The sequence below is a fragment of the Agelaius tricolor genome, unplaced genomic scaffold (assembly GCF_023055355.1).
Source record: "Agelaius tricolor isolate 1412-34295 unplaced genomic scaffold, bAgeTri1.0.p SCAF_8, whole genome shotgun sequence".
NCBI classification, from domain to species: Eukaryota; Metazoa; Chordata; class Aves; order Passeriformes; family Icteridae; genus Agelaius; species Agelaius tricolor.
The window spans coordinates 10674701-11639790 of record NW_027269268.1 but is presented as its reverse complement, the minus strand read 5'-3'; the positions used below and the strand labels follow the sequence as shown (position 1 = coordinate 11639790).

At 39.4% G+C, this 965090-nt stretch overlaps 7 protein-coding genes and 2 long non-coding RNA genes across 16 annotated transcripts; 3 read left to right on the top strand and 6 right to left on the bottom strand.

Annotated features, from left to right (window-relative positions):
- Positions 1–671: 671 nt before the first annotated feature.
- CCSER1 (coiled-coil serine rich protein 1) lies at positions 672–616427 on the bottom strand. 4 transcript variants are annotated; one of them, XM_071431638.1, is made up of 11 exons: positions 616037–616427; positions 545960–547318; positions 542910–543097; positions 500003–500096; positions 459697–459817; positions 371628–371838; positions 319960–320037; positions 277885–277968; positions 235415–235492; positions 8998–9487; positions 672–2605 (listed from the first exon to the last, which is right to left on the bottom strand). In XM_071431638.1, exons 2-10 carry the CDS (start codon positions 547272–547274, stop codon positions 9002–9004), a joined length of 2655 nt encoding a protein of 884 aa, XP_071287739.1. In that variant the 5' UTR covers positions 547275–547318; positions 616037–616427; the 3' UTR covers positions 672–2605; positions 8998–9001. The 4 variants fall into 4 exon arrangements, with proteins under 4 accessions (XP_071287739.1, XP_071287738.1, XP_071287740.1 ...); XM_071431639.1 differs by lacking the exon at positions 672–2605 and adding an exon at positions 126435–126480 and having other exon boundaries at positions 9265–9487; positions 616037–616426; XM_071431637.1 differs by having other exon boundaries at positions 672–9487.
- Positions 616428–676654: 60227 nt separating this feature from the next.
- Positions 676655–682896, bottom strand: LOC139592569 (multimerin-1-like). The gene is made up of 3 exons (XM_071432669.1): positions 682743–682896; positions 678205–678351; positions 676655–677079 (listed from the first exon to the last, which is right to left on the bottom strand). Exons 1-3 carry the CDS (start codon positions 682894–682896, stop codon positions 676655–676657), a joined length of 726 nt encoding a protein of 241 aa, XP_071288770.1.
- A 1173-nt stretch (positions 682897–684069) lies between these two features.
- LOC139592143 (E3 ubiquitin-protein ligase RNF213-like) lies at positions 684070–688851 on the bottom strand. Its single transcript, XM_071431641.1, has 10 exons — positions 688672–688851; positions 688350–688501; positions 687709–687792; positions 687221–687401; positions 686905–687106; positions 686744–686821; positions 686256–686453; positions 685910–685999; positions 685619–685797; positions 684070–685034 (listed from the first exon to the last, which is right to left on the bottom strand). Exons 1-10 carry the CDS (start codon positions 688713–688715, stop codon positions 684881–684883), a joined length of 1362 nt encoding a protein of 453 aa, XP_071287742.1. The 5' UTR covers positions 688716–688851; the 3' UTR covers positions 684070–684880.
- On the bottom strand, positions 688786–726730 carry LOC139592141 (E3 ubiquitin-protein ligase RNF213-like). Of its 4 annotated transcripts, none has more exons than XM_071431636.1 (54): positions 726306–726730; positions 725251–725434; positions 724466–724624; positions 724046–724239; positions 723576–723856; positions 722728–722975; positions 721921–722109; positions 721257–721458; positions 720552–720613; positions 720155–720308; positions 719526–719678; positions 718825–718923; positions 717408–717530; positions 716852–717032; positions 716140–716313; positions 715718–715876; positions 714819–715420; positions 714387–714552; positions 713617–713834; positions 712936–713076; positions 712664–712825; positions 711124–712264; positions 710478–710671; positions 709965–710117; positions 705710–709309; positions 704682–704818; positions 704301–704396; positions 703760–703878; positions 703100–703222; positions 702452–702528; positions 701549–701696; positions 701109–701244; positions 700500–700676; positions 700069–700208; positions 699498–699652; positions 698979–699191; positions 698432–698613; positions 697605–697725; positions 697399–697499; positions 696976–697155; positions 696476–696642; positions 696278–696380; positions 695498–695612; positions 694879–695089; positions 694054–694244; positions 693632–693760; positions 693277–693381; positions 692789–693031; positions 692080–692161; positions 691482–691516; positions 691070–691164; positions 690546–690705; positions 689212–689306; positions 688786–688923 (listed from the first exon to the last, which is right to left on the bottom strand). In XM_071431636.1, the coding sequence occupies exons 2-53, from the start codon at positions 725388–725390 to the stop codon at positions 689214–689216; spliced, it is 12729 nt and encodes a 4242-aa protein (XP_071287737.1). In that variant the 5' UTR covers positions 725391–725434; positions 726306–726730; the 3' UTR covers positions 688786–688923; positions 689212–689213. The 4 variants fall into 4 exon arrangements, with proteins under 4 accessions (XP_071287737.1, XP_071287734.1, XP_071287735.1 ...); XM_071431633.1 differs by having other exon boundaries at positions 688876–688923; positions 689212–690226; XM_071431634.1 differs by lacking the exon at positions 726306–726730 and adding an exon at positions 725704–725823 and having other exon boundaries at positions 688876–688923; positions 689212–690226.
- Positions 726731–729948: 3218 nt separating this feature from the next.
- On the bottom strand, positions 729949–737327 carry LOC139592568 (uncharacterized). The gene is made up of 6 exons (XM_071432668.1): positions 737238–737327; positions 735945–736152; positions 734509–734559; positions 733570–733674; positions 732290–732381; positions 729949–731830 (listed from the first exon to the last, which is right to left on the bottom strand). The coding sequence occupies exons 1-6, from the start codon at positions 737325–737327 to the stop codon at positions 731600–731602; spliced, it is 777 nt and encodes a 258-aa protein (XP_071288769.1). The 3' UTR covers positions 729949–731599.
- Positions 737328–743870: 6543 nt separating this feature from the next.
- MMRN1 (multimerin 1) lies at positions 743871–777366 on the bottom strand. Its single transcript, XM_071432666.1, has 9 exons — positions 777338–777366; positions 775567–775641; positions 767956–768075; positions 765740–765846; positions 760371–760460; positions 756615–756788; positions 750168–752147; positions 745797–745943; positions 743871–744671 (listed from the first exon to the last, which is right to left on the bottom strand). The coding sequence occupies exons 1-9, from the start codon at positions 777364–777366 to the stop codon at positions 744247–744249; spliced, it is 3147 nt and encodes a 1048-aa protein (XP_071288767.1). The 3' UTR covers positions 743871–744246.
- Positions 760516–761089, top strand: LOC139592144 (uncharacterized). The gene is made up of 2 exons (XR_011679912.1): positions 760516–760629; positions 760918–761089. It is a non-coding gene; the product is annotated as an uncharacterized lncRNA (long non-coding RNA).
- A 27029-nt stretch (positions 777367–804395) lies between the features above and the next one.
- SNCA (synuclein alpha) lies at positions 804396–867431 on the top strand. 2 transcript variants are annotated; one of them, XM_071431630.1, is made up of 6 exons: positions 804396–804596; positions 806064–806209; positions 811617–811658; positions 819038–819183; positions 865706–865795; positions 866798–867431. In XM_071431630.1, the coding sequence occupies exons 2-6, from the start codon at positions 806089–806091 to the stop codon at positions 866828–866830; spliced, it is 432 nt and encodes a 143-aa protein (XP_071287731.1). In that variant the 5' UTR covers positions 804396–804596; positions 806064–806088; the 3' UTR covers positions 866831–867431. The 2 variants fall into 2 exon arrangements, with proteins under 2 accessions (XP_071287731.1, XP_071287732.1); XM_071431631.1 differs by lacking the exon at positions 804396–804596 and adding an exon at positions 804697–804834.
- A 6111-nt stretch (positions 867432–873542) lies between these two features.
- LOC139592139 (uncharacterized) lies at positions 873543–914716 on the top strand. The gene is made up of 11 exons (XR_011679910.1): positions 873543–873913; positions 874368–874545; positions 875031–875100; positions 881051–881157; positions 886095–886138; positions 887573–887642; positions 891326–891411; positions 899574–899657; positions 901309–901355; positions 904729–904810; positions 906098–914716. It is a non-coding gene; the product is annotated as an uncharacterized lncRNA (long non-coding RNA).
- Positions 914717–965090: the final 50374 nt, after the last annotated feature.

Genomic DNA, 965090 nt, shown 5'->3' with positions numbered 1-965090 from the left:
CTTCTATATTTGACTTAAAGTAATATGAATGATTTTGGCCCTTGAAGGTGAAGACACACAATTTAGATATGCTATGGGGAAAATGAAGCAAATTGGAGGAGTGCTTTATAACATCCTTAGTTGAAACATGAGATGGACAACACAAAAATACACACATACTGTAAAAGCAAAAGATGTAGTGGGACAAGGCACTGAAGAGAAGAAAAACAAAAGTAAAGCCTAATTTTATTAATGGAAATTACTATATTCACACTAAGGACAAATGAAAAGTGGAGTAGGAATTGAGGAATATTGTGTAAGCGAAATTATTTGGACACTCAGAAAATAGTGTAATAAGGAATTTGCAAAATATCAAGGCACAATGGGTTTTTTTTTCCTGCAAGACAGTAGAATTTTTGTATATAATCTTTAGATTTTATAAAATGTTCTGCACAGGTGTTTGTACTTTATTATTAGCACAGTATCAAATATCTTCAACCTAGAGTTCTCGTTAAGCAATTAAAGAACCTCAAGGAAAAATGATACATCTCTTGACTGTGACAGATTGCTAATAGCATTAAGCTGCCATAAAATAATTAGTGTTTATTACAGTGCAATATGTATTTCCCAGCAAAAGTATAAAGAAATGTCAAAGAAATATGAACTATTTCAATGAAAAAACCAACACAGGCTTATCTTAGAACACAGGATTTTTATTAACAAATAAAATTTCAGCAGCATGAAAAGAAAAAAACCTGTAAGAGCCCTTTATGTTCATTTCAAATATGGAAATATATGAACGTGAACCTCTGCAATAACATTTAAAGTTAAAAGTCTGTAGAAATATTAAAAAATAATTTCTTTCCATAAAACATAGAAGGAAAAATAATGTCAACTAAAACCAAGAACAAATGACCATCAAATAACATCAATAGAATTCCACAGAACTGTTTTACAAACTGCCATAACTCTTCAGAGTAATCCGCAAAAATTATTTACCCAATGATATGATTTAAAAAAACCAACAGAATGCTGCTTTGTATTCTTCAGACACAACAGTGCTCTCACCTAAAGGCTACATATCTGTTTTCAGTCAGTGCAAAATGACTGAATTTGAAACACTCCGATTCTTATTGCACAGGAATTACAAAACCTCAAAACAATTTTAAAAAAAGCAGAAAATAAAAAAAAAATTAAAAAATCAAAGAATGTGTGGTACTAAAGTCAAAGGTTAGGGTTATGCCTTGGCAATTCTTAAATATTACAAAGTATTTGCCTGTTAAATAAGAATGAGTTTAACCAATCTATGGCTTTATAGAGTAAAACCATTAAATTCACTAATGAACTTGTTTAATTAGAATTTAGATACATTTTACGGCTTTCTTTTCAAACCATACCTTGAGGCAAATACCTTCACTATTGCAAATTCTGCTCCAAGTTGATTTTTAAGTGTGTTATCTCTTAGCAAAAATATTCTCATTTATTTCCTGTTAAATCTATGTTACCATCTAAATCAGCAAAGTGATCCTGGAGTGACTGGAGTGTGTTCAGTGAAAAAGTTTTACCTTATCTCCCACACAACTTTAATGTTCAACACTCTTCAACAGTGCATTACATATACCTTACATTCAAGTTAATACTTTTCCCCTTTTCTCATCTGTGTTATTCTTTTTAAGTCTCTAATGCAAGTAATTTCTATAGTATTGCCAATTATATTTTAAAAATTAATTTCAATAGTATATAGCAAATAGCCTTGCTATGTACTGTTATTAAAATTAAATGGGTGTTCAGCAGCACAGAATAGAAAATTCAATGTCTTATTAGTTATTAAATTTTTATAGTGGTCAGTCGTTTTAAAATATATCATCCTGGACAGCAGGATACTCACAGACAAGTTCACAATGAGGAAATGATTAGATAAAATTTCCAATTTTGATACATGTATCAGAACAGTCTTGTTTATAGAAAAATGCCAAAAGCCTTTTAATTGCCCCCAGCAGTACTAAAGAACATATTTGCAAAAATAGTCAGAGTTATAATCATTTTTTTAAATTGAAATTTTCATTTTTGCCTAACCAGTTTAAAATTCACATAGGCCAAGCTGTTTGTGGGGATGCTTGAATAAAGGTTTTCTTACAAGATCCCTGTTTCTTTATTGGAAAGGAAAACCAAAACTGTGACCCTGTTAACCAAGTGCAGCTCTTGATGTAGGGTCGGGGTCAAGACTCTCTTCAATGTTTTCTCCTGGCTGCCCAGCATAAGGGCATTACCACAGCTGCATGAAATAAAATTACCTAAAACTGCTTCAGGTAGTTGGACTGTACAAAGTGCAAGACTTTAGACATAGAATATTTTCATGTATTCCTTTTGTCTGAATTGTCTCTATGTTACAATGCAAATTGCACTGTTCCACTTACACTTATCCTTCAGATAAAGATAATACCCTGGTAATAAAAGGATGTAAATTCACTCAGATGCTGTTTGATCAAATTATGGAAGTACCCTTAACCATACTTTGGAATGTTACGCAACCATTTTATCTCATTTCTTGTTATTCCAATAGATTTACTTCATAAATATATTGCGTCAGTGTTATTTCACAGCAAATGGCTCTGCACCACCAGCCCTGGAACAGAAAAAGAGCTATTAATCTGTCAGCCTTCACCCTTCCATTAGACTTTTCTGAGCAACAAAACATCTGTTCTCCTCCTACACAGATTTTTTATATCCTGTTGATCCTCTTGCTTAAAACACATCAGATGAATCACTGATTAAGGACTTTGATTGCTTATATTCTCCTTGCGATGTTGATCATCTCTCCACACATTCTGTAGAGCACGTACTAAAACATTTTATTTTTTTCACACTCTTAACCATGGAAAACAAATAGATTTTCTTTAAAAAGAAATCAATGATTTGGCAAACAAAGCCTAATGGTATAGCTGGACAAGCATCTTTAGTACGAAGGCTGTTTCTTGTCTTTTCTACTTATGTGGAGTGTTTGAAAAGCAGTTATAATTAGATATAAGTAAAAATACTTTTTATACATCATACCTTTCAAACAATAAACATGAATAACATTGTTTATGTCAGAAAAAAATATTTGTGTGTTAGTTTTTAAAAGAAGAGGGATTTGACTGCTTTATGGGACTGCTTACATGCTTAAATTTAAGTAGAGTATTATGAACCCTGTTGAAATCAAGTTTAGGTTAGAAAAAAAATAAATAAAAGTCCCTGTGTAATGAATATGAAACCATTCTATAAAGTGCATTGACATAAAATTGAAAACTCAAAATAAATTAAAATTCTACTACTACTGTTGATACCCATATGCATTTTAAAATGACACTATTAGGGCCTTTTCAATGTGACAAAAAGCAGGATCAAACCTGGCAATGTATTTTTCTATGTAGGTGCATAAGTAAGTCTGACAGTTTTTGGGTAGATGTAAATCAGCTGTGACCTCAACTCACCTAACACAGCCTACCCAGATGGGAAAGGGACATTTTCTGTGAATGCACTGCTTTCTAATACCCCAGCAGCACAGCAGTTCTAGGGGAAAATGTTAAAATATTTTAATGATGAGATATTTTAAATTCTAAAAAAAAAAATCCAGTGGAGCCTTCTCATAGCAGGAAAAACACTGTGGTGCATCCTGTCCTACAGAGTCATCACAACTCCATACCTAAGGGAAATGTTCCTGAAATCCAGAGAGACAGAAAGGGTCAGGATACAGAATATAAGGAGACACTATCTGCCCACTAGAAAAATCTTCTCAGTGGAGTATTTTCTGTTCTACAACCTCTACATTGATGTAGAAACAGATCTGATATTTGCCACCTCCATGAGATTCTCACAAATCCTTCATAGTTAAGATCACTCAGAATACGTTTTCCATCCCCAGGAAACACACAGAGACCTCCAGGTATTTTCTTGTTGCGCTGCTTTCAGAGTAGCAGGATTACTTCTGCAGAAATCCTAAACAGCCCTCCCTGTTGCTTCAAGTACTGGATTGATGGCAAAAAAACCCCAGAACCAGAGATAATGATTTACAGGTAATGAAGGCAACAAAACCAACAAATCCAAAAATATTTCACAGCTGTACAGAATGCAAGTGACAACTGTGGCTAGTGAGAATCACAGATTTATGGGAAACATATGCTGATAAATTTTTTTTCTTTTCCTTTTTTATTTTCTTGTCTTTAGATACAGGGAGATAAAATTTAAGTGTATTTTAAAATAAAAATTAACCACAAAATCTTTCCAAAATACCTAAATAACTAAGTTTCTTTTCTACTGATTTTGCAACAAGTGAAGATCCTTGAAGAAGATAATTAAATCCAGATAGTTCTCCTAGACTGAAAATACATTGCAAATCTCAAGCTCCTCAGGGAGGATATCCAATGCCTTTTATACTGTGAGGAGTTAGGATCATATCTGTTACAGTGGATAAACTCTCACATCCTAGGTAGATCACCAGTGAGCAAGCAAGTCCCAAACAGAGTTTACAAGGTTAAAACCAGCATATGGCATTTTTACCTCAAAAAAAAAAAAACCAACAAAACAACCCCAACAACCCAGCAAGGTGTGTTCTGCAGCTGCTGAAATTTCCACATTATTTTAGCAGTGCCTTATATGGGATATTTTAAAGTAAAGTCCACTTAAAGACAGTCATGGTCTGCATGTTTGAGGCTGTTCTCCTGAGGAATCTCTGTCAACTTCTTGCTGGCTGAAGAGCACTAAGATACATCCTGGAAAGGATGCTGTATGTTACTCCCAGCTGGGAGAAGACCTCCATGGATACTTTCAATGTACTTTCTCACACTGGAGTGCCTGCTTTCTCTAGAGCAAGTTTCAAACAGCAAATTCTCCCTCCAAAAAAATTCATTGGAGTGAGAGTGGTAGAGGCCATGGAACATATTTCATTACTGCACCCAGATACAGAAGTTCCGAATATCTTGGCAAACTTATCAACTTTACAAACATCTGTGAGAAGACTCCCCTGTATTTTTTTTCTCCAGGTATTTTTTTCAAGATTTTGCATTTTGTTAGATGTTACTCTAGCTCATTTGTGAACTGTGTACAAAGGGGTTTGCAGGGTTTTTTTTGCTGTTGGATGTGAAGGGGAAAAGGAAGTGCATTCACCATAGATCGCGATCTGATATTTTTGTTAGATTGTTTTCTTGTCTTTTTTTGACGCAGGAAAGATTTCCAGATTTAGAGAACTCCTGTGCATAAACTGAGACTAGCTGGATTGAAGGCCACAATCCCAATCATCAGGTGACTTAACTCAGTATAACCTAATTGAAGTCAGTGTCATACCAATCAAACCAGTGGAGAAATGGCACAACTCTTAGGGCATGTAAAGTACACTAGCGATTTGTAATCATCTTATTTTTATTAGTCTGAAAAGTGTACTGTGTATTTAACAGCATAAAGTGAATCAGCACAGACAGAAATCATCACTTCCAAACTGGCTTTTTGGAAAGGGAAAACCACCAATTTTTATTGGTAATGAACCTGTAATGACTAGAATGAACCTGTAGGACAAATATGAACATTTTGGTAAGCTTTCAAATGCTTATCTAAACATCATTTGAGCATCTTAGTCTGGACAAACACCCTTTCACAATTTCCAGGAAAAAAGCCACATAAGGAAAGCCCTTCTAACATTTATATGGAGGTGTGTGGAATAAAAACCAGTAAGAGTCTGGATTGAAGTAAAGGCATCTATTCTGGCTGTTTCATTTTCATAGAGAGGGCTGGCATGCCTGGAAAGGTGGCAGAAATTTCTGTTGCTGGATCCTTTCATATGCTACTAAAGAGCCTAAATAGAGGAGAGCTTTGTTTTTCCAGCATGCACAAGCACAAAGCTTGAGCTTCATCTACATGTACAGGTTATGAAAAAAACTCTTTCTACTGCTCTGAAGGCCAAACATAAAAAACAGTATTGGAGAAATCAAGAATTTATCACCAGGGCTGCCCCTAGAATGTTATTGTGTCTTACGAACATGTCCTAGTCAGGGTAAGGCTAGAGAGGATGATAAGCACATTTCAGGTGTGCCTCTTGTAATAATTTACCAATTCAGGTAAATTATTAAAAAAATATTTAGGGCACAGATCTAAGGTTTCTTTTGCCAAGTGACTGCTCTAAAAAAGTGGGACGGACACTGCTTCAAGTGGAAAGAGTTTTTCTTTGGGGATTTCCTCCTCCTTAAAATGCCCTCTATCACACTGAAAGACATGGAACTAACAAGTCATTTTAAGCAGAAACTTTGCAGTTATGCTTTGTTGTACAGAATGAGAAAAAAAAAGAAGGGAAGAAAGGTACATCCATGGAAAAAAATAATAAATGCCTTTTCCCCCGGTGTCATGTCTTTGGATATGTACAGCCTTGGAGAAATGTATAAATAATTTTGTACATGGAACTCTTAAAAAACTAGAGATTTTTAGTACAAAGGAATCAATTCACTGCAAGAATGTCCACATGCTGTTGCTTTATGATTTCCTATATACAGGAGAGGACCAAAGAAAGGACCTCTTTTACAGTAACTGCTGTACTGTACATTAACATGTGGCTAATACCCTTCTCTGGGTGAGATTTACACTCAGTATTACAAATAACATAACATTGCTGAAAATACTGATACAAAACAGCTTCAAGATGACGTTTTAAAAATATCCCTCATATTTATTGAACTGTTTTTTTCCAGTTTTTTAAAGTTTCAGCTCTATAAAAGATTCTCCAAGAAAATAGTAGCATTTGAAATGCTATTTTTGAAGTTTATAGATGGATTTTTTTTTTAATAAAGTGTAATCCAAAAGTCCATTTTCCCAGGAAAAAAACAACTATAGATACAGTACATAACCTAAAACTGAAGAGGGTATTGGTTTGTTTTGTTTTGCCTTTTTTAACGTAGTACAGTACATTTGTATCCTGGAAAAAAATTCCTTGATTACAGTGTCTGTTTAATTTATTTACAGATCTGAAATTTAATTGCATACATGAGCTCTTGAGATGAGCAATACTGAAATGAATTGATAGCAAGAATTAATTGTCCTTTCAATCTACCATGACTTTAAGATATTGCTAAGAAGAAGAAGTGATTCTGAGTAGTGAAATTATCTTATTACTATTTTAAACTTGTTTGGTAGACTTTAAATTATGAGTTTCAATGCAGGACAGGGAGTCTTGAATACCCACAGTTAATTCGGTAAAGCTGTGTTTGCAATTTTTGCACATTCTGTTTTGGCAGTAGCAATGCACACATGAACATGAAGAATTTTGGCAAATGTTTGTCTTGGTTCTTATGTATCCCTCTCTGGATACCCAAAATTATCACTACAGAATATTTAGACAAAACCTGCTCTCTTCAATATCAGATAATGTAATAAATTCTGCTCTAATAAAAATAAAATCCTCAATAAACAGAAGCCTGAAATTTCAGGCTGCTGAAGTTACTTTACACAATATCTGCCAAGATAATGGTCTATTTTTTTTTCTTAGTTAAAGCAAGACTTGTTAATAAAATTTCCTTGTAATGATCCAAATATTAAGTAGTGAAGCAGATATATTTAACACCAGGTAAAATTTTGTCTTTATTTCATACACTCTATGTGACAACTTTTAAAAGTTGCAGATGCTATCTGTTAAGTCACAATGGCTTGTTTCTGTGTGTGAGAATGTGCTGCAACCTTGTCTTTCCTTATTAATCACTGGTTAAAGAGAGAAGTGACCTGTCTCAGATCTGCCTCAATCGTACTTAAATGTGCCAAATTATTTTTTAACTACTCCCTGCACGTGCCATTGTAACTCACACAGATTACCCTGCGCCACAGATGTTGTAAACCAAGTGGCATGTTTCACATATTCGACATGTTTGGAGTAACTGACTGAGAGGTTCCCAAGCCTCTGAGAGGGGAAAAGCAGATCTTTTGCAACCAATAGGTCTCCAGGCTCTGTGGCGTGGTCAGATGATTTCATACTCCCAGAGACCAGGCAATAAATTAATCTCACTTGTCTGTAACACGTCAAGACTAACAAACCCAGCGAGCTGGTGTAAACCAACAGGTCCTGAAGTGCAGATGATACAGCCCACAGAAATTATGACTGATGCAGGTTGTTCAGCCTGGGTAATAAGATGATTTCTCTTACTTTAGGCTTTCACACATTTTTGGTTTGGGAAGTGGAATGAAATTACAGGATGAATTACACAGCAGAATGTCACATCGCATCATGAGTGCTACAGTGCCTGTAAAGCACAAAGATCACCACAACTTGACATGCCCTCATAGAACAGAGACACTGAGAGAAATGTAGTTAAATAGAAGTGTGAAGAGGGAAGGGAAGATTGAGGAAACAAGCTGACATCCTCAGTCTGGGACCCAATTTACTGACTCAAATACCTGGCAACTCTCTATGAACCTGTTAGAGGAAAATCAATTACTTCCTCCACTTGTAGCATGAGGCACTCATGAAACACATACAGCAGGAAGTGGTAACACTCTGTAAGTTATCAAATTTCACTGTATTAAAAAAAATGTGTAAAAAGAAGGTCCTTCAAGATTTCTGACTCCTTATTTCCTTAATCTCTATGGAATTCAAGAGGGTTTACTAATTACTTATCTATTTATTCCTCACATCTACTTTAACAGTAATATTATTAAACATACAGGTTTTATTTAAGATCATCTTCTAGAACTTCAGGGAATCATAGTGACTTATAGAGGGGTAAAATATATTTAGCCAATATTGGACTAGCAGTGCAGCCAGATGGTCCCATTTATTAACTCATGGTGACTTCTACACGACAAATCAGCCCAGTTATTTAGCAATCTCGTTCATCCTTTTGCCTCAGTCCAAGGTGGGAAAATATGGAACCTACGGACAAATTTAAATTTTTATTGTTTTTTTTTTTTCCCATGAAAGTAGCAGCAGATGAGAACTGAAGACAGAGCTCTAGGTGAGCTTACATCCATCTTTAATCAACTCTCCTTCCATAGCAAGAAAATAAGCACCTTGTTAGCCATCTTGTTGACCTAAAGTCTGTAGCTCTGCCGTGTGTAGGTTGTGGTGGAGGAAAACATTCTTCCTGCTGTACATGTGTAAGGAGATGGGTCCCCTGGGGGGCTGTCCCAGTCTCCCTGTGAAGGTGCTGTGCTGCCGAGGCACAGCGCTTTGGTCCTTGGGAGCTCCTGGGAACACGGGGCAGCCGTCGGCCTTGGATGCCGCCTGGGCGGGGCTGGCGGCCGCGACAGCCAAACCGTTCTGGGTGGCCTCTGGGGCCAGGCTCTCGTACGTGCCTCGGGTGTGCTTGATGGCTTCCACGATCTCCTTGTCCTTCAAGAGGCTGCTCAGACACAGATTGGACAGCTGGCAGCTCTTGCTCTCATATGCTGCTGCTGGGCTGCCCGGTGGGTGTCTAAAAGGGTCCTCGGTGGGAGTAAGCGCTGACTTTCTGTCCCTTGTGCTGAGGTTTTGGCTCACCATTCTGATTGGATATGTAGTCTGGGGAAACAAAAGAAGACCAAACAAAAAGTATTAGCAGTGGAACACAGTAGAGAAATGGTGTGGAGTACATAAACCACTCCTCACTACACATGAACAGCACATGGGTCTGGCAGATTAAAATAAAAGATGACTCCAGGTGATGGTAAAACTTCCAAAACTTCATTCACATTTAATAGCACTAGGATTGAAAAGTGTTTGCTACAGGAAATGCTTTGGCCATTTTCCTTAAAAAATTGTTAAAATCAAAGGAGGATTTCTTTTTCAGAATATAATAAATGGTAAGAAGTTTTCATGAATTGTAAGCAGATTTTCAAAAGCATTTCACATAATGAAACAAAGAGAATTTTGATCACATAGAGTTCAACACTTAATACTCTCAAATCCTTACAAAATATAAAGAACATATTTTGTAAATATCTTTGTGCCTCAGTTAAGCTCAGAACATGTTCAATTTTCACCGTCCCTTGAATCCAGGTGTTTTGTTGTGTATTTACAAGTCAAATGCATGCTACAGGAGAGCACAAATTTTATTTCAGTTGCCTGGAAAAAAATACAATGTAAGAAAGATTCCAGCATGTTACCACCAACTTCTGATGTTGTGCAAGCATGCCTGCATGTGATTTTGTTGGAATTATGGTAATTTATCTGTGCATGGCAAATCAGATCACTGCAGACTTTCAGTGTGTACCTGGTGTGATGCTTCGTAGTGTCCCTACCACACCTGACTGGGGAGGAGATGATGGTACCCTTTCCCAGGGAATGGTTAAAGCAACTGCTTAATTTGAAACACATGTCCAATTTGACTCCTTACAGGTTTTCTGCAACAGAACTCTGCAAGGACACAGGAACAGCTTCTTGACATTTACATTGACATATGGGTTCTGATGTTGCAGAACAAAGCTGAGAGAATAAAAAATACTACCAAGCCTTCCAACAATATTTGGCTAAAAATCTTTCATGGTGTTTCCAGGATTCCATAGGAAACTCAGATCTATTGTATCAGAATTAATTGTATCACTTCACATGCATTTCTATTTTAAGCAGCACAGAAGAATGATACTGTCAGTATTCATAGCTTATACCCTTTTTTTACTGCAGGCTAATAGTAATGATTCCATGCAGACCCATATGCAGGTTTGGGTGTAAGGACTGCAGTGCATTTTAGGCATCAGAGATGATATTTAAAAAAAAATTATTAGGACTGGAACAAAGTTTTTTCTACTTTATTCAGTGCTGATTGCACACAGATTTATAAATGGGAGTAGAACACTTCTGGAAAACATTACTTCAGTTTTTATATCTGCAGCACATAGGTGTTGAAATGAAATTCCATTTAATTCCTAGGGTATCATTTTTGGGAGCGCCTGTCTGCAAATTCAAACACTTTTCATGTATGTATGTATGTATGTATGTATCTATCTATCTATCTATCTATCTATCTATAAATTATTTATTTTCATGCCAGTAAATATAATCTTCCTACTGGGATGAGAGTAAAATTTAATGCCCTGTCAAATATCCAAGTATTTATTGTGAGGGAATGATTCAGGAGTTACAATGTGTCACCTAGTATCTTTGAAAACCTAAAGATTGATATAGAACTTAAGAGGAACTTCATGGTGGGACCTCCAGTCTATCCTGAACTTCTGGTTAACCCCAGTTCATCCCTCTGGACATTTATGGTCCCTAATCATCTGTTTAAGGACTTTCATCAATGTAAACTGTATAGCCTTCTCCTCTAAGATTTTCTCACTATATTACATTTTCTTTTAGACAAGGTCTTCATAATGTCTAAACTGTATCTTTCTGGCTTCAAGACCACTCCTCTCTCTCTCATAAAAATGAAGAAAGAATTTCTGTTTGATCTTGAATATCTGTTTATGGTTTCAAAGAATGCTGTCAAGCAACCCTTTAATCCTCTCTGCTCTGGAATAAAAAAATACCACATTGACTTTTTCTCATAGGACTCATCTGCTAGACTCTGAGTCATTCACACTTCTCTTCCCTACAGATCCCCTTCAGTAATTCCACTATTTTTTTCTTGAAGTAGAAGGCTCAGGAGTACAGCACTCAAGGTAACCCCCCACCACTATGAAGCAGAACAAACACTATTAGTGTCCTACAAGGGACTTCTTCATCTGCTTCTTATTAATTACTCCAATAGGAGGCTAGTGATTTCATTTGGCAACAGCATGAAATTGTTCATTCATCTTCATCTACTTGTCCATGATATTTTCATTATTTTTTTAATGCAAAATTATATCTAAATTCAGTTGATTATTGTCACCTATTGCTTTTTAACTTGATGAAAAGCTGTTATGACTATCTAGCACTGTGGTGTTTCTTTCCTCTTCCTTATCAAGGTTATATTTCACTTGAAATATTTTCAATTTAGAAAATAAATGCTTGGTTTGTAGGTCTACATAATATTTGCTTCTGGTTGCTGGCCGATGGGGGAGACAACGTGTGTGTATGTATGAATAAATGTTTAATAATATACATGTGGCTAGGGAAGGTCTTAGCTCTGTGAAACTCTAACTTGCTGAAATTCCCTTCCTATTGAATAATTAAACAAATACCATGTGGTGACAAATTAGGAGCTGATCTACCTACATTAAAGCACCAACAGAAATTCAGAATATGCCATCATAATTTTAAGAAATTGGTTTGATCTTGTCCCCGGCAATAAGATAATAAGATGGTTAACAAGGAAAGACAGACTCATTCTATCAGATGCATAGTTACACATCACATGAGCAGAGACTTTAATGAAACACTGCCAAAACCAAATACTATTGCTGTTATCTATGACAAGTTACTGAAGAACAGCTTCCAATCAGGAAAAGAGAGAACAGTTGACAGACAGGAATCAAAATCAATAAGAAATACTCATCCCAATAACATTATTCTTCCTCCAAAATATTGTCAATAAAAATTCCAGGGCTGATTTGATTTTCATGCAAGTTATTTTTTGGTGCAATTATAAAATTTTTATTAAAAATGCAAACTACAGTATTGAAATTAATAAAGTTTTCTTTTGATGAATTCAGGTAATTTACTTTGAAAGAATGCAGTGCAACCAAATTTTCTTGCTGGTCCATTTTACAGTTATTTAGGATACTCATGAACTGGGCAAAATACGAAAAGTGTCCCAAAATGAGACGCACAAAAGTAAAAGCCATATGAAAAAACTCCCAAACCAGACAAACTTTGGGCCATATTAAACATTTATTTTTAACCTATTTCTCCTTATCTTCCTGTACATGATTAAGGCAAATTTCCCAGCACTGAACTTTCAGGTACCAACTGCGTTCCCTGAGCATCAGACGTGAGCGAGCAAAGCCACAATCCCAGCACATCTGTTGGCCAATTCCAAGGCTGAGTCCTTGTCCAAAGCTGAGGGTGGCTTGGTGCCAGTCGTGCTCCAGCCCAGCCTAGAGCAGCTGCAGGGCTGCTGTAAACTGCTGCTTGGCAGAGCTCCAAGGAGCCAATCTGCCAGCTGGTGGCTGCTGAAGCAAAAAATCCATTCATCTTTTTCCCTTTTATTTTTCGGTAGCTCAGCTAGAACCAACAATTTCTCTGCCCCAGAAATGCCCAATGCCACTCTATAGTCTGCCTAACTGTGGACTCAGGAAATGGGCTGCAATTAGGATGCAAATGGGGTTCTGAAATTTCTTTGAAAAGTAGCCCGTTTTAAATATATGCAGCAGAAAGAAAAGGCCTCCTTTGTTGTTTCAAATATGTCTTAACCTTTAAGCAAACATCTGGATTTGAATTTCCTGATGATATTAAACACACTCACAGGAAGTGCATTCCTTCATTCTTGAGGATGAAGGAATTCTACTTCCCAAAATGGAAAAAAATTATTTTAATAAAATCTGATTGGCTGTACAATTTTAGTCAGTTTATATCATGATCACTCCTGTTTTAAGGTACATAAGTGTAAGAAAGTTCAAAATAATTTAGCTTTGATTATTCCAAACTAGTGCTAAATAAATTAGGATTGAACCGAAATGGGAACTCAATATTCTTAAAATATTCTTGCAATAATTTTTTGAGGACTCATTTTTGTGATTGTAAGTGTAATAACTTCTTCTTATATTAAGAAAAAAACCCAAGCCCCTTCAACAACTCAGTGGTAAGTAATGAAAATGTACTACTTTTATAGAAAACTCCAGAATGAGATGTTATAAACAAAACACTGCAGCCATTCATCATTTTCCATTTTCAAAGCCAATGAGTGAAATATGACAAGAGTTAACAACAAGACAACACTGCTGCAGGACATTTCTGACTGTCTGGTGATAAAATACTAATAAAAAATGATGGGAAAAGACATGAATTACAAAAACACCCCAAAAAGGGTGCAGATTTTTAAGATGTTTGTGCCCAGAGGCATTTGGGAGTCTTAGATGCCTATAATGTAATTCTTCCAAGTACAGCAACTTTCTTAAATACATCATTGTGACAACAGACACAGAGAATAAAACCAAACAAAACATGCTCTCATCGGTGTGCCTGCTGCACCCCGACAACCAAACAATGCTGTAGCTCAAGAACACGGTTTTACCACCCCAAAGGATTTTACACTTTCAGAGGTGTTAATGGAAGCACGCTGTAGAGAGCAATTATTCTGACAGGAACCTGCAGACTTTCTGGATTCCCTCATGTCTTCTACTGCTTAATTATTTTGTGTTTGCTGATACACAAGGAAGGTAAAATGTGTTCCCAATGCAATGTTTACTGCCTGGCCCAGCATGGCTCCCTTGGTCCTTGTCAGGTCTCAGCTGGATTGCAGCACCTGCCATAGAACTGTCCCAATTTGCAGCCTAGCCCAGACTCTTACAATATAAAGCAACATAAAGGAGTACAGACACAAAACAAGGTGGTATAGCTCTATATTTCTTTTAAGGATGGAAAGGATTAAGCCCTTCATGATGCTTTTGAATTTATACACCTTCAGATGCCTTTTGCAGTTCTGACAGTTTATAAAAGTGCAGATCTAATTTACCAAAACACAGGTTAACTCAGTGCTTTGATATGCCACATCTGTCACTATGTCAGCTTCTTAATTTCTACACCTCCTCACTTTTGTGCTTACCAGCAACCAGCCTAGAGATGATTCAACACAAAATGTAATTTAGCTGCAGCAGGTAATTGTTCTTCATTCAAGTCTCTTAAAAATCACTCACTCCTATTGATTTCAGTAGCGCCTGGACTAAGAGTGTAGCTTTTACAATCCAGACCCGCATCCACTGTACATCTCATGCTGCCTTCTGGCAACACAGGACAAATGAAAGAAATAAAGTCCAGCGTGGCAAAATAAGGCATGGACTTTATCAACAAGTTATGGGTAAGAACCAGCTGCTGATCAATTTTTCATCTCTACTGTTGTCCTTTATAAAATGAATGCAGTCAACATAAATCACAAACATTTTTCTTTCTGCCTTTCAAACACTTCCATTTCCTTACTGAAAGCAAAAATTATGAGATACTAAAATGCTGCCTCTTTGCCATAAGGCCATTTAAACAAACAGGCAAATGGAATAAAAGTTAATTACAGTGGTGAGTTAATGTCCTAAAAGAATTTTATAGTAGTGAGGATACAATGTGAGAAGTAACAGACTGAGTGCTTAAAAAGATCTTCATCTTCTCACAACATGGAATTATCTTTGACAAATTTTATTTATCTAAGCAATAATGCACAGTTAAGATAACAAGGTGTAAAAGATGTAGTGCTGTTTTATAAAGCAGGAAGAAAACAAAAAAGGATTTCCCATTAATTTCTAGTAACAGGAAATCACTGCTCTGCACTCTTAATACTGCATTGCAAGGGTTAAGTGGAAGATTTTTCTCATCAGTAAGGCTAAGGAGAAGATGCAGCACTTTACAGCTGTTTACTACACCTTCCAAATAAAACAATTAGAACTTTGGAGCTGTTAATCACATTCTTCAAAAATGCTACAAAATTCATTTAGAAGATACTAAGAATACCTTTTTATACACTATGGCTTAAAGTTTAAAAAAAAATCCTGCAAATACTTATGAAAATGAAAGCTACTAAATAGTGTGGATCTTTCAATGACAGAACTACCAAACAGCAGGACATTCTATGTGAAATAACAAATCTTATGTTTCTCAGTCTGCATCTAAGATCTTCCCCAAGATCACAAAGTCAAGACGGGAAAAGATAATGAACTTTTCTTTTGTTGTAGATGCAATGGACTTTTAAACACCTTTTAAAAATCTGTTAAATCCCTTATCTCGGAAACATCCTATCTTCAGCAAATACTAGCTCCCTTATCTCCAGCAATTCGCATCACACTTCTGCTCCTACAGAAGCCTTAAGCATCTTTTTTACTGATCTTGTATCCCCTCAGGTTCTTTGGGCAGACACAGCTATTGCAGCCAACAAGAGGTGAGAATCTCTTCATGAAGCTCTTTTCATGCACAGGCTCCACCTTTGGTTACAGGCAGCAGAGTCTAGAATAGGATGCCCAAGTCAAACTTGTCCCTGGACCTCCCAGGCTGCATTCCAGGGGACTGGACAGGCCCCATGGTCACCCAGCACATCAGGTCTCACTGACTCCGTGCAACCCAAGAGAAATCAGGGCCACTCATGCCATGCTTTTAGCTACAGTCATATAAAAAGCCACAGGTGTGTACAGTCAAGGTCCTCTGTGGCATAACTGATGCAAAATGAACTGATGGGAAAGGAGAAGTGGGTCCATGGGAACGCAAGGGTCACTTCAAAAGACCACAGTTTGTGCAGTGTAGGCAGTGAAGTAAGACAACAAAGATCTTGAGGAAACACCGAGGGAGTTTGCTCAGAAATTACAATCAGGAAAATTGCACAAGTGCTAATTATCCCTTCTGAAAGTGTGTGCTACTCAGCTGACATTTATTGCTATGCAAGCCAAGCCAGTATTCCTGTACAGCATTTGATGGGCCATGTAGATATAATCAGTTGTTTGAGGATCTCTGCCTTGTGCCTTACCTATTTTACTGATAACCAGCTGTCTGAAAGATGTGAAGTCCATTTCTAGCCTCAGGCCTGACATGTGATCACCAAAACCTGATTACTGTACCTGATCAACTGAGTTACAGCTGACTTGTAGGTGGCAAGTACCTTTTACAACTACTAATACATACATGCTTAGTCTTTACTAAGTTTCCAACTATACACTTATGTTTTCTTAATCTAATATCACCTAGCACGATTTCCCAAAGTATTAGCAATTTCATATATAAAATGAAATTCATATGAGGATGTATTCCCTTAGATAATATACCAGGAGACAGAAGCCTTAGAAGTGGTAGTCTCAAGAAGATTTTAATATGCATTGTACAGGGGCTTATTTCCTGTATTTCTCTATATCTGAAAAATACTTCTAGGAAAAGAAAGTAAAACTATAGATACTTTGCTTACAGTTGTTATGTTTAGGATAAGAATCCTAATACTTTGGCATGTGAGGCTTTTGCTTTAATAGCTTGGGTATATTATAGGGTCTCAAATTGTGTTTCTGTATATTTTTTATATTGTACCTTCTGTGAAGAAAATAATAAAATATATTTATCTTTGAGTTCAGGACTTTCTTGTCTAGCTTTCAATTAGTGAATGCCACAAATCAGATTTCTAATGAATGTCTGCCTTCTGAAATAAGCACTGCTTGTTTTCTCATAAAAGAACACACAAACCCCAGATGGATTGTACTTAGCCAACACTCATCTTTTTTCATTACATTATTTAACAACAATAAAAATTCTTTATATTAAATTTTCATAAATGAGTTCCATAAATTAGCATCCTTACTGTTGAAAGCCATAAGGGCTGAACTTATAACTAGAGCAGGGGAAATTGCATACAGTGGCAAATGATGATCAGCTGCTGTTGTATTAATCAGTGACACTGCCCCTCAGGTCAATAAACAGTCTGCAAAGGAGAAATCAGCAGACTAATACAAAGGGCAAATTTTATCCTGATGACAAGGGAAGAAATCCTAATTACGCTTAAATTGCCTTGACTTTTTAGTTTTATGATGAGATTACTGAGACCATGATAATCTTGAAGGGAAAGGGAAAGTACTCTTTTCACTTTAATATCTATATATGAGGGCACCTGTTTTAGGAATGAAATATCACAAAGTAGTCAGATTTTTCTTTTTTATCCCAAGAGTAATTTTCGGTAATTAAGCCTTTCCTTGTGGCTGGACCAAAAAATTATAACATAACTATACATATTGATAACATAACTATAACATTTATTATAGATATAACATAACTATATTTTATTGATCATTACTATAATCAATCCCTAGCCTTTACTTGTTTGGTTTAATGTGTTGAATATAATAAAGAAATGGACTCCTGTAACAGGACGAAGCATTACTATTCCAGAAAGATACTGACTCCCTGCTGTAGGATCCAGTCAGGAAAAAACCTGTATGGACTTTGCACCATAGGACAATACTCAGTGAGTCAGACTTCATTAATAACAGAGAAATTTACCTTAAAATATTTTCTTCAAAGATCTTACTAACTATGATAATTATAAATTACTAATTATGATATTATAAATACTCAGAGTGAATCACTCCATGCCTAGTTGTTTTTTTTTAAGGCATTGGCAATCTTAGAAACAGCAAAAGAATAAATAGGATTCTCTTGGAATAGGGAATATCTCTACCTTTTTTTTCTTTTTTCTGTTAAACCAATGACCCAAGAATCTTTTGGCCTTGTTGGTACAGGATTGGTACATATAAATTCTGTTCTCTAATCTCCATCTGTCAGCATCAAATATATTTACAGCAAGAAAATCTTGTCAGGAGAGGAAAGGGACTCCCAGACAAGAGGTATAAGTAGTTGTAAAGGAAATGTGACCTCCATAAGGATTCCTCTCAACTGATTTACATGAAAGAGAAGCTGCTTTAACAAAACAGTGTTTGCAGTTGAATGATGTAATCACAGAACCACAGGATGATTTGGGTTGGAAGGAACCTTAAACATCACCTTGTTCCAACACCCCTGCCATGGCCACAGACATCTTTCAGTAGACCACGTTGCTCAAACCCCTTTCTAACCTGGCCCTCAACATTTCCAGGGATAGGACATCCACAGCTACTCAGGGCCATCTGTTCCAGTGCCTCACTAACCTCTGAAAGAATTTCTTCCCATTATCTAGTCTAAATCTCTTCTCTTTTAGTTTAAAACCATTCTCCCTTGCCCTGTCACTATCTGTCTGTGTAAAAAGTCACTCTTCCTCTTTTTTCTAAGCTCCCTTTAAGTACTGGAATGAGCTGTAAGGTGTCCCAAGAGTGCTCCCTTCTCCAGGCTGAACAGTCCCAACTTTCCCAACCTCTCTTCATGGCAGAGGTGCTCAAGCCCTCTGATCATCTTTGTGGCCCTCCCCTGGACATGTTCCATGAGGTCCATGTCCTTCCTCTGTTGGGGACCCCAGAGCTGATGGAGCCCTGCAGGTGGGGTCTCACCAGAGCAGAGCAGAGGGGCAGAATCCCCTCCCTCCCCTGCTGCCCATGCTGCTCTGGGTGAGGACATGATCCAGGACACGTTTGGCTTTCTGGGCTGGGAGTGCCCATGGCTGGGTCATGTCCAGCCTCTCACCCACCAGCACCCCCAAGTCCTTCTGGGCAGGGCTGCTCCCAGTCCATGCTCTGCCCAGCCTGTGTTTGTCCTTGGGACTGCCCTGACCCACACCCAGCACCTCGCACTCGGCCTTGTTGAACTTCCTGAGGTTCCTGTGGGCTCCCCTCTCCAGCCTGTCCAGGTCCCTCTGGATGCCATCGTTCCCCTCCAGGGTGGCAGTCACAGCACACAGCTGGTGTCATCACCAAACCTGCTGAGGGTGCTCCCAATCCCACTGTCCCTGTCCCTGACAGCGATGTTAAACAGGGCTGGTCCCAACACCCACCCCTGAGGTCACTGAGCTCCACCTGGACACTGAGCCACTGAGCACAACTCTTTGAGTGGGACCACCCAGACAGCTCCTTTTCCACCGTGGGGTCCATCCATCACATCCATGTGTCTCCAGTTCAGAGACAAGGATGTCATGTGGGACAGTGTGAGATGCTTTGCACAAGCCCAGGTACATTTTGTCACTTGCTCTTCCCTAAACCAACTGCAATGCTGTCATAGAAGGCTGCCAGATTTGTCAGGCACAATTTGCCCTTAGCGAATCCATGCCGGTTGTCACCAATCCATTATGTTGTAAAAATATCCAAAACCTTATCTTCTTAACATTTCTAAATTGTCAATAGTTGGCGGTGATAGAAAATTTCCCTTACTGTGTAATTTCAGACAAACCCAGTTTCACGTAGGTAAAATAACCCATCAGATAAGTACATGAAATAACCTCTTTCTGCCTACACTAGTGGCTTACACAAAAGAAGAAAAATATTTCATAGCATTTTTACTATACCTCTCTAATGATCCATTCAGTTCAGCTCTCTTTAACCCAGCTAGTGCAGGACAGCATTCATTATGTGACACACTACTCAGTGTCCAGGAAAATGAACTCTAACAAGGTAAAACAATTTCATGTATTTCATGTATTTTAAGGCCAGAAAATGCCATTATAATCATCTTGTTTGCCCTTCTCTGTAGAGGGAGCCATAGCTTTCTCTTGGCAAAATCAGGTACTCCAGAAGAGGAGGTGGAATTACAGCATAATTTAGAAGACTAGAAGTTATGGAGAATGTATTTTATTTCTTCTTAATTCACTAAACTATTTTTAGAACAATGCTATCCAGGTCCTTACTGGAAATGTTGCTATATTTTGGTGACAAATCCTACATTAGCATTGAACAAGAAAAAGTAGGCATTTTGCTGCTGACAAAACTGCTGCTAGGAGATAGTGTCCCTACAGAGCAGAGGGGACTAGCGTCCGAGACATTTGGGAATATGCAATTCTTGGAGAAAGTGCTGGTTGGATTTGGAGCTAATCCAGTCTGGAGAAAGTTTTGGTCATTTAAGCAGTCAGATGTATGATTTGAAGGCCCTATTCTCTTACATAAATGATTATACAGGATGCATGACCATGAGGAACCCAATACAGCCTTCAAATGAGAAAGAACCCAAAACTTAAAAAAAACCCCCAAACCTACAGTACCAAGATCATGTTACTTAAAAAGTAACTTTCTATCTTACTTTCCTGGAAATAGGAGGGAAATAAAAAAAAAATGGCAGTTATTTCAAAATATTCAGCATAAAAGCTCCTTATTTCCTTCAGCAAAACTCTATTACACAAACTCAGCAAGGGAAAATGAACAAAAGAAGACAAAACCAAACAAAAACATCCACTGAAATTTTATTTTTTACCTTTTCTTCTAGGAGAACCGACATTAAAAATTTGGCTAAAATACTGGAATACTTCTGTTGGTTTCTGCTTCTCTATTCCAATGCCTAGCCTAGGGAAAAAGTTTACAATTTTTTTTTTTCTTTATAGCCCATTATGTTAGTTTTTCACTTGGAAAAAAAAAAATCACAGACTATTTGCTCACCACTGTCACCAGGGCTGAACCTCAGAATAGTGCTTTGTCCTAAATAAGACCAGAAGACTTTACAGCTAAATCTAGGAAGGAATACAAACCTTTCCAAGGGGCGAGAGCTTTCAGCAGCTTAAGTGGCACGACCTGCATGGTTTGCAGTCAAACCATTCAAGCAACAAATAGCTCTCAAAGCACTCTCTAGAGGACAGATGTCTGACCTGACTATCAGATTTTCTGCTGCAAACTGAAATCCCTTTGAAGACGAATTCCTCAATTTCGCGGTGTTATTGCTGTTGCAGATATTCTCCGTGTTTTCCCTCACCAGCCAAAACAGCATATTTTTAAATGGCTGCTTACCTATAAAGGATGAGTTCAATGTAATCCATAGTCAATGAATCTGCTTTCTGGTTGAGAGGCACCAACAACATAAACTGGCTGAAAATTTAGCCAATACAGCTAAAGATTGAGTCAATATAGCCAAAACTGTGCTTCAACTCAGGAAAGCTACAAGGTGGATAAGAAAACTGTAGACAGACAGCAAAGCTGTCTAAGGGAAAATCCCAGACACTCCAATTAACTATACAAAGAGAGATAAAAGATGAGAAATGTTTAAAAGTCATGGAAGAGGACAATGTGAGTGCACACACTCAACACACACCTTGAGGACTGATAAAAGATAGTCTCACATTTGACTGACATCCACCAACTCCTAAAAACCTATAAAGCACACACAAACAACTCCCAGAATATTCCAACCCGAAGCAGGCTCTGTAGGCTAAGATTACCACACGCAGGTGATGATTATTTGGGAGGGGATATCTTACAAGCTGCTATCTCACCTCTGGATTTCTGCCTCTCAGCCACTGGCAAATTTCTCCCCTCACTTAGGAAACAGGGAATATTCTCTAATTCAGGGCACACACCCACTCTGCTGCCTCCAGACATTCAGCTAGTGCATGTCACCTACATTTTGGTCTCTTCAACACAATCTCTGTTGTGATGTGGAAGATGCTTAAGCACTAGTTTGACAGTTCTTTTCTCTGGTCCCAAAGTAAAATCCTTCCTCAGCTGTGGAAAGAGAGATTGATTAAGCAGGGTGTCCTGGAGTAAAAACAAATATGCTGATGACAATACAACTAGGTGTGCTGAAAAAGCACCCTTGTCTTATTAGGAATCTCAAGGAGAAATTTTGAAAAGTGCAATTCGCAAACGTTTTCCTGTCAACTAGAATATAATGAAACAAGTTTTAGGGCACTGGAGCACATTGGAACCCAACTCAGCCTATTTGTCCTAACATGTGTCTATTTTACAGCTGCCAGGATAGTCCCAAGATTACATTTTCCTCCAACTGGCTGAGAAATTGCATGGAGAGCCACAAGTAAGCTCAGGAAGTTGGCAAGCAGTAGGACAGGCACCAACTGGTACCTGCCATGTGCAATAAGCAGCTCCCAGGCTCCCTGTCAGAGCAGGCTCAACAGCTCACCTCCCTGGGCCAAACAGGTTAACAGCTGACTCCTGGCTCTTCATGGAGAGAGGAATAATCACACACTTCTCAGCAGACAAGCTGCCCTGCTGACATCTGCCTGTATAGTGCTAGGGAAGGAAAGTAAATGTAGAAGCTCTACACCAAGTCTGATTACCCCAAACCTCCAACACAGCCCCGCAACACAGCCCAGCCACCCCCATCAGTTATCCCTTAATGCACTGAACATTGATGCTTTTTGAACACTCAGGTTCAAGAAGCATCCCTGTTTGATCTTTCTCTTCCTTGCCCTTCTCTTTTTCCATTTCCTCATTTTTCGGGAGGCACAGCTACAAGGAAGAAGAACTTACAGCTTGCAGTTGCTTCTATGCCAAACAAAAATCAATCTGTCCAACAGTCACAGTGACAATATGTCGAGTAATGACAACAGAAAATGTTGAATGTGCCTGAGTGCCAGGCTGCAGTGCAGAGAGCTGCTCCTGCCTTGAGCTCCAAAGAGTTTGAACAACCCTGCCAGAAGAGGAGCAGACTACTACTCATGCTCTTTCTGCAAGCTTGACCAGGGACATGACACTGTGATTCCCCTGCCATGAACTATCTCTCTTGAAATGTTGGGAAACGCACAGACACTTGAATCTTCCCATGAGATGAAGTGGTCTGTGGAGTAAACTGGGTTGCCAAAACACCCTCAGACTGACTCCTTTGCAAAATGGGTTTGAATTGAAATGGGGATCTTACCTTTTCAAACTGCTTCCCTTTAAATTCAAAAAAGCATATAGAGAAACAAGTCATAAGCAGCTGCTGTGGAGAAAGAAAAGCACTTTTACAGTGCTTTTAAAACACTCCTTTTAGTACCTGAAGAGCAATCCTGAAGGTGTATGTGAACACAAATCTTTAAAGGTGAAGAAAAATACGTCCCATGCCAACGCAAAAATGAAACTGGTTCTAAATAGCAGAAACATAGATTCTTCCTTTGCTTCAGAAATTATTTATTTGAAAAATAATCTGCGTTCAACAAATTTGATTTCAAGATAAGAGCACCATTGCTTTGAAATCATAATGGTGGATTTATCTAAATTTATGCTGTAAGTTCAACAACAAACCCATATGGGAATCTATAACCAAAATGACCAATTGTAAGTTTTCATTAATATTAAAACACATGCTCCTGAAAGCTCTAATAAGGACATATAATAATTTTTTTTTAACTGATAACAGTCACTAAGCTTTATTTTAATAAAATTTAAATGTCACGATATCACCTTAAAATAAGATCAAGCAGACTTGTATGTTAACATGAAGAAAAAAAAAATTATACCTACAGTTCAAACTTCCCTCTCTAGGTTTAGTAGATATTTACACAGAAAAAATACTATTGATTGTTATTTAAGATTCGTCTTAATAAAAATATTTTACTTCCTCCTTGGAGCTTTTAATCTTAGTGTTCAAACAATGTTGCCTAGAACAAACCTCATGAATGTGGAGAAGGAAAAAACTCACATAATATCAAAATGCAGAAAGGAAAAAATCCTTTACCCTAGTGAAAAAAAATGATGAATTTTTTGCCCACAAGAAGTGTAAGAACAGGTCAGGTCACATTGCACAGGTAATATTTTCTATAACGTTGCTAGAAATGCTGAAATGATGTACTGTCTGAATTTGACCAGTGTAGATGTGAAATATTATATTATATGTATATATGTATAGCCAGTGTAGATGTGAAATAAAAAGCACACTAAATCTAGCTAGTCTACAGTGCCATAAACAATACCTATTATATGTTATTTCATTCTCTTGGGAAAGAAATATATAGTAATTTGCTAAGCTATTTTCACTTTATTCTTAACATTTATGGCTATTACTGGTAGAAAGCAACAACAGCTTGACTTTTTAGCATGCAAAATGCTTGATTTGAAAAAGACACATAAAAGAAAAATATATGCAGCTTCCCATTTGTACTGTGTCAGCAAAGTCTTTAACTAGGCATTCTTAGTACAGTATGCTAATCAGAGGTGAATCCTGGTTCTTACAAATTATCAGGGGAAGACGAGGAAATGAAGTATGAGAATGAAATAATTTATAGGGGTGAGGTATTAAAAAAGGCCCTTAATGTCCCTATCTTGCCAAGCTTTGTGTCTGTATTCAGAGAGATGCAGTGCATTCCAAAGCCTGTTTCAGAAATGCCCTGTATTTAGCAGCTGTGTCTCTGTTCAGGCTGTATTTGCTGTGTTTAACTCTGGTCACTATTGCTTTGCTCTCAAACATGAGGCTGTAACAGGATATCTACCAAGCAGGGAATCACCTCAAGCAGGGTATAGCATCCACACATCATTATTTAAACTTCTACCCGGGGGACCTTGGGTTCTCCACAGGATATTTCTCTTGGGAACCACACCTTTTAAAATTGAGCAACTAAACCAGGCACTGCTATGCTAGCCAATATGGGGAAGAACCCTCTGTGCACAAAACTCACCCCGCTGTATTAAGCTTTGTACCTTTACTGTTTAACTTTCTGCAGCCATCCCTATTAATTCCCTTGTGCCAGTGTCAAGGTTTGAGTGGCTATGCAGTGAATTAAGTAAGGAAGCTGGTGTGGATGAAAACTACATCTTTCCAACCTCTCTCTATGTGGACAGTTACTTTTCAACCAAACCCATTCACTGATCAGGTGCGTTTTAGTCACACAAGAAAATCGGCCAGAACAATCAGCTGAAAGGAAAGAGGGAGACCAAGATTTTTTTTTATTATTTTTTTTTTTAAATGAGAGGGCAGTGATGTGGAAAGTGAAAGCAGGTTATGCAAGGAAGTTTGGTGGAGATCCATCTCCTCCCCTGCCTGAGCTCTGCTGCCAGATGCAGAGCACTTGTGCTTCTCTTGTGCAGTGATGCACCAACAGCATTTGCTCCTGAAGGGAATCAAGACTCCTGTGGACACAGGGCATTACAAAGGATCCCAGCCATCTGCAGTTTTCCCTGCTCACAACTACAACCTTCCTGCTCCTAGTCCTATGTCCCTGCCACCTCCATCCAGCCTCCACGGCTATTGGATCTGCCACATTCTTCTCCGAGACTTTTTCCTAGTTCTGGTTTATCCTGGCATGGAAGCAGCTGCAAATACTGGCTGAACTTTCTCTAAATTATTTCATTCTCATACCTCATTTCCTTGTCTTCCCCTGATACTTTGTAAGAATCAGAATTCACCCATTATTAGCATACTCTATTAAGAATGCCTGAACTTTTCTCTGTGTGACATCAGTGGGAGTCACCAACTCTGGAATTTCCCAAGGGTACCATCTAACATGATTTTGCTGTTAAGGAACTTCATATTCCCTGCTTCAGTAGGAAAAAGCCATAAACATCCAACTATCTTTGTTTCTATTAGGCTGTTAAATTAAAGCCATCATCATGGTAAATGTCATGTCTTCAAGTAAATGATCACAAAACCCAAATGAAAACCTGAAATATATACAGAGTCCTTCATAATTCTTTCTAGGATGCAAATTATTAATAAAAATTGTATTGGAATAAACACATTTACATGGGATTTCCATGGGCTCTGCATCATCCTAAAGCACTGGCTGTCAATTGACTTCCACTGAGATGAGATTTGTTTAAAACCAGACATAATATATTGTTTTGTAGGATGACATTTTAAAAAATCTATCTGCAAAAGTGTAATGTATGTATATTTTCCAGGTTTAAAAAGAAGTTGTAAAGACAAATTTTATTACTAAATTTGGGAGATAACATGATTCAGTAAATGCTGCTGTGAAAGCTACTGGTGACAGGAGGATGTAAAACATTGCTGTCCATATTATGGAAGTACCAGTTGAAGGATGATGCCAGGTATAAAGTACTTGAGTGTTTCATCTTTCAGAAGTTCAGCTTAAATAATTCCTTTTCATTTAGACTTCCCTCATTTTAATGTGTCCACTCATACAAATACTGTCCTCCACTATACGATCCCTTCACAAGTATTAATACAGTCATTCTGATTACAATCAAGGGAGAAAAGGATGAAATATCAGCTAATAGGCACATGACAAAGAGGATGATTTTCTCATTTTACACAACAATCTTTCAACCCCAGGAGTGACTCAGGCATTCTGGATTCCAGTCCAGAAGAACATGGTTCTTACACCTTCACTGCTTGTAAAAGGTACCTGCTTTTACACAGAGCAAACAAAAGGTTCATAGTTTGTTCTTACAGAAGAGATAATGAAATTCTCAATGCACTCTTATCCTGCAACACCCAAAGTCCATCTGTTCTGGTCTGGCAGGCATTTGCTTACTTTAAAATGTGACAGACTCTTTATCAGATTATTATTTATCACCATTACTGCTATTCTCAAACACACTATTCAATATAGGAGAAATAAATCAGAATCACTTCTATGCCCTGTTACATATATTGAAAAAGGTATTTCCAAAATTTTTCCAGCTTTGAATTACTGTGATGTTTCTATATTGAGAGTGAGGGTAATAGGGTTTTTGCTTATCCACACTGCTCATAACCAAGTGATGTAATGACCCAGACAAAGCCTTTTTCATAATTAAACCTTTCTTTTCCTTACAGGTTTCTGGGAGGGGATCCTGAATTTAGACAAATGACTGCAGATGGTGATATAAAGCTGTACACAAGACAAATGGTAGCTGTGGCTTTCAGGTGAAACTCTGTTTTGTACAGAGCCCTTGTAAGGTCCCCAGAACATTTTGTTGCTGAAAACAGAACTTTGCTATGATTTAAGTCCTTTGCGTGCAGTTGTGGCCAGCTGCTTCCAGAGAGCATTGCCCAGTGGACCTGAGCATACACCAACATGACTCTTACTGAAGGTTTGGGGCTTTAAGAAACACACCTAAAAGGCTCTTTTGTTTGGTTGGTTTTTTTCCCCCCCTTCTGATATCTTAGTAACTGCAAATATGAGAGATACTAACTCCCAGAAGTATCAGGTGAGAACTTATTGTCCGTGGCTTTACAGATAACTGAGAAGGAAGATATTGCTTTTCTCCTTTGTTATGTATACAGTGAAATGTGCATGATGAGATTTTAGAGGCAGATATTGCTATCAGAATATGTTTTAAGGATGTATTTTAAGTATATTTTAAAGACCATTAAGGACACAAGTTTTTGAGCTTTTAGAGCGAGGATGCAAAGGGGGAAATCCATCTTTACCTCCCACTTCCTCCATTATAATGGAAGCTCAGACACTGCAATAGAGAATTTGCTGCAATACAAGAATCCTTTCCTCTTCATTTTTACATCAAGTCTCTGAACTCTGCACAAAAGGTAGTGGAAAGGTTTCCTGAGGCCAAGAACAATTGTATAAGGTGCATGTATTCCATGCATATATCCTTCCATCCATTGCACATAGTGTTTTCAAAACAATCCAACAGATTTATTTTAATGCCACAAGTTTAGGCTATGAGTTTTCTAAAAATCTTGCTTGAGGTTCAAATTAAAGCTCTCTGAAGCCAATGTATACAGCCCTCAGTGATATGAACATATTTGTTGAAAACATCTTTAATCCTACCTCAAACTTCTGGTCTTCTTTATACTCATCTCATTTTTTTAAATTTTTTTGCGGTATTTTTTTATTTCCTCCCCCTGTTTTGTTTTTTTTTTTTTTTTTAATGATTCATATAAATTTACTGCTACTTTTACTGTCACCTCACTCATTCAGGATTGCTTTCCTGTCTGAAAAGGGTAATTTCTGACCTACGTCCCCAGGATTGCTAACTATATCATATATATTAACTTTAAAAATTATGTAGAAAGAATCTAATTTGTATTCCCAGGTGCACTTTTATGAAATTCTTAAGGGCTTCAGTTCAGCCCTTAAATTATATAACTCAGTTTCTTACCAAGGAATGTAAAAATTAACCCCCTAACTTTAGTGAGCTCCAAATTAGGCCCTTAATAATGGGAATTTACTTCTGAATGTTTTAATGTGCAGGCATAGCACATTAGGACCCTGCTGGAAAGAAAGCTCCCTAATATTATATTAATATATTAGACATTTTAAAAGAAGAGCTCATAATGCTACTCTGATCATGAGTAATATATCTCAAGTAAGACTGAGTGCTTAAATGGAAATAACCAAAACATCATTCCTCCTCTCAAATTACTCCAGTAGTCTGGCCAAAATGTACCATTATCATGCAGCAGAACAGCAAGCTGAATTTCAAAAAAATCTCCACTAAAACTTATTACAGAAAATGAGAAAAACCTCCGAAGATTTGCCCAATAATTGAGGTTTGAGCTTTGTTAAAATTTTGTACTAATCCTTAAAAATGTATGGAGGAAATATATAGGAAATTTTGCAATTTCAGCTAAGTCTGACCTTGTTTGAATAATAGAACATGGTGTTTAGTTTTATGAAAAGTCACAATAAAATGTAATGATGTAATATTTAAATTCAGTCTGAAGACTAGATGCTAGTGAGTATTTCAGCAAAGAGGCTATTCTATGTTATTTTTTCCCTGTTGTTTTGATAAAGAAAAAGGAAAAGGAAGCTAATTATTTTTTAACAGAAAGCTATTTCATTTTTATTAACTTTATTTCTGAAGCTGCTTCCTCAGAATCAAGCTAATTTAGTCCTCACTGAAACAAATGGCAAAAACTTCATTTTATTTTACTGCTCTTTGGGAGAGAACATCTGTAGGTTGTTGTAATTCTGTGGTCTCTGTTTTTTCCTTCTCCTTCATCATAGGAAAATGACCATATATAACTCAGAAGAAGATCATCTATTGTACTCTCAATATAAATTTGGGATTGTCAGTTCACTGAAAATTGGCACAGTTCTCTAGTTTTACCACACACAGCAGTCAGTTCACCATGTTTTACATGGAAAAACAGTTTCATAAAGAACACATTCAATCTTTAGGATGCAATGCGGGGGAGCTGGGATATCATTATGTCTGGATATCTCAGAAGCTAAAACTCTTGTTTGTGCTCTCAAGGAAGGGACACCTACCTACCTACCTACCTCAGAGGTTCTGTTAAAGCTAAAAAGAGCTGCTTCTCCTAGGACTGCAATTATGCAATGTCTGAATAATGCCAATCTTAGCCACTGGGATTCTTTGTCACCCACGTTACCCGGGATGGGGAGTTGTTTGGATTGCTGGTTACGACCAGTTCCCTGTGTCCAAACATGCTCTCTTACAGACAAGAACCCAAATTCACCATTTTTCCTCTTGAAGAAGCAAAATTTATTAGCATTAAAAGTGTCAAATGATTTAATGTAAGAAATTTTACGCTTAAACTGCTCAGACTACAAAATGCCAGTAATAGTAACAAAAAATTGGAAAAAGGAAAAATAATAAATGTGGTAACACTCCTATAACAAAGTACAAAACCATACAACATATTTTTTCTGAAATATAATTAAAATGTCATTAAACTGCTTTATGAAATACTAATTCAGTTAGCATTATACTATACATTGAATTGCAGGTAATAGTTTAGATTTGTTTCTGAAACAACCATAGAATATTTTCAGCCCATTTCTTTCTCAGCAAGTGCAGTCTGTTGATAAGGCTATTGTAGAGTAGCACAGTCAACAGTCCTCAAAAGAAAACAACATGGATTCTAATGACAGAGTTTGCATACAATTTTACTCTACTGTTAACAGTAAAGCTGTAAACCTACCATCTTGTAGAAGCCAAAATCAGATCTGGATGCAAACTTGTTTAAAAGTCACAGCTTGGAGCTCATAGAGCTCTGTGAAAAGCAACATTGAAATTTTCACTTTAACATTGTGGTTCAAATTTGCCAGGGGAAAGATTGAAACACAACCTCTTTTCCCCTTTATTTTCAAGGGAACAACAAGACAGATTATAACCTACAGGAATTTGTTTTGCTATTTTCTTAATTTTGCACAGTCAGATAGTAATGAGAAACATTGTAATTCTTATGACTAATCAATATCCTGTAATGATCTTGTTGAGAACAATTCTCAAGAAGAAACAGTTATCTTATGCTGTGTAATAAAATGGTCACTTTACACAATACACACTATTCTCCATCTTCAGTCTTATAATAATGCATTACTAGCAAAACAATAGTAAAGATTACCCTGCATTCTGGAATTTAATTAGGGGACATTTGTCTATGACTCAGCAATCCCCAGGTTTTGTGCTTTTCACCAGGCGACAAATTTTATTCTGGCTAGGAAGGCTCCACCACTGTGAAATGCCAAGGGCTTGTTGAACCCCTGCATGCAGGGCTTGAACTGACTTCATTTTCAGATTAATAATAAAGTGAAACTTCCCTGGGGGGGGGGAAGCAAAGGAGAAGGCAGTGGAGCTCCAACCAACACACCACAGGGGACAGCTGAGCCCCTCAGCCAGAATGGCAGTGCCTGGGGCAGAGTGTGTTTGGTTGGGAAAGGGCAGAAAATCCCAAAAAAGAAAGAGGGTGAGGGGAAAAACCATAAATATGGTCTGTGATACAAACTTCAGTAACCTTGAGGGAGAGAAAGGGCAGAAGGGAAGAATGGGAAAAAGAAGAAAGGGAGGGAAGAAGGCACCTAATGTGTGCATTAGGAATTAAGATTCAACAGAACTTTTTTCCATTTCTATGTTTGTTCATGAAGCCACTGATTAATGTGCTTAGCATAGCTCTGCTGTTTACATGGGGCACAAAAATATGCTGAAAGCTGATCAGCTGGGCAGGCTGAGCACTTGGAATGAATAATGAGATGTACTTTGGTGTGTCTCTAAATTCTATTTCTTTTACTTGGACACAACAATAACATTCAAAGAAACTGGCTCATATACTCATTGAAATTAAAGAAGTTAGCAAACTATTAGCATGAAATAATTCCTTTAGAGATGTTTTCAAAGTGCATTTCACTGATGTATATTACCTTCAGGTTTATTACCTGAGCCATTCAGTACAACCTGAAGTGTCTTTTAGCACCTCAGCAAACTGATATCTTTTAGGATAGCAGCATTTCAAACCTCAAGGTTGCTTTATCAGTGTGAATAACAAAAGAACAAATAAGCTTCTCATTAGCCTTCTATTCCTGACTTGGTGAGGTTTTTCCTCATAGTTATAGAAAAAGTAAGTCTTGCAGCAATGTAAGTACTGTGCACAGGATTTTGTTTTCCAGATTTGTTGCCTTAAAAATGTATTTTTATTATTAATCTGAAAAGCAGTTTCAGTGTTCAGTGGATATGAAAATGATTCATAATGGAGAGGAAAATTCTCTTGGGCTATGAAGTGCTTCAGGGAAGAGATGCAATATACATACAAAAAGTAAATAAATTCCCTCTCACTGTCCTCTTATGTGTTTTGTTTTTTTTTTATAAATATCTACAACACATTCTGTCAATACTAATGTTCAGAACATGTTTCAAACATGTGACATGGGAAAGGGAACACAAGTAAAATTCATTAAAAACTCTCTTTGTTTTTTAGCCTAGACCAGGAAAATCAAGCAATGTCTTTCCCAGTAACAGATAAAGTAATTCTCATGTTTCTCGGCAGCTTCACATTCCAAGAGGGATTTTCTGATCCTCTACAAAAAAAAAACCAACTTGCTAAGTAGAGTCACATTACCCATTATTTTCAATTCTGTTTTGAAGACAAAGAAATTACAGGAGCAACACTGCAAATTATCATTGCAGGTTCTAATATTATCATAGTAAATCCCACCACAACATCTAATCATCTAATGCTCATGGAAAATAAAGCGAAAATTAACACAAATGTTATGAAAATAATTCACATTAGTTTGCCACATTTGTGTTTTTATATTAGTTTTTATATGATTCTATGGTGCTTCATGTTCACTTCAATAGCACATCACCAAGAAGTTTTATAAAATAATGACAGATTCTTACTAGACTAGACAGATTCTTGAGGCACTTTGGCTAACTTAATTCAGTAGAGCAGGACCATATGCAAATACAGATGATTTGTGATGTTATGAGGGTCTGATACCCTAGGCAGTGATGTGACACGACTTGACACTGAAAATTCTGTGTGTGACTCTCAGGGCTTTCTCAAAGCTTCTAACTCCATGTTTATTATTAGGAAAGCATCCCAGAATTCACTAACATTATAACTTTACATGTGTCCTACATATATGTAGATATGTACTGCACACTGAAAATCAGTACATAACTAAATTTGATGGTTTCTTTATTGCCCTCTCCAGTTCCATTTTATTTCACAGCACTCTTCATGTCTTCTAATGAAAAGCATTAAGGGATAAACAGTTGATAAGGTGATATAAAATCTCGTGTTTATTGCCTGAATGAGAGCCACAACAGAACCCATGTGCATGGATCTGCCCATGTCTATGGATCTGTCACTTTGGTGTTAAATGCACACAAATACTAAACTACTGGCTACAAAACTCCAGGAGGACAGAAGTGTAATTTAAAATTCCACCAGTACTAATCTTAGCAATTCTCACCATTTAAGAATTGAGCAGAACAAATGTTTTGCCTTATCCTTGTAATGTCATTTGCTGAAAGCAAGGGTCCTGCTTTGTCATGGTATATGCCCACTATTTTAAATGACCTAAAGTCATAGGAATGAAGTTACCCTGCCAAACTTTAATGAAGGCTATACTACAGAGCAATATTAGTCAATTATAGCTAATATTCAGGCACCTTCTGCAAGCACAAACAATTCTTGAAGTGATAAGGAGAGTTGAGTGTTTAATTTCTATAATAAATTAAACAGTTCATAAAGGTCTTGGTCATCATATTGAGAAAATCAAACTATGAAATTTTGTAGAGCTGAACAAAAGGAGACAAAAATAATATCAAAGTAATGAAACAGTAACATGCAACAGTTTCTAGAGGAAGAGTTTGTCTAGTTCCTGGCTTTTTAAAAAATACTTCTGGCTTTTTGAATATACAGCTTTGACAATAGCAATCTCCTTATAGAAGTGAGATCTGTCATTTTTGCTGAAAGACTTCTGCTTAGCAAAACTGAATTTTCACCTTCAAGGGCACTGTGAAATATTGCCATAGAGACCACCTATTTTTAGAAAGAACCATCTAATGTGCATCTAGAGCTCGGCACTTGCTTTTTCTTCATCTGCATAATGTAGAGAATACTCCTTTGGAAGTCAGAGGGGAAGTATTGTTGATATTGAACACTGAGAGAAAAAAAAAATCAAAGTGGGAAGGGAGGAGGTTATAGAAAGTAGAAAAGGGTAGAAGGGAAGAGAGACTTGAGTTTCACTGGGTTTTAATTTTAGTGGTAAACTTTTGTCTTCTCACCAGTCTGGGAAATGTGATTTTTCCTCATGTGCAGAATCCTGATTTGCATAACTGGAGTTCTCCAATTCTAACTGCATAAGGTGCAATCATTCCCTTGAAGGAGCTGAACACCAATACTAGCCCTTGTATGCTTGAATAGCACATCAGTGAAACCTCTGCCATCATTTTCTGCTTTTGTTTACTTGTTTATTTCTGGTTTAGCATGTGATTCCTTGGCTACTGACTTTTCTTGGCTTTTCTGGCACCTGTTCCACTGGAGGTTGGTGGAGGAGAGCCACAAAAGAATTAGCAAGTGTTGATAAGCAAACCTGAAGTGCTCGCAGCCCCTGCAGTACAAAACCAGCACAGCATGATTGACTGAAACAGTAGGGCAGAGCCCCTATCTGCATTGTCCTGGCTGGGTCAGCTCACTGAGAGGGGGAATTGCTGTAGCTGAAAATCTCCTCTACACTGATTTGTGCAACTACCCTAGATCTCTTTTAGAAGAAAAGTGATTTTCTACCATCTATGCCATAAAAGTTTAACTTCATACACTTCCCTTTCTCCTTTAAACCAAGAATACCAATAAGGCCAAAAATAAAAAGGGCACATGATAGAAAGGTGAGGAAAAACCTGAGAAATTTCTTTTCACATTTTGTTCACCTCACAGAACTATGACTTGTACTAGATGCCAGCTATTCCTTATGATTGGTCTGAAGACTAAAAGCTTTTTAAAGCTTCATGGAATAATGAATCAAATCCAGCTGTTCTATCATAAATGTCTATTCAAGACTAGTCAAACCTTCCCCTTTCAAATTTTAGGTTTTTATCACTTACATATGTGGCATATTAACATATATTTCTTACTGGAGATAAATACATAAAAATATAAGACAGTTTTAGTGACCCATAACAGCACAGATGTGAATTACTGCTAATGTGACTTATTATTCATGGTCCTAAATAAATTCTAAATTACTATATTCAAAGCTGTCTTCACTTATTTTGGTTTTTAACCACCATCATCTGAATGGGCTTTTATGGTTTGACATAATTCACAGATCAATAATTCTTTTATAATACCTATTCTTCCTTATGTAAGAATCCTTTTTATAGGAATTTTGAACTTCTTTCCTGTTTCAATGAGTGTTATTTAATTCAACAAGCCCACATATTCAGTAAGGTTTTATTTTCTGCAAACAGAATAGTAGGCTCCAGCTTGAGATTTTCCTCATTTCTCTCTATACTGTGTTCAACAAGATCTGATTTTTATCTGTTCTATTTTTCTTTCCTCCTTTCCTGCTCCCTGAACTCCAAGGGAAACTGTACTAAAACCAGAAAAACTATAGTGCATGTTTATAGTAGTAAGTAATCTCACTGGAACAAACAGGTTTTAAACTGGTGGGTTACGAACAGTAAGACTGATTTTATTTCAGATGACATTTCATTTGTCCCAATTAGTAAGCATTTCTGGGTTTTTCCCTTTTCTTTTCAACAGGATTTGGTTTGCTGTGCTGTGCTAGGGACCCCTGTGGAACAGGCAGTGAACTTCACACCAGGTGCTGGGTACACACAGAGGGAGCACGAGGGACTCTGCCCTGGCATGGCAAACAGCCCTGGTGGGCAAAGCTGGATGCAGCTACACCAGGAGGGAAGCCAGCTCAAAGCAAGCCTCCAACATGCACCAAAGCTCAGAGGGGACACTCAGACACACCAGGCAGAACTGTCACTGCAGGATGAAACTCTTGGGAGCAAGACCTGGGGTTACCTTAGCTTAGTGCCAGAGGTGTTACATAATCTTGCTTTAAAAACTGTTAGAATGCTGCTTTTTAAATGCCACAAAGGGAGATGGGGCACCTGGAACAGCTTTTCTGGTGTTTCTCAGAATTTTCTCTCCAAGTTTGTAATGCTGAATTGATTCATCCCATTCAATTCTCAATGTGAGTTACAGTATTTCCTTAGCAAAAATTAAACTGCACATAGACTTTTCTTCACTGTCTATTTCTAGAGAAAAAAACCCAAAGCCTAACATTCAATAATAGTCACAGGGACATTGGGAAGTTTGTTTTTTTTTTCCCTTTGTTTTTCCTTTCTTCCTTTTCCTTTTAAAAAATATAGTCATAGACTTACATAAGAAATTACCCTGGAAAAGACATAATACATCTATAGCAGTGGCAACAGCATTTATAAACCAAAACTCTAGCAGAGAAATTAGTATTGCATTACCATGCAGTACCAGCATTGATATATTAGGATACAAAAAAAGCTCATTAATAGGAAATCATGAAATATGTTATTTGGAAATACAGCTGATGACATCTGCATTGCAGAATATGCAGTACAAGAATTCATACTACCAAAAGAGAAAGCAGCAACTTAACAGGTTGACTAATTATATTTTGATCTATGGATAAATCCACTTATTGAAACTTTTGGAAGGGTGAAACAGAGGAGCATCTATCCTATATAAAATTCTTCAGCTTTTCATCTGAAACACCACATTATCCTCCCACCCCAAAAAAAGCCAAAAACCAAACCCTGAAAACCTGTATTCTGCAAAGGCTGATTGCAACAACTTGCACAAATGTCAGTGGTTTTTCTGCTCCCTGCTGCTCTGACTCTCAACCATGTGAAAAAGTTCCAATGGCAGAGAGCTGTAAAATCTCAAACACTTGTTGTGAGTGCAAAGATAAAAAACTCGCAGGGTTTTCTGAAGGGTGACAGCAAGGTACAAATTCAGAACCTGCTGAAAGAGCTGCTCAAGTGATAACACACCATAACAACACAGTAATAATGCTACAGATAAGAAAACCTGAAAGAGCTCTTTTCTATATAACACAAAGCTGCTGAGCAAGAAGCATTTTGTGCACTAAAAACAATAACCTGTAAGGTCAGTGTGGTGGAGATTCTTCACATTCAGTAGAATTAGAAATACTCAGTTCATATATTTTGTTTGTGGGTTTAACATTCTAAATTCAAACAATGTCTTGAATACAAGCACACATGTTTTTTATTGGAGAGATTATGAAAATTCTGCATTTTCTGTGGAATGTGATGTTTATTTTGGGAGATTATACCATGAGGTTATTTGGGACTAGACTGAAAAATATGGTGCTGAACTTGGTAAGATGAACACACTTTAAAATTCTAACTTTTATGGGGAAAATGAGATATACCCAGCAGACTGGGCTCTTCCTACAGCAAATAATCATTTATCATGAAGGATTTTAATGAAGAATTTGCATTAGTGCACACGGGGTACTTCACGCTTTCCAAACGCACTCTGTTTAGTGGTAAGTTTTCATCAAAATGATCACTTCTGAACTTTCAGCATAATTTCTACCTGCATTCACTGTCTTCTGACTAGATATAGGAGAAAATCCAAGGTAAATCATATACATTCCACTTCATGATGGGTAGTGTACATCAGTAATAAAATCAAAACACAGCAGAGGAAAGAGAAATGGTGAGACTTTGAGAAACCATTAGACCTATGTGCCTAGGAAGGTCCATTGCTCATTCAGTCATACTCAATACTTCTAATCTTTTTTCATGAAAGCTCTCAGTGCACCTCCACACATTGAGTGTCTCCTCCCATATCCTGGTGGAATTAACCAGTGTAGTGAACATGTATTCTTGTTGCTGGGAGTATTCAGCATTTGAACTACCATTTTTTTTAACTGAAAGCTTGTCTGGATAAAGACTTTCTCTCTTACTTCCAAGAATGCCCACAAACTTTGCACTTTAAACATTTTATCTTAAGAAGAAGAGGCTGCCACTACTGCTCTCCACCACCAACAGCTCTTTTGCCTTTGGTAACCTACAGGCAATAGTAACTAAATTTTCTTGTCTTTGGAAGTAACTGAAGAGGAAGCCACTACCCTTCTTCTGTAATCTTCTTCCCCAAAACTGTTTGCTTAGGCATATCACACAAGGACTAGCTACTTCTCTCTTTAAATACAAAACCTGAACAACTGATTTCTTTCATGACTGGGATCAATTACAAAGGCAGCAGAAAGCAAAATAGATAGCATATGCTTAGGTATCAGATATAAAACAGATCAAAGCAATTTAACCATTGCATATTTCAAAACAAAGAGCGTTCAACTGTTTGATACTGCCTCCAGGAGTAATCTCTGGACTAGAGGTACTTTCTGATGAAATCTTTCTTTTCATTTCCCAATCCTTTTAAAAGTCTCACAAGAAATAGTCTCATAAAGCCCCAGTGATTTCAGGATGCTCCACAGAAGTTGCACAGAGGAGAATCTATCTGGACCACAATTTTTTGTCAACATTGCTTACACTTTGAAGACAAAAGCATATGAAAATTTCTAATAATTCAAAAATTTTATCAGGCTCCCAAAAGCATATCAGGTTAGGACACTACCTGGCTTTTGACAATGTAGACATCATGAGGAAGAAGTTTATTCACATATCCTACCTGTTACATCTGAGGGTCTTCAATCAAGACCCTTCTTAGTAGCCAGTGATGAGCACTATGGATATAGACACATTTGTATTTTGCAGAAAAAACTATGCTCAGTCTTGTCTTACACCTGTTGACAACCATATGCTCAAATGCTAGGACTCACATCCACAGCATTTCTTTCCTTCACTTTAATGGAATAAGGAAGTAGCCTCCAAGAAGAAATAAAGACAGTGATATTCAAGGCAAATTCTGAAGACAAAGGATTCCCCATAAGCAGGTAGAATTTTGTCTCAACTTAGTAATTAATCCTGTAATGAACCCCTTGCAGCAAAGTTCTCTGCGCTAGGATTTCCTTTCAGCTACATTGGACAAATGCAGGACATGTGACCCCACAAAAATACATACTAACCAGAAGAAAGAAGTGAAAAAAAAATTAGAAAGCCACACTTGTTTGACAATTGAAACAGGACTCTCTAGCAATATTTCTTAATTTCATATCTATGGAAGACCCCTTGAACAGCTACCCCACACTTCATTCCCAGCCACCTGTACAGCTGCAATTAAATATGCTACCTTAAAAACTCAAATGAGAAATGTGATGATAGAAGCCATTAATACTCTCCACTAATACTCTCCATACAGACCACCATGCTACATATGAATTAGTTTCACTCACTGAATCTATCACTCTAAAAGTTGCTGTAGCTCTCTTGATTTGTATTAAATTGTTTTTCCTTTAATACCCTACCTAATACTATTGACAAACAAGTCAGAAACTGACATGGTGATTTGTACTGCATTATATAAATGAAGGTTTCCTCCTTATTTTTCTCTTTTCTGTTTTGGTTTTCTTCTAATGTTCTAAGATGGATGTTCACACAAAAGAATGTGTGTGCACTGCTGTAATATACAGGGAGGCAGACAACCGTGCCAGCAGCTGACAAAGACACAAAGGAGAAGATTCATAACACAAAAAGGCTCTACAGATGGGGATGTCACCTATGATCTGATACATTTCATGGGATGAACACTGACAATGGTATTGTCAAGCTGTTAAAGTTACATCATTTCTTTAAATGTTGTGAACATTTTTGTACTCCTGAGGGTAAGATCATTAACAATTCTCACATAACTCTTTTGTTCCAGTGACAGTCAGCACTTTCTCTCCCCCCAGTATTCTATGTTCAGGTGTTTACTTATTGTTATTACTCAACAAACCCCAAAAAGAGTGCCAACTGAAAAAGGAATATAATCTTAGATGTTAAATACTGCAAATAGGGAATTATCCCAGTAGGGTGGCATTGAAACAGCACATTTCAGATGCAAGCATGAGAACAAGCTGACAAACTGCAGGAGTCCTACACATGGGAACACAAATACACTCCTCAAAATGTTATTTTTTTATGGCATGCATGTGTGCATGTATATATGTATCTAGACATGAAAGAGACCTTTTGTGTATGCATTCACAGTAATTAGCTCAGATCTGGAAATAAGCATTCTGTGATGTTACAGCACTTGCTGAGCAAAGTGCTAGACTTCCTCCTGTTTATTTTGATAAAGAAAATTTTGACTTAAAAAATCCTAGAGTTCTACCAGGCAGACTGCACAAGAGACCCTCATACCTACAGGTACATCTCAGCTTCCTATGCTAGAAACCTTCGGTAAAAATCCTTTCTGTAGGCATTTCCATAAGAACACTCAGCAGCAAGAGCCTTCTGGCAACTGAGATCTGTGACCTCTGACCACCAAGCAGCTTCAGTGACACTGCCATGACCAGGGCTCTGCCCCACAGCAAGCTCCAGCAGCTACTCACAGGCAGTTTGATGCTAAAGCCGTCTGTGGGGGTTTTTTTCTCTTTCCCTTGAAACTTAGCAAGGTTTTTTTCACTTTCACCTCCTCCAAAATTGGATGATGCACATTTGGATAACCACCTTGTAAAAACTTAAAATAGTAGATTATATACATCACAAAACCCAAACTGGAGACAAGATAGTTTAATTTTGAATTCATTTTCAGAAGGGTGGCATAATGGTAAGACTCAAGTGAGGAAGTGATTTCATATATTGTGTGTGATGAGTGCAAATTAAAAGCAATGGGAACGTAATTAAGAAGATGAGATGCAGAAAGTAAGGGATTGGTCAGGAGAGTGAAAAACTTGTGGGTGTTTTAGATTGGCATTTGTATAGTGGATATATCATGTAGGAAAGTGTGTGAGTGCTGCTAAAGCAGCACTCATGGAGGGTAAGACAAGGAAAACTCACGAAGAAACACTTGGGGAGATCATAATGGACTTAAGCCAGGTGAAGGTGATCTTGTATTGCCAATCAGGAAAAAGTGCATGGATGGGAAACAGGAACAAGAGAAAGACAAGACAATCACAGCTTCAAGATACAGAGCTGAGCTTTTACAATCATAACAGTTCATTTTGGGGGAAACTTGAAAATCAGATCATTCTCCAGGTATTACCTAGCTAGAATCAAGTACTAGGAATAATGCATTGGTGCAGATAAGCTGTTCAGGGACTGGATGTGATTTTAGATTAAAATCTTTTGTACTATAAGAAAAGGATTGCATCTGCATTGTGTGCCAGAAGCTGCAACTATGCAGACAGCACAGTTCAACCCATTATCCTTCAAGCTCTTCACACATAGTCTGGAATAGAGAGCTGCTCTGGGAAAATCAGTGTGACAGCAACTTATCAGCAGATAGACTGCATGGTACAGATACTGTGTTCTTCACCCAGCAAAAGCTGCATTTTGTTCTTAACATACCCTGGCAACTGTCCACTGTTGTTGAAAAGCTCTGCTTAGAAATCCACAGATAGGTTTTTTCTTGGAATGTCCTGTAAAATGTGTAAACTTGGGGCAAACATCAACACATGCTGAGCCTCCTGTACAGATAATGCACATGACTACCAGATGTTGCTTATTTTAAAGGGACTCTGTGACTCAGAGGAGACTCCAGCAGAATGCTAGGTAAATGACTTATTAAACAGATTCTGAAATGAAGGAAATGAATGCAGGAAAAAAAACCCTCTACAAAACTTTTTGAGAGGGGTAACTTCAAATTTGCAGTGCAACTGGGATTAAAGATAAGACTGAGTTAATAAGAGGTTTTTAGTGAAAACTGCATTCTGTGTTAGAGGTTTTACATTTAAATCCTCATCCCAACTCAAAAACTGAGCTCTAAACTTCCAAGTCAAACCTAATTTTGCTCTGCAAACAGGTTGTGTTAAAAGACAGCAGCTGGATTCATGAGTTCAAAGGCAGTATTTTGTTGCAGGGGCATGACTGTTGGGAAATAGGTTTTCAGAAGAAAAGCAGTGGACTGTAACGAAGGCCTAACATGCTGCCTTGGCAGCTTGATTAGCCACGAGATCAAGAGCAATAATCAATTGCTGCCTTGCACTGGTTCCTATTAGTATCCTGTCCAGGTTCCAGCCTCACTCAAAACTAACAGCATGAAAAGTTGCCTGTTACTTTGTCTTTGTAAATATAATTGCACACAACACTGTTTTCCTTTACCTTGTTTCATTATAATAGAGGATTAAAGTTATGAGCTATTTTCAATTCCATGTAGCTTTATGTATGGGCAGAAATGTATCCATCTGGGAATTAAGCAAATGCCTGAAGAGCTGACTGAGTAATCTAGTGGAAAAAAGGGCCAAGAGAGAGAAAGAGAGGCTCTCTTGTTAGCAGTGTTCTCTGGTATCCTCCAACTGATTCTCCTAACTGGTTCTTCCATCCAGCTCAGTCTTGCGTGCAAACAACAGAGGTAAAATGACTAGAAAAACAAGACCAGGAGTACTGTAGCTTGAGATTAGCAATTGGAAGTAAATGTCTCCTGAGCTGGTGGTCAAACAAAGTGCTTCATTTTCAAATCTGATTTATTCTGAAAATTAGGAAGAAGACATCTGTGGAACACTAGAAACAGCCAAAAGTGGCTGGGGGAAAACGAAGACTGACTATTGCCTAGAAAGTTGGGAGCCTTTGGTGCAGAGGAAAAATTTCAAGTCAAACCCCTGTCTGCTTGCCGCCTTTGCTAACATACCTTTCCTGTTAGAACTTAGCAAAACTAGAGCTGACACAGAACAAGGAAAACACACATTAATGATTTCAAAACACCAGGTCACTGCAGCTTCTGAGTGTCACATAGAAAATGCTGCGCCAGGGACGCGTTGTTGGACAAAGATTACTGCAAACAGGTGAGGGAGAGAAAAAACCAGACAACTTAGCTGGACATTGTGATAGGTGAGATAGCATCTGCTAACCTCATAATGCTGGGGAATCAACAGATTACTGCTGAAGAAAAATAACATGGCATAATAAACCATCTGCTTAATGGGAAGACTAAATGGAGTCTTTCACCATTTGGAACAAAAACATTATGAGCAAGGTGAAAGAGCTGGCAAGCTCCTGGCAGCAAATCTAAACCTGCAAGGTGTGCAAATAAGCTAAATTTATAACAAGATAGAACAAAGCCAATGAATTCCACAGATTTTATGGAGATATCCATATACATAACTGTAACGTTCATATTTACAGTTATCTCAGGCATCTGCTAAATAATTATCTTCTCAAAGGTAATGAACACTGAAAACATGGAAAAGGGATCCATTTTCTTTTAAGAAATAAACAGGTCATTAAGTAACTAAATATAGACACCAGTTTGTCTGAGTGGTTTTAGAAATGATTCTATGATCATCCAATTCTGGAAATAAAAGCAGCATTTGGAAAGCAGAGGGAAAAAACACACCTGCACCCTACTTGACACAGAAGGCTACAACTCTTATAAAAAGAATCCACCTCCTTAGCTGTGGTGGTAAAAAAGGGGGAAAAAACTGAAAAAAGCCAAAACCCCCAACACTCTCCCCCCTGCCAAAAAAAGAGAAGGACAACAGCAACAACAAAAGGCCAAAATACTGAGCGTGTAGGACAATGTATGCATTATGTTGGGCATAGCAAGGCCAGGGTTTCACAGGCACACCACACACCCATGTGAAGTATGTTCAGCTCTGTGGTTCAACCTACTGTGGCATTACAGCTTTTTACAAAGAGGAGGGGGACTGGCAGAGCAGGATGGAGTTAAAAGTGCGATACAATTTTATTCCAGTTTTCAATACCTGAGATTTAACAGTAAGACAATCAGCTTCAGAGAATATTTCTGAATCTATGAGAAAAAAAGCTTTCTGGTTCCCTTTAATTTATGATTTATTACTGTTTTTTACAACACATTCATTAGATCTGTCCTAAGCCATTTATTTCTTGTGTGCAGAGGGCAGTAAAAGACAGAAAAAAATTTGCAAACTTAGGGGTTTGGGTTTTTTTTGCTGTTGTTTAAATAATAATAAAAAAACTTTCCTTCTACTGATTTTTTAAAATAAAATATCAAGTAGAATAATCTTATTTGCATGCCATGGTGGCTTTTCTCCCTGACCTTACTGTATTCATTGAATTTGATCTAACTTCATGAACTCAACATTTGCTGACCTTGTTTACTGACATTTTGTTAAGTTCTACTTCTTATAGGGTTTTTACATTAAGTTGGATAATTCGCTGAGAAAGTGGCATGCTTCTTGTAGCTTCTTTTGGTTCCATTCTTCTGAAAACACATTTGTTTAACCAGTTCCTTCCTGACACATGACAAATTATTAAAATTAAACACACATACAAATATTTGTCCACAAGTCCTTAGTACTGCAAATGAGGAACTTTTCAAGTAAAGGCAAATTAAAATGAAGGTTGAATATTGTTGCCACCCCACCTCTAGCTCCTAAAAGTATGGCAGTTATCAACTGCTTATTGCTTTTTACTGATCAACACGGGTTGTTTATTTCAGGTGTCCCATGGCATAAAAACTATGAAGATTTACTGTTTGTTTGATGGATATAATGTGATGCAATTTAGTAATGACTCGTTCTCATCTATAAAAGCACTTAAACAACAGTCTGAAATTGAAGCCTCTAGGAACTGTCATTGGCTTCAGCCAGACTTCTTATGTGCTCAGTATCACAGTGGTATAAAGAACAGATGAACTGCAAACTTTTGGAGATTTTTTCTTTGCAGAAAACACAATAAAAATGTATTTTCTTCCTAAAACTCATATCAAAATTGGAAACTCCTGTTATTGCTTCTAATTGACAGAGAAAAAAAAAGTCAGAAATGGATAGAGAAAACCTACAGCTTGTCTAGGAGTTATCCCCCTGTGCTAAACCACTGTTATTGCCCTTCAATAGAGTTCAGCTCTTCCTAAATTAAACTTCTGTCAGTGAGAGCTCATAAAGAAGGCAAAATCCTTTGATTCCTCTGTAATACAGGAAATGAAACCTGAAATATCCTGTCTTTCGTATTGCTAATTCTTTAAGTTGTTTGTATAAATTAACTGAATTCCACATCAGAAAAATCAGCTGAAAAACAGGCATGAATCCAAAAGACTAAAACTCTTTGTTAACACTTACTTGTATAATAAACCACTTACTTACCATGGCAGAACAGTGCACCTATGGCTTTTACCATTCCCTGTATATTTACTGGTCTGCATGTACCTTTCATAGGAGCACTTTCCTGTCCTATTCACCAGAGAAGAATATCCTGCAGCAATTTTGGTATCTAATGATTGCAGTAGCTGTACCATTATTATGCCCTTGGTACCACAGCCTCCCTCTGGCATTTTTAAAAGCTGCTGTTGCTAGCAAGCAAAACTCTCTAATGCATTACTGGAAAGGAGCTATGAGAAGTCAAGGTAGAGTTTTTTTAATATTGTTACAAAGTGAAAGAAATCTCAAAGGAAAACAGCAAACTATGAGAATACAAGCCCCATTAATAGCCAAATAATTTTCAGTGCAAAGAAAGTGGAAGTCTGCAAAAACAATAGGGTCTCTTGCTCAAAGAGTTATTTCTAATGGATTTTAATTAAAAACTGTCTGATGTGCTCTCCTTTGAATACAGCTGTGACTTGTTTCAGCTTCAGTGGCACAGCATCCATTTATGGCACAACATTTTAGAGCAGAATAGCTCTAAATGACATAGCAAATTCTATTATTCTAGTGCTCTTGCAGAGAGACACAGGAATTTAGGAGCAAAGCTCCTTCCCTGGTGATCCTTTTACCCTTTCAAAGTCTAGGAGCCCCAGCTCAAGCACATAGCTAAGCAACCTGTTTAAAACAGACAGGGGAACTGAAAACTTTTCTCTGCAATTGAAAACCTTATAATCACACATGAAATCTAGCCATATCATTTTGTTCAGTATCTCCACTACCACCTGGACTACAGCTCAGACATTTACATGTTACAAAGCTCTTGCCAGTCTCTCTTGTCTCCTTGCTAAAGAGAACCCTCACCACTATTTAAAGAGGAGCCACATAAATAAATAATAATGAATAAATATTAGAACAGTAGAAGAATATAAAAATTAAGTTCTCAGTGAATGATATTTGGGAAAAGACAGAATGTGTATTTGCAGTGAAATAAAATTATATAATGTATTAATTGCTATAAATATTGGAGTTGAATGGTTTCACTGATGGCAACCATTGTGGCAAATAAAACTGCTTCCAAAACAGCAAATAAAAGGCAAAGATAGTACTTGTCACTGCTCTGCTTAAGATTCACTGCAGAGTAACAGAGCACAGTACACCATCCTCCTTAGTGCCTCCTTAGTGTATTTTCCCCTTCCTCATGCATTAAAAATGGATTTGTTAGAGTTGCCCATGGCTTCAAGAAAATATAGTTTCACTTTTCCCTATCATTTTGTAACAAAGAAGCAAACAAAAAAAGGGACACATTTATTAGTTACTATGCAGAAATATTTAAACTATAAACCTGTCATGATTCAGGTATGTAAATTGACTCCTTCTAATATTCTCCCATTTCCTCCACAATCCATAGCTTTTTTGAGCCTGTCAAATCATCCTTTTGTCCTCTGAAGTACTCTGGAACAACGTCTTCTGATGACAGTGACACTTTTATGATGACAGTAGAGATGATAAACTGATTCCTATAATTTCCTATTCTCCTCCCCCATTTCTATAAAACTGGAGTATAAAAAAAATAATCCTCTACCTGCACTGCATTAAGTGGTTCTTTTAGCCTTCCCTGTGAAGCTGAGCCACCTGCAGATGGAAGAAAAATGATGCTAATGTGAACTGTTGTTTCTTGTCCTCAGAAAAGTACACTCACGTCTACATTACATCAAGGAAAACATTGTGCTGCTAATATTATATTTATGAGCAAGAGATTTGTAGCTGATTCTGCTATTTAACGTGTATATGTTGGTTATCTTGGTTGCCAAGGAAGAGATCCTCTTAATGCCGCAACTTGATTTGAATGGAACGGAACAGAGCGGAACAGGGCACTGGGGAGGAGAGCTCAGCATCTCCTCAGGAAGCTCTGGAGTGCACTGAAGTTTCCCCCAGATCCCTTCTCTTCAAACTAGACCAGAGGACCAGAGTCCTCAGCCACTGCTCTCAGGGCTCCCAGCCCTTTCATCAGCTCGCCTGCCCTCCTCTGGACACATTTAAGTGCCTTTCACACACTTTTTAAACTGTGGGGCCCAGAGCTGCACACAGTGCTTGAGGTGAGGCCACAGCAACACGGAATGCAGCAGGGTAAGATCTCCTTGTTTGACCAGCTGGTGTTTGATGCACCCCAGGATGCAGCTGAGCCATACTGACTCTGCTGTCAACCTGAACACCTCCATCCCTTTCTCCAGTCACTCCTCTCCCTCTTTATGCCAGCAGATCTTCCACTAACTAGTCTTTCCTTCAAAATCCTTCTGTGTACCTTCTGTGAAAACTGAAAGTTCTTGTATCTTTTTGCAACTGCTTATCTCTGTATCTTTGACAAATATCCTTACAACAGATCAAGAAATATGCAAGCCAACTACAACTGATTTCTGCCTCAAGACTGTTTAGCTTCATATTTGCAAATGTTCCCTTTCTTTCTATTCAGCTTAAGTTTCATGTTGTTCATAGTCAATTAGGTATAGCAGGCTGCCACCTAAGTTGTAAATTCACGTTAAAATCTGGCAGAAAGAATTAGAGAGCATATCTTACCATGCTTTAAATAATTGGGTAAACATTGTTACTCTTCATTAGGGAAACTCAGACAGAAGGAGAATCCAACCCAAGAGTAGCCTGCAAGTCTCTAGATCATCTAGAAACAGAACAAATTAATCCTAACTCCCCATTGGTTCCAGTCTACTACATAATGCACTTGCTACCTGTACTTCCAAAGCAATTGATTAGTGAGTGCATATGCAGGAGGAGACTTAATCAAATTTTCCCCTTGCTCCAATGGGGGAAGGCACCCAAGCTTTGGCTGACTGAACCTTCCTGCTGCTGGGCACTGCCCTCTGTCTCATCAGAAGACAGTGTTTAAGACAGTGTTTCTCATGAGCAGCTCTAGCAGCCTGACTCCATGGTCTTCTCAGGCAGTGTATCCCTGTGCTTGTGAATGAAAACACATCCATTTCTATCAGCTTCTCATCCAGTCCTAGAGCTTAAATAGAAGAAAAAAAATAAAAAAGTCTTCTGTGTCTGCTTATTGCAAGAATCCTAATTGGGATGAGGGAGGAGATCTCTGTTTATACAATGGGATGTCAGTTATGACTTGATGGAAGTTAAGACTCCACATCCTGCCTTCTGTGGAGGCAGAAAAAGACCTCCATTAGAAAAGAATACAGTATTTTTCTCTTTGACACCATCAACTCTTGTTTCTGCATCACTATTAACTTCAGCAGAATAAGATAAAGCTAAATATAAGTCAGGATATTAAATCTGCTTCATATTTAATACCTCTCAGAGACACTTTAGCTATCCACCTTAGCAGCTTCTCCATTTCCAAAATGCTGTAAAATTTTATAATGTAATTTTGATCAATTCTGCACTTAGGAAATGACAGCAGATGTTCTACTTCTTTCTTGGTTAGAACAAAACCAGTAAAATAACATGTGCTTCCCCTGTCAAAGGTAAACCATTAGGATGTGTCCATCTGAGTGAGCACTGAATAGTCAGAACTGCAAATAGCTTTCAACATACACTCCAGGCTTTCCAAAAAATGGAGGCAGCACTACATTCCTGTGTCCTGCCATCTCACTTCAGCCTTTTGGAAATTGTCTCACTTTAGATTTCCAACATGCAAGTTTCCTTTTTTCTAATAAAGGAATCAATGCTGATAACCTTTTCCCTAAGACTCTTTCCTCTTGAGAGATAATAGAACATATTCTGTTTATCAAAACTTCAGTAAAACCCCCACCTCCTTAAGCTCTACTCCCCTTTTTATACAAAACATGAAAAGTGATGCAAACACACAAGCATGAGTGAAACCCTAAATGACTTTTTACCTCTGCTTTTACACATCCATGAAAATGCAAAAATCTTCCCCCTATTTTTGTGTTATGCTTCACTTCTCCTAAATTCCCTTCTTACCTCCTCCTGCATCCACACAATTTTTCAGCAGTTTTTAGTATTCCACACTTCATAATCAATATACATAGAATTTTGCTTACTTAGAATTGTCCTGTTCTTTGAGTGAGTTGAACTACTATTCTAATGACTGGAAGAGCCTCCATTAATTTTTGCAAACTTGATGTTTTCCACCAACTTAACATCCTTCAACCAAGCAAAACGACTCTGAATGAGAATTGTTCTTTTTCCTTTCTTCTCTCTGTCTAATAGATTGAGACATATAAATGACAAGTGGTGTGATGCCTAAAACTGTGCAAAATAAAATTCACAGATGCACTGCCAGACATAATACTTTATAGCAAAAAACCGAAACAAAAGAAAAAAGACCAAAAAAAAGGACAAAAAAGCAACAATCTTACAATTACTTTGTGAAAAGTGACTAGAATCAAAACAGAACTGTTCTGGAAGTATTTGCAGCCTTTTAAAATTTAATTCTTTACAGCATTCATTGACAACATCAGACACTAGATTAATACCTCAAAATTTACCTCTAGACCATCCAACCCATTTGACAGCATTTCAATAAAATAAAAATAAAATCCGCCACAGCACAGAGACTAAGGAGGTATAAGAATATCTAATAACATTATTTTACCACAACCCATACCCAACTAGTCAAAAATGTTTGAAGAAGGGAAAGCATCCTGAAAAGGGTACATTTGTCATTCCTGTTTAGAGAGCAGAGAAAGAAGCTGAACATGAAAGAGAATCAGATTCCTCATCAAGCTGCTGTTTGCTGTGTGACCTTGCCCACTGAATGCTCTACCAAGTGCACAGTGACTCAACAGGCAGACTTTGTGAAGCTGAAGTACCATGAGTTGAGATGGGAACGGTTGGGGGAACAAAAGGGCATTGAATCTCCTTTTCACACAGGTGCCTTTTCACCAATGATCACAGCAAATGAGTCACTGTTCTGGTAGTCTGAGATGACTGAATTCACTGCCAAGGGAGCAAGGTGCCTTCTCCATGCCCATCTCTACTCAGCACCACTCATTCTTAAGTGCTTCTACTAACTCTTGCAGAAAAGGCTTTATATGGTAGCTCAAATGATAAATAATTATGTTTCCACAGAGAAGGTGAATGCATTAATCTAAATGAAAAAAAAAAGGCCAAGAAGAAGCAAACAAAAAAAGAAAAAGAAAGGAAAATTACGAAGTATTGGAAGTAAAAGATTAATTAGTATATTAGTACACAGCCCTCTGCATTATTATATAACAGAGGGCTGTGTACTGGGCATATTTTGTGGATATTCAATTAGCACCTTTCTAAAGCATACAAGACTAGGGAGCAGGTGCTTCAGAAGGCCTAGGATAGGTTTTCCTACTACATGAAAATTTGCAGGTCAGAAAGACCAGCAATTAACATTAAAAGTAAATATTTTAACCAAGTAAATATTTCCCTAAAAACAGCAGTTTTACTTTTGAACTGCAAATTTTACTCCTATCTCAAAGTATAATATCTTGAGCTTCCACGAAGACTGGTAAACAAACTGACAAAGGACATCTCCTTAGTGGGAGCCCTGAGACATCGCTGATAAGCTCTGCTGAAACCCTGATAGGGAGCAGTCGAAGGACAAAGAAACCTTGATAGGTGTAAGGCAGAGATCCTGATGGGTGCAGGACAAAGAAAGAAAACCTGATGGGTGTAGGACAAAAACCTTGAAGGGTCCAGGACAAAGAAACCATGATAAGGAACTGACCTTTCAGGAAAACACAAAGCAGCAACAGTAATCCTGGGAGCTGATGTCTGACAGGCAGTTACACCAAAAGTGATAAAAGTGAACTGCTAGTACCCGAAAGGAACTCCTCTGCACAAGATCTCCTGGGCAGGCTGGGACCCCTAGCTAGGGACACCTGCCTGACCCTGGGCCAGCTGTGAAGTGACATTTTTCTGGGACTGATTTGCCCCACTGCTGGGAGCGGTTTGCTGAACATCACAGTGGTAACACCTCACATGATACTTTTACAGGTGCACACAGGTAATGGTTTGTGATAATATACTCATTTCACTAGTTGGAATTCTGTAGTGAGTTTTACTACGTGTATTTGCCTCTCTAGTGGTAATTTTGTAGTGGCCTGGAGGGTGTTTGGGAATATTAGTGTGTTTATATCTTTACTAGTGGTAGTTTTGTAGTAATTTGTAATAATTACTACAGGCCTGGATCCCCATATCTTTGTGCATTGCACAATCCTGGGACCCCCACTCTCGTATTCTTTACACACCTCTGAGTTAGGTAATGCTCAAAAGCTGTGTTACTACAGACATGCAAATCTTTCATCAAAAATTTGGCATCCATTTATCTCTTCATAGGGTCAGCATTTGATGCTTATACCAACTTTTCAATGTTCTCTCCTGAACACATTGTCAGCAGATCTGCATAAGCATTAAACTTCCAAGGCACAAGGGGGATGGGGAGAGGATTTTTTGATCACTGTCAATCCTCTAGCACATATTTCACTGTATCTTTGAAAACCTGTGGCAGCATAGCCCAACAATAAGTTCAATTTAACAATTTGCCTCAAGACAGACTGTGAAAAACCCTGAGGTTAAAAATACACAAGTTGTTAAAGACAAAAGTTGTCAAAATATTATGAAAATTAGCTAAATGAATAAATACAGCTTCTAAAAAGCAGAATTCCTAAATACATATAGACTTTACTGTAAATCCTGAAGAAGTATTTGTGTGAAGATGTTAATAAAATATGCTAGTCTTTTATTACTCAGTATTAAACCATGTCACAATAATTACCATTACTGCTGACTGTTTTGAACTGCTTTTATGCTAAGCAGACTGTATTTAAAATAATCCTATCTCTAAGAATTTCCTTCCTCAGAAGTGAAAATAAATGTTGCTTCTGTTTGCATTACTTATTCTCTCAAATCTTTCCATTAGCTTATGGCCTTGTCTCCAGCAAGGAGCTGAGCAGCTTTCCAGGAGCCTCTATATTCCTTCCATCTCCAACACAATGATGGCTCCCTCCTTCAGGCCAGTTCCCTCCCTTTTAAAATACTCTTTATCCATATTACCTTTTAGGCCTGGAGTATTTTCCCACTCCCTAAATTGTCTCCTTTTTGAGGCTTCCCTCATAGTGTCTGCTTCCTAAGAGGTGGCAGCAGACCCATGGGAGCTTCCCCTTGCTGGAGCACCCCGAGCTTGAGGTTTGTGCTGCTGCTGTTTGTCTGTGTGCTGAACACACCTTTGGGAAGGCTCCTGCCACAAACACCTGCTGAGTGTTCTGGTGCTGTGTTTGACACTGCAGTGCCTCACCTGCTAAACTCAGTCTGGAATAAGGATTTGCAGGTCGCACCCCAGAGACTGAGGGTTGGATTCAAGGCAGTGACTGACAGGTGTTCCAATTCTTCTGTGTGTTTATTGTTCTGACAAGTTTGGTACAGGGCATGAATGGAAGACATTATGAAATTAGAGGTAGAGAGCATAGAAAATGTTTATTCCCTGAACCAATCTAAATGCTTCATGTCCCTTAGTAAAAAAAAATTATTTTCTAACATAGAGATGCTCTCTTAGGCTTGATGCTGCTACCTGAGCAAGGCAGGAAACTTGCCAAAAGATCTCAGAAAATATCTATCACATCAACCTGCTCCACCAAGATGCCAGCCTAGGCTTTTCTCACTGGTATCTCCACCTAATTTCAGGTGGAGATACCAACCTCCCAAAGAAAAAATAAATACTTCTGAATTATTTTATGAAGAACAGAATGTAAATTAAAAATACCCTGCTATATATCCCAGAATTTCTATTATTAAATCAAACCGCTTTAAATCTGGGAGCTCTCTTCTCCCTTGAAAATAATGTAAGTGGTATTACTTCACATTACTCACCCTGGGAAAGTGACCTCACATCCTATCATAGCACCTGCCACCCCTATGTGACATCACCACCATTTAACTCTGCCTGTTCATTTCCCCAAACATTGAGGGACAAAATTATCTACATGGCAGAGGGAAGTCAGTATATGGGTATGTTCTGGGGTGACTTTATGATGCTTGTATCCCCAGTCATCTGTTCTGTTTATGCTGGGTATTAGGTTTTGCAACTTTAGGGCTGGTTCCAAGAGTGAAGGGGGTGGCAGAAGACGCACAGGGTTTGTTTTCAGAAGCTGCACTGGCTGCCCCACATCCTGATCCTGGACTGTGCTGTCTGCAGAACGGATGGGGGACAGAGCTCTCTTTTGCTTTTTAGTTAGTTTTTAGCTAGCTGAGGCAGAGAAGTTCCCTGGACTGTGGTTTTTCTTTTTCTTGGAACTGTTTAAACCTGCTCTGGACTGAACACCCAGAAGAGCACCAGAGCTCACACCTTTGGCACACCTGGCTGGGCCTGGGCTGCGGCATTTCCAGCCCTGGAGGGACTGATGAGAGACTGAGTGAGCTGAGCTACAGCACACCAAGGGGACTTTCTGAGTTTGTCATCTCTTCAGAGCAGCAAGAGGTTTTATTGTTTAATTTTTTTTTTTTTTTTTTGTGCTGGTGAATGCTTTGCCTGTTAAATAAAGAGGTTTTTTCCACTTTTCTCCAAGGAAATCTTTTCCCGAACCAGTTGGTGAAGGGGCTGCTTGAATCTGCTTTCTAGAGGAACCTCTTCAAAGGTTTTCTCCCAAATTTGCTCTAAACCAGGGTAATTTCTTGGGGAAGTGCTTACAGGAATAATGACAATTACAGTAACTGACTAGAGATTTTTGTTCTCTGGAAAGGCAAGGGAAAATCCAGTTGGAAGAACTGCCATAATGTTATGTTTCAGGTGCATTAGGAAAGCCTTCCTGTGCATGCAAACAGTATTTCTTTTTCACAAAGATCATAAGAACACATACAGAAACACTTGCGTACCACAAAACGACCTCCAGAGTTGACAATGGTGGCTGGGAGTGTGGGGATGGGTAGAGAAGAAACAATTTATACAGTGCTGATTCAGGAAAAAAAGAATTTGCATCTTGCCTAAAGACACTCCAAGTTGAGGAAAAGACCTCAATCAACTTTTACAAATTGGCCTCTACAGTGGTGCCCAGAAAGGTGAAAAGTTGCTGCAAGATAAGCAGTGCTGCAGAGCATAGAAAGGAAAGATTTTCTACACAGGTACTTACAAGGCTGAGAAAAGCACGTTTGCACCAACACCTGTGTGAAGCCATGGTCTTTTTTTAGCTAAATACAGCTATTTCTGTAGTTGTTTCTGTATTCATGCCAGTTCTCTCAATGCTGTTAACATGCCAAAGACTTTTAAAGTTAATGAGTCTTGCTGCTAAAAAATGTAATTTCTCTAATGACTTGCAAGTATTAGTAGTAATTGCCTTTATGTTGATTTGAAGATGTATATCTGACATGGTTTCAAAGGTAAACTTGAATTAAAATTTTACAAAATTAGAGATAATATGAAAAAGAGGGTTTTTTCTCATCTAAGAGTCAGAAATATTTTATTATGTTTTCAATAAGGGTTTCAAAGGAAAAAGAATTGTCAACAAGCATTAAGTAATTTATCTAATTAGCAATCATTTCTTTCTTTATTTTGAAAATAATTGAATGCTTGGTATTTTTTGATGTGCAAAGATTGTTCCCGAACCTGGCAATCATAAATACTATTTTTGAATTATTTTTCTGCAATGTTATTGGTCACAAGTAGGCTTTGGCCAGAGATTATAGAAAAAAATTGTTTAAGTTGTACACATGAAAAAATAGCAATTTTTAAAACAATTATATATAATACCTTTTTTTAGTGTTAGGCTTGTTAAATGAGGAAAAAAATCCTATTCATTATCTCCAATCCAATATTTCCACATGGACAATTAGAAAATGAAGCTGTTGATAAAAAAGAATTGATGCTGGAATATCATAATTCTGTTTCTTATAAGAGAATTGCAAAAATAAAACAAATGCATATTAAATCCAGTTGGAATAGTAATACACTCACATGCAGAAAGCTAGTCTATTTTAATAATGCTGATGTGAAGTGTGTGTAAAATTAACTCTGAGCAGCCAGGTTTTCTTAAAAATGAGCTTTCTTGCAGGCAGCTTTCTCTAAATGAATAATCTATAAAATGTTAAGTAATTTGTAGGATAAAGCAAAACAGAAAAATAACTTCAGATGCTTTACCTGATCCTGTATGGTTTGTGGAACCAATGATACAGCGACCACCCCTAATCAGAGGCACCAGAATGTGATGCTTAACCATTTTTATTCCACACACACACACAAAACCTGTGTTTATTCCTACCAATATTGGTTGAAACATAAAAAAAAATATTCATTTCCTCAGTAAAAGCTTCCTTAAGATTTTATTTTACCAAACCAGATGTGAGACATAAACAAATGTTCAATTTTGCCTTTGAGCCGCAAGTAAATTCCCACCGAGTCAGGTTTTTTGGTTATAAAATATGAGGCAGGTAAGTGTTAAGTACAAAGAACAGCTCAGATGAACAATTTCCTTCTGTGGAACGTTAAATTAATTGCAATTCAGCAAATTTATTATACCTATAACAAAGGCAGGGCTATTTAAGCTGACTGGGAAATCTTGTATATGGAACATAATTTCCTTCCGCTATTGCTTTAAAGCTATATAAAATATACATGCCAAATTCATTTATTCTAAATGATGACTTGCTGCAACCTAACAATTCTTCTGACCTGTCATTTAGGCAGTATCCTTCTTTTCTCTCAGTAATCTCTCAAAGGCATGCTATGCAATGGCCCACATGCAATAACACTTCATCTTAAACATATATTGAATTTCAATGTGTTTTACTTCTTTGTTACAAAGAGCATTTTATTTATATATGCAGCACTACTTCCACTCTACAGAGAGAAGAAGATGACATCTACTTCTCATGCTACCACAACACAAAGCTTAGAATTACCCCTCTCTCTCCCAAAAAAGCTTTGTCTTCAACACACTGTGCTGTAGTGTGACCCACAATTTTAAAACACAACTTTTCTGGCTTTTTCTCTCTAGCCTAGTATCCTCTGGAAAAAAAGGTATGCTGAGGTTGGGCAGATTGATTCAGACTCAGATTAATCTATCCAATGGACAGATTTAATGCTGCTCATGCAAAAAGTGGTTGCGTGCGTCAGTAGTGAGTTTATTTTAGTCCATGTTCCCTGCAACAAAATGAAAAAAACCTCCTAGGAGCCTACATACCACTTCCACAGCACTTCCATGGAAGGACAGAATAGGCAAACAATTAGAGAGCTACGTTCCTGCAACTCAGAGAGTAATTGTGATACAAAAAATTAAGGATCATTACGATAAAACCATTCCCTATTCTTTTCCTATCCCCAAGACTAATGTGTCCCACCAACTGGATGGAAAGTGGACCCATTTTCAATTTTTGTTAAAAAATGAATAAAGAATATCCATGTGCTGAGCTTTATAAATCAAAACAACTATACTAAAACATTGCACTTAGCTTCCCAGAAAGGAATAGAAATTGCAACTTGAAGAGAGAGGTGAAAATAAGGAGAGAGTAGGGGTGACACTGCATTGCAGATACACCAAACTGGAAACATTATAAACCATTTCTGACTCTAGAAATACATTCAATCACTGTTTCCAAGAGTTACACTCCTTGCAGCTTTGCTGCCACCAAACTAAGGGTAGACCCTGATTAGCTCTCTGATAGTGCTGAACACACATCATCTTAAGCACTAACAGCAGGGAAATGAGCACAGGTAAATGCAACACAAGTCAAGTAGTGTGTGTGGATGCAGAGGGATAGACAGAATGAAGCAAATGTGTAAACATAATTAATAAAATAAAACATAAAATAAACCCCCAAAACATGGCATGTTTGCTTCTTTAAACCTCCCATCTGGGTTATATGAAAGAAAAGGCTATTATAAAATCACAAGGAAACCTATTTAGACAGAACTGTTCACATTCTGTTTGTACACAAGCATATCCTTGGGTCAGCATGAAACATTTATGAAATACAGCCCTACTAACAATAAGCCCATTCTGAGTCTTGTCAAGCACAAATTTTCCTCATAGGGCTTCACATTATGCCTGCTGGTGCAACCATACTTAGAAGAAGTGTTAATACGCAGTAAATATCAAGTGTCAATTCTACTTAAAATTATGCTTTATAAGTAAATCAATCAAAAGCCATTTCAAACTTGACAGTATATAATTATACTTATTTTTTAATGGAAGCATCAGATGCTACAGCTTTGCTACAGAAGATGCTTGTCTCTGAGCTCCATAAATCTATGTGCTCTATTTGTCTCTTTCATTTCCATTGTCCCTTTGGAGACTACAGCATGTAACTTGCACATAATAGTTGGGCCACAGCTCTGGAGACAGGACTTTACTAAAGCACTACAAATATTTACCCCAGTTCTACTGGTTTGGCTAGGACGGAGTTTTACTTCTTCACAGTTGCTTGTATTGAGCTGAACTTTATATTTGTGACCAAAGCAGTGCTGGCAAGACTCAGAGGGATGTTTTAACTCTTGCTGAGCAGCATCAGGGCCTTATCTGGCCTTGGAGCTGGGAGGGGACACACCTGGGACAGCTGAAGGTCCAATGAAGTCCCAACACTGAGATGCCTGGAAGGTGTCCTAAATGAGTATCTCAGATGGTAACATCTGAATGGGTAGTCACTTCACATTATGTGGGTAGTCTGCTTTCCATTATATTTTCCATATGAAAAAAGGCTGTTGGGCAATGACTTGAGGGTTACACTAGTACAGCACAGAATGCAAGATGATTTGTGTTTCCCTCATCACCATTAGGCTAGGTCTTCTGAAGAACAGCTGACACTTGAATTCCTACCCCTATTGACTTCCCAATGGAAAACACCAGAGAATTCTCTTTATCATATGATGACAAAAACTGTCTGGAAGATATTCAGTATTATATTCCAGAAAATGAGAATATGGATATATGCTACATTGCTAACAACAAAGAAAAAGAGTCTGATTAATCAAGGAGGACTTGAACTTCCTTAAGAAATGATCAAGAGAGAAATGTGGACAGAAAAGAACTAGTATTGATGGTGGCTGAAAAAGCTTCAGATGGTGAATTAGTCATAGGGGTAGATTGTTGGCCCTGCTCTCAGAAGCAAGAACAACTGGCTTACAAAATGATAAAAAGAAAAAAAAGCATTTTAAAAGGTTGAAATGATAGCAGTGTAAAATTTGAATTAACCAGAGACATAGAGACTAGACCACATCTATTTGAAGTAATAAGACCAGTGGGCAGAATAGCTGAAAGTGACTAAATTCAACATCTACAACAAATTTCAAGGGAAAAGAATGAAAATGACAGTTTTAAGGCAGAGAGGAATCTCAGCAACATCAATTTTATTAAAGTAGTAGTCAGGACAGGAAGAAGACATATACAGTCAAGGCTGGGTACAGCTAAAACCATGTGGAAGCAAACAGATTGAGGCACAAAAGTAAGAATTAGTGAAAAGAGAGGAATTGAGAAAGATTAACTGAACGTACGAGATAATATTGACACTGACTATAGGAGTTAGAAAGCAATAATACATTGCTGCAATGCCACAGCTCTGTGACATTTGCCTGGAAAGGCAGTTTGACAAAAGGACTGAGAAAACACCTTACTGGAATGTATGAATATTTGTGAAGGAGGCTGACTGAAAGACATACAAACAATAATTAAATTAGAATCTCAGCATGGATGAGCAGATATAAAAGCAGCCAGTGAAATAAAAATAGCACAGAAAATAAAGATGGATTGCAAGCAAGTCTTTAAAAATCCAGGATATGAGCAGCATGATGAAGAGACAGTAGGACCATTAAGGGACAAGAGTGACATTGTGGTGACAGATGAAATCAAATTGCAGAGAGGTTGAAGTCTCTGCCAATTTTTTAAACAGTGAAAGCTGAAGGTGATCCCCTGAGAGAGATATCTTTCTGATGGAGAAGTGCCTTACTTACTATTTTGATTACCACAAGGTAAAAGAACACTTGATAATGGGGCATGACTTTAGGCATGGACTAAATATTTAATATCCTGGAATCAATTAGAGAGTTCATTGTGCTGGTAGCCCAGATGTGAAAGCTGCACTGAAACAATTAGAAGGTCACAGGTCCAGAAATTAATGAGGAAAAGAGGTAAACCTTTGGCAAGTGGATTTGTCATACACACCATCCTGAACAAACTCCAGGAGATATCCAATATGTGCAGATATCCCCAGAGGTAAAAAAGCAACAAGATGAAGAAATGGTTTTGTCTTCAGCTGTGAGGACACATTAATAAGAGAGAAAGATTATATGCAGCGAAGGGCCAGCCAGCCTACATCCATGAAAAGAGGATTGCACCTGTCAGACATGCCTGAGATCCTCCAAGCACACGACTGAACTGGGAAGCAAAATTGTGAAGTAATGGATATGATTTGTCTGAAGTGAGAAACTGTCTCACAGTGTAAGTTTCATGCTTGCAGTGAGGTTTGATTGCTTGTGTCAGAGTGCCACAGGAGAAAAGAATTACTGAAATGAATTAAAGCCCACTTACAGACAAAAGAAAAGGTCTTAGGAAGAATTAATTATTAAAAATGGAGGAAGATAAAAGGTGAACTTACCTGTGCCACAAAGCTTAGTCTTGGGCTCAAGTTTTTATTCTTTATGTATGAGTACCCAGGGCCATGAATATTTTCCAAGTACAAGGGAACAGAGGAAATACTTTCAACATGAAGTATCTTCATCAGCAAGGCACGGTTAAGAGGTGAACTGAAAGTCTCTTCTTAACTATCCTAATATGCAGGTGATAGGTCCCACAAGGAAGTGTGCAGTAAAGTGAAAATTATTACTCTAAGAAAAGAATGTGGCCATGTATCCCCCCAGCCCGTTCTGCTTTAGCCACACAAGGCAGTCAGGATGGTCACATCTGCCTTAAGCTGAGGGCTCTAAATCTTCCTCAACAGCTAAAGTTGGTTGACCACACACCAGCCAAACTACAAATGGTATTGCAATTATAATTCAGTCATCTCACTCCATGAAGAGTGGACAGCTCAGAGGCTGCTGGACTCTCCTGCATGCCAGTGGGCAGCACATGAGGATCTTTCCTGATCTTCCCTGGAGAAGAGACACCTCTCCGGGTTGGTCTTTGAGAGGGGTGTCTGAGAGAATCCTTATTTGTGCCAGGTACTTGGTAAGTGAATTGGGAATAAATTTGCTGAGACTGAAATCTCAGCTAAGTGAGATGAAGGATTGACTGTGAACATACAATATATCCTTTAGACATAAACCACTGACCAAATGTGGACCCAGACACACCTAAAATCTCCCCAGAAAAGAAGTGAGAATTCAAGGGGCTCTTTTTGAACCCCATGACTCAACAGAAGGGTCTCCCTGGCAGTTTTGTGTGACTGTCCTCCATAAAGCTATCAAATCTTGTTAAACCACTGCCACATTTTACTATCAAACCATGTTTAATCACTGTTTTGCATCAATAAACATATTGCTACTTCTCCCTTAAGAGTGAAGTGTGTCACTGCATCCATGACAAAGTGACTTGTGGAGAAACAATGAAAGTCCTCCTCAAAAGAAAACCAAAAAGGAACCACAAACAAGATTATCTTTTTTCTGCCAATTGTTAACCAGCAAAGGACCACACCCACATACACCTCCAACTTTCACACTCTGATAATTATTCCCAACTGACTCAAGTATTACAGAGTGTGGTCTTTCCTATGGGATTCCTATGCAATGGTCAACTGAAACATTGTGCTGGGTGCAGCTTGCTTTAATATATTCAATATACCTTTAATTGAAATGAGTATCAGTGGTTGCCCAGCCTCTGCTTCTGAAGCACAATTTGATCTGCTCCCATCCCACTGATCGTACCACGGTTACCAAAACGGCAATTAAAGCTGTGTTCATATCTCACAGACATGCACAGCCAAGGGCTACTGAGACTCTCCAGTCTATTTTTTCATCTTGTCCACAAGTTTTAAATCACACTGTAATTCAACTTCATTTCAAGCACAGCAAAAATTTCAGTGTTATAGACAGGAGAAGGAAAAAACTGTATAAAGCAACAAAAGGAAAAAAGCTGCAGAAGATTCATGATTTTCACTCATCATCCTTTAATGTTCTGTGAAGAGTTTAAAGAAAGACTAACTCTTGCAACTAACACTTGCTGTAGGAAAGTAAGATCAATTTTAAGAACAGTCAAAATCCTCAGATCAAATAGTAAAATAAGTGATGGTGTCCTGACATCTGATAATTAAAATTATCATTCAGATACCTTTACAGCTATCAAAAAAGGGTATTTACTTAAAACACTATGTTGATTTTAGCAAAATATAAACGTGAAAAATAATTTTAAAATGTTTTTGTTAAAAACATAGAACCCCATAAAAGTTTAACATTTTTGCTTTATATTAAAATATGCAGAAGTTTTATTCTGCAGAAAATTTAATCTTATTCATCAAGTTTGGAATGGAAAGTAAAGTTTTCTGCATTTCATATTCCAGGCATACAGAAAGCACCACTTCTTCCTTGCAAATAATGCAAATGGTTGCATAAATGGGTGCAAAAAATGTAAAAAGTGTAGGAAAAAGGAGTGAGTGCAAATAAATAACAAAGGGTGAACTGAAGCCAGGTATCTGTGAGAAAGGAGGAAAGGGGAAAGGGAAAAATAAAGGACAGGGTAAGATCACTTATATGTGAGGTGAGAGAAAAGCAAGTTAAAAAATGGATATGCTAGTAATGGCAAAAAAAATCTTTCTATCTTCATCACTCATTAAAAATCTGAGGTCTAGTTGTTTATCAGAAACTCTGCATCTGCTTTTTGTGATAGTGAGGCAACCACTTTTGTTTCTCTTGATTTATGTTAGCCTAAGCAAGACAAGAATTTTGAATCTTTCTATCTTCATCACTCATTAAAAATCTGAGGTCTAGTTGTTTATCAGAAACTCTGCATCTGCTTTTTGTGATAGTGAGGCAACCACTTTTGTTTCTCTTGATTTATGTTAGCCTAAGCAAGACAAGAATTTTGAATGCCAGGCGATGTAATGAGATTACCTTACTGAAACCTCAGTGCAGAATTGTAAAAATATAACACTGCATTTATGAATAGAAAGTTAAACTATGTTTCTCTGGATTACTGCTCCACCTTTATTTTAAAACCTGTATGTGAAGTTTGACATATTTTTGCTCTCACAAGCCCAGTGAACACAAATGTGCTGATTTTAAATAGATAAATAGGTAGAAGTGACCTGATTTGACACATTTCTGCCTATCCCTCAAGGCAAAAGACACTGCAGAATTTAGATGCAATGCTCACAAAGTGCCTATTTTCTGAAAAAAAAAAAAAAAAAGAAATCCTAGCAGCGCTTTTACATTAAGTAGCTACTTTTGAGCAGGATTTCTGTTTGAGCTGCATTCCTTTAGAAGGTCAAAAGAAGCTGACCCTCCCTTAAATGTAGCCTACCCCTCATTTAGCAAATAATAGGCATTCTGCACCTGGACTGTTCAGCTGGGCATTCAATGCCAGGGATTTAACTTTGGCTTCTAAATCACAGTATCCAACCTATTTGAGTCACCACAGATTGTTAAGTATTGATACTGCTGCACGCTGATGCCAAAATCTTGCTTTCCAAAACCAGGTGAGACTGAAAAAGGGTATTAACTAAATTCTTGTGAATACTCCAGTGTTGGTGAGACCATTGATTTAGCAAAATCTGGTCTTACACTTGTATAAAAATGTCATTTATACCTGTGATCTTTGACTGAATACACTCAAGCTGTCTAGAGTAAAACTATAAAATCTACACCTACTATGTTCAGCAGTGAACCTTCATCACTGGCTTTTGTGAATCCATTTTAGCACTGAATCAATGGAGGTGCCTTCTCATGTCATCGTGCTGGAAAACATTTGAAGTTCAAAGCAACATGAGTGCTAAAATCCTACTGCTGAAAACATGCAGGATGACAAACAAATCAGGAACACTAGTGTCTTCTACTTCATGTGGTATACTTGCAATAATTAAATATAATAAGCCATTGTATACTATTTCCCTTTCACTTTAGACCATGTTACTTGAAGAATTCAATTTCATCAAGCATATCATCAGCTTGAGAGCAAGTAAAGCTACACTGATGGCTGACATTCCTTTTAAGAGAAAAACAGCTTGTGTCTATATTGTTCATCACTCCTTGTCGGCACAAGCCTGAAGACAAGCATCATTTTACAGATTATCACCCTGTTAGCACAAGGAAGGAGAAAAGTATAATGTAGCATAGATTATAAAATATAATTAAAGCTTGCACAGAAGAAACATCATTAAAATTATGTCAGCCTGCTATAAAAAAAAGAAAAAAAGCTGATTAATTATAATGGGGCAGAGAGATGAGAAGAAAGTGGCAAGTAACAAACTTATCTCTAGATGCTCTGATTAATTTCCCCCATAAAACTGTCAGTACACCATGGCACATATAAATTCCATAAATACAATTTGGATGACTTTGCAATGATGGTAGACATGAATAATGTGAACACTAAGTATGCGAGGACTGCATGCGAAGATTAAAGCCTAAGGTCACAAGTTATGATCGCAGAGAAAGCACTGAATATGGTATTTGCATAAATGCTAGAATCAATTTTGAGCCACTGGAGAAGAGATGGAAATGACAAAAGAACCCCTGCAATAGCTAAAAATACACTTTCTGGCATAAAAGGTGCTTATGCATATATTTTATTATATTATAGTGTGCAATATATTACATATAATCTATTCCTGTATGCAGCTTAAGGCATTTGAACTTGCAGCAGAGCACTACAAACGTACACAAGTACATTATGTACAGATGGATCAATGCACAAAGCCAAACTTCCTTTCTTCCAGGAAGTAGAAGATTCAGTATAGTGGAATAATTTGTTTTGCACAAGCTATGAAAAAATGCTGCAAAAATATCAAATAACTGTAATAGGCAAAAGAAATACTAAGGTTTCAGAAAATGCAACATTCTGTAATAACCTAAAGAACTTCTGAAAGGAAATGCTTCAAATATTTATTACCACAGAATCTGTCAAAACCTTGTCACTCACCCTTCACTTTGATTTAATTTTTTCTACCTAGTTAAACTTATGTTAGAAACTCTCAACTTCTCCCATTCTCAATTAGAATTTCAAAACACACAACAAATTTAGCCATACACTGGTGAAAAGAGACATAAACGCCACAGAAAATGCTGAACACCCTATAAAGTATGTATTTGTATGGTTGCCTTTTGTATTTGAGAAACTGCAGTCATGAGGGTCCCTGTCAGAGACAATACTCATCCTCCAACCTTTGAGAAAGGGAAAAAAGTGGTTTAAAGATAAAACCAAATAAAACAACCCTATATATCCCTTTAGGAGAAGGTAACTTTCACACACTTCCTTTTGTTCAGCACAAAGTATTTGTTCAGAGAATGGTGGAGAGTATCAAATATCTCCAGCAGAAGACAAAAAAGATTTGAATCTTTATGTTAAAAAGAATGAATGTCAAGTCCCTTATCTGAGCAAGGGTCAAAACCACAGGGCTACACAACATTCTGAGATAAGACCCAACACTTTTGTTGTTCATATTTCTTTTGAAAAGCTTGAAAATGTACTAAAATAGGGACTATAATACAGGCATTACCTTCCCAAATGTTCACAGCCACCTATATACCTTCTTTTTAATTCCTCCACTACAAAAAAGCCCATAATATGTATGAAATGCAACACAGAAAATAATCAACAGAAAAGCCTGAAAGTAAGTCACCTCTTAATATATGGTATCTTATGTCTAGGACAGGAGATGGAAATTGGGATTTCAAATTCTTCAGTCAAGACAAAAATTCAATCCAGGTTTTCTCCCAGAGGAGGAAAAAAGAGTTCACATTAGGCCACAAAGGCAACTGAGAAGGCATTGGAACAATTTCTGAAGTAACTGCAAGGACATGCTTTTACAAAATAAAAAGACAGATCCCTACAGAGACATATTGGACAAAACAACAATAACACACACAAAAATATATACAGAAATATGAGATTATAAGTAGACCTTAAGAGTAAGAAAAATGCAGCAAAGCTAAAAAATGCAATCTCTATTTTGTAAAGGAGTGAACAATTTAGTATCTACCTTTCAAGTCCTAAATCACCAATCTCTCCCATACAAACTTCAATCTCAAATTAAAATATTGTTTATCAAACTTGTTTCTACAGCTTAAATGGAACTTGAATTGTGACACACAGCGGACTCTTTGGTTCATTGTTTCTTACTCCCCAAACCTTAAAATGATCTCCTGCTACTTATTTATTTATTTAAAACAATCTGCTATTTATTTATTTTTAATGAGGTCTATGAAAGTGCTAAGGTATGCTCCTTTAAAAGATTTCAGTCACTTAGGTGCAGGGAGGGAATGAAAATTTTCTCCTCTGGGGTAATACTCAAGATAATATAATCACTGCTAACATAATAAAATGCTTTGTATAATACAATCAATAGATAATAATCACTCCTAGAACAGCCTGCCGTGTAGCTTTATGCTGCATTAACAAAAAAAAAGGAAAAAAAGAGAGAAGAAAAATCAAAAGCTGAACTCTCTCCTTTTTACCAGGTTTTAAGCAACATATTCCACCTTCCCTGCAGAAGTAGCCCTTCATTGTGTCATATGTACTTTTATAAAGCTCTCATCAAGGCAGCATCCATCCATATTTACATTCTCTTTCAGCAACACCTGCTCTTCTGGAAAAAAATAGAAGCCATCTCTCTATTCTCTCCAGTGCTTCATGAGAGTTAAGTTTCAAGTAGCTTAGTCAGGGACAGAAGAGAAGCTCTTAGTACTTGAAGACTTCTGCAAGCACAGATAAAAACTGGAAATAGCACAGAAACTGAAGTTCAGTTCCAGGGTATCAGTGCAGGGATGTAGGCATGGGAAGTTCTTTGCTTCAGCAGAAGGAAATTGCAATACTTCATTTTCTGGCAGCGCCTTTTTTTCTTAAAGCTCTTATGTGGTCTTCATGGCACTAAGATTGGAGTGGCTAACATATGCTGCACAACTGTGCCTGTCAAAGGATAAATTTTGGCTCAAGAATAATGTATTTATTCTCATATTAAAAAAAATAAATTAAAATTGTGCTATAGAAACAGCATCCTTTCATGGAGCTGTGAGCTGAGAATAAATGGCTGTCCCATTCAGTGTCTGCAGAAAGAGAGGCTTCACCAAGCAGAAAAGTGAACTTCCCCAGCTTGTACCTGGATTTCTGACATTAGATCAGGGCATGGTAGCGATGCCACACACAGATGTCCCTTCAAAGGACAATGCATCCATCAAGGACTTCTCAGTACCTGCCTGCTTGTCACTTGAGATAAGAGCTTTGGCTGCATCTCATAGACTGCAGTGATGCAGAATTTTGTGTGCACTACATGAAGACTTCTGCAAGAGCTACTTGAAAAAGTTCAAAGCAAATCAGTGATGTGTTTGTACACCCCTTTCTAATCACATCATAAAACTGAAATGTTGGAGAAGACCAATTTCATTTAGGGTTTGAGTAACAATTTTGCAGCTAGTGATCACATCTGTGACTTGAGATCATCTTATAGTCTAACATCTAATGAATCATCAACTACTGCTACTATCACCTCTAACTTCCCAAATAATTCTCAAAAATTGAAGGCATTTTCTGGCAGACTTCTGCCTAACTAAATCACTTTTCCTTAAAGCTCAAATTTCCATGGTGCATTCTGACAGGATTTACTTCCTAATAATGCTATAAACTGAACTTTCCCTTAATTGCTGTGCTTGTCCAGCTTTGTAGCTGGACTATAGTTAAAATACCTGGTTCCAATCAATTCTTGAAAAAGTTTTCTATTTTCCATTACAATCAAAGAGCATATTAAAGACATGGTTTGGCAAACTGGTGTTTTGCTTAATTTCTCTTTGTCACACAGAGAACTGCCCCATTGTCTGTCCCTGTTCCTACTCATGCTATGACCTATCATGGTCATCCTTTTCCAATACTGTGAGTCTGACTCTTCTTCACTAACACTAATTGACCTAAAAAAATAAAAAGCACTAGCTTATTGTTCCTATTATAAATCCTTGGTGAGGAGCACCATATTCTCACAACCCCCCCATATTTCCCTCTTTAAGGTCAAAAAGCACTGCTTACTTCAAATACTTGATTTATCCTTATTATGTGTTTACTACATTATTTAGTATCAAGAACAACAGGAAGCACTAAATGAAATAAAATATCTTAAAGTTGAAATGAGTTTGTCACTTTTTCTGGTGTTTTCTGGAAGACAATAAGAAGATCACCTAAGGGGCTGGTCAGGCTGGGTTTTTGCTGGCTTTCTTACCCAGCAGATGGAATGGCAAATGTGTGACATACGGAGAGAGCTATCTTACATGCCAGTTTGTTAAACAGATTGTCTTCATCATCTGACCACTGTTAGAAAGGCAATTGAAAACCACAGGCTTCTAGTTTCTCCATAATGAATGTTAAAAATGCAAATATGGAGCCATTTCTCACCCTTCAAAATGACTGTCAAAACCACACATACAGCTAAAAATTCTACGCAAGACAAGGTGAACCAGTACCAGAAACAATTCCTGAAGTCTTTCCATGTGACTCAGTGAGAATTTAAATCCTTAGAAACTGGTCCTTGGTTACCTTTTCATGGATATTAAGTGGGAAAAGATTTCAAAAGCCTGTCAGTGCAGACCCACAATAAACACCATCTCCAACTTAAAAATCGACCCCCCCCAAAAAAAAATTCTGAAAAACAAATAGAGGGAGAAAAAGTGCTCTTCATCTCTTGGTCTACACACAGCATCTTGGTGTTGGAAAATCAGGGAGATAACTTCTGTTGTATTGTATGTGCTGATAGTGCTGTGCAACTGCTGCAATTTCAAGTAGGATGTAAAGCAAGGTAAACTAGTGTAAGTTAGTGGTACCAACATTTCTGAGGTAATGGTGTCTATCAGCTCTCACACTTGAGCAAACCAATGTTTTGGGCACAGCAGGGACTCCTTTGCTCCCATCAGGTCATTAAAATCAGTGGGGTTTGATGTGTGCTGTGGGGTTATATAAGGGAGCTTTACTTAATGCTGACACCAATGTTGCAGAGACCTGGGACATCAGCAGCATTGCTGTCCTCTCACCTAGGGGCATGTTAAAGGTTCTGCCTCGAGCCTTTTCCAGCAGGTTTTGAGACTGCCAGAGACATCTGCACCTGTCCTGTGTTTGGGCTTAGGACTTTGTGGGTATCACTAGCCTTTTTCCATGGCACTGTGTTCAATAACAGATACACCAATTTTTCTGTCCTATATTCCTACATAAGGTAATTACGTGTGTGCTGCGGCTGAACGTTTATATTCTTTTTTAAAAAGGACATTTGAAATAGAAATCCTTATGCACATTAGACAACTTAATCTTTAAAGCTTTCTTTTTCCCATTAAGCCAAGCTCAGTTACAGAAGTCCTGCAAGGAGGACAAAATGCACAGGCATACTCAGAAAGGCACTTGGAAATATTATCATGTAAGACATGTAAACTTTCCTGCAAGCCTACAGCAATCTCTCTAATGCATATGTTGCTTAGCATGTGAACAGTTGTAATACATTTTAAATCAAGAGAATAACACTCTCTTTCCCTCAGGGAATCTCAAAGGTTACCATTGCCTCAAACACTTGCAAAGAAGCTACATGCAGCCCACAGCCACTCGGTTCAGTGCTGAACATAATGCTGGCTTAGGTGTCACTGAGATGCATTTTACTGAGAAATGCACCATTTCTTTCGAGCATCATTAAGCCATGAACACAAACAATTAGCAGCACTAAAACTGCTAGAATCATGCTGTCATACCATTTACATTAATCCGGCCCAATGCCATGACACAGTTTCAGGCTGTGCCACTGGAAGGCATTAATTAATTTCCCCTTCTATGCATTCACTCTGCTCATGTGCCTCATTATTTGAATTTTTTTTATTTCCATACCATTCCTACACCACTTTCTTTAGTACATGATTTACCTAAGCCTATGCCAGCAGAAAAAAAATTAAACAATTAATGTCATTTTGAAACTTGAGCTTTTCACTTCATGAAGACATTTAAGCCCAAGTTATACTATTTACTACTTTTTAAGATCCTTCCTTTCAGCTGTTTTCTGATTCTTCACAATACTTTGATGCAATTAAATCTCATTACTCTGCCTTTAAAGAAGGGGAAGAAAGACAAAATTAAGTGAGTATCTTAAGGCGCTGTCAATGGTAATGGATTAATAAAAATGAAGACAAATGAATATTTTGGGAGCTTTTTTAAAGGAAAACTTAGCCCTATCTTTTTAAAAAAGAAAAGTATTTTCTTTGAGTTTTTCTTAAAAGATTGAAATAAAGTGGTTTCTTCTGAAAACATGAGGTGACACACCATTTTTCATGACACACAATTTTCTGCTGTGTCATGAATATGGAGATGTTTTCTGCCCAGCCATGTAAATGGCTTTCCAGTAAAATGCAGAAATTCACCCAACACCCTTTCCTTTTGAATACTGACTGCTGCTGTATTTTCATCTATTTCCATGTTTCAAAACAACCCATAAGATTGAGAGCTCAGCAAATGTGGCATGTGAATGAAAAGACCCGCTCAACCCAAGACTGCCAGGCTTGATGCACACATGATGGGAATCCTTTTGGAAATCGCAATGTAGAATCATCATATATAAACTGAAATCAAAGAAAGGCAGACATCCTCCTTTTCATACAAAACAGAAAGAAAAATATTAAAGAAAAAAAACCAAAACAGCCGAATCTGTAGAACTATGGAAAACTAGGCAATCAAATGCCATTTCTTATTTTGACTCCTTGGGTGGAACAGCTTTTGAATGCTTTTACTATGTGTAAAGCTACTATGGTCCTGTATCAGACTCAAATCAGAAATTCTTAGGGGAGTTACAGCAGACTATTTCTCAGGTTGATTTCTACTGAATTTATTAGGATTATTTTCAAGAAAGATAATATGCGCCATAAATAAAGATGTAATTCAAAACATGAAACTTCATGAAGAATTACTCATTCCATTCCATCTTAACTAGTGTACATTCACAAACTACAGGGAACAGTAGAAATCCCCAGGATTTGCTTGAACAGTCCAAAGCAATTCCAAGACAGGAGAAGAAACCCAGAAGAAGAACTATCAGATAAGTCTAATCTTTGATCCTAAATATAGGGGAATTTTCAAAGTCACTCAGATGTTGAAAAGCTTATCTTTTTTCGCCCATTTTTCCCCCTTCACTTGTATTCTATTGTCCATGAATTGTAAGAGAAATACTGCTTCCAGGTCACTCAATTGCTTTTGTAAATCCTTTCCAAAGGCTAGATTTTCAAAGCAGCCTGGTGATCAACACACGCTAATCTCAATGAAATGAGCAGCAACTATACCAAACTTCCATGGCATCCTTTAAAAAGCCTGTCAGAAAACTAAAACAGTGAGTGTCAGAAGACACAAAAGATTTTTTCTAGTGCACTTCAGTGACCCATTGCAAGGAATTTCCCTCAAGAGTTGATGGCAGTGTAGATCACTATCACATGGAAAAACAAAAGTTGACTCAACAGCTATTTGCAGTTAGAGATCAGGCTAGGCATGAGGGTGGAAATAAATAAATAATTTTGTTTCTTCTAGTACACTAACTTAGTAGAGGTCCCAAGAGGGAATATTAATTATTCTGAATGCATACAATTTTTCTAGAAAGAAATTGGGTCATACTGTGTAACTCAGAGGGCAGAGAGTGAAACATGTGACTATCTCCCTCAGATAAGTGGGCTTTAATATCTCCAACACTGACTTCTACAGTATTACCTGTGTTTTTAAGTGAAATGGTTCCATCGTAAGTGATCATCTCCAACAATTAATGCAGTTGCAAACAATCAACTCTTACTGCTTTAAAGCTGTTAACATGGGAGGATTTATCCTAGGATGCTAAGAATACACACTTCTTTCTAACTGGAATTTAATTGTCTTTGGTCTCTTTGAAATTATATTCTGAATGGTATGAAATTATATTCTGAATGGAAATTATATTCTCAATGGTTTAAATTAACTTGAGGAACTAAAAAAACGAACAAAGATCACTCAGTTCATTCACTGACACACCCCCACCTCCACCCCAAACTACACATACAAGATTCAGAAGAGCCACCTTTGTCCCCAAACATGGTTAGAATTCCCAGTGATTTCAGTAGGAGCTGATTTAGGTCAATGCTGAAATTTGGAAATCTGACCTCAATTATTCATCATCAGATTCAGTACAAATTGTAACAGCCAAGAAAAAGCAAGAAAAAAATTCTCGATGACTTCTTTTTTTTTTTTTTTAAATCCCATTACAACTGCCAATGAATCTTCCTAATTAATAAACATTCATTTCTTTGAATACTGTATCTTCATCAAAGCTTTCATCAAAACAGCATGCAGAAGATGTTAACCTTTAAAATCTGCCCTTCAGTGCAGCTTAAATTACTCTGTTCATTGTTAAACCTAAGGAGCTAAATATCACAAGTGCTTTAATTACTTTAAATTAAAATTGGTATTTGTGAGAAAACAAGGAAAAAATATTTTCTGATTTTATATGCTGAGGTTCTTTTACATGTACAGTTCAACATATCATGAGAAGTTTCCTTCATTTCAACTTTCTATTGCTGCAGTAGTTGGCCACAGATTTTACCGTACTTAGTTAAGTAAAGGCATCAACTGAGCACATCACTGAAAATGCAGCAAATCTGTGAGTACAGATTTTTTTTAACTCAGGAGATTGTTGTTAGACTTGCACAATTTACACAGGAAAACAGATGCAATAAATTTTGGATTTTTTCAATGACTTATTGCAACAAGCAAGCAGCTTGTGAGTGGGATGGAGAATGTAAGTCTGATAAATTAACAAGAAATCTTTTTCTCAGAGTACAGGAGCCAAGTAGGACTCTGCCATTAGACTATTTATTTGTGCCTTGCTTTATATTAAACAAGTCCTTCTAGAAGGAAAGATACAGAAAAATCTGTGGGAGTGTGCAAATCCCAGCTTCTTACAGGCAGATGCTGTCAGGAAACTGATACACACACCAAGGATCAAATCTGTTCACCTGACTGGTGTGGAGTGAAATCCTCCACATCATGTGATGACAGGTATAAGAACCTGGTCCAGCAGGAGCAGCTATCAGATATCCTGTATCCCAGAGCAGGCAATGAGGACCAAAACTTGAACTCTTGAGTGAGTCTAAACTCAATCCTTCCAACTATCTTTGCATGGAAATTATTTGCAAAGCAGAATATCTGAATGACCACTTGGTCAGGCAAGAGACATCCCTTCCTGTAACTAAGAGAAGCAACAAATTCTGAAAAACTATGAAAAAGAAAAGTAATTGCAATACTTCTATTTCTAAGTGTTAAAAAAATAATATGTACTGCTTATAATATTGCCTTCTTCCTATAGCTGAGAAACTTTCAGATTCTTAAATTTGGAAGAAGAGAATAAAATCAAGGTTTGTTTGCATATGAAAAACAATTGAAAATACATGAAAAGTAATTCTTGCTTTCAACAGTGATCATGCCACAGGCTTCCTGGCTACAAAGCTGCATGTGATCTTGGGATGGCAGAGGATACAACAATACATTTGGAAATTTGTGAATGTGTGCTCACTGCTCCAGGGATGCCAGATCTACCCATGATACCTTGGGTTTTAGCTTTCTATTTTTTTTGGTTTTGATTTTGTGTTGTTTTTGTGTGTGGGTCTGGGTTTCACATAAGGGGATGGTAAGGTGTGGGTTTTCAAATATGGCCATAGTAAGCCCTCTTCATAGAGTAGGTAGACACAACAATTCCTTCTTTAGCCGGGGACACACGGACAGCCAATCTGGATCTCAGGCCCAAGAGTAGAAACAACATGAACTGAACAGAGAAAAAAAAAGAGGGAGAGAAAAAAGAGAGAGGGAAAAAAAAAAGAAGGATGGGACTTCATGGGCTGGGCAACTGGACAATTGGCTCCAATATGCTAATGGACCGAAACTTATAAAATGTGATATCTTGACACCAAGCCCTCTATTGCTTCCATCTTGGAGCCATTCAGGCAGAGCCAAAGCCATGGTTCTGGTACTGCCAGGGTGTGGCCTTTGAAGGCCCTCCCATAAATATCCTTTTATTCCCCTTAACTCTGTCTAGCCTCTGTTCCAGCTGTTTAAGGCAGCAGTTCTGGAACCCCAGATGGGACTGTGAGGCATCTGGAAAACCCTTGGACCTGGCATTCTGGGGGAGGCCCAGCTGAGGTCCAGAGGTATCAGAGCCAAGAACCCTTGGAGCGGAGTCGAGTTTTGCAGTCAGCAGGAGTGAAACTCTGCCAGAAGTTACACCTAAGACATGTATGCAGAGTTTTGGAGAAAAAAACCTCAGAGAAGGTTAAAGGCATGAGCACAAATGGAATTCACACACTCATTGCAGTGAATCCCTTTTGACTGTTGCCACATCCATGTGTTTGCATTTTTCATTGCAGGCACATGTTTCCTACTGACCCACATGCAGGGTGGGCACTGAGGTCAGTAACACGACACAAACTGTGAGAGGCCAGGTGATCATTGTGATAATGTCATTCTCAAAAAAGATGGTATTATTTGGAAGATCATAATTTGAAACAACCACAACAGACATTGCATTATCCTCCCACTGCTGTCATTAAACAACAAAACATCTAAAAAGATCAATCACACAAAGCCAGTAGCAAAAGCCAGTGTAAAAACCTTGCAAATGTCTTTTTATTACTCTATCAACTGACTTCCTTTTTTTTCCTCTACCTCTGGAGGAATAAAGAATGGCAGTAAATTGACTATTTATAGTTATAAAAATAGTGACTTCCATCTGCTGTAACTTGGAACTGCTGTCCCAACAACTTGCATGCTTGATGAGAATGAACAGCAGAATATAATTAGGTAATGTGAGTGATGTATGGTCATCACTCACTAAATTTTTGCTAAAATGCTCTTTGAAAAAAAGAATACTAATATGCCAACCTTACAATATGTGCTAGGTATACCCAGAAAATGAGAAGACTTTAAAATTTTTTGGAATATTATCTGGAATATTTTTCCCCTTTGGAGAACTGTTCAGGACTAATATCTCAGCATTGCCATCCACAAATGAGTACATTACTAAGACAAGCAGCAAGCAAGTTTAATAATAGATAATATTTAGACAATGATACTAAGAGTCTGGGGAAAAAGACACAAGATGAGAGTACAGCTGTTCTCATTTCTAGCCTGAAGTATCTGAGCAACAATTAAAACTTTCTAAAAGTGTTTATGTGTACCTCATAGAACCACTTATATTTTTCCTGTAATCCTGTTGGGTTTTTTTAAATCTAAATAACAATTCAATTATACATTGTAATAGGCAGTAGAGACACTGCTATCAAATGAAGATCTCACTGAAAATAACAAACCAAAGCATTCCATCATTTTCAGAAATATTAAATACACTTTACTCCCAAACGAGTAAACTTTGTGAACATCTAAACTTTGTGAAAAAAAAAAAACAAACCCAACACAAACTAAATAAATTAATTTCTCACATTATCTTACCCTGTGTGAGTCTTTCCATTTAGCAAATTCCTAAAGACTTGGCCCTTGGGGCATATTGGGAGAAGTTGCACTGTAGTGTTTGAATTATAAATGTTCTTCAGGAAAGATTTTTCCAAACAACTTTCGCCAACAATATTTCTTTTCTTGTGGAAGAGGAGAAACAAAATTATATTTAAATATGCCTTGAGGTCTAGCAAATAATAGCAGTCAAGGTCCTCTACTGCTACTCAGAAGAAACAGAACTTCTCACAAATTTGCAGACATTATGGACAGCTCATCTGCAGCCAGAGGTTTTGTTTCTTTAGGAGAATCAAATCCCTTTGCTTCATCACAGAGAAAAATATGACTTTCAATTATAATTTGAGTACTTTGTGCCATATTTTCTCTTCAATTATTGTTACAATTTATTTTTCACAGATAATCAGCCCTTTTGAAAGGGACATTCTCTTCTTCCCCTGAAAAATTCGAACTCTAAGATATTTGTCTCACGAGTTGGTGACTGAGCAAAAGCAGAAATTCTAATTTAAATGCCAACAGATTTTCATTTTCAGAAGAATCCAGATGATTACTCCACTGAACAAAATTCATAGGAAGGAAGCTCTCAAGAAATAAGTTTAAATAATCTCTTCCAGCATAGGAGTACATTTCCTTTTTTTATTTAATCATTGCAGGCATTAACTCCTAACAAACACATAATTAAGGCAAGGTTAAGTAGCATAATGATGAACAACACCGAGTTGCTGAGGACAACAAAACCCTCTACTGGGATTTGTTTCAGAGGACTGTGGTTAAGCCTATCATTCACCTTTCTAGAAAAACTAAATGTGGGGTCAAAATGGATCCCTGACTGCAAGGGAACTCAGGTTCCCAAATGTTTCTGCCATGTGAGGAGAAACCTCTGCCTTCTATTCTAAGACAGGCTCTGATTATCTCGACTACACTAAGGAATGAATCACTTTTCATGTTATGGCTATTGAAGAAGTCCTCACTTTTCCAATACAGACAATACACCTATAATGAAGGTTAAAAACCAGTTTCCCCTGCTGATCCATTAGCACATAATTAGCTTTTTTTTTGGTACATAAAGAATAAGTGAATGAACAAGTTGAAAAAACTGTTGACAAATAAAGCTGAGGTGGGGTGAGTTTGTTTGTATTTTGTCACAATGGCAAAGTTAGAAGCACATGCAGATGATCTACCTACCTGCAACCACCCTGAAGTGCACCCATGCAGACATGAAGCTTCCTAAATGCAGGATTCAGTGGTTCCATTTCCCACCACATTATATCCTTTATTTATGCACATACACGCTGACGTGCTCATGGCCTTTAAAGTCTGCACCCACGGTGCTCTACAACTCACCCTCACAGACAGAGTTGTAATACAACAGTGTTTGCCTGATCCAAGGATTGCAAACTCATTTTAACAATCCATTTCAATTCAGGAGAGATGGGCTTCTTGTATGCATATGAGATTTCATAAAATGATTTGTACAGATATTTTTTCTTTCTTTTATTTTTGATTGTATGTATCTTAGGGAATGCCAGGCATGAAATTGGAGCAGTAAAATAAGCCAGAATTTATTGATACAACTCTGCTCTGGGAGCTCAATAGGTATGCAACAAAGCAAGAAGGGTAAGGGGGCTGAAATATTCATTGAACCTTTAAGCATCAACAAATAACAGTGAAGAATGCCTGTTTTGCAACAGTAGGTGTGAAGTGTACACATAAAAGAAAATGGATGTTACAAAACCGGTCCTTTCAGAATTCAACCATTGAATCTTTTTCTTATTAGTAATTTGGAGAGGAAATAAGACTGCCAAGTTATTTATAGGAGGTACATAGCATATTTTTTTTTAAATTTTACTTAGAATAACATCTTGAATACTGTACCTACTGTATCAGCTTCAAGGGAAAAGAAAAACTGATGAAAACTGACAGAAGGAAAAGCCTTTCTTATCAAGCAATTACAGTGTTGGCATAACCCAGCTGTTATTAGCCTAAACTTAGCATAAGAAATGAAAATGTATCAACATCTAACAAACTACATATAGAACAATATATAACAGATACTATACCACAAGCAAATTATTACTTTTAGGTTCCAGCTTCCATACCTAACTCCACTTCCCCGATAACATTCTCAAACAAATCCTTTCAGTCAAAAATTATCTTTGAGCTAAATAATTGTTTTCTTATTTTTTCAGGTATTTAAAGTTTAAAAGAATATATATATTTTTTTCTCTATGCTCACATCTGAGGTAGCCAGATACATTTTATGGCGAGAGCTATTCAGTTAATTGATAAATCTGAAACACTCTGTTGATAAAGTCAGGGGGCTGCAAAACTTTGTAACAATACAAATGGAAAGCTGACATCACACAAAAAAATGCAATATTTTTCAGACTGAATTAACATTGGCCAAAGGTATTTTTGTTGCAGTTTTACCATTTGGAATTTTTGATAGATCCAGTAACATTAACATTTCTCATCCTCAACTAGCTTTTAGTGTTCATGCTTCTGATGCTTTGATTTTTTTTTTTTTTATTTATTTCATCTGCTGCAGGCCTAATTCTAACAGATCACCGGCATATTTTCTAAAGGACCACTTGTAGGGAAAAAAAGAAAATAAATTTTTAAAATCTATTGTATTATTATTTTGTACCTCAGTGAGTTAAAAATCTTATCCTTTTTCTTTTCATTTGGATTGCCATTTGCTTCATCATAAAGAGTTTCCAAGTCTCCTGCCTGCTGCTTATGAAACAGAGAACACAGAAGGAAATAGGCAAAATTGTGGCAACCCAGCATCCTACCTCTGACTGCAGCCAAGAACTGATGCCCAGGGCAGGGTTAAAGACTCTGGCCAATCAGACATTCATAGTTCCCAAATTTGCTCCACCAGCGTTCCGAAGGGAGCACACAGATTTCTACCTTGGCTTTTCTTTGTGATTCTTCAAGAACATCATATATGAATGAGTTAGGAACTGCTGCTCTTAACAAAAGCAAGACAGCAAGGCATGGGACTTTTCTTCCCTGTGGAACACATCCAGATACCACAAAGATGCTCGAGTACACTGGCCCTGCTTGCTGCTGCTGAGGAAAACCAATGCACCTGCAGCAGAAACAAAAGCGTGTCCCAGGCCCAGCGAATGCAGCTCAGTGCTGGGAGTATAGAACTGGCACAGCTGTCCAGACACACATTGCTATTCACTGCTCCTGCTGTGGCTTTACTAATCCTTCCACAGAGGGTGGGAAACACGTGTTGGTAATCTCTCATAGCTGCAGCAATCACAGCAGAAAGAATAATGGTGACATTGGACATGGCAGTAAGACTATTAAATCACTTCAAAAAATACTTTTCTAAAACCATCACCTGTATTCCAGCATGGCACAGCTTCCCTCATGTGACAAAAATAATTTCCTTAGTGAGTTATGATTTGGAAACATCCACATGTGCTTTACCTATGCCAGGCCCACATACGATCATAAAATAAAATTTAGAGTTTGAAGCTCTCAAAAAGTAAAACTAGATTGTGATGAATTCTCCTCTTATTTCCTAATAATATAACCTTTATGTAAAAGAAATTATCTCTCTTTTCTTGATGTCCGCACAAAACAGTGCTTCCAGAAAATGGAATAATTAAATTGCACTTCCACTTTTAATTATCTGCAGTAAGAGTTTATTATTTTGCTGTACTACAAGGAATGAGAGCTATGTATGAAATGAAATGACATGAAAATAAAACAAAGCTTTTCATTTAATTCAACGTTAGGCCTTTGGCACAAGTTTTGTGAACTCCTTGATACCACCCTGGAAACAAAGAGTGGAATGATTCTGTAAATGTGAGTAGTACATCGACACACAAGCAAGAGCAGGGTCCTGTTATTATAGGACTTGTGTAAGTCATGGCAAGGACCATTATTATCTGAAAAACTTCTACTTTGGTAGCCAAGATGATAAAGGGTAGAAAACTGTAAAGCAAATCAGAGCAAAACATTTACAAACAGCTGATTTACCATTGCATCCACTGGAAACGTGGATGTGCTGCCCTCCTGCTTCTATTCCTCACTAGTAAGCCCAGAGCTGCTTTGAACAGGACCAGCTCTCCCTGGACATTTGCCTGCTGCTCAAGAAGATGGTTCAGGATTGTATTGTCTTAAGAATGTTTCTTATAACAACTAAGAGAACTGGAGCAGAAGCTCCCAGGGACCAACTCTGCTTTTGCAGAAGGCTGTGAATGACCTACCAGCACAGCACACAGCTCGTGGTCACCATGTGGACCCTGCTTTGCCTCAGGAACACTTCCATAATAAACTGAGCTGCAACTAAACTGTAGGGAAAAGTCAAAAGTCAAAACCTATCAAGCACAGGTCTGCCTGCTAGGAAGAAGTGGATCCACAATCTGCATGAGATTTGTATTTATATATTTTATCTTTACATCTTTTGAGTCAGCAGTTAGACCCCACAAGGAGAATTCGGCCTCACTACTCTTTGCTCCCTATCACAGGGATTTTACAATTTCACCTAGTCCTGGCTTCAGACTGAACTCCTGTACAATATTTACTAACTTCTGGCTAGTGAGTGCATGTTCCCTTTTAGGTCCTTTGTCCTGTGTTACTGTTGTTCTATATTTCTCTACGTGTAACTGGAAATCCATCTATCCAGCTTGAAGCCAAGCTTGTCTAAATCACTCCCTACTTCATTGCTTTCTTCAGCAGTTCCAGCTCAACAGAGGATTTCATCATGTTTCAAGTTCTTTCTCTTAAATCTTTAATCACATACCAAACAAAATGCTACTTAATAGAATCCTGTCAGGAGCACAATCATTTAAAACCCCCCTGTATGAAGCTGCATCCACTCACATACTTTCTGGCTGCTACTCTCTGACATGACCCTCAGTCCTCTGCCACACTTTCTAACTATGGACTAAAGTCATATAAGGCTGAATCCCATACAATTATTCAGTTAACTTTCCCCACTGTCAACCCAGAGAGAAGAGAAATGTTTTAACATATTTCCACAAAGTTTACTGTATGAAATCCTCCAAAACTTCAGGGGGGAAAGAAAAAAAGGAAAAGAGGAAAAATTGCATGTGGCAAACCATCCGCTGCCAGAGATGTCTATCAAAGAGATCACTCTCTAGGCTCCAGATGGCAGGTCTCCTACAGGAAGCAGCTGGTCCTTTGGCAGCATGTCCTCAAAAAGTGCCAATGGCTAAGTCTGTCTGTGGTAATTCAAGGCCACCACAGGAATTTTATGCTGAAATTATTTCAGCTGTACAAGCCAAGCTTTTGCTCTTCAGCAGACTAAAGCCAGCAGCCAGACCTATTGCTCCATCACATACCCCATCCATCTCCTCTCTGTGAGGGGAGCACATGGGGCTACTGTGTGCTTGGAACCAATTTTAACATAACCACAAAAGTTGGTGAACTTGATTTATTAGTTGAGCCACTGTCTGCAACTTCTTCATGCAGTGATGTGCAACTGCATGTGTAAAACAGCCACCAAACCTATGGAAATCAGGTGTGTAAGAAAATGAACACTAGGTCATCTCTCACACACAGGCAATTTTCTTACTTGATGGTTTTATTCAGCCCTTTAGCAGAGGAATTCTTATAATTTAGGTTCAATATTAGTTTTTTTAATTACCATTTCTAAACTTAATATATTCCATAGATAAAAAACTAACCAAAGACTTTGTTTTCAAATTTCTCTTATTTCTCATCGGCATTTTTGGTGCATTATTCCCATCTTATTTCCTCCTTTCTTGCACTGTACCAGTCCTCTAGAATCTCCTTGGTACAGGAGATGGGTAGCTTGCTTTCCATCACACTTTTAAAGCCATAAAATCTGTAGCTCCTCTCTCATTGTTTTTAACAGAACTCTCCTCAGCACTTTAAAGCTGTAAGCTGACACCTAACTTCTGCAAACAGCAACCCAACCCAGTGTGGGTGCAGCAGACTTGTCCTGCCCTAGTGTGCAGTGCATTCACAATTCCCAGCAGTGCTCTTCCTAAACCAACTGCACCAGTCCACAGAGATGCAATTCCCTACAAATTAGAACACCTTCTATCTTAGCTGAGCACAGCAATAGCTTAGGAGCCAGACAATGACACGCAATGTCAAGATTTCCAGTCGGGCTGCAAAGCCCTGCTCACTCCACACATCAGTGGCACCAGCTGTAGCCCAATTAAACTCAACAGTGCACAGGTGTTCCCAGAAATGAGTAACAAAAGCAAACTCCCCTTTAGGGTTCTGAAAAAAAAAAAAAATTAGACTTCTTCAGCTTCTTTAGGTGTCCAAAAATCAAATGGATTGGAAATCAGAGAGAGAGAAAATGACATACAGAGGAATAAAAATAATATGAATTACAATTTAATGTAATTCCATATACATTTAGACTAGAAAATACATGTGTTCATATTTTACCTATACAAACCAAGACTCATTAAACATTTTAGGCTCACTTTTGTTTTAGCTCTGTGTTAAAGGAGTTAATCTTACCCGGGGAAATAGGATGTATCATCAAAGGACAAAATGCAGTATTTCTAAATAATATTCTAAAGCTTCTGTTATCAACATTCAAAAGCTACCTACAGGAAAGATATTTTGGTGTAAAGGTAATTCAACTACATGGCTAAAATTCTGGGTAATATTTCAGTGTGCCTGTGAACAGAATGGAATCAATTCACAAAAAGTAGAAAATAGAAAATGTGATCATCTCATTTTAGAAATACAAAAAAGTTTCTAAATGCAATATTCCAAAGAGCTACTTGAAAGACAAAACAAAGGAAAATTCTAGGGAAATGTATAAATGGGAAAAAAAAAGCAGCTATATTAAATTCATGTTGGAATAACCTTTTTAAGAAATACACTTCATTTTCATGGTAAGAAATTAATCAAGCTGAAGATTTGGAGAGTTCCATTCACCAGTAAAACATTATTACATTATACCAATAAACTTGCTCCAATAAAATGAGCAAATGTATGTTTATTAATTAAACTACTGGAGAGCCAAGATATTAAAGTAGAGTTGTCAGTGTATAGGATTCATAGATTCACATTCTCTTAATAAAAACAAGAGCACTTATACCAAGTAATTGATCTTATTTTCTTAATAGAAGTTATAAAAGCAGCTGTGGGGCTGTACAGAGAGCACAAACAACAAAAATTTAATAATACTATGAACAACAGCCTTTTCAATTTAAGGCAGTATTTACCTCTATTGATAGAGCCAGCCAATATCACAGAATATAACTAGCAGATGGTCAATTGTATTATAAATTTTTCTAATATACTAACTGGCAAGATAGTAGATTTTCAGTTCATAAAAAGATATTAATAACTAACACTGTTAATACTCATGAACAGATTTTTTTTTTTTTTTTGTAATTTTATAAACAATGGTTCTACAAAAGGAACAGGTCAATAAACAAGAAGTGGGTGTTCAGAAACTCAAGAGGGTTTGGTAGACCGTGAAACAACATTAACTCCTAGCACAGTCATTTCAACTGCAGCATGATAATGTGGAATATTTTTGGTCCTGCTTCGGGTAGATATAATGAAATCATTAAAAAACGACATTTTTTATAATTTTGCTTATCTGACATGCTACCAGTTAAGAAAGATGAAGGGTGCACAAACACATTGACAAACACATTGGTCTTTACTAATGAACACAGAAGTGGGAAAAGGGAGCTGGCCCAAAAAGAGATTTTGCAAGCCCTCAGAAATAGTTTGGAAAAATAGTGATTCTGGCTACTAGATCTCATGTATTCAGCCAAACTCTGTGATGTTTTGAATTGGAATTTAAAAATGAAATCAGGCAGGAGAAACAATATATTGTGAACATAAAGATGGCAAATGAATGACTGAGTCTCTGGGACCAGAAGCCAGAATTTCATACTTTTTATATCAATGTGTATGACTGTTTACTGACGCATGCTCACTGCATGAAAACAAAGCACTTCCAAAGAGACAAAAAGAGACAAAGTTCCACAGATCTCCTGACAAATCTATTCACATAAATTCTTTTTATTTACTCTGGAGGAAAATCGGCTCACAGACATGATCGGATCTTTCTTGCTGAGCTCAGATCACACCCCTCCTTTGTAAACAGCTGGTGCAAATCACAATACTTTGCAAAAAAGTTTTTCAAAGCAATAGTAATTTTTTTTTCAAACTGCATGCAAAAATAATTATGCCTCTCTCCCTCATTCTTAATAGGATTGCAGATGATGCTTGATGAAAATCACACTTGGGATTTTTTTATTCTCTTGTGGTTGCATGGAGATGGAAACCTGAGTGTGAAAATCTGCCAAGTTTGTCAGCAGGTTTCAGGAGACTTAGTCCATTGTATCACTTATACACTGTGAAGGTCAGTGAGGAAACTGGCCTTTCAAAAAGCTTTTCACACACTTGGCCCAGTTCCCTGCCAAGTGCCAAATGGGAACCTTACAAACTCTGGAAAACCAGTGCTGTAAACACCTCACAACTCCTGCCTTTTTCCAGTTTGAAAAAGAGACTTTCATTTTTTTCAGAGTAAAATTTCTGTGGGACTGGCAGAGTAAAATTTCTGCCAGGACTACTGTGCTTTGACAAATGGTCAAAGGCATTGTAACTCAGCCCTGAAGGTGAAAGCCAAAAGAAGGTGACATGATATCACAATTGTCATATGCAGTAACAGTTTCCTTGTTCATGGCTTGGAAAAAATGGTACACTGCTAATGGGACACAATGTTTTCAGAAACCACTTGGAGTTATGAGGAGTGGAACAGCTCTCTTCTAAAAACTTGCTTAATATTGGGGAATAACTGGATGAAAACAATCGAGAAAGGAATTAATTTTTTACATTTGAATTCATTACTTTTGTTCTGGGTAGCTTGTAAACCCAACTAGTGTGCTCTCGACAGTGCATGTAGCTGTCATTTTCTGAGAAGAAAATAGAGAGATTTTGTTTTCCCTCTTTGCCAGTTCATCAGATTTTGCTAAGATGGCTGCAATCAAGCCTAGACTTGATAGATACAAGATTACAAAGGCTGGGTGCAGAGGTGCTCCGGCATTTTTGTTAAGAATATTCTTCAGTAACACTAGGGAAAATATACTAGAGAGATTACATTAGGGTGAGAAAATATTTTCCAAACCAGTTCTAGGCAAATAAACATTAAAGAAAAGCTACAAGTACCCTCAAGTATGTCACACTTGTTGTCAGGTGAGTATTATACCTGCAATGCACAATTTATCTTAAAAGTAGATTATACGCGGCAGCAACTGTCACATAAACACAGATTTGTTTGTGATTGCTGGGCTGGGGTTTTTTGTCACAATCCCTGAGCTAAGGGTTGAGGGGAAATAAAAAATATGGCTCAAAACAGTTTAGCTATGACCCTCCCAGGAATGAGACTAAAGCGATTACATCACTCTTGCTAAGTTACAACAACTTATCAATAAGAAAAGAAACAGAAGCAATCCACCAATAAATGTAAATCTCAGGGAACAAGGGAGCCTTAACAGACACTCAGTTCCTTCTAGAGGAAGAATGACAATTTGGTCCTTAATTTCAGCAATAACCCACTATTTTATCCTAGTTTAATTCCACTGGTCTGGAGGGCTTTTCTATAAAGCTTGGAGATGAAACAGAAATAAAATAAAAATATAAAAATCCTTTTGACTGCAAGTACAACCAAGGGAGAACTTAATTTCAAAAAGCCTTAAAAAGGCATTAAAATGTTATCTTTTTTCCCTCCCCTCATTATACAACAGTAGATAATCCTCCGAATTACAAGTCACGTTTTACATATAGTCTTAAATTATGTTGCTAAAATATTGATACAGCCAGACCTGGTTAATTCAAGCCAGTTTTCTTCTCATTAAGATTTAACAGAGGCTGAAGCATTTATGGTATAATGTCATGCACACTTAGGGACAAAGGGAATACAGCAAGTGTGAATTAGGTGAGAATTCAACAGCAAGTGAATTACATTAGAAATAAAGAGAATATTTGATGCGGAGAAAACAACGTTCTCTTGGGCTGATGGTAAGGGGTGAGGACAAGGCCAGCCACCCTTCTCAGAGAGCTTCCATGTGAGCCCCTTCTCATCTGCCACCATCTCTGTCCAGTGGGTGCCACCCATGTGCATCAGACACCTCCCTGCATGTCACACAAGCCTTGCAACCTCTCAGGTGACCCTGTTTCAACTCCAGCCCCCCATCTCCGCTGTGTGGTGGGCCCTGGGCTGCACAAACAGATGTGGTACATCTAAATGCACTTTTAATCTATTGCGAAATAAAGGAGTAGTTCAAGCAACTGCATTAATAAACACTTTACAAAGTCATCACTTTGCAGAATGGCAGTACATGCACTGTAGCTTTAGATCAATATAAGATACAAGTACATTTAATCCAGAAGAAACACCAACATGTAGTAATTGTGACAACAGTAACAAATGTACACCAGAGAATTGTTGCCAAGATGTGACAAAGATCTTCCAGGCGAATGTAAGTTGCCTGTTCTGTCACAGACTGCAGACCAGTCAACAGCAGCAAAATATCTTTAGAGCAAGAACTTTAATGAGGCAAAAATAACCAAAAACTGTCACAAGCTCAGATCCAGTCCCAAGATACTCAGATGAAGCATGATTGCTGTTGTGGCTGTTATTTCCTATGAGAAATTGCCTAACCTGAAGACTGAGTGGCACAATACAAAGTTAGGCAAAAATACCCCAAGGTTTTATTCTTATAGAATCCAAGTACCCAGTGATGAATAAAGTTCTTAATGAGAAATTTTTTTACAAAATACAGAAACTGGAAAATCCAAATAATTGCAGATTAATAAAAGCACACTCCAACCACATTCCTACAAATTTACATCTCTCAACAACAACAACACAATCTATAAATATAAATCAAACATTTAACCCAGTAGATAAGAGAACTTGCTGGTCTACATTGTGGCCATGCACTACTCCGTCAAAGTAATTGCAAAAGCATGGGAATATCAAGAAGGGGAAAAGAAACATTCTTACTAATAAACAGTAAAATTATTCTTAAATTCCAGAAGGAAATAGAAAATACTATCCTTACCAATATGCAACTGGAATCTACAGAAATGTTGATTTGGAATTAACTTATTTAATTTATTTAGGAAAAAAATAATCAGGTAACTTTTTTTTATTATTTCTGAGTTTGAAAAAGACACCTTCTTCAGGGTTCCAGCAACAGGAATGAATGTGCAGTAAATCAACACACACATGTTTCAAAAAGAAAATCTGTAATCACACTCAAGTTTGCCTGTTATGGCTACTTACAGATGGATGGTAGAGAGCATATTTAAAATTTAGGAGTTTCAGGAGCTTGTTTAAGTGAAATGACACAGCTCCAGGAAGAGAGAGGCTTTCTTTCAGCAGAAAGGAAGTCCACTCCCTTTATGCAGTGACAAAACCAGAATTTCCCTAAATGAACAACTACAGAACATCAGACTACACCAACCATCTCACTAATAATTAAAGAACAGATAAATGATTCCTTTTTTTTACTGCACATCAGAACCAGAGTTCTTAAATTTGTAAAAATCAAAGAATATAACTAATACTGGGCATACAAATTCACACTGCACTTGAAGGCACTTCCAGGCCTTACAGCAGAACTAAAACACAGCTCTCCAAGCTGTTTCACAAAAGGAGCTTGATATCCTCTCTCCTTCATTTTTAAGTGTGACAGCTCTGCACAGCTCTCCAGAGGTTAAGCGAACTAGAGACTAAAATTCTGCAAACCCTTCTTGAGCAAAAAGCTATGCTGCAGCTACAGCTTAACTGTGATGAGGTAAGGAAAATTTCTTGGTGACACAGGACTTTTCACTTGCGCTCTTACTTCTGACAAACGCAGAGTGTATAAATAGTAAATAAATCACAGTCTCTATTATTTATCATGCAGCAACCTGGAACTTCCTTCTGACGTCTACAGAAAAGTAACTAAAATATTCACAAGTGTCCTAGTTTTCAATATTCACTACAATTGTAGTGAATAACTACAACTGCAGACAAGCTCTGCTGGCTTCACATAGAAGTTTTAGGAAGGCAGGATCAGAGCCAGAGCGCTGTTCACAAGGGCACCACTGCCCAGCTGTTTTCTAGTTCCTCTGGTTTCACCAGGTAGCATGACACTGTCATTGGGCTAGCAAAACCAGAAAGCACTATCGATTTTTTCCTACTTCTGCAGAGAGCAGAAAACCACCTAACCTTCCAACCTGCGTGTGAGAGATGGGAAAGAGAATTCTGCTAAACAGGAAAGAGACTCTAATACTGAAACATAAATAAATATAGAAGGTTGAAGACAAAGTTAAGGCTACAGATGTGCCTACCAGAACAAAGTTGAACGGTTCAGTAAATGCCTACAAGATACACTAGTGAAATTATATGAAAAAATGATGTTATCACTGTCAAAAGAGATTGCTACTTAGACACAATGAAGTGAAAAATTCAGAGAACATATTCTTCAGATTTATGGGAAAGACTCATTAAAAAGTTGTGAAAAACATGTCAAATTTAATGACAAATTACATTGAAATACCGAAAATACAACGTTTTGGGGTTTTAAGAAAAGAAACTATCACTGGGTTAATACTGAGAACTGCATGTTCCTTTTACAGCTCCTTTGAGTAGTGGCTCAGACTACTGTTTCTTAGGTGGGAGGACAAATCCTACATTCAGTTATTATTATTAGTACTATTACCACTGTTATTATTATTAAATCAAACTTTGTTTTTACAGATTATCCAATGGTAGCAGAAGAGGCAACACCTCATATATCTGAATAAAAGCAATGTCTTCATGCTGGCCTTAGGGCACTTAAAACCAGGCTATGCCTGAACCCACCTAAGTCCTTCCAGACAAAACTGACCTGTCAAGATTTTTTGAGCCAAAGAGTAAGTTTATACTGGACTGGCACTTCATTTGATATGACTGTGACATTTCTGATTTCTGTACTGAGAGGTCTACACACACTGTTAAAGCTCTTCTATAAAGAAGTCCACGGTGCGGGTTCTGCTTGGGCAGGAACATTTAGGTCCAGGCATCATTCACTTTACAAAAGGAACTTTTTCTTCACTGGTCACTGCTGCCCCCAAAACAACCAAGTTGCTAAGCTGTCTTCCCTAGACGAGCAACTGCAAATGAGGAATGATTCATCACTCAGCTCCCCCCAAAGGATTTAGTGTGATGAGACATGTAGAGGCACTAATAGACTGTGAAAGAAGTGTGGGCTGAACTAATTGAGTAGTATCGATCCACCAGTGCCAGCCAGATTATCATGAGAGCCTAAAGTCCTCACAATATGGAAGATTTGAGAACAAGGGAGTGAATTGGGAAAAAATTCATCCCTCCAACTAATTCTCAACCGTGCATTTAGCAACCCTGTTACAGTAGTACTTAATACACACACTGCATAGCCTGATTTATCTTCGGAGCTTCACAAATATTAGCTAATTAATCTCTCACCATTGTAGTTTCACTCCACAGCACATCTTAATTTTTCTTTATAATTGAAGCTAAAGATTTAAACTGGCACAGAACTGTGCACAATTTTGAAGGAAAATGCTCAATGACCTCATCCTACTTAATTTGTCACAGCTAAAAACTTTAAAAAACTGGATAGAAAAAATATGCATATTTATAGAATGAACTACAATAATTTCTCTGATTACTATTTAAAATAAAATGCATGTTGACAGTCATAGCAGTTAGTAATTCTGTTTTACTGGAAGTTTAATGAGGGATTTGTAGTTGAAGTTAGTACTTTTGCATTGCAGCCGGCAGAAGTGCCAAAATGTCAAGTAATGACTGATTACTGTTTAATTACAGACCCATAAACAACTTTTTATGTCTACAGAATTATTCCCCTAGGTCCTCATGGTGTTACCATCAAGACTAATTTTGAATAAGTGCTTAACTTGTGCACATATATTTAAAATAAAGTTTTCTTGTTGGACATCTTGGCATTAGCACTGTTTAAAATCTGGATGAGATCTTCCCAGGCATCTTTGCAACAAAAAGCTTCGTCTCTTGCTTCTGGAAATAATTTATTAATTTTTTCTTACTCCTAAACCTTACTTGCTATTGAAGCTGAAAATTACAACAAGAGATGTGGCAGTTTTGTGAAAACATAAATGTTAGCTCAAGACAAGAAAAAACCCCAATCCACTGCAACTCAGTACTGAAGGGGTAGAAAATTTAGTGTGTGTGCTCAGTGTGTCACTTCTTACTCAGAGCATTCAGAAACACATCATAATTATTATACATTTACATTATAATTATTTACAAAATTATTTATTCCTCTGAGGGTGAGAAACCCTTCTGAGCTCTTCTGCAATCATACATGACCCCCATTCCTTTTACAATACAGCAAATGGGCAGAGCGAAGTTTGAACTGTGCATAATTAAGACTCTTCCCTCCAGCTAATTTAACAGAGGAAAAAAACAAGTAGAAAGAGCCAAAAGTGAGAGCAGGGCAAGAGTAATGTATCTTTAACTAAAGATAGGGAAAAAGGTAGATGGTTGTTTTTAGTGGATTGATTTTGGAACTACATTATGAAACCTTTGCCTTCAGCTTTAGATTATCTGACTTCATGAAATATCTAAACAACAACACAGACAAGCACAGGTTCATTTGGATCAGAATTCATAGAGGATTAGTGTGCCATCAAACCCTGTGAATCCAAACTGCCCCCAAGAACACAAAAACCAGATTTTAATAATAAAATATTTTATTACTCACACATGTTTAAATAAAATTTTAAGTTAGCAATACGATTGATATGACTTCCAGTGGTATATTAGCATTTTTCTTTAACTGGATCATAAATTTAAGTATAAAATGACATGCTGCAGTGCATCAGTCATTAAGGGCACTTTCACCTGTTTTATACTATTCTGTTTATTACCACATCTGCTATTTCTTTCTTAATGTCTTATTAAACAGCCTATCTCAATAGCTAACTATATCACAGACTTTTTACATCCCCACACTGTGAGGTCAATTAAAGTTTTTGTTAAAATTACACAAGAACAGAGTATATGATTTCCTTGGTGAGTATTTTAAAAGCCAGCCTCAGGTTTGTTTGATTATTTTGTAGTTTATGCAAATAAGCCATTAAGCTCCCAAGGAAAATTTCACATTTCCCCACACATTTTCAACTCATTTCTCCAATCTGAAAGTGTAAACCTAATTTGAGAAGCATACAGCTTCAGCACCACTGCTGTGTATAATGCATTTCCTTCACAGCAAAAGCGATTCTTAACCATTTTTCTAATAAATAGCCTACTGTAGTTATTGTGTATTACACTTTTGTTTGTATCTCAGCATATTTTGCTTCACATAAAAATAATATTTTCACTGCTCTTTTAAGAGCTCAGTAGATTTTCTTAAGAACTTGGCTGACTGGACAGCCTAAAAAATGTTGACTATTTGAAACAGCTAGCCATTTCCATTGCATTCTCTACTGCTGACTGTCCTGTAAACCTACAGCTTTTACCACAAAATTGCAGTTCCATGAATTTTTATACCATTATGTTTGCCCCTCTTTTCTGCTTCTTTCCAAAAATTGCATTACAACTCTGATAAGATGAAACAAATCCACAACTGGTCTTGACTACCGAGCCCAGCAAGACAGATTTGCACGGGGTGGTAGCAGTGGCAGCTGCAGTGCTGTCATGACACACTTCCATCTTATTTAGCAAGTTTTCATCTTGGCACCTTGGCTGAACTCTCACTTAGACCTAAATCACGTACCTCCATGGTCCTTCACACAAACTTATTCTAAGTTGGTATAAACATAATAAGGGAATGATTTTTCTTCCCCTCTCAGAAGATGTAAAATCACATCGGTTTTGTGACTGACAATGGAGCTGCTTAAACGAGTTTCCCATCTGTCTGTCCCTTGACTGCTCATTCCTGTCTTTGGGAATGTCAAAAATCTCTCTTTACCTGAGCTGTGCTGCTATAATTTATGGAACAGCTGCTTAGTAAACTAAATCCCTAATTTGCTATTGATTAAAAATAAACTTGAAATTTATTTAGAAGTTAACCCACTCATTCTGTGCTGTTTTTGTGAAATGGAAAACAGATATGAAAAATGATCCAGAAAGCATTGTTTTGGCATGTTTGACAGTGTGACAGCATTTTTTTAGGATAAAAATGAATAAGCTTACGGCTGCCACTTTCCACTATGGCCAGTGATAAATGAGTGACCATATTTTCCCTTTACTTACGGCTTCTCTTGAAAGGTTTCATACAGATAATAACTCATATTTAAATTTTTTCCACATTGGTCAGAGAATGCAGAGGAGCATTACTGCCAATATCTAGATATTCAACTGCAGGCTTTTCAAAGCTAACTTTCACAGCTATTTAAATGCCATACTTCTCCTTTTCCTAGGAGTAGAAATGTGAATTTCTTGGTTTTGTTCATTTGACACTGGAAATAGATGAAAACAACTTGAAAGCATACAATTTTCATATGTGATACTATTATCACAAGTTTAGATTACATTCTGAGTTTCACTCTGGTATGTGAATGCTTTAATTTACCCTGACCACAATTTCTGTGCCTCCAACATTTGGAATAAAATATGCACTTGTGAGATTGAGTGCTTTCTTTTTCTCCTCTATTGCCTCACCTACTTCACAACTTCTGCAATTTTTCCATCCCGCTTATAGAGATTTTCCTGACAGTGGCTAATAAATCACTGTCCCTTAAACATACTATGAAGTTTCCATAAAGCTGGAGCTCCCTAAATTAGTATATAAATACTCATATTATCTTTATGCTGCTGACTCAGGACTGCAACATTTGCACCTATTAGGGCACCCCAGTGTATGGCATCCTCCCTGGCAAGGAGGCCCCATCAGATCTCAGAGAGAAAGGCAGAAGCCTCTCACTCTTGATGCAAAACAGGAGCAGAAGGGGAAGGCAGGCACTTAGGGGGTAATTTTTTAAACAATATTGTTTTCATCCCCTCCTCAGCTGCATGGTCAAAGTAATTTACCTCTAAGGTCCTTCTAAGAGGCCCCCACAGTGGCAGAGGATCACAGAGAGTAGAGTACTCAGTGCTCATCCTAAAGATGTTGTGCCACTGTAAAAGGGGAGATTTATGGGCTCAGAAAGAACACAAGTAGTATGGAGCATAATTGGGGATCTTTGAGGTGAGAGTACTCAGTAGACATTACTCCTAAACTCACATCACAAAGAACAGCAACTGACTAAAACAAGAAACCACGTTTAACAGGAGGCTGCCACCAGAGCTATATGCAAAAAAAGAGAGAACTGGAAGGGGAAAGGGAGCAAAAGTTCAATAACAGGTTGAAATCCTGATTCTACCTAAAATGATCATTAAATTACCTATAACTGATTTAATGACAACTTTCCTTTTGCTCCTTAGGCTTTCCTTGCACCCTACACAAGTCAGCTTGATTACAACAACTTCTCCATCATGGTTGCTCTCTGACTTATTCCTGAGTTAACATTTTTCCCCAGTTATGGTTGACTGCATTGTACTGTTACATCTCTCACCCCTTTCTCACCAACTTTCTATTTATTTGAAACAAGTGCTATACCTGTGAGCAGAGATATGTCTCAGATACATTATTTCTATAGGGGGTGTTTATGTCTAAGTGGTGAAAATGAGAAGGCTTGGTTAGACAAGATAGCAGAAGCACACGTTTTCCTGGGTGAAGTATCTGAAACAAAAAGAAATAAATTATGCTTAAGAAATTAAACAAAAGAAACAAAAATAAGAGTGAATTTCTATTTCGGAATGTCCTAAATATAGACAGTTTAAAAGGCTCCTCAGCACTATGAGAAAATTCTGAGTGATGAAAACGGGAGAAGGCAGTACATTTTCCTGGACTTTTATTCATATTGATCCTGCCTAAAGTCCCTCGTGCCCTTCTTCAGGTAAGGTCTGAAATTACAAGCCACAAACACCTGTGGCAATATTTTATCTTAAAATGTAAATTATTACTGCAAGTCAGAATGTCCTGCTGAGAAGCAGGAGACCTGGGGCCTTGGACACAGATATCCTTGCCCGTACTTTAGGCTTCCTGCAGTGCCATGCATGTGGATCCGTTCTCCTCCAGTGAACAAAAATCTCAGTGGCTAATTAGCAGTGTGCATAAATAACTTCTGTGGGAGAGACACATTTTGGAAGTAGTAATTGGCACGCTGTCTAGCTCTGATTTGCAGTTCTATTGCGTGACCGACATACGGCTGGAAAGAAGAAATCATTCATTGCCTCAGCCTACTGTACTATCTACTTAAGTAGCTTAGATGAGTGCAAGTGGAAATAAAGTGATTATTCCAATTATCAAAGGCTCACAGGAATACATTGAGCCATGAGAAATTTGCCCTCACTTAATAAACTGCTTAAAATTAGCAGTGAAAAACAGCAGGAGTGAAAAGCTGTGTGAAGTTCAGCTGACCTAACTGCAGAAGCACAGGACAGCAGCAGGTACCAAGCAAACTGGGACACACTCATCTTCCCAGTCTGTGCTGAAAAAAATACCAACTAACATCTCCAAAGGACTCTGGCTAGGCTTGAAAACAACAAGAATGACATTAAAATTGAGTTTGAACATCATTAATCTATTTAGATTTACTGAAACATGCTGCCCTTTGCTTTCATCCTCTGGCATTTGTCCATTACAGCTCTGTGCCAAAATTGAATTGTTTCATTAAGGTCTGAAACAAAAGGGACTGATTTTTTGAGTTACAAAAATTAGACTTTTTAAAAGATAATATTTGTTAATAGAGAATATCTGATCACCATGATTCATTGTCTGCACTTAATTCCATCAAGCATTCATATTCCCAGTGCATTTCAAATATACCCACAAGCACATTTTCAGAGAAACTGTAATAGTATTTTCTTTATAAAATGAAATTACAGATAGATTTGATTTCTTGCTTTTTCACAAAATTATAACAGTGTAGAATTTCAGCTGCCTCATGAGTGGAACTACAGAGATTTCCTTTAACTTGAGTCTTTGGGGGCTTGGAGTTTTTTCAGCTTTTAATATGTTCTACATAAAACCAAAACAGACTCAGAAGAAAATCCTCCAGCAGATTTTTAATGATCTGGGTGAAAGAATACTTTGAAATCTCTTATTTTCATCTCAGAACAGTACCTGGATATAACCTGAAATATTAATTATTCATTGTCTAATTTATAAGTACAGTAATTATTACATGAAAATTCCATATTACACTTATTATATGTCTTAGAAGCTAAATTAAAACTGATAAAATATATAAAGTATTTAAATGCCAATAGCCATAGACACACAATCTCATTGAGGTAGTTCCAAGTTGCCAAGATGTGACAAAATAAAAATAAGGCTTTACCAGTGAAAATACACAGAATAGAAAGTTCAGTAGCACAGGCCAAGAGGCCAGATACAAGTAGTACTTCTTGCTTAGCTTAATTTAGTACTGATTACATCTAAAACGTGCTAGTCCAACCCGTGCAATAATTTCAGGGATATTTGTGATTAATAATATAATACAAACATTGTCATCGCAGAAGGCTTAGATTACCAGGACTGCAATTTAAATAGCAGTAGCTAAATACATCTTTTCCTTTTTGCTCCTTACTGCAAATTCATGATCCATACACTATAATAACACTTCTGTGTGAATTGCCCTACTTTCTTACCAGCAACATACAATGCAGAAAATAGGCAGAATTATTTGGTAGATTTCACTAGCACTGTTGAGAGCAGTGCAACAAAATGAGGCTTTCCTGTTTATTCCCAGACTGTTCCAGAAGCAAAATACAGACTTTTGTATTTTATTCGGGTCCTGTTCTCCTCCCTTCTTATAAACATTCACTTTAAAAATTATTTTCAATGACTGTAGTTTGCTGAACTTTGATCATCAGACTAAGGTTATGCTAAAAAATGTAAGAAAAAAGCTGCTGGAGTTATATGGTCTTCAAATACCAAAAGAGGTGTTTGAACTTCAGGAGTGATCTTGAGATTGCAAAACATTAGTGAAAGTGGAATATTTAAATTTGCAAACAGATTTAAGTCTTATTTTAAGCATGACAGGTATACTGTGTTCTTCTTTGACCCAAAAGTACTGTTTATAATTTGGAATAGTCTCTATTAATCTGAGTCCAAAAAGGCTGCAAAATGACTGAGCCCACCAGTGGGATCAGACTCAGTTATACAACTATTCATCCATCCATTACAGGTATCTCTAATTATCTCAATGTTTCCAGCTATTCCTTCTCTAGGAAGCTCACTGTTGAAACAAATCAATTTTTAATTATTTTAAGTCAAATTTGTCCTTATGCATTTAGTGATTCTACAGCAGGTACCATAACAAAGCCATTACCTCATGCGATTACAACAACTGAACCATGACCCTTATCCCTTGGCTGAATTGTGCCAATTAATAGATAATTTTACATCCCACATATTTTGCCTTACTGATAAGTAAGGAAAATCCATTAAAGTAATGTAATTATGCAACGTTGGAAGCAAGGGAGCAAGGATAGCACATTTACATGTGACCTTGCAACAATGCACCTCGCACTTTGCATGCTACAAAGCTGCAGCTTGCAGCTGTTTAGAACTGCATCCTATTTATGCCAAAAAACATCCTGAGTACCTCATGCTCGTGAATGAGGTACTGAGATGGATCTTAGCAGCTCTAAGTGCTGCTATCACTCAGATTGTACACTGTTGTACAATAAATACAGCTATTTCAGAGTATTACTTTAGAAAGAAGTACTTGCCACTTCCCTTTTCCTAATATTATTACCATTTACCTAATTTATTACCATTTTACAGTCTGAAGTTGAAGGGACAGATGAAACAACTAGTGTCCTAGCAAAAGAGGAACTTACACATAAGTTAAATATGTTCAAATGGGGAAATGATTATGCTGTTGAAGTTGTTGCAGAGACACTGGATATCAAAGCTGAAATATAACTAAAAAGCCTAGAAATAGTCACTGTGTAATTTTCAAATTTTTTCCTCATTCCGAAAAAGTTATACCTCTTGGTACATTGCAGCTTCAAGAGCCATAATGACTAAATTGATCCAAAATAAATATTAAATTGAAAGGAATGGCATTAGAAATGGTGTATGAGATCTGTCACATCAGATGCAATTGGGTTGCAATCATTTTTACCAGCTTTGAATTTGGTAATTTGCATTTAGAAAGAACACTTGTTCCTTTTTATTTCTTGTAGGAAGAATGTTTAGAAAGACACGATTCATGTTCCACATGTCTAGGTATAATAAATGTGCATAAGCTCATGAACTCACAATAATTACATTAATTTTAATCCCTGAAAAATGGGTCATAAGACATGGTTTTCCACTATTGCTAGAAACAGTTTCTTGCAAAAGCTCTTTAGTGAAATTTTCTTCTGCCAAGTGCAAAAGTAATCAAGCTACAAGCCAGTGATGTTCAGAAACATCATTAAAAGTTATAAAAATTTGCATGTAAATGAGCACCTTTAGGATCTTACTACTTTCTCAAAAAAATCATCTAGCCATGTAGCAACCTGCAAATAACATGTCTCTAAAGGCCACATAAACACTGAAGAATGACAGTTTAGATACAAAACTAGAACAATAAGCATTAACAAAAGCACTAATTTATCCATCTGTATTTACCATGACAGAAATGAAAACTACAGCTGAGTATCAGGCTTTTAACATAAACCAATCACAATCAGATTAAAACATAACTGAACAACACAGCTCAAGAATTTTACAAAAATGGAACTTCATAGCAATTATTAATCCATTAAAAAGACTACAGGTTCCAGGCCATAACCTTTGGACAACCAAAAATCTCTACAGTACTGCTTTTTAGCCCTTAAGAAAGACAGTACATCTTTGACCCAGAAAATACAACTTTTTTTTTTTTAAAGACATTTATTTTAAAAATCACTTTCCTGCAGCAATGTTATTTCATATCAAATGGGTAAGGAAGAGAGGAAGAAAAGAGGCTAACATAGGAGAAATTTTTTTATCATAACACTGGCTAGGTTTGAGAGCACACAAAGATGTTTTTTGATGTGTGACACCATACCTGGTGATGTGGGAAATGGCCTTCACACGGTGGTAACGATTACACAGACTGTAATCAAGAATGCAATGCGTGACAATGGATGGATGGAAGGTAAAAGAAAGAAAAAAAAGAGAGAAGGAATGAGAATGCTATTCAAATACATATAACAAAAAACGAACAACTAGAAAACTTCATGGACATCCTGAAGTACCCCTTTCAACTCATTTCAGACCTCTAAATAAAACTGATCATCTTTACAGACCTCACCTTGATTTTTGCTTACTTTCTCCTTGTAGCTGCAGTAAAGAAAGACTGATCCTCTCTGAGTGTAACATTTACTTCATTATTAGAGTATTACAGACTGGAAACAAGTCCCACCACTGTCACCAGAGTGCAACTGGGTTTTTGTTGTTGAGTACCTTGACCTTATGTGTTACTTTAGGTTATGAACACATGGAGCGAGGTGTTTAATATCTTTTAAACCATAGGGGAAAAAGCTTGATTAAATTAACACATGAAGAAGCATTTAAAATTTAACTTTATATATTCCCAAAAGTGTTAGATGATTCTAAACAAGGTTATAAAACATACATATAAAAATATATAACAACCACCTCCACTAAAACTTCACCCTGTGCCTGTTTCTTCTGGTTTTTATATATCCACAAGAAGAAGCAAATGGAGGGTTAGAGAAGTACAGAGCACACCAAGCTCTGACTCTCTGGTTCAGCAGGGTACCCAAGGGGATCTAAACAATGTGCTGTGATCCACCTGCTTTCAGAAAGCCCAGTCCAGGCATTATTTGACTTCTTGCAAATTCAGTTGCCCATAATTTTTGTAGGTGCTGAAACACCACTTAGGAGGCTCCTGTTGCTTGTTCCTTCAGTGATGTGCTTAGGCTCCCCCTTCCTGAACAAGGCCATCATGGAACAGAAGGGAAGGGATGTGCTGTGCTTTGAGGGAGCATGGATGGATGGCAGCAAAGGGAGGGCACCTTTTTAACCTCTGTTGGCAACACAGCAAAGCAACATTAAGCAGCAGCAACTGCTCACAAATCCTATTTCAACCTTTCAAGTGACACATGACCAGAAAAATAAAACTACAGATAACCTTAGACTCACCTGTCATTTATAGCTAGTGTTTTAATTACCTTGTTACACTAAAATCAGAATTACAAATTTTCTCATATGTTGGTCCACTAATAGAATAGATTCTATTGTAAGATGTAATCACTGCTGAAAGCCATTTACAGAAAGAGATACAAAAGAAATTACTACAGGAAAATCTGCTGTTGTTACTTATTGTATTTTTGGGGGTTTTTCTTTCCGCAACAATCAATAGCCAGATTAGTGACTGTGGGAGAAGGAAAGAGTTGCAGATTTAACTACACTGCCCTCTTATGCATAGACAGGGCTCCATATGGAAGGAGCTGAGGGACTGCATTTCTGGATTCACCATTAGAAATAAGAAATACAGCTATAAGGACTGGACTAACATTATGTTGGTTTTTCTTTTTTTTTTTTTTTCTATTAGGATATAGGTTCACGAGAAATTAAAGATTTTAGTATTACTGGAATTGCTGAAAATTTGAATCTTTTGAATAATCTCCTATTCTGACAGTATCAATTTATTAGAGGAAAATGGTAACTATATTTAATAAGAATTTGCTCACAGTTGTACAAAAAGTGAAAGTTTATTGAATTGGCACTTCTTTTTTACCAGTATTACCTGGATGTCCTCTGCTAATATACATTATTGTAAGTGTACACTAAACACATTGTATATATTATATATTTTGTATGTACACAGATTATGTTCATTTTCTGAAAACTACCTAACCATGACAATTTGGAAATAAATGCAAAACCTAGGACATGAGTCTTCTATGATGACAAGCAAAAGAACAATTAATTAATTATAAACAAGTAAACAATTCTATTTACTAAGAACTGAGTTTGCATTCACCTTATGCATTCTTTTTTTTTTTTCTTTTCTTGAAAACTTCAAGCACTCAGGTGTTTGGTTTATATATTTGACCAGTGTAATTTGAAAAGCATGACAAATTAACAAAACTGAGAAATCAAATACAACTAAAGGAACCATATAATGATGAAAAATAGCACAATTTTTTTTCTGTCATTCACTTGATTTATGTGAGAAATCATTAATATTATACTTAAATTAATTTAAATTACCTTATAAATCAGCAATAATTAGATTATAGACTGAAATCCCACGTTTCAAAGCAAAATTGCTACATATCATGGAGCCAACTGATGGTTCAAAGTGAAATGTTGGAATCACAGCAGGCTGATTCTTTTATTCTACCATTCTCCTTAGTGCACCATCACAGCTTTCAATTACCGAGAAAATACATCTAAAAATAAACCACAGAACTAAAACGCAAAAAGTTATGTTCTAAAGTCACATATAAATCAAAGAAGTGAAAGCCATTGTAATAACACATGAAGTTCAAGGCACCAGGATGAAACAGCAGCTCAATCCACTGATGCAGGCAGCAAAGCCACTGTGTTATCCCACCTCTTCCTAATATTTTCATTAAAATTGTGAAACTTTTCAGTAGTTTCAAATAGAGACTTTGCTAAAATTTTGATGGTAGGTCAGCAAAGCCATGGTTAACTGAGAGAAGCTAAACATCTCCTACTACTGATTGGATACCACTAAGATCTGAAGGAAGACTCAAAACAAATGGTGTTTAACCAAGTTACCTGTAACTAAAACTAAAAATTATTATCAATAAATAGGCTGAGGATTGTTAACAGAGGTGATCCCACGTCATGAATAAAAATAATCCTGAATGCAAAAGACTACCAGAATCAAGGTTCAAATTCAAACTGCTGAACGCAAGTGGTCCTGCTGAAGCCACCCAAAGCTCTGCCACAGCTCACTCAAGTACCTCAGCTACTGGGCTTCATTCCTGGAATTTTACATGCAAATCCACTGTAATTTAAGTACTCATCCCAGGCTTTTGTTCCCCCCTTACATTTTAATGCAATTCAAAAAAAAGATTAGACTGGGGTATAATACAGAGAAATGCCCACTGATTCCCCTACTCCTCCATCCTTAGCATGGAGATCCAGCTCATCTTTCCACATGGATATATCAGTACTTTAGAGGGTGTGGGTTTTGTCTGCTGTTGAAATTCACTCAAAGAGATGTTGTGCTGCTTATCACTGAGGGTAGTAGTCCAGAAGAAGACCTGGAAGTCATTTTTTCCTCTTTCCCCACAGACCTATGCAGTCTCAAGACAGCAGTTCTCACTGCTGATATGGGCAGAGTTAGCAGCTCTAAGATTTAAAAGCAAACATTGACATGAAAATGTACAAAATCCTAAGGTGAAAAACCCTCTATAACTAAAATAAAAATAAATAAAATCAACCAACCAACCAAACTAAAAACAAACAAAAACCCCAATACCCAGAGGATCAGGGCAGAGCTCCCCAGCAGCAGGATCAGCTCCAGGTGTAACTGTGGGACATCTCTCCATGCAACTGGCCAACAGGAACTAAAACCAGTATGAGACTGGCTTCTCTGAGGGCTGGTTTTTAGGTATTGGCTGGTTGGTTGGTTGGTTGGGTGGTGATTCAGTGCATCAAGTAGCAATTTCTTTCATTAATTTCTTGTGGGTAAACTATTCACCCAAATGTTAGCTCCCCTTGCCTTGCATAGATTCCCATGGGTTTGCCTGTGGACTTTATTCAGAATCCTTGTTAATAATGTCTCACACTGTGAACTATTCCAGCTGAAAACATAAAATCTGGTTCCCTCAAAAGTTTTGTTGTCTATTTTAGAAAGAAAACTTGTTCTTTTCTGTATTTTTTCATGTGATCCCCTTCATGAATATCATCAGTATTACATTTCTTGATATATCTTTATTTAAAGGGTTCACAATTGTCTTATCTGTGTCTCTTTACTGGAGAAGAAAAATGTTTCTGTCTGGAACCATCCAATAACCACTTGGAAATCTTCCATAAGAATTGTTGCAAAATGAATGTTTATAAATATTTCCTTGATACAAATAGATTTCCTGACACTTTATAATGAAACACCAAGACATAGCCCTAAGTAAACAGCTAACATTTGGTAAAACATTTTATATTATCTCTCCAGTGGAGCATGCCTAATAAGTCTTTTGGCATGAAAGGGAATAGTTACAATTAATTATTCCTATGATGGTTAACCAGCATGCAAGTACTGCACATTTAATCTTTCATCAACAAATTTTATAGGGCACTGTAAGAGACACTGAGAGAGATTTATAGGAAGACTGGAAAAAAGCTCACTTTAGTAAATTTTCATGGGGATTAACTCCACATGTAGCAACTGGAAGTTAAGGAAGGAATTTGTGAGTTTGGCCTCGATGGAAGTTTTGAATGCTTGAGAGTGACAGGACACAATTTAACAGGGCCAGCTCACAAGCATTTGTATTCAACCTTGAAACTGAGAATGAGACTTTTACATTTAATTCTCAAAGCAAGGGATCAAAGAGTCCAGCACAATAACTCCTCACATAAATCATGCTCCAGTACCTCACTCCGTAAGTAGATATACTGATTTTAATTAATCAATCCATTTATTTCCAGTCATTCTACTGACTAGAAAAAAAAATCCTCCTTTCCAAACTCACTGACTTCCTACTTTAATTAGCTTTTGTTTCATAGAAGTAGGAGCACTTTGGGCCGTTGAGATTCATGATCTCCTTCAGCTATGCACTGTCTTGTCCTTGGCAAAACACAACAGCAAACCAACTCTCCTACAAAACAAGAGTTGGGTGCCAGGTATTGTCAATAAATGGCATGAGAAGAATATATATATTGTCCTCTACACACTATTTTGGCCAATGCCTAGATCTCACATCTTCTGCAAGGCCCTGTTGGAAGCCACAGAGTATTCTGACAATGATGTGCTAAAATTGTATCTGAAACTTAGTTTGCTTAACTGCTTTAATCAATGTTACTCTGGGGTTTTTCTGGGCAAAGAACAAACTTTTTTCATTTCCTCTTGAAGCATCAAGGCTGCTACCCAAATTCATTGGTACACGGCTGCAGCTATTCACAAGGATGAATTAGTTTTAAACAGACTTTTATACGGATTTCATTTCATCAGAATTGTCCCCTGCACCCACTTAGCAGGAGTAGATAGTTTTCAATTGAAATATTGTATCACTTCTCACCATATAAAACCTAAACTCGACAGCAGCATAATTGCAAAATGGTATCTAATATTTCATGTTCCACCAACCCAGAGGACAGACATGTAGAATCATAGCTATCACTGGCCAATCCCAAACTGTTACTGTTATAATTTAAAAGAAAAAGAAAAGAAGTAATACCATCAAAAGTAAGACTGACTGAAGAAAAGAGGGCCAAGAAAATTGCCATTATGATTCCATATGGAGCTCAGCATATGCCAAAACCTCTTTACATTGAAAGGGATTCAAATGCCATTTCCTGCAGAAGCTCAGAATTTTAAAGTGTGTCTAGATACTCATCAGTGTTATTTAAAGCAAAATCTTTACAATTTTCAGCAATAAAAACGTGTGGAAAATAATTAAAGATGCAGTTAGGTACCCTCAATATCCTAAGCTAGAGCAGCAGCTATAAACTTGATATACTTTGTGTCTTTTACTAAGCTGCTCAGGTGGGAAAGGGGAAGCTGGAGGACAACAGACCTCTTCCAGCTTCCACACTGCTGTGGACCTACTGCACATCTCCTTATGGGAAGCCTGAAGTTTTTCAATAGACTCCAAAACTTCATCAAAGCTTGTAGACTATCAGTTGACCATGTGTAAATATCTAAAAAGAAATCAACTCTGTGCCATAGAGAAATGGTCTCATGTAATGGAAAAACATTAAAAAAAAAAATGGTGGTGGTGAGAATGGGGAGAGCAGAAAAGATATCAAAATATCAAAAACTCCTCAATGATTACAGTGGGTACAGGATACTCAGCACATCAGCCTGAACAAAGGTGTGAACTTCTGAGAGATGACTTGAGTTCAAGCAAGGGACGTTTGCCTTCTTTGTACACTCAATGCCTTGAAGAATTGGTCGTCGAGAGATTTTTGTTTGTTTGCGCTACAGAAAAATCCTAATTGGGAGTGAATGACGAACTGGGGGCATGAGGGATCCCAATGGGTGAATTTTGTACATTTAACTTGTACAATGTGTCTAAGCATGCAGCTTGGAGCAATTATTTCATCAGCTCTAGTACAAGTTTTTTGCCTTTTTTTTTTTTTCCAGGGCTAATGAGTTGAGTGGATGTAAATAAAAAGATATTGCCTAGAAATAAAATGTGTCTCATGTTTCTCTCTGAGGGTACCAAGCAGACAAAAAAAAAAAAAAGAAAAAAACCCAATCTTGCTCAGAACATTTAGCTTAATTTATGTAATTCCTTCTGGAAAGCTTTCCTCTTCTCAGACTTATTCATCTTTGCTATAGATTAAAATCCTACTTATGATTTTTAAGTTATGAAAATTTGTCAGGATTTTCTGCTTTTGTATTGGTCATTGATCTTACATTCATCATTTAGAATAAGGATGGTTATGCATAACTTACATAGTTCTATAACTGCATATAAAAAAAAGAAAAATAATATCAGAAAGAAAAGCAAGAGCGGTTTACTGGCAAAAGTGAAAAGATTTCTTTTTGCAGATATCTTCCAGAAGATCATAAAGCAGCATAAGACTAGATACTATTATTCAACTGCAAGATGGGAGTGTCATGCACAAATATTTTAAATAATTCCATAATTGCTATGACATTTCAATTTACATGCACACAGCCCCCGTCCTCCTCTGAGGAAGTCAGAACATGACAATCTGTTAAATCTGCCAAACTGCATGGTCTTATGTACAACAGCATGCCCTGCTATTAGCTCAGATATTTCACTGACCCAGAAGTCATATTGGGCACCTTAATTTTCTTTTTTTTCACAGAGATATATGCACATACACATTCTTCGACTTTATCATGCATGTCTGAGCTTCCAAGAAGGTTATCTGGGTTTGCAAATCTTGTGAAGGCTAACTAGAATTTCACTTATTGAATAATAGGTGGCACATAATTGCAAAAATGCATGTGCAAACACTTTGAAAGATAGTCAAGTTTTTACTTCTAGTTTTTCTACTGAAAATCATCCAAGAATTATGGCAAAGTGTATACTGTGATTTGTACCATCTTGCTAATTCTTCTGTTCAGCCTCATGGCTAGGCAGAAGAGTATTCAACATGAAAGTTTCAGAAATTGGCAATGTCCAAGAGTCTGAACTAAATGCCATTTCCATACTCAATGATGCTGTCAGTTTTATGAGCTGTGGCACACACAGACTATATTGCACACTCAGAGAATGCTCAGCAGTGTTATTTCAAAACCACCACAGATGTACAGCCCCAGCAGGATCTCACATTACAGAAGCCACAGCAACCCTGCCATACAGCTGAGCCCTTTGTCCAAGCAGGCAGAGCATCACCCAGCAAAACCAACTCTCCAAATCCATAACGTTCTTCCACCTATTAAAGTTCCTGGTGTATTCCAGCTCCACGTCTACATTTCAATCTGAAACTTGTAAGATCTCACAAGACCGAGACAATTACTGGATATGCTTTTCATTTCCTGAGTGCTCATCCTTAACAAGAGACAAGCACAGAGGAAGACTGCCCCCAGCACAGAAGATGGGTCACTTCACTTGGCATAATGTGACTAATTTGCAGAACAGGTCAGGAGAGCTCTGAAGTTCACCACCTTCAGACTAATTTGCACACGAGCTTCTTTTTTCAAGTGCATCCACATAAATAAAAAAGCCAGCAAAAAAAGAAAGTGAGTGGGAATCCACTCTTTGTATTTCCAATGAGAATTTGATGTAATCGAGTGCCAAGGGTGACAAATGAATAAAAGATGAACTGCTATAATTGAGAGAACATTATGGTAGGATCTTTAGTTAGCATCTTTCACATACATTTTCTTTTTATTTTTAAACTCCTGCCATCTTTAAAACAAGTTTTTTATACATACTCAATTATACATCAAACAATAATCTTTCTATGTCCTGGTGAGAAAAATAAAATTGTGCATCTATACCAAGCAATAATCCATATGAGAAGCATTCTAACTATTTGAAATTACAATTCTGTTGTGAAAAAGTATCTATTTGATGAGAAGGAATAATTCTTTTTGAGCATTTTGCCATTTTCCAGTTTTTTTAACCCAAGCAGGCTTTGTGTTTGAACTGGCTTTTTACTTGTGGCCAAAAAATATCAACTGTCTTTGCAAGCTTATGAGGTAGTTTTTTTTTTATATTACAGTTTTTTTGGGTTGTTTTTTTTTTTTTTGCCTTCCACTGCTAGTTATATCATATAACAGATAGCCCCAGGCATGCCTGCTTACTTTTAAGAACTCATAAGAACAAGAAGTTTTGAATTTCCTATGGAAACAGCAGGACTGGATTGGTATTTTAAGTTTTTGTAGGTAGAAGGATAAAATATGCTTCTCCTCATGTCTCTCTTTCACAAGAGAGTCACAAATATCCCTTATTGCACCTGAGAGCCAGTGCAGGTATGAGCATCACTGACCTTCAAGAGGATCAATGTCTAATGAAAAAAAACCCAAAGAAATTAGCTGTAGTTGGAGCCTCTTTTCTTAGAAGTGTGTGGATTCCAGGATCAGGATATTCGGTTCTGCAGCCCACAGCCACAAATACCATTTTAACCCTGCTGCAAAGCTCTTCCTCTAAGAAGGCAGCAAATTAGGCTAAGAATAAACTTCAGTGAGAAGCTGTTTTAGAGTCATGTTAGCATGTAATACACACAAAGAAAATTTCACCAGAAGCAAAAGAAAAGTCAAGCAATTACTCTTGCAAATACAAAAAAAAAAGATGAATGTTCCACTAAATAACTGATTCATAAAGTTGTGACTAATGAATAAACATTATTTTCCAAGATAAAAGTAATGGGTAATTTTCAAACCCTCAGTGTTCTAAGCTATTAATATTTAATTGTGATTTCAGCCTGTTTTTCTTGCCTAGGATTGAAAGAGAAACATAACAGTGCAAAGCACTAAGGATGTGTGGGCACATTATTCCTAGCACAGAAAAAGTAATAAAAGAAGAAGGATCTGTGAATTGGCTCATGCATTAACCATAGAGAATGCTGGCAGTGCAAGTAAGCAATGCTCAGTACAAAAAATGGGTGAGACCACGAGTCTGACTTGAGACATCACACTACAAGGCTGTGCCACATGCTTTAATCTGTGCTTTTCTGTAGAATGCTAACTACACTGAAAGCAACCTTGGCCAACAAAATATTTCTCTTGTGGTCTTTTGAATGCTGATGATAAAAAGAGAGACTGTCTTCACTGGCCCCACATTTAAAAAGGTGGGATAAGAAGCAGCACAGAGAATTAACTGAATAGAAAGATGGACAATATATCTAAAGCATCATGAATTTCTGTGGGCTGGTTTTGAAGCTTTGTTGCTATAACACAGCCTTACATTTCAGAAGGAGGTCAAGCAGCATGGCCCAGCCCAGTGCCTCAGAGTTAACCTGGTAGTACATCCCAGTAAGCTCAGTTTTAAATATACTTGGGGTATAGTTTATTCCTCAGAAAATGAGCCCTGTCTTCCAAGTGTACAGTAAACCAAAAGCAGCAGTAGTTCATGAACCCATCCTTATAGCCTCACTTCTTGCTTTTTTTTAAATGCTATTCTGTCTAGACTCCCCCTGTTTTCATTCAGATCATTAGGAAATAAATACTCTTAGGGCCTGAGAAAATATCTGGACAGGGCCATCATGGGCCAGTCAATAGCTTGGTGGATAAGCTTTCACTCTCCTCCCCAAGACACAGAAACATAGCATATACAAAATATTTGTGAGTAAATTCATGGCTTCACTATGTCATGACCTATAGAACATCTGAAAAATTATCTCCTCTGAAGTGGTTATGCTTCATAATACTATAAAGGAGCTGGCAGGATAGAAAGAAATAATCTGGCGGATCAAAGGGACTTAAGGAGTACTTGATCACTGGTACATCACTGAAATGAAATCAGGTTTCAGCAAATCAAGCTACTCTAAATACCTGCACAGTAAGAGCAATGACTCACCAAGACAACTGGCAGGTAAACTTTGGATGTGTCTCTGCAAGCTGCCCTGAACACTCTGCACTGGTAGTTTCCATTTTAAGCAAACCATTGATCTATTTGATGACCAAACTCACTGACATATATTGCTGCTCCTCCTATTTAAAATACTGAAAAGTCAATTGTATAAACAAAATATTATTTATATATAAGGAGGTTTCCATTAAGTCTCAACTGCTTATAAAGGCCAAACTCTATTAGGAAAACAGTGAGGAAGTTCTGGAATCAAAACTAAATGCTATACATACTTGAACAATGTTTAAGTGTCTTAATATTTGAAGTCCAAACTGTAATTTTTAAAGTATCTTCCACTGCTAGTAAGGATAAGGATGGAAATGTTGAAAGCTGAAATAACTATTGGATTTTACAAGTTGTATGAGAAGAAGCCTCCCAAGAGTAAGCTTCTGGAGTTATTGTCTCTTCATTCCTCTGTATTTCACTTACATGATAGGTGCTCAGAACTGTAATTACTAATATTTTTTCTTTCCTCAGGAATATTCAAAATATCATTTTGCTCTGTGGCACCAGAGATAAGAAAAACCAAAAATGCCCACTTCTGCATCTAGAGGGAAATACACCTGTCACAGGTTAGGTTTTTTGCAGACCCATAATGAATCAGCCACACACTGATAATATATGTGGGAACAGCACGACTATGACCAGCCCCCCTTCTCTGTCCTGTGGTTACCCTAGCTGGTTCTTGAAAGTGATGGGGAAAAATTAAGAACCCTGTTGAACAGACACATACTTGGCAAACACACTCCATTGTGTGTGTGGGATAATACAGATCTGACAAACTATTCAGCAGTGGGTTCATTCAAGTTCAGTCAATGCAGCACTGAGCGTAGTAGCATCTGCTTTATGCTCTCCCACAGTGCTGCTCCAGACAGGTGTGGAATTGCAGAGTGTTGACATTAAGAGCCATCAGGGATAGGTTTGATTATCTGCAATCCACAGTGCCAGCAGTGACTGACCACGGGCAGGAACTGGCTGGGGTGATCCACCTCCGAGAGGTGCAGTGCGCTGGGAGCTGGTGTGCACGCTGGGCAAGCACAGAAACAAAATGTTCTTCACTATTTTGGGTATTGTGGGTGCAACTTAGATTGCTTCAGATGATGGCTTTTAGAGAGCTTATAATTATTCACACAAAAACGGGAACAACAACAACAACAAAAAGTGTGATGGAACTACAGGGATCCAAATAAAAAAGGCCACTCACAAAAAAAGCCTCTCCCAAAAAGTAGCCAAGACATGAAGAAATACAGAGATCTTGTGCAAAATGCTTTTGCACTCCTGACTTCTTTGCATAAGAATATATAAGCTGCTTTTAAGGTATTCAATCAAAAAGGTTATCTTTGTGGGCTTGTTTCATCCTGTATGGAAAGATTATTTATAGTTCAAGATGCAAAACTCATTACAGTAACTGTTTCTATCAGTAAGTTTGATAGTAATTTATTACAGTAATTAATTAATATTTTCAATATCTTATAAGAAATTTATTATACCCATCCTGAAAATAATGGATTTTTTAACAAATAAAAGAAATGCTGTCACTGAAAAATATTGGTTTGTAAATATAACCATTACTTTATCACATTACTTTTTGCATTTATGGTGAAGTTATTATGAGATTTTGAAATTGAATCTTTACCTAAAAAGTTCTCAACTTCCAGGCAAAAGCTAAGCTCCTAGTATTTCTTCAAGGCTTGTATATTCAGCAAAATTAAAATACATATTAGTATTTAGTTCATATTCATATTCAGAATTTGATTAGGGAGCCAGCAGTTTGTTTTTTTTATAGAAAGATACTCTCGGGTACTTCTATGCCTTTACTCTTATTTTAAAAAAATAAATTAATGGATTTATGGAAAGTTGGACCAAAAATCATGAAATTATTCATAGGGATTAATTAATTGCATCACGAATAACAGAAGGCAAAATATCCCAGCTGTGTTCTTACAAAGAACTAAACCATGACATTCAGAAGCGATGTTTATTTGAGTCTCAAACACACCAGGTGTTTCCAGACACATAGCTCCACTTGTGGAGAGAAAAAAAACTGGAAAGACTTAGTGTTTGATGACCATGAAGTAAAAGAAATGGTAGTGCTCCTAAAACTCCCAGAAGAAGAAGTGAGGGCAGCAGCATCCCCTGAAACCAGCTTGTGCCAGGAGACACAAGCACAGGCTCCATTTCCATCTCTGAGAGCACTGTGTGGGGAGCAGAACCCAGCCCATGTCCCTCTCCTGGAATCAGGCAGTCCATCAGCTCACTCCATGGCCTTTCCTCTATCTTAATTGCCTCTCAGGACTGACTTTAGCAAACATTAACTTCTGTTTCCTTGTGTTACCTCTGAGAAACCTCGTACTAACATTCTCCAATCAATGTAAAAATTTAAGAGATGTCTAATTTTTCACAAAAATATTGCAACCTATTTCTTTTGTTTGATAAGGTACTCCAGTTTAAATTAACTTTAAAAGACAGATGAGAAGTTTGTTGTTCTTTATAATGCAGTATCTCATCCCCAAATTTTGTATTTTGTTTTGCAGTCAAACATTTTTCATCTCTTAACATTACCACCACCTATAGTAAATTTGCTGGAATATAATGAAAAGCTTCTTCCAAAAGGCCACGACATTCTGAAAGTGAGAGACTAGGAAATTATCATTGCTTTATAATGGTACAGGGCTGGACTGACTCCTCTGTGAGTCAGACACAATCCTGCTCATGCACAAAGACAGAGCCTCAAAGTGAGCTCAGTGAACTGAGCTCTGGGCCCTGACTATGCCATTTGCTCCTCCTGTACTCCTCCTCCATGTTCAGGCAGTGTCTGGCACCGTGCATGTACAGGTGCCCCTTACCTTGACTTAACACTTTAATGCTCAGTGGAACAAGTTGTTGAGTGGTATTATTTCTTCACATGAACTGACTCAGCTGCTGGCTCCCTGGTACCTTATCCCTCATCCTCCTCATGTGCTTTGCTTTATTCACTAGATGTGATCAAATGATGAGGCTACAGCCTGTCTGGGAATAACTTTCTCCTCAAATTCTAGTCTCTAAGATGACAAATTTTCATAATGGGGTTAGGAAAACCACAAAACAAAGGAAACAATATTAGGGAGTCTTTAAAGACACACACAACAGTCTACATATGAAGCTGCAGAACTGCATCCTACAGCACAGCAGGAGCAGGGCACACAGCTATTCATTTGTCTCTCTCTGCTACGGATAGACTAACTGGATTAATACTGAGGGGTAAGGAATATCCTGAACTCTTAAGGCTTAACAACTCAGTAGAGATGCTTAATCCTTCACAGGAATTCCTCTCTGAAAGGAGAGAAGTACAAATCACATTACCCTGATCAGCCTAGAACAAAACATCCTTTTCCAATTAAGAGCACATGCTGCATTCACCAACTGAGCACTGATAAAAACTACCAGAAAATGGAAATTAAAATCCACATTTAACCCCGAGCTGTAAAAACTAAAATTGGGTGGTGGTGAAAAATATATGAAAATTCAGGTGCCATTTACTTTTTTGCCACTCTGCAGCTCAATCTAACACCTGCAAATTAGGTACTCTTATGCAAATAAGTACTTAATACACAGTATTAAGTACTCCTGTTCCTGGAAAAGCTACCTTCACCTATAGTGAAACAGGTCACACTTTTTAATAACTGCCTGAATAACACACAGGAATTTACTGTAATAGACTGTTGGTGACTGAACATCACGGATGCCCTTTAATGTCACTTACTATCCTATTGTGGCACCTATACCAAAAGTCACTAAACAGGTACACCTAGCACCAGAAGATGATCAGTATTCAAAGAAATCTTCCCAGAGACACATCTTCTATAATTCAAGCAGTTCATTATCCTGACTTAGCCCACCATCAAAAACAACTTATGTGAGAACCAATGCCTCAGGAATAGTTTCACAATGAAGCTGCCTGTGTGTAAGACAGTATGTGCCTAATTTGTTGACCCTTTTAATCAATTACTGGAGTAAGTTCCCAGATATTCTTATTTACTTTTCTCCTAGAAGAATCTCAATTATATATAGTAACACACATTTGTAAAGTAATTATTTGCTTCTTGTCTCCATAGTGAATGAAACGTATTATTTTCTTGTCTCTTTCCTCCTTAGACACCATTTTACTGCACCCTCTTGCTACTTCTTCTGCATCTTCTACTACATCATCTACTGCTAAGTATCAGTGTTCCACTACCATAAATACATGGATACACATCTAAAAACTCACAGCTGTTGGTTTTGATATGAAATTTGCTTTGTCTGCGGTGCCTTTCGTGGAGTTATAAAACTCTTGTTGAATATGATGCCGCCTATGACACAGTACCTTGATTCAAACAGTGAATAAATACTACTTCTCTTCTGAAGTTTCCCTTCAAGGACTAATATTAAATAAAGGTGTAATTTAATGCTCACATTGCTATTTAAAAGGGCAAGCTCCCCTGAGAGATCATCTTTCTGTTTTCCAGCATTAAAATCAATAGTGCCAGCAATCTCCACTGCTCTGCACAGATGAAGAACACAGCAGTTTATCAAGTAAGTTCACTCCAGGATCCAATGATTGGCATTGACTTTGAAGCTTTTGAGCATTTAAGCAATGTTATCTGAATATAACTTAATGACTGTATTATATCTGAACCCACAATTTTCCTGTATTAAAGTTCATATATCATGTATAATGATGTTCCACAAACACCGAGGTTTTCTAAATATAAAACAGAGCTGTTACTTAGGAGGCAGCTTTAAAAAAACAATAAAATATGCCACTTCAACATTTTTCCCTCCTTTTATACTATATTCTTCTTGTATTATAGCTCTTACAAGAAAGAATGTAAAAAATATCTTTTAACAAGAAAATTATTCCAGGATCACCTCCTGAGAGATAGAACCTCATGTGTGCTTCACTCAAAGGGAATGCTGTGAGAGATTTGGTTATTTGTTATAAATAAATGGAACTGAAACCATTATGGATTTAACACAGCAGTATAGCCTAGACATTTTACTGTTTTTCACAGAACTTGAACCTTGAGGAGTATCTGGTTTAAACTATAAACAAATAAAATGAAATTAAAAACAGCAAACCAGAGCAAATGTAAGAAAATAGATGAATGGTCCAAGTAATACTGTGTTTATGAGGTCTGTTATGTTTGAATAAATGTGCATGTAATCCCTTTCTTGGGTTTTTCATGGAGTAGGGGAAAAACAGTGCATACCTGAAATTGAGGATAAGACCTGAAAGAGGAAGATAAGTCGAAGTTGGAAGCTGACTCAGCAGACAAACTATTTCTGATTTTGCTGGATTTGCCTTATGCTCTGATATACAAAATTGACTTAACAAAGGAAGCAGTGTCTAGTAGTAGTTCTTTGTTTGGTACAAAAATATGAATACTCAGGTAATTTCCAGCCTGCAACTGTTGGAATTAACCAGGTGACTTGAAGTCAGCCAGCAAATAGTTAATGCTGGTCTCAATGAGCCAGACTACATCTGCACACAGGAATTAACACCCATCCAGACAAGTCCAAATAGAATCAGCTGAGCATAAATAATTACTTAAGGTTTTGATATTTGCCTGGTGTCTCAATCTCAGAATGCAGTCCTCCAAGCAATGCTCTGTTCTCTAATGATAATAGTGGTTACAAAGGTACTGATAGGATTAAAGAAGTTAAAATTATAGGTGAATGCATATTTAAAAAATATTTATGTAGTGCAATTTAGAGCGCAATAAAGGAATCCAATATACTTTATATGTAGTATCATTCTGCATTCTTTAATACATTGCTGTGTACAACAGAAAGCTTGTCTTGAAATAAGTCACAGCAAGAAGCAGAACTTCCATGAGGCTGTGATGTGTCTGGCTTGAAAGTTATGATGAATTACCAAGAAAACTAAAAACAGAGTCCTCAGGTCAATTATTTAAGCTTCACTGACAAACAGAAATTTTTCTTCCACCAAAGGCTTAAGTCGACTTTGCGGAATTACTTTAATTGGAACACTCAGTTTAAGATTTCATTTTATTCAATGTGACACTACAACTGCTAACACAAAAATTGTATGTGGGCTCTTATCTCAGACAGATCTGCACCAAGGGTACGAAAGATGGTCTTTCATCTTTTTTCTACCTTTTCATCCTGTTAAAAACTTACAGGTTAATGTATGCTAACTGGCATCTGATTATATAGAGTGATTTATGAGGGCATGGGAAACTACCAAGATAACTTTGATACCAACAGATTTTCCAGAAAAGTCAGAGACAGTCTCGCTTTTACGGCTGACCCAGGGCTGGGCACAACCTAGTAATGTTTATTCAAAGTGTTAAGCCTCAAATATAATTATATCTGTTACATTATTTAAAATGTGCTACTCTTCATACTTTAAAGGAATTATTTACAACCCTAATTTGTGTAGGATTTGGTGAAGCTCTTCAACTAAATCAGAAGGACAAGAAGACCTGTTTCTCTCCTTCAATTTAGCAATTCACTGATCCAGGCAGAGGACAGTCCTTCCCCTGTGCTGTAATTACATAAAATATGTATTAACAGCAATCCTATACACCAAAATTTAAGTAAAATCATAAGCTATCCCAAATAAGAAGATAACAATGTCCAATCAAACTGCCTATTATGAGCTTCTGGTCTTAAGAAGGTAGGTAACTTCAAACCTGTGAAATATATATTTATAAATGTCAAGACTTTCAAAATTACTCCCACAAATGCAAACAATCAAGGAAAAAATTTAGCTGGCTGACAAAAAGCAAAAATAAACAAACTTCCAAACCTTAAAATGCTGGTAGAACTAGAATAATGAATGTCAATGGACCAAATACTAAAATCATTGACATCAGTGGATCAGTATTCCACTGTCAAGGTAAAGCGACAAAGAACAAGCACTTAAATTTTCTCATTGAGAAATTTACAGTTTATAATTAACTTTGCAATGAACAGACAAAATTCAAAGCAACATTAAAATCTCCAAGGCTACCTGACAAAAGTAAAAAAGGAAAATTTAAGCTAAGTCTGAAGAAAGCTCTTAATGTTTGCTTGAAGCACAAATAAGCATTTAATACTTTAACGTCAGGATCTCAAGGTGAAACCAGCATGCAAAATTTCGTAATGTGAATCACCCTAAAGCCTTTGCAAAGTATGTGCTGGAAATAGGATTGTAACGACTCTGTCTGGTTTTACAGATTTGCATTCTTATCACTGATTTCAACCAGGAGTGTAAAACTACATGATGCATTTTGTGTTTTACTTGAGAGCTCTGATTGTGGAGTATTCTGTTTACCTGAGAGGACCTGCATTGTCTTCTTGGCAGTGGCTGATTCCAGGGGAGCCAAAAGGCCATTCTGTAACACAAACTTGTACTATAGCTGTACTGTCCTCAAGGAAATCATTTAAGGAATCAGCAGAGTCCCTCTGCTGCCACTGATGCTCCTCCACCAAGCATTAATAAAACAGAATAGGAAAAACACAAGGTACCTGTAGAGGGACTCCACATCAACAGTGAGAAGGATTTATGTAAATCATAGTTTACATAATACTCAATTCATATCATTTATACTAAGGAAGGACAGGACTTCACAAGTCACTGAGTCATGACTCCTTTCACGCCTTCCCAAAAGCTTGTGGATTTTTTTGCAGCAGCAGACTTGGCCACCTTAGTCTGGATGGGCTAGAAACCCCTTTGTAGATTCATTTGGCATTTCATTGCAAATCAGCACAGGAAAGTGCAACAATTTCCCTTTGAAGCTGAAACTAGCATTAGACATCATACCTGCTAGGAGTCACATTTGGATGGTGAGGGTCAGCACATGCAGCTCCCTTAGCGGGATCAGAATGTTAATTGCTACATGCTCCAATTATTTGCTTCCAGCTACTTTAAATACATCATCCATCGAAGATAAATTACACCATTTAAATTACCTTCTGCCTGTTGTTTTTCAAAGGGAAAAAAAAATTCCTAATCAGTCTTCAAACAGTTACTAAATAAGCAATATGAAGAATTACTTCATATTTGTCTTGCTTTATTTTCCACGTAATTCAGAAGCAGGGCAACTGGTTAAACAGTACACCTGAAAACTGTAACAATACAGCACCTCATCCTGTAATTATGTTTTTACGTATTTTAAGGGATTGTTTGTTCCATGTCATTATAAATCCATTAGGAAAAACCATCTTCCTGCAGTGGGTGCTTTTGTACTTAATGGCTCAGTGTAAAAGTAAATGCTGAATCTGGAGTGAGGCATCCTGCGCTTATGGCCATGAAACACACGTTTGGCACACAGAAGTACTCAGACTCAGTAATTTTCCTTCAAAATAATTTGCAGACAAATTAATACTGCAGGGTATTTTCCACATTATTGTTTTATTCTATATGACTTATTGCACAAATTGCATTTAAATTTTAGCACTGAAGTAAAAGTGAACTGTAAAATGTCCAGATGTGACTCTCGTTGTAGTCTGTGGCTTTATTTGACAGTTCATTTAAAAATATTTGAAGTATTTATAGTACTATAAACATAATATTTAATAAATAATAAAAGATATTGTCTTAGCATCCAAAGTCAGATTCTACTTCACAAAGATGAGTAAAGAAATAATTTTTCAAATCTTGAGACCCATACTAATATTTGAGCTAGACAGCTAAATGAAATTATTGCATCCTCAAAGCTTTAAGTAAAGCAACAGCTCTGTTGCTCCTAATAGAACATTTGGATTTGCAACTTGCTGGCATCTTTCGCAGCTGGATGTGATATTGTCCGAAGTTTTGTAAATATTTTATAAATTAATAAAACTTCTTCATTCCCTTACCATGAAACTCACCTAAATGCCCTGATCCTCTTGCTGTGTGGTTAGTGCTGTGGCAAAAGAACACAAATTCACAAAATGGGGTGGAAACGTCCAGCTCAGCTCCAAGAACAGAGAAACATTTATTCCTACATAGAAACCATCTCACTTTCTCCTACTGACACCCCTGAAGTCAAGCACGTACAACCACCTCTCTGGCTGAAAGAGACACTAGAGGAAAAAAAAAATACATCTTGTATGTAGAAGGTGAGAAGTGGGACACACAGCCCTCCAGGTGAGCATCCCACCTCCCATGTCTCAGTGTCCTACTCTCTTAGGATGCCTAGGGTCAAGCCAAGGGATGCCACTGGAAGAAAATAAACATTTGACTACTGTTGTCATCCAGTTATGGCACCTACATCATTAACTTCTGCCACATGAGACAAAAGAAGACAAAAGATAGAAAGGGGGGGTTTAAGCACTGTCTTTTATGCTATGCTAAAGAACAGCCATACTGCTCCCAACCTACAGTAGCAGTTGCTTTGTTTTAATTAACACAGCTTAGAGAAGTGACTCTTTGCTTGTTTCATAAGGTTGGGTAAAATTTTCAACTTACAAACAATCACTGCTGCTGAAAGACAAAACTACAGGGGTTTATAGTCTTACCATCTTTTGTATGGTCGAAATAAATGTCATTCTTTCAAATTTCCCAGCCAAGGAACATGAACAGACCAACAGAAATATTTAGCTGAGTCCAGTATATTCTCAGATGCCATTGCCCGAGAAAAGGTTCACATAGTCAATAAAGCTAAAATAATAACTGGACTGCAAGTAAAACTAAGCTACAGTCATGAACTGGAAGGCAAGATCATCATCTATGTGCAAACCACCACACATGCCATAGCTGAGGGCTACCAAACAAGGTGAGGTGACAGGAGATCTCCATGCAAACTAAAAATTAAAGGGAAAAAAAAAAAATGGCCTGTTTGGCCTCAGCCGCTGTGTTCTTCATGGGAGGACTCCTTAACCCTTTCTAATGAATATTAGAAATAGCTTTTATTACACTGATTATAATTCGTTCAGGTGAGTACGCAAAACTGACAGTATCAGATACAGTGCACATGGCCAAGAGAGCCAAAACCCAAATGAATTCAAACTTCAAAAGCTTTCTCCAAGCCCCAGTGAGAAAAATGACAACACACTCATCATCTCCATCCAAGTTTTATCTACAAAAACAGCGGCTCAGACTGGAAATTCAAACAGAAACTGTAAGCAAGTGAGGATTACAAAACAGTAGCTAGTGACAAGTACAGACCAAGCTGTATCGTCTCTTTTCTCAACCTCCACAGATTTTGATTTCTTTCTGAAAGAAACCACTATGAATAAATAGAATAATAAGGCTTTTCACATCAGGAACTATTTTTGATGTTATAGGAGATAAAATACAGTCAGCAAGAACTGGCTGTGTTGAAAGGACAGCCCAGAAGCAGGCAGAGAACGGATTGTTCTGTACATAAACCCACGACTATTGCAGCCTGATCTAGCCTCAGTCTTCCTGGTATAAATACACAAGGACATGAATTCATGCTTCTGGACTGTTTCTGTGTCTAGCTAGTGAATCACACCTTTGTACCACTGCCTGTGCTTGTCTCCCAAACACCTCTGTTTGCATGCATGATGGCATTCTGCTTGTTTGGAGTCATGCTTCTGTTCTTTTAAGTGCCTGATGCCTAAATTTCAATGTCTGAGCCTACACGTAACAACTAAATATAAGCAGCCCAGGGGTAAAGATCATAATCTGATGAGTAAAAATCTGATGAGTAAATAGTAAATGCTAGCATGAGGCCAACTTTATACATGTACTCACTATCCTAACAAAAACTGGTCTCTGTTAGCCCTGACAGTTTTTACCTGTAAAAACATGGAATATTGTGTCCTTTTGGTAAAGAGGGGAAAGAGGGAAATTTACACAATACAAGCCATGGAGCATTTCTACTTTCTGGTTTGCTAGTCCAGGTCTAGAATCACTCCCAGAGAGCTGGCAGGAGACTGTGGTAGAAATATGACAGACCCCACAGGAGAAATTGAACAATTCCTTCCACTTGGGAATTACCAATGGGTTTCTTCAGCTATACTGTTAGTACAGAGGATAAGATTTTTCACTGCCAAAACATGTAATTTTAAAATAAGTAATAAACCCCCCATATATCTTTATTATCTATGGTAGAGCTCACTTCTACTATGTTCATTTTTACATTTCTTTTCTTTGGTCTTCTAAAACCCCAAAGACCAGATACACAGGGAAATGTCAACAACATTACTTATCTTTTAAAAAAAGTTCTGAAAGAAGCAAAGTTCATATAATATACTATTTTAACAACCAAATGGAGGCAATTATTAGCATTTTAAAGATAAGGGATCTAAAAACGATTGTTACTTTACAGAAAAGCTTAACAAGGTTTTCTATACTGCTTTTATTGTATTTTCATATAACAAATGCTTGAAATAGCTTCCAGAAAACATTCAGCAGATATTTATTTCCTGACAATAGATGACTCTAACAAAGCACATAAAAGCCTCTCATTCTTTCCCTGTGTGTTTGAACTTCAGCACTATGACCAAATGACAATAATGAATTGACTTTTCTATAAAAGCAAAGCAGCAGATACTTTGCAGATGTTAGAAATGAATGGATGAAAAGGAAAAAAATCTTCTTATAAAAACAAGTGCACTAGGAATAAATGGAGGTGATATTAAAAAAGCATTACATATAATGCTGCTTAAAACTGTATGATGCCAAATATTCATTTTTAGCAATCCATACCACATTAATTGTATTTATAGTTCCTGTAGATGAACTTGATAAATCCTTGTAGATAATTCAAGCATTAGCAATGTACTAAAAACATTAAAAACAAGTAATTCTAACTAGTGGTCCATGAAGCATATAAAATCCTTGTTGTTTATGGGAAAACAACAGCGTGAATCATTTGTGTAGCTTCTCTCTAGAAAGGTACAGACTGTCTCTTGTCTGAGGGAGAGAACAGCAAAGAGGGCATTCACATACATGCTTGTACGACACAGAGAAATGGTGAATATTTTTACTCCAACATTTAACTCTTTTCAACCATCATGAAGCAGAATGTCTGTCGGTTTGCTTTTTCCACTACTGATAAAACGCAAAAGAGATTGCAATAATAATACTTGCAACATCTCAGAAGGGAGATCTGGGACAAAAAGTTATGACATGTTGATTAAAGGCAGTGGTTTTTTAAAATCGATTCAATGGATTTAAATACAATACAGAAAACTGTTAAATGGTTCAACAGCTGTATCAGAAGAATAAAAATGCCATAGTTCATTACTCAGCCTATATAAATCTTTAGCAATGCCAAAAAAAGCATGTTCTTTCTATCTCTGGTCACATATGTAACAACCAGCAGTGTGGCAGGAAGGGCAGTTCCACAGAATTTCTCCTCTGCATTCAGTGGATGCTAATGGGAATGTCTTGGAAACTTTTGAACACTGACTTGCCTATTAAGCCTTTCAGTAATTTAAAAAACAATCTTTAGCACTCCCAAATTTCATTAATCCTCTGAATACAGAACTGCTGACCAAAACAATGAATACAACAGTTTTACACTTAAGTACATGAGAGAAAAGCACTATTCATTATAATGATTAACCAAAAAGGAAATGCAGTCTCCATAATTGTAAATGCTGAATGTCACTCAAGGTAACTAAAATACAAGTGTCTAGGCTGTAAGTCATCATAAAACTATTTTGTAACTCCTCACATCTTGGAATATTTTTTTTTTCATGACTGCACATATAAATGAGAAAAACATGGGAAAGCATGTTCCTTAAATTCTGCCTGAGACTGCTTTATTCAAGCCTGCTCCAACATCAATGAGAAGACTGGTATCTGAAGCCATGAAGTCTCTGACAATCAAAGGTCCTGAGAAAGAGTCTTTCAGCCTCAGGTTTCATATTTTCTGAGCTGAAACGTTCACTCTTCTTCACTTTCATTCTATCATATCCTTTCTCTATCAGTTTCTTCCACTGGAAGCCTTATTTTGAATTTCTATGTTTCTATTTCTTCTACCCTACTGTTCTCATTAATGACATAAAGCAAGTAATTTTTCTTCATTTTCCTGATGCTTTTCTTCTATAAACATCTGGTAACTATGTGATCAACAGAATATTTATAAAAAACAAACAGCTAAGCTGGTAGTAGGACAAGTTTTTCACAGCAAAATTTATCAACAGGCAATCTGAAAGTATGTATCACTATTATTATAGCACAATAGATGGTCACTGGAGAAAGAGAAAGATGTTTTTTTGTGTGGAAAAGTCCAGGAACAGCAGTAATATTACAGTGGGCTAATGGGAAGCACTGAATGAGGGAAATTACTCCACTGACAAAGCATAAGTTAACACGGCTACACTGACAAGTCATTACAATTCAAATATAGCTCTCAAAAAAAAATCACTGTCAGATTTTAGATAACTGACTAATCAGAAATAGGATTACTTTGAGATGCAATTTATTCAGAATAAATGAAACTCTTGAGTTTACTCCTAAAGGAGATCTATCAAAGATTCAATTTCATTACTCAAAATTGAGTTAGGTGAATAAGGGACTCTTCAGTTTGATGCCTGAATTAAAGTGATCAGATCAATCAGAAATATTTTGTTAGGCCTAGAATTAAATATTAATTTAATTGAAGAATTATTTACTGCGTTAACCTTATTTTTAGAATTAAAAAAAGTATCACCACTTGGAAAAGTCAATCTCATTTGGAAAACCTGAAAGCAATCATTAGCCACTTAAAAAAATAAATTACTAGGTTTAGTAGATAAAGTTTCTTAGATTAACTGCACATGAATTGGAAAACAGAAAATAAACCTGAAAGAAAGCTGCATCTTCAGCAGCTGTGCATTTTTTCCCTTCTTTCCATCAACAGAAGTGCTTCCCAAATTACAGACTCAGAAGCCTTGGCTGGAAGGGGCTTCTAGAAGTTTTCCTTCACTGCCTTCTGTTTGTGACAGACACAAATTCCAGCATTAGAGACATGGAATTGTCAACTCTCTGTTCATGGAAAAGCTTAAGGAATTTCTGTGTAAAATATAGAGCTCTGTTTTTTTTAGGAAAGGAGTTATGAATAATTTTAATCACATAATTTTTTCTGAGATGCTAGAGGGAAAGATCCTACAGACTGTCTTCTATTTTGTATTGACCACAGACATAGTCACCACAGAAATTACTGATAAAAATTAAAAAAAATCCCAACAACTTAAGAGTGTAAACTACATCTGTTGGCAGCTGCCATTTCTGTTTATTTTCATGGGAACAAAGTTTACAGACCTCCAAAATATTAAAGGGTTTAATACGGAAATTACTTCAAAGTAAGTCTTTACTAATAAAATTTTAGTTATTTTATGGAGGTTTTCAAGAGAAAATTTTCAGAAACATTCAATTACAGGAAGTTGAGGCAGCTCAAGAAGCCCAGAAAAAGCTTTCTTTTGAAAATCTCATAGTGGTTTAAAATTTACTTAGCAGGAGCCTCCTTAATTTCAACGGATTACGTCAGTATTCATCTTTTAACTTTCAAAATAAGAGCAAAACAATGTATCTCATTTTTAAGGAGAACAAACAGGAAAAAAGCAATTGTTCAAGCTCATGGCTTCCACACTCTCTCTTGACTGAGGTGTAATCAGGTCTAAGAATTCAGAGCAGAATAGGAAGAAGTGATTATGCCTGAATTTAGTGAACTTTGCCCTGATACACTGTTTCTTCCAAAGATGAAAGATTAAGTTTTTGAAGGGCTGTTGTACTTAAACCAGACACAGAGTCTGATTTTTAATCAAATTATGGCCACAGCCATTTTTCCATGCTCACTGATAAGTCAGCCAAGATGGTCAATGCCACAGTAAGACAGCAACAACACATTTGTTTTCTTCTTCCATATTCAGATGAAGTCTGCAAATCAAACTGGCATTCAAGGCACCACTGTACACAGCAGTCCAATAAATACTACTCTCCCTCACCAAGCACAAATAAATAAATAACAAAATTATCCTTCTTTTCAATCATGGAATGAGGAAACAAAGGCAAATAAAATCCACATGTTAAGCTGTCACATAGAAACATTTATTTCTATTTTATATCTAAGTTCGATGGTTTTTATTAGTGGGTTCCATATTTGCTAAATGAAATCTCCAGTCTCCAATGTTTTAAAATAATCACTTGAAAAAAATTTTCATTGTGCTAATGTTGTTTCCATGGAAACAGGAATGAAAGCAGAAGCTGCTGTCAAAAGAATTAGAATTCTCTCCCACAAATGAAAGACTTAAAAATAATAATAATGTATTAATAAAACAATTGTCAGAATACACATTTTCTCATTTTGCAAAAGCAGAGCATGATCTGACATTCACTGGAATTAATAGGGCTATAACTTTTGATTATATTACAATAAGCCTAAATCACTAAGAACATATTACTGAGGTAAAAAACCTGATCAAAAGATCATTCAGCTAAACAGATAATTTTCAGATGAAGTTTTAAATTGAATTCAGCAGGTGACTGTCAGATGAGGCCTTTTTTGGAAATTAAGAATTATGAGCCAAAAATGTAAACCAATATATACTAAGGATTATTACTATTTACATAATTTATTTCTAATCCTGTTGTTTAATTTTCTTGACAGTGAATGAACACCTGACTGGAAGATTTTCACAATTAGTCAGATACAGTTCTATGCTCTAGCCAAACAGTAATGGAATATATATCTCAGCTTAATATTCTATAGCATTTTTTCTAGAGTCAGATGTTCAGTCTGGAAAACTCTCATCTGGCCTATGACTGGAAGGTGAGTTTTGCACCCTTCTGTGACGATAAAACTTCCTTATAAAGCTCAAAATACATTGATTTATTTTCCTAAGCTTTTATAAAGCATTGCTTTAACCAAGATAATTTTGATCACCTCTGCAAGACAATGACTGCCAGTACTTTTTCCCAAGAGACTCTGTTTTCCCTAGTATGCAGCCTATTCATCATGAATTTCATTAAAATTCTGAAATGAAACATTTCAAATCTTTTCATTCACAACTTATTCATTTATCACAACCACCTTGGATTTTTCTCTTTAACAGAAAACCACTCCATTGAAAAAGGATTCTTTCTCTGCAAAAAACCATGAATCAAAAAAGTAGTTAACTTCTCAGCATTTTCTTTTTTCCTTGTTTTCTCCTGGTAGACCAAAGAAGCTGTCTAGTGCTTTGAAAAATAACTTGACAGTGGACAAGTACAACTGTCTACATTAGGAACTTAACTCTCCTAATTTCAGTTCTACATATTTTCTGCTGTCATTAAAATCACCACAATTTAAAACTCTGATGTATTTGTATTTGTCCTAATCAATTAAACTTTGTGAGAGTGTGACATTAAAATACCATTTATAAGCCAGCCAAGAAGCCCTGAATTTTGATATCAGGTTGGTTTATTTTTAATGCTTTATTGTATGAAATTCCAAACTTAGAAGATTGGTTTAGCTGCACTCAGTTCTGGCATTTTTCTTATCATTAGATGGTATGAAATTCTTTGGCTATTATATGGCTATTGCAGGCACCTGATCCATTTTTTTTCTGTCTGTGAAGTTGATTGTCAGGTACCACATTGCTGTATTGATTTTTGATGCCGTCCTACTCTGTTTCAGGAACATTATAGCAAGGTTCTATTCTATTACAGCAAGGTTCTTTCTATGCTATTTCTTCTCATTGATTTCTTCTAAATAGTGCTGATCAAAACAGGTAAGCATTTTTCATTTCCCAAATTATATGTAAATGATAATATATATTTTTAAAAAGTACTACCACTGTCACATTCGATTAGCAGTTACTTTCAGTCTGAGGACATTTGAGGTCAAATAAAGAAAAATGTTTGGAATAAGTCTTTACAAAAAGGACCACAGATATGTTTTTATATAAACACTTGGTCATCTGGTGCAAGATTCACTGTGCTTTAACACATGATATAAACTTACAATCCTGACTCTCACATATACTTTTGCAGGACAATGGTGCAGTTTGAAGGAAATCTTGCAACAAACCAAAGTATTTTCAGAATTGTGGTGTTTACTCTACTCCCTGTATTTCAATGGTGTATTTATGCTTGCACTCCATGTGATGAACAAGCAACAGGAGAAAACATGAGAGCTTTCTGCTCCCTAAAGCAATTATACTGCAATTCTTCCAAAAAAATTCTGCAGCTACATTTTATTTAGTCATAACTGTATTTTGCAAATCTGTGTTTTGCCTTTAGGTCAGCAGCACTCCCATGACCAAAGCTCTGTCAGGCAGCTATCGTTAGACTTCTGAGGACATCTGAATTGATCCTGGACTCCCTTTTCAGTTTATCCTCACTCCTTGCATCTTATTTTGTTGCTAATTACAGATGCTCTCATATTTTTTGTTAGTTTGAATTGTACCTTCCTTTTTTCCCCACTCCTGGCTTTATTGTAAAATAGAAACTAAGTTGCAATCTATTCAAATTCACAAGACAAGTTTTTATCTTGTGGAAAGGAGACTTGACTCTCATATTGTGATTTATTTGCTAGCGTTATACTCAGTGTCTCGGAGTTTATAACCAGAGTGTTAAAATTTCCTATTAGTAGAAATTTATTTTAAAATGGCTTATAAACAGCAACTCAGTCTCAACCACTCATTGCTTTTCCACATTTCACCAGCAGCTCCTCTGGCCTCTGAGCTCCAAAAGCAAATGTCATAACACAGCACTGGCACAGAAGGCACTCAATGTCCTCAACAGCTCTGGATGCCCAGAGGTGACTTCCCAGTGCCTTCCAACACCACCACTGAGCCCCCCTGGTCTCTCTGGAGGTGAAGCAGCCACAAGTGCCCAGTAGTCTAAAACATCTTGCATGAACTGAGATCAGACTACTCTTGCCTTTTCCACTGCCGTAGAGTTACTGTGGGATCACTGGTCACAGCAGCTGGAAGGAAACATCCCTGCTACCTTTCAGTTTCAGTGTAATAGGACACAGCACTTGTTCAGTAGCACTGCTGCTCTCGATTTCCACACATCCTCATTTCCCATTTTGGCACATGAACAGTAACATCCAATGCTTTGCAAGGACCAAAAAAGTTACTCCCAATGACTGGAAGACAAGCTCAGGATGTGCAAGCTCTAATTTTAGCTTCCTGTTATAACTTTACCACAACATATTCATAGTTCCATACAATCTTTGCCTACCAGAACACATAAAAGAAGGAAACAGCTGGCTGAAATTATTCACTTAGATATTATGAGTTCCCTTATTTACAGGGTGGTTTTTGTTTCCTTTTGCTTCACAGTTAAGCCATTGACACATTCTATATATGCTGCTTTAAACTTCTCACATCTCACCATTTCAGCAATGTTTATTTTATCAAGAAAAAGTGGAAATTCTGACCACTTCTTCCAGCCTACCCATACACATAATTAACTCAACCATTATCCATTCCTCTGTGTATTTCAGAGCTCTGCATCTTCATTTTGTTACACATCTGTCTTTGCCAGATAAAACATGTTCTGTGCTTTCCACACCTTCCCTTATGTTCAAATCCCTCACACTTCATTCTGTGACACTTCATCATTCACCTCAAACAGAGGCTCCATACAAGGAAGGAAGTGGACACGCTGATTTTTTATAACTGAGCATGTTAAAGCATGTTGCTTCAATGTGTTCCCAAAGTCTCCACTGAGGTTGTCAGTCATATAAATTAGTAGCAGGACTAATTTAAATGAGAGTAAGCCAGCCAGAAATTCAAATTTCATTTTAGGAGACTGCTAAGTGACATACATATTGGATGAAAAATAACTTCAACATTGTTTTTTTCTGAAGGACACAGTGATAATATTTATTGTTTCCACCACACCTTAAATAACTGTAATAGGAGCACAATTATATTTCATGAAGAGTGCTACATCTTGGTATTTTTTCCTTCCCTTAGATATTCTCAGTTGAATAGGAACATCATAGATAATTGCACAAAAGAAAGGACAGTCATATACAGATCATATTTTTGTTACTTTTGCAAGACCCACACTCACAGACAAACGCCTTATGTTTTCCTAGGAATACACAAGAGCAGCACCAGTGAATTCACACAAGCAACATGTTTCAAGACTGCCAACAATGGAGCATCAGTCAAACTGCACTGTACTTATGAATAAGCCTGTAATGTTATACTGCAATGAGTCTGTTTCACATTCAGCGGTGTGATGCAGTGCACAGTAATTATAATAATGCAGTGCATGGCTGTAGCTCATTATATGCATGTGGAAGACACCAACGTCTTTAGGATGAAAATTAACTCAAGGTAGGAGGAGAAAGACAGAAATAAGGAATGTAAGAAAGTCCTCATCTCAAAGTCTGATGGTATTCTAAGGATCTATACATTCAATATGCATACTCACGCAAACACTGTTAATGCAGCAGAGAGATCATCTGGAATTAGAATGCAAGCCTTTCTCTTATTTTTTTTCCATTTTTAAAAATATATAGCACATTTTGTTTGTGGTTTCTTGGGGTTTTGGTGAATGACAGTGGAATTTATTTTAATTTAAAAGAAAGATAATTTATCATCAATAATTCCAATGGATTTAAAAAAAAATGAAGGAAATCCCTTTCTAAAAGTTCCCTTTTCTCCTCAACTCAGCAGATGGACTTGTTCTTCAAATTAATTAGAAGGGAAGTCCTATAAGGAATACAACTTGTCTCAGTAACATCTGCCTTATACCATATTGTTTGATTTTCCATTTCTTTGTTTTTTGAGGTCCAGATTTTTTTCATCTGTTCAACAGAGAAATTAATTTGAAGAATAGGAAAAAGAGATTCTTTAGTTTTAACAGTATTACTCATTAGAATGTTGCACACATGATCTGGTAACATTATTCCCCTCCAGACTTTGAGTCATTATGGTATTTTCTTCCCTGCTTGCAAGTCTACTGTGCACAGCGCAGCCCCATTTCATGATGTGTTGAACGAAACACAACGAAGAAATAAAGATGGGGTCAATAGAAGCTGTTAGCTACAAACACATTACAGGCAATATACAACACCAGTGGTTGAATATTGACCTCAGGGCATTAACTCTAGATCAGCATGCCATGCTACAGCACATGAACACATAGTCATCTTTACAACACAGAGCGGAATTTAAGAGACTCACATAATTGCCTGCGAGAAGGTACAGGAGCACTTCCCAATGCTGTGCCCTGTAAATAAAACACATTTTTTTTTTTTTTTTGGAGCAAAGGATGTCAGATTAACAGCAGCAGCAAATGAAAAAAATGACAGGACATGAAGAAAATGAAGGCAGTGAATAGAAATAGAGACTGTTTAGATAGAGGAGTTTATTATTATTGAAGAACTGCAGTTCCTATTTTCAGATAAACATAAATTATAGTGGAGAATGTTCTATGAGTAATCCACCCATCACTGAACACAATGAACCAAAAAGAGAGAAAAGGGAGAGAAAGAAAGAAGACAGGAAAAAAGTATCAGCATAAGACAGTCATGCTCACACTTGTCAAAAATTAAATTTGATGGAAAGGACAATGTACAGAGTATATATTAATATGAATTCCTTTACAGTAAGAGTCTGACATTGAGCCTTACAAGAAGGCTCAATGACACCAATGTCTTAGCTGATACTGTCACTGCTTGAAGGTACATTTCAAACAGGTAGGAAGGAGAGTGTGCACAGTACTGCTTGGTTCCTGACACTTCCTCCTCATCTTGTCTCTCTTTCACGTCCTCACAGTTTCATGCCAGCTGACAGGAAGCAGCTCTATTAACCTCCTGATCAATACACACAGTACGCTCTTCCAATAGATAGAGTGTTTCATCTTTTGTGCATTATGCCAGCAATTACCACACATCTCTGAAATACCAGATGTGCATGTAAACAAAACAAGAACCAAACACCAAGCAAGTCACACCCATTAAGATCTGTAGGCAAATCTCTTCCCAGTGTGATACTCTATTCCCACAATATCTCTCAGCCCACTCCCTCCCAAACCAACAAATCAATCCCAGAAAAAACAAACTAATAACAGAAAGAAAGGAGATGACTAGGTAAAGAGAAACTATCATATAGAAAATTTGAAAAGCACTGTTAAAACAATGTTGTCTCATTCTGAATCTACATCATGAATCAGAGCTTTGTTTTGAGTTGATGTCCGAGACTGCATCCTCCCTCCCAATGTAAAAGGACCTACTGATCAATTGGACTGGGTAGCCAAGGAGTACTAATGACAGTAATATTTATATTGGAAGTATTGCCTTAAAAATAACTGATCAAACACCTGAAGCTTATGAGTCTTGAGTGAATTTTGGCTTCCATTTTGACTTCCATCATCTTTTTGAAGTCAAGGCTGGGAGCTGATTTACCAGACATTCAGAGAGGAATAGGCTATCTCCAATTATCTTGGAGATAATTTTCTCTTTCAGGTCTTCTGTAAATCCATTATCCTTTGCCTAGGATGAGTGAAGCATATATATGCATATCTAGAGAGCCCTGTAGAAGAGCCACCTTTACATTACTGATTCCCATACCACATTTTAAGGAAAACCAGGATATATAGGATCATTATTCACTTGGATATCATGGCTGTGCCACTGAGACCACAGTTTGCCATGCTGTGGCCTCACACAGTGCAGGGTAGCTCAGCAGAAACCATTTGTCTCACTACACCCCAAGCTTGTCACTCCAAAACTCTCTCCTGAAACTGCAGTAAGAGGTCACAGTCACAGTAACAAGGAGCCAAGGGGGCAAGCAGGTGTTAACTTGTGCTGGGACAGCAAAAAAACCACTGGCTTCACCCCTTGTTTTCAAGGTTGCCAGGTTGCCAGGAAAAGGCAGCAAGCTGTCCTATTTGTCAGGAAAACATGGAAACAGGCTGTGTGTTCAAAGTCCTTTCCTCCAGGGCAGACAGTGCCCTACAAGTGCACTGTCCCTCAGCCCCACAGCTTTTTTATGGGATTATTTCAGGTACCCATCAAGACCTGGAAGCCTCTGAAAGTGTCAGATTGTTTTATTTATAGCACCTAGCCTATTCAGAAGGCCAATGAGGGCAGTTTCTAGGACTGCTGTGCACATGAACACAGTATGACAAGAAAATACACCTCCTTAGGTGTTGATTCCTGCCTACATCTTATAGCCTTTGTCATAAAAATATATCAAGATTTCAGTCTCAAGTGCCTGCTGGCCTGGGAGGGCCAGGGTGACTTAAGGCTTAAGTACTCTATTCAGTCAGATTAATTTATTTAATATTTACCATAGCCAGTGGAAGAAGGGCACAGACTAATTTTTCTATACATTCCTGTGCCTTGCAATTCAGTGCTACAGCCTTTGTTCCTCAAAAGGGAAAAGTAAGAGAGGCTTTTATCTTTTCCACCTTCATATAACATATCTGCAGCATCCCCTCATTGTTAATGCAGGAATGTTTGATTACCCAAGACAGCTCCAAAGTGAATGTGGATTTTATGCTCCAGACAAGCAGATCCACAGTTGTTCCGTTTACATTGCTTCAGTCAGTCATTCCTAACTTCTTTCCACTTAGCTTTCAGAAATGCAATCAGAACATTACAAAACGCAGTTCTTTTTGAAAACACTATCAATTTTTAATCTTGTCAAGGTGAGAGTATGACACAGTTTCTGTCAGAAGTCGCAGTTAAGTATTTGCTGAAAACTCCAATGAACTCTGTAAGGGAATATGGCATTTAGTTCCCACTGCTGTTTTGTTTCTCACATCCTCACGTTGAACAAAAGTTACTGTCAGCTTTTCAAAGTAATGACTGAAAACACCAACCAGTCTAAATATTTATGACTGTAGCTATTCTGGGACAACAGTAGCAAGGAAGTCCAAATGAAAAGACTCATAATTCCACCTCTTCAACAAAGGAAAACATCCAAGTATGTATTAGTTTGCTGTTCAAAGGAAGTATTATATTTTTCACTAAAAATACTTAACCAATTTTATGTTTCTTACAACTGTCTGAATTCTGAAGTTATGATTTCACCTGATATTAACTGAATATAGTGACTGAAGTCCTCTGGGTTCACCTTGAGCAACTCAAAAATCTGTGTATTGCAATGTATGAAACGATCAAATCAATACAGCTAAATACCCCCTCTACTGCATAACTACACAAATATTGCTGTTCTTTTTGTCACTTTCTATGAGGAATCTCCACAAAGATGTGTATTGACAACAGACCAATCAATGCCAGAAATAAATAGAAGAGCTTGCTACCCATCAAATGAATGTTTTTCCAACAAATGCCCTCTCTTCCCTTAGAGCACAAACCCACCTACTACATGGTTAAAAGGCAGATTAAAAAAAAACCCAAACAGATATCCCCTCCAAACAACCCAAAACCTCTAAACCATCCCACCCCCATGTTATGACTTTAAAAGAGGCTAACTCACGATATGCAACATTTTCCCTAGCACATAGTAGTTTGGCATGAACTTTGAATACGAACTTAGCCCTTTTTTCTCATCACAGAATGTTTCAGAACACTGCTATGAACTAAAATGAACAGTTTTAGAAGACAGGATATACTGAAGTCTTAGTTATTACCACATAAAAAAAAAGTCAATTGATCTCACAACTGTTAAGAAAGATAATTTCACATCAGTACATGATGGCAAAATACCACTGTAAGATTTCCTAGAGACAGAAAGACTTGCTGCATCACTCCCACATTCTGCTGTAAGAGCAGAATATGTTTCTTTCATAAAGACAGTAAGTATTAAAGTGGTAAGATGTGCTTCGGTGCGATGGCTTTCACTTGCATTACACAGCACTTCACCAGAGCATGTATCAATGAAGTGACACACAAAGTACTCTGGTGCTACTCTGAGCTCAGGACTGACAGCTCAGTAAAAGCTGCCTGAAGAAGGATCTACTACTTTTCCAATGCAGTATCTCTGAAAAGGTTTCACATATTTAAGTTAATTCAATATAATTACATGAGCGTGTCATCAGATATGGTGCCACCAGATTCTAAGAGATGCAGACTTCTATCCAACTTCAGGTTCTATCTTCAAAGTTTCAATTTTTGTGCAACAAACTTACTCATGAACACCTTCTTGATAGTTGGATTTCACTGTACACACTCAACCTGCACTCATTTCGGTTTCAAGTTTTTTATCATCTTGTTGGAAAAATCTGCTTTTTGTCACATGGCCTATTTTTTGTGTGAGCTGATTCAATAGGACTATGTCAGTTACAATAGCTTTGACCTGTTTTCTACCTGAAATTCATACACTGCCTTTTAGTCTTAACTCCATTTATAATTTAAAAAAATATCCCACTTAAAAATTTGTTTTAAAGAATTTCCATTTAAAATTTTAAGTGCTGAGACCACTTCTACTTATGTAGAAACCATCCATCCTTTAGGCTCATTTTGACAAGTTGAATACATAGAGGGGGAGAACCTGAGACTTTGGAAAATAAATTATCTGCATAAATAGAAATGAAAAATCAGAGTCAAAGCAGTAGTGTTAAAAAGGAACATCAGCATTTTAAAGCCAAGCTCAACTTTTTAGAAAGATAGGATTAGAAAATGCTAAAAAACCTCAATAAACCCCCCCCATTATTTTTCACAGAGAATTGTTTACAACTTAATCTCTTCTATAGCATTATCCAACTTTAATAATGGACAACATTCAGTCTTTACATTCTCTCTGATGAAAAACTGCTTATCATTTCTGTCTTTTTCCCTTATTAGATTTCTGATCACAATGTGCTTTACCTTTAACAAAGAAAGAAGAAAAAAATGTTTTGTTCCTGTGGTGGCATAAAATAACGTAAGGCCTTCATACAATTCCAAAATATTTAAATGTACATGCAATTGAAGATGATATAATCACATACATTCATTTTCATTTTTTTGAAAGCTATGCCAGGCACGAACAAAATTACTAAAAGAAAATATCTCCAAGAGCAAATGTGGCTCCATAGACTATAGATATAGTAATATAAATATGTTCCTCCTCAAAACATATTCCAAACTGAACTTATAGCTCACTAAGCAAGATGTATTTCCATCTTAAAGTTATCAGTAAATATTTTACTAGCAGTCTCTTGGCGCACTTTCAACTCTGAATCAACATTTACATGCACTTTTCAGCAATCTGCTTCCACATATAAGTGAAGGATCCTAAAATACACTTTCACACCAGAGTTTGGATTGCAGTCTCATAAAGGCCAAACTACAATACTACCTTAGATCTAGATACAATCAGACAAGAGAGTAACAATCTTTCTGGGTATTTACAGTCCCTTACCTGATAGTGATAGGATAGCTGTTTCAAAAGGACAATCCAAGGAATTTCTGTGTACAGACAGCTTCCTCTCCAACTTGAATGTTTCCTTGTACAACCTCCCAAGAAACAAAAACCTGCTCAAATTGCTTAGGTAGACATTTCTAATAAATTGTGGATCTCTGCATGCTCCAACATCTGCTAAAATACTGTTAATACATTTATAGAAAACTTTTTGTAAGCATAATACAAAAAGTAAATAGGAAAATATTAATTCATTTGCAGACATCTCATTCACACTACAGACCTTATGTTACATTAATTGCTCATTCAATTGATCTCCTGATTCTTTCTCCTTTTGGGAGATTTGACTTAAGGGGATTTGAATTTTGCTGTCCCAGCCTTCAGTTTTACACAAGTTGTTTTAAAGCCACCCTGCTTTGCTCATTTAAGTCTTCTGCGAACTTGATTTTTCAGGTCTCTTAGGCACTAATGCTTATGATGTCTTTCATTTAAAGCATATCCTCTGTGTACACTTCACTAAAAGTGTTCCTATTTTTGGGCTGTGCATTGGAAATTCAGACTGAATTTCCAATGGGCAGCTTCAGTACTTAGTCAACTTCCACCCCTTCTCCCAGTCTTCTAAGCCCCTTGCTCCTGCCAAAAGCCACCCTTCTGCTGACAGGCTGATCCAGGCTGATCCCATCTATTTAGGTCCTCTTAAGTGAACCAGGTTTACCACTGATTTTACCACAAGACGTTTTTGTCTTGTACCTGGTTTATAACTATGACATCCAACTCTGCAAAGTGAAGTTCAGCCATTGTTTGTCAAAACCAATAAACAACAAAGTAATTCACTGCATTATATAGCAAGTCAATTTGGTGTCTGTTTTAAGGACAATTAGAGACCTTCAATGCTATGAATTGCCACATACAACAGACAGTGTGTCACAGAAGAATAAAACTCCCCACCATTTAAATTTATTTCATTTCAGAAAAATACTTTTTGCTGATGTGTGTTTAGCACAGGGCTCTAGATGGCTTAAGGAGTCCTGGGTTACCTCAGTGCCTCTCAGTTCACATTCCCTTTCCAGGCGGAGTGGATGTCATTCCTTATGTGAACAGTCTACCTGGAAGCAACCCCTGTGGGTGGATCTGATATTCTCCAGGGGCAGACACAGTGATTCTGAGACATGGCCACACTGGGCTGGGTTGTTGTGTTTTTTTGAAGACTGCTCTTATTTAGCACTAAGTTGCTCACTGCATCAACCATGGGAAACTTTCTTCAGTAGATTCCAAGGGAGGCGAAAAGACTAATGATTCTGTTTGTGAAGTTAATTATTTTCACACCCCATTTTTAGCTATTGTTTTTGCCTACACAACTATCTTCAGAGATATACATATGCATTAGAGGTGCATACAGAACATTCAAAAACCACTTCAAAAATACATATGATATAGATGTATGCATAGCCTATTGATTTCTTGTTACACAACTCACACCATTCTTCCAGTTGAGAGAGACCCTTGCTGGTCACATAGTTCCCCCTCTTGCTCAAAGCCCCTTGTCAACAATGAATTTTGACTTAACCACCCCTAAATAAAAATTTCAACAGAGTAAGGGCAGAGAGCATTGGATGATTATATCTAGATCAGAAAATAATGCTGCAGTAAATGTTTGTACAAAGCTTAACTAAATGCCTAGGGATTCATATTCCAATTTTAATTTAATCAGAACATAATGCTGAAGCACACAGTTACAGCTACCTTTTCAGCTCAGTTCATATTTTGCCTAGAGATCATTTACTTTTTAAAAAAACCCTCTGTGGTTTCACAAAAAACAACGTTAATGCTAAAAAGAAATTTATGACAATGAACAACAGTGCTGGTTTTGGCTGGAGTAGAGTTAATTTTCTTCACAGTGGCTGGCATGGGGCTACTTTTTGGATTTGTGCAGAACACAGGTTCAATAATATAGAAATATTTGTGCTACTGCTGAGCAGTGTTAAAAAGACTCAAGGCCTTTTCTGGTTCTTGTACTCCCATGCTGGAAGGGCAATTGGAGTGCACAGGAAGCTGTAAGGAAACCCAGACAGGAAAGGTGACCCAAAGTGACCAAAGGGATATTCCATGTCCTATGAAATCATGGCCAATGTATAAAGAGGGAGGAAGCAGGAGAAAGGGGAGGACATTTGGAGGGATGGTGTTTGTCTTCACAAGCCACCATTACTCATGCTGAGGCCCTGCTCTCCTGGGGATGGCTGAACACCTGCCTGCCCATGGGAGGCACAGAATAATTCCTTGGTTTGCTTTGCTTGCATGTGTGGCTTTTGCTTTATCTGTTAAACTGATACTGTCTGTATCTCAATCCATGAGTTTTCTGTCTTTGCCCTTCTGGCTCTCTCCCTGATCCCAGTAGTGAGGAACCGGGTGAGTGGCTGTGTGGTTTGCTGGCTGGGGTTAAAAAATGATAAAAATGTTTGAACTTTGGACTTTTCTCCCTCTTGCAAGCCTCAAATCAATTCACATGCCTAGAAAGTGCAGATCTGCAATGTCTACTTTGCCACGCTACATAAATCCTTCCACATCCATAAATACTTCCACAGTACTGTACATTGTTTCCTGTAATTGTCACTGTCAGAAATATCCCAGCAAGTCAAACTCATTTTCCTATTTTTAAGGGGTGAATATGAAGCTTGTACAAATCACCATAAATGTGCTTACCAGTGCCACTTTTGATGTGATTACATTACAGGTCTGACCAAAAGTCACTGGAAGTTTTTCTCATCCTAAAGTATATTCTTCTTGTGTAAGCTCAAGCACAGTATAGAGCCTTCTCTGAATAAATCAGTTGTCCACATGAGGGCAGGTACTCACAATCCACAAAGTAGGAGAATAATTGTAAAAGTTTCCATTAAATTAAATTAATTTAAATGTTATTTGTAACAAATGATATATGTAGCTAACATCAATAACTCATTAATATAAATAACATGAGTTATTACACTAATTGAATGGCTCTATTAGGAATGTGGATTATTCTTAAAAAATAATTATCTACAAATAAAAGTAATCATATGATTATACTCAAAGAAAGATGACTGACTGGCAAGAAAGAAAATGAATGGTTAATAAAAGTTGAAATATGGCCTCCATGTCAGGGCTCCTGGACCTAACTGGTAAATGCTCACATTACAACAAAGCACTGCTGCAGGGGTGTGGGGATGAGATAGGCAAGGAGGTAGAAAACATTATCATCCTTATCCAGTAGAAAAAAATAAGGAAGATTGGATACAAGTTCTTCTCTTATGCCCAAAGCTGAAGCAAACTGTTATTTGAGAAAGATTTTGTTGCTGAGTGTATGTTAATCTGTATTACCTTCAAACACAAGGCTCCTTTTTTCAGTCTGTTGATTCAGCTTCTTTACAAAATCAAATTAAAATATAAAAAAAACACATCCTACACAAAAAGGGGACATGATTCTAGATACATTTCATTTTGATTTTTCTTTTACAGGCAGTATGACAAGCTCTCAGAATTTAATTTCCAATTGCCTGGTAGTAAACATCTTAATTTCTCAGCTCCCAAAGACAGTTATCTTTTTTGACTATTCTTTTCCCTTAAAAAGAAAATATTTCTTTTTTTTTTTTTCCAAATTGTGCAGATGGGAGTATCTTGCCAGTTAAACCTTACAAATAATAATAATTATAAAAATCCCATTAGGAAAATTAAAACCACAAAAATTTTTTATGATTCCTGTATCTAAACCACAGTCTGATTAATCTGCTCATACTTTGATCCACTTTTTCAACATCTGAACTTTTCAATTGATACAATAAAAAATGATTCTTTGTTGAACAGATGGTCAGTCACAAAAGTTTGTTTTAGATTTAGCTGTGCTAACTGTTTCTTGTCTTTGTTTTCATGTAATTGTATATATGAGTTAATTTGACCAATATTCACCTGACTAATACAGTATTTCACCTTTTCTGGCATGTCCAGATGCAGGTCAGGGATAAGTGGAACCCCTCAGGGGCCTACTGGGACCAGTACTGTTGAATATCTTCATTAAAGGTGGGGTTGAGTGCACCCTCAGCAGGTTTGCAGAGCACACCAAGCTGAGTGGGGCGTTTGACACACCTGAAGAACAGAGAGACCTGGACAAGCTTGAGAAGTGGGCCCATGTGAATCTCACTTTAACAAGACCACGTATCAGGTGCTGCACCTGGGTCAAGTCACTCCCCAGTACTATCCTGGAGGATGAACAGATCAGAGCAGCCCTGCCCAGAAGGACTTGGGGTGCTGGGGGATGAGAGACTGGGCATGACCCAGCCATGCATGCCTACAGCTCAGAAAGCCAAACGTGTCCTGGGCTGCATCCAGAGCAGTGTGGGCAGCAGGGGAGGGAGGGGATTCTGCCCCTCTGCTCTGCTCTGCTTAGAGCCCACCTGCAGGGCTGCATCAGCTCTGGGGTCCCAGCACAGGAAGGACACAGACAGGGATTGGGTCCAGAGGAGGGTCACCAAGACAATCAGAGGGATGGAGCATCTCTCCTATGAGGAAAGGCTGAGAGAGTTGGGTTACTCAGCCTGGAGAAGGGAAGGCTCCAGGGAGACCTTATAGCAACCTTCCAGTACCTAAGGAAGGCCTGCAAGAAAGATGGGGACAGATCACAGTAGGGCCTGCTGCAATAGGACAAGGGGTAATGCTTTTAAACTGAAGGAAGGTCACAATGAGGGTTAGGTTAGATACAAAGAAGAAGTTTTTTTACAAGGATGGTGGTAAAACACCGGCACAAGCTGCCCAAAGAAGTGGTGGATATCTCACATGTGGAAACAATCTTGACCAGGTTGGATGGGGCTCTGAGCAACCTGTTGAAACTTCTGATCCTGTTGAAGATGTTCCTGCTCATTGTAGGGGAATTGGACTGGATTGCCTTTAAAGGTCCCTTCCAACCCAAACAATTCTATGATTCTGTATAATATAGGGCTACCCATCAGCTTTTTACAGAGGCATTTTAGCACAGTGTTTTCAAGAACACCTTATTTGTTTATGGGATTTATTGCAAAAACCCCATAAACCCACAACACAGCTGCAGGGTTACCAACCTGTGTGGTGCTATTAATATTTTCCTGTTCCTATTTGATTTTATACTTCTTTCAGTGTGAGGGCTGGCACACCTTTCAAACACACACTCTCTATTTCATTTGAGTCTGACCCTTCCCCAGCATTTATCTAAAAATAATCAGCCGAACACTATTTTTTCCAACCTCATACAAAAGCATTTTCAAAACAAGTGAATGCCTTGTAACTACATTAAAACATTTCGAACATAACTCAATCCCCTGCCTCTGTTGCTTGTCAGATGCCCTGATATCTCATTAATGCATATTTTCCTAAGAATACCATGCTGTGTGCTTCACACAAAGCATGTGTGGTACAACAAAACATAATTTGGCACAAATAATTTCTTCCTTCCCACACTCTGCAATTGAACTAATATTTTTATGCAGTCCCAAAATGGAAAAGTCTTTTTAGCACTTAATATATTAAAATTCACTACTCTCATTAGATCTGCTGCTAGTATACATGCAATAATAAATTCCAACTTTTTACTGAATGGACAGTAGGATATGAAGAGAAAAAGTGTACCTATTTTACTAAGATTTATCAACGAAACATAAAATAAGAGAAAACTGTAGGTGTGGAAAAAAATGAAGAAACAGAAGAAATGGACAAATCTGGAGGAGGTGATGGCCAAGGAGTCTGCTTCTCTTATTAGAACCAATAACAATGCCAAGTCAAGAGCTCAGATACAGCTTATGGATGATGACGTGTGGAAATTACTTCTAATAAATGTAGGTTGAAACATGACTGAAAGTAAGACAGATGATATTTCTACTTGGAACTCCAAACTGCCGTGAACATTTTGGGTTTTGGTTTGGGGATCTTTGCAATTCTCATTTGATTAGAAGTCAGTGCAGCCAGAGACATACTCAAGCTGTGTTGAGACTTCTAACTGAAATTTCATAACTTCCCAAATCACAGGGATAACCACTACAAAACAGAGGAGATTAGATATGGAAAAAAAAGAGCAACTATTGAAAAGGAGGTTATTAAACACTGTAGAATTCAAACCTGAATTACAAGGCAAGAAGTTACAAGGTTTGTTTGTTTTTTTTTTTTTTTTTTAGCCTTGAGGCTACTGTCAGGGAAAGTTCACTAGCTATTTAGGATAGAATATCAGCTATGATGAACAAAACTGTCCTAGAGTGAATGTTATAATAACAAACATGGGTTTTCAAAATGCTTTCCCTCTCCTTTTAGAGAATGTCTACTATGATGAGAAGGAGGTATTACCAAGAACACGAAGAATAAACACAGCCACTCATCTGGGGGTTCAAAGCATATTTTTTCTGTCTCCCAAATTAAGAAACATATAAATTAATAAAAAGAAATCAAAGGAAAAAAACCCTACTCATCCTTTAACTTTCAATATGCTCTATGCCTTAGAATTCACAAGTTATTTGAGTAAAGTGTATTTGTCATCCCATCAAAGAACTTGCCCTTGAGTACTTCTTATCAATATGCATCTTATCAAAACAAGTGATTTACTATTATAAACAAAAAATTTATTATCACTACAAAAACTATTTAAAAGCTGCCAAGACATAATTAACAGTAACTAATGTTACATTTAGAAATCAAACTCTCATTTACATATTATCCAGTCCTAATGATGCACCTTCAAACAGAGAACCCTTTTGAACAGAATTGCTTATTTTGAAGTTAAAATCTCATGATTAAAATTGCTTATTTCACTGCCCATTAAAAAACATATTTGAGAATGAAAAATTATTGGGAATTTTATGGCACACAGCACTTCAATATTTTGGCAAATGACTCCATCATTAGCTTGCAGGGAAGAGAGGCGCAGCTCTAACTGTACTTTGAATAACTTTAAATATTTGTATACACACATACACAAGACTTCTCATGGCAACCCCTACCACCCAAACAGGAATCTTCTTTTTCTCCAACAGAATATATAACACCTCCTCACACCTGCTCACTACTTCCTGAGTCAGACACACAGCAGGAAAAATTTTACACTATCCTTGCCTTGACAAGCTCTTCAACTTCTTTTCACTAACTCAAAAAGACTCTGATATAGAAAAGGCAGAGAATGCATGGTGAAGAGGTAACACTTGCCAAGAAACCAGATTTATTAAGTAACCCTTCTCTGCCCTCTATATGGTACCTACAGTCACAGAAGGAAGGGTGGATGGGAAAATAATCTACAGTGTACAGACAGGGCAGGGGCAAACAAGTAGATTTGAAAGCGCTGTTGTCTTTCAAATTCTACTCACCTCCAAGACTTTAATATCTTCACAAAATCCAGGAGAGGTAGAGAAAAAATTTAAAAAAAGGAAGAAAAAAAATTTGCATAGCAAGCTGTACCTCTCAAAGTCCAAGAAGGAATTAAGGTAATTAAAGTATGAAAGTCCTCCAGTTTGCAGCATGTCAGTGGAGCTTCATCCTACTGTGAAGCACATGCAAAGAAAAACTCAAATAGAAACCAGAACTGCCCAGAAAATAAATGCTACATGGTACATGAAGGTAACTTCAGTGAAAAAAGCCCCAAAGCCCCAGTAAATATTCAATGCAGGAACCAAAGGAAAAAAGCACAAGACAGGTCAAGAAAAGATGAGTTCAAAGGTTTTTGAGATCAGCAAAGACACATATCACCCAGTCAAATATAAGCAAGAAAACCAGAGGAGAAGCAATCTAAAAAGGAGAATCACTTGAGTTTGTTGACCCTGCAGCAACTGATACAGTCAAAATAGACATGAAGAATGGGAACTGAAGAGCTGTAGCTCAGAATGTCATTAATTTCCTGTTTTCTTGTGCTTTACAAATATGGATGAGGCTGCCAAGGCCTTCCTTCTGCTCCCACAGAGAACCTGGGCTGTGCCCAGGATCAAGAGGTGGAAGGCTAATGCACTGACCTGCACCACTGGCTCACCACTTCCATACAAATCTTCACAGGTCTCATGTGAATAACTGTGTCTAGCTGAGCTAGTGCTAGTTAAAATGTGCCAAAACCAATTAGTGAATAAAGATGCTGCTATAGCAACAGCATCTAATTTTCCAATTAGTAATAATTGCTGAAACACCTGCCATAAAACATAAATACATTTGGATTGGGGGGGTCTCTGAAACAAACTTTGCTTTTAAGTTTCTTTTCTTTCTCTTTTTTTAAGTTGACCTTTATCATAATAATGAAAGAGAAGGAAGTGCTCTTTTTACTGTAACATAATACAGATAGATAAAGTATTATTTATTTTTAAGGGAGCCCCAAGAACGTGTCCTAAAGTCTTAAACTAATTATCTATGCTGTGCTTAGATATTCCCAGGCAAGAAAAAAATCCAGACGACACTCAGTTTACAAAGCAGAGCAGGGCAATGAATGCAATATTGAAATACCACCTGTAGGATGGAAATGCTCTGACTCACAGAGGTAAAGGCAAAGCAGTAGCAGCAGTGCCACAGTACATTCAGTGCTACGGTATGCAGCAGTGCTACAGTAAACAATTGTGGGATCAGGCACTGGAAATGGGACTCACATTTGCTCTGTGTTACATCTCAGAGATTTTTAGCACTCTTTTGTATCAGCCACCACCCACCCACAGACTGGACTGAAGTCAGAAATCCAATGCTGATTTCCAATCTTAGACAGCACCGCATGAGAGTGCACATGGTCTTCCTGTACTTCAATTTTCTGTAGCTCAAACATTTACCCTCGCTCTCCACCTGTGGAGACACTAAACCCCAGGGCAACTATACAATCAAGTCCTTCCAGGTTCCAGTGAGGTAGAAGAAAGTGTGCCACTTTTTCCTCTGCAGAGAAATGATTGATCATACAACAGCGCAGCAATTCAGACTGTAAAAGACCAGCCACATACTAATTCCCTGCTTGTAAGAGCCTAAAATCACCCATAAGGATTCCCACTTAAGCCTCTTCAGAGACCCTAATCAGAGTGAACATAAGCAGTTAATCAGAAAGGCAAGTTTCCCAACAAATGTAAGAAATTCCCAAATGGCCAAGCCCAGCAGCGCTTTTTGAAACAGCAGCAGCGGTAACTGCAACAAACAGATGTTGTTGTTTCACACAGATAAGTTTTAACAAACACGTAAAGACATGGCTCAAAAACATTATTTCTGTACCACAATGGAATTTTAACCTTTTTTTTTTTAATTATTACTGGAACAGGAAAGGAGAACAACAGTCATAAATGACAAATTTACACTTTAAGCAATATACACTGCTCATTGCATTTACATTTTTAAACTGGTTATGCCATCTGTTGGGACCAACAGAAACAATTTGTATTTTTTTTTCCCTGGGGGCTTTTTAGCTTATCAAAATAAGCTCGATTTTTTTGTTCAATAATATGATCTAAGTAACTTTTTACAGAAGTGCCCTCTCAGTTACATGCTACTGTATCATGCTTCAGAGTTTGAAATAATGTGTTAGCTTCAATAGTTTACATAAAATCATGCTGCTTGCCAAGTTATTATTCCTGAACTCTAAAGGGGCATCTTTGGATAGAGGGACTTATCTAAAAATGACTGTTTCATTAAGCAAGTCACTTTCACATCACCTTTGAAAGATGCTGTCACAACAATACATTTTGAGATAACAGTTTCTGATAAAGGCTCTCCCAGCATGATGAATTATGCTCACACTCTGAATGCCTAGAAATAAGATGTGCTCCTGTTAGGTGTTTAAATGATACTAAGGCCCATAAGGTGCCATGGAAACTATTGGAAATCTTACCATTGAAATGAATGCAAAATTGTGTCAAGACTGAAGAAAAGCCTTAGCTGTTCCATTAATCCCCATAAGGGGCTGTTTTTTTCCCTGATTTATTTCAGCCTCTGCAGAACTGGCTTTTCATCCTGATAGCACCTTCCAGGACTTCTATAAGCCAAAAGAACATGTAGACTAAAGAACAAACCAACCAACCCTCTGAACAGCCAACTAATCAAAACCATCCTATTTGCTATTACACAGCAACAAAATTCATTGTAATTTCAGTTTATGACCAGAATATCATAGAAGGCCTTCCTCCTGTATTTCTAAATCAGGCAGAAAATTCAGTGTGCTTGAAATGAAGGAAGAACTCCTTCAACCCAAATTTTTGGCAGTTTTTAATATCATTGTATTTATGAGACTATTTTTGGCTGTAAAAAACCAGAAATGTTTTCTGAACTTTTACACTGGTGCAGGACATAAGGCCACCTGCTTTAAGCATTGGTAATCTCATTGACACTGATAAAATTATTCATGCTTTGAAAATTAAGTGATTAAGTATGTTTTTACATTTTTTTTCCTGAATCGGACCTCTAGGTAAGAGGCTTAGCACACTGAACACGCTGTGCACAGCTTTTACATTATGGACTCAGTTCTAAAACAGCTCAAGAAGTCAAGCATACTGTTTATCTCTGGTATTTTTTTAACATGTTCTTCTTTCAGGGGGACAAGTATGAATGGTGGTCCCTGAAAATGCCCAGGCTAGCATGAGAATTGAAAATGCCCAGGCTAGCATGAGAATTTAAGGGGTGAGAAGATAGGCAATTACTTCACAAAAGGACAGATCTACAAAGAATTGACAACAGGCTACACTGCAGGGAATGAGCTGAGTTAAGGTTTGTACCGTGAATTAAGATTTAATGAGTCCCCGGGCAAGCTTTATCAAAGAAACTAAAGGGAAAAAAAAAAAGACTGCTTGATCATGGATTAGCTAAATGAAACTGCTACGTATGTTAAAAATAAAATCTATCCAAGACAAAGTGACCTTGAACATTTAGCCATAGCCCCAGCCATCAGGAGGTAAAGTACTCTCTTATTTCAATGTAATGATGAATTGGCTGGAACAAAAATAAAACTACATTGTAAGAGTATTGCCAAATCAGAGGATCATATTTGTAGTATGTGTTTTCTGATAATAAGAGATTGCAAATATGTTTTTTTTTTCTTTATGGAAAGGTTTTAAAAAAGGAACAGCTTTTTAAAACAAGTATAATAATCAATTAAATGTACAAAAGTTTTAATAGACTTCCTTTTATTTCTTTATACCCTCACAGAAACAGTAATCTTAAATCAGATGGGCACCATATTACATCCAACACACAAATACAACTACCAAAGATAATTATCTAAATGATGGTAAGAGTTCAGTGCACAAAGGGATTATTTTCCTTTAATAACTACACTGAGGACCTGGTTTTCAGGACAGAGCAAATAGAGTTTATTGACTGATGCAGATTTATCATAGCCATAAAGCAGTCATTTGAACAAAACATTTCAGTTTGTCACAGAAGTAATTCCATTTCCTATTTCCAACCAATGATAATTTTAAATGTAAGTGATGGTAAATTATTTGTGGAGCTGGGAACTAGAGGTCTCAAAATTGCAAATTTGAGAACATTTTTCAACAGTTTTTCTTCTATATTAGACAAAAATTGACACAGAAAATAGCGGGGAACATTCTGTTCCCAACAAACTGAAGTCATCCATGTAAGACATAATCACAGCCCAGATTTCAAGTGCCATAATTGCTGACTAAGAACACAGCTAGTAAGGAGAAAAAAGCATGATCCAATGTCTTCTGAAAAAGCTCATTGAATATTGCATGTTTCACAAAATAACAGCAAAAATGGCAATTTTATTCTGTTTAAGAGACGCAATGTTCTTCTCAATGTAAAAGCGTGGGACAGAAAGTTCTCTTTGGGAAGGCAAGAAATTAAAAACACCTTTGTTTTTTGTTAATAGGATCACAGTCAAAGGCAAGCCCAGAGGCATAAACCTGATGAGAAGCATTAGAGCTTTTCCCCATGACTTGATGGAGTTGTAGGAGTATCTCACCATGCTCAAGTCCAGATTAGACAGATCAGGCTCAATCCCCTTTTCTATTCCCCAGCAAGAATCATTAAGTTGCAATCATGTCCTAGCAGTGGCAAGAATTTAAGGCTGTAGAAACATTTTCAGAAGCAAAGTATTTAATCATTTTAAGGGAAGGTCCCTCACAAATTATTACGGAAAAGCGGATTTATAAAATGTACAATATAGCAACAAAGGTAAGAATCTTTACTCTTTCTACCCTCAGAGATTAGTTTTTCTATAGAAATGAGACCCTAAGAGATTAGCTTTCTTCTGCATTGAACAAATATAAAATTTTAACATTATTGAAGCTACTTGTTGTATAAACATGGTATTTAATAGGTGGTAATATAACTACTTGCCATAACTAGAGAAGAGCAATGCAGTTTAAACACCAATCTATAAACACCACAAAAAGGTAGCAGTAAAGAAAGCAGATGTCTTCATAATTTAATGTAAAACAGTATCATCAGACTACAACTCTTAAATGCTGTAAATTTTTCCCTCCTTCCCCTGCACTTACTTGAAATAGCTGAAAAAAATGCTCATTTTTATTTGCTATGAGAACCATGGTCAGTAAGTAAAGACTTTGAGATCCCCACAAGATATGGGCTACTAACAATAGTAAACAAAGAGCCCTTCCCTAAAATGACATGATCTCAAAAACAAGAACATATTTACATTTCTCTATTCAGGAGACAAATTATCAAGTGAATAATTCCCCCCCCTAATTCTACTCATTCAATGCTAGAATTTTTTTTTTAGATGCAGTCTTCAAAAATCACAAAATACTTGTACATCAAATAGAGGCAGTAAATCGTGGTCTTGATCAAAGAAATTTGGCTTTTGGCTTTCTCCTTTTCATAATGCAGCTGTAGCAGCTGCCCTTAGTTTCAACAAACTTTTGGGTGCATGGTCCCTATCAATCAACACAAAGACTCATTAAAGACAAACAAGGTGAAAGAAAATCCAACAACATGAGAAAAATTCTGATCCAATGATGCCGGCAGCAAAACTTCTATTTCTGTGTGATCAGCACCATCGTCTCCAGGCAATTCCCCAGAGAGAGGTAAAGCAGTCTAATGGTTTCAGCTCAAGTCAGGAAATGTGCACAACTGCCAGATTTCAGGTACGACCCCGAGCAAGTCACACAGCTCCTCTCAATTTTCTCATTTGTAGCACACAGATCTGGCAAAATGTACACTGCCATAAAATAGCTAAGCATGATTATTGATTTTTGCCTTATGAAAGGCAACAGTACAGAACTCAACTGAAGAATGCTGTATCCCAGAGCAAGTAAGCAGGAGAATCTGGGAAGAAGGTGATTGTCTACTTTTATAATTATTGATTTTTATAGGGTACATATCACTTTATTACCTTGACACTCTTTAAATATGGAGCTTCTTAAGGAATTAACAAACCAAATACAAGAAGAAATGGACCTTACCTAAAGGTAAGGTCACATATCTGCCAGTAGCAGACCTGCTTTAAATTACAAAAATGAAAGAAATGCTATTAAGTACACTAAATGTCAGAGACTCCTGAGTGTTTAAACTTAATTGGAGGAAGACTTTGTTTTCGTAACATTCTGAATCTAACAGAGTTCATAGTTAGTTGAATACCTACAAATAAAAATCACCACAGATTTCTAAATTCTAAAAATGCGAAAAATTCAAAGAGCCTTTTTTTTGTGTACATCCTGTTGGGGAGATCTGTGAAGTACAGCTAAGCACCCTCACATATATATATATATATATATATATATATATATATAAAACACAGAATAGAATAGTTTGGTTCTTAGCTGTTTGCCACGAGGACTTGAATCCTGCAAGCTTCAATCAGAAGGCCCAGGTGCCCTGTCCATGCAGGAGGAAAAAATGAACTGATCAAGAGATAAACTTTTTCTCCATGGAAACTAAGGTATAAATCCACACAATAGTTTCCTTTACAACAGATTTTTTTTTTTTAAAGTCTGCTGAAATGTGCTCCTAGCGCCACCCTGTTCCAGCTCCTTCCTGCTCCCTGTACTGCATCATTTAAATCACTGGCAGTAATTGCCACTACAGCTGAGCCAGAACCTGGCAAGAAGCAGAGGAAAAAGGAAGGGATCATAACCTTTTAGACCAGCTTTTCCAGAAGAGAAATCACGATGCTGCCATGTACTGGCAAATATAAAACACTTCTATTGCAAAACATCAGAAAGGTTGCTGCAACTACTTTGCTGATTGTAAAAAATATCAGCAACACTGACATGTTATATCTCTCTGTAGCAAGCCAAGGATCAACAGCGTTTGCCATCTCATGGACAAACAGTAAAATACAGACTGTGGGCATATTCATGGCTGGTAGCAACTGGAAGTGGGATTAGAGGCTTCCAGATGAAAATTTGTTCTGTTCAGATGAACAGGATTTGTAGTCTTCCACAACAGCACTGAATATTGATTACAGCTACATGTACTTGGATCTAGCGTTTTCAAATCCCTTGCAAATACAAGAAAAATTCTGTTTTCCTGAACATACTTGCTAGTTTCAAAAGAAGAGGTAAAGTTAATAAGAAATAAGAAAAAAAGAGAGGGACCATTATCTAGATTTCTAGATCAATGATGATTCTAAGCAATTAAAAGAGCACGTTCAATTTAAAGAGCATGTTCACTTGCATACAGCTTAACAGGAGTAAAAACCTATACCAATGCAAAAACTCATTTCAAATACTCAACACCCCAGCTCATCAAAACTACATTTTCAGAGAAATTAACATGCATGATTAGTGAATATCAGTATAGAGCATGTGCTGCGAGTTCCTCTCCCTCCTGGCGCACCAATGCTTAGTAGCACCTTTTCTCTTTCAGTCTGATATTATTTGTGAGGTACCAATTAACTGGCCCCAGATTCATTACCCTTGTCCTAGGAAGTTCCAGAACCTGACCTGCTCCTCATTTCAGCCAGATTTTACATAGAAAACATATGTTCAATCTCTTGCTTTTCTTTCCAGTATGTGGAAATCAATCCAGACTAGATTCTTTGAAAAAACCCTTGATACACAGGGAATCTCTGCCATTTGTCTTAGAAGGGGTATTACCATTACCTAGTTGCTAGTGCAATTAACTAGCATGCTACTTAAACTCCTAGATAAAACACAAAGGCTCAACCTGAGTTTTTAAAATGCCATTGTTCAGAAAAGGATTAATTTGGGATAATTGGAAAGGGATTAGATTAACTTCAAATCCGAGGACAGTTGTAGAATAAGAATCTACAACACATTCAACCACTTACCAATAAAGGACACATTTTCTAGGAGACAAAATAGATCCCTTCATTAGTCTCTGCATTACCTTGGCTTCTGCCCTCCAAAACTGTGCAAATGTGTAATTTGGTACAATATTTGAGTAGTATTTTGATTTGTATAAAAACTAGAGTATGAGAATTGAGAGTGAGTGAATGTAAACTGAAAACTGTACTCTACGACATAAATTAACTGGAGTTACTAATTTATTCCTGCTTCTAAAACTTCTTACTGAGTATAGTATTTTTATTTCTCATAATTCATGTTTTGGTTTGTTCACTGTTTAAAAAGTGGAGTCTGGCTGGATACTGCCCCAGGCAGAGTAATTGTACTTACCAAAGATGGAATAAAAATATCCAATTGAGAGTGCAAACTGTCTCTGTCTATAATGCGTGTTAAAAAACTTAAATGAATCTCAGATCAATAAAACTTAAACCAATTCTTAAATCAAAACTCAGCAGGTCTTTCAAACTTACATTTATATTTTGGCGGTTCACTGCACTTGGTTGCACAATTTTCTTTAGCAGGTTTCAGCATTTTGGAGATGGTTAGTGTGACAAATGTTGAGTATTCAAGAGATTGTGCTTTCAGCTCTTGCTCAGATTCAGATATGTGGAAGGCAGCACTTTTTTTTTAAAAAAAGACCCCTAGTAACTAATAAAGAAGCTCACCCCTTCCTGCTGAAATCGGTGCTCTAGAATTATATTTATACCTTTCCTGCAGTATTTTTCATAGAGAACAATGTATCATAATAACTCAGTGATCTTTCCTCCAGTTTAAAAGCAAAACAAAGACAAAATCATAGCAGGACCAGGATCTTGCATTTTAATGATAAAAAACCAAAACAAAACATTAAACAAGCCTACAAACCTAACACTCATGGGGAAACCCATCAAGAAGAAAGGCAAAATAAATCTAGAGACTTCTCGACAAATTGAATAAAACTCCTGCAAGCAAACTAATCTGCAGACTTCTTCTAAGGGAAACAGTATGTAGACAATTTCTCTTTTCCCCCTTATTTTACTCATTTAAGGTCACCTTAATGATGTGGATACATTAACTGAAATAGAAACTCAAGTTCTGAGCACAGCCAAACTATTGGTTATTAATCTTAGTTTCCTTCTCATTTTTCCACTTTCTTTACATGTCCTGAGAACCATCTCATTAAAAGACAAAATGAAGCCAGACTAGATATATGTGCATTAGTTCAGTTTCTGAGTACTTTTTCCTCTGAGAATAGAATCCAACAGGTTAGCTGGATTTTGTGTCAATTGTATTTACATTATTTACATTTTCACTATAGCTGCTGTCAATTCTACAAATCACTTACTACTCAAATACTAAAACATTTACAAGTGATGAAACACACCAATGCAATGACAATGGCCAGTGGAAATGCCTCAAATTCCATATCCATATTATAGTGGGAAAAAAAAGTCTTCTTACCTGACTCTAAGCTCTGGACACATCTCCTAAAGCTGATTCTAGACCAATATTTCTCATAAACTGCCCATCTCTCCTTCCATTCCTCCTCTCCTTCCCTGGGTTTTCTGCAACTTTCATGTCATCAGTATTAATAGTATTAAAGCTGTGTCCTCAAATCTGTATCTTAGCTCTTGGTAATGCTGAGAATTCCCCTTTTTTCAGGCTTCACATACCTTACCCAGACTTAATGTTATTCTATTCTATCAGAAGGGCTGAGATGGCAAGCCTCTCCTCACTCCCCAGGGAAAACTTTTTGAGATACTGCTCTTAGAGTCTCTCTGGTGCAAAACCTCTAACTGATCTGATTTTGATTCTAACCTCCAATTTCTTCAATTTTTTTTTTCCAACTTCCTTGCTAAACATTTTGCCTTCCCCTCAGTCTCTTCCAGCACATAGCTGCATCTTTCTGCAGCACTAATATCTGCAGGGTTTTTTGCCACTCTATTAGAACTACTGATTATACTTAACTTTCTTTTTCTTTTTCTCTCAACTGAACGTGAAGTAGGAAAAAATACCTTAATAAAAATAAGCATAATCATAACAAATTAACCTGAACAGCATTTTTTTCCAAGTGAATTGCCAGCAAAAGTGGAGAAAAGAGGATCATAGTCACAAGGCATCAGCCTGTACTGGAAGCAGAAATAACTGTCCCCCAATCCCATTTTGCAAAGAAACCCACATTAAGAGCTTTCTCAAGCACTGAAAAATATAACCCCAGGACTGGAGTACATGCTTCCTTTCTGTTTCTAAAACTCTCTGACACACTCTGCAGGTCAAAAGGCGTCATGTCATGGTGTTACAGTCTAAGTGGAACAGAGGAGAGCAGATCAGGACATAGGAAGGGAAAGCAGACTGCAAAGACTCTTTGAGTGGGGAAGAGACATTAGTAATAATTTTAAAAAGTAAAATACAGGTACAGCTGCTACAATTCAAGAGCATGTTCTTCAAAGACCAAACATCCTGCTTGCATGGAATTTACAGAGTTTTAAAAGTTTACCCAAATATGTTATTTTACTGCTAGGTTAGGACACTGACTTTCTTGTCCATGTCGTGTCCCCTTGGAGAAGCACTAGGATGGCAAGTGAGCCATAGGTCAGGCAAAAGGGATCAGTGTAGTATGGACACAGAGGCACTTGGAAGAGTACAACAATGTTTGCCAGAGGAAAGAGGAGGGGAAAGGACATTTTCCAACTGTGAAGGACAGTGACCACATTGTGGTGGCTCCTGCCAAAATGCTGACACCAGCCACTGCAACCAACGACCCTTGCAGTTTACTGGTCTGCATAAAGATCAATTTCTTTAATCTCAGCAGAGCTTCCTGGTGCTCCTCCACCCCTTTAGCTGGCTGTAGAGCATCAGAATTGAACAGAGATGCTGTAACTGAAATGAGAAAGTCTCTCATTTTGCCAAGCATGCCACTGATGTCTGTTATCCCATGATCGCACTAGGTGGAAAAGGAGGAAACCCAAAGATGTGCAGTACAATGCCACTCACATGATTTAAAGGTTTGCATAATTGCAGAGTGAGCAAAGATGGTGAATCAAACTCTAGCACAGACTGAAGCTTACACTGAACCGAAGAAAACAGTGAATTTAACTAAGTGCACAGGGGGAGGGGAAGTAAACATCACGAAGCAGCCAGAACACTCAAATTTATTTTAAACATTTCTGCGGAATAACTTCTGCATGTAATTTCCAAAGCTAGTTAGCACATTGTAGGTGCTGCTACAGTAAATATGTACTCTCACATGTAGGTGTGAATTTTATGACTAGAGGCTATACCTCTGAACCTGCCACTGCTGCTTTCTTGAGAGGAGCTTTCGACCGTGACACCTGGCTCCCTGTCTATAAATGTTCTCTTCATATAAATGATGTTCGTTCTACATCTCAACAGGAGAGGCTCCCCAGAAACAGGGAACAAAGAAGTAAAAATATTTTCAATTTCTTTAGCAGCAGAGGAAAAAAGTTTCTATTGCTTTACTTTACACTTCTAGGTTCTCCCTGAAACTACTACAAGTAGCAGAGCTGCTTAAAACATAGGAGCCTTTAAATGGGACAATCAAGCTGCACACACGTGAGTGGCACCCACGGATTCACCATTACTGATTCTAATTTCAGAAGTACAAATTTCCAAGTGATATACACAATTTATAAACATTCATTTTGGCAGCACATTTTCTAGATAGGAGAATTGCTTTTTACGTCAAAAAGATCCTGATATCTACTAAACAGTGTGATTTCAGCCAAGGCATCAGGTAAGAAAAGTGGTAAAAAAAAAAGGCAGGTACAAGGTACTCTTGTGCTTCAGGATTCCTTGTTAAAACCATTTTCCATAAATATAATTTGTCCAGAAAGGAAACTTTGGCTATGATGTATCATTTACAATTTCAGAGGTAATTTTATTGCAGGAGAATCTTGGATTAAAAAAAAAATAATAAAAAGTGATATAATGGAAAGTTTGATGCAAGTCTCAATATTGGAATAGTTACTGCTGCATTATGATCTAGAGATGGATGACTGGATTAAGAACTACAAAAATGCAAAAGGGCCTTACAGGAAGCCAGCCAAACACTGATGCAGAAATAAAAAATACCTAAATCTTGCTGAATTACTTGAAAGGACAGAAAGCTTAACATTATGGAAGCAAGATAAATCTAAATAACAAAGATATATTAAAATAATGTCAAGTTCTTTTGGTTTAATTCTTTCTCCAACACTGACAGTTTTGTGAGGTATTTATAATAAAATCCCTTTAAAAAAAAGTTATTCAATTTGAAACAACAGATCACATTTAAATCTTGTCATAATATTTATTCTTCCCTCCAAGTCCATCATGTCTATATTTTATGAATATTTACGCAACAAAAATGTCATTCTTTTCTGAAGAAGAGAAGGGAGCTTTGAGCAATTAAAGGGTATAACAACTAAAACAAATACTTCCACAGAAGCTTTTCAGGGTATCTTATTTATTATATATTATGCTGCTAGCCTAATTAGACTAATTTGTTAAGCTGACAATTATTTAAGCTGGGATGAGCTAAACAATTTGGCCATTACACTCTTTAATAAAGGCGCCTTTTTGTTCTGTTCTCTTGCCGACAAATCCGTACAAAAACAAGCAAGCAGCTGGTAGCCAAAAGCTACCTTGTGCTACACAATTGTTTACACCAAACAGCTAGGAAATATAATGCAAACAGCATTTCAAGCATTTACATTCCTACACAAGAGTTACACACAAAGCCCTGATTAATTTTTACAAGAACTATTGTTTCTAACCACAGAGTTTTTTAATCATTAACCTAGGCAGCAATAAAGTTGCCAAGGCAGTACAACCCCAATTTTGGAAGCACTTTCCCGACCTTTAGTCATGCTGTCCTATCCCAAAACTCACAGATGCTGAGGAAATTTCATGCTTACCTGACTAAGATGGGTTGACAAATACCATAGTTCCACCCTTTACTGTCCATAAAGAACTTTGCAAACACTACCGTGTCTTCAAACACACTAATCTCTAGGCATAGAAAAATCACAGCTATAATGTTGGCCACAAATTGTTACTTGTACAAAATTTTCAAATTTGGCAGGGAAAATAAGAACAAAATTAGGGAGCAATGTCTTCTTTTGATTATTTAATAGTCAAGCACGAAGGGGTGTGTAATTTAGCAGTGCCACAGTTACATAAGCATACATTTGAACACACATCCAATTCAAAACCCCCACCCTCTGGGAATCTGTGCCCTAGTTTCCTGGTAGCCTACAGCACATGCCAAATTTGAAATGGAAATATTTCCCTAATCAGCTAAATCTGGGTCAAAATGTCAACTCGGCTTAGGTCCAAGTCATTGCCACTCATGATCTCTGGAACAGCCATAATGAATATTTGTGCAGCATGAGGGACTCCAGACGCTGACCGTGGGGCACAGCCTCTTAACAACTGCCTCAAAGGGAAAAGTAGACACACACTTTGGTACACTTCCTCAGGAAACTGAGCATCAGGAAAGACACACTGCACTTGTCTCCACTTGCCCTCGTGCCCTCTGCACAATAGCTCCTGTTCTGTAAAAAGACACTTTGCAATCATGACTCCTGTTGGGATGCAGCTAATCCTCACGGAAGCACTTTTGCATTGGAACCACAGCAAAGTGAAGGCACTGATTTTTTAGCCATTCAAATAAGCTACCTTAACTAAGGTACACAATGTTTTCAAGTAAAAGACCACTTGCAAGACGAGTCAGACACACAACATTTAACAAGAATTGCTCAACCATACTGAAGAGGAGGATGGTTATGCCATCTAAACTCAGGGGTTACACAGGTGAGTCTCTCATTGGCATATCCAGAGCTCCAAACCATCCATAGTCAGTGGGTATTCGTATTTGCAGACTAAAATAGCAAAGACATTATTAGCTGTTCATGTTCCCTTACAGAGTATTATAAAATAAAAGTAAAAAAAATTACAGAAGAAACCAAGGCTTTCACTCTGCAAACTGCCAAAATAGATGGTGATTTATTAATTACTGAGAAAAACTTTGCCCATGCAACTACTGTCTTCAGCAAGTTATACCGAGCAAGAGGACAAAACTAAAGCCAACTCTTAAAGGTAGCCCACCATCTCACTTTACCAGGTTTAAGCAATCTACACCAGCAGCATGCCTAGGTCTTTGTTGTGACACTTCCCTTCCTTTACATCACTAATGCACAACCTCAACAATGCTTTTAGGTAATTTTTCTACTCTGTGAAAGAGCTACATACATTTGATCTCTGTGCATACAAGCACATCCATGTAAAGACACGTTAGAGAAACTTACTTTTTAATCTGTTCAAAATTGCCCTCCCTTAGTTGCATACAGTTCTGCTTCTGATGCAATTGGCCCATTAGCCACAAAATGCAGATCTACTATAGTAAAAGTGTATTACATGATTGTCTTGGACTGCACCATTACATAGTCTGGAAGTAAGACACTTTAACCTATAGAGAGCTATGCCCTTCACCAAAACCTGATGTTTTTGCATGTGATAGATTTTGTGGGAAGTTCTCTTTTGTGGGGGCAGTATCTTTTCTACCTGAGGCAATGCCTAACCTGATGCTGAGAGCAGCAAGCAGCTCTCCTCAGCTACAAAAAGTATTGCTTCAGGGGTTAATCACCGGGGATTGTTTGAACAGAGGGACATCTGGCACACCTCCCCATAGAGACCAAACAAATCATTTCTTATTTTCCTTTACTCTATCAGGGCCTGGGTCTCATCCAGTGCTAATTTGCAATTTTACTGTGCATTCCATCATTTTTACAATACCATGTAGTTAAAATACACAGCTTTACATTTATTCCAGCAGAGCTGTAAACTGACAAAGGAAAGTTTATTTTTCTAAAGAACACTCACCTAGTACTGTTATTGTCTTTAGGAATACATCTGTGCTATTTTTTCAGAGCTACTGAATTGTGCAAAACCAAGAGCGTGAAGAATAAACAGAGCAAAATGTGGTAACACAAAATGTATGTTATTTGAGATAATAGAAAGGGTGAAATGAAAAATGATACTCTTAGAAGTACCAGTTCTATAAAAATTTCAAACCATCAATTTTACATAGCAAAATGAACAAAGCAGCTCTACAAGCAAGGCAATTACTTCTTTCTCTTTGTACTAAATGCAGAAGAAATGGAATTAAACAGAAACATTGTTTTTTCACTGTGAACATAAAAGCTTGAAGTTTCATATATGAAAAGACTTCAAGCCTTTTTTTCCCCCTTTAATTATTTTTTTAATAATGCTACATTTGCTTTTCATCTGAATCCCACCAAAGGGCCACTGTGGAGGAGATAAACAGGTGAAGCTTTGCCTAGGATAAAATCCATTAAATTTCATTTTAAAGATGAAGAGGTAGAAAGAAAATAAAATCCTCAGAGAAGTGTATCACAAGGCATCTGTGTCAAGCAGGGTAGGAAATATGACTGTATCACCCAGCTGTGCTAAGCAGAGTACCATAAACCAATTTGAGATTCTATCTCCTGCTTTCATCTGTTAGCACATGTCCTGTTTTCAGGGAATGACCTAATACAATATAATCTAGAGGTAATAAACTGTAAAAGTCTTTGAACAGTTAACTTTGAACAGTTAACAGTCTTTGTTAACTATATTCACATATATTCAGGGCCTCTTTTATCATGGAGCAATATTGCTGCTCTACAACTGGACTTAGGAGGTGATGGAGAAGCAGGCTGAGGGCTTTTATTACAGAACTGCTAAGCTGTGGCAATGCCCTCACTCAGCAAAGCAAACTCCCCAGCCTTTCTGACATTTTTGTATTTTTAATCCCAAATCAAACAGGAATCAGCTTGGACACTTGCAACATAAAATACAGTTCACATGAAAACTCTAAACTCATTTTGTCTGCTGGCACCAGAGCCCATTTTACTAGAAGAAGTGATGATGGTGACAAATACCATGATACTGAAAGCTTTTTGTCTGGGGAAAAAAAAATTACCACAGACCACCATATTCAGTAATTCTTAATTAATTTTCAGGAGAAAGTGTAACTGGCCTTTGTAACACCACAGTAACAATATAAAAGTGAGCTGATCCATGGCTAGCCCAATGTTCACCTTAAGGGTGAACTAAACTTTACAGGGGCCCTAAACTTTAGAGTTAGTTATGGAAATGTTACTGAACACAATTCAAGCCATTATTTATTCATACTTTAAGCTGAGGAGACTGAACAGAAGCTATAATAACGTGGTACTAAGATTCCAAAGGGGAAAAGATAAATGACATTTCCGGAGCAACACCATGGCTTCTGTATATTTAATGATACACAGTACAGAATCTGCTAACATTTACCAAGAAAGTGATACATTAAGCAGAAAATTGGTCAAGTTAATAATAGTAAGAGTTTGTAATTTAACCTTTGAAACTTTTACAGAAAGGCATTTTTATACTAATAAATACACACACACATGTATAGCTGAATGGGCCCATACATAATGCTAAGCCATACTAGTACTTGTCAGGGAAGCTAAAAGACACATTATCATTTCTGTGTAATTGTCTGCAAGAAGAAACAATTTACAACAGAATATTTACATTTCTGTGGCTTTAAATATACAGCTTATTAAATAACAACATAGGGACGTATGCAGGCAATTTTTTTTGTCTAGGCAATTATTTTATATTATTTCATATTATTTCTATATGTGTACATACTATAGGACCACAAATATATACATATGTAGGACTACAAATATATACATAAATATATAAACAAAGAAAATGTGTATTTATATTTTACAGCTGTATTTAAGTGGGCTGGATCTCAGATAATGTAAACTACTTCTCACAAAAGAAATTGCATTTGCAAATTTTGGCACACTTAAACAACTGACAGTTTATCTTCACATTTTCAACTGTTATTAATATGATTTCTAAAAATGTGTAACCTAACTGAACATCATTATGACCTGGAAGCTCTTGAGCAGAATCATTTCAGTTTCTAGAACCAGTAACATCTTGGTTAATAAGCTTCAGTAATGTGGGGTCACTTAATTTTGAATTGGAGCAGGTTGTGGAAGAAAAAGTCAAGTCTGTGGCACAGAGATGTTTCATTCATCCTGCCTTACAAATGTAAAGATTCAGCCATTTCCACTACATTTCAAATTATCTTATGCATCAGATACATAAATATTTAAATACTTTACACTATTGAAAGATATAATAACATTTATATTGACTATTAAAATACAAATATAGACTTGGGAGAAATAATGTTAATTAACTGCATTTCTAAGACTGTACAACCTCATCTTGAAAAAAAAAATCCATTTCCTGGAGTTTCCTAAGCACCTTCAAAGAATATGAAATTATATGTCTGCATTCCCTCTAATACAACCAGCCTTCGAGCTAAGTCACAGCAGGCGTGACTTCGACCCATTTAACAGCTGATCTTTACAATTTCTACCAGAGATATAAAAGCCCTGGAAAAGACAGAGTTAAAAGGCTTTTCAACTACAAGCAGGATTCTGTCTTCTAAGAAGATGCAGATTTTTATTATCTGGAGAAGAGCCCTACACATAATAGACAGAAACCTTATTCTGGTCACCACGTGCTGGCCACCAAGCTTGGCATTTCATTTGCAGTAAATGTTACATAGACTGGAAAAGACCAGTTCACAACCTCTGGAAGTGGTTTGTGATGTTGCCATAGAGGTTGAGATATACGTACAACTGAACCAATTTGTTTTTTAACAGAACCCATTTATGCTTAAATAACTCAAATTGTGCTACTGGAAACACATTGTTATAGATGTCATAATCAAAGCAAACAGGCACTTACTCTGAAAGTATATAAAATAATCCCTGATCCGACCCCCTTACATCTTAACAACATCAAGCAAAAGAACTTGAAAATGTAAATATTACTTGACACTGCTTGCTAAAAAACAGAATAATGATAGCACATAAACCCAATATTAATTTACAAAGCAACACTAAGATGAACTTTATATAACCAATGGACCTTATGGTATCACACAGATCATGTAAATAGATTTACTAACAGCTGGAGAGATTATTCTTTTGAAAGAAATGATCACTCCGTGCTTTATAGTTTTGGAAGTGAAGTATTTGCTTTTTTATTTCTGAAAGACAGTGTGTTTCAAATATGCCATTTTTAACATTGAGTTTTAAAAATTTGCTAAAAGCCAAAAAACACGTCATATATAAAATAATGAACTGCTTGCAATGTCTTTTTTGAAACTTTAACTTCAGTACATGGTATAAAAATAGTTTTATATTGTGATTATTTTCAATGTTCAAATTCTTTGTGAATTTCCCATCTTTCATTAGAACCAGATGATAATGTCACCTCTGTGACCTCTGCTCCTCAGTCATCTTTTTATGCTTTATCTTTAAGCACCACTGTTAGAGTATCCCAAGTAAGACCATAATAATGATTTACAGGTTCAATAGGATTTTCTGTATTTGTCCTTCAACCTGATCTCTTCTGAAAGAGGGTGGGAGGAATTTATATATTATTCCAGATCTTCTCAGTGTCTCAATTCCAAGTCCCTGTACAGGTAGCAGGAAGACCTAAACTCCGAATTCATGTGATGGGGATAGAAGGCAAAGGGATCTCAATAATATTCAGAATTATCATAGCAAAAGCAAGCAAACAAATGTTATTTCTCCTAACACTCTGAATGACAAGTGTAAACTTAGTGGCAACACAAAATTTTAAATTTGGTAGAGAAAATGAAACAATTAGCTCATGAAATATTACTTGCTTCCTGGCCTTCAAAAATGACACTGTAAATCATCAGAGGGTATTTGCACTATAAATACACTAACCATGCCAAGCTATGACAATGGCATGAGTTGTACGCAGTAGTAGGTTGTGAGAAAAACATAAAATGCATTTATTAATAAACTATTGAAGCTCCTTCTGTGGAAGAAAGGCACTTGCCAAATCTCCTAATACTACACAGGAACAATTTTCTAATTTCTACATGCTGAAAAATGCCTTCTGAAACCACAGAGAAGGTACATCACAAAGGCAGCAGATACATCAACTACATCTGACCAATTCCAGGAGATTCCCAGTGCTGGCATGACATGCAAATAAGTAGCAAAGAATAACCACTAAAAAGCTATCAAACCAGTCTGAAAAACCCTGAAGAAGTTTAATGCTTACTCCAGGACCATACTTTGAAAGGGTAAAATTTCTGGGGAGACCAAACAGTTTCATATCACTCTTAAGAAAACACTTTAAAGCACATTTGCTAAGAGAAACTCAGCATTCTGGATTCTGAGAAAAACCATGTCACCAAAACAACAATAAACAGGCTAACAAACCAGCTGTTCTTTCCAGGAAGGTAATTCTGGCTGAAGCATATTCTGATATGAGGTGTTCTCTGATGTAAGTCTATCTGCAACCATGAATTGTACTTTTTAATATAAACTAAGAAGACTGATTATGCATTTCTTCCTTCAAGCTTGATATACCTGTAAAACTTTCACATGTCTCTCCACCCAAAACTATAGCTCTGTCTTAGGGTGAACTGCATCTATTTTAACAGAAAATGGGCCTGCCAGGCTGAGCATGTTTAAGTATGCTTGAAATGCTGGCTTTTCCTTTTATTTTCTGCAGCACATCTATGTGGACTGAAATGGGATTTAGATTGCTTAATCAATAACAGGTTATGAAGCACATCACTGGGAATGGAGTCTACTTGAAGGGAAGAGCCCCTCAAAAGCTGCATGTGCAACAGCATGATCAGCAGCTCACCCTTGTTACCCAAATAATAAATTACTTCAAGGAAGAGGGACATGAGAGCAATCACAGTACCTGGGTCTATGATCAAAATGCTGCATTACTAAATATTTACATTTCATGAATGCTGGACTTTTAAATTATTATTAGGGGGAAAAAAAAAAAACCAAACCACCCAAGAGAAGACCTGCTGAGAAAAATAAAGCTGTATTTCACAAGTTACAGAGCAAGAGACAACAGCGAAGACCTTAGTTTCCAAAACAGAACTCAAACCTTAAAAGAAGAACTATTAATGTATGCAGCCTGCACAGTTTGCCATTTATGGTACATTTTGTTTGCAGATATTATGAACAACAAGGAATGGCTACTAAAGCTAGGAAAATACCTTAATTTTTGAGTCAAAATCCTGAGAATGTAGAGCAACACCTGAGATCAGCTCCTCTGGTATAGTCTACAAAAATATTTCCACACCAGTGAATACCACATTTTATAGGACAAATCTTGAACTAGCTCTTCAGGACACTGCAGCATTAACAACAGTGTAATGGCAGCCACATAAAGTAAATCAACTCTCCTACGGCTTTCAAAAGTGAGATTTTACCACTTGTGACACCACAAGCCTTCTGAGAAGCAAAGTGTGTGTGTTTGTTTGCATGGCACTGAAAAATTTTGGGTGTCACCGTGATAATGCCAGCAGCAAAGACTTTTGGATTCAATCCAAGTGACAGGTTGACCTATCTTCTGGGAGAGTGGAAATCTAAGTTTAAAAGCTTAACATTTGCTTGGATGGTGACAACGTTAATAGGATGTGACCTTTCCTGCTGAAAGTAGTTTGCAGCTGCTTCAAAAATAAGTATCTCATCTTTGTCTCAGAATTCATCTGTCATTGCTGGATAATACTAAGGGAAACACACACTTGCATTCTATTATCTTTTAATTATATTCGAGTTTGGTTTGTTTGTTTTTTTTTTTCTCCCACTGTCAGAAGGCAACACATCCATGAGGTTTTTGGTCTGTCCTAGAGCAGGACAGTTTGGTGCATCTTTGACAGTGGTACCTCTGACAGCTGCAGTGGGATGCTACTGCTCCACATTTTCTCCCCTTCCTGTCCCTTCCATAGGTAAACAAAGAACAAGGTGGGGAAACAAACTAATTTTAGACAAAGTACATAGGCAGCTTGCAGAATACAGGACTACCAATTAAATGTGGAAGAAAGCTGGAGAATTTACATCCTGGCAGCTTTTCCATTAGTGTTACAATTTGCTTCTTCTCCTGTCCCAACCCTGTTTACACCTGGTGAATTCCCAGGTGATTCCATATTTTTAAAGCAATTTCCTGTTTTTGTTTTTTTGCAAATATCTTTCAGTGCTTTCTGTTTATGGTATCTGTCTTACTTACTTACAAAGTCTCCTATCTAACTATTTTACTAATACACAATACTGAACTGTAATGGGACTGCCTAAAGTAATTTCTTCAGGACAAATTACATTAGCACTAGACAGTTTTAAAGGTAACAGAAAATATTACAGCATGTCTTAGTGACATGTAGCACAGTGCTTTGATCTCTAAAAAGGCATTTCAGCACTGTGACTCCTATAACATAAAGCATGTTTATTGAAAGTACTACCAAAAATTGGAAAGGATCAGCTAGTAAATGAGCTTCATTGTTTAAAGTGACAGTTTCTACTCAACAACTTCTCTGAATGTGCATTTGCCTCCTTAACTAGGGCATCCAATAAAGTAATGAAAATATGTATTTTGGGACAGGGCAAACCACAAGGTTTATATATGAAACGAAGACTTAAAATTTCATATAAAAACTCCTAAAAAGAGCTGAAAAATTCCTAAATCATAATTCTACCACTGTTCCTAAATTCTAGCTCTCAGAGGCAGACACATGGATTTAAAGTTGTCTGTAATATAAACTGATAATTTAAATTACCTCAGCACTGGCTTATTCTCTTAAGTAATTACAGCAAACTGAAGTACCCTTCAGTGTTTCTCAAATAAGAAAACAGTTTGTAGACTTGGCAATTCTGTTCATCTTTATACAGAAGTAAATGAGACTAGAATTAGAAGTAATTCCTGAATTTGTGATTAATTTTATGTACATTTTACATATAAATGTCTTGTATCATTCCTCCTCAAAGAACACAGGTCTAAAATACATAAGAAAGGTATCAGGAGATAAGGTTTCTGCCTGCCAGCATTTGAAACCAACAGAAGCAAATTTATGAGCATTGCAGAATATGCAGAATACTTATTACATTTTTGGTTTACATGCACACACTTCAGGATCAATACTTTAGCCTGAAAAACAGTGAAAGATTCTACAGTCAGGACATAAAGAGTATAAAGAGGGCTTCAAAAGGTTTTTTCAGTACAGCGTTACGTATTTATTACATAGAACTCAGAAAAACATCCTTTCTTAGCAGAGCATACTGTTTAGACTGAAGTGTTTTACTTCATCTAAATAAATTATTAATATATTGCTCTTCCTTTACTTTTGCCTCATCAAATACTCAATTTTCGTTCATGAATGGCATTGGATTTTCATGTCACCTAACTTAGAATATTTCACAATGCTTTCTTTTTACAATAAGTGAGTAGAAAAGCAAGCTGACTGTCCTCAGCAGAAAGGTGGGAATAGAAAGAAAGGAAGTAACTGAGGTTACCAGCAAAGCTGGCTGCAACCCAAGAATTCTACCAGCTGAACTACTGAATTAATTGTTGGCTTGAATTCTCATTACATACTGCTTCAAAATTATACTGCCCAATTAAACTGGCAATCTAATATTCTAACTACACCTTAGATTTTCTGAATAGTACCCAGCAGTGAATTCCAAGAACTAATTAGATAGTAAATTTGAATCTTTGTTCATTGTTTTAATAACTTTTAATGCAAGACTTTGTTATTTGCTGCCGTCTTAACTCAAAATCCCTTTTAATTCCTCCCCTCCAATTTGAAGAAACATGGTGGGAGGATGTCATAAGAGTGATATAATATATCAACATATGAATGATTCACTAATTCTTGGTCAATAATTCAGAATTAGGTTTCCAACTAGTAGTTGTAAGTTTTCAGATTTACTTGGAAAGATGCTCAAATCAGAGATGTGCTCAAGAAGTGCATGCCTGCAGTTCTTAGCTGCACGACAAGCAGTCTCATACACTTCTGTGAGCCACCACTGGGGCTTTGTCAGAGTGCATTTGCTCTTTGTAGCAGCCCATCAGCACACCTTCCCAACCCCTCCCAGAGCTGCCTGTTAAGTAATGGTTTAGTTCAGCACTTGGGCACAAGTTAGACTCAACGCATTCGTCTGCCAGGGCCAACGCAGTTACAAATGTGTTTCCAAATGCTTGCTGACAACATGGCAAATGCCTCACGTCTGTTAGCCTGCTTTATCACAGAACACAGAGGTTCTCAACAGCACTGGGAATAAAAGGTAAATGAAAACTGTCAACTCAAAACAACTTTTCCTCATAGAAATTAGACTTTGTATGAACAAATGGATTGGTACTTGTTTTCTTCCACACTTGGTCAACAACTATACTTCTCAGTTCTGAGCTTGGGTGTCAAAGCTCAAAAGATTAGTAGCAGGGAAGAAAGGGAGGGTAGGAACTAAGGAAAGAATACTTGAGGTGTTTTCTCCTCTTGCCTTGCTGCAACAGACCAGTACTTCAAATACACTGCAAGCAATCCTTTGCCTGCTAAGGTACCTACTGTGCAATGCTCCTCATAAAGGATAACATGTGCCAGAATAAAACCTTAGTCCAACACAATTTAACCTAAAATCTAAAGACAATGGTGTTAGAAAATGCAGAGAATAAAGAAAAAACATGTACTGTAGATGTAAGATTACTGGCCAAGCTGAATTTTTTTTTCCCATCAATGGTTTTACACTCATTCTATGAAGACAGTAAACTTTCATAGTCCTACTAATAATTAAACACCACAGATACAGGAAATAAAGTAACATAACTTGCTCTCTGCTTTGATTAAAGTAACATGAGAATATACTCCACTCCCTAACATAAACATAGAAGCACTAGCATGTATGACACCATTAACCAAATCACTGTTCTGCTCAATCTGTACTGAGCAAACATAATGAAATCTGAAAGAATTTAAATGTGAAGAGATGCTAAACAGTACATGTAAGGGTAAAAGCTTCTGGTTTGCAGTGATTTCTGCATAGTTAAATAGATTCCACTCATGCTGTTTCCCAGGTATGAAAAGCACAGTGCCCAAGATTACACATAAAAACTACTCCTTGTTAAATAATCTCTGAGCTTTTGTACACACTGTTCTTCTATAGGTCCACATATTTCACTTATAAAGGCAGCTTTTTCTGGGAGCTTGAATCAGGAACTCTATTGTCAATTGATGGTTAGTTGTTGGGGTTTTTCTGAGGGAGGAAAGAAAGAAAGCAGTTTCATTGCCAAGCTAACAATATAAATCCCTCAGCACGCAGTGCTTTAATGAAAGCTCATTTCCACTCAAGCTAGTTTGAAATAAACAGCACAGGTACCTCAGCAGCATTTTAAGTCCCATACAGGCTACCCAAGCCCATTCAAGTGCCTGTATACTTAAACAATGCTGTCTAGACAAGCCCTAAAATGTGACATGGTACTGAAATGACCCCTTGCAGTCCCCAGGCAGTGCCTAGTAATTGACAATGCACATTTACCACAGCAGATCCTGTACACTAGCTAGGAATAAAAATCCAAAGATGCCTGGATAAGAAAAAGCAGCTCCCTGCCTCACTTTATATGCTCTGATATCACTACAGGAAGATGGTGGATATGACTTTCCCTGGAGCCACCTGCAGCTCTGTCTCCAGCCCTGCTGCTGCCAGGGAGCCACATTTTGATGACCCTGCTCACCTCTGCTTCTCTCTCTGCACTTAGGCCTCTCCCCTAGGCAGCCTGACACGGCCCCAGCCACTGAGGTCAAGGCCAAGGCCGTGTTTGGTTAAATGATGCACTCCCTGGGGCTGCCCCCCGGGGCTGCTGAGCACTCTGCACTCGGAAAATGTGGCAGGATGTGCAACTCTGTGTGTCTGGGTACTTCTGCACCAGCAATGTGCAGGAACATCTATGACAACAGCAGCTGGTCATGCACCATGAGACAGTTACACTATCACATGTGGAATCTGAGCTTTCCAAGGAATCTCTGCTATGAACTTCTTCCTGCTTTTAATCCATGGCCTAGATGAAACAAGAAACTTTTCCCAGACTACACCATCCCTCTACTCCTAGGGATGTAAGCACACATGAGGCACACGGACCTGACATCTGGGGCAAAGGATGTCTCCATCCTTAGATGAGAGACAGAATAGTGAAATGTTAATTTTTCTTTTTTTCAGTCAGGGCTTTGTTCCTTGTACAAAAATTAATCCACTCGGCCACTAAGTTCTTATTTTCACCAATACTTTGAGAATTTACTCTTTGACATCCTACTGAATTTATCTAGCACATAAATTCGGTGAATTTATTTTAAATTTACATTCCTCTACTGATAGTCTGAAAGCAGGAGATTATTATTCTATGTGTATAATGTTTATTTCCCTGAGAATATAGAAAGCAAGTATTGAAGTTTATCTGGAATAAATAAACAAGGTAAAAATATGCTTTCTCAATTTTCCTTAAAAAGAGGTATTATCTTAAATTATTCCTGATTTTTTAAGAATATAGCTGAAATCTATCTTACATAAAGATATCACTGTAAAGTTTCACTCCCCAATTAGGATTTTTCTGCAGTTTTGTTTTTGAAACTGTACCAATATATTTATGCATATAACATTTATAACAAATTGGTAATATCTATTCAAAATTAGTGCTGATTGCATCATATTATGGAAATCCCTGTTGAAAATGTAATTAATAACAGATCGGTTCTTTTTCCATACATTTATTTCATTATTTCTGAATATTTAACCATGGTGCGATTACATGTCTCACCCTTGTATCAGGCGATTTTGATTCCTCTGTGGGTTCCTAACTTACTTATTTTAAGGTATTTACTCATTTCCTTCTGAAAAAAAAAATCATTGAATGGTGACAAAAACAATTATTGGGGAAAGCATGTTTCTCCTTTACAAGAGAACTGGAATTGAAGTATATTGACTTTTTTCCAGCACCAGGACAATTTTGATGGCATGTTTCTATTGTTACACACAAACTACCTTACAAAAAAGCCAGCTATTGCCTTTTATGCTGTCCAAAAAACCCAACAACCCACAGCCAACAAAAATGTTATAACCACAGTCTTCAATTTAAATTAAGAAGTAAGAGGACCTCATGATGCAGGTATAGATACCTTGCATTCCATGGCCAAATTGCAAGCCTAGCTGCTCGGTTTGCTTTTCCTTGGAAATTGCTTCCAACAGCACCAAGGCCTGGGCCCTCCACAGGCTGAAAAGCTCCCCTCAGTCTGAACTTGCTCAGTTCTAGTGAAGGACAATGACCCCTGCAAAGCTTAGGCTTGGTGCTCAGCTCACACTATGAGACAGTGACAAACCCGCCCCTCTGCAAAACTCACACGGTCTCCCAGTGGGGTTGGACTGCCTGATGGCATGAAGTCATCTCTCTGAACTAATTAATGATGTACTTTGAAGCCAACTGGATTCTGGGGTAAGAGGAAGAAAAGGGGGCGAGGTTGTAAATTCTTACAGACCATACTGAAAATACTTGTTATTTTCCCAATTCTCTTGAGATGGTATCTCTGGTGAAGGATAACCACCAGGAGCAGCAAGGAGAGATAAGGTGTACCACAGAGAGTACCAAGAGTGCTCTAAGAAATAACAGGAAAATATCTAAGAGAAATATTTGCAAGTGTAGCTCATTCTGGCTAGTACAGTTTAGGTCTCTCCAGGAACAGAGACAGAAATTATGGCACAGATGAGGGACAAATTTAGGAGATTGGGAAGACACTGAAATGTGAAACAATCTCCAAAAAAAGAGAAAATTGTGCTGTCTTGGATGCTATCTGTTGCAAACTTGTTGATTTAGAAGCAAGGCTAATCTGGCCAAAATTAGGCTTATACTTTTTAGACTGTGCTGTTCACTGGGCTGAATGGATTGCTTTCCAGTGCATTGGAAGGAAGCAGTGACTACAACTGGGATATACTTGGAAAGCTCAAGTAAATCCCACATCAGAAATCACCTACAAAATACCTGAATAGTTGGCTTCTATCTTGAAAGAGCTGCAGAAACACAATCCTGACACAGACACTCAGGGCTCTAAAGCAAATATTCATTTCACGACTCCCAGCACATTGCACATAGAGACTGAAGAGAATTAGTTCCTTAATCCTGAATTCATATCAGTTACATCTTCAACAGCTCACAATAAAGCTTTCTTAAGCCTTCAGGCAGAATAAGAAAAGAGGAAAAGTTTCTTACCACACAGGACTGTAATAAAAAAAAACCCAACCAAAGAAAAAACCAAAGAAATCCCCACAAAATCCAAACAAACAAACAAACAAACAAAAAACCCAAACAAAAACCCCACAAACAAACAAGCCAATAACAACAAAACAGTTTCAGAATATCAACAGATATCAGCAGAATGTAGATCTAAGCCACTATTCATCATATTTGAGAAGGCATGGCAGTCTCTTTAAGTTCCCACTGACTGGAAAAGGGGAAACACCCCCATTTTCAAAAAGAAAAAAAAGCAAGACCCAGGTACCTATGGGCTGGTCAGTCTCACCTCAGTGCCCACCAAGATTAGGGAGCAGATCCTCCTAGAAACTTTGGTAAAACATGTGGGAAGTAAGGACGTGATTTTTGACAGTCACTGGGGCTTCACTACAAGAAAATCACACCTGACAAATTTCCTGGCCTTCTCCAATGGAGTTACAGTGGTGGTGGGTGAGAGAAGAGCAGCTGAAATCCTCTGCCTGGAATTGTGTCAAGTTTGGCACTGTTCCACGTGATATATTTGTCTCTAAACTGGAGAGACATGAACCTGATGCATGAACCACTTGGTGGAAAAGGAGCTGTCTGGGTGGGCCCACTCAAAGAGTTGTGCTCAGTGGCTCAGTGTCCAGGTGGAGCTCAGTGACCTCAGGGGTGACCTCAGGGGTGGGTGCTGGGACCGGCCCTGTTTAACATCACTGTCAGGGACAGGGACAGTGGGATTGGGAGCAACCTTCAGCCACTGGTCATCTCACACTGTGCAAGATGAAAAATTATATCTTTTGCAAACATTTGCCTCTAAAATGCAATGCTATGGGAGGCCTCCTCTAGAAAAAATATGCAAGAATAAACAAATTAATGAAACCAGCCCAAAGCCATGGGACCATGTCTGCAATGTGAGAAAAAGGAACAATGCAGTTACAATACTTCCTTCCTATATATCACCTCTCACCTGACATTATTTTCAACACATGCATTATTCAAGCTTCATAACACTCTCAGGCTCCAGAACATTTAAATTTGAGTTTGTTTTTACACTATAAAATGATTTGAGCATTCTACAACTAGTTTCTCAAGAGAATTTCATTACAACTTTGTTTCCAAAGTTGATTTCTTTTTTTTAATTGCTTACTATCAGTGTCATGAAGATTGCCCTCTCTTAGGTACTGGCGAGATGTGTTCATAAAATTCAGAAGGAAGCAGTTCTACATATTAGAAATAAATATATCTTCAGCTATAGACAAGTCCAAAATTTCAGCAGAAAATTGAAGAATGTGAAATCAACAAACTTATTTCATTATCCTTGTAGATGAAGACAAAGGAAAGAAACTAACTGCATATAATGCATATAAATGAGGAGAGAAATAGTATTTAATAACATAATTAAAATTATTACCCATGCCTAACATCAATGTATTAGCCTTTTTGTGGACGATAAATATAAAAATATTTTGACTTCAAATGAAGCAAAACATTTTTCTGGATTAACCTCCAAAAATGTTTTATCATCTGATGACTGAGTGGGAATAGCCACCACCTCATCTGCCTGTTTCTCTTCGATGTCAGAAAGACTATCCAAATATGAGTTAGGAATTTTCCATCATGGAAAATAATGGAATTTTTTTTATGACTCAAAACCATTGTCTTCTCTGAAGACAGTCATTGTATCAGATGATCACATTCTGTTAACTCAGCAAAAGAGAAAAATAGCTAGATTTTAAATTTCTATGCTACTTTTTAATCTCATTTTCTTAACATGAGGTATATAAATCATTCAACTGAACTTTATAATAGCCTAATTTTGAAAAAAAGAAAGTACCAAAGCCCACAATCCATAAAAATTAATTATTTTATGCAATATAGAGTGTAACAAACACTAAAAACTAACCATTTTATACAGAGCTGGAATATTCTGGATTGAGATGAGTCTGTTAGTAAACAGATAAAGTAAAAATGTACTGATGCAGACATTTAATCCTCTATATTCACCTACAGAGACTAATACATGAGGGTCAAGTCAAATATATTTATTTTACATTTAGTAATTTCAGTCTTTGCCAGTTCCTAGTCTAACTGATACACAAAATTGAGGAAGCATGTAAGTGCATTTGTTGCTATTTTTTAACATTAAATTATAGAATGTACATGAAGGATACACTACTAAAAAGATGCCAATTTGAGTGCAAGATCAGCTTCAAAAGTCCAAGTATTGACTATTTTACAAGTCTTCAAAGACATAGAAATTAATTAAATTATCTTCTGAGGCTTTCATCTGGCAGTTTCCACAGTGAGCTAGAGGAGCTCCCTACTGTGAGACAATTATTGTGTGCAGAATTAAGTTCATATCAATTGGATGGCAACGTTCTTAAAAATGACAACAGCCACAGCACAGAGAAAAGTTACCATTTTTTTGGTGAGAAATTCTACTCCTTCCAGAGAAATCATTGGTGGTTCTAACAATAAACAGGCATTTGCTTTTGACAGCATAACATAGACATGAACAAATGAGGCAAACTGCTGCTCATGTATGTCATTCCCTCATGCTTTCAAGCAGGAGTCTGAACCAGATACAGGGGTTAAGCACTCAACCTCTACCCACAAATGTGGAATATTATCTCTTATATTGGTGCTTCTGAGCAAAACCAGTGCAGCTTGGCAATGGCTATGTTGGTTTGGTTACAGAGAAAGAGAGCCAGAGTAACACCACAGGAGTTCAAGGATGATTATAACAATATCACAAGGCCATGTTAAACATAAAGACGATACTCACTTTCATCACTGCGCTACTGGAATCTGATGCTACAAAGAACAAGAGACTCCAAGAAATGTAAGATATTAGCATCATAACCCATGAGTGAACAGTTCATTACCCATGGAAAGACACAACAAAGACTTGCTAAAAAATAGTGGAAGAAGTAAATGAAAAAACATGGTAGCAAGACTTCAGAATTTGTGAAGGGGTTCTAAAGACATTTAGACCTCTTGAAGGAGAAGGGGTGGTTTACATGAAACAGGCAGAAAGCCAGTGCCAGCCTGTGGTCATCTGTGAGTCTGCAGGATCCAACAGCATAACTGTGGAAAAGCAACTCCTCTGTTAACCCCAATTTCTTGCTGGTTGGAAGAATACAATCAAAACATTCAGTATTAGGTAACAGGAGAGGAAGGAGATAAAGGGTGCTGGTTTAGAGCTTAGGTTGAAAGCCTTGACATTTCTAGGAGGCACAGTTTAGTGAATCAGCATACCCAGATGATATGAAGACTCAGAGAAACTTCTCCCTCCCAAACCACAAGTATAATTTTTAAATTAGTTTTCTTAAAAAGCTGAAGAACACATTGCTTAAGACTGCAATCCAGCACAGTTCTTAAGATGACATCTAATGCAGCTATAAGGAGACGTAGATACATGTCTATAATTTTCTAGACCAAGACAATACACTAGAATGAAAACTGAGTCAGTGAAAAGGCCAGAATTGTATGGTTCACTTTTGGTAGTCAGGTTTGCATTTTCTGTATCATAACAAATGCTAAGACAACATTATACTTGCTGAGAAACAAATCGACCAAAAAGCAACAGGCATGTAACAATACAGCCCCTAATCCATTGCAAAGGGGAAGTCTGAGCCAAGAGGGAGAAAAACTGGCTGAACAGCTCCACAAGAGACATGAGACTTTAAATCATCCATTTAAAAACAGCTCTGAGTGACACTGTTGGCTAGACTTTCCTTTTTGCCATGCAATGCCTTCTCCTATAATGTTAGTGACACAGTCATCGCTGGAAAACTGTCTGGGAAAGTCAGCTAATGACTAATTAAAGGTATTGCTTGTCAAAGATGGCATGATGACAGTCTGACCTACCTCCCCCATTTTTATACTTCCCCCAAACACATTGCTGTTTTTCTGATTTGTGTAATAACCATTATATATCATTTAAGTATAATTATATATGTGAGAGAAAGCAATCTTTCCAAAGCATGCATAAAGAAAGCATGAATATTAAAACAAAAGCAGATGATTGCAAATGACTTGAAAGAGCAAGTGATTAAGCTTAAATGCTTGTAATTTAAAAAGCATAGGCAAAGCACGTTCATCTACACACTTGCAGAGCTCTTCCAAGCAAACACAAGCTCACTAGGTATTTTTAGTGTTATTTATTCTATACAGAGCACTACAGAGGGAAAAAAAACAAAACAACAATCCAACAAAATAATCCTTGTTTTCTCCAGTGGCCAAGTTTTGATGGCGTATGTTCATGAGTTCTACATGAATACTACAAAGACCAACAAAAAACAACTTTGAACTGAGTATATGATACACATTCCTTTCAGGTTAAGCTGCTACTTGAATATATTTAAGCAGTGAATTCTGTATGCTGTTGTTATGCAGTAAAATATATTTAAAGCCACACGTACCCCTGAGAGTAAGAACAACAGCCTTCTCCTTCCTTCTAGCACAGAAAATGATTTCACACATCACTATGCATATTCAGTTTTGAATAGGGTTTTCTGACAGCATTTTTCTTTTTATTTATGTTTCTTTTTTTCTTTCTTGCAATTTCTCCAGGTGTATTACAGGAATCCAGTTTCCACACCGTACAGCAACACATCAACTGTTTGCTAACTTGCTCTGCCCTAATTACAGACTGCAGCTGGATCATACCTCTCACTTGGTCCCAGCAGAATACTGTGGCAAAAGAGCTGGAAGTCATAGTAATTAGTCACATTCCAACAAGAGCAAAAGATGCATTTGTTTGAAACCATTATTATTTTTTTTTTTTTCCTTGAGGGAATACAAATTCCCAAACACAAACTGCAACAAAATTCTCTGCATATGGGAGCTAGTTGATTATCTCTGTGGAGACACTGAATATAATATTCACAGCACACTTTTGGAAAGAAACTGAGAGTTGGTGACAAAAAAGGAACGGGAGAGTTTCAGTGGCAGACTGGGGCATGGATCTGCAGGTGACATTTGCTACTTCACCACCACAGCTTGTCAATTCTCTTTGAAAAAAGAAACGATAATTCAGACTGTACTCTGATTATGGTGAGTATTCAATATATAGAGAATTCAGCTTAAATAAATGCATATGTTTGATTGACCATTTAGGACTCTAAGAAAGCATTTTTCTCAGCTTCTTCCCACAAATAAGCTCTGTGAACTCAGACAGCCTTGTCTGTAAGTGCAAAGATTTTGAATCAAAATAAATTGCACTTTAATGATTAAACAGCAGGCTTAGACGCATGAAATTCAACAGGTTTGATTCCAAGTGCCTTCATTCAGCTTTTACATCCTCATCACTAGATTAATAATGAGCTGTTTTCTTTACTACTGCTGTAACTCTAGGTGTCTATGCAGAGGAACTGAAGCGCCCTAATTAGCAGATAAAGAAGCCAATCTACCATGACAGAAAGTATTCCTCAGAACTACAAATTATGTACACATTTGAAATTAGCTTGAACAGTTGCACATTTTTTTTCCTTTGAACACTCACTTCATGGCTGATAACTCCAAGTGAAGGTGTAATGGATCTTCTTGCCATGCATTGGCGAGGTTCTTGACCTTGCTTGGCCAAAATGATATTACTGCTCTACCAGAGAAAGATTCACTTTTTTTTTTTTTGAGGTGATGGTGTTCAAGACTCTTGTTGCATATGTGAAATAAAAAGCGGCCCCACTCAGCCTTCACTGGGTGGCTTTTACTCTCTCCTCTCTCATGCTTGATATTCCTTTACTGAATTCTTGAGAGCATTGCTGACACACAAAGGATTCAAAGTAAGTGTCAAAGAAAGTGGTTAAATTGCCAAATACATTGTCACCGATATCAACATGCCCACAGAGATTCCCAATATCATGCACCAAACTCGAACAGCCTTCAGGCTTAAAGAATTGATTTTTCTTTTATTAAATAATCCCTGCTTTTCCTAGTTACTCTTATCTTTCTTAAACATCTGTCAGACTGAGAATATCCATGCACAGTAACACCATTATGGAAGTGTAAAATATTGAAGTATTCTTCCATACAGACTGGCATCAGTTATGGTCTGATTTGGGGTCATTGTGAGCATCCTTAACTTACACTGAGTTCACTAGAGTTTTATAATGCTGACTGTGAGTCAAAACAAAGGGGTAGATTCAGATGTCAACAGGCTTCACAGGAATGCCTGTGATCTCAAGCCTTTCTCCACCTGTCCCTGAAATAAAGGAAGAATGACACCTCTGAGATCATGATGCACCTTTAGAAGAGTTTCAGAAAGAGCAGAGCCCAGCTTCAATCACAAACAAAATACCAATCAGTGAACAACACTGTTAGTCAAAACCACTTAACTTGCATAGGAATATCCTAAAGATCTCAACAATATTAAGAACAAAAAAAAGTATTTTCTAACATTTTCCTTCTGGAATTATTGCAACTATACAGTTATTTGTAGTCAATACAGGCTTTTCATTTTTATTTTCTAGTCTTTTTGGTAATGCACAGGATTATAGGCTGTGCTGATAGCTCAGTTGTATTTATTATTCTGGTTGCTGAATTTTTCCCTAGATAGAACTTTTTTTAAGTGTTTATCACTTGCTAATTTTTTAAAAGAGTCTGGCCTGGTAATTCCTATAACTCAAATGCAACTCTTTAAAAAATGGACTCGTAAAAATTTGAACTTGAAATAAGTTGGCTAAATTTGAGAATGGTGCCAAAGTAGAACACTCTAAGCTAGAGTTCCCAAACTGACACCATTCACTTCACAATTTTAATTCCTCAGAGTTATGAGGTCAGAGAATCTTGTTATCTGTTTCTTGGATACGTCCTTTGTCTCTTATGGAAAGGAATCTAAACTTGGGGAAATAACAAGCCATTGAAAAGCCTTCTTCACAGAGCTTCATGGAAGACATGTTGGCATCTCAATTTTTTTTTTCCCTGTGTACAAAAAAACCCCTACCTCCTCAAGTCCCAAATGTGCCTACAGTGCTGCAGGCAGCTGAGCAGAACTTCACTGGCACTTACTCCTCCCACCACATGTCCAGGTTTTTGTCTGCAGTTCCTAATGGGCTTTCAAACCCTTCCTTAACTCCCAATTAACCACTTACTTGGCAGATGCTCAAGCTGTGTGGAAAATGAAAAAGCAATTGTTCTAAAGACAAGAAATTGAGGGGAAAGTCAGAAGAAAGGCCACAGGACCCAGAGTGAAAGGAGGAAAAAGAGAGAGAGAAGGCAAGAAAAACAGCAGAGGAATATGCATGCTGACACAGTAAATGAGAGCATTACGAAATCAGATGCAGGCTAAAGCTGCAAAGTTTTACAGAACATGAAAAGAAAAGCCTACAACTACTAGACTGCCTGTTATGGGACAAAACCAAGTTTCCTTAGTCTCAGCAACCACCTGTGGAATTTGTTCAACACAAGCAAATCTCAATCTTGTTCCTTGGTGAAAAAAAAAGCTTCATCAGAATTCAATGAACTAACACATTCAAACATTGTGAAGAGCGATCAGAACCTGATAATCACACATTTTCCCCCAGAGTGCCTCTTTGATCCAGTGCCCAAGGTAAGTACTGCCCAGTGACTGATCCCGCTAGCTGTACGTACCCCTGATGAGTAGAAATTGGAAAATGTTAAATAACAGAGATTAATGAAGTTACTGAACAGTACCAATGAAATCAGATCCTTGCTTCGATCATTAAATTCTAAATGTAGAAAAGCCAACAACCTTCAAATTTTCACAGCTATCCACAAACCTGTTTATTCTATATTTGCAGGGTTATGTGAGGCATTTAGGCTTTGATTTGATGAACTACAGAAAGGCCAGGGTTGCAAATTAACTCATCTGTATCCATGTTCTGAAAATTACAAAAATAAAACCAAAGCTTAGTAAAAAACCAATACAGATTAAAAAAAATTCAAACAATTGTGCATTTTTGACCATTTGAAGTCTTAGCACCCCTTTGTCTCCATTTTCCACACATGAAACAAGCATACAATACTGTTGTGAAAAAGCTACTCTGTTTGGGTGCATTTATTACAGAATAGCACTAAGGGAATCAGTTGAGGTTGCAAGAATTTTCATTCCACTAGTTCTAATCAAATTTCAAGCTGTAATAATCTTTTAGTATAGCTGCTGAAATGCAGTTTCTGAACACATCAGCATATACAACACAGTAATGTGCTGTTAACCTTCCCAATCCAGGCACATTAGATATACACACATGTTTTAATAATGTCCCCTCATATGACCACCATTATATATTCCTGGAGTCTGCAGAGAAGAATTTAAGAGACTACCCAAAAACAACATGCCCCTTGCCAAGGTTTTACCACCATAAACCTAAAAATTTTCATTCCTTTTTGCAACAGGTTTCCACATGGATATGTGATATTTCTGACTACCATTTTCTAAACACTGCATGGTTGCTTCTGAGGCCTCAGAATGGAGAGAAAGTGATGGTTTATCTTTTGGCAAACTGAATTTTATACAAACCAACATGCTTTCAGGACTGCTTAGGAGCAGAAAAAGGCTGATGTAATCTGATTAGAAATTTAATGAGATTATGCATGCACAAATGCGTATGATTTCTACTTAACTCAGAAAAAAGAGAAAAATATCCATCTTGCCACTAAATCCTATAAAGGAAAAATAATAAAAATTAGTTTTTTCATGTGCTTTTCCTAAAGCTGATAAGGACTGAGATCATTTATCTAGCTGCAACTTCTGCTAAAGTACAAAATGGCAATACAATTAATACCTCCTTTAACTGTCATAAACTGCGTATACAAATTCCCTTCATAGCAGCAGCATCTAGCATTACCTGCATTCCACAAGAGCTGTGTGGAAGGACAAATAACCCAAGAGGTCCAAACTTAGCACTGGATAAATGACAAAATGTCAGAGGTTGCAAGAAAAAATTTCTTGCCCTGCCTTTACGGAGTATCAACTGTGTATGAGCAGGAAATTAATGAACTTTCTCGCTGTACTAATGAAGGGAGATGAAGGTGGAATACACCTGCCCTTTGCTAATCTCTTAGCCAGGGAGCACTGTTTCAAGTAACAGAAAAAGGACAACATGAGAAAGAGCCCCAGAAAATCACTAGTCTTTTTTAGAGTAATAATCAGTGCCAAAATATGATTAAAGAAATCCTAGGGCTGGGGGGGACAATTAGCCACATTTTTAAGTCACCTTATGGTTTTCGTTAATGATAAAATAGGAAGAAAAGAAGTTGAGCTTGATTTTCATTCAAATGCGAGACAAACAAAGGGGTATCCAAACAATCCAAATTCAAGACTTGAAATAAATACCAGAATAAAACTTGGACTTGCTCAACATCCAACTCATTCTGCATCAATGCCATGGCCAAAGCGTTTCCTTTATCAATAGTGGTCCTGAACACACATTTTGACCCTGGATTTCTTTTTCCTCAAAGTTTCATTTAGTTTGCTTTTTAGATTAAGTTTGACTTCAACCCGATACAAAAATAAGGGTTAGTCATTCATCTGAGATTGCATTAAGATTATTTATAGAGGGTGGATTGTTTGGGTGTTTTATTTAATATGCTTTTGCTCTACTAACAAATAGATAACAGCCCCTTCAGAGGATACAGTTTCAAACCGAAAAATAGAATCTTTGAAAACTAAACTCTGTTTTTATTGCAGATGGGCAAGGGAGGTAAAAAAATACAAGAAACAATAACTAATGAACCGAGAGAGAAACCAGTCAGAAAACTGCCAAGTCAGAACATTGTGATCAATCAAGATAAACTTGTGGGGTTTTTTTCTTCTTAGAGGCATATCAAACTGTAAGTTAAAATCAGAGAAATCAAATCACTTTAAAATGGACACTTTAGATACAATTTTTAAAATTAATCTGCAAATTTAGCTGGAGCATCAGGTATACCCTACCTAAGGTGGTGAGGAAGAAAACTGCAATCACACATAGAACATTAATATTCAGACCAGTATGGCGAAAAAATCATTCAACATAGCTATAAAGTTAATTATTATCCAGTTATAAAATTAATGTCACAACCTCAGGCCACTAAAAGATCAGACTGTTTTCAAGTCTGAACTGAGGCAGTAATCCCCTTCTCTGGAACCACTTGCCTTGAAGAGCAAGCAAACTTTGCATGAACAGCAGCATCTTTAAAGGCTGTGGATAGACATTTGCTTTAGCTGACCACAGCTCATCAAAGTTTGTGCTGCCTCTAAGAGAATGTATTTTATGAGTGGAAGAGACAGATGAAGTCTGAAATCTTCCTCACACAATTCCCCAAGGACTGGCAGCTAAGGAGCTTCCTCAATTATGGAAAAGCAAATTATTTCCCACACTACTGCTGCTAGACAGAGCTGTTCAGTACAGCCTAAGACCTGGAATATTCCTGCCTGATACATGAAGATAGTTTGTACTTCTGACAAGAACTCCAGGAAATATTTTCATTTACACTTTTTTAACTGAAAAAATTTCAGCATACTAATTAAGTACAAAGAGCCTTTGGGATGAGCTAATATTTGTCATTAGACTTAGAAAATTAAAAAAATTCTAAAATTTAAAAAAGCATCAAAGTGACCACTATAATCACAATCTTGGTGTTTATGGGAAGTACTATAGATCATGGAAGTCTGTGGCTTTATGAAAACTGTTTGCATAATCCCTTTCCTAAATACACAATTAACAATCCCATGCAGCTGCTACGAAAAAACTGATGACAGTTCCACTAACTATGGATATGATGTTATTACCTTTCAAAGTGTCTCTGAGATGGCAGATCACTGAGAATGTCAATACAGTATAATTAGGTATTGATATCCTAAACTGCATAATGACATGATAACTAAAGATGGGCAAAGACAGATGGCCATGAAAAGTACCAGTAGTGCCACAAAATTTTATTGCCTATTCAATATTTTAATCTCCCAGGAATCTGCCAAACTTCTGAAATCACCACAGTACTTTAAACACGGCAGGCATGACATTAGGTAAAGAAGGATACATGCAGATACCTTGCCCTTTTACTACTGCTGTCCTCTTACTTAATATAAAATATGAACATTGCACCTTTCCTTCAGTTTGAAATATTACACTGTTCAAAGCTGTTGAATTTCTATTCCCAAATGATATAATTGTGCATTTACAGTGTAGAAGGTTAGCTATTGAGAACCTGAAAGTTATTTTGCAGCAGCTTTATCTCTAAAATTGCTTTTAGTTTGAGTTGATATAGAAAAAAGTAATTATTATAGCAATGGAGAGTCCCTACCCAAAATATATCTTAAGTTTGGTTTCTCTTTGTGGAAGGGCACCAGATGTTCTGCAAATAGTCCAAGTCTTTTATATAGAGAGAGATGTCTTCAAAGCACAAGTACTTGCCAACAGTTCTGATTTTTTACTAGTGGGAAGGAATACAAAAAAAATTATTTTCCACTTCCAGGACCACACCAGGAAGCACACTGAGCACACTGATACTGTCTACTGCCTTTGCTGAATGGGGATGGCTTCCAGGGATAGCTTTGAACTCTTCATCCAAAGACTGGAGTCATTCCTCTGGCTGGGCTCATTTATCATGCAATTACACTGCAAGTTACTGGCAATATTCAAGAAGGTCATTAGGCCAGAATCTACAGGCTGCTCAGGAAACTTTCAGCTTAATCCATCTGATTGTGACAATACAATTTGAAGGGAACAAAAAAAAAAAAAAAAAAATCTACGTTCTGCTAAATCACTGCAGATCATCTGTCTGCTGCTCCTAGTAACAGTACAAGCAAACACTCTCTCTTACAGCCCAACAATTGTCAGGGCAAGGTGTGAGTTTTATGGAAAGCATGCCCACTTAAATGCCTTTTTTATTATTATAATGGGCAGGGGAATATAGAATTTGACTGCATTTATCACTGTTTCTGGGAGCCCCAGATAGCCCCAAAAGTCAACACAAGGGAGTAAAAATATAAATTTTTATATATTCAGTTTTCTGAAGACTTCTAAAAGCTCTACCAAAAACTGCCCTTTTACTTGACCACAAATCATATAATACTAATATAAAACAGTGTCCCAAAAACCTGCATTTTGGATTAAAAAACTTCCTTTATTAAAATGAATTATTTTCTGCTTTGTGTTACTTGCTGAGTTTAAAATCTAGTTAAAAGCGTAGGTAATTTTCTAACGTCCTGCTTCCCCAGCTCATTCTTCTAATACAAGGGCTAGGAAAACAATTAACTGGTTTTCCCTCTAGATTGTTTCTCTTCTCCTGATGTTCTTGCCTTCTCCTCTCCTTATGAAGTATTTGTCAAACTGTATGTGCTTTGCTAAATGACTTCAGCTCTGAATATCTTCCGAGATTTATCACAAGAGCTGATACTTGAACTTAAAACTTTAATGGCACACTTACAATCTCATAATTCGGAGATAATTTCATTGAGGGTAATTCAGTAACACTAATCAGTTCTAAAAAAAGGGTGGGAAAAGAAAAAAAAAAACACTAGCAAGTAATGTACGAATGAGACACTCTAACAGAATGCCTTTCATTAATTCAAATTTCTAATTAACTATGGAATGCTTGCAAATCACAGAGAATGAAAATCCACAAATCAGGTAAAAAGAAAAAAGCCACTGAGTTTGCCATGGAGACCACCATTAGGTTGTGTAATCTGACTTAATAAACTCTGTGTAGATGTTTCTGAGTGTGTGGGAACCCAAACTCCAAGGTCAAATACAACCAAAGCTTTGGATTCTCATTTATCATTTTTCATGTCTGCATTAATTTTCATCTCTGAATTATGCCTGTGTGTTTAGAGTAAGTTATGCAGAATGACTTCCAAGTTGAGACAAGCTCAGCAGCATCCCCGCTGGTTTTGCCAGAGGCAGGCTTTGTTCTGGCTCACCTGGCAGAGCTGTACCCATTCCTGCGCCTCAGGAAAACCGTGGCTCTCACCTCCTCTGTGGAAATAGGAATATGGAACACTGCGCAGTTTGTGAAGGATACCGTAACCCAAATTACTGAATGGTCAATCACTCCCTACTAATCATCAAAAAAGGGCTTAGAACACAATTTTCCATTATTACTTTGTTTTGTTTTGATAACTGTAGCTTAAATTTTACCCAGTGTTTTCTTCCCCTCTTGCACTGCCTAAAAGCAAAACTACTAACATGTAGTCCTGACTTATTTAAAATTCAAATACAAAAGGTAAAATACTCAGAAACACAAAGTGGCCTAAGGAGAGAATAAAACTGCATTGCCTGAGCACAGAAAACATATCCAAAGCCACAACAAAAGCAACACATCTCATTGCACACAACAAACATACAGCACAGGCTCCTCTTCCTACATCCACCTGGGAATGATAGTGGACAGTAATATTCCTGCTCAACTCTTAGAGAATCCCCTGCACTGATGCATTCTTCTTCCTTCCTTTCTGGAGGGACTTTGGCAAAAGGCACAGCAGCTGGCCTCAGGACCTAAAACTAGAAGCAGCTATGTAGTTTTACAGTACCCCTATTAATTTCTGATACCACAGGAACAGGTGGACAGTCTCACCCTGGGATGCTCCTGTTTGCATAATGCCATAGGGATAGTTGTAAATAGTGTTTTTTTTATATAATAACTAATGTTTTATTTAGAGAACTGAAATCATATACTCTTAGGAACTACAAACTCTGTATGTTAAGAAGTGAACAGCTGTATTTTCCCCAAGGGAACAGAAAGTTGATGTGTCCTATAATGAATAAAGCATCCAGCTGTTAAGACTATGGATGATTTAATCCCATCTTAGTTATTTTTTTAAACCTCAAGAGAGAATGTGTGGCAGACTGATTTGCAATGAGGTTAACTTCACAAACCTGTGTGATCCCTTCTCTCTGTAACTCTGCTGGAAGTGCCTTCTACACACACACACACCCCAGGGGCTTTGCTGCCTGTGTAACAAGGACCCTGGCGCTGATATCACCCATCTGTACTGCACTGACTCAGATGGCTAAATAAAGACCTTCAAGAATCATACAATGCCCTGGATTGGAAGGCACCTTAAAGACCATCTAGTTCCAGCCTTTCTGCCATGGGCAGGGGCACCTTCCAATAGACCAGCGTGCTCAGAGCTTCATCCAACCTGGCCTTGAACACTTTCAGGGATGGGTCATCCACTACCTCTCTGAGCAAGCTGTTCAGTGCATCACCACCCTCACAGTAAAGAATTTCTTATTAGCACCTAATTGAAACCTATTCTCTTCCAGTTTGAAAACACAGTCCCCTTTGTCCTGTCATGATACGGTCTTGCAAAATGTCCCTCTCCATCTTCCTTGCAGGCTCCCCTCTGGTACTGGAAGGCTATAATTTAGTCAAACCAAAGCCTCCTCTTTTCCAGGCTGAACAATCCCAATTCCCTCAGCTTTTCATCATAGGAAACATGCTCCATCCCTCTGATTATCTTGGTGACACCCAATCCATCAGGTCCATATCCTTCCTGTGCTGGGATCCCAGAGCTGATGCAGCCCTGTGGGTGGGGTCTCACCAGAGCAGAATCCCCTCCCTCCCCTGCTGCCCACGCTGCTTTGGATGCAGCCCAGGATACATTTGGCTTCCTGGGCTGTGAGTGCCCATTGCCAGATCACATCCAGCCTCTCATCCCCCAGCACTGAGTCATTCTCAGGACCCAAAATATTTAATCTGGAAAAGCAAGAGTGAAGGTCCACTATGTCCTTAGTAAATACAGCATAGCTCCAGATTTAGTTTTTTGACATGGACCCTGGCTTTTCTGCCACCCACATAGCACAGGAGCCCCTTGGGAGGCAGCTGCATATGTCACAAGGTGAGTACTCGTTTCTCCTGGGACCTTGTTGAATATGTAAATGAGTATTCATGAGAACAGGTAACTGAATCTTGATCTCTCACATCATGAGCAACTACTGTAAACAGCCCAAGAAAATCATGTCTCTTTCTACAGCCTTAGCTGTTCCTTTATATATAAATAGTTAGAAAGGAATTTTAAAAAGCTTTATCAGAATATTGCTATAAATTTGAAGTCAGTGCCTCTACTCTCCCCTGCAAGACCAGAGTTCATAACTAGTACTGTCTCTTGGGTTTACTCACCTGTAACAGATTCATTTAGTGTCCAGAGCCCATGGAAAGTTTTTGGGGTGAAGAAAGGAGGAAGGAAGAAGGTTGATGTAGGCAATGGTAGAAGAAAATTATCTTGCAGCTGAGACTTTAAAAGCTTTCTATGGATTTGGATGTTCAAATCACTGTTAATTCTCACAGCATCTTAAGGAAAATATTCATGCAAACCCTTTGGAAAAGCATATTCTAATCCTCTATACATGCAGTTTGCACCACTTAATGAAGCTCAGATAAGAAACAGTGCTGAGATGAGCAAGGAAATGGACTAGAAGTTACTTTCTGATTTATCCATATGTTTTCTGTGCAAGCTACTTGCATTTAAGTCTGGACATAAATTTACATTTTCCCTTTTATAGGTTGCAAATTTAAGCACAGGATATATTAAGACATTTTCTGTAGACTATATATTAGCCCTGCAAAAGGACAACATATCTCATAAAGATGAGGAAATCTACAGCATTCAGCAGTATAATATCACTCAGTTTTATGGTGATGAAAAGGTAAGTCAGATCACAACATAAATGACGGGATTTTAACAAATAACATTTGACAGTAAAATAATGGACTAACAACAGAATTCCTCTCAGATCCTTATGACATTATTGGCAATACTTAGTAAAAGGCATTGGTAATAAGTGGCTACATCTTTATACTTAGGAGCTCAATGCAAGTGACATGGAAAGCACTATTTAAGTTTACTAAGACCAATACCCTAATAAATCAATGTACTGTTATCTGCTCTTAAAGTAAATGAAATGACATTTTAATCTTTTCTTCTTCATATATGTTTCTACTCAGCATGCAGCATTTGATTTGCTGTCCAGCGATTGGCTCTGTAGGAGTATTTATTACCTGTTTAGCTGATAGTAAACTATTGCCTACTTTTATTTCCCAAGCACACTTCAGCTGTTGTCATTCCCTCCAGTAAGCAGATGGAACCTCCTCAACTGACACAGCCAGCACTCACCTCAAGACCACTTGGTAAAGGATGCTTTGGAACATACCCAGTGCTTTGGAACATACCTGTGACCGTGGTCACGAGGGTTTTCAGGATGAAGAAGAGACGAGAATGTTGACTCCATGATCAGAAGGTTTGATTTATTATTTTATGATATATGTTACATTAAGACTATACTAAAAAGAAATAGAAAGGAAAAGGTTTCTTCAGAAGCTAGCGAAGCTAAGAATAGAAAAGAATGAATAACAAAGATCTGTGTCTCAGACAGAGCAAGAGCCAGCTCTGCCATGAGTGGTCAGTAAATCCAAACATCCACAGGAGACCAATCACAGGTCTACCTGTTGCATTCCACAGCAGCAGATAACCATTGTTTACTTTTGGTTGCTGAAACTGCAGCTTCTCACAAGGAAAAATCCTAAGAAAGGATTTTTCATAAAAGATGTCTGCGACACATACCTCAGGAAACAGCTGCAGGTTAAACTGGAGTACATCAGTGACAGCAATTATTGCTGCAGAGTTCTGAGTTTGAAACACACAGTTCTACAGGGTGAGAGCCAGCCCAAGTGTCAGGGTGGAGTCATGCGCTGTTCAGCTCAGGATGCCTCCAGCAGGCTTTCTCCTGGGGCACATCCAGATGGCAAGCCATAAACCAGCCTACCCTACACAGGCCAGTCAGGATCCTCAAAGGAAATCCTCAGACACAGCTCCCTCAGAGCAGGCCATGGGCAACCAAGGCCTGTCCTGCAAAGACTTTGGCCAGTGAGTCTTTTGGGTGTCACAATGCCACTCACATTGTGAGCCACACTGTCAGCTACCACGATTACAAATCACAGCTGGTTTATAAAATCAGTAAGGTATGCCTGACTGATGGATATTCCTTGATGAGGTTCAGAATTGACAGGAATCCTCAGGATCCTACCAGCTGAGCAACAGAATAATTTGCTTTTCTGACTCCTTTCAGCAAATCTACCCAGTTACTATGCAATTTCTTCATGTTGCATATCAGAGTAATCACTGTTAATTTCCCATAATTGAGTCCTGTATCTTTTTCAGAGTTGCTGTTCCTTTAATGTCTTTTCCCAATCAAACCCAAGAATCAGTCTATGAAATAACTACCAGTCATGAGGATGTTAAGTTTCATATAAAAGGCAATTTTAGAATGGAAATACTCATTTGTGGTATCTTTTGAAACACAGTTTCATGCTGAAAAATCATATCCATACTACAATAGATTTTTATGTGCTACAAAACACCAACCAAAGGAAGCATTTCTTTTTCTTCTTACCCTTTGTCCTGACCCATTTTTGGCCTTTTTTGTCATAAAGTTGCAGTTACCTGTACAGCTACACATAATCTATTACCAAGATATGTATCACTGACATTTGTACACTTTATCAGTGGCACAAAAAGGATGCTTAGTCTAGGGAGAAGCAGCACCTGCAGGACCCTGCTGTGCCTACACAGGTTTTTAACTAACCTGACCTGAGATACTGACTGAGACACTTTGAACAAAAGTGTAACTTGTAAATATCTATCTCCTGTAAGTAAGCACCTTTCAGCAAAACAATGACAGTCCATATTTCAATCCCATTTTAGCTGTAAAAATGAATCCAGAAATGTCAAAAGCCTGAATACATTTGAATCCATCTCTTTATGACAGCATCAACATTACCACATGTAATTCTCCTATACATGGATTCCATATGTCATTTGAACCACCTTTTGTGAAAGCCACATGACAAACTAGGCCTTACCTAAATATTGAAGTTATTTCATCAAAACCACCTCATCTCACCTCAAGACATTTGGGTAAACTTACCAGAAAAAAAAATTAGACAAGAAGTAAGTGCACAGCTGAACAATAAGGAATGCTATAATGTCAGTTCCTCTGTTCTTCCTGCTCCAAATCTGTCAATCAGAGATGTCTGGTCTGTCACATAAAATGGAACAGAACTCAATTGGTCTCTGTTTACAAGACACAGACTGTGATATTATCCAGTGTCATATTTTAAACCCTATGTAGGAAAAAATATTTGAAAACCTTAGGATTTTTTTAAGGCTTTAAAGCTTTTTCTGACAACATCTAGAAATAAAAAGATAAAGGGAGCACAGGATTTTTCACAGCATATTTTAAGGTGAACAAGAACAATTTTAAACAATCTAAGCTTGGAAAGCACCAAGTTAAAAAAATTAATGATTTGTGTGGCCTTTTGGAGCAGTTAGATTCTGCTAAGGGTAACCTAAGAAAGGTTTGTGTGACACTGCATATTAAAATATGGCATCTTGATGCCACGTATGTGGTAGTGCTCACATAATTTGAAAAGAAGAGTATTTTCTTAATAAAAGAAAAAAACCTTAATGTCCAACAATTAAGTAGCTGTTTCACTGTTCCATGTAGACTGTGGTACTTCCATACAATTTCACAAACTGCATTCAGCCCACAGAAAAAAGCACATCTGAGCAAAGTAGAGAGAGTAGTGACAGCAAATGAGACTTGCAAAGAACAGAAGAAAAAAATCATTAATATTGCATTTTTATAAACATAATTATTTATTGAGGTCCCAAACCCCTTAATTACATGACAAGGCCCCATGGGAAACCTTTAGCAAACCTGAGATGTTAACACAGGCACACCAAATCCCAGTTTGGTACTCTACCATGTGTAACTTCCCTATCTCTTAGTTTATATCTGTGCAGAGCTTGGAGAAGTAGTTTAAATTAAGAAGAAATGCAAAACCATATACTAAGCTGTTCAGCCTGGAGAGAGTATTACATACAGCTTATCCTGCTTTGCTTGAATAGCCCTTTTATTTTGCTTTAAAACACCTGTTTCAAGGAAAGTTTATTTCCACTGTAACCAATAAGATCAGGAAGGGGTATTATTAAATAACTCTAAGCATGGAAAAAAAATATAAAATCATACATTGCTCAGCCTGCCTGAGCTGATACTGTTAGCTCCTTGTTTAAATAGGCAGACAGAAAGAACTTCTCATACTTGTTATTCAGTGGGAAAAAGAGAAGAATGCAAACTTGTGCCAGATCTTTTAAAACGCTATGAATTTACATCAGCTCAGAAGTACATGCTTCTGAACACTGAATTTTAAAGTGGGTTAGATTTTTCTTCTATTCCTTAAAATGCTTTTTCTTCACTATAAAAATATGTCACAGAGGAAAAATGAAAATACAACAGACTGACTTTTGTAATCCAGTATGCGTGACAGTTAAATCTTCATGATGAAAGCTGCAAACTGGTGTTTGCTTATGTTTCAATGACTTATAGGTCTTGTCTATGAACAACACCAGTTCTGATAATTCTGAGACAGAAAAGTTATCTAGATGAAATGACAGATACTGAGATATTTCTTGTCTCTTCTCCTATTTAATCTTGAAAATAAAGTACTTTTTATCTTTTTCTACTGTCACAAAAAAAAAGTTTGTCTATTATTTACTCTGCAGTTCCTTCTGTAATCAATATCAAAGATGCAGTATGTCAGTCATATGAAGAGATCCAGCCACTTTGACAATGACAGCGTTTAAAACCTATGTATGTATACAAAATAAACCTGTTTTTTAGCTGGCATATACGTTGTGAACATTTAAAAAGTAAACACTAGTGTGGATAATGGATGATCTAAAAAAAGCACATACTTTGCTCCAAAAACACCTACAGAGCCAAAAAGAAAACTGGGAACTGAAACCAATGAAAGAACTAAGAAATGCACTCAAAAATGCTAATTAAACACTGAATGCAACATGTGACAAGGTTAAAACAAGTTTTGGTTCTAGAGAAACATAATAGCACAACAGTGGATTTTGTTTGTTTGGGTTTATTTTTGACTGGTATATGAAGAATTTCTACGTGATAAAAATTATTTTCTAGGTAAGATAGAGAATACAGCTCCCAAAGAAAAGCACTGTTGTGTAGCTGAGAGTTTCTGTAGTTTTAGTATTTTAGTTTCGCCTATTACAAAAGCAATTCATAATGAGAAACAAAATGCAGGCATACGTAATAGAAACCTTGCATGTTTTTTAATGGCCTGAATAGTACCAGGCTTCAGCTCACTTTCTTGGGAAAAAGGGGATGGCAGGCAGGAATCCTTTCTGCACAGTGCTTGCATGACAGAAGATGGGAACTGCATTATGCCGGCTGTTTTGCTCGGGAATGAATCAATATTGGCACAAGGGTCAGACCAATATACTGAGCTGATATTTACTCTCCTGTCTGTCACTCTCCTCTCCCCCCTCATGCAGCCAGACCACAGCATAGCCAGTAAATCACAGTGAACATATCTGCGAGGCTGATGTCACCAGACGACAATTCAAAGCCAAAAATTCAGGTGCTAAAGTAGTGCTGCTCACCCTGGAAGGTGCCTTCAGCTGTGTCCCTCTCCCTCCCATTCCCACACCTATCCAGTCTCCATCTGTTTCATTTTCAGATGATCTAATTTCTGAGATCATAAGTTAGGGCAAATAGGCTGACAGGTGATATAAAAGCAAAGATTTTTTTTTTTTCTTAAATTGCCTTTTTGTATTACTGTGGTATGGGGGTTACACATTTTGTTGATTTGTTATGTTTCTATTTAGAATATTTTTGTGTGTTTATTTCATGGCCTGAGGCCAACAACAGATAAGACTGTAAGCAAACATAACACCCACAAACAAAAATACGCAACCTGCGTTGCAAAAGCTCAGTAACCCTTTCAGAAGCATTTTGGTGTCAGGTAATATTTTACAGCCATTTTATAAAATATGATAGCACCCTGAGGCTGCAGGGTGCCAGAGACAGCAACCCCAGATGCTTGCTTACTTGCAGTGTTGAAAGTTTGTTAAGTTGTTTTCACAGCTCCTCAGTAAACATGTTCAGCAGATAATCATCTCCCTGCAGAAGCTTGTTGCTGTAGCAACCTGTTGGAAAACCTGGAATGCTGAAGTGACCACAGGTGTCTGAGCACACAAGACACAAAGGGTCATGAATTGCTAAGGTTAGAAATGACCTCTTGGATCACTGAGTCCAACCATTCTCCACTTCCAGGAGAGCCAACGTCACACAGGGATAATTAGTGGATGTATTCATAACACGTACATTCATACAGATCAGAAACCAAATCACAGGCTACAAAGATGCCTAAAACTTAAAAAAAACCAAACCAAAACCAGAAGTGGTGTTTTAACCCAAAAAACGAGTCCCAGCTTTCTACTGCTGTTCTGTTCCTTAAGGTAGCTCCTTTCAGGCAGCAGAACAGACTTTAATCTAGAATTCAGCAGCATAGCTCCTTTCTTGCTCACATTTTTGTTCTGCATTTATTTAATCAATAAATTCATTTTACGTAACAAAACACAATCTGGATTTTTAATCAAGCTGATTTAAGTCCCCAATTTAAATTATAAGCAGATAAACCATCATAACCAGTGAAAATTAGAGGAAGCATAAAAGCTTAATCTGACTAATTTTCTTCCTAAACCAAAAATGTTATCTTTTCTATTTTATCTTGCATTGTACCAGCCTCAACATCTGTACACCAAGGAAATATTTTCACGTCAATATTTTAACAACATTAAAATCTTGCCTAATTATAGCAGCAAAGATCAGTTTTTCCCTGAATTGTATTACCAAAAATGTTTCTCAAACATCACTACCAAATGGCATGTTCAAAGCTCTACAGAAAGGGCACTGCTCATTGAGAAACAGTGTCAGATCTTTGCTGTCAGAATTATACACAGGGGACACATTCTGCCATCTCATAATGTTTCTAAACCTTTTGAATCACTTCTGTGGTCTCATAAAGATTTCCCATGATACCCTGTAAACAAAAGGTCAGATCTGCATTTACCCAGGTTCCACAGTTATGGGAGATTTATCACTGCATTATCTGAAGATATGGCATGGGCAAGCAAGCTGGAGCACTGTATTTCATCTCAAGCAGACAAGGCCTCCAGCTCTTACTTTGCCTTTTTTTGATGTTCTTTTTTCCCCTCTTAGCAGAACCAAAACCAAAGCTCAACAGAACATTTTGGCTTGTCTTTCAGGTCACCTAAACCACTCAAATAATTAAGAGATAAAATAAGCTATTCAGGTAAAAGAAGCACCAACAAGAAATTTTGATTCTTTTGCTAGGTTTGGCTGATAGGCAGTCTTGAAGTAAACAAGCTATCTGGAGATACATTTTTGGCACAGAAATTATCCTGATTATCAAGCACTGAAGGAACAGTAACAGTTTAAACAGCCTAAGTGAGCCTGGAGAAGCTTTACATAATACAATGCAGTTATTATAAATCAAATAGCAATGAAACAACATTTGCTTCCCATTTGTTTACTTCGGGCATTTGACAGAACTTTCTGTGCAGATTTTTTTTCTCTGCAGTGTCAATTCTCTCTGCTGTCTCCCTAATCAGACAGCACCAGGCACAAGCAGAGGACTGGAAGCTATTTTAAAGTTTTTGCTTCCATCCTTCTCTTTGCTTCCCTTAATTAGCTAGGTTCATGTCCACGTTTTCCCTTTAAGCTAGAAATTGCCTGAGCTCTTAGTGTGAGGTTTTAGCAACAGATGGTACACTTCCCTCTGAGTTAATTCTGAACCAGTATCTCAGGGTTGAGATTGCTAGAAGTGTTATCTTTCAGCAGAGATCCTGATTTTACAATCATTACCCATCCAAAGCCTGCTTAAAAAAAAAAAGTTGTCAAGCTCTGCTGTGGCATTATTCTGTGTCAAACAGCTGCTTCAATGCATCTAAGAGAAATATGCCACCAGAATGCTGAGTGAAATAGGGTATTAAATGCAGAGATGTTCACTATTTGCTATTGAGTCAAATACCCTCTCTCTCAAGCTCTCACACAAATGACACTCGCATTTCTGCACGTTCTTGCCAACACAACTGCTTTGCCCTACCTGGGGTGAAGGCAAAAGTAATGAAATAAAACTAGAATAAAGCTGGAGAGAAGGTTAGGACAATTTGATAAATTTAAAAGGGAAACAAGAGATAGTTCTTGGCCAATAAAGATAGGAAATGCAGCGTAAGGAATCCATGGAAGCCTGAGAAGATGAGTGAAACTATGCAAGAACAAGAGCAGCCATGGGAAGGACAGAGAAGACGAAATCATGAGTCAGGAAAATGTCACTAGACCAAACAGTCAAACTGAGATTTGAAAACAGGAAATTCAATAAACTCTAGAAGGATGTTGGGTATTGAGCAGATGGACACAACAAATATACAATTTTATTTTAACATATTTTTACAACAGCTAGAGTATTAACATCATGGGTCATGAATCTATTAAAAATATGGAAATAAAGGGAAAATGAAAGGAAATTAGTTCGGCTCTCGGTACTCTTGATTCCTTGCATGAAGAGGAAAATGAAATTGAAATATTTCCTGAGGCAGAGAAAGATTAAAAGAAAATTAATGGTACTGTATGAGCACAAATAACATTTCATAGGGTATGTCTGTGGTTATCATAGCTGAAGGCTAAATGAAATATTTAGTCTGAGTAAAAGTCTGAACATAGTATATGTAGCTGTTTTTTACTCCTTGTTGCCTAAAATTCCATTGCACCAATGATCAAAGAGCTGAAACTCTTTAGAGTCCTATTTCAGCCACTTTCCAAGACCTCTACATTTAGGTAACAAAAGGTTAGATAACATGTTTGGTTCGAGGGTTTTTTTCCCCCCAAGAGATGCTGAGGATACAGAGATCTCTGATACAGCAGCCTCTGAATTCTCCCAAAGGTAATCTCACTCACCCTTCAGCTGCTGTCTGTTGAGCACAGTGACCTTTATCCTTATTTATGCCCAATACTTTCAAACTAGCATAAAGAACTTATCTCGTAAGAGATCCTTAAATTTGTCTGCAAGTAGGATATTTGTCTATAGTAATTTAAAGACAAAATTCAACCACTAATTCCCATTAATTATATCTGCAGAACAACTGGGAGCTATTAAAATATGGCATAATGAGTAACTTCTGCGCTAAAAACAATTCTTTGGTCTGCTCTACTCCCTTCAACTCAAAATTCACCATGTCATCACTACTCACATCAGGAGGAGTTCTCTTCATCTCCCTTCCTCCCTCCCTTGTTCATAAATTCAGTAAGTCATGTCCTATATAGAATTCTGCTAATTTTCTACATGACATATAATTCGGAAGAAATTCCTCCAAAAATACACAGAAGAAAATAAATATATTGTTTTTTGTAAATATATTGTTAGCTTGCTTCTTATCCTTCAGAGCCTGACAGTTTTCTAAGAGCAACAAATCTCTGAAGTCATTGACATTTTGTGATATAAATTGTTAAAATAACTATATTGTTCTTGGCATAAAAGTGAACAATCCAACCAGTGTTAAAAATAAAGACTATAAACCAGCATTACAGCTACTGTACGAAACCAGGAGGGATTCAAACATGCTTCTTTTGCTCAGCCACATAAGCTCTTGCACTCTTTCTCTCTTGCTAATATGAAAAGCAGGGAGGGTTTTTTTTTTGCCCCTGAAGCATATATAAGCTCCTGGCCATGGAGGACAGGATTAGGAGCACACCATCTGTCTGACAGCTCATTCCCATGGGAGGCAAGCAGGGCACACAGGTTGGAAGAGAGCTACAAATCATTGTAAGAGGTTCTCCACTCAGGCAAATGGGGACAAGGGTGGCACAGCAGCAGGCATCTGTCCTGCAGGGTAGACATGGCCTCAGAGTACCAAATTATCTGCTGGTGTTCAGCAGGGATGTTCTATCACCAAGTAATTTTGTCCAGAATGAGTTCATTAGTTTTTCTCCAAAGATGTTTACAAGACGAATAGGCTAATGGCTTATTAAATCAGCACTCACAGCTTATACACTTCCTTTTAAACTCATTCTGTACTCCAGCCTGAACATTTTTCATTTAAAATGCAAACTCTTTGGAGAATAAGTAAAAAAATAATAATAAACCAACCCCCCCCCCAAAAAAAAATCAGAAAAAGTGTGACACAAAATACTTAGATGCATCTTACCCAAATCAAATTCAGCTTTGATCTCCGTGTTTATCCCTCCACTTTATTTCCTAGTTATGTACAAATTGCATGATGATATACTTCAAACACAGAATCGCATTTCTGGAGCACCAGACAACACCCCCGTCCCATTCCCCAGAAGCACTTAAGGGCCATCACAGTATGAAATCTTAAAATTAAAGTGTTTTCAATGCTTTTCTGCATATCTTATCATAGCATTGCTGAAGAAGGCTGTGATCCTCTTCAGCAGATCTCCCTAGAAAGCAGATGTGTGTTGAGGTTTTAAATTGTTACTTATTGTATCATACTAAAGATTTCATGCTGCGAGAAATGCATAATGCACTTGATGTGTGCGCTTGTCCCCTGGCATCTGCTGGCTGAACCAGGATCCCTAGGTGCCTTCTAAATAGCATTTACTTTGAAAACAGCAGCAAGAAATAAAGAAAAATATACCTCTTAACTCATCATTTGGGATTAAACAGATTAAGGAATATTTTGTTTAGCTCTGACTTCCTTTAAAGACATCTGGGTCAATTTCCGTTGCCAGTCTAGAGCTAGCAGATAATCAGGAGGATGAGAACTTTTCACTGAGCAAGATCCTAGACAGGAATTTATCATTCAAGAAACCTTTTAGCTTGAAAGATTTGGCCCCTTCTGTACTGAGGGTTTCAGTTAAGAGTTGGCAGTGTCTGGCCTGCAGTCAATACAACACAACATGCTCTACAGAAGTGAGAAGCTTTCTGGAATTTTGAGCAACTAATATTGCCCAATGAACTATGCATGATGCAGTAAAGAGTAAAATTAGGCTTCAAATCTCTTTTTTCAAAGGCAGCAAACAGGGTGTGCATCAGTAGTGGCCATCATGGATAGTAACAGCCTGTTTGAAAGTAACATTTCTCTCTTGAATTGGAGTTGCAGGAATGGAGCAATTCAGGTGCATAGACAAATATCAGCCAAGATTACTATGGTCAGGTAGAAAACATCTCTCAAAGTCAAAGTTAAAACTTCTTATTGGTGGAACTGGATAATACTTGCTCACTTTTAAATAAGGTTTACTTATTTAATAGCAGATAATCACAGTATTCTGGAAACATTAGTGTAGCCTAGCTCATATAATTTTCCCTTGCATATGGAAAACTACTTAAGAATTAGTCCAGCTCCACACCCCTCTCCACCAAAACCTTAAAAGCAGATTTCCCCACTTTGGACAATGGACTACTTAAGAGCCTGGTTTGGTCATGAAAACCTTTACAGCTTCTTATGGCAGGTCTCTCAAGGCTAGCTATCTCTACTCCCTGTATGCTGAACTTTTATGTCTAAATGCTTTAGAAAAAGTTCTGAATATTTAAACAGAGCAGAAGAAACAAGTGGATGACATGCAGTGCTTAACAACAATTTTGGTCTCAGCAGTATGTGCAACAACCTTATTCACCTTACATTTAGTGCTGCCCCAATCCTAAATGTCTCCAGTCCTGGAAAGAACACCTCAGCCAATTGGTGTTTCCAGAACACAGGAAGAAATAAGTAAGAAAATATATTAGACTATTTCTCAAACATCATGTGCTTTTAATCCAATCTGGACTTAAATTAATGATACTCACAACAGATTATTTCACCCTTCCATAGGCTGACAAAAAATGTGAGATCTGAAGTCTTAATAAGTAGATCAAAGCAAGTGTAAAGAAAAGAAGAATGTCACATCCTGTGCCAAGGAGAACATGGACAATGTCAACAGACTGTTTGTACAGACTGCACTTAAGCTGTACAGGACAGACAAACCCAGCTCTTTGAAATTAATCTCACCTTTCATGTAACAAGGCCTCACTTCTGAAAATGTTTAAGTACTTTGCTCCCAGTAAAATCAGAGATCACAGCAGTGCTCAAAAGGCCTTTGAGGATGTGTGTGGTTGCCAGCAATCTACCAGGGTAAGCCTATAGGCTTTTTGCTGAGGATGTGAAATAGGACAAATATCAGGATGGAATGCACGAAAGGCAGGGTGCTGAATAAATGGCTCTTCCAGCGGAAACTGGAAGGCATTAGCCTGAGCCATAAGAACTAATAACCAAAGCTTAAGTTGCTAGAACATGCATCCAGAATGTGAGAAAAGAGTTTGATTTCCCTATTCAGACTCAGGAGATTCGATTCTCCCAGCATGGTGCTCTAATTAGCAAGCTGTCCCCTACTGTGGAGTGGGAAGCTTTAATCCTTCCCACTGAAGCTATTTGACTTTTCAGAGAACAGGAACACCACAGCTGCACTGTGCAGAGACACAACAGTCCCTGACCCTGCCCCAATGGCTGCCCAATGCACCTGAAATGCATTAAAGCATAAACCACATCTCTCATTTCCTCTCCCAGGCATGTGCCTCAGTGGCTGTAGTGGCAGAATCACAGAATAGTCTGGGTGGAAAGGGATCTTTTACAGACATCTCCACAGCAAGCAGGAAAATCTTCAAGTAGATCAAGTTGCTCAGAGCCCCAACAAACAAAATCTTTAATGTTTGGGGATTAGGGCTTATCACCTCTCTGGGCAACCTGTTCCAGGGTTTCAAAACCTTTATTGTAAAAAAAAATATCTTCCTTATATCCAATCTGAAAATCCACAAATTCTCTACATCTACTTCAACAGAGGGCCTGGGTGGGAGCATTAGGGACACCTCATAGGCTGATGGGTGGGTCACCTTCTGGAAGGTAAAAGATGGGCAGTCTCAGCTCCTTAAGCAGAAAGGTGCACAGATAGTTGGTTTCCTGAATCTTTGATATCTTAGAATATGAATGTCTGAACTTTTCAGTTAGGGACTGCATAGCCAAGGATATAAGAATGGTTTGACATCTTTTGATTGAAAATAAAAGGAGACACTTGGGTTCATTACACTGATGCATAAATGCCAATGACCCTCTATGTTTTGTAAGGCAACCTGCATACTACATGTTTACAAAGGCAAAACCAAGGTTCTCATCTTGGACTCCTTCTGACAGGTATGGATTATGCAGACACACACATGACTTATGATCATGGCCCTAGGGGAACTATAACAAACAAGTATTAATTACTAACATCTCTTAAATAATGAGCAAACATCGTGCATATAGTGATAAAACTTTCAAACATCACCCCTAATATTTTTTGCTCTGCTTTTCCTGTTTTGTGTTATTTTCTTTTTCTATGCCAAGGAAGTGAAACTTGCTTTGTAGCTTGACATCTGAAGAGTCACTTTCAAACTTGAACTCCTTTAATTGTTATTCAACACTGTAGGAACCAACCTGGCTTGCAAAGGAGGCCAGGTGAATCCCCAAGGTTCAGTGCTCTGTTTCATTTCTATACCCGGTCACTAACTGTGAGACCATTTGGCAGCAGCAGTCTTTAAACCTTCAAATAATTAGTTCTTGCAAAGGTAGGTGGAGACTGCAGAAGGAATATGATATGCAAGACTTTAACAAAAAAGAACCAAAACAAACCCTCAAAACTCAACAACCCACACTTCTGCAATGTGCTTGACTTGGAATCACTTGAAGAAAAGTTTTTCAGCTAAGTTTTTACCTTTATATATGCTTATATTCCAATTAAAAGCACCGCAAGTGAAAGAAAAACCTTTCAGAACTTTGATTTGGGGTGAGAACAAAGGAAAAAACCAATTAATCTCAGCAATTAAAATTGGCTGTAAACAAAAAAGAATTGGGTGTGTGTGTAATTTTCTCATTAAATATTCTGTAGAGGTCCACAATAGTATTTTCAAAGATAACTTTGAAGAAATGTTAACATAAAGAGACATATTTTAAAAGCATCTTTAAAAATTTTTACTTGCCTAAAAAACAGAAGAGTGGTAAGATGTTCCCATGTTCAGATCTGCGGTGTGTTTGTTCACTTGTCTGTGGTTTTTGATCAATATTCTCAGTAGTCCTTTATAGGCAAGAAGAAACACAGCTTTTCTGAAATCATAGCTCAGCTGGGAGTGAGATCTCATCCCTGTATCTCAGACTCCAAGTTCTGAAGGAAGTGTCTTTCATGACACCAGCCCTGAATTGAGGATATTTCAATGATAAACACAAAAGTTGGAGGACTGGTGATAACAAGAAGAAACAATCCACCAGCTGATCTTTACATCTTAGAAATAACCAGTGGGACCTGGGAACGGTGGCTGGATTTTATCAGCCACTAAGGGACTGCAGATGAGAAAAAGGGTCTTTAAAAATCACACATTTGCCTACAAATGGTGCCAGAAGCTGGACAATGTTCTTTGGAACTGACTCTTTGCTTGTTTGCCTGCTAGCATTTATTTCAGATGTAAAGCTGGACCCAGCATCCTGGTGATTTGAAAAAACTCTTGCAAGATATTCTTCTCCCATACAACTGACACTCAGCATGTGAACAGGTTCCTTCCACCCTCAATGTCTCCAGTATTTTTTTTAAATATTAATTCAAAATTGCTTTCCTCTATTCTCGACTTCTACTCCTCTATTCAAATCAAGAAAGTACCATGATATCTATCAAGTTACTCAGTTCTTATTTTATTTATTTATGTGGTGTTAATATTTGTCTTTTTAAAATATTCTTAAAATATTTGCTTATGAAATACCAGAGACAGTGAAATAGAACTGTTTTGATGTATCACCAAGCTGGAAACCACTAACTGGGGATTCTCAGAGAGACCAGATGTCCTAATTTTTTTCTTTTATGTGGAAAAGAATGAAAAAGGCAAAAGGACAAATAGTCAAAAAAATTCTTTTCCTGCTATTATGATATTGATATGATTACATTACAATCTTTCTCTTATACTTAATACAACAAATTTTAGGTCTTGGAATATAAAACAATGCCCCCTCTAAAAGAAAACTCCAGCACTCCCTCCTTTCATGCGCTCCTTCTGGATCCAGAAGCTTAATGAAATTTCATAATGAGAACTTCCTTTAAATTATACATGCAATAAAAAGCAAACTGGCTCAGGGGAGGGAGGGAAAGAGCGCAACACACACAACAATAATGATGCGGCGATAGAAAAGTTTTTTACTATAAAGTGTTGACTGTTGCATTATCAACTGCGGGCATTCTACCCATGACAAACTCATCCTACTTAAGTACATTTCTTCTATGTCCTTATGCTTCCAATTATGTGTCTCTTGGAAGTGGAGAAAAGGTATTCCAGGAATCAAAAATTTGAATTTTAATTCACGTTTAGGTAAGTTTAGGAATTAAAAGTATTTCGTTCTGATGCTTGGAGCTGGGAAGTCGTGAAAGGCCTGAATCATGAAAATTATACGACTTAACCCTTCCCATATATTTCACAGCAGCTAATAGCCAACTATACAATTAAACATCCTATGGGTGAGATAATAAAAATTAATGCATGTTATTCAATTACTAACTAATTAGAAGCATTTACTGTGTTTAAGTACCACACTGTGCGATAGCAGAGCAGGGATTTCAATGAATCCACTAACATTTTATTAATCACATGGCAATTATTGTAATAAATTTAAATAAAAGTGGTATTAGGGGACCATAACTCCAATCACAATCCTTTATTAAAATCCTTGTTAAAGTCAGGCAATTATCAACAATCAAGAGGAGATACTCTGCCTATTGTTCATGGTGGAAGCATCGTACGATTCCACAAAAATCACAACACCGGGATAAGGTGGGAGCTTTGCCTGGCTCTCTTCACAAGTTTCTGAGGGGGAGACAGCTGCAGGTGGGGATAGTGCCTGTCAAGTGTCTGGCTCCTGCTCCTCAACAAGGACAGGGAGCTCATCTGAGCAGGGATGAGACTCCTAACAATTTCATGTTGCCATTGGTATCTTCCCAGAGCCACAATACTAATACCCCCCAGCAGAACTCCACAACAGATTTATTTGCTTTGTCCCCCTTTAGATCATCAATGCTAAAGGACAAAACAGGTCCTAGAAGGTCTAGATAAGTAACACTTCATGCCCATGTCAGCAAAAAACCTGCAATAACCAAAAATTAGGCCTTGAAGCAACACTTATTTTGATAGCAAGCCTTCCATATCCATGAGATTTTGCTGCTTTCGGGTGAAAGAAACAACAGATCTGGCCACTGAGCAGTGATTTGATCTTGCTTTAGAGATGGCAGAAAAACTAATGTGCCTTTAATCTTCATGAGATTGTGCCACAGCTCCACACAAAATCATATTTATGCAGCCATTCCCGTGGTCCTAAAATGAAGCTCTTTGCAAAGACCACTCTTTCTCTGCTAATGAGTCTGATGGGACAGGGTCAGATTTTGCCAGGTTGATGGCCCTTGCTTAAATGCAAATACTCAACAGAGTTTGGTTTGGGTGGATTCTGCAACACACAGGAGGGAGCTAAAAATGAAAGAGATATTCAAAGGGACAGGAGCAGAGCTCAGCAGGTGTGTGCCACGTTCTCCCAGAGATCAGTAATAAGTGAACACAGGGACAATTTGCACATGCAATTTTTATCATGCACCCTGGTCTCATAACCCAGCAATTAACTGAAATTTCCAGGATTTCTGCATCATAAACTGTTAGAATATCACACTGTGTACTGAAAAACCTCTCAGCAGTAACAGCTATGGATGGGTTCATAGGTCTTCAACAAAGCTGAAGAAATCACAGCAGTATGGGACTGGTGTAAGCTACAGCAAGTGATGCTCCCTTTTAAAATACAGTAATTCAAGAAAATCTATGAAAAATAAAATATAACTTTACTAGGAATATGCATGCATGATTGCCATTGTACTATAATGATGCATTCAATACCTGCTTATGTTTTAGTATCAATGCTGTGGTAAGCATTTGAAAAAATAAATGACATGGCCTCTCCTGTATAAAGCTTACTTAAAAGTAAGACTGTAGATTCACAGCAAAATTAGGGAACAAAAGAAATTCTCAATTACTTATTCTAAGGAACAACATTTGACTCAGAAAAAAATACACACCTTACATAGTTAAAATAATGCATTAAGTATATATTTTAAGAAGATAGAGATATTTATCTGAAGTTCATTCTAAGTTTCTTATTTTTAAATTAACTAATCCGTTCACATTTACAAACTTACATGAATTTCTCTGTTGTAAGTGAGCAGATGCAACATACTTTTAATATAAAAGAGCCAAACAATTTCAACCTGTGGTATATTTCCTCTGTAGTGAAGCAAATTACCTAACCCATAGTTACACAGCAGCTGGGATTTACTTTTCTAAACAGAAATTTTATGCTGGCACCATCAGTTCTGCTTCATTTGTGATAGACCCACAGGTTTTATTTTTCTCCTATGAAAACAATGAAAATGGAACACCTGGCAGCATGTCATTGTCAGAACAATGTATTGCAGTGCATGGCAACCTCCATACCTAGGGATTTCTTGCATAATGACATGGGAACTCTTCAGCTCTAGCCTTCTCCTCTTCCTCTAAGAGGACTGCAACAGTCTATTGCTCATAATTTTATACATGATTGCCCTACTATTAAGCCATTCTGGATTTTCATCCATTGACAAACACAAGAGAAAAACTGGTCCATTGAAACAGATGCTTGCAACTCTCAAAAAAATTTTGTCTCCTGTACCCCTCAATTTTCGTGTCTACAAAGTTCATAAAAACTGCTTAAAACACATACCTACATACAACTTTTCTTGGATCCAGAAAAACCCAACCCACCACTTGGGGGTGCAAAAAAACTCCATATAAGATATCAGGAAGCTAAATTTAGAGCAACTGTGATTCAAGCAACGTTTTCTATCAGGCCAGGCTTTGGTGACATGTTGTGTCTTACACTGTATACCAAAGCTGGTTGCTGTACCTTACACTGCCCATCAAAGCCACTCCCCTCCAGCCTCCTTGGCTCGGTCCCACATCTCCCCCACAGGTCCCAGCCCATGCCCCTGGTCCTGTACTCCTGTGCCTGGCCTTGGCACTCCTCACCTGAGAGAAACCCCCTTCAGTCCTGAGTAGCAAGTGGACAAACCCAAATTCTCCACCCTGGCTCCATAATGGCCCAGGGAGGGGTGGGGGTGTAGGAGCAATATCTCCCTGTTTGGTTTCTCTTGGAAGCCAGAAATACATAGGAGTTGCAGTTGGCCCTGTATTAGACTGCAGATTTTGAAGATAAGTTAGAGAACTACGCAGTTCCTCACTGTTCTTTCCTTGTCACATAGCCTCCTGCTGCTATTTGCCTTAACCACATTTCTCCACACTTCCCTTCAACCAATCCTTTCCCAAACCAGCACCATACTGTGCCCTCCGGGCATGGGTTCCGAGACCCTTTCTTGGTGCCTCTTACTGCCCCCTCTGGGCATCCACGTCCTCAACTACCTCTGGGAGAACGCGCAAACCATCTCAACATCCTCCCAAAGGACCCTTCAGGAACAGTCCACAGAGAAGCCACAAGAATATCAAGAGAAAATTAATAACGTGGAGCTTGACATTGAAAACTATTTAGATGATTCTAGAATACTGAAAGACAAATTCCTTCACCAGGCTTTTAGGGACAACTGCAAACACACCCAAAAGGTACCCCTCTCTGATCTTCTGAAAGACAAATGCAATTGAAAAATAACCAACTGATATTCCTTTGTTCAGTACTAGGACAATAGAGTCTGCCATTAATTTAAAGTGTGCAATGAAATCCTGAGCCACAGTAATGGATCCTTCAGCAAATTTTAATTCCTAGTTCTCATTGTTTTGTACATTCTCTCACTGATATTTCCTCCCATGTGCAAAGGGATAATATCTTAAAATGTGTTTGGACAGGGCAAAGAACAAAACACAGTACAGAAAATAAAGAATCAGACCTCAAAAATCAGAATTATCATCTAAATTCATTCTTACATTTAGAGGCATCAGCAAGTGAACAAGTCATGTTCACTTCAGCATGACACCATACTAATGTTCCCTCCAAAACTTTTCTTGCTCTGATGGCAATGCAATTAGCATCTAACACAATAAATTTTTCACCCATTTCTGGATTTCAAACTCCTCTCTCCCCTGCCTTTGGCACGTATTACCAAAATGCAATAGATAAAACAGAGGAAATACTGCTTCTAACTCACTGCTGAGTTCTTGATGAAGTACCTGGAACAGTGCTCTCTCTTGAGAACACCTCTGTCAGGCAGCATTCATTTGACTGATTCTCTGACAAAAAAATCCAGACAATTTAACCTACCTTATTATGCCATGATCTTGCCAGAACTGATTAAAAAAATCCTCAATCAATCCATAAGTGAACTACCTTGCTTTATTTTACTTTATAAACCCTTAAATGAAGTACCTTCCACTCTGGAGATTAAGCTTTCAGGAATACTTGTTTATTCCTGACTCACCATGTACATTTGTAACACACATGTGCTTTAGGCTCATGACCTTACTGGGGCAAATTTCCCACCAAAAACCCACAGTAAAATACAACACCATCATCAGCTTCATAAGAGAACACATTGCAGCTGTAAACACAAAAAGCAATTGATTGATATGAGGTCTCATGATGGCGCCTCAGCCATGAATTCCTTTGCTGATATCCACTGATTCACAAAATACCTCAAGAATTATTATGAGATCCATTCAATATAGATTTTTTTACCCAAGAACTGAAGACATGGTCAAAGGTATCAATGTAAAGCACTGTATACTCCCAACAAGTGAGTCATTTGGTTGAGAGAAAAAGGGAGATTTCTTAAAATTGACGACTGCATCAAAAAGGAAGTTTAATGAAATTCTCTCACTAACACATGTATCAGTCTTTCTTTAGCAGGTGGCTCTGACTAACTAAGTAACATTTATAAGTTTTCAAACTAACATTTAAAAGCTAAGCTAGCGTTTCTCTCATTTGCTTCACGCCGCTGTTATTTTAAAATGGCAGAATTTCTTATGGGACAGTGGTTTGAGAGATGGCATTTTCTTATGTTATAGCAGCATTTTAAATTCAAACAAAGAAGAGAGAGGATAGAAAATATATGAAGAGGGCAGAATTCTACACTAAAAATATCTGTGGTTCATGAATAGATACATGATCTGACAAGAGATTTATCTGCACTTATGAAGACTGCGTAACACTGCTGGGATTACCCTCTTCTGCACAGTTAGGGTCTGGAAAAAAGGATAATAAATCTTTTATTTTTCATTTCAAATTGTTTCTGTCTTATACCACAATCGAATATTAAGCTTGGCTTAAAATAAACTGCATTTTTAATAAGGAAAAAAAAAGTTAGAAAAGATTTAGTTATACTATATACATTCATGAAAAGGTTAAATCTATGTTATCAAAAAAAATTCAAGTAAATGTTGAAGCTACTTGAATTATAGTAACATAGCTAAATATTTCTTTTTCATGCTCTTTTTGTAGAGCTCTCAGTATGGATTTTGTTCTCAAAGTAGTAATCTGATTCAGTGCCAACCTCATTAGTAATTTATTACAGATCTACTTTTTCTAAAGAATCCTGATTTCTCGATCAGATTAAATGAAATGTTTGTAACTATGATTAAGCTTTCATTACATGCTTATGAGTGACTATTCTGATTACAAGATGAGAATTAGAGAATGTCACAAGATCCGTGGGCTAAAGATAAGAATTTATTAGAAATGAAGGGCTCTCTTCATCTGTCATTGATCTAGGATAAGTAATTTATGTTATCTCTACCACTATTTAAACATCTGTAATAATGTTTGTATGTATTCACAAATTTCCTTTCATCTAACCCTTAGTTTTGGAAATCCCTTCTATGTTTTCCTTGACATAATTTGGAGATACTTCTAACAACTGATTTCCTTCCCCAGGCCTATAAACTATAAGAACTGACAAAATATCTTTAGAATACTGGAAAAAAATAAACAACTTGTGCTTGAATGGAACATGCAAAAAATCAAATAAATGCATGAATTTTTCCATGTTAAACACTTCTTCAACCTTTCCTTGTTTAAGAATAGGACAAGGAAAGGATTCATCAAGTCACTAAAACTAATACTTCAGTGCTTTCCTAGACTGTAGAACCTGGGCTACAAGCCTTCCTTTACTTAGACGTGTCAGCAGTCAACTCAATCCAATGACAGGCCACGGAACCCATCACTTTCCGAAAGCACTATTTAATAAAAACATTAAGCTAATGGGATCACACCAATTGTGTACAGACTTTAGGCTCCAGCCCTCAGATGGGGATAAATAAGATGCAGAAGTGCAGTGTGTTCTGCAAAATGATGTTTATGCAACTGTTTATGCTGCCGTCTTCAAGCAGAACAAGGCTGACAAGCACCAGCCTGTGAAACGCTCCCTTTTAGAGACTGAGGTTTATTTTTATTTCTATGTTGTAATACATCTTGGAGAAGAAAAATAATGTTTGCTAAGCTCACGAGTATTCTGTGCCAATTTATTTGGAAACAGGTCCGAAATGAAATTACTGCCTAATTTATCTTCTAAACCATAATTTTCAGCTTCGGGGGACACAGTCCTTTACAAACACACAGAATTTGTGATACAGGGAATTTTTAGATGCACACATGTGCACATATACACCCACACACACTCTTAAAAGAAACAAGATGGCACTAGGGGACAGACAGACCAAATCTGAACAAGAATGACAGGGTAAAAAAATCTCATCTTGGAAAGTCTAACGTAATTAAAAAAAATTAGAAACCTCCTTCACACTCCTTCAAGTGAAGGACAGTTTTATGGTTCCTCATCCTCTTCTGTCCTTGTCCTTGCCCTGCAGATAGGAACAGAGGCTGTCAGAGGCTGGCACCGCATTGCTGCCTACAACAGAGTCCCACAGATTTATTTGTGACCTCCTGCTCTTCAGTTCTCCCCCTGTTCAGGGTTTTAATTACCACTCCTCTGCTCAGGATTGGAAAATTCAGTCCTTCTCCATCGTCACTGCTTGTACATTATTTCTCCATGTTTATGGCTCAAACATAAATTTTATAAACATCCTGCCACCCAACAACCACATTAAATTATAACAACACTGCAGTATGTATAGTGAGGGGAAAAAGGAGCACTAGATAGAGTGTTTATCTGATAGTATTTTCTGACCGGGGGGGAAAGAAGCTGCAGAAACCAAATAGAAAGAATAAATAACTCTGTTAATCTCACTCATCAATAAATTTCAAATTAAATTGAGTCATGCAAAAAAAATGTTTTTGTTACTGGTTTTCCTCCTGCAAAACATATTAATCATCTGATCATTCCTTTCATTCCAAGGTCTACTATTCAGGTAATTAAGTCTCCCTGCTTTTAAAAGTACTGCATTTCAATTTTTTCTGTTCCAGAGTAACTGTAAAGAAAACTTGCCCCGAGTTACCATTGCCTGCATCTTGGTCTTCCTATTGTTTAAGCTAATAATTGTTTCTAACACATTAAAATGTGTATTAAAGATGATTAAATGATTGGCAGGGCTACTTTAAATTAATTCCTCCTAGATCAAACTTTTATCTTTCCAAAGTTGATAATTTAAATATCAAATCTTCTGGGATACAATCTCCATTACATTCACCAGAACTGGCGCTTTCTGTGTCCATTTGCTATGCAAATATAAATAATCAGAGAGCTATTACATGCATGAGGAATATGAAAAAAAGAAAAAGGATTTTATACTATTGTATACCAATATGCAGTTTCTGCAGTGCAAATAATATAAATAGATAAATAAATAATATTTATAAGCCTTGCCTGTGCGTGGTACATTTTTTACAAACTATTAGTAGTTGCTAAAAATTTGTAGCTCAAATGCAAATAGAAGAATAAACACTACTTTTTTCCTCCCAACAAAACAAAAAACCTTTCTGTTCATTTCAAATCCTTCTCTTAGAGGTTAGCTTGTATTTTATTCTGCTGTTTTCTTTGAAATGTATTCGTGAAATAGGACAAAACACAATGAAATAGAGACCCCTTTCCAAAACCGTGCTGAAGGAATGTTACTTTCATCAGTTCTTATGCTTGATGCATCACTGCCAGCACATTTCACTGTAGGTTAAAAGGACACACGTGAAAATGCAATTATAGGGATTTTTATTATAAAAGAGAGCACTGTTTGGATGTACTGCACCAAAAGCCTGCAGTGCAGCCCTGCAGCACTGGATACATAGGAGTTCACAAAGGTGATGTCAAGAATTGCACTAAGTCCTACACCTATGCAGGAGGGTTTAGGATATATTGTGGTGACAAACCCACCCATGGAACAGGTGTGACAAGGAAATTGTGGGAACATCAAGAACAGAGGGAAGGGATGCTGATCTGAGGTTAGGTTCACATGAGCTGAGCTCCAGGTACAAGCCAAACACATGCTTGAACACTTCCTCCAGGAAACTAAAATAAGTATCTTTGACTTTCATCATTATTGCCCAATAAACTATTCTTTTTATTACACATACCTTCCAGCTAATGGTGTGCAAAAACATGGCTTCTCACTTCAAATAGGAGAGTTTAAATCTGTTTAATAGCCTTTAGAACTTTATGATAGGTATTAACTCAGGAAGTAGTTACGACATTTTAGATTCTTACAGAGTCGGATAGAACCGAAGCAAAATAAAAAAATTTGACCAGTCAGTGTATTTGTTGCTGGTTTTTCTTGGTCTTCTTTTTACAACTAACTTGAGGTTTTTTTAAGGCCAGCTATAGAATCTGAAGCCCTGTAATCCCAGGCTATCATGCTAGCAATGCTTTAGGGTTATGGACTGTGAGGTCAGAAGGACACAGTGGTTTTACTGTGTTTGTTTAAGCAACTACTACCATTTCAATACGTTGAGGAGAATATGTGCAGTATGAAAAGTATATATACTTCAGGAAATGTCCTCACTAGCAAATCCCAAATAATCTACTACTGGTGCAGATATATAAGTATGATATAGTCAAAGCTAGATAGTTTAAAATCAAACTATGTTTTGGGGAGAGAAGTTCACAGTATAAAAGTGGAAGATAAAAACACACAGCGACAGAAAAAAAAATTTAAGAAGTACATCTTTTCTCTTCTTTGGATAGTACATCTTGGTTAACCATAAATAAAGTAAATGGAAGGGATGATGGTTATCTCTTAAGAGCCAAGATAACATTCTAAAGTATTATGGCCCCATTTCTAGCTCTGCTATAAATTTCCATTCCTGCCTGAGGATGGCTAGTTTAGTGCTTCCATTCCAACTCAACAAAACTCCAGAGAGTGTGCACTTCTGCCTAGATTAGGTTTCTACAAAATGAAAACAGGTTATAAATATATTAAATATGTTACTGAATTACAGACTCTGTTTCTCAGAGACCTCTCCTACCTCTCTGGGCATTTTAAGGGCATTATGAGTGAGGATACATTAACCCCCTCAACCTATCTAAGAGTTCATACATACATAACTGAATAATCATTTTCTTAGAGAAAAAGCAAGCCTTTGACATATCTGCAAGACAGAGAAAAACTGCAGTTTTAAATTTAGAAAGCTGCAGCTATTAAAAAAAAGAGAAGAAAAAAATATAGACACGGGATCAACTGTCCTTATTTGTTTGAATTGGATTTCTTTTACTCATAGGAGAAAAAAAGTCCTACCAATTCTGGAAACCTGGTTAGGCTGCACCTGTGCACAATATTTATGAAAGAAAATAGGCATTTCAGTGAGATTCTCCATTTTCTTGTATTTTCTTGCGTACATACTTGGATTATCAGTATTCAGACAACAACAGCCTGGAAAATTTTGCACTTCAAATACTCCTAACGCAATGATCAGGGTCACTGGACCTTAGACTTTGTTGGAAGACTTCTGTCTACAAAACCAGATTTTTGTATTTGTTTTCTGTCCAACTTGATGTTTGCAAAATGTTTAATTTTCACAAGTCACTTAAACCAATGCAAAAATCTCTGGAACCACTCGTGTCCTTGATCTGAGACATTTTATTACATTTAATAAAGCAATGCAATGTGACTGGTAAATCATGTCTGGAAGTTTAACAACAAAATTGAACTAGCTTGGCTTTAATGTATCACTAGATGAATCACAACCAGTGCCAGCTAATAAGTAAAACTGATGGTAACAGAATTTCACCAAGTGTAGATGGAACACAGCCTACTCCCCTAGTGGCTAGGTGAGTGTTAAAGCTTCACCAGACTTCTACTAATAGTCATTAAATGAAGAAGCCCTTAATTAAACCTGCAAAGGATGCAATATGTGGGAAGATTGTTAAATGCTAGACAGATGAAAAGAGAAAGTGGGCCTATGTTAATAAGAATTACCAAATTGAGAATAAAAACATGCTACTTAGCACCTCTAAGGGAGATAATCTAAACTTAATTTATATAAAAGGCATTAGCCTTATATTTATATATAAATGCACGATAGCACTAACAATGCATTGAAAGATCTAAGATTGAAAACAGAACCAACAGCTAACCCACTCCTCTCCTAAATGTTAAAAACTGCAAAATCTGCAACAGCAATTCCAAAAACTTAAAAGTAGATTCAAACTCTCTAGCAGACTGTTTATAGCTTGGAATATGTTGACAAGCTTCCCTAGAAAATTTGGTTGTATTTTACAGGCTGCCTGAAGGACAAAAGTTTAGAAAAACATTGGCTGCCCTCCTCTAACAAATTCAGACAGAGTGACTTTTGATTATCAGTCCCTGGGGGGATGTTAAGACACATAAGATAGGATGCTACCATAGAAGTTGAGAGACTATACTAAGGTATAGTCAAACACAAACAGTGGAGAGCAATAGTTTGGCCCTCAAATTTCTGTCTTCACCAAAATCTTGTCTGTTATCAGCAGCTAATGAAGCTTTATGAAAGCCCTGCTGCTGCTCACGCTGTGCTACTGATAAAACTGCAGTGGCATTTTTTCTGAGGATAAAGTGAACCATTCTGATATATAGACAGGCTCTCTATAAATCTCCATACAATCTACAGATCTAATATAAACAACCATGAATCAAAATTTCTGTCTTTTCACATGGGAAATCAGTGAAGGGTTTGGTTTTGTCCTTTATGGAATACAAGCTACTGGATCTAAGTAACCAAATTATCATAGCACAGAAAATAATTCTAAGTTTTCTGTTTATAGTGGGGTTTTCATTGTACCTTTTTTTGTATGTGTCTTAAAGCAAAGTCAAGATTTCTTTCCTTTTATTTTATATTAATATTGCTGTCTCTTTTATGGCCTAACTCTGATTTTATAGTGTTTTTATACATAAACATTACTATGCTGTGACTCAGGAATAGCATCCAGATCTTCAGCAATCCCCCACAGTGCCTTACATAAAGTTGCATATTTTATCTAATCTTCCTTGCCATTGATGCCCACCCACATGAGACACATTACTCAGATCCAAAGATTATAGCATTGTTATGCTGATGATACCTTGATTTATTTCTCTATTAAACATTAATGATGCAGTATTCTGGCATAAATTCAGAGTGCATTTTCAGATGTACAAACTTGAAGATACCCATGAAATATATCTATTTTTCTGCAAAATAAATTTTATACTGTCATTTTACTGCTACTATTTTAGCCTGTCGCTTTCAAGTAATTAACCAAGAAACCACATTTATGTCTATATTTTCAGCCAGTCCTGGTTACACTGTAAATCAGATGAGAAAAGTAACTTTATATAAATTAATACTTCTGTAAAGATGATACAGAAATTACTTATGCACCATTTACAGCTGTACAGAAGTTCAAGCTTGTTCTCCTATTGGCATATTTTCTCATATACTTTCAAAACAGAATAAAATTTCTAAAAGACGCATACTTGCAATGCTTTTAAAAAAAAAAAACAAAACCTGTTTTTTTTCATAGGAAAACACTTTTTTTAATAATCCATTTAAAAATGAAATCTCCAACTTGATCAGGCACCCCACAGACAAACATTACTATTTCTCAATCTTCCACTACTGAGGAAAGAGACAGAGGCCACACAGAACAGCCCAAGCTGGTTTTGGATATACCCATGTCAATTTATATCATTCAGCACACACCTCCCACAATTTAAACAAATTGCTGCCCCAGCAAATGGTTTGCTTGCAGCTTGCAGGCTGGCTATCACAAAGCAGCTCATGTTCTCCACTATGGGATCTGTATCCTACTGGAAAAGCAGAGATCCTTGAAAAAGCAATAGAAAACTATAAGGATAAGTGAAGAAAGATAAATAGGAGATTGCTGCCTCCCACAGCACTTTACATTTTATTCATCCCTAACAATTCTGTTGCAGAGGTCAATTCTGGAGTCACTACTTGCTTGAATCAAACTCTTTGATGGATAGTATTTCAAGCAAACAGTACACTTCTCACTGAACTGGCTGTTACATTAAGACACATCCAACTACAAAATATCTTTTAAATACACAAGTATAAATAGCTTTCGTTGTCATAATAGAGCATATTTTCTTTGGGACGAAATCTTCTACAGTCATCTATGTAATGTCTTCCTGAAAGCATGTGGGCAGTAGGACATAAGTGCAGGCACCAGGGTTTACAATGGGTAAATGTAAATTAGGGTTTACATTTCACTGAAGTAATGGTATTCACAGAGTAGCCAAAGGTGGCACAGTCTGAGTTGGCTGTGTTTGGAGACACCAAACAATTTCTTCTAAGCTTGAAGAGGAATAAAAGCAACCCAAAACAGCACCACAGAATTGCCTGCAAAATAGAACTTGGTTAGATGTCCTTACAAAGTAACCCAGAGACATGTCTATCTGCAATCAGAAAGTATTTAATTAACATGCCAGTTTATTTTGCTGATATGTTACCAAAAGAAAATAGCACATCCTTACATCCAACCCATCAGAAGAGCAGAATATAAAATTGCAAGTCAATTGATCATCCATAACAAAGGACAGTAGGACTCACTGGCTACAAGAAAATTCTGAATTTTTGAATTGTATTTCACTTTTTCATCTGAAGTGTGATAATTTAGAAGCTCAAGCTCGCTGCAGAATAGAAGGCTATGGCAGCCCACAGGGAAAATGAGACACATCAAGAATGATGGATTTGGGAACATCACAAGGCTCGTGGGACAGGTTGCTGTCCAGCTGGCCCATATTTTGTGATTCATTAATCAAAAGAGCATTGACTACAGTAGAAATTAATCCCATCATGGCACAGTAAAGCAGAACAAGGGTCCATGTCATGCTCCCATACACCTTCAATAAAATAACACCACACACACCACTGGAGAATCCTTCATGTGTGCCTTGACTGTGATTTGTGCTAATTCAAGGGACAGGTGGCACAGATACTAAGAGAGTTTTTGGGGGAAGTGTGCAAAAGTTATTTCTGCATGTGCACTTAGAGGAGACAAATTGCAGGGATTTTTTGTTTGTTTTCTTTAGTTACCTTATTTAGTAATCAAAAGTTTCAAAGTTAGCCATCCAAACCCACACAGGCAATAATCTTCACCAGACTAAGTTCTATTTTTAGAAATCTTCTGTCATTTTTTTGGTAATAAAAGATGAATTATGTCTTAGAATCAGTATTAATCTCAGCACCAAAGAATGTATTTTCACATTAAAATCCTCCAGATTTATTAAAAGGTATTTTACCACTGAGGCAGTAAATAACAAACTAGATTGCAAAGTATCTAAATTATAGCCCTGAAAAACAAACAGATAAACAGCAGAAAAGTTACCCATCCAAATTTCTTGGGTTAAAGTATGTGAGTCTCTGGTAAGTATTCCAGTTCAAACAAAGAAAAAAATAGCATAATCTTGATCCATCCATTCCTGGATTGTTGAAAATTTATGATTCACTACAAATCTCACTGCACTACTTTTCAAGTTAGGTAAAGACAGGAAAGGGTTTTAAAATTGCCCATTTTAACTGCTAATAACAAGCTGAATAAATTTTGCATCATGAACAATCATTTTTACTTTGAAATGCTGACACAAAGCCATCATAGTTGTTACCTCTACTAAACTGGTAGGATTGCAGCGAGGCGAAGAGAAATATTTTATGCAAATAACAACCAAAAAAAGGGTACCTTTTCATAAGAAAGAGTAATTTTGAACATTCAGAGAATTCAAAGCACTTCATTAAATGGAAAATAAGGAAACCAAGGTAGAGAAAGGAAAAATTACCAAGGTGAGATCACACATGACTTCAGTGGAAGAATTAGGTCAGGAAACAGGGTTTCTAACAATTAAATTTGAGACCCTCACTGCTAAATCATGCTGTAGGAAAAAAAAAAACCCAAGAAAAAAGAAAAAGCTGCAGGTACAGAAAGGTAAAACAGAAATTCCAGAACAATCCTTAAAACACTGAGTAACATTACAGTTATATATACAATGTAAAATAGCAATGAAGATAAAGCAAAAATTACAATAATATATGATCAACTCATCACTCCTTAGACCTTTCAGAGGTCTAAAAGATATTAAGGCATTTGATCTTCAACAAATACCTGACTGCCTAAAAATACTGTAGTTTTTTCTAATGCTGTGAACTGTTTCAAGTGGTGAATGTGCATAAAGTAAAATTTTCATGTACAGCATGCTTTAGTCACAGAACCTACAACCCAGGCACGAACTACTTCTCTTTGGACAGACTAATTTACACTTGTGTATCATTTTAAGATGAAGAGATGCTCTCAACTTCTATGGTAGCATCCTAAGAATATCAGAATCCCTCATTTTGATACTTTATCTTTTTTAAATAATACTGTGTATGTTTGTTTGCATTTTTTTCTTTTCCTGGTGGTGTGTAAATGTTGAGTTTTTAAAGCACCACTTTTCAGTGCCATATATATATATATGTTTCCATTTCTCAGAAAGAATCATCATGTCACCATCCCATACCTTCAGCAGCTGCCCATACAAGATGACACCAGCAAGAAGCACCTGTGTGTGCTTCCACTGACACCCACAGCCCACAGGCAGTGGGGGAAGCCAAGTGCCAGCTTGTCTCACTCTTGCTTTTCCCTCTCACAACTACAAGGTGGTGCATTTTGCCACAACCAACCTGCTGCTGCAGGGGCAGGCTGCACTGAAAGGGAAGTCAATCACATGCCTCCACTCATTTATGCCAACTCCAAAGATCAGGATGCCCATCTTTAGAGATCCATTGCACCAGCAGGACAAGCTGATGCAGATGGAGCCCTGTGACCATGCCCCCTGACTTGCACAGTGGCTCCATGATGACCAAATCCAACACTACACAGAAAGCTGGAGCCACTCCAGTTAGCACCTTCCTGTTGGAATGCCAGAAGTAGTGCAGAACTACATTATCAGTGACTGCTTCTCTTCCTTCCTCCAGCCTAGAAGAAAAATATTCCTCTTGTCCCAGAAGATCTAGTAACAGTTGACTGAACAGCTGTCAAAAAAATAAAGAAATCAACATTTGGAGCTAATATACTATGTAAACATCTTCTCACTCCTATACTCCAGGGGTTGCAGGATGCTAGATTAAGGATAGAGCACAAAGACACTTCAGCTGGGTTTGGGGAATATATTTAAGGATGGGTGCTTCTGAAAACATTATGATAAATTTGTCTAGATGAAATATTGATGAACAGATATTTATCTCTCACCAGCCTTACATTAATAGCATTGAGTTTTCCTAGCAAACATAAAACTACATTTTTCAGGCTTTCCTTTCAATAGCTTCAGGGTTTCAGCACTATGGTGCATATGGTAACTGAACTACTTTTAATGACCCAATTGAGAACACAGTTAACAAAATTAGTATTTTCACTTCCATTTATTCAAAAAAGCAAGTCCATCAACTTACTGCATTATGTGGCAGTTTAAGATTGATTACTCAGGATTTAAAACATTTATGAAGACTGGCAAGAATCTATACCCCAGGCACAAGCCTGAGCATGCCCATACCAATGCTAGCTATTTCTACCCCATTTAAACTTTACACTGATTTACACCTATCCCTGTGAATTCTCAAGCCAGAGCCATGACTTCTCTGATCCCACATTGAAAAACCTGTCAGATCAACAGAGTATCAGGTTAACTTTTAGATCAATTCTTTACACCAGTGGGATAGCACTCTGCCAGAGCACAAGAATCCAAAGTTTGGACTCCACTTTGAGTCCAGCAGTCCAGCAGCAATTGCATCACAGGTTATTGTCATGGTGGTCCCTTTTCTCCAAGAAAAGGGACCACCCAAACACCTGAAAATCACTGTCCACTAGGAGGAGAAAGGGAAAAGCCATGCCAGGCCCTCTGCTTTCAGGGAAACCTTAAGTGCTACAGCAGCTGGCTGCAGCAATAGTATTGTTGGGTCTCCTGCTGCTGCTTTCTTAAAAGCACTGGCTGGTCTCATACCCCAGGGAGCCTGGGCAGGACCTCAGGCAGTGGCACCAAAACCAGACAGAGAAGTGAATGCCATGCTGGATTGGCTCTCCAGGTTATTTGGGGAGAGACAGTGCAAATTCAGTGGCAAACTGTCAATGACAGTTTTAGCTGGAGTGAATCACATCTTCAAGGAGGTTTTAGTCTTCCCCATAACCACCTACACTTCCCAATTTCATGATGCTGCACTTTAAACTGCCAGACCAGGCTTTAAACAGCTCTCAAACTGAGGCAGCCAGTAGAAAACTGTTCACTTTTTGAAGTGAAGATGTAAATTCATAAGATGAGTGAGCAGCTCAGCATGACTGAAAGGGGCAGCAGGAAGTCAGATGCCCACTCTGCGATGGATCTGAACCCCAGGGTGATCCTTCTCAGGTAACCTGAAATCTCTATCACTGAAGGCTGTTATTGCTAGTAAGTACTTTTTGCTTCTCAGGTTCCTATTAACAAAGAATTATCAACATTTTCCTCTTTCTCACCTAGTTTTAACTGTCCCAACTTCACTAGTGTTTATATACAACATTAAGCTGCAAAAGAACTGATACACAAACAGTTTTTGCAGAAACTCTAAGCTTAGGAGATCCATGTCAGTCTCCAGTATGGTTTTCCTTAAGCTATTCAGATTTCAGCAGATTCTCTGAACAAGAGATGGTTTCTTGACTTTTGCTTATCTCCTTCTAGTTCCTTTGGACTTTCACTAATTAGTAATTTCCAGTCTTGAAATGCAGCCCCAAAACACAGCAGCAATCTCAGGAAACTTTAGCAGCCCCCAGCTGACAAAAAGGATTATTTTGGGTGTCTTGGGGCTAAATTTCTGATGCACTTGTGTGTATATACATACATACAAAACGTAGCACTCCCTCCCTGCAGGTAACTGGTGCTGCCACTGTAATCACTCGGCTCTCTTAAGGCATTTAAAAAGATGAAATGTTTAAACGTGACATTTAAGTAATTATGACAGCATAAGTGAATACCTAAATGAGGACACATGTGGAGACTCAAATTGCCTTAGCAGTGATTACCTGCAGCTCTTGCAAGTCCCTGGCAAACATTATTACATAAATTACTGTTGGATCACAACTTGTGGACAGCTCTTGAAGTTCAATAGCGACATTATTTGAAGAACAACAACACATAAATGATGCAGTTTAAGGTTTAAAAATAATTGTGAAACAGGGACCTATTGAATAACTGTAAATTATCTAAACTGAATCCCAGTGAAGGGAAAGTTGTTCTATTTATATTACAGGGTGTTTTGATTTTGAAGACTTTTGTCCAAAAAATCTTTAAACAGACAAATGTAGACAAATTTTAGAGTAACAACTGTCAGAGCTCAAAGATCAGATCTGTACTTGTGAATAAGATCTGTCTCTTTTAAAGGTAAAACTTTGATGAAATTACACACATAAGGTGAGGTAGGCAAATGTACAGAAAACTGCTGAAAGGTCAGTGACACAGCAGTGTCACAACATGTGAATATGAATTAAACTGCTTTTTCTAGGCCTGGAGAATTAATAGAAGGTTAAGAGCAAAGAGCTTGATTTCAGAACTTAAAAGAAGGGAAGCAACAGGCTGTGGAAGGGTAAATAGATGCAACTAGCAATGAAAACTTGCATAAAGAGGATTTGGTTCAGGTTTTCTGAAGTACAGAAAATCTTTTGATTAAAACATTTGAGAGGACCTTGTCTTCCTACTTCGATCCTAATAATGCTTCATTGTTAAATACATAATCTTTGTCTTTTTCTGGCCCAAAAAAACCCCAAGTAATAAATCACAATTTAAAAAAAAATAATTTGCATTAAGAAATGTGGTTGTATCTCAGTAGTCAAAGATGGATCAAGCACTTCTAAGAAATCAGACCTTCAAACACCAGTAAGTCTCAGGTAGTAAAAGAGCTTTTGTTGTTCTCAGCTCAATTTATTTTCTGCCCTGTTTGACAAGTCATGAGTCCCCCTTGCAATGGAAGCATGTCAGAAGCTTTCCCTGGAGTCTTGTTTTGAGCAATTAATAAACAAACCAAAAGCATATGCATGTAAAGAGTTCCAACATGCATGAAAAAAACCACAGAACTGTTTCTTAAAACTGATGTCCATTTTTGACTCAGAAGAATGAGTAAGACACACTATAACCTGAAGAAAAAAAGATAATAAAGTTGTCAGTTTTTACAATATTACCAGGTGTAATTACAAACCCAAAAGGTGAAATTCATGGACTGATTGACAGACAGAAAAATGGTCCAAGGAGAAATGACACTGGATAGTCTAACTAAAGCTATCTCTTGCTTATTTGAATAACCTCTAACTTAGGCTTACTGAGTTATTTCAGGGAGTTTTTATAAATGCAATTTTTCACCAGTCTGTACTGCAGCCTTCCACATATTGAATGCAGATAATTTACCCACTACCACACCACTGAATTATGTGACCAGAGGTAAACAACAGGCTACATCTCTGACCTGCATTACATCTCACATTATGAAGCACAGTGTTAAAACTGGCAGCAATGTCAAGACCTGCCCTAGAATAATTTATTTAAATTAGAAACACACACTAGTAGTGTAGAAAATATAATAACTAAAATAATAAAATGTCTGAGATCAAATGTATTTAAAGTCTTTACCAGTAATTTCCAGTTTCTTTATTTATACTGTAGCTGGCATATCCAATAACCAAAACAACAAATATTTCACTAATCAGCATACAATCACCAATTACTGTTAATAGCTATGATTTTATAAGATGGTTGAAGTGTATTTTTACTTATTGATAGTAAATGTTTATAAACAACATTTTTTTGACTCATGGTAGGGAACCACAAAAAGTTTAAATTCTTTGAAAGCAGTGAATGGATTTAAATACAAGATAATGACTGGGTTTCAGCTATGGGTTTTACTTTAGTACTGTGTAAAGGAACCAGCTGCAAAAATAAGATCTGCTAGCATTTATTTTAGCATATCATAGTAGAAAATTAGTACTTTGCTTTAACTACCACATTTTACAAATTACCCATTTCATCACAATGTCCATATTAACTTTTTAATCTGCCTCTGGAAACAGAACCAAAAATTAAGGCCTCTGAGAAATTTTCTTTTCCTTCAGAATTTTAGACTGTCCAGATCTCAAAATCTCGTATTTAAGAATGGACAAAAAGTGTACATATAAAGAAAAATTCTAAGATATTTATTATTACTAAGAAATTTATTATCACAAGAAATTTGTTATATTGCATGCAGACCCAGGCATTTTTAGCATGCTGTGATCAAGCTTATTATTATGTAAGGGTCTACCTTTCCAAGAATAAAATTCATCAATACAGTAAAAGGATAAAAGTTCAGAATTTCCATCCTTTGTAAGAATAGGCAAATTCAACTAAATCTATAGCAGTATAGCCACTATTTTAATTCCATAAAAGATGAAGCTGAATTTAAAATCAGATGTGAAATGTTTATGTTATTTTCCCCTGTCCACAGAGCACTAAGTTGAGTAATTAGAAAAAAACTGTTTGCAAATGTAAATACAATGAAGCAGCCATTAATTAGCAGATGCAAATGTAAGTTCAGAAAATTGCTTATTATCTACAATGTTCAAAATGTTAACTTCTATTTATACAAATGTAAAGATTATATTCTGACTAATTAGGTGTAAATTTTAAGGATATGCATTAATAATAATTTGTCTTTGCAAAAAGGATTAATTAGTGTTTGCAATAAGCATATGCAAGTGAAGATTAACCATGAATCACACTTGCTCAAGTAACAGACTAAGCCAAGTCAGCACCACTTTTCTAAAAAAAAAAATAGTTTTCAACAAGGAGAACTACATACTTCAGTATCAGTTCAGAACCTTCCATAGCAAAAATACACAAAAGGCATGTGACCATGGCCCCACAAAAGGCAGTGCCATGCACGTGGCTTATGATGGACAGAATTCCCTGGCAGAGTGCCCTCATTTTGCACAGACCAGGATCCCAGGGTTCAGTGTGACAGCTGAGAAAAGGTGATAGAATATTCACTTCCCTCTGCCTCAGAAGGGACAGAGCTGAATACCCACACACTGTGTCTGTCCCTCCATGTAAGGCGTGGTTTCATCACAAAACGAGGCCTGAGCAGAACCTCCAATAAGGCACAAAACCAAACAAAGCCAGAGCAAGGCATAAATTTTAAATAATTTTTGAATTTGGAGAGCTAAACAAAGAAAGCAACAAGCAATTTCTGTCCCCCATTTCTTAAAATCTGGAAATAGCTTTTACTTCCATCCTGGCATATGCATTCACAGGAATTGCACAAAAAAAGTCACACTATACTATTTATGTTCACACAAATAAATGAACAGCATATTCAATTTTAGATCCCATTACAAGAAAAGAAACAAAAAAAGGATTATTCCCATCTCTGACCCCCTTCACAGCAGCCTTTTAAAGGCAAAGAGGCAAAGCAGATTTCTATTCTAGCAATGGTGAACCTTTTTTCAGGGAAATACAGTGAAAAGTCCCTATGTCTAGAACAGGAGAGTTACAAGTGTTCATACAAAGTGACACAACAATTAATACTCATCAGTACAAGATGAAGATTTTAGCACATTTCATCTTTAGAACCTTTACAAAAGGTTCACTCTGGAAAACCTCAATTGAGAACACAATGATGGACAAAAAGAGTTGCACTAATGAAAAAGTGCTCTATTAAGGAAAAAAAAAAAAAAGGCAACACCAAATCCCATCCTCCAGACTTACAAATAATTATTATTTCCTCTGAAAACCTACCAGCTCCTCATATTTTTATAAAAAGTTGTGCCTGGATCCCTTACATTACAAAGAGATTTAAAATTTCAACAGCTATCTTGATACAAATCCACAACCAACATTAAGACTTTTGGAGGATGCTGACTACAGTTGGTACTTAAAATAGTTTTGTACTTGGGCCAACGTGCAACAAAATGCAGTATATAAAAACATCTCCTTTTAAGTTCCAGGTAAGGATCTGTGTGGTGATCTGACCTAGTTCACTGACAAAGATACTGTTAAAGATAGATGTTTATATTTTGCTAAAAGAAGGCCCTGGATCTTAAATATAATTTAAAGCTATCTTAGAGCCCAGTGGTGTATTACACTGCTAAAACAAATTGTTCTTCTGAAACAAGAAAACTATGGGAAGATGTTGAGTTATAAAGTTAATTTGTTGCAGCAAGCAACTTTACCCATCTTAAAATAAGTTACTAGAAGAGACCCAAGAAAAAAAGCCCTTTGGATACCTTACTTTATATAGATGAAGAGATACTTTGACACTTTATGCTGTGATTTGGATTTCATTTCCATTTAGGGCTAGAGATGAAATTGTAGTCCTTGTGTAGGCAGTTATAATCATGTACAATCATAAATTGGTTTGCCAACTTTGCCTAACCTCAGGCCTCATAAATAATTTAGACAACAAAACCAGAACCGTTTTCAAGCATGGCTATTCATCAACCTGTAAAATCCAGAGTTGCTACTGGCCAATTCCTACCTTAGTAAATTGAAATTAAGAGGGTGTCAACACCAGCACACTGCTTCTTATAATCATGTATCATTTGATCAACTACTGTGGAAAGGTTGCATTGAATTCAAAGCAGTTACAATGAGGAGGCAGCTTTTGTGTATTATGTTATGTCTAGTGCCTGGGTGCCATTTTTTACATGGAAAAACAGCAATTATCTAATTGGTGATTAAACAAAGCAAGCTAGAGACACATTCTGGCACCCTTGTGGCCTTTTTCTAACCAATCCAGGCAACAGTTTGTATCTAAAGCATGAGAACCTAAACTGCCCTCTGGATTAAACACTCTCTCTCCCAAAAACTGCCTTATCCTCACAGAGCTCAGCAAAATAATTTTAAAGGAACCTTTTAAAAGAAACACTACATGTGGGTTTACTTGCTTATTTTAATTCTGACTAAAGTTAAGCAAAGTAATAGAAATTAGCAGGCAAGGAAGCAGTAAAAGCTCCTGCACTTCCAAAGGTCACTGCAATTCGATGACAGCTCAGCAGTTATCAAAACCAAGCCTAACTGGTTTCAATAAGTGCAGAGCCATCATAGAATTAGAGCTTTTTCCCTGTAGTGCAAGGACCAAAGCAATGCTGATTTAGACACAGAAACATCTGTAGTAAAGACTATGATGAAAGTGCAGAGTCCATCATGGAGGTCCTCCAGTTGTCAGCTACAGCTGAAACTTGCCCACAGATGTTGACGGTTTTCAGATAATAGCTTTTAAAGACAAAGCAGGTGAAAATGACAGCCAGCAGTAGGAGAAAGCGTCAGAATACTTAAATATCCTCATTATTATTTCAGGAGTGCCTGTGCACCAGCCAAAGTTGACTTGCCTGAGTAATAGTGATGTGCTAATTCAATATGTACTCAGGAAATCCAAACCAGATACAGTATGTCAACACTAACCAAGAGCTTAGAGAATTCCAGGGAAAAAAAAAAAAAAAAAAAAAAAAAAGGATTTTGTGGCAATCTTTGATATAACTTATTTTCTTAACCTGGGCATACAACCTATTTTGCAATAACTGCCAGACATGCTGAGTAATGCAAAAAAGTGTTAGTAAAAATTATGCAGTAACTTTTCCCAATTGGAAATTTTATTCTACAGTCAAAAATTTTCCCTCTTGGCTTCACTGGTACCTCCATATAAACTTGCATTTCAAGACTTTAAGTTATTGGTTCTGCACTATCAATATAACCCCAAAGAAAATAAAAAAGACATATTTCAAGGGAAGATGCCGAGCAAGAATGAGAACTGCAGATGGGGAAGATGACTGTTCACAAATGAGCACAGGAGTAGCATGGAAACCAAAGTGCTGACAAAGAAAAAGTCTCAAAGGAAAAAGGAAAAGGAGAAATACAGGGAGGAACAGAGACTAGGGAATTAGAGAATTGTAATGGGTCAAGGAGGCAAGCTTAAAAGACTAGGAAGTGAAAGCACTGGAAATTTCCAGATAACATTTCAGAGAAAGATGGAAAAAAAAATTAAAAATTGAACTCTCTATGGAATATACTGTAGAGTTTTCATCCCTGATTCCCTCCCCAGTGCCTCCCACACTTGCACCTCCAAAAAGAAAATAGTTTCCTGTAGGCAGCAGACCTTTTTCAGAAATAATGCATTTGTTAACCTGTGAGAACTGACCTGGACTTCAGTCTTCAGTCAGGAGAGGTGTAAGAGGGGAAAAAAATGTCATGCACTGTGGGAGGTTTCCCTGCTATTTATCTGAAATATCAACATCAGCTCTTACACACACACATACACACACACAGAGTGGAACAAATGTATGCAAATAAGGGTTAGAGAATAACATTTCACATTACTGTTGGCGTTATATTTAATGAGTTTTATCAAAAAGAAGAAAAAAAAAGCTTACTACATGCAAAAGAAACCCCGAATAACTAAGAAAATGTGCAGAAGACATTTTGAAAGACTCACCCTAAAGCCTCAGGATAGTTCAATATAATGTTCTGGCATCCCAAATTGAACAAGGAAGTTGAGTCACGCTGCTCATGTTTCTTTGTCATTCAATCCAAACAGAACTTCCTCTGGCTACAGGTATTGAGCTGTACACTAAATATTTCTGTAGTTTTCTCAGTTTGATGGCTAAGAAAGTCTGAAGCAGCAGCAGGTTTCCCCCGGGCAAGAATGACCTAGACAACAGGAACAGTTCTATAGCTTGGCCTTTAAAAGGGCTCCTATGAAAAGGAGGTGAAATTTTGCCATGCAAAATCTTGAGTGGTATGATTTGCCAGGTGGATTTAATGAGATTTTTATTTGGTCTTGCAATAATCTGCTCAAATTAATACAAGAACAAGATGAATATTTTATGAACACATGGCCCAAAGTCTTTGAGCATGTTTTTTAATGCTTATGGAGAAATACTTGTACTAATCACAGATTAATTAATGTTATCAGAAGTAAAGGAGCATACTATATTCACTATTTACAACCAAAGGGCAAGAAGAGCAACAGCTGGGACAGTGCAGGATAGAAATGAAGCAGAAATGAGAGTATTCAGAAGGAAAGCTGCCCAATGTTGTAAAGATATTAAATTTGCCTATCTTTACACTATAACATTAAGTAACTCATCCAGACTTTTAAAGAGCTTCAAGAATTGAAGCAATCTTCTGGTTGTGCAACAAGAATTGTGAAATCTTTTCTGAAGTCAAGGCCAGCAATATGGGCAGGGAATATCTCACATTATTTTCCTGTCTGTGTCCTCCAATTTGCTGTCCTAGAACCTTCCACAAACATGTGACATGACCAACATGAAGAAATCATTCTGTGTTTAGCCAGAATAGTGGCATGACCTGCTGAAAATCCAGTACATTATGGGTACTAATGTAAAATAAGCCTGTTGGGAATCTAAATTAAAGTTTTCTGTAGATCCCAAAAAGAATCTAAAAGCATTTAAATTAATTTGTACATCTGCATGGTCAGCTAAAAATGGTTGTTCTCTAGGTAATCCAAACTGGCAGCACACAGTACAACTCCCTTAATATTCCTTTCAGAGTATGTTACAAATAGTTCAAGAAAACCAAATGGCGGATAAACAAATTTTACAGGAATTTCTTTTTCGGTACAAGATAGAATAAACCAATATAATTTTCTAGCCGCTTAAAAAGATAAATAAAATTCTGTCAAGAATTGAAAATGGCATTCTTTTCTTTTCATAGATTTTGAACATAGCTACTAGCATTAAGAACTACAGAAAAGGCATCACGTCCTAGTCCCCGAGAATTATCCTGTATGGGTAATTTTGCTTTAAATGTCTTCTTCTCTTTCCTGCTGCCTAAAAATAAGAAAAAGACTGAGGCAAAACAGCATTTACAAGAAAAAGTGTGACTTTCCGGTTTTTAGTATTGTTGAAGTTTTAGAAGCATGCTTTATGGGTGATAAAAATCATGTTTTATAGAAAAGAAAGGAGAGGATGAGCCAAATGGGACTGTAATGTGGAGAGAGAATAAAAACAATACAGCAAGATAAAAGGAAATGAGCAAAGGAGCAACAGCAGGGGAAAATAATGAGCCAGAACAAAAGCCCCACCACTAACAGGGTTTGCAAATATTTCCAACAGCAAGAGAAATTTGCAGACATGGAAACAAGAGAAAGGAAAACAGGAAAACCTGGTCTTTAGGAATGGAATAAACCAACTAATTTCTTCACTTCCTCCTGAAGTGATGCAGTGCCCAGCTCCTGCAGGGAAAGAAGAGGTCCCTTGGCCTGCAGTACCAATGGAAGTCACTGGATTTATGCACAGCAGTCATCACCAACACCACCAGTCTCAGTGGGTCCAGGTATTTTGGAACACAAGTTATGCAGTTCCATTTGTTCCTGAATTTGTTATGAACCTAAACTCACACCTCTAATCAGCCACTTTATAATACTCATCTCTCATGTGAGAACATGTTACCAGATCTGTAACTCCCTGCACAAAGATGCTTCAGGCAGCTCCACAATGAACCCACACAGAGCACAGTGAGCATCACTAAAGCTGGTGTCACCTCACTGAACACATACTGAAGAGCATGAAAAAACACCAGGATTCAGAGAAGTGAAGGTAAAAAGGTGAGGGAAAAGCACTGTGAACCTCCGAATCAGTGAAGAAGGAAGAGAGAGTGTTCCAGGGACTGAAGATGTTATACACACTGTGGCCTCTGGAGAGAACTGGACTGGAGAAGATGGACATGCCCTGAAGGAACTGCAGCCCATGGAGAGCCCACACTGGAGTATCTCCTGAAGCAGAGTAAGACACTCAGTCCCAGATCCCAGTTAAAATCAGGAAAGCACAAATGACACAACCTCTTAGCCCTGCCTTGAGTTCACTGAAATGCTCTCATCATTTCCAGAGTTCTATATGTAACATTACCTATGGCTTCAGCTCATTTTATATTTAGATTTGCAATCCAGCAAGCTCCTGACACAGAAAAAAAATGGGCTCACTTCTGTCCAGGTATCAGAATGTTGAAAAATTCCTGGATTTATTTTGCTATACCTACATGTGTGTGTGTGTGTATGTACATATGTGTGGATAGATACATATGAACCAGTATCAGAGGACAGTTCCACAAGCCTTCAAAGAAACTTGTGATGGTGAGAGTATGAGCAGATGCATGAAAAAGTCTGAAAAGCTAACTGTTCATCATTAGTCTCACGATTTTTGTTCATGCTAAATTTCTGTTCAATTACTTGAGTGGTTTTTGGGCTATCTGGAAGCTGGCAAAACATACAGGATCTCAAAAGCTGAGTTCATTGAAGCATGATAGAATCACTGAACTGGCCTGTTGCAGTGTGATGCCATTCCCTGTTTCACCTATCCCAACCCCTCAGGGTGCCAACCTCTCCTTTCCCCTTTGCCCTCCTGCTGAGAGCTGTCCATCAATCTTAACATTCCAGCAAGGGCATTGTGTGGTTGGCAGGAGTTCAAAAGATGCCCCTCAGGTCCGGGCTCATTGGCCTGTCCAAGTGTCTGTATCCCTCGAGCCTTCCCCTCCTCACACCCGGTTGGTGCCTCAGCTGTCCCTTCCCCTCCCCCTGTCCCCAGGCTTAAAAGGAGACGGGACCATGCGGCCGGGAGTTCTATTGGAGCTGTTACAAGATTCAGAGGTCTGTCATCCTGGAATAAAACTCTGGATTAAAACTCTACGATAGAATGCTCTCCTTTCTCTTCACCGTTGCCTGAACCTTTTCCACCAGAGGTAAAATGAGTTCCTACTATGCCTGGATTTGTTCCGAGTGCCCAGCTGCAGCACCCAGCCAGCCAAAGGTATCTCTGGGGTGAAACACCACAGCTGCTGCCTTTGGCCCAGCAGCAAGGGGCAGACGAGGCCAGGCACGTCCCACCCGGAAATATTAGGATTAATATTCCATACTGGCCCATTTGCAAATTTTACCTCTAACCAGTGAAACTTTGCTTCTTCCATGTTGTCTTTGTTTCTGTAATATCTGAAATTTGGCAATTTCTCAGGGGTTCTCTTGGCAGAATTTATTCATAACACAACTCCTGTAGTAGATTTGACTCTGCATTAATTTTTTCTCCTGAATCATTTCACAGACTGAAAATGAAATAATAGACATACACACGTACCCAAAGTTATCTTCACAAAGTTATATGCTTTTTTAATACTTGCACATTGGGAAGCTCATGTCTTTGATCTGTGCACTTAAAACTGTTTTATGTGTTTGAGACATGAAGATCTTACTGTCTCCATCACCTGTTTCATGCAGTTGTGCTTTCCCCATTCTTTGCTTAAAATGTAATATGTCAGTGCAGGTGTTGGCACTTGCCTCCAAATACTTGATAGCATGCATGCACCATTACACATAGTATCAAATACAAAACTACCACTTAATTTCATCATTAAACTTATCATTAACAGCACCACCAAGCTTTTCCTTGGTGTCTTTAGACAAATTAAATTCTCCCTGAAAGTAATGAAGCTGGTTCTGAATATAAAGTTGTAATATGGTATCTAATTCAAGCACTTTCAACTCCAGCATGATTTAATAGGTGCACACACAAAAATATATCTTCACAAGGTTTTTTTTGTAATACATTTTCTAGCAACCAAACAGAACTTTTTTCCCTTTTATTGCTGGTATCCAGTAGATTCTAGTTTCATTTTAATGCCTTTTTGTACAATACAAAAGAAACAGTACTACTTCCCAAATCTCATTTATAATTCTTTCCCTTCATGCTCCTTCTTGCTGTTTTATCATTAATGTTAATATTCTGTTGACTCTTAAGAAGTAGAAGTTTCCATTACTAAAAATGAATAAATGAATACTAAAAGAGCACTGTTTTGAAATGGAGGCCAAGTACACGGCCTGGATACAGTTCTCACTGCACTTCTATTGAGGAAGAAATAGCAATAGGTAAACAGTAGAAATGGAACTTTCTGTTTCTTTAGTATTATATATTGGCTTTATCCCCCTAAGTTTTAACACTTACCTAAAATTCTAGAGCATACTGAGCAGTTTAAACTAGTCAAGTGACCAAATAGTATCAGTATACCTAAAACCACTGGTTGAAACTGGGTAAACTCAGTTTCAGCAGATAAGCCACTGAGTAGGTCTCCTATCTACTCAAAACCAATGAAATGTCCAGCTGTTTCACCATGCACACAGTACCTATGACCACAAAAAGTCTTAATAATCACGCTACAAATTATTTAAAATGCCTTCCATAAACATGATAAGCTACGGGAATTCTTAATTGCCCCAAATGCATGCTGAGTTACAACAGAATAATTCCTATGCCAATATTCAAAATAATCTGTTTTCAGATTGAAATAATTTCAGAAGATTAAAACAAACAAAAAAACCCCAAAACCACTACCTGATAAAAATATCTGCCTTCAATTCAAGCAGGATGTAACCTTTCTGCCTCTCTACAGTACCCCAGGTTTTCTGAGACTTGTCTGCCTTTGACTGCTCATGACTGTTAAAATCACTCTTGTTCCTTCTCAGCCTTTCAACATTTATCACAGAATATTTGCTCTAGGTGTAACATTTTTGCACCTTTTGTTACTTTTAAGTCCATTCACTCAGCTTCTACTTTTCCCCTCTCCTGTGCTGCAGAAAACAGCCTTGCACTCACACATTCAGAAGTCCCTGGAGGAAAGCACAGAAAGCAAACTCAGGTTAGCTGGTACCATTTGAAAAGCATCAAATGGAGACAAACACTGTGTGCTGGTTAAAGTAACAAACCTCTGCATCTGTTAAATGCCAATGCTCAGAATGAGGACAAAGTATTTTGTCAATAGTGTTTTAGTGCTCTGTCTCTGTTAACACCGTGTTACCATTGCTTGGAACAAGACACAGCCTTGGATCAAGCTATGACAAGAGCATAATTTGTTTTTGCCTGGCTTACTCAGATATTTACAGAATACTTTATTTTTGACTATTTACAGGATAACTTACTTAAGCTCCACAGGGCAGTTACCAAATGATCAGGTCACTATCACCCATTTTGCACCAGTTGTTCAGTTTTTGATAGCTATGTGGTGTAACACCTTTTATAGGGTTTACCTGGCGAGGTTTTGGTGGTGGGAGGAGAGCAGGGGTGGTTTTATCAGCTAGAAATTTCTATCTTAGAGATACCAGTAGCAAGCACTTACTCTGTGCATGATCTGCCAATAACAAGAAGTCCAACTAATTACAGGCATTGCATAACACCAGAGTCTCCATGGCTATGAAGTTACTCACCATTAAAGGAAAGAAATCTTTGCAGTGTGGTAAAACCATTTGTAAGGGTAACAGAGATGTCACATGCACTTGAAATCAATGGTAAGAGCAAGGTGTACAACATGGTAACAAACATATAGGACAGACCTCAACTGGATTCCAGAGTGAGGAGAAAGAAATGAACGTTACTATCAGACTCAAACAAGCAGTTGTAATAGTAGATTTACTGCAATGCTCCCACAACTGACCAGGAGCCACTGACCTTTTGTGATCTGAGATCACAAAAGGCTGTGCAAGAGTGAGCAATAAAATACATCAAAGAAAGAGATAGGTACTAGGAATATTATGTATTTTTAATTTTGGATTGTTTGAACGAGATGCGCTGTATCACTCTCTACTGCAATAATAATTAAAAAAAATCTTTCATCAGACTGTTAAGACTTTAATTAAAGTAGCATTAAGTTCTTGCCTATGCATACCAAGTATTGATTGTGTATCCTTGAAGCCTGAATAGTCAGTCATGTTTTTTTTCCAGATCATTCCAATGCTAGGTGAGCAAAATAGCAAACTGAGTAATTTTTATTGGTTCATACTACTTTGTAAAGTTATAGAAAATAAAGCAAAAAAAAAGGGATTGGAAGTTATGGATTATTTCATAGGAAAGTTAAAAACCCAACTCTTAAACGCCATCCCAAAAGCCAAAGGCCTGGGTTGAGTATTGCACTGAAATGCTGGCTGCTAGCAACATCTCTGTGATGCAACAGATAGAGAAATAAACTAGCTCTTTGAGTATTTTAAAGCATCCTTTCACAGACTTTGGAGGAACAGGCAAAAAGCTTCTTTACATAGAAAGTGAAACTTATGTCCTTCTCATTGAAATCCTGGAACCATCTTTTTAACTCCACTATTCTTTCATTAACTTAGACAATTTTTCACAACCTCTCCATTATCCATATATATATTTCTTTAAGTGAGATACAGATCTCTGTGCCAAAAAATCACAATGAAAAATGTTATCTCTATCTTCTTCCAAAGAGCAGTATCTGACAAAGACTGAAAATATTATCATAATAAAGAGTGTGATGAAAGAGAGAAGCAAGGAGTAGGCATTTCTATGCTTATCAATGGTTACAAAAAGGATTTTTGTTCAAGAAAAGAAGGAAGAATCGTAATAGGTGAAATTCAACAAGGAAGGTGAAGTTCAAAAGGATGATATGCACATGCTTGCTTCTGTTGTTTCTTTAAATTATTCATTAGCTACTTAATTGCTTTTACAAGATAATTCCAACAAATACATTATGAACTATGCAATTATACACACAAAGAAATTCCAGGCAGCCTGACCAAAAGGGCAAGAGAGGACACTTAAGGACGACAGTTAGGATCAAAAAAAAGACAATGTTAGACTGAGGAAACAGTAACATGATGTTAATTGGTACAGAATCAGCCATCATAATGCAACATCCCCTGTGAAGAAGGTTCATTCACTTTCAAGACTGCCATGAATATTTAGCTGAACACTTTTATTTTCAGTTCTGCTCCATTTAGGAATAACTGGTAAGATGTTATTTTTGAATGAACGCACTATGTCCTCTGTTTGAAATTAAAGCAACAGGTGCTAATTGTTGCTCCAGTTGAGGAACTGTTCATATTATATATGATGAAGCTTGACTGAAATGATGCAGTAAAAAGATTCAAACATTGTTTCTTATTAGTAAAAAAATATATTAGGAGAAAAGGGTAAAGAATACTGCTGGCACAACCACCTTCTTATCTTACCTGGAAAAGGTGAGTGTAGGGCACATCCTGGTGAATGAAGTCCCTCTTGGATAAGGTTACAGAAAAGCAACTGAGAGCGGCGAATTTCACTGGTTTCTTGCTTAATAAAGCCCTAAACCTGGAATTGCCCTTCCCCACCCATCCCACCCCAACCCTCAGGACAACAACCACCATCCACTCAAGCAGCACAGTCAGATCCAGCAAACACAATGCTCACTTTGCCCCCATTGATTTCTCTCTTAGCAATGTCTCCCAGAATCCACAGAAAAATTGGATAGAAAGTACAGTAAAGCTATGATTCCAATGGATTAAAAAATCAGCATATGTTTTTAGGATCAGCTCTTCTGCTTCCTGGGATAAAGCTGGGTAAATTCTGGCCTTGTAAAAGCTTACCAAATGCCCCATAGAAATGGTTCTTGAATCCCACATAAGAATTATGTACATCATTATGAACATTTATCAGATAGACCACATACTGAAAGGTCCTGACCCTGTATTCACAGTCAGTGCAATAGTGTTTTTACTGGAAAAGGAAAAAAACAGGTTTTAAAAAATAATGATTTCCTCGGGTTTCCAGATCTTGAAGACATATTTTTTCCATCTCAAGAGACGAGCATGACTGAAGGATTTTCTTACATTTTCTTACTTGCAGTGAATCACCAATGGATGAGTAAGTGCACAAAATGGTAAGAATAATTTTTATTTCAAATAATAACTTTGTCATAGCTTGCTAATAATTTATTCATAGATACACTTAATAATGAAGATACTGCCAAAAAGGGATGTTTGACCATTCATAATACAAATATTATCTTAAGTAGTAGAATTTTGCCAGCAATGTTAACTTGCAGCCCATTTCATATACAGCAGTATTTAATGATATCCGTAAGTGCAGAGTGTCCAGATGTTGCTTTTTAATTTAATAATGATGGAACCAATGAGATGCTGATAGGTTTGTAAACTAAGCCTTCAGAACATGGAGAGTTCCACAGGGCCTTTAAAAACAAACAAAACAAACAAACAAAAAAGAAAGAAAAGAAAAAAGAAATGAAATTAAATGAAATCTTAGTGATGCATGGTTTGATGGCAACACAAAATAAATGAAGAATTACTGTTTCTGCTGTATGCAGTCATGCAGGCAGCATGTAATAATAAAGCTTCTTTCACACTAATGATCAACACAACGATTTAAGTGACAATGCAGAGAAAAACAGGAATATGACTGATCAGCTTGTGCATGACACCATTCCAGTCAGAAAACCCTTATGTACAACAGATGCTGTGTTTTTATTGGAATAAGGTCACCAGACTGAACTATCCTAACAGAGGAAATCAACATGCAACATGCACACAACATTAAAACATTTCCACATTACATTAAAACTGTGTAAGTAAATCAGTCTGTAATAAAAAGCAGTCACCCTAAGTGTACTAATGTAGCAAAACCCATACACATTGCTTATAATGCAGTGGTTATCCATGCCTCATTCCTCAATTTTGTTTGTTATCTTTTCTTCAAGGTGCAATCAAATTTTTCTCCTTTTTCAGAAAATATACTCAACACCTATCGTAAAATGCTGCTATTTTTTACAATTCTTGCTTGTTACTGGGTGTATTTTACTAAATTCCCAGTTTATTCCTTTGAACAATATCCAAAAGGTTTAGTGTTGCTGTTTTCTTCCCTTACAAATAAGGCACTACTAGTATTCAACAACAGATTCAGCAAAGGATAGCCTGGTGGATAGCTTTTTTATTTCAATCAAATAAACCTATTCAAATATCCTGTTTGTCAGTGTCCAACTGCATTCTATCCTTAATGTAACAGGTCACAGTGGATGTAGTAAGGACATGCTATTAATTCTAGGGACAGCTGCTCACTTAGTTCCTACTGAGAGTAGTCATGAACTTTACAATAGAAATAATGCAACTAGAACATACTGCAAATACACTACTGCAAATAAATTTTGCTAAGTCATACTCATAAGTACAGCACAAAAATTAAAGCAATTATACAAAAAACCTAGATGGATAAATCTGAGTGAAAAAGCAAACTTGTGGAGAAGTCTAAGGAGGAGACGGTGATGAAACTAAAGCAGAAAAAGTGGGAAAACTTCTGTCTGAACTCAGCGAAACTTCGGAGATGAAAAATTAGGAATATCTAAACAGCTTCCTTTGCTTCTCCCCCTATTCCTCTCACCCACCCCAAGACATCTAAGCAAAATTAGTAAGTTCAGTCAATACTTCAAAGTACCTAGTATTTGATTGTACTTTCAAAGAAAGATAGCAGTACCATAACTGCAGACACAAAGACAGAAGGTTATGACAGAAAAATACAGAATAAATAGAAAGATTTGAAACTTAGAAGACAAGAAAAACACTACACTGTTATTGAAAATTATATTACTGGAAAACAGTGGTTTTTAAAGATCCAGAAACTACTAGTACTATATTATTTTTGGGTCTGTGAGCAAACTCAGTTATAATATCATCATCATCATATTACTACAAATATTTAAACAGCACAGAGCTTATGTGTTCAAGCATCCAGAAGCCCACCTGCATGCCACAAATCAAAACTGAAGATCATTCACATCAATTAAGCATCACTGCAGAAGGCAAATTTCATTGTTCCTTACTCCTGAAGATGGCAAAATTAAATGCAGCATACCCTGCTGATAATCAGCCACAGAATCAAAGTGTCTTTGTCATATGGCACACCTCAGTTTCTGTTCCAGAATCCATTTACTGCTGAAGTTTCTGTGAAAACCTGTTATCACTTTTCATATAGCACCACAAACACCAAACCCTCAGGACAAGCATTTATCTTCCAGTGAATTTGGCACCAGTAACTTGAACTGGCTTTCCCTGTCACGAGCAGGTGCAACAACTCATTCCTGTTCATGACTTGGTGGTTAAATGTAATTCAAACACCAAGTATGGTGAAGTAGGTTTGATGGTGAAGTAATAAAAGTGTAGAAGGCAATCATTAAAACCAAAAGAAGTATCATCCTAGCTTGACACCATCAAAGCTTGATAATTTGCACACATAACACACCCCAAAAAACATAAATTTTGAAATGATATTTTGAAGCGGTATAGAAAAAAATGGAAATTGGACATGAGAAGGAGAGAAAATGTATGCTAAAGGAAGTTGTAGGAAAGGATGTAGCATATCAAGAACAACTTGGTTATCCAGATATTAAGAGGTACACAGACATACAATCAAAGCAAATACTGAAATGGTTAATGGCTGGTTTGATTTCTAAGGACTTTTTTTAAAAAAAAAGTAATTTTGTATTAGGGAAAGGTATATTATGCACAAGTTTTTATTATTTCCCTGTATACATGAGACTACAAACTCAGAGACTAAATAAAAATATGGAGAAGAATAACTTGGGAGTAAAATACAACGGCAGATGGACGTCAGTCTCCAAGGGAAAGAGCAGAAGCAGAACTAGGATGGATTTTTCAGTTTAGGTGGCAAAACACAACTCACTTCAGGCCATAACAAATACACAAATACTTAGGGCAGGAGAATATTTGATTAGACTGGAAAGTTCACGAAGTTGAACTACTTCAGTATTCTGTTCCCTGGCTTCCTGAAGGAGAGGGGACAATGCAATGCAGTCCCTTTACAGTATCCATAACATACAGTATCCATAACCAGTGCTGGCTGGCCGGCTGCTGGGGAGGAAAAGGAGCACAGCAGGAAGGTGCAGTTAGAGCAGCCTCCTCCCTGTCTTCCACTTCTTCCCAATCAAACATAGAGGCTCTGCAGAAGGCAGTGCCCAGGTTTTGAGAGGTTAAGGGAGGCATGCTGTCCAAGGTAATGCACAGCAAGCTACAAAACAAATACCCTAAAATATGTACCAGTATGGATTTTAATATTGCATGATGGTACAGGTGGTAACAGTCAGTGCCTTCCTATCTGTCCCACAGCACTGTTGTAAACACAGTGCTGGTGATGACCAAAGAAAGTAATTTTTGTCTGTAGCTGTGCAAACCAAACTGCAGCAGATTGACAGCAGCAGTACACAAGTTTGTTGTCTGAGACATCAGAAGCATCACACAAAATGTAAGGACCACTACACTGGAAAGAATGCTGATTAAATGGGGAATGAGTTTAGGACCAGTCCAAAGCCTGTTTACATCAGCTTCAATCTCAGTATGAAAGGCAAAGAACAAAGAGAATAGCAGTTCTCAGATATGAAACCTGTTCTCAGGTTCTCAGATATGAAATCAGCAGAAGGCAAACAAAAAAGGCATTGCAGAAATCATGTCAGCTATTAGGAATTTCTACTTTGTGGAGAATAAAATTAAGTACAAACTCTTTTAACCCAAAGGCTGATAAAGATTGACAAGTGGTGCTGAGTTGTACTTCCCTTGGTGACAGAAATAAGAATTGTCCTGTAATTGTTTGATTCTGCTTAGAGAGACATTCTAATGAAAGCTAATCAGCAGTGGCTCATGCTGCAGAGTGCTTGTGTGAGGCCTGCACAATACTTTGGACTTGCTATTTTGCTGGCAGCCATTACTAGATGTGTATCCCTTAACATGAACCTGTAATCAGTCCCAGTCCTAACCGACTGCATCTATCCCTCTTCTGGTCTATTTTAGCTACCTGACCAACATGAAAGAAATTCTTCCTTGATCTCTCAATAAGAGAAAACTCTGCAAGCACAGAAAGGTGAAGGAGGTTAAACTGGCGTTGATTATTGAAGACACATTAATAATTTATTATTTAGCAGCCTCGACATCAATCTGTTGTGCACATGGCTCTCTCTGCAAAACACCCAACATGTTTTAAATGATTCTAAGCAAACATATTGGAAAACAGAATAAATTTAAGGTCTAACATAAGACGAAAATTCCTCTACACGCTGCACTAGAAAGCAACTAGCCTTTATAGAAACCCTGAGAGCCTTCCAATGTCTTCCCCGGTACACATACAATAGTCGTGTTGATATTTTACTTTCAATTTCCTCAAGTAGCAAAGTTGTCACGTTATTCACCTAAGGACAGTGTAGCATTTCTCATCATGGAAGACCCTCTTTTGTCCTTATCAGAAATTACTTTAAACCTAATGTTTTAATTCCGTAATTAAGTTTCTCATTAGACTGTTTTAATACAGAAAAGACATTAAGCAGTTTGCTTTCCAGTTCAAACCGTTCTTTATGAGAAACATTATCTTTACTGCTACCAACTTTATCTTCTACTTGCTTACTAAAACAGTACTCTAAAGCAATTTCTGCTGAAAAATCTCTGAGTGCTGTATGGGGAAAAAAAATCCGAGCTCTATCAGAAAAATTATCCAAGAATTCAAAGCTATTGCAGGACATTGCATCATCTAAACTTTAGTGATCACCTTGACAGTCAAATTCTCACTGTAATGATGTTATAGCCACTAAATAAAACATTTTAACAACTTCCATTCTGGTAACTGCTCACACACCCAAAACACTTATTCAATACTGTTTATACTTTTTCAGAGCAGTCCACAAAAACAAGAACATTTCCTCTTTGTGAAGCACTGCATTTCCTCCCTTCTTCACCCATTTCTTCCTAAATATAGACTCGCCTCCAGCTTTTTTTCATTACTGTACACCCTACGGACAAAAGGATTAATTCCTCATCTAAGTCAAAGTCAGAACTTCCATTTAATTTTAATGACACATCTAAATGAACTCTAAGGCTAAAGAACTGTCTCAACTACTGGAAGATGTCCAGAAGCAAAAAAAAACCCAACAAAAACCTAAGCAGTGCTTTATTTTGGGACTAACCCTTCTCAGTTTTTTCAACTGCAAAACAGGTAACTTAAGATTACACAGTGGAACAAAAGAATATATGAGAATATAAACCAAATCACTCATAGAAGCACTGTTTTAAGCATTTCTCATTTATTACACTGTGTAGTGTACATCAATATTTGTACTACATTCATGAAACAATGCTATGCAAATTCCTGGTAGCACTTTTTATCCAACTACTATTAGCCTTTAAATTTGAATAAAGGAAAAATAAAAATGTGAGGACGTCTCTGTTGTTGTTTGGTTTTTTAAATTAAAGCAGCAAATTTGTAGTGATGAAATGAAGTTAAATTTTCTGCTTACCTCTTAAACCAGATCTGAAGTATTCAATGTATACTATTCTCAGAATGTGTAACTAATAGGGTGAAAAATACATCTTGTATTCTCTGATCTGTTTTGTATTTTTCTATTTAATCGAATTTCATATTAGCACAATATTCTTGTAGTTGTACACACATACTGACATCTGAATTAAATGATGTACAGATACTACTTGCAACAGTTACAACTTGTTCTTTAAAATCTCATGCAAAAGCAGAGAATGTAAATGTAATTGCCACTTGGATTCAACAGAAACACAACTGAACTAATCCTTAATAGCTTTCCTTCACAGAAAAGCTGCACAATCTGATAAATAAAAGAGCAAGAAGTTTAAACAGTATTACAAAAAGTGTTAACACTATTTATTTGCACATTGCTCCTCACTGAGTCCCCCTCATTGTGATCACAGCAGGCTTATGTTATTCCTGTAAATTCATTAAAATTTCTCTGCTATCAATCCCTTGCAATGGAATTTTCACAAGAACTCTGTACCACATAAATACAAGTGAAGTGCTGTTCCATTGAAAAACATTCAACATTTCCTTTTATTCCTGCACTGCAACAGACTATGGGATAATGTATGAGATAATACATTATTGACACTGTGACAAGGTAGGAATTTTACCAGGGAAGGCTGAAAATTATGTTCCACTAATTGAAGAGAATAAAGGAAAGGATTTATTTAACCTATTGTTGTTGTTATGACATTTAACACTCAAATCTCAGCCAGAAAATTGAACTTGTTTGGGAGAGGAGGTTCTAAACTTATTTTTTACTCCCCACCAAACTCCAAGGGAACACAGACTGGAAAAAGGGAAAAAATATGTAATCTGCTAACAGCATGAATCCCTGCAGCTTGAGTACCACATAGTTGATCTGGGAGAAAACAACCAAAAGCAAAAATCACATCTGCTTAAAAAAAACACCAGGCAAACAACATAACCCAAAAATAAACAAAACAGCACCAAAAATGCCCCAAAATTTACATGTTTCCTGTTTCCATTTTCAGTGGAAGAATTTTATTTGACATCTAATGCACAAGAGAGTATCGTGAAGGATAACTGGTCACAGAAGGAGTGGATATCATATTGCAATATAGAAAAATATTTTTAAATATTTTTGCAAATTCTGGATTTTTCATCAGTAACATATACACACCTCAGAGTTTCAGTAAATTCCACCAGATGTGACTTCACAGACACAGTAGAACATAAGGCTTCATGTTTGTTAACCCACAAAAAAGAAGTTAGTGCAGATAAAACTTTTTGTATTAAAGCGTGAAATTTTGATGTTTCTATTCACAGAAGACAAATCTTTAATGCTCCACTGACACAGAACTAAAAGGAAAATTTCAAAGCCTGCTTTAATTCCAGAGGTCTATCCATAAACTTGAATCAGCATGTTGATCTATACCAACACACAACCATAGCACTACTTTGCAGAAGAGTTTCTTAAAAATTATTGTTAGACTTTGCACAAGTCCCAGAATGGAACTGTGCTAAATGTTCAACAAAGATGATTCCAGAGGCTCATGTGAGAATCTCTTACATGTATTCAGGCAACACCACACGCAGACAGAATATTTCCATTTAGAAGGACTGGGGAAATAATATTTCTACAGTTAAGGATTCTTCATTGACTGCATTCTTGCATGAGGACGCATATTATCAATACACATTCTAGGAGAAATTCTGGCAGATCCTCTTTAGGAAACAGGATTTTAACATCACTTGGCAAAACTGTACTTATTCCATTATCTTTCAATTTTCAAATCTTGTTTAGACAGCATATGACAATTCTAAACATAATAACCTCATTAACTGTCAGTAAGTGTGCAAATAAATACTGAAAAAAAATTACAAAGCACTAATACATACCATCCACATTCATTTATGCAAATTCTCAGCTCTTCATAAAGCCTAAAATTAACAGGGCATTGGTGTGCTGGCAGGCAGCTGTAATTATCTTCTCATGTTTCTGAAGGTACTTTAGAATCACCAAATCCATGCATGGACACAACAACAGCAGAGGCAAACCAGCTGACAGAAGTCTGAACACCCACAAACATGATAAAAAGTACTGTTTGATACAGCTACTTACATCATGGCCAACGAGTTCTGTCTGCGTGGATTTATCTGCTTGGGAACTGAGAGCCTTCTGAAAGCACTGAGCCTTTTCCTGTAAAACAAAATAACATTGAACAGGTGAGTCATGGTTTTCCTCACTGGGCTTTGCAGCTCCAAACATCCAGATAAATTCAAAACTCATGCATGGGCAGCTGGTAAGAAATAGATTTATTATGGTGCTATTCACACTGGGAGGTTGATTTCCTTCCTATTGTATGCTTTTATAAATTTATCTATCTATCTCTTAAACAGAGGGTGGACTCAGATAGTCCAACTGTGTGCTACGGTGGGGCCCACAAGAAGGATGGCACAGAGGCAGACAGGCACGAAGCACTGAGTAACTGCAGGGACCCCAGCAAATACCAGCACCACTCCAACAGCAAAGAAATAATTTACTTGAAAACATTAAGGAATATGCAAACTTGCAGATGACAAGCCTGAGATGACTTCTGCCTTCCCCGACAGAAACATGTTAGCAAACCCTAAGCATTACTTGGGTACTGCATTGATTTCTGCTTTTCCCATCCTTGTCCCTCTGTACCTGAATAATTTTTGGAAGTGTGGCATGGCATCTCTGAACAGGCATGAGCAAAGATATCTGGCTGCTTTGACACAAAAAAGCCCGGATTCTGATACTTCATTAGAACCTGATCACTAAGCTTGCTGACTCTGATCAAGCCCCTGAGAAGGCTATTTTAGTTTTCACGAGAAGGTACTGGATAAAACAACTCTTAAATATGTGGGGTGAGGCAGGAAAAGGCACACAGGAGGGGAAGGGGAATGCCAAGTTCTTTACTGCATTGATTTATGTTTTCCTGCTTACTGATTCAGTTAAATTTTTCAGTTGTATCTGTAAAAAATGCTTACCTTGAACTCAAATTCCTCAAGATGTACAAAATATAATTGAATGCTACTGACAGGAATGCATTGCAATAAAACAGAATTCGTTTAAATTGAATTTCAAATTAATGGACTCTCGAGTTCTCGTAATATTCGATTCAAGGTAAGGCATGCACATCACTACATTGAGTAAACAGCAGAAAGAAGTCAACCCTTCAGTGATCCTTATCTCCAGTATTTTAACCCTTTAAATAAAGGTTGGGGGAAAACAGAATTCAGACTCATCTCTTCACTTGTACGAAACATTTGAGCCCAAATTTGCTGATGTTAACAATCAAGTTAAAACTGAATTCATAGAAAAGGAAATCCTAGTTCTAACAGAAATGGTTTGTCTTCCTGAGGTTTGAATTTACTAGTCCACTACCCAGCTCACTTTTACATGTTTATAAAAACAGGCATTATGATATATCTACTATCTTATTTTACCACATTTTACTGCTCAGAAGCTCCATGAATTTACAAGTTACAAACACAGATATTGAGTGTTCAAGTAAGATAGCAATTGAAGCAATACCATCATTAAACTGGGTATCTGATCAAATGGAACATTTCTGTTCTTTCTGTATGAATTCACAAATATATATTTTGAAAAAGCAAAGAGAAAAAAAAACCCAGAATAAATCTAAATATTTATTAAGGCAACAAATTAATTTGGAAAGCTAGAAAGGTTGGAATAACAAATATTCTTTCCTTTCCCAGAGCTGCTCTTTTAACTATGTATCTGCAGTGAGATCCATTTTTAACATACCCAAGTTCTGACTCCACATTAACATGGTAATATTTTTTATTTATATTTAGTGAGCTAACTAATAAAATGGGAAAAAGTGAAAATTTCTAGAAGCCCAGGTAGTGGAAAAGAAAGTTTGAAACTAAAACTGTCTTCTTTCTTCTCAAGTATATCAAAATAGAAAATGAAAGATCTTTACAAGCCAGGTAGCACGCTTTAACATTGATTCAGAACAAAGAAGAGAGTTACCTGGACATCTATTCACTCAGCAGCCTTCTACTACCCTCACAGCATTACCCCTAAGGATGATTACTATTATCAGGTAACATTTTAAAGCAATTTTTCAAGTTTTTTCAAGCCCTGAAACTTCCTTGAGACCTTCTTGCCATTTTATAAAAGACAAAAATTTTCTTGTTTTAGAGGCTTCCTAGTGAAACTGAATAATTATTGACTTTTTCCATATGTGAACCAGTCCTGCTTTCTGCCCTTCCTCTGTGCATCTGAGAGGAGTCAACTCTCCCTTCTCTAAGATATTACACAGTAAAAAGACTGCAAATAGATCCTTTTAAGAAAAAGGGTAAGGAAAACAAAAGAAAAGGGTAAACAAAACAGGTACCTTTGCCTTTCTAAGGACTAAAAAGGGACCAAGTAATTTATTTTAAAATTATTTTTAGGATCATCCAAAGTACTTCTAGGTGACTTTTTCTAAAGTGAGAGCATTAATGAGCATCTCTTCTTACCATTCTGTGTGTTGCCATTGCTTCCTATTAAAATAAACAGCACAAAAGTACATTTGTAGGTGACACGGATAAGAGCATGAAAGACTTTTATTCCCTGGGTCCATCCTAATTAGTGAAAAGGCAGGAAGAGCTGATGGCTGTTTTAACAGCAAGATTGCCAGGAACATTCACTGCACCCCTCTCTCTGAAGTGCCTGTGTGTTTTTTGAGGGGAGTGAGAGAAAAACTACATGGAAGGACATTTTCTCAAACACTGCAGTTGCTTCAATTATTGAGATGACTGATTTTGATATTTCAACAACCACAGTGAAAAGCACTAGACCATGATCAATAAAGATCGTGTTTCTATTTCTTCACAGGGGAATAAGTTCACACACAGTTTATATCTCAAACTAGCTCTGGTACTAGAGTGTCATGGTTTGAATACTTACTATTTTATTACTATGTTTGTAACAAGTCACCAGAAGGCACTGAAATAGGAAGACAATACATATCAGCTGATAACTGATGCAAGTAAAAATCTTACAAATAAACCAGAAAAGTGAAATGTAAGATAAAAAAGTAAGAAACGTAAGACAAAGAAAACAACTTAAGTCTTCCTCACTGAAAGGCAGATAGGAAGAAAGTAGTCAGTTACTTAGATTTAGGGAGTCAGCAGGAATTGATATTGATACACCTTGAAACATGACATTGGTTTTCTAAAACATTTCTTCTCTGAACAGGAGAGTATCAAAACAATTTTCACAGTTTTACTGCAAACATGTCGAAGTTATTTTTTGTGACTGTTTTCTTATTCCATTCCCTACCAGTGACAGCATGGTGACCACTTGTGGTGCTTTGTTTAATTGCAAATTCCAAAGAGAAAATGCTTGACAATTATTTCAAATGGTCACATTAAATCAAGGAGCAAATCTTACTGGTCCAGCTATTTAAAAGGAAAACTCTACTGTCCAGTAGAGCTGTGGCTTTAATCCTCATAGATTATATTTTGTCTAGTAGATAGCATATTAAATATTTTTTTCCTAATGGCTGTTTCACCTTTATTGTTACTTAGTTTAAAACATAAAATATAATAAATTAACTCTTTACCTCTGTCTGCTATAGTCTGTACAGATTATTCTAAGACTTTATGAAAATAAAAGTGGTGTTTTAATGTTTTGTCTCAGCATACATCCAGAACAGCCTCCAACAACCACTAACACTGCAGTCAGATTTACAACTGACTTGTGATTATTTCTCTTAACTCAGGCATTAACCCCACTGAGAATAACAACTTATGTTCACCACAGAAGTGGGGAGAAAAAGCTGTTCTTCAGAAGACTTATAAAAATGCAAAGTCTTTTAATTCTGATGTGCTTTGGGATTAAACTTAATCAACAGCAGCAGTTAGGCAGAGAGCAAAGGGATAACAAGTAGAAAAAAACCTGCTTTCCACCATCTATTCTACCTAATTTACAGACTACAATGAGCTACAGAATTGACTTTATGACAGCTATTTCCATAGAAATTGAGTCCCTATTGGTTTGAGTCTCAGTTTGGGAAGAAAACATATGATATCCAGCACAGCTCCAGCGATCAGCTGCGGTACAGCTGAATCACATCACACTTGAAAACACTTTGTGAAGCCCAGCAAGAAGCCCAGCTGCCTCTTGAGCACAGCATGTGAAAACAGCTACAACTTGCTTCAGCTGTCCACACATAAATGTACTATGAACTGAGGTGCTACATTGCCACAACAAATTTAGAGGCATTACTCTGGAACTACAGTGACAAACAGGTGTGACCATCCCCACGGGGACTATCCCATTGATCAAGAGAAAAATATGAAAAAACTTGGTGGGAATGCATCCAAGTATGCAAAAATGCAGGTTCCACTGAGGGTTATAGTGCTGTCAAAACATTGTAAACAACAAACAACAAAACTACACAGAATCTCAAAGAACATTCCACTGCTTTCACACAGGAGTCTTACACAAACCAAAATCGTTTTTCAGTTTTTACATTATGAGACTTTTGTAAAACACAAGGCAAATTTCTGTGCATATGGTAAATATGCCATCTGCAATGAAAGACAGCACACCTGCTTTGATTTCCATCAGATCAGGATATCCAGATATGAATCAAGAAGGACTAAGACAAGTCTGTCTCCAAGCAGTTTGCAATACTTCAATAATTAGTTACTGCCAAGTCTGAACACATCTGATGGAAAAAAGACAGTTTCTAAAAATGCAATCACTTCATAACAGGTCTTTGAAGATCAACAATATTTATCAAGGTTTAAAATCTCTGACAGAGTTACAAGTCCTGCTGTAGACATGCCAGCTAACCTAACAGTACTGCAAAGGTTTACTAGATCCTAACCAGAGAGAATTATTACTATTTTAAGTTTTGAAAGCCTTATAATCCCAAGTATTGCCTTAAACTTTTCATCCCCAAGTTCTGCAATATAAAAATTCTTCTCTTTTGCTGAGTGCTGTATGACCTTAACAGTAAGAGATGACTCCAAACTTTGAGACCCCAGTCTATGTCTATCTACTCAGAAAGAGAAAACACACAAAAAGTGAATCTCTTAGCCCAGTGAGCTGACCAATGTCAGAGACAGGAAAACAGTCTTTAAAATGGTATGTTCTGACTCATTTATTTGACTGGAAGGTGCTGTGCTGTAAAATTTGCTACTATCACTCATGTATGTGCTGCAGAATTAAAAATAAATGTTTACAGGTCTCCAAGATCATCTCCGAATTTCAAAACAAGGATTTTCCAAATATACCTGAATTCTTAAGTTATTTTTCAATAGCATCCTGGGAAGATGCTTTAAAATACAGCATTAAACAGTGGGAGGTATCTTTATTCCATGTGAAAAAAATCCCTATTTCATTTCTTGGATCAGGAGAATTTCTTGACGATGGATGTACTTTGATTAATTACTTACTATTCTACCTGTTGCATCAATAGAATGCTAAATTATTATCAGAATTTATGATGTATATTTTAAAGCAATACCTGTATATTGCTTATTTCTATGATTCAGTCATTCAGTAAATCTGAAGAGCAAGTTGTCATTTCCTTACTGATTATGGCTCCCATGACTACTTTTAGATATACACCTATGTAAACATATACCTAAAAATAGAGGAACTCTTTTCTACTGATCACACCTCAAACAAACAAACAAAACCCCAAAGAAAAACTCAACAAAAAACAACAACAAATAAAACACACATAACATTCCCATACTCACATATGGCCCAGACATGGCCATGCATGCTTTGAATAATGCAATGCAATAAAAAATTTATATGGTCACACTCTGTGAATAATATGGGCATAACAAGTGATGCCAATCTTAACACCCCAACAACAAAAACAAAAAAAAACAAGATCTGAGAAAGTTATTGGAAGGAAAGGAAACACAACCAGCTGTGCAGTCATAACCCTTTAAAAGACTGACGTATCAAGTACAGGAGTTCATGTAGAAATTATCTCCACAAGTAGCCTTGCACCTTTAATAAGTATTGTTGTTAGTTTTAATTTCTCTTGTGGTTGCACCCAGATGTCCAAGAAGGTATTAGTAAGTCTTATAGTAGCTCATCTAATAGAGAAGAGTTCCCCTTTCACCCCATAAATCCTTGGGTTTTCACTGCCACACCAACTGCTAGGACCACCCAGACAAATAAAATCCTATCCCAAAATAGAAAACACTCAACAGACAAGATGAGGAGATAGTATTACCACAGTTTGATAACTCAGAAATGGTGGTACTGGGACACTTAACTTTACACAGCACCAAAACACAAAACAACCCCACGTAAGCACTATTGACTTAATCATCCCGTAAATAGTTGAAGAAAAATAGTAAGTGATTTATTTGCCAAGGTCATGTGAAGCACATGAAGAGTTATGGAGTGCTGCATAACTATGTAGCCCAAATCTCGTGTCCTGGAAAAGCAGACTTGCTCACACCATTAAATTCAACACACTCACTTTAGGCTAGGAATTTCTGCTACCTTCCCAGAGCCCACAGCAGAGGAGTATTCAGTACAACACTGAATTGGAAGATTACTGCAAAGGAGAGCTACACATTAGGGTTCAAAGATTCAACTTGCACGCCACTGATTCGTAGTACTTTTAGCATTTTTATCTAAATGGACATCGCAGATTGGCAGTGGAATTCTCTTCAATTCGTGCTCTCATTTACTTAACTGAACAGTATTAATTAGCCCCTCTTAAGAAATGAAACAAATTACCATTTTTTTTCACACCAGTTTTTGCCCCTTCATGTCTTAAGTATTTGATCATCAAAAATAAGCAAGTATAAATCCATTTAAGGTCTGCTTTTCCTTTATTTACTAGCTGAAAATGGAGATGAGACCAAGTCTCCAATTAAATTGCTTGCAAACTCATGTTCAGGTTTTCCAGAAATAACTGCAACTGCAATCATACTCCTTGAACAAGGAAATAAACATATTTATTTCAAGTATTTGTCTCGTGGGGGTTGCACATTACCTCTCAGTCTAGCATGAGCTAACTAAGAACCTGGATAGGAAAATATGGATTAGATAGATTATTCCTGCCCTTCTGCTTTCACTGAAATATACTGCAATGACATCACCTCTAGGTGGGACGCTCATTATTCACCTGGCAGAATTACACATACACACACAAAGGTGACTATCCCTATGTAAATGGACAAAAACCTACTATATTTGGTCAAGAAAGGAAGCACTGTTTATAACTTTGGGGTTTTTTCTTCCTTTACACCTTTTTAGAACCACATTTATCACTTTTATGGTGTACATGACTTTAAATGCTGCCAGGTTCTGCATGGGGACACAAACAGAATTTCAGTCTGTCCAAAACATCTGCTTTGAAAGAGTTGGAATTATTTTTTTGTAACTTCTTTCATGGTTTTTTTTGGTGACTATCCTTATTCATCAGAAGAAAAGCTCTCTGCTTAAAAAAATACAGTACAACATAACAGCAGTATCAAAATCCTCTAGCACTTCTAACAGATGCTTCTGCAAAACATCTAATGTAAGGTTTTACCTGGGGAAGCTGTTTCATTAACTTTTGAAATTATCCAAGGCCTTTGTTAACTTTTTGTTACGTTTTTCTTCCCTACTTACCACTGAAATGCTAACATCCTTTAGGTCTCTAAGAGGAGATATTTATGAGCATTGCCTACCCAATATTTCAAATATTTCAGTTGAGGTTTCCTTTGCCTCTGTGCACAGAGGGACATTGGTGGGATGTGATTCACATCAGTGCCAGTCACTTGGTGCAGAGATTTAACAACTGCATTAGACAGAGTGCAAAAATCATTAAATCATCACAGTCCAAATTGCAACTGTTGTTTATTGAAGGCTTCTGGCATTAATTAAACCTCACACAGCTAAGTACTGACAACAATTTTACAGATTGCTGTCCTGAGGAATGAGATTCACAATTGTGGCATTAGGAGCATACAGTACAAAGGCAATGGAAGGGTCATTTGTGAGTTCTCCCAGCAGCAACTGCATGAGGAAGGCAGATTTTGATCATCTGTTGGTCAAATGAATAGAGAAAAATAATCACATAAATCAAATAATTGCTGCCACCATGGAAATCAACAAATCCCTGGACCAATCTCTGTGCTAAATAAGGCTGCAGTTTTTTTCACTGATTTCAACAACACATAATCCCTGCATCATTGTAAATATATCCAGCAATATTGAAAACAACCCACAGCTGCCTCTCTGAGCTGTGGTCCCTATGAATTTATGTCAATTACTCAATAAATTTTGGCAGGTGTTTTGGACAGAACCATCAGTTTGGATTTAGCATGGCCAGAACAGACAATTCTTTGACTTGCTTTTGTCCTGCACTGGTGTGCAGCCCATTCAATGCACACATTTAAATGCATGTGCTGGAAGTGATCACACTGCCTGTACCTCTAATTATTTTTTTTACAGTGGTCAGCTCTAACTGGTGCAAGGAACAGAGTGAGTTTCATGAAAATCACTGTCTGGATGGATAAGGAGGGCCTCAAGCTGGCAAGGGGCTTCAGCAGGAGCTTCAACCTGAAAGTCAGCCCACAGGTCACCAGCAGAGAGCTGTGCAGCACCTTCTGCCCAGACAACACTTTGGAGCCCAGAAGGATTGGTAGGGATTATATGGGAAAATGAGGCAAGGAGAATTTTAGGGAAACAGAGAGCATCAATAAAAAAATAAGGAGACATACTCAGGATTTAGCAGTGGAGCTCAGGAAAAAGCTTCAGTCACTACACCAGACACTCACACTGCAAAGACTTTTTCTGGGCAATTAACTGCTTAAGCAAGGACCAAAAGGCACTTTTACCCTTTGTGAACCTTCTCTCAGGGGAAGTCACAGCATGGTTTTTGCAAGTAATTGACACTGGAATGTTATTAAAGTAGATAGCTTTTTACTGTGAGTTTAGGTTCATCATTCATGCCCTCCATTTTTACCCAGTCACCTCAACTGAGACACTGAAAATTAAGTTTGAAGCACATAATATTCAATTCACTAAGACAAAACCAACACACTTCAATATGCATTATCAGGTATTCCAAACAGTATTGCAAGGCCCACAAGTAATTTTCAGCAACTCTGTACTACTTTGTCTAAGCAAAATAGTTGTGACCAGACAATATTATTTTCTTTCACTTTTACAACACCAAAGCAATCCAGAAGAGAGGAGCATATCAATCTCCCCTTCTTTCAGACATGTCTTTAATTAACTCAGAAACTTCCCCAATGATGGGAGTTTGACTTTGTGAGAGCTGTGAGAATGTTACAAATTCTACAGCAAATCATTTGGATGCCAGGACTCAGTCAAGCATTTTTGCAATAACATTTTTACTTCAACTGGTGAAACTAACAAAATACATAGCAAAGTATTTTCATTATCACCTAAAAATTGGAGCTTTCCAAGCATCTGCAAATGATAATAACAAGTATAATATTGTACAAGGAAAGTAACCATTACATTCAGGTTTTTGCTATGATGGCTATGCAAAAAGGCAACTGTTGCACAAAGAATTGAAATAGGATTCATTTTACTATTTCCAGAAGAATTACAGGATCTTCAGGAAAGAGTACTGAAAAAAGATCTGGCATTTTTTCTTCCTTTTTAAACTACAATTTCTCAATTGTTTAAGGAAATGGTGACTAGACCTTTATTTCCCACTAACATATTTCATAAGCAAAACGCGTTGCTATGGTCCCCAGATTGCTGCTGCAATCAAACCAAAAAGGATGACTTATAATCATGACCATAAAGCAGCTGTCACATAAAACTGTTCAAAGAGGGGAAATCACAACTGAAACTATGATACATTAATAAAAACATGAGAATTACATTATACAAGTCTAAAGACACACCCTGATACTTCCTATAGCATTTTTCAGACAAAAGAGGAATAAATTCTCATTTTGCCTCAGAAAATAAGAAATGAAAAAGAGATAAGGTGAATCTATGGCACTTGAAAAACATTAATAGCCAGTTTATACTGTAACATAAATCCACTCCACAAATAAACCATCTTTATTGTCTCATAATCAGCCTGTTGGTACACTATTGTTGATAACAATTTTTCAGCTAAAATTTTTACAAGTGTTTTTTAATGCTGTCCCCGTGGTGTCTGAGCTCATTTTGTGTACCTATTATGAAAAAAGGATTTGTTTGCAAATGCTGCTTTTAGATTAGCCAGTGTTGCCTAGGAAGATGCCTCATTTCTCAACACATGCAGAAGAGAGATGAATCCTGTCTGTTGGCCAAAGACCAGGGACTCCCTCTGATATCCAAGTGTAAACCAAAAAAGACAGCTTTGAAACAAAAGCACTTTCAAGCTAGGCCGGTTAAAAGATGCAACGAATGGCTGCAGTAGAAGATGGAGCTATAAAACCACAAACACGGTCCAGGTTGCATTTCACCAGTGAGCAGCAGAAATCCTTTGGAGGTTAATAAATAAACAGGTAAAAAGCAGTTCAGGAGATCCCTTGAGCTGCAAACTGATGGACTGGGAGAGCACTGAAGAAAATATTGAATTTCTTCAAATGCCAGCTTTTCTGAAAGCAGCTGCTTGTGGCCACCACTGGAGACAGACAGCTGAAGGGCTGGATAAACCCTTGCACTGACCCAGTACAGATTTTCTCATTTTATATTCCAAAGACTAACACAAATCCACTCTTTTTGTAAGACTGAAATATCATACTCCCAAGAACCCAGCTCATATTGTTCCAATGGAAAGAAAATTGGTTTCCTCTGCTTTTCATCCAGTCATTCCTTGTTTCTTAGTAACTAAAAGATACTTTGGGTAGACAGAATAAAACCGACCCCTGTAATCTAAAAGAAATGCAGACAGCCTATTTTAACCCTTAACTCTTTGGGAACCATATGGCAGCTCTCTCTCAATTTTCAAAATTTCAAGCTGAATGGAAGTTATCAAACATGCTAAAGAAACAGGTGTGTTATTAACACAGAAGTGAAAAGATATTCTAAAAGACTCTCAAATGGTGCATCCAAAGGCTAGTGCCAAAACCATTTATCTGCAATTGTGTGACCTTGGCGATTGTGACCTATGCCTCTACACCATACTACTGCTATTTGGTTCAGATTTCTGTTTTCCTCAGAAACTTCCTGCACTGTCCTCTCTAAGATATCTGTGGACTTAAGAATTAAATATCACCTACAATCATTAAGTGCAAGCTGTGTAAAAAGCTAAGCCCACTTTTGTTCACTGATAATTTAACAAAGTCAAAAAAAGTTAAAAATCTTGATTTTTCTGTGTTACTTACATAGGTTTAGCAGAACCCAAATTAGACTGTGTCGTTCTGGGGTTTTGAGTTGGGTTTTTTTTAATCCAATTATTCAATCCATTTGTTTCCTGATTATCTAGTATTGAAACTCAAACTGGTTCAACAGACCAACAACTCAGAACATCACTGAACTCTCAAAGTTAGATGCATAGGAATAAACTGGTTCAGACTGCTGCCAATTTGATAACCACAGAAGGTTTGACATTTTTGTGTCTTGAGCATTTATGGCACATGATTCCATTGATGGCAACCAAGAGTCTCATTCCTCCGAATACAGCTCATTTACAGAAGGCTGTCACACATCTATTTCCAAACTGCATAAAAAATGAAATACAAAAGCAGAAAATAAAACAGAATTACTTGAGCAAACATCATTTATAAAGTACAGATATGGTAGATGTAACTTGTCTTCTGTGGAAAATTAGCTGAGTTTTTCACGAGTTCCACAGAATTTCTCAAGTAGATTGTCTTAAGCTTTCAGGTTCTCTAGCTATTTGTTTTAGAAATGCTGCAGAAAAAAATAGACTTGTTATTTACAAGCACCACTCTACATCAAGACTGGAAAGCTTGAAAAGTGATGTAGTGTTCAATATTCTTAGGAAGAGATGCTCAGTTTATTCTGTTTACACTGGCTTTTCCAGCATCCCTTACAGAGACAGTATTTGCTTTCCTGTCAGGATATGCGTACAAGCAGAAGTAAAGAAAACAATTACATTTTGAAGAGCCCAAATTGCACCCAATCTGTGAAAGATTTAATTGTTTTTGGCAGCCTAAGTCTCCAATTCTACCACAGTCATTACGGTAGACATTATAAACAGGTGAATGTGCCTTTTTTCTGTTCTTCTGAGTGCACTTCATTTCTATCCTAGCCTTAGCTTGTTTTCCTGAGGCACTCCAGAGATCTTCCTTGACAACTGATCCTATATATTTAGCTCAGCCTCATCCATATGCCAAGTTTTACCTGCTGGAATATAATGTTCCATTAGTTGTTTATTTTGTTTATTTACTAGTCCTGGTGGAGGTCACTACACAGCCTCACAACTAGAAGGAAACCACATCACACAGAGACATAGTCAAAGAACTTGCACAAAACACACACATGGAATGGGCAACACAAGTCATTTTTTTGCCAGTGGATATAGAAACACTGGGGTTATAAGAGAACTTCAGATGACCATCTTTAGTCCTACAGCTGGTCTCTCATCAGCTCAGGTGGTACTCTTCAGGTTTAGCTTCCTTAGCCTGCTGTAATTTGTGTGATCTTTACACTGTTAAAGAGACCCAAGAGACACATTTTGTTCCACTCATAAAAAACAGGGAAAATGAAAAAAAAAACAACACAGCTCACCCCCTCCCCCCAATTGCACATGCAGCTTCCTCATAATCAGTGATCAAGATAGTTAAGAACTGGACTCAAAGGCTACAAAACTAAAATTCTGACACAAAATTCTCAGTTCTATTAATCTGAGTTCAATTCCTCTTTTCATCTGCACTAGATTTGAGATGACCACCTCTTGTACTCGGCTTTCCACTCATGTTATCTCCTTGGAGACCTGCTCCTTCCTTACTTTGTAACTTTTCCTGGTCCTTTCTTTCCTTGCTACGAAATGGCTGACAACCTTTGTTCTTTTTCTGCCCCTGAAACACTTGGCTCTTCCCTTTAGACTTCAGTCTCTGATATGTACAATCCTGAAAGCCAAGGTCTCTCCCCATTGCAATAACTTCAGTTCAGGGGCAGCCACAAGAGTCGGCTTCTCAAGTGCCAGGGTTGCCATCTTTTTTTAAAAGTTCTTTCTGAAGAAGTAAAGGTGTTGCAGAGAGGACAAAAAATGGAGCTCACTTCACTGCAGAAGTTATCCCTGAACTGATACTTTCATGGCTTCAGAACATCCTGAGGCATGAAAATACAAACACAGCATCTTGGTTATTCTCCATAGCTTTTTTCTTTTTTTTTTCCCCAGCAAGGAGAGCACCTGTTTTCTCTGTCACAGGATAACTTACAAACGGAGCATATTTGTTTTATATTATGTCCTAGATGTGGATCTAGACTAAGAGCCCTTCAGAGGGCTTCTCCTTCCAACCACTGCCTCGCATGGGATCTTTTTGTTCCTCCATCTGGCTCCAGGGAAGCAACCAGAAGTGGAGCTACAGCCGAGTGTACAGCTGGAACTCCTAAATGCCACCCTGAGTTCTGGACCTCCCAGTGACACTGTGGCAGAGCAGCACAGCCTCCACCACACTGCCTATGGTGCCAGTCTTCACCCTATCTTCCTGCATCTTCCAGAACTCCTCTGCCTTCAGCAAAACAGCCTGCATAGCTCAGATTTTACAGAAAAACCTTCGCTGACTGGAACATTAAATAGGTCAATGTGGAGGGCACAGCCAACGCCACCTTGTCAATACACATTCCTGCACTACCAAGTTCTCAGAAGAGAAACGAAGACCACCCTTTTCATTAATGTGCTGTCCCCAGAGCTGGCACATGGGCCATATTGGGCATCATCAGAGACAGGTAAGAATGCTTTTAATGAAATGGAATCTTATAGATCTTGTCCTAGAAGCTAGCTGATGTCGATTCCTCAGCTTATCATGGCAGGAAAAAACAGGCCTGTGCTGTATGCTGACCTTACATGGTTCAAAGTGGAAAAAGAATACATTTTCTATAAAATTTCAGTAAATATATGTTTATGCACAGACCCCAAAGTCAGTGAAGGAAAGGAAAGGAGGTGCTCCAGACCTGGAGCAGAGATTGCCCTGCAGCCTGAGGTAAAGCCCATAGTGAAGAAGCTGCACCCCATGGAGGTTCATGGTGAAGAGAGATCCACCTGCAGCCTGAGGAAAACTCCACGATGGAGCAGGTAGATGGGCAAAGGAGTCTCTTACCCTCTCTGAAGCCTGTGCTTGGAGGAGAGACTCCCAGCAGGACCTGTGACCCCATGGGACACTGACCCTGGAACAGTCTGTTCCTGAAAGACTGGACCCTGTGCAAGGGATCCATGCTGGAACACTTGATGAAGAACAGCAGCTCGTGGGAAGGACCCATGATGAAAAAGTTGGTGAAGGACTGTCCCCTGTGGGAGGAATTGATGCTGGAGCAGGGCAAGAGTGTGAGGAAGCTTCCCCATGATGAGCAAGGAGTCAGAGAGACAGTGTCTGATGAACGGAGCACAACCCCATTCCTTGACCCCTGCAGTGCTGTCACAGGGGGCTAGAGCAAATCCAGAGCAAAGCTAAGCCTGGGAAGAAGGGAGAGGGGAGAAAAAGGTTTTTTTAAAGATTTGATTGCATTTGTCTTTATCCTGATTTGATTGGCAATAAATTAAACTGACATCCACAAGTCAAGTCTGTTTGTGTCAGTAATGGGTGTGTGACCTCTCCCTGTCTTATCTCAACCCACAGAGCCTTTAATTCCACTTTCTCTCCCCTGTCCAGCTGAGGAGGGGGAGTGATGAGCCAGCTTTGGTGGGCACCTGGTCCTCAGCCATGGTCAGCCCACCACACTTGGACCTGTAGAGAAGTGCCCCCAGACAAGTGGGATGAAATTCTGCATGTACCAGCAGCACAGAAGTGTATGGCTGCACTGGGCCTTTACTGCTGTAGGGCAAAATGACAGAAAACTTCACTACAGTGTCCAAAAGGAATGTTATAGAATATATTTATCTATCTCATAAATACGACAGCATTACAACAGTCTCAACTACTTAAGTTATACCTGGTAGAGTGTAAGTAGCTGCTTTGCACTCTAGAAAAACTCAAAGGTTTTGAATTTAATTTAACACATATTTTTAGCAATTCATTCTCAGGCAGAAAAAAAAAAAAGAAACGCTCCAAATCGCATTGTCTTTGATGCTCCCCTTCCAGGGAAATCTTTAAATTGGACACAATGAGAGATCCAAGGTCAAAAGGGAAAGGATATGTGATGTACCATGCCTCTCTCTGAGATACCCTTTCCCTCTTCTATTTTCATTCATTTTGCAGTTCAGAAAGGTAGTCACCAGAAATTCAATGTTCTATATCAATGATTCTCACCAAATTGCCTTGCAGTACAGGTCACACAGTTCATATACTCCCCCCTGTTCTGTCTGTTCATGTGTTTCAGCTGACTGCTTTAGACAGGTGGTTTCTTTATCCATCTCTGAATTTCTGTTCCCTCTAGTTACTGAGTGGTAGTCTCAGGTTGCTACTCTGAAAGAACAGTAATTCTGATTTCCCCAAGTGTACTGTGTCATTACAATCTGTCAGGTTAGCATATCCAGCTTATCACTTCATTCCCCATACAAAAAGGAAGCTCCAAAATAATGTATACCCTTTAGACTTCTTTTGCAAAAGTAAACCATGAACACATCATCATGTTTCAGTCACAAACACAATGACAGAACACTTCAGTGGAATATCAAACTAAATACCTTTGTGGAAAATCTGGAGAAAAACAGGAAGATCCTCCTGCATGCTTGAGCAAACATGATTATTTATACAATTCAGAATGTCACAAAATTAGTTGTCCAGACCCTGTAATCTACCATGAAACTATTTTCTATGTGTGAAGCAATGTGGCAGTAGAAACATATTTCTTAAAATGATTTAGGACCTGTGGGAAATCAAGTGCAATCAGACACTAGTTCAGACAAAATATTCCAGTGAATCAGGTTCCAAAGATAAAATGAAATTATAAAAAAAACCCACCCCAAAAATAAAGAGGTAAGTTAGGTTATACAGTAGGAAGTTGTAAAAAAAATTGTTTTGTATGTCACAGACATAATTTTTAGTATAATGAAGAGCACTGCTTTCTAAATCCTGGGTGTTTTGTTTTTTATTTTTTTTATTATGAGTTTTTGCTGGTCTGTTTTAATAGAACACCACCATATAAGCATACTGCCCTATTATTTGTTCCTTAATAGTAAAAAAACCTTACAAAACACTAGGTAACATTTAGTATTTCTCAAAAGGGAAAGTTTTCCCAAAACAATAGTTTCAATGAAGTTCAGCCTTCTCAGGTTTTTTTTCTTAACAATTATTTTATCTTGGGAGTTTTGCTGTTTTGTTTTGGGGTTAAGTGTTTAATTTGTTATCAAAAAATTAATCCATGTGAAATACAACTTTTTAATTGATTTCTAAGGCCTCCATCTTCCAGCAGCAATTACAGGCATGAATGGGGAAATGTCCAAAGCTTAGCTCACAAGGAATTACACTTTGTGTTTGGCAGAAAAGAAAAAAACAAAATCTGAACTATGTAGCATACAATGCTACGTATTTATTTTGTATATATATATGTATAATATTGCATTATTGTTTATTGTGTATATATATATGTCTATTTATTTTGTGTATATATATATGTATAGTATTGCATTATTAAATGCAATAAACTCTCATCAGAAGATTAATTTCTCCCTTTTTTTAGGGGCTGGGGTGAGGAGAGGGGAAGCAGGAAGGTGGCCCACGTAACTGGAAATTTTATCACTGCCAGCAGGAATATGAGCAGAAATAAAGCCAGTCTTCTGTAGTTCCCAAGGGAGTGCTTTGCAGCCTTCATTTTCCTTCAAGGTTTTGAAATTATGTTTCCATAATTTAGTCACATAAACAATATTATGACTTAGGTATTTCTTAATTTTATCTCACAAGAAGAGCAAGTTTGAATTTTCCACTTATCACTGTAATAGCCAACTTATTAAAAACATGTAGCAGAATTAAGTGATAATAGGTTATCCTTGCTTTCCAATATTTCTTTTAGAACTACCTTTTACATAATTCTGTGGAAGAGAGGTACTCGAACAATTTGGCTTTCTTCGCTGTGAAGTGATTCTATCAAAATGAAATTCATGCAGCTGGTTGATGGACTTGCTTGTGAAACAAAGTCGTAAAGTTTTGGGGTGGGTTTTTTGGGGGGTGGGAGGGGCGTGGATTACTTTTGGTTTGGGGTTTTGATTTGTTATGTTTTTTATTACAATGCGGTTTCAGATTAAGCTGTTAAATCCATAAATAACCCATTTTTCAAATGCTGAAAGCACACAATTATCTGTGTTTGCTTCCATGAGGCTCTCAAATACCAATTGTATTTGAAGACTTGCACAATTTTCAAGGAAAGGACCCAGAATTTAATGAGAATTTAAAAATACCACAAGATAAGCACTTAGTCTTCAAAACTTGTCTCTCTGATAAATTCATGCCCTTAACCCAGAAAAGCAGAGAAAAGGGAGTTAAGTATTCTCTTACTATAGCATCTGACTAAACTAATCTTTACATATTAGCAACACGTTATTTCACCAACTGAATTAAGTTTTGCAAGGCCAGTGAGCAATTGTCCCTGTCAACTTGTCAAGTAAAACTAACTTCCATGAAAACCTGAAGCATCAGCCCAGAGGTAAAGGCATTTTAAAAAAACAAACACAAGAAATTAAGTCGCAAAACATTAAGGGTATTTAAAAAAATACTATGAAAACTAGATCCTGAAGTTTGAAGAATGGGTGTTTTGAGCATGAAACTAATTCTAGAGAATGCACCAGTTTGTTTCTTTTTATTTATGGTAATATTTAGCAGATATTATTTCTTTTCTTTTGTACACTGAAATAGTCAATCAAATAGCTACTTACTCAATGTACCTTGTACTTCTTATGAATATGGTAACTTTCAATTACACTATGATTAAAATTGTTAAAAGAATCAGACTGAAAATGTTTCAGTGAAGTACTGCTTTGGTCTTCAACTTATGGTAACAAGTCTTGAATTTGCAAAGGGTGAAGCCAATGAAGATTGATATATTATAAATACTGAATGTGCATCATATTTCAGCTTCAGTATCACAGTGTGAATCCAAAAAACACCAATCAAAATTGATACATCATCATCACCATACCTTTGGGTATGAAACAGGACAAAAACCTGTATTTGATCTCACACAAGTGACAAAGTAATTTCATCACCATATTCCTAATACCATGTTATTACCATTATACTATTAATGTGGAAGGGTAAACTTGCAAGCACTTGCAGTTTAAGTAGAGGCTTTACTTTTCAGTGAAAGGGTTTTAGTTTCTCAATAATTATTTCTGCTATGCATTGTTACACCGTGATAACCATCTAATAATGATTTTAATATTTTCTTAAGTTTCACATAAAATGGCATATCTGGGGAAAAATAAAACCCATACTTACTTTTCAAAGAGCAAAGAAACAGGGATACAGAAATAAAGTATAGAAGTAGCGAACTAAAAAAGTCATTTTAATATAATGGGAAAAAACTTAAAAAAATTACTAAAATAAGTATCTGGGAGGTTAGGGAGCCACGAAATATGGTCATGAAGGAGTCACTGCTTATTAACTGCATACATAAAGGTATTCTACCAAGAACACCAGCTGGTGGCTGCACAGGCCTCACAGCAAGAGGACTGGTAGGGACCTTGCTTTGTAGCAAAGAGGAACTCTATTTCAGTGTGTCAACACAGGTACCACAGGCGCCAGACCACTGACAATTTAGACCAGAAGACCAGATGATGAGAAAGGCACAGTTAAAGTTTGTTTGATTTGGTGAAGGAAGAACATGAAATAACTAGATTTTCTAAACCTCTGAATTTATATAATCATCCAAGAATACATTTCTTACAAAAAATACCACTAGGACAAGCCTGACTCAGACAAAGCAAGGCAGTAGTTGGAAAACAATGCAGAGAAGCAAAGTGAACCAACAAATTTCTGCCAGCATTTTTTTTCAATCTAAAACCTCCATAGGGCTTGTTCCTCAAAGCACAAGTCATTATCTTTGGTATAAACCAGTTCAAACTCCAAAAGCACATACAACTTAGAATTATCCACTGCTTAGGTGAGTGAAAACTGCTGGATCATGTCTTTCAATGTTGTGCAGTTATGTACACCAAGTGCAGTTACAGATAAATTACCAGTTTTATGCATTTTTCGCGTATATTGAAAAGATTCTACAAAGAAATACAGCATTCAGTATTAAACATACTACATTTGGCAATGTGCCCAGGCAACTTGAATTTCCTTTGTGGCAGTTCAATCCAATGTTTCTATTGCACATATATGAATTCTTAACACTACACTTGCACTGAAGAGATAGGGAGCAATGGCAGCAGCTTTGCATTCAAGACCCTTTGAACATAGCACAATGCATTTTCTTGGACAACCAGAAACACAGGCACAGATCAGGTATCTCTAGATGTCTGTTGTCCAACAAAGCAATCTCCTAAATGTGAACGAGGTAGCAGCCATACTGTGTTCTCAAAAAGCAATGAAGTTTAAAGGTATACGCAGATTAGAAATCACGATTATGAAAAACGTAAGTATGTAAACATGTGCAAAAGAATCCAAGAGTTTTAACTATCCAGAAGATATTCTAGTTTTAACTGCCTTCTGAAAATCTGAAACAGTTCGACTTCCTTATTGTACTGCATTATTTTTAAGCAAAACGGATTGAACATACTTTGCTATCAGTCCTACCCTGCCAAATTCCACTCCTCTGTGCTAATTTCCACAAAATACATTTAATATATCCAAATAAAGGAATTTGCAAATCACTAAGCATCATGTGCGTTGACCTTCGCTCTTCTTTCGAATTTGCAGTATGGTTCATTTTAGTCAAGCTGTTGAAACATTTGTGCTATAATGCATCAAATTAAGGCAACCAGCTGTGATGTTTAATTTAGGCTAAAAGTTTATGATCTACAACTACACAATACCTTAGGGAATAACTTATATTTCATGTTACTAAGCTAAATGCACTTCAAAACAGTTAAAATCTTCACCACGTTTTACACAGAGCACATTGTCATTTGAGCTTTGGGTCTGTAAACAGCACAGGCATTCAGTCAAAGCTGCATATTATAGAGAATAAATGAACAAACAGTTCTAGCCTTTGCTGAAAACACAGTTTCAAAGCCTTCTGTCTAATGTGTTGTTCGATTATGGCTACATTTTATCCTTTATTATGCTTAATGGAGGTTCTCCATTTGTGAGAAAGAGAGAATTAGAAAAAAGTCATTAAATATTTTGTCATAATGCACCATTTTAAGCAGTTATTTTGCCCAAACAAATACAGTACATAGAGCTGAATAACTGTAACAAAAACAATTAAAAAAAACCCCAAAGCCAAACATCTTCTAACTATGAAGCACTCATGAGAGAAAATCCAGTCCAAGAGTGGTTGAATCATTGTATTTTTCTTGACAATGGCAATGTATAAAAGGAGAAAGGAAAAACACTTTCTGAATGATTAAAAACCAATACCTTTTGGAATGTCTTGTGAGATTAATAAAGGAGATAAAAACGATGACATGTATATTTATCACATGCAAAAAGTGTGAAAATCAATGCAATGGAAGTTGAAACTTCAGGCTAACCGTCTAGAAAGGAACTGATTCAGCAATAAAATTGATCTATGGCAAAACCATAATGCATAGTAAACAGCTCACTACTTTGTTCTATGGGTGGTTAGCTGTTCTTTAACCAAGTTTAACCTACAGATGTCGTGGCTTATAAATATAGGAAACATAACACACATGCTGCAGCTAGAAAGGTGTTACAGTCTTGGAAACTGAAAACTTTCCGACAATGTGCCTTCTAGCGTGGAAGCATTTTGTGAATTCATTCTATTTGGGTTAGTGCAGCTTCCCTTATTGGAAACTGGATAATTACTACTAGTTCAGTGAAATCTACTCAAACTCGCCTCAACTAAATACGGAAAAAAACACCTGTGATTCCTATTACTCCAAGAACAATGACAAATTCATCACCTTTAACACCAAGATATTTACAGTAATTTGAAACACATTTTAATAAAATAGATGTCCATTTTTATTTCTCTAAATGCCTTGTAATCACCACTCTGCTCCCCTGCCATATTACAATTATGCATGATTACAACGGGCAGTTTCATCAAGGGATCATGAAACTGAGAAAGGCTGCTTGAAAGCAGTTCTGTCTCGTGACAGAACTATTGCCATCTAGGGAAGGGTGGACTCTGTTACTTTCACTACCCTCTAGAATCAGAAGTCTGCTGCACTAACACTTGAAAAACTGGGGATTTATATTTGAAATATAGTATTATTTCAAAATCTTTCAGATTCAGAAAAAACCCTCCAAATGTCAAAATGAACAAAGCCAAGCTAAGCCTTAGGACGGTTTATAATGTTGTCAACAATTATTTAAAAGATGTTTTAAGTGAAAATTCCTGGCTTGATCCTTATTAACACAACGATAACACAACAACCATTAAAACACTCACATAAAATTTTAGGCAAACCCTGTGTCACCTGTACTATCTCAAACAATGCTATCATTTCCCAAAGAGAACTAAAAAACCATGAACACATGAAGTATTTTCAGAATACAAGATGCTGGAAGTCATAACTCTAATATAGGCAGCCTTTTCAAATTATTAGAGTCTGCCATTCAAACAGCATTAGCTACAACTCAGACAGGAACAAAAAAACCCCAAACTGCAAAATAAAGATGCAAAATAATTATATTTAAACGCGAAATACTTGACAGTCAATTCCTCCTTTGATTGCCTGCCAATACTGAAATCAGAATGTTACATTACTCTAGCAACTGCAAACTAGATCAAGCGTCTGTAAAAGCAGGCTTTAAATTTTGTAACAAAAACACACTAGATCAAGATCTGTGAAAAAAAACCCAAACAAAAAAGGAAACAACAACAGAACAACAGCCCACCCCAAAAAACCTCAAAAAGCCCAAAGCACAAAAAACTAATCCTTCATTTATAACTTTCAAGGTAAAAAAAACCTCCTGATTTAAAGCATTTTGTTATTATGGTTAAGAAACACCAAGAAAAATTTAATAATAAATGATTAATAGCTAACAAAGTGCATTTCAACCTCAATAGCACTTTCCTTAGCGGTCTTGTTAACCACAAAAAAAGTACTGAAAAAAAAATCAGATTTCTTTCCATAAAAATTAGCTGTGTCAGAGACTTCCTTGAGTCACTAGCATCTTTTAAAATCTTTTGGAATCCTTGCAGGGAGGGGAACCTACTGGTGCTTTGCTCAGATGTCTGCTCTTTTTTTTTTATCAATACAATTGAGTTACTACAAATATTACTACTTTATTATTCCAGACAAGAAGTTTGTGTTTTACAAGAAACATATGCCAGAATCCCACTTGATTTAATGCTGGAGTTCACTTGATCTTCTCCTAACATATGCTGATGACCAAAATTGGTGGACCTTGCAGGAATAAGCATCTAAAAATGTTAAACTATCTCACTAATGTAATCAAAACTATACATGCAGCATGTAACTTTGAAGTGTTGCTTACAAATGGTGCACTTGGTTGAATATCACCTGAATTTGCATTTTGTAACAACATTGTAGTGCACAAAATGGTATTTTCTGTCAGAAGACATGTAGACCTGCCAACATTAATAGATGCATGTGTGAAAGACTGGACAATGCAATGGAAGAGATACACCTTCAAGAATATTAACATGAAATATAGTATTATTTGCTATTTTGTCTTGTGGAACAGGAAAAAAGCAGGCAAGGAAGTTTTCCAGCAAAAGTTCCTATTCTGCAACTGTTACTGTAATATTTTGCTGAAGCATTATCTATCAAACAATAGTAATGTTCTCTATTCTATTCTGCAGCAGCTTTGCTGACTACAGGTTTCCTACACATTATTTTCTGATAGATAAAAATTTCAGAAGAAAACAATCCTTTTTGTAATTCTTAAAACTTGATGTTTATTTTCCCTAAGGATATGTGTATAACTTCCTTAGAAGTTTTCTTTTTTTGACAAATCAGTGAGAAAAATGTTCTATTTTGCAAAGACAGCTGTTAAATAACAACAGTTAAGATTTGAGCCCTTTTGGAGGTAAAAGGAGCAGGGGAAAGTGGCTAGTAATGCTTGTGTTTTTCTACTAATCATATATATATATAAAAATCTATCAGCTTTACATGAAACAAAAGGATAGTTCATGAAAATGTACGTTCTGATTATACCAAGAAATATATAGCCAAAGATTTCAGGTTAAACATGTGTGAAAAGTGTTTGATTTTCTCATCATGGACTATACTACATTCAGAACAGAAGTGACATGTCAAAACCTATGCAATCGCTTTCTAAAACACACTAGCGATGTATTCTAAGTGTTATATTTTACACACTTAAATTTTCCCCAGACAATATCAAGAAAACTAGAAATTCCTAGCAGCTCTCATCTAAAACTGGTCGACAAGCTTTTGAAAAAGACATGAACATAGATTTACAGCTTTAGAACTGTATGGCACAGAGTAAATTCCTTTGAGGCAAATTCCCTTTTGTCCTAAAGTTTCAGGACACTACCAAGAGCCAAAGGACTTAAGCAGTTTGTACATTGACTGCAAAGTCTAATGGAATGATGGAAATGCATTTTCTCCCTTCCAAAATAAAAGCTTTGCTTGTCATTAGACTTTTCCTTGCATTGGAGAGATTAATAAATTACTTTATAATTCTGAGGAAGACATACCGTAAAGCTACAGTTTTACGGGTATGGAAATGATTTTTAAAGAAAAGCATTGTCTTTCTGTTAAGTTGAATTTCCATGGCTGCACAGCCCTTCCAGACATTGATTCATTCACTTACAAGCCACTGGAGCTCAGCAAACACACAAACATGAAACAGAGAGGGCACCTGTAGTTCATGAGGACAAGGATGCGAACCTTGCCACACTTTCTCTTCCCATAGCTCAGGGAGAACAAGAAGGCTCTGGAAAGGAGCAGGAATGAGCTCCCTGCTCTGCCAGGGACTGCACAGGAGACCTCCACAAGCTTCTGGGGGGGAGAGCAACAGCAGTCCCAAATTCCTCATGAGCAGTATTGGGTTTACACACCCAACAGTGCCCTGCTAAAGGATCACAGACACTTCCAAGCCCAATTTAACTGCACTGTCTCATCAGTCTGTGAGAGCTCTATCACAGTGAACTCCTGATACTGATGCACAGATTTTATTCTCATCCACAGATCTGAAGGAAGTCTTAAAATTTAATTATTATATGAATACTTATGAGACTTATTAGTACATAATAAGTACCCATTAGCACCCATGGAGCCAGTGTTAGTTTCTTATTTCCACATTAAGGGAAGCAAGGAAATGGAAAGTGACACAAATTAGTCATGTTGAATATTGATGGATTTGGGGTAGGAATATAAAGTAGTATTCAAAAATATTTGCATATGTATGTAAATAAATAAATATTTTCATATAGTGTATTAGATAAAAGGATCCAAAATGAATTAACTAATTAAATTTTTATGCAGCTTATAAAATATTAACACCTCTGCAATATTTATGTAAATGCATTTTGTTAATATTTAATTCCATTATGCTCAAAAAATTGAAAAATTAATTAGTAAAAATCTATTTTTTTCTTCTTTTTATCTTTCACTTGGTGATATTCTGTTATTCTATGTTGCTTAATAATGCCTCTCGCAGATACAACATACTGCGGATGCAGAAAATGTAGATTGTTTTAGAAATTTATTTAGTGGAATTGGAGAAGGAAAAAAACACCATCAATGTTTATAAGACATAAAATAAAACTCAACTGAACTGCTCAAAGACAGAAAATGATTAGCAAAGCTTTATTAGCAAAACAGTAGTGTAATATCTTTCCCAAGACATCTGCTACTGACTGCTATTAGAGATGTGACTTGGTATGAGACAAATAGTTCAGCTGAACCAAGGATGATGTTTCTCATAATTTTAGAAATATATGAATGTTCTTATAGTCTTATATTTTTATGGCCTTACAGAGAAATCCACAAGCATTACAATGGAACAGGCAATACAGCTCACAATGAAATACTAGAAAAATTAAAGCCTCACTTTTTGGCCACGCAGTTAAGAACATGCCTAATTTAAACATCATGAATAATTCAAGTCACTTTAAAAAAACCCTACGTATTTAAATCACACATAATGCTCAAATGCTTTGCTGCAGCAGTAAGAAACCCGGAAGATGGTACAGAATTGCTCATACCCTGCCTAACTTTTCAGCTATAGGCTCTTCTCCAGTTTTATAATAAAGAAGAGTTTCTGCATACATTTAATTCTGTCAGTGTCTTAAGAGTTTGGATACACCTTTACATACTGACATCACCACTAATGCTTTGGAAAACTGGAGCAAATACTATCTCCAATGTTTCAATAAAGCTGGATCATTGAAGACATTAAATGAGAATATGAAAGGCATCATTTTGGTTTATACAGTTGAAATAGTAATTTTAAAGATGTCAGTGTCAGGCTGTTCATCTGGAAGATAGGACCTCATATATAGCCTAATGAAAATGAAGTTTTACTTTCAATATATAATGAACGTATGTTTGTAAGTAGGTGCTTCCACTTCAGAAGAGAAATAAACTAATGCAGCAAAATGTTCCCTTTTGTGTGTTACAAACCATGCATTTTTCTGGCTCCATGAAAATGCATCATTGAATTATAAAATTACTTCCCTTCACATTACAAAATGCAATCAGAGTTACGGAGATGTGAGAAAATTATGTACCCAGAAAATACAGTAAAATGATGTCAGTGTGTTTCTATACTAGCATCTTGGTGGCAAAATACATTTTTCTCTCATCATCTTATACACTGTCCTACTTGGCAGTAACTTGGTTATGCTCATGTTGTCCCCTTATTGCAAAGGTTCCCATACTTTCTTGGTGATTTCTCATGGGCAACTCCTTGCAGCACTGACTACTTCTACGCAGCACAGCCAACAAACTCCAGCTCTCTCCTCGCCCAGCTAACCCACTCTTTTGTAGCACTCGTCTTCTTATTGGACACAGCTGTGCCCTGTTAAGGGCAGGCCTGTTCCTAATCTTTGGTGATTGGTACAGCTGCAGCTCCTCAGGTGTGAGACTGCCTTCTGCACTATTCTCTTATTTTCTTACATTATATCCCTCCACATCCTCATAGGACAAAAAGGAGATTTTCAAATACCTCCCTAGAAAAATCAGTTTGAACCTACTAATGATAGCACTTGGTAATTTATTAAACTTCCATCACCAGGGTAAATCTTTGATACAGTAATTGAAAAATATATAGAATACCTTGATGAAGCCAACTTATTGTTCAGAACAGAGGCTGTAGATTGCTCCATCTTTCAGACCTACTCTTTAGAGACTTCTGCACGCTCACAGTGCCACAAATAAACTCTGCTAGGAACGTTGCATTGCTCACAAGCAATCTCAGCTGGCAAAAGAGCTTTTGAGCAGCGGTGAACGGATCCAAACCAGGACTTGCATGCCATAAAATTGCACTTCATGATTTTAACCAAGAAAACTGTAGGAGCACATCAAATTTTCAAAGCAACAACCACCTCTATATTGCAAAATACATCTGATTGGACTTAAATTGACTGCACCAGCTGAGTAGATGAGCACAATGCAGCAAGACTTAGATTATACTCTAATGCTCTTGCTATTCTTAACTCCATCATCATGGCCCTTCAGCTCAGGGAGTTTAACCAAAGTATAGGGACATCCTTGTAATGCTCACTCCTAATGAAATAGTCCATTTAAAGCTTTCAAAACAGCTGCTTCCCACTCAAATAAAAGAAAAAGAAACACATTTGTGACCTCAAAGCAACCATCTTATGCTTCACATATTAAACTAAACACTGAAACAGTGAGGAGAGCCAGCTCTGTTTTCTGACAGGTGGCTTAATGGAGAATCTCACTTAATGGGAAGACAATTTTCTACCCCATCAACTCATTTTTGGCAGTAATTTAGGACCCCTGAACTTATTTAATATCAATTGATATGAACAGTCTCCAATTTAATGTCAATTCAAAAATAAGACTTCCTGCTTGTGATAGTGGTTAATATCAGGTACTACATGTCACAGATACCTTTTTCAATCTTCCAGTAAAATACACAGCATCCATTTATGTTTTCATTCAAAGTTGTTTCAGTGAAGGACTATAAAATAATAGCTTCAAAAAACAGGACTGAGTAAAGCACTATGTAGTGATAATGCCTTTATAATCACCCTTATAGCCTGGGAACGAACAGACAATTACTAATCCTGCATAGCATAAAAAATAATCCTATAACATTTTGGAATTCACTTCCGATTAAGGGGGAAAAACTGCAATTTCCCTCAACTTATTATAAAAAGAAACAACTTGTAACTACACAAGTATTCTGACAAGAACAACTGCAAAACCTTGGGAGATTAAAGATCTTAGCCAACGGACATTTTTGAAGATTTTGTTGAATTTTCTAAAGGCTCCTAAGACTTCTCATAACGGCACCTCAAAAATATCAGAATTATGCCAGTATTAGTAATCCATTTGAGGAATTACTTTGTTCAGAAGCATTTCCCAAAACACAGAGTCTTCCTCTAATTATCAAAAAGGATTTAGAAGAGACACACACAGCATTAAGAACATGGTTGTCCTGTTCACTAATAACATAAAAGTGATTTCACTTTCTCCATAACTTAAGGTTTCTAATGCTTGAAAGAATGGTCAAGGACATGGCATAATCTTTCTGGGGTTTGACCTCTCCTTCCAAAGCTGTGGATAATGCACAAAGAGCCGCACTGTCAAAAAACCTCTTTAGGTGCCATGAGATGAAGTCCAAGTTATCCAAGTGGAATAAACCTATTCAAGGTTTTGGGTTTAATGTTTGGGGGATTCTCCATTATTTTTTGCTTAAAATATGGATGCAAACAGTTAAAAACTCATTCTGTAGAGCAACATACTCTACACATATTTTCAAATCAGGAAGTGAGCATTACTTCATGTAAATACGGAAATCAGATGTTGGCTTTGAAATTTTGAAGAAATAATAGGGTTACAAAGGATGTTTTAATCAATATATTTAGGGGAAACGTACAGTGAGACACAACATCCACTGAGAGAACAGAGAGGTATCCACAGGAAATTGAGTTTAATGTGAGCAAAGCTCAATAATCACCCAAAAATGTAGCACAGACCTCTTCCCCAGCAAATTTAGTTGTTTTGTAACCACAACCACATGGGAAAAATCTGATCTAATCAAGCATAACAGAAATTGACATCAACTGACATCAACTTACCTTACCAGGTATCTGCTTACCTGGAACTGTAGAACTGCAGAGGTTTTTAATATGATGAAACATTCAGAGATAATCAGAGATAATGAAATGAATTCTGTACTGCTTCATTCATAAACTGCAAAATTTTATGCTATCACCTGCATTCAAAAACTCATTCTCTCTTTAGATCTACACTGAAAACATCACATTGGCATGATTGCTACAAGAATGGGAATAGCAGGATTGTTATAAAATGTTTAGGCACTGAAAGGGAAAAATAATGATTTGTCCACTTACAATCTGTGTATCTTTAAAGGACTCAGTCACCAAAAAGCAGAAAAACATGGCATTTATGTGAATTTCAGTCACTTCCTAGAGAAAAAAGGAGACTTCAAAACACTAAGATCAGTTCATGGTGCTTTTTTCAAATACCCAATAACATCTTTAATGCTTACTGGCACACGCATGTGCATACACCCAGACATGTTACAAAACTCCATTAAAAAAGAAAACAAACAAATCAACCCAAAAAAGAAGGAAAAGAAAAAACAAGTTTGGTTCGTTATGGATGACTTTCTAAAGGAGGCCCAGAAAAGCATCAATACTGACTATCACTATTTGAAATAAAAACAAGCTCTTCCAAAATGCTAGAACTAAGAACAAAGCCAGCATTATCTTGAATAAAAATTAGGTACTACATAAAAAGTTTCAGAAAAAATTTTTCTAATTCCAGTATCCTCACAACAGGAACAAAAAAAACCTTTTCATTTTCAGAAGTAACTTGCAAAAAATTGTTAATCCCTGGTGGAAGTGCACACAGAAAGCCTTAAACTGCTGAATTTTTACTCCTGATGAAGAGAGGACGCCACAGTGGTTTAAATGGAGTTCATTGTTATTTTAAGCAGTATTTTTAAAAATGGCCTGCATGGCACTATATGTTCAGCCACACTTTAGGAACAAATAAAAAAACCTGTGTTCAATAGAGTGTAGGGGGTTCTCAGATGATCATTTGGAACCCCATCCTCTAAAGCCTACAGGGTAATGTACTGTTTTCAACTCCTGCAACACCATGTTGCTTATCTCTCCTTAAAAGCTACATTCATATCTCTCTAGGTACTTATCACACTACAATCTCTATATGTACAAAAAAATGACCTGGCTATTAAACTATAAAACTGTATATTGCTAGTAATGCTTTAATTGTCTCTGCCCGAAAAGAAAATGTTTGGTTTTGGTTTGTTTGTTTTTTTTTTTTTTTTTTTTTTGACAATGAAATTGTTTTACCAAAGCAATGAAGAGAATAATTTAGTTCTGTTAGGATAAGCTCCCTTTGCACGACCAAGAAAAGTAAGCGATACCAAAGAACACAAACATTCTTTCTTCTGTTCTTGGTCTATCTCCCTCAGGCAGGGTACACTTAAATACATATCTAACTCCACTATTTCATCACCAGGAGAGTCTGCAGCAACAGCAGTGTTTTCTTCTCACAATAACAAAATTCATATCATATGTAACCTTTTGGTAACTCCTTTGTCAAGGCTAACATAATTCTGCTTTGGTAAAATCCTTTTTTTTCCCCTCAGAACAACTGAAATACTCCTTTAAGCTGATGCTAGTGCCTAAACCCCTCTCAAAGCCATTTCCTACCTATGCTTCATTAAAGCTTAGACATATTTTAATGCATTTCTGATTCCTCTTGTGGCAAAAAAATTACAGGATTCACAGCAGCTGAAGTGAAAAGAACAGTAACAATCACCTCCAACAGCCGACCTTGTGAACAGAGATTTTCTATAGCATTCTAGTGCACAAGTTTTTCAAAACTTCCCTAACAGGGAATCATTCTGGTTGATTTTGAGATTGCACTCTTGAGGCTCTGATTGTGTCCTTCAGCTACTATAAACCAGAAAAGTCTCAGAAAACAAAAATAATTACTAAACTTTCAAAGTTATTCTCTTTTTTTCTTTGTTTTTATCACATGAAGTCTATGAAAAACTTGCCATTTTGCTTTAAAAATATTAACTTTCAATTTTCTATTGAGATAAGGCTGTGTGGGTGTGTGGGTGTGCATGTGGGATAGCATATGGTACTGTCAACTCTTTCCTTTCTCCATTTCCATCCTGATGTTAAAAATAACACCTTGTTCTTTTTGGTTATTTAATTAAGGAGGTCACACCATAAATCATGAAGGGAGGCAGTCAACTTTGCTAACACCGGCCTTCCTTGCACTTTTCTATTTCCAATGCAGTGCACAAATCATCTTTAAATCCAAAGGCACAACCTGATCTAATCAATGCCAAGGTAAGTTGCCAACAATCTTTACATGTGAGGTGCTACATTAATATAGCTGTCCACCAAAAGCATGTTAAGGAAATGAACCATTCTATCATTCTCTTACAAAATGGATATTTACAACTTTCCCCTCTAGGCTTACAATGACAGGACTTGATGTAAATCAGCACGGCCCATCAGCACATCATGTAGCTACATTTACACATGCCCACTAAAGGCCTAGCCCTTATTGACAAATAAATCACCAGGAGCAGAAATTAGAGCTTTCTTTCCTCTTATTTCACATTGAAGTCTTGCAGAAAAAAGTGTAAGTCACAAAAAACATCTTTTTTTTTTCTTTAATGGCTTAATTGTGCTTATAGTAGACAAGATCTCACTTTGAATTTGTTTTGCTTATTTGGTTTTTTTTTTTTCAGGACTTTCTGCCTCTGCTAAACAACATATGTGGGTATTAATGCAAACAAAGACAGCTGCCAGAAATGAAGCCTCCACATGAGAGCTTTCATGGCATGATTTAAGGCACTTCCCAACCCTGTGTAAGAAACAGAAAACAGCTACTCTGGGCTGGCACAAGAGAATGGGAAAAAGGCTGAATTATCACTTCAGTTATTACTCCAGTGGAATAAGAGATTACCTGGTTGTAACCCTAAGACATGAACAGGATTCCACCAACAAATTTGTGCATTTATGTTCAAGGCAGACACAACAGGGAACCAAGCCAACGTATATGTTGATGTATGGCTGACAGCTGGGATCAATAAACACGTTTTTCTGCTTTTAACAGCAAAGAACCATGCATAAGCCTGTCCATGCAAATCTCTCACAATAATTACATATGAAAAACCAAAGCAGATGTTTCACAGATCAAGGAAGGATAGCTACTTTCACTTATTTTAGCATAAAACCAGATGAGCTGTGAAAGATGTCTCCTTGTATGTGATTATTCTCAATAGCATTAATTAATCATAAGTATAAAATTCTACTCCCATGCCTTCTGAAAAATATAATACTATTTATAGTACAATTCAGGAGCTACTTCACCCAATGCCACCTGGGAGACTAGCAACATTACTGGGCTCTGGAATATTCTATATTTTATTTATTCACATCATTCCATACAGGTACAAGGAGTCCAGCACCACAAAACACAAAGAGGGATGCTAATGATTATTAGAGCTCTACTAAAAGAAAAGTGAAACCCTGATGAAATGCCAAGTAACAGGGTTTTACACTTCTCTAACATTCTTCACCAATAAACATTTCTAATTCTGCAGCCTGATGTAATTACTAAGAAAGCTGATCAAGAACCACTAAGGCATTCACAGAGCTAAACTCCTGTAGCCTGTCAATGTGAGACCACTAAGAGCCCTTTATAGATGCTGTCCCACAGGTTTGATGTATGGTACAGTACAGCTGTGAAGAGATGATCAGCAAACTAAATGAGCAAACTTCTGTCAACATTTTATGTTGACATTTTCAGTGTACACCAGTGTAAGTAGACATAAAAGCCTGAAAAGCATTCCAGAAGTCACCTCACACAAACCCCTCCTGTTGTGTAGTAGCAGCTACCTAGGGAGCAGTTCTCCATGGAGAGGTGAACAGATTCCTCACCCTTCTAAACAAACTTACTTGTCTTGATGAAGTCTGTTAGCCTGGCATGTCCTTTCTATTAATTATATTACACCAAGTCAGAAAATAATTAAACTACAAAGCATTCTGTGCAAAAGAAGGAGATAAAGAAATTAGAACAGGAGCACATAGCCATTAAAAAGATTTTTTTTGAGCAATGCTTGCATGCCTATCTATGCATACTGAATAAAATGGCAAAAATAAAAGCTATGACAACAAATTTTACAAACTATCTTGGTCAAAGCTGTGGAAAAAGAAAGTGAAAAGTCTGTTCTGAAAAGGCGTCTATATGCATTCAATACCTTATTGAGGAAGAAAGAGTAATTATGGAGTAATTGTATCCTGTTCTTACTGAGACAAAGCACAGCAACATCTAGTTGGTGCACCTGGTGCTCATCTGATACACACTTCCATGCAGTACTCAAATTCTGAGCTGTAATCACCCATATCTATTTGTATTCCATCATTTCATCTATTTTAGCTTTACACTGCCCTTGACAAGAAAAATGTTTTCCCACACACTGTTTTTTCTTTAAAGTCTAATTACTAAAAATATACCTTACTTCCCTAAAGATATATTCCATTTAGGTGTAGTTTCTCAGGCACTCCTAAGCATTCAGAGTTTAACAGAAGCAATACTGGGTTCTCAGCTCCATGGAGCACCTCCTACTGAGACACTGATGATTATCCCAAATGACAGTGGCCATGCAGAGATTTTATGTAAATATGGGATATTTCATGGCATACTTTGATTTTATGTAAATATGGGATACTTTGTGGGATACTTTGAGCCAGGATGTAGGACTAGGGCACCCTCTAAGGTCCTTCACTCCTAAATTACCCATCATCTTAAGTTACCTGCTTAGGTTCTACCAAAAAAAACCAAAAAAAACCCCAAAACCAAAAGAAAACAAAACAAAAACCTGTCTGTATCAATAACTCTCTGGCAACACGGTCACTGCTAAGCCTTGCTGTTTCTAATATTTCTCATGCCAAATTCTACATATTCCTTATCAGAACAGTCTCCCATGAAGTTAGGGCCTTCATATGTATGGAAGGTTTTAATAACTCCTGAACAATAAATTTTAAAAATTATCAAAATTATTTTTAAAAAGAAAAATAAAGCTGAAATGGAAGTAAGATAAAAATTCTACAGGCCTGTTTCATTACTGATTCTAAGAATTTTTCCAAGTCATAACCTTGTTTTTGTCACACTTTTAGGGTACCTTCTATGCTGAAAAACAGGCATGCACACAGCCTGAAGCTTCCTGATTCCCTACAGGTTCAGAACAACTGCACTTCCCACTTAATTGTCACCTTACAGTTTAAGTAGTAGTTGTCTCACCCTCTCTCTCCCCCTCAATCTGCTTACATGATTACAAAAATCTGGTTTTCTGCAGAATAAAGTATGTGAAAAAAGCTCTCTGCCTGGATACTACTTTAATTTTGCTGGCTAAGCAGAATGGTCCATTTATTTTTAAGTTCAAGTCCAGACAAACAGATACACATTCTTAACTGTGACTTGACAAATAAAGACAAAATAGTACCAGAGAAGATGTCTTAAGCTACTTGTGGTTCATCAGCTTTTTCTCTACAGCCTCATCACCCCAGTGGTTCTGAACTGGAGGGACAAAAGAAAGCAAATATCTTTGTCCCTTAAGTACTGAATTCCATTTCAATAAATCAAAGATGATGCACCAAGATGACTTCTAAAAAAATGCAGAAAATGGTTAAAGCTTTCTTCATCACAGTGGCTAAATGAAGATCCTTTGCACAGCAATTTCCACTTATTTGCACAGCAATTTTTCAATCATGCCTCCATTTGCAGTGTTCTTAGAAGGTATATAATCAGGGACAATCCAAAAATCCTGCCCTCTCTCTACCACCCTTCCACTCAGAGCCCATCACCCTGCTCTTGAAAGCAGTATGATCAACACACAGTTCAGCTAAAAAATTAGAACAAGTTGTTCAGCTAAAAAATTAGAACAAGTTGTTCAGCTGCTTTAGATCATCCTTTAATTGCACCACTTTTTATTTTTCCAGCCTATTAACCTGAGCTCCACTGCAAGCAGCCCCACCAGACAGGTGCAAGTTTACACAGTTAATCTTTATTCCTTCTCATCACCATACTACCCGAACAACAGCTCCACTTGTTTTTTCTGAAGTCATAATAATACAGCATCCTATTTCTCAACCAGCATAGCTGAGTGCAACCCTCATTTGTAAGCTGAAACACAAATATCACACTTGGAGAAAGTCTGGTTTTATTAATCCCTATGTTAATAATCGGTGAATTCTGATAAATACCAGAGCCTGCAAACTCTATTATTCTTCTGGCAAATCACAAGAGCTCCCTTTGAGAAAAACAATATCATCTGTAAGTCAAGTTGGGAAGTGTAAGATAAATGTCTTCCATTATTACCAGAAAACACTAAAATACGTTAAGTACATTTCAAATGTACTGAATTATTCATGAAGAACAGCTCTGGAAAAAAACACACCAATCAAGCCAAAAAAGATATATTTTCACTTTATATTCCGAAGTCAACAAAGAATATTAAGAAACAGTTCATTGCTTTTATTTTCCTAGCTATACAGACCAATCGAATGAAAAAATAGTCAGAATTGAGTACTGAGTACACAGACAAACCAAATAAATGTACAAGTGAGATTAGGCTGACTTACTATTAACCAGTACCTTATTTTCTCCCTGCAATTTAACTGTAATATGTGGCTAAAAGTCAGTAAGATTGGTTTTTTATTTGATTTTTGATAATGACCATAAACTAATCAAGATACAAAGGAATATAAAATGTTTTTTCATCAAACTATCAGAGGAGACAAAATAGGAAACAAGATTACTTGAGCAATAATTTTTATAAGTTTCTTGATAAACAATTGATAAAACATGCACAGGACATTAAAAGATGTGCAGACTGTGTGTGGTTTCTATAGAGAGAGGGGAACAGTATTTCAAAAGATGCAGAAAGATGCAGGAAATCAGAACAGCAGAAGAAAGAATCCAAGGGAAGCATTAAAGACCTGGATGGAATAAAGAGGCTTGACACTGTGACCAAAACCCACCTCTTCTTGTAAGATTGCTATTCTGATTTAAAAAAAGAAAAAAAAGGGGAAAAAAAAAAGGCATTTATCTAATATCTCTGAAATAAATGGCCACTTGAGCAGTTCTCCAGCCCCAGCATCAGCCCCACCCATCCTAGGCTAATTACAGAGATACGAGAGGGCATGCAGTACAATGATTATCTACTCAAATCCAGAAGATCAGTAGTACTTTATTCTATTTAATTCACTTCTCCAAACCATGGGAAACAGCTATGGCAAAGGGTATTTTTGCTCTCCAAAAACTGGAAGAGGCAACTTTCCCAATTTCAGAGCTACAACCTCATGTAGACAAACTAGGTATGAATCAGAATTTCTCCATGGAAGTTCTACTAAAACTCCATATACACACCCCAGCTCTAAACAGGACTTAAAATCACTAAAGAATATGTTTCAAAGAAGGCAGAGCATCTGAGGAACTGTTTGAGCATCCTTTGAACCATGCAATATTCATGATGCCAAAGTACAGAAGGTATCTTCAGTGAGAAAGTGCTCAGTCTTTGAAACAGAATTTGAAATGGAGTCTTTGTTGAATCTCTTAAATCTTGTGCATTTCAAATAACAAATGGAAATAGAGTAATGGAACAACAAAAATACACAAAACTTGGAGAGGATCTACAGAGTCAGTCTCTGAGAAGCAATATTACTGAGATGTAAGAAATACTTTCATGTAACTAATTTCTTGTTAGTTTACTCTTTTAGGAAAGGACTAAGGACTAACTGATACTGCAGTTCAGCTTTTTGGTGTCTTAAGAACAGTTTCTCAGGCCTGACATAAAAGTATTTGTAATTTTTTTTTCATCCTAAAAATTCTCCTGTGTGAAGAACAATGTGTTATTTACAGACAAAATTATTTATGCCTTTAAATTCTGGAATATACTAAGAGTGAATGAAAAAACATTCACTGAGGATGAACATTACATTACACCCTTCCTTAAAAAACTTCACTAGCATGCAAAAAAAAAATATACCATGGTATTAAAACCCAGATGATTCTTCATTGGTGATGGTTGCTATACCAGTGTGTATTTAAAGACTTTTCTGTGAATTATGCTCAGCTATGGCAAAGAAAACTGGACCAGGCACTAAACTAAGATTGAGGGAAGAAAAGAGAAACCAAACAAAACATTATTTTTCCAACAGATCCTTAACAAACTGCACAGACAGATATCCCCACATCGTGAAGAGCAAAAATATTTCCCCAATCAGAAAATTAATTATTGGAAGAAACAACACGAACAGTTGATTCATTACACACTGCAGTGCAGAGCTGAGGATAATGCATTTATCAATCTGAAAGTCATCCATATCAGATGATTACAATAAAAATGTGTCACACACATGCCTTCAGCAATATACTGAAAGTGTTACATCATAGAAATTAAACTGCTCATCTTCAGAAGCAAAACAAGCTTCCCAGCACACCTGTATTTGTTTTTAAGCAACATCACCTTTCTCTGTTCTCTTATAAACACACAGAGGCAATAGTATTTCATTAGATGATACTGAGAGCAGTCATTGCAACACCAGCTCAAACTTGAGTACTTCCTTGAGAATTTATCTAATACCACAAACTTACAATCAAGCAACAATGAATTTCAGTACTTTTTAGCCAACTTTCATCCTACAAAGGAAAACATCTACAAAGCCAAACTGCAACACACAGTCTTCCTTCCCTGCACATCCCCAAGATACCATTTCCATTTGTCCTAAAATTCACCTGTTGTCAGCTATCTTTAGATCTTCACTTGAGTAAAAATAAGTTTAAAAAATTAAGTTAAAAAAAGGAAAGGTGACATTGAGACATACATTTTGTCCTTCAGATAGCTCAAAAAGTACAGTTTTCCTAGATTTTGGCCTAAGGCCAGATCAGAATTGCCTGCTTATACTAGAAGGCCCATCAGTAAAACATTGCACATCTCATGAAGGCAGCTGTCTACAAGTGACACTCCTGCCAAAGATAAGCACACACAGTGCATTATTATTGAAGGAGGGCAAGCCTCACCACTGTGTCTCAAGGGAGACTTGGGACAAATTCTTTATTTCAGGTCTGTTCATTTTGCAGTGTTATTTTTATTAAATACTCCAGAGCAGAGCCTCAGTGAAACCAGTAATACACTCTGTGCTCATGACATATTTTTTTATCTATTCCAAACACCATGATATGACAATTTTTTGTAGTAGGAACTTAAACTCGTATGCAGAATCACCTCTACAAGTGCCCAGAAATATTAAAGATCCTATCTGACTGGCAGCTTTATCAAGGGACTGGTGGAGACAAGGAGTTGGAGCCTAATCCCCATTGTGGGTTATAGGATATTGCCATTTTCACACTCCATGTCTGTCTTGTGGAACTGATTCAGAGAGTAATTACTGCTCAGATAAGCCTCTTCTGGAATACGTGCAATTAATTCTCCTGCAAAAAAGGGGGAAGATGTCTGACACTTTAATAATGTTTAAGTACACCTAATCTATTTCTTTTCTACTCCTAATTTTTCCTAAATATGGTGAAGAAAGAGGATTTCAAACTACTTACAAATGCTGGTTCTTATGCAAATTATCCAAGGGTCTGTAATACCCTCTCATAAAAACAGCCAACATTAAATAATACCACAAACCAACAGAATGTAAAGCAAATGGGTAATCAGTGTAAAGAGTAATCTAGATTTCTTTTTTCAAAAAAAAAAAGGACTACTACTCTTTTCAAATGGGAACTAATTTCTTTAAAATTTCAAGAAAAACTGTTTTTAAAATGTAGACAGTAAGCTGGACTAATGAAAATGTCTCTTTTTCACAACAACTCAAAAAATTATTTTCACCATGCATTCATGACAGTTTTATCTGAAACTCATCCTTTGCCTGTCAAAACAAGTCATAATGTTAAAACTGTAAAATTCAAAGGATCTGTACTGGCATAACTACATTTTGAAGTGATTTTTACACTTAACCTAAGTGTCTTTCATAGATAGTTCATCAGCAGGATTCAAATGCATCTAAGGTTTTCTGTTACCCTTCAAAGCTGAGTAACTAGTACTCATCCTCAAAAATTGAGCAACTGGCTAATTGCCCATTATTGAAATCAAGCTACAGAGAACAGGTAAGCTTGCCATCACTCTTTCCCTCCAGGAACACACTGTATTTAGGATACACCAACTAAGCAACAACTACAAAAAAGTCGCTCCTCGCCAAAACCATCACCCACCAACCCCCTTCCCCCAAACCACAGCACAAGTCCCATGCCCTCTCACATCATTTAACCTACGTTTTGGGCAGGGAGGTAGAGCTTATTTATGATTGGAAAAGATAAGGAAAAAAGTTTAAAAAATAAAAATAGAGCAGCTTTGTTTTGTGTAGCCAACTCCAGAGTATAGCCTGAAAGCAGTAACTTGTGCAGCTTGAGGTAAAGCCCACTTAGGTAGCACAGTACCTTGCTATTCCATAAATGTAGGAAGTCTAACATTGGATAAAGAGCTACCTCCATGGCAGAAAAATATTCCCAACAGCTGGGCTATAAGGGGGATTAATTTCCTGACCTAACTTTGCCTCCAGTTCCACTCAGAATCAACTCCAACTGCCTCACTACATTTTTCATTTTGGTGGCACAACACACGACTTAAGTCACACAGGGAATCAAGGTTGAAAGGATAATGGTGTTAACTCTCATTTTTCACCATGAGTGTTGCTGTACCAATGACAGCAATAGAATAAATGTTACTGTAAACAGCAGTCAGTTATTTTTGCCAATATAGCATGAAAATATTTTCTGCTTAAAGTCACTCTAAGTGCTCACACTGCAGCAGAAAAAGATCGATTTGGGAAAATATATGAAAAGATGCAGTTGCAGGCAGACCTGGGTATGAGACAGCTGAGGTTTCAAACATCCTCATGCCCAAAGAAAACTAAGATGTTTATTTATTTTGGTTGTTTTAGGGGGAAAATAAGAAGAAAAAAGCAGAGCACATTCCCTGCAGAATGGATATGCCTAATTTGATTCCATGGATAATATTTTCACAAATGAGTACAGTTTTGAGAAAAGTGGTGATTTGAACCCAAATTTTCAATTCCTGCTGAGGTTTACCATTTCCAGGTCTTCAGAGCAGGTTTGGGTACCTGACATTTCTGAAGCAAGCCTTTTTCAAGAGATAATGGAAGCATGGAGGTACTAATTCCACTTCCCTACCTCCCTATCTTTATTTCTCTAATAATCATTAAATAAGAGAACAAACAAAAATCTGCAAGAGACTATGTTCTTCTTTGTTTATTAGGAGGTAGGTGATGGCTCCTTGTATTTTATCCTTTCTACGTGGGTACTGCAGCTGAGCATCTAAACCCCTATTTTCGTTTCTCTAGAATTTAGCCTTTTCCCCCTTAAAAAGCTATGTAACAATTGCCAGTTCTGAAGCTTCATCAGCTCACACTCCACTGACATTTTCCTCAGTTCAGCTCCTTCATAATGCACTCAAATGAGGTAGGAATGCTTTTTTAGAAGTATTTAAAATTTAAGAAAAAAAAATCAGAGGGGAAAACTACTAGAAAAGTCTAGCAAATCTAGAGGAAAGCAAGAAGCAAAAGCTCCCACACAGCCAAAATTACCTTAAGTTCACTTTGGGTTAGTTGAAGAGTTTTGCAGTAAAACCAACTAAGCAAGCGTTTTACATATACATGCAAACATTCAACTTGAATGCTGGAAGTACAGATTTTAATGTACTTCTCAAAAAGCACAAAACTGACTCCTACTCAAATAAATTTTTATGTGCTATTTCTGAATTAGCATCAGGATGCCATGCTTTCAAGACAGTCAAGTTGCATTTAAAAATTTTATCTTTCCATATTCAGAGTGACAAATGGAACATGGGCTGCCCCAAGACACAAGAACAAAAGCTTTCGTTTTCTATTAAGTGCTATGTTTGCAATAAATTGCAACTATGTGAAAATATGTGCAGTTTCATTAGCCACAAATGACTGCTCTTAAACAGTCTTGTCTAAACATTCACTTTCCAAATGTTTACAGTCTCACAAACACCTAAGTAAATGCAGCATTTGCAGAATATTAAAGCATGTTTCACATCAACTTTTGGTGAGCTTTATGCAAGCTAGGAAAACATTATCAGAATTTCCTGGCAATCATTACAGATTTAATTAATTTTTAACAGCTCTGAAAGACAGCTTACTTTCCCTCAAGACCCCACTGAAAAAAGTTCCTAAGAGCAGCTCTGATGCTGCCCTGACAATCAGGAGCCAACTTCATCAAGTGCCATGGGAAGGGACCCAGGGCACTTCCAGAAAAAGGGCACTGAATGTGCAGTATTGCAGAAGATGCAGTAGAGATTTTAAAAGTACACCTATGACTATACTTAGATAACTCAAAACGACAACAACAACACAAAAAAACCGAACCAAAAAAAAAGGCACCCAAAAAAAACCCCTACCAACAACCCACAACCACACCACAAAAACCAAATACTTCTTTTCCTATGGCGTTTCCACTTGTTTTTTTTTTTAGGTTTCATAAACTATAATAGTTTCTGTCATGTTCAACTCCCAGCCTGGCTTTAGTCAGTTCAATTAGGAGTAAATCAGATCTATGAAGTCCTTTCCAAGCTTAATTTCAAACAACTAAACATGGTCTCAAGAATCCCACCTGCACTTCTTTACAAGTCTTAAAGCATCAAAACTGAAGTCAATTAATAATGGATTAAATCCACGGTACTTTCAGTCATATAGAAATCCTTATTTCAAGGCCCTGGGAAGTTGTATTTTTTGTCTATTATGACAGTTCCCTGGGGGTCTTTTTGTCTTCAAATGATGTATACACAGATGAATTTTGACAACAGTTAACAGCAAACCAGCTACAGCTCCCTGTATCAATACCGGGTAATTTTACACTGACAGAATTGTCCACCAGTTAAATAGCATATGTTCCGAACTAGACTGATACAAAATTAATGCTCCAGGACTGTGGAGGAGTTTGATGCACCCTATGTCCCATTTTGTTATTTAATTTTACATAATAATTACACAATACATCATTTCTTAATGCAGCCAAATACAACACAAAGAATATTGATGATGTGTATTTATTTTGCAGATGTAAATATAGCAAAGAAATCTTTCACTCTTGGGCAGGATTACATTTTTCCCATGCAACTTGAAACTCAAGTTATTTGGCATAAAAGTGTACTCCTGCTTTTAGTGAGTATAAAAAAATGCAGTAATAGCTAGACCTGAATTAATTCTGTTCAAGTTCTGAGCTAGGGACGAGAGACAAAAGACAGAAAGGCACAAAAATCCCCTGAGGTAGATCAGCAAATTAAGATCTAATTAGGGAAACAATCCCTTGTCCCAAAGGGTGATGAAACAAAATCTTAGGTGCCCACACAGCTGCAGCTTTCATGGAAGGAATGTATGTGCTGAATGTCCTCCTGAAGGTGGTGCCCTACAGGATTTCTCTGCAGTGAGAGAGGAGGTGGAAACTCCCTCTAGTTTATTTGAAAATACTGAAGATATCCATGCTTTAACCACATTCCATCCAAACAGGAATCTCCAAATTCTGTTACCACACCCTTAGCAAAATAATAAAATGCATTTTCATGTGTTTAGTGTTTTCTAATCGCTGAATCATGTATTTTGCTTCAGTCACTGGAATGTCTTTTGTCAATCCTTAAAGCAGCAGTAGCCAAGCATTAGTAGCTCATCTGCTAAGTAAAGGTTCAGCAAGTGTAAGAATATTTATTACCTTATGCAAAGACATCTAATATGGAGAAAAAAAAATAACCTTATTTCCTTTTCTACTGAAGAATCTCATAGATTTGAAAAGCAGCCCATGGGAGAAATACTGACAATTTATCAGGCATGTGCATGGCCCTTCAAGATTTCTGGCACATGCATACAGTGCTGTGCTTATCTGCCTCTGATCAGACAACTGTCAACACACTGTCTTCAAAGAAACTTTTACAAGCAGTGAACCTAGACAGTAGCCACTTCAGAGGCTGACAAGTCCCTAGAAAAGTACAGTCAATGTTATCAGTGTTTATCTGAATGATTAACATAGCCTTAGGCTAGTAATTCCGTAGCAGGTGTGAAACTGTATTTCTTTATTATCTGGTCTTGGATTGACATTATCAGGGAAATGAACCCAAAAACACCCAGAAAACCCAGGACTCCCCCGCATGGCTCCTCCTGCTTACCAGCTCCTCACGAAGCCGGGCTATGAGCTCATCTCTCTCCTTCAGCTGCAGCTTCAGCACTGAGCACTCATCTTTTATTCCATCCTAGAAAAACATCAAAAGAGATGTTATAATAGGCTTAACGCTTCTACTTTGCTCATGACAAGAAAACGCTGTTCCACATAGTGTGAGATAATTACATTCAAATAATGAAACTCCATTTCTCTTTGTCATGTGTGGTATTTTCGATACCATTTCCTAAGTTGCTGCATAAAGAAATTAATGTATCCGAAAACATGGCATAGAAATTTGAATAGCTCCCTGCACAGAAGTCCATTTCATTGTTTTCTGAATCTTTCAACTCTTTTTACTGAAGATCCTATCAGGTCATTCCTTTTCATTTGAGAAACAGCTATGAAATGTTGTAATTTTAATCATACAAAACAACATTAGAGAACTATCAATTTAGAGCATTACTGAAGAGCTCTTGATCTTGGAGAGATGAAAAAAGCACAACAGACACGCACAGGAAAAGGAAAGCACACTCCCCATCCATACACCTTTTGTCCCACATCAGTTAAAACAGCTGCAGTTCTGGTATTAGCTGGGGGAGGAAAGAATTTAGTTACCACTTAGTGAAATAACTACTACAGCTGAATCTGACCTGCATGAAAGTAACCCTAATAGCTAAAACTGTACCCAAACCCATGTCCAGGAGGCAGGCTGCAAACTGTCCACAGGAAAACTTGTGAGTTCATCATATGAACATAAGTCTCAACATCATATTTGAAGAAGAAATATCAAGTTCTGTGTTGTTCTGATAAACATCTCAGAGGAGAAATTCAAATTAATAGACTGAACTGTTGAAAAGTGAAAACCTAGTAAACGAACCAGCCAACTAGCTGGTTATGCAACTGTAACAGAAGAATTCTATTTTTACATCCTTCTAGTGTGGAAACACTTAATGGAAACATGGGAAGTTTACTAATTTGGAGTACTATTATTGAAAGATAAAACCAAAAAAAACCCAAAAAAAAACCCCAGAAAACCACCAGCCATATGACAAGAAAACTTTTAGCAATCTGGTGGTATATTCACAACGCTTATTCTGAAAATAAAAAAAAATGGACCTCTAGTTATCAGCTAATAGCAGTCTAAGAGTGCAGGAATTATTTATATTGTGTTGAGTTCAGAGGTTTGAAAGGTTATAACCAGTGTGATAAACTTGCACTTTGCCATTGCTAATGTGTTTGTAAATCCAAATCAACACAGAAATACAGGACAAAAAAAGTAGTGTGATCCCATTTTCCTCACATAAAAGATAATAATTATATTATTTAAAAATAATTTTATTGCTCATCATCTGCTCTAACAGAAATGGAAGAAGAAACAAGACACATACACATCAATATTCTAAATATTTTAAATAACTGCAAGAGAAAGTGTTACACCATTTCTGGCCACTTGCACACTACTTCAGTACTAGTACAGATTTTCTGAAAGATCCAAATTTATAAAAAAGCCAGAACTCACACTATCTCCGCTAGGGAAAAACTCATGGAAGTTTTCTTTATTATATGCTATTGAAGCATTTTACTGTCTACTGGCAGATTGATGTTTAGGCACATTAGCTGAAAATAAAATTTTAGTGCATCCCAGAATGCAGCCTGCAGCACTGGATGTGCTATCGGTACACATTTAACATTACTGTTAGCAAAAATATCTGCTTATAAAAAATATGGTTTTAAGTATCAGCAACAATTATTTTATCAAAGCAAGGTCTTTATTTAACAAAATGGTTTTAAAGCAATACGGCATTCGCTATGGTACCTCAAAGTTTTGTTACATTCTTCTGAGTTCTTTTTGTCAGCGCAGTTTTACACTGTTGCTACCTTTTGAATTTCTCCTTTTTAACTTAGAATAAAATAGTACAATACACAGTGGAAAAAGAAAAACATCAACGTCCCATAGCCAAGACTATTACAAAAACATCTTCTGGAAAGCATGCAAAAACAAATACAGCAATGAGGCGTGTAACGTCGTGCCTCGACCACAGCAGGAAAGGTTTTTGCAGTGAGCTTTGGCAGTAGGTTTTGTCTAAGAGGCAAAGCAGAACTCCCTTGGACTCGTGAGAGCTTGAAGAAAGATTCTGCCTCAGAGAGCTTCCTATGACTTAAAACCCACAGTGCATCTCTCCTGGCAAAAAGCAGTCGAGCACCCAGCTGGATCTTCCTTGGCATGCAAGGAATGGACCTCTCCTGCTTGGCACAGTTCTTCAGGCACTTAACTGCCACATTCTATGCAACAAGTGTCTCATAAAATTTAGACCATAACTATCCTTAGAGCTTGGAGAAAAGCATGAAGGCTAAGGTTTTTCCCTTGCATTGCCTCATTTCAGTAAAACACAGATTAACCCTTCCAAAAGGACAAGGTGTTTGGAAATCAGCGCCTCATTATCAACTCCTGCACAGGCCACTGCAACCTTGTAAAAGAGCACCCTGCAATTTCTGGGATAGTTGAGACTCTCAGGTTTGGACTCTGCAATGATTTTGGCTGAGGTAGAGTTAACTTTCTTCACAGCAGCTCTTATGGCACTACAGGTTGGATTTGGTCTGGAAGCAGCGTTGATAATACAGATTTTATTTTGCTTTTGGCAAGCAGCACTCACACAGCATCGAGGCCTTTTCTGCTTCTTGTACTGCCACTGCAGCGAGGACAGGGGGGTGGTGGAGCGGTGTGGCCGGTGGAAACACGCCCAGGCTAGAATGACCAGCCCGCCTCCAGCCGAAGGGGCGCTTCCCCAACACGAAGCCGGGTATCGCGCCTAAGGCACTAAACTGCCTTCCGGACGGTGGCCGCTCAAACTCCGAGCTGCAGGATGAAGAGGCGTCTCTCAGTCTCTTAGTATGATTGGGTTTATTGGGTCCCGAGGGACCAAACACTCCCAATGGAACCAGGGGACGAGGGCTGGGAGCAGACACCTGAGAGCCCCAAAGTATGGAAAACCTCGGGTTTTAAAGGAGATGGGAGGGGTGAGGGGTAACAAATCAGGAGGGGGAAGGGAAGGATACATTGGGGATTGACATAAGGGTAAAACCAATCATGTACAACTAAGGGAGGGGCCCCGGCCCCTGAGCCAATCACCCGACACCCTGGCCAGAAGCTTCTGGAAAAGGAGGCAGGGGTGCCGAGTGACAGGCAGGCAACCGGGGGTGGGGAACAAAAAGATACATTTGATAACCATAGAAACTGGGGAGGGGTTTGGGGATTGACAGTTAACTGGGTTTGGGCAGGGCCTTTCAACATGAACAATGGGGGTGAACAGAACAAACGCAAAACGAACCACAACAAGGGTGGCAGTTGGGAGGGGACACAGCCAAGACAGCCAACTGATCCAGGAATATTCCATCAAATATGGCATCATGCTGGGTACACAAAGCAAGGGAAAGAAAGAGGAAGGAGTGATGGTGCTCATGTCCCCAAGTCATCGCTACACACAATAGAACCCTGCTATCTTGGTGCAGCAGAGAGCTGTTTGTGCTTGAATGCAGAGTAGAATTAGGATGTTATAATCTCATTTTGCTGCACAGTATCTGCAGAGGCATCAATCTTTCTTCAAATGCAAGAGCATGAATAAAAGAAAGAAAACACATTGAAAAGCAGTTGACTGCAAAAAAGTTTGGGCAATTTCAGTGTCCCAGACACCTGTCTGAATGTAGCACTAACAGAATAAAAAATGTTGTGGAAAAAACTGTTGCCAAAACAGTGAATATAGTCCCTCCAGAAAGTAACTACTGAAAGCTAGGCAGGAGAAGAGGCACAGAAAATCCTTTTCTCATGCAAGAACCAAACTATTTCAGTGGAGGATTGCATGAATGGTATTAAAGAAATTGCATGTTACGGAGAGGTGTGCAGGGCAGCAAAAACTGGTGGAATGCTGTGTTCTTGATTAGTCTGTGGGTAAACAGCAATGTATATCTGATGGTGTGAATTCAGGAATGGATCATCTCTACTCCTGAGGAGGTCTGAAATGCTCCATTATCTGCTGAGAAACTATAATACAGGGCAAAACTGCTGTGGAAAGACCAAACAATTTTTTGAGAAAAGCTTCTAAAAGTAAATGAGAAATAGCAGATACAGTCTGATGGGGATTTATAGTACAAAAAACAACAACAAAAAAAAACCCAACCCCAAACCTCCCAAAACCCCAATACTGCCTCCTAATGAATTGCCACAACAACAGATATTAAAGAAGAAATAAGTTGGAAAGGGTGGCCTGCTTTTTGGAGAGCATGCACTCAGTGTATTCTAAATCCATACTAAATTTTACTAACCTGGAAAAAAACCATTTCCCTCATAATGTAGGGCTTTCTAAATACACTTTGAATACTCTGGGGCTGTGAGAGTCAGCCTCTTAGCTATCTCCACATTCCAGTTGACACCTGACTCATGTATTCCTGTGTTTAGAAAATAAGCCCAATTATAGTGTGGGCATGATCACATTTGCAAAATATGTCTCCCACTTTTTTCAGCCCTTACAATATTTGTAGAGTGTAAAAGAACAGACTGTCATATAAGTAAAGTTGAGTTCAGAAGCCAATTAAAATCAATAAAATGTCCACAGATATAAAAGTCTGCTAGGTGACATTTACTTTTTCTATTTACTAAAGCAATACCCTTTGCCACTTTGATTCCTTATCTTTCTGCAAAATGAAAGATAAGATTTCTCCAAATCTTTCTGCAATATTTTATCAAGGCTACTAGTCCAGTAAGAACATGAATGCTATGAAATTATTAGTCCAAATAATTCAATCTAAGCTCTAGGCATGTTTTCATAAGATACCTGTACCACTGCAGCTTTGAGGCCATTTTGCAGAGCTTAATAAATTATATATACTACATATTACATTGTCTTTCTTATTCTCAGTGTTTTTCTGAATGCTGTTCATTATTTTACTATGAAAAACAGGATGAGAGTTCTGCTCTCAATTGTAGTAAGGATGTCCAGGACTCTAGAAATGCTTGATAAAAACTCAGTTAACAACTCATTGTTAAAGAAAAGTGTTAGACAGCATAATCCGTAAACAGTACATCTTCAAATTACTCTATTAAATAGAGATAATAAAAAAAAGTTTTTCAGACTAAATTCCAAGTGTATTTCATAAAAATGTGAAAGTAGCTGTGTGCAAAAAGGTATCCATCATTTTCTTCACTTATATCCTGTGATACTTAGAAAAAACCATGATTTAGGTGCAAGTTCATTATGGATCTCCTGTTATTACTACATACATCTATGGTTAGAATATTCTTCAAATTATCACCTTTTTACTTATTTTCAGTTGCTAGCTATGACAGCAATAGCTACGTCTCAGTGCCAGTATTTTCCTTTTTCAGTTTAATTCTGCTCATTTGGGAAAATGCTAAACATAGTAGCAAATCTGTTTCTGCTGAGATCAGGTCACAAGATGAGAAATTGTGCTGTGTGTGAAGACAGCTGCAGCAGGTTATGCCTAAGTGCCAAAAAGAATAATCATTTTAAATTTGAAAACTTACTTTATGCCTCTTCATAATTTGGAACACAGAGGCATATTGTGCTTACTGTAATCAAAGTGCTATAAACAGAACTAACCAAGTATTCTGGGAGATAAATTTACTGCTTTTCCTCTGATACTAAACAGAATATGTTTCTAAAGAAACACCATAAAATTAGAATATGATAAAACTCATTTGATAAATGTGCTGAATTTCAGATGCTAAATGGATTGTTTACCAACTTAGGGCACTGCAAAAATCAACAATTACTTAGGATATAGTGTCTTAAGAAAATAATGCTGGAACAAACAAAATTAAGAAATTTAAAACTGAGTGTCAGGTCCAGAAAGGTACACAAATGCCAAAACAGTTGAAACTTCCTCTCAGTTATGCAGCAGATCTACATAGAAAAATTCATAAATTTCTGGATAACTGTCTGGAACATTCAGAAAAAACACAAGGTTTAATATGGACATTATTAGTATTTTCCTGTGAACAGCATATAAGTCTAGATAGGGATTGTGGATAACTTCTATGGTTCACTTTATACCACCTGACATTAAAAAAGGAACAAGTAGTTTTGTGGATCTTAGATGAAATTTTCAGATGAGCGCTACTATCTTTCTCCAAACTGAGACACCACTTGTGTTAGCATGTTTTACAGAAGGAAGAGCATCTACCTATTGGAGCTTACACGAGTAGACTGCTGGACATTACAGACAGTGTTTTCAGAAATGAGTTTTCAGTCAGATCACGAGTACTTGCACTGTTTATCATTACTCTTGTTTTAATGAAAGTCTTAAAGACCCTAACATGAGCAGAGAGACCAAGTCTGCATCATTTCTTTCATGTGTCAAATCCAAGTCACTAGTCTGGTCTCTGCTGTAAGTACACCATGGCATCTCACATACTCAGTGTAACTCATCCCCTTCTGTGCCTTCTCTAGCTCTACCTACAGCATCACTTCATAGCTCTTGTATCAATCCCTTTCAATCACACCAAGAGAGAAATTATTTGGCTGGCTGCATTTCTTCACATGCGCAAGGCACATGGATTTTGTTCATGTGGCTCATCTGCTGTTTTGGTGCCTTGCCAGACCAGTCAGTCTTGGCTGGAGTCCCAACACCTCTCCCGAGGAGCATCCCTGCTGGCTGCAGGCAATGGTCACACTAAACTCGCCTGCTTCTCATGTCACACTGCCCCACCACCTGTTGCTGAAGCCCAGAACAAGGGTGAGAGCTAGTCCATGCTCCAGAAATTCCCATTAAAGCATAACACAACAGCTCAGAGCAATCTCCCATGACCATCTAGACCCAGCACATGCAGAGTCTCACTCCAAGTTATCTTTCCATTAGGAAAAACACAAATAAATAAAATCCTTAATCAGCTTTGTAAACCTTGATATATCAGAAAAAGACATCATTTTATACATCTTCTTTCCACAGAGCTCCAGTATTGAAATGACACTTCTAAAGGAAGAACTCTATTTCATTTCTTGATCAGGAAATGAAATGGAATTTGGGGAACACAGGATCTGATCTTCTTATGAGACATAATGGTGATTAATCCTAAAAAAAGACCTATGCAATACTATATTATATTCTAAGTTCAGTTACATGGAACATGTCAATAAATATTTTACTGGGTGAATTAGGGCAGTTACATCCATTTAAATACTGGAATTCAATTGATATTCAACTGTGAAGGTAACACTCAAAGAGACTATAAAGGCTATGCTACCTTGATGTCAGACATTTATGAATACAAAGCTAAATTAACAATGTTTTCTTAATAGGGAGCCAAATTCCGTTTACTCTGAAATACAGATTAAGCAATTAATTAATTTGGATTTTCTGTTTAACTCCAGTTGAAATTTTCTCTCTTTCTGAGTGATAATAAAAAGCATTAAGTTTATAAGTATGAAGCTTGACTAATAAACTGCAGAACATGAAAACTGAATGATTGTACCAGGTGAAAACCAAGATATATCTAACCTGCAGAAACCATGAATAGCAGCCAAGAGCATAACAAAAGATATGAATGCATTTTTCCCAATATAATCAATCCACCAATTCTCCCTTTATGGCCAGAATTCACATATACAGTACAGTGTCTCCTTTGGAGATATCCCTAAGTAAATTCTACATTCATGTAGAGAAAACAAGTGAAACAAAACCCCCTAACCTTGCTCTGGTTCTCAACCTCTTGTGGAACAATGCCATTGTTCCTGTTTCCTTAAGACAAGTTAACTGTATTTCCTATTTATCTCCTCCATGACTTCCATTGTTTTATAAAACCACATGCTTATTTTGTAACTACTGTCATCTCTTTTTGAAGATAGCAAATATCTTCCTCCTTACACAGCATATTCTGCATCTGTGACCAAAGCCTTCCTCCACCCTTGGACTGTGTCCTTCATTTGAACCAGGTAATCAGGATTCTACTAAGAATAAATGCTAAACTGTAAGTACCTTAAAAATATATATATATATATATTTTAGTAAGTACTGAAATAAAGGAGGTCTTTTCAAGGAACTGTGCACCATGTCTCAAAGCTCTTTCCTCATCTGGAAAACTAGGCTTGTTCTTCCCCTTCTTCTCCATTGCGTCTGCTGACATTGAATCTCAACTGTCTTTCATCTTTACATCATTTAGTATGATTAAATCTTTCTGCAACCTTTCAAACTCCATTTTAATTCTGATTGTTCTGGACCTTCTAGAAGTATAATTCTTCCTTTAATAAATGACTACTTATGTCTTTTGTACTGTACTCCTGATCTGCCATTAATCCAAGAGAAGACTCTTCTACTCATCATCGTATTTTTAAAAGCCTTTGATGAAGGGCTCTGGTGAAAGGTTTTTGGAAATTGAGTTAACTACACAAAACAGATCATCCTTATTCACAAGCATGACTCTTCTAGCAGACTTCTGAGGTCTGATTAAAATCTGAGGAAGCCTCTTCTGCTCTTCCTCCTTTATTACGTTCATTCATGCTCCAAGCAAATCTATTTTCCAGAACATTTTCTGCTAATTTAACCAGTAACAAACTCAAATTAAAAGAACTTTAAAAAAAAAACCCAACAAACAAAAAGCAGTTGTCCATTTCAATCTGACATTCAGCCACAAAGATCAAAGCAATAGATAACAGGCAAGAGTTAGCAGTTCAACCATTTCCATATCAGTCTCATACTTAGAATGAGTAGCTGCTGCAAGGGATCTCCTATTCTCTGCTGTTCCATTACTATTCTCAGATATCTTAAACTGGCATTTCAAGACTCATTCTTTGGATTAGTTCCCCCAATGTTGCAGATGTATCTACTGATGTGGAAACAAACACCAATTTTTTTTATTATACTTTTTGTTTTTCTTCAACAACCTTATTAGCCAAGAGTGCTTCCTTAACCACCCTTTTTTTCAGCATTGCAAATTCTCTACAAGACCCCACTGCACTTACTCATTTGATGAAAACCTTCTGTAGTCAGGGTGGGGTTTAGTTTGTTTGTAACCATACGTTCAGAAGTTTAATATTGTCCTATTAACTCTCATTATCATCAGGGATAAAATATTCATATCCAATTTTTTTCCCTAATGTTGAATCAGCAAAACCAAAACCTCTTCACACTTTTACAGGTAAATAACCTTATTAATCATGTTAATAAAAATAGACTGAGCCACATGAAGGAATATCCATAAAATCTATAACTTTGTGCAAATATAATTTAATTTACAACTGAAATACAGCCACTTTTTCATTTGTATGTCAGTTTCTTTCCGCCAAGCAGCATGACAAAAAACATTCACGCCAAAAAAGTAAAAATATCTGCCAATCTGCAGCATTTTTGTAGAAGTTTCATTACTGCCATACCAGTAAATGTATTTCTTCATATTCAGAAAAAAATGTCCTCAACAAAACAAACAAAACCTCATTTGTCTAAACAGAAGGAGACAAGTCCAAATTGGATCCTGGCTGCCCTGTGAGAAGATCAATAGAAAAGTTTCTTCTAGCTCCAACACAGCACAGGCCTAAAACTAAGCTCAAACCTCCCCTGAATCCATTGTAGTTTTCTACTATAAGCTTGTATATGTGACACAATATTTATTATTTTATGCTGAATGCAATGTTTCAGCTTTAAAATATTCTTTGTCCTGCCTCCTGGAACTACAAGAAAATTTCAGACAGGAGGAAAGGGGAATGTTATGAAATAGTGACCTTGCTTTCCTCCCGTTGTCAGGAAAAATGTGACAAAACAACATCTTGTGCACAAAAAGGACAAAACACATATTTTTATTTTACCATTACTGTTTTTAAAGCCAAGTCAAGTTTTTCTTTAGGATCGAAATAAAAATATATAAAAACAATTTTGGATTGATGAGGATGATTCAGGGAAGAAAGCAACGAATAAGCTTTTAGATTTTCCAAGTACATTAGAAATAACAGACATAATCTTATTAAATGCTCTCAAGAGACTAAGAAAGAGATCCAGCCAGCTCTGCTTTAAGTTATAATTATGAAAACAGTATGTCATTCCAGGAAAGTATTTAGGATCAAATATACAAATGCTTGCATGCATGGATATCATGTTCAAAGAACAAATCACTGACAATCTTTGAGTATGCCAGCCTAATTAATCTATTCCAAAAGGTTCCCTAGATCCACCATGGTGACATAGAAAAGAAAGAAACTCTCATATTTAGATAAAATGAAACCCCAGCTGTTCTACTGATTCTTTGTATTTACATCATGAATATGTATTGAAAGAACATGATCCTCCCTATAATTAAAACTTGTAATTTACTACTGCTTAAAGACTGTCACATTGACATTCTATACAATATTACTGACCCTTTAAAGAAAATATCAGTGAATAGCAAAAGGGTGCACAGCTGGTGAGCAAATCAGTAAATCATGTTGATAGTTTAGAATACCTTGCTACACTTAATGTAAAATTTACACATATAAAACGTGAAGATTGTTTCCTGCCTTTATCACACTTGCCAAGCACAGTTGGATTTGTTGCTGCACTTTAAAAAAATCTCTATCTCCTCTTTCACCTACAGCCATTTAGTACAATGAGCTCGGACACACACTCCTTCTCTAGACCCACTGGGGTTTTATCTTCTCATCAGTAGTCAAGACTAGATTCTGAATTACAGTGAATTTACTTCACTGTGGTGAAGTCAACCAGCATAACTAGACTATATATTCAGCATGACTCCCTCCTCCACTGCATATTCAATTACTCACTGACCTTAAATTGAAACACATTTTTTAGCTGAGAATAAATCTTTGTTCAACTAACGGGTCATTTTTTATGCAGATGTATCAATCTTTTAATACATTCCACTTTGCATACATGCAGAAAATCAAATTTCTGGACTGACATTATGGTCATTACAAAAGACAAGACTTGTTTATCCTTATGATTTTTTTTGAGGAAAAAAGCCAGAACCAAGGCTTTGTCAGGTAACTGAGACAAACACAGTTCAGCTATCATAAAATGATTGTCCTATGAGAGCATAACTACAAAGATACTACAAAAATTTAAGTCTCTTCAGACAAAACAATACCAACTATAAATGCCTACCTTTGTTTGGCCAGTATAGAAAACAGCACAGTCTAAATAATTAGTGCACCACTCACCAGCATAATAAACATGCTAATACAGAACTGCTCTCCCTGGTTCTGAGCTACCATGTAAAGAAATGTGTCAATGCACTAAGCCAAATCAAGCTAAAATTCTGTGTATAAAATAACATAAAAATATGCCTGTGGGATTTGACTAAAGAGCATCGGAGTGCTAGAAGATCCAGGTAACTCCATCAGTTAGCTGCAATTTGCTATTACTAGACTTTATTTGTTACAGATGGGGAAAGTTGTGGGGTTAGAACCAAAGAAAAACGGGTGTTTTTTCTAGATGTATATTTGCATGAATCATCTCTTTCCACTCATACATTTTACCACTTAATTCTCCAACATTTGTCATTATGAAATTGGATATGAAATAACCTTGCAAGCTCTTCTTTGCTCATTTTGAGAAAACAAAGTAAAATGCCAAGAAACTCAGCCAAAAATGAGCTTGATGTTATTTCCTTCAGGCAGTTTCCCCAGAGAGCCAGTTACTAAAAGATTTTTTCTAAGTCATATTTCACATGATATGTGTGTGCCACAGAAGCATTAATTATTCTATCGCTTGCAGTGCAATACTAGACCTCGTTAAGGTCTGCATGATTCTTCCTTCACCACCATTGGATGTACTTAGCTCTCTACCCTTTCCAATTCTGATTATTAGAAAACATATTCTACTTAAAGCATACCTCTGCTTTCTCCTGTTTCTATGCCAAAAATGTGAAAATAGATGTGTTTCAGTATCCATTCTTTTTCCTGGGCATGTGTTCTACCCTACACTCCCAGAGAAGCTTAGTCAATAGATGTGGTGAGCAAGACTGGATAGATTAATGAGCTCATTAAAATTCATTAAAGAGTGATGTGGGGATGACTGCCCACTTGAATTAGCTTTATTACTGTAGGAAATTGTTTCATATGCCAAGCTCATCACCAAGCATGCCTGGAAAACATTAGCGTAGTAATCAGACTTAATACGAGAACCTTTCATTACCCTGTAAGGCTAAAGGCACTTATAATGACAAGGAAAATATTATCAAGATGGACATGAGAGTGGCTAGCATAAAATAATTTATTGTGCCTAATAATTCAGTGATAAACTGCACAATGGTGATTTCAAGTTAAAAATTCGGTGGAACAGCTGTGTTTCCATGGCACACCATGTGCTCTTCCTGTAATCATGACATTAACTGACAGTAATAGATTTAGAAGGTTTAATAGGTCAGGTTTGCTCAGATAATAAATCCTAATGCAAATTAACTATGACTCAAATATTTTAATGAAAATCTTAATTGGTAACTGGATTTTCTTCAGGAGTATGTGAGCCGCTTTTCCCAGTCATGCCTCAGATTAGCAAACATATTTCCACACGTTTTCTGATAATTCTAAGTTGCAGACAAGCAACAGGTAAAAAATACTTGTACACATAGATAAAAATATGCAGATAAAATTGTAGAAGATATGGAAGCAGAGAAATAGAAAATTAGCATAAGACTTCTCTTCAGTCTGCAAAAGCCCCGCTGAAGAAAGGATTATGTTCTACGATCTTTTTCAATGTTTAAAGGCCTAGAACATATTCAGAATCAAGGTTTCTCAACATTCATCAAATGCTTTAAGGTGTAATCTCTGAAACTTCAATAATTTATTCCAATCATGACTACCTTATCATTTTAATTACACTCTCTTTCACTCTAAGCAACAATAAATGTTCCTAAGCCCTACCTTCCTGATTAGTTTTATTTTGCCTAAATTGCTTAGCATTATCAAGTTCTATATCTAATCAAGAGTTTGGCATTTGTTTTAATATGAATGTTAAGGAAATACCTGCAAGTACCCCTGTTTTATTCATGGTCAGAGCATGTAATGAGACTATATATAAATTAATAGTTCATAAGATCAGATATGATCAAATTTTTCAATAGCATATCATAATAAAGTATGGCAAATTATGGGTGAGGATATTTTTAGTGATAAGAATCGTTCCATTAAAAGATGATTTAGGGGTGGTTTTAGAGTGGCATATTGGAAGATTCCCCCCCACCCACCACTGTAAGGTAACTAAACAACGTGCAAAAAAAGTGCTTCCCAGCTCTCAAAAATACCATTACATTTTCATGCCTTGTGTTGTTGAGCCACTCCAAACACCCACTACCTCAAAGCAATTCTTTCTTTTCAAATTGTCACAAGCAAAATACCAGTTACTCATGAATTTTCTAGCGCAAAAGAGCAGGTTATCTTTCTGGCTTCACATCAGAGCAACTGCCCATTGTTATTTTGCTTCTTGTATGAAAACTGATGTCCCTAGAACCTCATTCCTTAGCAACGTTCCCTGCAGAAAGGGACTCCACCAGCTATTAGTTGAATATGACACTACTGGGACTGACAGGGCAGCAGCATCTGACTCTCAGATATTTTCAAATTCCTGTTGAAAATATGTTGCATGGAAGCAACACAAATGGAGGCTAATAAAAACAAACAAAGAAAGGCAACACACAGACTTCAGGGTTGACTTCTTTAGAGTTCTGTCCTTATCCTAAAGGCAGCTGCTGCTTCTGCACTGTAGCTCACAGAACTAAATAAATGAGCCTTAGAAAAGCCTTCTGACATAGGTCATGGTTGTCATGGTTGTGATCCTAGAGAAGAGGAAGCTGAACAAAAAGGACAATGAGAAAATCTCAGAATAAAACTGAGGTTTTTATTTTCCATTTCTTGCCACGACCATAACTGAATTATCTTTTGCTTGTCATGGCTCTCAGACCCCTTAATCCTCTTTATCCTGTATTACACCTGCATCAGGCATAATGAAGGACTTTACAGTCTTCCTAAGCCATGCTGGTTTGGAGCCCAGGACTTTACACTCCCAGAAGTTTTCCAGACACTTGAGAGTGGGTAGGGTGAACCTAAACTTGAGAGTATTCACCAAAGGACTCCTGGGTCTACTTTCAGTCATTCAAACAGATGGGGGATTTTTTAGGATCTCATTTTAGGATTGATTAATACTGATTTCCTAACCAGTTAGAAGTTCTGTACTTCTCCCTCTTGTACAGAATCTTTTTGAGGGTCAACAGTATCCCTAGCACCTATACTATGAGTATCTAGTCAACATGGGAACGGGGAAACATTCTATATTTTAATCATACAAAGTAAGGAGAAACATTTTCTGCAGTTGAAGATGCAAAATAGTGAAAACAGAAACAGAACAACCCCAGCCCACCATATAACCCCCTTTCACATCCAGGTGGGAGGAGCTGAGCTGACTTTGGCACAGTCATCTGACAATTGTACATCTTTATTTTTATAAGGCTACACAACCAAACCATTTGCACAGCTAATACATAAAATTACGACAAACCTGTTGTTTAGATGTTTTGAAAATTAATATGCTGTACACAATAAAGACATAACAGGAAAACCATCTGATTATGTGAGAAGAAAATCCTTCTTCAAAATACTACCTAACGTTTTCATCAGTATAACCTGTTCATGACAAATTACTTATCCAAATGACATCACTAATCTGTATAAATTTATACTACAACTCAGTCTTTAGGACTCTCACTTCAAAAATGTGAAAGATCTCAGTCATTGACCTTTTTTTTTTTAAGTACTTACTGTCCTATAGTTCATACTCTATGTACATTTTTTAAAAAGTTTGACCCAAGCATCAGCCCTACCTATAAAAAGAAATAATGAGGTAGAGACAAAACAAAGGGAATTAATTAAAAACTATCAGCAAAACAAGGATAGAATGTTAAAGATCACACGTTTATGTGCTTAAAAAAAATCAGCAGGTTCTGCTGATTAACCTGGACCCTGATTTTCTTAGCATATATATGTTTAATAATGGTTATCATTAAGCACACTCCTTCTCACTTAGCTAATTGTGTGTTTTCATGTTTCAAAGTTCTTAGTCTTCTTGCTCAATTCAAATTACACAGAACAATTAGCTTATGTCAGAAAGTCAGAAAGAGAAGAAAATGTTCTTTTCTCCTCAGTTACATTTCTTGATTGGAGATGAAATGAAAATCTGAATGAAAGAAGCTGATGGCCCTCACTCTAGATGGTGGACACAGAGCACTGGTAAGCTCTCGGTGAGAATCTATGTGCCTTTGTCAAAGCTTTAAACATCTGTCATTCAAAGATGCACAGTCTGACAGAAAAACAAGCAGAATTGAGAACTAACTATCAGTCCTCAGCTGCTGCTATATTTATACACCATTTGTAGTAACTTTGTCCTAGAAAAGTCAAATGCTATCCCTGGAAATATAAAATGGCTGATTTTGCAGTAAAAGAGCAGAAGTTTTTGGTAAATGTAATAGAAAAAGATCATTAAAGTGTGAAATTTGCTGTGGTAATAATATGCATGGTTTCATCTGACTGCATTCATCCCCACCCCAGAACTCAGATGTGTGAAAATCCTCTGACAAGAGTAACAGAAACGACTTAGAAAATTACTTAGGTGCTGGAGACTGTCCTTCAGCACCTTTCACATCAGCAGACGAGTACTTTAGTTAAGACTATAAACTAGAGACAGGGGTGACTTCCATATCTACTATATATGAGTAAAAATCTGTCCCAGTGAGGTGCTGATCTTTAAAGATGATACTAAGCACTCTCAATCTTATAGGTTAAATGTCCAAAGAAAATAGTAACATTTACTTTGATTGTTGATTGAATGACTCATTTTCACAGGAAGCTTGCAGCCAACTAAAAGGCATCTACAAAGAAATCTCCTTTATGCTATACTGACACAGAGCTTTGTTTCTTCTGTCTGCCATATATAAAACAGGAACTCATGCAAAAGGCTATGAAAACCTTAACACCACACCTGTGACCTAAAACAAAGAAGCCAGTGTGAGGCATGCTCACACCTTGAAGCAAACTGCAAAACATTAGAATACTTACTTCCATTTTAACAGGCTTAAGCAAAACAGAACCAAGCAAAGGTCATGAACATCGCTTGTTGTTGTTAAAAACTTGAGAATTTTTCAAGGTTAAACAAGTTTCCCTGTATATTTAACAAATACAGATGTAGTACCCAGACATAACACCACTGAAGCTGCAGCACAGCCTTTCTTCCATGTAAATAGAAGCAGATCATGCCCTGGTGAACACTGCTGCAAGCATTACCACCAACAAAACAATTACTTTTGCACAAATTTCGCCCTCTGGCTCTTCACCAAAAGTATCCTGCCACAATATTCATGTAATCAGATTTTCATCCTCTATATATCTCCACAGTTGTATGAAGACAGATGTTGATTTGCCCAACATATTTTCCCCACCTGTAAAAGCAGGCTTAACACTTAGTACTAGGCATTAGGAAAATTAATGGAGCTATGAAAATTAGAAAGCCTGTGTTATACACCTACAGGAGTGAACAGCAACTTTTTATATCCTGCAGAGAGATGAGTATAGTTTTCAGAAAAATGAAAAACCCAGACTGATTTCAAAGAAGTGTTAAACAGAATGAAAACCCCAAAGGAGAATTTTTTCTTTAAAAGGGAAGCATAGTTGTTTGTTTTTTTTTTTTTTAAATTTTTTTTTTTATTTAGTGAAAAGAAACACCTTGGTTTATGTATCATGAAGATCAATCTGGGCAACCCCCATTTTGCTGTCCACAAGACCAATGTGTGTTCTCTTAGGTATCTTACTGCCAGGCTAAATTGTAATTATTTTACTCTCATCCCTAAAATTTTTAACATTGTTGGTATGTAGTCAAGCCTGTTGACAAAACGTTGAAATTATTTCACTCTTCATGACCTATCAGATGAATTATTTACTGTTTAACCCTACTTTCAGTGTTCTACTAAGCCTCTCAACAATGAAAATCCTGTAGCACAGCTAGTAACCAGCTATTGTATAATCTTTAAGAATGTTATTAGCCTTTGTAATCCAGTCCATTAAAAGCAAAGTAGTGAAAAGCAAAGTATATGCATTAACTATGAATGACATCCAAAGGCATTAAACTAGTCACCAAATGTAAGTAAAATCCTAATCTATTAGAAAAAGAGTTATTTGCTCATCATTTGCTGCTCAGGGGGTTTGCTGACTAAATTCATTCTGGCTTTCTCAGCTAAAATTCAATACACATATATGACACAACTGAACAAGAAAATTTATATAAACAGCTGATTTTAGAGAGAGCAGCCTGTTATGCGCAACAGAAGTTCGTGGATTGGGATGCTGATGTGAGGTGTAGAAACCTGCCCAGTGACAGGTTTGTGAACTGTTGCTAAAGGCTACTTATACATAAAGCTCAATCACAGTTCAGACACAGTTTCTTATCCAGAAAACCTGTTGGCTGAAACTGGAATGGGAAAGGACTAATCTTATTTTCAAACTGATGCTTTGTCCCCTGCTTATCAGACCCAGAACACCAGAAAGCCTATTAAGTGTCCAGGCTTGTGTATGAGGTGGCAAAAACAAACCCACCAATCTGTGAGGAGAGGAGCTGTGAAAGAAGGGTAAATGAGTAGTGTAATAAAAGAATGGATTAAATAAGACACAGAGAAAAGAAGATGACATGAAAGAACAAATAAGGAAAATCATGAAAGAAAAAATAAGCTAGACTAGAGGAAGTCAGCAAAAATAATGGAAGAAAAGTTGACAGGTTTTGATAACAAAATATTATTAAAATTAAAGATAAACAGAATAAATGCCAAAGAAAACCTGATTTTTTTTCCACTCCAATTTACAGTAATCGACAACAGAACAGATTCAGCAATGTAAATAGTATCATTTTATATATAAGCAGAAACTAATTTTCTTGTACAAGAATCTAAAATGAATGTTTTATGAAATCTCTGAACTTTTGATGTTCTAAGAAAGTAATTTGCTGAAACTTGGTGCAGTATTCATCTTTCATTCTTGCTTTGAAAAGGCATGCAATACTGCAGAAATCATCCAGAAGAAATAATGGCTTAAGGAAGGAAGTCAGGGTTACATGAAAAAATGCCAACAGTTGAAAAATTCTATGTATTCAATATTTTTTAGAGGCAGACCCATTGAAAAATTGCTGTTCCAGCAGAAAAAAAGAGACTCAAATCAATGAAAAGGGAGCAAAAGATAGAGAGAAGAATTTGATGTTACAGACCATAAGAGACAACATTTTAGAGTTAGGAAAAAGCCCACAAAGATCAACTGGACCTTGAGCAGACAGTGCATCTGGACAGGAACATAAGCTAAGGACCATTTCCCATCAGGGAAGCTGAGAATTAGACAGAAAATAAAGGGCCAGAACCAATGACACACCATGAGGAGAACATGAGACCACAGCTCTGGATGCTTGGTTAGAAGTGTGGGGCTTGACAGAAGGGCAAATACACCTAATTTTCCAGTCATTTCTCTTTTTTCCTGTTCCCTGGGCAATGCTATTATAATTATACATTATTTTGGCATAATTTTCAGTCTCTAGATTCAGATAAAAGCCAGCTCACACGTGGCTGGCAGAGCACTTGATCTCTGCCTCTTCAATTCAACCTCTTTCTTAAAATAGCCACACATTGGGCTCATTCTCCTCAGACAGAAAGGATGGATCACCAGCTCATGCAGGCTTCACTAGTTAAGATTCCATAAATGTTTTATGGTTTTATATAGTACCTATTCCAGTATCAACAGAATGGCAATCATAATGAAGGTGATTTAGTGGAGGAATGTGTATATGACTGCACAGAATTGACAGAAAATCATACAAATTTACCCTAAGATTCATATAATAATCAAAATTAAATACCAGATGGTATTGTTTTTGCACTGACAGAAACATTCTCTGTGCTTTATGTCACTATGAAAATTTTTGTGATAGAAAATGAGTTAACATATTGATTACTCCCCCACTTCTCCTTTAAAGCAGGGAAAATTATTATAAAAAGGTATCTGGCTTATTTTTAAACACAGAATGACTGCAGAGCCACCTAACTAATCAGACAATAGTACTGAGATCCAGAGCTCAAGAACCAAGAAAGAAACTATACCTCATTTTATTCCATTTTTCAGTTTTCCACTGCTGAAAACCAGGATAGTCACTGTCTTACTGTCCACCGACAGTTTTGACATTTTTAAAGCATAGTACTAAAAAAAAAAAAAAAAACCCTAAAAATTTGTACATTACAGAGGTTTTCTAAATGGACCAATAAGTAACTTACACCAGTAATTTGCTGAAGGATAGATGTACAAGGACAAGAGAACTCTGTAAAACTGGTAAATTTATATACAAAGAACAAAACACTCCCACCTGCAACAAAAGGCAACACGTTCCTTGTGTGGTTTGTGGGGTTTCATCGAGGCTGCTGGGGAGGATGGTGGGACTCATCTCATAGCATTTATGGGCTAGAAGAGGTCCCACTTAGGCTGCTGAACTCAAATTGCATCTATCAGAGCTGAGAACCATGACAAGAAAGCTCAGCAAAACCTTGTTGCAGGGACAGGAGAGCCAGTAAAGAGAATGCTGCAGTCAGATGAAGTACAGCACTATTTCAAAGTGAGGAATGCTCTGGGTTACATCCTGCCACAGCCAGACATAAAATATGGCAAATAATTTCTAAAATTTACAAGTTTATGTTCAGGCATAAAACTTGGGTCTTTCATTACTTGAGCTACAACTTAAGTACACATAAAAACCACTTTCTAATTCAGCTGCTCAATAAAACATTTTAAATTAAAATTAGATTAAAATATATAATTTCAATATGCAATTACAACTTCCCAAAAGTGCTAATGCTATGCAACCTTAGCTAATAAAGCTGTAATAAACACAGGATCAAACCAGGGGGATGCCAGTGTGCTGTACGTGAACAAATACTAGGGAGTTCATCTCTGTTTGGAGAGGCTCAGTAAAAATCAGAATATATACTTAGTCAAAGTTATCAGAGTCTCATCTGGTAACTAATGAAAAGAAATTGTGCTCATTTAGACTCTTATTCCAAGCACTTTCTGAATATAATTTTTGACTTTGAAAATCTTTCAAAATTAATAATAATTTGACAACTATATCTTAAGGTGTGAACTACAATGTTATTTGATAACTGGATAACCCAGCGATCCATTAATTGTGTAACTTTTCACCAAACAAAAAAGCAACATGCATCTTTTTTGAAATATCAGGTTGCAGCTGCATCCCTATCAGAAAGGTTAAAGAGATTTATATCTCAAGTACAGATCAGATGGTCTTGAGACTCATCAAACATTCCTCGTGGGATCACAGGCCTGTGCTTTCTTTCAGCAGACATTCATTACTGAGCACTCACTTGGCAGATGCACAATATCCAAACTGCCTCGTTGCCATGTGATGGCTATTCATCCCCAACATCAAGTTTGCTGGAACCATTTCCCTATATCTCTGAGGGCATGACACCACTTCTGCTCTGGTATTTTTCAGCTGTTTGTACAATAGCACTCCCACGTAAAGACATTGGCAGTAAAGGCAGCAGATTATTACATTTCATTCTGAATTTGACATGGCCACATAATAAAGGAATGCTAGATAAATCCTCAGGGTTTTTTTAAGCAAAGAATTGCTATCACAACACCACCTGAAAACAGAACATGGTAATATTATGAATATGCAAAAGATTTTCAGTTGAATTGTTTGAGTGCTGTTGAATTCTACTTTTATGTACTGAGTCCCAACAGTTGGGACCATCGCTTAAGAAAACATTCCTGTTCAGTATGGCTGCTTCCTTTTTGAAAAGAACACTTAATGACTCTTGAATTTTATTTCTCCAGTACTGAAAATAGCAGAGATGTGCATTAATGAACCCAAGCACACATGCAAAGAAATACACATGATATTATCCCTTCTTTGAAGGAAGTTGTTGTAGGTAGTTACGATTTTCAAAACATTTATTAATTCAATGAGCGTCATACAGTCAAGTGCCTTGAAAGACCATGCAGAAATCATGTTTTAAGCAAGACATCAGAGGTATTAGAAAAAAATTTTTATGAAAACTGAAATATACTTTTGGAAAACTACTGTAAAATTCAATATATTGACAGAGGCATCAAAGTTATATGAACATGTCCTGCAGCATCTTAAAATTCAGCTGATAAATTTATTAAATAAAAAGTTGAGAGCATTTAGAGACTGTGCTTTAAACAACAGGAAAAATATGTATACTACAGTGAATATGGACTTGAAGAAGTTTTCCAAACAGAAGGGAGAGTTTTATGACCTTACTTCTTTAGAAATATATTTAAAGTAATAAAATAAGTAGGTGCCTTGTATAGCACTTTGTATGTGTGTATGGGTGCATTTTACAGTGAACAATTTGAAAATTCTATTTTTGGACAACTTTATTTCTCCACATGCTGTGTAAATGATACAGCTACTTTTTATACAAAAGACTTCACTTATATAAATACCTACCATGACCAGAGTAAGGTTTTCCCTATTTTAATCATCATCAAAGATCACTCAATGAATACTTTTAACTGATATTAGGCACTTCAGTATATTCAAATGAATCAGTAATGGATTTTGCAGTAACTACCAGCAATACTTTGGAAGCCTTTGAGAATGTGTTTCTAGACCAGCCCTCAAAGACAAAGTCATAAGCTACGTAAAATATAAACTATTATCAGTTTAACCCTAAACACCATAGATGGGTGCTCTATTTTTAATGTCCAAACATAAAACTTCTGAACTAAAGTTTTGTGGCATACCCAGCACAAACTGCTCCAAAGAGCAGTATTTCTTTTTTGTACAGATGATATTTACCAGTGGCTCCTAAGGAATCTTTAATTTTAGGTAAAAGCAACTCTGAAGAGACTTGCCTTGAATAAACTACGGGATATTTGAGCACAAAATACTATTCCTTTTCAGGTGTAATGCTACACATAAAACCTAAAGACCTCACATCACTCGTGCAAAATTCAGCTAAAACCAGACAGTTTTGAGTAACATCATAACTACATCTGAAAGGGCTACATTTAAGAAAGAATGTCTTTGTTGAAATTACACCATTTATGTTTAGGCTTTTTTGCTTTACAGACAGTTAGGGATGGATGAGGGAGGAGGAAGAACCCGAGAATGAGAAAAACAACTATTTTGCTTACTTCTGACAACCTTGAAACTTCAGCCACAGCTATACTGTCCTGATTTATTTTAGCACTGAACTGCACACTTGACTCTAAATATCCAATTAATCTCCTGTCTCTCTGCCCCTTCCTCCCCCAAAGAAACTCCAATGATGGAAAAGTACATTCTCACATTAGACAAAAAAAAAAAATTGTGATTTTCATTTGATCAGGCAGAACTGGTTTTTTCTTAGACTCTGGTGATGCATTCTTTTTTGCACAGGTGAAATTTCACAAATCAAGTACAATGCTTTCAGAAGAGCAAGAGAAAAACGTTTCTGCAGAAGCTTACTGTAAAAGCTCCTGGAAAGGGCCACTGAATTAATTAAGCTTTCTAAATACATAAGATAGTTTAAGTAAGATCTTTACCTTCTTAGTATAGAAAAAATATTCCAAGCAATTTGAGTGGAACTGGATAAAAAGCTGAGCAGAGATTATTTGGTGGGACAGTTGAAACAGCCACTATACACAGAGCATGCCCATACAATTTCAGAAGGCTTTAAGCATTCACCCATACAGAGTAACACCATACCTACCTCATCAGAAGGCTTCAGGCATCTGCCCGTACAGAGTAAGGGGACTTACTCGGTCACCATGTCACTTCAGAAGGCTGCAAGTATCTGTCCCTCTTGTCCTTCAGCCCAGCCTTTTATACCCCTCATGTCCATGCATTGCACCCGTGTGCCCTCTGCTCCCTTTGGTGATGGGTCAGTGCCCCGGGCACTCCATGGCTCATTGCTGTCAATGCTGCTCACCTGCTGCTCACAGCTGCAGCCCTGGGGATGAGGCTGGACACAGCCCCACCCCAATCACCACAAACTGTGTGTACCTACAATTTGGCATCACACCCTGTTGGAAAGATTTATAGAAGATGGCTGATGTGAATATAATGGAAAGACAGAATTCTTCTTCCCTTTCTATCACCACATAGAACAGAGAAGACAGTTTAAGCATGCAGTTGATTTATCCAGGAAAAGCTGAAACCCCCACTTCAAATGACCTTTGTCCTTTAACCTTCATTGCTGCAAACAAGGTTGGCAGCTTTTGTTCAGGCAGATTTTGGAAAACCTATCATTTCCCAAAATACCAAGTAGGTGGCATACTCCAAATAATGGAGAAAGTAGTGGCAACTGCAAGACCCACCAATGGGAGTACCTGCAGCTCAGTGACGTCACAGAAACCTTTCTCAACCCTCTGCTCATGAGTAAATTCTCATGCTAGCACAGATCCCATCTGGAATGAGCCTCTTACACAGACATGGCCTTTTCCACAGAAACGACCAGAGTACAAGTGCCTCCACCACTGTGAGGGATGCTGTCCTCCAATCCATCCAGCAGTCTCATACTTGCTCCCTTCTCCAAATCTAGTCTTTGGCAGGAGCTCTCAGCTCTGACCAGCCTCTTCCAACCCCTTTAAACAGAGTCTGGACAGATGGGAATTCAGTAGCAGAAAGCCATCAACTTTCCAGTATAACCTTTGTGTAAAAAAACTAACCTTGCTACCATCAGGGCAAGCTGGCATCATGAAACTGCTAAGCCATGCCATTTTCATACAGATTGGTCAACAAGGCAGAGGAGGCATCAAGTCCTTGACTTCTCTTGCTGAAGGCAGGGTATGGCCCATCAGCCATTTGGTGGCTATCCCCAATTTAGCTATCTTCTACTACTCTTGGCCTGTAGATTTCCTACTACTCATGTCTCTGCTGTTCTCAAAAAATGTTCATGCTTTATGAGGTGTATGATCACATGACACCTGTAATCTTTCCATTACGGTGTTTAATGTTTTCTTTTATCTCCGTTCTGTTAATTGCTTTGCTAAAATTTAACTTCAGCTAATTGAAACATTGCTATCATACTCTAATAGCTACAAAAATTTGATGGATATATTTAGGAATAAGAAATTAGTGCTGTAGCAGAATTTGAACATGAATCTGTCTTCGTAAGCAGTGTCTACTGAAATTGTATTCTTGTTTTTCATTCAGAAATTATATCTTACTTTCCCTTATGAGTGAAAAATAATTTCTGAGCTTGTTTTCTAGCAAATAGGACCAAATCTTATGGCTTTGAGTAGTTGTCTCTTTTAAATTAACTAACTGGAAAAATGCAACAGTAATGTCATAGTTATAATTACATTGCATTTTGACTCCACTACCTGCTCCTAGTCTCTAATCCATCTGTGTGGCAGGAAATGGAGGGATAAAGCCAGTTTTATTATTATTTCTTTATATTATTTCTTTAATGGAATTTTCATTATTATCTGAATTTCAATTACATTATCTGTTAAACATGAAAGAAGTGTTTGGGTCCACTTGTGATATGAGGGAAGGGGGAAAAGACTTTAAAAGAGAGAATAATCAGTAATGAAATATTGCCTAGAATTCAATGATAAAGATTCTTATCCTAAACTTTATGACACTATGAACATAATGAAATAGATGATTACTAAGAACTTAATAAACAAACTTTTAAGACCAGCAGCCACTTGCAAAATATATTCAAATCTTATGATTTTTATGACAGCTCTCTTGATCCAAACTTATTTATTGGGGACAATGTGACTTAGAGGGGAACCTGATTTTCATTGAAACTGTCAAATATGATGGTTTTTAATCTCATTGTGTGCATGAGATTGAAAAACACTAGAGCAAGGGGATTTAACATGTTTCCTGTAATGTAAGGTGTCAACCTTTCTGAAGCTCTGTTATGTTCATAATAAAAAAAAAATAATAAAGACATAGTATTAGAGATAGTTATAATAGGCAAGATATTGCCCACTCCTTTCATGGATACCAGATCTAATCCTACCAGCTCAAGGAAACATCCTCAGATGTGCCAAAAAGCAGTAATTAAATCATAGCATTCATACAAGTCAAACAGTCAGTGTGGACTCTTTAGGTGAATTAATATTCCTACTACCCATCATCTCTCCCAGGTTTTCAGAATGCACCCTCCAGGATCATGTTCACTGTTCTATTCCTACACACTTTGGCATCTACAACACTTCCAAGAACAAGTATTTTGCACATATACCATGGCTGCCTTCTGAGCACTTAAAAGGTTTAATAAAAATTAGTCTGACTATACCACTAAAAAGAATAAATGCACTCTGGCAGTTCTGCAGATAGAATTTAAATCACCTACATTATTTCCCCCAGGAAGATATGCTGTTTCTGGGCCAGAAGATCCATATCCTCTGATTTTCAATTTTGTACCTTAAACCCAAAGCCCTCTTTCTCTATAAATAAACTACTAATATAGCAGAAAGCTTGCACTAGTTGCAATTTAAACACATTTTTATAATTCACAAATGGAAATTCTCATCCCTTCAACTTCTGCCTTTTGTACACCCAGAAAGAGAAAGAAAATCCCGCATCCTTTTTGGATAATCACAGGTAGATTCAACCCTCTCTTCTCCTGGGGCTCTTGATAAAAGCCTTTGATTGGCATTTGATTTACTTTTTCCTCCCATTTTCTTTTAATGCCTTTTTTATCATGAAACAAAGGAGAAAGAGGATGAGTAGGCTGCTGTTGAGAGCTACACAGATGCAGCTCTGAACAACAGCAGCTGTAATTAAAAAAGAAAAAGCAACCTAGAAATTGACAGCATGTTTACAATAAGTATGTCTGTAAGAAATGTACACCTGTATCTGTGGGTGGGTAGGTATCAGGGTGAAATCAATTCCCCAGGGAGCCTGCTAGTAAACCTTTTATTAAATACACTTTATATGAAACTTTCTTAAAACTCCATGAAATCTAAATGGTCTTAAACTCACACAGCTCAGAAGGTCTGCTAGGATTAAAACAAAAACATATTCAAAAACATTTTCAAGAAACTTGTAGAGCAAACTTTTGAGTTTTCTAGGGATAACTGAAGAGAACTGCAGTCACTCCTCAGCTGCCCCTTTGCCATGGGAATTATCTTGTTCTGCAGGCCTGCCTTCAGCATCTCCCATAACACTCCACTACCTTCTACATTCTATTATTAAATTGAATTTTCTCTGTGACAAGAGCAACGTCTTTGTTGCTGGGTTTAACCCAGCCAGCAAACACACTCAGTCCTTCACCAGCAGGACCAAAGAGAGGATCACAAGGGTAAAAGCTATAAAACTCGTGGGTTGAAAAAACCACCAGTTTAACAAAGAAAGCACAAGCCATACACACAGGCAAAGAAAAACAAGGAATTCATTTAGTGCTTCCAATGCAGGTGTTCAGCCACCTCCAGGACAGCAGGGCCCCATCACAGGTAACACTTATTTAGGAAGACAAACAGCATCACTCCAAATTTTCTCCCTGTTCTCCTTTCCCCCCACTCTACACACTGAGCATGATGTCACACAGTCTGGAATATCCCTTCGGTCAGTTTGGGTCACCTGGCCTGGCTCTGTCTCCTCCCACCCTCCCATGCACCCCTAAATTCCCTGCCAGTACAAAAACCAGAAAAGCCTTAGCTGTGTCTAAGTCCTGCTCAGCAATAACAAAAACATACCTATGTTATCAACCCTTTGTTCTGTACAAATCCAAAATACAGCCACCGGGAAGAAAATTAACTCTATCCCAGCCAAAACCAGCACACAGTCATGAAAAATGGAATTCTCTTTCACTCCTATTGCCTGTAACATGTCTTGGCTAAGTCTTGTGGAGCTTCTCTATGTACCAAACCACCACCATCCAAGAAACTACACCTTCATTCCAGGCACCTTTGATTTTCCATAGGTTATCCTTCCAGTGGCAGCATATTCTAGTTGAAGCTGTATGCTTATATGATCTTGATCAGACCAGATCACGGTCACCCACAGGTTTACTGAAAGCTGTTCCACTCAGATAATTTTGCTCTAGCTTGTCACATAAGGAAAAAAGTTGTCATGGTTTTTGGCCTTGGCTGGTTTTTGGTTTTGTTTTTATTAAACTAATTATAGAACTTAGAGCAAGTAACTTTGATCTTATAGTGCAATTAATAATTAAGCAGAATCAGCAGGTTCTGTGCCAAGAGACCAGGTCTCACTGCCCTTTCCTCAACCTCAGCTCATTTCCCATCTGTATGCAAGCAAGCACAGTAAAACCAAAACAGAGATCTCTCATACAAATGTGATGGCTAAAGAGAAGCAAGGCTGCAACGTGTGACTGCTTCTGGAAGCCTATCACTATACGAAGTTTGAAAGGAGATTAAGCCAGAGAAGCACCAGGTAACAAAGTGGAAGATCATGAGATCTGGATTTGTCACTGCTAAGCTTTTTATTAAAGTCACAGATCCATGCTGTACTCTTCCCTGATCACTGTTTTTATTTTAAATTAGAAAAACCTCAAGATTTTTTTTTTAATTGAAAAAAAATATAAACTTGTTATAGAAGAGAACCAGGCAGGTTCACACCTTCTGGGGAGTTTATGACCTTGAGAAAGCCACCCAAAACTTCGTGTCTGCACAACAGTGTGGCAGCCTATCTGCATGGTACATACGTTGTTGCAGTGCTTTTTTGAACACCCTTAAGAATTTCACACATTTAATAAAGATTAACAAGCATACAATTCATTCTGTAGGTCATCTGCTACACAGATGTATTTTCCATCCCTTCTTTGAACAACTTTCTTTTGTTAAAACAAGGTCATTTTGGGTTATCAAATTCTATTCTGTATTACCAAATCTTCTGCGTTGAAATTATAATTGATCCATGAGCCTCTCATATTTATGTGTTCACAGCATTTTTCACTCAACTCTAAAATTAAACAGAGAAAGCAGCAATATTCCCCCTCTGTGGGAAAACTGCATGGGCCTTTTACAAAACTCTGGATCCTTGTTCAAATACCAAAAATCCAGTGTTAGTCAGACTCAGTGAGATGACACCTGTCATACAAACAACATGACCTGTACAAGTAAATCATTCTGCTAAGGCTCCAACATTGTCATACTCTTAGGTAAGGGACTAGGAGTTCAGATCTCTTAAAAACTATTTTGTAGTCATTTTACTAATTAGACTCTTACAGTGCTTTTAAATAAATTTACAGTTGAAGTTGTAGCTTAAGTTAAGTGTCACCAATTTCTGTGTTTCTTTGAATTACATTTGTTAATATCACCATGATACTTGTAAACACTAATTTTGATGCCAAATGGATTTAACATCAGAAAAGGTTATCACCTTTTGCCAAGAGCATTGAGAGAGTTCTTTTTTGATCAACAGAGTAACAAGGGGCAATCAACCTAATTCACAAGAGGCTCCTAATAACACCACTGGGGACAAAGCTGTGCTGCTGAATTTCCTAATCACAGTAGGAAATACAATCAGCTCACTGTAAAAATCCCAACAAGCCTCCAAATCCTTACTTGTAAAAATTCAATTGCCTAAAGGACTGTGAAAGAGTCAATCTACAAGAAGCTCGTTTGACACAGTAATATTTCCCACAATGCTCATCTTTTCCAAATCTTTTTGCAATGGCACAAGAAGAATCCTCTATTCATATTAGCAGGGTTTCTCATCATGTAACACAGAAGGATTTTTATTTAAAAACAGGATTAACATTAACTGTCACATCACAGACCGTATTTGAACCCTCTCTCTCAGGTAAACCATTTATAGAGGAGAGATTTTTCTGGTGTTAGCTATGTGATATTTTGTGCAGTAGCATTGTTTTGTAAGAGGTGATATCACAGAGACAAAACTGACTCAAGAAAACAAAGTTATGAACATGCTGTTATTTAAGAAAGGAAACAAACCACAACAACAACAAAAAAGAGATTATCAGGCAACCAGATGGAAAGAGCTGCTTGATAACTGTGTTGTCATTGTATTGCAAAAGTCTCATACCTTCTCAGTGATTTCTCATGGGCATCTCCTCACAGCACTGACTCCTTCTTCACAGCACAACTAACAGACTCCAACTCTCTTCAACTAGCTAACTTACTCTTTTGCAGCACTCTTCTTCTTATTGGACACAGCTGTGGCTTATTAAGGGCAGGCTTGTTCTTAATCTTTGGTGATTAGTACAGCTGCAACTCCTCAGGTGTGAGATTACTTTTTGCACTATTCTCTTACATTCTACCTTTCCACAAAGTGAACTCTTGCAGGGCAAACAAAGATGGCTTCTGTTGATTGAACTTAACAACTGGCCAGTTCTGTAAACATCTTTGTGGTAAACATTTTGGTTTTGCTGCTAAATACTCTGTTTTGCTCCACAGCATAATGTTGCATGAACCACAGGGTGACAGTCAGTGGGTTTCTTCCATCCTCTTGACAGCCACATACCAAGAAATGAAGGTGTTACTTAATTCATTCAAAGGAACAGAACTTCCTTAATCCAAGTTCCTTCAGCCATTCTTAAGCCTAATTTCATTTTATGAAAACTACATCTCAGCTGGAAAAGAAAAGCACAAAACCCCAAAACTGATAAGCCTGGTAGGGCCGAAAATTACAAAGAGTAGCACAGCACAGTTTATGTAGGGGAAATCTTTTCCAGCAGGGAAATCTGTTCAGATGAACCCTTTGATGAATTTCCCTGGCAGCACTTAGGTATTGAAATGTAGAAAAGTCAGGTTACAAGTATCTCTTCCATGTTATTCTGCCTTTAGACTAATGCAGGGACAAAGGAGAATATTAGTCACGTTGATTAGAATGCTAGTTTCAATTAATGCTTCAGTCACTGGAGTGAACTATAGGTCAGTCCTCTATGTGCACATAGGATGCTTTGGAATGAATCTGAGGAAGAGTCAATCATTCATTAACAGGGAGACAAGTAGCATGGTCCATCTGATATTATCCATCCATCTGTCCAGTCATTCACCCATTTTTAACTGGACATCTCAGAAAGCCTGGAACTGCAGGGCTCAGACTCCCTTCCATTCCTGCTGGGTGAAACAAATAAGGTCCAGACCTCTGGCACACAAGAGCCTCCAGAATCACCAGATACACAGAGCAGGTGCTTCATTTACTTCTGACCTTTTCTTTAAATCAAGTGATTGTTTCTTGACTACTTCTTTCTCTGCCATTAGGCTCACACTGCCATTAAATGCCACCTTTGCTAGCAGTCACCCTTCTTACCTTTCTCGTGACAAACCATCCACAGTCAAGAGGCACAAAGGCACCTGACAATATCATCAGCTGCACTCCAGTTCATGTCCTCACATTTATTTTTTTTCAACTGCCAATAGAGCCTGAAGGGATGAAGCTGCTGCAATTGGGCAGTCAAATGTAGATGCATCACAGAAGAACATTTGATGTCCTTTAAATCACTATCATAAGCCAATTTAAATTAAAACTCTTCCCTGGTGAGGGAAGCACTTGCTTAGATTCAGTTTTGCCTTTTTGGACCCTTCTGGGAATACTCTTTCAAAGTAACTGCATCCACAAAGCCCGCTTGCACTGTTGCTTTGAATGATTCATAAAGGTGTGCAGGACTTTCTTATGTACAAGTAATTATTATTTCCATAAGCCACAAAAGAAATGTATGAATACCTGAGAAGAGGGACTGAATAATGATGGACACTTACAACTTATCTCCTTGTGTCAGAAGAGCCACTAAATTTTCTCACTCTGCTCTTGATGTTTCCACACTTAAAGCCCTTGGCGTACAGACACCCAATGGGAAAAAAACCCATAAAACAGAAAAAAAAAAAAAAATCCATTTCCTTATGAGATGAGAAGGACTCTTGAGATAGAAAATAAAGAACTATATAAAGGAGTATTTAACAATCTACATTTCCCAACAAATAACATAGTGTGTATTTGTGTGTTTGTATATACAAACTATTTTTCATGTTATCATTCCATTCCTATAAGCAAAAAAAAGTTCATTATACAAGAGAGAACTGAAGCATCACACAATACCCATGACTTCTCTGTTTAATGCTGTAATGAAATGAAAGTTATCTTAAAACATAATAAATATTCCTCAGATGCCACTTTATTTAAAGAGAAGTTATCTTTCCCTACACCAGACTGTGAATGGGGAAATCTGTTTGCAGAGTGGGCTTCACTTCCCAGTGTGGCAGCAAACAAGTTCCAGAATTCTTCTTCTGAGTAGGAATATTAGCTCTTTGACTAAGACACTAGGAATTACTAACAACTGGAGGAATTACTAACAACTGGAAATTGAAGCCAGGAAAAGCAGGATCACTTCCCCAGCCCGAGACCAGGGCAGCAGGCAAGATCACCAATACAAAGAGCTCAAGCCTCTTTCTGTGAAAGGAAGATAACACCTCTCCACCCTATAGGAGTGTTACAGGAATTAGTGTTTGCCAAAGCCTCTGCACCTCAGAGTTAATTAATATTTATGATGATCAGTCCTACCAAATTTGCATGCTGAAGACATCTAGTTAACATGTGAGTAGCATTTATATGACTGTGGTACTGATACATAAAAAAATGACAGCTTCATAACATTTGTTAATTTTTCCCCAATTAATTTCATTTACTCTAAGGACCTCTTTCTGTCTAAGAGGTGCACAACGCTTTATAAAATAGATTAAACCCAATATAATGCTGACTTAATTTATGGATGGATATTTCTGTGGTTTTTTTCCTTGTTATGATAAGGAATTATCATTCTGCTAACAAATTTGCATTCATCCTCACACATCACTAAGGATAATTATGGAAATGAAGAGTACTGGAATCAACCATTCTGTGGTCGTGGAAGGAAAGAGGATAAAGACATTCAGAAGAGGAGACTGAAGCAAAAGGCTTAAAGAATTCATAACTTAAAAGCCCATATATATATATATATATATTATTCATTCAAAATGTTTATAAACATGGCAATAAACATGCCCAATTGAAAGGTGATCCTCAGGAATACAGCAAAGCATAAAGCAAAATAATGAGATACAAGAAGCCATAAGTACCATTCTGTCCATTTCTAATTCTGAAAAATACTATCACAGCTAAAGACTTTGCTGCTTAGAGCTGGGGTGACCAAATGACACAGATTATGATCTGCTTCTTTCATACCAGGCTCAAGAGTGTCCTGAAATATTTGGAATTTCCATGGTACAGGAAAACTGTTTCTTGTCCAAGTTTAACTTTGCATTGATATGACAACTCTCACTTAAGTGTTCAGGTTGGACAAAATCCCTCCTCCCAGTGCTGCTCAGTGATCAGAGGTCACTATGGACAAAGCAGCAAACCCAGAACTGCCTGCACAATGATGCCAGCCCCAGCCTATTAAGGTTGCAACTGCAGGAACATTTCTATCCAAAGAGACTGAAGATTTGATCAAAGAAAACTGACCTAGAGGAATCCAAACCATCCCTGAGAAATATTAGGAAGTCAACTTTATAGTCCAAGTTGCCCTCTCACAGAGAATCCCAACTTCATCCTACTTCACATCTGCAGCACCAGAATGAAAGCAATATTTAATATCTTTAAACTTTTTCTTTCATAGTAGTAAAAAACATTTAATTTGTGTTTGTGAATCTCCTACATTCTGTAGCATGGACATGCCAAACTAACTAATTTATTTTAAACTTCACTGTCACCAGTTTTCTTATTTCTCTTTTTCCTTGGTTTCCATTGCAGCTGTTTTTCTATGATACATTATTATCCCCTGCAGATTTCCAGTTAGTCTCTGTTTCCTAAGCATTTTAAATTTGATGCAGACATACTAGCCTACGAAAATGGTAAGGCTTTAAGTATTTTAATGAACAGTAAACAGAAAACTTCAGGAAACATCTTTGTTTATTGTTGTTTGTAAAAACTATTTCATCTTCATTCCGAAATTTTCCCTTGGTTCGGCTGTAGATAAACACTCTCCCCCACACATCCAAAACTTTACCTCTTTTTACCAACTTATTGAAAAAACTAGCATCTTGTTTGAAGAACCAGAAATAAATATTACCCTGTACAGTCATGGAGAGGATGATGTGCTTCTCCCTTTCACTTAAATATGAAACTGTGCAGAAAAACCCAAAATAAACAACAATCAGTCGTGTTTGTTCATTCCTTTCTTGGTTCCTGACAACATCCACAAATGTAATGATTACAACAAAAGGTAATCAGATATGGACCTAAAGAAAACTTTTTTCCACTGCACCCTCCTTAATCTTAATTTAATCTTTCAGAACTCTAATGACAGATGCTAACTCTAATGATATAATTATCACAAAGCTATCAGTGTACCACATAGCTGTACAGGTTTGAAATGCTTAGCAAATATTATCCAAATTAAAAATTTGGTATTCCTTCTCATCTATAGCATTCAGCCCTGCTTGAAAATACCAAATTAAAAAAAAAAACCTGCTGAATATTTAGTTCATTATTCACTAGGACAAAATGAAGTGATTAAGTCTGTTTTTGGGCTTTCGTCCCTCCCATTATCAACTCCTTCAACCACAAAGGTCATGCTCTTTTTCCTTTAGTCCACTTTTATTTTACCAAAAATTTTTAAGCAAATCATGTCCTCATCCATTTTTTTAAGAAATATTTTATAAATTTAAATCATCTAAAACTTTGAAGTTTTTCTTGAATTGTCAAAGTTATCTGTGAGATACTCACAGTAGGCATTTTCTTATATGTGCTCCCCATGACAACAATGCAACAAGCCCACAGCCTTAAGACTGAGTTTCCAACATTTTAAAAAGAATTACAACTGACACTTTCCATTGTCTCTATCCCCAGTGCCTTTCAGGACTCTTATTAAAATCTCTGCTAAATGAAGAACTCTGAATAATAGATTTCTTATTCTATACACATGAAGAGACATAACTTTTCTGGACTAATGTTAAGAGTCAGCTCATACAGCCACATTTGAGAAAATTTCAATCAACAAAGATATCCTTTTACCTGTCCTGTTTTTTTTTTTTTTTAACGTGTCAAAAAAGTGGAAGAAACTTCATGGTTCTTAAAAAAACAGTAAGACATTATAAAGTTACTTTAAGCACACAAATATATTTCATTACCAATAATCAAAGTATTGAACCATACCATGAGAAAGGAGAAGGGCAGAGAATGAATTGAATGCACATACTATGGCTTAAAATCAGAGTATACTAAACCTTTCAAAACCAAGAAATTTACCCTAGTACTACCATAATGATGTTATAATCTTTAAATAGAGGGGGAATTTTTTTTTTTTCCCACAAAATTAGCTTTAATGTTATACAACAACGCAGTTGGTTGGAAACAGTAACAGCACTTCAGAAAAACCCTACCTAACAATTCAAGTCACCATTGCATCAGGCCATCAAAGCCTCCCAGACAAGTCACATTCCTCAGTAAAACTAAACAGCTCATTATAAACAAGTGGCTCACAAAGGAGTTACCAATAGACAGAGCATGACCAAGTCACAATCTTAAATGGAAAACAGAGAGACAACAAAAATCAAACTACAGCACAGTAGCTTTCATCGCCTGTCAATAATTGTCTCTGCAAGGAAGCTAGCCAGAGGAAAGGCAGGATAGAGCTTTCACAAGTGGCACAAGGTGTCTATGTGTCAGCAATTAGATCTTGCCTTTAATTTCAGTTAATGGCTGTCTAAATTGCTCACAAAAATATCTGCCTCTTTAAACTCTCAGTAAACATTTTCAAAGTCAGTCAGTTATTTTTTGTGTCATACTTTTGAGACATTTAACCTCGATAAGGATTTCAAAATGCCAACCCTCAATTTCTTACTGTAATGGATTATGTTTGAAAACATGTGGCTGGGTCATTAACATTACTCAGTACTGGGAAAGTTGTTTATACATGTTCTAATAGAAGAGTCAAAGATCAGATGTTTTCCATTTAAAATCATTAATTTCACTAAGTCAAAACTTCTTGTCAAAAACACGTCAAGTTTCCACACCTATGATTTTCAGAGGCTTTCTGGATGAAAAAGCAGCAGTCCTTGGCCAGAAATGGAGAGGAACTGCTAGAGTGAGAATATACATCTGAGATGTACAAAACCCATTTTCAAGTTCCCAGTTTGTTTAATTTATCCTGGGAAGAAAACATTCATTGCTGTAACACATGCTGGAAATGAATAATTATTATTAAATAAACTCCTGCATTGCAAACAGTTCTACATTTTCACCATATTGAACATAATTGATGAAAGCACTTGAATTTTACCTTATTTCCAACAACTGCAGAAAATACTCTTGGATTGGAATGGTCAAAATAGATTCACCTTTAAAATAATTGATGGGGTTAAAACGGTCAACGCAGATGAACATTTTCACTTTTAAAGTAATTGGTGCCTCTGAAATAATCCATGCCATCCATGGCCTGATGGCACATGTCACTATAGTCAGTGGGCACCATGCCATTGACTTAGATGAAATTTTATTCCAAACTCTTTATAATGAGCCTGCTTACTAGAAAAACAACAAAAAACCAAAACAACAACAAAAAAACCCAAAACCAAACAAAAACAACAACCCACAAAAAAACCCCAACAAACAAAAAAAAAGTGTCATATTTCACAAATTCCTGATAAGGAAATTTCCCTGTCCAACCATAGAGGAGCCCCTCTGGCAGCCCCTGAGCTGGGACTTGTGACCTTTTGCAGCTACACCCTCCACACTCACACAGTCACACCAGGTTTCCCAGAGCAGTCTCAGACTTCCAATGATCCTTAATATCATTTAATCATGGTGCAGTAACGAAATAACAAATCACAGCTCAACTGGTGCCTCTGAGGAGCAGCCCCAAACAAAAAAATCCAAAAATCCTGGGCTTTTACACCCTTACAGTCTAAGTGAGTGCAGGCAAGTCTGGAATCATCAGCTCCTGAGTGTCCTGTGCCCTGGCAGGATCATGGGCACCTGGGACCTTTGTTCTGCCTCGGGCTCAGGCTCCTGTCCTGCCCCCCAGAGCTGAACCTGCAGCTCCACCCTGAGCTGCCTGCACTCAATGGACTCCTCAACACACCCCCAGATTTCCTTATGCCTATCAGTCCCAATGACAAGGGAAATTAAGAGGATTTACTGCCTGTATCAAGATGATTAGATTAGCACTTTAAGTGCTCTTCCTGGGTGTATCAGAATCCTCCCATGGAGTTTCAAGACAATCTTTTTTCATAGTCTTAGTGATAAAATCTTGTCAGCAACCTATAATGTTACAAGTTTTATGACTTTTAAATCTTGGATATAGAGTACTCAGCAGGAAAAGCTTACTTTGTAGGTATGCATCAGAATTCATTGTGTGAGCCTGTGTCTGCCTGAGGGAAGGAACCTGAATGAACCCAATATTTACCCTTGCAGTGCTGATTATATAAAATGCTAAGTTTTGCTGGAAACCCTATTAACTGAAAAAAAAAAAGTAATTATGATCCTTCTGCATGCCTTTGTTGAAGCATCATTTGTGTTTCTGGTTGCTTTTGAAGATTTTAATAAGACATACAATAATAATTTTCCTATATGTGGCTCATTGAGTAAATCACTGGATTTATAGCATTTAAAGCATCAGTTTTGCCTAAGACAGGAATTTTAATTTTGAAATTCTGAACTAGCGGTGAACCTGTCATGAAAGCTTCAATAAAATAAAGGAAAATACACTAAAAAATACATGTACATAAAATTTTGAAAGAAAGGGAACTATGATCAAGGAATAGAGGCAGAAAGAAATCAAACAATACATGTGTAGTTCCCAGTCTCATTGCTGATCCTTTTAGTCATTTGTAAATGTTAGTATTTAGTAAATATATCAGTGATACTGGGAAACTACCAATGTACCTACACTGCCCACAGTAAAAAAATGTTTATTTATTCATTAAACAGGTGATGTGGGGTTCTATTCAGACAGACTCACTGGCAGAGCTCTTTTTCTTAGGAAAAATGTGCACAGAGGTTCTGAGAAAAAGAAAAAGACAGTGAATAAATGCACAGAAGCTTCCTGTAACAGGGCCTATAATACCTACTTCACACTCCTCCCTTCAGAACAAATTCAGTGCTGTTCAAGATCTCATATCTTATGATGATAAAGACTGTGAAACAAATCAGGTGCATAAATCCTTTTGAGAAATGACAAAATGGAAGGCTTGCACCAAAGGCAGAAAGCTGGTGTGATGATGTGACTTTTAGAAGTCTGTGCTACACCAGCACAGGAGTCATAAAGAAAGCAAATACTGACATGGGAGAGAACAATTAAGAGTGGGAGGAATCGATTAAACCACTGAAGAATGGTGATAGACTGGTCTAAAACAGGACTGAAACTGAGGCAGCAGAAGAGTAAAGGTGGAGTTGTGTGAGTCATACTTCTACAACCCTACTCACTTTACTAGAAATATCAAAAACATCTCCAAAACAAACAAAAAACCAAAAGCACAGAGGCTTCAGATGCTTCTCAGCAGTAGATGAAATGCAGCTGGAGGGTGGAAAGAGGGACAAGAGCTACTGGAGATCATCACTGAACCCTAGCCTGCTCCATCTGCCATGGGGTCACAAGGTTTGTGTGATTATTTCAGAGCCCGCTTTGAACACAAAGCAACACATTAAAATCTTCATTTAAGGAAGTGTCAGCAAATACTTAAAATATTCAAAATAGTGCATTTAAGCTAGAGTGGGTAAATAAGCTGGCTGTGTCAACTGCATAGGAAGCTTTTGGAACTCCAGGCCCAGCTTGCTGTCATCACTGCTGAGTAAGTTAAGAAAGGATCTCTTTCTACACCTAGAAATACAAAGCCCCACTCTGAAAGATGAATTCCCTGGGCTAAACGGCAGTCATTACTGCACCTTTCATATTGATTATTCCAAATATCTGCAGTAAAATTAAACTGTGATTACACACCAAATGGATAATTTATCTCTTGCTAATTCTAGGCACAAATGTCAGGAGCTGCCAGAGCTCATGCCCATTCATGAACTGTGCTGATTTGCATTTCCAGAGCCTGTAAAGATGCAGGATGAATAGTAAACCTCTAAGTATAGACATAATTTAGTACAGATTACACTTTACTAGACCTACAGCAGTGGTAACGCTACTGAGGACTGTCAGCTTTTGCTACTTGACCTGGCACTTCTGTTTTCTTACTGAAGGAATTTGCATCAAGGGTATTAATTACAGAAATCAGAACACAGTAGGATAATAAATACTGAAGGAAATTCTCAGCTCCCTCAAAGGAGAAAGGAAATAATGGAGGAATTTTTTTTCTTTCATTTAATGCCAATTAGTAAAGCATGGTTGAGATTAATCAGAATTGAGACACAATTAAACATCTCTACAATAAATTACTATTATGGTTATTATTTACAACTTGGCTGTGACTAATAACCAGTGAGACTGATGCTCATTACAACAAATAATGTATAATTAGCTAATATTAGATATTTCAAGTACCAAATGGCTCCATAGATCTCTTCTTAAAAGACTGTCACTATATTTTAGAATAATTTAAAAATAATAAAATACTATTATAATAAAGCACAGGATAATGAGTAGGAGAAAAGAACAGGTTCTAAAAAATGGATGAGACATTGCTTGCTAAGTTGACCTTTTAGAAATACCCACTCCTTCACTTATCTTCTAAATGAAAGGCAGGATTATTTTTAATTCCAGCTAATGAGAGCAGATGTAAGTACTCATAATTAAAAGTCACTCACATTTGAGCCACTACAGTTTTGCTATTATAACAGAGAATAACATTTAAGGTTGCATGACAAATACTATTCTACTCCATTATATTACAAATTCTTAGTTTTGGAATATTTCAATTGTGATATAACTTTTTCCCACAAGTCAAAGACCTAATTCTTCAAGAAATATTATAAAGGGACAGAAGAAAAAACTTCTCTTCAAAAGAAGATCCTACCTACTTCAAAGTTTAAGAGCAAAACCACCAACAAAGATGATGTTCATTTCTGAGAGGAGAAATAAACTTTTTCTACAATACAGGAAAAGATCTTCCTTTTCTAAACACATGGAAAACAGCAGAGGATTGAAAGCTGAAAATAACCCTCATTAAAAAGAAATGCCTATGATGGCTTTATCAAAAATGGTTGTAGAAACATTTTATCAGAGTGTCTGCGTACAGGGCTGAACAGGATTTTTTCTAAGATTTTGAAGAGCACAGCTAAGGAAGACTGCTCTGAACATCTGTGTGTTGCTAACTCCACAGGGAGAAGGAACCCAAAGCCGCACAGAAAATTGGCTGTACTGGCTGCTGTGCAAAGTTGCCCCTTTCCTCAAGGAAAACCGAATCTACTATTGACAACACTTATGGAAGAATGGTTGCTGAATGGCATTAACTAAATGTTTATCTGCTAATTTTCTCCTGGTTGCTTTTAGGATTCAACAGTTCTGGAGTTGGCTATATTTATTTCTTACCCAACTGTTTTCTACTCCTTTTGCTGGGTATCAGTGATCACTTTTAAAGGTACTGTCTTGATGGAAGTAAAGCACAATGCCTCAGTTAAAGTAATGGTATTTGATGGACTTAGGTGGACTATTTCTTGCTGCACTGGAAAATATCTTGCTCCAAACACTCCTGAGCAGGGTCCTATATGATTTGGATCTTTCTGATACAAGTCACAGCATGTGCAACATATTGGGAGAACAATAGCTGAGATTGGTGTTAGCAGAGATGCAACCTACAAGTACTTCCAGGGAAATCGGTTTCTAACTTTCATTAGATTAAATTCAAAACCTTAAAATGGTTTTGTACTAGCTTAGGGTCTTCGTATTTTTCCAGCACATATCCTGTGGGACTAAAAATGACAGGCATCCGCTTTGGTGAAGTTGGATATATGAGAATGGTGACAGGATTTGTATTCTTTCCTTATACAGAAATGCAGAGTTTCTTTTGAAGGTAAATGGCTAAAAACCAAGGAAGGACAGTTCTCTTTCTTGGTATCAAACCAGGTATGATTGAGAACCCAGGCTTGGTTTCATTTCACAGTCTAATATAAAAGCTCATTAGCTCAGAGATCTTCAACTGTCCCAAAGATAGGCAGTTGATAGGGCCCTGCTTCCTTACACCCGTGCTTTCCGAACCACAGAATGGAATTGCCTTTTCAATCTCCTCCTCTGCAGCAAGGGTGTGGGAAAGGTTATTATCATGTTGCCAAGGGAAATGCACCATCCCATCATCAAAAGCCAATATTATTGACTGACAGTATTCAGAGAGGGTTATGGCTTGTAAAACCAGTCATTGACATTACAATTCAAACAACAGTGCTCTCTCTTGGAGTGAGCCAAGGAGAAATAACAAACTTTTACATTTTATATTATTTTTATTTCTACTAAATGCTGTGAAATTCACTTAACTTTTTCCTGGTCTGACCTCCATTCATTTTACTTGAATTGCAAAGGAAAATGTTTCCTGGTTTGAAAATTGACTGAAAATGAAAGATTAAGTAATGCTCTCTGCCCTATTTTTCAGTTTCTTTTACCATTTCTACTAGACTTTTAATATGAAAAACATCTTTATTGTTTTATTAGAGCAACTATTCCACTTCAAATAAGTAATTTACAACCCATTCTGGGGTATAGGAACACCATTTCCTTAAAAAATAAAGGCACTACAGTGTACTTGTCAGTGCCGTGATGCAAACAGAGCAATGTTTGATTACCTCAGCATGAAAATTAAGAAGTTAATTAATTAATGAAAGTTAAGAAGATTTTTCTTACCTCTTACACCTTTAGCTGAGCAGCCCATTTCTTTCTAAGTGTAATATCTTAGTAGTTTTCCAGGCATGGGGAGACTCGACTACTGAATCTGACTTAGATTGTTGAGCACACTTAAATGTGCATGCAAAGTGGTGTTCCAAAGAAATAAAGATCTGTATCCTGGTATCTGGGGAGAACATTGCTCCATTTCAGCCAAATCTGACTGAGTGATGGGGTCTTAAAAGCATAAAATCCCAAAAGAGGAATAAGAATCAGTGAATAGCTGACCACTGATACCCCATCTGTACCTCCACTGATGAAACAACTAAGCAAGCACAATACTCAACCCTTCTAATAGCAAGAATCAGCTGGCTGGTTATACAACTGTTGCACAGACACTGAAAATATGAGGGGGAAAAAAAGGAGTTTCTTTTCTGGGCTTGGCCAGGTCAGAACAACACTTCTTTTCTGTGCTGGAAGAACATGCAGGACACACGTGAACTGGACATCATCAAACTTCATTAATTCCAGTTTCTCTGCTTTTACTTAACATCATCACAAAGTGACTAAAACTCAACCCAGTCAACTGATTGCATGCACAGCAAATTTTAAAAGGGATACTCCTGTGAGTGCAACTTAGTCCATATTATGACACCCAATTGAGTGAATGGTGCTGAAAACTCAAGTTCCTCTTCCTTATATAAGGGAACAACTGGCAAGGTGACCTCTTTGCTAGATGATGCCAGCACTGCCCTGAGTACCTGGGTGGCCTCAGGAGACCTCTTCCAAGAGGATCTGCCTAAGGCTATTCTGTGTCCCAGGGATGGATATCATGGTGTCAGCTGAAAATGTGACATATGGCAACTCACTCCTCACAGGTTAAACCTCATGAAGTTGTGGACATTGTCCCAACATTTATTATTAACTAAAATGCCAGGCCTGTGGCTTACACTGGACTTAATGCCAAAACTGTTCTTTGACAGATCTTTAATGTCTCCTGTATCCTTGGAGAAACTAATCAGTGTTTTGTTCAGAGATATACTGGAAATACAAAATAAAGATAAATCTGTTGGTGACACACACTAGTTCACGAATGCACATATCCAAATGGGATGATGGATAAAAACACACTCTTACAAATAACAGTTCACAACTGTAGTCTGCTGGGAAACTATTCAAAACCAACATTGTATTCTACGTATTTCTTGAAAATTGCATGGTATATACACAGAACATCTGCTGACATCACAGTAATTTGAAGAAAAGGAAGAAGCAACAATAAGCACTTCACAATACAGCAGATAACCTGATAAGCCAAGATTAATAGACAATATTTATGATGAAATGAATTAACTGTACCTTGAAAAACAATGGCTCCTCAGGAAGGGGGCTGACAGGGAGGGAGGCTGTGCTGCCAGCTGGGCTCATATCTGTACTCTGAAAGAAAAATACACAGGAGTTTGCATTTCCAATCAACTTCTACGGACAACTTTTTTTTACATTTTGGAGGAGGGGGGATGAAAGAGCTTGAAAACAGCACTGAAAATCCAACAGAAATAGACTGACAACTGCAACCTGTACTTATTTGCTTGTAATTAGTTCAAGTATTTCACTAATGGGTAAGTACTTGCATTTTATTTTGAATTAACTCCCCATTCAAAGACTGAAACACACAAGTATACAAACATGCTGTTCATATTTGTTCATACAGAAAAACTTATTCATCTTGAAACTATGACATAAAATTTTAAATTATTTTTGGGATGGCTCAACAGTATATTTAGAAGGAAATATTAACAGGAAAGCAATATATCACAGGAAAATATTAGGTTCGATGTTTAAAAAACGATCCCATCCACATGAGTCAATATACTTTACAAACAAGCCCTAATACAAGAAAAGAAACAGTGAAGACCAAAGTTATAAATAAAAATAATTCTCTATACTTCAATGGATCTGTCAAGTCAAAATGCTTGAAAGATTGACCTAGAACCCCACCCTCTTCAAATCACATTTCAGTAACCTGTTGGTTAGCATGGTCATTATTTTTACAGATGTGACAGATATTAAAACAAGCGTGTGACTCTTAACAGTACTTAATGGTAATAATAAGAGAAGAACAAAATCTGGAATTTAAAAACATACATAAACAATATCACAATTCTTCTGGAGAAAACTAGAATAATGCTACCTCTTGGGAAAAAAGTTCCCTGAGTGCTAAAATGAAAAAAAATCCACCATGACCACTACTAAAACATAAATTAATAATATAAAAAAAAATCATCAAGTTTGCATAGCCTAGTAGTGCATTCCTTTTGACAATGTAGCATTGCAATGCAGAATGATCTCATAAATTCAACTTGTGCACTTGACTAATCTAATACCTGTTTTTGCATCACTATTAATCTACTCTAAGTCCTTTGATAAACCCAAATTCTGCAAGTGAAGCACACTGCTCCAACCAGTAATTTCTAACACTTCATTCATCAGAAGATGTTTATGGAGAGACACTGCATTTTACTCAGCCAACTGGTCAGGGATGAAAAACGACAAAATTTTGGGTACAAAATCCCTGTGTCAAATCCAAAACAGGGCAAATCCAAAACAGAGACTTCAAAGTTAACATCCACTGAGAAAATGTGATTTAAATTAGCTACCTATCAGTTACACCATAGCTGAAAGAAAAGGCAACAGTTGCTTGCTAAATAATAGGGATGCAAGTAAATGAGAAAGAAGGGGGCCATGGTAATTATATCCTAAGAAAGAGACGGGTAATTTATAACCCACAGAACACAGAGATGATGTTGAGGAATAAAGAGAGATTGCAGCATGTCAGAAAGTCAGTATCTCTGCAGGATCCATTGTATTCAGAAACACTACAAATTTTAACACAGACTCCTGCACCTGATCATCAAGAAAACTGGCCAGTAATATTTACAAAATGAAGTGAAACTTAGCTGTTCTACATTAAACACAGAGTGCAGACAAAACTGAATACTTCGGTGGGAATGTTTTGCCTCAAATGCCAGCAGCTCAGCCTAAGACAATTTGCCTTTTAATTTACATAGAATAGAAAAAAAATTTAAGGGGGGGGGGGGGGGGGGGGAAATCAAGCATCTGATTTCCAAACCAAATCAAGTGCCCCAATTTGCAGTTAGAAATATGCAGGAGGACAGGCCCATCTTTAAGCACTGAAACAGCATCCCTAGGAAAATCTGCAAAGCATGAGCTGCACATTGTTCAGGGATAGCTGGAATGCAAGGAAGGTTTAACAGCCCTGGGGATGGCATTGGTGTTGTCACAAAACACCTCAGGGCACATCCAGAGGATGGCCTCAGAAGAATATCTGCTCTTCCACGATGAGTGGACAGGAGCCAGCCCAGGTCTGCTGTCACACGGATGTGGCTCCATGGCCTGTTGGGGGTGGGGGGTGTGTCAGCAGGGGCACCACGACCCCATGGCTTCTGGACTGAAATTAATTTGAGTCTGGCCAGACAGGAGCAGGAGAGCCTAAAGCTGTCCACATATACATACTCTCAGTGGCTCCTCCAACACCTTCAGTAATTTTCCTCTCGAAGGAAAGCAGAGCGCTATCTGTGCCTGTGTAAATTAATTAAACCCAGCGGTACTAACACAGTTTATTATAGTGGAGGACTGAGTGAGCACCAAAAGGGCTGTTTCTCAAGCTATTAAAAAACCCAAACCCTTACAAACTAATCACTGCTATGAAAGATGTTGATAGCTTGCCTTCCTGAAGCAACATACTAAGAATTTCAAACAACACCCCACTCCCCACTTAAATTTGCTCTCTGTGGTGTGGTTATCATAATCACACTTGGCGGTCTAAAGCTCCCCATACATATTAAAAAAAAAAATCACTGGGAGGAATTTACTTACTGGGGACTTTTTATTTAATGTTGTCTAAACCAATTGTGTTCTCATAAAAGCAGCCACTCACTTCAAGACCAGCATAAACTTGATCGGTTTTAGTTATAAATTAACCAGAAGATGCTATACCATGAGGCTATAATTATATGTTTTAAGTCATTGCAAATGCTAAATAAACATAATTTGTATCTTAATTCAAAATATTAGGCAAAATTAGGACATCTGATTTTGAACTACTTTGCTGTGCAACTATAATTTTAATATGTGTTTTTTATGCACAAAATGCACAGCTGGGTTTTGTTGACTGAGCCTTTTCCATGTGTCACTGGAAACCTCTCAGTTTACCAGAGGGCAGAAAATTTGCACAGCTTTAATCACCTAAACTACATTTTCAAAATATGTGAATACCAAGCAATTCAAGTATTTCTCAGAACAACAGTTTAGAAAAATACCATCTTGCCTATGCCAAGAAAAAAAACCAAAACACTATGAGCATTTCTCTCAGTGCTTTTAGGCCATTTTTTTTTGTTTGGAACAGGCTGCTAATATCCAGAAAAATGATATTATTAGAATTTTGTCAATAAATTTTCCATGATTGTAAAGATCAACACTAAGTTTTATGCTAATTTCTAGAATCAGTCTAAATATACATCAATCTTATTGTGCAGTTGAAAAGGTACCTTGGAGTCACTGACAGGCCATGCTAATCATTTATCCTTGGAGAGCAATGTTAAAACTGTGATCAGGAAGTATCCTGATAATGAGTCAAAGGAAGAAAACAAGTCCAATAGAACAAGCTTTTCCCATTGCTACATCCATTTTGGAGATCCATGGTCAGGATCCTGTTTGAGGACCAATTCTCATCATTTGAGCTATATGGAAGTGAAAGCACCTGTTTCTGGAGCTGTTTTAAAGTAGTTACAGGCTTGGTTTTGTTTTATTCCACTTGTCTCTACCTTCCTCAAAGCAGAACATTCACAAACCTACATAACAACATAAACTGTCTAACAGCAGATTAGAGAATGTACTCAGTGGTTCTCCAGCAACACAAAGTGTTGTGCACAGTGTTAAAAACACACTCCTTTGAAAAGGACTCCTCCTTTTGAAGAGTCATCTTCCAGTCTTCAGCAACTCTCCTATAAATGAAAGCAGATTCACTGTATAAATTCAGATTTTTCTTGCTACAAACCCTTGCCTTTAATCTGACGTTCTTTAGGAAGTGGCCTATCTGTCAGCCTTCATTAATTGTGCCATAAAGTAAGGACCATGCACCAACAGAAGCCAATTTAATTTGCTACAACTGCTGTTCAACAGGGGTAAACACTGCAATGGTAGCTGGCAGACACTGACTCCTCAGGAGACCAGTATCACAATTTATTGATCTAAGGAGTTAATACTGACAGAGAAAACCTTCAGTGGATATTAGAGCTAGAGAGCCAATAAATCTTTATAATAACTGAAGAAAAGACAATCTGTGTACTTTATAGCTTTGTCTAAGGGGTAGTGGATGAGTGCTGAAGTGACTTTCAGAGTGATAGTTTTAGTTGTATCATAAGTTATGTCAGAAAATATCATTTTATAATCTAGAAGTTGAGTAGAACTAGGAAATTAAATAAGTGCAGTCAGCAAGCTCAGTAGTGACATTTTGATATACTGAGGGTAATCAAAGACCTGCAAATGGATTTATTAATGGGTCTGCACAGTATTTTTATGAAATATTGTACTTAAATGTCATTATCCCATTTTATCCATGGATGTGAAAAAGAAGGGAAAGTGATTTCCTCAAAGCTATGAAGGTAGGTTAAAAACAAAGAGAGAATCATGCAGTTATTCATCCAGGGTGTGCAATGCTCTCCTACACACTTTTGGAATGCTCTGGTTTCTGTAATTTCTGTATTATTTCATGTCATGAAGAGGTTTTGCTCATACATATACTTCCAGCAAATAAATTTTCTATAAACAACTGAGGCCAGAAAAATGAAAATTGGTTTAGATTAAATAAAATAGTGGACACACAATAAAAGCTTTCACCTCCCACCCCCTATCAGGTTTGAGTAACGTCCCCCAGCATCTCCCATCACTCTCACTAAGAACAGAGTGAGAGGCTCCTTAACATGTGTTTTGTACTATCTATGGATACAATTCAGGTGGTTATTTATAAATCCATGTCACATCTCCTTCCTTAGAAAATACAGCTAAATATCTTACTAATTACTAATGCATGCAATTAACAGCTGAGACATTTAAGTATTATTTTCCAGTATTTGCCTGGAGCTCGCTGCTCCCATAGCTAGGAAGGCTGTGAGGGTCTTGCATCTGACCTGAGTTATTGTAGCTCCCATTGCAGGGGTGAAGCATAAATTACAGCTGCTGCTGTGTCTTGCTACCTCTTTTTATGCTCCCTGAAGTACAGACGGCTGGGGAAGGTTTCAGTGGTCAATTACCTACTGATTCTCAATCAGCAATTAGGATACAGGCACACAGATTAGTCCTGATTCCTCTCTCAATCTAAGCAAAGCCAATCACCTGGGGAAATTCCACCTCATAAAAGATAAGATACTCATCTGCCACTTAGCAGTATTTGTTCATCCAGAACTGGATTTTTTTTTTTTTTCAGAAGAGTCTGAGTTTTCAGGAAGTCTCTTAAATCTAATACTTCACATATTTTTCTTCCACCAAAGAGGGGTTAGTATGAAGAATATTTTGTTGACTGTTATTTATTTCCACCTGGAAAAATAGCTAAAAAGAAGCTCTTTCAACCCTCTAATTAGGCCAAATCATTTCTAGAGCCCATAACCAACAAGTAACATAAAGCATACATGGTTTGTTGAAGGGCTAGTGTGTTTGAAATAGTTTAGACTCAGACTATATTTTCACACTGTTTTATATTTAATATAAACATAATTTATTCAAATATTTAAATTTACTAAGTTATCTATCTCTCTTTTCTTTACATTAATTGCAAAAGTGTAAGAACACCAAAACACAAAGCACAAATTACTATTATTATCTAGTTTTCAGTTTCTAAAACAGCAATATGAAATTCCTTATCAGAAAAATAAGTTGGTAGCTAGGACAAGGACAACACCTTGATAAAGGCTTTGAAATTTGTAAACAAAGTAGAAAGCTGAACTATTGAGAATGGGAGGTTGCTGGTTTACAATTCAGTGCATACAAAGTGGGGAAAAAATTCTGTTTTTATAAGCAGGGGAATATCACATTTCTTACAATAGACACTAACTAACTAATGCATTTCTTTAACACCAAATATATCTTCCTTTCTGCTCTTTATTTTCACCTGGATTTTATCTTGCTCATCCTCCCAGTCTGTCTTTTCTCCCTGCTTTCCTCCATAAAACTTGTAATAAACAGAGACACAAGTTTCCTTGTCAGACACCTTCCTGCTACAGAGAGGTTACATGAAGGGTCCATTAATATGTAGGAGAAAACCATTTTTACCTTCCCAACAGCAAATTCACTGCAAGTTAATCTCTAAAAATCCCCTTCACTTCTATTGCAAGCAGAATCTCATTTCAAAACTAATTTGGACAATGACTTTGGGGTTAACATCTCTTTGAGAGAAGACCCGCGGGATCATCAGTGGCTGTCACTCTCCCAGTTGGGACTGCTACCATGACACATGATATTAAATGCAACTCCAGTCATATTTTTATCCTAAGGAAAACCAGGGGGTTGCTTTCACAGATGCAAATGCTTTGTTGACAACACAGTGGAGAACCGATTTCCTTAAGCAAAACTCTACTCCTTCTTCAGTTTCTATTGTTTCTTCCATACTTCATTGACTATACTATCCAGCCTTGACATTTTGTTATTGTATATTCCTCCCTAATAATATCATATAAAATCAGCTTTTTCTGCTCTTTCAGCAGGCAATTGAGAGAACCAAGTGCTCTCCAGGGATTTTAATCTGCAGGCTGTCTATTTCAATTGCTTTTCTTTCCTTGCAGGAGATCTTTCAAATGTACACTTTTTTTTTTTTTTTCTCAAACTGCTTTCAGCTTTATAGAAAAAAAGATGGTTGTCTCTCACAGTAGGTTCACTGTGGGGCTTTTTTAACTCTAGTCACAAAGACACTTTCTTTCTCCAAAGCTTGCATCACAGCACTCACAGTAACTACCTGATACTCCACACCACAGCCATAATTTGAATGTCAAAGAAAATGTCTGGTCAGCATCCACTCAAAGAAGAGGCCATCAGCAGAGAACCTCTGGGCTCTCTCAAACTTCTACATCTTCCCTGCACAGAGATCCACTGTTTTCCTGCACTTCCAGATAAAACACTTAGAACAGAACTAATCAATTAATCAAACTGAGAAGGGTCAAATCCGAGAACACAATTGACTCCTCTCCCTCCCTTACACACACAGGCATGTTATGCATCATTACCTAATATAAAATACTGGGACCAAGATAAAAGTTGGAATTTAAAAGGACCAGATATCAATACAAACAATAAATACACCTACCATTACATTAAAGAGGATAAAAGTATAAACAGAATATGTATTTATTTGCTGCTGGATATAGGGAAGCAACTGTCTTGATGGGTTGGGAAAAAATGCTCCAAACTAGGTTGTTCTGCAAGTTCCTCTGAAGTATCCAAAGACTGCCACTGTTGAAGCTAGACATGGATTTAGGTGCCAGTTTCAGCACAACAGTTCCTGTGCTCACAATTCACTATTCTCCATGAAACTCTGAAAGATGTTTGTGATCTCCTTACAGCCAATGTAATGTCTTTTTTAAGTCTACAAAAGACATGATTCCTTCAAGACAAAAACCTACTTGTACTTGGTATTAATGAATATCTTTCTTGAAGGCACACATTTTAACATAGACCAAACTCACATCCAAAAGCTACACATGCTTTACTGCCCATAAGTACATAGGGATATATAGGTGGTATCTCCTCCAATATTTGGATCAGTTAACTGACTAGTTTCCCTGACTTACAGTGCTTGTATCTAAATGAGGGCAATGTTTCATAATATTGACACAATTTATTTTTTAAATCTGAACACAATGAAACCGTGACTTTCATTAATAATTTTCTACTAAATTGTCCAGTTTTTTCCTAAGTTTACTTTACTTTGTAAGCATCATGGAGAACTTTGCCAGAGTTTCACAACTTTGTTTTAATCTGAGGCTATGTTTTATTTTTCTGTGATTCCCAAAAAAGATTCAGATGCCTTCAATTGCTATGCATTTCATTGAGGTTTTAACAAGCTATTTTGCACTTCCTAAATGTTGTGATTGCAATTATTCTCACTTCTTCATCAGTTCTCAGAAGAGTTTTTACAATTTTAGTATGGAACCACTCCTGACAGGGTATTTTAACTTATTTAGATGCAGTAGCTTCATTCTCAAAACTATCTTGAATTACCCAATAACAGCTTAAAGGAAACATTTTAAACATCTGTATGTATCTGCTACTAAATCAAGGAAGACAGGCTGGGTGTTTTCTTCACACTACATGAAAAGAAACAAGTGACATTTTACAATTTGAAATACGTTTTTCATGGCTGCAGCACTTCTTCTGTATAATATGTTGATAGAAGTAAAAGCTAAAAAAATAGTGAGTTTTGCTATGTTATTTGCTTCACAGTGTTTTCAATAGTAATGACTTTTGAAAGTTGAATTTATGTGGCATATATATATAAGGCACTGAAATGTAGAAATTCTGATTACCACAGACAGTTTCTAGAATGCTAAGCCCACTTTTTAGCTGAACAAACAGATTCCACTGTGGAGTTGGTCAAGGCAGAACAAAAATTCCTTGATTTTGTAAAAACGTGTTATGCTGAGTTCTCACCTTCACACAGCAGCTTTCATTCTTAAGGGAAGGATTAAGGGTAAGGCACAACAGGAACTTCAACTCCCACGCTGTCAGCAGGTTCAGTAGAAACTACCCCAGCTGCAGTAAGCTCTCCCAAGTCCTTCCAGCTCCACTTGCTCACCTCTACTTTCCAGATAAACAAGATCTAAACAAGATATCCTAAGATCTAAAGATCTTCCTGTGCTGGGACCCCAAAACTGATGCAGCCCTGCCAGTGGGGTCTCACCAGAGCAGAGGGGCAGAACCCCCTCCCTCCCCTGCTGCCCACACTGTTTTGGATGCAGCCCAGGATATTTCTGGCTTTCTGGGCTGTAAGTGCCCATTTCCAGCTCATGTCCAGCCTCTCATCCCCCAGCATTCCCAAAACTGTCTTCAAGACTGTCTGCTCTGTCCTACCTCTTAGTTTACTCGCACAGGATCTCCTATTCCCACTTCTCCCACTCCTGCGCCCATCCCAACACCAATACTAGCCCTTTTGTGCCATCCCCCTGAACCTGAAAGTATTCCCATCTTCTTTACCTTTCTTCCTTCTTTGGCTAACATCCATCCCTTTCAGTCTGCATAGAGGCTAATATGTATATTAAAATACATCTAATATATCTCAAGTAAATACTGCATATATATATATATATATATTTATTCAAACTCAGATTAAAAAATACACACATAATTGACTGAAGGAATCCTTCTGCAGCTGCTGTACAATTAATTTGCTACTGAAGAGATACATACACAGCAAAGCTGGTCAAATAATGAATATGTGAAAAGGTTGTAGGGTTTTGCTACAGAGAACTTTCATTTTGAGACACTTCTCAGCCTCAAGCTCTGTCAAGTCTGGCGAGGCCAAGCTACACTGTTTAAGAAATTGATACCATTTGCAAAGAAATAGAGGAGTTAAAAACTGCTGTACTAGTACTTAGGCATTGCATTATTGTTATTTTTAGAGCCCTCAGCTGAGCTTTTTTTTATTTTTATGTTTTAAAATAGAATTATATACTAAATTTGCTGAGATATCTGAATAGCATTTTATAAAGCCATTAGCAATAAAATATTCATTTTTCATTTATATTATGTCCAGGAATACAAATGAGCGTAATTTCTTCCTACCCTTCAACATTAATAGGGAAACCAGGGTGAAAAATTGAACACACCTTTCACATGCATTTAACTACAATAAAATATAAAGAGCCTTTCAAATGAAAAACAATTTTGAAATAATAATACTGTCTGTTTTCTTTGGCGGTATTGTTTCTTTGGCGGGATCTCCACTACAGTATTAATACATTTTATTGTTTTTTTCTAGTTCTGTAATTTCACAAAGAAAGGTTAAGGTGCTGGCTCAGTCACCATGTGATAGATCAGTATTCCTTGCAACAGCTTTGGTAGAACTACAAAAATAAATCAGCAGGAGACAAAGGAAATGAGAAGAGATGTTAACAAACTCCTAGGCTCGTGCTACAGGCGAGGAGTTTATCCCTACTCCCATTATGCCATGGAGCAGTTGGCACTCTGGCTTATCTGATGGCAGCCTCTCTGCACGGCTCCAGCAAGTTTCTTTTATCGGCTCCTTTTCCCCTCGCTTCCACCACTGTGATTTTAGCTCTCAGCAGCTGCCACTGCTTACAGGAATCTCTGTAGGCTCAGTTATGGTAAAAACAGAAGCTTTCCTTGGCAGAGTTGTTGGATCTTTCCCTGCTCAGCGCCACAGAGGTGCTGGCAGGTGCTAACACCTCCTGGCTGCTGCACAGAGGCCCTGTGGTTGTCACTGCTGCCATCCCACTGATAAGCAAAAGCTGGTTCCCCATCTTCTTCCTACAACCCTCAAGAACTCCAAAAGAAACTGACATCCAAAAGCACATAAAACAATCCCCTGGGAGATCACAGGTAGCAGAAATACCCTGGTTTAAATGATGTCCACCAGCAGAGCTGGCCTGAAAAGCCCAGCTCACAATTATTCCTGTTGAACTCTAGCTCTTATCCTACTGCTGCTCTCAACACCTCAGGAGTGGGAAGTTCAACAGAAAAATTTCACCAGTCTGCTTTGTCATGCCTCTTAAAGTTGGGGCAATTTACTATGGCTGCATCAGATATTGCATACAAAGAAGAATCTTGAAAAGGAGGTTGCCCTGATAACTGAAACAAATGGTTTTTGCACTGGAATACAGGAAACGGATAAAACGTAACAAACTTTAAAGCACATACAATGGAGATGCAAAAAGATACTTGTGGAACACTTCATTTTCAACAGAGGAAATCAATATTAAGGAAATACTAAAATCAATCCCGTGCCCTTCTATTTTATTGTGACTTTCAGTTAATGGCCACGGACCTTTTTTGCCCTAAGTCCTGCATCAATCAGAGCACATGATGATGGCCTTTAAAAGCTTCTCAGTATTTTTTTTAACATACAGAACTCATATTGCAGCACTAGGATATTGCAAAGGGTCTGGAAGCTGCCCACATGTGATCAGAAAAAAAAATCTGCTGCCAGGTTTCAATCATTTCTAGTCTAATGCCTCTATTTCTTTCACTCAGTTCTGATTACTCTTCAGTAGTATATAAAGTCTAAATGGTTCCTGTATTCAAGGGCAATGGACAGCTGCCCAGAAGCAGTTTCAATCCTTCTCCTAAGCAGAGACATGGAGTTCAGTACCAGCTTTGGAAACTCTTAAATGAAACAAAATCCCATTAATACACATTTTTAAAAAGGAAGAATTTGCAACTTTTACTAATGGCTCTCAAAAAGGTATTAGCAGTAAACACAAATAACTTTTACATCGCTTTTAATTTGCTTGTTTTCTGCAAATTAGAGTGTGTCACAGCTAAAATGCAGGGGAAAAAAATAAAGCCATGTTGTAGTTTTTTGATAGATGCAAGCAAAAATCCAACAGAAAATTCTCATCATTTAAGTATGGTTTTCCTGAAGGAACGTGAAAATTCTCATAGGATTCTTGTTGAATGCTTTAGAAAGTATTTTTTCTTCAGGTATATGCCTAAAACCTATGTTCAAGGAAGCTACTTGCAGGTATGTATTCTTCAGAGGATTTCTACAAAATTGCACAAAATAGACCATATTAACACTATTAATTCCCATCTATTTACTGCAAGTTTCCTAAAACAGAAGTAGCTTGTTTTCACAGTGTTTTTTAAATGCCACTAGGATCCAAGCTGCAAGGTGTGACAGACACACTGGAAGGACAGGATGCCATCCACAGGGACCTGGACAAGCTGGAGCAGTGGGCCCATGGGACCCGATGTGGTTCAGGAAGGCCATGTGCAAGGTGCTGCATCTGGACTGGGACAACCCCAATGGCAATACAGGGAGATGAAACAATACCAAACAGAAAGGCTGAGAAAAGTGGGTTTGTTCAGCCTAGAGAAGCTCCAGGGAGACCTCACTGCAGCCTTTCAGGACTTGAAGACGGTCTGTAAGAAAAATGGGGACAGACTTAAGCAGGTGCTGTTGCAACAGGACAAGGGATAGAGGTTTTAAACTAAAAGAGAGTTGATTTGGCTTAGATATCAGGAAGAAGTTGCCTACTGTGCAGGTGGGGAACCACTGGAACAGGTTTCACTGAGAGGTGGTGCCCCATCCCTGGAAACATTCAAGTCCAGGTTGGATGGGGCTCTGAGCAACCTGATCTAGTGGAAGATGTCCCTTCAACTCATTGCAGGAGATTGGACTAGATGGCCTTTAAAATGTTTGTGGTTCTTTTGTTTCTTGAACACAGGAAGAAACAGAAGTCCAAATCTTCAAAAAGACAAGCACAGGCCTTCATCAGATTTATGCAGCAGTGACTTACGCCCAAGAGTCACAAAATTAAGTTACTGATGTTCCTGTTCTGCAAGCCCTTTCAAGCAGATGAAGGGTACTGCCTGCATGGAGTGTCATATATAAATGGGGCCTGAAATAGTGAATAATAAGGTTCAATTTATGGAATCAACAGCAGTGGAAAAATACAAGGAAAAATTATGCAGGGAAAAAATTTAAAAATGCAGAAATGCATGAACATCAAAATAGCATTGATAACTTTATTTTCTATTTTCTATTTCAAGCAGTATGATCACTTATGCAGTCTAATTTGAATTTATTTATAAATAAAGCTGATTAATGCTTTATAGTATAAATTGAATTCAAATTTCAATTCTTATGATAATTTAAATACTTTTCAAGAGAAACATGTTTTTCTTCAGCTGCTTCTCATTTAAATCTGTGCCTCAGGTGCACAAATTTAACCTTTATCTTACACCACTTGTATAAGCAAGGCTAAATTAATCTGTAAGCCAAAGCCAGCCAATTCTTCCAGGACTGAAGAATCTTCTCCCCCACAGACTGTGCAGGCAGGGAGCTACTACTGCAGTCAGTCAGGACATGAGCATACACAGAGAATGATTTGTTCTCATTTAACTTCCCACAAGAAAATTCTTCACACAATTGTTAATTTGAAATACTACCAAACTATTTCAAAACTGGAAGAAAGAAACCCACTGCTCTGTAAATGCAAATTGTAACTGTGCACTAAACACCTCCTCTGGATAAAACCCAATTTTTTCCCCCCTCATGGTTTACATTTATAAAGCAAAATAGGGAAACTGGAGATTTGAAAAGGTCAAAGCCTTTTGTACATCATCATCATGCAATTCTCCAGCTAAGGGTACAGCATTCTTAACAATTCAGCCTAAGGTTTGCTGAGTGATTATCAGAATAATTTCTAAAAATAGCATCAATTGCTAGATGCTGTGAGGAAAGAGAAAAGGGTGTGATTGCTGAAAAACAAGCCTGAAAAAAGGAATTTATGTCTTTTGTGCTTAGTTTGACACAATCTTTTCAGCATTTGACTTGCTGAATTTCAGCTGCCTACACAAAGATACACCACTCATTTGATATATTATGTTTAAAGAAAGCATTCCTTATTTTTGCATGTTTTGTGAAATATGGAGTCTCAGGTTTTTTTAATCCTAAACATACTAAAGAATAAAATTCAAAAGCATGCTGAGTGAAAAATAATAAAATACTATGTTGCCATAGAAGTATAAGAAATTGAGGACAAAAGTCACATCTCTCAGATTTCAAGAGTATATTAAATACTAGCAGTAATTTGCATATGGTACAGTTTTATTTTTCATGCATTAAAAAGTCAAAGAACAAAACAGAAAAAACACACACCTCTCCAAAAAAGACTTGCCCTACAACTCAATCAAGAGCTAAAATGTCTTGTCTATTTTGTGCTTACTCTTGATGAAGAATGGAGGAGAGCAGGCTTCTAATGCTGCATGATTGTCTTGTGAAAACAAATCACTTCTCATATGTGTTTTTGAAGGCCAGCAGACAAGAACAGAGACATTTTGTTTCTGGTTGCTAGGGGATACAGAAGACCATTTTCACACAGTGAATCATCACTGCATTTGAAAAATGGCATTAGCAGGAATTTCACCCATGTGCAGATGTCTCTTTTTCTTTCTCACCTTCTGTGATCCCGCAGTGACCTACAGTCCTGGTGTAGGATGAGGTACCTGGGGGGTTTTAATTTTCACTAATTATCTATCCCCATAGCCTTTACAAAGAATATATTGCCACTAGCACATCCAGAAATTAGAAGCATGATTACATAGGGGCTGAAACACTTCTTTGGAACAAGTTGGGTAATGCACTACCTATTCAATTCTACAATAATGTAAATGTTCAGAGTAACATTTGGATGACTAAAGTCTCATGTGACATGATTTTCAGCTAGTTAAATGACAACAGAAGACTTTACAAACAATGGGACAGCAACATCCAAGAATGTACTCTACTCCAGTAGTTTCAGTCAGCACTCTGATGTGTGGGTTTTGTGCAAATCCACTTGCACACCACATATGGGGACTTCCATAAAAAGCAACATCAGTTGCAGTTAATTTCCATTGAGCAACAGAAACTCGAAGGAGGGAAGGGAAGCCTTCAAAAGATAATTTCTCTGACATGAAAAGAACTATGTCAGACCAAAAATAGACTTTGCTGCTTACTAAAGGATTGTGTCACTAAGACAGCTCCTGAAAAAACACTTCAGTGGTATGCCATCAACAAGTTTTGTATCTCATTTTCATTACTAATTCTGTATATTTTATGTATTTTAAGAAAGATAAATAATACATTTCAGGATGCAAAAAATTAATAGAAAAGTCTTAATTCTATCTTTATCAGTTCAGCTGATATCTGGTGATGTGCTCCTGACATGAAGAATCACCCAGAAGAACTGAGAAGAGAGTATTTTATTGGCACATTTTTGTAAGAGGGTGAAAATTCAGGAAGCCAAATACAATGGCATCCTAATGGTGTAATTGATTCCAGAGCACTGCACATAATTAATTCCATAAGTACCTTGCAAGGTAAAGTTAGGATGGATTGATATCAGGGCAATAAACAACATTACATGTGGCTATACAGGGGGTTTATCTCTCAGCCCACTCAGATTTACTTTCAACAAAACAAGAACTGGCTGTAGAAGATTATGAAATCTCCAAGTTAACCTTTCATTTGACAGATTAATGTAGTCAGATGAGATAATTCAGTGAGGTGTGAATGAAGTAGAAAAGGACACTGATGTGATTGATGGCAGCTGACAATGTGCTGGTGAGAGAGCCAGGGCATTCTGTACTGCTGAAAGCACTCTAGAGTCTGAAGCAGGAGGGACAAACACTCAGTGATGCCAAAAAGGACAGGACTTGAAGAAGAACATCCTGACATATGTGATTGGGAGGTCTGAAATGGGGGGAAAGGAGCAAAGGCTTTTAGGTGAAGGAGATCAAGGACGGACTTAAGGAAAGTCTAAGTACAGGATTCTCCATAAATCTGAAAGAAGCCATAAAGTGGTCCCAGGGTTATCTGCAGTTACTACAGAAGACATTGAAACAGGATTGTGTTGTGACAGAGAAGTCATGAAGAGGCTGGGGAGAACAAGGAGGAGGAAACACTTGCAGTATGCTTTCTATAGAAAGCTAATCAAAATACAGGGTCTGACTGGGGCAAGTGGGGAGACTGGAGAATGAGAGCAAGTGAGGATCTTGATATGGCCTAAACATATAGCCTGATGGAATTTAAAAAGAAAAGGAAGTTTATAGATGAGGGAAGTAGAAGAAGGTATTGCCCAATTTCTTCTCTCTGAAGGGGGCAAAGAACACAAAAAAAGCAACACAGCACCCTCAATACTTGGTTTGTTCCAGAAATGGATTCCTTCAGTTTCACAATGTGCTACAGAAAACAAACAAACAAGAGAAACCCATACAGGGAAAAAAAATCTTGCTATTCCTATCCCAGTCACAGATGTCTTGTACAATTGCATGTGTGTGTTCCAATACAGCTTTTGCATGGAACCATAGTACTGCTAGATGTGAATATTAAAAAAAAAGTGGCAAAATAAAATGAAGATTAAGCACTCAAATCAGTCTGAGACACTAGCCAGTACAAAGGATAAAATCATTTCATGTGCTTACAAATTAATACAGAGAAAACCAAACCAAATAATATAACAACAGGCTATATTAATGCAAGCGTTCTTTACATTGATCAACAATATTTTCGACTAAGGGGAAAAAATATGGTTTGTGTCTCTATCTATCCATCCTCAATACATATACTCAAGTACTTATGCTTCACCCCCCAATGATGTTTAAACCAAGCAAAAGGAGTTTTTTTACTTTCCTGCAGAAGCACCCTATAAGACAGATGAAAATAGAGATAAGCTATGATGTCTTGTGAGATGCACTGCAGCACCCAGTGCAATATATAGCACAATACAAATGCAATTAACCAGGTAATTAGACTGATTTCTTTTCCCAGCAGAGCTCACCATTTGGTTTTTACTCTCAGAAAATGCACTGATACTATATGCAAACCATGTAGCTTGTAACACACACACACAAAAAGAAGTGAAATGTCAATTTAAGATCAAGAAGTCTATCAGAGAAGGAAATGGAAAGCAGAAACCATGATTGTTATTCATGTATTTAGGAAAATAAACCTAGTAAGAGCACAAAACAACAAAAAAAACCCAAAAAAAACCAAAAAAACAAACAAAAAAAAAACCAAAAACCAAAAACAAACAAAAACAAACAAACAAAAAAAAAAAAAACCCACCCACAAGTACCATGTAAAAGAGCTCTTCATTGTCTTGCAATATAACACTAAACATATATTAGACAAGTTCCCATGTTTCATTTACATGGTTTTATTTTAAAAGCTGATGGGGAAACATGTAAACTAAAGATCTTACAAATGCTGAAAGATTGCAGTTTGTCTTACTGATTTGGCAGGCACACAATTAAAGTTACTCACATGTCTGCACTTAATTGTTTCCAAGATTAGGCCTCCGGGTGCACACAAGACAGCTTGTAATGACACCTACAGGCAGCCTGCCAAATGTTTTTCATTTTAAAGAATTCCTCTGACCTTTTCTTCAAAGCTTTCATGCACCCCATTTTCTCTGCAGGTCTTTTATATTTAGTTCAGAAAACAGCCTTGAACTGAAGAGTGACTTTTGTTTCAAGAAATCTTGCTGAGGTATAAACCACTTAAAACTACAATTTTGCTACACTTTTTTCACCTTTCCTGGGAAAATGTTCACAGTCTACCTAAAACACTAGCCCACCAACACAAAACCCAAAAAACTTAGTTCATTGCACTACTGAAATGCTATTGTGTGCCACTGAATCCATAAGGTAATAGCTGTGAGCTGTCAGTGGAAGGAAACTGTCCATTTGCTGTACCATACAAACCAATTTCTACCAGGAAATAAAGAACTTTCCACTTGAATTGAACCATAAAGTGAAATCCATGGACATGCACAAAAAAATTCCTGAAAATGAAATTTTAAGACACCATACCTGGATTATATGGTCTGACATGTGATCTTTATCACCTAGAACTGTAGTAGCACATACCAGATGCAACACCTACTTACAAGGAAAATATTCAGGACAGTCATTCCATCAAGTTCAAGCTGTCAAACTGTCTGCAATTCAGCTGTGCTTCCCGACTGCTGATGTAGCTGACAATCACAGACGCGTGGGCAACTGCTGTGGGAGCAGGCAGGAGATGCAGGAAATTCCTGAGAATTGCACGTGACATGTACAGGACGTTGGAAGCAAAATGTGCCCACTGTATCTGCCAGCAAAGTTATCAGTTCTTATCTGGTGGGATATATATTTTCTGATGCACATCTGGGAACTTGGGAGGAAATTCTCTGAAGATGAAATGCTATTAGCAGATCCTTGTGGGTTGGCATGGCAAGACACCAAAGTTGCTTTCAGTGTGAAAGGCAGCCCAGGAAAAGGCAGCCATGCACTGAAGTTCCCCTGTGCCTTACCACTGGTGACCCTCAGATTGACAGCAGCAAACAGAGCAGGTTTGTCCTAATGCCTCTGCTCTTTTCCTACAAGGCCACCATTCCACAAATAAACAAGTGTTCGAAATTTGGACACCTTAACTGTCTGATAATGTTCTTCAGTCTCAAAAAGTGGACAAAATAAATAAAGACTCAAGAGATCTCACAAAACACAGATTAATGTGTGAAAACAAAAAACAACTATGAAGCTCTCTTATTACAGTTTAACATTACTCAGCAGTCATTAGCAGGCTTGTTTATTCAGCACCATGGATATTCTTCCCTTGCTGTTCTAATACACTAAAGAGATTAACTATGACTCCTTTTCAAGATGAAAGGTGTTGTTACCAAGCCTTGTCTGTTTATCTGAAGCCAGAGAGTGAGATTGCAGGCTCAGTACCTTGGCTGTGTGCTGGCTGGAAAGCAAGCTTCACCTGATAGAGTAATTTCTCATCCCAAGTGACCAGCTTTCTGGAAATATCACTGAGAAGAGGGCAAGATGCAGGAGCACTGAAAGGAAGCCTGCACCAGGAAAGTGATGGAGATGGATGGAGGCTGCTACAGACAGACCACACACACTGAGGTGGTTTATGGGCTTGCTTGCATGGGCAGACTTGGCAACGTGCAAGGAGGCAGTCTGTGAGCACCAGGTATGCTACAGCCATGGCTTTACTCACTGCAAAGGGACTAGAAATGGTTACTGGTACCAGCACAGTCATGGCAATGGCATTTCATCTGATTAATACTGCACATTGCCTACTCTAACCATCATCCTTGAATCTGTGAAGATTAGGCTAGAATATACACCCTTTATGCATATCTATTTTTAAGTGCAGACGTCTGTAAGCTAGTCTATATAACAGATGTGCAGAATACTAATCAACATTTTTTAAGTTGATTTTTTTTTTAAGTTTATAGTTCACTGCCTTGAAATTACAATTCCACTTAAGCAAAAAGCATTCCAGATGAACTGCCCCCCTAGTGGTAACTATAGGGAATGAAAGAAACTGTGAAAGCATTAACAACAGTCTGGAATTAAAAGTAAAGTATGTGTAATGTGTAACCTTTCCTTTATTTTTTTTTTGCATGCTTCTCAGAAGTTATGGGGATTTCTTCAGAACCAAAAGAGGTCAAGAGGAAAAACATCCAAGTTAGTACAGTAAGCCTTCAAAGCAAGCAGCCTCAAGTGAACCAACACAAATCACAGGTTTCAAAAGAGGTTTTGATGCTCTAATATTTTTGCAAATTGCAGGGAAAAATTAATTGTAAAGAGGGAAAGTTTAGAAGCAAAGAGAGCCCAAAGACCTGCAGGTGTCTCTGCTTTGACCGATTCCTCCAGGATGTCTAGCAGCCCTTCAGATTTGCTAAAATAAGATTTAGGCTCAAGTATCAATCGCGTTATTCAAGCACTTTTGGCTAGTGCCTGGGAAACAAAGAAGGTATGCCAAACTGGTTATTATCCTCATCAGCGCAGATCAACTCAAATAAACTGAGTAATTGCTGCTTCTGCTGAAACTGATTGAGCAAACTCCTTCATTCTGCTGCTTAGCTACCCAGTACTTACTGATTCATGTCTGCAAGCCTTTCAGACTCAAAACCAACACCTCTTACCCCACTTGCTCTCCTATGGATAAAGACAGTGACATAGACAGATATTTTGATATATCACAGTGATATTTAAACCCAACACCAATGAATTCATTTTGACAAAGGTCAATGATGCAAAGAGCAAAGAAATGGCCCAAAAATCAAAGGCCTCATTGCTGATGCAATACTAATCTTGTACTTGCCAGTGTCTCAAATCAGAGCTTCACCCACACAATCTTTTTTCACCCTTATTGGTTTTAATCACTTGCTCACAGACCACAAAGAAAGAGCTTACAAAGCAAAATGAGAGCAGTGCAAACACTTCATTACAATATAAACACTTGCTTTCCAAAAACAACTTATTTCACAGAGGTTACAGGCTAAATTAAGAAACAGTAAAAGAGAATTAAAGCAAACTCTATAAAGCTGGGTGGAAAAAAAGAGAAATACAGCAGCAGTACATGCTATCTAGGCACTATGATGATAATATACTTTCATATCCTACTATCTCCACATGGCATTAGAGTCTTCTGGAAGATATTGGGATGCTTTGTACTGAATTTTCAAAATTTTAAAGCAATAACTAAAATTATTGTTGGCACTGTCTGAATGGAAAACTAAATCACTGATATCTAACCCTGAATTGTCATGGAGCATAAAGAACCAAAAGGAAGGCACTATAAACCACTATAGCCCCTTCATCTCCTGCTCAACTCACAAAGCAGCTTGCTCAACAAGCAGTTAGGGAATGATATGTTGCATTTTTCTGCACCGCATATGGTGAAGAAATTTTAAAGAGTGACAAATTTTGAGCTCCCAAACTCAAAGACATAACCCTACAAGCAGTAAAGGAGGACCATGCTGATTCTCACCTCAGCAAATCCAGATACTTGTAAAGCTAACATGAAGTGTGCAGCCTTAACTGGAAAAGGGTGATTTTTTAGACTAAGCTCTTTCCAAATTAATATTGCACAATATCACAATCACACCAATTCTGTCAGGCTTTGGCATGACTCTGCATGGCTCCTCCCAGGGCTTGGCAGTCTCTTCTCCAACACCTGTTTCTTGTAAATTGTAAAACTCCTGTTCTCCTCTCTCTGAGGACAGTCAGAGCCCTGTTCCCAGCATTCTGTGTCACGGATGTAGCAGAGCCTTCTCATACTCTGTTCTTATACACAAGCAGTGCTGATTTTTAAAAAATCCCTCTTTGTTTAGACACTAACAGTACTTAACCATTAGAGCAGAACCAATCCTAAGAGCCCAAATAAAGACTTACACAAACACACTACAATATATAAAAACCATGAACTCTAGTGACTTAACACGACACAAGTGGGTCTGAAAAATGTAAGGACACAAAGAGAAAAAACTAAAAGCAAATAGCTTTCATTATGGAAAGTTCTGATGCCTTATAGGTTCTCTCTCCAGTACTTTCAATTGCTGATATTGGTCTTAAGAATTTATTAATTGTTTTAAATTTCAAGGATGGCCCAAGAAGCACATCAAGTTAGGTTTCAGGTGCCTTTGATGCAAATCAAAAGTACAAATATTTGGGACAGATGCTTTCGCTCAGAGATTTTTAACAGCTATATCTCATTTTAAAACTCCTTTCTCAGTGATGGTAAAGCCATTTATGAGCTTCTCTTGCATCAAAATCTCCCACTCCACACGTGACACTAGTTTATCAGGAATAAATGCAATACAATTCAGCATACATGCACGCACAAGGAGTGCCATATCAAATTCAATAAAACCCCACAGTTGTGAGTACTTAGTCTGATGATTTACACAAGCCATTCCATCCCTGTCTCATGTTTAGGGATAGTCATGATACAAGCTCAGAAAAAACAGTGTAAATGAAGCCCTTAAACACAAAACATTACAATAAATTCCTACTTAAAAGGAGAAAGGTCTAGAGAGAAAGGCAGAATAGAAGAAAGCAAACCAAGTCCCAGAAATTTCCTACCTTGCAGCAAAGTTCCTTATGAAAACACAGGCTTCCAGAAGGAAGCAGTGCATTGATTCTTTTAATTAAACAGCTTGCCTCCCAATTACTTGTAGCTGTTAATACTGTTATTAAGACTTTCTTTTCCTACATCATATATCCCAATTTTTACTATTTTTACTGGGATTATATGGCAAGGTTTTGGTAGAAGTGAAGGACACTTTAAGGGGGTTTTTGTGAGAAGAAGAGCCAATGCCAGCCAGCTCCCAGAAAGACCCACTGCTGCCCACAGCTGAACCCATCAGCAATGGTGGTGGCACCTCTAGGATAACAGATTTAGGAAAGGGTAAAACAGGCTGTGCAGCACCTGGAAAGAGAAGTGAGAATATCGGAGATAAACAGCTCTGCAGACACCAACATCAGTGCAGAAGGAGGGACAGGAGGTGCTCCAGGTTCAGGAGCAGAGATTGCCCTACAGCCTGTGGTGAAGCCCTTGGCAGAGCAGCTGTGCCCCAGCAGCCCATGGAGATTCACATCAGAGCAGACTTGCACCTGGACTCCACGCTGGACTATGTGGAAGTTCCCTGCAGGAAGGTGAAGCCCGTGGAGAGCCCACACTGAGCACTCCACTCTTGCAGGACTGAACCCAATGACAGAACCCACACTGGAGCAATCCTTGGAGCACTGCAGCTACCGAGAAGATCCCAGGATAGAGAATTTTGTGAAGGACTGTACCCTTGAGGAGGGACCCCATGCTGGAGAAAGGGAAGAGCATGGGGAGAAAGGAGCAGCAGAGATGAAGCATTATGAACTGATCATGACCCCTATTCCCCATTCCCTGCATCACTCAGGGCTTGTGCGTGGGGGGAAACAGGAAGAGATGAGAGGACTCTGAGCCTGTGAAGAAGGGAAGGGCAGGGGCAAGGTGTTCTTAGTTTTTCGATGATTGTCACTATTCTACTCTGTTACAATTAATTGGCAATGAAATAAAAGGAATTTAAATAATTTTCTCAAGTCAAGCCTATTTAGCCTTCTTCAGTAATTAGTAAGAAAATTGCCCTTATTTGAATCCATGAACTTTTTGAGGCATATTTCTCCCCATCATGTCCATGGAGGGGGACCAAGAGTGGCTTGGTGGACAACTGGCAGTCAGCCAAGGTTAACACAAAAGAATATTGCACCATGCCAAAAAAATCAGCCTTAAGGACCTGCAGAGCCGAAGAAATTCTGATCTTCTGTGAAAAGATTAGAAGAGGCTCTCTTTCTTTGGAAAGCTCTTTGAAAAAGCTACAAACGACAGGTGTCTGCTTTCACCATCAGCTACACAGCAGATAGCAACAAAATAATATTTGAAAGGAACTATGACCAAAGTGGATGCAATATTGAGCACCATTCCAAGGGAGAGTATCTGGACAGATGGCCAACTGTGCATGAGTGAAATGGACTGACAACTTGATGTTGTAAAGAGAAACACAAAAATAATACAGATAAAATTCCAGAGACTTGAGATACTGTTCCTCATGAAAAATGAAAATTAAAGGCACTATTTAAGAAGCATAATGTGTGAAAACTAAACATTAAAATCATGACATTTGAACCAAAATGCAAATGTGTACCTTTATAACTCATCAACTGAATGAGAACTCATTTCCACCAGCATACTTCAGTACATCAGTCTTGAAAACTACTTTTAGAACTCAGACCCTTCAAATGCACATTTACAAGACTCCTTTGCCAGAGTCACTGGAGAGGCAACAAGGACTAACTGAATCACAACATCACTGTAGGAGTTTATAATAATAGAATGAAAAGATCAGGCCCTCAAGTAGTTAACTAAAACAGTGTGCAAAATAAAAAAAGAAAGGAAGGCTTTTAAATTGTAACTTCAGAAATTCATTGTTTTAATAATGAGTAAAATAATCCTGCACTTTCCACCTCAACTTTATTAGCAACTATAGTCATCTCAATTTTAAACTAGTGCAAGCCCAGGTAAGTATTCTAAGACAACCCCATCTTACATAGGATTTATAGAATATATACAACATATACAAACATTAAAAAACACATCATCAAAATCCATGACAAAACACAGCTGCATGCCATGTAGCTTCCATAAGTGATATACCAACAAATAATGGGACCAAGCTAATATATAATGTGACAGGGCCTTGACTTTGCCTTAAAAGAAAAATGAAAATTCCACTTAAATTTTCTTTTACATAAGCACATTCACAGGACATTTAAAATCCAGCTTCTACACATAAATCTGTTATCCCCATACTTCTGCTACATATTGTACATCTTAGGGTATATAGCTTATGGTTATTATTTTTAACTGTTCTGTTCAAGTACAATACACCTGGAAGACTTCCCAGTATTTACTGGCTATGGCAATAGAGCCCAAGTCCTAGGCAGGTCAGCTTTCATTCCCTCTGACTTTTAAACTGCCAATACCAATGCCTTATGTCCTGTAAAGAAGATTGTAAAGTGAATGATGTAATTATAATTAGGCTACTTTTTTCAAGACATCTAATATGCTCTAACTGTGCAGCAGTATTAATTGTGCAAATGCCCCAAACAATCCTTAACTCAAAGAAAACACCTTACTTCTTCACCAGAAACTTACTTGGAGGAAAGATGCAATTTTCCTGCAGAACAAAGGGGAATTTTCTTTCTACAAGATAAGGGGTTTTTTTTTAAGTGGACATCTACACCCACTTAGTCATATCACTATTTGGTGAAGAAGAGTGATTTCAACAACCATGATCAATAACATAATCAAAGATTGACAGAAGAGGAGAAAACAATACATTAGAAAATAAAATGCCTCTAGGTTATGGGAACAAAAGAAGGAGGTTGTGAGGAGGGAAGGAAGGAAGAAAAGAGTCAAGCTGCTGCCAGTGGCTGTGAGGGACATAAAAAAAACATATAAGAAATTATCTTAAAACTGATCTGCTTTAGAATAGGAGGGGTAATCAACAAAATAGGAACAAATACTTCCATAAAAAGCGCTCCTAGGAATTGTGGACTATAAAGGTTCCCTTGGCAGGACACATCAGCTTAGTAAGAGGAACCGCAAGCTTCAAATCACAGGGTTTAGCACAGGAGGCAGACTACAAAGGGAGGCTTTCTACTTCTTTTCAGTTCTGCTTGATGCCAAGCACTCCTAGAAATTCCACTGGCAGTCTCTACATTTGTAATTAATGCACTGCAAGATGGTTTCCAGACAGTGTTCATACAACCTGGCCACAAAAGTAGTGTGTATTTGGGAAACAGAAATTTCTGTGGAGATTCACAGTTGATCATGGAGAAGCTTATGTGGATTGCAAAGAAGGAGGGAACTGATCCTGAAAATGCCAGGTTGTCCATAGATAAGACAGATTCTCCCTTTTCCTTGCAAGGGAAAGTGAAGAGACACTTCAATAAATTTGCATGCATACATTGCTTTATCTTCTTACTTCAAATTGGATTGAAACCTTTAGTCCTGTAGGCTGCCCATTTTCTAAAACCTATATATCACTATTACATCAAAACAAAGGCTACGACAAGGTTTCTGCTGGTTAATACAGAAACAGAACATTATGTGATATTTTTCACTTCCTTAGAAACCTGAGATTCAATTTCAGTGACCATTTTAATGCTTCAGGCCAGAAGAAAAAGCAGTAATTCTCCAAGAATTGATGAAACTGCCAAATGAATGAGCATATCAGCCAGAGGCATCTCTCCTTAGGTGGAAGTTAATGAAGCCAAGATCCTGACTTTGGTATTAGACTACGTTCATAATACATGACCTGCAGTTTGCTAAGTGCCAAGGGAAAAACCAAAAGGCAAGGCAGACCAAAATAACATTTTCTAAGATCTCAGCCTAGGAAACAGAGAACTTACAACTGCTCATCAAAGAATTTGATTTCTGTGGTATTTCTTGCCTTTTTGTTATTCAACTGACTGAAGAATGCTTGTTAACTTCCAATTCCAATATATTAATGTTTTACTTAAAGCCAGCTGTCTGCTTTCCTCATTAGACTGGCACAGTGATCCAAAATAATTTTTGCAATGCTTTAAATTACTTCAGCATTTTTTATGTAACTCTTGTTGATGTGTTAGTCGTTCCCAAGAACATAATTTTCTTTAAAAAAGCACTGCATTAAATACAGAGATAGTCCTGGGATCCAGTCAGGGAAAAAAAAAAAAAAAAGACATTTCCTTCCTAGACAAGTGCTGAACAAAGACCAAAATCACACTCACTGATACTCATATAATGCTTGTTGGTTTTTTTCTCTCTCCAAGACAATTAATCTTAAGATACATTTCTGCACAGAGGCACAGTACTGGAAGAAGAAACAGAGAAGCATTTACCTTCTGCCTTCATGAGCTGCTTGCCCAATCGCCAGAAGTGGGTCTGAATTTACTCATGTGCAAGAAGAACATAATCCCTCCCTAGCAGAATCCAACATCCCTCCCACCCTGCTGTTGAGAAAAAGGAGGTGCTGCTGCTCCCACTTCCTATGGCTGCTAGCTAAAAATCAGCGAGGCTGTTGAGGACACCTCGTTTTGTGGTTATGTTCAGCAACATAACCAGAAAAACACATACGAGAGAGACCCTTGAGTGCAGGGGGATGAAGAGACAGCTCCCAACCTTGAGCCAGACCCTGTATGAGCAAGGACAGCATCCTGGCAACCTCATAATAGACAGCATTTGCTAGACTCCAGTTTAGCACTTCAGCAACGACATTCCCAAGTCGCTCTTAAATGATCGAAGTTTCTTTGAATCGGGATCATTAAGAGATCTGCATAATCACTAAGAGTTAGCTTTATAAAAATAGAAGTGCTTACAACTATATGAACATATTTGGAAATGGTGAAATTTATATGTAAATATCTGTCAGCACCTAATCAAATAGAGATTTTTGCTTTTCCCCATGACTGGCAAACCGCACCAGCCATTTGGCAGGGCACATGCTTGATTCAAAATATGCTTACATAATCCAAACACAAGTATGCAATAAAAGTTTAGTAATACTCCCACTTGCAAAGTTACCCTCTTAACATGGATAACACACTTGGAGCCAAAATGGTATTTCCACTATACAAGCAATATCACATTGCTCTTCAACATAATTTTTAAGAAAATCAATAATTTTGCATACGCACATATGGACAATGCATGCTAATATACACATTTACACACGCTAATGCACATACATGTTTAAAATATGTTTTGAATGCTTTAACGTATATGCCATATACAAGCCATAAATAATGTTCCTTTATTTTAACACAATTCAGAAACTTGAAACACTTCTTGAAGTTAGATCTGGTAACTTTGATTGCACCTGTTTTTTCTTATTGTCAACAGTAATTATGTAATTAAAGTCTTTTGAATGTCATTGAATTCTATCTCAAGAGACAGATTTTGTGCTTTGCATTTAATTTGATGGGAAGAAGTTTAGATGAAAACAGTTTATTGGCAGGCCAGTAGATATTCTTTATATAAAGGAGACTCAGAGGTGACCTTATCACTCTCTGCAACTCCCTGAAAGTTGGGGGTTGGTCTCTTTCTCCAGGCAGCAACTGACAGAACAAGAGGACACAGTCTTAAGCTGCACCAAGGAAAATACAGGTCAGAAATTAGGAAAAAATTTTTTACAGAAAGGGTGATAAAGTACTGGAATGATCTGCCAGGGAGATGATGGAGTCACCATCCCTGGATATGTTTAAAAAAAGACCGGATGTGGCACTCAGTGCCATGGTTTAGTTGAGGTGTTAGGGCATGGGTTGGATTCAATGATCTTGAAGGTCTCTTCCAACCTAGTGATTCTGTGATAAGTAACTATCTACTTACATATCTGTATCAAGTTTCTGTGGTACTTTTTGCAGACACATTTTGATCTTACTCTTTTGTTGATCAGTGATCAATAGCCTGGTTCAGATTCAGCCTGAATCTGAACCCTATATTCTTTAAAACTAAAAAGAAAAGAAGGTAACTCTTCTTTCTAGTAAGAATAGGGAACCAAACATGATGTTCCTATCACTCATACACACCACAGCTAAAATTAACTTCATGAAAATGAAGTCTCCTGGAGGGCCATGTCAAGGTAATTTCATCTCCATGTCAACACAGGGCACCACGGTAACATGGAGACCTGGTTGTGAGCTGCTGGAAGCTCAGCCTGGCTCATTTGAAAGCCCAGGTTTACAACTGTCAATATTTTGGCAGGAAGAAGGGAGCGAGCACTCCTGGGGCACAGGGTGGTGTACAACACGCCCGAGGTGTTCTCCAGGCAGGACTAACAGAGTGATGCATCAAGCTCTGCAGAGAACAAGGCTGCAAAGATCACTTGTAGACACTTCTGGAGAAAGAGAAAGGCCTTCAAATCTGCCTCCTTTTCTGCAGGGGAGTTACTGAACAGTCATTAATCCATGATGTAAGTAATGGTTAATTGAGAAACAAAAATGAGAAGCATTTCAAGGCTAAAAAAGGGTCACTTTTAGTCTGAATGTTAGCATCATAATTAAGAATACCTTTCATTGCCCTCAAAAATCAACCTTAAGGTAGACAAGACAGGGTTTGGTTTTATTTCTTGTATATACTGCTGTAATGAGTGACCAGCTAGTACAAATTTTTCCTGCTTCTCTGGGGGATTTCACAATGTACGTGTAACTCCCTTTTATTTTCAAGCAAATCAATTTTGCATCAGGTGCTATACTTCATACATTCATATATACTCTTCATATGCTATACTTACAAACTCCTAATAGTAAAATGCAGTCACTGGTGTAACTGCAACGTCACATTTTGACATCTTCACACAGCTCTCTAAATTTTAAGAGATGGGCAGATTTGCTTGTATTAACACATTTATCTTAATTTCAAACAATGTTTTTTTCATGAAAGATGCTTCACTACTGACTTTCTGAACATCAAGGGAAAAGAAAATACCAGGCTCTAGATATATAATGAGACCAATAAGCAGTCCTTTCTCTCTTCCTTGTGTTATATTGATCCTTATAGGTTGAAACTGAAGCAAGATGCTTACAGTGTTGATGTTCACATAAAAAGGTTCTTGGTTCCTAGGCAGGTCTTTCCTGCACAAAATCAGGAGCTGAGGCCCCTGTTTCAGAATAACAGTAAAAATAATTGCTAACATTGCTCCTTCTTTACAAAATAGATTCAATCTATACAGGCATTTGCATTCCATGGACCTCCAAAATATTTTAAAATATGCTCAGATGCTTCTTTGAACAAAAGCTTTTTTTGAGAATTGCATGGAATATACATGTGGCCATATAGCCGGTAAAGGATATTTAACTGACTTTTTTAGTATTTAGATCATGCCCTATGTAACTCCATGAATTCCAGAGAAGAAATGAGAGAATAAATCAGGGTTTGAGTAGTTATTCCAAGACTAGCTCACTCTATCACTGCTGCTTTGACTTTTAATTCTCTCATCTCAAAAAGACAATGAAATAGATTGTTCTAAGTTAAATTCAGTATGACATTCAGCTCTGCCAGTAATTTAGGAAGCCAACTAAAAGGGTGTTTGAGACTTAAAACCTCCACTACATAGACTGTATTTTCAACACAAGAGCCTAAATTCACAATTCTGCACAGTATTAAAAAAGAGTAAGTAAGCATAGAGATTTAAAAGATAATGCAAGAGGAGAGGTACCCAGGAAGCTGTGAGGCAGACAGTGTGAGTTTATGGACAGATGCTGAAAATCCACATCTACATGTTCCATACAGCCAGAAAAAAGTTAGCACCTCCTCCTGGTTAGTAAATATAAACCACCACTGAACTATGTTTGCTCTTTCAGAATCCAAATTTTATGACTACTACATTGCTGGAGACTCCTAAGTTATAATTAAGGAGGCAACAGAGACTGAAATTTTCTTTAGCTTCAAAACTGTACATATTATTTCACAATTAGAAGCTTTTTTTTATTTGAGAAGCTTTGCTGACATTTTTTTATGTGCAATTTGATACCAACTGTCACTCAAAAAGTAAACCACTTTTGCTCTCTTTTAGTAAACGGAACAAGATGAAAAGTGAAGGTAGAAGGTAAGAGACAGTTTCAGGGCTTCCTGACAAGCAACACTAAAGCCATGATTTCTTAGTTGTCCCATACTGCAAATGATATAGGCAAAAAAAAAAAAGACACCCAAACCATTATTATGTCACATTGAATTATAGCAAGGGGCACTCTGGCAGGCTGAGCATAAAATGCATCCTTCATTCCAGCAAACAAACCTTATTTAGTGAAGAAAATGTGATATCCTAACGTAACACCAAAAATGAATGGAAATTATTCTGATTGTTCAGTATCAAGAATAAAAGATGCCATCACAGAAACACAGCACCTTCTAATTTACAGTAATTTCTACCCATAACATCCAGATGGAGGATGAAAAAGCTTTTCTATACACATACACAGGAAAATACTGTTGCCAAGTGCTTCCAATTTAACTTGATTTATGGGGAAACACTCTATTATCTTCCAGGATCTGCTATCCTGAAATACAAAAAAAAAAAAAAAAAAAACAAACTGTTCAGGATATCTATCTTGGCTACACGGATAGTATGAGCTGTGAGATATAAGAATGGAGAAAAAATAAAAAAAAGGCAAGGAGCAAAACCACTGTGGGGGACTGAACTGATTTAAGGGAAAACCAATCATCTGCATCACTCCAAGAAGTGTTACTCAGATTGTTAATTCTTCCCAGATGCCTATCAGGCAATGGGAAAGAGAAGGGAAAAGAGGAAATTAGAAAGGAAGATTGGTTTTGGTCTGTACTAGTTTCTTTGTTAATAAAATAGAATAAAAACCAGGAAACAAATTCCTTTACTATTTTAAACAGTATAAAAATTCCCTGCTAAAGAGCAGTTATGGTTCCCATGCTGCCTTTGGAATAGGGGTGGCAGAGCATGCTGTGTGGGCACGTGCACGGATGTACACACAGCATCCTGTGTAATCAGGGTGTGGACTCCCACTGCCTGACAGCCTGGCTGTGTGACAACCTGGCCTGCCCCTCTGGCTGGGAAGCAGAGCATTCTGGAAAAGAGAACTTTGTCAGGAAATGTCCCACTCTTCAGACTCGTGCCAGTAACACATCACACGTCCCACACCCCAGTCTGATGGTTCCTTCCGAAGCTGCAGTAGCTGGAAGAGAGAAGGTCCCCTGGAGCCCCCTGGATGTTACCAGGAGTCAGAACTCCATCCCAGCCCACAGAGAGCAGCTGACAAACCACATGCCTTTGCAGAATGCCAGCTGGTTGGTTTGAAATCACTCATTCACCTTATAAAAAAAAAAAATATTGGAAGAAAGACCTGAGCTCAGCTATGACAGGCAGAGGATGGGACAGTCCAATTTACTTCATCAATAGCTTGGATTCTGTTTCCATTTCACAGTTGTAACTTTTGGCCCGGTTTCTGGCCTTCACCCAAGCTAGAGGCACATAAGCTATTTTAGATATTAAATTACTTCACACTACAGGGCAATTAGTGAGGCCAAGAAGCCACCAGAGAGCTGCATATGATGAATGTAATTGCTTGTAGGAAATCCTTCAGGGTTTTTGACCTTGTTGCTAATTTTTTTTTTCTTCTTTGGGAATACCCTGAAAAGATCACACAGCTGGGACAACACTGTTGCCTCAGAAAGAAATGATGAGGTAATTTACTCATTAAAGAATTAATAACTTCAGAGGCTAGAGAGTTTAGGAACAAGATCATTAAACAGATCTTTGTACCACTATATAGGAAATTTTTAATAGAAGTCTGTTCAAGTTAAAACCAGACAATGTTCTTTGGATAAATAAATAAATAAATTTCTTTTTAATAAAAGAAGAAACAACAACAGTCTGCAGAAACCCAAATCAAAGGTGAGGAAGCACCTGCTGCCTTGCAAGTTACACCACTGAAGACACAACAGAACTGAAGCAACTGCAATGAATTTGTAGGACTTGCCTTCATATTTCTTTCCAAAATTTAAAAGGGAAGTTCCTTAGGCCAATACAGAATAGAAGCCATAGCAAAGGATGTACCAAAACCACTTCTGCTGAGCAGGACACCTCCACCCCCAGCATTCAACCAGCTAAACTGGGCACTGCCAGCAAGGAAGCTGAAGGAGCCTGGAGTTCACAGTAGCACTAAGGTAGCTTTAGAGCCTATTCAAAAAGACACCAGTGGCTTTCATGTTGTGCTTAATGGTGTGGCAGCCACAGCACATTACTCCAAGCCTATTCATAGAAGCTGCAGTCACTCCTGTGCAGATATTTGCTGTGCTTGCTCCTTTTCAGCTGTTGACAGTCCCTTCAGATAGGTTTGTATTTTTTGGGTGTGCAGTGAGGTGCCCTAAGAAGGTTAAGTCCCTACAGAGAGGAAGATTAACTGCCGCTCTGTAGGGAAGTAGTGCTCCTTCTCTTCAATACAGAGAAACTGATAAAAACAAGCATTAGAGAAAAAAAATAAATAAACCAACCAAAAAAAGCATCAAAGTCTAACAGGAAATGTAATAACACTCCTTGGGTAACAACAAGGAATGCTCTGAGCTTCACTGGAGTTTGTCACCACATACAGTGACAAATATGTATTCACATAAATCATTATGCCCACGCTGATGGATAATACTTTACTCCAGCTGCCTATTACACAGAAGGCATTTCAACATCCTTTTGCAGAGCCTCAATAAAAGGAGTATCAAATGGAAGGTTTAATTTTTCATCATCACAGGAAAACGCTGATTCCCGCGGGAGCGCTCTCAGCAAAGGCAGGTGGATTGTGCCATCAGAGAAACGCAGCAGACCTATGCCTTGTAATGAAATCAAACAGCTCGCTAAATCTAATACACACTCTAGCTGAAATTTGAGCTTCCAAAGCAACAGCCCATAACTTCAGAAATTAAACCTAGCAGAAAAGCACTGATGGTGTTCTTAGATGTGCTATTTTAGTGTCGTTCTTGCTTCACATGAAAAGTTTCTTCTGAAAGATAGAGCCAAGCTGTGTGGGCTTGATACTGCTATTAAGTCTTGTAACAGCATTATTTTCCTGCATGCTTAACAATGCTGAAAAATGAAGATTTAGGTTTTCTTGTCTAAAAGGCAAAGAGACTTCCACATAAACTGAATTTAATGGTTTTTGCTTGTGGATTATTTTTTGTTTTGTTTGGGGGTTTTTGTTGGCTTTTTAAATACCTGTTCACAATCTTGATCTTAAAAAGACCTATTACAAGAATGAAAGTAGCTTACCTTTTTTTTTTCTTATAGGGAAAACAGAATGCACACCCCCACATTAAGTAGCCCTAGCACAGCATATACATTCAGAACTATCATTACTCCCACTTTATATCTATTATACTCTATAGTATTACAAAAATGTAACAATAGGATGGTTTGGGCTGGAATGGACCTTGAAAGTCATTTTGTCCAATCTCCTGCAATGACCAGGGACTTCTACAACCAGATCAGGTTGCTCAGAGCTCCATCCAACCTAACCTTGAATGTTTTCTGGGATGGGGAATCCACCACTTCTCTGGGCAACCTGTTCCAATGTTTCATCACCTGCATTGCAAAAAAAGTCCTTCTGGTAGGTTGCAGTTCTTTTGAACTGTTTGGTTTCTGATTTGAGATTGTGGGAGCAGGTCGGTTGCCTAAATTCAGGTATCTCTGAGATATCCTAAGGTATTTGAGCCATACAGAGGCCAGCAGATCTGGCACAGACCATGGAGGTGGACCCTTCTAGAGCTGCAGCTAGAAGCTGGATGAGATTACCATTACCATACAGCATATTCAATGGCACTCAACATCTGCAGCAAGGGAACTGAAACGAGTCCTTTCAATATTTAAACATATTTACTTTATCCCCCTGCTAGTGTATGTAACTTTGAAAGAGTGCAGTTTATAGCAAAGTAGAAGTCTGTAAGAATGTCTGTAGGAAGACTGGATTCTTCTCTTTAAAACACCCTGAACATGAAATGAGGTACTTCAGCAAGTTTTGAAGCTCTCATCAAAACTCCTGACCATCAAAAGGAACCCTAAGAATAGTTTATCCAAAAGACTAATATTTACTGAGGTTTATATTAAATTACTTATCTATTACTTGTCTTCACCTATTCCTTTTTTACTTCTTGCTATGTATGAAATTATGAAAATACAGCATAAAAATCTCATCTGGCTCATGCAAAGCTCACATTATACTCTACAAGCCACTGAAGGCTCTCTGGATTTCTAGAAGAAATTGAAGGCAGCTGAACCACCATGGTGTTTGTTCAGTTCATATACTTTTGTTTACAGTAAACCATGATAATTCCACCCAAACCTGAGTCCCAGCACGACCACAGACTGAAAAGCAGCATTAGCACAACAAGCATATTTCTCACCAATGAATTCCAAATGCCATTTTAACCCATTCCTGTAAGATCATACTTTTTACTTACAAAAATAACATGAGAAAACTTCAAGGCACACACTACCACCCCTAACATTGTCCTCCTCAGAACTCAGTGTAGTATGTCTGAATATAAACAAACATTTCCATAGTTCCTATTACACCTTAACACTGCTTTAAAGAAATCTCTTTCCGTTCTTGTATTTCCATTTTCTTCCTGTGCACATATTAGTAAACAGCTTCAGGAAGGATGTTCCTATTCCTTATATTCTGTTACTGATGGATAGATGTAATTTTCTGTTTCCCACACCTTACCACTCCTATCCAGTGCCTGTAACACTCTCCTTCCCCTCACACACAGACACACATTTGCATTTTCCTCTCCAGTCTGGCTGATAAAGGGACACTACCATCTATTACACCCAAAACCACACCAAATGCCTTTATATCTTTGGGAGACTCTTCTCAATGAGGGAAGCAGCTGCAACAACAGCCTTTACTATTCTCAAATTTACCGTTAAAAATAGCCAATGAAGATCCAATTTCACATATTTGGGGGTTTTTAGAAAAAAGTTTGTCTCCCATCTCCTACCACAACTTTGATTTAGTATCAAAATTAAATATCCTTTCAATGATCTTTCATGTTGTCTTCCAGAGAGCAGTACACATTAGCTGCTCTCCCTCCTCACTCACTGTACTACTTTATTAATGTGAACTCAAGGTCTCCTACCCCCTTCCATAATTTCTAATTACCTACAGGAAATATGAGGAATGTCCATTTGCATAAAGATTATTTTTGGCATGATAAGACACATTTTAAGGCTATCAATCTTCTTCCAGACTGAAAATTATATATTTTTCCACCTCTGGGTTTTGCCTTAAAGCTTTTAAAAGTAGCATTCCATGCAGAGGTTAGATTCACTGCATTCTCTTTTAATTTTATTCCCAGCTATTTTTATTTCACTACATTCCAATTTTAAATTGAAGCTTGCTATCACTTATAATGACTGACAAATTTTCAAAAGGATAATTTCATCTTTTCTTACATTCAGAAACAGTGTTTAGAGTTTGGTCTGTCATTCTGTGAAACTGGTTTAGATCTGCAATCTGCAAATGTACTTCTAAATACCAAAAAACGTCTCTGAGCATCAGGCAGAAAACAAGTTCACCATTTGACAAGGCTTGTCATTTGAAAATACAAGTAGGACATATGTGGCTCATAAATGCAAGCCTTCCATGTAGGAAGAAATGTCTCGTTAGTTGTCTGCTCAAGCCCATTTATTCTTCAATATTTAAAGGCAAACCCGCATGTGACAAATACGAGAACATTCACAGAGGCACTGAAAAACACACATGCATGTTTATATTACACATTCAAAGGTAAACTGCAAAAACAACAAGTCATTTCTTGCTCTACGTGTTTGTAAAACGCCAGTAAATGTTGCTTAATTTGAAAATAAAGGCAGGTTTTTGGTACACAGAAACTGCAGAAGGAAGTCACAATTTGCCAGTGTGTTCTCAGCCTCACAGAACAATTAACTGCCTCCTCCTCCAACCTTACTTCTCCTACTCAGAATTTGCCCTGGTCTAATTGGTGACTGTCCAATGGATTCTCCCTTCCTACCACTGAGGTGTTGAAACTATCCTTCCAAAGAACACAGAGTTTTAGTTGTCCTGAGCTGCAGTTAGTGCAGCAGAGCAGGCACAAGGAAGGAAATGAGATGCCCTCTTGGAAGAACTGTACTAGTTCCCTTATCTGTCCTGATCTTGTCTGAAAGATGAGCAAGGCAGGAAATGAAACATCATTTCTCCTCTGGCTTCCTCTAAGAGCAGCAGTTAGCAGCGGCTCCTTGTGTTGAAAGACTGATGCTATCCCAATCCATGTGCTGTAGCCTTGGGAAAGAACAAAATCTATTCCATATAAGAGAATGAGAAAGCACCAGATTAAAATCTCCTGGATTTCTATCACATTTTTCAAAATGAAAAACTAAGACTACTAGAAACATTTGCTGTAAGTTTTGAAATGGAAAGATGCAGAATTGTTCTTGCCATTCCATACACTGTTTGTAAAACAACTCCTTCTGCTCCCTGAAGGCATTTAACAGTGGTCACAGCTTAACAGCTAAGCATGTAAAGCTATCTACTTGAAAATGCCTCTTGGAATTTCTACACACAATTTGTTCATCTTCCACACAAACACATTAAAAATAAATAAATAAAATCTATTCCCACCTAGAAACAGTTCCGAGGTAATCTCAGGTGTCCTGAGGAGCCTCTTCTCTGCATGCCATCAATATTAAATCCTTCTTTCCAAAGCTGTGTTTGCCCTTTCTTCCCAGGTCTATTGCTTCTGATTATCTGATTAAGCCACCTTATTTATTAAAAAAACCCAAAAAACCTACCAGCACACAAAGACAAATAGCAACTGCAGATATTTCAGGTGGTACTAAAATTATTGAAGACTGAGCCTAAGGGTATGATTACATGTGAAACTATATATTGATTCAGAAGATATTCACAGGCTTTTATCCTGCTTTTACTGGAACTTAAGATGACCTTATTTCTACTTCCAAAAGCCTGTATATATAAAAAAACATGCCAATGCATGCACTTCAAAATCACTTCAGTTACATTTCTGAGAGCCATCAACACTAAATTTGTATAACAAAAATATGTAAACATTTCAGTAACAGGGCTTGCAAAATCTAAATACCATAAATATTGCACAGGACTTGGCACTATTAGGAATACAAGGATGTATGTGCCCTAAACAGAAAACTGTATGACCTTAGTGATTTATTATTTGTCCTTTAACAAATGAAGGTGAAAACACAACAAAGCCAATGTATAGGATTCCACAGAAAATGCTAAGTTTTTAATAGGTCTTTCAGGTCCTACAAAATTCCATGGTAACTGTACAGTAATCTATTCACTTTCAGAGGATAGGTAAAAAAACCCTTAACAAACACTTATCTTTCCACACCAAACCCTGTAAAATTTATTTAAAAGGAGCTGGAAAGACTTGGATTATCTTCTCACCTGGCACCTATTGAACTGACCTTTTATATAGGTCAGATAGCCACTGAAAGATGGATATTACTAAAAGTGGTATGAATGTACAGAGCAAGAGGCCAGTGACACACAGCAGCAGAAATCTGCTATGAATTAATCAACTCCTGGATGGAGTAAGAAACTAGGAAAATACTGGTATCTTGCAACATTCACAGTACAATTAAAATGCTTAAAACACCAGTGACAAATGCAGATCAAGAACAGCATCATCCCTATTCTCCAAAAGTAGGCATGAAGAACCTTTTGTCCAACTCCTATCTGGAATTCGATGGTGCAGTGGAGGTACAAGTGAAACAATCACGAACACACCTTTTCAAACACCTAACTTCTGAAACTGATTTGGCTTTAAAAAATCTTAAGGTTACATTAAAGCATGGCAATATTTTTTCTAGTTACAGGTAAAGACTTGTTTTGTAAATGGAATTAGCCTGCACCAACCTATACTGTAACTCTCCTGTGCTGTAATCAATCAAATGACAATAACAACAACAAAGCTTTTTCATTTCCACAGCCAAGGATCTCTTCCCTGCCAAAGACAAAAGAACTGCAATAGGCAGACATTAAAAATAAAACTGATGACTGCACAATTCCCCATTAGCATGCAGAAGAACAACAGAGTTACAAACCTAGCACTGATCAGGATACACCTGTGCTGCACACAGACAAAGAAGCTTCCTGGTGCCCACAAAGGCCTTGTATGTGAAAATGCTGTCAAGCTGTTGAGATCCCTGGCTCTCAGAAATTTAAACTAGGTCTTCAGGACTTCTTTTTTTTTTTTTTTTTTTTTCCTTTTCACCCTCTAGGTGAAGAACCTTTTCCTGATGTCCAAACTGAACTACCTGTGACACCGCTTCAAGTTGTTCCCTTGGGTCTTGAGAGTGAAGAGACCCAAAACCAAACCAAAACTGTCCCTCTGCTTCCCCTCATGAGGAAGCTGTAGACCCTTATGAGATCTTCCCCCCCAGACTCATGTTCTCCAGGCTGAACAAACCAAGTGGTCTCAGCCTCTCCTCATATGGTTCCCCCTAAATGTACCTGTAAAATCATACTGTCATAATTTTCTTTATTCTACTGCAACACAAGTAACTAAGTCCACAGTAACAGTCAATGTTACTGAAATATAAGTATTTGCTTAAAAAAATTAGTTTCTACATAGACAGAGTCTGTGTAGGAAAAAGCCACTCTTTCCATAAGCTAGTTTAGCAGAAATGGAAGGTTTTGTCCCTAGAAGTGCCCAGTGTGTGCAACACCCCAATCATTTCATGTCAGCTTGGGTGGCTGATCTGGGCCTTCCTAGATGGTCAGTGCATGAGGAGTGCCTGTGTAGAGTTCTTTTCAATTCCAGCTGCCAGACTGACGTCATGCATTTTGTGAAGGGCAATTTTTTTGCATCATGATGCAACTGAGCTGCTGTGCACTGGAGTCAAGTGGAAACTGGAATTCAGGCACCCTTGGCATAAATTGTGCTAGTGATTATCTGATTACTTCTGCTGCAAGACCAAGACTTAAAGCAGGATCAGCACTTGAAACTGAAAAAATGGCAGATTTCAGATTTGTTGCTTTCAGTCAAAATTGAAATTGTTTAAATCAGTCCACATAAAAATCAGAAAAATACTCAAACTACAGTTCATGCTTGAGTTTACTCTAAAAAAAATTAGCTATTTTTAAATTAATGTTATTATTTTAATTTCAGCTGTAGTTTGCCAATCATGGTATGAAACTGAACAGTGCTTTGGTACAAGCCCCCTCTTTGCTGGTATCCAGGGTACAAAATATCTTCTCTAACTACCAGTATTACAAGCTACCACTGCTTTTTGCTGGGCAGAAACCTCTCTAAATAAAGCTTTGCCCTAAGCCCTAATGTAGGAACACAGAAGTCTCACAATCTCACTACCAGCACCCTTCTCAGTCAGAAAAAATGCTGTACATTATGCAATTATAAACACTTTTTTTTTACTCTCTCTCTCTCTCTTTTCACTTTGTCAGTTTTTTTTTTCCTTCAAAAGCAGCTGAGTGCTTCTCTTACCATAGTGGCAATGAGCAAGAAAGCCCTGAAAAACGTCATGGGCCAAAGCCACAAGGATTTCATCAGACAGTACATGAATCTTTTATGTTACTGCTCCAAAAGCCATCTGGAATAATGGCTACTCCAAACCTTAGTCCTCTTGCTTTCCCTTTTGGTTGGAGCTCATAATCTTGGAACAGCAAACTGTATTAACCCCCCAGCTCCACCAAAAAACAATGGAAAAAAAACCCAGAACAAACCAACTAAACAAAAAACAAAACAAAACCCAAAACCAAACCAAAACAAACAAAAAACCCCAAAATACACACACAAAAAAACCCAAAAACAAACAAAAAAAACCAAAACCAAACACCCACCACCTTAAGAAAGCTAAGAGCTCAGCTGCTTGATCTTGCTTCTGGAGCTGATGTACACACTTGCTGAAGTGTACACACACAAACCACAGAAGAGACAGATGACAAGAAGGTCCAGAAACAAGAAATTAAGCATATTTGCCCTTAGAAACAAGGGAGAAAGTGTTAATCTTACTGAAATAGGATTCTTGCAGTATTGGCAAAGTTACTGTCAGGATAAATTACTTGCTTCAGCAAATAGCAAATACAGAAGCAGGCCTGCCAGGGTGCCAGACTAGCTCAAACAGCCACCCCCCATCCAGCAAAGCATTTCTACATTTAGTTCCTATCTCACCACTTTTCTCCTGCTCCTATTTTTGCATCTGTGCTTTCCTCCCTCTCCCTTTTACAGCTATATTCCAGATAATGGCAGGAATTCGTAATTTAACATTAAAACCAAGATGGAATAAATGAAGGGGTTTTTTTTTGGATGCAACTTGAACAGAGAATCCTTTCTGAATGACACACAGGTATCACTGCTGGTATTGCATGTCCCCAAAAAATCTGAACGAAATAGAAGTTTAAAGGTATGTAATTTTTTATTATTCTGACACATTGAAACAGTTCCATAAGAACAAGTATTTTCAGTTCCCAGCATGTCCAAAAAGGTTAATTCCTATCTGTATTCCCTAAAAACTGGAATGAAGTTCTGCATTGCAGCCATGGCACAGACAAAACTAAATGAAATCTTAAAAACTAAAAAAAAAATCCACACAAGAATAATGTGGTCTTGAAGACTCACCATATATCTATTTATACACTAATCCTACTACATGAATAAAAGTAAGCACTGGCTTTCAAATTATCACCATACTACATCTTCTCCCAACTCTGACAGAAACATATTCTCTAAGACACTGTATCAAACTAATAAAATCTCTTTTTTTTTTTTAGTAGACTCTGAAAGACCACAGTGCATTTTATTTATCTGTCCACAGTTCTGAAAATCACTTATAAACAGTACCCATTCTCTCACTGTGGAGAACACAGCATTATGTAATGACAATATTATAGGACCAAAGTTCATACAAAACTATTTTTTTTTCTATTATTTAAATACTGTCAAGATATTTAGAAATGCTTCTCTAAGGTCCTCTGCAGCATTCAGATACAAATATATTGGGGAAGGAAACTGAATAATATCAAAATAATCAGAAGAATATTCTGTACTAATTCCAATAATAGTATTCTATTTTATACTAATTCTTACTAATCCTAGCCAATTAAGCTGCACATAATCCAAGTCCTGAAGTGACTAGAATGTGAGAAAATAATTTATCCAAGTAATACTATGTAATTATATTTTTGTAAAATCTGGGATATAAATAGTAAAAAATTGTATTTTGAGCCACTGAATCATCCTAATAAATTGCTCAAGAAGCTGGAAAAAGTTGCCATAAAAACAAGATAATCAGAAAAATGCTTAAGTTATGAAAAAAAAAAAATCAATTATATGAATAAACATACCAAGAGCCAAATATTGTATTGTATCAGCAAACTACAGCATATGTTAAAATATGGCCCACAAAATGTACTGATGAAGCTTGCATTGTCAAAACATAATGGCATCTTAATAAAGACAGACACAACTTAGAAAGAGCTTCATCACAGAAGTCAAAAGAAATACAGTAGAAATTCATATTCATTAGGAAAATCAGTTGTGAAGAAACATAGTTGTGAAAAATAGTTGTGAAGAACAATGTGATGACAGGAAGAAGTAGGTTAGGCAAGCTCAGCCTAAGAAACATATTTTAAAAATACTTTCTGGTGGAAATCATAGAACACGTTTTTGGTATGGGTTCACTTTCTAGCAGCAAATTCAATGCAACCATCAGTGTCACTAGCAAGAGACAGTGGCACATTTTAGGTATACTCATGAGAACTGTAGAGTTTTGTATGCATTTAAAAAGCACATGTATCTTCCTAAGTAATTTACTGTAAAAATGTGTAATTACTATACACCTATATACGCACATTTTACCCACAGACACACACACAACTCCAATGAAAAATGGTAGTTAGGCCCACCAGAATGTGAATTATAATGACAACCACGTGCAAACAGAACCTGTGAGTGTGAATCCATTCTGATGTCATTGTCATACTCATTCAGGGAGTCCAGAGCTCACTAACATCGAGGCAGAGCTCTCCACTGCCTCAATGAACTTTGAGAGAGAGCTTTGCTGAAATAAAAAACTAGACAGCAAAACTTATACTAGTTGACTAGTTGCAGTAAAGTCAGTATGATCCAGCAATATCTTTACCATTTTTACCATATATTTGCCACTTATCTAAAACTCTACCTTGAATGTTCAGTTTGACTACTCCAAAAATGCTAATCTCTGTTTCAATATAAAAGCAATCTACACAAAAGGAACACAAAGTTCTTCTTTCTGATGGGGCAAATCTGGAAAGATCCTGCTCACGTGGGAGATTTGCTCACTTATTAAGTGATGATTTTAGTTAAATCTTGTAGCTATATAACATTCAGACCCACTAAACTGTCTCTATGTGCACACCACCAGTCTTAATTTTGAAAGCAATTGTTGTTCCAAAGCACTGAGGGTAGGAGTACAAGTTTAAGACACCAACTGATCCAACGCGGCATCACAAAGTGTAGAGGTGGAAAACAAAAGGGGTCGGGGACTGGTGAGAAAAATGTTCATTTTCATAGAAAAGGACTGACCCAAATACTGCCTTCTTTCTCTATGCTACTACCAGAAGTTTATTAACAGCAGAGGTCCTACATAGATGAGCAAGGTTGGCATGGCTGTACGCTGGAGATTTAGGAACTTATTTCACCACTGATCTAATTTTATACCATAGTTTAAATGAAAGGTGAAGAATAATCTTTAGAAGAGATTTTTGCATGGGGTGGCAAGTAATGGAAACTGCTCCTCTATGTCCACAGTGGCAGTTTGTAGCTGTGACCAGAGATTTGTTTTCTTCTTATAATAAAGCAAAAATAAAAAGTTTAAGAACAAAACCAAACCCTCCCAAAATCCCACCATACTGATTTGCCTGGAAGGGACAGGAAAAACAGTGCCACATAAGAGAAATAAAATTCCTAGGGTACAAGTGATCCTTGGCTAGTCACTCATTCTATTTATCCTGCTTAAAAGAGATGTAAAGATACAGTTTGACAACTTTCTTGGCTGCTTTATGACATGTTGAATTTCTGCTGGGGCAACATCAGTTATCTCTGAACACATACTTGTTCCTATTCTGATTATCTTCTCAGAGATTTGACACAAGAGCTGTTGATTAAAAGAAGAATGTTCCTCTTCAGCTTGCAGATGAGGATATTGCTTTTACCTGACAACTTTCCAGTACTTTTCGTTAAATCCAGGAGAGAAAACAGAGGAGAGTTTTCACTTCAGATTTAAAAAACAATTCCTAGGCATGAGCAACTTGGCATGTTACATCCATGAGCTCTTCATCACATGGATGATTATTGTGTCTGTAAGGGGAACTCACCATGAACACAAACACATAAGGAGAAAGAAAGATGAAGAGAGCAGCATTCTGACAAGGCACAAAGTCCCAGCTGGATTGAATGCACTGTGCTATTTCCCACCCAGCTGAGGCTCTGACCAGAGGCAGAAAACTGCTGTATCTGTAATATTAAGGTACATAAGGGAGTGAAATACAGACTATTGGACATATGCAGTATTTCTTTATATACACCAAATGCTCATGAAAAGTACATGTGCCTACCAAGTGGCTCTGGACTATTACATAACCATATGTGTCCCTGATGTGCAATCACTAAATACTTTTCAAAAAAAAAAAAAAAAAAAAAATCTTTTTCTGTCCCTGGCATTCATCACGTAAGCCTTGAACCAAACCACTTAATCTTCATGAATTCAAGTGGAGCCAGACTGCACAAAATCAGCACTATTATTTTCTGTCAAAACCATAAAATCCTAACAGTCCAACTGCCCTGCAGTGAGTAGAGATGACATCTATTAGATCAGGGTGCTCAGTTGTAAGCATGCTGTATCAGCATTTCTCATATATTTCTTTCTCCCACTGGAAAAATGATCAGCACTGTTCTGATAACTCTAATAGAATGCAGGGTGCAGAAAAAACATTAAACAAATCTGCAGTACAGAGCTATACCAGGATTCAGCTATGCTACAAATTGTGAGAATTTCTCCTGTGACTCCTTTCTCCTGTTTCAGAAATTCTGGATGACCAAGGCATTAGAGACAACTTAGAGATCAAATTTAAATTCTGCATAATCATCCTTATGGTCATATATGAACACAAATACTGAAATGGGTTACTACATGGACAGCTGGCACTCCACTGCCAGAGTATTAGACCTATATTTTTATCTGTTACCTTTTACTCTTCTTGAACAGCAATTACAGCAACTGTAATTCTTCTTACAGCAAATTACAGCAACAGTTGCATATTACCAGCTTCACTGCTTTATCTAGAGAACCAGTCATTTTTCAGTGCCAGGAAGACTCTGAAACCTACCACGAGGAAGAAAAAACCTTAACACATAGGAGGAATATAATGTACAACTTCAGAAGCTGAGAGACTATTTAGATGAGGACAATTCTTCTTGGTTTTAACCTATTGGACTTGAAGGTAATGGCACCAGCCATAAAACTCGTATGAAATGCTCTTGGTAAATTCCAAAACTGTTTGATGAGTTGGTATTTTCATAACAATAATAAATTTGCAGGGAAATCAATTAAAACTAAGCTTAGATGCTGTGCACTCATCTTCATCCCTCTCCTACTTTCAATCAGTTTTTCCTCAAAAAAAAAATGGATAACTGGGTAACTTATTGGGAAATTTGTTAGACCTGGCAGCATTACGTATGTTTTTATCAGAAGTTCTTCCATCTACCTACTGTCACTTAACTCAAATTACTCATAAGCCCTAATAACTTAGTATAATCAATTCCTTCTATAGACTCTTGCAGACACTCTGGATTTCTTCCACCACTTGCTCATTATTTTGCAATGCACTTTTTGGTATTTATCCCAAAATGCAACTGGTGTGATCAGCTCCATTGGTGGGATCTACCTGACTGACCTGTAGCAACTGATCAAAACCATGGAAGTACTAAATGAGAAAATGGTTTCAGTTCTGCAACAGCTATAATTTTATGGTGTTCAGCCACAGGTTAATGACAGCCAATTGCACAGAACTGCTGATATAGCAACAATACATATTAATAGGGTTACTATTTTTAATGCCTCTTTCTGAGGCACTGCTAAGACCTGGCTTGTTGAGGTAGCTGGGGCACAATCTATGCAAATTTGTGCTGACCTGGACCACACTGCCCTACCATATGAAAATGTTTCACTCAGACAAGCACAGAAGAAACAGGAAAACTCATCACTTGCTTTCTGAATACATGGAGTAGATACTTCTATCACCATCACCTCTACATGTGGAAGAGAACTTGTTTCATGGTCAGCCTGGTTTCAGTGAGGCTGTGGCACATAGACACATGTCATCTACAAAGATTAGGCCATTAAGCCAGTGGCAGAACAAAGAGAACAGAAACAGAGAAATTTTCCATTTTCAGTATTAAAAATTAAGGGTATTCATTTCAGACTGATAATGTCAAAGTGTGGCTCAAAAAACATTCTGAATGTAGCCTTCAACATGAGCATGGGCCATGACAAACGTAAATGAGCTGAACCAATTCAGTCTTTTTACTGAGCCAGGATTAGTGTGACTCCACAGAGGCCCAGAGCTGTGCACCCATCCCAGCCTGTAAGCTCACACTCTAAAGTTCTCCAAGAGTGCCAGCAAATAAACACACTGTCCAGGAGCACCTGTTATAAAGAACAAAGATCTTTAAGAGAAAAGGAGTCCAGGAAGGCTGGACATTCTTCAGGAAATAAATTTTAATGGCACAGGAACAGCCCATCCCCATGTGCCAAAAGACAAACTGGCAGGGAAGACAACCAGCAGAGCTGAACAGCAAGCTTTGGAGCTTCAGAAAAAAAAAAAAAGAGTTTAAGATCTTTGCAAGAAGAGGCAGGAAACTCAGGATGACTACAGAGACTTCATGAGGTTACACTGTGAGAAAATTAGAAGGGACAAAACCCAACTAGAACTTAATTTGGCTACTGCCATAAAAAATAAGAAAAACAGTTTCTATAAATACATAAACAACAAAAGAAGGGTTTGGGAGACTCTCTATCCTTTACTGGATGCAGGGGGAAACAAAGTGACAAAGGATAAGGAACTTAATGCTGCTTTTGCATCCATCTTTAGTAGTAAGATCAATTGTCCTCAGAGCTGGAACACAACGGCAGGGAGCAAAATGAAACCACCATAATCCAAGGGGCAATGGCCAGCAACCTGCTGGTGATACTGGCAGCATTCTCTGTTGCTTCTAGTGAGAATAATTCTACAATGCTCAGAAAAGGTCATTCTTACCATGATGATAAGTGTAAGAATTTCAGTTTCAACTTAGAGTTCCATCAAACTTGTGTAAGAATCTAGTGTTATTTTCTGTTTGGAAATATGCTGTACCTTTCAGTACTTCATCTTTAAAAACAATCACCAGGTGATCTCCTGCTAGACATGCACACATCTATGGGGCTGTTGCCAACTTATTGCAAAAGTTCCATACCTTCTTGGTGATTTCTCATAGGCAACTGCTCCCAGCACTGACTCCTTCTTCTTCATAGCCCAGCCAACAAACTCCATCTCTCCTCACAGCACAGCCAACAAACGCCATCTCTCTCCTCACCCAGCTAACCCACTCTTTTGTAGCACTCGTCTTCTTACTGGACACAGCTGTGGCCTGTTAAGGGCAGGCCTGTTCCTAATCTTTGGTGATTGGTACAGCTGCAGCTCCTCAGGTGTGAGACTACCTTCTGCACTATCTTTATTTTCTTACATTCCAGCCCTCCACATGGGGCCAGACAGGATCCACCCAAGGGTATTAAGGGAGCTGGTGGAAGAGCTCCCTGAGCCATTTTCAATCATTTACCCCCGTCCTGGCTCGCGAGGGAGGTCCCAATTGATTGAAGGTCAGCCAATGTGATGTCCTTCTACAAAAAAGTCTGGAAGGAGGCCCCCAGAATCTACAGGCCTGTCAGCTTGGAGCCAGATCTGCTTAAGAGCCATCACATAGAACGGACATAATTGTTCCTGTACCTTGAAACTGTGTAACTAAATAACTGACATTGGGTTTGTTCATCATTATTAAATACCTTATGATGGATAATTTTGGAATAAAACATCTTCACTGCCAAAGTGAATATCTGATAATATCCACTTGTTCCAAATATTCTCTACTACTCTGAGATACACTTCTAGAAAAAAAAAAAACAACACCTGAAGTAGAAGTATGGGGTGTTCTGTGTGTCTTTGCAACCAGCTGGGCATGGGTAAGCCAATGTATATTCCCAAGTGAAAAAGCCTATTTAACATGATAAAGTTGAATTCTATTACTAAATCTAGTACACTTTCATCAGTATTTATTTAAATTTATGAGTAGATGCAGTGTCAACATACCATGAAATGAAGGAACTACCAATTTCCAGCATGAATTACTTGATAAAAGGGTCTGCATTAGATGCAGAGTTCTTGAATAAAGCAGCAATGCTACAGTGGTTAATTACAAAGTTACTTAAAGGAAGTAAATCTGCAGTATTTTATAGTGTATTCGACTTGCAATTAGTTCCTAGCATGGCTAACACAGTATTAGCAAATATAATACATTTCATAGAGGACTGAAGGAAATGCTTTAATGTCTCTAAAAAAAATAGTTTAAGGCCAATTCCATATTGACCAGCAATTAGCAAACAGCAATTAGCTTGCTCTCAGTACTTTCCATCAGTGGATTGCAAGTGCAGTATAAAAGGGGCCTCTAATTATGCTTATTTTACTGATGAGGTGAAAGACGCATGGGGAGAAGTAATGCAGTCAGTGATATCTGACAGACTAATTGCAGCCTGAGTGGTATCACTCTGCCCCACTAATCTCAGGCAACACTAATGGCCCTTTCTCAGAGCAATTTTGACATAATTTTCCACATTTCCCTTTTTTTGAGGGGTTTTTTTTCCAAGTGTAATCTAAAGACACTGTATCGGACACATTAACTTTTAATGACAGCCACAGGCAACTGCAATTTCCCTCAGTAAAATAAATGATTAATTAGTAAAACACAGTATGCAATATATGTCCAAAGTGACTTAGTCCTATTGCTAATTGTAGCAATTAGCTAAAACTCCATAGCCTGCATGGTGTTTTGCAGAGCTCCAAAGGAAAAAAAGCATGGGCTGAATAATTTATATTCCAAATTACACAAACATATAGACAAAATATCTTAGTCTTCTAGATAAGCAACCAGTAAGGTCACTTCTGACAGACCCTTAAAAATACCTAAAAGTAGAATTATGCAGCTGATAAACTACATATCTCATAAAGAATACATGGAAAATATGACCTTTCTACAAGCCTAAAGATTTTCTTTTTATTATGGCACTCAGTAAAATTAATCTACAAGCTCAACAACTAAAGTTTGAACAAAACCCCATTATCACTGACGACATGGATTCCTTTCCAATACAACTGTACTTTTCTATTCTGTTTATTTCAGGATAAAGACCTTCTATTGCTAGGCACAAAGCCAAAGCCATACCAGTTTTGCTCATATGTATCTGCCTGAAGTGTTTGACCAAAGATTTTTAAAAAGGCAAAGCCCTTAAATGTCCCCTCCATTAGCCAGACTTCAACACTGCCTAAGCCAGCTATAACTCAAGCCATAAAAAAAGTTAACAGATGGAAATAATTTCATTCTCATCTGGAAGAGTACAGGAAAGCCAACATATTGCTTGGTTAAGAGGCATTATATATTCATTATTGCTGATAGCAATGAGTGAGAAAGAAGCTGTAGTCTAGTTTTCAGAAGTCCATTGGCCAAACACAATCAATCAGTTGCCAGAAATATTTTAAAACACAGCAAGTATAGAACATCAATTGTTCTATACTTTCCCCTTAAAATGGGGGAGAAAAAAAAAGACAGAGAATAACTGAATAAACATTCAGTGAAGAGAGACCTATCTCAAGTCAGAAGGTAAAGAATCAATTTCTTAGGACTGGATAAAGCTCCCAATTTCATCCATCCAACTCCTATTTTCTTGTCTTCTCTTTCAAATGAAAGGAGTTATTACTGACAAAAAGTTCAGTACTTGAAAGACTTTGAGAAAATAAAAAAACCAAAAACCAAACAGTCAAAATAATCATATAAGATCTGGAGAGAAAAGGGAAACCACAAAATCATGGAAAGGCTGCAAAACATCTTGCACTGTTCGCTGTGCTGAAGTGGCTTTTATCCAGCTGCCCATGCTGAGTAATATGGGTAATTCTCTGGTAGTACTTTTTCATTAAATTATGCATCCCACAGGCCTTGGTTACACAATTTATCAGAGATTTGTCTGTCAGAAATGGAACATCCATGAGAAAAAGCTGCAGACAAGATTGAGAGAGATCTTACGGAGCACTTGGAAAATCACGGAGTTTCCTCACATGCCAGGGCCCCTCAGACTATCCAGCTTAGTTCAGTGAGGTTCCCAAAACCCTGGGTAACAACCTGCCTTTGAGCCCTGCATGGCCCAACCCATAAAGAATTACTAGTACACATTTTCAAGGCTTTCTCACTGAAAGTGAAATGGTAATTAATTCTCTTAATTGAATGATCATTCATTAGCCTTTTTACTAAATAACATTCTCAATCTTGAAAGTTACTGCCATGTCTTCAATTTCCCTTTTCAAGAAAAGACTAATAACAAGCCTATATGTCTGCAGCACAGTACAGCATATATTGTGTGCTGTTTTCCCATTCAGATTCTTCAATTACAAGCAACTGCAGCACAAAAGTATATTTTACTAGCCAGAATTACATTTTGGCAGATCATAATTAAATTATTCCTTAGAAGCAGCGCTCAGTGCTTAAGAAGAAGGATTACATTGAATAACAGGGCTAATATTTTAACTCTATTAGCATGTTATTTTTCAATAAAGAGGTATACACTACCGTAACTCCTTCTTCTGTGGGTAATATCAGCTATGAAACAGAAATAGTGCAACTTTTTTTTTTTGTGGTAACCCATATAATTTTCCCCATGACATTTGTACATTTTTTATATTTTTTAAGTGGATGAAAACATGTGACATATGATTATTTTTATAAATATATAATCTTATTTTACACTCTTGCAAGTATAGAATATTTCAATTCTATAAAATTGACTATGAGACTATGCTTTTCTACATCTAAAAATGCCTGAGCATTTCACAGTAAGGAAAGAATTTTTCTTTTATGTCTTTTGTTCTGTACTGTTTTGAGTTTGCTTATAATATTGGCTGGGGCAGAAGTGATTCCTGGTTGAAAAAATTACACCTAGTTGCAATGAAAGTAAAAGATCTTCTCCATGGAAACTGTCTGCTAAGTATGCTCAGATGACTTATTTATCAGATTCTTCAACACAATATTTCAATTTTATGGGATTGTATTTTCCTGTAATCTTTCACTAATAATTTAAAAGTGACGTAAACACATAAATGTCTGAATATTTGAAGATAATCAAGTTGTGTCATTTAAATATAAATTTCTAACATATTTCAGGGTGATGTCCTTGATTGTTCAAAGCAGCTACTCAGGTTCTTTCAAGGTAAACTACAGCACATATGGACATCCTAAAGTAGATTTAGGAAAAAGCCATTTTGATTTCATAGGGCAAGACAAAAAGAAAACTACAGAGACACACTGTGCTATAGCCAGTTAGAGAGATGAAAATTATATAGTACAAAGGAACAAACAAGTAAAAGACTGAATGATTAGGATGAAAAAAATAAGATCAATGAGTTACATAAGGAGGTATTAGTAAGTGGGCATGAAATTCCAGTGAGTCACGTGAAATACCTTATGTTCCTTTTGTGGACATCACCTGGTAAATGTTTTTAAAGATGAAGTACTGAAAGGTACAGCATATTTCCAAACAGAAAATAACACTAGATTAGTACACAAGTTTGATGGAACTCTTAACTTAAAACTAAAATTCTTACACTTATCATCATGGTAAGAATGACCTTTTCTGAGCATTACAGAAATATTCACACTAAAAGCAACAGAGAAGGCTGCCTATATCACCACCTGAATGTTAGAACTGCTATGTCATATAATTTCATAAGACTTATTTACTTCCAGATAAAATGAAGTTACAAATCCTTTAAATTCACTCTATATACTCACATTCTATAAAAAAAATCAACTAATGGGGAATTAATTATTTCAATTCTGGATTCAGTAACTCAGAAGGGGATTACAGATCCATACAGTACAGATCAAGCTCCTAGTGAAACTGGAAAGCCTGGGGCTTGCCAATGAGCAAAAACCATGCTGCTCAGGAGGACTAATTGCAAACTGCCATGGATAAACCTTTGACAAATCTTTTCAGATAGGACAACAGTTCAACTAGATACAGATGACCTAGAAGTAAGCAGTAAAACCCCCCAATTTATTTTCAGTCTTTTTTATATGAAGCTTCAACAGGATAAATTCTGTTTTCATCTTCAGGAAAAAAGTTAACAATGATGTAGTCACATCTTGGAATGGTTACCCAGAGATGATATGGAGACCCCATTAAGGCACAAGAAGTTTAAGTGGACAAGGATTTGAGCAACCTCTCCTGAGTTGGCCTTGCTTTGAGTAGAGAAGGTAGACCTCCAGAGAGCCCTCTGCACATAAATTATTCTGTAATTATATGAACTAGATAGATAGAAACAAACAAACAAAAAAACCACCTTCTTGGAGATCAAAACAAAATGCAAACTGCAATTCTCTAACAATGAAGATGAAAGTTCACAGCATATACCAAAGGCTCCACAGCTGGAAAGTATTAAAAAAAAAACCCAAATAATTTCATTTCTCTAAATATCTAAAGAAAAACAGAAAAGTTTCAAAGCAGTCCATAGGGAAAGCAGGAGAATATAACAGGACGAGACAAACCAGGACCCTTGAAATTGTTTGGAGTGGCCCAGGGAACGGCCTAAAAAATCTGATTTCAGCCATCATTTACAAACTCAAGCTGGCTGAGTACTAAGTCTAGTACTGGTACTTAAAAGATGTTTTTTGTTTCCTTCGCATTTCTCCTCTAAATTAATTCCATGTGACTTCATAATGGAAAACAACTGTAGCAAGAAAACTGAAAAGCTCTAAAATGCTGAAAGAAAACAATAAAATGTATTTTGACCCAAAGCAGTTGGCCTCCCCTGTCCCCTTTTTAGTAAAAACTCCAAAAAAGCTTTACATTCTGGACACCAAGACAGCTGGATCATTTAAATTCTGCTCAAGTATAAACTTTCTGACCTTCACCATGTTGAGGCATGACTATTTATACTTCAGCATCCATTCCATGTATTCAAGACATATTAAAATACATTAAGTCCATAAACTTTACTGACCCTTTTCTGCTGCTTAGTTCATTAATGCCGAAATATATTAATCTAACAAATAAGTGGGTGATTACCTCTTGAAGAACCCTCTTCATTTTCAGAAGCAGTGTCTTGACAGCTGTGCAGTCTTGGAGCATCAGTCTGAAGGGCAGAGACTCAATGCCTCCACCTTCTTCCGGCCCAGGGAAAGGCCACTCCACAGATGGGCTGCCAGCCAGCTGGCTGACACGGGGGTACCTGGCTTCTCCTTGCTCCACCTCCTTCGACAGCTTCAAGGATAGATTCCTTGTGAGAGAAAACACAAAGGTCAACACTAAAATATGAAAAAGAACTAATAATTTGGGGGTGGTACTTCCTCTGAGCTTAAAGACATACATTTGCTTTTCGAGCCCACTACTGTGAACGGCCTTTATAATATACTTGTAGCCATATGGTGCTAGCAATAAAATACACATCTATAAAAGGACCATATTCTACAGGAATTAAAACCGTGTTCTAGCTCACGCCCTAAAAAAGAAATTAATTTTCTTAAAACAAAATACCCTATAGGCAAAACTTCTACAGGTCTATTATATTTCAGTTGAGCTTTACAAAAAAATGAATCTGTTATGCACTTTCAGAAGCTAAATCAAATCACAATCTTCCATGTGCTTTACACAGAACTCAGAAAGAAAAGAAAACTGAAAAAAAAATAAAATACTCCCTTCTGGGCTGGCCCAGTGACACAAGATGAACCTGCTGTTGTATAAAATGGAATATAGAATTTAATTAATCTGCACTCACTCTTAGGTTTAGTTACAACTAAAGCTATATAAGCAGAACATGAAACAAAAGAACCAGTAAGTTTTGGGTGAGAATCCATTAAAGACACAGAAAGATTTTGATGGACTTTAAAGGTAATGAAAGACCATTATTTTCCTGCTTACACACTATCTTCCTTTAATATCAGAACAAGTAATCTAATCATTTTTCCCATGATGAAGAGAGTCATACTAAATTAACTCAGTACAAATTAAGATGCAAGCACATAAGCAGTGAAGAAAATCACAATTATTATTCATTTAAAATAGTGTTCCAGTTTTCTGTTCCATTTGAATTTTTATGCAACACAAAACTGATTCTGCCATAGTTTGGAAGGACAAAGGACATTGTCCCACATAAGATTTTCCTTAGCTTTAGTTTCATAGGATCTACAGACAAAACCAGATTCATGCAATTTCTTAAGACAACTCCCACTATCATACTAAAAAAACTGGAAATTAGGATACTATATCTTTTATGGATGGTTCATTTTTATATTTTGAAAGCTATGTAATATGCAGTAAAAAAAAATATGTTTGATCAAGCAATGTACCACAGAGATCACACACACAGACAGATCCTCATGTTGGCCAACGGAACTAAAATTTCAGGCTCTTCAAGACCCATAAAACAACAAAAATTAGTCTGTTTTAATTTGAAAATTCACTGAAACATCTTTGAGTGGAATATCTTGCATCCTTTAAAATAAAAAAATGAGGTGGATTGTAAAGTTGCTTTTGATTGAAGGATATTAAACCACTGCTGTTTTATAGCCTTTAAACCAGACCCAGGTGTAAATCACACAAATCAAAAACAACTTATGAAACTGAAGTATCATAACATAGACCACTTTTAAAGGTTTATAAAAGAAGCCTATTCAAACTATTGGAATCTACACTTGGATAAGATATATGTATCCAGAAAAGCACATTATTTAAATTAAGATGAAACAACAAGGTTCTCTTTCTTCCCCACCCAGCACCTGCAGACTAGAAGATGGATTATTCCTTATAATATTCTGTACATTCACTTCCTAAGTCCCACTGCAGTTTCCTCATATTCCACTACAGGCATTCTATGTGGGTCCCATCCTAGCCCTGAGAAAGGATCAATTTAACATGTACTGTCTCCCAGGAAGAGTCTTTTACTGCCCATCATCAGAGAGAAGACCCTGGTATCACCAGCTGTGCCCTGCTCTCCTTTTAGGAGAAAACAAATGGTAAGTGCTATTCTTGGAAAACTATCCTCCCTTCTGGAAGAGATACATTGTTTATGTATAAGCTATTAATGTACTGGAAACACAGCAATTCTGAATTTCAAACAAAGACAATATTTTCAGTTACTTCAGTGGGTTTCACATTGTTTCCACACTGCTCAACACACAAACTACCATCTTTTCAAACACAGAATCTTGCACTAAAGTATGAAGAGCACTGTAATAACATATTACCACTCACAGTCTTAATATGAAGAGCACTGTAATAACATATTACCACTCACAGTCTTAAGAGTTTAAAATCTGACTCAACTGTTTCTTGAAAATGGTGACTCAGAGTTTGATGGTACACCGAGACCATTCAGATTAAACAGTCCTTCCTGGTAGTTCAGAGGTACTTGAACTGATCTGTGACAGAAAAACTCTGCACTCTCTGATACAACTCATTCTACTTGCTGCAGAAAAAAACAAGCTCATTTAAGCTTCATTCCAGAAAAGGTATTCCATCAAGTTCACTATTAACAGCATCTAGGGGGTCTGTTACATTATTATTACAGTAAACCACTGCAGTTCATCTCAAAGCAGCAATAGACATTTAGAAAGGGAAAAAAAACCACAAAACAACCCAATTCTTCCTAAATTAGAAGTTTCACTTTATTAGTAAGGCATCTCAGCCTCTGAAGTTGGAGTAGGGCTGGTTCCTTGACTGGTAGTGCAGGAGCTCCTTACAGATGGCCAGACACCTCGACCTTCCTAGCATGCATTTATTTTCATAAAAACATTTCACTGCCAAATATTATCTATGACAAACTTGTTAAGCCCTTGGAAAAAAGCCTCAAAAGGTCTATTTTAATGACCAAAGCAATGTATGTCCTGTAAGTAACTACATTAACTACATAATAACATCAACATTGAGTATTTCAGAAAGGCAATTTGGCCACTTTTAAATACATGGCTATGGCCAGAGCTCTAAATTCACCTCCCATACGCTCAGGCTAAGTTCCTACTTGAACAAAACTACACCTGAAAATGTTCTGAGCACTGGAAGTCAGTTTCAAAACACTTCTGAAATGGCTCAAACCAACCCCGTTACCACTCTTCACACTCTTCCCAGTGATTCCCTGGCATGGTTTGGTTGCCACTACAGGTAAACTGGATGGTTCCACTCCATTCTGGAGGATGTCAGTGGTGCAGATGTGCACTGAAGTACCATCCCATAGTGAGGTCACCTCAAATCCCTGAGCACTGCAATGGAGCCGTGAAGGATAACAGAGAAAAGGACACAACTTTAGTAGAATTACTGCCACCATAAGGTCAGAAAATCCACAGAAACCATGTTACAACTCTGTAAATATTAAATACACTGAAAACTTGTGCAACTCAACAGTACTTCGTACTTTGGTCCTGCTGTTTGTTTCTTATATATCTGGACATATCCACTGAGCACCACAAATCTACTCCCTCATTTCTAATTGATACAAAGAATTAGAAGCTACAATATCCAGAGTCAGTAAAATGGTAATGCCATTAAGGCAGATTTCTATTTCAAAAGCAGTCTTTATTGAAATAGTATGCTAGCATTAAAATAATCAATCAGTGGCTTTCAGCATTTAATAGCCTCCATCAATCCAATGTAACCACATGTTAACTGAGTAAGAGACACAGTTGTGCAGATCCTTTGAAATCTCCTTTTCCCTAGGAAGTTAGAACAAAACTGATTTTCCCTTACTAAAGAATTCTTATAGTGTTTTATAAAAAAAAAAAAAGGAAAAAAGGGAAAGGAGAAGAAAAAGGAAAAGAAAAAAGAAAAGAAAAAGAAAGGGGTCCCAAAGACATGAATTTGCAGCTTGAGCTTGTTTAAGTCATTCTTCCCTTCTTACTGATCCTCAGATCAATGATTTGAAGAGCTTATGGTAATTTGAACTTCACTTACATAAAGATCCCCAGATTATGTGGACTTTAATCTTCTTAGTTTTCATCAGCAGTGCTCAAGATGTTGCTAAATCAGAATTAGCCTAAACTAATACAATTGGTTCCCCTGAGTCTGCATCTCTTGATATCAGCTTAACAGAGGAGAACCCATGTAACACTGTTGGCATCAGGAAGGCTCTGAAAGCCAAGCAAAAGACCCCAAACTCTATCAAAAGAGCTGAACACACTTTCTTTCTTCCCTCAGGGCTTATCTTCTAAAGCAGGGTCTTAGAAAAAGCCTTAAATCTCTCATTGGCAGTGTTTAAGTGTGCAGCTGTGTGTGTAAATATTCATAAATAAAGATACCATGTATATACACACACATGTATTTTTTATAGCTCTGTGTGTATATGTATATCTGTAGTTGTACAGGTCATACATATACTTTTATATAAACACATAAAAATTTGGTCTTGGTAAATTTTCCAAAAAAACAAGTAGCTCTTATTAGTCCTTAGCTTGGCCCATACTTTTACAGTAGAAGAAAGATGTTTTTAGTTTCCTACAGAGGTTATGTCCTGAAATCCTATTTCATATTAATCTAGAAAGCCTTCAATCCATATTTCTCTCATCCAGAATTTTCTTTTTCCTAACAGTAAATAGGCTTTCCTCCTTCAGAGAATTAACTACTTACTATTTTGATAAATATCCCTCAGCTGGACCATGTAAGACATGTAAGAACAATTGCTTCTGCTTTTTAGATGAAAAGTTGCCTACCTCAAATATTTCCAAAATTCAGTTTGAAGCACTCTGTGGCTTTCCTAAAATGAAGTACATTACCTGTGAAAACCTACTTTAATCCCATACTGAATCTTAATTTCTGAGTAATCTCCTACTAAAATCATCTAGTAAAGAGACATGTTCTATCCCAAACAGTTTCTACTGAAATACAGGGACATATTTTGGAAAAAAAACAAAGGCCCCTCATCACATTTAGCAGAATTAAGGCAAAGACTTTAAAAAGCATGTTCCTAAATATTACAATGAGTGTATAAAATAATGTCCTGCTTGGTGCCTGAATGTTCTCAAGATGTAGTCAGGGAGGATTAAAAAAATTGGCAAAATCCTCACTCAGTTCTGAAAACAGAGTCTTTGCAATAGTAAGATAAAAAGCTAACCAGAACTTAAACACTTGGCTAATTACCTGTATTAGCTTTCTTTGGCACCAAAATTTCTACCTCTCTGTCTCACATAATTTCTCAAAATTGCTTCTGTTCTAACAGAAACTGCTTCAGAAATTGTAGGGATAAGATCTTGGAATCTTGTACATCAATGTGTCATAAGGTACATGTTGTTTGACATTTTACAGCTTTTAGAGCTGTGGATCCTCTGTTGATGCTATGATTTTTCAAGGTCAGCCTTTCAGAGAAATAATGTCCAGTATCTGTCACTATCAAACTCTCCACCCACACACAAGTGTGCACACAAACTCTAATGGCCAGTGCTACTCTAAGTTAAGAGACTGTCAACCTTTTCCATTAAAACTACTTTTCTTTCCAAGGTTTATATCACAGTCATAAAGATATACTTTGGCTAGAACATGGTGATCAACAATACAGATCAAATTTTATTTAAAAAACATTTTAAAATTTTCTAAAAGCCCTCCATCTTCCAGCTGCTGGTAAAGTACTGCTCTTAAGGGCCTGTCAAGCATTTCTTTCCTTTCTCTAAACTCCATTGGAGTTAAGAGCTCTGTTTATACCCCCTGATACAGCACACAACACTTCAAACTTCAGCCCTTTTCTCCCTCCTGGAACCCATTAGGAAAACTTAAATGTAAAAAAATAAAATAAGATAATGTAATGAATAATCAGATACTCTTCAAAAAATAGCTATTTGGAAAAGATCAGCAGGGCTTTTTCACTTTCAAATATTAAGAGTGTAGTAGTAAGTAAAGCAACAAAGACAAACCAGCAAAAGTAAATTAGGCTGGCTTGGCACTGAGACTTTGGTAGCTTCAGTCTTTTTAAATTCCTCCCCACCTCCTGAAAAAAACAAGTCAGTAGGAGCTCATTCTTGAAACCATTTTACAACTACTAATTCACACTATGTCTCTGCTTAGGATATAAAGAAAAAATAAGTTTTGCCTATTCCTGTCCATGGCAGGGGAGTTGGAACTAGATGATCTTTAAGCTCTCTGCCAACCTGTGATTCTTTTGTTTGGACAAAGGATACATCTCCTTGCAGACATTGAAGTGTTTGTAAAGACTACACAATTCTGACTGGATGCTGCTTCAGTACAGACTAAAGCTGAACACACTTGGTGCTCTCTCCGAATCTCACTCCAAATGCACTCCACACAATGGGATCAACTCAGCTGACCTGGGACTAGAACCACAACATTTTGATCTAATCTATTAACAACAGGCGTTGAAACATATCCAGAAAACTAGATACTATTGGGAGAAATGGGAAAAAATGAGGGGCAAATCTGTTTTGTCACTGTCACCTTCTAGATCAGAACAACATTTCTCTTCACCTTTGCTCTAAACGCTCCAGTCTTTCCTTTAGAAAATGTGCAGATGCAACATAAAACTTTAAAGTTTTTACTAGGTTAAAAAAAAACCCTGTAAAATCACAATGGATACTGGATTTGATGACTGCCTTCCAAGAAGCACAAATGGTACACTCCTTTCATTCAGTTACCAAACTAGGTTTCATTACTTGAAAACAAACTGTCAAATGCTTCCTATTACAGGTAGTATTTTTTGCTATCAAAACTTTATGAAATCCTGATCAAAATTATGTGCATTTTAAATGAAAGAAGAAAAAGGCAAGCAATTTTCTGTGCTCAATAAGAAGGTACTGAACTGTTAGTATAGGCTTTAGTGGGAAGATTGGTATGCTAACAGGAAAGGTTATGTTTGCTTAGTGCTAAGTAGAATTCACAGATATGGGCAAGACAGACAAAGATGGACTTCCAGTGAGACCAGAAAATTAAGTGGAAAATTCATATACTTCATAAAGGAGACAAGCCACTCACTTCAAGACCTGTCTGAATTGGTGTTTAAGTACCTGGGAAGCACCTAATCATACTATTACTGCCTAACCCAAGATATTATCTTTTGATGAGCTATTAAGCATTAAAAACACTTCTGAGGAGGAGGCAAGCAATTCATTACAGCTTGTGTTGGGCAAGAGGTTCATCTGAGATGCATAACAGATTTAAAAAAGGTACAATTAATATTTACTAAAATACCTTCAGCATTCTGTCCTCTTTCCCTTGATCCCAAACTCTGCCTGTCTTCCCCTCATCAGGTGACTCAGGAAACTCTTCCTGGATTGGATTCACTCACAAAAATGTCTAAGTTTCTGCCAGGGCTTAAAACCAGATACAGACATCTAAAGAATCATCCTACAGCCACATACATTGCTCCATTAGCAAAAATGCCCAGGCCTACAGGATTAGATGGCAGAGACTCAGAGAAAGAATAAAATGTTGGAGGAGCTGAGCAGTTAAGGGATGCCCTGTACAACAATTAGGTATTTAAAACTGTGTGGGTGTTCAGGAAAGTCCAACTAGTAACTCTAAAATTTAGCATTAACTCTATATTTTCATATTGTGAAATATAAAAACAGTAACAGAACATTATCTCCAAAATACTCACTAACTACAAACACAGCTTTCAAGAGTGACGATACCTTTCAATACTCTTCCATGGAATCAACACAATGGGCTTCTATTTTGGTGAAGATATATGATGAAACCAATGTATCCTTTCTCCCTTCCCTCTAGCAGTTTTACAATATGGAGTAGAAAACAGTTGCATCTAAATTCTGAGGATACCATCCACCTATGGTATGTAGCAAACTTTATAAATGTGTCAGGAAGAAGCTGCAACTTTAAAACCCACCCTTTTTCACATACAACAGTGGGAACCTAATGTTAAAATTAAAAGAGCTTTTATGTTAAATTCTCTTTTCTCACCAATAACTGAAAGCATGTAATGGTTTCAGGAACATAATTTATAAAGAAATCCAGACCATGTATGTAACTGCATATTCATTCTTGAAGATATCTACCTACAAGCTGGTTTTTTCAAGGTTATATTGTGTTCTTCTTTAAAGTTTTGGAGAACATTAGGGAAGTGTGAGCCACACAAAAGTAACAAAACAACACAAGAATTCCAGCACCAGTGCTAGTTTATTGCTCCAGTGAAAACAGCTGACACTCCATCATCTTGAAATACAAGAGCCTGAGAGCTTCACAAGCACAAAGATTTCTGAGGAACCACTCACCTTCCAAAGGCTCAAAATCTCTCCTCCTCTCCGGAACACTGCACAGCTCCAGACACCAACTTACAAAAACTGCCCCCAGCACAAACAGAGACCAATAACTCAAGAAAAATGCCCAGCTACACACAGGGATAAAAGCCTACATTGTGAGATCCTTATGTTGTTTCCTTGGGAGTGTCCTCTCAAGCAACCAGAGGGCTTAAATTAACACAGAATGGTTTCACTTACAAGGCAGGTGCTTGCAATGTCTGCACTTGGAACCTCATTAGTGAAATTAAAGCCTTGCTTTAATTTAAGCACATGCTCAATTTTTTAAACAAAGGCATTAGAGACCAAACAAAAAGAAAGCAATAAACTAATTAATGTGTAAATTACCCTAATTGTTTTGTTCTCACATGACGTTATCAATCACTAAGTGCCACAGCAGAAACATGTTATTTTATCATCTGGTGAAATTAGCCTGACTACAGGAGATTTCCTTGACTTTGCCAGTATGGTCCTTCAGTGTTTTTATTTTTGATTGTAAATAACTCATTAAAAATAATCAGAACATTTAATTTCATTTGACTAGAGCACTGCAGTAGTGCTTCCATACTGCTCTTTTACAGAAGAAAACATTTCTTGTACCTTCTCTCCCCCATAATGTGGCCTGCTGTGAAAAAGAAAATCTAATGAATTGTCAAACTGAGGCCAGAGACAAATGAAAAAGACAATGGTTTTTGGTTTGGTTGACAAGCTCAAATCTCTGAATCACACTGAAAATATCTCTAAATATTTATTTGTACACCAGCACAGAGGAGGAAATAAGCATGCTAAAACTTCAATACTAGCTCAGCTCTTCATGCTTGCAGTATTTTTGTTCTGATGCAACACTGCTTGACAGATAAGTGCCTACAAACCATGTCCCATCAGAAGTCTCACTCTTTCTGCAATGCCTCCTGTCTCTCTTCACTTTGAGGGCATCAGGTCTACTGCCTTTTAACACTGAGTTTTGAGGCTGTCACATTAAAATTCAATGCTTATTTCAGCTGTTGACTCTCTGGCTGCTACATTCTCTAGTTTGGGGACTCTGAATTACCTGAATATATGGGGTTACTGCAACAGCTTCTAGTTTACAGAGCCAGTTTGCAGTTTAAGGCTGAGAATAACATGAAGAGCAATATTGTCCAAAACCAAGCAAGTTTAGAAAAGCTGCATCTCACTGAAAACATACAACCCATTATTTGAGTTGGATGTCTGAAGTCTTAATCCTTTTACACTGCACATTTTTAAATTTTTAACAGTAAATGACAGTTATATTTAGAATACAATTTCTCTTAATTTAACATTACTGCGATAACTTGTGCCATTAATTTATTAAAGCTTGCAACAAATATGATAATGAAAAAACACACTTGTAAAAGTTGCTGTAAGGAAGTTATTAAAAATTTAGTATGATTATTAATTTATAATAGAATTTGTAGCATTTCTTCTGTGAAAACCTAAATGTACATTACATAATAGCATAATTAATTTTTTTAGTTACTGATTTTGGCAGGAGAGCAGCCCTAATAATTACTGGAGTGTATGTTAAAACTTGCTGCCTGTAGTTCAACTTAGACTGAGATTAAAACTGGACCTGCCAACTCATTTATTTTCAAGGTACCTCACAGTATGACTCCAGCTTTTGGAATAAATTCCATTTTTAAAAATAAAATGCACAAAATGTCAATTTCTGGCCCACACTGTTGCCAGATACAGCATGACATTTTGATCTAAGCTCACCCTATAGATTTTGGATGCAGAAGACAAAGCATTTAAAAGCTACACCTGTGCACATAGAGACACTGTACAATCTTTGAGGTTGCATACTGCTTGACTTATGAGTCTGAACCTTTTGTGGCAAGGCCAGTCTCTGCCTGTGCTTTCAGGGACCAGAGATCCATCAGCCACTTGGATTGGCATGCATACTACTGGCCAGGCTGCTCTGCCCTCAATCTAACACAGCAAACCTGAGGAACAAGCTAGGATGTGAGAGTATTAAAAGGAAATATGTTGTGAAACTACACATTGGACACAGACAGACAAGAAAAGAAGAGCCACAACTCGTGGTCAAGTGGTAAAGGAAGGACGAACAAGATAGTTGCCAGCTACTACGTGAATATAGCTTTTGCTTTATTTATATGACTTGAGTCACTTTTTCTTTTGTTGTGGTTGAGGGGTTTTTTTGTGTGGTTTTTTTTTTTGTTTTGTTTTGTTTTTTGGGTTTTTTTTGGTTTTTTTGTGGTTTGTTTTTTTATTTTGGGGTTGTTGGTTTGGGGTTTTTTTGTTTTGTTTTTTTTTTTTAAGGAAAAAAACACATCAGCTTTGAACACACAATGAAACTTTTTGAGGAGAACTGTCAAATCATAGATAGATTTGGGCTATAAGGAATGATTAGAAGTCATCTACTCCAATCCCCTTGCAACATGCAGGAATATTTTGAACTAGATGAGGTTGCTCAGAGCCCCAGCCAGCCTGACCTTGAATGTTTCCATTCAAGAGATGGGACATCCACCACCTCTCTAGGCAGCTGTTCCAGTGCCTCACCACCCTTATTCTAAAACACTTCTATCTTACATTATACCTTGTCCTATCACAACAAAAAGTTGTGATCCTGCTAAAAAAGTCTGTCCCACCTTTATAACAGGAACTCTTGATGTTACAAAAAATAGATAAATGTTATGGTTTGATACTGGCACAATGCTAGTGCTTTTATGAGAATACTTTCTTTTTGGTTTTTGCTGTGAGATGTGACTAGGAATAAGTAAAGCAGGCTTTTACTTAGAAATAAAAAAAAAATTATTAACTAAACTACAAGGGAAAGGGGAAAAAAGAAACAAGGAAAATGAAAACTTCACAAATACATTTCTTCATCTTTCTCACTAAATTTTTAATACATCTATCTTTCAGATCACTAACTCTCAGTCTATCACTACTTTTTAGATAATCAATTCTCAGTTAATCAAGGAGTGAGGAGTCTCTCTTGTGCTATAGACTTCTCTAGGAAACACAGTTGAGACTTCTTGTGTTTCCTGTCACACGTGGCACTGCTTGGAGATCATTTGCTATCATGACATCTTCTTTCTATGCTTAATGCTCTCACTACTGCTCATGGACCAGAGCTGCTTCTAGGGTTTTCTTTTTAAGGGTGCTTTGTTTAGTTCTAAAAAATGAGCACAGTGTCTCACTTTCGGGACACTTGTCTCTTCTAAATTTCACTCTTTGGGGCTGAGGGGGTCTTAAGAACAGAGATCTTTTCTACTGAAGATCGAGGGCACTAACTACTTTCTTCACTTGTTGTCTCTGTTCACGCACTCTTTCACATAACATCACTGCACTCTCTTGGCTTTAAGCTATTGCTTCTCTTTAGATGCAGTTTCTGGGTCACAGGAAAAATGGTTCTGTCTTTGGCTATACAAGAAAAGTCCAGCTAAAGGCTACTCTATCACCTCTTCTTACTTAAGATTCTTCTCTACTTCTCTCGTGGCTCTTTTCTTCTTATCTCATCTCTATCTTTCTTTTCATTCAGCTTCAGGAGGATTAGCATTTGTAAGGTTTCTATCATCTAAGAAAAGGGTTAAAAATCTGAGGCTCTGTCTGTCTAGAACTCTCACAGCTGCTTAGCTGGGCACTTTCTCGCTGCACTTTCTTTTCTCTTTCTCAGGCGGCCACTATTAAATTTCAAGGTGGCACAAGCACAGGCACAGGCTCTCTCTCTGTCTCTCCTGGGGGTGGTGGCTGCCCGATGCCTCTCAGTGCTCCTCCTCCACCCTTCCATCCTGCAGGGGCCTTCCCCTCCCTTCTGTCCAGGGCCCGGCCTACCTCACCCGGCCGCATGGCTGCCCCTGGGCCTACCTCACCTGGCCGCATGGCTGCCCCTGGGCCTACCTCACCCGGCCCCATGGCTGCCCCTGGGCCTACCTCACCCGGCCGCACGGCTGCCCCTGGGCCTACCTCACCCGGCCCCATGGCTGCCCCTGGGCCTACCTCACCCGGCTCCATGGCTGCCCCTGGGCCTACCTCACCCGGCTCCATGGCTGCCCCTGGGCCTACCTCACCCGGCCGCACGGCTGCCCCTGGGCCTACCTCACCCGGCCCCATGGCTGCCCCTGGGCCGACCTCACCCGGCTCCATGGCTGCCCCTGGGCCTACCTCACCCGGCCCCATGGCTGCCCCTGGGCCTACCTCACCCGGCCCCATGGCTGCCCCTGGGCCTACCTCACCCGGCCCCATGGCTGCCCCTGGGCCTACCTCACCCGGCCCCATGGCTGCCCCTGGGCCTACCTCACCCGGCTCCATGGCTGCCCCTGGGCCTACCTCACCCGGCCCCATGGCTGCCCCTGGGCCTACCTCACCCGGCCCCATGGCTGCCCCTGCCCCGCCCAGCCCGCAGCCGGGCAGGGCAGCTCTGAACCTTTCCCTGACAGGAACCCAAGAGAGCCTCCCAGGGGAGAGCCCTGCTTTAACCCTGTGGGCTCAGAGGCGGATCCAATGTTCCAATGGTGCCAATATTAAAATCTGAGCATCCATTGGCCTAACCACAGCATCCCAGAAAACATATTTCCTGTCAAACCACCACATTAAACCAGTAGCATTCACTTAAAAACACAGTTCTTAGGCCCCCAAAATCCAAATGTCATGTCTTTTAGTCTGCATCAAACCAGTTATAAAGATTTTTACCACATAACCTAAAGTTCTTCTTACTGGTTCTAACAGCAAGTTGATGGAAAGTGTGATCAAATCTTCAGACAGGAAAGAGGGCACTGAAGTCCTATGGAATACAGAATGTACATTTTTAGTCGCTTCTTTGAGTGGCCGGGAATTATTCATTTTCCTCTGAGGCAATATTGAAGAGTAGGGATATCTGTCCTTGAAATCTTTTATTCCATCTCACTTGGTTGGTCTGCTACAGTACCTACATCCTGTGTACCTGCATCTCCCACACTTAACACCTGGCAGCAACCTCCCAAAACTGCAAAGGAGCTGTTCCCACAAAGCAAGGAGATTCCCTCTTTACAGACATCCCCAACAAGCCTCCAGCTTTCCCCTGAAGGGTTCCATGCAGGCAGCACAATAAACTGACATAATTAAGCACAGTCAAACTACACTGACAACAAGGAGATTGACCATCAGCAGTATGAGGGTTTCAACAGAACTCCAAGCATAATCCATAAGCTTTTCTCCATCCCAACAGGAGTACTGTCCATCTTTTGCTGAAATGCATTTTCAGCTTGGCCAGAGTCATATAGCAAAACACAAAGTTTGCTAGCAAAACCTAGCAGCAGAGAATTAATTAAATAAGCTTCCCCTTAGAGACATTTTTATTAGTTCTAGAAGCAGCATTTTGAAATTCCAGTGTCATTTTTCAGACTAAATGAACCCTGATGGGTTGAAGCCGGCATTTCTTCTACACAACATCATTTATCAAGTTTTTTTTTTTTTCATTTTCAAGAACAAGTGCAATGTTGGAAAAAGACAAAGAAACAGAAATGCCTAGATCAGAGCACAGATTAAGCAAAAATCTCTTCTAAATTACTAAATCCTGTAATATTACTAATTACTTTTAAAAAACAGAAAATGCAGTAAGAAATAATTAACCTAATGCAGATTGTTCTCTCCTGAATAAAGGCTGTCACTAGAATAACTCAGAGATGAGTGAAGCAAGTAATTTAAATGCAGGCAAAAGCCATAAGTTAGATAACTAACACTTTTATCCATGTGCCAGAAAACAGAAATAAAATCGTCCAAGCCTACTGGACCTCTGATTGGCATTTTTAAAACTCAGTGAAAAGTAGGATATCTTTATTCTTCCTCCTCAGGATAAGCTAGTGGAGTTTTTGACATGCAAAACTTGCATGGTACAAGCCATGTTCTCTTGCAATAATGAAGAGGAGAGAAAATGTGGAAACGTAAAGCTGATGCAACAGGAATATTAACTTCATATTTAAAACAAATGAAGTGAGGATAACCAAAGAAATAATTTCAATTCTCAGCCTTTAACTGAAAGAGTAGACTTTGCCTTTTCCAAACTGTGATCAGCTCACTACCAACAGGGAGGAACCCTGTGGATCCTACAAGGACAATTAACTTACACAAAAGAATAAATGATCATCCCTTCAGAACATGAGCCAGAAAATTCACTTGCATATTTACTGCAGACATTGCAGTATCAATACAACTATTGAGGCAGCCACTGAAATAAAAGTTTTAAGGAAGAAAGTTTTAGATGGTGTATTTTTATTAGCCTCTATCACTCTTTGTTTTCATCCTGCTTGGCTGACTGAGACAACCAGTAATGTTATTTGTGTAGACAACATTTTTCCCCACAGCATCATCTAAAACAACAGGCTGAGCATTCTGTTCTTAATTACTTTATTTTCAATTGTTTGTGTGCTACAAGATTTTTAGAAAAAAAAAAGAAGTCTACCATTTTAATTGGCTTTAAACTCCACTACATCAACACTCAGTGGGAAACTACAGTTGTAAATGGCAAGGAATAACAGAAGTGATAAAAGAGCAATTCCACACCTTCACTGATATGCTTACACCTGTCTCTTTGTATCTATCTTCATCAATGAAAACTGTGGAAGTTTGGAAAATACATACATTCTCTTTATTCAAAAAATTCCAGGAATTTAACCAACTAAACCAAACCACAAGTGTTTTTGTTTATAGCCCATAAGATTATCAATAGAGACAGGTGCAAAATGAGTATTAGAGATGTCTGGTAGCTGGAAGTTCTGTCATTTTCTGAGTATCTGTACATGCTCCCTCTTTTATTCTTGATATTGACAACAAAAACAATGAAAGCCCTGGATAAGTGCACTGCTTATTTCAGACACGTAAGTTAAAAGACATAAACCTATTTGCCACTGAAATACAAATTTCTCTTTCTAAACTACGAAAAATCTCTTCAAGTTTTTAAACAGCACAGTGTCCAGTTTAAAAGAAGAAATTTAGAAGCATCAATTACAAATAACACCTGGGGCTACTGCTCTTATATGAGAAATATTTGGAATCTTACTAACATAACATAGGCAAGGATTCTACTTTGTATCACTGCTTAAGTTAAGTTGGCCCATTTTATCATCACACTAAACTACTCCTTGAATATGAAAAGAAAGTACAGAGCTTCTCATTAGCCCTACTGGCTAGAGAGGCAGCAATTTTAAGGCAGTCCTACATCCAAATGCTGCTAATAACACATAAAATATTTCTTTAGAAGTTTTTAGAGAGGAAGAAAAATAATGTAGAGTGAACATATAAGGAGGTACTGTTGAAGGACATCCTCTTCCCAGCCTGGGGGACACTATTTCACCTATGTTCCTGCAGTCTATCTCTGTGCATGTTACAGCTAAGAGTGAGATCAAAAGCAATTTCATATTCTGCTGAGGCATTTCAGCACTTATCACACTATCTGTGCAACTTCTGCTGTGGTCTCTCCTGACTTTCTCCACTAAATTTCAAATTTCAACAACTAAGTGGAAAAAAAAGTCCATTTTCAGGTAACCTGCTGTCAGTACTTGAGCGACAAAGCAAAGTTTAAAAAGGGAGCTTTTCAAAAAGTCTTCTACTAAAAACCTGAAGAGTAGGGGCAGCTCTTGCACTGGGATCTGTAGGGCCCATCACTACCAGAACAGGTCAGCTTGGTCAAGTGCTGCTCAATCATTTACCCTGGTGCTAAAGGCACAAGAGATGTGGCAATGCCAAACCCAACGCTGCAGAACATCACAACCAGAAGTGTATTTTGCCTCCCTCTATTTCATGGTAGTAGAAATCAGGATGAAGTTTTAGATACATACGAGAAGGAGCTCCATGTAGCAGGATGCTGGTCTCCACCTGATGTGACAAAGGCTACTGCTGATGAAGGGGACATTTTAGATGAAAAAACAACTTTCACTTATCAAAGTGAAAGGTGTGAATGTTATCCAAAATATCTCACTGGATTTTCTTGGATTTACTGCATGAGGTAATTAATGCTGTTTCTTGACTGGTCCAAGATTCCTGGCATAGGTGCACAAACTGCACTTAGGTAGGGGAGAGTGGGAGGAAGCTCTCAGCCACAGAATCAACATATAATCAAAAATACTCCCTTCTTCAAGGACTTGTGTGTGAAAGCAGAGGGTATAAAAGAAAAATTATCACTTCATTTTGTGCTGCTAATCCCCCAAACTATCCTTCCGAACGTATTCCAGTAATGCCAGACAGATGGCAAAGAGTGATTTCAGTGGTTCCAGGTGAAGACACCTAGCTAAAAGCCTTATTATTCGTTTCCTTGATTCTACCAAAGACATTCAAGAACAGTTTTCCTTGCTACTGTTTTCTAACATTTCTTTATACTTCCCCCATTGCACATGCTTGCAAGAGATAACTCCTTGCAAATGGGCAAAGAGGTTGCTGCATTGCAACTCATTTGGGCAATACAGTAATAAGAAAATATAAATATTGTTTGAAGATCTAAATGACAATTTTCCCCTGCTCTTTAGGGAGGGCTGCTTGGAAGCAAAGAAGGCCAAAAAAGAGTATTTTTTGCTGCCTGAATGCAAAAAACCGGGAAATCCTACTTCTGTTCTGGATGTTCTTTGCAAACTTTTATTGCTTTGTTTTGAAAAATCTTACCAAGTATCTAAGCCCAAGAGCCACACCAGATTACCAATCCACTACTCATCACTGTTTCCTAGTAGCAGTAATGATTGGAAAGACAAATAAACATCAAACAGGCATTTCATAAGGAAGTGAAGCTAAAATAAAACCTTTACTGAAGCACTAGTAAATGAATAAATACAATATGAACCAGTTTTAGAAGAGAAAAATCAATAACTGAGTATGAAATTTACAGTAAGAGCAATTTGACACAGAGAATGACAGCTCTGAAGAGCAACAGAAAGAAAGTGTAAACATTGGCAGTTATCTGGAGTACCCAGTGATGAGAGGCAAGTCATATAACACTCACTTCTGTGCCTTACTTTATCACTGAGGGCAATCCAAAATCCAGAAAGAGGGAATGACAACCCAGTTTTACAAACCTACCCTAGTCCCACAGTCAAAGGGACTGTCAAAAAGTGTGATGTGACAGAACAAAGGAGACTAAATATAGGTACTTTAAGCTCCACTTCAGTCCTGCATCACCTGTGATATTATACAGCTCCAAGCAGACTGACTAAGAACTACAAGGTAAGCATACAGCTGCAGGCAAGCCCTGACTGACAGCCAAGAATCATTGTCACCCAGACACAGATGAAAATCTCAGGCATAGATTATGTTTTTCATCAAAACTGACTTAAGCAGGGCCATATTTGAACCCCAGCTGGCACCTCTCACCAGTGGGATAGGGGAGATAATCAAAGAGCCCAAGTGAAAAAAACCTTGTGGGCTGAGCTAAACACAGTTTAATGGGTAAAGCAAGAACTGTACACACAAGCAAAGCAAAACAAAGCAAGGAATTCATTCAGTGCTTCCCATGGGCAAGCAGGTGTTCAGCCATTCCCAGGAGAGCAGGGCTCCATCACATGTAATGGTGACTTGGGAAGCAAAACACCATCAGGTCAAACATCTCCACTTCCTCCTTCTTCCCCCTGGTGTATATGCTGAGCAGATGCCTCAGCATGGTCTGGGACATCCCGTTGCTCAGCTGGGGTCACCTGTCCTGGCTATGTCCCCCCTTCCAGCTCCTAGGGCACCCTCACCCCCTCTCCAGCACAAATCCAAACATAGCCCCAAAGCAGCAAGCAAGAAAAAAATAACTCTACTCCAGCCAAAACCAGCCAAGAACTTCTCTAGCAGATCTCAAAATAAAAACCAAAGCATTTCAGTGAGCAACAAGTTAATCTGTAAAAACTGTTTAACAAATACAAGGGGAGACTTTAACGGGCATTTTAATACCCTTTCATTAACAAAAAAAAAAAAAAAAAAGAAAAGAAATCCTGATGAGATCATGAAAGTCAGCACTAATTTATCCAGATTTATTACTTTTATGAAACCATCACTCTCAGATTTATCTGATTTCACTACACGTTCTAGAGAGGTTACAAAACATATTAGCTTTAGTCTAGAAAACAAAATTAAAAACAGATGTAAAATTTGGCACAACTGGTTCCTTCTCTAGTATTCCCTTGCTGTTATTTTTTCAAATTACAGCCATGACATTAATCTTCTAGGTATAGTATTTTTAGCTCATAGCTAGAAATATTTAGTCCTTTTTTAAAATTTATTTTATTTAAATACCCTCCTACACAGTAGAAATAAAATGATGGAATACATGTTACACATCATTCTTGCACATGGGGCAAAATTGGGCAGAAGTAGCTGCTCAGCTGAGGAGAATTTTTTTTATATAGAAGTAATATGGAGAAAGAAGAGAAGAAATAGATATATTAACACAAAATATGCTGAGTAGAAAGGGACTCACAAGGATCATCCAGTGCAATGCCTGGCTTTGCATAAGACCATCCCCAGTAATAATCTCAGAAATTTCAAACATTACCTAATTGCTGCTGCCATTCTAATTGGATGATCAGTAAAATATTTTAATCAGATGAAGAAGGTAAAGGAAGATTCTGTGCCATATAGTGTTCCTTGGCAGACCTGACATTTACACCTATCCATTTACATCCTTGTAGGAAAAGTGCATAAAAGCAATAGATAAATCAAGTCAATCTATACAATCTCATTCAGAATAAAATCCAACTATTTATTTCACTTAATGTGGAAATCATTTCTAACCATTAATGCTTTCATAAAGAGTTCAGTCTCCACTGTCAGAAAAATTTAAAGCCCAGAGGGAACTTGGGAAGCATAAACAGGATTAAGATTTCTTGTTGCTTTTTATATAACGCATTTCATACCCCGGGATGAAAAATCTTCGTGTATGAAAGTTCCCATAAGCCTTTTCCATGCAGACGCTTTTCTTTTATATCTCAAAGCACAAATACAGTATAAATAGCAATGACAGAGTTTCAGCCTTCATGATGTTAGCTTATAAAATAAATATTAAAGATCGCATAAAGGGACACTTCCCATTATAATAATGTACAGCAGACAGAGGGCTTTGGTTCACTCCCTATGGAAAATGTGCCAAACATGCTCTCCTGTATAAAGTACATAGCTGAAAAATTCAAATTGTGGAACCTTTGTTCTCCTGCATTTAAATTGCCTTCTTAGTATTGTGTGCCAGAAGGGCTTGTTATGCCAACAGGAATGCAGTCGAGGGAAAAGGAAACAGCAGGAAGTCAGATGTGAATTTGGTGCTACTCTAAGATGTATAGAATACATTAAAATAAAAAAATCAGTAAGACAAAGAATGAAGTAAGCTACTGCTGCAGCTACCAGATGTGGCAGGTATCTCTGAAACTGAGACAAGTCTGGCAAAGCTGCTGCAATTCTTCCAAAGTGAGGATGATGGGGCAATGGCCAGGCTGACCTGCTGGCAAAACACAAGAACTGGCTTCCTCATAGTGACCTCCTTGCCTCCCTCAGTAACACCCCATGAACAGACACCTTTATATCAACAATTTTCCACAGAACACATTCTGAGACACCTCAGTTCTCCAAAAATCTGCCATGCTGGCTGCACTTAAAACACTGACATAAATCTTTCAATGTAGTTCAGCTCTGTGTCAGTTTTATCAGTCAGGACAAATATTATCTTTGTATGTTTTCTGGATGACATGTGAACCACTTTTAAATACAGAACACCTGAAATAGAAAAATTAAACACTAGATTTTCTTTTATTGCTCAGTTGTTAACAGCAGCTGTTTAATTCTACTCGAATGAACTCATTTTTCACTGTAAAAGCAAGCATGCCAATTAGTACTGCAAACAAACAGTTGGAGCTAACTTTTTAGAGCCTATTTTTCATTGGAAATGTTAAAAACAAGTTTTCAGTACTGAATCAGAAGAAACACACATTGAAAAGTTCAAGGCAACCCATGAATGGAGTCTGCTATGTCCTGTTATCCTCATTGCTCCGGTGATATGGAAACAGCAACTTAAATGTGTGATCTGAGTTTCTGCTCTGGACTAGAGTAAAGCCATTACTGAAAAGCCAAAGTAAGGAACCCCCTTCAGAGCTTGAAATTCTTTGCATAGCTTTTTTTTCTGCCTGTTGCAGAAAGCGAGACTGTGTTTTCTTTCCTTGAAAAAACTCCTGGTATATTCTAAATGGAAAGCTCTCTCCTTGATAGTACATTTTTAGTGGTTGTTTGCACTTACAGTCTAAATGCTAGTCAGTGGCATGGGCTATACCTTTATAGCATCTAAACCCTATCAAAAACACAGACACAGATGAACAAGAAGAGTTTAGCTCTAGCAGTGTGAATTTTGCTGCTCTTGGTTTCATGACCCTCAGGAGTGTTGGAAATTAATGTATTTTACCCCCTAATCAGGGACAGGCCATTCCACGGCTCATGACTACCAAGCCTGGTTTTATCCCCTTCCCCCTTCAAATCTTGTTTCAGTCTATTTCAGTAAGCCCTGTTAACTCTTAGATGAAGATTATTTTGCCCCTTTGAGACAGGGGTACCCTGTTTCTTGCCAGCAGGCCTGGTGTCATGTAGACCAACCCACAAGTAAAGAACCCAAAGTTCTCCTGGTGACAGCAGTCACAAAGCCTGTTAATGGTCAGTGGGATCTGCCTGCTCCTTCCTACATGACTCACTGCAGCTGGTAGGACAGAGGCTTTACTGCTTGTGCTCCTTACCTCTTAACCAGTCATCCCAAAGCCCTGGTATTTCTTTTGATTGCCCTTGGACTTCTTGCTGCAATTTCATCACAATGTGTGATGCTACAAGAATAAAAGCAATAAGGATCCATTTCTATCACATATCAGGAAAGGTAATGTTCTGAGACTTGTGGAAAAATAAGAAAGTGAACATTTACTCAAACACAGACAAAATGACATAGTACAACAATAAATCCCAGAGAAAAGAGAAGTTACTTTTTATGACTGCAGGTGTTTGAACTACATTTTGCCTATACAGGAGTTTATGTAAATGGAAGAGCACAGTGCATGTAAACTCTGCAGTCCAAAACCTTTTATTAATGGGTGAGAATGTGAAAAGCTCAATTCAGTGCAGGACAAGATAATGAAAGAAAACCAAAAAGGAAGGCCTAATCTATGAAGTCCATGCCATATTTATAGCAGCTCCCTTCAGGACTATGGTACTAGTTTGTGGCAGGAAAAAAATTCTTTTTCAAAAATCATGTTTTTCTACATGGGTGAATGGGCCTGAAAACGTTCCAATGAGAAGTTTGGATTTGTGTGCTTTTAATAAACAATAACAACAGCTTCAAATTTATTACCTTTTTTTTTCCTTTGTAAAGTAAATTGTGTCTTTTTCTTCACAGGAAATATTAGACAGTGATTTGAAAGAGAGCATGGCAGAATGTAGCTGAACAATGCCCAGTGAGTGGTGGCAAATCAGTTGCATCCTATTTACCATTCTGAGCCTTCTGAAGAAGAAATTACTAAAATGAATTTGTGCCAGGGAAGCGGTCAATCCTTAGCCTTATCTTTCCAAGTTTAAAATCCATTTCTAGGCTTAGTTCCTTAGTTTTGGATTAATCACATCTGCTTTAAAGTATTTTTGTGGTTTTATTTCTTTTACCTTTGGTTCCTTCCTCTTTATCAAATCTACATTGTCTACTTTCATTAATGCTCTTTTGATTTCTTCTTTCATTTTGTTTCCTCATCTCCACCTCATAAAACATAGCATTTTCTCTTACATTGCCAAACTTTTGCCAAGAAATCATGCCATCACAGAAATTTGTTAACTTGTTCAGACGTGCTATCAGGTCTCTGAAATTTTCCTAGGCCTGACTGAATCTGTTATACTTGGTGACTTTGCAACATTTAATTTTACCTTGTACTGCTGCTCTTCTCATACCCAAAGTTTTCACCTTTAAAGTCTACAGATACCTTTCAATTCGACCTTGAACCCTCTTCTTTTATTACTGCATTCATTCTAGACTGTATCAAAACCCCTGCTCTGCATCTTTATATGCTTTGGTTGCATACATACGGTTCCTTTGGTTCCTTGCTTCAACTTCTGCACATGCTTTGCTACTCCAAAATTTACCAGAAATCTACATTATTTAAATATAACTTCATGACTTAGTATGCAATTTACTACTCTGCCTTTTCTTCCTAGCATACATGTATGAAATTATCAGTGTAGGGGGAAAGAGCCTCCCCTATGCCTGAAAAGGCCCGAAATGTGACAGTGGAATAACTGACCAACACCTTCCTCCTAATTACCTGCAGAGATAACCTGTACCTTGCCTTCTACCAAACTCTCCTTACCAAAGGCTTCTCAGAAGACCTTTGTTTTCCAAGATGACAGCCTTGCAACTCAGCACTGCAGAGCTCTACCACTCAGAAGGAAGCACCTCAAGCAATATCAGAGTACTGCATAGATCATCTGGATGCATTCTGCAAACTGGCAATAAATCAGTCCCATAAACTTCAAATTGTCTGGGGACAACAAGTACCAGCAGGATTTTGCCACAGCACCATAAGAGGCTGAGGGAATGAGGCCATATCATACAGTGTTAGGCAAAACAATTCTGCTGAAACACCTCCTGTCTCAAAATTTCTTGAACAAAGAAGGGGACAGCACAAACTGTGGCAAAGAAAACCTGCAGCTCCTTGAAGATCCCATTGCTATGCTTCTTTCTGATATGACAGCTTTCATGTTACCAGACCACTGGTCTGCAGTGCAATGAACATCTTGCTGTGCTGGGTTCCACAGTTACTCTATCAGGCTCCATAATTACTGATGTGGCATGCTGCATTATCTTAATGTTATGTTCTGTGCACTGGTTAAGAGGCACAGCTCAAAATGTGTGCCCAAGAAACTCACTCATTAGGGATTATCAACACAATCTGTTCCCTATCTGTCACCAGTCAAGAGACAGGGCTTTCAGACAGGCAGACAATTAGTTTTGTCTATGTAAAGTGGCTGATCAAAGTCTATGATGTACAAAGCCTAGGATGTAGGCCATGTATTTATTTTCTGTAAAGCATTCACCTCAGCTAAAACGGTTGTGTACCCTTGTGAAGCTGGAGAATGCTTATGAGAGCAAATTAAACATGGTATGAATTGCCATTCATTCAGCACACCTAGGTAAAGTATGAAATTTTACCAAGTTTTAGAAAAGGCTGTTTATTTATTTTAAATACCAGTGATAGCGGGGAGAAGTTGCTTTCTTTTGTTTTCTATGAACAGGAGAAAAAGTAGGTTCAAACATTGATTCTCTCCTTACCAACCTATTTATAGCAAATAGAAAAGGTTTACTAGCCACTGCCACTGAGAATAGTATTCAGCTACAGAAAATTCATTACACTACATCTCACAGGGAAAATCAATTAACCCAGGAAGGGTCTCATACTCATCAGTTTTGATGTGAAGTGCCTCACAGTGCAGCTACTGCTTTTCTCTTTTTTTGGCAGATCCCTCTGCTAGTTTCTTAAATGGACCTTTCTACAATAAAAAGAAATTAAACAACAAGAAGCATAAAGCAAGTTGTATCAGCAATTTGTGAGAAAAAAGCACTGGAACGTTACTTGAGAATCAATATTACAAAAGCAGGTTTCAGTTATTCAGCTGCTTATGAGGAAGCAAAGGAATTTGAACTGCATTGCCTGACATTTTTTTGGGCTTATGTCTGTGTCACAACTAAAACCCTCGAAAAAGCCATCTTAGTGCCCACCTAATTTAGAGTGATTTTTTTCATTGTCTTAGTCAAATAACATGAATTAAACCAAATGGCAGAAGCACAGTTCACTTTTGCTTTAAAAAAATCTTCATGCAAATGATGATATAAAGCCAAATGTTTCACAGTTAGAAATTTAGGGCCATGTATCATTTTATTGGCACAGTAAAAGGCTACAGCCATATTAACATCTCTGCGTATAAAGTGTCAATTTGCCTTTTAATGTCCATCCTCCTCTATTGAGAGCCATGAAAATCAGTTTTTTGCTGGTTTTGAACAATTGCTAACTTTCTTTGGCTCAAAAACTTTTATATACTTCCTTTCTCACCCACATCTGGGGCCAGCCATAAAACGTACAGCAGATAAAGAGTGGAGCACTTGAAGGGCTATGGAGGATATTTATTTCCCCATCTCCATGTTCACTTCTGTGCCCTCACACTTCATTTGTTTGCCATTAATAAGGCATGATGAGGGTCAAAAGATGGTTTAGTAAATCTGAACAGCATAACAACAACTGTCTCAAATGTCTGCAGCACAAAGAAGGAAGAGAAGAGCTCATATTGCTTTCAAACTCAGCTCTTGATATCCAGAGCCAATGCTCTCTTCTTTTGTTGTACGGTGAGGAAGGTGAGGACACCATCAGCTCCATGGAGTGTCCTACAGCCCCAAGGTCCACTCCTGGCAGATAAGTACTCACCAGAAGTCAATTTATACTCCTTACCCCTTCATCTGCCAAGAGAGATTTCAGTCAGACCTCTGGTAAAGCCCTTTCTGCTCCCAAGCCCAATGTTATGGATGAAAGAGGTTTCACCTGATGCGAAGGTACAGGATGTACGGCGCAGCTTTTGAACCCAGCACTTCTGGAAAGCCTCCAGAGCTACTGGGGAACATCTCAGCCCCCCAACCCCTTCCAACAATAACTGAGCCCCTTGTAGAGCTGACGAGCCACGGGGTAAATGAGACTTGGATAGCAATGATCCTAAGAGGAATGGTATTGGAAGAGACCGATACCACAGGCAGTCATGCGATAATCTACTGTGCAGAAGGCACCGTACTACAATTCCTGTGTGATCAACTAAAAAGGTCAGAAAATGTAATGCTAAAATTATACAGTGATTTTCAGTTACTATTAGTAAAATTATTGCTTTAGGAAAGTACCCATGAAACAACCGTTCAAAGAAATGATAAAAAATGATGGCTTTGCAAAGCTGGAATCACTCTGCTCCATCTGCCCTGGGGTGAATTAAAAGAGAACACATTTCACATTCCAAGTTTGAAGTATTAACAGCCTGGAAAGCACCATATGGATTTTGGCATTCCCCAGTTTAAAAAAAAAAAAAAAAAAAAAAAATCAACTATAAATCATTAGAAAGACAGACTGAGGGGTTTGTTTTTTCCTTATTGTGAAAATGTAGGTCTACATGACTGAAAATGTTTAAAAATAACAGAAGTTGTCACATGCCACAGTGACAATCTTCCAAAACCCATCAAATTTTTCTGTTGCCTTTTGTTAAATTTCTGCAAGTACTAGAGTACTTGAACAGAAAAAGGCAATTGCAAAGTAAATTCTGCTTGGTTTTGGTATTTGGTGTGTAAGTAATCTTGTCAATAAAAGACAATTAGATACGTTTGTCCTTAGAATCCACTTCAGTTGAGCTTCAAAATACGAAATGCACCAACATGATGTAGATAGAGACTGAATACTAAGAGCTGAAACCCTCAAGAACAGAATCAAAAGTTATAATTATAATTAAAGCAGTGTAATAAAAAAAGAAATGACAATTTACATTTGTGAATTAAATTCTCTTCTCTAAGTAACAAGAAAAATGTAAAACTTGTTGCAGGCAGCAATATTCAAATGGATAATTCTACTTTTTTTCTTTTTACCCCCTAAAAAAAACCCGAAAAGCCTAAAGCTAGTAGCACACACAATTTTTGTTCCTTAAAACATCTCTTAAAGCAGTGAAATACAGTAAACATGATTTGAAGCAATTCCTGAAATATATTGTTAAGGATGCTATTGTATGCTGCAATCAGAGTACAGGATAGAAAAGACACTTTGCTTCATTATCATTGTTTATTATTTATGGCAAAAGAAAATTAAATTTGGAAGAAAACCAGGATCAAGCAGGCTGAACATGGCAAATATACATAACAAAGAATGTAAATAGGAGCAAAATCTTTATTCTACAAGAAATAACAACATTCATGATGAAAATGGTAAACTCTGGTGTCTTTTACATGTTTTTGTTTTGGTGTTCTGCAGCAAATGACACTTCTTCAGACATAAACTGCCTTTTAAAAATAAAACAGAGGAGAATTTTAAATGCAAATTTTTTACATCTCAGCACAAAAACATCCTTCATTAGAGATGGTACTGGCATCAGAAATGATAATTATACCATTGCTTGTTTCTGCAGCTTAAGGAGTTCAGAATTTCTTGGAGCTGTTTAGCACTTCACAGCACTGATATCAGGCTGCCTAACTTTTCATGGAAGGAGATTAAGCACTAGGCACAGTGTCTCATTCTAAGGATTGTCACAGACTATCAGAGAATGGTTTGGGTTGGAAGGGAACCTTAAAGATCATTTAGTTCCAAACCTCAGCCATGGGCAGGGACATCTCCCACTAGACCAGGCTGCTCAGAGCCCCATCCAACCTGGCCTCGAGCACATCCAGGGATGGAACATTCACAGCTTCTCTGGGCAACCTGTGCCAGTGCCTCAGCATCCTCACAGGAAAGACTTTCTTCCTCATATCTAACCTCAACCTACCCTGTGCCAGTTAAAGGAATTCACCCTTGAACCCCTACAAACCCTTGTGAAATGCCTTTCTGACTGTCCTGTAAGCCCTGTTAGGTACTGAAAGGCTGCTCTCAGGTCTCCCTGTAGCCTTATCTTCTGCCAGCTCACTCAGCCTGTCTGCAGGGGAGGCTCTAATAGGTAATAATATGAAATAATTTACAAATATAAAATTAAAAACATAGACTGACCCATTCATTCCCGTTCACTACAGATTAAATTACTGGCATCCTGATGCCTTTCCAACAGCATGTGTTCTCTGCTGCTAGTTTTCCTTACCCTGAGACAGCACATCTGCCCAGCAAAACGAATACCACAAAAGTTGTTACTATTCATTTTGCTTCCCAACAATTCTGCTCATCCAGAAGAAGCATGACCAAATATAGTTTTGAAAATGCAATATGGTATATGCTGCCTATGATAGCTAACTAGACTGTAAAAAATGAGCTGAACGTAAGTGAGGGGGGGAAAAAAGCTAAAGTCTAGTTTTTTTCTTCTTAGAATGAAATTAAGTAACCTTTTAGAGCTAGGTATTAAAATGGCAATATAACACAAAAATATCTCATTTTGAATTCAAACTTGCAAGGCCTGTTTCTAATGTGAACCACCAGTATTACTATCTCTCAAAAAGGGTGAACTTCAAAAATGTAAGCTGATCCATTATTTTTTCATCCTGTTCTTTTTTTTCCCCAAAAGAAAGAAAAAAAGACTGGAGATAAGACAGCCACTAGGTCTTGTAAATAACCTGCTCATACTTGCCTAAATTGACTGCTTTGTTCGGAGACATATCTTTTGTTTGGAAGTGACGTAAAGAAAAATTGGATTCTTTTCCTCATAATGGCTGTGGAGTCAACCTTTATCTAGTGATATATATCAGAGAGATTAAGAAATTAAGAAAAATTCTTAAATTAATTTACAGTTTGAGGTACTATTATATGTAGCGTGCAATGTGTGGAATTTCAGATAACATTGACATAAAGGTGCAGAAGACAAAGACAGGAAATATTACTTAGTAGGAATAGTCTGACTCTCTTATTTTGTTTTCTTAACTTCTACCTGCATCACTACACCTCTTATCTGATAGTTTTATTCATTTTAGACATCTTAAAATCAAAGTATTACACACCTAAATAAAGTAAGGACAGTTCGCCAAAGAATTACAGGCAACAAGCTACTGAAATTATTACCCATCGAAGCCTTTAATCCATGGATGGTATCATCAACATATGTATTAAAATTACTTCAGGTATATTATGAAAAGTTCCTTTAAGGAGCTAAGATGACATAAAATATGAAAACTAAAGAGACAGCCAAGTTTTAAATGTGGCCACTGTCACCACAAAGACAGAACCAATTCTTTCCACCAACATACAAGTTTGATGACATGAAATCCAGGTTTCACCTACACACTACAGAAAAGAAATTGGACTTGGTCAGACACAATTTTTAAAGGATTATTCTGCTTTAATATGTATGTGACTGAATGCATCCTCAATGACAACATCTCTACCAGCCTCTGAGGTTCAACTGTCCAGGCTGTGGTAATGTTTTCAGCTTTTTTATAAATACAATCTGAAGCACTCTTCCCTTGTGACCTGCCAATTCAAATTGCAGCTCTTCAGATTCTCATTTGTACCAAAAGATTTCCCAAAGTGAATGAAATTTGATGCAAAGAGGGAAATCTTTCTTCAAATACAGATGTTCTTTATATTCTTCCTTCTCAGAAGAGCAGATGCAGAAGCAAAATAGCATAAATTATGATTGACCTCAGCAGGAATAATTTATGCTCCTCAGCCACTTTATGTGCTTGGCCAAGAGGGAGCTGTCTGACTGTATGAATTTTTACACATCTTTAGCTAATTTACAGATCTGGTGTAGAACTCAAGGACATTATAAATATTTGTGGAGATATAAATATATCTTCATCCTCTAAAGAACTTATGGTTCATAAACCAATTAATATATTACAATGATCCACAAATTATCCCCTTCAACAGAAACACTCTTCATTTTATTGAAATAAAAAATATAGGAGAGGGCAGATCAAGGAGTTTTTTCATGGTATGACATGTGCCTCTTTGCAGCAGGAGGAAAGCCACATGATGACCCTTTCTAAGGCATACCAAAGAATTTGTAACCACTACAGTCAAATACTGGAAACCAGAGTGGGAGCATGCATTACTTGTGATCCATTGCAATTATCAGAAAGTTAATATCTACTTGGAGGTCTCCATCTTTTTATAGTACTAGAGCTTACATTTTCAACTTCTTACCTTCCAGAAACTAATTTACTTTTTACAACCACTAACATGTCCTTCTTAACAATTACCATTATGTCCCTTTATAAACAATAGGGGACATCTTGAAAAACAGGGCAGACCTCACATGGCTTAATTAGCTAAACTCCATTAATTTTCATTTCAAGAGGCTGGTCTGCAGTACTAGATAATTTGGACATTAACTTCAAAACACAGCATGACGATTAACAACCATTCTTGATACAGGTATGCTGCTACAAAAAAATTTGCCCACAGATGGCAAACTGCATTTGCTGCCATCTCCTTGCAGAGAGTCCTATAATCTGCCAATTACAGGAATATTCTCGAAAGGAGCCAAACTCAGCACTAAACGGTAACAAAAAGAATTTAAATGCGCACAGTGAATATATTCCCTAGTTTTAGAGCCTCAGCCTCTCTCCCCTTTATATTTTTAAATTATTTATGCTCTATTTATTTTACTTAAGAGCTTACAAAGAAAAACTGTAATGATAAGAATACAGCAAGTAATACATAACTAAAAAGAAAATAAGCATATTTATTTTCTTTTGCAGGGTTGACAAGTATTATTTGTAATTGTTTCAGGTTAAAGAATTTCAGAAAAAAATACTTTAAGATTCCTCATTAAAAACACTGAAAAAAAATCCCAGAAACAGTTGAAATTTTGTTGAGTCTGCTGCTGGCAATGCTTGTTCAAAATGTGCAAATCAGTATTCTTTCCATCAATTTTACCACTTCAGTTTTAGCAGTTTCACAGATGTTTCCTTACTCCTTCACTGGCCGAACTGTGCAGCAGAATCCACCAGTGTTGCAGAAAAAGGAAACAGTTAATTTCAAACAGAATTTTATCAGATGAGACGAGTGGGAAAGTATCATACACACAACACCTCTATCACCATATTAGATTAGTAGGGTAATGGAATGACAGCCTACATTCACTCAGTAGTCGCAATATAATTACACAGCACACTCGCACGATCCCACAAAGGGCCACATTACTGAAGCCAAGGTTATTATAAGAAATAGCAGCATGTGGTTGTGGGAATGTAAGGTGAAACAAGTTAATAACTTCCTATTATCTACTGGTAAAGCTGCTACCTCCGTATGTTAAAACAAATGACACAAGAGAAAAGCTAAATTAAACAACCAGTAATTTATGTGAGGTAGAATTGGAGTGCAGATGGTGATCCTAAGTTGCACATATCACAGCAACAATAAAAATCACCTCCTTCTATTGGGAAAACACTCATTTCAATGGCTTTTTTAGTGATAGGCATGCTAAGGTAGAAAGCCCTTAAAAACATTAGGGAAACATTAGGGTAACCACTTTGACACATTAGCAGAAAAAGAAATCTATGAGCTGCTAAGCCTCTGTATTCCACATCTTGATAATAAGAATCTGGGAGAACATTCAGATGTCCTGGACTCAAATCCCTCATCTACCTCAGGGACTTTTGACCTGCATGTTTCTACTCCTCCTTATGATTCAATCACAAAACTACAGGGAGTTTTTCAGAAAGTGTTGAATGCTTCACTGATTTTTCTGACCAATTTAAGCAGAAGAGCTCCAGCAAAACTGATGAAAATACCCTCAGAATACTAACTTAATTCAGGAGCTCTACTCGGTTCTAGGGCTTCACGTCAAAGCCCTTCAGAAAGACTGAAATGGTGGCTTCCCAAATATATTCCAGTTTTCAAGACACTCACCTACCAAATAGATATGGATAATGGATAGATTCTGCTAATGGATAAAGCCAAAGTCTGAGATTCTGTTCCAAACTTGTTGCAAAATTTCCTGTCACACCAGTTAGGTCCTTCTTTTCCAGCAGAAAAACAGTGGAGAAATACAATGAGAATCAAATCACCGAGAAACTGGTAGAAATACTTCTGTCAAATTGGAAGAGGTTTTATGCGAGAGAGCTGATAAAACCTGAAAGTGCTCCTTCATGTGTTTTCAGTGGCTTTTTGAAAGAACACTGTTAGCATCCTTCTAACATCTGGTTCCACAGGTGAACAAGTCAGGGCAATGTCTATTCTGTGAGTCCCAAAGGAGCTGAAAAAAGGAGCCAGATGTCAAAATTAACTGACTTTGAGCATACCTAGAAGCATAAACTTGGGAACCACAAATTACATAACAATTTTTTGAATACTGGACGTGTCTGGAAGTTCTTATTTACATTTTTAAAGCTATTCAGTTACCTACATTTCCCTAGTCACTGTTTCAAGTGGATTTCTTCCTATACACTTTTTTCTGACTCTGATATTGCAAAAAACATTATTTAGTTCTATGGATGATTTTTTAATTCTGTAAAAAAGTCATAGTCCTTGTCTGAATTTTGTGGAATTACGCACCCAAATGAACAAGATGTTAAACATTCTTTAAAGCTTGAAAAATATTATCTGTAATAATTTGTTTAAAATTACAAAGTATGTTACAAATTTAAAAGATTTGTAACAGACTTTGCAATATTTTTACTTAATTATTTATCTAATATTGCACAAACACTGACAGGCTTCTCAGTTCAAAGCCTGAAAACACTGCACTGCATGCTGCCTCCATTGTCATGTAGGCCAGTTTAGGAGAGTTTCAATCCTTGGGCACTATGTTCAAAAAATCACTTGTCTTAGAAGCAGCATGGCATGAATATATCACATATACCTGTTCAACTAACATAAACCTTCCAATGGGATATTACATAAATGCATGATATGAAATAGCTGTGCAGAATCATAGAATCACAGAACATCCAGAGTTGGAAGGAACCAGAAAGGATCATTGAAATCTGAATCCTGGCTGTGCACACACATAGTCAAACCATGTGTGTTGTCCAAAACCTTCATGAACACTGGCAGGCTTGGTGTCACAACCACTTCCCTGGGGAGCCTGATCCTGTGCCCAGCCACCTTCTGGGTGAACAATCTTTTCCTGATATCCAGCCTAAACTTCATCTGACACAACTTCAGGCCTTTCCCTCAAGTCCTGTCACTGTTACCACAGAGAAGTCATCAGTGCCTACCTCTCCTCTTCCCTTCCTGAGAAAGCTGTAAGTGCAATGACATCCTTCATCAGTCTCCTCATCTCCAGGCTGAACAGACCAAGTCATCTCAGCCTCTTCTTGTAAGGCTTCCCCTTCAAGAACCTGCACCACCTTCCTATCTCTCCTTTGGATGCTCTCTAATAGCTTGCATTGTGGCACCCAAAACTGTCCCCAGCACTGGAGGTGAGGCCATCCCAGAGCAGAGCAGGACCATCCCCTCCCTTGCCCAGCTGGCCATGCTGTGCCTGATGCCCCCAGGACAGGGTTGCCCCTCCTCTTACCATAAGAATCCAGATGTGGTGGCTACACAGATAACAGCCACCAAAAAGAGCAGTCTGCAGTTATCCCAGGCACAGAACACAGTCACACACATACACCCTGCAAACTCTTTAGGTGATGTGCCCTATCTTTATCTTGTATGCTTGTGTCATGCCAGCACAGCCAGGTCCTAATCTCTGATAAGGAGTCCTCCGTGTGATCTCTTGCAGTACAAAGACAACAAAAATTGTCCTCAGACAGACCAAAAGAATTGTAAATCATGATTTAGAAGTGAGAGCAGCAGCAGATCTTGAATCTTCTTTCCAGGAGCATAGAAAGAGTCAAAAAGTCAAACTTGAAATTCAATAACTTATGTCGTATGGAAAAAATAGGGCTTCCCTTTCATAATATTATATTATATTATAGATAGCAGCACTGAGACAAATGGTCTGTCAGCATATAAAGAACACTGGAAATCAGTGGGAAAAGTCAAGAAAAACCATACACATTTCCATTTAAACAACCATCAAGTATTTTCATTCTCTGTAACATTTAAGAAGAGGATATATACAGAATAATTAACTACCTCAGAGAGATCTGGATTAAGAATAAGGCACGTAATCTTTGCCTTCTACTCCCACTAATGGGTGGAACTCCCCATGAGAATAATCAAAGAAATTGAACATTTTTATCTCTGTCTGAAAATTATCACTGATTTAATGACATACACAGAGTCGTTTCCAAAAGCTTTCACTTCACAAAAAGGAAAAAAAAGAGGTTATCTGCTAAATATCAATAGAGCTCTATATCCTTCTCAAGAAAACAGCCCAGATTGCTACTGCATGAGTGGGTTTGTGCTGTGTCTGCTCTAACTTAGCTGCTTTTGTCAAGATTTACACACCTCTTCACGTGAACTTGATGCCTCCTTTATTAACTTGCCCTAATGCCAAGTAACTATGGAACAGTGTCTACAAATTAATCTAGCACTAAGACAACTGTGTTAAAACCCCATCACCTATACTGTGGAAGTTTTCTGTGATGCTGCTGGGAGCATCTGCCAGGAAAGCTGTTTTAGATTTTCCACTCCAAGCTGAATTTTATTTGCCAAGCTTTTTGAACCTTGAAGCTGACATCTACCAAATGAGTTGTCAAGTTCCAAAAGAGATTTTCAAAGACACTCAGAAAATACTGTGCTTGTAAAAGAGTTGTTTCCAGCATTCTGCAAACCCTTAGCAACAACTAATTCATTCCATTGCAAATGTATTCCATTTCACTTTTGATTTAATTGCCAAGTACTTCTCCCTCTCATCTTATTCAGGCTTTTGGTACCTTTAGACACCAAGTTCTTTTTCTCAAAGATGAAACTGTATGTCTTCCCCAGCCACCTACTAATAACACGGGGGCGTTAAAAATACTTCTACAATATTAACAGTCATAAATAACAAGTGATATCCTGGTTTTATCTTCCACCATTGATTTCTGTGTCTGGACACATACAAACTAAGAAGTTAATATTATCTTTATTCCCTCTCCACTCTTCTGTTTCTGTGTTGTCTCCTGGAAATAGTAACAGAGAAATTAAACCTCTAGTAGCATTTCCTCTTAAACGTGCAGTACAACCCTACACACAATATTAGGACTCAAAAAGGCGGGTTCTTCTTGAATAAGTTAAATTCTAAATGGTTTTAGGGAAATCACTTACTGACCTTCTCTATACAGCAATATTCACTTAAAAATAACAATCAGCTAATTAATACTGTCTAGAGAACCACAAATTGAGCTAATTCCTTTCACAGCTCTATGCAAGGTGAGTAGTAGGATTGAGTCTGATCCACTTTTGCTACAGGGATTTTTCCACTAAAGCACTGTCTCCTTTCAGGGCTCAAACAATTAACTTTATACTGCCAATAGCAGTTACAGAGCAAAGAGGTGCTGCAGAGTGGCCTCAAATACCTAGAATTCTGCTTTATTATCACTCACTTTATGGAAATACCACATAAAAAAAGAAATAAAATGGAAAGGAAAAATACATGGCAAGAATCATAAACTCCATAACTATATTTCATTTTTTCTCCTTTAAAAGTAGCATCACACTGCTGTGATGATTATGGTTTCTTTTTTTCCTGGACTAATGATGCTTTAGTACTCTGTCCTTAAAGCCCACATTGCTGGGATGCAGACAATGGCAGTATCACCACAATTCAAATTTGCATTACACACTGAAATGTCAGCATTATCATTTTATATTCTTCCTTCACTTGCTCCCAGATTTTCAAATGGGAGCCTTTTTAAAGGCACAGTGTACAGTGCAAGTCCTTTCAAAGGAGAATCCCAACAATCCATGTGGTGGCAGGTGCAGACTTGCTGACACCGAGCACTTGGGCTACATTCAGGCCCATGTTCCATAGTCACACTTTTCAACAGCTGACAGGAGTATAGGACCACACAATAAAAATGTTTTACTGGTAAAAATGATTACTAGTTGGGAACAAAACTACTCCATAACACCTTGTGATTGGTGTCTTGACATTTCCCAAATCACTACTCTCCATAAACCCTGAATGATTCACAAAAATCAATGGCTACTGGCAGAGAAGTATTTCACAAAGGTGACAGGCAACAGGCAGTGCAAATGTTATCCTTTCTAACCTGTGTGGCAGTACAGATGACATTATTGCTGTATTTTTAGGCATACATGGCTCTTAATACATATAAATGTGGCTGGAACCAGACAAGTAAATAAAGAATAGTGGTTGAATCAATGGGATTAGGGACTCAATGCATACACCACAGAAAAATAACAAGAAGGAAAAGAAGGTTGAGGATAGAGAGAATAAAGATTAAAATATATGGACACATCACTGCTACCTTATGTAGCTTTCCACAGGAAAAATTCTCAAAAAATAGGTTTTGTATACACAGGAAATATTTGCTTACACATAAAAAAAAATTGGTTATCTACACTTGTTCAGATAATAATAGCCCAAGATGAAATATAATATCAATAATTTCTGGTACAAAAAGACTCAGCCCCTGTTCTATGAGATCAGTAAGTACACCATCTTAAACTCTATGTCCAGAGTAAAAAAAACAAATGTCTTTGTTGGAAATATAGGCCAGAAGATGTAGAATTAAATGTAGCTTTTTTTTTAAAAAAAGGAAATACGGTATATTGAAGAACAGCAGTGAGACATTAAAATAATAACTTCATAAACAATTGAAAAAATTGTAAGAGGAAGGACAGGATAAAGTTAAAAGACTTAGTGACAGGATCAACTCAAAATTGAGTAACAAAGTATAATTCATACAGGCCCTAATTTTCTAGGATTCTTCATCCAATTTGTGGTATTCTACATTGGCGTCAGATGCCTGGTCCCCTTATTGCCTCCAAAAATATGAATCACTGATCATACTGAGGGAAAAAAAATTCCAAATTTTAACGGAAGCATACCAGAACTAAGGATCTAAATAGTTCTTGCTACTTCCCTTATCTCCAGATCACCTGTGAGCACAGTAAATAAGTTCTAGCTAGTAGCAGAATTTTGAAGAATACAGTGATAAAAGACTTGTTCTTAATTAAATCATTAACATATGAGGGGCTGAATTTATGCTGTGAATTATGCCTTGGATGTATACAGAAAAGAGAGCTCCTGAGAGCAGTCAGGGATATTCTAAATAGCACCAACACATGAGAGGCAACTCAAACCAGGTCTCCTGAAGTCAGAGTAATTCAGTAATTCATGGAATTCTGGGAAGTAAATACAGAAACAGAGAAGTTGCAGAAGCACTTTTTGTATGACGGTTTCTCCATACTATCTCCTTTGTTTACTTTTTATTTTCAACAAGACTGAAGTTTTCTTCAGAGTTAATCACCTATGAAAAAGTAACCTTGTTGGCTTTTAAAATTCTTCACCTCCAGACATTCCTTCTTTTCAAAAAAGCTTGAAAATGCCACAGCTCTTTCACTGATGTTAACAGAGGATCAAGCCATCAAGCCATTTTGCCATCAGACTCCAAGAGCTGTGCTCTCCATCCTTTCTTTGGGATAGGCAGGAAACAGGATGAAGGGAGGCATGAGTGAAACGGGATGAAAATACTGCATTAGGGCACATGTGCTACACTCAGAGGGTACAAGCACGAAAATAATTAATAACTGAGGCTGAGCTATTCACAGTATCAAAAGAACACCCCTTTAGACTTTCTGTTTTCTCTTGTAGTTTATACAAATGAAGGCCAGAAGTATAGAAAAGCACTTTGCCCGTGAAATGGCGAAAAAGTGTTGGAAAAAGCTGGGAAGGGGAATCCCCCGTGTCAGAACCACTGCAACAAAACTCAATTAACACTTTTATTCTCTATCCTTTTCATTTCAATAAACAGAGGAGCTGATCACTCATGATGTTCAATATTCCCAGAGCAGAGGCTGTAAGAAACCATGGGAAAAATTTAGAAGCTATTTGGTGTAAGCAATTTTTCTATGTTCTATTAGAAATTGGATGCCTATCCTAAACTTCATTAATGACTGCTTTTAAAACATGAATCATTGCTTCTAAAATATGAAATACACCAGCTACATCTGAAATCAGGATTTTTAATTCCAAGTTTCAGAAATTATGATCCTTGATGCTGTTACTACCTATCTGTGACCTCCACCAACCCTTTCTCCCCCAGCCAGGATACTGCTAATTTTCTTGCCTTCCTCAGGTCCCCTATAGCATATATTTTACCCCACTTTTGGTACAAAGTTTTATGATTGTTGAAATAAACTCCTACCTGTCTCACATACAACTTCTTTACATAAGAAAAAGTGACTTTGATCCACTTTGTCTGGAGTAGCAAATACATTAAACTTGCTATAATATTCTTAGTAGAAGAGTACTTGAATGAAATTCTCATGTTTATTTTAAGGAAGAGGTCAGACATGAGGACCTGCTGATCCCAACTAGCTTGGAGAACCTATGAATTATTTACTATCTTTACTGTATGATCAGAATTCATATTTTTCACAAGTTCTACTCTTGGCCTTGGCTTATTTATGCCAAATACATAAGAATGAAACTCAAGGTATCAGGGATTTATACTGGCACAAGCAGTAACAGAATAAAACAAAAATCTGTACACTGGAAGACAAACAGGTCAGATGCCAAGTTTCTAAACAGGAATTAAATTCTGCTGTAATTTCAGATCATAAACCTATAACTTAAAATCTCATCAATATTCATTAATCTTGTGTATACACATGGAGGGTGTGGGGCGTATGTGAGAAATCTCCAAAGAGGCTTCATTTAGTCAAGATTTTTCTATTTGTGTTTTTCTGAAAAAGCAGAGACAGGATAGCATTAAAAAAATAGAACAGCTTCCTCTTGACCTACAAGATCTAACCAAGACTTTGACTGAAAATTATGTGATTTGACTTATTTATACAATTAAATCCCTGTTATGCTTCATAAAACTAACTTCTTAGTTCTAGAAAAGATGCAGAAATATAAACAGGAAATGTGCCCTCCTATTGATATTTAGTTAGACAAACAGTTTTATGAGAATTAAAATAGTAAGGGAAGTTCATTCTTCTCACAATTTCCTTAGCTGTAAGACATATTTATTAAGATATTTTGATTGAATCTCAGTACTTGCAGTGCTTGCAGCCGTCAGTGACATCTGCAAAAAGCTACAGATCTTTTCAACAGGAAATACTTCATTTCCAGCAGATCTTACTTGCAATTGTGGCAAATTCCCCTCAAGCCAATGACTCACATTCATATTTGGCCTCACTCCAGTGCACTGGGAATTTTACATTCTCATCTGTACTCATGGCCTGTCTTTCACTATTTAGATAAAAGAAAGCAAACTGACAGCACAACAACATAAGTATAGCTTTAATTTCTTGCAGTGCAACTAAAGCCCTGAGGGTTTAGTCCTCAGCAAAGAGAGCTGGAAGCTGCAAATTAATCTGGCTGAAAGTTCCTAATATTACAAGTAGTAGGGGATCATTAAGCTCTCAGCAGTGTAGGTTATAAACAGCCTTTTGTAAACTGTGACAACCAAATATGAACCTAGAAGATGTCATAGGGCTGCTGGAGTACAATATTGTGTGTGTGCCTGCCAGGAGTTCCCCTCACAGGCATAGGTCTCAGACACCTACAAATCCATGGCAAGAAGATACAGGTGTGCAACCCTGCAGTATGGATACACATGTGGCACAGTTCTACTCCAGCATAACCCATTAATCACCATTTTAACAGTGACCAGTAACCTGACCCCAAAAAAACAAGGTCACTATCAAATTTTTGAGAAGAGTAGTACTGTGAGTATCAATACTGGATTCCAAAATATTCAGGAAGTTCAGCATTAGAGGAGAGTAAATGTGAAGGGAAGCTGACGGGTCAGAAAGCAGAAATGAGTAACATCCATACTTCTCGTGATAGCTTTTAAGTGAAAACCAGTTTGTCAAAAGCAACTTTGATAAGGTAATCAGTCTCACTTTATTAATACACAGGAATTATTTCCTCCATCCTTGCATTTATAAAAGAGCTTGTTATATAAGGACTAAAGTACCAATGCCATTATGTACCTAGCTAAAATAGATATGGGGATATAAATTCAACAGTTTCATTGCACCTCAGTTGATATAAGAACAATCCACAGAATTATCTCACCTCAAGAGCCACCACATTTGGCAAACAAAGAAGAATTACTTTGCAAACTTGTCTTTTTGCAAAGAAAATCAATGCCATTTTAGGATTGTTAGGCTGATTTAGTCCCCCTTTATATTCAAATACTATCTATATTTCTTTATTTACATAATCCATCACAGCATTGACTTTTCCTCATTTCAAACAGCATACTGCCTATATAAATATCCTATCATTCCTGACTATTTCAAGCATGCCTACTATTATTTCATAAAGAGTGGGTGATGTATCATCTCTAGTTTAGGCAAAGCACCATGTTTAATATGGTATGTCAGAATAAGTTCTATTCTGCATGCCATTACTTTCAAATATGTTCCCCATCTCTTTTAATAGTCAGTCATAATGGGTTTTCTTGCTTGTGTCTGACTTTATTAATTTTTACTTTTTTTTTTTCTGTGTGGGTAACTTCAATATTCCAAGAGAATTATGTCCTCCCACCTTTATATTGGTACTGAAGTCATACTCTTTCTCTTGTGCTTTATCATCCAGATAACATCTTTTTGTTCAACATTAACCTGTGAACCACCATGCCCCAAAAAAGCCTCTAAGTAAAATAAAAAGTAAGGCATCATTTTACTTTATCTTGCTGTAGCCTAATGCATCTTACATCTCACAATTCTTATTTCTCTCATAGGATCTAGTTCAGATGAATGAACAGTGAAAAGACCTTGCAACTAATTTAATTGAACTTTCGCCCTTCACATTAACGTAATAAATAATTCACTTAAGAAATAAGTTAGTCTATGTCTACCAGTTGACAAAGACAAATACTGCCATTTTTAAGCAAACTGCAAAGTCTCTAAATCTAAATTTAACAATAGCTAACTGAAGACTCAGGGCAAAGGTCAGAGGGAGATACAAAATCACATTTAGCAACTAATCCTCCCCAAGAGATATTACATCTAAATTTTTAGTGAAATATTGTCTCAAGGATGTTGTTTAAATTTCTTCTAGATTTAAACTTCAGAGAACTTTAATGTGTTTCCTTTTTCCCCCCTTAAATTTACTTCTTAACAAATGTGGACAGTAAGGTGCACGTGTGTAATAACACTGAAGAGTACAAACACTGCATTGAACATATGAATAAATAATTACTTAATTAAGTAATAATTACTGCTACTGCTGGTGGTGTGTCACCTAAAAGACTGCTGTGGCTGATCTCAGCACATGAGGACAAACCCTGCTTCAAGAAATTACAAAGTCTTCTGTAATAATGAATTAACAATAATAACAATTACTGAAGCCTTAGGGAAAAAAAAAGGTTGCTAAGGTTCATTTTTTTGCTAGCTTCATCTTTTTTTTCTACCTTTGCTTTCTTTATACCTTAACAAAAGAAAAAACAGATTAGGGGTTTTCTGACAGTAGGCTGTGTCTGGTGGATTAAGCAACAGCAGCTCCTCTGTGAAAATAATTCTCCTAAGACATTTTGGCTGGCTGATTGATGGCCTAACTAGGACTTGGTTCCGGGAACAGGGAGGAAATCCAGAAAACAGATTCATAAAAAGGATAAAAATGCATTTCTGTGGTATCACTAACAGTATACCATCAAGGAAATTCATATGTACCTGGCATTTGTAATTCAGTTTTAAAATCTATTTTAAATATGTACATGAACTCAAGTATATATACAGTAAATCAATTTCTTTGAATTCAAGCGAAAAAATTAATTTAAAATTTTTTATAAAGTGTTTAGAAGTCTGTCTCTACTGAATACACTAAGATTTTGGCATTATTTCTACTGAATTAAAGATTTACTGCTTTATAAATTTCATAATGCTTCCCTCTATTTAAGACTTTAATCATAACTTTCAAGGATTTTCTTTCTCTTTACAAAGAATTCTGTACAACTTGTGCTGGCTTCTACGGGAATGAGTAATAGGAGAGTGGGAAAACCCCTCATCAAGCAGGGGTTTTGTTGTTTCCCACTTTACACATCAATCCACCTTGACCAAATGCACACAACCTATTTTCTTCCTACTGAAAACTCCATTTCTGAGTGGCAGAGGTGTTTGGGTGAAGAAAGTAGCATGGCAGGATTTCTGGACTACTGACTAAAATAAATCAGTCGATGTGGATTTCCAATACATTCAGAGCACAGAAAACCCACAGTACTTAAGCAGGACAGACAATGCCCTCCAATGCCAGTCAACAGAATTTAGGGGCAGTCAAGGTGCACTTTTGGAAAGTAAGTTTTGGCAGGTGCAGTCTTTGAGCAGAGCTGTGAAATCTTCCATTTCAAATGCAAAAGTGAAGTAAGAGCAAGTGAAGTTCTAGTATGCAAAACAATGATTCGGTACAACTAGGTTTTTAATTCTGTGAACTAATTTCAACAATTTTCTCCTTATAGCATGAAATTCTGTACGCTTATTTACACCTCTGAACTTTAAGTACTAAGTAGAAATAAAAAAAAAACCCAAAACATTCAATATTTTTCTTCTACAAAGAAAATGCAAAATTTTAAATGCAATCAACGTGTCAAACCAATATTCAGGTGAAGTCTGTTCATCAGCGGCTCCACTGCTCATAAACCCTACAAGACCTTAAAAACTGCTCTGTCTGAGAAAAATTATATTGGTAGACAAGACACAGCAGTAAAAAAGTGAGAGTGCTGAGTAGTAATGTATTTAAAATATAAAAAAAACTAAAAATCAAAAATCTTAAGAAGAAAAAATGTCTCTTGACTATAGCCGATATGTTCTCACAGAACACTGAATTCATCAAAAGAAGCCTCACACTTTCACTGCTGTAAAGAATGTTACATTCAATATTTTACTTTCTCCAGCAGTTGAAACACCACATGATGTGATTTAGAGTCAGTCACAAACTTAGTACTAACCCAAAGCCATTGATTACCAGTGGGTCTGGTCTCAGTACAGAGCTATTAATGGGCTTCAAAAATTAATCCAGTATAGATGTTTGTTTTATGTAGAGTTGTTCTCTTTATAGGATAATATAGAATTAAAATGTTAAAGCAGTGGACTTTATTGAGTCTCTAGAAAGAGGAAATGGAGGAAGCTTTTACTTTTTTGAGTCAAAGAGTTATTAACTGACATGGCAACTTCAAGAGATGACACCTGATCTCAAAAACCCAGGTAGTTGTGTCTCCAGTGAGCCATGCCAGTTCCCCCTTTAGAAACTCAAAATTATCTAGAAATACAAAGTGGGATTCATCCTAGAAGATCTGTCCCAGGTTACTGTGTAATCACTTCCCAAATTCACAAATCAAAGTCCAGTAAATGAAACATGCAAAATTAAAAACTTCCCCACTTCTCTAAGAGCTGTCCACAAGTTCCTCAAATGAAAAAAGATGCAACAAGCAGGGGATCTGCTGCAGCTCCAACAGCACCACAGGAACATGCAATGATTGCTTCCATTGCTCCTGCAGGTAGCCACAAATAACTGAGCAGGTTGATGCAAGAAGAGAAGGGGATTGCTCTGGGGCCAGGAGCTCAAGGAAAAACTCCTGCAGCCAGCACAATGCCTAGAAAGGCACAATGGAACCAAGTACAGAGACAGATAAGCCCAGACACATACACATTCCAAGGAGGAGCATGAAATCTAGGCATTCTAAACATACAGAGGAGACAAAATGTTGGCTCTTTGCTGCAGACTGTAAAGTGACTGCAAGGAAAACCTTCTTTGCCTACTCAATTTACCTCCTCAGTCTTCATTAAAAAGAAAAAATTAAAGGGCAAAGAAACTGCTCTCTCTAGTTTTACATGAATGCAGAATGGAGCCTATCAAATGGAAAAAGAATTATAGCTCCAAGCAAATTTTACTGGAAATTCTTTGAAAAAATAGATATAGCTAGTCCTTGTAATTTAAAAAAAAGATGCAATTTTCAGTTGGAAGGAAATCATGTTACTAAAATAGCATTTCGTTTTTATAAAGGACAAGAGAAACCATTAAAAGTTTGAAACAGAAGCAAAATATTTTGAGGATATCCAGCTTATACTTAGTTCAACATCTGCCAATAAAGGCTTTAATTCCAAATTGGAAGAAAATAGCTTTAAACTGCCAAGTAACCAAAGCGTAATAATGCAATTGCATTATACTCAGGCCTTCTGAAATGTTTATTCAAATGCTACAAGTTGAAGTATGAAGAACACTGAATGTTGTAGAAATCAATGAGATTTAGGTAACTTGAGTATTTAAACTGGAGCTCTTAAAGGGAAAATAAATTTGAGATTGCTGTACAAATCAGCTCATCATATGGGAGTTACAAAATTGTATTAGTTACAGGAAAACATCTCTTATGAGCTCTCAGTCTAAGTGTATGCAATGAAAGCAAATAAAGGCAAATTTAAACTCAAACTAACTTTTAATGCAGAATAGAAACAGAAAAAGAACTTGCCAGGTTACTGGTTAAAATAAACAGTGTTCACTATTAATAAAATGTTAGCCTCTTCTCATCTGTCTTCACCAGAGTGCTGTTCACACTGCTGTTCTGCTTTAAAACTGACAGGCATCAAATACCAGTGAGTGATGTCATTTTTGTCAGGAAGAATGCAAAATACTAAGATTCTGGATTGAAATAGGGACAAAGATACAAGGAAAAGGGATTTCTCCATCTTCAGAACCTAACAAAGGCTTTGAAAACAGGTCTGAGTTAGGCCAGTCAGTGCCCTTTTCAGTATCATCTTCATTGAAACTTCTCCAGAGGCCAAATCTGAACACCACTCACACAAAGAGAAACAACTTCCATGCTCAACAGGCAAATGCGTTTACTGATGTGAAGGTCCATGTTGCTGACACAGACTTTAACACTGTGTCATTTGCAATACAAAATGGCAGAGCCCATTTACTCTGATTTTCAGACTCTTTCTTCAACCTAATTAAGAAATACCACCCACTAAGAACTTGAAAAGTTGATGACACAGATAACTGGATTTTCTGTACCTTTTCTCTAAGTGAAACTTAGAATAGTAAAAAGTCAGTCATCAATTCAGCATTAAGTACTGCTGACCAGCATACCTAAGTGTAAACATTTGTATTCTTCAAAGGGGCAGAATGACATGCCTGAGTCCATTACAAGTCTCCTGGGCAGAAATGAAACATTTCACAAACAGAACTACGAACAATGAAAGCTTAGCTTTAAATGGGTGTGAAGCTGCAGAAGAAACCACTGTAAGCTCCTTGTTAGAATTGTGCCAAGCATTGGTGGTTATTTTCCAGAATATGTTGAAATTTACCATCTTTCCACATGTTGTTAAAGCCATCTTTGTCAGAAAGTGTAATACCATAGGTACATAAAAATTACTGTATATAAGTAATTAAGTCAGACTTAATTTGTAAAACACCTGATGGTGCCAGCTAGCAGGTCTTTTTCCCGCTTTCTCAGAGTCTGCCCCTGTGGCCCCACTGCTCTGTTCGCTGAAACCACAATTTGCTATCTGTTTTCTCTCTCAAGTGACAGAAGCTGTGCTGTTAAGACAAATGCTTTTAGGGAACATGCAAATCTCTCAAATAAGCAGAGAGATGCAAATGAACACACTCCCCTGCTGAACAAATGCAATGTTCCAAATTCATCAAGGGTAACCCTGGGGGCAGTGCTTGGCTTCAAAGAAAATGCACAGGAGCAGCTGTGGGGGGAGTCTGTCCAGTTGCCTGTGCTTCAGTCAAAACATGCCAGCATAGCTGGTGAGCCTAAAGCATTTCAGATTTCATCTAAACTACAGTCACAAAATTATGTTATTCTAAACTTAATCAATGCCCTTTAAATTGGAAAAAAAAGAATCCCCAAGGCCATTATTCAAGAAGGAGCTCTGGTTTTATCTTGCTTTACCCACTTGTTCTCCAGTGTTGATTTATCAGGTTTCCTACTAAAAATTCTCTCAAATGAGAAACTAAAGCAACTGAACCATATTTGCATAAAAACAACTTTACTGGGGTTCATGAAGCTTAACTTGATAGCTCTCCTATGATTGATGCAATTGTTACCAGCAATGGGGAGAGAAAAGAGGAAGAAAAATTTGTGAAAGAACATCATCTATAAACTTGACTGGCACGAATGTTCTTCTCACTTTCTTCTATGTGAAGACTTGCTTTCATCTAAACTATGGAATATTTCAGAGAACTGTATGTGATCTGACAGCTAATCTTAAATTGTGTCAGTATATAAAAAAGGGGATCAAAAAAAAGTCCACAGACACTATATTATCTGTCATACTTTGAGGAAGTTGTATAGGGCTGGAGCAACTCTCCCACAAAGACAGGCTGAGAGAGCTGGAGTTATACAGAGTGGAGAAGAGAAAGGTACAGGAAGATTTAATTGCAGCCTTCCAGTAGTTAAAGGGAGCCTAAAAGAAAGCCAGAGAGGGATTTTCTAGAAGGCCAGGTAGTGACAGGACAAGGGGCAATGGCTTCAAACTCAAAGAGTAGGTTTAGGTTAGATACTAGGAAGAAAATCATCACTGAGACTGATGAACACTGGAGCAGAAAAGCTACAGCTGTCCCACCTCTGAAGTGTTCAAGGCCAGGTTGGATGGGGCCCTGGTCTAGTGGAAAGTGTCCCTGCCCACAGCAGGAGGGTTGGAACTAGATGACCTTTTACAGAAATGTGTCCCCTGTTGACAGAGTGCAAAACTATCCTTTGTCTCCTTAAAAAGGAAAAAAGCCCAAACCTGGAGGACTTCACCTCAAACTTAAGGATAGCCAATTGGACAGAAGCCAAAAAGTCCCACCTAAGGAATTTACTAGAAAAAGAAGAGAACAAAGAAACTAATGACTTTTCTGAGGTGTTTTACCAGGAGCAAGAATCTCTAGCACCTGGCTCGATTTTTCTCTGTAAAGAGTTTTGTTATTTTGCCTTTTATTAAAACTTTTCTGTTTCCAACACTACCACAGAAGCCATCCTGCTGATTTTATGCCTTCTAAGGTAGCTGAGCTATCTCATGTGTGATATAGATGTCCAAGAGCTTATGAGACCTGGCCCGAGGAGACCATATATCAACTTTTAAGGTCCCTTCCAACCCAAACCATTGTTTTCTAACCCAATACATAATGTAAGCAGTCACTGAAAGGACTGCTTGATTTATTCCGAAGTCTTTCTTGAGATCCATCCTTCCCTATTGGATTGGTATATCTGGTGCAATGGAGAACCATCAGGCCCCTTTTTCATGCTCAGAGTACATTTACAGACAGGAGTATTGGTGCCTCAGGTTTGAGTTTTTATGTTTTCTGTACTGCTTTAGTGTGTAGTTCTGAGCTTCGTATTAGAGGATGGTAAGCTCTCTTGACAGGGTAGGTAGACAAAACAATTCCTTCTCTAGCTGGGGACCAAGGACAAATGATCCAGATTCCACACCCAAGAGCATAAACAATGGTGGACCGAAGAGAGAAAAACAAGAAGGATTTAGGACTTCATAACCTAAAGGTAAAATTGGACAATTAACTCCAATATGCAAATGGACCAGAACTTATAAAAGTGAGAGACCTCGTGACTGGTTGTCCATTTTTATGACCATTTTGGGTTCAGTTCGGGTGTAGCCCTGGCTGGGCTCTTGTACTGTCCCCAGGGTGTATCCATTGAGGCCTTTTAATAAATACCTATTATATTCTTTAGCTCTGTCTAGCCTCTGTTCTAGGTCAGCCTTCACAAGGCATCAGTTCCACTGTCACATGAAGACATCATCGAGCAGGATGCCACACAAATGCCTCTAAGCACTGTGCCCCATGTCATGCTAGAGTCGCTTCCCCCTGAACCACCTGGGGCATGAATGAACTCATAAACCAAAAATTTCTACTGAATATGTCCTGCCTTCAATTGCACAGGCTTTTGTTTTCAGAATTGAGACAAAACCCCTTCAAAGAGTGTGAAGCACAGTGTCAGACATTGCTCCATTTCAACACTGTAGATGAACAGTTCAAGAGCAAAGGTTAATTGGTTGAGACACAAAGTCTCCTCTGGCTTAGGATAACCGTATATGTATTTTGGTGCCTTTAAAAAGAGAGATCCTAGGTAAAAATCTAACAATTATTCTAACTTCTTGCCCACAATAAAAACAGCAAAAGACTGCATTTTATCAATCAAAATTCCACAAAGTTTCAATACAACTGACTGGACAAACAAACTTTAAAAACTTTGAAAATGAATCTTCTGTTTCCAAAAGTATTCAAGTTGGGTAGTAAACAGAATCTCCACACACCTAGAAGCTTGGGTTCTTTGCAACCTTCCATTCAGCCACAAAACACACTCAGCTTAGCATGCACCCTAATCATACATACTCAGAAATTTCTTACTTTAAGAATTACACTCAGCTGGCATCTAGCTGTACACTTCACTGGGTGCAGTGAAACCTAGGAGCTCAAGTATTTCAAGCAGAAACATTTGTTGTGCTTTGTACTTCCAGGAACTTTGGAAAACATTTCCTCTAGCAAATGTAATATACATTTCATCCTTTTATTTCAGCATCTGATTTTAGTAGTATTTTAGAAAGTTATAGGGATTTTTACATCAACTTTTTGGAAGAGATTATTACATCAAACCATTCTGCAATTGATTTTGCAATCACAACAACTATTTTGGAGAAAATGCTAATAATATAGAGGATGCAAAGCAGGCTGATACAAAGAACGAGGAGTTTGAACATAATACTTGCATGTAATGTTTATCCAAGGCCAGCCTATGAAGGCTAGGAAGGGAGGTACAAATTAAACACCATTTTCACTAATATCATATAACAAGTAACTTTACTACCATAATCAGTCTTTCTTACCTAGGTTACTTGGTCATCAAAATATTTTCCTGTGGTTACCAGTTTTGAACACTCCTGTTCCAGAGATGTGTTTCAATCAATTCCAGTCCTGCTAGGATCTGTCACCACAAAACATACTAACTTCATGAATTCTGTTGTTCCTAAAAAACCTGAGTGACAGCATTATGAAACAGTATTACTGTGTTTTTTTAGAAAAGCTATGGCACAAAATACAGGGTGGCTTTTGCATCAAGCAAACTCTTCTGAATGTGATTCAGTCTCCACTATAAGGTGCCTGTTTTCCCTGTTGCCAGCTTAATAGTTTGTCTGCAGTAGACCTTCAGATGTGCTACACTACCTTCTTTTAAACACTTTCTTTTCAGATTTTTCACAGTGACACATTTAATCTGCAACCAAAGATGGAAATAAATCATAAAAATAGACCAAATGCACTCTGGAGTGGAGACATGAACTATATCCTAACGGGTGACCATTCAGGTTTGCTCTGAGATGCTCAGGTTACATGTAAACAGCAGCCCAGAGGCCATTTGCAGTCAGTCCTGGACCACTCACGCTCAGGTTTGATTTCCACAAAAACCACAGCACGTTCAGGAGGACAGGGATGATGTGTGCACAGCTGCCACCTGCACAAAGAGATGGGACACAGCTGGAGAGCCGCCTTCCCAGGAAGGCACCTTCTTTTAAGCACAACCTTCTTCCCTCCACAAGCTAACCCCACCATTCACCTTTCACTCTCCCTTGGGGGTGGATTCTGACATTTTGAGAAGCCTGGGCCGTCTATTACACTCAAAAAGGTTAGATAACACCTCTCCTCTTGGCAATTGTTGCTAAAAGGCTCTTCATTCCCTCAGGGCTTTATCTGGTTTAGGCTGTCCTCTAGAGGACAAGGGAAGCAGTAACTGTTCATGTATTTTTTCATTATTTCTTCTTTAAGAAACTCAATCTTAACACTACACTCTTCTCAAGCTTCCCTTTCTCTCTATACAAAAGACTGTTTCTGCTTATCCCTCTACTCCCTACCCAAATGATTCTTGGAGATCCTCTTATACTTCAGCCCACTCTAGGATTAGAAGATGAGGGCAATTATTGGCTCCTGTTTTGCATCTATCCTTACACCTTGCTTATACTCAAAAAAAAAATGAAGAGTTCCAATAAAAAAAAAAAATCTGAAAATTAACATTTTAAAATGCAAAGCACAACATTTCAGTATGCCCAGCAACAGAAGGCTCTAACAAGGTGCCTCAAAATCTGTTTTCTATTATCACTTTATAACCTTGGTAATTGCACAGATTATGAGACTCCATAACTCTAAACAGGAAACAAACAAGCAAACAAAAAACCCAAATATACCAACAAACCTGATCTAAGGTAGTCAAAATTTATTCACATAAATAGTGATCCAATATAACCTGTCAGTATCTAAAAAGCACAATAATTCTTGTCACATCAGTTTATTAGTCTGCCAGTCAGCTTTGTCTTATTTTCCAGCAGCAATGGCAACAACTGGATTTCAAATATATTTATTTTCCTTTGATAGGTCTACATATGCATCTGCACATGGACATAATTGGAAAGAACAAAAAACATCCAATATGGGCAAACAAATAGGTGACATATTTTTGTGAGAAATAATGGGCACTAACTTGTCAGCTAGAGAGAAAGAATCATTTACTCTCATGAAGAGTCAGTCAAATCTCACAGGAAATATCTGGTGCTAGATTATGATCTTCAGCTTCCTATCATGGGGAATATTCAATGCAGGAAAAGAAACAAAAGCCATGACAAAAGGAGTAAGATCAACTCGATGATATAGCACACATTTTGAATCTGGGGTATGAACTTCATGCAATTAAGACTGTGATTTTAAAAATACTTGACAAAGCCATTCTTTAGGGCTATTCAGATAACTCATTTAACATGTACTCTCTTCACAAGCACTAAACCAGAAAAAAACAAGCCAAATATGTCAAGTAAATTATGCACAGTGATCCAGTCACTTGTGGCAAGATACAAAAGACACTTAAAGGTTGTGACACTGAACAAGGCAACAGATGCTGAGAACCCAGCTCCTTGGAGCAGAAAGCACAACCCTGACTTGGGCACCTAAAGTTACTGTAAAGTAGGTAGAGAAGTTGCCCAAAAGCAGAACAGGCTCCGAGCAGAAACACTTAAACAATCGACGAGAAATACTCACAGGAGAAGACCTTGTTAAATGTTTTCCATTTACGATGACTAAATTGGATGTCAGAGACATCCCAAACTGGAAAATTATAACCTGCCTTGTCCAACACCTGCTCTGTTACAGATTACAACTGTCAGACTGACACTTAGATTTTGTTTATTGTGTTTAGGCTTTTAAGCCATGAGAACATGCTCCAGCCTTACTTTAACAAATGAATGCAAGCTAGAGGGAGGAAGCAAGAAGGGAGCTGCTTTCCTGTCCCCAGGATAACACCAGGTACCAACACAGCGCAGGCACAGACAGGATAAAAACTGCTTCCTGATGGACAAGTGAAGAGTGGTCAGAGCATGTTTTCCTTATTTCCTTGTGCTGCTAATGATTTCTACTGTGTGAGTACATAAAAGCAGATAAAAATTAAGGGCTAACCACTCAATAGATTGTACGCTACTGAGTAGCAACTGACTTGTTAACAAGGAATATTCACTGAAGCACTTTGGCCTACTGGTTAAGAGGAACATATATACCATATGTAAACATTATAAGAATCCCAGACAACTCCTAAAACACCACACTCCAAGTTCAAATTGTCAAAAAAAAAAAAGATTAATTTACACACCACTGAAATACTGCTAAGTTGCAAAAAATATTCCTGTTTTCTCTCTTACAATAATAACAGAAATATAATATAAAGCAACATATAAAACAATATATAATATAAAGCAAACACATAAAAATCTTCCTGAATAAACCTGAATAAAACTTCCTAGCTAGTAGTTTTTAAATCCGCAATTACCTGAAACCTTTCCAAACTAAAACACTTTATAAAATATATAAGGCAATACCTAATTTGTTTTCAAGGTTTAAAATTCTAAGTGCCAATACAATTTCATTCTTAAGAAAAAACTAACTGCCAGATAAATACTGGATGTGTTTAAGAGAAATACAGTGTAGTAGTGCTATCTCCAATGTGAAAAACTGAATTATTTATCTACAATGTTGTTTGTTTCAAAACCTTGATAAAATACTAAATTTTAAAAAATTCTTAGGCTTTTGGAGAAATTAGTTTAATATATCATCCCAAAGAAGAGATAATCAAGCTACAGCATTTTGGAAAAAAACTGCAAGTGAATCTGTAGTTCTCAAAGAGTAGCAAAAAAATGAAGAGTATGAACTCAAAAATATATGCAACAAGTCTTCGACCTGAAATATTTGGATATATAAATTTTATTTTAACATGGCCAGGTTGTGTTGGCAAATTTGCAACACTTTGAGTAATGCCCCAGCTGGTATCAATGAAAGAGCTCTCATTGATTCCAAGCAACTGCTCTCATTCAGAGAAGCAAAATGCTTTCTCAGCCCAGAGGAATATCTTAAATTCTTTCACAAACATTCACAAAAATAGAAAGAAACAAACAGAAAATAAAACCATAACTCCCTTTGCTTTTCTCTGCATAGTTCATGCAGTCATTTCTCCCAAATCTCCTTCCAAGTGAGTTTAATAAGAAAACTCAGCAAAACCAGTAAATCTTTAGTGAAGTTCAAAGAAAGCAAAAATTGCACCATGTTAACACAGCCAAATACAGCAGAAGAACAACTCTGGAACACGGCATATAGAAAAAAATGAACATCCCTTGCCATTCTCCAAAAGGTACTGAAAACCCTACCTAGCTCACAAAAGCATTCAAGAGACACAAAGCTAGATTCTTCCTAGCACCTATAAATCCTGGACTTTATTAACTTAGTTCCTTCCACCATGACTTTTGATCACAGAAATGGAAACCAGAGATTGCAGCCATTAGAGTTTTGGAAAGCAATCATGCCATTATTATCATGGTAATTTATTTACGCTCATCTGAGAATGGTAAAATACTGCCAAATAAAGTAAATCATTCTATTGGGGGGGTGGGGGAGGGGAAGAGGAAGAAAAGCAAATCAACATGCCACAAAAGCCAGCTGAGTCTACAAAGTGATTTATTTCAATTTTCCTCAGCAAGGAATGTCTTCTTTTGACACCTTTATGTTTTCAAACTGATGACTCAAAGACCTTCTCCACCACTAACTGCTGTCAACTGAGACTCAATAATTTAGCGCTATTTTGTCACATGGCTCTGACAAGTAATGTTTGATCACCATCCCATCACAGGATGCCATGAGATGAGTTGAGCACACAACAATATGCTAAGAAGTTAAGAAATGACAAACACTTCCCTCTGTCTCAAGTCCAAAGGAACTCCATCATGGTCTTGCACAATGGGTAATCTATTGATATGGAAAACAGAAACACAGTTAGGGAGTCAGCTCATACTGATAGCAACAGCAGGGGCATTGCCCACAGCACAGGGCTGTGCACCACATGCAAGTACAACTCTGCACTGGGATTGAAAACAACTTATATGAAAAAGGTCTGCAGCTTTGATCCAATGGGATGAGCTTGTTCCACCAGTCCTGATAGTTCCGTTTTCTGAGCAATGGCTGCTAAAGCCAAAATGTGAGACTGAACCATTAGAGGAAAAAATACCTAGAAAAGTCCTGAAAAATTTATTCTCAGAAAAGCCATGTAACTGAGAGGCAGAAAACATATTGTGACAGATATGCAGAATAAGACGAGCTATTATTTAAAAGTAATGTATTAACATCTTCTGCACTGCCAGTGACAAAGCATTTAGAACTTTGCCACCTTATTACCTAGTTGTAGATCTCTAACTCTCCTCTTAAAACACCACACATTTCAGAAGAAATTCACCTCCATTACCGGTGGACCAAAAAGCACCAAAATTTCGGTGCTTTCTTAATATATTATTTCTGAAATCCTTATTTCCACAGCTGATAAACCCCAGGATATTAAAAAAGCACCTCTATTTCACTAAGTTAAATTTTATGCTGTTGTGGCTTTGCAAGATAACAGTCTTTTCAAGACTTACAAGAGGCAATGACCAACCTTTTCTTTAAATCGTTGTGGCAGATTAGGATTTCTGCTTGAATATTTCTGTGTCATAGTCCACATTCAGTGCCTCTATCTAATTATTCAAACAAGTGATGCAAGATGTACACCTCCACGAATCATTAGTTACATATATACACCCTAACACATAGTGAGCTCAAAATTAATTTAAAAAAAAATTGAAAAAAGATATGCCATTTTATGAGTGATGGCAGAATCACAGTAAACCACATTAAACTGGTATTGAAATGGATGAAAACAGTTCAACATGCAGAATTGCCTGATTGGATGCTTATGGTGCTTCTGTAGAGCTAATCCTGCCAAGGAAGAAAATTATTATTCATTTCATCTGAGCAGCTAAGCATAAGGTAATATAATGAGGAAGCTCAGCTAGCAGACTACTTAACTTTTCTTCCTTGAAGCACTGAAACTCCTATTAAATTTCTGTACTGAGACTTAAGGAAAAAACCTAAGCACCTTACGATTAACTGGTGCTTGCTAGGGAAAGCACTGTAAAATCATCAACTGCAACAGCACAGCAGAGGAAGGCTTTAAGAAACAGATAAAAGAAATCTGCACTGAGAGCAGCCACTTTTTTCAAAATCTGCATGCAAAGGTCAAATACAATTTTTTTCTGTAGCCTTAATGCAACAATAACAATTGGTTTTTAGGATTCTGTTGTTTTCTTGTAGGGCACAATAAGGCTGACCTAAGGCCTCAAGCAAATGCCGTCTTCTTCAATGAGCCTTTCTGGGCAGCATCAATCCAGCACTACTTCAGAAGGCACTGCTTGTGGACAAAAGCAGTTGGTGGAGGGTGCAAACTCAGGAAAAAATGGAAAACAGTTTTGTTGACAGAAAAACTAATTCCTAATGAGTCATCTTTGGCTATGATTATTGAATGATTACTTTTTGTTTTTAACTTTCATCAGTTCTTTCCTAGGGATTTAATGCTGGTCAGGACAGCTCCTCCACAAATTAGTGTGATATCATCTCTCTGACTTGTGTGTATTCACACCATCATGAGATTTGAAACTGTATTGTATCAATACTGAAATATTTCCCCCTTAAAGAATTTCCTAGGGATGTGTTTGCTGTAATCCTGGGCTAAATCTGTCCAGCTCTCCAGGATCTCAGAGATTCATCTGGTCCACCCACTTGGACTGGATACCTGCAAAATGAAGCAGTTTTGTTCAACAGCTGGAAAAGTATGGCATGAGCAAAACATTCATTTTGTACACTCACCTTCAAGCTGAGAGGAACTAAAGAGAGCTGAGGTGATCCCAAAGCATCACAGCTCCTTCAGCTGAATCTCAAAGCATGTAGCTGATTATTTCTATCCTTCCAAAACCATAGAGTTCTGTCATAAGATGAATTTCTAGTCAAGACTCACGTTGGTGTTTTCTGCCTTAGTATTTGGCAGGAACATCAACAAAAAGAAAATACAGCCTCACCACATTTTGGCTTTTGCAGTTGCCATCGTGTCCTTGAAAGCAACTTAATACAGCAGTTTTAGAGTTTTCAAATAATCAGTTTTACCAATGTTTCTCAGTAACATGACACAGAGAGGGGACTCATCCCTCCACCCCAAACACCAGCTAAGCATCTAGTGACATGACAAAGAATTTCTCCTCTGGAACAGAAGAAACACAAGAAAGATGGAAAAGAGAGTGAAGTTAGTATCCCTAGTCTGCCTCCACCAGGCAAATCCTCAATGGCTGTGCCAAGCTCCCATTTACAGCAGCAGACTAACACAGGCACAGTTTGGCCACTGTGTGCACTTCCAAAAAACAGCCAAAACATTTAAACACCAACTTGACTTGATAAAGGAATTATTATTTCCAAGCAGGACAAGAATCTGCAAATACATTATCTGCTACACAACGGCATCCAGGTTACATTTATCTTGTTCCTTCTGGAGTGAGCAGGCAGACTTCCATGCTTCAGTCTCACTAAAAGTACCTGGTGGACTGAAGAAGGTATTTCTACTGTCCTGGAAAATTGCATAAATCAAATGCTTAGTCATTGTCATTTTCCAGCTAAATGCTATTATAAATAACTGTTTATATGGACTTAACATTTTTTTCCCTACCTGTCAGCTACTGATAAAGATTCACTGCCTAAATCACAGTAATTTCTTTTTAGCTGTCAGAAAGGAGATTTAATATGGTGAAAAAGAAATACATGAAAACAAGTATGATTTACTTTTTAGAGCAGTTATATAATTTTGTGTAGCTGTTTCAAAAGCATTGTGCTCTCATTTTTTAGTTCATGTGCAAACAATGACACCAATGTATTGCAATATATGCATGATAATCTCTTTGCAAACTTTGATACAAATAACTTCATAAAGTTTCTTCTCCCCACTCATACTTAGCACAAAATATTAGTTTGGAAATAACGTCTATTATCAGGGTGTTTTAAGTGTTTTTAAAGTAGAATCACAAAACCAGTCTCTTATAATTTTATTTGAATTATCATTCAAAGCTGAATATCCTTCCTCATCATTTGCAATATCACAGAGATGAACCTAATACTTTTTACTCTGAATACATGAAAACAAAAATTCTGTCAGAGCCACAAGAACTCCTGAATTCACATCTAATATTACAACAGTATTAACTGTAAAGACTAATGTGTGAATGGCAAATTTGAGGGATAAAAATTAGACAGACTACATAAGACTTGAATGTAAGAAATCAAGTCTGTCTCATTCATCTACAGTTCCACTTCTACATTCTCCCATGACAACATGAAGGACAGCAGGAACTGGAAGTGTAGAACCTGGCATTTTTTTCATCTCCCTAAATAATACAATTTTTAAATTTAAAAATATTTTTGAAGTAAAACTCTGGAAAACTAATGATGCTATTTACTGAAAATCATAAACAGGAAGAGGAAACCCTTCAAAGTGTGGTTACTAAACACAAATATACAAAAGATATTGTGTTGACCAAGAGTTTTAAACAGAGGGAATGATATATTTCTACAGGTAAACAATACCTTTGAGCTGTGATCACCCTTGGGCAGCATTGAAATGGCATATGTAATTGCTAAAATCAACACATTTTCTTCAAGAGCTTTGCTGCTTATGTTTTCTATCCAATTTTACAGAGATTAGTTTCACAAAACCAGACTTTTTATATTGCAATATCCCCAGGGGTATGCAGTCATCAGTTTGCATAATGATATTTTAGAAGATAGAAGAATAGCTTTAAGAGTCTTACAAAGAAATAGAGCTCATCCTTTTAAAAATGCACACAAAAGAAAACAAAAAAAATTAATCCAGAATGTATTAATCTTAATTTCCTCTCTTTTCTGAGGGCTGAAAATAGAAATTTTCAACCACAAATGTTACTTTCAATTTTTCAGCAAATAAAATGGCCTGCTGTGGAGAATGAAAATATTCTTCTTTCCAAAACACAAGTTTTTGTGTCTGGCTTCACACTTAGAAATTAAAATAGTTCAATGCTACTATGGCAGACACAAACACCCTGTGCTGCTCCAGGTGGGAATTCTGGTGCGGTTAAAATGACTACTTTATATTAGCTTCTGTTCAAATATCATTTCCCAAATCCCAAACATGATATATGAAACACTGTCACCACTTGGGTTTCACACCTGCATTTGGAAATGACAGACAACTGGTTTTGGCATAACCCTTCACTGTCAGTAGCACATGGTACCTGATGCGGGTTTATAAACCAGCTTTTCTTGCAATGTTTTCCTTCACTTCAGACAAACTCTCCCTTCTCACAGCCCACAGGTGATGTATGGCAGAGGGCAGCCAGGCAGACTCTGGGTTTATGAGGACATTTTCACTACTAACTTCCCAGGTGAACCATTTCAGTCATGAAAGAAGAACATTAAATGAACTGACTGACAGATCCCAACAGGCAGAGCTAAGGGCAACATATGTCTTTGCAACCTTTACTTGCTCAGACTGCTTTTTGTCCTTCCAGCATCCCTCACCTTTACAGGCTAGAGAGTTCTTAGCAAACTCCTTCCTTTGACAAATTTTCTTCCTTCCTGAGATAGGCTCAGTGTTTCTGTTGGCCATATGATGCTGAGAAATATATATATTGACCTGACTTCTGTACAGGTTTTCATCACAAAGGAGTCACCAGTCATCACATTAACCAAGCAGATACCACTGACCATATCTGAAGAGGTAATCTTTTATTGTTGAATTTATTGGTGTTTTTTATTGATGGCACCAATATAAACTTGAGCTAGGCCATGAAAATAAAAATCAAATGTTACGACAGCTCTTCTTTTTCATTGTCCTTGTAAATCCTAGCAGATTTAGTATTTAGGCATTTGTGGTAAATGATTCCCATTGGGCTTCTCTGACTTCACAGACCTGAACAGTAAGTGAACAACAGGGTATGTGCAGATATAAGGCACATTTACCAAAAACTTTCCTGGCACTCTGAGGAACAGTGCTTTCAATTCTGTTCTAGACTCTATAAGCAAAGTCTACTATTTCTAGTTACTTCTACCTAGGAGTTACAACAAATATTTTTCTAAGCAGATTTGAATTTCCCAGGAGAAGAAAGGATGCAAGAAACAGAGTCAAATGTGCACAGATGTCAATAATACTGTTTGTTGCTTTTGTTCTTTTAGTTTTCTGGATATTTACTAGATTCCTGAAAATTACAAGAAAGAAACGTGCCCTGTTACTTTTCCATACTAAAATCAGTGAAGAGTCTCACATCAAACCAGTTGCATTTCAGAACAATACCAGTTTTTCCTCATTTTGCAGTGTTTCCTTTCCCCTACTTCCTTCCTAATGCTAGAAAATATTTTAATATTTCTAAATTTGATGCTGTAGCTATTTCCTGAATTTGATGCTGTAGCCATTTCCTGAATTTTAATATTCCAGGACATGGTCCATATAAAGAACCAGAGTCTATACAGTTTTCTATATCTTCAATTCAATGTTATTTGGGAAAAAGAACCAAAACAACATTTTCACAAAAGCATGCAGGCATCTCATGCCATTAAAGGACTACAGAAATAATAACACTAATCCTTTAAACAACTACATTGGTCAGATTTTCTTTCAGTAGTTCAAGGATAACCTGATGGTTGCAGCAATCTCTTTGAAATGGATGACACTGTTTTTGCATTTCCTGCCCTTCAAATGATCCTGTGTGTAACCATGCCATAATCTGTTGGAAAAGGTCATTTTGAGATATTCTCTTAAGGAACATGAAATTGCCACACTCTTACAGCAGTCTGTGATTGCTAGTGCTATGAGGCTTACCCCTCTCCAAGTTTAAGTACCTAAAAGTCGATTAAAATGAAATATAATCTACCATAATGCCAGATTGGTAAAAGGAAGAAAAGAAGAAAGAGAAAAACAGGTTTAAAATTCTAAACTTTAAAAAGCCAGATAGTCCCCAAGTTCACTGTATCCATCTGTCATTATTCAGGCATAGGTACAGAGGGCTAATTAAATGTTAATGAAATATAAATAATCTGCTGGTTGCAGAGCATTAGCTAAGGAGCAGTAACTGCACAACAGCTGCTGTAGCTCACTCAAAGTGCTCATGTCAGCACCTCAAACAGCATCTAAAATCTGGCTTCTAAACATCTGAATGAAATAATAATGACTTCTTCATGTAACTCATTTCAGAAGACCTGTAATTATTTTTGCTTAAGACAGAGGTGAAAGGTCCATGTGATAACAAAAAAGAGCTGAACAGCTTCACAAAGCAATACAATTAAATGGGAGATTTTTCATCTGCTGTTTTGTTAAAATCTTTTTAAGTAAAGCAGAGTGTCTTTAAAAGCAGAGCTGTATTGAGATGCTAATGAAACCAATAAAAGAAACTCATGCCAGAAATGCTGTTAGAGACACAAAGCCTTTGCTCCTCTTCTATATCATGATGGTGCCTTGGACAAAGATAAGATTTAAACTCACTCCTCATTTAAAGCCTGATTTTTTAAATGCACGAAACTCCTCCTAGCCAGAAAGATGGCCTTCATCTTATCGGGGTCCAGCTGGAGACCATAAGGAAGACAGAAAGGACTGGGCTGGCCAGTGAAATGTCACACACCTGACACGCAGGAAGCTCAGCTGAAGCCTCAGGCAGATCACAGGATATGAAGAGAACAAAGCACACTACACCTTATCCATGGCAGGCAATTTAAATGCTAACCTCAAAAACCTCATGTTTAAAGTGCATCCTTAAAATGGAACTCTCTCTCAGGGCACATTCCCTCAGCTCAGGCTGCAGCCTTACAGCCCCCTCCTGCAAGCCAGAGACTCAGGGCAGGGCAACTCATGGGTTTGGGGGATCTCATATCTCATATCGGCACAGCTCAGATGGTCCAAGACAGGTGCCCGTGCTCCCTACCTTGCCATAAACAAGGAGATGCCATTTACAAGGAGGGGATTCTGAACATCATGTTTGAAGCCTTAAGGTGTCGTAACTTAGGGACAACCCTTAAATTCTCGAAAACCACCAGTTCACAGTAAGACAAATTCTTTTCCTCCCAGTGCTGGGTCAACCATTTGACTTCATGCTAAGTAAGATGAAGGCAGTGTTCCCAAGTTAGTGAATTACTTCTCTCCATTTTTAAACCCACCTGTGCAAGAACAGAAGGGTAAAGAACATTTTGTCTTCTGAGACATGAATGACACATATTTATTAAAACCACATTTGGTGTGAGTGTTGTGTGACAGTTTATAGCTGCCCTCTCCATGTAAAGCAAAGCAATGGCTGGTACATGCTAGGACAGACTTCTGCTTTCAGCCTTCAGTCATGATGGCCAAGGCACTGTACTTAATTCCACCCCACTGCCTAGACAGACATAGGCTGTGAGATGGAGCTCAGGCTCTTTGTGCCAAGGCCAAATTGGCTCTGTCACCAAACTCCTTGAAAACAAGCAGAACCATCATTGCCTGCATGTTTACAAGGCCAGACACAAAATCACATATAAATCACTCCACAAAAACTTCAGCATGCAATATTAATGCAGGCATTCCTATGTGCACACAAACTCACATCAGGATGCGTTTACAAAAGCACACCTAATGACTAGGAAAGATTATTGACTGATGGTTTCTAAGGACCTTCCAAGCAACCTGTAAATACAACGCTGTTGAATGAAGCTCTTCATATTGATGATGTATCAAGAAAAAGGGTTTGCACTCCATACCAAAACCCATCCACCCCAAAGATAGACAATTTTACTGCAAAGATGTAATATTATCCTGTAAGAGGTACAGCAACAGCATTCTTGTAAATACAAAGCAGCCATACAGAAATTCTCACTGCTAAGGGTCATCAAAGTCCATCTGACACAAGCTGTGACTCTGAAGCTATAAGGGAAATGTTTCACTCCACTATTGAATAATCTGGCATCTCTTCACCCAGAAAGAAATTTGATGCAAACAAGTTGAGAATCGTGATAATCAGTATGCTAGTCATATTCACCACTTTCAAATAACGCACAGGAAAATTGAACAAACTACATTGTTACAAAGGGACAGTGTCAAAATCAGTGGAAAACTTTAGATTCCTTGATGTTCTAAAATCAGGGGACCTCTTATTACAATCTAAACAGAAGTAGTAATTCCATTTACTACACTCATGGCAGTCATTGGCACACCAATCCCTTTATAGTGGGTGGGCACATGCATAAACACTGGCATTTGTTACACATTTGTCACATTTGTTGCACTTCCATGTTCAGATAAGAAAACTGAACACTGGTTTTGAACCATTAGTCAGGAATTTTCTAGCAACTTGTGGCATTTGGAAAATACAATCCCTTTTCATCTCCTTGACAGAGATTATCACATACAGCACCAGATATCATCATCATATTATTGCATACATCATCAGTGTTTATTACAACAGGCCAGACATTTGTCCAGCATGTGTAAATTCACACGGCCTGGGCTGGTGTTGAAATCGTCATCTCCACCTAGCAAAAGCATCTTTTTTCCAAATGAATCCAGAAACTTCTTACCTAACTAACAGTTCTGTGCAGAACAGCACAGTCTCCTTCGGGCTGAAACCTATGGAGTAAGCAACAACAAAGCAACTCATCCCAGGGATTCTGAATGGGAAGCAAGGAATGTCACATCTAACCAAAACTGCAGGGAGAATGAAGCAATTGCCATAAAACTAACAAAAACTGAATTTGGCCAGGACATGAGGGTACCATGGGATCTTTCATGACTACAAATGGTCAGAATCATGTTTTTTATACTTCATTCAAAAACAAGACTGCATGACTTTGAGCCCTTAAGATCTCAGTTTGCAACCAAGTTGTAGAACAACACCTGATGAATCACCAGCATCAATCTCCTTTTTCTTTACGAATGCCTCACCCAAGTATGCATCCAATTAGAATTATTAAAAACCACACAGCATAATATCTTTAGTTATTGTGGCAAAAAGTAGAAGAAAATCTTGCTTATATTGTGCTTTATACTACAACTTATGTAGTCATAAAAAACATTATTAGGTGATACACTGATTCCAGATTTCAAAATACACTATTATGAAAAAGATGAAACACAATGGAAAATTACTGTCATCTTCAAAGTTTTCCTACTTAACTTGGGGAAACACAGAGATTTCAAGCTTTTCTCCTCTTTTTTTTTTTTTTCAACACTTAGATCATAACTTTCATCTTTAGAATATGTCATTATGCTCTTTTAATCTTTTATATTTTCCTTCTTTTTAAGCTCTTGTCCATATCCAGGGAGGCAATTAAGGACTGGTTTTTGTGTGCAACTGCAAATAGGTTTAATGAGCGTCTCACTTACACCACCAAGACGTATTCAAGAATGCATTAGCCTTTGCACTGAGCAATAACTAAGGACCATTAAAAAAATACCAGCACACTTATTTCTGTAGAGAAAATGCAAGAAGAGAGGTAATATCACTGCTTTATTTTCATTCTGTATGAATTCTCAGAAAACCCCAAAAGTTTTCCTAACCTCTCCTATCAAAGGATACAATAAGAAAAGTCATCACAGACATGACAGGCCTGAAGCTTCCATTATTTCCCCAAAGTATGGTGGAAATTTATGTCATTCAGGGAACTGAAAGCCAGAAAGTGACTTTTGGTTTTTTACCTCTCAACCTTCAACCCGACTACTAACTTTGACTCATCTCTATGCAACTAAGTGAATGCAGCATATTGGTCTGAAAAATTAGTCATTTGACTAAAATATAAATAATCATGAAAACAGGATCCTCTCCACTGTAATTGTGTGGGAGGTTTTTTCCTCCTCCCTCTCTGAAATATAGTAAGATTCTTTGATGGGCCATCACTGGAGAGTCAATATTGGATGAATATCCAAAATATCACGAAGCCCCAATGCCTGTTCTGAAAGGATGGTATCAGGCAATTTCCCAGAAGGTTCCTAAACCTTAATTTGCTGTCTCGTCATTAATAAAGACAAAATACTTTCTGCATGGTCACTCTATACTCCAGAAGAAGGGCTTTCAAATGCAGCACTGGAGTAGACAAGAATCTCCTTTTTGCAGAATTTCAGTATCACATTCATCCTGACAAGACAGCTGAAGGCACATTCAATGATAAACTGGCATTCCAAACTCCATCTATATTCATCACAAAACTTCTGTGCCATACTTGAGAGAGGAATCTGAATGTGAACACCAAATAGTTTAAAGCAATATATACAAATACACCTCAGAATAAATTTAAAAGTGTCAATACTTTCTATGGAACCTCAGTTGGTCTAGTCACTGCTCATTAATTTGTGCAGAAAACCATGTTAGCTTTAAACAGCTCTGTATTAACCAAAGCTTTCCCTTTCTTTGCCCATGTTCATGTTTGCTTGGTTGGGTCTTGCATTCTTCATTTGTATTTCATGAGTGCATTTTAGATGTAGGGCAAGAAAAATGTAACTATATTGCTGATATAAAGCCAGTGCCATGAATAAAATGGGGATAGGAAGTAGAATAACCACAGCCAGCAACTCGAACACAAAACTGGTGCTTCACCACACAAAGTGCTGAATAAAACACATAAAACATAGCACCATGTGAAGAGATAGGACACAGGGATTAAAAAACTACACTAAGCAGATTTCACTCCAGATTTGCCCCTCCAGTTGTTGACTGACTGCACATAATTTACAAAAGTTCAAAGTTTATCAGTTCAAGTGAATAATAATGATGAAAGCAGTGCTGAACTGTGGGCCTTCCCCAGCTTTTGAGGTAATTTTTGTTACGCCTTCCTTTTGTCAGGCTCATGTAACTGAAGAGTGTGCTTAAAAAAAGCATGACAGAGGTCTTCAATATTCTTTTCTTTTCCAGCATAAAAGACCATCGCTTTCTTCCCTACCATTAAGAACTACATGGCAACACGAAGAAGAGAACCATAAGAAAACTGTTTAAATTCCAGCCTACTATGAGATTAATAAACCATGGAGATCTGACATTACTGCAGATGCAGAGCATTAATTCCTTCAGGCAAAGCCTACAAAAACATATTCCATAAAGGTATAGACAAAATACTTCATTTTATGCAGGGTAAAGGGGTGGCATCAATGCTGGACTTCAAAAGTACCTGCTGTCTCCTGAAATGCTACCCCACCTGTACAGTGTCGGTTTTTTTATATTTTAAAATAATTATAACAGAAATGATCATTGAGAAAAACAACCCAGTATGTTCAAGTCAACAGATTTAGGATTTTCAGGGTATAGAGACCACACCCCCAGGCCTGTCTGTGTGGCTACTGTGCCACCACACCCAGCTGTGTCCCCACAGCCAGCTACTGCAACTGCTCTCATCCACTTGTCCACAGGAGCCACCCTTCAACATGTGCTATCCATTTAGCTTCCATGCACCATTCGGATGGTTGCTGCCCAGGATAATTAATTTCCTAGGCTTCTCTGGGAAACCATCCTGTCACTTGGCAAGGAATGCAGCTCTCCATCTGACTCCTAGCATGACTCAAGATTACAGTGTAGGGAATAGAGTTCATGCTTTCATACAGAATCATTTGAAATATGCAAGCCAGTATGTTGATCCTCAAGCAAAACACCATTGGTGGTGTTTTTTCAAAGTCAGATAAAAATGTATCTGTAAATAAGGATTAAATTGAATTGCCACTACAAATCATAAGTATCAGTGCTTATCAGAAAGAAATATCAACTAAATATCAATGGTAAAAATTCTACATAATTCTTTTAGAAACCAGGATCCTCAGTGCAAACATAACAACAGCTGGTGTAATTGCACTGTATCAGCCTCCTTCAGCCACTCACCAGGGCAGAAGCTCTGCTAAGGTGCTGCTGTCCCAAGGGGGATTCTACTAGAACAAAAGCACAGGTTCTGTGTGTAGGTTTCACTTCTACCCTTCACACTCTAACACACACCATAACACCTTTATGCCCGGCGAAATGAAGATGACCTGTACGAGCTGTTTTCCTCATTCCCTTCTGGGAATAAATTAATTTCTCAGAGTCTTAAATTTCAGCAATCTGACCTGGCCAGACGGGAAGGAGCGGAGAGGCAGGGCTGGGACAAGGAAGCTGGGCAAAGGCCTTACTCACTTGTGTAAATATTCAGCTGTGTAAGGTTACTTGGCACCTGAGACTGCCAGGCTTCCAAACCTGGGATTTAAATGTAGAGTTGGTGGGTGGCAGCAGTGGTTTTGGTTACTCTGAATGTGAGTAGGCAAAGGTGTGAGCAAGGAGTTCACACAAACTACACCTCTCATGGGTAATGCGACCTGGTGGCAAAACTCTGGTTTAGCACGGCCATAAGGGGAAAAACACAGCACTTGCATCTACAGCTGGCTGAATCTTCAAGAAAGAGCACTGTGGACAGGAACTGGGGCCAAAGCAGTCATGAGAAACAGGAAAAAAAACTAGTCAATGGGAAACCAAGCTGATTCCCATCTTCAGTAAGGTTTTACCATCTGGAGGTAAAGATCCAACTATGTATTTGGAATGAGAGGAAATTAGCTTGTAATTAGCCACATTACAAATGGATATCGAGGGCTCAGTGATATCTTTTATGATAAAGCCTGGGATTTTTCATTCATTTTAGCTTGACTGTAGCAAGTATATCAATTGCACATGGCAATCTGCACTATATTCCATTAAAGTAATATGAAATTGCCTGGCAATTTCTGATTTTTTTATTTACAGAACTTTGCAGTACTATTAAAATACTGAAGCAACATGAGAACACAGCGTAATATGTGATACAAATACAAATTTAAGAGCAATAAAATGTTTCAGTAACAAAATAAAACTTCTTGCCCAAGTACAGATTTGACAGAAAAACCAGTAATGGTTTATTTATCTTGTCTGATGTTAATCTCTGCTGATATTCCCTTAGGTCAAATATATCCATGCAAGCTTACATTTTTATATGAAACTATAATATTGCACAGGAGATGATCTTTTACATTATATTCATAAGGAGGAAAAAAAGAGGCCCATTTCAAACTCTCAATCACTCAAGTGAATTTCAACAGTTTATAAGGCATTGTATATATCCAAACAAAGGCAGAATTTACACTAAGGAGTGTAGGTATCTGTGCATGCCTGACAAAAGGCAGAGGCCATTCTTCACATGATATATCTTCTCATCATACACCCACCACTTCTAGATTCAAGATATACAAACTTGAAGATTTTAATCTTGCATTAGATGTTAGCTGCAACTCAGAAGATTTTCAGTTTTCCAGAGATTCCATCTGCTTACACTGTTCATTGCCACATGGGCTTTTAACATCCCAAATAAACTCTGCCCTGCTCAGAATGAAAACAAAGAATTCTTGATAACGGAAATTATTTTTCTCTGGAGCTAGTTTGGATTATACAGCTGAGCTTTTTAGATTACCAAAGCCAACATCAAATACACAGAATCTTCATGTAAGCAGATAAGCAAACTAAAGACACTGCATTGTGAGAACCAACTTCCAGTGGAGGGACATGGGGCAAAAAAGTATCTGAAAGCAGTTTTTTCCAATACATCATTTTTTAACTATCGTATACCATCTAAAAGTCTTGCCCAAAACTAATGAATTTTTTATATTTTGCTACATTTGGCAAATGACTTCTCTGCTCCTCAGATCTTACACAGTACTAACACTAAAATCTTTCAAACATTTTAACATCTTTTCTTGCATGCTGATATAATTCAAGTAAGATTCTTTTTCTGCAATATGTTTATAATAAAATGCTTGCAACAGTGAGAAAATTGAGATTTAAAGCAATATTGTTGGGCTTCAAACAGCATGAGTTTGCTGCAACAAGCAGAAAAAAATATCTTAACCTAATCACTTCGCTTCAGCAAGCACCTCATGAATTCTGGATTAAAAAACAAACACAAACAAACCTCAAACCCCACATTCATTTTTAGCTGGCAATAACAATGAGTATATATATAAAAAAAAAAAAAACCAAGCCATAGAATCAATGTTCTTGTATTTTTCTTTTTCTATAATTTTCAGAGGAAAAGATGGCAATACATTCCCTCTTTCACCCCTCAGAAAGAGTCCACGTATCATGTTTTTATAAGTGTGCTCACAACCAGTGAGTTTCCAAGAAAATCTCACAGCAAAGTCTGATAAATACTAAAAGGAAGAGATCAGGCTTTTAAAACCTTAGAATATTTGGCATAGCTTTAAATGCTTAATCTGAAAGCTGAGTCAATACAAAGGTATGCTGTCTTTGGCTGACACTTTTTGAACAGGCCTGTTCATTCCTACAATAGTGTTCTGTTAATTTTAGAAATTCATTAGTACCAGAACTACAAGTCAGCACTAATTAAAGTCTTCTATACAATCTATTTCAGGTGTAGATGAAGAGCCAGTGTTAGACCTCTAACAATGTCTCCAGCCCCTGAGATCCAACAGAGTGATGCTATTCTTTTGTTTAACTATATTTGCTCATTCTTGCATTGCAACAAACAGAGATTAGATCTGGTTTGCACTCAGACCACTACATTTAATTAAACATAAATGGTTCATACTCAGACCTCATGCACGGGTAACTCCTATTCAGCTGAGCCACTGATTTTAACTCCCATTGATAAATTTCCTTTAATTTGAAGAACAAAACAATGACCAAAGTTCAACTCCATAGGAGGCAGGGATGAAGAAATACAACATGCAGTGAACATGATCACTGTTTCAAAAAAGATTTTGATCCAGAGTGACTAAAAGATACTTTAAGATTCTGATGTAATAGAATTTTTTTTTAATGAACAATATTCTGTCATAAAAGATGTACCTCTAAATTTTCAAGCATTAGTATCTTTTTTGAATAGAAAAGACAAACATCTCCACTATAATAGCAAAATACACATGCAGCTGTTAAACTTTCCACTGCACAGTCCTGTAGCCATACACCAAGATTTTGGTATGATTTCATGCTTCTCTGTTCTCTTTCAAACAGCATCATGGAAAACCAGCTAAGGCACACTGTCATGAACAGCTGTGGTTGCCCAGCACATGTTGCAGTTGAGACAGCCACAATACACAGAGCATCCCCACACAATTTCAGAAGGCTTTAAGCATTCACCCATACAGAGTAACACCATACCTCATCAGAAGGCTTCAGGCATCTCCTCACACAGAGCAACACCATGTCACTTCAGAAAGGTGCAAGTATCTGCTCTTCTTGTCCTTCAGCCCAGCCTTTTATACCCCTCATGTCCATGCATTGCACCTGTGTGCCCTCTGCTCCCTTTGGTGATGGGTCAGTGCCCCTGGGCACTCCATGGCTCATTGCTGTCAATGCTGCTCACCTGCTGCTCACAGCTGCAGCCCACTGGGGATGAGGCTGGACACAGCCCCACCCCAATCACCACAAACTGTGTGCACCTACACTGTGGTACCAGCAGTTCCTGCAGGGCTGTCATGGTTTAACCCCAGCTGTCAAGTAAGCAGCACACAGCTGCTCACTGCCCTGCCAGCGGGACAAGTGACAGAACAGCAAGAACTACAAAACTTGTGGGTTCACATAAAGACAGGTGAATGAGTAAAGCAAAAGCTGCATATGCAAGCAAAGCAAAGCAAGGAATTCATTCACTGCTTTCTATGGGAAGGAAGGTGTTCAGCCATCCCCAGGAGAGTAGGGCTCCATCACGTGCAACAGTTGCTTGGGAAGACAAATGGCATCACAATCCAAACATCCCTCCTTGTTCCCCCACGGGGGTATCCCAGACATATGGAATCTGCACAGACTGAGGGAAGATCTGGGATACCCCCTTGCTCAGTTGGGGTCACCTGTCCTGGCTGTGTCCTCTCCCAGCTCCTCCTGCATGCCCAGTCCCCTCAGTTCTGAGGAGGAAAGAGAAACAGAAAAGGACTCGCGATGCCTGATTTTTCTTTTAAAAAATGATCTCATTTTCTGTTTTCAACCTGTATATTAAAAATCCTAATGAGCTGAGACCTATTTTAATGAGTATTGAGATTTGCTCATAGTTAAGATTTATTTTAATGGTTGTTCCTAATGAGTTGGTATTTGTTTTCATGATTGTCGTAGAAGAATTAGTTTTACATAGGAAGTATAAAGAAAATATGTGAAGAGCAGTACACTCTACTGGATATTCTATTTTGTTATTCAAGGGCACTGACTTTCACTAAAATGGGCTTTTACAGAAGTCCCACTTCTGCTAATATCTACTGTAGCATACTAAATTTTCTCCAGACATTCAGTCCTCTCCCTAAGTTGTCTGTTGAGTTTTCTGCTCCCAAGTGATGCTGAAGCAAGCAGACAGATGCTCATCCCAGCCCACCTAATTTCGAACTGGGTCTGGGATGAGGGACAATGCTGCAATGAGGCAGACATGAACCTTTCTTCTTATGATCCATAGCTGAGAATAACTATGGCCTAAGCCAGTCTGCAGGGACTCAGAATACTGCTGACAGTTTTCAATTTCCAGTTCAAGCAAGCTGTGTAGAAACCTCTCCCTAAATGCTGAGGTAAGATGCTGTAAGACTGCAGGTTAAACCTCCCTCACTGCTGGAAGGTTTCAGTGCAGTGCCAATCACCATGAACAACGTTTGGAGCCTGCAGAAGATGACACTTGCCCAGGAAATCTTCTGTGCAAGGTGTAGAGCTGCACAGAAGCTGAATCCACCTGCTTCAAGTGGACTATGAGAATAAGTTCTTTACTTTTTCAGAACATGATCTGGAATCTTAATCCATCAGATGTGTTTAAGATCTAGATTAAGCATCGCCATCTGGAAAAAGTAAGATCTTAAGTACCTAATAACTAATACTTAGTTAGAACTCCATTACCCTGAAAGATATGAGTCTTCCCTAGTGAAATCACTGTGGGTAGCAAATTGAATTTTAAGTATGATTAATGTCAAAAGTGAATTTTAAATGTACATGTAATGAAGGACAGAAAAGGTAAGATACCACCAAATTTCTTTTTAATGGTCAAAATGGTACAAGAGATTTTATCACTCTACTATGTTCACCTCAAAAGAAAGAAATAGTTTAAATTATTCAAAGCTAAAAGAGTCCACTCTTTACAAGGACACAACCTTCATCTGTTTGAATTACAGCTTTGTCCTTTGTATTTTCCCACAGCCGAAAATTTCTGACTAGTTCTGTTGGAAATAAGAATGCTTTTATCTTTAATTGCTGTGTTTCAGTACTTATTTCCTAAAGTTCTTTAAATATTGCCATGCAAATGTACTTATATTTACATTTCACAGACATATATCATCCCAGCTACTTTGCTGAATGAAAGAACACTGGATAAAACAGCACAAGCTTGCCACAAAGACTTATGCACAGGCTTAAATTTCAATGGACCAGTCATTTGCCTAAATTTGAATAACTATGCAGATCTTCATAGCACTGTAGCTGAATTTTTAACATATATTAACTTCATTATGACATTTTCAGACTTCAGATAAAAGTGCATTTATGGTAAGTTACTTGAGTTCTGCAAAACTCAATACATCAGAACCTATGACTTTCAGAAAGAAGTAATAAAAAAAGAATTTTCAAATCTTCTCCTATACTTCCCTCTTGTCAGTGGGGGGTTTGAGCATCAAATCATGCATATGAATCCAAGTGGCTCTCATGAACTTTCTTGACTTCCAAATGTTCTAATACACAGAGCCACTCTTTCAGAACCAAAAAGAAACAAAAAAAAAACCAAACCCCCCCCCAAAAAACAACAAAAAAAAAAACCCCCAAAAAAAACCAAAAAACAAAAAAAAAAAAAACCCAAAACAACCACACACAACAAAACAACCTCCACTATTTCCAGAAAGAGACTAAAAAACAATAGCTACTTGATTTGTAAAGGTATTATTCATACATGCTCAAGGCCCCCATTTAACAAGCACACATGCATGCAAGGGTAGGTTCTCTACTAGTTTTTTGCAGAGCAGCAGCACTACTCCTGGCCAGTACAAATTAGTGGGCAAAAACATCCACCATAATGCAGTATCTGGCATTTTATCATCAAATACATAAAACTTTTTATGTCAGGAAATTAAATTCTACATAGCAAATCTCAACTGTTCAACTGCTTTATCACTGTATGTGTATTAATATATCAAAAGGAAGATTGTAATTAGTCTTTTGAAGGCAGTAAAGCAGCTGCCACATTTCTATTTATCCAGCTATTTAACTCAGGGTTTAAAGTTCCTACTTTTAAATACCTTAATTCATCACTATCTAGAGTAAGTAGCAAACTCATCACAGGCATGATCTTCTTCAATCAAACTTTTCTAATAAATTTTGGCTGACCAAAGGTTTTCCTTCATTTCTCCTTTGGCACATGGATAAAGCCATTCTGAAAAAAAATTAAAAACCACAGCCTTTGACAGGATGTAATGTGCTCACATAGCCACCAATTCGCATCCAAAGGGACAGATCTTTAGAGCAGAATTAGAATTTTTAGAATTTTAGAATTTTTCATAGGTGCGCTGGAATGAACAAGTTTACCCCTGTGCCATCAATATACAATGGGATTCATAGCCTCAAGAAACCTGAGGAGTAGACAGCAAACCTGCTTCCTGCTCATCAGCATTCACGGGATACACAGGGCTGAAGTGTATGTTTTCAGCAGCAGTCTGACCACATTATACACAGCATTGTTAGAACACAATGTCCTAATGTAAGCAAGTACAGATTCAAGATTAGATGCCTCACAAAACACAACAGCTCTATCAAAATGATCAAAGGCTAATTCCTCTTGTAAAAAAGCGTGGTGATTGAACAAAGATTAACATTTGTTCCTCTGTTCACCACCACCAATGAAGAACACCTACATGATGCATCACTCAGTCTAAACAGAGAAATCATCAAGTTCTTTCCTACAGAATCTACCAAGTTACAATAAAGAAAAGAAAAAAAAAAATCTAAACCATACTTGACAAACCCAAGTATTATTGATTAACTCTATCAACCAAAAAAGAAATTGCTAAAAATAATTAATCTGTGATTATTTCCAGGTAGCTAGTTGACAGTATACCACTATTGGACATACTCCAATCACTTTAGGTAGCATTTCATTCAAGGTAAAATGCTCCATGCTTTAGTAAGGCTAACAAGTGAAGAAATTAAGTTATCTGTTGTTTCTGGAATCCAAGGAAGGTTGCTCACCTATTTTAGGTTTCTTCTCGTGGCATTGTATTGAACCACTGACACCTACAGGCATAATTGCATATATTTATTCAAGAAATATCTGTGCAGCTTCCTTGTTATGAGATGAAACACCTCTGATGATAAGCAGCAAAGGTGCCTTGGACAGCCTGATTTATTGGCAAGGTACACATGAATCCAATGCAGATGGAACAGGCGCCCCATTGAATGTGAAGTATTTCTCCCCATTCACCCCAACAAAACTGCAGCTAAGAAGTAAATAAAATTCTTTCGGCATAACCAGGGCTTCCCTAAGTCTGTATCATTATACTGGTTTTGCCCTGATATGAAGAAAAAGTAGGCAACAAAACTGACCTTGATGAATCTCATGTATGGTCAATTAAAAACCCCCACAGATGCATTGTCTTTGTATTCTTCCCTATAGATTTGAAATTCTAACTGCCTCCAAAAGCTGGTGCTCTGAGGATGATCACAGGGTAGTGTGATGTATTATTAAGTAAGCTGACTTATAATCTCTGCTCTTACATTTGACTATTTACTACTGCAATTACTTCATTGTATATAATAAGGAAGATATATTTGGAAAATATTCTAGAAAATATTCAGGGCCTAGGGAAAATTAGTTTCAAATTAAGGAACACTGCTTACTTCACCTAACTTTAGGCAAACTGCAGCATAGAAAAGTAAGCCTATCCCTCAAGAACGTGTGTGAAAATCATAAGTAACTATTTTTAAGACGAGATTTTAAAGAATTAGTTATCTGGTCCAATAAGAATGAATCTGCCAGACTTTCCACAGAATTATGCTTTCTTATAGCACTTTTTTACTCAGTGCTAGCAAAAAAAGGGTACAAAAGTAAGCTTTCTGAATGACTCATTTTGTTCTTTGCTAACTTTGCAAAGGTTATTTAAGAAAATAGGTAAATGTGGCCAATCAGCCCAATGCCACCTGTAAGATTAAGGGATGCAAGGTTGTTCTTACTTCATCAAAAAGAAACTTAACATTTTATGAAATATTGACTGCCCCAAATCCCCAGAGTACCTGTAAAACTGCTTATGAAGCCTCAGCAGTGGCGAGCCTTGAGTCAGCTTTCTCCAGCCCAGGTGAGGGAAGCAATCTATAAAAATGTACTCATTACCTCTTCTTGTCTAAAGCCAGCCTGCTTGTCTGTCTTTTATTACTTTTCCTGACATGTTCTGAGGTCATCTTTGGAGCAGCCGTCAACAAGCAAAGAGAAACAGCCCCTGCCTTGTGTCAGTGCTGCTGAAGTTATTGCCTGGCCAGAGGAGCCCATCCCTGCCTGTTCCTCCTGGCCATGGACAGGCTGTGCCTTTTCTCACTGCTCTTTTCCCTGGGTGGCAGAATGACCATCAGCCTAGACAATGGGAAACAGCTCAGACAAGGATTTCAAACAGGTAATGCTGAGCTCTAAACTCATTTCAGTCCTGGCAACAACTTGTCTGCTGACGGCACAACAGATTTGTCTCAGTCCCCATTAAAAGCAATTTCATCACCTTTTCAATATGGCTTTGAAAAGGCTCAGGATGGAATGGAACAGCACAAGGACATCGTGGCAGCTACACATTTGGAGCCTATGCCCCCTGCAGTGGTGCTCAGTGGGGATTCCACAGGGGACTGACAGAGGTCAGCACAAAACCATCTGTAACACAATTTCTTGGCCTCCTTCTTCATGGAGGCGGATGTCAAGGCCAATGAATATCAGGGAAGTTGAGAAGGCCACTGAGATACCCAGCATTCTCTCACCCTAGCAGTTCTGTATGCACTTGTTCCTGACAACAACTTGAAGTTATTAAATTATCTGAACAAATGAATCTGGGTGAAAGTGAAAATCAGTTATAAAGAAATATGTTTTCCCCAAAATGCAGAATCCAGAAAGGTTGATTTTATAAATGAAATGTGGCTGTGAGATATGAACATGTCCTTCCTTTTTATTGATGACTTTTAAGAAAACAAGGCCTGCATACACAAGCACCGTAAGGGTGCCAAACAAGCAAAAATGGGACTAAATCTAGAGACTTTCCCTATGGAGGGGCTTGACAGCTGGCCTGCAAGCAAAGCTGAGTTAATAGAAGAAATAACAATTGATGATTTTTGAGTGTATCCATAGCAAAGAAGAAGACAAGGCCATCAGCATGGAAACAGGTTAGAAAAGATAACATGAAAATTTTTTCTAAAATAGACTACGTGCATAAGTAGATGTGTGTACATGCCTTATTAAATTTCTGTAAAACTTTTGCCAATTATATTGACATTAATTGCTTTGCACCAATGAATATAATAAGTTATTGGGATGTAGTTAATGACTTAAATTCAGGCTTTGTTAAGAGTAGGTAAGCTAGAGAACAAACAGAATAAAAAACTTTTTTCTTCTTGGACCCTGATCATGTGTATCTGTCACGTCCAACCTAACAGCAACATTTCCCCTCACCTATGACTGTACACACAGTTACTCCCAGGTCTCTCAATAAGAATACAGGAGAACTTCCTGCAACAATACAGTCTTCTTTTTTTGCTGGACATCAACTTCATAATAAATATGGCATCCAAATAGAGTTGTGACTTTTAAGTATATCTCCTTAGTGCCCCTAAGCATGTTTTTCTCAAAATATATACTCTTGCTTCAGTATTAAAAATAAAAGGGCTGTATGGTACTTAGGATCACAAGGTAGGCACCCACCTCACAAGTAAGCAGCTAAAATTAGATGACAAATTTAGCATAATTTACATAACTGCTGGATTGTAGTTCAATGTCAGCACATTCCCACATCTGAAGTTTGAAAGATACACAGAAATAGCACAGTATTGTTTTAATACATATTTAAATAATAGCTGACAACACACTTCTCAGACAGTTTACTTCTTTTAAAAGGAATCAAAGAACCTTCTCCATGTTAAATTCATTGCCATATCATGAAAATAAATATGCTCATTCACTTGAGCTACTATTATTTTATTCCAAGGGACCACATTCCAGATGATCCCAAGTCTTGTAGACAGTTTCCATGCAGGACTGAGCATTCCTGATGATTCAGCCTTTAAAGTTTCCTCAATAGAGAAAGAAACCCTCATATTTAGATCAAGTATAAAAGATTTAAATTATATTATTTTTAATTATACACACACACACAAGTACTGCATATTTTAACATTTGGTCTACTGCAAAGTTGATGCTGTAATAAGTACCTGACTGATATTCTTTTATTTTTGCAAATATAAAAAATTGTTGAAACAATGAGAATTACTAAAGTAAAAAAAAAAAAAAGGGAAAAGCAAAATAAAAAAATATTAACACCTGCCTTAGCAATAATATTAACTACAGCATACATAACATGACTGTGCAATTCCACTACAAAACACTTCAGCTTTAGTGAAATACAGAGGTGATAATTTTCCCCACTTCTTCCTACTCTAACTTGTCTCTTCATTATTTCCAGGTTATGAGAATAAATAGAAAAGTATGAGAGAAAAAGTGCTAATCTACAGTACAAATGCCTTCACCTAAGCAAATTTATGGGATAGGATTAGATCTCTTATAAACAGACCCAGAAATAAAATAACTCATCCACATTGCCCTTTCTGTCACTAATCCTCTTTGCAAAGCGCTTTCTGCTACACAACTCAAAAAACCACTAACTCCAAAAATTAGTGGCAGAAAAATGGGGGGAAAGCAGGAAGAGAGAATATAAAACCACCAACAAAACAGAGATATTTTAAAGCTTTTGCTTTAAATATTTCTTATTATTTAGCCTTTTCCTTGAAAAGCTTTCATAGCTTCTTTGACTCTGGAGAACATCATTTCTCTTGTATACACACAGTAGCTTGCAATGCTGAAAAACCTTTCTTTAGCTGTTCCCATAGTAACCAAAACCATTCTTTGTATTTAATTGTTGCCTTTTCAAATATTATCTGTTTTTGTAGCTAGAATCAGTGTGTTCTTTTGCCATCTAAATTATGGATTCCCTGAAGTCTATCAAGCATTCATTATAAATTCAGGTTTGCTTTCATTAATTTGTAATTTAAGGCATTTACTACATTTAAGTACGTAATATTGCAATAATAACATAATTCAGGAAGAAGAATGTAGATGTAGCACAAAGCTAGGTGCATCAAACACTGTTTTGAACAGGTGAATTTTAGTAACTTCAAATATGAGGAAAAACAAGCCTTGCTAGAGCTCATATCAGAATTCCCTCTCTAAATTACTCCCTTTTTGAACTATGACTCAGTTTTGTGATTCATTTCTGTTACATACCTGGACTGAATTCCAAGCCCTGTGAACATATTCCTGGTTTTAGGTGACATCTTCAAAAAAAAAGAAGTAACTTCTGAGAGAATAAATCACAGAATAATGATTTGGCTGCTTAAGTTTTCTTAAATAATCTGGTTTGTATTAGCACTGTATTTATTCTCTGACTTGAATCTACAGCACAGTTAAGAGAACAGCAAGTGGAGAACTTGCAGATAGTATTTGTTATGACTATTACACACCTTACTTGCATAGTTCCATTGCAAGTCCATCTGATATCAAACACTCATTTTACTGTGTATTTATTCTGACAACACCAGCACTTAGAAAGTAATACCTACTTTAGTAAGTAATAGGTAATCTTACTTCTGAACACCTTCCAGACTGTCCTTTCTCACTGATCAATAAATGTTCTTTTTTTATCCCCTCCATAAATTATCCCAGAGTTTACCGTTCCTTGGACAACAAAATGAGGAGGTTTTTAGTTACCTATTTTAAAATGCTGAAGCGTACTTTGTCAGAATTGACAACAATTTATCAATATAGCAATGTTTATCTAGACCATATCTCTGAAAATATTTATGTAGAACATCTAAATTTTTCCAGCCAAAAGTACTAATCACTTCCATTTACACAGGTCCAGATAAAGGATACAAAAATAAGATTACAACATTAGATTAAGTTTTAAAAGGGATGACCAAGAAAGGGCCCAAAACACAGCCCTATCAATAGGGGGCTCTTGTAGGACAAAACTTGACATCACCTCACCTTTTAGTTCATCTGTTAAAAAGGAATTCTGTTTCTTCTGCTCTGCCTTTAAATTGTGTGCATGTGACCTTTTAGACTGATGCAATCAAAACATCAAGAAATGTGTTCTAAAATAAAACAATGCTTTTCATTCTTGGTTCTCATAATGTATATTCCAGCTTTCTTTGTGGCTCTGACTTGAGGTCTCTGTCCCTTTGCATCTATGGCTGCCAGGAGAGATGAGCCCTGTTAACTTTGTATGTTCTAAAGCAGCAATCTGGGCACATATTAAAATTGTACATAAATATGTCAATTTTACAAAAGGACATAATAACTGGAAGTGAGGATGGAATGCTCCTGAAAAATCAGTATTGAAAAGTCTGAATAAAGGGTTGGGGATGAAGTAGTAGATGACTACAAAAATTGGAGGAACATTACCGTATTTTTGGATGAATACTCTATAGGCTTTCTGCATAAACAAACAAACAGACAGATAGATAAAGAGTTTTATCAAGAGTACAGTTTGTAAGCATGACTAATTAAAACATGGGGAAGTTTACCTCAATGCTACCTCACTCTTCCCCCTGCCTGTGCTTCCCTTGATTTTCCCCCGTAGCTCACTCCTATCTGTCTCCCACTTGTATTGCTCATCACAGGAACTCTTGGGTTTAGAGGGATGCACTGAACAAATAAAACAGCTGATATGGGAGGAAAAAGGGGTTGGAACCTATCATGTTTTGATGTATTATCTACTTGCTTTTGAAAATGTCACCTCACACTTACGATGAAAGCATTGGCCTCTTTTTCTTTTCCCGCTTCTATTTTTTGAAGACATTTAAAAAAGCTGTGCACAAGCTGATGCTGTGGGCTGCTGTGATGAAAGCTCTAAATCTGGATTATTACTAATATTAGGTGGATATAGCTGCAATACATGCTGTTACACATTTCATCAATGTAGCAGCAGAAAATATTTTTTTCATGTGCAACAAAAGCCACACACTACTCCCTTACGTAATGATTAGGAGAGGATTAAAATACCAAAACAAAACAATTAAGGTGAAATCCTACCACATCCACAAAAAAGTAGTAAATGGACCTGGAAGCAAATTAAATACTTTGAGCTTCAGCACAGGAAAAGAAAACCAAAAAATATTCTTTCCTCACAAACATCTTTTTTAGATGGTGGCTACTGCAGCTATTGCTGATAAAAAGCAGCTGGGCCAGTTATGTCCTCAGTATAACAGAGCTTAATCCTGCTCCTGGAGCCCAGGAGGAAAAACTTACACTTGTACTCACTTTGTACAAATAGTTTTTGCAGCATTTGGCTCTTTTAAATTCACTAGTATTTGGTACAATATTTTGTCTTCGTCGCTTAACACTACTGCAATATAATTGCAAATTTATGTCTTAATCCAACTGCACCAAAGCTGCATGTGTCCTAGTGTGATGATGCACAGTCTTTTATTTCCTCTGCTTCTTACCACCCCATTTCCCATCTTGCTTTTCACTGTTTTTTTTAATGCTGTAGGTATTTTATACATCCCATATGGTGGCCAATGCAGACAGTGTATTGACTGGTAAAAAACAGGAGGGTGTAGAGGAAATAAAGAAAGAACAATAGCACCACTTGTCCTTTTTTAGCTATGGTCTTCCACCTCTGCTATCAGCAAATCCATGCAAGTAAAAATAATGTATTCAATACTCACTGCAAACATAGATTTTGATAGGTTATTAAAATTACTGCTCCCAGGGCTATTCACAGATACATTGAAAATCGTACATGGTAGAGAAAGAAGAATATTGGCTCTATTTCTTTGTTACCTCCAGGAAAAAATAAATAAGAACAAAAAAAACAGGAGCTAGAGGTGGGGATAAGGAGACTGTTCTTAAAATTATTACTGTCCTTCCCTAGTAACTCTTTTTCCCTCTGCAAAACAGCTAAAATCTTGCTCTTAAAAATACTAATGTTTAGATTATGCTCACTTCTGGAGTATCCATCTGCACTTAGTTGTGCTAAATAAAAAGCTAACTCCTCCTGATACCGTGTGAAACATAGCATGCAGGTATGGATATTTTTTCACATAATTCCTTCCCTCTAGGATGCAGGTAATCTCTCAACCTTAAGCGCCATGAAGCAGTCTATCTATTTATAAGCAGTATGCTGATTTAACTTACATTTGCTGCAGTGGTGTTCCTATTTGAGTCATGATAATATGACTCAAGAGTAGTGTATTTCCTAACAAAGCTAATCCTAATATAGCCACTGCAGAGGATGATGGGTTTTCAGGAATGTTCTGCAAAACACCTGGTTTAGAAACCCCTCAATAAGCCAGTAATAACACCACAACAATACCACTATTTTTCACCCATTAGATTCAAAAGACTACCTGATAATGCCTTCACTGGAATCCTACAATGAGCTGTGAAACAGCACAGCACAATAGTCCAACAGTTGCACCATGCAATTATAAATGCAAATCTACCTAGTTTTCTGTGACATCCCTCCTTTCCCCACCTTCCGATAACAGTCAGAAATAAGAATGCTGTTCTTTGTTATGCTTCAGAGAAATTATTAAATTACTGTGAAAGTGAAACAAATACATTTCTGCTATGCACTTGAACTGGTTTTTTCTAGTTTTAATCTACGATACATTTGTCTAACCAAATAAAGTACTTCTAGAATACTAGGATTGTAATGCAATCCTAGCATTACATGTATTTCCCTCATATTTTTCATTTTATGATGCTTTAATTGTTCACAAGTAATAACATAGTTGATTAATTTTTATATTTGATGTGGCAATTATGTTTTGAAATCTAATTTGTAAGAATTGAGGCTGTACCTTAATACAAAAACCACAGGCTTCTAAATTAAAAAACAAATGTTCTCCTGATCCTTCCTCCTCAGCACTCCACCCTCATCTCTTCAGCATTTAGATAATGCTACCCCAGACAGATGTTTCTGCTGCACAAAGGTAGAGACCCAAACCTGCCTTAATTTCCTTGCAAGAGGACAAAATACAGCCACTGGTCTCAAAGAGAACTTTGGTTAGAGTTTAGCAACAGCCTATGCTTTTACAGACTAGAAAGAATAATTCTGTTTCTGGAATGGTTCCTAAGACTGAGCACTTCCACTTAAGTTAGTGAAAGCTTGAGTTAAAGAAATTTAACAAGAATATTTTCCCCAATTTTACAGCAAAATAACTTTTGTATACTTTTGAGATTTTGGATGTACAAGAAAAAGGAATGAAATGGACACAGCTAGCACTTCTCTCACTCTCCCCATTTGAGTGAAGCGGGCTTGCTCCCAAATCTTCAGTTCTCTACCTTGAAAACATCTTCCTTCAGTAAAGCTTCCCAGCAAATTCTCTTTAGGCAACACCAGGCATCAAGGTGAACAACAGGAGCTAACACTGCCTTCCCAAGTGATGTAGGATGTTACAAGAACTGGTTATTGAAATACAAATTTAAAAACTGGTGTATGGTCTAACTTGACACTCAGACTGTCTAAAAAAATGGCTTTTTTTGAAATGAAGCATAAATCCAGTAAGGCCATTATTTTGGGGACTCTTTTGCTGCCCCAAATTCAAGCATCTTCATCCCTTTGAATAGGTACCTGGTAAATAAAGGCTGTAGGTCTCCTTTAATGCCTGAAACTGAGGACATAACAATGCTTATTCTGAGTGTCTGTGTTGGACATGAATTTAGGCTGGATGAAAATGAAGTCTATTTTTTCTTTTAAATCCAAAGTCAATGAGTGAGTCATTTTCTGCATGCCCGAGTGCAGTCCTGAGTGGCTTTGCAGTCATCCCAGCAGAGGACGGGCATGCTCTTCAGGGCTTAGGCAGCTGCCATGTAAGATAATGGAAAACTCTGGAATTTTATTAGAATAACAAACGCTGCGAGTGACTAACACTACAACTTACAACAGCAGCTCTTCAGGTGGAGGTGTCCAGAAAAAATAATTGAATTTCAATTGCCTAAGCCTGTCTCAAACATCTCTGTCTGCATTACCTATAGTAACCATCCTCTTCAAGGTTGATTGAACCAGGTAAGATTTTATTTACTTGAACTACATCTCCTTTTAGAACTGTTCCAGATATTAAAGAGTTTTGATATATATAAAAAATAATTTCTATTTCATCACACAGCAAAAATCTCAGCCCAAAATGAAAATTCAAAACTATGTCTTATCATTCATTGTTCTAATTAAAATGTTCTTGGCAAAAATATTTAGCAGTGATTACTCAAGGCCATCAGTTTAGAAGAGTTCTTGGTTGCCAAGTGTGAGACTGTCACTTTGGAATTAAGTTGGTATTTGTGGTCTGACTTGTAATTCTCAGTTATGTAAATAAAGCAGACACTTCCAGACACTACAGTACATATAGGGTAAAACTTGCACTCTGGAACCAAGCCCATCTTAAGCACCTGCCCATATATGCATGTAAGAAAGGGATATCTTTAAATAAGCTCTATAACCAAATAGTGCAAAATTATTTAACTTGATGTATTTCTTCTGAGGAAATTTGTGGACATGAAGGAAGGACAAGCAAGTAATGTAATTAAAGCTTCCTCTATTTCAGAAACACCCAGTGAAGAATGTGATGATTCAAAGAGAACAGAAAAAAGAAGGATGCAAGGGAATGCACAGATTTTCATTTGATTTACAAATTCAAAATACTTCTCAGATCTGATAAATAAATTGATCATCTTACTCCAAAGAACATTCTTTTTAGGGTGAGAGCCAATACTAGAATGACATTATGGCATCATAAAGGTGTATGATTTAATGTATCTCAATGAAACAAAGGATGTTGCTGTAGGCAAAGCCGTTTTCTAAATGTCACTGTGATTTGGTGACAATGTTTTTCTTATGATAACTTCAGATCTAGTTCAAAAGCTGTAGTTGTAGATGCAGTTATGTTGTCCAGTGCTTGCTGCTAAAGCAGGAGAAATTTGTATTCCCAATACTGTAACTGCACTGTCCTTTGTTTGTGCAGTTCAGTGTTTCAAATCAGCTTTGGCCACACTCTGTCAATGTACATTACAGTAACTCTATTTTGACTCAAAAAATTTTATCCAAATTTTCACCATCTGGTGCTCAGAAACATCACCAGCAAAGTTGTATTATCCCTACACATTTTTATTTCCTCAATTTTCTTTCATTAATGAAGACTAGCTACACAATGACACAATGCACTCATTTTACTTTGCAGTTTCAATTATCTCAACTAGAAAATGCTGTAGTTTTCTTGATCCTCCACATTTTGATTCAAAATGAGCTCCTTAAGTACCTTGCTTAACATTCCACCCCTATATCTTTTCCTCAAGTTGAGTTCAGTCACATCAGTAATACTTTAAGGGAAATAATTGAAGCATTCACAGTTGATTGTGTATTAGAAACCAAATCTCTTCCCATAGAAAAGAGGAAGCTTTCCAAACAATGACTACACTTGGAAAAGATCACTTGCAAAGTCCTTGGCAGGGATATAGATAAAATCTATGTTGCACCCTCCCTCCATAGGACAACTGCCATCATTCCTCTCCCTCCTGCATTATTCAAGGAGGAAAAGACAGGTGATGAATTACAAAATATTGAAAATACTGAGTACAGTAACTGCAATTAGCTAGTGGCTCTCAAAACCCAGCTTATTCAACATTTGCAACTCATGCTCGAATTAAGCTGTACAGAACTGCTTAATCCCTTGGCTGCAAACAATTGCCTATGATATTTAAATTATGTATGTAGATTGCTTTCCCATCAATCTCACCTATAAACTGATGGTTGCAGTTACTGAGAAGGAGCATGAGAACTGATGATACTCCTGTTCTATAACCAGATATAAGGTTTCTTCCATATTCACTTTGCAGTGCAATTATATTTCCTTTGCACAACTGTTACCTATAATTGATGTTACAAAATCATTCACATTTTTGCAGCAGCTGGACACAGGGAAAATACAGAAACAACAGAGTCTGGTTTATTGCTCTGTTTTTCCTCAAAGAAAGAAGAAATAAGTTACCAATTTGAGCAGCCAAGACAAGAGCCAATGTCAGGTAGTAGTTTCAACTAGTTAGCAGACAATAAAAAAAGCGTAAATATTGTATTTTTACTATTTTCTGAAAAGTTTCCTATATCAAAGGAGACATCAGTACAGCAGAATAATTTCTTTTCCCATTATGTGCAAAAAGCAATAGAGGATGCACAAGGACACCATGACAGACAACACAGAAAATAGAAATTTTCAGTTCCCCTTCAAGTTGCTAAATAGAGCTTAAAGACTAACTAGCAAAATAGATAAAAGAATGCAAAAGGAGACCACTGACAGCATAAACACACTGTTCATGTTTACTCAATTTCAAAGTATCTGCTTTAAAGAAATGAATATAAATGCTACCTCTGCTACCTGTTATCACTAAAATGTAGTGCTGGAGAGTATACTGCAATCCAGCTGATGTCTCAGGTTTTTCAGCTGGGCTGGAACCACAGCTTTGAAAGTATGGTCATTCCAGAGCAACACTGGGCATCCCTATTCTCTTCTGCATTCTCTCACCCCAAGAGTGACACATGCTTCCATAGCCCATTGTCCCAGTCATCCAGAAACTGAAACAGTACAACCATCTTTTATCTGCTTTTCCAAACAAGTATGAAAAGCATTCCTGTTTCACACCACTGAAAGATGCCTTTTTGAAAGGACTGCCAGAGCAGACAAGAATCGTGATGTGGACACCACTGCCTGACAGCCCAGCTGCTTTAGAGACCACACTTCACATCACCACCGAGGGGCTGTAAGGATTTAAATATTGTTTGAGACAGGTAAATGTGATTTTAAGGCCACAGAGGGACTTTGCCATGAGGTAAGCACAGGATGGAGTGGCAGGGTGGCCTGGCTCCAGGCCTGGCACATCCTAGGTAATGCATCCAGACAAGGACCCTTTGGCAAACTGTGGAGAAGCATGTACACATATTGCTGGTATCACCTCAACCCCTTGTTTACACCTTAATTCAGGCAGAGGCATCTCTCAGTAACAGGATGAAAATAGAAGCATCAAAAATTACAGAGGTAATAGAAGATCACTGCTGCTTTGAGGGGAAAGAACATCTTCCCTGGGATTTATCAAAATAAAAAAAAAAAAAAAAAAAAAAAAGAAAAGGAAATCCACAACTGATGAAGTGAAGAATAATACATAATCAGCTTGGTTTGAACTTCTTTTGAAAGGAATTAGGCAAGGCTTCAAGAGTTAAAAAAGGTTACCAGTCTTTTGATGCACCAATTATACACCTACAACTACAAACTATGAGAAAGGAAAAACCTCCTGAATTTTGGAATATGCTTACTGCAGCTAATAAATCCAGACTATACATGCATCAAAATCTTCCTAGATTCCAGTCTGTACCAGTACCAAAGTCCTGGGTTAGCATCTGCACTAAACAGTGCAGTACAAAACGGCATTAGGGCTGTAACTCTCCCCCTTAGCAGCCTGTTTCCATCAGCAAGCACCCAGGCAGTCACTGTGATTTCAAGAAGCTTTCTCCTGTATTTGATCTCACACTTAAGAACCTTGCTCAGGTAAGTACAGTTGCAAGGAACAAGTGAAACAGATTTGGCACAGACAGAATATTGAAAAGACTCACTACATAGGCTCATTCAGGCATTTACCAGAAAAAATCCAAGTTGATCTTAAGAGTCTGAAGAACTGTCAAATGATCAGTGACATTTAGAATCATAAAATAAAATCACTGACTTTGTTTGAGTTGGAAGGAACTTTTAAAGGCCACCTTACCCAACCCTTCTGCAATAAGCAGGGACACCTTCAGCTAGAACAGGTTGCTCAGAGACTCATCCAACACGCCTTGAATGTTTCCAGGGATGGGGAATCCACAACTTCGCTGGGCAACGTGCTCCAGTGTTTCACCATCCTCATTGTAAAAGCCTCCTTCCTTAGATCCAGTCTGAATTTACCTTCTTTCAGTTTAAAAACATTGAACTCCTCCTATCATTTTTGTAGGCTCTTCATCTGTAAATCTCTCCTAAAACTCAGGAAAATATTTATGGCATGAAAAAGAACTGTCAAATTACTGTGTCTGCTTCATGAAATAAAAAGATCTGTAGCTCTAAGAACACTTTAACAGCAAAGAAGATCTTTAAGTAAAAATCAAAATCAGAAATATTGACAGCAGCTGAAGTGCTAATGCAAAAACCACCTTTAAATTAGCCAGCTCAGAGGGTTCCATGTTGCCATCACTATTCTGAACTGCAGCGCAGTCATATCCAAAGAAACACATCAAATGAAGTATACAACTATAAGCTTAACTTTACATCTGATTAAAAAATGGTGTGCCTGAACTTCATACTTTTTTCATGCTCTAGTAGCATATGAATGGTTTTCCATGATTACCTATGAACATCACACAGAGGAAGAACATTGTCTGCTCCAAGCCTCGTGTGTCTGTAGACACTTCTTTTTCCACACTGCCCCTTGTAGGCTGACCTTTCAGCCCTAGAGTTTGCCCAGTGAAGCAGAAGCTAAGTTAATTCAAAGCATAACACAGCTCCCTGGGCCATGCATTCCCTCCCACGCTGCCTTGTAAAAACTTGAAATTGAAGTGAGGATTCCTCATGCCATTGCTCTGTGCCAGCAGCTCATTTATTTATATTAGAATTCAGATAGGAAGGACTAAAATTAGGACTCTGTAAGCAGAATTCACTGTTCAAAATGTTCCAATCATTTTAGCATCTGGGCACCTTTGAGAACAACTGACTGATGTATCACTATGGCAACACAAAGAGGCCTCAGTAACTTAAACTATTAAGACAGCAAGAGGTTTTTAAGGCTTGTATTTCTACAAAGCTATAGCAAAGCTAATGCAACACCCTAGACAAAGTGGAGGGCTGAGAAAACAAAATAAGGAAGAGCTCACATTTCCTGTTTGTCACCCTAACCTCACACTGACCATTGATTTTGCTGTGGAGAGGAAAGACAAAAACCACTAATGCACACTCTTCCTCTTGCCAAATCCATTCCTGGTGAATAACTGAGGTAGGAATTTTGCCCAGTGCACAAGCAACAAGTCAGCAATTACCTGGGTATCACTATGAAATTACTCCCCAATGAAATGGTTTGAGCTTCCAAGAAAAAATACAGGAGGGGGGAAAAAAATTGGTCCTTTACTCCTGCAATCCTGATAAGAACCTATCACAGACACTTAAAATCTCATTAAGATTTGCTACTACCACTTCTGGCACCATTTGCTGCTTACAAAAAAAAATACATTAGGCAAATACATTATTTAAAGCCACTAAACAGTTTCTTTCTAAAACAAAATAACATCATTAATCAAATATTATACAAGTAGCATTAAAAGCTTTTTCTTTTCTTTCCCTGCCCAGTCTTCACAGCTTCTCGTGTCCTGAATGTCTTGGACATAATTTTACCATGCCATACAAGAGAACTATTTTTAGCTATTTGTAACTGTTTAACATTTTGTTATCATTAATATGCATTTTATCTGGTTTGGATCACAGGCTTTCTTATGTAGCTTTAGAAAGCATTAGTTATTCTAAACATACTCTGTCCCTGTAGGGCCTGAAGGCAGCATCTTCTCCCTACAGGAACACGATGGCGGCTACTGCTCAGCCCTCTGCGATACACACCATTCTTGGACATGCAAGTCAAAACTATATAGGTACACAAAGATAAGTATAAAAATCAAAGCATCCAGGTTGTTTTCCACATGAATTGAGTATAATCCACACATGCAGAGCAGCTCACACGTGGAGTCTGCAATCCAGTCAATGGAATTCAACAAACGCCAAGGGCACATTCACACTGGAGACAGATGACACTTGGACACAGGAATTAGGATCTGTTTTGCTTCTATGCAAAACAGATATGAAGAAAGCTATCTGCATGTAGAAAGCACATGGTGAAATGCAACATCAGTATGCTGCTATTTCATTCATAATGCTGGGAATTTTCCTGAAGCTGCATGCTTTCACCTCCCTACAATTACTTCTACAAAATTTACCAAATTCCAGTTGCAAACTTTTTCCAGTAAGATGTTTCTGTTTCATTTCAAATATACTTGTCAGAAATGTTGGCTTAAAGACAGTTATGCACTGATACAGTTTCATACAGAAAAGTTCAAACACACTTAATCTGGTTAGGCACAAGCTTGGTCCTCATTGAAAGAATTCCAGGTCAGTTTTTTAAACATTAGTATTGGAAGAGTAGCAGAGGTTAGAGCATGTTTCTGTGGCCTATGAGTGCTTAGGAAAAGTTATGTCTGTGTTCTTAGAAGACAACACTAATCAGGTTTAAAAAAAAAAAACAAAAACCCAAACATACCAAAAAAATCTGGGAGGCAGCTTCATTCAGCACATGCTAAACAGATATCAGAGTTTCTTACTTTGAATTCATAAGAGAATCTCATCACATGAAATGAAAAAGCCAAGCAAACAAGAGTGCAGGTTTCCCTTTTAGTGGAGACAAAAAAAAAAAACTTCTATGCTGCTTTGAGGTAACCAGAAAGATTATTCTGGATTTCAGCACAGTATTTTAAAGTCCATTGCCTTTCTAATCTCTTGGTATTCAGAGAACCACACAACAGAAGCACTACAACAATTAGATGCCCACAGCATTTCAAACATAAGGCCCTTGCAGTAATACCCAGACAGTAGGTAACATACTGTGTTAAATTTTAAATACAGGTAGTCTAGATGAAACGGGTTTATCTCCACATGGATAAAGATAGCACAGCCAGGTACAGATTTAAGTCATGGATCTGTAGCAAGATCACAACCCATCTAATCTACTCTAATCCACCAGTAGTGTTTTGGATGTTTCAGGGATTTTGGGGATGTGGGGGGATGTTTTAATTTTCTTACAGTAATAGGCATGCAAGCCAGGACTCCACAGCCAATTTTAAAGATAAAATTATGCATACCAAGAGAAGCAGAAAACTAAACATAAATGAACAGGAATGATGTTATCCATTGTCATATTTTAATACCCTCCACACTTGAAAAGGCACAGACCTCAAGTTTGTGTTGTGATAAAGCCTTACAATTGTGTTTTCTTTCTTTTCATGAAAACGAAATTATTTTTATTCTCCAAGGACTCAGTCATTAAGAAATAACCATCCTGCCTGGTATTGCAAGGCAAATGTTACTGCACACTCTGATTTTCATCTAATGCAAGATACCAAAATACATTGTAATTAAGTGAACAAAATTTCCCTAGAAGAATGCACTACCACACTTTTGAAGATGCCACTTGTGCAACAGAGGTAAAATGGTCACTGGAAAATACCGAAATAATGCCAATGAGCTGAGCATATACAAATCACATTCTTTATAAAAATCAACTACTTGCAAAAATGAAAGGACTATTTAAACAAAAAGAATCACCTTATCAAACCTGTTTAGAAGTCAGTTTCTCAGCATATAAAGGCCCATTCCCTCTATATATGTCATTACCAAAAGTCTTGGGAAAAAAATGTAGGCTAATGAACAAGAGCAGCAGCTTAGCCTCAGGGCAGTTTCTACTTTTGGAAACACCTATGAAAGCCCAGATGAAAGAGAAAGGAGGGTGTATATGCATATCCATGAGAAGGAATCTGGCCTGGTGTTTAAATTGCACTTGTAAAAGATCATGTTATTTGAATAACTCACTGTTTGGACACATCAGGCATTATCATCTGTTCTTTTTTCCTTGTATCCACTGTGGTCTCTACAGGGGTGAGTACTACAGCAGCACATGACACTATTGACTGGTATGAGTCTTCTCGGCACACTGCAAAGATAAAAAGTATCAGTGTTAAACAGTAAACTCAGTTTGCACTTGAAAGGAAAAGAAAAAAGGAAAAAAAAGAAAAAAAAGAAAAAATCTATTCATACTATGATAAACACAAATGCAAAAACTTAATTGGGTTTCACTGTGATCACATGCAATAAAAATGCCATTATTTTTCATGTTTCCTAGTGTGCTTACTTTGCACATTTTTTGCCATTGACTGATCATTCACTGAGTTTTACCTAGCACAAGACCTGCTCTAGCTCATTGGTGTGTCTGAGTCCTAAAAGGACTTCTATTTCATAAATGACATCAGAGTATGATTCACTTCTTAGTTATTTTTCATCACAAACTGAAAATAAGGGTGAAAATAATGAGTGGTTTCCAGGCAAACCTCCCACCTTCAAAAATTTTAGACTGTGTAAAGAAATAGATTGAAGAAAATCTAATTAGTGATTTACTTTTCACTTTTAACTGTTGTGACTCATTTTACTCCAAAAAGGCCAAATCCAAATGGTCTAGAAGTGATGATATCTGATGTACTGACTCATGACTTCTTTTAATAAAAACTGTATCTGTATTACTGTGCTGAATGTTACAACTTAGACAGTATTTAGAGCTAGAACAATGATCACACACTTGAGCTGAGCATTTGGCTCAATTAGAACCAATAAATGAATATCCAAAAGTTTCCAACCTCTGAACAGACAATTATATCTATTACAATTCACAAATATTATTAAATTCTACATTTCAAGTGTCACTAGTAATGCAGCTTTTAGCAGTGACCACTCACTACTGATTCTGAAGCTATAAATTTCCTTTACAGCCAAGGCATGAAACAAATGAAAGCTGGAATTAAGAGTTGGTTTCATTGAACAAAGGATAACAGCTTCTTATCTTACTTTTGGTACTTTAATGCGTTATATACAAGCAAGAAGAAATGCGGGGGCCTATGTTTAAACAGAAAGACACACAGTATTTTATAACATACAGAACACTTTCCTAAAGAGTGAACACATGCCCACAGAGCCAATAATACAGCCTGTAAAACCAGAATGAGCGATTCAAAACCAGAAAGAACACATCTCACAAGTACATGGATTTATGCAAGATTGGTACAGCTGGGAACCTTGAACTGTGACATGGATTTATTATTATTCCATTCTCCACAATCATGTGCCTCCTTACTGCCCACAGACAACACACCTTTGGTATAGCCTATGCTCCCCTTACAAAAGAAGCAAAACTGGAGTAAAACTTCACCCATCTTGACCTGACTAGGTCAAGAACAGCTAACTGTGCCATTTTACCCCGAGGGCACGAATTACCTGCAGCCTGAACTCAGTACACGCCAACAGGACACACAGGTGCTCCACAAACACCCTGAGAAACACTAACAGGAACAGGTCAGGCCAGGGCTGGGTATTCCTACCAAGGTTTTTTTTTTGCTTCCTGAGCAGTTCTGAGCCATTCAGCAAGCAGCACAATTGGCTGGAGCACAGGCAGCTCTGCCAGGAAGGAAACCTCTTGGGGAGTGCTTGTAATTCCATTTAATTTATCTGATGTTGTCCAGCATTGTTTATGTTTGTGTTTTAAATGTTAATGTGCACACTGTGATAAGTGACTAAGCCACCTAAGATGCCCACTATCTTACCTTAGCTTCCTTTTTTCTTTGGAACCAGCATTACTCAATACTTTGTCACCACCATAGACACACATCTCCAAAAGACAGTCATACACAAAGAGAACTTGCTACATTGACTGCAGGCATGCAAGTAGGATTTCTGTTATAGCTTGATGCACAACAGATTAAGATTAAACTAATGCAAAATACATTGAACTAAAGAGACAGCATAAGAAAACATGGAATTTTTGGTGATTTTACATCCTACTATATTATGTATGACCAGCAGACCATCTACTAGCATGATTCTGCTTGGTAGGCACCAATTTACAAAACAGTATTTTCTCATTACAACCAGCAACTGAGTATGTGTAAAAAAGAACATGAATGTCTCTCTGTCTCTATTTACAGTCAAAGAATTGCCAAAAAATAGGCTCGTCATATTGCACCAGTGATATTCAGTACCTGAATTTTAACCAGAAATGCTGATAAAACAGAGCATAAAGGATGAAGCAAATACACATTTTTCTTCAGAAGACCTGTATTACTACTAGAGTATCAAGTTATTACTTTAGAACTCATAAAAGGTCTGGTGAAAAGCATCACAGGGGCGGGTTTGCTTAGATCAGGCACTGTCCATCAGAGCAGTTACAAAAAAAGATAAAAGAGGGAATCATGAGTAACAAAGAAGACACTGCAAGTTTCCTACTCTTCACAGAAATTTCATGAATGAATAAAACTGTGAAATTGCTTTTGTTTAATAATTAATGCTATACATGAGTTGTATAATCCCCTAATTTACAGCTGAAGACAAACCCTGTGGTCATCCAGCGATTGCAGCTCATGGAAGGTATTATCCCCCCATTCTAGACAGCAATATTCTTTGGTCTCACTTTTGAAAATCACTACAATTCCTCCTTTTTATCTCAGCTCTCTGGGCACAGTCATAACTCATTATAGGACAGTATAATTAACTAAAATGTCATGAAGTAGTGATGGCACAGCAGCAAGTAATTTTCACCTACTGGAGTGTAAGCTCTTACTATCTGTTCCTAACTTGCATTAAAATAATGAGAACATGCTTGAATGTGGACTCCCAACTTTACCACTGACAGGGATGGACACTTTTACTTAAGACTTTTTGCATTTTACATTTCAAACTCAACTCTTAAGCATAGCTTAATTTCTACAACTTCATTTTTTAATCTACAAGTGGCTTATGTTACCCCAAAAAAGACCATTCATGATGTCTACACACTCCACTCTTTATGAATTGAAATCTGTTCAATCCCCAAAATATCACAAACATCAGAAAAACAATTACTCTAAAGTATCGCTCCTTTTAATCATAAATCCTCTCACATGTCAAACTTGTTCCTTAACATCCGGCAAGAATTTAAAAATTTAGCCTTCCCACATGAAGGTGGTAAGGAAAGCAGAATTTTCACTCATCTGAGTTAGTGCTTGGCAAAGTCATCCATGTAATCAGCTGTCTCAGCCTACTATATTATTCCTGATGCAGAATGGTGTAAAAAACCGTACAAGTTATCAACAAGGGGAAAACTCAGCCATCTTTGATTACCTGTAGCAGTCTCTTCAAGAAACTAACATTTAGCATCTAAGAATGTTTTATATACTGAGTATCTTCAGGAAAAAAAAAAGCAATTTGCATGCAAGTGAGATGGTATTTTTCAGTCCTTTATTCGCAACTCAACCATTACACGAACAAGCTAATAATTGTAGTGAAACAACACAACCAGAGGAATATCTATGTGTTATCATTATAGAAACATATTTTTCTTAGTGAAACATAAGACACTACCTACAAATTACAAGTCATGCAAAGGAGTACTCGACAGAAAGGGAAAACAAACAGTCTTAACTTCACAGACTACTATTATAAAAGATCTGTACTACGTTTGAAGCTGCACGGTTTCTCCCCAGATCCTTCAGTGTAATGATGCATGCAGCTTGTTTTCTTCCATCGCCAAGTGTTTTAAAAGTACCCCATATATTTATCACTAGGAGTGCTGGCTTGGATTTACCCTAGCTGGTTTAGGCAGTCCCAGAACATCATTCACTATTAAACAGATTTTTACATCTGGAGAAGAAAAACATGAGTTTTTTTGTTTTTTTCTTTGTTGTTTCTTTCAAGAACAATGAGAATGACTAATTAAACATTTTTCTTCTAATTTGAACAAACCAGTGAAAAATTTTTAATTCCCTAAATAGTAGGACAGTAGGAAGCCTTCAACAGCTACTGAACAGAATGTGTTTCTCCAGAGAATCAAAAGATTTTTAAGCTCTAGGGATGTCATTTACATCATCTATTTCAAACACTTAATTGTACACACTTCCCCCCCACCTTTTTTTTTTTTTTTAATTGAGGAGAAAGAAAATCTGGTTATCACTGCTTGCTATCAAAAAAAGTCTCCCTTGACACAAGATGCAGGATGAAATTAGCAGCAAGTACTACCTGCTTAGAGAAAACAGAAGGGAGATGTTCATATGCAGTGTGCAGTGAAGCATAAGGGAATCATGACACAGGGACACTAAAACAGTGAAGTATTTCTGGATTTCAGAAATCTGGGGACTTATCCTGACAATCCAAAGTATTTACATTTATGCCTATGAAATTTAAAATTATCAGCTCTCATCATTCAAGAGACAGATCCAATCTGGAAACAGATGCTGTTTTACATCAAAAATCCTTCTGCTTTGGTAAAAAACTAGGCAAGCAGCCAGGAGCATGGAAAGCACTAAATGCTTTACCCTGAAAGATCAGTCAGTGGCCATTGTAGGAGATGGTGGACTAGAGCATGAGGGAGCAATATCTGGATGCCAAGTATCCAATCCCACATCCCTTTTACTAGCAAAAGCCAGACATTATGTTTTAATAACTCTGGAACACCAGCTCTCATGGCAGGCACTGAGAACGTTTGGTACATGGTTTCCTAAATACCTCTCTGCCATGAAAAGGCTCAGGAGATGAGTCACCCTCTGAGGTACTCTGAACAAAGGACAAGAGCTGCAAAATATGTAACCCCTATACAGGTTCCTCAGACAAAGGGAAATTCAGGACAAAGAACTGTTACACTTAAAGCAGAGCTTTTGCTAAAACAAACAAGCTAACTAAACCCAAACCACAAACACACCAACCAACCAAAAAGAAAGAGTGGATACACTGTAAATTTATTCAGTATATGAGAACAAGTGAAGAGCTGAGGAAAGAAAAAAAAAAACATCTACAACATGCAACAGAAGTTATTTTGCCAGGAAAGGTGCTGACATTAGAAATAGCATATAAGAGAGGATCTTTAATTCTGGTACGTCCAGGAAGAACTGTGACTAACCACCATGTTAATCCATTCCTGACTGCATAGATATGGCCTCTGATAGTCCTAGGTCACTCAGAGGGCTCAGAAAAAAACCAATATTCTGATTCGTCTCTCCATCAACCTCAAACATACCTGCATTAAACACTTCAGCAAAACCAAGTGTATGTATTCAGTTCCATACCCTCTTTCTCAGCCCCAGAAACACAATAAAGTCTTTTACTACTTTGTTATTAAACCCTAAAGCCCAAGGAGACTTTCAGTCTCTTTAAAAGAACACAAAAGGTCAAGGTACTTTATGTGAAAGCTATTTTTGCCCATCTACTTATATTAGAAAAAGCTCAATATTAAAAATAATAATAAAAAAGCTTCATTTTCCTGCTGCTTGATCCTAGATTTGATGATGGTCTTTGGAGAAAAAAAGGAAACTAAATGAATCTCTATTTTTATTAGTTCAACAGTTTTTCTAGAGCCCCTTGTTCCCTAGAAACAGCTACATTTCACAATATTGGCCAAGTGAATACTTAAGAGAATGAGTGTATATGCTCACAGTCCCCAAAGGGTTTGCTGTAATAATTTTACAATAAAACCACAGGCCTGGTTCTTAAATACAACATAGTCACAATCAGAAATTTTGTAATAGCAACAATTACAGGCCCATTATAGGCAAACGAATTACTTTCTATCAGGTTCTTATGGTTCATGGCTCTTTTACACAAAGGCTGCACACACATATCTGCTTTGTGCTACACACAAACATGAAGGGTACAAAATGCAGCATTAAGCAGGAGTCAGGGAATTCCTCTTACACACCAGCAGTTCTGCAGTGATGATCTGCACCCTTGGATTATCTCCTACCTCTGTCCTAAATTTGTTTGTTGTCACAAGCCACTGTGGTAACACAGTAAGAACCACAAGTAAAATTTGGGTCAGGCAACTTTTACCCCATGCATAAGAAATTAAACTCTAATTTTTCAATGCTCATGCATGATGGAAGGCTGAATGAAAGGGTATGCCCTCATCACCTGAGGACCAGCCCTACAGGCATGGTAAGTGATGGAAACACCAACTCCTAAAATAATCAGATAGGTAATGACAAAACTGATGACCCACATCTTGCATATTTTCTATTAACTCCACTCTATTGAGAGAGCCACTGCAGTTTGGCTTCTCCTGAGGCAGAAAGATGCCACAGGGTAGCACCTTAACTCCTGATAGTCTTCTCAAGCAGCCTCCCACAGCTTACAGTGACTGGCAGACTCTTCTACAAAGTGGTTGTGCCTGTATTTACCATTCCCTCAGGGATTTTATGGATTTGTTCAGTTACTTATGCTGTTGCATGAACTTGTAGTACCCACGATGTCCTGTAGACTTCCAAAGCTGAATATAGCTTATGTGAACAATTATTCCTATCAGTCCACTTTAAACTTGCCACCACTTGTTTCATCTGACTCCCCCAGTTTTAGCCATGGAGAAGACAATGCACAAATTCCCCCTTCACCTTCCACTCTGTCTTTTACAGACTTCTTTTGGATATTTAGACATCCATTTCTTTTACAGGCTGCATTATCTGCATATGCTCCTGTTTAAAACCTGTTCCATAGCTCTGGTCACCCTGCTGACCTCTCCACAACCAACCATTTCTTGTTGAAGTTCCTGCAATGATGGATAACTGTAGCAAGGCCAGGAGAAACTGTAACTGCATTTCCAGAAAATTAAGTGGGTTAGTTTTTCAGCTGTAACTGCTGTACACCTAAAACATTCTAAGTACATCTATTTGTGCTTGAGGCTGCTTCTGAGATACTTTCTTATTCACAGTGAACTACTTAAAGCAAATATTGTTCCAAGCAGCCTACACAGGAATTGAAAAATCAGGCTTTAAAAATAAAGGCATATTCTGTATCCAGTAGGTAGATATCACTTCTCAATATCAAAAGCATTGGTTAAGTGTTAATAATAGAACTTTTAAAATGACTACTAACTTCCATTAGCTTTTGGCAGCACTATCAGTCAGGATGATGGCACAGGCCTGTATTTTTAGCCCTCTAGTCTATGACTTGTTTTGTGACACAAGCATGAATAAGAACTGTGTGCATAAATACACAACTGTGTGAGGGAAAGGTTATAATGAAGGACTAATGATGTGAATCCCACCAATCATATCTAATTCTGCCAAATTCCAGGAAGCCTCATAATTAAAGAGTATGACTATCTATTAGAATAAAAAGTGGAGGATTAGTCATTTGATCTAGGATGTGTGGTGCTGATCATCACGTGGGCCAAACAAGTACATCTGTTAATTCCCAAAGAGTCTGTAAAGACAACTGGTTAAATTCATTAAATTAATTTACCACAGAATACAGCTGCAGGGTGGTTCATGGGGGAAACAAGGCTCACCCAGACCTCCCCTTCTGGTAGCCTCTGCCATTCTTGTCAAAGCTGCCTCACTGTGTAGTAAGAACAAAAAACACCTCAGCTCCTGGGTGATGGAAGGAAACAGAACAGCCCAAAACTCCATCTGTCCAGTAAGAATGGAAAAGGTAGTACTGAAAGTGCCAGTTTAGGTGCAAGCATAAAGCCATGTCCTGGTAATAGCCATAAGGTACCAGGAAGTGGGAAACCTTTGTCTCTCTTCCTACAGAACATGGGGGAAATCCCAACAGGGATGCCACCAGCTGCAAGAGCTGTCTGCCTCAAAATTCCCTTTTCAGCCAAGAGAAGAATAATAGTTTTAGTTCTGCTTTTGATCACATTTGGGTTTCTATTTATGTTATGTGATGCCTTCAAGAAAAGGAGAGAAAAAGGAGTGACTGTGACACTGGCATCTTAAAAGAAGGAATATAAAAAGGCCTGCAGGGCATTTCTGTAGGCATAATACAATCCCCTGAAGGAATGACTACTCTAACAACAATATCCTCAACTGTCACTCACTGCAAGTAAAACTGTCAAAACTCAATAGCAAGTGTTTTCAGGAGCACAGTCTCCTGGCTTCAACTATTATTCTTAGCCTAGCTGAAATAAAGACTGACAGGCAAGCAAGATTAATTTATTGTGTTCTGTATTGAATGGTTGTAGTCACAAGAAATTTACTTCAGCAATTAATTCACAGACAAACCACCAAAAGTACAGTTTCCCAAGAGAAATTATTAAATAAAATCATAATGTTGGGTTTCCTTGCAGATTCTAAAAGCTCACCAGGCAAATTACACAAGGTACTTTTGTTTTGCAGGAGTTTGAGGCTATTTGGCTTTCTGTTATAGCTGTGCTGGCAGTCACTAGCAGAAGCACCAGGTACAGCTGCCAGTAGAGCTGTACAACTCTGCAGAATGACAGCTTTTGTCAAGCCCAGTGACAAGCAACTCAGTGATCAGCCCCTGCTACAGCACATTGCTCATGGCCCTTCCAGACTCATTCCTGCCTTCACAGAAGTCACTCACATACTGAATTATTGGAAATTTACACCAAACGTTGAAACAAATAGAGGATCTGTAACAAAGATGTCACTCGTTTCTCAGGGAAGATATTTTCCACATTTATTATAAAATGCAAGCCATTTATTTTATACCTTTGTTCCCTTTAAGGTGATACACTCATGCAGGAAAGCAAACTCAGCCCAAGCATCTCTGCAGCCGTTTAACAATCCTGCAAACCAGCATACACAAGCTAGCAGATGGCTACTGCTCCAGCTGAATGCTCCAGTGTAACCACAAAGCAGGGGAGAAAGGAGCAAAGTGGGTAGGTAATCCCAATAATCCTACATACCTATCACCCACAGTCTTACCACTCAGTACCCCCACAGCAAAGGGACAGGCCAGCAGGAGCCCCTAGTGACAGACCTCTGAACCAAGAGGGGAAATGGAGAGGCTTTAAGGAAGAGCAGGTTAAATGATGGGATAAGACAGAATACACAACACCTTCCTCCTGTGGGCAGCTATGGCAGGCACCCACTAAACCTGGGTGTGAAAGAAAAGCACTTGGGTGTTCAAAGGGCTGCCAAGTGCAGGCTCTTCACAGGTGTGTTGTGACAGCAAGCAGAAGATGGACTCCAGAAGATAATCAGCCCAGCAATTTCCTAGGCTGTTCCCACAGCTTTTCATGCAGTACCAGGGAAATCATGTTCACAAGTTGCTATGTGACAAGAAAGGTTAGAGGCAGTTGTGAAATGATACAAAGCCTCCCATGCCACAAAGAAAACTGATAAAGAGAACACTATTTGATGGACCTGCAGTTTCAAATGTCTGCCCATTTGCACAGCTTGCAGATTTTGCTATGCTTTGTACTCACTGCATGAGATTTACTACATTTCAAGGCCAAATGAAACTACTGGGATCATCTGATCTGACATGTGGCACAAGCACATCCTGTGGTTCTTCCAAAAGTTCAATATTATAGTCCTGATGCAAAACTTTGAAGAGTTCAGGTCACTGCTATGCCAGGTTTATAAGTGATCTGAGGAATTCTTCCAATTAATGGTCAAAATAACAGCATAATTTTTCCAATTGATTTTCAGAAGTACAGACTTCTAGCCATACATCTATGCTGCAGATAAAGCATATGCCAAGTAATATATATGCATCTTTCTGAAAAGCAATAAAACAATTGATCATATGTTGATGACTGTTCACACTTTCTCTAAAAGTCTCAACGATTCTAAAAAAAAACCCCAAAATTCAATAGGGCTTGAAGTCCAACCAAGTTTTGAAAGCAGTATATTTTACCTTAAAGACAAATAAATTGAAATATGAATAGATTGTGCTGGGCAAAAATGGTCGAGATCAAAATGACAGGAATGTGAGACAAGCTCAGCCATCTTAAAGAGTCATCACACCAGATGATTAACAAACACTGTTTAAATGGAGCCCAATGCAGGATTACAGCCCCAGAAAGAAATAATGCAGGCTATCACTATGCCTCTGAAGTGCAGTTTTGGTTCACAGTAAACCATCAACTCAGTGTGCTGACACTGCAAAAATGTCCAGCACAGGCATAGGAATATATACAAACATGGAACTGGTGACTTTGAAGTCACTGAAGGCAGGCTCAACTCTGTTACCATTCCAACTTCTCAGAAAGATGACTAAAAGACACACTACACTCTATGTGATCCTCTATGGGTGAAAATTCCAGACCTCCCTAAATAAACAGAAGTCAAACTGAAGCATTAAAAGCAATTAAATTATTGGGGGAAAAAAACCCCAGACACTAAACAAAATTTGTGACTGCCTACAGACATATTTAAATTAGGATCAAAACTAAGACATGTGTTTGTCAAGTATGTATTTTAAAGTTGCATAGCACAACTTGGCAAAGCATAATCACCTTGCTCTTTGGGAGGCTGGACTTGATGAACTGAGGTCTCCATCTGTTAGTCACAAATATTGGTTGCTCCATGTCACACTTAAAGGGTGTGACACAGATGCTCCAGTTCTATCAACCCTTAAGCCAGTGTTTTTAATTATACAAGCAGTCATGGCAAGAAAAATAGCATTAGCCTATATAGAACCATTTGGAGACTGTTTTCTTTAAGAAAGTTACCTAAGCCATTTTTCCCTAGCCCTGATTTTCAAATCTGATATTGTTACTTACACTGCAGCCCCACAGAACTCAATGGAGAGAAAGAAGAACCACATAACAAAAAATGAGATATAAAACTACATGGGGTTAATTTCTTCAAAAAATATTTTCCTCTGCATAGGTAATTACATGCAGATGTCTGTTAATACTGGCACCCATATGAAAATGTCTGAAAAACTTGAGAGAGGACCACCACAGGACAACAATTCAACATTCATACAGACTGATGCTGCAAACCGAATAACCAGAACTCAGTTGTGTCCACCCAGGCCTGTATTACATTTCTTCTAACCTCATTAAACACCAAAAATTTACCAAACAAGAGTAATTCAAATTCCTAACGTGAATCAAATAAAATTTTAACTTGAAAAGAAATTAAGTTGCTTCTCTTTGTGTTATGGGTCAAGTTCTCCACAGAAGGCAGTCATACAAAACTTTGAAGCAATGCAACAGCTAAAGCCAAGCCATTACAAATTCATCAGCTTCTGTTTGGATTCAACCAGTGATACCAATGCAAAGCAAAGAATGAACAAACAAGTCAGGTTTCTCTTAGTGACAAACAACAATTTGGAGAGTAGATAATAAGAAAATAAACATTTGCATATTATCCCTCTTTGATTTAAACACCTTTCCTCTGGTTTTGGCTCTGAAAAGGAAATAGTGCCATTTAGTGGTCAGGTAGATTTGCTGCACTTTTTAAACTGAAGGCAGTAGCTCACACTGACAATATGAGCACAGGAATTGCAAATGCTGAGAGGTGACACAATCACTAATACTGTTGTTTTTACTTGAGGAAATACTGTAAATGTTTTTTTTGAGAAGTACGATGTTTTATTCTAAGCATGATTTAGAACCTGCACTAAATATTTTAGCCTTGTCTCCCTCAACAGTAAAGAGCTACATGCTGTTCCTCCTGCTCTCCACCAGGTGATAAACTAGGCTCTAAATGTTATGATTACAGAAGAGGATACTGGGAAATTCTGTAGGAGCTGGCAGGAAAGTTAACTCAAAAACCTGTTCCACAGAAAAAGTCATTATGTTCCAAACCAGCAAAAGATGTATAGAAAAGAGGAGTAAAATCTACATTACTGATTTTCAGTGAATAACACTCCAGCTGAAGATAAAAATTAAATTGCCAGAGCTTTCACCTGGAGCTTTCTCTGGATTCACCAGCCTCAGAATTTCTGAACCCAAGGTGAACTGGTTAAAAGGAAGCAAAAAGATGAAAGCTCATTTCTCAAATAGCACCATTTGTCAAAGCAGATGAAGAGTGTTCATGAATATGGAAGACTGGTTGGGCATCTGTGAATCCAGCAAAATCTGGCCTAATGACTATTTAAATAGTGACAACACATTCACAGCCCCACGTTCCGCTTTCCCTTGAGAAATCTTCCATCTTTACTTCAGATGTCATGCCAGAGGCATCCAAGGAACCAGTCAAGTACAACAGATCCTGCTGAAAGTTAGCCGAGTGCAAGTGGACCAGATTTCTGAAGGTACCTAAAATTTAAGAATTTTTTTTTCCTTTTCAAATCACTTTTTTTCCTAATCCACACTGATTCTGGAGTGATATTTTTACCTACACCTGCATATCAGAGGATGTGGCCTTTTAAAAATTCAGCTCTATCCATCAGCCTTCACCACTTGCTCTCAAGGGACAAGACTGTCCTTTACTGTATATTTATGCAGCTGGCTCCTAAAGGGTGGCAGACAGAAACAATACATGCACAAAGAAATCCAGGCTCCAGAAAAGCTGTAACCTAGATAGAGAATCACAACAAATTGGCTCCAAAGTTTCTGAAACGTAGAGCACTCAATGACACCGCTCCATTCTCAGCCAAATGTCAACAGCCAGCCCCTGCATGATGCAATTTAAAACCCTGGCACTCACTGGGAGCAGTCCCAATAACCTCAAGAACACTCCAGACACCAGGGTGCAAAGGTTACCCTTGACTCTTCAGAGAGAGGGGGACTAATGGGATCTTAAGTATGCAGAGCACTTCTTTGCATTTTGGAGCACATGGCCACCAATTCTGGAACCTCCTTCCCACCAGTTCTCTAAGCCACTGCATTTAAGAACGCAATTTACTTCACTCTCTACTGAACAATTATGCTCTTAGCTGATTAGAATTTTAAGAGCAGGCCTAAGATTAACACTTGACATTTACTAGAAGCCCTCAAATTTAAAAACGAGAATTATTTGGAAGTCACCCAATATTTTAAATATCATATGTATTAATCAAAATAAAACTTCACTTCTGATAAAATCTTAAATATAAATGTTATGCACTGCCGCTAATCTACAAAAATATTCAAAATATAAAGATCCAAAAGGTGAAGGAAATACACTTAACACATCATCTTCCTTAAAAACACCTCATATAATTGTCCTATATCATTAATCTGTATCCACTAGTGGCATTTGAACTAGCTAGATGTTTTATACACTCCACAGCATAAAAAAGCTGGGAAATCAGCTATCCAAATTATCTTTATTGCATTTGAAAGAGTAATTCCTGTACTCTGATGTGAGAAGTCATGCATAAAATGTGCTAAAGCACCAATTTAGATCTAAAAAGCGGGCAACACATTTTCTCCTCAGCAAAGATTTCTCACTGTATGCTTTCACTTTTCCTTCATATATGCACTATCTCTTTACTGGCTTTGGTGTCAGAGGTACTGCCTAGTCTAAGAACACAAAGCATAAAACACTGTTTTATGTGCTGGGATTAAACACAGGACCAAGGTTTCATTTGACTACATTTCCCTGTCAGCCTCTGAACCAATGTTTCAGCAATGTAGATGGCAGTGATTATGTACAGAACTATTACCCACAGATGAAAATGCTAAGAAAGAACGATACACTGAAATTTTACATTGATCCTACTTCTGAATTCTGAGCATCTATTTTGATTTTTACATCTGCTGATGGATTTGTTAAGGATATGTGTTTGCAATACAAAGTAATACATTAAACATTTTGCAACCTGTCAAGGCTGAGACGGCACTAAGACTGTTCAATCTAACTAGCAAATGATTCCCAGACCTGTACTGTCAGTATTAATGATGTCAGAACATAAAATATGAAAGAAAGCAAAGATTACTTTACATAGCCGTGGCTCCTTCTGGTAGAGGAGGAGGCAAAGGTTGCACAGTAAGGTATGGGTTCCCTGCAGCTTCACATAGGATATATGTAGCCCCCTCATCCCACAAGAAAGGTCAAGAATGACAGAAGGACCAGCACTCCTCCTCAATCCCTTGGAATTCAAGTAACAAGTAGCTAAAGACTGAAAACTAAGTTAGAGAGGAGTCAGGACAACAGTGGAATCAAGGCTGACCATGGAGATCTCAAAGACACACATTTACTGAGGGATACATGAAAGTTTCCTTCTTACATAACTAAGTTAAACTATAATTAAACAAAACTAGCCAACAAGTGGTGTCTTTTCAGGATGGTGGAAGTCAGGATTTCTGGCTCTATCAGCCCAAACTAACAGCCCTCAGCATGGTGTCTCAGTTAGCAGCTAAAACCAATAGGGCAGGAAGCTTCTACTCGATCTGGGGGTCACACTTATGTTACACTTTCTGTTTTTTAATTGCCATAGCTCTGAAGAACACAGAGGCAGTAGCCTGTATTCCAGTCAAGAGCAAGAGAACTGTTAGCAAACGAGAAGGAGTTAGCAAACCAGAAAGAAACTGTGAGTTGATACAATCTCCAGTCTCTTTTTTCAGCAACAGGCTTATGTTAAAATCATCCAGTTATGGCTCTGGGAAAAAAAAAAAAAAACAAAAAACAACCTGCAGTGAAAATATGTATACAGAGTGCACCAAATGTAAAACCTTCTGTAAAATCTAGGATACAGCTGATGTGCCCAGTAGCTGGTCTCAATAGGAGTTTCCCACACCTCAGTTAAAGACCAATACAAAGATGTGGAGCCTCCTGTGGCACTTCAGCATCCGTGAGGTCCTGCAGATGTCCAGAGACTGTACAGTCAATCACAACACACACATTGAGCTCTGCTATCTCTTCCTGGGTTGTGGAATATCCAACTTGCCATGAATATAAAGAAAATGAAGAAATATTTCTAAATTAATGCATCAAAATCAAATTGAAATTTAGCACAGAGAAAAGTAATTAGGCAATCTCCAGGTTCTGCCTTGATGACACACTAAAAGCCAGCGAAGTAACAGCCATTTGGGGTTTTATACTTTCTCACAGGACAATGAAACATCCCAAGTTTGTGGGCGAAGACACTACTACTACTAAAAGCAATATGGTCACAAGCATCAGGAGGGCACTCAGAGAGGGACATCACCAGTGACATGTCCTTAAAAGATGGGAAAACACTGCCATCTTGTTGGAATTTTTGGGTAACATACACTGATACTTACTAAACGTCTTCTAAACAAGTACAAATAAAACTGAAGAAATTATGAACTGATATGAAAGAGAAAGGGTTTCCTTGATAGGCTCCACAGTAAATGTTTAAACTAACCATGACTCAAGAAGCTTCTGCATTAGTACTGCCTTCCAGCCTTCAGCTTCTTGCCTTGAAATTCAACAGAACAGTTTTGATTTGCAGAAAAGGAAAGGCAGAAAAACCTATACACCCTGCCTGATTTTCTAGGCAATAAAAGGCCTGAAAAAAGAATCCTGATTTGTTACTTAAGGGCTTAATTACCAAATAAGTATCACTTTTACTCAGAAACAAAGTATTTTTTTCCTTTTTTTAAGGATAGTGTATTTATGCAGGTTCTCACACAGAGACTCAAAACCGTTAGTTTGCTCTACATTAAAAAAAAAAAATCCCAGACAAAAATCAAAAAGAAAACAGAAAACCCTCTAGTTTAGGGATTTCAACACTACCAGATACATTTCTGGTGCAGCACTGTATTGCTCCAGACTTATCCCAGCAGAAATCCCAGAAGACAAGGAGGACTGAAAGGGACCATGGGCCCTTTCACACTGCAGTGATGCTCTGGGAGGAAAGAATGTTCTAGGTGCTGGGTTAAAGCCCTGCCCTCTGACAAAGATCTTCATGCTGACCAAGTATCTGATCAGCAAAGTTACTGCTAATGTCAAAAAGCACTTTGGTTCACTAAGAGAAAAAACACAATCACACCTTAAATGTCAGCTGCTTTTCACATCTTTTCAAAGCCTAAATTTCTTATGGACTTCAGATATGGACCATTGCCTTCCTGATACAGGGAGTGCATGTACCATGAAGACCTTACACTGCAAAAATACCCCACAGAGAGGTTTTATGTAAACGAATAAGCAGGGCTGTGACCCTGATATTTAATGGGAATAATGGCAGAGGTACACTTTGTAGAAGGATTTGCTTTTTAAGAATCTCATTAACCTTCATTAATTAGGTATTGGATAGAGAGGGATTACTATTCAAATTCTCAGTACCTTGTGTTGATTTTACAGTGATACAAGTAAACCTGTAGCTGCTCTAGATGAAATATTCTTTTTGGTTTTTGTTTTCATTGGCGTGGCTTGTTAGGCAGACTGCTAAACATGTGAAAACACAGTCTCTGTAGATGTAATTACCTTCTTACCAGGTTGCTAATTACTGCTGAAATTACCAGTGTCATATAAGATTTTAAAATAATTATGTAAGATGCAGATAAGGATTAAATTTTCTGTCACATAAACAAATAAACACTATCAGAATTATTCTACCAACAAAACACTCTTTGTGTCCAAAGTCACAACTCAGGACCACAAACTGTGCCATCAACAGGTTTTGGAATTTACTGGCATCAGATATACAGGAAAAACAATATTGGTGAAAGGGCTAGACAGGATGTGGAAATGAGAATGCAGAAGGATAAAATACAATTTCTCCACATTCTGCCATGTATTAGAAAATCAAGCTGGACAAATTTTTCCTAATGCTTAAGAATACTATCAGGGTACAGAAAATTATAAAAGAGATTAATTTGGCATTTTGTGCTGTTATTTTCTTTGTGGTTTTGAGTTTTAAAAAAAGTTTTGAGCATATGCCATATTATAATAGGAATATATTTAGTTTTGCAAGATCTTTTCTACAAAAAGATGAGTTTCCCTTCTCTGTTGCTAAGGTCTCTCAGGTAAAGACAGGAGAATGAATGAGAACAGACATAGTTCTAATCCAGAACAGAAATTCCCAGGATACCATGTTATTCTGGCCCTTTTATAATAATTTCTATATATAGGAACTCCCTGTACTTACAAATCAATTTTTATGAAATGAATTATCACCTCTGTACTGAATTATTTATATCTAACCCCTTATTATCCCAAATGTAGCTAGACAGGCATAGGTAGGGTGGGAAATAAAATAATTAAATTTCTCACCCTATTTCTACCAAAGCTTGCTCCTACAGTACCTTTTCCTTGTGGCCTTAATTCTGGTATTTCAAGCGCTTTATATCCAGTGAATTGCTTCCTCCTTAATTCACATGTTCAATTTAAGCATTTTACATCCACTGAATCATAGCTTTCCTTTAGACCTTATTTTTCCAATCAATGCTCATAGTTGAAACTGTATTTGCAAGAGGATAAAAGTATATTCCTCTGCATAGTAATAAACTGTTTTGAAATACTATTTTAAGCTTAAGGATTTTTAAAAGTATTTAAGTGTACAAGGTATCACAGTCAAACTGGATATGCATTGAGTGAACCTTGAAATAATCTTCACACAAAACTGGAGTACAGATGAAGAAGCTGGACACAACAAAAAATGGCCATCATTCCTAAATCCATCACCAATACAGCAAAACCCCTGTGAGTAGATACAAGTAATGTACACACATTTCCTGAACTGCAGCCTCACATTTTGGCTATCATGTGCAAAAGTAAAGCTAAGGCACAGCTTTTTAACACAGATGTGCATGTTGCTTTGCTGAGGCTGTACAGCTTTCACTGAACCAAGCTTTAATAGATCCAAAAGTTTTAACAAAGCACAAAATACAACACCTCACTCTTTCTGGATGCTGAACTTCAGTCTGATTTCAACAGTCCATCAGTACCCATATCTGTAGTCAACAGGGTTGTCTAATCAGTCTCTGGTAGCCTGAGAACAGAAGCAGTTTAAATCATCTTCCTAGAACCAGCAAGAGCCTGCCTAGCTAGTTAGAGCAGATATGGAGAATAATGTAGTCCCTGTGCAAGACTGATGTCTCTTCACACAGACAGAAAATTGGCAGGGGGGGGTTCTGCTTCTAGTTATCCTCTTAGGCACCGAGAGTTTTTTGGAGTAAATGCTAGTTTGAATTTTAAGTAACAGCCTCTGAAGTCACGATTTATTCCGCAGCTCTGTAAAGGACAGCTAACACCTTAAAATGCTACAGCATTAATTATGTACATAAATCACTACACAAAGGACACACCGCTAATTTTCATCATTAATTGTTTGCTGTTTTCGTTACAAAGACCCAAGGCTTAATTAAGTAGCACAGGAATAGTGTTTCATGTTCTCTGACAGACACTGTCATAGATGAAAGTGTTTGGAGACTTTCTTCCTCCTCCCAATTAGACTGGCGTCCTCTGCACTCATCCTACCAATTCAAGGCACTGTAACAAAGCCTATGAAGACACCTCACAGAGACAGGCATGACAAGCAGCTACCTGCAGCTGACCACACACCCCCAGAGCTCTTCCCTCAATGCCTCTGAGGCTCTATTGAGTACTCACTCAAACAACTGAACACTGTCATAACATCATTTATGCTGCACATAGCGGAGATACATCACTCATTTTCCAGCTACTCTGAAGTTTTCAGAGACTATTAGAGAGTCTTAGATGGTTGAGGCTGCTTTTACAGTTCAAATTTACTGACTTTGGAGACCTGAACACCACAAGAATCAACCCACACTGTGCTGTTCAGGCAGTTTATTAAAAGGTGTCACAACCTATTTTTTGGAGCAAACCTCCTTTGGTAAGAAGGATAAAACTGTGCTGAGACTTATATATGAAAAAGAGGTTCAACAACAGAAGCAGTAGTTACTTTAAAATACAGAAGTGAGGTAACTGTATGTCCACAGCAGTTATGCTCCTCCAGTTTCTAAACTAATATGCTGGCTGGTACAATTTATCATACACAGCAGTATGATAGAGCCTCAAATAAAACTTGAGTATTCTGTCACAAACAACTTTGTAGAAGCAGTTAAAAGCTACAACTCTCTTGCTCTGGATAATCTGAAAGGAATCTTACTTCATTGTTTGCTAAAATTTAGCTTGTTCACACTCTAGTCATCAATGCAAATCCTTCAGCTGCATCCTAATTCTCTTTTACAACAAAGATTGGACAAAGAAACACATTAAATAGAAGGAGTTCTTTCTTATTTCAAAATATCATCATTTTATTATTTCATAACAATTGTATTCATTCAGAGCAACTGACACCTAACAGAGGATGCTGAGGTTACGGCAAGGAACCAAAAATTATTTCACTGAATATCCTGAGTTGGAAAGGACTCACAAGGATTCCCAAGTCAAACTCCCAGCCCTGCAAAGGGGAACACAAAGAATCATACCATCTGCCTGAGAGCACTGTCCAAGTGCTTAGTGCTAATGTGGGATCCTGACATCCCTACTTCTTCATCTCAAACCTGGAAGAGCTAGCTTTAATACACTATTTATACTATAATATACTCACTACCTTTAATATACTCTTCCAGGATCTCCTCAGTCATAGCATATTCAGGAGTCCAAGCTGTTCTTCAACCCTCAGATGTAGAAACTGAGACCTGATCTGAGTTCTGTTGTTATTTGTTTTCCATGTAAACATTAAACACTTTGGGAAATACACTTCATTTAATGACACCCAGGCTGAGAAGAACAAGGTACATTTTAAGAGCAACATGAGCACCAAAATCAATCTGCTGAAATTGGTACTATTCAAGCTCACATTTAGGCACCTTGTAAGCATTCATGGATGGTCAAACACAGACAAACAAAGATGAAGTGCAGATCTGAGAGTTCAAAAGCAAATTGAACTGACCAAATGAAATTATTTGCCTTCTCAGAGAGTTGCAGACACAAGAATATTTATATTATTCTGGGGGCTGATGTATGTATTCACTGAAAATATCATCCCAGCATGACTCTGTGTGGGAGAGTCTCACAATGCCCTGCATTTATTCTCAAAATGATTCCAGAGCAACTATGTTCCATTTATTGCCATAACCTTTTCTTTTCCCTTCTTTTCCCAACATCAGAATACTTAACATGGCCTCTGGGTTTCTTTTTAGGCTAATGAACCATTGCTAATATAAATCAAAAAGAACACACAGCTCTGTTGATTGAAAAACCTGTTGATTAGGACCAAGGAGAGAAAAATAGTTGACTTCTTCCTTTTTATACTCTTTCTTCCACTAATGACTTAAAAGATCAAATGCAATGAACCAACCTAGATATTCAGTTATGTCAGAAAGCCAGCAGATTAGAATGAGAATATGCAACTGAACAAGATGGTATTTACCTGGGCATTTCCCTTACCACAATGAAGAAATTATATTGTTTCACAGAAATTATGAACAAAAACAAATGTAATGTGATAATTGCCTGTATTTTTACCTCTGTGTGTTTTAAGAGACTGAACTCAATCTCCTTTACAATAAGGTTTAAGCTATCAGTTGATTAGCACATCACTTAGATCTATGAATGCTAGATAAAAATTTAAAAAATTACAAAACACAGAAAACTCTCAAGGCAACTGGCTGCAGTTTCATAACTTAAATAACAGAAAGCTGATAAGAAACACACTGCAGGAAAAATCCTGTACTGGCAGAAAAAAAAAAAAGAAAGAAGAAAAACAAACAAAAACCAACAAAAACAAAGGCGCCAGGTGAGGTAATTAGCTCTTCCCATCTGTAACTTCTGTGCTATCCAGCACTGCTAGGCCATCTGAATGCTGCTGGTGATGTGATTAGCAGTAGAAGAGGTAAAACTGGCATGTAAAATTTGAGCAGTAAAGCTTGAGGGTTGTTTGCCTACTGTTGGCAATGGACAGTTTATACTAGCTGGAGCAATAATGACAAATACTTTTTCAAATACATTGGCTTTCACTGCAGGTATTTGGAAACAACCCAGCAAAATTAAAATTGCTAGACATAGCTGGAGACAGTTTATCTCATATTTAGGAAGTCATCTCAATAGCGGCTGAAGTTAGCAACTTAATTTGCTTTGAATTTAAAAACTAAAATTAATGGCAGCAAAAGAAAACAATTTTCAGCTCAATTTCAGCATAATGAACAGGAGCTGCATACATAAACAACAAAAGTGTTCTGCATTTTAAGATTACATAGTGAACTTGATTCTCCAGCAGTTCTTCAAAAGGAATTCCCATTTCAGTCAATTATAGACTGTTTATTTCATTGCTTTTTGAACCTTCAAACATCACTGCATTTAATTAATTAAACAAACAAGCAACAGTCTGATTAATCAAGTATATAACCAAAAAGTCATTAAAAATCAAGATCAAGTAAACTTTTGCAGCAACTTCAAAACTCATTACAAGATCACATCAATAATGTTTTGTCAGGAAAATAAATAAAAGACAAATAACAGAAGTGATATTCTGTGGATACATAACTATATGTGACTGCAGCTTTACCACAGAATCTAACAGGCATTTGGTACTTCTCAAATACAATCCAGTTGTATTTGCAAGCAGAAGTAAGCAACTGAAAGAATTAAAAAATGCTCAATATAACACATGGTATAAGAGGGACATGGAAGGAAAAAAAAAAACAAGAAAAAAAACTCCCAAACCAGAAACCTCTCAGAATTCCAGTTCACATCAATGACTGACACTAATTATGACAATGACTTGAAACTCCAGTGCATGAGGAAATATTCATCCTACAAAAATGTTTCACATTAATATAATTAGGCTACATTTATGTATCAATAATTGACATCGCTTACTTCTTCCAGCTAAGTGACTTTAAATTACTTCATACAAAATACAATCAATGTAGGTTACTATGGTGATCAACATAATTCAAGAATAATTGGGTTATATTTTAAACAAACACATTTGGTTCTTCAACCTGAGGTTCAGAAAACATTCAGTTGGCACTCTGAACTTCAGCTTTCCTGACTAAAGTCCATGACACAGCGAGGAAACTAAGACCTCCTCCAAGAGAATAATGCATTAAAATTATCTGCCCATGATGCTGAATTATGTATAAATCCATACCATTCCACCAGTTATTTGTGTTGAGTAATGATATTTGAAACTTATAAAAACAATTACCAGGCAATTTGCCTGTAAATTGATATGACTGCATTTAACTGATCATTTTTCAGGCATGGTATTCCAGGCAGCAACCTCCCCACCAGAACATTCACTGCATCAGGCAGGCCTGACCAGCATTTAGATGAGGAAGCACTGGAAGAGCAGCAAACACCGGTGTCTTGGGGATGGGTTGTTGCTTCAGCAAGAGCACTAGTTCCATGTCCCAATATCAAACAAGATCATGCTGTGCCTTTTCACAGCTACAGCATAGAAAGACAGATGCTTGTTCATTAACATAAGCCAGAGTACTGGGTTTTTTTCCAGAACTGAAGTGATTCATATTGCCTCATAAAATCAGTGTTTGTTGGCTGGATAAAAGATGTCAAAATATTTTCACACAAGAATGGATGGTGAATTATGTGTTCTTTCAAAATTTCGCCATCTAATTTTGAAAGAAAGCATTTCTCCACTTCTGCAAATAAAGAGATGTTAGCAATACCATAATCAGCAAGTTTTACACTGGAGGCATCTCAAGTCTCAATACTAATGGATACCACAAAACAGTACAGAGAAGGTCTTATAACCACATTACCCAGAAAGTGACAAAACAATCCCATCTATGATTTGGTATGAAGCACACTGGTAAGAATAGATTAAAAAAGTCTCAGGTGGTTTGCAGTATTTTTGCCTTGTTGTAGCTTGTTTTCCAAACTGGGTTTTAAACCAAGAATACAATCAGTGAGATAATTCCATTAGTATTGACTGCACTGCAATTCAAAATGTTATTTTGAAATAAAACACTTTGAGATTCTTCAGGATGCAGAGCTTCAGTTAAAATATGGATGCATGTACACTTCACATATTGGCAGGATATGTATGATGAGAGCACACCTATAGACCTGCCAAAGACAGAATGACAGCACAGGGCACTGGAGCCCTTGGACCAGCCCCTTCCTTAGTACTGACTCGTTATCACAGCCTGAGGATGCAGCAGTTTATGCTCCTCATTCCTGATACTCCACATGAGAATTTCCTGCTTGTTTCTATTCACTGTCAGTCAAGACACCAAGCTCCCTGCAGAGCAGTTGGTTTCATCACTGTCAATTTGAAAGCTATTTACTTTCTCTTTTGTTAAGAGTAAACATCATTTGTAAAATTACAGAAGGCGGCGTAACAAGCAATTCCTCAAACAATCCAGTTGGTATCAGAATCTTATTTGCAAAACACTTACTGCAAGTTATTAAATTGCAGGATACATTATAGCACTTGGAATCACAGTATATAAACACCTATGAAAAAAAGAATGCATCCCAAAAAGATCCTTATGTGAGAGATAAATACGGATGAGCAGAGCATCTTGCAGAGGATTATACAAGACAACCTGTGGCACAGACAGAAGCAGATCTCAAATTTCCTGAAGTGAGACTACACACTTTCCTGTAAACTATATGATTCATTTTTGCTTGCCCACAGTACATCTATAATTCCATCAAAGCTTCTGGAAAGGCCATAAAATCCTAAAAAAAAAGCTGTTCAGGATAAAAAATACTACCAGAAGTGGGAAGTTAGCGATGGCTTAATTTAGGTTATTTATAAAGTAAAACTAGTTTTAAAATATATTCATTCTTTGTTAATTTTTACATAGCCTTTACCTGTACACAGTTTATTAAAAAAAAAAGTCAAAACTAACAAGAAGAATGTAACTCCCCACTGACTCTTTCCTTTTTCCTTCTAAAAATCCAGAAATCCAATAATGTAAACCACAACATTTTTCTGACAGCCTAATTACTGACTTCTGGACCAGAGGTGCTGCAGAGAATGCACCAATCTGCACAATACAAGTGTTAGATCCCTCTGCTAGAATTCCTCTGAATTATGTGAAAATTACACAAGATCTCACATGCATTACCAGGGAGTTCCCTACTGGGTTCAAATGAGAAGAGGATCATTGCTCAAATATCACTCCCTGCAAAGTCACCGTAGTAAATTCTTTCATCTGACTCAACAGGCACATATTTAAAATGACAGTCCTTGATTTAATTAATCCTCACAAGTAACTTTTACTTTGTTTTAGCATTTAAAACACACTACATCTCTAAGGAAGCTAACAAGTCTACACTAGAAGATACAAGTCTTTGAAACTCAGGTTATCCTTGATCCTCCCCAGTTTCATTAGAGCTGAACCAATGCTAACATGATAAAACACCAAGGAAGACAGTCTGAAAAAATAACATAATCAAGCTGATTTGAATTTTTTAACTGGAGCAAAACTACATCTTTACCAAGTCATTTGCTAGGGTTACTTTCAAAAGCAAAGTTCTGCATCAATTTGGAAACTGAACTCAGGCTCCTAACACAAATATTTCTTTGAAGTACATATGTTTATACAATTATAGGGACTACAGAAAACATTTGTTGCTGTTCTCAAAGCCAATATGCATCTAAAAGTTTATCACTATCTTAGCAATGCATTCTTTTACCAAAAATGCTGAAAAAAAAAAATCTAACCTAAATGACATATTGAATATTACATTCCCTTCCAAACTATTCCCTAAATACTGAGAAAGTGCTACAGGGTACGAAGAGGTCCCTAGATCACAACCACAAAATCTCATTTGCTACATAAACAGAAAGACCAAAATTGCTTCTTGAAGATGACTGAAATTCAGTTACACTTCTTGGACTGTCCATGAGAATTCCCTTTTTGTAACATCTGCTGTGTCACCTCCAGAATAGCTGACAGCTTCTTTCCATTGCAAGTAACAAACAGTGGAACTAATAACCAGTAATGACTCAGCAGCATTACATGGCTGCCACCTCAAGAATTAAGGAAAAAATCAAGTAGTTTTAAGAAGTAAGGAGTCCCGTTTCTCTAATATTACCTCACACAAATATGCTTTAATCTTCATCAATTTAAGTACATGGTAATTTTTCAGAATGAGCAACAGTTTAGGAAAAGAGTTTGAAAAATAATTACAGAAAATAGTCCAAAGCTGTACAACGACCACATTATAGTACTTCTTATAGAAAAGACAGTTACAACTTTTTAAGCTAATACATGAAAGCCGAGGGGTGAAAGACTGACAAAAAACCCCAAACAAACAGATAAATGTTTCTAAATCCTATCCTCTGCTCAGATGACACACTGGCCATCACTTTAAAATACTTAGGTACATTAAATGCAGGAAAAGGTTTTAGCTTATTCTTGCAATATGGGCAGCTATACTAAACAGAATAATCCACATGAATAGCAAGATAGAAGAAGGGGAAAGAAAAAAAAAAAAACAGCCCCACCAAAACTACTGAGATCATGAAATAGCAGACGGCCAAGTTCCACTGCACCAGCACATGAAAAATTACAGCTCACCACATTATTAACAACCTAAAGGACAATGCCTTCAAAGACCAACTCCTTCCTGTAAGCAATCTGCACCTAACCTCCTTTATTTACATCTGTGTATGTATGCATGCACTGTATCAGAAAAAGCAAATATGGACAGCATTATGATTTTTATCAAATCATAACACCTTATACTGCAACTGTCAGTGCTCCATAACTCCATAAGAACACTTGAATCAGTGCACACCACCTCAATAAATTGTTTGATTACTTGGTACCTGAACAGCAGGGTTAGGAGCAGAGGTTAAACCACTTAATGGCAGAGACTACATACTCAGCTAGGAGCTAAGATGCCATTAAAACACAGAAGATTTAGCCTCTGCTTGTTGAGAAAAAAGTGCTTCTTCCAAAATTGTGATTTTATCCCACAACACCCAAATGCTTACAAAGTAACCTCTGAGTCTTTCCCTGGTTTTTGACTAATTTTTTCCCAGTGGGAGTATTCAAGAGGCTAGTATTAGAGATCATGTCAAAGATGGAAAAGGTTATAAAAATACTGGGCTCAAAAAATCTTGTTTGGAAGAGAGCAATTTTAGTCACCTACTGAGACAGTCTATTGGAAAATACATGCTCAAGATACAAAAATCAGAAATAAAACTGTGAGATTATGGTCTTAGGCTAGGTAAGAAAATCAAATATCCTTATTAAGAATCCCCTATTTAGATTTTTTTAAAATTCATTTATTTTTTTAGAAATCTACTCATGTGATCAAGGCTGCCAGGAAAGACAAAGTTAGACCCAGACCATTCAACTTGTTAGGCTGACAGTGGAAATTACTTACAACAATAAGCAACACAGCCCCCCAATAATGTCTTCTGATAGATGGAAAATATCAAGGCATCATATTCATGCAAGAGAACAAAATTATTTTAAGATCAGAGATAGAAAATGACCTAATCTGCTTCCTATATCTTTCTACTTTCTATTAAAGAACCAGTCTCACATCACTTCTAAACAGAGCTGGAGTGGGTTAAAAGGCATGCTGAGATTTTAAATTAACCTCATCTAAATTAACCTTGAAGAAGTTATTTTTGCTGTAGATTTTCTTTCTCCTCCTCCTAATTGCTTCCAAGGTCTGATCAGGCTAGTGAGTGTACCAAGTCTTACAAAAAAAAAAAACTGTTTAATAAAAATTTTCTTTAGGAATAAAGCCTTCTTACTACCTATTTCTACACTGCTTGGATGATTAAGAAATAGTCAGAAATTATGTCCTCATTGTTTTGGGAAAATAGCAGAGTCTGTATGGAGTAAGACTCATTGGGAGGAGTACTTTCTGAAGGCTTTTTTTCTCAAACAGATATTAACATTTTAATTTAAGGAAGCACACCATGCTTTGATACCAATTCTCATTTTCCCTGCAATATAAATAAAAATGCTGTGCTTGCTTCAGATCTCTTTCTTTCATATCCATTCCTAGAAAATACTTGAAATTAAACAGACATGGCATCCCCAAATTTATTTACCGGAAAAATTATCATTATCCACCGTATGACCTTTTGTTCCTCTAAACTATGCTGCTGTTGCTAATAAATCAGTCCATACAACTACAAATTTCCTATGGAGTTTATTCCTTTACTCTGTGTTAGCAATACTGTACTCACATATACTTTTAGCCACAGCCACTTTTTGTCTTAATCATGTTTAAGGCAAATGACAGAAACTAAATAGCTGTAAAAAAAAAAGTCTCACAGGGGGCACTGGATGTATCAAGTCCAGGTTCCAAAGCCCGAGGTCACTTATGAATGAGCTTAAATCTCAAGTCTGTGATCCCCCTGACTTCAGTGGAGCTAGCTATGTGCCTTAGGCTAAATATACTCTTAATTTTCCACTGAGATGTTCTCACAGCAAATTCTTGAAGCACCAAAAAATTCCTGTTTCCCAAAGGAAAAACGTGGTTTTTCTAGAAATCATTGATACACCAGTAATGTTTTTCCCCCAAAACAGCGAACGTGCGTTTATACAAATGGTTGAAGACATAGAATAAATCTGAATCTATAATGAACTCTAAAAAGATACATCAAAGGGAAAAGTGGTAAATGTAAAACATGCTGAATCATCCCTCATATAGATAGGAAGTTGAATAGAACAGTAAATGTGAGGACCTAAGCCCTGATGAAATATCAGCATTTCAAATACGTTTTTGCAGCAGTAAGTAAAGGGAAAATTTATTCCCACATGTAATTAGAAAGTATTCTAATCTCCAAGGACTTCTGATGACTCTAAAATGTCTAAACTGTAATTTATAAATACAGCTAGTATTATTAAATAATCATGGTAATTCTATTCTACATCTACAGTCTACTGGGGAGACAGAATTCTTCATTATTATAGATATAAAAATCCATCAAACTTATCTCAGCTGTCTGGACTACTAAGCCTGAAAGCAAGCAAAACTCACTATGTTTTACCTAAAGTTTCAAATACTACTGTCACCTGAATAAACTTAACTGAAATCAAGCACTAATCAAAGATTGAAAATATACAAAATATAGTGGTTGTCAGCACCCCACTCCTCAATAAGAGATTCAGACAAGATTGTACAGTAGAAAAAAGCCCATCAAAATACACTTCTTTAACAGAAAGCAAACAGAATTAGGTCAAGAGAAGGACTAAACATGAAAAAGTAATGGGCTGTGGTTTTTTTTTGCATGACAACTCCAAAATGAGCTGAATTTGCAGAAGTAGTAACTAATTTTATAAAGCTGTAATTGTAACAAATCAAGTGCCATCTAAGGTAACATAGGCTCCTGCATATTTCAGGGAAGTACAAAAAGCTTGGTAGGTAAGAAAGGAAAAGATGTGTTAAATGTGACTGTGGAAGGGGAGGCAAAACAACCTCATTTCTAGTTAAGAAGAAAGTGACACAACCAGAAGTGTCTTTCTTTACCTACAGTTTGTTTGAAAATGTGGGAAATATAAATTCTCCCACTGAAACAAAGTGCAGTGTCTCCTGTCACCTCCTCCGGCCTTGCTGCGCATCCTTCGCGACCCGTCTAGCACTGAGCTGATTCAACAGCTCATTATTCCTGTGTTCCAAGGGGAAAGAGCCTCAAGAGTGTTTCCTGCAGAGGAGCTAAGAGAGCAGGCTGTGTGAAAGCAGATGTGCCAGCTAACACAGGTCTCCAGCACTCCTTCCTCTGTGTCTGCCATGGGGATGAGGGGGAGCAGCATGTGCAGGAGGAACACACGTGTTCCACTGAGCCCCTGCTCATGGCCCCTGCAGCCTAGAAAACACAAACCACCTGGGCTCCTTCCAACCTCTTGATTTGTTTTCAGAAGAGAAGGACAGAATAGTACTTCTGGGAGAGTTTGAAAAATTCTTTTAAGCTGCTTGTCATATATCATTCTGAATGAAGTTGAGAGAAACTTCATTCCAAAACATGTTCTTTTTCCCAGAAGCTAAAGGTGAGATTTTTCCATATCAGTTTCCTTCTTGCCGCTATTCATTTCTTTTTCCTTTTCTGCCTACTCCTACTCTTTACTACCTGTTTTGACTCATTTGTCAAAGGATCACAGTGTGGGTTTCCACAAAAATTCAGTACAAGGTGGTGGCTTTTGCCTGGTCTGCCTTGTCCACCCCAAACCCACCCCTTTCAGATGCTCAATGACACAGCCAACAGTTTCTTCATGGAAATCCACACAGCTCTGCACAGCCCATCTGTGAATACAAGTCTGCTGTATTTGCAATCTGAAGGGTTTGATTGAATATGCTCAGAACCAAGAGCTATTTGCATTTAATCCAGCACATGCTGACAATAAGATGGTTAAGCAATGTATTTATGTTATTCTAGCTTAAACCTCATAATTTACATCACATCAGTAATGTTATATATAAGGAGCATGAAGAGTATTTTTTCCTGAACCCCGCAATCCTGTAAAAAATCTCCAAATGAGTCAAACAAATTAAAGATTAAGTAGGGAAGAAAACAATTAAATTGAACCTTAGAAATAGAGTTATTTCATGTTTTATTAAAGTAGAAAATGTATTAGAAAGACAGAGACTTATCAAAACTATTTTCTGTGAAATTAACAGCTTGGGAAGAAGCGCAAAAATGATATTCTAACACAGCTGTGCTTTCATCTTATCTACTTCCTGCTTTTCAATCTCCAAATAAGTATATTTTTATAGTAGATAGCTATTTTTATTAAGAAAAACCTCAGAAAAAAATTGGTCAAGTCAGGAAGTTCTTCAGCAGGTTAATCATGATGCCTGGGCTTTGGAGAGTCAGCAAAATCAATTTATTATAATAAAAAAAGTTTACTACCCACATTTTTTTTCATAACAGTTTCTCAGGCCCTAGGGCCTCTCTGGTTTCCTCAGCCTTTACAAAGACATTGCTCAAGTCCTTTTTTTCCTAAAACATATGTGAACTGTGTTTGCAGGGCTGGAAACACTAAGAAAGCAAGAGAAAATGAGCACATTATCCATCCTGCAACCAAAAGGCAGTACACTTATTTACCATCAATTTTCTGTTTCATTTATCAGATTCAGCAGTTACTGCGTTACAAACAAGAATCGCTATCAAAAGCTGGGTGTAAGGAATTAAAGCATTTTAAACACTGAAACAGCTCAGAGGGATGCCTTTGGTCTGTCAGGTGTGCTTCACATTTGTTTACATGCTAGTCCTAAGGTACAGACATTTCCACAAAGGCTATTTTAAGCACATGCACACAGAGCACCGTAGGCTGAGGGAAGCTTCATGGGGCCAGTGTCTCCAGTTATCAGCTTTTCACAGCCACCTTTTAGTCTATGGTTCAGCAACTCCTCAAAGAGAAAACTCATACATGCTTAGTTCTTTGTCAAAACAAAACAAACCACCAAAAATAAACAAACAAAAAAATCATAGGAATACCCATAGATTCAGTACTGCAGTGTGCAGTAACATTTTGTGCATGATTTGCCATTTGCAGATCTGTGCAGCTACATGTTATTCATCTTGCAGCAGAACACTTGTTTGTTGTTTTTAAAAGTGCATTTGGAATACTTCCCACTGCAAACACACTTCCCTTTAAATCTTAAATGGAAGCAGATTTTATCTCCTAAAGACATCACAACATTACAAAAATAGGGGGGGGAAAGAACTCCTAAACTCTGTAACACTGATGCTACCCTCAGCAGGCACAAGGAATGCATTGTCCTTTGATGAAGCTACTGGAGCAGTGGCACACAAACCATCCTTTGACAAACTTTCATTGTCAAGCTGTTCCCTACAGGAAGGGTTGCATGGAAGAATTTTGAGAATTGGAATGTGATAAGGAGATGTTGGACATTATTCACTTTGGGTCAGATGGAATATTCCTAACATAAGCCTAATTACAGAAGGTACAACCTGAAAATTTCTTCAAGGTTACCTTTCAGAGTTTATCTCAAATTGCTCCCTTGGCAAAGAAAGGTGTACAGTGTCCTTCTTAGTGCAGAAAACCAGCTAGGCTATACAAACCAAAAGCACAGCCTTCTTCTAGGAGTCCCTGAGAGGACAAAACATTCTCATGTCTCAGGAAGACCCTGTAGCCCCAACCAACCTGCCAAGCATTTGCTACCTATTGATCCCCCCTCCTAAAGTTGAACCTAGGCTGCAATAAGTCTCAGGGTTTACTGCCTGCACAGCTTTTATTTCTGAATTCCTTCCCCCTCAAGGGAAGTTGGTTAAAACATAAATGAAATTCAACAAAATCTAAACAATATTAAGGATTTGATAGAACACTCACAGGGATGAAAGAAGGAACAACAGACTCTCTCATCACAAGACAGTCAGGTAAAGACATACAAAAATAAAGTCACGCAATATTTTCAAACACTACAGCAGATTTGACCCAATCTTTGAGTAATGAAGGATTTTGGAAAGGTTTTAAAAGCAATTTAGATTTGAGCCCAGGCTTTAGTTGATTAGTATGATAGGCTTTTGCAATATTTTTTCCTCTTGTTTAAATGAAGAAACTTGTGGTTTGCTTTGGCATTTTTTCTGCAGAAGGAAATAAAAAAAATCATAGGACCAGTAACAGTAGCAGATACACCAGCAACAGCAATGGCAGTGTCTGCTCCACTTCCTGGAATGACACACGAAGAGGCACAAACCAGAACATAATTGGCCTCTAAAGACTGAAATAACTCTACTTATTACTGCAGCTCCATCCCATGGTATCATGAGTCTCTCTCAGACTTTAATGCCAAACCCCCATGACTACTGGAGTACCACTTATACACTACAAGTAAATTAATTGACGAGCCCACGATAACGCTGGAAATCGGCATCTGAGAATCCAGCTCAACCCAAGAGACCCACACTCAAGTTTTAACTATCAGAATACTATTTCTTTCTTTACCTAAGAGTGAAGCTACAATGATCCCCAAGACAAGTATTTCCAAAGGTCAAAAGCCATCAGTAACTCACATAAAGTCTCAGTCTGACCTTGAAGTAGGATTACTGTAGAAGTTGTATGGAAGGAGCAATTGTTTTTTTATATAAAAAGACTTACAGCTATTCTGTAAAACAATTGTAAGCTCATAATTGTTTCTCTTACTCCCTAAATCTCTCACAAAAGTAAGAATACAGGCCATACTCCTCCAAAGTTTTCATCACATCTTCCTTTTAGCAAGACATCCAGTCCAGATCTTAGTAAATTTACAAAGCAGGAGAGAAAAGCAGCATTTGGCATCCTGCTTAAACTTTGCCATCTAGAAATGTAGATTTGCTTTAAATAGGACACTATGCTTTGATTTTTCGTAATGTTTATTATTGCATTTATTTTCTGCCTGCAGATATTATTAAAGATGATGTTTCATCTCAATGTATGTATAAAATCAAAGGAATGAAGAAAGGCAATCCGCCTAATTTAATTACTGTCCTGGTTCTTTCAGTAAATGATGGTTGAGCATACCAATACGAATAAGGATTTGTAACTAAATGTCACACTATAATAATGAAAGAGCAGGAAATTGAGATACAGACTCTGAATCTAATTGTTCTATGATAACCATTCAAGTGCATCTCAGTCAGAAGTATTCTCTAATGACCCTGAAGTTCACGACTGTGCTCTTTTGCACTTCTTGTCCATTAATAAAAAAAACTCTTGGTATCTAAATTATATGATGCTGTGTGATACTGCTCCACTTAAGTGAGTAGGATTTACAAATACATATTGCTAGTAAATTTGTAACAGTCAGATAGGAATCTAACATACACATTTGAATATATCAGTCCTTCACCACTCTTCACACCAAAACAAAGAGCTAAAAATACCAGTTTGCTCAGGAAACTGAGTATTTTCCTTGATCCACTGAGAACACACAGCACAGGCACATTATCTATATCCCAGACACATTTTAAACATATTCTGAGGAAAGTATAGCTAGAAGCTAGTCTTATATGTTTCCTCCTCATCTAGGTTTGGTTACAACTCAACTTTTAAAGTAAAATACACTGAAAGATTTAGGATAAAGTTAACTTGCTAGCAGTTAATTTGGTAGCAGTCCTAGGTTGCATTTTTTTTCTCAATTAAAATAGGATTGCACCACTGATTTACATAAATAAGAGAATAGAAACAGGGCTCTCAGTTCAGTATTTCTTTTTCAGAATACGGATCAGGATGCTGGAAGACTAACCTTATATTAGCCTATAATTTCTAACTAGTTCCATTCCAATTTAATACTAACTTCACTATTTCTTCCCTTACTCTCAGCCCTTTACACTTGCAGAGTCCTAAGGCAGGCGTAGCCACAAGTGTACAACAGTGACTTGTGACTAACACAAATATGCTCTTTTTATTTGATAGTGCCACACATCCTTTCACTTGCAAACCCTACAAAAATCCCTTTCCTCCATGCTCAGTGCTCTTTCAGAAGCTATACACCCTGGTTAGAAAAGTTTAGAAGATGCCAAGTTATATTTCATTCCCTGGAGACCTTAAGTTATTCCATTACTGCATTTATTAAACAATGCTTCAGGGGAAAATGTGCAGCTTAGTAGAATAGGTCATTCGGAAAATATATAAAAAGCCCTGATATAACTTTTTCTAGATATATGGAAACTAGTGGCATGTGACTTTCCACTCAATACTTCAAATCCATGCTGGAATTCAGACATATGCATGAAATCAGGCTGGTCACAGTTGTGGCTCATGAGGTGGCTCTTCACCACAAGAAGTTTGATGGAGGAATTGCAGGCATTTATTCAGCAAGAAGTTTTCTCTTGCAAAACTGAAAACTAACATGAACTTTACCTTTTGATTGGTGTTAGGACATCTGTATAGTGGTATAATTAAAGTAGTGAAGTCACACATCACTTTCTGCTTTTTTCATTATTAGCACTTCTTACTTTTTTATCACCTTATTATCCAAAATTTGTAGTGACAGGGCAAGATTCTAGTTAGCTAAATACTCTTTAAACCTGCTCTTTGGCAGAGACACAGAGTTCTCTATTACTTTACTGTCCCAGTCTTTATTGTGTTCAAAACCTTTAAGTATAAACCAAACTGCCATTACACATTCCAAACAGAAACCTAAAGAAATGCTGTTCAAGTTCAAGCCTGATCTGTAACACAGGCAACTCTAAAAGATGGCATTTGGCAATGATGGGGTTTCAGAAGTGCTCAAGGAATTGAGTGTCCAGTTCCAATTAAAAATCAAAATAGGTCATTTGTTTGTAAATGCAGAAACATAATCTGCTGCCAACAACACATTCATGAGCAAAGCAATACATTCAAATTACTGAAGTATTTCTGCTCTAGTTCTAAGCAACTTTTTGATAAAAATGCATAGTTAGGGTCTTTTTTTTCTATTATCTATTTAAAAGCAAATTAAAACCTTTGAAAAATTTGCTTTCCTTGCACTGACAAATGCCTGGTCCAAAAAAAAAAAAAATACCACCAAAAGACCAAAGGAGTTTCATCACAACTCAGCACTCCTACTGCCTACTAAAAAATTAATAAAAATAATTAATACATTGAATTAATAAGACACAGGAGGAACTCCAAACTCATCACAGAATTTTCACACAGTTTGTTCATCACATTGAAAATACTTCAGCAACTACCTAATTAATATCACTGGGTCATTACACCAACAGTTTAGTTTGGCTGGGTACTGATGGCAATTGATCTGCAGATTAGCTGGATTCCAAAGAAATAAAACACAAATTCCAGACTTTTGCTTCCTAAAAAAACAACTACACTGTGCTTTTGCTGGTGAGGCAGCTAATATCTAATGTAGGGATGTTACTACAAGACCATATTCTGATACAATGAATTATTCCAATTTGACATTTACATAACTATTTTTGTGTATCCACCTCAAAACCCTTTCTGCCTTCCCCTCAGTCTACAAAACCCATGCTGTAATCTGCCATTTCATTCATAAACCTTGAGCAAGAACCAAAGCATGTATTACCACAGAGTTAAGAATACACTTAAAATGCTTCTAAAAGACACAGTCTTAACTTAGGTTTGATCAAAATGTGCTCCATCTCTGAAACTATTTGTTTTTAAGAGCAAAATAATATTTTCATGGATTATAAAGTTTCATATTCATATAAAATTTCATATTTCCACTTTTTTTTTCCTGCAGAAAATGAGATAAATAATTTCATTTCTGAAATATGCTGGGTGAAGTAACTATGCTTCACTATACACTGGGTCACAGCTTTTCAGCTGAGGCTAGGGCATTTAATCCAAAACAGCTAAAGCACTGGCCAAAGACAAATCTCTCTTAAAAATTTTAGCAAGCTGCATTATTCAAAACTATTCAGCAAGCATTCCAGCAGCAACATGATGGATGCACAGGCCAGCATGGGTACACAGCTAATCAATATCACACCCATGAACAGTCACTGCATAGTGTGGAGCCTGATGGGCAAGAGACAGGAGCATGTCCTTAATATTCAGCACCAGGAGCAGTCCCTCAGCTTTCAGCCACACCACTCACTGCAAATTCCAGCTACACACACACATCTTCGTAGGGGGATGCAGGGTACCCTGCCACCCATGGCAAATACTTGAGGAATTGCCAAAGCCCCTGGATAGCTGTGCTGTCGTGAATTTTCAGAAAAGGCCACTGTTTACTGCAGTCCTGATTTAATGAAACACCAACCACAAAAAACCACTTAGTTTTCAATAGGCTACAGCACAACACCAGCACAGAACTCATGCACATTAACGAGCATTACTTGAATAAATTCCCCACTGCTTCTATCACGGAATACAAAGGTCTTCCTCATTCATTTGACTAATCAATACTTGGAATCAAATACATCGTGTTTCACGAGGGAAAAGGAAAATGAATGAAGTTAAATTAATGCTGTCACTTTCTATAAACCTGCAATGATTTCCCACTATAGAAACCACTGACTTCATTATTTTACAACCGGAAATCAAAGCTGCAGCATATTTTAAAAGTCTAATTTACTGGGATTAATAAAAAGACACCCTCAAGACTCATCATCTATGTCATATTATGCTTCATTTTAAGCATTCCATCTTAAGAACAGTATGCAAAACTCTAAGCAAATCACATTGATTAATATTTTGAATTTGTATGCAGTAGTTCTCTGCACTCACCAAGTACAGTATAAATATTATTTTATTAAATTTCAAAGCAATTGTGTTAGGCGGGATAATAAAATGTCTTTGTCTTACATTCTTCGTCTCAACAATACAGCCTTTAAAACAGAAGCAAAAGTAGTAAATTAAAGCAGTAAACTCACAGAAAGTCGCAAGTGAGGGAATTCCAGACTTCTAAAGCTGTGCTAAGACCAGCAAAGCACAGACATTTATGTCCAAAGTAGAAGCATCTGCCTGAGGTTTGCAGGTGTCTCCTTAGCTTCTGTTGTATGGTTAGAGAAAAAGTTAGGGATATTTTTTAATTTGCTAATTCACTAGTACTCAAAAGGATTTATAGCACCTTTTTGCAGGAACTTCATTTCATGAGGATGCTGCTGGAGGGCAACCAGCTCATTAGGGAAAAGCTGAGGGGACAGAACAAGAGCACAAGTGAAAAATGAGTTTGAGTAATAAATAAAGAAATAAAAACTACCATAAACAACAAAAGAGGTAACAGATCTTTGTCTCTTTCTCCTTTCTATTTCTATATTTTAATTAACACAGCATACCACTTTCTGGAACATCTCCTTTCCTACCAAATAGCTTGTAGCTCCTCTTGAAAGCTCCTTAATAGAGAATTCTCCCAGAAATCTTTCCAATATAATCTTATTTTCTATTCATAAATGGTCACTAAAACAATGCTAGATCAATACAATACAATTATTTTGTAAAATTAGTATTATATTGTAAGCTTCAGTACAAAGTCAGAGACATATCCTCAACCTAACAAATACTGTTCTTCGAACTAGAGCAGCTAAAAGCAGAAAGTGTTGTAAATCATGTCTTAACTAACAAATGTCTAAAAAACTGGAACTCCTAGTGGCATTTAAGAGATTTTCTCAATTTGTCATTAATCAGTTCATCAACAGTGTTTATTAACTGGGGCAGTACCCTTCAGAATTGTTATGTCTAAATTACTCAGCTTGATGTATACAGCCTCCTCACCAAGGCGTAATTTTTGATATTCAAGTTAGAAATGTGATGTTAGCCCTTGTATTCATGTAATTTGTCATTAGAAATTTTCATAGCCTTTTAAAGAATAGTTAATCCTAGTTATTCCTTAGTTATCCCTCTGTAATAAATGAAGAAAGAACTGAATAATTTTCCAATTATACCTCTTCATATTGCAATCTATTTGTTAAAATACTGAACAGAGCTTCTCTTGGAACATGTCTCCCCATAGTAATTCCCAACAGAATTGTTTACCAGAAGCCAAATGGAGCACAGGTGAATGGCAATACAGCTGATGGCTTTAACCAAATAAATGCTGCAATCAGCATCAGTTCACAGAACATGAACAGGATTTTTACTGTACTACAAACAGTCACAGTACTGCTAATACCTTTGACTTCAAGAAGAGCATAATGTTAATGTTTCCATTCAAAAAACAGCATTTTCTGCAATATTTTTATACTCATGAACACCTTTATTTTGATAACAGACTAAGAACAAATGCATTAACCCTCAGCTGACTTCAGTATGACACACGTGTGAATGTCAGGTACACAGATCCCCTGCAAGTATTATATGAGGACCTTGTTAGGAGGGCAAACGAATACTGCAATAAAATGGATTAAGTATGTAAAGCTGACAAAATATAGGGCTGAATCTTCTATAGAAGAGACAGCACACCCATCTAACCTCTAACTAAAGGAGGCTCACAAATCTGTACACCTGCACATGTCCTGACTGAATTTTACTGAAGCAAGCCATAGGTAAACTTGCAAGCTCATAGTTTTAAAGAAGCCTTCACAAAATGCTCAACAAACCTGCAACTGGCAAAAATTACAGAAAATCATCTACTTTTCAGGCCAGGAAGAATTTAACAGTCCTTTGGTTTAATTGAAATTCCATTAGAATAGTATGTTCCACAGTAACAGTACTGGCTCATCCTCCACGTGCAATCTGCAGTCTTCTTGTTTCTGAAGCAGTCAGAATTAAAAATCTTTTAAAAAACATACATTACCTCCCAATTACCTGAAAGAGCTTATATGTGCATGCCCAGAAATATGATCAATTTCAATCTGATTGATTTATGAAAGTGTAAAGCTCTGCATTAAATTAACTGTATGTCTTTAACATGATCACTTCTGAATTCTGGTGCCTGTAGAAAAAATTGCACCAAAAACATTTGATAATATTTGATAATGTAATTTAATTGAAAAAGTTTAGAAGAATTCTATTTAGGTATGAATAGAGATGCCTCTTGGAAAAAAAAAAAAAGGCAAACCCAGAAGTGTAAACAAAGAACAGATTGACTTGGAATTACTGAAAAGAATTTTTGTTGAAATTTCTTAAATCCTGGAAGTTGGCCACAACTTCACAAAGGAATCAGAAAAGGAATTTGTTAAAAGTGTTTAAATGTCATTATCTAGTTCAAGGCTTTTATGCACTTCAGTGGTATTCAAATGCTGTCACTAAAAATCAAGCATATTGCCTCAATATCTTAATACAAATTAAGGTGATGACTTGCAACCACATGAACCATTTTGGGCCAGATCCTCAAGCAAAATAAAGATATCAGCTTTTTTTGGTAGAATTTAGTCAACATACTGTGTCTCTACCCTTCCAAAGCTATCTTCCAAGTGATTGACTTTAAAAAAACAGTGACAGCTAGAGAAATCCTAAATTTTTTGCAGCTAGGTTTACCACCAAAAAAATAAAAGCAAAGAGTAAATATTACTAAAATAAACACATTTGTGTTATGTTAAATGTGCATACTGCATTGTGTGTGTCTGTTTTATTGCTCAGGATAGAAATGGTCATTCAGAAGACCATTCTTCAGATGACAATGTAGATCTCTCTTTTAAAAGCATCTCATTTGCTCTGGATAATGAGCCAAGAGCAGGAAGATTATGTGTCATATCACATCTCCATCTTAATTACTTCTCTATCAAGTATGTCGCTCAGTCATTATTATTTTAGCTGCTCCAGAAGCTGCTACAAAATCTTTGTAATCATATACTGGACATAATTTTTATTTCACTGTTAATTCACAAATGCTTTGTGAAAAAAAAGAAGGAAAACAAAGGTCAGGCCAAGTGCAACACATCAGGGAAGTTTATTTATAGAAAATTCTGCCACTTAATTCCTTTCCAACCAGTCCAGGGAATAATTAAGTCTGAACCCCATGATTTCTTACAAAATGCTCAATATTTGCTTCTGAAGCTTTTTGAAACCACATTTCTTTCCTCACCATTCAACTTTCTGTAAACAGTTAACAGCACTTTTCAGAATGGGTTAGAAATGGCCTTTTCTGTGCAGTTCATTTATTGCATCCCAGCTTCCAATAATTTAGAGAACTATGATCATGAACATATTACTGCTACAACCCTCCACACTCCCTACCAAAGCAAACAGAACAGATGTTTCATCCTATAAGCAGATAGGCAAACAGGTTTAAAAGCACAGCACAATGGTTAAACAGAATTATCATAGAGATAATTCAGATATCTTCACAGAACAATCAAACACAGAAAATATCAGGACCACAGTTCCAGCAGTTCATCTGTAACCATTGCTAAATTTGCATCTAAGAAGAAACCAGAACTGAAGATGGTCCACACCAGCCAGCACACATCTCAAAAAACCCCCTTCCACATGAGTCTGCAAGAATGTGCACTATGGGCATCTATGTGGGAGAAAGTGGGATCAGGGAACAGCAGGTAAAAGAGAAATGAGAATTCCTCGGGCTTAAATTCTTGGCACTGTCAGAACAGAGCATCACAGCAGAGTACAAACCCAGAATTCTACCTGGGATTAAGCACAAGTCCCACACAGGTTTGAAGACTCTCCACATGCTGCTGAGTTAGCAGGACTTCTATCCACAGACAAGGCCCCTGCTGTCCCACATCCCAGCAAAGGAAATTCCTCTTCACAGGTCCAACAACTTACCTTGCATAATCCTATTTATAAAATGGTAGTAAACACAGTATATAGCAATAGTCTATTGCTATTAATCAAGGCAGTGCAACAAGGCTTTAACCAAACAAGTGAGAAACCATCAAGTTACACTCATGTTTCAAGCCAAACCTTCTTTATTTGAAAAATATTATTCTGGCATACAGAAAAAGTGACCACAATTATTCCACCAATGCTCTTTTGTTAAGTGCCTGTGGTAGGCAGCAGTCATTTTAAGTATTTAGAAAAACAGATGGGTCTGCCCTTGGTACTGAAATTCTGTAGCTGTAAAAATCACTTCCATTTCATAACTGACCATATGAAGTCCAAGTCCCGTATAAACAGCATTTTTCTGATTAATTACAAACACATTTAGAAATAACTCTAAAAAATGAATACCACTCTCCTCCTTCCAAGAAAATTACTCCTTTTTATTTCCAAGTAATTGTACTGAACATATTTGCTTTTTATTCCTAGAATAACATTACCTCACTAAAGACAGACAGCATTTATCTGACTTACCAGAACGCTGGTGATGTTGCTCTTCCAGGAACTCCAAGTCAAGCATTAGGTCATCTTCATCCAACTCACAGGAACCCAAGTTATTCAAAACATCCTAGCACAGATTAAAAAAAAAAAAGAAAAAAAAGAAAAGAAGCATTAAAAACATTTAGAGAGATGTTTTAGCCAAACTGCTTTGCACAAAATGATTTCCAATCAGATCTGGAACATGTTTAAGGAGAAGATACAGACAATTTTTCTGCTAACATTAGACCAGTGAGACTTGGTATGAAACAACTGTCCAACCTGAAAAGTGTTTGTCACCATTGTCTTTTTAGAGGATCCCAAACATTTAACAGAAAACCCCAGAAGTACAAATAATATCATCTACCTGTTCAGTGATGGTTTTGTGCCTCTGCAAGTTTAATCATAACTTTTTATGAAGAATAAAAATGTTATTTTTAGCACAACATAAAAGTATCAGTGCATGTTTTTTATTAAATTTTGTAATTCTGAGCACTGCCAGCCTTTACTAATATACTTTGAAGAGAGATTTACTGTTTTATTTATCAAAAGGATAAAGAGATGCAAATGTAGCATAAACAGGAAATTCAGGCATGAATTATCAACTTGTCACTTTTTAAGTACTTATGTGGGTGGCAAAGGCTTATACAGACAGAGAAGAAACCTGACTCTTAAGTGTAGCTGCTTAGGTCCCCATTAGCATGTGTTTGCCTAGTCTTAACCACAGACAGATAAGGCAGGTTTACAAACAGGGATAATAATTCTCTGTCTTCTTCCCATGTGTATTTTATTTTATGGTCATTTCTTTTGATGTGGTAATACACTGATTTTCTCTACAGCCACCAACACCTAACCAAAGCTAATACAATGCCTTCTCCAGCTAGCATTTTGTTTGATGATCAACAAGCAATACTGCAAGGCTCAATTTTTCAGCACATCCACAGGCAAGCTAAGGCATTAGATGCTGCATGGGATGGATGCTGGCACCCTGTGCCCTGCACATGCTCCCAACATTAATGTAACATAACAAATCAGAGTGAAAGGGGCCAGGTTATTGTCCCAAAGCATTGAACTGTCTGGGAGATCTCTGCATAGCAATCTGCTGTACAGAAAGTAGAGAAATATCACAGTAGTGTACATTAAACTAGTAAAAGCCCTTCTTGACTTCAGTTCAAAGCATATTTTTTAGGTTCCTTCTAATTCTTAAAGTATTTTCCTACCACAATAGATGTCCCCATGCATTCCTACTCACCACCTTGCACCTATCTAACCCTTTGGAGAATTCATTTCTTCAAATTCTGTTTTCTACTCTTTCACAAACAACATAGATGCAACACAAAGATTTTTTGTTGCATTCTTTCCCTGACTTACCATCAGCACAAGAAACCTCTTATGAGATACAGAAGTCACTGCTAATGCTGTTACTAGACTTTTGCTCCCTTTTTAAATGTAGATGCTATTATGCACTCAAGCTTAATCAAATGTTATATTAAACTCAGCCAAAGTACAACATACTTTGTTTATATATTGTTTTTTCATGTAACAAAAAAAAAAAAAAAAAAGGTGAAAATATCCAGAAGAACAATCCCTGCAATTTTTAAGCAACAGCTAAAAGTTTTTCACGCCAGTAGAGGCAAAAGGTAAAAAGGCTGGAGTACACAGGTTTGTTCTTTACCTTAAAATTACTGTCTATACTACAGTTGATCAACTGAAGCCACATTGATATTAATGCTGAGCATCCTTTGATAAGCTACACTAGCAAGGAGCAATGAATTCATGTTAATTGAGCATCTCCTACATCTTGGGCAGTAATTTATGTGTGATGTGAAATCCTGGGAGATTGCCTGCAAAAACACAGTGACTCACAGCCTTCATCAAGAAACAAATTCCATTTGATTTGGAATTAACAAACACAAACAGAACCACTATTTTCTAATCTGAAGAGCTGAAAAACCGTGTAAGAGGGACCAAAAGAAAAAAAGTTGTATTCACCTCTCCTCCTGGTTAATACTGCTTTTCAGGAAGATCTTCACCACCTGAGTAACGCTTCGAGAGGAGATAAACAGTGCTCCATCTATCCTCTCTGTTCTGCAAGGCTGATGTACATCCTGCTCCGCACAGCAAAACCTCTTCTCGTCCACCTGAGCTGAGGGCTCCCAGCTGCCCTCCCAAAGCACCTGTGACCCCTTTGTGACCCCTTGGCCTTTCCTCTCCTACAGCCTCTTCAACTGCACCAACAACAGCAGGCAAGCTGAAGTGACAAAGCAAAGTGCCCTTGGGTTTATTCTTTCCTAAGTACCTCCTCCAGGCAAAAAGTGTCCCTCTGTTCCCAAGAGTTCACTTGCTCTTTATAAAGGGATAAATCACAGGACTGGGACCAAACAAATTAGAGCAGCTACTATCCATCATGGCAGGAACAAGGGCTTGACAGGGCTGTTCCATCTCCAAGGATGCCAATGTAAGGCAGTTCAGCTGATTCCCTGCTCTGATGGCCCACCTGTCAACAAAGTTCTTCCATGGACACAAACCAAAAATGAACTCGCAAATGCATAAAAGCCCACCCAAGCAGAGAGCATTAGTTAGATTCCCAAGGCTGCTCTAACTAAGTACTATTTTCTGAAAACACATAATTAGAAAAAAGGAGAGCCAAGCTCTCAGAATGACCTGGGTAATGTCACAGCACAGCTCAGCAATACCGCTGTGAGTGCGCACCAACGTCCTCCCACCCCTCTGCCTCCTCGCCAGGATTCATTACTCCTTTGCTGCTATGCTAATTAGCAAAAATTGTAATTTCCTTTAAAGTTTAATATCTCTTGACCCTTTGCCCATTCTTCCCCTCACCGCTGCCACAGCAGTCTTTGAGGAATAACACAATTAAATATTAAAAAAAATAAAATCAGAGAGAGATCAAGCCCTAAAGAGCATTCCAAGCGAGTCGTTTCAAAGCTTCTCTACTGCTACATAAAGAAAAAGAAATTAATTCTTCTATCAAAGTCTCAAGGAACCATTCGTGATCTATTTAGGGTGGCATACCTTTTATTTATTTTAGGAGGCAAATCATTTAGTTAAAGCACAACCTTGCAGCAAAAAGCTCCTTATTGACCCTGTAATAGCCCTTTAGAAGCCTTAAGACATATTTCCTACTTCCAGGGTATGCTTGCCTTCTACTACCATTTTGACTTTATAACGGACTCAAAATTAACACGATTATGCTTTTTTCTTCTAGTCTATCTGGAAGTTGATCATAACCTGTGAGAAGAGCACGTGAACACACTGAATCAATCATTTGCCCACACATCTCAGATTTTCTCAGTCAACACAGCCTGCAACCAGTTTAAAAACTAATAAATTCAGTTTGCCAGCCATACTTTCCACCTTTGAGTTAGTGGACTACCACGGTTATTTTAAGAAGTTGCTATTCACACAAGAATTCAGCAGTAATAATTTAAAGGTCACTAACTCAGCCTAAATGGCAGCAGTTCATACAACGGCTCAGGATGTGTTAACCAATAATGGCTGCAAGCAGAACAGGATGCCCATCTAAGGATATTTCAAGGCATCAGTAACTTCTTGTTAACATTTTCATATTGAAAATTCTTTCAGCAACCACAAGAAGTACAAACTGGTATTTTCATCCAACTGGGTATCTTACACAGGACTCACTGAATGCAACAGTGCTCAGCTTAGTCTGGACCTAGTTACAACTTAATTAACATTCTTAAGTAACATAACCTACAAACAGCTTTAGTATCAAAAGATACCCAATGGTTTGCACAGGTACAGTTCAGAAACAGCTAAAATAGTAATAGAGATGTACCAGGCACACAGTTCCCCCAGCCACTAAGTTTACTCAGGCTTGTTGAAGAAGATTTCCTCCCTACACCTTAGTACTCTCCCTATCTCCTTTCTCTCTTCCCAGTTTCCCTTCCTAAGAAGGACAAATGAAAAGAAATCTAGGGCATAATACATAAATTTTAGTCCCTTTCCAGAATAGTGAAGTATTGAGTTCTTTTTATACCTGTTCAGTTCAGAGGACAACACTAAAAATTAATCTGGAATAAATAACAGCAGCTTTAGCAGTAAATATATATAAAAAGCCTAAGGTAACACATCTCAAATCTACCACTTAGTTTTAAATAATAAAAAGCAAATAACATCTCTTATGAAGGCTTTTTTACTATGTTTTTTTCCTTGTTATTCCAAATAACTAACTTAAGCATATAAATACCTAGTCAAATTACTGCTTATGCAATTACAGTACAGTCCTCTAAAAATTGACTACTTTGCTTTTTAAAAATGGTAATAAAACACACACATGAATATGTAAATACACTAGTGTATATTATTTTGTTAAGCAACATAATTCAACTCCACATGGACCAAGCAAAACTGTATTAATTGCACAATACATATAAACCAAGCAGGCTAAATCCATGTAGACTGAATATTTACAACTCATAGATAAAACTAAGTTTAATAATCAGGTTGAGGTAACAAGTCTCCCCATTTGAACCAGCCAGTAATCAGCAGCACCAATAAAAAATTAATTTCTTCATGTTTTCGCACATCTTTACTCTACACTTCTTGCTCTTCTAAACAATTGAAATAATGACATAACAGCAAGGTCCCCAAGGCTGCAGACACAGATTCTCTGTCATTACCAGCATTTTGGAATGTTGTATCTGCTATTTTGTCACTTTATTCTAATTAACATGTACTCCCTGGTCAACATGATATACAAACAACTTCTGTATACTTCTTAATTTCTTCTGTATACTTATTCAGGCCTGATAAACCTTGTTTTGCTGAGCAAGGGGATGCAGTTCTTTTTTTCTGACCAGTGTTTTGGGTTACCACACACAGGGTGAAACTGGGGTCTTGCATTTTCCAGTTCTTCCAGGTTCTTTTACACAGATTGAGATTTCCATTTCATTGCTGAATTGTGTGACTGCAACAAAATCTTGACTATTTGCTCAGAGATTTGAGAACCTGAGATCTGGTAAGCAACTTAAGCTACAAGAGTGAAGCATTGGCATGTTTGCAATTATTCAGTTCAAAACCATTTCTCTCAAGCACATCCATGGCTGAAGAAAACATACACTGGTTAACTCTGGTTATAAATACATTGCCATAACCTCACTGTCATGAACATATTGACTACATTTCAATCTTAAATGGATCTTTTGGTCAAGCTTTGCTCTGACACTCTTTTGTCACTACACTTCCTCTAATGCTTGCCTTGCAAAATTCTCACTGCTGCTGCAATTAAATTGAGCAGCTGAGATTTGGTCATTGGCATCCCTCTTGGAAACCTGAGTCTTGTACACACACACACACAGACCTACATTTTTCCTCAACTGTCTGTAATTCTGCCCCATTGCCTCTTCAGACTGTATCAGCAAAGCCCAAAATCTCAGGGGAATAATTTTAATACTTTTTTCTCCCCCAGAAATAATAGCAAGGGTCTCATTTGCATAAGTGATAATGCAGCGATCACTGGATTTTCAAAGATTTTTTTAGAAGTACAAGAACAATATTTTAAACTCACTTTGGGTTCTCTTTTGCTTTCCTTTCCTGTCACACTGGCCTCTAGACACCTTTCTAATTGTCTTCCTTTGTATAACTGTTCTTAACTATTTTCTAAATACAGATTTTCATGTATTACTAGTAGGAGAGGGAAGGACATTTCCAAAATGTAAGGAAAGGATTTAATGCTCACGCCTCCCCATTGAAATTATGTAGTAAATGTTAATATCTAATATTACAGATTCCTTTTTTCCTTCACTGTATAAATATATGTGGGAGGCCATTTGAGATCAATGCCTTCATAAGAGTACATAGAAAACACACTCTAGGGAGAATAATTTGATTTTTTGTAAAGTCACATGTATGACAATTCACCTGTATCAACTGAGGGTCACTGAATATCTGATGCTGGAGAAGAATTAAATACTTATTTCAAGACTGAAATGATTTCTAAAGATTGCCAGAGGATAGTACTTCATCAAAATTGTATTCAACAAAGGAACGTGGCATACAATCAGCATAAGAATGAAAACTGAGACATACTCAAGGAAAAAGAAAGACCTTGAGCTATTTAAAGTAATGCTAGCTGCTAGAACTGTACCTGAATAATTCATGGACATAATGAAGTATTTCCCCTTCTGCTCTCTCCCACACACTTCAAAGGGAAAATGAAAGTATATGAAATCCAGCAAACAGAAAAACTTTTAAAAACATAGAATCTCTGCCAACAGCCTGAAAATCTTTGCATCAAGTGTAAAGCTTATGGATTACTTGCATATACCAAGAGCAGCTTAAAACAGTTCTTTTCTCCTGAACAGCACCACCCAAAAAACATATTATTCCCTACATGAATAAACTGAAGACTTTAGAAAAGAAAATATAAATGTTGCCATGTTAGCTAATATGTGAAAATCCAATTATTAAATAAAATTAATGTGCCCTTAAGAACCAAAGACAGAAAATTCGCAGTGGAGGGAACAGTCTAACTACAGAGCTCAGATCCATCATGCTATTCTTCAAAATATTTTCTGCATGCACTCTTTCAGCCGTGTAAGGGAAGAGCAGCACTTTCCACCTGATTGGTGCTTCTGCCCTTTCGATTCTCCCTGTGCATTAAATCAATGTCTGCAATGATGCTCCTCTTGCCTGAGTGATTATAACTAATGGAGTCTCCCAACAGGACTCAGGCTGGCACTCACCCACGCAGGGCTTGTTGTGCCACAGATCCGGCCAGCTCCCCGGAGCCACTCAAGGGAATGCAGCCAAGCCCAAGAGCTGCTGGTGGCAGAAACAGGACCTGCCCATGCTCCTCTTCTGCCACACTGTCAGTCAAAAATAGAGGGGCAAGAGCCAGCATTTTGGTAGCACAGGAAAGCCACCAATAGTACAACTGGTAACAAGACAAAAGTATTTTGTAATAACACTGCTAAGCACCGAAATATGAGTAACACTCAGTTCCAAAGACTCAAACAGAGAATAGTGACATATTTGCACAAGCCACGTGTAGCAAAACACACAAAAAACCTCAGAAAGATGATAACAAAGGTGATGTGACAGGCAGGAGGGGAGAGACAAGCAATGGAATCAGAACTAATTGTCACTCCAAAAATTAGATGACCTATAGGAGAGGTGGATAAAGACCCCTCCTTTTCCTTTTGGGGTGGAGGCTGACAAGGACAAGCCAAGGACGAGTGCACAAAGATAAGGAAGGATGAAGCAGCACACATTGGATCCAGTTCCCAACAGTTCAGAGAGCACAGCCTGGCCTCCACAGAGCCCGTGAGGGCGATGGCAAGGACCATCCCAGCAACACTGACCTTGTTCCTAAACAATCCCATTTTTACTGAGGGCAATGGCAAGGACCATCCCAGCAACACTGACCTTGCTCCTAAGCAATCCCATTTTTACTGAGGGCGATGGCAAGGACCATCCCAGCAACACTGACCTTGCTCCTAAACAATCCCATTTTTACTGAGGGCGATGGCAAGGACCATCCCAGCAACACTGACCTTGTTCCTAAACAATCCCATTTTTACTTCAGCAGCCATCTTTAATTCATACACATATGTGCACACACCCACCTGCAACACAGGCACAGATAAACAGCTCTGAAGAGAGCTGGGAGGCAACAGGTGGCCTCAGCACTTAAGTTGTAGTTTTATACAATTTTAAGCACCTATCATAGCATTATAAATCTAAATGTTCAAGTCAACCCTAGATAAAATCAGCTCTTGACAGACCTGATGAAAGACAGCAGTTACCTAACCCTGAATTTACTATTTTCTAAGACTTTGAAAGTAAAAGTGACACTGAAAATGTGCCAAAACTTCCACACAGCAGAAAGCCTGAGAACCATATCTGTGAAAAAAAGGAAAAAACTATCAGAGAGGTGCTTTACTTAATAGTCACCACTCTTCCAAATAATTTTAGAGTGTTGAGATTCACTTTGGTTGTAAACAGAACCAAGACAATGGGATTTTCTGTTTTTAAAAAGGTGTATGAATACATTTTACATACATCAATCTGCAATTTCATTTACAGAATCCTAGGGGGAAAAAAAAACCACTCTTAAGGAAGTATGAAAATACAGTCCAAAAAATTCAATGAAGCTTAAAGGGACCAAACAAAGCTTCCTTTAATAACTTTTTTCCCCTCCTCACTCACACACACATAGGCTTTCCTCCCAGCAGAGGGACACATCTGCAACACGTAGTCTGCATTATGGATTAGTTAATATTTTTACAGCTTTTATAATAGGCAAAGTGTTATGCAAGCATTCTAGTGGACTCATTATCAGAACACAGCTTTGTGTAATTTTTCTACACTCTTGCCAGATTCTTCTGCCAAACACAGACAAAGCTCCTCGAGTGTCTCATTCCTGCATTTATACAGGATGTAATTCAGACCCCTCTGTGAAGCTTATTTGTATATACCTTAGAGATGGGAGTACATCTTAACAGTGTCCAACAGGTTATTCAACACACAAATTGGTTATTTTTTTCCAAAACCACTCAAATTACAAACATAACTTACACCTAAACTTTCTGTCACTTGAAAATTCGTCTGTCATGAAAGGACCCAAGTCGGTGCTTTAGTCAATATTTAAAGGGTCAAAATTTGTTTAATGACACCAAGGAATCTTTAATTCTATTTTTGCCTTTTCTCAACCAGTGGGGGAAGAAAAAAAATCTTATCATAGAACTAGGGAGAACCTGAGTGCCAAAAAGAGAAATATTTAACATCAGGGGATACAATAGGAAGAACCTAAGTATTTATACTCATGACAAACCCCTACCACTCCTGTGTCCAACTCTTACCTGAAGAATATCACTGTTCTGACAAACTACATCAGAACAACCCACCCATTGCCACAATCCAGCACCAGCCACAGTCATCTGGCAGACACAGCTGAGCTCAAAACTCCTTTCCCCAAACAGGTACATATCAAGTTCAAGAACTGATTGATTTTCCTTGCAAATAAAAGAATGTTCCAGTTTTAGTTATATCAGCTATACGGCTGGAGTCAGCACTTTTGGATGTCAAGTGAGAATAATCTGTTTTATGGCTTGAGCATGATTCTATTTCTAAGAAAAGACTAAGAACTTTCTGCATATCAAAAACTCAAAACTCTTCCAGACATATGATTAAATAAATATTTTTTCCTTCACAATATTATTATAAGCCAATTAAGGCTGAACCTTCCATTTCTAATTTTGAATTCTAGCCTCTAATATTGGTGATAAATCACTGAAAAGTGAGCCTTGCAAATGAAACCACGAGTGACCCTTTGGTATAGTGTCATTAATGCAATCTATAATAGATATGCTATGGCTAATATTATTTGAATTTTTTCTGTTTCCATGGCAACTTTGGCCTACAGTTGCTCTGGTAAACAGGGGTTTATAGCATTATTTGAGAAATTCTTCTGCTCAAAGGGCATTTTTCCACTACTGAATACTTTTTTCTTTTTTTATTGGAAGAAAAACTGTAATGTCAATTATTGGTCCAGAAGAAAGATTTTTTTCTTTTATTATCACAGTTGAGTGGGCAGTGAATTGGGAACTTGAAGCAAGGCAAACCATTACAAGCTTTGACTAACAGCAGCAATACAAAATGCAACATCCCTTCTTGGAGAGGTATCGAAATCGCAGGGACAGAAACCACAGCCAGTTGCAGAAAATCCTGCAATGCAGCAATGTGACTGGCTTTTCTACTTCTCCCCTGTACCTTTAAGAAGTATTTGATGCTTAAGACACCTATCTCTTTCAGCATCTACATCTGCATCATCTTCTAGCAAATATTTGGCTATAGACCACAAAATGAAAGAACAGCCTCAATATCTATAAAACAGTGTCCAATTCTTTCCCATGATTTATGCAGGTGCTACACCTGCACAGAAAAGTTTGGCATGCCAGGATTCCCAGCTTAACAAGAGAACGCTATGCGCGTGTCAGAGTTCACCTGGCTGTTATGTCCAAGGCCAGAGATGACCAAAACTGCGCCGAAGCTGCCACTCACCTTGCCAACCACAACTAGGGACAACCAACACAATCTGGCTGTGTCACAGCATTCGCCTCCCTCCAAAAAACTATCTGTTGATGAAGTCAGTGTGCTATTAAGAGGGTGATCTCCCTGCCAGAGCAAAGCAGAAAGGCCTGAGAACACAACACTCTTGGAGAGGTATAACACACCCTGAACTAAGGCCAGGGAAGATAAACAGGCCAGCTTAAAGCTCTTGGGCACCTCTGCCTGTTCAGCCTACCCCAAAAACAGCGCTATTTCATCACTGCTTCAGAGCCTAAAGCAGAAGCTGAAGATGATTCCCTTTGTAAGGCAATGAACTCAGAGTTCATTTTAAGTACAACATAACCCTCAGCAATGTTAATTGCCTCACACGCTGTTACTTGCTTGCAGGACATCCAATCCTTCAGTAATTTGAGTCAATATAGCAGCTTAAAAAAAATCAGACTGATGTCAGACTTATCAGATTGAGAAAATGTAGTTGCTGATGCATCCCAACCAGTGAAGTTCAAATAATAATGTTACATAAAACATATGTTTTTTATATATATATATATATATATATATATATATATATATATGACATTTGGACCCCATATGCATGTAAGTATTGGAGGGATTGGATCAGTGTCTAGATCAGAACAAAATTCTAAAACATTAGGTACAGGATTTACCACAAAGCAAAGCACAAAACTTGTCTTTCACTCTGCTTATAAGTCTTTTGCCCCCAATTCTGTTTCCACTTCTTTCTGTTCACTATGTGGCTTTGTTTTTAACAGTTGCTGTGTTTCTTTGATAATTCCCATTCTTCCTGTAAATTTAACACAAATAATGGGCATATAATATAGAATAGAATAGAAATAGCACATTATTGGCTTAGAAGGACAGTAAGTGAAAAAACTCAGTCACTGAATCAGCAACTTGGCTGTTAAAGGCTCTCTGGTTTGCCATATAAATATCATATAAGAAGTTGTGGAAGTCTTCATCCTGAGGATGTGACAAGCCTTGTATTTGAACAAATGGAGACGGGTGGCTTATTACACTTAGAGTTAGACCTCAGTCTAGAAAGGCTCAGCTCTGCTAGGAAGTACTCCAAAGACCTTTTTCACTAATCAACATTTATGCATCTCTAGTCTAGAGAGCAATTTAAACTCTTTGAGGTCATGGTGACACTGTCAGAAACTTTCTCAAATCTTAACCAAAAAAGACTGTCATTATAATGATTTTCACTTGCCATTACTTCCCAGCTGCCTAATTTGCTACAGTAGAAAGCAGTCCCCCAGTACTAATTGGAATAAATTTTTAATTTAATAGTCTAATGTGCTCCAGTTTGGGACTTTTTTCCCTTTCATCGAATCAATGCTCTCATTATTTGTTAACAGCTAGGTGCTCAGGGCAAATTGTTAAGAAGCCTAAAAAAAAACCTCTCGGTCAACAGTCTAGACTTTAAAAGGATCACAGGGTAAGTTAGCATTTTATTTCAGAATTAAGTAAAACACAGTCTTCTGATTTGAATGGGATAGTGGCATTTATAGGTTCAGATAACAAAGTGTTTCTGTTTCTTTCCCACTCTAAAGCAACACCACAAAAACCCCAACTTGCTCAGCGCATCAGGTTTTTATCCCATAACATGACTGAGATGAATCCTCATGGGCTAAGCTTCAGTAGGTCCATCACAATAAACTCATTTAGAGAATACCTGCTACAAAATCTTGTTCAGCATGTAACAATTTTCAAGTTTGTACTAAAAAGAACTTCGAGATATATAGTGAGGACTTTAGGAATAAGCTGAAGTATTAAACAGCAGGTATTTGATGTCTTAAGAGTTGGCAGACTGGCATTATTTTCAAATGTTCACAAGACCGAGCAAGTACTTGTACTATATTTCTTAGTATCTTATTCTGGAGTACTTGCACTATACCTATCACTAATATTAGTGACGTTAAAACTACAAACTACTTATTCTCAACCGGGTTCTAACCTCACCTCAGTCAACAGGTTCCAATATCACTTTTTACAAGGATTAGCAGACATCTTCACATATCCAAAACAGTGACATGCTCCTTCTTGGCCAGTATCCCTATTTTTATGATGCTTTTCTGCATGTAAGCTCCTTCTCTTAGTTGCTGTTGTTTTTAGTGTAAAATGAAAGTACAGAGGTAAAGATGTTGATGAATCAGGCAGCAGAAGCTACATAAAAACCAGATACTACTGAATGTGCTGAGCAAAAAAATATGATCAAACATTAAAGCCCATCCCTTCTGCAGCCTTAATTCTATATGTATAGACTGGATCAAGAAAAAAATCAGGGATTTTTTTTTCTTTGCACTTACTGGAGTCATAAAGAAAACACAATCAATTGTGAAAAAGCCAGCACATGTAAAAATTGTTCTGGAGTTCAGCACTATGCAGTGCTATTATTCCCAGCTCTGCAGTGGAAGAGTACAAGAACTCTTACAATTAACACCTTATTAGCCTACTTTCCTCAAGAACAAGGTTGGTGTCTTCCCATTGTCTAATCACAACATTTTTTGTCCTTTCCCTGGGAAATTTTGAACCTCTTTACCAACATTCACTAAATTGGAAAGTGAGAGTCTCAAAGGCAAAATGCAGAAGCTGAGCTACAGCAGATATTTGTAAGAGTAAAATTCAAGCACTGCATCTGCTACAAGCAAAAGCTAAGTAGAAAACAGAGTTGTAACTGCCTCGACCATAATGGCTTCCTTCAGTGTCAGCATCCTTTGCCTATGCAGAATGACAAAGGTGCCTTTTAATCAGTATCTCTATGCAGTGTTTATGTACTGGGGAAAAAAAAAAAAAAAGGTTTAGGGCAATATTTAAAAAAGAAAATTCACATAGTATCTTTTTTGCCATGATGTCATAATGCATGAAATTTAGCTTTTTCGTTTGGGTACAGTGTCTATTATTAAATCATTCTTTTCTGAAATGTCTTGAGGCAATGTATAGTAAAAAGGAAACCAAGTCTAAACTGTTATGCTTCAATACAGTAGAATTTTATTTTCTCCTCTATACAGTACCTGCATTGCTACTAAGCAACAGCTCTGAACAATTAGATACTTTCACTCTGCTACTCAAAAAGCTGCAAATTTGTTTTTTCAGCCAGATGATGCTTACAGAGGCAGAGTAAAAGCATGCTGAGCTGGCCTGTCCATCACCTCACTCAAAGCATTCCTCCACATCACAAGAGAACTCCTTAGCCTGCCAGCTGCCCAATGCCTTGAGGCAGCTCTTCCCCTTAGGCAACACCACAGAACTCTCAAGTTGAAGCTTGGCACATGACCTTGCCGAGCTCCAGCATAAGGATTTCACTTGCCAAGCTATTTCACTATTTCATCTGTCAGGATTCTTTACTCCTGAGAGATCCCGTATCCTTCCCAACTCCAAGGACAAAGCACTGCCACTTTCTTAGCACTGCAGGGTTACAGCTCCCTGGCTATGACAGTGGCATCATCAGAAATACAAAGCTCAAAGAGACTTCCTTGCCACGGGCCTCACCTGCCAAGAACTCAAAAGAACCCTGCTTGCTCTCTTCCCAAAGCCTCAACACTGTTTTCTACACTGCAGAGTGGCATGCTGCTCCTAAATGCTCTCCAAATATTATCTGACTGTTATTTGTATAAAATAAGGAAAACATAAACCATGCTTTAATCAAAAGCCTTAGCTATCAAGATACACAAGAAATCGAGCAGCCTTTTAACTCGGAAGCCAGGCACATTTTACAGCAGCGTCCATCATTCTGAAGAAGCCTAGTGCCACCACATGGCTGAGTGAAAAAATTAGCTCCTGGATAAAATGCACTGATCTGCAGAAAGCAGACACTTTTCCCAAAAGAATGACTTAGAATTGCAGTTGGCAGTTTGTTTGTGTTGAGAAAATCAGGTAATCAAAAATTAATTTCTAGGCACAACAATCAACAGACAACTTCATGGATCTGTGAAAGAGACAAATGGGCTACTGGCACCACAGAGTAATTGCCTTCAGTTTTTGCATCAGAGCTCTGTACCGTAAATTTAGAGTATAATGGAAAAGTTTACACATTTAAATATTAATGCTCTCCAGAATGTAAGAAGTATAATATAGTTGTTATCAGTAGCAGACTTGATAGCTTGCTGGCATCCTGTTAAAATTAACTCTGGGTGCAGAAATTCAAAGTGCATGCCCTGTTACACTTGTATTCCAACTAAACACATACATGGCTTTCCTTTTAAACTAGGACCAGGATGATATGGTACTCACTGCCTTTTGCCCTTAATGTATATGAACTTTATATTTCAAAATTTCACTGCAAAGAAAACAAGTTTCTAAGAGGTGAATTGAAGAAAAGTTGTATTGAAAGGGGTTCTTTTTTAAATCCTCAGAAGAAAGTCCCCCTTCAAAAAAACAAAAATAAAGAACTCAACCTGTGATTGACAATCATCTCTCTCACTCCTTATTTCTTCATGGGAGTTCTTAAATTGAGCATAATCTTGTTATGGAACTCTGGCCCATTCCTGCTGATTTGAAGATAACTACAAAACACAGTGCAATTTCTTCAGTCACAACTTGTCATTTTCTCTCATTGATATAAAAAAAGCCCTAGAACAATAATCTTACCAACTTTCTGTATCCATATAAATTACATCACAGGTAATGCATTACACCACATAGATATTCCAAATTTCTCTGTTCTATTATCAATAGATATAACAGTTCAGGGTAATGAACACTGTTTTCTGTTTCATGGGATATACAGTACTAGCTGACACTTTCAACCCAAGCACAAAGCAAAGAAAAATTATGGTTTTAGGTTTATTTTTGTACATCTGAAAGTGCCTCTACTCAGGTCAGAGAAAATAACAGCCTCTGACACATGCATTCTTACTGTACTCTCAAGTCAGCAATGGGCAAAAAGAAAAGCTGCTAAAGATTGCATTTCTCTTTGAATACGGGGTGGTAGTGAAATTCCACATCAAGATAAATCTATTCATAGATTGCCTGTGCACTCAGAAAAGAGCTATTAATTTAATCTCTACAGTATAACTAATAATCTTTGCTGCTTTAGCTGATAGTACAGCCCTTAACACAATGTGATACAAATGGAACTAAAAGCAGCCCATCATTAGTGTGGAGAAGGTCAAGGAGAAGACAGATTTAGACTTTTCACAGTAGTGCATGGCCCAGAGGACAAGAGATAAGAGAGACATACATTGAAACGAGGTTCAGACCTGGCATGTGGAGAAACCCATTCCATAGGAAGACAGACAGGTACTGAAACACTTCCTTGAGGCTGTATGGTCTCCAGCCTTGGAGACTTTCAAGACCCAGCTGGATCAAGCCTGGAATAACTTGGTCTGATCTCATACCTGGCCGTGCTGTGAGCAGGAGGTCAGACTAAAGACCTCAAAAGGTCCCTTCTGACCTGAATGACAGTATTAGTATAAAAAACTTATCAGTGGCCATCACTTGATGTTTATTGTTGTTTCTGGCATTCTAGTAGTGATAACGTAATAAAATAAGAGGGTTTTTTCTCAGACAACTCTCACATTAAATACATGTAACATCAGAGGTTCCCCTTTGTAGAAACCCTGAGACTTTTCAGGAATTTAAGGCAAATTAAATGGGATTTCTTACCAAATAATGTAGTAGTACTTTCAATGATCTCCAAAAATCTGCAATCTTCTGCATTTCAAATTTCATCCTATTCTTTCACTCACCAGACTCCTTATGTTACATTTATCTTTTAATCATCAGTTACATCTTGTGTTTAGATTTAAGAGAAGTCTTTCCTTTTCTACTCACCTGTAAAGTCTGTAAAAGCTTGACTTCTAGTCAGGCAGCTGGTAAATGTTCTTGGTTCCCAGCTCATGGCTGGGGGTGAACCAACAGTAATTATAAATACAAATAACAACTATTTTCCTGAGGACATGGTACAGAAGGAGAGGTTAATTCACACAAGATTCAAATCGGCAACCAAAGCATCTTCTCCATTCTGTGGCTGTTTCATGCACTGAATATTTTTCCATGATTGTGAAAAAGGAGTCTCCTCTTCAGAGTCAGACTCCAAATTTATGAGTTATGACATTACTGTATGACACCACAATTTCTTATTTTAGTACTGCTGAAGAAAAATTTCCCAGTCATTTGCATCTGCTGATAAAATATCAGATGATTATGTTTTATGCTGACAGATAAGGCAGGCATTACTACTATTAAATTTTAAGAAAAAAAGTTAGCAAATAAAAATAGGTTTTTGCAATAAATTTTGATGCTAAATTTCAGTGTCTGAACAGTAAACTCTAATGAGCAGCAAAACTCTCTATGTGAAATCTAAGTAATGTGATGTCTGTCTACATGTACGTTCAGAGCTCACATCACAAAAAATTCACAGCATAGCAGGTGCTCTGCAAAGTTATCCAAAGCTGACAGCTCATGGAATCAGCTGGTTAATAAAGACAACAAAGCAGCCATGAGTTTACATGCAGAGTCACTCAGACTGTCCTTCCATCCCACAGACTTGCAAATTAATTAAACACTATCCCAAGAACATTTTCAACTATTCCTTATCTTATACCCCTTTAAACAGAAGTTGTTCTCAGAACAAAGGGTTACATTCTACCAGCTTAAAATGCAAAGTGAATCAAATTTCAGGAAGGGTCTTTGGACTGGAACTGCACCTTGACTAACAGGAGTCAGGAACATGACCAGAAAACAGCACTTTTGAATTTATTCACTTAAAAATCAAACAACCTCCCCAACAGTGCAATCTTCAGTGAAAAACACTTCTACCTTTAAAGGAGCAAGTGGGCAGAAATGTGTGACTAACAGCTGGGCATGAGCACGATTATTTCCACGTGCTTCTTCTGAAGCAAGTCTGTAACATCACTGCCTCTCCTAGATGTTTTACATGGGCCCTTTCCTTACTTTTTTAGGGAAGTCTGTTCCCTGGATTCACATGGGTTCACATGGAATGGGAGCGCTGTTTAGTTAGTTTTGCTTTACAAGCCAAAATGCTCTTCTCACTCTTTGGAATTAGAAAAAAAACTATAAAAGCCTTAGCAAAATGTACTTTTTTGTGAAAGAAGCACTAATGAATGCTTCTAATGAAGTCCCAGAAACTAGAAGGATGTAAATTGAGTGAAATATGAATATCTTAAAACCAACAAAATTTCTGAATCCTCCTACCTCCATTTCATTTCAGCTGGACATTCAGCCCTTCTTTCCCCAAGTTCCTGCCAGTCTGATACAATTAAAGGAGAAAACAGAAAAATACTAGGCAAATCTTGAATGAACACAAACCAATTCCATATTATTAGGAATCGAAATTTTTGCCTTTTTTAGCAGTGTCCAAGGTTGTTGTAGAGAGACATAGCTGCCTTCCAATTTCCACAACAAGAATAATTTGACTATATGGAATAATCCACAAAAGTTACAGCTTTGACTCAGCTGATTTTGTTACCATCCAATCCTAGTACCAACATCATCAACACTCCTGACCAAAGCCAAGCTTAGCAAGCATCAATATTTTGCTCATATTTCATTTTTCTTCTCAGGATCCAAGATAATTCAGGAAATGGACAACAATTAACAACTAGGCAGAAACTCTATTTCTGAAATGCCCTACTGAAATCACAGAGTGAAAAAAAAAAAATACAGTCTCCATGCCTGTGCTACAGCCAACTCTCCACATGAGTACAGTTCTAGCAAAATGGGCCTACCAGGAATTTTTTACTTGAATAAACTAAAACTTCCAAATACTGTATTACAACTAATTCTGTAGTGTTAGGCTTCAGACCAAGATAAATCCTCCAGTGAAGACACAGAACAAGTATAAAAAGCTATTCTTTCATCAGTGGTCGTCACAGATATAAAAGTAAGACAAGGACTACCTCAGTGCCCAGCAGATTTTTAGGGGCTGGAAGAACAAATGACCTACATACAGTATTACATCAGCACATCATTAAAGTGAAGTTCTGATCTGAAATTAATCACATTCTTATAAGGTGGCACATTGACTAATAAGAAAAAGTACTTGCTGGAGGCTGCAATTTTTCCTGTTAGAAATGCTTCTGCTCATCCCAATTATTCTCATGAGCACCATAGCACAGTATTTAATCAAGGGTAGATAGAGAAAGGGAATAGAAAATGAAGTGGTAAATGGGCAAAATGACAGCACATCCTTAGCAGAGCTATCTTCCATCTTAAAATACTGAATATTTTTCTTCTAAACTACAGTTAATACATTCAGTGAATACTAAGGCATTCTTTTAACTACGTAAAATATAAGTTACATGGTAAATTAATTGCTGCAGGAATTTTGGACAATTCTGTAACAAAGAAAACGGCTTTACACAGCGACTTTTTGTATAGGGACAGGTGGGGGCGTTTAAAACAATACTCTGTTCCCTGAAAGATTTGCTCAATGTTTTTGGGGAAGAGAAATAATGTCTTTTATTTCTGAACACAGGAAATGTTATCTTTTCCCCTCATTAATAAAACTATATAAGACTATTTTCATATACAGTCTCAGTGCCAGATTGCTTCAATTTCATCAAAGTCACTCCACCAATTGTTTGCTACTGCTGCTTGTCTCAAGGGTCCACAGTAGCCAACAGGAAGCACTAAAGGCAGAAAAAAATAGTGCAATTTAAGAGGAGTGATCCTTGAAATACTTCAAACATCTGAAGACTCAGAACAGAAAACTTAGCCCCTGGAAAAGAGAGTGGAATGTCCACCATCAGTCTGGTGGACAAAACCAGCAGATACCTTTCCAGCAGCTTGCTGATGCGCTAGCATACCTTGGAAGGTGCAACTGAGGGAATTTCACAAAATGTCACTGTGGGAATGTTCATAGAAATACACTGGTTGCCAAAGTAAAAAAAAAAAAAAAACCCACTCAGACATTTGTGATGTAGTTTTTCTGAGCAACTATGATGCAAAGAAACACATTCTATGAGTTTCTGGACATTTGAACTCATGACAAATTCATGCAGTTATACACAAATAAATGCGCACATGAGCCAATACAGAACTATTAATGTCACACACAGAATCACACTCCAGAACCTCTCTCAGACACCACACATGTGTCTAGTAACATAATGAACCCAACAGAAAAAATACTTTCAGTTAATGGTGATCTAATAGTGCTTTCTATCCACTGCTTATCCAAAATGTTCTTAAAGAGATTGACAGTGATGTAGATTCCACAATACCCTTAGTCACACTATCTGGTTTTTACCACCCTTACCCTCAGAAACCCGTTCCTAATATACTTCTTCGTCCCTCCTTAATGCAAATGTAATTAATATCAAGAGGAACCTCACCAAGAAACAAAGGCATCTACAACCAGATGTGCTAGAGTACACTTAAGTTAAAATTGAGGTATTAAGGGGATGATAAAGATGCACAAGGAAAAAGCCATGGAAAAGTGGCCAGTTATTTGCTTTCTGCTGGGTATTTCTGGGCTGCCACCTATCAATCTATATCATGACTGTAACATGACTTCACCTCAAACTTAAGGATAGCCAACTGGACAGAAGCCAACAAGTCCCACCTAAGCAATTCACTAGAAAAAGAAGAGAACAAAGAAACTAATCACTTTTCTGAGGTGTTTTACCAGGAGCAAGAACCTCTTGCCCTGGCTCGATTTTTCTCTGTAAAGAGCTTTCTTATTTTGCCTTTTATTAAAGCTTTTCTGTTTCCAACACTGCCACAGAAGGCATCCTGCTGATTTTATGCATCTGAGGTGGCTGAGCTATCTCGGGTGTGATATAGATCTCCAAGAGCTCATAAGACCTGGCTCAAGGAGACCATATATCACTTGAGCGAGACTACAGAAAGCCAAATTTTAACTATTTCCATTTTAAACCCTTTTATCCTATCACTAGTAACTTGCCCATAGCTTTCATTGTCAGAGAGAGTTCTTCCCAAGTTGATAACACACCAATGCAGCTTATTATTAGTTCTGGAAGAATGCTGCCACTAATGAACATAAATTAATATCTAAAAATTCAGATATATTTCAATACAAAAGGAGACAGTAGTGGGTGTGGGAGGACATACCAGCAGAGGGGTTAATTTCCACTGTTCTCTTGCCCTGATGCAATAAGCACAGAGTTGGGCCTGGCTTTTCAGACTCTTCTCCTGAATATAAACTCAGGACATACAACCTCCAATGGCTCAGACTACCCACCAGCAATGTGTTTTTTTTCTGCTGGACCAAGTTTAATATAACTGAAAAATTGTGTTCCAAAAAACACTATTTCATGCTTTGAGCCTGAAGCAGCAATATTTTTGTAGCACTTTATTTACCCGCGACAGGCTATATGGAGCTCAGCACCAGTATCTCTTCATCTATAAAAGTGTGTTTTATTATGGTGCTGGTGAGTGAGAGACCAGCTACCTCCCTGTATAATGTACTCTCAGCACTGCAAATCCAAACCTGAGTTTCTCATCCCCACTTCTGCAGGCTGTGCTGATCTGTAAGATTAGAGCAGAGCCCCGCCAGGGAAGATTGCTCCCCTGGTGATGCAGAATTTTGTTAACTTGATCAAGGGTTGTATTAAAGCATTAAGTAAACCTTTAAATCACTGCCTGTTGCAGCTCTTGCATGGACACTCAGACTCCTAAAATCTATCAGTATGGGCAGCCATATTGATAAAAACAACATATGAACACACAACAGCAAGTAAAACCATATAAAAGTGCACAGCTCAGTGAATGCACAGAATTAACATCAGATTATTCCCCATTCCTCCATGGAAAACTTGAAGGTTTGTTTTTTTTTTCCCCTCTGTTTCAACATTTTATGCACTTCCCTTTTATAAATAAATACACAAAAGTCAAGAAAACCAACCCATGGCTATCTGTACAGAGCAATGAGAAACTGAAATGCTCCATTCTGCCTATCTGTCCTTATAGTAGATTTAGATGCAATTATTTCATGTTCATGGGTAAAATTACCAAAAGAAAAACAAATGAAATACAGTATTTCAAATGGAAAAAGCAAAACCCACCACCTGTACATGCCACTGAAGTACTGCTTGCAACAGGATCACTACTGATCACAATTAAAAAGGGGCAACATTTTTATCCAATAGTCTGGAGAAAACCACTCTTCCACTTGGAGCCTATAGAATCAAGTCAGCCTAAATTCAACATTTTTCACACAGGCTACTAAAAAGTTCAAAAGTGAGAGTGGGGGGACTATTTGTTTTTTACTTATATTAATAAAGCAATACAGTTTTAGTCCTCTACCAAGGATAGCTGCTTTCCTACTCCTGCTTGACATTCAGACAAAGTAGCACCCCAAGGTTTCCAGAAAAGCAAAACTTATACTTTAACCAACTGTGACTGAATATTCCCAATGACTCCATGAACATCACAGTTCCTGGTGTCCCAGAGAACTGCAGTCAAAACTTATCTTAAGTTTAAAATGCAGTAGGCTTCAGATCCATCCTCCAAATTGTTTCTCAGGAGGCAGCATTCCAGAAAGGCCCAGTTATTCTTTTCAAAACAGAATATTCATTCTTATGCTGAGGTTTCTTGCATCCAAATTGTTTTGTAGTCTAAGGTGACCACCATGTGCTTCCATATAGCACTTGCAGAATTAATGGCAAATTTTAGCATTACATTTATACAGAGAAAAAGAAATGCAAAACCTAACAGGAGGTAGTTTTAAAAACCAAAACATCCATGTCCTCACAAAGGGTACCTCTGTCACAAGTGTGAAAGCCTCTAATTGCCAAAAAAATAGATTATTAGTTCATCTTCACAATATTTTGCTGTATTTCCCTGACAGGTCTCTCTTATCAACTGTGTTCTACATACATGTAATTTTCTGCACCAGATAAACAGCTTAGGTTCATTGTAACAGCTCAGCCATGCCTGCAGGCTAAGTGGAGTCAGAGTTTTCATTTTCAACATAAGATTGGATGCGCTTGGCCAGTCAATGCAGCACAAACCTCATTTTTTCCTCTAGTAATATAAACGCAATAAAGCCAAGGAAGTTAATGGAGGTTTGCACTACAGTAACAACCAGGAGAGCAGGGTTGGCTGGGGAGACAGCTGGTTGCTTTTTAAGAGCAATAGGAAGGACACAAAGAGAGATTTCCTTAATCTGGGAAGAAAGTTAAGATTTTCCTTAAGCAAATCATCAAAGTATCTCCTTCTACCAGGAGAACAGTAATTCTCAAAATAAGTTCTCAGAATAAATTTATGTTTTGCTGACATGAAAGGGTGATTTTTGTTTACTGCTTGTAATGCTAACAGGAAAAGAAATTACTTTCCTCTTAACAAATGTCACAAGGCTGAAATGTCAATAGCCCCATAAAACAGATTGATACCTAAAAATTAGCTATGACATTTTTAATGAATGGAAAATTAATTCTGAACAAAATAATAGCAACTTGTTAGTTAAGTCAACATTTTGAAGTGTATTTCCAGCCTCAAAAGCACTAGCAGAACTATAGCAATAATCAACTGGAGAATGTAATATTAAGTAGCTACCTCAGAATTACAAGCATAAATCTTTATCTTTTCTTTGTCATGCACATATGCACAGCTGCTTCTGACACTATTTATTACAGCAAAATCCAGGGCTTATACAGGCTTTTAGTTCTGCCATACATTCACAGACACTAAACTGAAAAGCACAGATTAGGAAATAGCAAAACCCCTCAGTAAAATATCTTTTATCACTTCATGCTTCTAGGGAAGATAACCCCTCATTACATCAGCATTTTCACAGCCAGCAAGATTACTGTGGGGTTTTTTTTCCAGATGGGGAAAAAATAAGGCAGCTCAACTCAGGCTATGCAGTGAGCCTGTGAGAGAGCCTCAGAGTTACCAGCTCCTCAACTTTTTACAGCCTACAGTCCCAGGCACCACAAATCAAAGTTCTTCTCCAAGAAACAAAAACTCAAAAAAAATCTGTCCAAGTTTTACTATCCCTTTTATATCACTTCACTGTGTTAGCTCAGAAAAACAAGAGATACTCATGCTGCATTCCACCTTATCTACAGAGAGTATTACGAACAGGAAATACTCTCTCACACAGTAATCAAACCTGTATTACCCAAAGATCTAGATGAAATTATAACAAATATTTTCAAGTTTGTACAACATTTCAAGCATACCATAAGCTTTGTACAGAGATAAAGGTAATGCTGTGACTATAAAGAGTATTCAAGTTAAACAGATCAGACACATGGAGCTCTCCATCAGTCCTGGACATAAAAAAAACTAAAAAGGAAAATAAACATTGATTGATGATATCCATATCATGATGATGATGATGATGAAGGATGCATGGAGGGCTTCAAGCAAGAGGACTGTGAATAGGAAGAATTCAAGGGCACAGTGATTGCAGGATTTTCCAGAAAAAAATGGGGCAATTTAACAGCCAGGCCATAACTTTCTATCACAATGTTAAGCTTCCTATTTATAACCTATGTATTTGTTTTAAGGAGCCAAATGTCTGCATCTAACAGTGAACTGTGACTGCACAAAATGCCCTGAGTATTACTGGGGGAGCCAGCTATGCACAATAACCATCAATGTACGTTTATTTTTCACTACTTGTTGTTATAATGCACTGTTGATCCTTCTTCAACTGTTCTTACAAAGTGATTGTATTATTGCAAGGAATGACAGAAGGAAGAAGCCTCTAATTCCTAAAGGTCCTATTTATGAGTTGTCAACTTGCAAAGGCCTACAACCATTTGTCTTTCTTAGGAATGTAATGAGTGAAATGTAGTGCATCAAGCCTAAAGCAGATTTCACCCTGGAATCAGTAAGCAGGAGAACTGAAGTAGATGATAAAGTGCTATATAATATGCATGCTTTTAGAAATAAATCCCAAAGAGAGCAGCAAACCAAACTACCATAATATATCACTCAACAGAGGTAAGGAGGTAATGAAAGAGTAATATCTGCTATTGAAATCTTAACCTGTTATCTCTTTATCTGTTATTTTGATATTTGTTTCTACCTCCACCTCTATCTTCAATGTATTGGCTGAATAGAGATAAACATTTGCTTTGCCTTACTAGGATATTTTAATACCTGTTTACAACCCCAGTAATCTCTTTTCTATTCTTGTTGCATGCTTTTTCAACCCTCTGTGAGGGGCCACTGGCACAGCAAGCATTTTTCATCTCAGTTTGTTTTTTTCCCCAGCAGTAGGAGCATTTACTGCAACAAGTAGTTGTCAGTCTTCTTGCAAAAATGAGAAGAGAGAATTCTTATACTACCACAGGCGCTTTTGAGAGCAATGTTACTTTTTGGTTTTTTCTGAACATGTTTTTCTAGAGAGTGGGTTAAGAAAAAAAGGACTTGAAGTACTGTTTTGAAAGCATGTTTTTATTTTCTCAGGCAAAAAGTAGTCTACTTGCTTGGTGATTGACATTTCTATGTTGATGACATTAAAGGCTTATTTACTCACCACAAAATCTAGTGTGCTCCTTCACTAATTTCTCAGGTCTTCAATTCCAGGACCATAAAATAAGAGGCTACAGTATCACTTCAATTCATGTGAGAATTCATAAAAATAAAACCTCCTTACAAAGAAGCCTTTGACTAAATTTGTACTATTTTTCCCAGACTTTAAATGAAAATGCCATACTGACAAAGAGGATTAAATCAAGTCTAAAGTAAGCAATCTAAACTGAAGGTATTTTCAACTTTTTGACATTGCAGTTTACATTTTAATGTCATGAAGAATAATGGTATGATCTTGGTTATATCCAATCATTTACACTGTATCCTTCCTGATGAAAAATTTCAATTGATTTTTCTCAGACGTTCCCCAATATATTTCTTCTAGTCTAATAAAAAACACAAGCATAAGACAAAACATCATGTAGTCTGTATACATTAATGCTCTAAGAAATTAAAGAGGGAGGATGTGTTTTTTCCCAAGGTGGTAAGAATCTTATTTCAGATAACACCAAGAACTAAATCTCCTTGACATGCAGTTTGGAGTGTTGTTAAAAAAAAAGCTAATCAAATCTAAGAAATTCAAAGCAACAGCTATAGAAGCCAGTCTCAGTTTAATCTTGCAAGCCTGCAACAAAATATTTATCTCTGATTGAGATTGACTGACATGGGTGAGGCCAGGATGAACAGTATGTAAATGTGTAATAACCCCAGACTTTTTAGATTATAATCAAATGCATTTTCAGGTATGAATATGGTTTCCTGACTTCAAAGAACACTGGGTTATGGGAGGAAAGCTGCAGTAAAAAAACTGCTGTAGCTTAGTGATTTGTTTCATGACTTTTAGTATTTGTGCTGAAGGTTAACCCCAATCACGTTTCTACCATTTCTGTTAATGATGAGTAACACCCTACTGCTGAACACAAGAATATCTGGATGAACTCTACTCCTTGGAAAATTTGTCTTCCATCTCCTCTCCCTGAGTCAATCCCTTTACCAAAAGGCTTCCAAGGGCAGCAAATCCAAAGAAAACCTCAAATGAATTCTTTCCACTGACTCGCTGCAACTGTTTGTAATGCCCTCTGCTACCCTCGTAGCCGGGGTTTCCAGATTTGTATTTTTTTAGGGAGAACAGTGAGAAAACCTACACATGGTTTAGAAAGGAGGTTGACATTAGCCATTGTTGTGTTATCTCCTGAAGGAGTCTTTCTCCACTGACTATGAAATCCACCTGGGATAGTAATCATCCAATAAAAGTTAAGTTTTATAAATAGGTCCTACAGATAGCTGCTATACAAGATTACAGGGGAAAAATGCCCAGGGTAGGGAGATGAGATATGCAGTAGAAATAAGGCAGTAGATAAATAATTTATTTATTACACTACAGTTAATACGAAACATTCAAGAGCTAGATAGAGCTTCTCTTCCTTTAGCTCCAGGCTCAAATATTTGCTCGGTAAGAAAACAGACATGTAATCTTGAGTATATAAATGAAAAATGTTGGGTAGTTAGGCAAAATATAATCAACTTTGCTTGCTAATTGCAAGATGGCCCAGAAGGAATAAAGCTGTTCATGCCCATTCCTTGAAACACTCGCTCAAGACCAGATTCACCAAGCCTTGAGAAAACAAGTGAAAAGCAGACAGGGAAATATTGAATGTCTGAAGCCCTGCAAGAAGTTAAAAGCATGAGCAGTCCTTCAGCATGGAAAAACCAGTAGGGTTAGCGATATTACAAATCAGAAGGAAAATATGTGGGGCCAACACAGACTTGGAGAGACAACAAATAGGCTCCCCCTTAACCAGGCTGGCGCATTCACACAGGCATTTATCATCTTAAAAGGGCGGACCCCTCTGGACTCACAAAGAGAGAACTAAGGCAATTTGCCACCAGGGCAAACCAAAGTAAGCTCAGATTACTGCAGCTACCAGACAGGAATAGCTCTACTCATTCCCTTCACAAGCCTTTTCTTCTAAGGAAAGGGAAGAAATGGCAACCCAGCATAATAAGAAGCTCACTTGACAATGTCTTGGCTCTCTAAAGAGGTCATCAGAAACAGCACAAGGAAACCAAACAGCCCACAGGTTCTCAACAATATCAGGTGCAGAAAGTTTCATGTTCAGGACCTTCAGCATCAGGAGTTTATCTTGCCATCCTTTTACTTGTTGCTATCATGTAACTTTATTTCTCTGTTCTCTTTTCCTAGCATTTATTCCTGTGGATATCTAGATAACCTTTCTATTGTTGATAAATAAAATAAATGCTTTCAAAAGACAGTTCTGCAGCCATCATATCCACAACTGGGAGAGAAGGCAGAAGACTGGCTTTCAGTTATTAATCATGAGTGATGGGCCTGTGATAAGCAGAGAAACTTGCAATCAGTCTGGTTATATCGCGTACCTGTCTGTTGTTCTCTCCTGTCCGCACCTCTTAGGAGAAACAGCCCTGTCAGACAGGACCAGGGAGACAGCAGCAGTCTCTGCAGCTATCACACTAAGATACACAAAGCATCATTAATTACAATGCAATCAAAGTGCAAGTCCCTGAGCTCATCATTCCCACTACGTACAAATGAGATTTTCTGTTACCATGAACTCCTCCTATTAGCTTATGTCACCTCCTGCAGCACCTCATGTGCAGATGTGATAAGAGCACTTTACAGGTTGACAGTTTGAGTTAACAAGAGTAGAGAAAATAACATGACAAGCAGGTGGAAATGACACAAGTATCCCCCCGGTGAGCTTAGCCCCTTAATAGGTCTTGGCAGCTTTCACCTACAAATGTAAACGATGAAAGCTGCCAAATTAAGAAATGCACCATCTTTTATTTCCTTTAAATCCAGATAATAGCTACAAAGAAATAGGAGTTTGCAGTGAATGGCTGCAATGGGAGATAAGCAACAGCATTACTTTTGTAAAAAGCAGCTATATGAAAAAAGTTTATAAACTACCTATATATTTTTAATTTTTCTCATCTATTTCTACTTTTCCAGACTTTTCAATTTGTGATTGACAGATAGTTTACATTCTGTTTGTGTTGGTTGAAAGCACATAAAAGCAGGGAGATAGGCTGCTGAAAAACTACATTAGCAGAATTGTTGCAAGCATGATTGACTAAAAAACTATGAAAAACAACGTTTACTAGAAGAAACAGTATCTTTTACCAGATCAGTTTTACAGCTAAAAAAACCAGACATATTCCCTAGACACAAACACTTCTTCCAAGATAATTACTTATTACCTAAGGAACTGGCCCTGAAAAGAACTTCTGTGACAAAAGGTTGTTCAGTTTTTTTCTCTGTTTCAATTAAACTAATTAGACTAATAAATTATATTATTTGTACTCCTCACATCTTTCTGCACCATGCTATGGCACATCTTTTGACAAAAACAAATATTCCTTCACAGGATATCTGGAATTCAGTTCAAGTGGATGACAGATGAACACCCACCTAAAGGCTGACAGACAAGCAGTTATGATCAGCAGCCCTTCCATAAAATATACATGTGGCCCTCAAACAAAAAAAACATTAAGAACATCAGCAAGAAAATCCAAAGCAAATCATTTCCCATGGCACACTGGAATAACTTCCTATGTCATCCCACTGAGCTACAACAGGACTCCTGCTTCAATGAATACAACTGATAAAACAAAATGTGTGTTACTTTATTTCCTTTTTATATATATATATATATGTATTGCATATATAGTTGGATCAGCCTCACAATGGAAAATTATAAATTTTGCACTAATTTACAAAGAGCCATTCTCTTCACTGAGAAAAATGCTTTATGAGGGACTGGATAGTCATGTCATTTGCATGAGTTAACATCCAGGTGCAGTCAAATATACCTTGCAGTGAAAAAAATATCTTCCTGGGAGATGCAAAATTAAGATATTCATTGCTACTGTAGCTATCAACTAACTATACATACAGAGTGGGACAGTAATATGATGGTGATTTTTGTATTTCTGTACCAGTTATTTTCACAAATATTTCACTTGTTTTCTTGGAATTAAACAGGCTTGTTTTTTTTTTTTTTCCTTTTACTTAACCTACTCTCCCTAAAAAAAAATTCATGCAGCCAAGTAAAAATTATAAAACCAATAAAAACACTCAAAATATTTTGCAAAGTAAAATGTTCAAATAAAAAGAAGAAATACCAAGGAGACACAGTTACCATTAATTTAGGAATCAGGCCTGGGTTTTTTTCCACAGTCTGTTTTTCGTGGTTTGGTCCATTGGCTGTTGTTTGGTTTGTTTCCTGGTTGTTTGTTTTTTTTTTTTTTTGGTTTTTTTTAAATCTCACAGCTTTGGAATAACCTAGCAAGTGAAGTCACATTTATTCCATCTCTTAGTATTTTTCATATCCTTACTCCAACAGAACTCACTGTCCTTGACCCAGAGGTAACTGGTAGCTGTCACAGACATCTTTCATGAAAAATCCTTTCTTAGGATTTTTCCTTGTGAGAAGCTGCAGTTTCAGCAACCAAAAGTAAACAATGGTTATCTGCTGCTGTGGAATGCAACAGGTAGACCTGTGATTGGTCTCCTGTGGATGTTTGGATTTCTTGACCACTCATGGCAGAGCTGGCTCTTGCTCTGTCTGAGACACAGATCTTTGTTATTCATTCTTTTCTATTCTTAGCTTAGCTAGCTTCTGAAGAAACCTTTTCCTTTCTATTTCTTTTTAGTATAGTCTTAATGTAACATATATCATAAAATAATAAATCAAGCCTTCTGATCATGGAGTCAACGTTCTCGTCTCTTCTTCATCCTGAAAACCCTTGTGACCATGGTCACAGGTAGCCTTTTATGACAAGTGGCATACAAAAGGTCTACCAGAGAATCCAATGGTCCTTTCCAGTTCTAAAAAGTTCTCAAGCTTTTTTTTCCCATTGAAACCTGTGGGCAGATACAAGCCAGGCACTTGTTTGATATCCACACACACACAAGCAAATGCTCTGTTCTCCTTTGGTCTGAGATCCCAACATCTCTTTTACTTCAACACACAGTGCTTGGACACAGCACTGCCACTTTACCACCAGCACTCCACTAAAACACAAGTACAGAAGACAACAAAATAGCCTGGTTTTGGTCCAGAAATAGTGTCAGCAAAATAATTTCCAACAGTGAGTCTCAGAGGAAAAAAAAAGCTAAAATAGAAGTTTCTCAACAGGCAATATTACATAGTGTTTGAAATTTGATGTATGGCTATTCCCTATAAATACCTATGGAGCAGTAATAGGCTAATTGGCTTTTGTAACTCTACTGGGCAAACCCTGTATGTAGCAACAGAGTATAAAAATGGAACTCGGGTCTTAAATGAAACCCTAATTCATGTTAGGATCTGCTAAACCCTTAAATATGAGAAGAGCTTGCAATAAATCTACGCAAAAATGTTCTCTCTCTGCCTTTGAAATATGCACGATGAATGAAAATTGAAATTTCTTTTATTTGCCAAACAATTCTAAGCTTAAACAAAGCCCTTGACAGATTCTGCACTGTTTGGTCTATTTTTGGAAAATAGATACTGTTTGCCATCACAACACAGAGGCAGAAAAACCAATGATAAGTTTGTTCACCACCTATTAAAATATGCAACAACGATCAAAGTATCTGATCATGGAAATGTTTTTATTTACCATTAGGAATATTGGCTTTTCTTTCTTTACAACAACAACCAGGCTCACAAACAATTTAGTTTTGGCAGTTTCATGTACTAGTTCCAAAATGGAGAGCTCCATTAAACAAACTGAAATGCATATTAGAGAGACAACAAAGCATCCTAAAACCTTTTTAACAGACACCCTGCTGCATGGAATTTAAAAAAAAATAAATATTGAAAAACAAGAAATATCTTTCAACTCCTCTGGTTAATAGACCTTACAGGCCTCCTACTGAGCTGCAATAAATATGCCTCAAGAAATCAGTGTATCACTTCATACCATTTAATAATGCCACAATTGCTTTTGTTATGCAGACTGTATAGATGGGTGAATGCTACCCGAGAGCAAAACCATGCATTCACAGTGCTTTTCTTTCCTGTGTGAGTCAGCATAGCATCCCTGATTCAGACCTATTCTCTTCCACCTGTAGGTCCTTCCAGTAGACAGCTGAGTCCACTTGAAGCATCCAGATAGAATAGTTTGGCATCCACTTTCCCAAGTGAAGTTATTAAAACGAACTACTGTGATTCATGAACCATGGCTGAGTGGTTGACTATTCCTTTCACTTTAGGTTCAAGATTTTTATTCATGTATCTGTATCTCTTTGAAATAAAAACCTCACAAAGACACCAACACGCTGAGATTCAATGTCTCATCTTATCAGTGCCTAATACTGGCAATAAAAAATCTGACATTCACAAACCCCCAGTCTAAATCTGTCTGTTCTGACAGTTTCATTTGCACAAATAAGCTTTGTTGGTTACTTCTCAATGGAATATTTTATTCTTCATTTTGTGTCTGGGCACAGTAAAGGAAGAAGGACATTTTACTTTCCTATTTTTATTTGTTATTAATATTCTGTTATAAGATCTGGTCATATCACCTTACTAAACTACTGTTTTGAGGAATTCACTATACTTCTGCATCCCTTCTGTTCTCAGAACCTGGAAAGCACTATGAATAGCTTGACAGCTTGTCTATAGAGATAGTTCTCTGTCACTGATGATGATTTGGGTTTGTTTAAAAGATAAACAAATTTTCCCACTGTGATCAGATCACAGAAAATAATCCACTTTTTTTTTGTAAACTTTAGAAGTGGTTCAGTGTAAAAACACGTTTACCTATGCATAACTTGATAGACTGAGAACTAACTTACCTTAGAGTTAGGCATTTTACAACATCAAAAACACATCCTTAACATGTGCCTGGGAGCAAACAATATCTGAAGCCCCATCACGACTGTGTCTTATGTTCATTTATTAATTTTTCTTTCTGCATCATCTTCAATGATTGCACACACTTCCTCTAGACTAGGAATGGGGAATACAAAGGATATCCTGAGCTATGAGGAAGCCAAACTTTTTGCAAAAGGTACCTTCTCTCAGACACAAGGAAAAAAATTGTCCTGACTCTGTACTGTGATGATTAGTTTAACAGTGTAGGTGTTAACAAGGCACATTAATTAGGCATCTCAGAAAAACTTTGTGATTTAACTTTAACCAGAGCCAACATGAACAGAAGTTACAGGCATAGATTTTTATTCATAAAAATGCAAAAAATATTCCTTTCTCTTTTTTTTTTCTACATGATGAGAGAAGGCAAAGCATTTCAAAAGAAAAAGATACAGCTTTGATAACAAGATCAAATTGCTTTCACCATGTCACATATGTCCTTAAAGAATAAAGACAAAAATGACAACATTTTATATTCATTTGCAGGAAAAACTCTGCTGAAATGTGACTAATGAAAATACTTAAACTATTGTGCATACTGCCACACTTTCAGCAGGAAAATTGCATTACTGCCTCTCCCAGCTGAAATGCCTGACAGGTTTGTGCCAACAATGCTTACTTTACAGGCTACTGTATTTTCCTCTGAACAACGTCCCCCATAGGGAATCATCATACAAGATAAAACTAACTCCTGAACTTCAATGTTTCAGGTAACAGAAGGATTACAAATTTCTCTTGACAACCAGTTTTGTAAGCTCTTGACCTTGTTAGTTCCCAGCTTCTCCTTCAATTCCTGCCTAATTTATAAAAATATAGATAGCCTCTCCAATCTTTCCAGCTTCTTTAACTGAACTACTTGCCATCCTCTTAACTTTCAGATCTCCTAGTCAAAACTTGCTCCTGAACTTTTTTCCTTCCCAGTGTTTCATCTCTTCCTTTTCCACAGCACCTGCAGTGAACTCCATCCTATCCTAAATCACAATTTTCTTACATTTACTCTTCCTTTCTTATCAGCACCTCACAACCCCACCCATTTTCTAAAGGCAACACAGCCCAGTCTCCAGGAAGTCCTGCCCTTTATCCTCCTTGCTTCTCTCTGGATCAGGTTCTCATTTTTCCTACTGCACTTCCTCCACTCCAGTAAGGAGACAGATTTCAAAACCTAGCAAATTTAGAAAGATGAAAGTCTTCCAGGATAACTGTCTGCCAAGTCTACAGATTTATAAAGGCAACTTCATTTAGCTAAGTGTTCCCTCCCACTGTTTACTCCTGTTGCTTCACATATCACGAGTTTCACAATGCTTATTTTGGGATAGTTTCTTCAAAATATATTCCCAACACTTACAATCTAATCATTTTGGTTAGAGTGACTAAGTCAAAACTGTTGGGTTTTACTTTTATCAACTAAAAGATGCCAAAAAAAGATGACAAGAGACTTCTGATTTTTGGAGCAGTCAAAACTAACCTAATTTCCTTAGATATACTAAAAAAAAAAGTTATTCAGTGAAGAATCTTGTTGGAGTCATTTTTAGGAGACAAATTCTGCTACACTGCTGCCTGTTCCACAGCATCAGACCTAACAGGCTGCATTTGTGGGAGTAACCTAAAACACATATGAATAAAAAACAATTAAGTAAGAAAAACTGAAGCCCTTCTTCCTATCCAAGATAGTTGCCTGAGCAACAGAAACAGACCTCAGTGAACAACTTTCTATTAGCTCTCAATTGATTAAAATCCCCACCTTGTTGCAGATGTTCAAGATCCCAAAGCAGGCTGTTACTAAACATCTTAATTTCCCTCCTTGGGTATCAAACAAGGCATTTGGTGTCGTGCAACTAATTGCTCCACCTATTCCTAACAACTGCTTCTCAAGTACCAACGTTCCTCTGATTGCAAATCAGCTCCAAATCATAACAGCTATCCAGACTGTAAATGCAAATATAAACCTTACATTTATACAAGACTAGTACTCTTCAATGTCCAAAAAGCCTCTCATAGAACAAAATCATGGAGTATTTGTTACTTTATCAAGAATTCAAATACAAAACACATATTAAAAGTGTAATACTTTTGGAAAGTTTATGCTGTTTGGGGGATTGTGTGCAGTTTGTTCATGAAAACATCTACACAGCGAGTTAAAAAAATTTTACAAGATAGATACTAAGTTATTCACCAGGTCTATGTTATTTAATTTTATTTTATTAGTTTTAGTGAATGAATGCTATGAATACAGAAAATTATCTCAGCGGCAACAAAATGTGTCTTAGCATTTCATTCCTTTCCTGAATGATACACTGTTGCCTACTCCTTCATTAAATGGTGAATGAACCTAGATAAACATTCCCAAACCTGATTTCCCGGTACCAAATCACAAAGCACGATCCTGAGCCTTTCATGGCCTAGCATGCAATTGACTTTAAAACAGAAAAATCTCTTGTTCTAAATGGCAAGCTTCAGGGTCCACAGCTAGTTTTCCAGCCCCTGCCAAATCCTTAATCCAGGGTTCATCTAGTATTACCTCCAGCAACACACTGGCAAGACAAGAAGGACTGCAAATATAAATGACCTAACAAGTGACCCAACAGAATTTCCATTTCTCACCCCATTACCTTCTTTTATTAATCAAAGGGGATCAAAGGCCTGGAAGAAGCACCCTACCCTGAATTGCTGTAGCCTGGGGAAAAAAATACTGTATTTATTCTGAGTTTATTCTCACATGAGCAAAAGAATACAAACAGGCAGCTTATAGTAAGGCATTCCAGAACTCGCACTACAGAACATTTGTGGACACACTGTTTGAGGGACCCGCACAGCAGGAAATGATGTGCATAAGAAAGGACAAGGGCAAAATTAGTCACTTCAGGGCAATTTTCTGGGTTTTTTTTTCATAAAAAATTAATGAGTGCAAACCACCAATGAATCATCTGACCTACAGGATGATAAACCCAAGACACTGATTTCTACTCATTAGTCATAAATTTCAAGTTCAGTGAATTAGCTGTCCATTAACTGCCTCCCTTAGAAAAGTCCTCTAAAAATTTCGGTTTCCTTATTGTATGTATTACTTGCATACGCTAACTCAAGATGACATATACCACAGCTGCAAAAATTCTGCCTGTGCTAAGGGCATCTCCCAAGATTAGAGACATGACTGTAATCTTCTAGGGCATAGCAGACATTCAATTAAAGTAATTTACCTTCTTTTTCTGGGGAAGTACTTTCTTTTACCAATACTTGATAGAAAACTCTTTCCATTTAAGTATTACTCATTACAGGAAGGCCCCTCCTTTATTTAAAAATCAATACAATACAGACATTAGATCAGCCACACTAGCTCAGATAACCCTCTAACCTGTCTCCAGCAATGATAACTTCCATGTTCCCCTGACCTCTGTCCTTCTGCAAGGAAGCAATCCCAGTATGCAAGCAAAGTACATCAGGTGCTTCCACTTCTCCCAATTCTTTCAGAAACTCCTGTTAGAGTCCCAATGGCCTCCCCACCTTCTCACACTTCTACTTGCCACCTGCCATCACTGGATATCACAGGAACTCCCCATAAACCACCTCCCTTCTCTGGCACACCTGCTCCATGAAGTAGGATGGGGAAATATAAGAGACTGTGTGTACACACAAGGATGATCTCAGTTCCTGCGACTTTACAATTTCTGCCCAAGACAGCACATTTGCAGGCAGAATGACTAGGCAGAGCCCACAGGCACAGCAAACAATTTGGGAGCACAATGGGAGAGTCAAGGGAGCTGTGTTTAGCATTCCCTTTGGCTCCCCATCCTTCAGTACTCGACTCATCTCTTCCCAGTATCAAAGGCCTTTGAGTATCTGACACACAAGGGTGGTCATGGGTGTCATAAAGACAGAGCCAGACTCCTCCTGGTGCTGCCCAGGGAATAGAGAAGTGCAAACTGAAATACAAGAAAACCAAGAAAAGTTTTGTTCTTTTTTTAAACCATAAATCTGGATAAACACCTGGACAGGCTGCCAAGTGAGGCTCTGGAGTCCCTACCCTCAGAAACACCAAATCCAACTACACACATCCCTGGGTGTAGGGATGCCATCCCTGACGCCAATTTGAGCAGAGGTGTTGGACCAGATCATTCCCAAAGGTGCCTTCATGCATCAGCAACTGTTTCTCTCCTCATATTGATTAACATACTGTGAGAGCTGGCAGGGAGCACTCATGAGATTTTTCACAGGATTATTGCATCCTTGGTAAATCCCTGACCTCTCTCACAGGTCCACAGCATGACAGGCACTGAGCAGAAGGTAAGTATCTTCACCACGAATGAGTAACTGCTTTGGTGGTGGCACTACAGGTGGTGACAATGATTTTAGTAGCCCACATGCACAAACAGACCGAGTGGTTTTACTTCAAGAAGACTGCCTAACAACCTTGCTGCAGCACTCACCTATATTCAGAACATGGAAAATATGGTAATGAACAGTAAAGTAAAATGTAAAAGTCATCATAAAATAGAAAAATAACCAAGTTGATTTTGCTTGACAAACGTATCTATCTATTTAAACAATATTTATGACCAGGGTGTATTTTAACATATTACCAGATACTTCTGTGCAGAAGAAAATCTTTCCCTTAACGTGGAAAAAGAAATCCGTAAAGATAATATCAACTCTAAATGATGAGCAGCTTCAGAACAAGCTACCTCTTACATTAACTGGCAAAAATATTTGGGGATGTAGTAAGACTAGCAGAGAAGTGTATTTTGTTAGAAAAATCCATCAACTGTCTGTAGTTTCTATTTTGAGTCTCAATAAATAGCTATGTTTTTTCTGAAAAATATTAAAACAGAAAACTAAACACAATGCATTACAGGGGACACCTACCTATAGTTTAAGAAGTTCAGTGTCCTGTAAATTAGTTCAAACAACACTTAGAGTAAGTACTCCTACAAGTCTTCAGAAAAAATATTAGATACCCAATTTGTTCTGGGTTTGGATGGGAGAGAATTAGTTTTTCTTCATATCCACTTGCTTTTATGGTGCTGTGTTGTGGATTTGTGACCAAATTAGCGTTATCAACACAGCAAGATACGATTTAGCTATTGCTGAGCAGGGCTTGCACAGTTGTCAAGGCCTTTTCTACTCCTCACACTGCCCTGCCACTGAAGAGGCTGGGAGTGAGGTATTATTTGGAGGGGGCACAGTTGGTACAGCCGACCCCACCTGACCAAAGGGATCCAGCCATATAATTCTGGGCTCAGCAGTTCAAGCTGGGAAGGAAGAAGGAAGGGGCAATGTTTGCAGTCATGGCATTTATCCTTTGAAGTAGCCATGAGGTGCAGAGCCCTGCTTCCCAGGGATGGATGGATGGATACCTGTCCACCCCTGGGAATCACTGAATGAACTCCTTTGTGTTTGCAGCTTTTCCCTTCCCTTTTAAACTGCCCTTACCTCAGCCTGCAAGTTTTCTCACTTTTACCCTTCCACTTCTCCTCATGCTGCCAGAGTGAGTAAGCTGGTGGCTGAGAGGTGCAGTTCACCCACTGCAGTTAACCCATAAAACCACAAAAAGAACTAATTCTGTTCTATTTTTGCATCCACCCATTGCCATGATGATTCTGGGATTTAAAATTGCTAATAGCTCTACCTTCTACCTGTATAAATATAACTCAATTCAATTTAAATAATTACTCCAGTGTTAGATTAACAGTTTACCCTTTTCTGGGCTGTGATTATGCCATTAAAAAAGAGCATAGAATATCACAGCATAAGCATTAAGTCACATCTAAATTAATTTCTGTTAGGTACTTGATCTCAAGAATTAACTCAAAGTGTTGAACAACCGCAATCTGATTTTCACAAGCCCTTCATTTTTTAAGAAACACACATTACACTACAGACATTAATTTCCCATGGGGTAGTTACCCAAAAAGCTTCTAGTTGAGTTGACCTAAAAATCACAGCCAAAATACTTAAATCCCTATCTGCCATTTCCATTTTTTTTATCCTATTAGTATATGAAAGGCACTTTCTCCACGCTAAATTAGAAATATAAGGCTCAAATTACTAAGTACCTATAGTCAGCAGTTTACTTCTATCTGGATGGCACTGTTCAACCAAAGTAGCCCCTACAGCTCTTGCTTTAAGTGGCTTCCACAGTTTCTTTTCAGAAAGGAGCAAAATGCCACATTCATTGCAAAAGGGGAAATTTTGTTACTTTAGTATCAATCTAGTGATAAATTAAAGCTGTCAAGTCCACTTCTCATGAAGGGTGAACCGCCGCCTTACAGGGTTTGCTTGAACAGCTCAGTAACAATCCATGTTCCTAAATATTCTCCCTCGAGAAGCCCAGCATAGCAGAGATGAATTTGAATTAAGCAGAAATACCATAATTCAGTGACAGGAAAAGAATAGCACATCTATTTTCATTATGACAAAGCTTTTATGAACACCACAGACACCAGAGATAATAGAGCCTTATAGCAAGTTAAAAGCAGGTTGTAGCTATTCTGAGCACACATAACAGTCCTAGTTGTAAAGAAGGTTGTGCAGAAGACAATAAAGAATTGTGTGCATCTTGCTTACCTAGTTCACATTTTTGTAACAGCCTTGGCATATCTGAAAAGGCTGTTGTGTTTGAGGGTTTTTTTCAACCTCAACTGAAGCCCTGAGCATCCCAAATCCTCCCTCTAACATTTCATTCACTGCCTTTCCAGGGCAGGCTGCTAAGGCATTAATAATTAGTGCTAGTCTGTAGAAGAAGAGAAAACCCACAAGGTTTTCTCAGGTCTTTACAGGTTATATTTATGGGTGACAAAAACAGCCACATTCAACTTCACTTTCAAATCTACTCATTGGTCACCCTCTGAAACTCATTCAACTCCAGGATTTTCAATAGCAGCTTCCACCTCATGCATTAGCCACACCTTGCATAAAAATCACAGCTTCCAGAAAGTCAAGGTTAAAGTAACCTCAAGCAAATATGAAAGTTAGTTCAATTCTCTCTAGACTAGGAGCCAACCTAGTCTGATTCATACTCTCTGCTTAATCACACATCAGCAAAATATCATACAACTCAGCATAAGCAAGGGGAACATGAAAAACATCTTAGCTCTTATTCATGTACATTCACTGAAGTCCATGGGGGCACAGCATCCTGCTGTTTCTGTCATGATGTAGCAACTGGATTAAAACTGGTGCTTGGTAATAAATCAGGGTGCGTAAGGTAACATGAAAAATAAAGTTATCTGTGAGAAGCAATAAGCACACTTTGATGAGCTACAGATTTGGGTATGGCCTGATAAGGTACAATACCAAATACAGGAAGAGATCTGAATACAGTGGTTTGGATAACAGCTCCATCATTCTAAGTACCATCTCTCAAGTATGCTAGAAGCCTTACTATTAACTACTAAGCCACCCCAAATCACTTGGGTAACACAACTGAGGTGGAGTTACACACACAATATCCAGGACCATAATTTAGGCCCCAGTTGCTAATTGGATAATTACCACAGATGTTCTGGCCATAACACAGTTTCATTAGCAACCTCTGCTTTGGCCTTCTGCTCCCTCCAGACACACTAGGAGTCTCAAATATTTCCAGTTAATCTCTCTTTTGAAAGCATATTTCTGTGTCAATCACTTACTTTCATTCTATATTCCCAAAATGTCAGATGGCTCCCTCTATACTAAATTAGAAAATTATTAATTTTTTTAATTTAATGTTTAACTAGCATACTCAACTAATTCCATTATCAAATTGAATTCCTGCCCATGAAATACTGCCCTGTATTCTGACACTGGGTTTTCCATTCATTGTTCCTAATTTATGTTGTAGGTACATTTACATTACTGAGATTCTCAGTACTTGGAGCATCCCCCCACTTAACAAGCACGGGATAAGCGTGAGAAACGGGGGATTTTGGCTCAGCATCAGCAATGGAGGGATAAGCAAAAAAAAAGCTCAGTAAAAACCTTAGTTATATAGTACCAGCATGCATCTTGAAAAATTATCTTTAGGCAAGGCAAAAAATTAAACTGAAAATTTAGAAAGGAAATGAAGCAAATTTTGAGGTAACTGCAGTTACCCAAGTGCATGACAGGCAGCATGGGAGAAAACACAAATACAATTATTTAACAGCTTGGCAACAGGGCCACTGTTAAAGCTCAGAGGAAAAAGGCAGGGATGTCCTTAGGCCTCAAAGGTCCTTGGTTTTATACCTAATATATAGGAACCACAGGAAAGATGCAAAGAAAGAAATGGCACAGCCAAAGCAACAATGCAGAAAAATAAGTTGTGCTGCTCTAATTGGGCTGGCACAAGTTGGCAAGGTTGCTTTGCTCCAGGCAAAGGAAGCTGATGATGCAGCACTGAAGGCAAGCACAAAAGTTTTTACCTGCAAAGGTGAAAAGTTGAAGCTGAATTTAAGAAGCAAGAAACAGGCAACATTTAGTGAAGATTCGAGTACGAGAAACTGAAAACTGTGCTGAAGAGTGCCCAGAGAAACACAGTCCTGCAGTGTTCACCCACTGAGACAAGAAGTTGAGAAATAAGGGGTTTTTAGTTAAGTAGTACAGATGCTGATAGACAGGCATGGGAAAGGGAGCAATTGTAAAGACAAGAACTATTTTGTGTTAAGAACAGCAGAGAGGCAGAAAGACAGATCTGCAAGGGCCAAATGCAAGCAGGCAGTCTTGATCCACTGCACATATGCAGAGTGAAAACACATGTATGCATACAGCACAGTGTGGCTCATGTCTTGAAGTTGGGCAGTGTGATCTAGGTGCTCCCACCATTCTCTCAAGTTTTTCTTTGAATTTACAGTAACTGCCATTCATATCATCCCTCATGACTATCCAGTTTTAATGACTTTAATTTGCTAGCATTTAAAAAGCTCTGTACTACATTAAAAATTTAATATTTTATCTCTGTACTGATAAATGTGATATTCAAGATATCACCTTTCCATATTGGCCACCACTATGACAAGTAACAGATAGTTCTGTTGCTCACACACATCTCACTTTCTCCTAGTTCCAAGTTCTGTTACATATGAAGTTTTTGTTTTCCCTGCTGTTCTGTCTCCTAAGCCTCTTAAAGAACTTGCTTAGAGTGATTTGGTAGTGTGATCTTATTTTTTTTTTAATGTGGTATATCTAATTCTCATTGTGCCAAATATCCAGGTTGACATTCTTTCCATTGGTCTTGCAGGACTGCATTATTTCAGACCATTTAGTCTTTTGCCTGTACTAATTCACATTTTTCTTTCCTTTTGTCTCTCTTACACATTAGAAAAGAACCACCACCTAGGTAGCAACAGCAGGCAAAGTATAATTTCTACCAACCTTCTGAGGCAAAGTTAACTAGTCTGTATGTTATGTCAAATGATTTAAATTTGCTAACTCATGAGTTCATTGTTAAAACATTAGAATGACCAGCGTTTATAGAGCAGTATCCATCTCTTTAAATTGCATTACTATCAATACTTCTCATTTGGAAAGGGTCTATTATACTGCACAGACTAATAACATGAAACTGCTCAAACACCCATCCTGAATTGCAGTGATCACTGTCCAAAACCATTCGTGGTGAAACGGTGCCCTCTTGTAGCAGGAATCAGCCACTGCAGGAACAGCAGCTTTGTAAACACACAACTGGCAATCCAATCCATCTCAAGCATTTCTTTCACATCATTATTTACAATACTATGAAATAAGCACGCTTGCAGAGTTATTTTGAAAGATTTTTTTCTTCCCTAAATTTCATTTACAAACATCACTGGTCTTAGCCAGAATATAAATTACTTTCAGCACCTCACAAGTTAGTTAAGCCCACTCATAGGGGAAACAGTGGTCTTGTCCGTAGGTTTGATACATATTCCCAGTATTTAGGACATCAGTCTATCCAAGCTTTTACCCTTCATCTTCGAAACAAGAACTGACAATTATGCAAGAATACTCTGCTGACCAAGATGTTTAGGATCAAGAACAATTTCTCAGATGCTGTTTCTTTTTTACTTCCTATCTCCTATGAAAAATCTTACACACCCTTCAGCAAGACTTTCTGACTCCTCTATCCCAGTCTCTCAGCAGAAGCAGCTCACACTGCCTGCCAACAAGAAAAAGAATACAAACAGGGGCAAAGATACAGGTACACAGTTTCTTCAGCTTAACAAGACATCTGGGTGATGCCAGAAAACCGCATCCACAGGCACAGCTGCTTGCTCAGTGCCTCAGAGCAGAACTGCACAGCAATGCTGCCCTTGTCACAGGGGCCTCTGCTCTCCCCCAGGCATTTGCCATCCCTTAAATGTCTGTGGTCCATTTTTCTCCAGAACTGAACAAAATGAGTACAGGCAGCCATGTGACTCATGTTGTTCTAGCCACATAAAAAGGAGAAGGCTTTTTAGAATACTTTGTGTAGTAACACCAATTCTTTACCTAGTATTTATTCTTCATTAGCATCACTCATTGGTAGCCATCTGCTACCGTGGTGTTAAACACAAATTGATTGTGACAAGTGTTTTGAAGATGTATTTTTCCTGTTCAAATATGTATTAATATGAACATTCCATTTTTTCTTTTTTTTTTTCTTTTTTGCTTCCAGAAAATTCAGTGTTTTTCTTTTGTCTTCTTGCTTTTTGTGGAGTGGAGAGGGTGCAGAGGGTGTTTTCAGGTTTGGTTTTATTTGATTTACTTCCTAAACCTCACTTTTTACTAAAAAAGCTCTATTTTCTTAAGATAGGAAGATAATATCCATATGTATTGGGAGGAAAGCAGGAATAATTTTATCTTCCCTCATGAGCACGCTCTCTAATCTTGTTTTAGAAGTCCTTGGTCTGTGACTGTAATACCAATAAGCATAAGCAAATCAAGTCAATCTGAGGACAAACTTGCTAATAGCAGTGGGGGGAAAAAACTCATAGATTTCATAAACAAAACACAAAGAAGGGGTCCGATTACCACCTAATCCCACACTTTCCCCACTTCCTGCTGTTCCTGGATTGTCACCTTCCTACTTCCATCATTAATACTGAGCTAAACAGAAGGAAGTGCAATAGCATCAGTGTAGCCTAGTATTTCAGTAAACACACATCTGCCTAACAGCTTGGGTCTAGCAACCCAAGGTTCACAGGCATGAGCCAGGGTTACCCAGTGTTTTAGGGCATCAACTCCATCTGCGTAATGCTTTGCATGTCTACGTGAAAAATATCATCACGTTCTTTCTGGCTCTGAAAAATTATATGTTATTCACTGATATTTGCATGCAAACTTCTTGCAAAAACAGGAAGCTCCAAGCACAAGCAAATCACTAACAGATGTCAACAAGAAACTCTTCCCAGAAAGTATGCAAACCTTTTCACAGCACCACACCCTGCAAAAAAATACTTTTAATATCTGAAGCTGAGCCTAGATCACATTTTGGAAGCCTGAGACAGCTCCTGTCCTCTTTATTATTGTTAGTTGTGAAGTCACTGCTTCTCACCACAGCTACACCAACCAGAGAAAAACAAAGTTATGGATGTGGGAATAAAACTCACCATGCTGTTCATTTTAGAAGAGGACGAGCTTGCTCTCTGCTTCCTTAGGCTGTTAAGCTCTTCGGCATTTCCATCCTTTGGTTTTATGATCAGCCGGCTGCCCCCAGCGGTGCCTTCTGAAGAGGACCTCAGGCGTTTCTCAACAAATCTGCCCTCCCGGTAGGGACTGAGGCTGTTGGCAACATCAACTACAAAGACAGAAGCAAACAGCAATTGTTACAGAGAACTGCTCTCTACAAGTGTTTTCTGTGGTGGGATAGAATGTAAGAAAATAAAGGTAGTGCAGAAGGCAGTCTCACACCTGAGGAGCTGCAGCTGTACGAATTACCAAAGATTAGGCCTGCCCTTAACAGGCCACAGCTGTGTCCAGTAAGAGTGGGTTAGTTGGGTAAGGAGAGAGATGGAGTTTGTTGGTTGTGCTGTGAAGAGAGATGGAGTCAGTGCTGTGAAGAGCTGCCCATGAGAAATCACTGGGAAGGTATGAGAACTTTCGCAATAAGATGACAACAATTTTCTTAATCAGAACACCGCTTTGCTTGAAATAATTACGCTGAAATCACATGAGAAATGTTTTGTGGAAAGCAGACCGTGCTTACCTAGATCAAGGTGTCACCTGGGCCCCCAGTTCATTGCTTAGCCCCAATGACAGGCATGCTCAGCACACCACAGTCCAGTCCAGGGCACCTCATAGAGTCCAGAATGACTCTTTGCTCCATCCTTTTCTTTCTCCCTTCATTATAGGATACTTCCAAATTGCTGAAAGTAAAATCTACCAGAGAAACCATCACTTGCCCAGTGGTGCCAAAACCCAACCTGCCTAGGCCCCCAAAGTCAAGTAGGTCCAGCTCCTGAAGGGCCAGGTGACAATTTTGTTACCTCTGCGTATGACAGGGATGCACATTGGTTTCCATTTCTGTTCAGCATTCCTAGTTTAGCCTTACACCTGCACCTTCCATCAGCCTGCAGTCAGTGGGCAAAATCCCAGCCCAGTTAAAACAATAACATGTCAGAAAAAAGCAAAAAAAATATAGTTTGACATGTTAGTGCAAATTTAGAGGTGGGGACAGATAAATGAGTAGTAGCGTAATAAATGCCACACATACAGAAAATTTTACCTTCCTCTGCATTTTGCAAGAGAAGAGACATTTTCTCTAAAAGTTCTCAAAAAAATCCGTATCACATAAAAATACATAAAGGTATAATAAGAAACATATGGCACATCAAACCTGCTCATACATTAATGTCACATTCACAATGCTATCTATAATGATATCAGCTATGAGACCAGGTACAGAAGAGAAAATATCTATTACCAAAGAAAATGCACAAAGTATTTTGTATTCACATCTAGATTTAAATACTGTTTTAGAAAACCAAATGTTCAAACCAATCTGTTTGCAACAGGTATAAGTACTTATAACCATATCTTACTGATTGCCATGAAAGCTTTTCCTGGATTTGACTCATTTCATATGGCAGGATTTTGTCTTATTTTCACTGGTTCCTTTGTACACTTGGGAATTGCTAATTTGAAATACATTCTTCACAACACTAGGAAAAAAAAGGTATTTTGAACAGTACTAAAAGAACAGAACAATTAATCAACAACTTTTATGAAGTGTAGTTATTAGCTCTAGTGTTTCTGTGAACATGAATCCAATTTACAAAAACATCTATATCACAATTTCGACTCCCTTTAGCTGCTTTACTGAAATACAGACTAAATATCAAATTGTCAATGAATGAGTTTGAAATGCAGGGTGTATTTCTAAACATCCTTCCAAGCTGCTCACTTAGTGCTCTGCAGTACACTCTTGCAAGACAGATTCTGAAATAAGAGCTATTTACAGATGTGACAATGTGGCAAGGAAGACTAACTGAGTGTTCAGGACCAGTAATATAGAGAAATGAGAATATTTTTTTCCCCAAAGTGACTGAGGTTCTGAGTGAAAGAGGAGCCCTCTGGTGAAAGGTAATTCAGTGGATTAATTTGAATTTCTATTGCCATTTATGTACAAGATATCCAACTAAGCCTTGCAGTGACTAATAATTCAAAAAGCAAGATTGCTTTTGGTTGCTTATAATGCACATGCCTAGATAAACATCTAAGCAAAATGATGGGTGTGAATTTATATGAGTTTATACTTACCATCATTTATTTTCTAATTCAATCACTACAAATGCTGTCTTGTTAACTCTCAAATTTTGGCTGACCACATACAGCCTCAGGATTAAGCAAGAAAGCACCAGTCATAAGCTGGCTCGAGAGAATCAACTGTCAGAGATAAATGTCTTCTGACAGGTGTCCTTCACTCAAGGGCCTGGTGCCTTATTTATCTGTATCTCTATATTGGGATTTCTAGGCACAGACTTTCCACTTAATCTTGTTAGCATTTCTAAATTACTCTTCATAAACTAAAGACCCAATGTGAAATTTAGATGGTAATTAACTCCCTCAGTTCCATAGATGACAAAATGAGAATTTGGACACTTATTTCAGATGGAAGCAGAAACAGGATATTTCATACTTTGACAAAATATCCACTTTGAGCTACTCTATAACATCAGTTGAATAGAGAAAGCATGACTCTATCAATTTCTAAACTCAGATGAATATAAACTAAACTTTATTATTTCCCATAATCAGACAAGAACATTTGTTTCTCTGGTCATGTTTCCATCCCAAATTATGCAACCCCATGGCTCAAGTCCAAAATAGGCGTGTCTCAAGCAATCATAGCTTCAGCCTCTAACACAAGCTGGGAATCAGTACTTGCATTCTTAATTCATTTTTTTATTAAGCAAAGCAGAGACACGAACAGCACTGATGGGTGTTTGCAAACTCTAAAACACAAACTCAAAGAAATCACAGACTTTGCCTTTAATTCCTACAGTTCTGAAGGAGGACACAATTTGTACTTTCTGTACTTCATAGTTAACACTTGCAATTCTAAATAACACTCTATGACAAAACAATCATTATAGAAGAAATAAGGCTAGCCCACCCAAAAACCCACCAAACTCAAAAATGAAAAGACCATGAAACATACCTTTAGAATGGTTTGATTCATAACCCTGTTGTATTTTAAAGGACTGAGGTTCAGAACATGGAACAGTGTTAGAGTCCACTACAGGAATTGTGTTTCTCATGTGCTTGGATGGAGTGCTTTCATCTCTGCTGCCACTCAACCCCTGTGCCTTTGGAGAGAGTGTCACTGGTTCTTCACTATGCTCTAACGTCAAGGTTTCTAAATGTGCATTTTCTGAGTTAATTTTTTCTATGTACCTAGCATCATTGATATGCAGTCCATTGGCTTGCAACAGTACTTTTGTTTGATGAGCAACTGAGGTTTTGAATAAGGTACTGGACTCCATACTGCACGAGCTTGCATGACTCACAGGAGATACACCAGCAGAATGGCCAGCACTTTGCACAGTATCTCTCTCCCTCGCAGGAGCAGCAGCAGGATTAAAGAAGACCTGAGAGGTAGAGACATCGTGGCCAAAATCCTCTGTGAGCAGTGCCCCAGGCCCACTGCTGGGCAGGGCATCAGCCTCTGAAACAGAGTCCTCGGTGAGAGCGATGAAGTCCGAGGGGGTCTGGGCAGCCGTGAGGTCAGCCGAGAGCAGCGGGGACTGCAGGGAGCTGCCCATGCACTCCGTCGTCTCAGCCGAGCACGGAGGAGACGACTTGGCCATCACAGGCTCGCTCTCCACGTAGGATTTAACTTCCAGCAAGCACCTGGGCTGCTGGACAGAGGAAACCGACTGACTCTCTGGAACTGGTTTGGAAAATTTGTAGTGCGATGAAAAAGACTTAGTGAGAAGTTTTCGTGTGGACTGTTTGACAGAGTATCGGCTTCGCTCTTCTGCAAAGCCCGAATCGTCACCCTCATTCTTCCCAGAGCTTATGCAATTGATAAAGACATTCTTATTGGCTGAGGGCTCCTTTCCCTTTTCAAAATCGTCTGTCAAAGACCTTGTGATCTTCTTGCTACGTGAGCTGCCAAAGCCAACTGAATGCCTTCCTCTGCTTTTTATGTGCTCGTCTAAGCTGAGTTTGTGAAAAGTGCTAAGAGAGGACTGGGCACCATTTGAGATGTTAACATTCTGGCTCTCTGAGTCAGGCTTCTGCTCACTCCCTTTCTTGTTATGGAAGCTAATGGAAGGAGTGCGGAAAATGCTCCGGCGCTTTCCTGTGCTCCCTGAGCTGGAGTTGGTGCTGGATGGGGAGGAGGTGTGGACACCAATGGCATTGGCAGAAGAAGGCGAGGAAGGAAGGGAGTCGTGTCTCCGGCTAATGCTTCTCCTGAATATTGGCAACCGGGATACAAGAGTCGATCGTCTGGATCCCGAGTCCCCCATCAGGGCACAAAGGGTCCGTGGTTCTCCACAGCCAATAAAATAACCTGAGATGACAGAAAACAAAGGGATGGGGGAAAGAAGATAAATTATTCAGCCTCAAAGATCACTCAAACAGATTTGTCAGTCAGCCTAAATACATGAGATGTCAACATCAATTTGTTGCATGCACATTACTGAAGACTTCTAGCATTTAAAAGTGATGTTCAATATCCAGCACTGAAAACTGAACAAACATGTCACTTAAAATATTCTACTGACAAAAGATACAATTTTATACTGTACAACAGTATTTTATGTTACAATGGGTAATGGTATAAAACCTAAATGCCAAGAGATATACAAATATATTATCCAAACGTCCTTGTTTTTAAGTTCTTCTTATAAAGTGTAAACACTCTTAGAAGACAGTTGATTTTTCATGATCTGAGTAGAACAAGTAATTATTTTCTATTTCTAATTACTCCGATTTTTGCATGAAAGAAAAGGATTTCGATTTTTCAATATTCAATATTCCAGTTGGATTTAAATTAATCTTTGTGCTTCTATTAAAGGCTGTATAACTTTGCAGTACAGAAGACGATGGCATTGCTGTCCAGTCAAAATATGCAACACAAAAAATTCTTCCTAAAGAACTTTAAGTTCAAGGAATTTACTGTCAAAATATGGGATCATGTTTCTAGATTTGAACTGCCACGTTTCTTTTAAACACTTTAAACACTTCTCTGGAGTCCTCTCACAGCCTTTTTGCTTACAATTAGCTAATTTTTCATAGTTTTTGAAATGAGGGAGAAGTGCTTCCATCCACAGGTACTTGGCCTCCTTTTATAAATACTTAAGTAAAACTTATTTTGATCAGCACTGTAGATATACTAGAAGAATATTAATCTTCATGAAATATATACCAGTTCTATCTCTTTTTTGTTCTCTTTATAATAAACTACCACTGTGAAAGACAGGACCATAGAGAGACAGCAATAAAAACATGTAATATATAATCACAGAAACATGAGAGGCTGTAGGAATTATGCCCCTATGTAAATTCCTGAGCTATTAGTATAAACCCCAAGTCAGCTGTCTAGACAATGTTTGTATGCCAAGTGCAAAAACAAAGTAATTCATCTAATGAGCAATTTAATATGTGTTATGTGGCTCAGCAAGTACCTGTGAGCAATGTATATATTTAGGCAGTGTATACATACACACAAATATACATAAATGGAAACAAAATATTTAAGTATTAATAAAACTACACATATGTTATATAACTGTGAAAGAAAGGGTAACAAGTTCAAAGACTGTTTCTGACTGGAGATTGAACTGCACTTTTCTGCTGTTAACATTTTTTTTTTTAAATGCTAGTACAGTTCCACTCTGAACATGCAGTGCCAACCAGCCACACTATTCACAAGCATCAGGAATCAATAAGCAATTTTGTAGTTCAGGATGAGAAAAACAGCTTGGGAATAGTCACTAATTACAAGAAGTCACTGGTGATCTCTGATGGCAAGCTAAAGCCTGACCTAGACAACACCCAGGTTCTGTGACTGACAACCCCAACGAATTCAGAAAAAAATAGAAAAACTTTACAAGAAAAAGCTTTACATCCACCAGTGAACTGGAGCACAGCCAGCTGTTCCATTTCACTGACAGGTGTGAAAGTTGGCATTTAGCTGGTGTTATCCCAGCTTGTTCACCTGTCCACAACTCTGCCTACCAGAAATGGGCTTTTGAAAGCCACATGAAACTCCTCATCCCTCCCCTTCAACCTTCTCTGGCTTCTTTAACCACTTAAAGACCGTAACTGTGTTGGGATTTCTTTGCTATGGTGAATCTCTACCTGCAGGCTTACTGGTACATATGGATAAGCACATATACACAAGATTTTTAGAGACTGTGAGGATTCTTTCCTCTATTTTAAGGAGAGATCATAATTGCTGGGAAAAAAAAACCACTTTAGAATGCAGTTTTATAATACAGTAGATAAAAAAGTACTCTTAAAATACCTTAAACTTCTATAGGCATTTTATGGGTGTATAAAACATTTGCTGCCGCTGTTCTCTCTCCTGCCCACAGTTTAAATTGTCATTTAACTGGAGAACAAGCCATCCTAGTTTATAACTAGAAAATTTTCCAAGCTGAGAGCAGAAGGAAGCAAAAAACTGAGCAAAATGCTCAGTTTACAGTCTGTAACTTGCACTGGGAATACAAAGACTGTGTCTAAATAATAAGAGATTATTCCTAAGGACTGACCCTGAATAAGCAAAGCCTTGGCCTTCCACGTGGTCATAAATTTTAACAGAATACATTGCCTCTAACAGCAGATAACAAAACAGCATTTTTTCAGTTGATTCCTCCTTTCCTGTCTCTTGAAGGAAGAACACAAATAAACTGTCAAATAATTCCTCTGATTGTCTAAGCAGCAGAAATCCTCACCCATAAAATATGAACTAAGTACAATAGACTCTTCTTTCTAGAGAGAGAGTATTTCTTAAAACACACACCATTGGGCAACTATACCTGTATATATGCATACCCATGTGCATATACTGTTTGAATGTTGTGACTGTTCTAGTAATATTTTTAATATTAATGCTTTAATAGAATTACATATAATTTACATACACACACACTTGGCACTGTTAACCTGCCAAAGTTGAGCATTATGTTAAAATGACAACTTTTCTACTTGCAACAGAAGGAAAAATAACAAGTATTTCAAGATAGCAATAGTTTCAGATACAACTGAAGTCTGATCTTCCATTAATTTTTTTGTTTACAGCAGAGGACTTATGAACTGCCATATATATCCTGTTATGACTAACATAGGAGGTATTTCCTTTCAGTCTCCACATTTAACATGAGCCTTTTTACTTGCAACTTTACAGTAGAAACCCTTACAGAGTGCAATTCACTCCAGCTACATCTCTGCAAAACCATTAGTTTTATTTATCTAAAATCCTTGTCCCTATGGGCATCATTCTTAAAACCTTCAACAGAGGAAAAAGAAAAGAGCAGAGAAAGACACCTTTGTTTAGGCTCCTTGCTTAGGACAAAATATGCTAGCACATAATGAGAATACTCAAGAAAACAGGCGCACTATTCTGTATAGAGGTTTGAATCTTGAGCAAATACACAGCCATTACTTGGTAATACTTTCAAATTCCAAAGTTCAGTTTCTACTGAAACTGAAGTGTTTACTCAGTGCTGAACAAGACAGACAATTTTTGCTTTTTATGGAATGGATTTTTGATGCATATTCTTGCAGCTGGCAAGATTATTAAGACAGATTTTGCTATAATGACAGAAAATGACAAAGCTGCTTTGAAAACAACTGCAGGCAGAGTAATAGTGTTGCAGAGAATAATATTTCAGAATGTTCTCTTCCTCAAGAGCTAAGCTACAGCTCAGAGTTTCTGAGCTCCTGTGCTCAGATCAATGGAAATGAGAAACCAAGTGTGAGCAAAATATTTCCCCTCTTAACAGAAATTTGAAAAGTTAATCAGATGGAAATAGCTTCCTTTCATGCTGGTCTGCACCAAGACATTGGAAAATGCAAAGTAATCTCAAAAATATCTTTTTTTTAATTGCCAGACAAGACCAAGAAGTCAAGTTTTTTATCCTTTGGCCTTATTCTTTCCCCATGGGAGATCTCTGGAGGAACCATCCACCTAATCTTGTAATATCAGATCTTTATCTTGGCTACAGAAGTTGTCTGACTATAAAAAACACATAGGGTAAAAATTATACAGGCAGCTCTGTATTGTGTTTGTTACTGTATCTTGTCAAAAGAGACAAATTGCTCAACTCACAGACGGTGAATGTAACTGCAGGGAAAAAAACACAAATTTTAAGACTGGCAAAATTGTCAAATTATTACACCAATATCTCCAGAGAAATAGACTCCATCAATTCACCAGCTGAAAAATAAAATGCAGTACTTTTTATTTCAGCTTCTGCCCAGCAGCTACTCTCACAAGTGTGCCAGAACTCAGTGCTTTCAATAAACAGCAATCCCTTGTGCTTATGGTTTTGAACCCCAGCAGATGGAGCCATGGATCTACTTTCTCAATAACTGCAAATATGAAAAAGCAACAGTCTGTGCCTTTTACATTTCTTATTGCCTTTGAGGCAAAATTTAGGAATTGAAATTATTTGTGAATTTTACCATTATCATAATTACAAGTACACACCAGAAGACAATATATGTTTATTCAACACTGTAGTGTGTAGGGGAGTGCAAACATTCCCTTCATAAATAAACCAAACCTGCTACTACCTCTCAATATTTTCTACACAAAGATTTCCTAAAGAGGTTCTCCTTAAAGATGCAATTCCTAAAAATATTAAACAACATCTTCCAAACAAGAAACAAAACTGAATTAGCTATCAAAGTTTAAACTGGGAGATGACACGACACATAGTTGAAATGCCTCAAACCTTAAATCAGAGCAGAATATCAGTAAGCATCTGGAAGATTTTTAGGCTTCACTCATAGTTTAAGGATAATGATACATTTTCTTTATTTCTTAGAACTGGGAACTGTTCAATAAAGAAGAACACACAGGACTAGGATGTGCACCTTACACTGTGAAAATCCTGCCTCCGTCCCTCACACGAGCACTACCACGCAGCAGGAGGCAAGGACCACCTCACAGACAAAGTCTCTATAGACCAGCTGGCTCCAACCTCACACAGAAATTAAATTTGCCCCAGGGCACTACAAATACCCACAAAACTACATGAAAATAAATGTTTTTAATTGTCGGTGTGTCAGCAGAAGTCCTGACGCAGCTGATACACTTGTAAGGAGCAGTCCCTTAGTCCATGGGGTAACATTATAGCCTGTGGCTCCCACCCAAATTGTTAAACTCCCATCATTTGGATTCCAGCACTGTGTTGTCCTCAGCATTTAAGTATTACTGCCTTCGATAAAGTTCTAATATTATTTGTCTCTCTAGTACATTTGTGACTTGACCTGCACAGCTCCCAGAGGTCACTGTGTGTGATCAAGCCTGTCCAGTAGCACAATGTAGGAGTCTAAAAAAGCCATTAAAAATTCAGTTTACATTTAAAACAAAAGCAAACAAACACTAGATAAATACTCAGGGCTTTAGCAGTTACCAAGGACAATGTAACCGAATTAATAGGATCTTACTGAAAACACCAGCAAAGCCAAATGCCAGAACAATAGAAGGCATTAGCTAGGAAAGGGGGGGGGGGGGGGGGGGGGGGGGTTTGCAAATTCAAAGGCACTATCCAGGAAAGGGGGGGACTGTGATCCTGAAAAAATCTGGGTTTGCAAATTAAATGAGTGAAACTCCTTCTCGTACATAACAGCTCCACTTGCTTTTGTGGATAACACTCTTCTCTTTTCCTTCCTTGTGCATGTAACCCTTGCAGCATGGTACAGAGCTACGGGGTGTTTTCTGTGGAACAGCAGCCACAGTCATCATTCTCACAGTGAAATTTTGTACACTCCTACCAGGTCCACACCTGCTTGGAGGTTCATTTTTCTGAACAGTTTTTATAAACAACTGAAGAGCACCTAACACAGGGCACCAGACCTTTAAAAGTTACGTATGTCTACATATGCACACATGTACAACTCCAGTCTTATTCCCCTCTGCACTGAAAAACTAATTGGGCAAAAAAAGCTTTTATACATCTAGGAACAGCTTTTATATATCTGGAAAACAAAACAAAAACACTGAAAAAAAACCAAAACCAAGAACACAGAATCCAAACACTGAGCTACCCTAAGGCAAGATATGAGATTTCTTTCAGTTTCCTGCATTCTGCAGCTCAGGCCTACCTTTATTTTCAAATACTCCTGTGCTTTCAGGAAATGAGAGAGGAAACAAGCAGATAAATTTGCAATAAAGAAGTCTGAAGCTACACAAATACATCAAAAGCCCATCTCCCATTTTGACAAGTCTTGTACCAGTTGAAGACAGTGATTTCATATATCCATAACAGCTATTCCCAGTATCGTGATTAAGTGCAATAATCATTCAAAGACAACAACTGTAGGTAAGTTATCTATATATCCCCTTTTGACTTTAAGTTAGCCAGAAGAAAAACGTAAGACAAGTTACACACAACTCATTCTATCATTTATTATCACTGGGTATGTAAATTTATTCCACTTCTACCATGTGAACTGTGGCTGTAATAAAAGAGAACAAGGGTAACTGATCTTTAGAAACCTAGAGGCCACATTTGAGCCAACCCCCTATTTCAAACGTCTCTGTATCACAGCAAAGGTTATCTCAAAGAACTTCAGAATAATATACAAAATAACAGAAAGGAACCAATATTATTCTTAGTTTTTACACACACCCAGCAGCCAGTTGCTCTTCAGTAAGAGCTGGGATAAGCTACTAGCAAAAAACTGATTGTGTGAAGAAGATCAGCTTTCACCCATTCAACAACCAGACATAGGAAAGGTCAGAAATGGGTTAAGAACTATACCACAGTGAAGAAGCAGTCCCATTCATGTTTTGGTGTGTTCTGTTGCTTTTCCAACAGAGAAGAAACCATCCCTCTCTCACCTCTGTCATTCATCTGGATTCTGGAGAAGCGTACATTCCATTTCTCACAGCATCTGGTATTCACAATATTTAACAGTTTAATTAGAAACAGTCACAAGTATAAGTAATAACCTGGAAATGCAAGCATCAAAGAGCATGAGCTTGCTTTGTGATTCAAATGCCATGGCATCAACTTCCCCCATTATCTTCCCCAAATATGCTTGCCTACAATGAATTATTCACTTTTAACAAGTGAAGTGGACTTACACAGATCCCTGAGTACACATGGAAATTATACCACGAAGGGACAAAGAGAGATGGACTAATTTTGAGACATCTTGGGTAGACACACAGATAGCAGTCTGGGGACTAGGAAGGATTCAACAGGATGCCATCCTTCTTCCCTCATTTTTCTCTCCTCTCATACCAGTTCTTAATGCCCACAATTGCGCTTTTACAGTGCTTAGATTTAGCAGAAAAGCATGTTCAAACAGCATTTTAAGGAAAATAATTATATTTGGACTTCACACTAAATAATAGTATTTAGTCATAAACACAGGATGTGTTTATATATAGACAACAATTTGACTTTTGGCTGTGCTTTATTTTAACTAAAAGAGAAAAGCAACCTACAGACAATCAAGGGTATTTTTTTTCTTTCATGCATGAAAAATAGGTGTAAGATGCCTACTAGAGCACATTGAAAAACAGCAGATCTAGCATTTGCCTCAGCCCAGGACATAAAGAGAGGAAGAGAATTCTTGCCAGCTATTTGCTCTGGAATTTGAGTGGAACAGATCACTACTGCAGAAGACAGTTGGTATTCTCACGAGGAAAATACCCAGAATAACACAGCCCTAGCTCTGTGCTGTTCAGTGCATAAAATTGTTGGCAGAGTGAAGCAGAGCACCAATATTGGCTACTACTCCCAAAGGCATTCAAAGCAGCTCTATCAGTGCTGCCTCCCCCCATCCACCCCAAAAAACAAAAGCACAAAAACAACCACAAACCAAAAAACAAACAGCTTCCTGAAAATATTCTGCTGTCTCACAAGACAACAAGACATCATAAGGGACTCTAAAGCATAATCCATTTGATTTGCACAGTTAGTAGTCCAAGTTCAGCTTTAATGTGCTCCTTCTTAAATCTGCTTTTCTTGCTCACTTCAAGCAACCACCTCACAACTGTCTCAGCACTGTGCAGTCCCAGCAGAGCTGCAAGTCTTTGTTCAGTGCTCGCTCTCTATTCCTCTTACCTTCCCGAATCACAGCTCCAATGTCAGCAGCAATTTACTTTTTTATAATAAAAGCTTCCTGTACATTTCCCAGTCTGGCTCCTTTTCAGTCTCAAGTGCCACTGCCTCTGCTGTGTATATGGCAACCACAGTGACAACAAGGGCTGGGATCATTTATTACCTCTGTCACTGGTTCAGTGTGTGACCTTAATGTCACATTAAAAAGGACCAAATCCTCATCTGCTGTAAATTCAACAGGCTCCAGTGAAGGGGATCATGCTGATTTAAACCATTTGGCCTTTCATCCTTATAAGCCTCAATCATCCCATCTGCAATTCTTCATTAACTCTTGTGAAAGCAACACTTGGACGTGCATGATCCAATCACTCCCAGCACACAAACTCGTCATTTCAGCAGATGGAAAGAAAGGTTTTCTGTCTTTTTTTTTTTTTTATCTGCTGACCAAGGACAGAATCCCTCAACAGATTACAATGAAAATGAATAAAACCTTAGCAAATTAATCATGCACTTCTGAAGAGCCATATACCTGTGTTCCATAACAGCTTCTCCCTATGCGTCTGCTTAAAGCTATGTTAAAAACAATGAACTGAGACAGACAGATCCATGGTTTATCTCACATCCTCACAGCCAAAAAGGCAGGGTGCTAAAAACTCTTACAAGGGATCCACTGTGTTTATGTCCCATTGAAGTCAACAGGACCACTCATGTCTCGAAAGAAGTATGTGCTTTTGAGTGAAAGGATTTTAAAAATACAACGTTATCTGTGGCTATTATTATTCATTAAATAAACTGTGAAAACTTTGCCTAACACTAGGCAGTTTAATTTACAGATTGGCCTTTGATCAATACAAAGGTAATTGTAGTATATCACTGTTACAGCTGTTGACTGCATTACCACAAAATAATACAACAGCTCTTTTCCAAATTTCTCTATGTTCAACAGAAAAGAACAATTCCTAACTCATGCCTTGAAAGAAATCTGGTGATGCAAAATGAACTGATAACACTCAGACTGAGGATTCAGATTGACTGAAAACTTCCAGGCAAGCTACTCCCAGCTTACTAACTCTAATGAAAGGGAACCACATGATTCCTGTTCCCCGCAGTTTTTAGCACACATAAGATGTGTGCCTCATGGGGATGAATATTAAATACATTCATAATTACTATCCTCAATACTGTGTAATTTCATTATTTTAATTGCAAACTAACTGCTTCCCTTTCTTTATATGCTAATGTACTCCACTGGACACTACCTATAAGAAGAACACATTTTTAGGAATCAAACACACTACATTTAGAACTAAATCATGATACTTACCATGTTCTACCTAGGACTTCCATGAACCTTAGCAAAGACTCAGGCAATACCCTTTTGTTATATTGAAATTATATTATTTCTAAATTAAATTTATCACACTCATTTCCACCTGTCTTCTTGCTACTAAAAGCAATGAAAGAGAAGAACACTCCAGACAACTCAATATATTCATATACTTAAATTCTAATTGCAAGTTGTTAATCAAATATTAAAACACAGTGGCTCACATTTCCTTATCATTCAGTATAGCACACTTGAAGATAAACAAGTGCCATATTAATGCCTGGAACCATGTGTAAAAGTTTACACACACAGAGTAAAGACCTGCATTTTGTTTTGAAAACTGAAGGTTAACAAAGTCTAAGCATAAACTGAGCCCACAAAGCAAGCACAGAAAGAAATAAAAGAAACCAGCTTGAAAACTCAGAGCTGCCTAAAGAGAACAAAATCATCATGGAAGTTCCTAAGGATTCCAGAAAAAAATCAACTCCTAGTTTAATTTGTTTCTCTGGATTTAAGAACCCAATTATCTGGCACATCACAGCTTGTAGTCACAACTCAATACAAACTTCCATTAATGTTAGTATTCAACCCTAAGTTCAACACAGAAAAGTCTACAAGAAGATGGTGTATCACAGTTCCCATTTATCCCAGCTATTATATAAATATCCAAGTGTTTAAGTGGAAAAGTAACCATCTGTGAAGCCATCAGCAGTGTTTCCCCTTAGTGACCTGCTCTGTGACCAAGGGACCCATAAGAACCTATCCCTCTCATGAGAACTACGATACCAGGAATATTTTAACCTAATAAGTATTTTAACTTCACGTTTAGATTTTAGAGTCCTTAGATATAAGAATTTTTTTTACTGTATGTTTCTGGATGTCTCTGGTGTGCTTTTGTCACTGTTAACCACTGTACAGCTTCTAAAAGGCTTTAGTCAGAATCCATCATTATGTCCAAGTTGGGATCTTTTGCTCCCCTTCATCACCAAATCTAACTCCCAAAGCTAGTCTGATTTACTGAAACATCAGGGACATTAAGGGACAGCATTTATACAAGAGCGGGTGCTTTATGCCAGTCCTGGAAGTCCAATCAAATAATTAACTTCTTAGCAGGGTGCAATCCATTTGTCTTCTGCTTCCTGGCTGGGATGACAGAAAGCACAGATAACTACACCATGCCTAAAAGTTTGGTAGGAAAACAAATTGCCATTTCTTTACAACATGTTCCCTCACATGTTGTAGGGACAAGCAACACAAATCTGTAGTCAACATTTTGCCTTCAACAATGTTGGCATATACAAAGGATCAACAAATATATAGAAACAGAAATTTGGTCAGCAAGGATGCCAACAGGAATGGAGAAATGATGGCAGAAATAACCTCTAATGTCAATTCAGAGTGAGCGATTTGGAGACCTGTCTCCCAACAGGAGAGATGCCTATTGGAGATTGACAACTGCTTAGAAACTCAAGGAAGAAATTCAGCTCACCTCTCAACCCAGAGAGAAGATAAATGCCTAGAACAGAGAGTTAAAGGAAGAAAAAAGCAGAAATGTAAAATCTATTCAAAAAGTTAATAAGAGACAAAAATTGAAAAGAGAAGTTTGGTGATAAAACCACATCTGAATGAGAAGAGTCCTAAAGTCATCTCAATTTGGTTTTTAATTCCATTGAAAGATACATCACAGGATCTGACTTACTGCACAATGACATCCTCTCAGAGCCCGTCAAAATCAAGTGGAACTTAGAAAAAGCATCTTCTAAACAAGCAGGCTACAAGGTTCAGTTTTTCTTGTGCTAACTCATAGATATTAACTAATTCAGTTCTGCCAAGCACTTAAGCACATGCTTGACTTTGAGAATAATTTCACCCCTATTCAGTAAAACACTTAAAAAGCACACACTTCTTCTAAAACATAAGTGATCCCATTGACTTCAAATGGGATATAAGCACAATGCCAAGTGCTTTGCTGGATCAGTGCACAAAGACATAATTTAGCCCCCTTCACTGGATGAATTGGACATCCTGTGTCTTGCCATTTCATAACAAAAGACCAAAAAAAAGTAAAGCAAGCCTTAAAGGGTCAAATTAAGTATGTAGTAACTGTAACCCAAATTGTCCTGTTCTGAATGCTTTTTACGGTTATTGTGAAAGCTGAAATGAATTCTCAGTACACTTTATACACTAAGAACAAATGAATGTGTTATTTTCTCAAATTTATTCACAAGCCTAATTGCTATGCAGGCACAATTAAGAAGATCTAAGAAATGCAAAACCAAGATACCATATGGTTCTCAGTTCCAAAAATCAGAGACATAAGAGCAGATTTCACACACTTGTGTGTGAACACAAAACTCAGATTAAAAAACAGCTAAGTACAGCAGGTCTCCAGCTTTGAATGTATTAAAGAGGTGTCAAAAAACAACTATGGGTATTTCCCAATTACCTCAATAAGCAAACTGTTTGCACAGTAATTCCTTAAAGGCTAATAATACCAGGTTTTAAAAAATTTATTCACAGGGACATATTAGTTCATTCCTGCATGTATACTTATGAGATACCAACATTTGTATATCCCTGACCTCTGATCCGACAAAAATCTGAGATTTTGCTGATTTAGTTATGTTCTTTAGAGGTAAGCAAGATGAGCTGTTTTCACATATTTCATTTTACACAAGCACATTTTGTCTGTTTTAGTAGCACTGGGTGAGTCTGAACAAAGTTGCAGGGAAGAGATATCAGTAAACAGGAGGGAAAATTCAGGACATTAGACTGTGCCATCTCAGTTACTACATCAACACTCACAACTGTGTCATTAAAAGCTCATAGCTAAAAGTTTTGGACAGCTTTAATTTTAGCTCATGGCAGTGTCTAGTCATGACTTATTTCACCACACCTAAGCTCCTCAGTATTAAACAGCAATAGAGCTGCTACATTCCCTAAGTTGCCTACAAATATCAGAGGGAATACTGGGAATGCACCGTACACTCTCAGAGTTGTTGCAAAAGCACTAATTCCATACCCATCTTTCTCCATGGCCCTCAATGATCAGATAACACCACTCACTTCCTGGCAGTAAATAGTATCCCTATTGCAGCTGGTTTTACAAAGACTGGCCCTTCCCATTTTAAAGGCTTGCTCTGACATAGTCAATAATTTTAGCTGCTTCTGCTTAGGTGTATCTCATTCACAATGAAAAGCATCAGTCAGAAAGCTTTACTGCACCTGAAAGTGAAGCCAACAAATGATTCATTACAGTCAATAACTCAATGTCCACATGGACAACACTAACCAGTCATGTCCCTCAAGGTCTTCACTAGGACCAGTGTAACTGAGTATCTTCATCACTAAGACAGACAGTGAAAGCAAGTGCACCCTCCACACATCTGTGGATTACCAAGAACAGCTCTAAAGTGGAAGTACGTAGGTTTAGAGTGCACATAAAGAAACTTTTTTTATGATTAGAGTGGTGAGAACAAGCTGCTCAAAAAATGCTCCATCCCTGGAAGTGTTAAAGACCAAGATGGTTTGGGCTTTGAGCAACATGGTCTAGTGGAAAATATTGCTGCCCATGGCAGTGGGGTTGGAACAAGGTGAAAAGGTCTCTTCCAACCCCAACCATTCTGTGAGTCTGATCAACTGCCAGAGCTGCAATGTTGAAAGGCACCTAAAAGCTGTCAGCTGCACAAAGCCTGCTAAAGTAACTCTCCAAAGCAAGAGACCCAGCATACTAATGACAAATGTAAATTCTAGGTGAACCTCAAAGGTACCTCAGAACTTATTTTGGGATGGGTGGTGCTGGAGAAGTCCCTCAATAAGCAACATGAAAATGAGCCTGCACCATAGTTCAGATTCTGCACACCAGGAGGGAAATGCTGCTCTGTTTAGAACTGCTTAACACAGCTGCTGAACCAGGGCCTCCTACACGGCAGCACAACATGTGAATGTATTCCCAAAACACAGCCTGCTTACACCTGATTACAGAAACATCTACTGATAGCCATACATTCTAATTCTCACATCTGCCTTGGGTTTTTTGTTTGTTACATAACAAAGCTTCCAAACTGGAACCAAAAGGTAATTAAGGAACTTGTAAGCCACTGATATTACCAACTTCTGTGAATAAGAACTCTTAATACTGAACTAAATGAGCAACAGTGAATCTGCATATTTGCTCTCCTTGTATTTTCATTAATTTATTTTCCAAAAATAGTATGTGTTCCTTGATTATTCTTCCTCAAGAAAAAAAAAAGACAGAATTATCTAACCAAAACACTCTGTCACTCGTTAAACACATAAACAGGCAATGTTCTGTGAGAAGATTAACAATCTTATTTAGAAAACTTATTTAGAGCGTGTCCCGAACCCTGGTAGAGTACACCAGAAGCTTGTAATTCTTGTGAGGACATAAACAGAAGGCATAACAGATAGCCAAAATACAGATAGCATGAATGAGGAGCAAGCACACAGTGTCTAGAAGTAGCACCAGGAGAGTGAGTATATTAATAGTTAAACTAGTAGCTCTTGTTAGACATCAGGCAGTCACTTTGCACTTGTAAATGTCACATTTAAGCAAGCATCCTGCTTGCAAACTCTCTCTGCACACTGTCAAAGCACTGCTAACAAAATGACACAGAGAAATGGAGTTAAAGTCCACAGAGGGGATATAATCAGAAGTGATGTAGGAGAAGTCTATTCCTAGACAGCGAGCTGCCAGACTCAGAGCCATTAAACCAGCCTTCTGCTTTAGCAGGGCAGGATACATTTTGTATGAAAGCTCTAGAACTTTAAAAGTGTTACAAGAAATTGAACTAGTGACAGCACTGCACCATTCACCAGCTTGGATGAGATATTTAACATCATCTGATGCAAAGCAGCCTTAACTAGGCAGTTCCTGCTGAGACCCTTTGAAAAATCACAATTCTGTGCAAAGGGACAAATGGGACTTCTAAAAATCTACTATATCTGACTACAGCTTACAGAGACAATAGCAAAAAGATGCATAAGCTTCTTGAGATAATTTCCCAGAGTGTTACATCCAATATCTTGATGTTCAGTGGTGACAGATGATGACAACAGCAAATCTCCCTCATTTTCTTCTGTCAAGAACATATGTCACAAAGGCAAGTGCCACATGCAGGAGATGTCTAAGAAACAAGGCAATAATCTTCCAGCATCTGACAGCGACCAGACAGTGCAACTTAGTAGAGTAAAACACTGAATAGAAATTAAGTCCTTTCTTAAAAAGAAAATGCTGCTACAAGAAACTTCAAGATAGTTTTTCTACTTCAACTGGTGATAAAAATGTCTTGTATTTAAAAAAAAAAAGGAGCTTCTTATTTCAGAAGCCATGTATTATTTTCATTTGATCAATGCTTGTAGGTCCTAAGTCACCTTATTTATTTAATTACACCCACATTTAAGAAAATATGATCAGTACTTCAATAAGCTTCCCATTAAAATATGAAGCAAATCTGAGCAAGCAAAGGTGAAGGATGAAATTAAAAGGATAGCATAGAAACTAGGTTTTTTGTGATGGTATAAAGTTTTCTAGTAGGGTTCTAAATTAGTCTTAAAACCAGAGACTATACATTACATAGACCTCGATAAAAGTCAGTAGAAATAGGTTTTCCTTCTCCTCCGCATTGACTCTAGAGACTCTAGAGGTATTTTGCCACTTTTCTAGTTAGCCACAGCCTCTTCTTTCATGCTCACATTAAGTTTTTTACTCATCATTTATAATTCAAATGAGGATTTCTTAGGTCATCCACAAACAAGCAAAAGGTTTAACAAAATTGAGCACACTTCTTGGTCTTAATTTTCCATTACACATTCACTGAGTACCCCAAGGAAGTGGAGTATAACTATCCTCTGAGTGCTCCCCCTTTTGCCATTTCCCACCTACTCTGTAAATTACAGTCCCTGAGGAATTCCAAATTGTCCCATCCAACATACTTCTAAAAGATTTGTCTATAATGCTTATTTAATGCCCATTTATCAAACCAATTTTATAAAATTATTGTAGTTGTTTTACACATATGAAATTCTACATTTTTAATAATGTTTTCAAAAGATCATGTATCACATCTGTGACTCCCTTTCTGTCTTCAACCCAGCTGCAAAGTGGATGGAGCTCTTTAATTTCCATTCCATGTAGAAAATTACACTCCGACTGTATTACTTTTCCCTTAATGATATCAATAAAATTAACACCTCTGCTCTAGTCCTAAACTCCCATCAAGAAGGGCAGAGATTGCACTCTCTATTACCTCTTAAGATCATTACTGCTCTAATAATTATGTCAAGGGTTACAGCATTTTTTTAGTGTGGGCCAAAGGCCACTCAGTAAAATATTCCAGTGTGTTGCAGTTTTGGAGACATGCACTCGACTGAACACACTGAAGTTCATATGACAACTGCCAAAATTTATTCATGAGCACTCCCTTTTATAGGGGCTTCAAATTTCCCGTGCTTACACACCTGATTGAGGCTGGTTGAGGTGAGGTCTGTTATGGCCAATTTATCTGAGCAGCTTACAGACCAGCTGTAGCTGTCACAACAATGCATTCTCTTTCAGTCTCTTTTATAGATCCTATCACAAACAATTTCAGAAGACACAGCCAGCTGAAAAATAGGTGTAGCTTCAGTCAAGTCCAACAGCAACCTCACAAGTTACTTTCTCTTTATTATGCACATGGCATAAATATAAACACACAATTCCTCATCCTGCTGAAATAGTAAATATATATATATTCCCTCAGATTCCCATGGTCAGGCTCAATGTCTCTCTTAGATTTATCTCTGATTTAAAGCAATAGGGCAGACTTTTCTCAAATCCAGACCCCAGCTGACTACTTTTGTGCTCTATCTCACCCTCGACTCAGAACTCTCCGAGTTCTTCACAACAAAATTCAGGCCAAACAGACAGGTAGGACATGCACAAGTCAGGCAGGATGGACAGCTCTCTCCACAGCCACTCTCTCCCCCAGCAGCCTTGGCCTTTCCAGCCATCCCATCTGGGCCACGCTCACGTAGGATGTGCCTCCCCAGGACCTGGAGTGGCAATGCCTGGGGACAGGGAGCCAGTCCTCCTGTGCCCAGCTGGCTGTCACCTGGTGGTGCAGGCAGGTGGCCTGCTGGAGCAGCTCAGTGGGGTTTGGCTCATCTCTGCCTTTGCAGGAAAGCCAGGGGACACTCGAGAGTGCCGAGTGACGGGGCTCAGCCAGGTGGGACGGCGCCAGGCGGCTGCGAGCCAGGGCCCGCCACGGCCTTGGGCCAACAACACGCAGGGCAAGGGCTGAGAGCCCATGTGGAGGAACAGCTTGGGCAGGCACCACGGCTCCTCTGCCTCCTTCCCAGCCCTTTGTCCCATTCCAGGAGGCAGAGATGGGTCTCAGCTGCTGCAGAGGAAACCAGGATAGGCTGACAAACAAGGGGAACGAGACAGAGCCTGCCTAAAGTCTTTTCCACATGATCTGCTGCCTGGGTGAGCCCAGCCAGGCTTGAGTTCATCCAAGAGAGGCCAAGCCCAGATGGAGAGATCTCAGCCCCTTCAGACCATGCTGCCCCTTGGATTTTCCTCCCTCCTTGTGCCTTCCATGACATGGGTCAGACACCCTCAGCTTCTCCAGGAAGGTGCTGACAGGGTGATTGCACCTGCAAGAACTATGAGCTATCTGCTGGCTTAAGGAAAACCCTGACTTGATGAAGAGGTACCTAAGGCACCTGTGCCATTGCTACCTGCAGGGAGATATTCTCCACAGACAAAAAACATGTGGGAAGACTAGGAAGAGAAAGAGACATTTTTCTACTTGACACACATTCTCAGCTCCAGCAAGGCTTGGGGTTAGGGGCAGGACATTGCAGGCACTATAACCATGTCTTTGACCAACTTCTAGCCAAGTATTACTACAAATCAATGCAGGGATGTGGGAACCCATCACTGAGACTTTCCACTATGGATAAGGAAAACTCATCCAACTCCTGCTCAAGACAGAGGATACAGAAGTTATAACCACAGGTTCCCCTATGGTTTTACTTGTGAAACCATGGAGAAGATGTGAGCAAGTGGGATGAAAAACCTACCTCACCCCTAGAGACACAAGTACATGAATTTCAGGGGAAAACAATCAGAAACAGGAGTTCCTTCAGGAAAGCTGCTGCTGCTCCAGTCTGCAGCGGGCAATTTCCCAAGCAGAGAGGTAAAGCTGACTTTACTCCTGATCCCATGGAAAGAAATTCTAACCCATTTCTACAAGATGTAAGTGAAGGATCCTATGCTAAGTATTAGAGGGGTCTTGCCTCTAGCCAAAAGGATATGAGGGACAACTGGATTTACGGAACTGTGTGGATCCAGAGGCTTGGACCATCAGTAACAGAGGAGTACAAGGCTCTAGCAGATACCAGCACAGAGGGCCCTGATGGCATTGAACTATACAGTGGGCTTGCTGTATAGCTTTGGAGACAAAGGAAACTAAACAGCTGCCCATCTTGCCTGCTCTCTCAAGGACCCTCCTCGCACAGGTGTGGGATCTCAGCACATCGTTCCCGATGTCCAGAGATGCCAGGAGAACCCTTGGGGGTCTCGAAAATCCTGGAATGTTGCCAAGAGTGTTTGGTGGCTTGATTTTGATCCATCCACAGAAGTAACAAGAGTCTGAGGACAAGAGAATCACTTTAGAGTAAAAGGTGTAAAAGAGACACATTTAGAGGGTGAGATATAGACTTTAAGGTTTTTGGTACAGGGGGGTTATGGAGACAAGATGGAGGGATCAGGGCGTGTCTTGTCCTTCTTTCTTCTTCTTCTTGTCCTCCATCTCCTGTGATGATGTTGGCACTTAGAGATTGGTTTATGGTGAAGGTGCACTTGCTAACATGGGCGAAAAGCATTGGGAAATAAAGGTAAATATTGTATACGTAGGTTTTAGTATAAAAAGACATGACCGCCCCGTGGGTGGTCAGAGAGTGCCTGTGACTGCTTGCAGATCAGACCTCTGTTGGGCAGACAGAAAAATTTTGTAGATAAGAAATAATAAACAACCTGAAGACCGAAAAACTGAAGAATCCAGACTCGTCCTTTGCATCGCGTGCCACCAAAGAACCACTCTACCCGTGTCGGGGCAGAGACAGACAGCCGGACCCGACACACAGGATTAATGAAGGCTGAAGGACCACAGGTACTGATCTCTACCATAACAGGGCACCAGCAGCAATGTCACATTAATCAAGACTCCATGCTTCTCATCCATAAACTGAGTCACCAAGTGGATCACCCAAGAGTCATCAGTAGGAACTACTCACCCTTTAACAGCCCCGTATGACCGGTGGCAAAGTCTAATGGAGAATGGCGATTAACAGTAGATTATTGTGCCATGACTGAAATCAACCTGCTGCTATACCAGACAAACTTCAACACAGTCAAAGTGTACCAAAACTGGTAACACTAATGTGTTTTTCTCAATCCCTTTGGCAATAGAGCTTGCTTGCACTTGGAGGGGTGCCCAGTATACCCGGAATCCCCCACCCCTGGGGGAGAGACACAGCTCTACCATCTGCCATGGACCACTCCAGGCTGCACTGGAACAAGGAAAAGCTCAGGAACACCTGCAGTAAATTGATGACACCATCTTGTAGTGAAAGCAGAAGAAGCTTTTGAGGAACAGAAAAAATACCTCAAATCTTGCTGAAAGCTGCTTTTGCCATTAAACAAAGTACAGTCAAGAGAACTGCACAGGAATAAAATGGTCAGACAGTTTGTTAGATCCCAGTGAGTATGATCAACAAAATCACACCTGCATATCCACCAATTAGTAAGAAACACACACAAGCTTTCTTAGGTATTGTAGGTTTCCAAAAAATACACGTTCCAAATGGTTGTCTGATTGCCAGCTTTCTCTATCAAGTGACCCAGAAAAAGAACAATTTCATACGGGGCTGTGAGCAACAACAAGCCTTCAAACAAATCAAACAGGTGACACAGTTCATGCAGCAGCCCTTAGACCAGCCTAGACAGGACAAGATGTAAAAAACATACACAACAGTCAGGGAGAACCGACCTTCCTGGAGCCTCTGGCAGAAAGTACCAGGGGAGCCTTGAGGTCAGCAGCCAGGGATTTGGAGTCAGGAACACAGAGGATCTGAGGCCTGCCATACTCCAAATGAAGAAATACTGCCAGAAAAAAACTGATCTGAGTTTTGTTAAGTATATTGTGCTAATAAGGAAAGCAAAGTACTTAAGTATATGAAGCAGGTTACTTCAGTTGAAAAGATGGGACACCATTTCCTCAATAAATGACTTTAAAGACAAGGGGTTTCATACCTGCAAGAGAGCTGATAAGCTTCAAATTTGAAGCCAAGGAGCTTCACTTTTTCATCAAATAAAGTGACTCAGACGAAAAGACATGGAAGAAAAAGAGATGTGTTTAAGAGCCACAGCTATCTGACCATCCTGCAAAAATGTAGAGCAAGGCAGAAGTTAACAGATGCCTGTCATAAAATCACAGAATATCCTGAGTTAGAAAGAGTCCACAAGCATCATGGGTCCCACTCCTGGCCTGCACAGGACAACCCCAACAATCACACCATGTATCTTTAGCAGAGAGGAAAGTTAATGACAGAGCAACTTTCTCACCATCACAACAACAACTTCATTTTTAACAGAACACACCTTCATGAAATTGCATTCTTTTCTAGAAATGGTCAGAGCTAAAGCCCTGCAGGGATAGGATTTCATGTTTGTATCTAATAGAAAGTAAGCTTAGAGCAGCAGTACATTGTTATACATTTCTTGCATGTTTCACCCTTCGAGGGACATCAGAGAGGTTGGACAAGCGGAAAAAAATCCAACCTTTCAAGAAGTAAAAAAATTATTATTCTGTGAATGCAACTGTAGACGACTGTAGGAAAACAGAGGTAGCGAAGAACTTTAATTTTGGTCGATCTTATAACTGGACAACTCAAAAATGAGGTCAACATCCCTAGAGGCAGTTTCAGGAAGGTCCAGGGCAAAAAAAGCTAACAGCATTGCATTTCCTTTGGAAAAGGTCTGAAATGGTGTCAGGAACTACAACGAAGTGAGAGTGACTTCGAGTGGCCGCTCCTTCAGGTCAATTAGAAAAAGCCAGTCCAAGTAACGAGGTGTGCTGAATGCTAAACTTAATGATTACCTTCATAGAGAAAATCATATGCAGGCTTCACCACCAGAACTACAGTCCATATCTCAGGAAAGTACAGAATATTAATGCAGCTAACTCACTCTGTTTTGATCACTCATCCAGATCATCAAGAAATATCACTGAACAAAGGAAGGATTTTTTCTTCTATTTTACTCTCAGAAGACCCTTTGAATAATGCAGTGACCCAATAAGGCAAAATAATTCAAGAGGCAACAAATAAATCTATTACAAGTTAATCTGTGTACAAAACCTACCATTTGTCCCCATTTACTGTACTCTTTATAACTTTGTGCATAACACAGAAATGAGTCTTCAGCCTTGACTCATCCTCAATTATCTAAGAGATGGAGATCAAACATCAGCCTGCAAAATTACTACCAAGAAAAAATCTGACAATTATTGATTGTCTTAAGCAGAATTAAAGGGAAAAAAAAAACAAAAGCAGGTCATGAACTTCTAATGAACTGTAAATAAACTGTAGAACGAGACAGTTTCTTTGTAGGGAACAGATCAAGTTTCACCCTTGACAAAATTGCTAAAAGAGCTTTTACAGCCATAAAATAGTCAATAAAAACGAAGTGTTTTTCCTTCCTTACAGCTTTGCTGCTATTTTCAGGAACTCAAGAACCCAAATCCCATAAGACTACATGTCTCTCTAGCAAAGGGCAATGCAAGAAGATCATGAGTTTTCCAATGAAGGAAATATTATACACATTTCTACGTATTATACTCATATTGGATATTTTTCCATAGACCTGTAAGGCTGAATTGAAAAAAGAAAGTTAATCAATACAATTCTCAGGAGGCTATAAAGTTTAACCCACAATAAGATACCTCCTAAAGAACGTGACCAGACAAAAACAATTTTACCTGACACTTTCAAAAACATATCCTCTTATAGCCAGCCCATCCCTTTCCACTTCCCAAAGCAAAGCTGATTTTAATGAACTTTTAATTCAGATCATATTCTTCAGACTACTTTAAGCATGAGCTGATATATCAAAACTTGCAGTGGAAACTTGGCATTTTCCCCTGGCCTAATTATCTTGCACCCTAGTCTGACATAACTTTATACCTACCTTGCATGGCATTAGAAAGCAAGCTCCTTCTACCAGTAGAGAATGCTAGAATGAACATCCAGCCCCCAGAATTATCGTTATTAATGAAATAAAAAGTATTCAAAAGGCATAAAGGAAAGAGAATGAGGAGACAATGTCATTGAGCACTGCCTTCAAGGTGGCACTTTGTCATTTACCAGATGCCATGCCCCTGGCAGCTCCCCATCGACCCTGCAGCTGTGGCTGTCTCGACAGAAACATCAGTCTTCAAGACACCAGTGATGCCCCCTGCATTTCTGTGCTGCCTGCTGTGATCTTGGGGAAGCTACCTAGTCATCCAAGCATTAAAATGCATAATGCTTTCAGGGTTATTGGAGAGATATAAGGAAATGTCTGTGTAAGAGCTCTAAAATCTTTGAGTGGCAAGACTTTCTGAAACAAATAGGCACAGCAAAGTGGGGACAAACAGCAACAAAAAGAAACTGCCTTAGAAATGTCAAAGATTCATTATTCATTATTTTAGTATTATCCCAAACGTTCAAGTGGGAAAGTTCCATTGCTAAATGTTAGACTGTACATCTGCTGCTTGCAGAGAACATATGGTGCAATTGTAATGGGAACTGTGGTCTAAGGAAATACAGCACTCTATTTGAGAAGCACTTGTATTGTTTATCATCTTTCATTAACCACATACAAGCTGCTCTGCTGTTCATAAAACCACAACATGGGTTAAAGGAGACCTTAAATATGATCTAGTTCTAACACCCCACAGACCAGGACACCTTACACTGGACACCTTACTCAGAGCCCCATCCAGCCTGGCCTTGAACACCTCCAGGGATGGGGCATCCTCAGCTGCTCCAGGCCACCTGGTGCAGCATCTCACAACCTTCACATTGAGCAATTTCCTCCTAATATCTAATCTAAGTCTACTCTCTTTCAGTTTAAAGCCTTTTACCCCTTGTCCTACCCCTACATGCCCTTGTAAAAAGTCCCCCTCTGGCTTTCTTGTAGGTCCCCTGCGGGATATTGGAAGGTGCTATATCATCTCACCAGAGCCTTCTCTTTGCCAGCCTGAACAACCCCAACTCACTCAGCCAGAGTAGGAGAGGTGTTCCAGCCCTCTGATCATCTTTGTCACTCCTCTGGACACGCTGTAACAGGAGAAAGTCCTTCTTGTTTTTGAGGCCACAGAGCTGATGGAGCACCGCAGGTGGGGTCTCACTGGAGCAGAGGGGCAGAATCCTCTCCCTCACCCTGGGGGTCACGCTGTTTGTGATGCAGCCCAGGATACAACCAGACTGCAAGCACACACTGATAGGCCATGTCCAACCTCTCATGCACCAGCACCCCAAAATCTTTCTTTTCAGGGCTGCTCTCAGTCCATTCTCCACTCACTGCATATCAGGATTTGGGCACATGTTTTCATGGCCCTGTTTTGAACTGTTCTATATGATTTATCTATATTTTTTTTTTCTTTTAAAAATATGTAGCTAGGACACAAAGTCACTCAATAGATCAAATTATTCAGAAGTAAATAATATCTCTCACCTCAGGCTAAACTCCAGAGAAGGTAAGCATTTTCAGAATTATCTTTGTTTTGATAATTTTTTCTTTAAAGAGTCTCCAGGTGACAGTATCAGACTTAAAATCTGTTTTCCAAGTTTACACCAATCTCTCTAAGTAAAATAGGCCATAGGAAACCTTCAAAGTAATTTCTGTTATATTAACCAATTTGAAATGTATAGGTATGTGTCAACAATTTCACCTTTACTTGAACTTCTTATTACTCCAGTTCTGGACCACCACCCACTCTTCACCAAGCCAAACACTGTGTGTATTTGACCAGATGAATTGTCTAATTTGACACAAAAGAGAGTGGAAATATTGGACAATATGGATTAGTCCTACCGTCTTTTATCCGCCTTCAGCAGATAAAAGGAACATTCAGCATCTCACTGCTCCTTTTACTAAGACTTCTGTTTTCCTCACATTCTTACAATGAATTGCAAAATAGATGTTTTCCTCTTATTCAGCTTTGGCAAATTAGCAGTCTGAATTTGCCGAGCACAGGGATTTGGCATTCCATGCTTTATTGAATGAGGAAGTCTTTAACAGATCAAAGCTCAGATGCTGGTGTGCCTGTTTAAAGTTATTTGCATTCTTACACAAACACTTCTCAGGCACTTTCACACACTCACTCCTGGCTGATTTGGGGATACCATATACAAGGAAATATTTGCAATATTCAGGCCAATGGGTTACATTAACCATTATGGTCTTTATGAATTCTCACTGCAGCTTTAATAGTCTCCGTTTATAAGGAGGATCTGAAGAAAATTACAAACAAAATGCTGACACACCCATGAAATGGAGAAAACAGCTAATGACTCAGACATTAAACTTTGCTCAGGAAGATGGCTGTTTGAATACAAGGAACAAAATACATAGTAATTGTAAACAGTAAATACAAGGAAAGTGATGTTTAGGCACATAGTAACTAAAAATGGAGGTGGAGCCAAACTATCTAAGTACTACTTAACGTATACAGGAAATTGGTGTGGACAGACAATTCGGATTGTACTGAAAATGTAATTATAGTTATTTAATTGAAGAAAGTACTACAGATAGACCATTACAGCCCAACACAAAACTTTCAGTCCACAAAAAACCAAAGGATTCCTGGGAATATCCACACCAAAGATACTGGCAAAAAAAAACCCAGTAGCCAAACTCCAGACGTACTGCAGCTAATTTTAAGCTATTACACACATGTGTACTTGCAATACACGAATCTGTTCTTTAATCCAGACCAGTTGAAGTTACATGGAAAGAGCAAATCATCAAATACTAACCCTGCCCCTGACCATCCAGTTCATCCAATCACTAAAGCCATTGTTGAAGAATAAACTTGATTGAAAGTTGTGAATCCATGTTTTTTTTTTTTACTCTCTGTTCCCACAATTCCTGCTCTGGCCTTATTCTCTTTAGGATACTAGGTCATGCTATGTAAAGTTTCTAAGCTGGGGACATCAGCACAAGGCACACACCTGCATGGCTGGCCGTGACACCTGTCCATGGTTCCAGCACAACTCTCTCTCATCATGCCCAGGGACCTGCTCCAAAATACCCCAGCTTCAGTCTGTAACTAAAAGACCTCCAAAACCTCCCCAACTGACAACTATAATCCTCAAGCTCTGGCAAACAGAAACCACAGAACTGACCGAAGAGCACAAACGCAGGTTTCCCTATGCAGTTTCCAAAGAATACCAGGCAGCACAGTGAGCCTCTGGAAAAGCAGTAATGCAGAATACACTGTACCAAGGCAAAAGTAATGCCTGGAGACACAAATTCCAGGGCAATGTGGACTGTGCACAGATGACAGCAGTACAACATACCATTATATTGTGCTTATAACACTCCTCAGGAGCTTATGAAAACACCAAATCTCAGTGTTGTGAACAGGAGTGCTGAAATACATCAGGCAGATCAAGTGAGAGAGCTGGATTTTATAAAATGTCTTCTCTGTCTTTCTACACAACTAAGACCATTTAATAGTTTCAAAAGTTACTGTTGCCAGATATAAGTAAAAGGCAAGATTGAGTGAGAGAAGAAAAGTCTTGTAAGGTTGGCCAGGAACATTTACTTGAGTCATTGCCCCATTTAGGAATGAGTACAGGCGTACAACATCTATGAGGAAGCATTTCCAAAACAAAACTAGAAGAGTAAATGGAAACAATTTCCTGATGCTCTTTTTTGGGCTACATTAATTATTTTGTGTCTTTATTTGAGGGAGACAGAAATACTTGAGAGAAATAAAAACCCAAAGACAAGCTCCTATTCTGATAACCTCACTTTAAACTGCATGGGAAAAGCCAAATGGGAAATATTTCATTAATTTGGTCAATAAACAGTCAATTCAACTTCTGAGAATATATTTCCTCCTTCCTAGTATGAGAAAGGAGGAAACATTTATTGTCCTGACGACTGTCTGAGCATAACAGGCCAGGTGCAGTGATGGCACAAAGATGTGAAGAGCTGCAATGCTCCCAGGAGAGGATGGCCACAACTGTGTCACAAGAAGATGACACCTCAGCTGAAACAACATCAACCTGACAAGATTCAGCTTCACCTGTAAACACAGTACACAGCTCACAATCAGAACTGCCCAAGGCACAACAGGTCCCACAATAACAGACTGCACAACTCACACCAAGTTATACAAGGAAGGACAAATTATATCCAATTATATCTTGCTTGCCCATCTATCCACATCATTTAACATTAATATGGTTTTATATCACTGCCACTTCAAAATCTGGAGAAGCTCTGTTTTGTGGCCAGGCTTTACTGGACTCCATCTGAAACACAGATGTTCATTATCCATCACCCCAATGGCCTGTCTGCTGATTAGGTCACAAAAGAAGTGGGCTCCTGCAACATCTTTGTTTAATGCTGCTTTTATCAGTAAGCTGCAACTAGAATCCATCACAACCATCAATACAGGACAAACATACAAACAGTAAGAGAACTGCAAGCACTTGTCTGTTAGTGGTTGTAGGGCACAGCATGGCTTTCACTTTGATGTCTCTTTCTGAACTGTTATTTTGGTGGCATCGGCGTCAAAGCACTAGAAATGACTGACTGCTGTCAAATTGTGCAGGCACCCACAGCCCCTAGCACCTAAAAACCAATACTGTTATTTAGGTTAGCAACAAGGAACTCCTTACTGTGCCCCTGGGCCAGACTCCAGGGCAGCCACCACTCTCCCACTGGTTAATATAACAGCATAAATATGGGTGGGAGTCAAAGGCAGCTTGCAGATACTTCAGAGGGCTCCTCAAGGACTTGACCTGAAGAAGCAGCTGTCTGTGAGAATGCTCAATTCAGGCCTTGCACCTTTATTAAGAATTTTCCAGTCATTATTCCTCCCAAATGAACGTCAGCAGCAGAGGACACGTGGTAGCATCAAAACCAGAGTGGCCTTTTTGTCACTTAATAACATAAAGAAAAGGAGACTTTGCATTATGAGCCATTAGAGCCATGTTTATGAATCCACCTGCAAAAAGCAATGAGTTCCTTTCCACTCCAAGAAAGCCAAAGAAATGCTTACCCTCAAAAAGTAAACAGAATTTTGATTATTTTTTTTTACTATTTAAGGATATGTCAATTAAAATCTTCTAATTACTGTATAACAAAACTGATTTTTTAAATATTGGTCAAGACTTCTTTATTTTTCCTGACACTACAATACTTGAAAAATAAAAGTGAAGTTAATTTTATATATTTATTTACCCCAAGTGTTACTGAAGAAGAGTATATGTCTCAGTAGCCAAGTGATCAGTATGACCACCTAAAGAGGCTTCTGAAAAGCCATTTTTATTAAGAGAATTACCTCCTTGAACACACACAAACACTATCGTGACTTATCTCAAATTCCTTTAATACACAAAATTATTCTAAAAAGGTATTTTTTATACCATATTGAAAGTATGTTTTTAAAAAACCACAGACAAAAAAGAAGTTTGTCTTTAGCAGCAATCGTTTTTTATCTTTTTCCTACTCTGAAAGTCATGCTGTAGATGAGTTTGACTTGTTAAAGCCAAAAAGAGTTTGACAGTTAAAGCCCAATTAAATCAACTTTGAGATGGACAATGACAATAGAGGCTTCATCACTAGCCCAATATGAAATATTTTTAGAAACAAAGAAACAGAAGAGCTAATAATCACATAAAAAAAGTACTCATTGTTCATTAATGCATTTTTAAGTGCTAACAAACCTAAGTCAGAAAAATCCATGCTAACTATAATGTATTGTACTGGCAACATGTTCATGAGCCAGAAAAAACTCCCAATATGAGCCATTCCTGGAGACTCAAAATAACCATGGTTCACCTACCTACGGTGTAGCCTAACATTTACTTCTGGCTGGCCATTCACCTAGGAAAGGATTTCTTCCACAGATGAACTGCCAGCACTGGACATTCAATGTCAGTTTATGGCCCTTGTTCACACCAAGTTCAAATTCAGGAACTGTTTTCTGTAGTCTGAAGTAAACAAGTTAAGAAGTGTTTTTCTACTCTGGAGAGCAGAATGGAAAATGGGAGGATCTTGATAAATCGGGTCAATGGTTTATCATCTTCCACACTGTGTGGGCAAGTATTGCTAGGAAGACTTGGCCACTACGACCTATGCATAAATGAAACATCAATGCTTCAAACTAAAGTTTGCTGTTACGATATTTTCAGCAAAAAAGAATAATTATCATTCTTAACAATGCTAATACTTCCTCTATTGTCACAAACAACAGTGGCTTTTATCTAGTCTAAGAATGAAATGCTTTTTTTTCTTTTCAAGAAGCAAAAATAACTGCAAATGCATTAAAACATTCTTTCTGTGCAGCTGTAATGATAGGAAGACAGTTTCATACATTAGCTGATGTGCTCATTGAAAAGAGCAGATGCAAGTCCCCCTTGAATAACATTACACCACATTTCCACTCAGAAAGAGATTTTTGTACGCCTGGGTTCAGCAGCTGACACCACAGCTCAAAAAACTGGGTGCTGCCTTATTATTACAGGTTCTATTGTAATCACACTAATTAAAGAACTGACATCATTTTCATTATGAATTCTTACCCAGGGCAAATAATTGAGCTGTAAAATTTGCTTTGGGATGGAATTTTGCATCTATCACAGAATTGGGTTGGAAGAGACCTTCAAGATCGAGTCCAACCCAGCCCTAACACAACTAAACCATGGCACTGAATGGCACAGCCAGTCTTTTTTTAAACACATCCAGGGATGGTGACTCCACCACCTCCCTGGGCAGACCACTCCAGTACTTTATCACTCTTGCCATAAAATCTTTTTGCTACTATCCAGCCTATATTTCCTTTGGTGCAGGTTAAGACTGTGCCCTTTGGTTCTGCCAGTAGAACACCTTTCTCATTGCATGGAAAAAAAAGGGTCTGGGGTTTTTCCACTTTTCTCCAAATACAAACAATTATAATGCATAGAAACATCTAAAAGCATTCTGAAATACAATGCCTACAACAACACAGAAGCCCTTCCAGCTGACATGTCGTTTTTAACATAATATATGTGACTGCTGACCCTTGCACATCTGCAGACTTTATGTTCTTCCTTCACAGGGATCCGCACAGATCCTCTGTGTGCGACAAGTCAGGCCACCTACTGATGCCAACTTCATCAATACACTTGTCCTATATCATCAGTGAGGACTAATATCAGAGATCCTGACTACACCTGATTGTTGAAGGTTTAATTGCAGGCGTCTAGAGAGCTTAACAGACATACAATAGCCCGACTGCTTCTCACTGCCCACTTAACTCTACACAGAAATTTTTTCTAAGCTGTATAATCAGTCATGAAAAAATGTGAATGAAGCTTTAGCTTACTCCAAGATTTCAAAACTTATTACTGCTGGTACTACCTTTTGCCATCTCCCTCCATATACCTCATCAGAAATCTGTGTTATAAAAACTCATCTTTTTAAACTCCAAAGAAGCTCTCAAAAGCAGAATCTCTCATACATGTAAGGTAAATCAACAACAGAAGAGCTCTTGGAAGTAGTACCATTACAAGAACTGCCTTACTTTCAAAACTCTGAATAAATGAACTCTACTAGGCATAGATGTATCTCTTTCCTGAGGGTTTTTAAACAGAAGGATTCACATTAAAAGACCTGAAGTCTGATTCTGCAAGTCATGCCATCGATAGAATTTCAAAGCAGTTTGCAAACAGAGATATTGCAGTTATCAGTCTCTTCAACATTGTATTTTCTCTGCTGGACTTGATTCACAGTCATTGAGGATTTTGGTATCACTATCCACAGCATAACACTGACCAGAATAAAGTACTGCTATAGCTGTACAGGGAAAATGAGCTTTAGGCTTTAATCCTCTGACACTACATTCACAATCATTATTACTTCCAATGCTACTTCTCTAAGACGATAATAGTACCCTTAAAAACATCAAAAATCTGCTCCCTAAGTATTTAAAGCATGAGCTAAATTACAGCAGAAATCAGAAAAGTAAAATAGCTGAAATTAACACTTCATCGTACCAGAACCACTTATAATGTACACATGTTCTCTCTCTTTAGATATAAAAATACAGTATATGTTTTTAACGGTATTGGTTTTAACTTCATGAAACATTAAAAATTGCCATTGTACCACAACTAGAATTACATTATTCCTTCAAATAAACTCAAATAAGAAAAAAAAAAGTCCTTTTTTCCTGCAGGTATGTGGCACCCACACAATCTGAAACCACCAACATAATTTCTTGCTGACATCATTAGTGTCTCTCTCTCTACCTGCTTTAATGCTGTTAGCTTACACAGTTTACCAAACACTAGAGTTCATATTATGATCAAACAAGATGACCCAGCAATTGGCAAGCCACAAAGAGCCTCCAAGATAAACTATTACCAAGAAAACACACCTAGAAATAACTGACCTCTGCGAGGTCAGAGGAGTACATTTTATCCAAGTTTTAAAGAATGTTTCAGGAAGAGAGAAATTAAAAATGCAAAAGAAACAAACAAAACACACACCAAAAAAAAAAACCAAGGAAAAAACCCTAACAACCCACAACAAACACATTTAAAAAAAACCCCACCACAACCCTCAAAAAAGCCCCAAAACCAACAAAAACACAACACTCAAAGCGCTGCTTTTAGAACTACATTGTAAAATCCTCATCCATTTCAAGACCTCTCAGAATTTTTTCATACCAATACTGTGGTGGTTTGTTGGTGTTCTCCAAGCCACACACCTATCTTACACACAGTGATATTACCGAAGGATAAACAGAGGATAAAAGGTTTTCACTGACAGTCAAACATCAAAAGCCACAAACATGGTAATTTTTAGAATAAAATTTGCTCATTGCTGAAAGTAAGTTAAAAAGAGTATGTGTTCGTGTCTGTGTGGATCTCCAAATAAATTTACTCCTTGTACAGCAAAGTACATGAAAAACTCAATTTTTCAGTACCTTTTCTTCTAAAAACGGGTAAGACTTTGCTGAATCTTATTGAGGGAGCTCAAAGTTCAGACAGCTCATTTAGTCTGCCATAAACCTCAGTACCAAATTACAGCTGCAGTTGGAATGAAGGAATGAGTCAATATGTGCTGCTGTGCCTTTCCCATAAGCAAATAAGGTAAGAGGTTTATCTCTCCAAAATCAATATTGATAAAGAAAATCCATACCAGCAAAGAAAGTTAATACCCTGTTGATTTAACCAGGTGAAAATTTACTACATCTTCATTTCTTGCCAGAAAGAAAATAAACCAATTATTTGCAGAATGAGTTATCTTTAACTGGCATTAGTCAGCTGCTAAATTTTGTACAGTGCTTCACTCTTTCTTAGTAAATATACAGATGTGTAAACTGCACACTTCTATAAATGGTAACTACTCAACTGCCCCAAAGAAGCCAAGTTCGTACAGCAAAATCTTATTCTACCTCAAATAAGAAAAAAGAGCAAAGCCTCTCAAAGTTCTACTTCAAAAACAATGATATAATAATAGTAAAAGTGAAACAGTAATAGTAAATAGTGTCACATGATACTTAAGTTAAAAGTTCTTGTGAGACAAGGAAATAACTTTTGAACTACCTGGCCTTATCTCTTAAGCAGACTGTCTGTCATAGGATTTACTACAAAATTCAGCAGAATAGGAAAGTATATGAAAAAGTAAATTAATTGGAATCTAAACAATAGTCATGGGAAAAAGTTCCTAGAATCAGTTTTAAATTTAAATACAATTTTAAATATATAAGTAAATGAAGAAGCAAGACATGGGAAATTATGCTACTACATTTCTGGTTCACACTCTTCATTTCTTAGAGGTTTTTTACAATGACATTCCTCAAGCAAGATCCACCAGCATTGTTCTCCTTATGGCCACCCTAAGGCAAACAGGCTAAGAACTCTTCATGCAGGTTTCAGCCCCAGACATTCAAAGGTGCTTCTGGGGGGTGCCAGATAGGTCTGCAGAAATTGAAGAGTAAGCATCAGAAGCAAAGTCATCAGTCACAAGTCAGCAGGCAAAAAACCAGCAGAGTTAGCAAGAAAGGTTGTAGCTAAGAATCCTAGAAGAACCCTGAGGAAAAGAAGACGACTAGGGAAAAGATAAGGGAAAATAAGTTTTGTAGATTAAAATGAGCTTACAAAGAGGAGAATGAGGAATATCAGAAGAGATAAAGACTTTGACATTTGAGAGACAGGGAAAAAAACCCCTTACTCCTGAGAGAAGTGCAGAGGCAGAATTTTGGTTTCCTCTTTCTATTTTTGGAAGTTCAGCTATCTTCAGTCTGCCTCATTTCAGCTGTCTGTGCACAGACCCCAGGACTTACATGGAGCTTGCACTAATTTAACTGAACACTGCACTTCTACATCTGGGCAGATTAGACCAAAGAAATGAAGCCTGATTCATTTTCTAAATGGCATAGTAATTTGATCAATTTTAGGGACATGAAAGGCATTACTGAAACTGCATTAAAACATTTTTAAAACAGTGTAACCTTGCTCCATAATTCCATATCACCCACCTCCTCCTTGTTCACTTGCCACATATACCCCCATTTCTTCCCCTTCATCCCGCACCCATACCCGCACAGCCCAATCATTTTAATTAGCCATTCATTCCTATGCCCTTTAATTCCATATTCTTAGTGGTCTTCTGGGCACGATTTTTAAACCAACAATTTCACTGCTGTGGAAGTTATAATTCTTAAAAGTAAAATCAGATCAATATTCCTTTTTTAAAAACTTGTCCACTGCCTTGCAGGGAAAACAGGAAGTACTGCTCACCTCACAGATTTTCCACCTTCTTCAACACCATTAAAAATTCACGCATGGTCTGTGATGAGCTTCCCACCCCTTCCCTCTTGCTTTTCCCACAGCATCTCCCCTGGTGGGTGCACCATCCTGCAGGTGTATCTGACCAGGTCACTGAAGGAGGCAGGCTGGCAGAGAGGTGCTAGGACAGGGTGAAGGAGCAGCTGGCCCTTGGCTAGGTTACAACTGCCCTCCATGAACAAGGATGCAATCCAGCTGCCAGGGATGGAGAAGATCAAGAAAACAGCTTGCCTCTCTGCATGACTCTGGGCAGAGATGTGAAGCAAGGCCTGCTCTCCTGGCAGTGTCTCACTGACAGGGTGTCATGATCCTGGGACCCTCGGCAGCAAGCTCTTCTGTCAAACCAATTCCATTCTGTACCGAACAAACACTCAGCAGGAGAAAAGAAAGAAAGCTGTCCCACCAAAGCGAGTGATTCCAGAGTCACCCATCTCAAAGAAGTCAAATCAGGACACCTGCAGGAAAAGTATCAACAGTCCTCTTTTTTCCTGCAAACTGTGGGAACTTAAATCTTTTGTTTCTACTCAAATGTGGGCAAGAATCACAATAAAATATAAAAGTTTAAATAAATAAAATATTGATTTTTCTGTCATAATAAAACAATTTTTCCTGGTTCATTTTAGTCTGCCATATAAAAAAGCAGTAATCCTTGACTAGCTATATTTTTCATCTATTTTATAATTCAGCCTCCAAATTAAACATCAAACAGATTTCAGATCTCAGCCTTTTAGTACTCAGTACAACTTCTACAGCTTTCAAGGACGAAGACATCTAGAAATCAAAGATCAATAATCAGGTGAAAGTCCCACCTGTGTAACAGCCCATTAGACTTTTTATTTTTTACTTATGCATTTTTGAAAGAAGGGCATTCTACAATAAATGAAAAGAGAACAGGCAGACATACAAAGATGCACAAAGCCTAAAGAAGTATAAGCTACATTGCTGCACCAAATGGTAACAGAAACCAGTCCACTTCATTCTTAAAACCTACCAGTCCTCTTATCTAGTCTTTAAAATACAAAATGCTTATTTTACAATACACAAACACTGTTAACATTCACAAAACAACACTCATTACATTCTAAACATGTGTGGTAAGTGCAGTCCTATTAAACTGAAAATAGCATTGCTGTGACACAGGCTGGGATAAAGCTCCCTTTTTACTGCAAGAATGTTTTCTAAAAGGCAGCAAAAATCTGAAAATTAAGTGGAAAGGGTCGTATGATGCTTTTGTACACAATGACCCTCTTAAGTCAACAGACTCCAATATGCAGAGTGATAGGTGTTCATCTAACAGAAATGGTAATCTTAAATTTGACACATGCACCTAGATCGATACTGAGATCAGCAAAACTGTGCTTACTGTACACACATTAACAAAACAGAAAACAATCCTTACTCTTTCCACTTCTCAGTACAAAATATCACTTACTGTACATGATAGCATGAAATTGGTTCTAATGAATAATGGCATTAAAGTAAGATAAATCAACATTAGAGCCTGGCACCAGGAGAGTTTCAATAAATATATATGTACAAATGTACCTTCCGAAATAAAGGGGGTGTCGAAATACACCTTTACACTAATCCAGCAGAACTTGCACTGACAACAAATCATGAATTGGATTGACAGATCAGAACTGCTATGTAATTTTTTAAGTCTTCAAATTCATTATGTTGTAACAACTGTACTCCCACTACAAGGTTCCTAAGGCAATGATCATGTAAAGACCTGGCTGGGAGACAGGATGGACCTCACATTCATCAGCTACATCATCCTGTCAAGATGAAGTTACACATATTAGCTAACATATAGAATACAATCGGAAATCTACATCAGAAAGACCCCACTTCTGACTAAAGTGTTGTGAGTTTGAGATCTGCTCTCTAGAACCACTCCTAGATTTCTCCCAATTCAGGGATTACTGTATTTCTAAATATGTAAACTGTTTTTAACCTTAAGAGATTTTTTTTTTTGCTGAATTTACATAGCAGCTGCAGCTTTCAGTTACAATTAAACTGCATGTAGCAGGAGCATAAATCACCTCCTTCCTAGATATATTCACAAAAGCTGGAAACTAAGATTTTTTTCATACACCAATGAACAGGAAATAGATATTGTTAAGTGTATCACTTGAATCTATTAGAAAAGGAGCCCCTTTAGTGCTTGCTTTAATGATTAATGTAAGAATCATTCATGTACTGAAAAAACCATGTTAAGAGTTTTGTCTATCCATTTGTGCAATCTTTTACATGTTTTCCAAAAGCTATTTTTCCTCATTCCTTGTACCATTCATGCATTCAGTAACATGCTTTCTCAGTTTTAATTTGGAATCTCTAATAAGGTCAAAACAAGAGACTCCAACTATCATTTATCAATTAACATTAATCACAGAAAAGCATAATGCAGCTGTGTTTCAGAGAGAAAGCATTTGCATGGATGAAACAAGAGGTAGCAATTTCAATGAAAAAAAAATTCATAAGCACTACCACCAAGCTTAATGCACATTCTGAGAATTTAATCAGAGTGATCTCAACATGCAGTAAGTCTGAACTACTGAACTGTAATTAGCAAAACCCTTTTCAAATGTGTACAGACAGAAAAAGATACAGAATACATACCAGATTTAAGATGGACAGTGTAGCTGTGCTTTGCAAAGTACTACATTAAATGGAAAAAATACAAGACCTAGCTCAAGGACTTGTTCACCAAGTGTTAAATACATTTTACCAAATTTCACTGAGTTGTGGGAAGAATCCTCAAACTAAGCAATGGGAATCCTACCTGTCAGCAATGCACTGGCTACACAGAACAGTCATGCACTTGGTAATGCCCTAAAACACAAAAGCACCAGTCAGACAAGCCCTTAGCTGTTAAAAAAAGCAAATTCCCATGCAGCCTCACATTCCTCTGCTGTAATCCTTCACACAAGGCCAGCTGAGGGAGGGGGTGTAAACACCAACACTTACAAGTGCAGCCCAGTCTGAATTACAGAGGGACTCAGAACAACATCTGGGGCAGGAGGTGCAACCTGCATCCTAAGCAATTCAGCTACTTGGCTGTTGCACCAGCACATTTGGCAGCAGTTGGAAATTCCTCCTGGCTGTCACATTGCAGTCTGAACATGCTGCTTTCCATCAACACAGCTCCCCATCCTAAATGTGTGTGCCCCAGCAATATTCAGAAAGTAAAAGGACAGTAATTGCAGATCAAATCTAGCACTACACACTTCATCTTTGTTTTCAGCATTGAAAGAAATGCATTAATAATTTTTCTTTATTTTTCTCCTTTTTAGTTACTTCCTTTCTTAAAGTAAAAACAAAGAACACCATTTATTTTGCTTTTTGTTTGTTTCCAGACCTGTCAAATCACCCCACAAATAGCTGAGGAACACTTCAACCCATCCTCCCATTACAAATAAGCTCTGGCTTCCTCTCAGTCTCACTGCACCATCACCCATTCCTTCAGGGATGGGTGGAGTAAGAGCACAGAATAAACCAAATGAGAGAATTTAATCATTGAAATCTAATCAGACACAGAGTGATTTCTCCACAAGCTTAATTATGATGCTGCTATGATGATGACCAGCCACACAATGAATGCTAAGGCCTGGGACAAAAAAAATTGGCAGGAATATCCTTCTGGTGGCAGCATGGACATCTGAGGAATTTAAGTAATTCTAAACAAGGCTGCAACACATAATAATGTCCAATAGTCAAAAATGAAGTGGCAGTACACTGTCTTCTTATACTGGTGCTCAGTTGAATTTTACAACATGTCTCAAATGGTTTATTCACCCTGATCCTCTAGGGGCTGACTTAAGTAAGGCTTTGTCAAAAGCACTAACCATCAATATTCTTTGCTTCTAATTTGCTACCCTTATAGAAAGCATCCTGCTCCATCTTAACCCACTGACAAAGAAAGGTTTTGTAACAAAATAAGCCATGCTAGTGTGATAATAATAATGTTCAGCATAGTGCACACTACAGCTGAAAAGGTGATCATTACTTCTCCAACTTCAAGCTCAAGAAAAGCTCAATTTTTCTATTTGGTCCCAGAGAATGCCCAAATATATGCAAAACTATACACTAATATATGGATAGATCCCATTCTACCCAGGAAACACCTGTGTACATGTAAGGGAACTCTACCATTTCCGCAGAGTTTGAAACAAATTATTCCTTCCTTCCTTTCAGAATGAGTGGCTAAAATTTGTTCTTCTGTGAGATGAGTAAAGGATAACATTTTAACCTTTACACGTTTCCTAATTTTTGCAGGAAGCTTTCACACTGCTCTCACCATCTCCTTCCTGTAACCATGAGGCTGCACAAAGACCTTTCTTCTCCTTCACATGTGTTCTGCAGCAGAAAGACTCTTGCAAGTTATTCTGTGCTGCTTTGCAAAGAGAACTCCTTAGCACACAGGAAGGCTGCCCTGTCCCCACTAATAGTGTTCCAGGTACAGTAACTGTGCAGCCAGCACCAGCCAAACTTAGGACATGCACATCCTCCCTCTTCTCAAGCATCCTAATCTGAGCTGCTGTCAAATCTTATCCTGCATTCTCCTTGCACCCTCAAGAGCACTCTGACTAGTTCCAAGGAGGGGGAAGGGCAAGACTTCACAAATTTTCACATCATTTCCTATTTAGGCCAGTATCTGCTCATGCCATCTCAAGAGAACAGTATGGATCCCCCTAAATGCAGTGTTAAGAATAAATGTATGAGGCCTTGTGATAATTATTACACACCTTCTATCTTTTAGGGATGAACACAGGACAAATTTCCACCTTCCAAGTCTGATTTTGTGCCTCATTTCTCATGTTTCCTCTGTGGGAAGAGACTAAAGAACTGCCCAGAGCGTTTCCACTCCCAGAATTTGAATGAAAGAAATATATATTGTCTAATGCTAGATATCATTTAATAGAAAAAGTACATTTCTGGAAAGCTTTTAGGGAAATTAATTCCTCTACAGCCTCTAATTTTAAGCTGTCCACAGCATTCATTTTTGTATCTCGCAACAGTAGCTTCCACTAATCAAAACAGATAAAGAAACTGGTTTATTACACAATACCAGTTGGTTTTCCAAAACAATCACTTTTGTGCTTGAGGAAAATCAGTTCTCTAGAGAAAAAGAGGCACCACAAAGACAAGCAATATTTTCTGACATATATTCTAAAATACAACTCCCTCCTCAACCTTCCACTGCACTTTGCTAAGAGATTGTTATTTGCATTTGTTATGTGCTGGCTCTGAGTCTAAAGCATAAATAAAAAGCTATTTTTTGAAGGCCATTTGCCAGAGAAAGTAGGGGAAAAACAACCTGCTCTTGTCAGAGCTTCAGCTCCCCCTGGCCAATGCTGGGGATAGTAGGAAGATGGCACAAGAAAAGATCTGTGTCAAACAGATTCTGGAAGCTTTTATCACATTACTGTTAAAAGCAAGGCAAAAACAGGCTCCAGAATTGCAGGTAAATAGCTTGAGGATACATCTTTCTTTTCCTGTTCTATTGCTACTAATAAAAGTAATAACGAGTTTTAATAAAACTTCTCTACAGTTTTACTGAACTTCTAAGGATAATCGGTTCATTTACTGCTTATATTTACACTCACTGGTTTGGATACTTTTTTTCACACTGCTTTCAATGAATTAAAACAACAGAACCAAAACAAGGCCAATTCCAAGTCCTGTGACCATCTCTTAAATGCATTGCACTTTTTTTTGTCATGTCTTTCTCTTTTTTTTTAAACTCTAAATCTATGCAAGGTTTGCATTAAAAGGTAAGATTCTTGTAACTTTTTCTTTTGGCATGTTCAATCTTACTTACAAGTTCCTTTTTTGAGCTGTAAGAAGACAAATTTATTATACTTGAAGCTATTTCCTCTGAACAGGGAATGCAGGAGGAGACCAGTTGTCAGAAATAAAGCCCATGAATGCCTCTAAAAATATGTAGCAATTAAAATTAATGTTTTAAATAGCAAATGAACAATACCTCTGAGATTCTTCCTTTGTATAGAAAAGCTGCATCTACTGTGACAGTGCCTTTAATTTCAACATTCACCTTCTTTCTGAGGGGGGTTAATAGCCCCATGACTCAAGTGTCTGTCACAATGGCATTTTTTGTGAACCTGGAAACTGAGAGCCAGTTTAACCCAACCAAAGAATTGCAGGAATTGGAGGATCCTGCTTTCAAACAAACACCTTTCAATTATGTCAAGAAATTTCAGTGACATAAACACATTAGAGTGATGTTTGAGAAGCCTGGTGCTCCCACCAGCTGGCTATAAAATTTGTGTCATTAGCTACATACCATCAACCCCCACACCTCACTGCGCTGTACCAAACAGAACTGACATCCCTTGATGCAAATGCTTCTTGAGGGGGAAAGAATCCTGCAAAGGAAAGGGTTTGGAGTTACAGGGAATGAACAGAACATTTAACACAAGCTGGGCCCTGCAGGAGCAATGTTTTAACAGCTCCCATGCTAGCAGTGCCTCTCCTTTGAAAGGTAGGACCTGAGCTTTCTCTCCCTGCAGTGCTGAAACACAATGCAGCTAAGCAGCAAAGCCTGGAGCTGATTTTTATTGATTCTGCACCGTTTCACCATTGCATCTCTGTGTTCAGACTGCATGTTAAATACAGATTTGATAGAACATGTACATCTCTGTGATTGATTGGGAGCACCAAACTGAAATCTAGAAGGTAACAACGTGACATTCAGATTTCACTCATTTTCTTGAGAAGCTGAGAAAGAAAGCATTGAAGAAAAGGCAACTTAATTTAACAGACACAGCTTTAAACTAAATGAATATGAGAGCAAAAAACTCCAAAATAATTCCAGTAAGGGGATTTAAAATCACTTTCAATTGCATTTAAAGTCTCTCAATCTCAACAGTGGCTACATATGCTCACAGATGTGATCTGATATGCCACTTCAAGCAGGGGACAGATGCCCTCAGGGTACAAACATTCACACTGAGTATAATTCAGGCTTTATCAGAACCTAGCTATTGCTCTGGGAAGGTCTGGTCCTGCACTGCACATAGAATGTGCTTGTAGAGATTGGACTCCTCTCACTGCCTGTCTGTCTGCAGTTCAGAGAGCTTTACACAGCATATTCACACAGAGGAGAAAAGGATTAAAAAACTTCCATAAGAGAGCCAACACTTGTTCAGCAGCTTGTAAAAATGTGTTGAACTCAAGCAGCATTGGGATATGATCACCCAATTAGATGTAATTAATTCTGCTAATCATCAACTTCATAGGCAAGCAGTATCTCTACCAATGAATAGTCACAGTCAACTCAGCATTCCAAAGTCTTATTGACAGCTAATCTATAAGACAATAAAATATTACGCTTTCTTATAAATTGTGACCATCTTATTAAAAAAAATAAGGCTTACTTGAAAAGAGACACCAGCTTTTCAAAACTGTGATCTTCAAACTAAAAGCAGTAAAAAGCTTGCATCCCTCCTACTTTTTGCTTTTAGAGTTGCCAGACAGAATCAAGTGAGAAACTTGAGTGATTTTCCAATCAAAAGTCATTTCTTAAAAATATTTCTTACAGTCATTTCTTAAAAATATTTCAAAAAATTCACATATTAAATATTTCCAAGAAAAATATACCTTTATTGACTGTAATGAGATGCACTTACAACAGTTTGACGTTCACCCTTGAAAACAGAAGTGTATGTGGATGACTAAGCATGACAGATTATAATTAGCCCTGTCGTTCCCTGTTCTGTCTTCAGAGACTGGCATAAAATAGGAAGCAGTCTATATGATTGAATCTTATATGGACTGACTACATTTGCAAATAATGAACAGAAAAGAATATTCCACATGTGGGATAAAATTTTTCACTTAAACATTCTCAAAGTAATGAGTTTTGAAGTCAAAATGTAATTATTTGCAGAAAATACCTGTTCCCAAGAAAATACTAGTGTCTTAAACCTGAAGACAGAGATGGCTGCTAGTCTGCCTTCATTTCTATTACAAAAACTGTTTTTCATTTTCACCTACAGTAATTTAATTTCAAGTAACAGATGAAAATATCCATAAAACATTTTGTCAAAAAAAAAAATCCAGATTCCATCAAAACATTCTGCAAAAAGACACCACTGCAACCCAAACTTGTACCTTGTTTCATGTTTCCATGTAACAGACTGTGTTATCAAGTCATTTTATAAAACCCATGGTTTTGTGACCTTTTAAGAGCTGCTGTTATGACTGTGTGGGGAGCAATGCACAGAAGACACAGGGGCTGGAGCTGAGCCCTGAATGGAGCCAAGCAAAGGCAGCGCTGAGATCACAGGGGCATTGCTGCCTCCCTGAGCACTCGGGGCCAGGTGAGCCCCACTCCCATTGCAGGGCTCTCTCATCAGCTGTGAGCATGCTGCAAGTCACTGCCTTGTTGCACTCAGAGCTCTCAGGCCATTTTCCACTGTCATGCACCTCATTTTGTTATTTCATAGACTGGAAGGATGCAGGGAACCCTGCCAAAGCCTGCGCAGTCTGTAATTAATTCAATCTTCTAAGGCAGAAAGTAGCTTTCTTCATTTAAATTCCCTACATTTGAAGACCTGGGCTTCTGACAATGGAACAGCTTTTAAATGCAGTCATTGAGATACTGTATTTTTTATCTCCAGATATATATATATGTATTATTCTCCAAAGGGATGAAGCCTTGCAAGTCCACTGCACTCACTAGCCTAGCATCATATAAATTATTCCAAGACTGTTTTATTTATGTTTCCCTCTACTGTAAACCCAAATATTCCCAGGAAAGAGTAATAGTTCATTAAAATATTTTTCTGGTTTATGTCCTTTCTGACAAGCCAGACTTGTCAACTGAATGTAGCACTCTCAGATTTATGTGTTTGATTTTATTTTCATTATGGGATTATAAAGCAATATGCATACATATTTCAAACCAACAAGATCACTCTAAACATTTTCTCATTTAACACTGTTCTCTAATGTCAGGCAGTGTTTTTGGCCATTCTGCTGCTCACCATGGCACGTTTCTTTTGCATGAAAACACCCTGTTTAATCCAGGACACTAAGAATATACTACTGCAAGAGAAAGGAACAACAGATAGTATAAACACCATCAACCTGGGACTAATTTTTAGCATTTCTTATTTCATATGAAAATTACTGAAGCAAAAAGTTCCAATAACATATTTTTTGCATCTAAGTGTTTTTTATTTCAGCTGAGTGAAAAACTTATTTCTCACACCAAAGGAACTGAATCAAGATGCAAATATTCATAAATTGAGCAAATTTATGATCTCACTGCAGCAACCTTTGGGCTCCTTTCCCAGGCCTGGCTAACTGAACACTGCCTCCCTGGTTCCCATGGCCTCCTATCAGGCTGCAAGCCCCTAGGACTAGGAACTTGCTGCTTGTACTTTAAGGAACATAGATGTGAGAGAAATCACCTTATTGCCAGGCATCTGCTAAAAATTATTTCAGAATTTTCTTTTTGAAAACAAACAAACACCACAAATCAAAAAACCCACAAAAAAAAAAAAAAAGAAACACCAAAACAAGTCCCCCTTGAATTGAAAATTATAGCAAATCAGAAAAATAGTTTATGGTAAGTGGAGATGGGATTCCTTGAGGAAGTGAACTGCTGATCCTAATCCAACGAAGCACTTTGCCAATGATTAACTTCAAGTACACAAAGTGATCCTATGCAGCTCTCACCAAGCTACTAAAGTATCTGCCTAGCTGTCAGCCATGGAGAAAAACTGACTGCTCACAGTTATTCCTGCAATTGTGAGCCAATCCTGCAGGTCAGCAAGGAGATCCAAAAGCAGTACTGTACGCTCTAATTGTTACCATTTTCATGTATTGGCAAGACAGATAACTAGACACACAAGTTTTACTCAAAGTCAGTCAACTAATTACTTTATATAAACCTCCAAGCACATGGATAATACTTTAAAAAAGTATCTCTGACTCTAAGCCCTTCTCATTTGCAAAACATTTGCACATGCCCCAGACAGCATTAAGACTATTTTTGCAGAGATATAATCACACATTCATTACAATTGACTAAGTTCTTTTTGTCCCCTATTGTTGTAATAAATATTTCCAAGCATGTACCACAATATTTTATTATCCAATCTTGAATGAGATGTTTGAAAGCATCTGGAGTTTGTTACCTTCCAAGACAATAGATAAGACATTTTGAAAGCACCGTTTCATAGTAATTGCACTATTTGCTCATTATCACCAATCTTTTATGGAACAGTTTGTCTAAAATGTATAGGAATGATACCAAATTTCAGGTGTTTTTCCACCTTGTAATGCAAATATTAATGAAGTTGGTATGAGTTCTACCATACCTGACATGAGAGAGTATATAATAACTTTAGCTTCCCTGAGTTTCCTCTGTGAAGAACGGTGGGCTCCATAAGGGAACAAATCAAGGAAGTAAACCAATTTAGATGTTCTGAATTGCTTTACAGAGAAGTCTCTCAGTGTCCACTGACTACAGAGGAAGAAGAGACTTCTAATATAAGAATCTCAGTTATGTGGCTCAAGTTAGAAGATGTGGATGCCTCTTCCCTTCAAAAATGCACATCCTGAAAATCAAAACACATTCTGAAATACAACTACTTACTGCTTGATTCGCAAAGCTGAAGATAACATCCTGAAAACATAAACCCCTGTGTCACATCTCACTTTCCCTGAAGAAAAAACCAACTGGTGTTGCATCCCCACTGATACCAGTGCTAACAGGACCTGTGGCATTTGCAGATACACAATTCTGCTCTGTAACACTGTAATAACTCACAGGACCAGTTCGCTCACTGGCTTGTAAGCCAAGACAGCAGCTGTCACATAAAACCCTGCCTCCTTCTCCAAGCAGGTAACCCAGGGTAAGTTTATCCTATGTACTCTGATCTCTCACCTCTACCAGAAATGCCATTCTCACCTGTTCCTCACTTCACACCAACCCAAACATGCAGCAAAGGTGACAAGGAGTGCCCTCTTCTTCACAAACATTCTGTCTGAAGTCACTTGATTTTAGTTGGATAAAGCTAAAACACCAGCAGCAAGCTCACTGCCACTGCTGTCCTGGCTGTGATAACACTGTCATCAAGCACCACAGCCCCAGAGGGTGCAAGCTCAGAGCCTGTATTTACTGACAGGGGAGATGAGGAAGGGTTATGGAGAAGACATCACCTCCAGGAGATTGTTCAACTAAGGTCAAATTCTTTATTATCTACAATGCTATGCAGAGATTACCTTAAAAATCTTACAAATATGGCCCCCCATATTTTGAGGGTAGCAGAAAATACTCCAAAGTTTTCCTGATGCATATTAGAGGAATAAACCAAGAAAATTAACCTGTTTGGCCATATTAAGCTTAGTTGGCATTAAGCTAACCATCTGTTCTTAATCAACAGGAAAAATTAACACAAGTTCTAAAATGAAAACAAAAAAAAAATACAATTTGCAAAAACGTAATAAATACAGTCCACTGCATAAAAGTTTGGAATTGTTGCCCACACAAAGTATTTCCAGTAAAGTTTTTAAAATTAAACATTGCTACTGCCAAAACATTTAAATTAACAACTTTAGAAATACAAGGAAATACAATTCCTTGGTAGAAAATTGTAAGGTTTCCATTCCAGGGCTGTTTCTGTGCAAATGACACACAACGAACTTCATGACAATTTTCAAGCAACAATTTCACTTTGATTTTTTTGAGTTTATGTTAAAGAAAAACATAACAGCAGATACTTTAGGAGGAAAAGAAAAGGAAAAGAGTTGGTGTCTTATTTTTATTTCACCTGAAGCACAAGCTAACCAAAATTTTTCAAACCCATGCTCATACTGTAACTTGCATGTTGACTAGCAATTTTGCCAGCTGTACCCATTTAAAGAAGCCAGTTTGTTTCTTCACAAGTGTAATTCCTGCATGCTAAATTCACAAATCATATGAACCACTGCAAGGCAGTCAGTCTTTTCTTCTGGCAATGAACTCTAAACAGCATTACAGGTTTTACTGTTCAAACACTAGGCTGCTCCCAAGTGAGACAACCAGGCAGGCATTTTAACCTCTGGTCAGGTAAGAAGAGATGAAAATCTTCTAGCCCATGTGCCATCAATATAATTTCCAAGGGAAAATCCACATGGGAAGCTTAGTAATCATCCTCACCAAATTCTAAATAAACTGCTGATAGGCTTCTCCTGCACAAGTCTTCATCTAAGACACTGGACTTAAGTCTTTTTTATGGAAGATGATTTGGCATACACAAAGAGAATGCCATCACCTATTGCAATAATTAACAGAACTTCTACTTAGTATTTTTCCAACATAAATATCATAGCTGCAGTAGAAAAAGATGCATGCTTAGAAGTTGCACCTTCATAAATAGATAAATACATTGTCTTTTGGTCTTTCCAAAGCTACCCTATCTTTTAGGTAGAGTAACTTCACTATTCCTGGATAAGTCAGTTTCTCCCTTCCTGAGGGGGCAGAAGAAACATGAAATACTTTTCCATTTTTAAAGCAGTTTTTTAAATCATTATTTCTAACTAGTTCTCACTAATTAAAGAGAATAAACGAGCAAATATTTATAGTATCAGAGGATTGGTGTTTAGCAATGCAGTCACACTCAAAATCAAGCTTTGCTTCTATCTCCTATGCTTCTAATCTAAGCAATCAGATTTAAAAGGTCTCTGGAATTGCAAAGACTTAGGTAAAATCCTTGCTGAAATGCTGATTTCTGTGCATTGTTACTGACATTTCACATTGGCACCAGACAAACTGCATGCTCTTTGAGAGACCAATCACAGCTATGTAAGAAGTCATTTACTGTGTCCCATAACAGACCGCTAGACCAATTTCAGAACGTGAGAATTACAGTAACCACCACCAGCATGAAAAAGGAGTTAGATACTCAATTAGATGAGGGGATTGTTTTTTGCTCTGCAGCTTAAGGTTGAAAAGGGGGGAGGGAATCCCTGTCACAGGCAAGCTTAAGACATCTGCACATCCCCAGCTCTTTTTGCTGTGACTACAAGATCAAAAAAAGGTGGAAGGGGGGGAAAACCTTAAGTCCCTCTGCAATCCTCTAACCAGGCTTCTATAAAATCAAACAAGAAAAACCTATGCATTTGATTTTCACTTATCCATTAAATGTGCACAGCATTAAAGCTTATCTTATTCACACACCAAGCCTCCTTGAAGTATCTGTTGATCAGGACAGTGAGTAATGTAGGTAGGCCTGTACCCCAGTGCACCAAATGATTAAGACAGATGTGCTGCAGAGCAACAGCCCACACAGGTCAGTGTATTGTCTTCAATAAAGCATCTCAGCCTAGGCAGGTTCCAATTTTCCAGTTAAATATGCAATGAGGGATAAAGTTCAATTCTAAATGACTTGAAACAGAATATAGCTGTGTTTTTTTGATTATAGTTTTCATCTGGTTTCGTAAAAAGCCCATATTTCCATTTACTACAAGGTCAGTAGACAGTAAACAATAATTCAACACTTCCAATATTCATTCATCACCCCATTAAATACAGAAATCTGGAAGAAAAAAGGAAATATAAAGAAGGAAACAGACTTACAGCAAAATGTGAGGGGAAAATAATAGCAATGTACATAAAGAGGGGGGCAGACTATGAGAAGAAATATTTTGCACTACAAGGTAGCTATATATTAGGCCAACAGCTCCCCCCAAACCACTAAAAACCTAACTATAATGAAATCTTCTTTATGCCCAGACTGGTTATAAGATATATATAAATAAATATATAATATTTATAATAAATAAATATAAATAAATATATATATATTTCAGCACATACTCAGCTGCTGGATCAGCGTGTCTTAGCATCAATTAATCTGCAAAGAACTTGGTACCTTCTGCACAACATTCTTTAATAAAGTCCAGATCAACAGAGAACATGATTAAAAATTGCAGCCAGTTCTGAATAAGCAGATACAAAGCAGCAGAAGGGTTTTACTCCAAATCTGACTATCAACTGCAGGTACCCCGCTTCCTTCTCTCACATCACTAGTTGACTGCAAATTTTATTTTAAAAGGATGATAAATCAACAAACAAGAAACATTTTACTTTTAAGTTCAATTTTTATTCTATGTTTCCTTGTGTGTACTTTTTCAGCAGTAAGCAAAGAGATTAAAGCTGTTCAGCACTGACTAATTAATAGTCTCAGTATGGCAGTTCTGCCCATTTTTTCCCCAACAGCTTAACAGATTCCCTCTATCAAGGTATCCATTTGTACTGACACGGAGATGAAGAGTTCTTAATCCACTTGTAAATTCTCTAACTTATACAAAGCTGCTTCTATTCCTTTACCCTAAATAACATTTTGGGCACTAGGCAGGCAGAGCACTTTATCTCTCCATGGTGCTGTGCCAACCCTCCTGGTAACATCTCTGCTTTTCCAGCATCTTATTGGAATGGACAATGATGCAACACCCACTGTATAAATTGAGATCACTGAACTTTTAAGTCTACTGTTTCTCTTTTTACAAAGGTGATTTGACTCTTAAGAGAGCAGCTCTTGCACTGCCCTGAAGTGAGCAGAGAAGGGAAGAGAGCCCACAGGTCCCAATGCAATCAGCTTATAGAGCAAAGCATGATAACCTTTATCTTTGCATGCCTAACTGCTAATGCTGTTATGGGTTATTAAATTATCCAGCCCTGTTAGAATCCAACTCCAAGATTTAACTCACTGACCTCAAGAAGGCAGTGTGCAATGACATTTCCTGCTAGAAAACATCCCATGATTTAAATTGCAAAAATTGCTTGGGTATGGAGTGTTTATGCTCAATGCTTCCACAAGGAATGTCCCAATACAGATGCAAAACACTTATCTCACCATTAAGCTCTTAGTAACATCCACGTGGCTAGAACAAACAGGCTGTTCTTAGCATTCCTTTTTTTTTCCTATATTCATTTATATTTTAGTATTTAACCATGAATATCAACATCCTTCATAAAGCCAAACACCTTTCAGTTCAATGCTTTCTAGTCTTTCTTCTATTGAGCTAATTGGATAAACAATTTGGACATAAACATAAATAACCCTACTGTCCTTGGCAGAGTTACTGCAGGCTCATACCAGCCTAAATTTGAGGCAGAATTTACACATTATCAGTCCTCCCACGACCTGAGGTGTTCCAAGCAGCCCCTGGTTGACCACTGATCAAGGACATCATACCTATTTTGATACTGGAAATCATAACATGATTTGTATATCCAATAGTCCAAGCCTGTGTTTTAAGATATGTGATACTCTATCTACATCCCAGGATGTGTATCTTTAGGCTGCAGAGAAGTTTTAACTTCTGTTGAGCTTCTAGGGCTACTATCCACAACACTATTCTGACAATTTTCTAAAAAATTGTACACACAAATCATATCTGATATTCAGATAATTTAAAAGCTTAGGATTGCAAATAAGAGATTCCAGCATAAAGTTGTTTGTTTTTTTTTTAATTCCTTCTAGCTAATATGGAAATTCAACCTTCCTAATAAGCAGCAATTCAAACCTCACATTTAAAAACACTTCAGAATTCCTTCTGTAATCACAGGATTTACCATTCTTGAAAGAACCTCAGCTGCCAAAAAAATGAAAGAGAAAATCCTATGTTCCAAAGGTAAGTCTTTCAGTCTAAGTAGATAGAAAACAAAGCAGAGCTATTTCTCTGAATTAAGAGAACACTAGAAGTATACACCTATGTGCAACACTGCATTACTTATATTCATATAAGCATAAGTCATTACTAAATTAATTTAGTAATTCAAAGATCAACTTAAGAACTTCACCACTGCTCAGATCAGATATAACATTCAGATAACACATTAACCAAGTGTGACCACACACAGTGCAACAAGATACTAGGACAAGAGTAGAATACCTGCCTACTGAGGTGACAAACTGGGTGTTTAATTACACCTACTAAGATCCATCTTTTTTTTTTTTTTAATTATTAGCTGCTTCAGCTTTTTTCAAAAAAAAAAAATCCTAAATATTAGGATATACTATCACAGGAAAAGCAAAAACTGGAGAGAACTTGAAAAGAACTGCAGAGCACCATTAAGCAAAGAGGAGTACTAAAACTAAGATCCAAAAAGCAAAGTTTGCTTTTATCTACAATTCACTTGTGTATGTATATGTTAACTTTCCAGCTGGTTACAACAAGGTGCCTCTAACAAGTATTCATCCATCCTTAAGTGCCCCTTGAAGTAAAACACAAATAGACAAATGTTGAAGATAATCTGTGCTAATTATGGTGTTATTATGTATGGAGTCTAGCTGTCTTTTTCAACTGAAAAAAAATTCTCACTGTCATTTAAAGGTAATCGATTATTTTGCTGCACATAATGATCAAAATCTGTAATTCCACAGGATTTTAGCACACTTTTAGGTACTTGACAACACAATGATTTATGTCTCCAGCTCTCATTTCTTGAGGGTACAAAGAATTGCAGCTATCCAGCCCATTACCAGTTGTAAAGGCCAGAATTCGGAAAGAATCAAAAATTGTGTTCAATTCTACAAAAAAGAATATACTGATGACTGGAGTCTTTAATGCCTTTTTTTTTTTTTTTTGCATATACAATTACCTGAATCTGTAGCAGACATTTTTCTACAAAAACCTAATATCAGATTAAAAAAAAAGTCTGACTCATGTGAATATTAATCTTCTGCCCTTAAATGATCTGAATTTCCTTCTTTCTTAATACCTTCTTCCCTTTCCTACTCAATCTTTTTACTCCAAGTGGGATCACTGGAAATTACATCCTTGGACAGGATGGGGCATGATGCACAAAAAAAGGACACTCAAACCTGCAAGAAGCAGTCCAGGCAACTAACACAGAAGGATCAGCAGGAATCCAGGACACACATCATCATAACCACACCTCTCCAAACACAGGGAAGCACATAATGCCTGTAATTGGCAGCTGGAAGTGAGGAGACTGTAGTAGCAGCAGCAGTCCTGGTTTTGATGTACCAGTGAAGAAAAAGCACTGGAAAGAAGAATTTCAGTGCTTCTCAAGTGCTCAGGAAGAACACAGGTTAATGTGCTTGGTAACAAAACTGGGATTTAAACAGATTTGTGCTGCCTCCCCTGCTGCCAAAACGCAACACAAAGTCGACTGCAGCACATAGGTGTGGTCTAAGACAATAGTTTTGGCTGTTGCTACTCAGTTAACTTACTTGGCCACTCAGTTAACTTACTATTAAGCAATAGATTAATTGCTAATTAATCTATTAAGAAAACTAAATAGCAATTAATTTCTACACAAGTTCTTAAGTGTATGCATTCACCATTTTACTGTCAACCGAATTCAACATGCATGGGTATTGGCTTTTCCTGTTCTCTGACTTAAGTGTAGGATGTGAAATACATTGCATCTCCTAACTCCTGTAATCTTACTCTTTTTGCTAATTCAAAGCACTTCTGATTACCATACTAAGACAACTCTTATTCATTCACTTTAAGAGAAGCTATTTGCCAGAAGTCCAATATGCTGTTTCTAATTCCAGCTTCTCTGACCTTTAATTTTTTTATATATCGCCAAAACAGGGAAATGCCAACTTCATTAGACTCCTCGAGATCACTATTTGGAAAGCACCACACAAATGCTAATCACTGCTAGTTTGAGGCACACTATGAAAATACTGCAGTACTAATTGTTTTCCAGTGAAAATCTTAGTGTGCCTAAAATTATATATGAGGCAAGACTTGATGGTGCATTCTCAGAGGTGAGATTCATTAAGCAATATGCAGGGTGGACTCCTCCAGATAAGAGCTGTCAAGAGGGAAGGACAATGAAAGGTGGCTGGCACCTTTGACAATCATCTTTACAACTGGAAATAATGAAGCGTAGCAAGACACACTGCTCTGCTGGCCTGGCTGTCCCCAACTGCTCCTACCCACATGTCTGCACAGTGCAGCTTTGCCAACCCAGGGAAACAATGCATTAATATTTGTAAAGTGCTTCTGGAAAAGTCAAGCACTGTATAAGCACTAAAAAGTTATTGCTATGGTAAGGAGATGGGAAAGCTTGTAAGTAGCTGAAAAATATATGCACTTTGTTCAAATAAAGCATTCTTCATTCTTATAGCAGAACAGGTATTTGTTCTTAAGTCTTAAGCCACCTTTAAATAAACCACAGAGAAAAGTAAATTTTTAAAAAAACAAACCTCTTTCTAAGATCACTACTGTAGAAATCCTGACAAAACACTTATTTAAACTGAACATAAAATTTTCACCAGGCAGTAATAAATACCTTTATCATAGAAATCATGCATGCATTGCAGCTTATGTAAATATGTACATTTTGAACAGCATATATGCACAAACACAGTGTGAGTTATGTTTGTTCAGAATTTTTTCCTGATAAAAAGAGAAGGGAAGCAATGTTCACAGTCAGCTATCCAACACTGCCTTTTCTCTGAAAGCCTCTGCAGGTGTCCAGCTGAACTGGTTAATTCCAAAGAGCCACAGCTGTCCAGCTTTGATGTGGGAAAAGAAGCATCACTCAAAATCAGCAGTTCTACTGTCATCCCCTAAAGACAATATCAAGCTCCTAGCACACAACCTGTTCATGTACACCCAAAACATCTCTCCTCCCCTGAGGCCAAATTTCTCCATTTCCTCCTCACAGGCCCTTTAATGCTGTTCCTCTCTTAGCTCTATCACTCATTGTCCACACTTTTCCATAAGGGCACATTTCCATTTCTCTCACAGGCACCACCGATGTCCTGAGAATTCCTCTTTTGTTATAACCTGAGCTATGGTATTGAAGAAGATGGTCCAAACCACTCCAGGAATTTATCCTAAGCCACAGCTGACTGGCCAGAAGCAAGGACAGTCCTTGGAGTGGGGGAACCTCACCAAAATCCCTCAGTCATCAAAACAATTACAAGCAACCCCTCAAGCAGAAACCAGTGCTCCCACTATGGTCTCTTGCTATGACACAGCATAACAGCAGTTTTAGCTGATGCACAAAGGGCAGCCTTTAAACACACCCTTTACTTACAATATCCTAAATATCTCAGGCTCAGCTTCACCACAGATGCTGTGTATTTTTGTGGTTACACCTTTGTTATTTTATGAGCACAAATTAAGCATTAATAATATTTTAATAAAGAAATAAATGGATGGGGCTTTATACTCCAAGTCATTAAAATATTGAATTTCTCTCTGTGTCATTAGCTGTATATGTCTGCTGAGTCTTTAATTGTATTTTGAAGAACAAGAAATCACAGACATGGAAGCCACATGAGAGAAATGGCCTCAATCCAAAATGAAATGATGTATAATCCTAAACTACATAACTCAGTAGTAGTTTAATGATAGCTTGTCTAATTATACCTTACAACACTTACTCTGCAATATTGTAGCATAAAATCAGCTCTCATATATATATGTACACACACACACATATGCATACATATACATATTCACACACAAACATGCAATACCTTTAAAAAGAAAGCATTATGTCTTTGCTTATACACAAGAAATCACAAGTGCACAGACTGCCAAAAAACATGCCATGTGTCCTCCATACACTTCCCCCCATGAAATGTTTCCATGACAAGCTCCTGAAATATCCAGCTGCAGCAAAGTTGAGGACAATATACAGTATTCCTCAAGTACCTACATACTTTTTCAGGTTTGTGTCAATGTTCAACTCCAACTCCCAGCACAAAAATTTATTTCGAAGTATGAAGAAATAAAGAAAGAAAAAATATAATATGCTAAGTTCCTAAAAATACAGAAAATCACAGTGGAAATAAATGAGAAACCTGGTTAAATTAGGATGTGTGTATGGGACAGTTCAGATAAAAGGCTGGTAATTTTTTTACCTTTCACACACTTCCCTTTTCTGTGGGTTCCAATTTACAGGTACCATATTTAGATATCCACTAGAGTCCAAGAAAATATCAATATGGTCACATGTTCATAACAGCATCAAGATATGTACTGACTGCATCAAGTTTCTTATAAAACTCCAGGTCAGCACTGAACCTCCTACAGAAACACAGAGTTGATACACTAAGATACAGTAAAGTATAAATATTTCCCTCTTTAATCTCCAGATGATAATGGACTTTACTAAACAGATGCCACCCATCCTTCATTTCAGTTAGCTGAAAGAACCGATTAGATGCACATTTTCATAATGAAAACGTGAATTCAATGTGAAGCTTTGTCTAACAACAGGCTTGTACAGCGAAGCCTAAGCAGAGCTAAGCCATGGTCTCCAAGGGCTTCTCCCAGCACAGAATGCTAATGTGGGCTAGGGACTGACTAACTGCATGCATCCACAGATGTAAAAGGCAAAAATCCAGCAGATAACTGGGAAAGAAGTTGCAGTCATGAGTGGGAGAGAAGAAACAAGTTGCTGGCCAGAAAAAATCATAAACAGTTTCTGTGTTAGAAAGATGCCTGATCTTTTCCATCCAGCATTCTCAGTAAAGCAAGGCTTTTAAGCGTACTCACACCCAAGAGCATTGCAAGCTGTTAGAAAACCCATCATGCCAGCAGAAGAAGCCACCAGGAGCACTGGCCAGGCATGTGGACCATGCAGAGGACAGCCTGTGGGCTGCACCAGGCACAGGAGACACTTCCATCTGACCTGTCACCTGCAGGAGACGCAGAGCAGCTGCTCAGGGATCACACACACAGGGCTGAACACCTCCTCTCAAGCACAGCCCAGCACACGACGCAGGTGCCACTTTCACAGTGGCCCGGGGGATGACATTTGCTGCCAAGGATGGAGGAAAACACTTCTCAGGTCCTGGATCCCTCTTTACCCCAAAAACATGAGCCATCCTACCCCTTAGGCCACATCAAAGTAAGTTCCTCCAAACAGATTTTAAGCCAAATTTAATTCACTCTATTAGGCTTACAGAAAACAGCCTTCTATGAGAATATGAGCTGTATCCATATTTATTTTTATAAGTCCCATGGAAACCAATTAAATTAATTAACCTCTCTCCATCATCTTTTCTATTAAGTCTGTCCTCATGTGTAAGAACATGAAGATGGAAAAGGCTAGATCATTTCCCTATTCTAAGCTGTAAAAAAATAAATTAACGGAGAGGGTAATCAGCATGTACAGTGAAAACTGCTTCCATTTTTAAAATATTTCCAACAGAAAATACCTGGGCTCTCCTAAAACAATTACTTTTTTAATCCATCACAGAACCTTAAAATAAAATTTACCATGTGATTGTGTGCATCCCAGGAATAGTCCTACTATTCTCAGATTTTAGGGATGGACTAACCAAAATGAGCACTGTTTCTGACCTCCTATATAACAGCCTACACAAATTAGTTCCTTCATATTCAGATTCCAGCTTTTATAGAACCACTTTTTGTACTTCCAACTACTAAACACCATTCTTTTTCCAGAGCCTTCGTCTCACCTGCACTTGCACTTCCATATTAGTATTCATAAAGTTCCTATTTTTCCCCTGTTAAATCAATCAAGCAGACCTTTTTTAACCCCTCAGGGTAAAACATTTTCTGATTTCTGAAGAAGCCTCCCTCATTTTCTTTAAATCCTCCATGAAAGAACATCCTATTTCTCCATGTAAGACACCAAACTGACTTGATCCAGCAAGCCTCACTATCAAAATATACAGCACACAAAAAACACCTCCTTGATTTCTGCTGAGTAGTCCCCCATGCAGAGACACACTGTAACCCCATCCCCTGTATGACAAGGGGATTGGTGACCCACTACTGCACTGAGTCAGTCCATGCTATCCCCCTCCTTCTGTGGTTTCACTGTTTTTCTAATGTAGTTTAAGAGTGACCTAAATCTTCGCTTCCTATTCATTCAATGTTTCATTTAGCTTATTAAAATGAACCCCGTACAAGTGAGTTCATCTTTTTATGCAGCACAGATCACTCTGAAATTGAATTATTCTTATTATGTATACACCAACAACCTTTTTGTTCATGTGGAATCTCAAAGTTTAAGAAATAATTTTTGAAAAGTAGTGATGCTAGTCACGACCAGGGTGCTTTTCACACCTCTATCTATTAAAGGGTCAAACTGTGACACACATACTATATAAGAAAGTAGGGGAGATCAGATGTAAAAGACAAATACCTCTAGAGAGAGGATTTTTTTCTTCCTGGGAATAGAGTTGAGAGTTTAAAATACCATTAGCTATGAAAAATCTCATGTTAATCTGAAGTCATGATACAGAATCTGAAATTAATTCAGCTGCCAAGAAATTGCTGCCATCATTAGCTATGTAGAAAACAAGATCTCTCTCCCCTGTTTAGCCACGTGGGACAGTGGATTATCAAAGTTGAAAAAACAAAAAGATCAGCAGCATTCCCTGTGCTCACAGAATAAGATTGTCAGCTCATGCAGTTTGCATTACCTTGGGCACTGCAGACATAACCAGCTCTCACAGAGACTTCCAGTTCCACATTTCTACAGTTTTAAACACCTTTGAGGGTGTTCTGTGAAGGCAGAACTTGGATCTGGTGCAGCCATTCCTATGATGCAACCAGGCCACACACCCTGCAAAATCTTATCCTCAGGAACAATCTAAGATACCAATCCCCCCCAAAATATTCTTCTTCTATTTTCATGCCAGAATTTCTGCATACATGAACTCATTGAACTTCACATCAACTTGTCCTGCATTCCCTTTAGAACACACATGCTTTTAACATCTTGGCATGGAGCTTCAAGTTTACACACCCACTGCATGAAGACCATGCTTAATTTAATTTATTTTAACTGGCTACAGCTACTTTCATTTGCCACAGCCAGCGACAAGCAATAATCAAAAATAATATTTTTTGAGCATAAAAAACATACCAATACCATTTTTCACACCACATTTGATCTAGAGAATGTATACAATGTGGAGGCAAAAAACTTGAAAACTTGATCATTATTTCATCATGTTTTCTAAGAGCACTCTTTCCTCCCATCAAGTTGTGTGAATAACTCCAATTAAGCCCAGATTTTTCTATGAAAGCCACAACTTTATTACAATGGATTTCCATGATAAAATTAAAATCCTTTAGGTCTCCATGCCTAACTTTGCCCAAGCAGTGACATCAACAATTTAATATCTTGAACTAATACTTCATTTCATTATAGCCTTAGGGGTAGAAATAACAGCATACCTATCATGAACCAAAAAGATTAGAAAGAAAAATCTAAAGATGCAGGAATTGCTGAAATGGTGCTTTAAATACATTTTAAATATTTAAAATATTTTGCTAAATTATTCATTGAATGTTTAAAAATACAGGGATTAGCTCTCCAATTTGGTATCTGTATATTATTTTCTTCATCTCCATCACTTGCCTCATCTGTGCTTTCTAGGGAAGAGTCCTGAAACCCCATTAGCAGCCTGAATTACTTTTGGATTTAGGGAAAGCTTAACCTAGCTTTTCAGTATTGATAGTATTTTCTCAAAAGCCATGGTGGTTGTTGCTAGCTTTAATAACTAGCATAATGGTGTTTGTTACACTCAGGACATGAACAAAATGTGATTTAGATGAATGAAGCACTTCAGCATGAGCAACATTGCTGTAAACAGTGCATCCCCTCAGCTCTCCCAAAGACATCAGTCTGCTCCCTCCACACGGTCACAAGTAATTCTATTCCTTTCAACTACACTAACTCATGCACACCAGACAGCAGGCTAGGAGCTGCAGCAAAGATATTTTCCTGCTAGAAGTCCATGCTATCCCCCTCCTTCTGTGGTTTCAAACCTGGGCAGATCTCCCCACCAGACAGAAACAGCCAAGTGTCAGATGAGGACAAAGGTGGAGCCTGATCCAAAGGACACGCAAAGGATACAGTCATTTACACGGCAGGGATCTGGAGATGCACTCAGCTAACAAGGGGACACAGTGGGAAACCCTTCCACAAGAACTAAAATCCCAAGGATTTAAGAAGAAACCACATCATTCCTCTTGCTAGAACAATCCTACAAGATCTCTTCCTTGTGATAACTCCACTGCAAGCTGTTGTGAAGAGGTACACAATAAAAAGAAGGTCTCAAATCCAAAGCTGCTAGGTTAAACAACTGAAGCACAGAATATGAGGCAGATCTGCATTGTCCTGGGCAAACAGAAGACCCACATGCTGCTCCATTTGAACAGAGTCCAAAAGAGAGACAGAAGGTAAAGACAGCCTAAGAGGCTGCTAGCCTCACACGGGGAGGCTGTCTAGCCTCTCACAATACATCCTTACGGTGAACGGAGGGTAAGCACCAGGACAGATGGCAGAAACTTTTAAAACCTACCAGTAGCCTTTTTTCCTTTTGTAATCAGATGTAGCTGTAGAGATTAGCACAACGTAGTAAGCAGTTTGAGGATTACACTGAAATTCATCTCTGCATGTATCTACTTCTAGGCAAATAAAAAACCACAAAATATATTCTGTTTCATCTCCAACTAAGTTACAATTTCAGTTTCCATCAAACCTGACCTTTTCAGCAAATGCCACTCCGACAGCAATCCCTGAGGGCATCACAGGGACAAAGCGAAGCATGCAAACACTCTATAGCAGTGTTGAGGAATACAGCTAGTGGAGGCAGCTCGGCTTGCAAGCTGCAGGTCCAGCTCTGGGTGGAAACCCAGACAAGAGGCTGTGAACCGTCAACCCTGGGGATAACAAAGAGCTTGAGGATGGGTGACACCAGCAGCTGGATGGAGACTGAGAGGGTGGCAGGAGCTGAAGATTCAGGAAGCAAAAATACCTCCTGAAACAATCTTACCTGTACATATCCCAGTGACTAGTGTCTTTCCCTTAATACCAGGAACACATGCAGAGTATTACTTTGTTCACTTCTATAGACTTCACTAAGAGCATTCTGTGAGAGAGGATTGTAGGACAGGGAATAAAGAGAATCACATTTGGTTCATAATAGCTTCTGACTTGGGAATCCAGAAGACATCGACACAGCATATTCTGGTTAATTTACTATGATATGTGAAGATTAACTCTAGGGAAATAAAAATAATACATTCAAGGATTCTTTCTACCACCCCTGTAATTTGTTTCTATTGTCACAGCTTCATTAAATCCCTCTGGTAAACCCATAAGTATTACAAGCTGCTGTATTCAAGATAATAAAGTAGCCCATGAAATAACTTTCCTCAATAACCATCATTCATAATACATAAGTTACACAAAGTCTTTTTAACACACACATACAGTAACCAGAGCTCAACTGATGTACAAGCAGCACTGACTGAAGCACGACCAACAGGAGCAAAGGCCAAACTATCACAGTGCCAAAGGAAGAATCCCAGCTTAAAAAAGGATGGCTCACCCTTGAGTCACTTTGCTGTATCCTGCAGACCAGTTTATCTCAGCTGAAATTGTCATTCCCATAAACAGGTGCATTTTTTGCACACATGCTCAGCAAACGTTTTTTACTGGAATGCAGCAACACCTGCCTGACAGAGCAAACCAAGCTCATTTTATATCCAAACATGACTTGAATACTCACAGTACTGCCCTGCCCAAACTGTTTTCCAAAATAGACACATGAGGAGGGGTTTGATGTTGTTACTGTGCCAAACACACAATACCATTATTTTTCAGAGTCACTCTCTTCAACATTTTTTCTGTATGTTCTTCACCACAATTTGTGCTCAGGTATGGTTCAGAAAAGTAATATGCTCTCCAAATCTTAGCATAAAGACTGAAGTACTGAAACATAACATTCCATTAAGTTTCTCTTCACACAAAGACTCCCTTGCTTTATTTCTAAGCTCATTTTCTACTAGAGCAACAAACCACTCAAAACGCTTCAGTAGGAATGCACTCTATTTGAATACAAATATTTGGATTCTGCATTCACGACTAATTGCTAAGAGTTTTGCTACTGCACAGAAAAGCAGATGCCTCTGAAGTTTTCTCCTACTTCCCTATGTGTAACGAACCTTCTCAAGCCAGAGGTACAGAGAGAAGCCGAATGGCAACAGAGCATACATGAACTACTGGTTTCCCACCTTCAGCTGAGCATCTGTAACTGGGATCTATCCCCCAGTTTTTACACTATGGCCAGCCAGCCCAATACACACTTCACTAAGTAGGCACAGTTTCTGTTCTTTCAAGCACTCAGGTTAGTTCAAAGCAAAGCCAATTCAATTGTGCCTTCTTCACAGCAGGGTTTGTTTGGGCTTTCTATTCTTTTCTGACACCGCAGAACAAAAAGAAGTCTGGCCTTCTTTGCTTCCGCAATAGACGTGCTGAGTGTCAGCGTGAACAGACCAATTAAAAAATACAATACCTGATATCTTTCCAGTCAAAAGCCGAATTAAATAAAAGGGTCATGGCTGCAATATGCTTGCTTGAGGACTTCAGGTAAGAAAGTAATTAAAAAAAAAAGAAAAGTAAACCTACAGGTGTTGTAAATGGATACAACAGAAGGGCTTAAACAAATCAATTCTCATCAAGCAGGCGTCAGTCCAACATCCCGAATAAGTGCTCCACCCCACACTGTCAGAAAGGTGATATAAAATAACCCGGGGAAGGACGGAAGACCATTAAGAAAATATAAATAATAAAAAAATTAAAACCACCAAGCCCCAAACAAACAACAATTTAAGAAGGGCACTCAGGTTTTTTTTTCCCCTCATATACCATTATGAATGCCAGACCTAACAAGGCTTATTTACCTACAGATTTGCATGCTGTGGTTGGTTCATTTCAATGTCTAAGAAGCTGCAAGCAGCTGGGACACATACAAAACTCCTCTTCTACGTGGACTCTTTGATACTGATCATGAAATGCAGCCTTTCTCTCAGCCAGAGAATTTACATGAGTGTCTCTCCTCCTGTTTCTCAAAACTCAGTAAAACTTCAATTAATTTTTAAGACTTCCAATCTCTTGTCAAACATCCCTGAAAGCAACCAAGAAGTTCAAACACATCTGGTGGAGCTTGTGCAGTAGGATCCTTGGACAGTAGGATAAACAAGTATTGTTTCCATAGAAAATCAGGATAAGTTGTTTTCCCTGTAATGTGCTTTCCTTTTTTGTCCAAGCAGCATAATTTACCAAAGGTTTGCAAGCTTCATTTTTAACTACTAGGACAGAAAACCAGTTTCAAGAGGAACAGAGGAGAATGAACAGCATACCAAGGAAAGGGTGCTAGAGGCACTGTAGATCAAAAGCTATTGCATTTTCTGCCTACTCAAGCCTTCTTTCACTGCCATCAGCAGCTACTGCTCAGCCTAATAAATACCAACAGGAGCTACAAGCAATACCTGAATCGATCTCCATTGAAGGAAGCTGTAACAGTAGCTGAGGATCTAGACCCACATGTGTACATCTGACAACAGCTTTAAATTCCTTTCTTATTTATTACCAAAAAAACAACCTTCTGTAGATTGCATATAGTTACTGTTTTTATTATCTAAATTAGAAAGAAACAGTGGTTCCTAAAAAACTTACTAATAAAGAAACTAGGCAACAAAAGGAGTTGCCTTTTACTTTTTTTTTCAACTGAAGGGGGTAGGCATCTTCACTGTCCTTCCAAGCCTTCCCAAAATGCTTCACTGGAAACAGTTGTTTAATTTCTCACAGTTCCTCACCTACAGCTCTCATGCCTCTCTCAAGCTGTTCTGTGTCATGTCAAGTCTTGTTTTATTTTAACTATACAAACTCTTTATGACAAGGATTTAGTCTATATTTAGAAAATGCTGCAGAAGATATAGTGCTGTGTAAGTGGTTTTGGTTTCTCTAGTGTTCAACTTCAGCATTTTGGAAGTCACATGCATTGTCCTATACCAACTGTAAGAATCATGGCTGTGATTAGAGAATTGCTTCTTTTCTACATACATTTCCACCCCCTTAACTATTCTCAAAGCATACAGAATCATAACAAAACATTCATAATGCAAGGCATCAATAAAATTCAAATGAAAGCATGAGAATATAGACAAAAATCTAAAATTTTCACACCCTTTTCAAACGGTAACTTCTTGTTGCTCACCTTTTTCAATAGACACTATCATCCTAAGGCCCTCTCAAATCAAGGCTACAAATAATGTGTGTATTGCAATACACAGCTTTGAGAAGCATCTTGCCCATAACAAAATAAACTACTTAAAACTGGGATAAGTAGCATTTCTTTTGCTTTTGTTATTTTCTGCCTACACCTGCCCCCTACTTGCATATCTGAGAGTGGATTTCTGTTTCAATTTTACTGTTTTTTAAAGCAATAAATGAAAGAACTTGTATTTTTTCTGAACCATTCACTATTCCATATTAAAAACAGCATAGCTTTCAACTGAAACCACCACTGCTGACCTTCTTTCACTGAAAACATTTGTATTTTATATATACACACAAACACACACATGTATGCAGTATTTACCCCAGAAATAGTGCCTTGGGAATATTATGTTAATAATGACTTGAATGAATTTTTTAGCTAATCCATCCTGTGAATTGCTTACTAGGATACTGACATCCTAGTCTTCTTCAGCTGCTAACAGTCTGAAATTGAAACTATTACAGGTAAAAATGACATGTGTCTCTTGCCAAAGAAGATTCAGATGCATAAGTTATTAGGCCTTTAGCTAAGCCACGTAAGGTGGTTATTTGCATGTTCTTAGCTCATGGCAAATACTAAATGAAAAGAGCTAACTAGCAAAACAAACTATTAAAAACAGACACAAGTGCTGCAGAAGCTGCAGGCCTGACAGCATAGAACAGCCTTGTAGCTTCTGGTTCTGATTTCTGCCTGTTAAAAGTTTAATCTGTAACAAAACCTATCATTAACAGACAATGGTACACTGCTCCCTTATTAAGGGGCCAGGAGCAAGTACTAAAGACTGGTGTGAAATTTGCTGAGATGCTGCCACAGACAGACACCAAAGCCATAATTGACCAAGATCAGGATGCTGGGATGAGGATTTAAAGACAATAGAGATTACCTTGCAGCTCATGTGACTAATCCCTAAATTTCTTCTAACACCCCGTTTTGTGGTTGAGTAAAGGCAGAGAGCTGGGAGAACAGAACTGCTGATTTTCCCTTCATTCCCCACCACCTCTCCTCTGAGACTTTTTCTTCCCTATCTCAGCAAATGTCCCAGACTTTGCTAGCTATAAAATAAAGATTAGCAGGTAAAAAGAAGCCATTTGTGGTGACAGCTCTTATCACCTGACAAATTTCTTCATATTTCTATTATTTCCTCCTCATCTACTCCACATGCCTGTTTTTCACAACTCTCCAGTCAACATTATTTTGAAGCAGCTGTCTTAAATGTCATATTCTTCCTTCTATTTACACATCATTCATCTATTTCTGAAAATTTTAAATTTAGGCAATCATTTTAACTACCCTGGTCTTTTTAATCTCTGCTCCAGCTGGACTTCATAAAAACTCTAAATGCATTGTGTTGTCCCCTTGCATAATCACCATTAGTATAGAACAGGTACCTACAGGTACAAAGTTTATTTTCAGACACTGAACTTACTCACATCTATTGTATTTGCAGTCTTAAACATCCTAAAATTCCTATTCTTTTGAGCTTACTTATGGTAAAAAAAATTCTTATAATCTAATTTTTAGAAGTACTAAGAATTTAATGATGTAACAAAAACCATCAAAACAGTACAAGCTCAATAACTTGAAAATCAGTCCTTGAAAAAAATAAATGTACAAAAGCAAACAGACATGCATTAAAATATTATTTAAGGGTATAATTAAGGCCTCATTAAAAACAGTAGCAGTTTTGCCACTGGGCTATGGGGCCAACATTTCTCTCTGAGCTCACAGCCACTACATTGAAAAAACAGGTTCAAAACCATAACAAATTAGGATTCTTGAATGTCCTACTCACAGCGTAACCTCTGTAGTAACTAGCTACAAAACACTACATATTCACATAATTCAAAATTTAAATTCATGTACCACAAAACCATTTTACTTTGCTATTCACAGAGATGCAGAGCCTGCTATCAGCTTCCTTATACTACATCTACTTTTAATAGGGAAACAGCAAAACCGAAAGCGAACAGGGGATTCCTACATGGCTCTCCCAGCCCAGGATCCCTGAGAGTTCATTAACCTCTAACAGAAGAAATCAACTGGAATGCTTCCAAAGGCTGCCTCTGGAGGACATGCAGGCGTGCCTGACCTGCTGGCTGGGTTTTTTTCCAAATAGCCAAGTCGTCATGCAACAAGGAAAGGGTCTGGACCATAAACCCTATGAGGAGAGGCTGAGGGTTCTACAGGCTGGAGAAAATAAGTCTCAAGGGAAGCCTTATCACTCTCCAAAACTACCTGAAATGAGGCTTGTGGCTCAGGAACCCCAAGGCTGTGGGTCAGCCTCTTCCCCCAGGCAACTATCAGCAGGACAAAGGGAGACAGCCTGAAGTTGCACCAAGTTCAGACTGGATATTAGGAAAAACAACCTCGTTGGGAAAAACTTCTTCACTGGAAGAGCGGTAAAGCATTGGAACAGTCTACCCAGGAAAGTGGTGGAGTCCCAGTCCCTGGGGAAAATGAAACGCAGCACTTTGTGATATGGTTTATTGGGCACACTGGTATTTGATAAGAGGTTGGACTCGACCTTGGAGGTAATTTCCAACCTTAATGATCCTATGATTCTATTATACCACAATGTTTGTGCTTCTGCATGCAAATTGAACCTAATGTATGATGCATGATATCAACGTGGACGTGCCATTTCCTGCAGATGCTGGGCGGCCCAACTTAAAACATACTCAGTTTAAGGATCAAGAAATATTAAAAGCCTAACATGTCACTTCAAGCACAATTGATACCTTACACTCACAGCTGAAGGCATGATCTGCACTCAAGGTATTTGAGAGGTCTCAATGAATGTGAAAGAACATACATCATCTTGCAGCATCCCTTTAATGGAAATAAATATGGAGAAAGCCACATCATTTTCCTTATTGCCATTTTCTCCTACTTACCTGCCTTCAGCAAAATCAAGACAAAAAAAAATGCATATATTATTGCAGAAATTGCTTTCCAAGGCAGTTTATTAATGTTTCTGAACACTTCAAATAGAATTAGCTTCTTAGCATTTTCATCCCTCCAATATATACGCTGCATTCTTATTTAGAGCTTCTGTGTTAACAATGAAATAAATATTCTTGAACAGAATAAATATGTATGGTGACCACTAATAAAAAAAATGAAAGGCAATCTACTTTTGGCAGGACTGCTACTCTATTTCCATTGCCTCTGTGCCACAACATGTTGAGTTGGTCATCAAGAATCTAGCCAGCATATTTTATAGTCATGAAACCTGACAAAACAGTTACCAAGGCTTCTATTCAAATCAGCAGCAATTCTGCCACTGGCCAAAACTTCTTCAAGAATAGATGGTAAAACCTGGCTCTTGTCCTCTCTCCTCGCCAGTCATTTAGTAAAAAAAAATTAAGAAAAAACACTGTAAATTAATAAATAAATGAGGCAGTGTAGTTCTGAAAAACAGCCCCACAAATTGGCACTGCACTAAGTTAAAGCTAGAAGACACTCTAGAATTTTGAATTAGTACCTAGCCCACAGAACAAAACACAAAGCACAAACTGCTGGCGCATTTGGATATTGGCAGAGTAGGCAGAGCTTGCCACCTGAGCACAGCATACCTCTCTGACCATATTTTGGAGGTACTGGGTGACTCCATCTTTCTCTCAGTGTCAGATTTGGTTGGCATGGCACACAGTGACAGTTTAACATCATTGGCAGGTGACATCTGAACAGATGTCATTGGTTCTTAGGTAAATTACAAGGTTTGGACTATGCCACAAGCAACACACTGATGAGAAACCTGTTGAATACTTCTGTATCCCCACCCAAATTTAAATCCAACAGTACTATACAAAACCAGTACATCACTTAGAGCTGTTATTTTCTTATTAAAATGTTTAAAGAGATCACATAAACATGGCACATGAAACTAGGATCAGTAAAGGAGCTCAAAAACAAGCATGAAATAAGCAAAAAAAGTCACAGTTGGATATGCACTAGAGCCAAACAATATACTTTCAGAAGCAATGATTTGCACTACCAAAATTTATAAAGGAGTGTTTTTAAAAGCTTCCTACCAGTCTGTCACAACTGGTTCTTCACACTGGAAAACAGCTGTGATCCTCAGAAGCATTACTGACTGAGCCAGATCTCAAATTCCTGATATGCTAGAGCATTATAAAAAATTAAGTGGTATTTCCTTAAATAATGTAAAAGCATCATTACATTCTATGAGTGCAGAACTGCTTTCTCTCAAAGTTAACAACAAAAAAAAAAATCCAGGAAAAGCTCTTTTGCCTAGAATGAAAAAAAAATAAATCGCCTGATAGTAATTAGCCTTTATTGAGAAAATGCTGCATAACTTTACACACAGTCCTGTAATTGGAACTGTAACAAGTTTCCACATCTATGCCAGGTTATCAAACAAACTATATAAATACAATTAATCCATTAAGATAAGACTGTGGGACTTGGGATGCATATTCCAGTTCGACTGTCTTTATCGCAAATCAGCTGTGTGACTTCCACACATCACTGCTTCAGTGTCCCTAGTACGAGGAAAAGAACTACAAGTCCATACCTCAACACTCATGTGGGCCTTCACAGCAATAATCAGGGCAAAAACATAGCACCAAGTAGAGGCAACACACAGTGTTTGGATACAAAACCATCATCATAGGTCTGGTAATCCCTCTTAACAGTGTGGTTTTACTTTTTGTGCAGAGTTAGAAAACATAGGCAACAAGACTACAGCGCACATTTAATAAAAATCTTGCTTCTTTCACTTCCAGGACTATTTTTACTTATTGCCTGCCTGTAGCTTCCTTTCCCTTGCTATAAACCAACTATCCTCTGTCAGACAGTCACATTTCAGGTAAAGGCAGCAGACTTCATAGAAAGCATTATTACTACTACTATTATTATTACTATCATCTCACTGCCATACAACAGCCAAATGATACTACAGCCTTCAGTCATGGAGTGAGTTTGTGTTATCTAACCAACATAGCCCACTCTGCAGTGCAGTGCAAACAAGTCAAGAAGCAGCAAGTAAAAGTAACCACATATTTAACTACCAAACAGCTATAGGGGTTTAATATTGATGCCTGTAAAATATACAGCTGCATCTTCCATACAAGTTACAGGCCCTTGCTAAAGCACAGGAGTATATATGAAACCTTACCAGTACAAATGGCAATGTGCATTTTAGGTACTTTCAAGTTCTGTTATTTTACATGGCATCTCATACAGCCAGTACACTCCATAGCTAAAGTCCAATACAAAAACATATTCACTTGATCAAGGTAACCCAGTTTACTGTCACTGCAGAAAACTGCCAAATAAAGACAATATTGAGAGAAAAATCTGAAGAAACTACAGTCACTTTTCAGGAAACAAACCCAGCCCCCATTTGCCATTATTTATGTGTGTATTTCCTTCTGTTTCCCTCCTCCCACCTGATGATGAGCCCCTCCAAATGCAGCAAAACTGTCCTCAAGGGGAAGACCTGAGGCACTGAAACTTAGAACAAAGAGTAACTTCTTAGAAGAAGATAGAAGATGTAGTTCAGCTCCTCACCACAAAAAGCTGGTAGCTATTTAATTTAACTAAGTGTTCATAGGCCTTCTTTTCCATTGATATGTTTACTGACACATCAATGTTACTTCATGTCATGCTTTAGTCAATCAACCTCAGAAAAACAACAGTGCAACATTCACTACTTCCCTTGCCTCAAGGGAAGGTAAATAGGTAAAAGGAGGCCTCCTTTTATTAGGAGGCCTCCAAAATTGCAGTGTAAACAATCCAATTAAACACTATGAAAGTATCATGGTTCTAGAATTTGCAGGTAGATTTATGATTTTTAAAAACTATCATTGAGTTTAATTTAACAAAATGCTTTTCTCAATAACTTACTTGTATCTGTGTAATTCCCAACATCATAAAAAATATACAGTGGCCATTATTCTTTCTAGTACTCCAGATGGGCTAATCCAACAAAGCCATAGATGAACTTTCATGAAGAGTGGGAATTTTTCCCAATGGAGCAACTTCTCTACCTCTCTCTTTCAGTTTATAAAACACTCAAGCAAAAAAAAGCTCCAAAACACTGCCAAATATTTCTTCAATGTCAACTTCCAAGGCTCCTGTGACATTAGGTTTGAATGAAAAAGGAGAAATCCATCCACACACAGCTTATGCAGCACAAGAGATCGTGCTCTCACGATCACAACCACATGCACAGACCTGAGGATACAAGATGCTTTTTCAGCATCTTCTGTGACTAACAGACTTAAAAAACAAACATTAACTTGTGTAAGTCAGACATGGTACATGCCCTGTGTGCTGTCCCAGCTCATCCTGCTGGTCCAGCTCCCTGTATCTGGTGCCCTACTGAGGCCTGCACCAAGCTCTCCAGAAGGCAGGCCTCACTCAAGCCACCAGCTATTCCAAAATGTCCCGCCTAGGATTACAGCCAGGGTTACAAGACTTCACCCTGCAGGCTGACTTTCCCACTGAACTAAATTCCCTCATCAAACTATGGCAGAAAGCTGCTGCACTTAAGTTTCCTTCCAAGCCAAACTGGGGAAGTTAATCAAACTACAGGGACCACTGCACTCCAGACTCAAAGAGGTAAAGGAACCTCAGTTGGCAGAAAATACCCCTTGCTTCTATGTCTCACTTTCAGCAGACCCTGGACAGTTGTGTATTATTACCTTCTCCTCAGACAGTGCTGCCTGTTTTTGGGACATTGATCTCTGGGATGCAAGAGATTAATAATGTTGTCATCATGAAGTCTCTAAGAGGACTTTCCAAGACTATTTCTTTCTCTGGGTTATTCCACGGCTGAGTCAGACCTTCCCATTTACATTTCCAAGAAAACATTCTTGAAGTATTTTTTACTGCTTCTGTAATAATTCCCTTTCTTACAGCAGCCTCAAAAATCACAGCTAAAAAGGAAGCTACTCCAGAGATGATCACTAATGCCAAAAAAATCCCAAAATGTACTACTACTGCTTCCAGCTAAATAAATACAACTGTTACCATCCTTTATACCAACTGCATTTGTAGTATAGGAACACATGCAATGAAAAGTTGTAAAGAGGACAAGAACACTCCTGAATGATTAGGCACAACGTCTTTGCTATCTGAGCTTTTTCAGTTCATTAATATTTCACTTTTATATATTCCTCAGCTGCTTTTACAACATGTTCCTTTCTCTCCTTCTTAAGTATGAGCAAGGAGAATTGTTTGAAGTACCTAGCAGACCTTGCCTCACATCCCCACCTCCGTGCCCCCTGAGACTTTAACACTTCAAGTGCAATATATACTAGATAGAAAAACACATCTGGCATAGAAGAGGGATAAGAGAATACTCTCAGTCTCCTTTCTAGTTACGTTCAACTATAAAGGTGTGCAATAAGAAAATAAAGCATACTGCAGTTTGTCTATGCCAAGACACTTACTCCTGTCAATCCCAAAGGAGAAACAGAGACATAAAGCTCGGAGGGAGTGGGGGGATCCCTTCTCTGTGGAAGAGCAAAATAACCCCGTTCCTTTGCAAGGCAACTTGCAGCAACATCCCTTCCTTGCCAAAAGTCAATCTCTTTAGCTAGGAGGAGCAAAACAAAAACTGTCTAGAGGAAATAAAGGATTTCCATGAACCTCTTCCATAATAAGCACTACCATCACCATCTGCTCCACTTTTTAAGCTTGCCATGCGATTTTGGAAAGCACATGCAGCATCCTCCAGCTCCTGCCTCCAAATCCATGGCAAAGGTCACACGTGACCGCCAGTGGCCGGGCCCTACCCACTCCCACTGGTTCTGAAACCACTTCTTGGCGTTTTCTCTGGTTAATCGCAGATTGCTTAACACACACACACGGAGGGAGAGGGGGGGAACGGAAAGAAGAAACGCCAAAAAATAAACAAAAAAATGATGGGATTTCTTCCCCGTCACCTGCAGCAGCGAGGCCGGAGCGACGGCCAGCGGGGCACCGGCTGCCCGCGCCGTGCCCCCCGCAGGCCGGGACCGACGAGACCCGCGCTGCCCCCAGGCCACCCCGGCGGCACCGCCGCTGCCCCGGGCCGGGCCAGCCCCGGGGGACACCTGCGGCCGCCCCTCCACAAAGCCGCCGGTGCCGCTGTCCCCGCGCCGCCCTCGCAAATCCCCGGCGCTCCCGGAGCGCGGCTGCCGGGGATCAGCGCGGAGCTGCGGCACCGGCAGCCCCGATCCTCCGCCGCCCCCACCGCCGCAGCCGCGCCGCGGGTCGGCGCAGGGCGCCCGGCGGCCGCCGCCCCGCGGGCGGGGACGGCGAGGCCAAGGCAGGGGGCCCGCCCGCGCCCCGGGGCGACACCCGCCGGATCACCTCGGCACCTGCCGAGCGGGGCGACCCGGTCCCGCCGCCCCGGGGCACCCGCACGCCCGGGACCCGGCGGCGCCCAGCGGCCTGGCCCGGTTCTGCCCGGCGATACCGCCCTCCCGGCAGGGACGCGTTACCTGGCCGGGCTCCTCCAGCGCCCGACGCACTCGCCGTTCGCCGGCGGGGGCCGGGACCCTCCTGGCAGCGCGGCGCGGCACCGCCCCCGCCCCGCTGGGTCGCTGCTCCGCCGCGTCGCCCCGGCGCGGGGAGAATAATCCGTGCGGAGCGGCGGTGCCCCGGTCTGTCAGTCCGTCCGCCCGCCCGTCATGTTGCGGCCGGTGTGTGTGTGTGTGTGTGTGCGTGTGTGTGTGTGTGCGCGGCGGGCGGGGAGGAGGGAGGGCGGCAGGAGAGGAGGGAGGGATGCGGGGGCGGGCCGGGGCGGCGCTTCGCCCGTGTGCCGGTGCGGGGCGCGGGTTCCGCGGAGCGGGGCCTCCTCGGTCTCTGTGTGTGCGTGCAAGGGATGATAGAGAGCGTGTTCTCTGTGCGGCTGTGTGTGTGCGCTTCCCCGTGTCTGTCCGTATCCGTGTGTCCCCGGGCGGAGCAGCTCCCCCGGCCGAGAGGAGAAAGTCCGAGTTTCCCCCGGGGAGGAACTCAGCTCCCTCCGGTGTGTTTACACTCACCATCTGCTCAGGGATTTATACGTATTTTTCCCTTTCCCGAAGGACGGCGGAGCCCTCTGATTTCACTTCCTCGTCCTCTTTTCCAGAGATGTGTTTTGTCATTATTTCCCGGTTGCTCCGTGGCCAGCCCGGTGCATTGCTGGTCCTAGGGAGGGAATAAGGAAACGACGTTGAAGAAGCAGCTCCACACCAAGGACAGGTCTGGGCTGCACCGGTCTAGGAGCAGCAATGATTTCCCTGGAATATCGGGCGAGGGCAGAGGTCAAATACATGGCGTTTAATCCATTACATCTAAGTTCTTTATTCAATTCAGAGAGATAAGGTAAAGCAGAGAAATAGCCGTGGTCTCTGTGACTTATACTTAAGGAATATGACTGAGTTTTTTGCCAATTTATACAGGATCTGTCCTGTATCACCCACCAAAATGAGCTACCTTGCCTCATTAAGAACAATTCAGTAAAATGAGTGAAGACTCAAAAGTGACAGGCTGCAGATACGTGGCCTATTCTCTCATACCAAAAAATAACACACGTAAAACTCCTTGCACTGAAGAAACAGATAGACTTCAGTCTGAACAAGATTAAAGTCTGTTCATTTTGTAACATCTGTGCTTATGCTGCAACTGCAACCCAAAGAACTTTCAGCTATTAGGCTACAGAAAGATACAGATCCAGAATGAAGTCAGAGTTTTGAAGAATTTTGAGTAAAACAGATTTTGACAAAAATACAGGTACAACTTAACAGCAACAATGAGGTTCCACTGAAATTCTGAATAAGAATTCTGTCACAGTGCAGAGGTCAGTGTCATACTTGGCATGAAAGTAACAAGAAACTGAACGCTTATGTCTTTACAAAAACAAACTTTACAAAACTAAACAAGTCTTACAAAACTAAACTAGCAAGTTCACCATACCTAATTATATTTAAATATAACTGTCAATCTGTTTAACATGTTCACAGGATTGTTCAATGAAATGTGATAACCAAATCAATTTCTTTTTCTTCTTGGGCCAGACAATAAACCTAAACCAGATAAAATATTTTACAGGCATAAATAAACTTTTTACAGGCATATGCAGCGCATAGCAGCACTGCAAAAAAATGCTACATGGAGAGAAACATTTTTAGTAACCTGTCATCTGCATTTAAAAGCAAAAGATCTCATGTGACACAGCCCCAAGAGTGTTCATTATTGGAAGTACCTACCTTGACAATGTGGGAATTTCAAAGGAGAGCATGCAGTAACCAGATGACTTGACTGAGAGGTGGTTCACAGCCCACAAAGTAGTTAAGCAACTGCAAGGGCATGAGTCGTCTCAATGAAGAGGAGGGTATTTGTCACAAGTGAAATTATGGGCCTACTTAGCCACTGTGCTAAGCTGAGTCAGCCTTGACTGTAGAGGCTGAGAAACCTGTGTTTTGCTGAATCAGCCATCTCCTAAGAACCTTGCATGATTTTTGGGCTCCATCTCCCTACCTTCCTTCATCCTTGTATTCAAGCAGAAGATTCACAGAGTTTTAACCACAATGATTAACTCAAGCTCTCTAGTTTCTATCAGTTTTCTTTCCTGCCATTGCCCTGAAAGGGCAAAAAAGCCCCTGTGATTAACTAGAATTTCCAGACACACTCACAAGTGATGCTTCCAGTGAAGCTGTCAATGCTTTGATTAGTCCAGTGACACAGACAGACAAACAACAGAGACAGCAGCTAGAGGTTGTATGGAAAAATGCCACCATTTCCAAATTCTAGGGATTAGGAGGGACAAAAAAAGGCCTAAACATGGTCATAAGCTTAAGCATTGAGCAATACCTGTGCTGCAGTATGTTTGCTACCTGAGGCCTCAGCAGACTGCTATGGGAGTTACTGGAGGAGGAACACTTGTGGTCCCCACACCTCAGATCTCCCCAGGCACATGTAACCTAATTCTCTTTTTCCCTCCAGTTTCCTACTGGTGTGGCCCTGGTGACTTCAGCAGAAAGCCTCTCTTTGAGGCTATCATAGCGTGTTTCACCAAAATCTTCATTAAGGTTTTGCTTCCAGAACAAAGCCTTAAAAGGAAATTTCAGATTCAGAAGTGCACATTCACCAGGATCAAGACATTCTCATTCACTGAGATATGTCATGCAAGTCATGATATGACCTGATATGTCTGATTCCCTTGCATCAGCTGTCTGCTCTCTGTATCCTCTCTGTAGGCATTCATTCCCTGTCGCCTGACCAAGGATTTCACATTATCCTCGTGCTTGATGCTGTCTCCTTCCAAAAATCAGAGGGGTTTATGTTTTTCATGCTTTTATCCCTTTGTGGTTTGGTTTCCACCTGTATGGATCCAGCATAGGCAGGCATAGGGGAAGCTGAGACATGTGAGATCAAATTGGTTTCAAAAGCCATGTCCATCAGGGTTGAGCATGTATCCCTGTGTGACCTTCTTGAAGGTCTCAGCCCTTGACCAAACAAGCATCTCTTTATTCTCTACACAAGTCTCAGGGCACAGAGAATCACTAGTCTGTCTTATTCAATTCACCAGATATGCAGTGGTTGTCTTCCTAACTGCATGAATTTGGGGTCTGGCCAGAGCTATAAACAGCCCTTGGGGATAAAACAGCTTAATTTATGGTTTTGTAGGAGCATTTTATGACCCTGAAAGGAGCCAGTTTTGGAAGACTGGTATGCTGGAGGGGCTAAGTATGCCCAGCAGTGACTCATGACCACAGGCTGGGAGAACCTTACCATGGCACTGGGATACACTGGGACATCTTGGGACATGCAGGGGATGGACGGACTTCACTCAATGTTTTTCTCTTACAGTACTGTTTGAGCCAGGTTGGCATTGGAGTTGTTGTCATACCATAGTGAGCATGGAGCGCTCTGGCCAGGTCCTGCTTCACCTTACCATCAGAGGAGGGGACAAAGAAAGCCTCCAGTACCAAACTGCTTCCACTCTCCTTTCAGGAGACATCTGTTCAGTGAAGCATTGTCACACTGATCAATATCTATTAGTTTTGTATTGCATATGATCATATCCACTTACACCTTTGGAGCAAGGATTAATCGAGTGACCTTCCCCTTGCTGTATAGTTCCCTGTGTAATGCACTGAATAAATGCTGAAACCAGACAGTTTGTTAAAAAGCTATGAATTTTATCATGCTAACACTGAAACCTCCAAGGAGGTTGAAGTCCACTTTAGTAAATAATAAAAAAATAATCATCTGAAGCAGTTTTTGAGTTAAGGTTCATGCATTCTGTTCCCTACTTTTAAACAGGCTGTAAATTGATTTATACTCTGTCTCTTGGCTCCTTCAGCTCCAATGGCAAAAATGACACCACCTTCACTACTGAAGCCAGAAAAAAACATTACAACTAGAAATACAGAATTTCTATTCATTCAAAAAGACAAATGCTCCTTACACTTCAAAATTCAGTTTAATAAACTGAACAAAGAAATGTTATTTGACTCCCAGTGGTGAGATAACTGACATGATACTATCCTTGATGAAAAATCTCCAGTTTGGCACTAAAAAAGGATCAATCCCCATACCTGCACTTTTCTCTTTTGGTCTGTTAGAACACCTCATCTATTTTGGCTTCATCATTTCCTTTCAAACAGTTGATGGAGATATTATCATTGCTCATCGGTGGAAATCATGATGCCAATGAATGTCTAACTACCACAGAAGAGCACCAGAAAATTTCTCTCTAACAAACCAGCTTTGTGAATATATTTATCTGGTTCATCTGATTTCAAACACTGTCAATATGTGAGTTGTTTGCTTTGCTGTTATCAGTATAATCAAAAGCATAAAAATCTTGTCAGCTCTGATATTCATCTAATTTAGATTAGTGGTAAAGTTTGTTTACATGCCCATAGAGAAACATGCCATAACTAGAGAATGAAGTTTTGTTTATTTAGTTCAGTGTTTCACTGGCAAAAATGCCTTGCTAAAGAATAAAATGCTTCCAACTTGGAGGCCTATTTCCCCAGTAAAATCTGTGCACACTGGCTTAGAGTCTAATCCTGAAGTAGGCAAGCAAACTTCTGGTTCTCCATTGTAATCCCCAAAGCTCCACACGGATACATTAACCTGAAGGACTCCAAAGGACTTGAGCATTGTATTTTCACAAACAACAGCTAATAAAAGCCTCCAATGGCTGCCTTGTGTGTTTCCATGCCTTTTTATTTGAACAACGGAAGTCTCAATGAGGTTTTACCTCTCATTCTAACCTCTTCCACTTGGAGGATCCCCATGACAAAATATTTTGGTTCTGTAGGCTACCAGGGTTTATTTGTAAATTATCTGTTCATCTTTGTAATCTTACTTAACTTGTGGAAATATTCTGGTTTGTCTAGGGATTTTTTATATAGATTATTTTTTAAACATTTGCATGTTTAGCAAAATTGAAGTTGACAAGCATTCTTTCCAGCCTTGTTATTTATCCATTGTACAAAATAGGAAAAGGAAGGAAATCTGCTGAAAGGGAAAATTGTATTTCTATTTGTAATAGATTGAGTGCTAGCATTGAAAACATAGTCTGAGCATGGTATTCTGTACCAGAAAATAGAGGATTAAAAAAATAGTAAAATGTGCTGCATTTTATGGTATCTGTGACTCCAATACATCATCACAGCAGGAGCTTTCTTCAGTATCAGGGAACCTGGGAGGGCTGAGCAAATTCTGCATTTAAGTCTCATTAATTCGCCTTGCCTTGGGCCAAAATAGCACCTCAAGTTATTCAGTTTGTATGGAATTATTAAAGTTTTCCTCATGTATTAAGTGAGCAGCAACTTCTGTTTGCAGACAAAAGACCAGAGACAAGAACCAAAAAAGAGAGGTAGACATCATCTGAGATTATGCAGAAGAATGTAGACTATCCAGCTGTTAACATTAATACACCAAAACACATAAATTGTACACATATATTATGTGGAATAACACCTAAAAGATCAGTTACTGGAAAGGCTTCCAGCACAGATGGGCTTCAGGGCCCTCAGTCTATTGTTGCAGCTGTTACAGACACTCCACACCACAGGATTTTCTCAGTACCATCCACCCATGCAGAGCAAAGCCAGCTTTCCAGCACTACCTTCTGAAATTCTCCTTTTCACTTCTTTTCACGCACCTATCAACTGATGCAGACTTCACAGAAGAGAAAACATTTGTTTATCTAATCCTTCAGATAGTTAAATTAAAAAAATAAATTCTTCTCCTGGTAAGAAGGTCTACAAAGCCTTCAAATATTGGTCAAAGAGTAAGAATTAATACCAAAATCAGAAGAACACGTCATGAATTCTATTCTATTTGACTGGCTTGTATGAGCAACAACCAGCATCTTGGCAACAACCAGAAAAATGTATAAGCTCATTCAGTGACTGATGTTCTTCCACACAGCCTTTCAGCTAGGTGTTCAGGAATAGGGATCTACCTGAAAAACTGACTAGAAATAAATATGCAATAATTTCTGGGTTCTACCATGCAGTGGTCACACCGGCAAGAATTTGGAAAGCTGAACTTGGATGGTCACCATTGCTTTTTCAGGGAGGCAAAGGATTTAGTCTTTGCATAAAACACCAGCTCCATATTTCCCCAAGCACAGGAAAAAACAGAATTTTTACATCTTTAGTAGTCACACAAACCAACCTGTGGCAGACCTCAAATGGCAATACAACAGTAAAGATATGCCCAAGTTAAAATTAAAACTTTTTAGACTTAACCAAAACTTAGAATTTTTTTTATCCAGTAGGCAGATTATCTATGAACCATTGCACTATGGTGTGTCTGAATAATCAAAGTGCACATTCCTGTGCCCTGTCTGAGGCTGCAGCTAGAGAATGGACTTACAGGACTAAAAGAACTGAGAGTATTGAATTGGCAGTCCCCTCCTGAACTGGTGTTGAAGAAAAAAAGACAAACAAAAAACAAAACAAAAACAAACAAACAAAAAAAACCCAAACAAAAACACTTTCTCAGTCTGTTGTCATCGCCCTTCCCACAGCACCATCCTGACTTGGTATTTGCTGCCACTCGTGATGCAGTCTCGGGCAGGTCTATGTAAATGCGAGATTGCATTTTTACAGGGCAGCATTTGCATGGAAATATCCAACTTGGCACCAAAGTCTAGAAGAGGTTAGTGCCTTGCATTTCACTTCAGGTTTCTATTACAGCAGGGATGGGTTTGCTTCATCAGCCACTGCCCTGGCTGGTGTGATCACAAGGCTCGAGGAGAGAAGGCATCGAGCCACCAGGCCTCACAATGTGCAATCAAACTGAGACACAAAGACATGCTAAGATGCCTCCATTTCCACATTCATGTCTATTATGCCTAGATTCATACTTGGTATTTATGAAAGCAAGGACATTTTCTTTATTCAGACATCTCATTTTAAAGTCTCTTTCCAAGTCTCTATCAAAGACAAATGCATGTTGTGATTTTGATTTAAGTGCAAGGTCTGCTGCTAGAGGCTGGAAATCTAGTCTGCTTAATGAATTTATTAGGCTTTGTCTTACATCCTAAAGGATATTTATTACTCTATGGCACACTCTATTATTACACAGTATTATTTTTATGAACATCACAAGCACCCATGATGTATAGCTCCACCATAGTCAGTATGAGAAAAAAATCAGCACACTTCCCCAAATATAGAAATGCTGAGTGTTGCCTCATGCACTGAATATTTGAACAGGCTCATACTTTGGCTCAGGTCCCTAAAGCACATATCCCTTCCTAGGAAACATGCATCTGGAAAAGAGAATCTGTGTTAGCAGGACAAGTCTGGTGTTCAGCAAGAGGCAGCAGCTCCCTACTGCACTTTTCCCATGGAAGTTTCTATTCAGTTGGTGATCAGTTTAAATGACCTAAAGGACGACACCAAAAAGGTCTGTTACCATCTCCCTGGGTAATTTCTTTATTTTTGCTATTTATAGTCACATAAATGCGATAACTGCCATTAAACAGACACATTTTCAGTAGTGGGAATTTAAAAAGCTTTAGCAAATGCAGAAGCATAGAGGATGTGGGTAGAAAGGTACCAGAGATGGGTGGAGTTCAGTAGTGCCCAACCATTACCAGATACCCTTCACAAGCAAATAATTAAGAAAAATGGTTTGAAACACAAAACTTATTTCACTAATATATAGTGACAATAATTCACACATTACAACATTTTCTGACTTTCATGTCCCTATTTACTCTTCTCTGAGTACACTTTTCTATTCATCATTACAATCTTCCAACCATATACAGACAATAAACAGGATCCCTCTGAGATACATGTAGAGAATAGTTATGAAATAAACACAGATATTTCTTACTAGCTCTGTTTAGTGTTCAGATTACTTTAACACATCAATACCTAGACCATAGACATCTTAGTGCCACTGGAGCTGACATTAAATAAAAATGGAAAACGAAAACCTGAGTGCTGCAGCAAGTAAAACGTGCCAGTATATTAAATACGTGTTCATTAAGACACACACACAGAAGTGCAGTGTGTTCTTCCCTCCCAAGGGCAACAGTAAGTTATGCCTCAACAAGCAGCATAGATTTATGTCCCTAAATGCTTCTCTCTTCAATAAACATTTGTATATCTGCCATGAAACCTGAGGAATCATATGCCCTTCAGTTAATTCCAAGATACTGAATTAATCTTTGGGGAAAAAAAAAATTTGATCATTCTATTCATTAAAGGATTATTTTTTAAAAAACCACTATAGAAGGATTTTTTTTTTCTATAATGTAGGTATAGGACATTTTTACACAAAACTGTGGTTTCTGTGCTTTGACCAGATCCTGTGTTTGAAGTAATATATAGAGGATTCTCTCAGGCAGAAATTGTATACTGGGTCTGTGGTTTAGCCCAGCAGGATTCTGGTCTTCATTGCAAATCTGGGGGAATAAATAAGTCAGAGATTCTGGAGACTATATAGGAGCTAGGGACCTAAATCCTATTAAAATACCAGAAACTGGATACTAACTCCCACAGACTTCCACAAATATTCCATCTGAAATGAACATTCTTTTGAAGACTACATTTTCGAGTCCGTATTTCCTCTTGCAAAAGTTGGACCGCTCAAAATACCAAATTATGCCCACAGATTTTACTTAGAAATTATGATCATCATCTGATTATGTAAGACCACAACACCTGAACCCTTGTAGAAGATACATGGACTTGGTCAAAGAGAAATCTTGCCAGGGAAGCTGATGAGCAAATGTGCAAGTATTTTGCTAATACATACATGAAGAGCACAAACATGTATATGCTGAACTTGATGGCAAAGGTCCTAGTAATTTTAGTAGGAGCAGCACTGGACTCATTATATGCATTATCTATCACCACACTATTAAACACATTCCCTATATGTCAGGTGAGTACATTTTTAAAATCCCAAGAATTCATCCATGCCTCTTCAAAAATAAAATGGAATTTAGACCTTAGCTAATAGGATCAGAGCAGGGCTTGAAGCTGTATATTTTAAAGCATCTGTAGCATTAATAGCCAGAACATAAAATCCAGATGGGAGGATGATTACATTCTAATAGCTTTTATAAAAAGCTAATTACACATATTTGGGGCCTGATCCAAAAACTGTTAAAAATATGTCAAGGAAAAAAAAAACAGTTGTCTGCAGAAAGCACCTAGAGTTACTGAACTGCCACTCCTTAAAATCTCTCCCACAGTACTAAATGTGGCAATAAAGGTGAAGTATTAAAATTTGTTCTTCTGTAATGATGGCCTTTTAATTTTAAAAAAGGCATAAAAGCTATTAAAATGTCTTTTAGAACTCTACATATTCTAAATCCACAAACACATAGAGCCCATCTCTGTGATTAGAGGCAGAATTTTATCCTATTCCAACGTTCCACAGCAAGCTTTCCCACAAAGACACGCTTTGAGAAGCACTAAACAGAACAAATTATTTACTATTTGCAAATGGAGAGGCGCATCTTTAAAAATTACTTAAACTTGCCTTCAAAACGCGTGCAGAAATTTCTGAATTATCCCTGATAGGATAAGCTGTGTTCAAACAAAACTCACTGTTAGGCTCAACTATCAACACCACTCTGCTTCAGCTCTTAAATAGTGTGAAAAAAGAGGGTGGGAGAAGAAAGGCAGCAGAAGTGCTAATGCAATTGTTTGATGTGTGTCTGTGAGAGGCAGCGAGGAGGAGGCAGGCGTTCTGCTAGGCAGGCTGCTGCCAACGGGAATCACAGGCTTTGTACTTCTCCCTCACCTCCTTTAGTGGAAAATAATTACTGCTGCATATAAAAAAAATCACACTGTTGATTTTTATTGGTCTGATGTTGCTATTTCTTACATCTCCACAGAACTGGCCATTTTCCACTCAGTCATTTTCCTACCAATTTCTGTACGCTGCAGCCAGTGAAGAGCTGCTAGGACGTCTGCCCCTGCACCATTCCACGTGGCAACGTGCCAGGCAGAGTGACTGACTTCACTTCAAAACATTTTCTGCTTAATTAGTGTGAAAAAGCCCAGCAACCCAATTATCTAAAAGGACCTCACAGGTTCTCTTCACAGCAAGAGAAATAATGCCACTGGATGTGCTCTGGTGTGGAAATACCTAGGTTGTTTCAGCAGAAGAGTGATCAGGTATTTAACAGTGTACTCCTAGAGCAGCCAGTTTGGCTCTAGAGTGTTGAATTCCATAACTGGCCTGCTAAGAGGATGCTGACTTAGAATTTCAGCCCTTAAATCCTGGGTTCAACCATTTTCTCCCAGCCTGCTGCCTGCACCTTCCCTGTGCAGAAAATAGGTGGCAAAATCTGAAGCAGGTATATCCTCAACACAGCACATCAACAGAAACGTCAGGTTTTTCAGCCTCTTTCTTGGCTCTAACATCCTCTATCTACCAAAATCAATTGGAAAATTACCTTTGATTTCAATGTTGGGTTCACTGCAGCCTAATTTTGACTTGGACTTGATCCAGACTCACTTATTTCAGTTCCTCTCATATTAATTTAGCCAAGTATGTGAGTTGGGCTGAGGGCTGAAGCGGTTCTTGCAGCAGACTTCTTTTTATTCTAGTGAAATGCCTGAAAATACTGGTTTTACTTTTTATAGAAACCAGTCAATTGAGTTAGACTTTAAGTGCATGCTTTTTAATGCATACCGAAATATTTTACTCCTGCAAACCAGAGTGGAAAAAAATCCAAGCCAAACCTTTTCCTTTGCAGTAGAAAGTCCATTACATGAATAGAATTTTTTGTATGCACATGTGTAGAAGTTTAGAGTTTTACATAGAATTATTTGGATCAATCTTACCATATTGTGGGGATATGCTGTCACCTACTGCAGCAAACATTTGTTGAAGCTCAGATTCTACTATTTACCTAGCAGGTAAAGAAAAGATTGTGTTCAACACTGTTTGTAAAACATGTTTGTGCCCACAATTGCAGTATTTATAGAACGAAGTGTCTTCATACTGTAGAGTCAGACTTTCTTTCTTAAGGAAAAAAAAAAAACAAACAAACAAAATAAAAACAGGCAGAAAGCCTTCTGGACCTCATGGTGATCATGCCAAGGGTGAGATTTGCCAGGAAAAAGATTTGCTCCTATCTCTCAGTACTGGGCTGGCTGCTACCATGGTTTGTAAACATGGTTTTGACATTGATATGCAGTTTACAGCATATACAGGGATGTTCTCCAAAGAGCTAGAAAGCTTTTCAAGATGTAGCAAATACCAAAACATCTATTGGTGCAGTGAAGCCAGAGAAAAACATTCAGATCCCCCTCAACCCAGCTGTGTGACTCAGGTAAGCACACTAACTGGACTATTTTCTTGTCTTCCCTGTGTGCACTTCACAAATAACTCCACATTTATTGACCCAGTCTTTTGCATCTTTAGGGAATTGCACTAGCCTATGGAGCCAGCATCCAGTTGTCTCTTTCTCAAGGTAAACTCCTTAAAGACAAAGGAACCAAAGGAGACCTGAGCTCTCCAGAGTGTCTATTAACCTGTTTGTCAGGACAGCCCCTTGAGGAGTAGAACAGAGGGATTCATGTTTTTGTGAAACAGGCAGGACAGGAACATGAACTTGGGTCTCTCACATGCTGCTGCTTTAATCCCAAGCCCTGGAAACAAGGCAATGTTGTTCCATGTCCCTCCACCCAGTTCCCTCCAGGCAGGACTTATTTGGGTCAGAAGTAATCTCAGATACAGACCAGGTACAAAATCCTGCTCAAAGCAGGGCCATTCAAAGATGAATCTAACTAATGCCACATTTTGGAATAAACCCCCAAGAAAGGGTCACACTTTGGACCCCAAAGGGAGAGGAGTGTGGCACATACATAAACTCCAGTTCTTTCTAGTCACTTTCTAGCAGCATGGGTTTTCCTGGTTTGAGAAGATCCCTTTCTCTAACTTTCTTAACCTTTTTTTCAAAGGAGCCTGCTTGCCCAACTGAGGCCTGAATGCTGAATGAACACGAGTGTTCAGACACAGGTGGAACCCCTGAGATGGTGGTGCTGGGCACCCTGACTGCTCTGCAAGCCCTGCAGCACTCTGGAGCATCTGTACCACGACAGACATTTGTCTGTGGACCCTCTAAGATGTCAAATCAGCCCCTGTCAAAGGGGGATTGCCAGATAAAATCATGAGGCAGAGGAGAGAGAGCAATGGTTTTAGCATGAGAGCTCTAACATTGCTTTTACCTCTGGCAAACTACTGCAGATAGTACAGGCATCCTACTCAGTTTTTCACAAGGGATTTAGAGAAGCACACAGCTTGCTCATCACCCATGTCAGCTATTGGGGGGGAAAAAAACACACAAAAAAATCCCCTCCTCAAATCTAAACTGATCTTTACAATGGAAAGCATAGACAAACTTGAACTAAGAGCTACTCTTCTAGAAACAGGCCCAAACAAAATCCCATTAGCATGTGAATTATTACTTGAATAAAGAAAAGGCAGGAAAGAATATGAGTAAAGTTGATTATGGAAGAAAAAAGACAGTACTGGTACAATAAAGGAAAGTATGACTCAGTGCCAGTCACCCTAATATATGACAGAGCTTGTGATGTGGTAGAGAGCTGTGGGGGACAGGCTGTGAACTAGCCAGCCTCTTCACAAGCTGGCAAAAATTCTTAGGAAAGTAAGAAAAATGAACAAATACAACTATTTGAACATTAGGATGGTAGGTACACAGATAATTAACTACAATAGGTTAGAACCAAGCAACAGGAAGTTTCTAACTTGTACAAGCCTTTTTTTTCTAGTCATACATCCCAAACACCACCAAAAGGTGCAGTGACCAAGAAAGGCAGTGATTCACCCCTCAGTTATAACTACAGGTAGACACAGCTCAAACTCAAAGCTGAATCAAGCCATGCATCATGGCATAATATTAAACAAGTAGTTGATCATCTTGTTTCACAACTATTTCACATGGACGCCTGAAAATCTGATATTACTTAAGCCATAAAACCTCAAAAATAAATTCAAGAGAATTTGATGTCTTTGATGATTACAAACTAATTGGTAGAGAAAGTTGGTCTGCTAGATAAAAGAAAGGCTGTTTTCCCAAAAGGCCTGGTGGGGGTGTTGACATCTTGGCAGATCTGGGGCTATTGCAATGGTCAGAGTCCATCCATGCCCTGCTTCCACAGAGCCACAGGAATCTGTATCAAGTCTTGTGCCAGAAATAAACAGGCTTTGATCTCCTCAGTGAGCAGCCCGTGTGAACCAGGGCAGAACCAGACATTCAAGTTTGTCCAGCTGCTGGGGAAGTGAGCACCATCCCTTTGACTGGAGCACCTCCCATCCCCGTGGGAGAGGCCAGGCTGAGAGCACAGGGGGGAGAGGAGAGGAGAGGAGGGAAGGGTCCTGCTCAGCCCGAGGGGCTGGAGGGCTGCTTTGCCCTGGTGGACTCTCAGGGCTTGCCTTCTCCTCTAAGCACCCATCTCATACAGGGTGTCTGAGCACAGTTCCTCACTGTCCCCTTCTTCCTTCTCCCTGAGCCACAGGTTGAAGGCAGCACCTGAGGCAAGCCCACAAAACAAAATTTCACAGTGGTCCTTTGCAGTATTTCAAGTGTGTTTGCATCCAAACAAAAGGCAAAAATCCAACATCTGTGGGTAGGAGCTGTCAAGCAATGCTCTCATACCAGTCAGCCAGCAAGTTACTAACATCCAAACAATTTCTTATCAACAGGAAGAAGAGGTGTGTGTGCAACACAAAGCTCAGCATTCTGTTCACACCATGACAGCAGTGTGTTGGCAAACATTTTACATCTTTTTTCAGTTGTTCCCAGGGCCCTTTGCAGCTGAAGGATAAAGTACTGAAGCAGGATGGCTGAGGAACGCTCCTGCCTCATGTGATGGGCTCTCCATGAGCCCTCCAGCCATGGGGAAGTGACCTGAGACTCAGACAAGTGAAGGACAAGACAAGGAGGCCCTTCAGAAAATCCTGGGAACAGGCCAGAGAAAAAGCTCTCACTCTGGTGGTTTTTTTGTTACCAAACCTTAAGCAGTTCAAGCTTACCTTTCAAAAGAGATAAAACCTGTACATGTCCTTGCATCTTTTCATTCCTTGTTAAATGACATACAACATGCAAATCCCATTTATGAAAAAAGTTCTAACCATGTCTTTCTTAGGAGAAAAAATTTCTAACAAATGGTATAGCAGCACATCAAACACCTAATAATAGCATTGCATAGCTGAGATATTTCCCTCTTTCTGCTAAGCACAATATAGAGAAAAGTGAAATTATGTCTCATGATACAAACAAAAATATCCTAGGATAAGAAAGCATATATGTATAGTTATTCTTTGTTGCTGTGCATTCAATCAAGTCTATCAGAGTTGACAAGGCCAGTTTTGCACCTTCCTATTGTTTTGTCCTATAAGACTGGGATGCCGTTCCACTGGGAAAAATAATTGCCAACGATAAAGAGATGGTTTCTATGACATTTGCAAAGATATTGCTGAAAAATACCCTTGGTATGGATCACCTCACCAAGCGGGATAACTGACTGAGCTCAATGTGCCTAATATGAAAATGCAATATCTACATTTCCCATAGTTTAAAGGAAGACATACCCCCTGCCAGGCAATATATACATGCACACACTCTTCTCTCTCTGCCTCAAGTTCACACTGCAAGGTAACCAATGGCTGTTCACAGATGCTTAAATTTATTCATGAGGAAAAAAAACAAAAGGAAAAACAGTGCTAAGATCAGGATTGACATGTCTGCAATATCAGCATAATTCTTTGACTGGTTCAGAAAAATAACCTTGAAAGTCCAGTAACAGTGAAAGCCCAGTGGTAGCTCCATATCCATAAAGATATGGAGCACTCATGGTTAAAACAATCTGCAGCATATGGTAAATGTCTCAAGGCTAAATAGGCCTTAGAGGCAGAGGGAAAAGGAAGCCCAGTCACATTCCCTGACCTGACTCTCATTTTCCAGCACTGCACATAATGTGTTCCCAAACAAAAGGGACAGTTTTGTAGTGATCTCGATTTTTCTTAATTTCATGAGAAAAATCATTACACATTAGGCCGTGAAGCACACGGTTAGGTAGTTTGTCAGTGGTTATCTGATAATGTGTGACAATTTACACTGATTGTATTCAGAGCTGAACGCTTGCAATGTCATCAAAATCAGTCAGGGAGGTTTTATTTGACATGCAAATTAAGAAGCATGAGGAAATTAAGAAGAAAGATACCACAGATTTTTTTTTTTTGAAGAATGCTCAGAATGGTGTTTCATCTTTTCCTTTTTTTAAATCATCAGCATGATTACATTATACATGGGCTTCCTCAGTCAATACAAGAATAGCTTAAACAACTGAGATTATTCTTCAATACTGTGCCAGTTGGACTGACTCAGCTGGTGCTTAGAAGGAGCAAGAGAGATGACATCGTTCCTACAGTTTTCCCTGACATTTGAGGTTCTCAGAGACAAACCTGCCCTTGGCTTCTACCTGGGAGGTGATGGTTGATTCAGAGTCTGCACAATTTCTACCCTTACCAACTCCCCTTCAGCCCTGCCCACTGAAACATCCTTTATGCCTGCCTGGAACCAGCAGGAACAACTGCAGAGAAAACAAAGCCCTGCTACCTCCTCCCATTCCTGAGCAAAGTAGGAGCTGCTTTGTATTCTGACTTACAAATACAGAAGCTGTGCTAAACGCCTTGGATTTCGTTTCTATTTTCTTTGCCAATTTTGTTCTGCTTCAGTGTCGGCCTCAACACTTTAGACAATTGCTTCATTAGCAAAGTTCAAGTACCAGCCATATTTTCCTTAGAACTTAACAACACTCCTTTCCCTGTGACCTTTATTGTTCAGCTAACTTCAAATAATCTTAAATAGTGGCTGCTTCTATCTACTGTTTTGTTCACATTTAAAAAAAAACCTCGTATATAGCAGCTCATCATGAGCAAGGCTGTACCTTGTGCCAGGACTTCCTTTTTAATTTGCATGTCTGTTACATAGTAAAATGTTGCACACCCATTCATTTTTAAAAAAAGGGGGAGGTGATTCCAGAATACCTCTCAAGTCACTTTGCTGAAAGCTCAAGCCTTAATTTTTTTTCCAGATCACTATTCATCCATATATATTTATTGCCAATATCTGAGGTGTTTAGAAAATTAATGTAGGGTTAGTAGTAATTAAAATTAATTGTGGAACCTAATCACAGTGTAATAGAATGAACAATAGTAATAGCTGCATTAAAATACACTGTCAATAGCTGTGAGCACTTAAGGGCTCATAGACAGACTCAGATATTTCTTGGAGCCGTGTATGGATTGACCACATAAGCCAATCACAGGACATGTGAATTCATGGTAATCTATTCTTAAGGTACAGCAATTAATGCCACTAGGTAATTAAACAGCACAAAGGGCAATAAAGACACTGCTTACCTAGGCACCGAAGGGAAAGAAAAAGATCATAACTATCAGTTCTGTTTCAGAGCCATATCAGATTAATTCAGAAGGGAGATTTATATTGTTATGCCTTATTTATGATTTAGATATAAAACTCACAAAACAAATGAACGCTTATCCTCGGGATTCATTCTACTCAATATTCTGCTTTCCATAAAGCCCACAGTTTGTCTTGGTTCACAAACTATCCATTGTAAATCAGATGACACTTGACAGAGCATTTTTGTATTTCAGCTTTTTAGCAAAGCAGAGCAGCAATTGCCAATAGAGAACACACATGAATGAGACCAAGTGTATCCACAGAAACTGCAGTCAACTGCTTCTATTGTTATTTCAAGCACATCAGAAGATGGGCCTGCATCTCACTTAACCCATTTACACTCCATTTTATACTTATAAAAACGAGCCGATGTTCACAGATGGCTGCAGGATTATTTCTGGTTACAAGCAGAAAAAGGGGTCCAGAGGTCTGGACTGGCAGTGGTTTTCATGGACTGGGGGTACTCATACCTCTGTTTACAGCTGGGCAAAGATACTGCCTCATGTTTAAAAATACTTCTGTGACAGGTAACTTTGCATTGATTGAATAAAAGGAGCAGTAAAAAGTAAAAATTCTTCTGGTTTTACTCTTTTTGGGTAGGAAATGGCATACAAGAGAATCAGCCAAGGTTTAGATGGCCATGTCACTAACTCAGTCCCACACACTCAGGGGTTGGAAATAACCCACCATACAGACTGAACTAGTTGAAATAATGGTACAAAACCACTTTGAAAGCGTTACCAGGAGGTGGAAGATAAGAAATGGAGTCTAATTTGTTTTTTCCTCGGCTCATTTTTGTTTATTGAAAACTACTGAGCAGTTTCTTATCTACCCAAAGAAGACAGAGGTCTAGAAGTCCCTGTGCCCACTAACAATCAATAATTCTGGATGTGCTTACTCCACCTCCACTATGAGACCCCTGCAAGGCAGTTTGGTAGGGAAAATCAAAGTGAACAACTGTACTGTCAGATGCAGAGGGGTGGATAAAGTACTGACCCATGAGAGCAAGGTCAGGGTGAGCCATCCTGATCTACCTGACTCTGGACTTACCCAAAAGCAGCCTGAGAACATCACAGTGAGCCTAGAAAACATCACCTTTTGAGCTGAAGCCTCCTCTTTAGCAATATCAGTCATTCACAGACTTCTCAGAGCAAGCTGACTCCCAGCACTCTCCAAGGAAGTTAAAAAAATAAATAAATTAAAACTGCATCTTTATCACATCAGACTTCCCCAGGGCTCTCCCAGAGACCAAGCTTGGAGACTGTACAACAGCTCTGCCTCAAGCAGGACCCCTGGCATAGCCAGAGGCTGTCCCTCAGATCTGCAGGAGCACGAGGCACCTTGAAAGAGCTGCAGACAGACACTGACAGACAGACTGTCAGCACAAGGGGCTGGGAGGCTGCAAGGGTGCCTCTGCATGGGAGGAGGTTGGACACAGAAGATGCAAGAGTACAGCATTTCTTGCTTCTTCCTGTCATCACTGTACCCACACAGAGGTAATTCTGATTACACCCATTAGCAATGTTTACAGAAGCATAAGTTTTTGTTTGCTTTACAGAAATCATGTTTGTATTAGAGACCAAAGCTGGGAGGATTTGTTTTGGACGGTGCTTTATGAGATGTGTGGGACAGGGAAGAACTGGGTTTGTAAGAAATGCTTGGGTCCAGTGGCAAGCTGCTTCATCAGTGGGAACCTGTGTTGTGCTTGAGATAATTCCCTGCTGCAGGGTACCTTACCAAAAAGGAGGAAGTGCTCCAGGCACCTGCCACATCCCTTCTGCCAAAGTACACTCAGCTTCTTCCCAAGTCTGTTCCAGCCTATCATACAGGACTAGGCACTTTTCTCCAGCTCTCACTGGATATGCATTTACATGGCTTGGATTTATTTCACCTGATACATTCAGAAATTAATCTACCAGTCAATAAGAACCATGTCAGCTCTAACTGTAGATGCTATCAGCTAAACATGAGATAAACCAAAAATTTCCTTAATACAGTTCATTCAGTAGCAGATGGTATTCAGTATAGAAAAGAAGCACAAAAATAATCACCCTAAGCCTGGCTGCATTGCTGAATAGAAGTGTGCAGAGAAATTGTGCATTTTGTCTACACAAAAGAAAACTAAATCATTTTCACATGCTGTAGCTCAAGATCCACTCCCCAAACCCTCTGTCTCCTTGAAGCTGTCACAGCACTGGCACAGACTGAAAGACTTGGGGAATTTCAACACTGAATCTCCTCTGCCTGCTCTCAGAGAGGTCAACAGCACATGAAACAGCACAGTGACAATGTGACACACGGCGGTGCTGACACAACACAAAGGAGATTTTGCCTCTCATTCCACAGGGACAAACACCAGGTACCTTTAAAATGCCCATCATCCCATCTTAGCCATCAGATACTCAGTGATGAACAGGATTTCATAACAATAAAAAAAAATAAAATAAAACTGCCCAGATAGGGCCCAGGAATAGAAAAATATTTCAACTGGGCAACACAGTTAAATCATCCTTTCTGAACTGCAAAACCTAATTCAGAGTTTGTTACAAAGCCTTTAGTCCCCAAGCTCAGGAAAGCCTCCTGTGTTAGCCAAAGCCATCTCACATGATACTTGTTCCTGCTGAATATACAGACCATTGGTTTTTATGAGCTTTTACTGACCACAGTAGATAACTACACCTTTCTGCCAACTATTTTCATTAGAATAGTGAAACAGCATTTAATCCTTCTCCAAGAGTGCAATCTGGTGATTACCTTCACTGATCAAAGAGCAAAATGTTACCACTGATAGATCTAAATTCACTACCTAAGAGGTGTTATTTTAAATGCCTTGCATGAGCTCTATTAGTTTACTAGACTACATTAAAATCTAATCTAGAAATGTCTACATTAAAATTAGCTTTTGCTTGAATAGTAAAACATATATCCAGATCTAAAGATGTCAAGTGAAGGGAAATCCATTTTTTTTCCTCCAGGCATTTTTGTTCTAATGACTAATTGCTCTTAAAAGTAAATACAAAAATTCCTCATTAGCTTTCTTGATTACACAGACTACTTCGACCTTTATGCTATTCATTTTTCATGCTGTATTTAATAAGTAATAGGCAGGGGGCCAGGGAGGGAAAGAAATGTTTTCTTCAGGAGAAAGGAGATGGAAATGAGAAAACCCCAGAAAAACACAGGTCTATCACCTAATGGAAAAATTTCACAATGTAAAAACCTAGAGACCTCCACTGAGCTCATTAATTGTACCAATTAAGTCCACTTGATAACAAGATCTTATTTTTAATGCTTAATTCTTTCTATGTTGACTCATCAAGTCAAAGGACAAAGTGTCTAAGCAGAGTCTAAAGAAAAGCTTTAACCTATTCCATTGATAGCTTCACAGATTGCAGAGAGAGTCTCCCAAGAATCTCTTACATTGACTCCAAGTCCAAATTTTACATTAAGATTGGCAAAAGACTCTTGCTCTTACTATACAGAATATACAAAAGACATTCACAGCCATAATTCAAATCCAGCATTTTCTAACACTTTATTTCCTCTTTTCTTGTGGCTACAGAGAAGAAAATCTTCTCACATACTAGCCTAACAGATCACTATCACAGACAGATATTTGATACTCAATTTTATGAACTGTTTATCACCTGAAACTGTTTGATTTTTAGAGCCAGCATCATCTAAATGCCCAGCCACCTGGCAAGAAAATCTCATGTTTGCTGCTTAGCTCCTGCCTAAATTCCCTTCCAGCCTCCAGAAGGACAACTTGGCAGCAGTGGCAAGGTCTGTCCCCAGCTTATATTCCCTGTGCTCTGAGGGAGCTGACAGGGTTTTGACAGGGTTTTTGTCAGCAAGTTTGCTGACATCAGTAACCCCTTGCATTCCTGTGGCAAGCCTTCAATTTTCAGGAACACTGAAGTAATCCGTGCCTTGGTACCTCTCTCATGATATATTGGTTTGGTGGGGGTTTTTTGTTGTTGTTGTTTTGGTTGGTTTTGTTTGTTTGTTTCTAACTGTGGATCCACAGGCTTCAAATGAAGACAATAAAACAATGGGTCTTTTTTTTAACTCTATCTTTTCTTTCCAATGAAGTTATCATCTCATTAAAATTACCTTAAAATAGAGGCACCAAATAATTACACCTACAGGTATATATTTAATTGTCAATCATTAATCTGTTAGGCTGAAGAAAAAATTCTGTGGAAAGCAGACTGGAACGCAACAGGTACAAGTGGGTAACATTGTACACAGTAAGTTGATGAAAATTTTTAGTTGAGGTGGTATTTTCTACAGCAGCTCATAACCTACAATTTAAACCACTAGGAAAAAAAAATCCAGCTTCTCTGCCTGGTAGGGTCTAGTACAACCTTTCCTTTGAGCAACAACAGCACAGCAATACAGTAATTCTGAAATCTGAGGACTCCTTGGCAGAAAATGGGAAGACATGCACTGTGACACTTTATTTGCTGACTTCTTGGACCTCATCCATCCTTGGAAAGGAAAAAAAGGTGGCACCTTCCAGTAAACACTAACACAGAGGAATGAAGGCCTGTTTCCATGTATTCTGTAAGCTCTGTTTTTGCTTTGGCAGTAAGTAATATTCCACCATATCTCTGCAGAAATAATCTTGGAAGAGAGCCATAACTTCCCCAAAAGGCATAATAGAGAACAGTGACCCCTTCATTTCCATTTCACTAGAAATGGAATCAGCCAAATAAGAATTTACATCACTATCATAAGATACACATATCTCAGCAGAAAACACCCCTTTATACCCTAGGTGTCATCTATATACTTCAGTCACTTAATTTTAAAGAATAGGAAGTTTCATTACCCAAAACAATATCTTTAAAACAAGCTGGTAGCATTGCACATCTGAAATACAGAAGAGTAAGGAGGAAGTTTTAGAGAGAGCTAGCAAGCATCCTCTCCTTGTCAGTTTTCTGCACAAGCATGTTCAGGAAGCCAGGCACATCCTTCATTTTAGACTTCATCACCCACTGCATACACCCTGGGGAAGGAGAACAAACGAAGCATGGAAGGGAAAAGAAATCCATCAAAGCCCTGAATGCTGGGAGTGCTCTTCTGCTGGAAGGAGTGACAAGTTAGGTAAGGAGGCCCTGGGGCAAAACTCTTGCTGGAATGTTGTGTCTTTTGATGCATAGAAATAAATAAGAGAATCAACACATATATGCATTCTACATCCCAAACATATTTTATACATGTACACAACTGAACCAAAGAATAGCCAGCTTCTCATTTCTTTGCATGGGTATGAGAACAGTTAAAACACCTGTGATCCAAAACATGAGAATTCCCCACTACTTTGTCTTGGGAATATTTGTTTGTGGCTACATAGACAGAAAGTGTACATCAACAAATGGCTGCGTGGACACAAAGCACTTCTTATTCTAGATCCAGACTTTGAAATCTACTACAGCTATATTAATCCATATTAATAGCATTAACTTCATGGGAAAGGTTTCTAATTGCTTCTGCAGAGAAAGGAGCTTAGACATCTCTTAATGCACAGCTGTTCTCTAAGCTGACTTTCCAATACCTAGATTTATCTCTCGTATTTCAAAAGCAGTTCCTAGAGCCAGGATGTTAAGGGGCAACACTTCTCCCTAGCTCTTTTCTAGTTTGCTTTTGTATTCCTGTTTCAGTCCTCCTAGATAAGAATACATTTTAATTTTGTGTTTTCCTAATTAGATGTTATGATAACTGGAATATTATGGATCAAGTTGAGAATAAAGCGTGAAATTTCACATCTCGCCAGTCTACCAATTTAACAACTAGTCAGAAAATAAGCATAAGCCTGCATGGCAACTGTGCAAACACTCAAAAATGAAAACAATTCTATACAGATAAACAAACGCAGAAATAAAGACAATTTCTGAAAGGCTGACTGTTTGCTGTAGTCATTTTACTGCAGTTACAAGCCAGTCCAGGCAAAAGAGAGAAACTCAACATCTCTCCCTCATTCCCTTACTGCTCAGCTAAAGAAGATATTTTCTCTACATGAATGTAGACTTACCCTTGCTGCTTTAGCCTCTGAAAGAAACACTGAGAGCAGGGAGACAAAGCACTTGGCAGCTTGGAATTGTAGTTTCTGGATGCTGAGAGCAATCACAGGGCACCTTTTCCCAGCTCTCTCACATCTCCTCCTTAGACCTTACTTGCAGGGAGCACAAACACATAAGAAGAAGTACCTGCTCTCACCACCCAACTCACAGGAGCCACCTGTCCTGCACAGGATATGAGGCAATGAAGAAAAGGAAGATCTCTTTCAGCTGGCATATATTGTTAATTAAAAACTCATGATGTAGCCAAGTGTTGCTGGTAAAGAGTAATCAAAACATTAGAGCCCTTAAAGAAACAATACTAAAACTCAATTTCCATTACAACAACAGGAGACAAATTTAAAAAAAGATCTCATTATAAGTTGAAATCAAACCGATCTCCTGACTTTTTCCAGGCATTTCAAACTGAAAAAGGGGACATATTTCTTCCAAGACTGATTTTGCTGTTTCATTCCACCTGAGATTTGTTACAGGACTTAACAAGCACAGGACAATAAATGCCAGAGCTGTTCTACTTAGCCAGACCTTTCCTCCACAGATTAAATAGAAAAAATAGTACAACTGCAGACAAAGAGAAAGAAGAAAATAACAAGCCCTTTCTTGCCCTCCTTTGGTCAGGCCATAGCACTCCTCAAATGGTAAAATAGAAACACTTCTATGCCCAAAAGCAAGCCCCAGAGGCTTCTTCTCACCTGAAGCAGGACCCTGATTAAATCTCCCAGCTGAATTGATTCACAGGGGCTTTTCCTTTATTACCAAGTAGAGTTGCCTACTCAGCTGTAACCATTTTTAGCATATCTCAGGTGTGGATTTTTTCCCCCCTGAAGCTGAATTTAACACAATTTTCTGTCAAATAGAAAGTGAGAAGTTTTTTAGAAAACATGGAAGCTTTCAGACCATTTAAAATAGATGTAACACATTAATTTCATTCACAAAAGATGGTTAACTGAACTGAAAGTGAAAATCTTTATTCTGCATAAAAGAATTGTCCAATACTGGACAACACTTTTATTCTTTATTTTCGTAAGGACTTTTGAACAAGTGCCTTTTTTAAAAGGGTGAAATCTAAGATCAAAATAGGAATAAGTAAAAGGGAAAGGAATCAGATATTACAGCCAGCTGGGAGGGGGTGAGGACTAGAATCTCATTATACTAATACCTGGGTGCATTGAAAACATTAATTCATTTTCATTGCACTTTTTGTGAGTTGAGGGGATGATAGTATCTCTGTTATACAGAAAGAAACTGAAACACAGACACCTTCATCGTGGGGATCTGGTTTGATCAATGATGAACACGGTGTTTCCGAGCACACGGTATTACATAGCACTTGGTATGATTAAAGTCCAGCATTTCCAAACAATTTTTCTAAGAAACAATAAGTACAACATGATCAGTCAGCTCTTTGAAACAGTATGTTCTTAGCATTCTCATTCTAGAGTATGAATTGTGAATTAACAGTTTATAGTAGAGCTTTAAAAAATAACAACAATAATAATAATAATAATAATAATTTAATAATCCCCTGGTAGTTTTTGTAACACCTGAGATGATTAGCACTTTAAAAGATAAATTATTATAAGAACAGACAGAAACTTTTGCAGATAGCATTGGCTGTATGAAAATTAAGGCTGAGTAGTCTGTTTTCAGTGTCAGCTACCCTTAATTTCCTGAGACCAGTATCTGATGTTAATGATACAACAGAAGCTAATTAGTGAATAGTCAAGTGTGCTAGAGAAATCCTACCTTTTTTCCCTACTTCTGAAGGTAAAACTCATGGCCATTCCCTGCTAATTGCATTGTATGGATTACTTAAGTGCCAGCGTAAGGTGCATGAAAAAGATAACACCAAATTGGGAGATAAGCAGAAAGGATCTGACCTTCTTAGTCAAGGTCATTGATAGTGTAATTATTCTGATAAGCCAGGCATAATGATCTCCTGTACTATCAAGACACCAGGCTATTCAGTTCAGCAAAGACACATTGCACTTTCCAGTCGATCCCATACTTATGCTCTTTAAACCTGTCTTAGGCTGAAGCTACCCATTCTAAACTGCTTGAACAGAGGAATGTGTGCCAGGCTAAAACTGCCAAAGGAGAAGAGAAAGGTGTTGGAAAGGTTTGTTGCATGCAAGGCTGCCCTGGGTAACTCTCCTATTAGACAGGCAAAAGCAGCAGGATCCAAGTTCCTTGGTCCTAGACAGGAACTTTCTGCTCTGTAAGGTTGGGGATGTGAGTGGTACAGCAGGGCAGTCTCAGCCCTGGCTGCAGAAGAGCCCAATGTTTGTGTACAGGGTCTGGGGAGCACCACCAAACTCCCCAGGGCTGCAGCATCCCCACAGGTGCACCAGCAGCAGGACCAAACTTCAGGTGCTGTGCTATTGGGAGAGGGCCAGAGCTGATGGGGAGATATCTCACAGGCCACACCAGAAATTTGGGCTAAATCAATTGCTTTTCCTTCTGTGGATTCTCATGTTACTGTCCCACCAGCACTACTGCAAACTTCAGGGGAAAAAAAAAAAAAAGGAAAAGGAGAAATCATCTACTGACTCCACTGACCTGTGTTTGTAGAATCAGATTAAATGAGCCCATATGGGCTGTACAGCAGGGGGCAAAGTTGGGAGGGAATTGCTCTCACTTTCCCTACAAACTGTGTGTTGAAAGCAAGCTCAGCCCTCATAATAATCACTGAATTTGAAAAACCCTTGATCATTATTCAAAAGGCAATCACTTATGCATGCATAATTGACAGCACAAAATGCAAGTTTCATTGAACTTCAGTCTGGCTGCACTTAATTCTTTTTCATTGCTTAGGCTCTACAAATAAACTTCAACCTTTCCAGGAAGAACAGTGTTACATCATGCAGGTTCCTGTGAAATCAAGGCAAGGATTTCAGCATGTAGCAAACACACCTGGCCTGTGATGGAGACACTCCAGCAATGCAACACAAAATTGCTTGTACTGAACACATGAACAACCAGTGTGGACAGTTCTGTGTGACTGGCTGGAAATTCTGTACCCACCCCACTGGGACAGCTATTCCCCATGGATCAAAAGCAGCTGGGGAAAGGGCTGGGCAGATTGGGAAGGCAGCACTAGAAAGGCTTCAGAAAGAATCAGCCCTCTGAAGGTGTGCAGAGCCTCCTGCCAGAGCTGGAAGCAGACCTGTGCCTGTCTGGAGAAACAAGGCTACAAAGAAATAATCCTTTAGTATTAAAACTAAATGAAGTTGATTCCAGGGAATCACATCAGTGTTTCGAGTTCCTGAAGTTCTACCACAGCTCAGTTGTCTTTTGGAGTCCTTTTTGTATGTATTCATTTGATGACAGCAATGTCTTTGTGGTCTCAGAGGGAAATACAGTGTTCCCCATTGCAGATATCAAAATTTTGTGGTGGTCTGTGCCTTGTTCTGTGTCTTTGCTGCTCAGTAATATATCACTTGCTCAGCAGCTTCTGGGCTGGGGTGAATGTTTGTACTGCCACACAATCTTCTGATCAGTGCATCATCTCTGCTTTTGTTTGTTTGTTCACAGATCTAATATAACTGTAAGTAAAGCAGCAGAGATTTAAATAATTAATCATTAAAATAATGAAAATCATCACATTGTAGTGATGTGATTTTTCCCTCTGTGCCTTTGCACGTATTTCATTTTCCTACTGGAAAAGTCTATAGTATAACACAAAACCTAAAATTTGAAAAGATGTATAAAATATGCAAATTGATGGACAGGCACATACAATGGAGAATAACAGAGAACATACCTTCCTATTCCAGCATAGCCCCTAAATCATAATTTTCTTCTGTAGCAGATGTTCACATGAAATGGGTTTTTTTTCTTCTGTGTGCAACCACTGAGGCTGGTTTCAGAGCTGAGACTGAGCAGCTCAGAGATAACATTGAGGTGGTATTTCTAATCTTATTTCCAGATCTAGTTCATCATGAGTCCAAGGCAAGAAAAGTCCAACAAGCACTGTGAAACAATGTGATTTGGGAAAATAATCTCATTGACCATTTAATTGTCACTTAACTACAGTCCCAAAGGATGAGATGGAAAGGTTTTTTTCCTCAGGGACATAGCCACTTTAATCCTTGACTACAATCTATCAGCTTTTCTTTTCAAGACTAGGATATTTGTTCTTTGACTCTGCAATACCATGTTCTTTCATCTGACTCCACACAAGCACACCCTTTCTTCTTGATTTCAGGTCAGGGAAGGTGGTAACTACACTCTGCACAATAGAAGTCACTGAATTGCTATGTAAGCTGTTAGGAAAATTAATGTATTCAAGTCTCTGCAAACCTCTTTCTTCCTTAATCCTCATTTCAGGGTTGGCAAATCTTCTTTTCCTTGGTGACTCTACCTCTCCCATGCAATATGTATCTTTAATTACATTTTGCTATACATAATCCAAGCCATCCAGCGTCATGTATGTGACAACACAAAAAATGGTTTCAAAGTTGGGATGGCAGTGAGGCTGAAGGAGGGCTGTCAGGAATACAAAGAACTACAGTTTGTTGCTTTCTGCATTTTGAAAGATTCCAGGGTCATAGGTAAAATCAAAAAATCTGAAATGTTTCAGGTTTCACTAATTTCCAATTGTTCCATTGTCTTGATAAAAAAAAAAAAAAAGCAGCAGGAAAAAGCCCTTCAAGTATGACATTTATTAATTTCTTTTAAATATATTCACTGTCTCTCTAGGTTTATATGACTCACTTTGATTCTCAGACAGAAAGCTTTCCCCGAAAAAAGAAATGCCTTTTCCTATGTGTTTGTACAGCAAACTTCACAAGGTTCACAGCAGCTGTGAAGTGGAAAAAGAATCAGTTAAAAACTATTGCTTTAACAGGAAAAACACACTCCATAGCCTTTCATGCAGTAGTAAACCCCAGGACTAATTTGAATATATGAGAAAACAAAAGGCTTCTGAGGGCTGCAGTAGTAATCAAAGGAGCTGCCTGGGTTGGATAGGGAATCAAAAGCAAGGACGTGCAGTACACGATGGAGCGCCGCCCATGCAGGCCAAGGATGGTGTTTGAAAGTTGCTTTTACAGCTGCTGAGATGATGACAGACTGCTGTCCCAGGTGAGATGATGTTTCTTGGGTACCACTTGGGAACAAGCAGACAGACACTGGGTTTGCCTTGTCCTTTGGCTCATGCGGTGTTTTCCTCCAGCTGAGGCCACGGTGCCTTGAGTTTTTGAGAGTGTATCTTGCTCTGCCTTGCCACAATTATGTAATTACTGTACAGAGTCATAAACATCATCCCCCTTGTAGGCTTTGCAAGCTGGACAGACAAAAAAATCAAGATATTCCTAATAACTGATCATTTTCTAATCTGTTATCCAAAATGACTTTAAGAGCAGAACCATGTTTCAAGTGCGTTAGCAGTGCCAGGCGTTTTTAGATCTCCCTTGGGTCTTATATGCCATTAAAACATTTGATTGGAGATGCCTTAAATATGGTCCTCCTGTTATACTGTCTGTTGCTGTATTTCTGCCCTTGTTAATTAAGCAAGAAATTTCCTTTTTTTGCCCCTGCCTTTAGTAAATTAGACTGCTTGCTTTAATCTGCTCCATATGGTCATTAGTTGAGTTATATTTCATATGCAGGATAAGAAGATGGGATTTACTGTAGGCATCCCACAATTCCAGATGTGGTTGCGTGATCAGGGACTGAAAAAGTCAATTCCCAGCCCTGCCCCCACTCCACTCCTGTGTCAGATATTGCTTCTTAGTAGTCAAGTAAAACACCAGTGCCATCTGAGATGGGGCACAGAAGAATACACACCATAAATGCAAAATTAATAAAAATTCCAGTTTTCTCTGATTTAAAAAAAAAAAAGCCTGTAGGATTATTCTCAGCTATGGAGAAACAAATTTAGTGCAAGTGAACAATAGGCATGGATAGAAGGATTACAGATTCCTCAGTTCCAAACAAATTATCTTCATTAAGCAAGTCTTTCTTCTCTCTTCATCTCTCCTTTTTTCCTGCAATTATTTTACTCAACAATGAATACTGCGCTCAGTCTGCTACACAGTAATGAAAAAGAACATCTGCATGTCTGTTTCCACAGCAGTCAAAGATAAAGGCAAATAATCTTTTTTTATTTCCCTTTTTCTTTTGCAATCATTCATTTCTGATATGAGTGGTGGGTTTTAGACATTTAGCCCAGTGGATGTCAAGAATGCTACACTGATTAAATATTATCTTGTCACATCTGTTCAGAAGCAATACATAACTCTTAAAATACCTAGGTTGTAATAACTCATTAGCCACCTATCTACACTGCCAAGATATGATATCTTAGGTCAGATTAAGACCCATGCTGAGACAGAAAGTCAAGGAACAATGTAGGAGTAGATAATAGGTCTGAGAGGAAACCTTGTATTTGCAAATAAATCTCCCTTTAAAAAAAAATAAAAGGAGAACGAAACAGGAAACAAATTCATGGTGAGAGGATTAAGCAAATAATGATCCTGTTATAAGCAAGGAGAAGCCATGTCATAGTTTTGTAGTACTCTCCAGAAAAATTAAAAGAGAAGGACACATTTCTTATAAGGGACAACAGAGTGTGGGAGCTCTGGGTCAAAATCTTTCATATGGACAGTTTCTCCTTTATATTTTCTCTACTTTTTTCTCTACACAAATTTTCTCTGTATGGTTAAGGTCTACTGACAAGACTATGCAAAACAAAATTATTGTCTGATTCTGATGGACAAAATGTATTGAAGAGCAGACCTAATTATAAAATGTAATTTGCCAGAAATGGGAGCTAGAATTATATTCCCCATGACAACTAATGTGCTAATGAGCTGTCTGCATGTTCCAGGTTACCCTGCAGATCATGGTACTCTGTAAATGATGAATGCAATTATTACAGAAACATCAACTTCATGGTGCTTTCAAGTTTTGGGTGAGGGGCATTCTTTATTTTGTGCATGTTTTGTTGCAGCATCCTTGAACTGGTGGAGGCAAATGTGCAGTTGTTGCAGTGAAGAAAAGTCCAGGTGGCTTTGGTCTGTGTTTCCAGCCATCAGCATGAAAACATTTAGAAGAGACAGAGCGTGGCTGGGAGGTTGTTTCCATGTTTCCTATGTCTCCTTCCAGGTGTACAGATTTATAGAGAAAAACTGTGTGACTCCATTTTCTCTACAATCCACACACCCACAGATCAGGTAAATCTGTGTTTGCTAATACTTTCCTGGAAATGGGCTTCTGGAATTAGATGCAGCTACAAATCTATGTAGCATCCTTGCCTCAGTTTAGCCATCCAATCTTTGTATATTTATCATTAACCCCAAGCTCCAAATTTTGTTTTTATCTCATCTGTCAAAGCATTTGCAATCTTCCCTCAGTTTAGGTTACAACCAACGTGCAGGAAAGTGGATACCTGTGCCTGTCTGGATCTGTATGGAGGGATGGCATGGCCTGGAGCCAAGGACAGCAAGCTGGGGCTTCTTATTTAGTTGTATAGCACATTTTGGATTTTCAGGGTCTCGTCATAGAAAGGTACTAATTAACAGAGAAAAATGCAGCAGAATGCAGAGTAAGTGCTTTGAAATAGGTACATTCAAGAGTTAAAGGAACCGGAATTTACCTATTTGGATTTTAGCCAGTAATTTGACTGAGAGTAACTCTCTGAATAAAGACAACACTAAGAAATCTTTGCCAGTAATACATATTTAAGTAGGAAAAGCTGATCCAGAGCACAAATCCAGCTGATACAGCTGTATTATTGTGGGGTTTTTTTTCTTAGTTTGCTCTTTTATGATCTGTTCTTCCCCAGCTACTAATTTTAGAGATTGAGAGGTTTTAACATGAGGAGAGCTCCTGGGAAATAAGCAATCAAATGGCTTATGCCATTTCTTTTGGGAATACTTTTGTGTATGTCTTCTAATCCTAGTGTTTTGGTCACATGAATAGAGATTACATGAAAGAATACAAAAAGATGGTAAGCTACAGAATCTCCTCCCTCTTGTGAGCACAGATGGCAGCACCTTGGCTGGAAACCTTTCAGATGTAGGACATCAGGGGAGGGTAAAGGAGATTTTTTTTGAGTGATGTAGGCTGGGCTCCTTTTCCAGATTTCAGTCTGATCACTCAGGTTAACAGCAAGGAATTAGCAGCACTGAAGGGACCAATCTGCAGGCAAGCTTTGGCAGCTGCAGTTCTGCACCAGGTGTGTTAGGCAGCACCTGTCACTGGTACTCAGTTAAAACATATTGGAAGGCAAAAATTCAAACATGTCCTTACAAGAGAAGTGTGTGAAATTAGAGAGTGCAGGAGCACAGAACCTTGTACCTGTTTGATGGTGTGGTGGCAGAGCTTCAGGGAGAGCACAGTGGTGACTCCACCAGCAGCAAAGCTCGCAAAGCCTTCCTGTCATGTTGAAGCTCATGGCAGTTTTGCAGTTTAACTTGAATGAGAAGCAGGTGTTTTGTAGAAGAAGCTTGTGCAGCAGTGTGTAATATGCCACCAAACATGATGTGCCAAAAGTAGTGACAGGATGCTGATGGCAATTTCTTCTTTCCTCCTTCCAGCATAAATCCACCTCTTCTGAAATCTCATCTCTGCAGTGCTTGATTTAAAGCATGAACTCATTTTCAGCAGAAATAATGAATTGAGTTCATATTTTGTCACTTGTAGAAACAACTTAGTCCCGAAGCTAAAGTGCTCTGGACCTGTCCAAAGGGAGACAGGTGGAAGAGTGAGGGAGAACTGCAGAGGAATGTGTCCAGGGCACACCTCATCTTTTCTCCATACTTTCATAGCCACCAAAGAAAGGGAAAGAACCACCATGCCACAGCTGGGTGTGTAAAAACATACATGTGCCATTGCTTCACAGAGAGCTGCAAGGAAGTCCAGAAATGGGAGGGAAAACTAGAACAGAGCAGAAAATAACCAGCAGTGAACAAGACAAGGTGGAGAAAGACAATGAGCTATCTAACAAAGCTAAGCGTGATAATAAGTGCCTGTTTAATGAAGCAGGCATAAAAGAAGAACCAGGGAAAAGTCAGATCATTGAAAAATGAGGGGGATCAGTAAATTAACAAGAATTTATAAATAGTGGGGTTAATGACCTGTTGTCTTATATCAGTCACCCAGAAAAGGAAAATGGTGAAGAGGTATGAGAGACTATGCATTAATGAGGACCCAGATAATAGGGAAAAAGAAGTTGACAAGTAATAGAATAATATTGTGGAAACTTTAGGAAGACATTTTAGTTAAGCAATGGGAATAATAAAAGTGGTTTGAAATTTCCATAATTTTTCAAATTTGAGCTACAAAATTTTCAGTAAAGCTAAAAAAATTGCTGCCACGACAGGTCTCAGTTCAAGGGCTGATGCAGATAACAGGGTTCATGAACACTCAGACATTGTTCCTTGCCTGTAGTGGGCTTGTCTTCAGACCTGAAGAGGTCATGTGGGGTGCTCAGTCCTGCAATCTGGAAACTCTGGACTTTGTCAAAAAAATCACTTCAATGGGCAGTAAAATTTCAAGTACAGAAGTTGTTCTCTTATCTGCCATGTGATTCTGAAGTTGCTCATAGTTAAGCACGTGCTTTGCTCAGTCTGGAGTGTATCACTGCAGTTTTTAGGACTGACCCCCTCTGAATTTGGTGTTTCCACCTTCCCAAGCTCTGTAGTTGGAACTTGGTGGTACCCAACATGCAGGAGCTGCTGAGTTTTGCAACAAACATTTCCCAAAAGGGAAGGAATGAACTAGATCCATAAATATGTTGTTACAACAGAAGAATTAAAATGAGTGTTATTTGTTTTGAAGAGGACTTATCCTCCCCTGTGTCCTCAGCAGAAGTAATTAGCTGCTGATCAAGGTAAAACACAGTTAAAGAAGTAGAAAGTGACTGGTAGCTGTTTCTTTTAGTAATGCTCTGCAAAACAGCCGCAGTTCTTGACACACAGCATCAGGGAATTCCAAAACTGCAGTTTCTGTGGGCATAGGTTTATACTGTGTAAAAAAGAAAACATGTTGATGCTGGTTTCAGGGATTTTCACACAAAGGGATTTCTGCATTGAAATTAGAATTGCACAAATCAAAGTGGGAATGACAAGACTGCTTTCTAGCTTGATACTTACATGTGGAATTGATAGACAGATTTGTGATTGCTAATTAAAAAAGGGACAATTCCTTAGCTAGTAAGACATTTCTATTCAAGTTTATTTATTTCCACATTAAAAAAGGATTAAAAAAATGATTAAATTTTTTATGTTCCAGTTAGCAATCGTATTTCCTAGCATCTTAATATTTAAATTTAAAATATTTTTATGCACTGCCTGGAAAATTACTTGTATAGATGCTTCTTCTTTTATAAACTTGATCAAAAAATAAGGCAACAAGACATTCTGCTGTTGGCAAGAGGCAAATCAAATCATCACCCTCATGGTCCTTTTAATCCAGTTATGTGTTTACAGAGAAGAAAGTGTATGTAGGTACCATGTGTAGCCTTAGGATAAGGCTGCTAGAACTGGAGGGTGGTTTGGTTTTGGGTTTTGGCTTTTCCTAAAGTGTGGATTTTCCTGTAATGCAGGAGGTTGCTTATGAAAACAGATTTCATCCTCCTAGAAGTCTCAACTTAGCCTAATCTTAGCTTTATGCGAAATATGAACTTTCTGGGATCGGACAAGTTGATAAAAATGATATAATTCTTTTTCTTTGAGCCTTTAAAAAATAACCTAATAATTTCATTCTTTGTGTATTAAAAATACTACAAAGCACAAATTCATTTCTTATCAGACTAAGAGAAGTGTATTCATTTAAATCTGTAATATTTCAAATGAATGACTGCTCTTCAAAAATCTGTTCATCTAAGGAGTTATTCGTTCCTTTCCAACATGCCTTTTATTTTTCAAGCAGTCTCCTGATAAAATGATTGTATTGTTTCTCTGTTGAAATACTGACTCATTTCAACTGACCTGTCTTCTTTTTTTGTCAGAAGTGCTGTCAAACACAGTATCAGAAATTACTTTTCTTACTAGAAGGGGGGAAAAAAAGAGCTTTCACTGACATATGCTACCTGATCTGAAAGCAAAGTGTCACTGGAAATTTTTAAAACAAAATTTAGAGAGGATTTATGTGTTAAACTATTCTCAGCTCTGTCTGAGCACCAGACAGCCACTTGCTCCCTGTCCCACTGGCGGCATGGGGGAAAGAACTGTAAGAGTAAAAATGAGAGAACTCATGGGTTGACATAAAGACAATTAAACAGGTTAAGCAAAAGCTGTGTGCACAAGCAAAGCAAAACAAGGCATTCAGTCATCACTTCCCATGGGCAGGCAGGAGTTCAGCTGTCCCCTGGAAGGCAGGTCCCCATCACATCCAGTGGTAACTTGGGAAGACAAAAGTCATCACTCCAAACATCCTCCCTCCCCCTCCTTCTTCCCCCAACTTTATATAAATATATTGTATCTGTGGGGACCTCTGTGGCAGAAAGGAATGATGAATCTGACTCCATGTTCTCAGAAGGCTAATTTATTATTTTATGATACTATATTATAGTAAAGAATGCTATACTAAACTATACTAAAGAATATAGAAAGGATACCTATAGAAGGCTAAAAGATGATAATGGAAACTCCTGACTCTTTCCAGACCCCCGACACAGCTTGGCCATAATTGGCCAATGAGTCGAAATAATTCACAGCAGAAACCAATGAAACATCCACCTGTTGGATAAACCATCTCCAAACATATTCCACATGTGAGCACAACACAGGAGAAGCAAATGAGATAAGATTGTTTTCCTTTTTCTTGGAGGTTTCTCAGCTTCCCAGGAGAAGAATCCTGGGCAAAGGCATTTTTCAGAAAATATGACTGCGACATCCAGGAATGACACCATATGGGATGGAACATCCCTTGGGTGAGTTGGGGTCAGCTGTCCCGGTCATGTCCCCTCCCAGCTCCTTGTGCACCCCAACCCCTCACTGGTGGAGTAGTACAAGGAGCAGAAAAGGCCTCGACACTGCACAATAACTATAACTACAATAACTACAACAATAACTAAAACATCCCTGAATATGGTACATTGCATGCATCCACTAGAACTTTAATTTATGTTTTGGAAAGTCCCTACATCCAGGCATTGCTTCTGTCCTCATTCTAAAATATTTGAGTGTCCTTCTTTGCAACATATTCAGGATATTCAAACATCAAAATTTCTGTACAGAACACAAAATTTAAAGCAATATTCCTAATACATAAAAAATACTATGTGCTATATATCTAGTTTTCCATCTTCATCATGATATAAATTCTTATGAAGATCATTTTGGCAATCTTGGTTGGACATCTGACAATTTCAGAAGGAGTCCTAAATGCAACGGAGTAGAGAATCCAGAGACATGACCTCTGAGGAGAGACACTAATAAGACAGTGTGTGTAAAATGTTCACTGGAGACTGTATTGATCCTGAAATATCATCTTAATCATAGATGAAAGCATGCCAATACAAGTTAAATACAAAGAATGATTGGGGTTATGTGTGTGCTTATATATATATATTGCATAAATGTATAAATCAAGAGCTCTGGAAATTTTGCATTAGTATGGTAATAATTGCAGAGCAGTGGGACCAAGCATTTCCAAAAGCACCTACCATAAGAATTGCAGAATTGTGATATTATGCTGCTTCCACGTGGTTTTTGTGCCTCTAGGGAAAAAGCAGGGCTGGGATAATAATGCAAAAAAAATAAACTAAACCATCAGCAAAATGAAGATAGAGGCCAAGATGAGGACATATGCTCGTGTTTACAAGTCTTGTGTAAGAGTGATAGGGATGAATGTACAGTACAAGGTCTGTCCTGCTGTTGTCTTGCTACAAATCTAAGCCAGACTTGGCAAAAAGATGAAAATATTATTTGGCAAAGGCTTAAAATAATTCAAAATCTGGCTTGGCTTCAAGATGAGTTAAAATGAAGCACGGTGGTTTTGAAACCCCCGGGAAAGAAACATTCTGGGAAGACAATCCTTTTATTTGGAAGTCTTTTTTTTTTTTTAAACCAAAGGCATTTCATTCTGGAAATATGAAGAGTTACAATAATAAAGAACTGAAAACTGAAAGAAGTCATGCAGCTATAAGCAATGTCAAAATGTCACCAAGCTTTGCTCTTTTTAGTGTCAATATTGGAGAGCAGGAGGGTAACAGGGGCTTGAGAAAGGGGAGAGAGAACCTCTGCTCTAGACAGGGAACACATCAAGAGGAATAAAAGCATTAGAGGGCTTCTGATTATGCCACCAGATGGGTTCTGCTTTCCTGGAAGGGCAGGGTTGCAGTATCAGAACTATCAGCAGACAAGCCCTGTTTTGTCCTTTCCCCCGGTGCCTCCCCCCTGCTGTGGGTTTAGTGTGCGTGGTGGGCTGCTTTCCCTCGCACGCCCTCATTAACCACATCTGCAGCTCCTGCTTCCATCTCTCACTTACTATACTTGCTGTCACCAGTAATATATTCCCTTTGATTCCCTTCCTCACTTTCTTCCTTCCATAGCCCTCCAGAAGACATCAGGAAATTTGCATTTCCCTCTTAAGAGTGCGAGGCTGAGGAGCAGTGAGGATGACTCGTGACACGCTCGACGGGGAGCAGCATCACAGACAGGAGTTATTTGACATTTCTGCAGGCGTGCCCTACATAGCTCCTGTGGCAAAGCCCTGCTTCCCAGCCAGCCAGATTCCTCTTCTGATAACAGCCACTTCAGCTCACATTTTCAAAGCCATCTCCAGCAAAATGGGAAATATCAGTGCCCTTTTCCCACCCCGCAGCAGAGAAATTTGCAATGAAATGGATTTTTTTCCAACGTAAGCGTTCAGACAAAAAGTGCTGGGAATGTCAACACGTCTCCATCACACATGTTATTGTATACTTTATGTCAAGAGTAGTTTCAGCCACACCTGCATTATTCTACATGAGAAGCTTGTTAGGTGGAAAGCTACTCTTGGGTCCCTTTTGTGCCCCTTATTTCTTCAAGGGAAAACAGATGGCTTTGTTTCAACAATTAGTTCTAAAATGCTGCATGAGTGATTGTTTTATCTTGGTACATGATTTGCTTTAGAAGATTTTCCAGACTTCACTGGTTGTATCCAGAGGTCTCTTTGGTCTGCCAACACACAGCTAAAGCAACCAAAGCATTTAGTCACTCCAGAATTGCAGGTGTGCCTAAAATTAGGCTTGTGCTTCATATTTTTTGTGCCTAAGCTGTTGACAAGGCACAGAGCACCTCTAAAGATTAAAGCCACAAATTCATTGTTTAGTCTCTAACAGCTGTTTCTTTTTAGATTGTTCAGTAAAATACCAGACTTAGCCACTCTGTTTCTGTGGTGTTTGCTGATGAATTTTTAAAATGAAAAGATTACTGGAACAATGTCATTGTAGTTCTCAAACTCACATTAATATAATGGATTTCTTGTTAGCAGAAAGGAGCAGTGAGTCACAGCTGGTCTGACAATGGGGAAAACATGTCTGCTTCATAACAAAGGGATTAAATCTGAGGTGTGACTGTCTTGGCCATTAAAAAGGATATTACTCTAGGTGCCACTCAGATTAAAAATACAACCTTATAAGAAAACTAAAGACAAAACCTGTGGTGAATACAACCTAGACTTACATGCAGCTATCCAGTGTTCTAAAAGTAAAAATCTAGTTTAAACACTGCAGATGAACACACTTGAATTCAGTGCAAGTCTTAAATGGACTTATATCAACACACACAGATCCCTAAAGAACGACAAGAAGAGAACTTCTTTCTGACCACAAACAATTAGCAGCTGGCTGACATCCCACAGCGGGAAGACCAACATCCTTTTTTACATTTCATTCTAATGAGTGGGACTGTGGAAATGGCATTATTATTTCTGTAGGCCCCAGTCCAAAACAGCACTTAATCTTATCAGCAGGAATTTTAACCCCACCATACGGCCAAGGCAAAGAGGTTAGCAGGATTAAAGAGCGATTAGTTGTTTGCAGCCGTGCTCCAAGAAAGTGTCTGTGTGTGCAAAGAGCACTTCACCACTCAGGTCCTGGAGACAACCAGCATGATGTTTTTTGTTGGCTTCCCCCAGGAAGGGTGAAGGAGTAGGAAAAGCATGTGATGAAAGAGGCAGCTTCCCTGGGATGCTACAGGCTCTTGGGAGCAGCTGGAATAGAAACAGTTTAAACCAGCAATACACAGCAGCTACAGCAATGGCACAATAATCACTTTCTTTTCTTCTCCCTTTGCTTGTCCTGCCAAGGCCAGCTTGGCCACACTGACAGCTTCCAATGCCTTAAGAAGTTGTAGCTCATGCTACCGAGACTTTACATCTTTCTCATTTCTTGGAAGGCTTGCAGCTATGCAAAGAAATCACCAAGAAAAATATTCAGGCCTTTACACTTTGGATATGGAGAGTATATGTTGATATTAAAAAGAAATCTGGTGGGAAACAAATGAGAAATCCAAGTAAAGTCACCCACTACATAAATTCCCAGTTGGTTTTTGGTTTTTTTTGGAAAGCTTAGTTTTTCCTTCTATATGTCAGTATCTCTCGAAACGTAGCATCTACCTGTAGCTTTAGAAAGTCTCTCTGCCTTAATAGCTGTGCTTTCCAGGCTGTGTTACAGGTTTCTTCCTTTATCCCTTGAAATTGGAGTCCTTCATATCCACTGTTGTTTAATTTGCTGCATGGCTACCTTTGCTGAAACAATATTAAAAAGGATGTGTCATTAACTCCTTATGTTTTAAATTTTTTATCCTGATATCCTCTGTTTCTATGTGCATTTTGTAGCAGTAATATTACACTTTTGCAGGACTGCTAAAGACCTTAATTTTGACCTTGGAAAATTCTTAGCCTTTTGTTTTAAAGCTTTTTTTTAAAATTTTTATGCAAGAAAGAAAAAAATAGTGCAAATAGAGGGAAAGTCTTAAACAAATCATGTGTCTTGTTACATTAGCCTTTGATACAGCTTGGCTGTACTACTTGTAGGCTTTCATCTGCTTTATGAACATTTATGATTATTTTAGAACAGTGCTTTATTGCAACCTCCCAGCTAAGCAGCTTTTCTAGGCTGTGTGAAGGCTTTGAGGCCACCTAGAAAAGTTCAGCCAGGTTATTCCAAAATGCCTTCAGTGGTGATCCAACTTAATTTGTCCCATTGTCTTGAAATAGGCCAAGTTCCTTTAGTCCATCAGGACACGTTGCCTCTGGGAAGAGTGGTGACAGGGAGTGGCAGGACAAATTTCAGTTTAGCTACACCATCACAGAAAGACAAGCTAAGTTACCATCATGAAACCATCAATATTGCCATTCACCAATCCACCCTGAAATGGATTTCTACTGCCATTTTAGTTTCTTTTCTCATCAGGGAATCTATTCTATATGCTATCATATGTAAGTATGGCATACAGTATTTGAAAGAGTTTGTATTGGGTTTTATTTCTCTCAAGCAGATAATAATAGTAAATAACCTGTACAGTTATGTCTAGGTCAAAGCAATATCTCCTAATATAATTACAAGCCCATAAAAGCCTGAGGCACACATGCAGGTCCATAACAGAGCATTCATCACCACAATAACTAATTTAGAGCTTCTTGTTGGTTCTGCCTTACAATCCATAGAAATATCTGTCTTTTTATTTTCCCTATTAGATGCCTGTGAAATCCATAGACCTGCTCTGGGCTGGTGCCTTCTGCATTGCTGGGACACAAGTAGAAGGTCACATCTGTGGGATCCTAAGTACTTAGTGTGTATTACTTATGGCTGATGTGACCTTAAGGCAGGCCAGGTTTTAAGCTACACGTACTGAAATATTACTTCTCACAGAACCAATATTACTTAGACCTTAAAGAAGTGGTGTATCAGGCAGGTTAAATCTCCTCACTGATAAGAAAAATCAAATCAGCCAAGTTTGGTGGGTGAAGTGTTCACCCTTCCCCCTACCCACCCCCCAGAGATCCAATTCATAATCCTCAACTCTAAAATACAACGTTATCTTATCTTTTTGCCCAAGACTTGAATGTCACATGCTGTTCTGTGCTCTGCAAAGGCTAAATTGCCATTTTTAAGTCATCACCTTGAGAACAGCTGAAGGTGCACAGAAGCCTTGGCACACCTTCCCATATCCTTGTGGCATTTAACAACAAATGTTCTTGACATAGAAAGAGCTGCAGTCACGTGCTGTGATTGCTTAAAAGACATAATAAGGTGTGCCAGTCATTTGGCATTTCTCAGAACAGCTCAGACCTGCCCAAAGCTATTATTTATTGCTTTCACACCCTATAATCCTCCACCCTTTGCAGAGAGATTATAATTGTTTTTAAAAAGACCTTGTTCAAAACTCCTGTGTTAGAAGCAAGTTCAGCTCAGGTAAAAATTTGATTTAGTCTTCTAAAAGCAGAGTTTGAACTGGAATCAGAATCACAACATGACAAACTATCACCTACCAACCTCTCCAACCAAGACACACTTTACCTTCTCTGATCACAGTACAGACCAAAGGCACCTGCACTTTTCATGCCAAAATTATCAGCCCAGCTTTGATATTTATTGCTGGTGATGTAAAAATATATGAACACCCCCAAGCATTTTTTTCTGTCTCAAACTCAATTCACAACATGGGCTGCAAAGCTGACAAAAAACTAATCTTTTCTTCCCTATGGCAAATTGAGGTCCCGCTGGATTTCTGGCATTTTTTTTCCCCTGTTTCAGAGAAGAAGTGGGGTCTCTCATACAGATTTTTTGTGTAGAGGTTTTCATCTCTGTCAGAGCTCCTTCACTTGGGTAAACTTCCCTTGAGTCCCAGCTGGAGAAAACTTCATCCCAAGCTGAATTATCTTCCTCATAGGGTCTTTAAAGGAACCCTTTTAAGAGCCTGTGTTGTAAAATTTGCATGTACACTCTCCCAAGTGCCTGTCCTTGGAGATTTCCAAAGCCATGAGTTATGCTCAAGAGGTAGCAGAGTCTTGTGAAAGGAGATGTCTGGTGTCACCATAGGTGGCCTTTGTGGTCCACGGAGCAAGAGTTTAATCCAAACTAGAGATATGAGTTACTGCAGGCTGGACTGAAGTGTCTGTGGTGATTTTGTAAGATTCTTCTGTTCCCCTAAGTATCGGTCTGCAAAATACATCACAGGACTAAGAGTATTTTCAGCCTTAGTCTCAAAGTTACTAAATAAAATGTATGCAGTACTACCATTCTTTTTTTTTCCCTACATATTTCAGATGTCACCCCCTTTTTTTCGCTAAGAACGTCCTTTACTGCTAATAGATGCTACAGAAAAAACTCAGTTCTCAGATTCTTAAAAAAATAAATTTTATATTGATCAAAGCACTGCAAATATTCTAAGAAGGGTTCATTTTAAATTATGCAGCACAGAATCAACTTGGAAATTTCAAAGTGCATCATGAGATGCTTTGAAAATGCTTCAATCAACCCTCACATAACTCAAAAATCCCTCTGTTCTGATTCTGCATAAACAACTGTGCCCTGTCCTTACTGATGCTGTGAGCACTACCAACAAGGTGCTAATGAGGATTTCTGTGTGCATGTGTGTGTGTCTGTGTGTGTGAAGCAGTAGGGACATATCTCTTAACAAAGAATTTGACTAATCTGACAAGGTCACTTCTATATAAGCAGCCAAACATCTGTCAGCCTGTAATGACTTCTTCTGATCAATAGTGACATGGCCAGATTTGAAACTGGCAACCTGGAGGCAAAAGGCTTTGTACCCTGTTACTAATCTCCTGAGCTCTCTAGTCCCCTCCGAGGTGCTGCTTTCTAATGAATACATTCAACATTCAAAATGACAAATGGCTTCAATTAAAAAGAGGTCTCGGGGAAAACATTCCCGTTGCTGAATGGAAGACCCCACAGTATTACTCATTTATTCTTTTAGGCCACTGCAGTTAATATGTCAGTTCTATAAATTAAAAGTTTCTGTGTGAATCATGAAGAAAGATGCCTGGGAGCTGCATTGCCTTGAGACACGAGCCTTTCCCCCTGTGCTCGCCAGGAGGTGGGAAGCACAGGCCGGGATCAAGAGAGATGCACCCCTGAGAATGTCACTGGTGTCCACAGAATTGAAGCCTTGCCTCTCTTAGGACTTTGTAGTTGCTACAGGTTCTGCTTTTAAAATGCAGCAAGGAGGATTGCAGACACTGCAATAGGGAAGAAGCTGGGTGAGCTCAGTTATCATGAGAGGAAGAGCTCGCTGTTTCCCTCATTACTGTGAAGCTGGGGGGATGAAGAAGAAAGGCCAGCTCCTGCAAAACTAACTTTAACAAGAACAATTATTTTTCATGCCATTACCTGCAACACAAGCATGTTCTTTCAGCCTTGGTTGCTGGCAACAGATGGAAGGCTAACACAGGGGTCTGAGTGCACAATCGGCTGCTTTGTGCACCCCACAGACCTTTTGACCACTTTGGCGGTGCGCTTTTCAAAGTTAAGCCTTTAATTCAGATATTCAGAGTCTGATCCCAACATTCCTTCTGAAGCCTGAGGTCAAGTGAAAGCTGTGCAGTTGATAATGTTCCTCACAGACATGCACACCAGGCAGTGCCGAGTCCACCTGAGCTGCAGAGCAGCAAGTTCAGGAGGTGAAGCAGAGAGCCTGTGCTAGAAGAAATCTGTAAAAAACCTGCCTTGATTTAAAGCAAAATATTTTAGAAGCATCTAACTGTAGTAGGGCAATAAGAAATGCAGCAAAGTTTATTGGCTCACATAACTCGATTAAGCTTAAGCTTTGCTGCTTAAGCATTCTTGGGGGAGCTGAATGAGGACAGAGGCAGAGACGACACAGCAGCCCTGCAGCTTTTTGGCCTGAGCTCTTCACTGCTGAGTCTTACAGAGGATTTGCATGCACCCTGCAGCCTCCAAATCCCCTGAGCTAGTCAGTCTGCCATCAGCTATCCCAGCACGACTTGGAGCAGCTCCACCAATTTACATCCCGCTCTTGTCTCCCAGCTGGATGCCTCAGGAGTGGCTTCACATGGCCTGTGCTGCCCTGAGCTCTGCTGTGCAAAGAGGTCCTCATCTTGCTCTCTTCTGCAGCTGCCCCTCTGGGATCCCTCTCTCAGGTCAATATTTGAGTCTCTGGTGGTTTTTACCCTGCTGCCTCCACCAGAGGCAAACTGGGCATAAGTGTGACCATGTGAGCTCTTCTAAAATGTCTCACAGCTACTTCTGCTGACATGAAGGCACAAAGCAGGAGGCAGTGGGAAATTGGATCAGGAGTTTTAAAGTGGTTAGAAGCTGCTCCAGAGGATTATATTGTCTGTAAAAAAAGACCCAGAGGCAGGAAGTCACACTACTGCTTTTTGGAACCTCTTCTGCTCATGACACTGCTGTGAAAGATGAACTTTTCCTTCCTGTACCCAAACTGTTAGAAGAGTTTTCTCTGACTTGACTGAAAGGTCATCTAGGTGGTTTGGTCCAGGAATTCCAATCTGTCTTTTTTCAAGTTCAGGGGTTACCAACTCTATTTGTCTCAGCAATTTGAAAAGCCTTCAGATACTATTATCTACAGTTCATACCACTGAATGTTTTTGCTAATGAGTTCCAAGAAGAAAAAAATTGTCTCAGGAAATTATTGTCTAAGGAAATACTAAAATGACAAAGATGATTCACCTTGTCAACTGAATAGCTAAAACAGAGAGCCCAACATAGCTGAACTGCTGCAGTTGTGGATCATGTCTATGCTCACTTCTCTAAGACTCCAGAGTGTAAAAGTACCTGGCAGTTCAAATGAGAACCTGATGAACTGAAATCCTCTAGACCTAATGAGGTCTAGACACAAAAGGTTCAGGAAAATTATCATCTACAGGCCTTGTTCATTAGCAGTGATGCCATTGTCAAAGAAATTGTATAAGGAGGGCAGCACAAATGCAAGCTGAATGCCTGCCATGACACAAAATTAGATGCTATCACGGCATATCCTAACCACTTAAGCAGTATTATACAGTTTTCACAAATTTGAAATTACCTACCTTCACTTTCACAATAAAAGCCATTGCTGCCATATCATTAAATTGCAAAAGTGGTTAGCACAAAAAAAACAGTGAACTAATAGTAAAAGACCACTCACCATAGCCCTATCTTAAGTGTGTCTTGCTCTGTGGTTTCAAACTGCAGCAAAGTCAAAGCCACAATCAAGTTTCCCATTAATGATCTCAGATGCAACGTGGCTGGGGAATAGCTGGTTTGGCTTTTGGCTAAATTCTGAACACATTTCTGGGCACACCATTAGTATGATGTGCCTCATACCTACACAAATGTTCTGTCTGTACACACATGGTGATTCTACCCTCTGACATTATCTGAATCCAGGATACACAACCCACTAAACATCACCCTGCAATTACAGGAATTCATTTAAATGAGACTTTCACAGGTCCATTCAGCCATCCAGTGTATCACTCCATTTAAAATCTATTACACAAAGCATAGCAGCAGGCAGATAGAGAACTTGGCCTTAATTTTTTTTGGCTCTGATGTTGAAGATCTCAAACTTGAAATCTATCTTAGCAATATATCTGTGTGATAATTTATTTTAGCTTTGTAACAAATGTGAATTCTCTGGTGTTTCTCTCCTACTGTATGAAACGCTGAGGAGTCTGTTCAGATTTACAGTTCACTGGTCTGTGCTTGAAGTATTTGTCACAATAAGCAGAGAAATGAATGGAAGGGAAAATTGTCTATCAGCACTCTGAGAGGTGAAGTTTTGAAGAATAGCAATCACAAAAGTTATAAAACAGCTCCATTTTGCAAGTGTAGCTCTGAGAACATTTCCCCATCAGCTCCAGTAAATTGCAACATGGCTGGGTGTATCTGTCACTACATTAATGTCACTATTAAACACCTGAGAGAAATGGGGTGTCTGCAGAAGCAGAGAGTGAGAGAAATGAACACCGGCAGTCAAAGAGCCATTCAGTGGTAAATGCCTGTGTTTTCACCAGGAAGCAGCTACACAGAGAAATCTGAACTGCAGTTCAGGGCTGTTGGGAGCATTCAGAGGGCTTTAACCTGAAGAAGCACCAAATGTCACTACAGTTACTTACATAACTGTCCAAACTGCTTTGTAACAAGTCCTTTAAAGGCTTAAGGTAGTTTAAGGATTTACTTGATAGTTACACTGATGTTGCCCTGGCACTTGCTTTATAGTTTGCTAATATTTTTATACAATTTTTATAAAGAAGTTTTAAAATTCTAAAAATAGCCTAAATGCAAAAAAAAACCCCACAAACCAAAAGCAAACAACCAGATAAAACCCCATATGATTTATGTTAGAAATATCAAGACAAACTTTTGTGTCCGCTTCAGCATTGTAGCTTTCTAATTCATATAACTGGTACGATTTGAAGCACTGAGAAGAAAAACTCACCTTGCTAGCTGGCTTGCTTACCTTCTTGAATACATTTTTAGTGAGGATCCAAAGGGCTGACACTTTGAAGTGGTATTTTATTTTTAGAGGTGCTGCATAAATATTATTATTAGTAGGAGTAGTAATAGTATTATCAAAAGAAGCACGGGGGACTCTCCTGACCCCTACATCCCATCAACATTAACCAAGAACTATTTGTAGGATCTTCATCAGGTCCAAATCTGTAACTCAGCTGCACCTTAGCACCCTGGGATGAGGATTATTGGTAGCAACTGCTGATTCATTTGATTGTTATCATGCTTGGGGGTGGCACTGCCTCCTTTTATGTCTGTCAGCACTTAACAGACAATAACAGTTAATTGTAATTGGTAACCATCACTAAACCTGTGCCAAACCCCAATTAGACGTCAGATTTCTGGCTGAAATACTAGCAGCATGTATAAACTGCACAAATTTCACTACTCCTTGTTCCCCAAAGCAGCGAGGCTTTCTGCTTTACTGGCAGGATCAGCTGGAGGATCCTTGGTGCTCATGAGGTGTAAGGACCTAGATCTTACCCATCCTTTCTCCCTTTCTTTGTGTGCTGTAAGGCTGCTCACACAGGTGGCAACTTTCTAAGTGCTCTCCTTTATCACTGGCTCAGGCTTTCTTGGCTCCTCCAAGCTACAGCAGAAACTTCAAACCAGTTTCCCAAGGATAAATGTCATCGTCATGAGTTATCACAACTAGCATCGAGTGTTTTCAACACCCTACAAAAAACCAACTCAGGGATCTGCAGTGCAGGATTTAAAGTGAATCTGCCCTGTGCAATGACTTAAGTGTTGAAATGTCTCAGGATGTTAGCTCAGACAGCCACCACAATGTCATCACCCTGCTGAAAAGCAGGGAAGAGCAGGATAATATTCCACGTCATCCTGCTGAAGGGCAGCAGCCTGTAGGAGGCATGGACAACACCCACTGTCAGCAACCTGTGCTTCAAACACCCTGGAGTTAGAGGAGTACCTCTGCCATCACATAAGTAATGCTTCCCTTCTTTCTTCTGTTTGCTTACAAAATATCTTGGGAAAGACAAAGTGATGCAGCTGAAGTGGGAAATACTGCTGTTGAAGTAAGAGGCACACCAGCTGTTTCAAACAAAGAGCTGGACTAAAAGGAAATTAAAGGTGGCAAGAGAAAAATTTTACAAACTGTTTGGACTTCAAAGTGCACAAACAAGCCACCATAGGGGGAATCAGTAAATGCTGCCTATCCAGATCTGCATTGTAGCTCAAGCATCAGTATCCTCACAGATTCACAGCTGATTCAGGTGACTGGTTTTACTCAGGGTTTCAAAATCTCAGTGGGAAAGCAGTGGTTGGGAGTGGATTCCTCTCCAAAATAACAGCTGAGTGACAATGGAACTGAAAGTCCATGCAGGTGGAAGCTGGATCAACTGGAGATATCCCTGAATGATCTGCCAGGGGGAGGAGTGCTACAGTCAATGTAAGATGCCAAATGACTCGTTTTCCTAAAAAACAGATATATACAGCCAGCAGGGAATGCGGAGGTGCCTCTTGTTTTATTTAATCATACAGCAGCCTCCTATTTCTTGCTGCTCCTGGCCAGGTGTGTGTGGCACATCACCTGGAGTACTGGTAGCTCCTGTTGGTATGTCTCACACCCTCCAATGCCCAGCTCCTTGTGTCCACTGCCGTCCGCCTGGGCAGACATCAAGCGCTGATTGCCCAATATCAAACCACTCCCCCTCTCTTCAGCCTCATTGACAGTGTAAAAGAGAGAACTCCCCTCCCCAGCCTCCTCATTACAACCCACAGTGTGGTGCCCTTAAATAACACCTTTTTTGTGTAGGTCTAATTGGCCAATATACAGTGGCTGCCATTGGCTCCTCTGAGTGCTTGCACAGTGCACTGGGCGTGCATGAATGCAATTTATCATGTCAAACTCATTTTCTTCTACAGGGCATTGTTCCTGCCTTTCTTCTTCCACTGAGTTATTATTCTGCATGAATTTCCTTTGTAATTAAGTGGCTTGGTTGCCATTCCCAGCTCTGGAAAAATGACAAAGGGAAAACACGAGAAGCTGCAGCCTCAAATTGGTTTGCATTCAGCAGGGTTGCCTGCCATTTGCAGAGACCAGCAGATGTCAGCCTAAATTGAAAAATGGAAAAGAAATAACTGTATCATAATGTTAGTATCTCCCATGCCAGATGGGAGCCTTACAGAACATGGCAGGAGCAGTTAGCCAGCAGTGGTTAAAATTCAGCATTGGAACAAGTCTGGTTACGCTGCATGCACCAATAGTGTATTTTGATTATAGGACTTAATTGTATCATAGATCAATGATAGTTTAATTTATGAGGATTGATTTTGTTAATTCAAGCAGTTCAAGAGGCACTGTTACAGCTTCAGTTCATTTAACCGTATCTGACTTCAGCTTTGCTCATGCTATCAGAAGATAAATGGCTGTATATAAACTAATACCCTCACCTCCCTATTTGTATATTTATTTCAGCATCTGTCACTAACTGTGAGTTACATTTAAATGTAAAGTGTTAGCTGGGTGGGATACAGCACTGGGCAATGAGTACTTAAGTCCCAGTAACCAAAGTGGCATATGATTGTCTGCACATGCATACTTACTGATTCTTCTGATGGTTTATTGTTGCTGAATTTCATAATAGAAAATTGTTGCACTCATACTAAATAGCAGGAAAATTGTGAATGCTGTGTCAGAAGAAGCAAAGCATGGGAAAGCCTACTTGAGACATGGGTTATACAGATCACAGCTCACCGGATGTGAAACACAAACCTGACATCCAGTAAAAGTAAACATACTGTTAAGCTTCCAGCAGTCTCACAGGACCCTTTTGGAAGATCCAGATCATAAAGCAAGGGTTTACATGAAAACCTTAACATTTACTCAAAACTGATATTTCCCACCAATCCACTCCACACACTTTTCTATCCCTGATTTTTGGCCAAAAGAACTGGGAGTTAGAAAATCAGGCAAATAAAATCCTAATGAAAAAACCCAGAAGTTAATTATTTTTATGCAAGTGCCATGCATTTTCTAACCCCTGAGAATTCTCACAGGAATGTGAAAGCAATTTCCTGAAATGAGTCAAATCACAGGCAGGAACTGGTTTGTCAGCTTTAAATCAGCCAGGGACAAGGAAAAGCATTCATATGTGCACCTTAATTTCACACTGACTTTTGCATCTTCCTCTGTTTTTGGCTTAATCTGATAAAACCAGAGGATACTTACTCAACCCTTGTGCTGTCCATGACAAGCCAAATCCACAGAGGATGCACCTTGCTGCAACCTCTGCACTTTACATTGAGTCTGGGAAGATTTTTGTCGCCACAACCAGGCAATCAATAAACATATGTTTTCACTTGTTTGTTTTAATCCTTAATCCCATGCTTATCCTGTATCACTTGCACTGGAGTGGAGGGAAGGAATAGCATCATAGGATATCTTAAATTGAAAGGAACCCATGCATTGATCTTCTAAAAAACAAGAAAAGGAGATGCATATTTCTACAGAGGCCCAATGAATCAAGAAGTCTTGTCACCCTGTGACAAGCATGAGCTGTGCAGAGATACTCAAAAAGCAAATAAATTATCTCTCTGTCAACAAAGTGCCATATCACAGGAGACTGCAACATGGAAAGCTTTTATAATATCTATTCTCATTCTACAGCATTGGTCAAAAATAGGAGAAACAGAATCATATCTATCGCTATTAATTTTGTGTGGTAAAGTTAGGGGGAAATTCCTCTTCCCTTTGCTGCACTGTAATATCAGCCCTTCAAGCCAGCTTTGCTTCACCAGTTTAGAATTCAGTGGAACAGAATTCTAATTCTGACAGAACAGCCAACTCTGACCATCTGATGCTTTCTTGAGGTTTTAGGAAAAACAGCAGAAAAGGATTCATTATATAGTTGACAATCATACCATCAATAAAAATACAAATTACAAAATTAAATCAGAGCCCAAAGAGAAAATTGCACACAGGAAAAGATAAGGCCAGAAATTGCAGGTGGCAACAACAGTGACAACCAACAAAAGGGATAAAAACCAAAATGAAAAAAATGGTCCAAAACACATTTTGAGTTCATCCCTGTGCCCTGTCTATTCCTTCCATAGCTTTAACAATTAAAGTCAACTTACCCACAGCCAAGTAATTGTTGTTTCAGGGGTCTCAACACTAACACACCAACAGCAGGTGCTTTCCCAGGGCACGGCAGTCACTGGCTCTTTCCCAGGCCAATCTTTTCCAAGCCTTCTGTGCAGGGACTTTCCTGTCCCTTTGGAGCAGGGAGCAGGACGTTCTCTAACTAGGTCTTCACATTTCCTTTGCTGGTTTCATGGTTTCTCAGACAGATTTGCATTTTACAGCAGAGGTGGAGACAGATCAGACAACTCTGAGCTCCAAAGGGGATGTAATATCTTCCTTTCAAAACACCAAGAAAAAGTGCTTTTGCTTCCTGCTGAAGAATCAGTCTCCCCCACATCTCCCAAGCAGAGGGAGGTTCTTTCCTTGGGAGTGGCAAATTGGAGGGGACAAAGCAGAGGAAGTGGGCTTATCCTCTTATGAAATTTTCCCATTTGAGTCAGGACATATTTTCAAAACAACTGTCATGGGCCCCAAGGTGTTTAATCTCTTTTCCAGTTTTACCTCTAAAGAAAGCTCATCCTTTTTCCACTCTGAATCCCCCAAGACTTATTCTGTCTCTCCCACTCCTATTTCATGTAACACAAGGTATAACAATATCTATCAGTGGGGGAAAAACCAAGAGTAGAAATTTGTAATAGATTTCTGCAGAATAGCAAAAACGCAAATTGATCCAGCTTAAAAGAATCGGCAGCATATGAAAACATGCTCTGCTCATCATAAAAATCTTTCTGTTCTTCCCCATATGGCATTTGGTATTAAACCATCAAACTTTGTATAAATGCTTAATTTTGGTCAAGTGTGTGCTGACTAGGTACACTGTGCTGCCTACCTGAAGTGCAGGTTGAGTCACACAGAAAGAAAATCAGCAGTAGGACAAAGATAATTTCTCATTGTCTCTCCTGCTCTTTGTTTTATCTTGCTCACCAGATGGATTCATTCTGCCTTCCTTGAGAAGACCTGAATTTATTCTGAAGCATACCTTGAGTGGAGCTTTAGTCCTCGGGCAATCACAGAGACCCCATGAATGTTATCTAATTAATCACTGCCTACAATCATTTTATCTTTGTATTTTCTTTTGTTCTTAATCCTGCTGTTTTTCTATATGTTTCTCCTCTGTTTCAGTATCTGTCTTGTCACTGTTCCTTTATTTCTTGCTGTTTTGCAGTTTTGGATGCTCTTCAGCAGCATGGCAGCCTTCAGCTCACAGTACATGTCTCCTTTCCCTGTGAGGTATTTCCCCTAATGCTGACTTCTCTCACTCCAGGAATACAACCCTTGTCATTGTTATCAGGACTTGTCTCACACCTAGGCTTCTCAGGGTTGCATATTCTCAACAGAGTTCTTCCTTTTCTCCCTCTCACACTTTCATTTTCTGGTGACATTCCCAGGATTGTTGTGCAGCCACTTGTTGGGAAGCAGCAATCAGAAGCCTCTGGGGACTGGACTATGATATTTCTCTGCTCAGTGCTGTTATGGTTGTGGGCAGGTGGTGCACGTGCACAAACGTATTGAACTGGTACAGCATTAAATCCATAGGCATAGATCCTGTAGGAGAGAGAAACTGGAAATCTGAAACAGAGCCACATGGCTACAAGCAGAAAATAAGTGAACTCTTTACAGTGTAATTATACTCACCAGAGCACTCAAAAATAATTGCTATCCTCAAGAATCAAGCTGCTTGTTTTAATCTTAATGGGGAAAACTGTTTTAGAGGGTATTGGTACAAAGGAAGGAGAGGTCAAAGCCAGATGCTTTCCTTTTGTTTTCATTGGGTTTGTCTTTAAGAATTGAATTTTTACCCTTCTGTGCATCTGCACAATACAATAATTATCAAATTTGTTGCCGTCAGTACTTATTCCATATGTTGGATAAAAGGATCATGAGAACACATGAGCAATAAAGACAATTTATTTGGAGGATTCTAGGTTAGGAGGAATATCTGGTAATTCATGTAATACTGACAACATACAAGTAAATGAGAGCAAGCTCCCAAAGCAAAATATCATTATTTTCTGAAAGATTATAGCAGTTCAACAGTCTGGATAGCTTTGCGGAGAAATTGGGTTCTCAGCTCCTGGGAGGATATGGGGAAGCTTTGTGACTTCAAACTGTGCCATTTTGATCTGCCAGCTGAAAGGGGAGTTAGTCTCATAATGAAACAGGGCATGAAACAGAGGGGAATTTTAAAAGGGTTGCAACAATTTATGTCAAAGCATTTTTGTATCTACAGACTTCAGCAAATTCTCTTTGAATTCTGAAGCGTTTACCTTCAAGTGTTTTGGGGACTCCAGAAGAACACATCATTTCAAGCTAACTGTTTGAAATGCTGTGACAAATAGTCCCTCTCCAAGAAGAAAGTATTGGACATCAAAGTCATCCCAGGAGGAGGGTAAAGCAGAATCAATCAATATATTTTACATTACTTTTCGCCATCAAAATTCTTTAAGTCATGTATGATGCCAAATAAGGAGCTAGAGCCTCTGCAGTTACCAGAAAGTGTGGTTTTTATTGAAGTTAATTTTTTATGCTGAGAGACACAGCACTCACTCATTTATTCTCAGCTGTGGGTGTTTGTGGCATTTTTTTGTTCCATGTGATACCCTGCTCACAAGTCGGGTGTCCTCAAGCCAGGCAGGAAAGCCTGAAATCTCAGGCTTAGGTGGTTATAGCAATGAATAAAGACCAAGCTGCATGTGTGACACTCCTCCTACCTGATGGAATAGAGCTGCATGAAATTCTCAATTGCAACCCCTGTGCCACAGAAAGAGACACAACAGCCTGAGAAACAGGGAAGGGAAGTTTACTGAGGTGCAGCATTGAAAGGAAGCTGCCTCTAAAGGAGAGTTTAATTTTCTTAAGGCCCACCTGAATCAGTTTTCTGGGAGCAACTGAAGGAGTATGTGCCCAGACCAGACCCGAAAGAGCTTCATTGGAACCAGCCATGATTTTAAAGTTCATAAGAAAAAGCAGATCAGAGATCACACAACACACCTCCTTAAAACCAAACACAGAGGTGTACTGAGGGAGGAGAGAAAGATGCTCTTCCCAAGGCAATTTCTTTAACGCTACTGGATTATGCAAGTAATCGGATTTGAATGCAAATTCCCAAAGCGAGCACTTGATAGATAAAACACTGAATGATCAGCATAACAATGATGGTGGAAAATATCTTACATGCTGCCTGCTCCAAAGAAATATGAAAACTCAAAACAGCACAGATGTAAAAATTGGGCCCTTGTGAGTCTCCAGTGTGTCTGGAGTCAACTGGCAGGGAATAAAAGCAAGTTAAAAGCATGAAACGGTATGGGATTCACTACAGAAAGATTGAAATGTTGAAGAAGTATTGACCACTTGAGAGGTGAATTGCTGTGATCAATCCTGTCAGGTTTGAGAGACAGACCCAACACCATTAGCACTTGCAGCACACTGTTCTCAGCACACACAAGCACATGGCTGCTGCTGTAATTCTGCAGAGGAGAGCCACCATGCTGAGGGAAGATCAAAAGTCAAACAAAAATTTCTCATTAAAGATGTTAGCTGGAAAGGGATTGTCTTTGCAGGCACTTTGGAAAATAATTCTGTAAAGAAAAGTACTAAACCAGATGGTGATGAAAGACTACTCCAAGAAAGTCCTTTTCCCACCAGACATCATTATTTTAGTCAGTAGTTGTGAAGCAAGATCTATCCAATTCACAAAGACACCTTCATAAGTGGTTAGAGACTTCAATTCACCCTGACATCAGCGACCCCCCTAACACTCTCAGTGGCTTTGACACGGTACCAGCGCTCCCTGGTTTGGTGATACTCTCCAGAGATGGCAAACAGGCTTTGCTGCTCTTCAGATGTACTCTGGTTGCAGACTGTGAGGCTCACAAGCACACCTTAGAATGGCATGAGGGCCAAAAGGTCCAAGACACAACAGGAGACTGGCAAAAAAACTTGACTTGAGCAGGAGCCTGGCCCTTAACCTGTTAATGCTGTCAGGCACTTCTTCTTCTCTATTACTTCAACTTCTTACACGCCTCTTTTAAGTGTTAATTTACTTCTGTCAAGCAAGCTCTTTTCTACATCCTTGCAATAGAATACCTGCTGTGCACTTGTTTCTCCATGCAGCTCTACTCCATCAGGTAGGAGGAGTGTCACACATGCAATTTGGTCTTTATTCATTGCTATAACCACCTAAGCCTGAGATTTAAAAAAATTTGCCACCCTAATACTTCCACTAGCACTGTTCTCTGTATGCAGGAGGAACTGCCTCACTTCTGCAGGTTTAACTCTGTTAGCAGAACTAAAGGGCTGCAAAACCAATGCCACATTTTTAGCTTACCTCAATTTATACTGAAAAATTATTTGCCATCTTTTTCTATATTGTTTATGCCTATCTTGGGACTTTTAAATGCAAAATGTAATCTCATTATTTTCTTAAACATTTTGTAATTACTTGGCTTAAATTCAATGGAATGGTTCTCATTCAGATAAGGACTCAATCTGTTTCCACAGTAAGCTATTGCAAGAGTATTTAGAATTGCAGGCAGCTGACATCCAGGTAATTTGACATGAGATAGACACCTCACTCAATGAGTTTATTTATTATCAGTGCTCATAAGCCAAGGGGAGCTCTGTACATACACATCAAAGCACAAGCTGGGGTTAGGTTGGTTACATACCCATATCCAGTTTTGATCTAATTCTTGGAGGTGGCACAATAAGAGCTGAGGTAGCCCAAGGTGCCCCAGATGCCCCGAGCTTAATCATGTTCTTCCCAGTAAGAAAGCCAGCACACTGTTAGACCCACTCAGCCCCAGTTCTGCTGCTCCTGTCGATGGCTTTCCTGCCAAGTTTCAGAAGCTGCATGAATCTTCATTCTGTATATCCCTTCTGCTTTTAGGTGGACATCAAGACCTTCCTTGTGTTTAAATGCTTCAATGAAATCTCCTTTTACAGGTCTATGTCTTGCCACACGTTCTGTATCTTCATTAAACAGGAAGTTTTTCTGATCAGCACAGAAGAGAACTTTTCATCTCCCTTTGAGTAATATTAAGAAATCTTACAAGTCTATCCTATGCAACAAATTCATATACCAACCCTTGACTACGTGTTTCTGCAATGTTTTTAACTATTCTGTGGTTTTAACTCTCCTCTTTTACCTTTCTATCTTTGAACCTGCTTCTAATCTTGTTTCAAATGAAAAATCAAGGTCTTCCTGCTGGGCAGTGCTGCTGGGTGACCAGCAGTGTACCTTTACCTGAAAGGATCTCCAAGTATTTTTGTAGCAGATGGATTGCTCTTCACTGCTGATACAGGGCCTTAGACATGCACGTTTTCACAGTCACTGGAAAAATGACCTGAGGTAGTACAACCTGCAGGCAGAGCTGTGAAACTGGCTACCAAATGAGTGGAGAAATTGAAATTACACCTGTAAAAAATGAAAAGCATGGAATGGAGTTTAAAATGGGACACTAGACAGCTTCTCATCCATGTGCATTTTTTTCTCTAACTAAAGTCTGTCTCACCTGGTTGAAAAGTAATTTCTCCTCACCAGTTTTTCCTGTTCTTGCCTGAAAAAACAAAAATACACAGGAACAGCAACAATGAAATACTGTGTTTGTGTAGAAATAGATTGAAAGAATGCTCTATCCCTTCTTCCAAACAAGCTTTTTTGGAGTTTTGTGCTGTACTATAACAAAACTAAAATGGTGGTGATTGGGGTGCCCATTGGAATCAGTAAACTGAAAATAACAGAGGAGAGAAAATATGTCCTTATTTTGTGGCTCAGAAGAAATGTGGTGCAAGGATATTGCATCATAACCAATTTCCAAGGTCATGGCAGTCTGGTCATTCACACAAACACCAGGGAAGCAGAAAAAAATGCAGGGTTGGAGACAGGGAAGGCAGAGAAAAGGCAAGGCTGTGGTTCAGTCCTAGCATTGGTGCTGTGAGAGCTGGAAGAACAATCCCTTTCAGCTGGGCATTTTAACTGTAGACAAACACTTGCCCATCTCTTACTTTTAATTTATTTTCCTCTTCATTCTTATTTAGGAAGGCACACACATTGTTATTTATGCGTTTTGTTTAACACTTACAAACATGTCTTGTGTTATTTCCCTTATTTGTAGCTTTTTCCCACAATTATTTAAGCATCTGACCTTCCTTTGATGACCATATATACTAGTTAAGTCAAAGTCCAAACCTCTACAAACAAGGTAAGCCCACAGACAAATTGAAGGGTGGTCCTAGATCTGTATCTTTTGCTCTAGAAGCTAGGAGTTCCTCATAGCTGCCATCATACTTCTGTTTAGTTCATACAAATAATTTCGCATATGAATGACCTTTAGCAATGTTTGCCCAAAATGGACTGTAATGCACATTGGCTTCTCCTCCCAGGCAACTGGTGACAGGATGAAAGGACATGGCCTCAAGCTGTGCCATGGAAGGTTCAGGTTGAACATCAGGAGGAATTCCTTAATGGAACATTAGAGTAGACTGCCCAGGGAGATGGTGGAGTCACCAGCCCTGGAAGTGTTGAGGAAATGACTGGACATGGCACTCAGTGCCATGGTCTTGTTGACAAGGTCATGATCAAAGATTGGACACAATGAACTCAGAGGTCTTTTCCAACCTAAATGGTTCTGTCATTCACTGCTGACACCATTCCAGTTTCCTTTTATTTTAACTACATTTTATTTTAGCTACATTTTAACTCTTAGTGAATCACTCTCCTTTTTTTTTTTTTTTTTGTAAGCATCATTCCTTTATTTCCCAAATTAAATATTTTATGATAGTGTATTAAGAAGCTGTAATAATGCCAGGTATTGGGGCCAAGGTAAATGCGATCAACTTAGACCCTAAAAATTATTGATGAAAATTATACTTGAAGTCTACTATGCTCTTCTACAATGTGTCTAAATGCATAGCCTTAAAATTGTCTCTTGCTTGAGTAAGCTGGTAATGGCCCTTTCTTTGAAAGGAAATAATAGTACACAATTTTCTCACGTGTGTTTTTTCCCTTCAGTAAATACCAATAAGTAGCCTAGCAATGGATGGCTGAACCTTTTTTTTCCTTTCCAAGGCAATTTGCAGAGAATTCAGAGACATCAGATAGAGCTGAGGATAATTCTTTATCTAAACAAGTCTGTCATTTTAGGATTTTGTTTTAGTTGCCACTGTTTTTGACGTTGCTATTCACCACACTAAATCTGTGTGGATGTGAGATATACTGATTTCCAGTGGCTCAAAAAACACTTAGAAAGCTTGTAGTATTTACAAAGGACTTCTGGGCACTTCAGATCATTTTTATGGCATTGACCAGCTCCTGCAGATTTGAATGGTAAACTTTCTGGAAGTACTTGCTTAGTGTTTGTAAACAGCCATGGTCTGTTTTGTTTGCAATTTGCTTTGCCTAAGATAAGAATTTTCAGCAGCAGCCAGGGCAATCGGTGTTTTCAGAAACACTTTGGTTTGTTTACATGTACCATGTGAATGCAGAAGACTCTTCTCAGCTCACAGCCACCACAGATTTCTGAGGCTGGGGAAGCAGAGCAAGGAAGTTCATTACAAGGCAGTGTGTTGGTTGTAACAGGTCTATAACAACTTCAGCTAGGAAGCAGCTTGCTGGTAAAGCTGTCTCACCATGCACTCTTGACTGGAGGCCCATCTGAACAGTGTGTTTTACTTTATCTCTCCCTTGAGAACTCTCCTGCCATTGAGGCCATCATACAAAGGGGGAGAATGGCAGCCTTGCAAAGGGAAAATTACTGCAACGGAATTACCATATATTTTAAAAAACAAAACCGTGATAAATATTTGTACTTCTTATAAAACGGTTAAAACTATGATTCCATCAGGATGCTCTAGTAAGTACAATTCCACAACAATTAAAGAAGGTTTCCTTTTTCTGCTGTTGATAATGCTCTGGCATGGGAACAGGATGATTTGGCTCAGGCTTTCCAGCAGTCAGCTAAGGATAGGAAGAAGTATGGATTAATAAAATTAAAACAGAAAAAATCTAGACATTGTTAATTCAATGTGATACATTTCATGGCCTGAAGGGGTTAATGGAAGGCATGGAGCTGCCAGGCAATTGTTTCTGCAGCCAGGTAGCAGCCACCAGTGACAGATGTGCAAAGCCATGGTGCACACTTCTGTACTTTGGAAATGCCCAAACTGTTTGTGTGTTGTCTATTTTGTTTTGCACTCTCCTGCTCAGCCGCCCAATTGAGCTGCTGGGTAGAGTCAGTTTTGCAATTGCCTTAATGTACTTCTTATCCCACTGCCAAAGGTACTTCATCACCAGGTATGCACTGATTTTGATGGGATTTAGCTGCAGTGTTGCTCCTAAGAGCTGCTTTTCCTCACTGCCTGAATTCATGGTCATAATGGTTTCTTTCCTGCTTGCTGCTAACGTTGATGTTATTATTGCAGAGAAAAAGAAAAATTAACAACAACATCCCAGATGTAAGGACAGCCAGCAATAGCCACGAGACAGACTCAGGCAGGCCTGGGTTAGCAGGGGAGTTTGGCACGAGCTGTGCTGGCTCTGCAGGTAGAAATGGCATGTGAGGAAAACCAGCTGCTGGTGTCTCAGTGTGGATCCCAAGCATTTGAGGGGCTGGGTTCAGCTGAAACTTGCTTGGTATAGGTGAGGAAATGATAACACAAACTCTGGAGTAAATTGGATGGGCTTGTCAGAGCCAGAGCAGGCAAAGTGTTGCCATGGTTATTGAGCCAGCCAAAGAAAGAGAACACTGTTCACTCTGAAGTACAAAGGCTCAAGATGGCTTTGTGGTCCCTCACAAGGGCTGTGGGCAGAGATGAGCGTTCAGATTTGCTGCCTGCTGGCATTAGGGAATGCAAATCCAAACATGAAGATGAAAGCAGAGGGGTGACAAACTGCCTCAGGAACCACCTATCCTGGGTGATGCCTAAAAAGTTCTCCTGGGATTTCAGGCTGGTTGTTTCCTATTCTGCATAATGGGTAGGCTGACTGGTTTTATTGATCCTCACTTATTTTTCAGTGGTTTGTGTTGTGAGTCCAGCCAGCTCAAGTACAGTCACAAGCCCATAAATAAGCTTCAGTGATTGATACAAAACTACCTTCACAGTGCACAATCTGCATTTTAGTTTTTAAAAATAGACAAAGTCAACTCTAATTAGTTTGAAGACATCTGAAGATTGGAGTGGATAGTTAAACAGTATAGAAAGGGGAGTATACATTTATTATAATTTTAAAGTGTTCCTTTTTCCCCATGTTTTAAAAAGGAAAATGAGAATTAGTTTAAATGCTATTTGTATTAGGGAAATTAGTCTTCTAAGTGTTACTCATACAGATGTGGTGTTAATCAGAATTCTTACTTTACCCCAATGAATCTGTTGCTTTGTGAGAGGAGAAAAAAAAAGGAGGTGAGAAAAGAGGAAAGAAAACCAGTACAATGACACAGAAATTACTTGACTGCTGGGGGAATACAGTGCCTGTGAAGATGAGGAGCCAGCTTGAAGGATTTAGAGGGAAGGGCTGCAAGGGCAAAGAAAGTCACATTAAAACAGAGATGCAGACTCTGGTGGGTCATTTTAATTTCATCTTGAGAGTAATTTTCATGCCATTTAGCCATAACCACAGCAGGAATGAAGAGGACTAACCACATTAAAATGACAGTGTCATACAAGGAGAGAGTGTGGCTTGTGTTCATTATATTTGATAACATTCAGTGATACAGTAGGCTGAGTTAATGCCATATCAAAGATTTGAGTATTTACAGAAAATTGTGGCATGCAACAGGAGGAAAAGTCTGTAGCACACTCATTCAGTGTCCATGGTACATTAGGAACCCATTAATTACAGAGAAGAAAGGATTTCTGGTCACAGAAAAACATCAAAAAAAAAAAAAAAGTGGGCTGGGATTGAAAACTCTCCTGAATTCTTAACTGCTGTCCTTAACCACAAGCCATGATAAGATGTCCCCTGAAGTTGGAGGGAAGCTCTTGAGAGCTGCACCTTTCTGCAGTTCAGGTAGCCAGCACCCAGAGGCACACACCCATGGACACCCTCCAGCACCTCTGCTTCTGGGGGGGAATGCTCATTTCTCTTTGGAACAACAGAATGTACACTTATGCATCTGAGGGAAGATATTGTGGATTGTCTTCTCCACATATGGCATGGCAGGAATTCAGTAATTTCATGGACATTCACCTTAAGATCTTGTAAGGTACATTAAGTAATACTAAGAAGAGAGTTGACGATGCCCATGTGTTTTCAAGTAAAGTTCCTGATGGTGGGAAACAAAATAATTCAGGGAGCACCAAAACATCTGTGCTTCAATAGATTGGCACAGATCATAGTTGGATTTTTCCAGCTTTTAAGAAAAGGGAGTGAGACAAACACAGAGACACAGAAAAACCTGGTCAAATACCATTAATAACGGCAATAACCAGAAACAAACCTGGCCAGTCACACCAGGTCACAGGATACCAAGAAACTGCAGCAGCCTGGGACTTTGCAAAGAATAAGAATAAAAACCTGAGGGTTTGTTTTTACAAGCAGTCAGGCATCAATTAAAAATATTTCTTTTTTGGATTGGTGCTTGAAAAATCACAGGCAGACTGAAGTCAATCTCATCTTGCCTCAGTAGTTAGTGAATATAATGCAGAAACAAAAACAATATCATAGATTTATAGAATTCAAACTCAGAAAACACTTTGGGTATATAATTTAATCTTGTGTATTTTATAGGTCAAATGCTAAAATCTGTGTGAAGCCAATATGACAAAGTTTGCTTAAAACATATCACCCAAGCAAAATCCAGCTGAGGTTTAAATATTTCAAGCAGCAGAGAGAATCCACCAAATCCATTATGGTGTTTATCCTATGACTAATTTAAATGCTACAAATACTGTATTTCTAATCTGAGTGTATTCCACTTGGGGTTTTTTGCTGCCAGATTCAAAAAACCTAGTTTATCATCATACTGGTTACATAAAGAAATCATGAATCAATTGAATACTGCCATATCAAAGTATGCAGTGAATAATGGAAGGCAAAATGAAAAAGAAATATAATTTTTTCCAAACAGAATAGATAGACACAATTCTCAATTGATGCAATGAGCTAAGTAGTAATCCAGCCTCTGAGTCATCAAAATCTATCCATCACTTTTGATTTGCAGTCAGGGTGTAAAGCAATGATCAAACTGAGCTTTCTCTTGAGAAGTGATTCTCAGCAATCTCGTGTAAGCATGTCCATGCAATGTTACAGCAGAACAGCATCAGATTTGTGCTTCCCAGTCATATTGATATGAGGAAGATGCTTTGTTTTCCCCCATCTCCAACCTGTGGACTCCTTGGGGTTGGGCATGTGGCTACAACCAAAGAACATCTCGGAGGATCAGCCATTACATTGGGAAGCTCAGCGCCCTTAAAGAAGCAAAGAATTCAAATGCAAAGCTAAATTCACCTGCAGGTTGCTTCATCTGACTAACAGCTCACTCTTAGCACTGATTAGGTACGATACAACAAGTAACCACTGAATGTAGTTACAGGTGGGTACTTGGCTGGTATAGAGCCAGTTGCCAGTCTGAGCCAGACTTCCTGACCATAATTTAACTCTAATAAAGCATTTCCAGTAATGACTCTGTCAAAGGTGTACTTGCTGTTATTAATATTTTCAGCCTGAAAGGTGAGTTTGTCTACCCCATCAATGACCAGATAGCCAGAGGCACGTGGGCTGAAGGATTCAATGGTATATTCAAAAACATAGACCCCCAGGTATGGAACATGGAACTTCCCAGTTGCTGGGGCAAACGAGGCGCCGTAGTTAACGTCCAGATTGTTAAATCTGATGGGTCCTGGAGTTGTCATTCCATATGTATGAGAAGCAAAAAAAGCCACCATAGGTGCATATCTGTATGATCCTTTTGAAAAATCTGGATAGGAATAAAGAAAAATTTGAAGTGATGTTACATTGTAGAAAGGCAACTTGGACCAGCCAGAAGACCAAATGCAGATTTTCTGATGTCACATCATCCTGTGCATGACTGAACTTGAGCAACTGAAACACAGTATTCCTGCATAAACACATCCTACTATATTACATAAGAACTAATTTTCTTCAGAATTAGTGCCAGGTGTATCCACCAGAGAAAAATTTAGCAACAGCAAGGGAACTTGATGTTTGTCTATACTATGTTATCATTAAGGGGGCTTTCTTTCCACCTTACACCCCCTGCTAGTTTCCCCACTCCAGGATCTCTTCCATTGCTCATGTGAGTGAGCTGAAGCCAAGAATTGCAGCAGAAATCTTAGACAAACAGCAAGGAGGTTTAGCATTCATGATGTTAAATGAGGGAATAAAAGTATATGGTTTCTCTTCAAGCTGAGCCTGTACACTATCATTCCCTGCTTCTGTACAAATGATTTCATTCACTATTCATATGCTGTCATGAGTAAAAATCGGCCAAATGGCTGCTGAAAGATGCATAAAATTCACATTCCATGTGGCCTGGGTGTAAATTATTTATTGTATTTATTATACTGAATAAGCATAATTTTCACTTTTTTTTTTCGTTTTGTAATCTTTCAAGGGGCTGCATCCTTTGCTGATGAAAGTCAGAGGCAGGCCTAAAATGACTCCTTGAGGGCACAGTCCCACACCTTCTGGTAGCTATTGGTATTTATAGAACATTCATGGCTGCATTGAAGATAGTATTTCCCAGTGATGCATTTTTACCTCCCCCTTCAAAGTCCATAACATGGCATTCAAATGCATCTACTGCACAGCCTCCCACTCTGCACATTTCACCAGGGAGCTTTCCAGCTATTATCACAGGTCCCAAACCAATTTAATCCCATCATCTGGTCATATTAGGAAAAGAGATCACGAGCCACCCGTGGGGATTGATGTCTTGAGCACCAAAACACAGGACTCTGCTGCTTGAGTTGTCACTCATTAAAGCAAAACGTGAGACCTCTGACCAGCAAATGCTCTGTAATTAGGCCCTGGGGCAGAGCCTGCACTGATCCTGGATTGCACTGCTAAATCCTGTACTTGCCAACACTCAGGGAATTGTCCTTCACCAGCTTGACGCTGCAGTTGACTCCTCCAAAGGGGTGGCGACAGGCGCAGACAAAGCTCTGTCTGTCATTGACACAGGTGCCTCCGTTCTGGCACGGGGAGCTGGCACACGCTGGGAGCTGCCCTGGGAAAGAGAGGAGCAAACCAACAGCCTCAGCTGTAATGTCACAGCAGGGACACTTCCCAAGTAGGCAGTATTTTGGAAAGGCCCTTTGTCAATTCACAATTTCTGCTGAAGCTCTTGCTGAAGGCCAACTTTAGTTCCTGTCCAGCCTCCCTTTCCACCTGAACACAGCCCACCTGCAGCTATCCTCCAAGATATTCAAGATAACTTGTAAATTCTGAGCTCTGCTGGTCTCAGAGGGTCAGGCACATGCAGTAAGGAAGAAGAACCTCCAAAGAAGTTGGATCAGCTGCTCTTTCTGGAATGAGCCATCTTATCCTTGGGTGTACCAGAAGAGATTCTGTACTGCTGCTGTACAGGTGGGACTGTCTTGTCTAGGACATTTTTCACCCAGGCACGTGACAAACAATGCAGGAGAGCCGGGCTCCTGGTGATGCAATGTCCTAAATGCTGTCCCAGCCATTTCAAGTACTTGTCCATAAGTCCCTAATTCCAAGGTTGTTGTAGAAGTTTTGGACTGCAAGCAAGAAAAATGATACCAAACAGGTGGCTTTGCAGAGCACCCTCACTGAGGATGTCCTTGCCTCTGTTGCCACTTAGGGATGAGCTGGCCAAATTCAACTCAGCCAATACAGAGAAATCTGTCAGGCCAGTGCTGCTGAGCTCTGAGACAGCAATTACTGAGTGACAATGAATAATGTGTTGTCATAGCAGTGTTTTGGGGGAGAAAATTCAGGTCACATGAAAACAATAAATATTGCTATGAACACAAACCACACATTTTTGCTTTCTCCTGGTTTGGTGAAGTAAAAGTCAGATAGTTTAGAAAACAACCCTTGTCTTTGCCAGGAGCTACCAGCAGAACTCTGGAAAGAGAACTCCACACAGTCCTGTTATGGTAAATCTAGGTTGGTAGGTCAGAACTGAACAAGTCTTGCAGACAAGTACCTAGCTATTGCCAGGAAACTGCTGACCTGGATTTCACATCGATATTTCAGTCATTCCAGTGTTATCCTCATTTTCCCAACCAGGTATTTCACAGACTGCTGCAAAAAGGCAAACTGTTTCTGTGAGATATTTTAGTTCAGTGAGCAGAATGCTGAGGCACATTGTACAGTGACACTTGAATTTGCTCTGATATAGCATATGGATTTATAAACACAACAGTCATTCTTTTCACAGAAAATAATGTCTATTCTGTAATGCCTGAAATAAAGCAATTTAGAACTGTCATGACTGGGTCACAGCACAGGCAACTGGACATGAGAAAATAATGGTTTGCTTCTCAGATAATTGTTTGCTACATCCTTCATTCCAGTTTTTTTTCACTCACATTTACCAAGCACCCACAACATTTCTCTGATATTTACCAAGCAGTCACATATTTACCAAGTGCCAAAGGAAAGCAGAAAAGGAAGGAAAACAGCTGATTGTGCTGACTGTATCATACTCCCAAAATACAAAAGCTTCCTGTAAGAACACAGCAGCCTCTCTGCTAATTGGCCTCTACTTATCATAATCAAGAAGTAAACCTAGGAAACAGGAAAAAGATCACTAAGAGGAAATGATAACAAGATTGAGACTAGCATTTTGGAAGTCTGCTTCCAAAAGTGGGGTGATTCTGCCTGAACTTAACCTTGGAGTTAATTCAAATTCAGACATAATCTACATTAAATTAACCCTCCCTGTGAAAGACTGCTTAACAGCAACTGGGAAGCTCCTCCTTTTTTTTAGAATAGGAGAAATTGTGTGGGATTTGAGTCAAATTAGGATTTTCAGAGCAAGAGGCAAATTCTGCAGATCTCCACTGTGCCAATAATCTTCATGTAACTATGCTGCAATAGCATCTTCCTGCTGTCATTCCTGGCTGAGGCTGCTCCTCTGCCCAGGATTTTCTCTTTTCTTGCTGAAGAGTGTCCTGAGACACTCTGTCTGAATTATCTCCTTGGGGCAAAGATACCAGAGGGTTCAGATTAGGAACACATCTCCTACTAAAACAAATATTTTATTGTTGATTCATGTTTCACAACTCAGTAGTGCAGATGAGTAAAAGAGAGAGACTATAAATTCAAGGCTTAAATTGTCACTATTACTAGCAGAGGATAAAATGTAGCTGCTAATTACACTTGGTATGGTAGTAATGAGAAGAGGCAGTGAATGCTCAGTTTTGCTACTCTTTGGGAAGGCAGGCAAAAGCTCTTTTGGGAAATAGACTGCCAATGCTGTGCAAACAAATCTCAAACAAATAATGAAGCTCCCTCAGTACCTACAGGGTTTTTTTTAGAAGCAAAACAAATACGCAGCAATTTAATGGTCTCCTTATGGAAAGGATTGACTCCAGTAGTTTGGCTTGGAAATTCTTCTGACCAGGAGGTAACCTAAAAACATATTCTCAGCATTCAGTTAGCAGTACCTGCTTCTCAGGAAGCCCTAGGAGACTGGGAGAGCCTGGGTACCTACTAAACCACCCTGTTCACACAGGGTCAAACTGGTTGCCAGCCTATAGTTATTAATCATCCCTGTTTTAGCACCTCAGGCTGATAGAGGGGAAAAAGCAAGGAGGAGAGGGCTGTGCCCTCCAGTTTTCAGTGGGGCAGAAGGTCAGGGCCCATCTGAGCTACTTGGACTCTAGCAACTCTGTTTCTCTGTTAAGCAGAGGTATGTAATAATTCCTGTGTGATGATTTTAGGCACACCAAATTAAAAACAACACAACAGCTTCATCAACCCATTAGTCTAAAGAGGAAATATGCAAATTTGAAGTGTATGTCACCAAGCTGAACTGGAATACCCATCTCATTTGTGCAACTAAAACACAAGATGGAAAACATTTGAATAGGTTAATATTTCACTTGAAATGAAGGCTTGAATGATGAAGCAACAATGGAAGCTTGCATTTCTGATAGGAGTTAGAAATCTTGTGAAACCAAAATCAGAAATAAGATACAAAGAAAGTGAGAATTAATTGAAATTACCTCTTGAAATTATAGGTGCACCGTTTTAAATGCATAAATATAAAACAGCTTGACTTTCATGTTGATGGGAGGGTGGCATAATCTGAATAAAACAAAACCACAACCAATACAAGACATGCAACAAGAGAATACACTCACATTTGGAAAGCACAGCAGCCTCTAGATTCCCCAGAGAGCAGCACTAATAGCAACAGGAAAATGGGAACTGAGCTAAACTGCCCTCACACTGCATCACTCATTTCTGCAGGAGAACAGTCCATTGCAAAGTAGGACCAGTCACAGCCCAAACCCAGGACTTATTAACAGTTTCTAGGTGTGCATATATGTATATTAAATAAATATATATTTTAATGTTGTCATCTCCTTGTAGATATCGAAGCTGTCTTAAGATAATCACTTTTTTATGCATCCTGGGTTGCTGTTACAGTCAGTATCAGCTGAACTGTTGGTGCTTTCACCCCTCACACATATACTGCAGCCTCTACTTGACAGAGAACATTTAAGTTTATTCCACAATATGGGAAGTCAGCAAAGTTTTATGACCCTGCATATGCAATGCAAACTCACATTGTTTTCTTCTGATTTCAACTAATTATTTGAGAAAGTATTATTCAGGGTCAAATCCTGAACACATTAAAGCCAGTTAAACCCCTAATCTGTTAGAGTAGGGTCAAATATTGAACATATTGGAGTCAATGAAAATTGTCATTCACTTCTCTCTAAAATTTTTTGGTTTTTAGTTGAAAAAGGCAATCTAAGATTAAATACATTTTATAATTAGCCAATTATGCCTTAGAGTTTCTTTAGAAATTTTAGCAGAGGCAGCACAAATCTCTGGTGGTGTCCTAGAACTTGTGAGAAAAAGCTTTCATGGAGACGGAAAATCCACCCAGGCAGAAGATGGATATTTGCTAATTAGGGTAATGGTCTTGCTTCTTTAACTTACAGAAATATAATGTATGGCTTTGCTAGGCATGAAATTGGTTAAGTACAAAATCTCATTACCAATGGAAAAGTCAGCATCAACATTGCTATGCAGAAACCTCATAGAAAAATAAGGCTTCTCCACATCTGCAAAGAACTTCACTTTCTGCCAGTGAGCATATATCCAATGCTATCAAGCAAGTTATTTGTTAAAATTGAGTATAAACAATAAATGGGAAAGACATGAATTCATCAATATGGAGTGAAAACCAGAGCAGCTGGCACCTTCCCGTGTTCCAGGCAGGTAGCACTAGTGATACTTTCCAACAAAGCACATGCTGTGGGAAGGCTCAAAGACATCTCTCATTTTCTCTTCATTTCAATTTTGAACCAAGATTTTGAATTTCCATCCTGTGCAGTTCCAGTAACAGACATCAACCAAAAAGGACTTGAGGAAGAATTGCAATTTTGTATAACAAAAGATTCAAATTACTTTGTGCATTTTTAAGCGTGATTGCCTCCTCTAGTAGCTGTGTCCTCACTCTAACTGAAAAGATAACCAAGGACTGAAGTCCTTCAATAGGGATGGCTTTCATCAGAAACCAAGCTACTCGTGGGATTATGGCTTTAAAAAGGATCCTTTCCATTGATCACTGAGAAATGCTGTCCCTAGGGCGGGAAGAGATGAAGAATTGAAGTGGAAAGGAAGGAAAAAAGCATGGAAAGGGAAAAGGAAATTGCCCATGGCCTTAGGACATGAACAAGAGTAATAGCTCTTACTACCTCTACATCTGCTTGCAATAGGGACCAAGTATTGGTTTAGAAATGTTCTTAAGTTAGGAGCATTTTACAGAAAACATTCAGGTCTGGATCTTCAAGAATATCTGGACAGTATTCTGAGTCTGGTATTAAGAAATCTTAATTTTAATGTGAATTAGAATCATCTCAGTATTTTGAGTCGCTCATCCACTCTTCATTTTCTGTATTGTGCCAGAAGTTATATTTCCATAAAACATTATCTTGTGCTTGTGATTTTCACTCAAGTATGATTGCAGAAGTCACAACTCGAAAGTTTGTACTTCTGTGAATTCATTCATAACTCATTTCACATGATGGCATTGGAATTTAAGTTCAGAAGCAGATCACACTCAAAATTTCGTTTTTAAGAATGGCAGCTCCTGCTTAGCTGAGCTGCTCTCCAGGTGGACTGGAGCCAAATTTACTTGATTGGCTGGATTCCTGCTTTTTCAGGAACACACTGCTGTTAAGTGTAACTGCCCTTCTCAATGAAGTCCTGAAGGAGCCAGCAAAAGCCTCATTACAGTCGCGGCCCGGCCCGGCCCGGCCCGGGCGGTACCTCCAGAGCCGCGTAGCTGAGCACAGCTAGGGAGGCGCAGGCACGGCTCCGTGGCCCTCGATGTAGGATAAATCCACACCTCCCACTCTCTGCAGCCCGGAGACCTGCGGGTCCTTCTGCCGCTCCTCGGTGTCCTCCTCCACCACTCTGGCCCTCAGCCGGGCCTGCTCCCTGCGGGACCGCCGCGCTCAGAGCAGGGCCGCTCCCGGGAGCCGCCTGCCCGAGCCCCCGTCCCGCACGGCGCCCCGTTGGCTCCCCGGGGAGCCGCCAGACCCCAACCGGGGCACGGAGGCCCGGCGGCTCCGTGGGTTCCCCCCGCTTTGTGGGGAGGCGGTGCCGGGGGCAGCCCCGGGCGCGGCCGGGCCCGGTTCGATCCCCGCTCCCAAGGGCGCCGCCGGGCGGTCCCCAGGGCCCGTCCCAGCCCGAGCCCCGTTACTGCTCTGTGAAAAACGCCAATCACTCGTTTTCTAAAATTTTAAAAGTTTAATAGTAATGAAATGGTTATAAAAATTGCAATATAATTAGAGCAATAAGAATTTTGGACAATTTGGATTAGGACAATATGAGAGAACAGAAAGAAAGAGTTACGGACGTCCAGGTACCTTTTTCTGGGCAAAATAAGCCCGAAAAAGGACACCCGTTACCAGAGGATTAACCCTTAAAAACAAGAGCCTGTTGCATATTCATACACTTCATACATGATGCATAAATTCCATTCAAACACAGGATGCTGTCTGGTCATCGTCAACTTCTTCCTCTTAATCCTAACGTCATAGCTGAGCAAGGTGGGAAGAAGTTAGTTTCTTCTGATAATGGGGCAATAAATCCTCTTTTTCTGAAACATTTAGGTGTCCTGTGGCTGCTATCTGGTGTGAGTACTTCATTCCTTTCTTTAAAAAAATATCCCACATACATAGTTTCTATTTAAGATTATGTTATAACCTAAAACTACATTTGAGAAAATTAATACAGCATAACTTTCTAACATAACACATATAATATTCATCCTAATATTTGCAAAAAGCCAATAATAAAATATGCATTTTTCATATTCATGTTCTTCCAGTGGCTCTGGAGCTGTGGCGATCCAGGGTTCACACTGAGTTGCTGGGTCTATTTCACCCTCCTCCTCCTCCACAGCCACTCTCCTCTTCACATCAGGTGTAAAAACAACAACCCCAAACCCAAAGAACAACCAACAAGGCCCAAACAAATGCCCAGATTCCCAGAAGCCCTGACATGGGTGTTGTGGCATTCCCTGGCAGGGTTCTGTCCTAACTGCCCCTGTGCTCCCTCTTGAAGATAGCAGCTGCTTTCCAGGTACAAGCAGCATGAGACAGAAGAATATCATCTGGGAATGTGTCTTCCACCTCCGCAGCGAATTCAGAGTCTTTGGCATCAAGGTAAGCAGAGAGTGATTCCTTCAGGCTGGAAGACAGAGCAGAATGGCATTAACAGCAGGGGTAGAGCAAACCTCAAGTGCCACAATATGAGTGCACTGCAGCACCCAAAATACTCAATACACAACTGAACAGGGGTGTGTGTGTGTGTAGTGAGAAGGGTTGAACAGCCAGGTGGAGGCACAGAGGCCAGCAAGGGGATGCTGCAGGGCACAGCTGTTGGAGAGGAGAGTGAGCTCTGGGGCTGAGCTGTACCTGTGCAGAGCTGTGTGCCTATCCCTGAAGGCTGGCCTTGAGCACCATGGAGATTTTTTTTCCAGCCTTAATGAGTTTGTGATTCTGTTATTTTTTTATCCAAGTGCCTGCAGAAGTGCTGGTGTTTGTGCCCTGACAGCAGATCCTGGCGTGTTCCAGCAGTGTCCCCAAGAGAGCCTGTGTGAGATGGAAGTGACACCTGCCAGAAATGGGTGTGGATATTCCTAATGCTGCTGCCTGAGCAGTGTCCCCCAGGACATGCATGTGCCAAGGGAGTGTTCCCACTGTGTGCATGCTCAGAGGCAGAGAAGCGTCAGTTAGCAACAACTATGGTGCCTTTGGGTGTGTAATTCCTACCTCCACGCAGGATTGAATTCCTCCACAGCTTGGACACGTCTCAACTTGAGGATGATCATTTCATGGAGCTCCTGCAGGAAGGTTTCCAGGCTGGAGTGGACCAGGAAGGTGTGCAGGAGCTTGACAAGCTCTGGGGTGAGCTCTTCTTTGTAATCACGACTGACATCTGCAAAAGGATCCTGAAAATGCAGCAAGGGGAGAAAAAACCCAAAGACACATTTGAACAGCTGCAGGCAGAGCAGAGCAGGGCAGAGCAGAGGAGGGCACACAGAGGTGCTGGGGGTGCCATACCCTGCCGAGGCGCAGCAGCTGCTCAGATTTGTGGGCACACAGGAGCTGCCACAGGGCTATGCTGTGCCTGAGCTGGCACCGTCTGAGGGCCTGGAAGAGAAGGACATCTGTGGATGTGAGGGATGTCCTCGGAGCCCATCCCCAGCCTGCCCTGCCCAGGAGAGCTCAGCACAGAGCTCATCCAGCCCCTTGGCCTGGGTGGAGCCCATCTGCCCTCAATAAGCCAGCTTTTGATACCACAACAGGCAGTGGGAAAGTGAGAGGGCTCTGTCGCACCGGCTGGGTTTAGCATAAACCAGGGCAAATTTTACTCCACAAGAATCCGAGCTTTGCCCTCAGGACTCACCTGTAGCACGTGAGGGTTTGTCTGATCTCCCATCTGCAGGACTTGCTCAATGTACTCAGTCAGCGGCATGTCAGCGTTCTCACCAGCCATGGCCAGGAAGTGCAGGGTAATCTCAGTGACGGACAGAGCATCACACACATCACTGTAGGACTGCAGCTCCCCACTGATCATGTTCATCACAGAACTGGGCAGAGTACTCTGAAAACCACAAAGTCACAGTTAATATTGTTCTAGACCCACTCCTTTTTCTGTTCCAATTGCTCAAGTCAAGGGAGACAACAGAGCCCCAGATTTAGGAAACTGAAATGCTGAACTATCTCCTTCTCTTTGTAAATCCTGACTGACAGCACAAGGCCAGATTGCACGTACCCAAGGCATGCTAAGAAATCAGCAAGCAAGCCTTTGGATGGACAAGGCAAGACACAGAAAACCCTTGCAAAAGCAGGGATTTCATGCTTGCTCTGCCTTCCTGCAGTGCAGAAACTCACCTGCTCCAGCTTGTTCCTGAGCTCACTGAACAGCTGCTCATTGTTTCGGTCATGTCTGTACACCAGGGTGGGGATTCCCTGTCAGGAGAGAAACCCATGGATGTGAGGCCTGGAACGCTGCTCCCAGTGCCCTCCTGGCTGCACGGCCCTGCCCCTCCTACCTCTAGCCTGATGAGTGGCTTTCCCTGCAGGAACTTGCTGATCACTTGCTGCTGGATCCTCTCCAGATCAAAGTCCTGCAAGGTCTCCCCTCCCTTCTCCATGCTGTACTGGCAGTTGGACAGGATCAGAGGGATCAGGTCCCTCTCCACCTCGTAACTGATCAGGTGCAGGTTGGCCACTTCCAAGGGGCTGACCTGGTACCTGCAGGGAGCAAAGGGCCTGTGTTCAGAGGGAGAGGCCTCTGTGGAGCAAGGAAAGCTGCCTGAGAGGGAGCAGGGGATGCAGCAGAGCCCAAGGAGCAGAGTAGCAGCACACCTGTCATCCTCCTTGGTGTCTCTGATGACAGAGTATACGAAGTCGTTGTGCAGCCCGATGAGGTAACTGGCCAGCGCCGTGGAGCACAGCCCCAGCCCGTGCCGCCGCGGCAGCAGCACCTCCAGCCTGCTGTCCAGGCTCAGCTCAGCATCACAGTAGCTTTTAGGCAGCTTGATTTCCCCTGAAATACAGACAGCAGTGTTTGAGGAGGCCCAGAGCCAGCCCAGGCTGAGGAGGTACTGAGCTGAGAAAAGCCACGCACTTGGCATTAGGGACAAGCACAAAAGAGAACAAGTTCAGGTGAGAAAGGAAACAAGTTCAGGTAAGAATACTACAACAGGGAAACAAATCCCTCCCTTGTACCTACATTCTTAAAATTCAATGGCCAAGCCCAATTTTGAGGATATGCCTCAGCATCAGTGATGGGAGGAACCTGAACTCAGAATGAGAAGCAGTGGAGGAGCAGGGCTGGGAAAGAAGCTGCTCACCATTGGTGTCCAGGGAGCGTCTCAGCTTATTCCAGACAGACAGAAACACATTCACTCTCCTCTCCAACAGGTCCCTCATCACACCTGAGAAACAACAGAAAGATAAATCCATGAAACACCTTTTCCTGGTGAAACTTTCCAATGCAGGGATCTTCAGAGCACACCACTGAACTCCAGGCAACTGCTCCAACTGCTCAAGAGACTAAATAGACACCAAACACCTTTCTAAAGGCATCAAATGGAGTCATCTGCTCAGTTTGTTACTTCTCCATTATTGTCTGCTTCTGGCCCAGGCCACAAGGATGGATTGGTCCTTGGTCTGATTCTGCATGACCTTTATGTACTTTCCCATAAGTACTTAAAAACATCAGTAATTGCTCTTTAAGCAAGCCCCGCTCAAGGGCTGAGCTTAAAATGCCAAAAGAACCACTGCTGTACTGCTCAAAGCTCTCATCCCTCATAAAAAATCTCCTGTACTTAATTCCCTTTAAAGTCATCTGGTAACTTTTCCAACCCTATTCAAGTCTCCAGTTCAGTCAGGCAAGAATTAAAAGGAAAAGGAGAATTTTCCTCTTCCCTTTCAACAAGACAATCCAGCATTTTCTGTTTCATTAATTACAACTTTGGCAGAGTCTCCTCACCTGAGTGGGGTTCCCTGAGGAATTCCCTGATGGAGCAGTCTTTGATTTCTGCTGTGTTCTGGAATTGCTTCACCAAATCTTTCTGCAGAGCCAGAATCTCTGGTAGGAATTTCACCAGCCTCAGCTCGCTTTCCTGGATAAAGTGGGTAAAGCTGTGCTTGGACAAACCAGTTGGAAATACCTTTATGGAATTACTTTTAAAATTTTTAAAAGACAACAATATCTGCCATGTTCATTCTCAAGATCATAGCAAGTACTGAGATAATCCAAATGTGGTTTAGTCCTGGGCAATCCCAGGCTCTCACCCCTGTGCCAGCCCCACCTTCTGCAGGAACTTCCAGAGGAGAGGGACGGTGTCCTCGGCATTCTTCTGCTGCACAATGTAGCTCAGGTTCTCCACTGAAACCCTCCTGCGGCAGCTCCACATCTTGGAATGGTGGATATGGCTGTTCCGTGGCAGCTGGGACAGGAATGCCGCTGGGTCCCCATACACTATTTTCACTATGGGGTTGGAAGAGATTCTCTTATCCTTTTGTATCTGTCGGTTTAACTTCAGAAGTTTTTTATCCAAATCCTGCATTTAAAAAATAATAAGTTATTGGATATTGTGAAATACCTTCAAAAGAGCTAAGCCATTTCTGCTTTTCCAGCTATACAAATTCATCCCAGAACAACTTCAGTCTCAGGCTCCCATTTCCCCAGGTGGAATAAAGATGGCTAATCCTGAACCTGCAGCTGTGCCATGGATGGGCTGGCTTTAGGAACAGCCAGGTGAAAAGTATAGCACAGATATTACAACACATGAGATTTCCAGTGGATTTTGAACTGCTCAGCTACTGACTCTGTATAGCAGATTTCTCACCTTCAATTCAGGAACAATAATTGTGCTTGCAACAATTTCTTCCCATTTGTTTCTCTTGTCCTTGGTGGACAGAAAGTCATCAAACCACACCAGCCCTGCAACAGGAATATTTCACCTCTTATATCTGCAGTATTTCAGTGAAAACAAAGCAAAGATTCACAGGTGCTATAAGTTAACTGAGTATCTTGGTTCAGCTGGAGAATGACACCCAAGCATCACACAGTGATGCTTGGTTTCCAGGAGCTTCACATGAATGATGGAGACATTTACACAATTCCTTCATAACCCCAAAAATATTGAACAGATTGTCCAAGCTCAGACCATGTCCCACGACAGAGTGAAGCTTGGAATACTGACTGGTGCTGTCCCACAGTCCAAATATGGGCTATTTACACATTAATGCCTCTGTGCCATAGTGACTCCAGACCCCACCATGAACCCCACTGTGCCATCCCTCTTCTCCCAAAGAGCTCCTGGGAGTCACTGAGAGGCAGCTCAGAACAGGGATTCACAACAAGCTGCTGTGCTGGGGAGCAGCCCTGCTCAGAAGCTGCAAGCTCTGCCCATCTGTCATGACACTGTTTTTTCAATAATTCATTTTCAGAGTTATCGACTGCACCAAACCTTGCAAACCTCACGTACTTGACTGAAGGAATCAAACAGACAAAAATTCTTCCCTCCCTACAGTAAGAAATAAGCTTCAAACTCTCTATTTTTCTCTTCAGCTCAGCTGCTGATGTTTAGGAGTGAAGGGGTTTATCAGCAAGGTGGCTGCATGGCCACAGCCCTTCAACCACAGCCCCAGGTGTGACAGGGTAGGTGGCTTTTCTTAACACTGGCCTGGCTGCCGCCGGGGGGCCTGCAGGAGACTGCTGAGCACCAGGTGCAGGATGTTGATAGTGTCATCCAGACTCTTCCCCAAAATCCCAGTCAGCTGTGCCAAGTCCTCCTGAATGTGCTGCTGCAGGAAGCTCACCACATCATCTACTCTTGGCTTGATCATCCTTCCCAGGGACTAAAGACAACAAAGGCAAGAGTTGAGCACAGCCAAAAACATCCAGGGAAGCACAAAGCACACAGAGCTTTGTCCTGCCAGGCACCCAGACCTGTGGGATTCCTGCCACCTGTGCCCATCAAGGCAGGGCTGGGTGGATGTGCCTGCATGGAAGTGCAGGAATTAACCAAAATCCCTCCTGGGCAAGGAGGGAGGGAATTTGGGTCTTGCATCCTGACAGACTGCCCTGGTCACTTGGCAGTATGATGAAAAGGACCAGCAGCATACAAAGGTTCCCCTATATTTTGTGTGACCACTTGGAAGTATTTCTGGAAGATACCTGAGTGTCTCTGGAGGCTCCCAGCAGCATGGACAGGTGGGTGAGCAAACGGAGCAGCACAAAAACCATGGGGGACATGTTCCTGTCAGACGTTCCCAGTGTCCCTCTGTGCTCAACATCTCCAAGGATGTGGCCAGTTTGAGTTCTGTCTGGACGAGGGCTGTAGGAAAGTGCATATATGTTTGGTTTTTTTTTTTACCTAGACAAAAACCACACAAGACATCCCTGATACCCAGCAATGCCTTTTTGACCCATAATGTCTTTGAATGCCCCAAAAGCTGCCAATTCAAAGTGCCTTCACTGGAATGAAGGCTTCCAATTCAAAGTGCCTTCACTGGAGTGAAGGCTTTGTGCACAGAAAAGGAAATTTCTTTGGTTTTGCTGCCTGATTACTCTTGCTTGGACATCTCTCCCTTACACCTTCCAGAGAGCAGCATGAAGTGGTTGGTACTTCTGGCCTTTGAGGGCACCACAGGCAAGTCCTACATCATTTAGCCCCGCAAAGGCATTGCAGCAAAGCCCACCTGGAACGATGGAAGCCCTGCACGGGTATGTGGTTTCTGCCTCCAATGAGGACGTGGCATTCGGGACAGCGGCTCCTTTCCATGGGGCGCCCACACTGAGAAAAGCAACAGGGCAACACTGAATTCCAGAGAAACAGCTTCTCCAGCAGAGAAAGGGAATGAAACAAAAATCCAACCTCTAAGTGGTTAATTCAAACCCTGCTACAAACTGAGCCTCTGCCTGATGTTTCCCAATCTATGGTATAAATGCTAGGGATATGCTAAATTTTACATTACAATGACAAAATGATCAATAATACTGAGTTTAGAAGTGGAACTCTGTGCATCAGAACATTAAAACCAGCAAACAAATAAAACAGTTTGTTGTTGAAAACTTTGTCTGCTTAAATACCCACCAGTCCCAAATTCTTACCTCTCCCACAGTGCAGGGGTGGCCATTGGGACATTCTGTGAAGAGAGAAACAAACAGGACAGTATTCTAAGACAGATTTATACAGCCCTTGTTATTCCCTTTCCTAGGAACCGTCATCCTGGAGCAAGAAATATGTTTCAAGATCTAATCAAAAGCCCTGACTATCCCAAATCCCAAAGGACTGACAGGCCCATGCAGGAAGCCAAGGAATTTCTCAGTGTTGCTTCTCCTTGAGCAACAAGGAATCAAAGCTGGACAGATTCTACTGCTGAGGGCAGGAATGCTCTTACCCCCCATTCCCTGCTGCAGGAAGGTCCAGCTGTGGGAAGCAGAGAAAAAGCTGGCTAGTAAGGTGGCAGAGTTCTCCTCTCACACCCTGTTTGTGTTGCCTTTGTGCCCCTTCATGCTCTGTGGACAGCTGCAGGCTGAAGACTAAACAGCACTAGATGTTCTTTGGTGCATCACCCACACAAACTGTCTACAAATCTGGATTTGCCATGGATAACTCATACTGAGGAGTGGGTTTGTCCTCACATTTGGAACAGTTTCACTCTCCAAATCCAGGGAATTCCTTCCCCAGCCAGCCAGCAGCACTCACCATACCAGTGTAGAGAACGTGTTCCCTCCCAGGTCCTTGCCTGAGCCATGATGTCCTCAGGCATCGTGGGCAGAAAGGAGCGCTGAGGAGGGAAAGGGGAAAGCAGTCACAAATGGATCTGGGAATCAGCTCTGTCCTGTAGCAGTCACTCACTGGTTCTCTGTTCACACTGGGTTACAAGAAACATCTGAGAGCAGAGGTCAAGCAGGTGACGCAGATGCAGATTTTCAAATTCACCTTTGAAAATCCACTCTTAGAACTGTCAGTATTGTTAAGACTTGCATGTGCACTCTCCAGACATCCTGCAATGCACTGCTGATGCACCCTGGCGCATACCAGCATGTTCCCTTACACCTTGGGTAGCCAGGAATAGCAGAGCAGCAGCTCTCTCCCCCTGAGGAGACAGAGCTATCTGAGTAGGCAGGTCTGCACAGTGGGAGCTGCCAGCTGCTCTCAGCCTTGCTCACCCAAATATCAGCACAGGTATTTGCTTCATCCTGCTCAGGATGGAGAGGTGCCTTGGAAAGATACCAGGCCAGGGCTTGGTGTTGTGCTACTTAACCCCAACAGCACTGAAATAATTCCCCCCAGTGTTTCTCAGCTCAAGCAGTGAGTTGGATCGTTGCTGTTGAGAAAGAGGATCCAGCAGACACAGGCAAGAACCAAGGATGAGCTGAAGTGCTCACCAAGGTGAGCTCTGTGCCCTCACCTGCATGATGCGTGGCTCGAAGGCCAGGTTCCTGAGGGGCTGCAGGACACGGCTGTGCCCGCAGAGCAGCACAGCAGCCATGTGCACAGCCATCTCCACCACGGCTCCCTGCTGGCTGCGGCCCCGTGGCTCCACGGCCAGCCCAGGCAGGGTGTTCTTCACCAGGGCAACTGCAAGGAGCTTCAGCTCAGAGGAATTCAGCACTCGGGAGTGGTGGATGAATTTAGTCATCATCTCTGTTTGCTGAAAGCACAGATTGGAAAGAGCTAAAGCCATCAGGATACTGCCCCCACCCAAACAAAGAGCACTGGCAGCTGCTTCCCACACTGGGTTACCCTGCTCCCAAGAATCTCCACAGCCTGCTCAGCTCTGGGCCATCACCCTGGCTAGGGCACAGGAACCAAGGCTCCTCCATCACTGATTCAGATCCCCTTCCTCCTTACCCACAAAGCAGGTTTACCACAAGCTGCCAAAGGGGGGTGTCCTACCTGCCGCTTGGGATGAAGGCCTGGATTCCCGTACAGAGCAGTGACCTCTCGGAAGATGGCCAGGAGCAGGTGGGCAGATTCCAGAGCTGGGGGGCTGTTGGAGGCCTGGGAAGAACCAAGCATGTGGCTGGGAACAGGCCAGAGCTGCCCCAGATACAGTGATGGGATGTGCAGGTGGGAAAGTAAACAAAACGTGCTTGAGCACAAGCCCCAGTGACCTCCCAGCAGAGGCCCCCTGGTGCTGGGAACAGACACTGCCCAGAGGGACACAGCAGAGCTGGGGCCATGCAAACCCAGCAGGGGACTGGAGGGAGGACTGGGCCCAGCAGGGGTCTGAGGGAGCACTGGGCTGTACCTGCTGGGCCTCAAGCAGCCTCTGGGCCGTGCCCTCCATCATGGCTTGTCCCACGGCATCGCGCAGGGCCTGGTACTGCTCCCCATACACCAGGTACCGGTCAATGTGGTTGGACTGGCTATGCTGGACCTGCCAAGGGAACAACCATGCACAGCACTGGAGACAACCACCCAGCTGGAGGTGGCAGAATCTCCTCTTCCTCCCGAGCACTGGGGCATTTCAGGCTCCCCAGAGCAGCAGCAGCAGGCATGGTGCTGCCAGGGGAGACTCCATTCACCCGAGAGCCAGGACAAGCCATCTCCCAACCACTGCCACTCTGGCCTGACCCCAAGAGACACACAACAGTAGGAACACCCCAAAGAAGCACAAAGTGAAGGCAAAGAGGAGACCAGAACCATCACCAGGAGACGCCTCTTGTCTACCTGCTGCAGAATTTCTGCTGGGAACACCCAGCTGAACCGTGGCTCTGTGACCAACTTCTGAGCAAATTCCATCCCGTGCTGGCTGGAAATCCTCCTGACCAGGTACACACGGTGCCAGTCGTTCTCGGCGAGGCTGCAGAACTTCTCCACCTTCTTCAGGTAATGCTGCTTCTCCTTCATCTGCTTTGGCTCTGGAGGGCAAAAAAGAGGTTAAAACAAAGAGGCAAAAGTACATCCCATCCTGTAAAACTTTTCTGTCTGCCCCAGCTGTAGCACCAAGTCCCTTTATTAGTACTGTGTTATTACACAGAAGAACTTCAGAGCTCTCCCTTCCTCGGGTGTTGGCTGGAGCATATCCTCAGCCATATTTCAGACAATGATTCCTTTCTTTGACATGGAAGGTATAAACTCATCAATAGAAACTCTCAATCCCTTCTAGCTGCATGGAGCTCTCATTCATACAAAACAAGAACCCTTACAGCAGTCCTGAGTCTCAAGCAGCATTGATGCTTTAAAGTTCAATTTAGTGGGCTCTAAGTAAATCTCCTTGTTAGCATCAAGAGGATAAAATAAATCCCCTTCCACAGGTGTTAACTGCCACGTAACTACACTGGGGTCACCAGCACAGCCTTTCTACCAGTTACAGAGCACTTCTAAGACACGGTACAGGGGACAGACACTGACTGACACCGCCAAGGGAAAAGGGAGTTGCTGCTCTCCTCCCTGGCCATGCACCAAAACAGGTCCTAGCAGAGCACAGGGCACTGCCTGTGTCCAGCCCACCTGCCCTGCATGCAGCATTTCCAGCAGAGCAATCAGACTTACCCGTGTGCTGCTGCAGGTCGAAGATGAGCTCTGCAGCCCTGCTCAGGCACAGGCGCACCTCGGCCACAGCCTGCAGGTATTCCACAGAGACTTGCTGGGGAGCCTCGCTGCTGCTGGCTGGCAAGTAGTTCTCTGGAAAGGCTCTGTCCTCAGGCAGACTGTTTCCATGCCCACATCCCAGGCTGTCCTCTAACTTCTCACACATGGAATCCTAGAGAGAGGCCAGAACACTGGTGAGTGGCAGAGCTACCTCACTCAGCCACTCCTGTGTCCCCAGGGCACCCAGCCTGCCATGAGCACAGTAAATCATCCCCGAGCCTCCAAACCATCTCTGACCCTCCAAGCCCAGCCTGCCACGAGCACAGCAAACCATCCCTGACGCCTTCCAAACTACTGCCATTGCCCCCTCATCCTAAATCTCTGCTATGTCACCAAACACCATTTTTAGGATGTGCCCCAGCTGTCCGACACTCCCAAAGCTTGGAGCTGAGGTAGAGTCAGGAGCAGGCTGTGAATAACACACATTCCATGTTCCAGGATGCCAAACTCAACCTGTCTTGTCTCTTAGCAAGAACGTGAATGGTGATTTTAACTACAAAGTCACTTGCCCAGCTCTTACCTCCAAGCAGTTGACAAAAAGCAAGTAGAGCTCCTTTTTATCTTTTTCCTCTAGGAGCTCGTTGTGCTCCACCTGGGATAGGTAACGCTGCACATCATCTTTCACTTCATTGAAGCTACAGGGGAGAGAGAGAAACCCCCTGACACAGCTGCCATGCTGACAGGACTGCCCCTGCTCTAAATCACAGCAGAGCTCCCAGAGCTGGCTGTGTGACAGGTGGGGTCACTCTGGATCCAGCTGCAAGATGGAGAAGCCTTTGGGATTTTTTGTGATTTTTTGCAGGTGACATTTGGAATAAGCCAGGCTTTGATCACCACCAGTGCTCAATTAGCACTTCCAGGGAAAAAGGCATATGGTTCAGGAGGTGATCATACCTGAGAAGGGGCTTTTGTGCCCTGCCTGCAAAGGGAGGCTGGGAGGGCTGTGAGAATGGGGAGGTCTGTGGAGCAGACATTAGATCAGTTTAAATCCTGATTAAATCTCTGTGAATGAGGAGTTTTGCCTTGCTGACCTCAATCAGAGCAACTACTTAGCCACCTTGCAGAACCCAGGCATCCACCCTCAGCACAGGGTTAGTCAGGGACAACCAGGTAAACCTTGCACAGGCTGCTCACACTGCACCACAAGCCCCGTGCAAGCCAGCCAAGCTGCAAGACTAATACAAAGGAATTCAGAGTCAATGAAACTCAGAGAGAGGTGAGGAGAACAATGGGATGGGTTTGATGAGGAACAGAGCTGAACCTGGCCCTGGCCTAACCTCCCTCTGCTGAATGTGCTCACCTGTACTTCAGGAGCAGCTTCAGCATTACAGAGCGGATGATAGGAGTTTCATCCACCTCATCATTAAAAGGGGACAGGAATTTTGTGTAGACAGCAGGGTGATCTGTGGAGACAAGGGAAGGACAGGTTTGGCAGTTGAGAGAAGGTGGTGACAGATCCAGCTCTATAAGACTGAATGTCAGGGTGAAGGGAGCTCACTTGGGTCTTTCAAGACGTTTTTTCTCTCAACAAACAGCAGATCCAGGAGGCTCCAGATCACCTCTGGCTCAGGGGGCTTGTTGTCCTTGAAGCACATGGTGGTGACCACGTCAATGAAGAAATTATTGCACCTCTGCCGGAACAGGGCCTTCTTTTCTACGGCAGCTCTGGAAGGGGCAAAAGCAAACACAGAACCTCTTAAACCACAGAAGAATCGAGCACACACAAGTAAAAGTCACCCAAGGGAGATACTTTTCAACCTTCCCAATGAGATGATCCTTGAGGTCCCTTCCAACCCAAACCATTCTGTGATTTGCATGTTTTTACAGAGGCCAAGGCAGCTTTCCCCTTTCAAACAACAGAACAGACAGGACCTGTTCAGTTCCAGAGGGATGAAGCAGAGTTCACCCTCTGCTTGTGCTGACCACCTCAGAGTTGAGAATTTCCTCACAAAGCCTCCCCACCCAACAATCCCACCTTGGAGAGGGCAGCTGGAGTACCTGAGCTCCTCAGACACAGTCAACTCCACATCCTCCACAGCAGCCCTGCAGCAGGGACAGTGCATCTGTGCTGGCACCAGCCACTGTCTGATGCACTTGCGGCAGAACACATGGTTGCAGGGCAGGCAGATGGGGTCCTTCGGCTCTCCCAGGCAGATGGGACACAGCTCCAGACCATGCCTGGAATCCAGAAACAGCAATGAGTACAGCTGCTTCTGTGCTGCCTCCCCAAAAGCCTTGAACAAGACGTTTAGTTGCAGCTAGACCAAGAGCTGGCACACTGCCCAGCTCAGGGTGCAGAACCAAGCAGGGTCATTGCTCTTCCCTTGGCTTTCACTCCTCCCCATGCAGCACTGCCACAAGTGTGCTGGCAACACAGGCAATGTCCCTGCTGGCCCCTGCAGCCTGCCCCAGTGTCAGTACCTGTAGAGCCTGCTGCTGACTTCGTCCTTGCATTTGTGCAGCACTCTCAGCACCGCAACAAAGGTCGGATGAGACTTCATGTCTGAATCGTGCTGGAAACACTGCAGAAGGAAAGGACAAGGTGCAGTGACTCAGCTGCAACACCTGAGATGAGAATTCCCATGGTCAGCTCAAGAGGGAAGAGGTGAAATGGCAGCTTTGCTCACCTCAGCAAGAAGCAAAGTATATTTTCTCACTAAATCCTTGAATTCTGGCTTGATGGTGTGGATGCCCAACAGGACGTGTTCCACGAAGAGTGCCATGGCAAACACACGGCTCCAGCAGGCCCTGGGGGGGACAGCAGGCTGGCACCACAGCAGGAATGGCAACCAGGGCAGCCAGGGGCTCACTGCTGCTCCTGCTCCACTCCACAGCACTGCCGCAATTCTCACTTGCTTTGCCCTTTGGCTTTCCAGAGGGGTTTTTGTCAAGGACAGAACATTCAAGCACCTCACCCAGGGGGCTCAAGGGCCTGGCCTGGAGGCAGCAAAGCAGCAGGACCAGCAGCACTGGACATACTTTCTCACACCTCTAACTTCAATCTCAAAAAATTTTTAAAATACCAATCACAATTAGATGCACTTTCTTCACTTCAAATAAACTAAACAAGGTCTGTGAGAAACTGGGGTAGTGCTCTGGGCTTTCTTCCAAAACACAAGAGGCAGTGAAATTCTCCATCTCTTGAGTCCTTATGCACAGAGGATGAAGTGGGGAGACACTGCTGGTTAACAGGAAGCTGAGGAGAGTTTTAAATAACCCCTGAACCCAGATAGAATGCACCAGATGATATTGCCAAACTTAAAGAGAGAATCTGCAAGGAGATGAGGGAACAAAAATGTGGTTCTTGCTGCTTGGTATGTATTTGAGCCCAGCAGGAACCTGGAAAGATTTGCAAAGCCTGAGAAAAGCAGCACCAGAACAGCTTCAGCCTGCTCCAATGCCCCAGAGAACCTCCAGGCAAAGAGTAGGGCTGTGAGCAGAGCTTGGTACCCACCTGAGCTTCCTCAGCAGCTGATGGCAGTGGCTGCCCCTACACTGGGCACCCTCCTCTTTGCACAGGAACTCAATGGGCATATGGAGGTTCTTCACTTTCTGCAGCCAGAGCTCAGGGGAGGCTGTCTGCACCAGCTTCTCCAGATCCTCAGCACACACCATGGCAGCCAGCACATCCAGAACCTGCACACACACAGGGACAGGGGTAACAACAGCTGCATTTCAGAAGTATTTATGGACCTAGGGTTCTCAGTCTGGTTTGCTACACCACATGTTCTACTGAATAAAGTCCTACTTGATTACTTTAAGCTCTGCAATTCTCATGTTTGTGGCTTGGCTCGTTAGCATGTCTGATAACTAATGCAAAAGCAGGGCAAACTATTTTAAAACCTGCTTGTAGCAATAAGAACACAGCAGATCATTCCCAATTCTGAGGCACCCCAGCCTGTGCTTCCCCCTCTGCTGTGGCTGAAATCCAAAGGAGACTGAAGAGCAGTGCTCCCTGCTGAAGACAGAGCTCCCTGCCAGGGCTGAGGGAGTGACTCTACCATCTCAGAGCATGGAGTTCTGCATTCTTTCTGGGTCAAGAGGTAGCCAGTCACACAGGGGTACACAGCCAGGATCCTGGAGAAGTTCTGCAGGCGGCTCTTGAACTGGTTGTGTGCCAGGTGGGCCCAGGGCAGGGAGGGCACCAGCTCCTTTGTCCAGGGGGACTCTGCCATCCACTCCTTAACACAAGACAGGAACGCCACACACAGACACTGCAGGGGTGGGACACAGAAAACCAAAGGTGAGAAAGTACTGTTATAATTCATTTTGTACTGGAAAGCCTGGCAAAAATATCTGAGAGATGAGAATCACTTTCCTACAAAGATAGCCTTAAATATGTCAATTTATACAGGTGCTGCCTTTCTGAGTGACCCCAGTGTCCAGGGGTCTGCTCTGGGGTTCCCTTGCTGTTGGGCAACTGTCTCAGAGGGACATTTTCCCCAAGGCAGGGCTGATTCAGAAGGACATTCAGAGGCATCACACTCTTCTCCCCATCCAAAGGGTTTCCAGCCCCTGACCTGCAGCTGCTCCGGGGAGGACACACCGATGGTCAAGACAGTAAAGTCTCTGATGTAGCACTCGAAGAGCAACTGCCTTTCTTCCCCGGTCAGAGCAGAGATGAATTTTCCCAGAGCAGTTTTCTGGAAGTATTCCACAAACTTCTCAGCATGGCCTGGAAAGTGAGGATGCAGAGAAAAGCTGGATGTTAGGAGGAAGCTGGCTTTGACACAGCATCTATCCTAGAGGCACTAACACCTCAATAATCACTGATGCATCCAGCACTGATGCATCCAGGGCACTGAGGAGGGACTCAGGCCAGGCATTGTCAGTCCAGCACCATGTTGTATTTCTGGAATCTCACCTTGTCATTAACTCTTTGGCTGCTCCACAGCACTTTGAATGCAAGGGCACAGAACAGGTGAGAAAGATGAATGGTGAGAAGCACAAAGAAAAGCTGCCTGCAGAGAACTCTGCTGGCTCACAGGAGCACAGAGAGACTGAAGGTGACTCCAGTGACTGGAGGGGCACAGCAGTGACAAACCAGGGCTCAAAGGGCAGTGGATGGAGATGCTGAAGCCAGACTCTCACCTTCAGTGTTTTGGATGTACTGAGTCTCCAACCACATCTCTTCCAGGTACTCCTTTATCCTCCAGCTGAAGGGCATCTCATTCCCAGCACCAGCAGATACCATCATGTTGTTCTGCACCACGATTATCTCTCGCTGAGGGCTGGGGGGTTAAAAGGTACAGGGTTAAGGCACAGGGCTTTTGTCTGGGAAGCACAGTGCAGACAACAGAGGCAGAGGCTGCAGAAAGAAACTGAGCCCTAGGAGGGAGGGGAGAGAGAAGGGGAGGGAACTGCAGGACTCTGAGAAGAACAGGCTGAACTGTGACCAGTGCCTGGCTGCCCTCGTTGAGCAGCCATCAAACATCCCTCTACCTCGGGGGTTAGAGCCAGGGCTGGGCTACTCCCAGTGCTGCCAACCCAGCCCAGCTCTCCTGCTGCTCCCCTGGGCTCACCTGTTCTTCCCCACACTCAGGAATTTGGTGTCATTGAAGATGAACATCCACAGGTTTGTCACCCAGTTTGCTCCTGCCCTGGCCATCAGCTCCAGATTGCCATTCCTGTCTATGACAGCAATCAAGAGAGCGAGGAAGGGAGTGACCACCTTCTGCACTCGCTTCCACAGGGCGTGCCTTTGGAGAGAGAGAGATGGAGAAACCCAGAGGGAATGTGAGCAACGACATCAGCAAAACAGGAGGTGCCTGCCCTGAGTAACTAATTCTGTCACATGTCAGTATTCTGACGTGATAGAATCCTAATGCTGCCTTTATGGGAAAGAATACTACCAACAAAAAAACCCTGCACTTCTCTCACTCCTGGCTTACCTGTAATCTCACTGTTCCACTCAAGCACTTGTGCATCCCTGTCCCAGTACAGCCCCGTCAGCCCTAACTCACCCTTCCCCAGGAGAGGCTAAAATTGCCTTCAGAGAGTTTCTAGCACAGACTGGAGACTGACACTGCAAATGTTGAGATTACACAAAGCTGCTGTCTCTGCTGCACAGGTGCTACTTGCAGACCCTTCCTGGGAGGCTGCAGGTGACAAGGCAGTGCTGCTGTCCTCACCTGAAGGTACCTGCCTCCTGCAGAGCACTGAGGTTGCAAGCCTCCCGAAACACCCAGTTTTTGAGGTGAAGGGAATTTTCTTCTTGCCTCTTCAACAGGCTGGAGAGACGAGCCTTGGTTGTCTTCAGGAAAGAGGCTACAAAACAACAGGGAGCTTATGTTTTCTCTTCTATTAGCTTGGACCCAAATATCCCACCAAGAACAACATTTGACAGTTGTTCCAATAATTGTCCAAGTGGGGAAAAAGCCAGCCAGCATGGTGAGAGAAAAAGCCACCACTTAAACAGCAGAAAAGCCCTACACCCACCAACACACTGCAGCATGGACACACATTCTTGGGAAAGCCCCCTCTCCTGCACCACAGCAAAGACCTCTGCATCCCCAGTGAGCTGACTGTTTTGGTGGTCCCCAGATGTCCAGGGACTCCCTGCAGCACACACCTTTCAGCTCATTCTCCCTGGAAAAAAGGCCAAGCAGAATCTCAATTCTCCTCCTGCTCCGGCTTGGGTCCTCGTTCTGGTCCCGCAGCATGCCCACAGCACTCTGCACACAGGTCCTCAGCAGCACCGTGGTGTTCAGGATCTCACCCTGCCCAGGAAAACAAGGTCATTCCCCTGGAGTGACCCTCCTGTCCCCAGCACACTGCCTTGGAAGGTTCCCAGGGCTCCCTCAAAGGGCCTGCTGCCTGGCATCCCTGTTCCCAGCTTCCCTCAGCTCAGGCTGCAATTCTCAGCTCTTTTGCTGTCAAGAACATGATGCAGCCTCTGTGGCCCTTTCAAACTAGCCTGTGAGACAGCACTTGTGCTGAGTTGAGATCCCTGTAGGGGAAAGATTCAGCAGTTTGAGGAAGGAAATGGAAATAATCAATGTGACCAGGGAAAATCTGCCCTTTCTGGGAAATGCTCCATGTCCCTGGTGCTGGGCATGTCCAGCTGAGGCTGCCAGGGGCACACGAGGCAGTGTGAATATGGCTGCAGCACAGCCAAGTCCTAAGCCAGCTCCAGCTCCACCTCAGAGCACACAGCTGGAGTGAGGCTCAGGACCACAGCTCCCCCCTCCTGGGCAAGAAAGGCAACAGAAGCTCTTACAGCTGACTTTTAAAAATCAGAATGAAATTACTAAGGAATTACAGAGTCCTTAGAATGGTTTATTTCTTTAGTGATGCTGATTTTGACTGGGTAGTGGGGAGGAGGAACTTGTAGCTGATCAGTAACATTCATGATGCAAATACTGCTGATTGGTTTCGGGTGAAGGGGAACACAAAAGGTGGGTTGCACCCATGGATGACAGAGCAGAGAGCCACAGTGACAGCTGAGAGGCAAACAAACGTATTCTGAACTGACCTCATGGTGCTCTGCTCCTGGCACTGTTTCTCCAACCTTCTCCTGCTGTGCTTCTCCATTGGCAGGCAGAGCTGCAGCTAAGGTGCAGAATTTTTGTTAGAAAGCAGCAGTGCACCCTCCATCAGTCAGATGAGAGTTTATTTTAGTAACTGCATCCCAGAGCAGCAGAACATCTGTCAGAGACCCATTACCACCTGCATGAGTAGCTGAGATTCACCTCAAACACAGCCACAGCTGCTCAGGCTGTCAGGCTTCATGCAGCAAGAGCTGGAAGAAATCTGACACTGGGCTAATGCCTTAAGCTCTCTCTGACTCCTGTCAGGCAGTGTGGTGAAAGGAAGGAGAGCAAGGGCAAAGAAAGATCCTTGTCAGTCTCTGCCGTGCAGCTTTTGCTACCTCCTGTACTAGGAAAGAGCACTCAGGCTGCTGAGCAGTGCAAATGCCACATTTCTGTCAAAAAGAAAACTAACTTGCTTGATGACCTAAAGTTGTAGTAATGAATTAAATACAAGTTGGTAGCCAGGTGGTGACCCGCACAAAAATCAGGTGCTGAGCAGGGAAAGTCATCAGATACATTGTGCCAGGCATCAGTTCTTGTAGTGGCAAATCTGGGGCCACAGCTCCCCCTTTCCCCAGCACACAGCTCACCTCTGGTTGCACCTGGATCCTGAGAGAACACCTGGCTGATGGTGAGGTTCTGCAGGGCTATCAAGTTAGAGTTCATGTCCTTGGATCTGCGGAGGTCATCGATGTGCACTGACTGCCACAGCCCTACAGGCACAGAACAAGGAATCACTCCCAGCCTGCAGCTTGTTCTTCCAGAAGAGCTCCCCCAGAATTACCTGCCAGCCCCTGGGGTTACCTTCAGGGATCACCAACTCTCACCTCTTGCTGTAGGAGGGGAAAGCACGATGCCCTCAGAACCTGCTGCTGCACACATCCCTGCCTAACAGTTCCAAGGTTGAGGCTCTCAGAAGCCCCCAGACCCAGAGGAACTTTGCTAGACACATCAGCACCTGCTCCAGAGCCTCTGGAGGACAATACACCCACAGAGTTACCCTTGTGGCTGTGTGCTGCTCTCCAGCTGACTGGAGAGGGGACCTGTCTGTCAGCAGGCAAGGCAAGGTGCTCCCAGCCAGGACTGCCAGGTACTGATCCCCTGGGCAGTCCTGTGGGAGAGGGAAGCAGCTCTGACAACCCACAGGACACACTGAGTCCAGGTTTTCAGCATTTAAAGGAAGAATGAGCAAGAGAAAAGATTGCCTGAAGGCAACTGAAGAGTGAGGAGGGACAGATGGGCACACTCACCTCCTTGGAATCCCATGTAGGATGTTCCTCCTTCCAGCCGGGAAAGCTTCATGATAAAGTAAACAAAGACAGAGACCTCCCCCAGGTCCACCTTGTTGATCTCATTGACAACAGCGTACCTGCAGCAAAGAGGAAATGCTGTTGGCAGAGCAAAGGCACACAGAGGCCCATGGCCACAGGTCTCTGCTCAGAGAGGACACGTGTCCTCTCCCAAAACAGACACAGATGACTCCCACTCCCTTCCTCCCAGCTGCCACCTCCAACTGTGCCCTGAATTATCCCATGATCCTCAGCCCTTCAGGACTTCTGCAGCCAGTGGCCAGAATTCACACTACAAAGGGGATTATCTGCTCATTTCACCCAGTTTTGCTTATTCTGACTTGGGATATAGATTATTTGAAATACAATCCGTGCATTTAGATTAATTCTGCTACAGAATAAATTCTGCAAATTCCTGAGAGTGAGATCCCCAAGCAGCACCAATAACCAAACACAGAGAGCAGTGGCCAGTTAGAACTGAACCATTCCACACCCCACTCACTTGGCTGAGGTGATGAGCTGGGCATCCTTAGAGCCATCCTCAAAGTCTGTCTGAATAATGAGGACTTTATTTTCTGAAGTGGAATCCAAGAAATTCCTGAAGAGTAAAAACAGATTTAACAAAAGTCACTAAGTATAAAGATCAAACATTAGAGACCACAGAACCAGCCACTCCACATTAGCTTTGGCTGCTGCAGGAGGAGAGAGAAAAACACGAAATCCCATCTCATGTGATGGAGCTGACAAGGTTTGTCCCTTATCAGCAGATATCTGGGCAGCACAGCCTCCCTTTTCCATATGTGCTACTCCGAATGCTCTGCCCATGCACCTTCCACACAGCTGACAGCCCATTCCAAGCAGGAAAACACCAGCCCAGACTCACCGGATGCACTTCAGGAAGGAGTACTCAGTGTCAAACTGCTGCAGGAACAGGATCTGGGGCCTCTGGGCCTTGCCCTGCACCTCCCTCTCCAGGCAGGCAGCATCGGCACTGGTGAGCAGCCATGAGAAGGTGGTGACCTGGGGAAAGAGGGGCAGCAATGCAGCACAGACCCACCTGTGCTCTCAGGGCTGCCAGCCTGCTGCAGAGCTGCACTGCGCTGCCCCAGCCTGCTGCAGAGCTGCACTGCGCTGCCCCAGCCTGCTGCAGAGCTGCACTGCGCTGCCCCAGCCTGCTGCAGAGCTGCACTGTGCTGCCCCAGCCTGCTGCAGAGCTGCACTGCCCTGCCCCAGCCTGCTGCAGAGCTGCACTGTGCTGCCCCAGCCTGCTGCAGAGCTGCACTGCCCCCCAGCCTGCTGCAGAGCTGCACTGTGCTGCCCCAGCCTGCTGCAGAGCTGCACTGCGCTGCCACCCAGCCTGCTGCAGAGCTGCACTGCGCTGCCCCAGCCTGCTGCAGAGCTGCACTGTGCTGCCCCAGCCTGCTGCAGAGCTGCACTGCGCTGCCACCCAGCCTGCTGCAGAGCTGCACTGTGCTGCCCCAGCCTGCTGCAGAACTGCACTGCCCCCCAGCCTGCTGCAGAGCTGCACTGCCACCCAGCCTGCTGCAGAGCTGCACTGTGCTGCCCCAGCCTGCTGCAGAGCTGCACTGCGCTGCCACTCAGCCTGCTGCAGAGCTGCACTGCGCTGCCACCCAGCCTGCTGCAGAGCTGCACTGCGCTGCCACCCAGCCTGCTGCAGAGCTGCACTGCACCCCAGCCTGCTGCAGAGCTGCACTGCGCTGCCCCAGCCTGCTGCAGAGCTGCACTGCACCCCAGCCTGCTGCAGGGCTGCACTGCACCCCCGAATCAACGTTTATGTCCCAGCACCCAGCTCTGCACACCCAGCACTGTGGTGCATGCAGGCGGTGTCATGCTGCAGCCCTGGCACGGAGCTGAGCAGGGTCAGGAGGGCTGGCTGCACCCCAGCCTCACCTCGGTGAAGGTGGTCTGGGGCCCAGCCCCTGCACCCACGTGGGCTCTGAGGAAGTCAGCGAAGGAGGTGTGCTGCTGCTGCCTGAAGTAGATGTGGTCCGGGGAGGGCACCATGAACACCCTCACGGAGTTGCAGAGGCGGATGATGGCGTCGGGGGTGGCACAGTTGAGCAGGGCCAGCCGCGCCTGCTCGGTGACGCGGGGCAGGAGCTCGGCGGGGTCGCAGGCCGGGCCCAGGCGCTGTGTGCCCTGCAGCACCAGCGAGGCGCAGGTGTCGGCATGGTAGCCCACGAACACGTCTGCAGGGCTGTACTGCTGCTGGCTCATGAAGTACTCCTCTGTGTTGACCGCTGTGAACTCCTGCACCCACCGCTCCAGCTGCTGCACGGCCTCCCTCTGGCCCTTGTCCAGCATGGTGCTGATATCCAGGTAGTGCTTCTCCAGCCGGTTGATCAGTGGGATGGGGAAGTGCTTGTACACCACCTCCTTCTCCTCAATGACGATCAGGCGGAACTCGGGGTGCACCCGGCACTTCACCCGGTGTGTGCCCAGCCCCAGATCCACGTACTTCTGCCCAGCCAGGTACACGTAGTACTGGTTGAGGGCATCATAAAGGCTTTCGTAGAGATTCTGCAAGTTGAGGAGCACAACCATGTGGCCAGTTTCCATGCAGACCTTCACTCGGTTGATGTTCCTGCATATCTGGGTGTATTCTTGGTCCTTAGGAAAACTGGAGCCAAAGATGATTTCTGGCTGCTGTCGGGCAGTGAAAAAAGTCTGCTGGAGGATCTGCAGTGCCACATAGTTCTCAGTCAACACAAGCAGGTATCTGCAGTCCCCATCCTCAGCACTGCTGTAAATGTTCTGTCGGATCAGCTCTATCCTACTGATATCATCAGCACGTATCTCCTCTTTTTCTGGCAACTTGGAAGTGAATATTTCCAAGGCATTGACATCATCTTTGCCACCGAAGTTACGAAGAACCACTGTGGCAATGTCCTGAGGTGTGGGATTCCTACTGGAGCTCTTAGCTAAGGCAAAAAACATCTTTATGAGGCTGTAGTAGTCACGCAGGCCAAAGAACTCCCTGTCTTGGGCCTTGCAAATGTTTTCATATGCATCTGCAAAGTGATCGAAATACTGCTCAACCTTCTGCAGAGCCCCTCGTGCCGAGCAGCAAATGCCCTTTGCGCTCTTGATGAGCTCCTCTCTGCTGGGGTCCCCACGAGACACAAAGATGCCTCGATTCATCTTAGCAGGGTCCAAAGCCCAGTTGGAAATCCCAATGAAGCCAACCTTTTTGTGAGGATCAGGGACATCATCGATGCAGCCATCCTCCAAAAGTGGATGCAAAGTCTTCAAGGGCATTTTGGGAGAGTCTTCTGCCAGCCCAATCTCATCCAAAACCACCACTGATACATACTCCTCCAAGTTTTTCCCTTCCTGGAATCGAGCACAGTGCTTGAAAGTGCCTATGATTCCCTCTGGAGTGGAGAGGGGGCTACACTGAAAAGACACAAGATGGATCTGCTTCAGGTGCTTGAACAGATCAGAATGAGCTGCTTGACCCTGCATAGCATCAGCCACAATGGTTTTTGCCAGGGATTTGGAGCTCCCAGGCTTCCCAACAAGAAAAAGAGGGATTTTCAGCTCAATACAGATGACCATCATGAAGACATTTTCCTTCAAGGCCAAGTTCCTTGCTATGGTACCATGGAGTGGCACCCCACTCAGGAATAAGTCCTGAATCAGGGAGATTTCTTCCAAAATCTTTTTCTGGGTATTGTAAGGCTTTGGGAGGACCTGGCTGATGGCAGTCCTGTACGGCTCTTTCCTTTCCAGGGACGCGTGGTAGCAGACCCCAACCGCCAGCACCAAGGACCAGATGACCTCATTTCTGTCACCATTGCTCTTGGGAGCTTTCCTGTCAGCCAGGTACTTACTCAGCTCCGTCAGCAACATGGAGCTGTGCCTGTAAAACCACTTGAACACCTCCATGCAGCGCTCCACGTCCCGCAGGCTGACGAAGCTGCACTCATTGTCCGTCTGCCTCATGTACTCCTGGGAGGCAAAGAGCACCTCTGTGACCGTCCTCACCTCATGCTTGGCCATGGGCAGCTTCTCTGCCACGTGCAGCTGCTCTGCCACGTGCTGCACGATCTGCTGGATGTACATCTTCTCCATGCGGCTGTTGAGCTGCCCAAAGTCCCAAACCAGCAGGACCATGCTGGGCGGGAGCGCGTGCACCCGGTACACGAGCTGCCTCAGCGGGATGGATCCCAGCTTCTCCCGGGTGTCGTTGGCCTTCACCCGGTAGCCCAGCCCAGCCAGCTCCAGGCGTTGGATCATCCTGTCCGTGTGCTTCCGGTAGGGATTGCAGGCTGCGATGATCCGCAGGCCAGAGCCAGAGGCCAAAGGCTCCCCCTGCACTGTGCGGTCACACAGAATCTCCTTGATGCTGCTCACAGCATCTGTTGTGTTGGCTTCATCAAAAAAGAGGATGGTGTCCAACCCATGCTGCTCCTTGTTGGATTTAGCCAGTTCTTCTGCTTTTCTGATCGTGGTGTAGATCATCTCTGCAGTGGTACCTCCATGAACCTTCACAAGCTTCAAGTTCTCCACCTCTACAGAATTTCTGCGTAACTGGCACAGGAACTTCACCAGCCTGGTTTTCCCACAGCCTGTTTCTCCCATGATGACCACCGGGATGTTGCAGCGGAATCGCATCTCAATGGCCAAGATTTTCAGCACGTTGTCTGTGGTGAGCTCGTACGTCTTGTCGGGGTCAAACACCTTGGGGAGCCCCAGCACCATGCAGAGCCTCTCAAGCTTCTCCTTGCGGGACAGCTGATCAAAGGGCACGTTGAAGGGAACCCCCTGCAGTAACAAGCCCTGGTACAGCCGGGCAGTCATGATGTCCTTCTTGATGACATTCCCATTCAGAGGATCAATGGCATCTATGTGATTTCTGGTGTGCTGGAAGTGGAAACCAATGAATGTCATGGATGTACGATCTGCATTGAAAAACAGATAGGGATGAGGCTCTGACTCCCACTTCTTCCTGATGTGGAAAGGAAGCAGATCTTCCTCTGCGACGTTCTCCAGGTGGGAGGATTGTCTTCCTGAACTCTGGTCGGAAATGCTCAGGGAGGGCGTAGCAAAATCCCGCGCCATTAAAATCATGAAGCCAACCACAAAGTTCTTGAAACCATTCAAAGTGTCCCCGACAAAGCCAGGGTCACAAAAGACAGAAGCCTCGCAGTCTCTCAGCTGAATGTTGAGGAACCAGGTGAAGTTGCGGAGCTCTGCCCAGGAGGGATCCAAGACACCGCAGTGCTGGAAGAGGAGCTGCAGACATTCCGCAGGGCTGCCTTCCACTGAGAGTGCCTTGTACTGGAACCTGTCCAGGCTACGGCCTTGGTCAAACCTCTTCAGGTACTGAAAGGGTCTCTGGAAAGCCTCACTGCAAAATTCCTCCATGTCCATTCCCACATCCCCAGAATGCTTCTCAAGTGTCTCCATATCTTGCACTTCTTTGGGAGACTTGCACATTATTTTAGGGAACACATCCAAGAAGTGATACTTCTGGCCCACTGACATCTGGACAAGAGAAAAAGAAAAGGTCATCACAGAACTGTAGCCTCAATCTTCATCAGCCTAGTTAATCTATTCGTAACGATCTCCTTGCCTAAAACCACAGACCTGGGGAACAGAAGCCAGCCTTTTCCCCATGCATCCCTTCTTCCACTTAAAGTGCATCAAGGAATCCTATTTCTGCCTACATTTTCCTTCCAGGAACATGAGCCTGGCATCACATCCACCCCCTTCTCAGGGCTACTTCAAAGAAAACAAACCCCAAGAAACTGCTGGTATTTATTCCTGTCACTTCTACATTCTGCTCTTACAGCTGCATATAAATATTCCCCTACTTTCAAACATGCAAATTAACATGAGGGAAGATTAGATTTTGCATTTTTATGAATCCTATAAATGTTACAGTGGGGCTTGGACTAACAGGCCTTCAGAAATCACCAACCCAAGGAAACCAGACAGGCCTAATTTGCTGTCCGCTCTAAATGTCACTTTGTACAACACCAGGGACACTAGTTTGTTATGGAATACAGCACACTCCCAATGAAACAGGAACTCCTGTGCTGTGTTTACAGTTACAGTCTCTACAACTCACCACAGCTATGTACAAACATGTGCAAAGTGACTGAGAAATTCCCAGAAAAGGAGCATTTCTGATACGTACAGGTCTGGCTGCTGTCTCTGGCTCTGGGGACACCTCCAGGATTTCAATGATGTACAGATGACACTTCTGCCGTAGCCACATATTGCCGTTATTATCTCTCAGGTACTGCAAAACCAACAGCTTGAAGAGAAACTCTGGAATTCCACGCTGCACCTATCACAAGGAGAGATACCAAGGCATTTCCTCTTTATCTACCCACCACAACTTCACAGAATCACAGAACAGTTGAGGGTGGGAAGGCTCTCTGCTTTTAAAGCAGGCCCAGCTAGAACAGGCTGCTCAGGGCCACATTCAGTCACACTTTAAATGTCTCCAAGGTGGAGACTCCACAGCTTCTCTGGACAACTGTTCCAGAGTTCAATCACCTTGATGGTATTTGCATTACTTAGACAATAATGAGAGAAGACTTGCTAGGGAAATGGCTAGCTGAGAAATAAGAGCTTTACAGAAAGCTCCTGCAAGGGTCCACACAGGACTTGTGGGACAAGGCAGCTGTGGGAGGGATGTACTTACTGAGGAGGTGATATCAAAATGGAATATCATGGGCTTTGTCTGGTGTTCTCTCTCCAGAAAAGGCAGGAGAGATTTTAGCACTTTATCTTCATCCACTTCTGGTTCCATCAGTCTGATGGTTTTCAGAAGTTCTGTGCAGTAAGGCTGATATTTTTGCAGTCTCTCATGCAGCCTCTTCACATACAGAGATTTCCCTGTTATTTAAAACACCACAAGAATCAAAGCCATCAATATCAGATAGATCACATTAAGAGACAATAGAAAGAAATAAAATGTTTAAGTACCCCATGCCCTAAAATCTCTGAAGCTTCCTAAAAGGCATTCTAGAACAAAGTCTAAGTCTGGTTTGAGCAGCCGGAGCCTGGAATTCAACACATTGCTCTTGCTATCCATAAGGTTAGTTTTCCTTCCACTGCCTGAAAGAAGCTTTACTCTTTATTAGGACTTGAATTTATTCTATTTTGTGCTTGTTTCTAAAGTCAAACCAGGGGACAAGGTGACTTTGAGCTTTCACCTCCCTGCACTGACCAGTCTGAATTGCTCTTTTTGACCAAGATACTTAAATCTTGGACACAAAACCTGGCAAGGTGAGCCCCACCCTGGTTTTGAGCTCTCAGCAGAACCCACTCTGCACATGCCATCTTACCCATGCCAGCTCTTTTGGAGGACACAATCCCAACGCACATGTGCTCCTTGAACACGGCTGCAGCCGAGCAGGAGGGCTGGGCCACTCGGAAGTGGCGCTGCAGGTACTGCCGGATATCTTCCTGTGACCTCTGGGGAATCATGTGCACCTTGTAGTGGCTGAAGGCAGAGGGCAGGTAGCTGTTCTCCCGCTCGCAGTTGCACAGGATGACGAGCCTGTAGGAGCTGTTGTAGCACTGCAGGTGCTGGAACAGCTCCTCTGCCCTGCAGCTGACGTCGTAGCTCAGCTCATCTGCATAGAGCATGGTGTAAATCTTGTCCCCACCCTGGCAGGGAATGAGGCACCTGCGCAGGAACAGCCCCACCTGCTCTGCGCTGGTCTGGGGCGTGCACAGCAGCACCTCGTCAAAGGTGGGAAGGGGCTGCTTGGGGCTGTTCATGTAAATGGCCAGGGCTGAGCTGAGCACCTCGGAGCGAGGGCAGGTGATGAGGTTGGGCTGGCCCACACAGAGCAGGTCCCGAGGGAAGTCTCTGGTGACACGTTCCCTGCCACTGCTGGCCAGGTTCCTCAGCCACACGCCCAGTGTGTCGATGTCCAGGCAGTTGGGGAGGAAGGAGCCCATGTTGCTCATGTAGCACTCCCAGATGTGCTTCAGCCGGGTGTTCAGGTCCCTCTCCCCATCCATCAGCACCTGGAAGTCAGAAGCAGCCTTCCCTGAACTGGGAGGGCCCTGGTTCCTGAGGGTTGTGAGGACATCCTGCTCAGTGCAGCGTGGGTTGAGGAAGGAGAGCATCATGAGGGCAGCCTGGCTGGGTCTGCCCCGGCCCAGCTCCGAGCACAGGAACACCAGCTGCTCCGCACTGTAGTAGTTCAGGTAGAAATGCTCACATCGCTTGGCATTCATGAAGCTTTTCCAGCTCTCCAGGAAACTTTCCATGGTCTTGCAGAGGGCTGGGAGCACAGCTGCCATATCCCCTTGCCCTTTCAGAGCTGGGATGGGACCCAGGGAGAAGTTCATAAGAACACAGTATTCTCTGCGGGGGGAACAATACACCTGGGCAAGCCAGGAGCGGAAAAGCATGTTCCCAGCTGAGTAAAGGTCTATAAAGGCCTGGGCAAGTCTCTGGACATTGGAAAAGACCTGTGCAAAGACAGAGGAGAATGAAACATGCAAATCGGCTTGTTTCTGCCATGAAAACCCTGGAAAGACATTCAATGAATGTCCCAAAGTGTGTCAGGCCTTGTACAGCAACCAGCGACTCTCTGTGATTTTTTTAACAACAGCATCCCCAGGAAACCAGTAAGGAACTCCCAGCTTGCTACAAAATTATAGTGATGCTGCCAGCCAGGACAATGCCCAGTGCAGCCAGAGGATAAGGTCACCAGTTCACTCTTCTGTCTGCAGCTTAGTTCCACCTTAGCAAGGAACCACAGGCAGGAACACCCCCAGCAACTCCACTGTCAACCACAGCCTTAAAAATCTTAGGGGAAAAACCAGCCCTGGCCCAACACCAGTTACCCCCTGGGTTTGGAATCTGACCTCAGAGAACCTCTCCACCTCCAGGCCTTGCTCTCCCTTGGCAGACATTAGCATCAGTTTGTTCTGCAGCTCGCAGAGCTCTGCCAGCGAGTACTTCTGGGAGGCCTCAGTGTCCTTCGAGGCCGCCGCGAGGGTGAAGTGCAGGACACTGTCCAAGGAGACCTGCCAAGAGCAGGAGCTGTCAGCGTTGCTGGGGCTGTGGCTCTGCCCGAGGCCAGGGCAGCAGCCCCCAGGCAGGAGGGGCAGCGGGAGCTGAGCGATCTCAGCCTCACCTTCTGGCCATCAGCCGGTGCCTTCAGCTCATAGACCCCTCTGCTGTTGATGGCAGCTGCCAGGGACAGCGAGGACAGCTCCACAGAGCCGTGGGTCTCCTTCACGGTCTTCAGCCATTCCAGGTGCTGAGCCGAGGCGCGCTGTGGGGAGAGGAGACACAGCACTGCCCCGACTGCTCTGAAATCTGATCCCTGCTTACACCCGCCCAGGACAAACAGCTTGGGCTGGCACAAGAGTTTTGTGATGGGGAAGGAAGAAAGGAATGAGTACTGGCTTCAGCCTGCTCTTTCTGCACTGTCCTTCCTTACCCACTCCATGGGAGACTGAACAGAGCCCACAGAGCTCCAACACCTCTTGCTACTGAGGCAGGCCCTGCTGCAAAAGGATAAGAGCTCCCCAGCACCTGCCTTCCCTCTTTCACACCATCAAACTTGCATGAGCTAAGCCACACATCACAGTGGAAAGCCTCACAGCACTCTGGAGAAATCTGTGCTACACCAGCTACAGCTGCTGCAGTGAATTTTTGTGCCACGGGAACATCAGCTGTTTTTCCTCCAATAACAAGAGCCGCAGTGATGTCCCCACACAGGTGCCATTTGCCCAGTGCAGCCCAACTTCCAGCCACTCCTGGAAGGCAGAAAGGCAGGAGGATGCAGAGGCCCTGCCCCAGCAGAACTCACCAGTTTGTCAGGGAGGTTCTTATCACTGTCCAGGGCTCGCCACAGCTTCTCCAAGCAGCTCATGAAGTCCTCGAAGCCCGAGTCCTGGTGGAGCTCGTAGAGCAGGGAGGAGTAGCCGTGCACAGTGCCATGGAAACAGGCCACACGGTCTACATCCATGTCGTTCTCCCCCGCTGAGATAGAGGCCAGGTCAACAAACACCTTCACCTCATTCATGTCTGAAAGGAGGCAACACAGGAGTGAGCAACATGTGAGGCAGCTTGGACACCAGCCCTCATCACCACCCTCTAGAGGAAATGCAGAAAGAATGCCTTGAACAGCAGCTCCTGTGTAAATGCCGATCAGCTTTCCTAGGCCATCCATCCATCCATGGACCCCCACAGACCCCCAGATCCCCAGCCAGGATGGGAGCAGTGCCTGGGGGTGTGTGCAGCTGAGGGCGTCTGCGCAGGTCAGACATCTCAGCTGGCAGACACACAGCTCCATCCCCTGAAACAAGAGGTCTGAACTGAGCAGCAGCAGCTGCTGAAGCCCTCCAGACCCAGCCCAGCTCCCAGCTGGGTGGTCCCTGTGTGCAGCACCAGCGCATGGGCATGTTTAAAGCATCCTCATAGCACGTTCTACACCAAAGCCCATCAGAGACGTAACTCTCAACACCAGAAGCTACAAAGGCACAAAGCAGATGGGTCAGGGATTCAGTGTTCCTTCTGCCTCCACACAAACTGCCATCCCTTCTAGTACTCTCTAATTCCTAGGTGAGCAGCACACACCTTTGAGTGCTTCTCTGACCCAGCAGACAAACTCCTTCTGCCGGGCGAGCTCCTTCAGACAGCTACAGCGAGGCTGAGTGATCCCCTGCAGCAGCTGCTTGGCTTGCACTAGCTCAGGGCTGATGGAATCCAGCTTCTGATTCTGGAAGGGTTCAAGCTTTTGTGTCTGGAAAGCAAGTGGTGCAAACACACACTGAGTCTGGAATTGGGAAATGTCACTGGTTCTGCAGCAGGGAAAAGAAAGCCCTCTGCAAAGCCACACCCCAACAGAGCAGTATCATCATCTCTCTTTAAGGAATGACTACACAAAAGCACTTGGAACATCTGAATTTCACCTCATATAAGCATTTTGGGACAAGGAATGACTCTTTACAGACTGGGATAGACTTGTGGGAAGGCTGACACTAAAGAGCTGAAGTCACAGATACTTACTATATGCAACAACTTTTCCAGGATTCTGAAGTCACCAGAGAGGCCCAAACACTCTTTCACACGGTCAATGATCCTGATAGCTTCACGGATTGAATCTATTTCATAGTACTGCTGGATCTGCTGGACTCGCTGGTCAACCCAGCCTCTGTCCTCTGCAGGCTGAAGCTCACAGATGGTGTTCAGCTCTGCTCTGAGTTGGTCAGGATAACCCATGAATTCCTGGAAAATTCTATCAACTGCAAAAAGCGTGAGACTTCCTGATCTGAGCCCATCATACAGCTCTGCATAGCTGTTAAAGCAAGGGCGGATCATGCTGTTCAAAATATCATTAAGGTCCAGCTTAGGAACAATCTCCTCCTTGTCCTCCTCCTCCTCCGAAGAGTCACGCTCATACTTCTTTCCTACCTTCTCTACTGCTTCCTCCCAGAACTTCTGGAAGATCAGGCTGTCCTTAAAAGAGTGCATTTTGCAGACAAACTTTTTCATCTTTGGGCTCAGGTCGTAGAAGGTCTCCAGGGGCCTCTTTCCCACCTTCACAACTTTTTCCAGACTTTTTGAGTGAAGATCTATTGAGTGTTGATATTCCACCTTACCTAAAACCACTGCAAACCAGAGACAGGCCAGAGGGAGATCAGATGGTGCAACCTGGCTCCAGCTCACTTCATCCCATCCCCCAAGCCACAAAATGCTACCAGGCAGGTGGACCCCTCTAAGTGTCATTTGATGCACAAGCACTCATTTGACCACCCCCGCCACCGGTGCTCTGGGTTTACTTCCCCCACCCCTCCTCACCCTCATTTTGGGGCTTAAAATCAAACCTGTTCCCAAAGCCAAGAGATTTTCAAGGAAAATGCTGTTTTCAGGACTTGACACTTTCAGACTGCTCCCCAGAACTCTACCTCTAACAGGCTTCTGAATCCCCCGGCACATTCTCACGAAGGTTCCTATTGCTTCTTTCTCACTTGTGAGCTGTGTGACTTCTTCATGCCTCAATGCCAGCTCTTTTTTCAGGCTTTTCTGGGACTGCTCCTTTTTCTCACTTGGACATTGCTGGTGCTCTGAAAGAAAACTCACCTGTAGTCACAAAGCAGACATGTCCCAAGCCCTGCATCCCAACTCGGGTTGGGAACTGCAGAATCACAAACCCTGCAGTGACAACACAAACTGGAGCTGGGAGATCCCTGCCCAGGCCAAGGAACAGCACTTCAAACTGCTGCAGCCCCTCCTGAGCATCCCCAACCCCTGCAGCCCCTCCTGAGCAGACCAGCATCACTACAGTGATGCCCTAAGCCAACCATGCCCCTTAGAACCCATCTCTTACTTGTCTCCCAAATGCAGAAGAACTGTTCCTTGTGCTTGAAAATCTCCTTCAGGTGTTTCACAAGGATGCAGCCACTGTAGATACCACTGGTGACACTCGTAAGCGCAGAGTCTGCTATGGCAATGACCTTCTTTGCTTTATCAGTGAGTTTGTCCAGATGGTTTCTGTTTGTCCCTGTTCCAGACACAAAGCATGTCATGTTTCCCAAAAAACAGGCAGAGTCAGGAACTTTCCCATGCCATGGCACAGACTCCTTCCATTTCCTACTGAATCCCTACCCAAGAGCCTGTGGACTCACACCACCCTCCAACCCCTCATGTCTTTCTGAACAAAACCAGGATCCCAGGACAGCAATGTGGAAACTTTCCATGAAGAGCCCAGACCCAAACCCTGTGGGGCAAACAAAAGCCATTTGGACCCGTTCTCTTGGGCAACTCTTTGGCATTTTTGTGTGCCAGTAACTTGTGAGAACTTCTCAGGGAAAGAAGTTATGGTCCACAAATCCCGAGGAAGCTGTAGTGGATTAGCACAAGAGGAATAGTGGCTCCTTCTTCCTTGGCCTTCCCTCTCCAAACCCAAGCTGAATAGTTCAAGCTTTGAGATAGGGACTAAAATAAGAGCAGGACAATTTCTCTCTGCTGCTCTGTGCAGTGGCAGCAGCAAGGCAGAGAAAAGCTTCTCAGGGCCTCCTAAAACCCAACTACAGACCTACCATAAAAGCTGAAGATATGTTTGATGTCAGGCCATGTGAGCAGGTGGTGCAGAATCGTATCAAAATCCCCCTCAGACTGCTCAGCCCTGACTGGCCACGACTTCACCATGACAGCAGACACGAGCTGGCTGAACTTGCCCATGTTATAGGCAGAGATCCGCTCCAGGAGATTGTTCTGCATCTGCCAGGGCACACAGAGAGGACAGGGGCAGGTCAGACTCTGGGGTCCCACTGTGTCCGTGTCTCAGAACTGGCACTGATGCCAAGGAGTCACCTCCAGTGCTGAGGAATATTCCAAAACAGCCCTTTGACACAAATGACACCACAGCTCATGGTGGAAATGCATTACAAATATTCCTCACAGACCTCATTTCCTGATTTCTTCTTGATATTTTTTGTTGTTGGTTTAACAAACAATCTGCAGCAGCTCAAGCAACGTCCACCTCCCCTTCCACCACAAGGCACATCCCTGTGCAACAGAATTGCTGTGAAACCCCACTTACCTTCCTCCTCCCTTCCCTACCTTTCCTTTCCCCTACCAGGGCACACACAGTACCTGGCAAGCCGCAGATACAGCCTCTATGGCACAGCTCTGGAAGCACTGGCTGATGGAAGAGTCCATCCTTGTGATGTAGTAGTGCTGAGAACAGTACACCAAGATTTGGTTCACTGGAGGCTCCTGAAGGGCAAAAGGGAGATTTCTCACCAACTCAAAGTGTTTCTCCTGGCAGCATGAAGCAGTGATGCTATCAAGACAATAAAAAGAACTTGAGCATCAGCCCATTTCTGAAGGCCTGGGAGAGAGATCAAATAAATAAATGCTTGGAAAATATTTTAAGGATTTCCATCTAAGGTGTGTGATTACTTAATATCCACCTCTCCAAGCCAAACTCACAGCAGAAAATATTTGTTTCCTGACTTCACCATGAAAATCAATGGCTTAAGGAAATGTGTAATTGCTGTAGAAAGGAGATGAGGAGATATACAGCGTCAGTTTGGAAAGGACTAACCCATGTGGGTGTGCATTTGGGAGCCTGAGCAGCACCATTTCTGCACAAGGAATGAAAAGAGAGGCACCAACTTGGCTTCTCTGAGCCCCTGGGTGTTTACTTAGCACTTGCTGGTTCTTAAAACCACAGAGGTGACAATTGTTCGGAATGTGGATTTCCTCTGAAGCACCAGGACCTGCAGCCAGGCCACTGACCAAGATTACAGCGTGAGACATTGTCATGGCCAATTGCTGAGCCTCCAGAACCTGGTTCATAACAGCAATGGCAATCGTTATGGCCAAAGCCACCATGTTTGCACGTGCTCCTGCTCCAAGCACAGCACAAGTGTGGCAGTACCAGCTGTGGGTTTCCCTGGGTCTGGATTCAAGGCACTTGAGACGGTAGCTCATGTTCGGACTTATGTGTTTATTACTTCTTATCAGTAAAACAGTCTCATTACTGTGAGTTGGGCAGCTTTTCATTAGAAGGCACAAAATGGCTACCAATCTCTTGTTACAAGGCCTTTTAAGACTCAACTATCCAATGAAGAACTGACACCTGGATTAGTTTCCCTTTTAACCCAATAACTGATCCCACAGAGCCCGCAATGTGGACTTTTCTGCCCAATTGCAAAACGCCACTCAAACCCACAAAGAAGAAGGAAGAAGAAGCAGGAAGAAGAAACCCAGGATGGCACCCTGTGCCCTCCATCTTGCTTCCATCCACAACATACTAAAAATCCCAAACCCTCAATTTCTCACCAAGTGATACACTTACACTACTCTCTATAATATATTTCACACTTTCGTGGATTCTAGTTTATCTTGAAACTTTCTCCATGGATGAGGATCCAAGTCAGTGCTCCCCTGGGGGTCAGGGCACCCCAGGGCAGAGAGAGAAATATTCCTGGTGCTCTGGGTTTCCACACACAAGTCACTCCATCTGCTCTGGGCACCAGCCAAGGCTGCCTGGAGTCTCCCCTACCTGCTGGATTCTGTTCTTCAGATCTGCAAGTAAAGCATTCCTCCATTTCTGGGCGAACTTCTTATCTGGAAAGCTGATTTTCACAAACTTATCCCAGACCTGCAGGGGACAAGCAAACCAACCCAAACTACTGAATGGTGAGATTTAATAGGAAAATTAAAAGAAAGGAAAATGAAAGAAAGGAAATTAAAAGAACAATGTAGAAGAGATGCCCCACATGCCTCAGACAGTCTGCAGCCCTTTCAGATGTTTCCAATCTGAGGAAAAGGAACACTCCCAGAGCTGCAAAAGGCATCTTTTAAGCCCAAAGATTGTGTAAATGTCTCAGCTGCTGAAGGAGACATTTAGATGAGCCACTTCCAACCTGCTGCTGGAAACTGTCCCAGAGAGGGCCAGAGGGCCCAGAGGGAGCAGCAGCTCAGACTGGCAGGGCTGCTCTGAGCTTTGCCTGCTGGAAGGCCTGAGGACAACCAGTGGGACACACTGAGAGCAAGACAACTCCAAGGGGCAGCTCCTCATCCAGCAATGCCTTTCAGAATGGCCAATGAAGAGCAGAACAGAGGTGAGCTTCAAACACTGCCCATCCCCACCCCATTCCTTACCCATCCACAGCTACAGAGCCCAGCAAAGAGCCAGACTCAAGACCCTGGCTAAGCTACAGTAAAATCCCTTTTTACTGACATTATCAGAAGATGACAAACCTCAAGTTCAGAGGAGAAAGAGAAGATCACATGGTCTGAGTGCTTCTTCAGTAACTTGTGATCCAAAACCTTTCTGAACCAGGCACGAGCTTCCTTCAGAGCTCCACTAAGCAACTCTTCCATTGGAACTTCCTCCACAGCATCCCCTGGAACCTGACCCACACGGAGGGAAAGACAACAAATAAACACAGCTCAAGCAGGACAGCAATAGACAACTGATTTAAATCAGTATTTCTAAAGAGAAGACCAAAAGCATCCAGAACATACAAGAGCCCAGCAACAGACCCAGCACTGCTTGAATAAAGAGCAGAGAGGCTGGGAAAGTGCAGTGCTTACAGGCAGGTTGTGCTTAAGCTTGTTCCAGGAAGTAGACAACAAATGTTTAAGGGGAAACAAAACCAGACTTAAAACAAAGTTTATCACAGCAAACCTGAGCATCTGACCTTATTTTCAATAAGAACCAAACTCATCAGGTGACTCCACACCTGTCTGAAAGTCTCACAGTCTTGCTTAGAGTGTGAAGTTCTTCAAACAGAGACTGGACCTGACCTCAACCCAGTGTGTTATGCCACACTTGTAATATTTCTGGGTACCTTGCTTGCATCAAGCCAAGAGTTCTTGGTACTCACTGCTGGGGGCTGAAGCTGGGCAACCTTGGTAATCAGGGTGGCAGCAGTGGCAGGGATCAGGAACAACATCACAGTCCTGACAGCCTCGCAGAGCCTCTCATGCAGCCTGAGGCAGCGGGACATGCAGCACCGCCAAGAAGGAGCCCCCAGAGCTCTGCAGGGCAGCAATACAGAGGGAGAGTTAATTTTCTGCTCCAAGGAAAAATAAAAAATTAAAACAAAAGTAAAAACCCCACCAAATTCAACACAGTGTGGCAGCTACCTCCCTCAGATGGATTTAAAAGATGGGATGGAACTCCAGGATTCTTTTCTCCACAGAGATTTCAAGGTACACAAGCAGGACCCCAGCCCTGGTGCAGAGGCAGACATTGCTCTCACAGAGGTGCACTGCACTTACCTGGCTGGGGGCTTATCCAAGGCACACAGCACTGTCTCTAGAATCCTCATTAGCACCTGAGACTGGAAAGACAAAAATATGATACTGTGGAACAAATTTTACAGACTGATTTCTGATTAGCTGAGGAGGAGGGAACTCACTATTCTTTCACATCTTCTCCAACATTTTCATAAATACACTGTAAAATAGCAGAACTTATTTACTGGATCTAAGAGCCAATACCTGGACGGCTTTTATATGCACAAACCCAACCTGTACTTCTTACAATATCTTTTATTAGTTGCAAGGTCCTACTCCTGCTGTCCTTACACCAATACAAAAGTTTTCACAACAGCAGGAAAATCTCCCAAACCAGCAGCCCCTTGCCCTACCCTCCTGTGCAAAAAAAGTTTCAGGTACACGTCTCTGAGGAGGTCAGGATTAAAACATCTGCCATCACTAACCAAGAGCAAATCCAGCCACGAACACCCTCCTCTCATCAATGCCAACACCACTTTTTGCTGCAGATAAACCCCTAACTCTCCCCCTGAGGAGTCTCTGACTTCAGAGCAACTATTTTTGCTCTTAGCTAGGTTTGAAGCTCTTTGTGCTGCGACCTGCTGCCAGCCCCAGTCCCCTCAGGGATGGTCAGTTCTGCCAAAAGACACCCAGGAGCCCAGTTTGAGCCTTCATCCCAGAGCTGGGTAAAGCTGCCAGATGACAAACCTGAGAGCTATTGCACGAGAGCTCAACATTGTCCAATCTGTACAAAACACCTTGAAGAATAAGTAACGGGTCACTGGTGAAGTCTTCTATGAAGTCAGCCAGGCTCCCCAGGGGCACCACACAGAGCCAGGACTTGACCAGAGTCCCATCAAATTGCATCAAGTATCTCTTTTCTCTCATTCGTGCCAGCATTTGGGTTGCTCTGGAGGGGAGACAAAACAAAATCTTCAGGATTCCAGGGAACAAAATGCTGTGAGCTTGTGCAGCCCACAGAGGAGTCTCCTCCATTCCTGTGCTTTTGTCCCTGCAGCTGAGATCAGTGGGAGTCCCCAGGGCCCAGGGGTGGCACGGCAGAACCAAACCACGGAGCACAAGCACTTGGGGAAAATAAACTCCAGGTCTTGCTCAGACTCTACACAACTGGAGCAGCTTTGGCTCCCACCAGCTCCCTGGCTGGCAGAACTGGGGGGGTTGTGTTTGAGGGGTCACACAGTGCCAAACTGGGCTACACTCAGTGACATGTGAGCCACCAGTGTGGCTGTGCCCAAATACCCCAAACATCCTCCCTTAACATGCTACATTTCATACTCTTTAAAAATAGGGGAGATGAAAAACAAAGAGATTTGAGGGCACTGGGAGGAACTGGGAGCTCTGGAAAACTCACACATCTTGCTTCATCCTGGTTTCAGCAAATGGAAGCCCTTGCAACCCTGCCCAGGCATCCTCCTCCACTGGCTCATGCTCCTGCTGCAGGGGAGCAGAAAAGGAATGCAGAAGGGGAAGGACCCACACCCACTGGTCTACGTCAAGTTCAATGCACCTCTGGCAAAGGTTTTTCAGCTCAACCGTCAAGCTAAATAAAAAAAGAAAACAAAACAAAGACACTGAGTGAAAGAACAGCTTTTTCCTGGCCTTGAGAATGCCCTAGTGGAGTGGGAGGCCATATTTCAATCTCCCTACGCACCTTCAATTAACCTCTGGTCATTATTTTAGCTCCATCTACTCTTCGTTGCAGAGTGTACCTCTCCAGGTTTAAGGCCCAGAGCTGCAATGTTACGGAATCTCTCTGTACAGATCCTGCTGCTGGAGCACTGGGAAGACCCAATCCTTTACCTACAGTCTCCCCATGAGCCCTCCCAGCCCTGTGACACCCACCCAGAGAAGGACTCCAGAGAGAAATGCAATGGCTGCAGCTGTGTGAGTGAAGAACTCCAAATCCAGTTCCAGGTAGTCAGATTACAACCTGGCAAACAGGCACTCCAGGGGAAACCAACCAAAAAGTGTGGAATGATGCACTACAACCTTGCCTGGATGTTAGCCCTGCTTCAAGCAGGAGGCTGGAACTGAGACCTCCAAAGATATCTCCAAATGTAACTTTTTCTCTGGTTCTCTAGCAGTAGAGAGCTGGATTCTGGTTGTTTTATCAAAGCAACACCAGCCTGGTCAGTTAGAAGGTACATGGAACACTTACCTGGAAACTCCTGCAAAAGCCCATTTGATGCAATCAATCTTATGCTGTATAACTTGTGGTGACAGCTGATCCAAGCACAGGAGGCTGCACAGGTCAGCCAGGTCACTTTTACCTTCTGGGAGTGAACAGTGCTCATATAACAGAAGAATGGTGAACCCTGCATCCAGTTTTCTTTGCATGACTCTGCCCTCTGGAGCAAGGAAAGGGAGAGCTATTGTCTTCAAATATTTTAGCAGCAAATCATTCACCTGGGATAAAGAAGAGAAGAAACAAACCAAGTACAGCATTAGTCTTTCTCTTCTGAAGCCAATGTCTTCTGCCAGTTCCAGTGAGGCCACAGGACAGGAAGGAGCAGCCCTGAAAACCAAAAAAGACAATGTGGCATTTCTGTCACATTTCCTAATTATGTCAAACAAGAAATTTTGGATTCCAGAAACCCTACTGGCATCACTGCTTAGAACAGGATCAGGAGCTTCTCCCAAAAAGCAGGCAGCTTTGAAACAAGAGATGAGTGCAGAGAAGTTGTTAGTGACAGAACAACTGGCAGCAAAACTTAATGGCAAGGTTTAGGAAATCAATATCCAGACATAAAACCCACTCAGGTATGAAGTCACCACGTCACAGCCCTGCTGCTGACCCCCATGGGGTCTCAGAACCACACCGAGGTGCACAGGCTGACTGAAAGCCCTCAAAGCAGTCAGTGACAGCCACCCCAGAGAAGGATCCCCATTGCTTCTGGACCTGAACTTTGACTGGAAAAGCAAAATTAACCCAGTGAGGTCAGCAGGAAAATAAAAGTTTGTGTTCAGTAACAGAATGCTTTCTGTCTCTGCAAGAGAAGGGATTACCTGCTCTGTGCTGAAGTTTAACTCTTTCCATGCCATTGGCCTACCATCAAACACCCGCTGGCCTACTGCAACGTAATGGAACTGCCTCATCTGACAGAAGAAATTGCTCAGATTGTCAGGATTCCAGGTTTCAAGAATGCTGAAGATACTTTCTAGCATAATATTGGCAGCAATTTTCTTCCCTTCCACTATTTCCTTGTTTTTATCCAAACTCAATTTCTGCCGGATGTTTTTGACTGGGGAAGGCTTTGCACACACGATGTCATCATACTGGTGCCACACTGGAACAGCAACACAAGAACACAGGAAAACAACCATTGCAATCAGGTGCCTTCTCCCTTCCAACTGCCACAGCAATATCCCCAGCAGCCCACTGAGCTGCCAGCTTCAGACAGGGCTGCCTGCAGGAATGCTGGGCCATAGGAAAGCAGGGATCACCCCAAGGTGCAGGTCCAGCCAACAGAGCTCACCTCCATTTTTGAGGAATCTACTGTTTATCAATAAGCAGCGATTCACGGGATTATTGGATACTGTGTTCTTGTAAATGAACTCATACTCCCCTTTCCCACAGGTCACCCAGTACTTGTAAGGAATGTATTCATTCAGGATTTCTCTGCTGAGAGTTACATCACCTTCAATGAGGTATCCATGTTCTTCCAGAGGCCTTGGAAACACAAACACAGCAAAGGCAGGCAAAGGACACATTAGCTGATCTCCAGACCTCCTTTTCCAGGCATTGCTCCATTTTTAATAGGAATGGTGACGCTTTAGAACAGTTTTCTCCACTGTGAAGCCCCTTGCTGCAACCCCCAGCTGTGGGCACAGAGCCACCCCTTGCACAGCGGCTGAGGCCCCACAGAGACCCCGTTCCCAGAGCAGGGAACACTCACCGGATGCACTTCAGCTCGCAGATGTTGTCCTCCCAATCAGCATAGGAAGGAATGCCCTGGGCCCTGATGAACACTTTATCGGTACTGGGGTTGAGCTTGAAGTCTTTGGATAATATTGCATGGAAATACACTGTAACACCCTCATTGCGGCTCACAGAACTGCAGGAAAGAATTGGAAGGGGAATAGAAAGGATTCTGTTGGGGTTTTTTAATTGCACAAGTCACTGTAGACCTCAAATCAGACTCGATTTGAGACGAGTTGAGTGGCTGCAAGATCCATAAACTCTGGCAGCAGTTCACTCAGGCTGATGTTTGAGCAAGCCTACCGCAAAGCCCAGTGCAAAAAGGAAAAATGGGCTCGTAAAGGCAGCAGGAGATGCTCTGGCCTAGCAGAGTCACCTGGAATGGCCACACTTTCCACCCCTTCCAGCTCATACACATTAAGCAAAACATCAAAACAGCTCTTCACACTATTCACCTGAAGCATTGTGTGTGTGAAGCACGTGGTGCTCATTAGAGCAAGAAATAAGAGAATAACCTCTTTTTTATCCATCAGATGCTCAAGCAGGTTCAACACAACACCCAGGACATCACCTGTGCTGCATCTCCCATTCAACACCCCTCTGTCGTGCACAACCACCTCACCTCAGTTTCAAGAAAACTCCATTTCCACATGTCCAAGGCACATACTGACCCAATCCCAGCACCTCAGTCGGGAGTCCTGATTCCTCCTCAGAGCAACTCCTGTTAGTGAAGAATGCTGGGAGCACCAGGGCTGTTCTCACCTTTCTTTAACCTTTTCCACAGGTTTCTGCTTCTTTTGTTCCTTTTTGTTCTTGGAGCTGTCTGCAGCAGCCACAGCACCCTGCTTTCTGGCAGCCTCCGCTCCTTGGCTCTGACTTGTCTTTTCACTCATATTGGGCATTTTCTCACATGGGGTCTGATTTTTCTCTTCTGATTTTTCTCATTCTGCAACAGGGAGACAAACAATGCCCAATGAAACAGGAGACCCTGGAAGCACAGCATCTCCTCCTGGTGTGTCGGCACTTGAGAGACGGGACTCCTGGTGCAAGCAAGAAGCCATTTATTGTTTCTACAACTCCATTTATAAACTCTTACAGCCTTAGGTAAAATTTTTCACTGCTAAGAAATAACCACGTTTCTTAGCTACACTGCTTAACCAGTCTTGCATGACTTCCTTTAAACAAAGCCAATTTCCTTTTTGTTTCCTCCCTTACATTTCTGTTCGACGTTCCCAGGGCCACCAGAGTCAAGATGTTCACATCACCCATCAGCTGTGCAGTACTTTCTGCTCTACTGCCCATCTGCCCCCCAACACTGGTGCACCACCAGCTTCATCCTCCTGGAAGCACTGATCCCTCGCTGAGGGAAGCCACTGGTAAGGAAAACAGCCCATGAGGAGCCCAACCCAAGCACACTGCCACACAGCTCAGTGAGCCCCAGTCCCAGAGGATGGGGCATAAAGAAAGCGAAAGAGAAACCACAGCAACTTCCAGCTTACCAGGCCTGTGTATGAACAGAGCACAGGCACCTGCAAAACACAAAATCCCCTTATTCAAGGGGATCCCAGAGCTCTCCAGAGAGCATGGCTGGCTGGAGAAGAGACACCTGCCACTCCTGGGGGCATCTGGGCCACCCCTCAGTGAGAGCTAGAACTGACACCCAGAAGAACAGAACTCAAATTAGAGCGTAATCCTCCTCAATTCACCCCTGTATGCCTGGGCTGGTGCTCCTCAGCATCACTGACAGCACGAGCAGGTCACACTGACAAAGGAAGCTTTGCCCACTGGAATACTCACCAGAGCTCACTCACACTCACTTTAACAGTGGAACTGGTCCCTTTCTGCTTGAGCTCCTTCCCAGCCTGTGGGCTCTGAGCCCCAGGGGAGGTCTTGGTCTCAGGCTTGTTTTGGGGGGCTCCCTTGGCAGGAGGCAGCCCAGAGGGATTCGCTGCCTGCCCTGCTGACAGCAGCTCCTTGCTGCTGCCCCAGGCCCGGGAACTCGCTGTGGCTGCTGGCAGCTGGCCAGAGGCACCACTGCCCCTTCCACATTACCCCTGGCTGCTCCATCCCCCACCTTGTCCCCTGGGGCTGCGGCACTGTGAGCTGGGGCGGCCCCCCTGGCTGTGCTGCTCTGTGGGGCTCAGCCTTGCTGCTTCCGGGCTGCCAGCTTCCTTCCCCAGGGGTGCAAATGCCTGTTGCCTTCAGGTGCATCTCCACTGGCATCAGTGCATCCATCAGCACCTGCCTTTGCTCCCTCACCAATGAGGGGTTGCATTTCCTGAGGAACAACACATGTGTCAGGCAACTCTGTGGTTTGAGGAGGCAGAGAGTTCAGGGCAAGAGGTTCCCTGGAGATGGACATATGTTTCTTTGCTTTACTCTTGTTCTCTTTCTATTAAAAAAAGAAAAATACCACAATGTCTGTTTATTCATGGCCAAAGGGAAACTCTTTGTCACCTCCTCGGTTGCAGCAAGTGCCGACATCTTCCTGCCACACAGGGCTAACAGAGAATGATCAGGAAGAGAAGGTACAAGACCAGCCAGTGAAACGCAAATAACTCTTGAGAACTGTGTAGGTTTAATACTCAAGACCTGCTCAGCAGGAGCAGAGAGCAGTGCAGCAGTGTCTAAGCTGACTCATGTAATTTGTGGTTTCCCCCTCCCGGCACCGCAGCTCCACACGCACAACACAGCCTCAGCAAACACAGCGAGCTTCTCCTGGAGGAAGCCAGGCAGCAGCTCCCTGACATGGCCAAAGGGATGTGGGGGATGCAGCTTGGTCTCCTCACTTCTAGCAAGAGAGCAACAAGGCACAGCTGCTCCCCAGCACCCAGCAGGGTCCTCACCTTCTTCTGCAGAGGAACCACCTGAGCAGAGGGCTCTGTGTTGTCCCCTGGAGCTGTGACATACTCCAGCACTGAGGATCCCTCTTCCTCCTCCCATGTCTCAGCAGAGCTGGGAGATTCACCTGCAGTGTCAGGTGTGCTGTTGGGCAGAGCACCTGCTCGGTCCATCAGTGACTTACCCTTTGTCTCCTTTATTTCAGTGGTGGAAGAAGGCCCAGCAGCACCTTCTCCCTTCACCTCTTCCTCTGCATCAGGGACTGCAGGGAGCTGCACTTCTCTTCTCCCTGCAAAGCAGGGAAATTAATCGTTAAACTGGAAACTCACCCCCCAGAGGGGTCGCAGGATGGTTTGGGTTGGAAGGGACTTTAAAGCTCATCTCATTCCACCCCTGCCACAAGCAGGGCACCTTGCATGGGACCAGGTCACTCCAAGTCCCTGGATGGGGGAGAGCATCAGAAAAAAAGGCAAGACTTGTGGGTTGAGATAAACACAGTTGAATAGGGCAGAAAAGGAAAATTACAGTAACCATCCAGGAATATCCAAAGCCAGTGATGCACAGGGTGCTTGCTCACCACTCTCTCAGCAATGCCCAGCCAGCCCCTGAGCAGTGGCCCTCACCCCTCGGCCAAATCACCCCAGTGTTTCCTTCAGCACCATGCCCTGTGCTCTGCAACATCCCTCTGGGCACTGGGGCAGCTCTCCTGGCTCTGCCCCCTTCCAGCTCCTCGCTGCCCGGGCAGCCTGGGAACCTGAGAAATCCTTGGCTCATTGGAAGCACTGCTCAGCAGCAGCTCAACCATCCGGCTGTGATCAACAGCAGCCTCATCCTGAGCTCAAACACAGCTCTGAGCCCGCTCCTGGGAAGAGCATTGCCTCTGTCCCAGGCAGAGCCAGGACATGAGCCCCGCTCGCTGCCCGGCTCGGCCCCGCCCAGGGCGGTGCTACCCCGTGGACGGGGCCCGTATGCAAATGAGACCGCTATGTGATGGGCGGAGCCTGCATGCAAATGAGACAGCAGTGTGATGGGCGGGGGCTGTATGCAAATGAATTGTTATCTGTTGGGCGGGGCCTGTATGCAAATGAGACCGCTACCTGATGGGCGGAGCCTGCATGCAAATGAGACCGCTATCTGATGGGCGGGGCTAGCGCGACTCTCCGGGGGGGCACAGGCAGGACCGGAATGGACACGGGGGGGGGGCGGGGGGCGACGGTAGAAGGGGTACACGGGGGGTACACGGGGGGTACCGGGGGGGTAACCGAGGGGGACACGGGGGGATACACGGGATAGGGGCGTCCCGAGTGAACGGGGAGGAGATGGCAGTCCCCGGGGACGCACCGGAGGGCTCCGGGCGGGTCGGGCATCAGGGTGCGCCAGGGAAATCGAAGCACACGGAGGCGCTTCGGGGGCACCGCGAGGGTGCAGCGGGGCCCGGAGCCCGCAGCGCCGCCTGCCCCGGAGCCGCGGCTGCCCCCGCCCCGCGCCGCCCGCCCCGCAGCCCCCCAAGCCCCGTGCCGCCACTCGCCGCCCCGGCAGCGCGACTCACCGAGTGACCACTGGAGTGAGCGGGCACGGTACGGGCACCACCACCCGCAGCGCCCGCTCGTCCTGCCGCTCCAACGACTCCCGCCCGCACAAGTTTCCTTTCTCCGCCGAGGCGCCAACTTTCGTTTTCACAGGCACGGTCCCCACCCAGACCACCCCGGCCAAGCCCGGCCCCGGCCGCCCCACCGCTCCCGGGCGGCTCTCGACGGGTCCCGCCCCGTCTGGACCCCCCATTCCGGCCGGGGTGCCCTCCGGTACCCCCCGAGCATCCCCCCACCCTTCAGCCGGGTGCAGGAGTCCCCGGCCGGCGCAGGGGCGCAGGCAGGACCCGGCAGCAGCAGTGAGGGCAGGTGCGCTGGAGGAGAGCACTTTGTGCTGGTCCCGACAACCAAAAGCGGATTCCGCAGTCAAAAGTGGGGGCACGGCTGCTGCCCCATCCCGGATCCGACCAGGACCGAGCCGAAGACGGGCTCCCAGCAGCCCTGCCCTAAACAAGCATCCCATTTTACCCCCGTGCCCCTCTTTTCCCCCTCGCGGCATACCCACAGCTCAGCGCACTCCAGGGCAGGACCCAGAGTCCTGGCAGGTGTGTGGCTCCCGGACACCTGTTCCGCCCTTCCAGCGCCTGCGGCAGCAGGAGCTGTGCAGAACGTGCCCTCGGGCTGCGCTCGCTCAGCCGCACTGCCCCAGCTTGCTTTCGGTTTCTTTCCCCAGCACACTGAGCAACACCCAAAAGACAACTCCCCTTCCCACACAAAAGTAAAAAGCTTTCCCTCTGGAAGGGAGAGATCCCACTGACTTCATTAGCAGTTTCTGATTTATTGCACCCTCGATGTCCCGAGGGCTGTTCAGGGAAACTGAATTCCCGACCCTGCCTAGCCCCACCAGGTGCTGTCCCCATCGCACAGCCTGGTGCCACCGTGCCTGTCCCCCTGGCAGGGCCCAGGCCAGGGCCTGCACCCCAGGGTGACAGCCCAGCCCTGACCCAGGGCAGCGTTTGGCACAACACTCCACAGACAAGATAAGGATAAAAAAAGGTAAGGATAACTAAGGATAAAAACCAGTAAGGAGTTATTATTTATTATTTATTATTATTTAAGTTATTATTTATTATTTGTTATAAATAATAAATGATAAAGCCAACTCAATAATCAATTTTTGATTTTTATTTTTTTTTAATTTTGCGACCAGGATTCAGTCTCAGATAGCCACAATCAAAGGGACAGCGTTGAGCCCGGGATCGGCGCTGGGTGACCACAGATCTGAACTCTACCACTTTGGATCCCCTCTGTGCACAAATGCTGTCTCTGCAGGGCTAGTTTTATACGGGTTTTTTCACCTGGGGCAGAGTTTCTCCTAGTCTTCTCCTCGCTTCATATATTCATTTACTTTCCTTTTCTCCGTGCTGGGCTGGGCAAAACCTTTTCTGGGAAATGATGAATGCTGATTGTCGAGTTACAGGAACCTGGTATTGGGATGCATATTTTTGACGACTCTTACTAATCGAGTATGCATCTGTTGGGTGTCTCTGGACTGTCCCGGGAAAGGGCTCATCTCTGCACAGAGCCACATCTTTTTGTTTGCTAATTAGGTTTTTTTCTCTTCCCGGCTGCGGCTTGTGATTTTAAATCTTTAAGAATTTTTTGTACAAGCACAGCTTATTTAATTTATATTTTACACAGGAACGAATTATTCCATAACATATATCACAAGTACAATCCCAGATGTTTTCCCTCTCCTCAGCTGGAGGCTGAGCCCATGTGTCTGCTTGGAGGGCAGCACAGCAGCCCTGAAACAGCTTTGAGAGCTCCCCAAGTATCACCACTGGAGCATCCCAGAACATAAAAAAGGTCCAGAATTAAAAGAGTTGTTTAAAAAATGTCAGCAGCTCCCTGTAGGAAGGATGGCTTTGCACTGGTCACTGTGACAAGGAACAGTTTTGTCCCACAGCCTGTGTGGGGTTGGGCTGGCTCTGTTCTGTGCATCTCGGTGTGGGACATGGGGACAGTCATCCCCATGCCCAGGGTGGGGCAGGTGGCTCCCACGGAGGGTGCTGGTGTCACTGGGCTGGCACAGGACGTTCAGCCCAAACTGGTCTCGCTGGATGAGCCCGGTGCTCTTGGCAGTGCTCACGAAGGGCTCTGCCCTGCTGCCTCTCAGCTCTGCTGACCTGCACTGCTCTGGGACAGGGGAGGGGGAAGCAGAGTCAAAGCAAGGCTCATGTCCTGGCTCTGCCTGGGACAGAGGCAATGCTCTTCCCAGGAGCGGGCTCAGAGCTGTGTTTGAGTTCAGGATGAGGCTGCTGTTGATCACAGCCGGATGGTTGAGCTGCTGCTGAGCAGTGCTTCCAATAAGCCAAGGACTTCTCAGGTTCCCAGGCTGCCCGGGCAGCGAGGAGCTGGGAGGGGGCAGAGCCAGGAGAGCTGCCCCAGTGCCCAGAGGGATGTTGCAGAGCACAGGGCATGGTGCTGAAGGAAACACTGGGGTGATTTGGCCGAGGGGTGAGGGCCACTGCTCAGGGGCTGGCTGGGCATTGCTGAGAGAGTGGTGAGCAAGCACCCTGTGCATCACTGGCTTTGGATATTCCTGGATGGTTATGTCTCGGTTTGGAAAGACAGGTGCCTGCTAAGGAAGGCAGGAGCCTCCCCTGAAATGGAGAATGCGAACCACCCCACCCCCCCACCCCCTTCCAAATTGCTATAAATTTTAAATTAAGGGGCTCTCAGGCAAAAAATATGGGAGCAGGCAAAAAATATGGGAGCAGGAAATGAAAGTTCTTTAATAGGGAAGAAAATAAAAGGCTAAAATAAACAATGCAGTACACTAGAACAACACTGACAGAGTCAGAACCCAACCCGACACCCTGTTGGTCAGGGTGTTGGCAGCAGTCCAATTGGAATTGTGGCTGCAGTCCTCCTGGAGTGTCAGGTGTGGTTCTGCTGGAGCAGGGATCCTGTAAAAAAAGGGTGTAGTCTTCCTCTGAAGATCCAGTGGAAGAAGAGGCAGCTGCTGTTCCTCTGGGAAATCCAGTGAAGAAGCTGTGCTAGTATTCCACAATCTCCAGATTATATCTGGAGGAGCAATGCTTGGCTCCTCCCTTTGGGCAGAGCATCTCACAATGGGATGCCACAGTTCTTATCAGTCATAAGCAGATGTGGAGTAAAAATATGGGTGATTGGTGTTAGAAGTATTAACAGCATTGTGGGGCAAAAGCCAATAGGCTGAAAAACATTTATAAGGTATTGTAACCAGGAAATAGGGTGGCTTCTGACAGAATGGCATTGAGTTTTACATCTCTTATGTCTCACCCTTAATCAGGACTGATAATGGAATAAAATCTTTTAAAACACCTCTCTGTTGCCCCGTCTCTGAAAAGCTGGGAAAACCAGCTAAGGCAAGGGGAGAGGCTCACTTTTATTGGTGGCCCGGCAAGGAGAACCCCAGAAACCAGCACCCCAGCCACGATTCCATACTCTCTCACATAGAGGGGCACAAGGTCCATCCCTGCGAGAGAGAGAAGCCAGGCTCAGCTGTGGCTGTCCTGGTGGCACAGGGCATTTAGTGACAGTGCCAGCTCTGCGGGCACAGCCAGGCTGCACCTGGGTCTTGAGGAATCCATTCTGTGCAGGTCGCTGGGGCAGCTTTGGTGGAGCTGCAGGTGGAGCTCTGGGTAGGAGCCCTTGGAAGGGCCTGTTACAAAAGACCCAGGCATCAGTGGGCAGCCACATGATGGGACACTAAAGAGAGAGTGATGGGACACTTAGAGGCAGTGATGGAATGCTCAGAGACCTTGATGGGACACTCAGAGACCACCCCCAGACTTAAGCATGTCTGTGAGGGGATAAAAAGATAAAAGCTCATAGGCTCCTTTGTTCTGGATCCCTTCTCAGAAATACCCAACCTGGGCTGTTATTCTGTTATTTAGTTACGGCACGATGATTAAGTTATTTCAAGCATCTGGATGTCTGAGAATCTGCTATGGGAAACCTGGGGTAGAGCCGGTGAGGAGACCTGGTCTGTGTGACTGGGGCAGGGGGAGCCGTGAAGGGGCCTCTGTCCCAGCTCAGGGGGGCGAGTGTGACCGCCGAAGTGGCTCCTGGATGGCTGGACTGGGGGGACTTCCTGTTGCCCACTGATGCCCTCACTCTTAACCTGCCAGAGCATCCAGAAGATGCCAGCGTCGAACATGGGCACCACAGCCGGCACCACTTTGGGGATGTAATTGAAGAGAGAGGTGAGGTACACCAGGGATAGCAGGACCAGGCACCTGCGGGAGAGGGACCCTGAGCCATGGGCCCCCCAACACCCAGAGGTCCCTGATGCCCAGGGATCCCCAGCACGGGCAGCAGCCCGGGGGCAGGGACAGGGCTGGGCTGTACCTGTGACGAGCCCTCCTGTGGAGGTGCAGACCCCAAACCCACATGACGGGGAGGCTGGGGGCTGCTCCTGCCAGCTGCCCAAAGACCCCACCCAGGAGAACCACCCGCCCTGTCAGGGAGGAACACGAGCAAGCCCTGGCTTCCAGGACTGCACAGCAGGAAGGGAGGTGGCCCTCCACAGAAGGGAAGGCAGCCACTTGGACACACGCATAGCCCAGCCACCAAGGTGGGCTGCTGAGGACCAGGACACGAGCTCAGGGACCCGCTGGGGACAGCACAGCCTTCCACTCAGGATGTTGCAGAGTTCTCTCACCACACAGCCCCAGCAAGTGCCCTGCTCCCCCTCCTGCTACCCACGGGCCAAAGCTGCCCTTGATAGGGTATGAGGAGACGAAGGAGCCCAGGACATTGTTGACACCTGAAGAGACAAAGGAGAGAGGCTGGGGAGGCATTGCTGTGTTTGTGTTCCCATGTGCTCCCTTTGTGACCTTTTCCCACCTTCTGGCTGGGAGCTGGAGGCAATGCCTGGGGACTGGAAACAATGCTCAGGGCTGCAGACAATGCCCACCCACTGCAAGAGTGACTCACCCTGCTCCGGAAATTCCTGTGCTGTGTTAGGAAAATTAATCTACAAACACTAGAGGTTTATGTCTAAAAAGGAGACAGAGTCCTTTTACTTTATTTGAATAAAGGGAGACGCATGGGGTGTTCCCCTGGGATCTCTCAAACTTTTGAAGGACACAGCCTCTCTTTTTATTCTAATTTCCCGTCCGCATTTCCCTTCTCTTTCCCCATTGGCTGAGGTACTTGAGAGGTCCAGACTTCCTGATATGCCTGATACCAAAGACTTCCCTCTAATGTATAACCCTCCCTTTTAATTTTTAATTCCTATGGAATTTAGGGGTTTTTCTTCCCCGTTGTTTCTTTCATCTTTCAATGTCTAATTACATTTATCAGCAAACCTAAAGTTTATTTGTAAAAGCAAATATCTTTTTCCATTCATCAATCAGTGGAATCCTTCCCATTGTTTTTTATATCTCACAGAGCTAGTTTTATCTACCAGCAGACCCACAGCTTGTTTGTAAAGATAAATCTGCTATTCCTCTCAGCTGTGAGAGCATTTGAGGTAAGGGAGGGAAAGTTCAGTGGAGGCAGGACTGCCCAGATGAGGATATCAGGCAGCTCAGGGGCTGTGGGACACGTGGCAGTGCTGAGAGCCCCACCCCTGCCCTCCTGAGAAAGCAGTTCTTACCCAGAGCCAGCAGTTCCTGGCCAGGGTCAATCCTGTAACCTTTCTGCGAGGCTGAAAGGAGATGTTGGCGTGGCCTGAGGCTCCCACAGGCACCTGCCACGCACACGGAGAGAACCAGCAGTGTGGGCCCTCTCCCGGCACCCCTTGGGCAGAGGAGCACCCTGAGACAACACTCACATCCTGAGCAAATTTCAGCTGGGCACCCACAGGACCCCTCCTGCCAGCCCATGCTATGAGCTGGAGCCCAGTCCCCCCCAGTGCCCCAAAAGGAACAGCACCTTCCTCAGCACCCCGAGTCCTTGCAGAGACCCCCTGAGAGCACAGGCCAGGGCCCTGACACAGCCCTGCCAAAAGCCTTGGAGATGGCAATGGTCTCCAGCAGCCCCATGAGCAGCACCACAGCCAGCCCGACCCCCATGTCCTGGGAGGGAAGGATCCAGTCAGGGGGGCTGGGACCCAGCACAGGCAGGAGGGAGCAGAGCAGCCCCTGGGGAGCTGCCAGCGCCCACCTGCACCATGCTCTGGAAGGGGATGGTGCCAGTGGGCGCTGCCAGGGAGAAGCGTGGTGGCCGCAAGGCCAGCAGGCCCTGGGGGAGGCTGCCGCCAGTGACTTGGCTCCTGCCAGCCTGGGCTTTCCCAGTTTCAGGCTCTGTCTTCCCTGACCCAAAGAGATGAGCCCCCAAAAGGGGACCGAGCAGGGGACAGCTGACATACCTGTGGCAGAGATCCACACAATCAGGTAGCTGATCCTGACAGCCAGTGGTTCTGTGGGGGCAGCTTGGGGCAGGTGGCCCTTCATGGCCTAGAGCCCTGTCAGAGGCTCTGATTTGGGTTAACCACAAAGGAAGTGTGGCAGCCAGCTGAGCCTCAGGTCCCTGCGAGGCCAGCGAGGGGCTGCAAACCACCCTCAACTTCCAAATTTGCAAACCCACCATGCCAGAGAATCGCCCAGTGCCTCCTACAAGTGACCAGATCCCATGTCCTGGTTTTACTGGTGTCCTGGATGCCCCCAGCTGGTCACCAGAAGAGGGTGTGTTCAGCTTGGTCTGCTCCAAGCAGGGCGCTCAGGGACCGAGCAGAACCACTGGCAGAGGGTCCTGGGACCCCTTTGGGGCTCCTTCCCCCCAGCACGTGGCCCAGCCCAGCACTAAATATCCCAGCTGCACAGGGACACCATCCCCGGGGACCTTTCTGCCGCTCTCTGGGGCTGAGTTTCCTCCCACAAGGTGCCTGTCCCTGCTCTCACCCTTTTCCACCCCTCCAGACCTGACACTGACAATTCTGGACTTATAGTAGAGGTGGCCTTTGAGTCATAGAGAAATGCATGTGTATTGTACTTGAAGTAGTGTATGTAAAAGCTGGTTCTGTAAGTAAAAGAAAAGGGGAAAATATAGTAGAGGTGGCCTTTGAGTCATGGAAAAATGCATGTATTGTACCTGAATATCTGTATAGAGGCTTTTTCCCCGGGAGGTCCCGGTTGTCCTTGATGGGCTGCAGCTGCGATATCCTTAACTGGGCTGCAGCTGTGACCAATGAAGATAACTGGGATAAAAGGGGGCGGGTTAGCCAGGCGGGGAGGGCCTTGGAGGAGCCCTGAACTAAGAAAGAATAACATGCAGATGAAAGAGTCTGTGCTGAGATGATCTACAGCCATGGGAACGCACCAAGGAGGTATGGACTTTAGAGCTCTGATAACAACAGTATGGGACTCCAGAAATAGAACAACAACAATTTGGTGATCCCGATGTGATAGTTGGTAGAAAATAAGACAGCCAAGAGCTGTGGTGATAGTGGGTAGAAGATAAGAGAGCCAAGAGCTGTGACAGCTCAGAGCTGTGGATAGTTGGTAGAAGATAAGAGAGCCAAGAGCTGTGACAGCCCAGAGCTGTGGATAGTTGGTAGAAGATAAGAGAGCCAAGAGCTGTGACAGCCCAGAGCTGTGGGTAGTTGGTAGAAGATAAGAGAGCCAAGAGCTGCAAAAGAACATAGCCTTTGGGTCAAGGAGCTGTGAAAGAGTATGGCCTTGAGCAAGGAGCTATGTGTGTTATACGTGGCCTTTGAGTCATGGGGAAATATGGGTATTGTACATGGCCTTTGAGTCATGGGAAATGTATGTATTGTACTTGAATATCTGTACAACTGTTAACAAGTAAAAGAAAAGGGGAAAACATAGTAGAGGTGGCCTTTAAGTCATGGAAAAATGCATGTATTGTACCTGAATATCTGTATAGAGGCTTTGCCCTGGGAGGTCCCGGTTGTCCTTGATGGGCTGCAGCTGTGATGTCCTTAACTGGGCTGCAGCTGTGACCAATGACAATAAAAGGGGGTGGGTTAGCCAGTCAGGGAGAGCCTTGAAGGAGCCCTGAACTGAGAGAGAACAACATGCAGAAGAAGGAGTCTGTGCTGTGAAGATCTGCAGCCATAAGAACGCACCAAGGGGGTATGGACTTTAGAAATCCGATAACAACAGCAGTATGGGACTCTAGAGAACTAGAACAACAACATGGACTGGTTCTCCATCCCCTACCCTGCTTACAGCATCTTTGGCACCAGGTGGGTGCAGCTCACTGGAAAGTCTCTCCTGCCAGCTCTGGAGTTGGAGCAGCTGTGGGCCACTGCCTTCAGCAGCCAGAGCCACCACGAAGTGACCATGTGCTACCCCATGCAAGCCGTCCAACACTGACAATTCCAACTACAAGATGTCCCTAGGACTTCTACGTCTTGCTCACCTTCCAGAACCTGCTGAACCACACCAGGGTGGCGCAGCTGACGAGACCCTGCAGCAGCACTACCGCTGGGAGCTCTTTGACTGCAGCCATGACCCCATGAGGCTCTGCCCTTTGCTGCCAACACCACCTGGCCCCAGAGCACTGAGGGATTTCCCTTTATTGAGCTGCCCCTCAATAAAGCCTCTGGAGGATAAGGCTCCATTTTCACCTGGAGCTGAGCACACCCCTGCAGCAGCCCCCAGCTTGGAGGCAGCAGGACAGACCAAGGGCTGGAGGCACAGATGGTCCCAGCCTGCAGGCATCCCCCAAGCACACCTGCAGGGGAGAGGTGGAGCTCAGAGCATCCCCCAGGCTCCTCCTGGCTTCCTCAGAGCCCTGGGCAGGGCTGGAACCCACTCCTGTACCTGGCACATAGTGGGGTTGCTCCAGGTTGCTGTTGGGGCAGCCATCCCAGGAGCCCTCCACAACGTTGGATGGCTCATTCATGTTCTGGGAGGGAAGGAAAGGACAGGATGGCCTTGCTGCTGCACCAGGGCCCAGCAGAGGTGCAAGGCAGGAGCCAGGACCAGCAGCTACAACAGGGCCACTCACAAGCCACATGCCATCGAAGGGCACTTGTTTGTGGAAGTCCTTCACTGTGTTGGGCCACCACTCATGAGTGTCTGGGTTGGCGAAGTTTGGGAAGACTGTGGGTCCTGGCCAGACCTGCAGGAGGAAGAGCATTGTGGGAGCCCCCAGCCCCATACACCACCCCACCTTCCACCATGGCCTCCCAAAGGTTTCTCTCCCACTCTTGGGGTCCTTCTGTCACAGCCCCACTTGAGCCCTGTCTGTGGGCACTGGGGCTGCTCCCCACACGCACCTTCCTGATCAGGGGCTGCCCTGTGGCGTTTCGGATGAGCAGCCCTTGCTTCAGGCCCTTGTTGTAGGGCTTGTAGGTGCTGGGGGGCCCCGAGGTGCTGGTCCCAGCATAATGGAAGGGCACAAAGCCAGGACTTTAGCAGCAACAGCAGGGAACAGCCAGCTCTGCCTTCATCACCACCCTGGGGCAGCTGGACCTGTGCCAGCCTGCCTGTGCAACTCACCACAATCATGAAGTACCTCAGCCCATGGCTGTGGAAGTCCTGCACCATCTCCAGGTAGTACTTGAAGCTTTTCTTGTTGAAGGTGAAATCCCTCTTGTCATCTGCATAATCCAGGTTGTTCCACTTCCATCCTGTGGATGGAGGCACCATGGCTTGGACAGGAGCAGGGACCCCACATGCTGCTGTGGGACCCTCATCCCACAGGGCTCCCCACAGCCCCCAGGAGCAGCCTGGACCTCCCGGGGGAAACGGGCTGCTGTCATGTTGGCCACCACCTGCTGGGCGATGTCAGTGGAGGAGTAGCCCCAGTGGCACAGGTGGAAGCCCAGGCCCAGTACAGGGGCACGAAGAGGAGCCCTGGAGGGCGGAGGGTAGGTGCTGGCAGGGATGGCCCAGCCTTGTGCCACCCCAGAGCCCTGCTGTGCCACGTGGCTCACAGCATCCTGGCTGTGGCTCAGTCATACCAACCACATCCAGGTACTGCCACACCACACTCTTGGGGTCAGGGCCCAGGATGGTGTACAAGTCCAGGATTCCCAACGTTGTGTGCCAGGTCAGGGTCAGGCTGGCCTGCAGGAGCATGTCTGGGGAAGCACAAGTGCCAGGGGAGGAAGCTGAGAATGGGGACAGGGCCAGGCCCATGCCTGGCACCCCCACGGGACTCACCCATTGCGTTGCTGTTCAGCAGAAGGACACTGTGGGCTGAGCCATTGTCCTCCATCACCAGGTAGAAAGGGTGGGAGCTGTAGAGATTGATGTGGGGCTGGAGTAGAGCTCGGTGTGGTGCCCGTGAGGCTCTGCTGGAGACCCCCACACTCACCCGACCGCCCCCCATCTCTGATCAGGAGCACAGGCTTCAGGTGCAAACCCAGGGCTGTGCTCCCAAACTCTGTCAAGTCAGCCGAGCCCTGCCCTGAGCCAGAGCCCTGCAAGCAGCTGCCAGGCAGCACAGAGCTCTGGGGGGACAAAGCTGGGCCTGGGGACAAGGGTCCCATGGGTTTGTCCAGGGTTATGGCTGAAGCCCAGAGCTGAACCAGCTGACACATCTCCCCAGCCCCAGGAGAGGCCGCAGGGCCACCTCCAGGAGCACAGCTGAATCTCTCTCCTTTTTCCTCAGCCCCACTCTGTACTGTGGGTGCCATGTCCCAATTCCAGAGGATGACCCTGGTCCATGCTGTGTCAAGGAACAGCGGTGTCAGGTGCTCCCCCAGTCCCAAAATTAAATGGGAGGGCAGGGAGGTGGAGATATGCAGGAACTGGTCTGTGAAGAAAAGGGGTGAGACGATAGTGCTCAGCCTGTGGAGAGAAAGGGAGACTCGGCCAACAGCTGGGAGGGAGGTACTGAGCTGGGGCCACTGGTGCTGGGCAGGGATATAGATGTTCATCACCACGGCAAATAAAAACAAGTTTTGGCTGAGTTCTGGGATTCCTGGTTCCCTGCCCAGCCACTGAACTGCAGAGTGAATCAAAGTAAACCCGGACAGCCACCCCACTACTGTCCCTGGGCGGGCTGTGAGGCACGGGGCTGCTGCAGAGAATTCAGAGACATCAGATAGAGCTGAGGATAATTCTTTATCTAAACAAGTCTGTCATTTTAGGATTTTGTTTTAGTTGTTCTTGACTTTGCTATTCACCATGCTAAATCTGTGTGGATGTGAGATATACTGATTTCCAGTGGCTCAAAAAACACTTAGAAAGCTTGTAGTATTTACAAAGGACTTCTGGGCACTTCAGATCATTTTTATGGCATTGACCAGCTCCTGCAGATTTGAATGGCAAACTTTCTGGAAGTACTTGCTTAGTGTTTGTAAACAGCCATGGTCTGTTTTGTTTGCAATTTGCTTTGCCTAAGATAAGCATTTTCAGCAGCAGCCAGGGCAATCGGTGTTTTCAGAAACACTTTGGTTTGTTTACATGTACCATGTGAATGCAGAAGACTCTTCTCAGCTCACAGCCACCACAGATTTCTGAGGCTGGGGAAGCAGAGCAAGGAAGTTCATTACAAGGCAGTGTGGTGGTTGTAACGTGTCTGTAGCAACTTCAGCTAGGAAGCAGCTTGCTGGTAAAGCTGTCTTACCATGCACTCTTGACTGGAGGCCCATCTGAACAGTGTGTTTTACTTTATCTCTCCCTTGAGAACTCTCCTGCCATTGAGGCCATCATACAAAGGGGGAGAATGGCAGCCTTGCAAAGGGAAAATTACTGCAATGGAACTATGATATATTTTAAAAAACAAAACCATGATAAATATTTGTACTTCTTATAAAACGGTTAAAACTATGATTCCATCAGGATGCTCTAGTAAGTACAATTCCACAACAATTAAAGAAGGTTTCCTTTTTCTGCTGTTGATAATGCTCTGGCATGGGAACAGGATGATTTGGCTCAGGCTTTCCAGCAGTCAGCTAAGGATAGGAAGAAGTATGGATTAATAAAATTAAAACAGAAAAAATCTCGACGTTGTTAATTCAGTGTGATACATCTCATGGCCTGAAGGGGTTAATGGAAGGCATGGAGCTGCCAGGCAATTGTTTCTGCAGCCAGGTAGCAGCCACCAGTGACAGATGTGCAAAGCCATGGTGCACACTTCTGTACTTTGGCAATGCCCAAACTGTTTGTGTGTTGTCTATTTTGTTTTGCACTCTCCTGCTCAGCTGCCCACTTGAGCTGCTGGGTAGAGTCAGTTTTGCAATTGCCTCAATGTCCTTATCCCACTGCCAAAGGTACTTCATCACCAGGTATGCACTGATTTTGATGGGATTTAGCTGCAGTGTTGCTCCTAAGAGCTGCTTTTCCTCACTGCCTGAATTCATGGTCATAATGGTTTCTTTCCTGCTTGCTGTTATTATCGCAGAAAAAAAAATAATTTAACAACAACATCCCAGATGTAAGGACAGCCAGCAATAGCCACGAGACAGACCCAGGCAGGCCTGGGTTAGCAGGGGAGCTTGGCACGAGCTGTGCTGGCTCTGCAGCTAGAAATGGCATGTGAGGAAAACCAGCTGCTGGTCTCAGTGTGGATCCCAAGCATTTGAGGGGCTGGGTTCAGCTGTAACTCGCTTGGTATAGGTGAGGAAATGATAACACAAACTCTGGAGTAAATTGGATGGGCTTGTCAGAGCCAGAGCAGGCAAAGTGTTGCCATGGTTATTGAGCCAGCCAAAGAAAGAGAACACTGTTCACTCTGAAGTACAAAGGCTCAAGATGGCTTTGTGGTCCCTCACAAGGGCTGTGGGCAGAGATGAGCGTTCAGATTTGCTGCCTGCTGGCATTAGGGAATGCAAATCCAAACATGAAGATGAAAGCAGAGGGGTGACAAACTGCCTCAGGAACCACCTATCCTGGGTGATGCCTAAAAAGTTCTCCTGGGATTTCAGGCTGGTTGTTTCCTATTCTGCATAATGGGTAGGCTGAATGATTTTATTGATCCTCATTTATTTTTCAGTGGTTTGTGTTGTGAGTCCAGCCAGCTCAAGAACAGTCACAAGCCCATAAATAAGCTTCAGTGATTGATACAAAACTACCTTCACAGTGCACAATCTGCATTTTAGTTTTTAAAAATAGACAAAGTCAACTCTAATTAGTTTGAAGACATCTGAAGAAAGATTGGAGTGGATAGTTAAACAGTATAGAAAGGGGAGTATACATTTATTATAATTTTCAAGTGCTCCTTTTTCCCCATGTTTTAAAAAGGAAAATGAGAATTAGTTTCAATGCTATTTGTATTAGGGAAATTAGTCTTCTAAGTGTTACTCATACAGATGTGGTGTTAATCAGAATTCTTACTTTACCCCAATGAATCTGTTGCTTTGTGAGAGGAGGAAAAAAAAAGGGAGTGAGAAAAGAGGAAAGAAAACCAGTACAATGACACAGAAATTACTTGACTGCTGGGGGAATACAGTGCCTGTGAAGATGAGGAGCCGGCTTGAAGGATTTAGAGGGAAGGGCTGCAAGGGCAAAGAAAGTCCCATTAAAACAGAGATGCACTCTGGTGGGTCATTTTAATTTCATCTTGAGAGTAATTTTCATGCCATTTAGCCATAACCACAGCAGGAATGAAGAGGACTAACCACATTAAAATGACAGTGTCATACAAGGAGAGAGTGTGGCTTGTGTTCATTATATTTGATAACATTCAGTGATACAGTAGGCTGAGTTAATGCCATATCAAAGATTTGAGTATTTACAGAAAATTGTGGTATGCAACAGGAGGAAAAGGCTGTAGCACACTCATTCAGTGTCCATGGTACATTAGGAACTCATTAATTACAGAGAAGAAAGGATTTCTGGTCACAGAAAAACCTCAAAAAAAAAAAAAAAAGTGGGCTGGGATTGAAAACTCTCCTGAATTCTTAACTGCTGTCCTTAACCACAAGCCATGATAAGATGTCCCCTGAAGTTGGAGGGAAGCTCTTGAGAGCTGCACCTTTCTGCAGTTCAGGTAGCCAGCACCCAGAGGCACACACCCATGGACACCCTCCAGCACCTCTGCTTCTGGGGGGGAATGCTCATTTCTCTTTGGAACAACAGAATGTACACTTATGCATCTGAGGGAAGATATTGTGGATTGTCTTCTCCACATATAGCATGGCAAGGATTCAGTCATTTCATGGACATTCACCTTAAGATCTTGTAAGGTACATTAAGTAATACTAAGAAGAGAGTTGATGATGCTCATGTGTTTTCAAGTAAAGTTCCTGATGGTGGGAAACAAAATAATTCAGGAAGCACCAAAACATTCTGTGCTTCAATAGATTGGCATAGATCATAGTTGGATTTTTCCAGCTTTTAAGAAAAGGGAGTGAGACAAACACAGAGACACAGAAAAACCTGGTCAAATACCATTAATAACGGCAATAACCAGAAACAAACCTGGCCAGTCACACCAGGTCACAGGATACCGAGAAACTGCAGCAGCCTGGGACTTTGCAAAGAATAAGAATAAAAATCTGAGGGTTTGTTTTTACAAGCAGTCAGGCATCAATTAAAAATATTTCTTTATTGGATTGGTGCTTGAAAAATCACATGCAGACTGAAGCCAAGCTCATCTTGCCTCAGTAGTTAGTGAATATAATGCAGAAACAAACAATATCATGGATTTATAGAATTCAAACTCAGAAAATACTTTGGTTATATAATTTAATCTTGTGTATTTCATAGGTCAAATGCTAAAATCTGTGTGAAGCCAATATGACAAAGTTTGCTTAAAACATATCACCCAAGCAAAATCCAGCTGAGGTTTAAATATTTCAAGCAGCAGAGAGAATCCACCAAATCCATTATGGTGTTTATCCTATGACTAATTTAAATGCTACAAATACTGTATTTCTAATCTGAGTGTATTCCACTTGGGGTTTTTTGCTGCCAGATTCAAAAAACCTAGTTTATCATCATACTGGTTACATAAAGAAATCATGAATCAATTGAATACTGCCATATCAAAGTATGCAGTGAATAATGGAAGGCAAAATGAAAAAGAAATATATTTTTTTCCAAACAGAATATATAGACACAATTCTCAATTGATGCAATGAGCTAAGTAGTAATCCAGCCTCTGAGTCATCAAAATCTATCCATCACTTTTGATTTGCAGTCAGGGTGTAAAGCAATGATCAAACTGAGCTTTCTCTTGAGAAGTGATTCTCAGCAATCTCGTGTAAGCATGTCCATGCAATGTTACAGCAGAACAGCATCAGATTTGTGCTTCCCAGTCCTATTGATATGAGGAAGATGCTTTGTTTTCCCCCATCTCCAACCTGTGGACTCCTTGGGGTTGGGCACATGGCTACAACCAAAGAACATCTCGGAGGATCAGCCATTACATTGGGAAGCTCAGCGCCCTTAAAGAAGCAAAGAATTCAAATGCAAAGCTAAATTCACCTGCAGGTTGCTTCATCTGACTAACAGCTCACTCTTAGCACTGATTAGGTACGATACAACAAGTAACCACTGAATGTAGTTACAGGTGGGTACTTGGCTGGTATAGAGCCAGTTGCCAGTCTGAGCCAGACTTCCTGACCGTAATTTAACTCTAATAAAGCATTTCCAGTAATGACTCTGTCAAAGGTGTACTTGCTGTTATTCATATTTTCAGCCTGAAAGGTGAGTTTGTCTACCCCATCAATGACCAGATAGCCAGAAGCACGTGGGCTGAAGGATTCAATGGTATATTCAAAAACATAGACCCCCAGGTATGGAACATGGAACTTCCCAGTTGCTGGGGCAAATGAGGCGCCGTAGTTGACGTCCAGATTGTTAAATCTGATGGGTCCTGGAGTTGTCATTCCATATGTATGAGAAGCAAAAAAAGCCACCATAGGTGCATATCTGTATGATCCTTTTGAAAAATCTGGAAAGGAATAAAGAAAAATTTGAAGTGATGTTACATTGTAGAAAGGCAACTTGGACCAGCCAGAAGACCAAATGCAGATTTTCTGATGTCACATCATCCTTTGGATGACTGAACTTGAGCAACTGAAACACAGTATTCCTGCATAAACACATCCTACTATATTACATAAAAAGTAATTTTCTTCAGAATTAGTGCCAGGTGTATCCCCCAGAGAAAAATTTAGCAACAGCAAGGGAACTTGATGTTTGTCTATACTATGTTATCATTAAGGGAGCTTTCTTTCCACCTTACACCCCCTGCTAGTTTCCCCACTCCAGGATCTCTTCCATTGCTCATGTGAGTGAGCTGAAGCCAAGAATTGCAGCAGAAATCTTAGACAAACAGCAAGGAGGTTTAGCATTCATGATGTTAAATGAGGGAATAAAAGTATATGGTTTCTCTTCAAGCTGAGCCTGTACACTATCATTCCCTGCTTCTGTAAAAATGATTTCATTCACTATTCATATGCTGTCATGAGTAAAAATCGGCCAAATGGCTGCTGAAGGATGCATAAAATTCACATTTCATGTGGCCTGGGTGTAAATTATTTATTGTATTTATTATACTGAATAAGCATAATTTTCACTTTTTTTTTTCGTTTTGTAATCTTTCAAGGGGCTGCATCCTTTGCTGATGAAAGTCAGAGGCAGGCCTAAAATGACTCCTTGAGGCCACAGTCCCACACCTTCTGGTAGCTATTGGTATTTATAGAACATTCATGGCTGCATTGAAGATAGTATTTCCCAGTGATGCATTTTTACCTCCCCCTTCAAAATCCATAACATGGCATTCAAATGCATCTACTGCACACCCTCCCACTCTGCACATTTCACCAGGGAGCTTTCCAGCTATTATCACAGGTCCCAAACCAATTTAATCCCATCATCTGGTCATATTAGGAAAAGAGATCACGAGCTACCCATGGGGATTGATGTCTTGAGCACCAAAACACAGGACTCTGCTGCTTGAGTTGTCACTCGTTAAAGCAAAACGTGAGACCTCTGACCAGCAAATGCTCTGTAATTAGGCCCTGGGGCAGAGCCTGCACTGATCCTGGATTGCACTGCTAAATTCTGTACTTGCCAACACTCAGGGAATTGTCCTTCACCAGCTTGACGCTGCAGTTGACTCCTCCAAAGGGGTGGCGACAGGCGCAGACAAAGCTCTGTCTGTCATTGACACAGGTGCCTCCGTTCTGGCACGGGGAGCTGGCACACGCTGAGAGCTGCCCTGGGAAAGAGAGGAGCAAACCCAACAGCCTCAGCTGTAATGTCACAGCAGGGACACTTCCCAAGTAGGCAGTATTTTGGAAAGGCTCTTTGTCAATTCACAATTTCTGCTGAAGCTCTTGCTGAAGGCCAACTTTAGTTCCTGTCCAGCCTCCCTTTCCACCCAAACACAGCCCACCTGCAGCTATCCTCCAAGATATTCAAGATAACCTGTAAATTCTGAGCTCTGCTGGTCTCAGAGGGTCAGGCACATGCAGTAAGGAAGAAGAACCTCCAAAGAAGTTAGATCAGCTGCTCTTTCTGGACTGAGCCATCTTATCCTTGGGTGTACCAGAAGAGATTCTGTACTGCTGCTGTACAGGTGGGACTGTCTTGTCTAGGACATTTTTCACCCAGGCACGTGACAAACAATGCAGGAGAGCCGGGCTCCTGGTGATGCAATGTCCTAAATGCTGTCCCAGCCATTTCAAGTACTTGTCCATAAGTCCCTAATTCCAAGGTTGTTGTAGAAATTTTGGACTGCAAGCAAGAAAAATGATACCAAACAGGTGGCTTTGCAGAGCACCCTCACTGAGGATGTCCTTGCCTCTGTTGCCAATTAGGGATGAGCTGGCCAAATTCAACTCAGCCAATACAGAGAAATCTGTCAGGCCAGTGCTGCTGAGCTCTGAGACAGCAATTACTGAGTGACAATGAATAATGTCTTGTCATAGCAGTGTTTTGGGGGGAGAAAATTCAGGTCACATGAAAACAATAAATTTTGCTATGAAAACAATAAATATTGCTATGAACACAAACCACACATTTTTGCTTTCTCCTGGTTTGGTGAAGTAAAAGTCAGATAGTTTAGAAAACAACCCTTGTCTTTGCCAGGAGCTACCAGCAGAACTCTGGAAAGAGAACTCCACACAGTCCTGTTATGGTAAATCTAGGTTGGCAGGTCAGAACTGAACAAGTCTTGCAGACAAGTACCTAGCTATTGCCAGGAAACTGCTGACCTGGATTTCACATCGATATTTCAGTCATTCCAGTGTTATCCTCATTTTCCCAACCAGGTATTTCACAGACTGCTGCAAAAAGGCAAACTGTTTCTGTGAGATATTTTAGTTCAGTGAGCAGAATGCTGAGGCACATTGTACAGTGACACTTGAATTTGCTCTGATATAGCATATGGATTTATAAACACAACAGTCATTCTTTTCACAGAAAATAATGTCTATTCTGTAATGCCTGAAATAAAGCAATTTAGAACTGTCATGACTGGGTCACAGCACAGGCAACTGGACATGAGAAAATAATGATGGTTTGCTTCTCAGATAATTGTTTGCTACATCCTTCATTCCAGTTATTTTTCACTCACGTTTACCAAGCACCCACAACATTTCTCTGATATTTACCAAGCAGTCACATATTTACCAAGTGTCAAAGGAAAGCAGAAAAGGAAGGAAAACAGCTGATTGTGCAGTCTGTATCATACTCCCAAAATACAAAAGCTTCCTGTAAGAACACAGCAGCCTCTCTGCTAATTGGCCTCTACTTATCATAATCAAGAAGTAAACCCAAGAAACAGGATAGAGATCACTAAGAGGAAATGATAATGATATTGAGTGGCATTTTGGAAGTCTGCTGTGGGGTGATTCTGCCTGAACTTAACCTTGGAGTTAATTCAAATTCAGACATAGCTTTATCTACATTAAATTAACCCTCCCTGTGAAACACAGCAACTGGGAAGCTCCTCCATTTGCTAGAATAGGAGAAGTTGTGTGGGGCTTGACTCAAATTAGGAGAGCAAGAGGCAAATTCTGCAGATCTCCACTGTGCCAATAATCTTCATGTAACTATGCTGCAATAGCATCTTCCTGCTGTCATTCCTGGCTGAGGCTGCTCCTCTGCCCAGGATTTTCTCTTTTCTTGCTGAAGAGTGTCCTGAGACACTCTGTCTGAATTATCTCCTTGGGGAAAAGATACCAGAGGGTTCAGATTAGGAACACATCTCCTACTAAAACAAATATTTTATTGTTGATTCATGTTTCACAACTCAGTAGTGCAGATGAGTAAAAGAGAGAGACTATAAATTCAAGGCTTAAATTGTCACTATTACTAGCAGAGGATAAAATGTAGCTGCTAATTACACTTGGTATGGTAGTAATGAGAAGAGGCAGTGAATGCTCAGTTTTGCTACTCTTTGGGAAGGCAGGCAGAAGCTCTTTTGGGAAATAGACTGCCAATGCTGTGCAAACAAATCTCAAACAAATAATGAAGCTCCCTCATTATCTACAGGGGATTTTTTAGAAGCAAAACAAATACTCAGCAATTTAATGGTCTCCTTATGGAAAGGATTGACTCCAGTAGTTCTAGGTGATGTCCTAGAACTTGTGAGAAAAAGCTTTCATGGAGAAGGAAAATCCACCCAGGCAGAAGATGGATATTTGCTAATTAGGGTAATGGTCTTGCTTCTTTAACTTACAGAAATATAATGTATGGCTTTGCTAGGCATGAAATTGGTTAAGTACAAAAATCTCATTACCAATGGAAAAGTCAGCATCAACATTGCTATGTAGAAACCTCATAGAAAAATAAGGCTTCTCCACATCTGCAAAGAACTTCACTTTCTGCCAGTGAGCATATATCCAATGCTATCAAGCAAGTTATTTGTTAAAATTGAGTATAAACAATAAATGGGAAAGACATGAATTCATCAATATGGAGTGAAAACCAGAGCAGCTGGCACCTTCCCATGTTCCAGGCAGGTAGCACTAGTGATACTTTCCAACAAAGCACATGCTGTGGGAAGGCTCAAAGACATCTCTCATTTTCTCTTCATTTCAATTTTGAACAAAGATTTTGAATTTCCATCCTGTGCAGTTCCAGTAACAGACATAAACCAAAAAGGACTTGAGGAAGAATTGCAATTTTGTATAACAAAAGATTCAAATTACTTTGTGCATTTTTAAGCGTGATTGCCTCCTCTAGTAGCTTGCTCTAACTGAAAAGATAACCAAGGACTGAAGTCCTTCAATAGGGATGGCTTTCATCAGAAACCAAGCTACTCGTGGGATTATGGCTTTAAAAAGGATCCTTTCCATTGATCACTGAGAAATGCTGTCCCTAGGACGGGAAGAGATGAAGAATTGAAGTGGAAAGGAAGGAAAAACACATGGAAAGGAAAAAGGAAATTGCCCATGGCCTTAGGACATGAACAAGAGTAATAGCTCTTACTACCTCTACATCTGCTTGCAATAGGGACCAAGTACTGGTTTAGAAAAGTTCTTAAGTTAGGAGCATTTTACAGAAAACATTCAGGTCTGGATCTTCAAGAATATCTGGACAGTATTCTGAGTCTGGTATTAAGAAATCTTAATTTTAATGTGAATTAGAATCATCTCAGTATTTTGAGTCACTCATCCACTCTTCATTTGCTGTATTGTGCCAGAAGTTATATTTCCATAAAACATTATCTTGTGCTTGTGATTTTCACTCAAGTATGATTGCAGAAGTCACAACTCAAGAGTTTGTACTTCTGTGAATTCATTCATAACTCATTTCACATGATGGCATTGGAATTTAAGTTCAGAAGCAGATCCCACTCAAAATTTTGTTTTTAAGAATGGCAGCTCCTGCTTAGCTGAGCTGCTCTCCAGGTGGACTGGAGCCAAATTTACTTGATTGGCTGGATTCCTGCTTTTTCAGAAACACACTGCTGTAAGTGTAACTGCCCTTCTCAATGAAGTCCTGAAGGAGCCAGCAAAAGCCTCATTACAGTCATTTTTGTTCACTTGCTTCAGGTTTTTGATACCTATCATCCCTGCTGACACTGCAAAGTACAGATGCAACTCCATATTTCTCTCCCAGCTCGCATACATTTTTTTCTACTGAAATTGTTAACTGAGATGCAGGCATAAAATTCTGGTTCTTTAGGTTTTGTCTAAACTGTCAGTAACTTTTCAAAGGTCAGGTTCTCAGCCAAGTGTATGTGCATGTGTCTATATCTTAAACTAATTAGATGGGAACCTATTAAGGAAAGTTAAATTGAGTGCAAAATCTCCTAAGCAAAATAAATTATATTGTAAGCAAGAAACTAATCCCAGGATCCTCTGAAACACTCTTTACAGCAGTCTTTAGACTTTTTATTTACGCTCAGGCAATTTCTGCCCCTCTGTTCATTATAATGTTACATAATCTTTATAAAACATACCTGGATTTTTAGTAGAGTAAAATGCATTACCTGGATCTATTGCATTATCCGTGTTTCTCTGGCTTCGGCTTGCCAGGCTCATGGTGGCATTTCCTGCCACTTTTTTTGTTGGGGAGGGCTTCTTTATAACGGGTTTTGGCTGCTTCTGAAGTTTGGTGATGTTGTTCATTGCATTTACCATGAATATGTCAACATGCTGGGTTAAATTTGTCAAAATAGCTCCTGCTTTTACTTCAAGCACAGATTCAACGAGCTCCTTGAGTCCTCTCTGCAGCAGGGGGATATCTGGCTGAGCCAATTTAATTAGCACAGGTAGGCTTGCATTCACTTTCTGGATGCTGTTGTTGGTGTCCTGGCACAGCCCCCAGGCCTCATGAGCAGTCTTGTTCACGAGTGGAATGATGTTTGAGAAACGGATGGACTTGGCTTCCAGGGCCTTGATCCTGGAACTCAGTGCCTGGAGCTGAAGGGAGACCACCTGTTCTTTCTCTGTTGAGGCAGCTTTGGTTTTTTTTAGTGAGACACAGTTGTTTGCCAAAAACTTGGAAATTTTTGACTCCACATTCAGAAGGCGAACCTCATGGTCCTTTGAACCCTCCACAGAGTCAAACAGTTTTTCTTCCAGGTGGCTGATATCTTGTTGCTGCTTTTCCACTTTTGATGAGGTATCATTTAAAATATGGAAAACTCTACTGAAATTGTGGAGGATACTTTTGTCAGACTCCTTGTTGGGAAGATCAGAAAGAGATAGCGCTACCTGTGAAGCAATTTTGTATCTCTTGTTATAAAGCAGTGACTGGAGAGATTCATTCAACTGTTGGAACTGGGGAATAAAGGCCAGGAGGCTGTCCAGTTCCTCAGCTCTGCCACAGCAAACTTCAGTCTCATTTCTTAGAGCATGTAGCATGTCTTTCAGTACATAATTATCTTGAATAGAATCTATAGCACTATTTACTACTATCATGGTCTTGTTTAATCCGTCCTCTATTTCCATGGAGCATTCATGAACACGACTCTCAAACAGTTCCTGATAAGCCTGAGATTCATTTTTAAGTCCTTCCTGAGTTTTGGAAAGTTCCTTCATTGCAGAATTCATTCTGTTAATGACAACAGTGAGGTTTTCAAGTTTCTCTTTCAATTCTTTAGTTTGGATTTGTTGCTCATACTCTGAAGTTAGACTGAAAGGTACTCCTTGTTCAATCAAGGGTTGCAGGATCTCCATATCATAGCACAAGTCATTAATTTGCTCATTCATTCTGTCCATCTTATTGCCCAATGGAAGGAACACATCAGAGAGACTCTTGTTTAGAACAATCACACTCTCTTGGACTGCTGCCAGCTGTGCTTGGAAATCTGTCCTGCTCTCTGACAACATGTCATCACAGACCCCCAGAACAGAGTCCCTCTGAATTTCCAGTGCAACACTGAGATTGCTGATCTTGCTATCTTGCACTCTTAAGTCATCATAGATCTCCAACACCATCATGCCTTGTCTCTTTACTTTCTCATGCAGTGTGATCATGTACTCTGTAACATTGTACTCTGTGACTTGATCTGCTGGGGGGAGGTTTTGTCTTGAAGACCGTTCAGCTGATAACAGTTGTTCATGAGCATCTCTCATTTCAGAGAGGGTCTTATTTAAAGATTGATAATAAATTACACTTCTTGACTGTTGGTGCTCCAAGTTCACTTCCAAGGACTTCTGCTTTTCTTGTAAAGCTTTCACAGGCTTCTCACAAGTGAGGGCCATTTCCTCTCTCATCTGCACCATATGACTCTTCAGCTCCAGAATGTCAAGCTCTGTTGGCCCACTATCTTTCTCCTGAGCAAATTTATTTTGGGTCTCATTCAGGTGCTTGAATAGTTCTTTTGTATTTTCAAGGTCACCTGACATGCTAGACATAGTCTTGAAAATCTGAGCCATGCTCTCTTGCATTTCACCTTGAAATACTTGAAAGTGTTCTCTGATTGTGTCTTTGATTAAGTCATTGATACTTCTGGATTTGAGACCTTTGGGGGAAAGGAGAAATACGGAAACAATCAAATCAACTATGTTACTAACATTGAAGTTTTCCCCACAATGTGAGGAAACACAGTGCTGCACAGAGGTGAAACACACATCCCTGCCCCAGTTTACCCACATATAGAGTAAAATGTACAGCTGAAGAATGTAGAGGATGCTTACAGTTTATATACAGCTACAGTGTTTGAGGATCCACCCCTGTTTCTACTGAAATCAGTGGGACTTTTGCTAGTATTTTGAAAGGACAAACTCAAACTCTACATGTAGTACCAGCTTTAACCTCTTACCTAAGATGTTTCTGAGCATTGGAAGGGGGAGATCTGTGTGCTTTTGTGGCTTGCTCATAAAAAATGATGTGTCCTTTCTCCACTAGGGAACTAAGTTAAAAAAAAAAAAAGAAAAATCTGCTTCACAAGATTATGGTCAAGAAATGAAAGCAGAGATTATTACCTTCCTACTGTATTGTACGTGCTAGGTGATGATGCAACACACTATTGTGAGAAAGAAGCAAAATTTTGAAAATAACCTTATTGAATAGCTAAAGTTAGTGACATGACAACTGCTGAAAGATGCAGGCATTTTAAAGGTAGAAACTTTAAGTCTTGCATACAACTCCTTAAAGAGCTCTTAGGAATTCTGATCCTGAAAAGCACCAGGCAGAAGTGCATGTGGGAATTCTGCCCCAGCGAAAAACATGAAAATATATGTTTCCCATTTAGCCTTAGAGAGGTCAAGACAGCTATAAAAGAGTTCTGCATAACATATTTCAATCAATTAGAGCAGTAGTTCTGCTCTGGTATGAGAATAGAAGGAATTTTATTAATTTATTCTTCAAAGGTAGCTCGTCTGTCCAACTGAAACATTGAAGCATTCTTTGCTCAATTTTCATAAGCCCTATGAACATTTGCAGCCAGACTGTGATATAATGATTAAACTCTTCAACCTCTATAATGCCTCAATGACCACAAGTTCTCTGATTAAAACTGTACTGATAAAGGCAGAAATTATCTGTTCCCCTCTTCCATTTTATTCTCAATTAATTCTACAGCCTGGAATTTATTTCTTCATCTTTAAAACACTGAGGCAGGTCTTCAAAACTTACTTGAAGGCACATTCTCAGCAAGTGCAGTAAAGCATCAGGAAATCAGATCCAAGTTTACTGGCCCAGGAAAGAGCCCCATCAGAAATCTAGCATGAAGTTTCCTAAGAATTAAACTCCATTATTGTCACCTGAGGTCCCAGATGTCCCAGCAATTTTACATAAAGTATAATAAACAGCAGTGATAATATTGAGATTACCTTTATTGTCTTCCTCTTAACTACCTAAAGAGCAAGTCAATGACTAGACAGATGCCTGTACATGAACATGCACATGTATGTGCACACTGAAGTATCTCAGAATAAAGGTGTACTGGCAGCTGAGAGGAAAAAACAAGATATGAACTAATGTAGAAAAAACATTCCAAGAGATCATTTGGTCAGGTTACTTACTTATGCTGAAAAGTGTTCTGTGCTCTAAGAGACACAATGAGCTGTGGAGAAAAATTTGATGGCTATGGAAAGAACCAAGGTTACTCTAAACCTTCTGTGAGGAATCAACTATATTTGTTCATCTCAGCAACAAATCTTGATAACAGACTATTTATCTGTGAGAGACATTCCAGAGGGTCTATACCAACCTTTTCTTTCTGTAACAGACACGAAGGTGCCAGCCTTACTCTCCAAGTGGAATTGCTGGAATAGCAATTCCAGCTCCATGCAGTTGGATAGTGAGTGTAGTATGGAGCTCAGCACTGGTTTTCAGGTGTTCCCCTGACCAGGGGGGTGTGGAGCCTGCTAAACCAGACAGCTTCGGGTTTCTCTCTACTCTGCTTTCTAGCTAGGACAACTGGGTAGCTTGTAAACAAAGTGCAGCAGGAGCTGTGGGAGCCCACACAAAGACCTGACCCAAACTTGGTGACAATTGGGTATATTGTTAAGCTTGAGCTGCAAACACATGTGTGCACTCATGGATGTAACTCAATTTCTCTGTTGCTCATTTTGAAATAGAAAGGTCCAAGCTACCTGTGAACGTTAAAGATCTCTTGCACTTTTTATGAGATTATAAATTTTAATTTTAGTTTCCTGGCTGAAAACCAAAGGGTGTAATTACTCTGTGTCAACATATATTCTCTTTGCAGTTTCAATTATTTGAAGAATAATGTGCAAAATAAATTTATGTACACAGGAGACTGAATTGAGGTTATATATGCAGCTGCAAATGACATTTCTGACTTGGAAGTGATTAACACTCCATTACTGAGTTCATTTTGAAAGGAGTGTACATTTTTATAATGAAGAGGAAAGGTGTATATTAAATATGGAATTAGAGGAAGAAGAAAATAATAGCAGGAAGCAGAGTTTTTTAAATTAAAAAGAGCACAAAGTTATTTTCCCTAAGTAACAAATGGGAACAGCTTCCTGAATCCTGAAAGCAATTTTTAAAATGCACAACAGGTTTCATTAACTAAACAGAGGAGCATATCAGTTACTCCAGTGAGTGTTGCCCTCTATAAGCACATGACATGTTTGTGTCACTGAAGTCATAGATGAAACCAAGAATTAAAGACTTTTTAAACTGTATTGAATTGTTTGACCTCGCTCCTAACAAACCCTGATACAAAGCTGGGCAGAATATTAGAACTTCTGTGATAAGAAAAAAAGGTGATGTATGGATGTGAGAAAAGGACCTAGCACCAGAGGAAGAAAATGGAAAAGTAGGTGAAGAAGTAAAATGCCTGACTAGCATAAAGCAACTACAGCCTTAACTGTGCTTTAAAAGAGGGTTGCTTCAGGATGGCAATGGTACTGGGAAAGTTGTGGTTTGCTTCAGGTGAGCTTCTAAGAGTAATTTTTAGCAAGGTGGAATGTTCAGTGCTGTTTATGCATTTGAGTACAACTGACTGATATTTCCAGGACAGAAACTGCAGTTGCCATTTGTCATTGCATATAGAAGCCACCATACACACTAACCTTTTCTTTCTCCCCTCCTTTGCTCATTTCTGCTCTTTACCTATGTAGAAGCCAAGAATAACCTGTGTTGGAATGCTCATAATTAGAGCCAAGGAATGTAGTTGATAGCATCTTTTTAATTGGTGCTCTATCTCCTTGATTAGGAGATAGATTGACAAGATAAATCAAAAAGAAGGATATCAGCTGGAGATTTTTTCTGAGCAGGTATAATATAAAACTTTACAGGTAAAAACAATAAAGGCTTGAAGGGCATTTTCAAAGAAGGAGGGTTTTGGACAGCAGATTTTAATTAAGACTTAGACCCTGAAATAGAGATAGGGAGTGCAGAAGCAGAAACACAGGATGCTGAAAAACACCTCTTAGACTAGCATAAAAATGACAGCTAGAATGAGTGAAATAGAAAAAAAAAATTAGGAGGAAGCAGAAGGGAAATGGGAAATATTCAAAGACAGATTAAACGTGCACCCAAAGGTCAAGAATGCCATCTAGCAATATGTGGAGAGGTGAAAGCAGGTCACCGCTCAAGAGATGGAATGAACTTGCATAGAAGAGAGCCATCTAGCACATGGCAGGAGCAGCTCAGGAGACAGAGGACTGAAAATACAAGAAATGGCACCCAACTTGATAAATCAGAGGGAGATACAAAACCCCTTATTGTTTTGTTCAGTTTAATCTCAGTGTAAGGAACTCCAGAACCTCTGTTTTCTTTTTAAATAGTAGAAAAGTCTCTGGATTCTTAAGTGCAAAATATGGTTTGGGGAATATTCCCGAAAAATTAGAAAAATATTGCACATTGAGGACATGAAAGTTTCAGTCTGAATCTGCTTGTTAAACAGCACTTTGAGCTGGCTAACACCCAGATCTTGCAACAGGATTCACAACAAATGGATGCATGATTCTGCTGGTGAGGATCTGATCTCTAGCTGTGTCTTTCTCATATACTGAACATGAGTACAGATGTTTATCAAAGATAGCCTAATACAATCAGGGACAAATTATTCAGCAGAATGTTTGCTGTATTATAAACACAACCACCACAGAATTCCTTACAGTTTGCCCTGTGTGTGTGAATTATGTATTAAAGAATATTAGTTAGACTTGGTAGCAAAACAAATACTACATCCTTTAGCAGCTGCCAGATAAACAGAAACAGACATAGGAATATTTGCAGATGCTCTAAGCAAATGAAAATGCCTTGATAGTAGCTTAAGCTACCATATAGATGATGAAGCATCCAAGAATATAAGTTTTTTGTCACTATGAAAGACACCATAGCGAATGTTGCAATAAGCAAATTCCTCTCTTATGAAATGAAATTTTAAAAAGGAGCTCTCCCAACAAGTTTTGAGTAATAGAATAGAACAGTCTATGAAGATTTTTAGGTTTTTTTTTTTCTAGCACTTCTAACAGGGTGAGTGATTACATTAATTTATTTTTCTTACCTTTTAGAAAAGACTGGAAGTCTCTGCCCTTATCTTCATTGATTTTGCCTTCCAGAGAAGAAAGCATCTTGCTCACATCATTCATCGCAGCAGCAATGCTGTCAACCTTCTTCTGTAGAAAAGTCAGTTTCATCTCCTGACTGCTAATCTTCTCATTCATTTTTTGATAAAGTGCTTGGCCAGGAAACAAAATGAGAAAAAATCCCCCAAACAAGTATTGTTAAACATCATTTAGTGAGTAAATAAAAGAAGGTATAATTGACTGAGAGATATTAGCTAAATGTGGGGTGAAAGTTTTCTGAATTTTTGGTTTTGAGTAAATCATCTTTATTTTTGTCATGTACCATGTATTAGTGAGATTCAGCAGCACAGCAGTTACTAATTACTGAAGCATATGTATCCATTATAAAGTATTTATGATTCTACAAGAGTATTCTGAATGGTTACCTTATTTTAATCAACATAATGCCATTCTTCCTCTACCTAGCGCCCTACAGGGTATTCCGTTAACTCTCATTTAGTGAATCTCCTCTAACACAATCACAAAAGCATTCATTTTTACTTACCATTTATAACACAACTTCATGAATTTGCAAGGCTTCTGTCTGAAGGAATACATTATCTTTCCATTGTTAGGGTCAAAATAAAGACTTGTTCAACACAGCAGCAAGGCAGAAAAACAGCTAATAGATAAATTACTTTGGAATAATGATTCCAAAATTATCATTAAAAATAGAAGCTTAACCTACAAAATCAAGTTTATTTTAAAACCTGCCCAAATTGCTCTTGATACTTGTAGTCTCATCAGGAATAAAAAGGCCTAGATGGATGCTTTTAAGATAGGTAATGGTGAAGGATGCCTTGATGTCGAAAATTAGGACTCCACATGACTTCAGCCAGCCATCTGAGTTTGACAGGTGACAGGTATCAAACTTAGTCAGGGATTTTCAGAAGATGCTGATAAAATTAGATGCTTGAATTCCTAAAAGCAAAGCTAAAAAATCTCCCTCAAGAATTCAGCCTAAATGCCTATCTTTGGCATATATTATCCCAAATGATCTGGACTATACTATGACTTAATAAACTGCTATGGATGAGATTCTTCAGCATTGCATACAAATATTTATTAGTGTAAGTTTACAGTATTCCTATTGATCCTTTGTCACTTTTCATTACAGCACCAGTGTCTATTCTATGGCAGCAAACAGTTCTAATCAGAAATCCTGTCTAAGTACAGGGGTTCAAAGGCTCCAAAAACCCCAAGCAAGTTATATGCAAAAGGGCATATTCTTCTGATGACTTGTATTCTTTAAAATTCTGGTATGCAAAGATAGGTAGAGATGCAGATGAAGCAGGCCAACACTCATGAGAATGCTCTCCTGTAGAGTCATGGTTCTTGTAAAGGCCATCACAGTAAGAGCCTGGAGAGTAAGACTCTTTTAGGTTAGGATGCCAGGATCTCCAACTGTGTTCTCTACCCAAGGTATCTACTTAGATAAGTACTAAATTGTTTCAACTCGACCACCTTGTTGGCCACTCGACTCCGGCCATTCTTCTGACTGGCCCTGCAAAGACAGACCATTGATAGACCTCTGTCTTCATAATACAGCTTTCTGAGAGACAAACAGGTCTGGGCACTTCTGCTTCTGGTTGAATTGTTACTATGAGAAAGGGATCTGAATTCATCAGCAGCTCACACACAGACACCCAAACTGATAACTAACCTGCAGGGTGTAATGGTTTTTTTTTTGCTTGGTTTCTACCAGTTCCCACTGAGGGAGGAAGAGAAGTTACATGAACCTCAAAGTGGCATGGCTGCAAAGTGGGAGCTGGAAGCAGAATTTGGCTTGTAGAGCCATAGCAGGTGCTGATGGAATGACAGACCACATCAGTCAGGCCTGGCCCCAGGCCATGTTTGCAGGGTTGACAGCCACAACAGGTATCTCTCTCTTTCTAGACTGCCCCGATTTGATTTAAAAATAACTGAACAGCAATTAACATGGAGGTTAGAGATTCCAGTTTCAGATTTATTTCTCAGAGCATAATTCCTACTAACAGAAGTGGCATGTTTCAGTGCTCTGTTGATCAAGCTCACTTTTTCATAATAGGCCTTGTCTGTTTTACTAAACATGCCCCTCCCTCCAGCCCTGAGATACTTGGTTGCTCACACAGTATCACCAAGGCACAACAGCCCAACTCCCTTTCAAAAATACCACTCTAAATCTCCACGCCAGATTCAATCTTTCCTTCTCTTTTTTCTCCTGTCTATTAAGATCTAAAATAAAGCAAATACATGCATGTAAGCACATGCATGTGTAAAATCTCCATAAAACTCTGTGGCAATCTTAATTATGACACTCTGTTCTCTCAGCGTGCATTTCAGCCCACAAGAAGGTATTTAAAACTGCAAAACACAGACCTGATAATATAACCTGACTTATTTATTTGCTTCAGGAGAATGTTTCTGGATATAGGCCAATAGGTGAGTGACAACAACACCACAGCATGGAACAGACAACAGTTATACAAAAAGCCAGTGTAGACAAAAATAACAGAAGCATTAATAGATTCAAAAGAAAAGGAAGGTAGTAAGAAAGTTCAAGGAATATACTTCCATTAAACATTCCTTCACATCTTGGCCATTTTTTGGGTCCTCACCATGAAAAGTAGAAAAGGGCCACCAATTGAGACCAGGTGCATGTGGCCCAAGTCATGTGCTGCCTCCAAAAACCGAGAACCTTGTAGGACCTCTCCAAGACCAAAGCTGCCATCAGCTAGGACTCAGGCTGCCCTTGGAGCCCCAAACTCCACCTCTGACCTGACCCTGAGACACTGGGGGAATGGGGCTTTATCCCTGTGAAAAATGGCCACCATTCATGTTGCAGCAGGTGTAGGCAACAGTAGGGTGCCTCCTCCTAAAATGGCAAACATCACAGGATATCTCCCAAACAAAGCTTCCAGCAATTAGCAACCAAAATGTGGAGAAGCTTTTCACAAAGCAGTCATCTCACACAGGTTCTCAATATAGATCACTATTTGAATGAATCTTTTTTGTTACTGACCAGCTTTTTCTGTACATACTTGTAACACTGACATTATATTCCAAAAACATAATATCCAGATTACATAAAGTAAACACAACAATGAGGAAGTGCATGAGGCAATAAGAAATACTCTCAAACCTCTCTGGTATAAATGTTTAAACTCTTGCTTTGTTTCTTAGTTATTTGATCATCCTAGACATAGTAGCTTAAAAGATGCCTGAGCTGCCCTTGTTAAGGTTTGAAACATCTTTGCACTGATTTTGAATAAAGAACCAATATTTGTAAGAACATACATAGCAATAATCACGTACTCAGCTAGTCAATAACTTAATTACATTTTCTTGTGTGTGCAGTGCTGGTCTGTACCACTTCTGTATTTGGGCTGGGGTTTTTTTGCTTTACTTTTCTTTTTCTCCTGTTAATTAATTAATTGTATTCAATAGCATAATAGTTTAAATATTTCTATACCAAATACTTACTTGGTTTTAATTTAGGCACAAAACCCTCTGTTATTTCTAACCTGCTGGTGCATTTAAATTCAGTATCTTCTGCCCATCTTTATCAGAAGAGCAAACCACTGCACCATGACTGATAGAAACTGACATTGCATTCAGGTCCCTTCAGTAGGCAGAGATTTTCCTCAAATTGTTTTTGCAGTGATCTCAGTGACTGAATAGAGGTGAGAGCAATTTTAACAACTGACCTGGCCCACTGGGGTCCTGCAGAGCTCCTGGCATCCTCTCACCAACAGTTCTGCTGCTTTCAGCTTGGTTGCTGTGTATAACTGATTGCTGTTCTTGAGCTAGAGAAGGGAGAAAAACAAAAGCAAGGATGTAAGTGCAGAACATGATAATTGGGATTGCACAACATTTTTTTTTCTTTCTTTATTCTGTACCAGCTGTACCAAAGCCTGATCATCTGCAGTGACTCTTACCTGCTTCATGAAGTGTGGGACCCCATTGCTCAAGATGGTGACAGTCTTTATAAAAGACTTCTCAAGAATGGCAGGGGCTGGTGTTAATATTAAAATGTCAAAATTTGCTGCATGATGAACAGACTTTTTAAATGCCACAGGCAAAAAATTCTAGAGGAATATTTTAGAACAATATAAAACAGCAGTATAAAGACGATACTGAGACTGTCAGCTGTAAAGTTAATTAGGGATTTTTAATCGTTACAAAATTAACCAGGTTTGTTGAAACTGATTTTTGGTTTCGGTTTTTTTTTGTTTGTTTCTGTTTTGGTATTTTTTTTTACAGATTACACAGATCTTCAACCATGGCAATCTTACTACTAAAGACAATGGTGATACTTTTTTGCAGCACCTAAAAAATAAGAACAATTTCAAAAGATAATCAAGTTCTAAGTTCCAAAAAATGTCATCTGACATTTATGACTGGTATACATATATAAAAAAACTTCACAAAGGTGGCAATTTTGTCAGTATTTTCTCTGCTTTCTCTCAGATGAGATTATCTGTTTTATTTTACATTTCAGCCCAAAAGATCCAAAAGTAATTTCAAATAGCTGGACTAACATTCTTAATTCCATGTCATAGCTGTGGAAACTGAGGTCCAGAAAGTTAAGTGCCTTCACTCACAAAAGGTAATGAACTGGTCAGATAGCTGGGAACAGAACTGAGATTTCCATATTCCTAACATACATTCTCTAGCCATCAGGCTTAATGATGTTGTTTTATTTTACTATTTTGAAAAACAAAATATGCACAAATTAGGTAATAAATTTACTAATGTAAATTTATACCAATTTTTACATACTTGCTCAGTTTGTGGAACATTTTGAAGTCAATGTTCCAGGAAGAGCATATCTAAGGAATGCCACTTATGTGGCACTAATGTGATTTCCAGTCTTTAGTACAGTACAAGCAGAATAACTTGGGTATGGTGACATTATTTTGCACTTCAAATATTAAAATCTAGTTTAGCCATAATGCGAGTTTCCAGGGAAATGGATTAAAATGTGGAGTCAAGAAATTCCATGTTTCACATAACATTTGAAGATAAATAGACTGCAATTAGGACAATATAAGGTGTTTAAATTGTAAATTGAGGGTGCTGAAAAATTAGGCTACGAACTCGGATGAAATCATCATATGGATCAATGGTTTGATAGAATCTTTTCAAATTGCCTGATGAGAAATACAAAATCCTCAAATGGTTATAATTTTAACAGCTTCTCTTATCTTTCTGTGGCATGGTTTTTGACAGAAGCTAAATTCTTGCAGTCAGCCCAACTCATTATACAGGATTTATTAGGTGGTGGTGTGGTGATACAATCTATGACAAGGGAGTCAGTTACTTGCCTGTGATAAAGACCAGCTGATCAATGTCCTTTTATTCACTGGTCTTTCCATTGCTCTAAATGCATTCACTGACACATTGGTGCTACAGATGCTACATTTTTTTAATATATATGCTACCTACCTTATCTTTCATTCTCCCTAATAAATGAATTGCCCCACACTCTAGAATACCCAAACCGTCACAGTTTTATTCACTCTTAAAGTTCCAAGGACACATATTTCTCCCTGTGTTCTTGTTATACTAATGCTTTAAAATTGTTCATGTAACACAACATAATGTTCAGGTAACATAATGGCAGTGAGACCAAGCACACAGCATCTCTGTCAGAGCAAACCAGCCATGGAGCAAACCCCAAGTACACTGCAGCGCCTCTGACAGCAGCAAGGGCTGGATCCAGTGATGCACACACACACCAGCCTCACCCCCAGACAGTCACACATTGTGTGCTTATCACATTTCACCACGGTACAGGAAAGGTACTTGGCAAGCAGCATTAGAAATTCAGGCTTTTCATTTGTGAAACAAATTCAGAGGAGTCGCTGGCAATATAGCTTCTCCTACATCATTCTTCCAGCAGGGCTCAGGCCTTTTCCAAAGCAATCATTCCAAGACATCATATGGTGATTACATTTATGTGCCCCTTATTCCCACAGCTGAGATTCCCACTGTAGATGCTGGATAACAGCAGGTGTGATGGGAGCACCAGACCAAAAACCTAATACACATACTCTTTAGGGTAGAAATAGCCATCAAACAACTCACATTTGAGACCTTTTAAAAATTAGATATGCCATGCTCAGTTTAAATTAAAAAAAAAAAAAAAAAAAAAAAAGAAATTCAAATGAGACAGCTAGACCCACCTTAGAGGGACCATTTGCAATAACAAAACACCACAAACAAAACCAAAAAAGCAGCAATACAAAATCCTGAGCAATGAGCAATCCTGAGAAATGAGAAATTTCCTGTTTTTCTGATACAACAATTCCAGTTGTATCAGAAAAACAGGAAATGCATACAGAAATTTAACATTAGGTGTCTATCATCCAATATATTGGCCTAGATGTATAATTTATTGTCCCATGTATTTTTAAACATAGCACTCAAAACCATTTCAGGGAATATTAAAAAAAAAAAAAAGAGATAGCGTCTTTTTGACTCAATATATCTTTGATGAAGCACGAATGGCTGAAGGGGTTTCCCACAGAGCGGGTTAGGTAGGTTCCTCCCGTTTCCCTGTGTTTCAAGGCGAATTGCCACCTTTTGTGCGTGTCGCTCACCGCACGCAGAGAATGGGACATCGCACAGCCATCTGCTGGAGAAATGGCATCACTGCCACTCCAGGGAATTTCGTGCTGACAGCGGCTATGACAGAGCCGGCTGCTGGCTCTAAACCATATAATTGGTTGTTCTGAATGCACATGGAGGAACCGGGATTTCATTACTACACACACAAAGTTAAAATAAAGCTGTCTTTAGTAAAAGCAACATGTCATGAAGTCAACTCCGAGTTTAGGTGTCCTTTTGTTTTAGTGGTTTTGCTCCCAGTCAAGCATATGATATTCCCAGGTCAAAATAATGATGCTTTAACTGTGGAATCATCCATATTTACTTGTCTTGTTAGACTTATAAAAATGATGTCTACATTTTTTCATTCTTGTAAATTTTCTTTAAAAATTGCATTGTCCATGCTGGAATAGGATCCATGTCTTAGCCAATTTGGTCATGTGTTGCCACAAGGGAGGTAAGTTGATCAAGTGATCTGAACACATCACTTCCATCTTTCTCACTACTGCACTACCTTGAGAAGCATCTGTAGCCAAGCAGTTACAAGGGGGCTACCAAATAAGACTTTCAGATGTCTGGTAATAGCTATCAGATGGTGGTAAGTGGTTTCTGCCACCTAGACTATCACACTGAAATAGTTACACATGACTTCACTCTGTCTGAGAGAGAAGTTGAACCAGAAGGCATTTTAAATCAGCATTTGCTATGAGCAACCCACATCCCACTAACAGCGCCTTTTCCAGGATCTAAAGGATTGTCAGAACAGCCCAGTTCCCCTGGCACAGAAACCCTTCAGTAACAATTCTGTTGTTGAACAACAGAGAGGCCAAGGGGGAGGCTCAGTAACTCGAGAGAGCCCCACTCAGCACTTTCAGTGCCTCTCTCCTGCTGCTGTGGAGCACAGGAAGGAAGACAAGGCTCTGGGGCTCCCAGCTGTTCAAGTTCATTAGCCCACGTCCCTCCGTGGGAATTGAATAATACAGGCAGGCTTGTGCTGGTGGTCTGCTCCTCATGGGAGGCAGGATTCCAGAAGCAAGGAAGAAAAGCTTCTCTGACATAACACCTTTCATCCCAATCTCTTTAAGCATTTCTACAAGCATTAATTAATTAAATATCCCAGTGCCCCTGTGAGATAAGTGTCATCTCAATTTTCTAGATGGGTAAACTTGGTTATGCAGATTATAAGTGGCTTCCCCAAGTTATTCAGTAAGCCAGAAGAGGTTTGAAAATAGAACCCAGGAGATGTAACACCCTCTCCTGTAACAATTCACAGCACTTCCCTTTATCCTTATTTTTTACACAGATGCCACTACAAATTGAACTATACAGATTTTCTTCCTAGTCAATGTTTGCTTGTTATTTTGATGCCATTTCAATTTTGTCAACTGTGATGTTGCCCTTCAATGCTACCCTTTACATTTTTTTAATCTATTTTTGGTAATGTTTGCTCTTTTCTGAAAAGAAATATTTAAAACACTTGATCCATGCTCACTGGACAGCCTTGCTGATTGACTGTGCTCTGTTATATCTGTTAATGTCTGACTCCACACTGCTGTGCAGAGGAGAATTTTATGCCTGCCAAGGTTCTGGCTCTTTGGCACTGAAATTTCCCTCCTGGATGTGAACAATAGTGATTTTTCTTCATTCCTCTACATTAATTTTTAATCACAGCCCTTTACTTTACCTGATTATTGCCTGCTGCTGATTGAATTCCCTATCATATCTAATAGCCTTTCTTGCAATATTCATTAATTTAAAACCTGTATGCTGATGCCATAGCTAATTTTTCAAGGACTGCTTGCTTAAGGCCAGCAGCAAAGAAAGAGCTTTTATACAGATGTAAAATTACAATATGATGCCACATGTTTGATCACCAGGGCAGAGGTAAAAGGCTATTCTGTCAAAAAGGGCACAATTATGCAGGGATCATGTGTAATACCTAGAAAAATTCAGTCACTGTTGAAATGAACAGCAGAAGAACTACAAAATTCAGAGAAGTTAAAAAAAATTGTATCATTATTTTATCACAAACAAAATATACTCTTGGAGCCTGAAACCAAAAGGCAAAAGAATAACACTGTTGTAGAGGAATATTACAGCAAGTATTCAATAGAGGATCTGGATTTAATTCCCCCAGCACTGCAAATCTCAATAGCTAAAAGGTCAAAAGTAGAGACACACTGAATGCAAACTCCATATTTTAGCAAAATGAAATATGGCTGGAGATGTTATGAGCTTTATTTAGAGTGGAAGAGGGGAAAAGACATTCTGCTTAGATGCTCTGGAAATTCACATGCAGGGAAGAATCAACATCCCAAAGCTGTTTTTTTTTTTTTTACTGTGCATTTTTTCTGGTTTTGGATTTAACTGAAAGCACTGCATTTGTTTCAACAGAGCCATTTGCTCACAGATCAAACTTGCATTGTTTTCTTTTGCTGAAGTGAAGAGTTCAGACCCTTACAGCTCTACTCACCTTTGGGTTGGCAGTTTTGCCCACTGTACCCAGGACAGCACTTCCACTCCAGCGATGTCACTATTTTATGTTTGATTCTGTAAGCCTGGTGTGTTGTTGTCTGGGACCTGTGAAATGAGAAAAATTTAAATCTGTTTTAGGTTACCAAAGAGGAACTGTAAGATACCTGCATAGTTTCGTCACATTATCTCACTTGTCATATCCTTTTATTACTGCTTGAACTTCAAAGTGAATTCTAACCAGGGTTTGGTGTTTCATTACCAATCACAGCTTTAATACTGCAACCTCCAGATTATCTGCATGAATTTTAAAGAAACCTGATATCTCTTTAGATTTCTTCCCAGAATATCTTACTCAGGATTCAAAGACTGCAATCTTTTATGGAAGACATTGCAATTAATATTTACTAAACTGAAAAAAGGGAGGCAAAAATATGATTTTCATGTACCATTTTTCTTTGAAATTAGTGGAAAAATGCATTCACAATAAATTTACACCACATCAGCACACATTTAGTGCACACTGGAAACCTTCCCTTCTGATTATTTTTAACAAGATTATACAAACATTAATCCAATAAAGTGTGAAAAAATCCACTCTATTTCAGGGAAAGGAGGGTCTTTTCTATGTAATCGTGAGGCCTCAGTTATTACTTTTACAGCATGGAACTGCAGAGGAAGCAGCAATTTTATTTCTGTCCTCCAACAGATTCTGCATGTCCCAGCTACCCCATCACTTCTCCTAGGTTCCTTAAATTCACAGAGAAGTCAGTTTAGAATGAACATACTGCTGTAGGGCATACAGAATAAGCTACAGCAACTCTCCTTACCGTTTTAAGATGTTAAATACAAAGTTCAAATAAAAATAATGTCACATGCTGTTACTAGTTATAAACACTAACACAAAGAACACCTAAAATCTCAGATAATATGATGATAAAACAGTTACTGAATTGTTTTGTACACACAATCCCTGTATAAATCATTCCAGAAAAAGAGACAAGTCTGTCAGACCTTAATAAGGTCCAAAAAATATCCTCCCAATGCATTAAAAAATGCCCTCGTATTTTACAGTCTAGGTTAATGTTGTCACCCTTTCCCAAGGGATGTAACATTACATATATTAAAATTCTCATTGCAGCTGGCAGAAGCTTTGCATGTGCCCCCAGCCAGCTTTGGCTCTAAGAAATGGCTTTTTCAGCAGCAAGAACTCAATAAAGATTAAGGTGAACTGAATTCAAGAGAGTTCCTGGTTACTTTGCTGTATGGATGGTCTTATGGTAAAAACCCCTTATTCTGCATTAGCATAATCCATTCCTAAAACCACTCATAAAAATGAGGTGTCCATGAAAGGAGTTAATCAGGAATAGCAATTCAAAAATAATCCACATCAAAAAAATCCATGTAAATGAGTCTCAGAAATTTATGTAGTAGAGCCTTATTTATAGGAGCAGCACAAGGACCTAAAGCAAATGAAATATGAAAAAAACCTAAACCAATATAACAAAATTGGCAACACTTCAACCAGAGGGTTGACTCCACAGTTTTGCCAAGCAGTCAACTGCATTTCAGAGTCACCAAATGATGAGGAAGCTCTATTCCCAGTTTCAACTCAAAGCTTTAAGTGTGTTCTGCCATACCATCTAGAGGACAATTCTCAGAACAGTCAAACTGACTTTTAAGAGCCTTTTAAAATTTGTCAAGAGAAAAATACATTAAAACTTCCATTTTGCCATTTTCCAAATTTGTGCATGAAAATCCAATTTAACTTATGACTGAAAGCTAACATTTAGAGAATACAAAGAGGCACCCAAACCACAAAGGAAAACCTGAATGTTCAACAGAGATATTGTTTACAAGTTCCTTCCAGGCCAATTACTTGTTTAGGTTCACTGCCTGACCAAAACTGTGCCAGAAATAAGCATTAAGCAGAGAGATAATAAAAATATTTATGCCTCTCAGGGGAAGCTTTTTGCTTCAACAGAGAACAAGCTTGGAAAACTGTACAGAAAGGATTTTCTTCCTTGCATGTGCTTTGAAGCTTTGTACTTGTGCACCTCTCTTTGATTCGAAGACTTTGAACTGACTGGAGGGTGCCAGAGTGAGGGCATGCTCCCTCTTGTTTCCCTTTTAATTTTTCAAGTTAAAATCACATTTATGGTGTATTTGGTTGTAATTAAAATGCTGCAGATAGTCTTTCTTCCCAGTTCTCCATACCTCTGAGCACAGGATCCAATCTGCCAAGTGCAAGGCTTTGCTCTGCCTGATGAGAAGGTTTCTAGGTTATCCACCACAACTGTAGGTATGAGTCTGGTATGGACATAAGCACACCAGTTTCTGAAACAGAGAAGATAAAATGATTAAAAGTACAAATAAAATTTTCCACCACACCATATATGATACTTAATTGTGAAAGTTAAACCCATAATTTACGAAAAGGAGTAAGTTACAAAAATTAAGTTTGTTTCCCTCAAACTGCCTGTGTTGTCTTGGGCAATTAGTCTTTGTGCTTCAGCAAATAAAACAAATAATCATTTCTCCAACTCTACACACATTCATATTACAAGTCTGTATTTTAATTTGCAAACATCTGTGGAGCTCCAAGAACAAAGAAGCTCTCCTAGACAACAGTAATAACAGGTCTTAAAATACACCTAATTTTCCAACTACAGAACTGTTTATCCAGAATTCAAAAGATTTTTCAGTGAGGTTTTTAATCATCCACAGCTTTCACTTTATGGACAGCCTATCTAATATTTCTCCCTTGGCCCAGCAATACAGGTAGACTTTGTTTTCCAGTGCACTGTGAGGTCAAAGCCACACATAACAAACACATGCCATGGCTTCAGACTTCCTTGTGCCTCTGGATGCCCATCCAGAGAAGGCAGCCACATACAAAATGATCAAACTCTCCATCACTGCAGCACAGGGGGCCAGAGCTGGTGAGCGCAAGAGATGATTAGTTGTTTCCTTTTGAAAAGGTTTCTAAGGAAGTTGCAAGCAAATACAAACTGTTAAATCAGATTTTGAAACTTGGCCACAGTAGAGAATAGAATTAAATCAAAATTATAATGTGAATAATGTCTCAGGACAGATTTGTACAGGGAAATTATGCCAGACACATATTGGTATTCCTTGAATCAGAAGCAGGTAGATAAATGTTTGATTTTCAGAGGCTTTTGGGAAGGTCACTCACAAAAAGATATGGCAGGGGCGGGGGGGAAGCAATCTATTACATAGTAAGAAACCAGATCCTGTTATAAATAAATAAGGCATTAAATCAGAGAGATGATAGACTAGTTTGCTTTTTCAAGAAGCAGTTTATCAACACAATCCCACATTAATCTGTAATAGGCACTATATTAATTAACTAGGAGGGAACTAAGTAAATAGGGGGATGGCAGGGTTATACAGAATTTTAGAAAATCATTTTGTGCAGTAAAAAAAGCTCAACTTAAAGAACTACACAAGTCTCATGATACTGAGTTTCCAATTAAGTAGGTGTCAGAAAAGCGTCTTGTAATGGAGAATCAGTTACGAATACAGGCTTATAGAGATAGTATCACTACATACAGTAGCTTTCATCAGAGGAAAAAATAATCTTGGAGTCCTTGCTAATGGCTCTCTCAATAGGCCAATTTATTGGTTTGCCTTAACTAAGCTAAGTAATCAAATACTTGAAATTATTAGGGAAGGACTCAAGAACAAGCAATAATCACCACTGTTTCAGTACATCAACTCTCTGTTGCTGTGTATGAGTTTATAGCCAGTTTGAACAGATAATTCAGGTTTGGTCATACACCCTAAAGAGAGGTGGAAAAAAGACAAATGAAGGGCAGGAGGGATAAAGTCATGACATTCATTATTCAGTTAGTCTTGTTATGATAAATGGGCATCAAAACAAAACGGGCTTAAAATTAAAGAAGACAAAAATGAAGGGCCAGGCAGCATTTTCATAGTCATAGACTGTGCTGAATTTGGAAGCCAAAAGGGGTTTTAAAAAGCAGTACAACTATTTAATGAAAAAAAACCATACCCATAGGGTATTATTGGTTCAGTTTTTTAATAATCATTAAGTTGCAACTTTAATCTTTGTCTCAGGAAGTCTCCCAGCTACAGACTGGAAAGCATCCTGAAGAAAGTATTATTGTTTTTCTCCTGGTAGAACAAGGGCCCATTTGGCCTAGTGCTGACTGCTTCCTTTCATTTTTAACTCATTGCAGCCTATCTCAGGATCACGTTATTCCCTTGTCCATGCTGAAACATATTTAATTTTTGACTTGGCAAGTAAGTGACTAGACATTATTTCAGTTGTAGGACTGGTGGAGCTGCAAGAACTTTCAAACAATATTTGCATATGAGAAAAAGTTCATCTTTCTGTGTTGTGTTTTGCTAACACAACATTTTGTAAATGCTAACATTTTCTCCCAGTTGTAGTAGTTCTTTTCACGTTTCATGAATACAAATATTTACTCCAGATATCATACCTTGCTATGGGCTCCTTAGAGTGGAAATCAAAATACAATTAAGACCAGATTAGTTCCATTTACTTAAGTGGCATTAGTACAGATTTACAGTGTTTCAAACATGAAAAACAGCACAAAACACAAAACAGTATCAGCATCTATCCTTAAGTGATTGCTTTTGTCTACTGAGATCCTACCAGTGTACGCACATTAAGCTCAGTAGTGCTGTACTTGGAAAATGATTCCTGAGAAAAAAAACAGGATAAGCCAGAAAGATGCTAAAACTAACACATTTAATCTCACAATATCTCTACTGCCAATATTGCAGCACTCCCTTTCACAACACACATTGTTTATTTGAAGAATAATGTGCCTCATATAAAATGGGCCTTTACTGAGTGCCTTTGATCTGATTTTGCTCACTCACTCTCTACTTGCTTGAGAATTTTCATTAAAATAGTATTTCCTCTTAATTAGGTATAAAAAGGCTGTGCTCTTTTTGATGTTTCCTTTAGGCTCTCACTCCTTTAGTTACTGCCTTTTATCTGTGTGCATTAATTAAAGACTCCATAAATATTTACTAAAAGTCTAACGTAGTTATCAAGCATGAGCATAAAGATTAGGTATTCTGCTCAGTTTCTCTGGGGAAGTCAGAAGCAGCTATAGTTGAGAGACATAGAACTGGCAAAAACAAGAAGAAATTTTAGTCTTTCAAGTTTTGCAAAGGAATAATGAAGTTTACTTACCCACCCCTCTGAGTGGGGCATGTGGGTCCTTCACAGTCTCCTGTATCACAGAGACTGGCAGTAGGAATGAAGTAATAATGATATTTGAGTTAAAAAGCAGCAGCACAGGGGACCTGGTGCCCTTGGAAGCACTGCCAGGAAAACAGTGAGCATCAGGGAGAACAAGAGTGGGGCTTCTTCCTAAGGGAAGGGTCAACCACACCAGCCAGGCACTGACTTCACCAGCAGCAGAGCTACCACAGCACCAGGAACCTGCAGGCAGCAGGGGGGTGGCAGGAACAGGTCAAGGAGCAGCCCAGCAGGGCTCAGGTAAGGAGCCAGGTCCAGGAGACTGTTAGAGACAAGCACCCTCACAAGGAAAATAACACACCCTCAAGGCTGGGCTTAAGTGGAGTCCTGGCACAGGGGCGTGGGTGGAAGCTACAGGTGAGGTTGCTTAGGACCATCAAGGCTTGTTATCCTGCTCAGTGCAGGCACAAGATCTTTCCTTTCACAGCTGTAGTGAGGGTTCTGCAAATTCATATCCAAGATTAAAAACTGTATTTTTCCCTCTGATGTACAGCACAGAGATTAAAAAAAAAAAAAAAAAGAAAAGAAAAAACCTCCCAACATATGAATGGGATACTAAATATTTCTTAATAAATGCAGAAAGTGATTCTGGGCCAGACTGACACTGATTTATTCAGGAGGAGCTCTGACTAAGCATGGGGATTTGCTTATGATTTAAACTAAGTATAGAGAATGTAAATATCTAAATTCCTAAATAAATCTTAGCAATTAACTGATGGCACACAAAGTCTGCTCAGAAAACCTCTGAAGCAATAATGCCCTCTCTAGCTGTTATGCAGTACCACATGTGAATTCCTGTTCCACATTAGATCTCTACAAAGTGAGGAGCTAAAGCCTTGGGCAGCTAGATACTAAGCATCCCACCTCTGCAAATAAAGAAGCCAAATATAGGGGTCAGATTTTAAAATCTGGGCTACAGTGAGGCAGGGGTGAGGTTAGGGACTTGGGCCTGTGACTCCCTAGGCTGCACTTTAACCTTGCATGCAGATCTGACAGCTCACCAGAGAAAGGAATGAAACAGAAGATGTTCAGCAATATTGTCATTGACAGCCTGTTCTGCAGTGCACATGTTTGGGGTATACATCATAGTAACTGAGAGTCATTTTACACCTGAGCAAATGAGGTCAATGAAAAGATAAAAGAATGAAAACAGGCATTAAAAAAATTGCAAAAGACAAGAAAGCACTGGAATATGTTTTTCAGTTAAAAAAACAAACAACCCTGCCTCCCCCCCAAACCTTTAAAAATTCACATTATTATTATTATTATTATTATTATTATTATTATTATTATTGGTGTCTAGCTTTGAGGAACAGCTATTGGGATTTGCCCATATGGAGATGCCTTCCAAAGGAAAATATGTTCCAGGACACTCCAAATGTTAAGGCTATTCTTGTTTTTTAAGGACAGTCTGAATGAACTCAGCCTCTGGTCCCTACCAAAAATGTAACTGACTTGAGCAGATTGTTTCCATTTAAAATATTTAACTCATTCTTAATGTACATGAGTGCAATGTATGAAGCTGTGGTTCTCACATGGCCCAGCAATCTTTGATCAGGCTAAATTGGAGGAAATATTCACAGCAAAAGAGCCCCTGGTGTGACTCATAATTAAGTTTACGCTACCAATGAAATAAGCTCATTAGGAGACGTTAAGAATGTAAATATAATTTTGAAATCAAATTGTCTGAAAAAATGTAGATTTGGAAATAGAAGATGAAGCGTGGCGGAAGAACTATGACAGGCTGTGTTAATGCAAAGGCAGAACAGAAGACAACTGATTTGCATAACAGGACTTTAAACCTGAAAATCCTCTTTACCCTCCCTGGAATAATTTATTCCAGATCATCAACACAGGCTTCTAACATGCAGATTTTGTTGAGAGCTGGAGGAGCCTAGCGTCTCTTTTGCATTGAGCCTGATTTCAATCAGGAAAGCTGTATTTAAAAACAAAACAAAACCCTCACAACATACAACAAGAAAGAGCAGTACAAGTCCCCAGCTGGCAAAAAGCCCAAATGACAGATTTCATCCTCCTCTCGCATGTCTTGGCCAGGAACATGCACTGGTGGCGACGTGTGGGAGAGTCCTCAGGCCTTTGAAGCAGCCCCCTTGATGTGGTATTTGCTGCGGTATTTCCAGCTTAAATCAAACTATTCCTGGCCCAGTTCTGCTCTCGGTGTGGTTTGGCTGTACCCAAATGTGACAGCCCACCCTCAGGGCTGAGGAAGCACCCACATCGAGCAGCATGGAGGCTGTGAGCCCTCAGGGCTGAGGAAGCACCCATACCGAGCAGCAGGGCACGGTATGAGGAGCAGCATGGAGGCTGTGAGCCCTCAGGGCTGAGGAAGCACCCATACCGAGCAGCAGGGCACGGTATGAGGAGCAGCATGGAAGCTGTCAGCCCTCAGGGCTGAGGAAGCACCCATACCGAGCAGCAGGGCACGGTATGAGGAGCAGCATGGAGGCTGTCAGCCCTCAGGGCTGAGGAAGCACCCATACCGAGCAGCAGGGCACGGTATGAGGAGCAGCATGGAAGCTGTCAGCCCTCAGGGCTGAGGAAGCACCCATACCGAGCAGCAGGGCACGGTATGAGGAGCAGTATGGAAGCTGTCAGCCCTCAGGGCTGAGGAAGCACCCATACCGAGAACAGGGCACGGTATGAGGAGCAGCATGGAAGCTGTCAGCCCTCAGGGCTGAGGAAGCACCCATACCGAGCAGCAGGGCACGGTATGAGGAGCAGCATGGAAGCTGCCAGCCCGTCTGCTCGGCACCCTCGGCAGCCAGAGCCCTCTGGGCCTTGGGGCCGTTCCCAATTCCAAGTCCTGAGCAGGGAATTGGCCCCGGAGCCTGCCCAGGCGGCTGGAACAAATCTCCCACAACGGGCAGGGACCCATCCGTGGCACCCAGACGCTGCCTTTAAGGCTGTCTGTGGCTTTTGGGATCCCCGCCTCCTGGTTCGGGGGACACTCGGGAGCTCTTAAACCCGTCCTTGCACTGTTTAACCCGCTCCTAAGCCGCGATCAGCCGGGCTCAGGCCGGCAGTGCCGGGCATGGCGGGCAGGTGGCGGCCGCAGCCCGCCGAGGTGACGGCGCTGGGGCACCCGATGCCTCTTGGAAGCGAAGTACATTTACACCGATTTTTTTAGGGTCCCTGCAGTCCCCCGTCCACAGCACATTTCTGTTGTAAAATGTTCCCTGGGTCCGTTGCCGAGAAAAAAATCAAACTTCACAAAAATTGCCGGCAACGCCTGTACGTGATTGCTTCCGCCTGCTTGTAAGCACAGATCCTTGTAAGTGGTCCTAAAGCCACCCCAGTGCTAGTCAGGCCACAAAGGGTATAGAATCAGTCATGCCCCCTTCATATCGTACCTGAAAATGACTGATTTTTGTCTGTGAGTAAATTAGATTACTTGTCTTTTAATAGAAATGCTATTCAATCAGCCCAGCTGAACATCACTGACTCATGAAAATGAGATTACTGTGTTGCTGACGGAATACAAAAGGGTTCAGAGCTGTTGTCAAAGTTCATGCCCAGCTCGGTGGTTGTACCTCATTCTTGTATGCAGCTTATTTCTATTTCACAGAATAGTTAATGAAATGCTCACCTTGATTCTACAACACTTTTAATTTTAAATTGTCTTTTACATCTGAGCAAAGGCGATGGACAAAGACGCCACAAGCATCTAGAGCCGGGAGATGCTGGCTTTTCAATATGCTTTAAACAACCTGCCAAGTTTGGACGAGGAGAGATAATGTTGACTGACACAGTGTAAACACTCAGATTGTAAGGATAGCAAGCACCCTCTCAAGGTTCTTTTTTGCTATTGCATGGGAGACTGGCTTTGGCAATTTCCTGTGAATTCCACTAGGTGACCACAGAGACTTCTCACTGTGATATGGTAAATTCTAAATCTTTAAGTGAACGTCGGTCATATTTCAAAAATATAAGTTCTATTTTATAATTTCTCATAAGAGAAATTATAAGCTTGAACAAAAACCAGCTAATTCTTTAGGTTCAGTGCACAGCTTCCTTTGCTCTGAAATGTATGAATCTCAACTGCAATAAAAATTCAGTACTCACTGGGGACTGACCATAAACAAATCAAACTGGAAAATGTGTTTTACAAGCTGGCTGGAATGGAAGAAACTAAAAGGTGCATGTGACATGTAATATAAAATAGTAAGTGATAGTGAAATGTATTAAAGGATATGTTTTTATCCCTGAGAAACAGCTGACTTGTTGACACTGACTGGAGCATTAGGTGTCAAAGATTGGTTTAATGTTTTTTTTTTTCAGGACTCAGTGTCCTGACATTTTGTCCTGTCTATTACAAAACACAAATTCTGCTCTCATCATTCATTTCCTTTTTTTGTATTACAGTACTGGAGCCTTGGACTGCGAACAGCCTCTTTGTTTCATCTGAATTTTTATTTACTGTTTGTCCTCCCTTGTGCTGCAAAAATTAATTCACAATTTCCACTTATCTAGCACTTCACTAATCTGTTTAAGCATTTAAAAGGTTCTCTTGTTGCAAATCAGATCACCTCTTTGATACATGATTTTTCACTTCATGTTCAGAGCCCTTTAACACAATCAAACCATTCCAGATAGAATTTAGACTTTGGAGAAGATATCCATTAATCTCAAATCTTTGAGAATTAAACAGCAAAACACATCCAAAAATGCAGACAAACTGCTCTTTAAAGAGGTCTGGATTCCTTTTTACTTCAAGAATATAAATTTATTTTCCATCTTCTAATTGACCCAGAGTACAAAAATTCATTAAAGTAGTTTTGGTCTTGTCTACTGTTAATGCTTTCCAGGTAACCTTCAGTGATATTGGTCTTCACTGCTTTTTTAGTGCTTTTGTGATCTACAGAAAAGGAAATTGCAGTATGGAAGTCATGGCTTCTCCACTTTGAGAAATGCTGACAATAAAAAAAAAAACCTTTGTAAGCGACAAAATGAAAATATAAAAAGTAAGATCCATTAAAGTTTCAGGAGAGAATTTGTCCTTGTTTATAGGGTTGTTTTGGGCAGCTTCTCTTTTCTTGTTTCCCTTCATTAAATGATTAAAAGCCTTGCCAGTTTCTTTGCATCTGATTTGCCACTTAATCATATAGATACATATCTTTATGCTGTCACTGTCTGATCTTATGGGGCTCTTGAATAGAAAGGATCTGAGCCAAAGTCCATGAAATTCAAGGTGATTTTTTTTCCACAGGCTTTTCCTCATGACCAATGGTGTTGCTTACTGGGAATGTGATACAGAATAGATGCTCTGTATCAGATTTGGCAGAAAAATTGACATTTGCAACACTTGCATTCTCTATCTGGCAACACAGATAATGCCTTTGGAAAACACATGGGGACACACCTTGCTGCAGTCCTCTTCTTGCCAAGTCTATTCTAGAATTAGTATCAATTCTCTAAAATGTTAATTATATTCAGATTTGTAAGAATGCCTATTTTTTCTGCGTACCTGAGCAGATGTTTCTGTTGTACCCGAAATGAAATGCCACAAAGAGTTGACTATTTGCAGTGGCTAGTAGATAAATCCTAACACTGTGTCCAGTGTGGTACAGTAATTCTAATCCATTCACAGGGGTGAAGGGACATTCCAGGGATGGAAAACAGTCTCTTCCTAATCCTTGCTGTTCCCATGGCAGATGAAACAAAGAACAAGAGCAAGATAAGTATGAGCATTAATACAATAGTTAGTGTAATGAGACAAATAGAAACCTTCCTTACCATCCTGAAAAAAAGTCAGAAATCATCTGTATAGTGGTGCCTTTTCTGATCACAGAAAAACTAAACAACGAGACTCTGAGCAGGCTAAGTATTTGTGAATATCCCAAAACCAACTTTGGCTAAGAAGTGATTTTTTTCCCCAGTGCTATGTTTCCTGTCCTGCTGCAAATAGTCTGTCCTGACTCTACAGGCCATCATTGCCTTGGGACTGCTATGGCAGTAACACTGAGCTTAGCATGGGTAGGAAAATTGAATTGTGGGCTTACAGCTGAGCACCAGAAATACATTCAAGGTCCTGCTGGAGGAAAATGACTTATTGCAAAGATCTTTTGCATAGCTGTAGTACAACATTCTGAGGACAAAGACTGTCAAACACACCCTGACACAGCCACCAAGGCAACCTCAGGCCTGGGTAAGAGCTTCTTCCTTCCAGGTCATAGTGAATATACTCAGCGAGGCAGAAACCTAAGCCATGTGTGACTGTATTTTTTGTAAATGCACAGTGATGCAAAATCTTAGGAGATCGATTCAAGAATTGTTCTCTCTGCTCCATTAAAAAGAGACATGATGAAAAGAGACTGTGAACCTTGCATTAACTAGGCAGTTAAATCAGGTTTCTATATGCCTCATGTATCTGAACTGTCTGCTGAACTTAACCATTCATTTTAATTTGCCAGTACACTCGATTTCTACCAAGCTGATACAGGCAAAAGCAATTTCCAGGGAGAAATGCACACATCTGGTCATGAGAATGAAATATTTCAGCACTCCTATCACATGTGACAGCTAAGCAAATCTGTCCCTGGTGCTGACTCTATTAAACCCTTCAGTGCTTAGTAATAAAATACTGTCACCTCAGCAAGACCCAAGATAATGGTAAGGAAAGTCTGTAAAGACCCTCAGTGGCTTCAAGAGAACTGGAAAAAGTGCAACATACACATAATAAGAGAAAAGAGTAACATAGAGCTACTCAGCAATGTGGGGATACTGTGCTTAATTTACAACCTGAATTAAGGTCTCATGTATTCAGGAGATGCCTTGGATGGTAATTAATAAAATCAGGTTCAGAATGAAAAGATGAGTGTGCTGGTCTCAGGACTCCACCTGAGACTTACTCCATTGCACCACTGTTGTTTAAGCTGCTTTACACAATGAAATACTGCAATTGTCTCTCTCCACAGGCTGAAAAACACGTATCTCAAATGAACTCAATTGAAAAGAATGCATCATAAATTTTCTTCTTTCACACCAAATTGATACTCAGATTTACATCACTTAATTTCAGAGAAATTCTCTCACTCTAGGTTTCCATTATTTCTTTATTCATTGATATGGATTGCATAAAGCTTTGAAGATAGGTAGAAATAAAAAAAATAAGAAAAAAATGTATATTTGTAAAGACATTAAGTTTCACATTTTAGAGGGTAAGTCAAATTCATTACTAGGAGTGAAGAAATGAATTTTCCTTCAGCTCAGGCCATTCCAGATGCGCTTCCTATGAAGTTTTCTTATCCTCATGAAAGCTTGGGTGCAGACCCTGCCTGAAGGGGGGATACCTCATCACAGAAAACACTCTTCTGAAATGCTTTAAGAGCAGACAACAACAAATTGTGTTCTCCCATACCTATTCTAAGGTTAATTATAAAATTGTTCCAATGTGAAGGAACAGGATTTAATTACATTTCTGTGCCAGTGAAGAATAAGGAAGAGATCCATTTTCTAAGAGAAAAAGATATGCCCAATATTTAGCTCTTGTAATACCACATCAGGATGTGCTAGAGAGAGGTTCAAAGCCTAACCTAGTTCTAGAGTGCATGTGATAAGATATGGGTGAATAATACTGTCCTCTCATAACCTAGGGTTGTGACAGAAAGGAAATTATCTTTGTAATTAAGCCGTTAAGGCACACAACCTCCTTCAGAAAGGGGTATTTGGCTAATTAAGTTTCTACAATTGACACATATTGTACCTTCTGGACAATCTGACAGCCTTGCAGACTCTCTAACAAAGTGTATGTATTGGTATTTTTTAAATGTTTAAAAATAAATGCTCATTCTTGTCTTCCTTCTTGTTTTCCTTCCTTGTCTCTCACAGACTTCTCTCTATTGTTCCATTTAGAAATATGGAGCCTCCCAACATCAGCATCTCTGCACATATGTTAGCACAATGGGTTGCCATAAATGATTACAGAGTCATGGAGCTCCTACAAGGTCACTCAAAAATTCAGATTGGAGTGCAGACTATAACCAAGGAGGTGCTTTAATTCAAAGTAAGTTCAAAAAGCAAATTGTTCTTCCAAATTTCCTCAGAGATAGTACACTTTACAGCTGTGGAATCTGCTATTGAGTCATGCTCTGCTCAGGCTTCAAATGAGTAAAACCTTGAAGAAAACTCTGTCTTATTGGAATTCTTGCAGTATCTTTTTCGCTTTCTTTGTTTTATATTTGTTTGTTTTTTTAAAGAAAATATATAGGACAAATTCTTTGGGGTGTAGTCAATGGCACCTGCACTTAAAAAATAAAAATTTTTGTCTTATGCATATTTTCTCAGCAGTAGCTTTTCAGGTGTTTCACAGTGATTAGTAACAGTCAACACCCTAGACTAGGCATTTTCTCATGTTCTTGCTGAAAAAGAAAAATGAGTCACAAGCAAGTTTATTATTTATCCAGGTCTAATCCATAAGGAAAGGAAGGTGGAACAGTGAAGTGACTTAAATCACAGTCCAGGTCATGGCAAAAGTGGAAGGGAAGTTCAAAACACCACATCTTATTGTAAAAAAACTCATATACAGTGGGAAGACAAGCCTTGTAGCAAAAGAATCTTATTGTGAAAAGGACTGAGCCACACCTAAAACTGTAGATATTTGCTAGAGAGGGACAGGCTTTGTAGCTCAGCAGTTTGAGCATGAAAATGGGGTGTCAGCATTCAATTTTATGCTGGGGTTTCATGCTGCTACACAATGCTGTAAATGTGATATGCCATCCTGGTTTTATTGCTAACTGGATCAGTGGACTCCAATTTGCATGTTGCACAGCAGGCTGCTCCTTGACCACTCATGAAATTAGACACTGGCAAATACAAGATTTGCTTCTTTTGCCTCTCTGCAGCTGCAATCATGCATCATTATGATAAATAAAATACGTGACCATCTTCACCAGAGACTAATTTTTTGCTACTTGTATTTATATCTCAAGTAAAAGGTAGAAATTTTCTGATTCACAGAGTTTGCTGCAGATTAATTTAATTGGAATACTGTTCTTGAAGAAAGTTGTGAAAGCTAAAGACCAAGGTTAGCATGTATTAGGATTTATTTCAGTGGAGTGTAGCTATCAGCACTCATGTGAAAAGAGACTCCATTTAATTCAGGTGAACTCAGACACTCTGCCAAACTGTGGTGAGGTGGTGTAACAGATGCCTTTCAGAACTTAAGGAGTATGCTAGGAAAGCTGTCTGGGAAACACAACTCCTTTACTGGACTCTGTCTTCCAAGCAAAGGACTCCTTTTCTTTGGGTCCTTATGCATTCTTTTCCTTACATACCATCCACAACATGCTCAGGTGAATGGTAATCTTTTCTTTCACTTGAGAGAACATTAACTCCCAGCCACACACAGCAAGAAAAATGCAGGAGTGATGATTTTGGATGCTACCACATGGGAAAGTAGTATCAAAAGAAGAAATCTATATTTGGAAAGCCCACTCTCCATAAATACTATGGAAAACAACCATTCCTTTGCATCTTTCATTTTCTACCAGTATCTGATTATATATCAGCAATTAAGGGAAACTTGCAATATCTGCAAAGTCAGTGTTAATATCCCCATTGAGAACTGAAGACATTGGGGAACAAAGAAAAGAATTGAGAGCTCCAGAACTATAAAACTAGACAGTACAATTTGATATACTCTATTATGCACAGCTATTGTGTATTAAGTTATAGAGCTCTGAATGCACATTCATCTACAACATCACTTTTCATAAGTTTTTTATCACAGAATAGGATGTTTCAAATTGTCAGACATTGATGCATTTTGTACATTTAATTGCTTGTATTTTCAATTTAGTGGAGAAGTTTACAAACACAATATTTTTTAATAGATTCAAAATGAAATAGTGCATTTGCAATTTCTTTTATCCACAAGAAAAGAAAGAAAAAAAAAATCAACAGTAGTTTACTGTGCATAAAACAGGAGGCCATTTATTGTAGTCCTTTCCTACCCATATATGATAATGACTTCCCTGTTGATTTTGAAATAACCACCCTAAGGAGTAAAACATTGCAGCATTTACTCTGTTAGAAATGTTACAATGGCTTTACCTCAGTAAATGCTTCCAGTTTGGTCCCTTGCTTGTTTTAGATGGTCTTTTTTAAGGTCAAAAAATAATTTTACTGAAATTGCTAGGACTTTTGCCAATTATGTCACTGGAAACAGGAAAATAAGCAGTACATTAGGACAAGAAAAAAATACTTAGCTTACTTTCCCCTGGTAGTTTCAAATCCGGATGCTTTGGAGTTGGCATCCTGCTGGCTCCTGGTGATACCAGTGCTGCGAGAGGACTGCTTGACAGATCTGTTCCCTGTAGCTGTATCCAGGCTTGCAGTGAGCCCTTGAAGCAGAGGGATCTCTCCAGCAGTGCTTTGTAGGGCCCCTTTGCTGCGAGATGTGCTTGCCATCTTGTCTCTGCCAGAGTCACCATCACTGTGTCCATTTGACTGACTTGCAGGGGCAGACGTTGTAGGACTGGAAGTTTTCTTCACTGCTGTCATTTCCAGTGTCTCGCCTGCAGATGCAAAAGGAGGTCCCTGTGAGGCTCTTGCTTTGGCAGCTTGAATTTCAGACTGGGGTGACCCCCTAATTGTGGTCAGAGATGGAGTCGAGTCTGAGTGACTTGTCTGGGTTTCATCGCCTTGTTCTGTGGTCCAGAGCTTTCCTAGAGTGCTGAATCCAGTACTGCCCCTCTCTAAGTGCAACAGGAGCAGCAAGAAAATGATATCTTTCATTCTGATGGTTTGTAAATGCTACAAGTTATCTCACATTTATTTCCTAAACAAGAAATCCTGTAGCTTCTCTCTCCTTCTGGGCTGCTGCTCAGATAGTGAGCCTAGCCAGAGGATGCCCTGACAGGCTTTATTTCTGTAGAAAGGAAACAGGTTTTGGTGTTTCAAAACTGACTGAGGAAGCCTGGTTTCCTGTTTCTGTGGATCCCTCTGCAACCTGTGACCCTTTGGAGAGCAGGACCCTGGCAGACTATGTGGGAGGAAAAAAAGAAGTCTGCAGAAGGCACAGGATAAAGATTAATGGTGTGATAGAAATGTGGAAAAATATGTACTGTGAAGTAATCCTGAGGGATAAAAACTGAAATTGTTAGTTATTTTTCCTTTCACATGTACATGTAGGGACAAGTGACTTATCACATGTGCCCTTTGGATGGTTCAAACTTATGACCTTGTTATTGCAAAAAGCGTTGACAAAACTGGTGTGCTACAAAAAGCTGAACATTTGCCATGTCTTCTCTTTTTTTCTCTGAACATTTACACACACTGCAGCTAACAGTGCAGAGATAATGAAGAAGTTCACACTCTTCCCACCAGTGATGTCCCTGCCTGGAGATATTCAAAACTTGACTCAAAACTCAAAGACAAGACCCTGAGCAATATGATCTCAGTCCTGCTTAGAGTTGGGTTCTGGACCAGATGACCTTTGGATGTCCTTTCCAGTCTATATCACTCTATGAAATTATGCTTAATAGCTGCAAGCTTGAACACTGCAGCCTGAAAAGAGGAGATGAAAGCTTTCCTCCTCTTCTGCCATTCTCCAGCTCTCTGAGAGTAAGGCTGCTTAGTTTCTTGCTGAAGGAAAAGAAAGAGAAAAGGTAATTGCTGTAGAAATTGCATAGAGAAATACAACATGAAATTTTAAAGTGGGTACAAAGCAGCAACAGAATAGACCTGTCAGGAGCCATATAGATCTGAAAGGCCATTGCACATCAGTTCAAAAAGCCTCTGGCCACTGACACAAGTGCTGTACTAAGTTCTGTGGACAAGGCATCCCTGAAAGGAAGCTCACACACCTGCAAACAGAACAGAATCTTCTGGGCATGCTGCATGTCATTTGAGGATCACCTTTTCTCAAAAAATCAGATGCAAAATCCCCCTTCCATGGAAATCTGATGACTAACAGGGACACAGTGAAAAAGCTGGTAAATTCCTTGCATATTTTTTCAGAAAATACTTTAAAAAAAAAACCCCAACCTCAAACCAATAAACTCAAGAGCAAAACACCAGATGTGGGGGATAAACCACCAGCTCTTTTTTCAGTCAAATAAATCTCTGTGATGGTTTTAACTGTTTAGAAGGTTTGGATAACAGTGTCTTGCTTTCAGTTTCCATGTGAAAAAGTTTAGGTGTGCTAAAGGGTTGGGATTTCCCTCTTTTATGGCATTTTTTTCTGTTTTATTGTCTTGGAAAGCACGGGCTTCTACTGTGTAAGTAAACCAGATGCAATTTTATGATACAACATACTAGAAAAGATAAGCAGTTGTGCTTTCTTTTGGAGACTATTTCCCCTCTCTTTTTTCTTACTCATAGTGACCTTTGAATGTAGGACACAGGAGACAATCTAATGACCAATTTAATTTAAAGACTAACACAATCAATTTCATGTGAGAGCTTATCTTTTTAAGCTTTATATTTGAGATTTTGAATTAGTACAATTACATGAATTAGCATGTAGCATCCCATATTTTTTAGAAATCCCAAGACAAAATGAATGGTAAATAAGTGATGACTGTATTTGCAACTTAAATGCAAGCTGACTTTAATAAAAAAAATATAGCAGCTATATACTGCATTTATTATGCAATAAGAGTGCCTAATAGCAAAAAAAGCTTGGATTCTGCTTTGTGTCACTTCATTGCAAGTGTTAATTCTGCCTCTAAATTCAGAGAAATGACTGCAGATTTTCACTGGTGCAGAAAAAAGTAATGCAGAAGAGTCTGGCTCTTGGTGATTGGTAGATTTCACTACAGCAGCATTTATTTCCCTGTCTGAATACTCCAAAATGAAAATCTATTGGTTATATTACTTCATTAGCACATGCCTGGGCTTTAAATGAAAAGATAAAATTGTTTGAAGGCTGCTTTTATTTAGCAAAACAATCTTGGCACTGTAAGAAACTCATGATATCCCTTTTCAGATTGTTGTATGCTGGATCTGAATCCCAAACTCATTATAAGTCTTATTTCAGCATTAGTTCATATCCAAGTGCTACTTGTCTTGATATAAACTGAACCCAGGAAAAGATCAGCACTTGGATGCATTTGGTGAAACTCAGGACTAGATTCAAAATTATCCTGAAAGCTCCCACTCAATATGCTGCCCACTCCTGTAAGCATAAATCCATAGGTGCCACATTTTTTGTATTCGTTGTGTATTCATGGTACTGAAATCCCTGCATATTGGGCTGGCCTCATGGCTTTTCTTGGAAATTTTAAAAATTGAGCTTGGACCAGAAGCTGAATCTCAATATTCCAATCCATATTAAGTGTCCATATCAGAGTCTACACTCATCCGTGCTGCTGAACGCATATTCTTTCACTCCATGAGTTTTAACTCTACAGGTATTGGCACATTCAGCAGGAGTTGTTGAGAGCCTCTCATCTCCTGCGGGAGCACAAGATGGTAAAGGAGGCAGTTTTCTGGGAGGTGGAAATGGATTGTGAAGATGCAAACACACTCCTGGGGTTGTCACATTTAAGTCACCAGGCTACATTATATAAAAGAGCAGTACCCTTCTGCTAACAGAAGAGTTATCCCTGTTCTGTACTGTAGAAGAACACAGTTTATTTTCAGGGTCACAGCTGTGGTTCTTCAGACAAGGTGAGTTACTTATGGTTGAGTGAGCTGACCAAGAGTGTGATTTTAGAAACACTTTTATATTTTATGTCTGCTAATGGCACACACTCAACACTGTGACTTCGGACAAATCCCTGAACATCCCATTGCATTACCTGAGCCATCTTCAGGAACTTTCAACTCTCCCCAAGCACTGGGAGGAGAGCATCAGGTTTGCTCTCCCCTGAGTTACCAGACTGCATAAGCCACCTTGGCAGAGTTACTGTTGATCCTCCAGATTATTTAACAACTTCAATAAGATCACCATGGCTACACAGCCACAGTCTGTCATCCTCATTCTTCAGGCTTCACCAATAGAAAACCTATTCCCAGTCTTAGGCAGAGTAGTCTGAATCCATAGGGATTTGTTACCCCAGAGCTATTCAGACCAAGGACTGGACAGCCACATCATCTCTCTCCTCTGCCTCTGCTGGCAGCTACAACATCTGTAAAACATTGCTCATTCAGTGGGCTCTCTGCTCAGCACCCGGGGTCACAAGTGATGTGGTAAAAAATGAGAGTGTCTATGCCAGTGTTGTGGTTTAACCCCAGCCAGCAATCAAGCCCCACGCAGATTACTCAATCCTTCACCAGTAGGATCAGGAAGAAAATCAGAAAGGCAAGAGGTTGAAAACTCATGTGTTGAGATACATACAGTTCACTAGGAAAAGCAAAAGCCACACAAGTAAGCAAAGCAGAACAAGGAATTGATTCAGTGCTTCCCATGGGAGGGCAGGTGTTCAGGCACCTCCAGAGAGCAGGGCCCTGTCACATGTAATGGTTACTTGGGAAGACAGACACCATCACTCCAAACATCCCCTCCCCTTCCTCCTTCTTCCCCACCCTTAATGCACTGAGCATAATGCCATATGGTGTGGAATAGCCCTTGGGGGTCAACTGTCCCAGCTGTGGCCCCTCCCAACCTTCCACACACCCCAAAATTTCCTGCCAGTGTGGCAGCACAAAAAGCAGAAAGGGTCTTAGCTCTGTGCAAGCCCTGCTCAGCAATAACAAAAACATCTCGATATGATCAGCCCTGTGTTCAGCACAATTCCAAAACACAGCCACACACCAGCCACTGGGAACAATTTTAAGTCTACCCCAGCCAAAAACAGTGAGAAAGATGTTGTTGAATAGCTCTTTATTCCACTAGTGTGCTTACTGCTGGGAGAATTTTGCTTTCCCTTGCTCCAGATCAAACACACTTGTATTTGACATAAATTCTCACATTTCCTGCAGTGCCTCTTGGTACCAGCTGAATGGTCCAGTGAAAAAATCACTTCATATACAGATGCACAGGGCAGCACTTAAGACTGGAAAATAGGTATCTCAGGATAAGGAAGAAGAAATCTCTTCTGCAGACAGTCTGCAATGATTCAGAAAATTCTTATCAGGTTAAGAGTTATGAAGAGCTCTAAATACCTCTATATCAAAAGAAAAACTATCTTTTTCTTGTGATAATGTTTCCTCTGTAAGGTCCAAAAGTGTACTGAAGACTCCTAAGCAATACCCATACTTATTGTTTGGCTTGGTTTTGGTTTTAGTTTTTTTTTTTATTTAAGAGCTCATATCCAATGCGTATGACTGGTTAGCATGAATTAAAAGCATATATTACAAAATACGTAATTAGACTTCAGGTGGCCACATTTTACAAATTAAAGCCACTGTATATTTAGCATTTCAATATGTCTATCCAGGAAGTTCAAATTTTACATCTAAAATAAGATTCAATGAATCAGTGAGATTTCTTTCGGTTTGTTCTGATTACATAATACAGACCACTGTGTCCCTCTCAAAAAAATAATTGCTTTGAATCCTAGTTTCCTTAGAACAGTAGTAACAGGAGAAATCATTACTTTATGTACAAAGGACATAGGAGCAGAAGGATTTTCCAGTAAAAGGTCAGGATGAGAAGTTTGCATGGTTACAGCATGAGTGTTTCTAAAGGCTCAGCTGTGATTGGGATCCAGCTAAGGCAGAGAGTCCTATTCCATCCCCAGCATCACTCTTGATCAAACTAAGCACACAAAATACTCTACTGTATCTGATTATACCTTCACTGAAGTATCATGTACTAGCTGTGTTTTAAAGTGTATTCCAATATATTCTTTTCCTTTGCCTGTGGGCATGTTTTCAGCCTTCAGAGACATTTCTGTATTCTTTTACTTGGGGTCAGCGGCAGCTGATGAAGGAGATTGCTGTCTGCTTTGCTCTAACTTCAGCCTATCCCTATGGCAAAGCTGATATCAGATAAATGGCAACTGGAAATCATCTGGTTGCTTTAAAAAAAACCCCTCTGTGAGCTGTTCCTAGTACTTCCCTTCTGACCTTGATAAGCAAATAAACCAAAGAACACTAGGTTTTTCCTAGAACAAAAGAGATAACTTATTGGTTCAGAGATCTCACTTTGGCCTTTTTTTTCACAGCATTGCCACCCAAGTGTGATGAAGCCGCTGGTCTTTGATGACCATTGCAGCTTCTTTTACCAGCCTCAAGGTGATGTTGCTAGAAAACAGTTTAGCTGAGGTAATACCTACACTATTCTGGAGACCAAACCATTCCCATGAGCCAGGAAATCAGCAAGAGACCTAGGGAAACAGCAGTTACCTTCAGAGGCTTTAAATTCAGCAGTAAGAAAAGCTTGGCTTTATCTTCAAGAAAATGTGGCAAGTCGGGGACTAAGTAATGATGCCTGAAGGACAGAAATTTCCTGGAAGCACTTTTCATCTGCCTGATAGTGTGGATTTCCCACCCATGTCTGCTACTGACAAAGCTTCTTAGCAACACCCTGTGAAAAACAAACCTATGCTACTGACAAGCTCCCATGCCAGCTCATTCCCTAGTGTATCCATCAATAACATTCTGTGGAAACTAGAAGGAAGCCAAGACTGTGACAAAAGACCAGAGGAGCAAAAGTTTCCTCTGCTGGAAGCACACATCCATGTTTGTGCTGGGCTGCCCTCCTGCAGCTGAAGGTAACTCCACATGGTGATCAACCCTCCTGAATAGCAGTGCTGTAAGGGACTGGAAAAGCAGCATTTCCCTGAACTCTGGGAGCAGCCAAACTCCTTGGCATTCCTTAAGGGCAGGTGCTGGGAATTCTTCTGGAGTGTGTACCGTAATTGTTTTGTAGAGTCTAGTGCTAAGAGACTGCATTGAGTGTATTTATCTCTCTCCTTTGATAAAAATAGTTGCTTCATTTTATTCCCGTCAGTAGGGATGAGAAGGAAAACTGGGATGCTTTCACTACACCTTTCGAAGAAAAAGAATGGAATAAAGAAGGGAAAGAGAGGTGACTGAAGAGGAACAGGGCATCAAAAGGAAGAATACTGGTAAGAGGCAAAAACCAGAGAGATGACGACTACAAAAGTAGTGACAGCCCTGGAAAGGGAACACCGTGCTAAAATTTGAGTTTGTTACATCAATTAAGCTTTCTTAGACCCTGGAAGTGCTTTTAATGTCAAGTTTTTCCTGGTATGTGTGAAACAGAAATCTTCCAAAAGTAGAATACCAGAATTAGGCCTGAACTGCTTTGGACAAGGAGATGTCCAAGGAAGTCCCTTTCCTTTCTTATACTATGCCTCTGCAAGGACGTAAAGAAACAGGCAAAAGTATGAATGAAACATGCATCAAGGCTGTTGCTGGCCTCACAAAAAATGAAGTGAGTGTCCAGAGGGAGGTGAGATCCTTTTTCACGCTTTCCCCTTAATTCCTTATATTTCCTGAATATAGTAAAGGAAACCTAGGACATTTCAAAAGTAGCAGCCAGAAATGACCCATCATCACCCAGCTAATAAAACTGGAGAGTCTGTCAAGCTGCACGAGGAGCAGCCTACTTTTAGCCAGTTTGCTATAACTGCTTTCTGCAGAAATCAGACTGGAGTGATAGTTGATATTCCTCCCATCACTTTGTTTCTTAAAACTGCTGTTTCCATGGCAAATATACGGACTTGGATTTCTACAATCACACTCTTTTACCACTTGTCTTGTAGGTATGCATTTCATGGGAAAATATGTCTTCTCCCTGCAAGCAGCTCAGTCTGGAGTGAGAGTCATAGATCCTTAAAAGGACAGTGAGAACCCATTTGCTTCTTACTAAGGAGGATGAACATTGTGTAAGTTATGCTAAGGACATAGCATAACTTTATGGCTTTATGGATCCAATCAAGATAAAAAGCTGCATGTGATTTCCTAAGACTACAGGAGTTCTGCTCATGATGTTTTGTTTTTCTGCATTTTGCTCTTCTGAGATATCTCTGGGTCAATTTCATTTTAGTCATTTTATACACAGAATTCCTTTTCCCATTTTTCCAGTAGTGAGGCCCCAGCATTGCAACTGGTAGCACACAGCCATTAAGTTCTTCCATTACTCATGAGCTATGGCCTGCTGCCAAACTCTGCCTGGGACATTTGGAAAGGCTTAGTGGGATAGAAACCTAAAAGGGAAGGTGATAATACAGCTGTAGACATTTCAGTATACATAAATTTAGGTTTATACATAATTCTGTCTCCTAATTTCTGCTGCTGTTCTTGAAATTTATCCATGTTTGGTTGGATACATGACTAGAGCTCGTTGCTGTTCATAGGGTGAGTGTATGAAATGCACAGGAATAAAAATGTCAGTCTCCAGCTTTTGTAGTGACCATGGTGTTCTAATTCAGTAGGATAAGAAATTTGGTTTTCTGGGTGTTTCCCAGCTGGCATCTCAGTGGTTTGGAGTGTACTGTGTCAGGATATGGTAGTGTCTTATTTCCCTCAGATTTGTAAGTTAAGTCACAGAATGGAACCAGTTCATGTCAAGTATCTCTCCAATGACTGGAGAAGTCTGGGGGCAGACAGTTTTGTCCCAGATTTGCAAATGGGTTTACATATGAATAGGTTTGGTAGAAGAGCTAAGGATGTGGAATATCTATACAAGAGATTAACCTGATTTGCAATGATTGGCTGGAGCCAATTTCCAACACTGATTTAACCTGCTCAGTTTCTCTTACAGAATTGCTTTATCATGTTGTTCTCCTTTTCACCCTATTTTAAGAGATACTTGGAGATTTATGGTCCTTAAGACCTCATTTGAAGGTAAGGCAAATTATCTCCAGATTGATCGGTGTTGATGTGTTTTAATTTTCCAGTCAGAAAATTTGATATAAGCATGGGAGAAGTCAAGGATTTGTCAGAAAAGGGATTCCAAACCAGCTCAAATTTACTCTTCAATGTAGCCTTTAACACAAGCATTTCAAAATTATCCTTTTCACCCAGACTCAATACCTCACATTCAGCTACTGTGTAGATTGCTACTCTATGAAGCTATATTTTGTTTTCCCAGAAAACTTGATCATAGGCAAAACAAATGTACATTAAAGTCTTCTCAAAATCTTCTGGCTGTGCAACAGAAGAATGTTGCTCCAATCTCTAGGAGTAAGCCCTCTGCTATTTACAAAGCAGCTTTTTCTATCATACAGAAAATAAATTTGAGAGAGTTTTCTCTGGCTCAATGATTAATTCTATTCCTAGAAAATTAGTTAGCAGCCTTGACATGCCCTGGGAGAAAAACAAAGGGAAGGCAACATGAACCTCTGTGTGTAATCTTCTATTTGAGCAAATGTAGATTATTTGTAGTGACTAATTTTTCCCTTGGAACAAAAAAGTGAAGGAGGGTTGAGTAATGTGTGATGCAATTGTTGCCACAGCTGGGAGTTTAGAGTTGGACTGGTGCCTGAAGTGGCTTCATTTAGAAAATAAAGAGTTTTGAGAGCAAGTACTAAATCTAAATATACTCATGTGTGCTCATGTCTAGCAGCCATGACACAGTAAGTGCCAAATGAGAGCTTGTGTTGGAAAGGTGTTTGAGGGATTTCTTACCTGTACCAGTAAGAGGAAACCTGGAGGTTAAGACAGTGTCAGAGGGGGCCAGAGCAGCCAGTAAAGCCACCAGCAAATTATTCCAATTGGAAGAGCTGGAAAACCTTGTACCAAGTGTATAAGCATGATTTCTTCCTTCCCAACCTGCCTTCTTTGGCAGGAGCTTTAAAGCACAGGGAAAGGATTGTATCAGCAAACCCATGACTTAGCACTGGTCAATTGTTAGAAAGAAGATACAAATAGATTTCTTTTTTTTTTTTAAGGAAAGCAGCCTATATATGTTATATACTAATTCTTTGCTCTCTTCCCACTAGAACTGGTTATAGCCAGTTCTAGTGGGAAGAGAGCAAAGAATTAGTATATAACACATGCTAAGCTCACAAATGAAAGTGTAACATGGTATCACAGACCAAAGGAAAAAAAGCAGAGCATATATGCTCTTCCAAATGTAATATTGATCTCAACCACGGGTCCTGGTTTGAGAAGGGGGAATCAATATCCCATTCCTCCCAGGGAGGAGATGCTGACTGTGCTGTAACTCCCTGCCCATGGCCTGAAGGTATCAGCCTATCATACCCAGAGAGGCAGTGCAAGGGTGAGCACAATAACAGAGAAAAGGGATAGGTTTTAGGAAGTCTGTGTAAATGTCATTTTTAACTGTATTTCATTTGGACTGTGTAAGTATCATTGTAACTGCAACAAAAATAATTATTTCAGTCCATGGCTTAGAGTTTCATTAAACTAAAAATAAGTTGTTGGTTTTGCATATAAGCAGTGTTCCCCATTTTTTCTCATGGATTTGGAGTATAATGGTGGAGGATTCAGACAATGTAATCTTTGATATGGATGCATCAAACACAGAGCAGAATCTGTACTGTGAATAGCAGACTGGAGGTAGCAGAGGAAAACCCATCAGTGTGTGTTGCAGTCCAGGACAAGCCTTGCCAGTAACCTGGGCCACTGACCAGGGATGTTTCCAATAACTGGAGGGGGAGTTTCACTGGATTAATTTTTGTAAAAAGGCTCACTGTCAATGACAGGCAATTCTGGTGAAAAGACAAAGAAAATGTGATAGAACGGGGCAGGGCAGGCTGTGCCTGGCTTCCTGTGAAGCTCCATGGTTCCATAAAAAGGATTGTATGGTTTGCTAGGAAATACAGACTTCACAAAATTATGAGGCACAGTAAAATGAAATTATTGGTGGCTTATTCCTTGCTTTTCAAACTGCTTGAACTGAGCAACACATTTTCCTGTCATGTGGTGGGCTGAGTGCTTATGTTTGCATGCAAGATATGCTTACCCTCTGCAGTAATAAAATTTTCTCTAGAGCCCGAATTTCCATTTCTACATGTTTCCAGTTGTTTTGCCACTGCCAGCTACATTTACTGAGTTTCAAACAGCCCTAACTGATAAATTTGTGAGTCAGAGGGGTGGAAAATATAGCTTTAGCTTGGGATGGTGGCAGTTACTGTGCAAGAAAATATGTATATTTAGTGTAGCAGCCTAAAGCCTTCCTAAAGCCACTAAGCAAGGCATTGCAGGGTACATAGAAGAATATGGGAACACCTGACTGAAGATGCCTAATGATGTTGACATGTTAACCCACAGTGGCAAGCATGTAATAAATCTATTTAACAGACAGAATCTGTGTATGCTCCCTTTAGTGTGCATCAGCATTCAGCCTCACTCTTGTCTAGATCAAGTGTGGGGTGGCAGAGAACAATGGGTCCCCCATCCTGAGTGCTGGATCTCCTTCTTAGGGCCACCAGAAAAGTGGTGGAGAGGCTTTGAAGTGACTAGGGACCCTCTTTTCTGGGTTGACTGGTTATATTTCCATGGGTTTTCCCCCCATTTTGCATCTTGACTTTATGTTGGTAAAAGAGCAATGAACATTCTGTTTACTCAAAGAGAAGAAGTAGGGGCAATCTCAAAAGGTCAAGTTGCTCTGTATTCCTGGTATGTTCCCAAGGGAATTTTGAACTCCCCCTCTGCAGAATAGCTATTAGGTTTTGTACAAGTAAGATGAAGTTGTAGGGGTTTTCCTTTCTAAGAGGGCCCAGTAAGCCAACCTGGCCCAACCCATGGGAGCATCTGCTGCCTCCTTGGGACCTGAGTCAAGGATGACACCAAGAAACTTCCTAGCCTAGTGCAACCCTCAGAGTACTCCAATACTCATGTCCTACACAGGGGACAATGAAATGGCAACATGCAGGCCAAGTGCCATCCAACAGGACTTCAGAGCCTTGGGACATTTGGTAAGGAACAAGTACCACAAGTTATATTCTCTTCCAGATTTCCAGTGGAAGGCAGCAACGCTGGAAGAAACAGATGGGCTGAGTCTTTTAATACCTGGCTAAATGGGTGGTCAATATTTTGGGGATTTTGACAGTGAAATGGCCTGCATAGCACCAGGCATGCTGGCATCAGATGGAAGTCACCTTTCCCAGCAAGAGAGGACAGTCTTTGCTCAGGAACCAGCAGGAATTGGCAGAGCTTTAAACTATGTGTGCTAGGGGAGTGACAGATGTGGCACACAACAACATCAGGGCTGTTCCTGGGGTGATATGCAAAGGTTAGAGGGACTGGGTACCAGGGAGGCCCCTCTGCCAGGGACTCTGCAATGTGAGAGCCACACTGGAGCACACTTCCAGCCTTACAGAGATGAGTCAGGCATTCCTGAGGTAAAGAACCAACAGGGAAACAAAAAATGCCATCAGGTAAACACCAGGGAAATACCTCAAAGGAATTAAGGGGTATCTCTCTAAGAAGGTGACACAGCCAGCAGCCCAGCTGAGGCATCCTTACACCAAAGCATGAAGTACAGGCAACAAACAGCAGGAGTTTGTTGTATTCAGCAATACAGGAGGAGGTTAATGACATTTGCTTTTTTTGTAATTTGTGTTTTTCTTGCAAGACGCTCAGAAACATTTAAAGAGTTCAACTCAATAAGCAGAAAAGGGTCAGGTATATACCTGAACTATACAATCTTAAGGCACACTTCCTGCCATAAATGCAACTTCCATACAAATTCATGGAAATGACATTGAAGACAAAAATCTCAATCTACTCCTTTATAGGTGTAGAGAAGAAATTGTCAAAAAAAGAAAAAAAAAATCATAGAAAATGTTTTGGGTTATGGTTGGGTTGGTTTTACCCTCCCCATTTAAACCTTGAAACACATTTCAAATGGATTGTAAGTCTATTATTTTTTTACTTGATAGAGTGTGTTTGAACTTGTACTTCAAAAAAGGTCAAGTCCTTTCTTTGATTGAAACCTTAACAAGTTTGAAGCACAACTTTTAAAAGTAATATCATTGCAAGACATTTTCGTGTGATGACTTTGGGGAACTGATTTTCCAGAAAAGGATTACTAGCACAGAATATGTGCACATGATACTGAAGGAAAATCTAACATCCATGAAACAAGTTACATACTCAAAGTGCATTTATGATAGACTTTAAGGAAAACTTAGTATTACCACAATTTAAAAATCCTAGAGACAGTAATTTATAGAAAATGTATAAAGTATGATAAAGTATGATCAGTAATGTCAGGACTCTTGTCTATAAATTGAGCATTAAACATGTGTGAAGTCTGGCTTGCTGCTGTGCATACTTCAAATTTAAGAACATGCTGATATACACCATTAAATTGAGGAGTCTGAACTACCAGTGTTCCCATACAGAGAAATTATTTCATATAGGCAGATCACCATAAAAAAATTATTGGAACATAAAAATTTTTAAGCCTTAAGGATGTATCCTATTGAAGTATACTGGGGACTTCGGTGAGACTTTTACATGTATAATAATTGAGAATCTTGTTGCTTTAACTGAATTTTGAAGAGTTGAATTTTTAAAAAATATTTAAAAATCTGCAGTCCTCCACTGAAACTAGCACCATGTTAATGTAGAATGTGGCAGAATCTTTTCTTAGGAGGAAATTGAGTACTTCTTATTAGTTCTGCTTTGGTGTTCAATAGCTTAAACAAGAAGTTATCCTTTTTGATTGGGGTAAATTTAAAAAGAGAAACCCACACAATTTGGCAGGAGAGTTGCTTGCTATCTGACAATTCCAATTACTGTGGGAAAACCAGGACACAGGAATATACAAATTCTGTGTAATATTTGATTTCCAGCATAATTTTTCAGTGAATATTCAGAGTGGAAATGTAAGTAGAAGAAGGAGGCACTTCAGATGAAGATGTAACTTGAGAGGCACATATACTGGTTGTTAAGGTAACAGAAGAAGGAACCAGCAGAAATTTTCATCAAAGACTAATTCTCACTGAGCTCAACACATCCTGGCTGCCTAGAGAGTTCTGTATCTAAAAACTGGAAAGAATATAGCAAAAGGTCAAATACAGAGATGTGTACATCCTTTGGAGGAAACACTTGATGAATCTGCTGGAGTTACTGAAACTCTTCTTCAACCACAACATAATGACAAGCTCTTCATGCTCCCCTGTGTGAGTCTAAAAGAGAGAGAGAGAGAGAGAAAGTTGTAACTCACAAAGTATAACAGGATAGGGGAGCTAGTGACACAGCAGAGCATCTCAGAGAAACAGATGCAGAGAGTTGAGCTTCTAATGTTGATGGCTGCTGCGTGTTTGGAAGAAAGTCTGGAAGATAGCAAACCACAGTGAAAGCCTATTCAACCAAAAGTAAGTGTACTGGTTTGTCTGGGATAAAGCTGAATTTCTTCACAGTAGCTTGTATAAGGATAGGTTTTGGATTTGTGCTGGAAACAGGGCTGATTACACAGGGCTGATGTTTTAGTTATTGCTGAGCAGCTCTTACACAGCAGCAAGGCCTTTTCTGCCCCTCACACACCCCAAAGAGGCTGGGGCTGCATGAAGACTTGGGAGGGGACACACTGGGACAGCTGAACACAAGAGACCCAAAGGGTACTCCATACCATATGGTGCCATGTCCTGCAATAAAATCTTGGGAAAGAAGAAGGAAGGGGGTACATTCCTAATTATGGCATTTCACCTTCCAAGTACCTATAACATGTGATGGCTACTCTGCTTTCCTTGAAAATGGCTGCAGACCTCCTTTTAGATGGGAGCTAGAGAATGAATTCCTTAGTGTGTTTTGCTTGTTTGTGCAGCTTTTCCTTTATCTATTAAAGTGTCTTTATTCCAACCCACACATTTTTGTACTTTTACCCTTCTGATTCTTCCTCCATCCCACGGTGGGGGAGTGAGTGAGTGAGCGAGTGAGTGGCTGCACAGTGATAAGCTGATCACCAAGCTTAAACCACAGAACAAGGCAAAGCTTGGCAAGACTAAACATGCAGGAAGCATGCAAGCTGAAGTATTGATCTACTGTATAAATGAGAGTCACTAAGATTTTTATAGAAGCTGCAGCAACACAGAAAAGCTAGCTAAGCCTGCAAAGGCAGCACACCCTTGGCTAGAGAGGGCTCTTTTGTTTCTATGCATTATTTCAACTGGGAGCTGTATATCACACTGAGCTTCTCAGTAGAGCTGAGTTATGCTATTACAGCCTCCCAGAACAATCTCACTTTCCTCCAGCAGACTGAGGTCTTCCTACATGTGCCTATGCAGACATGTTGTTGAGAGAAACACATTTGATCCTTACCATATCCTCAGCTAGAAGGAATAAGCCTGTCTTTGTGGACATACACAGATAGGGGTTTATTGCAAGAAATATCTTTCTCTCTCCTTACAATTGCAAAGGAATACTGCAACAGGATCCTGCTGATCTATTGATTAACACTATTCTGCTGTTTCTACAATGAATACTAAATGCATTCCTCCCTTCTTTTAAGCAGCTCTGGTTCTTACAGTTTTCTCCCTCTGTCATATGTAGGCTGTCTGTCTGAAATCTGTAATCACAACAGCAGATGAAAAAAGTCTCAAACAGACTGTGCCACTAGCACTTGGGTCAATGCTCAATACTAAAATGTCATTTGCTTTCTACATGCTTGGACCATCACCATCTTCAGTGTGGTATTTCAGTTCAATATCAGATATTATCAATATAGTATCTCCAGATTTACAAGGGTGCACGACACAGCTGTGTCTCTGCAACAAAGCTCTGTCTGAACAGGGTGTGACATTTAAATGAACAAATGTTTGCACTACTAACTATGAATGTGCTGCTCAGGGTCGTTTAAGAGGGTGTGAGTGCTTTCTTGGTTGACGAGAAATGGCCTAAGAAGACTGGATCAGGAAGACTTCCTAGAAGGCAGAAAGAGACTGTAATTTCTTTGGTGGAGTGGTAAGGGAGGGAAGGTCCTATGGCAGGGCTACACAGCACCACCTGCAGCCAAAGCCTACAGCTCACAGAGCTTGTGGAATGGCACTGAAGAGCAGAGAGCAGCTCCCTGGCCTCAGGTGGGGCTGAAGGACTTTTCCAGGACCAAAGGAAAACATGCAGGGCTTGCTTGCTGCAAGATGATGAGCTGGTCTGGGAGCAAAAGCTGCTGCCAGAACATGGCAATGTGGGACAAAGTCAGGTATAAATATTTTTATTTTCAGTTGGGCTAATTAGTTGGTCTGATCTAATCTGATTTCACTAGAAAATTTGGTTTATTTTATAAATACCTAGCTGTTAGAATGTTTTGATCTTTTGAGACAGAGACAAGATAGATCCACCTCTCGTGGCTTTGGCTGACTCAGCATCTATATACAAAGTTAGTTCTGTGGTGCCTGTGAGGAATCAGTCTTCCACAGAGCTGGTCTAAATGGTAGCCCAAATCAGACAGGTAAAGTCAAATGGAGATCACTGAAGTAAGAAATGGGAGAGGGTTGTTTTCAGTGACTACACACTAGATATTTCAAAACTGCAAAGCTGTAACACAGAGATGAAAAGATACTGGATGGGAGCAACACAGCTGACTTATGAAAAATGTTAGAGACTGAAAAGGCAGTTCTCAGACTGAGATGGTTTAATGAAGTGTCAAGGTCTCATTTTCTCATTCATGCTGCTAGTACTTTGCAGCACAGATGACCCCTGCAGAGTAAATGCTATATTACTCACAACAGACAGAAGTAGCAGTGACTGAAACACAACCTTTTAAAATCACTAAATGAATATATAATACACAACATTTCTTTAAGGTGTTCAGCACAACGACTTTAAGTGAAGAACATTCAAGTTCATTTAGGAAATTGAATGTTCATTTCAAATGCATGTAATGAAATATATTTCAAGTTGAAACTCAACTTTGCTGATGATTGACAATGCCTTTCTTCACCAGAGCATTCTGATTAGTCATAGAACAATGAAATTTGCATTTGAGTCATGGATTGCAAGAGGAAATTCTGATTTATGCCCATTTCAAGTAGCTCTGAAAGAGTTTAATTTTTGGAGGAAACTACATAAGCACCTGGTAATATGGTTATGAGGATGCCAGCAGAAAATATTATTGATGAGTATGTACCACTAGTACAAAGAATTTACTGCTACAGAAATGTCAAATTCTCATTTCACAGGGCAGTTAGTACCTAGAAAGGCAGTGATCTGTGATTATGGGTTACTGTGAATGGTTCACCTGTTTCATTCTCACTACTTCTGGAATTCTTCATCTGTGCTTTATTCCCCTATTGGTGTCTTGTCATGAAACCAAGATAATAAGCCCCTTTGAGCCAAAAGAAATTATGTGATCATGGCTATAAAAGATCAAGCCCAGTGGGGCATTCATCAGAAGGTATGAGTGAAGTGAATGCCAAAATATATTGATAGGGGAAAAGAATTTAACTTAAATGTTTTGAATACTTCCTGTAGATTGGTACCATGAGAAGAAGGTAAATTTCTGAGACACTGATTCTGCACAAATTCTACATCTGTATTTCAAAACACAAAAGGAAATCTTCACAGATGAAAAGTCATTCTCCAGAAATCTCTACTTAGCTCACTGACAACCTGCAATTTCTTTCTGGACAAACCCCTCATTGAGATACCTACACAAATTTCACTTGGGTTTGACTGTGGCCTTTAATTTTGACCACTGTCACCCTGTTGGCTGCTTAGTCTTCCCTTTGTCCCTTACCTAACTGCCTTGTCTCTTACTGAAGTGATGTTTTGAGTCTTTTTCTCCTGCCTCTTGGGCATCACTGCAAATGTGAATGCTTCAAACTGCCTGTGAATTGAAACAAATTGGAGAGCATAACAGAAATTAAATGTTTCTAGGGTAGAGTTTTTTTCCCAAGATCTGAGCTTGAGGCTGTAACTGAAATGGTAATTTAAATTAAATTTGCAAGTACATTTATTTTGTGCATGACTACAAGGAAAAGTAATTTTTTCCCTATTGTCTACATTGCCCAAGCCTGAGCATACATCCCCTTGTGAAGAAATCTGAAATGGCTCCCCACAGTTATGCCATGCCCTGCTCACTGTTCCATATAGATAAATGTTAATAGCCCAGAGTGTTGCCTTAAAATTAAGAGTTTTAGATCAAGAAAAGTTCCTCTATGGTTTGTGGTAATGCAAACATCAACAAGAAGGTTGCCTGTGGGTTGGAGATTGCACTGGAATAGGATTCCAATAAGTGATTCCATATAATAAATAAAAGAGCCAAAGAAACCAGAACAGATAATACTGTGCTTATAGTGATATTTCCTTTGCTATTTTTGGTTCCCCTGAGTCAATCTCTGGTTTAATGTCAGCATGAATGGGAACTGAATTGGACCAGTGGCTGGTGAAACAAAAAAAGTGCTGGCAGCTGATAATGGTGTTACGAGTTTATGATGATTGGAGTGGCACCAGCAAAAATATCCAAGGGACAACTTGGCTGGGAAGCTAGAACATAGGAATCAGAGAAATGAGAGGAGAATCATGTGTTGCCAGATAAGACTTTAGGTTTTCCCTGTGGGTTAATACCTGAATGAAAACTACCACTTTTCCTTTATGTGATGTCTTCTTTCCTTTAGGAATTACAGAAAGAAGACAGTTTGATAGAATGAAATATGCTCTTGTTTGGGTTTTTCACCTGTTCAAACAGTTTTCTGGTAACTAACTGTAGTATCTGATTAAAGCTGCACCTTCCTGGTGCACCCCTTGAGAAATGCTGCCATCCAGGTAATTAATGTGCTGTGCCTGCACTGGCTCAGATGCCTATGTTTGCAGCAGGCCACTTTAGAACATGCTGCCTTATCTTTGACCTTGGAGACATCTGGTGCTGGCTTCTCAGTCAAACAGAACTTGGGACAGGACAGGCATCAGACCTGACTCTGGCTTGGTGATTTCCACTTTTTTAGCAATAGCATTTTCAGTTATATGAGGTGCTGATAGCACCACATGTGAGGAAGGTGACTGTTTCTTTCAGGTAAAATCAATTTATTGGTGCTATGCAACTTGGCCTGCTCAGTCTGAAGAAAAGGAGACTGACGTGAAACCTCATTGCAGTCTACAACTTTCTTATGATGAGAAGAGCAGGGGTAAAACACTGATCTCTTCTCTGTGGTGACCCGTGATAGGACTGAGGGAATGGCCTGAAGCTCTAACAGGGAGATTTAGGCTGGATATTAGGAAAAAGGATCTTCACCCAGAGAGGGGTTTGGCACTGGAACAGGCTCCCCAGGGAAGTGGTCACTGCACCAAGTTTGACAGAGTTCAGGAAGCCTTTAGACAATGTTCTCAGGCACATGGTGGGACTCTTGGGGATGTTCCTGTGCAGGGCTAAGAGAAGGACTCAGTGACATCCCTTCCAACTCAGCATATTCAGTAACTCTGTAGGAAACATCTTAAAGAATAATCAACACTGATTTTGCCAGGCACCCTTAGATCAGCCTCGTCTGACCTACTGGCTGTCTCTGAGTAGGAACATGCTGCCAGATGGCTTCCTTGGCACCTAAGATATTGCTTTTCAGAGTAAAGCTTTGCTAAAGGTTCCAGGTGCAACAGACAGAGTTTCTGTGCCCTTTAGGGCTGAATTGCTTGCCCAGAGAGGTTAATTAATTTAATTAATTAATGAAATGTTACCATTGTTTATGAAAGCTGTGATGGCTCTGTAACTTCACCATTGACTGCAAGTGAAGGAGAGGTAAAGGTCTGGCAAGTTCTGCCTGTAACAGAGGTGGTATAAAGCTGTGAGACCCTTCTGTCTGGTGTCAAGATTAGTATAGCTGAGCTGAAATCCACCAGATGAGAAACATACATCAATCTTCCTGTACATCTGTCACAGTCATATTTTCTGGAAAAATCCCTTTGCCTAGGATTCTTCTCCTGGGAAGCTGAGAAATCTCAGAGAAAAAGGAAAAAAATATTATCTCATTGCTTCTCTGTTTTGCTCATATGGAATGTGTTTGGAGCTTGTTTATCCAACTGGTGATTGTTTCATTGGTTTCATTGAATTGTTTTGACTTATTGGCCAATCATGTTTTGACTTATTGGCCAATCATGGCCAAGCTGTGTCGGGGTTCTGGAAAGAGTCACAAGTTTTCATTATTATCTTTTTAGCCTTCTGTAAGTATCCTTTCTCTATTCTTTAGTATAATTTAGTATAACATTCTTTAATATAATATGGTATCTTAATATAATAAATTAGCCTTCTGAGAACGTGGAGTCAGATTCATCATTCCTTCCTTCGTATGGGAACCCTTCAAATACAACATACATCTGTGTGTGTAGGTGGGTACCCACCTCCAAGTACTCCAATACAATAAATAGATGTCATATATGTCTGTATAAATTAAAGCTTTTTGATCAGTTCTATCTGTATCTCTTGGCAATGGTTGCATGGCAGTGGACATCCAATAGCCCAGCCCATATTAAGCACCCAGAACTATATCTATCAAAACAGTCCACAAACAGAAACTTTGCAATGGGACTGCTGCATAATAACGAATACCAATTTTAAATTAATAAACCAAATGCTTCCGCTGGGAAATTAACTCTGATATGAGTTGCATCTTGATTGTATGAAGGTTTTAGTACATGTGCTTACCTTTCAGTTGGGTAAACATCATGGGAACACCAGGCATGCTCTGCAGTGTTTCATTACAACACTTATGAGCATGATAAGAAAAAGAAAATGGTTTGCTAAATCTCAGGCTTGCCTATAAGCAAAGGTCTTCTTCACCTTTTTTTTTTTTTTTAATTGAGCAAATTTTTGAGTTCTCAGAAAGGAGCTATGCACACAGGTAGTTACAGCATGGTCTGTAAAGACAGCAATGGTTCACAGAGGGAGCTGGGTGGGAATAGAAATGCAAACACTGTGATGCAAGAGTCTAGGAAACTGATCTGAGCTCCCAGTTGCCTCTAAAGCAATCGACATAGTAAACTGTTCTGTAAGAAATCCAAACACTGCACTATATGTGCATAAAGTGTTCACAGTTTCTCACATGTATTTATTCAATTAATGCCATTTTCAGATTAGCTGCCATCAGTAGAAGGGCCTTGAATTGGAGTAATCAATGTGAATTGTGAACACAGTGCCCTAAGCCATCTTCCCTTCATACTGCAGCTTTCAGGTGTTCAAAGGAACCTTTCCTCTGAGGAGCATCACCTATCGGTTCTGTGGTAACACAGGGAGCCTGTGTGAGGCAGTAATCCAAAACCAGAAAATGCAGATCAATTTTACTCTGCAGCCTTTTTCAATTGTCCATAAATTGTCCTTTTCATAGTGATAAAGTAGATGTACTTGATCACTAGCAACTAAACCAATAAGTTAGCCTGTAAGGCAAGATAAAGTAAAGAAGATTTTAGTACTACTTAATTGATTTTTGCTCTAGATGCTCATGTGAAGTAAACGTGTCATTAAATAAAGATTTGTTTTAAATGTGATCAGTGGGCAATCTCTTTGCCACTATCCTTTCTTCAGACAGAAAAGGCTTCAGGGGAGAACTTACTGTGATACTAATAGTACTGAAGAGACAACCTAAAAAAAGCCCCAGCCAGCTGTTGTAGACAATGTGGTTTAAATAGCAATTGCCTTGGAGATACAATGCCCATTCTCTACCATATTTAATTCTGGTTTCCACCTAAGTCCCATTCATTTTCAGAATGAAGAATTTCTTGTGTCAACATTTGTACTCTGTTTTTTCTTACTCTGCCTCTTATCCAATGATTTAGAATTTAACAGCTGCCTAGTTTGAATACTACAGCTGAAATTTTAAGCTTTACTTCTGCTGTGGCAACTGATCTCTCTTGCTTTTACCCCTCTTGCTTTTACCTCTCTATTTCTAGCTGCATGATTTTGCTAAAGGACAAGCTGTTACTTTGTTTAACAGCAGAACATAATGCCTGCCTTTGATAAACATAAGGCAAAAAAAGAATGCTTACAAAACCTAGGAGTTGCAAATATCTGAGCTCTTCTTCGTAAAGTTTTCAGAAACAGAGCCATAAATGTACAAGGTTGTTTATCATACTCGATTATCTATTTCTCCTAACATAATTAAATACAATAAGTATATCCAGATTTATATCAGCATAATAAAAAGCAACATTTCATACTCATAGTCACTTGCATGCTGGAAAAACAAAAACCTTCTTTAAATCTGGAAGATAATACTTACATAAGGAGTGCAAGATTCACTTGAATTCTAATTTGGGGTCTAAGTTTACTGCTCAGTAGAAAATGACTGACAAGGGTTTTCAATGAGCCAATTTACATACTAAGACACATAAATTGGGCCAGTTAACATGTGCAAAGAATATGATTTTATTTACTGTCTGGAACTGTACCTATTGTTCTGTCCCCAAAATAGGAAGAAAATAGGAATACCACAACTAGCTGTTGCACTGCTAACTACAGATATGCTGCACAGGATCACAGGATGAATGAGGTGAGGTACCTTATGTAATTTAATTTCTGGCCTTTTTTTTAAGGTTTTATTGGGGGCAGAATTATGAGAAAATGATTTGTATTACCAGTCAGAACATTCTTACACCAAGAAATAAAATCTGTTGCCTAATGCTTGGTTGATTAAAAATACTAGTAGAATGAAGCAAAAGAAAGTTTACCAAACAATACAGAAATATTACTTACAGAGAAACCTGACAAGAATAAAACCCTGCACTACATGTTCAGCATGAAAACAAAACCAGGGATGCATCAGCTATCTGCAAGGGATGATGGATGCAAGATGCTCCTTGCAGCTCATAACCTTGTATCTCATCTATGCCATGTTCTGTTTCTCCTTTTGGAGTGCAATAAAACCCAAGCTGTTTCTGTAAGTCTTGCAGGATTTGAATTGATGTACTGAAGCTGAAGGTCCATCTGTTCTAGTGCCTTGTCTCCTACTGGTCTTGGCTTTTCATGCCTAAATTCTGTGACCAAAATAGAGAAGTTTGGTAGGTTTCCCTTTCTGGGGAGAAAGTGACTTCTCTTCCTGAGTTTAAGATTCGGGTGGCAGCGGCCATGGATTGTGTGGTGGAGGATGCCAGCCGCGGTGTAAGGGTTGGGCATGTCTGGCCCTACTGCTCTTCATTTGGGATGAAAATTCTCGGGTGTGCAATAGAGTTAAGACTCGAATTACACCTACGAGAGCACCACCTCCCGTGCTTAAAACGAGCTCGGATCATGAATCTTGTGAGAACGGTGACATTGAGCTGCAGTCATTCAGGGCTGAAGATTGGGAAGTAGATGAAAAAGAATTAGAAGCTGGGGGAGATTCTCTAAGGCTTTGGTGAAGTGACTCAGGGCTGTGTCGCATCAACAGCCTCCTAACACTTCTAAGACGAGGCGCTCCATCCTTTGGAGGGAGTGGTGACTGTGCGGAGTCCCAGCGGGACCAAGTCGCCTGGCACGCCTTCTACCCTCGCTTCTCCCTTGGTCTGCGCCCAGCAAACAGGTGCTCCGAGTTAATCACGCCTCCCACCTCACCGCCACGGAGGACGTGATAGGGTGGGCATAGCAGGGGGCTGCACACTCAACCGGGAGCCGGAGCGGCCGCTCCTCCCTCCCGCGGCGCATCCTCCCGCCCCCCGCCTGCGGGGCTGCCGCCGGGGTGGTGCCAGCAGAGCCGGCCGGCTCCGCGCCTCGGGATGTGCTGAGCAGGGGCCGCTCCGCGCCTCGGCCGCCGCCCGCAGCCCGCCCGCAACCCGCCCGCCCCGCCCGCTCGGAACGGGTCGCTCGCCGGTGGCGGAGGAGCCGGCGGTGAGTGCGGGCAGGGCGGGGCCGCTCGGGGAGGGCTGTGTGTGTATATGTGTGTCTGCACGGAATTACAGGTGTGTATCACTGCTACCGAAGCCCGCTGGATAGAGGTATCCTGTTGAACGTTCCTGTGCGGGCAGGGGGAGGGAGGAGAAGCCGGGCGCCGTGTCCGCCGTGTGCCGACGGCGTGTCCGCGGGAGCCCGGCGGTGCCCATATGGTCGCGCCGCTCTGCTTTCCTCGGTAGGTGCCTCGCCGTGCGCATGTATTCATATGTTTGTGTATGTATAGCTACATATGCGCCTGCATATACATGGGCGCGACGCCCTGCTCGCTCCGCGCTCCCTCTGCAGGTGTTATTGGGGTGTGTTATTCGATCCAGGTACCCCCGCACCTGGTCGCGGCGCTGCCCCGGGGACGGCCCCTGGGAGCCCGCGGTGGAGGAGCCCGAGGGTGCCGCGGGCCGGTGCCGCCTCGCCCGGCGCTGTGTGTGTGTGTGTGAGGCTCGCAGCCCCTCCGCCATCCCCCGGGCGGCAGGTACCGTGGGCAGCAGGCTGGCTGGAGCGCGAACGCTGCCTTCCTTCGCACGCTCGTCACGAGTTAGTGAAGAGCTGCGACAGCCCAGATGCCTTCCTAGACATCCATTCCTCCTACTCAGCCTCTGGCAAAGGAGAGAAGATAACAGGCAGCACTTCTGTCTGTGTGGGTGGAGGAAGAGAAAGGACTACTGATAATGGATTTGTTGAAGGAATGTTGATTCTGGGTTTTAATTACTATTTCAGTGGTTTCAGTGTAGCCCTGGGTTGTATTGCTGCCTGAGGACTCTCCTAGTAGCTTTAATGCAGTGCTTTTTAAATCCTGTGTTCTTGCTTTTGCTGTTCAGTAAAATATTTTCTCAGTTGTGGTGCATGCAAGGAACCCATTCAGGAAAACCCGGTTTCCAAAATAATGATGTGGACTGTGTGTAAAATGCTGGACTAATGGAAATGCAGCATTTTTTATTTCCTCCAGTCCTGAGTTTTAATGGCATTTTTTTTCAAGTGAACATGTGTCATTTATGAGAGGTTTTGGTTTTCAGTTTGGTCTGTTTGTTTGTTTTTTTAAATCGCTGCTGTTTATTTAAGTTGGCTTTTTTCTCTGAGAGGTGGAGTATCATGAAATCACAGGACTAAATCTTGCATTCAGCACATGAACAGAGCTGTCCTTTGGGAGAAATGATGTCCTGATAGGCAAGGAAGGCACTTCTATCAGTGGAACCATCTTTCGATCAGAACTGCATTCTTGGCAACCTCTCCATAGGTTCTGTGGAAATCGGATATCTGTTTCATATAGCTATACTATTTGGGGGTATAAATAATATAATTTTAAAGTAATTGTGATCCCATTCAGTTAGACTATTTTTCCCCTTTCTGGGATAAAAAACTGAGAAAACCTTACTAAAAGTGTGTACTGTTTGGTTTTTTTTTCTCTAGAGCTGTGTGAAGAAAGACTTCAGCCATGGATGTGTTCATGAAAGGGCTTTCCAAGGCCAAGGAGGGAGTCGTAGCAGCAGCAGAAAAGACCAAGCAGGGTGTGGCAGAGGCAGCAGGAAAGACGAAAGAGGGAGTCCTCTATGTGGGTAGGTGGGCAGCAGAGAGCACTCTGCTGATTGGTGCACCCCAACATTCACAGCTGGATCCTCATCAGGCCCATTCTTCTGCAGAAAAAAATATGTAATTGCTCATAGGAGACCATTGCAAAAGAAACAAGAGGAAATTTGTGCCTTCCTGAGGTCTGGTTCTTCTAAGCCAAGTGCCTTACAGCACAGGTCATTGGGTGGCACTCCATGCAAGAAGTTTGCCAGATCAAGGCTGAAGGGGTGGTTGGTACAGTAAAAATAAATGTGAAAAAAATGTAAAAGCTGGAGGTGAAGGTAGTTTCACAATGTTCTGCAGAGCATCTGGGACTTGAACAGGATTTCAGGAGAAGACACTTGAGAGGTTAGCTCAGAAGTTGAGTAGGAGACATGCAGACTGCTTGGTATGTTGATGGTAACATTTTATATGGGCAAGTGTCATCTGAAATTAATTTCACGTTCTGTAATTACTATTGCAAATTCATGGCAAATATTTGCCACCACTTCTCAAGGAAGAGCCTCTACAGTTAATGAGGTAGGGCAGGTGGACCCCAAGGTAGCCAAGCAGTTGTTAGTGTCTTATTCTAGGCCAAACAAGTCTTGCACAGAGCCTGGGATAAAATTATTTTCAAATCCCTGAGTGGTACTTTCATGCAGGATAGTCATCTTCATTTAGCAAGTGTGGGGCTTTAGAAGCGTGTCTTGCAAATGCTGTCATGAAAAATTCACAGCAAAACAATCTGCCAAGACTATGAGTAAGTGGTTATTTATAAAAAAATTATTATGGATCTGTTTCTCTTATTCATCAAATAAAGCTGGTCTATAAAGAATGGAAGGGGAAAAGATATCCTTTTCTGTAGGTAGTTTCTGTTCTGTTGATTTCGTAGCAGGTCAGTTCTGTAATGGGCACTGTGTGTACTGAGGGAGATGTGCTCACATAACACAGAGAAGTTAAACAGAGCTGAAAACCAGAGGCATTTCTTTTCAATGGGAGTACTGAGGTCTCTGGTATTCCAGTGCCTTTTTTGGATTCCCTCTTGCAGCCTAGTGCCAGTCTGTAAGAAATTATTTCTGCTCCAGATAGTGTGGACTACTCATTTGGAATATACTTCCCTCCCTTTTAAGCCATAGCAAAGCTCAGTGCTCTTGCCAACAGGGATGGCAGTCATTTTGAACACTAATTGTAGGCTGAATCTATTTTAAAATGAGCATCTGCTCATTTTCAAAACAGCAAAATAGATGTTCTTCCACTGTATATTGTGCTAGATGTTGGAATTATTGGAATATTCCAGAGGTAGGATTTTCTTTTATTCTGTTTTCTTGTAGCCCTGGCCACGCTTCTGGGGTCATTGAGTTCTTTGTATTAGAAACCTGCATTGTGTGCTAAATTAATCTTTGTTTCTGACCTGCTCTCCAGACCATAATAACATTTGAACCTAGTTCTGTTCCCAAAGGCAACAGATTTCCTGTTGTCTTCAGAGATGCTTTTGCTGAGGTTGAGCTTTGGAGGGCAGGCTTGCCATTTTTTGCAAGAATTTTAAGAAATGACTGGGGACTGCAGAGCCCTGAGCCGTGGTAGGGACCTGTGCATGTGACTGTAGTAATGGTGGAGGATCCTTCTCCCACCAGCTGCCTCCTTTTCAGGAGGCAAGGGCTATGTGCACAGTTTGTGCAGGCAAAAGAGCCTTTGGTTGGAAGCTGTCTCCAGAAGCTCTGGCAGCTCGTGCCCAGCTGTGTGCTTGCCCATACAGGCAGGACGTTTCAACAAGTTCAAATAGGGAAAGGAGGAGCTGGCTGTTTCTCTCTCTACTTCCCAAGCAGAGGTGGTTCTTCCCCTTCTAGCAGAGGCCAGTGTCATCATCTTTTGTTCTGCAGGCTGATGATGACTGCAGTGCCAAAGGTGGTGAAGCCCCTTTATGAGCAGAGGAGAGGAGCAGCACAATTCATTAGAGCTCATGGAGACTTCTCACTCCCTTTTTCTATAGTTGGGTTTTCAGATTTGAGATTCACAGCCAGATTATACTGTGAAAGCTGCCTGACATCTTGCAAAAAAGAACCTAACAGCACTGGGCTGAGTGGGACCTGTTAATCATTTTCAGTTTCATAACATTCAGCCTCCAATTGCTGGTAGAGAATTAAGAAGATGCAGAGTCTTTGGTCCAGATCCCCTAGGTAATGTGGCTTCCCACTGAAATCAGTGCAATTCAAGTAAATGTGGAAAACATATGGACCTTCCTGTCCAAGCTGCTCTTAACTATTGTGTGGAAGACTATAACCTAATTCTACCTGCTAAGAGTTCTATTAACAACAGCTGTTGTTTGGGATGAAATATGGTTATTGTAGTTATTTTATTCTTGTTTTGGTTTTAGCATTTTTTGACACAAAGAAAATTTCTCTTAGCAAAAGGAGGAACTTGGAGCAGTGTATTGGAGGATTAATTGAAGTTAGTTGTTTTTTTTCCCTGTCCATGCTGAAGTAGAGACTTCCCTCAGTCCACTGTCTGACCTCCTTTTAAGTATTCAAGATCCTTTCTATACAGTCTACAATATTTTTTTAGGCTTTCAAGTATTGGGGGTTTCTTCCCCTTAAATTTCTCTGCTAATGGGCTTCACCATTGGCTGACTGAAATTGCTGGTTCTCTCTTAACTCATTGAAGCACTGCATCAGGACCTTTCTCAGTGCCAAAAAAATGGCCTGGTCCTTGTTTAGAAACAAGGACTAAGGCTCAGCAATCCTGTGTGTGCTGTAGATATAAAACTGCATCTTTCTGTAGCTTTCAAGAGCTTTTAGTGTGAAGCAGAGAGGAAGCGAGTGGCAGTACTTAATCCCCACTTGCTTGGAAACCAGGAACTGAGTAAGAAGGATGTGGTCACACACTCCTGGTAATGCAGTGTTCATTAAGTCTGCTGAGTTTCTGTGTGCTTCCAGGGAGCTGGAGTTTCTTCTCAGTTGACTCTTGAGTGCATGTTGCATGTTCAGGAATGGAAGTTTCCAGTCTGGTTGTTTTTGTTGTGTCATAAGCTTTCAGAACAAGCTTTCAGTTTATTAGCAGCAGTGTGGCTGACTGTTGTTTACTACTCCCTGTGCTGGCACATGGCCTTAGAGTAGAGCAGAACAGTCATGACCTATTTGGCAAAGCCCTCCAAATTCCTCCACTCTCTTTTCATAATGCTTCTTATTTTCCTTTGGTGGTAGAAAAGCCAGCAGAGTAATTGAGGAACTCAGTGTTGGTCTGGTAGAATAATGGCTTCAGGACTTGGAAGCGTTTTCCTTAAACATATATTGCCCCTTCCTCTAATTTGGGTTTATATCTCCCAGTCTGTAACCAGTTCTGACTAAGCCAAGTCAGTAGTCTGTTGGTCTCTCAAATAGTCCAGAAATTAGTGTATTTGCAAACTGCTGATAAATTCCTTCATTTTGGCACAGTGACAGCCATGATAATAAATCATGAAGAGACCCTATGGTATTTTTTATAATTGGAACAAACCCAAAATTGCATTTGGTTTTCTCCCTCCCCTCACACAGATGTCTACTACAGCTAGGAAAAATAGCATTACCACGTACTACTATTGCTTCTTGATCTAGGTTAGAGTCCTGTTCCTTGGTCTTTGTTATCCCTACTCTGATTCCTCTGTTCCTTGTTATGCAGGGTGCAGTGAGCAAGACTTGTTGGTATTTTGGGAATGCTAGGATGAAAGACAGCTAGTTTATCCTGGAAACAGTGTGGACAACCAGCTTTCCTTCATGGCTAGCCAGAAGCCATCCTACTGAACTCAAGTGTTGTTATTTATAGGCCTGTTCTGGAAGATCCTAATAAGCATCCTCTAGATGCTGTTGTAGCTGCCATGGCAGGAACAGGTTCTTGCATGCAAGTGTGCAGCAGTGGGGCAAGTGCTCTTGAGCTCTAACATATGCTGTAGGCTCTGGAACACCAACCAGCTGGTTGGTTGCCAATTAATGGATCTGACTATACATACCCCTGTTCCATATGGGTCTGTGAGCTGAGCTTTTTTAAAGAAAAATCTGTCTTCCACTAAAGAGACCAGCATTTCTGTGTGAGTTGTGGTTATAGCAGTGTTGTCTGGGCAAGTGAGAAGTAAGAATCTACTTGGAATAGGTGCCTCTGGAGAAGTGTGCATTGCACGGGTCCCAAGGGAATTCTGTCACACCATCCATCCCTTTCTGGCCTTAGGGAACTGGCTACGTGCTAATTCACAGGTTGCCATGTCTTTAATGGCTTGGCTTGCAAACAGTCTGTTCAAAAACATGAACAAGCTGTTGGCCAGGTCTAACAATGCCTTTAAAAGCATGTGCTTAATATTAAGTATTCCCATAGACACACTGTAAGCCTGCAGGGGTGTTTTGTTGCTAGAAGTCAGTAGAACCATCATCTGCTTGAATTCGAGGATGTGCTTTGCTGCTTCAGCTCTCATGGTGGTACAAAATTGAGAACCAAATTCCTTAAACAGGATGTTAGGCACGAACACTTTGTATACAATGAAACTCTTGAACTCTTGTTCAATGGTAAATATTTTTCAGTGAGAGAAAACCAACTTTTTTTAATGATAAATTTGGAATAAAGACGGAAAAAGGCTTCCCAGCTGTTTAACATCATCATTAGCTAAAGGGACATTTCATTTTACTTGCTGCAGTATTTTTTTCCCTTGTCTTTATCCTGGATTATTATTCTACTCTTGCCCATGGGTAAGAGAGCCTTTTCAATCTTGTAATCAATCTAATAGTGCCAGAACTACATGGCTAAACTTGCATAAATTTGCACTAGTAGCAAGTGACACATATTGATGAATGAGCTTATATTGTGTTTCTGTGTTTAATTGTATTACTGCAAAGAATTTTGGACAAAAAGTTGCTTTTTTCCCTAATATTTTTCTGCTCATGCATTTTCTTCTGTTATAAGTATAAAGTCAGACGTATAAATTATAATGTCTCAAATGCTAAATGACAGCAAAAAAATTGCATTACAAATAAGGTCATTTCTGTGTTGGTAAGAAAAATAAAATGTCATCCCTATCTCTGGCAGACTAGGTAAGATGATTAACTAGGAGCCATAAGCTCTGTTAATTGCACATTGTTAAGCATTATAGTCCACAGATGGATACTAATCCCTGAAATGTAGCCAAATTATGGAACCTGACAAGGGCAAGTAGAGGGCTGGTAGGGAAAAAGACATCCAGTTATGTTTTAGCAGCAGTATGTGCTAATTAGTTGAAAGAACAGTTGTTCTTTACTGATGGCTTTGCCTCTTCACTTAGACTGAATTTCTTAATACTTTGGAAGATATTGTGTGCAATGGTATGCAGCCTGCATGTTAATCCCTCTTTATCATCTATCTAGTCTTTACCAGTACTTAAGAATATACATTTTCAACCGAGTATTTTTCTTTGTTTAGGCTCCAGGACCAAGGAAGGAGTTGTTCATGGTGTTACAACAGGTAAGATAATTACCTCTTGATTTCAGCTTCTTTGCCTTGTGAGATTAACCAGCCATTTAGCTGTTAAAAATGGAGGGTTTTTGAGAGCACTATAATTTATGAAAGATGGAAAAGCATAGGAAAATTAAGAGATCTGGTTGGGTGGAAACACTGAATGAAATGGCTTATAGGAAAGAAACAAATTTTAGAGTTTTGATTTGAATTTGTCACAGCTATGAGTGTTTTGATTTTTTTTTTTTTTAACTCACTAATCTCTCAGTAGCAAGAGCACTTTCAAACTTGGAATTTAATGCCAGGCATGTATCTTCACAATAGCATTTCTATGCCAAGAAAGAGTAAATTTGCATTTTAAATTGATTTGCAGGGATCATTTTAGGTATGAACTGAAACCAGTAACCAATAATTTCTTTTAAGGGCAAAATGAATGGACATCTTTGATATCTACAGAGTGTAGAAAAGCCTTAGTTGACCATAGGGCATTGAATAAAATGTATAATTTTGTGCTGTAGAATGTGGGAGTTCTGAAGATGTGAAGAGAATGCATGGTCAATAAATTTGTTTTTCCCCTAAAAAATTCAGAAACAAATAAGATAGTAGAAAAGTATTTCTTTTTCCTCAGTGTACAGCCAGTCTCTCATTCAGCTCACGTGTCAGTGTATCATTGTGCTCACAAGGCAAAGGATAAACAGTGGTAAGTAAACAAATGTCAGTACTTGGTACACAACCCACATAAATAGTTGAAAAAGAGTATTTCTAGTAACAAAACAGAACAGAATATTGAAGATAGTCCTTCAGAGCTTAGGCTGAGCATGTGTGCTGTTGTTAGGAGATTTGAAATCTCAGCTCATTAGACCTCAATTAAGAGAAAATATTCAGAGGGACCATTGCTATGACCAGTAGAGGATTGCAGTAGAATGAGATTTGGGACACCTACATCCGATATCATCACAGATGTGGGAGCAGCAGCTACACAGCACTAGGAAGCAAGTTAATAGAGGGGATGTTCACCAAGCTGGGATGTGGTACAATCTAAGTCAAGGGCATTTGCACATGTATGAAACATGCTGAAACACTGGGATTCTAGTGGGCTACCTCAGTGGGGGACTTCTCTTTCTCATCCTGAAAGAAACTGCTGATCTCAAATGCTGTGCCTCTCTTTATGTGATGGCAATATATTTAATTAGGCAGGAAATTTTCAGTAGGTGAATAGAATTTTTAATAGGTTTTAAAATACCTTAAATTTTCTTCTGGAAGGTACAAAACAGACTGTGCAGCCAAACATAAGGGGACCACACCTGTTACGTGCTGTGCCAGTGAGTAGAAAACTTGGAGAAGTTACTGTTGATTTTAGGTAAAACAGTAGCTGCTCCTCACACACTTTAGGAAACAGGTGACACAAAGTGGAACACCCAAAACTTGGGAATAATGGGTTCTGTGCTTTCCATCTTCTGTCCTTTCAAGCTGTTTGAGATGTTTGGCTGTTGCATGAAAATGGAAAATGAACAGGGAGTGAACAGGCTGAGCTATGGCAGTGAGAAGAGAAGACTTCAGGCAAAATCTAGAGGCCACAGCTTCCAAAATGAAACAGTATGGACTTGCCAGTGTAAGAACAGAGCAAGTGCTTGGAAACATTTGAAGAGCAAAAAAATAATAACAAGCCTATTAATAGTTCTTCTGGCAAGAAGAGAAGGTAGATAAAAACAGACTTGGGTTCACTGTAGTGGTTCTGTGAGGTGTAACATTAAGACAGAGATGTTAGAGAGGTTGATGTAGAAATCAAATCCATTTAAATCAATGCTGTTAAAGTTGATGTGGCAAAAATGCCTTTTAAGTTGCTTGTAAAGACCTACTTGTCTCTTTTCATATGACTGGGAGTTCACAAGCTGTGCTGGTCTTATGATATTAACTCCCTAGAGTATCATGTGAAACCTGAGGTGAAATAAACACTTTGTTATGTAAATAATAATGATTTGAGAGGTTGGAGACAGTTAGGTACAAACTACAATCACAGATCAAAATGAGTGTTCACAGTTTTGCAGTCTCTTTCCTTAATGCTGGAGTTCCAAAATCTTGATAGCTTTTCTATCTTTGAATAAGTTGTGATTTAGGCCCCTATGCCGGTGAAATGACTGTGACATGACACACCTTGAAGAGCTAAAAAACCTGATTGCATTCTTCAGTCAGTTTATTTCCAAACCCAGAATTACTAGTCTGAGGTGTTTCTTGCTCTAAATGTGACCTGATTGTACCAGATTTATTGACATCAAGATATTGTGAAATGAGGATTCCAGGCTGTGAGTCACTGGAATGTGATAAGTGCGTTATTTGTCAGGTCACCCTTTCTCTGAATTTCTGATAAAAGCAGCTTTGCTTATTGGTTTTATGGGGTGTATGCCCTGTGTTTAGACTTGACTTCCTAATTGAAAGGTCTCCTGGCCTTTGACTATAGATGCATAATTCACCCATCTTACCTGTCTCCCAGAAATGAACAGTATCAAAAATGAAATATTTACGGTCCATCTCCAGATATTCTAAATAAAGCACTATCTGTAAATAAGTCAGGGCAAAAAAGCTCTTAGTCCTTCAATCATGTGAGTGAAGACACAATATTGAAAGTAGTAAACCATAGTCAGGTGTTTGGCTTAATTCTTTATTTATTCAGGATCATTCTTGTTCTTCTTAACATTCTTAGTCATTGTATTCCTGCTCTTTAACTCCATCAGGTATCTTAGAGAAAATTGCATAAATTAAAGAACCATCATATTTATGGCATCTTTGTAAATGAGTTCTTCAAGTACTTAAGACAAATTTACTGTTTGAAATACCTACTATAATTTACTTATACTTTCTCAAAAGTGTACTTGGTGCAATAAACTTACAAGAGTAAGTTCATCAATTCAGAGAAATTCTGTGGTTTGAATCTACTCTTATTGTTCGAGGTTGAAAGTAACTAGTTATTATTTTGAATTGCTCCAGAGCTTTTATGTTGATACTGTATGCTACCCTGTTTGTAATAAGAAGTGCAAAGACAACTTCAATGCTAATACTTTTTGCACAGTGCTATAGTCACTGTTAAAAATTAAACTCACCCTTGGTGTGGTCATTGTACACTGTCCCAGGGTCATTTAATGGAATGGACAGTCCCTGCATAGATAGAAGAAGTAATCAGGCCATAGCACAGCAAAGCTCTGCAGAAGCTGATTTCCTCTGGGTCTCAGCACTGTGGTGCAAAGCTAATATCAATTTTACAAAGACTTAATGGCTTAAGATCATTAAGCAACCTGGTATTCAGATAAATTTACTAAGTTGGAATCAACCCCCTGCATTCTGAACTGATTTGTTTGTGCACACTTAGTGCTTTCCCCATTACTACTTAGTGTAAGCAATAAAATAAATGAAACTGGAAACTTACTTTGGTTTTTCTTCTCCTGTTGTGGGGTTTTCAGAGCTCTAGGGTCACCAGGCTGGATCTCATTATTAGAGTCACTCTGATAATGATTTTGATGTTTAGTTATTCCTTAGGGACAGGAAAGAAGATTTTCTCCTTACTATGATTGCTTTTGCCAAACTGTGCTATTTATATAGTTTGCTCAATTTATCTTCTTGGCTCTGATTTTGGAAGCAGTGTGTGAGAGATCTTCCATGGTAACTCCTGTGTCAGCTTTCTTATGCTGTGTCTGTGTGCTGCTTTTGGCTGGGATGGAGGTCATTTTCCACACAGTACCTGGTATGGGGCTGGTTGGGATTTGTGCTGGAACCAGTGTTGCTAACATAGGGATGTTGTAGTTATTGCTGGGCAGGGCTAACACATCACAGCATTTCCTGCTTCTCACCTCACCCCACCAGTGAGAAAGCTGGGGGTTCACAAGGAACTGGGGGAAGACACAGCCAGGACAGCTGACTCCAGTTGACCAGAAGGACATTCCACACCATGTGGCATCATACTGAGCAGTAAAACTGTGGGGAAAGTTGGTGGGGTCATCTGCTTGGGGGCTGGCTGGGCATCAGTGGGTAGGTGGTGAACAATTGTTTGAATTTGTATCACCTGTAGGATTTATACCATTTTTCTTTGTTGTTTTCTTTTTTTATTATAATTTTTATTACTATTATTATTTTATTTCAATTGAACCATACTTATCCCTTGAGTTTTCTTACTTTTACCCTTCCAATTCTTTTCTTCCCCATCCTGCTGGAGGAAGAAGGGACTGAGCAGCTGTGTGGTGCTTAGTTGCCAGCTGGGGTTAAACCATGGCTGTCTGAAATAGAAGCAGTCTTAAGTACACTGCTTTTGTTACTGCTTTTATCAGTATCTTACTGTTGTGCCAGTAATAGTGTTAGTGGCCTGATTCTTTCCTTTTTCATTTGAGTTTGTGTGTTCTCTGCCTTTCCTAGGATAATGTGTTGCTGGGAGGAGGGAATGTACTTGAGACTGTGCCTTCCCAAAATCCTGTAGTAGGGGGAACAGCAGCCACTGGATAGTTGCTCATGGTAGGTGGTTGTACCTGCCATGACAACATAGTGTAAGAAATGTGGGAGTAACAATGGGATTGAGAATCAGGTGGTTGATACTGCAGCATCCACAGGGCACTCTGTTCCACTCTGTCTCTTCATATTTTGAGGTGAAGGTGCTTCAAGAGCTTGAGATAATGAAACTAATTGTGCCTGTGATGATCAGCACAGTACAGCCATGCTTTACCATTTTATCAGAAAGGATGAGTCTGGTCAAGGCCAACTGAGCCCTTGTCAGCATCAAGCCTACTGAGTTTGTACTTTACATGTTCTGCCATTCAGCGTTTTTGGGAAAGGGAAGTTTTCAAAATAATGTGTGGCACTTGCATACAAAAGAATTTAACTGAATGAAAGGATCCTGAATTATAAACTCAAACCCAATGGTTTGGGTTGGAAAAGACCCTAAAGATGATCTGATTCTAACCTCCTTACATGGGCAGAAATGCCTTCTGCTAGACCAGGTTGCTCATGACCCCCTGGCCTTGAGCACTTCCAGGGATAGGACATCCACAGCTTCTCTGGACAACCTGTTCATTGCCTCCCCACCCTCACAGTAAAGAATTTCTTCTGTATCTAAACCTATCCTCATTTAGTTTGAAGTTATCTACTCCTGCCCTGTCCCAACATGATCACAGGATCTTCTCTTCCCCTCTACCTTTTTTGTAGGGTTTTAGGTACTGGAAGGCCACAATTAAGATCTCACCAGCTCTGTCTTCATAGGAGGGGTGCTCCATCTCTCTGATCAGCTTGGTGGTGTCCCCTGGACTCTCTCCAGCAGGTCCATGTCCTTCCTGTGCTGGGACCCCAGAGCTGGTGCAGCCCTGCAGGTGGGGTCTCAGCAGAGCAGAGGGCCAGAATCCCCTCCCTTGACTTGCTGGTTGTGCTGCTTTGGATGCACCCCAGCATCTTTCCCAGAAAGAAATAAATAAAAAGCAGTACTGAAATGTACCCGGAACATATTTCCTCTTATTTTTGTTTTAATTTAAGTATTTATTGGAAAATTGGATTTTGAATCTACTTTTATGAGATGCTACTCTATTTTTTAGAATTATTTTTGCATCATCTGTGGGATTTATATGGAACAGCATGAATAAGTTTGTTTCGTAACATTACCTAGTTTCTTTCTGAAAGACTCCAAGCACAAGCAGGTCTCACTAGGCTTTGCAACATATAGCATGTAATGAGGGGACACATCTGAAGATATATGTTTGCAAGAACCTACTGGAAAGCTTCTTATATAAAATTTCATGCATAAAATTCAAAGCTTTTTGTGGTCTGAAGCTGTTAATAATCAAATGGGGCGTCTTAACAGATGTCTTTTTGCACTTGCTAGCATTAAGTCAAAACTTCCCTGAGGGCAACATTTGCTTTTCAGCAAAACCCATTTTTGATTCTCTTTTCCCCCCCTAAAAAAAGCATGGCAATAGCGTAGTGGATGTATACAAGGAAATTTCTCATGAACTTTTGGGTTATTAGCATGTATAGTGAGGGAGCTATTTGAAACACTTTTTCTGTTTCTAATTTCAGACAATGTGTAGTCTGTTGTTCTACTCTATAATGAAAGCTCCTGGTCATAAGAGATAATACTTAATTAGTTACTAACTTTTCCCTTTAAATTAGCTAGAATGAGCATTAAATTATCTGCCTCAATTTTCAGTCAGCAGATATTTATAATTTGGGTCTTTAATAAAAATTTTGTATTAGTCATGTTGAGGCTTCTAGCTTTTTCCTAATTTTTGCTTTTTATTATCCATCATAGTAATGCATGCTGCCTGCCCTGTGATGTGGACAACTGATGCCCTTTATGTAAGGAGTTAAAGAAATGTAATTTATCCACAGAAAGTCTAATGTTTGCACGTGCTTCCCAAAAAAACCTCAGAAATGGTGGCCTAACTTTGAAGCAGAATCCATCCTGTGCTTGTAAAGGATGCAGATAAAGTATGAATACATTTTATGGATCAGATGGGATTTAGCCTGAAGGAAAGAATAGGATTAGTTAGAATGGCAAAGATATATGATAGGTGTTTTTGAAAAACATTGCCTTGTTTAGAGGAGTACATGCGTGTTTTGCTAAAAATCTGGGTGTGTAACTTGAAGGCATGAAGTCATTCCATCCCTTTTCTTAGAGCAGTTTCACTGTAGTTCAAGCTGCTGTCAGAAAGAGCCCTTGGGGATGAATGAGCAGAAAAACCCCAGTGATATTCTGAAAGGTAGAATGGCAACTGCTGATGTATATGTAGGCTAAATGAGTTGTTGTTTCCCTGGGGCTTGGAAGTTAGCTATTAATCCAGTTTCCTTTGACATTCAGGCTTTTTATAAATTAGTATATTATGTATCAGCATTGGGACAAAAATCTCTAGTGGGTCAGATAAAAGGTTCTGTTTGAAATGGTCTGGTTGAGCATTGATAGATCTGTTTTTTGATGAAATAGATCTTAGAAAATAAAAAAGGAATAATCAACATTTTTTGAGTTTAAGGCAAAAAATCATGTCTTGCATGCCTTGTATCATGCAGTTTGGTGGACTAATTGGAATGCATTTCCAAACTAGGATATATTATACAGTGAGATGGACATAATAAGAGCACCTAAATAATGTCTTTTCTTTCCTAAGGTGCAGTTAAATGTGAATGAAAGTCTCAGATATCTTTCACATGAAAGAAATTGAGCCCCAGCTAAGGTTTATTTTTACCTCTGCTGCTCCAGCATTACCAGATGGACAGTTTAATTTCTTAAGATCCACTTGGGGTACAGAAAATGTAACTTATGCCTTATGGCTTTTCATGATGTTGGGCTGTCAGTGATAAATTCTCTGAAAAACTTAAAGCTCCCAGAGGCATCATGTGTTTTTCCATCTTCTGCTTCTCCTCAGTGGCTGAGAAGACCAAAGAGCAGGTGTCCAATGTTGGGGGAGCTGTGGTGACGGGAGTGACGGCGGTGGCGCAAAAGACGGTGGAAGGAGCAGGGAACATCGCTGCAGCCACTGGCTTGGTGAAGAAGGACCAGTTGGCCAAACAGGTTGGTTTATTTACAGTCTTTTCCAGGTGAAGAAGTGAGCAGTGAGGGGCTCATGAACTGGGAGGTAGATGGAGTGTTTTCTGTCTCTCAGTTGTATGAATGCAGGATTAATTGTGTTGTGCCAAACCAACAGCTAAGATGCCTGCTGTTTATAGCTTGTATTTTGAGTGACTTGCAGGATCTGGGAACTTGAGTGGGATTAGGCATGGAACTTAACGAATCTCAAGTGTTTTAGTGAATTTGGATCATGGTTTAAAGTGTGATCTAGTGGTGGTGCTGAACTCAGGAGCCTCTAGTGGAGACCAGCTGCTGTAGGATAGCTGTTTAGTTTCATAGAAATATAACTGTTTTTCCCAGTAATTTGGGATTGAAAAGCAATCTGCTAGTGCTGAAAGGTCAAACAGCAAATCTCAGGTTTAACAGCACAAGTTTTATCCTCTCTAGTTGTAGAGAGGAGGGTTTGTGTACCAATCCACTGACTGGTTAGACACATTGCATCTAAAGTCAAGATCTATTTGGAGAGTCACTGTCTTCCATTACTACAGTGACACTATCTCAAAAGTGCCTCTAAATAGCCTCAATTATGCAGATTAACTTTGCTCTGGGTCATCCTATAAAACACTGTAGGTATTTTTAATCATGCGCTGTAGTTAATATTCTTCCACTAGCACTAGGTGAAAAGTGACCCCAGCTGGCAGGAACAATGCTTTCCAAAATGTGTGGAGTGGTTTTTTTAAGTGACAGAAATAACTCAGAAGAGATAAATGTTGCCTTCTGTGCTGTTTTTTGTATGAACATTTGAGAGTTAGACAAAAATAGGATTAGGAAGAGTATTTAATATTTACACAAAAATGTGGCTGTCATGGAATTGAGTATGAAGTTCTATTGTGTATCTTATTTGCAGTTAGTGTCCAGAAGAGCTGTAAAGATAAATCCTTAAAAACTGGAGCTTTTTTATCCTTGTTGAAATGTAGTCCTCTCTGTCTGACAAATCTTATTGGTGCTTTACTATGGGGAGCAGAAAGGGCTATTACGTTGTGGTAGGCATCCATTGCACTGTGGTGGATTGTCTGGGAAACATCTCACAAGCAGTTTTATTCTCTTTCAAATCAATAATCCTGGGGGATTTTTTTTAGCCCTCTTTTTTTCAGCTATAAGTAACATGGTGCTTTTGATGTGGTCATGGATCTTTGTAAAAGCTGTGTGGGAAGATTTGCAAAATGGAGAATCTAATGACCTGCCAGGGGATACATGGATATGGCATGGTCACAGTAGTCTCTGCTTTTCATTTCTGCTGAAGCTCCTGCATAGTTTTATGCTGAGAATATTCTTTTCTGTTCACAACTCTTGAAATTCAGTGTAATAAGGATCATCACTGCTGTAATGCACAATTACCCCCTCTAGTATTGACCATAACTAATGCCTTTTTATCTCTCTCTATAGGGAGAGATCCCTGTAATTATCAAGTATAAAGCAAATGTCTGCTGACTTTCATTTAAATCTCTTCTCTGTATTGTAAAGCTTAAATGTAAGTCGTGATGGCTGTAACAGAATAAAATCACATCTGTGAAAAGAAAGAACATTCATAATGTACACGCATGTTATTTCTATTAATAGCAACATTATTCTGAATTGGAGTTTTGTTCTGTAGATATGTAAAATCATTCATTTGAGGCTTGATACTGATATTTTTAGACTGAGATTCTCGGTCATCTATGCAGTATGGCCATGTTGCTGACGAGTATCTGTGACTCCTCCTGGACTGCCTTGCACCTCTGTCTTTTACTGGTTCTGCAAGGGATGAGTGGCCATTTAGAAGATGTTGATATCAACACTGAGTAACATGTCGTTATTTTAAAACCTGGTGTGTTTGCATTCCTTTGCAGTTGGAGGCACATGAGATAGATTTTGCTTGGATTTTCCAGGTAAACTGACAGTTTGGTAGGGCAGGAGTGGGCATCCAGAGTAGCAGTGGGACCTTGAAGGAAGCAGGGTGAGTCTTTCTGAGATAACAGAAGGTGCCAACCAGGCATTAAAAGTATCAATGTAACTTTGTATCCTTTATCTCTCTCTGTAAGGTTGTGTGTTAGGGCTGCTTGCCTGTGGGAAAGCCTGTAGTCTTGTGTGGTGATTGGCTTTTTTCTTCTGCTGTGATGGAAGTTCGGTTTTGACTTTCAACTAATTAAAAACACTTTTCTTTTAAAACCTCTGGATACAATGATACTTATGCAGAGGAAATAAGTAGCAAATTCTTGGGAAAACTCTTTCTTAAGAAGTTTCTCCAAGCTGGCTTAGTGCAGCCTTAAAAGCCGGTGTGCTTTGGAGCATGAAGCACAAGCTGAAGCAGCCAAGTGAGGCCAGGCTGGAGGGCTGCTGTGACACCCACCTGCCCTGCAGCTGGTGTGAGCAGGCAGTGTGGAGTGACAGCTGAGACAGTGACAGACAGGGATGACTGCAGAGTGCCCATCTCAGGCTGCCTGGGGGATTTCTGCTTTGGCAGAAGCTCACTGCTGAACACAGCCAGGGTAGTGGTGGTTCGTAGGCTCAAATTAAATATAAAAGGGCTAATGTACTGCGAGCAGCATTTTACTGACTCATAAAACATTTATTGTGTGCCTGTGTGTGTGTTTCATTCCTGTGTTCTGTGTGCCTTCAAAGTGAGTTTTTAAGAAAGTAAAAACTACTAATAGTTGCATTTAATGCAGAGATGAACACGCCTGTTCTATTTGCAAGGCAGCCTGAATCTATGGATAGAAATGGGGGGGGGGGGAGGGTGTACCAGCAGCTGAGTGTCTAGTGTATAATATTTTGAAAACAAAATATGGATTACAAAGTTTGTTTTCAGATAGTTAATTAACCAATTGAAGTTCTTAACCTCACTGAATCCATGTCATTTGGTTCCCTGGCATCTCAAGAATAAACAGTTGCCAATTTCTATGCTTTCCATGCTGAGTAATTTTATTTTTACTGTTCTGGCACCATAATTCCCAGTCAAGCTGAAATGTCAAGGTTCTTTGAGTACCCTGTGGTGCTATAGTCATATGGATTTCATGTGCTGTAAGTTCTGCTAAAGTAGATAGAAGAACAGGTCTTGTCCCTAAGAATTTCATGTTCTGCATGGATCATGTTTGGTATCTCTGTGTGCTAAATCCTTTTTTTTTTAATAGTATCTCTTGATTTAATTTGCAATAAATAGCTCTGAAAACACAAAGTTACAGTAGCAGATAACAAGTAGGTAGGCAATATGCTTCCTGAGGAGATAATACAACTCATTGGTTTAATTATGGAGCTTTCAGTGAAAAAGCCTGTGTCGAGACTGACAATTTAGGCATTAGGTGTTTTCTTCTATAGAAAATGGGAATTAAGCAGGAGCCCTTGCTAATTGCATTTAATGTGAAAATTAAGAGTAAAAGCAATGGGAAGTTAGCTGTATCTCCCCTTCCCACCCCCTGCCTTTCCTGGCACTCCTTAGAATTCAAGCAGTGTCATAGCATAAACATTCAGTGCAGTGGAACGCACAGGTTTAGAGAATTTCTTGTCTTACTTCTTTTCTTTTCTAGAACAGCTAATCTTGGAACCACCAGAATTTTCCACAGATAATATCCTTTGTTCAGAGCCAGGGTGAATGAATCCACTTTGAGGAATACCCATAATCAAATAGAAAAATTTGTAGAAGCCTTTTTGATCCTTCTTACAGGGAAGCTCCATGAGACATGGTGCATTGCTGAAACTAAAGACATGATGAAACACCTTTTAATTTTGGTGAGAGCAACTCAGTTTTGATTAAGACACCAAACATCATAGTGTACTTCAGTCATCTGTTACTTGTTCATTTGGGAAACCTTATTAGTAGAAAGAATGCCACCCCTGTCCGTGTCTCTGAGAATTTGCCTTTCAGTGGCAGAAGGAAGGATACTTTTCTGCTTTATTAAAGATCAGTTTCTTGAATATAAGCAATATCACTTCTTTCAAAGATATCTGATTTGTCTTGTTGCAAACTGAGATTCCTGTGTGTTCCCAAAGAAGTTTTGATTGCCATCTGTAGTTTAAAAAACCAAAAAAAGCTGAATATAAAATCCTGAGATTTTTTACTTTACACTTTGATTTTAAAAACAGAGATCAGTTTAAAACCCTTCTGTGTAGCAGTCTTAGGCAGAATTAACTTAGGGATGATATTTGACTTCTACTTAAGTTATCTTGGATATCAGTTTCCAAAGTTTGAATACCAATATTAAACTCCCCAACACTGCTTTAGTGCTCTCCTTGTTACCTGCATACGATAAAAATATCTAGCTTGCTAATTGAAAAGCTTCAACAGGCATTTTCTTGTTTTGTCTCTTTTTATCTTTTTGAGATCTATTTGGCATATTTTCTTTGCTACAGTGCCATAATACTGACATGCCACATGGAAAATTCCTGGAACTTTTAAAATTAATTTTAATGTACTTTTTTGTTGTAAATAAAATTCTAGAAGTAGGTCTAATCATTGCAGAATTTGGGTGTAGGTGGAACTGTGTATTTTGATCGGCTATATAGATCTCCTGGTTCTCTGACCACCTTAATGTTCAGTATAGTGTACAGGATGCTTGGCTTATTGAAGGAGCACCATTCCCCATCTTTCCAGTCTATAGGTTAGTCTAGTAATTTTGAAAAGCTTGGCTAAAAACACAAAGGAAAAGTTGTGGAGCAGAGATGTCCCATTTCCTTTTTCAGAAAGGGAATTAGAGAGTTTTTCACCTTTGCATTCCATTTTTTGCTATTTGCTACATGTGTCCCAAAAGGCAAACAGACCCCAATGAACAGCAGGATGGTAAGTGCAAGTTGCATGAGACTGAAACTGTTCTTCTTTAATTGGAGCAAGCACATCTCCCAGAGTGTTTAGTATGAGCAAAGCATCAAGCCTTGATTTAAGTGAGGAAACTTCAGTATGATTTTGACGTGCCAGAGGCAGAAATAGCCTCCCCCCAATTAACTTCTGGAGTTAAATATTTTCTGTAGGGACTCTAGAGCAGGCAGGCTTTATGGGTACAGCATCTAATTGCCCTCCTCAGCTACTTCTTACCCTGCATGGCTCTAATAAAAGTCATGGTAGAGAGCAGATAAGTTTGATTGCATATTTTAAATAATCTAGTTCCCTAGCAGGCCTACCAGGCAGATGTAGATCTGACCCTTTATGCCTGAAGCAAGGTGTGCCACTTTCTCTTGTGCTGTGTAGAGAGATGGACTTTCTGGTTGTTCAGGGTGGGCCTCACCTTTGTTCTGGTGTGACACTCCTGCCTGCTGTGTGGGAGCATTGACAGCAATGGTTTGGAAGCATAAAATGATTTGGGTTGGAAGGGGCTTTTAAGGTCATCTAGTTCCAACCCCCCTGCCACAAGCAGGGACACCTTCCACTATTGAGGTGCCTCAATGCCCCATCAACCTGGCCCTGCAAGCTTGCATAGGGTGGTTTCTGGTGGGATAACTAGCACACAGTCAGTCTTCCTCAAGGAAACCAAAGTGTTTCAGATGATTTTTAGGAGAAGACCTGCTCAGGTAGTCACAGCTGAACATCAGTCAGACAGCACTTGCTCTCAAATTTCTATTTGAATCATCATGTGCAGAGCCTATCGTCTGGGGTAGGTTTTCTTTTTTCCCCTTATCATTTTATTCTTGATCTCTGTGTGATGTATGAGTGGCTGCTGCAAAACAAAGAGGATATTTAGCAGCTGTTAGCAGTGTCTCCTTTTTTAATGTCTGGAGATTGATTGAGAGTGCAAGAATGAGGGATAGATTTCCCATTAGGGGATCCACACTGCTGAGGAGCTGATTCATGGAGGACCCTCTTAAGAGAAAGCCTTTGTTAGCTGCTTCTTTAAGTTCTTGGAGGAAGTGGAACTGTCAGTGAGCTGACATAACTCTTTGGTTGTAGCAGAGCTGGACTGATTTATTTTGGTAGAGCTTTTCTTACTGCTCTCAGAATTAATGATGGTGTGTTGTACTAAAATATCTATAAGAAATTCATTCTATAAAGCTAATGCATATTCTAGAAACAGCAAACTCTGATTTGTTAGGAGTCCTAAGGCACCCATAGGCAGGTGATATTAAAGTTTCAAATCTGCTTTATGTACACAGTCCAATCTCCTCCTCATGACAAGCGCATGTATTTTTTTGATGGCAAAGCTCATGACTCATCTGGGTTGTACAGAGGTGTGAATGTCAGTAGACCTGTGAAATTGTGTTGCAATCCAGTATGAATTGTGACTGTTGGAATGCAAGTGGCTTTGATTTAGTGGTTTGAATTTATTTTGGAAGCACATTACAGCCACAGTTGAGGCCACTCAATGCAGTTTCATTAATGCAGTTCTGTTTTCTCTTGGTGTTTCCACATGGGCAAGCCTCCATATGTGGCTTAGTATATGTTGATACTGCCTAATGGCACAGTAAAGAACAGTGTGGAGTGTGTGAAGCAGACTCCAATATTTACAGGAAATTTTATTTGATGAAATGTGCTAATGATGCCCACATAAAATATGCTGATTAATAGGAGTGGTACAGAAGTCACAAAGCCAGCAAGGACATAGAATGTTTTTCTTCCACCTTTCTTTTGCTTTATAAGATTTTTCTTACCTGTCATTTCCTCCTTGGCAGGTATGTGCACATTTTTGTAGCCCTTCTGGATGTAAGTAGATTAATTTTATGTGGCTTTTAACACCTCTGTTTGAAATATTTAAAATTAGGCTGGGCAATATAGAAATGAATTCTGCACAGAAAATAACAGTACTTGGGGCAGAAAAAGCAGAAGGTGGAAGATGGGTGGCTGTAGATAGAAGTGCTAGAGTTTTTGTGTTTGTTGAAGAGGGTGTTGAAGTGCTGGTAGAACTTTGAATATCAACTTATGCTTGACCTCCCTGGTTGGCAGAGAAAATAGTTTTCTGTGGGGCATGTTGCCAGTGTTTTTCTCAGAGGGCAAGGCAGTATTTGAAGGAAAGCCATGTTCTCTCTGTCAGAGCATTTCCATATCTGTGACTTAAGCAGAACTTGAGGAAAGAAAACTCGTAAGGTGTTATCAAAATATCCTGGAGGTTATTGCTCTTCATTAATTCAGGAGCAAATGTCAGTGTAATATAAAGGTCTTGGAGTTTTCCTGGTTTCCTAATGGCTTCCTTGCTGTGAGAACATTTTAGTGCAGGCTGATATTCAGGGTCTACCTGCTGCCTTCACTGCTTCTGACTGTAATTCCTAATTATCTGTGGAGGGATTGAGTTAAGGAGCTTTTGGGTGGCATCATATTGGTCTTTGTTTTTTAGCAATTGCTTAACCTCAGGTTTATCTTTGACTGTGGAGAAATTAAGTACTCCCATCTTAATCTGAATATGCCTATCTCCTTTGGTCTCCAAGAAGAATTGTTTGTCAGCTGATAGAAGGGTAAACACATTCTCCACTAGGAGTTGTTCATGTCTAATGAGATAATATTTGTAAAGTCTTCAAATAGAACACCATTTTTAATTTCTTTTTCTTCAGCTTATGAGAGAGAAGAAAAAGACATTCCCCATCCTTTACCAGGAGTCTGCCTTTTGCATTTATTATAAGGGTTTGCTTGTCTGCAGTCTGCTCTGTTTCCTGCCTCTTCTTTACTCTGGTCTCCCTTCCACCTCCCATGGCCTTGATGTCCTGTTTCCATGTAACTTACCTATGGCCATTGCATTGTGGAATTCTCTCAGGCTAACTATGGAACCAGTTCCATTTCATAGTGTCCCAGTTTTTCCTATGTATCCATCTATGGGATTTCATGCAGTACTCACAGATTTTTTTTTTTCCTGTTCTAAATAGTTGCCAATCCTATGCTAAATACTCAGGAAGGTGCTACTTGGTGAGAGGAATACTTCTAAGTTCATTTGGGGATGATATACGTTCATGCCAACTCTTCCTGTTCTTGCCCACTTTGTGTGAAAGATTCAGCAATTTCAGATGGGACACAGTTTGTCAAGTGGCAACTTAGGGTAAGGGTTTTACAAGCTTAAAGCTGTCTCCTTAGCATCTGCTGCCATGTTTCAGTGCTCCTTTCCTCTGCTGGCCAAGGAGCAGTGGGTAAGTCTTGGAAGGTAAGAAGCTTAAATGTGATTCATTCTGTGCCTTTCTGGAAGTCATTGTCTCCAGAGGATTTGTGATGGTAGCTGGTTGCTGATGTTGTAAAAACCAAGGACTACAGCTGGCAGGTTTTTTTTAGCTAGCAGTGAAAGTTTATGGTGCTGAAATGACATTTTGGCAAAGCACTGCAATGTGTGTTTATGTCTGCCAGTCTGTTCAGCAAAGCACTGCAGCGAGATGTTTAATAGGCATGAGTAGCAAATTGGGGTCTTGGATTGATGTGATGATGAGGGTTGTATAAACTTCAAGAACTGAAATGTGGAGTAAATACCTCTCTGTGGAGATAGAGATCAATCTGTATTTTCAGAATGTCAATCCAATGTCATCTCCCTCCTGAAGAAATGCTGTAGGTTAAGAGGGAGAGGGAGGATGAAAGTAAGGTGGGATGCTTTATTGGGACTACCTAATTACTGGCAGTGCTGCTGTTACTATCAGAAGCAAGGAAGCTTATATCATCACTGATGATGATTAGCAAATATTAATGTAATACGATATGCACCCTTATCATGACTATTTTAACCACTGACAGAACTTCTTAAATAATCTGTGGAGTAATTGACAAAAGCTTGGACAGAGCTTGCAGGTGTCTGGGACTTTTTTGAAGCTGCTAGGACACAATGAAAGATTATATCATCTTTCCTACAGTAAACTGTCATTAAACTCTGGCTCTTACCTGCTTTCAACTGTGTTAATTTGTTTGCTCGAGTAAGTTAAGTGGCCTGGATAAGGATGATTGGTAATAATTTTTCATTTTTTAAGTACTTGTCTCAGAGTATTTCAAAAGCTTCCATGATATATCTGGACACTGGGATTTGTTACTGTACAAAGCTACATTGAATGTCTCAGAAATGCATATGAACTTTTAGATTGGAAACATTTTTTTTTTTGCCAGTGGCTTATCTAATGCAGAGTATTCCCTATGAGGAAACTGGAGGTGTGAGCTGCTAAAGTTGTCCTTCAAAAAAACATGCTTTTTGCAAGACTGAAGCAGGCAGAAAGGCTGATTCTGAAGTGTATTGGACATATTGATTGCCCTCCAAACTTTTGGTGTTAGCTTTCAGAGCTATTTCCTTTTGCTTTATTAGCACATGCCCTGGAGGTTTGCCAGACTTGGGTCAGAAAAGTCAAAATCAAGCTCAAAATGAGGAGATGCAGCCAGTTTAGAACTACTTTGCTTGGTGGGTTAGCTATGAACAGAAAGAGAGGAACTGTCTCGAATTGCCTTTCCTTCAGAAGACCTAAAGCAAGATTTGTGCCTTTGAAGCAGCCTAATTCCTCTGTCCCACCTCCCACTCCCTCCTGTGTAGAAGGGCCATCACCTAGAAGAGCTGATAGCCTGCCAGTATTATGTCAGCCATGCATATTTCTTCTCAGGGGCTGTGGGATGAAGCAAAGGCTCTTGGCTTCTTTGGCTGACCTCTGCTGTACCTTTTAATTGTGTAATGTGGGTCTTTCTTCCTGTGCTCCTATATGTAAGGAAGATATGTGGATTTTTTTTTTTTCCGTTACTAATTCCCTGTGATGGTTTTAAGGCCCAAAGGCTTCACTGTGGTCTGAATGAACATGCATTGCCCTGGAATGGTGTGAAAAATTCGGTTAAGGTGTCAGGTTATGTGTCAGTCACAAGAAATCTCTACTTATCCATAGAGACAGTATTTCTAACAGGGAATTCAAGACGAAGAAGGCAAGAAGCAGTAGTTGAAACGAGCTATCTCATCTGAAGAAAATTGTTTTTATGTCTTGTAATGCAAAATGTGCTAGGGGAAGGAAATGACAAGGGCAATTGAGCTGGGTTACAGTGCACTTTTAAGACTTGCATGTTCACTTGATTTTTGTGTGAGCCTTGAGGAAGGAGCTTGGAAGGTGTAAAACCTGTTAGCATCTCTGGTGTTGAGAGCTCACTGTGAGCTTCTGATTACTTCTAATTTGAAGTGTTTTTAATTACTAAGCTAATAATCTGTAATAAGTTAATACTTTAAAGGTATTGAAACGTGTGGTTTAATTACAAGCATGTATGCAATTGCTGGCCAGTTTGGTAGAATTTATATCCATAATGCAGTTTAAAGATGACAATGTGTGCATGAAACACTTATACTTTGCCTAATGAATATACTTATGTCAATTAAAAATGATATTACTCTGGTGGCATCAAACACTTCAGTACATTACTTAACAACCAGCATATCTTAGCCCTGTAAGGACTGTACTCAGAGATGCTTGTTTAACCTCTGTCTGACTTAGCTAATGCTTTCTATGGTTGATCTGAACAAATGATTCTGTTCAAATTCTTAATAGCATCAGTTTTAATGGCTGGGTCATTTTTAATTTTGTGCATGCACCGGATGATCTTAAAAATCCCTCAAGACAGAACTGATTGAGTTCAGACATACTGTATGCAAATTGTTTTGTAGAGAAAGGTCAGAGATCAAATAGAGCTGGAGGCTGAATTAATTTCCCTCTCTGGAGAAAATGATTCTAACAGATCAGGAGTCAAGTCACTGGCTTGGCACAGATCTGCAGATGGAAGAAAGATTTCCTCCCCTCTCCTCATCCCTACTATGGTCCTGGAGTTTTTTCTGAAGTGTGTTTGCTGTATTTGATGATGCTGGACCAATGCATTGAGCAGCTACACTCTCTTCCTTGTCCACAGCATGGAGACAGGCTTAATGAGCATATATTGGCATAGCAAAAGTTTAAAAGGTGAAGGCAGGTGGGATTAGTGATGGCTGTTGTGATAGAATGCAGAATAGAATGTTGCCAGACCCACAGGTGGAAGATGGAAGCTTTTATTGGAGCCTTATGTCAGTTGTTACCTTTTGTTAGTGTGGAATTTATAAAACAGCTTCTTGAAATGAGGCTACATTCTTTTTAAGCACCATTCTTCTCAATAGATTCCTTGTGTTTACTTTTTAGAAAAACCCTAAGTAATGGTTATTCCAGGAGCTTTGGAGGAGGGCATGTGTTCACATACAGCTGACCTGGTGTCTGAGCCAGAGTGGTGAGCTTGCTTTTTCACAGTCATCAGCATAATGTTTCCTCTGGGGTCTATTTATGGAAGGGGTGGTGTACTCATCATTCACAGGAAAGGTAACAGATTTAGCAGTGCCTCTTTCCACCTCCTACACACCATCTATGAGATGGAGTTTTTAAGTCTTAGCTGTCTCTGTAGATTTTTCCCTGAGCTACATTTCGGATGTACGCTTTATAATGCGGCTGGTTGGGCTGCTGCAAATACCAGCTGTTGTCCAAACTGAGAAACAGGGGAGGCTGGGAGAAGTAATGAAATCACTTTGGAAAGCAAAGCTTACACCTTGCTTTGAAGTCTATTTGTAAACATCATGTTGACAGTTAAGATGAGTAGTAGTGGATTTGTTTTTTCTTATTTTCCCAGCCTCTGTGTTCCTCAGCTCAGCTCTATGGCTCTAGACTCTGTGTGGTACATGATAGGAAGGGAAGCCTTTGCAGGCCTCCTGAAGGAGAATGAGACTTGGGAATTCCTCCTAGTATGCAAGCTACATGAAGAGGATGTGAAGACCTCTTGTTTGTACTCAAAATAAAATGGATGACCATAGCTGGTCAAGGTGTCAGATTAACGCGTTCCACAAAGACTTAAGGACATTGAGTTGCTTCAGGTTTTCTGTTTATCTTGGATTTAAAGTTGGCTTAAGAAAACTGATTTGATGGGGACAGATGGCAAACCTAACCTTTCTCTGTATCCCCTAGTTAGCAAAAGTCTATTTGTGGAATCAAAGCCAATGGTGAGGATGAGCTGGGTTCAGGAAGAATGGAAAGACTGGGTAGGGGATATCTGATGATTAGCAAATGAGTGGGAGGAGAAAAGAGTGGCCATATATGAGAGAAGGTAGTTCTTGATTGCCCTTGCATTCAAGCACCATGAGGCCACCTCTGATCCTGTTTCATTGGGATATGGGATGCTGGCACAGAACTCGCTCTCCAGAAATCTTTCTGCCTCTGGGAACACAGAAGAAGAGCTCAAACTGTGATATGGGATGTGCAATGGATTCCACCTTTTTCTTTTACCCAGATTTTGCTAGCAAAATAGTGGCTTGGAAGTCAAGCTGCCCTGGAACTTCAATATTTCAGCCTGATGTTTTGCCTTTTTGGTGAACATTGAATAAACGCGAATCTCTTGGGAAGAATAAGTTGCATTTTAGATTTTTTTTAATAAGTGCTCTCCATCTGTCCTAATTTGGATCCCTTTGATAATTGCCAGAAAACTTATTTGTAGCAGAGCTTTGTAAGGGCTGACTGCTTTTGAATATCTATCCTAGCATCTAAAATTGGAGTAGTTTGGGAAAGCAGGGTGTTTGAGTCGTCGTTTTACAGGGACATAGGTTCAGCTAAGATTTTAAATTATCTGAAAGGGTCTGTACAGAGTCCATCATGTCATGTCCTTCCCTTCAATGCCTGAGTTGTGTGCAAACAATCATCCACCCAAGTGTTCCTAGATTGAATGCTGACATCTCACTAGCTCACCTAAATAATACCCCTTGCCCCAAGGAGAAGGAAACTTATCAGATTCTGAGAATCTTGAATTTGGATGAGTTTGTATGCATGAAAGAAGGATAAAATGAATTCTCAAAGATTATTAAGTTTAAGAAAAATCTACAGCCATGTGCTTTGTGTTTGTTGACTATCCACATTAAAAATAAAATCAGAATACCTTCTACATTTTCCAGTGAGTTAAAATCTGTCCAGTGAGTTCTGTAATCTGTTAAAATCTGGGCCGTAGGTCCGTCTGTCCTACAAGCACTCTTGTGACCTGTAGAGGAGCCCTATCCTTTTGGTTTCTGTTGGGTGCACAGTGTTTGGCCAGCTATTTCATCAGTCCAGTACAACATCATATTGCTCTACCAGAGAACCATGGGATGACTTGTGTTGGAAGGGACCTTAAAGATTGTCTGCTTCCAACCCCCCAGCCATTATCCTCCCTGTTCTTTTGCGCTGATCTCTGCAGCGTTGTTACTATGGAAGTAACAATGACTGCTGTGTATTGATAGACACCAGGGTAGCAGGGGGAGTGACTCTCCATCATTGACAGTGATACTGGCACTCAAGCCAAGTGCCAACTGTTTCAACTAAGCATCAAGAATTTGATCAGAATGTTTGTTTTGTGCACTTTTTGCCCTGATCTCCCAGGTAGACTGGTAGGAGATCAGAACTGGATGGGTGCTTTTCCTGCTTTTCTTACAAATCATCAAGGGGCAAGTCAAGGCTTTTTATTGCCCTAATGCTCAGCTTCATTTTTGTAAATCTATCAAAGGCTACTTTGCTTGTCCATGGGTGAACAGGTACAAGACTTATCCTCAGTGGCTATGCAGGTGAAATTGAGTATGTAGCTTGGATAGATACATCTTTAGTAAAATATAGCAGTGATCCAAGAGAACTAAGAGCTCAAGTTGACTTTTAGAGTTTTCTTTACATTTAGTTGAGTGTATCTGGCATTCAAGGAAGGAAACAAACCTGTCATAGCATTTACCAAACATTTTTCAGAAGGAAGAAAACTTGAAATCATTTGTATTTTTTTGTTTTGACATGAACTGTCAACTAGTTGCAAAAAAACCATTTCAATGTAGCTGTTAAAATCATGACTCTGTTTCAAGCTACTGTATGGAGCATATTTACAAAGAGCTTTTGTGTTGCAGTATCTCACCTGATATGTCCCTTATTGTAAGACCATCACATAATTTTGGATTGTGGTATCTGCGCTGCATTGGACTTCTTGTGATTTAAAAAAATCTTTTCTGGAGGAGAGGCAGGAATTTGCCTGGCTCGTCCCCAGACATGTGGATTGTCTTTCAGAACACCCAGCTAGCTGTTGGTTGCCCTTTATTAGAACACACTGTGCTTTCACGAAGCATCATTCTGTGTGTGGCCAGCATTTGAGACTGATTTGGGAAGTGGGGGCAAAGAAATGCAGAAATACAAGTTCTGTTTGCCTAAGAGGAGCTGTCTTCCTCACAGTGAGGCATTGCATGAAGTTCCTAACCTCATTTGTTTTGGATGAGTAGCTAACAGAAGCTTTGAAGGACCCAAGCTATACAAGTGTCTTGGTTTGAAAAGACAGGTGTCTGCTAAGGAAGGCAGGAGCCTCCCCTGAACTAGAAAATGTAAACCCCTTCCTTCTGAATTGTTATAATTTTGAAATTAGGGGGGCTCTCAGGCAAAGATATGGGAGCAGGAATAACAGTTCTTTATTAGGGAAGAAAATAAAAATAAAATAAGCAATGCAGTAGTACAAAACAACACTTACAGAGTCAGAATACAGCCTGACACCCTGTGGGTCGGGGTGTTGGTAGCAGTCCAATTGGAATTGTGGGTGCAGTCCTCCTGGAGTGTCAGGTGTGGTTCTGCTGAAGCGGGGATCCTGGAGAAAGGTGTAGGCTTCTTCTGAAGATCCAGTGGTGGTGTAGATGGGCCTGGTCTTTCTCTGGGAATCCAGTGGAAAAGACAGCTGCTCTGGGAATCCAGTGCAAAATGCTGTGCTGGGGTCCCAAAATCTCAGATTATATCCAGTTAGGAATGCTGGCTCTGCCCTCTGAGCAGAGCATCTCACAATGGGATGGGGCAGTGACACTCAATGACCCATTGACAGCAGATGTCTCCCTGGAAGGAGGATTGGTTGTGGAAGAGATAAAGAAAACTGCCCAATTAACAGAAAATAACTGCCCCACCTCTAACAGGTGACAAATAGGATACACATTGCCTTGGAATCTAGGACACCAAGGAGTGGGGGAGATGGACCCAGAAGCTCCTGTTTTGGCTGATGACTTGATCTGTCTCTCTCAAGAAGCACAGACTGCTTCAGTTCCAAAATCAAATAACAGGAGTGCAACACTTGCCTGTGCTGTGGACTGGCACTGGAAATACTTGGGGTGTTCTTGAGAATCATTCACTGTAAAAACATGCTTATGCTTGAGTCCATGATTCTTGTGATTGCCTTTGTTCAGGACTGCTAAGCAGGCTGAAGTGCTTTAGTATGTTCATGTTAAAACTAAAAGTGCATCAAGGGTAAGACTCTGCTATTCTTCAGCTACCAACTGTGCTTTGGTGAGTGGGTAGGCAGAACTGCAGCCACTGGGGCTGCTCAAGAAAGCAGGAAGGCTTGACAGGTCATTGCAGGAAAAACAAGCAGAAGTGAATGGACATATTGATAACGTGAAATAATCTAAAGTACACGCATATGTATAGAACTGGTGAGGTAGAACTCTAACATATTTTAACAATGCTAGTGCATAATTTTGTAGTTGTTCTGGTTAACAATAGGCTTTCTCAGTCAGGTGTCTAAGTGTACTAGCTAAAAGGAGTTCATAGTTTCATTAAGTCAAGTCAGCTCTTGGGATGTTGCCATATCTGCGCTTTTTTGAACTCCATATTTGAACAGTTTTAAGTTGTTTCTGCTTGTCTTTTACTACTGCAGTGCATGCTGCAGTGTTCATTTTTTTTTGTAATAATCTCAACCATTGTTGGGTAAACTTGTATATGAGAGAAAAAATATAGTAATTCTCCTTGACAAAATAAAAACCCAAAACCCTGAGAGTTTTGCCCCAGGCATTATTGAGTAATGATTAAATAATTCTCTAGAGGGTGGAGACAAATGGGATGTGTAGTGTTTCTGGCTTTAAATGTGACATGGAAATGTTTTGTTCTTCATTGTTGCTTGTATTGTTCTTCCATAGCTCTGGAGTGTTGTCTTCTCCATTGTGGGAGTCAGAGTTAGTCATCTGGGCAGCTGCTCTTCCAGAGGCATCAAGCAGTGGGTGGATAATATCCAAATAGTACAGAGCAGCAAATAACATCACAGTCTTACCATGCAAAATGGTGTTGGTAAACTCATCCCTTGTTCCCATTTGATCTGTCTGGCTGCATGGAGATGGGCCATTATGGGCCTGTCAGCTGTCAGTTCTGTCTTGTACTCTTGATCAACCTGGTGTGCCTTCTAGATTGGCAAAGTTGGGAAGCAGCTGGAATTGACTAAGAACAAGAGGGTGAGGCTGGTACAGTGACAGCTGGTGGTAGTTAAGTTTTCTTACTTCCTTTGACAATAAGTTTTTATTTCACTGCTTGTTCAGCCACCTCAGTGTGGACTGTCACTCTTTGACAGCAAGTAAGGATGATGTTGTCAGTCAAACCTACTCAACAGAAAACTTGTTCCATTTACTTGGTGTTTGATTTCTATTTTGCCCTCTATTCAAATTTGTTCTGATCTTGGAGTACTTCTTTATGCCATATAAATAGTTTTGTTTTTCAAGACTGTGTAGACTGAACATCTGAGAATCTGAGATAATTTGGTGCACGGCCATATTTTTTTACTGAATACTTTATTCTGTTTCTTTGTCATCAGTAGTAGCATAATTGGGATATTAGTAAAAAGTACAAATGCCAGGCAGCAGGATATTCTTGTCAGGGAAGCTGCTTCTTTAGCTGTGAATATATGAAATAATGATCAGTCAAGCATTGCACAGAAGTGCTTTGCAATTAAAAAAAAATAACACAGATGTTAGCTATGCTCTTGGACAGATCATCCAGACTGTCATCTGTTTGTTTTTCTGAAGTACTATTGTATCTATATGCATTCAGTCTACTGTGATGGCATATACTGCCTTGTAACTCCTTTTTCCTTCTGAAAAATCACTGTATTAATTCTGAGGTAAGTAGTAATAATTTAGAACTCTCCTATCTTTTTTTTTTTTGTGCTTTCCTTTCCACCTTTTCCAAGCCAAGCAGTTTGGTTCTTCATTGCCTTAGACTCTGAAATACAGTAACTAGTTATTAGAGTCATCTTCATAGGGCCAGAGAAGCAGACAATTACTGTGAGGTGGTGGGAGGTTTTGATTTGAAATGAGATCGTGATCACAAGGCTGGTGGCCTTTGAGTTTGCAGTTGCTTTATGAAGCCAGAATGGAACAATAGCCTATCTTCTAGTCCTTGTCCATGTCCATCACTGGAAAAAAACAGGTGTTTAGGTGGAAAGGGAACAGAGGGAGTTTTGTGGTTCCTATGGAGTTTGGATCATTTGTTTTTTTTAGGGTTTTTTTCAGTCTTATTACTGGTAATCAAGGATGGTGACATGTTTAAAACAGGGGGGGCATTTCAGAGGAGTAGACGTGCAGCTCTTAAAATATCTGTGAGATGTGTAAAACTTTGCCCCAAAGTAATTACACTTGTAATTTCAGGGAAAGAATTTTGTCTAGCTTGTTTTTGCCATGCCTTCTAGTGCATGTACTAATACTTTCCTCCTTGTGATTTAAGTCTCATCTTAGTAGTTGGGCTGTATTTCAAGTGCTTCCTACCAGAACACACATGCAGTAGCATGAGATGTGAGAGCAGTACCATTCTGTGCATGTTTCTTCTCAACAATCTCCTTCTTCTGGGTCACATTATTTAGACAGTATTGGCTCAAGTGCCACACAATAATGTCTATTTCTGTTGGAGAAAAGAGATGGGAAACTGAAGTGTTCAGTGCCAGTTAGTATTTATAGATACAGTTAAAAAGTATGCATTCAGACTACCTGAGCAGGCATCAGTCCAGACATGATAGACATAGGTGCTGCAGATATAACTGTATTTGCATGGTCCCACTCCATTTTGGAAGGTGGTGAGCCCATGGGTCCTAGTCAGTCTCTCAGCATCAGCTATATTACCTTATATAACAAGGAGTCCAATCCCTGTGGAGAGTAAATCACTTCACCTCCTGCATGGTGTGGGGAGAAGATGCCTTGTGCCTTGGTGGATCACATTGAAGAGGAGCACAGATGTTGGCCTGAAGCTGCTGTGATACTTTTCTTTCTGCACTTGTAAGCATGGACCAGACCCACAGAACCCACGTTTCTGAGTCACGGGGGTTGCTCTCTAAGCAGCCACGGTGCTTTCCTCACACACAGTCTGAACTGCAAGTAGAACACAGTGTTTTTTAGTCATCTGTGGGTGAAGACTTCTGTAGTGATTATCTGAAGTCCCACTGTATCCAAAAGAGTGTAGTTTGGATGGATGGAGTGCACTACACCTCTCAAGGGTTTGCAACTGTGCTTGCTCTGTTGCATTGGGATTTACTTGTATTTTATCCAGGAAAAAAAATGTGACAGGAATGTAGCTCACTAGAACAGGATCCTGAAATGTCCAAACTGACAAAAATCATTAGTCCTTACACTCTGAAAAGCATGGGGATTGTTTCAGAGAACTTAAAAGCAAATGTCACTTTTCATCTTCAGAACAGATGCTTCTACTCTGTTGGAAATGCAAGGCAGGAAGCTTGGATTTCTCTTGCTGTTTGAGAAGTAGAAGGATATGAGCTACATTAATTAGTCCTATTAGTAGTGTTGATGTCAGAGATATGAACCTGAATTGGTCAAATGTCTGCCAAACATGGACATGTAAGCACAGGTTCACCATCACAGTATTGATTTAGGCGCCTACAGATATATTTAAATGGTTTATTGGAATATCCTCTGGGGCTTCACCTGCAAACTATTTACTGGCTAATACACACCAGCATTCCTAAAGCCTTTTAGAAACTGTGCTTTCTACAGTTTCTGAACACTGAAAGAAATTTTAATGCCATATGTCTAGTCAGGCACAGCTCAACCCAGATGAATTGCTTGTCCTCTTAAATTTAAACTAATTAAATTTTTAGTTGGGTGATGACTGTCTTCCTTTTTCTTAAGATAAAGTTTCTTATAGTAGCAGGAAAACAAGGTTTGGTAGTACCTCTTTGAACAACGTTTTTATTTAAAAGCTTCTAAGACAAGGCAAGGGGGAGTTGCACAGAGTGGCAAGAAATTAAAATGTGATGCTGGGTTGAGTTGTTCAGACTCAGAGTTGGCATCTTTTGGTATCGCTGCTTCAGTGTTCAGAATTGGGCCAGATTTGCAGTGTAAATTTTTGTTCATTGTGCTTCTTGAAATTACAAACATCACTGACATGTTTGAAGTTTCTCATGGTGTTATTTTGCTGATCTTTGGAAGGAAAAAAATGGGCATTAGATGTCTTAGTTCTTTTGTATATAAATGCATCGGATATAAGAACCTAAGAAGAACTACAAACATTGGTGTGGCATGCAAATCTCAAAGATGCAGGGCATGGTCTCACTCTTCCCTTGCCAGGAGGGATTTTCAATTAAGGGGTTTGCTAACCAGAGGGGTCAGAACCATTGTTTGAAAAGTGCTGTGTTTCCCTGTGGTACCGCTCAACTTGTCAAGCAGTTATTTGAATCCATGTAACCTTCTGCAGCCAGTGTCCCACTTGAAGATTTTTATTGTGGCACCGGTGGCTGTATTTGATGTCCTTTAGTTTTCATCTGTGAGGACAGCTGATCTATCATTCCTTATCTCTGTGCTGTTCAGCAGGCAAAGGTCAAGTTGATGATCAAAGAAATAGCAAATCCTGAGCTCTCTGAGATGCTCTTCACCCTGATATCTTCTGATGTTAACTGAGTTTCTGTTTGCACTTCTTGAAAAATATGTGCCTTGCAATAAAATGGGAAAGGGGAAATCCTACTTTTTTATGTGACTTGCTTATCGAGTAGATCTGTGCTGTTCTTGTCTTAGACTGAATGATTCTAGGAAACTGGGGGGAAACAGATCATCTTCCAGTCTTGGTAGCCATCTTTTTCCTGTAATGTTTTCTAATACTTATTTCAAAACTTTGTTATGCAGAGATTTTAGCTGTTGTGTCCATAAATGATGTGTGAACAGATTTCAATTTCCATTAATTTGCCCATTATTCAAAATTATTTGGCTGTTTCAGCCTATCAGTTGCTATGTCTGCTGTTTGCAGTTTGTTATTTGAAGTGTACATTTGGTCACTGATTGCACTGAATGTTCTTGCTCTTGGATAGAAAGTCTTCCAAGCTCACAAAGCCTTTTTTGAAGGAACTGTGCAAATACATAACTGTGCATATTTGCAGTGGCTTCTCATATGTATGATAATAGAATGTAAATAAAAGGAAAGATGAATGCTGTTGAAATGGTTACAAGAATTGTGTTTGCATGAGTGTTCTGAAATATTTCATAATGGCTTGGTGTGACTGGAGCTACTCGTGGATACTTTTAAAATAGGCATTGTAAAGACAGTGCTTTCAAGTTGTGGGCATTGTGAGCTTTAGCTGGTTGCTGGTTTTTAGCAAGACTTCCTGAGATATTTAATTTTGCTCAACTTTAAGCTCTTGTTCTTAGTTTTCTGACCTAACAGCTGGAAGTGGAGATGTGGCATCTCTGAGTTGTCATCTGAGTACCTTTGGGATTTTACACATGTATGTAACAGTTACAACAGTTACACTTGGCTCACGTTTTCAAGATTTCCTGCTACAAATAGTTGTGGGTTTTTTTGTTTTTTTTTTTAAGTGAGACTTTAAGTTTATGAACTAATTATTTCTGGGATAAATTCTGTGAGTTTAATGTTTGAGATTGAATTTTTAGACTTTTGTGTCCCCATTCTGCTGCCAGTAATCAGAATTTCTTCCACTTCATTACCACTTCTAAATCTGTGACTACTATGCTGTCTTTTCTATCACAGATCTTTTAAGGAAGGTATTTTTAAAAAATCCTTTTAGTAACTGATAAGACACCTTCCTTCAAACTGAAACACTGTCATTTCTTGTTCTTTCTTTACAGCTTAAATTCAAAAGGCCTTTCAAATCTGTTTGAATTCATTTTTAAATTAAGATTTTTAAGGTACAACACCAGCTGCCTGGGTAAAATCTAACTAGATTAATTTAACTGTGCACCCTTAATTGACTAATCTTATGATTCTGTGCAAAAGAAGCAATCTTCTTGGGCAAGAATTGCTCTGCTGTTTTATTGCCTGTGTTTGTTTCCATCCAGGAGCAGGATTTTCAGCTGTGTGTAGTTGTTGGCCCTTGCAGTCAGTGCAAGAGTTACTGATTTTCTCTGGGAGAGCAACTTCAGTGCCTCAGGTGCAGTTCTCAAATCCCCATCCAGACTGTTGCCGCCTTCTTCATCAAGTGCTAGTGGTTGTCACTTGTCATTCATCAGTGTTCATTTTGGCCCACCTAAACATCTGGTCAAGTATTTGATAGGATATTTGGTCAGAGGATAACCAGACTTTTAAGAAGTCTTAAGGTATTTGACTTCTAGGGACTTGGGATTTTTTTCCTGTTTATGTGTAGGCTTGTACTGGTTATTTTACTCCTTCCAAAGCAACTACAGAGAAGGTTTCCTTCAAATGTGATGCTCTTACTCTAAGGCTGTGAAAGAGAAGCAATGTTTGCATGAGAAAGTAGAATAACATACACATTTTAGCTTTTTAATGATGCAGTTCTCTCCCATCAGCCTCTGCTTTCTGTGCAATGGGGGCCTGCTACTGGCAGTGGAGAAGCAATTCAGTGAAGACTTATTTGCAGATAACTGCAGTTTCAACTATTTCCCTGTAAAAGGAGCTTAAATTGCTGGTTTTCCTGTTAAAAATCACCAACTAATTACTTTGTTTCCCTCTTAACAGCAATAAAACAGATATCATTTTAGCATTAAAGATTAGGTCACTGTCCAAGGCAATTGAGTGACCCGTAATTAGGATTCTAACTTCAGGGTGTCTAATCTGAGATTATTATCCTGAAAAAGGTATTCCTAAAGTGCTGAAGAGTGTTACTAATTCTGAACCGCTCTTAAATTAGCACAGCTTTGGCCAAAATGTCCAACAACAAAAATTCCTGCAGCTGGTGATTAAAACCCCACACTCCACCCAAACGCGTGCCATAAATAAGTGACATACTCCTACCATGACAAAATTAATTGAGGAGAAAAAAGACTCATGGTGAAACTCGTAAATGTCATCTTTGTTAGCATGGGGCATGTAGGAGCCTTTTCTAAAAAGGAGGATTCAGTGCTCTGTGAATAGATGAGTACAGTATGTTAAGGCTGGAGAATAACATAGTAAATCTCAGTGTCTTGCATTATGCAATGTGATGTTGGGAATGCTGTTTCTCACTGCTTCATTTGTAAGACATGCTGTTCTGCCAGCTACAATGCAGCACTGAAATTAGTGCTCCTCTAGGGAAAAGGAAATGAAATAAGGTCATTGGTTGCATTTGTTTGGGCCTTTGAGAAAGATAGGATTTTGTTGTGTTCAAAACAAATGTGGTACAGAGTTATCAGGGACTCCGGGGACTCCAAGTGCGTAATAGTGCAAGTACAAATGAGGACAGGTCAGAAGGAAACCTTATTTACTGTGGCCCTAGTGAGAGAGCACTGAGATGGCATCTTCCCCTCTATGGCGTTACCCAAGCTCACAAGGAGGGAGTTGGAAACCATCATGGTTTTTAGTCAAAAGGAATGTTCTTTTAGCTAACAAACTTAGCTAGACCCTTCAGCTCTCAAAAAACTAATGGTTTCGCCACCACAGAGTGACTGAGAGAAAGCAAGGAACATGTAAAGTTGAGATCTTTCTAAAGGCTGTAGCCACTAGGGCAAAAGGAATGATTGTGGTTTTGGAAGTTGAGGAGGTGGGCTTTTCACTATGTTGGCTTAGTAATTTCCCTTATAATTGCTTAGAGTTCATCGTCTTTTATGCTTCAATTAATTTATTCCCTGTTAAAATACCATTTGATACATAGTTCTGCAAGTTTTATTAGGATTCTTGGTCATTTTTTTGAATGACTTGAGAAACTCTAAAGGAGTCTGACTCAAAAAAAATCAAGACAAAATGAAGATTTAGAATGGAGGTAGCAGGGAAATAAAAAATGGCAATGTGTCAAAAATCTCTTCAGTGAACATCCTAGTGATGAGTTATAACTCCTGCTGGAAACTGGTGAGGAAATCACTGCACCATTAAAACCTGGGACTGCATGTTCAGCCAGCATAACCCTACTGTGAAGAATTTGAGCTCAGTATCAGCTGCCTGGTGAAGCCTGCCCCTAGAGCTTTTCATTTGTGGTGTGGTCATCAAATATCCCAAGGAGGAACATGCAGCTCACAGGTGATGTGCTTAGCTACACCTTGAGAACCCAACTCCAGATCCTGCAGGAAGAGAAAATAAAGCAGTTATTTCAGCAGAAGACACGGATGTTGCATGCTCTCCCACCTTAATTTTTCATTTTCTACTAAGGACAATGAACAGAAGTGCCAGGGATTACAGAAGGAATGGCAGGTAGTGTCATTCCTGCAAGCATTTAGTGGGCTATTTTTCACTGGTTAAATGCATGGGAGCTGAATGAATATCAGAGTTCATAAATTACACTAAGTAATGAGGGGATGTGGCCAAAACAGAGATAGACAACTTGTAGCTAAGGTAATGATGGGAGCTGCATAACTGGGAAAACAATCTGCATTTTCCAAAGAACATTATGTGAAAATTAAAAAAAAAAAAAAAGAGTTCAACAGGCCAAAAAAAAAAAAAACCAAACAAAAAAACCAAACAAAAAAAGGCAACAGCAACATATAAAGTGATCAGCAAAGATCTGGCAGGATATCCAATGCATAGAATGTGGCTAAAAAACAATTTAAGGCTTCCTTTTTCTTCAGGAGCAATAGGAGTTCTGGCCAAAAAAAAATTTTTAAAAAAGAGGAATATTCATCCTGAACTGTATTATTTGGGTGGTACACAAAGTTTCATATGGCTCCCATTGAAAATCTGTTTAAATGAGGAAAACTTTGTTCTGTACATAGTATTTATGTCCCTTGTCCCTGCTAAGGACTAGGAGGGAGCTGTGTGTGTGTGAAGCACAAGCCAGGAGGATTTTGTTCAGAGACTATAAGGCGTTCAAAGGACCAGGACAGTTTTTCATATGGTGACTGGGGAAGATAGAATATGTGAAGGCTTTGTCACAGCATCTTTAGATGAGCTGGAGTGTAGTTATGAAGCTGGTGAATTTTGGACATGTGATCATTAACAATTAGATATTCTGTCCTGGGAAACAAACAGAGACACTGGCAGTAATGCAGGAAAACTTGCTTGATGGCAGACAAGCACGTAGACAAGAGAAGCTGCACAAAAATGTGGGAGGTGACATTTGCAGCTGGTGACCCCACAGCAAACTCTGTGCATCCTCTCAGATGTCAAGAAAAAATCAGAAATTAATATGTTGTGTTGTACTGCAAAAAACCAAGTAATTTCCCTGGCTTGTTGTTCTGGGGGAAATGGGGACAGTGATACTCAGTTAAGGATTAGTGTAGGAAGCAGGGAAGAAAATTCAAGGTTGGTTGAATGAAGTGAAGCTTTTTCCAGGTTCTTTCAGTGCCAGTTGTAAATGAAATGGCTGATACTGAGCCCAAGCTGCCTCTGTAACAAAAAGGATCACTGAAACAACTTCTGTGAAAGTAAGATAACTTAAAGGCACGTTGCTAGGCAAAATTAATTTTTAACTCCAGAGCTTAAAATGCCTTGGATGTACTTTGAGCTGCTTTGAAATTTAGATCCATGGACGGAGGCTGCTGGAGAAGTAGGAGGAGCAGTTCTGGTAAACTGGCTGCAGCTTTGCATTTAATCACTTTCAATCTAATAAGTCTGTTTGCCTACCTGCAGGGCTGGTAAGATATTTCTGCCTTATCTGTGTTAAATATGAGCTTGGCATGCCATTGTAAGCAAGGGGGAGACTTCTGCCAAGGTGAGCATCAGCACAGTGTTTAGCAAAGCATTCAGAAAGCTGAAATTAATGGAAATGGTTGACTGAGGTGTATAGACTTTTTTGATCTCACTTTAACTCCATGACAGAGCTTGATCACCACTCCTCTCAGAAATCATTCCCATGCAAGATAGGTTAGGCCTGGATATTTTGTGCTGAGTGATTTATTGGCCAGAAGGTGATGAAGTGAAGATGGAGCCCCCCATTAACTGGGGCTCATAGGTAGCATAATGGTAAGCTTAGAAAAAAATATAAAATTGAAGCATTACATGGAAGCAGTGGGAAGAGAGAATGTAAGAAGGTGTCTGAAGCTGTTGTACTAGCTTTGGGGTTTTGTTTTTATTTATTTCTTCATGGGTTTTGAGTAGTTGAGAGATCCCTTTCCTCACTTCATTCACATGTTTGCCATCAGAATCTCCAGAGAAAAAGAGTGATCAAACCAAGAACTAATAGTTTCATCAAAAAAGCTGTGAGACTTTTCCTTTCATTATACCATGGTTGTTGGATGAGTAATGATGCCTTTTGCCATTGCAATCCTTTTTTCATATTGATTTAACCCAGTAAGATCTTAGGAGAATAAATACTTCCTGTGCTATTGTTTTGTTTACATGTGTTCTTTTCTTTGATTTTATGCCAAATTATTAGATGCCAAATAGCATTGTTTTCTATATTTAAGTACATAAGTGTTTTAAAGAAGGAAAAAGGTATAAATCTGTGGACTTGTGCATGTCAGGATAAATTTCTTCTAAAAAAATATTATTCTGCAATTGATAGAAGAAGCTACTTTTTCTTTGTATAGGTGTTGCTAGGCAATGGCTATGTAGGATCCCTAATTATTCCCACTTTGCAGGCAACAGGACACTTGGCTTGACTTTCCCAGTCAGGAAGAGCTACTACAAAGAGAGAGGCCCATATTTCTCTGCCTCTGGCAGGGACTCATTCTTGGTTTTCTCACTGTTATTTTGTTGCAACTTGGGGGTGATTCGCGCACTCTGCTTACATGGTTACTGTTAAAACCACTTCCTCTGCTCCTCCTCACTGTCTACCACATATCCTCTCCCTCCTAGGACCAAGGCTGTGATTTCCCCCTGGTTCACCCCAGGGTAATTGAAGGATTGGGGATGTGGAGAAAGATGCTGCCGCTGCCTTTTCTTCAGCTACTGTATGCTTCCTGAAATTGTGATACTTTCAGTGTCACTGCTGTTTCCTGCCAGCTTTCACCTGCACTAACATTCAAGTTTAGAATTCTGGTAATGCTAGAGTAACTTGTGTTAAGGATGACAGCATCATATTTTGCTTTTTATTACCACTTCTAAGCATCCAAAACTGTTAAGCCTATGCCACGAATGATAACTCAATCCAAAACTGACTAAGTTTTTGGCAGTTATGGCACTGACTTTGGATCTGAGCCTTTTGCTTAATACCAAGTATGTTAGCTTTATATGGTTTTGATCAGGTAAAATACAGACTTGAAATGTGACAATATGAGATGGTTGTTTTCTTGTTGGAAAGCTGTTGCTGTTTGGAAGCTGACTAATTAGTTCAAAGATGCCTTCTAGACATGTATTGGTGACTGCTGTTAATGGCATTTGTTGAATGCTGCCCAGGTGGTCATTTGATTTGATTTGCAGTAGATTAAAAAGATGGATTCTTGCATGTGTGGATGTCTGTCTGCTTCCCCCTAGCAGCTCTACTGGCAGTAGTGGCCAGAGATCAGCCAAGCAGATCATCTTGTGATCTCTCCTCTCTTGTCATTCTTAAAACTAATGCCTAAAAACTGATCATAATTTAAGTGATGGGCTTAGATGATCTTCACTGACAGGTACACAATTAAAAATCCAGCCTGGTTTTCTGGAAGGACTAACTGAACGGGATATTCTTTGAGGAATTGGTTTCTAAAATCTATCTTGTTTTCAATATTCAACCAACCTCTGATAATTCATCCAAAATAATTCCCTACAGGCAATTTACAATTTCTTGTCTCTACTGGCATAGTTACTTGCAGTGGGTGAACGATAATGATTTACCTGTCCAGTGCTTAAGCAGTTTTGCTTTACTGTGCAGTTAAATTATATTGCTAAATATAGTATACCCTGTAAGAGTTCAAATTTTCTATTTCCATTATATTTTACATATTTTGCCTGTGCTTTCTTAATCTAGTGTAATATAATAAGGAACTCCTGGGTTTGGTGGTGTAGGTTTTATTTGACACCTCAATTTTTTTCATTTTAGTGCTTCTGTTCTACTCATTTCTGTATTTCCTACTATGAAGAAACATGTCTTGGTCCACATGCTTCTTAGGAAACCTCTCTGCACAAAAAGCTGTGTAGTAGAAATGACAACCAAAAAAAAGTTGTAACTTTGAAAATAGACTGAGCCTTGCTGCTTGTGCAGCAGGAAGGCACAAAACTCATTAAGTATTTAATGAGATCAGTGGTTTTAAATGTGGGGGAGAAATGGCTTTGCTTTATTGAGGCTGGAAGGAGAGAGGGAGGTGACTTTGTAAGAAATATTCAAATGTTCTGAGATCCTGGTTTTCCCCACTCTCTTGGCAGGGGGAAGCCTGTAACAGTAAGAAAATTACTAACTTTGCTGTTTCACGTTGGAAAATATAGATAAGAAAATAAATGAAACTTTGAAAAATGCATTGCACAAATCACAGTGCCAGAAAAACCAGGACTTGATAGTGTAAAACACCAAGGTTGTGCTTGGGTTCACTCTTGTGCAGGTGTATGAACTCAAGTGGGTATGTGCAGAAGTTCTGAGCAGGATTTGGAGGCCAAGGTGCTGTGGCTGAAGTTCAGGTGGTGGCTGTTCTCAGTTTAATCTTCCTCGTGGAAGCCCCAGTGCTTGGGCTGGGTGAGGTTTGTGGGGATGAAGGCAACATCATCTTCAAATCTGCTTCTGCCAGCTACCTTGGCTTCTGCTTATTTCTTCCTTAACAGACATGGCATTAAAATAGCTCCTAACCTGAGGGCATGTGCTCTGTTTTCTGGCTGTGCTAGATGCTGTTGGTGGTACAGGTCTCTCATGAGTCAGCCGTGAGTCACAGAGGCTCCTGCAAAGATGCAGGCTGTAACATGCATGCAGAGAACAGATCACTTGCACATCGTGCAGCCCCTGCTCTCCAGCTCTAACAGGAGGAGCAGGAGGTGGAGGTTAAATACTTTGGATCTTATTAAATGCCAAGGATGAGGCTGAGGTTTTGGTTGGCACCTGTGCTAGAGATGGAGTGGGGAGACAGAGCAGGGCATAATGGATGTGTTTCCCAGCTGCTGGCTACATACAGAGGGACCCAAATAATTTAGGTCCCAGCTCAGCTGTGCTGAGTTGTTGAAAAACACCTGTGAGCAGCATTTCCTGGGCTGCCCTCCTCCACCTGCCACCAAGTTCTGCTGGTGCCTCTCCAGTGCCTGCAGCGCTTGTCATGAGCTGCACCCTGGTCTCAGCAGGCAGGGGCAGTGACGTTCTTCGTGTTTCAGAATAGCAAAAGCTTTCTTCACTTTCTATAAAAATAAAAGCTGTGTGAAGCAGCTGAGTAAGATGTAATCCTGATAGTGTAAAGTTGGCAGGAGAGGCAGAGGCTGCACTTGTTCTCCTGGATGCTCCCATGAGGAGATAATGGGGTTGTAATCAATATGGGACTTGGTGTTTGACTATTGCCTGGCTTCTAAAGGCACAGAGTTCAGTTGATTTCTCTGTCATGAGCTAAGCCTGTGTAAAGATGTGGCTTGCAACAGGATTTTTTGCCTATTCTGTGGCCATAGTTAAAAGCAGATTTTTGAGAGTTTTAGTATGCTACCCTGGGTCTTAAGTGTGGTTATCCCTTTGGTACCTCTGTGGAAGCTGAGCTAATCTGAAAGATAGCTCCTGGAATATACTTAATATCATTACAAATTTTAGCTGTTAAATTCTATCTAAGTAGCTCTAACTTCTCTGAGCTGCTGACTTACAGCAGTTTTCTCAGGCATCACCCTTTTTTTAGTTTCTTTTAAGTAAACTGCTATTGTATAATTTTGATTACGAGAGCTGAGAGCATAAGAAAAACACCCAATATCATGAGGAGGGTGACTAATGTTGGCAACACTGGTGATGCTGATAGACATTAGAAGATAAAAGAGAGCAGATGGTGTTTCATGATTTTTTGAGTGCTTTGCTTGTCTTTGCATCTCTGATGCAGTCTTTTGAAGAACATTACCTGAATTTAAACCTTTTCCTTCTCTCACCAAAAAAAAAAAAAGTGAGAATAATCATCATGATTTCAAAGCAGAGATGCTGTTATGGTCACATCTGGTACCTAGAGTGCCTCTGCATGTGTGCAAACATTTGTACTTGGGAAGCAGTGCTTTGTGTCAGCAGTGAGCATTTTATTCTTGACTTTTCTCTCCAAGGCTTCCCAAAGAAACAGAAATCACAAGTAAACATGGCATGCCCTTGACTTCAAACCCATGGCAGTGCTCTGGGATTATTTTGCTTTGTAGCAGTGCAAAGCATATCACACTTCCAAGTGACCCTCAAGAAGCAGCCTGGGAAATGGAGAGGTTATCCAGGGAAGAGACTAGGAGCTGGTTCCTGCTGTGCAGTTTGGCAGTTTGTAAAGAGCAAGCATCAGAGGACCTTTTTTTTTTTTTTTCAAACTTTGAAATAGGCTCTTTCTTAGCAGTTATGAGGCATTGGGAGACAAGTAGCTACACAGTCTAATAATTGATGGGAAAGGACAGAAATGTTGTCAGAGAAGTGCTGGTGCATCTATACCATTCCCAGTCTGGCAAATGCAGAGTTAAATCTGTCACTGTCTGTACAAAAAGCTTGAACAGATTCTGTGTGTATCATGGGAGGATGTGATAGATGTCTGAAGAAAGATTATATTTAGAAGGTAGACAGAGATTGGTAGAGCTCTCTGAGGAACTTCATCCCAAATGTCAACAAAACTTTTATAGTAAAAGGAAAAAAAAAATTGAGAAAGTTTTTCAGAATATGCTATACTGGTGCAGGAGCTGCATTGCAAGAGTTGGTGTGGGTACAGACATATCAATAAAGGCAGATTGGTTTCATGCTCCCAGTATGTACCACTAACACAGCAAAACTCTCCAGTGCACACTTAGTCTGGAATTTCTGCAGAGTGAGTTCTCTCAGCATTTTGGCAAGCTTGTGTTCGGTGCAGGTAGCTCAGGCTGTGGCTCTGGAGTTACAGGTTCAGCTCTGGGGGACAGGAGCCCGAGGCCAGGCAAGAGGCCATGAAGTGCAGAACAGAGGGTCCAGGGCCCCATGGTCCTGCCAGGGGATTGGACACTCAGGGACACAGCAGGAGCTGATCATTGCAGACTCTCCTGCCCTTACACTGGGAGGGTATAAAAGCCTGGGGGCTCCTTTGTTCTGAATTCCTCCTCAGAGGCACCAGCTTGAGCTGTAATTTTGTTATTTTACCACGATTAAGGCACTTAAAAGGTGAGGACATCCGAAACTGTGCTGTGGGAATCCTGGGGTCCAGCTGGTGAGGGAAACTTTTGTGTGTGAGTGTGGGGGGTGTAGCTATGGAGGGGCCTCAGTTCCCGCTCAGGTGATGTGAGAGTGTTGGACAAGGAAGTGTCCTTAACAAGCTCAGCAGCTGAAATGAATTACTTTAAGTTCCTGTGTAGAAAGACAACTTTTAACTGCTGTTGATTAAATATGGGCTTTTGAACAGTGTCAGATTGCCCTAAATAAAACAATGTATTATGGAGGGAAAGAAAAAGTCGCTTTATTTGAACTGGAAAGCTCCTTCGGCATTTTCATGAGTACTCCTACTGTGCTGGGAGATTTGAACAGCCACTGGATGGTTTACTGAAATTTCAGGTGTTTGAGTCAATTAAAATAGAGAATCAATGTGATGAAGCCACAGCATTGATGTTGCCCAAGCTGGAGTGCTGAGTGAGGTTTGGTCACTGGTGCATTTTAGCAATTTTCAGCTGTTGGGCCAGCATTCTGGAATTGCACTGACAGCCATCCAGCAGTGAGCAGGGCTTGGAGCAAGGCAGGTAGTCCTCTGGGGATGGAGAGGAGAGAAGCTTCATCACTTCCAGAAGCCTGGCCCCTTGAGCCAGGAAATTTTCTTGTGTAACAGGAGACCATTCCTTACACAGGTCAGTGCTGACTGGGCTTGGACTGCTCTTACCCAAGGTGAAAAGCACAGTGAGATTGATGGTTTACTGGATGGTTTACTGAGATTTCTGAGATTTACTGAGATGGTGAGGTCCTCACTGAGGGGCCATTCACCAGAGGAGCTGGTGACTTGAGGGGCAGCAACAGGTGGCTGCTGGGTTTGCAGTTAGTAATCCCACAGTGCAAAACCAAAAAAGATAAAATTTAAAGCAGAAGGAGAAAAAATGTATTTCAGGCAGAAAAGCAATGCTGCCTGCGACATGAGCTCAGCTGATCTGGGAGTGTTGTCAGCTGTGGGCTGCCCCTTGCTGCCATAAGCTCAGGTCTCAGTGTGTTGTCTTACAGCAAAATGTATTGCTCATATGTAGCAGGTCTAAAAGTAGGTTTTTTCCTGTGCCAAAAAAAGTATTTATTTTAAGCAGGCAAGGGAAGAAGGAATGAACACTTCCTTTAGGGTAGCTGCAGACACTTGTCCCAAGGAAGGAAATTGAGTAGTGTTTTTAAGATGCAAATGCTGGGGAGTTATCCACATCCAGTCTTAGTGGTGTTACAGGCTTTTGTAGGCTCAATCTGGCAGTCCCAGTCAGGGGAGAAGCTGTCCCCTTCCTTTGTGGAGAGAGAGCTATACATGAAGATGTGTACTTTTGGCTCGAATGAAGCACAGCTCTTGAACTGAAGTTGGTCAACACCAGCTACCTGGGAATTGGTGCTCCAGTAATACAAATAGTCTTGGTAGATAAGCAATCTGTCAGGATAGATAAGTGATCAATCATGGGGTCTAAAGTCAGTCCAACTGCTCTGGTATACACCTGCCAAATTCATGGCTCTAGATGGATACCCCATATGTGGTATCTAGTGTGTATTTTAAGAAAGTGGTGTGTCAAGGAGTGGTCCAGCCCTGATGCACTGCTTCCATACCTGTCGAGTTTCTGGTGCATATCTACTGTGCCTGGGCTCTAACCTCTGTATTGAATGGTGCCGCCGTCGAATGGTGGGGCAAGTTAGAAGGCAGAGTTGTTCCTTTAGTCTCTGTGGTGAAGCCTCTCACATTGTCTGCAAGATTGACAGGTGCTCTGACATTTCATAAGAGAAGAAATTGATGGGCTAACGGGTGGGTGGACATAAATTTACATCAGTTATAGGCTGTTCGTTTTTGCTAACAGTGCACTTTGCCCTGCTGTTTATTTGTGGAACACCCATTTTAAGCTAGAGTAGGAAGCCATATTACTTTTTAGTTAGCATTGAAAAAGGTCATCTGTAAAATGGAATAAAATGAAGTTATTACAGAAATAATGGAGAAACAGTAATTGAAATCCAAAGAGGTGTAAAGAAGTTCCTGTGAATGTAATCTAGTGGTGGCTGGGATACAAGAGAAAGTGCCCACACACCATGAAAAGTCAGTGCTTCCTCATCCCAACCTGCAGCTCTTATCAGTGGCTTTCTCCTTCTCATAACATGTATAGAGCCTTTTTCAGAATATATTGAGAGATTTTTTTTCTCTGCCCCTGAAGGATAAATCAATTTGCAGTACAATGCATTCATTTTTTACTCTAGGTTTTTCATACTATTGGACAAGCTAGTCAGTGGTTTTTTCTACAGGAAGGGTGGACTGGGCTGTGGTACAGGGCCAGTTCTCTGTCTGAGCCTATCACTGGGAATGCACCAGCAGTGACCAGCTGGCCACTCATGTAATTTAAGAATCACATTTCAAAAGCAGTTATTTTGACTCATAAAAAATATCCAGGAATTACCCAACACTGGGTTGGAAAAGGCAGATCCTGACTGTCAGGTGTTTTCTGTGAAGTTACAGAGTCCTTCCTGAGCAGTGGGGCCTGACCCATAAACTCCTTGCCCGTGTTGGTAATGCTGAAGGCTGAATTAGCAGGGACTCTGAGCAGACTGCAGGAGCCAGCACACTTGAGGTGATTAATGAGAAGCCTGAGCTGGTGCTTTACACTGAAGATGAGTCATTAATATAACAGGCATGCTAACAGGCACGGGAGGGAGAGGCTTTGTGTGGGAGGCCCCAGGAGCCTTCTCTCCCCAGGCTGGGAGCAGGGTTGAGCCAGCACAACAGGGCTGCTTACAGCTCAGGGCTCCCTGGTGCTTCATTCCTGTTCCTAGGTTAGAGACACATCTCCTCATGGAGTGTGGTGGGTATTAGAGGCTGAAAACAATCACGTGTGCTTCAGTGGCATTAAGGGGTTCAAGTGCAGTAGGGGTATTGCTGCCCTCATATCAAAGCCCTACACCTCTGAAGAGGGTGGTGGCAGTGCTGCCTTCAACAAGCTGAGCATGTCCCCAGCCAGTATTTGCAAGGCAAAGGACAGAGTAATTAAAATTTATTTTTTAAGTCCCCAAGATGTACATGTGCTCGGTGCATGCAGGTTATGTAGCTTGTGGGGCTCACAGCCCTGTCTTCTGTTTATATTACTTCTGTCTTCTTTTTTCATTAGTTTAGAAGGCAGATCAACTTTTAATTGAAGGGATTTTTTTTCCTCTGAGGAAAATGCTGATACATTGTGTTCACATAAAGGAAGCAGTATTAGATTTGAAACCAGTTAAACCATCACAGAAGGAAAAAAAATCCTTTCTTCCTGGCTGCTAAATATTTAACAGGCCACTGAATGATCAAAGGTCCCTTTAGGATTTTAAAATGACAAGATAGGAACGAGTTTAAATTCCCCAACATTTGCATTTGTGACAGCAAGAATGTGAGAAGCAATGTCAAATGCTTGAAGTCCTCCCACTTGCACAGTGATCACTGAGTCATTTTACTGATAGAAGCCAATTCAGAATGCTTTATCCCTTCTATAAATGTTGAACCAAACCCAGCTGGGAAATGGGAGCATCACCCACACAACACAAAGCACTGGAGCATTTTTCCCCTGCACAGGGTAATCAGCAGCAGTAAAAAAAAAAGCCTCAAGTGCTGAAGGGATTCTGCAGTGAATAGTCACTGGGGGAATGTTGTCTCCTAAGTTTGCTTTGACTTAACTCTTGGTTTCCATGGGGTTCTTGGAACTGGTGTTAGGAGCACGTTTAGTTTGGATGCTGTCTCTTTATATCTGAACCTTAATGCTCTGATTGCAATGAGGGTACAGTAGAAATGCTCACTTGTCTCTGATTTAATCTGGGAGATAACAGGTGGATACATGCTGAGTCTGTCTCACTGGATGAAAGTGGTTTGCATCCCATTTCCAAGATATCCTACTTTACCATATTAAGTAGTTAGTTTTTTTGGCACTTGAAACACTTTGGATTTCTGAAGGTGATTCTTGATTTGCTACATTGTTCTGTTAGTATTAAACCTGTGTGAAAGATTTGCCTTCTGTGGAGCTAACCACTTGCTTAAGTGTATGCTTGAAAATCTTTTGCTGAATCAAATGAATTAATTTAAGTGTTTAAAAATAATTCAAGTTGAAGTAGATCAGCTTTTAAGCTTTCAGTAGCAATGTTATTTTAAGCTTCTCTTGTCAGATTGCTGACATATTTGTTATGGTTTAAGTCCAGCTGGCAAATAAGTACCATGCAGCCACATAGTATGGTTTACATTTGTTGTTTTGTTGCAAAGAATGTGTTGAACTTTTTTTCTGCAATAATCTACTCAGAAAAATGCTTCTGAATCCTTGAGGCACTAGTTCTTCTTCTGTGTCTTAGGGTGACATTCTGTAAACAGCTTTTTGAGGGTGCTAGAGAGCATCCTAGCAGAAATGACTTGAGGTGAATGGAGCCCACTAAGCATCCACACTTCACATATTTATGTCTGCCCCAGGTATGGGAAAGAGATTAATAACATTAGAGTAGTCAGCTGTTGCTTTTTCCAATGCCACTGCCTTTCTTGAATAATTCCAGGCAGATGAGCAACTAAACCATAGAACAAGGACCAGTTGGTTTGTTGTCTCCTTGTATCAGAAATGACACACACGTATAAGATAAATCACTGCTTATTTCACTGCTGTGTTTCCTCATTGAATCTGCTTGTTATGGAACAGTAAGCACATCATTTGGCTTTATGCTAAACAACTACAAAAATTATCATACTTTAATGAGAGCCATTGCAATATCCCTATTGAGGGAATACACAAATACTTATCAGATAACTGAAACAGAATTTTTTGGAGCTTGTTATTAAAAGGTGATGATACAGCAAAGTGCTGAATTTCATTTAGTTTGTTCATGTCAAAGTACATTTACTCGTAGCCTTGTATTCCACAGAAGTATTTTCCAGTATGGGTCATTTCTATAATGACATTTGTGCATAAACTCACCAGCTGAGTGCCCAACTGGTACTGCTGAAGTGTTTAGAAACACTTGGGCATCGAGCTGTGGCAGTCTTTCAAGTCACTTGTGTTCAGATCTGCATGGGTGATTCTCAAGATCTGGCTCTGGTTCCTATCCAAATGTTCATCAGGCAGCACATGTAGAGAAACAATCTCTGTGGCTGCTAGCAGATAGGTCTTTGTGTTGTTTTCAAACTACAGGGAGGCATATGATGAGTACACATCTTCTTCTGAAGCATGGACTCATCTTGCCAGTCTTTCTGTTTCATCCTCAGCTCTGAAAACACAAAAGAGCAGCATTTAGGTTCTCATTATGACGGAGGAAATGTTGTATTGCTTCAGGCAGTTTATTGTTGTTCAGGAACTGCAAATGTGGCTTGTAGAAGAAAGAGCTGTACCAACTGTAATCAATTTGTTACATGTGTTCTCTCACTCCTCCTGTGTTTTAACTGAGCATTCTTGTCTCTCATAGAATAAGCTTTGTTGGTAATCAATCTCATTGATGTGACATACATGAAATTATTCTTCTTCAGCTTTATATGAACTTCCATAAATCACATGTAGCTGACTGTTATGCCATGAAATTGAAGAAAAGTGGTTTAGTTTTTCCTATTTATCCCCAAAGTAGATGGTGTAATGAGTGCAATTACTTAGCAGTATTTCACTCAAAACTTCCTGGCAGAATTGTGGTTTTACCTGCTATTCTGGATGTTGTGAACAGAATAAATTCTTTTATCTCAACTACTGTTTTTATGTGCTACCTCTAGCAAAAATTATCCATACTTCTTTGCATGCACAATTTTTACTCTGGTATGCTTAAATATAAACAGGGTGAGGGCTGGAGTATGATGAGAATTCTTTCTCTCAAATCGGAAGAGTTGATGTGAAAAGTGATATTTCCCTTTTGTTCCTAGTGGCTGTGGGACTGACTGCAGCAGCACTGACTACTTCCTGTGAATTCTAGCAGTTTGTGGTGATAACTTCACTGTGACTTAAATGCATTCCAGGGGCAGCCCCTGCTTAGCTGGTAAAGTTTGAGGAGCTACTGTGATGAAAAATAAGAAAGGACCAGAGGCAAAGTGTCATTTTAACAGTTCTAATAACTAACACTTAATGCTTTGATCCTTTAAAAGCAGCTCTCCATTTTAATGTCAAATGGTTTAATGGAGTTTATTAATAGAAGGCTCCTTCTGGTAAAAACAGTGCAGCAACAGTTCCCCTTTGAAGTTTCATCTATGGCTGAGATCATCACCAGTTCACACTGGTTCAGGTAGTTTTTGGACTTTTGGCACCACTGGGGCTTCCCCTTCTTTTACTTCTCAGTAACATGGTGAGCAGCATCTCTGCTCCACTTGACTCTGTTCCAAACAGCAAGTGGTCACAGCCCAGCTCTAGCAAGATGTAACTTGTCTGCAGTTCTCATAAATGAGCACCACAGGTACAGGGTAGCGGATGCTCCACAGGTTTTTCCAGAAAAAGCTGGGTTAGCCCAGAGAAGACTGAAATTAATCAGTGTAATGTTTTTTCCAGTATTAAACCTTTGTTACTTTAAGGCTTTTAAGTGGCTTTTCCCAGACATCTGTTGGGAGTGATTTGGGGAAAGCTGAACCTGCCTAAAACAGAGGCGCAGCTTGGGTGATTCCTCAAAGGCCATCCAAACTTACAGTCTTTATGACTTCTTATATGTGAAGTAGTAGTGAAGATTTTTCTGTTGTCCCTACCTTTTGGGAGAGCAGCAGGTGTCTGAAAAGGGGCTCATAAACCCAGGCTGCCCTCAGACTTACAGGTATAGGTATGGAAATGGCTCAGTGAAGGGGAAAGCTATACCAGGCTTATACTGACAGAGATGGAACAGAATTTTTCCTGGGAAACTGTTGCTTTGAAGTCCACTCTCATGCAGTTTAGAGGATGGCAGGCTTCAGTCTGCTGCTTTCTTGCATCTAAGCCAGAAGGGAAAAGCAAAGATAACAACAGCAGTGCAGGGGAGGAGGGAAAGACAGCACAAATATTCAAGTGTTGTATATGCATACTACACCATACTAAGTAGAATTTATTAAGAAATTCTTTCCACTTAGTTAAAAGGAGTTATTTCTTCTTCTATGGGAGGAGAATAAGCTGAAGAGATGTTCGTGATGTTTGTGTTTTGTGCCACTGAACCTTTTCCAATTGAAATGAAAGCTCAGAATAGTTGTGTACTTGCTTCTAGATGAAGAGTGTTGCTTCAGGAGTATAAATTTTAAAATGAAGGCTGTCTCTTGAGTCTTTTGTAGTGTTTGATCTGCTGCTGAATAGATCACAATTGCAAGAAATACTCCTGAAACCTTTGTAGTTCAAATAATTGTTACAAGTGGTCTTTTTTTCAGAGCAAGTGCTGGTTCAGTCTGTAGAAGAAATATATTTTAAAATTCCCCAGCTGGGTTAAGTGCTATAATAGGTTGGAATTGAAGGAATGATTTAGAGAGATGCTCACTGATAATAGCTGAAGGGTGACCACTTCATTCATAACATGTCCTGTCAATCAATTCCAGCCTTTGAAGGTGGCATCCTGCCACTGGATCACCTGTGTGCTCAGTGTGCTGGAGAGTACAAGCAAATGAGTCAGTGCTGATTGCAGTAGCTTGTCTGCTCATACTCTAGGAAAAAGCAAAAGGGAGCAAAACCTGCCCTTTTCCCAGCACCTGAAGAGAGAATCTTCCCCTTTCTTTAAGAATTTCCTTGGAGGTGAAGGCGAGTGAGCTTTGTGCCTACAGCCACAGGAGCTAGGTAGGGTGCAGAGCTGGAAGGTGTGCTCTCTCTGGGGCCATGTGAGTGGGAAGCCATGCTGTTCTTAATGCCAGAGGGTGGCTGGGCCTGCTGTTCTGTGTAAAGGACTTTTTCTAAGAGGAGGAGAAATAGCTATGGTTTAGAGGTTGCTGTTTTACATGATACAGCATTGAATCAACTGTTTGTTGTAACAGTTGGAGATTTCTTTAAGAGGAAATAAATTTTTCTCCTTTAATTTTTTTCTTAGAGAATATATATTCATGGAATCTATACAGTAACTTCTGGAGTTTATCTGTACTAAAAATGTACTTAACATTGAAATGTGATTATGAGGTTCAAACTGTTTTACATAAAGTATGGTAAAATAACATTGCAGTTCTGGCTGAGACCACACTATCTAAAATTATCTTTACTGACCTAGTAGATCCAAGTCTGACCAATATTGCTCATTTCAATGCTGACTTCCCAGCTGATGTGTACCATTTTTCTAGTTAATGTGATCTGTTCAAGGTCATGTATTATGCTCTAGTTTTTTTTAATGAATGTAATGTTTAGATATTGTCCTTGGAGGCCATTTTTGGTAATGGGTTCACACAGAATGGAGAACCCTCCATTACAGAAAGAGACAGATGGGTGTAGCTAATCCCATGGATCTCCTGACAGACATAGTGTCTGACAGATTCCTTCATTTTCCTCTCTGTTCTAGGATGTGATCATTCCTGCTGTTCTCCTTTGGCATGTCCCAACATCCCCAGCCAAGTGCACTGTGTAGATTGAATTCTGTGCTCGGGAAAAGGCCCCCTAGGCTTGGATAGGCCTTTTTAATACATGAGAGAATGACTTCCTTTTTTTTTTTTTTTTTTTGCACTAAGGTGACATTTCTGGCTTATGTTACTCTTTGATTTATAATTCTTTTTTGTGCACTGTTTGCCCATCATCTTTGATTTGGTGAGTGCCTAAGTGACAGTTACTTACATGTTTTCCTTTTGAGGTGCATGTTATTTATTTCAGTCACTTACTCAGTTATGTAGTAAAAACAATAGAAATAAACTCAGGCTGTTTATTGCTCCTTCATACTGCGTAAGATGGAGCAAACAGTTCAGTGCAGTCCTTGGCCCTTCTTCCAAATCCTTACTGGAATTAGCGGTACTATTTGACTGAAGATTTCTGTGGAACTGCAGTCCAAAATTTCAGGTTTGAGAATGTAAATAACAAAGTTCATAGTGGATATTTGTTGCATATAGTGACAGGTGGTGTTTGAGCAGATCTATTATTCTAAATTATTGTTATTACCTTGTTCAGGAGAATGGGAGGAGAGGCAGATCTGGGCCACATCTCTGATGTAATGTCTAGTTAGCATCACCCCCACTATACTGCAATTAGAAATAGCTTCAGTCTTTCCAAATTATGTGCTCTAGCTTTTTCTTTCCCTACCCATGGGGTTTTCAATGTCACCATGGATTTGGGAAGCAGGAGAGGATGAAGCTGAAAGAGCTGTGTGTCCTGGCTGCATCCACATGTGCTGCTGATGTCACATTGACTCAGCCCTTAGGCAGCCTCTTACTTTGTCACCTGGAATTGATGCACGTCTGTTGCTGTAGAACTCATATCAACTTCTGTTCTTGTCCATGCAATGAGCAGGTTCTCCATGTGATCCTCATTTATCAGCAAATAGCCACATTCCAGGAGTTCTAATTAGGAATCTGAGTTTCAGCAAATTTAATTTCTCACAGAAATGTTCCTCTTGTTCTCTGAAGGCATCTCATCTGTACAAGTAATAGTGGGGAATTTTAAAGGAAGGAAAGGAAAAAAAAATACACCATCTATTGTGTATTACACAATACGTTGTGTATTCACAGTACACAATGTATTGTGAAATTTATTTTTCAAGGCATTTGCAACAGTTTGTAGATTGTTATAGACAGAAATTATTTCCAGCTATTTGTAGGCACCAAGGTGGACCTGTGGTTGCAGGTTTCCATAGACACTTTATTCCTTTTTCTGTAAGCCTCAGTTGTTTTCCTTCTCACTTTTGTCATTGCCAACTGAAAGGCATAAAAATGCAAATCAGAATGCAGCCTGTAGAACTTGCAGGCACTATTTTAGCCTTCATTGGATTTGTGCTAATGCTGATATTTATTTGTTTAAATGTCTCTTCTTCATTTCAACTCTCCATTTGAGGAGAAGGAGGGAGACAGTCTCATTTTATTGGTATTCTAAATGAATTGTGCACTGGAACAGCTAATTTCTTTCCCACATAATGCTTTCTCATAATTTCCTTTACTTAGGTGTTCAGCTTAGGGATAATTAAAACAGTTTGGTCTATTTCTAGATAGTGCACAGATACGTCTCTGTACCTCTGGAGTGAAACAACTGGACTGATGATGATGCTTTGTCATTTACAGCTGAGTCTTGGAGGCACTGACTATTGCAATGAGGAAGCTGGACCTTTGAAGCATCCTAACCTGACCTGGCAATTCAGTTGTCACTGTATAACTCAGTTCCATAAATATAATGTCTTAGGACTAGGAAAGTAAATGAATTGAGGCCATTTTAGCATAGCTTTGCTTTGCCTCTTGTTGGATTCTTTGTTTGAGGGTCTTTCTCCCCTCCGGATAAGCTGGGCTTTATGGTCAAAAGATCTGTAAAAAATGAGTTACCAAATGGGGAAGGCAGTTATTTTTTTCACTTCAGTACAGTATCCAGGTGGATTATATTTTGGAGAAAAAGGAATGCAAACTATTTTCTTTTCAAAAGGGAATTTTAAGCCCATAAGCACAGCAAATTGTTACTCAACTTGCAGCAGGAGGCAAATTTTCACAGGAACAATAATAGCTGCACTGTGGGTATAAGAAAGGAATCCCAAAATTTTACTTTAAGGTCTGCCATGTAAAGACTGACTGCTCCTGACAGAAGCTCTCACGAAGTGGATGATACAAAAATGAAATGGGCTTAGTCAGGCTGCAGGGAATGGAGTTAGCAGCTGTAAGGGCTTGAGGCAGCCCTGCCGAGTCACAGGTTTGGGATGCGGTAACAGGCACGGGACCAACAGCTTTAGGGATAAACAATTTTATCCCTAAATAAATAAAGACAGATTACTAGTGCCATTATCCTGACTGTAACAACAACAAATTCAATAATTCACTAATGCTGGGCTTCATTTAACATCTGGGCCCGTACAAAGATGTACGTGCCCATAGCTGGCAGGCAGGCATTACTCTATTAGTATGTGATAATTTTTCAAGGTAATGATGCTTTTAGATGTGTATTTTCTTATTTTGAGCTCCCTCAGGTAGCAGCTGGAGTGTGTGTATAACAAATTGGGCTATGTTAAAATTGCTTTGCATGGAACATTTTGTTGGGGTCTCAAAGGACTTTCCAGAAGATTATCTTGTAAACCAGCTTTTCCCCTATTCTAGTTCATTGCTTTCTCAATAAGGCCTTTTGTCTTGGTTCATAGGTTTTTTGATTCACAGTTTTAATTTGATTAATTTACACAGATTTAATTTAATCAAATTTAATTGGTTCACAGTTTTACATTATAAAACACTCAATAACAGACTGGCAAGTGATGTAGTGACCAGTGCTCATTGAGTTTTAATAATCTATTTTTCTGGAATATGACTTCTCAGGTTACATTAATCTTTTAGTTGTTTGAAGCAAGCCTCACTGTATTTGTCATCAGTAGGGCTTTCAATTAGAGAAAAGGTCCTCTCACAATATCTGCATGGGAAATTCCATAGAGGTCCCAAGAACAGACAGAAAATCAGCAACCACAAAACAGCATGAATGTGAGTTTGGGGGGAGGGAGTTTGTCAATGAGCATAAACACCTGGTAGGGGTGGAGGTAAAGGAAATTGAACCAGATTCTTCTGTGGTGAAATGGCAGGAAGCAGTGGGCACTAAATGAAAAGCAGGAAACTTCACTTCAATGTAGAAAAAAGGTTTTTCACTGTGTATTTAGTTCAACACTGGAAGAGGTTATCCAGTGAGGTTGTGGAGTCTGTCTGTGGGAATGGTTAAAACCTGATCAGGAGTGGCCCTGATCAACCTGCTCTAGGTGGGCAATTTCTGGAGGTCTCTTCTGGCCTCTGTGGTTCCTGGCTTGCAGAGTGATTGCCTCTTGCCTGTATAAATGTTCTAAGAGCAGACAGTTTGGTAGCCTGGATTATTTATCTCAGAATGTGGAATCACTCCAGAAGGAATTAGTCTCCAGCAATCATGGGAATTATGCATGACTGTAAGATTTCATCAGTGTTCGTAATGGAGAGAAAAAACCTATTACTAACCAGGGAGATGGCAAAGTATGGTGTTTATATCAGCCACTAAATTACAGTTATAACTCTTCCTTTTGAAGTTGCTCTTGTCTCTGACTTGGGGTAAATTACCTTTTTTCTGATGGCAATGACTTGGCATTACAACACCAGCAGCTCACCAAGAGGACAGAATGCACACTCCTGAAGGTGACCCTTTCACTACGTGGTGCTGACATAGGAGCACTACCAGGAGTCAGCCACTTGGTCTGTTTTTCATGGCTGGGGATCTTAAACAGTTTCTTCCCTTCCACCAAGAGTGTTGTGAGGTGGGAAAGAGAGTGAAGGGAAAGAATGGGTTGCAATTTTCACAAAAAACACTGAAATAAGAAAAAACCTATTTGGTGGCATTTACATCATAAAAGGAGTAGTTCTGAAGTTTTGACAAATATTCTGTATTTTAACAGGCCCAGGTCTTCAGGAGGAGTTTTTTATTAGTTTGATTACTGTTTTATTGCAAAAGTTGGTCATTTCACATGGTTGTGCACAGAGCTTAGCAGGATTCATTCCCACAGTAAAAGAGGAGGAATCTCACGGAAGAGAGGGGATGCACCATGTGACGTAGCCACATATTCCTGGGAAAAGTGTGCTTGGGCTTGCCAGGTGGCCTGGCAGCACATGGGCTTTGTGCAGCTCTCACATGCCTTTAGCAAGGCAGGCAGAAGTGCTGGTAGCACCAAGTGGCACCCCTATTAATGCCTGAGAATGGCAGCGTGGTCTGCTCTGCTTGGGATAGCACAAAAGCTTTTTTCCTGTAACGTGGGGTTGGAGGGCATGAGACTTGGTGGAGTCAAAATATAACCAGAGTGATCATGCTTCAAACTGATATATGGGTGGGTATTCATTTCTCCTTAAGGGAATCCTTAGGGGACAAGCAGAAATACTCACCTCACCATTCTTCTAACACCTTGTTGACTGGGTGAGTTGGATTTTCCCCTTTTAAAAGTGTTTTTCCAGCAAGAGTTCATGCTCCCCAGTCAAAAACTGACTTCATCTCTGAGAAGCTTTAGTTGAGCTTTTCAGATGATCTAATATAAAAAAATCTTTCCCTCTGGAAATGCCTTTCAGTGTGGTTGAGAGAGGTTGCAGCTTCTAGAGAAAAATGTGTCTTTCATACTAAGACAAGAATTGGTCTTTTGGGTGGTTTTCCTCTTCCATAACTGAATTAGGATATGACATTACTGATCATGACAATGTAAAATTGCATTTCTTTCTTTTAAAGGAGGTAAAATATGATTTAAGGTGGCTCTGTTACTGGGGGTGGTGGTTTACTTTTGTGATACCCTTCCTTACTTTGGGGGGCTGTACATCAGAAGCAGAGCATGCCACTGTTTAAAGTGAGGTGGTCACCTTTGCCATGCATTTTTATGCAGCAGATGACCTTGAGTAATGTCATCCTCATCTGAACTGCAGTGACAGCAACATGAGAGGTGGTGTTTGTGGTGCTGTTTGCAGCTGGGCAAAGGCGATAAACCTTTCCCAAGCAAGGACCTCCCTTGGAGGTTTGTTATGGCTTATGATTTACTTCCTTCGAAAAATGTGGTTGATGTTGTGTTTTTCTACTGCTGCTGATTGTTTTATTTGAAGCTGTAGAGAAACCTCTGTCCTGAACTTGCTGAAGGGACTTGGGAAGATGATAATTTCAGTCTTTTAGGCCTTGTGTCTCAGTGTAATCCTGATGGACAGGCCAGATCCATTGCAGAGGTTCCTAACAAAAAACCAGCATAGAGACTTTGAAGCTCTTATTTGAAATTCAGCTGGGAAGTGTTTTTCCTTGTCATTAATAATGGTCCTGGCAGTTTCACTGGCCATCTGTTTTCCTGCTACAGATAACATGAAGCTGTGTATGTGCTTTCTTGTGCACCCTCAAGCCTGATTTTGGGCACAGTTTTACTTGATGAGCTGATTGTTAGCTGAAGCTGTTCCTTAAGGGCTGGGGGAAGCAGAAATTAAATTATATTTTGGATTAAGCAGGAGAGCATGCAGCAGGAGCTTTATGTCTTTAGAGCTGGTCTGTTAGGGCAAAGGCACAGTAACCTCTGTAAAATTTGCATCGCACACTTTATTTGGCTATTTCAGTCAAAGCTAGTAGGGATTGATGCTACTTTTCATAAAAGCAAACAGGGAGAAATGCTATTAAAAATGTGTTTAGAAACTAAGGTAAGTAAATACTGAAATCAAGTCATCTGGGAGCTCAAGGGTTTTAATAAGATGAGGCAGAAATGTAATTGGGTCTAGTTTTTCTCATCATTTCAAGCCTGAAAAATTACCTTTCATGTTGAACCCCCCAAATTTTTGGCAGTTCTGGAAAACCAACCTGGTGCCTATTAAATACCTAAATAAAGGTACTTGCAAGTACTTCATTGGAGTCCTTTGGCTTTTTGGAATTTGTCCATGTTGTCTATGCCATAGAGCAGCTCAGGGTGTTGACTCAGAGCAGGCGCATGCATGGAGGGAGCTTGGCAGAACAGTTAGACTCCACACAGACTGTGCTGCTTATCTCCAAAGGAAAAAGCATAGAGGAGTAATGGCACCCAATATCTCTTCGTGCTGCACCTTTTAAAGTCTGCAGTAAGAGCTGGAGAGCAGAATCTGTATTATGGATATAAATTCTGTACATCGTAAACTTGGATGATAGGATGAAAAATGTGTACCTACATATGTATCCAAAAGGTGACAGATCCAAGGAAGAACAGGAATCTGGCAGATGAAGTCACAGTCTGTGCTTGGGGTGGTGCAGAAAGTGAGGAACAGAGTGTTATGACTAGGGTCACCTGGTTAAACCACAGAGGGAGCCATATGTGGGAGCACAGTAAAGAATGTGGGAAGGTAAAGAGGGTTTAGTGCCACCTTTTGTGCATTTTATATTCTATTTTCTGTTAAGCTTTCAGAGGTGAATTTCAGGTTTAGCTTCTCTTATCCTCATTTTGTCTGTATCCTAAATTTAATTTAGCACCACTATCTTACTTGTAGATTTTGAAGAATTATCTCATTAGTCTGGTTTATGATTTACTTAATTTTGTATTTCTGTCTGCTTTACCAGCCTGCAGGTGGGGTTTTTAAAATTAATTCCTTCCTGAGTGTCTGTAATTGGTTTTAGTGCATTTCTGTCTAGGTCAACACCTGTTATAAGTCAGCATGGTCACAATAAATCCATTGAGACACTCTGCCTGTTTTCATATCAGTTTTCTTACAGTTCAGGATGAATGCCAGCAGCTTCTGCTCTGGCAGAGCTCGTGTTTCTCTGTGAACTTCTGGAGTAACAACTACAAAGAGGAGTGGCCCAATTGAAATGTTGGGGATTTTTTCCTTTGTGTTTGTTTCATATGGTACAGAGCATCTGTAGTTCTAGGAGAATAATAAACTTCCTTTAATAATCTTATTCAGCATGTTATTCCTCACACCACTGCCATCTTGTAAACTCCAAGGGTCTCTTACTAAAATAGCTGTATAAAATAGAAGTGCTCCTGTAATAAAAAAAAAAATGCAAGAAGCTGGGTAAGAGTATTGTACCATATATCATATACCAGTAGTGCATAGAGCAACATGCTGGTTGACATAAGAGAGCATGTAAAGGTATGACCCATTAAAGGAAAAAGCATTTTCCAGTACAGTTAGATTCTAAAACAAGAAAAAAAGCAGCATGTTTCCCCCTTTTTGCAATATGAAAAGACTAAAACTTTAAAATTAATAATGGTTTATGAGAGGGTGGATGTGTCTATAACATTAAAAAAATAAATAATTGAATTACTGTTTCATTTGTGTGTCTTGATATTGGCCTGTTTTTACAGGCACTTTTGCGTAGCTGCCACTGTGTTCCCCAAAGCAGTTAAACATGAATTAATGTGGTAACTTAATGTGATACTTAAACCATTTGTGCAGGACTTTGTTTCCCAGGCTGGTTTCTTAAGGCACAAAAACACCTTGTTTTGGTTTGCTTCATGACTCAACCAAAGCCTTTCTGGGATTAAAATATTTTCCCAAGATATTCTGCAAGCTGGTGGTGGTACTGTTCTTTTATTCAGATTGACTCCTTGGCCTGTCCATGGCAAGGGAAAAATGAGGTTTCAGCTATTCAAAAAGATGATAGTTGTCATTCCTATGGGATACCCCTGTGAAACATGGGGAAGATCTGTCTGCAGTTCATGTCCCCTCACTCTCCATGACCCCTGGTAATATCCCAAAAACTGAAGGGCAAGCCAAGAAGTCAGCCACTGATGGGGAGAAAAGTCACACTTCGGTGGGAGTGCTGAGGCGAGCAGTCACTCACGTTTCTTTCCCTATTTTAAATGTAGAATGAAGAAGGCTTCCTGCAGGAGGGAATAGTGAACAATACAGGTGCTCCTGTGGATCCTGAGAACGAGGCCTATGAAATGCCTCCAGAGGTAAATCTGCTGTGGTGTTTGCTGGCAATGCACGTAAGAGAAGGCCACAGGAGGAGGCTGCATGCTCAAGTCACATAAGCCTGGCCCAGGCTGGTGCTGGGAGCTGCAAGGGCACAGCAGAAACATGGTCTCTCTGGCCAAGATCTGCCAGAGGTATAGTGCTGGGAGTCAGAAAATTATTTGCTTTTCTGATAAGTAAGGAAATTAAATGGGAATTTATTTTCTGTGTTTCAAAAAACAAAAATGTTTCCTGGGTTTTGAGGAATCTTTTTTTGTATGTTTAATAGGGAATGCAAGACAAGCCATAGATTGTTTGAATAGCTTGGCCATCTTCATAGATGGTTTGAGTAGCTTGGCCACTCACCACTGCATCATGCTTTGTGAAGCGTGATCCTAAGTTAATGCAATTATGGGAGTAAATTATTTTGTTGGTTTTTATGAAGCTTTCTGCAATGTCTGGCATTATGCACTGTTAGTTGGACCAGCAGTTTTATGGTAGCACAGATAATAAGACTGAAAATGAGAGGTATAAAAAATTTAGGCCATGATCCAATAAAAGACTTAAAAGCTTGAGGGTAACATCTTGAATATCACTGAAATTATGGATGCTGCTCATGTGGCCATAGTTAAACATGCCTTTAAATGATTTACTGACTCAGATGAGGATCTGCAGCACTTGGTGTGCTGTTCAGCCCAGAGGCAGTATTCCAGTGAATACTCTTTCTCTCCCAGTGAATTGTCATGGATGGCCTCAGGAGTTCCTGGCAGCATCAGCTGAACGATGTGTTAATCACTGTACAAGTCTAATTCTCCTCTAAGTACCATGACTTGTAAGGTACAGAATCTGGGAAATGTGACAAAATCCAAATACATTTCATAGCCTGGTCACGTGAGAATCCATAATATTTGGGCATTGAATCAATCAGGAGTAGTACAAATAGAGAAAATAGGATGTCTTTATCTAAAATACCAGCAGTGTTGATTTCTGCTCTCCCTCAATAGGAAGAGTATCAAGACTATGAGCCTGAAGCATGAGAGTCCTTTCCTTCCTTTCTATCACCTGAAATCTAACACCTCCTCAAGACGTCCCATCCTGTACAAGTGCTGAGTTCCAATGTGCCCGGTCGTTCAATTTTTTTACAGTTTTTACGGTGTATTTTGAAGTCTTCCATCAGCAATGATTGGAGTATCTGTGACTGCATCCACCTTGTTTCAGCATTTCCCTCCTGCTGAAATGAAAGCCGGTTGGCAGGATCATTTTTGTGCTGTGGATATTGTGGCTTCAAGTTTAAAAGTTAAAAAAGAAAATATTAAGTAAAAACACCTAAGTGTCTACTGCTTATTTCTAATTCTGTACATGTTTTGTTGATAGGCTGTCAGTAATTTGATATTGTTTCTGATACAGTTTTTATTTGTTTCCTATGACTACTCTTTCTGTGCAGAGATGACTTATTGTGAGAGCTTTATATATATGTGTATGTATTATACATATAAAAAAAAGTAATTGAGCATGAACTATGCACCTATAAATATTAGCTGTTGAAATTTTATTGTTTTGTGATGTGTTTTATTAACTTGTGTCTGTAAATAATGGTGTTCAACTGAAGCAAATAAAACGTAACCCATTAAAAATGAATTTCTAAATTAGTGATGATTTCTAACACCACCTTTCCCTTCCCTGTTGAAGCATTCAAGCTGTGTTGCTTCCTTTGAAAAAACTGGAGAAGCAAAATCAGAAAATGTAAGCCCAGTCTGTTCAAAAACCATGAAGAATGAGAAAAGCAGGGCTGCTACTGCAGCTGGGTGCAGCTTTGCTGACAGATTTGTTTGTAGGCTAATAAACTTGCTGTTGTAAAGGCAACCTGAAAGTGAGTGAAGCCATTAATAATGGGCTGCAGCAGGTTAACAGGAAATCATGAGGCCCTTTGAGGAATTACTGTTCCAAGGTTGTTAAAGTGCTGGGATATACAGTGATGGCTTAGTTGCAATGAATTTGTCTTGTATAAAGTCTCATTTTGCTGAAGTACAGTCTACTGTCTATTTTTAGACATGTGCTGCCTGGATATTTTTCCATACAGTATAAAGATTTAAATGTGAGATGGTTTTACTTCTATTGTGTTTTATTATTTGTTATTTTGGATCAAGTGTTAGCTCTAACCTGAAGTGGTTTTGTGTTTGAGGTTCTCTAGTCTTGAGCAGGATTTTGAACTTGACTTGCAGCTACCCTTTTCAATGTTCTGGGTAACAGGTTAATGTCATTGTCTGGTTTTGAAAGTGGGGAAAGTTAGGCACAACCACATAATGCATGTTACTGGTATGCTCAAAAAGAGACACAGACCCTAGGAGGATGAACGTTCCAACTTGTTGGTAAACTGAGCTCCTTTCTGGCTTTCTGCAGCCTTTCTGGTACTATCATGCTCAACATGAAATAGATCTTTGCAACTGTGTGCCCATTCCATCTGTGGACAGTGGGAGCTGATGATGTAGCACTGTGAGCCAAAGTCCCATGAACATGCTGGTTCCATGGTGCTTAGAATACCAGTGCTTCAGTTTCCTGTGTCATCCCCCAGTTTCAACCCAGTATTTCTCAGGATTTTGATTTATTTCAGAAGAATTGCTATCAAGCTCTCTTTTTTTTCTTTTTTTTTTTTTTTGGTCAAAGCAATGAAAAATCCCCTTGATCATTTCAGACAACTTTCAGGTATTTTCATCAATAGTTTAATTGCTTAACAAAATTTCAAGTTCTGTGCTTTTTTGCAGAAATCTTTCATGGTAATGTGTAGCAGCCCACCAACAGTTTCAAGTCTCTTTCACAGGTGATGTGTCAAGAGATTTTCTTGACCTGGACATGTTTACTGTGAAAAATGAATGCCTCAGTTACAAATCTATTGCATTCCTGGAAAATTATATCAGGATGGGGTACAAGGTAAGATACTGCTTTTATATATATCTTAATTTTGTTTAAGGCTCTTTCTGTTCTAGGAGGACTTGGAAAGAAAAGCTCAGTGTTATAGTGAGATTCCCCCCCCAGTATGGCAGCAGGCAATCATCCTCCAAAAGCAACAACTGAGCTGAGTCTTGTGCCTGGTACTTCAGAAAATAGCACTGGAAAGAGCAGTCTAAATAGAACATGTATTTCTGTTATTCATCTTCACTTTCACAGGTCTTGATTTCCCTACTGCTTCTTTACCAGGGAATCAATTTAAACTGGTTGCTCACATGCTGCAAGTAAGTAGTGCACTTCTTAAATAAGCTGTGGGGAGAGTTATATCATAAAGAACAGTAATGAGTTTGTTTCTGAGACTGGTCCCTTGTCTGAACATGTCAGAGTTAATTAGTTTCTTTCATTGGTAATATCAGCAAAATCATTCAGAGTTTTTAGGTCATTTAAAATGTACCAAAGGTGATCAGTTTGGTTCTTGTGTGCCTCTTGCAAACATGCCCTCAGATGGCCCCAAAAGTCCATGGGACCCTGGTTACTATGGCAGCACAGTGTGATGCACTGCTCTGGTAACAAGCTGCATTTTAATGGGATTCCTTTAAGGGCTGCCTGACCATCCTTTCCAGGTAAACCAAGTGTCATTGTGTCTTATTTTTTGCAGTGAGATGGATTTTGGCATGCAGGTTGCAAATGTCAGAACTGTGTTGGGTGCTAAAGCTGAACCAAGTAGATACTGTTGAATTCAGGTTTTTAAAAGTCTCTACTCTGTGTATTAAAAAATGCTTCTGCTGGTGTGCTAAAAAAAATTTGAACCATGTCTGACAGAGAGGAATATAACTTGGAGCTCTTTTTTTCTAAGAGCTTGGATTTTAACTCAAAGCAAAAGCAATCTTCTATTGTCTAATTAAGAGTTAATAATGAGCCTCACCATATCCAGCTCCTCCAGGGGAAAAACACATGTTGCTTTTTTGTTCTATTTTGGCAACTTTAATTGGTCTTGTAATGGTTCCTAATTAAACACATTGTAGTAATGTTTTTATTACTGTAAATCATAGTGTTAATACTTGTGTTACATGACTTTTATATAATGAATTTCAAGTGTTTCCTCTCCCCACTAAAGACTTTCCTTCGTTCCCTCAAGACAGTTGTAGGCAAATTAAGGTAAATTGCAATGTCATAAACTCAAAGAAAAGCAACATGCCAGTATCTCTACAGGAAGCCCAGATTTTATTCATCCTGGTTTTCATAGCATGGACAGTCTAGGCCCTGGGATGCTCATGTGGAAGGGTCAGACATGGAGAGTGGGTCAAACAGCTGCAGCAAACTCGAAGTTGAGACCACTGCCTCCAAAAACTGGGAGACTGGAAGATCCACAGCTGTCCATTTAAAGGCTGAACTAATTCCAGGAGCACAATGAAAGACAGGTACAGAATGTCTGCCTACACCTATTCATATAATCTTAATATAGAAAATAGGACTACTTAATTGCCCCTAAGATTTGATCCAAAGTTTACTGAAATCTGTGAAAATACTCCTACTGCCTTCACATAGGTGTGTTAGGACAGCTGTAGCTCCAGTATACATTTCATCTTCTTGTACAAATTGTGTGGCAGTCTGCACTGACATGGTGAGTTTCCACTTCATTTCTTCTGTGTGCTTTTTTTTGTGAAAAAATACCTGCTGAAACCCTTGATTCTGGAGTTTCCTGAGGCACTGGCTATGCAGTACTTTTTTTTTTTGTCAGGCAGACATGTGATAGAGGTGATGCTCCCTGATCCTTAACTTGCTGAAGGTAAAGGAAGTTCTTTGCAAAGTATCTATGAATAGCAAAAGTAACAGAAAAGCAAAGAAAAATATCTTGATAATCCCACAGCTAAGTCCTTACCCAGCATTCTCAGCATAGCTGTGGTTTTATCTGCTGGCAAAATATACCTCAAGTGCTGGGTTTGAATGGGATGGTTGCCCTTAAGTATTGCAACCTTAGGGTTAATTACTCTTTAAGGTAACTGATGTTTATTCACACATTAATCCAAACTAACTCTTTGTGTTCTGCTCTGAAATAGCTTAGCAGGTAAGTGGGAGAAAACAGGTGGTTCCCTGTTAGTGATTTTGGTTTCCAGTGGCTTTAACTATATTATCTGGTAACTTTTTGGCCCCTAGCTTAAGGCTTTCAATATTACTAGAAAAGACACTATTAATGAACTTCACAGGGTATGGTCATTCTGCTTGGGTGTATGAAGTTCTGAAATAATAGCATGAGTTTTCACACAAGCAGGTCTGCCTGTGAATTGCAATGACCAAATGCAAATGACATCTTAGCCTTTAGTGTCTCCATGAAGCACTTTTAATGGAAATATCATCTGTTTAAATGCAGACATAAACAGCTTTTCTCCAGCCCACCTGACATTTAACGTGTAACTCAGAAGGTTCCTCTGATATAAAAAAGACTGGCAGATGGAGAAACAGCAGGTGGAACCTCAGATGAGACAGCCAGGAGGTAACAAACAGAATAGGAAACTAGGTCAGATGAGATTTCTCCCATGATGGAATAAATGCTTTCACAAATGCTTCTTCCTCCACTGGATGCATTAAAGTGGGGTTTCATCATTTCCCACTAATATTCACAGCTCTGCATAGGGCAGAGTCTACCAGCAACTGATACATCTGTAGGGTATATTTCTGCAGAAAATGCGAATGTCTGAGATTACAAGTGTGTGGTTTTCAGCTGCAGCATGGGAGAGCTCTTCACAGGAAGCCAAAGCACCCATGTATTTCTCATTAAACATGAGATTTAACTAGAACAATGTTTTATGAAAATGCAACTGGTGGGATACCTCAACTTTTCTTTTCCTTTCTGTTCACCACTGTCCCATTGGTTTCTTTATCTCCATTAATCTGCTAAATTTTCAGCAGGTCAGATCTTACCCTGTACCCATTGCTGAGTGTCCATTTCATTGCAAAATTTTACTCCAGCCATTGTGTCTAGTACATTGTGAGGAGGCTGTAAGCATGTCTGGAGAGCTGGGTTTTTGGTCTTTGATCCTCCCTCTGAAAAAAGGACAGTTTGGCTCCTCCTTGCTGTGCTCCATCCCTGCTGCAGCCAAAGGCAGAGGCAGTGCCCAGAGGCGCTGAGCTGGGGAGGCACAGGGGCTGTTCAGGGACAGCTGAGGAGGCTGGAAAAGAAAACCAGGCACGAGAGCCTTGCTGAGAATTGGCTGGCATTCATCCTGCCTCCCTCCCCCAGGCACTGCTTCTGGTGTCAGAGGCAAATGATAGAAAATATCCATGGCTTTATAAAGCTTCCAGGGACTGGCACCTCCAGGAGCCAGGTAAATTCAGAACAGGGATGCTTCACTCTCCATGAGCCAGAATTCCTGTGCTCTTTGAGGAGACCTGGCTTTTTATGCTGAATTTCCTTTTCTATTTTTTCTGAAATCCTCTGTACCAGAAAAACAAAAGCAGTTGACTGAGGAGTGTACTAGATTAATAAAAGAAACCCCAAAGTCTGAAATCTGATTTTATCAGTCTCCTGAACAGAAGAGGAAACTGCACAATGCCCTTAGGGTCTGTATCTCTGTTCGCCCAGGCGTTTTATTTATGTGAATTTCACTTGTAAAATTCCATGAATCACTGCAAAAATAACAAAGGTGGTCATCTCATGTTAGCAGTTGTTAAGATAGCATTCTGCTGAAATGGCTGCATTACCTAAAACCTAAAATGGGTACATTATCCCAAAACCAGAAAAATCTCAAAAGGAGAAGCCTTAGCAAGAAGATATAACAGTGCTGTTGTGTAATAGAGGGAAACATGTTAATGGTGAGAATATAAAGAACAGTGATTTACAAGCTGTACATAATAAGGCCAAAAAGCAAAGAAATCTGTGATCTCAGTCCACTAAGTAAGTGTCAACTTTCCTTGGCAGAGGAAGGTGGTGGCATCTCTGACAAAACCCTTGAAACAAAATTCCTCCTATTTCTTCAACTCTCTCATTCCAAAATTCAGTTCCTTTCTGGCCCAGATTTGCAGCAAGAGAGTGATATATATTTTATTTGAATAACATGGTGTTCCGAGGTGTGAAATAAATGGACTTTTGAAAGGCTTCAATTTTCATTCTCAGTTTTATGAAAGCTCAAAAATTCAAATATGGTGATCATTCCAGTCTGTTAGAGTCTGTGCCAGGGCAGTTGCTGTGCACTGGAGTGACAGCTCTCCTGTACTCTGCATTTCACAGGCAGATAAGTCTTTTCTTGCTGCAATTCTTGTTCAGTATGTGTAGGCACTATCGTTAGATCCTGTAAGTTTATTTTAGTAATTGTCTTCAAGTATCGTAAGTGTATTCAAATATATGTAAGTGTATTTTAGTAATTGTCTTCAAGAGTGGGGGATTATCCCAAATTCAAGGAATCCATTTTTAAGGCATTTAATATAAATACTAGGTAACATGCTTGAAAGCTGCCAAATTCAAGCCTCAGAACCAGCAACCCAAGCCTGCATTAGCAGAGAAGGTAACACATAACTGTGTAAGTGGCTTATCTTACCTACAGTGCAGCATTAGTGACAGCATTTGTTCCTTTACAGTGAAAGACACTGTGTAATAAAGATGCACTGCTGTTACTACTCCTCTGGACTAGGTGTTCTGGATGATACAGCTCCATCAGCTGAGATCCATGTTTTTTCTCCCCCACACTGTGCTAAGTGCTCTTTCTGAAGCAGTTGTCATAGTGCCAGTTCCACTTAACTGAGCGTGATAATAAAAGCACCCTACCCAGAAACCCTGGCATTCCCTAGTGACAACGCTGGATTTTTTGGCAAACCTTCTGCTCCTAAGAACAGCATGGCTTTTCTGAACCCAAGTGCCAGTGGGACATTGGCTCCTGTGTGGCTGCCAACAAGCTCTTCCTATCAAGGGTAGACCATCATGCAAACAATCATGTTAAATCAGGGTAGTCTGTCTCTCTCTCTCATAAGGAGATATGCTATGCTCCTTAAATAAAGGGAATTATCCTGAGCTTGACTATACAGCTGAATAGCTGAGTGTTAGCAGAGCAGCTTGATGGCAAGGCAGCTCCTGGGAGGATGGTAGCTGACTAATGCAAGTCAGTCTAGAAATGAGAGCACAAGTGCTCACTCCCTCTGGATCTGAAAAGCAAGAACTGGTGAAGAGAGGAGAGCTTTTGGTGAGATAATGAATTTAATGTGTTGATAAATTGCCCATCTTTTTTCTCTCTTTAATTGCTTTTTCTTGTCTTACACATCACAAGGTTGCTGGAGGGAAAGGTCATTGACTCTTCCAGGACTGTTCATTCCTTTATTTGATAGGACTTTAAATATTACTGAAACTTAAGTGAAGAAAAGGATAATAGTGTTAAATTGGAGGTCAGGAGAACAGAGTCAAGTGTGTTGCCTCTGGAGACCCTTTTGAAATCTCCAGGAAAGTGGTATGAGTGGTATTGCAGCAGAGTTCAGCTCTCAGTCCCTGTGGGCTACTTCAACCCTTTGTAAATTATTGCCCAAGTTCCTGTCAGGCTTCTCATTAGACAAAGCACAGGTGCTGTCATGAAAAAAAGTTTTAGTTCACCCAACATCAAAGAATTTTTCATTGTTTAAAATTATGTATTTGTGTGTTCCCAGCTCCATCTCCTGCTTAGTGCCAGAACCAGCTCCACCTCCACCTGGCTGACAGGCATGTAAATTCCTGAGAAGATGCTGCCTTTTAAGTGGGATTTACTTTATTTCAGAAACTGAAAAGGGAAGGAAAGGAAGAAGAGTGTGTGACTGTGATGTTGCAAAAAGCAGATGCTTTCTGGAGGTAAGTGGGAAATATTGCTTTGCTGTTTCTTTAGTACCTGCAGAAGCAGTGCAGCCATACAGGGCTGTGCCTTCAGCTTTTTGTGTCTGTGATGAGCATGAAGGGTTACAATCAGAAAATTAAATCAGTGGGCAAGTACAGATCCCACAACACTGAGGCAACATGGGCATCCTTTGATGATGTAAGATACAGATGCAGACTTTAATTCAAATTCTGCTACTTGCTTATGATGATGTGGTAGGGAAATCACCTCAACTGAACCTATGACCCGAACTTTAAACCATAAATAGCTGTTCTTGCAAAGTGCTTGCAGATCTGAGAGGTGTTATTACTGTAGTTCTGAAGCTACCCTGACTTCATTTAATAATGTGGACAAAATAGAGCAGTAGAAGATAAGGAATGGGAAATTTATTTGTAGCTAGTTGCCAGTTTGATGTTTCTTTTCCTCTGTCTTCTCCTGTCACGATTTTTATGTCTTTTATCAGGGCTAACTGGCTCTCATGACTTTAAGAAACACAGGACAAGATCAAGACAACTGAATTGGAAAGTGTAAAAGTGAGTTTGCAGGTTTCCCTGTTGACATGCAGGTATTGCTGTTAAAATGACCAAGCCATACTATTTATAGATGGCTGATGTTTTTTAAAAGGGAACATGACCAAAATTATTTATTTTTGGTCTCACTTATCATTCTGTGGTGGAAAAGAGCAGCAGCAGGTCTTTTCTTCCAACTTCTTAATTTAACTTGAAAGCAAGGAATGGGCTCAGTTAGATGTGACATGCAAACAATTCACTATTGTTTTCATTAAATAAACTGGAACATGAATATTCCCATGGATATAATTGATTTGCACAGCATCAGTTTACAGCCAAAGTGCCTAAAGATAATTGTTTTTCCATCCTCCCTGACTTGGGATCATGCCACAGCCACGTTCTGACCCCAAGTTTGGGGTTTGTACCCCAGTGACACCTGGGCTGGAGGAGAGCTGTGACTTGCCCTCATCAGCTCTGAGCTTGTTGATTGGGCCAGCAAAACTCCAGTCTGAGCTCTGGTGCTGCGTGCCTGAGTGTCAGGAGTTGGAGTGCATCCTTCCTAGATTTTTTCTTCAGGGTTTGGGAAGAATTTCACTCACACATTATTTCCAGAACACTCTTGCCAAAGAATAGTGTATTTTCTCCCTTAACTTTTATCCTTGTCTTCCTGCTGATCTTACAGTGTTCAGTTACAAAGCCCAAGATGTGTTGACTGTCAGGTCAAAACCTTGCACATCCCTGATTCCCAGTGGAATCTCTTTGGAGACATAATGTACAGAAAGTGCAGGGTTAGTACAATGGATAAGTGCTGATTTTTTTAAAAGGAAATCTGCTCTATTTTTGTTGGTCTTTTCCATTTATATTATTTCATAACCAGGTCATTATGAGCATATTTATTTTTCTGGGCCCATTACTAGACCTTAAGTAGGAGTCTTGGCCATCTGAAGGGAAATAGAGTCACACAGATAGAGGATGGAAACCAGCACTGCAGTGGCTTCCCCATAGGAATTTTTCTGTGTCATTGATTTTAGTTACATGTCACAATGTAGTGAGATTGGGTTTGCAGAGCCAAGAGGGAGCCTTGGAATAAATGGTCCAGGTGAGAACCAGGTGTGAACATGCCCAGAGGAGCAAAATCCATTTTCAGCTATAGAGACAATTAAAAGTCAGCCAGACCTCAGAGGCCAGATTTAATTAAAATCTGCTCATTGAAATCAAAGTTGTTTATTTTCACACTTGTCAATACGATTTCCTTTTCCAGAAGGGGAGTCACCTTGCTGTTACTTTTGGATCCCACTTTGCTCAGTACTTTGCTACTCAAAAATCCTAAAATAAGGCATTTCCTCCTCCTGTTTCACATTTCTGCTTTTGGGCTTCAGATTTCTGCCTCTCTCTTTGCTGATACTTATCAGATTTACCCTTAAAAGTAACTTTCTACAGTTTTTGTGGGTATTCAAGGCTTCACCTATCACTTGAGAAAAGCTTTTTCAGCTGTGCTGGAGCACAGAAGGACCTATCACTTTCCTGTTGGCTTTCATCCAGTTTGACACAGTGATATATTTCTAGCACCATTTTTAATGATACTGGTTGCAGGAAGATCAGTGTTTGTGGCTGTCATGTACAGTTTATCAGCCAGCTTGCTGGTGTCATTTCTGTGGGTTTTATGAGATTATAAATACTCTGGGCAGGTTGGCAGCTTGTTTCACCTCTCAGTAGTTTCAGAAATCCCAGGGGCTTCAGTTATTATTTGTTGCTGGTGTTAGGAGAGTATCCTCAGGCCCTAGACACAATTGGGCCAAGGGGCTCTAAATGCCAGGCTGGAGAAACAAACCTGACAAAGAATGTAAATGCCTTTTCTGCCATTTACAAAGCTGAAAGGGAGGTGAGTTTTTGTGGCTTTTTAGAACATCTGGCATATTCCCAGATGCCACACAAATAAACAACAACATTGCAAAGAAAGGCTGTGAAATACTTTTGTTTTAAATGGCAGCAGTCCCCTATTTGCCACCAATCGCATACGCTTGAGGGTGAGGGAGATTTTTTTTCAGAATCAATTGGAAAAAATCCCTGGCTTGTAGGCTGACCTGCTGGGGATTGCATTCTGACCCTCCAATGCAATGTTCTGGCATTTGCTGGTGAAAGGGTGGGGAAACTGAGGAGACATGTTTGCAGCTAAACATCAGATATTGAGATAAGCCAGCACTCAGCATGCTCCTCACTTTGTTAGTGATCTTCCTCCCTTTACCTCCCTCCTCCCAGCAAATTCTGGTGATTTGTAGATTTATCACTGCTGTTGTTTTAGATTAATGACCCCCCAAATGTTGAGTGGGATATCAAACCTTGCTGTGGGATATCTCAAAAACCATCATCACCTTTCGGGGCCATGTCTGAAGGACCTAAAGGAACCACCAAAACCCTCTCATCTGATTTGTAACACCAACACAGCCAGGGGTTTTTTTTAGCCTGTTTTTTTTCTTTCCTTAAACACCACGTCCCATTTAGGCTGTCAGACAGAGGAGCATTCAGTCTGTTTAGAACTGAGACCTTTGAACAATTGATTCACCAGATAATAGCTCTACCATTTTCCCCTTCCTTTGGCACATGTGCAGATGCAGCCTGAAGTGTCTTGTGCAGCTGAAGCAGCCTGGGGAGTTTCCAGGTCAAGCCTTTATGTTAGGGGCTGGAGGGCATGCAGAAATACAAATATCAGGGTTATAGATAGATACAAACTTTTTTTCTGAGCATTTCTCCAGGAAGTCAGGGTTACTGTGCTAACACCAAAAATGCTTCACCTCTCTATTTGAATAGAAGCTTTGTCTAAACACTTTTAAAAATCTGTCCTCACAGGTGTTTAGCTTTAGAGATGTTAGGACAGAGTCAGTGCTATGGACACAATTAGGAAGATTTTCTTGGTTTTTCTTTTTATTTGGGAGTAGGTTCTTGTCTTTGCAGCCTGCCCAGTGCTTTTGGGCAGTCACACCACAGAAACTGCTCTTGATTTCTAAATTACTATTGATTAGAAGTCATCTTTTTGTCACTTGCAGTAAGTAACACAGAGAGAAACATCTACTAGAAGGGAAGAAAAGAGGTATGTTCTGTTTAAGCTGTTCTAAAACCAATCATTTAACTTTGTACCAGATAAATCTCATTTCATATTAGTGAATTTGTATTTCTTGCATCAATCCTGACTTCAGGAAGTCTCTTCCCTTAACAGTTGGACTACCTCAACAGTTAATTTACAGGAGACTGAAGATATGTGCTTTGAGGTAGGGAATGCTCTTGATATGCAATTTTTAATTGAGTTTTTAATTTATTCTTTCAGCAAGTTAAAAACCCTGTGGCAAGCCCCCAAGGAGGGTGTGGGAGTGAAGGCAGTTCTTTCTCCTCCAATCTCTGAAAACTGTAGAGAAATGCCCAGCAAGGGATGTCTTCCAGTCTGTCCTTTTCACACCAGAAGCCTCCTTATTTCATGTCTGCTTGTGCACTAACAGTTTTTCTTCTTACCCACACTGGAGCTCAAGGCAATTTTGGGTGTTTGGGCAAAGTCCAGCATTCACTGATATTTCACAGTATTCTGCTGGGGCTTCTAGGGAATGGCTTTCAGGTTTTGCAGCAACCATGCCAAGGCTAGAGCAGAGGAGACATGCAGAGAGGATGGTAGTGAAGCTGAGCAAGCGTGACATAAGTGCTGAAGGGAAGGGCTATTGTCAGGAAAGGGAGAACAGGGAGACAGCAATACTCTGCCTTCTTCTCTGCCCTTAGGTGTGCTCTGTTTGCTTGAAAATCTGGATCTCCCCTCTCAGAACAACTGTGGCCACTACCATGTTTAGAAACAGCAAACTAAGTGGCTGCTTGATGGCAGCAACACTGACAAACTGAGGCAGGACTCAAGCTGATGGCTCAGTGTAAAATAGCCTACTCTAATGATGGCCTGCTGTTTGTTTTGAATCCACCTGGTGCTGCACGTTGTTTATTTGTTTAATATTGCTTTATTCATGCATTCCACTACCACCCTTATCCATCCTTTGCCAAAATTATATTGCTAATGATAAACTGCATGTGGCACTCCTGCAGTGGGGTGCTCAGTGCTGGGTTATTTCATGCAGTGCTGTAGCAAAACAGCATGTGAGAAAATTCAAACCTGGAAAAGCAATAATTTGTTACAGTGGAAATGAGCACAGAATGACTCACACTGCTGACAGATTCTGACATGCAACCAATTTATTAGAGGTTTGCTTTTCTGCAGGACTTTGCTTCCTCTCTCTGTTCCAGATGTGCTCTTTGTAAAGGCAGCACAGACAAATATTTGATGCCCAGACAAATATTTCCTACCTTTAAACTTTCTGTCTCTTATCTACAAAGGCTTTTGAAAAATGATTCTGTACCTGAAAATCGTTAAATGTGTGAAAATGTAGCAGGATTTTTCTTATGATGCTTTGATATTGTTAACAGAGGACGAATATTAATGCCAAGTATTTTGGGACTATAAAATACAGCCTGGAAGGGGTAACTATCTGATCTGTGAAAGGCTATTTGTGTTAGCCAAGTTTTTTCCAAGAGACCTGTGTCATCATCACCTTTATTGGACTTTAGGACATTTGCTCAGTACCAAGATATGAAAACTTAGGTTAAGGCAGCACCTTAAGGTGCATCTTTACTCCCAGATTCATACCATATCAATCATGCTATACTAGATCAACCATGCTTTACCTCTTAATGGTGGGCAGTCTTCCTAAAGAGTAGGGCATTGAAACCTGCTAATAGTTCCCCTGGGACTGAAGGCTCAGATTTGCTGTGTGGGGGACCCTGCACTGGCACAGGTTGCCCAGGGAGGTTGTGGAGTCTCCATCCCTGGAGACATTCAAGAACTACCTGGATGCAATCCTATGCACTTGGCTCCAGGGCACATTGCTTGAGCAGGTAGGTTGGACCAGCAATGCTCCCTTCCAGCCTTTACCATTCTGAAATTCTGTGCTTAGATGTTCTTGATTCTCTCCCTGTCCACAGAATAGTCCTTCTGTCTTGATACAGAGCTGAGCAAAGGAGAAAAAGGCAGGAGTCCTCTCATAGAAACTGCTGCCTTCTCCATAGATAAATGATAGGTATCTTGCATGATTAGTCAGGCTTCTAAATCCAAAGTACAGCTATATTTTGCACTGTGGGCTGGAGGGGGGCTGAAGAATGAGACTGAACTTCATTAGTAATCCTTATGTGCAAACAGTTTATGAATCTCAGCAGGAGTTGCTAAGAAAACAGTATGAAATAATTCTGACAGTGACAAGGGCTGCATAGCATTCTGACACTTCCTCAGCCCTGCAATATTCCTTAAAGAGAAGGAAAATCAGTCCAGGAAAATGGTAAATGCTCAATTCTGTGCATACAGATGTAGACAGAATATTGAGAAACTTAAGCAAATCCTTCCAGAAGAGAAGAATGGGTTCTGCTTGAATTTAGTGTTCATCTGCTAGCTTTAGTGGTTTGCCTGGAGGAGGCAGACTTGTTGTCTCCTCTGGTGCCATCAGAACTGAGATGACTCAAACAGATAAACTGTTTTATAGGTGCCCTTAGCAGAGGGGAAGAGCTTTTGTTGCATTTTGCATCAGCTCTATGTTGTTTTGAACATGTGTCTTAACCTGAATTCATGAATTCATGAAAAGTGCTTCTTTAAGTCTGAAGAATATGGACATTCTTTTTTGTGATTGTTCGTTGGACTTGGGGTTTTGTTTGTTTGTGTGGTTGGTGGTGGTTGCTATTTAATATTCTTTGCTAGGAGTTTGGTGAAAAATGTGAAGAGAACTTCATAAAATGTCTGCCAGCCTGCTCTCATTAGCACCCAAAAGCTTAAGTTTTTGCTTGATGTGTTGCAGTCTACTATTGCAAATAAGAAAGAGGATTACATACTTCTCAGCTGTGCACCAGAATTCTAGTCAGTCTTGTTTCTCAGAGGCTAAATGCAGTGTGTTTCTTTCCCCAGGTGAGAGAACACTGTAGCAAAGGTGCTGTGGGCAGGTGGCACCTCCAGGGATTTGCTCATCAGTTTTATCATGGAGAGAGCGAGGAAAGGGGCAGAGATGAATCCTGGTAAGGATCCTACAGAAAGTATGTTTGGAGCATTTCATTTCCATGGTGCAAACTGGTACCGAGATGAGCACAGCAGAGAAGGTCAAGGGCGTGACAGAGTCTCTGAGAGTGTTTTCAGCAGAGACTTGACTGAAGGGCTTTGGTGGCTGGAAGGTGGGAGGGAAGGCAGCTCACACATCTGCTCTACAATATGTGCTCACTGAGTTCAGGGAAGAAGGGGAGGTGAAGAAGCAGCAGCAGGGCTGGGCCCTGGCATGAAGTTGTAGGCAACGTAGAGACAGAGCTGAAACTTTTGGTTTTAAAACTCCACGGGCTTACATGGAGCTGTTAATGGACTGGGGCTTGAGTCTGCTTTTTTAAAAAAGACTCTTGTTCCACAAAAACTGTCTTGTTGCCAGCCTGACCTTATTGTCTGGAGAGGGAATTAAGGCAAGGCTTGCTCTGGCAGTCACAGCTGGTGGTTCAGACAGGGCTTGCAGGAAAGGAAGCTCTTGGCTTAAGCTGCTTCATCTGCAAAGGCTTTGCTTCCCACCAGAGACCTTAGGTGCACAGTATTTTAAATTTAACTGCATTATTAACAATAGCAGAGTGTAAAAGAAGAGGAAGCAATATTTACACCCTGGCACGCATGGTTATACATACTCTGAAATGGGCCTTTGGCACACAGGCACCTCCTTAAAGCTCTGGCAGACTTCCATGCACAGGGGGAAGGGTTTTTAGATGAGCCTTGAAATGGGATCTTTGCTGTCCCTACAGCAGTAGCTGTATGTGCAGTCTGGGCTTTCAGCTGCCTTTCTGTCTTGCTCCAGGAGGTGGGAAGGGTGCTGGGTGAGGTTGCCTGCATGTCTCCCACTGGAAGGGTTTCTGGAGAGATGGAGAAACAGGTACAGCTCTGTCCATCACTGCCTACAAGACCAGGGAGTGGGTTCTATGTGCCAGAATTTTGGCTATGGTGTGGTGTTATTCCTGAAAAGTGTTTTTTAACTGCAGTTAAAAACACGTGAGAACTAGAGTTTGGAGAATGTTCCTAATGGTCAGGAAGAAAGGTGTAACTGTTGGTAGTTATTTTCATTTTAGCCCTCAAAACAGCTTGATAAAACTGCACCATATGCAGTTTTCTGACTGGAGGGTAATAAGTATTGGAGCTTGGGTGATGGGACAGCTGGAGCAGTGCAGGTTGACCAGAACACTTCTGCAGGTCAATATTTCCACTTTTAAGCACTTGTAGGAAAGGATTAATGCAAGTGAAATTAACTGCTACATCTGCTGTCTTAGCTGAACAGAGAGACAAGGCAAATGTTTCCACAGAAACAAGCCTAGCATCTTACTTGGAGGTGGGCAGCACAGGCAGAGAGAAGCTGGCAGTGATCCTGCCTCTGCTGGGTGTCCTTCCACTGGAGGCCAGTGGCACCAGAATGTTTCTAACATGACAGGAGCTGAGGTCATTTGAAAAAAAAAACAAAAAACAATCAACCAAACAAAAAAGATTTGTCATTTATTTCTGGTGCCAAGAGAACTTTCTTCCCCCATACATGTATATTCAGATGTAGTTCCTTTATTTTTCCTGTAGGGAAGCTATTATATGGGCATCATGATGGTAAAGAGTTTTAGTTTTGGTTTTAATTATCTTTGTTTTCTCATTGCCTCCATAAAACTCTTTATTTCTTCCCCAGTTTTTATGTCTCCCTTATAAAGACAGATGCAGTTTATGGGTGCACTGTTGCTCTCCTCCCCCTTTATAAATTTTTATCACTATTTGCAGTTTCAGTGAGCAAGTTTGTTTCTGCCTAGAGCAGGTGCAGCAGACTGGAGAGTTGCAATAAAAAATTTTCCTTTGAATGCTTCATAATTGAGAATTTGCTGGTAGAGCATTTGGTGTCTCAGGTCCAAACTGGGTTCCAGTTCAGTGTAAGAACTCAGTTCTGGTTGTTGCCTTGTCAATACAATACAGATTTCTTAGTATTGTATCCAATCCCCAACAATGCCTGGCCTGAAATTCAGTTTAGAAAAGATGGAAACAAATGTCTTCTGCCCTTTCTGCTCACATTTACAGCCCTTTCACAAGCTACCAGACAGTGTATTACATTTCCAACCTGTGTGGCTTCCTGAAAATATTTGAAAAAAAAAGATGTGATTAGCCCAGCTATTGGAACATTGCCTATAAAGCATAAATGGTAAATCAGCTTTCCAGACAAAGCCTCTGTGGAGTAGAGCCTGCTGTTCAAAGCACTGGCATGGTGCTCCTGCTTGCCCCTTTAGCTGATGTGATGTTCTGTCTTGGTTGCTGGTATTTTTTCTTTCTGGATCTGTTGTTTCCTAGTGTTGTTTTTTCATGAGAGAGAACTTAATCAGCTGAAATAGGGGGAGCAGTAGCATCAGTCATCATTCTTTTCCTTTTTTTTCTATTTAAAAAACATATATTTCACTGTTGGCTTTTTTCTTCTTTTTTCTTTTTCTAATTAAGATCCAGTCATTTATCATCCAGTTTATTCATGATGCTCAGCTTTAGTTTTTTTGGAAGTGCTTGAGTTTTTCTGTGAACTAAAGAATGATGTCTTGTTCTGTGCTCAATAATCAACACCCATGGGTACTTCCTTTTTTGGTCCTGGGTGAAGAATATTCCTTATGACCCTTGAACACTTAGACAATTCAGAGCAATGAAATGAGAAGCAGACCTTCCTGCCACTCTGCTAATACAGTGAAACATTTTTCAAAGGAAATGACAGCATTTATATACCCACAGGCTTTGCACTGCAATTTGTTTATTTTACTCCAGGTAAGTCTTCAATCTTCTTTTTGTGCTTCAGACACAACTCCAAAGTGAAGTGATGGAGTCTGCCTCTAAGGGAACTTGCATCAAGGCAAAGAACTGATTTTATTGATGGTGCTGTCTTTAAATGAAAAATGACAAGTTGCTTTTAATAATCCATTTTTTTCACCTACCTGTTGTTTGAAAGTTTTCTGTCCATAAAGTCTGTGTCTCTTGTGCTATATAATGCTTTATTCTACTGAAAATTTTCCATAAGCTCTGGTGTTTAAATGATTATTAATATATTTCTGTGCACTGTCCGTAGGCAAAGAAAAGTACAAATTGTTACTGGGATGTGAATAGAAATGTAAGGCATTTAATAGGCATCTGTTTTTAAAACCAAACTGCTCACATGGGGGCTTGCACAGCTCATGGCTGTGTGCAGCAGTATTCTACCCAGGGCAAGGTGGGGAATTGCTGTATAGATGCTGTTCATGTGTGTATTTTCCTGCTCCCTCCCCTTTAAATCTCTGTCTGACCAGCCTGCCCCTCTGCTCTGCATGTGCTTTGTGTCATCTGGGGCTGACCAGGGCAATCCTGAAAGAGCAGAGCTTTGGAATCCACTGCTCTGAGCGGGGCTACCCCTGCCCAACATGTGTGCTCCAAGCTGGGGGGATGTCTTCCCTGCTTCCTCATGCTGGAGTGGGAATCCAGCTCAGAAATGCCTTCAAGCAGTGATATATCAGTATTTCAAAAGGCACTGTACTGCCCAGGATTTAGATAACAGAGTTATGTCCTTGTCCCTAGGTATTGGATTTTTCCACCACAAAGATGACAGAATGATATTGTCAGCCACAGTTTTGAGGGAGAATCAGTACAAGAACACATGAGCACAAAAAAATAAATGCTGTCAAAATCACCAGAATGTTTTGTGTGTGAAAAATTAATCACCTCTGCTGGGAAATAACTCCCAGTACATGTGAGGAAATTTCCAGAAGCTGTGAGAATAGAATAGCACAAACACCAAGCAGCAGAGATCTCTTAGGTGTGAGCACAGCAGAACCTGAGGGAAGGCGATCCTGTGAGAAATTGTGGATGCAGGTATCTGTCAACAGGTGAAAGCAAACCTTTCAGGAGATGGACTGCTTTATGGGGAAAGGAAAGCAGAAGAATTCTGTCCCCTCTTGCGCACTGCTTTCCTTGAACAAGCACTGTCATTTCCTAGGCCTCCTCATTGCCCTTCTAGTAAGTTTTTCCAGAAATTGTTTATATTGCTCCTTCTTTTATTGATAGAGACACTATGACTACTCTCAGTTAGCAACTCAAGTGCCTCCATGAGCTGGAATCAGACAGAGTTTGGAAAGACTCAGCACCTGGGGAAAGGTGCTGCCCTCCCTTAGGGGTAAGAGAAATGCAGACTCAGGCACAGGGATACATGCTCTGATTTGAAGTTACCAGATGGAAATGTGGTGATAAAAGGAAGTCCAGAGAAGATCTTTCTCTTCTAGATGTATCCCTGCATTGACTGGTGTACAAATTTCAGTGAAGAATAGCACTTTACTTATCTTCTGGCACTTAAATTGTTTATCTTGATGTATTGTAGTAGAGCTTTCCTTTTCAAACCAGAAAAGGTGCAGCATTGTTTCTTACAAGACAGAAAGCTTGTGTTTTTAAAAGATTTTAGATTAATAACTGTGTTTATCTGCCTTCTGTTTGTTTGCTTCATTTTTCTTCTTCCCATCCTTTTTGTAACTATGATATTGGAAATGTAATTATTGGAGGTAAAGATCAGTGCAAATACTAATGCACCTCTGTTTCCTGGTGCCTGACTAGGTAAGGCTTTCTTCCTTCCATTTTTAAAGAAATTCTAATTATTTTAGTGATTAATTTTAGGCTCGTTTCCTTTCTTCCATTCCCAGTTATTGGCTGCTATTCAGGGGGGTGTATTTGCCATATTCTTATATTTCCAGAGCAACGTGGTCAGCTTGTGTTTTAATTCTTAGTGCTAATATGGTTATTAATTGTTGGGTGGCAGTGTCCAATGGTTTCAGCCTAATCAAGCTTCAAAATTCTCTTGTGCTAGATGCTATTTAGTCACAAATACACATTTCATGGCCCAAATGCTTTCTAATTGCTCCTTTGGATGAGTGATACCTACATTTGCTTATTGCTTTTGTTTATTTTACAGAGATCTTTTGAAGAGCCAGGTGCTACACTATTACCAGAAATCAGGTAATGGCAGGTGTTTACTTTTCACAGTATTTGAAGGTGAAATCTGCATTATCACATCCTGCTGCCTTGCAGCACTTGGAAAAGGAAGGAATGCCTTGTACCAGTCTGTGTGTGCAGTAAAGGGAAACATTCAAGAAGTTGAACCATCACCTGGTTTCATTTATTGAAGCTCAACAGATTTTATGTGATATATTAAATGTCAAGTGTAAACAAAGCTGCAGAGCTTTTCTTCAAGGTTTTGTCTCTCCTGGGGAGCTGGATGCTCAGTGTGTCTCTGAGGAAAGGGAGGTGTTGCAGAGCTTGGGGCTGCCTCCCTTGGAGGTGCTGCTCACCTGCCTGCTGCACAGCATTCCTGCTCTCTGCCTACACTGCCACTGGCACTCTGGGTTATTGCTGCCTGGTTAAGGCTTCTCATACTCCAGACTGAGAAAAACACATTCATGCAACATTTATGGAAAGGCCTCAAACCCCCTTGATATTTCATTTCTGGTATAGGGCTGGATTTGGCATTGGGCTGGTGTGGGTGAACCTCATTCATTCCAGTGGAGGGGGAAAATCTGACATCAGTACATCAATCTTCTGGTCTGCCATCTGCTTAGAAGTCCAGGTGTTATGAGACCTAAGTGACTGGTATGTGTACCACTGCTTGCTGTCCTTAACTTGTCACATATGGGGCTCTCACTGAATCATACACGATCATATAGAAGGGGTGAGGTGTTCTCAGAGAGCTCAGGGTTCAGCTCTCTCCAGGAGGACATGGCAGGAAAAGGGCATGGGGACAGCTCTGTGCCTCCCCTCAGGGGCTGTCACCAACAGGGGGGAGCTGCTTAAGGCACCTTCAGACATTATCCCAGACAAACCTGCTGGCTTCACTGCCCAATGCAGGCTGGAGCTCAGTGTTTGGGAGGCATTTTGTGGCACCCTATTCACATAACAGCAGCCTTCTTCTGCTGTCCACAGAATGTGTTCTGTGTGCCTCAAGTAGGTGAAAACTTGGGTCTTTGAAACAGAAGAGTATAGATATTAAACAAGAATTTGCAAATATTCGTGCTTTCCGAGGTAAAGATTTTGCTGGCCTTTTATCTTTTGGTGGTTTTTTCAGTAAAATAAGGTGGCAAGATTATTTTTTTTCTGTTCTCCAGCTTGTATATAGAGTTCATACCAGAGCTCCCACTGGTATGCATGGCATGACAGGAAAAATTGTTGCATTAGCAAAGAACTGCTGACCAAAAATTGAGTTTGTGTAATGAAAACCCTGCTAGGTGTTCCAGAGAGAGCAGCTTTCATAATCTTTTCCTGTGCTGTAGGCAAATCTTCACAGTGAAGTTTGTCTGTGGAAGAAGCCACTGCTGCCTTCAGCCCCTCAGGTAGGAGCCCTGAAATAGCAAAATGTGTTCATGCCTGATCCCTCTGCTTGTCCTTTATGTTCATCAGGGTGGCCTCTGGAGCACTGCCAGCACACCCTTCCTAGTGCAGGACCCCAAGGAGAAGGCATGTTAGGAGGGTGAGTAAGAGAGGGATGGGGAAGTGTTTTATGAGTAAGAGAGGGATGGGGAAGTGTCATCTCTCTGCTGGTCCCTTGGTGGTTCTAATTGGTTTTCACAGGTTAGAACAAGCCTGGATTGCTCTGGCTTATTGCCAGGGCCAGGACTGGAGCCAGTGGCTGAGAGCTGACCTTGAAGATTCCCACTGTACTTGTGCCAAGATGCTGTTTAGTCAGGATCAGAGCTAGCTCCTTCCACTGGAAAACAACACAGGGAAAGCTTGCCAAGGAGGGATTAGCCAGGGGGTTGGAGGTGCGGAAATAAAAATCAGTGCGGTGCAGGTTAAGTGCATTTAATCCATGAACCCCCTCTCAGCATTCATCATTTCCATCTGTGAAACGTGTTGCTGCTGCTGCCAGAGTTGATCCTTGTCCAGCTGGCTATTGCTGCTTATGCACATGACCCCAGACCTTCCCAGAAGCCAGGATTCTTAATGCCATGAATCACACAGCCTCAGCTGGCTCCAGCACTGGCCTTTGTTTCAGGGACCTTTCCCAGGCAGGGAACTGTCTGCAGTTCCTCTTTTCTTGCTCACCTTGAGAAATGCACAGGGTTCAGACTGTCATGCTTGCCTTTTTCCCCATGTGATGTTTGATTTGTTACCTGGTTTGCTGTTTTAATTGGCCTCTGCAGCAGATCCACGTGAAAGCTGCAGGGATATTTGAATGCTTGTTTCCACTTGTCAGTAAATTTGCATCTCTTGCATCTGTGCTGTTTAATTTCTGGGGGTAAGGGATGCTGCCTTTTGTTGTGTGTTTATGAAGCACTGGAGCAGTACATAATAAGGTGTTCTGGCCCTTGAAGTCTGCTGCAGGACCTGTTTTTCTATCATACCATGACAGACACTTCAGGGTGGGATTTCTGAATATTGTGGCAGAGTCCTCCTTGAGTTGTTGCTCCAGGATGGATGTAGTCATTTTCTGAGCTTGTTTTGTAGTCTGTGTGTTTAAATACAGTGCTTTGCACTGAAACCTGTTAAAATGAAAATTTCATCCCTCTCAGATTGTCTCTGTCATTTTCTATGACTGCTTGTCTGTCTTAATGTTTATATTCTACTCATCTTTGTCATCTGAAAATCTGATCATCCAGGTTTTGAAAAATACTTCTGGATCACTAATGAAAACTATTGAGCTGTATCAGATCTAATTTACTTCAATGAAAAAAAACCTCTAGAAACAATGTGATTTCAATTATGCTTGTTCAATAAATTTGTGTCTGCCAGTCTGTCAATTCATCAAATCCATTTATTTGAGCCAGTTTTATCAGAACACACTGCCAAGATTAACTGAGCCCATCAGCAAGGTCTGTGTATACTCTACTACACTACATTACATACCTGTAGTTTTCTCCATTAACCCAACCATAGATCCCTAAGGATGTTTTCCATAAAACTGTGTTGATGGCATTAATTACATCCTTCACTGGCTATCAGTTGAGTCTTGTATTCATTTTGCAATGATTTTGCTTGGGACTGATGTTAACTGAATTGCCCTAGGTCATCTTCCTTTTTTTGAGATTTTGGATGGGAAAATTCACTAAATTTGCATGCCAGAATTAATATGTAAAATATTTTTTCCAATTTCTGTCCTGTGTGGTATCTCCAGGTCTAAGTTTTTTTACTACTCACACGAATGTTAAAAACATCAGATGATTTCATGCTTCTCCTGAAAGTGGATCTAAATGAACACTGTTGCTTGATAGTCAAACAATAGATGTATGTTTATTTGTTTAAAACCGCATCTGCTGGAAAAAGTTCACTGCATTCTCTTTAGAAGCCAAAAGGAAATTAAACTCTTTGTCAGCTAGGCACTTGATTCTGTCCTTTTTTTGGTATACCCATGTTGTTTTCTTCAGTGGTTCTTCAAGAGAAGTTGCCAGGAATAAAATAATAGCAGGGGGAAAAAAAATCAGGGACACTGTAGGGTCAGCAATAGCTGCCTTAATTTGCAGGGGGAAAGGAAAAGTATTCTGTTTGTTTTAAATTAAGGATATTTTTGCAGATAAAAATATATGCATTTCAGAAGTTTTCAGTCTTCTAGTTACCAGAAAGATTACTATTTTATTATTAGATTTAAGAACATTTACCATTAATGTATGCATGGCTTTACACTGCCTGTTGATTCTGCTGTCACAGGAAGTCTCAGGCTCTGATGACATTGGATTGTTCCTGACTGTGGATTGTTGGAGACTGAGCAGGGGTTTCAAACCTTCTTCCCTCATCTCTTCTCTCTTTTTTCCTTTTGTTTTTGTTTTTTTTTTTTTTTTTCATAAAAAGTGAAAAAGTATTGGTACTTACAACATTTAATTTGTTCTACTCCTGGTCTTCAGCTTTGATTTGCTGTAATTGCATTTGAGAATTGAAGTCTCTTGTTCTTGTATTAATACAATTTTTCACTTTAGTTTTTCTATTCCTAACAAGCAGACACATGCAGAAAATAAACTGGATCATAGTACTAAAATTATACTCTGAAATTTTCAGAACATGGATGCTATAATTTGCAAAAAAATTGAAGTCTTTATTTCCTAACAGTAACTATAACTTGAAGACTGTTTCTGGCATCATTGGCATGCAAATGTACCAACTAGCAAAATTAAAGAGGTGCCTAATGGATAGAGCTTGACTGATTTTTATACTCTTCAGGTTTCTTGGACAATTCCCAAATGATGAGAAGGTTTGTCAGAATATGCTGGAGGTGTGTGTTTAAGTTCTGGAATTTAATCCTCCTTTGTTTCTTTTATTCCCCTAGTCTAAATGATTCCATGTTGGGGTATATGCTGTACAATGAGAATCCTCTTACTCTAAGCCAAAACTCCTCAGAGTCCATTCCAACATTTGCAAAGACTTTAGGGTCATGTTCTGTTTTCCTCTGAATGGTTTTAAAGGTTAGTAAGAGTCTTGGATAGGACATAGGAATTTAGTTCCTCTGCAGATCAGGAAAACATTGAGTTTTCAGTGTATCTGCTGCATGTGAGAGCCTTACTGAGTTTTCCTGCCCCCTCCACAACCCTCCTTTGTGTTCTTCAAATACTCAGTTTGCAATAAATTGAAAAAGGTTGATAGGTCTTTGGGCCAAGAGCACTCCAAAACTTCTTGGGTCCAACATATCTCAGAATTCAAGAGGGGTGTCTTTGCTCCCTTTGCAATCCAGATCCATCTTCTGGTGTTTTACAGTTCTGAAGTGAATGATCCAATTTAATATGGATCTGAGAAAGAGGGTGAGGCTGCTTAATGCCTGATAATTTAAAAAAAAAAAAAAAATCCATGAGGTAGAGTGACAACAAAAAAAGAAAATAATAATTAAAAAAAAAATCCAAACAACCAAACCATTTCCTTGGCTTGCACTTTATCTCACTGCTACCAGCTCTTTTTATACTCAGATTAGGCAGGCAGCATGTTGACACAGCCCAGACTGCATGTTCTTACATGAAAAAGCAGCATTTTTAATTAAACTCACTTGCTGCTTTTTTCATAGTGACAAGCCTGCTGCAGTTTATGGTGTTATTCATTCTATTGAAAACTGAATTTCTTATCTTTTTTCCCAACCAAGAGCTTTCATTCTCAAACTCATCATTTTCTTTGTCTGCACTATTTGCCTTCCTTCAGAAGAACAGTGTAATATTAACATTCCTTAATTTTCCCTAGAAATTATGAGTCTGGTGATGTTTTCACTTCACCCATTGCAGTGAGCTCAGTGTTCTCCATTTTCTCCTTTCCATCTTCAGCCTAAGGTATGCACATTATCTAGTGAATTTAACCTATTAAATTACATCAAAGTATTACAAATTGCAAATGTGTTAACTAAGATTAATATTATTATATTACAGCCAAATGTTCAATTAAACTATTAATAGGAATAATGAAATGGAAGAAAAACTACCCCACCCTAAAGCCCCTTTTGTATCCCACAACGTTGGTAAGTAAACATTTAGCAAGCAAGCTGAAACATAGGCAGAATATTTATGTCCTTCTGTTTATTCCAGCCTTTTAGCTCCTGCTTAGGGATTAACAATGAAAGCAATGTCTTCTTGGCTTCATTTTCTTTAAATTATATTAACTCATTCTTGGAAACATTTTGGTACGAGAGTGATGTTACCAGTCCCTCTCTGGCATTTGTAATGAAGTAAACAAACCCAAAGACCACTCTCAGTTGTGCAAGGGCTTTTGAGAAAAACATTTTGTAGGCTGTCTGACAGCCAGGATAACTTGAACTGCCAAGTTTAATTTTTCTTAGAGAATCTGGAGCAAATGCATTGCAAAGTTGTTCATTTGATGTAAGTGTGCTTCTGGGCTTAAAAGTAAATCCAACCCCAAAACAGTGTTGATGAATTATAGTCCCCAGACATGTCAACAGGGAGGCAAGGCTGAGCAAATATGCATTTGCAACTTCTCTCCTTACCTCCAATTTTTATAATTTAACAAATGTTTACTAGAGTTTTAATGATCTAATAAATAATGCCAAAGATGCCTATGGAGCTAATTTTCTAAAGCAACTGGAGATGAATATTTCATTTAGTCCTTTGTTGTACCACTACTCAAAATAACATCTCCAAATTGCCTCCAAATGTGGAGGGAATCATCACCAAAGGCACTGGGTGATGTTCCTGCCAGAATCAACTTCCTGCTTGGGGTTCCAGGCACCTCCTGGCTTCAAAGGTGTTACATCAGAGCAGCTTTCACTGGCTCCAGTGTCTCTGAGCAATTCCTGGTGCTGTTCACCACAGACCTTCTCTAGTCACCTGTAATTGTGTTTGTCTGGGGGCACTGTGCTGCTAAAACATTCTCTAGAGAACAGACTGAGGTCAGGCACTCAGGTGCTCATCAGGGAGGCTGGTTTGTGAGTACAAGCAGTGGGAGCCTCTTCTCTTGCTGGCAGCAGGAAGAGTGTGCTACCCTCTCTTAGGCTGTGAGAGTTCCCATCTGGAAAGGAGAGGTTGAGCACCACACTGTGTGTTGGGGCAGTCTCAGCCATTTCATGGGAAAGGTGATTTCCAAGTCCCACTCTCCCCACCTGTTCAGTCAGAGTAAATGTTGAGACTTCCAGGTCTGGGTTTCCAGGGATTCTTTCTCACACTTTCAGTTTCCAGTTAAAGAGGAGATGGGGCAATGCTGTCCAGTAGATGCAGAAGAAGAGCTGTCATTGGTTTTGTTTTTAAGTTAGTTTTGTGATTTCAGAGGCAGCCCAGTCTTGACCTCTGCTTAGGCTCAGTGCATAACTGCATTGTCTCTGCTGTCTACACTGACTGACACAATCCTAGAAATTGTTTAAGTGGCTGCAATCCAACTTCCTGAGACCTCTGGAGTATTTCCTGCTGAAATACTGTTCTACACCCTGAACTGACCAAAGCTAGCCTTTGCTTAAGAACACTGCTGATACCTTATATCTTAAATACCTCTGGAAAACACTGGCCATACCCCTGGCAGCAGGGTTTTTTCCAGTTCTTTTGAGGCACTGGTGCTGTCATCTTGGCACTGGCCAAATTCTACCTGCTGGTGAGAGTAGTTTTGAAGAACTGCTGGAAAGTGCCCAAGAGGACAGCAAATGAAAATCACACTTCCTCTGTGTTTCCTCTCTGAAACAAGGTCTACATTGCCAATCTTTGATTAAGTATTTCTACCCTACTGCTGCTGTTTAGAGGATGACTTTTAGCTCACCAAGCTGCCCAGAGAGGAAAAAAAAAAAGGTAGGTGGCCAGGGATGGTGGGAGAGGGAACAACTCAGCTCCAGATGCCTGCTTTACCTCATTTTCAGAACGTGTGATTTAAACAACAAAATTATATTTATCTTAGCTGTGACTCAGATAGAGGGGATGCCCACCAGCAGGTTTGCAGCTGCTGCTTGGGAAACACAGGAAGGGACACAATTGCCCAGTCACCTTTGTGCCCATGGTGCCAGTTTTCACTGAGGTACAACTGAGCAGGAAGCTGAAATTCTTCAGGGCTAGAGCAGCATTCAGCAAAAGCAAGAAAAGCAGCAGCATGCCTGTTGGTGATCCCTGTAGACATTTACCAAACCAGCCTCTTCTGAAGGGAAAACCCATTGATTAAATTCATTCTCTTCCTCCTTCTTTGCTTTGCTAAAGATTGCTGCAGGCGATGGTTTTTAAATTAATACATTATTTGAGTGAAGGCAGTGATGGATCAGAGCTGGAGCTCTTTCTACTCCCACTTCAGATATTGTTTTAAAGATTCTTGCATTGATTGATTTTGGCAAAATTGTGTATGGTTCTCTCTTGTGCAGATGTTAAGGCTGCAGTTAGTTCATGAGGTTTTGGAACTAAAGCAAGCTGCAGTACAGCTATACCCAGTATCCTTGTTATTGCTTTATCCACCAGCAGAAAAGCAATGGGAACTGTCCTCAAATAAAGTTTTATTCTAGAGAACAGTACCACATGGAGATCACTGAACAGCCAGGAGCCACTGTTTATAAGACATTATTTGATTCTTTTAATTTAATTTCTTCTATTTCAAGCAGAAATTGGTGAACCAGAAATCAAAGAAAACTTCATTTCAGAAACACCCGACTACAGTAGGTTTGAAGCAAAATCTTTTACTCAGCAGCTGCTCCAGAGCTGAGTAATTTCACTCAGAGCTGCTCCATAATATTCCTGTTGCTGGCCATGAGCTCTGTGAAGCAGGAAGGGATCCCTGGTGTGTTTGTCCCATGGGCATCCCTGCTGTACAAATTGCTTCAGGGCAGCCCAGAACTTCCAGCTCCTCCATCCCAGCTCTCTCAGGGGAACACTGGCATTTTTAGGAGCTCTCTTTCAGGATGTCATTACTCTAGAGGCAGGAGCAGAGTGTGGTCAGGTTCTGAACCTTGTATTCATTAACTAGGTACCCAGGGACCCAGAAGAGTGTCCAAGAAATCAAAATCTCAGAGTAACTGGACTAAAGTGAAATGTCAGACTAACATTCTTCATTGCTTGTTGTAAGGTTTCTGCAGACAGCATTTTAAATTATTTAGCTTGAAACAGAATTTGGATGCCACAAATGGGAAATGTTTACACAGTCTTAGACATATCAAGCACAACTTTTTATTTGCAGATTTATAAAACAAACCAATTACCTCCAAACATGACACAGCAGTATTGACTCTGAATCCTTCCAACTCATGCCTGGCAGGCTTGACTTTCATTTAAAGGGTAGTTCTGAAGAATGGTTTAATTTGGGTTTTCCTTCCTGTAGTTAGGCTGCAGGTATCTGACAAAAATATTTGTGAGGTAAATGTTACTACTCTCAGTCTCTGTACTGTCACTGCAAATTATTCATCTTTGGGTATTGTGAGAGTGGTAAAAAACCATTGGAAATTGTGAACATTTTCTTACAATAGCATTGTACATCTAATTCCTTTTCTCCTGGTGACATCCTCAGATGTGTAAAGTGACTGGATCTTTTCCAAGCCATTCTGTACAGCTTAGAGAAATCTTTCCAACAACTCAGTAATGAGTTACAATAAGCACAATACACTGATCAGACTAATAGTTGGCTTGGACTATAACTTACAGGCTTTCTTACTTTAATTGAGATGCATGCAATATGGAGTGTAACAGCCCCACAATTAAACAGATTCTTTCTTAGAAATTGCCCAGCAAGGATGGATGATCCCCATTCGCATTTTCTGTTGAAAATTAAAAATATATGAGAACAGTGGTCTTAGTTTCTTTTTTCTTTTACTTTTTTACACAGGTGAGGAATATGTCTGTAAGCCTCAGGATACATCCATGTGTCTATGAGCTTACAATTTTTGTGTGTTGAAAATTTGGATAGAGCCAAGTAGAATTTACACTACACAGTAAGACTCAGAGTTATAACACTACTGATCTCTGTTGATATCAAGAAAAGTCCTGCAAGTGCCATAGGACTGAACTCTGACTAATTTGGGACCCATCCATAGAGTTTTGGAAATTTCAAGGGAAAATCATTGTCTTAAGGATAAGAATTCTGCTGACTCCATGATGTAAAACTGCTGCATATTCTCATTCTTCAGATGATGATGATTGAATATATAATTTTATTTTTCAGACTAGAATGTTCATAAGACAGCTAGCAAGCCTGCTTCAGATTGATTTGACCTGCATGAACATTTTTCACCTATTTTTTATTTCATGGCTCGGGACATATTTGTTCACTTCATCTTTTGGTAATTTTCATTTTGATTCTAGGTACAAATGAAGAAACAATCTTGCAGTAGAAAATCTGATAAGCCTGATCTAATCTAAGGACTTGACACCTAGTCCTGACTTCTCTGTATGGTCTCACCTGTGTATGATTTCCCAGCTGAGCTGGGCTTATGCCTCTAAGCTATCAATGCAGAGCAGACATTGCCAAGGAACTAATTATTAATCTACATGGATTAGGGTGTCCCCTCCTTTTCTGTTCTTTATATACAGTCCCACATTTCAGTATTGTGTCCTTCTGTGATGTTGAGCACACAGGATCCAGTTTTATCTTTGCAACAGTTACCTGGCTGATGATTTCCCATTGTTCTCAAAAGGCTAAATATTTTCTGCTCTCTACTGAGACACTTTTACTTATTATCTTTTCAAGCTGCTTCTTTGAGCTGAAATCCCTCTAGAGAGTTCTTAGAAGGTCAGGTCTGGTTGGTTTTTAAAAATGCAGTATTCAGCTAATTCCCAATAGTTGTTTAAGATTTTTTTTCCCCTTCCCCTCAGGCCTGCTCTGGCCATTTCTGTTACATTTCAGTTGTGGGAATGCTGAAAATCTGGGGTTGTTTATCAGGTTGCACCAAGAGTGGGTTGTGATATGGGTATCCATCAGATGCAGATGAGGATCACAGAATAAGCTCTCTTCACCTCTTCTGGGATTTCCAGGCCCTGGAGGTATCTCCCTAGTGGTCTACACAGGTGATCTAGAGACAAATGGCCTTTAGCTGCTTGTGTACCAAGCCAGCCACTTGGATATCACAATATCACCTGGCCAATGTGTAGCTGGGTCTTGGTTTTAAGCCCAGTTGTCTTTACAAGAGTGACAGCTTCGTCAATGGCAGGATAAAAAAAAAAAAAAAAAAAAAAAAAGAAGAAAGAAAACAACAACAAAACCAACCACTGACAGGTTTGAGCTTTTAGGGGTGATTCTTGTTTTTGTTTAGGCACATGAAACTCATTTCTTTAAGGTAAAGTAAACCCGGGAATTTTCATCATCTGCAATAGTATATTTGGCAAGCAAATTTCTACTTCTAAGTTAAAAACTAAATTATTTACAGACCTACACCGGTGGGCACAACTTGAGGAGGTAAAATGTTGCAGTGGTCTGTGTTTTCATGCTCCATGATGGCATTTACAGTGCCCAGGAGCTGGATGTACCTGCTGGTGTCCCAGATGGACATGGACAGACTTCAGGAGGAGTTCATGCATACTCCTGGATTAGTTACTTTGATGTTGACCTAGAGAAGGGTTTGGGCTTGCTTTTAAGTGGAGCTGTTAGTAGGTTTGTTTTTAAAAATAAAGCAGATAATGGGCTTGTTTCTCTCCTCCCCCTCCTCTTCAGTCCAATCTAAGCTCTCAGCATTTAATGAGCATCTGCTCGTTCTTCTTTGAACTCTAGAATTTCAAGGTAGTACAAGTTTGCCATCATGGCAAGTTCTGGATTTAATGAATACTACTGACACAGACTGAGGCATCATGAAGGGAAACCCAGACAGACACTGAAAATATAAATTCTGTCATGTTAATATTCTTTCTCCTAGTGTTGTCCTTTTCTTTCCCCACCTGCACCTCAAACTCCCACTCCATAGAGGCTTCCTTTGTGCATCATTAGTCACAGCTCCTTCCTGCCAAAATAAACCTACCTACGTTTTAATTATTGTCATATCTGAGTGCCCTGAAATTCTCTCTGACTTTCTTTGTTTGAGCAGTTCATTCCTTCTCATTTCTGTCCTCCTTGCTGGCAGAAGGTGTTTATTACAGGGTGTGAGAGGCCAGGAGAGGTCAGTGAAAGTTGAAGATGCCCTTTCAATCAACTGTTTATTAATGGTACGTAACATTTTTGCAGAGCTGTGCTCAATATGAAATCTTTTCAGGACAGCTTTAGAAATTGTGCATCTCTTGTGAATTTTTCTTTGTAGAGCAAAGCTGAAATAACTGACAAAAATATTTCATCTTATAACTCCAAAATTTCACCCATCATTGGACTTTGAAGGCAACTTATGGTTATTAAAGTACTGCAGAGCCATGCTGCCTTAGAGAATACAAGGAAAAAAGACCCATATTTAACTTAGAAAGTACTTTCTTTTAAATATTATGAAAATTTATGCTCAATTCCCTCCTAAGAAAAAGCTCTGAGTGTTCCAACTGAATTGCAAATAGTTGTTGGGCTGTAAGAGATGGAAAGGATTGGCACAAGTAAAAACACAGCTACAGAAGTCTTAGTGCTAGACTACAGAAAATTAATTGTGTCCTCAGTTGTAGATAGATGTGGAATCTGCATTAACATTTTTTAATTCATACATCTTTTTCTCCAAGGCCTTATTGCTCAAAGGTCATCCAAACTAAGGGAATATGATCTGAGGTTATTAAACCTTCCAGAACACAGACAGAAAGTCTCCTTCTGGGGGAGAAATATCTAATAATATCTAAGCAGCTCATCTGAGAGTGCTGGAGACCTCTGGTTGTTGCAAGTCGCTGCCAGATGACTGAATGGAACAGTCATCCCAAGGAATTCTCAGGCATGAATATTCTTGCTGCCACATCTCAGCTGGCCCAAAGGATGACAGAGAGTCGTAGAATAAGCTGAGTTGGAAGAGATCCACAAGGATCATCAAGTCCAACTCCTGGCCCTGCACAGGAGTGTCCCAAGAATCACACCCTGTGCCTGGGAGTCCAAATGCTTCATGAACTCTGTCAGGCTGGTCCTGTGACCACTTCCCTGGAAATCCTGTTCCAGTGCCCAGTTCTTCACCTCAGAGTGAAGGACTTTTTCCCAATATCCAGCCTAAAGCTCTCCTGACACAGCTTCAGGCCATTCCCTTGGGTCCTGTCACTGGTGGCCAGAGAGAAGATATCAGTGCCTGCCCCTCCTCTTCCCCTCAGGAGGAAGCTGTACATCCTTAATGCAAATATTCAGACAGGGTGTGTGCAGGAACAATTGCTGTATATGAGTAACGATTTTGTCTGGTTATATTTTAGAGATGGGAAAACAAAGTGAGCGACAAATGTCAGGAATAAATCTTGTGCCTTTCAGAGCAGGCTCTGCCAGCTCTCACAGGGGTGAGTGGAGATTCACCTAGTGAGCAGTGGGCAGAGGGAGAGCTAAGTAAGGAACTACCCGACCTTGTTCCATCATTAAAGGTGTTCGGGGAGGGCGCTGCCGGCCCCAGGGATGCTCTCCGGGGGATGCTGCCGGCAGCGCTGGGTTTCGCTGCCGTGCATCGCCACCTGCTGCCTGGCGGGGAGAGGAGCCCTTGGAGCCCTGTTTGCCGCCTCTGGAGGATGCCAGGGCATCTTTCCCTCCGCTGTGCCCCCTCTGCCAGCCCGGCAGCCGGGAAATGCCGCTAAAATGCCCGGATAACTCTCCAAGGGGCGTTACAGGTATTAGCTGTGGCCAAGGGGGGTGATGGTTTTGGGCTCAAAACTGGTGCTGTGGTTGCTGTCCTGTCCTCCCAGTTTAACCTCTTCCCCCTGTCAGCTTTGAAGGTGGTCTTCCTCACATTCATTCTGTGTCGCCAAATCTAGTTTTTCCCTTATAATGTAGGGGAAAAGGAGAGCTGGTGATGTGAGAAATAATACATGTTTAAGCACTTGGTGAAGCATTGCTTAATGTTGGAACAAATGCCTTATTTTCACCTTCTTTTCCTTTGTATAAAAAGGCATAAATGATGTAAGAAATTAAGTGAAATCAAGAAAAATTATGTCATTGTGCTCATTCATCACAGATGATGGCCCACTGTGCCAGCAGAGAAAGACAGAGCCCAAGTGAATTGAGACGATCTGACTGCAAGGTGCTCAGTCTGACAGGGGTAGGTGGCTCATTCTGACTACCAAAAAGACTCAGGATATTTTTTCTTTGTTCAGGAAAAGACAAACAAGCAAACAATAAAAAAACAGCCCAGTACTTTAGCATATTAAAATAAAGAAATCATTTAAGCTTTCCTTCATGGTGTCTAAAGGAATCACTAGAACCAGCAAACACTCCTGAGATTGCGGATAAATAAAAAAGACACCTAAGATCTTAAATACAGTAGCTGAATGGTTTTTTTTTTGCCAAAAGCATCTAATCTTTGAGAATGAAGGATAAACTCTTTTTAGGGTAAAGTTACTACCTGTTAGAAGACCAACTGTGGGTATAAAATATATTTATACATTGATAATTGCTTTTATCTACATAAAGAGCATTATGAAAGCTTGTGGTGTTGATTGCACTTCAATTTGAGCACACTAATTAGAAAATCAGCATGATAAGTCTCATTAAAAAGTAGCAACATGTTTTTAAAATATTGTAATTTTTTTATTTTTATATTTTTATATTTACTGCATTAAGTAAGCAATAATTTTAAATAATTGGTCTGAGCCCCAGAAAGCTTCACGTATGGTAAAGTTAGCTATGGCTACAGATGTTTAGCTGGAAAGATTTCCTGGAGGTGCAACATTATCAAATCTTCTCTCTTTTAACCTGGCTGAAGGTCCTGTAAACACCTGCCAGTACAACACTGAGTGCCCACTGCAGAACAAGCTTAGAATAATGGTCAATAATGTTTCATACACCCTTTGGGAAATCAGAACAAAGGAAACCCATTTGGACTAGTTGTATAAGCACAAGGCTACAACAAAAGACAGTTGTATTGTGCAGAGCTAAACAAAAGAAAGATACTCTTGCAAGAGATTAATTCTAGACTCAAATGAACTAAGAAACCATCACCTGTAAAGAATATTATTGCTTGAAAGAGAGGTGCATCCATTCATTGCCTAGAGGCACAAACAAGGAATGTTGGTGGTCAAAAGTCTGGTTATATACATGAAAATAGACAGAGAGGGAGCGGTGAGGAAAGAGCCATGGCTTTTCAAGTAATCTGCATAGTACTGTAATTTGTGCATGTACTTCTTAGTTCTGTAAGTCCTGTGTGGAGGGATAGAATGTAAGAAAATAAAGATAGTGCAGAAGGCAGTCTCACACCTGAGGAGATGCAGCTGTACCAATCACCAAGGATTAGGAACAGGCCTGCCCTTAAGAGGGCACAGCTGTGTCCAGTAAGAAGCTGAGCGCTACAAAAGAGTGGGTTGGCTGGGTGAGGAGAGGGTTGGAGAACTGGAGTGTGTTGCTTGTGCTAGGAAGGCAGTTGGAATTTGTTGGTTACTTTGAGAAGAAGGAGTCAGAAATCACTGAGAAGGTGTGGGAGCTCTGCAATAAGATGACAACAGTCCTGCATTATTTCAATGGCAGTTAATGAACTCAATATATAAAAGTAACAAAAAAACCAGATTATTTTTCATTCAATAAATTGCAAGTCTTAAAGTAATCAGAGCATTAAATTTCAAAGATTAATAACTACAAAACAACCTCTACTGAATTAAAAGAGCTTTAAGTGTTTGCTTAACTACACTCTCCTCTGTTTCTGCTTACAATTCTGGTTTCTATAACTAACTGGAGACTACTTTTTTACCTTCATACAGAATAAGACAAGAGAAATGGCTTCTGTGAGATACCTTCATGATTAAAGGTGAGTGGGATGAACCCTGTCCATGATGAAGAGTGAATCTGCTAAATGAATGGATGATCACACACTCAGGGAGGCTCCAGGGAGCTGGTGAAGGTCACCAGCACATCATAGCTTGTCTTGCATTAGGGCACTTTTCTCAAGATCTGTCTCCAAACATTACAGAGGTTTAGTAGTTGAGGAAAAAAATTATTTACAACCAAAAATTTAAAAACCAAAACAAAATACAAAACGAAATCCCAAAATTATTTTAAAAAATCAAAACAAAAACCTCCAAAAACTCCTGCATGTAGTTTATTCAGCAAGTTAGATTATTTAAACAGCTGAACACTAGACTCAACAAAACAATATTGCCTCTCCTTATTTCACCTTAATTTTGTAAGGATGCAAGTAGCTGCAGTTGAATTCATTAGGCACATTGTTCTGTTGGGTACAATCTTGTATTTGAATTGAGACAGAATGCAATTCAGGTCCCTAAAATGACAGCATCATCCAGTCTGAAGCACCTGTTGGGGTTCCCCTGTAAGCAGTGTCCTTTCCACTCTTTGGTTTCACTGGCACTGGACCAGTGACTGCAGCACCCATGCACACAGACATCCCACCCCCTCCAGGAGGAGATCAAGTCATTGCACACAGAAGGGCACTTTCTGCTCTTAACAGCACCCACAGGCTGTCATTTTAAGGTAGTTTTGGCTGCTCAATTGCCCAGTCATCATGAGCCTAACAAAGTGGCTTGTGTTCCCTGGGCAGAGCCAGATGTGCTCTCCTGCACCACTTGCTGTTCTCTATTTTGCTTTCTCAGTTGTTTTCATTTCACAGCTTTACTTCAGGTGTAATTGGGTTTTGCTCTCTTACTGCTGGAACACCAAGGAATGGAAAAGACAGAGCAAAACCAGAACGAAATAGCTGTTCAGCAATGAGATTACAAAGTTCCTTTTATTTCTTTTTTTTTTTTCCCTGTTTTCTCCTAAAAGGGGCTCCTACCAGGTAAAGTTTCAAGAACAGAAACACCAACCTGCATAAAAAGCAATTAGGACTACTCTGTGAAATTACACACATGTTAGAAAATCTCATTTTAATGTGCAGAGAAACTGTCATTTGAGCTGTTAACAGACCCGTGACTCTGGCTGTTTTGCTGTTGGCACATCACTTACTCGTGGTAGTTTTCTTCTGGAAAAACCAAAGGTACAAAGACCAAAGGTACAGTATTGCATGGCTGTGTCATGGAACAGGGCCTGCAACCCTCACCTGGAGAAACAGCATTGCTGACACAACACAGCTGGTGGATTATTTGGCTTTTGAAAGTCTGTGCAGATTACTACGGCTAGGAAGGCTGTAGTTTCTGTGGCCTCAAACCTGCCTCATCTTTGGGCTAGCACAAATCTTTGTGCAGTCAGGTGACAGGTGAGACTCTGGGAGCTGCAAAATAGCCTTGCCCAAACCAAATGAAAAGATTTCTTTTTAAGTCTTCCCAGTACTGCAGAATATTCACAGAAAAGCTTGTGTTAGCACAAGGAAGCAGTGTGGAAACAAACAACTGGGGAGAGGGGCAGGATTGCCTCTTCTGGTGGCTGTGCTTGCTTCAGTAGGCTGCATGTGTCATCTGAAGTACAGCCAAGGGCTACTCATCTGAAAATGGTTTTGAGTCACTGCACAGCCCAGCTTTGATTCTCCCTCCTTTGGAAAACATGACTCAGGCTGTCAGTGCTGTTAAGGAATCTAAAATTTGCAATGTTTCCCCTGTCTAGACCCTTACTTTGGGGGGTAACCTTGAGTAAAACAATCAGACTGGGTGGCATGCCATCATTGTTGGTTGTGTTAAAGTCTTTGTCAGCTTAGCACACAGAGAAACAGGATCCTTGGGAGGTTTGGCTTTGCCTGCCAGCGCCATTGAAATGGGAGCAGGTTTGTACACACCAGGATTTGCTTGACAGCTGCCTCTTAAGGCCATGAAATCTGGACTCGTTTCTCTTGCTGTAATGTTTAGGACAGGTGGGTTAGATGGACATTTCCTCATTGAAGAGAAGGAGCTGACACATAGATATTGATCTGCTCTGATGTCAAGGACTTTGTGAAATATTTGGAGGAAAGCTGTGACATTAACTATGCCATTAACACAGAGATACTGTAAATATGAATGGGTTGATGTCTATCCACCACAAAAAAAGTTATTTCACATGTACTGGTGGGATAAAAGTTTATATCTTCCTTTAGATAAGCAGGTAATTTTTCTTGCTAGACTATAGAAGTACATGTTTACAGACAGCTCTTTTAAAGGGTGTGTCACTTTTAAAGGGTGCTCACCACCTCATCTGTCCAACCTGAGAGATTACCAGTATATGGAAGGAAAACCATAGTGCTAGGAAGGTTTTACTGTATGACATTGTGACCAGAGCAAAGGTTTCTGCTGATGATAATCCCTGTTATCTTGTAATAAGTATCAGCAATGAGCCAAGCAAAAAATGGCTGGCATTAACTAGAGCCAGTCTAACCTGGTGGTCAGCAATATTCAGCAGATCACTGCAGAAAGATTGCCAGGGGTGTGGAGGGTGTGAAACAGCTGCCTGACACACAGCAAACTGCAATGGCAGCACCTGGGACAGGCACTGCAGTATGAGCACTGACAAGGTCCCAGACAGGCTGTAGACATTTGTAATGAATTAGTCTGGGATGAAGAGATAAAGAAGACCTTGTAAAATCACTTCAGAAGTCAGAGCAAACCATTCAAAGGGAAGCAGTACCTGCAAGGAGTGTAATCTTAGCAGGGAAAAAAAAATCAAGGTTGTTCTAACTTTGCAGCAAAGATTTTCTTGTTTCAAGAAAGGCAGCAACGTACTTTGTGTGTGAAGCATGTCAGAAAGGCTTTGACAAAAAGTGTTAAGGAAAAGGCTGTTTACCTTGAGCCAGTGAATAGGGACAGGACTTAGGAGGTCAGCATTTATTAGCTCCATTTGTGAAGGGTAAAGTATAATCAAAAGTGACAGAGTTACACAATTTATCATCACCCACCTATTAATAACAGTGGCAACTCCTGTGAAAGTTGATGGGCATCGTGGCAAATGGAAAATAAAGCACACACAAATACAGTGAGAAAACAGGCAGAAGTAAGTGTACCAACATAAAACTAAGCTTGAGCTGTATCCTCAGCTACCAACTAACCAAGACTGATATTTAATATTCTAGTCCAATAGTGATGATTTCCCTGTTACCTTGAGAGTTTATGGTTTAATTGTCTGAATATATAAAAGCATGCAAATCTAAGGATAAGGCAGGATTTGGCCTCAGGGCATCTCCCCAAACATATGTTCTCAGTAAAAAGCAAAAATTCAAAATAAGTTTATGTTTCAGAGCCTGATTTGACACTTGATTCTTCCAGCACATTCCAGCCATCAACCAAAATATATGACCTTCAGTTGTCTTCAAAACAACCTGTCCAGGAGCTTTACAGATTTCCAAAGGTAATAGAACTTTAATGAAAAATTACATACATATTCAGCTGCTGCTAAAGTGGGTGATGCTGAAGAGAGAAAATCACTCTCTTTCTTCTGAGGGAGGGTTTATTTTCATAGATGGGGACTCTCCAAGAGCTTTCTACTTCACACACAGGTGTGACATGTAAAAAGCCAGAGGAGTACTGGGCTGGTGGACGTGGAACCAAAAAGAAACATCCATCAGATGAGTTCAGGCATAGCTCTGAGCCCATACCTGCTTCATGCTGGGTCAGTCACCATTAAGTACCACACCAGCTGCCTCATGCATGTTCAGTCAAGCCCCTACTTGATAGTTTTGGGGTGTTCTTGCCTTAGTTTGAAATTCATTGAAAATATGTTGCAAATGTTGCATTTTAGTGTAATTCATGCATTTTATTTTTTGAAAAGCAGACCTAGGGAGAACAAAGTGCTGCTACACTGGAGAGTTACCAGCAGTTCCACCTTGTGACTGAGGTGGCTGGTGCATGTGGCCAGTTCAAGGCTGCACAGAGTGTGGAGGCTTTTATTTGTCTTTTCTGTTTGAGTACATGAATTTTCATGTAGAGTCATAGGAAATTTCAGCACAGGAAAAGGAACTGGGCAGCTGGTAACGTGAGCTAATAGATCTGGAGAGGACCTCCAGTCATTTGGTGTTACAACTCTCCAGGATAAACCTTTTAGCATAGCAGTAATAAACACTGTTTTAATACCACTCTGGTGAATTATCCTCATGTTCCTGTTGGAAGACTATTCTGGAAGCTCAGACTCAGCACTGAACCCTCAAAACATCCAAGTGAAATTAATTTATAACTGGTTGGTGCCTGATTTGTTGCCAGTACAGTCCAGTAGTTTAAACAGCATTCTCCATTTTGTAGCAGCTACCATTCTGCAATTTTCCTGAGGAGAAATCCTAGCCTCTTCTAGGTTTCATTTTGCTAGCTAGATAAGCTATGCTCTTTCAATTTTTTTGCTCATAGGCTGCTTGCAGGCATGTAAAACTTCAAGCAAAAATACACTGAGAAAGAAAATTTCTATGCAGTGAGAGAGGAATGGAAGAGAAGTAAGAACAGAAGAGAAAAGGAAACAAAAATGTCTGAACAGAGCAGTATGATGCAATGTGCAGCTGATACATTTGGCTAAACCTTCTAACCTGATTTCTTTGTGACCTGTTTAAAAAAAATAAAGGAAAAAGAAGAAATTTGTTGACATATAAATCCTTCTTCATAAAATTGGTAGATGAGAATTGTGAAGAACTGTTTCTTTTCATCTTTGAAGGAGTGATCTGCTTCTTCTGTGCCATTTTGAGAAAAGCGAATTCCCGAGTACTTGCTCAGAAGACTGCAGTGAAACAAAAAGATATGGGCATAAGTAGAAATAGTTGCTGTTTCTTTGTAGAAAACTATTGTCCTCTGCTTCACCATCATTCCTGTACTCACCTGCCAGCCAGATGTGCTGATGACAAAATTGTGATAGCAGACCCTGCTAGAGCTGATGGTGTCTTTTCTGATGTGATACCGGATTCATTTTTCATCCATAGAAAACCAGAAGTGCTTTCTTGATTGCTTTCCATTGTTCAGAAGCAGGAAACAAAATAGCAAGCTGATTGAGTACCAGTGCTTGTTGCCCTCTCCATGTTTGTACCATGGCCAGACTACTCAGGTCCCTCGAGGTTTTTTTTGAAGCTGTAATTTGGTGTAAGTGCATGAACTTGTGCATTTGGGCTGCCAGGTCTGACAATGACAAGTGGCAAAACTCTGCATGGCTCAAATTAAGAGCAGACAGTCTGGGGTATGGACTCAGACCCTCCTTGGTTTTCTGCATATCGTGCTTCCAAAATTATTAGTATGGTCCTGTACTCAAGCTGTGCCCTCTTGTCATGCATTGTACTTGGATCAACAGGAACAAGTTACCTGGGGGTTTTTTTCATTGCTTGAAAACCAGAAGAGAACACAGGAAAACTTATGTAGTTTCTTTTTTTTTTTTTTTTTAATATGTTTTGGTTAAGCAATAAAGGTTATAGAGGTCCTTCTAACCTTAAAATAAAAGTCTGAGAAAAAAAATACATTAAAAAGAAATAAGAGGAGTCTTTAAATCCTTTTTGAACAGACATGAGAACTACCTGAAATGCTTGCACAAATGCAAAATAAAAAATAAGTCCATATTTGGAAGTAAATAGATCCATTTCACTCAGAGACTTCTGTGTAAATTTCTGTTTTTCACTAAGAAGTTAACTACCTCTTAAGCAAATTACATTTCCAGGCAGAAGGTGTGTCACAAATGTAAAACTAACCAAGTGAAATTTGCATTTTGAACAGGTAACATAGAAGAAAAATTGCATTTCAATGGCTTATTCAACCTTTGTCAGATCTTTTGTAGCTCTTTTGACAGCATCAATGTAATACCATTATTTTCTGTAAATGTGCTATTTTCCTCTGCAGTTATTACAAAGAGTTCACAAGAGAACAACAAAATTATCTGAATATGCCTTTTGCAGGCAGTGTTTTATTCTACCATGAAGCTGCTCAAGATGGAAAAGTGTGAATTTTGCTCACAATGCATATTGAGCTTCTGTGATTTACCAGTAACTGCTCTTGTTTGACCTATGCATAAATGCATGTCAAGGAGAGCAAAGAAAGCCATTCCAACCTTTCTGCTTTGAGGAACAATACAAAATCCTTGACCATCCCTGTATGGGGAGAGGATTCCTAACCTGCACTCTTGGTTGAAGGAAATTGGTCATTTGGAGAAAACCAGGCTGATGTCACACTAATCTGGCATTTACCTTTTATTTCAATTGCCTTTGTCTGCTTGTTCTCTTTACAGAAATTATAAATGTATGATCTTTATAAAATTTAATAATAATAATAATATTCTGGTTGCTATTTATTTTAGCAAAAAAGGATAATAAAGCTTGCACTAGGGGGATATTAAAAAGGATACTAGGAGATTATAGAATAATGATAAAGTAAAAGTTGCTGCTGCTGAGGCAGATATTAGCCATGCAAAGGAAATTGGAAGAGTCTCATAGAGGAAAATAAAAGAAAGGGGACAGTATAAAGAGATAGATTAAATTTAGAACAGTTGGCATCAGTTTTCAATTAAGATTGCAGCAGAGGCTTCTCTGACCTAATAGTTGAGCATAAATAGTTGAGCATTGAACTGGGTCAAAAAGATTCTACAGGTTAAAAAAGATGGAAATAGGATATTCTCCATCCCAGAGCTCTGGCTCAAGGTATCAAAGATTTAATTTTTTTATTTTAAATGAACACTGAATCAAAATGCCATACATACCATGAGCATCAAAAAGCAAATCAATGGCCTTTTTTAAGGAGAAACATTAAAAAACAAATTGCATAAACATCGCATCCTGTCATCTGACCTCAGAATGCACAGAATTGTGAAATGTGACAGAGAAAAATAAAAGCCTTGAGCAGTGGCATATGGCAGATTGAAGCAAGATACATGGTTTTTTTTAAGAGATGAGAAAGTGGAACAGCTTTCATCTAACTTACACTTAGAGCATGTGGTATTTGCAGGGGTCCCCAGGACATGGTGAGAGATGAGTGAATCTGACTCCATGTACTTAGAAGGCTAATTTATTATTTTCTGATATTATATAAGAGAATACTATACTAAAACTATACTAAAGAATAGAAAAAGGATACATCAGAAAGCTACAAAGAATGATAATTAAAAACTTGTGACTGACCCCTCAGAGTCTGACACAGCTGATGGTGATTGGTCATTAAGTAAAAACAATTCACATGGAACCAATCAAACATGCACCTGTTGGTAAACAATACCCAGACCACATTCCCAAGCAGCAAAACAGGGAGAAGCAAATGAGGCATTATTGTTTTTTCTCTGAGGCTTCTCATCTTCCCAGGAGAAGGAATCCTGGCCAAGGGATTTTTCAGAAAACATGACAGTGATGAGAGCACAATATTTGATTTCTACCACCGGAAAAAAAAATCACTATTTAAACTGAGGGAGACAAGATTAAAAAAAAAAAAAAAAAAAAAAAAGAAAAAAACCCCAACAATAAAAAACCACACAAAAACAACAACAACAAAGGCAGGTAAACTGCTCAAAGGACACAGGGCAGTGGGCAGTCAGGAGACAGCCTGGCTGGGGAGGTAAAAAGGACAAAAGGAGCAGGTTTGGGGATGATGTGTGTGGGCCTTTATGATTGTCCCAATGAGCTGCTATCCATAAGCTAACAATTATTGCTAAGCATTGGTGCTGCATGACCTGGACTGTGTTTGTGGCTTCCAGGTGCTCAGCACCCAGAGATGCTCCCATAGCAGGTGGCATGTGTGGCTTCTGTGGTGGCAGTGCCACGACTGGCCACAGGCAGGGAAGCCACACAGCTCAGTGGGACGTGCTGGTTGATTCCAGAGCAATCTCTTAAGCTCAGAGCTACTTCCAGAGCTCCATGGAGAAGCTGAGGAATGTGAACAGCCTCTATCTTGAGATGGGTGAGACACAGGTGACTCTGAAAGAAAACAGGCCAGCACTGTCACCAGAATGTGGAGTTAGACAAGATTGCAGGGTCCACACTCAGCATTTGAAGAAGCCTTTGTCTGTGCTGCTCAGTTATAGCATCTTTGTGTGACTGGTGTCCCTTAGCAAAATGAGACAAGCATCTCCCCAGATGTTGTCCCTTTTCCACACATTACAGCAAAGCATGAGATTTTCACTAATCACTTCACTTGGCTGAACAAGATGTTTCCAGTGAATGGCAAATAGACAGAACATAACAAAGAAAGGATTTTGTAAAGCTGTTAGCACTGAGCTTGAATTTTAAGAAATGTAAAAACTAGGAAAGGTGGACAATTAATTCCATCTAAATGACTGGCCTGATTTCTGTTCTAAAAATCTATTTTAACTCCTTGTAATCACAATATTGCATTGATTAGCTCACTGAAATCTAATCTTATTAGTGGTTCAAAAGGTTGCATTTAATCTAGCTGATTGTGCTAGTGCATCTCTGAGTAGTTAGTTCTCTATTGCTGTGGCTCCTCATGAACTGACTGCATTAAAATTCACCAAATAAAAGTTACTACCTGGCTTATTATTTGTTCTAGTGTTCTGCACACACTAGTTTGTCCTTTAGTTGAAGTCTTATGTAAACTTTCTCTTGCTAAAAAGCCAACAAACTCCTTTCAGTATATGCTTTCTGTATGTCTGCATGTATTTGCAGTCTTCATGATTAACAACAAAGAAGCAAACAGGTTTTCTTCCCATGGATACCAGTGTAGTTTGTTTCTGCACTCACTCTGTTGATGGAGAGTGCCTGACTTAGTCAGTGGCTTCACAGATCTATTTGCAGGAAGAAATTACAGCTCTAAGACAGACTTTGCAGTGATTTCACTTTCTTTCAATGCTTATTTCTTATATTAATCCCTATTAAGACAAGTAATTGTTTACAGAGAGCAGCTTTAATAGCAGTGCTAAGTTTTTTCACTCTGCCTTTGCTGGTGTATTGAAAGCCACTCAACTGTGAAAGATTTCATTTCCATCTGGAGACTTGTGCCCAGAGAAAAGGAAGGTCACCCCTTGCAAATGGACAACAAAAGCACTTCAGGCAGCAATTGCTGGTTTGCTACAAGTGTTAAAAGCCAGGACAATGGTGCTGTGGCTGGTTAGGAAAAAGAAAATGTGGAACAAAAGAACAATTTTAGCCTGGTTATAAGGAGGTTGCAGGAGAAGCCACTGTAAATACACCTGGACTGAATTGAGCCATGCTGTCTTCAAAGAAACAAGCTGTATCTGGGAAGAATAAAAAAAAGCAGTGTAAGCATTTGGTACAGCCTTTTGAAAGTGCATTATCTGAACAGTGAGATCTTTTTGCCATCCCTCTCAGTGCCTAGCACCACAGAAAGCTGGGACAGTGCAATGTATCCATCTTCCTGCTGCCCTCCTCACTACTGGTCTAATGTGCTTTCCTGGAAAGGATGCACTTGCCCCTGCCCTGTCCAGATGAGGCTCAGCCTTGCAGGTCTCTGTGAGGGGGAAGAGTGTTGTGAATCTAGAGCTGTGCAGTGATTCTTGCACACATTTTCCAGATGTTCATTGCCTGTGTGTTTAAGGCTGCATTTGCTGTGGCAGTTCCTGAAGCTGTTCTAGGTACATCTGAGGGGATGAAGAGTTGAACATTTAAATGGCAGTTTGCAGTTCATGAAAATGGGCAAAGGAGAAGGACCTGGGGGAATGGGCTGGTTTTCAACCTCAATGTCCACCTCCACCTACCAGTGTGAGATGGCCTAAACTGCTCAGTGCTTCCTCACATCTCAGGGGAATCTTGATTATGAAACACTGCCTGGGTGATGCTCAGTGCATCCTCTGCTCACTTGCTAAGATGAGGCATCTGTTAGCAGCACTAGAACTGCCCAAAATGCTGTGAGTCAACATACACCTATGTTGGGCACCACCAGGATGTGCCCCTATGCACAGTGGTTGTGTGGTGTTAATGTGCATTTCCAGTGCTCAGACTTTTTTTCCATCCATCTATCAAATTGAGCATGACCAAGAAGGCAAAACTCATTACAGCTGTTGTTAAGGTGGTATAAACCTAGAAATGGAACTAAAGGATGTAAAATTGCTTGAATTTACTGCTTGTAATTATTTTGTAGTTAAACAGATGCCTCACACTAAAGGGTGAATAACAATTTCATAATATCTGTGTGAGCCACCTCAGGCTAATTTTGTTTCCAGTTTATGGTGGTGGGAATAAGCAGCCAAGCCCTGCTTCCATCTCTGGGCCACCCTGTATAGATACTCAGTGAAAACACATTGAAAATGCTATCTCCTTTCCCCTGAGTGAGGAGGCTGTTAGATCAAGTGCAGTATTATGATATAAGCCACAAGCTGCCTCTGAGGTCACAGTTTCTTGACAATCTTACTGAACCAGAGGTTCTCTGTGCCTTAGGAGCAGCTTCAGATATAAGCAGCCAGCCCAGAGGCTGGAAGAAGGAGCTTCTGCTGTGCTATCTACAGAGAAACAACAAGTGGACACAAGAATAACAGTAATAATCTCATTGAACCACAAATCACAGAGTGGCTGAGGCTTGCAGGGACACATGGAGGTCATCTGATCCAATCCTTCCTGCTAAGCAGGCTGCCTGGCATCACATCCAGATGGCTTTTGAGAAGCTCCAATGATGGAGACTCCACAACCCCTCTGGGAAAACTGCCCATGCTCAATTACTGTCATACTAAAAAAGCTTCTGTGCACTGGGTCAGAGACTTAACTGGAGCCATCCTTGCAGCTGATGTAGTCTGCAGTCTATTCTGCTCTGTACTGAGTCCTTCCAAGACCCTGAATCTGCCATTCTCTTCTTGGGGTGTTATGGACAGCCCCAGGCTGACAAGACAGATGGATGTTTTCAGAGTGGAAGAAAATTTTATGGGTTTTTTTCCCCTCTTCCTACATGTTTTTGAAAAAAAAGTCCCTAAAAATCATGACCCAGAGTCTGGGTGGCACAGTGTGGCAGCAGCTCTCTGGCCCCAGAGAGAAGCACAACTTTCCCAGGCATTGTCCTGGGGAAGGCAGTGAGAAGGTCAGAGGAAAGAATGATAAGCAATTCTTATCTTCACTTGCTGCACCTATTGTGAACATGTGGAATGTGTTTTGGAGATTTGTTTACTAAAGGCTGGTTTCTTAATTGGCCAGTGGTGATAATGTTTGGACTGGAGGACCAGTTGGGTCCCCCTGTATGGTGACTGTCTGTGAGGGTGATGGGTTTCTTAGTGAATAGAGAGATTGATCAGCCTCCTGTGAATCATGGAGTCAGTGCTAGTGATTACCTGGCCAGGGGCTGTGACAACAGCACAGTGTGATGCCAAGTGGGGACACCAGCATACCCAACATTCTGCTTCTGCTGACTCCCAGTGGGGCCACAGCAATTAAAAAAGGACAACTGTTCATGACAGTGCTTTAGCTCCTGTGTCCTCTTCCCAAGCTCTGTGGGAGAGGGGGGCATTCATGGCACTGTCAGGTACATCAAACCCTCTGTTTCCACTTCTTGCCCTGTGCCAGCCCTGCTGCTGAGTGCTGGCACAGCAGCCAGGGAGCTGAGGTGTGCTCCATAAGGTCCTCCTGTCCCTGTGCCTTCCCACTGCTCCTCCCTGGCTCCTGACACACAGCTTCCTAAAGGAGCAGGGCAAGGTCTGCTCACAGCAAGCCACAGCTATGAGCACGTCTCTCCACCCTGATTAAATGCCTGCTTTTCATTCATGGCTCCTTCCTCCCTGATAAACATCAGAAACAGCCTAATTATGTTTTTCTCTCTGCCCAACTTGTGTTCATTAATCTTATCTACATGCATCTCCACATTATACCATAGAGACTTGGAGTCAGATTTTTTCAAAGGCTTTTAAGCACCTCATACATAGTGATTTCTATCAACCATGACATGGGCAATTTCTATAAATTCTCATTTTCGCCAATCAATGTAAAGAAAGCAAGCAGCCTAGAAAAATATAACACAAATCATCTGAGGAGAAGTGAGGTAGAGAATGCAAAGTCTGATTGTCTGGGGTCTTTCAGATTTCCAAATTAAGTTTCATGCTAAACAGAAAAATGACCTTGAAACCAAATCGATTTAAACACTCTGTATTCCTTTATACCATAGGAAATTGCTAAATAAAACACCTAAAACTAGGCTCTTATGAAAAGTGGCATGTTGCATTATTGTGAAAATTCTTTCACTCTCAGGCAGTGTTTTGCCAAATCAGTACAATTTTACAAAGTTCAGTTTCAAGAAAAACACATTTTCAAGGGAAATTAAGATCCTGAACCCAGCACAGCCAGCCTCCCCTGAACTGTTTTTTATATCAGTTGAGCATGCCCATTAATTCTTTTCTGGGTTTCTAATGAAAATATGACTTAAGTCCTCCCTCTGGGATTATGTGAAAATTTCATCTCCAGTTCTGTATTTTGTTATACTCGCTGTGCAAATAGGGACATATGGGCCCTTCCTTTCCTTCTATGAAATCTTCATCTGTAGAAATACCCTGAATAAAGTTGATGGGAGATGTTTATTTAGTGGAGCAGCCACAGGCTAAAGGTGCACATGAATTCCATATGTCAGTAATATCCTAGAAAGCAGAAGAGAACTGTGTGCTGTCATATACGGAGACCTTTTAACAGGGCTTGTTGCTATAGGACAAATTTGGCTTTAAATGGTTTTAATCTAAAAGAGGATTGATTCAGACTAAGATATAAGGAAGATGTAAGATACAAGGCAAAAGTTTTTTACAATGAGGGTGGTGAAACACTGGAACAGATTGCCCAGAGAGGTGGTAAATGCCAATCCCTGGAAACGTTCAAGGTCAGGCTGGACAAGTCTCTGAGCAACCTGATCTAACAGGGGGATTCAACAAGGTGACCTTAAAAAGTCCCCTGCAACCCAAACCATTCTGATCCCACGTGCTCCAGAGATATGTGGCTGAGAGAGAAACTATAGATCTCCTCTCAAGCATGGCTGTCAAGATGATGAATGTGCTCAGTTACAGAAACGAGGAGGATCACGTGGACAAGCTGCTGCAATGTTCTTTTGCCTGCCTGGAGAGGCTTTCCTGCACTGTTGTTAGTTTATATTTGATGTTCTATTGGAAATCTGCTCCAGGAAGGGAATTTAATGTTACCAAAGGATATTATATTTGGTAGCATGGGGAAAATCCTGAAAATGCTACTGCCAAACATGAAAAGACATAAATAAATAATTATTATTTGTGAAATGAGACCTTTGTGAACAGGGAAAAGCTAAGAGTATATAATATCACTAGGGCACTGAATATGGCAGAGATTATCAGAGTTACCATTAATATTGTGCCCCTTGTCCTTTTAATAAATCTGATTGTCTTCACCTACTTAGAACAATTTTCGATTATTTGCTATGTTTTGAGACATCTGCATGAATGTTAGCAGACTTCTGTGTTCAAAATGACTTTCAGAGCCAAAATGGCTGATAAGCTACTAATTATCAGTTACTAGAGCTGAGGCTGTTTTCAACTCTGTTGTTTTGTGGGGGGTTTTGTTTGTGGTTTTTTTGTTTGTTTGTTTGGGTTTCTATCAGGGAAGTAGATGTTTGGGGTTTTTTACAATTTTACCTTTGTTTCAAAGTTATGTCACATAATCCAGAAAAAAAAAGGCAAATCAGAAACAGAAAACCAGGCACAGAGTTTATAGCTATGTGCATTCTTCAGTGTTGAGGTAAAATGTGTATGTAATACTGAGTCTCAATTTGATAATAATTACATAAAATTACATAAATTGGGAACTATAACAGCAATTTCCTGAAAATTTGACACAGTGATGGGCACAAGACAGGCTATCTTTCTCCTGAAAACTTACATTTGAAAAAAATCTACATTCTTGCACATGCTGCTGTTATAAACTATGTGCAAAGTTAATTAATTTCTATTAATTGACAGTGTGGTATGTTTCATCCACCACAGAATTACCAGTGCAGAACACTGGGTTGGTAGTAGCCCAAATAAGCAGATACTTTACACAGAGCGAGCTTTCTACAGCCCTTAAATTACTTTCCTGAGAGAGTGTCTTGAGGACACACTCTTGAGGCAACAATTTCTCCTAATGCAATCCTAGCTTACAGATTTTCTCTCCTTTAGGTCCCTACAGAGTATATTTCTTTGTGCTTGAGTAATCCAAGGAGAAAACCAGCCTTTGTCAGGAAGCCAATAGACAATTCAATTTAAAGGCTCCCCAAGCAATACTGTGACCCTGACTTCTGCTTCATCTCAGAGCCATCTGCCCAAGCCTCTGTGTCTGGCAAGCTGTCAGCAGCATCCAGGCTCTCCATGAAATTCCAGGCTGTCCTGATGTGGTGCCACTGGGGAGAGGAACTTGCATGACCTATGACTGGTTTTGTTCACTGGCAGAAGCTGTGAGCTCACACCTCAGTGCTGAGGCTTTAAAAGCTAAATTACCTGTTCAAGTAATATAATTAAATTTCCTCATGCTGTGAGTCAGGAAGCAGGAAATAATTTATATGCACACAAAACTCAGAAGATCCTCACTATGTTCAAAATATTGCCACAACATGATGCCAGTAAGTTGGAAAGACTCTGCATTATATTTAGATTTAGCATTAAATCCAGATTCTGTGCTAGATGTGGCAGAGATGATGGACTTTGGACTGGATTTTATCTCCAGGTGTAACTCAATGTCCCAGATCAGGGGAAGACACTGGGAGGATACCAGCATGATAGAGCTAAAGTCCCAGGGAAGTTTGCTACCAAGGCAGAGAATTTCCTGACTGGAAAATGAAGTGCCTCAAGTCCCAGTTTTCCCAGTTTGTTGCCTTACACAGTGACCTCAGTGCCTGAACTGTGGTAAGCTGAATACTGTCAGCTAAAACTCTCCCATTTTAGGCCTTTACAGAGGACCCCACTAATGGTGTTGTGGCAGAGGTGTAAATTCAGCAGTGGAAAAGCTGCTCTAAGATTTGAGCAAGGCCTAATGTAACCTTGAACATTGCTGGCATAATCAGTGATTAAAATGCCATATGTTTGGACGAGTGCAGTGTCCTGTATCAAAAAAGCATGTTCTTAAACTGCTCTTCAGGTGAGCCCTGCATCTTCAAAGGAGCCTCCTGGTGTACCCACAGCACCAGAAAAGCACTGGTGCAGGTTCTCTGCTTGTTTTTTCTACCTCTGTCGGGGTCAGGATTGCAGGCACTTGAGATGATAGTTCATGTTCAGACTCAGGTGTTTATTGCTTCTTATTAGTGTTACAGCCTCACCACTGTGAGTTCTGCAGTCTCTCATTAGCAAGGCACAAAATAGCTATCTCTTGTTACAAGGTCTTTTAAGGCTAAATTATCCAATTAAGAACTGACACCTGGATTATTTTCCCTTTTAACCCAATAACTGCTCCCAAAGATCTCGCAATGCGGACTTTTCTGCCCAATTACAAAATACCACCCAAACCCATGAAGAAGAAGGTAAAGAAGAGCAACCTGCCTCCTCCCTAAAACCTCCATCTTGCTTCATATTTATTACTATATTCTAAAACCCCAAATTCTAAATTTTCCACCCTGTCATATTGCACACTTCTAACCAACTACACACCCGTAATCCCAGTGTTATTAATCAATTTTGGAGGTCTTCTCCACAGTCTCAGGTCAAATGCAGTGTTCTCTTACGGGTCTGTGACTTTCAGCACAGAAAGGTTAAAATTCTCAGCATCCAGGGTTCCAACACACTGGGGAAAAAAAAACCAAAAAAACAAAACAAAACAAAACCTTAAAGAAAGTAGAGTTATGTCAATTTTGATCTGAAACCCATGAAAACCCCTAGAGTCTACGAAGGACTCAATGTTTGTTACTTGTTCCTTTGGGGGGTTGCAGCATTTTTCATAACCAACCTTGGACCAGCAAAGGTGGGCAGATTGCCACAATTGCATACAAATTTTTAATTGTCCCTCCAGTGGGCAGCTGCAGAGTTACACAAGTAGGGCTGGGAGCAGGATTTAGCTCCAGTAGCTTTCCAGGGAGCAGGGAGAAAGGAGTGGGGGAACAGACAAATGGCAGTAAACAAAGCCTCTGGAGGAAGCTGATGTGTGTGCATTGCCACTGCCATTGGGTCAGGAACTCAAGCTGTGAAACAGTGACAGAATACAAATCCAGAGATGGCAACCAGACACACATTATTTTGCTTTATAATAAAAGATGCCACTCGCTCTGTAGGTGCATCTCAATGAGAAGTAGGAATGAAAATCTGTCTTAAAAAGGGTTGTGACAATGGACAGAAGAGTTGCATATTTTATACCAATCTATCTTTCTTGCTGATGTCTGTAAACACTGGTTCGTAGTTCTTTGAATTCCTATTTATTCTGTTCTGGCATTATTATCTCTCCATCATTGCCAACAAATGTGGAGTTAGCCATCTGGAAAAAAAATAGCACATTCTAAATGATGTTTCTCTCTCTACTGTCATGTGAATATTAACCCAGATAAATTAATTTAAGCTATTCCTGGGTCCATTATCAATCCACTGGAGAATGACAGTAAATTACTCTCTAGCTTTTTTGAAAACATTTTGAGATCTATGTAGAGAGAGCATCAAATACTAATTCACCCTTCTGAAGGATAATACCAGTCTTTACAGCACCTGTTCTCACACTTTTATCTGTGAGTTAGAACTGCAGCTTGCCACAGCTTTTCTCAATGATCTACAGGGAGAGGTGTTTGGGGGGAAATGCTTTTTAGTCATTATGAAATGGGTCATATTTTTCCTGACAGCTCTTCAGAACTGGTATGAATTTCTTTCACTTCCTGCCAAATTTATTTTACTGCTGACCAGACATAGATATTAATTGCAGTTTGCCAGCATGTTTTTGCTCAGATGAAGCATAGGATTCAATCAGATTCTACAGGTACAACTCTGAAAAGTAGTATTTCATGATTTAGCTGATATTTCTGGGAGAGAAAATGGAAAAGGTTGTGTCTCATTCAGTTTTAGAAACAGGAACTCTGCATAGCTTTTAAAAGTAAGGGAATAATGCTGTAGTTATCAGATATAAACATGCCACAAACCTGCTGACTCAGAAAAGCCCATTTTGAGACACTTAGTTTCAATGAGTATTTAGGAAGTCTCTTATTTGAGTTGTGTAGATTTTGTGGGGGTTTTGCAGGTGCTTCAGAGAGGTTATTTTTCAGTGACTTCACGTTTAGTGTGATGTGTCTGAATTTCCTTATGAACTATCAGCCAACTTTTCAAAATTGAAAGTGATGTTTTCCTACAATGAAGAGATTTCTTTCCCTATTTATTTTCCTTTTGTTCCTTTTTTGGAATATATCTTTTCCATACATACTTTTACTTTAGATATACGTATAGAGATTGTATAGAGATGTATAATAGAGGGAGATTATATATATTTTTAATAACATATAGCATACATTCCCCCAGTGTAATGCTACAGTGACTTGGGAATTGTACAAAGTGGCTATGGTTCTAATTTTAGCAAAACCATAAGAACTGAAAAGAAAGTACAAATTGTAAACCTAAGGCATTACATTCCCTTTCCCTTACATCTCATGGGTTTTTCTGCATTTTAAAGGGCCTCCAGGGCCCTGCACAGTAAATTTTACATAGGTTTTGACATGAACTCTCCTGTAAGGATTCACGAATATTCTAGCAGCTCTCTCATTAGAGATCAAAGCAAGGGAAGATGCTGTGAGAGTTTTTCTGTGAGCCCTACCTGCCCTGTCTTCATAGATCTTGTCAAAGAGCATTCATCATTTAAGTTAGTATAGAAATGGATAAAACTACTATTTTTCAGCTCTACCAGAAATCAACATTATCTTTCGAAATGTTTGATCCATATCCCATGACTTTTTTATTTTATGGGAAGAAGGGAAAAAGGACTTTTTCTTCCAAAACCTTGTGTCTAACTTACACCTTAAATCATAATCATCCTCTTTCCTAACTGAGCTCTACTCTTCTAAGTGCAGAAGATCAGTTAGGCTATTCATTTATGCAATACTCAGTCTTTTGGTGGATGTATCCACAAGACAAACTATTCTCTGGCCTTAGTTTTGCAGCAGTATGATGACAGCAACATTTAGTGCCTTCCTCCTGTCAGGGGAAACTGCCAGTAAAAAAAGAAATCAAAACCCCTTCCTGAAGTCAAAGTGAAACTCCTAGTGAATCAGTAGAGAATGCTTAGTGAACAAAAAACAGTCATGGCCATATCTAGCATAAAAATGCAGAATTAAAAAACAAACCATGAATTAGGTTTTTCCCTATAACTAAATTATCAAGTCCTGGGTCCTCTCATAAATCAAGGATTAATATAAAAAGACCATGAGACGTCCTCTACATCCCAAGTCTGTGGTATTTTCAGAGAGCCCCGACGAAGGGAGGAATGATGAATCTGACTCCATGTTTTTAGCAGGCTAATTTATTATTTTATTATCTATATTATATTAAAGAATAGTAAACTAAACTCTACTAAAGAATAGAGAAAGGATACAGACACAAGGCTAAAAGATACTAAAAAAAACCTCATGACTCCTTCCAGTGTCCCAACACAGCCAACGCGATTGGTCATTAAGTCAAAAAGAATTCACATGAAACCAATGAAACAATCACCTCTTGGTAAACAATGTCCAAACACATTCCAAAGCAGCAAAACACAGGAGAAACAAATCAGGTAATTATTGCTTTCATTTTTCTCTGAGGACCTGAAAACTGCTGAGTGCTGGCTGCTTTGCATCAAAGCACAAGTGCAGTTAGGTTTAAGCATGTATTTAGGTGTTTGGCAGGATCAAGGGCAGAGTTATCAGCATTTTGTTGTACAAAGGATAACCAAGTACCCAGTCCAGCAAAGGAACATTGAGAATTCAAGTTTGGGGCATCCACTCAAGAGCAGTGAAAGGAATCAGATTTTAATCATATGATCCCACAACACACAAAGATGCAGAGGGTTGATCTGTGGATACAAAGCAGCCCAAGGTGTTTTCACAGAGACCAGCAAGGGGTTTTTCTGAAAGCTAATGGCAAAGAAAACATTCTTGAGTTTTGTACCTCTTTCTGCAGTGTTGCAAGTGTTCATGACAGAGCACAGTACCAAAGTCTCAGCTGTCTTAGATGAAATAGGACATTTTTACTGACATTTTTAATAGCCACAGGTTTTCCAAGTGGGTGAGTACCCAGTGGGACTACCAGAAAGAGAAGCACAAGCTTAATTAAATTTAAATAAATTAAAATCTTTTAAATAAATTAAAAATTTTAAGTCACCTAAGAGAATTTTAAAAACCCCACCCTATTCTCTTCCTCCTTTTCTCTTTCTCTTGCTTTCAAACCCACCTCATCCTAATAATAAATAATTCTAATGTGGGCACATAAGAATAGCTGTCATGCACAATTTCAGGATTTTAAATCTTCCTTTCATGGATTTTTCACAGGAGCTGAGATGGGAATAGATAATAAACTCTCTGACTATAGAAATTTTCTGGCAACGCATTGCAAGGTCTATAAATTCTTGTTGAACTGTAGGGATCAAAAGTAATCCAGGAATACAAAAGAGCTACTTACCTTATACTCCTGGAATTCATTTGCTTGCTGGCTAGGAACCAAGGCTGTCATTTCAGGACACTGGAAGGGTGAAATATACAGCAAAAATAATTAATTCTGAAGCTTGAGACCTGAAGGGAATTGTATAGTATATATACACATATTTCACATTTAGATTTACATTCATTTCTTCACCATGCTAATACATACAAATTTATAACTGACTTCCAAGGCTGTAAGTAAAAAAAAAGGACAATCTAATAAATTATTTTAATGCATATCTATCTGGTCTTTATGTGTCAACCTAAATAAGAATAATAATCATGTGATATAATAATGATAATAATAATAATAGCACTGAACTTAAAGGCAATCTCTGAGAAACATTATCATTCCACAGGCTTATAAGAATATGCTACTTATGACAAGTAAGTGTAATAAGTTAAATGTAAATGGAAAAATTTCTACTGTAATATTTAGGAACAGCACACCATCAGAAATAAAATAAATTAAAATCATCTATCCTTCTGTCCAGGGCAGGAGTAAAGGAAATAGAAGATTATATGAGATGTCTACAATATTTGAAGTGGCATGCTGTATCCACACTAGTAGTGGAAGGAACCCCTGCACAGTAATGATAATAAAATCAGGAAGTATCTTTTTCATTTTCTCAGAACCTGTTAAAATACTAACCAGGACAAGCCAAAGGTAAAAAATCTGCCTGAAGCAAACATTTTCTTTGAAGTGTGAAAAAACAGCAGCAAATTTTCCATGTTCCTGGTTACAGAAAGAGAATCAGCACAAAATACCAGGAGAGGTGAGAACCTTTATCCCACACAGACAGCTTCCTGAAATATTGGCACAACACAACTTGGCTGCACATTGGTGCTTTTCCTGCAGGTTGACAGCCTTGTTCTTTCCAGATCCTGCACAGATGCTGTTGTTGCCCTCACACACAGCTGCCAAGAGAAATGACTCCCCTGACAGAGTGTCTGTGCTGAGTGCTGTGGAGTTCAGTGGCAGAACTCCAGTGGTTGAGATTTTACTGGAGAAGTTAATACTGAGCTGTGAATAACCACTGCCCAACCTGAGAAACAGAAAGTGTGGAGATACTGACATTCTGGCAAACATCCCACTGGCTTTCCCAGATAACAGATGTTTAAGGGTGCTAATGTCACTTTCCTAGACAGCTAGGGTCTTTCTCCTTCCAGGATACCTGAGCCAATATGTCCTAACATACTCAAATATTTAATACTAATGTAGAAATGCTGGTTTATGTTTCTAATATATCTACACAATTAAAACAGTCTTTTATGCCATTTGATAAGGTAACATTCTCTGAAATTTCTTCCATCATTCTTAAAAGAGGCTTCAAAGAATTTTTTTAATGTACCAAAATTTATATTACTAAAACATATCCTTAGAGATGTTTCAAAGGCATAAATTCTTGCACTTAATGCAAAAAGAAAAAAAAAAATCATGATTTTGCATTTTATTTTTTCCTTTACCAACATCTTTATAATTGTGAGTAAAATGGATAATTTTGCTTGCAATGGGAATGCATCAGGGTGATTTCGTTGTTTTTTTTTTTTTTGTTTTCACACCATGGTTTCTCATCAGAGAGTTAAAACAGTAAAACAACAGGCAAAACCTAGTTTTTCTGAGTGAGAGGGGAATCTCATTTGGCATCTCATCTGACCTTCACACCTAAAATATGTAAGTGATTCACATTCTTTAATACATTTATCCTGACAATGAACCTTTGTGATAGGACACAATCTCTCTGTTTTATGGAACTGTGCTACAGCAAAGTTAAAATACTGCTCACATATAACAGACTGCTGTGGATTTCCTCATTATATCATCCTAATCACTTGGTGGACTGGATATACTCATCCAAATTAAAGCATTTGAACTTCCTTCTGCAAAGAATTACTCTGGCATCTCTGAAAGACAAAATTCCATGGACAATCATATGCCCAAGAAACAAATTTCTTTTTTACATTTGGCTGAACTTTCACTGCTCTGCTACATTTGTGCAAAGCAACACTTTGGCTTTGCAGACCAAGGATGCTCTGCCTTTCTCTCACAAATGGCAATATCATAGGAGAGGGGGAAATCTGCCTTTATAACCTCAGCATTTTGTTCTTCCTGTGAGAACTGTGATGATCACCAGAACCAGATCAAGCAACAGTGTTAGAAAAGAGGATAGCATCTAATCCAGCATCAGAGGACAAACATTTTCCCATGAACTCTAGCTGTGTACATCCCCCTGCAAAGTCACCAGAACAGATTCTGTTACAAGCAGATTTTCTATTTTACAGTGACACCTGCAGTGTTAAGAGGAAAGTGCCGCTAGCAAGAGCAGTGCTGTTCAGCTGTTTCACATTAAATCACATGCTGATTAGCTTTGAGGGCAGGCTGTGATCCAGCACCACACGTCAGGCTTGGAGGACATTTTGCAAAAAGCACAGGTCCACCACAAGGTCATTTATATGTTTGATTAAGAGTGTGGGCTGATTATTTTGTGTTACTAAGGAAGCCACAATTTTTTGTCTTCACTCTCTGGAAAAGGGGGAAATCACATCTCCCTTTGAAGATTCCAAGCCTTCCTGAAGGATTTCAGCTTTCAGATATTTAATTAGAATCATAGAATGGATAAGGTTGTAGGGGACCAGTGGGGATCACCTAGTCCAACCTTCCTGCTCAAGCAGGGTCCCTTAGAGCACGTTACTGAGGATTGTGTCCAGACAGCTTTTTGTCCTTTTCCCCAGGCAAAAAGAATTTGCAACCTCCCTGGGCACCTTGTTCCATTGCCCAGTCACCCTTGCAGTGAGTTCTTCCCCATGTTCAAGTGGAATGTCCTGTGTTCCATTATCCGCCCATTGCCTCTTGTGCTATTGCTTGGCACGACCCAGCAGAGCCTGGCTTTGTCCTCTTGGCAGCCTCCCTTCAGACACTTAATGATAAGTTTTGGTTAAGATTCCCTCCCTATCCTCATAAGAGAGATGCTCCACTCCCTAATCATCCTTGTTGCCTTCCACATGGACTCCAGGAGTTCCACATCTCTCTTGTCCTGAGGAGGCCAGAACTGCACACAGACTCCAGGTGAGCCTCACTAGAGCAGAGTAGAGGGGCAGGATCATCTCCATGGACCTGCTGTCCATGCTCTTCCTAATGCACCCCAGGATAGCTTTGGACACCAGGGCACTGCTGCCTCATGGACAGCTTGTTGTCCACCAGGACCCTCAGACAATTGAAACAGAGAGATAACAATCAAAAAATCCTCTCAGAAAACAATGCATCAAAACAGATGTTTGTTTTAGGCCAGTACATGCAATTTAAATTGTGCAGTTGCCCAAATTTCTTTCAAGAGACAGTCTAGTTCTTTAATTTTCATGTTGTTGCTGTGAGAATTCCTTCCTATGATTTTCTTCTATAAGACAAGTCACAAAGCAGTAAAAATTATTTCATATCATCCAAAGGAGGTTGGGGGTAAGCTGACAGATAGGGGTTTGGGAAGCTTGGTCATGCTTCCTGGCTTTACTGACAAACCTTTCCACTGTGTTGAATAATGACTTTTCCACCCCTGCTTGCCTGTCCTGAAAGCCCTAAAGGTCAGTGATGCCTTGCATGTTTGTACAACACTCAGCATTCTGCAGCCCTTACCCCCATCTGTGTTGTGTGAGTCTCTACCATGTTCATTGCTTACCTGCAAGACCTTTCTGAATACTCCTGCAAGGTCCTAAAGGGCCTGGTTTAATAGCACTTTTTAAGCTTTTTCCTGGGTTTCCTACATAAAAATGTAGCAATTTTTGGCCAGACTTTGATCAGCTTTCAAAGCTGGACTCTAAGAAGGGCAGCATCTCTGTGTCCCTCAATTAGGTCTGTCTGACGATTCAAACCATACCACTTCTGTGTGACTCAAAGCATGAACTCTTACATCCCTTAGCCTTTTTATATTCACCAATTAGCCCAGAAATCCTTCCTACCTTGTAGTCCCACTGCATTAACTTCCTTAGACTATCCCCAACAGGGACCCTTGACACATTTTGTCATTTACTATTCTATTTTAGATTATTATTATTATCATTATTATTATGACTTCCTTTATAATTCTACACATTTACCCAGTTACTCAGCCACATTTTAATTTCTTGTTTTGCAACATACATATAATCTTCTTTCACAGAACACAGGGTAATTTTGATAAATATATCATGAATCAAAATGTATATATGTACTTTCCTTGTCTACTTGATTTGACTTTCAAGACAGTGGTGCCATTTCTTACCAGGCACTGACTGAACCTGTTTTTCTAGTCTATTCTAGTGAATAAGCACAACTGGGTTTGGCATGGGGAAGGCAGGAATAGCTACATCCAGAGGAGCTATATCATCTTTTTCAGTTCAGAATTCAGCTGATTGTGTATGTATAAATCATCTGCCCTTTGGTTCTGAAATTATAGTGGTTGGAGTACTTGCTTAATCTAATCCTTTAGAATTTAAAATGTGCTCCTCTATTTTCTACAGGTCTCAGATACTACAGGATTAGACTAGAATGTGCAACCCTTGCTGCTTCAGCAGTGTTTCACTTATTCCCTGAAATAATTATTTCTGTTCTCCTGAGGAGGCTGAGGTGGGGACCCAGGCAGGTTCTGAGGACAAGGGACAAGGGGCAAAACAAACCATTCATTCTGAGCACATTGGAGAAACCCCAGAAGGAAAGAAAATACAGTGAAAGCTCATTTCTCTCCTTCATGCTGTATGCCCTATTGCTCAGGACATGGATAAAAAGGCAGAAGGAAGTAACTAGGAGCTACTGAGCAAGTTAATGGGAGTCAGAAACAGATCTTGGCCCAGCATCTGGAGAACATGGGCAAGGTGGGGATGTCAGCACCTCAAGTGCAAGCCGTGACCTCACCCCCTGGATAATCAGGAGAAAGCACATTGATTCTGGATGTGCAAAATTATCTTCTTTTTTAAAGTATGACATGGAAGAGCTCTCTAGATTTGCTGTGAAAGCAAAGTAAAGCTTAGAAAGCAGAGTAAAGTTTACAAAGGGGCCTCCCACACACATGCTAATTTAAAAGCATTTAAAAATATTATGCTAATGGATTACTTCTTGTAACAATAGGCTTTTTTGTTTCCACTCTTTTTTTTTTTGTTTGGGTGGATTTGGGGTTTTGTAGCTAGACTACAAACAGTGGGATGATGGTTCTGACAACAAACACCCTACTCTGACAGTCACTTGGTAACAGTCACCTCCTGCCAGAAAAAGTGACCCTTTTGCTGGAGCCATACAGCACTGCCCCCCAGATTGGTGGGGACAAAATCAAGAGCAGAGGGCATCAAAACTGCAGACAAGTCAAAAAGGAAGTGGGCTGTAGAATTTTCATCTGGTGATTTCAAACTCGTGAACCTGGGGAATTCCTTTATTTTTCTTACAGCAAATTGGACAGACATTTTTTCTACTAATTTATGGTTTATGTCTTTGATGGTCAGAATCACATAAGGAATTAGGATGCCTAAAAGAATTGTGCATGGCTGAGAGCACAGGCTTATTCTGGTAATGCAAAGGAATCAGCCCATCAGCTTTGGAGGGCTCCCAGTCAGGGGAGACAAATGTGATCCAGGACAGGCAGATGGGGCAGGAAAGAGCTGAGGATGGCCAGTTCAGGGGGTGAATAAAACCTCAGGTGTTGTTGAGCAGGAAAGGAATTAAGGCAATATTTTGCATCAACTTAACACTTTTAAAGGCTAAATAACTATTTTCAGTCAATAGCAACATTCACCAATGTCAGAAGCCAGGACATCTCTCTGACTGTCCTGGATGGCTCGAGCCCCTGCCAGGGGGCTCAGACACCTTGGCACAGAGCCCAAGACCCCTGTGCCTTTGGTTTTGACCCATGGAGCAAATTACCACCTTTACATGAAGAATTACAAGTCAAGAGAGTTTAAGTAGAATGATAGTTAGTTTGTCACGGGGTGAAAAGTAAATTTTTGGGGTTTTAGAATGGAGGCTTGGGGTCCCAAGATGGAGGAGTTTGAGTAAGCCCTGTCTTTCTTCTTTCTTTTTCCTAGCCTCCATCTTCTGGGTGATGCTGGCACTTTTGGATTGGTTTAAGGTAGGAACACACTGTCTAACATAGCTGATAGTATTGGGAAATAATTGTAAATAAAGTACACATAGTTTTTAGTATAAAAGACAACCCCACCTTTGAGGGCAGTCAGTGTGCCTCTGACTGACCTGCTGAACAGACCTCAGCAGGCCAGAGAAAGAATGTTATAGATAAGAAATAATAAACAACCTTGAAAACTACAGCCAAGGAATCCTGACTCCTTCTTTGACTGCTGGGCTGGCAAAAGAGATTTGTACATATCTCAGGGTCACTCTGACCAGCAGAGATCCTGAGACACCAGCTATTTACCCTGTGCCTCTATTTGTAGGCCACAGCTTGTTTCATGTTAATTAGCATTAGTGTGCTCTGGATTTACTTCACTCCAAAAGGCATGAAGCCCATCTCTGCCTGTAGTCACTGGTAGCTGGATATCACAGCAGTTTCCTTTGTGATGCTGTACATGAACAAAGAAAGAAAAAAAAAGGGGGTGAAGCCCTTGTTTCATCTAGTAGCAGGTGGCTCTGTGAGCAGTGGGCTGGAATTTGGGTAGAGATGTGCCCTTGTTTCTGTAAACCACACTTGGATGTAAACTGAACCCGTAAAGAAAACACATTCAGACAGTTAAAGGAACACATTTGAAAGGCGTTTAGCACAACTCACACAAATCCCCTCTGTGCCTTGGTGCTGTGCTGGGGCAGGAACACCAGACAGAGGAGCTGCCAGGAGTGGGTTTGGCCCAGGCCCAGGCCTCAGCGCTTGCTCCTCCTGGCAGCCCTGTGCAGCTCTAGCAGCCAGCACGGGGCAGCCACGAGCTCTTTGGAGAGGCACGGGAAAATGCCTTTCAAATTCCTCTAGATGGCACAGCACCTTGACAAATCTGGGAGTGAACACTTGGCAGCAGTCAACGAGAGCCATACAGCCTCCTCTCCGTTCCTGAGAATGGCTTTTCCTGCTGAACTGGGGTTATTTGCTCTAATTGCACTGTTAGGATGGAGCCCCTTCTTAAAGCAAGGTAGGTTTTTGTGCCCAAAGTCTTGCCTTCCCCATCAGCCTCCCAGGCACGAGGGCTTTGCCAGCTATGGGGACTCAGGCAGGGATATAACACCTCACTGGAGGTCATGCCTTGTGTAACATCTGGAAAAGATGAAGACAAAAGATTTTGGGTGGTGTCTCATCCTTACTCTGAAGCTATGCTCAGAATTCAGCAAAAAGCTGCTGTTCAATCAAACACCTCACCCTCTAATACAGGCAATTATTTTCATGAGAAAACAGATTTCATGAAGCCACTAAGTGGCATTGCTGTCCTGTAAGAGTAGACCTGAGAGAGGGACAAGGAATTGTTCCTGTAGAGCTGCAAGCCAGGTTGCTCCTTGTGGTACTGGAGCAAAGCAGTCAGACCAAGCACATCCAGCTTCCAAGAACATGAATAACATGACCTCTCCAATGCCAAATTCTCTTGCACTGGTGAGCTTATCTGCTGAGTCCCTACTCTTTTTCTGTAGCTTCTGCCTCATATTTAAGGGTGGATCATGAATTGCTTCAATTCTCACCCTTCTCATGAGGACAGAAGAGCTGTGGGGTTTCTATAACATCTGAGCTGAGGACTGATGCCAATGCCAAAATTTCTTGGCTTTATAAGTAACCGTGCCTGGCACCTCTGCTGTTCAACATTGGTGAGCATGCAACTATGTTTATCTCCCAAAAAACTTCTAGGGACTGGTCCTAATTAAACAGTTAACCATTATATATTTGCCCCCAGCAAACTCCTCTGCCAGGCTCTCTGCCTTCCCAAATATTTTGTTTACAGTTAAAACCTCAGTAATCTGGGGGAAGGATCTTTCCATACAGCAAATGGACTAAATTATACCCACAATGATACAGAGCATGGGAGATTTACAGAAGGCTGATCAAATTGAGATATGTACCAAAGGGGAAAGTACATTTCCCTTGACCACACAACGCTCATCAAAAGATAATGAATATGCAAACGACTTTTGACATGCACAGAAAGTTGTGGGCCCCAGTTGCACTGGTTGTACTCTAGCAGTCTTTTCCTCCCAAAGTCACCCTGGCCACTTTTCTGGTCTGGGAATGTACATAAATACAAATGAGCAAAGTGTTCTGCACCAAGGCCACTGCTGTTCTTTAACATGCAAAATGTTATAGATCATTTCTGGAACACCCCGCTTGAAGCACATGGGGGAGCTTAACTCAGAGTATTTTTAGATGTAATATTTCTCAAGGTGCAATAGATCTGGAATCAAAACCCAGCAGAGGTTGTTAATTTGTGATTGAGTTGGCTTCCTTGTGAGTGGCAGCTTGTTAAGGTACAGAGACTCTTGATGTGTGACCTGAAGTGTGAACCAAGATCATCATGCTGATTGTTCTAGTTTACTCTCTTTGCTTATTTTGCACTAGATATGCTGCAATACAAGCACAGAGAAGAAAAAGAAATTCAAGATAGGCAGGAGAAGAGTGACTAACAAAAGTCTCTCTACTTTGAGTGGTTGCAGTGTTTAAAGACTCCCAAATTTTACTGCACAAAGGCCTCTCTCTGAGTCAAAATCATATTACCATTTGTACTTACAGCTTGTAAGCTAAAACAGAGTAATGCATTTTCCTGTATGGCCTGCTGCTGTCTGGCTTTAGAGAGCCCCATCTGCTATAGCTCTTCTCCTTACACCACATAATGATGGTGTATTAGTAATCAGAAAACAGCTATGAGCTGTCATTCCAGGCACCACCTGTTTTCGATCATGTATAAGGAGATTTTGTATAAAATGAATAATTTAAATGCTCATCTTCTTGTGCACTGCAGTCACCAACATCCTTTCTCTTTGACCTTCTTTCTCAAGGTAGCTAAAATAATGGAAGATCTTCCAGTACTTAAAGGGGTCTTGAAAAGAGGGGGCAGATTGTGTTAAAACAAGGCAGAATAGTCTTAAACTAGAAGAGAAGAGATTTAGATTAGATGTTAGGAAGAAATTCATTACTGTGAGGGTGTTGAGGCACTGGCACCAGAGTGCCCAGAGAAGTTGTGGAGGCCCCATCAATGGAAGTGTTCAAGGCCTGGTTGGATGGGGCTTTGAGTCTAGCCTAGTCTAGTGGAACATATCCCTGGAAATCCTGTGATTCCATGATCTCTGCATCAGGACTTCCAGCAGAACTGCATCAGCCCTCATAGCAGAAGAGAGATTTTTGAGGAAAAGCATATGTGTTTGCGAAGTCTCACCATGTCATCCTGCTGTTGTGCGTCAGCCTGCTCTGTGTGCACTATCCCTAGTAATTCTGGGAAGTGAGGAACAGTGTGACTTCACTTGCAGGATTCATTTTGCATCCCTAATTGCCCAGGTTGCATGTACAAAGTTGGTCCTTTGGCTTTGGAGAGCTCAGCTCATCGCCTCTCTGGATTACTGAAGGGACTCAGGGGTTTAAAAACAACACTGCACCAGAAAGCTCTGCACCTGTTATTGCTGTAAGGAGCAGCTCACATCACCCAGGCAGGGCAGCAAACACTGCATCAGCCCATGTCAGGCTCTGCTGAGTGAACAGATGGCTTTCAAGCCTCATTTGCCCCTACTTGCATGTCTTCCACCACGCACAGCTCAGGGCCATCGTACAGCTGGGACTCGCTGGTTTTGTTCAGAGAGGAGCTAAGCACAGAGACACAGCACTGTGTCTCCCCTCTGCCCCCACCTGAAGGCATCAGGAGAGTTCTGTACCTCCCAGGGTTAAGTCATTCATGCCATTTACCTGGCAGGGATAAGTCACTAACATATGTAGGAACAGCAGTGTAAAGGAAAACAAGATGGACAGGTATGTGCTGCTTTGGCATAACTTTGGCATAACTTAGAGAAAGTGGTGCTAAACTGCTGAAAATATTACTCACTAGCAAAGCAGTTGTGATGGGGCATGTCTGTTTTGTATATTGTCTCATTCTTGCCTTGTCTTTAGCAGTACCTTAATAAAATGGATGAATAATTAAAACTGTGTGCCAATACACATTTCTAGTTTCAATCCTATGCTAATCCTAGCAGTACAGTCTACTGTACCTGAGAGGAAAGGGGCAAAAAACCCCAACCCTGGCTAGGAGCTAAATAAGTGTCTCCTCTGAAAGGTAATTAAAAGCTATGGAGCTTTTATCACAAAATCTCCATGGAGCCTTTATCACAAAATCAATAGAAGTCAGTTCAGATTTGCCTTGTTCTTCTCTACTTTGTGTTGCTTTCACTGTTTATAGAAATGTTTGTGAGTTTGGCTGTTGGACTCTCATTGAAAAACTGAGGCTAAGAGGGTTGTACCAACTGAGTGCACGAAATCAAATAAGTTTGCTTTGTTCAGAGAGGTTTTGACAAATCTTCCTTTCAGGATTTCACCCTATCTTCACTTTCCTGAGCTTTCTATGGCAAACTGCCATTTTAATCTTCCTTGTGCCATCACAGAAATCATATCAGAATTCTGACTTTCTATTGATTCTAAAATCAATAATACAACATGAGACTTTCTTTTTTCTTTTAAGACTGATGTGGCAGCAGGTGTCCAAAACCACAAGAAGATTTAGGAATAAAACCATGTCAAAGTGGAAGATGGAGCTGTTTCTATAGCTGTTCACACAGCCTAGGCTCCCTGTAGGATCATCTGGAAAGGCTTTAGAAACCTGAAGTGGCATGGTCAGCATGACTTGTAGCTCTCTTTTCATATATCTGCTAAGAAAATAGGACTCTGTCTTAGCTTGCACTGAGTCCACAGGGAACTCAGAAATTGCCTGACTTCCCACACCTTTCCAGATCAGCTAATAATCTGGATCTTCTTTCTCTCTGCCATTTTCTTGGCTCTTCTAATTCTCATTCACCCTGACCTTCAGAACTGTCAAAAGAAGGTACTTGAAGGTGGAGTATGTTCCCTTATCTGTTGGCTGCATCCCAAGAGAGCAGAGCTGCCTGGGAACACAGGCTTTATGGGGTGCCAGGGTGTTAAATATTTATTCTATAGTGTGCAACCTACACACCATAAAGGCCTTCTTTCCTTCCTGTCCCCCTTTCCACCTGTTTTTTTATCCCTAATAAACTTACTTAGCTACAAACAGGAAAACCAGAACTTAAAGCAAGCTCTGCTGCTCTTACTGTTGGTGGCAGGGAGCAAACTGTTGTCAATAACAAAGCAGAAGGATATCATGGGGACTTTTTTCCTCACATGCAGTGTACAGTGCCCTGGATTTTTTCCCCTATGGATTCTGTATCTGTTTTTCCCCTTACTGTTTGTAACAAAATGGGGAAATGAGATTAAAAATTCAATACTGAATGCAAACAGGCCATTTAGGTTATCCTTTGTTCAGTAGTGCTCCGTGTTTACTTTGCCGATATAACCTTTCCAGACATTAGCCCCTTCTAGGGTGATAAATAAATACTATCTTTAAAATAGAAGCCTTACATCACTGCACACGTAATAGGTCTGAAAGCATGGACACTTTCTAATCACCATAAATAACTAATGGCCATTTATAGGTATTGAGCTGCCTGTCAAGTTGTGAGCTTTCATGCACACAAAAAGATGAAGAGTGAGATGATGAGTGAGAACAGGGTGACCCAAACCCCACCTGTTAAAGCACCATCTCCATGGACTCTGAGGAAATGGAAGTTCTCTAGAGGAACTGTCAGGTGGGGTTTTTGGGTTTTTTTTGAAGTTCAGATACTTCTTGATCTTTTTTCTGCAATATAAATAAATAAATTAGTTCATTAACAAATCACTATTGTTCCAGAAAAATTACAGAAAGAAATACACCTATTTCTGGATATATTGATAGGTTTTGGAAGAAAAAAGCAGCAGCTAATCCAAACTGGGCATGAACAAGGATTTCTGGGTCAGGGTCCAAGCTGCCACCATACTTGGGAATGGAAGCTGGGACTGAGACTCACTGGGGCAAATAAGTGGTCTCCTTTTACCACTTACCTTCGATCCCAGCAGTTTTCATCCCAACACTGGCAGTTGGGAATATCATTTTGAGAAATAGAAAATATCAACAAATTAATCCCTGTCCCTTCCAAAGGCAATAAAAATATATATTTAAATAATTTAGCATAGCCAAGTTCTCACAGTGCAAAAATGAATTGAGGTTACTATTTCACTTTCCTCTCCGTAAATTATGGATGATTTTTTTATAAGTTCATCTGCAACCATGCAATTGTGCAAGATCTGAAGGTATTTCTATACTCTTGGATGATTATTTAGCTCCTAATATTATGCAAATATCATGGTTTTTTCAGCATTAGAGGCACAATGCTGGAACAGTCACAACCCTCTGTTTTGTGCTGCAAATATCTTCAGCTAAGCAGGTGGCTTCTGAAGGTGCTGAGTGTATAGGTGATTTTTCTCAACTTGCTGGTCAAACAAACTGGGATATGACTACAGAGATGGAAGAATATTAGCAAGAAATGTAGCCTAACAAAAAAAGGCTTAGCATAGTAATCCACAGATGAGACTGAGAGAGAAAACTTTTCCTTTATTTATGTTTATCTGCTATGATAGGGTGGCTACTCCTTATACATTAACATGTATGAAGTAATGAAATTAATTTTCATGTCATGGAAAGGATGTCTTATTTTCTTTTCTACTGAAATTACTCCCTGCTTTTTTTCTGTCATACTCATTTGTGTTCTGTTTCAAGCCAAGCTCTAAGAAAACAATGCTCCTTTGGAAGAGACGGGTTCTTTATTCTTCCAATTTAGGGTGTTCTGCAGAAAGAGATTTTGGATTTTCAGTGTGTAGGTTTTGGCAAATCTATTAATTCAGCACATCTGTGGTGGATACCTGGGCCAGAATCAGCTCTGCTGTGTAGACCTGAATCTGTCTTGATATGAATTTTGCACTTTGATTAGTTCTACTCGTGGTTTTGGATCCTCTGGCCTTAAACACCAGGCATGAGATGAAGGTGGTAAAGGACAACACACTATTGTAGTTGGTATTTTTATAGCAATAGCTAAGTGAATTATAAAAGCAATGTGAAATTAGATGGAACAGAAGTCTATTGACTCCCTTTCAAGATTTTCCAAGGACAACTTTAAATGCACCCTTTAGTTACTGCTTGTGTACAGGGGCCCATGTGGGTGCCTAGGGGAGTCCACTTAAGGCAGAAATTCATTTTGTTAGACAGTTTTGTCAGGCTATGTGACTATTTTATTTTAAACAAGTTGGGCTGGAATGAATTAAGCCTAATTTTGAAGAAACTATCAATTGTAAATGAGATTTTTAAATGCCAGAGCCACATGTAAACTCTCAACCCAATGAGTGTAAGTTCATTTAGCTGGTTGCTATTTGAAGAGCTACAGAATAAACGATCATGCAAATATAGCCTAGGAATCAGTCTGAGGAAATAATTTCCTACAGCAAGTAGTAGGTATAGTCAAAGAAGGTATAATATTTTCTTTTCTCTTTTCATCATTGTTTGAACATTGAAATACTAACAATCTCAGTAGATAATGGAAGCAATTTTAACAAAAAAAATTTGCAAAGGTCTTCTTCCCATCAAAATTCGCAATTTCATAACCAAATTTTATTAAGATTCTGTATTTAAAATTTTTAAATAATCTTAAAAAGCATCAAAAGGTTCCCATTTCCATGAATGAAGATAACTGCTCAAAAACATGGAAAATGTGCCGTTTCCATTAAAAATTGTTTTGAAGTTTTAAGGAGCAGGAAATCACATCAGTACAGGGAGGAGGGAAATTGCAGCCCATTCCACGCAGTTACAATTCTGAATGCCAAAATGCTTCGATTGGGAACTAAAAAAATTTCTCAGGTTAGAAACTCATTTCAATTTTCTCTCCTAATGCTCTTCTTGACAGAGTAAGTGCATGAAATTGTGACAGATTGGGCCCTTTAGCAGGTGTCTGAAATGTCTGGGAGAGAGCTTTGTCTGGTTCCATCCACTGTAACAGCACTGGGAATCCCTGAGGCAGCTTTTACAGCTTTGCTTTAGGCTTTTCTTTAGGCTCTCTAAACAAATACAGGGGGCTGCCATTGCAGGAGAAGATGAAGGCAATGACAAACACAGAGTGCCAGTGTTGGTCAGAAGCTGAGGTGATCTTGAAGCCCTTGCATGGTTTGGCAGCAGTAACCAAGCAAGGGGCTGAATGGACACCTGGTGGAGACAGCAAGGACTTGGAACAACTGCAGGTGTGCAGCACAGAGGGGAGGGGGGACAAGAGCTTGGGCAGGCAGGGACAGCCTGAGATCATCGGCCTGGAAGGGAAAGCAAAGGTGCCAGTGCTGGAGAGGAACAAGAAGGAGCTGGGTCCCTCCTGGTGCCTGTGTATCTAAAGGTTACAAATATTCCACTCAAGCAGCAGCAGCAGCAGTGACTCAAACCAGAGCTGCATTCCCTTGGGTGAGGATGGCAAAGAGGGGATGAAAGGGTGGAGGTATTTACATTGCTGTTGAGCCAAGCAGACTGTCCAAATGTGCAGGCTGTCCCTCCAGTGCATGGTCAGCAGGTCCTGGTAGTTCTCCAGTTTGGGTGGATGAAAACTCAGGGGTGAGGATCCACATGTTGTCATTCTTTCAGCTTTGTGGGACAGGAAATGGAACAGAGAGGGAGCTGTGCAACCCAGCTAATTTGGGATGATGTGTGCAGCTGGCTTGGAGCACAACTGTTGCTTTGAAGCTCCAAAGTTATTTCTTGGTGGTGAAGGTAGAGGGAGAAACCTTTGCCAAGACAGCACTGGCAGATGTGTGGGTCCCTTATTATTCTAACAGTATATATATTGTATATATATACTGTTAGAATAATAACAGTATATCTAACAGTATATTGGCACCAGGCAATAGAACTTGGAGTATCTGAAATCAGATTTCAGATACTGATTTCAGATACTCCAAGTTCTGATTTCAGATTTCAGACTGATTTCAGATACTCCAAGTTCTATTGCCTGGTGCCAATAGAGCAGCAAAGTCAAATTCTTTCCTCCCAATACACATTGAGATTTCCTTGCTTCCCAGTTGTGCAAAGAGAATTTTTGATTTTGATTTTGCTAACTCTGTTGTGGTCCTGTCTTCTGCAGTTGGTGTTTCCCTGTCATCCTTGAGACTGCCAGCATTTGCCCAACTTGCAGGACAGAACTCACTCACAAAGAATGTGATCCCATTTACAGATGAGTACTTCTATTTCTCAGCACAGACTCAGGTGGATTTGGGGGGTTAGGTGATATAAAGACTTCTTCCTTCATGTATATAGTTCATGTTGTATATGGTTCTATTTTTCCTGAATTTAATTATGAATAAAGTACTAATTAATTTAAATACAATTAAGTCTCTCTGCTCAACTGTGTTAGACTGTTAGTCAACAGACTTCTTTTAACAGGTGAAAATGACAGCCTTGGTTTGATCCGTCAGAAGCTTGTGTTCTTTTCATCCCACCATAGTCATTGATTTGGGAGAAAAAATGCTAAAGGCACAATATTTGCCACTCTTGTGCCCATTGTATGTTGTAGGGGGAAAAGGAAACAGGCTCTGCTTGGGACACAAGGACTTTTGTTTCTCCAGATGGGTTCAGGTGGGTGTTTAGGTGAAAATATCATGCTTTTGATGCTCTGAGGATCGAAAGAGCAGTAGGCTGTGCACACATCCAAGAAAACTGTTTTCTTTGAGAACAACATGCTGGTATCTAGACAGCTTGTTTATGGTCCAAGCTACTCCTTGTTGTGTCCATGGTTATAATGTCCCTTTGATGACTGCCAGCTGATGACAGGAGCACTGACAGCTTCTCTGAAGCTCATCCTCTTCTCCAAAGCCTGTAAGCTTAAGGGCAACCTGAAGAACACAGCAGTGTTCAGCATTTAGCCTGCAAAATGGAAGACACTCTAAGTAGCGAGATAAAGACACTGGGGATGACACCACCACCCTGGTCAGCACCATCATCTTCATCACCACCACCATTTACCTTCCCCAATGCAGTGTAGCTGCATCTTTAATGGGGCAGATGTTACCTGTTCCTTGTCCAGAAAGTGAATTCACGTTGAAGTCCATGCAATGTTGCCCTGAACAAGACCAATGTAGTATGTTTATAAGAGCCTCACCAAAACAGTATTCAAATTAATGGGCACCCTTTAGTTGAATTTCAGGGCACACAGTTGGGTGGTACATGCAGTGTGAGAAGCATCCTCAGTTATTACAACTTAAAATCACTGCAGGTAGCTAAAGTCAATTTCACTGTGCCAGCTTGTGCCAATAAATTCTCTTCTCTGTGTGGAAATACAGGAATAAAATGCCTTGCACATAGAGAGCCTGTAAGGCCACACAGCAAAATAATTGGAACTGTGGGAAGACTGTAAATAATTTCAGCAACTATTCACTGAGAAATAGAAAATAATATCTCCAGCTCATTATTTTCAAGCAGTTGCATGCTGGCCTGTGGAAAGATGAGGTATTTTTCTTAGAAGTCCCACACTAATACTGTTACATCCACCATATACACTGCAAGTATTAGAATACGTATTTGAGAGAGTTGTTTAAAACTGGAGAACTGAAGGTTTTCCTATATACTCTAAGATATTTCTCATTTCATCTGGAGCTAACATACTTTCAAAATTCAGATATTGATAACTAAATAACTGTTTCACCATCCTATCATTCTTACTGGGGAAAAGTCGAGTCACCTTGCATGGAAACTGTATCTGCTGTGTAATAATGTTCAGAGGAAAACCCAGCTAAAGGTTTCACTCAAGGCAGTGTCTATTTTGGGTATTCATGGAGGCTAAGAATAGCCTAACACACCCACTCCACACAACCAGAGGCTACATCCTTATGAGACTCTTGCCCAGGTAAAACACCTATTGAAGTTGTGGCACTTGTTTAAAAATAGTTGTAGGAATTTCTGGGAATCTTCAGGGCTTTCTAGGACCAGCTCAAAACTCATCACAGTGACTATGAGGGATATGTGCACAGTGATGAATAAGGACTTTGGGATCACAGAACCTGATCTGGGACAGCTGTGGGTGTTCCCTGTCTGTCAGGGAAAGGGATGCTCTCTGCTTTTGCTAGCACTGCTGGCACTGAGTGTATGGAAAGAGCTACATCTTCAAACATGGCCAAATTAATAATCCATTTAGTGTGACATGTTTCTGAATGCCAGTGGAATGATAAAAGTGCACAAACACAGTGGTCTAACACCTGCCTTACAGCTCTGTGCATTAGCAAACCTGAGTAACTTGGGGTCAGAGCAGATTCCAGCAGGGAGAGCCACAAGAGCAGCAATGACTTCCTCTCTTGTCCATGCAGACTATGCAGGCACAGCTTGGTCCTGATCCCAGTTGCTGGCACGCTGGTCTAAATACACCTCATAAGGATTTCTTTGGCTTCCCGACTGTCACACGTGAGTGGCATCCCACAGGGAGGAGCTGGCAAAGGAAACTGAGGCAGATGGCTTCTCAGACCCTTCCTCATCCAAAGGGCTTCATGTCCTTGTGCTTCTCTGGAAATCTGTCTGCATCTCCATTCCCCAGCAGGGAATAAAGAGGAGAATGTTATCTACAATTTATTCTGCCATGGCTGTGTGCCATGACCACAAAAATCTAACAGCAAAGCTCTTCCCTTTATCCCCCACAAAAGGGAAATATGTGCTGAGGCCTCCATCACCAGTGTGTCTTATTTCCAGCTCACACCTTCCCACTCATTTTCCTCCAGCCTTTCCACTGCTTTTCCAGCTTTGCAGAAACACTTCAAAACCTGTCTCATCTCCATACAGTGAGTGCACAGCAATGCCAGGACTGGCCAGGGTTAGCAGCAGGAAATTTCAAATCCTGCACCAGATGGCTGAGAGAGTCTAGCAGCTCCTAACAGTGGGGGAGGCAGAGGAGTGACAGCCTGGCATGGCTGTAAGGAAACATTTCTTTGCTCCCCAGCACACCTGTCTCAGCATTTGCAGAGCTGCTAAGCCATACGGTGCACTGTAAGGAGAAACAAGCTGTGGGGAGGGAAGCAGGGAGCACCCCTTCAGATGATGGGCTGCCTTCCTGCAGACAATTTTTATTTCTCTTCATCCCATTGCCTTCCTTGCCTTAATTCTTGAAGCAAGGGCTTGATGAAAGAGCCTTGCTGGTTACTGAAATGGGTTTTTTTGGTTGCTCTTTTTATTTTATTTTTGGCTGCTTTGAGGTTGGGGCATGTCTCTGGGTGTTAGGAAAGGAGCTTGCCAAGGACAATGATTTTTTACCTTCTATTAGAAGAGCTGCCAAAAAGGGGTATCTGATTCTACACTCTTTTTGTTCAGCCTTCAAAGCCTTTAAAGTGCTCCATCTCCTGCCTGTATGGTTGAGACAAACTGTGGTTTGATACCTTGCTTGAAAGTGACCTCAATTACATTAAAGCAGACCACAGTATCCCCACATCACAAAGCCACTGTGAAACATCAACCGTTTGTGTCACCAGGCTGCAGAAATGTAGGAAAGGTGGCTGCACACTGCAGAATGTAAAGATAACTGAACTAGATGAGGTCTTTTCTAGCAATATCTGAGCTGTAGAAGCTCTGTGCTTCTGGCTACATGATGCTAGGCAGGGTGTGGGACTTGGCACTGACCGGACTGAGCTGCTTCGTGCTGCTTCTTCAGGGCAACCTGGATATTTCCCTCCCCTCTGCACTGCAAAGGAGGGGAGGGAAATACCACTTTGGAGACGGCTCCTAAATCCAAATATTTAAAGATCAGACAAAGAGAAGGGGGAAGGAGGTAGAATTTACCCACTTCTGCAGCTGATCTGGCTGCAGTCGGGTGAGGTTGTGCCTCTGTAGCCTGTGCAGAGCTGGAAAAAGAAAGTCACACTCCCAAGTCCTGGCTGGTCACTTGACCAGAAAGACAAAGAACATTGGGAATGCCAAAGCTTCACAAGGCTGCTGGCAAAGACTGTGCAACAAAGAAATGGTCTCCTAGTAGATTCATAAGCAAATACTGCCATAAAATGAAAGTTATTCTTTCCCGCAGCAGAGCCTGTCAATCTGACAATGCATGTAACCAGATTTCATTATGCTTCCAAACTGGCACTTAGAGCAATTTGCATGTGGTTTTTTTTATTGGTTGCACAACCCTAATGTGGACTGAGCACAGATGCAGCAGCATTTCAAATAAACAGGCTCTCTGCCCCAAGACAAATTCACCACAGTGACTGAGCCCTACATAATTCAACTGATATGTGAGGGGAGCTGGAGGCGTGTTCAGCTCAAGGTGTGCAGTGCTGTGCCAATAACACCAGCAGCTCCAAGCCAAAAAGGTAAACAAAATGATGAAACCCTTTGGGATGAGCATTAATCAAAACCTCAGGGAACCTGGGGTAGGTTCAGAGGAGGATCCATGCTCTGTATGTTAGACCCCTTCTGCCAGCCTTGGCACTGCTCCCACATTGCCATATTGTGACATTAGGGATCATCTGCCAAGCAGCAGATCTCATATAGGCACAGCCAGGAAGAGCACTCTTCCCTCCCCAAAAGGTCACACAATTCATTGTTTTCCTTTAAAGCTTGCCACTGCATTCCTGTCTCCAACATGTAAGTGCCTTTTGTGTTGAGCCTCACCGGCCCAGGATTGATTTTTCACCATTGTGGCCACTCTGCTACCAGGATTTCTCAGCCTGCAAAATGCAAGTGTGCTGAGATACCTGTTCCACAGGGAATGCCTTCAGTCCTGACTGTGTACAGCAAGCAGAATGAGGAGTATTTTCATACTGCTGGCATGAAAATAAAATGTACTTCTCCCAGTGGAGTGGCCAGGGAAAAACAGAGGCCTGCGGCTCCCCAGAAGATGTAGCGGTGAGCCCCCAAACCTCCCCATCCACTGTCCCACAGTCTCACTGGGATCAAAAATTCTGTTCTGCTTTCTTTCTGTTCTCTAAATGTGGTGCTCAAAAGCCCCATGAAATTTTTGGACAGGGAGTGGTTTCCCTACATATCTAACCAGAAAAACAGTATTTGTCTGCCTTAAAATCCCTTTCTTTTCTTCACCTTTCAGTGTTTTTTTCCAGACAACCAGAGAATTTAAACAGTGTCATTTGATAGAGGGGATTGAATCAGACCACCTTGCAAACACAGAACAGCTGGAGCAAACAGCACACATTCAAACTGTAAACTGGGTTAGGTTTACATTTGCATTTATAGCTGAAAACTCAACAGTAATCCCTAAGCCATTCATGCACAGAAGAAAAGAAATGCCATTAAACACACTATTTTCTGGGGAACACTTACTGACACTTGTTTTAAAAGCAGTCTTTAAAAATGGAAACACCATAAAATTGTAAAACAGAGGATAAGGGTAGGTAAAACTTATTTGACATTGAAAGTGTAATTATTGTTATTTTTCTCTAGGTATTTATTACATGTTTAAAATAATTTGTTTGCTTCCCTTTAAGTAATTGTGAAAACAAACCAGCAAAATTGGTGCTACTATTGCAGTCACAAATGCAAACAAATAAAAAGAACTCCTCTCAGTTAACTAAAAGAAGTTTGTGGTTAATTGCTTTTTTCCTAAAGAATTTGGACCTAAGAATGATAGTGTTGGTAGAAGGAAGGAAATCATTTAGTAGATGACAGCTGATTAAATTATTATAATCCTTATGGCAGCAAAAGGAGGTCATGCTGTAATAAGTATACCCAAAATATGCTGAGAAGAAAAAACACAGCCCTGACTGAGCTTGTTCCTGCTTGCATTAGAAGCTGTGGTTGTGGTACACCAAGGTGAACTCAGGCCTCCTGTAAATGGTCCAGTCCTGTCCTGTTTAGAAAACACAGGTTGAGGCATAGGATCCTCCAAACCTGCCTGGGCATTGTGGTGAGCTGATCTGTGAGCAAAGACATCTCCAGCATGAGCAGGGCAGTGACAGGGCATCTTCTTGTTCTCATCAAGGCCCTGAGAGCATCCACAACAGACTCTGGGATTCTCAGGTCAGTTCTGGGGAGAAGGAACCACTGCCATTTTATTCCATTGATAATTTTTATTCCCATCTCCAGCCTGCCACTCTCAGTCTGCTGTCCTGGGCTCCTCTCTCTAATGGGGATCACATCAAGTTATGAACTCAAGCCCAGCTCCTGAAGTGTGAAGAACTGATTATTGGGCTCAGTTTGTATTGTGCCACTGATGGAAACCAAATCTCTTTTGCACTGAGAGCTAACAGAATGAAAATGTGCTTCCTTTCCCTGCATGTTCTCTTTAAAATGCCTTGCTCTCTTTTTGAGTGGAATGGTTATATTTACTGGAACAAGCAAAGGGTAAGGACAAACATTTTCAGATTAAAAAAGAAGTGTATCAAGTCTTCAGTGGCATTTCTTAATGAGAGTGAGGTTGGTGCAGCTTAAGAGCTAAGGGGAAGAGACAGCAGAAGAGCAGTGAGGGTGCACTGTAGTATTTACAAACTGCTATGTTTGTGTAGATAATCTCAAGCTCTGCAGGCACCTACGATTCCGTTCCATTCTGCACTTCGAGATGCACAGGGTTATTCTGCAACACATCCAAGATGGTAATAGAAGGACTGAGCCAGAGTCGGGGATTTTCAGTGCCAGAAACACTAAGAACAAAATGGCCTTAAATTCTTCTGCTTGGACCTAGTCATGCTCATGGTGGAAGCTGTTATTTCACTTTTTGGCCCTCTGCCTACAAAAAATAAACATGCAATTAATGTTAAAAGGAAAATGAGATCAAACTAAGATCTTTTTCCCTGTGGACATTTAGGATTGAAAGGTTTTCCTTCTTCTGCTTTAACAGACTGGTGCAAAGCCAAAAAATAACAGGCCATTGATGTGGAGCAAAAGGTAAAGTCTTATTCTTGACAAAGTAAAAAAGTTGAAAACAAAGTAATATGTCCTTTTTTGTATTCCTTATTATGCCTAGGGATGGGAGGGTAACAATAGGGTGTTCATTCATAAAGACTGGAGCCCCTTTTGCAGATTTTATATGTGATTATGTAGCATCCATTGCCTTATTTTCATCTTCAACATCATGCTTTAATGTATTGCTTGGCAGTGCCAGGGTTATGGACTTCTTGCAGGTGAATGCTAACAAGTGTTACATATTTCAGCAGTGATTTATTTTCCCTTTAAATTATGAAAAAGGAACATTGACCGCTATCTTATGGGAAAAAAAGGAAAAAGCTAGATTAGATTAAATCTAATATGACTGGAAACATTCCACAGTTTCCTTTAGAACTCACAATCAGACAAATCCTCGTTGTTTCTATTTCATTTGCTCACAGTGATGTAGGATATCACAAAACATTTCCACGTTCTGTGGGCTAAAGGAATTGAAACACAATAGAGACAACGCATGAAATCACCCATTTCATTCCTTTCCCCAGTGCCCCTGGACCCACCAGCTGTAATTTCATCTGGTCAAGATGTGGATGCCTGGCTCTGCCACAGCTGCAGCAGAGGAGGGCGGAGGGGCAGCCAGGGCTGCAAACATCCTGTGCCAGGGGTGCAGGGGCTGGGTGTCCAAACTTCCCCAGCCAGCTGGTCACAGAGCTCCTGGTGGCTGCAGAAGCTGTGCCCTGGCTGTGCCTGAGCCTGCCTCCTCTCCATCTGCAGCACAGTGAAGCTGGCCTAAAGAGTGCCCCTGGCCTGGAGCTGTGCTACAGCTCAGTGTCACTGGCACAGGGTGAGCTGAGAGAGGCGTGGCTGTGCTAAGAAAGACCATAAAGGGTCACAACAACCATCCAGGTACGTCAGGGTTTGCATAATGAGCTTTTCTGAGATTCTCTTCACCTGTGTTTTGTATCTAGAAAAGCCCATCATGGACCAACAGCCTGCTTAAGGTGTAGTTTTACTCATTTGGCTAAACAGTTGTGTCTGGTGATAAGATTGTACAGATTTAAACTAGTTTGGCTGCAATTAATTAAGTCTAATTTTGAAGGAACTATCAATTGTAAACCAGATTTAAAATATCACAACCACATGTAAACTCTCAATCCGGTTTAAGTTCATTTAGCTCCTATTTATAAAACTGTGGCATCAAGGATTGTAGAATCACAGCCTAGGAATCAATTTGTGGGAAAATTTAAAAAACAAACCAACAAACAAAATTATTTAGGCCTTTTTCTCAAATTTGCCTTGTAAGGTAAAAGGCAAATTGCCAATCAAGAGGCCAGCCCTGAAATCAGCCAGCCAAGCCCCCAGCATTGATATGGTGCTAACTGCATAGGTAAAACATATAGAGGCATTTTGTTTTCCAAGTCAAAGTTCACATACTCTTCACTAAAGATATCCTACGGCAAGTAATAGAGGTAGTCAAAGAAGGCATATTATTATCTTTTCTCTTTTCATCATTGTTTGAACATTGAAATATTGGCCATCTCTGTAAGCAATTGATGAGGTTTTAGCAAAAAAGCCTTTTGCAAAGGTCTCCTTACCATTAAAATTCACAATTTCATAACCAAATTTTATTAAGATTCTGTATTTAAAATTTTTAAATAATCTTAAAAAGCATCAAAAGATTCCTATTTCCATGAATGAAGATAACTGCTCAAAAACATGGAAAATGTGCCGTTTCCATTAAAAATTGTTTTGAAGATTTAAGGAGCAGGAAATCACATCAGTACAGGGAGGAGGGAAATTGCAGCCCATTCCACGCAGTTACAATTCTGAATGCCAAAATGCTTCGATTGGGAACTAAAAATATTCTCAGGTTAGAAACTCATTTCAATTTCCTCTCCTAATGCTCTTCTTGACAGAGTAAGTGCATGAAATTGTGACAGATTGGGCCCTTTAGCAGGTGTCTGAAATGTCTGGGAGAGAGCTTTGTCTGGTTCTACCCACTGTAACAGGCACTGGGAATCCCTGAGGCAGCTTTTCCAGGTTTGCTTTAGGCTTTTCTTTAGGCTCTCTAAACAAATACAGGGGGCTGCCATTGCAGGAGAAGATGAAGTCAATGACAAACACAGAGTGCCAGTGCTGGTCAGAAGCAGAGGTGATCTTGAAGCCCTTGCATGGTTTGGCAGCAGTAACCAAGCAAGGGGCTGAATGGACACCTGGTGGAGACAGCAAGGACTTGGAACAACTGCAGGTGTGCAGCACAGAGGGGAGGGGGGGACAAGAGCTTGGGCAGGCAGGGACAGCCTGAGATCATCGGCCTGGAAGGGAAAGCAAAGGTGCCAGTGCTGGAGAGGAACAAGAAGGAGCTGGGTCCCTCCTGGTGCCTGTGTATCTAAAGGTTACAAATATTCCACTCAAGCAGCAGCAGCAGCAGTGACTCAAACCAGAGCTGCATTCCCTTGGGTGAGGATGGCAAAGAGGGGATGAAAGGGTGGAGGTGTTTACATTGCTGTTGAGCCAAGGAGGCTGTCCAAATGTGCAGGCTGTCCCTCTGCTGCCTGCTGTGACTCCTCTTCCACGTCTCCATGGGACAGATCCATCTGCCTCCTCTGCCAGTGGGAGAGTCTGGCTGCTGAAAATGATGTTTCTCAAGGCTTACCTAAAGGAATTTATCTGCAGGTACTAAAATGTCACCAGGCTGCAAAATGTTCTGTGCTTCTACCACAAATTATATTGCTCAAGTAATTATAGGTCAGGATATTGTGCTATGTTTTTGCTGGTGGTTTTGAAGACTACTACAATCCAAAACTCATAAAGTGCCATATTTTTTTGCACTTCATACAAGTGAAACCTTGTAAACCGAAAGGACATATATTTTATCCTGTTATGAATAAAACCAGAATGTACTAAATAATGTTACTGATTGTTAAATCAAAGCCAGTGTCCCCTTTGCAAAATGACAGCTCAGTTTATACAAATGAAATATGATGAAGGCAACAAATCTCGAGTAACATGTAGGAACTAAGCAAGACAAAGAGGTGTGTTGTTTGCACTAAAAGCTTAATGAAATTGCCATTTCCTTCCTCTGCACAGCATGCAGACGTAGCACTGAGCAATTAACTTGATATCTTTGGATTACTCCCAAACTATATTTGACTTCGTTACACACCCACAGCGGAATGAATGCTTCTGCTTCCACTGACACCAGCAGCATGCAGCCAGATCCTACCCTCCCCATGTGGATCACAGACAGGTCTTTCTAGGATCTTGTATTGGTAGTGTATTCTGAAGTTGTAGTTGTTCTCCTTCTCACAAGTTACCTGCTTTATTGCTTAGCCCATGCACAGTTCTCTCTTGGCTGGAAAGGCATGGACCAGCTTTGCTAGGAAATGAACCTTTCAGATGAGATGACACCTTATACTTCTCTGGCCGTGGCCTCTATGTGGGGTTTATGTACCATATCAACCCTGGAACACGTGTAGGATTCTGGGAGACAGAGAATGAAGTTCTTCTGGAGTAATACCTTACTATACAAAATGAAGGAAACTCCATTTGCACATTCTGAGGTACAATACCCATTGTCCCAAGATCAGCAGACGGTTCAGTCATCACTGACACCTGATTTGAATGAGGCCAGATAAGAGTCTGAGGTTCTGGTGGCCTGCATGCCAACAAGTGATAGAACCACAGGGCTCAGAGTCCATCTCGATCGTGACCCCTGTGGTCAGTGAAGTGTGAGCTGACCCAGCATGACAGAGCTCCAGCTGAGGAGCAGAGCAACTACTGAGTGGCAAGGGAAGTGAACAAATGCCAAGTCACATTTTCATCTGACAGTGGCACAGCTGGGTCTCTTGCACCATACAGCAATCTGATTTGGGGGCCATTTGATTAAAGGAAAGACGTCTGTGTTTCTGGCTGATTTTTTTTACTGGCTTTGTTTTGTCCCAAATAGTCATTAAAAGCCCATGGCTTTGTTGCATGTGCAACAGAGAGAACTCCTGAAGATTCCCAAAACAAGAAAAGTCATTTGTGTCCAAGGAATGTCCATTTCAAATAAGAGATAAAATTCTAAAAGTAGGAAAAATTAAAGCCTGGTTAGAGATAATTGCTGTCAAAAAAGCAGCCTAGAATGTTACCCTGTGAGGAAAGCTGAGAATGGGATTCAAACAATTTTCAGAACCCTTGGTCCCACAATACAGTTTAAAGTGCTTGCTTTGCTGAGAACTTCCATTTTCATTTTCATAGAAAAAGACACTTCAATAAAGATGTGAGTCTGTTTCCCCTATGCTTAATTCAGAGGAAAAACTAATTCTATTTGGACTGTCTCCTGAGCAAGAAATGTTCAGAATTAAATAAAGGTGATAGGCCCAAGAAGAGCCACAAAATACTTGTTGGTGTACCAGATATATTTTCAGGTCATTTAGTGTTGGTGTGTTTGCAGTCAGATTTCCATTCCCTTTGTAAGAAGAAAAGTGAAGAGAGGAATGCTATGAACAGTGAGAATACCTACCAGGATGTATGGTTACCAGATATAATGATCTGGAACATTTCACATTTGTTTGAGAGCTTAAAACACTATTTTAATGAGCATGAGGACTGAAATCTTTAGTTCTCAGAAAATATAGGAATTGGTATTATCTGTGCAATTAGGTCCTTGTGTAAATCTCTTGTGTTAAATCCTTAGCATCAACAAGGAAGCCTGCAACTAACCCAGAACCTTTGACTCGTTTTCTAATGCTTTCAGCCCAGAACAAAACCCTGTCTTTGTGAATCAGAGGAGCTAACTCAGGATACCCTGGTTTCACATACAGGCAACAGGAAGAGTTTGGTGTCTGTCATACAGTTCAGAGATCCTGCATGAATTGTCTCACATCACCTGCTGAGTGGGAAATCAACCTGGCATGAGTACAAGGTAGCTCAGGGTCCCACAAGCAAGAGCTGCTTGACAGGCAGTGCTGGAAATGGCTTGCCTTACATTTGTATACAAAGTATCCATGCACATATGCATGTATTTCAGTCAGTACTAGACATTAGCATACATAAAAATGGCCTCCTCTTATACACCGTGTCCCTTTTTTCTTTAAACCTATGAAAACCTTTTCTTTAAACCTTTTTCTTTAAACCTCTGGGCCAGGTGTTGTATCATACACTTGCCATCCAGGTGTTATTGGAATGCAGATTAGAATAACTCAGAGTTGTGCTGACAGATGCTGTTGATTCTTGAAATCTTGCCATGATGCCCAAACCAAGTTTTTAGTTCCTTTCATCAAAAATACCTCTTTCCATTCTGAGAGCAAGGCAAGGCTAATCATTATCATTATCCTGTAATGGAGTGATAAAACCCAGTGACACACACAAAGCAGCTGTCACAGCTCCTCTCAGCCAGCCCATCAGCCCTGTCTATTTTTTTATGACAGTTTTAATGACAGTGATGTGCTGATGTCAGGGACAGGAAGGGCTGTAGGAGGGGCAGAGCGTCACTTATGTTGTCCTGTTGCCCAAGGCGACTGAGTGTGCCCAGACCTTTGAAAATATATTATTTTCATGGCCCTTGTCTTGCTTAATTATCACTTCAGCAAGATAATTTCATTTCTTCCTCCCCCCCATCCATGCTTATTCTTTATAAAGATCTCACTTGAAGTAGAAAAGGTCAACTATGAAAAAAGTCCTAGCAGAAACCAATGCTAAATAAAGGTTAGATTATTTGGTTTGTTCTCCTGTGTAAACAGCAATTGTGTTTTCTTCTTTGTGATTTATTAATGAGGGAATTGACAGAAATGTCTATATTTATATTCTGTGAAAAATTTCATTAGAAAGGGTTCTTGAGACTTCTTCTTTGCTTGAATAAGCCTGCTGCTTGGCAGAAGGACTGTCCCATGGTGGTAGAATGTCTCTGCTTATGAAGCTTTATACGGCTTTCAGCCATGGGAATATGTATATCCAAAAAGGTACATGGTGCAGAGTCAAGTAGAACACCTCCTAAAGTCAATAACTCAAGGGTTAATCCAGCCAAAGTGGTCTGCAAATTTTAGTGATATAAGTTCTGCACTTGTTGGAAGAGGACATTAAAAATTGCTTTATCTCTGTTCTTTGCCATCTGATGAATGCAAATTTTTACAATGGACCATATCCTCCATTTGATTCCTGCAGGAGCAATTGCAGCTCTTCCAGACCTAAACTGGGTTGTAAAGATTATCCACTTGAGGGGTTAGAAGGTAAAAATAGAAAGGAACTTTACTTCATGTTCTGAAAACATAGAGACAGGCCTGGGAAAAAAATAAAGCTAAAATGTAGGTGCTGAACCATTTAGGGCTCCTGTTAGTTGTTTTTTTACCTATTACACCTCCATCTTCCAGTCAGTCAGCATGTGAAGTTGTAATACTTAAGAGTCCCTTGCCTCCCACTATGTGTGTTAAATGGTATGATACTTACTCCAGCTGTCATGTCACCTTCCTTTTGGTCTACTGAACTGAGCAGTCTGGAGCTCAGATGGTCTGTCACCACTCCAAATGTCTGCAAAAAAAAGCCTCTTGGATAAAGGTGCTAGAAAATAAAGCAAACAAGAAGCATGGGGGGTTGAAGGAAAACTTGCAGAAACAGAGTTAGGGCTAAAGGCAGGCTTAAGGTACAGGGGGGGAGGAGTAAGTGTCATTTCAGCTTCAGCAGGCTGAATGTTGTTGATGAGTAGCAGAGAGCCAGACAGTTTTCACAACAGGCTTTTGCCTTTTCCTATTTGTATGCAGCACATCACACGTTCAAGCTGGTGGAGAAAGTGACCTTACACAAGGGAAAGCGAGAGTGAGCCCAACTGCTGTGCTGCTCCAAGGCAGCCAATCCACAGCCGATGCCTTGCTGCTAAATTAAGCAACAGGCCAGGGTCTGAAGCAGACATGGACTCAGGGCTTCATAAATCAAATTTCCCTGCAGCAACAGAAGCTTACAGGGAAAAAGCAAACAGTGCTCTTGCAAACTCATTCATGCATTTCCAGACTGGGCTGCCTTTTTTTTTTTTTTCCCCTTTTTGGCCATTTCTGAATAGTTCACAGCTATTAGTAAATAAATGTTGCAACAGATTTTTACTACATGATAATAGACCACTTATACTATTACTGAAATATTTACTGAAACAAAATAGTATTATGTGTGCAAAGCCCAAATCTCGTCCGCAGGAAAACTGAAACAGAAGCAGTTTAAATATTGGATCATAATTATCCTTAATTGCAAAAGCTTTGAACTAAAAAAGAATTGAACCCTTCTACTTGCTGGGCTTGATTTAGCACTTCATTAGTCAGATTTTGCACCAGTTACAGAGCTGCTTTGGAATTCAGCTGGAGTAGCACAGCAGTGAATAATAGGCATGCTTTCCAGATGTACTGCTTGTGGAATTGGAGATTTTAGGGCTTCTAAGGTTAATGTCTACAGGGCTGCCAGCCAGGCATCACCTGAAGTTCCTCTCAAGGGAAGAATGGGAAAGCTTTTACTTTTGTGGGTAAAATTTGAATGGTATGTTCAGCTTACCAAGCTGTCCTGCAGGGATGCCTGACCCACTTGAAGTTCTCAGCTGGAAAAGCTTTGGTGAATTCTGTACAGACACTTGCCTTCCAGTGGCAGTCCAATGAAAAGTAGGCAGGGCCCTGGATCCATCTGCCTGATTTCAGCAGGAAACTCTCTCACTTTTCCTGTTCAGCTGTTCTGTGTCATATTATGGCATTACTTATGCTGCTACAGAGAATGAGGTTTCATTGGTAAAGCCTTGTGCAAATATGGAACGAGGAAGGTTGTACACCAAATGAGTTTACAGTACCTATCCCAAGTTATTCACTGGTATGGGACCACTCAGCCTGCCCAGGACAAACTGTGTTTCTATGTCCACAGTTCCCTGCTTCATCAGTGACCACTGTGTGGTGAGATCCATTAAAGCATTTTTTAAATCTTTCAAACCTTGAAAAAGCCACACTTCCTTTTGAATTAAACCTTGGGCTATGATGGTTTATTTTGAAAAGGGTAGGTTTTTATTTATAGAAACTGAAAGGCCCACTTCTTGTTTCTGAAGCAGAATTAAGAAACAATTGCTTTTCATACCAGCATTGTAAAGAGAAGTGGTAGAGGAGTGCTGGGACCTTACCCACAGCTTCAGTACAGTTCCACAACAACTTAGGCCAAAATTGTGATCTGGAGGTTTCACTTCTCTTCCTACCTTTCCCTTGAGGTTCCCTGTACACTTGTGGTGAAATGGTTTGGAGAGCTGGTATAGATAAAATTAATGATTTGCAGAATGATACTTTTTGCTTTCATTAGCCCTCTATCTCACCATGGAGGAAAGGAAGTGTTTATGCTGGTCTGAGGAGAGGCAGGAGGGTGCAGCTGTGAGGAGGAGGCAGGCAGGGCACTGAAAACTGCCCTGAAACTACATTCCCCCACATCCTTCTGGCAGTCCTCGAGCAAACACTGTATCTGTGGCCCCTCTGTGTCCTCCACAACGAGGTGATTTGGCGTGGACTTGGAGCACATCCTACCTGCCAGCCAGCCAGGCACAGGAGTTTCTCAGCAGAGTGCTGGCTAGCCCTGGTAAAGTGATGAAATGCATGAAGGCACAATGCTCTGGTCTAGCAGCTTACATCATCCCCCTGGACCCTTCAGGAGCCTGAACTTTGATCAACATCAGTTCTCCAGAAAAAAAACTTTGTCCAGCTGTATTGTATGAGGCCTCTAGGCTGCATGAGGATCAGAAAATCCATATAAGGGAAGAAAACTATCTCAGGTGGGTGCATTTTTGCCCCTGTTGAATCCCCCTCTGCGCCTTTATTTTATGTGTCCAGAATGGCTGTCCTTGCTCCTATATCATGCAACCGGGGAAAAGTCCTGGAGGAGAAAGAGCTAAGTCTGAATTCAGGGGCTATAGATAGCAAGCACATTGTTATCCTCTGTGGAAAGACAATTAAAATGACTCAGTAAACAGCACATGCAGCACAAGAGAAAAATCCACACACTGCTGACTTATACAGAAAAGCAACATGTTGGTTACTGTACAAACACACCACATCTCTTCTGTGTGAGAGACTTGAAATTAACTCATTTGTGTCCATTCCCTACACAATTTTCTTCAACTTTTGAGGAACTAAAGCTGGCTTATCAGTGCTCAGCACATGGGAGAGGCTATGCTGTATTTTCCAGAAGATTAAACATTTGAAAGATATAGGGGCTTTAACAGTGTTGTGAGACATTTCCAATGGTTGAGGTTTTTTCAGAGGTTGGGGTGCTGATGTTTTTTATGGGCGACTCAGTTCTGCTCTTCCTGGAAGATTACAGAATTCCCAGTGAGTTTCAGAAAAGATGACTTTGCCTTATCTCTCCCCAGCATGGGGTGCATCTTGCACCTCCTTTTCCCTTGGATACTCTCCCTTTACACAATGCTAGCCTGTGCCAAGCTGTTAAAAAAAAACTTCCAGAAGAATTTGAACAACAATTTTGGCCAGTGTTGAGAGCCTTTTCATCTAAGATGAGTCCTGATAAACACTGTGGTGCCACTTAAAGGAGGCCTGCAGTAGCATGGGGCAAACAGGCAGGCACAGAGTGTGCAAATTCTCCTGTGCCCTGCTGCCAGAAGGGCTTACATCTGTGACAAGGAGGGGACTATCCCTGGAGCTGGCATGGTTAATCCCTGCAGTGCTGAAATACAGCTGAACACAGGAGGGAATATTGCTTTCATTTCTCTAGCCTCTTCTCATCAATCTTGGTAAATAAATAGGTTTTTCTCTTCAGTTCACCTTTAACTTACAAAAATGAGACTAAAAAGAATCTGTTTCTGACTGTGCTGACTCCCTTCTTAGCCATGCCACTGAGATCAGAGGAGCATTGCCAACCATTAAGTTAGAGTGAGAGCACAATGGGATCCAGCTTTGATTACAGTTTTTAATAAAATTCTAAACTCTTTGATGGATTCTTTAATGCTTTTGGGATATTATTTTTTCTTCTATTCCCCACCTCTATTCAAGAGAGTAATTCAGTGCATTGGTGATATCCAATTTATTCTTCTAGATGTGAGTAATATCCTCTGTTAGCAGTATAAATTGTACCCGTTGCCCTTGGCAGAATTCTCAACAATTCTCCTGCTGCCTATTAAAGTGGTTTCTTAAATAGACACACTTCATTAATATACACTTTTTAGAAGACCAATTGAATTCTTCCAATATATCCCTCAGCAGCCATTGAATTATTTAGCTGCTGGTGGATGTGTGCAAGCTCATGGGCAGTGATGCTGAAGAGCCACCAGTGGCTAAGGGAAAGTACAGGATGTGCTCTGCTTATGTGTTGGTTGAGATGCTTCTGAAGGCCACACTCCTGAGAAAACAGGCAACATGGGAAGTTCTTAACAGCATCACCTTGTTGTGACAGTGATGCTTCTTTGTTTGGGTCAAAAGACTTGCCAAAATCATCTGATGAGAATACACTGGGACAGCAAAAGGCAAACAAACCTAAGCCAAGAAAGGAAGGAACAGCAGTGGGTTCTATGCTCAAAACCTGGCATGGCATCACAGGGAGAAGGAAATCATCTGCAAAAGGTGTATATTACACTGTGACCTTTGATAGAAACCTTGGCAACCCCAAACTTCCTTGGAAATATTCTGCAGTGATGATAAATTCAGTGTTCACTTCACACACAGGTAAATGGCATAACTGAAAGTAAATGCAGAGAATTGGTACAGGAGGAGAAAAGGGAACCAGTAGAGGGAACTGGTAACAAAAACTCCAGAACTCAAGACAGGCACAAATTTCAAAGATAAGCAAGATAATCACTATTCCTACATTAAAACTAGCAGAGACAAATGGATGTCTGAGTGTGACAGGAATGAATTAAGAAGTTCATGGCCTAGGTTTATCACTAGCAGAAAAGAGACATTTTAACATCTGCACAAGGGCTCTTAGCATGATCCCACAAATGTTTTCAAGGAATTCAAAAACAGACTTGCAACTCTTTCTGGTGCAAGTAAAGCAGGAATTCACTTCTCTGGTTTGGTTTTTTTTTTTTTTTTTTTTTACTTCCTCCTGTGCCTATTTCCTTGCTACAGCTTACTGTATGTAGCATGAAGTCAACACAGAGAAAAGTTTCCTTGAGTGCGTGAGGCTCCAAGGATTTTTATTAAAATCACAAGAAAGATGGCTTTAAGCATCACATCCTTTGCTCTCTCAGGCCTGAGGATGGCAATCCCTGCCAGGAAGGATGGATCACAGGAAGAAGCAGCTTTCAGTCACTCAGCAAGGATTTCCAGGGTTCATTTAGAAAATCTCCCAGCAGCCTGCTATTTATTCTAGCGCAAAGGATTCAGCTCAGTAAAAAAAAAGAGATGAGCTCAGTCAGGTGAACAGAATCTGAAGTGAGTTTTCTTCATGTGTGACTAGCTAATACTGCTTTTCAGCTAAGATAAATAAAATTTTAACCTTTTTTTCCCCTTTTTAACATAAAGTATGAATTCTTTATAGGTATATGTGCAATAGACATCTGTTGAAGTGTACAGGAAGATAATCCTATGGCCATCAGTATCAATGGCAAATTCATTTGCTTTAGTGGAAATGATAAAAAGAAGACTTAGCAATACTGAGTGTCTTCATTAATTACTGAAGTTTCTGGGTTTTTTTTGTCCGTGCTGAAGTTTGATGCTGTGCTGAGCTCTGAAGGAGTTACATGGGGGCAGAATTTCTTCCAAAGGGCCTGCCAAGGATGAGGCTTTATAAGCTGTGTTATCAACATGGCTATACACTATCTGGAACAAGCTGCTGCCTTCCTGCCTACTAGGATAAGCCACTTAAAGACCAGTCACAACCAAATTTCCTATGCTGAAGAGAGTTCTCAGGCTGCTATACCAATGAGCAAAGCGACCCTTTCCAGCAGAGCAGAAACATGAAGTAATCACACCCCTTTAAAAAACTGGGGACATCACTGAAAAAAAACCAAATCTCTGTGGTCACTTCTGAAAGAGGATGTTGGTTTCCCCTGGAAGCAGAGTACTTCTGCATATATATTCAGGTTAAAAGGAATTAGAGCAATATTACAGAAGTACTCCAGCAGAGGGTCCAGCTGTAACATTAAGAGCATCAAATAACATTCACCATATACAAATCAATTACACTGAAGATATTAGCAAAGAATTCACTGCCTTAAGATATTTTGATTTGAATAGTAAGCCATAATCTAGTAAATTTTAATGGCCACGAGCCTCTCATACACCACAAAGTTCTGCAGAGTATATTTGTATGGTAGCTTGTATGGTAGTTATATCAAAGTCAAGTGAAAAATAGCAGAGTCTTATCCATCCTTTGCAATCTGGCAGCTAATGTACTATAGATTCATGGAGATCACTTTAGTTTGACTTACATCTCCCAGACACATAAGGTTGTCTCACAGCTAAGTTTTCCTACATGAGTCCCTTAACTATAGGAATGTTTCCCAGAGAGCAACACAGTAAATCTTTTAGCTGGGGAATGGATAGGTGATAAGAATGTCAAGTCATATTTATGCTTTTCTTCTCCTGGAAAAAGGAAAAGTGATTTATACTCAACAAAGAGCTGATCTAAAAGAGCCCCCTATAAATTTAAAATGTTTGTTATTCCATTGACATAGAAACATGCTCTTTTGTTGGAAGTAAGAAACATGCCCTCTCTGAGTATTATGAAAAAGTAAAACACAGAGTTAATTAATTTACAATTGTTTTTGATAACTGAGGAATTTTTCTGACTGGACTTCCATGTGTGTTTTCAGAACCCAGCCTGGCTTGTGCCACCACCTTGTTCCCCTGCTCTTTACAGCTCTCAATGCCCAGCAAAAGCAGTTTCATGATTGTTTTGTGGGAGCCACCCACTTCATTTCTCAGGGGTTTTGCATCAGCCAGGGGGTTCCTGTGTCTGGCAGTGCCATTCTGTGAGTCCCAGGATGCCCACTTAACCCTGAGCTTTTAGCTTAGGCTCATTGTGAGAGCTTTATGGTGATGAGGATTGCTCTGCCTTACCACACCTCTCAGACAAGCTCCAAGGCTTTCCCTCTTGCTAAAGGCAGATCCTTACCTGCTATAAATTGCCAGAGATTCATTGATTTCAGTTTACTGATAATGATTGCTTCTTACAGTATTGCCAGCTGGCCTCACTTTGATCAAGATGCTGGCTCAGAGCACTCTGGCAAGAAAAGCAGGTACAATTTGCTCATTTGAATCCAATGTGGTTATATCGAAGAGAATGAGCATTAAAAAAAGTTGAGAGCTCCAGTTCCTTTGAAGATACAGCATGAGGATGTAGGCGTGGAAAACCTTATCCTGCATTATGTCTTTCTGTGTGTGTATTTGTGCATATAACCACAGAAAGCATTGGTCATAGTGGCTGAGAATTTTGCAGTTTTTCATCCATTATATAGAAGCAAGAGATGAAAGAGGATTTTTATTTGTTTTTCATTCTCACTGCTTTGGCATCCTGTTCAGTGACCACATCCAGGATCTCATGTCAGCCAATTCTGATGATGAGCAGGAAAGCAGGACTAGTCCCAGGCCCCTGATTTTGCAGTCATACCATCAGGATGCCACCACAGGAGGGAGAAAATGGCAACTGACTCAAAACCATTTATCACAAATAGGAAAAAGATGGGAGGGTGACAGGTGCCATCACATAAAGGCTGAGGTCATTCCCAATGGGAGCATGGAGGAATGTGATCTGGTGGAGACTCATAAGGGTGAGAGTGTCTTTGTGGTGCCAGTGGTGTCAGAGGAGAAGATTTTGTGGCTGTTCTAAAGGTAGGAGACTGTAGGAATCAGCAGCTGGATTGGGGAAAAGCACTAGGCTTCCAGAGCGTTTTGTCAGCCAGGAAACAGTGCTGTGCCACTTGACAAAGGAACACCCTGTCAATATGTATCCCACAACACCAAGCAGCTGCTTCACCAGAGCACAGCAGGACAGATTTTGTCATGCTTGTTCTGTTTTATCTGCAAATGGGTGATTTCCAAAGTCCCAGAGCATCAGGCTGCCAATAGAGCAAACAAATCTGAAAAGGATGATATCAATAAAAAACCCAAAGAATTCCACTTTTGTAATATTTTGCTTTTAACATTTCTATTTCCTGGGAGACAGTAGTTTGTTTATTTCTTGGGAGCATCTTAGGATTCACAGGTAAGGAGATCAGTCAACCTTGCTCAGGAAGAATGAGGGGGGAAAAAGCTCCTTTGGTGTGATGGACACATGTGAGATCCTTGGCCTGAGCTGCCTGGCTTCTGTCATATGTACCCTGTGGGAAGGAATCTCAAAGCTCAGGAGAATCTGTCAAACTCTATTATCCATTAAAAAGTTGCCATTTTTAATATGCTACAGGTTTCAAGCAGTTGCTACTCCTAAATATCAAATCTGTGAACTGTTGACTGACGACACGGCTACTACTGATTTTCCTGTCTCTTCCTGTCTCACACAATACTAGTTTGCTAGAAAAAGCAAACCTAGACCAAGTCTTCCCTGTCAGCTCTGGTGATCACAGTACTCACCACTGCAAGCTTGGAAAAGAAAGAAAAAAAACTCTACAAACCTGGCAGCCCTGTTTTACAGAAAGCTGCCTCCTTTGCTCCAAATAGCCCCCAATTCTGTTATTCTTCAGCAATGCTATTCTTGAGCAACTGGAAAGTAGAGAGAACCAAGGCCCTAAGGGTTTGACTAGCACCATGAAGGAGATCTGGGGTTATGCTCAAATGGATATAAAATCATGTTAGAATCCAGTGCTCCAACCACTGAACCATTTCTGTCTTTCTCATATTTGTAAAAAAAAAAAATTCATTCCCAAAGTACTTGAGGCAGCCTTGGTCAATACCCAAAAGCACAGTGAGTCCTGCAGCTCCAACACTCCCATTTCTGTGCCAACTGGGAATGTTCTGGTGACTAATCTGTGAACTGTACTGAAGCCCATGAATGCATCTTTAACAAATCTATTCTAAAATATCCAGCCTCTCAGATGGTCATCTAGGTAATTTGTTTCTACTTCACAGTTTTTGGGGTGGGGGTTTGCTCTTAGGGTGGTGGAGGTTCAGTGCTGTTGATGGTGTCAGCAAGTGCCTTTTAATTTCTCTGGCAAAGCACAGAGCATTGATCTTAACACTCTTTAGCTACAGAGGGTAGCACTTTATATTCAGCTCAGAAGAAGGGCAAATAACAATAGTAAGGGATTAAATGAAAGACAGAGACAGGCTTGTGTATTCAGTGTATTTTCTAAAATATCATATCTTTCTGGAGTCTGGGGAGTTTTCACACTATTATGCCTCTACAATGCTTCCTGAGACGAATATAATAAAATTTACACATTCTGGGGATGGTTTTTGTCCGGTATATAACAAGAATTGACATTTTTTTGCCTTACTGCTACACCATGGACCAAACCCATGAAGTCATTTGGTCAGCTATAGTGTCTAACTTTATTTCATGAAGCCAATAGTAAAATACTTTTTTTTCTTGTGCCACTACCTGAAATATGCCTGAAACACTCAACAGAACAGCTACAAAAATAGACTCTCCCCTGCTATCAAGTAGAGAGATGTTGTGGTTCTTACTCCATCTGGTAAGCTGCACTCTAAAGTGCATTTATATTCATGGCCAGGTGAGAAGATTAATATCAGTTGAGAAAAACCTTGATACTGTCTTCAGAAGAACAGGTTAGAACATCTCCACTAGCAGAAGGCACCTCATTCTACAAGTTCTAGAGGGAGACGACAGAGGGAGTGACTCAGTGTTGGGTTAATGCTTGGCCTTGATGATTTTAAATGCCTTTTTTAACCTAAATGAGTTATGATTCTAAAAAGAAAAGTCTTAGTGGTTTTTAAGTTAATCACCTTGTAGAGACAAGCTAAACTCACACACCATTACTTTCTGAGTTTAGAATGCTGCTAATTAATCAAAGTTTCTGTCATAAAGCAATGTGACATTAGATGCAGATGGAAAATCTACGTTCTTTTTCCATGCTGAGCTCTATTCAAATATCTTATCAGTAGGCAAGATAATAGAAAATTATTAGAATTAGTTTCAGCTATTTCTCTCTGGCCTTTTCCCTGCTTAACAGGAGTCTGAAGATTTTTTAGCTCAAAGAAAAGGTCAAGTTCTTCTGAAATTATATTAAGGGATGTTGACTTTAAAGGCAAAGTAAAACATTTGTTCATCTGCCATCTGTGACTTATTCCATGATTTTTGCCTTGTCCACTGAGATCAGAAGTCACCTAGAAACTTGAGCGTCTGTTGTGTTGAGCTCAGAGACAATTTTTCGACATTTTCTTAGCACTGACAGAAAAATGTCTCCTTGCTCTGCAGCTGTGAGACAGGAATCTTCCCAATCTCCCTGTGGATCACTGAACCTTGACTAGCTCATGATCAGGAGGGAGGTTTCAAACTCCAGAGGAAAAACCATCTTTAAATAATAATAATCAGACAAAACACCTGACTATAATCATGCTTCTACCTCTAATGCAATTCAGCAGAAGACAAAATGGATGTGTTTTGGTAGAACTGGAGTGGGAAACAGTGATGGTCTGTGCTGCAGAAAGCCTCTCTCCAAATGCTTTCCTTGGGTTCAGAGGTCATAAAAATGCTGAAATCTTACAGGATGGGCCCTGCATCTATCCCAGTGGATCATTCAGTCCTGGCTGGAATGATTCATGTTCTTGGTGCTGGGAACAGCGTTGGGATGATCCCTGCAGCAAGGAAGGGCTGCAAAGGGAGCAGAACCAAGGCAGAGTGGAAAATCAGCCGAGCAGAAAGACCCACAAGGACAAAGAGGGAGGGAGAGGCTCTCAGGCAGACCTTGTCCATTCAAGTGGCACTAAACCAGAGCAACCCCTGTGGTGAAGCCTGGTCCAGAGGAGCACACGTAGAAAGTGCAACGTGTCCATTTGGGCACATTTGTGTCCATTTCCATGGGGCTGGCTGAGTCTGCCCTGTGTGACCAGGGGAGCTGTTTACAACATGCATGAAAGTTCAAACAGAAAGTAATCCAGACAAACAGAAGACAGGGCCTGACCTACTTTAAACAGAGGAACTGTAAAATCAGTTGGTTTGATCAAGTGGAGGTAATTGCTTCTATGGTAAAAAAAGTAGGGGGGAAAAAAAGACAAAACAGTTTTTTGAAAAAGATCAAGCTCTGCTTCTAGCTTCTTAGCTACAGCTAAGCTTTTTCAGCCAAAGATACAATTCCTTTGTATTCAGATAAGTAGAGCAGTTATTAACTGTTTGTGATACCAATAATGTTATTAGAATCGTGGCTGGGCATGAGATGCAATAGATGCCTGAAAATGCAATAATCTGTAAATGTTTGACTTCTTATTTTAGATTTTAAAAAATAATAGATAGATGACTACTAGATACATAAGATGATAGGTACAACGTGAAGAATGGCCAAAAGAAAGTAAAGCAGACATTTTTGCACAGAACACAGGAATAATGTATGCACAGGCAAATTTAAAGAGAATAAGCAGGAATGTTGTTTCACAAACCACAGTTGCATCACAGACAGTTAAGACCATGTAATCAGTGGGATTCTGTGAAAAATAGTGAATATATCCAGGAAACAGAAACACCTGATGTTTTATTTTGTCAGCTGCCTGGAATTAACATAAGGCTCCCTGTTTCAATGCAGCATTGACATATTTAGAGATCATATGAACAAGAGATTTCAATCCAGAATTTATTTTTTGGATGTATGATTCTACACTGACCTATATATTTATTCTATAAATTTATTCTTGGGCTTTTGACATTCTTTATATTTAAAAAAGAGCCTCTGCTCTCTTTAGTTCTTTTTATCTCTACTCTCTACTGTTTATGGTACTTATCCTCCACACTTGCACATATCCATCATTTATCTACTCACCTTGCAGCACCTATCACATCTGCTTCTCATCTCAACTGTTGTATGAATCAGCACAAAAATCCATGTTGTAGGTGGCAAGTGTGAGCCATAAACATCTTTTGTAGTGGTCCAGGGAATGGTTCTTTTGGTAGCATGAGGAGCAGTTTCTGTCTTGTGCAATGAAATGCAAAGGTATGAAAGTAGCTGTGATAGCCCTGTTAAAGGATGTTCCCCTCTGGAATAACACTTTGCACATCCAAGGAAGTAGGAAGAACTAACCTGCTAACAGAACAAACAGTTTCTTAAACTCAGTGAAAATGTACAACTGCAAGAGGGATTCCATATCACAGAACTGTATTGGGAGAGTATTTAATTTACATTTTCCTTCAGCACTCACAACCACTCCTTAAAAGGATGCCTGACTGATTTTCTTTTCTCCTGAAATTCTAAAAACGTCAAAGGCTTTTGATATATACATAATTTAGGTAGAGATGGAGCACTGAGTCCAGAGAACCCATGTGTCTGGTACTGCATTAGCTTAATTTATTGTTCCCAGCAGGCAGCAGTTGTCTGAGCAGATAGATTTTCCAGTCGTATTGTTTGACATCATTACAGCTGAATATGCACCAGAATACCATGTGGTGTCTACGTAATAAATCAGCTCATTATGTCTATAATCATTATGATTATGTGTTGTTCCAGGTCTTGGGATTGTTGACATAAAGGGAGGTAAACAGTATGAATTACTGACTCATCAAATCGTTTGTTTTAATTTGTTAAGAAGGGAGAAGGTTATGTTTGTGTGTGTGTGGCCTGCTTCACATGTAGGAACACAGTAATGAATACACAAAATGTGTTAAATGGGAATAGCAGAATGTGAAATGAATCATACCCAGTTGTCCTCCTCAGAGTCTGAGGGTGAGAAGTGTCACAGCACATTGGCCAGAAGTTCCCATCAAACCAAAGGAATCACAGAATCACAGCCTGCTGCAGGTTGGGAGGGATCTCTGGAGGCCATCTGGTCCAACACCCCCATTCAAGCAGGGCCACCTAGATCAAACTGCCTGGGACCACATCCAAATGGCTCTGGAATACCTCCAAGGATGGAGACTCCACAGCTTCTCTGGGCAAGTGTGTCAGTCCTTGGTCGCCCTCTCAGCCTTTCAGATGGGCAGCCCCAGCATGTACCAATGCCTGGGGTGACTCCTCCCTGCACTTCCTTTGCTGAATGCCTCAGGTTTCTGTCAGCCCATATCTCCAGCCCCCTGAGGTGTCTCTGGACAGCAGCATAACCCTCTGCTGTGTCAGCCACCCTACCAGATCTGTGCCACCAGCAAAGCTGCTGAGGGTGCACCAACATCCAGATCACAAATGAGAATGTTTAATATATTACTATTTAATATTATTTAATACTGTTGATATATTAACCCAGTCTTCATCCCTGAGATATATCACTAGTGACTGGCCTACAATTACACTTCTTGCCACTCATCACCACCCTCTGGACTCATCTGTTCAGCCACTACTCAATCTAGCTTGCTGTCCATCCAGCTCATACTTCATGTTCACCATGAGAATCTTAGAGGAGTCAGTGTCGAAATCCTTCCTGAACTGTGGGTGGACAACAATCACTGTTCTCATCTACAAAGCCATTCATTCATAGGAGTTTATCAAGTTGGCCAAGCACATCTTCCCCTTGGTGAAACCATGTTGACTGCTCTGGACAACTGTCAGATCCTTCATGTGCCTGGAAACAGTTTCCAAGTTTAACTGCTCCATCACTTTCCAAAGACTGAAGTGTGGCTTTCTGGCCTGGGTCCTTCTTCCTGACCTTCTTGTGCATGTCCAATTTGCTCTAAATATTGTCTAACCTGATCCTTGTCCACCAATGCTATGTCTTCTCTGATACAGAGATTCCCCTGTTTTCAGGGACCTGGAATTTCAGTCCTGCTAGTAAAGACTAAAGCAAAGAGGGGATGGGATTCTTGCAGCCTTTCCCACGTCCTGTGTAAAGAGGTCTCCCATCTCATTCAGCAATGAATGCATCTTCTTTTCCTTACCTATGTACACATAGAAGCCCTTCTTGCTGTCTTTGACATTCCTAGACAGATTAAATTCCAGTTGGGCTTTATCTTTCCTAACTTCACCCCTGGATGCTCTGATGATGTACCTCTATTCCTCTCAGGTTACCTGTCCTTGCTTTATCTCCTTGTATGCTTCCTTTTGGTCTCTGAGACTGTCTGGGAGCTCACTGTTCACTCATGCAGAAATTTTGCCTGGCTTCCTCCTCATTGGGAAAGTTTGCTCCTGAGCTTGGAGGAAGTGATGCTTGAATATTAACCAGCTTTCTTGGACCACTCTTTCCTCTAGGGTTTTATTCCATGGGACTCTACCCTTTGGAAAGGCCAAATCTGTGCTGTCCCTCCTGCATATGCTGGGGTGGTTGAAGTTCCCCATGAGGACCTTCACAGCTCAGACAGAAGCAAAAGCTGTCAAGAGGTGCATGGCAAGATGCAAAAGCATTTTTACAATGCTGTAGAAATTCACATAGAAATACACATTTTTCACTGAAATTTGACATAAGTGCCAGAGATACAGCAGTAAGCTCATGGATGCACAGGGTTTTAGGACCACTGTAAAAAGCATCCCAAATATTGTGTTCCCTCACAGTGGCATACTATTTGTTCAATGCACTTTTCTTTATATCCCTTTTATTATTATTTTTTATAAAGACCAAAATGTTTAAAGGAAATATTCTTAAATATGACCAACAGAACCCATTATTTCTAGCCATAACCTGTACTATCAGTCCCAGTCTAATGATCCAGGACAGTTATTATGTGGCCAAACAGTGCATCCATTTGTGAGGTGCCTGGTACAGCCCATTAGGTGTGTGAGAGGTGGAGAGAGAGGGAGATGCTGTGTAATACCTGGAACGAGTATTTACTCTGCCCTGCTGGTCAGACAGAAAGTGCATGATCACAGAACACATGCACCACATCACCCTGTGTGTGGCAGGGTTTTCTTTCTTGATGCATTTGTCTCTAATGATACAGCTGTCAACTGCAGCTAACACACCAGAGGACCTGCACCTGTTTTGGCTCAGCTCCTGGTCCCAAATAAACATATTCATCCAGCCATTCAACTTGTTCTTCACACTAATGGAAAGTAAAGTTATAAGTGTCTTCATGAAAGCCTAAATGTTAAATGACTGTATTCACAAATTTGCTCTTCATTGCCCTTTTCAGCCCTACCTTGAACTGAAGTTTTGCTGGGGAAAAGTTATGTTTCTATTTACATTTTGAAGGATTCTTAACTCCTTTTCCTAAACAAGACATGAAAGATGTTGCATTAAAAAAAGAGGCTTCCACACAACTTAAATTTGTTATTAATGTCATCAAAACTCATCAAAATATGTTAAGAAATATGGTAGAAGCAATGCAATAGCACAGGCCTAATCCCCACCAATGTAAATTTGCCTAGTACTATGAAGTCAATGAAGCCACACTAGTTGAGGCCAAATGCACATCTTCTCAACATGTTATACCACTACTCATTTTGATAAATCGTCTTTTTTTTTTTTTTTCAGCTATGGTAAGGAATTTCTTTTAGCCAGACAGTGATAAAGTTTGAAGATGAGATTTTAAAATATACTACAAGAGTCAAGGGCACTGCAGAAGTGTGGCTGTCATTCTGATGGCTAATTGGACTGTGTCAGCTCCTAAAAACCCCGGCTCCTGTTGCCTTGAGCTCTGGTCTAACACATATCAAAAGATAAACCCTCTGCAGTTACATTTATGCTTCCACCTCAGACAATACTAGCAAGTTAAAGAGGTTGAAATCTTTATTATTCTCATTATTATTGAGACCTATGCACACACTTAATTTTAAGCATGTTGACTTTATTTAAAGTTATCAGTACAGTGCCTAAAGCTAAGCAGCCATCTATGTGCTGCCCTCGGTATGAATACTTTTTGCATTGAGACCTACAAAAAGTCAAAATAAATCAAATGCATATAGCTGGAGATTGAAGCAGAAAAAAGGATGGATAAGTAGTAGCAAATTGGCCATTACTCACAGGTGATTAAGGGAGTTAAACATTCTGATAAATAAATCAGAATTATCTAAATCTTTAGTTTGCATTGATATGGTGACACATTGATGCGTTGAGATGTGATGACTTGCCTTGACAATTGGAACAGTGGCTAGCAGACTGCAGAGCTCATAACAGGGTTTAGAAAATCCTTTAGAGGTCTTTAAAACCAATATTGCCTAATGTACCAAATGAAGCCATTACATGGCAGACTGTGGCTCAGGGAAGAGTAAAGGGGAAAAAACAGGTATGTGAGAAGAATTCATAAACAAAGAGGCCATGCCCAAAGTGCATCATCTCAACCAGCTTCTGCAATGACCTGAGTCTCTTTAACACCTCTTCTCAGCTTCCCAGATCATCACTGCATCTGGAGACTAAAGC

Excerpts from the sequence above, each read along its gene's own strand:
- CCSER1 (XM_071431637.1), bottom strand. The coding sequence starts at position 547,274 with ATGGGGGACTCGGGATCCAGACGATCGACTCTTGTATCCCGGTTGCCA. Across the intron at positions 371,839-459,696 it reads ATGCCTGATGTGTCCAAACA|GAATCTATCCTTGAAGCTGT; the intron begins GTGAGTTATTCA and ends TTCTCTCACAAG. Across the intron at positions 9,488-235,414 it reads CAGAACTCGTTGGCCATGAT|ACTACATATCCAATCAGAAT; the intron begins GTAAGTAGCTGT and ends TTGTTTCCCCAG.
- SNCA (XM_071431630.1), top strand. The coding sequence starts at position 806,089 with ATGGATGTGTTCATGAAAGGGCTTTCCAAGGCCAAGGAGGGAGTCGTA. Across the intron at positions 811,659-819,037 it reads TGTTCATGGTGTTACAACAG|TGGCTGAGAAGACCAAAGAG; the intron begins GTAAGATAATTA and ends GCTTCTCCTCAG. Across the intron at positions 819,184-865,705 it reads AGGACCAGTTGGCCAAACAG|AATGAAGAAGGCTTCCTGCA; the intron begins GTTGGTTTATTT and ends TTTTAAATGTAG.
- LOC139592568 (XM_071432668.1), bottom strand. The coding sequence starts at position 737,327 with ATGGCTGCAGTCAAAGAGCTCCCAGCGGTAGTGCTGCTGCAGGGTCTC. Across the intron at positions 734,560-735,944 it reads GCCTCTATACAGATATTCAG|CCTCGCAGAAAGGTTACAGG; the intron begins GTACAATACATG and ends ATCTCCTTTCAG. Across the intron at positions 733,675-734,508 it reads CCAGGAACTGCTGGCTCTGG|GTGTCAACAATGTCCTGGGC; the intron begins GTAAGAACTGCT and ends TTGTCTCTTCAG.
- LOC139592143 (XM_071431641.1), bottom strand. The coding sequence starts at position 688,715 with ATGCCGAGGACACCGTCCCTCTCCTCTGGAAGTTCCTGCAGAAG. Across the intron at positions 687,107-687,220 it reads GACACCAAGGAGGATGACAG|GTACCAGGTCAGCCCCTTGG; the intron begins GTGTGCTGCTAC and ends TGCTCCCTGCAG. Across the intron at positions 686,000-686,255 it reads CAAACCCTCACGTGCTACAG|GCCCTCAGACGGTGCCAGCT; the intron begins GTGAGTCCTGAG and ends CTTCTCTTCCAG.
- LOC139592141 (XM_071431633.1), bottom strand. The coding sequence starts at position 725,390 with ATGCCCAATATGAGTGAAAAGACAAGTCAGAGCCAAGGAGCGGAGGCT. Across the intron at positions 724,240-724,465 it reads TGCGAGCTGAAGTGCATCCG|GCCTCTGGAAGAACATGGAT; the intron begins GTGAGTGTTCCC and ends TGTGTTTCCAAG. Across the intron at positions 690,227-690,545 it reads GAGCCTCCAGAGACACTCAG|TCCCTGGGAAGGATGATCAA; the intron begins GTATCTTCCAGA and ends TGTTGTCTTTAG.
- MMRN1 (XM_071432666.1), bottom strand. The coding sequence starts at position 777,366 with ATGCAAGGTTCACAGTCTCTTTTCATCAT. Across the intron at positions 765,847-767,955 it reads ATTGGATCCTGTGCTCAGAG|GTCCCAGACAACAACACACC; the intron begins GTATGGAGAACT and ends CTCATTTCACAG. Across the intron at positions 760,461-765,739 it reads GCAAAACTGCCAACCCAAAG|CTCAAGAACAGCAATCAGTT; the intron begins GTGAGTAGAGCT and ends TCCCTTCTCTAG.
- LOC139592569 (XM_071432669.1), bottom strand. The coding sequence starts at position 682,896 with ATGGAAAGGATCCTTTTTAAAGCCATAATCCCACGAGTAGCTTGGTTT. Across the intron at positions 678,352-682,742 it reads CACGCTTAAAAATGCACAAA|GGCAGCTCCCAGCGTGTGCC; the intron begins GTAATTTGAATC and ends TCTCTTTCCCAG. Across the intron at positions 677,080-678,204 it reads GGACAATTCCCTGAGTGTTG|ATTTTTCAAAAGGATCATAC; the intron begins GCAAGTACAGGA and ends ATTCCTATCCAG.